This window comes from Chiloscyllium plagiosum, unplaced genomic scaffold (genome assembly GCF_037043375.1).
Source record: "Chiloscyllium plagiosum isolate Xiang-an unplaced genomic scaffold, Cpla_swu_hap1 HiC_scaffold_10, whole genome shotgun sequence".
NCBI classification, from domain to species: domain Eukaryota; kingdom Metazoa; phylum Chordata; class Chondrichthyes; order Orectolobiformes; family Hemiscylliidae; genus Chiloscyllium; species Chiloscyllium plagiosum.
In genome coordinates, this window is record NW_028270148.1 from 34749316 (window position 1) to 35861550 (window position 1112235).

The 1112235-nt window shown below is 40.3% G+C and overlaps 6 protein-coding genes and 6 long non-coding RNA genes across 21 annotated transcripts in view; 7 read left to right on the top strand and 5 right to left on the bottom strand.

Moving 5' to 3' along the window:
* Positions 1–15846, top strand: part of ppm1ba (protein phosphatase, Mg2+/Mn2+ dependent, 1Ba) — a 229672-nt gene extending 213826 nt beyond the window's left edge. For 5 of the 6 annotated variants that reach the window (XM_087991269.1, XM_087991267.1, XM_087991266.1 and 2 more), the window contains one exon: positions 6830–8020. In XM_087991269.1, the coding sequence (XP_087847395.1) occupies positions 6830–7078 (249 nt within the window). In that variant the 3' untranslated portion in view covers positions 7079–8020. Of the gene's footprint in view, positions 1–6829; positions 8021–13859 lie in introns of those variants that run through there. The other variant, XM_087991271.1, reaches the window with a different exon arrangement.
* An 11326-nt stretch (positions 15847–27172) lies between these two features.
* LOC122552731 (amino acid transporter heavy chain SLC3A2-like) lies at positions 27173–217855 on the top strand. The gene is made up of 6 exons (XM_087991272.1): positions 27173–28566; positions 76574–76735; positions 76840–76943; positions 172579–172719; positions 172824–172931; positions 217402–217855. The coding sequence occupies exons 1-6, from the start codon at positions 28068–28070 to the stop codon at positions 217735–217737; spliced, it is 1350 nt and encodes a 449-aa protein (XP_087847398.1). The 5' UTR covers positions 27173–28067; the 3' UTR covers positions 217738–217855.
* On the bottom strand, positions 113687–120219 carry LOC122552732 (uncharacterized). The gene is made up of 2 exons (XR_006312462.2): positions 120091–120219; positions 113687–116040 (listed from the first exon to the last, which is right to left on the bottom strand). It is a non-coding gene; the product is annotated as an uncharacterized LOC122552732 (long non-coding RNA).
* A 63489-nt stretch (positions 217856–281344) lies between the features above and the next one.
* slc3a1 (solute carrier family 3 member 1) lies at positions 281345–313906 on the top strand. Its single transcript, XM_087991274.1, has 10 exons — positions 281345–281854; positions 291059–291238; positions 298129–298283; positions 300854–300979; positions 303287–303406; positions 305697–305821; positions 311280–311481; positions 312024–312206; positions 312949–313071; positions 313323–313906. The coding sequence occupies exons 1-10, from the start codon at positions 281395–281397 to the stop codon at positions 313761–313763; spliced, it is 2115 nt and encodes a 704-aa protein (XP_087847400.1). The 5' UTR covers positions 281345–281394; the 3' UTR covers positions 313764–313906.
* Positions 313907–325138: 11232 nt separating this feature from the next.
* On the bottom strand, positions 325139–376878 carry prepl (prolyl endopeptidase like). Of its 2 annotated transcripts, XM_043695644.2 has the most exons (14): positions 376457–376878; positions 372704–372832; positions 365956–366019; positions 363805–364014; positions 359042–359168; positions 356692–356908; positions 349124–349312; positions 347282–347488; positions 343827–344002; positions 338468–338684; positions 334517–334666; positions 333708–333828; positions 327086–327168; positions 325144–325522 (listed from the first exon to the last, which is right to left on the bottom strand). In XM_043695644.2, exons 1-14 carry the CDS (start codon positions 376700–376702, stop codon positions 325478–325480), a joined length of 2181 nt encoding a protein of 726 aa, XP_043551579.1. In that variant the 5' UTR covers positions 376703–376878; the 3' UTR covers positions 325144–325477. The 2 variants fall into 2 exon arrangements, with proteins under 2 accessions (XP_087847399.1, XP_043551579.1); XM_087991273.1 differs by lacking the exon at positions 347282–347488 and having other exon boundaries at positions 325139–325522.
* LOC148148936 (uncharacterized) lies at positions 330947–346211 on the top strand. Its single transcript, XR_015758382.1, has 3 exons — positions 330947–331509; positions 336851–336901; positions 346151–346211. It is a non-coding gene; the product is annotated as an uncharacterized LOC148148936 (long non-coding RNA).
* Positions 376879–377019: 141 nt separating the features above from the next.
* camkmt (calmodulin-lysine N-methyltransferase) lies at positions 377020–762993 on the top strand. Of its 2 annotated transcripts, none has more exons than XM_043695647.2 (11): positions 377020–377445; positions 393078–393253; positions 394502–394560; positions 656731–656791; positions 659107–659161; positions 660292–660355; positions 688808–688874; positions 721290–721364; positions 725740–725803; positions 728303–728434; positions 762678–762993. In XM_043695647.2, the coding sequence occupies exons 1-11, from the start codon at positions 377296–377298 to the stop codon at positions 762777–762779; spliced, it is 1005 nt and encodes a 334-aa protein (XP_043551582.1). In that variant the 5' UTR covers positions 377020–377295; the 3' UTR covers positions 762780–762993. The 2 variants fall into 2 exon arrangements, with proteins under 2 accessions (XP_043551582.1, XP_043551581.1); XM_043695646.2 differs by having other exon boundaries at positions 377021–377445; positions 394496–394560.
* A 165633-nt stretch (positions 762994–928626) lies between these two features.
* Positions 928627–981342, bottom strand: LOC148148937 (uncharacterized). Its single transcript, XR_015758279.1, has 3 exons — positions 981232–981342; positions 940326–940674; positions 928627–929669 (listed from the first exon to the last, which is right to left on the bottom strand). It is a non-coding gene; the product is annotated as an uncharacterized LOC148148937 (long non-coding RNA).
* Positions 981343–1019033: 37691 nt separating this feature from the next.
* LOC122552737 (uncharacterized) lies at positions 1019034–1037952 on the bottom strand. 2 transcript variants are annotated; one of them, XR_006312464.2, is made up of 3 exons: positions 1037814–1037952; positions 1036285–1036416; positions 1019034–1022623 (listed from the first exon to the last, which is right to left on the bottom strand). It is a non-coding gene; the product is annotated as an uncharacterized LOC122552737 (long non-coding RNA). The 2 variants fall into 2 exon arrangements; XR_006312465.2 differs by lacking the exon at positions 1037814–1037952 and adding an exon at positions 1037337–1037488.
* LOC122552738 (uncharacterized) lies at positions 1025502–1032042 on the top strand. 2 transcript variants are annotated; one of them, XR_015758281.1, is made up of 5 exons: positions 1025502–1025635; positions 1026705–1026748; positions 1027729–1027917; positions 1030900–1030993; positions 1031704–1032042. It is a non-coding gene; the product is annotated as an uncharacterized LOC122552738 (long non-coding RNA). The 2 variants fall into 2 exon arrangements; XR_015758280.1 differs by having other exon boundaries at positions 1027792–1027917.
* Positions 1037953–1038251: 299 nt separating the features above from the next.
* Positions 1038252–1042369, top strand: six3a (SIX homeobox 3a). Its single transcript, XM_043695650.2, has 2 exons — positions 1038252–1039003; positions 1040743–1042369. Exons 1-2 carry the CDS (start codon positions 1038321–1038323, stop codon positions 1040933–1040935), a joined length of 876 nt encoding a protein of 291 aa, XP_043551585.1. The 5' UTR covers positions 1038252–1038320; the 3' UTR covers positions 1040936–1042369.
* Positions 1042370–1069125: 26756 nt separating this feature from the next.
* LOC148148938 (uncharacterized) lies at positions 1069126–1077396 on the bottom strand. The gene is made up of 2 exons (XR_015758282.1): positions 1077274–1077396; positions 1069126–1071003 (listed from the first exon to the last, which is right to left on the bottom strand). It is a non-coding gene; the product is annotated as an uncharacterized LOC148148938 (long non-coding RNA).
* Between the last annotated feature and the right edge of the window lie 34839 nt (positions 1077397–1112235).

Genomic DNA, 1112235 nt, shown 5'->3' on the forward strand with positions numbered 1-1112235 from the left:
AGCAGGACGTCCAGGGTGGTTATCTCCGGTTTGCTTCCAGTTCCTCAGGCTGGTGAGAAACAGGGAGATAATGGACTTGAACGTGTGGCTGGGGAACTGGTGCAGGAAGCAAGGACTTAAATTCTTGGATCACTGGGGTATGTTTTGTGGTAAGCATAAATTATACAAGAGAGACGGTTTGCACCTTAATAGGTTAGGGACCAGCATTCTGGTAGGCAGGTTTGCTACTGCAACACAGCTACATTTAAACTAAGTAGCGGGGGGAGGGGACAAACTGGATGTTTAAGAAGGAAATTGAAGGGATAGTTAGAACTAGGGAAGTCAAGAAAGACAACTGTATCAATGAAGCAGAAAACTCAAAAAGGGATCATGCTGTAAGGTTGAGTGAAATAGGAGTTGATGGGAAGGGTGAGGGCAGTAACAAATTAAAAATACTATACATGAATGCACGAAGCATTAGAAATAAGATGGATGAGCTTGAGGCTCTTTTGGAAATTGGCAGATACGATATTGTGGGGATGACTGAGATGTGGCTTCAAGTGGAGAGGGCGTGGGAAATGAATATTCAAGGCCTAACGTGCTATCGTAAGAACAGACTGATGGGCAGAGGGGGTGGGGTGGCCATGTTGGTAAGGGATGATATTCAGTCCCTTGCGCGGGGGGACCTAGAATCAGGGGATGTAGAGTCAGTGTAGATAGAGCTGAAAAATTCTAAGGGTAAAAAGACCCTCTTGGGAGTTATCTACGGGCCCTCAAACAGTAGTCTGGATGTCGGACGTAAGTTGAATCAGGAGCTGAAATTGGCCCGTCGCAAAAATGTTACGACAGTTGTTATGGGGGATTTCAACATACAGGTAGACTGGGAGAATCAGGATGGTATTGGAACTCAAGAAAGAGACTTTGTGGAGTGTCTCCGAAATGGTTTCTTAGAACAGCTGGTGCTGGAGCCTACCAGTGAGAAGGCAATTCTGGATCTGGTATTGTGCAACGAACCAGAATTGATCAGGGACCACGAAGTGAAGGAGCCATTGGGAAGTAGTGACCATAATACAATAAGCTTCAATCTGCAATTTGAGAGGGAGAGGGTACAATCGGAAGTGACAATATTTCTGTTGAATAAAGGGAACTATGGAGCTATGAGGGAGGAGCTGGCCAAAGTTCAATGGTGCAATACCTTAGCAGGGATGACAGTGGAGGAACAATAGCAGATATTTCTGTGTAAAATGCAGAAGATGCAGGATCAGTTCATTCCAAAAAGGAAGAAAGATCCTAGGAGGAGGCATGGGTGGACGTGGCTGACGAGGGAAGTTAAGAAACATATTAAGTTAAAAGAGAAAAAGTATAACATAGCAAAGATAAGTGGGAAAACTGAGGACTGGGAAGCTTTTAAAGAACAACAGAGAAGGACTAAGAAGGAAATACGCAGAGGAAAAATGAGGTACGAAGGGAAACTGGCCAAAAATATAAAGGAGGATAGTAAAAGCTTTTTTAGGTACGTGCAAGGCAAAAATATGGTTAAGACTAAAATTGGGCCCTTGAAAACAGAAACAGGGGAATATATTACGGGGAACAAAGAAATGGCAGAAGATTTGAATTGGTACTTCAGATGTGTGTTCACTGGGGAAGACACAAGAAATCTCCCTGAGGTAACAGTGGCTGAAGGACCTGAACTTAAGGGAACTTCTATTTGCCAGGAATTGGTGTTGGAGAGACTGTTAGGTCTGAAGCTTGATAAGTCCCAGGGCCTGATGGTCTACATCCCAGAGTACTGAAGGAAGTGGCTCGAGAAATCCTGGATGCGTTGGTGATTATATTCCAGAGTTCAATAGATTCGGGATCAGTTCCTGCGGATTGGAGGGTGGCTAATGTTGTACCACTTTTTAAGAAAGGTGGGAGAGAGAAAGCAGGAAATTATAGACCAGTTCGTCTGACCTCAGTGGTGGGAAAGATGCTGGCATCTATTATAAAGGATGAAATTACGACACATCTGGATAGTAGTAATAGGATTGGTCAGAGGCAGCATGGATTTATGAAGGGGAAATCATGCTTGACTAATCTTCTGGAATTTTTTGAGGATGTAACTCTGAATTTGAACGAGGGAGATCCAGTAGATGTAGTATACCTGGTATTGGGGGAAAAGTACTAGATTGGATTGAAAATTGGTTGGCTAATAGGAAACAAAGAGTAGTGATAAACGGCTCCATTTTGGAATGGCAGGCAGTGACTAGTGGGGTACCGCAGGGAACCGTGCTGGGACCGCAGCTTTTTACAATATATGTTCATGATATAGAAGATGGTATTAGTAATAACATTAGCAAATTTGCTGATGATACTAAGCTGGGTGGCAGGGTGAAATGTGAGGAGGATGTTAGGAGATTACAGGGTGACCTGAACAGGTTAGGTGAGTGGTCAGATGCATGGCAGATGCAGTTTAATATGGATAAATGTATGGTTATCCACTTTGATGTCAAGAACAGGAAGGCAGATTACTACCTAAATAAGGTAAAGGGGCAGTACAAAGAGATCTGGGTGTTCTTGTACACCAGTCAATGAAGGTAAGCATGCAGGTACAGCAGGTAGTGAAGAAGGCTAATAGCATGCTGGTCTTCATAACAAGAGGGATTGAGTATAGAAGCAAAGAGGTTCATCTGCAGCTGTACAGGGCCCTGGTGAGACTACACCTGGGGTACTGTGTGCAGTTCTGGTCTCCAAATTTGAGGAAAGACATTCTGGCTATTGAGGGAGCGCAGCGTAGGTTCACGAGGTCAATTCCTGGAATGGCGGGACTACCTTACACTGAAAGACTGGAGTGACTGGGTTTGTATACCCTTGAGTTTCGAAGATTGAGAGGGGATCTGATTGAGACATTTAAGATTATTAAAGGATTGGACACTCTGGAGGCAGGAAACATGTTTCCGCTGATGGGTGAGTGCCGAACCAGAGGACACAGCTTAAAAATACGGGGTAAACCATTTAGGACAGAGCTCAGGAGAAACCTCTTCACCCAGAGAGTGGTGGCTGTGTGAAATGCTCTGCCCCAGAGGACAGTGGAGGCCCACTCTCTGGATTCATTTAAGAAAGAGTTAGGTAGAGCTCTCAAGGATAGTGGAATCAAGGGTTATGGAGATCAGGCAGGAACAGGATACTAATTAATGATGATCAGCCATGATCATATTGAATGGTGGTGCAGGCTTGAAGGACAGAATGGCCTACTCCTGCACCTATTGTCTACTGAGATGGAGAGGTCCAGGAAGGTGAGGGAAGTGTCCAAGATGGTCCAAGTAAATTTGAGATCGGGGTGAAAGGTGAGAGTGAAGTTCCTCGTGAGAGCATGAGGTAGTGTCAATACAGTCATTGATGTAGCTGAGGAAAAGGTGGGGGATGGTGCCAGTGTAGCTATGGAAGATGGACTGTTTCATATACCCGACAAAGAGGCTGGATGCGGGTGCCCGTGGCTTCCCCCTTTGATTTGGAGGAAGTGGGAGGATTGTAAGGAGAAGTTGTTAAGGGTTAAGGGTGAGACTGTCACTTGAGTGGGTGTGGGTACGAGGTGGGGAGTGATGTCACCAACAGAAATGACACTCACCATGGGGGCAGAGGTGGAAGTGATGTGACGCGTGACGTCAACGACGTCGCCGGCTGAGTTCTGGGTTTTTTTTTGGTGGGGGGGGGACAGAGATTAGTAAGAATACTGAAGGGCTGGGAACTAGGACCTGGGGTGGAGTAGGAATTGCAGCGGAGACTTTTTGGGGGAATAGTAAAAACACAGTAAGGCTTTTCTTGGGGAAAAGTAAGAAGACAGCAGGGCTTTCCTGGGGGAATACTAAAAACACCGCAAGGCTTGATACTTATTGTTTGAATTTATTCCATGTTATTATTGGGTCTGATTGAAAAATGTCTGACAATGTTGCTGCTGCTTTAGTGAAGTTGTGTTTCCATTCCTGATGAGCATAAGAATTCAGCAGAAATGTATACTTTATATCACAAAGTCTAATTAATTTGTTCTGAATCTTGTTTTCCCTGTTAATCACATATGCCAGTGTTGTCCAGTTGAGAATGCTGATGAGCTACCTGTGTCACTATGGCAGTAATGTTTTAGCCACATGCCTCAGAAAATGTTTAAATAACAAGCCCCGTTGAGTCACTATGGATGAACTTGTCACCATTTGTGAATATTCGTATATTTTTATTGCATTTTAGCACTTCACCAACAAATTCATAAAAGTTGCATATATCATGCAATATGAGCAATAAGATTCTGACCCCACCAGGATCACATTGTCTGTTACTCAATGTTTCAGTTCCTGTTCAGAAAAGAAGTGAAGCATACCTGGATTCCCATTTAGTCACTTGCTTGTGACTAATTCATTGGGTAATAGTGGCATATGTTGTTTGACCTCTGATTTCAAAGGATTTGTTTCAACAAAAGGGTAAATGTAAAACTTCCATGGGACCAAAGTATTGTTTCAGAAGTAAAGGACAAAAAGAAAATTGGAGTTAATGGTGGATCTGTAATGTACTGTTTTTTGTAATGGCTAAGTCTATTTTGAAATTTAAACAACCAATATTAAATATCCATTTCCACTTAGAAAATGGAAATAGTTGTGAAAATTGCTAAAATATTTCTTAGAATTTTGGGAAACATTTTACACTATATAAGTCCAAAAATATGATATCCATTGATGCTTTTATGTTTTTAACTTGAGGGAAAAGTTTGTTTATTCTGTGTATTATTGAGTTATTGATATTTCTGTGTATGAATCTTACAGTACTACTTATAAATATTTAAGTGATCAGAACAAATACTGCAAACTAGGGACAATTTTGTAAACCTGTGATATCGATACTTTTGTCACAAAGCCTTGTGATACTCTGCTTAAGTAGTCCTTTATTCATTGTACATTGAATGTGAGTTTAGCATCATATGTTGAAGTTTAATAATTATTGTGATGCAAGTGGAAAGGTTGTAAACAAAATAAACCCTCAAATAAGTATGAACAAAATTATGTTTAAGTAGCACCAGCAGGAATTAGGGGCAAATTACTAACTTTTATAATATGATTTAATATTAAGGAAGGAATTCTTGGTTTTATTTTATTTTTTTATAGTGCCTGTTAGAATGAAACTATGAAAACAGGCACATCATGTAATTACTAAAATACCTTGATTACGAATATCTCTAATCAAAAACGCTAATACAGTATGTGTACAGAGAAGATTGCACACATACTGTATTTACTTGTACTTAAATTGACCATTCTTTTATTATGAAACCATTCCCTTTGGTCCTCGACTCTCCCATGAGGGGAAACATCCTCTCATCATTTCTCCTGTCAAGCCCCTTAGAATCCTAAATGTTTCAATGCCTCCCATTCTTCTGAACTCCAGCGTGTAGAGCCCCAACCTAAGCTTTGGTCATAAGACAATCCCGCCCCCCCCCCCCCCTCCCCACCTGATACCAGGGATTATACTGATAAACCTTCTGTGAACTGCCTCCAGTGAAATGTTATCTTCCTTAAATAAGGGGACCAAATCTGCTCTCAGTACTCCAGATGATGTCACACCAGCACCTTGTATAGTTGCAGTAATATTTCCCTACTCTTATTCCAACCTCCTTGAAATAAGGCCCAACATTCCAATACTTGATTACCTTTCTGTACCTGTGTGCTAGCTTTGTGTTTTGTACAAAAGTACCCCTAATGTACTTTGTGTAGCAGCTTTTGTAGCTACTCATGAGCAAATTCTCTATCAATGCCAATATACAACCCCCAACATCATGGACTCTTATGAACTTAACCTTTTGTGAAGTACCTTAATGTACTTCTTTTGGATGTCCAAATACAACATGTCTACCGATTCCCCTCCATCCACTTTCATTAACAATTCGTCGACAAACTAATAAATTAGTCAGACGTGATTTCCATTTCATGAAGTCTCAGCTTGATTAGGTTATGATTTTCCAAATGCTCTCCTATTATTTCCTAATAATTGATATTGATACTTGTCCAATGATAGGTGTTCGGCTAACAGCCTATAGTTACTTGCTTTTTATCTCCCTCCCTTTTTGAATAGGGCTGGGAATAGGGTAAGATACAGAGTAAAAGCTGCAAATTCTACGTGTATTCAGTTGAGATTGTTTCTGTAGAAATACCTCCTACCAATATTGCCTGTAAGCTGCATGGCAAAGGTACATGCACGGCGATCAGTATACCAATACTGTTTACAACACTGACTTCTGGTTCTGGAAGGCACTGCTGAGTATATACTTCAGAGGCCAATGCTGAACCAAAAAAAACAGTTGGGACACAGCCTGTTACATAATATCTGATACCTGTGAAAACCTAAGTAAAAAAAATTCATTTTAGTGCTCCAAATCATTATGACTTGGAAAAGCTGATGGGGTATTTGTGTTTTGATATTATTTAGTATTTGTCTTTATTCTGAATACTGTTAAGGTTATTACATGTTGAAAGCAGATTATTGACTAAAAAGGTTTTTAAATTTGAAGCATTTTTAAAACCTGTTTATCAATAAATAATTCCATAAATTAGTATATAATCAACTGATAGTTTTAATATTGGCTAATGCCTTTTGAAAGTTCAGTTATTAAAAGGGTACTACAATGCAGGCCGTTAAAACTGAAACCCTACTTATTGAATTGTACCTCTAATCTTAATACTAATTAGTATTGTTGTACAGATGTAGTTTCAAAGATATTTTAATGCATATTTACTCACGAGAACTCCTATTGACAATTAATTTTGAGTTTGATAGTCTGAAAGAATATTATAGGCTGTTTACTCACATTGGGGTATTGAATCTTGAAAAGGACCCTACTGGAGCAGATCAAAGGGGAACAAGACCGGGCAAATTGCTCGAGACACTCAGACAATTGAGAATTAATCATAGGGGGAGCTATCGTCATCTAATGGAGGAGATGCTGGCTAGTTACAGGCTAGCTCAGATCCAGGGGGAAGCAAATACCACCGAACAAGCTGCTTCCAGTGCAGTAATGCCTGCTAGAGAATCAGAGACCAGGTTGCAGGCTGATGAGACTCGTCCTGACGATGTACACTGAACTGATTTGAAGATGTAGTAAGAAATGAGAAACCCCTTAAAACTTAATGATTCAAACATTGTGTATCAATTGTGTTTTAAAATTTATTACTTTGCATGAATTTGTGACCTCTGTTGCATGTCTTTTTTTAAAAAAATGTTTTGTGCTTGCGGATTAGATTTTTTGGTCAGATCACCATAACTGCCCAAGCAGTGACAGTTAATTTTTAATACCTATTTGTAGCATGTCAGTTTTTTGGTTGTAAAAATGTAAACACATTAAATGCATGATTCAGAACAGATACTATGATATTGATAAATCCATCATGCTTATTGTAAATGTCAGTTATTTGTAAACAATGACTATGGGCATGCTTTTGCTTTTTTGCAGTATTCAGCCAGAGAGGGGATTTGTCTTTTTTTGAATGTGTAATAAAGCTTTATACCATGTCTGGACCACTGTTTAACTTGCAGTTATTACATGCTAATATGGGTATTCTTTCTTCAATACAATAAATATCCAAAGTAAAACGTGAAACCAGATATTGTGTTTTACGTTTGATAAATGGCTGAGGATGCACTGCTATTTCATTTTTAAGATGTAAACTGCAGGCAATGACTACAAATTTGTGCATTTCAGTACATTGCAGTTGCAATTTTTATAAACCCATTTTAAGTAAGTGCACCGTTTTACACACATTTCTGATTTTAATGCAAACATTTACATGTATGTTGCTGTTTCTTTGATTATCTTGCTTTAAAATAATCAAAGCTGTCAGATTGTTTAGGAAATAACCTAGACTATATGCACAGCTATGTATTGTTTGAGACTGCACAGACTCTCTGAGCTAATGCACAACTAACTTCAAGAAATTATTTTGGCTAATTTCTTTTAGATTAAACCAGGCTCGTTATTTTACAAGGTAGTAGTTGATTATTTTCAATAAAGATTTGATTAAATGTTTTTCAAAGTTGTAGACTATAAATTTTTTTTGTGACGGTGTGTGAAAATATGGGTAATGGTTGAGAAATTGGGTGTGCAAGCAGAACAGCATATTTCATCTAAAAAAATGAAAGACACAAATTTCTAAAATATGTGCCTTTTTAAAAAAATTCCTATATATCGAATAGTTTAGGTTGTAAGTTTGCATGCTGAACTGGTAGATTTATTCTCCGACGTTTCGTCACCATGTTAGGTAACATCATTAGTGAGCCTTCGATGAAGCGCCAGTGTTCTGCCCCGCTTGTTATTTATGTCTTGGTCTGTTGTGGTGGGTGATATCACTTCCAGTTCTTTTTCTGAGAGGTTGGTAAATGGGTTCCAAATCGAAATGTTTGTTAATGGTGTTCCAGTTTGAATGCCAGGTCTTTAGGAATTCTGGTGCGTTTCTTTGTTTACCTGTCCCAGGATGGATATATTGTCCCATCAAATGGGTGTCCCTCTTCACCTGTGTATGGATACTAGTGATAGTTGGTCATGTCTTTGTGTAGCTATTTGGTGCTCATGTATCCTGGTGGCTAGTTTTCTGCCCATCTGTCCAATGTAATGTTTGTCGCAGTCTTTGCAGGGTATTTTGTATATTGAGTCATAGAGATGTACAGCACAGAAACAGGCCCTTCGTTCCAACTTGTCCAGGCCAACCAGATATCCCAACCCAATCTAGTCCCACCTGCCAGCACCAGGTCCATATCCCTCCAAACCCTTACTATACATATACCCATCCAAATGCCTCTTAAATTTGCAATTGTACCAGCCTCCTCCACTTCCTCTGGCAGCTCATTCCATACACATACCACCCTATGTGTGAAGAGTCACCCCTTAGGTCTCTTTTATATCTTTCCCCTCTCACCTTAAACCTATGCCCTCTAGTTCTGGACTCCCCCACCAGGGAAAAGACTGTCTATTTATCCTATCCATGACCCTCATGATTTTATAAACATGTATAAGATCACCCCTCAGCCTCCGACATTCCAAAAACAAACAGCCCCAGCCTATTCAGCCTCGCCCAATAACTCAAATCCTCCAACCCTGGCAACATCCTTGTAAATCTTTTCTGAACCCTATCAAGTTTCACAACATTCTTCCAATAGGAAGGAGACCATAATTGCACGCAATATTCCAAAGATGGCTTAACCAATGTCCTGCAATGTGCTGCAACTTGACTTCCTAACTCCTGTACTCAATACTCTGACCAATAAAGGAAAGCATACGAAATGTCGTCTTCACTATTCTACCTACCTGTAAGTCCACTTTCAAGAACTTATGAACCTGCACTCCAAGGACTCTTTGTTCAGTAACACTCCCCAGGACCTTACCATTAAGTGTATAAGTCTGACTAAGATTTGCTTTCTCAAAATTCAGCACCTCGCATTTATCTGAATTAAACTCCATCTGTCACTTCTCAGCCCATTGGCCCATCTGATCGAGATCCCATTGTAATCTGAGGTAACCTCCTTTGCTGTCCACTACTCCTCCAATTTTGGTGTCATCTGCAAATTTACTAACTGTACCTCTTATGCTCGCATCCAAATCATTTATGTAAATGACAAAAATTAGAGGGCCCAGCACTGATCCTTGTGGCACTCCACTGGTCACAGGCCTCCAGTCTGAAAAACAACCCTCCACCACCACCCTCTGTCTTCTACCTTTGAGCCAGTTCTGTATCCAAATGGCTAGTTCTCCCTGTATTCCATGAGATCTAACCTTGCTAACCAGTCTCCCATGGGCTTCCTTGTCGAACGCCTTACTGAAGTTCATTTAGATGGCGTCAACCACTCTGCCCTCATCAATCCTCTTTATTACTTCTTCAGAAAACTTAATCAAGTTTGTGAGACATGATTTCCCATACACAAAGCCATGTTGACTATCCCCTAATCAGTCTTTGCCTTTCCAAATACATGTAAATTCTGTCCCTCAGGATTCCCTCCAACAACTTGCCCACTACCGATGTCAGGCTCACTGATCTATAATTCCATGGCTTGTTCTTACCATTCTTCTTAAACAGTGGCACCACATTAGCCAATCTCCAGTCTTCCGGCACTTGACCTGTGACTATCGATGATCCAAATATCTCAGCAACTGGCCCAGCAGTCACTTACCTAGAGTTCTTAGGTACACCTGATCAGGTCCTGGGGATTTAATTACTTTATGCATTTCAAGACATCCAGCACTTCCTCCTCTGTAATATGGACATTTTCCAAGATGTCACCATCTATTTCCCTACATTCTATATCTTCCATGTCCTTTTCCACAGTAATTACTGATGCAAAATACTCATTTACTATCTCCCCCATCTCTTGTGGCTGCACACAAAGGCCGTCTTGCCGATCTCTGAGAGACCCTATTCTCCCCCTAGTTACCCTTTTGTCCTTAATGTAGTTGTAAAAACCCTTTGGATTCTCCTTAATTCTATTTGCCAAAGCTATCTCATGTCCCCTTTTTGCCCTCCTGATTTCCCTCTTAAGTATACTCCTGCCTTTACACTCTTCTAAGGATTCACTCGATCTATCCTGTCTATACCTGACATGTGCTTCCTTATTTTTCTTAACCAAAACCCTCAATTTCTTTAGTCATCCAGCATTTTCCATACCTACCAGCCTTTCTGTTCACCCTAACAGTTTATGATCATTCAGCTGGTTGTTGGTACGGGGTCCTTTAAATTCATCAGTAGCTGTTTTAGTGTGTTGGTATGTTTGTGGGCTACCATGATGCTGAGGGGCCGGAGTAATCTGGTCGTCAGCCCCAAGATGTCTTTACTTAATGGCAGTGTGCCTAGAGTCTCTGGGCGTGTTCTGTCGTCTTGTTTATGTCTGTTGCACAGGAATTGGTGGACTGCGCATATCAGGTACCCATTGTTCCTGAATACGTTGTGTAGGTGTTTTTTCTTTGCTTCTCATAGTTCCTGGGTGCTGCAGTGTGTTGTAGCTTGTTTAAATAATGTTCTGATGCAGCTTCGTTTGTGGGTATTGGGATGATTGCTCCTCTAGTTGAGTATCTGGTCAGTGTGCATAGTTTTCCTGTAGATGCTCTCCATTGGCTTTCGTTCTACTGTGCAGTCTCAGAAGGGGAGTCTTGTTGTTCTCTTCCTCTTTGGTGAATTTTATACTGTAAGGATGCTGTTGTTTTTGTTTGTGGGTTTCTTCTAATTTGTTGCTTTTTGTAATGGCAAAGGTGTCATCCACATTGCGGATCGTGGGAAGGGCTGTTCGTTCTAACCTCTGCATAACTGCTGCTGCTAAGAGTTTGGATATTGGTGATACAATAGGTGTCCCATTGATTTATTTGTAGTTGAAGGTGAAGTGGGTTCTGAGGCACAGGTCTCCAAGTTTGAGGATTCTGTCCTTGCTGATGTTTGTGTCCTTGGTCAAACAGCAGAGTGAGGTCAGTGTTTCTCTGGCTCGGGTGATGTTTATTGACTTAAATAGGGCAGTCACGTCGAAGGAAACCATGGCCGCCTCATCCTCTACCTTGGTGTCTTTGATGTTGAGGAGTTTCTGGGTGGAGTGGCTCGAGTCTTCTGCTGTGTGTTTCTGTTTGCATTGCAGTCCCTTAGCTTGCCTGTATGTCGGTGTACTGGGAAGTAAGACTATGGGTCTGAGAGGGGCCCCTTGTTTATTTACCTTTTTGGTAATCTGTTGAAATGGGATGTGTTGGATCCTTTGGGTTTCATTGTTTAAACATCTGTCTTGTTAATTTCATCTGTCTTATGAAGTTTCTTCTGGGTATGCTGTAATACGGTTTTCTAGTTGTGGAGTCAGGTCCATCGCCACCTCTTGGTATCTGCGAGTAGTGTGTTTGCTTTTTCAATATATTGTGTTCTGTTCAGGATGACAGTCATGCGCCTGTCTGCTGGTAGGATTATGATAGTTCTCTCTCTTCTGAGTCCTTTCAGGGTTTTCCTTTCCAGTGTTTTGAGGGTGTTCTCTTCTTTCTGTTTTGTGATGATGCTACAGTCTGTTTAATGGCTTACTGGATTTCTTCCCTAAGTGCGTTGTCTTTCAGGGTGGATTCATTGCTGCTCGGAAGTCCTTTTTGTCTGCATCCCTCCTACTAGGACGGCCTTTTTCTGTGTCTGTGTCAGTGTCAACAGGTTCTTTATCCAAGTCTCTGTGTTATTGCTGTGTGAGATCTTGGCCAGTTTTTCTTGTAGGGTTAGTCTTTATCTTGGTCTGCTGTTGTTTAGTGTTGATGGTCACCAGGATGCATGAGCACCAACTAGCCACAAAAAGCCATGATCAACTATCACTAGTAACCATACACAAAAAAAAGAGGGACACCAATTTGATTGGGACAGTCTAAACTAAGGCATGCACAAGAATTCCTAGAGGCCTGGCATTCAAACCGGAACTCTTTTAACAAACCAGCTTTGACAAAGGGTCAGTTCGATTCAAAACGTCAGCTCTTTTCTCTCCTTACAGATGCTGCCAGACCTGCTGAGATTTTCCAGCATTTTCTCTTTTAGTTTCCGTTACCAAACATATTGATTTGGAACCCATTTACCAACTTTTCAGAAAAAGAAATGGAAGTGATATCACCCACCACAACAGACCAAGACGCACAAATAGCAAGCGGGACAGAACACTAGCGCTTCATTAAAGGCTCACTGATGATGTTACCTAGCATGGTGACGAAACATCTCCGTGGGCAAACTTACAACCTGATCCACAATCTGAGCTTTAAGTCTTCACCAAAATCGCCTTTTGATTAGTGGTTGAATGTAATGAAAATGTAATGGAGATACCTGCCCCCCGAGAATTGATGTATTCATTCAACTTTTCATTGTGGCAAACAGGACTTGCTTTAAAAAGACTCCACCTTAAACTTCAATTTACACATATCAGCTATATGCTGGCCTCAAGTTCGAAATGATGTGTATGAGTACCATTATTTGTTTTTAATGTTCTACAGAAATTGCAGGGAAAAGGAACTTGCTAGTGGGGACTGTGCAAGTCAAGACATCATATTGCAAGCATACGATAATGTCAGCATACAAATCATCAAACGTATAGCAAGCTTGAGCACACTTGATCTAGAGACTATTTATTGAAAAATTGAAACCTATATCGTGGAAAACTTACCTATAATTTAGTTACATTGTAAATCATTTCTGTGTCATTCCTGTGTGTGAAATATTATGTTATATATAAACTTTAAACCGTACTAATTCATAATTTAAAAGAAATGCTCATTGGGTTAATATTTTTCATGCTTTCTACCTCCTGCCATAGATTTAATCTTTCCTTTTCTTGCAATTAACAAGTTTTTGCCCATGCAAGTGAAAGATATCAGAAATTGATGAAGAACAAAGCTAACTCAAGATGTAGTGTCATATAATTCAAAATTAGATTAATTTGGTAATTGTTATAAAATTTCTTCTGGGAACCATTTTATGACCCTTATTTATATTGAAAGATCACATAGTACAATTAATTGTATATTTGTAGATAAGCACATTAGAACTCTTGAAAAGTTTCAAAAAAGGTATTTTACAGTATTTGTATTGTTGCTGGTAATCACGTTTCAATTAGGCTTGAGTAAACGTTGAATTTTAACTACCTTTTTCTCTAGTTATTATTTGCTTAAGAATCCAGCCAACATGTTATAAAGGGTAGGTGTTAAATGATGTGTATTCATATATAAGACACCATTTATCACTTGGTGCTAAGCTATTCCAATTTTTAAAAGTAATGTAAACCCCTTTCTTTCTTTTTTATTTGAAATATTCAACAGGTAGGGCATCAGAAAAACTTCTGAACATGTCATGGAGATTGCAAATGTAATAGTATTATTTTGTTTCTCACAGGGTTCCGCAGATCTTGAAGACCCCTGGTAGTTAAATAGGCTAGAATCGCTAAGAATTTCCTGGTTTGAAATATGGAAGAAACCTTCGTTCACACACCTTTTATTTACTACAAGGGAAATTAAAAATCCAAAGGATCTTCTTTTAAAGTCATTTTGTCATAAGGGCAGGAGGAGCTTAATTGTTAGAATTATACACCATTTGTTCATTTCTTTTTGCATATTCTAATATTGCCACTCTTGCGCATCTTCCTGTAAAACAGTATTTTGTTGACTGCCTCAGACATACTGATTGCATCTGTACCCAACTTGTTGCCTGACAGAATGGTGATGCTGTTAGGAGGTGTAATAAAGTACCTGAGGTGCATGGATTTCTAGTTTCATTTGGAAGATGCACTAAGTACTGTTAATTTAAATCTAACTCACCGGACATGAGCATGTACAAATTGCTGTATAAGGCATTACTTGATTGCAAGGTTCAAGGTTGAGAGCTTCTGCACCTATCTCAGGCCCAGAGGGAACATGCAGTAAGCAGAATGCTGTAGAAATTTATTTTGTGTAATTCTTCACTTCAATTTCTGCTGTACTACCAAATACTCAGTTTTCTCTGCTGTCAGATATGCAGTATATGTTGTCTACGGCTTGCTTGAAGATAACATTGCATTTGGCAATAAATATAGCAAATGTATGGTAAAGTTCCCTTATGATTTTCAAGCATGTGTAGATTATAAGCTCTTGCTAAGCGGAACCTCTGGACAAAAATGAATAGATTAATTTATGCTTCTATGTCAATTGTCATTTGCTTTAAGCATCCCACTCATTATTGCAGAAGTTGAAAATATTGCTATAAAATTTGCCTTTCTCACATACTGTAAATCGTGATTTTGTTCTACATGTGGTTTTCTATTAGTATCATTGATTTGCAGCAGAAATAAAGAGACAGCCTTGTGTAAACTTGGGGTATAGTTTTGCAAAAGAGTTGTTTGCATTAACAATTTCAAAACTAGAGATCACATAGATTTATAAATGCAATTTAAAATATTCTATTGTGAATTTAAGCTTTACAGAATTTTTAAAATTTTTGTTCAGTGATTTTTTTTTTCTTCATTCATTGTGGAATGGGCATGGTACAGAGTGGCTGTCTTTTAAGGTACTTGAAAATTCTTAGTTTGATTTGTATTTCTGCAATAACATGATTTTACTGAGTATGTTTGAGTTATGCATGTATTAAAGTTTAAGTTTAAGTTAATGGTTGAGGGGAAGGGGATTTGAGCAGCATTGAGAGCAGAGAAAGCAATGAATGTATCCACTTGTACACAATACACATGCTATGGATGCCTTTTAAGATTTAAATAATGCAGCTTGTCTGTTAATGGTGTATTGTAGACAATGTTCATTGCCCTTATACATGATTGAAACATACTAATGAGTGATGCTGATTTGAATTTGTATAAAATTGAGTTCATTTGTATTTCTCTCTAACTTTGTTTTTTCCCCTCATTTAAGTCTTTAAGCTGGAAAGCTGCCTGTTACCATACACCCTTGAACACTGGTGCCTACAACCAGCTTCCCCAATCGTTTGGTTCATTGTGTAGGTATGATTCTTGGCTTAGAGAGTATGATTATTGCCAGTGTTTTTATTTATTCACTAGATTTTAGCTACAACAATGAAAATGTCCTGAAGAAGATGATGTTAACAGGTGTTTTGACCCTTTGTTGAGATTATGGGGTTGTTTTAGGATAGGGATGAAGAGTGCACAAGTGGTTTCTTACTTGCCACGGTCTGTCCACTCTGGTCCTTCCCTGTACTGACTATAGTATATTCCCTGTATGATATTTGTGATGTTTCATACAATACAGTGATCATAACCACCTTGTTATCTTCAATAAAGGATTGCTAAATGCATTGTGACTTTTGTATTTACAGTTTGTATCACATTATGTACTGCCCAAGAATAAACCCTATCAATATTTTGTATGCTTACCTACAATAGACAAAAAGACTGATTCTTGTAATAATCTTGAGCCATATTTACATTATTATGTGACTAGTAGACATGTAATTACTGCAGGTTTTAAAGTCTGAATGGAACTTAAAAATTTGCATTTCAAAGGGGATTTTGAATTCTATTAGACTTTGGGACTCTGTATTCTGAGGTCAGACAGACTGGAAAAACATTATTTTCAAAAATGGAGTTAAGTTTATTGTATTAACTGTTTCCATAGTGCAGTCTCAATTTTGTTTGATTCCCACAGTCTTTTTAACAGTATTCTCAAATAATGTAATTGATAAAACTTTATCCGCTTCAAAACTGTATGTAAATATTGGTTGATCTGCCATTTAAAATATTTTCTCCTTTAGAATTGAAGATCCAGTTGCCATTCAAATTGTCTATGTGTTGACTATGTAATTTGTGTTTATATTGAGCACTTGTTACTTCTTTAAAAACACTTACACTTTGACACTCACTTTAAATCATTATCTTCTGACCTGAGCTGTGTAATTTTTGGAATATTATTCCCATTTACTCAAAAGTGAAAATGATGAGTAATTTGCTGTTGTTTGGTAAATAAAGTATATGACTTCACATTTGTTACAGATCATATTAATCAAATTATCATGTTAAATAACATTGCTTGAAACAGAAACATAAAATGTTTCAAATACATTGTAGAGCAGCCAACATCTCTAGAGCTATCTGAATGATATTTTGGAGTTTTGCCACTGTAGTCTTAAAGTAAACACAAGTTTATCTATCTCCTGAACAAAGCTGCAACTTTGAAAATTGTTTGCAACATTTTCATGGGTCACAGTTACAAGATGAATGGAGAAGATGTTACAAGCATTCAATTTTATTTATGTAATATTTATCCAATTTATTATACACTTTTAACAATTACTCTGTAGCTTATATCAGAATATATCAATCATTATAATTCATTATATTAATTGTGATCAAATCATGTGGCGTTTTCTGACATTTGATCAATCTCATTCTTTGCTATTATGTGTTCATTTTTGAAGGCAAATGCTAATACAAATTTGCTTCTGTAAAATTGAATTCTGAATACTGACAAGATTTTGGTGTCTTACTGTTTCTCAAACTATAAATGTGCACTGTTCTGCAGTTTTAGAAAATATATTTGCTGGTTATCAAATTATAACCAGAGCTATATGCTAACTGTATTCACAGTCTGTCTTGTAGAACTGCTTGGATTTGAATTTACTGTAATCTTGTGAATGTCTCCTTGAGCTAAGAAGATGGATTGACAGATTTCCACTGTAAATACTTCCTTAAAAATGAAAGGAAGAATTAGAAGATGAATGTTTTGGTGGTTTGCTTTCAGCAAATACTTTTCTACACTTTCTGCTATTAATTGTTGTTTCAAAGTTCTGGATTATTATTCTTGCCAAGAAAACATGTTGTTCGGTTATGGCTGCAGCTCATTCTTCCTAAAGAAAAATGTGCGTATCTGCATTCAGGTGAAAAGGTTGTTTTTGTTCATGAGACTAAGATTAGTTGAGATGTTAAATGTCTTCTATTATTGTTTTAATTTTCTCTGTGCAGTAACTGAATTTATCTTCGAGCAGTGATGGCTTCAAAGGTATTAGTGAAGTTCTGTGGGATATAGAAGTAAAATAATTCCTGGATTAAATGATTATAGATGCATTTAGAATTGCATTTTGGAATATCTACTAACTAGCTGTTACCTAATTTTTCAGGAACAAATGCAACTGATTGTGCAACATTGGAGACTTTTAAATATTCACATTGGTCTGTGTGCAACTTTTCTACATTCTGTATAATTTAAAATATTCAGTTCTGCATTTCTTGTCATGAAGATATCAACTGTTGGAGAATCAGAGTAATATTTTCCAGCTTTGAAAGAGCAGTTTCTAGCATCATGGGCTTTGAAACGGGACAAAGTATTAAATGCATGAAGGGTACAAAGTACCAACCTATGCATGCCAATGAATGGTGGGTTCTGGAAGCAGTGCTTTACTTTCAAAGTATTCTTGTCTGTATTGAAATGGTAAGTACAGCTTGATTCGTCTTTACAAACTAAAAATCGAAAAAGGCAAGGTAGCTTGTTCTGATCTGTTAAAGTTTCTTTCCAATAATCAACCAACATTAGACGGAGATCATTCATAATATATTCACAGTATATTGGTGTGCTGCTGTGGCCACATTTATTGCCTATCCTTGTTGCCTGTGCAGGTAGTGATGGGCCTTTCCTTTGAACCCTTTTGTCCTTTTTATGTGATTCCGTAAGATGACAACTTTCAGGAAATTGAAATTAAATATTTAAGTCGGTGTGAGAAACTTGAAAGTGATGCAATTCCAATGTTATTTCTGCTTCTGTCCGAAGTGGTAAAGATTGTAATGAGAAAGATGCCATCGAAGTAACTTGTTCCAACGCTGCATTTGTAGGTTAGCTACATTGCACCATAGTGCACCTGGTGTCAATGGCACTGATCAAGAAAACTGCTTTATCCTAGATTGTATTTAGCTGCTTGAGTGCTACCATGGCTAAATAGTTCAAAATGAAATGGTTTGGGAGGGCTGGGGTGAGAGGAAGAGATCAGGGATCCCTCCCTTGAATGCTATTTTTGATAAAACTTACCAAAGTTACCTTTTGGTTAGTGGTGACCCTATGATGTTCCTAGTGTGTACTTAGCAATAACAGTGACATAGAATGATATGGGAGGATAGATTGTTCTACCGTTTGAGGTATTTTGGCATCTATGATGCCAATCAAATCTGTATATTATCTGGGCTCTGATGTATATACTGGCATGGTGTGGCATTGTCAGATAAGTCAAAAATAGAGTTGAAAACTCTGGAATCATCTGAAGCAGCCAGATTTCAACTTTCCACTGAAAGGTAGGTTATCCATGAAGCAGGTAAATTGTTGGACATCTTCCCAACGGTTCTGAGAACAATAACTGTCTTCCTTTCTAGAACGTCAGCTATGGAGATTTTCCAACCACGGGCGGCACGATGGCACAGTGGTTAGCACTGTTGCCTCACAGTGCTAGAGACCCGGGTTCAATTCCCGCCTCAGTCAACTGTGTGGAGTTTGCACATTCTCCCTGTGTCTGCGTGGGTTTCCTCCCACAGTCCAAAAATGTGTAGGTTAGGTGAATTGGCCATGTTAAATTGCCCGTAGTGTTAGGTGAAGAGGTGAAATGTAGGGGAATGGGTCTGGGTGGGTTGCGCTTCGATGGGTCGGTGTGGACTTGTTGGGCCAAAGGGCCTGTTTCCACACTGTAAGTAATCTAATCTAATCTCTCACTCACCCAGACCCTGACCTCATTTTATGATCATACAGTTTGAAGACATCTTGATATCAGAACAAAGTTTCTCTGACCTACTTTAGCATTGCATTTATGTCCAGAACAAAGTTATGATGAAATCTCATATCTATATGATTTTTATCCATAAAAGAGTAGTATTGGTGGAACATGATTTTTTTTCTTGCAGTTGTTGTTTGAGGACACTTGACAACTTTTTTTTATTGCTTCATTTGATGGGAAGAGGTTATAATGCTAAATTTACAATAAGTAGGACAAACCTGTGAAATGTTAACAGTGCCAATCAGAATCTTAATTTTTGCAGTTTGGTTAATTACATCATTTGTCTACTACCATTATCAAATGGATATGGAGAACCATATGTGATCCATTAATTGTGGATCTGCTTAACTTTGGTTTTAGACAAAGACATACTTCTTGCTTGATTGTCTCTGTCTCTGGGACGGCTCTCCCCACTAGCACCAGGGGTAGATTGTCTTTGTTCAATCCTGTAATGATGCCTAAAAGATTTGTCCTAGCTTTCACACTGCTGAAATTAGTATTTCCTTTACTGATTTGTTTTTAGGATGTGAGTGACACCTGACGCCACTGCTTGATTTGCATTGACCTGTGAGGTCACTTTGCATGGTTCAATTTGATACATGTGTTCTTAAAAAAAGTCTTGCACTTATAGTTCACTTTACATGACCACCAGATATCTCCAAACTTGAAAGTACTTTTTGAAATTAAAATGACTGGAGAGGCATTAAGTCCTAATCATGTAGAGATCACTGGCTGTCTCTCTTGATATATCAATCATTTAGGTTTGCATGACCACATGAGGAATCTCAAACCAATAAATCCCACAACAGATCAAAAGTTGGCCAAATAACAACACTTCATTATTGTGCAGAATGACAAGTAAGTGGCAATTAATCCCTCCTTGAAGAACAGTTCTGTTAAATATTCCATTTTCAAGTTTCTTTCCAAGTGAATGCCATCCTTTTGCAGTTTTTCATCTATTTCTTGGTGTTACTTGCATCTCCCCATAAACTCATCCCTACCCCTGCCATGGTTGCTGTGTTTGTTTTAATCTCTGCACATTTTTGAGACACAGGTTTTGGTGAACAGAAATTTTAAAATTTAATCTTCTACTTATCAATAGTAACTAAAATCGTTTTTAGTTTTAAAACTAAACTACAAAATTGTTTTTTTTAACAATCTTGTTTATTAGTGTGCTTTAGGGAAACAAATCAACCATCCTAATCAGTCGAGCCTGTATGCTGTTACAGATCAACTATGTGGTTAACTATCCCATTAACTAAGCTTATTAACTATCCCATTAACATAGCACTCTCCTGTTGCTATCAAGCTAAAGGATTAGTATTGCAAAAAAGCATGTCACGAGGCAATCCTAAATTTGAGGTGCCAATCTAATGCAATGGCACGTTGAGTGCTTGCATGCTGAATTATGGAATCAGCATCAGAGTTAAGCAATCCACTACCAATAGAACAGATCCAGTCATGAAGGATTGTTTGAGGGGAGTGGAGTGGAGGAGAGGAGAGGAGAGAAGTGTAATTAAGCAAGTGGTGGGAGGAAGAGACATTCCTGTCCTTGACCACAATGATAGCAGAACACTACACCAGAGTTCAAAAGATGAGACAGGTGCATTTACAACCATCTTCAGCCAGAAATATCAAGTGAATGAAAAGATATAGGAATAGGCTTTAAACCATTCTGACTACAGTGTTCATGCAAGGAAGAACTATGATTCATGAAACTGGGGAGCTATAAAAGGATTGAAGAAAGTAGGTCTGTGTAGGGCAGAATGCTCTCAAACAACAAGATCAAAAGCAGAGTGAATTTTGATGTGCGTAGTGGTGAACTGAGGCTAGACAGCAACTGTGAGAGTTGTTGAACATCAGAACGGGGGGGGGGCGGGTTGTAAAGAATATGTTTGAAATTTGTTTTAAACAGTTGGTGTTACAACACAGGGAAGCAATTAACTATTCCGTTGTGTACAGTTGCTTCTTTGTTTCCCCTTTCTCTCTGTCTTAAATTTGGACTTGGTTTAAAGTAAGAGCTGGGAAATTAAAAACTTTAATTGGTTAAGTAGAGGGTATCACACAGAGCAGATGTAGATAAGTTAATTAAAATTACTGACTGATGTAAGGTACTAAATACAAGTTATCCTGAAGATAATCTATTAATGTAAACCTTTTTGTAGGCAGTACTTCACAGCCATAGTTAATTCGTAGTAATGCAAACCTACAGATGAAAATTACAATAGTTACATGTTATACTGTTTTGGATCTCTGAGGCATTTTTCAACCAAGGTTCAGCCAAACCATCTGACAAACAGTTGTGAAACGTACACTGACCTGTATTTATTTCGTTTCATCCTCCTTTCATCTCTGTCGCTCTGCAGGTAACCATAGTCCTTTGTGTTGAGCACCTGATTTCTTGTTTATAAATTGTGGTATGGAAGCTGGATCCTAAATATTGTACAGGTTAGTGAACTACTGGAGTATGTATTATGGTCATCCAAAACCAGGTTCAAAAATATGGAATAAACATGGATTCATAAACAGTGAAGAATTCAAGCAAAACTTGTTTGCCCAGAGTATGGTTGGAATGTGGAACGTGAAATCATAATGAAAGATTAAAGTGTATATTGTAGGTACATTTATGAAGAAGCTAGCTAAATACATGAGAGAGAAATTTGCTGATAGGTTTGGATAAACTACTGTAGGAGGAGGCTTGCATGGAGCATAAAACTTGAAATCAACATGCTTGTTCAGCTGGCCTGCATGTGTAAATAACATTGGTAAATATAAGGTCATTGCTTATTTGGAGTATTTAGCTGACTACAGATGCTGATGTTTTCAGGTATAACATCATTAGTTGTATGTCAGTATTGAAAAATTGTGAAGTCAGCAATAGTATATGTTGCAAAATACTATTAATGACTAATATATGCTGACTTTAAACCATACCTCATTTAAATCCAATTACATAGACATTCATACATAGGATGGACAAAACAGACATTGCAAACAAACTTTTCACAAGCAACATTGTGAAAATATGGCCAAAAGAGACAATCTGTAGATCAAAGTTTGAAGACAAAGGGTGTGATGACATGACTTAGGATCCTTTTATGTTTTTAGTGATGATATTGTATTGTCAACTGGGACTATACCCAATTTACTAACTGATCAGTTGGCCTTGCATCTTGACTTAAGCAGATTTTTTTTTTTTGCTCCCCAAAATCACCATGTGTTATTTCTTCCAGTCAGCTAAGAATTGATTTTCACTTTTTGGCAGGCTTAAAGATCTGAGTCCTAGTGATTTCTCATGTCAATATGGCAAACTGCCATTTACAACCAATCCAAACTTTGTCCTTGGGCAGTTTTGTTTTCAAAAATACTCTATGTTGAATGTCCCACTATTGGGTCAAAGTCCAGTTTTCAGTAGCTACATGCTCTTGTGTAACCATTCAATGACCACTGTTTTTCCTGTTGAAATAAAAAAAAATCCAGACTTCTGTTTTCTGATTTAGATTTCCAATTAAAATGTGTAATTTTTAATGTCCTTTACCTTTGGAGAGAAGAAATTCCTTTTTTAAATGTTTCCTGACCAAATAAACATCAACTGCATGCAAATAAAGCATGCAAAATATGTTTGTTCGCCCTTGTTGATGCGTTATGCAGGATTTGTATTTCTTACCATCTTGTCAAACGTTCGACCAATTCCAGTATTTTTATATTTTCCAGTGATGTGACTAATTCTACTCATAAGGTTGAATGAATAAGCTCCAACGAATCATGCAGTTTGAATTTTACATTTTTCAACAAAAGATAAGGGATTATATTCATGTTTCTTAGTGGTTGTGACTGAAATAAACTTCAGAATCTTGTAAAAGCCAGTAATCCAGAGTCTGTTTCCACTTTAAATCACTTTTTCTAATATGTATTTAATTTAAGTACCCTGCTAGCTTCTCTATTCCTGATTCATCATTTTGCAATAAGACTTCACCCCCAAATCGCTAGCATCATTCCATTTTAAAAGATTTAGTAAAGCCAGGACAGCCAATATTTGTATCTTTCATTAGAATGACCTTCAAATTCTCTAGTTCCAGTTGACCTTCATGTTGTAAAGAAAAACTAATAGTGCAAGCTTCCAATTTTTTTTTGTTTTTATATTTAGATGTGTAGTTCTTAGGGTATCAACTGGAAAAAGGTTTTATGCTGTGAGGATTAGTGGTAGATCAGGAGATTGGGAACATTCTTAAAAAGAAATAATTGTGAAAACAAATCTCACTTGGGTAACGACCTGGAAATATATCCTTACGCTTTCCAAAGTCATCACAAATGTTCAAATTTTTCTATCAAATGTATACACAATTCAGCAAATAACTATGAACTGTCAACCTGTAACTCCGAGTTAAAACTGGTTAAAACTCCTAGTCCCTTTATACACATGGATACAAAGAAAAATTGATGCTTTAATGGAGGGAGAACGGAGATGGTGGTTCAATGATCCTTGTCCCCAGAGTTTGCTGAGTATATATTCTGGCTCGCTCGGACTTCTTGCTTCTGGATCTCTGTTCTCCGAGTATTTTCTCTTGCTCTTCGAGACACAGAGTTTGGATCACCACTTCTAAAGTCTGACATTTAATGGTGAAAAATGAAAGAGTAACTGGTGAGGGAAAATGAATTGACTTTTTCATGTTTCAGGGATGTTTTTATACTGCAGGTAGAAGGACACCACTGTCCTTTTGTGGTCTGAAGTCTTCTAGATCTTAACCTTTCCTTATTTGAAAGGCAAGTGCCACCTTTGTTGCATTTCAGATGCAATTTGATTGGTCACACTACCAGTTTTGAAGCAAACACACACTTAATTTATACACTATAGTCAAAATACTACAACAGAAAGAAGAAATTGGGATCACAACTTGGCAAATTTCACAGAATAATAGATTATTTAACTACTAAACAGTAACTATTCCAATATACTAACATTCCATAAAGACGCACATGGCAAAGACAAATTCAATAAAATGGTCTCACATGGAATTCTAGCAGTAGGAAGAGAACACCCTAGCTTTTTAGCTTTGAGAGATGGAGAAAACACCTTTCACATTCAGCTTCAAGATTCCAGCAACTGCGGTAAGCTGAAACTGAAAATCCTATTTCTGTGGGAGCTTCAGGCTGCTCCTATTGTTCTGTCTCACAACCATTTTTTTGAAAAAAACTACAAAATACACCTGAAGGCCATTGTTTCGTCACGACCCTAACAACATCTTCCTCTGAGTGGAAAATCTGGGGCAAGAGTAGAAAAGCAAAACATGCAATTGAGAGATTGCAGATTTGTGGTATGGAAGTATGTAGGTGTTCTAACTTGAAACAAGTTAGGATAGAGCTACGGCAAGCATTTAAGAAGGCAAATGGAATATCATCCTCTATTATAAAGGAAAGATTACTAAAACTAGGACATTGGTAAGGCAATTGTAAGTTGTGTGCGTTTTTGGTCTGATGTAACGAACATGATTGTATTAAGAAAAATTCAGAGAAGGTTCCCTTGGTTTTTTTCTTTTCGGGATGAAGCATTTGCCTTGTTAGGAAAGGCTGACCAAATAGGGCCTATTCCTATCGGCGTTTAGGAGGAGTGAGAGAACTTTGTTTAAACAAATGGGATTCTGAGTGGGCTTGACAGGCTACATGCTAAGAGCTTTAACCCATGTGAATTCTGAGACATGGGTTTTTTTTTGTTAAAATAACTTCTATTTAAGACTATGAAGAACTTCTTGAGCTTCATAGTTCTTTGCATTTCTATACTTGAGTGCTTGGAGGCTGAGCTTTTGAATGGATTCACTATTTAAGTAGACGAGATTCTTGAACTACAGGCAAGTTAATGGTTATGCGCCAGTGAGATTGCTGAGTGTAGAGGAGGTGCAAACAGTTTGAGAGTAATTGGAGAAGAGCTGCAAAGGGGAGATAGGGAATGATGGACATGAAAGTGAAGAGGGAAGAAAAGTTTTAGATCTTTCAACTAAGGAATGCTCACCTGACTGGGAACAAAAAAAAGATGAATTCCTCGCAAATTACATGGAATCTCTAAAACTGCAGATGTTGAGGAGCTATTATGTAGAGGAAAATGATGTGAATCTGAATGCAATGAGCATGTTGTTATTTGTGTAATTTAGTATTGAACAGTTTCTTTTCATGATGATTTATGTTGATGGAACTGAGGTGGTGGAGGGTTGCTCTCAAATTGGAGACCTATCATCTGCAGTGTTCCACAGGAATCAGTTCTGGGTCCCCTTTTTGTCAATTAAATACATGATCTGGATGAGAATAAAGAAGGCATGGTAACTAAGTTTGCGAATGACACCAAAATTGTTGGTATTGTAGACAGTGAAGAAGGTTTTCTAAGATTACAAAGGGCTCTCGATCAAACAAAGATTAGAGTTCTGCACAGCAGGTCAGGCAGCATCCAAGGAGTGGGCATATCGATGTTTCGAGGAAAAGCCTTTCATCGGGAATGACTGAAAAATGGCAGATGGAATTCAATCTGGATAAATGTGAGATATTACTTTTTGGTACAACAAATTGGCAGGACTTATACAATTAGAGGTAGGGCCTTGGGTCGTGTTATACAACAGAGGTACCTACGGGTTCTGATACATTAATTCTTTGAAGTTTGCTTTACGGGGATTAAAAGGCATTTAGGTCTTTTGAGTATAGGAGTTGAGAAGTCATGTTACGGGTGTACAAGACATTGGTGAGGCCTTGTCTGGAGTACTGTGTCCAGTTCTGGTCATCCAGTTATAGGAAGGATATTAATAAGCTGGAGAGATTTCAGAAGACATTTGCAGATCTGAAAGGTTTGAGTTATAAAGAAAGGCTAAGACCTTTTTCAATGGAGCATAGGAGGTTCCAGTCCATTGGAAGTGTACTCAAAATGGTGGCATTTTGCATATCGAAGCATGTCAGTTATTTTTCTAATAGTCCAGGAAATGTTTTCTTTCTGTGTTCTGACTTTCAGTTTAATGGAGTGGTGATGACTATTAGGAATATCAATTCTGCTTTGGTGTGACTGCAACCCCACACCCCTCTAACAACACAAGACCGCCTTTGAGGAGTGAGTTTAAAAATGTGTTGCTGGAAAAGTGCAGCAGGTCAGGCAACATCAAAGGAGCAGGAAAATCGACGTTTCGGGCCCAAGCCCTCCTTCAGGAATGAGGAGGGTGTGCCAAGCAGGCTAAGATAAAAGGTAGGGAGGAGGGGTGTTGGGAATACTATAGGTGGAAGGAGGTAAAGATGAGGGTGATAGGCTGGAGAGGGAGTGGGGCGGAGAGGTCGGGAAGAAGATTGCAGGTCAAGAAGGCGGTGCTGAGTTTGAGGGTTGGGACTGAGAAAAGGTGGGGGGAGGGGAAATGAGAAAGTTGGAGAAATCTGCATTCCAGCTTTCTCATTTCCCCTCCCCCCCCCTTTCTCATTTCCCCTCCCCCCCCCCTTTCTCATTTCCCCTCCCCCCCCCCTTTTCTCATTTCCCCTCCCCCCCCCCCTTTTCTCATTTCCCCTCCCCCCCTTTTCTCATTTCCCCTCCCCCCCTCTCATTTCCCCCCACCCCCACCCCCACCCCCACCTCCACCTTTTCTCATTTCCCCTCCCCTCCCCCCCCCCCCCCTTTTTTCAGTCCCAACCCTCAGACTCAGCACCGCCTTCTTGACCTGCAATCTTCTTCCCGACCTCTCCGGCCTATCACCCTTATCTTAACCTCCTTCCACCTATCGTATTTCCAACGCCCCTCCCCCAAGTCCCTCCTCTCTACCTTTTATCTTGGCCTGCTTGGCACACCCTCCTCATTCCTGAAGAAGGGCTTATGCCCGAAACGTCGATTCTCCTGCTCCTTTGATGCTGCCTGACCTACGCTTTTCCAGCAACACCTTTTTAAGCTCTGATCTCCAGAATCTGCAGTGCTCACTTTCCTTTCAAATGCTTTTTTTGTCACTCACTCCTCAAAAGGAGAAAGTGTTACTAATTATGGGGTCCTGTCCCTTATCTACTCGATGCGTGTTGATCTTTGCTCTTTTCAAACAAAGATCGTATTTTTAGAATGAAAACAGTGTTTTCTAGACATTCAAAGATGTTATGTCCGCTCCCCTTAGGTTACCTCCAATTTCAGAATCTTCCATGATTATTAATGATACCACATTATAGTATCGTTGAACATGCCTGTGCAATCTGGCCTGGTAGATGATTTTCTTTAAGGTGGTGGTCATTCTTTGAAATATTGCTGTACAACATTGCAATGTTTGATAGAACAACGTAAGTTTATTAAAAGTCAACATAATATGGTGCTCTACCTGTAGAACACAGCTTAAAGATATTTAACACGGCAAAATATTTCTCGATTCAAACATTCAAGGTCGGGGACACTACTCTCTATTCAATCCATTGTTGAGTTTAGCTGCTTGCCTGGACCTCCAATTTGTGAAATATTCTCTCTTCACCTCCGTCCTTTAAAATCTGCACCTGCATCCAGAGTGAGCATCGCCCAGGCGGAAACGGTCGAAGATCATGCTGCCGTTGGCCAAGCTTCCCGCGTTTGACACCGAAGGTCAATCCGCTTTCCAGATTCTCTCTTCTCTCTCCCCCCCCCCCCCCCCCCCGACAAAAAAATCCCAAAAGAGAAAGGGCAACTAAGGAATCAAAACATAAAGTCTGCATAGAAAATGAAAGTTCGAGCTGGTGTTTGATGTAAACCCTTGTCCGTGCGTAGTAACCGAAGTTCCAGTGACGGTCAGGGCGCGAGGCTGTTCGGTTGGTAGCGCGAGAGAACTTAAAACGGTCGTTTGTTAAACCGAGGCATGAGCCGTGTTGTCCCGTCGAGTGAGTCGGTCGAAGATGGAGGAAGAAAACTTTACAGATATGAATACATCGCCCGAGGACTCAAAAGAGAAATCTGTTGAGGCTAGGGACGCGAATAATATCGTTTTGAACATCATTCCTGAAAGCGAAGCCAGATTGGCGACCATTACCACGGAAGCACCCAAACCCAGACCTTTCACTTCACCGAAACCTGTGGCGATGCGCTCTCAACGGCATTTCTTTAACATATTTCGATGGCCAGACAAAGAGGCGCGAGTGCAGACAAGTAGCTTGTTCACGCCACTGGAATTGCAGATGGCGGGCGGGCTGAAATGGACGTGGGTCAGGCGGTGTGTACTTGCTGCGTTTTGGTTAACTTGGATAAGTTTACTGGCATCGGCTCTCGTGATTATTGTGCGGACACCGGAGTGTAAACTTTTACCCAGACTCAGATGGTGGCAAAGAAAACCGATGTATCGTATTGCAATGCAGTCGTACTACGATACGAATGGGGATGGATTCGGAGATCTGCTTGGTATAAATATCGTTATAAGATAATCGTAGTATGTATAGAGATTTTAAATTACTGTCTTATTTACAGTTCGAAACCATTTCCAGCCGCTTTAGAAAATTAGAAGTGGGCTTGACCATCTCTATCCCGTTCCCTTTACTCCCATAACGACAATGTGCAGCTGTGTTCATAATTCTTCAGACCTGGGCAGCATCCAGTCTTAGGCTAATAAGTAGTTACAGTTGCGCAACTCCGATGTCTTGAACACTAGGGTGTAACTACCCTTTGACATTAAATAGCAGTACTATTACTAAACACCCTAAATAAATGTCTTAGGAGTGATCATTGACCAGAGGCTGGATTGAGACAGCCACAATCCTATGGCTACTCGAGGAGATCCGAAAGTGGAGATTCGGTGTCTCCTGGTTCCAAAAGCCTCACCAAGGTATAAATCAGGAGTGTGAATGACATACTGTCCTTTTTCCTGAATAAGTACTGCACCAACAACTTAGAAACTTGACCTTTATAACATCCAGTTCCTCCTCCATCAGCATACATTGACTGCAATATATTATCTACTGATGGAACGTGGCAATTTGCCAAAGCTTCTTTAGCATCAGTTTGTAAATGTGAAAACTCCATTACTTATAAGGTCAGAAGAGGCCACTTTGCCCCTCAAACTTGCTGCAATTTTCAAGCAATCATAACTAATATAGAGTCATAGAGATATACAGCACAGCTTGTCTATGCGGAGCAGATATCCTAAATAAATTTAGTCCCATTTGCCCCATATTGCTTTCAAATCCTTTCTATTAATGTACCCATCCAGATGTGTTTCAAATGTTGCAGTTGTAACAGCCTCCACCACTTCTTCTGGCAGCTCATTCCATAAACATCATTTCCACCCCACTTCCCTAACGGTTTCACATAGCCCTCGAATCCTTCGTAGATCAAAAATCTATCTAATCCAAACCTGAATATTCTTTAGGGAAGAAAATTTCAGAAAGTAATGATCTACTCAGAAGAAACCCTCCTTTCCTCTGTCTTAAGTGGGAGATCGTTTATTTTCATATTTCTAGATTTCCCTTTCAGTATCTACCCTGCCAAGATCCAACAGAACTTTTCCATACGAATTTTACCTTCTAAACTTCCATTGTATAGGCCCAACTTGTTCAAGTTTTCTTCCAAATGACAATCCCTTCATCCAGAAATTTAGCCGAGTAAAAATACACTGAATTCCTTCCAGTGTAAGTATATCCCATCTAGACCAAAATAAATTGGCTCTCAGCACTGATCTTTGTGGTACCCTAACTAGTTATTGTTTACCAACCTGAAAATGAACTAGTTAGGCAATTTTGTAACCATGTTATTATGTCACCCAAAGACAATAAGGTCTTACCTGTGTATACAGAAACACTCATTCAGACCCAAGACCCTGCTGCACCAATTTTGATCATGACTGATCATGTATTTGCCTCATCACTGTATTTTTGTATCTTCCCTAAAGCCATAGGTGTTATAGGAACCAGAAATCCATCAAACTCTTAGCTCAAACATACTTAATAACTGAGTTTCTCTGGGGTAGAGAATTCCAAAGAATCACCACCTTTTAAGTGGAGAAATTCCGAATAATCACAGCCCTAAATGGCTTGCCTTTAATACTGAGATTCTATCCTCTGGTTCTAGACTCGACAGTGAGGGGAAAGCATCAAACAAAACCTCTACTCTGTCCTTTCAAAAAATTTTAGAAGTTTCAATGGGGTTGTCTCTTGTGCATATCTTTGGACCCTGGGAGAAAACCGGAGCACTTGAAGGAAACCCACACAGTTACGGGAGAATGTGCAAACTCCATGCAGACATTCACGCAGAGGTAGAATTGAACCTGTGTCCCGAGCACTGTGAGGCCGGAGTTCTAACAACTGAGCCACCATGACAACAATCCAGAGACTACAAATCCTTAATCTTTCCTTAGCATAGTTCTGTCATGCCAGGAATTGGCCTTATGAACCTCTGCTGCACTTCCTGTAGAGCCGGTTTATTCCTCCTTTTGGCAAGAAGACCAGTCTGCATCCAGATTTGATCTCACTGGTGAGGTGAGACCATTGCTTCTGTATTCAATTCCTGTTGTGGTAAAGGCTGGCATTCTCCTTGCCTTCCAAACTGCTGCACCTGCATGCCAGCTTTCAGTAACAAATATTTGTCTCCGACCTTCCCTAAGTAGACATGTTACACTTACTTTCAATACGCTGGGACCTTCCCAAAATCCAGGAGATCTAGAAAATTTTCACTAATGCATTCATTGCATTAGTGAAAACAAAAATATTTAATTCTATCAACTAAACGGAACTTGTCAGCCTTCAGCACTTTAATTGCACCTGCAGAAACTGAAACACATCAGGAAGGAGGAGCATTGGCTAGATATTTGATACTTGGAGGCAGTAACACTCATTAGGTGGGTATTATGAAGATGTGTGTATACTGTAACTTTTAAGAGAGTTAAAAGCAATGGAACTACCTGGCAGCACCAAGTGTTCTGAAAAAAGATATAATGTAACCTTTTGGTCCAGCAGTTAGGATAGCTGGTTGCCTGGAGACAAAACAGATTCAAATTAGGCCAATCCATTTAAATTATACCTCCCCCTCCAAAAAAAACAACTCCAATCCAGTTTGAATTTAGTGTATTGATAATCTTAAAAGCTAATGACACATTTTGACACTTTGGGGATATAATACTAGGGAAAATTGAACAGTTGAGAGGAGAACTGCCAAGCCACCAGCATGTAAAGACTGCCCGAAAAATAGCTCTCTTAAAGGTACTGTTATCAGTAACCTGTACAGCAGAATCCCCGAGAGGACGAAAAGAAGACAGGAAATCCGAGAAGAACTGAAAGCTGCCTGGTTTTGAGATCATAAGTTTTGTTTTGTAAATCTTAATCGGGATTTCATCGGACCAGTATTGTAGAGGGGAAAGATAGGTTAGAGGAAGGAATTGTAAATAGTTGTTAGTTAATTATTCTGTATTATACTTTAAGAAATAAATTTAATTTTTACTTTAAATAGTTCTTGACCTCTCAAATTTTCATAGATTACTGCATGGGATAAATCTTTTCTGTGTTGCTGGTTTAAATTAAACAGGAGGGTTTACCCCATGTTGTAACATTGGGATAATCCAATCTCATCAGGACAGGGGAGTGTGACTAAGAGTGAGACAGGTAAGGGCATACAAAAGGTGGGAGTGCAGGAGCTCAACAGGTCTGAGATTCTTTAAGCTTGTTTAGATGAGGGTGGGTGTGCAGGATTGATGAGCTGACACACCCTGACACTCTGGTACAACAATCCATTCAATTCAGCGGAACAAAATACTATATAGTAGTAGGGGACAGCATAGTGAGGGAGATTGACATTGTACCTTGCAGTAAAGAGTGAGAGGCCAAAAGGCTTAATGCCAGGATTCAGGACGTCATCTCAGGGCTTGAAAAGAACTTGGAGTGGCAGCGGAAGATTACAGTTGCTAAAGTCCGTGTAGATATTGAGGCAAGAGGAAAAATAGAAACAAGTTCTGCATAGTTAGTATAAGGAGCTAGGCATTGAATTAAGAAGCAGAACTTCAAAAGTAATAATCTCTGGGCTATTGCAATAAATCTGGTGCAGAATCAACTGCAATCAACTTCACACTGTAGATCATGTTTATCCGAAGTATTTAGTTTAGACTTAGACCTGACTGATAAAGCAATATCCATCTGAGAAGTATCTAATACCTGTGCAAAGGGTCTTTAACATGAATAACTGCTCATGCAGTGATGTTTGAACTCGTTCGAGTTTTCATAGAATTCCTACAGTGTGGAAGCATGCCATTCTCTCTTTTTACCCCCACCACACGTTTATTATCTTTTAGATTTGCTATTGGGCATCAGCCTTGGGTTGTTGTCTTATTGTCTGGCAACCTTAAGTTGATTTGCTAGGCAATGAGGGTACTTGTTTTTGTTCTAAAAGTGATATATTCAGAATCATTGTCATCTCCAGGACTGGTTCCATGAGACTGTTCAAACCTAGTAGTCCAGGCACAGCAGTCTATGATAATTAACTTGATTTGTGATTGTTCTGGAATTGAATTCTACACATAAATGATGTTGTGAGTTGCATTTGAAATTTCTGACTTTGATCAGGCTGCTTTAGGGAACTTAAAGTATCTTTTACAGTTTTGATCTCTCTATCTAAGAGAGATGCTTTCATTGAGATAGTTCAGTGAAGGTTAATTTGGCTAATTTCTGGGATGGGGAAAAGTTGGGCCTATACTCATTGGAGTTTGGAAAGATGAGCAGTGACCTTATTGAAACAGGTGATTTTGAGGATTATTGAGAGGGCTTCCCTTTGTGGAGAAACCAGAGCTAATTCAAAAATAAGCAGTCTGCGTTCAAGGTAAGGAGGAATTTCTTCTTTTAAGATATTTAATTTTTTTTTACAATTCTCTTAGTGAAAGGGTATATTTGAGGCTGAATGAGAGAAATGCTGTTTGAAAAATGAGTCAGGAATTGATGGTACATAACAGTGCAGTTAATGCCACATTCAGATTGGAACTGCTTCTAAAATACTTCAATTTTTTCTAAAATAAGGTGGTTACTACTGTATACAATACACCAGATATGGTTTCACTGATGTCCTGTGCAGAATCCCTACAGTGCGGAAGCAGACCATTTAGCCCATGGAGTGTACGCTAGCCCTCTGAAGAGCATCACATCCAGATACATTCCGCTACCCTACCCTTGTAACCCTGCATTTCCTAACCTGCATTGAATTATGGGAGGAAACCAGATCACTTGAAGAAAACCCATGCAGAAATGGGGAGAATGTGCAATCTCCAAGCACACAGTCGCCCAAGTAGAGTCGAACACTGAGATAATAGTGCTAGCTACTGTGCCAAGCCTATATATTTGAATGTATACTTGCATAACATATTTACACTTTGTATTCAATTCCCCTTGCAATAAATGATAACATTCTGTTATTTCCGTCTGCATCTCAGAAATCTAGATTAGATTAGATTACTTAAAATGTGGAACAGGCCCTTCGGCCGAACAAGTCCACACCGATCCACCAAAGCACAACCCACCCAGACACATTTACCCCTTCACCTAACACTATGGGCAATTTAGCATGGCCAATTCACCTAACCTGCACATTTTTTGGCCTGTGGGAGGAAACCGGAGCACCCGGAGGAAACCCACGCAGACATGGGGAGAATGTGCAAACTCCACACAGTCAGTTTAGATTAGATTAGATTACATTACATTACAGTGTGGAAACAGGCCCTTCGGCCCAACAAGTTCACACCGACCCGCCGAAGCGAAACCCACCCATACCCCAGTTGCCTGAGGCGGGACTTGAACCCGGGTTTCTGGTACTGTGAGGCAGCAGTGCTAACCACTGTGCCACCCACTATCTGAAAATGGTCATCATTAAATAATATTTTAAATTTTGTTGTGCCAAAAGAAAACAAAATCATGTCTCACAAACTTGATTGAGCTTTTTGAAGAAATAACCAAGAGAATTGAAGAGTGACCTATATGGACTTCAGTAAGGCGTTCGACAAGATTCCCCATGGGAGACTGATTATCAAGGTTAGATCTCACGGAATACAAGGAGAACTAGCCATTTGGTTGTTTTTCAGACTGGAGGCCTGTGACCTGTGGAGTGCCCCAAGAATCGATGCTGGGTCCTCTACTTTTGGTCATTTATATAAATGATTTGCATGTGAGCATAAGAGGTATAGTTAGTAAGTTTGCAGACAACACCAAAATTGGAGGTGTAGTGGACAGTGAAGAAGGTTACCTCAGATTACAACAGGATCTTGATCAAATGGGCCAGTGCGCCGAGGAGTGGCAGCTGGAGTTTAATTCAGATAAATGCGAGGTGCTGCATTTTGGGAAAGAAAATCTTGGCAGGACTTATACACTTAATGGTAAGATCCTAGGGAGTGTTGCTGAACAAAGAGAACTTGGAGTGCAGGTTCATAGCTCCTTGAAAGTGGAGTTACAGGTAGATAGGATAGTGAAGAAGACGTTTGGTGAGCTTCCCTTTATTGGTCAGAGTATTGAGTACAGGAAATGGGAGGTCATGTTGCGGCTGTACAGGACATTGGTTAGGCCACTGTTGGAATATTGCGTGCAATTCTGATCTCCTTCCTATCGGAAAGATGTTGTGAAACTTGAAAGTATTCAGGAAAGATTTACAAGGATATTGCCAGGGTTGGACGATTTGAGCTATGGGGAGAGGCTACAGGCTTGGGGCTGTTATCCCTGGAGCATCGGAGGCTGAGGGGTCACCTTATAGAGGTTTACAAAATTATGTGGGGCATGGATAGGATATCCATGGATAGTCTTTTCCCTGGGGTGGGGGAGTCCAAAACTAGAGGGCATAGGTTTAGGGTGAGAGGGGAAAGATATAAAAGAGACCCAAGGGCAACTTTTTCACACACAGGTTGGTACGTGTATGGAATGAGCTGCGAGAGGAAGTGGTGGAAGCTAGTACAATTGGAACATTTAAAAGGCATTTGGATGGGTATATGAATAGGAAGGATTTGGAGGGATATGGGCTGGGTGCTGGCAGGTGTGACTAGATTGGGTTGGGATATCTGGTTGGCATGGATGGGTTGGACCGAAGTGTCTTGTTTCCATGCTGTGCATCTCTATGACTCTATATCTCCCCACATGATACTCCATTTAATCTGGTGTAAATGGGCACAGCAAATCAGCAAAAGTAGATGAGTTCATAAAAAAATTGAGTCTCTTTTCTACAAGAATATTTCAGTAAATGTATTGTGTTATGGAATAGGGTTGATCAGAAGTGTTGTAGTAAAAAAAACTTGGAGGGACTGATGATCAAGTTTCTACTAAAGCTGTTTGAGATGTGGTTAATTCTGAAACTAACATCATAAATTTAAACAGGACCAATTAAGGGCAGTGGTGAGACAGATTTGAAAATTACATTGAAACACAAAAGTGAGAAGTAACAGCAAATACTTAAATACTTTGTATAATTATGAAGAAATAAAAAATGCATTTGAAAAATGAAACTGGCCAACTATAACAATTAAGAATTTATGAGATTAAATAAGAATCTTACAATATTGCCTTTCAGTTTTAGATTAGATTACTTTAGATTAAATTACTTACAGTGTGGAAACAGGCCCTTCTGCCCAACAAGTCCACACCAACCCTCCCAGACCCATTCCACTACATTTACCCCTTCACCTAACACTATGGGCAATTTAGCATGGCCAATTCACCTAACCTGCACATCTTTGGACTGTGGGAGGAAACCAGAGCACCTGGAGGAAACCCACGCAGACACAGGGAGAACGTGCAAACTCCACACAGACAGTTGCCCAAGGTGGGAATTGAACCTGGGTCTCTGGTGCTGTGAGGCAGCAATGCTAACCACTGTGCCACCATGCCGCCCCAATTGGAATGCCATGCTTCTAGGAATTCTCGTGTGTGTCTGTATTTGGCTTGTCCGAGAATGGAAGTGTTGTCCCAGTCAAAGTGGTGTCCTTCCTCATCTGTATGTAAGGATGCTAATGATAGTGAGTCATGTCTTTTGGCTAGTTGATGTTCCTGTATCCTGGTGACTAGTTTTCAGCCTGTTTGTCCAATGTAGTGTTTGTTACAGTTCTTGCAAGGTACTTTGTAAATGACATTCATTTTGCTTGTCTGTATAGAGTCTTTTAAGTTAATTAGCTGCTGTTTTATTGTGTTGGTAGGTTTGTGGGCTATCATAACGTCAAGAAGTCTGAGTTGTTTGGCAATCATGTCCGCATTGTTTTTGATGTAGAGGAGAGTGGCTTGGGATTCTGGGCGCATTTTGCCTACTTGTTTGGGTTTGTTGCTGAGAAATCGGCAGTCTGTGTTTATTTGGTATCCGTTCTTTTTAAATATGTTGTATCGGTGATTTTCCTCTGCTGTTCGTAGTTCCTATGTGCTGCAGTGTGTAGTGGCTTATCGAAATGATGATCGAATGCAGCTTCGTTTGTGAATGTTGGGATGGTTGCTTCTGTAGGTCAGTATTTGGTCCATATTTGCTGTTTTCCTGTAAATGCTGGTTTGAAGTTCCTCATTGGCTGTTTGCTCTACTGTGACATTGAGGAATGGCAGTTTATTATTGTTCTTCTTCCTCTTTGTGAATTTTATGCCAGTAAGGATGTTATTGATGGTCTTGAAGGTTTTCTGTAATTTGTTTTGTTTTGTGATGACAAAGGTATCATCCACGTAGCGGACCCAAAGTTTGGTTGGATGGTTGGCAGAGCTGTTTGTCCGTCTCTGCATGACTGCCTCTGCTAAGAACACGGACATCGGTGATCCCATGGGTGTTCCATTGGGTTGTTTGTTTTGTCTTTGGTTCTTCTAATAGTGTTGTCAGTGTTTTTTTGGCCAGCTTGATGTTGATGGATGTGAACAGGGCTATTATGTCAAAGGAGACCATTATTTCATCCTCTTTTATCTTGGTGTCTTTGGTGTTCAGGAATTCTTGGGGGAGTGAATAGAGTGGCGTGAGTCTTCTACTAATTGTTTTAGTCTTTGGTGGAGTTCCTTGGCTAATCTGTACATTGGTGTTCCACGTAGTGAGACTATGGGTCTGAGGGGACTCCTAGTTTGTGAATTTTGGTTAATCCATAGAGGCGTGTTGGATCCATCTGGTTTCATTTTTGGGAAGTTATCTTCTTTAATTCTCCGGTGTCTACAGGAAAACAACACATTCAGACCAAATATTGAACTACAGAAGCAACCATCCCAACACCCGTAAACGAAGCTGCATTAGAACATTATTTCAACGAGCCACCGCATACTGCAGCACAGAGGAACTATGAAGAACAGAGGAAAATCACCTATAAAACATATTCAAAAAGAATGCCTACTGAATGAACACAGTCCACTGATTTCTCAGCAAGAAACTCAAACAAGCAGACAAAACGCGCCCAGAAACCCTAGCCACTTTCCCCTACGCAAAGACATCACGGAAATGATTGCCAGACTACTTACACCTCTTGCCATGGTAGCCCATAAACCCACTAACGCACTAAAACGGCAGCTAATGAACTTGAAAGACCCTATACAGACAACAAGCAAAACTAATATCATTTACAAAATACCCTGTAAGAACTATAACAAACAGGCAGAAAACTGGCCACCAGGATACTTGAACATCAACTAGCTGCCAAAGGATATGAGCCACTATCACTAGTATCCTTACATACAGATGAAGAAGGACACCACTTTGACTGGGACAACACATCCATGCTAGGACAAGCCAACAGAGACACGCACGAGAATTCCTAGAAGCATGGCATTCCAACCAGAACGCCATCATAAAAACACATTGATCTACCACCCTCTGATAAAAAGAACCAGAAATGACATCACTAACCCAAGGAAACCTAAACATATAAACAGAAAGTGAGACATAACACCAATGCTTCACCAGAGGCTGATGATGTTACCTGGTATGCTGACGAAAGGTCTGAAAACGACTTCCAACTCAACGAGCAAACTTATGTCCAGAACCTCAACCTGAGCTACAGATCTTCTCAAAATTGATCAAGCTTATAAAACAAAATATTCAAATAAATTTGCAAAATATATTAAACTAGATAAGAGCAAAGAAGGAAGAAATCAACAATAGTAAATATTAGTTGCTTAAACAACGTGTAATACTGGTAAATCAGAAAGTAGCTGAGATGCCTCTCAAACATTTTGTATCTAAATTCACAGATGAAATAATAAACATACCAGATATTTGGGAAACAGAATGTCTAATAGGAGTGAGGAATTTAATACCATGGATAAAAACGTATTAGAGAACAAAAATGTGTCAAAAGCTGACAAATCCCCTGGATCCTATTGTCTGTATCCAACTGTTTGAAAAGAAGTAGTTGTAGTTACAATAAATGCATTACTTTTAGAGTACTAAAATTCCTTAATTCAGGAATGATCCATGTGGATTGGAATGTTGCAAATGTAACCCCACTGTTCAAGAACAATGAGAGAGAAAACAGGTCAGTTAGTAGTAGGGAAATAATAGATATATTATTAAAGACATTCTAACAGGTCACTTAGGAAAAAATCAGTACACCCAGGCAGAAGCAGAAAGATATTTGCAAGGGAAATCATGTTTCATAAATCCAGTAGAACATTTCAAGAGTATTACTTGCAAGTCATTGACCAAAAACAAAACTACAAATTAATATACCATTTTAAGGGATGGCAGAATCACTAGTTGAGTGCCACATAGGTGTAATGATCAGAAACAATGATGATTTGACCTAGTTATCTTTTTCACAATGTTTTCACAGACCCTTCTTCAAATTTTGCAGACAGATTAAAATGCTTTGTAAACAAAGACCAAGTACAGATAATAAATGCTTTATGTTACACACACTGCGTAAATGTAAACCATAAGACACACAAGCAGAAGCCCATTTGGTTTTCTCTGCCATTCACAGAGATTATGGCTGATCGGATAAGTCTTAACTCTACTTTCCTGCCTTTTTCCTCCATAACCCTTGATTCCCCTGCTAATTAAAAATCTGTCCATCTCAGTTGTACAGAACTGAATTTAATGATGGTCAAGGCTGCAGACCGAGAGGTGGATTAGGCAATTTAATTGGGCAAGAGGTGAAATGTCAAGTCCCTGATTTTGGGGAAATGTCACCGAATTAAGTCGATAAAGATTTGGAGGTGATTTGAGTGTCTCAACAGCAAATGTTAGAAATCTAACAGTAATGACATAAATGTTTACTAAGATGAAGTGAGACCTTTGTGATTAAACTGGAGACAATTGGGCAACAGCAGGAGAAAAATCTGGGAGAAGTTGGCTTTGGGCAATATCTATCTACAGCTCGAAGGTCAGCAAGAGGCATGGTAACTATGCACCAAGGGGCCAGGCTGCTTAGAATGTTGGCAATAAGGGCGAGTGAAATGACCAACAATAATGACCATATGTCCTCCTGAGTGTTTTATGAGAAGCCACCATCTGAATATGCTTGAACAATGTTAAGATAATGTCAAATTTTGCTCAGGCTCTCAACAGAGACATTAACTAATTGTGCATGCACATGCTTGAAAGCTATGTTTGATGCTGATGGGATTCAATCCAACACCAGTGCCTTCAAAGTCACCAAGAGATTTAGATTTCTCTACCGAAGGTTAGATCACTAAAGCTCCACAGGAACGTCTGTGGTGTCTCATAAGCAGCCATTCGAGTATGCATCAATGAGTTTGCCAATGCTCTGTTCAAAAAGGTCAATGACTTTGTTATATTCACCACTAATCATGAGAGCTGGACAGCGAGCGAGACTGTAGGCTTTGGTGCCATCACAGGTTTCCCTGTGATTGTTAAAACCTACAATGATGGAGACTGATAAATTTTAACAAGATATTTTAACTATTTATGGTCAGCTGAAAGATAAAATATTGATAAATGGACTCTGCAAGATGGCAGCGATTCTGTAGAACTGCTGTGGACAACTCTGCCTAACAGCCAAGGCATACTGGTGTTTTTTGCCATCCCTGGCCAACTTATGTGGTGGAATTATTAGTTTAAAATATGACAACACATATTTGTTAATATTTAGGAGTGGGAAGGATGCCAAAGGGAAAAGGGGCGAGCAAACAGCAGTAGGGAGGACACTCCCCTGCAGCACCTACTACGCCAGAGACTGCAGCAGCAGCAGCCTCTCCTGAACCCCCTGGGGACCTGACAGACTCTCAGGAATTGGCTGCGGCGATGGAGAGACTTACCTTGAAAGTTGGGGCTATGATTGATGAGATCCATGGGGAGATTCATGTCCAGATCCAACCTATCACATACATGCTGCAGAAGCATGAGCAGGAAATCCAGGGCCTCAGGGAGCAGCTGGAGGAGGTGGAGAGTCGAAGTAAGGCCTCGGAAGCTGCGATGGAGTCCTCATCCAGTCGGATCCAGGTGCTGGAGCAAGAGGTGCGGGCCTTGTGAGACCATGTCAACCACCTCGAAAATCGAGGTCGAAGGATAAAACTCTGAATTGTCAGGCTCCCTGAAAGTGAGGAAGGAGAGCAGCCAGTCAGCTTCTTTGAAAGATGGCTGCCGAAGGTTTTGGGCCTTCACATTGAGTCCAGCAGGCTGCAGATTGAAAGGGCTTATTGGGTTACAGTGCACAGGTCAGAGCTAGTGCCACGCCCCTGCCCGGTCCTAGTACACTTCCACTCATAAGGAAAAGCAAAATGTAATAGAAGCTTCCAGATCCATGGGAAAAGATCCACAGGCATGCTGTACAAGAGTCAAAAATCATGTTTTTCCAGGATTTCTCTGCAGCTGTAATTTGAAAGAGGAAGTCCTTCGATGAAGTTAAAAAGAGGCTGAGGAACCTGGGCATCCAGTACTCCATGAGATACCCCACAGTGCTCCATTTCAGTCATGAGGACTCAGTTTATACATTTGACTCAGTGGATAAAGCTAAAAACTTTGTAGACACTTTAAAATAGACGGATTGGCCTGGAGAATATGATTAAAGGTTTTTTCTCTTTTCTATCTTTCCCCATGTTTTCCCTTTTTTTTAAAATCCTTTCTTTCTCCCTATTAATTTCCTTTTTGAAAATGGGGCAAGAATCCTTGGAATAAGTTATTCCTATTTTATTTAATAACTGGATTTTCTGATGGGAATTTTGTGGATGTTCTTTGTTGTCTGCCCCCCTTTTTCTCGTTCTGTTCACAAGTAGGGGCGACATGAAGCCAGGGATGGGTGGAGTGCTCATCCTGACTTTGTCTTTTTTCTGTTGATTTAAGGATCATCTCCTTGTTTTTTTTTTCTGGCCTAAGGCTGGGGCACAGTCTGGGTTTGAAGAAGCTGTGAAGGAGGGGATGGGTAGGGTGAATGACCCCTATGGGCAGGGGGAAGAGTCTTCCATTCAAGGTTTTATAGTTGGTTTTCTTTGTAAGTTTTTTGTAGTAATAGTTGTTTATAGTTATGATAGAGTAGTTTTTGTATATATAGTTCTTAAACTCTATGAGTCTTTATTTACTTGTGTTCGATGCTTTGTAAGCAGGGTTCTCCCTTCCAGGGGTTCAAATTCTCTGAAAGGGGATATGGCTAAGTGTCTTATTAAATGGTGTGCACCTGGAACATTAAGGGAAGACATTCACCTGTTAAAAGGAAAAAAGTGCTTTCTAGCCTTAAGAGGGGAAGAGTTGATATTGCTTGGTTGCAGGAAACCCATCTTGATGATGGGAAACACCTGAAATTACAACAGGGGGGTTATGAACGGGTATTCTTTTCATCCTTTACTACTAAAAGTAGGGGGGTAGCGGTACTTATCCAGAAAAATCTTCCATTCACATTATTAGAGCAGGTCAAAGATGAGCAGGGACGGTTTGTGATACTTAAAGCCCTGATACATATGGGTGGAATATAGCACTTTAAATGTCTACTGTCTTCTGGCACATCCCCTAAAATTTTTGATTAGTGCTTTCTCTAAGTTGAGTGGTTTTGGAACACGGCACATTGTTATAGGGGGGGATTTTAATTGTCTTTTGGATCCGACAGTGAACAGGATACCTTGTGGGTCCTCAACTATTTCTTCGCAGGCCAAGCAGGTGATTGACTTTATGCGACGAGTTGGGGCTGGTGGATATTTGGAGATGTCTTCACCCTACCGGCAGGGACTTCACCTTTTCTTCAAATCCACATAAATGTCACATGAGGATTGATCTCTTTCTGGCTCCCTTGGCCCTCCTGGATTCAATTATGAGTTGTAAAATTGGGGATATAGCTATCTCTGATCATGCAGCAGTATATTTGGAGGTTAAGGCCAAGAGTGAAGGGCTAGGTTTGCGACACTGTCGTTTGAACCCTTTTCTCCTTAAGGATTCCAAATTTGTGGAATACGTTTTGAAGGAGTTTCAGGAATTCTTGACTATCAACTCAGGCACGGCTAGTAGTCCGCCTATGCTATGGGAGACTGCTAAGGCCTTTGCTAGGGGATTAGCTATTTCCTATTCGGCTAGCCGGAAATGACAAGGAGGAACAGCAGCGTCTACTTGAGATGTGGTTGAAAGCCGCCAAGGCAGCACATTTTGCGCGGCCTTCAGTGACTAAGCTACAGTGGATCACGGCCCTCCGGGCTGCCTTGAATTCAATACTGACACAAAAAGGAAAGAAAGACCTTGCTTTTGCTAGACAAAGGCTGTTCGAATATGGGGATAGCCCAGGGAAGTATTTAGTATACCTGTTTAGGAAAAAGCGTGCTCCCCAATCCATTTCTGTAATCAGAGACAGCGCCGGGGTCCTTACATACGCTGCTAAAAAAGATTAATGAGGCTTTTCAGAGCTTTCACTCTGAATTGTATTGGTCTGAAGGTTGCGAGGACAGGAGGGCTAAAATGGAGATTTTTTTAAGAGCCTGGACCTCCCAGGGGTAACCTTGGAACAAGCATCGCTCCTTAATGCCCCCTTGACAGTTCAGGAAATACAGGAGGCAGCTAGGCAACTTCAGAGTGGGAAAGCGCCTTGCCCTGATCGTCTCCCAGGTGAGTTTTATAAGGAGTTCATAGGGACTCTGTCAGGGCAGATGTTGGAGATGTACAATCACTCCTATATGCATGAATGCCTATCACCATCTTTGAGAGAAGCTAATGTTTCCTTAATTCTTAAGGAGGGGAAGGTTCCTGAGGATTATGCCTCATACAGGCCCATCTCTCTGTTAAATTCAGATTTCAAGATTCTGTCCAAGATCCTGGCGCTGAGACTGGAAAAGGTGTTGCTCTATATTGTTAAAGAGGACCAGACAGGCTTTATAAGGGGCCATAGGTCCTCTAATAATATTAGAAGGTTGCTGAATATGGTCCAAGTTTGTCAGCAATGATCGATTCAGGGGTTGGTGATTTCCTTAGATGCAGAGAAAGCATTTGATCGGGTGGAGTGGCTGTATTGTTTTTATGTCTGAGAACAATTTGGACTGGGTGGGGTCTTTGCTAGGTGGGTGGAGGTTTTATATCGCCACCCTCTGGCCGCGGTCATCACCAACGGGGTGAAGTCTGGGAATTTTAGGATTGGTAGGGGTAGTCGGCAAGATTGCCCCCTCTCATCATTGTCGTTTCCATTGGTGATAGAGCCGCTGGCAGAGGCCATTCGTCAGAATGTCCACATAAGCACTCCAGAAGTGGGAATGAGGGCACACAAGATTACACTGTATGTGGATGATGTCCTTCTGTTTTTATCAAACTCGATGACCTCCGTAACCCATTTGATACAGTGTATCAATTCATTTGGGGCTATTTCAGGATATAAGATTTACTTGGCAAAATCGGAGGCTATGCCTTTGGGGAACCTTAAGGATATGCCAGAAGTTGAAGGTGGCCCTAAGTTCCCTTTTAAGTGGTCACGTGCAGGGTTCTGATACCTGGGCATTTTTATTACGCCCAAGTTTGATCTGTTATTTCGGACTAACTTTGCTCACTTGCACGACGATATTAGGCGAGATCTCCAGAGATGGGAGGCTCTTCCAATTTCATGGCTGGGCCGAATATCTCTCATTAAGATGAATGTTCTTCCTCGTTCGCTTTATCCCATGCGTATGCTCCCTATAATGTTTCCCAGGTCAATGCTGCGGAAGCTTATGGGATGGTGTGGTTCCTTTATCTGACATTGTAGGCAGCCCCTCATCAAACTTATTAATTGCAGTTGCCTCAAGGAGGGGGAGGAGTGGATTTCCCAGACATCAGGAAGTATCAGTTGAGTTCCCTGCTGTCATTTGTCTGTGATGGGTAGGTAATGATCCAAACTCAATATGGCTGGATATTGAGGCCTCGCAGGCAAAGTGCCCTTTTATTAACCTGTTGTTCATGGATAAGATGACAACAGTTATGGACCACTACCGGAAACACATTGTCATTAGTACAGTCAAGGCATGGAGGGCAATGCATCAGAGTGAGTTGCTTATCCAAGACTTCGCCACTTACGCCCATAGTTGGCATGCTAGGGTTCTGACCAAGGATGATGGATTCAGGGTTCAAACTATGGGCAGTGAGAGGAATTTCTAGTTAGGGAGACTTGTTTGAGGGGGAGTTTATGATGTCTTTTGAGCAACTGAGCCGTAAATACAGGTTGCCCAGCAGAGATGTTTTCCGGTTTTTTTCAGGTTAGGGATTTCATCCAGAAGAAGACTACGCTTCTCACTAAGCACTATAAGCCCGATACAGAGAGGTTGTTGCTACGTTCCACAAACACCCTTTCATTTAGTGCCCTCTATCACCTGCTGGGTGGCAGGGTCTGGCAGGATATTAACTGGTTATGTGAGATCTGGGAGCAAGAGCTAAGAGTGGAGGTCTCTTCTGAAACATGGGAGAATGCTTCAAAGATCTCAATCTGTAATAGGACATGCGCTACGCAGTTAAAATATCTGCACAGGGTTCATCTGGCACCAGACCGTCTGGTGAAGTTTTAAAAAGGGGCATCTTCAGTGTGCACCAAATGTAAAATAAGTGTAGGTACTCTTACCCATTGCTTCTGGACATGCCACAGGCTCCATGTTTAATGGAGGGCTGTGGCGGGAGAGATAGGGAGGGTATTTAGGACTGAAGCCAAAGTAGACCCGATATCTTTCCTCTTAGGTCTACCGAATTTACCATCTTTAGACGGGCATGCAAAGAAACTATTTAATATTCTTGCATACTGTGCACGGAAGAATATTCTGATAAACTGGGTGTCTGAAAAACCGGCAGGTTTGCTGGGATGGCAGAAATTAATTATGGAGCACATTCCCTTCGACTTTTTTATAAACATGGTGCACGACACAACAGACCATTTTTATAAGGCATGGCAGCCCTACTTGAGTTATTTGGATATAGATTTGTCAGTTATCTTATCTAGGGTGTTTGCTTAACCAGGATGGTTAGGTTTGTCAAGCCCTGGGCCCTGGAGAGGGTCTCCTGAGTTAATACGTGTATATGCACAATGCTCCCGTTCCTTTGCTTAGGAACTTTGTGCCGAGCATAGCTGTTCTGTATTTTGTGGTTTTTTTTTTGTTTTTATTTTGCTTTTTTTTGATCTATTAGTTATTTACTTATTTATTGGTGTTGCTTTGCACAGTGTTAGGGTTTGTTTTGTATTATAGGGTAGGTTAGTAGTTAGTAGACAGTAGTTATATTATAATGTGTTTTTTTTTTCTTTTTATTGTACTGATTTGTATTTTTCAATAATTTTATATGTTTGTAAAGTTAAAAAAATTGCTAATAAATATACCAAAAAAACTTGAAAAATTCTTCAGTATGTAATTTTTTCATTAAGAATTACCTCAACTAAGTTTTGTTTAAAAGGAAACTTGTAATCTAAGCTAAAGAAAGGAGAAATCTTTAACTGTCTTAATGTGACTGGGAGCCCCACAGTAAATGAGCTCTGTGCAGCATTACAATTTGACATAGATTGCTGGTGCTCCCTTTATTCCAATGGATTCAGGTCTCTGTTTTCCCAAGTGGTAAAGTTGAATGATTGTTGAAAGGTGCTTCCCTTAGTTTTTAGAGATTGCCAAACTGACAAACAGCTTTAATCCCTGGTCTAGGGATTTTTTCATTCTGGCTTTACCAGCACTAAGCTTCTAGAACTTTCACAAAACCTTGGGATATGTTTCAATCAGAGATAGTCATTCTGCTTGTTAGATCACACAAAGAGGTTAATTATCTACATTGAATATGCCTTCTTGAAGGGAACTAGTGATGGGCAAAAAATGCTGGCCCCGTCAGCGATGCCCACTTCCCATGAATGAATCTTTAAAAGTCTGCCTTCTGTTCTTTTAATAGACACCTCTCTTTTCTGTTCAAAACCTCAGAGACTGAAAGTTTATTCGCAGTCAGTCAAGTTGCACTTGCCTTTGTTTCCAGGTATGAATTGTGGCACATGCATTTCAGTACCTTCTCCTAGGATATCCTTACCTCAATGGTTACCAAGTTACCCAGGCTTTTTGGGCATAATCCTCTTGCCATGAATTGGAGGAACTGCCCCAAAACAGAATTAACTTATTAGCAGTTGCATTCATGACAGTCCATGTGGCAAATAGAACTTCATAAATGTACATTTCATCTGGACAATTGCAACTATATCTTCCCAGCTATGTGCTTAGTTCCCAGGGACTACGCTATCTCGCAGCAGAAGAATGGGGAACTCTGAACTAAGCAATTGGAAGAGATATTCATCCATTGACAAGGTGGAGGGAAGGAATTTGAATGGCCACGAGGGCAGAATGTTCTGATTCCATTAGGATGCTAGTGCAATCGAAAGACACATAAGAGCGGCCTTTGGTCTCGTTCTTACTCATTTTCAACCTGAGTGAATTCCCTGTAACTCTTAAATCACGACCACAAACATGTTATTGCTGTAGATCTATGTCCAATATCACTAGCTTCCTTCAGCACAACTTGCAATCCCAGGACATCTAACATATCAATGGAAAAGAATTCTAGGCATTTAGGAATCCCATCACTGTCTACATGGCCTCTCAAAAGCCATAAACCCTCCTGAAATTGGAAATATTTTGCCAATGCCTGCTTTCTACAGACTGCAGATTCTGGAGTAATCGTCGAGCAGCTGTCCTGCCTCAGTGGGATAGCGCACTGGAAAGCAAGCTCTGCTGTTCCTGGAATCACCACAGAAGTTAAAGATTTGATAGAAATCTGCAAAATTCTCCAATTTACCTCACTTTTAGAGCCATGTTGGCAGAAAGCATAGTCAAAGTTTCAGTATTTCCCAAGAATTACGGTTTATTCCAAGTAATTACATTCTAGTTATAGATAAACAATTATAAACTGGCACACCATTATACTAGTTTAAACATTAATCACCTTATAAACTCCCCCTTACACAGGGAAAAATCTAGTAAAGCCACTGCTCTGTGCTGCTCAGGATCTGTTGAGGTGATTCAAGAGCTGATCAGAATGTTGCTTCTCAGTATTCCTTCTCTGGATATTTTTGCTGGTTTGCAGGAGGCACAGGAATGATTCATGCATAAAAGATCTCTGACTTATTAGTTAGAAGTCACAGCTTACACCAACAGAAAAATGGAAACTTGGAAACTATTAGTGGTGACTTGTAAACTTTTCATTGTGCTCATTTGAGTATATGTAAAACTAATTCTATCACATGGTCTGCTATTACATACAGTCCATAGTTAGCCACTAATCGTCCCCTTATTAGCTATTCATTCTCCTAAATTGATTGTTGTCCACCGCTTTGTCTTATCTCCACCTAATATTTATTCCTTCCACCCCACCCCTGCACCTTCTACATAAAAGATGATTCCTCATAGCTACCATCAGTTTTGAGGAAGGGTCACTGGACCTGAAATGTTAACTTTGATTTCTCACCACAGATGCTTCCAGACTTGGTGAACTTTTCAAGCAATTTCTGTTTTTGTTTCTGATGTCAAGTATCTGAGTTCTTTCGGTTTTTACCTTTTATTCGCACTATGGTCATGTCGACTTACAGACCAATCATCTACTTACTGACAGCTGAATCTCAATTTGACCACAATCCTGGAGCTCCAGTTTCTGCAAACTACACTGCAAATATTACTGGAATCAGCAACTGTGTAAACAGCGTTTTTTTCATGAGTATCAGGTTAATTGATTTCAAAACATGTAGTAAACCTTTAGTAATATATTTTTCATTTCAGTCCTCCATCAAAAATATGAGAAAAATGAAAGAGTCTTTATGCAGCATTGCATATGTACCTCATCAGTTGCGTTGCTACCCTGCCTTTTTGTTTCATTTATGGGATATGAGCATCACCACCACCTTGGCCAGCATTAATTGCTTATCCCTAATTTCCCTTGAAGATGTTGGCAAATCACCTTACTGAACTGCTGAAGTCTAAGTGCTATAGGTCCATCCATGGTGGTGTTAGCAAGTGAACTTCAGTATTTTGAGCCATCGAGAATGATGGAATAGTGATATAACTCAATGTCAGAGTGATTTGTGATTTTGAGAGGATCCTGGGTGCTGCTGCATACATTGGTTGGTCTTTTTAGCCCATAGACTTTGTGAGTTGCTATAGGGTGTCTAGTAGATGGTACTTTGCTGCTACTGAGCTTTAGTGAAGGGAGTGGATGTTGAAAGTCTTTGATGGGGTCTCATCCAAATGGGCTTTGACCTGTTTGATTTTGAGCTTTGTTGCAGCTGCACCTATTCAGGCAAGTGGAGAGGATTCCATCTCTGGGAGATAATGGTGTCGCAGAATTATTGCTATACTAGTAATCCAGAGTCCCATGTAATGTTCTTGGGACCTGAGTTTAATTGGGGTTCACAAAACTATTCTTAATTTGTCAGCAAAACAAAACACATCTGATTCACTATTGTCTTTTTTAGGGAAGAAAAGGTGCTGTCTTTATCTGGTGTGACTTATAGGTGACTATAGATCCACTGCTTTGTAGTTGGTCTTAACTTCCCTCTGAAGTGGCCAAGCAAGCCACTTGATTCAAACAACTGTTAGAAAGTCTCAAAAAAGGAATGAAACCAGATGGTCAACCTAGTATTGACCGAGTCACCAGAAATGATAGCAATGTTTCCTGAAGTCCTCCTTATTAACGTAGAGGGGCTAATGCCAAAGTTGGAAGAGTTGTCTCAGATTAGAAGAGCAAAGACATTGTCACACCCACGGTTCATATCTTATTTCATATCATTATTAGACACCTTGATCGCAATCTTTGGGTATGCCCTGTCCCACCGGCTCAGTGGTATACAGTAGATTAGATTAGATTAAATTCCCTACACTGTGGAAACGGGCCCTTCAGCCCAACAAGTGGGCGGCACGGTGGCACAGTGGTTAGCACTGCTGCCTCGCAGCGCCAGAGACCCGGGTTCAATTCCCGACTCAGGCGACTGACTGTGTGGAGTTTGCACGTTCTCCCCGTGTCTGCGGGCAATTTAGCATGACCAATTCACCTGCCCTGCGCATCTTTGGACTGTGGGAGGAAACTGGAGCACCCAAAGGAAACCCATGCAGAAGCTGGGAGAATGTGCAAACTCCAGACAGACAGTTGCCCGAGGCAGGATTTGAACCTGGGTCCCTGGAACTGTGAGACAGCAGTGCTAACCACTGAGCCACCGTGCAAAGAAAGAGTTGCCCAGGTAGTCCTCAGTATTGCAATTGGACCCCTAAATGTCTCGTCATCAGGTTAATCATGGAGAAGGAGATGTCTTGCAGATTACCACACACTGCCCTCCACATGACTGACGAATCAGTTTAACATCATTGGGAGGAAGCACTGAAGGTGACATGGGCAGAGAATGTCTTCTTAGGGGATTTCAATGTCCACGATCAAAAGTGACTTTATAGCAGTACTACTGGTCAAACTGGTTGACTGCTAAAGGACACAAATTCAATCTAGCAGCTATGCCAAGGGTGATTGAACCAAGAAAAAAAAAATTGGCACCCATCCTCATCAATCTGTCTGATGCAAATACTGCCCATGAAATCATTGGTAAGAATGACTGCTGCACGGTCCTTGTGGAGAAAAAAATTTGGCCTTCACGATATCATGATATCTTTTATCACTGTGCTAAATGGGTAGACGTCAACCAGATCTAGCAACTCAAGATTGGTGTCCACGGGCTTGGTGGGTCAGCAGCAGAATTATCCTCCAACACAAACTGCAACATTGTGGCATGGTATATCCTCCACTCTATCTTTACCATCAAGCTATCAACCAGGGTATCAACTCTGGTTCAATGAAGGGTGCAGGAGAGCATGCCCAGAGCAGCACCAGGCATACCTAAAAATGAAGAGTCAACCTGGCGAAGTGGCAAAAATAGATTTGCCAACCAGCAAGTCAGATACCAAGTTTTTAAAAAATTCCACAATCAACAGATCAGCCACAAAGCTCAGCCACTGGAGGAGGAGGCTGTACAAACAGCCTCAGTGATGGAGGAACTCAACCCATCAATGCAAATGATAAGGCTGAAGGATGTTCAACCAAAGTGCTGAGTGGATAATTCACCTTAGTCTTCTCCAGAGATCCCCAGCATTATGGGGGCCAAACTTCTGCCTATTTCATTCACTCCAAGTTACCAAAAATGTAGGCACAGGATGCTGCAAAAGCTGTGGACCCTGACGATGGTTTGGCAATAGTACTGAAGATGTGCTCCAGAACTAGCTGCACATCCAGTCAAGCTGTTTCAGTCCAAATCAAACACTGGCAGCTTCCCAACAACGTGGAAAATTGTCCAGCTATGTTCTATACACAAAAAGCAGGACAAATCCAATCCTGTCAGCCACCACCCTATAATGAACTCATGATCATCAGTAAAGTAATGGAAAGTGTCAACAACAGTGCTATCAAACAGTAACAGCTTAGCAATAATTTGTTCACTGATACCCAGTTTGGGTTCTGCCAGGGCCACTGAGTGTTCTGGTCTTGGTTAAAACAAGAACAAAATAACTGAATTCTAGAGGAGAAAGTGAGGTCTGCAGATGCTGGAGATCAAAGTTGAAACTTTATTGCTGGAACAGCACAGCAGGTCAGGCAGCATCCAGGGAACAGGAGATTCGACGTTTCGGGCACAGGCCCTTCCTGAAGAAGGGCCTGTGCCCGAAACGTCGAATCTCCTGTTCCCTGGATGCTGCCTGACCTGTTGTGCTGTTCCAGCAATAAAGTTTCAACTGAATTCTAGAGTAAGGTGAGAGTAAGTGATGCCCTTGACATCATAATCACACTTGACCAAGTATGACCTCAAGGATCCCTCGCAAGACTGGAGTCATAGAGATGTATAATGTGGAAACAGACCCTTCGGTCCAACCTGTCCATGCTGACCAGATATCCCAACCCAATCTACTCCCACCTGCCAGAAGACAGTCCATATCCCACAAAGTCCTTCCTATTCATATACCCATCCAAATGCCTTTTAAATGTTGCAATTGTACTAGCCTCCACCACTTCCTCTGACAGCTCATTCCATACACGCACCACCCTCAGCGTGAAAAAGTTGCCCTTTAGCTCTCTTTTATATCTTTCCCCCTCACCCTAAACCTACACCGTCTAGTTCTGTACTCCAGGGTAAAGACTTTGTCTATTTGTCCTATCCATGCCTCTCACGATTTTATAAACCCCTATAAGGTCACCCCCTCAGCCTCCGACGCTCTAGGGAAAACAGCCCAGCCTGTTCAGCCTCTCCCTATAGCTCAAATCCTCCAACCTTGGCAACATTCATGTAAATCTTTTCTGAACCCTTTCAAGTTTCACAACATCTTTCCTATAGGAAGGAGACCAGAATTGCATGCAATATTCAACAGTGGCCTAACCAATGTACTGCAAAGTGCTGCAACATGACCTCCCAACTCCTGTACTCAACATTCTGACCAATAAAGGAAACCATACCAAATGTTTTCTTCACTATCCTATCTACCTGAGACTCCACTTTCAAGGCGCTATGAACCTGCACTGCAAGGTCTCTTTGTTCAGCAACACTCCCTCGGACCTTACCATTAAGTGTACAAGCCCTGCTAAGATTTGCATTGCCAAAATGCAGCACCTCGCATTTATCTGAATTAAACTCTATCTGAATTAAACTCCATCTGCCACTTCTCAGCCCATTGGCCCATCTGGTCAAGATCCCGTTGTAATCTGAGGTAACCTTCTTTGCTGTCCACTACACCTCCAATTTTGGTGTCATTTGCAAACTTACTAACTACACCTGTTGTGCTCACACCCAAATTATTTATGTAAATAACACAGAGTAGTGGACCCAGCACCGATCCTTGTGGCACTCCACTGGTCACAGGCCTCCAGTCTGAAAAACAACCCTCCACCACCACCCTCTGTCTTCTACCTTTGAGCCAGTTCTGTATCCAAATGGCTAGTTCTCCCTGTATTCCATGAGATCTAACTTTGCTAACCAGTTTCCCATGGGAACCCTGTCGAATACCTTACTGAAGTCCATATAAATCACGTCTACCACTCTGCCCTCATCAATCCTCTTTGTTACTTCTTCAAAAATCTCAAATCAAGTTTGAGAGACATGATTGCCCATGCACAAAGCCATGTTGACTATCCCTGATCAGTCCATGCCTTTCCAAATGCATCTAAATCCTGCCCCTCAGGATTCCCTCCAACAACTTGCCCACCACCAACATTAGGCTCACCGGTCTATAGTTCCCTGGCTTGTCTTTACCATCTTTAAGTAGTGGCACCACATTAGCCAGCCTCCAGTGCTTCTGGCACCTCACCTGTGACTATCAATGATACAAATATCTCAGCAAGAGGCCCGGCAATCACTTCCCTAGCTTCCCACAGAGTTCTAGGGTACACCTGATCAGGTCCTGGGGATTTATCCACTTATATGCGTTTCAAGACATTCAGCACTTCCTCCTCTGTAATATGGACTTTTTGCAAGGTGTCACCATCTATTTCCCTACAGTCTATATCTTCCATATCCTCTTCTACAGTAAATAATGATGCAAAATACTCATTTAGTATCTCGTCCATTTTCTGTGGCTCCACACAAAGGCCGCCTTGCTGATCTTTGAGGGGCCCTATTTTCTCCCTAGTTACCCTTTTGTCCTTCACGTATTTGTAAAAATCCTTTGGATTCTCCTTAATTCTATTTGCAAAAGCTATCTCATGCCCCCTTTTTGCCCTCCTGATTTCCCTAGTAAGTATACTCCTACTGCCTTTATACTGTTCTAAGGATTCACTCGATCTATCCTGTCTATACCTAACATATGCTTCCTTCGTTTTCTTAACCAAACCCTCAATTTCTTTAGTCATCTAGCATTCCTATGCCTACCAGCCTTTCCTTTCACCCTATCAGAGTATACTTTCTCTGGACTCTCGTTATCTCATTTCTGAAGGCTTCCCATTTTCCATCCGTCCCTTTACCTGCGAACATCTGCCCCCAATCAGCTTTTGAAAGTTCTTGTCTAATACCGTCAAAATTAGCCTTCCTCCAATTTAGTACTTCAACTTTTAGATCTGGTCTATCCTTTTCCATCACTATTTTAAATCTAATGGAATTATGGTCACTGGCCCTAAAGTGCTCCCCCACTGACATCTCAGTCACCTGCCCTACCTTATTTCCCAAGAGTAGGTCAAGTTTTGCACCTTCTCTAGTAGGTACATCCATATACTGAATCAGAAAATTTTCTTGTGCACACTTAACAAATTCCTCTCCATCTAAACCTTGAATATTATGGCAGTCCCAGTCAATGTTTGGAAAGTTAAAATCCCCTACCATAACCATCCTATTATTCTTACAGATAGTTGAAATCTCCTTACAAATTTGTTTCTGAATTTCCCTCTGACTATTAGTGGGTGTATAATGCAATCCCAATAAGGTGATCATCCCTCAGTTCCACCCAAATAACCTCCTTCGATGTATTTCTGGGAATATACTCCCTCAGTACAGCTGTAATGCTATCCCTTACCAAAACACTCCACTCTCCCACCTCTCTTGCCTCCCTTTCTATCCTTCCTGTAGCATTTAGTTGCGAATCCTGTCCATCCCTGAGCCATGTTTCTGTAATACCTATGATATCCCAGTCCCGTGTTCCTAACCATGCCCATCTGCCTTCCCTGTTAGATGCCTTGCATTGAAGTAAATGAAGTTTAATTTATCAGTCCTACCTTGTTCCCTGCTTTGTCCCTGCCTGCCCTGACTGGTTGACTCGCTTCTGTTCTCAACTGTACCAGTCTCAGATTAGTCTCCTCACTATCTCCCTGGGTCCCACTCCCTCACCTTACTAGTTAAATCCTCCCAAGCAGCTCTCGCAAATGTCCTGGCAGTATATTAGTCCCCTTCCAATAAAGATGAAATCCGTCCTTCTTGTACAGGTCACTTCTACCCCAAAAGAGATTCCAATGATTCAAAAATGTGAATCCTTCTCCCATACACCAGCTCCTCAGCCATGCATTCATCTGCTCTATCCTCCTAATCCTGCCCTCGCTAGCTCGTAGCACTGGGAGTAATCCAGATATTACTACTCTCGAGGACTTCCTTTTTAAATTCCTGCCTAACTCTCTGTAATCTCGCTTCAGAATCTCAACCTTTTCTCTTCCTCTGTCGTTACATCCAATGAGGACATTGACCTCTTGCTGGCCCCTCTCCCCCTTGAGAATATTCTGCAACCTCTCTGAGACATCCTTGATCCTGGCACCAGGGAAACAACACACAATTCTGCTTTTTCGCTGCTGGCCACAGAAACAGCTGTCTGTACCTCGGACTAGAGAGTCCCCTAACACAATTGATCTCTTGGAACCCGACGTACCCCTCATTGCGTTAGAGCCAGTCTCAATACCAGAAACTTGGCTGTTCATGCTACGTTTCCCTGAGAATCCATCACTATCGGCATTTTCCAAACCAGCATACTTATTTGAAATGGGGATAGCCATAGAAGACTCCTGCGCTAACTGCCTATACCTCTCTTACCTTTCCTGGAGTTAACTCATCTATGTGACTGTATCTGCGACATTTCCCCCTTCCTATAACAGCCATCCATCAAACCTCCAACAACCACAGTCTTTGTGCTAGATATGACTCCTATTGGATCTCGTGGCCTTGATGTCAAGGTCAGTCACCATCACCTTACCTTTTGAGTTCAGCTCCTTTCTCTGTTTTAGCAACAACTGTAATGATGTCAGGAGCTGCTGTGTGGCCTTGATGGAACTTAAATTGAGCATTAGTGAGCAGTTTCTTTTTGCTAAACAAATGCTGCTTGATAGTACTGTTGATGACCCCTTCCATCATGTTATTGATTACTGAGAGTAGACCGGGGCAGTAGTTGGCTGTGTTGAACTAGTTCTGCATTTTCTGTACACAACTTGGTACACATTTTAAACAGATGTCAATGTTGTGACTGTACTGGAACAGTTTGGCAAGGGCTGAAGCACGTTCTGGAGCACAATCCTCCAATGATATCACTGGAGTATGGGAAGAGTCTATTGTCTTTACAGTATCCATTGAATTTAACCATTTCTTGAAGTGAATTGAATTGTTGGAAGACTGGCAGCTGTGTTGTTGGGTACTTCAAGAGAAGGCCAAGATGGATCACCTATTCGGTACTTTCGGCTGAAGATTGTTGCAAATTCTTCAGCCTTTTGAAGCGATGTGCTGGGCTCCCCCATTGTTAACAATGTGAATATTTGTGGAACCTTCTTCTCCAGTGAGTAGTTTAATTGTTAACAACTATAGGTGGTGCTGTAATAGTAATGTCACTGGACTAATAATCCAGGCCAATATTCTACTGTTGAGACCTAGTTGCAGAGAGACCAGATTTAGGAAATGAATATCCAAGGGTACTGTACTTCAGAGGGTAGGCAAGAAGGAAAAAGAAGTGATGTAGCTTTGGATATCAGGGCGTAGAGTCAGTCTGGGTAGAAATAAGAAATAGCAATGGAAAGAAGTCCCTGGGAGAGGTTATCTCAACATCCCCAAATAGTTGTCTGGCAATGGTGCGCAGTGTAAATCAGAAAATACTGGAGTTTGTAAGAGTTGTCAAGAGTGTGTTGCTGGAAAGGCACAGCAGGTCAGGCAGCACCGGAGATGCAGGAGAATTGACATTTCCAGCATCACACTCTTGACTCTGATTTCCAACATCTACAGTCCTCACTTTCTCCTTTGTAAGAGTTGTACTGCAGTAATCATTGGTGAACTTAATATGCATATAGACTGGATTATTCAAATTGCCAAGGAAAGCATTGAGGGAGAGTTGATTTGAATGCATTAGAAACTATGGAGCAAAATGTTATGGAACCAGTCAGGGAGCAGGATATTCTGAAGTTGATATTATGTAATGCGATGGGATTAGTTAATGATCTCATAGAATCAAAGAGGCATAGAGATGTACATCATGGAAACAGACCCGTCGGTCCAACTCGTCCATGCCGACCAGATATCCCAACCCAATCTAGTCCCACCTGCCAGCACCTGGCCCATATCTCTCCAAAGCCTTCCTTATTTATATACCCATCCAAATGCCTCTTAAATGTTGCAATTGTACCAGCCTCCACTACTTCCTCTGGCAGCTCAGTCCATACAGGTACAACCCTCTGCGTGAAAAAGTTGGCCCTTAGGTCTCTTTTATATCTTTCCCCCCTCACCCTAAACTGAGGCCCTCTAGTTCTGGACTCCCTGGCCCCAGGGAAAAGACTTTGCTTATTTACCCTATCCATGACCCTCAATTTTGTATAAGGTCTCTATAAGGTCACCCCCCGCCTCCGACGCTCCAGGGAAAACAGCCCCAGCCTGTTCAGCCTCTCCCTATAGCTCAAATCCTCCAACCCTAGCAACATCCTTGTAAATCTTTTCTGAACCCTTTCAAGTTTCAAAACATCTTTCCAGTAGAAAGGAGACTGGAATTGCACGCAGTATTCCAACAGTGGCCAAACCAATGTCCTGTACAGCCGCAACATGACCTCCCAACTCCTGTGCTCAAAACTCTGACCAATAAAGGAAAGCATACCAACGCCTTCTTCACTATCCTATCTACCTGTGACTCCACTTTCAAGGACCTATGAACTTGCACTCCAAGGTCCCTTTGTTCAGCAACACTCCCTAGGTCCTTACCATTAAGTGTATAAGTCCTGCTAAGCTTTGCTTTCCCAAAATGCAGCACCTCGCATTTATCTGAATTAAACTACCTCTGCCACTTCTCAGCCCATTGGCCCATCGGGTCAAGATCCTGTTGTAACCTGAAGTAACCCTCTTCGCTGTCCACTACACCTCCAATTTTGGTGTCATCTGCAAACTTACTAACTGTATCTCTTATGCTCGCATCCACATCACTTATGTAAATGACAAAAAGTAGAGGACCCAGCACCGATCCTTGTGGCACTCCACTGGTCACAGGCCTCCAGTCTGAAAAACAACCCTCTACCACCACCCTCTGTCTTCTATCTTTGAGCCAGTTCTGTATCCAAATGGCTAGTTCTCCCTATATTCCATGAAATCTAACTTTGCTAATCAGTCTCTCATGGGGAACCTTGTCGAACGCCTTACTGAAGTCCATATAGATCACATCTACTGCTCTGCCCTCATTAATCCTCTTTGTTACTTCTTCAAACAACTCAATCAAGTTTGTGAGACATGATTTCCCATGCACAAAGCCATGTTGACTATCCCGAATCAGTCCTTGCCTTTCCAAATACATGTACATCCTGTCCCTCCAACAACTTGCCCACCACCGAGGTCAGGCTCACCGGTCTATAGTTCCCTGACTTGTCCTTATCGCCCTTCTTAAACAGTGGCACCATGTTTGCCAACCTCCAGTCTTCCAGCACCTCACCTGTGCCTATCGATGATACAAGTATCTCAGCAAGAGGCCCAGCAATCACTTCTCTAGTTTCCCACAGAGTTCTTGGGTATACCTGATCAGGTCCTGGGGATTTATCCACCTTTACCCGTTTCAAGACATCCAGCACTTTCTCCTCTGTAATCTGGACATTTTGCAAGATGTCACCATCTATTTGCCTATAGTCTATATCTTCCACATCCTTTTCCACAGTAAATACTGATGCAAAATACTCATTTAGTATCTCCCCCATTTTCTGTGGCTCCACACAAAGGTCGCCTTGCTGATCTTTGAGAGGCCTATTCTCTCCATGGTTACCCTTTTGGCCTTGTAATCGTAAAAACTCTTTGGATTCTCCTTAATTCTATTTGCCAAAGTTATCTCATGTCCCCTTTTTGCCCTCCTGATTTCCCTCTTAAGTATCCTCCTACTTCCTTATCAGGAATATACTTTCTCTGGATTCTTGTTATCTCATTTCTGAAGGCTTCCCATTTTCCAGCCGTCCTTTACCTGCGAACCTCTGCCTCTAATCAGCTTTTGAAAGATCTTACCTAAGAACGTCAAATTTGGCCTTTCTCCAATTTAGAACTCCAACTTTTAGGTCTGGTCTATCCTTTTCCATCACTATTTTAAAACGAATAGAATTATGATCGCTGGCCCCAAAGCGCTCCCCCACTGACACCTCAGTCACTTGCCCTGCCTTATTTCCCAAGAGTTTTGCACCTTCTGTAGTATGTACATCCCCATACTGAATCAGAAAATTGTCTTGTACGCACTTAACAAATTCCTCTCCATCTAAACCTTGAACACTATGGTAGTCCCTGTCTATGTTTGGAAAGTTAAAATCCCCTACCATAATCACCCTATTATTCTTACAGATAGCTGAGATCTCCTTACAAGTTTGTTTCTCAATTTCCCTCTGACTATTGGGGGGTCTATAATACAATCCCAGTAAGGTGATCATCCCTTTCTTATTTCTCAGTTCCACCCAAATAACTTCCCTGGATGTATTTCCAGAAATATCCTCCCTCAGCTGTAATGCCATCCCTTTTCAAAAATGTCACTCCTCCTCCTCCTCTCTTGCCTCCCTTTCTATCCTTCCTATAACATTTGTATCCTGGAACATTAAGCGGCCAGTCCTGCCCATCCATGAGCCATGTTTCCGTAATTGCTATGATATCCCAGTCCCATGTTCCTAACCATGCCCTGAGTTCATCTGTCTTCCCTGTTAGGCCCCTTGCATTGAAATAAATGCAGTTTAATTTATTAGTCCTACCTTGTCCCTGCCTGCCCTGACTGTTTGACTCGCTTCTGTTCTCAACTATACCAGTCTCAGATTGATCACTTTCCTCACTATCTCCCTAGGTCCCACCCACCCACCCCCACCTTAGTAATTTAAATCCTCCTGAGCATTTCTAGCAAATGTCCCTGCCAGTATATTAGTCTCCTTCCAATAAAGGTGAAATCTGTCCTTCTTGTACAGGTCACTTCTACCCCAAAAGAGATTCCAATGATCCAAAAATGTGAATCCTTCTCCCAAACACCAGCTCCTCAGCCATGCATTCATCTGCTCTATCCTCCTATTCCTGCCCTCACTAGCTCGTAGCACTGGGAGTAATCCAGATATTACTACCCTTGAGGACTTCCTTTTTAAACTTTTAAATTTCTGCCCAACTCTCTGTACTCTCCCTTCAGAATCTTAACCTTTTCCCTTTCTATATCGTTGGTTCTAATGTGGACAATGACCCTCTCGCCGGCCTCTCTGCCCCGTGAGAACTTTCTACACCCTCTCTGAAACATCCTTGATCCTGCAGCAGGGAAGCAGCACACCATTCTGCTTTTTCGCTGCTGGCCACAGAAACATATGTCTGTACCTCGGGCTACAAAATCCCCTAACACAATTGATCTCTTGTAAGCCGGCCGACCCCTCATTGCACTAGAGCCAGTCTCAATACCAGCAACTTGGCTGTTCGTACTACGCTCCCATCAGAATCCATCACCCTCTACATTTTCCAAAACAGCATACTTATTTGAAATGGGAATAGCCATAGAAGACTCCTGCGCTAACTACCTATACCTCTCTTACTCTTCCTGGAGTTAATTCATCTATGTGACTGTCTGAGACTTTCCCCCCTTCCTATTACTGCCATCCATCACATACTGTTGCTTTTGCAAATTCCTCATTGCTTCTAACTGTCTCTCCAACCGATCCATTCGATCTGATAAGATTCGCATCCAACAGCATTTATGGCCGATACAGTCCACAGTAACCCTTAAACTCTCTTTAAACTCCCACATCTAACTAGAAGTACATATCACTGTACTAAAGGCCATTTTTGCTCCTTCACAATCTACAGACCCAGAAAATAACACCATCTTATTCCTCTACAAAACACTGCCCCAAGTTAAATTAATAGGTATGGCTTATATTTTAAGTTTAATCAAGAGTCTTATCTCCAAAAACACATAGTCAAGAAAGAACCCACTCTACTCACCACTGCAGCCTTTGTATTGGACAGACTTAAAACAACTTATTAACTTAAAATTAACTTATCTGATTTTGTGTTGTGAACTTCGCCCAAGTAGGTTCCTCCAAGATTAGTCGTGAAATTCACTGTTTGTTAATTTTCCCAGATGCACTCCGATGTCTAGCGATACATGAATTCAAAACAGCAAAGGCAGTAACTGTGCAGGTTATCTCTCTCTCCTGCACTGTCCTCACCATGTGCTTCCTTTGTCTGTTCTTCTCCCTTTTAAAACTGCTGTTGTTTTGACTTTTTTTTTTCCAAAGTTTCAAAACAATGCAACAGCATATAAAACAGTAATTGCTGCTCCTGGAATTCGAGGAAATCACCGCCAACACCTAAAATAGCTCAAAAAAAGGAGCTGCTGTTACAGCCAGAATTTTTTCCTGTCCTCCATCTTGGATAGGATCTTCTGTGGAAGACTGATCATTACCATTCAGGAATTTCAAATTCAATTTATACATACATACAGTTACACACCATAAAAACAGACTCTTCAGTCCAACTCATCTGTGCTGACCAGATATCCTAAACTGATCTATTCCCATATTGCCCCCACATTTGGCCCATACCCATTTAAACCCTTCCTATTCATCCAGAAGCCTTTTAAATGTTGTGACTGTACCCACCGCCACCACTTCCTCTAGCAACTCGTTCCATACATGCACTACCCTCTGCATGAAAGAGTTATCCCTCAGGTCCCTTTTAAATCTTTCCCCTCTCACCTTAAATCTATGCCCTCTCGTTTTGGACTCCACCACCTTAGGGAAAAAACCTTGGCTATTCATCCTATCCGTGCCCCTCATGATGTTATAAACCTCTATAAGATCACCCCTCAACCTATGACACTCCAGGGGGATAATAGCCCCAGCCTGCTCAGCCTCTCCCTGTAGCTCAAACCCTCCAATCCCAGCAATATTCTTTTAAATCTTTTCTGAACCCTTTCAACCCCCAGTTGAATAAACTGTCAACATTCTTAGAGCAATAAAGAAAGCCTTTTACCACTTATTCAATGTAAAAGCTCTGAAATATCAAAGGGAAGCAAATGGGCCAAGGAGTGGCTGATGAAGCTCAACCTAGACAAATGTGAGGTGCTGCACCCCGGAAAAGCAAATCAGGGCAGGACCCACACACTCAATGGTAAAGTCCTGGAGAGTGCCACCAAACAAATAGACACTGGAGTGCAGGTTCCCCGAAAGTGGAATCCCAGGCGGACAGGACAGTGAAGGTGGCGCCTGGCAAGCCTGCCTCTATTGATCAATGCACTGATCACATGAGCTGGGAGGCCATGCCACTGCCGCACAGGGCAGTGGCCAGGTCATCCCCAGAACACTACGTGCAACTCTGGTTCCCCTGGCCACAGGAAGGATGCTGTGATACCTTAAAGGGCCCAAAATAATCCACGAGGATACCACCAGGGCAGGAGGGCCCCAGATATGGGAAGAGACAGAACAGGCCTGTACCATGGTGAGAAACAAGTCCCGGACTACCATTTTTGAATTAAACAAAAGTATATAGTCATGTGGATAGGTTTGGCTCTTGTAGACTGGGCAGGAAAATTGAAAGATAGGACGGTTGATTAACAATGGCAAATGTTCGAGGGGATACTCAAATGCTCCCAACTGAAATATATTCCAATAAGGAAGACAGGTCATAATGTGGTGGGGGGGGGAGGGAAAGGTGGAAGTTAGTGGGGGAGTGGAAATTATACAAAGCCATTCATGCCTAAGCTACTAAGTTAAAGATAATATCAAAATAAAAACTGAGGCCTAGCATTGAGAAAAACCAAGTCGGAGGCTTAAAGATTGGGAAACATTTTTAACGCAATCCTTTATTGATCTTTAAAAGCGTCTTAAAAAGAGCAAATGTAGACTAGGAAAGAAATCGATTGCAAAATATGAAAATGGATAGTAAAAGCTTCTATAAGTATATGAAAAAGAATAGAGAAGCTAAACTGAATGTTGGTTCATTGGAGAAGTTTTTTGGTCAGTTCGCCAAGCTGGTTGATTTTCTTGCAAACATTTTGTCTCCTTCCTGGGTAACATGTGCAGTGCTGTGTAGCCTCTGGAGGAAACGCTGTCCTTGTGGTCTGCCCAAATTTACACGGTTCTCTCGAGTGTGGCGGGTGATTCTACTTCCAGTTTTGTACTGTAGTGGTCTCTAGATGGGGTCGATTTCAATGCATTTGTTTATGGAACCAGTGGTTGAGTACCAGGCCTCCAGGAATTCCCAAGCTTGTCTTTGTTTAGTCTGTCCCATTTGAATTGGTGTCCTTAATTGTCAGTGTGTATTGCTATGAGGGAGAACTGGTCGTGTTGTTTTGTTGCAAGCTGATGCTTATGTTTTCTGGTGAGTTTCCTGCCTATTTGTCCTATATAATGTTTCTCATAGTTTTTGCATGGTATTTTATATATCAATTTGTTCTGCATATTGTGGGTATGGGGTCTTTTGTCCTGGATAGTAGCTAGTGAAGTGTGGCTGTTGGTTTGTATGCTGTCATTACTCCAAGAGGACCTAGAAATCTGTTAGTTCTAAGACATTTCTAATGTGGGGTAGGGTGGTCATTGTGTTGGGGGACATAGTGTCTTCTTGGTGTTGTTTGTATGTCAAGCATTTACAATGTCCATGGAGGATGAGACTGAGGAGTTAATAGTGGGAAATACAGAAATGGCAGAATAACTAAATCAGTATTTTGCTTCAGTTTTCACAGTGCAGGACACCATTATCATTCCAGTAATAAAGGTAATGCAGATATTTAAAAAAAAAAGGGAGGGACTCAGACCAATCATTGTCAATAGGGAAAAAAGTAATGAGCTAACTATTGGGATTGAAGACAGTCAAGTCCCAGTGGCCTGACAGTCTAGTCTTAAGGGAAATGGCAACAGGGTTATTGGCTCTGTCCGTTATTATAATCCAAAATTCCCTGCTAGTTGGAAAGATGCAGTGGATTGTAAAAATGCTTATCTAACCCCCGAGTCAAAAAGGAAGGAAGGCAAAAATAGACTATTGATAGTTAGTTTGACATGTGTTTTTGAGAAATTACTTTCTTAATAATGGATTCCAATGATAAAAGAGCATTTAGAAAGTCAAAATGCTATCCATCAAAGCTGTCATGGTTTTATGAAGTGTAAATCATATTTGACGAAGTTTTTGGAGTTCTTTATAAATAGAAATGTGCAATATGGGGATCGTGTAGATCTATATCTGGACGTCCATAAAGTACAATACAAAATTTTATACACACAGTAAGGTCATGTTGGGTTAGTAGTAACTTATTAGCTGGATAGAGAATTACCTAACCAACAAAAAGCAGAGAGTTGAGATAAATGGTCTTTTTCTGGTTGTCAAGATGTAGCTAGTAGGGTGCCATAGAGTTCAGTCCTTGAGGCCCCAACTATTTACAATCTATGTTAAGGACTTGGATGTGGGGCTAGAAAGTACTATAGCCAAAACTTGCAGAAGACATGAAAATAGATAGGAAAATGAGTTGTAATGAAACAATAAAATATTTACAAATGAATATAGATAAGTTAGATGAATGTGCTAAATTTTTGCAGAAGTTTATCTGAGGTTATCCATTTTGGTCGGAGGAATAGAAATACATCTTATCTGAATGGAGAGAAACCTCAGAGTGCTTTTGTGCAGCAGGATTTGGGTGTCCTCGTGAATTTAGGTTGTAAATTAGCTGAGCTGGAAGGTTTGTTTTCAGACGTTTCGTCACCATGCTAGGTAATGTCATCAGTGACCCTCCGGTGAAGCGCTGGTGTTCTGTCCCGCTTTCTATTTATGTGTCTTGATCTGTTTATGTGAGTGATCTCATTTACGGCTCTTTTCTCTCAGAGGTTGTCTTTCAGGGTTGATTCTAATGCTGCTAAGAAGTCCTTTTTGTCGATGTCTCTGTAGTTGTAGTTGCAGTTCATCCCTATTACCAGGACGCCTTTCCATGTCTGTAAGAGGGATGAACTGCAACTACAGAGACATAGACAAAAATGACTTATTAGTAACATTAGAATCAAGCCTGAAAGACAATGGACTCACAGAAGAAACCCTGCAGACATCAGACAGACTGTTGCACCAACGCTAAGCAGGACAAGAGAAGGGAACACCCCCGTCACACAAGAAAGGAAAGCCCTTGAAGGACTCAGAAAAGACAAACATTGTAATCCTACCTGCAAAGGGCGCATGGCCATCATCCTCAGTAGAACCCAGTACACTGAAAAGGTAAACTCACTGCTCTCAGATACTAATACTGACCAATAGGTGGTGATAGACCTGCTAAACAGCTAGAAAACTGTATCACAACTGAATTGACGAAGCTTCATAAACCTAAAGAACCCAACACCAACAGCCAGCAAATCAAATGTCATATACAAAATACCCTGCAAGGACTGTAACAAACGCGACATCAGACAGACAGGCAGAAAACTAGCCACCAGGATGCACAAACACCAACTACCCACCATATGACATGACCCACTATCACTAGTATCCTTACTTACAGATGAAGAAGGACACCACTTCGACTAGAACAACACGTCCATCCTAGGACATGCTAAACAGAAACAAGCACGGGAATTCCTAAAGGCCTGGCATTCATACCGGAATTCCATCAATAAACACATCGATTTGACCCCATTTATCAACCTCTGAGAAAAAGAATCTGAAATGATATCACCCACCTTAACAGCTCAAGGCACATAAATGGACAGAACAGCAGTGCTTACTGGAGACTCACTGATGATATTACCTAGCATGGTGATGAAATTTCCAAAAACAAACCTTCCAGCTCAGCAAGCAAAGTTACAACCTGAAACTTAACCTAAGCTGCAAATCTTCTCAAACATTGTCCTCATGAATAGATTTCAGAAAACTAGTATGCAGATATGGCAGGTAATAAGGAAAGCAAATGGAAATTTCGGTATTTATTGCTAAATGTGTCTATCTCCTCCTCAAATTTACTCGATCTCCCTGTATCCACAGTACTCTGTGTAAGTGAATTCCACAGATTTACGACCTTTTGAGAGAAGTAATTTCTCCACTTCTTTGTTTTAAATCTATTACTCCTTATTGTAAAACTAGGTTTTTCGTTCTGGATTGCCCCGTATGAGGGAACATCCTTTCTACACCTCCTTTGTCAATCTTCTTTACTTCAATTATGTCTCCTCTTCTAATCTCCAGAGTGAGCAGTTTAGGCCTACACAATCTCTATTTACAAGACAAACCCCTCATCTCTGAAATCAGTCTGGTGAACATCCTCTGAACTGCCTCCAATTCAACTACATCCCTCCTCAAATAAGGGGACCAAAACTATATGCAATCCTTCATATATGGTCTCACTAATGGTTTATCCAGTTGCAGGAACACTTCCTAATTTATGTTATCTTCTTTTAGCAATAAATGTCAAAATTATATTTACCTTTATTACCAGCTGTACTTGTAGGCTAGTTTTCCTTGATTCATGCATGAGGGTACCCAAATCCCTATGCACTAAAGAAATCTGAAGTTTCTCTCCTTCAGATAATAAGCTGCCTTTCTAATCCTCTGGTCAAAATGGATAACCTCACACTTATCCATGATAAAACACATCTGCCAAATTTTAGCTCATTCACCTAACATCCATATCCATTTGTAAATTTAATATTTCTTCATTGAAACTTATTTTTCCACCTATGTATGTGTTGTCAACAGATAGTAAAGATATATGTAATTTAACAAATGTAGTACTTACAGTTACATTTTGAATAACAATAATTGAAATTGGGGGAGTTTTACTATTTTAGTTCCCATTCTTGATTTTGGCTGCTCTCTTTTAATCTCTTTGAGATGATGGTGGCATATATCAGGGTATCATGTTGATGTGGCAAATTTTAGAACTTCCTGCATGCACTTTATGCATGAAATGTCCATTTGCAACATCTAGCCATCAGTTATTTCTCATCACTTGGCTTGCCAAGCTCTACTGCTTGCAGAGATCCCTCTTAGTAAATGATTCTGTGCTTTGCTGTTGCCATCTTAGTGCTGTTTTGAGTACTTCTATCCTTATTGATCAAATAGAGTGGGTTGGATCTGTATGAAAACAATAAAGGCAATTCATTTTGACTTGAAAATGAAAATGGCCAATGCTTTGTAAATATATCTTCATTTTGCAATTTCCCGAGTTCACATTAATTCATTCATGTGTTCTGCAGATCCTCAGTTGATTATCTGCTGATGCTTCAACCTGAGCTGCCTCATCCTGAGGAGTTCCCACTCTCTCTCAACCAAGTCCTAAAATAGCTTTCCTGAATGCTAGCTTTGCCTAAGCTTACCTTAAGCAATTCCCTGTTTTACCAGTTTTAAGTAATCAGGGATTTTTCTTGAAATTCAGTTAGCTGGTGAAATATCTGGTGTCTTTGTACCTTGAGATTGACAGTAACAGGAAGAATTACATCCCATGAATGTATGGAAAATCGCTTAAAGGAAATACTTGCAGTCTCATCAATTAAACTACAGATTAAAGAGTTAGGATCAAGTAGGTTATATTCCCTACAGTTTGGAAACAGGCCCTTCAGCCCAACCAGTCCACACCGACCCTCCGAAGAGTAACCCACCCAGACCCATTTCCCTCTGACCAATGCACCTCACACTATGGACAATTTAGCATCACCAATCCACCTGACCTGCACATCTTTGGACAATGGGAGGAAACCGGAGCATCCAGAGAATGTGCAAACTCCATGCAGACAGTCGTCCAAGCCTGGAATCAAACCCGGGTCCCTGGCGCTATGAGACTGCAGTGCTAACCACTGAGCCATCATGTTTCCCCATGGTGGTTTACGGATTGCACCTAAATTTGAAGGGGACTAATATACTGGCAGGGAAATTTGCTAGAACTGCTTGGGAGGATTTAAACTAGTAAGGTGGGGGGGGGGGGGAGTGGGGGGGGTGGGGTGGGACCCAGGGAGATAGTGAGGAAAGAGATCGATCTGAGATGGGTACAGCTGAGAACAGAAGTGAGTCAAACAGTCAGTGCAGGCAGGGACAAGGTAGGACTAATAAATTGAACTGCATTTATTTCAATGCAAGGGACCTAACAGGGAAGGCAGATTAACTCAGGGCATGGTTAGGAACATGGGACTGGGATATCATAGCAATTACGGAAACATGGCTCAGGTATGGGCAGGACTGGCAGCTTAATGTTCCAGGAAACAAATGCTACAGGAAGGATAGAAAGGGAGGCAAGAGAGGAGGGGAGTGGCATTTTTGATAAGCATTATAGCTGTACTGAAGGAGGATATTCCTGGAAATACATCCAAGGAAGTTATTTGGGTGGAACTGAGAAATAAGAAAGGGATGATCACCTTATTGGGATTGTATTATAAACCCCCCAATAGTCAGAGGGAAATTGAGAAACAAACTTGTAAGGAGATCTCAGCTATCTGTAAGGATAATAGGGTAGTTATGGTAGGGGATTTTAACTTTCCAAACATCGACTGGGACTGCCATAGTGTTAAATGTTTAGATGGAGAGGAATTTGTTAAGTGCGTACAAGACAATTTTCTGATTCAGTATGTGGATGTACATACTACAGAAAGTGCAAAACTTGACCTACTCTTGGGAAATAAAGCAGGGCAGGTGACTGAGGTGTCAGTGGGGGAGCACTTTGGGGCCAGCGACCATAATTCTATTCGTTTTAAAATAGTGATGGAAAAGGATAGACCAGATCTAAAAGTTGAAGTTCTAAATTGGAGAAAGGCCAATTTTGACGGTATTAGGCAAGAACTTTCAAAAGCTGATTGGGGGCAGATGTTCGCAGGTAAAGGGACGGCTGGAAAATGGGAAGCCTTCAGAAATGAGATAACAAGAATCCAGAGAAAGTATATTCCTGTCAGGGTGAAAGGGAAGGCTGGTAGGTATAGGGAATGCTAGATGACTAAAGAAATTGAGGGTTTGGTTAAGAAAAAGAAGGAAGCATATGTCAGGTATAGACAGGAGAGATCGAGTGAATCCTTAGAACAGTATAAAGGAAGTAGGAGTGTACTTAAGAAGGAAATCAGGAGGGCAAAACGGGGACATGAGATAGCATTGGCAAATACAATTAAGGTGAATCCAAAAGGTTTTTTAAAAATATATTAAGGACAAAAGGGTAACTAGGGAGAGAATAGGGCCCCTCAACAATCAGCAAGGCGGCCTTTGCGTGGAGCCACAGAAAATGGGGGAGATACTAAATGAGTATTTTGCATCATTATTTACTGTGGAAAAGGATGTGGAAGATCTAGACTGTAGGGAAATAGATGGTGACATCTTGCAAAATGTCCAGATTACAGAGGAGGAAGTGCTTGATGCCTTGAAACAGTTAAAGGTGGATAAATCCCCAGGACCTGATCAGGTGTACCCAAGAGCTCTGTGGGAAGCTAGAGAAGTGATTGCTGGGCCTCTTGCTGAGATATTTGTATCATCGATAGTCACAGGTGAGGTGCCGGAAGACTGGAGGTTGGCAAACGTGGTGCCACTGTTTAAGGGCGGTAAAGACAAGCCAGGGAACTATAGACCGGTGAGCCTGACCTCGGTGGTGGGCAAGTTGTTGGAGGGAATCCTGAGGGACAGGATGTACATGTATTTGGAAAGGCAAGGACTGATTCGGGATAGTCAACATGACTTTGTGCATGGGAAATCATGTCTCACAAACTTGATTGAGTTGTTTGAAGAAGTAACAAAGAAGATTGTTGAGAGCAGAGCAGTAGATGTGATCTATATGGACTTCAGTAAGGCGTTCGACAAGGTTCCCCATGGGAGACTGATTAGCAAGGTTAGATCTCATGGAATACAGGGAGAACTAGCCATTTGGATACAGAACTGGCTCAGAGGTAGAAGACAGAGGGTGGTGGTAGAGGGTTGTTTTTCAGACTGGAGGCCTATGACCAGTGGAGTGCCACAAGGATTGGTGCTGGGCCCTCTAATTTTTGTCATTTACATAAATGATTTGGATGCGAGCATAAGAGGTACAGTTAGTAAGTTTGCAGATGACACCAAAATTGGAGATGTAGTGGACAGCGAAGAGGGTTACCTCAGATTACAACAGGACCTTGACCAGATGGGCCAATGGGCTGAGAAGTGGCAGAGGGAGTTTAATTCAGATAAATGCGAGATGCTGCATTTTGGAAAAGCAAATCTTAGCAGGACTTATACACTTAATGGTAAGGACCTAGGGAGTGTTGCTGAACAAAGAGACCTTGGAGTGCAGGTTCAAAGCTCCTTGAAAGTGGAGTCGCAGGTAGATAGGATAGTGAAGGCGGCGTTTGGTATGCTTTCCTTTATTGGTCAGAGTATTGAGTACAGGAGTTGGGAGGTCATGTTGCGGCTGTACAGGACATTGGTTAGGCCACTGTTGGAAAATTGTGTGCAATTCTGGTCTCCTTCCTATCGGAAAGATGTTGTGAAACTTGAAAGGGTTCAGAAAAGATTTACAAGGATGTTGCCAGGGTTGGAGGATCTGAGCTACAGGGAGAGGCTGAACAGGCTGGGGCTGTTTTCCCTGGAGTGTCGGAGGCTGAGGGGTGACCTTATAGAGGTTTACAAAATTATGAGGCGCATAGATAGGATAAATAGACAAACTCTTTTCCCTGGTGTCAGGAAGTCCAGAACTAGAGGGCATAGGTTTAAGGTGAGAGTGGAAACATATAAAAGAGACCTAAGGGGTAACTTTTTCACGCAGAGGGTGGTACGTGTATGGAATGAGCTGCCAGAGGAAGTGGTGGATGCTGGTACAATTGCAACATTTAAGAGGCATTTGGATGGGTATATGAATAGGAAGGGTTTGGAGGGATATGGGCCGGGTGCTGGCAGTGGGACTAGATTGGGTTGGGATATCTGGTCGGCATGGATGAGTTGGACCGAAGGGTCTGTTTCCATGCTGTGCATCTCTATGACTGTATGAGTGATACTTCACTGGTGTTGAGTATCTGTATATTACTGGAACAAAGTTCTTTTCACAGGCTATGCTAAGACTTTTCTTTACTGTAACAAACTTGTGTTCTTTTGATAAAAGTACATTGATAACCTTTGGAAGCAAGTTTTATGACTGGCCACCATAGTAGTCAAATTGCAAAAATAATACATATGATTGATGAATCCAGGTTTGACTCAGATTTACTTGTTCTATATTACTATCAGCTAGGATCTTAACAACTTGGATCCAAGTCTCTGGGGTGGATCATTAAAAAAAAGTAATAACCATTTATGGGGATATTTCAAAATATTCAGAAGTATGTCGACTATAAAAGAAATTGCAATAAGAGGACCCAGAATTCATGCTTAACTTAAGGAAAGCATCAAACCTAAGGGAAAAAAAATGGGGAGACAGATGATTGGGCAGAATATTATAAGAAATGCTGAGACAGTATGAGAGGAAGCTAGTTAGAAATGTTAATGAGTTTCTACAGGTATATAAAAAGAAGAACAAATGAAGTGAGTGTAGGTCCTCAGTAAAATCAGAAACAGGAATTAACAGTAGACGGTAAGGAAATGTTGATTGAAATGAACAAATATCTTGCTTCAGTCTTCACTTAAAAAAAAATACAAGAAATATTCTGGAAATTGCTGAAAATCAAGAATCATTGAGGTTTTCAGCATGGAAATGGGCCCTGGAGCCCAATTTGTCCATGCTGCCAAGTTTTCACAGTTAAACTCATCCCATTTACCTGTGTTTGGTCCATATCTCTCCATATCTTTCCCATCCATGTACTTGTCTAAATGTTTCTTAAATAGCAAAATTGTATCCGCCTACACCACTACCTCTGTTAGCCCGTTCCAGGCACTCACCACACTCTGTGTGAAAAAATTGCTCCTCCGGATCCTTCTGTTCCTCTCCCCTCCTCACCTTAAATCTATACCTTCTACTTTGAGACTCCCCTATTGTGGGGGAAAGTTGTTGGCTCTCTATCTAATCTATGCCTCTCATGATTTTATAGACATCTATAAGGTCACCCCACAGTCTCCTACGCATCAGGGAAAAAGTCCCAACCAATCCAACCTCTCCTTATAACTCAAATTTTCCAGCCCAGGTAGGATTCAAGTAAATCTTTTTGGCACTCTTTCTAGTTTAATAATATCTTTTCTATAGTAGGGTGACCAGAACTGCCCGTGGTACTCTAAATGTGCCCTCACCAACATCTTGTACAGCTGCAACAAGACACCCAACTCCTGTACTCAGTGCTCTGATCAATGAAAGCAAGCATGCCAAAAGCCTTCACCATCCTTTCCAACCGTGACTCCACTTTCAAGGAGCTATGAACCTGTAACCCTAGATCTCTTTGTTCTATAACAATCCCCATGGCCCTGCCAGTGACTCTGTAACTCCTGTCCTGATTTGACCCACTAGAATGCAACACCTTGCTTTATCTAAATTAAAGTCCACCTGCCATTCATCAGCCCACTGGCCCAGTTGATCAAGATCTCGCTTATTTACAGATAGCCTTCTTCACTGCCCACTACATCACCAATTTTGGTATCATTCGTAAACTTACTAATCATACCTCCAAAATTCTCATCCAAATAATTTACATAAATGATGGATAACAGTGGACCTAGCACTGATCCCTCTGGCACATTGCTAATCACAGACCACCAATCTGAAAACCAACCCTCTACTACCACCTTCTACCTTCAAGCCAATTTTGTACCCACTTGGCTGGGTCTCCCTGTATCCCATGCGTTACCTTGTCAAAGGCCTCGCTCAAGTTCATGTAGGCAATGTCTACCACACTGCCCTCATCTACTTTCTTGGTTTCCCTTCAAAAATCAACCTTGTGAGACATGATTTACCATGCACAAATGAGTCTTTATTCCTCCAAATGCCTGCAGACTAGTCTCTCAGAATCCCCTTGAACAACTTACCCAACACAGACACAAATTGCTGGAAAAGCTCAGGTTTGGCAGCATCTATGAAGAGAACTCAGAGTTAACGTTTCAAGTTAAATGACCCTTCCTTTGAACGCTGAAATGTTAGTTCTGAGCTTTCTCCAAAGATACTGCCAGACCTGCTGAGGTTTTCCAGCAACTTCTGTTTTTGTTTCAGATTTACAGCATCTACAATTCTTTCAGGTTTTACCCAACACAGATGTTAGGCTCATTGGTCTGTAGTTCTCAGGCATATCACTAGAACCTTTCTTAAATAATGGCAAAACATTAGCCACCCTCTCGTCTTTGGGCACTTCACCTGTGGCTGAATGATGCAAACTGGAAAGGAGAGAGGAACTTTGTGAAATTAGAGGCACTAAGGAGGTGGGACTCAGCAAACTGATTGAATTGTAAGCTGACACGTTCCAAGGTCCTGACTTCAAACTAGGGTCTTTAAATAAGTAGCTAATGAGGTAGTATAAGGACTGGTGTCAATTTGCCAAACATCCCTAGATTCTGGAAGGGTTCCATCAAACTGGAAAAGAGCAAATATAACTCCTCTTTAAGAAAAGCAGAAGTTTGAAAACTGTCGGTAAGTTAGCTTGACATCTGAAACAAAAACAGCAATTGCTGGAAAAGCTCAACAGATCAAGTAGCATCTGTGGAGAGAAATCAGTTAACATTTCAGGTCCAGTGATCCTTCCTCAGAACTGATAGTAGCTGGGAAAATATTGGTTTATATGCAGAAGATGGGGTGGGGGAAGGGGATAAGGAGTAAATAATAGGTGGGGATAGAGCCCAAAGAAAGAGAACAGGGAGAAAGTGAGGACTGCAGATGCTGGAAATCAGAGTCAAAAAGTTTGGTGCTGGAAAAACACAGCTGATCAGGTTGCATCTGAGGAGCAGGAGAGCCATTTCTGATTAAGAGCTTATGCTCAAAACGTTGATTCTCTCCTGGCCCTCGGATGCTGCCTGATTGGCTGTGCTTTTCCAGCTCCTCGCTTTTTGACAAAGAGAGAGAACAGTTGGTCAGACAAAGGAGTAGATAATGACCTAGCTAGGAGGGTGAATAACTATTAATGAGAAATGTTAGTGGTGAACAATGGGTTGTGTGTTAGAGCAAACTATGTGATTACAATGTGTAAGAAGTTGGGGTAAGGATATGAGAGAGTTCAAGCCCTAAAGTTGTGGAACTCAATATTGAGATCAGAAGACTGCAGGGTCCCCAAGTAGAAAATGAGGTGCTGTTCTTCCAGCTTGTGCTGAGCTTCACTGGAGCACTGCAGCAAGCCTGCGACAGAGATATTGACAAGGGAACACAGTGGCACTTGAAGTGGCAGGCAGTTGGGAGTTCAAGATTTCATTTGCACATAGAACATTCGGTGACTGCCTCATAGAACACCTCTTTATATTATGTTTCCCCAATATAGAGGAGATGACATTGTGAGCAGTAAATGCAGTAGACTAGATTGTGTGAAGTACAGGTAAATCTCTGCTTCACCTGAAAGTGTGTTTGGGCTCTTGGATACTGAGGAGGGAGAAAGTAAACAGACAAGTGTTACACCTTTTATAGTTGCAGGTAAAGGTGCTGTAGGATTGGCTTGGAAGTGAAGATATGGAAGTGTTGGACTGGAATGGACAAAGTTTAAAAATCACACAACACCAAGTTATAGTCCAACAGGTTTATTTGAAAGTACAAGCTTTCAGAGCGCTGCTCCTTCCTCAGGTAGCTAGTGTGGCAGGATCGTAGGACACAGAGTTTATAATAAAAGATCAAAGTGCCAAACAATTGCAATGTTTTGAACAAACCTAGATTGCTGTTAAGTCTTTAATCGCTTAGAATGGGGATACAGGTTTCAATTGAATGTAAATTTCTTTCAAGTCACAATCATGACATAACTTACGATTTTAACAGGATAAGAAAAGGTGACATCTCAGTTCAGACAATACATTAAAGGTGTCAGGTTACAGTCTGTCTGTATCCCAACCTTGAGTCAGACTGGTTCTACTTCCAAAGTAGGAATTTATAAAGTGTCACATGGACTGGCTGCCTGCGGATTGTGTGCTTTTTGAACAAAAACAAATGTATCCGCAAATGCAAAATCACCCCATAGACTTAATCGTGTGTGTGCATGCGTGTGTGTGTGAGGGAGAGAGGGAGAAGAGTGTGTGTGTGTGTATAAAAAATGTAGTGGGGTCACCTGTAGTTTGACATGAACCCAAGATCCCAGTTGAGGCCATTGAACTTGGCTATGAGCCTCTGCTTGGCAATTCTGTGTTGTTGCATATCTCGAAAACTGCCTTGGAGGGTGGTCACCTGAAGGTCCGAGGCAAAAGTGAGGACTGCAGATGTTGGAAACCAGAGTTTAGATCAGAGTGGTGCTGGAAAAGCACAGCAGGTCAGGCAGCATCCGAGGAGCAGAAAAATCGACGTTTCGGGCAAAGGCCCTTTATCAGGAATGAAGATCCGAGGCCGAGTGTCTTCCAAGACGGCCTTCAAGATTATGTAACAATGCCAAGTTTCCTAGCCGAGGCTGATAGCCAAATTTGGTATCCATTTGCCTCAACTGGGATCTTAAGTTCATGTTATACAGATGACTCCACTGCACTCTACACACACACACACGCACATGTACACATACACTCTTACACATGATCACACTGACACTCACACAGACCCTCTGTCATACACACACGCTCTCTCTCTCTCTCTTTCACAAGCATGTACTCCGTCACACTCGTGAACACACTCTTTCACATGCACACACACACTCTCACACTCTCTCCCATGTGAAAACACACACACACACTCACTCACTCTCTTTTTCTCTCCCTCACATGCATGCACACACACATTTAAGTCTATCAGATGATTTTGCATTTGCAGATTTATAGTTGCAGATATGTTCTTTTTTGTTCAGAAAGTACACAATCTGTAGGCAGTGAGTCCATGTGACATTTTATAAATTCCTACTTTTGAAATAGAACCAGTCTGACTCAAGGTTGGGATATAGACAGACTTAAATTATCTCATGACTGTGACTTGAAAGAAGTTCTGGAATTTGCATAATAATGAATGAAAACCTGCAACCCATTCTAAGTGATTAAAGACTTAACAGTAATCTAGATTTGTTCAATACATAGCAAAAGATCAAAGTGCCATACAAATGGTGCAATGAATTCTGTATCCTATGATCCTGCCCCACTAGCTACCTGAGGAAGAAGCAGCACTCTGAAAGCTTGTACTTTCAAATAAACCTGTTGGACTGTAACCTGGTGTTGTGTAATTTTTAACTTTGGAAGTGAATGAAGAGTGGGCCAGGATGTCCCAGAGGGAACGGTGCATGTGGATGGCTGACAATGTCTGGTAATGGCTCTTGGAGGCTGCAGAAATAGCAGCTAATAATCCTCTGGATGTTGATGTGGTGGCATGGAAGGCAAAGACAAGAGGGACCCTGTTGTTGTTGCAGGAGGGAAGGCAGTAGGTGAGGGTCGAAGTGTGAGAGATGGGTCGGACCCAGTTGAGGATCCTGTCAACAACAGTGCTGGAGAATCCTTGGTTGAGGAAAAAAGTGGATGTTTCGGAGGCTCCCTTGACAAAGTTGACATCATCAGAATAGATGCAATGGAACTGGGAGAATGGAATAGGTTCTTTACAGAAAACAGGTTGTGAGGAAGGTAACTGTGGAAGTTGGTGGGTTTATAAGTGGATATTGATGGTCAGCCTATCCCCAGAAACGGAAACAGATGTCAAGGAAGTGAAAGGCGGAGTCAAAAATGGACCAAGTGAAAGTGAGGCAGGAGTGGAAAATGGAAGCAAAATCGCTAAACGTTTCCAATTCCGGATGAGAGAGGGAAGCAGCACTGATGATGTCATTGATATTCCAGAGAAAGAGTTGTAGAAAAGGACTGGAGCAAGGAATGTTCCACGTACCCAAAGAGATAGACATAACTGGAGCCCATGTGTGTACCCATGGCTATCCCTCTGACCTGAAGAAAATGTGAGGAGTTAAAAGAGAAGTTGTTCAGGGTGAGGATGAGCTTTGCCAGGTGGTGGCTGATGGCGGATGGGAATGATTCAGGCCTTTGTTCCAGAAAGATGTTCTGGTGGGGAATGAATGTGTAAAGGGAACCCCATCCCCACAATTGCGAGTCACCCAGTGGATATTTTCCAGTGTTGAGTGGTGCCATTTAAGATACTTGAACATTCTGAACTTAATTGTTTTCTGAATAGGTTTAGGATGTTTTTGGAATGTTTTGAAGAATTTAATCAATACTTTGTTCATGCATTTTTAGCTAATTAAATGACATATAGAATTTTTTATTTTTTAGGAATTCAACGGAAGATAGAATACATTCAGAAGTTGCATGTGGGTTCTATTATCATTATGCCCTTTAACAGCTATAAGGCTAACTCAACTGATTTGGCAGTTAATGAAAGATTTGGCCATATCCAGGACTTAAAATCACTGTTAAAAACAGCTGCAAGATCTGGTATGACTCTGTCTTATACATATTTTATGATATTTCTGTCAAGATTTCACACTTTTTCATGACTCATATTCTAATTATTGCTTGATGCTTTTTTTATTTTCTAGAAATTAAGGTCATTCTTGATCTTACTCCAAATCCTGCATTAATTGATGAGTACTTTTGGGCTAACATTGACTTCCGTGATGGTGACATGCTGGAGTGGTTATTGGTAAAAAGGAAAGACACTGTTTATGAAATTATGTTGTACTAATGTTACAACCTCTATGGAAACTGACTTTTTAAAATATTCAGACTTCCTGTTATTAGCTGAAAGAATGACATGTCAAGTTGTCATGTTTTTAAAAAACTATTTTTGTGATATAGAAGAAATACTGTTGACCAAACACACTTATTTTTGTAGGAACTTGTAAATTAAACTATAGAAAGTGATGTTCCTCTTTTATGTGTATCACCCATCACAACATCCAAGAATTTCGGTCTTTATAGCAAATAGTCCACAATTGTGTCCAGCTTCCAGTGGAATCCTGTATCCCCTTTTTTGCCTAGTAGTAACATGGAGACACTTTCATTAAATTTATCACTGACAGTAAAGCCTGTTCTGATAATTGTTCTTTCCCCAGTCTTGTCAGGATGAATCTTCCAGAATTCTGAGATGGCTGAGGGTTGAGTTCTTCTACATCCAGTTAGAATACTTACAAAGCCAAGTGGCCTCTGCGCTCTGACCATATTATCAAATGATTTATAGAAAAGCCTGTAACCTGATCACAAAAGTGAGTTCCTTTGCCCTCTCCCACATGGTAGAATCCACTTTCCCTGATATGGCAAGAATAATGGCTAGGGTGATGAGAAGGGTGAAAATTTGGGCATTTTATTTTTCTAAGTTCAAAAATATTTTCCTCGAGCCTTAAATAACTACATCAGAACCTTTCCTTAGGCAGTGGTTACTTTTTATTTTCATGCATTTTCATCTCATTAAAGCCTCAACTTGCCTGTTTATATCATCTTTCCAATTCTTCTCTCTTCTCCATTGAGAAACTAGAGAAGAGTTGTCTCCTGTGAGTGAGCAGGAAGGGTTACTTGTTTGAGAGGGTAAGATGGTATGATCCTTTGAGTGGATATAATGCATCCAACAGTGAGAATTGTAGTCCATGATCCTTTGTGAGAAACATACACCATGGCTGAGTTAGAGTGAGTATGAGTCCTTAGATGAAGTAGCAGAGACAAGTTAGTGGTGCTTCCAGTTGCAGAGCACAGAAGGTCATTGACCTTCTCTAGGACATCCCTTTTCACTTGGAACACAGCACTTATTTGGCCTGCAATTTTAGTCCAGGCTGCTTGGGTTTGTTGGCACAATTTATTTGGTGATCCAGCAACACTTCAATGGTCAAGGTATAGAAATGAGAAACTAGGTTGTCTCTCCTCCAAAACATTTTCAGGGTTGGGTGATGGCTCTTGGTTTGCAGTGTGATGCCATACACCTTGACTGTAAATTGGAAAATTCAACCCATTAACTTACATTTAGGTTGATGTATACATAACTATCTTTAACTCCAATTTTCTTTCATCTTGGAAGTAAGTGGGCAGTTTACATCACAATAATTTACAACCCAATATCTTCAATACTCTTCTGGACTTTGGGAGCCACAAGGTGGAATCTTCCCAGCTGCAGAATTACATGGGTTATGGTAAGAAAGTTGGGAAATATCGGGTGAGATTTCAATCAAGGATTTAACGTCAAGACCTGTTTACCAACAAATATTGGACAGCAAAATGAAATTTTTGCTAGTGAATGGAGAGAGGCCTATTTGCAGGGACTACCATTTATTATTGCTTCATTACTTGCCTCATTAATATGTAGTTACCCATTCTTCTACTTGCTAGTACAAACTAGACACCCAGAATTTTCGACATAACCATCGCGCAGTTACCTAAAGATTCCAGCCCACAGGTTGTAACTCTGTCCCATCTTGGACATGCAACTCCACATTTTGGAACACTCCATGAATCTTCACATTTGACATGAACCAGCCTCACTGCATTATCTTGGCACACTCCTGATATTGACACTTTCTGCACAGGGATAAATTCCCATTTCATGGAATGGACCAGGCTACCTATTTCACTGCTCCCTTTCTTAATGGTGACTCAGTTTGCGCCTACTTTGACACTCTCAGCGTCCCTGCCTTGCCTTTACTTTGCCTTGCTTTTTCATGCTTTGTCCCCTCAGCCCACAGTACTTTTGTCTTTCTCTATTGTTCAGCACATAGACAAAGCTGGGAAGCTACTCATGGTTGTAGCAAACATCTGTCTAGGACATATTACTGTATGACACTGTGCTATATCAGTTTCATGTAAATATCAAACATGCCAAGCGGTAATATCACTAGACTAATAATCCTGAAAGTCAGCTCACAGCAGATAATGCAATTTTAATTCAATAAAAGAATCTAGAGTTAAGAATCTAATGGTGAACATGAAACCATTGTCAATTGTCAGAAAAAAAAATCTGTTAACTAATGGCATATGTGATTCCAGCTGCACAGCAATGTGGTTGACTCTCAATTGCCCTCTGAAATGGCCTAGCAAGCCATTCAATTGTATTAATCATTACAAAGTCACAAAGAAATGAAACCAGACAGACCACATAGCGTCTGCCTAGGTACTGGAAAAGACGGTGGCAGAAACAGGCCTGTTGACCCTGCAAAGCCCTCCCTAGGAACAGCTGGTGAGTTGGTGCCAAAATTGGGAGAGCTTGTTAAGTAACAGACTTGTTAAGTAACAGCCTGAAATAGTCAAACTCTCAGCATCATATAGACAATGGCCCAGACATCACCATCCCTGGATACATCCTATCCCAATTCAAGATGGGTCATCCATTAGATGGTGTCAGCCATCAATAGCAGCGGAATTGTACTCCAATACAATCTTCAACGCCATGGTCTGCAGGATAGGTCTAGCAGACGTGGCAGCACAATGGTATACAGTTGCCCTGGGAATCTTCGACATTGATTCCAGACGCATGAAATCTCATGGCGTTAGGTTAAACATGGGCAAGGAATCTTCTTGCTGAATACCATGTACAGCCCTCAAATCAATATTCTTCCATGTTGAGCAATACTTGGAGAAGGCACTGAGGGTGGCATGGGTGCAAAACATACTCTGGGGGATTTCAACGTTCACCAACAAGAGCGGCTTTGCAGCAGTACTACTGATCAAGTTGGTCAGGTCCTAAAGGTCAAAAGCAGGTGGTGAGGGAACCAACAAGAGGGAAAAGCATACTGGACCTCATCCTTATCAATCTGTCAGCTGTCCATGAGAGTATTGATTAGAGTGACCATTGCACAGTCCTTCTAGAGACAAAGTCCTGCCTTCACATTTGAGGATAACCTCCATTGTGTTGTGTGGCACTATTGCCATGCGAAATAGGACAGACCTCCAACAGATCTAGCAATTCAAGATGGGTCATCCATTAGATGGTGTCAGCCATCAATAGCAGCGGAATTGTACTCCAATACAATCTTCAACGCCATGGCCTGGCAATATCCCTTACTCAACCATTAACATCAAGCCAGGCAGGGAAAGTGAGGACTGCAGATGCTAGAGATCAGAGTCAAGAGGGTGGTGCTGGAAACACAAAGCAGGTCAGGCAGCATCCAAGGAGCAGGAAAATCAACATTTCAGGCATAAGCCCTTCATCAGCAATGAGGCTTGTGGGCCAGGGGTCTGAGATATAAATGGGAGGGGTTGCAGCTGGGGGGGAGGTAGCTGGGAATGTGATAGGAACATGAAGGTGGAGGGGGGGAGAGCAAGATGAAAGTTCAGAGAGAAGGGTAGAGCGGATAAGTGGGAAGGAAGATGTACAGGTCAAGAGGGCGGTGCCGAGTTGGAGTCTTGAGACTTGGATAAGTGAGGGGAGAGGAAATGACGAAACTGAAATCTACAGTGATCCCATGTGGTTGCAGGGTCCCAAGGCGGTAGATGAGGCATTCTTCTTCCAGGCATTGGGTTGTTAGGATTTGGTGGTAGAGGAGGCCCAGGACCTGCATGTCCTTGGTGGAGTGGGAAGGGGAATTTAAAGTGTTCAGCCACGTGGTGGTGAGGTTGGTTGGTGCGGGTGTCCCAGAGATATTCTCTGAAACAATCTGCAAGTTGGCATCCTGTCTCCCCAGTGTAGTGGAGACCACATCGGGTGCAGCAGATGACATGTGGAAGTACAGATAGTTTTCTGTGTCATCTTCCTTCCTATCTGCTCCATTCTCTTCTCCGACCTATCATCCCTCCTCCCCGTTACCTTCATCTACCTATCACATTCCCAGCTACCTTTCCCCTCAGCCCCACCCCCCCACGCATTGATCTCCCAGCTTCTCCCCCCCAAGCCTCATTCCTAATTGGATTAGATTCCCTACAGTATAGTAACAGGCCCTTTGGCCCAACAAGTCCATACCAACCCTCCGAAGAGTGATCCACCCAGACTAATTTCCCTACCCTATATTTACCCCTGACTAATGTACCTAACGCTATAGGCAATTTAGCATTGCCATTTCATCTAACCTGCACATCCTTGGATTGTGGGCGGCACGGTGGCACAGTGGTTAGCACTGCTGCCTCACAGCGCCTGAGACCCGGGTTCAATTCCCACCTCAGGCAACTGACTGTGGAGTTTGCACGTTCTCCCCGTGTCTGCGTGGGTTTCCTCTGGGTGCTCCGGTTTCCTCCCACAGTCCAAAGATGTACAGGGTCAGGTGAATTAGCCATGCTAAATTGCCCGTAGTGTTAGGTAAGGGGTAAATGTAGGGGTATGGGTGGGTTTTGCTTCGGCGGGTCTGTGTGGACTTGTTGGGCCGAAGGGCCTGTTTCCACACTGTAATGTAATGTAATGTAATCTAATCTAATCTAAAAAATCCACACAGAATGTGCAACGGTGGGAATCGAACTCAGGTCCCATGTGCTGTGAGGCAGCAGTGCTAACTGCTGAGCTACCGTGCCACTCCATTGATGTGCTTATGCCCAAAATGTTGATTCTCCTACTCCTCCAATGCTGCCTGACCTGCTGTGCTTTTCCAGCAGCACACTCTCATCAAGCCAGGAGATCAACCCTGGTTCAATGGAAAGAGTGGAGGAGGGCATGCCAGGAGCACTGCCTGGCATTCCTAAACCGCAGGTGTCGACCTAGTGAAGCTACTAAGTAGGACTGCTTGCATACCAAACAGCATAAGCAGCAAGTGATAGATAGAGCTAAGCAATCCCACAACCAATGGATCAGATTTAAGCTCTGCAGTCCTGCCACATTTAGTCATGAATGGTGGTGGACAATTAAACAACTCACTGGAGGAGCAGGCTCTACAAAATATCCCCATCCTCATGTTGGGCAAGAGCCCAACATACCAGTGTAAAAGATAAGGTGAATCATTTGAAGTATTTTTCAGTCAGAAGTGTTAAGTGGGCGATCCATTGCGGCCTCCTCCAGTGGTCCCCAGTATTAGTCTTGAACTTGGGGTAGCACAGTGGCTCAGTGGTTAGCACCGCTACCTCATAGCACCAGGGACCTAGGTTCGATTCCAGCCTCAAGGAAACTGTGTGGAGTTTGCATATTCTCTTTGTGTCTGTGTTGGTTTCCTCCAGGTGTTCCCGTTTCCTCCCACAGTCCAAAGATGTGGACTAACACTGCTAAGCATAGTGTTAGGTGCATTAGTCAGAGGGAAATTGGTCTGGATGGGTTATACTTCGAAGGGTCAGTGTGCACTTGTTGGGCCAAGGGGCCTGTTTCCATACTGCAGGGGAATCTAATCTAATTTGATTAATCCATATGATATCAAGAAATTCCCTGCCCAATGAAGCAGTTGAGGCTATCTCGTTGAATGTTTTTCAGGCAAAGGTAGATTTTTTGAACAGTAAAGGAATTAATGGTTATGGTGAGTGGGTGGGTAAGTGGAACTGAGTCGATATAAACATAAGCCATGATCTTATTGAATGACAGAGCAGGTTCATGGGGCCAGATGGTCTTGGCTTGCTCTTATTTCTTACATTATTATGAAACTGTTGGAGGCACTGCATAATGCAAACGCTATGACACTGATAACGTTCTGGTAATAGTTCTGAAGACTTGTGCTGCAGAACTGACCACTCCCCAAACTAAGCTCTTCCAGTACAGTTACAACAGTGGCATCTATTCAATACATTGGAAAATTGCCCAGGTATGTCATGTATATAAAAAGCAGGACAAATCCAAACAAGCCAAATTTGGCCCATCAGTCTACTCTCCATCATCAGTAAAATGATGGAAGATGTCATCGATAGTGCTGTCAAGCAACATCTCAGCAATAATCTGCTCAGTGATGACCAGTTCATGTTTTGCCAGGGCCACTCAACTCCTGACCTTAGTACAGCCTTGGTTCAAATATGGGCAAAAGAGCTGAGTTCTAGTAGTGAAGTGAGAGTGACAGCCCTTGATGTCAAGGTTGCATCAAGGTTCCTGAGCAAAACTGGAATCAAAGGGCATGCTCTTTGCCGATTGGAGTCATACCTGCACAGGAAGATGGGTTGTGGTTGTTGGAGGTCAATCATTTCAATGCCAGGATATCTCTGCAGGAGTTCCTCAGGTAGTGTCCAAGGCTCAACCATCTTCAGCTGCTTCACCAGTGATCTTCATGGGATGTTTGTGCAAACATCAGCAATGTTCAGCATCATTTGTGAACTCCTTATATACTGAAGCTGTCCATGTTCAAATATGGAGATGCTGGTATTGGACTGGGATAGACAAAGTCAGAGGTCACATGACACCAGGTTATAGTCCAACAGATTTATTTGAAATTGCAAGTTTTCAGAGTGCTGCTCCTTCAGGTGAAGTTAGGCGCACTCTGAAAGCTTGTGATTACACATAAGCTTGTTGGACAATAATCTGGTGTAGTGTGACTTTGAACATCTGCAAATGCAACAAGATCTGGTCAGTATCCAGGCTTCGGCTGAAGTGTCAAGTAACATTTGCACCGAAACAAAGCCAGGTGATGACCATCACCAATAAGGAACAATCTAACTGCCGCCCCTTGACATTCAAAGGTGTTACCGTAACTGAATCCCTCACATCAACATCCTTGGGATTACAAATGAACAGAAACTCGACTGGAAACATCACATAAACACATTGCTACAAAACAGGTCAGAGGCTAGGAATGCTGTAGCAAGTAACTCATCTCCTGAACCCCCAAAGCCTATCCATCATCTACAAGACACAAGTCAGGAGTGTGGTGGAATACGCCCCACCTCTCTGGATGGATGCAGCTCCAGCAACACACAAGAAGCTTGACACCTTCCTGGATGAAGCAGCTCGTAAGATTGGCATCAAATTCATAAACATCCACTCCATCCACCCCTGATGCACTGCAGAAATTCACCAAAGTTCCTCAGATGGCACCTTGCAAACTCCCGATCATTTCCGTCTAGAAGGATAGGACAGCAGATATTTGGGAACACCACTGCCCGCAAGTTCCCCTTCAAGCCACTCGCCATTCTGACTTGGAAATATATCACCATTCCTTCACTTCCACTGGATGAAAATCCTGAAACTCCTTACTAAATGGCATTCTGATTCAACTCACAGTAGGTGGGCTGCAACTGTACAAGACAGCAGCTCACCATCTCAAGGGCAACTAGGGACAGACAATTTTTTTAAAAAACTGGTCAGCCAGCGACATTCACATCCCATGAATGAATACATAAAGAAACAATTAGCATATGCATCAACTGACTAGTCATGTCATATGTCGAAGAGGAATAGCCCTTTATCAAGTTAATGGAGTCACCCTGCAGTAAAGGTATTTGCAGTCAGTCAAATGCAGTTTTGATACTGATTCAGGGACTTGAGCAATCAAACAACCACTGAGGGTGGATAGGATCTGGGCTCTGTAGCTCCACAACCTAGGGTGAGGGCCACCAGTTTTCCCTGTGCATCCAGTGCAACCAGTCTAAGGAGTTTGAGAAGACCATCAAGCAGCTGCGCAGATATTAGTCAATGGTCAGGTTTGAGTTTCTTTTGGGTCTGTCTGTCTAAGTCACTCAAGGGAAACCATCCCTTAAAAGTTGAGGAGTTATCTGGTCCAATCGCTAGAGAATTTATTTGTGGAAATTGGAGGAAGTATGCTGGGATGCAGAGAGGATTACTGTTGTGGAGGGAGACAACTCAGTATATAAGGAGGCAAATATTGGAGCATTGAAGGGAAAGGAATAATGCAGGAGAGGGAATCATCAACAGTCAGTGATACCCTGGCTTGCTTGGGGTGCAGTACATGATTAGCACTGACATGATGACTTGATATGTCTCTCTACCTCTTAGCCCCAGACATTTTCTTAGTTCACTTGTGAGATGTGGGTGTCACTGGCTAGCCAGGATTTATTGCCTGTCTCCACCTTCTCAAGGGCATCTAGGGACAGGCAATAAATGCTGGCCAGCCAGGACCAACCACATGCCATAAATCAATAATAAGTGTCTGGGGTCAAAGGAGGTAGAGAGGAGCTTTGTATAATGGGGAGATAAAGACTTTAGTGGACAATTTGGGAAAGTTCAAAGCTAATGGGGAGATGGGAGGGCTACCAAGAAAGAAATGTGTGCATTTTGGGGTTATACTAATAGTAAAAGGCTGAGCCTGAGACACCTGAGGACTGCCTAATTTTTCTTCCAATGTCTTTAAATAACAAAATTAAAAATCAGGCAACACCATGTTATAGTCCTACAGATTTATTTGGTAGCACTAACTTTCAGAGTGCCGCTCCTTCATCAGGTAGCTGTGGAGTGAGACCATAAGACAATTTATAGCAAAAGATTACAGAAGTCATGCAACTGAAATGATAAATTGAACAAACCTAGATTATTGCTAAGTCTTTCATCTTTTAGAATGGATTGCAGGTTTCAGTTCATTAATATATAAATATCAGAACTTCTTTTCAGTCACATTCTTGAGATAACATAAGGTTTTATTAAAAAAGTGACATCTCAGCTCAGACAATGCACTAAAGGTGTGAGATTAGAGTCTGTCTGCATCCCAATCTTGAGTCAGACTGGTTCTATTTCCAAAATGGAATTTACAAAATATTGTATGGATTGATTGCCAGCAGATTGTGCGCTTTTTGAGCAAAATAGAATGTATATGCAAATATAATTTTGCAATTGCAAATTCACATCATCGACTTGTGTATGTGTGTGTGCGCATGAGCGAGAGAGCACGTGAGGGAGTGTGTGTTTGCGCATGTGTGTGCGTGATGAAGTATAAGCCTGTGAGAGTGTGGGAGGATGTATATATGAGAGAGGGTCTGCATGAGTGTGTGAGTATGTAAGTGTGTCTGTGTATGTGTGCTTGAGCGTGTGAGAGAGTGTATAGTGTAGTGGGTCATCTGTAGTATGACATGAACCCAAGGTCCCGATTGAGGCCATCCTCATGGGTACCGAACCTGGCTATCAGCCTCTGCTCAGCAACTTTGCGTTGTTGCATGTCCTGAAGTCCACCTTGGAGGATGGTCACCTGAAGATCCGAGGCCGAATGTCCCTAGCATCAGACAAGTGGACACCATAGGGGTGTAGGATATAATAAATAATGGCAAGGTTAGAATGATAGCATGAGAAAATTTGTTAGGTCTCACAGAGTGAAACCGTTCATGAAGCTCAACAAAAATGAATCTTCACTGATTTCTCGTTAAATTCAACCTTCAAAATCTATTCACTATAAACTCAGAGAGTGCTTGCATTGCATCCAAGCATGAATACCTTGTACATTCATAAAATGTTCTAAAGCTTCTCTAACGGTCACCATACAGGCTTATTGTCAGGCAGATTCCAAAACAGATCACATGTTCCCTTCCTTTTCCCCAAATTTAAAGATACAATTCCAAAGGATAATAATCATATAAATCTCACAGTTATAACATTATTACATCTGACAACAAGTAATGAATTTTTGAACTTCTCCAGTCAGATTTCCGCTTTTGGTTCAGAAAAGGTGTGGATGGAATCTTCATCAGAATGAAAATAAACCATTTAGAGAAAACTTTGGTAAGAACTACTTTGTGGTAATTACGTTCTCTCTGATACAGAATTTTAAGACTACAATATTTACTTTTCTTATGTAATATTAAAAATGTTTTAGGATGCAACTCACTACTACAGGGGTTATTATTTATGCCTGTTACACATGAGACTGCAATTTAACTCCCCAGTGGGAAGAAACTGCTCTCTCCCCCTCTCACCCTCTCTCTCACTCTCTCGCTCTCTCACTCCTGCGCACCCCCCCCCCCCCCCCCCCCCCCACCCCCTTTACCTATTCTCGATAGCATTAGTTATTTGAGGGATCTAGACGGGGTAGATACCCAGGGCATGTTTCCTCTTTGTGTGGAAATGTAATACTAGGGGATGTACTTTAAGAATAAGAGGTCTACCCTCTGAAATTAGGAGAAATTCCTTCTTCCAGAATCTTGTACAGTATGGAATTCCCTCCGCCTGAATGTAGGCTGGATCTTTAAATTTATGCTGGGCCAGTTAATAGATTTTTGATAGACAAAGGAACCAAGGCTTATGTGGTACTGACGTGAAAGTGAAGCTGACCCACAACCAGATCAGCAACGGTCTTACTGAATGGTGGAGCAAACTCAAAAGGCCATTAGCCTACTTCTGTTCTTAGGTCCTGTGTTTCTAGATGTGATTTTTGAATAATAGTACTTGTTGTGAGTTGCAATATATAGTGTTTGTAATACAAGGAATTTACATGGTAATTTGAAATACTTGCAGATTGATGAGCCTATGGAATTCTCTGCCACAGAAGGCAGTTGAGGCTAAAACATTTAATGTTTTCGAAAAAGGACTTTGAGATAGTTATTAGAGCCAAATGGATCAAAGGGTATGGGGTAAAAGTGAGAACAAGATACCAAGTAGGATAATCACAGTTTAAAAATAAGGCCTACCTTCTAAAACAGAAATCAGGAGAAATTTCTTCTTCTGTAAACTTGTTACAACGTGGAATTCTCTTCCCCAGAAGGTAGTGCAGGCTGGGTCTTTTAACTTGCACTGGCCTAAGTTCATAGTTTTTGATAGACAGGGGAATTAAGGTTTAAGTGAGATTGATAGAGAGGTGGAGCGGAGCCCACCACCAGATCAGCCAACGTCTTATTGAATGTTGGTACAAACTCAAACTGCCAATGGTCTACTTTTGCTCCTAAGTCCTGGTGTTCCTAGACGTAACTTTCTTGTAATATTTCTGTTGTAAGTTGCAATATGCTGTTATTTTAAAAATCTGTGTCATACAAGAAATTTACATGATGACTCAAAACATTTGCAGAGTGGTGAGCTTGTAGAAATGCCTGCCACAGAAAAGCAGTTGAGGCCAAGGCATTGAATGTTTTCAAGAAGCACCGTGATACAGTTCTTAGGGCCAAAAGATATGGGGTGAAATTGAGAACAGGGTACTGAGTAGGACGATCAACCATGATCATATTTAATTGTGGTGCAGCTCAAAAAATTGAATAGCCTACCTTGTTCGTATTAACTGTGCTTGTTTCTGTACAATGTGAATCATATATTGTGACTTAAGTTAACACATTACAGGTTATTGGAGATGAGGTATTGCATCAGTTTTAAACATCAACAGATCCCTGAGAGGATTGAACATAATGCTGGATAGTTTTCTGTGGAAGGGCTAGTTATGACAAATAAGGTATACAAGATCTAGCCTGCATGATGGGACTTGTGTTTATTTGTGTTTCACCAGCTCCAGGTTTAACCTATTGAGGATCTAAAATTTGAATTTAGGCTGTTGTCAAAAGCAGCAAGTATATGTAGATTTTTATTAAGCACAAAATGGCTTTTCAATTAAAAATAATACAACAAAATAGCTGAAAGTAATGATTTGACTCTGTGAACTTATCCTGCTGCAAGATAAGAGAAAACAATGGATTTTTCATAATATGAATCATAAGACAGTGATTTGGTATTCGAACTAACCTTGAACTAGCAAACATGGGATGATCTTTTTGTGAGAAACAATCTGTTTCCCAGGAAATAATCATTGGATTAACCTGCTGTAAATCATGTCACCATATTACATTGATTAGTCTTTTCTCGTAATTAAGGCTGTGCTGTCTCTTAAAAAACATATATATAATGTGTAATTGTCAAATGTAATTGCGCCATTTCTCCATGGAGCACAGAAGCTTTTAACCTCTGTTGCTGGACAAAGCTGTGCCAGGCTGCCTTAATTTATTAAACTAGTAACCTTGCTTTAAACAGACTGTACTCCTCGTGATTCTTTTGACTGATCTCAAACCAAAGGGCCCCTCTGGAGGGGTCCATATCTTCATTTGGTTCCGTGACTCTTGTTTCGGCATGGACAGATCGTGGACAGCGGTGTAAGAGCCTTGAGTCCTTCACTATTGAGTGTTGAGGAATGTGGCCGCCCAGACAAGTATTTTATATGCGTTTGGTTTTTCTCCTCATTCAAGTTGTGTCCGACCTGACCCCTCACTGTCTATTTTGTCGTCCACATCCCGCACCTCCGTCCTCAGACTCCACCCCTCCAACCGTAACAAGGACAGAACGCCCCTGGTGCTCACCTTCCACCCTACAAACCTCCGCATAAACCAAATCATCCGCCGACATTTCCGCCACCTCCAAAAAGACCCCACCACCAGGGATATATTTCCCTCCCCACCCCTTTCCGCCTTCCGCAAAGCCCATTCCCTCCGTGACTATCTGGTCAGGTCCACGCCTCCCTACGACCCACCCTCCCATCCTGGCACTTTCCCCTGCCACCGCAGGAACTGTAAAACCTGTGCCCACACCTCCTCCCTCATCTCTATCCAAGGCCCTAAAGGAGCCTTCCACATCCATCAAAGTTTTACCTGCACATCCACTAATATCATTTATTGTATCCGTTGCTCCCGATGCGGTCTCCTCTACATTGGGGAGACTGGGCGCCTCCTAGCAGAGCGCTTTAGGGAACATCTCCGAGACACCCGCACCAATCAACCAAACCGCCCCGTGGCCCAACATTTCAACTCCCCCTCCCACTCTGCTGAGGACATGGAGGTCCTAGGCCTCCTTCACCGCCACTCCCTCACCACCAGACGCCTGGAGGAAGAACGCCTCATCTTCTGCCTCGGAACACTTCAACCCCAGGGCATCAATGTGGACTTCAACAGCTTCCTCATTTCCCCTTCCCCCACCTCATCCTAGTTTCAAACTTCCAGCTCAGCACTGTCCCCTTGACTTAGAACATAGAACATAGAAGAATACAGCGCAGTACAGGCCCTTTGGCCCTCGATGTTGCGCCGATCCTAGCCCACCTAACCTATACTAACCCACTATCCTCCATATACCTATCCAATGTCCGCTTAAATGCCCATAAAGAGGGAGAGTCCACCACTGCTACTGGCAGGGCATTCCATGAACTTACGACTCGCTGAGTGAAGAACCTACCCCTAACTTCAGTCCTATATCTACCCCCTTAATTTAAAGCTATGCCCCCTTGTAATACCCGACTCCATACGCGGGAAAAGGTTCACACTGTCAACCCTATCTAACCCCCTAATCATCTTGTACACCTCAATCAAGTCACCCCTAAACCTTCTTTTCTCTAATGAAAACAGCCCCAAGTGTCTCAGTCTTTCCTCATACGATCTTCCTTCCATACCAGGCAACATCCTGGTAAACCTCCTCTGCACCCGTTCCAGTGTCTCCACATCCTTCCTATAGTATGGCGACCAAAACTGCACACAATATTCCAGATGCGGCCGCACCAGAGTCTTATACAACTGCATCATGACCTCAGGACTCCGGAACTCAATTCCTCTACCAATAAAAGCCAGTACGCCATATGCCTTCCTCACCGCACTATTTACCTGGGTGGCAACTTTCAGAGATCTGTGTACATGGACACCAAGATCCCTCTGCTCATCCACACTACCAAGTATCCGACCATTAGCCCAGTACCCCATCTTTTTGTTATTCTTCCCAAAGTGAATCACCTCACACTTAGCTACATTGAATTCCATTTGCCACCTTTCTGCCCAGCTCTGCAGCTTCTCTATATCCTGCTGTAACCTGCCACATCCTTCCTCCGACTTTCGTATCATCCGCAAACTTGCTCACCCAACCTTCTAACCCCTCTTCCAGGTCATTTATAAAAATGACAAACAGCAATGGTCCCAAAACAGATCCCTGCGGAACACCGCTAGTGACGGCACTCCATGAAGAAACTTTGCCATCAACTACTACCCTCTGTCTTCTTCCATCCAGCCAATTCCTAATCCAAACCTCCAACTCATCCTCAATGCCATATCTCCGTATTTTCTGCAGTAGCCTACCATGGGGAACCTTATCAAACGCCTTACTAAAATCCATATATACCACATCTACCGCTTTCCCCTCATCAACCTCCTTCGTCACCTTTTCAAAGAATTCAATAAGGTTTGTGAGGCATGACCTGCCCTTCACAAAACCATGCTGACTATCCTTGATCACATTATTCCTATCCAGATGTGCATAAATCCTATCCCTTACAATTCTCTCTAAGACTTTGCCCACAACAGAAGTGAGACTCACCGGCCTATAGTTACTAGGGTTATCCCTACTCCCCTTTTTGAACAAGGGAACCACATTTGCTATCCTCCAGTCTTCTGGCACTACTCCTGTAGACAACGAGGACATAAAAATCAAGGCCAATGGCTCTGCAATCTCCTCCCTTGCTTCCCAGAGAATCCTAGGATAAATGCCATCAGGCCCAGGGGACTTATCTATTTTCACCTTTTCCAGGATTTCCAACACCTCTTCTCTACATACCTCAAAGCCATCCATTCTACTTATTTGTGACTCAGTATTCACATCGACGACAATGCCCTGTTCCTGAGTAAATACTGAAGAAAAATATTCATTCAGTGTCTCCCCAATCTCTTCCGCCTCCACACGCAACTTCCCACTACTATCCTTGACTGGACCTATTCCTACCCTAGTCATTCTTTTATTCCTAACATACCTATAGAAAGCCTTAGGGTTTTCCCTAATCCTACCGACTAAGGACCTTTCATGTCCCCTCCTTGCTGCTCTTAGCTCTCTCTTCAGGTCCTTCCTGGCTACCCTATAACTCTCAATCGCCCCAATTGAACCTTCACGTCTCATCTTGAGATAGGCCGCCCTCTTCCATTTAACAAGGGATTCCAATTCCTTATTAAACCACGGCTCCCTCGCACGACCCTTTCCTCCCTGCCTGACAGGTACATAATTATCAAGGACACTCAATAGTTGCTCCTTGAACAAGCTCCACATATCATTTACACTCTTGCCTTGGAGTCTACTTTTCCAAACCACACATCCTAAGTCATGCCTCACCGCATCATAATTTCTCTGACCCCAGCTATAACTCTTGCCCTGTAGTACACACTTATCCCTCTCCATCAGGAGAGTAAAAATCACCGAATTATGGTCACTATCCCCAAAGTGCTCACCTACCTCTAATTCTAACACCTGGCCTGGTTCGTTACCCAGAACCAAATCCAGTATGGCCTCACCTCTTGTTGGCCTGTCTACATATTGTGTCAGGAAACTCTCCTGCATTGAACAAACACTGACCCATCTAACGAACTTGAGCTATAGCTTTCCCAATCAATATCAGGAAAGTTAAAGTCCCCCATAACAACCACCCTATTACTGTCACTCATCTCCTGAATCACCTTCCCTATCCTTTCTTCAATGATTCTAGGACTATTAGGAGGCCTGTAAAAGACTCCTAACAGGGTGACCTCACCTTTCCTATTCCTAACCTCAGCCCAAACTACCTCAGATGGCAAGTCCTCATCCATCGTCCTTTCCACCACTGTAATACTATCTTTGACAAGCAATGCCACACCTCTCCCTCTTTTACCACCACCTCTGACCCTACTAAAACATTTAAATCCTGGAACCTGCAACAGCCAATCCTGTCCCTGTTCTAGCCATGTCTCCGTAATAGCCACAACATCGAAGTCCCAGGTACCAACCCACGCTGCAAGTTCACCTACCTTATTTCGTATACTTCTTGCATTGAAGTATACACACTTCAAGCCACTTTCCTGTTTACAGACACCCTCCTTGGAAATTGATGCCATGTTCCTAACCTCCTTACACTCCAGGCCCTGCACCCTGAAGCTACAATCTGGGTTCCCATGCCCCTGCAGAGTTAGTTTAAAGCCCCCCAGACTCTCCGGGGAGGTTTAAACTTGTCCGGACTTGTCCGACCGGCCTAGCTCCTTTTCCACCTATCCACTCCACCCTCTCCTCCCTGACCTATCACCTTCATCTCCTCCCCCACTCACCTATTGTACTCTATGCTACTTTCTCCCCACCCTCACCCTCCTCTAGCTTATCTCTCCACACTTCAGGCTCTCTGCCTTTATTCCTGATGAAGGGCTTTTGCCCGAAACGTCGATTTTGCTGCTCGTCGGATGCTGCCTGAATTGCTGTGCTCTTCCAGCACCACTGATCCAGAATCTGGTTTCCAGCATCTGCAGTCATTGTTTTTTTACCTCTGTCTATTTTGTAGTCCAGCCTGAAAAGATCGGTCCTAGCAAGGTAAGGGTTAAGAGAACCCTATATATATTTTTAAAAATGGGGGTAAGAATAAGTGAGATTTGGACCTTTTTATATTGGTGGAGTGCGACTTTGTATTGATGGTTGATGATTCTCGAAGTTGTTGAGCTCCGACACTTTTTATTGGCGGTTGGTGATTTTCGGAAGCTGTGGAGCTCCAAAAGTTTTTATACTGGCGCTTAGTGATTTTCAGAAGCTGTTGAGCTCTGACATTTTTATAATGGCGGTGGTGGATTTTTAAGGTATGGTGATTAAGGTCAATCTGCTTAAAATAGGTAGAAAGGAGATCTGGAACCTTCTCAGAATTTAAAAAAAAACCTAATTTAGTTGGATTAGCATTGTCTAAATTAATACCTAAATTGTTTTGTGAAATAAAGAAGTATCGTGATATATTATAACGAAACTGTCAGGGTTTTAGAATGTCAAGAATGTTCTGCAGAAGTCATTAGTATTGTTGATCGTTCTCAGGCTGTTTAATGTAAGTTTTATGTCGAGTTTATTCCGTCATATCTGTTCAGCTTGTCTTGCTTTGCTGCTTTTTGTTTTTTTTTCTGTTCGATTTGGTGTTTGCTCTCTGTTTATAAAATATGGAGGGCATTTGATGCCTTTGTAGTGTAAAAAAGAAAACTGGCTAGGGACAAAAAATGCTGTTAGAAATGTTAACAATTCTGGCTACTCAGCCACAAGATACTAGTGTGAGTACTCAACAGGGTTCTAATGTCCGGACAGAAAGTGTTGCTGAAAGAATCTTAAGATTTATAAAATTAGTAATAGAGAATTTGCTTGCCCCAGATTGACAGGTGAAAACGCATTTGTTAAGCCCTGGACCCACACTGAAGTCCGCGTCATGCTTCAAAATGTCCCCGATCTGTTCAAGTGTCCAACATTAGTTTTAATTGGCTAGTACAAATTTGCTGTGGACTTTAATGAATTTCCAATACAGCACATTGGGCAACAATTAAAGACTCCGATGTGGGCACCAAAAACTAGCCTTGAAAATATTGTTAAAATCACAAATTGAACGGATGAGAAGTATTTAGATTTTGCACACTTGGTTAAGCAACAATGTGCCATAGCCAGGATTTGAGAGATTAAACTCCCATGTGTGTGTGTGTGAGATTCCCTACAGCTCGTAGAAAGTTTAACCCTTTGTGATTCGTTTTGAATGCACATTTGTTTTTTTGGTGATTGAATGTTTGTGCTTTGTTCCCTGGAGCTCGAGATCTGGGACTGTTTTGAATCTGATTGGCATTTTGGAAATTTATCATGATTTCTTTTAAGGTTAAGAATCTTTCAGTGATTAAGAAATAAAATATTAACACCTGTTCTTTTTACAGGTCATGACTGCCCTACTGTCAGTTTATAATTAATCTCTTTTATTCTTACATGAAAGCCAACCTTATTCGATTTCAAATCAGTTTAATACGGAGGAAGACAATATTATAACCTTTTCCTTGTTTTAGACTCATTTGTTTCCATTTAATTTTAAGACTGCGTTCCATTGGTAATTATTGGTAAAGCCAATTATAGTCTTATTGAGGGAGTTTTAATTTACCATCAGGTTGTGAAAAATCATGTAACAAAATTAATATCCTATGGTTAATATATATATTTATTTATTAATATATATTTCAGATCTATAGCATTGTAAATGAGCAATGACTGGTCAGGACCATTTATGAAACCTTGGGTTTAAATTAAGAGACTAAAACTGGGTAATTATAATGGATTTCAAAGTTGGGAACTGTATACATTTTACTTTTTAAATATTAAATACTGAATAAACTAATTTCTAATTTATATTGATGACTGTAAGAAAATAAAATGTTGCATGTTATTGAGATATATATTGTAAACATAATGACCATTAATATATCACCACAGCGGAGATCTGCTCTCCAAGCAAGACAAAGAGAACTAAGCTCTGTTGATCCTCCAATGTCCACAAAAATAAATGAAAACTTATAACCGGACTCTTCTTCAGCTGGATCCCCACTCAGTAAATCGCAAAGTATGCTTGATACCACTCCACTCAGTGCTCTCCCCAAAATCCAAACTGAATTCTATCCATATCATTAGGTGTCCATAACAAATGAAAAAGGATCACTGCCTGACTTAAGCCGGCACTGCTGTCACCCAGTATTGCACCCTTTGGACAATAGGGGCAGCCAAACATATCGAGGAACAGGGTGGTAAATCAATCACTATTTCTTTTATAGCATCACTGCCCCATTGCCATGGAGTTAGCAGGCTCCATAATGTCACAACCATGTGATACTTTGGCCAGGACAAGTGAACGGGACAAATCACCTATTTAGTTATTCTCCTCTTGCAGTTTTTGTTAAGCTAAAAATTCAACTCCTAAAACTAGCTTTCAAATTATGACAATCAAGATTCCAAAATGTATAGTTAGGAATAGGCTTTAAAGTTAGACAAACATAAATTGATAAATTGGTTAAATAAGGTTAAAATGAAAATGGAGCCAAGGAGATCAATTACAGAAGGGAAGAGGATGATGTAATAAGAAGAATAAAGCAGCAGAATACAGTTTTTAAATGTCTTAGTCACTTTTTGAGCTTTCACCCTGAATTACGGGCAATGAATATTTTATTTTACAATAATATTTGATAATATTTATAATAATCAATTCCATTAGCCAAATCAAAATTAATTGGCAGGGTAGCATGTTTTTATTCCTTTACGCATCATCAGTGACCTGTCTCATTGTCTCATGGTTAATTTAAAATATCGCTGCATTAATTTGTTGTTAATTAAAGAATGGAAAGTTACCTTACTGGCCAGTTGAATAAATTCTGCATGTGATTGGGGATAGGGATGTATGTATGGCCTATATCTGGCATACTGACCCTTTGTAAAGTTGGGATTTTGTTCCTGTATACCCACTGAACCCCTAACATCTCCTGATTGTCCCCAGCCTTAATTTAAACCACACACTTGTTGCAAACCTTTCCTTCTTCTGAAAATGAAACATCTAGTCTTCATGGCCAATATCATGGTGATAAGTGGCCTGCGCCATCCTAAACTGGGTTCCATCCTGAGAATTAGAGTTATGTTAATGAAGCATGACCCTGAATGCAAGACCAAACTGGCCACATTTGCTCAATATGTCCAAGGGTGATATGAATGTGAATGCAGTAAAATTCTGGGAGTAGCCTGAATACAAATGCCTTGTGTTACAAGACTGAAATATGTGCCTACCTGTCTGATGGAAGTGATATACAATTGAACAAAAATCAAGAAACTCAATTACCTTTGTTTAACCCTATGCTTTTACAATGTTTTCTGCCTGGAGTCACTGACATGCTCCAGACCAACAGTACGAACCAGTCCAGGAGTTTCCAGTCGCAAATGAGGTGAGCAGTGGTTTTCTATTGGGATGGCCAAAAATGGACTGAACCATGATGCAAGTTACAGGTAGAACCAATTATATCCAGTGCCCTTGCAATCCCAAATGCCGTATGCCAGCTCTGATAGGGTTGATTGGAACCAGGATACCCACTGGCGGCAGAACCTACTCATGTGCCACCCCAGTGACTATTGCTGGACAACCTTTTCCCGAGGAGATCCTGAAAATGGGGGCAGGCAGGCCCCAGCATTTCACCTTTGAGACTGGCAACAGACAGCAAAATCCCCCAGGGAAAAATGCCTGAACCTTGCTTTAACTGTTGAAATGTGGCCACTTGGGAGTGATATGTCTTTAATGTTACCTTGGAGCTGATGTGGGAAATCGACATGCTTTCTTACTAGCAAAAGGAAAATCTACTAATAAACACTGACACTTCATTGTGCTTTTAGTATGATCCACGATTTTGGAGCCTTGAGATCATTGAAGATTTGACCCCCAAGGGACAGCGTGATAGTAATGCTGTTTTGTCCAATCAATCTGGCAATTATCAAGATGTTTGGCTCATGCCGAGGAAACTGATACTGTTTCTAAAATAGTGGGCAAGTAGATGCAGCTGCCAAGCAGGCAGCCTTACACCCCAAACTCCTAATCCCATTGGGTCCCCAGCAAAACCCGGTTAGACACAGTATAAGGACGCATATGCCAGACCTGTGTAAGGTACAGACATCACTGGGGAAGCCCTGCTGAAGACCATAAATTATGGTCTCAAATAGGTTACTTCCTCGATATTCAAACTAGAATATGGGTGACCCCTACTAGATTAGTTTGTGTTCTTTCTTTGCTACTGCCTATTTTAATTGATTGATTGTGTATTTTGTATACACTTGGGCAAGGAGGGAGTGGTTTATACTTTATTACAATGGACGCTCCATGGCCTCCAACCTTGCAAAGGGGGAGATGATAAAGATCGAACTTGACCTGCTGTGTGGACTTGCCAGCATTAGTGCACAAGAGGGACAATTTACCTGTGCGATCCTGAACAAACAGTGACTGTGTACCAACTATGCCGAAAAAAATGTCCTTGTGTGCCGAGAGACTGAATGTTACCAAGAATGTCTATTGCAGTGGTAAACTGCATCGAAAAGATTGAACAGTTCATTTACAGAACAAGTCTAAATGGTTTTTACCCTATAAAGGTGTTGTGTGCCAGTTTGATTTCATTTGCACTGTGGGCATCCCTGGTAAGCCTTGTCCCCTTTCAGATAGATCATGTAGTAAAGAGAGGGGGGATGTTACCCTTTACTAACAATTTGTTTCTAGAAACCCATAATAAAATATTTGGAGAGGATGAAGTACTTTGTTATACCCTTACTTCAGCAAGAGACTCCCTGACCCCTTTTATCCTTCCAAATCCTAACATGGGGGTATAGAATAGTTTTAAAATATTTTCAGGATTATGGACTTCCTCCAATAAATCCAAATTCCTATCCAAATTCCTACAATGGTACGGGATGGGGGTGCACTTATGGAGAAGTATCTAAAATTATCCCCTGTGCTATTATTAAATGTATCAGTCATCACTGCTTCCCTGAAGGACCTCTCATCTCATGGCGGATAGGATCAGGGTTAACCCTAAGGCTTTCCATAGGTATGTCAGGAATAAAAGAATGACGAGAGTTAATTTAGGGCCAATCAAGGATAATAGTAGGAAGTTGTGTGTGGAGTCAGAGGAGATAGGGGAAGCACCAAATATTTTGACAGTGTTCACTATAGAAAATGAAAATGTTGGTGAGGAAGATACAGAGATACTTGCATCTAGACTAGAAGAGATTGAGGTTTACAAGGAAGAGGTATTAGAAATACTGCATAGTGTGAAAATAGACAAGTCCCCTGGGCCGGATGGGATCTATCCTAGGATCCTCTGGGAAGCAAGGGAAGAGATTGCCGAGCCGTTGGCATTGATCTTCAAATCATCATTGTCTACAGGAATAGTGCCTGAGGACTGGAGGAAAGCAAATATGGTTCCCTTGTTCAAAAAGGGTAGTAGAGATAGCCCTGGTAATTACAGACCAATGAGTTTCAATTCAATTGTTGGAAAAGGTTATAAGATTTATAACCATCCAGAAAAGAATAATCTGATCAGGGACAGTCAGCACGGTTTTGTGAAGGGTAGGTTGTGCCTAATGAATCTTATTGACTTTTTTGACAAAGTGACCAAACAGGTAGATGAGAGTAAACCGGTTGATGTAGTGTATATGGATTTCAGCAAGGCGTTCGATAAGGTTCCCCACAGTAGGCTATTCTACAAAATGCGGAGGAATGGGATTGTGGGAGACATAGCAGTTTGGATCAGTAATTGGCTTGCTGAAAGAAAACACAGGGTTGCAGTTGATGGAACATGTTCATCTTGGTATCCAGTTTACTAGCGGCGTAACGCAAGGGTCAGTGTTGGGTCCACTGCTGTTCATCATTTTTATAAATGACCTGGATGAGTGCTTAGAAGGGTGGGTTAGTAAATTTGCGGACGATACTAAGGTTGGTGGATTTGTGAATGGTGACGAAGGATGTAGTAGGTTGCAGAGAGACATAGATAGGATGCAGAGCTGGGCTGATAGGTGGCAAATGGAGTTTAATGTGGACAAGTGAGATGATACACTTTGGACGGAGTAATCGGAATGCAAAGTACTGGGCTAATGGTAAGATTCTTGGGAGTGCAGATGAGTAGAGAGATCTCTGTGCCCATGTACACAGATCCCTGAAAGTTGCCACCCAGGTGGACAGGGTTGTTAAGAAGGCATAGAGTGTTTTGGCCTTTATTAATAGAGAGATTGAGTTCCGGAACCAGGAGGTTATGCCGCAGCTGTACAAAGCTCTGGTATGGCCACACTTGGAGTATTGTGTACAGCTCTGGTCACCGCATTATAAGAAGGATGTGGAAGCTTTGGAAAGGGTGCAGAGGAGATTTACTAGAATGTTGCCTGGTATGGAAGGAATGTCTTATGAGGAAAGGCTGAGGGCCTTGAGGCTGTTCTTGTTAGAGAGAAGAAGATTGAGAGGTGACTTAATAGAGACATCCAAGATAATCAGAGGGTTAGATAGGGTGGACAGGGAGAGCCTTTTTCCAAGTATGGGAACGGCAAACACGAGGGGACACAACTATAAAGTGAGGGGAGATAGGTATAAGACAGATGTCAGAGGTAGTTTCCTTACTCAGAGTAGTAAGAGTATGGAATGCTTTGCCTGCAACGGTAGTAGATTCGCCAAGTTTAAGTGCATTTAAGTCGTCATTGGACAGGCATATGGACTTACATGGAATAGTGTAGGTGGGATGGGCTTCAGATTAGTATGACAGGGCGGCGCAACGTTGAGGGCCGAAGGGCCTGTACTGTGCTGTAATGTTCTATGTATGTTCTTTTGTATGCCTTAAGGAGGAATGTGTCTCTATTACCACTGGTATTCAAACCCTTTGCGGAGTGGTAACAACACCCACCTTCATTAGGATACACCTAATGGCACTAATATTTTATCAATTGTTGGATGGGTAGAACTATTCTGGGATGTTGACCACGTCTCTTATCAAGAGACCCACCTCATTTGACTAATTTGATTTTCAGCCTTTACATTCGGGACCAAACTATGTAATCATGGATTACCCAGGTACTCCAGGAAGCCACACAGGTAGGCCTGCTTCTTATTGGGAAGGTCCCTCTATTATCTATACTAAACCTGGATATTATTTTTTCATTTATAGTAAGGCATCTAACTACCTTGTCCTGAATAGAGCAAATACACCTCGTGCTTAAGCTGTAGAAACACTATTTCCAAATACTGTTCCCTATCCAATTACCTGGCAACGAGAACTCGAATTCCCCTGTTAAACATTCAGTTTCTCTTGACTATTGTGCAGAATGGAAGAATCCAAAGGTTGTATCAAAAAGTAAAACTCACTCATTGGCATATGCAGCTCTTAGTGTTCTTTCTGTAGGAGGATCTTCAGGAATTATTAGTCATCAAAACTGTAATTATCTCATTTGTGGACTCAACGATTTTGTGAAATGAGACAACTGCTGCCCTAATAGAAATTAGGGACATGCTTTCAGAATTGCGCCTATTTACCCAACAAAACCGCTATGCTCGATTAGATATTTGCGAAGGAAGGTGGGGCTTGCGCCATAATCAAAGGAAAGTGCATCATGTGGGTCACTAACCTTATCAAAAACATTACTAGACATATAGATAACATCCGCATTTTTGTAAACCAAATCAATGAAGGTGCAGGATGGGGAGATTGGGGTTTTGGTTCATGATACAACTGGCTAATTAATATGGCTATGTATGCTACTGTTTCAGTTGGTCTTTTTGTTATTATTGCTATTATAATACTAAGTGTATTATTGCTAAAATATTAGTTTCTATTGACAACATTGGTTCCACCCAGAAAATGCTTCTTCCCCACTTAGATGATGATGGGGAAGCATCATTGCCTGCCCCTGGTTCCTCTTCAGAGGAAGAGAAATTATTGCAGTCTTTCGCTGCCATCGAATTGGATTAATTTGATCCATGCCTTTATGGTGTAGTCATAGAATGACCAAAGGGGCAAATGAGGGTCTAAAATTTGAATTTAGGCTGTTGTCAGAAGCAACAGGTATATGTAGATTTTAATTCACTACAAAATGGCTTTTCAATTTAAAATAACATAACAAAATGACTAGAAGTAATGATTTCACTCTTTTAACTTGTACTGCTGCAAGATAAGAGAACACAATGGACTTTTCATAATATGAATCATAAGACAGTGATTTGGTATTCGAACTAACCTTGAACTAGCAAACATGGGATGATTTTTTGCGTCAAACAATCTGTTTCCCAGGAAGTATCATTGGACTAACCTGCTGTAAATCATGCCACCTTATTAAATTTGATTGGTGTTTTCTCGTAATTAAAGCTGTGCTGTCTCTTAAAAAAAATATAAATAAGGTGTAATTTTCGAATGTAACTGCGCCATTTCTCCATGGAACACAGAAGCTTTTAACCTCTGCTGCTGGATAAATCTGCGCCAGGCTGCCTTAATTTATTAATTGGTAATTTTGCTTTAAACAGACCGTACTCCTAGTGATTCAAAAGAATCACTAGGAGTACGGTCTGTTTAAAGCAAAGATCTCGAACCAAGGAGACCCTCTGGAGGGGTCCATATCTTCACTATGAACAGCTGAACCCTGTTGGCAGAAGCAAAATTGGTAGGAATTCATAATTGAGATGGTGGTGCTGGAAAAGGAGCAGGAGAATCAATGTTTTGGGCATAGGCCCTTTATTCCTGTCGATTCTCCTGCTCCTCAGATGCTGCCTGATCTGTTGTGCTTTTCCAGCACCACACTCTCGACTCTGATCTCCAGCATCTACAGAGCTCACTTTCTCCTAGGAATGCATAGTTACATAAGGTTATAATCCATTCTGGAGAGAGCAAAACAGCTTTCAGGTGCTGAACAGATGCAATTCTTCAGCAACAGCAAATATAACAAGCCAGTGCAACTTAACAATTTCTAAAATATAACCAAAACTAACACCTGTGGAGTAGAACCAATTCATCAGTTAAGTGTTAGACAGCCAAACTGACCCCATTAATAAGATAAAATTATAGCTTGCCAAGTATTATGCTTTGTATTTCATGTTTGAAATAAACCATGCATACATAAAAAAAAAGGAAAACATTATCTCACTTTTAACCCTCCATTACAGAAAACAACCTGAAGTTCAAAAATCTATTATCGGTCTGCAATTCAGTGAAGCTCAAGTCCAAATATCTCACCAATTTTTTGTGCCATTTTCAATGACTGAGACAACTGGAGTGTTTAATGCTTCCATGGCCACAAACGTAGTGCAGATTTTACTTCTATTTTGGAACTGGTGCCAAACCTTCATGTTGTATTCTTTTTGACACCCTTAAGTATCTCAGTAATTTTCTTTTCATTAATTTTCAGCATCAGGTGACTGTTGATATCTTTATTTCTATTGGAAATACATTTGCCAGCATCTGACTTATTAAACCACCTGAATATAGAAACAGGACAACAACAGAACTCATCAACAGTTCTCAAATGTTTTAATGATATCATTATCTGACATGAATTAAAATTCCTCCCTCATATTTGCTGGCATTGAGCCTGTAGTTATTTTTTGTAAAGTTGTTTTAAAAAAATGTTTAACTACCCTGACTTTAATATCATGAATAACCAACAGAGCTAGCACCTCACTTATCTTCACCAACAGACCTATATTTCTGCTATGACTTTCCTCTGTTGGCAAGATAGATGGTAAGCACTTCATCCAGACCCTGCAATTGCCAATTTCATTGCAAGAGGCTCATTGTGAGAACTCATGATTGCCATCTGCATTTCTATGAATTTGGCATTACTTATTTGCTGACTGTTCATGGTCATAGACTATGACTCTTTCCTCTGTCTGAGCTACTATAGGAATGAGATGTTTCTACCATTTGTTGGGATATCAATCTTCATCTCCCCTTGACCACTTTGGCCCCTAGTGCAGCCAAAGCTGTGATAAGAGAATCTTAGACAGCCTGGAAAATTTCACAAGCAGAAGTAGCTCCAGGACTCAACCTCATACCTTGTCCTGACTGCTGTCTGTGTCCACAGCTAGAGTTGCCTCAGAGGGAATAAGGGCTTCACTTCTAGTGATAGTGCTTGAGAACACATTGGTGATGGGGATATTGAGTGAGGCATGTTTGTTAGCTTGTGTTATAATCAAAAGAACAAGCTCAAGTTTCTCTGGGAAGCAAGGGAGGAGATTGCAGAGCCATTGGCCTTGATTTTTATGTCCTCTTTGTCTACAGGAGTAGTGCCAGAAGACTGGAGGATAGCAAATGTGGTTCCCTTGTTCAAAAAGGGGAGTAGGGATAACCCTAGTAACTATAGGCCGGTGAGTCTCACTTCTGTTGTGGGCAAAGTCTTAGAGAGAATTGTAAGGGATAGGATTTATGCACATCTGGATAGGAATAATGTGATCAAGGATAGTCAGCATGGTTTTGTGAAGGGCAGGTCGTGCCTCACAAACCTTATTGAATTCTTTGAAAAGGTGACGAAGGAGGTTGATGAGGGGAAAGCGTAGATGTGGTATATATGGATTTTAGTAAGGCGTTTGATAAGGTTCCCCATGGTAGGCTACTGCAGAAAATACGGAGATATGGCATTGAGGGTGAGTTGGAGGTTTGGATTAGGAATTGGCTGGATGGAAGAAGACAGAGGGTAGTAGTTGATGGCAAAGTTTCTTCATGGAGTGCCGTCACTAGCGGTGTTCCGCAAGGATCTGTTTTGGGACCATTGCTGTTTGTCATTTTTATAAATGACCTGGAAGAGGGGTTAGAAGGTTGGGTGAGCAAGTTTGCGGATGATATGAAAGTCGGAGGAGTTGTTGACAGTGAGGAAGGATGTGGCAGGTTACAGCAGGATATAGAGAAGCTGCAGAGCTGGGCAGAAAGGTGGCAAATGGAATTCAATGTAGCTAAGTGTGAGGTGATTCACTTTGGGAAGAATAACAAAAAGATGGGGTACTGGGCTAATGGTCGGATACTTGGTAGTGTGGATGAGCAGAGGGATCTTGGTGTCCATGTACACAGATCTCTGAAAGTTGCCACCCAGGTAAATAGTGCGGTGAGGAAGGCATATGGCGTACTGGCTTTTATTGGTAGAGGAATTGAGTTCCGGAGTCCTGAGGTCATGATGCAGTTGTATAAGACTCTGGTGCGGCCGCATCTGGAATATTGTGTGCAGTTTTGGTCGCCATACTATAGGAAGGATGTGGAGGCACTGGAACGGGTGCAGAGGAGGTTTACCAGGATGTTGCCTGGTATGGAAGGAAGATCGTATGAGGAAAGACTGAGACACTTGGGGCTGTTTTCATTAGAGAAAAGAAGGTTTAGGGGTGACTTGATTGAGGTGTACAAGATGATCAGGGAGTTAGATAGGGTTGACAGTGTGAACCTTTTCCCGCGTATGGAGTCGGGTATTACAAGGGGGCATAGCTTTAAATTAAGGGGGGGTAGATATAGGACTGAAGTTAGGGGTAGGTTCTTCACTCAGCGAGTCGTAAGTTCATGGAATGCCCTGCCAGTAGCAGTGGTGGACTCTCCCTCTTTATGGGCATTTAAGCGGGCATTGGATAGGTATATGGAGGATAGTGGGTTAGTATAGGTTAGGTGGGCTTGGATCGGCGCAACATCGAGGGCCAAAGGGCCTGTACTGCGCTGTATTCTTCTATGTTCTATGTAAGAATAAGATCAGCCATAAAGACGCTGAAGGAACAGAGGGAATCAAGGAGGTAAGGAGAGGTGTGTTTGTTCCTTACTCTGTTACAAGCCTATTCCCAAAATCCTAAACCTTCATGACAAGCCTCCATGCTGGACAAGGCACAGCAGTCACAGGAAGAGGTACTGCACTGATTATACTGAGGTTAATGCACATCAACCACAGTGATCTCTCTCTCTCTCTCTCTCTCCCCCTCTCCCTCTCTCTCTCTCTCTCTCTCTCTTGCACGCACGCACGCAGAGGGTGGTGCTTGCATGGATTGCTCTGCCAGAGAAAGTGATGGCGGCTGGTACAATTAAAAGATTTAAAAGGCCTCTGGGTGGGTATATGAATAAGAAGGGTTTAGAGCAATATGGACAAAATGTTGGCAAACGGGACTAGATTAATATCTGGTTGGTATGTAAGAGTTGAACCAAAGGCTCTGTTTCCATGCTATATGTCACTTTCTCACTCTACACCTCATTTTCAGGGGAAGGAATATTGGTTATTTCACCCCAACACCACCCGCCCCTAAAAACACTACTCCTCTCTTTTTGCCTCTGCTGTTTTTCAACTATTACCTATACTTAAGTAAAATTCATATTCTGGTAATATGTAATAAGGTAACTGGCAAGTCAACATATTTGTCAAATCAGGTGGTTGTTGGAATGAGAGTCTAAAAATGAGCCCAACTGCTCTGGTGGCACTGGTACTGCCACTGGATAAGTAACTGAGTGACATAGGCTAATGCTTTGAAGATAATTGGAACTTAATTTGATGAATTAATACATCTGGAATCTAAATCTAGTGTCAGTAAATGGAAAGTTGCCATAATGTCAGAAGATGATAGGGTTGCTATCTCATTAGAGAGGGATGACTGGTAGTGATTTTAACCTGAGTGTTAGTATGCCTCAGGTAAGGGGAGAGGTTGAGAAGGAAAGTCCTTCAAGGTAACCTCAGATTGTGTGGGAATTGAACCCACACTGTTTGAAATCACTCTGCATTACAAATCAGTAGGATCCATGAAACAGTAATTGTTTATGCCAAGAGCCCATCAGATTAATTGTTACCCTTTGGGTATAGCAACATGCTTTCCTTGCCTAATGTGTTGACTTTTAATTGCCCTCTGAAATGGTTTAGGAACAAAGTGTTTCAGTTGTAACCAAGTTTTAAAGATACAAGATAGACTGAATGTTTCACGAAGAGAACTTGCCACCTTGCCGAGGACAATTAGTAATGTGCAACAGATGCTGGCTTTGCCAGTGACGCATTTTTAGAAATAATGCTTAGAAGATCTAACAGTACTTCACATTTTTGTATGTCAGACTTACTACTGACACACCAGAATGCAACAGCTCCCACTGCCCACCAGCTCCCCCATCACCCCTGACTCAACAACCTTGACCTCAAATACCTCAATTTCTCAGATCCTGAGAGAAAGTGAGGACTGCAGATGCTGGAGAGTCAAAGTTGAAAAATGTGGTGCTGGAAAAGCACAGCAGGTCGGGCAGCATCCAAGGAGCAGGAGAGTCGATATTTCGGGACCTTACGTGAAGGGTTTATGCCCGAAACATTGACTTTCCTGCTCCTCGGATGCTGCCTGACCTGTGCTTTTCCAGTGCCACACTTTTCAACTCTTTCTCAGATCCTGCCAGAACCAGTTTGACACAGAACCCCACTGCAACAATACTGGCCCCACTGGACTTGACATCCCAACTCACAACCAACCCTCACCCTGATCGCCCCTGTTTGACTTGGCACTGCCTTCCCACCATGCCCTCCCGCCATATCCTCCCTCCAAACTGACCCTGCCAGACTCGGTATACACTAAATACCCATCCAGTTATCTGACACCCGACAGCTTCCCCAAACTGGCACACAACTCCTTCACTCAACTACCAACACCTCACTGAACTACCACTCCCTGTGACCCTAACCCCCCATTGCATTACATGCTTCCTATTCTCAATAACTTTCAAAATAACTGCAGGGGCTTTAAATCAGAGAACATACATTTGTTTCTGAAAAGGCGGTGTGGCTTCCTTGTGATCAACTCTATTCTACTCCTGTTCTTGTGAATTCCTTTAGGCTGCTTCAATGCTTTGAAAGAGAAAGCTCCTGATTAGGAAGTTTGAAGGGAGTACTCTTTTCAAGGTAAGTGTCTTTTTCTTTCTCCAATCAGTATCAAAATTGAGTTTCCAATTATGATTGGAAAATCTAGGCCAAAATTTACACTTTCAGGCTACAAATATCTGGCTTGGGTCTTAACAATGTGCCATTATCTTGCCTACTTTACAAGGTATTACCACGAGCGATAGGAGGAATACTTGTTTACTGCATCAATAGAAACTGAACTTGAGGAACCAAATTAGCAGCATTTCATTATTTTAAAAAGATACAATCTTCTGACACCACATGATGCAATTACTTTGTTCTTTGTGTTTTAATATACACATGATTCTTGGTCATAAAATCTAAAATATTTTTGTTTTCAAACACTAATGTTCAATATATTTTGTCTTTGGTGATTTTCATCAATGGTATTAACCACAAAGTTCATTCACCGAGTTTCCTTTTGATGTATTGGGTTCCCTAAACTTAGCTCTGTGATTCAACAGGTAAAGAGAAGAAATCTCTGTGATTCCTGGTTCAAAAAGATATGTAATTACTATTCCATCTGCTTCTGCTTTCATTATCTGCTGGGAAGCCTTGAGATGTTTTGTCGCCCTCTCTCAAGCTTTTGAGAACTTTTTTCAGAACATTGCTACATAGTAAAAGAAGGTAGCCTCTTCTTGTGCCAAACATCTTCTGAATTAGTTTAAGTGGCCCCTAATTTCATGCCTGTACAGTAATTTATAGACACAGAAGCCACTAGATTAATTCGCATGTTGCTGGAACAATATCCCTTTATCCAAAGCCTGGGGATTTTGAAGATAAAAGGCCCTAATTATACTGTTTTGTATTTGAAGATACCTCCCAAAAGAACAGTGTGAAAAGCAGACAACTTGATCTGCTTCATTCCTAAATTACGTATCATCTCTTAACAAGTGCCAAATGTTACATTTGATCATTAGTCAAACTGAATTTCTTATGCCACAAGTCATATCTTGTGAAATACTGGTACAACTCCTCAATTAGAACCTTAGCTATAATATTTGTCATTATTACTGCATTTGGAAATCAAATGGTCAAATCCATGATGCTCAGGAGATATTTATGACTCAATTTGGTTTGGATCCAACAGAATTCACAAGAACCCTACTCAATGGTTAATCAGGTGCAAGGATCAACATTAATATGGTTGGCTTCCTCCAATTTTCCTTGGGTGGCTTCCAAACCATATGGTGTGTAATATGACTTACAATAGTCAACTACATTCTTTCACAGCTTTGTCCATTTAAAGAATATAACATTGTCTAGCTGAGATCACATGTCCTGAACTCTGGCACCATTTGTAAATATAGCTATCTAGACTCTTGTTCTTGTCTACAAAGAGGTGTGTCCATCCTTCTGACTATACTGCTCCCTACAAGCAGTGTACTCCCATTAAAACTCCCCACTTGAATGGCATTCTGTACCATAATACCTTTGGTCAGTTTGAAAATGCACTCTGCAGTCACTGTTTTCACCTGCACAGGTTGCAGGAATGTCAAACCTGTTAGACAACTTCAAAGAGTTAAACACATCCCTTTCTACCTTCTCAATCCCCATACTTGCCTCACTCATAGTTACACTTTCCAGCCTTTGACTACTGGCTAAATTAGAAAACTTTACCCTAAGAGGTATGACTGCTTTCTGGAACAAAGTGTCCCAGGTAAGTTTCCTCTCCAATGTACATCATAGTGCCTGCAGCTTGGCCTCCAGCTCAACTCTGAGCTGAGGCTGCTCAAGATGCAGACACATACTGCAGATGTGTTAGCCCTGGTGTCCATGAGATCTCATGTTCCTCAGACATAGCACATCATCTGTCCTGACATCTTTATTTTGTGTTAATTAATTTGTCATTTCTTCATAAAATTATAACAAAACCCAACTATTCACAAAAAAGTTTTACTACCATGAGTGAGCTTCACTAATACTTGGAAAACCTTACAATTTCTGATTAATTGCACTAGTTTTAAAATGTTATTGAGAATAGGACTTGTAAATGCAGCATTTACTCATTTTTCTGAATTATTCTTATCTAATGCAATATGCTATCAGTGGTCCTGCTCTAAGCATTTGCTGTTTTAGTTTAAACAGAATGGTTTGATGTTCATAGTCAAAAAGTGTGGCACTGGAACAACACAGCAAGTCAGGCAGCTTATGCCCAAAATGTCGACTCTCCTGCTCCTGGGATGCTGCCTGACTTGCTGGCTTTTCCAGTTTGACTCTGATCTCCAGCATCTGCAGTCTTCACATTTTCCAGGTTTGATGTTCGTTTCTGGTCTGATCTTTGAACATTTTAAAATTTTTCAGTTTCTCCTATTTCAAATTAGAATGAATTTTATTTACTTAAAATAAGCAATTTCATCATATTGGGTCTTCAGTTTTCATTCTAATACTTTGAGACTTCCATGTATTATAATTCACAAATTATTTTATTTCAATCATTTTTAGATTGTGACTAGTCTATTGAACTCAGTACAGTTGCATGATTTTAGCAGCAATGTTCTGTATCTCAGCATTAACATGCATTATTATCTCTTGTGCTATCTGATTGTTAATACCATATTAAATGATCTAATCATTAATCCTTCAGTGACACTCTAAGGTCTCGGTGTTTTCTGTGACGAAGTTTGATTTGGAAATTTTGCAGACTTGTTTTTAATCTCTGTACCGTCCAGTAGTAAATTTATTCCTTCAATATTTTCTCTTGCATCAGTTTCTAAACTGGATCACAGGTGATAAGCAAGGTCTTCTTACTCAACTATTCCTGAACTGTGGTGTGTCATCTCACATTGTGTTAAAAAAAACAGTATTGCCCACTCTATCTTTTCAAATATCAAATCTATACTTTAAATTGGTAACTTAGAAACAGTGCCAATTTTGGAGCAGAATCTAAATATGCTGTACATGTCCAATCAATAACTTACTTTTATTCGTGGACTTTTTGAAAAGATAAATCTGTTGCGAATAGTAAACTTTGAGCTGAACCAGTACCCTGAAGAATAATAATTTCTTTAGATTCTTCCTTGGTCAAAAATCTAGTGACTTCACCGTCATACATAAATTACTTTACATATCTGTCCACCCCTGCTATAAAAGTATTAGAAGCAATGAGTTTATCACAAGTTTCACTTCACAGCATTGTGTGTGGAAATTACTGCCATTTATATCAGTGGTGATGATTTAGGTTTTAATCTACAACTGTATACCTTTAGTTGTCCAGCTTAATGATTGTACAAATGTGTTTATGTTTGATTTCCCTCTGTAATCTACAACATCCACCGGCACTAACTTGGAGAGAATCTGTTTTTTTCCTTTTTGCTATTGCTCTCACTACCATTTGAAGGTGTAAATAGAAATCACTGGTGAAACTCAACAGGTCTGGAAGCATCTGTGGGGAGAAAACAGTGCTAATATTTCAAGTCCAATGACTCTTCAAGGCTGCTTATTTGAATTAGGTTACCTTTCCATTTTCCGTGTGGGTTTACTAATAATGATCCACTACCTTAATTATCATCTGTGATCCAGTTAAGAAACTGATGCAAGAGAAAATATTGAAGGAATAAATTTACTAATGGACGGTACAGAGACTACAAACAAGTCTGCAAAATTTCCAAATCAAACTTCGTCACAGAAAACACCGAAACCTCAGAGTGTCACTGAAGGATTAATGATTAGATCATTTAATGTGGTATTAACAATCAGGTAGCACAAGAGATAACTGTCTATATGAGATATCATTTCCATCAGTTAAAATTGTAGCTTTGCTTATTTTGGACATTTTCCAATCTTCAAGATAATCTTGAATAGTTGAACGTTAATTTTAAATTTTTCCAAAATTATGGCATCTCTCGTATTCTCAAAATTCTGTTTAAGTTTCATTTCTTGAAACTTTTCTAATGTCAGGTATGGTCTGGGTGGTGTTGTTGTAGATTCATTGCTGTAGATCTTTTTGCTAGTATTAGTCTAGACTACACATACCATGTGGGAAAGCATATCCTCTCAATACCTTAGGCACAAGTTTGGCGCAATCTTAATGAATAGAAGTTAGAGTTAGGTTTAGTTATGTTAATTGCATATTACTTAACAGATAGTGACATTTCATCTAAGATACATGATTGCCTCTTGCGAGGTATCAGTCTTAACTTAAGAAAATGATGACATTACTGAGTCATTCTCATAGTTTTGCCAGCAAGCACAGAACTATGAAACTTGAACACTAGTTAGTTTCAACTAGTCCTTTACGTATTGATCAGCTGACTTATTTCATGATGTCAGTAAACTCTTTCAGGTCCTAACTGCCTAAAATAACATTAACCACTTCCCACTCAAGCTCCTTCTTTTCTAGTTATTAATTTTTATGCATTCTGTTCAGTTATGTAAAACAAGTTTATCAATGCTTCATTTTCCCCAGGCCTCTGACTTTATAAATTCATTCAATCCAGAGGATTGACTATCAATCCTGATTCAGGATGTGTTGAACTGAGATCATTTATGTTTCTATCACTTCAGGATAGCTGTTGTGGCTGTAGATATCATGTTGGAAGTTGATCATAACTAATCTGGCTCTTGGCATCATTCGTTAGCTCCATCCTATGGTAGTGATGGGTTATGGTTCTTTACCAAGATAAAATGTTTGCAATTCTGCTGCAACTTTCCTTTTTGATGTGTTCATTCCGTATGACTGTTGCTGATTTAGTATGTGCCACATGACCACAACATTTCTGTTGAGATCCTTGATTTGCACTGACCTTGTTCTAGAGTTGAGAGTATGGTGCTGGAAAAGCATAGCAGGTCGGGTAGCATCCAAGGAACAGGAGACTCAACACTCAACTCTGATCTCCAGCATCTGCAGTCCTCACTTTCTCCTTTTTCTAGAGTTGTCAAGGCATTTTCGTAAAACAGACTATGTTTACTGCTTATGTTGACAAAATGTCTATTATTTCTGACCAGTGCTTTTTAAAATCTGTGGGACTCATTTTTGGAGTTGATTGTTGAGAAGGACAGTGAGTTTTTTCCGCATGAAGAGCTCCAATGGTGAAAACTCAGAATGGAAGGCAGAGGCGTAGCAGTTTTTTTTTAGAGCTGAGAAGAAAACCTGTGCGCTTTATAACTGTTTGTATCCTGCATTTGGCCTATTGTGACTGAGGTTATCATGGTGAATTGTTGATGTGTTGGAAACCTGAAATGGTCACAAAGATTTTGTTTGTCATTGGCAAACTGCAGTCTAATATCAAATATGTCTACGTTTGGGATTTCATAAATGGCAAATATTTAATGTAGAATTTTGACAATTACATCTGCTACCTTGAATTATAATTTCTTTACCTTTATCCATCAAAATAAATAGTTGATCCAATATTATATGCAAGCAACCTACAACAATAAATAGGCCAGAGTCTACATGTTCTGGCAGAAAATGTGGTAGGAATCTATGGTGCTCTTCTTTCATGTCAACTTGTGACATATTCCTGATAATCAGTTGTGAGATCGTCTAATGTGCTTGATGATTTCTGGACATCTTGGAGCTTAAGCCCTAGTTCTACATTTGGTAATGCACAGGTGTTGCTGATGTATCTTGTCAAGGGCATCAGTTTGCAATGAGGGAGGATAACAGGTCTGTCTTTGAAAATCCAAGAGGTTGTTGACAGTAGTGAAGTGTTGCCTGTGTTTGAAAAATGTATTCATAATTGAACCACAAGGTTTCTTTTCTTACTTGCCCCTAGACAGTATCAAGGTATAGTAAGACTTTCAGAGTTTTTTGTTCCTCTTGGCTGAAATTAAGTTTTTTGATTATATTGTTAGCCACAGCATTCTTGTTGTTTGAGTGCAAAGATTGAGTTAGTCAGCCTATGCCTTATCTGCTAATGTATGGCTTTCAAGAATCACATTGGACAGGACATCTACTGCAATTTTTCTTGTACATATGCAAATCTGATGAGCCAAAGTATACATAATTGTGTCTATGGAGGCAATTTTGCTAAGCCTTTTTCATCTAATAGTGAGGCCAACAGTTTATGATTGATCTCTAAGAAAATTTCTCACATGCCCATGTAATTGAGAGTGCTTCCTTTTCAGTAATTGCATATCATGTTTCTATATCAGATATGTTTTTCTGTATCCTTTCAGCTCTTTTGAAAGTAACTGCTCCAATATTTACAGCTAAGGCATCTGCAGGAATGTTGGATTATAATAGGTCAAGACATCTGAGAAAGTCACTACATCTTTTTAGTTTGGAAAGACCTCTTCTTGATATGGATTCCAATATCATCCTTGAGACTTTTTTTCTGTCAGCATAACTTAGAAAATAAACCAAGGGGGAGCCATGTGGTCTCTCAAGGGAATAAGGTGAGGCTGGATTACCTCTATTTTAATGCCAGAGTATTAGAGATAAGACAGATGAGTAATGGGCATGGATTGTCACATGGAGCAATGATATTGTTGACATCATAGAGACATGGTTGTGGTGAAGATCTAGACCCCTGGGAGGGGCCTTGGTTCCATGATCGGTCAAAAGAATCACTAAGAGTACGGTCTGCTTCAGCAAGGTTTCACAGTTTAATCGTATCAGCCGGGCGCAGATTTGTCCAGCAACAGAGGTTAAAAGCTTCTGTGTTCTTTGGAGAAATTGTGCAATGAATTTGAACAATAAGCAATTTTTATGTTTTTTTTAAGGGACAGTACAACCTTAATTACAAAGGAAAACCAATGAAATGTAATAAGGTGACATAATGGACTGCAGTTAATCCAATGATATTTCCTAGGAAACAGTATTGTCTTACACACATTATTGTCTTGTACTCGTGGTTCAAGGTTAGTCAGGGTGGTCAGTAAATGTCTTATGATTCATATAATGAAGTCTCCATTGTCTGCTTTATATTTTAATTCAGCTAGCTCAGCAAAGCAGGAATGCAGCTTTAAGCTGGGTGAGAAGCCATTTTAAACAGTGTATTAATTTGCAGCCCAAAGCCATTTTATTATGTTATTTTGTGTTACTTGCATTTAGAAGCCATTTTGTAATTAGTAAAAGCATGCATTAAATGGTTGCTCCTGACGACAACCTAAATCCAGATTTTACATACTCATCTCCCCTCTTTAGTCATTCCATGACCACACCATAGATGTGAGGGCATGGGTTAGATTAGTCCAACTGAATGGAAGCCAAAGATTGCCATACTTCCTCCTCCTCCGAGCAGGAAGTAGGGGTTGGCAATGGCGTCTCCTCATCTTCATCTGAATGGAGAAGAAGCATTTTCTGGGTAGAACCGATGCTGTCAATGGACGCTAATATTTTAGCAATAATACACTTAACAATAGCAATACCAACAAAAAGACCAACTAAAACAATAGCAGCATACAAAGCCATATTGATCAGCCAGTTGTACCATGAGCCAAAGCCCAGTCTCCCCAACCTGCACCTTCAGTCATTTGGCTGACAAAGGTGTGGATGTTATCTATATGCCTGGTAATATTTTTGATGAGGTCAATGACCCCCACAATGCATTTGCCTTGACTATGGCGCAAACTCCACCTTCTTTGGCAAGTATGTAGTCGAGGGCATACCAGTTTGTTGGGAAAAAAGGCATAATTCTGAAAGCATGCCCTTAACTCCTGTTAAGGCAGTAGTCGTCTCATTACCCAAGAAAGTGACACCGCAAATGAGATAATTTTGGTTTTGATGGCTACTACTTCATGCAGATCCTCCTACAGAGAAAATACTAAGAAATGCATACCCTAGGGAGTGAGCCTTAGTGGTGCTCAAAGCCTTCAGATTTTTCCAATTTGCGCAGAACTCGGGTGAGACTGAACATTTTGACAGGGAAATCTCAAACCTATTGCCAGGTAACTGAACAGGGAACTGTGGTCGGAAAAAGTGTTCCTACAGTTACAGCCTATTTCGTTAAGGACAAGGAAATTGGTTGCTTTGCCTTGGTTGAAAGAAAAAGTAACCAGGTTTAGTATAGATAATGGAGGGAGCTTCCCAATAAGAAGCAGGCCTGTCTTGGTGACTTCCTGGAACATATGGATAGTCGATGGAACAGAGACACACTCTTCTCCAAGACGTATGCATGAGATGCGAGGTTTCACAGGGGAGCAGTGGTGACTGGCACATTTAATCAATGCGCAGGGAATAATCTTGGTCACATTAACGTAAGTACACCCCATCCTTTACCATTGTAACAATTTGGATAGGCTACCCTGGATTTATTGGAGGAAGTTCATAAGCAGCTAGCAGGTGGGGATAAGTAATAATCAAAAGAAATGTTATGTCCAGTAAACACTTTAGTAGCATTCGATACTCCTTCATTAGGATTCGGGAGGGGAAAATGGGTCAGAGTCTTTTGCTGAAGTTAGGGTGTAACAGAGCACTTCATCACTGCCAAATATTCAAATGTGACTTTGGAGAAACAAATTGTTAGTGAAAGATATCTTTTCTCTTTTGCAGTATGACCTATTTAGATGGGGGTAAGGCTTAGCAGGGTTGCCCATAGCACAACCGGAATCAAACTGGCACACAACACTGTTACAAGGTAAAGACCATTTAGACTTTTTCTGTAAATGAACTGTTCAATCTTTTCGATGCAGTTGACCACTGCAATAGTCATTCTTGGTAAGGTTCAGTCTCTCGCCACACAAGGATATTTTTTTCGGTATAGTAGGTACACAGTCTCTGGTTGCTCAGGATCGCACAGGTAAACTGTCCCTTCTTGTGCACCAATGCTGGCAATGGCAAGTCCACACAGTAGGGCAAGTTCGATCTTCGTCTTCGACTTCGTCTTCCCCCCCTTGCAAGAACCCAGACAGAAGGCTCGGTGACCTTAGCAGCAGTTGGGGTGGTGAGGAAGACCTGGAAGGGCCCTTCCCAACGAGGTTGGCAGCTGCGGAGTGTCCACTGTAATAAAGTATAAACCATTTCCCCCTTGCCCAAATGTACACAAAATACACATAATCAATTTAAAATAGGCAGTAGCAAAGAAGGAACACAAACTTGTCCAGTAGGGGTCATCCACATTTTGGTTTGAGTATCGATGGAGTATTTGAGGCCATAGTTTGTGCTCTTCCACAGGGGCATCCCCAGTGATTTCTGTACCTTATCCAGATCTGGCATATCCGTCCTTATACTGTGTCTAACTGAGTTTGCTGGGGACCAGAAATTTGGTGTGTGAGGCTGCCTGCTTGGCAGCTGCATCTACTTGCCCACTACTTTAGAAACAGTATCAGTTTCCTTGGCGTGAGCCAAATATCTTGATAATTGCCAGATTGATTGGACAAAACAGCATTATTATACCACTGCTCCTTGGGGGTTAAAAATCTTCAATGTTCCCATAGGGTCCGAAATCATGGATCATACTAAAAGCAGAATGAAGAGTCCGTGTATATTAGTAGATTTTCCTTTTGTTAGGATGAAACCATGTTGATTCCCCATGTCAGTTCCAAGGTAACATTAAAGACACAACACTCCCCAGAGGGATTCCACTTCATGGGGCATTGGCATCAGTTTTGGAACAGGGGGGATCTGTACCGTTGGGACGGTCTCCACCTGAACCGATCAGGTACCAATGTTCTAGCGAAGAGGATAAATAGGGTGGTCAGTAGGACTTTAAACTTCTGAGTTGGGGGGAAGGGAAAGTGAAAGCGACAGGGAGTATGGAGGTAAATGGCAAGATAAGCAGCAGGATAGCATGTTTCCAGGCAGATTTAAAATTGAGGCAGACTGAGAATACAGTAAAAAGCAAGGATAACTTAGGACATATGACTTCCAACATCTCTAATGATAAGGAAGTTAGCATTAAGGCACTTTACCTGAATGCTCGTAGCATTCATAACAAGCTGATGAACTAATGGCACAGATAATAGTGAATGATTATGATGTAGTAGGCATCACAGAGACTTGGTTACAGGGGGGTCAGGACTGGCAGTTAAACCTCCATGGTTTTTCAACTTATCGAAAAGACAGAGAGGTGGGCAGAGGGGGTGGGGTTGCCTTGTTAGTTAAGAACAAAATTAAATCTATGGTATTGAATGACATAGCGTCGGATGATGTGGAGTCTGTGTGGGTGGAATTGAGGAACCACAAAGGCAAAAAAAAATAATTGGAGTTGTGTATAGACCTCCTAACAGTGGTCAGGACCAGGGACGCAACATGTACCAGGAAATAGAGAAGGCATGTCAGAAAGGCAAGGTTACATTGATCATGGGAGACTTCAATATGCAGGTGGACTGGGTAAATAATGTTGCTAGTGGATCTAAAGAAAGGGAATTCATGGAATGCTTACAGGATGGCTTTTTGGAACAGCTTGTCATGGAGCCCACAAGAGAGCAGGCTATTCTGGACCTAGTGCTTTGCAATGAACCAGACTCTATAAAAGATCTTAAAGTAAGGGAACCCTTAGGAAGTAGCGACCATAATATGGTAGAGTTCAGTCTGGAGTTTGAAAGGGAGAAGGCAAAATCTGATGTAATGGTGTTACAGTTGAATAAAGGTAATTATGAGGGCATGAGAGAGGAACTGACTAAAATAGACTGGAAGCAGAGGCTAACCGGGAAGACAGTAGAGCAAAAATGGCAGGAGTTTGTAGGTATAATTGAGGACATTGTACAGAGGTTCATTCCCAAGAAAAGAAAGATTAACCGGGGAGGGATTAGACAACCTTGGCTGACAAAGGAAGTCAGGAAAAGTATTAAAGAAAAAGAGAGATCCTATAAAGTGGCTAAGAACAGTGGGAAATCAGAAGATTGGGAAGGATACAAAAGCAAACAGAGGATAACAAAGAGTGTAATTAGAAATGAGAGGATCAAATATGAAGGTAGGCTAGCCAGTAATATTAGAAATAATAGTAAAAGTTTCTTTCAGTACATAAGAAACAAACGACAGGCAAAAGTAGACATTGGGCCACTTCAAACTGATGCAGGAAGCCTAGTGATGGGAGATAAGGAAATAGCAGGAGAACTTAACAAGTACTTTGCGTCAGTTTTCACAGTGGAAGACATGAGTAATATCCCAAAAATTAAAGGGTGTCACGGGGCTGAGTTGAGTATGGTTGCCATTACGAAAGAGATAGTGCTAGAAAAGTTAAAAAGTCTTAAAATTGATAAATCTCCTGGCCCCGATGGGATACACCCTAGAGTTCTGAGAGAGGTGGCTGAGGAAATAGCAGAGGCATTGGTTGAGATCTTTCAAGAGTCACTGGAGTCAGGAAAGGTCCAGGATGATTGGAAGATGGCTGTTGTAACCCCCTTGTTCAAGAAAGGATCAAGACAAAAGATGGAAAATTATAGGCCAATCAGCTTAACCTCGGTTGTTGGTAAAATTCTAGAATCCATCATTAAGGATGAGGTTTCTAAATTCTTGGAAGAGCAGAGTCTGATTAGAACAAGTCAACATGGATTTAGTAAAGGGAGGTCATGCCTGACAAACCTGTTGGAATTTTTTGAAGAGGTAACAAGTAGGTTAGACCAGGGAAACCCACTGGATGTGGTCTATCTAGACTTTCAAAAGGCCTTTGATAAGGTGCCACACGGGAGGCTGCTGAGCAAGGTGAGGGCCCATGGTGTTCGAGGTGAGCTGCTGGGATGGATTGAGGATTGGCTGTCTAACAGAAGGCAGAGAGTTGGGATAAAAGGTTCTTTTTCAGAATGGCAGCCGGTGACGAGCGGTGTCCCGCAGGGTTCGGTGCTGGGGCCACAGCTGTTCGCATTATATATTAATGATTTGGATGAGGGAACCGGGGGCATTCTAGCGAAGTTTGCCGATGATACGAAGTTAGGTGGACAGGCAGGTAGTACTGAGGAAGTGGGGAGGCTACAGAAGGATCTAGACAGATTGGGAGAGTGGTCCAGGAAATGGCTGATGGAATTTAACGTGAGCAAGTGCGAGGTCTTGCACTTTGGCAAAAAGAATAAAAGCATGGACTACTTTCTAAATGGTGAGAAAATTAATAAAGTCAAAGCACAAAGGGATCTGGGAGTGCTAGTCGAGGATTCTCTAAAGGTAAACATGCAGGTTGAGTCCGTGATTAAGAAAGCGAATGCAATGTTGTCATTTATCTCAAGAGGGTTGGAATATAAAAGCAGAGATGTACTACTAAGACTTTATAAAGCTCTGGTTAGGCCCCATTTGGAGTACTGTGTCCAGTTTTGGTTCCCATACCTCAGGAAGGACATACTGGCACTGGAACGTGTCCAGCGGAGATTCACACGGATGATCCCTGGAATGACAGGTCTAACATATGAGGAACGGCTGAGGATACTGGGATTGTATTCGTTGGAGTTTAGAAGATTAAGGGGAGACTTAATAGAGACGTACAAAATAATACATGGCTTGGAAAAGGTGGATGCTAGGAAATTGTTTCCGTTAGACGAGGAGACTAGGACCTGTGGACACAGCCTTAGAATTAGAGGGGGTCATTTCAGAACAGAAATGCGGAGACATTTCTTCAGCCAGAGAGTGGTGGGCCTGTGGAATTCATTGCCACGGAGTGCAGTGGTAGCCGGGACGCTAAATGTCTTCAAGGCCGAGATTGATAGATTCTTGTTGTCTAGAGGAATTAAGGGCTATGGGGAGAACGCTGGTAAGTGGAGCTGAAATGCGCATCAGCCATGATTGAATGGCGGAGTGGACTCGATGGGCTGAATGGCCTTACTTCCACTCCTATGTCTTATGGTCTTATGGTCTTATAGCCACATTTGAAAAGTTAAAACAAGGGCCAGCCATTTGTCCCTGGGGAATTTGTTGTCTTGTTTCCAGTCTCAAAGGTGAAATGCTATGGCCTGCCTGTCCCCATTTTCAGGGTCCCCTCGGGAAAAGGTTGCCCAGCAGTGGTCGTCAGGTGGGCACTTGAGGTAGGTCCTGCCCTCAGGGTTGATTGGAACCAGGATACCCACCATCAGAGCTGGCATATGGCATTTGGGATCGCGGGGCACTGGATATAATTGGTTTTACCTGTAACTTGCATTGTGGTTCAGTCCGCTTCTGGCCATCCCAATCGAAAACCACTGCTCACCTCATTTGCGACTGGAAATTCCTGGACTGGTTCGTACTGTTGGTCTGGATCATGTCAGTGACTCCAGGCAGAAAACATTGCAAAAGCATAGGGTAAAACAAAGGTAATTGAATTTCTTGATTACTGTTCAATTATACATCACTTCCATCAGACAGGTAGGCACATATTTCAGTCTTGTAAAACAAGCCATTCATATTCAGGCTACTCCCAGAATTTCGCTGCATTTGCATTCGTATCACTCTTGGACATATTGAGCAAATTGGGCTGGTTTGGTCTTGCGGTCAGGGTCATGCTTCATTAATGTAACTCTAGTTCCTAGGATGGGACCCGGTTTAGGATGGCGCCGGCCACTCATTCCCATGATATTGGCTATGAAGACTGGGTACTTCATTTTCAAAAGGAAAGGTTTGTAATAAGTGGGTGGTTTAAATTAAGGTTAGGGGCTCAGTGGGTATACAGGAACAAAATTCCGATCCTCAAAAAAAGTTGGTATGCCAGACATAGGCTCGGGATTCCTAGTAGAATCTAAATTCTCTATTTTACAGTATTGTTGCTTTAATCCTGTTTGTATATTCCTTAATCTTAGTGGCCTTAGTTAAAAATCACACAACACCAGGCTATAGTCCAACAGGTTTAATTGGAAGCACACTACCTTTCGGAGCGACGCTCCTTCATCAGGTGATAGTGGTGACTATCACCTGATGAAGGAGCGTTGCTCCGAAAGCTAGTGTGCTTCCAATTAAACCTGTTGGACTATAACCTGGTGTTGTGTGATTTTTAACTTTGTACACCCCAGTCCAACACGGCATCTCCCAATTAGTGGCCTTACACATTCTCTTATGTCCCTTTTTATTTTTTTCATATACCCATTCACAGTCACCTGCCAGCTTTTGGGAGTTTCATCTGCTATACGTGCCTCGAATCCCCAATCACATGCATAATTTCTTCAACTGGCCAGTAAGATAGCTTTCCATTCTTTAGTTAACAATGTGTTTAGCAGCCATGCTTCAAATTAATCATGAGGCAATGAGACAGGTCACTGACAACGTGTAAATGAATAAAGCCAAACTATTCTGCCAATTAGTTTTGATTTCGTGATTCGGGCTAATATAATTGACTATTAAAAATAATAAATGGAATAATCATTACCTGTAATTCAGAGGTGGAAACTGAACAAGTGACTAAGACATTTTAAAAGTCATCAATTTAAATTAGAAATTCATTTATTCAGTAATCAACAATATTTAAAATATAAAATGTATACAGTTTCCAACTTTGGAATCCACTGTAATTACCCAGTTCTAGACCACTTAATTTAAATCTTGGATTTAAATTAAGTGGTCCTGACCAGTCATTGCTCATTTACAATACTGTAGATTCTGAAATAGCTGCAGTTCTTTAAAAGGTCTTGAGGGCTTTTGCCTGAAACGTCGATTTTTACTGCTCCTCGGATGCTGCCTGAACTGCTGTGCTCTTCCAGCACCACTAATCCAGAGTCCTTTAAAAAGTCTTATCTAATCAGATGATAACAAACTTCTAATGCACAAATCCAAAGGCACAGATATTAACCATAGGATATTAATTTTGTTATATGATTTATCACAACCTAATTTTGAATTGAAACATCAATCGTCATTGAGGGAGGGGACTAATAAAGCTATGATTGGCACATCATAATCACCAATGAAACAGAGCAGTCTTAAAATTAAGTGGAAACAAAACGAGTCTGAAACAAAAAAAGGTTATAATATTGTCTTCCTCCATATTAAACTGATTTGAAATTGAATAAGGTTGGCTTTCATATCAGGATAAAAGAGATTAGTTAGAAACTGACAGTCAGGCAGTCATGGCCTGTAAGAAGAACAAGAGTTAATATTTCATTTCATAATCACTGAAGGATCCTTAACCTTAAAGACAGTCATGTTAAATTTCCAAAATGCAAATTAGATTCAAAACAGTCCTGAATCTTGAGCTCCAGGGAACAAGATACAAACATTCGGTCACCAACAAACAAATGTGCATTCAAACCAAATCACAAAGAATTAAACTTTCTACAAGATCTAGGGCGCTCTCTCTCTGTCTCTCTCTCTGTCTCTCTCTCTCTGTCTCTGTGTGTGTGTGTGTGTCTCTCTGTCTCTCTCTGTCTCTCTCTCTCTGTCTCTCTCTCTCTGTCTCTGTGTGTGTGTCTCTCTCTCTGTCTCTGTGTGTGTCTCTCTGTCTCTCTCTCTGTCTCTGTGTGTGTCTCTCTGTCTCTCTCTCTCTGTCTCTGTGTGTGTCTCTCTCTCTCTGTGTGTGTGTCTCTCTGTCTCTCTCTCTGTCTCTGTGTGTGTGTCTCTCTGTCTCTGTGTGTGTCTCTCTCTCTGTCTCTGTGTGTGTGTGTCTCTCTGTCTCTGTGTGTGTGTGTCTCTCTCTCTCTCTCTCTGTCTCTCTCTGTCTCTCTCTCTCTGTCTCTCTCTCTCTCTCTCTCTCTCTCTCTGTCTATGTCTCACGCACATACACACGTACACAAACATTTTCCATCCTTCTTCATATCTCAGTTTTTAGCTTTTGTTTATTCCTTTCTTGTAAGGATAATGAGGCTCTCACATTCCAGAACAGTCATTGTTAGTTAGTTTAGTCTCATAAGTGCTTAATCAAGCGTGCAAAATCCAAATACCTCTCAGCCATTCCATTTGTGATTTTAACAATATTTTCAAGGCTAGTTTATCGTGCCTCTGCATTCGCCAACAACCCAGGGGAAATACAACGGAGTCTTTAATAGTTGCCCAATGTGTCCTGTATGCCAAATTCATTAAAGTCTGGACATCTTGAAGCAAGCAACTATAATTACAGCAGATTTGTACTAGCCAATTAAAACTAATGTTGGGCACTCAAATGGATCGGGGGCATCTTAAAGTATGAGACGGACCTCAGCATGGGTCCGGGGCTTATCAAATGGGGTTTTACCTGTCATAACCCTGGGACAAGCAAATTTACCATTATTAATTTCGTAAATCTTAAGATGCTTTCAGCAGAACTTTCTGACCAGACACTAGGACCCTGTTGAGTACTCACTACTATCTTGTGGCTGAGTAGCAAGAATTGTATCAGCATTTCTAACAGCATTTTTGTCCCCGGCCAACTTTCCTTTTTCTAACACAACAAAAGCAGCAACCACCCTCCATATTTCATAACCAAAGACCAAACACCAAAATGAACAGAACAACAAAACAAAGCAGCAAAGCAAGACAAGACAAGCTGAACAGATATGACAGGTACAACGAACAACAAAACTAATGAGTAACCAACCATCGAATGTTTGACTGCCAGTCACCTGTGACATTTTGTTTTGTTTCTGTTGTTGTTTAACGAGTATATTCATTTTTGAGGACCTCAGTAGATTTCATGGTACCATTATTAGTAAATTCAATTCTCAATTTAGTGACCGTCTCCTGCCATGAGCTCAAAACTGATTCTTTGTGGCTTTTGTCACTGAATTGCTGCCATAGTCTAATTAATTGCCAAATCAATTGCTGGGCTGATTTAACCAATTGAGTACTTTTAAGGCCAGATAGTGGCCACTGTTTATCACCTAATGTCTTTTTTTAAGGCACTAAAAGCTTCCACAGACTGTCAGATTTCACCAGAAATTTCTCACACATATAGTATTACTCATCTTAAACAAATTTCCTTTTATAGTCCCGACTCAAAACTTTTACTATTTAACAGCCCGTCAACACACAATCTACCAACTTCCACAGATCCTTTTCAACTTTCTTTAACCCTCGATAATCCTGTTATAATGTATTGCAATATTTCCTTATATCTCCGAACAATTTAAGTGCCAATTAAAATAATGCCAATGCGACCGAATCACCCTATTCGGATCCGTCTTTCAACTCTGTCCTCAGATCCCCGATCTAAGGTGGAGTCTTCGACCCCCACAAAAGCCTTCGACTTTTTTTCTGTTCACTTTTTAGTGGAATCCTCGACTCCCAAAAAGGTCCTCGACCTTCTTTTCTCTCACTTCTTTCCCCTTTTTATTTATAGGGTCCCCCTGATTCTATCCTTGCCAAGACCGATCCTTTTCAGGCTGGACTAGGACAATAGAAAGCGAGGGGTCAGGTCAACCACTACTTGAATGAGAGGAAAACCAAATGGATATGAAAAAGTCACGTCTGGCTGGCCGATTCCTCAACACTCAATAGTGGAGGGCTCAAGGCTCTTAGACCGCTGTCCACAATCTGTCTGGACTGAATCTGAGTCACTGCACCATATGAAGATCGATACCCTGGGTGGGCCCTCTTGGTTCCACAATCGGTCAAAAGAATCATTAGGAGTACAGTCTGCTTCAGCAAGGTTTCACAGTTTAATCGTATTGGCCGGGCACAGATTTGTCCAGCAACACAGAGGTTAAACACTTCTGTGTTTCTTGGAGAAATTGCGCAATTGAATTTGAACAATAAGCAATTTTTCTATTTTTTTAAGAGACAGTACAACCTTAATTACAAAGGAAAACCAATGAAATGTAATAAGGTTACATAATGGACAGCAGGTTAATCCAATGATATTTCCTGGGAAACAGTATTGTCTTAGGCACATTATCGTCTCATACTCGTGGTTCAAGGTTAGTCAGGATAGTCAGTTAATGTCTTATGATTCATATTATGAAGCCTCCATTGTCTGCTTTATCTTTTAAGTCAGCTAGCTCAACAAAGCAAGAATGCAGCTTTTAGCTGGGTGAGAAGCCATTTTAAACATAGTGTTAATTTGCAGCCTGAAGCCATTTTATTATGTTACTTTGTGTTACTTGCATTTAGAAGTCACTTTGTAGTTAGTAAAAGCATGCATTAAATGGCTGCTCTTGACAACAGCCTAAATCCAGATTTTAAATCCTCAATGGGAAGAACAACTGACAACTTAACAGTCTAGGGTGTAGGATGCTCTGGCAGGACAGGGGAGGGTGAAAAAGTAAAAGTGGTGTCACATTCTTAGATAGGGAGGCAGTTACTGCAGTAAAGCGAAATTATATAGTTGTGGTAGACTATTTTATGAAATAATCTTAGGAACCTCAGGATACAGGTCAACTATTGTTAGTTGAATCAAGGCTGGGAAAGTCTACCCCGAAAAGATTCCAAGGTAGTCCTCTAACTCAACGAAGACTTATCTGCATGATTGTAACAAGATCAGCCAGGTGGACCTTATAGAATATAAAATCCCTGATTGGGGCTGTTGATCTGACCTCTGTGGAATTATTTCAGTAGCAAGAAGGGTAAAGCACATTCCTGAAAAAACCTGCTCACAACAATCGTCTTTTGAGTTGGGCCATTTCTAGCATCATGCTGTTATTTGGGAAGCTTGACTCATTCGACCCTGCCATCAAAGACTGGGTTCAGTATGTGGAAAGAATGCATTATTTTTTTCTGGGCAAATGACATTGGGCAGATGAAAAGCAATGAATAATTCTCCTGACAGCTTGTGGACCCGCAGTTTTATCGGTTATTAGGAACCTTACTTTCCCTGAAATATTGGATACTAAAACCTTTCGAGTTGATGGATTTAGTTAAGGAATATTACGACCCCAAGACTTCTCTAATTCTGAGATGCTATCATTTTTACTCAACAATTTGAGAATCAGTGGAATCTGTATCTGGATTTTTGACCAGGTTAAAACAACTAGCAGATGCATTTTTTTTGGTTTAACTCTTAATAGTAGGCTGAGAGACCAGTTGGTATATGGGATTAATGATGTAACCATGCAAACCACTGACTAGCTGGAGTCTAAGTGGACTTCAAACAGGTACTACAATTGGCTTTATCATTGGAAAACATGGCAAGTGGAGCATATAAATTGCAGGGTAATCCATCAGAAGTGGTCATCCTCACTAGTCTGACTGAGTTTCAGGAACACCATTTGAGTGAAGGCAATTGCATAGCCACACTCAGGACATAACCTGAACAGAGGGACTCTACGTAAGCCCACAGCAAACCTCCAAACAAAGCCAAACCTCTGCCAAATGGTTAATGTTTTCTTCACGATCCAGGCCTCAAGACAGCAAAGGAGTCCTACTAAACCTGAATTGAGTAAGAGAACTCATGGGCTGGTACTCAGGAGACTGCACGTTCCGGAAAGTCCACCTACATCTGGTTTTGAACAGTTAAGTTGCTTAGCAACATCCAAATTAAAATAAATATCTGGTTCTAATGGAGATTGAAACGGCCATGCTGGTTTCAATGATCGCAGTACCATTAGTGGGCGGCACGGTGGCACAGTGGTTAGCACTGCTGCCTCACAGCGCCAGAGACCCGGGTTCAATTCCCGCCTCAGGCGACTGACTGTGTGGAGTTTGCACGTTCTCCCCGTGTCTGCGTGGGTTTTCTCCGGGTGCTCCGGTTTCCTCCCACAGTCCAAAGATGTGCAAGTCAGGTGAATTGGCCATGCTAAATTGCCTGTAGTGTTAGGTAAGGGGTACATGTAGGGGCATGGGTGAGTTGCGCTTCGGCGGGGCGGTGTGGACTTGTTGGGCCGAAGGGCCTGTTTCCACACTGGAAGTAATCTAATCATTCTTCTATAAAACTCACTATGGTCTCCAATCTTAATTTTGTGTAAGACCTCAGCTACACTGAGAATCTGTACCGGGGAACCTTTCCAGATTAAGGGTACAACTTCAGTTCCAGTCTCTTATGAGAAGCAGCTGGTTCAGTTACCAGTGATTGTAGTAAAAGTCGCAGGCCCAACCTTGATGGGACAAAATTGGTTGAGAGAGATTTACCAAGATTAACTCAATGTTTTTGGATTAGAAAATTGCTGCCTCATTGAAGTCCTAATTAAATACCTGGAAGTCTTTCAGGGTGTTTCAGGGACTATCAAAGGAACCAGGAAAATGGTTGAACGGTAGGGTTCGGGGCCTAGCTTTGCTGCTCCCCTCCCTTGTAAAACTGCTGTCTTTCGTGTACAGCTGTCAATGTTTTTTGTAAATTGTTTTGTAACTTGTTTAATAAAATTAAAAAAAAAAAAAATCAAAGGAACCAGGGCCACCTTGCATGTTGACCAGGAAGCAATTTTGGTATTCTGCCAGGCCCATTCAGTGCCATTGCCTTATGGGAAAAAGTAAAAGCAGAAATCAGAAGGTTGGAAAGCAAAGGAATCATCAAACCATCAGCTTGAGGAATGGGCAGCATTGATCATAGCATGGTTTGGTTTGCTTTTGTGGAGATTTTAAACAATCAATAAATAGCTTTTCACAGCTGGATAAATACCTAATTACTCAAAAAGCAGATTTATATGCAAAGTTAGTAGGGGCTGCTGTCCTTCACGAAACTGGGCATGAGCTATGTTTATTTGCAATTGTGATTAGATGAGAATTCCCAGAAGTATACCACAACTAATACCTCTAAGGGTTTGTATCAATGTACAAGGTTGCCATTTGGGGTATCGTCAGCCTGTGCAATTTTTCAGCAGACGATGGAGAACATTTTGCAATTTAACTAAATGACATACTAATAACAGAAGACCAACAAGGAGCTCTTACAGAACGTGGACATAGTCCTTAGGTGTATGCCCACATGGAAGAACCATCTAAGAAGGAAACAAAAAAGTGTGTTCCAGGCACCTGAAGTGAATTATTTGGTCTACAGAGTTGTTAAGAGTGGGTTTCACCCATTGGAAGATAAAGTGAGGGCGATCAAAGGTGCCCCAGCTCCCATGTCTGTACTGGAGCTTAGGTTTTTCCTTGGGCTGGTGAATTATTATGGAAATTTCTTACATAACCTGAGCTCCACCCTGGCACCTTCTAATCAACTCCTAAAAAAGGGTTAACCTTGGAAATGGTCATGTAGTCAAGCCATAGCTTTCAAGAAAGTGAAGAAATGGCTATTACTATCTAAGGTGTTAGCACACTATGATCCCACTTTGATGTCTGATGCCTCCCCATACTGCATCCAGGTAGTATTAGCTCAGAGGTGGCCCAATGGAGAGGAATGCCCAATAGCATATGCATCCAGGATTTTGGCTAATGCAGCACTTAAATATGCCCAGATAGAGAAGCAAGGTTTGGTGATTATATTTGGATTCAGGAACTTCCATCAATACCTTTTTATGGATATAAATTTATGACAACAGGCAACAACCCCTACTAGATCTACTCCAAGCAGACAAGGCAGTGCCACCCATAGCTTCAGGCTGTAATACTAAGTGTGTATATTAAAGCTGAACCACATCCGGGAGACCAAATAGCAAATGCAGATGCATTGAGCCACCACTTTACTTACGGTACCAGCACTGGAAGAATCTGTAATGGTTCTAAATGTTCTGGACAAGCTTCCAATAACTGCTGACAAAATCAAACTTTGGACACAGATCTGGTTCTGGCAAAACTGAAACAGCTTGTAGTGATGGGGAAAACCAAAGGGCCATCACAACCAGGATTGAAATGTTTCTGGACCAGAAGAGACCAGATCACGGTAGAGGATGGCATATTATTATGGGACAGACGAGCAAGGAGCTGGAAGAACACAGCAAGGCAGGCAGCATTCAGAGGTGGAAAAGTTAACATTTTGGTGTAACCTTTCTTCAGGATTAAAGGTGGGTAGGGTAGACTTGCTATGGCTGCCACGCAGGACACTTTCAACTGCACTATTACTGCTCATTCAACATTCTCTGGGATGCTGTGAAGAAGCGGAAAATTACAAAATGGGAATGTAGATTCTCTGGCTCTAACAAAGCCACAGCAGGCTTGGGTACCATCACTTAGCTTTGTGCCAGATTTGACCGATCTGTCATCTGTCAATAATTTGGTTCCCTTGTTCAAAAAGGGGAGTAGGGATAACCCTAGTAACTATAGGCCGGTGAGTCTCACTTCTGTTGTGGGCAAAATCTTAGAGAGAATTGTAAGGGATAGGATTTATGCACATCTGGATAGGAATAATGTGATCAAGGATAGTCAGCATGGTTTTGTGAAGGGCAGGTCGTGCCTCACAAACCTTATTGAATTCTTTGAAAAGGTGACGAAGGAGGTTGATGAGGGGAAAGCGGTAGATGTGGTATATATGGATTTTAGTAAGGCGTTTGATAAGGTTCCCCATGGTAGGCTACTGCAGAAAATACGGAGATATGGCATTGAGGGTGAGTTGGAGGTTTGGATTAGGAATTGGCTGGATGGAAGAAGACAGAGGGTAGTAGTTGATGGCAAAGTTTCTTCATGGAGTGCCGTCACTAGCGGTGTTCCGCAAGGATCTGTTTTGGGACCATTGCTGTTTGTCATTTTTATAAATGACCTGGAAGAGGGGTTAGAAGGTTGGGTGAGCAAGTTTGCGGATGATACGAAAGTCGGAGGAGTTGTTGACAGTGAGGAAGGATGTGGCAGGTTACAGCAGGATATAGAGAAGCTGCAGAGCTGGGCAGAAAGGTGGCAAATGGAATTCAATGTAGCTAAATGTGAGGTGATTCACTTTGGGAAGAATAACAAAAAGATGGGGTACTGGGCTAATGGTCGGATACTTGGTAGTGTGGATGAGCAGAGGGATCTTGGTGTCCATGTACACAGATCTCTGAAAGTTGCCACCCAGGTAAATAGTGCGGTGAGGAAGGCATATGGCGTACTGGCTTTTATTGGTAGAGGAATTGAGTTCCGGAGTCCTGAGGTCATGATGCAGTTGTATAAAACTCTGGTGCGGCCGCATCTGGAATATTGTGTGCAGTTTTGGTCGCCATACTATAGGAAGGATGTGGAGGCACTGGAACGGGTGCAGAGGAGGTTTACCAGGATGTTGCCTGGTATGGAAGGAAGATCGTATGAGGATAGACTGAGACACTTGGGGCTGTTTTCATTAGAGAAAAGAAGGTTTAGGGGTGACTTGATTGAGGTGTACAAGATGATTAGGGGGTTAGATAGGGTTGACAGTGTGAACCTTTTCCCGCGTATGGAGTCGGGTATTACAAGGGGGCATAGCTTTAAATTAAGGGGGGGTAGATATAGGACTGAAGTTAGGGGTAGGTTCTTCACTTAGCGAGTCGTAAGTTCATGGAATGCCCTGCCAGCAGCAGTGGTGGACTCTCCCTCTTTATGGGCATTTAAGCGGGCATTGGATAGGTATATGGAGGATAGTGGGTTAGTATAGGTTAGGTGGGCTTGGATCGGCGCAACATCGAGGGCCAAAGGGCCTGTACTGCGCTGTATTCTTCTATGTTCTATGTTCTATGTTCTATTTGTTTCTGGTGTAAATGTAACCTTCAATGTATTATCTTTTAACCTAGTGTGGAGATGTTGATGAAGGTGAACACTGTTTCAAGTGGGTGGAGTGATCACATTTTAGTTATGGGTTCAACCAGGCAAATTTTATGGCGGTGAATGAACTATGGTTAATTAGTGAGGGAGGGCAAAGATTTTTTTTTTCCCCAACCTTGCCCTGTACGTCCCAAAATCCCAAACTCTGCCCTGTACCTCACAAAATCTTAAACCTTTTGTCCTTTGACTTTAGACTGGATAATGTTTATCTGGAAATAAGGTGTGATTCTTCCACTGTGCTTTAATGCACAGCCATCACAGAAGACATTCTCCCATACTCTCCCTCTCCTGTCTTCTCCCCAATTGTTCCTCGCCCTCTTTTCCATACTGCACCATGCCTTCTCTCAGGCATTAATAACCCCTCGGTCAGATTCTGGTTCTATTAGTACACTTATAATTTCAACTATTGGAAATAACTTGAAAGCATTTGCATTTTACAACAATTATTTTTAAAATGTGCTGAAACTATCTGGCCCCTTATGTTATGGGAACATTTGTGCTATAATATATGCATGATTCCTTGGCATAAAACATTTCTAGCAATATACTTTATTTACAAAACTTGTAAGTAATTCAAAACACAAGAAGGGAAAAAAGTTTCAAGAGTCTCCAAACTACATGTTTTATTCTGAGGAGCCTTCTGTTACTCATTTTTAGATTTTATGCCTTCAATCATTTTCCTCCGGATATTGATCTAAGTTCATTCATCTATCTTAGAGTGAATTCTGGTGCTTGTCATGTTGTTTATGAGGAATTTTTGTGATAATTACTTATTGAGAGGCTAAATATATGCTTACTAGATGTCTAGTAACTCATTAGTCTATCCTCCTTGGGGAGGACAGCTGAACAGAATAAATTTTCAAAAAAAAAAATTAGAGATCAAGAGGTTCTAAATTAACATTTGTTTGACATTGGAAAACATACATATGAAACAGGATAGTTCACAGTCCTCCAGTCCATTGCTGATTCAGGGTTGGTAGGCCTGCTGCTGCATGCAAGGATTCCTCCCTATTAACTCTAGATAATCTTATAAAGCTGATTCTCTAACTTGGGAGGGTCTAGGCTAAAGGAGAAAGATTAAAAGAAAAGATCCTTGTCTCAAGTATTGGTTCAGAAAAGATTTACAAAGATGTTGCCAGGGTTGGAGGATTTGAGCTGTAGGGAGAGGCTGAATAGGCTGGGGCTGTTTTCCCTGGACCGTCAAAGGCTGAGGGGTGACCTCATACAGGTTTATAAAATCATGAGGGACATGGATAGCATAAATAGACAAAGTCTTTCTTTTCCCTGAGGTGGGGGAGTCCAGAACTGGAGAGCATAGGTTTAGGGTGAGAGGAGAAATATATAAAAGGGACCTAAGGGACAACGTTTTCATGCAGAGGGTGGTGCATGTATGGAATGAGCTGCCAGAGGAAGTGATGGCTGGTACAATTGCAACATTTAAAAGGCATCTGGATGGGTATATGAATAGGAAGGGTTTAGAGGAAAATGGGCCAACTGCTGGCTAATGGGACAAGAATAGGTTAGGATATCTGGTCAGCATGGGTGAGTTGGACCGAAGGCTCTGTTTTTCTGTGCTATACATCTCTATGACTCTAAGAAAGAATTTGGTATTCAAGCCATAAATATTCTGCAAGGATTATGAAAGATCACCTTTTTTATAATTAAAGTCAAAATTTCATTTGTGTAAAAGATAAATTTGCATTTAGCGATTGAAAAATATACTTTGAGTAATTTACCATTTAGTATTATTAACATTTGTTTGGCTTTAGCTTCTCGATCTTCTAAAATCGTGGAAAGATATATCCAGACAATATAGTACAAGTGCAAAAAAAAGGTAGGGATGTAGAATTACATGTTTTACTGATTAAGATACAGCTTTCTTCAACTTGTCCTGCTTTGCATTTCTTTGTTTTTCAATCCTAACTTTCCCACAAATGGAGATGTGACAATGCTGCTCCTTTAACCAGGTTATATTGTCCTTGGTTTTTTCAAACGTGTTGTTTGAGGCAGAGTTGCCAAGATGTCTGATTTTGATGGGTTTAATGGGCCTACTTGATTATAGCCAATAGATACTGCCTTGGGCAAAAGGCTTTCAAGTTTGAAAAAGAACCTGTACAATGAAAGTTCTCCAGCTCCGCTTTTTTCTCTGGTTTGTTTGGTTTGATTTTAGCATCAGAGCAAACAGTCAGTTTTTTGAGGCTGTTGGGCCAAAGAAACAACTACATAGAAGAAGGGGTTCCATGCTAAATCTCTCTGCCATCTTTCTCTGTCATATAAGACCCTGTGTTTGATTTTTACCTTTTTTGCCAAAGAGTGTTAATGGGGATTGTTGCAAGAATTTGGAACAACATCATTAAGTTGGGATCATCTGTTGGGTTTTCAGATAGATTAAATTATTCTATATTCTGTTCTCTTGTGTTTGTGTTTCATTCGTTAATCTTGCAAATAAATGCTGTTTTGTTTAAAACAAAGTGGTTGGGCCAGCTGCATCCCTCCTGGAATATCCACCTCACACCTGCTTAAAATAACACAAAGTTAGGGCCTGGGCTACTTTCCTGAAATGTTTTGACGGGGTCTGGCCTGGTCCATAAAGGGGATTTGTGAGATTTGTTCTATAGTTCTGATTTGGGATTAGAGTAGTTGGACTTTAAGGCGGCGAGTGTTAGGTTTTAGTGTCTTTTGATCTAGGTGTTGATTTCGGTTGGTTTGAACAGTGCTTGGGATAATACTGGCTCTTTCAGTCACCAAACATTTTCTGGGGGTGGAAGAAGTGATTTTAGAGGCTTAGAAGGTCAAGCTACTGGAATTAGCAGAAGTTCTAGAATTGGAGCTTTATCCTTCCATAAGGAAAGGAGAAATAATTACAGTAATAGCTCATCATTTAAATTTGTTGGAAATGCCATTAGAACTTTTAGAGATGGTTAAAATTCAATTGAAAATGAAACAACTTGAGTTAGAGACAAAAGGGCAAAAAAAACCTGTTTGAGTTACAATTAAAAACGGAAGAAAGAGAAAAACAAACAAATTGCTCTAGCAGAATGAAAAGAAAAAGAGAGAGGAAAGGCGAGAGAGGAAAGGAAGAAAGAGAAGGAGTTTGAACTTCAGAAATTGGCACTTAGACAGGAAAGTCAGCTTAAAAGGATGGAGATGAAGCTGAAGGTAAGCTTAGTGAGGAAGAGAGTGAGGATGAGCCTTAGTAGAACAGGTCGATGACCTCGAAAGTTGAGGTCGAAGAGAAAATGTCCATGTGGTTGGCTGCCAGAGTGAGAGGAAGATGAGCAGCCAGCCAGTTTTTTTCTAAGAATGGCTGCTGCGATGTCTAGGCTGGGAGGCTGAGGCGGGCTGGGTACAGATAGAGAGAGCTCACTGGGTGGTGGTGCACAGGACTGATTCAGACCAGCGCCCCTGCCTGGTCCTAGTGAGATTCCAGTCCTACAAGGACAAACAAAAAGTAATGGAAGCCTCCAGATTGCTGGGAAAGGATCCTCATACCCTCATTTATAAAGGATCGAAGATGATGTTCTTTTAGGTCTTTTCTGCAGCCATGATCCACAAGAGGAAATCCTATGATGGGGTGAAGAAGAGACTGATATCGGGATATTCAATATTCCATCAGGTACCTGGCCGTGCTCCGCTTTAATCACAAAGGGTCCCTGGATGTATTTGACTCAGAAAAAGCAAAGAATTTTTTGGACACTTTGAAATAGACCGGATGGTCCAAAGAACATGGACAATAATGGTTCTTTTTTCTTTTTTCCTTTTTTTTTTCTCTATCTTGTGTACTTCTTTTTCTCTATTATTTTATTACAGAAAGTGTTGTTGGTTTTTTTTTAACAGAGATAATTGAGGTCAAGGTAGGCTTGGGATGGGTGAACTGCCCATTTTAAATTGTTTTTTGTTCATAATAACCATTTTTGTTGTTTATCCTTTGCTGAGTTTGTTTATCCTTTGCGGCTCAAACTAGAAGGAGTTATGGAGGTGTATGTGGGTAGAGTAAGTGCCCCCTGTTGGCACTTACTCTACCCCCATCGCATTCTTGTATGCTGAAATTGGTTTAGTTTGTTGGTTTTTAGTAGAGGCAGCTTTTGAAAGGTTTGTTTGTAGTTTTAGTATGTGTATTTTTTAGTCTCTGAATCTTCATTTATTTACACTTGGCGTGCTGTGAGTAGGGTTTTTCCTCTTGGGAGTTCAAGAGTGGTTATTGAGGGATATGGTTAAGTGTCTCCTTAAATGGTGCATCTGGAATATTAAGAGAACTCACTCGCCAGCCAAGACAAAAAACATACTTTCAAGTCTCTGGAAGGAGAGGTTGATATTGCCCTGTTGCAAGAAACATATCTTAATGATAAGGAGCACCTAAAGGTTACAGCAGGGTGGATTTGATCGAGTGTTTTTCTCATCCTTTAACACTAAATGCAGGAGAGAAGACATACTTGTCTCGAAGAGTCTCCCATTTAAGTTATTAGATCAAGTTAAAGATGAATAAGGGTGGTTTATAATTCTTAAAGCTTTAATACATGGCAAAGAATATGGCACTCTAAATGCTTATTGTCCCTGGCGCATACCTCAAATTCCTGATTGGTGTGCTTTCTAAGTTAATTGCCCTCAGAACGTGACACACTATCATAGGGGGAGATTTTAATCACTTCGTGGACCCCACAGTGGATAGAATGCCCAAAGGTCTCCTAAATGTTTCTCTGCAATCCAAGCAATTGGTTGACTTATGTATAGAATTGGGACTGGTGAACACTTGGAGATATCTCCACCCTATAGATAGGGGCTTTACGTTTTTCTCTAATCCACACAAGTGTCATACTAGGATTGACTTTATTTTAGCACCTTCAGTTTTTCTGGATTCGGTGATGTCATGTAAAATTGTAAACAGCCATTTCCGATCATGCGGCAGTGTATTTGGAGGTTGAGATTAAGGGCAATGGAACACGTTCCTGGCATTGGCGTATGGATCCTTTTATACTCAAGGACAGTAAGTTTATCGAGTACTTCTCGAGTGAGTTCAAAGCATTCTTGGCTATCAATTTGGGTACAGCTAGTAACCCATCTATACTCTGGGACACTGCTAAGGCTTATGCTCGGGGGATAGTTATCTCTTATTCAGCTAGTTATCTCTTATTTGGAAGTGACAGAAGGGATAGCAGCAACATCTGCTCGAGGCACAGTTGAAGGCAGCCAAGACAGTATATTTTGCTAGGTTGTCAGTGGCTAAATTGCAGCAAGTCTCAGCCCTCTGGGTTGCTTTGAACTCCATGCTCACTCAGACAGCAAAGAAAGAACTCTCTTTTGTGAAACAAAGGCTGTTTGAGCATGGCAATAGGCCAGGCAAATACTTGGCATATCTGGCCAGGAAAAAGAGCACCTTCTTATCCATTTCATCAATTAGAGAAGGCATTGGGGGAGTCTTACATGTGACTCTAAAAGGATCAATGCAGCATTTCGGAGTTTTTACTCTGAGCTATATCTTTCGGAATGCTGAGAGGATTGGTGGGCTAAGATGGAATCTTTTTTTAAGAAAATGCACCTATAAGAACCTATAACCTGGACCTTCCAGGTTTGATTTCAGAACAGGTGTCTCTTTTTAATGCCCGCTTGACAGTGCATGAGATACAGGAGGCAGTAAGTCGGCTCCAAAATGGGGGAGGCACACAGCCCTGATGGTCCCCTGAGTGAATTCTACAAAAAATTTATAAATATCCTGTCGGGGCCAATGCTGGACATGTACAACTATTCATACAGTCATGACTGCCTCCTGCCATCCGTGGAAGAGGCTAACATCTCTCTCATTCTCCAGAAAGGGAAAACCCCAGAGGGCTGTGCTTCGTACATGCCCATTTCGCTGTTAAATTCGGATTTCAAAATTTTATCCATGACACTTGCGTTGAGATTGGAGAAGGTGTTGCCCTATATTATTAAGGAGGACTAGATGGGTTTTATAAAGGGCCGGAGGTCATCCATTGATATTAGAAGATTACTGAATATGGTCCAAGTGTCAGCAATGACCTTTTAGGGTTTAGTGATCTCCTTAGATGCAGAGAAGGCATTCGATCAGGTAGAGTGGCCGTATATGTTTTATACTCTGGAACAGTTTGGTCTCGGTGAGGTCTTTGTCAGATGGGCGGAGTGCCTGTATAGTGACCCTCTGGCTGCAGTTCTCACCAATGGGGTAAGATGCAGTAATTTCAGTATTGGTAGGCGCAGCCAGCAAGGTTAACCCCTCTCACCGCTACTGTTTACACTGGTGATTGAGCCGCTGGCAGAGGCAATCCATAAGGACCTTAACATAGCTGCCCTGGAAGCAGGATCAAGGGCACATAAGATTCCGTCATATGCAGATGATGTTCTCCTCCTCTTATCAAACCTGGCAGTTTCTGTACCCTATTTAATACAGTATCTTAATTTATTTGGCTCTTTTTCGGGACATAAGATTAATTTTGCAAAATTAGAAGCTATGCCCATGGGTGGTCTGAAGGGAATACCTGATATGGAAGGTAAGTTATGATTCCCCATTAAATTGCCGCAGGGGAGTTTTCTTTACTGAGGCATTTTTGTTACTCCCACCTTTGATCAATTATTTAAGGCCAATTTTGCTTATTTGCTTGACAAGATTAGACAAGACCTTCAAAGATGGGAGACCCTTCCAATCTCTTGGTAAGGTCGAATAGCCCTCACTAAAGTGAATGTCCTTCCTCGACTGTTATATCCCATGCGAATGCTCCCTCTGATGTTTCCCAGGCAAACGTTATGTAGACTCACTGGTTGGTTTAGTTCTTTTATTTGGCATCACAGTGGCCCCGCATTAAGCTTGCCAAATTGCAGTTATCCCAGGTTTGGGGGGAGTAGACTTTCTGGATATTGAGAGATACCAACTAAACTCCCTTCTGTCCTTCATGAGTGACTGGGCTTGTGAGGACCCGAGATGAATATGGTTCGATATTGAGACCTCCCAGGCAAAGTACCCTCTTAATAGTCTGTGTTTATGGATAAGATGAGGACCGTTATGGAATACTGTTGGAATCCAATCATTGTTAATATGGTCAAAGCATGGAGAGCAATGCAACAGAGCGAGGGCAGTTTATCTAAAACCTCCTTTCTTATCCCTATAGTTGGTACACCGGGATTCCGGCCAGGGATCATGGACCCTGGATTCCAACTGTGGGCAACTAGGGGAGTGTCCTGTTTGAGGGGAAGATCATGATGTCCTTCGACCAAATGAGCCGCAATTATGGATTGCCCAACAGAAATCTTTTTCATTACTTTCAGGTTAGGGACATCATCCAAAAAATGACTATGCTTTTGACCAACCTCTATAGGTCTGATACAGAGAGGAAAGTGCTTCATGCCACAAGGACTATCTTGGTAGTATTCTTTACCACCTATTGGGGTGCGGTGTCTTGAGCGATATCAAGCGACTATGTGAGGTCTGGGAGCAAGAGTTGGGAATGGCGATTCCCTCAGAGACATGGGAGGACATTTAGGAGAACATGATACAGATCTCGATCTGTAACAGAACACACACTATGCTTCCTAAGGTTCATTTGGCCCCAGATCATCTTGCAAAATTCAAAAAGGGAGCATCGTCAATATGCTCCAAGTGCAAAATAAGCATAGATACCCTCACTCATTGTTTGTGGTCATGCCACAAACTTCATAGGTATTGGAGTGCTGTGGCAGGAGTAATAGAGAGGGACTGGGGACTGAAATTAAGGGAGATCTGGTCACTCTGCTCTTGGGTCTGCCAAGTTTGTCTTCCTTAGACGCACATGGGAAAAAGCAATCTCGTTTACTGTGCGAGGAAGAACATTTTGATGAGTTGGGTGTCTGAAAGCTCTCCAGACCTGTTGGGGTGGCACAAGTTAATTATGGAACACATCCCTTTGGATTTGCTCACAAACACGATACACCATAAAACTTAACTTTTTTTTATAAGAAATGGCAGCCTTTTTTAAATTTCCTGGATGCAGACTTGTCTGCCATTTTAATTAGGGCATTTTTTTTAGCTGTGATGATTAGGTTTAGTGAGCCTTGTGCCCTGGGAGGAAGAATCCCGAATAAATACAGATGCAAGAATTAATGATCTCGAAGGTTGGGAGCCTTGGTGTGGTTGCGCTGGTGGCGTTATTTATTTATAGATTTGTAGTGAGTGTAGTTTTGGTTTGTTTTATAGAGTCAGGTAGTAGTTAGTTCATTGTAATCGTTATATTTTTAAGGTGCTATATTTTTGTAATTTTATAATTTCGTAAAGAAAAAAACTTCTCAATAAATAATATTTTTAATAAAAAAGCTCCAGTGTTTTCACTGCAATAAAGTAGGCCACATGAACTCACAGTATTGGTGGGTTAGGAAAAGCACCTTCTTCATTCCTGAAGAAGGGCCTGTGCCCGAAACGTCGAATCTCCTGTTCCCTGGATGCTGCCTGACCTGCTGTGCTGTTCCAGCAATAAAGTTTCAACTTTGATCTCCAGCATCTGCAGACCTCACTTTCTCCCCTAGGAAAAGCACTGGGATGCCAGATGTAGGAAAACAGATTAATTCAATGAATTTTCTTGGAGTGGTAATGGAAAGCACAGTGGAGGCTAAGAAGCTGCACCAGAATGTACAACCTGGTTGGAGGTTGGTTAAGGAGGGAGTGCCAGATTTTCTTAAACCTCTGGGACACCCTGACCAACCGACAGGCCACCTACTTGCGGAGCGTTTCAGAGAACACCTCTGGGACACCCGGACCAACCAACCCAACCACCCTGTGGCTCAACACTTCAACTCCCCCTCCCACTCCACCAAGGATATGCAGGTCTTTGGACTCCTCCATCGCCAGACCACAACAACACCATGGTTGGAGGAAGAGTGCCTCATCTTCCGCTTAGGAACCCTCCAACCACAAGGGATGAACTCGGATTTCACCAGTTTCCTCATTTCCCCTCCCCCCACATTGTCTCAGTCAAATCCCTCGAACTCAGCACCACCTTCCTAACCTGCAATCTTCTTCCTGACCTCTCCGCCCCCACCCCACTCTGACCTATCACCCTCACCTTGACCTCTTTCCACCTATCGCATTTCCAACGCCCCTCCCCCAAGTCCCTCCTCCCTACCTTTTATCTTAGCCTGTTGGACACACTTTCCTCATTCCTGAAGAAGGGCTTATGCCCGAAACGTCGATTCTCCTGTTCCCTGGATGCTGCCTGACCTGCTGCGCTGTTCAAGCAACACATTTTCAGCTCTGATCTCCAGCATCTGCAGACCTCACTTTCTCCTCCCTTCTTAAACCACATACCTGCGAAGGTAAAGTTTACTCGCATAGGCCAGGAGCAGCATTTAAAAAGGTTACAATATTAAGAGATACAGGATCCTCTCAATCTTTTGATACTGAAAGAGGAGGAGACATGTACCTCTGAAGGACTATTGCCAGAAAAGGTGTTAGTAACGAGAATTCACAGTGAGACAAGAAGTGCTCAATTACGTAGGCTGAGGTTAGAGTGTGCAACGAAGAGTGGAGAAGCCACGGTTGGAGTACTGGTCACATTCTCAGCTCTAGGAACGTAATTTGTCCTTGCTAATGATATAGCTAGTTCATAGCTAGGAGTGCTGCCTACTGTGGTTGAAAAACCAGTGGAAACTCAGGCAACTGAACCCATGCAGGGCGCATATCCTGGGGTTTTTCCTGACTGTGTGGTAATGAGGTTACAAAGTCACCAGTTGAAACAGGACACATGAAAGAGTACAGATAAGAAAGATGAAATGGAATTAGCAGAGACCCTGTTCAGTCAAATGGTTGACAGAAAACAGGAGCAAATGGAAGACAAAGTAGACACCTTTAACTTAGATAATTTAACTAAGTTACAGCAGAAAGATGGAAATTTAGAGCAATTAAATCAAAAGGCATACACAGAGGAGGAACCTAGATATATTCCGGTGGGCTACTGTCTTAAAAATGATGTTTTAATAAGGAAATGGAGATCATCACATATTCAGGCAGATGAGAAATGGTCAGAAGTTAATTTAGTTATATTGCCAGTGGGTTATAGAAAGGAGGTGTCGCAGGTGGCACATGAACCATCAGTCATTTGGGGTGAGAAAAACGCAAGCTAAAATACAAGAACATTTTTACTGGTCTGGACTGCACAAGGATTTAGTTGAATTTTGCAAGACATGTCATACATGTCAGGTAATTGGAAAACCACAGGCTGTAATGAAACCTGCATTTGAGGAATCTTTTACAAGAGTCTTAATTGATTCTGTAGGATCCCTACCTAAAATAAAAAGTGGGAATCACTATTTGTTAACAATAATAAATGTGTCCACTAGATTTCCAGAGACCATTCCATTATGTAATATCACAGCTAAAAGGATTTTAGAGGAGTAACTCAACTTTTCCATTAGTTATGGACTACCCACAGAAATGCAATCATATCAAGGGTTAAACTTCACATCAAAGTTATTCAAGAAATCTATGGACAGTTTAGGAATAAAACAATTCAAACTACTGCATACCATCCAGAGTCGCAGGGAGCGCGAGAAAGGTGGCATCAGACATTAAAGACCATGTTGAGGCCTTATAGTCAAGACTATCCAGATGATTGGGATAAATGAATTCCATTTGTACTTTTTGCCATTAGAAATGTGCCAAATGACTCAACCAAATTCTGTCAATTTGAATTTGTTTTTGGGCATGAAGTGAGGACTGCTAAAATTGATTAAGGAGAAATTGATGAGTCAGAATTCAGAGACCACATATTTGGACTATGTGTCAGATTTTAAGGTATGATTAAATGGAGCAGGGGAGTTGATGAGACAGTATCTAAAAGTATCACAGCATACAATGAAACAGGAAGCAGACAAAAAAAACAAAAACGTGCAATTTTGCTGTCGAAGATAAGGTTATTTCCAGTGGTAGGTGAACCTTTAAAAGCAAACTATAGCGGACCTTATCAAGTCAAAAGGACATCGAGTAAGGTGCACTAAATAATAAGGACTCCAGACAGAAAGAAGTCTCAGTGTGTGTCATGTGAATATGCTCAAAAGATATTTAGACTGGGATGGAAAGTAAAGGAAACTGTTATTGGTTACAACACAAAGTGAAGAACCAAGTTCAGAGGATTCTGAACTGGACATTCCTCAAATTAAATTTGGCAATGAGGAAGCTCAAAAATTGGGATAAAATATTGAGTTACCCTCCAGAGGAAAATTGAATGATCTGAAAGAGTTATTACTATCACATGGGGAAATATGTGGAAATAAGCTGGGAAGTACGAACCTAATTATGCCATGATGTAGATATAGGGGATGTTATTCCGATTAAGCAATATTCTTCAAAGCATAACCCTCTCAAGTTGGCACAGGTTCAAAAGGAGATTGAACGCATGCTCCAAGACGACATGATTGAAGTGAGTTACAGTGATCGGAAGTCACCATAGTAATGGTGCCAAAACCGGATGGTTATGTGTGGACACCAAAATTGGAGGTGTAGTTGTCAATGAAGAAGGTTACCTCAGATTACAATGGGATCTTGATCAGATGGGCCAATGGACTGAGAAGTGACAGATGGAGTTTAATTTAGATAAATGCGAAATGCTGCATTTTGGGAAAGCAAATCTTAGCAGGATTTATACACTTAATGGTAAGGTCCGAGGGAGTGTTGCTGAACACTGGGTGGCATGGTGGAACAGTGGTTAGTACTGCTGCCTCATAGCACTAGGGTCGATTCCAGCCTCAGGTGACTGTGTGGAGTTTGCACATCTTCCCCGTGTCTGTGTGGGGGTGCTCTGGTTTCCTCCCACAGTCCAAAGATGTGCAGGTCAGGTGAATTGGCCATGCTAAATTGCCCATAGTGTTAGGTTGGAGGGAAATGGGTTTGGATGGGGTACGCTTCGGAGGTTCGGTGTGGACTGGTTGGATCGAAGGGACTGTTTCCACACTGTAGCGAATCTAATCTAATCTAAAGAGACCTTGAAGTACAGGTTCATGGCTCCTTGAAAGTAGAGTCGCAGGTAGATTGGATAGTGAAGACGGTGTTTGGTATGCTTTCCTTTATTGTTCAGAGTATTGATTACAGGAGTTGGGAGGTCATGTTGCGGCTGTACAGGACATTGGTTATACCATTTTTGGAACTTGTGTGCAATTCTGGTCTCCTTCCTATCGGAAAGATGTTGCAAAACTTGAAAGGATTCAGAAAAGATTTACAAGGATGTTGCCAGGGTTGGAGGATTTGAGCTATAGGGAGAGTTGAATAAGCTGGGGCTATTTTCCCTGGAGTGTCAGAGGCTGAGGAGTGACGTTATAGAGGTTAATAAAATCATGAGGCTTATGGATAGGATAAATAGACAAAGTCTCTTCCTTGAGATGGGGGAGTCCAGAACTAGAGGGCATTGGTTTAGGGTGAGAGGGGAAAGATATAAAATAAACCTAAGGGGTAACTTTTTCACGCAGAGGGTGGTGGAGGAGGCTAGTACCATTGCAATATGGGTATATGAATAGGAAGGGTTTGGAGTGATATGGGCCGGGTGCTGGCAGGTTGGACTAGATTGGGCTGGGATATCTGGTCGGTATGGATGAGTTGGACCGAAGGGTCTGTTTCCTTGCTGTACATCTCTATCACTCTATGATTGTCCCAAAGTTAGTACAGTTACGAAGACTGATGCATATCCGAATTCACGTTTGGAAGACTGTTTTGAAATGTTGGGCCAAGCAACGTATATTTCGAAGTTAGACTTGTTCAAAGGATATTGGCAGATATCTTTGTCCAATGACCATTTCAGCTTTCGTAATGTTGAATGCACTGTATCAATTTAAAGTTATGCCATTTGGCATGAAAAATGCACCAGCTACATTTCAGAGACTAACCAGTAAGGTCATTGTCAGATTACCCAATTGTGTATATAGATGACCTGGTGATTTTTAGTCACACATGGACGGAACATTTGCAACATTTATCAGAATTGTTTGATTGACTTTGGAAGAGCAGGCTTGGTGATAAACCCGGCTAAAAGTGAATTTATCCATGCCCAAGTAACCTTCCTAGGCCATGGTATTGGACATGGACAGGTGGCCCCATGGAATGCAAAAGCAAGGGTGATTGGAGAGTTTCTTATACCATCACAAAAAGAGCAGCACTACGATTCCTGGGATTGAGTAGATTTTATTGAAAATTTGTACAATTTGTACTCCACTCACTGAATTGCTAAAGGAAGGCAAGAAGTTTCAGTGGACAGTGGACTGTCATAAGGCATTTTTTAACCTGAAAGCTGTGTTAACCACTGCAACACCTAATTATGTAAAGCCATTCAAGGTGGCTATTGATGCGAGTGATGTGGGTGTCAGTGCTGTGCTCTTACAGGAGAAGAGAGAAAGACCTATCAGGTATTTCTCCAGGAAATTGAACATTCATCAGAAATATTCAACTTTGAGCTTGGTGTTGCCACTACCACATTTCAAAGTTTATATTACCAGTAATGTATCTGAGACAATCATATACACTGATCATAACCCAATGAAATTTGTGGAGAAATTTAAGGACAAAAATTCCAGACTGTTTAGATGGCACTTGTTGTTACAGCCATTCAATTTGAAAATTATGCATGTGGCAGGATGTGAAAACGTGATTGCCAATGCATTGTCGAGACTTGAATGAGAAATGGAGGTGTTCGGTAGCGAGAGTAAAACAGATTGAAGCAGAATGTAGTAATGCATGTTTGTGTGATATTGTCAACGTAATGTCCATATATGTTGTAGTGTACTAACAGTTTAAGATTAAGGGGGTTTTGAAATGAAGCCATCTTTGAATATTGATGGTTCATATTTTTAAGGGGGCAGGTGTGACGATGCTGCTCCTTTAACAAGGTCATGTTGTCCTTAGTTTTATTTTTCAAAAGTATTGTACGAGGCAGAGTTGCCGAGATGTCTGATTTGGATGGGTTTTTGGGCCAATTTGATTATAGCTAACACATACTGCCTCAGACCAAAGGATTTCAAGTTTAAGAAAACACTTGTACAATGAAAAGAAAGTGTCCAGCTCTCTCAGCTCAGCTTTTCTCTGGTTTGGTTTGATTTGGTTTGGTTTGGTTTTAGCAGTCTGTTCAGAGCAAGCAGTTAATTTTTTGGGGGCTGCTGGTCAACGAAACAGCGACATGGAAGAAGTTCCATGCTGAATCTCTTTGCTATCTCTATCTCATGTAAGACCCTGGGGTGTATGATTTTTTACCTTTTTTGCCAAGGAATGTTAATGAGGATTGTTGCAGGAATTTGGAAAAGCAATATTACATTGGGATAGTCTGTTGGATTTTTGGATAGATTAAGTTATTCTATATTCTATTCTCTTTTGTTTGTGTTTCATTCAGTAATCTCACAAGTAAATTTTGTTTTGTTTAAAACTAAGTGGTTGGGCCAGCTGCATCATCCAGGAATATCTACCCCACACCTGCTTAAAACGACTAGCAAAGTTAGGATCTGGGCTACTTCCTTGAAATGTTTTGAGGGGGCCTGGCCTGGTCCATAACAGGGACCTTAGCATCCCTTAGAGAGCTTCATAGCAGCAAAGCACAGGAGAAGGAAAACTGCTCCTTTTTATGGCAATAGATTCCATATGATGTGTTTAAAACTCCACTATGAATCTTAGTTTGTATGTAGGATATGTTGAGGCATGTGGCTACGTAAGAGGGGCAGCAGTGCTTGGGGTGGGAAGAAGTTTGGGTGGTAGCTGTGTGAATTCATGGGTCAACAGGTAAGTTGGTGAGTGGGTGAGGGGATGGGAAGGCAGGTGGATGAAATTGTTGGGGTATAGGGTGTTTACTGTGTTGGATAATGGATGGGTGAAAGCAATAGTTGGGTGAACTGTATGTGGTAGCAAGTTGGTTAGGGGATGGGTGGGATGACGTGTAAGATGGTAGCTGAACAGTGTGGTAAGCAGGTGAGTTGTTAGGTGTCTCGGGTGACAAGCAGATGAGATGGTCAATGAGTAAGTTGTCAGCAGGCTAAACTGGCAAACGGATAGCATGCTAGCTAAGAGATCTGGCAAATGGGTAGAGTGATAGATGAAAGGGATGCTAAATATGCAGTTACGTATGTGTACATATGGGTAGTAAGTGGGTGAGGTTGTGGGAAGATAGTGACAGGTGAGTGAAGTGCTAGTTTGGAGGACTGGGTGTGGTTCAGGTGGCAAGGGGGTGATATGAAAGGTATGTAGGGTGGTGAGTGCACTTCTAACCTCACCTCTTCCCTCCCACACAAATAGTAGGATTCCCTTCTCCTCACTTTGCACCCCACCAATCTCTGCATTCAAACAATTATCCTCCACTATTTCTGCCACCTCCAGCATGATATCATCATTAAACATATTTTCTGTTCCCATTCATTGTCAGCCTACCACAGGAGTCATTTTATTCATTACATACATGTCCACCTGCCTCCCGCCCCTCCCCACCCCCACCACCCCCAAGCCATCTTATCATGCAGTTAGAGAAGGTGTAACACTTGCCCTTTTACTTCCTCCCTCCCCAATGACAATCACCTTCAAACACAGCTTGTAGGCAAAGCTGTGGCTAACTTGCACTTCTTCAACTGTATTAATTACACATAATGTGGTCTCTTTTGCCTTGAGAGAAAGTGAGGACTGGCGATCAGAGTCGAGAGTGTGATGCTGGAAAAGGACAGCAGGTCAGGCAGCATCCAAGGAGCAGGAGAATCAATGTTTTGGGCTTAAGCCCTTCACCTTAATATCCTGGGTGGGAAATCTTTTGGTACTATTTGGGTGGGTTTAAACTAGCTCAGCAGGGGATGGGAACCTGAGGTGTAGTTGCAGTGCAGAGGGGAATGAGAGTAGGGAGGACAAGGACAGGATTTCAGATTCACAGGAATGTGCTGGCAGACAGCAAGCTGGTTTGAATTGTGTCTATTTCAATGCCAGAAGTATCTAAAATAAGGTAGGTGAGCTTGCAGCATGGATAGGTACCTGGGACTTTGATGTTGTGACCATTTCAGAGTCATGGATAGAGCAGGGTGAGGAATGGATGTTGCAGGATCCAGGGTTTAGATTAAGACCAGGCAAGACGGTAAAAGAGGGGGAGGTGTGGCCTTGTTAGTCAAGGATAATATATCAGTGGCTGAAAGAACTTTTGACGAGGACTCATCTATGAGCTGGTGTGCGCTGAGGTTAGAAACAGGAGAGGAGAGGTCACACTGCTTGGAGTTTTTTATAGGCCTCTGCAGAGTTCTAGGGAGGTGGAAGAGAGGATTGGCAAAATTATTCTGAACAGGGTGATCATTATGGGGGACTTTAACTTCCCCAACATTGACTGGAAATGCTATAACTCTAGTATGTCGGATGGATCAGTTTTGACCAATGTGTACAGGAGGGTTTCCTGACACAGTATGTCAAAGGACCGACAAGAGGGGAGGCCACACTGGATCTGGTGCTTTGTAATGAACCTGGCCAGGTGTTTGATTTAGTTGTAGGTGAGCACTTTGGAGAGAGTGATTAGAATTCAGTTATGTTTAGTTTAGTGATGGAAAGGGATAGGTACATGCGACAGGTCAAGAGTTACTGATGGGGCAAAGGCAATTATAATGCGATTAGGCAAGAATTAGGATGCATCGAATGGAGTAGCAAAATGCAAGGGATGCAGACAATGGAAATGTGGAGTAGGTTTAAGGAACAGATATTGAGTGTCCTTGATAGGTATGTCCCTGTCAGGCAGGGAGGAAGCAATAAGGTAAGGGAACTGTGGTTTTCTACAGAAATTACATCTCTTGTTAAGCAGAAGAAGGAGGCTTATGTGTTGATGAGGCAAGATGGTTCAGATGAGGCAATAGAGAGTTACAGATCAGCTAGAAAGGATTTAAAGAGAGAGTTAAGAAGAGCAAAGAGAGGACACGAGCAGTCTTTAGCAAATAGACTAAAGGAGAACCCTAAAGCTTTCTATAGGTATGTGAGGAATAAGAGGATGACTAGAGTAGGAATAGGGCCAGTCAAAGACAGAAAGACAACGGAAGTTGAGTGTGGACCCTGTGGAGATTGGAGAGCTGCTGAACGAACATTTCTCATCGGTTTTCACTCAGGAAAAGGAGAATATTGTGGAGGAGAAGAATGAGGTACGAGATATTAGGCTAGAAAGGATCGAGGTTAGTTACGAACAGGTGTGAACAATTCTAGAAGTAATGAAAGTAGACAAGTCCCCTGGGCCGGATGGGATCTATCCGAGGATTCTTTGGGAAGCTAGGGAGGAGATAGCAGAGCCTTTGACTTTGATATTTGAGTCATCATTGTCTGCAGGTTTAGTACCAGAGGACTGGAGGATTGCAAATGTTGTGCCCTTGTTCAAGAAGGGCAGCAGAGATGATCCAGGTAATTAAATACCAGTGAGCCTTATTTCTGTTGTAGGAAAGGTTTTGGAAAGGATTATAAGAGATGAGATTTATAATCATCTAGTAAGCAACAACTTGATTTCAGATAGTCAACATGGTTTCATCAAGGGCAGGTCGTGTCTCACAAACCTCATTGAGTTTTTTGAGAAGGTGACCAAGCATGTCAATGAAGGTAGGGCACTTGACATGGTATACATGGACTTCAGTAAAACCTTTGATAAGGTTCTACATAGTAGGATGTTGGAGAAAATGCAGAGGCATGGGATTGAGGGTAATTTAGCCGTTTGGATTAGAAACTAGCTTTCTGAAAGAAAGCAGTGAGTGATGGTTGATGGAAAATATTCAGCCTGGAGTCCGGTTACTAGTGGTGTGGCACAAGAATCTGTTTTGGGACCACTACTCTTTGTCATTTTTATAAATGATTTTGATGCAGGCATAGGTGGATGGATTAGTAAATTTGCAGATGACACTAAAGTTGGTGGAGTAGTGGACAGTTTAGAAGAATGTTACAGATTGCAGGGTGACATGGATAAGCTGCAGGATTGGGCTGAGAAGTGGCAAATGGATTTCAATGCAGCTAAATGTGAGGTGATGCACTTTGGGAAGAATAACAGGAAGACAGAGTACTGGGTCAATGGAAAGACTCTTAGTAGTGTGGATGTGCAGAGGGATCTTGGAGTCCATGTACATAGATCCCTGAAAGTTGCCAACCAGGTTGATAGTGCCGTTAAGAAGGCATACAATGTGTTAGGTTTGAGTTCCGGAGCCACAATATTATGCTGCAACTATACAAAACATTAATGTGGCCACATTTGGAATATTGTGTACAGTTCTGGTCGCCATATTTCGGGAAGGATGTGGAAGCATTGGAAAAAGTGCAGAGGAGATTTACGAGGATGTTGCCTGGTGTGGAGGGAAGGTCTTACAAGGAAAGGCTGAGAGACTTGGGTCTGGTCTCATTGGAAAGAAGAAGGTTAAGAGGGGATTTGATAGAGACATACAAGATCAGAGGATTAGATAGGGTAGACAGTGAAAGTCTTTTTCCTTGGATGATGATGTCAGCTTGTACGAGGGGGCATAACTACAAATTGAGGGGTGATAGATTTAAGACAAATGTCAGAGGCAGGTTCTTTACTCAGAGAGTGGTAAGGGTGTGGAATGCCCTACCTGCCAATTTAGTTAACTCAATCACATTAGGGAGACTTAAACAATCCTTGGATGAGCACATGGATGATGATGGGATAGCTTAGGTGAATGAGCTGAGAATAGTTCATGGGTCGGCACAACATCGAGGGCCGAAGGGCCTGATCTGCGCTGTATCGTTCTATGTTCTATCATTCTTGGTTCTCCTGCTCCTCAGATACTGCCTGATCTGCTGTGCTTTTCCAGCACCATACTCTTAATCTCCTTTGTATTGGCAAGACCACTTTGCAAAATATCTCTACTCTGTGAGAATGACCTTGATGTCCAGCTGCTTGTCATTTCAATAAACCACCTTGCTCCTATGCAAACATTTTGTCCTAGGCCTACTGCAGTGTTCCAACACAGTTCAACACAAGCTGCAGGATTTGCACCTAATTTTCCGTGTGGGTACTTTACAGCCTTCAGGACTAAGCGTTGTGTTCAACAACTTCAAACCATGACCTCTGTCCTCCATTTTGATTAACCCATTCCAGTATTCATTTTCATTTGGCTTTGCTCTAAGCTGAATGGACTCTCTCTTTCTCTTTTTCAAAACTACCATTTTTACATCTCAATTTCTCTTTACTACCATTAACAATTCCCTTTTTTTCTTGCTCTGGGTGTTTTCTTATTGGTTCCATTTGTTCCTCCCTCCCTCTGTCAAACAACATAGAAACCAAAAATTTTCAGCTCCTTTCAGTTCTGAGTAAAGTCATCTGAGTCTCAAAACATTCACTGTGTTTCTCTGTCAACAGATGCTGACAGACCTGCTAAGTTCTCCAGCATTTTCTATTTTATTTCGGATTTCCAGCATCCACAATATCTTGCTTTTATTTAGAAATCGGAGGTAATGCACTGCTACGGATTAAGGAAATGCTAACAAATAGAAAACGGAGAGCAGGAATAAATGGGCTGTTCTTGTTTTGACAAACAGTGATTAGTGGAGTACCAGAAATAGAATCAATATGACCATTGGAACACAGACAGACTTTAACCTCACGCCTTCAATGCATTATCTGAGCTGACATGGCACCTATTGTTGAAGTTTGTTTGAGAATGTAACTTTTTAAAAGAGTTCTGGGATTTACATATGAAAGAACTGAAACCAACATGGTCATTCTAAAAGTTGAGGTCTTTTTCAATATATCATCCCATTGCATCACACCTAAAGTTTTGCTGTAAATATTCTGTGTCTTACGATCTTATACTCCACAACCAACTGATGAAGGAGCAGAACTCCAAAAGCTAGTGCTTCCAAATAAACTTGTTGGACTATAATTCTGGTGTTGTGTGATTTTTAACTAAAAGAAGACCCCATTCATGTCCCAGTTTAAAATAATGAAAACCAGACTGCAGAACAAAACAACTTCAGACCTTCTGGAGCCTACAGTGGTGCAGAGCAATTCAACTTTTAATTAATGCTCAGGCACAGAAATACCAAACATTCCACACCATTGTGTTACATGTAAACTTGTTTTGCCTTTGGCTGTAAGAGCCTTCACACTACTCATCAAACTTAGAAAGAATATGGGATACTGGACATTTCAAACTCTCAAAATACACCCCATCTGGTAATCAGGAGGCTTATTCAACCTTATGAGGAGGAATAATATCTCGGCAATTGAAACCAGATTTGGCAGGAGATAAGGGGCCTATAGTTGGTACAACTGGGAGATCCCCAATCTCTTAAAAACAGAGGGAAAAAAACGAAGGCGCACTGAGACTAGCAATATGATCCTCGCAACCACCGAATACTACCCACCATCCACAACCGATACTTGGACACGACTGAAAGCATCCAGACAGCTAAGACGTTGGCTGGAGCAGCACAAGCAACAACCACCACCACCCAGGGCAATGGGAAAAATCAGCACTCGTGGCCCACAGCAGATCCTAGCTATGGCAGGGGATTACAGATGAGAGTAAGCCAAGTCCACATTCTATTGCAGGGGTGAGCCTAAGGTCATCGAGACCCTCTGTCCAACACCGGCATCTCTAAATAGAGTCTGATTTGGGCTGGCTTGCTAACCCTGTGTCACAACAAAGGGTTATTGTGAAAACTAACAGTTCATGATGTAGAGCATCATGCATTGGTATAAATAGAAGAAGGGTTACACTCAAAATGTCGGCTTCTCCACCTCCTGATGCTGCCTGGTTTGCCATGTTCTTCTAGCCTCCTGCTTGTCGACCTTTGATTCCAGCATCTGCAGATATTTTTTGTCTCTAAATAGAAGAATGGCTAGCTAACAGGAAAACGATCAGGCATAAATTAATAATTTTCTAGTTGGTAAGGTGTAATAAATAATGCTAGCAGGAAGTGAGGACTGCAGATGCTGGAGATCAGAATTGAAAAGTGTGTTGCTGAAAAAGCATAGCCAGTCAGACAGCATCTGAGGACAGGAGAGCCAATGTTTCGAACATTCCTGATGAAGAACTTATGCTCAAAACGTCGACTCTCCTGCTCCTTGGATGCTGCCTGACTAGCTTTGCTTTTCCAGCATGACACTTTTGACTGTAATAAATAATGCACCATGAGGATCAGTGTTGGGGCCTTAACCTACTCCAATCTATATATGGTTTGGAGATGCTGGTGTTAGACTGGTATGTACAAAGTTAAAAATCACACAACACCAGGTTATAGTCCAACAGGTTTATTTGGAAGCACCAGCTTTCAGAGCGCTGCTCCTTCATCAGGTGGTTATGGAGTATAAGATCATAGAACACAGAACTTACAGCAAAAGTTTACAGTGTGATGTAACTGAAATTATATATCGAAAAAGACCTGGATTGTATGTTTAGTCTCTCATCTTTTAGAATGGGTATGTTGGTTTCAGTTCTTTCATATGTAAATCTCAACTTCCTAAAAGTAACGTTCTCAAGTGAACTTTAACAATAGGTACCATTTTGGCCAAAATAATGCACTGAAGGTGTGAGGTGCCCTGTGTGAGGCTGTCTGTGCCACAATGTTCAGACTGATTCTACTCTAAAAAAGGAGTTTACAGAATCTTACATGGATTCATGCAGTTTTTGAATAAAATAAAATGCTATTCTGCAAGTACAAGTTCACCCGGCAAACGTGTGTGTGTGTGTGTGTATGTATGTATGTATGAATGAGTATGAGTGTCTGAGAGAGAGGGTGTGCGTGTGTGAGTGTGAATGTAAAGGAGTATAAGTCTGTGAGAGGGAGAGTGTGAATGTAACGGAGTATAAGTCTGTGAGAGGGAGAGTATGGGAGTGTATGTGTGAGCATATGAGAGAGAGCTTGCGTATGAGAGAATGTCTGCATGACTGTTTATGTGTGTCTGCAGGTGTGTGTGTGTGTGTAATGCTGTGGGGTCACCACTAGTGTGACATGAACCCAAGGTTCCAGATGAGGCCATCCCCATGAGTACCGAACTTGGCTATCAGACTCTGCTCAGCTGCTTTCCTGACGGTTTGAGCTTACATGTCAAGCCAAGGGTAGTGGCCCTCTGGAGAAGTCCAAGTGGACTCCTTCTTTGTTCGCCCCTCTACGGAAATCTGTGATGACTGTTCTAGTTCCTCGGTGGGCTCATTGGGATCACTGCTGCCATCTTGAAAGAATTCCCGGAGTCTCATTCATCTGATGAATTGCTCTGTGACTGCTGCAAGACCTGTGTGGTCCATTTTGGTGGTGGGCAGAAATTGAGACCCCCGCTAAGAACTTCAATCTCTCCCAGTTGAACCTTCCGGACCACACCCTCTAACTGGAAGAGATTGAAGTTCTTAGCAGGGGTCTCAATTACTGCCCACCACCAAAGTGGACCGCATGGGTCTTGCAGCAGCCCAGAGGAATTTATCAGACGAATGAGACTCCGGGATTTCTTTCAAGATGCCAGCAGTGATCCCAATGAGCCCACCGAGGAACTGAAACAGTCATCACAGTGATCTGTAGTGAGGCGACCAAAGAAGGAGTCAACTTGGACACCTCCCGGAGGGCCGCTGCCCTGAGCTTGACATGTATGCTCAAACTGTTGGGATATATATAACTGCCAGATTCATCAACTGCACCCGCAAGGTTGAGCAAAACATCATCCGATCACTATCCATGCTCTCAAAACCAATCACAACATTGTCATCAAACCAGCAGATAAAGGAGGAGCCATTGTCATTCAGAATAGAACAGATTACTGCAAGGAAGTGTACCGACAACTGAACAACTACAGGTAACTACCGGCCGATCTAACCAAAGAGCACATCCGTGAACTAAACACATTGATCAGGACTTTGGATCCAGTCCTTCAGAGTTCTCTACATGCCCTCATCCCAAGTACTTCTCACATAGGCAACTTCTACTGCCTTCTGACGATACACAAATCAAGTACACCAGGACGTCCCATCATATCAAGCATTGGGAACCTGTGTGAGAACCTCCATGGCTATGTCAAAGGTGTCTTGAAACCCATTGTATAGGGGACACCCAGCTTCTGTCGCGACACTACAGATTTCTTACAGAAGAGCAGGACCCACGGACCAGTCGAACCTGGAACATTTCTCATCACAATAGACGTTTCAGCACTCTACACCAGCATCCCCCACAATGACAGCTTTGTGACAACAGCCTCAGTACTCAACACCAACAGCTGCCAATCTCCATCCTAAAACTCATCCACTTCATCCTCGACCACAACATTTTCACCTTTGACAACCAGTTCTTCATCCAGGCACACTGAACAGCCATAGAGACCAATATGCTAACATTTTCATGCACAGGTTCGAACAAGACTTCTTCTCTAAGCAGGACCTCCAACCAACAACGCACACCAGGTATATTGATGACATTTTTTTCCTCTGGACCTATGGCAAGCAGTTACTGAACAACCACACAGTTAAAAATCACACAACACTATGTTATAGTCCAATAGATTTAATTGGAAGCACTAGCTTTTGGAGTGGCGCTCCAAAAACTAGTGCTTCCAATTAAACCTGTTGGATTATAACCTCGTGTTGTGTGATTTTTAACTTTGTACACCCCAGTCCAACACCGGCTTCTCCAAATCATGACAACTACTCAGTGATATCAACAAGTTTCATTCCACCATCAAATTCACCATGGAGTACTCTCTAAAATCTGTCTCATTCTTGGACCCATGCATCTCCATCAAGGATGGGCACCACACCCTACTGCAAACCCACGGATAACCTCACGATGCTACACTTCTCTAGCTTCTACCGGTAGCCATCCCCTACGGACAAGCCCTATGCTTATACAAGTTCCGTTCAGATGAGGAGGAATGTGACGGACACTTGAAAGTACTCAAGGATGCCTTCATAAGAACGGAGTATGTTGCTCAACTCACTGACCACCAGTTCTGACGTGCCACAGCGTGAAACCGTAATGACCCCCTCAGGAGACAGACACAAGCTGCAACCGACAGGGTACCCTTTGTTGTCCAGTACTTCCCAGGAGCCAAAACATTATGCCATGTTCTTCGCAGCCTGCAACACCTTATCAATGAGAATGAGCACCTTGCCAAGACCATGCCCATGCTTCCACTTCTTGCCTTTAAACAGCCACCAAACCTCAAACAGTTCGCAGCAAATTGCCTGGCTTTCAGGACAACACCATACAACTTTGTCTCAGTAGATGCTGCAAGACATGTCAGAGTGTCGACATGGATACCACCATTTCATGCGGGGATATCTACCACCATGTACATGACAGGTACTCATGTGACTCAGCCAACGTTGCCCATCTCATACGCTGCAGGCAAGGATGGCCTGAGGCATGGTATGTTGGTGAGACCGAGCAGAGGCTACAGCAATGGATGAATGGACACTGCACAACAATCACAGGCAGGACTGTTCCCTCCCAGTCGGAGAACAAGTCAGTGGTCCAGGACATTCGAACTCGGACCTTCAGGTGACCATCATTCAAGGCGGACTTCGGAACAGGCAACAACAAAAAGTGGCCGAGCAGAAGCTGATAGCCACGTTTGGTACCCATAGGGATGGCCTCAACCAGGACCTTGAGTTCATGTCACACTACAGGTGACTTCACTGCACTACACAGACACACACACCCTCTCTCATATACAAGCTTTCTCTCATACGCTCACACATGCACCCTCTCACAGACTTATACCCCTTTACACTCATACACATACACATACACTCTCTTTCGCGCACACACACACACATATATAAGTTTGCGGGGTGAACTTGTACTTGCAGAATTACATTTTATTTTATTCAAAAACTATATGAATTCATGTTAGATTCTGTAAATCCATTTTTTAGATTAGAATCAGTCTGAACATTGAGGCACAGACAGCCTCACATAGGGCACCTCGCAACTACAGTGCATTATCTGGGCCAACATGGCACCTATTGTTAAAGTTCACTTGTGAATGTAACTTTAAGGAAGTTCTGAGATTTACATATGAAAGAACTGAAACCAACATAGCCATTCTAAAAGCTGAGAGACTTGACAAACAATCCAGGTCTTTTTCAGTATATAATTTCAGTTACATCACACTGTAAACTTTTGCTATAAATTCCGTGTTCTATAATCTTATACTCCTCAACCACCAAATGAAGGAGCAGCACTCCGAAAGCTGGTGCTTCCAAATTAACCTGTTGGACTCAACCTGGTGTTGTGTGACTTTTAACTTTGTACAATCTATATAACTTTGTACAATTGATGGAAGGACTGACAGCACAGTTGCTAGGTTTATTAGATTGCAGGTTTAGCAAGTAAATAAAACTAATATAATGTTATTATTTATTGCAAAGGAAATTGGATACCACAAGTACGGAATTATGTTTCAGTAATAAAGGGTATTGATGAGACCACTTCTGGAATATTGTGTATTAGTCGTCTTATTTAAGAAAGGATGTAAATATGTTGGAAGCAATCCAAAGAGCGTTGACCGAACTAAGATTAGGATTTGGTTGATTGTCTAATGGGAAAAAGTTGGACAGGCAATGCTTATATATGTTGGAGTTTAGAAGAATAAGACATGATTTAATTGAAACAAATAAGACCTTAAGGGACTTCAGCAAGGTGGATGTGGCAAAGGAGGTTTCCAGTTGTGGAAGAATATAGAACAAGGATCATTGTTTAAAAACAAGACTATAAGACATCAGAGCAGAAAATAGGCCATTCAGCTCATCGAGTCTGCTCCACCATTCAGTTTCTCAACCCCATTCTCCTGCTGTTTCCCTGAAACCCTTGATCTCCTTGACAAAAAGGAACCTATCTATCTCTGTCTTAAATATATTCAATGACCTGCCTCCACAGCCTTCTGTGGCAGTGAATTCCACAGATTCACCACTCTCTAGCTGAAGAGGTTTCTCCTTATCTCCATTCTAAAAGGTCTTCCCTTTACTTGGGTTGTAGTCTCAGGACCTTGTTTCTCTGAACCAATGGAGACATCTTCCCAACATCCATTCTGTCTAGGCCATTTGATATCCGTTAAGTTTCTATTAGATCCTCCCCTCATCCTTAAACCCAGAGTCCTCAAACATTCTTCATATGTTAAGCATTTCATTCCTGGGACCATTCTCGTGAACCTTCTCTGAACACCCTCCAGGGCCAGATATAGCGGACCTAAAACTGCTCACAATACTGCAAATGTCATCTGACCAGAGCCTTATAGAGCCTCAAAAGTACTTCCCTACTTTTATATTCAAACTTGTTCAAAATAAATGCCATTGTTGCATTTGCCTTCCTAACTACTGACTCAACCTGCATGTTTACACTGAGAGAATCCTGGAGTAGAACTCCCAAGTCTTATTGCACTTCAGACTTCTGAATTTTCTCCCTTTAGAAAATAGTCCATGCCTCTATTCTTCCTACCAAAGTGCATGACCTCTCACTCTCCCACATCGTACTCCATCTGTCATTTCTTTGCTCACTCTCTTAACCTGCCTAAATACTTCTGCAGCCTCCCCGCCTCCTCAATGCTACCTTTCTCTCTCCCTATCTTTATATTGTCTGCAAACCTAGCCAGAATGCCTCCAGTTCCTTCATCTAGATTGTTAATGTATAAAGTGAAAAGTTGTGGTCCCAACACTGAACCTTGCAGAACACCACTTGTCACCGGCTGGCATCCTGAGAAAGATCCTTTAAATAAAGGATTAACCTTTAAGACAGATAAGATTTTTTAAAATTCTCACATAAAATTTGAGAATCTTAGTGATGGTTAAAGCAGAGTTTTAAAAAAATATTTTTAAGGCATTGGTAAATAGATTCTTGCTAAACATGAGAATGTAAAGTTATTGGGGTAGGCTGAAATTTCAGGTAATTTGATCAGCCATTATCTCACTGAATAGCAAAATAGAACTGAGTGGACTATATTTTGCTCCCAATTCATATTTGTATGTAAAGCATAGCAGGAGGCCATTCATCCCACTATGTTCATGGCAGTTGATAAACATAAAATCTGTAATAAAACGAAGAACTGCAGATGCTGGAGATCTGAAATATAAGTAGAAATTGCTGGTGAAACTCAGCAGGTCTGGCAACATCTGTGGGGATAAAGCAGAGTTAATGTTTCAAGCCTGGTGACTGTCTGTTCTTTGTTTGAGGCCTTGTTGATTATGATACTTCCAAGAGCACACCCAAGTGTTTCTTAATTTGCCATATTACTTATTATTTTTCTTATCTGTTTTCATGTACAGTTAATGTAATAGCTGTTTTTCCTTTCTCAAGCCTGATCTTGAATTGCTACTAAAGCTGCAGCAGAATCATTCTTTTGTAAATCAATATATATTTCCTATCAAGAAAACAATATCATATATTATAAAATCCTTAAATCATAGCGCCTATAAAGGAGCTAAATAATCCAAAGTGCTTTGCAAGAGCACGATCAAACCTAATTTCACACAAATCTATAGAAAGAGGTATCAGAACAAATGGCTAAAAGTGGTTTTAATGCGCTTTTCAAAGGATAAGAGACTTACAGAAGAAAATCAAGAACTTAGCACCAAGGCAGCTGAAAGCACAACTGTCAATAGTGGAATCATTAAAATCAATGATGAGCAAAATACTATATTGGAGAACTAAAAAAAGTCAATTTTGTATAGCTGGAGGAAGTTGCAGAGAAAAAGGTGAGGCTGTGGAAGGATTTGAAATTAAGCATGTGAATCTTACAGGATTGGGAGCCAATGTTGGTCAGCCAGCATGAGAATGTTATGTAAATGGGATCTGGTGCAAGTTAAGATAAGAGAGATTTGGATGAGTACAACTTTATGTAGGGTGGTAGCTGGGAAATCAACTGGGAGAACATTGGAAAAGCTAATGTGAGAGGTAATAAAGATATAAATGAAAGCAGCTGAACTGGGGCGAGGTTGGGGTTGGACACTGGTAGAACTGGATGTGTAAACAGAATCTCATCTCAGCAACAAATACAACACTAAAATTCAAACCTGTCCGACTCAGCATCAGATGGCTGTTAGGGGGAAGGTTCGAGGTCAGATGACACCAGGTTATAATCCAACGGGTTTATTTGAAATCACAAGTGACTTCATCTGACGAAGTGACAGTGCTTTGAAAACTTGTGATTTCAAATAAACCTATTGGATTTCCTTTCTTCCTGGTGCTGGAATATAAGTAAAGATTTATGCACTTGTTGTTGCTCACTGTGTCCTACACCTGCATACACACTACATTGGTGCTGGGAAAATAAGCTCTCCCGCTGTTTGGCAACAGATTAAAAAAAGAGAGGAAACAAAATATATAACCAGGACATTAGAATCTCCTCTGTTTAAAAAAAGAGAAAAAACATCTGATGGACTATAAGCTAGTGTTGCCTGACTTCTGACTTTGTCTACCCCAGTCCAATGCCGGCACCTGCACATCAGGGAGAAGGTTGGAATTACTGGTTAAGGAGCAGTGAACCAAGAACCAATGGGCTGAATTTTTTGTTGCAAAAATGGATTTAGTTCAACACAATCTTAATGTCAGCATAATAATGTTGAGTTGTAAGACCCGAGCTTATCACACCAGTCTGCAATACTCTGAAGTTAATGATTGAGGACTATTGAATGTCAAATTAGTTTAACTGATTGCAATAATACCTTCCCAACTCAATGCAAACGTGGATGTATGTGAAAAATGCTTAGTAGAAAGTTTGATGTTTATTCAAAATTTCATGAAAGGGGAGATGTAAAGACTGGAAGTAGAATTATGCCCAGTTTAACAGGAGAAGTTGCTGGTGGTTGTTTCTCCATAAAATTTTTGTTGATCATCAATTTTTAATAATAACCTATTTCTCAGGACTATTCCACAGTGGAGTATCCAAAAATGATGATCCAGTTACCTTTCTTTACTGCACCATTTATGCAGAGAAATGGTGTGTCCTTTGGGATTGCTTCCTCTACTGAGGAGGTCAGCTGTATGTGGACTGGAGCGACAGTAAGGTGGGACAGCTGCTGAGGAGAGAGGCTGCTAAGGGGAGGTAGAAACAGGCACTCAAATGTAGACGAAAACTGTCCCCCACCAATCATGTACATGGGGTGTGAATGCCATATTTAAAGATGGTGGGTGGCAGTGTCTCTGGGAATTTATCTTTCATGATAAACTGCCATATCCTATGTGATGTACTTGTCCTAAGATAGCCTTCAATTGATTAGGTGGCCATATGATTCCTGTAGCATTAAAAAAGACAGTTGCACTGAACATTTTCACCGAGGCAACCTGGCACCACTAAGCCTGCAGTACATCACGTGCAGGTTTTCACTGATGTCAGGTTTAGGTGTGCCCATCAATTTATTTCCTTCACTGATACAATAGTAATCAGCTGGAAAAAGCCTGAGATGTTGCAGTCATGGCTGTTTTCCCAAGAATACAAGGGATAATTGATTGTACCCATGTTGCCTAAGACACCAATATGCAATCAATGGGCTGTATAAATTACAAGGGCACTATTCCATCAATAAATCATGCAGTGTGTGCAATATACCCCAGAATCAGCAGTTATTGATATTTTGACAAACAGTCCAAAGTCCTAGGATTGTTAACAAGCCTGGATATTTGCTTTGAGATAAAGGTTATCTTCTGAATTAGTGCTGCTCGAAGTGCTAGAGTGGGACATGAGCACGATTATAATAAAAACCACATTATGATCAAGCACATTATTGAACAGGTCACTGGACTACTCCAGATGAGAATCAGAGACCTGGACAGATCAGTTAGATCTCTTCATGATGCATGTCAGCATATTCCTCGTGGTTTTATCTTGCTGTGCACTAGAGGCAAAAAAAAAACCTTTTAGAGGAGGAATTAAGGAAGAGGAGACTAAGCTACAGCAGGAGACTAAGCTACAGCAAGCTGATGTCCAACCTGGTCCTATGGAGGGTCTTTATTTCATACGACATAGGAAACTCTTATCCGACAATTCTGATGAATGAGTCTCTCCAACTAATGTCACCTTTATCAGCAGTGGCTCCTTCTCTGCACCATCATAACATGAAGAGCAATGTTACTCAGCCAATCAGTTCCAATTATTAAGATGCTTATAATCAATAGAATTGGCAATTAAATCTTTATCCATACATTTTCATGCACAAAAATGTTATGAATACAATTGGGTAATTGTAAAATACAGCATTCATTTATGTGCACAGAAAGTCATTAAAGTGCAAATCTCACAAATGAGAATGACACACTTTTACACCTAAGTCTGACTAATATGTGTGCTTTTTAAATATTGTTTTCTAGGAATTTTGGCATGATGCTGTACTCTACAATTGTGATAGAGACAGGCAGCTGACCCTTGTGCCCACTTGTCAGTTATTACTTTGGTAACTATCCTCTGGTCGCCTAAGCCATGAGGGCTTGAATGTGATGGGACACCCACCTGTTGATGCAGTGTTCAATATGCCAATTGTGACAATACTCTGGCTTTAAGAGTTGCATTTTGTCCTGGTTTCTTTTCGAGAAGATAAACAACTTGCGAGGCCTCGGCATTTTTCTTTTAAAGTTGGAACAATAGAAGCAGCCTGAGTGGATGTGTTCAGGTTCTCAGAGATCCAGGATTTTTAGTTAGCTTTTGCTGGGGTCTCAGCAGGTTAGGAAGGCAGTGAATCTCTCCTGGCTGATACACACTTTTGAGTTTTCTGTCAGAATTGTCTTCTGATGTTCTTTATTCCTGGATTGGAGACCTACACATCAGACAATCTGTTTTCTGAATTTGCCTTTTTTGCCAAGGGCGTGTTATGGAATGTTGCTGTATTAGAACAGTTAGTGGCTTGTGGTAAAATAATCTATTATTCTGTTAGGTTTTCCAAGAGTTAAGTTATTCCAAGTTCCCCTTTCCTTTATTCTATTTTCACTATAGTGTTTGAATAAAGTGTGTTTTGCTTGATGTCGTGTGATTTGACCAAGCTAATTGCATCTGGAATACAGTACCTCACATTTACCTGTAAAATAAAAAAAGTTAGGCTACTTTTTTAATTTTGAAGGAGTCTGTTCTGGTCCATAACGCAATGGTAGAGGGGCAAATGATTGGCTATCCTTATCAGATGCGCCCCTGAGAAGTGTCCCCTAATGGTGTCAGCTGCTCCTCACCTGCTGCCAATAGGTCCATTTGACCTCACTGTTCTCCAGTTAGGGATCCAGAGTTGGATATGGCCCCAGGCTCCTCATCTCACCTTTGCCTGATCTCTGAGCCACAGAGCTTAGAAACAAGGCATGTAGATTAGAATGTTCAGTGATCTGTTGAATTTAGCCACACTGAACAGTTACCAGTCTGTTCAAGGATGAAATCATGCATTCTTCAGTGTGGTTAGTTGCGCGTTCATGACCTCGATGACTCTACTAATGTTTGTGCCAAAATCTCATATCTCTGCCACACATTTCCACATGCTTCACTTTGTGTATCTAGCATCTGCAGCCAAATGGCGTCTCCTGAATTTTATCATCTGAATAAGGCTAAGCATATGGGCCAACATAGGCAAATGGGACTAGTTTAGTTTGGAAAATCTGGTCAACGTGAATGAATTAGACCAAGGATCTGTTTCTGTGCTGTATGATTCTATCTAGGTCAGCTCCAGCACTCCCCTGACTGCCAGAGCCTATTCTGTCTTGGCCTCCATGGTAACAGTAGTTAGCACTCCTGCCTCACAGTGCAACGGCCACGGGTTTGAGTCCAGTCTTGGATGATAGTCCATGTGGAGTTTGCACATTCTCCCCATGACTGCGTAGGTTTCCTTTAGGTGCTCTGGTTTCCTCCCACAGTCCAAAGATGTGCAAGTTAGGTGAATTGGCTTTACTAAACATTGTCCAGTAGTGTCCAGAGGTATGCAGGTTAGGTGGGTTAGCCATGGTAAAAACTGTATGCTGGGTAACGGGAGTGGAGTGCATGGTTGGGAATGGGTGGGATGCTCTTTGGAAGGTCAGTGCAGACTTGATGAACTGAATAGCTTTTTTTCTGCATTGTAATGATTCTATGAATTGCACATGCAACTATGATAAACTTGCACCAGTTTGTTTTCCTTTGCTGCCAAGACACTTATACTTGTTAAAGGTATGTGTACTTGGGCTGGTGCGGGGTGTCGAGCAAGGGTATGATTATACCCTTCTGAGGCATTCCTCGTCCCTTAGAGATTAATATAGAACACTCAGAACTAGCACCAATAGCTGCCAATGCTGCACCTGAGTAGGGAACTAAAGAAAGTAGTGTAAGGGCTTTTGCCCGAAACGTCGATTTCGAAGCTCCTTGGATGCTGCCTGAACTGCTGTGCTCTTCCAGCACCACTAATCCAGAATTATAATTATTGTCAACCTTCAAGATGAGTTGCTGAGTCAAGCTTCCTCATTGAAAGCACTGGAACGATTGTAGGATGTGACTGTGTTTCATCCATTTACTGTTTAACATAAGATCACAGGTTCTTTCCAGAGTGTGAAAGTGACAGCTTGCCAAACATCATGCACTCTCCCCTCACCAACCTTAAGACCTGTTTATTGAAATTATAAAATTGCTCCCTTGCAGATTCATCAGCCTGGGAAATTTCTGCTCACTCAAACTCACTTTGTCCAAATTTCTTACCTAACACACCAATACTTAAATTTACCCACCCACCTCCAACAGCGAAATATCTGCAATTTGGTGTTCCCTATGTGCATGTCATTTTATTGAATGAGTAGAATATAAGAAGAATCAGCAAAAGATATAGGAAAATTAGTTGAAAAAGCACCACTCCAAAGAATGTACAGGTGTGACAGATCCTATGAATAGTTCAATGAGGCAATGTAAAATTTACAAGAATGTTGCCAGGATTGGAGGGTTTGAGCTACTGTATACGGAGAGGCTGACTAGGCTGGGGTTATTTTCTCTGGAGCATTGGAGGCTGAGGGGTGACCTTATAGAGATTTATAAAATTATGAAGGCCATGGATAGGGTAAATAGACAAGGTCTTTTCCCTGGGGAGGGGGGAGTCCAGAACTAGAGGGCATAGATTTATGGTAAGAGGGAAAAAATTTTCAAAGCACTTAAGGGGCAGCTTTTTCACACAGAGAGTGGTGTGTGTGTGGAGTGAGCTGCCAGAGGAACTGGTGGAGGCTGGTACAATTACAACACTTAAAAGGCACCTGGATGGCTTTATGAATAGAAAGGGTTTAGAGGGATATGGGTCAAGTGCTGGCAAATGGGACTAGATTAGGTTTGGATATTTGGGTCGGCATGGATGAGTTGGACCAAAGGGTCTGTGTCTATGCTGTACATCTTTATGACTCTATATTAGAAGAATGTACTTAACCAAAGAAGCAATAGAGATGTTACATTAGGGATACACCCAATAACACAGTGAAATCAGCCTAGTGTTGGTGGGGAAATCTTTAGAAACAATAATCTGGGACAAAATTAACTCATTTGAAAAATCATGGGTTAATCAAATACAGCCAACATGGAACTGTTAAAGGCAAATTGTGTTTGAGTAGCTTTTTTTAATTCTTTGAAGTAATGGAAAAGATTGAGGGTTATGCAGTTGTGTATATGGACTTTCAAAGAGATTTGATAAATTACCACATGATAGCCATTTTTACCAATATTAAAACACATGAGATTAACAGTAGACAGAAACCAGACAATAGATCTATAATATTGTTTTTCAGGTTCAAGGGAAGACGAGAGGTATTCTTGAATTCTGTGTTAGGACTGATGCTCTGATATGTATTAATTACCAGAACTGGAAGATAAAAAGCTTAATTTTAAAGTTGCAATTAATATGAAATTGATTAGTAAGTAGTATATTCCAAGGAAGAAAGTGAGGACTGCACATGCTGGAGATCAGAGTTAAGAGTGTGGTGCTGAAAAAGCACAGCAGGTCAGGCAGCAACCGAGAAGCAGGAGAATCGACGTTTCGGGTAGAAGCACTTCATCAGGAATGCGGCTTGTGGGCTGGGGGCTGAAAGATAAATGGGACGGAGATGAGAGCGGGGTTGGGGGGAAGGTAGCTGAGAATGTGACAGATAGTGAAGATGGAGGAAAAGGTGATCAGTCGGAGAGGAACATGGAGTGGATAAATGGGAAAGGTGATGAGGGCAATGCCAAGTTGCCGAGTTGGCGGCTTGGGACTGGGATAATGTGAGGGGAGGAAAGGAAACTGGTGAAATCCACATTGATCCCATGCGGTTGCAGGGTCCCAAAGCAGAAAATGAGGCGTTCTTCCTCCAGGCATCAGGTGGTAAGGCTTTGCCGATGGAGGAGGTCCAGGACCTGCATGTCTTTGGCAGAGTGGTAGGGGGGTTGAAGTGGTGGTGAGGTTGGTTGGTACAAGTGCCCCATAAATGTTCTCTGAAATGATCTGCAAGTTGCGGTCCTGACTCCCCAATGTACAGGAAACCACATCGTATGCAATGGATACAGTAGATGACATTGGTGGAGGTACAGGTAAATTTCTGTTGGATGTAGAAGGATCCTTTGGAGTGTGAGGGGAGGGATGGGTGCAAGTTTTGCACTTCCTAGAGTGGCAGGGGAAGGTGCCAGGAGTAGGTGTGGGCGGGGGGGGGGGGGGGGAATCTGACAAGGGAATCGTGGAGGGAATAGTCTCTCCACGCTGATAGGGGTAGGGAGGGAAAAATATATCTGGTGGTGGTGTCCATTTGTAGGTGGTGGAAATGGCGGAGGATGATGCGATATATATGGAGGTTGGTGGAGTGGAAGGTGAGGACCGGGGGGTTGTGACCTTGTTGCATTGAGAGGGATGAGATTCAAGGGCAGAGGTGTGGGAAGTGGAGGAGATGCACTGGAGAGCATTATCAACCACATGAGAAGGGAAATTTGGAAAAAGGTGGCCATCTGGGATTTTCTGTGGTGGAATCGGTCATCCAGGGAACAGTTGCAGCAGAGGAATTGGGAATACAGGATGGCGTTTTTACAGGAGGTAGGGTGGGAGGAGGTGTAGCCAAGGTAGTTGTGGGAGTTGGTGACTGTGGTTAGTCAGTCACTGGATATGGAGACGGAGAGGTCCAGGAAGGGGAGGGAAGTCCAGGTGAATTTGAGGTTGTGGTGAAAGGTGTTAGTGAAGTTGATGAACTGTTCAATCTCCTCGTGGGAGCACGAGGTAGCACCGATACAGTCATCAATGTAGCAGACGAACAGTTAGCGAGTGGTGCCGGTGGATGATGACTGTTCCACGTACTCAACAAAGAGGCAGGTATAACTGGGTCCCATGCAGGTGCCCATGGCTACTCCTTTGGTTTGGAGGCAGTGGGAGGATTGGAAGGAGAAGTTGTTAAGGGTGAGGACCAGTTCAGCCAGGCAGATGAGGGTGTCAGTGGATGGAATGGCATAAAAGGAAGAAACTGAGGGTTTAGAGGCCTTTGTTGTGGAGGATGGATCTGAACAGGGGCTCTTTGTCCATGGTAAGTTGAGGCTTTTGAGGGCTGGGGAAATGAAAATCTTGGAGGAGGTGAGGGGTGTCCCAAACGCAGGTGAGGAGTTCCTGGACTAAGGGGGAACAGGATGGTGTCAAGGTAGGTAAAGATGAGTTCAGTGGGACAGGAACGGGCTGAGACAATGGATCAACTGGGGAAGTCAGGTTTGTGAATCTTCGGTAAGAGGTGGAATCGGGCAGTGCGACGTTCACGCACAATGAGGTTGGAGTCTGTGGATGGGAGATCCCCAAAGGTGATGAGGTTGTGGATGGTCTGGGAGATGATGGTTTGGTGATGGGAAGTGAGATCATGATTGAGGGGGCAGTAGAATTTCTTCCAAGGGACTAGAAACAGAATAGTGCCATATAGGTGCCATATCGCAGGCACAATTTCATGCTGATGAAAAATGTTTCAGGAAGGTGAATACCTACATGTATTACCTAAGTATTTTTAACAGTATCCTGCATTTATATTGTACCTTTAACATACAAAAAAATCCCAATGTGCTCAACAGAAACATAATCAGGCAAAGATTTGTACTATGTAAAAGAACAAGATAGTAAATGGGGGTTATTAAAAGCTTGGTAAAAAGACAGCATTGTAGAATTAGAGTGCATTTAAGAGTCAAAATCATTGGGAGGTCCAGAGCTAAGCTAACAATGGAAAGATCCCTGCCAGATCATAACCAATTTTGATAGCAATTTTATAAATTAGCTTTGTGTGCATGGAAACCAACCAGACTTTCTGTATTCTTTCATTGTTTTCAACAATTCAACTTATTTATATCCTAATAGTATAAATTAACTAACAGTAATTTATGTACTTTTACATTTAAAAATAAAGGACTTTTCCCAAGTTTATTAATTTAACTAGTCTCTTTCTATTATCAGGTTTCTCATGTCCTAAAAATCTACATCACTAAATTTAATTGTCTTTGGTATAGGTCCTTTTCTTGGTTAATTTCATGGATGGCTATCCATACTCATGTGTTTTTATAGCATAGAAACAACTATGTCAAGAAAATTGTGAAGTTTGAAATTAAAATTTATGATGTGTCAAGTAAAGACAATAAGATTCTGTATAGATAGCTAACTCATCAGTGGTTGAATAGAATTTGGAAAGAATATCTTTGTAATGTGTCTCATTTATATTATTTTTTGCAGAGTATTTGTTATTGCTACTAGTAAAGACGATAATAGCCACATAGTTTCAATCCTGAATAATGTTCAAGGGAATATGATCTTTGTTTATTATCTACCTGATTTGATAACAAATCCTGGTCTACTTGAGACTGCAAAAACATTGGATGACTATGACGCCAAGATGGAGAGTGCATGGTCTGGCTTCTTTGTAAGAAAACTAGTATATGCTATCTGCAAATGTAATTTTATGCATGAAATTCTGTGATAAAATTAACACTTATGAATTTGTTTAATCATGTAATTATTTTGTAATTTTTTTAATCTGATTTATCATATCATACATCTTGACCTAAACATTTGATGACACAGTATCCAATTTTAAGACTCAAATAAAACACCTAAACATTCAAAATAGTGTCCTTACTAAGTGTACTTATTAATTAATATGTTTGTATTGCTCAGATAAATTATCTGGGCACTGCCACTCAACCCTACTTTCTTTAAGCTCTTCCATGATTAAGCCAAATAGAACATAGAACATAGAACATAGAAGAATACAGCGCAGTACAGGCCCTTTGGCCCTCGATGTTGCGCCGATCCAAGCCCACCTAACCTATACTAACCCACTATCCTCCATATACCTATCCAATGCCCACTTAAATGCCCATAAAGAGGGAGAGTCCACCACTGCTACTGGCAGGGCATTCCATGAACTTACGACTCGCTGAGTGAAGAACCTACCCCTAACTTCAGTCCTATATCTACCCCCCCTTAATTTAAAGCTATGCCCCCTTGTAATACCCGACTCCATACGCGGGAAAAGATTCACACTGTCAACCCTATCTAACCCCCTAATCATCTTGTACACCTCAATCAAGTCACCCCTAAACCTTCTTTTCTCTAATGAAAACAGCCCCAAGTGCCTCAGTCTTTCCTCATACGATCTTCCTTCCATACCAGGCAACATCCTGGTAAACCTCCTCTGCACCCGTTCCAGTGCCTCCACATCCTTCCTATAGTATGGCGACCAAAACTGCACACAATATTCCAGATGCGACCGCACCAGAGTCTTATACAACTGCATCATGACCTCAGGACTCCGGAACTCAATTCCTCTACCAATAAAAGCCAGTACGCCATATGCCTTCCTCACCGCACTATTTACCTGGGTGGCAACTTTCAGAGATCTGTGTACATGGACACCAAGATCCCTCTGCTCATCCACACTACCAAGTATCCGACCATTAGCCCAGTACCCCATCTTTTTGTTATTCTTCCCAAAGTGAATCACCTCACACTTAGCTACATTGAATTCCATTTGCCACCTTTCTGCCCAGCTCTGCAGCTTCTCTATATCCTGCTGTAACCTACCACATCCTTCCTCACTGTCAACAACTCCTCCGACTTGAAATGAAAATAGTTCATGACTGTTTCAGGCACTATTTGTAAAATGGGGCTGTGTTACACATGACTCCAACCACTGGGGAGATTTCCTCCAATTCCCATGCACTCCAGTTTTGTTAGACTCTTTGATGCCATTTTCGGTCAACTGCGACCTCAAGTCACTTCTCCTCTGGAATTCAGCTCTTTTTACAGTTTTTTTTAACCAGGATAATGAGGTCCTGGTAGAATCAAAACTGGATGTCAGTGAGTTGGTATTTGCTAAGGAAGTACTATTCAATTACACTTTTGATAGCATCTTCCATCACTCATTATTGATGATCAAGAGTAGACTGGTGGGGTGAAAATTTGCCAAGCTGGATTCATCCTACTTTTATGTGTACAAGATATCGCTGGGTAATTTTACATATTGTCAGGTAGATGCCAATGTTGGATTGACTTAGGGTATGGCAAGTACTGGAGCTCATGTCTTCAGAAGTATTGCTGGAATATTGTCAGATTCTGCAGTTTTTGCAATATTCTATGCCTCTAGCCATTTATTTATATTGTCTGGAATGAATAGAATTGCCTGAAGACTGGCACCTGTGATGTTGGGGATCTCTGGAAGAGGCCATCATTCACTTGGCACTTCTGGCTGAAGATTATTGTGAATGCTCCAGCCTTATCTTTTGTACTCTTGTGCAGGGCTCTCCCATAATTGAAGATGGGGATATTTGTGGAGCCTCCTCTTCCAGGAAGTTGTTTAATTGTTCACCACCAATTACGACTGAATGTGGCAGGACTGCAGTAGTTATGTCTGATCAATTGGTTATGGAGTCACAAAGCACTATCAATTAGTTTCTGCTTATGCTGTTTGGTGCACAAGCAGTCCTGTTTTGTTACTTCACCAAGTTCACACCTCATTTTTAGATATGCCTGGTGCTGCTCCTTGTATGTCCTCTTGCATGCTGCATTGAAACATGGTTAATCCCCTAGCCTGATATTAATGGCTGAGTGGGGAATATGGCAGGCCATGAGGTAGCACATTGTTTTGGTGTACAGTTCTGCTCCTGCTAATGTCCCATGGCTCTATAACTCAAATACGGAAACAAATCCTTCGGTCCAACTCGTCCATGCCACCGAGATATCCCAACCCAATCTAGTCCCACCTGCCAGTACCTGGCCCATATCCCTCCAAACCCTGCCTATTCACATACCCATCCAAATGCCTTTTAAATGTTGCAATTGTACTAGGTCCACCCCTTCCTCTGGCAACTCATTCCATACACATACCACCCTCTGTGTGAAAAAGTTGCCCCTTAGGTCTCTTTTATATCTTTCCCCTGTCACCCCAAACCTATGTCAAGATTTGTTGTTGACATTATCCAAGAGTATATTGCACAACCAGAGTTTTAATGCTACATTAGGAGTACAATTTTTTAGATTAGATTAGATTAGATTACATTACATTACAGTGTGGAAACAGGCCCTTCGGCCCAACAAGTCCACACCGACCCGCCGAAGCGAAACCCACCCATACCCCTACATTTACCCCTTACCTAACACTACGGGCAATTTAGTATGGCCAATTCACCTGACCCTGCACATCTTTTGGACTGTGGGAGGAAACCGGAGCACCCGGAGGAAACCCACGCAGACACTGGGAGAACGTGCAAACTCCACACAGTCAGTCGCCTGAGGCGGGAATTGAACCCGGGTCTCAGGCGCTGTGAGGCAGCAGTGCTAACCACTGTGCCACCGTGCCGCCCACAGTAAGCCACCATTAACTGCACATCCCCACCCTGAATGACCTGCCATGAAGATGAAATGGAAACAAATGAACAGTAAACTGAATCAGTAGAGGTATGATTACTGGAGTTGCCCATAATAGGGCCTCTAATTCCAAAAGTTGTACTCCACCGTGAAGTAAGTTACTCCATCCACTTTGCATAGAATGTAGACAGTTTGTGCAGCTATTGCAAGTTGATGTCAGATCTTACAAGCAAGGTTTCAACTTTGTCTAGGATGCAAAGTGTTCCCTCCTCTTTCATATTCCCTTTTGTGTTAGTATCCTTGTGACCTCTACATCCTTTCAGTCTTCCCCTGTTTCTTTTGAACACCTTTACTTAACTGTTAAAATCTCCACCTTACTCCAGAGCTTGTTGGCTTTGCAAATTTCCGTGCCCTTGATAATGCAAAACCTCCACACATAGAGGCTAGAGCAATTGAATACTGTGAGAAGCACCCCTTGTGGCCCTGTATCTTCTGTTGACTATGAGGTTAAAAACCAAACAACACCAGGTTATAGTCCAACAGGTTTACTTGGAAGTACCTGATGAAGGAGCAGCACTCCGAAAGCTAATACTTCCAAATAAACCTGTTGGACTATAACCTGGTGTTGTTTGATTTTTAACTTTGTTCACTCCAGTCCAACACTGGCACCTCCACATCTTGACTATGAGGTTCCATTACTCTCTCTAATATTGCTACCTTGCACTAAAGCCATTTCCTCAGTGACTCAGTCCAACGAATTCTGTCCCTAAACTTGACTTTCCTGCTTTTTTGTTAGATTAGTTTACCTACAGTGAGGAAACAGGCCACTTTGGCCCAACAAGTCCACACCAACCCTTCAAAGTGTAATCCACCCAGCCCCACTCCCCTTCCCTATATTTACTCCTGACTCATGCACCTGGGCAATTTAGCATGGCCAATTCACCTGGCCTGCACATCTTTGGATTGTGGGAGGAAACCAGAGCACCCAGAGGAAACCCACGCAGACACTGGGAGAATGTGCAAACTCCACATAGACAGTCGCCCGAGGTGGGAATTGAACTCTGGTCCCTGGCGCACAGTGCCACTCCAGACTGTTTCCAAGGACTCTTTGGGCTGTTACATGATAAACTCACTGACCAGTATCGCTCAAACCCCAAGATTTACACTGTCTTACTGACATCCTGTCCCTGCCCAAAACTAGGCAGGACAGACTCAACTGAGCCTTCTCCAGAATGATGTCCCCAAACTATCATGATTGATATACTGTAAATCCTGGACTGGTTGCACCTGACCTGCAGCACTGACAATACTCGATCTCCAAGCATCTGACTGACCATGGCCAGCCCTCTGCACTGGAATGGGACACATCTCTTGACTGATTGTAGTTCCCTACCCCATTAGACTGTTCAGCTTTCACTTTCACACATGGCTAACTGCTGAAAGCACATGGAGTATTTTTATTGGAAAAGCTGCAGGTTTGATATTGATGTAGTCTGGTTCCACAGTGTAACATGTCTACACCCTTGATTGTTCAGTTTTCTCCAATGTGAAAAACCACCTGCCTTTTCCTCTGTGCTAAAAAGGATTGCAAGGCACAGAGACTGACAGCTGTAACTGAGCACTGAAGACTGTTTAAGCTCAAAAAACAAGGGGGATTTGGCAAATGCTGGCAGCCTTTATGTAAGTGCAAATAAGTGAGCACTAAGAAATCAAGCCAACTGTCATAAGATACATCCTGTGTCCCTGTGTGCCAAGTGACCTGGCAGTAGTATGCCAGTCATCGGTGTTCCTGAGCTCCAAAGTGCTGAAGGAGTGTAAGAGTTAGTCTGAGATTGGGAATGACAGTTTAATAAAGCTACTTGTTTGCTGATGCCACTTGCATGGATGATGGATTGAGGAGAATGGTGCCTGTGGAGCATGCAGGGATGTTGTGCTGAGGTCATGATTGGATAATGGCTGGGACAGGCAATCGGCAAATACCAGTTGCTTGGTATTTGCTGCGCCTTACATGTCAGGAATTTATATGATTTAATTTCTCAGGGAGGGAAAGGAGAAATTAGTTGAGATACAAATACATGGGTATTAATGAGATACAAATGCATGGAAGTAAAGTAGTTGCCAGTCAATGGTGAGATTCTGAAATCAATAGTTAAAGTTTTCAGGAAAAGTAAAAAAAAAATTCTCTACTGATTCTGATTTTTTTTTCATTCTCATTATAATTTCTGAACTTTCTTGCTATTATTCACCAAAGAGAGAAAATTTCCGCCCTAAGAAAATTGTTGTATCTGCAAAAAATATTCTTGCACCCATGTAATAAAAACTATCTGATTTATTTAGTTGCTATAACAAATTAATTAAATATGGTGTGTGTCTCTCTTTCTTGATTAGATTTTTCAATGCTTAATATATATGTAATAATATTGACATGTTTTTTAAGTGCAAATGTTAAAGCTATTTATATATGTGATGCTCTCTTTATAGTTTACTAAAGGACATATTTCATCTGTGATGACTAAAGAAGATGTTGGAAATAAATACAGATTATTTATAATGCTTCTCTTTTCAATTCCTGGGACTCCAATAATTTTTTATGGTGAGGAGATTGGTCTCAAAGATTACCAGGTAATCAGAAATCAACTGATACAATCAGTTAATCATACGTTTTATAAAAAATAATCAGTTTATAAGAGTTAGGCATGGTTTTAATGTTCTACTTTTCATAATAGGCATCAGAATATCCACTAATGCGATGGGACAATTCTAAATATTCTGGATTCACTAAAGGTTTGCCTTGGATAACTCCAGATTTGAACAGTAACACACCCACTGTTACGGTATGTATGAATATTTAGCATACTATGTTGTAATTAATATAATATGGTTATGGAATTAGTTGACTAGAATAGAAAAGGCATCTATTCTTGAAACTTATGACAAAAGTTCCAAAAAGAAAAGGCCGTAGCATCTGAGTTAGGTCCTATTGACACGTACAAAATTTGCAACCAGAACAGTTTAATATGCCTAAAAACAGAAAATTGGATTTTTAAAAAGTTCACAAAATGTTGGTGTCAATGATCAGGTCAGCATTTATTTCTGATCCCTAATTCCCTTTGAGAATGTGCCTATGAGCTGCCTTCTAGAACTACTAGTCTATGGGTAAGATGGTGGAGTTGTACTAGTTTTGAGAGTGGCCTTGCTGTTAGGAAGGGACCTATTTAGGTAAAACAAAATGAATAGACAAACCCAAAGAAACATATTTTGATACTGGAACTCTGAAATGAAATCAAAAAAGCACTGCAATTACTCAGCAGGTCAGGCAGCATCTGTGGAAACAGAAATAGAATTGTTGGGGTGAATCTTATTTTGCTGAAGTATGAGTTTGGAGGCAGTTGGAAGGTGTAAAAGCACAGAAATTGTGGTGTTAGGAAGGTGTTAGGATTCCAACCCACAGATTTGCATATTTAACTGTGATATACTGCTCTGGTTGAAGTAACTTCTTTAAAAGAGACAGGATATCAATTTCAATTAATATTCAACTATAGTGATGTTAATACGTTGGTTTGCAAATTACCTATGTGAGCTTTTTGCAACTTGTCAATGAAACTAAGGAGAGAACTCCAGAGAAATTGAGGGAACTGGAAATATGATAATAAATATTAAAACTTTACAGCTGCTTTCTTCACTCATTGTGTGAAAGCCTTTGTTCACAGTGCTTGTTCTACGAGGTTATTTCCACAACTTTGGAGAAAACTTTCACAACTTTGGAGACTTATTTGTCAAATCTCCATAAATTGACAAGTTTAATAGAATTTGCAACAGAAGGAGCAGCAAGCAAGAAGAACTCAGGCAAAGTAGAAAGCAACAGCTTGCTGCATGCTCATAAATATGGGACTCCACTCCATAGGAGAGAGAGAGAGAGGGTGAGCTGAGACCTTTGGCTCACAGTAAGATACTTCAGCAGTACAGAACACCAGACTTCTGAACACCGGATTCTGAGAATTTCAATGCCTTCAGATAAAATGTTAATTTCAATTCAGCCTTTTTTGTTTATCTCGCATAGTTTATGCCTGCTTCATGAAACCAATGGTTAATTGAGACATATAAGGTAATCAGAGGCTTACATAGGTTGGTCAGTGAGAGCCTTTTTCCTCGGATGGCAATGGCTAGCACAAGAGCACATAGCTTTAAATTGAGGGGTGATAAATATAGGACAGATGTCAGAGGTAGTTTCTTTACTCAGGGGCGTGGAACGCACTGCCTGCAACAGTAGTAGACTCGCTAACTTTAAGGGCATTTAAATGATTATTGGATTGCCATATGGACAAGAATAGACTAATGTAGGCTACATAGGCTTCGGATTGATTCCACAGCTCGGCGCAAAATTGAGGGCCGAAGGGCCTGTACTGTGCTGTAATGTTCCACGTTCACAGGGAGAGGGGAAATTATTGCAAGTATTTCTAAACACCAGATTCTAAGAATTTCAATGCCTTCAGATAAAATGTTAATTTCAACTTAGCCTTTTTTGTTTATCTTGCATAGTTTTTGCCTGCTTCATGAAACCAATGGTTAGTTGCTTGCTGCATCCTTTTGAAAGGCAGTGTTATTCATTTTTTAAACCATGTCAGTGCACAAAGAACCTACGTATTGACATCAAAAGTTGGAAGTTGAAAATTATTAGCTTGCGTATTACCACGATCATGACAATACAAGTGCTTGGCTGAGCAGTCTTTGCCTACTTCCACTAGATCTGGAGAATCAGTGACTGCATGCATGGGGCAATTAAGGTAACCCCATATCACCCAGGAATATTTATTAAAAATGAAGTTGTTATGGAACCATAGTCTAGATTTTACATTTAGCCTGTGGGTCTCGTGGATATGTGTTTGATCCTGCAATGATTTAATGTCTGTTGAATTATGTTAATTACCTTCAAGTGAGGCTTTTCACACCAGAAGAAGAGTAATTAGGCTGCCAAGAGCTAACAGCCAATTGGATGTCTGGCAGCTCTTTAGTCCCAGTTTGGGAAAGATGGCCACTGCTAAGAATATACCTAGTCCCCAGCAATGTTGTCAGTGGAGCCAGGGGCAAAGTAGATGGTGGAATGGTTTTGCCGAGATCAGTCTGCCAGGATCCAGAAAGTGGGCTAAGGTACCTCGATGGACAGAGCCAGATGTGTTTACAATTTGGGGAAAAGGGGCCTTTTGTAGATACAGATGTCTGTAAAGATGGACCCCAACCCGCTCTCCCGTTTTGGCCTAAATAATATTATCTGCCAGCTTCATTTTACTGTACACTTAAAGACCTCAATCGACAAAGGGCAGAATTGCTACCTAATGACTCCCTTGTCACTCATAAAGTTGCAACAGGAGCAGCTTGGAATACAGCTATCTGGAATGCCTTTCATTGTAGTTTATTCTGCCTGAGAACGTCAAATTCTGCCCCTCAAAATGATGTTTCTGAAGTGTGCCAGACTCAGTGCCTTTACTGCCTTTACCTTTTGTCTTATAGCATTCTTTTTGATCTTCACATCTTGAAAGCAGCCTTTATTGCTGATGCACAGCGACCAGATACTCAATTAAAACTTGCCAGCGCAAGTGAAAAACCCAACCAATGAGGTCCAGGAACAGTAAAATGGAAGACATGTGACAACTAGATGTACATTTGAGCAAGTAATCATCAAACTGGATCTGCACTTCTGGTGCTTCAGCATATCTGGTATTGCTCTTCAAAGTGCAGCAACTAGGGTCTCCAGAATGGTCATGTTGTTCCGGGATCTGTCCAACATTGTGCAGCAATGGTCTAAAGTCTAGACTTACAGCAAGAAAGAAGACACAGAAAATCTTCAGGTTATTTAATGGAGATGGAGGAGGAGGGAGAGCATGAACTGACTAATTCATACTTTTAGGAGCAGTAAGATTGTGAACCAGAGGCAGAGAAAGACATGGGCACACTTATCAGGATAACAGCAACCTATGGCTATCTCCAGGATAAATGGTAGAAGGCCGTAAAAGTCACTGCAATGGAGCACCAACGTTAAAAGAATGTATCCTATGACAAAGGTATCCAAAAAAAGAATGTTCTAATTGCAGATTGTTAGGCAGACATATTTGCCAAAATTTACTACTGAGATGTGAATTACCTTTTTACAGTACTGGTTAGAGGTGTGCTCTGGTCGACTATTTGATGTCAGCGGTCTTCAAAATCAGAGTGGCACTAAATCTTTATGTGTTTGGCTCATTCCAGGCTTCCATTGGAGATATGTAGCATCTCTTAATCAGCTGCATCTCACTACATCCGGATGGTGACTGTTGCCCTCTTTATGAGGACCAGCCAATACAATACAGTCAGGTAAAAAAAAACAGTGGATCTGTCACCATTGCTGGATTCCCTAGATGCAAAACTTCACAGACTACCTAATTCTAACTCATCAAGGCTCCCACTAGTTATCCAGAATGCTTCGTTAACGGGAAAATTCCTGTTCCATCAACGTGCCATTGGTTTGCCACCAACATATCCTGCAGATGTCTGACTAGTACGGTGGAGCAGCCACAATGTCTAAATACTCAGGCATGAACAGGTGCCACATTCATTCTCCACACCAATATACCTCAAAGGTAGATTCTTGCTTGCAAGTAAGTGATAACACTGAAATAGTGCCTACTAGCCTGTTTCCAACTGAGCTCCAGTCTCTCCATTTGTAAAGACACAGATGATGTGATACCATGTCATTTTAGAAGCTTCCTTCTTATGCAGGCTTAACCCATTGTCCATTGTTAGCATCTCTTTCCTTAGCATCTGCAACCACACAATTATCCATTTGCTGCCTGCAAAAGGGAAATGTTGCACCCATGGACTATTTCAACTTCAACAACTTCTCCAGGACCTCTGTCTAAACTTGCTAAGTTTAATGAGGAGGTCTCCTCCTGTTTTCGCTCCTACCTTGCCTGAGTAGCCTAGAGGAGGACATGAATATAATTAGCAGTCAACCATTAAACCACCCAATTTTTTTCCTTCCATCCTGCTGACAAATACAAAGGAACTCTTCCATGGCTGGTGAGATGAATGCCCACTGGCTGATGGAAGACTGAGATGAAAATGGAAGAGGAACATAAAACAATTGCCATTACCCAAAAAAAGATGCTGGGAAAACTATTAGACCTTAAGGCTGAGTCAATATGAGTACGGAAATCAGGTTTAACTAATTTATCAGTATTTTTGAGCAGGTAACACATAAAGGGAACCTGTCAATGCAATGCACTTACCTTATCAAGTGCCTTTTGGAAATGTATCACATCAAAGATTGTTACACAAGATAAAAGCACATGGTGTAGTTGATAACATATGAGTATGGATGAATGTTTGGCTAGCAAACAAGAGACATAGAGTAGGGAGAAAGTGAGGTCTGCAGATGCTGGAGATCAAAGTTTGAAACTTTATTGCTGGAACAGCACAGCAGGTCAGGCAGCATCCAGGGAACAGGAGATTCGACGTTTCGGGCACAGGCCCTTCTTCAGGAATGAGCAGAGAGTGTACATAGAGTAGGGATTAATGGGTCTTCTTCAGGTTGGTAAGCTGTAACCAGGAGAGTGCCACAGGGTTCCTGTTGGAGCATCAGCTATTTTCACTCTATATGGATAACATGGATGCAGAAGCTGAGTGTATGAGGTAGCTAAATTTGCCAATGGTAACAAGATAGGTTTAACAAAAAGTAAGTTGTCAAGACAAGCTAGGGAATTTGCTGGATGTTATGAATAGAATGAGTGGGCAAAAATGTGGCAGATGGGTTATACAGGAAAATGTGAACTTGTCCACTTTAGCGAAGAATAGAAAAACAGCATATTATTTAAATAGAGAGAGACTGCAAAAGAGTGATCTGGGTGTGCTAGTAAATGAATTACAAAAAATTAGTATTCAGGTACAGCATGATACTAGGAAGGTGAATGAAATGTTAATGTTTACTTCAAAGGGAATTCAGTATAAAAGTAGGGAAGTTTTATTGCAACTATATGCATCATTGGTGAGACTGCATTTGGAATACTGTGAGCGTGAGGGAACTTGATCACATGATACTGAAAGGATGCTTCCTCTCATACACAAAGTTGTCACTAGGAGACACAGTTTCAGAATAAGAGATCTTCCTTAAAAGGGATGGAGATGAAGAGATTATTTTTCTCTCTGAAGGGTAATGACTTGGAGTAGTTTAAGCCTGTACTCTCTACAGTTTAGAGAGAGGAGATCTACTTGAGGCATATAGATGCTAAAGGGGATTGACAAAATAGACATAGAGGAGATGTTTCCTTTTGTGGGGCAATGTAGAATGAGAGTTCATAGTTTTAGGATAAGGGATAGCAGATTTAAAATAGAAATTATTTCTCTCAAAGAGTTGTGATTTTGTGGAATTCACTACCTGAGAGTGTGGTACGTGCATGGATATTGAGTAAGTTTAAGGAGTAGGTAGACAGATTTTAAGTTAGTAATGGATTGAAGGGTTATAGGGAGCCTGCAGAAAAGTGAACTTGAACCCGAGTTGGAATCAGCCATATCTTATTAATTGGGAAGCCATGCACAAGAGATGAATTGCCTTCTCCTACTCTTCGTTGTTAGGATCTTACGTTTATGTTATTGAAATCACTAAAGGCAGGGTGAGATAGATTTTTGATAGTCAAAAGAGCAAGGGCTCTAGGAAGCAGGTATGAAAGTGAGGTAGAGGCCTGCAGTGATTAGAACCAGGTTGACCTCATTAACTACTAGGTTCTTGATTGGGGTTGTTAATCTGGGCAAATCAGGAAAATCTTGGCTGACCAATATTACCAGGAGAGTTAATAAGCACGACTGCAGTTAGGCGGTAGTGTGGGGGTTAAAAAAAAGGGAAAAAAGAAAAGTTGAGGAATGATTCAAAGCTGGATAGTCACAGCCAGTGTACTGTGCACAAGTAAATAAAGGGTGACTTGATGTTAGGATACTAGCCTCTGTGGAGTTATTTCACTATCATTGCATTTCTTGTTTAACCATGATTGGTTTATCTCCATCTTAAAATCTCTCTTCCTCACTGGGTTATAGAATCAAAGAGAGATGGACAGCATGGAAACAGACCCTTCGGTCCAATCCGTCCATGCCGACCAGATATCCCAACTCAATCTAGTCCCACCTGCCAGCACCCGGCCCATAGCCCTCCAAACTCTTCCTATTTATATACCCATCCAAATGCCTCCTAAATGTTGCAATTGTACCAGCGTCCACCACTTCCACTGACAGCTCATTCCATACAGGTACCATCCTCTGAGTGAAAAAGTTGCCCCTTAGGTCTCTTTTATATTTTTCCCCTCTCTCCCTAAACCTATGCCCGCTAGTTCTGGACTCCCCAACCCCAGGGAAAAGACTTTGTCTATTTACCCTATCCATGCCCCTCATAATTTTGTAAACCTCTATAAGGTCACCCCCTCAGCCTCCGACATTCCAGGGAAACAGCCCCAGCCTGTTCAGCCTCAAATCCTCCAGTCCTGGCAACATCCTTGTAAATCTTTTCTGAACCCTGTCAAGTTTCACAACATCTTTCTGATAGGAAGGAGACCAGAGTTGCACACAATATTCCAACAGTGGCCTAACCAATGTCCTGTACATCCGCAACATCATCTCCCAACTCCTGTGCTCAATACCAATAAAGGAAAGCATACCAAACGCCTTCTTCACTATCCTATCTACCTGAGACTCCACTTTCAAGGCGCTATGAATCTGCACTCCAAGGTCTCTTTGTTCAGCAACACTCCCAGGACTTTACCATTAAGTGTATAAGGAGAAAGTGAGGTCTGCAGATGCTGGAGATCAGAGCTGAAAATGTGTTGCTGGAAAAGCGCAGCAGGTCAGGCAGCATCCAGGGAACAGGAGAATCGACGTTTCGGGCATAAGCCCTTCTTCAGGAATCCAGGGAACAGGAGAATCGACGTTTCGGGCATAAGCCCTTCTTCCTGAAGAAGCGCTGAAGAAGGGCTTATGCCCGAAACATCGATTCTCCTGTTCCCTGGATGCTGCCTGACCTGCGCTTTTCCAGCAACACATTTTCAGCATTAAGTGTATAAGTCCTGCTAAGATTTGCTTTCCCAAAGTGCAGCATCTCGCATTTATCTGAATTAAACTCCATCTGCCACTTCTCAGCCCATTGGCCCATCTGGTCAAGATCCTGTTGTAGTCTGAGGTAACCCTCTTTGCTGTCCACTACACCTCCAATTTTGGTGTCATCTGCAAACTTACTAACTGTACCTCTTATGCTTGCATCCAAATCATTTATGTAAATGACAAAAAGTAGAGGACCCTGCAATGATCCTTGTGGCACTCCACTGGTCATAGGCCTCCAGTCTGAAAAACCACCTTCACCACCACCCTCTGTCTTCTATCTTTGAGCCAGTTCTGTATCCAAATGGCTAGTTCTCCCTTTATTCCGTGAGATCTAACCTTGCTAATCAGTCTCCCATGGGGAACCTTGTCGAATGCCTTACTGAAGTCCATATTGATCACATCTACTGCTCTGCGCTCATCAATTCTCTTTGTTATTGCCTCAAAAAACTCAATCAAGTTTGTGAGACATGATTTCCCATGTACAAAGCCATGTTGACTATCCCTTATCAGTCCTTGCCTTTCCAAATACATGTACATCCTGTCCCTCAGGATTCCCTCTAACAACTCTAACAACACCGACATCAGACTCACTGGTCTATAGTTCCCTGGCTTGTCCTTACCACCCTTCTTAAACAGTGGTACCACGTTAGCCAATCTCCAGTCTTCCAGCACCTCACCTGTGACTATCGATGGTACAAATATCTCAGCAAGAGGCCCAGCAGTCACTTCTCTAGCTTCCCACTGAGTTCTAGGGTACACCTGATCAAGTCCTGGGGATTTATCCACCTTTAACTGTTTCAAGACATCCAGCACTTCCTCCTCTGTAATATGGACATTTTTCAAGATGTCACCATCTATTTCCCTACAGTCTATATCTTCCATATCCCTTTCCACAGTAAATATTGATGCAAAATACTCATTTAGTATCTCCCCCATTTTCTATGGCTCCACACAAAATCCGCCTTGCTGATCTTTGAGGGGCCTTATTCTCTCCCTAGTTACCCTTTTGTCCTTAACGTATTTGTAAAAACGCTTTGGATTGTCCTTAATTCAATTTGCCAAAGCTATCACATGTCCCCTTTTTGCCCTCCTGATTTCCCTCTTCAGTATACTCTACTTCCTTTATACTCTTCTAAGGATTCACTCGATCTATCCTATCTATACCTTACATATGCTTCCTTCTTTTTCTTAACCAAACCCTCAATTTCTTCAGTCATCCAGCATTCCCTATACCTACCAGCCTTTTCTTTCACCCTAACGTGAATCTACTTTCTCTGAATTCTCCTTATCTCATTTCTGAAGGCTTCCCATTTTCCAGCCGACCCTTTACCTGTGAACATTTGCCCCCAATCAGCTTTCGAAGGTTCTTGCCTAATATCGTCAAAATTGGCCTTTCTCCAATGTAGAACTTCAACTTTTAGATCTGGTCTATCCTTTTCCATCATTATTTTAAATCTAATGGAATTATGGTCGCTGGCCCCAAAGTACTCCCCCACTGACACCTCAGTGACCTGCCCTGCCTTATTTCCCAAGAGTACGTCAAGTTTTGCACCTTCTCTAGTATGTACATCCCCATACTGAATCAGAAAATTGTCTTGTACGCACTTAACAAATTCCTCTCCATCTAAACCCTTAACACTATGGCAGTCCCAGTCTATGTTTGGAAAGTTAAAGCCCCCTACCATAACCACCCTATTATTCTTACAGATAGCTGAGATCTCCTTACAAATTTGTTTCTCAATTTCCCTCTATTAGGAGGTCTATAATACAATCCCAATAAGGTGATCATTCCTTTCTTATTTCTCAGTTCCATCCAAATAACTTCCTGGATGTATTTCCAGGAATATCCTCCCTCAGCACAACTGTAATGTTATCCCTGATCAAAAATGCCACTCCCCCTCCTCTTTTGCCTCCCTTTCTATCCTTCCTGTAGTCTTTGTATCCTGGAACACTAAGCTGTCAGTCCTGCCCATCCCTGAGCCATGTTTCTGTAATTGCTATGATATCCCAGTCCCATGTTCCTAACCATGCCCTGAGTTCATCTGCCTTTCCTGTTAGGCCCCTTGCATTGAAATAAATGCAGTTTAATTTATTAGTCCTACCTTGCCCCTGTCTGCCCTGTTTGACTCGCTTCTGTTCTCAACTGTACCAGTCTCAGATTGATCTCTTTCCTCACTATCTCCCTGGGTCCCACCACCCACCTTACTAGTTTAAATCCTCCCAAGCAGCTCCAGCAAATTTTCCTGCCAGTATATTAGTCCCCTTCCAATTTAGGTGCAATCCGTCCTTCTTGTACAGGTCACTTCTACCCCAAAAGAGATTCCATTGATCCAAAAATGTGAATCCTTCTCCCATACACCAGCTCCTCAGCCATGCATTTCTGCTCTATCTTCCCATTCCTGCCCTCACTAGCTCGTAGCACTGGGAGTAATTTCTGCCTAGCTCACTGTAATCTCCCTTCAGAATCTCAACCTTTTCCCTTCCTATGTCATTGGTTCTAATGTGGACAATGACCTCTTGCTGGCCCCTCTCTCCCGTGAGAACATTCTGCACCATCTCTGAGACATCCTTGATCCTGGCACCAGGGAAGCAACACACCATTCTGATTTTTCACTGTTGGCCACTGAAATGTCTGTCTGTACCTCGGACTACAGAATCCCCTCACACAATTGATCTCTTGGAACCCGATGTACCCCTTGGAGCATTGGAGCCAGTCTCAATACCAGAAATCTGGCTGTTCGTACTACGTTCCCATGAGAATCCATCACCCCGTACATTTTCCAAAACAGCATACCTGTTTGAAATGGATATATCCACAAAAGTCTCCTGCACTAGCTGCCTACCTCTCTTACCTTTCCTGGAGTTAACCCATCTATGTGACTGTATCTGAGACTTTGCCCTCTTCCTATAACTGCCATCCATCACATACTGTTGCTGTTGCAAATTTCTCATTCCTTCTAACTGTCTCTCCAACCGATCCATTCGATCTGATAAGATTCATAGCCAGCAGCATTTATGGCAGATATAATCCACAGTAACCCTTAAACTCTCTTTCAACTCCCACATCTTACAAGAAGTACATATCACCCTATTAAATGCCATTTTTGCTCCTTCACAATCTACAGACCCAGAAAAATAACACTGTCTTATTCCTCTACGAACACTTCCCCAGGTTAAATTAATAGTTATGGCTTATATTTTAAGTTTAATCAAGAGACATATCTCCAAAAACATATAATCAAGAAATAACCCACTCTACTCACTACTGCAGATTCTCTGTAGGCCACACTTAAAAACAACCCTTAACTTCTCTGATTCTGCTGTGAACTTCACCCAACAGTTCCTCCAAGATCAGTTGTGAATTTCACTGTTTGTTAATTTTCCCAGATGCACTCCGATGTCTAGCGATACATGAATTTAAACAGCAAAGGCAGTAACTGTGCAGGTTCTCTCTCTTTCTCCTGCAATGACCTCACCTTTGTCTGTTCTCCCTTTTAAAACTGCTGTTTTCCAAAGTTCCAAAACAATGTAACAGCATATAAAATAGTAATTGCTGCACCTTGAATTCAAGGAAATCACCTCCAGCACCTAAAATACCTCAAAAAAGGAAAAGCTATTACAGCCAGAAATTTTTCCCATTCTCCATCTTGGATTACCCAGAATCCACCTATCTTTGCTGTGAGTTGTGAATTATTTTCTTAAACACCTATCTTTATTCTTCCACTGTCTTTTCTGCTTAAACCCCTTTCTCAGTCAACTGCAGCAAATTCAGCCCTCAGCCCTATTTATTTACTCTATTTAAGTTTAGTACAGTTATTTCCAACTCATGATGAAATGGCATTTCCCGAATTTCTTTTTCTTTGCATCCTTAATATTAGGTGGTCAGCAGAGTATCCAATCAAACGTAAAGCATACAAAGCATAGAAAAAAAACAAGTAATAGGTTAAAAATGAAAAAAAGAATATTACCCGGAGATTAGAATCTCCTCAGTTGAGGACTGACTCCAAACTGAATGTCACAGCCAGTGTACTGTGAATTAGTAAATAAAGAGTGACTTGGTGATGGGACACAGTCTCCTGTGCAGTTATTTCAAGTGGTGATGAGCGAAAACAGGACATGCCTGAAGATTGTGTGGGATTAACAAATGTCAGATGCAAATGTCCATGGGTGACAGGTGTGTGCAGTTGGTGCCCATGGATTGTGCTCTGAGAAGTTCTTCAATACTGAGCTATGTACGTGAAGGCTCTTCACATCAAGTGGTAAGCTGAAACCACTAAGTACCTGCTCTAGATTCCATATAGAGAGTTTTTGATATCTAATTTGTTCAGTAGGCTTGATAAGATAGGAAGCTAGATATTAATTAAGCAATTTGTGCCATGAATAGGATATTTGACCAGCAATGACCCCCCTCCCCTTAATTGCCAGCTCACCGCTGCCTAACAAGAAGCTCACCTTGTCACTTAACAACTGCAGTGAGTTGCTCCCAAGGTCAACGTAAGCCTTGCTGGACATTTTAGTGATCCTGTCACAAATCCTACCATAGCTGAAAATGTGTTGCTGGAAAAGTGCACAAATCTTACCATACCCCATATTGTTCAGACCTCTTTAAGATTTCCCCCTCTGCATCTGAATACACCAGTGTCGCCCAACTACCAGAAGGATCTAGAGGCTTTGAGCGGACATAGACCTGGTTTGCCTGGATGTTACTTGGTTTGGAGGGTATTAGCTGTAAGGAGAGATTGGATAAATTTGATTTGTTATCTTTGGAATGTCAGAGACTGAGGGGACACTGGATAGAAGTTTACAAAATTGTGAGGGCATGGATAAAATGGCTAGGTGGAGTCTTTTCCCAGGATAGAAATGTCAGCTACTAGGGGAAATAGATTTAAGTAAAAAGGGGAAAGTTTAAAGCAGATGTGAGGGGCAGGTTTTTCACCAGAGGATGGTAAATGCCTGGGATACAATGCCAAATGAGATAGTACAAGCCGATAAATTAGCAACTTTTAAGAGGTATCTTGATATATACATGAATAGGTAGTGAATAGAGAGGGTTAAGAGCTCTCTAGAGGCAAAAGGTTTTCAATTTAGACAGGTGATATACGTCAGTGTGTACTTTATCGACCAAAAGACCTCTTCCTGTGCTGTACTATTCTTTATAAAACAATTCCTGGCACAAATAGTGTGGCTATTACATAGATTTAGCTGCAGGGTGGCATAAGTTGGAACCTGAATATTATGTTGTACAGGAATTTAGAAAGGATAGGATGCTGGGAACAGGATTGGGATAGCTGTATGAATACAGATTGTGATTATCTGAGTTTGGGAAACCAGGAATTAGAAGCAATTTGGGTTGAGGTAATAAATGTTAAGTGCAAGTAATTCTTTGTGGGAGGGATGTGGAGACACATTAATAGTAACCTTACAGTAGGATAGAGTATGAAGGAAGAAATAATGGGAGATTGCCAGAAAGTTATATGTAGATTTAAATTGAAATATCGGCTGGAAAAACCAGATGGGCAAAAGTAATCTAGCAACACAGAATGTTTTGGGATTATTTCTTAGAACAGCCCATTCTGTAGACAACCAAAGAATGAGATATACTAGATTTGGCATTGCGTAATGAGAGAGATTTAATTAATGACTTCATATTTATGGTTCCTGTAGGTCACAGTGATCATAAGAATGAGGGCAAGGGAGATTGCAGCAATTTCAAGCGCATGAAAGTAGAACTAGTTAAAGTGAATTAGCAAATTAAATTAAGGGATATGTGAGTGACAGACATTTAAGGAAATATTTTGCATATGCAGATTAGATGCATTCCAACAAGAAAGAAAGGTTTCAAGGGGAGGACCCACTATTTGTGGGGAACTAACAAAAGTTAAAAAATGTTTGGGTGTAGAACACTGCCCTGAGGAATTCGTGCAGCAATTGTCCTGGAACTATTATGATTTTCCTCCAGCAACACCAACCATCTTTCTTTGTGTTAGGAATGAGTGCAGACAGTGAAGACTTCTCAGTCATTGTTCTTATTGACTTCAATTTTACTGGGGTTCTTGGTATCACACTTAGTTAAATGCTGCCTTGATATCAAGGACAATCACTCTCACCTCCCCTCTGAAGATCAGCTCTTTGGTTTATGTTTACGCTGAGTCTATAATGAAGTCTGGAGCTAAGAATATTGGTGGTTATGAGTGATCAGATTTTTGGTAAATAAGTACTGCTTAATTATACTGTTGATGGTACCTTTCTGATAATTATTGAGAAATCCTTGATGCGACAATAATTATTCAGATTGAACTTGCCCTGCTTTTTCTAGACTGAACATACTTGGACAATATTCTACATTGTTGTGGTACTTTTATAGACAGACCAGACCAGATTTTCTGGAAGCATGTATATCTTTGCAGCACAAGCCCTCATACTACAGTTGGGATGTTGGCAAAGCAACACTAAAATTTTAGGATGACTAAGTTTTCTTTTGCTGCATCCAGTCTTCACAAACATTAATTGATATTGTTACCATCCTGTTAGGAACTATAAATATTTAAATATTTAAAAAAAACTAACACTATCATGAAAATGATGAATTATGAATTCACATTCAGTTTTACCTCCCCCAAGAGTTCCCTTCCTTTACAAAGGAAGTTTATTCACTTTTCCTGGGATCAACCCAGAGATATGCCACTGCTCTTCAGGTTTTTCTTCAATTGTCCTTGATAAATTAATAATTCCTCGAGAATCAAATTTACTGGAGATCCTTCTATTAGGTTTTAATTAAGGAATCCTTCAGTTTTCTCTTGAAGAACTTATGATGTTAGACTTTTCATGCTTTACCTTCTTGCTTAAAGATTTAAACACCAGGAACACTGAATAGTTCCTATTGGTCTGTTATGCTTTCACAACTTTTGTACAACTGCTTATTTTACATCAGACTCCCAGCTCTTAACAAATGTTTTTCCCTTGCTTGTTTCAAGTTGCATGACTGCTGGTTGCTTTCTGCTATGATGCTTTGTCAGAATCACTAAAATTTCTTTTGCTTGCTACAACCTAGCCTACATCTTTCATCACAAAGTACAAATTAAGGTAGAGCTCCATTTGTATCCGATGTGGTGAATGATGAAGCTAGTGTTTTCTCCAGTTGAATTGCAGGCCTAACTGTCTAACATTTCTTATCCTCTAACTTGTAAGATGTAGCCCTGGACCTAGGTCACAAACTACAAATGCCGCTGTCTGTTCCCAAATTTAACTTTGTTCTGTCAACAAAAAAAAAGATAAATTCAATGAAAGAACCCTTCTAACCAACATTCCAGCCTTTATTACAATGCCTATGATAATAGAGCATGCGTTGGGAGAAGTCAAATAAAAATGCAAATAATTTCCTTTACCTTCAACACAACTCTTTGCTTCTGTAATGCGGTAAATAATTATATATTTAATGGTGTTTTACATCCTTGTATTTTTTCCAAATTGCCAGCTTTTTGCTTCTTTTAGGGGTAACAATAAATACTGTAGTTCAACCAAAATGTCCAGAAATAGCTATCCATTTAAGTTTTTATTCATTGTCAACTGCAACCTTGTAAGATAAAGACAGGTTATCTTTTAATTATACTTAGCTTCAAACTTACTTGAATTGCATTTGCTTTGGGTTATTTAATTAGTTTTTAATTTAGATGTCTTCTATTTTTACAGCTACCACTTTAACATCTAACCTAAACATTATATTCCAGAAACTAGATGTTTGATTTTAAAACATATGGATTAGGAATCCAATGTTTTGCAATATATCACATGAAGTTCATCAAATTGGCCTAAGACTGGCATTCAAGAGACTGGAGATCTCAGAAGGTGGCCAAACTAATTCATCAATGAATGTGCAGTCTTCTTTTACACGACTATGTTGAGTACTGCTGTCATTGAACCTCCTCCATCTTTAATGCCCACGACCATTCATGACTGGATGTACCAGGACTGCAAGTTAGATTTGATCTATTGATTGGTTGGGTGCTTAGCATCCTAGCGATATAAATCCTTGTACAAAAATTGGGAGAGATGGTCCACAGACTAAACACAAAAACTTACTCAGTTATACTCCAAGTAGGAGAAAGTGAGGACTGCAGATGCTGGAGATCAGAGCTGAAAATGTGTTGCTGGAAAAGCACAGCAGGTCAGGCAGCATCCAAGGAGCAGGAGAAGAAGCCTTCCTGAAGAAGGGCTCATGCCCAAGACGTCGATTCTTATACTCCAACTACTATACCTCACAGTCAAAGTCCAAGCATTCTCCAAGACAGGAATATCCGAGATTATGGCATATTGTTACACAATAGCACTCGGAACATCACTGAGTTTTGAAGGCCGTATTTTAAGACTGACCTTGTATCTGGCAGTAAGAAAATCAACATTAGGCAGAAAAAAAAATCTTTCCCTCCCTAATCGACGTTGTTCAAATGATTGTGTTCATGATTGTATTGGTGAAATGAAGTCTCATTTTCACACTCAGTACTCTTTTATTTTTTCATTTTTTTTCTTTTTTTGTTTCTTTTTTCTTTTTTTTAACCTCCACACTACTGCTTAACTGCGGTAGTGCTTATTTTTTCCCCCAGCACCCATGTTGTGTGTGTGCAGGTGTGAGACACAGTGAGAGACACGAGGTGTACGAATCTTTATTCAATTTCCACCACCAGGAAGAAAGGAAACATCCGAGTGGCCAGTGACAAGCAGTGCCCTTCACATCAAAGGGCAATGCTGTGTGCTGAGTACTCTTTATTGTGTTAATTGGCATTTAAATAGCACTAAATTGTAAGAGATTCAAATTAAAAATTATGAGCTATTATAATTTTATCTGTGGAATTGTATTCCAACATGGCTATAAACTCATGACCCAGCCAATCCTCCATTCAACCATTTCAGCCACAAGAACATTATTATTAAAAAAAAAACTGCAAATGCAAGAAATATAAACAAAATATATTTGAAATACTTAGCAATTCAGGCAGATATTGTTGCAACAGCATTACAGTTTAACGTTTTACATCCTTGTATCAGAACAAGGACAAACTAGAAATGTAAAGGTTGTGAACAAGCCAAAGAGGTGAGAGTGAGCAAAATCATGATAAAGTGGTGACTAAATTACAAAATAAGTGCAGAGCCAAAGAGAGTGCTAATGAACAAGCAAAGAAACAAACTGTGCCAAGAAGAGTTAGTAATGGCAGAATGATGAAAGCTGCCAACTGTGGCCAGCAGTAGCTGTCCCTCAATTTCAGATTAACACGTACTCAGGATCATGGGTCTTCATGTGACAGAACAGGCCAGTTGTTGATCCACAAAGCTTTGGCATGTGGGCCAGGATGTTCTACAAGGAGCATATGCAGGATTTTCTACTTTTTCTTACGTTTTTTGACACTGCTCTGCCTCATCATTAAGCTATGGTGATACAGATGGACAAGGTGTCATTATTCTGAATGATTGGGAAGATTTTGCTAACAGTCAATTTCAATGCCACTGTGCTTCAAGATGAGTTTCAGTGTCTTTAAAGCTTGTTTTTTTTTTGTTTTCCCCTGGCAAATGAATATTGACCAAACATGAATTGGAAGCATGGATGGTTTTTGGATGTCCTGATACAGTATCGGTTCATCAAATCTAATTTTTAGTAGTTTTGCCTGAATGCTTCAGGTACAATTTTCTTCATGAGCATTTGTTTGATGGTCCTCCCATCAAATGAGGAGGCATTGCTGATGGAAGGTCTTTGGTGCTTTTATCTGTCATTGAGACATGATACGGGTTTCATAATAGTTCAGAAGTTGGGTGACAACTGTTTTGTACACTTCCAGTTTTGTTGACTCAGGTCATAGCATCAGATATTTATTGCTGTAGTTTATGGAAAACTGAGCAGGTACAGGTGGTGTGGTACTGAATGTCCTTAAGAACTTTTAGGACAGTGGCTGCCAAATTATGTGTACTTCTCAACATATTACAGAGACCCTCCTTCAACACGAATGAGATGACCATTAGACTGACCACTGTGGTTTAATGTGAGTTTTTAGTTTTGCAAATTTCAAAGCAGACTGGGTTTATTTTTGTCCAGAATTAAGGAAAATTTAAGAGTGGCTTGCAAATCTTGTGCAGAACAGGCACTGACGTGGCAGATAGTTACAAACTTTAAAGAAACATAGAACGACAGAAAATATGAGCAGTAGTAAACCAGTCAACCATTCAAGCTTGCTCTGCCATTCAATATGATCATGGTTAATAGTGCAACTTGATACACTGTTCCGGTTTTCTCTCCAGATCCTTTGATCCCTTTATCTATGGCTTCTGCCTCCTGATGTAATTCCCAACTTTTAGTCCCAAATTGGCTTTACTCCTCTTTTTACCTCTCTTTTATTATTTATATGACCATATAAGGCTGTAGGACATCTCTATGTTGGCTGTCAATTAGTGTTTTCGTGATTGTTCTTTGCTTCTCTTATTTGCTTTGTGACTTCTCCTCTGAAACTTTTATATTCCTCTTGGTTCTCAATTTTATTTTCCACCTGACACATGCCATAAGCAATCTTTCTTTTTAATTTAACTTCTATTTAACATCGTGGGCGGCATGGTGGCATAGTGGTTAGCACTGCTGCCTCAGCGCCAGGGACCTGGGTTCAATTCCCGCCTCAGGCGACTGACTGTGTGGAGTTTGCACGTTCTCCCCGTGTCTGCGTGGGTTTCCTCCGGGTGCTCCGGTTTCCTCCCACAGTCTAAAGATGCGCAGGTAAGGTGAATTGGCCATGCTAAATTGCCCGTAGTGTTAGGTAAGGGGTAAATGTAGGGGTATGGGTGGGTTGCGCTTCGGCGGGTCGGTGTGGACTTGTTGGGCCGAAGGGCCAACTGTAATGTAATGTAATGTAAAAAAAAAAATGTAATGTAATCTCCTTTGCCATTCAGGTGACATGAAATGACAAAAGGAGGGAATGAGAATATTTATTAGCCTTAAAACTTGTCCTTTGTAGTCTAAGCATTTAGATTAAAATGTAATTTTGAATTATAGAACACATTTTCTGCACACTAGAAAATAGACAGCCACGGAGGGTAATACAATAAAGAACATTTGCCTTAACATCAGTGAATCTGTATAACCAGGACACCGCATGATAGCATTAATGGTTGTTCCTTTGTGAAATTAGTAACGATATTTGATTCTGACCTTGAAACAAAGCTCGTTATCAATTAACTTCTCTCCTGAATTATTGTCCTTCACTATTATCTGTCTAGTTCAGAACATGTAGTGCTTTTGTTAACTTTTTGTGTTTGTGACAGTATAGCCTTTGTAAACTTGTGTATAAAGGTAACCTGTTTGTGACAATACAACAGAGTAGCCTGCCAGGGCTCTTGAAGGAAGAGCAATGTCCTACTCTGCTGGGTTATTAGAATCCAGATAGCCTGTCTTATAGGTATCAGTGTTATGTTATAACAGTTGTGCTATTAGTAAAAGAAGGGGATTATTAAAATTAAACTAAACTGTCTGTAAGAGATTTATTTTATTCCAGAATACCAAAGCTATGATCTCTGGGGCGAGAGGCTTTCAGGTTGAGTTCACAAAAATTCTTGGGCTGTCTCAAATCTGTACTTTATCACAGGCAGCTCTGGATCTGTTTGGTCTATGTTTCTTACTGGGGGAATAAACCTTGACTGTACCCAAACCATCTCCTCTTTGAAGGTAGCCCATTGTTCAGTGATTGTTTTTCCTGCCAACTTCATATTCCAGTCAATCCAGCCCAGCTCCTATCTTGCCCTATTGAAGTCTGCTTTCCATGAATTGACTTTTTTCTCTCTGGATTGTTGCAAGTTATGCTCCGTCATCAACCTGAACTTTATGCTATAATGATCACTTTCTCCTAAATGTTTCTGAATTAACACTTGATCCACTTGGCCCACCTCATTTCCAAGAACCAGATCCAACAGTACATTTTTTCTGGTTGGACTGGAAGTATACTGCTGTAGGAAACTCTCCTGTGCATAATCCAGGAACATTTGCACCTCTCTGCTCCACACACTACAAGTATTCTAGTCTATGTTTGGGCAGTTGAAGTCTCCCATTTTATAACATTGCCATTTCATCATATTTTCCCCATGATTTATTTTTCTATCGCCTTTCCACTAGTTGATGGTCTATGGCATTTCAATGTATTTTCCCTATCCATTAGTTGGTAGCCTATAGACTACACCTAGCAATGTAATTGAAACCCTTTTGTCATTTAGTTCAAGCCAAATTGATTCTGTGCTTGTACCCTCTGAGATATCCTCTTTCTCTAATATTGCACTGCCTTCCACAAACAGTACAGCCAGCCCTCCTCCTTTCCTTCCTTTTCTATCCTTTCTGAAAACCTTGTTTCTAGGATTATTTAACATCCAGTCTTGTCCTTCCTTGAGCTTCATGTCTGATAATTGCACAACATTTAAATTCCACATGACAATCTGTTCCTGTAACTCCCTAATCTTATTTACCACGCATGTGCACACACTTATGTGCACAGAAACCTTGATTCTAACTTCATTTTTTTGTTTGTACTGTGACTTCATCTACAAAGTTGCTACAATCCACACTAATGTCAGCTGCACCTTGAAGTATTTTGTGAACCTTTGTCTTCTCTACTATTCTCTGCTGATTCCTAAACCTTATCAGACTACTTAAAAACCTTCCTACAAGAACTAGCAAAATTCCCTACAAATACAGAAATTGCTGGAGAAACTGATCAGGTCTGGCAGCATCTGTGGAAAGAAAGTAGAGTAAATGTTTCGGGTCCCTTCAGAACATTCAGAACAGTAACTGGACCTGAAATATACGCTTTGCTTTTTCTGCACAGATGCTACCGAACCTGCTGAGATTCTCCAGCAATTTCTGTTTTTGTTTCTGATTTTCAGCAGCTGTAGTTTTTTATTATTTTTTAGCAAAATGCACTGCAAGGAACTCAGTACCAACTCTGTTCAGGTGCAACACATCCAACTTGTGCAGGTGCCATTTTCTCAGCATCCTATGATTAAAGCCCTCCCTCCTGCACCATCTTTCCAGCCATGCATTGTCTGACTTACCTTCCTATTCTTGTATTCAATGCACAAGGAGTAATCTGGAGTTTACTACATTTGACATCCTCCTTGCAAACTTTCTGCTTAGCTCTCTCAATTCTGATTGCAGGGCAAATCCTTGCCAATGTTAATAGTACCAACATGGACTATGACCTCTGGCTGTTCAGGAGCATGTTCTGCAGTCTTTCTGTGACATTCTGGGCCCTATCACTAGGGAGATAACATACTATCATGGAGTCATGTTGACACCCACAGAAATGCCTGATTGTTCTCCTAACTAATGTACTTCATTTCGCTATTACTTTTCCTTCCTTCTTATTTTTCTCTACCTGTACAACTGTGCTACTCGAGATGCCACAAAATAGCTCTGACTGTATTCCCTTAAGGAACTTCATCAGTTGAGAGCTAAATGGACGGGTGGGGCTGGGGGGTGGAAGGTAGGTGGGAAGGCAATAGGTGGATGCAGGAGGGAGGTATTTGTGATAGGTTGGTGGGGAGGGTAGAGCTGAAAATGTTGCTGGAAAAGCACAGCAGGTCAGGCAGCATCCGAGGAGGAGAATCCTTCAGGAAGAAGGGCTCATGCCTGAAACGTCGAGGAAGAACACTTCATCTTCTGACCTAGGAGCCTACAACCACAGGGCTTCCACATTGAATTAACCAGTTTCTAAATCTAACCCACCCCACCCCACCCCACCCCACCCTATTTTAGATCCAACACTCCGATTCGGCTCTGCCTTCTTGACCTGACCTACATGTGTATGTACCTTCTGTTCTATCCCTTCCACACTTCCCATCAACCTATCATAATCACCTCCTACCTTTGCCCACCTATTGCCATCCCACTTATCTTTCCCCAGCCCATTCCCTCCTCCTCCTCCACCTATTTATTTCTCAGCCCTCTTCCCCGTCCCATTGACTCTCTTGCTCCTCAGCTGCTTCCTACCCTGCTGTGCTTTTTCCAATGCCACACTTTATTAACCCTGACTTCTCCAGCACCTGCAGCCCTCATTATCTCTTATGTTTTTTTTTAATTCATTCACATGAGGATGAGGTATCATTGGCTGGGCCAGCATTTATTGCCAATACCTAACTGCCCGTAGGGCAGTTAAGAGTCAACCACATTGCTGTGGGTCTGGAGTCACATATAGGCCAGACCATGTAAGCTTGGCAGGTTTCCTTCTCTAAAGGGCATCAGTAATGCAGATGGATTTTCTTGCCCTGACAATTGATAATGGATCATCATCTTAATTCCAGATTTTTTTTTATTACTGAATCCAAATTCCACCATTAGCCATGGTGGGATTGGAGCCAAGGTCCCCAATTATCTGGGTCTCTAGGTTAACAGTCCAACCATAATACCACGAGGCTATCGCCCCTCCAACTTTAATATAATAAAGTTAGCCCTGATATTCACATATTCCTGTTATTTCTCAGTTAATTTCTTCTTCCAAAAAGTACACTTTTAAAATCGTGTACTTATTAACCCACCACTTCCTTGTAATGTCAATGAATGTTTTTTTATTCCCAATTAGTAGTCAAAGCTGCTAAATTAGGATTCCTCTTTTGCTGCTGTGTTGAACCTGAAATGCTGGAACCCAAGTCCCTGGGGGCTCAATATGCCCTCTCGTCTCCCACCACTCATCCACCAACTTTCCTCAGTCTATTTCCCAGCCACTTTAGACCAGAGACCAGAGTTGCTATCTCTCAAATTGAATTTGAAATTTTGCCTGTTGGGATCGCTACTCTCTACTAGATCCTTAACTGTGAGATCTCTTATTAATCCTGACTCATTATACATTACTAGATTTAAAATAGTCTGTTCCTGTGTAGGTTTTGTAATATATTGCTCTAAGAAATAATCCCTAATGCATCCTACAAATAAGCTTCTATGTAACTTTTGTCCAACTGTTCTATCTTGTGACGATGCTACTCCTTTAACAAGGTTATGCTATTCTTTGCCTTTTTTTTCCTCAGAGAGATCATAAAATCAGCGATTCTGAGAAGTCTGGGTTTAACTCCTTGAGAATACTTTAAAAATCTACTTGTGCAATGAAAGGCGAGTGGCCAGTTCTCCCAGCTCAGCTTTTCTCTGGTTTAGTTTGGTTTGCTTTGGTTTGGCAGTCTGGCAGTTCACTGAAAGCAATCAGTCAGTTTTGTGATTGCTGTCCAAGAAATAGCTACATGGAAGAAAGTGTTCCATACTGAATCTCTCTGCCATCTCTCTCTCTCTCTCCTGTAAGACCATTTGATTTTACCTTTTGTGCCAAGCGGTGTTTATGGGGATTGTTGCCAGTATTTGGAACAGCATCATTAAGTTGGGATGATCTGTCGAGTTTTCAGATAGGTTAAGTTATTCTATATTCTGTTCCCTTTTGTTTGTGTTTCATGCGGTAAAATTGCAAATAACTTCTGTTTTGTTTAAAACTAAGTGGTTGGGCCAGCTGCATAACTCTTCAAATAGCCACTCTACACCTGCTTAAAACAACTAGCAAAGTTAGCTTCCGTGCTACTTTGTTGAAATGTTTTGAGGGATCTGGTCCATAACAGTCTAGTTAGTACCAAGATTAAAATCACCAAGGCAATTTCAGTGCCTTTCTTATAGTCCTCTATTATTTTCCAATTTATACTTTGTCCTATAGTAAGGCAACTCTTCTTATGAAGAGTCATCAAGTCTTGAAACAGAGTGTGGAACTTACTCTCTCTCCATGGATGCTGTCTGACTTGCTGTGATCTCCAGCATTTGTTATTTTCAATAACTCCCCAAGAGAGGGGAAGATTTAAAAGGACCTAAAGGACAACTTTTTTATACAGAGGGTGGTGCCTGTCTGGAATGAGCTGCCAGAGGATGTGGTGGAGGCTGGTATAATTACAACATTTAGAAGGCTTCTGTATCAATATATGAATAGGAAAGGTTTAGAGGGATATAGACCAAGGGCTGCAAACAGGACTAGATTGGTTTCTGATATCTGTTCGACATGGATGAGTTGGACCGAGGAGTCTGTTTCTGTGCTGTACATCTCTATGACTCCATGAGAGCCATAGACAACTCCCAATTGTGAGTTATTGCCTCGCCATTCTTTATTTCCATCCAAACAATTCAGATCATGATCTATTGTACTATATTATGACTCACCACCACACTGATACCTTCCTTTTGTTAACAAAATGACTCTACCTCCTTTTCTTTTCTGTGTATTCTTCTGGAACATTGAATATTGAATTGTCAAAGAACAAAGAAAATTACAGCACAGGAATAGGCCCTTGGGCCTTCCAAGCCTGCATCGATCCAGCTCCTCTATCTAAACCTGCCTCCTATTTTCTAAAGATCTGTTTCCGTTTGCTCCCTGACCATACATCTTAAATGACACTATTGTTCCGCCTCTACCACCTCCGCTGGCAACACGTTCCAAGCCCCACCACCTTCTGTGTAAAGAACTTTCCATGCAAATCTCCCCTAAACCTTTCCCCTCTCACTTTGAACTTGTGACTTGTGGGAAAATCTTCTTGCTATTCACCCTTCCTATATCGCTCATAATTTTGTGGACCTCAACCAGCTCCTCCCTCAACCTCCATCTTTCTAATGAAAATAATCCTAATCTATTCAACTCTCTTAGAGTCATAGTGTGGTAGAAATGTACAGCATGGAAATAGACCTTTCGGTCCAACCTGTCCATGCCGACCAGTTAACCTAACCCAATGTAGTCCCACCTGCCAGCACCCGGCCCATATCCCTCCAAACCCTTCCTATTCATATACCCATCCAAAAGCCTCTTAAATGTTACAATTGTACTAGCCTCCACCACATCCTCTGTCAGCTCATTCCATACACGTACCACCCTCTGCGTGAAAAAGTTGCCCCTTAGGTCTCTTTTATATCTTTCCCCTCACCCTAAACCTATGCCCTCTAGTTCTGGACTCCCTGACCCCAGGGAAAAGACTTTGTCTATATACCCTATCCATGCCCCTCATAATTTTGTAAACCTCTATAAGGTCACCCCTCAGCTTCCGACGCTCCAGGGAAAACAGCCCCAGTCTGTTCAGCTTCTCCCTATAGCTCAAATCCTCCAACCCTGGCAACATCCTTGTAAATCTTTTCTGAGCCGTTTCAAGTTTCACAACATCTTTCCGATAGGAAGGAGACCAGAATTGCATGCAATATTCCAACAGTGGCCTAACCAATGTCCTGTACAGCCACAACATGACCTCCCAACTCCTGTACTCTATACTCTGACCAATAAAGGAAAGCATACCAAACACCTTCACTATCCTATCAACCTGCGACTCCACTTTCAAGGAGCTATGAACCTGCACTCCAAAGTCTCTTTGTTCAGCAACACTCCCTCGGACCTTTCCATTAAGTGTATAAGTCCTGCTAAGACTTGCTTTCCCAAAATGCAGCACCTCGTATTTATCTGAATTAAAATCCATCTGCCATTTCTCAGCCCATTGGCCCATCTGGTCCAGATCTTGTTGTAATCTGAGGTAACCCTCTTCGCTGTCCACGACACATCCAATTTTGGTGTCATCTGCAAACTTACTCACTGTACCTCTTATGCTCCCATCCAAATCATTTATGTAAATGACAAAAAGTAGAGGACCCAGCACTGATCCTTGTGGCACTCCACTAGTCACAAGCCTCCAGTCTGAAAAACAACTCTCCACCACTACCTCTGTCTTCTACCTTTGAGCCAGTTCTGTATCCAAATGGCTAGTTCTCCCTGTATTCCATGAGATCTAACCTTGCTAATCAATCTCCAGTGGGGAACCTTGTCAAACGCCTTACATCACATCTACTGCTCTGCCCTCATTAATCTTCTTTGTTACTTGTCCAAAAAACTCAATCAAGTTTGTGAGAAATGATTTCACATGCACAAAGCCATGTTGACTATCCCTAATCAGTCCTTGCCTTTCCAAATACATGTACATCCTGTCCATCAGGATTCCCTCCAACAACTTGCCCACGACTGAGGTCAGGCTCACCGGTCTATAGTTCCCAGGCTTGTCTTTACTGCCCTACTCTCTTCATAGCTAGCACCCTCCATACCAGGCAACATCCTGGTGAACCTCCTCTGCACCCTCTCCAAAGCATCCGCATCCTTTTAGTAGTGTGGCGACCAGAACTATACGCAGGGTTCCAAATGCGGCCGAACTAAAGTCCCATACAACTGTAACATGACCTTCCAACTCTTGTACTCAACACCCTGGCCAATGAAGGAAAGCATGCCCTATGCCTTCTTGACTACTTTACTGACTTGCATTGCCACCTTCAGGGAACAATGTACCTGAACATCCAGATCTCTCTGTACGTCAATTTTCCCCAGGACTTTTCCATTTACTGTATAGTTCACTTATAAATTGGATCTTCGAAAATGCATCATCTCGTATTTGCCTGGACTGAACTCCATCTGCCATTTCTGTGCCCATCTCTCCAATCTATCTATATTCTGCTGTATTCTCTGACAGTCCCCTTCACTATCTGCTACTCCACCAATCTTGGTGTCATCTACAAACATGCTAATCAGGCAACCGATACCTTCCTCAAAATCATTTATATATATCACAAACAACAGTGGTCCCCAGCATGGATCCCTGTGGAACACCACTGGTCATATGTCTCCATTTTGAGAAACTCTCTTCCACTACTCCTTTCTGTCGCCTGTTTCCCAGCCAGTTCTCTATCCATTTGGCTAGAAAACCATGGACCCCATATGACTGAACCTTCTCCATTAGCCTACCATGGGGAACCTTATCAAACGCCTTACTAAAGTCCATGTATATGACATCTGTAGCCTTTCCCCCATCAACCAATTTTGTCACCTCCTCAAAGAATTATATTAGATCTGTAAGACATGACCTTCCCCGCACAGAACAATGCCACCCATTACTGATAAGCCTGTTTTCTTCCAAATGAGAATAGAACCTATCCCACAGTATCTTCTCCAGCAGCTTCCCTACCACTGATGTCAGACTCACCAGTCTATAATTATCTGGAGTATCCCTGCTACCCTTCTTAAACAAGGGGACAACATTAGCAATTCTCCAGTCCTCTGGGACCTCACCCATGTTCAAGGATGCTGCAAAGATATCTGTTAAAGTCCCAGCTATCTCGTTTCTCACTTCCCTCATTAACCTGGGGTAGATACCATCCAGACCTGAGGACTTATCTACCCTAATGCCTTTTAGAATACCCAAAACTTCCTCCCTCCTTATGCTGACTTGACCTAGAGTACTAAAAGATCTATCCCTAACCTCAACATCTATTATGTCCCTCTCCTCGGTGAATACCAATGCAAAGTACAAGTTAAGAATCTCACCCATTTTTTCTGACTCCACACATAACTTTCCTCCTTTGTCCTTGAGTGGGCCAACCCTTTCTCGAGTTACCCTCTTGCTCCTTATATATGAAAAAAAGGCTTTGGATTTTCCTTAACCCTGTTTGTAAAAGATATCTCATGTTAGATTGGGTTGGGATATCTGGCCGGCATGGACGGTTTGGACCGAAGGGTCTGTTTCCATGCTGTACATCTCTATGACTCTATGACCTCTTTTAGCCCTCTTAATTCTTCGTTTCAGATTCAGTCACCCTGAGACCATGTCTTCGTAATAGCTATCAAGTCTTACTCATTTATTTCTATTTGTGTTATCAACTCTGTTTACAAATGCCACATTCATTTCGATAAAGAGCTTTAATGTTTGATTTTCTACTATTATTCTAATTCTTGCTGCTCTTTTCTGCATTTATTTTTCCCCATTTTCTGTCACATTTGATTATCATTCACTTTTTCATTGCCCTGCATTCATTCATTTCTTTTTGATTTTTTAAAATTCACCTTCATTGTAACCTCCCCTCTATTATTTAGTTTAAAGCCTTATCTACAACCCTGGTTGCAGGGAGGTGAAGACCCAGTACTATTATGCTTAGACAGTTGAAATCCAGGTAATGTTCCAGGGTTAAAAAAAGCAAAGAATTGCAGAGGATGGAAAGCAGAAACGCAAACAGAAATTGCTGGAAAAACTCAGCAGGTCTGACAGCATCTGTGGAGAGAAAGCAGAGTTAACAGTTCTGAAGAAGGGTCACTGACCTGCAATGTCAATTCTGCTTTGTCTCCACAGATGCTGCCAGATGTGCTGAGTTTTTCCAGCAATTACTATTTGTATTTTTAACGTTCTGGGGACCTGGATTCGAATCTCGCCTGGATCAGTAGTGAAATTCAAATCTGATAAAAATCAGGATTTAAGAGTCTAAGCAAGACAGTGAAACAGTTTTAGATTGTGGGAAAAGCCCATCTAGTTCACTAATGCCCTGGATGGATGCAAACCATCCTTATCTTCTCTGGCCTACATGTGACTCAAGACCAACAGTAATAGAGTTGACTCTTAACTGTCCTGGGGCAATTAGAGATGGACAATAAATACCAGTGTTGCCTACAAACCATGAATGGATAAAAAAAGTCATACAATTCACCAAGACACTGGTCCCAGCATAGTTCAGATGAAGCCCATTAACAGCAGCTTGCTCCTTCCGAATACTAGTATTAGTACCCCATGAATCACAATCATTTCTCCCACATTAACCCCTGAGCCACACATTTACCTCTCTAACCTTATTTACCCTATGCCAAGTACATGTGGTTTAGATAGCAATCCATACATTATTACTTCTGTGGTTTTACAGTTTCTATTCAGTCTTGGGTTGCTTAAAATCTCTTATCTGTACCTCTTTCCTAGCTCTACCTATGTCTTTGGTACCTCTATGGACATGACTGTTGGATCTTTTTCCTTCCACTCCAAGTTCCTCTCCAGTCCAGCAGGATGTCCTGAACCTTGGCACCAGTAGACAACACTGTCTTCAGGAGTCCCAGTCTTTGCTACAGAGAACAGTATATATTCCCCTAATTATACTATACCTTCTTACTCATACATTTCTCTTCTCCATCTTGAATGGTGATCTGAACCATAGTACTATGGTCAGTTTGCTCATCCTCCCTCCATTATGTGTGTTTATCAATACCGGAAGTAATAACCTTATAACTATGGGCAAGGTCACTGGCTCAGGCTCCTCCAAAGCTAAATACTAGATGTTCATACCTGCATAACTCACAGTCACACCATTCTATTCTTGACCATGAACCAAATATGATGTACTTAATCTAAGGGTTATGATAGCTCCCTGCAAAACAGCTTCCAAGTACCTTTCTCCCTCTCTGATATAGATAGACATAGATTAAGAATGTAATGCTTGAATATTGGCCTGGAACCATACTTTCAACAATGAAGCAAAAACAGTAAGATTTGTAACAGCATCCCAAAACGCATATTACTGAAAGGTCCATTGGCTAGTGGTTACATCATCAGGAGAAAGACTGAAGGAGCTCATTGAAGTACCACTTCTTGACTGGATATCAATTAGTTTTATTGCTTTCATAATACCATTTGTTCAAGAGTATATCAACAATGAAAAACTGCTGAATGTTTAAGTTGTATCATTGAAGAGCTGAACAGTATGACCATTCAACCACAGTAGTAGTACATGAACTACTTCCCTTGTTTTCTTGAGTTTAAGATAAATAGAGGAGCGAATAATGAACAGGCTACAGAGTATATATTCTCTGCTTCAAAAGACTCTCTCAAATATTGGAGACATTGAATGAAAATCTTTTCAGTGATAGTAGCTTGCAATGGAAGATTTGCAGTTAACTACTTTCGAGATTGCCTCTTTGAAGTTACCACAAAATGTTCTAAATGTAAAGAGATGATGATAGAAACAATAGTATTGACCGTTGAGCCTGGTGCTGTCTGCTGGACTCTCTTTCAACGTATTCGGAGTTCTGGATTATCAGCTGAGTAACATTATCACTATCACCTGATGAAGGAGCGTCGCTCCAAAAGCTAGTATGCTTCCAATTAAACCTGTTGGACTATAACCTGGTGTTGTGTGATTTTTAACTTTGTACACCCCAATCCAACACCGGCATCTCCAAATCATTCCTTCATTGTGACTGAGTCAAAACTCCTGAAACTGCTTGTTTTTTGAAGATTATCTCATGGCATGTACACCACTCTTTCATTTGTTCATAGGTTGTGCAAAATTATGTTAGTATTTATTGTACATCCCTAATTGCCCTTGAGAACGTGATAGTGAGCTTCTTTCTTGAACTGCTGAGGATCCACATGGTTGAGGTACACTCACAGTTCTGTCAGGAAGTAGTTGCAGGTTTTTGACCTAACAAATGAAGGAGCAAATATATAGTTAACAGCACTTTGGGTACACAGCAATTCATCAAAGCAGCTTAATACCATCCTTTCAAAAGTATCTAAGGATAGACATAAATGTGTTTTGAAGGAGGGTTACTAGACTCGACATTAACTCTGTTTTCTCTCCACAGATGCTGCCAGACTTGCTAAGTTTCTCCACTGATGTCTGTTTTTGTTTATTTCAATATATGTGGGCCTTGCTTGGGATTCTGATATTCAATGAAAAATAAACAAAAATGAACTGCAATGGTTCAAGAGGTGGTTCACTACTATCTTCTCACCATTGCTTATTCGTATGGTATATTATTTACTGTTCTGAATGTAGTTGTACTCAAGGGGTCTTTCCCTAACTTTTCTATGTATTGTAATGACTGGGGCTTCAACAGAGGTAGAATTACATTGCTCAGATTTATGTTTTGACTGCTCAGAGATTTTTGGCGGGCATCCTCTGTGTTTGGTTGTCCATGAGCACCCCCTCATCATCTGTCAAAGATTGGTCCATCTAATAACTAGGGGAACTGTAGGGGAGACAATTAGTAAAGGAAAGTACATTAACTCAAATCCCACTTTTAGCATTATTTTTGACTATCATTCATTTTTTGACGTCTTATGAAGAGTACTTTGCCATTACTTAATAGCTTAATAAATTGCAAATATTGGATTTTTATGAATTCTATGTAAGGTGGCTTTCATAAGTGTGCAAACCATTGATGATGAACTGCAGGTACCCTCATATTCATTTTGTTGTCACATTTGAAGCTTCATTCTCTTTTTACAGACAACATAATCACAAAAGCCTGTGAAATCATTGCTATTCATGTGAGATAGACTTCAGAATGTGGCTTGAACACCTGTCAGTACCTTAGAGATTCTTTGTCATTGCTTCAGATGTATTGTATTTTCAATTGCCCACAAGCTTCAGTATTTGTATTCAACTGAGCAGAGGCTGGAGCATTATCGAGCTTGCAATATGGAGTATCTACTGCTGTCCTTGGCTTTACCATCTGTTCTTGGTCATTTGTGATCTGTGAGTTACCAAGTGAAAAGCCATCCTCCTTTCTTATCATTTCCACCAGAGATGCCTCTGAAAATTCCTGTGAAGTCTTCTGTGGGCTACTTGAAGCCCCAGTGAGAGATTAAGGCATAAATAAGAACAGTCATAATAAGAATGTTTGAAATGGTCATATGGACCTGATTATATTTAATTACGGCAGAATTCAAGCCAACATAAGTGACTCTTGTATGTCATGTTATTTTTTGATATTTAATTCTGTCACCAAATACTGAAGCAGCCATGTTCAAGTGCAATAAGACCCAGACAATATCCAGATTTGGGCTGAAAAGTGATAAGTAACATCTGCACCATGGAAATGTCAGGCAATGACTATCTCCAAAAACAGACAGTCCAACTATCGCTCCTTGACATTCAATAATATTACTATCAATGAGACCTCCATTATCAACTCCTGCATGTTTCCATTGACCAGAAATTGAATTGGACCAGTCATTTAAATAAAGTGGCTACAAAAGCAGGCCATATGTTCGGAATACTGCAGCAAATAACTCATCAAAGCCTGTTAGCCATCAGAAGTTACAAATCAGGAATGTGATTGAGTACTTTCCACATGGCTGGATGAATGCAACTCCTACAAAACTCAAGAAGCTTAACACCATCCAGTGAAAATAGCCTACTTGATTGGCATCACCTTTACAAACATCCACTCCCTCTACCATCAACACTCAGTGGCAGCAGTATGTACTATCTACAGGATGCACTGCAGAAATTCACCAAAACTCCTAAGGCAGCACTACAACAACTTGCATCCAGAAAGACAAGGGCAGCAGATACTTGGGAATATACCACCTGCAAGCCTCCCTCCTTGCTACTCAGCATCCCGACTTAGAAACATATTGCTTATCCTTCAGTGCCCTTGGGTCAACTCCCTGGAATTCAGTAATAATGGCATTGTGGGTCTACTGACAGCAGATGTACTGCAGGGATTCATGAAGGCAGCTCACTATCTGATGAAGCGCTTATGCTCGAAATGTCGACTCTCTTACTTTTCAGATGCTGCTTTTTCAACACCAAACTCTTTGACTCTGATCTTCAGCATCTGCAGTCCTCAGTTTCTCTACTATTTTGTCAAGGACAATACGTGCTGGTTCAGCCAGCAATGTCCACGTCCCGTGTGTGAATTAAAAGAAAACTGTAAGGCCTCCAGTTCCCTGTCACTGATGGCTGAGACTCCACTGATATTCAGTAGCTCCTGCTCTGTAGTTGTTAGTTATGAAATAATTGAAGATCCACCTCCAATTCTCTGCTTGCACCCTACCTTCAGTGCTCCATTCTTCTGCATGATTTCTCTGGAAGGTGCGTTTCCATGGCACCAAGACAGGCAGAAATAAATGAGGGAACAACATAAAGATTAGGAAAACAATATTGTGAGGGAATTCTAAATTTAGAGGAAAACACAAAGGTTCTTGCAGTTACAGAGGCAAATCCCAGAATGGTTAGCTGCCATCCTGCTGCGCATGCAAGTTAATGAGTGGTTACAGAGCACTCTAAAGGGGAAGGGGTGAGCAGTCAGGCTCATAATTATATTAACCATATGGGTGAGAAACAAAGTCCTGTGGCAGATTTTAGTGAGTGAGGAAATAAATGAGCAAGTAGGACCTCAGAGACAGTGATATCTGGATTACTCTCAGAGTCACCCACTAGTGATTTTAGAAGTAGGAGGACCGAGCAAGTGAATGTGTTCCTTTGGAGTCCTGGAATATTGTAATTGGTGCTCGGAAGGTGGGATTCATACAAGCCAGAAGCAATCTACATCAACAATGCAGGAGATGTCTTTACCAGGCAGCTTAATAGTGCTGTTGGATCTTGTGTATGCTGGTTTCTGTTGAATCCATCTGGAATGCCTTGGGTCGATTCACTGACCTCAATTATTGCTGATAACAATCTAACCTACAGATTCCAAGAGTGGGGAGACTACTCATATCATCCTGTACTCAAACTTGATGAATCTCCATCCCCTGCATGCTTTTTGAAGTTATTAAATTCTTTACAAAATTGTTCCAAACAAGTAGATTTAAGACTACTTCAGTCAATCAGATGTTTGAATCCTCATGATCAAGTATATACTGGACTGGGAGGAATGATTTTTTTTTAATCACTGGAGGACAGCAGTTCTGGTTGTTGATCTTATATTAGAATTGATTTTAACTGATCAGGCACCTGGAGTCATTCGTTTGGTTCCATTATTGAAACAGTGATCGGTTATACTATTTTAGTCAGACAAGGTACCTATGATTTTAATGTGCTGTTCAGTGTTCTGTGATAATGAAGTATGATCGTTGTTGGAAAAACTCAGCAGGTCTGGCAGCATCTATGGAGACAAAGCAGAGTTAACATTTTAGGTCCAGAGACCTTTCTTCAGAATGTTTGCTAGACCTGCTGAGTTTTCCAGCAATTTTCATTTTTTGTTTCTATCTTCTTTGGTTATTTTGTTACAATTGTTGTTGTTTTGGCATTTGTCATATGACAGTACTATTCTTATTGAGATCCTTGAACCATACTGTTTGACCTTGTTCCAAACTTGGCAAGATGTTAATGTGAAACTATATGTTGTAGTTTGTGACTTACCTGAAATGCCTTTTTTTCTAACTTTTTTTATATCCATGCGGCTCATTTGTAGAATCAACTGCTTCAGAAGATAGGAAGTTGAGATTTTAGTTGTATTAATTTTTATTCATCAAAGGTACTTTTAATTCTGGGTGTTGTTCCAGATGTTCAATATATTACTAAATCAAAATGTTGCAATTTTATTTTCCTCAAAATAATGGTTGTTTTCTGCATAATTTGGTAAGACTCAATCTGGTATCAAGTTCAAGATTAGTTGGAAGACTGGTAAACTATATGACATGTATATTTGGTTCAGGTGAATAATGTATCACCCCTAGAAAATGTCTATTAATATCTTCCAAAGGAAGATTTTTTTTCATATAATAGGTTCAAATGAAGGTATGTCTTGGTATTCTGGATTTTCATTCAAATATGCTTGCTAAAAAGTGTTATAATCCCAGTTTGGCTGTCAGGTTAAATCACCACCAGTCGCTTCTCTCTCTAATGAGAAAGCAGTCCTTGTGGTCTGGTAAGACTATGGCAACACAACAACAAAATCCTAGTTAATGCCATTACTGGACAAGTTTGATTCTAGTCAGAAACCTGGCTTAACAGATCATGTTATGTTTTGTTTTGTTTTGTTTTGTTTTGGTTTAAACAAAGTGTGTCTTACTGAAACATAAGCATCCGATGTTGCAGACTTTATTTTAAGAATAAGATGCAAGCTTATTACTCAAGACAAATTAGGAAGAATTTTTTCCCTTCAGGAACATTGAATCTGTGAAATTCGTTATCAGAGAGAGATGTACAGGTTGTATCATTGAGTATATGTATTCAAGTCTGAGATAGTCAGATCTGAGATCAGTGAGATAGACAGAGGTTATGGGAAAAGGCAGGAAAGAGTTATCAGAGTAGCCACATTCTAATTGAATAGTGATGCATGCTTAATGGGCTGAATGATCTACGTTTGCTCCCGTGCATTATGGTCTTTTGGCATTCAATGAATAGAAAATAAAATAAACAATACTAATTACTTATTTCATAACTTCAAAGATTTTTAAGTACAGAGTAAAAGTATAATCCATTAATCCCAAAACAGTCTTTTACAAGTTTCAATAATTTTTAAAAAACCTTTGTACAAGAACCACACTGGAGAGAAAGAAATATTTTCCTAACACATTGATTAGCTTAAGGCAGCTGTGACTTTAACTCCTAGTTTGGATTTACTGATAGTTCTTCTTGGAGCTGTTATACACCCGAGCTTAAATGAGCTCAGCTTCAAGAAGTCTCTTTAGGGTTTTATTCCAACATTTCTGGTTTGGGGCTCTCATTAACTCCTTACTCTCAGCAAATATTATTTTATGATCTTTTCCCTTCTTAGGACAACTGCGCATTAAACCTCTACATTCAAGGATTTCAAAGAACTGCCAAAACAAAACAAAATTGAAAATAAACTTTATCTCTAAATTATGTGTATTTCCCCAAACTTAAAAGATACCTAAATTTCAAAATTTCAAACAGACCTTAAAACGCAATGGTACGCTTTGTCAAATTGTAAAACATTCTAAGGTAAACAAAACACAGTGCTGCAAATAAAGCTTTTACAAATATTGTAAAGTAAGTTCCCATAGTTACAGAAATACTTACAAGTTAAGTACTAACTTCAGTCATACAGAAAGCCCATATGTCATGAACCCAAACTTAAAATCTCAAACTTAAAATAACTCATATTAAAAACATATATGAAGCAGACAAATTTTATCACAAAGGCGTAAACATCCTTGTGCAAGTAGATGTTATGAGCTCTGTAATTCCATGGTAGTTTAGAGTTTACACATTCTCTGGAAATGTCCCAGATTCTTATAGTTGCATTTGCACGAGGAAGTTGGGCATCACTTCTGTTTCATGTAAATTTTAAAAAAATCTACATGTAAAGCAGTAACCTTAGGCATCAAAAGATTTAACATCATTTCTTGTTGATCTTGATATGTGACATTTTGGTGGCTTGTGTAAAATCTGTTGAACATCTTGAGTTAGATTGACTGTCTATTCCCAAAATTCTCTTGTGCTGTTTTTAGATTTCAGCTTCTATTACTGTCTGGATGGTTATTCTCATTGCAAAATCGTCTCTTCCTTGTAACATATGTGAAAAAGATAAATCAGAAATTCCAAACACAATTGTTTTAAATCAATTCTGGGTCTGTAGATTGTGAAGGAGCAAAAATGGCCTTTGCAGTGATATGTACTTCTTGTCAGATGTGGGAGTTTAAAGAGAGTTTAAAGGTTACTGCAGATTATATCTGCCATAAGTGCTGTTGGATGCAAATCTTATCAGATCGAGTGGATCGGTTGGAGAGACAAATAGAAGCGATGAGGAATTTGCAACAGCTACAGTATATGTTGGATGGCAGTTATAGAAAGGGGGGAAAGTCTCAGATACAGGCACATAGATGGGTTAACTCCAGGAAGGGTAAGAGAGGTAGGCTGCTAAAGCAGGAGTCTTTTGTGGATATACCCATTTCAAACAGGTATGCTGTTTTGGAAAATGTAGGGGGTGATGGATTCTCAGGGGAATGTAGCACAAACAGCCAAGTTTCTGGTATTGAGATTGGCTCTAATGCAACGAGGAGTACGTCGGCTTCCAAGGGATCAATTGTGTTAGGGGATTCTGTAGTCTGAGGTACAGACAGATGTTTCTTGGCCAGCAGAGAAAGAGCAGAATGGTGTGTTGTTTCCCTGGTGCCAGGATCAAGGATGTCTCAGAGAGGTGCAGAATGTTCTCACGGGGAAGAGGGACCAGCAGGAGGTCATTGTCCACATTGGAACCAATGACATTGGAAGGGAAAAGGTTGAGACTCTGAAGGGAGATTACGGAGAGTTAGGTAGAATTTTAAAAAGGAGGTCCTCAAGGGTAGTAATATCTGGATTACTCCCAGTGCTACGAGCTAGTGAGGGCAGGAATAGCAGAATAGAGCAGATGAATGCATGGCTGAGGAGCTGGTGTATGGGAGAAGGATTCACATTTTTGGATCAATGGAATCTCTTTTGGGGTAGAAGTGACCTGTACAAGAAGGACGGATTGCACCTAAATTGGAAGGGGACTAATATACTGGCAGGAAAATTTGCTGGAGCTGCTTGGGAGGATTTAAACTAGTAAGGTGGGGGTGTGGGACCCAGGGAGATAGTGAGGAAAGAGATCGATCTGAGACGGGTACAGCTGAGAACAGAAGTGAGTCAAACAGTCAGGGCAGGCAGGGGCAAGGTAGGACTAATAAATTAAACTGCATTTATTTCAATGCAAGGGGTCTGACAGGGAAGGCAGATAAACTCAGGGCATGGTTAGGAACATGGGACTGGGATATCATAGCAATTACGGAAACATGGCTCAGGGATGGGCAGGATTGGCAGCTGAATGTTCCAGGATACAAATGCTACAGGAAGGATAGAAAGGGAGGCAAAAGAGGAGGTGGAGTGGCATTTTTGATAAGGGATAGCATTACAGCTGTGCTAAGGGAGGATATTCCTGGAAATACATCCAGGGAAGTTATTTAGGTGGAACTGAGAAATAGGAAAGGGATGATCACCTTATTGGGATTGTATTATAGACCCCCCAATAGTCAGAGGGAAATTGAGAAACAAACTTGTAAGGAGATCTCAGCTATCTGTAAGGATAATAGGGTGGTTATGGTAGGGGATTTTAACTTTCCAAACATCGACTGGGGGGACTGCCATAGTGTTAAAGGTTTAGATGGAGAGGAATTTCTTAAGTGTGTACAAGAAAATTTTCTGATTCAGTATGTGGATGTACTTACTAGAAGGTGCAAAACTTGACCTACTCTTGTGAAATAAGGCAGGGCAGGTGACTGAGGTGTCAGTGGGGGAGCACTTTGGGGCCAGTGATCATAATTCTATTCGTTTTAAAATAGTGATGGAAAAGGATAGACCAGATCTAAAAGTTGAAGTTCTAAATTGGAGGAAGGCCAATTTTGACAGTATTAGGCAAGAACTTTCAAAAGCTGATCGGAGGCAGATATTCGCAGGTAAAGGGACGACTGGAAAATGGGAAGCCTTCAGAAATGAGATAACAAGAATCCAGAGAAAGTATATTCCTGTCAGGGTGAAAGGGAAGGCTGGTAGGTATAGGGAATGCTGGATGACTAAAGAAATTGAGGGTTTGGTTAAGAAAAAGAAGGAAGCATATGTAAGGTATAGATAGGATAGATCGAGTGAATCCTTAGAAGAGAATAAAGAAAGTAGGAGTATACTTAAGAGGGAAATCAGGAGGGCAAAAAGGGGACATGAGATAGCTTTGGCAAATAGAATTAAGGAGAATCCAAAGGGTTTTTACAAATATATTAAGGACAAAAGGGTAACTAGGGAGAGAATAGGGCCCCTCAAAGATCAGCAAGGCGGCCTTTGTGTGGAGCCACAGAAAATGGGGGAGATACTAAATTAATATTTTGTATCAGTATTTACTGTGGAAAAGGATATGGAAGATATAGACTGTAGGGAAATAGATGATGACATCTTGCGAAATGTCCAGATTAAAGAGGAGGAAGTGCTGGATGTGTTGAAACAGTTAAAGGTGGATAAATCCCCAGGACCTAATCAGGTGTATCCGAGAACTCTGTGGGAAGCCAGGGAAGTGATTGCTGGGCCTCTTGCTGAGACTGATTAGCAAGGTTAGATCTCATGGAATACAGGGAGAACTAGCCATTTGGATACAGAATTGGCTCAAAGGTAGAAGACAGAGGGTGATGGTGGAGGGTTGTTTTTCAGACTGGAGGCCTGTGACCAGTGGAGTGCCACAAGGATCATTGCTGGGCCTTCTACTTTTTGTCAATTACGTAAATGATTTGGATGCGAGGTACAGTGAGTAAGTTTGCAGATGACACCAAAATTGGAGGTGTCGTGGACAGCGAAGAGGTTTACTTCAGATTACAACAGGATCTTGACCAGATGGGCCAATGGGCTGAGAAGTGTCAGATGGAGTTTAATTCAGATAAATGTGAGGTGCTGCATTTTGGGAAAGCAAATCTTAGCAGGACTTATACACTTAATGGTAAAGTCCTAGGGAGTGTTGCTGAACAAAGAGACCTTGGAGTGCGGGTTCATAGCTCCTTGAAAGTGGAGTCGCAGGTAGATAGGATAGTGAAGGCGGCGTTTGGTATGCTTTCCTTTATTGGTCAGAGTATTGAGTACAGGGGTTGGGAGGTCATGTTGTGGCTGTACAGGACATTGTTTAGGCCACTGTTGGAATATTGCGTGCAATTCTGGTCTCCTTGCTATCGGAAAGATGTTGTGAAACTTGAAAGGGTTCAGAAAAGATTTACAAGGATGTTGCCAGGGTTGGAGGATCTGAGCTACAGGGAGAGGCTGAGCAGGCTGAGGCTATTTTCCCTGGAGCGTCGGAGGCTGAGGGGTGACCTTATAGAGGTTTACAAAATTATGAGGGGCATAGCTAGAATAAATAGACAAAGTCTTTTCCCTGGTGTCGGGGAGTCCAGAACGAGAGGGCACAGGTTTAGGGTGAGAGGGGAAAGATATAAAAGAGACCTAAGGGGCAACTTTTTCACGCAGAGGGTGGTACGTGTATGGAATGAGCTGCCAAAGGAAGTGGTGGAGGCTGGTACAATTGCAACATTTAAGAGGCATTTGGATGGGTATATGAATAGAAGGGTTTGGAGGGATATGGGCCGGGTGCTGGCAGGTGGGACTAGATTGGGTTGGATATCTGGTCGGCATGGACGGGTTGGACCAAAGAGTCTGTTTCCATGCTGTACAGCTCTATGACTCTATGACTCTAATTCTGGTTGTAAATCGCCACAAACACTGAAGTGTCTTTTAGCCATAGAGAACTGAATATTGCTGAAATAAGTCAAACATTTCACCTTGCTGTTATAGGACAATACTCAAGAAATGGGAATGGAAAGGGAAAATAACATTTATAGCGTATCAGAGGAGAGTGCTGATTAGTCGGAAAGTGAACTTTGGTTGGTAAAGGTTTTACAATGGACAGTTCACCAGTTAGATGATGACTGTCAACGTTTGCTTAAATTTTAAACTGGACTGGTTGACTTTGATCATTTAAAGCACAGCCTTGAGAAATGAGGCAAAGAATGACTGCCACTTATTCTTTTGAGTTGAAACAGGTGCAGGTACATCATGCTGCAAGCTTGACTGACAAGCCTAAATTGGTTGTCAGCATAATTTTTCACATCCTCATGTTTATTAAGTGAATGCTATCTGACTGTAGATTCACATCCAGTAGACACCGTTATTTTGTGCTTTTTTCACTCTTAGTGATTTTGTGGCTTTTTAAATACAGTGTAGGATTTGCAGCCATTGTGATTTTTTTGAACCTTTCACAGTATTTCACATGAAACAAGTGATAATTTCATATCTACAAATAATAATTTCAATTAAATAATTTATTTCCTCAAAACATTGATTTTTGGTAAACATTCCTCCTGCCTTCTATTCTGACTTTTATTGCATTTGTAAGTTTTCTAAACGAGTGTCCTTTTTTACAAATATTTTTTCTGTAGCTTTTCATGACAATTTCAAACAATTTTAACAATGCTCGTGCTTAATATAGTTTCCTACAATTTCTATAAGATTCTCAACTTAGAATCTTTTCTCAGAGAAAAGATGAATGTTTTAACATTTAAGGGACGGAACTTACTTGAGGTCTCCAGCATCCACTATTATATCCCAGGTTTATGATTCAGAGTTTTCTCCTTGCAGGTTTAGTAAGACTCACAAGCCTTTTCAACATATTTCACCAATTCAAGATATTTCAAGCAACTAGTGGCAGATTTAGTAGTACTATTGTTGCTTCTACAGTCTTTTTAACTGGAGGTAGCTTCATTCATAGAGATTATCTGCTTTATGTTCTCTTGAGCTGCTGAATATGTAATGATGCAGTCATAGTTTTCTGACTTCTCCTCAGGTTGCCATGGTTTTTTTCCAGAACTGACTATTTTTCAGGATATCACTACTACTAGCATATTTTATGAGATAATGGTATCCACCATTACAGCCATCTTGTATGGTACAGTTAAACTCATCAATGCATCCTGCCATCCCCATCTTGTACTTAAAAATGTGTTGCTGGAAAAGCGCAGCAGATCAGGCAGCATCAAAGGAACAGGAGAATCGACGTTTCGGGCATAAGCCCTTCTTCAGGAATGAGGAGGGTGTGCCAAGCAGGCTAAGATAAAAGGTAGGGAGGAAGGACTTGGGGGAGGGGCGCTGGGTATACAATAGGTGGAAGGAGGTTAGGATGAGGGTGATAGGCCGAAGAGAGGTTGGGAGCGGAGAGGTCGGGAAGAAGATTGCAGGTCAAGAAGGCGGTGCTGAGTCTGAGGGTTGGGACTGAGAAAAGGTGGGGGAGGGGAAATGAGAAAGCTGGAGAAATCTGCATTCATCCCTCGTGGTAGGAGGGTTCCTAGGCAGAAGATGAGGCGCTCTTCCTCCAGGCGTCGTGTTGCCATGGTCTGGCGATGGAGGAGGCCAAGGACCTGCATGTCCTTGGCGGAGTGGGAGGGGGAGTTAAAATGTTCAGCCATGGGGCGTTTGGGTTGGTTGGTGCGAGTGTCCCAGAGGTGTTCTCTGAAACGTTCCGCAAGTAGGTGGCCTGTCTCCCCAATGTATAGGAGGCCACATCGGGTGCAGCGGCTGCAGTAAATGATGTGTGTGGAGGTGCAGGTGAATTTCTGACGGATGTGGAAGGATCCCTTGGGGCCTTGGAGGGAAGTGAGGGGGGAGATGTGGGCGCAAGTTTTGCATTTCTTGCGGTTGCAGGGGAAGGTGCTGGGAGTGGAGGTTGGGTTGGTGGGGGGTGTGGATCTGATGAGGGAGTCGCGGAGGGAGTGGTCTTTCCGGAATGCTGATAGGGGTGGGGAGGGAAATATATCCTTGGTGCTGGGGTCTGTTTGGAGGTGGCGGAAATGACGAAAGATTATACGATGTATCTGGAGGTTGGTGGGTGGTAGGTGAGGACCAGTGGGGTTCTGTCCTGGTGGCGATTGGAGGGGCGGGGTTCAAGGACGGAAGAGATGCGGTGGAGAGTATCATCAACCACGTCTGAGGGGAAATTGTGGTCTTTGAAGAAGGAGGCCATCTGGGTTGTTCGGTATTGGAATTGGTATGTTGTAGCCTGGAATATGGTGCCAGAGGAGGTGGTGAAAGCAGAGAACAGCATTCAAGAGGCACTATGACAAATACATTAATAGGAAGGGAATAAAGGGATATGGATCCTGTAAGTGAAGACAGTTTTAGTATGGAAAGGCGAAATGTGTTGGCGCAGGCTTGGAGGGCTAAAGGACCAAATAGCCTGTTCTTGTGCTGTATTGTTCTATGACAGGCAGAGGATCCCATTTATGACACTTATCTTGTCTATTTGAAACCCAACATTCCTAGCGTCAAGTATATGTTGGTTTCTGATGGTGCCATCTGGGAAGCTATAGGTAGATTCACTGCCGACGTTGCTGATATCAGCAAATACGTTGTGTAGAAGAATGACCATATAGATTTCAATTAGGAATCCATAGAATCCCTACAGTATGGAAACAGGCCATTCAGTCCAACAAGACCACACTGATTCTCCAAAAAGCATCCCACCCAAACTCACTCCCCTACCTATCCCTTTAACCCTGCATTTCGCATGGTGAATCCACCTAACTTACACATCCCTGGACACTATTGGCAATTTAGCACGGCCAATCCACCTAACCTGCACATTTTTGGACTGTGGGAGGAAACCTGAGCACTAGGACAAAACCCACGCAGATACAGAGAGAATGTGCAAACTTAACACAAGACAGTTGCCAGAGGCTGGATTTGAACTCGAGTCCCTGGCGCTTTGAGGCAGCAGTGCTAACCACTGAGCCACCATTCTGCCCCAAAGGACATTGGCTTAATCTTGATGAAGAGTAAATAGACTATAAGGCGTGATCAGTAATTGGCCATTTGGCCTATCCAGTCCACTCTGCCCTTCAATGAAATCTCGGCTGATTTCATATTCCTTAACTCCACTTTCCTGTCTTAACCCATAACCCTTGACACCCTTAATTAGCAGACATCTGTCTATCTCAGCCTAAAATTTTCTTAATGGTGTAAACTTGATGGACCAAAAGGTCTCTTCTGTACTACATGATTCTATGAACTCTCAAGCACATCTTCAAAACAGTGCGATGATATCTTTGCAGCAGTCTAAGTACCATGCTATAATGTCTCATCTGAAAGATAACATCTCTAAACAGCATTGCTTTTGTTGGCACTGGAGTTTAAGCCTAGATTTTATACTCAAGAATTTGGATTGGGATTTGAACCCATAACTTTAGGATATATTTTTATTAGTTGTGAGATGTAAGTGATGCCTCGCAAGACTTGCATTTATTACCTGTGTCTAAATGCCTTTGAGAAGATGTTAGCCTTACTGAGCTGCTGCTGCCCAATGGTGTATGTACACCTAATGTATGTTAGGGAGGGAGTTCCAGGATATAGCCTAACCTTGAAGGAGCAGCAGTATGGGGGCAGGTCAGGATGGTGAGTCACTCCAGAGGGAGTTGGCATTCTCATGCATCTATTGCCTTGTTCTTCACAGTGGTCAAGGTAGTGAATTTGGAACATTGTCTCAAAAGAGCCATGATGAATTTCTGTGTTGTATCTTTCATAGTATATGACATGCTGCAATGAGAATTGGTAGGGGATATTTAATGTGATGGATAATGCGCCAATCAAGCAGTTTGCTTTGCCCAAGATGACATTGAGGGTGTTGTTGGAAGTAAGCACATTCAGACAAATGGGAACAGCTGTAAAACATATGTCAGGAATGTAATTGAAAAGTGGACAGGCTTTGGAAGGTCAGGAAATTCACTACAAAACTTCTAGCCACTGACCTGCCTTTGTAGCCATTATTTGGAGGTGTCGGTTTTGGACAATATCTGGTTATAGTTCAACAGGTTTTTTTGGAAGCACTAGCTTTTGGAGCACTGCTCCTTCAGATGGTTCCGATGAAGGAGCAGCGCTCTGAAAACTAGTGCTTTCAAATAAACCTGTTGGTCTATGACCAGCTGTTGTGTGATGTTTAACTTTGTAGCCATTGTGTTTGTATGGGATCTCCTAGTTAACCTTCTGTTAGATTGTGACTCCAAGACGGTAAAGGTGGGCCAATCAGCAATAAGAATTCTGTTGAATGACTGAGGATAGTGATTTTGCCTCTTTTGGAGACAGTCTTGCAACTGTGCAATGCAACTATTATTCAGAGGCAGTAGTAAAAATAATTTCTCTGGCGTATGCCAGAATGCGCAGACTGCTTTTTAACATTGACACTAATTTTCATGTAGGTTCAGCTTCTTGCATTGATTTTACATTCCAATTCTTAATACCTATTTATAGTGGTGCATATCATGTTCAGGGAATTTGTAGTGACTCCTTCTGAAAAGTCATTTACAATAACACAATTATGTGAGTGTAGCATTACTGACATTTAAGGCTATAGCTTTCTATTAAAGTGAAGTGCACAACAACAACAATTTGCATTTGTATAACTCTCTTAATGATATAAAACATCTCAAGACAACTTGCAGGTGCATTATCAAACAAAATTTGACACCTAATCACATGAGACATTACAGCAATTAATCAAAAGCTTTGTTTAAAGGAGCATTAGCTCAAGGACTGTTAAACTTATTGCGCATGAGAGTGGTGGTATGAATTGTTTATATGTGATCTTGTGACTGGTTTCCTATTTCATTTTGTATTTCTAAATAAAACTAAACTCCATTGTCCTCAAATAATGGCATAGGTTTTTGTCACTTCATCTTTATGCAATTTAAATATGATTATTGAACTGAAACAGTTCACAATCTGAGCTACCAAAAATGTTGAGAACAATGTGAAAAATTGTGAATGGATGCATTTCCTTTCAAGAAGTACTTTGAAATCCTGGTTTGAATCCAAGATTGTGTTTGGGGTATTGCTTGCTAGCTCAAAAGAGCAGGCGTTGGACATGGTGGAAGGGAAGAGTGAACAAATTAACATGAATTTAACTAGAAGTCCTTGCTTGAAAGTATGGGGGATGCAGATTCAAGAGTATCTTTCAAAAGAGTGAAATATTTTATACAACACATGTGAAAGAACTGATGATGGTGGCATCAATCTACAGCTTGACACCCTTCTGTGTTGCATGATACTGTAATTATAAGATATATAACTTAGGTCTAAGTTCTCTTTGGTATTAACAGCAACAAACTGATGATCCACTATCAACTTTGACATATTACTGGAATCTTGTTCAACTAAGACATGAAGAACCACCTCTACAGTTTGGTGACTTCCATATTCTAGCAAATAGAACAGACTTCATTGCATATATAAGACAACAGGAGCTAACAGGAATTTTAGTTGTCTTGAATTTTGGTGATGAAATTTCTGTAGATTTCACTGGGTTATATTTGCCCAAACTTGCTATTCTACTTGCAAAATCAAGAGGTTTAACACCGTGTCAGGTAATAAATTTGCATGAAATGGAAGTAGAAGCAAACACAGGATATATTCTAAAATACTTTATTAACAACTAATATTTTGAACTAATGTGTTAACACATTTTAAATGAAAATATTTAGTGTCTGATTAAACTGTGGAATTTGCATGTTAAAGAAAGCTCATTGGTTGTTTTTCATATAATAAATGAAAACCACTTAAAATATCAGATCTATATGTTTATTTAAATCTAAACAAGATTGGTTAACATTGGTGGCTTTGCCTCAATGCAATAAATACTCAGTTTAGTGTACTGATCTCAGGAAGAGGAATTGCATTTCTCCCCTAGCATTGAAAAATATACAAAATGATTAGATTTTTACATGTTTGTTCAAATCTAGTTTGCAGTAATCCACATGGATTTTAAATGCAGTTCCTAAATTTTTTTTAGTCGTACAATGCAAGTTTGTACAGGCTGCCTTTATGTTAATTATTTTAGTTCCTAGTTTAATATTACAATATCACAATGTAGATGTGGAAGGTCATTCAGACAAGATTCTTCCATAATGGTCAACAATTTTCCAATCATATTTTAAAGCTCAAGTCTGTGTTAATATCTCCTTCATTTTAATTGCTGTTCCTATAGAAATGCTTCTTGATATATTCCAGAATTCACCATCCCTGTATAATAGAAGCATTGTCTTCAAAGATTACAGCGGTTCAAGGAACAAGTATTCTAATACAGTTCCAGACCAACAAGGAAAGATAAAATCAAAACAACCAAATCAGCATTGTTCACATCTTGCAAACAAACTTATAAAAATGCTTATGTTTAGTCATCGGTAAGAATACACTAGAAATGTGATGAAAAGAGATGGCCAAATGATGTTATAGACTGTGACAAAACTTTTACAACAGGCAATGATTCAGCCAATAGCACCAGCAGCAGGATTAAAAAAAAGTTATCTTAACTCTAAATAATTCAAATAAATCTCCATGTGATCTCCAAAGGCATATGCATGGATACTTCTTTGTGCTTTCCATGGAACAGTCAAAATATGATTTAGAATGTCCTTACCTGATTCATTCCCTTAAAAACGTGTTACATCTCACTTGCCTAAGATCCTTTCCTGTTGCACAAACAGATCATGTAGTTGCTGTTGACATGCCTTCTATTATGGCCCCTTGCATATTGTACATCATGTTGATCTCTTTAGGCTTATAACTGAAGTCTATACATAAAAAGATAAAGCACACAGTACCTGAAAGGATTCTCAGTAATTACTAGTTTAGCCTATTTCAGGACCAGTGCTGCAAATCTATGAAGAGGAATTTCTGTATTTGGGTTGAGCATTCAATTCCTTCATTATCCATCCTTGATCAGCTCACAACTTATAACATAAATTAGCAAACAACTGCAGTACAATGCCATCCACTTTCCTAAAGCAGCTAAATACTGAGTTCTACCAATTTCCTTATCCTAAAATTTGGTTCTGTCTTTTTGAGAAGAAGAAAAAGAGTCTATTCATTTTTACAAAGAATAATCGTAAAGCTTCTCGCCTGGCAGGATGTCTCTGTATAATGCTATCTCAATTCAGTACATAACATCCATGTAGTTCGTTGTTGTCCCCTCTACCAGACACTTTGAAAAATCTAACAATTAATTAAATAATTAATAACATAATAAGAATTGTTTTTTAAATAAGGCATGGATAACTCAGTCTACCTCCTGATGAGTTGTAGCCTTTGAAGGCACTGCTTTTCTATTAAGTTCATACAAGTCCCTTTGGTAGCAGAAGATTTTTTATCATCTTCTTCCAGGGATGCCTCAGCTCCTTGGTAACTGGAAATTCTTTAACTACCTTTTCACCTTTTCAAATTATCCAGGAACAATGGAATTGCTAAAGCCACTTCCATTATAATTAAACAATAACTTTTCCCATAGGCTTTATCCTAATTTGGGTCGACACTCCATATTAAGGAAAGGGAGTTGTTTATATTTCCTCAAAGTATAGATATTGAGCATGTGCAATAGGAGCGATGCCATAGTGACATCAGATAACATGGGACTGGGGATTGATTATGTAGGGCTGAAGAGATATGTTTTCTCAACAAATTCCCTGTTTATAGTTATGTTTGATAAAGCCTGTTGCCATTCACTCACCAGAGTGTTCATCTCACATTACTACATGGTAGCAACAGTGTCAAGATCTAATGATAAGAACCGAAAGTGACAGTAAACCAAGATGCCAGCCATGGGATGTGAACTTGGTGGTGGAAAAAATGCTGAAAATGAAGTTGTAGTTGAGACCAGTCCATGACAAATTTCAGGATGTACCTAGGCACTGAACTCCAGAACAAATAAGTCTGCACTGAAGCTGACAATTAACAGTGGAAGTCCCATAGGACTGTATGCAACAGGAAGAAAGCATCCAGTTACAGTAAGTAAACTATTATGGAAATCAAAAGTACTTGAAAAGCTGAGGAAGAACTTAGCATGCAGAAGATCCGATTATAGCAAGTGCTGGATCAGGGCTCTATCCAAGCCTTAAAAGAATTTCACTGGAGGGATACCAACCCCAGCCAGTTCTATAGAGAATTACAAATGCAAAGAGAGAGGCCAGTGTAAGGCTGCAATAGGAGCACGGAAAAGTAAATTCAAACTAAAAAAGTCTCTAGAAGTTCTAAAAGTAGGGTACTCACAGGAAAAGGATAAACTCTCCCTAGGGGATGTTTCAGGCTCACAGTAAAAGTTTGATTTTTATAACTTTATTGACCAACCGGATAAATTTGGGTAAACTGAGATTAAATGGCAGAGATATTAGTTTTAAATTACGCACTGGAGTAGACGCAATAATCGTTATGGATGTTATGCTATGATTGAGGCTAAAAATCACAGACCATCTTCCTGGCTCAGGAGGTGCAAGAATCAGAATAAGTGGCCTAATGCATACTGCACTTTGCTACAATGGAAAAAAATATCAAGGAGACCCTGTACCTGATTCCTAATTGTTATGAATCTTTATCAAACAGAACTACTTGTATAATCTTAGACATTATTTGGTTGACAGACAATCCACCCTTAATTTTACGAGAGGGTGAGACAGACTTTCTATTTCTCTCAGATCAGATGCTGAAAATGGTAGGAAGAGACAGAACCAAATAAATAGCCACCAAATAGCTTTCCAGACCATGGTAACAGTGAGGACTGGAAAGACAATGTCGATAAAATGTGGAGCTGGAGAAAGCACAGCAGGTCAAGCAGCATCAGACGAACAGGAGAGTCCACGTTTTGGTAGGACCCTTCATCGGATGGAGGGTCCTGACCAAAACGTCGACTCTCCTGCTCTTCTGATCCTGCTTGACCTGCTGTGCCTTTTCCAGTTCCACATTTTATTGACTCCAACTTTCCAGACAGTGGCTTCAAGATAGTTATTGTAACAATTTCAAAGCTTTGTTTTATAAGTTAACCAGAGAAAAACTATGATTTAAGGCAACTAATAACACTTATTTACAGAATACATGTTCCTTACGTTTGTAAATCCCTGATTAAGTTGCTGGGCAAATCCCCAGATGTCTCATGCAGATTCCCACCATTCCTGATTGGACCAAAAAGTCACATGACTCCCTCAGGCAGGAGGGACCAACTACTGCATCCTTTTCATTTAAGTCCCTCATGACACATTGAAATAACTAAATTACAATGTTACCAAGTAGTCATAATAATGAACATTATACGTAAATAATTCAGTCTGTCCTTTTTCTTGTAGTGAGATATAGGACTACTGACTGAAGTTCTTCTAATGACATGGTTGTTATTGGACTTATTTCACAAAGACTTACCCTTGTGTCATTGTTTCACTTTTCTCAAAAACCACTGTTTCTTGGGGGTAGCAATTGGCCTGTTATTGTCTGATATGACAGTTCACTTCCTGAGCAATTCACAACACTTCCTGCAGGTGCCATTGAATCAGATCATAACATTGGCTCTTGAAACAGTTGTCACTTTCAAAAGTGGTCTACATGCTTCTTTAAAACCTTGCTCTGTACATTATAATGATTCCTGAAAATCAGTTTGGTCCATTATCAAAACTAATACTCGATTGTCTATCTTGAAAGGTCTTGCACTTTTAAGTAAATCATGGCCCCTTTTCTGGTTCCTCTGAATTTTTTCCAGCCTTCCTGCTAAATTTAGGAACATCAGGTTTAACCTGATCTTCAACTGATCACCCATTAGCAACTCAGCTGGAATGAAGCCTGTAGTCAAATGTCAGGTGACCTGAGATGATAGCAAAAACCTAGTCAACTTGATGTTTAAAAATGAAGTGTTTGCTTCTTCAACTCAGCTGCAAAAGTCTGCACTGCTGTCATGGCCAGTCTATTTGATGAAGCATGGTACAGTGCCCTTTGATATGTTTTATTCCATTTCAACTCATCAAGTTCTGAAACTTTGACCAATAAAACTTGCTCCGTTGTCCAAAATATGGTCATCTGGTACACCATGGACTGTGAAAGACTGGTGCAGTTTTTAAACTGGCATGCAGTTACGGTTTTCATCTTGAACACCTCTATCCACTTCAAATGGGTGTCCAATAACAAAAAAGAACACTGTTTCCATAAATGGTCCCACATAGTCAATGTAGGCCCTCACCCCTCATGGACTTGGGCAATCCCATGAATGTAGTGGAGCTTCGGCAGATAACTTCTGCTGAAATTGGCACTGATCGCAATGCTTTACCACTCCAATTGATGCAATGCCACCAAATGTAACTTCTTGCTAATATCTTCATTTTAGGCTCACCTGGATTGGCACTGTGTAACTCTTTCAGGAACAATTCTGTTCCTGTCCCAGGAATGACCACAGTTTATCCCCAAAGGACAGTATAATCCTCATAACTCCTCATGTGTTAAGGTTACATTTCTTCAGAAATTCCCCTGTTTGCCAGCCATACAATATAATCTATTTAACCTTTGACAATCTAGCACTTAATTTGTTGGGCTGACACAGGCAAGGTTTTTAGAAAATTCATGGCCATTCTTATCTTTTCCGGTATTGTAGGGAGTGAATCGAGCTCTGGCAAGGGGATACGGCTCAGAGCATCTGTATTGGCTATTTGTGTCCTGCAACAATGTTCATTAGCTGACAACAACAATGCCCAAAATTGTATCTGGGCTGAAGCTACGGGTAGAATCGCAGTATCTTGAAAATCTTGAAAATCCCCAAATGTGGCTTGTGGTTCATCATTACAGTGAAATGTCTGACCCATATAAATATTGATGGAACTTTTTGATGCCACAAATGAACACTTGGTCCTCTCTCTTGATTGTGACTAGTTTTTCTCTGTGCTTGTAAGGGCTCTTGACACATATTCCATAAGTCTGTCCTATCCATCAGCCATTCTTTGGGAAAGAACTGCACCAACACCACATGTGGATGCATCATGTTTTAATGATATCTTTTTGGTTGGGAGTGAAGTATATCAGTAAACATCTGCTTGGTCTTGTTAAATATCTCCTTTTGTAAAGTGCTTCCCAGACCCACCTCCAGTGTTTTTAAAACAATACATGAAGTGGAGTTGATGTCATTGACAGGTTTGGGATGAAATGTCCAAAAAAGTTAATCATCCCCAGAAAAGATATAAGTTTCAAGATATTCCTAGGGGCCAGTGCCTCCTTGATTGCTTTCACTTAGTCCTCTAAGGGACGCAATTCACCTGATAACCTAAGTAAATTGCTCATTTGCTTGGAAGGCATACTCCTCGGTCTTGAGGCACCCTCCTGCCTTCCTAATACTTCTCTAATTTTGCCGTGTTCTTCCGTAGGTCCTTCTACTAATATGTCATGCAAGTACACAACACCTGGCCAGTCTGCTAGTAAACTTTCTGTGGTTCTTTACAATATAGTGCATGTTGATGAAACTGATGATTCCTGATGAAGGGCATATGCCTGAAACCTTGATTCTCCTGCTCCTTGGATGCCGTCTGACCTGCTGTGCTTTTCCAGCGCCACACTCTTGATGCTGATGAAACTCCAAAGAGTAAGCGGGTATATTAGTACAACCTATTATAAGTGTTTATAGTCTCATGTTCCCTAAAGGTTTTGTCCAGCTGCAGCTCCTGTAGGCATGACTCATGTCTAACTTAGTGAATATTTGACCCCCCAGCCAGATTTGCATATACAGCTTCAATTTTGAGAATGGGGTACTTATTTAGTTTTGCAACTGGTTAACCATCAGCTTGTAATTCCCACAGATGCAAATAGTTTTAACTGGTACAATAGGTGCTGCTCATCACACTGACTGAATGATGCCTAGGTCCTCCAGCCTTTTCAACTTCTCTTATAAAGTATAAGGCATAGACATAGTTCTGAAAAGTCTAGAATTGGCTTCCCAAATTCTTATGGATTCTTGCCTTTACTTCTTTAATTTCTCCCAGTTCTTCATAGAAAATATCTCTGCACTTAATGATGATTTTGTGCAGACCCCTTCTTAAATGCTAAAAATCTCTAGCCAATTTAACTTGATCTCTTGGACCCAGCCACACCTCATCAAACTCTGTCTCTGACCTACACCATGACTGAAGGCAACTGAGTGGATTTCTGCTAGTAGCTCACTGGAACCAATGTTGTAACCATTATTTTAATGGCCTTCCCTGTACATGTCATCAACCTGAGGGAGCAGATCCCTTCTTGAAGATACTGGTAGGTCTACTGCCCAACAATGGTGGCAGAGGCCCTACTGTCCACTTCCAACCATAACATCTTTGTATTTACCACTGTGATCGGAACTATTTTGCTTGCATCTTACATTATTGACAGACATGTCTGTCCACTCTGCCTGAGAACTATATTATCTATGGTACACTGGTGATGCACTGTTCAATTTAAAAGTCCTAGACAGGCTCTGATTATACTTGCACTTATACCTCAAATTTCCTTTTTTTCTGACACTGGAAGCATTCAACATCCTTAAATCTGCTCAGTTCTGGGGGTTGGCTTTTCTGACATCTGAAACACTCTGCATACTCAGGGTCTATTGAAGGCTGTTGGTTTAATCATCTGTAGCCTCTGGGTTTTCTAGTTTCTATATTCATTTCTATGCTTGGGCCCATGCCTTTTATTCCAGACACCACTGTTCCTTGACGTTCAGCACCCTATCAAGTGCTTTTGAGCCTACACTGCTCAAAAACTTTGTAACTCCTCGGCAGCCTTTTCTGCACTCTCCATGGCTAATGCAATCTTCAGCAATTTATTTAAATCTATTTTGATTTTACCAAAAGCTTATTTTATATGGCTTCATTATTAATGCCACATACTAAATCATCTCTTGTTATGGATTTTTTTCTCATTTTAATGGTAAATATGAGGCGCAGGTCCCAGATGTGATGTGACTGGTTAAACAACTCAACATTAAGCAAAACATAATGTATTTTAACTGTAGGGTTTAAATAAAAACACCAGAAATGGGAATTTAGAAAAACTTAACTATTGGCAAAATTAGTTGAAAAGTGTGGCGCTGGAATAGTACAGCAGGTCAGGCAGCATCCAAGGAGCAGCAGAAGCCCTTCATCAGGAATGTGAAAAACATAACCAAATAATAGTTACAGTACCTATTACCAATTAACTGTGCCAATATAGTAACATCCCATAAACACCTCCTTGGCAAAAAGCAAATTTAGACACATATTCCTGCATGCAGTTCTCCATTCAGGAGGAAATGGCATGAAGAGAAATTCCAGAGACAGTAGTAGCTAGGACTCATTCACTGAAGCTCTAATTCTTCTGAGGCCGCAAACAGATTCAGATGTTAAAACTAAAAATAACTAGAAAGCTTGGTCTGTGAGAGCTGGCCATGCCTATTCAGGCTGCTGTCATTGCTCCAACTTCTTTTTTAAAAAATTACCTGAAGGCTTCACACATTGTTTATTCTAGTGAATCTGGTAGACTGCTTGTTGCCTCTGTTTTACAACTTTTCTTCAAAATAAGATAGAACAAAATAACCTTTTAAAACGACAGCATCATCACACATTCCCCCCCTTAAAAAAATGAACCATCTATATACAAAAATGACTTCATTTTAAAGTCCTTATTCATATTGCACTAAAACATTACAATACATATACGTTACATTGACTCTAAGAATGCAATCATTCATGATTAAATTCTATTTCAGTTATTTACTCCTGCCACCGAACATCTCCGTCTTTCTTCATCAAAGTCATGACAATGCATCGGCAATTACATTTTCTCATTGTGCCACGTATATAATTTTCAAATTGAATAGCTGCAATGATAAGCACCTATACAACATATTCAAGAAGAACGGATACTCAAAATATACAGTCCGCAGATTCCTCAGGAACGAACCAGGACAAGCAGATCTAACCCAGCCAGAAACCCTAACCACCTTACCATACATCAAAGAAGTCTCAGCAATAACAGTCAGACTACTAAGACCCCTCAGAATCCTAGTAGCACACAAACCTACCAACACGCTCAAACAAAAACTAACAAACTTAAAAGACCCAGTACAACCCATGGACAAAACCAACCTCATCTACAAAATTCCATGCAAGGACTGCCACAAACACTATGTAGGACAAACAGGAAGAAAGTTAGCCACCAGGATACACGAACACCAGCTAGCCACAAAAAGACACAACCCTCTCTCCCTCATAGCCCTACACACAGATGAAAAAAACCACCATTTAGACTGGGACAACACATCTTTCCTGGGACAGGCTCAGCAAAGCCATGCCAGAGAATTCCTAGAGGCCTGGCACTCCAACCACAATGCCATAAACAAACACATAGATCTAGATACCATCTATCAACCCTCAGAAAACGAACAGGAAATGACATCACCACAAACCCCAGGAACCCCATCCAGGACAAACATATAAATAGAAAGCAGGAGACAACAGCTTTGCTTCACTTGGAGGTCGCCACTGATAGTTACCTAGCCAGGTAATGAAACGTCTGGATATCAAACCTACAGCTCAGCAAGCAAACCTACACGCTAAACCTCAACCTGAGCTACAAACCTTCACAAACCTTGCAGGTCTTTCTATCTTCTTGTCATCTTTTTGTAAGTGTGTAGTACTGACACATACATCACTTGTATGGATAGCTGCCTTGAATGGCTTTGCGTAATTAGATTGATCACCAATCCTGCCTCCCAAACAGTACATGTATTAATCTAACAACTGCAATAAATGCTGCAAATGTTCCTTCCATATATGACTAAAAATCACCAGGTCATTGATACACACCATATAATTGGTTCATCCAGAAATTTATTGGTTAGTCTTTGAAATGTGACTGGTGCATTTTTCATACCAAATGACTTTTAATTTGTATAGTCCACACCACCCCATCACTCGCATGGATAGTTGCCTTGAATGGCTTTGCGTAATTAGGTGTGGCTAATACTGGGACAGTGGTTAACATAACTTTCAGGCCGTCAAATACCATCTGACAGTCCGCTGAAATTTTCTGTGCCTCCTCAGTCAGTGAGTGAAACAACCATGTGTTAAAATTCAATATAGCTTCTGATAAAACTCTCTCAAGAATTGCAGTATTGCTCTCTTCGTCAATGATATGGGAAACTTCCCAATAACCTTTGTTTTCACATTCCATGGGGCCATCTGTCCGTAAACAATAACATGACCCAGGAACATGACTTGGGTTTCTGTGAATTCACTTTTAGGCAGATTTATCACCAATCCTGCCTCCCAAACAGTACATGTATTGATCTAACAATTGCAATAAATGCTGCAAATGTTGCTTCCATGTATGACTTTGTTGTTTAGGTTTTAGGATACAGGTACAGTCGGTTCAGATATAACGTGATAGTTCCATTCTCGTGCGATCTTGTGTTATTAAAAATTGCACAATAGCAGTGCCATTCAAACTAATGGAGCCAGAATCACATTATAGTCAATACAGGTAAGGCAAGTTCACATTTCTACAAATAATAATCTAAATTCTTCAATCGCGTTAAAGCCAATTCGCGTTATAGCAGAACAGACGGTACCTGCTAAAATTCTCTCAGTAAGTCCAATTTAGAAATACAAGTGATGATACAGTCTTCCAAACATGGAGTAGGATGATAATCAGACTTTGTAATTCCATTGACTTTGCAATAGTCCACACATAATCATTGGGTAATATCTGGTTTTGGCACCATTACCGGTCGCTATAACCCACTTTGATTATGTTGTCTTTGAGCATACGTTCATTAAACTTATACCAACTTTAGAGGGTGAGGTCTACAAAAGATATTGCTGATTTGGATCAGCATTTCCTATATCTATATTATGTGTAATTACATTAGTATTTCCCACCTTATTCCCACATATCTACCCCTGTGATAGAAATATCTCTTTCTGGTCATTTCGATTTTCCCCTGGAAGGTAACTCAATAATTTATCCCCATTTTTGACAACTTTCTCATTGTCCAATTTAACTTGAGGAATGCCCAACTCAGAATCCTCTGAACTTGGTTCTTCACTTCATGTTGAAATCAGTAACACATTCTCCATTTGCTTTCCTCCCCTATCAAAATACCTTTTTTATTTACATAACACACTCTGTGAGATTTATTTCTATCTGACATTCTTATCAAATGATTCACCTCACTCAATTTCCTTTCAATTGAAATGGTCCACTAACCCCTGCGTTTAAAAGGTTCACAAATCACCGAAAGTAACACTAATGCTACCTCCACCAGCAAAATTGCGAATTTCTGATTTATTGTCTGCTTCCTGTTTCATTATACGCTGTGTTGCTTTTGAAAACTGTCTAGCCAATTCACCCACTCAACTTAAGCTTCCCCTAAATTTTGATATGTAATCCAAATATTGAACTCTGATTCACCAATTTCTCCTTAATGAATTTCACTGGTCCTCTCAACTCATGCCCAAAAACTAATTTAAATGGCCTGAATTTGGTAGATTCATTTAATGCTGCCCTAATTGCAAAAAGTTCAAACAGAATTCCTTTATCCCAATCATCTGGATAGTCTTGGCTGTAAGCCCTCAACATGGTCTTTAAAGTTTGATGCCACCATTCTGATGCTCTCTGGAATTCTAGATGGTACACAGTAGATTTAAATTGTTTTATTCCTAATCTATCCAAAACTTCCCTGACTAATCTTGATGCAAATTTTGACCCTTGTGGGGGTCCAAGATGGCGGCAATCTAGGAAGATCGTGTTGCAGAGCTCTGCACCACATCGTAAATGGGACAAAGTCCTAAGCCACCCTACCCGGACCCCTGCGATATCCTGGGACTCCAGAAAGGTCGTGGAGTCCCAGGAAACTGTCAGAGAGCAACTTCCCTTGTTTTTCGCTGTCTAGGGATACCGAAGAAGGGAGGAGGTACATCCGAGGCTGGGCCCAGCCTGCAGGATCCTCGGACCCGATTTCCAACCTAGTTCTGGTGAAGGAGCTTGTGAAATCTCATGAAATGTTGAGCAAGGAGATAGAGGACAAGCTGGCCCCAATCTCTATTATGCTGCAGAAACATGAACAGCAGCTGGGAGACCCGGAGAAAAGGATGGATGAGGGTAGAATGCAAAGTTGCAGTGGTGGAAGCTGATACCAGTTCCTCCAAGGATAGGATCCAGGCCCTGGAGATGCAGTTCTGTAATTTGCTTGACCAGGTTGATGACCTCAAGAACGGGCAGGAGAAAAAATATGCAGATCGTCGGTCTGCCGGAGGGTAAGAAAGGTGAGTGGCAGGTGAAATTTATTGAGGACTGGCTGCCAAAATTCCTAAACTTGGAGGCTGGAATGAGAAGCTTGAAGATTGAGAGGGCTCACTGGGTCACAGCGCAGAGGTCAGGTCTGGACCAGTGTCCTTGTCCTATCTTGGTGCACTTTCATCTCTACCGAAATAATGAGAGAAGTGTGGAAACTTCCAGAATCCAGGGGAAGGATCCGAAAGCCCTAGTTTATGAGGGCTCTAAGATCATGTTCTTCCAGGACTTTTCAGCACCAGTGATCCGGAAAAGAAAATACTATGATGCCGTCAAGAGAAGACTGAGGGAGCTCAGGATCCAGTACTCTCTGAGGTATCCGGTGGTGCTTTGGAACACCTTAGATTGATCTGTATATCTCTTTGACACGTCAGAGAAGACAAGAGACTTTGTGGTCAAATTAACTTAATCTGAACAATTTAGTATGTACAAATAATAGTGTTGTTTGGGTATGTCTCTAACTTTTTTTTAAAATAAGGAGGTCTGATTGGAGCTTTCTTTTCCTTTTTTTAAATTGGTAATAATTTGGTCTAAACTATGCTCAAGGATGATTGGGATATGTACTTTCAACTTCTAAGTTAAGTTATACCAAAGGATGGGTGGGGTACTTAGTCTTTTTTTTCCAAAATGTCTTTGTTCACATTGTTATTTCATGGTGTATTTTCTTTCTTTTCTGCTTGTGTTTGCAGTGCGGCTCTAGCTAGGAGGGGGGAAAATGGTTGAGGTGGCTAGATGCTTACTACAGTCCAGGTATTTAAATGTCCTGGCTGCAATATTGGCAGCGGGATGGGAAGTTGGGTTTTGGGATGCCCTCTTTGGGCAGGGGGTGAGTTCCCCTATTCAGCGCCATTGGCACTTTATACGTTGGTTTGTTTTTTAGTTTTCGTTGTATATAATTTTTGATAGCTTTGTAGGTTGGTTAACTGTAGTGGTTTTAGTTTATGTAGTTTTTATGTTCAATGGATCTTGCGACACTAAGGCTTGGAGATTTGTGATTCGAGTTCCTCCTCTCTGGAATCCAAATGTTACTGCAGAAGGTTATGGCTAATGACCTTGATTAAATGGTGTACCTGGAACATCAAGGGGAGTCACTCACCAATTAGAGGAAAAAGGTACTCTCGAATCTTTGAAAGGAAATGGTAGATATTTCTTTGTTACAGGAGACACACTTGGATGATAGGGAGCATTTGAAATTACAGCAGAATGCCTTTGATCAGGTTTACTTTTTAATCTTTTAATACCAGAAGCAGGGGAGCGGCTATATTGGTTAGGAAGAATCTCCCATTTAAGTTACTGGAGTGTGTTAAGGACATACCCACTGGAGGTTTGTAATCCTCAAAGCCCTGATAAATGGGAAAGAATATGTTGTTTTAAATGTTTATTGCCCTCCGACCCATCCCCTCAAATTTCTGGTAGATGCGTTCTCTAAGTTGATCAGTCTTGAGTCCCGGCATATCATTATAGGGGGAGATTTTAATTGTCTTATGGATCACATGGTCGACAGGTTGCCCAAAGGCCCCCCTGATACCAACTGTACAAACTAACCAATTAGTGGATTTGTGTGTGGAATTAGGGTTGGTGGACATCTGGAGGTGTCCCCACCCTACAACCAGGAATTTTATGTTTTTCCCAATCTACACAGATGTCACACCAGGGATTTTTTTTTTTCTGACCCCCATGGCAACCTGGATTTGGTGGCATCTTGTATGATTGGTGGTATTACTATCTCTGATCACGCTCCAGTGTACCAATTGGTTCAGATTAAGGATGCTAATGTAGGTCCGAAGCACTGGCGAATGGATCATAAGTTTGTGGAGTATTTCCCTAAGGAATTTAGGGCATTTCTAGACATTAATTCAGGCTTGGTTAGTTGCCCATTGTTCTTTGGGAAACTGCCAAAGCCTATGCTGGGAGTTAGTTATTTCCTACTCTGCCAGTAGGAAGCAGCAGAAGGGCAAGCAGCAACGTTTCCTTGAAGGCAGCTAAGAAGGCTTACCTTGATTGGCCCTCGTGTGCCAAACTACAGAGGATTATGGTGCTGCAGTCTGCATTGCGCTCCATGCTCATGCAGGGAGCAAAGAAGGATCTTACTTTCGCAAAACAAAAATTATATGAGCATGGTGACAAACTGGGCAAATACCTTGTGTATCTCGCCAGGAAAGGGAGTGCCCCTCGAGCCATTATGTTGATTAGGGAAGAGTCTGGGAACCAACATGTGATTCCAAAAAGATTAATGTGGCGTTCCAGAGATTTTACTCTGAATTTTACCAATCTAGGTGTTGTGAGGAGGGGCGGGTCAAGATGGACTTCTTTTTCAAGGATCTGGATCTCCTGAGTGTGACCCCCGAACAAGAGACTTTTCTCAATGCCCCCTTATCAGAGCAAGAGGTGAAGGAGGTCCTGATGGACCTCCCAGTGAATTCTATAAGGAATTTATAAGCATATTGTCAGGCCCGATGCTTGACATATTCAATGACTCATGGTTACCTCCGGCCATCTCTAAGAGAGGCCAATATTTTTCTTCTTCTTAAAAAAGGGAAGGTCCTGGAGGACTGTGCTTCTTGCAGGCTCATTTCATTCTTAAATGTTGACTTTAGAATCTTCTCTAAGACTCTTGCATTAAGGCTGGAGATTGTGTTACCTTCTATTGTTAAAGAGGACCAGACAGGCTTCATAAAGGGCCGCAGATCCTCCAATAATGTTAGGAGGCTGCTTAATGTAATTCAAGTGTGTCAACAGCGGTCAATACAGGGATTGGTGATTTCTCTAGATGCAGAGAAGACATTTCACCAAGTTGAGTAGCTGTACCTTTTTTATACTCTAGAGCGGTTTGGCTTGGGGAAAGCCTTTATAACATGGAGAAAAGTTCTCTCCAGTGACCCTCTCACTGTGGTCATCACCGACTGGATATGATCAAACAACTTGAGCATTTTTAGGGGCAGCCAGCAGGACTGTCATCTTTCGGCATTGCTTTTAACATTGGTGATTGAATCATTGGTGGAGGCCATTCATAGACATTGGCTGCAGAAGTGGGGTCAAAATTACATAAGATATTGTTGTACGTTGATATCCTCATTTTTTTGTCAAATCCAGCAGTTTCAGTGCCTCGCCTGATACAATGCATCAGCTCATTTGACACTTTTTCGGGATACAAGATTAATTTTGCAAAATCAGAGGCTGTGCCTATGGGTGGTCTTACAAAGGTGAGAGATCTTGCGGGCGAATCTCGATTCCCATTTAAGTGATCACAGTGGGGTTTTATGTATTTGGGCATATTCGTCACTCCAGTTCTTGATTGGTTGTTTAAAGCTAATATTGTTCAATTATTCAACAAAATCAAACAAGACTTTCAAAAATGGGAGGCACTTCTGGTTAGGTCAGATAGTGCTTATTAAGATTAATATTCTCCCCCATTTGTTGTACCCTGTATGGATGTTCCCCCTGATTTTCAATAAGCAAATGCTCAGGAGACTGAACAGCTGGTTCAGCTCTTTTATTTGGCACCTTAAGTGGCCCCTTACTAAATTAGCTAAACTGCAATTGCCTCACAGACTGGGGGGGAATGGATCTCCCAGACATTAAAAACTATCAACTAAGCTTGCTTTGATCTTAAGTGAGTTATTGGGCTTGTGGGGGCACTCTTTCAATATGGTTAGATATCAAAACCTCTCAGGCAAGGTGCCCCCTTACTAGCTTGCTGTTTTTGGACAAGATGAGGACAATTAAGGAATATGCCATAGCCCAATAGTTATCAATTCTGTTAAAGCATAGAGGGCAATTCGGCAGAGGGAAGGCAATATTGGCAAAACATCTTTTCTTAACACCTATAGTGGGTATGCTGGTTTTTCAACTTGGGATGATGGATTCAGAGTTCAAACATTGGGCAGCTAGCGGTGTGTCTTGCGAGGGTGATTTATTTGAAGGAGACACAATGATGTCTTTTGATCAGTTAGCACGGGAATACGAGCTATCTAGCAGGGACTTTTTTTTTAAGTTAGGGATTTTATTCAAAAAAGAACTTCACTTTTCCCTACAAATTTGACATAGAGAGGAAGGTGCTCAGTGCTAAGAGTACACTTTCTGTCAGCACTTTATATCGTCAGTTGGGGGGCTGCCACTCAGATCAATTTGATCAAATTTGCAGGGTATGGGAGAGAGAGCTAGGCATTGAGGTCTCCTCAGAGGCATGGGAAGATATTTGGGAAAAAAACAAGAAAGATATCAATTTGTAATAGGAACCATGCTTTATAGTTACAGATTCTCCACAGTGTTCGCTTGGCTCCAGATCATTTGTCAAAATTTAAAAACAGGGCACCTTCAACATGCCCCAAGTCTAAAGTTAGCATGGGCACTCTTACCCATTGTCTCTGGTAGGCTTCAAACATACTGGAGCGCTGTAGCATTGGAGGGGTGTAAGGGTGGAGAAGGACCTGATCTCTCCTCTTCTTGGTCTGCCCAGTGTGTTCCCTGTAGATGTGCATAAGAAAAAACTTTTCAACATCCTCACTTTCTGCATAAGAAAGAATATCTTGTTAGGTTGGGTGTCTGAAAATTCCCCGGGCCTGTCGGGTTGGCAGAAGATTGTTATGGAGCATATCCCATTGATTTTCTTACAAGTATGGTACACCATAAAACTGAGAATTTCTATTAGACATAGTGGCCTTTTTTGGAATACTTGGACACAGATTTGTCCTCCACACTAATAAGGAATTTTACATAACTGTAACGATTGTGCTTTGAGTCCAATATCCAGAGAAGGGAAACTGCGAATGTATGAATAAATGAAAATTAATGCTCCCGATATTTGAGAGTTAGTGTTTTGTTTTGCTGAGCTGTGTTATTATTATTTATTATTTTGTTGTTAGTTATAATTTATTCAGTTAAGTAGTTAGTTAAGGTTTTTAAAATTTTGAAATACATATTTTTATATTTGTACATGAGCGCGGTTTGGGTTTTTAACTTTTTTTGGTGTTTTTTGTATTGCTTTGAATTGTATTGCTTTGTATTTGTTGTACTCTTTAAAAAATCTATTTTTCAATAAAAATATATTTTTAAAACGTTTGACCCTTGATCTATTTGTATCTCTGTGGGTAGTCCATAACTAGAAAAATCTGAGTAACTCCTCGACATTCATTTTAGTTGTGATATTGTGTAATGGAATGGCCTTTGGAAATCTAGTGAACACATCCATTATTGTCAATATATACTGATTCCCACTTATCAATTAATTAAGACCCTTGTAAAAGGTTCCTCAAATGCAGAAATGGGTATTAAAGGTGCTGATTTTATCACTGCCTGAAGTTTTCCAATTTTCTGACATGTATGACATGTCTGGCAAAATTCAACTCCATCCTTATGCAGTCCAGGCCAGTAAAAATGATTTTGTATTGAGGCTTGAGTTTTCCTTACTCCCAAATGATGACCTACTGGTCATTTATGTGCTACCCGCAACACCTTTTTATAATCCACTGGTAGTACAACTTGATGAACATCTGCCAAATTCTCATCCACCTGAATATTTGATAACCTCCATTTCCTCATCAAGACATAATTTTTATGATAGTAACATTCTAGGATAGATTCAGATTCTTCTGTGTATGCTCGTTGATACAACTACTTCAGTTTTTCATCTTTCTATTCTAACTCAGTTAATTTTTCTGAACTAAAAATATCCACTTCATCCTCCACCTCTTCCTTGTTTTTTCCTCATGATCTTTACTAATTGTACTTCAACTTCCTTATCTTTACTGTTTGATTTCTCCTCCTGTGTCAACCCATGTTTTCTGACCTTGTTATCACAGTCAGAAAAAAAATCCCAGGATAAATTTCCTGTAATACCTCAGTTGTTTAATTTTCCAGTGGCTTTTGAACCACAGTAGGCAGCATTCCCACCTGTGATCTAGCTATAATAGTACCAAGGCAAAATTGTATTCCTGGAGCTGGGAGTTCCCCTAGTTATCCTATCATGACTTCTCCACTTTTCACTGAACACTCCAACCTCACTTTACCTAATGGAGCACTTCTTTTACCATGAATTCCACATATTATCACTTTTTCTGGCAATAGTCCTTCTGAATTATATATCTCATCTCTCAAAGTCAAAGATTGACATGATCCCGTATCTCTTAAAATGTAATTTCTTCAACTGCTCCTCCTGGCATTTGTGAATAAACCTTGTACTCAGAAGTAAATTGTTTAAGAAGATCTGGCACTTTCTTCTCAATCAACCCCTGACTAGGTTGTACATTCTGGTGCAGCTGTTTAGCTTTGACTGTGCTTTCCTTTACCACTTCAACAAACTTCACTTGCTTGTCTTGTTTTCTTACATCTGTCTTCCCAGTGATTTTTTTTACACTGCAACTTTATGTGGCCTACTTTATTACAGTGAAAAATAACCTGAGCTTTTTTACTTCTCTTTCCCCTTCATGGGTTCCCTTTTTACCCTGTCGTAAACTATCTTTATTATCTGCAATGAGATCTCCTTTTTCCTTACTACCTGAGAATTTCCCTTTTCCCCAATTTTCCCCAATGTCAGAAGCCCAACTTTGATTCATGAACCAACTCATATCAGCCATTCCAGCTGCTAATCTTGCAGTTTTAACTCTCTGCTCTCTAAGAACATTATATGTTGGATCTATTTTTAATGTCCTTATCCACCTATCAAAATCACTTTATTTGATCCTTTCAAATTTCATGTAGGTTTGACCAGGTTCCCTCGTTCAATTCCTGAAACATTGTCTGTAGATTCCTGGAATTAACTCATATACACTTTAGATGGCTTTCTTCACCTCATTATACCCCCCAAATACCTCCAGTGATAGTGATGCAAATACTTCACTAGCTCCACCTACCAATTTTATTTGGATCAACAATACCTATATGGACACCAGCCACTTCATTTGTTTACTTTCTCAAATGAAATAAAAAAGGCTTCTACATCCTTCTCATCAAATTTAGGAAATGCTTGGACAGACCTTTGGCGATGATGGGTTTGCTCATCACTATCATCACTATCCTCCTCACTCAGCCTACCTTCTACCTTCACCTCTGCCCTCATAAGCTGATTTTCTCTCTAACTGCCAACTTCCAAAGTTCAAATTCTCTTTTTTTTCGGTTTTAATTGTAATTCAAACTGTTTCATTTCCTTTTCATTGCTAAGTTGCTTCACCTGTAATTGAATTCTAGCAATTTTCAAAGATTCCTATAGCATTTCTAGCAATTTTTAATGTCGATCTACTGCAATTACCTCCCCTTTTCTCACGGACACAGGCAACCCCAATTCTACCTTGTCTGCCAAATCCAATAGCTCTGCCTTGCTCATTTTTTGTAAGATTCCTGAAGTCACTTCTTCCGCCCCCTAGATAATGTTCAGCAACCGAAAGATTACTAATTGGGCTAACACTGTTTAAACCAACTGAATTCAACACCCGAAATAAAAGGCACTAACATTTTCCACTAGCTGCCTTTGAGTCCAACAATCCTAAACCCAACATGGAATTATAGGTTTCAATCCTGGCAAGAATCCCCAAATTTGTCATGGACCAGACCAGACCACCTCAAAATATTTTAAGAAGGTAGCCGAGACTCTAACTTTGTATTTTAAGGTTGATGTGAATTGTATGTTCCAGGTACTGATGTGACTAGTCAAACTATTCAACGTTAAGCAAGACACAATTTATTTAAATACTATAGTTAAAATACAACAAAAGAAAGAGGAATTTATAATAACTTAACTTTTGGGAAACTTAACAGAATAATAGAAACTGTACCTATTATTAATTAACTATTCCAATATAGTAACATCCCACAAACACGCCCTTGGCAAAAAGGCAAATTCAAACACAGCTCTTACACGCAGCTTTCCAATACAGGAGGAAATGACATGAAGAGAAATTCTAGTGAAAATAGCAGCCAGGAATCATTCACTAAAGTTCCAACTCTTCTGAGACCGAGACAGATTCTGATGTTAAAGCTAAGAATAACTGAAAACAATCTGGTCTGTGAGAGCTGGTTACAACCATTCAGGCTGCTTCCATTGTTCCAACTTCTTTTTAAAAAAATACCTAAAAGTCTCACACATTGTTTACTTTAGTGGTTCGGTAGACTGCTTGGTGCCTCTGTCTTACAACCTCTTTCTAAAAAAACGCAACAAAATAACATTTTAAAGTGACAGCATTGTCACATTCTTGGCATTTCATTGAATGCAGCCCCAAAATCATAATGGTCTGTAATCTCTTTGAGCCTCATATGAACTATGCAATAGTCTCGCCTGGGCTCTCCCAGTCAAACTAAACTTGCAACACTGTAAAATTATTGAGGCTTTGGGGTGGTAGTAACTTTTGACTAACTCCAATCTCTGCAAATATTTTAGGATTTGAAGGACATTAAGATTTGCATCAGACTATGTCCCACATGCAGTTAACAAAATTATTTTGTTTCTCCTCCCCCTCTATTTAAATAACACAGAAAAACAATTTTAACCATTTTAAGTGATGTACCCAATCCTCTGAAGGCAGATTGAACAGCTGTTATCTTTTGAAAAGAGGTATTTAACTTTATCATCTTTGCAGATTGCACTTGTCTGACTTTTGTGAGTTGCTGGCTTTTACCTCATCACCAATGGAAAACCTTCAAAGCTTGACTCTGCCAGTTAATTTATAATCACAATAATTTAATACAATAAATAACACTTATTTATAGAGTACAGCACATGGTCCTTACATGCCTAGATCCTCAATTTAGTTCAAGGGTAAGCCCCCCACACACCTCGTGCAGATACTACAGTCTAACCCTGATTGGTCTAGTGGGTCATATGAATCCTCCCTCAATCTTTTAAAGGAACCAACTACTATAGTTATAGAGAAGGAAACCATCACATCAGCTGTTTATTTACTAGAATCTGAAACTTCAAAGCGTCCTATATATTTGCATTCAGATGGCCATGTTCCTCAAAATCTAGATGTTTCTTTGAGGAGAGTGAGTCATTTTTGAAGAAGGTACACAATAAGAATAGTTGTTTACTTGTCACATAGAATCTGTCAAAATAGCAACTGCCCTCACAATTGGGTGAAAATGTTCTTTCCAGAGTAGAAAGCCAGACTATTACTGCAAAGCAAGAAAGTAACTTTGTCCTAGTTCAATCACTAATGCAAGCAAGTGAAGCTTAAAAGATTTCCAGTAAAATGACCACAGAATCTGGTATATTCAGAATTATGGAATTAGAAAGAGATCTTGAATAATTGAAAGGAGAGGGTTCAAGGCCATGGCAGTGTCAGATAGAGTGAATATGCTACTTCTGCACAAATGAAAACAAATTATATGTAACATCTTTTCGATTATTCACAGAGAACATCAATGTGAGCTTGACACAATTACAAAAAAAAACTTCTATCCTCAGGAAAAGCCCATCAGGTAGAAGTATAACAACTCCTAGTCACTAGAATCAAAGAATACCTCTGGTGTGGAAACAGGCCATTTGGCCCAACAAGTCTACATCGACCCTCTGAAGAGTAACCCACCCAGACCCATGCCCCTACCCTATATTTACCCCTGACTAATGCGCCTAACCATTTAGCATAGCCAATTCATCTAACCTGCGCAACTTTGGCTTGTGGGAGGAAACCGAAGCACCAAGAAGAAACCCATGCAGACATAGGGAGAATATGCAAACTCCACACAGTTGGTCACCCAAGACTGGAATCGAACCTGGGTCTCTGATGCTGTGAGGCAGCAAGGCTTGCCACTGAGCCACCATGCTGCCCCTAATAAAATTCTGTCCAGAAAAAATAGATCCTTAAGTCTAAGTCAAACATGTTACTAATCAATGTGCAGAAATTATTTGACTATATATTTTGTAGTTGGAGGTTGTAAAGGAAATCAAGAGGAGGCGATGGCCTAGTGGTACTATCACGGCACTATTGATCCAGAAACTCAGCTATTGTTCTGGGGACCTCAGTTTGAATCCTGTCATGGCAGATGGTGAAATTTGAATTCAGTAATAATCTAGAATTAAGAATCTATTGATGACCGTGAAACGATTGCCTGAAAAACCCATCTGGATCACTGATGTCTTCAGGGAATAAAATCTGCCATCCTCACCTGTCTGACCTACAAGTGACTCCAGGCCCACAGCAATGTGGTTAACCCTCAACTGCCCTCTGAAATAGTCTAGCAAGCCAATCAGTTCAAAAACAATTAGGGACAGGCAATAAATGCTAGGCAGCCAGTGACCCACATCCCACGAATGAATAAAAAAATCAGTAAGCCAGAGTACTGAGCTCTTATAAGTGAAGAATGTCTTGGCAAAGCTTAAAATCGAATATCTGAACAAGCTTGCATGTTTAAGAATTCTACAAGAACTGTCACAGTTTAACTACTTCAGTGAGGCTATGTAATTGTAAGTCTAGCTATCAAATAGCCCAAATAAGTTTTACTGGCTGAAAATAAGAAGCCTACAGAAGATTTGCAAAAACCTTGCATTCAGACAGCATTATAACCAACATTCCCTCTAAACTGCATGGTTGTGCATGCATGTAACTCCTTCAAGATTCCATGCACAGCGATTGTCATGCCAATTGTAGCATTGATTTCCAATACTGAAAGTTGCTGCCATTCACGGACCTCAACAGCCTGTGCAGAAAAAAATATTAAAAGGAATGCAGGTTTTCACTCATGAGTCACAAGAGAGATATATTCATGAAAGAAAAAGCCTCTTTTTTGCAGAATATTCAGAATTCCATGATCACAGTGAACAATTAGCTGAAGAAAACATTCTGCTACCATTAATGAGTGCTGAATTAGTCTTTCAAAGGAAACCTTCGAAAGTCACCAAAACATCTTCATTCCCTTATAAATGATGGAGATCACTTGCAGGAAGTGATTGTCCTTTCAAGTAGCTCTGCAAATCAAAGAGGAGAAAGTGAGGTCTGCAGATGCTGGAGATCAAAGTTGAAACTCCCGGCACCTTCCCTTGCAACCGCAGGAGGTGCAACACTTGCGCCCACACCTCCCCCCTCACTTCTCTCCAAGGCCCCAAAGGAAACTTCCATATCCGCCACAGATTCACCTGCACCTCCACCCACATCATCTACTGCATCCGCTGCAGCCGGTGTGGCCTCCTCTATATTGGGGAGACAGGCCGCCTACTTGTGGAGCGATTCAGAGAGCACCTCTGGGCCACCCGGACGAACCAACCCAACCACCCTGTAGCACAGCATTTCAACTCCCCCTCCCACTCCACCGAGGATATGCAGGTCATTGGACTCATCCACCGCCAAACCACAACAACGCGACGGTCGGAGGAGGAGCGTCTTATCTTCCGACTGGGAACCCTCCAACCACAGGGGATGAACTTGGACTTCACCAGTTTCTTCATCCCCCCTCCCCCCACCTTGTCTCAGCCGAATCCCTCCAGCCCTGCACCGCCTTCCTGACCTGCAGTCTTCTTCTTGACCTCTCCGCCTCCATCCTACTCCGACCTATCACCCTCACCTTGACCTCTTTCCACCTATCACATTTCCAACGCCCCTCCTCCAAGTCCCTCCTCCCTACCTTTTATCTTCTCCTGCTGAACACTCTCTGCTCATTCCTGAAGAAGGGCCTGTGCCCGAAACGTCGAATCTCCTGTTCCCTGGATGCTGCCTGACCTGCTGTGCTGTTCCAGCAATAAAGTTTCAACTGCAAATCAAAGAACCATGCAAGGATTTTGTTACTGGATCTGTTTATTCAATTATCCATGTTGGCACATTCCCATTTTCTCATGAAGTCCTTGTTTGTACTTCAGCAGACTCACATCAAAACAACTTTCAAGTGATAACAAAAATTCCTTTTTTTATAAATATTAAAAGTCTTAACCTTGTTATCTTCATCAGTTTTCAGAATGCTTTTCGCTCTTTTTTTAAAGCATTGAAATCATCCTTAGATCAGTGTCCAAAGCAGATAAAAAATTGAGGGGAAGAATTTTACTTCCGTGCCTTTCTTTACAAGAAGCTGTTCTACTTTGAATATTTTTATCCTTGATTGTGCTTCACTGACCCTATATTCAAGTCTTCATGTGAGTCACAGCACAAAGCAGCTATCATCAGAAGTTGCCATTCAACTCCACCAATGTATTAACTCTCCAAGGAAATAATGGGAGAATATATTCATCCCATATGTTCTTGAATCCAGCAAAATTCTCTGCTCCTATTTTGTTTTGCATTAGGTTAGAGCTCTACATTCCTGGTGGGAAATTCAAATCTGATTCTTAATGAAGCAAGTAAACCAATTACAGAAGATGACCAACATGGGCATCATCTCACATGTAACAAAGCCATCAGAATAGTGTTCAGCAAGGCGAATGTACCAAAATCTAATGGTTCTATCAGAATGTATGTTGATCTTGCAGGAATGAGCTGCCAAAGGAAGTGGTGGAGGCTGGTACAATTGCAACATTAAAGAGACATTTGGATGGGTATATGAATAGGAAGGGTTTGCAGGGATATGGGCCGGGTGCTGGCAGGTAAGACTCGATTGGGTTGGGATAACTGGTCAGCATGGACGGGTTAGACCGAAGGGTCTGTTTCCATGCTGTACATCTCTATGACTCTACAAATGGTGGGCGCACCTGAAATATGATTGTTCCCTCATGGATCAAGATGGTCAAGGAATAGCAAACCTACACCATCTTTTTCATGGCAGTAGATACTGTATTCTGTGATTTAACTTCACCAGCAAAGTCTGCAATTTGACAACTCTTGTGAAATGGCTAAGTATGTAGGTAGGAATGAGGATCAGGGATGTAGTTGGCTAAGGAGTTAGGGTGTCAGGTGTGACGTATATCAGATGCTTAGTATGCCTGGGCATCAGTTCAGTAGAATGACAGGGAATTAGTTGCCTCATATTTAGGGTTATAGTGGGTAAGGTGCCTGATAATTATGGTGCTACAGTACTAGGTATATTAGATTAGATTGGATTACTTACAGTGTGGAAACAGGCCCTTCGGCACAACAAGTCCACACCGACCTGCTGAAGCGCACCCACCCAGACCCATTCCCCTACATTTACCCCTGCACCTAACACTACGGGCAACTTAGCATGGCCAATTCACCTAACCTGCACATTTTTGGACTGTGGGAGGAAACCAGAGCACCCGGGGGAGAATGTGCAAACTCCACACAGTCAGTCGCCTGAGGCGGGAATTAAACCCGGGTCTCTGGCGCTGTGAGGCAGCAATGCTAACCACTGTGCCACCGTGTAGGGCTTCAAGTAATTAAGGTGCAAAGTAGGTATTACGCCAGGTGAATATAGTGCCAAGTGGACAGTGTAGGGTTCCTTGGAAAAGAGAGGTTGTCAGGTTTGGCAATATGTGCAGCGCGTCCAGCAAGGGAGGAAACATCAGTATGGTCATTTGTGGAGTGTATTGGGTACAATGGGGAGAAGGAAAGTTGCGTCTGATGGGGTGTTTCTGATGGGGAGAAGAGGAGACTGTAGGGAATGATAGATTTCAGATCCTAGGTTTCAGGCTAGTTGCAAGGGAGTGTTGACATCTGGTGAGATTTGGAATTATTTTGGAATGCGGTTGCTGATGGGATAGAAAGATGGTTGCCGGGGTCCATGGGTGTAAGTAGTCAGGGGAGCTGCAGTTGATGGGGGGGAGGGGAGGGGAGCGGCTGGCGTTAGGTAGTATCATTCCTATCCATTCCCCATAACTCATTTTATTCCTCTATTGGTCAAGAATCTAGTCGTCTCAGCCTTCAATGTAGATAAGGACTCTGCCCCCACAGCTCTCTGTGAGAAATTCTCCTTATCTCAGTTTTAAATTGCTGTCACTTTGTTCTATGACTGTGGCCTCTGGTTCTAGAGTCTCCCATGAATGGGCATGTTCTCCCAGTATTTACTCTGTCAATTTCCTTAATGTGTCCTATATGTTTCAATGAGACCACCACTCATTTATCTATCCTCCAGTCAGTAAAATCCCAATATGTTTGACCTTTGCTTTTAAAACAATTCCTCTATATGAGGGAATATTCTCTGAATTGCCTCCAATGAAATGATATCTTTCCTTAAATAAGGAGACCAAAACTGTTCACAGTACTCCAGATGTGGTCTCTCCAGCATCTTGTACAGTTGCAGTAGGATTTCCCTATTCATACTCCAAACCCTTTGAAATAAGGGCCAACATTCTATTTTAGCCTTTCTGTGCATTAGCTTTTCATGTTTTATGCACAACCATGCCCAAGTCCCTTTGTGTTGCAGCTTTGTGCAGGTTTCCTCCATTTCAATAAGATTCTTGTTCTCCCTTCTAAAATGAACAATTTTGCATTTTCCCACATTGTACTCCAGTTGCCACCTTTTCCCCAGTTACATAAACTATCAATGTCTCTCTGTAAACTGTTGGAATCCCTCTCACAACCTGCCTCTCCATCTCTTTTTGTGTTGTTTGTAAATTGGCTACAGTACATTTGCTCCAAGTCATAAATATGTATTGTAAAAACTTGTGGTCCAAGAACTGATCCCTGTGGAGTCCCATTGGTTACCACCTAGAAAAGAACTCTATCCCGTGTTGTATCCCTTCTCCCGTCCCAATCCCACCCATGAGCTAATTCTCCATCCATTTCAATGTATTACCTCCAACACCATGAGCTCATACCTTATGACTTAATCTATTGTGAGGCACTTTGTCACATGCTTTCTGGAAGTCCAAATAAAACATGTCGACTGGTTCCTTTTTATCCACTCTATTTGAGACTTCCTCAAAACATCTAATAAATTATTAGATTATTATTTCCCTTTCATGAAGCCTTGCTGATTCTGCTTGATTAGACTATGAGTTTCCAAATGTTCTGCTATTACTTCCTTAACAATCGATTCCAATACTTTTCCAATGATAGATGTTAGGCTAATCAACTTTTAATTGCCTGTTTTCTGCCTCCTTCCCTTTTTGAATAAGGGTGACATATTAGCAGTTTTCCAGAGTCCAATGATTTTTGAAAAATTACAACCAATACATACACTATCTCAGTACTTAGATTTTTCATGATCCAAGGTTGCAAGCCATCAAGGCCAGGGGATTTAACTGCGTTTAACCCCATTAATTTGTCTAATACTGCTTCTTTAGTGATGGTGATGGTATTTATTTCCTTCCCATTTTCATTAGTATCAATTGAATGATCAAAATATGTTCAGCTGCAAAAAATGATTCTCGACATTTGTTTAACTCCTCTGCCTTTTCCCTGTTTCCCAAAAATGTCTTCCCAGGTCCTTTCTAAAGGACCTTTGCTCACTTTGACCTCTCTCTTCCTTTTTATATATTTAAAGCAGCTCTTATTGTCAGTTTTTATATTCCTTGCTAGTTTGCTTTCACGTTTTATTTTCTTTGTTTTTATAATCTCTTCAGTCCTCTTTTTCTAGATTCAGAATTTATCTCAGTCTTTGGGGCAAACACTGACTAGCCTCCTTGTATATTTTTCTTTCAAATTAACAGTCTTCTTACCTTCCTTAGTTAGCCATGATTGGTTTATATCCCTTCAAGAAGTTTTCTTCCTTACTGGGAAATATTTTTACTTAGAGTTATAAATTACCTCCTTAAATATCTGCCACTGCTTGCCTACTGTCGTTCTTGTTAATCTATCTGCCCAGTTTACTTGAGCTAAATCTATCCTCATTGCATCATAATTCCTGCTACAGTAGCATCTCGACTTACGAACTTAATTCGTTCCGGGATTCGGTTCGCGAACTGAACAGTTCTGAATGACGAACTGAATGAGATCACGTGGAGCCCGAGAGCTTTTGCATTTAACAAGCGCATAGCAAAGCAGAACAATGAAACCACGTGGTTGCACACGGGCTTTTTGCGTTCGTACCTTGAATTTCGTACGTACATTGAAGCAAAAATTTTACGTACAATCCTGTTCGTAAACCGATTTGTTCATGAACGGGGTCCTTCGTATGTCGAGGCGCTACCGTATTTAAGTTAAACACAGTTGTTTTTGACCCAAGTTTCTCATTCTCCAACTGAATATTAAATTCATGTTATAATAATTATTTCCTCGGGGATCTTTTACTTCGATGTTATTTATTAAACCTGTCTCATGGCCCATTACTAGATCCAAAACAGACTGCTCCCTGATTGGCTCCATAACATAGTGCTCTTGGAAACTATCTCCTATGCATTCAATGGGTTAATTATTACAGCTACCCTTTCCAATTTAATTAACCCTATCAAGATGAAGATTAACATCACCCATATTATTGTTTTATTTCTTTTACATGCTCCCATTGATTGATTTATTGATTTTCAACAGAGTGGCTACACTTTATGTGTCTGTACACTACTCCCACCAATGACTTCTTTCCCTTGCTGATTTTTTCACCTCCACCTAAATGAACTCTACATCATCTGAGCTCAGATCATTTTTCACAATTGTACTCATTTCATTTCTTATTAACCATGCTAACTCACTAGTTTTTCCATCCCTCCTGTTTCTTTGAATAGTCAAATATTCCTGAATGTTAAGTTCCCAGTTTTGATTTCCTTGTAATCATGTTTCTGTAATGGCTATGAGATCATATTCATTTATCACAATTAATGCCGTCAGTTTAATAGTCACCCAGGAGTTAGTTTAGATTTGTAATCTTCTAACTTTTTCTGGGTAACTTTTAGCTTAACTGAAGTGGAACCCACCAAATTCTCTGACTTGAATGGAATCAGACTCTTCGATTTCCTAAGCAATTCCCGTAAAGTCTGCTACAACTGGAATTCCATATTATCTTGATTCACAATTCTACTCTGTGCTTCCATAATTGCTATCTGGCTATGAGAATGTCTTGACTAATGTGTTTTTTTTGTAAATATTTTTATTGAGAGAAAGATTTTGAATGTCTAATTTTGACTCATCAAAAATGGTAAAGGACTTCCTGGACACCTTAAAATAGACTGGCTGACTCAAATAATATGGACAATAGTGCTCACTTTGTTTTCTCTGTAGTTTGCCTGATTTACCTGGGTTTGGGGCCTTATTTTAATATGTGGGAGTCTAATTTTTTTTTCGCTTTCTCTCTCTTCTCCCTTCTTCCTCCCCTCCCATTATCCTTTGTTTTCTATAGTCTCCTTGGCTGAAACATAATATCGCTAGATATCCTACGGAATACTGGATATTCAAGTCCCTCAGCCTCCTTTTTACCTCATCAAAGGACTTCCTCTTGCAGATCATGGCTGCAGAAAAGTCTTGATAAAACATAATTCATGATCCTTTGTATGTCAGAGCCTGTGGATCCTTCCCCAGTGGTCTAGAAGCTTCCGGCACCATTTGTTTGTCTCTATAATGCTGGAGCTGCACTAGGACCAGATGGGGGCACTGGTCCGCCCCGCGCCTGTGCACTGCAACCCGATGGGCCCACTCGACCCACACCCAACATGCCCTGATTTCCAGCTTCAAAAACTGTGGAAGCCATTGATCCAAGAAGCTGACGAGCTGGCCTTCTTCCTTCCATTCCAGCAGCCCGATATTTTTCTGGTGGCCTCGATTTCCGAGGTTGTCGACCTGCTCGATGGAGGCTCATACCTGCCATTCTAGGGCATGGACCAGGCCCACTAAGGATTTTGCCATAGTTTCGGAAGCCGCGGTCCACTGCTCCACCTCCTCCATGCACTTCCTGAAACGCTGGATCTCCTGGTCATGCTTCTGCAGTATGACCGAGATCGGTTCCAGCCTGGTCCGGGTCTCCTCCATCGCTGAATTGATCTTTTCTCAGAGCTTCATGAACTCTGGGACCAAACTCTGCTCACAGTTAAGTCTCCTGGGGAGGCTGGCGCTGTGGCCGCGGGCATGTGTTGCTGCAGGGGAGTGCCCTACTTGTTGAGATCTTTGTGGTCCTTTTCCCTTAGTCATTTTCCTTACTCACTTAAACAGACATAAAGCAATTCTGGGCATCAAAAACTACCGATTTCTACCACAATGGGTAAGAAAGGGAGGGTGAATACACCACTTTGTCTGGGTTCTGGTGCAGAGCTCAGCAGGGCCGACCTACTGGATCACCACTATCTTGGATCTCCCCTGACTAATGTGTTTTAATGTTCAAAGTTTGTGAGAAGATTTGTAGCTCGGGTGCTTGTTGCTGTGGTTCTGTTCGCCGAGCTGGAAGTTTTTGTTGCAAACGTTTCGTCCCCTGTCTAGGTGACATCCTCAGTGCTTGGGAGCCTCCTGTGAAGCCTGTGATTCTGTTCGCCAAGCTGGAAGTTTTTGTTGCAAATGTTTCGTCCCCTGTCTAGGTGACATCCTCAGTGCTTGGGAGCCTCCTGTGAAGCTTCATAGGAGGCTCCCAAGCACTGAGGATGTCACCTAGACAGGGGACGAAACGTTTGCAACAAAAACTTCCAGCTCGGCGAACAGAACCACAGCGTGTTTTAATGTTTTCAGTTGAAGGATAAATACAGGCCAGGACAATGGGAAGAACTTTCCAGTCCTTCAACACAATGGCATGAGCTCCTTTATATCTACCTGTAAGAATCATGCTCTAGTGTTTTATCCAAAAGATGATGTGTCTTTCTAAAAAGCACTGATTTTTAAAAAAATTAAGGTTCTGGAGGTCCCTTGAATCCACAACCTCTGGAATTTTTATTATTTGTAGGATGTGTTATGATCCTAGCTGATGCTTTAATTGGCAAGTCAAAACCAAGACTGACCCACCTCGCATAATAGATCATGTTTGGTTGGTTTCTATTTTAATGAGATGCTGTCTTACTGAAACATGGACTTGCAGATTTTGTTTCGATAATAAAACAAAAGTTTTTTAAATCAAAAAAATTATTTATAACTTAAGTTCACAATTGTTTAGACACACATTAATAATCCTAAAGCACTCCTCTACAAGTTTCAAAAAAAGGAGCTAAAAGCAGAGAAAGAAAATATTTTACCAATACACCATTCTGAAATAACATTACAGAAGCCAGTATCCTGTTATCTAGTCACCCTTTACTTACATGTAAGTGGTCTTTAATAGTATTGCCTCATACAGAGTCAGGCATCAGAGTGTCAGTTTCTCTGATACTTCCTCTTTTTATATGTCAGTCGGAGCACCCTGTTTAGACCAGATTAACAACCCCAGTCAGGAAACTCGTATTCTATGGCTGGCTGACTTCATTACAATCACTACGTCCCTCCCTCTCAGGATCTGTGTTTATAGGCTGGGCATTTTTCTTGGTAAGTCGCTGGGGCATTTTATCACCAGGTCAGTTCCTCCAACTTGATGACCAATACGAGTGGTATGTAACACATGGGATCTTGCCTCTTGCACAAAGCACCTCAGTTAAATTTCACTCTCTTCTTTCGGTGGCAAAGGCATTGAGGAAGCTACTTCCATCTCTGATTCGGAGGACTTTGACAGAGTGTGTGAATCTACAGGTTCCAAGAGCATTTCAGAATGTCCAAGAGGGAGGGCATGTTTTAGTCCCACACCACTTAAGAAATCTCAGCTTTCAATATGGTCCACATGCTTATTGAGGACCGTAACACTTATCAGAACTTTATACGTAACTGGTCCTGACCATGCCTCTTATTGATGATTCTTACCGCAGACTTCATCCTCTGTATCAAAATATCTCTCTCGCTTCCAGAGTCTTATGTTGGTTTTGAAGTTCCTGATGCCAACCCTCCCCCCAAGGCTTGGAAAGATCAGACTTAACCTGGTGCTGAGTCTTCTACCCATTAACAACTTTACTGGTGCTATCCCTGTAGTTGCATGTAGGGTGCTCCTTTAATCAAACAAGAACTGTGACAGTTTGGTATTTAGCAAGGCTGTTGACTGCTTCTTTGATCTAACCTTCAAAGTTTGGACCACTTTTTCTGCCAGGTCTTTGGATGGTAGATGGTATGGAGCTGTCCTTATAAATCAAATCCCATTCGACTTTAAGAAATAAACAAATTTCCTGCTGCTAAATAATGGCCCTTTATCTGTGATCAACACTTCCTGGACTCCTTGTGTTCAAAAGCTGTATGCAATTTTCTTATTATTGTCGCAGTGTCTAATGAATGAACCTTATGCACATCCAACTACTTTTACTGGGCATCCACAATGACTAAGAACATTGAACTTGTGAAACTACCTGCATAGTTGATGTGCATTTGAGTCCACTGCGACACACTGTGGAGCCTGTTGATCTTAGAAGTTTGATTCGGCAATTCTGGGGATGTTTGAGTCTGGACAATTGAGACATGCCAAGGGTCTTCGTGCCACAAGCAAGTTGATGCTCCTCTGCTGGAAATTCCAATAGTCATGGCGAGAGGACAGGCAGGGTGGAGTGGGGGGCCTCAACAGTATCTTGAATGGTAACTATTGAGGGACTTATGTATGGCTGTTCCTCCAGACCTCTTGATAGGCGGTGCACCCAGGCATTGTCATGTCTCCTTGTGAGGAAGGAGCAACTGGATTAGGCTTTAGGTACCCCATCCCTTTCTCACACTTATTTTGGGCCTTAGGACTAATGCATAGTGTGACAGAGATGGTGGTTGGTGACTTTCCAGCAGCCCCTGAAGATGCTGGTTCTCTTCCTCCATGGCAACTGCAGAATTTGGATGTTAACAGGCATGGTTGTATGACTGCCTGCACCACTGCAGCATCTGAGCAATGGCAGGCATTTTGACACTGGACTGGTTACGTTGCTTCAGCTTCTCAGCTATGGGGATCTAGTACCACTTTCTTCTTCATCTGATTATAGAAGACTTTGGGATTCCCCTTCATGTTTACTGCTGGTCTTTTCTCACAGTTCCTTCTTCCTTTCCTTAACTGTTTTTCACCTCCCCTAAACCTTTGGTATTCCTGTTCATTCTTAATTGTATTTTCAGCATTACACCTGTCACAAGCACACCTTTTCTTTCTAATGTCAATTTTTGCCTTCTTTGTCAACCAGGGAACTTTGGATTTGTTTGTTCAACCTCACACATCAGAGGGAATACATTTGATTGTGCCCGAACAATCTGCTGCTTGAAGGTGGCCCATTGTTAACTTACTGATATTCCCATCATTCTCTTATTCTCATCAATCTTGCTCAGCTCTGTACTAATCCAATTGAAGTCCGTTCTCTTTCCAATTGATTTTTCTTGTTCTGGATTGTCATTCTCCACCACCATCCTGAACATTTAGGTTCAATGACCACTGTTGATCACAGCTGCGCCTGCGTATCCATCCACTGGACTTTTAATGAATATGGGCCACTTTTCTGACTCCTACCTATGAGACCATGCACTTACCATTGATCTTCCAAATTCCTGACTACAATATCTATGTCTGTGACCATAATCTCTGTAAGAAAGGTATCCACAAGGAAAGGAATCTTTTCAAAATTAATTTTGTTGCAACCAACTGAAGTAGCAGGTGTAGAATCAAATTACGTGAGTTCATTCCTCCTCATCTGAGAGTCTAATAATTTAGATTATTGGCCTCACTAATGACACAGTTATGGAGTAAACTCTGACATATTTACAGACATTCTTTACTTCTAATTCCAAATTCTAATTTGAAAAGAGAACTGCTACAGAAAAAAAATGCCATAACTGTAACTTCAATGACTGGCAAATTCAGATATAAAGCCATTGAAATGCCACACACTATGAAGTATCAGGCTAACGTCAACTAGGAAGAGATTTAACAAGAAGAGATTTTTTTAAAAAGCTGACTATGCAAACATGGCTGTGTTACTATTCAGGAATATGCAAAAACAAAAGCAGGTTAAAAACTGACTGCAACACCTGATTATGGTGTGTTATTGGCCAGACATCCCAGTGTGTAGAATGGAATGTTATATGGACCACAGCTTCAAGGACATTTATTTATTATACCTGTGCTGCAGGTAAAACAAAGGCAAGGACTATCTCTCTCTCACTGCTGGAATTCAGTCTCTGTCATAAAGAATCAAAGCAACACAATTTCCATCAATCTGCAAAAAGCAAAAATTTCAAAATCAACTGAACAATTGCAAATGCAATTATAGCCAGTGCAAACCAACAACCAAAACATCATCCATTCTGCTCTTCATGAACAACTCAGAAACTGATCCTTTTTTAACACATATCTTTTTGAAATCACCTCTTACTTCTACTCTATGTGTATGTGTTGTGTTACTATTTCTTCTCATGTTTAGTAGTTAATATTAACTTCCTTTTTTTTGTTAATTCAAGAAGGCATAGTTAGATTGTTTCTTTTTAAAATGTAAACTAATTTGGGTCTGTAAGAAAGGTATCCACAAGGAAAGGGATCTTTTCAAAATTAATTTTGTTGCAACCAACTGAAGTAGCAGGTGTAGAATCAAATTACGTGAGTTCATTCTTCCTCATCTGAGAGTCTAATAATTTGGGGAATTCCATCTGGATCCATAAGAAATTGCACAGCCTCAACCAGGATGTGGTTGTAACAGTATGGATGACATCCAGGACAGATGCTTCAATGGCCAGACTGACTGCAGGTGAATAACATCCAGAGACACTGAAGTCCAGCTCCTAGACTGGCTAGAGCACAATCACCAGATAGACTGGAGCATGCCATCCCCACCAGACTGACTTTACCAACTTATCTTTTCACCTCTAAATTGCTTTTGTGCTTCCATGCTGTTTAGAAAATGCCACTTCGTGTTTATTAATTTTGTGCCTCTGTGCCATTCAAATAATGCCATTTCCTCTACACAGCTTTTGTGGTTCCATGCTGTTCAGAACAATGCCTCTCACTGCAAACTGCTTTTGTGGCCCCATAAGCTTCAGTCCTAATTGCCTTTTGTAAAATGTACAAACGCATACTCTTGAGCTATAAGCTGTCCCTTATTTGCCCTGTGCCAGTTGGCCTTGGAGATGGCCCAGGGAGACAACATGTCTCAGTCTGTAAGAATGCAAGATGGTATTTTGAGAAATGAGAGTTGTGAGATCTGAGAGATCAGTAGGTGCCAATCAGGCTAAAATGTATTGTGGATCTATGAGTTAGAGATCATATTAGAATGTGGTTATGTGAGTGATAAACTGGGATTGTGACAATTGAGGGCAGCTGCATCTGCACCTCCATTAACTAGATGTTTGATTAAGAAGAGCCACTGCAATGCAACTTATATATCTCTTCCCTACCCAATAAAAACCCATCCCATTTTGGGTACAGCCATTTTTACTTTAAAGAATGTTGTCGATTAAGTCGCTCATAGAATACAATCCCAATAGTGTGGAAAGAGGCCATTTGACCAAAGAATTCCACACTCAGCAGAGCATCCCAGTCAAACCCAGCCCCAATCATCATCACCCCACATTTAGCATGGCCTATCCACCTAGCCTACAAAACCCTGGACACTACAGTGCAACTGAGCACTATCCACCTAACCTGCACATTATTGGACTGTGAGAAGAAACCAGAGCACCCAGCAGAAACAGGGAGAATATGCAAACTCTATGCAGACAGTCACCCAAAAGTGGAATTGAACCCAGATTCTTAGCACTGTGGGGCAGCAGTCCTGACCACTGAGCCAACATCCCATCCCTTAGAGTGCACTGAGATTCAGCTTGCTTGTGCACCATTCAAATACTGGCTACCTTACTGCTCCCCAATCCACAACCCAAAAAGAAAAAAGTATGATTTTGTAGCTTTTGTAGAACCAAGGCTGCAGCATGACATGGAACAGTACCTGAATATTGAAGGTATACAGGACATTTAGGAAGGACAAGAAGCCAGGTAAATGTGGAGGTGTGTCTCTGTTAGTTAATGAAATGGTGTTGGTAGAGATGAGAAACATTAAAAACAAAAGATCACTTGAGGGTTTGGTGTACAGGCCCCCAACAACTATAGGTCAGAAAGTGGAAGGAAGGGAGGAACTCAGGAAATCATAATCATCTGACAAGTTGCACTAAATGAATTGGTGGAGCTGCAGGATAACAAATGTCTGAAAACAAGTGGCTAGTAAGATAATTGATGCATTGGTTTAAATTTTCCAAAACTTCCTAGAGTTTGTGAAAGGTCCCTTTACATTGGAAGATGGAAAATATAATTCCAATGTTCAAGAGGGGAGGGAGACAGTAAGCCAGAAATTATTGGCCCGTTAGCTTAAAATCTGTCATGGGGAATATGTTAGATTTATTAAGACATTACGTTGGACACTTGGATAAATTCAACATGATCAGCAGAGTCAACAGGATTTTATGAAATCATAATCATGCTTAACCTATCTATTGGATGTAAGTTTGCTCACTGAGCTGGAAAGTTTGTTTTCAGATGTTACGTCACCATACTAATTCTTTGATGAGGATGAAGGGGAACTGATGGATAAGAAAATAGATCATAAACACAGAAGCAGAAGCAGACCATTTGGCCCACCAAATCTGCTCCACCACTTGATCATGACTGATATGTTTCTCAACTTCATTCTCCTGCTTTCTCCCTATAACCCTTGATCCCTTTAATAATTAAGAACTTATCTATCTCTATTTTAAAAACACTCAATGATATGGCCTCTACAGCCTTCTACGCCAATGGGTTCCGCAGATTCACCACCCTCTGGCTGAAGAAATCCCTCTTTGTCTCAGTTCTAAAGAGTTGTCCCTTCACTCTGAGGCTGTGCCCTCAGGTTCTAATCTTTCCTACTAGTGGAAATATCTTCTCCATACCACTTTATCCAGGCTTCTTAGTATTCTGTAAGCTGATGTATGGTACAGAAGGCACTTTACTGTGAAATATTAACATTCATGCTATAGGGGGTAATATATTTGCATGGGCAGAAGATGGCTAGCTAATACTAATTAGACTATAGGCATAGATGGCTCTTCTTCAGACAGCCTGGATGTAATGAGTGGTAAGCCATAGGAATCAGTGCTGAGACCTCAGCTGTTAAAAATTTATATAAATGATTTGGATGAAGGGATTCAAAGACAGGTAGGCAAGTGGGTGTGAAGAGGATTTAAGAAGCTATATAAAGATATAGATATGTTAAATAAGTGGACAAATACCCTGTGAATAGAATATAATGTGGGAAAATGTGAAACTGTGCAGTTTGAGAGGAAGATTAAAAATAGAGGCATATTTTCTAATGGTCAGTGATTACAGTGCTGTGAGATGCAGAGGGAGCAGTGGAGTCATGGAGGTTGGTGGTGGGGGCAGGGTGGAGGTTCCCATGCTTGGATTGCTAATAAGTTTGCAGGAAATGCAACGAATTAAAAAAGCTCATAAAATGTTATTGTTTATTGTAAGTGGTATTGAAGACAAAAAATTATTCTTCAGTTATACAAAGCTGTGGTGAGATCACGTCTATATTACTGTGTTCAATATTGGTCCTATTTAAGCAAGGAACCAGTTGAAAGCAGTTCAGAGAATGTTTACCAGACTAATATTTGAAATGGGCAGGCTGTCTTAACAGGAAAGGTATTTGGTGGAATTTAGAAGAGTAAATTTGACTTGACTGAGACGTACCATATCCTGAAGTGTTTTGACAGGGGAGATGTCGGATTGGCCGCAGCAATCCATCCTCATTCATCAGACAGATTGGAGCACACCTTAGACTGACTCAAGTACTCCCTTTCTGTCATTTTGTTGTTCTGAAGCATTCAACAATGCCAGTCCCTTTTTACCACTACTGACGTTCCATGCCTTTCAGACAATGCCAGAACCTGTTTTCCACTTTCAGGTCTCTGTGTGCCTCAGATAATGCCACTTCCTGTTTACTGCTTGTGGTTGGTCTCCTATTCCTACGTTAAACACATTAAACACAAATAATATTGTAAGGTTTCGCCTTGTGTGTAAGGATGCACAATACCTATCTTTATGCAACTCATATACAATTGATCGAATGAGAATATTGCCAATAGCTGAAACTAATCCTGACATCAAGACTAAAACTTCAGTATTGCACATTCTCAAAGATGCTTGAAAGATGGATAAAATTACTTCAAATTACTATAAGATCATCAGACATAGAACCAGAAATTAAGCCAGTCAGCCCATTGAGTCTGCTCTGCCATTCAATCATGGCTGATAAGTCCTCAACCCCATTCTCCCACTTTGTTCCCATACCCTGGATCCCCTTGACACTCAAGAACCTATCTATCTCAGTCTTAAATTATACTTAATGACCTGGCCTCCACAGCCTTCTGTGGCAATGAGTTCCACAGATTCACCACTCTCTGGCTGAAGACGTATCACCTTATCTCCATTCTAAAAGGTCTTCCCTTTACTCTAAGCCTGTGCCCTCAGGTCCTAGTCTGTCCTACCAATGGAAACATCTTCCCAATATCTACTCTGTCCAGGCCATTCAGTATTCTTTAATTAGATCCACCCTTATCCTTCTAAACTCATTGAGTTTAAATCCTGATTCCTCAAACATTCCTCAAATGTTAAGCTTTTTATTCCTGGGACCATTCTCATGAACCTCCTCTGAACACACTCCAGGGGCAATACATCCTTCCTGAGATATTGTGCCCAAAACTGTGCACAATACTCCAAATGTGGCTTGACCAGAGCATTATTTAGTCTCAGAAGTACATTCCTGCTTTTATATTCAAGTCCTCTCAAAACAAATGCCATCATTGCATCTGTCTTCCTAACTACTGACTCAACTTTTAGAGCATCCTGGTCTAGAACTCTTAAGTCTTTTTGCACTTCAGACTTCTGAATTTTCACCCCATTTAGAAAACAGTCCATGCCTCTATACTTCCTACCAAAGTGCATGACCTTACACTTTCCCACATTGTACTCCATATGCCACTTCTTTGCCCATTCTCCTAACCTGTCCCCATCTCCTCAATGCTAGATCCTTCTACCTATCTTTGTATCATCTGCAAACATAGCCAGAATGCCCACAGTTCCTTCATCTAGATCATTAATGTATAAAGAGAAAAATTGTGTTCCCAACACTGTGCTTTGCAGAACAACACTTATCATCAGCTGCCTTCCTGAGACAGACCTTTTTATCCCCACTCTCTGCTTTCTGCCAGAGAACTAAGCTTCTATCTGTGTTAGCACCTTGTCTCTGATACCAAGGATCCTTATCATACCCCATAGCCTCCTGTGCAGCACCTTGTCGAAGGCCTTCTTGAATCCAGGTAGATAACATCTTGGCTGTTCTTGGTCTAAACTGTTCATTACTTCCTCAAAGAATTCCAGCAGATTTGTCAGGCATGTGTCATGACCAAGGCTGAAAAGTGTATTGTCTCTTTCTTTAATATAACTATTCCACAGGCCACAAGATTAATATTTTTTAATGACTGATCTGGTCAAATCGATACTTTATTTGTTAAAAATAATCCATCCACCAGTTTCTTTAATATAACTATTCCAATAGCCACAAATTAAATTTAATTTTATTTCAATTACTGATCTGGGCAAATTTTATCTATTTAAAAATCCATCCACCAACTTCTTTAATAACAGCAATGTTATTGATTTATTGGGGGCAAAAGACAAATTTGGCATAGATATAATGCAAATTAACACAATTTGAAATATATAAATATGACTGCTCACACCAGGAAAACATGAAAACAGATTCCTGTTATGACATGGGGTAAACCCCTCTGCTAACATAAATCCGACACACAGAAAATACTCATCCCGTGCTGTAAGCTGTGAAAATTCGAGAGGCCAAGAACTATCCCAAAGGTCACCATTTTAAGTAAAAAACTAACACTTTTTTAAAGTCTAACTGAGAATATTTAACTAACAACTATTTACAACTCCTTTCTCTAACCTATCTTATACTTTCCCTTCTATAATACCCCCCAATAGGGTTTACCAAAAAAATTCAAATTTCAAAACCAGCCAGCTGATGAATCTTCACTTTCTATCTTCCTCTGTCTTCTTTTCATCTTCTTAGGGTTTCTGTTTCACAGGTCATTGCTAGATAAAGGTACCTTTAAGAGAGCTATTCTGTGGGCAGTCTACATATGTTGGTGGCTTGGTAGTTCTCCTCCAACTGTTCAATTTTTCCTGGTCTTGCACCGCAAAGCATCAGATCATTTCATTGATTTTAATATTGTCGAAATACATAATTCAAACTTGATTGGAGTTTAGCATCTTGGAGAAAGTGAGGACTGCAGATGCCGGAGACCAGAGTTGAAAAATGTGGTGCTGGAAAAACACAGCAGGCCAGGCAGCATCCGAGGAGCAGGAGAATTGACGTTTCGGGTATAAGCCCTTCTTAGCATCTTGGGACATAATTTAAACTGATTGGCCGAATTTGGATTTGTTATTTGTCTTGTAGCAAGCCAGGTACTGCTAGCTGCTGGACCAAATGTTACATTGTAAATTCTCCAGCACTCACTGTGCTTACTAAGTCCTTCAACTCTCTTAAAGGTACAGTACCCCTTACACCTTCATAACACCTCCCCCATTAAGAAAAATGAACATCATAATGAAAAGATGGCTTTTTTCTATTCTTTAAAACTTTAACATAACATACTGATAACTTTAATCTAAGTTCACCTTAACTTCTTCCCATATTATATATAGGATAAATACAAATCTCATCTAAACGTTATCAGTTAAATCCGCGATAACACATTTGCAATTATATTCTTACAAGCCGCTACATGTTCGATTTTAAGTTAAAAGTCTGTAACATAAGACTCCAAAGAAATAGTCTCATATGATTGTCTTTAAAGCGTTCTAAGAAAGTAAAACGATTGTGATCTGTGTACACAATTGACTACGACACATTGTTTGTGACATACACATTAAAATGTTTTAAGGCCAATACTAAACTCAATAGTTCTTTTTCAGTCATGGAGAATGTCATCTGGTGGATGTTGTGTTTCATCAAAAAGTAACCAACTGGCAGGTCAGTCCCATCCTCATCTTCCTGTAGCAGATCACCTACAACTCCTATGTCACTAGCATTGATGGTGACTTTAAAAGGGTTTGAAAAGTGTGGTGTAGCTAAACAGGTTTGGTGGTTAATATTGCTTTCAAATGATTGAATGCTTCCTGGCTTTGTTAGGTCCACCGAAACTTTGTGTTCTTCTTCAGTAAATCGGGTAACGGTGCCACTATAGTGCTAAAGTTTGAAACAAACTTCTGATAGAATCCACTGAGTCATAAGAATCGAAGTACCTCTTTCTTCAAGGTTGGTCGTGGAAATTCCTCGATAGCCTTCATCTTTGCATTCCATGGGGTCAACCTTCCATGACTGATGTCATGTCCCAAGAACATCACCTCTGCTTTCACAAATTCAGTTTTGTTTAAGTTTATTCCAGTTTTGTTTCTCATAATTGTTCAACGAGCTCTGCCAACTTACCATGTGATCTTTCCAGGACTTACGAAAGATCACTACATCAACCAAATAGACTGCACAGTTTGTTAACCCAGCCACAACTCTGTTCATGAGTCTTTGGAATGTGGCAGGTGCGTTCTTCATTCCAAAGGGGATCACCTTAAGCCAATATAGCCCATTTGGGGTTACAAACACACAAATTTCTTTTGCAGTCTCTGATAAAGGTACCTGCCAGTAACCACGCAGTAAGTCCAACTTAGTAATGTAACTGGCTTGTCCAACTTTCTTGATACAATCCTCCAATCTAGGAATTGGATATGAGTCCAATTTTGTAGTGGTGTTGACCTTCCAATAATCCACACACAAGTGTTGAGTCCCTTCCGGTTTGGGAACTAAGACAATTAGTGAACTCCACTCGCTTTGGCTTGGTTCGATGATATCCTCGTCATGCATGGCCTCCACTTCCTTCTGGACCTGTCTGGCTTTGAAAGAATTAAGCCAATAGGGGTGTTGTTTTATCGGAGCAGTATTCCCTTCATATACAATAGCATTAGTCCTTGCCAACTGATTCTTACATATGTCCTCATACTGCAGTAACAAATCTTTCAACTGCATTCTAAGCTCATGAAACAGATAGCTTACTAACCTATCTGACTCCTCAAAGACTTCTTCATTTTTTAATCTAATTTGAGGCACATCAAAATTCATATCATCTGGATTTTATTCCTCACTCAGCAGGGCAGTAACTAACACCTGTTTCTCCAGTTCTTTCTCTCTAAGAGAATACGGTTTCAACATGTTCACACGACGTACCTGATAGCGTTTTTTTAATCTGGCATCTTTACTAGATATTTCACCTGAGTCAACTTTTTCTCAATTTGATAGGGGCCACTAAACCTGGCTTTGAAAGGATCTCCTATCACTGGTTACAGTACTAACACGTCATCCCTTCGGGAAAATGTCAGAGTGTCAGAGTTTTTATCTGCCACCTGCTTCATTCTACACAGTGCCCTCTATAGGTGCTGTTTACCTACTCTACTTAATCTCTTCCTCACCTCCGATATGTAATCTAAGTATGAGATCTCCAAGCTTGATCCTTTCAATTTTTCTTTAATTAATTTCAAAGGGCCTCTCACTTCATGCCCGAATATTAAATCAAAGGGAGAGAACTGAGTAGATTAATTTGGGGTATCTCTAATGGCAAACAATATGAGTGGAATATCTTTATCCCAATCATGTGGGTAATCCTGACAGTATACTTTCAACATGGTCTTCAAGGTCTGATGCCACCTTTCTAAAGCTCCCTGGGATTCAGGATGATATGCACTGGATTTAAAGTGCTATAAACCTAAGCTATCCATAATCTCCTTACACAGCAGCAAAATTTGACCCTTGGTCTGACTGAATCTCCCTGGTAGCCATACCATGCAAAGAAAGCTACTAACTCCTCTACCATATTTTTTGCCTTGATATTCCGCAATGGAATTACTTCCAGAAATCTGATAGAAACATCCATTCTGGTTAACAAGTACTGATTCCCACTTTTAGTTCTTGGGAGGGGAGCTACACAATCAATTCTAACCCGCGTTAAAGGTTCTTCAAATGTGGAATTGTTAACAAAGATGCAGGTTTTATTACCGCCTGTGGCTTACCAACCATTTGGCATGTATGACACGTACGCCAAAGGTTAACCACATCCTTGTGCATTCCAGGCCAATAAGAATGTTTTTGTACCTTAGCCTGAGTATTTCGTACCCCTAGGTGACCTCCTACAGGTAGTTCATGTGATACCTGTTACACCTCCTGTCTGTATGCTACCGGCAACACAATCTGATGCACTTCGGCCCATATCTCCTCTGCACTACCCTGCCGTGGTCTCCATTTCCGCCTTAGGATTGTATCTTTCAGATAAGAACCCTCCGGAATATTCTCTGCCTCCTTTTCAGAGTACGCATTCACATATATATCTTTTATCGTCTTGTCTTGCTGTTGCAAGTCCCTTAGCCTTTCAGGACTAAACATGTCTGTCTGATCCTCTGTCTGTTCAGATGTTTCCTGCAACATTATGTCAAACAGGGTGTCCATTAACTGAACCTCAAATCCTTCATCTTTCTCTTTACTTTTCACTTCATGCTGTGACTTATGATAGTAGGATCTGGTTACCACACAGTCTGGGAAAATATCAGGATATTTCAGTTTTAACCCCTCAGTTTCTTGGTCTTCCTTTGGCTTCTCCACAACAAGGAGTGTCACTCCCATCTTGGATCCTGCCAAATCATTCCCAAGAACAAACTGAATTCCTGGAACTGATGCTCTGTCAATCACTCCCACTGTAACTTCCCCAGTCTTGAGTTGGCACTCCAACCTGATTTACATAGGAGAATGCTAAATTTCTGTCCATCTATCCCACAAATTACCATACTCTCGGGTAACAGGTCAGAAAGAGTGCGTATTCACTCATTTTTCACTATCAACAACTGGTTAGATCCTGTGTCTCTCAAAATTGTAACTTCTTATCCTTCTCCTCCTGTTCTTTCTGAGTAAACTTTACCCACAGAGGCAAATTCTTTGTAGGGATCAGGTGCTAACTACATACCTAGCCACTGCCAAGGCTGTGCACTCTCCTGCAGCTCCTCAGCTCTTCTTGGGATTTTCTTTACAACCTTCACTAATGCCACTGGCTTAGCTTTTTATCATATCCTTTCCCACAGTACCTTTCTTTAATGACTATATGTGTCCCACTTTACCACAGTGGAAACACCTGAGGCCTTTCTCCTCCTCTCTACCCTCTTGAGCGTTTTTCTTAATCTGTGGTAAACTCTTACCAGTGTTCTCTACTCTTGGTTTCATAGTGTAGGATCACCCCTTCTCCCAACTTCTATCCCTCACAGGGCAAAATTCTGGCCAGAGGCTTGTCTTATGCACCAACATGTACACATCTGCTAATTCTGCTGCCTTTCTCACTTCCTGAACTTTCTGATCCTCTACATGCATTCTTACCACATCTGGAAGTGAGTTTTTAAACTCCTCCAGCAGAATAGTCTCTCAGAGCCTCAAAGGTCCTATCTATTTTTAAAGCAAACACCCATCTATCAAAATGACTATGGTTAATTCTTTCAAACTCAACATAAGTCTGACATGGGTAAACCCTTGTGTTAATTTAAACCTGACACACAGAAAAGATTCACCCTGTGCTATAAGCTGTGAAAATTTGAGAGGCCAAGAACTATCCTAAAGGTCACTAAAGTAAAAACTAACAACTTTTTTTTTAAGTCGATCAGAGAATACTTAACTAACAACTATTTACAACTCCTTTCTCTAATCTATCTTATACTTTCCCTTCTATAATCCTGGTCCGATAACCCCCCACCCCTGATTAGGATTTACCAAACAATTCGAATACCAAACCAGCCAAATGTCAAATCTTCTCTTTGTATCTTCCTCTGTCTTCATTTCTTCTTCATAGGGTTTCTGTTTCACAGGTTGTTTCTAGATAAAGGTATTTTTAAGCGAGCTATTCTGTGGGCAGTCTGTATATGTTGGTGGCTTGGCAGTTCTCCTCGAACTGTTCAATTTTTCTCAGTCTTATACCCCAAAACATCAGATCATTTCATTGGTTTTAATATTGTCAAAATGCCAAATTCAAACTTGATTGGACTTTAGTATCTTTGGGGTAATTTCAAACTTGATTGGCCAAATTTGAATTTGTTATTTGTCTTGTAGCAAGCCAGGTACTGCTAGCTGCTGGACCAAATGTTACATTGTAAATTCTTCAGCACTCTGGGTGCTTGCTAAGTCCTTCAACTCTCTTAAAGGTACAGTATTCCTTACACCTTCATAACATTTCTCTCTGCAGAGATTAATTTTGGGGGGGAAAAACACTTCTAGCTAATGATAATTAGTTTCTGAAGGCTTAGAAGATAAGTTGTGATACATTCACATATCTGTAAGTCTGGCATGTGTAAACAGGTATCACCAAACATAGATCGTTATTTCTGGAATCTTTGTAAATCAGCTTTCTTAGGAAAAACAATATTGAGATTTTTTTTAAAGATGACAGTCAGTTTCACAACAGTAATTATTTTCAGATGCAGGACAGCTAAGCTGTGAAGCTGCTTTCGTATTGGAGGCTGATCACCAACCATTCCAAACAATATTCAAAGCAGAATTTGAAGCCAACAGTCATGAACCTTTGAAAGTGGTCTTCAACAAGCAAGTTGTTATCACAAGACAGTGTGACCAGCAAGAAATGCCCTGTTTAAAAGAGTTACAAAGTCTTTTCATTAACCTTTTAAAAAGACTATATATTCATATCCTTCAAATACATTAAACACGAAAGATGTACTTAACGAAAGAAATACATTGTAATCACTATTTGAATTGCAAATTGGGTTTGTCGAGGCAAGGTTCTGAAAGAGATTGGGGAATTTGTATCTGGTCTTGGTCAGAGAGAAAGATGTTAACCTGATTAAAAGGAGACATTAGGATTAATTATGAGTCTTGGAAAAATGGAGGTGTTCCTCCCAAAGGAATATTGAAATCTCATTATGGAAAATTCTAAGTGCAAATCCAGCTTCCATCAGACCATGCCTGGTATGGGAGCTAATAGTAACTTCCCATCCCTACTGTTTATCCTTGCTGAGCACAACCCCCCCCCCCCCCCCCACTCACAACTTAGCTTAAACTAAATGAAATTGTCACATTCAGTCCTGTATTTTTAAAGTAGGATCCTATTTCTTTCCTGTGGGTTTCCTGCCCACTAGCTCAAAACAGCAGGATATAGTTTTGTGACATGGAGGGCAGGGTTGGGCAATGCATATGATTTTAATTGGAATACATTTCTTGAAAGTGTAGGAGAAGCAGATTCAAAATTAATTTTAGAAAAATAGATAAATATATGAAGCAATAAGAAGAACAAAACTCTTGGAAAAGTAAAGGACATGGGCAATCAATGGACAGGTCTTTCAGTATGACATCCCTTTGTGCTGCATGGTTCCATGATCATAAGATATTTAACTTAGGACCTAAGAGTTTTCTTTGATTTTAACAGAAACAAGCTGATGACCCACTCTCAACTTTATCATATTTCTGGAATCTTGGAAAGTTAAGAAGTGAAGAAAAATCTCTACAGTTTGGTGACTTTATTATTTTGGAAAATTCAACAGACGTTTTTGCATTCATGAGAAAATGGGATCTATCAGGAATTTTGGTTATTTTGAATTTTGGTGGCACAACTACATTAGATTTTTCTGGGCTACATTTGCCTCCATCTGCTGTGATATTAGCAAAGTCAAGAGGTTTGACATCATTGCAGGAAATCATTTTGAGTGAAATACAAATTGAAGCAAACACAGGATATATGCTAAAATTCAACGATCCAGAAGGATAAATGTGTCTAATTACAGTATATGCATGTTGAAAAACAAACTCATTGATTGCTTTTCATACAATAAATGAAACCACTTAAATATCAGGCCTATATGTTTATTTATTTAAAACAACATCAGCTATAAATAAGAACTTACATCAATAAATGTTCAGTTTAAGGTAATGATCTCAGAAATTGAACATAATATGAGTGAATTTATATTTTATATTTGTCACTGTGAAACAAACTATGCAACAATCAGTTACATAGACTATATCCATTTTAATTGTAATTCACTCCAATTATTTTATTTTGTAGTTTGATTTTAACATCACAATATCACAACAAACATATTGAAGGCCATTGAGCCATGATTAGTCCTTCATTGTAGTTTTCCAGCCATGCATTACATTATAGCATCCAACTGCTTAATTAACATCTCTTTAATTTTAATTGTGTTCCTATGGAAATGCTTCTTGACATATCTGAAATTCAGCAAAACACATTATTGTAGAAGTGCCATCTTCCACAAAGATTACAACAAGGTACATTACCATGTTTCCGGAGCCTAGCAATGGGAAATTAGCCATATCTTGCAAATAAATTTTTAAAATCCTCATGTCTGGACTTAGGAAGATACAAGAAACATTGATCCAATAGAGATCACCATAAATTGCCATCGACTGTGGCAAAATGTTGTTAAAAATTGCACAACACTAGGTTATAGTCCAACAGGTTTATTTGGAAGCACAAACTTTCTGAGCGCTGTTCTTTTTTATCAATAGCATCAGCACAGGACATAGAACATAGAACATATAACATAGAACGTTACAGTGCAATACAGGCCCTTTGGCCCTCGATATTGCGCCGACCTGTGAGAATAATCTGATGCCCATCTAATGTACACCATTCCATTATTATCCATATGTATGTCCAATGCCCATTTTAATGCCCTTAACATCAGCGAGTCTACTACTGTTGCAGGCAGGTCATTCCACACCTCTATTACTCTCTGAATGAAGAAACTATCCCTAATATCTGTCCCAAATCTATCACCCTTCAGTTTAAAGCTATGGCTCTCATGTTAGCCTTCACCATCTGAGGAAAAAGGCTCCCACTGTCCACCCTATCTAACCCTTTGATTATCTTATATGTCTCGATTAAGTCACCTTTCAACCTTCTTCTCTCCGATGAAAACAGCCTCAGTTCCTTCAGCCTTTCCTCGTAAGGCCTTCCTTCCATACTAGGCAACATCCTAGTAAATCTCTTTTGAACACTTCCCAAAGCTTCCACATCCTTCCTATAATGCGGTGACCAGAACTGCACGAAATACTCCAGGTGCAGCCTTACCAGTGCCTTGTACAACTGAAGCATGACCTCGTGACTCTGAAACTCAATCCCCCTACCTACCAATAAATGCCAACACACCATATGCCTTCTTATCAATCTAATGCTGTAGGCAATTCAAATGTATCACTTTGATGTTGCTGTAGATATTGTTATTGTTTAATTTTTTTTTAATTCAAGCGATCAATGATTAACCAAATAAACAAAAAAATTCAAATTTTTTACTAATATCAGATGGGACTACACAAAAATAAATTAAACAGCGTTAACTTAACTCTAAGACTTATGCTGTGAACTCAGTTCTACATTTCATTCCTTCCTTAAAATTCACTTTCCTTACCAAATCTTGAAGGTTCATCCCCCAGATTAGGATCAATCCAAAAATGGAGAGTGATACAGTTGATTATGACAATGGTGTCCTGAATCTAATTAAACAAAATTTCAGTGGTATTAGGCATGAGCTGGCTATGATAAATTGGAGAACATTACTTTAAAGAATTACAATGCTTTGGCATTGGGAAGCATTTAAAGAGTGTCTGAGGAACTGTAAAAAATTTCCATTCTTGTCCGGCACAAAAATAAAATTGGAAAAATGGCCCAGCCATGGCTAACAAAGGAAATTATGGATATTATTAGACCCAAGGAAGAGTCATACAAATCAGAATCAAATTGGCCAAAGTAAGCAGCAGATATGAGGATTGGGAGTTGCTTAGATTTCAGCAAAGGAATACAAAAGGAATGGATTAAAAGGGAGAAAGTAGAGTGTGAAAGTAAGGTTGTGGAGAACAGTCAAAATGACAGTAAAAATTATAGGTATGTGAAGAGGAAGAGATTAATGACAAATGCAAGTCCCTTCCAATCAGAAACAGGAAAGGTTATAATGGAGAACAAAGAGATAGCAAACCACTTAAATACATATTTTAGTTCTGACCACAAGAGAACACAAATAGCATCCCCAAAATGTCCATTGACAAGGTTCAGTTGACAAGGTCCATTGAAAGAGCGGAGCTGAAAGAAATCAATATTGGGAGGGTGATAGTGTTAGAACATAGAACATGGCATACTACAGCACAGTGCAGGCTCTTCAGCCCTCGATGTTGCGCCGACCTGTGAAACCAATCTGAAGCCCATCTAACCCACACTATTCCATTTTCATCCAAATATATATATCCAATGAACATTTAAATGCCCTTAAAGTTGGCAAGTCTATTACTGTTGCAGGCAGGGTGTTCCATGACATTACTACTCTCTCAGTAAAGAATCTACCTCTGACATTTGTCCTATATTTATCACCCTTCAATTTAAAGCTATGTCCCCTCATGTTAGCCATCACCATCTGAGGAAAAAGGCTCTCACTGTCCACTCTATGTAATCCTCTGGTTATCTTATATGTCTGTATTAAGTCCTCTTTCAACCTTCTTCCCTCTAACAAAAACAGCCTCAAGTCTCTCAGCCATTCCTCATAAGACTTTCCCTCCACACCAGGCAACATCCCAGTAAATCTCCGCTGAACCCTTTCCAGTGCTTCCACATCCTTCCCATAATGCGGTGACCAGAACTGTATGCAATACTCCAAATGCGGTCGCATCAGAGTTTTGTACAGCTGCAACATGACCTCATGGCTCTGAAACACAATCTCTCTGCCAATGAAAGCTAACACACCGTATGCCTTCTTAACAACCCAATCAGCCTGGGTGGCAAATTTCAGGGATCTATCCAAGCATATGGACACCGAGATCTCTCGGCTCATCCACGCTACCAAGAATCTTACCATAAGTCCAGTATTCCTCTTACTCCTTCCAAAGTGAATCACCTCACACTTCTCCACATTAAACTCCACTTGCCACATCTCAGCCAGCTTTGCAGTTTATTTATATCTCTCTGTAACCCACAACAACCTTCCACTCGGTCCATAACTCCACCGACCTTAATGTTATCCGCAAATTTACTAACCCATCCTTCTACACCCTCATCCAGATCATTTATGAAAATGACAAACAGCAGTGGCCCCAAAACAGATCCTTGCAGTATACTACTAGTAACTGAACTCCAGGATGAACATTTCCCATCAACACCACCCTCTATCTTCTTACAATTAGCCAATTTCTTATCCAAACCGCTAAATCACTCTCTATCCTATGTCTCCATATTTTCTGCAATAGCCTACAGTGGGAAACTATATCAAACACTTTACTGAAATCCATATGGATTACATCAACCAATTTACCCTCATCCATCTTCTCAAAGAACTCAATAAGGTTTGTGAGGCGCAACCTACCCTTCACAAAACTGTGCTGACTGTCCCTAATCAAGTTATTCCTTTCTAGATGATAATAAATCCTATCTCTTATAATCCTTCCCAACACTTTACCCACAGCTGAAGTAAGGCTCACTGGTCTATAATTACCAGGACAGTCCCTACTCCCCTTCTTGAACAAAGCAAAAACATTTGCTATCCTCCAGTCTTCTGACACTATTCCTGTAGACAATGACGACATAAAGATCAAAGCCAAAGGCTCTGCAATCTCCTACCTAGCTTCCCAGAGAATCCTAGGTTAAATCCCATCTAGCCCAAGGAACTCACCTATTTTCACACTTTCCAGAGTTGCTGACACCTCCTCCTTATGAACCTCAATCCCGTCTAGTGCAATAGCCTATATCTCAGTATTCTCCTCGATAATATTATCTTTCTCCTGTGTGAATACTGATGAAAAATATTCATTTAGTGCCTCTCCTATCTCCTTGGACTCCACTCACATCTTCCCATTATTGTCCTTGACTGGTCCTAATCTTACTCTAGTCATTCTTTTATTCCTGACATACCTATAGAAAGCTTTAGTGTTTTCCTGCCAAAGATTCTCATGTCCCCTCCTGGTCTTCTTAGGTCTCGCTTTAGGTCCTTCCTGGCTAACTTGTAACTCTCAAGCACTCTAATTGAGCCTTCACCTCTCATCTTTACAAAAGTCTCCTTCCTGTTGAGAAGAAATTCAACTTCTTTAGGAAACCACGGTTCCCTCACTCGACTGCTTCCTCCCTGCCTGACAGATGCATACTTATCAAAGACATGCAGTAACTGGTCCTTGAACAAGCTCCATATTTCAATTCTGTCCATCTCCTGCAGTTTCCTTCCCCATCCTATGCATCTTAAATCTTGCCTAATTCTATCTTAATTGCCTTTCCCCCAGCTATAACTCTTGTCCTGCGTTATATCCCTATCAGTTTCCATTGTTAAAGTAAACACAACTGAATTGTGGTCACTATCACCAAAGTGCTCCAATTCTAACACCTGGCCGGGTTCATTACACAGTACCAATTCCAATGTGGCCTAGTCTCTTGTTGGACCTGTCTACATACTGTGTCAGGAAACCCACCTGTACAGATTGCACAAAAACTGACCCATCTAAAGTACTCCAATTAAATATTTCCAGTCAATATTTGGAAAGTTAAAGTCCCCCATAACAACTACCCTGTTACTTTTGCTCCTATTCAGAATCATCTTTGCAATCCTTTCCTCTACATCTCTGGACCTATTCGGAGACCTATAGAAATCTCCCAACAGGGTGGCCTCTCCTTTCCTGTTTCTTACCTCAGTCCATACTACCTCAGTAGATGAGTTCTCATCAACGTCCTTTCTGCCAACTTAATATATCCTTGACCAACATTGCCACACCTCCCCCTGTTCTTACTGAAATATCTAAACCCTAAAACCTGCAATAACCATTCCTGTTCCTGCTCTATCCATGTCTCCATATCCATGTATCCAGGTACCTATCCATGCTGCAAACTCACCCACATCATTCCAGATCCTCCTGGCATTGAAGTAGATACACTTCAAACCACCTTCCTGCCTGCTGGTACACTCCTGCGACCTTGAAATCTTATTTATGACCTCACTATTCTCAATCTCCTGTACACTGGAGCTACAATTCAGGTTCCCATCCTCCTGCTGAATTAGTTTAAACCCTCCTGGATAGTATTAGTAAATCTACCCACCCACCCACAGGATGTTGGTACCCCTCTGGTTCAGGTGTAGAACATCCCATTTGTAGAGGTCCCACCTAACCCAGAATGAGCCCCAATTATCCAGGTATCTGAATCCCTCACTCCTGCACCATCCCTGTAGCCAAGTGTTCAACTGTTCTCTCTCCCTTTTCTTCGCTTCATTAGCACATGGCACGGGTAACAAAGAAGAGATAACAACTCTGTTTGTCCTAGCTCTAAGCTTCCACCCTAGCTCCTTTATTCTCTGCATTACATCCCCATCCCTTTTCCGACTTATGTTGTTGGTGCCTATGTGGATCATGACCTAGGACTACTCCCCCTCCCCCTTAAGGATCTTGGAAACATGATCCAAGACATCACGGACCCTGGCACCTGGGAGGCAACACACCAAACGTGAGTCTCTCGTTCCACAGAATCTCCTATTGTCCCCCTAACTATGGAGCCGCCAATGACTAATGCTTTACTCCTCTCCCTCCTTCCTTTCTGAGCAACAGGGACAGACTCTGTGGCAAAGGCTTGTACTCAATGGCTTACCATTGGCAAGTCACCCCCCGCCAAAGTATCCAAAACTGTATACATGTTATTGAGGGGAACAGCCACAGGGGATCGCTATACTGCCTGCTTATTCCTTTTCCATCCCCTGACTGTAACCCATTTACCTTTTTCCTGTACCTGAGATGTGACTACCTCCCTGTAACTCCTCTCAATTACCCCCCTCATGTTCCTGAACTCTGAAGTTCATCCAGCTCCCGCTCAAGTTCCCTAATGCGGTTTCTGAGGAGCTGGAGTTGGGCGCATTTCCGGCAGATGAAGTCAGTGGGGACACTAGTATGACCCTTACCTCCCACATTCTACAGGAGGAGCGTTCAACTGTCCTAACATCCATTCCCGCTGTTCTGAATTCCCAAAGGGACTATTGAAAAAAGACTAGTAACCTTAGGGTGGCATGGTGGTTAGTACTGCTACCTCACAGCTCCAGGGATCTAGGTTTGATTCCAATCTCAGATAACTGACTGTGTGGAGTTTGCACATTCTCCCAGTGCCTGCGTGGGTTTCCTCCAGGTGTTCTGGTTTCCTCCCACAATCCAACAATGTGCAGGTCAGGGAATTGGTGTGCTAAATTGCCCATTAGTCAGGGGTAAATATAGGGTAGGGGAATGGGTCTGGGTTTGTTACTTGGTTTGGGCTGAAGGGCCTGTTTCCATACTGTAGGAATCGAATGTTACCAATCTGGCACACAAAAGTTTTTTTTTTGGTTCATGGAGGAGATGGGTGGGAGACACTGCCTAAGTAATGTTTCAGATAAAGCAACCGTCCAAATATATTACCTCACTTACTCAGCTGTCCTGAGTCCACTCCTGCTCAGCGTATGCTCTGTCTATTCACGAGGTAAGTTTTTAAAGGATTAATTTACATTCTCAACAGCCCCTGGTCCTTGCTCTCGCTCCACCTGCTGGTGCTGAAAATGGAGGCCGCTGACTCATGAAGTAAGTCCTTTGAGAGGGAAATTTAGCTTCCCAGGAGCCCCTGGATCTTGAGGGAATTGATGGAATTAAAGACCAATAAATTTCTCAGGCCTTGATAATAAATATCTCAATTATCTTAGGAAATGGTCCTAGAAATAATAGATGTTTTGGTCATCATCTTTGAATTTTCTTTAGACTCTGGAATTGTTCCAGTTGATTGGAGGGTTGCTAATGTAGTCTCTTTATTTAAATATGGTAGACAGAAAATAAGATATTATACATGGTTAGCCTGTCAATGATAGTTGGGAAAATGCTAGAACCCATTACAAAAATGTAATAAAAACCAAAAAAACTGTGGATGCTGTAAATCAGAAGCAAAAACAGAAATTGCTGGAAAAGCTTAGCAGGTCTGGCAACATCAGTGGAGAGAGATTTCTCACCATAGATGCTGCCAGACCTGCTGAGCTTTTCCAGCAATTTCTTTTTTGTTACAAAGTCTTTAATAACTGAATACTTGAAAAACTGTGACAGGATTGGATAGAATGAGCACCCATTTACGAAAGGGAATTCATGCTTGACACATTATTGGAATTTTTCAAGGATGTAACGAGTAGAGTTGATAAGGGGAAACCATTGGATGTAGATTACTTGACATTCAGAAAGCTTTTGATAAGGTCTTACATAAGAAATTAGCATCGAAAATTAAAGTGGCTCTCCTCAAGCTACAGCCTCTGACAACAGCTAGCAACTGTTCCAGGAAAATCTAGCTTCATCAGTATCAGGCACCTTTAGATGTGAGAAGAAAATTGAGCAAAAGGTAAAACTTCCGTCTCCACTACAAGTCTAGTGATGGATCATCAATGCACTCCCAGTTAGTGTCTGCTCCTGAGATATAAGACCATAAGACAGAAGAGCAGAAACTGGGACATTCAGCCCATCGGGTCTGCTTCACCATTCAATTATGGCTGAATACTTTAAACTTTTGATAGAATTTCTGCAACCAGACTTTTCTAAATTCAACAAATTTGCTTGAACAGAACAAATCTATAATCTTCACACTTGTATGATTAACTTCTGTGGTTGACTTGTTTTTTATTGCTTAATCCCAGGCAGCTTGGCCATATGATCATTTATTGAAAGCCAGCTGCTTTTTGCAAAAAATCTCTTTCAAAGAATCTGAGCACCTCAATGGAAAATATAATTTCTCCAACCCCCATCGTAAAAGAAGCATATAGACTATCATATACATTTAACACTTTAATCTCCAATGTCAAAATTATATATTTTGTTTATTCATGGAGTGTGGGCAGAGGCCAGCATATATAGGCTGTCCCTAATTGTCCTTGAGAAGGTGGTGATAAGCCTTCCTCTGTATAGTATATTGACAGTGTTATTAGTGATGGGGTTTCATGATTTTGACCAGCGACAAGAATTGAATGGTAATATATTTTCAAGTCAGAACAGTGTATATTTTTTGCAAGAGGAAGATACTTGCAGGTGATGGAGCACCATGCATCTACTGTCCTTATCTTTCTGGGTGATAAACGTTGTGAGTTTGGAAAATTCTGTTAAAAAAGCCTTAACAGGTAAGTTGCTTGTAGATGGACCACATGATTTCCACTGTCTTGGTGGTGGATTTTGAGATAGGGGTGGAGTGTTAATCAAGCAGGTTGTGTTTTTATGGGTGGTGTTAAGTCCTTTGAGTGATACTGGAACTGTGATCATCCAGGCAGGTGGACAGTATTCTGTCACATTTCTGACTTGTGCTTTGTAAGTTGTGCACAAACTTTGTGCAGTTAGGAAATAAATTTCTCATGATGGAATTCCTACCTTATGATCTGTTGTTGTAGCCACAGTGTTTATATGGCTGATCCAGTTCAGTTTCTGCTCAATGATGATGCAGAATGTTGATAGCAGTGATTGAACAATGGTAGTGCATTGAATGTCAAAGGGAGCTAGTTAGATTCTCTCTTGTTGGAAATGGTCATTGTCTGACACTTGTGTGGTACAAAGAAATAAATAGTTCAGGCCAATTATCAGCCCAAATATGAATCTTGTCCTGGTCATGCTGCATGTGCATACGACTGTTTCAATATCTGATGTGATGCAAATTGTGTAGAACATTGTGGAATCATCAGCAAACATCCCTACTACTGACCTTTTGCTGGTGGGAAGGGGCTATGACATTACCCTTCATTCTGATGCAGGGCTTTTGCCTGAAACATCGATTTTCCTGCTGCTCGGATGCTGCCTGACCTGCTCTGCTTTTCCAGCACGACTCTAATCTAAACTACTGCTGAGTATGTATCACTTGATAGCAACATTGACAACAACTTCCATTAATTTTGGTTGATCAAAAGTAGACTGACAGATAGTGTTTGGGTTGGATATGCTTAGCTCTGTCTATCTCAGTCTGCTTTCATTGTTTGACATGGAACAAAGTCCTGTGCTGTAGCTTCACCAGGTTGAAATTTCATTTTTAGGAATAAAACAAATTGCTGAAGAATATCTGCAGGTCTGGCAGCACCTATGGAGAGAAAACAGAGTAAGATTTCGGCCCAAGGTCTGAAGAATAGTCACTAGACCTGAAACATTAACTCCACCAATTTACCTTCTGTTTCAGATTTCCAGAAGCAGCAGTTCTTTGGTTGTTTTAACCTCATTTTTAATGAGGTGTGCCTCATGCTGCTCCTGGCATGGCCTGTGTTGTACAAAGCACCTTAGTATCTGAATTGGATAACTGACATGAGATAAGCTCCATCCATCAGGATATAAGGGAATGCTATAGGGATCCTGTAGCACAGTCAAAATATCCCTAACTCTGGGTTAGATGGTCCAAGTTTAAGTCCTACCTACTTGATGGATAGGTTGGTTAAAAATATCAGAGTGCATTAGAGGTGCTGGCATAGTGGTAAAAATGCTGTAGAATATAAAGTGGCTTGTCTGCTATGAATTCAATTTTGTGTTGGGTGCTATTTATTTAAAAAATGATTCAGCTGCTGAAACAAAGCGAAGAAAACAAGCAGCTGTGAATCCTTGTCTGATGAAGTGAGTTGCCATTTATTAGGGATGTTGTGGTGAAATAGTAATATCCCCACCTCTGAGCCAGAGGGGCCCAGTTCAAGTCCCACCCACTTCAGAGGTGTGTAATACTACTTTTTGATTCAATAATATCAAAAAAAACTTCCTGAGAAAAACTGGCCAATATTTTAGTTGTATTTTCATTTGGTTCCAGTTCAGTGCTGAGTCTCTGTAACTGAACTTAATGTGTATTCTTTAGTCAAGCCTGAGGTTTTACAATGGATTCTCATGTTAATCAGCTGTAATGCAATTAGCTATTAACTAATATGTAATAAATCTATTCTGTTTGTCAAAATTGAGCCTACTTTCTGCCAAACACTTTATGTCTGGAATCCTTTCCCACATAGTATCAGTAACTTAGACTAATACCAATAAGAAGAATTGTGGCAGTGGATCTACAAAAAGGCCTCTTATATAGTTTCAGCGGGCACATTCATGACATGAACCATGCTCAAAGGGGCATGAACTTTTAAGCATCTACGATTTTCTTCATTTTTCATTGAACTTTCAAGAAGGGAGGAAAACCGCAGATACAGTCAGGTAAAAACTGAAAGAGCTGCAGATGCTGTAAATCAGAAACAAAAGCAACAGTTGTTGGAAAGGCTCATCTGGGGAAGGGTCACCGGATCCAAAACATCAACTCTGATTTCTCTTCACAGATGTGGCCAAACCTGGTGATCTTTTCCAGCACCTTCGGTCTTTGATATAGTCAGGTAAATGGGTTACCTCTACAAAAGATAGGAGGGGTAGGCAGATACTGCAGGAGTCTTCTATGGCTATCCTCAACTCAAACAAATATGCTGTTTTGGAAAATATAGGGAGTGATGGACTATCAGCGGATTATAGCATCAACAGCTAAGTTTCTGTTGGCTCTACTGTAACAAGGGGATGTCAGGTTCCAAGAGATCAATTGTAATAGGGGACTCTTCAATCAGAGGGACAGACAGATGTATCTGCGGCTGACAATGAGACATCAGAATGGTGCCAGGATCAAGGATATCTCAGAGAGGGTGTGGAATATTCTCAAAGGGGAGAGGGATCAGCAGGAGGTCATTATCCAAATTGGAACTAATGACAGAGGAAGAGTAAAGGATGAGATTCTGAGGAGAGAAAATAGCAAGTTAGGCAGGAACTTAAGAAGTAGGTTCTCGAGGGTAGTAATATCTGGAATACTTTCGGTGTCATGAGCTAGTGAGGTTAGGAATAGGAGGATAGAGCTGATGAATGCTTGGCTGAGGTGCTGGTGAAGGGGAGAAGGATTCACATTTTGGATCATTGGAATCTGTTCGGAGGTAGAAGCAACCTGTACAAGAAGGATGGATTGTACCTGAAGTGAATTGGGAAATTTGCAAAAGCTGCTCTGTAAGATTTAAACTAGTAAGAGGCAGGGTGATGCAACCCAGGACATAGTGAGTTAAAAGATCAGTCTGAGACTGGTGCAGTTGAGAAAAGGAAAAAGCAACCAGTTAGGGCAGGCAGGAAAAATAAAGAGAATGTAGGGCTGATAAACTAAACTGCATTTATTTCAATGTGAGAGGTCTGACAGGTAAGGCAGAAGAAGTCAGTGCATGGTTCAGAACATGGGACTTGGATATCCTAGTAAGTACAGAAATGTGGCTCAGGGATGGACAGGACTGACAATTTAACGTTCCAGGGTACAGATGCTATAGGAAGGATCGAAATGGGGACAAAAGAGGAAGGGGAGTGGCGGTTTTGATTAGGGATAGCATTACTGCTGTACTTAAGAAGGATATTCCTAAGAATTTGTCCGAGGAGATTATTTGGGTTGTGACAATGTTGTCACATAAACAAGGTTGTTTTCTCTTTGGATTTTTTTTAGTGAGGTTGTCGAAGCAGAGCTGCCGAAGGGTCTAGGAAGAGCCTAGTTTAATAATGGCACGGGAGTGGCCACAAGATGCTGGAGTCCAGGAAGATTGCAAGCTTCAGCAGATGTTTCCTGACTGACTTTTCTCTCTGAAATCTCTTTGGATGTTGTTCTCTCCTGCCTGTAAGAATCTATGCTTCAATTTACCTTTTTGTCAAAGGGTGTGTTGATGGGATGTTACTGGATTGGAATAGTTCCTTAGTTAAGTTGCTGTATAGGGTCAGTTAAGTTTTCCAACAGTCAAGTTATTCTAAATTCTGTTTTCTTTTGTTCATGTTTCAACTTTAGTGTTTAAATGAATTCATGTTTTGCTTAAAGCCAAGTGTTTTGACCAGTTGCATCTGCTTCACTTCTGCCTTTAAAATAAGAAAAGTTAGGGTCTGGGTTTACCTCTTAAAATATTTTGAGGGGGTCTGGCCAGGTCCATAATAGTGTGACACTGAGAAATAAGAAAAGGATGATCACTTTGTTAGGATTGTACTATAGACCCCCTAATAGTCAATGGGAAATTGAGTTGCAAACTTGTAAGGAGATCTCAGTTATCTCTAAGAGTAAAAGGGGAATCAAGGTCAGGAATTTTAACTTTTCAAACATAGATTGGGACTACCATAGTGTTACGGGCTTTGGATGGAGAGGAATTTGTTGCGTGTACAAGAACATTTTCTGATTCAGTATATGGATGCACCTAATAGAGAAGGTGCAAAACTGGACCTACTCTTGGGTAATAAGGCAGGGCAAATGATTGAGGTGTCAGTCGGGGAGCACTTTCGGGCCAGCGACCATAATTCTATTAGTTTTCAAATAACGATGGAACAGGATAGGCCGTATCTAAAGGTTAAAGTTTTAGAGGAAGGCCAATTTTGATCGATTTAGGCAAGAACTTCCAAACGTTGACTGGGGGCAGACGTTCGCAGGTAAAGGGACGACTGGGAAGTGTGAAGACTTCAAAAATGAGATAAAGAGAGTCCAGAGACAATATGTTCCTTAAGGGTGAAGGGCAAGGTTGGTAGGTGTAGGGAATGCTGGATGACTAGAGAAATTGTGTTTTTGGTCAAGGAACCGAAGGAAGCATAGTCAGGTATAGTCAGTAGGGATTGAGTGAATCCCTAGAAGAGGATAAATGCAGCAGAATTATAGTTAAGAGGGAAATCAGGAGGGCAAAAAGGGGACATGAAATAGCTTTGGCAAATAGAGTTAAGGAGAATCCAAAGAGTTCGACAAATTCATTAAGGACAAAATGGTAACTAGGGAGAGAATAGGGCCCTTCAAAGATCAGCAAGGCTGTCTATGAAGTGGAACTGGGGAACATGGGTGAGATAAATGAGTAATTTGCATCAATGTTTACTGTGGAGGAGACATGGAAGCTCGAGAACTTGGGAAAATAAATAGCGACATCTTGAAAAATATCCATAGTACAGAGGAGGTGGTGCCAGGCATTTTAAGATGCACAAAAGTGGATAAATCCCTGGGACATAATTGGGTTTAGCATGGAACATTGTGGGAAGCTAGGGAAGTGATTACTGGGCTCTTTGCTGAGATGTTTGTATTATTGATAGTCACAGGTGAGGTGCCGGAAGACTGGAGGTTAGCTAATGTTGTGCCACTATTATAAAAAGGTGGTAAGGACAAGCCAGGGAACTGTAGACGGTGAGTCTGACATCGGTGGTGGGCAAGTTGTTGGAGGGAATCTTGAGGGATAAGATTTACATGTATTTGGAAAGGTAAGGACTGATTAGGAATAGTCGACATGGCTTTGTGTGTGGGAAATCACGTCTCACTAACGTAAATTGCATGTTTTGAAGAAATAACAAAGAGGATTGATGAGGGCAGAGCAGTGGACATGATCGATATGGACTTTCGTAAGGTGTTCGAGGTTCTTCATGGTGGACTGGTTAGCAAGGTTAGATCTCATGGAACACAGGGAGAACTAGTCATTTGGATCCAGGACTGGCTCAAAGGTAGAAGACAGAGGGTGGTGGAAGGTTGTTTTTCAGACTGGAGACCTGGTGCCACAAGGATTGGTGCTAGGTCCACTGTTTCTTGTCAGTTATATAAATGATTTGGATGTGAACATAGGAGGCATGGTTAGTAAATTTGCAAATGACATCAAAAATGGCAGTATAGTGGATGATGAAGAAGGTTACCTCAGAGTAAAATGTGATCTTGATCTGATGGGCTGGTGAGCCAAGGAGTGGCAGATGGAGTTTAATTTAGATAAATATGAGGTGCTGCTTTTTGGAAAGACAAATCAGAGCAGGAATTAAACACTTAATGGTAAGATCCTTTTTGTGTTGCTGAACACAGACACCTTGGAGTGCAGGTTCATAGTTCCTTTAAAGTAGAGTCCCAGGTAGATAGGATAGTGAAGAAAGCATTTGGTATGCTTGCCTTTATTGGTCAGTGTATTGAGTATAGGAGTTGGGAGGCCATGTTGCAGCTGTACAGGACACTGGTTAGGCTACTTTTGGAATTTATCATTCAGTTCTGGTCTCCTTGCTATTGGAAGGATGTTGTGAAACTTGAAAGGGTTCAGAAAAGATTTACAAGGATGTTATTGGGGTTGGAAGGTTTGAGCAATAGAGAAAGGCTGAATAGGCTGGGGCTATTTTCTGTGGAGTGTCAGAGGCTGCAGCATGACCTCGTAGAGGTTTATTACATCATGAGGGCATGGATATGGTAAATAGGTGGGGGAGTCCAAAACTAGAGAGTATAGGTTTAGGGTGAGAGGGGAATTTTAAAAGGGACCAAAGGGGCAACTTTTTCATGCAGATGGTGGTGCGTTTATGGAATGAGCTGCCAGAAGAAGTGGTGGAGGCTAGTACAATTACAACATTTAAAAGGCATCTGGATGGGTATATGAATAGGAAGAGTTTAGAGGGATATGGGTCAAATGCTGACAAATGGGACTAGAAAATTTAGGATATGTGGTCAGCATGGAAGAGTTGCACCAAAGGGATGGTTTCAAGAAGTACAGCTCTATGATTCTAGGACTCTATAATCAGGGTTGATCTTCCAGCTTGATAGTAATGGCAGAATGAAGGAAATGTCAGGACTAGAGGTTAGAGGTTGTCATTGAATGCAATTTTCATGCTGCTGGATTTGACATATTAGATCTGTTCAAAATCTGTCTCAATTATCCTGTGGTAGTGCCAGAAAACACAATGGAGTGTATGCTCAGTGTAAGGAGAAGAAGCATGGTTGAGCTCTGTTCAGTAGGCTATTTGAAACCCAACTTGTGTAGCTAATTTGTTTCATGCTGCTACTATGCAGTAGCAACATGAATGGTGTATGCCATTAACAGGATGCTGCCATTTGGGAAAAAAATGTTCTGCTGTCATACAAATGAGTAATGTGTTATGTGAATTTCAGTATCAATATGATGCCACATATGTGAGTTGTACATACCAAAGATTGACAGATCATATCAAACAAGGGATTGCAACAAAGGTATCTTCAACTCTTTGTAAGAAGAAAGGGACTGACCATATCCAACCAGTCTGGGGTTATAAACTTTGAATACAGAGTCTTAACATTCAATGTGATTCTGCAATTGAAAAACAATGATCATCCTGAATTTGCGAAGAATTATGCCAACAATCAATTTAGGAGTGTCAGTTTTTGCTTGCTGTCTGGTGCTGGAAACTCTGTATATCTATTACAATGTGGTGTACATGAACTTTCACCGGGTGTTTAATATAGTGCTACACAACAATCTTATGAGGAAAGTTCTAGTCATGGAATAATGTGAACACAACATTGGAAACAGAATAATGGTCAATGGATATTTTTTGGGCTGGGGAAAATTTATAATGGAGTTCCCTAGAGTTCAGTATTGGGACCCTTGCCTTTCCCAATGTGTATTAATGATCTACGTCTTGGTGTGCAGGGAAATGTTTCAAAATTTGTAGATGACAACTGCATCTCTTCTCTTCTTGCCTCCTCAAACAATGCTATGAGTACAGCGTCTGAAAAATCTGAAGCCATCTTTCTTTTTCATGCCATCATTCAATTGTTCAATGAGAGTCACTGTTATACATGATTGTCAGCACCTACACAACCTCTTTAAGAGACTCAGGCTAGATTTAAATGGAATTTTCCACTCACTGTGTTGGCCTTCTTCTGATACACCCAAGCAATGAACAGCATGATTAGCATTGGCTGAATGCGGAACTTAGTTAAAATAACAAGCCACACTAGGTTTGTACTTTGCCTGCACTACTTCAAATTGGAGCTGATAAATTGCCTGCTTTCAGGAGCTATCGAATTTTATCTTTCATGAGTCATAAATACCTTAATTTCCCAAAATAAACCCTGAATTTATTGTTTACTTCATGACTTGCAGAATGTTTAAAGATATTTAAAATATTTCTTTAATATTTTGTTGGTGTGTGAGTATTTTAAGACAGTTTGATTGTTTGTTATTTCTTTGGCTCTCGGTCGCCAGGCAGTTGTACTTTAATTTCTGTTCAGTATTTCACATGTTAAGCAGAAAGTTTATAGTCTCTTCATATTGCAGAACTGCTGACACAAGTAGTTCAGCAGTTGTTAAAATTGCCCCAATGACTAACATGATAGTTTGAACAAAGCGTGAAAACAAGATAAGGATGTGAAGAAGTATTGAACAGAATGAACATACAAGATGTACCTTGTCTAATTGCACCCCTCACTCATCCCCATCGTTCCTGCCCCATCTGAATACAGGTATAGGCACTTTTGTATAAATCACCTGGCCACTCTGTTAGTGCAGGAACCAAAATAAATTCAGATTATTTGGTAAAGATTTTAAAATAACTTGCCTATTCACAAGTACATAGTAACAACTTTGTTTTATAAACACTTGTTTGTTGCTCCTTGTGCATACTGTTTGGAAATCTTGCAAAATGTATTTTTCTTTTAATTTCCTTGAATTATTTGGTGATATAGAACAATGTACAAAGAGGTGATGCAGAAATCAACACTTGTTCAGAAAGAAGTAGGAACAGTTCAAATGGCTCAATTTGTCCATTGGCCCTGGAGTTTTGCTACCTGGATTTTCATCTCAGTTTGTGTTTATCTTATTACCAGAACTTATATGATTTCCAAAGGTACTCACGGACTGTACAATCTTTACAGATGAGACAGTAGTGAATGCAGTGATAGTACTAAACCAAATGAGGACGCTAATAAAACTATGACTGTGCTTTTAACTTCCAAGGTCAAGAATGTTATCTTGCAAATTTGGTGTTGACTTTAGCAGAAATTTCAAACTGATAGTATAAATGACATATCAGAAGTATAATTAAAATAGAGCAGACTAAGGAAATAAATTAAGTGCACTTAAAGTTTTTTTTAACCTTTAAATGAAATTTAGTTTTAAAATAATTTGCATTTCTATATATAAAAAAGAATCATACATGGATTGTTATGAAATTTTAAGTTTTCAATTGTATTGAGAAATGGAAAATAGTACTTATACACTTGGAAAAAACATATCCTTTTCAAATAGTTAATGATTTTTGGTCCGCTTACACTATCATCTGTTAAGCGCTGAAAAGAGTCTGAAGTCCAAAGATACCAGATGAGACTGTATAAAATATAATACCTCCGCCATTCAGTTCAGAGTGGTAGCTACACAAGTAAAAAGTGTGATCACAAAGCGAGAGTTTTAAGATGTCTTTTGACACAAATCAAGCCAATCTTGAGAATATGGATCTGGAAGAGATAAAAGGTAAAACCAACCAAGCTTTTGAAGAAGATGAAAGTCAGGAAAGAAGATCTTGCAAAATCAGTGAATCTAGTGAAGGCACTAAACCAAAAGAAGAGCCTGATAATGCTGTGAATATACAAAGTGACAAAAATGACCAAGTGAGCATATGTTATGAAGTTGGACCCTATGCTGGAATGCCGAAAGAGGTCCTAATATGCTATTCAAATCAATTACGTTACAGGCTGCCCAGAGAAATTATTTTCTGGCTCATTCTGGCAGCCACGATTGTTCTGATAGCCTGCACTATCACCATCATTGCACTGTCGCCCAAGTGTCTGGACTGGTGGCAAGCCAGTCCAATCTACCAGATCTACCCACGATCCTTCAAAGATTCTGATGGGAATGGTATTGGAGACCTGAATGGTAAGCAACAACAATTCTAGAAGAAAAACAGCAGATGCAATGCTCAGCTTTGGTCTCTTTATTTAAGAAAGAATGTAAATGCATCAGAGTTTACTAGATTAACTCCTGGAATGAGTGAATTGTTTTATGAGGAAAGGTCGGACAAACTAGACTTGTTTCCACTGGAGTGTTGAAGAGTGAGGTGGCGTGATTGAAATATATAAGAAGCTGAATGGTCTTGACCTGAAAGCTGGATATGAAAAGGATGTTTCGTTTTGTGTGTGATTCCAGTACCAGGAAACATTTTAAAAAATATAAGTTCCTCTTTCAAGATGGAGATGATGGGTTTTTCTTCTCTCAGAGGGTTGTGTAACTTTGGAACTATGTCTCAGAAGGCAGTGGAAGCAGGATCTTTAAATTTTATGGCAGAGGTAGATTGATATATATTAGGTAACTGAATCAAAGATTATCAACTGTTGTCAGAAATGTGGAATTCGAAACATGAAAAATATCAGCCATGATATTATTGAATGTGTCATGGGCTGAATTATCTACTTCTGCTCTGATTGTATGAAGAAGTGTTTGCTTCTCTCTCTCAAAATGGTAATATGCCTGCTCCCACAATAGCTACTGAAGCAATGCCCATATTATGCATGCAAGTGTCTAGACCAACTTGTCCTGACTGTATCCTAAACTCAACAATTAAAGACAAGGCACCAGTGGAATGACTACTTCCCCTCATAATTAATGCACATTCAATGAATCAACAGTAGTTGCACCTTTAGAGTTTCCTCACTGAGAGGAATACTTCTGATATTTAGGCCTGGATTCAGAATCATTCTATTCAATGATGTCAGTTACATTAGTCACTAGTCATAGATATGTAGTTATAGCATTATATATTTTGTAAAGAAAGCAAATCTGACTGTGGACACGAAGGGAGGTATGTTCATTTTATTGAGATAAAATATAGAGGTAAGCATAAAATTGGGAAGGGTTCCACTCAGGTGTGGCTCAGGTTTTTCCACATGATTGTGTTCCCAACTCATTATGTATTTATGTTTTGATGAAGTTTCATAGTATAATTCTTTGGGAAGTTGAGTTCAAAAATGGAGGAATGATGTTTTTGCTTTAAGTTTAATTTGTGTTTCTACATTGTGTGAAGGGGAAGACATGGGTTATTTTGTTTCATTTTAGAGTTGTTCTGTGAATGATGTGAATTTTCTGGAGTATTGCTTTACTTGTAATCATTTAGATGCAATCTTTAAAGACCTTGAAGTGAATAGAAACATACGATCCCTATTGTGCGGAAAGAGGCCATTCAGCCCATCAAGACAACCCTCCGAGGAGCATCCCACCCAGACCTAGCCCCCTACCCTATTCCCATAAGTAGCACTTATCGTGGCTAATCCACCTAGCCTGCACATTCCTGGACACTACAGACAATTTAGCATGGCCAATCCACCTAACCGGAACATCTTTGGACTGTGGGAGGAAAATGGAGCCCCCAGTGGAAACCCATTTACGTATATTGAGAATGTGCAAACTCCACACAGACTGGAATCAAACTTGAATAAAGCGAGGACTACAGATGTTGGAAATCAGAGTCGAGAGTGTGTTACTGGAAAAGCATAGCAGGTCAGGCAGCATCCGAGGATGCAGGGCTTATGCCTGAAACATTGATTCTCCTGCTCCTTGACTGAAATCAAACTTGAGTCCCTAGTGTTGTGAGGCACAGTGCTCACCACTGAGCCACTGTGCTGCCCACTGATACTTCAGTGCATCAGGAAAAAACATGGAAGAGAGAAAGAAAATTGGGTTGTTAGCGAATAACAAGGTGTCTAATGATATAGGGAGACAGAAATAGAACAAGTTCATTTTGAAAGGAAAGTTCATTCAGAGAAGAAAGGGAGTATAGGAACGGAGGTACTGTTTATTTATCAGTCCTCAAAACAGCCAGGGCAGGACGAGGGAGAAATCTGAGTAGCTTAAACAAAAAGGTCCAGAAACAGAAGGCTGTTAAAGATATGAGTTTAAATAACACATGTTAAGAAACAAGTAAGCTAAAGTTGCAGCTTGTTTAAGGGTTACAGGAAGAAACATTAACATTAAAGAAAGAGTAATGAGTGAATACTGAAACTGGTTTTAGTTGTGCTAGCTGAGCTTTAAAGTGGAGATAGGGTTACCTTTTACTGGCTGAAGGATTATGGTGTCTGGAAGGGATAAAAGAGTTGAATTTTTTTTCCTGGCATTTATAGTGAGACCATTCCAAATATTTCTTGCGTAATGTAACATGATTTCTGTTTTTCTTTGCTTTCATGTGATAAGCTTTTACGTTCTTTGGTTAAAAGCGCATTGGTAGCCTCATCTGAAGACTTGTGCTCCTGAACTTGCCATGCTCCCAGCCAAACTGTTCCAGTACAAAATAAAAACATCAGAATGGTTTGAAAATAAATCAGAAACTGAAAATTCTAAAGTTCACCCTCCAGTAACTAGATTAGATAATGGAGGTGTTTGATGAGTTAAATGAAATATTGTGCTATTTTCCATAAAATTATTAAGGTGACTTACTAAATCTATTAAAGATTCAGAAATTGAGTTGTGTAAGTAGATGAAAGAAAACATCTTTGGCCATAAAAAATGTTCATGTAGGTTATGTGTCACTCATGAAACAACACGCATACAAAATCAGTCAATGGAAATTAGGCCAAGTTACAGAAGAGATCAAGTTTAAAATGCACAATGATATTAAATCAAGTCACAGTAGAAGTGGTCACCTCTTTTAACAATGTCTAAACACGTGGATCACATTTACATAGGAACATAAGAACATAAGAGATTATTGTATAGAAGTTATTGCAAAGTCATCAAGATGTACAGCACTGAAACAGACCTTTCGGTCCAACTCTTCCATGTCAAACAGATATCCTAAATTAATCTAGTCCCATTTGCCAGCACTTCATCCATATATGTCTAAACATTCCTGATTCATATACCCATCCAGATGCCTGTTAAATGTTGTAATTGTACCAGCCTCCACCACTTCATCTGTCAGCTCATTCCATACATGCACCAACCTTTGCATGAAAATGTTGCCCCTTAAACCTCTTTTTAATATTTCCACTCTCACCCTAAATCTATGCCTTCTCTAGTTCTGGACTCCCCCAATCCAGGAAAAAGACCTTCAGGTCAGGCAGCATCCGAAGAGCATGAAAATCGATGTTTCGGGCAAAAGCCTTTCATCAGGAAGGGCATTCTTGATGAAGGGCTTTTGCCCGAAATGCCAATTTCCTGTTCCTCAGATGCTGCCTGACCGGCTGTGTTTTTCCAGCACTACTCTGATCTAAACTCTGGTTTCCAGCATCTGCAGTCCTCACTTTTGCCCAGGGAAAAGACCTTGTCTATTTACCTATCCATGCCCCTCATGATTTTATAAACCTCTATAAGGTCACCCCTCAGCCTTTATCTCTCCAGGGAAAACAGCTCCAACCTATAGCTAAAATCCTCTAACCCTGGCAACATCCTCGTAAATCTTTTCTGAACCCTTTCAAGTTTCACAACATCCTTCTCACAGGATGGAGACCAGAATTGCACACAATATTCCAAAAGTGGTCTAACCAATGTCCTGTACAGCTGCAACATAACCTCGCAACCCCTATACTCAATGCCCTGAGCAATAAAGGAAACCATACTAAATGCCTTCTTCACTATCCTATTGACCTGAGATCCCACTTTCAAGGAACTATGAATCTGTACTCCAAGGTCTCTTTGTTCAGCAACACCACCCAGGATCTTATCATTAAGTATAAGTCCTGCCTTGATTTGCCTTTCCAAAATGTAGCACCTCACATTTGTCTACATTAAACACCATCTGCCACTCCACAGCTCATTGGTCCATTTGATCAAAATCCCGTTGTACTCTGAGGTAACCTTCTTCGCTGTCCACTACACCTCCAATTTTGGTGTCATCTGCAAACTAACTAATTGTAACTCCTATGTTCACGTTCAAATCATTTATATAAATGACAAAATGTAGTGAACCCAGCACCGATCCTTGTACCACACCATTGACCACAGGCCTCCAGTCTGAAAAGCAACCCCCCACCATCACCCTCTACCATTGAGCTAGTTCTGTATCCAAATGGCTAGTTCTCCCTGTATTCCATGTGATCTAACCTTGCTAATCAGTCTACCATGAGGAACCTTGTCAAATTCCTTACTGAAGTCCATGTAGATCAGGTCCACCGCTCTGCCTTCATCAATCCTCTCCATTACATCTTCAAAAACCTCAATCAAGTTAGTTAGACATGATTTCCCATGCGCAAAGCCATGTTGACTATCCCTAATCAGTCCCTGCCTGCCTGTCCCTCAGGATTTCCTCCAACTTGCACACCACTAATATCAAGCTCACCCGTTTATGGTTCCCTGACTTTTCCAGTTTTCTAGCACCTCACCTGTGACTATCGATGATCCAAATATCTCAGCAAGGGGCTCAGCAATAACTTGCCTAGCTTCCCACAGAGTTCTAGGGTACATCTGATCAGGTCCTGGGGATTTATCTACCTTTATGCATTTTAAGACACTCAACACCTCCTCCTCTGTAATATTGACATTTGTCAAGATGTCACCATCCATTTCCCCACATTCTGTATCTTCCATGTCCTTCTCCCCAGTAAACACTGATGTAAATACTTGTTTAATATCTCGCCCATCTCCTGCAGTTGCTCATGTAGGCTGCCTTGCTGATCTTTAAGGGGCCCTATTCTCTCCAGTCCAAAGATATGCAGGTCAAGTGAATTGGTCATGCTAAATTGCCCATTGTGTTTGGTTCATTAGTCGGGGTATATATAGGATAGGGGAATGGGTCTGGGTTGGTTACTTTTTGGAGGGTCAATGTGGACTTGTTGGGCCAAATGGCCTGTTTCCATACAGTCCAGAATCTAAAAAAAACAATCTTACCCTTTTGTCCTTAATGTATTTGTAAAAACCTTTTGGATTCTCCTTAACCTTATTTGTCAAAGCTATCTCGTGTTCCCTTTTTTGCCCTTCTGATTTCCCTCTTAAATATACTCCTACTGCCTTGTACTCTTCTAAGGATTTAGTTGATCTCTGCTGTCTATACCTGACATATGCTTCCTTCTTTCTCTTGGGCAAAACCTCAATTTCTCTCGTCATCCAGCATTCCCTACACCTACCAGCCCTGCCTTTAACCCTAACAGGAATATATTGTCTCTGGACTCTTGTTATCTCATTTTCGAAGGCTTCCTATTTTCCAGCCATGCCTTTGCCTACAAACATCTGCACCCAAACAACTTTTGAAATTTCTTTCCTAATACCGTCAAAATTTGCCTTGCTCCAATTTAGAACTTTAACTTTTGGATCCTGTTTCACCTTATCCATCACTATTTTAAAATTAATAGAGATATGGTCACTGGCCCCCACTGACACCTCAGTAACTTTCCCTGCCTTATTTGCCAAGAGTAGGTCAAGTTTTGTACCTTCTTTGATAGGTGCATCCACATTCTGAATCAAAAACTTTTCTTGTAGGCGACAAATTCCTCTCCATCTAAACCCGTAACACTGAGGCAGTCCAAGCCTATGTTTGGAAAGTTAAAATCCCTGACCTTTACCACCCTATTATTCTTACAGATAACTGAGGTCTCCTTACAAATTTGTTACTCAATTTCCTGCTGACTAATAGGGTGGTCTGTACTACAATCCCAATAAGGTGATCATCCCTTTCTTATTTCTCAGTTCCACTCAAATTACAACCCTGGACATATCCCCAGAAATATTCTCCCTAAGTACAGCTGTAATGTTATTCCTTATTAAAAGTGCCACTCCCCCTGTTATTTTGCCCTGCTTTCTATCCTTCACATAGCAACCGTATTTGTGAGGTAGTCTTGGGAGAGATGCTCCATCACCAGCCTACACCATCTCATAAGACCTGGAGGTTTGTCCGAAGTCCAATTCATTACAATGTTCTTCCTCTCACAGTGCATAAGAATGTTACACAACCTCTTCTTGTGTTCCCCCAGAGAGGGCAAGTTTGGCAACCCCAGGAGAAGAAATACCAGATCCACCTTGACTTGAATTCCCAGGATTTCCTCTTCCTCTTTTTTAAAGTGCCATTGTTTTGATCTTTTCTTCCCCCTAAGATCCAAAACAATGCAACAGATTATAAAACAGTAATTACTGCACCTGGAATTCAAGGAAATCACCTCCAACACCTAAAATACCAAAAAAAAAGATCAGCTGTTAGAGCCACAATTTTGTTTTCCATCCTCCCTCTTGAACCCAGCATGGTAACAAAGGCAGATTCATATCTGATTCCGCATTTAGAGGATGTGTTAAGAAGATTTGACAAATACAAGGATATTGACACGTACCTTTGATGCCACAGCCAAAGAAACATTAGTTTTTGTAATCCTGGATGGTCTTTATCAAGGAATGAAAAATACACCAGTGACTTATCAAAAATTAATCAACAAGGTCATCAAAGCCTTATTCAACTGCATTGGTGATTTGGTTATGTTCAGCCAGTCCCTGGAGGAGTATTTGCAACACTTGAACAAATTGTTTGATCAGTTACGAAAAGTTAGTTTGGTTATAAACTCAGCCATAAATGAATTTGCCAAACAGAAAGTGATTTATTTGGGCCACACCTTGTGACAAGTCTAAGTAGTAACAGAGAAACAGCAAGTGTTATCTTGGAGTTTTCCATACCTAAGACAAAATACAAAATTTTGTAGGAATTAAGCATAAATGAACTTTATCAAAGATTTGTTCGAAATTTCAGCACTGTGGTGGTTCCTTGAAAAGTTTATTTTGTAAAATTTGAATGAACAAAGGAATATAAGAATGTCTTTAGTAACTTGAAAACTGTACTGAGTGCTGCACCACCAAATTATGCAAAGCCATTTAAACTGGCTGTTGGTGCCAACAATATCGGATTTATGCATTGTTATTATATGAGATGGGGATCAAATGCCAAGTGAATTATTTCAGGTATTTTTTGCACTCTATGTTTGGATGCTGTGTGTACAAATTATTTCTGAGTATGAATACAGGCAGTCCATATGAAACAATACGTCACAGCAGGCAAAATGCTGATCATACTCAACCAGACTGTGCTTGCAAAATTCAAAACAGTGTCCAACATTGGATGTGATTTTGTGATTGGACAGCATTTGCTAAATAATCCTGAATGTGTGAAACAGTTAGTAACAGGCCAACAGAAATATTAAACTAGAAAAAGAGATTTTTAATTTGGTATGGTTCTATACTACTATCAAGTCAAAATCTTTACCAACTCTGAAATAGTTAAGTTTACAGATCATAATTCTTACACCTTGAAATATTTAATACTGGGATTTTGAGAGCATTTTGAGCAAATTTAATGTGGTAAGTCTACAGATTTAAAAATCTATCACTTCACAGGGAAAGAGAATGGCTGTCACCAATTTTGTTTGGTTGTTCAGATAAATATGAGGTGCTGCTTTTGGGAAAGCAAATCTTAGCAGGACTTATACACTTAATGGTAAGGTCCTAGGAAGTGTTGCTGAACAAAGAGCCCTTGGAGTGCAGGTTCATAACTCCTTGAAAGTGGAGTCACAGGTGGATAGGATAATGAAGAAGGCGTTTGGTATGCTTTCCTTTATTGGTCAGAGTATTGAGTACAGGAGTTGGGAGGTTATGTTGCGGCTGTACAGGACATTGGTTAGGCCACTGCGGGAATATTGCGTGCAATTCTGGTCTCCTTCCTATCGGAAAGATGTTGTGAAACTTGAAAGTATTCAGAAAAGATTTACAATAATATTGCAAGGGTTGGAGGATTTGAGCTACAGGGAGAGGCTGAACAGGCTGGGGCTGTGTTCCCTGGAGCATCAGAGGCTGAAGGGTGACCTTATAGAGGTTTACAAAATTATGAGGGCATGGATAGGATAAATAGACAAAGTATTTTCCCTGGGGCGGGGGAGTCCAGAACTAGAGGGCATAGGTTTAGGGTGAGAGGGGAAAAATATAAAAGGGACCTAAGGGGTAACTTTTTCATGCAGAGGGTGGTACATGTATGAAATGAGTTGCCAGAGGATGTGGTGGAGGCTGGTACTATTGCAACATTTAAGAGGCATTTGGATGGGTATATGAATAGGAAGGGTTTGGAGGGATATGTGCTGGGTGCTGACAGGTGGGACTATATTGGGTTGAGATATCTGGTCAGCATGGACAGGTTGGACCGAAGGGTCTGTTTCCATGCTGTACATCTCTATGACTCTATGTTTGGATGCTGTGTGTACACATTATTTCTGATTATGAATACAGGCAGTCCATATGAAACAATACGTCACAGCAGGCAAAATGCTGACCATACTCAACCAGCCTGTGCTTGCAAAATTCAAAACACAGTGTCCAACATTGGATGTGATTTCGTGATTGGACAGCATTTGCTAAATAATCCTGAATGTGTGAAGACTTAGACTATATGCCAACTTACATTTGGCTACTAGATTTGCATTGCAGTGCATTTGTGCTTGATGAAAGCTACAGAAGTTAATTCAGAGGGCCCCAAAGACAGAAAGAATGTTTCAACTCCATAGAATAGGTGATGAGTATCCCTTATTTCATTCCTCAGTATTATGCCTTGATTAATTAAAAGATTAATACCTGGTTTAAAATTTAAATACAGCTTGGCAGTTAGCTGATACTGGAGGAAACATTGTTGCTGTTGTGTCGCCATGTCTGACCAGACCAGAGGGGCTACTCTTATTAGAGAGAAGCAACTGGTGGTGATTTAACCTGAGGGTCACCAGACCTCAGGCGAGGGAAGAGGGTGAGAAGGAGAGTCCTTCATGGCAACCTCAAACCAGTGATGGGAATTGAACCCATGCTGCTGGCATCAAACTACCCTACAAACCAATAATCCAGACAACTGAGCTAAACCAATTACCAGTTAGCTGTCAGTTACTTTCTAACTGGTGCATTATCCCTGGCAATGCCTTTACCAATCAGAGTCCAATTGCAACCAATCAACATTCTCCTCCCATACAGTACACAAAATATTGTTTTCTTTTTATATTGGTAGTTCTTGCAAACTGTGCTGATGAACACAAAACAAAATGTTTTGACAAATATGTCTTTTTTCCACCAATAAATACATTTTTTGGGAGTTTTAATCTTGATTTTTGAAAGAAGCATATTAAAATATATTTTATCTGTTCCCATCAGGCATTACAGAAAACCTAGATTACTTTGTTTATTTAAACATCAAAGCTATCTGGTTAAGTCCTGTGTACAAGTCTCCAATGAAAGATTTTGGATATGATGTGGAAGATTTTGAAGAAATCGATCCAATTTTTGGAACTATGGAGGAGTTTGACAACCTCTTGGAAGCTGTCCATGACAGAGGTGGGAGCACATTGAAATAGTTGAGATTTACTTTTCAGTTGCTATTATATTGCAATACCGAAATTGAAACTCACACAACACCCAGTTATAGTCCAATAGGTTTATTTGGAAGTAAAAGCTTTCAAATAGAACCGGTCTGACTCAAGATTGGAATACAGACTCACTCTAACCTCACAGCTTTAATGCATTGTCTGAGCTGAGATGTCACCCTTTTTTCATAGGACCTTAAATTATCCCGGGAATGTGACTTGAAGGAAATCCTGGGATTTACACATTAATGAATTGAACCAGTAAGCCATTCTAAAAGATGAAAGGCTTAACAGCAATCTAGGTTTGTTCAATATATCACATCAGTTGTATGATGCTGTAATCTTTTGCTATAAAGTCTGTGTCCTATGATCCTACCCCACTAGCTATCTGATGAAGGAGCAGTGCTCTTAAAGCTTGTACTTCAAATAAACCTGTTGGATTATAACCTGGTATTTTGAGATTTTTAACTTGGTCCACTTTAGTCCAACACCAGCATCTCCACATCATTGCAATACCGGTTTGACTAGCTTCTATAGATTGCAAAACACAGATGAGAAGACTTCTATAGGCTGGCTGTAAATTGTTCTCCACCTACCAGAGAGAGTATTGGTCATATCTGTCCAAAAGGGATTATGTGTGGAGTTCATTCCTTGATATAACTTTTTAATGTTTTGAAAGTATGGATTGGTATGTTTGCTTTTTTCAAAATGTTAAAGGAATAATCTATTTAAAAAGACCAATGGGCCAGCTGAACTATTAATATTAATTGCTCCATAGCAGCCATTAGTGCCTTGAATCTCCTAATCCTAAAATTTCAACTTGGAAGCCCTACCTGGGGTTGCAAACTCCGTTTCGAGAAGCTATGGCCAATTACGTAGAAAGATAATCTATTTGCCAAGGTGGTGGACTTTGGTATAGGTATTAATGAATACTTTATACGTGTTATCATGCAAGAGGGAGATGGTATAAACATTACAGCAATGAAGGAGAATTGTGAAATACAGTATTAGATAAAATTAACATTGTGTGAAAGGAATTATTAAAGGGTTTACCATCTTTGAAAATGGATGAATCCCAGGCTTACTTGAAATCTTTCTGAGTTTGTTAACGGAAAACTAAATGAAGTGCATAAAATTATGAAGGGTAGATGAAGGACAGAGTTTCATGGAGGGGCTAGCGCATTGCTCGCACTCTATAAAAGAATTGGCTACAGCTGATAGACTGATAAGAAGCAGGGCAACCCTGCAGCCATGACTCAGGGTGGGTTAACTAAGTTGCTGCAGAATGTGATTTCTCAGCTGTGGAAGTCTCACCTTCTGGTGCTGTTAACTAGTCTCACGAACTGACAACTCCAACGGGGTCAGCAACACCAAGCGTCAACATTGAAAGAGCTACAAGCAAGTCCAGGATGAAGGAGATTGGGAGATTTTAAAATTCAGAAAAGAGGAAAAAAGTGGGAAGGGGGAGTATTTCTTCTGTGGGGGGTGTGGGGGAGATAGTGTGGAGAGGAAGGGGGGAATGTGTCCCTGATGTGCACAGGGAACTCTCCAAAGTTAGTAGCCCTGTTCATTCCCATTCTTTAAAAAGAAATGGGCTGCCACTCCTTCCCAAGGTAACTGTGTTATAGTTTGGTAGGGCAGAACTGGGGTCAGTTAAGCTCAGTTAACCCTTAAATATTTAGTTAAATATAGATGAGCTGCCAGTTTGGTGTCTGTCATTCTACCCCAGATTATAGACATTGATTGAGAAGGGATGGAATATTTGGACTGGGTATCTCTGCCTTATTTTATGATCACCCTGTGCTGAAAATACACTTGGCAAGAGCACATAAAATCTAGTACTGAATCAACCAAATAGCTCTATTCTGTTTGCTTGAGGAGTTCATAATGCTAGATTTGGGATATAAAGAGAAATATTTGGGGGAATTTGAGGGGAATGTTTTTTCACATGGAAGCTGGTGGGAACTGAAACTCACAGCCAAAAATAACGTGGTAGATTCAGAGACTGTCATAACATTTTAAAATGTCTTGGATATGTACTTGAAGTACTGTCACCGACAAGGCTAATGGCTGAGCTGGAAAGTGGAATTGGACTGAATAGCTACTTGGAGGTTGGCATGAACACACTGGGCCAAAATGCCTCCTTCTGTGCTATAAATATTGTGATTGTATGAAGTCAATGGAAATAAAAATCAGGAGAGATATAAAATTAACTTCCAACTATCTATCACACAAAGTCAAAATGGGAAGCAAATCCATAATGCATGAGTCGAAAGGTGTGGTGCTGGAAAGGCACATCCGGTCAGGCATTTTCCGAGGAGCAGGACAATCGATGTTTTGAACATAAGCTCTTCATCAGAAATGAGACTTGTGGCCAAGGGGGCTGAGAGACATGTGGGAGGGTTGTGGGGCTGAGCGGAAAGTAGCTGAGAATGTGAGTAGATGAAGTTGGGGTTGAAGGTGATAGGTCAGAGAGGAGAGTGGAGCGGATAGGTGGGAAGGAAAATGGACAGGTAGGAAAAGTCAAGAAGCCAGTGCCATTTGGAAGGTTGGATCTGGGATAAAGCGGGGGTAGAGGAAATGAGGAAACTGGTGAAATTGACATTGATCGCATGTGGCTAGAGGGTTCCACGGCAGAAGATGAGATGTTCTTATTCCAAGCGTCAGGTAGTTAGGATTTGGTGTTGGAGGAGGCCCAGGTCCTTGGCAGAGTGGGAGGGGGTGTTAAAGTATTTGGCCACAAGACAGTGGGGTTGTTTCGCACGTGTCCAAATACAGGTAAATCTCGGATGCATATGGAAGGATCCTTTGGGGCCATGGACAGAGGTAAAGGGGGAGGTGTGGATGAGGGTTTTGCAATTCTTGCGGTGGCAGGGGAAGGTGCCAGGATTGCTGGGTAGGATGATGGGGTGCGTGGACCTAACAAGGGAGTTGTGGAGAGAAAGATCTTTATGGAACACAGATAGAGGTGGGGAAGGAAATATATCCCTGGTGGTGGGGCCTGTTTGTAGGTGGTGGAAATGGTGGAGGATAATGTGATGTATCCAGAGGTTGGTGGGATGAAAGGTGAGGACCAGGGGGTTCTGTCATTGTTGTGATTGGAGGGGTGGGTTTCAAGGGCAGAAGTGTGGGAAGTGGATGAGATGCACTGGAGGGCATCATTGACCATGTGGGATGGGGAATTGCGGGCTTTGAAGAAGGAGGCCATTTGGGATGTTCTGAGGTGGAATTGGTCCTCCTGGGAGCAGATGCAGTGGAGGCGGAGGTGTTGATAATAAGGGATCACCAGCATCTGCAGTCCTCAGCCAATAGGATTAGATGAAATAATGTTTGAGGATACTTTTGTGAAGCATAAGTGGCAATGAGTAGTTGTGCTTATTGGTCTGTTTGTATGTTGTGCATTTTATGTAATAATATAAATTTTTTAAAACATTTGAGAAAGTGTTCTGTAGAGCAAGTTCAATCTTGCTATCTTGGACATGCAAAGTCAGACATTCACTTGCTATATACGAGAAGATAAATGTTTTAAAACTGAGTCCAAGTCAATACTTGTAACAAAAGCTTTATTTCAGATATTGTCCATCTTTGACAAGGTCCCTCATAGCAGGTTGATTTGAAAGGTGTATCACATGGGATCCATAGCGAGCTGATAAGATGGATACAGAACCAGCTTAATCCTAGGAGACGGAGAGTAGCGGTGGAACGGTGTTTTTATGACCAGAGATCTGTGACCAGTGAAGTTCCACAAGGATCAGTGCTGGGACCTCAGTTCCTTGTAATATGCATAAATAATTTGGAGGAAATTGTAGATGGCCTGATTAGTAAATTTGTGGATCATACAAAGATTGTGGGAGTTGCAGATAGTGAGGAGGATTGCCAATGGATGCAGCAGGATATAGATAGGCTGGGAATTTGGGTGGTAAAATGGCAGATGGAGTTTAATCTGGACAAATGTGAGGTGATGCATTTTGAAAGATGTAATGCAGGACAGATGTACAAAGCAAATGGCAGAACCCTTAGTAGCATCAACAACAGAAGGATCTAGTCATACAGGTCCACAGCTCTTTGAAAGTGGCAATACAAGTGAATAAGATGGTCAAGAAGGCATTTGGTATACTTGCCTTTATCAGTTAGGACATGGACTATAAAAAAAATGGCCAGGCATGTTGCATCTGTATACACTTTAGTTAGGCCACTTTTGAAATATTATGTACAGTTCTATTTGCCATACTACCAGAATGACATGGCTGTTTTGGAAAGGGTACAGAAATGTTTTCCCAAGATGTTACCTGATTTAAAGGATGTTAAATATGAGGAGAAATTGGACAAACTTGATTTGTTTTCACTTGACCATCAAAGGTTGAGGAGTAATCTGATAGAAGTATACAAAATAATGAGAGGCATGGATAGAATAAATATTCAAAGTCTTTTTCCCAGGCTGGAGACATCAATTAATAGGGGCCATAGGTTTAAGGTAAAAGTGAACGTTTAAAGGAGATGTGAGAAGTATTTTAACACAGAGTGTGGTAAGGCACTACCAGAGGATGGGGGGAGGTGGAAACAATGCTGAAAATGTGTTGCTGGAAAAGCGCAGCAGGTCAGGCAGCATCCAAGGAGCAGGAAATCGACATTTCGGGCATGAGCCCTTCTTCAGGAATGAGGAAAGTGTGTCCAGCAGGCTAAGATAAAAGGTAGGGAGGAGGGACTTGGGGGAGGGGCGTTGGACACATTTTACTCATTCCTGAAGAAGGGCATGCCCGAAACATCGATTCTCCTGCCCCTTGGATGCTGCCTGACCTGCTGCGCTTTTCCAGCAACACATTTTCAACTCTGATCTTCAGCATCTGCAGTCCTCACTTTCTCCTCGGAGGTGGAAACAATAACCATGTTTAAGAGGCATCTTGACTGATATATGAATAGGTAGGGACTAGAAAAATACAGATCACACAGAGGCAAATGGTTTTAAGTTTAGAAAGGCATCATGTGTCAGCGTGGTTTTACTAGGCTGAAGAGCCAGTTTATGGGCTGTACTGTTCTTTGTTCTTAGCAACCCAGAGACTGCCTGTATATGCACCCATTAATGAAATGTTTATAATTGAATTTAGAAATGCTTTGCCCCTCCAATTTAATTATTATGTAATTTTAACCAAAACATAAGAGCAAATTGATATAATTTAAATTATACATTAAGATACAGTTTGACATATTCACTTACTCAGAGTCATTTTTAATTTCCTATGTTAGGTTGTTGTTTTTAAAAAGAACTTAATCAGTGAATTGTTTAAGTATTATTGCGGGTTATTAGCAGATTAAAATGCAACTTACTGTGTTGATATGGAGAATAATGCAATATTATCACATTGGTTATTTAGGATAATAGCATCATTACAACATACAGAAGGCAAAAACAGGTTGTAGGAGCAAATTACTGCAGATACTGCAATCTGTACTGAAAACAACAAATGCTGGAGATCACAGTGGGTCAGACAGCATCCACGGAGAGAGAGCAAGCTAACGCGTTGAGTTAAGATGACTCTTCATCAGAGCTGTAGTGAAGTGTAGAGGAGACAGCATTTATGCTATAGTTTCGGGGTATGGTGTGTGAGCGCATTGGGTGTAAGGTGCTGGTGGGAAAAAGATGTTGATAGTTCAGATTAGGGGACCAGGATGTGCGAATGGCAGAACAATCGAGAGTCTCCTGCCAGACTTGAAAGGACAGACAGACTGGAATGGGGAGAAAGGATATGATAACAGAATGTTATCATAACTAAAAGAAAGGAAATAAATGGGAGTTGTTTCACAAGTTGAAGATGTTGGAGCTCAGTATTAAGTCCAGAAGGCTGTAAAGTGCCAGTCTGAAGATGAGACTAAAACAGATTGCTTTAATATTGTGCTAATGTATAGTTGATCCTCTCGCCTATAAGAGGAAGTTGGAGACTACAACTACTAAGGCAGAGAAGCCTAAGTGGAAATTTAATAGAGTTTTTTAAATTTGAATTAATAAATAATGAAAGTCAGCTCCTCTATTTGAGGAGTTCATGATGAGCAGGACATTAGAATCTGTTTTACTTTGCTGTAGCAAAGATGTGCTAGAGTCACCCTGATTTGAATGCTGTAAACGTCTTCAATTCTATAGTTGCTCTTATTTTAACAGCCATGATGTGGCTGTGCTGGTGTTGGACTGGGTGAACAAAATCAAAAGTCACACAACATCAGGTTGTAGTCCAACAGATGTATTTGAAATCACATACCTTTTGGAGCGTAGCCCCTTCATCTTCACCTGATGAAGGGGCTATGCTTTGAAAGCTTGTGATTTCAAATAAACCTGTTGGACTATAACCTGGTGTCATGTGACTTCCGACTTTATTTTAGCAGCTCATGTTATTTCCACCGTTAGAGTTGCAAATGTAATAATCAGGGTTTTACATTCTCTTAAACAACTCAAAATACTCTATGTAGACACAACATTTGTTTGGAAAAGGACATTCCTAAGTTAACTGCAGAGCTGGGTATTATTCACTGTTAAAGTGAATAAAGCATTCTACAAATGAATGTAACATTTTATGAATACATCGGCAGCTAGCTATTGGTAAAAGTTTATTACCAATTGCAAATGTATATATTTGAAGGACTAATTCACTAGCATCCATCATCAAATGTAATTCTCCTGCCTTAAGATGAATGCAAAGGCAAAGAAATCATTCTATTGACATTGAAAGATCTTGTTCTGAACCAAGTCCAAGTGATCCTCCTGCATTATATTTTAACATGACTTTTGGTGGTAATTGCGATAATGACCAATTTGATTAACTTTTGAAAGAATTAACTTCATTGATATGCTTTCCGTATACTTTTTAAAAGGTTTGAAACTGATAATGGATTTCATTCCAAATCACACTAGTGACAAACACCGTTGGTTTCAACTTAGCCGGAATCGAACAGGAAAATACACTGATTACTATATCTGGGTTGACTGTAAACACGAACTGAACAAAACCACCAATCCTAACAACTGGGTAATGATGTCATTTAAATTACCTTATCTAAGTTTTCTAACTCCCTAATATTAAAATGTATTAGTTCTATTTTATTAGCAATTTTTAAAGTCTCCTTTTCTTTTCCTGTATTCACTGGAAAAATAGTGAGGGTCAGTTGGAATTTTATGATTTTAATGCCGATGGAAACCAGTTCATCTATTAAGTTATCATTGTTATTACTTTCAGAACATCTTTTGAAAATATTATTGCACTTTGACTAGAAACAATCTTTCTGATATAGAAAAGAAACTTTGAGATTCAGTTTCACAAACATTAAAAACAACACTTCATGTAGCTATTGCCAAAAAGAGCTATTCAAATATTGGGTTTTCTGGCAGGAGTTGTGAAATATAAAAATTGAGATGTGGTGATGAATTTAAATATGAAGTGATAGTAAGACCACAGCTGTGTGTTTGTCTGAATTCCACAAAGCAGCAAGCACATTGAGGCAAATAAAAAGTGGACCACAGATTTACTGCCTGGGATATTGCCTAGTATGAAGGAATGCAAGTATGAATGCAGTGGAGAAAGTGAGGTCTGCAGATGCTGGAGATCAGAGCTGGAAATGTGTTGCTGGAAAAGCGCAGCAGGTCAGGCAGCATCCAGGGAACAGGAGAATCGACGTTTCGGGCATAAGCCCTTCTTCAGGAATGCAGTGGTACAAAGACAAAAAAGGCTATACTCTCAACATAGGATAGAGCAGTGAAGATGGAGCTACTCAGGGACTAAGGTGAACAAGTGCCGTAGGGATCTCTGAATTGACCGACAGATGGGCAATACAAATCTCATCACCCTCATTGCCTGAGATCTCTCACAGCATGGTACTGGTTACCAGACCCTTGCAGTGACTGTTAAATTTTCTTAGCATTGAAACTCTTCAATTTGTATTTCTGCCGAGGATCAGCTGTAGACTTTAATAACATCTCAAAAAGAGATGCACATTGCTGCATCACACTGGTCACTGATGTCTCATTTGTCACAGCTTGACAACATGTTAATTTAACGGTAGAGCCTTTCAAAGACATAGGGTGTTGGATCTCATCTCCATCAATGCAGAGCATCAGGAATTGAACTCGCATGTCTATCAAAATGCCGAGCAATGAGTGAGATCATTAACAGGAAGGGCTTCCACTACTGAAACATTTCCTGTGGGTGCTTCATTTACTTCCCACAGTTGAAAGATGTGCAGGTGGATTGGCTATGCTAAGTTGCCCATAGTGTCCAGGGATGTGTAGTTTAGGTGGATTAGCCACGGGAAATGCAGGGTTGCAGGAATGGAGTACAAGGGTGGGTCTGGGTAGCGTGTTGTTCGGAAGGTCGATGTGGACTTGATGAGCCAAATAGCCTGCTTCCATGCTGTAGGGACTTTATGATTCTATGAACATATAACATTTGATTTCCATGTTGCAAAAACCTTTCTTGTCATTCCGGTAAAAATAGTCAATTTCAATCTAGTCCCAAAAAATGAAAACATTCTCGACTTTTACAGACCTTCCTCCACTTTTGGAATATGATTTTCCCTGTTCCAGATTCCAGGCTTTCGACACTCTTGAGACATCTCAATTCCTTCGATGAATTGTAAAATTTTGTCACAATCAACAGATCTCTCCCTTGGTCAAATAACACCTTATTTATCTTTGCTGCTGAGTGTCGAAAAGAGACCCACTTTCCATCTGACCACACCCTAACCATCCTTACTAGCACGAGTGACCAGAAAACCCATTCCATTTCAATTTAAAGCTTGCCCCAAAAAGTCTGAATTTTAATTATTTGCCTATCAGAGGTGGATTTCTCACACAAACACAGACCTGGCTCCTGTTTCCTGCTTTGTGGTGAAAATTCAGCCCGTTGCCAACTTTTAAATATTATAAAGTTGATGATTAGTTGAAGGAAAGAAGTAAAAGTTTACTGAAACAAAGCAGACAAATTGTATTTGAACTACTGTTTGTGTTTAAAGTAAGGGTGGCATGGTGGCTCAGTGGTTAGCACTGCTGCCTCACAGTAGTAGGGGCCCAGGTTCATTTCCATCCTTAGGTGACTATCTGTGTGGAGTTTGCACAGTCTCCCTGTGCCTGCATGGGTCTGCTCTGGTTTCTTTCCACAATACAAAAGATGTGCAGGTTAGGTGCATTAGTACAGGTAAATGTAGAATAATAGGGTCGGGCTGGGTTGCTCTTTAGAGGGTCAGTGTGGACTTGTTGGGCCAAGTGACCTAATTCAACCTCCCAATTTCCCTCTCATTCTGTGTAAAATTCTTTTTTCTTTTAACCCTGATAATGAGAACAAATATTTATAAAGTTCAATGCCTAGTCATTTCTTAAAACAAAAATACCAGATCATGTCATCACTTATATACAAATTAGCTGAATAATTAAAAATGAGGCATTAATTGATACAGACAAGAAAAATTACGGCTAAATGCGTAATTGTCAAATGAGCTTTCTATCGTGAGAACATCTTTCCTTTAAAGGATATTGCAGTGAATTATCTTGCATCAGTTTACAATTGACATTCCAATCAGGACATGAGAAACTGTCCATTTTTTTCAGGTCAGTTTGTTTGGATACTCTGCCTGGCAATTTGACGAGGTTCGAGGACAGTGTTACTTACATCAGTTCTTGAAGGAACAACCAGATTTGAATTACAGAAATGTTGACGTGCAAGAAGAAATGAAAGTAGGTAGCTTTTGGTTTGGCCTATGGCTCAACTCAAGTTATGTTGTTAGCCACATAAATGTGCATAACAGATTTATGGTTTCTTCGTTATTTTAATGTCAGTATGAAAAATGTATGCTAACTCATTACATCCATCTCCCTGCACTAGGAAATAAAGAAACTAGTGGGAAATGTTAGAGATCAGCATTAAGTCTTATTTTTAATAAGATAGAACCCAACTGAATAGTCAAAATTACACAGCTGCAAGTTATGCTGAGTTTGCATGGGGCCCAGAGCATGATTTATGACGATTGACTACATGGATTTTCACTCATTGTTAATATTCAAAATGTATTCTGATACATAGGATGGACTATGAAGCAGGAATCAATTGTCAGAGCCTACCAATTTTTGTGTATGCCTAATTTTCCTCCATAACCAGATTTGTAACCTATGTTTAAATAACTTGGTATTGCATCTTACCTGTAAGCCATATGAATTGAATCTGGGAACTTCATTGTCTGAATGCCTCACTTCCAGATTGAACAAGGACTTTACCAAATGAACCACAGGGATGCTATTTTGGAGTTTTAAGCTTAGAGTCATAGAGCTGTACAGCATGGAAACAGACCCTTTGGACCAACTCTTCCATGCTGACGAGATATTATAAATTAATTCAGTCCCATTTGCCAGCATTTGGCCCATATCTTCCTATTCATATACCATCCAGATGTTTTTTAGATGCTGTAATTGTACTAGCCTCCACCTCTGGCAGTTTATTTCATACATGCATCACTCTCTGTGTGAAAATGTTGTCCCTTAGGTCCCTTTTAAATCTTTCCCCTCCAACCTCTAGTTTTGGACTCCCCCACCCTGGGGAAAAGACTGGCTACTCACCTTATCCATGCCCCTCATGATTTTATAAACCTCTCTTAGGTCACCTCACAGCCTCAGACACTTCACAGAATAGGGCCCCAGCCCATTCAACCTCTCCCTATAGCTCAAACCCTCCAAACCCAACACCATCCTTGTGAATATTTTCTGAATCCTTTCAAATTTCATCAATATCCTTCATATAGCAGAGAGACCAGAATTGAACGCAGCCTTCCAGAAGTGTCCGAACTAATTTCCTGTACAGCCACAACCATGACCTCTCAACTCCTATACTCAATATACTGACTAATAAAGGCAAGCATACCAAATGCCTTCTTCACTATCCTATCTACCTGCAACTCCACTTTCAAGGAATTGTGAACATGTACTCTAAGGTCTCTTGATTCAGCAACAGTCCCCAGGACCTTACCATAAATGTATAATTCCTGACCTGATTTGCCTTTCCAAAGTGCAGCACCTAACATTTAACTAAATTAAACTCCGATCTGCCACTCCTCGGCCCATTCGATCAAGGTCCCGTTGTACTCTGAGGTAATCATCTTCGCTGTCCACTGTACCTCTAATTTTGGTGTCATCTGCAAACGTACTAACTATACCTCCTATGTTCACATCCAAATCATTTATACAAATGACGAAAAGCAGTGGACCAATCCTTGGGGTACACTGCAGGTCTCAGGGCTCCAGTCTGAAAAGCAAACCTCCAGACTGAAAAGCAATCCTTCACCATCACCCTCTGTCTTCTATCTTCAAGCCAGTTTTGTACCCAAATGGTTAGTTCTCCCTCTATTCTGAGTGGTCTAACCTTGCTAAGCAGAATGCCTTGAGGAACTTTGTCTAATGCCTTTCTGAGGTCCATATACATTTAGAAATTATTAGAGAAACATTTTGGAGATATAAATTTAGATTCCAAATGGGAAATTATAAGTACACATAATACTACTTCCATTTTGATTGTGTTGGCAACACAGACTAACATCTGTAATCTGCCAACACTTTTTATGAACATTTATTACAATTAAAATATTAAAATGTAATATGACTAGATAATCTACTTTTTTGATGCTCATTCAAGAATGTCCAAGGTATAATTCCCCTGACCTTGTACTAAATGGTGTCATAGGGATCTTTTACATAATTCTTAACCTTGTCTAAACAATGTCCACTCATAGTGCTTGCTCATTACTGCACTGGAGTGTTAGCCTGTTTTTTTGTGTTCAAGCACTGGAGAGGTATTGAAACACAGTTGACTTTATTTCAAATTAAAAATTCCTTAGCTCAGCTTTTCTGTGATCAACTGATTGTCCTCTTGGTTTAGCTATGTAACTCACAGTATTGTATTCACTGTTGTGTGGAGTTTGCATATTTTGATTTAGTCTTTTCATTAAACATGTGATACATGTATATGATGATTTGAACTTTTCTATTTTTTTCAAGAATGTATTACGATTTTGGCTGAAGAAGGGGGTTGATGGTTTCAGAGTGGATGCAGTCAAATATCTTCTAGAAGCTGAAAGCTTAAGAAATGAACCTCAAGTCAACTTAACACAGAACCCGGTGAGCAACATGATTTCTTATGAAAATTAGTAAATTGCCTTTGACACTGTCCATGGTACATGAATTCTACAATTCATTCCGCTCAGGTAATGATAGAAAGGTGACAAACGTTAAATGTAGATTAAAAGTTTTTTAAAATGTTGTCAAAATGAAGAACTTACTCAAACTTAAAAAAAAGTCAGTTCTAGATGAAGAATCCATGGGTCATGTTCAGAAAATTGTAATTTTCTATTATATGCAAAGGGATTCTTATCTGTTATTGGATAATTTGCTGGAGCATTTTGCAATTCTTTAACTTATGAATATTATGAAAGGCTTCATAGAGTGCTATATTCCAGATAGTTATCTGATGAAGAAATAAACCAAAGCTAATCTTTACTCAAAATAGCTTTATTCACAGTGAGAAATTAACCAGTATATATCTCTTGATCAAGTGAACTTGTCTGTCATTAAGTATCTCCTTAATAATGGTCAGGTAACTATCCAAAGTTCTCTAACTTGTATTCACTTAACCTCAATTGATACAATTAATATTATGGCTAATACTCTCATGGAGCAGTGGAAGTATCCATACAACTAACACAGAGGCTCTAGGTTCAAGCCCCACTGGTACCAGAGGTTTATCACACCATGTCTGAAAAGATTGAATAAAGATAATTTTTATGAGCAGTGACAGTGGTGTAGTGGTAATGTCAAGTAATCCACAGCTAATGCCCTGGGGACTTAATTTCAAATTCCACCATAAAAGTGGGCAAAATTTAAATTATGAAGGCCACTTGTGGTGCAGTGCAGGGGCCCTATCTTTGGGTCAGAATTTCCAAGTTGAGACCCATCTGCCACAAAAGAGAAATGTCTACAGTTTGATTAAAAATATAGAGGCTACTAGTACTTCAGTGTCAACAACTGGCAAAGGCATTTCAGCAGCACATCTTTGACCTCAACATGGGTATTTCTAGTTAAAGGAAGAAGAAAAAGCAGATTGGGCACAAAAAATAGCAGCTGTAAGGAGAGCATGGAGGAGGAGGAGAGTTTATACCAATCACCTTTCCCAGATTTCAGACTCAAGACATCATTCTCAGCAGTTCTTAGAGAAAAAAATGCTTAGTGAGGCTCTGCTTCTTCTGAAAGGTGGTAACAGTAGCATTACGTTCTGCGCAAAACCAGTGACCAGAACCTTGCCTGTCATTGCTTCCCTGAACATTTTAGTGTCCAAATCCTTCTGGGCTACCACAGGGAATAGCAGTAACATTAGTCAGTCTACTGCTCATGTTTGCATCATGTTGGTCACAGAGCACACTTTCCTGTGGACAACTGAAAATAGCAAGATAAGGCTCTGGAGTTAATAAAACATTTTTAGACTCCTCATAAGTCCAGGGAATCATCGACTGCACACACATTACCACCTGGACTTCCACAGAATGTCCTGAATCTCAACAGCTTTCACATTTTTCAAGCTTAAATGGTGTGTGATTATCAGTAACATATCATGCAGAATTCCATCCTCTGGTGATACTACATCTTTAGGAAAGTTCTGCGAGTAGGGAAGAGGGACAAGGGTTAACAGTTAATTACAAAGATTAGCAATCACAAATGAGAGACAATGCGTTAGATTTTAATGCAGAGCGTGGGGAAAGAAACATGAGTATACAGAAAGAGGGAGATGTTTAAAAACTCTGCTCTGTGTGTCCTCCAGCCTGTCTATTGTACTGCATGCCCTTCCTCTGTCAGTATGTTAACAGGGTCTCCAACCTTAGCATGAGATTTTCATTGATACCAGCCCTCTTTCAGATCTTGTCATTTACCTCAAAATACATACCAGCACGTCCAGCAAAAGCAGGGAGTGGACTACAAACATGTTTGCAGAAACATGAAGAAGTGTGGGACAGCTCAGCTGACCGCAAGAAACAATTGGTGTCAGGAAATGGATCAAATCATTAGGGCATCAGCAAATGCTGATACAACAAATAAAGATATGGACAAAGGATTTGTGGTGCTGGAGCTAAAGCATGTAAGGACAAGCTGAGCAGAGAGTAAAAGCTGTATATTGCAATAACACTGGTAGGACTTTTCAGGCATTACTGGCTGGTCCGGGTTAAATATTGCTTTCACTGACGTTGGGAAAGCACTTGTGTCTTATTGCTGCACTATATTCCAGAACATATGACAGTCAGATGAGGACCTTTCAGTCTCATGTTCAATGCTCTCCACAATTAAAAAGGTTTTGATATTATTGGTCAACATCAAGCACTCATAACTGTACTAATTAGATTTTCTTTATTTATTCTTCAAGAATAATATCACATCATATGATGAACTCTATCATGATTACACAACCACACAAGTGGGCATTCACGATATTGTCCGCGACTGGCAACATGTTTTGCAAGAGTTTAGTAAAGAACCCGGCAGATACAGGTAAGGAAAACCTTACATTCAAATACCCTCCACCATCATCCAAGAAATCCTCAAGTCACCTCAGAAGTTGTTTATATACAATTAATTCATTGACATTCAGCTGCTGGTGTAACTTTGGCCATTCTGACTGAAATTTTTTCTTTGAATCTTGGCATTCATTCATTCACATTAATGTGAACAGTGAAAAGGAAGAATAACAATTCAGCATTCCCTCAGTACTGATTATGAGCTTAAGTGCTGCAATAGCCTTGAATCCATAACTTTGTGACTCAGAGATGAGAGTGCTATCCTAATTGGCCAAAAGCCATTTAGATTTTGTGTTGAATCACGACCAAAAAGTTAAATCCTCTTCTTTGCATTCTCTGGGAAGCAAGGGAGAAGATTGCAGAGCCATTGGCCTTGATTTTTATGTCCTCGTTGTCTACAGGAGTAGTGCCAGAAGATTGGAGGCTAGCAAATGTGGTTCCCTTGTTCAAGAAGGGGAATAGGGATAACCTTGGTAACTATAGGCCGGTGAGTCTCACTTCTGTTGTGGGCAAAATCTTAGAGAGAATTGTAAGGGATAGGATTTATGAACATCTGGATAGGAATAATGTGATCAAGGATAGTCAGCATGGTTTTGTGAAGGGCAGGTCGTGCCTCACAAACCTTATTGAATTCTTTGAGAAGGTGACTAAGGAGGTGGACGAGCGGAAAGCAGTAGATGTGGTGTATATGGATTTTAGTAAGGCATTTGATAAGGTTCCCCATGGTAGACTACTGCAAAAAATACGGAGGTATGGTATTGAGGGTGAGTTGGAGGTTTGGATTAGGAGTTGGCTGGCTGGAAGAAGACAGAGGGTAGTAGTTGATGGCAAAGGTTCATCTTGGAGTGCCGTCACTAGCGGTGTTCCACAAGGATCTGTTTTGGGACCATTGCTGTTTGTCATTTTTATAAATGACCTGGAGGAGGGGTTAGAAGGTTGGGTGAGCAAGTTTGCGGATGATACAAAAGTCGGAGGAGTTGTAGACAGTGAGGAAGGATGTGGCAGGTTACAGCGGGATATAGATAAGCTGCAGAACTGGGCAGAAAGGTGGCAAATGGAGTTCAATGTAGCTAAGTGTGAGGTGATTCACTTTGGTAAGAGTAACAAAAAGATAGGGTACTGGGCTAATGGTCGGATACTTGGTAGTGTGGATGAGCAGAGGGATCTTGGCGTCCATGTACACAGATCTTTGAAAGTTGCCACCCAGGTAAATAGTGCGGTGAAGGCGGCATATGGCGTACTGGCTTTTATTGGTAGAGGAATTGAGTTCCGGAGTCCTGAGGTCATGTTGCAGTTGTATAAGACTCTGGTGCGGCCACATCTGGAGTATTGTGTGCAGTTTTGGTCGCCATATTATAGGAAGGATGTGGAGGCACTGGAACGGGTGCAGAGGAGGTTTACCAGGGTGTTGCCTGATATGGTAGGAAGATTGTATGAGGAAAGGCTGAGGCACTTGGGGTTGTTTTCATTGGAGAAAAGAAGGTTTAGGGGTGACTTGATAGAGGTATACAAGATGATTAGGGGTTTAGATAGGGTCGACAGTGAGAATCTTTTTCCACGTATGGAGTCAGCTATTACAAGGGGGCATAGCTTTAAATTAAGGGGTGGTAGGTATAGGACAGATGTTAGGGGTAGGTTCTTTACTCAGCGAGTCGTGAGTTCATGGAATGCCCTGCCAGTAGCAGTGGTGGACTCTCCCTCATTATGGGCATTTAAGCGGGCATTGGATAGGCATATGGAGGATAGTGGGCTAGTGTGGGTTAGGTGGGCTTGGATCAGCGCAACATCGAGGGCCGAAGGGCCTGTACTGTGCTGTATTCTTCTATGTTCTATAAATATCCTTGTTAATAATAAATATCAATGATCAAGAAATCAACTTTATACAGTTACATGTGAATTTCAGAGAAAGGATTCTAACCATTAAACCTAACTAAAATCCTGCAATAAATCCAGGAAGTGTCGGGAGAAACTCAGCCAGGTTGGCTGCATCTGGAGAGAGAGAAAAACAGGGTTAATATATTGAATCCCATGACTATCGATAGTCATGTGGAGATTGCATGGAGTTATTGTGGAGAGCTGAGCAGCAAAGGTGATGGAAGAAGGCAATGAAAAGTCATGGAGCATGCTGCACTGCAGCAGGAAGGAGTATCTGATTGCTGAGAATAATAAAGAATCTTAATTGCTCAGAGAGTACTCATCCTACTCATAGCCCTAGAAACAAGACACTTTGGTTCAATCCAGCAGTCCTCACTTCCCCATAGCTGCTGCATTTCCTTTTATGTGGGCTTAAAGAGACTCCTTTGCTTTCTGCAATGATATCTTAGAAGAAAAAGCATAAAAATATAACTTGTAGTCTGCACCTTCTGAAACATGATTCAAATGGAAGTATCAGGCATATTTATCTACTTAAAAGCCTCTGTTATAATTGTTTTCAGACTATCAACTATGAAGTCAGAGACACATTTTGCCACAGCACTCCATCTTGCACTGTTCATCTTGTCAGACTTTTACTCTAATTTTCTTGTATTCAGTAATGAAAATCATTCCTTGAAATGAGCCTTAATTTCCTTGGGCCTATAATAGAACATAGAACAGTACAAGCACTTTGGCCCTTGATGTTGTGCTGACCTTTTATCCTACTTTAAGATCAGACTATCCTATACATCCTTCATTGTACTATCTTCCATGTGCCTATTTAAGAGTCGCTTAAATGTCCCTAATGTATCTGATTCTACTACCACTGCTGGCAGTGCATTCCATGCACCCACCACTCTCTGTATAAAGAACCTACCTCAGATCTCTCCCCTAAACCTTCCTCCAATTCCTTAAAATTAAACCCCCTCGTGATAGACATTTCCACCTTGGGAAAAAGGTTTCTGGCTCTCTATCTATGCCTCTCATCATCTTATACAGCTCTATTAAGTCACCTCTCATCCTTCTTCACTCCAATGAGGAAAGCCCTAGCTCCCTCAACCCTTCTTCATAAGACATGCCCTCCAGTCCAGGCAGCATCTTGGCAGATCTCCTGTGCACCCTCTCCAAAGCTCCCACATCTTTCCTATAATGAGGCAACCAGAACTGAACACAATATTCCAAGTGTGGTCTAACGAGGGCTCTAAAGAACTGAAGTATAAACTGGCTCTTAAACTCAATAACCTTGCTAATGAAAGCCAACACACCAAACACCTTCTTAACAACCCTATCAACTTGGGTGGCAACTTTGAGAGATTTAAGGACCTGGACCTCAAATCCCTCTATTCCTCCACACTGCTAAGAATTCTGCCTTTAACTCTGTATTCTGCATTCAAATTTGACCTTCCAAAGTGAATCAAGTCAAATTTTTCCAGGTTTAACTCCATCTGCCACTTATCAGCCCAGTTCTGCATCCTATCAATGTCCCAATGCAACCTACAACAACCGTCCACATTATTCACAACTCCACCAATCTTTGTGTCATTAGCAAACTTACTAATCCAATCTTCCACTTCCTCATCCAATTCATTTATAAAAATCACAAAACCGATCCCTGCAGAACACCACTGGTCACCAAGCTCCAGGCTGAATCTTTTCCATCTACCACCACCCTGTCTTCTATGGGCTCGCCAATTCTGTATACAGACAGCCAGATACCTCTGTATCCCATGCTTCCTTACTTTCTGAATGAGTCTACCTTGGGGAACCTCATCAAATGCCTTGCTAAAACCCATGTGCACCACATCCACTGCTCTACCTTCATCAATGAGTTTTGTCACATCCTCAAAGAATTCAATAAGGTTTGAGAGGCATGACCTGCCCGTCACAAAGCCATGTTGACTTTCTCTAATCAAACTATGGTTTTCCAAGTAATCACAAATCCTGTCTCTCAGAATCCTCTCCAATACTTTGCCCACCACAGATGTAAGACTGACTGGTTTGTAATTCCCAGGATTATCCACATTTCGTTTCTTGAAGAAGGGAATAACATGTGCCAGCCTCCAATCATTTGGCACTACTCCAGTGGACAGTGGGAAGTAAAGATCATCGCCAAAGGTGCTGCAATCTCTTCCCTTACTTCCTACGGTATATCCCATCTGGCCCAACGGATGTATCTATCCTTGTTTTTCAAAATTTTCAGCGCATACTCCTTCAAAACCTGTTTGAGCATATCAGTTGTTTCATGCAGTCCTCAGAAACACTAAGGTCCCTCTCAGTCGTGAATACTTAAGCAAAATATTCATTAAGGACCTCCCCTACCTTGTCTGACTCTGGGCACAAATTCCATCCACTATTGGCCCTACCCTCATTCTGGCCATTCTCTTGTTCCTCACAGAAGCATAGAATGCCTTAGGGTTTTATTTAATCCTATCCGCTAAAGCTTTTTCATCCTCCCTTCTAGCTCTCCTAAGTTAATTCTTCAATTCCTTCCTGGCTATCTTGTAACCCTTGAAAGCCCTGTCTGATCCTTGCTTCCTCATCCTTAGGTAAGTTTCCTTCTTCCTCTTGACTAGATGTTCCTCATCCCTTGTCAACCAAGATTCTTTCAACCTACCATCCCTTCCTTGCCTCAGTGGGACAAACCTGTCCAGCACTATCAACAAGTCCTTCCTAAACAATCTCCACGTTTCTTGTGCATTTCCCCTAGAACATCTGTTCCCAAATTAAGTGCCCCAGTTCTGGTCAAATTGCATTGTAATTCCCCCTCCCCCAATTCAATCCTTTCCCATACCTGACATCTGGCACCAAATCCTTTAGTTGGCCTATCTACATATTGAGTCAGGAACCCTTCCTGGACACATCTGACAAAAACTGCTCCATCCAAACTATTTGAACTAAGAAGGTTCCAATCAATATTAGGGAAGTTAAAGTTACCCATGACAACAACCCTGTTATTTCGGCACCTTTCCAAAATCCATCTCCCAATCTGCTCCTTGGTGTCTCTGCTGTTACTGAGGGGGTCTGTAGAAAACTCCCCAAAAGTGACTGCTTCTTTCCTGTTTCTGACTTCCACCCATACTGACTCTGTAGACAAACCCTCTTCAACGGCCTCCCTTTCTACAATTGTGATAGTACCCTTAATTAGTAATGCCACTCCTCCACTGCTTTTACCTCCTCTCCCCATTCCTTTTGAAACATCTAAACCCTGGAACATTCAGCAACTATACCTGCCCCGTGATATTCAAGTCTCCAGTGAGTACATCGACACTTGCCAAATATCTAAGTTCTTTTAAACACTGAAGTGTTGTATTACAGCTCACTGGATGAAACATGTTTACTTTCTCGCCTTCAGAAAATGCTAAATACTGACATAAGCCAAAAGGCCATTTTTTTCTTTAGATGTGTAAAATTTTGACCTTATTTGCATTATGTAAATTATAGCAATATATCATGATTAAGACAAATTTATTCATTGCTTGTCAGTATGGAATACATTTTTAATCACATTATCTTTGCAGATTTCTAATGACTGAATCGTATGACAATGAAGAGATTTATAAAACTATGATGTACTATGGAACATCTATACAACAAGAAGCTGACTTTCCCTTTAACTTCTACCTTATTGATCTCTATAAAGAGATGTCAGGAGATGGAGTATTTAAAATTGTAGATTATTGGATGCGCAACATGCCTGCAGGAAAATGGCCAAACTGGGTGGTATGTATTTACCTAAACTTTATAGAAAATGGCTAATGAATAGGACCTTAAATTTCATGGGTAACTGGTAATGCTAGTATATTTAACTTAGTTGTTATCTTGTTCAATTTAATATATTCCCACCTTGTGGAATGTAATAGCACAGCAGGTTAAATTTGAATTGAAAATTATCTTTTGCTCTTAAATCTAGTGAAATGGGTTGTGTGCAATTTTGTCTTAAACGTTGCAGGAAGCAGAAATCTCCAGCAGTGATAATCCGTTTCAGCAATCATTCGTAATAAGCTGCAAAGATGGCCTGTTAGGGAAATTCAAAACCTATTTTGAAGTAAAGAAGGAAATTTCTTTTGGTTTGAAATTAAGCCAAGTAGTGGGTAAAACAAATAAATCAAGTTACAGTGTGTCTAGGAACAAATACATTGCAAAGTATATGTGTGAAAAGAACTGGTTTGTTAACATAACCTACTGAATATTGTATTCCAATGTTAAAATTATACATTGTAACACAATTAGTTGCTATGTATTCCTATTTTCTTGACTTTTAGGTAGGAAATCATGACAATTCTCGCATTGCATCTCGTGTTGGTGAAAAGTACGTTAAGGTCATTAATATGCTTTTGCTGACTCTTCCTGGAACTCCTACTACTTATTATGGAGAAGAATTAGGAATGGAGAATATTACTGTATCTGAAGATGAGATTCAAGATCCTTTTGGAAAATTTGATCCCGTAAGTATTTCACATTAGGTTTTTACAACTTTTAGGAGGCTAAACATTCCACACCTGGGATTTGGGCTGAAATCTGGTCTAGATTGCTGAAATAAAATTATGTACTTGATGATTAATAAATCTACATGAAGAGGTTTCGCAGTCTCCATTCATTTCTTTGTGCCCACCTCTCAAAGATTTGCCTGCCATGTCATGTTTATGAGACTTGGCAGTAAAAAACAACATTGATAACACAAGGCAATGCTCAGTCTGCCTTCACGGCAACCAATAACCTGTGGCTAGAAACGAACTTCCCCTAACATAGCATCCTCTCAAAATTAGTGGCAGAGGTGCCACTTAGCTAAAACAAAAAGAGTATTGAGTAAATTCACATATTCTGACATTGATAGAAGAGACACCAAAATTCAGTAAGTGACAGTGCTATGATCAGCTTGTTGATTTTAAGTTTCAGCAATAATTAAAATTTAAATCTAAAATTTGCATTTAAATTCATCAACATAATAAGCTTTTCCAGGTCTTGGGCTAGCTGGAAATTGTCACTAACAGTATTTCTTGTGTCGACATTGAACAAAACATTTTACTATTCCTTAAGTTCTAAGAGCAAATATATAGGAAACGTATGGGCAAATAATACATTTATTATATAATATGAAAACTTTATACATATTTTTACATAAGATTGAATTTAAAAAAGCTGAATAACTTTTTCAAGTGGCTGAAGTTTCTTCCAATTTTGTTCCAGACAGCAAATCGAGATCCACAGCGCTCACCCATGCAATGGGATAGCAGTGATAATGCTGGCTTCAGTACAGCAAATAAAACCTGGCTTCCTGTCCACCCAAATTACGTTATAGTAAATGTTGAAGTAAGTGGAGACACAATTTTCAGAATTATTTATATAAAAACTCATCAAGTAGTTACAAAAAGCTAAGCTTGTATTTATGGAGTTTTAACCATTTACATGCAAAGGTTCAGGTTTAGATGAATAGTCAGAATGGGGGAAAAGAGCATTGAAACAATAATTAATTCTCTATCTAGATATTTTAAACCTTTGGTTTTCTCGGGGACTTGCAACATATACGTATTTTTAATTACACTGTGTAATAATCTTGACAGGTTGAAAAGGAACAACAAAACTCTACCTTGACTCTGTACCGTGAACTGAGCTTTCTTCGCCGGAATGCATTGCCTATTCATAGAGGATGGATGTGTTATATATGGAACGATGCAGATATATTTGCATATGTGAGAGAACTTGATGGTTTGAGTTCGGTCTTTTTAATTGTACTAAATTTTGGTAATTCTTCAGAAGTAAACCTGGCAAGCAAAATTTCATATCTTCCCAAGGAAGCAAACGTGAGACTTAGTACCGACATCAATAAAATTGGAAATAAAGTTCAAACAGCTTCAATAATAACGAGTGCTGGTGAAGGACTTGTACTGGAATACAAAACAAACAATCCAGTTCACACTAAGACAGAGTTCAAAGATAGGTGCTATATTTCACAGAAAGCATGCTATTTGAATACATTTGACATACTTTACAAGAATTGTTGAGCTACTAACAAAAATTCGCTAATCAATATATAATCAATTAATGAAGGGCACAAAAGAATGACTCAATTAAATATTAATGAGATAATAATCATTGATCTGTGAACAAATTGCACATCAATAAAATATTTACATTTTAATATGCAGTATTAAACTTTTTTCATCATTTCATAAAATGTTTTCATTTATCCATGGAGGTTGTGATGTTGAGAGTAGGGTACCTGCCTCTGAGTGAAAAGTTCTGTGTTCAAGCCCAGTCTAGGACCTGATGGTCAAGAAAGGTATGTTCATAATGTGGCCAAACAGGTTGAGTATTAACCTGTAAAACCTTTCAATATATCCACTGACTGGCAGTACCAACACGAGATTCGTCAGTCACATAATGGAAAGGAAATTGAACTTCTCACAATTACTATTTATAGTTCCAGATTGCAACATCAATGTAAAGGTACATGCTGCGAAAGTAACTTGGACTTCCAACTGGCTTAGTTGCATGTCAGCCAATGTGCATCAGATTAGTGCCAATGACATGGGAATTGATCCCAGTTGTGATGCGTCCTTGTTGAAGTAAATAGACAATAGGTGCAGGAGTAGGCCATTCTGCCCTTCGAGCCTGCACCACCATTCAATATGATGATGGCTGATCATGCTTAATCAGTATCCTGTTCCTGCCTTATCTCCATAACCTTTGATTACACAATCCTTGAGAGCTCTATCCAACTCTTTCTTAAATGAATCCAGAGACTGGGCCTCCACTGCCCTCTGGGGCAGAACATTCCACACAGCCACCACTCTCTGGGTGAAGAAGTTTAGTCTCATCTCTGTCCTAAATGGTCTACCCCATATTTTTAAGCTGTGTCCTCTGGTTCGGCACTCACCCATCAGCGGAAACATGTTTCCTGCCTCCAGAGTGTCCAATCCTTTAATAATCTTATATGTCTCAATCAGATTCCCTCTCAGTTTCTAAACTCAAGGGTATACAAACCCAGTCGCTCCAGTCTTTCAGCGTAAGGTAGTCCCGCCATTCCAGGAATTGACCTCGTGAACCTACGCTGCACTCCCTCAATAGCCAGAATGTCTTTCCTCAAATTTGGAGACCAGAACTGCACACAGTACTGCAGGTGTAGTCTCACCAAGGCCCTGTACAGCTGCAGAAGAACCTCTTTGCCTCTATACTCAATCCCTCTTGTTATGAAGGCCAGCATGCTATTAGCCTTCTTCACTATCTGCTGTACCTGCATGCTTACCTTCATTGACTGGTGTACAAGAACACCCAGATCTCTTGGTACTGCCCCTTTACCTAAATTGATTCCATTTAGGTAGTAATCTGCCTTCCTGTTCTTGCCACCAAAGTGGATAACCATACATTTATCCACATTAAACTGCATCTGCCATGCATCTGACCACTCACCTAACCTGTTCAGGTCATCCTGTAATCTCCTAACATCCTCCTCACATTTCACCCTGTCACCCAGCTTAGTATCATCAGCAAATTTGCTAATGTTACTACTAATACCATCTTCTATATCATTAATATATATTGTAAAAAGCTGCGGTCCCAGCACTGATCCCTGTGGTACCCCACTGGTCACTGCCTGCCATTCTGAAATGGAGCCGTTTATCACTACTCTTTGTTTCCTGTCAGCCAACCAACTTTCAATCCAAGTTAGTACTTTGCCCCCAATACCATGCGCCCTAATTTTGCTCACTAACCTCCTATGTGGGACTTTATCAAAAGCTTTCTGAAAGTCCAGGTACACTACATCTACTGGATCTCCCTCATCCATCTTCAGAGTTACATCCTCAAAAAATTCCAGAAGATTAGTCAAGCATGATTTCCCCTTCATAAATCGATGCTGACTCTGAACTATCCTGTTACTACTATCCAGATGTGTCGTAATTTCATCCTTTATAATGGACTCCAGCATCTTTCCCACCACTGAAGTCAGACTAATTGGTCTATAATTTCCTGCTTTCTCTCTCCCACCTTTCTTAAAAAGTGGTACATTAGCCACCCTCCAATCCGCAGGGACTGATCCCGAATCTATCGAACTCTGGAAAATAATCACCAACGCATCCACGATTTCTCGAGCCACCTCCTTCAGTACCCTGGGATGTAGACCATCAGGCCCCGGGGACTTATCAACCTTCAGAGCTAACAGTCTCTTCAACACCATTTCCTGGCAAATATAAGTTCCCTTAAGTTCAGGTCCTTCAGCCACTGTTACCTCAGGGAGATTGCTTGTGTCTTCCCCAGTGAACACAGATCTGAAGTACCAATTCAATTCTTCTGCCATTTCTTTGTTCCCCGTAATATATTCCCCTGTCTCTGTCTTCAAGGGCCCAATTTTAGTCTTAACCATTTTTTTGCCTTTCACATACCTAAAAAAACTTTTACTATCCTCCTTTATATTTTTGGCCAGTTTACCTTCATTTTTTCTCTGCGCATTTCCTTCTTAGTACTCCTCTGTTGTTCTTTAAAAGCTTCCCAGTCCTCTGTTTTCCCATTTATCTTTGCTATGTTATACTTTTTCTCTTTTAACTTTATATGTTTCTTAACTTTCTTCGTCAGCCACGGCCACCCATGCCTCCTCCTAGGATCTTTCTTCCTTTTTGGAATGAACTGATCCTGCATCTTCTGCATTATACACAGAAATATCTGCCATTGTTCCTCCACTGTCATCCCTGCTAAGGTATTGCACTATTGAACTTTGGCCAGCTCCTCCCTCATAGCTCCATAGTTCCCTTTATTCAACAGAAATATTGTCACTTCCGATTGTATCCTCTCCCTCTCAAATTGCAGATTGAAGCTTATGGTCACTACTTCCCAATGGCTCCTTCAGTTTGAGGTCCCTGATCAATTCTGGTTCGTTGCACAATACCAGATCCAGAATTGCCTTCTCCCTGGTAGGCTCCAGCACCAGTTGTTCTAAGAATCCATCTCGGAGGCACTCCACAAAGTCTCTTTCTTGGAGGTCCAATACCATCCTGATTCTCCCAGTCTACCCTGCATGTTGAAATCCCCCATAACAACTGTAGTAACATCTTTGCGACAGGCCAATTTCAGCTCCTGATTCAACTTACATCCGACATCCAGACTACTGTTTGGGGGCCTGTAGATAACTTCCAAGAGAGTCTTCCATACTGACTCTACATCCCCTAATTCTAGGTCCCCCCGCGCAAGGGACTGAATATCATCCCTTACCAACATGGCCACCCCACCCCCTCTGCCAGTCAGTCTGTTCTTACGATAGCACATGTAGCCTTGAATATTCACTTCCCAGGCCCTGTCCACTTGAAGCCACGTCTCAGTCATCCCCACAATATCGTATCTGCCAATTTCCAAAAGAGCCTCAAGCTCATCCATCTTATTTCTAATGCTTCGTGCATTAATATATAGTATTTTTAATTTGTTACTGCCCCCACCCTTCCCATCAACTCCTATTTCACTCAATCTTACAGCATGATCCCTTTTTGAGTTTTCTGCTTCACTGACACAGTTGTCTTTCTTGACTTCCCTTGTTCTAACTTTCCCTTCAATTTCCTTCTTAAACATCCAGTTTGTCCCCTCCTTCCCCCCCCATCCCCCCGCTACTTAGTTTAAACGTAGCTGTGTTGCAGTAGCAAACCTGCCTGCCAGAATGCTGGTCCCTAACCTATTAAGGTGCAAACCATCTCTCTTGTATAATTTATACTTACCACAAAACATACCCCAGTGATCCAAGCATTTAAATCCTTACTTCCTGCACCAGTTCCCCAGCCACATGTTCAAGTCCATTATCTCCCTGTTTCTGGCTTCACCAGCCCGAGGAACTGGAAGCAAACCGGAGATAACCACCCTGGACGTCCTGCTTTTCAGCCTTCTTCCTAGTTCTCCGAAGTCCCGCTGTAGTATGCTCCTCCTCTTCTTCTCGACATCATTTGTGCCAACATGTACCACCACCTCCGGCTCACCTTCGTCCTTGAGGATTTCCTGCACTCTGTCTGTGATGTCTTTAACCCTGGCACCACGAAGGCAACACACCATCCTTAAGTCCCGCCTGCTGCCACAAAAACCCCGGTCAGTTCCTCTCACTATGGAGTCCCCTATTACCGCGGTTCTGTGCGATGTTCGACTCTTCCACTCTACCTCCACGCCAACTTTTGATTGACAGACCAGCCGCCTCGCGGACTGGCAGTGTCATCTGTCTTTACTGTTTCCAAAAATTAAAATTGTTCCTGACAGGTACTTCCCCTGGGGTCTCTTGCACCTGTCTCCTCTCTGCCTTCCTCATCGTCTGCTCTCTTCTGGTATGGCCGGTGTAATAACCTCGCTGAAGGTCTTGTCCAGAAAGATCTCATTCTCTCGGATGAGCCTAAGGTCCTTGAGTTCTTTCATCAGGGCTGCAATATGCTCTGTCAGCAGCTGAACGTGCACACACTTTCCACACTTATACGAGCCAGACACACCACAGTCGTTGACCTCCCACATCAAGCACGTAGCACACTGAACCAGCTTGGCAGTCATGTCTTCACCCTCTTCAACTGTGGCATAATCACTTCACTCAACCTCCTTGTCAAAGACTCCTGAGCTAAAGCCTCACTCCTCAATCCACAGGAACTTCCTTGGACCCTCTTTTTGGGGCAAGTCTGTGGACTTTTAATTTAGGTTAGAGGAGGAGGGTGGGAGGGAGGCCCTACTGGGGTCTAGAACACACCCACTCAAATAACAATCCTTACCTTCCCGACCGGCTTTGCTCTCCGACTTCACTTCCACCCAGCTCCCGCCGCTCTCTGCTGCAAAAAGACCGTTGGCATCGAGGTAAGTTCTTAAATAACAATCACTTAAATAACAAGTCATAGTGCCATTGGATACAGAAATGAAAAAGGAAATCTTGCATTCCCTTTAATTAATGCTTTACGTTCACTCTATGTTTTCATTTCCTGCCATTCAATTCTTGCCATCCAAATTCTGTGCACACATTTCCAATCACTTCTTGCTTGAATTCTTCCATGCAAGTGCCCTTTATTACCGTTACTTTAATATACTGTCAGTACTTTATTCCCTTATTTTATCCATGATACTGATATGTCCAGTTTAACTCTTGTGATGATCACATCATGGTATGGTGCTCTCTTGGTTCCACTCTCAACCCATGTATGTAATGACTCCTGTTTCTATGGGACTACTTTGAGTGCACTACAAGAATCCATCCTTTAAATTGTCCTCAGCCTTTCAATCGTAGATAATCACATATGTTCAGAATCTATAGATATTCATGTCACTTGACTTAATTTCTGCATGACCAGGTGAAGTTCTACCATCACTTTGAAACATTCTACACTTATCAGACATCAGATGAGCAAATATTTTATCAGATTAAGCACTGACAAAACCAATTTCCATCAAAAACAAACATCGAAAACTATTTTCCCTAGTTAATTATGTCTAGTCACTCGCTTGTAACTTCTAATAGATTTCACCAAATGCTTTTTGCAAGCATTTTTAACATTTATTTGTGAGAAATCAGGATACTCACAGGCTGACGATTAATTAATTACTGCTTTTCTTCATACCATTTTTCTGTTGTTTTATTTTAAAAGATATTATGAATGAGAAAATGTTGTTTACACTTCATGTTTGCATTCCAAATAAGACAAAGGTTTACACAAAACTTTAAGATTACTTGTCTGATTTAATTAACATGTTGATCAACAAATTATGAGATATGTTTATGATATAAAGGAAAAATTTAAAAGCATAGGATTACATTGAACAAAATTATTAGACAGGAAGCTAAGGTCCGTCTCAATACTTTTCTGGTATCTGGTTCTTGGATGACATGATATTAGAACTTCTAACTACTTATAGCACTCAGAATCTCTGTCAACAATATACAACATATCCAGCCATAGCTAAGGGAAAATCCCAGTAATAATGAGCTTTGGGAATTTAATTCCAAAGTTACCTGTTTCTCCTTAGTATACTACTCATCACCTACTGTAAATCAAATTATTTCACTGTATCCCAAAACATTACTGAAAAAAAAAATGCTATCCATTCACTCACTATTACCTTAAAAACACTAAATAAACGCAAGTTGTTGTTACATAGATTAACCATTTGTTCGTAAAATATTGAGGGTAATTTTCCTAACAAGGGAAGTGGGCTTGCATGCATGCAAGGAGTTAAATTCCCAGAAATTGATGTGAACTCAGGATGTCAATGTCATCTCACCCTCTTTTAGGTATCTCCGGATTTGGATTGAAGACAAATGGGGAGTGAACATAATTAAAAAGCTAATACAGACTTTTTTTGAAGACCTAAATTCTGGCTTCTTGTGGTGCAGTGATAATGTAACCTCTGGGCCAGAAGGAGCAGGTTCAAGCCCTAGAGATGTGTTATAACATGCCTAAACACACGGATTATTTTTCCTTTGGCCCTCAATTTTTAATTTCCTGGCTAGGGTACCAGTTAACAACTCACCAAGCTGACAGAGAAGTACATAGTGAGGAGAAACTTAACAGCTGCAATCAATTGATTGAGTGATGCAATTAGCCATGGTGAGTTGAGAGGTTGTTGCTCAAAGCACTTTTATTCCTGGAATGTTGTGACTGCTTGGAAGGTGATTTTTTTTACTGCTAAGAAGTCACCAGACCTGTCTAACACTTTGGTCATCTTCAGCTGCATATCCGTGTTGCCAGCTCAGGAGTAGCTTATATAAGTATACCTTAGATCTCTGATGGGAGGCAGCTGCCGAAGCAATTGTATCACCATCAACTGCCATCTTCTCTACAGGGCAGACAGAAGGTTCATAGGGATCCAGCTATAAGGAAATCCCCAACACAAAATGCTCCCTTGAAATATATGAGCATGAATGCAGTAGGTCATACAGATTTTCATGGTAGGTCATTGCTGACATCTCAAGCTTCCTGGGTTACACTTTCAATGGATGTTAAGCTGCCTGATACTGGAAGCACAAGCATGGTTACACAGGCCTTCTCGTGAAGGCAGGGTTTCGAGTGTTAGAAATCACTTGTGGAAGGGAGGGATGGACCAGTGAAGGGTTACAACAAAACATGCAACTGAGAGATAGTAAGATAAAGGTGAGTGTGTATGTTGTCTGTTCAAAAGAAGCTACGTGCCCGAAGAGACAGGAATGAGTAGATTTGTTTCCGTGCTGTACATCTCTATAATAGTATGACATATTGTTCTGAGAAGTGCTGTGAATGGGAATGCTGAAAAAGATGGACCAGCAAATTTGTTAATTAAAAAGCTCACTGGAGGACGATCCACAAAAATCTCCATCTTCAATGATGGAAGAGCTCAGCACATCAGTGCAAAAGATAATCCTGAAGCATTTGCAGCAATCTTCAGCCAGAGGTGCCAAGTGGAAGATCCATCTCAGCCTTCTCCAGTGGTTCCCAGCATCTCAGCTGTCAGTCTTTAGCCAATTTGATTCATTTCATGTGACATCAAAAAACAGTTGGAAGCACTGGATGCTGCAAAGGCTATACAGCCCTGACAACATTTTGGCAATAGTACTGAGGCTTGTTCTCCAGAACCTGCTGCTGCCCTAGCCAAGCTGCTGCATTCCACTACTTCACTAGCATCTACCTGACAATGTGGAAAATTGTCCATCCTGATACCCAAAAAGCAGGAAAAATCCAATTCGACCAATTTCTGTCCCATCAGTCTACTGTCAATCATCAGTAAGGTGTTGAAAATGTCATCAGCAATGCTATCAAGCAGCCCTGCTAAGCAACAAGCTGCTCAGGGACGCGCCCAGTTTGGGTTGAGTCAGGGCCACTCAGCTCCTGACCTTATTACAGATGTAATTCAAACATGGGCAAAAGAGCTGAATTTCAGAGGTGATGTAAGAGTGACAACTCCTGATAACATTTGATCGAGCATGGAATCAAGGAACCTCAGCAAAACTGGAATCAATAGAATTTGGGGGCAAACTCTCAGCTAGTTAGAGTCATACATGGCACAGAGGAAAAATATTGTGGTTGTTGGAGGTTCATCACCTCAGCCACAGGACATCTCTGCAGGAGTTCCTTGGGATAGTGTCCTAGGCCCAACCATCTTCATTACTTCAAAACACCTTCCCTCCATCATAAAGGTCAGAAGTAGAGGTGATCACTAATGACTGCACACATTCAGCATCATTGACAACTCCTCAATACTGGAGCATTCCATGTTCAAATGCAATAAGCTCTGGCCAATATCCAGGCTTGGAGGCAGTGGTGGCGACGGTATCAGAGTTCAGAGCATGGCACTAGCTGGGGCCAGTGGGACTTTGACGGTTGGCAGGGAGTTGATGGTGAGCTAAGTGGCTGACAAGCCTGGATATCATTTACCAGCAATACAGATTGAGAGTCTGGGCAGTAGTAGTGATGAAATAACTGGCAAGTCGGAATGCCAGTCGGCATTGAGGAACTTAGCCCTGTGCGGGTGAGAGTAAGCCCTTGTGGGAAAAACCTAGCAGCAGCAACTGCAGATCCATGGCTAACTAAGGACTGTAATATTGCACTTCTAACTTATTTTGTTATTGTTCTATTTTGTGCCTAAGGTATTATACTAGGTACCTTTGTACCTAAGATGGCACTAGGAATGGCAACTATTCACTATATTCATATACTAGAGTACATGCGACAATAAAACCTAATTCTATTTCTCTTCCTTCCATTCTTGGGAAAGATCACCTTGTTGCAGTTTCTTAGATCCCGCAGCTTGGTTCCAAATAAGAGTGCATGACCCAGACAGAGGCATTCCCAAGGCTCCTTTCTGTTTTTGTGTATGGTAGGACTTCAAAAACCCATATGCAGATGAGCCATTGTAACTGATGTTGGGCTCCCTTTAATTAGAATTTCTTCTATGAACAGATACAGAATATGATTCCTCCCGACCTCCCTTATTGGTCTGGGATGTTGAAAGCTGTAGCGTTGAGTTACAGAGGCAAGGTGCAGCCCAGTCAGTTGCCAATCACCAATGGCTTCATTGTTCCAGCAGAAAATAAGTTTATAAAATTCCACCTATTGTTTCTCCAGATTAGTTGTGAATTATGGCAATTTAATGAAAACTCGTCTCACTTAAAACTGTAGCTACCTCAGACATTGATGACAAGGAACTGGACAGATAGTAAGCGTGGATATATGTTATGATTTCTCCTTAATATTCAGCAACTTACTTTCATAAAGAGTTTTGTGAACTGAAGGAGAAGATAATTGAGTAACTCATTTTCCTCACTAAGGTGCACGGCACTTAGCAGAGAATTTTAGCCTAATTCTGAAGTCAACATTCAAAGAAAGTTCAGTTTAGAAACTCCAGCGCCAATGATGAGAAATGAAGATTTGTTTCCACAGCAACAGAAATGTTGCTTGGAAAGTAAAGGAAACTTTAGAAGAGTTATGTAATAGGAATATGAAAAAGACCTACATTTATTTAACTACTATTTCAATGCAAGTTATTTTCCGTAACCAAATGAATGTCACAGATCTCCTGCAATATACAAAATGGGCAAAACTCAAACAGTCTGATGGAACAACAATAAACAGAAGTTCCCGTAGGAAATTCGGTTGGTTAACATTTCCCCTTTCATAAGAACATAAGATATAGTTGCAAGAATAGATTATTTAGTTCCTTGAGCCTGCTCCACCATTTAATTGTATCATGGCTGATCTAATGTGACCTTAACTCCACTTTCTTGCCAAACCTTCCCATCCATACTGTTCATTCAGCAAATGTTCCCATCTTAACACATATTTAGTAACTTCGTACTTAAGAAACAACTGCAACTGACATTTATAATTAAATAAAAATGTTCCAAGGCACTTCAGAGAAGCACCATATAACAAAATATGACACCAAATCACACAATGAAAACAAGGCAGAGAAGTGCAGTGGTGTAGGGAGGGACCTAGGAAACTGAAGATGTGACTACCAATGATGGAGTGATTAAAATTAAGGATGCACAAGAGGCCAGAATTAGAGATGTGCAGATACCTTGGAAGATTATGTGGCAAGGAGAGATTACAGAAAGATAGAGTGTCAAGGTCACAGAGTAAATTGAAAACCAGGATAAGAATTTTAATGTCCAGATAATGCTTGACTGGGAACAGATGTATTCTCCAGCAAGAATAAGGGACGAGACTTGGGCAATTTAACAGACAAATAGTAGGGTGCTGGAGGACCTCAAGTTTACAATGTAGAAGCAATGTAGAAGTATATTGAAATAGCTGAATATTCAGGAGGTACCAGAGACATGAATGAGTGTTACAGCAGCAGATGGAACTGAGATGGGGCAATATCGAGGCATAATCTAATTTCTTTCTTCTAAAGTATAAATTATTACAAATGTTGTAATAATCTTGTAAATGTATATTCTTTGAGTTTACCAATACAGTATAGAATCATATAGTACAAAGGAGGTCCTTTGGCCCATTGAAACTGTACCCGCAAAAATATATTACTGACACTAGTCACACTTTCCTATACTTGGCCCATAGCCTTGAAATGTTAGAGCACTTCAAATGCTCATCCAAATACGTTTTCAAGGTTGTGAAGTTTCCTGCCTCATCCACCCTTCTAAGCAGTGCATTCCAAACCCTCACCACCACCTTTTTGTTCTCATATGGCTCATCACTTCATCTTCAAATTGCTTTTGCTGCTTGTAGCTTGAAGCATGAACTTGTAAGACAGCACGTAGAATCCCAACAATGTGGAAACAGGCCATTCAGCTCAACAAGTCTACAATGACCCTCCGAAGAACATCCCAGACAGACCCACCCCAAACCTGTAAACCTGCATTTACCATGGCCCAAACACTTAATCTGCACATCTTTGGATTATGGGAGGAAACTGGAGCACCCAGAGGAAACCGGAGCACCCAGAGGAAACCACTCAGACACAGGGAGAATGTACAAACTCCAAAAAGACAGTAGCCAGAGGATGGAATCGAACCTGGTTCCCTGGCACTGTGAAGCAGCAGTGCTAACTACTGAGCCACTGTGCTACCCTTAATTTTTTCTTTTTGAGAAACTCCATAAGAAAGCTAGCAATAAGAAAATACAAACTTACTGGCCTTGCAGTACAAGCACCCATAGGGTTTGAATGTGTATTAAAACACCTACATATTTAAAATCACATTTTACATTGATAAAGAAAATGTCAAGGATAGCAGAACAAATATACAATTTTCACAATAAATGATGTAGCTTTTTGTAAATATTGCTGAAGTATCATTATGCAACAAATTCCAATGAAAGAAAGATAATCAAAGTTATCTTGAATTATGAACAGTAACCAAGATCATAACGGGAAGAAAGGTTTTAAATGTAAAATGGCTCCTTGACTTTCCACACTGAATTTCTTATTTTCTTTAGCATTTGTGGATAAAAATAAAATTTCTATTGCATATATACAAAGAAACCAAAAATTTATAACAATGATTTATTGGCATTTAAAACATTTCCATGATGTTATACCGTAATTTTTTGTCAATGTACAAACAATAGCAAAAGTTCAAAATACTTTAAATTGACCACTGAACATCCAGGGTTGGCTACCAAAAAGTAAATACTAATTCAAACACAAAAGGATGAAATCCATAAATTTAGACTTTAATTGCAATTATTCCAAAGATTTATTTTTCTCTAAATTCATGTCAGTATTTAGTTCTCTGTTAGTGAGCTGTACTGAAGACCTATGAAAAGTATTCATGGATGCCTCCACATTAAAGTTCTAGCTCTTCATATAAAAATGCATAATGTCTGGCAACCTATAAAAAATAAAATTATAGTTAATTGCCAAAAAATGATTTCTCACTACATAAATGTAATATTTTGATGATTACAACTACAAAATTTGTCATTTCTTCTGGTGCTACATGCCCAGCACAAGGGGGTGGGTATCTATGTATGTGGTTTTCTGTAGATACTATATAGGAGGGATGGATGAAGGAGGTAGAATTAAAATATCTCTTTAAAACACACTTTAAAGTAGCCAAAATATATTCAATACTTTAAATTTGTGTGGTATTAAGACCAATTCAACTAATCAACATCAACATAATTCTGTACAAGCAAAAAACAAGAATATTCAAGATTTGATACTTTATCTATTCTGAGTTAGCCTCAAGAAAGGACTGCTATAGTAGTTTGATATCCTAATCCACATACTCATTTATATCTTACTTCATACATTTTCCCTAAATGTCTCACACTGCCATCCTTAAATAGAAATGTTGTAAATTTTAATGATATTATTACTAATTCTTCGAATTTCTAGGGAAAACAGACTCAATTTCCTTAATCTGTTCTCATAAAGCAATCCCACCATCCCAGGAAGTAAAGTGGTGAACCTCTATTGCTGAAATCCATAGAGACACTATCCACTGCTCTACCTTCATTTTTTTTGTCATTTCTTCAAAAAACTCAATCAAATTAATGAGACATGATTTCCCACGCACAAATGTTGCCTGATGCTTCCCTCACCCACTGTAAGATAGGAGACTGGTTGAGGGTGGATGAGACACTGGTGGGAAATGCACATTTTCAAGTATGCCAGTCGGAATCTGTAAAATCTGACCCCCATGTCTTCATAATGCATCAACTCTTGCTCCTTTTTTTTGAAGGACAAATGCAGGCAGTACTACTTAACCTTGTATTTCCACAATATGTTTTGTTCAACGTAGAACTGATTAAAATTACTCAACAAAAATGTATATGATACTTTATTAAACTGCTAACCTCACACCTTAAGAGCTCACACTTCAGCTCTAGTATGCCTGCTTCTATTGATTTTGTTTTATTGATACTATTGCAAATTTTGAAGTTTGAAATGTCCCCAAAAGTTCATTCACTTAGCACATTTAAAAGCTACTTTTCTCCCTCTTGCATGTCACAATTCTGGCCTTTAGTCAAATGTTCTGTGTGGTTGCTTCTGCTGTCCATTTGCTTATATTTATTACGAACTTCACTATTCTTAACCAGATTATCAATTTTTAAAACTTTGAGGTGCAAATTCCTTAATATGCCTCAAGAATCACAATTTAATGATGGAAGTCCGACACTCATATTGAAGAAAATGCAACTTAGTAATGGCTCTGAGACCAGAGCAGGGAGAATCTTAAGATTTTCAGGCTACTAAAAGTCTGAATTTTGATGACATTGAATTGATCATTCAGTTGCTTAACATCGAAGAAAATAATTGTTAAAAACAAGATCAGTGTGTGCTAACGCATCACTCCATTATGATATACGTTTTGGATACAAACAGCTAAACTAAACCTTACTGATTTGAAAGACTGTCCTATACTGTGGAGAGAAAAATAAAGATTTACTTCATGTATTGATTCTTCCCATTTAGATGGTCCAAAGTGATCACCTCCAGGTTGGATATCCAAAATTATGTTTGGTAATTCACCTTCAATTGAGACATTATGCAAAACAAAACAATTAGAAAAATCTTTGCGCAGCACGTTATGACTTAATTATTAAACAGAAATGTTTCATTTCAACTAGACCTAACTGATCAGTCATGTTAAACTGTTGCATTGTATTTATATTTTAAAGTTTAATGGGTAATTTGATTCTATCTGCCTCCATTTTATAGTTCATAGAGTTTAATTCTCTTACATAAAAAATGCACATGTGAAGTGTATCTTTAATGAACTTTCTGTAAGATGGAGATGTGCAGTCAGTGCCTCATGGTAGAGATATAAAAGACTAGGGCAAGCCTAGGGGGACATTAGTAAAGTATTGCATTTAATCCCCTTTTCACACAAAAGACAAAAAATTGCATACATGATCATTTTACATTGCAATTTACCAAAATTAATCAGTGTGCACACAGTGTTCTTATTATGAACCATTCATTATTCTCAGTAAGTCTCTGCACATAAATTCCACAGTTAGGGTGAAAGCTTACCAAGCTCTGAGCAATTTGGGCTAAGTGTGATGAATTGTTGAATCAAGTGTGATGGTCGCCTCAATGGAGAGATCATCTCACAGTAACATTCTCGGGATGTTCAAGGATGTCTCGGCTAGTTCAAAACTGTCTACACTTATTGCTTGTAAAATGCCTTGTTAACAGTCCAACTCACCGTGGTTTGAAATCTTACCAAACTCACCATATAAACTAGCCATTGGGAAATCTTGACATGGAAACCAGAGAGGATTCCTGGCAGGTTCAACTCACTACTTACTCCGACAGACCTCCATGTTGGACACTGGTCACTAACATCTTGGTGTAGTCAAAGTGCTCCCCACATGTATTCCACACCCATGGATATCTAACATGTGTCAACCTCCATGAAAACTTCATGGCACATCTTCAATCCACTTACAGCAGACTTCTGCACTTCAATGTTTCACCTTGGATTGCACTGGCAAATATCAATGTAATGCCACAGCAGGAATACTGGGTGCACAGGGATACGGACTCAGCTGATGGACCGGACCAAGCTGCATCTCTGGGCTCTCCACTTACATCATAGCATCCACTCACTGTGAGCCTCCATGGGTCTCTCAGCATTCCTGCCTTCCATTGCCTTGCCTTTTTGTGCACTGTCTGATCTCCAGTCATCTTGTATATCCTTGCCATTAGACACAAACCTTACTCTTCTAGAGCAATGCAGTAGTTATTATGCAGTGGCTACCAGACACTAAAATATCTCAAACACAGGCCAACTGCTTCAGGGGCCTAGAACATCAGGTACTCATGGGAAATCCCAACAGTAACAGACCTGAACATCACATCACTATTATCATTCAGGAACATCAATGCTATGAATTTGGCATTGCTGCCTTGGGTGAGACACAATGGTGAGTTCAAAGAACATGCTGGTTGATGCACCTTCTGGAAAGTAAGCCAGAAGAACACTGGTTTATGTGTCTGACTTCACCTTAAAAAAAGGCACTAGCTGATTTAGTGGAATGAACAAACATCTCATGATCCTTTGGCCCAGTACACTATAGTCATTAGTGCGTATGCACCAACCTTAGAAACAGTGGATCAGGTCAAACAGTCAAGTCCAGCCTTCATCAACAGATTGGAGAAATTCAAGCACAAATTATGCTTGGTGCTAGTCATAAACATTAAGCAAAACCAGCCCCATTGATTCTGCAGACTTTTGAGGAGGCTCCATACATTAGACTGATTCATTTGGATGCAAATAATAGGCACTACTTAAAAACTTCAGATTTTTTTTCTTCATTAGGAAATAGTTTATTTTTACTCTACTATAACTAGCAAATGGTTCACATTTTCTGAAATTTAAAATAGGATTATCCAGATGGTATATTGAGATTGAGATTGAATATGAGTATTTTATGATAACTAATTTAAACTGGAAAGCTTCCACACTTAAATATATCAAGAAAAATTTATTTTAAAAAATCTGTATGGTTGTGTAGATTCATTGTATATCTCTAAATACAAGAATGAGCAGAAACCCAAAAGAAATCTCAAAATCATTGGTATTTTTCTGAATCGCCAATTGTACAAAGTGGAAATTCTACCTTAGATCGAACAAGGCAAGTCTGTAGAGTTAGAAAGGTGTCACACATACTAATGACGGGAGAACGCACTGGAGTGGCTCACACAAAGGAACAGAGCAGAGTAAGAGAAAACAATTGTTGGTAAACAGATAATAGGTGTTGATAGTCATTCAGAGTGGGAAATAAAAATTAAAAAGATAAATCAAAATCAAAAAGAATAGTGACTTAGGTGGAAAGGACGTTATGAGTCTAACAAAAATCAAATAGTTTCATAATTAACATTTGAACAAACAGTCAGCAAAAATATATCAGAATAAAAATTCATATAAAACAGCCTATCTATCCAGATTTTAATTGTGAAGTCTTAGAAGAATATATTTCAGTATTTTTAAACATACTTTGAATACAATTCTTTACATAGTATTTGTGTTAGCTCTGACACTTTTCCAGCATGTCTTTATGTTACTTTCTCTCCATGATGCATGCAGTCAAAGAACCTATTGTTGTCATGAGTGTTCACAAAGGTCATTTACTTCTCATGAATCTATTATCCCTCCATCAAATTACAAACACTTCTATAATTAAAGCTTGGGATTACAATGTAGTAGTAGATTGCCTGTTTGGTAGGTTCTTTCTATCTTGCTATTTCCTTTAGCTTGAATTTTACAGCAATTCCGCATTGTTTATTGCTGATCACCAGCAAAGCCAGATATTGGTATTGAGCCATCATCATGACACAGTCATCATTTATATCATTGTTCATGTTGTGATAAAGGACTAGTAGAACACAACAAATTTCATTTAAAAAAACAATTACAACACAATTCAGACTCTCAATGGCCTAGCTATATGGTGTTAAATGAGCCAGCCTAGGATAATGAAAATCTGATGACTAAGTAACAGATAGAAAAGTAGAGCTACTCCTTTGTTCAAGGAGAAGAATCGAGTAAAACCCATAATTGTGCAGAAGATGGGCCAAGTCGACTCTCATATTCTCCTCTAACAATTGTTCAGACAATAACCCGCCTCTCTCATGCTGTGCATTCTGGTTCTACAGATTAGTTTTAACCAAGTGAAGACCCTTCAACATCCCTGTGGCTTCTACCGTGCACAGCTCAGGATCAGGAACATGGAACTGATACGTCATTGAATGTTGGGAAGCTGACCATTCAGGGAACTGCACAGAGGCTAGAACCTGTCACAGGGAATATGAACACTGTCCATGGACTATCATTGAGTACATGTAGGCTGAAGCATTGGCATAAATCTTGGAAAATATACCATGGCATTTAGCCACGAGTTTTGGTTCTATCCTTTCTAATTGTTACTGAAACAGCAATAAGGTTGGTTTTTATGCTTGGAGTTATTTGTAGCAATCAGTAAATGAAGTGATGATATTCATTGATGAGATGTACAATCATTAACAAATGTTTCAATACAAAGAATGCAAATGCAAGCTAAAATATGCTCAATAACCTAGAACAGTTGGTTAATAAATAATAGAATGGTACAAAGGTTTCTTCACGTACTTACGATACTTTTAAAAGCATTGATTTGCGTGGAAAGCTGACATTTGGCATTGGTGAAGTGATATGAACAATAATGAACATACAGATTGTCAACTACAATTTCAAGAGTAGATAAAGACTGCACTAACTTCCATCACTAGAATCTTCAACTGTAGCTAAAGACTTAGAGTCACAGAGATGTACAACACAACACAGAAACAGACTCTTTGGTCCAACCGTTCTATGCAGACCAGATATCAGAAATTTTCTAGTCCCATATGCCAGCATTTTCCCCACGTCCCTCTAAACCTCTCCTATTCATATACCCATTCAGATATCTTTTAAATGTTGTACTAGCTTCCATCACTTCCTCTGGCAGCTCATTCCATACACGCACCACCCTCTGCATGGAAAAGTTGCCCCTTAAGTCCCTTTTAAAATCTTTCCCCTCCCACCTTAAACTTATGCCCTCTAGTTTCACCTCGCCCACCTCAGAAAAAGACCTTGTCAATTTATGCTATCCATACCCCTCATGATTTTATAAACCGCTATAAGGTGACCTCTTAGCCTCCGACGCTCCAGGGAAAATAGCTGCAGTCTATTCAGCCTCTCCCTATAGCTCAAACCCTCCAGCCCTGGCAACATCCTTGTAAATCTTTTCTGAACCCTTTCAGGTTTCACATCATCCTTCCTATAGCAGGGAGACCAGAATTGCATGCAGTATTCCAAAAGTGGCCTAACCAACTTACTAACAAGAGGTAAGCACAGTCTCATTACCCTGTTCTTCTTATGTTTGGCATGTTAGTGCTAATCAATAGTCTACAACTATCTGTGTATCAGTGACCGTACCATGTGCTGACTCCCCTCAGAGATTCTAGTACATAAGCTGTATTGTTGAAGTGAAAATAATGTGTGTTTGGTGCAATGTGACAAACATGAATGATTCACACTTCTGTAGTATAGTTACATAGAACATAGAACAGTACAGCACAGAACAGGCCCTTCAGCTCACGATATTTTGCTGACCATTGATCCTCATGTGAGGTAAATCTAATGTATGAATCTCACAAATTTCTGTGACCATATGCATGTCCAGCAGTCTCTTAAATATCCCCAATGACCTCGCTTCCACAACTGCTGCTGGCAACGCATTCCATGCTCTCACAACTCTCTGCGTAAAGAACCCGCCTCTGACATCCCCTTTATACTTTTCACCAAACAGCTTAAAACTGACGCCTCTTTTTAACAATTTCTGCCCTGGGAAATAGTCTCTGGCTATCAACTCTATCTATGCCTCTCATTATCTTGTACACCTCAATTAGGTCCCCTCTCTTCCTTCTTTATTCCAATGAAAAAAGTCTGAGTTCAACCTCCCTTCGTAAGATAAGCCCTCCATCCCAGGCAGCATCCTGGTAAATCTCCTCTGAACCCTCTCCAAAGCATCCACATCTTTCCTATAATAGGGCGACCAGAACTGGATGCAGTATTCCAATTGCGGTATAACCAAAGTTTTATAGAGCTGCAATAAGATCTCACGACTCTTAAACTCAATCCCCCTGTTAATGAAAGCCAAAACACCATATGCTTTCTTAACAACCCTGTCCACCTGGATGGCAATTTTAAGGGATCTATGTACCTGCACACCAAGATCCTGCTGTTCCTCCACACTGCCAAAAATCCTGTCTTTAATCCTGTACTCAACTTTCATGTACTAAAATCTGAGGGGAGTCAGCACACGGTATGGTCACTGGTATAATTAGTAACTTGCTTGAAATTCCTCAAACATTAGAACATAGAACACAGAACAGACAGCACAGAACAGGCCCTTCAGCCCACGATGTTGTGCCGACCATTGATCCTCATGTATGCACCCTCAAATTTCTGTGACCATATGCATGTCCAGCAGTCTCTTAAATGTCCCCAATGACCTTGCTTCCACAACTGCTGCTGGCAACGCATTCCATGCTCTCACAACTCTGTGTAAAGAACCCGTCTCTGACATCCCCTCTGTACTTTCCTCCAACCAGCTTAAAACTATGACTCCTCATGTTAGCCATTTCTGCCCTGGGAAATAGTCTCTGGCTATCGACTCGATCTATGCCTCTCATTATCTTGTATATCTCAATTACGTCCCCTCTCCTCCTCCTTTTCTCCAATGAAAAAAGTCCGAGCTCAGTCAACCTCTCTTCATAAGATAAGTCTTCCAGTCCATGCAGCATCCTGGTAAACTTCCTCTGAACCCTCTCCAAAGCATCCACATCTTTCCTATAATAGGGCGACCAGAATTGGACGCAGTATTCCAAGTGCGGTCTAACCAAAGTTTTATAGAGCTGCAATAAGATCTCACGACTCTTAAACTCAATCCCCCTGTTAATGAAAGCCAAAACACTACATGCTTTCTTAACAATCCTGTCCACTTGGGTGGCCATTTTAAGGGATCTATGTACCTGCACACCAAGATCCCTCTGTTCTTCCACACTGCCAAGAATCCTATCCTTAATCCTGTACTCAGCTTTCAAATTCAACCTTCCAAAATGCATCACCTCACATTTATCCAGGTTGAACTCCATCTGCCACCTCTCAGCCCAACTCTGCATCCTGTCAATGTCCCGCTGCAGCCTACAACAGCCCTCTATACTGTCAACGACACCTCCAACCTTTGTGTCGTCTGCAAACTTGCTGACCCATCCTTCAATCCCCTCATCCAAGTCATTAATAAAAATTACAAACAATAGAGGCCCAAGGACAGAGCCCTGTGGAACACCACTCACTTCCAGGCAGAATATTTTCCTTCTACTATCACTCGCTGTCTTCTGTTGGCCAGCCAATTCTGTATCCAGACAGCTAAGTTCCCCTGTATCCCATTCCTCCTGACCTTCTGAATGAGCTTGCAGTGATAAAAAACAACACAAGGAGTTTACACGTATAACTCATATTTTGTGGTAGTCAATCTCACCTGTTGTATTACATGCATTAACAGCCACAACATTTCTCAGTTTTCTGGTATATCTTAGCAACCCTGACAATGGCACACGGTTGTCATCTTCGTAGGCGGTGATGAATATAGATGGGTATTTCTGAAAAAAAAAAGCTGTGTTAAAATCTTAATTCTTGCTTAAATTACTTTCTCAAAAAATTGAAAAAAAAGAGTTCTCAAACTACATTATTTCACCTCTTAATTTCAAAATGTCAACATGGGCAACATGAACAATCATCAGTGATGTAAGCCATAAAACTGAAGTTAAAATGATATAATTTGAACTGATGATCTACCACTTCAATCAAGAATACGAAATGTTTGGAAGAGCCATTAAGCCCAATGGCGTTGAGGGAGTTGTTTTCATTCAATACATCTATAGTAGAAGCATTGTGACTAATCAGCATCTCAACACTGATAATTGTATCAGTATCAGACTCACAAACATATCCATTAGACTTACATTTTTAAAAACAAGAGAAATCCAATGATTGTTCCTTGACATTCAATAGCATTACCATAACAGAGTTCCCCACTATCAACATCCTGGAGGTTACTATCGACTAGAAACTTAATTACACTAGCCATAGAAATGCTGCAGTTAAAAAGAGCAGGTAAGAGACTAGGAATCCTGCGATAAATCACTAACTCCTCAAAGCCTGTCCCCATTGACAAGACAAATCAGGATGAGTAGCACAGATTATAAACTTACCTCTCACTGTTACTAGACTGCATCCTCAGCACCAGCACAGTTAACTCTTACCATTACAACTGCCATCCAAAATTACCTGCGGCTTTATATTTTGATATGGACAATAAGCTTGAATGCATTTAAAAATATTTTGATCAGACAAAGGATCTCCCCACTCTTCTTGCTCTTCAATAGTGAGTGGTAATGTAGGATCTAGCATGGTGTTGAGAACATCGAGGAAAGGAGCCTGTGAACAAAAGTTCTGACCAGTCAGCAATTATTATTGTTACAAGCTAGTATTAACATGAAAACAACATGGCAAAAAAGTGTAATGTATAACAATGATCTATTTTACAAATCTTCTGTCATAATAGCTTCCATTGGCTATACATAAAGATTATGATGGAGAATTTGAAGGGCAACTGCTGACTGTTAGCAGACAGACTTAGTGAGAGCAAAGCACAGATCAATCAGGATACTCACAAAATGAGAATCAAATCTCCTTCTTTCTCATCATTACCACTACTGCAACATGATGCATCTGTATACCATGTCATTGACTAAGAGTGCCCTGTAATTGCTGGGTGTTTTCATAGAATCTCTAAAGTTTGGAAGCAGGCCATTTGGCCCATCTCGTCCACACCGACACTCTGAAGAGTATCCCACCCCGACCCACCCCCATCCCTGTAACTCTGCACCTCCCACGGTCAACCCACCCAGCCTGCACATCCCCTGATACTATGGGAAATTTAGCATGGCCAATCCACTTAACCTGCACATCTTTGTACTATGGGAGAAAACCCACACTGATATGGGGTGAATGTGCAAACTCCACAGACAGTCGCCAGAGGTTGGAATCAAACTCAGGTTCCTTGGCGCTGTGAGGCAGCAGTGCTAACCACTGAACCACCGTGCCACCCCTGAGATGTGAAGATGTTAAGTTCCCCCAATCTAATCTCCCTTGTTTTGATTAGCGACAAGGAAAAGCAGGTGTGCATTCATCCTTTCTTCTGCATCAACTGATCAATCTCTAGAGTTTCTCCTTCAGGATATGACCAACTTCATTTCCAAAATTTCACTCATGCAAGCCAGTATGAACACCTTAAGACTCCAGTATACTTTCTGATAGGCAACTAAAGATTAGAAGATTTTGGTCAATGAGAAAACTTGGTAAGGCTTCCAATAAGCTTAACTTCATTTCCACAGATCTACCTGTTCCATTTACACAGCCTTAACCAATGGGAAGCAGCAAAAATTGCTTTTAGAATATATTTTCATTGATGGACTGAGGATCAACATTCCATTTAAAGAAGGTACCAACATATACTGCAGAAATTTTGTAATATGAAATAGTTTTGACCATTATACAGCATTTATCCTAGAAATATAGTTATCTCAAAGAAGTTCCCCTTATTGAATTAGTTCTGGGTAAAGTTAGGCACATGTTCTGAATTACAGCGCCAACTAATGGTGAAAGAAAGCAATTACTTTACATCTGGATAAAAACTACCTTATTTTGGAACATTACCTTGGTCATGTGTACTTTTTGCAACTTATAAAGTTGACTGTCCTCCTAAATTCAAACCTTCATTAATGCATTCCAGGATACACCACTGCGATTGAAAGGTACAGTGCAAGGGTTTTACTTAATATTTGCATTAAACTAGACATTTCTAAATATTGTCCAAAACAGTGTGCATGTGTGTGGGGGAGGGGCCAAAGGGAGAGATTTATAGTTTTTGACCCTATTTTCTAAATTCATTAATAATGCTCTTATTAATAATCTCAAAGTACACAAGTATACATGATATTTATTCAGTAATGTTAATCCATATCGTCACCGTGTCAGAATGTAGTTGGCAGTAACAAAACACTTTTCTTTAGCACACACAAATTATGGAAAAAATATGTTTTTAAAAGTTTGCTGATTACCTTCCTATAGCTGGAAATATGGAGATCAGGTGTTGATGGGAGTGACTACAGTTATGCCTACAGATTAAAAAAAGGTCAAACCTTCTGATGAACGAAAGTTACTTCAGCAAGAAACGTTTGGTCACATTAAAGAAAGAACTTCATTTAAATTGTGCCGTTAATATCCTCAAGATGTCAAAATTCCTTGCAGCCAAAATTACATAATCAGTATATAGTCAATACTACAGTAAATATGCAGACAAGTTACTGCAAACGTCAATTAAATTAACATTTTATTGGAGATCTTTGATTTAGGGATAGATATTAGTGAAGGCACTGGGACAAGTGTCCATCTCTTCTTCAGACAGAGCTGTGAGATCTTGTGTTTCTACTTGAACTAGGAGTTGAGGCTACTTGAAGGTCCATTCTGAAAGATTATTTCTGATGCTGCACAGCTTTAATATATAGATGATGTATTTGAGTCCTTGGAGTTATGTTAAACCTACAACCTTTTAAACAGATTTGAACCAAGATGACAACACCCATGGAGCTGCATTCTTGCTAAATTCAGGTATGAGTGTTATCAGAGATATACTTCCAATGAAAAACTTAAGTTGGTTGGAATGATTTTTAATTTACAACTAATACTCAACAGAAAAATCTATATTATTAAAATTACAGAATTTAAGATGGGTTTTACTTTAAAAGGTTACAGAACGGTGAATTCCAGTTAACATCTTCCCAAATAATATCCCAGAGATTTTACAATGTTATTATTATTTAAGCTTATAGGAAACTTGCATCACATCACATCCATTGCGCCTAAAAGATATACAGCACTTCAACAATCTGGTACAATCCCCTCTCAGTCTACGATGCAACCAAATGTTCTAATCTTCCCTTGTTAATTCTTTTACTCCTCAGATACCTTCATCATTTTTATGGTTTTGATAGCTCACCCTCTCTCTTTCCACTTGTTTACACTGATATCTTTGGTCTAAGGGGGAAAGTTATTCCCTCCTTACAGCTTTAGCTGTCACTCCTTCCTGCACTTGCAACCTTGGATTTAAGAAAAAAGACAAATAACTCACAAATACTGTAAATCAAAAACAAAAACAGAAATTACTGGAAAAAACTCAGCAGATCTGGCAACATCTGTGGAGAGAAATCAGAGTTAACATTTCAGGTTGAGTGACTCTTCCCGAAAACTCAAATTTTGAGGAACTAAATTCTGAGGAAGGGTCACTTGACCCAAAATATTAACTCTGATTTCTCTCCACAAATGCTGCCAGATCTGCTGAGTTTTTCCATCAATTTCTGTTTTTGATCTTGGATTTAAGCATTGCCTCGCTGCCATGGGCTTGTACTTTATGTTCCACCCGAGAGTCCTGGCTGGTCTCATTTCCATGGGCCTACCACTGCGCTCGAATGTCTGGGTTCATGTGCTACCTGCCGAGAGGTAGGTTAACATTTATTTGCACTTAGAATGTATTTGCTGGCAGGTCTGATGGGCAAGGCGTGGCACTGGAAGATGGGAAAGGAACAATGGGAGAGTACATAAAATATTAGAAGGGTAAATGAAGGTGTGAAATTAAACAATGAAAGGGAATATAGCTGAGAAGAGGGCGAAAGGACAAAATGTATGAGTGAGTGAAAAGTGAGGGGCAATCAGGTGGGTAAGATCTGGAGATGTAGGGCCTCTACTTCCTTTGCTTCTCACTGATGTTCTGGACACCTGCGACACATTACCTATCAACCCAAAGCCATTGTGTCGTAATTGCTGGGTCACTCCTATCACTCTGGATCCAAAATTTGTCAGTTGCCTTGGGGATTTTCAATGCCTGTTAACTGACTGGTATCCATACTTCTTACTAATCAGATGAACCAGAAGGCAAAATAACTAAAAATTGACCTAAGGAATACAGAGGGACAGTGAAACCTAAAAATGGATGGGAAGAGAAGGAGAGACATGCATTCAGACAAAAAAAACAAGAAAAATATGACCAAGACAGAGAATAGAGACAGGGGATCTAAATTTAAACAATACCATAGGAAACACCCGAGGATGTGATCCTAGTTCACAATAATTACAATACTTTTTAAACTAACACACTTAAAAAGTTATTTTCCGACTTACTCGTAAAACAACAGCTCTGATGGAATCAGGTGACACATTACATAAGCTCCCTGCTAGGACTCCACCTGCACTGTTTGCTGTGAGAGCAGTTCGCCTGGGGTTTGAATATCCCGTTGAGTGCAAATAATGAAGACACGCCTCTAAGTCGTATATACCCACTTGCTTCTTGTCCAAATGACTTGCTTTGTGCCAGCTTAAACCTAACTCTCCACCTCCTCTGGTATGAAGAGAAAAATAGATTAGAACAGATACGCAAGCAAAATACTGCGCTGTAGATACTGGCTATTTGAAACAAAAAGCAAAAAAATTGCTGGAAATACTCAGCAAGTAAGGTGGTATTTGCGGATGGCAAAATAAAATTAATGCTTCAGGTCAATGACCTTTCATTAAATTTCACCTGACTTGCATTTTCTGTTTGAACAATAAAATATATGTTGGAATCAATCAATTCAATATACAAAATATGACCTTTACTTAATTAAGCCAAACTCTTCATAAAGTGTTAGAATATTTTAAAACAGCCTATTCGACATTCAAATGAATGAAATAATGGAAATCATAAACAACTTTATAATATGAGGAAAGGATAACACTCTCCCTGGTTTAATATTTCATTTTTCTTTTCTCTAGACATTTTCCAAAGCCAGAACATTGTAAATGTGTATTTTCCATCTTTTGCAAGTACATATTCATATGATACCTCTAAAATTGAAAAACTCTCTCAAAATGCTTCAGAAAGATCAGAAATCACAGACACCGAAGAAAACACAGTGAACAAAAAGTTGGTTTAAGGGACTTCTTAAAGGAGAAAGAGGTGGAGAACTTTAGGGACAGAATTCAAGAGTGAGAGAGAACTAGGATGATGCCCTTTGGTGGAGAGGTTCAAGAGGCCTTAGTCAGAGTAATTCAGAATTTGTGGAGCTCACTGGGGTTGAAGGGTTATGCATTAATATGGATGAGTGAGGTCCAAGGTATGGAAAATAGGCAGTTGGACATGGTGTGGGGCAGGAAACAACCAAACAGAATTTATAATGACGTGAAGTTTCTGGAAAGAAAAAGGAAGGCTAGTCAGAAGAGCAATGGAATAGCTATTTCTGGACACTTAAATGTAACATACAATTTATTTTTTGTTTTAACTTTTAGAGTTTGGATTTTGAACTAGTGGTAAGAGGGTTTTGGTCAATGTGTTTGAGGTGGTTTAATGTCAGTATCTAGAGCCGTGGTTTAATGAAACTAGTATCACAGAAATAGTTCCGGGAATGGGAATTTATTTAAATTGAGAAAAGTTTACAATGGACAGAATAAACACTGAGGAGCATTAGCTTGTTTTTATTTATAAGGATCCAAGATTTTCTTTGCTTTTGGGGAACAAGCAGAGCTTGGAAATCTTTTGGTTACAGTTTGCAGACATCCTGGATAAAGTTGGAACAAGGAAACAGTTTTCCTGGAGCAAGGAGTTAGCTCAAAATATTTAGAAGTAGGTTACTGCAGTACAAGGTTTGAGCTTGAAAGTTCCAGGCTGGAGGAGTTTGGTTAGAGCCACGGAAGGGTTAATTGAAGCAAAGAAGTCTAAACTCACTTGTATGCATACTCAAGCCAGAGGCTGTCAAATTGTTTTGCAGAAAAGTGACAACATTTTGTTATAAGTCTGGCCCACAATTATATCTTAACAAAGACAAATAAAATAATTGGAGATTCATCGTGTTGCAGGATCTTAGCTGCCATGTTTGCTCACTGTACAACAATGACTTCACTTCAAAACTACATATTTGGCAATGAAGCATTTTGGGACATCCAGAAGTAATGGCAGTTTTTTGTTAAATCATTTGTTTCTTGACTTGAAATTATAAGGTATCCAAGACTGGATATCTGACAGGCAGTCCAAAAGTAGGGGCAGTAACGGATTTGAGAGAGGTTGGACAACCAGAGCTGCATGTCATTAGTCTATCTCTGGAAGCTGACTGCATGCTTTTTTTTTGGATGGGATTGCTAAGATGTTGCAAGTTGAAAATGAAGAACATTTAGGGGAGGTAATGGTGTAGTTGAATGTCACTGGACTAGTAATTCAGAACTCCAGGAAAATGTTTTGTTGGTATTGGTTCAAATTCCATCATGTCAGACGGTAAAGCTTGAATCCAATAAAATATGAAATAAAGATCTGGCCTAACAGTTGTCAATGTTGATTACCATAAAAATACATCTGGTTCATTAGTATCCTTTAGGGATGGAAATTTGCTGTCCTTACCTGATCTGGCTAACATGTGACTCTGGAGTATGACTCTCTGAGCAACTTGGGAGGGGCAAAAATTCTAGCTCAGCAATTTCCACATACTATGAATGAATAAAAATTAAAGGAGGAGTTCTGGAGGTGACATAGAGACAACAAAAGCTGCTGATATGCCCATTAAATCACAACAGATTAATGCCTAAGTGAAATGAAGCAAGAACAGAAAAATGGAAGAGAAATACTATGAAGACTCTCATCAGATACGTTGAGGCGATCGAGAAGTTAAGAAAGGATAAAGCACCATGACCTGAAAAGGTCTGGTGGTCTAGACATATGCGATTTTTTCTCAACCTTTGCTTTACTCCTACTAGCGATACATCACAAACTGGAAGCAAGCTTTCGTTTGGTATCTATAATGCCTCAGCCATGAAAACAGTGAAGGCCATAGAGGCTGAATATGTTTAGCCAGCTAACTGCACTTACGACCATGTTGGAGGACGATAATTAGTCTCGGTGTCCCTAAGTCTGTTCCATGATTGTGATGTAGTCTTAAAAATTATAAGAATGGATTGATGTCAGGTGAATCATTCAGACAAACCGCTGCTTTTTCTAAAAAAAAACTGAACTGAGGGAGGGACATTAGGATTATTTTTACCTCTGCTTCCCAGTGCAATTAGAAATCTCCTGAGAGATCTGAAAACTTAGACCGCCTGCTCCCTTTCTACAGGTTTCCATTTCAAACCAGTCTTCTGTGCAGGTGAGAAAAACATTCAATGGAAATAACAGAAGTGCTACTTCAACCAAGATAGCTGGACAATTTAGTGGTGTCACTTAACTACTAATTAACCAGTGGATATAGTGATCTCCTTGTCAGATGAAGCAAGCAAGAGTAATTGGGGAAAGAAAAGGCCTGATCAGTTAAGTTTTAAAACATTTTATTCATTCATATTGTGGAGTCTGAAAATCAAAAATGGCCATTTGGGCCTCATTCGGCTATCCCTTATCTAATTACAAGGTGTAAAGGGTTATAGGGATCGTGTGCATAAAAGGCACTGAAGTATTTAATCAGCCATGATCAGACTGAATGGCACAGCAAGCTTGACGGGCTGAATGGTGTACGTCTACTCCTACATTCCTCCCAGAACTCCATATTGTGAGCTATGATCCAACTTTCTTGCCTCAGCCTCTATCAAGTCTGAGATAAAGTTAGAGGTTTTATGTATGTGTACGTGATAAAAAAAAAACTTTTTTTAAGCTGTTCACTTGCACACTTGTGGCCATTATTCATAAGGTATGATTAGTTATTTCTGATTTAAAATAGGATCTGCTTTGTGTAACATATCAAAAGTAAAATACAGCTTCCTATAAGGAGTTGTATGTTGTTGGAGCTGCCCATGGCTGAAGGTAACATGAAATGGCTGACTATGGTTTTAGCTAACATAAGATGGCTGAAGAAAATTATTAGTTGGACATAGCAGTTTCCACAGTCAGAATTGTGGCCTTCATATACATGTCAACCAGATAAGATAAATAAGTGCCTCATAGAAATCTTAGTGGGAAAGAGTGGGAACGTAGAGAACAGACATTTCTGTTAATGGAAGCTCAGATGGAGCTTGTTATTTAGTATAGATAGAAAAGGGAGAAACTGGACTAACATTAATTAAGACTCTCTAGGTAATTATACACATATAATTGTACAATAACTGTAGCAACTATAACTTTAGTGTATTAAACATTACAGAAATCTAAATTAGATTCCCCAGACAGTCAACACTGGGCATTGAAGTAGTCCTAATAAGGAATATCCTTGAAAAACCTAGATAAGCCCCTAGTAACAACGAGGCCAAAAGTTTGTTCTTTAGTAAAGTGTAGAAGGGAAGGTTTGAACCCACCATAATCAAAGACATTTTAGGTAACTGCAATGGTATATTATACATGGAGGTATATTGCAATTAGAAATGCAATTAACAAACTAATGTTAAGGAATTGAGCTGAATTCCTTTAGACAAATGGCTGTACACATAGAGAGAAGCCCTCATCCTGCCAACAAGGGGGACTGAATGACAAATAGTGTAAATACCAAGGACTGGACAACATATAACAAATAGTACAAACAGATAACAAACACAGAAACAGATAGCATTGTAAAAGGGCCATTGGGAACCATTGGTCATTATGGCCTCAGGAAAATAAATAATCACAGCTTCACAAGTTAATGAACAACACCCACACAATCCTGCTGGGGAGGAGCATAATGGTCCAAGGGGATGTGGCAAGCACTGAGATCAATGTTGCATGCAATCATTGTAATGTGGAGTATATAAATATCCTGTACTTTGTTGGGAGAGTTAATCTGCTCCAGAGACCTCCTCAAAAGTGTGTTTGTGAGGAGCTCCAAATAAAGAGTCATACATCATGGAAACAGACCCTTCAGTCCAATTCATCCCTGTTGATCAGGTTTCCCAAACTAAGCTAGTCCCATTTGCCTGCTTTTGGCTTCTATCCCTCTAAACCATTCCTACTCAAATGTCTTTTAAATGTTGCAATTATATCCATATCTAACACTTCCTCTGGCAGTTCATTCCACAAAGATCCATTTGTGCTGAAAGACTCCTCTTTAAAATCTCTCTCCAACAACATTACCCTCACTGATGGTAATTGTTACTTTAACTGTTCCTCCAATATTCAGCCTTACAATGTTAGTAGACATGTCCATAATAGTGAATCATTTTCTGTTCTTAAACAGAAAGAGAAAAATGGAAAATAAGCTGATACAAAAATATAAGAGAAGGTAATCAAAAGGTTAAACTCAATCCTCTGCAAGGAAGCATTATTGTCTTTACAAAAATATTGCTCAGATTTAGCCTCAGACTGTGGAGGCAATCCTTTCTTACAGGTTTGCTGATTATAAAATTAGAAATATTTCATTTTCTGAGAAACGAAAATCAGTTTCAGAAGAAATATCCACAAATAAAACCAAACCTATAAGTGACATTAAACACAAAGCAACTTACCTTTCTGAAACCTCAAACAAGGAATTGTAAAATTAAACAACAACCTTAACCAGAAACATAATTTGACACACTGATAGGCAACACCTTAAATTGATAAAATGAAGCAGGGAGACAGTACCTAACATGACAATATGCTAAAATCCAACCATCTTCCAATAGCACCATCTGTTCTGGTTTAAAGTCAACATTCAAGTCGATGCCATAAGCTCCATACACATGGGCTAGCAAAGGTTTTTTGTTCATTTTATTGAATGGTGTTTTATGAAAAACCGTGATTGGTACCAAAGTGCCATCCTGAAATACAAATAACAATGTAAATAAATGTTACAGGTCACATTCTCAAATATTTTTCTCTACATTACTGTCTCATTAAAATATAAGAATGATGAATATTTCATGAAATCTACTTCTACAATTAAATTTACCACATTAGTCCTGTAATGCTACATATTCTTATCCAACCTGCTCCTATTATCATGCTTATTAGATTTCTTTCTCCTAACAGCTCATAGCTCAGTACCAATTTTGACCTGACACCGTGAATTCATCTCTGTGATCAAGCGTGCCCTATCTCTCACCCGTCTTTTAGTTCTCAAACATTTAATTGTTATGTATTTAGGGTGTAGGTTTGCTCGCTGAGCTGTAGGTTTGATATCCAGATGTTTCATTACCTGGTTAGGTAACATCATCAGTGCCGACCTCCAAGTAAAGCAAAGCTGTTGTCTCCTGCTTTCTATTTATATCTTTCTCCTGGATGGGGTTCCTGGGGTTTTGTGGTGATGTCATTTCCTGTTCGTTTTCCAAGGGGTTGATAGATGACATCTAGATCTATGTGTTTGTTTATGGCATTGTGGTTGGAGTGCCAGGCCTCTAGGAATTCTCTGACATGGCTTTGCTTAGCCTGTCCCAGGATAGATGTGTTGTCCCAGTCGAAATGGTGGTTTTTTCATCCATGTGTAGGGCTACGAGGGAGAGGGTCATGTCTTTTTGTGGCTAGCTGGTATTCATGTATCCTGGTGGCTAACTTTCTTCCTGTTTGTCCTACATAGTGGTTGTGGCAGTCCTTGCATGGAATTTTGTAGATGACATTGGTTTCGTCCATGGGTTGTACTGGGTCTTTTAAGTTTGTTAGTTTTTATTTGAGAGTGTTGGTGGGTTTGTGTGCTACTAGGATTCCGAGGGGTCTTAGTAGTCTGGCTGTCATTTCTGAAACTTCTTTGATGTATGGTAAGGTGGTTAGGGTTTCTGGCTGTGTTTGGTCTGCTTGTCGTGGTTTGTTCTTGAGGAATCTGTGCACGGTATTTTTTGAGTAACCGTTCTTCTTGAATACGTTGTATAGGTGGTTCTCCTCTGTTTTCCGAAGTTCATCTGTGCTACAGTGTGTGGTGGCTCGTTGGAATAGTGTTCTTATACAGCTTTGTTTGTGTGTGTTGGGATGGTTGCTGGTGTAGTTAAGTATTTGGTCAGTGTTTGTCGGTTTTCTGTATACGCAGGTTTGTAGTTCTCCGTTGTCCTTTCTTTCGACTGTGATGTCCAAGAATGCGAGTTTGTTGTCGGTTTCTTCCTCCTTGGTGAGCTTTATGCCTGTGAGGGTGTTGTTGATTATGTTTTTTGTTTCTTATAAAGAGGAAGCATGACTCAATAGATACCACCTCATTTACAAGATAATACATGGCTTGGAAAGGGTGGACACTAGGAAGTTGTTTCCGTTAGGCAAGGAGACTAGGACCCATGGACACAGCCTTAGAATTAGAGGGGGTAAATTCAGAACAGAAATGCGGAGACATTTCTTCAGCCAGAAAGTGGTGGGCCTGTGGAATTCATTGCCACAGTGCAGTGGAGGCTGGGACGCTAAATGTCTTCAAGGCAGAAATTGATAAATTCTTGATGTCACAAGGAATTAAGGGCTACAGGGAGAATGCGGGTAAGTGGAGTTGAAATGCCCATCAGCCATGATTGAATGGCGGAGTAGACCCGATGGGCCGAATGGCCTTACTTCCGCTCCTATGTCTTATGGTCTTATCCTTAATAATGCCCAATACTTTTACCTTGTGATTATCATAAAATAGCCTAGGTTTCCTTACATGTATTGTGTATAGTATTATCTTGTTATAGATCATTAAAGTTTAAGCCAAATCTCTTTGTGATTAACTGACACAAGATTCTACATATTTTTTTTAAAAAGCAAATGAATTGCATATAAAAAGAATTAAACAAATCAAGCACTATTAACTTAACACCATCGTTTGTAAACATTGCTAAAGGAAACAAGAAGTGAAAGCTTTGCATTCTGCACTCAACCAAACAATGATGAAATAAGCGGACTCGAAAAAAGGAACACTCATTCTTTTGTAGCATGAAGAAAGGGTGCCAATTAATTTGGTCATTGTTGGTACGGAGATGCAGCAGCAGTAGAAGGTAACTGTTGATCTTAACTTTCAGGTCAGGGAGGAAAACTCTTGCTTGGTCAGGATGTTTTAATGGGAATGGAGCAGAATTTGACAGTTTCCGTGATCTCTTTTAAAATGGTGCAAAATAGGTACGAATTTGTTTTGCCAACATGAAACCAGGCTCTAGTATAAAATTGTATTAATTTGTAGCAGATGCAAGTATATCACACTGGTAACCATAAACTGACTTCCAGTATAATTTTCAGCAGAGTCTGGATTAGTTAATAAGCCTCAGAACATTATGTTGAGTATTAAATATGATCTGTTATTCAATAATCCTAATTGCTTTGTACCTCATGGTCCTGTGTCATTTCTTCCAAAATATGAAATTGGTAAATAATCCAGCCTCACCTCTTATGAATTCCAAATTGAGCTTGAGCCTCAAACTAGTTTCCAAGAAGTGAATAATAATGTTAATACTTTCTCCAGTTATGTGCAAGTCTGACATTGATCTTCTTTGTCTCTCCCAACTCTACTGCATTCTACACACAACCAAAACTGTAGTTTGCCCTCTGTGAAAAAACATTCCAATAATAGAATCAACACAACCTACTAGCCCCACATCCCATCTCTGCGACAATTCAGCATATTTTGGAATATTCTCAAAGTCAAGTGCAAATTAATTATTTGGGCCAGGCAGTTAAGAGTTATCAAGAATACAGACATCTTTTCATCTTTCAGGATACATGCCATTGACCTTTAAATTGAAGAGGCTATGATCACTGATTAGTTGGCATAGATCAAGTGGAACTCTTTCCTGTTACTAAATTCAGCTGCATTATAACCCTGTACAGATGCATGTGATATGGATGTGTGACTCCTCACGCAGAGTAACCTATTAGGACCACCATAATGTAAAGTGTCAATGAACACCAAAGCAGAGTGAAGTGAAAGTGTGTTCAGAGTTAGTCCAAGATCAGTAATAATATGATGAGGCTGGTGTTTTGCTGATGCAGACTTCTGTGCATGGAAAATGGAGGCATTTGCTGTCCATACAGTCTGTTGGGGAATGAACCTGAACACAGATCCCGAGAAGCTAATTTTCAACTTAAAGAAAAGGCTAAATTCCAAACTTTCAAATTGACAGTTAAGTCCAATAAATAACTATTACATCACATCTTACCATGCTTGGTGCTTTTAAGTAAGTCACTTTATAGTCCCTTATATTTGTTGTTTTAAATCCATTTTCTTGAATATGGAGCTCATTATCTTCTATTGAATACAGAAGCCTCATTGGTGGCTGTACTGGAGAGGACAGTCGAAAGGAAAACTTGTTTGTCTCATACTTTAGATTATCCTCAGACTCAATGACACAGGCCCAAGATGGGAGCTAATGAAATAAAAGGTATTGTTTAAATGCAACTACTCCTCCCAAGGTTGGTCCTAACATAATGTTTTGCACCAAGTAACAAAATAATTTGACTCCTTTGCATCAGCTGGTTCTGATATTAACATTATTGTAATTAATCAACATTTTTTCTATTTGGTGTAAATAACATCAGACCAAGTCATACAATTCATGCCACAAAAGTCATCTAGTTTGAAGTTTTGATACAGATTCAGATGTCCCTTAGCAGATATTGCTCAAGAGATTGCAACATGGTTCACAGCATTAGTAATGAGGCAGAATAGTTGTGGCAACCAAGAAACAAATGCCATTAGCTCAGGAATTGATACGAATATGAAAAAATCCTGTATTTTTCCTTTAAGAGAAATAACTTTAAAAATAAATTAATTAGATTTTAACTATCATGCATATAACCTATAATGTAAATGAAATTTAAACATTTGTGAAAACATCAGCTGTAATGCTAAGCCACACAGAAAGAACTAGAAAATCCCAGCCATTGTCAAGTCTATTTTCAAATTTATCACTTACTTGAACAAATATTCCCAATCAACTTTAATATATTTTTGTATCCTTTTAGCTGCTTATCCTTCACCCACCTGACTAATCTTAAGTAATCTCTACCATTAACCTCAAAAGTGATTTAAGAACCTCACAAAAACTCTACATTACTCTTGCTCTCAATTCTAAATTGCTTGAGTTTAATTTTAAACCTGTGACTCCTGGTTTTGGATTCTTTAACAACTGACAGCCTTCTACTTTTATCTGTTTTGTTCAATCAATCATTTCTTGAACTTATAAAATTTCTATCATATTGCCATCATTAGCATTGAACTAGTGAAAATGGCACCAATTTTCCAAGTCTTTATTGTTATTTATATTTGTTCGTATCAGGCAACACCATAATGTAACTACATTATCTCTAAAGATTCAAAATTCTTTATTGCAGAAGTCAATAGGACAAATAATACCATACCATTGAATTAGATGTTTATACAGGGTAATCACTACCCCATGATTTTTATATTTTATTCCTCTACAGATAAACTGCCAACTCCATCAGATTTTGCTTTGGTCTCATCAAGTTACAATGCCAAATCTCCCAAGGAGCTTGGACACTCAAATTCCTTTGCCCTTTCACACACCTTCCAGACTGAAATACTGGCTGTGATTTTCTAGACAATTTCTAGATACACTTTTTTTGTCATTACTACATTTTGTAGCAATTGCCATGCATGGTATTTTGCACAAAGATACTGAAAATGCTTTGTCCCTTTGTCAGCAACCACTCATTAAGAAATTAGCAGAAATATCAGTTTTCAGACAAATGATCCCATTAGGTCAGTAATTACTGGCCATTATTTTAGGATTTCATCCCTGAGAATCCCACTTAGTGACGAGAGGAAGCTGCAAAAACAAGAATAAGTAATTTAAAAAACAAATTGCTGACGAACACCACCATGCTTCAGAATTTGTTACAACTACATATTTATTTCACACTTGCTAGCCACATTGAAGCCCTTACAGTTCACTAACAAGTTCTCACTACTGAAGAGTAAGTGTTGTGCACAGCACAATAACATAATGGGTCAAAAATACTGGGAATTCCCCACGTACCTGGATGCACTTAACAGTTCTCGGCTCATCAAGGGAAAACACATGCAGATATAAGTGATCGGAGTACTTCAATATCATAATGCAGTGATCCTTGAACAGTTCCATATCAAGTAATTTTGTTCTCTCTTTTACTTCATAAACAGTCTGCCAGCTCTTCATGCCAGGGGAAGAAATTGGTGCTTTCATCAGCTAAAAAAAAAATTCAAAGAATCTAGTGCTTTGCAAGAATTCGCTCAACAACCTAACTGTTTTATTGTTACGATTGAAGCTGGAGCACCATTATTCTACTCCCATTCTTCTGAGAGTTGCAACATAAAATAAAAATATAGTTTCTCCAGTTACCAAGATAATCAACACTTATCAATATCAGGTTTTAAGCAAAAAAGATCTGCTAATCAGGTTCCTTAATAAACACAATTATGGGACTGTCAAAACAAAACTTATTAAAGATACAATATTTGGTTATCACACAAGTTCAGTATTAAATAAGTATAAATACAGTCCATTTAAAAATCCCCAAAACACGGGGGATCCAAGATGGTGGCCACCTGAGAAGATCTCACTGCAGAGCTCTGCATTGCAGCACAAGCTGGACGAACCTTTAACCCGCCCAACCCAGGCCATCGCGATATCTTGGGACTCTGAAAAAATCGTGGAGTCTCAAGAAACTTCTAAAAATTAACTTACCTATGTTTCTAGCTGTCCAGAGATGCTGAAAAAGGGAGGAGGAGCATCAGAGACTGGGACTGTAGTTCAGCCTGCAGTATTCTCGAAGTCGGTTACTTTCCAGGCCCTGGTGAACGAGTTCACGAAATCTCTCTAAGACTGTTGCGTTAAGGCTGGAGACCGTGTTACCTTCTATTATTAAAGAGGATCAGGTGGGCTTTATAAAGGGTCGCAGATCCTCCAAAACTGTTATGAGGCTGCTTAATGTAATTCAAGCAAGCCAACAGCAGTCAATACAGGGATTGGCGATTTCTCTAGATGCAGAGAAGGCACTTGACCCAGTTGAGTGGCCGTATCTTTTCTATACTCTAGAGCAGTTTGGTTTGGGCGAAGTCTTCATGAGATGGGTAAAGGTTCTCTATGGTGGCCCTCTCGCAGCGGTTACCACCAATGGAGTACGATCAAAGCAATTTTAATATTTTTTAGGGGCAGCCAGCAGGGCTGTCCCCTTTTACCATTGTTTTTTACGTTGGTAATTGAACTATTGGTGGAGGCTATTCGTGTGGATCCCAATATACCAGCTCCAAAAGTGGGGTCAAAATTACATAAGATTTTATTGTATGCAGATGATGTCCTAATTTTTTTGACCCCAGCAGTTTCAGTGCCTCGCCTGATACAACGCATTTGTGCGTTTGCTGCTTTTTTGGGGTACAAGATTAATTTCGCGAAATCAGAGGCTATGCCTCACGAAGAAGAGCGACTATAGATTCCCATTTAGATGGTCACAGGGGAGTTTTGTGTATTTGGGCATATTCATTACTCCAGTTCTGGATCGGCTGTTCAAAGCCAATTTTATCCAATTATTTGGAAAAAATTAAACAAGATCTTCAAAGATGGGAGGCACTTTCAGTCTCGTAGTTGGGTCGGATAGCGCTTAATATGAATATTCTCCCTTGTTTGCGATACCCTATACGGATGCTCCCCCTGATTTTCAATAAGCAAATACTCAGGAGGCTGAACAGGTGGTTCAGCTCCTTTATTTGGCATCGTAAACGGCCCCTCATTAAATTAGCCAAAATGCAACTGCCTCACAGATTTGGGGGGGGAAATAGACCTTCCAGACATTAAAAATTACCAATTAAGCTCATTTTTGACCTATGCGAGTGATTGGGTTTGTGGGGATCCTCTTTCAATATGGTTAGATATCGATGCCTTCCAGGCAAGGTGCCCCTTACCAGTTTGCTGTTTTTGGACAAAATGAGGACAGTTAGGGAATAATACCATAACCCAATAGTCATCAATACTGTTAAAGCATGGAGGGCAATTCGGCAGATGGAAGGCAATATTGGCAAAACATCTTTGTTCACACCTTTAGTGGGTATGCCGGGTTTTCAACCGGAGATGATTGATCGGAGAGGATTTAAACGTTGTGCAGCTAGGGGTGTGTCTTACATGGGCAATTTATTTGAGGGGGACGTAGCAATTCCTTCGATCCGTTAGTACGGAAGTACGAGTTATCTAATAGAGATCTCTTTTGTTTTGTTCAAGTTAGGGATTTTATTCAAAAGAAAAAACACACTTTTGACTGATCCCTGCAAATCTGACATAGAGGGGGGGGGTGCCCCCTCAGATGAATTTGATCAACTCTGCAGGATGTGGGAGAGAGAGCTAAGTGTTGAAGTCTCCTCAGAAGAATGGGAGGATATTTGGGTATCTTCAGCATGTCCCAAATACAAGGTCTGCACGAGCACTTTTACCCATTGTCTTTGGTCTTGCGATAGGCTTCAAACATATCGGAGTGCTATAGCGGGCGCAATGGAAGGATTTTGGGTGTAAGGGTGAAGAAGGACCCTATCTCTCCCCTTTTGGGCCTGCCCACTGTATTTCCTGCAGACGCACATAAGAAAAAAAACTCTTCAATATTCTCATGTTCTGTGCAAGAAAAAATGTTTTGCTCGATTGGATATCCGAAAACCCCCCAGGCATGTCGGGTTGGCGCAAGATTGTTATGGAGCATATTACCCTGGATTTTCTCTGGACAAATATGGTACACCTCAAAACTGAGAATTTTTATAATACATGGCAGCCCTTTTTGGAATAAATTGTCACAGATTTATCTACCACACAAGGGCTTTTATACAGCCATAACGATTGTGTATTAAGAGTCCAATATCCAGGGAGGAGGAACTGTGAACATATGAGCGTTTTGTTTGGCTGGGCTGAGTTATTACTATTTATTGGTTTATTGCTGGTTATTTAGTTAAATTGCCAGTTTGGGGTTTTTAAAAATTCTATATTTTTCTATATATGTTTATACATTTGTACATGAGAGGTTGGGGTTTTTTTTGTGCTGTTTTGAATTATATTGTTTTGTACTTGTAATACTAAAAAAAAAAATCTATTTTTCAATAAAAAATAGATTTTTTAAAATCCCCAAAACACAAACAAATACACACATACACACTCTCTACAGGAAAATACATATTTCTCTGCAGAAAATCGGCTTTCTGAAAAGACATCACTTTGGCTAATAGCTAATTCTTTAAAGCATAAAGGATGAATCATAGGATGTTGTTTAGTGCATTGCTCTGAAATGTGTGGTCAAGTCACCAATTATGCTCAGTTGTATCTGAAGTCTGGCAGACATAGCTTGTTCAGGAATTACAAACTTGAGATGATCTTTCAAACACTTTCAAGTAGAACAAATAGGTGTCAATAATAGATCAGATGAGCAAAGTGTTCACAGCTGACTTCCCTCCACCTTAGCTTGCTTGTAATAGACTTGAGGGGTCCTGTGGTGCAGTGGTAGTGTTCCTATCTTTGAGCTAGAAAGCCTGCTCATCTGCTCCAGAGGACTGCCATTAAAAAGAAGCTTTCGGTGGCCTCTTTTCAAGAAGCACTCCAGGCATGTCTACAAAATTTGAAATATACACCTTTTTCCACAATCCTTGGAAAGTGCTCTGATATAAAATATAAAGCATTGTCATAACAATATCCACTAGTGCTAGAAGAGAAGGTACAATTTAGGAATTTCTGTGCAGGTTGCACATGCTTTGTCATTATGTAAGCCATTGGTCAGAAAAGTATGTGCTGTAAATGTTCAAAGACCTGATGTTTTCTCAAGTCAAAGATGGAGCAGGGAAATTGGATCAGTTGGTTACTGTACAGAGAACTAACATGCCCTTATGGGCCAAATGGCACTAAGCTCTGACAGGAGCACAATAAATAATCTTAACCTCTTTAATAAAGTCAACAAATATTTTAGAAGAAATTTGTTTCTTTAAAGATTTACTTTTAGATTAGATTACATTACAGTGTGGAAACAGGCCCGTCGGCCCAACAAGTCCACACCGATCCGCAACCCACCCATACCCCTACATTTACCCCTACCTAACACTACAGGCAATTTAGCATGGCCAATTCAACTTACCTGCACATCTTTGGACTGTGGGAGGAAACCGGAGCACCCAGAGGAAACCCACGCAGACACGGGGAGAATGTGCAAACTCCACACAGTCAGTCATCTGAGGCGGGAATTGAACCCAGGTCCCTGGCGCAGTGAGGCAGCAGCGCTAACCACTGTGCCACCATGCAGCTCACGGTGTTTTTTGTTTGTCATTTTATTCCATTGATAGGAGTTTACTTAATTCCCCCATTCTCCTTCTGTATTCCTCGAGGAGAAAGTGAGGTCTGCAGACGCTGGAGATCAAAGCTGAAACTTTATTGCTGGAACAGCACAGCAGGTCAGGCAGCATCTAGGGAACAGAAGACTCGACGTTTCGGGCACATGCCCTTCTTCAGGAATGAGCAGAGAGTGTTCAGCAGGAGAAGCTAAAAGGTAGGGAGGAGGGACTTGGAGGAGGGGCGTTGGAAATGTGATAGGTGGAAAGAGGTCAAGGTGAGGGTGATAGGTCGGAGTAGGGTGGAGGCGGAGAGGTCAAGAAGAAGACTGCAGGTCAGGAAGGCGGTGCCGGGCTGGAGGGATTCGGCTGAGACAAGGTGGGGGGAGGGGGGATGAAGAAACTGGTGAAGTCCAAGTTCATCCCCTGTGGTTGGAGGGTTCCCAGTCGGAAGATAAGACGCTCCTCCTCCGACCGTCGCGTTGTTGTGGTTTGGCGGTGGATGAGTCCAATGACCTGCATATCCTCGGTGGAGTGGGAGGGGGAGTTGAAATGCTGTGCTACAGGGTGATTGGGTTGGTTCGTCCGGGTGGCCCAGAGGTGCTCTCTGAATCGCTCCGCAAGTAGGCGGCCTGTCTCCCCAATATAGAGGAGGCCACACCGGCTGCAGCGGATGCAGTAGATAATGTGGGTGGAGGTGCAGGTGAATCTGTGGCGGATATGGAAGTTTCCTTTGGGGCCTTGGAGAGAAGTGAGGGGGGAGGTGTGGGCGCAAGTGTTGCACCTCCTGCGGTTGCAAGGGAAGGTGCCGGGAGTGGAGGTTGGGTTGGTGGGGGGTATGGATCTGACAAGGGAGTCGCGGAGGGAGTGGTCTCTACGGAAAGCTGATAGAGGAGGGGAGGGAAATATATCCTTGGTGGTGGGGTCCGTTTGGAGGTGGCGGAAGTGACGGCGGATGATGCGCTGTACATGGAGATTGGTGGGGTGGTAGGTGAGGACCAGTGGGGTTCTGTCCTGGTGGCGGTTGGAGGGGCGGGGCTCAAGGGCGGAGGAGCGGGAAGTGGAGGAGATGCGGTGGAGGGCATCGTCGATCACGTCGGGGGGGAAATTGCGGTCCTTGAAGAAGGAGGCCGTCTGTGTTGTGCGTATTTTGAACTGGTCCTCCTGGGAGCAGATGCGGCGGAGACGAAGGAATTGGGAGAATAGGATGGCGTTTTTACAGGGGGCGGGGTGGGAGGAGGTGTGAGAGCAATCTTCAGCTGAACTAATTTACTCAACTGAGTTGTCAGGTGATTCGTATGAGGGCTTTCACCAATGACAGCTCTATTCTGTAAAATACTATAATTGAAATTGGGAACAGAATTCATTCAATCCAGATGTGTGCAGACCAATATTGATTAACAGCAGACCAACATGGTGTGAAGTCACCCTTTAATCACAAGTCATAAATTATGATTTGGAGATGCCGGTGTTGGACTGGGGTGTACAAAGTTAAAAATCACACAACACCAGGTTATAGTCCAACACATTTAGTTAGAAGCACTAGCTTTCGGAGCACTGCTCCTTCATCAGGTGGTTGTGGAGAATAAGATTGTAAGACACAGAATTTATAGCAAAAGTTTACAGTGTGATATGATATATTATGAGAAATTATATGTTGAAAAAGACCCGGATTGTTTGTTAAGTCTCTCATCTTTTAGAATGACCATGTTGGTTTCAGTTCTTTCATATGTAAATCACAAAGGCTTTTTAAAAAGTTTCGTTCTCAAGCGAACTTTAACAATTGGTCAGGCAGGTAGAAGTGGGTACTGCAGGTGCTGATGAAGGGCTTTTGCCTGAAACGTCGATTTTCCTGCTCCTCAGATGCTGCCTGACCTGCTGTGCATTTCCAGCACCACTCTAATCTTGACTTTAACAGTTGGTGTCATGTCGACCCAGGTAATGTATTGAAGGTGCGAGCTGCCCTGTGTGATGCTGTCTGTGCCACAATGGTCAGATTGATTTCTAATCTAAAAAAACGGATCATTGGCGAGACCAAGCAGAGGCTACGGCAACGGATGAATGGACACCACGCAACAATCAACACACAGGAGTGTTTCCTCCCAGTCCGAGAACACTTCAGCAGTCTGGGACATTCAACCTTGGACCTTCGGGTGACCGTCCTACAAGGCGGACTTCGGGACAGGCAACAACGAAAAGTGGCCAAGCAGAGGCTGATAGCCAAGTTCGGTACCCAAACGTATGGCCTCAACTGGGACCTTGGATTCATGTCACACTACAGGTGATCCCATTGCACTATACACACACACACTCACGCAGACCTTCTCTCATATGCTCACACCCTCTCACAGACTTTACCCCTTTACACTCACACACACTCTCTCACAGACACTCATACTCCACCCTCCCCGAACACACATGCACACATACACATATATGCATGTGGGGTGAACTTGTACTTGCAGAATTACATTTTACTTTGCTTAAAAACTGCATGAATCCATGTAAAATTCTGTAAATCAATTTTTTAGATTAGAATCAGTCTGACCATTGTGGCATGGACAGACAGTCTCACACAGGGCAGCTCACACCTTGAATGCATTATCTGGGCTGACATAACACCAATTGTTAAAGTGGACGGCACGGTGGCACAGTGGTTAGCACTGCTACCTTGCAGCGCTAGAGACCCGGGTTCAATTCCCACCTCAGGCGACTGACTGTGTGGAGTTTGCACGTTCTTCCCGTGTCTGCCTGGGTTTCCTCCAGGTGCTCCGGTTTCCTCCCACAGTCCAAAGATGTGCAGGTCAGGTGAATTGGCCATGCTAAATTGCCCGTAGTGTTAGGTAAAGGGTAAATGTAGGGGTATGGGTGGGTTGCGCTTCGGCGGGTCAGTGTGGACTTGTTGGGCCGAAGGGCCTGTTTCCACACTGTAATGTAATGTAATGTAATCTAATCTAATTCACTTGAGAATGTAACTTCTAAAAAAAATGTTTTGTGATTTACCTGTGAAAGAACTGAAACCAACATGGTCATTCTAAAAGATGAGAGACTTAACAAACAATCCAAGTCTTTTTTAATATATAATTTCAGTTACATCACACTGTAAACCTTTGCTATAAATTCTGTGTCTTACATTCTTATTCTCCACAACTACCTGATGAAGCAGCACTATGAAAGCTAGTGCTTCCAAATAAACCTATTGGATTATAACCTGGTGTTGTGTGATTTTTAACAGTAAGTTGATAGTTATTGATCTGTAGCTTACATTTCTTTAAAACTTACTCTGTATTCTTCTGTCGCACCATAATTTGTCAGAATATATAGCTGATTTCTCTGGTGTTCCACAAGATATACTACACCAGAGACCCGTTCTTGCACAATCCTGGGGTTATTTTGTGGATACATCCGATCAAATAACCAGACCTCTGAGCTATTCTTGCTGTTACTATTGATAGTGATAAACCTCCCATCCTTGGTGCTAGCCAGTTCGACAAAAAACCTAGAAACATCAACACAAAGAGAAGGAACGCTTAAAATAATTTGCTGGTTATTCTGTTGAGATTGGATTAATTCATGTTATGTATATAATTGGGTATGTGTTGCCCCCTCAGGGCACCCAGTCATGTGGCCTGTAGGCAGAAGCTAAAAGGGCTAAAACTGACTGTGGAGTTGAGAGGACCACAGCAAAGTAATCCCTGTTCTACTTTACCCATCGCCTATCTTGTGTTCTATTTATGGTTCTAGTGAACCACAAACACAACAAATGGCTGTGAGAATTAGATTGGGCCATAAACTGTGTGAGAACCCCATTTTGTTTTGTCGGTAGGAAAGACATTGCCCTGACTGTGAAAATGGCACGAGATAGTAGGGGTAACTCAAGGGAAGCGGTCATGAGGAGACTTGGGCTGTGGTCAACACCAAGTACACGCTGAAGAGCAGCTGTTGTGATGAGACTTGGGCTGCAGCCAATGCCAGGGAAGAACATTATGCTAACACAATCTGCAAGAGAATGGCCAATGCAAAGTGTTCACCTAGGGGACTCAGGCTACAAACAGCTAGTAGACTTGAGTGGCCGGAAACAAAATGGCAGGCCAATTTAGAGCCATGGGACCGTTTGATGAAGACAGAACATTTTGGACTCTGTACATGGAATGTTTTGATACCTATGTCAAGGCAAAAAAGTAGTTGAAGACACATTGGCACCGGTTTTCTTGAGTACTGTTGGGAAAAAAAAACCCTCATGATTCTATGGAGTCTTGTGCAACCAGAGAAACTTGCAGAGAAGACATATCAGGAACTATTCAAAGTGTTGGGGAGGTATTTTGCACCAAAGCCACTGATGATCGCAAACCTTATGTTTTTATAAATGGGAAGGACAGTCTATCACCAACCTTAAAGTGGTTAGCAGAACATTGTGAATTTGGAGGGTTCTTCCAAGATGCCTTACACAACTGTTTGATTTGTGGCCTCTGACACAAAGCCATCCAAGGAAGCAATTAGTAAGGAGACATCAGGATTTCAGGACAGCTTTCAAAATTGCTACCTCAATGGAGTTGGCTGCCAGCAAACCTCACCAGTTGAGTTGTGATGTCTGGGTTCATAAAATAATGCAAACTCTGCAGAGTGTGGTACCAACTGTTGAATGCTGCCGGTGTGGCAAGAGTAGTCACAAGAAGTCAACATGTTGGACTTAAGCAGCCCAGTGCTGTAATGAGATCATGTTGACCAGCTGGTTGCCACACCTCACCAATATGGGGTGGTGGAGTCCCTCAGAATACCGAACTGGTCTCGACCGACTCATGTGTCTCAATACCCAGGCAAGAGACAATAGCAGGGGAGTAGCCAATCAGAGAGTGGCTTACCTATGGAACAACAGGAGCTTCCTGAAGGAGCAAATTACTGCAGATACTGGAACCTGTACTGAAAACAACCAATGCTGGAGATCACAGCAGGTCAGACAGCATCCATAGAGAGCGAGCAAGGTAATGTTTTAAGTCCAGATGACTCTTCATCAGAGCTGAGGAGTCTACACTGGAAAAGGTTCCTGAGACGAGGAGATGGTCTTCCCGGAACCACCATCCCCTTAGAGACTGATTGTGTCAATGTAAAGAACAGAAAGGTTGTTTTCTTTCTCCTTTTTTTTGAAGATATCCTGACGATGTACATATGTTAACTATTATACAGGCACTATAGCTAAGATTAAATACACATATTGTTAAGGGGAGTACTAAAATAAAGGGGAGAGGGGTATTATATATGTAGTAGAGTGTCTGTTGCCCCTTTAAGAGTGTGGGTCACGTGACCAGAGGTGGGAGCTGGAGGGGCAGTCTAAAATAGACTGTGGAGCTGACAGTACATACAATAAAGCATTTCCTGTTCCCATTTGGTCTTTGTCTACCTTAGATAGTTCTAGTGAACCACAAACACAGCAGTACATAGTGTTATAGGAAACGGAATTCTAATATATAATAGATATTGACTTGTTCAAATAGGCTGCATTATGTAAAAAGTCATGCAAATACTGGAAGTTTTGAATAGAGAGAAAACACAATAAATGGACTCAATGAAACTGATGAAGGTTCATGTCTATAACAGAAATCTGATTAGCATTTTTTATTGTATCCTATGTTACCTTGGGTCATTTTCTTTATAAACCATCTCAGATGTTGCACCTGCATCTTCAAGTAGAAGCTTCAAAACTTGATGGGACCGAAGTTTTTCTAAATTGGTGTAAAACAGGCTATTGTCTGTACCCCATTCTGTAATAAATAACATGCTGCTGACTGATTTTAAAGCCAACGACGTACACTACAAAGTCAGTACATATTAAAACTCTGAACGAAATATTTTAACTCGATGGTGCTGTATCTATTTCAGTATCACAAATCTCAGAAGCCCAAAATGTCGCACAAGTAGTACAGATCTAAAACACAATAACAGAAATTGCTGGAGCAACTCAGCAGGTCTGGCAGCATCAGTGGAGAGAAAACAATATTAATATTTTGGGTCCCATGATTGTTTTCAGAACTGACATGTTGTCCTGAGGTCATGGGTTTGTGGTGTTTTGTGGAGGATGAAATTGCAAAGACAATATGGAGGATTTGGCTCCAAATGAAAATTCAAATCTCAAAAAGGGTAACATCACATATTGAAGTATTTTAAAAAAATTCATTCACGGGATTTGGACGTCACTGGCCAGGCCGGTCTTTATTGCCTATCCCGAATTAGACAGAGGGCAGTTGAGAGTAAACCATGCATGCTGTGGGTCTGAAGTCACATGTTGGTCAGACTGTTAAGCATTACAGATTTGCTTACCTAAAGGACATTAGTGAACCAGATGGTTATTATTCATTATTAGACTCTTAATCCCAGATTTTTTTTATTGGAATAAATTTCCACCACCTGCCATGGCAGGATTTGAAACCAGGTGCCCGGGACAATACCTGACCTCTGGATTAATAGTCTAGCAATAATACCACTAGGCCACCACCTACATTGGATCTGGGTTCAGTTCAGTTTGGAACTGCACCTCAATATTGCTGGCTTAACAGAAACTGCAGCACGGTTTGACTTCACAATGACTTGTCAATTCTTGTATTCGGTTTCAACCATACATCAAATCTAACACCTTTATCAGTCTTGTGATAATGCATTTCTTCAAAATAAGGGCCTAAATAGAGAAGAAGTGCATTGACATATTGGCTTGCCTGATCTATCTTCTGACAAAGACTGCAATGGACTGCTACTTGTTGTTTAAGACCCCAACCAGTGTCATCGAGTTGCAGAATGCAGATGATGCTTGTATATGTGCAATCTCAGAGGATGTACTCCAGATCACTGTCAGCACCGACACAGAGGCATACGAGAACATAGGTCTCACTCTGAAACATCTGCAAACAAAGGTCCTCCATCATCCTGGCTTGGCATTGTCAGCCAAAGCAGCTATTGATGAAGAGATCCAGCACCACCTCCTGTGTGATAATGCAGCCTTCGACCGCATGAGGAAAAGGGTGTTCGAGAATGACAAGATCAGATCTGACACAAAGATCATGGTTTACCGAACTGTGGCGGTTCCCACCCTACTATCCCACCATCCTCGGAGATGTGGACTGTCTACAGCAGAGACCTCAAGGCACTGCAGCAGTACCACCAACACTAGCCTGTACAAGATTCTGAGAATCTGATGGGAAGAAAGACACACCAACACCACTGTCCTTGATCAAGCCAACACACCCACATCGAGGCACCGACTACCTGTGATTGGCTACGATGACTTGGCATGTTGTCCGCACAACTGACACGAGACACCCCAAGCAAGTGCTGTATACCCAGTCTTGAGATAGCAGGTGAGCCCCAGGTGAGCACAGGCAGTGCTTCAGTATTACCCTCAAGATCTCACAGGCAAAGTGCAACATTCACACAGCACCTGGGAATCACTGGCCCAAGACTACCCAAATTGGAGGAGGACCATTCGGAAGGCATCAAACACCTTGAGACTTGACTTCGGGAAAAAGCAGAAGCCAAGCGTACAGTCACCTACAGACTCATTCTGAAGGTGGAAGAGAGTCATCATTGTCTGCGAAGAACTGCCGATGAATGAATATCCTTTTCAATTTCCCACAGTTTATTGTGGCCATCTACTCAAAGTTCAATCTTAGCCTTTCCCCTTCCTTAAACAGATCCTCTTCCTCAGGTACCCTGCACTTTACCATCTCTTTAAGATCTCATTATTTATTACACCAAGGATTAGCAACTACCTTCTTCACCAAAATCTCCTCTCTTTTAAATCTCAATTAGATTCTTCAATGGATGATGTACCTGAGATTTGAACTTTCACTTGGAGACAGCTTGTCCAAAAACTTTTCTTGTGTAATCTCATCCTCCACAAAACACTGCAAACCATTAACCTCAGTTCATGTAGCCTCACCTCCTTACACATCTAATTAACAGCCAATCTAATGTCTAACCACTTCCCCATCTCACCCTTGCTTACATTCTCTTTGACTCCAAAACCTATCACTTACCCAGTAAAATTGGATAAAACCACCAGGTCTACCTTCACCTCCATCTCAAACGTCTTTTCCAGTTTCTCTCTCCGTTGTTTGTTGAGACTGATGTCTTTGCTGGTCTATTTCACAATTATATTAACTCTAATTTCAGGCATTTGAAAAACCTTCACTGGAAGAAGTCTTGAAAACGTGTTGCAGTGTACAGGGGATTTCGACTTACAAAGTCTACAGGAGTGTATTTCCAAAGATCCAACATATGAGTGTTTATTGTTGTTCTTGAATTGCCATTTCATATTGTTCTGCATTGTGTTTGGACTTGCATACAAATCGACTTGTGAATGGACTCAAGAATGGAACCTGTTCAGAACCTGGAAACTGCCTAAGCACATTCAAAATTAATTAGGATTATGCTTGCATCTTCATAGCAACATTTTGGTTTGGTTCTTTTATCACAAGTTGGGTAGAGGGAGTGGGAAATTTCCCAACTTGCCACACATGGCTTGGGGGAAAGTATCCCAAATGAAGGGCCATGTGTGAAATGGAGATGTCCTGGACAGACTGGGAGGTGGCCATATCGGCTGTTGGTGTTATTTTTATTTCAGCTGCCTTCCAGTCCTCATCACTCACTGCCAACCATTACGCCTATATGTGCCAACCCATGCCCTCTAATGACTCCTATATCAGCTTAGTGACAGTTCATTGGCCCTCTTCCACCCAATCCCTGGGTTGCTAATGCCGTTATTCCAATTTAGTGTCAACTTATGCCCTCTCTTTGCCCTTACATCCCCCTCTTCATAAACTCATTCAGTCCACCATTCAGATTTCAGCAGCCATGCTGAGATTAAATAAAGCAAAGTCCTAAATATCTATTATCGGCTTCAATATTTTAAAAAATAAAAATAAAAAAAATCTTCCATTCATTAAAACACATTCAATACATTCAAATTTATTCAAGTACTTAAACCCTTGTGAAGTTAACAAATTTATCAAAAATTGCTCATTCTATAATAACTTCCTTAAAATGTCAAACAAATGTGAATTTATAATTCACCAGGACAATAATGTTAACTGTGGAAAACAGCCTGTCATAAATAAGCAGTGCAGGCAGATAGGAGACATGATACAAGTCTACAGAATTATGAGATGTATAGATAAGACCAGAACCTTCCCCCCCCCCCCCCCCAGAGTTGAAACATCTAATAAATCGGGGGCATATATTTAAGGTGAGAGGGGGAAAGTTCAAAGCTGACATGAGGGGGAAGTTTTTTTTATACAGAGTGGTAGGAGTCTGGAATGTGCTGCCAGGGTTGTGATGGAGGCAGATACAATGGGGGCATTTAAGGCACTTTTCGATAAGCACATGAATTTGCAAGAAATGGAAGGATATGGACCAAGGGCAGGCAGAAGGTTTAATGTGGCATGATGTTCAGTAGAACATTGTGGGCTGAAGGGCCTCTTCCTGCGCTTTACAGTTCTATGTTCTATATAATTATTTGTCCACCCCAGTCCAACACCGGCAACTTCACACTATATAATTATTATAACTATAGCACTGAGTGTTATGTAAACCACTGATTTTCCTAATTTTGTTTTCAGCTGCATGGATGTCCAAGATCTGTGCTTGGCAGTGACTTCTGGAACTGGGAATCAATGTTGTGAACGGTGTGGCATGTGATTGCCTACAGAGATGTTTGGTGCAGCCGTGTAACTTTGAAGGATCTCTAATGTCAACATATAGCTCCTGAAACTGCTGGAATAAATTTTCTTAAACTCTTACATACACAGGCAGACTTTTGGACTCGTAATGGACTGTACATTAAAATAACTTGACTGTTCTATAAAAACTTAATCTGCCCTCAAGGGCATTTACAACTTTCCTAGAGATCTGCAACTCCTACACTGCAGGAGAAGGCCTTTCTTCCGGCAAAACAAAGATGGGGTCAGTTTAAAATTAGTGCTAATTTCAAATGACCTTGTTATGTTTTGATTTTCTGATAGAATCACATCCCATCACATCCAAATTCCTTCTCCGGAGAAAATAGGATCTGTCAGAAATGGGAGTGGAACTCTGGATATCCAATCTGGGTCCCATCCGTCATTTTGGGAGGTCTCCTGATTCTGAAAATTCAGGAACTGTCTTACTGAAGTATCAGCAAAGGAATGAATGATTAGTTGATATGACTTTATTGATATTGGAATATTGCAGTAACAAATAGAAAACTCTCTGTCTTTGATTAATATGTTAGAATCTGTAACCCTCAGCTAACTTACTGCACATAGAAATTGATCCGCAGTTTACCGTCTCATACGTAGAACATGAAAAAAAACAAATAACTTAAATAAGTTGTTGGAAATGTGAAGCCATGATGCAATGTGGCAGACTCACCAAAATTAAATGCTCTTGACAAAACATGCACCACCTCTGGCTTAGGACCAAGCTTGACCACAATACAAGTAGACTTATCTGATGAAGAACTTATGCTTGAAGCCAAATACTTCTGATTTGGTGAGACTCTGATCTGTTGAAATTGAGCTTCCGCTGTTCGGAGGAACTGCAGCTGATCCAAGGATAAGACAACTTCAGGAATTTGATCACCTTTGGGCATAAATAACATAACCTCAATATAGAGGTAGAACCGAAGTATTTAATTTCTAATCAATATCACAGAATTCCGCACCATACATGCAGCACAATGTATTAATATAGTGGGAATAGTTCTGTAACTGTAGCATGTTCCTTTTCCATATTTTTCTTTGAAGTATAAAATCAATAATCAGTAATATTTCAATTTTTGAATATTTTCAATATGAATCACATATTGGGAATTTGTAAAAACCCTGTAACATCCTCAGGACACTTTAACTTCTGATCTCATTTCCATTTAACTAATCACTGATTCTTTCTTATGTTAGGAATTTGACCTCTTGACGTATGCAATTTTCACCACTGTTTAAAATGCCCATTTCATTTTTTAAGCTTATCCACCTACAAAACAAATTTTAGCACTAACAATAAGTTGAAGGGATGGCCTCTGATTCCCCCTCACTTTTCTGAGACCTCCCTGAAAACGCTGATAGAGGAAGCCAGGGTAAGGAGTGAAATTTATGTTTCCCAATTATAGGATTGATTTATTTTCAATAATTAGTCATTTTAAGTAGATTAAGTAGTGATTCTTATTGGTTTATTACACAGAAAGGAAGACTGAAGAAAGAGTCAGTGCCCAATCAACCAGAAACGTGAGCTTATGTCCATAAATACGAAACCACTGCTTTTAATTGAGTCTCATTTCTTTTGAGCTTGTTAAGATAAACCTATTGTGCTTTATGAAATGTGTGTTTAAATATTTGCACATATTGATTCTCCCAACTCAGTCTGTAAATCTAATTGACTTGGGGTCTTAAATGTGAACGCTAAAGTTTTTAACCAAGTAGCTGGTGAAGCATTCCCAGGGCCATTTTATGTAGGAATATAAATGGGGGCTAACAGAATCAAATCAACATTATCTGCAGATGTGAGTTCAATGCATGCTGAAAGAAGTTCAATGATTTCAAAAACTCATAAGAGAAATTAGACAGAAAACATGCTGTTCAAATTGCAGTTGATGTGAGGTCTGTTTATGGGAGTGGCCAATTATGTTGAACTTGAAATAATATTTAGCATAAAACAGAGCAGATTATATTTGCAAAAATTAAAATCTCTTAATAACTAGGAAGTAGTACACGTGTTAGATAACCTCTCTTGTTATTTCTCCCTTTCTGCTACTCATGTTCTTACTGGTGCTGGCAGCCTACCGTATCTTGTCCACTTGGTTCTTATTGGGTTAGGCTAGATAGTGAACAATGTGGGAATTATCACTATAAACCTGATACCTAAAGTTGATCTAGTTTTCCACTGGAGTCTGTGGACAGTAATCATTGATCAGAAGGAAGAACAAGGGCTGATCTTTCCTCCTTATAAGAGGTCTCGAAATGGGAGTATTGTCCTAGTTAATCAAACTGACTAATCGTAACAACATGATAATGTTTGTCTGTGATGCTCTGAAAGGTGACCAGATTTTTTGGAATCAAGCATTAAAAAAATTATCACTTGCAATGATATTGGAATGCTGTCACTTCTGGAGCAGCATTTTAACACAAGTGTGTGCTTTTAGGAGGAGCAAAAGTTTCAAATTTTCCAAGAAAGAAATGTCTTCAACTTAATTTTAATTCATAAAACTAATTTAATAAAGTTTCTGCAGTGGAAATTAGATTTTACAGACTATTAAGAACAAAATAAATTGAATTTGAGTGCTCAAATATTTTGTCATTGACCTGCTATAGTTATAATTATTATTTCTGTACACACCAAGACTGGTTCCCAAGATTCACTTGAATGAATCATTCTCCGATGCCATCATAAACTTGTTGGTGATAAGCCTCACAGACAGATTTGAACCAATATCCTTGAGGTTAAAAGGCTCTTCTTGATTCAATATTTGAATGGCTTCAATTAGGTTCTATCCTGGTATGGTTTCAATGTTGATTATTAAAGACTCACCATTCTGATGTCTTCTATAAATACAGCCATCTTCTTCAAAATACTCAAAATCTTTCATTTGTATCTGTAGAATCAATTAAACAAAGGTTGTGACATCAGCATGGTAATCATAAAACACATCCGTTGTTAATTATATAATCAGGAGCTCTCAAATCCCTAACCTACCACCGAAGAATGAGCTCAAAAGAACATGAATAATAATCTATTTTCTATCCCATGAGAGTTAAGACTGAACAATGATTTTGACTAGAACCTTGACTGCAGCAGCTACATAAATACAATAACAACTTCCTGCCACATTAGTCATCAAACCATCACAAGGTACAAATCAAGGACTGATGAGCACACCTCATTTGCCTGGACTAGTGTATTTCCACAACACAAAGAAACTCAACACTATTCAAGACAAAACCTACTTGACTGATACCTGTTGAAGTTATTTATTCCTTTGTGGGATGTGAGCTGGCCAGCATTTATAGCACCTCCCTAGTTGCCCTTGAGAAGTTGGTGGTGAGCTGCCTTCTTGAAAATGCTGCAGTCCACCTGTATTGGGTTGGCCCACAACGCCCTGAGGAACAGAATTCCGGTATTTTGACCCAGTGGTAGTGAAGGAACAGCAATATATTTCCAAGTCATGATGGTGAGTGGATTGGATGGGAACTTGAAAGTGGTGGAGTTCTCATATCTGCTGCCCTTGTCCTTCTAGATGGAAGTGGTCATGGATTTCAAAGGCGCTGTCTGAGGATCTTTGGTGAATTTCTACAGTGCATCTTGTAGATACTATATACTGCTGCTATTGAGCCTTGGTGGTGGAGGGATTGGATGCCTTAAACATTAACTTCTTTCACTGTGGTTGCAGTATGTACCATTTACAAGATGCATTGAAGGAAACTGTTAAAATGTCTTCACGGGAGCCATTCAAACCCAACTACTCAGAAGAACAAGTGCAGCCCATGCCTGGGAATACTGTATGGGTGTTTCTTTCTAAATCCCATACAGTTGTGCCTCGTAAGTATATCACCATTCATTCATTGGTGCTGGGTTAAAATCCTGGCACTCAAGACTAACAGGATTCTGGACATATCTTCATCACGTTGTTATGATCCCAACTGATGGCAATGCTATCAAGTCAGATCCAAAATAAAACCTGACTTAATACATCATTATATACTTAATTTTTAGGGTTGGTTAATGTAGTAGTTAGCTTGTAAAACACATTCACACAAGGGTACAGATGTTCTTTAACAAAAAAAAACTAAGTTATTACACAAAAGGAAGAAAACAAACAGATGCAACTATACATATCAGTGAGATATGATTCAAATTTTAGATGACAAGATACTGCAGATCGGAGTCTGGTATATGAAGTTTTGCAGGAATTATATTATTACTGAAACTAATTCTGTTCATGAAAGTTCATAGTAAGTTCTTAAATAATAATAATGTGAGTCTGAAAGTGGAAGAGTGACGTAAATCTATGGAATAATTCCACAGAGGCCAGTATCCTGTCACCAAGTTACTCTTTATTTACATGTGCAAAGTCCTTGACACTGGCCTGACATCCTCAGACGCAGCGCTCAGGGCGAATGGAACCTGTGACACTTCTGTTTATATTGGTCAGCCAGGGCTCCCTGACTGGATCAGATTAACAGCACCAATCAAGGAACTCATATTCTATGATGTCCACCTGGGTGACCTCCTTACAATCACTACATCCCTCCCTCTCAGAGTCCAAGGACAAAGGCTGGTCCTTGTTCTTGTAGCGTCCACTGAGGCATTTTAGCACCAGGTCAGATTCCTCCACCTCTGCGTCGGATTCGGGCAGTGCACAACACATGAGAGTTTGCCTCTTGCACTGGGAACGTCTCTGGAGAAATTTACTCTCTTCTCCTGGCAGCAAAACTGTCAATGCAGCAAGATTCACTGTGTCAATCTCAGATTCAGAGGTTTCTTCAATGCTTGATGGGGAGGAGAAACCACTGGTTCAGACAGCTTTTCCGAATGTTCCGAGGAGCGGGGCATGTTTTGCTTCTGCACCATTTGTGAGTTTGCAGCTTTCACATGATCCACGTGCGTGTTCAGGATCATCACACTTACCTGAACTTTATAGTTCATTGGTCCTGACCTCATGTCAACCAAGCCACGTACCCATGCAGGGCCATTTGGGTGGTTGCTACATCAGACGCTGTCTCCTGTAGTAAAGTCTCTCTCGCTTGGCAGAGTCTAGCAACAGACACTGGTGTTCCTGATGCTGTTCACTAGCCTCCCCTGATTCTGGTTTGGGAAGATCAGATTTAATATGGAGCGGAGTCTTCTCCCCATTAGTAACTCTACTGAAGCTATCCCTGTAGTTGCAGGAGGGCTGATCATATAAGCAAACAGGAACCAGAACTGTTTGATATGATTAGATTAGATTAGATTAGATTACTTACAGTGTGGAAACAGGCCTTTCGGCCCAACAAGTCCACATTGCCCCGCCGAAGCGCAACCCACCCATACCCCTACATCTACCCCTTACCTAACACTACGGGCAATTTAGCATGGCCAATTCACCTGACCTGCACATCTTTGGACTGTGGGAGGAAACCGGAGCACCTGGAGGAAACCCACGCAGACACGGGGAGAATGTGCAAACTGAGGCGGGAATTGAACCCGGGTCTCTGGCGCTGTGAGGCAGCAGTGCTAACCACTGTGCCACCATGCCGCCTAGTGAAGCTGGGGGCTGTTCAAAGTTTAGATCGTTCTTTCTGCCCAGACACTGGATGATGGATAGTACGGCGCTGCCTTATATGTTGAATAACATTCAATTTTAGGAAATAGTCATATTCCCTGTATTAGGACTTGTTTTCTGTGACCAACACTTCTGGAAGTCTGTATATTGCAAAAGATGCATGGAGTTTTGTTATCGTCAAGGTTGAAACAAGGTTTTTGTTTAGGGTAAAAAGGTTGGCTCTTTCGACTTTTATTTTGCGCTTAAGAAATTTTTATATTGTCTTACATTGGCAGCCTCTTGTGAATATATTCTGTGACTGATCACCACAATAAACAAAAAGGAAAATTAAACTTATGGTCTATGAAACCAGGTCTCACTCTGAGATACTACATTTTCAGTATTAGCATCAGCTGGGATCATAAACTGTGGTTTGGCAATAATGTGGAGGGGGAACCTGGATTTGGTAATATTTAGTGTTGAAGTATAAAGCCTATTTTAAAGAGCAACTTATGGAATTTAATTGTGCTTGGGGACGTAAGGATTTAGCCAATTGCTTTACATCAGCACATTATTTATGACACCACTAGGTATGATTATATGTAGAGTGGGATGAGAGTCTGCAGTCCCAGCACCTGGAAGTGAGTTGCAACTTGAAACATTTTGAGCAAAAAAGAGTGCTGTTTTCAAATTGCTTCCTCTTTGCCTTGTTTGTCTCCCAATCTACCAAGTCCCTTCCATGAAATTTTCTGAACATTATATTTATATCATGATGGTACTGTTTTCTCCTTTTCTCAGCAATCTCCTACTGCCCTACAAACTCTCCCTAAATTTTCAATTCCTCAGCCTCACACCTTTGTACATTATTTTTCTCACCACCTCGTCACTGGTGGCCACACCATATGTTTTATGCTTAGCGGGTTTTGAGAAGATTTGTAGCTCAGGTTGAGGTTTTGGATGTAGGTTTGGTCGCTGAGCTGCAAGGTTCATTTCCAGACGTTTGGGTTGGTGATGTCTAACATCGAGTTAGATCCCATCTACCACTCCCTGAGAAAAAGAACAGTAAATGACTTCACCATAGGAAATGGCATCACCAACCCAAAAGAACCCCAAACATACAAATAGAAAGCAGGAATGCATTGCTTCACCTAAGGCCTACTGAAGATGTTACCTAGTAGGGTAACGAAACGCCTGGAAATGAACTTTGCAGCTCAGCAAGCAACCCTACATCTAATGTTTTATGCTTCATTTTTTAAGAATCAGCAACTCTACTTCTCTTCTAAACATTTTGTCCTTCCTTAAAACCAACCCATCTGGCTAAACTTTTGGTGAATCCGCCTTTAAATTTTCTAAAATTCACCATATTTGCTGGTTTGATTTGCCCTTGAATGTTTTTCTATTTTAAAATGTGCTAATATAAAAGCCAATTGCTGATTAAAGTTCTGTACTTTCATGGTTAAATTAGCAGCCAGCCTGAAGCTGGGCAAATGGCCATGGATTTAGGGGTGAAGTATATCAGGTTGCATAAATTAGAACACCACCCAGACCTGATGGTTTAGGTAGGGATGGCACTTTTCACTTTCTGGGGCTCTCAAAGTATTCCTCAACTTGTACTTATGGGTGAGATTTAATCAGTCTGACAAGAGTCTCCCCTTTTGGTCACAGAATCATCAGAGAAATCCCATGATAGCTTTTGGACACCTTCAGGCACATAGGTGGCCAGGGAGGTCTTCACGGAGATTCAGGTCCTGGCAATGGCTATCCAGTCAGAGGATAGCAGTTCATCAGTGCCTGCCAATGCCACCAGGAGCTGTGACTGCTATAATCGAAGAACCAGGATCACGAAGTTACTCCAGACCAAAGGGTGGAATGAAGATCTCAGGGCGGGGGTCACAGGAGAGCTGACGGCTTTCAGCAAGCTATTTCTTTGCGATTCAGGGTCCCTTGGAAACTTCCAATTAGGTCAAAAGTTACCACTGAACTACAATGGCCTCATATTATTTGGTTGACTAATGATGTTAACTGACATCTGCCAGCAGCCCGGAAATTACTACAGTCCCTGCTGCCATTAGGTCACTAATGCAGGACCTCTTGTGCAACTGGAGTCAGAGTCATAAAGATGTACACCATGGAAACAGACCCTTTGGTCCAGCTCATCCATGCCAACGAGATATACCAGGATTTTCTAAAGGCTCACTTGCAGGTGGAGTCCGTGGTTAAGAAAGCAAATGTAATGTTGTCATTTATCTCAAGAAGGTTGGTCTGTAAAAGCAGCGATATGCTACTGAGACTTTATAAAGCTCTAGTTAGGCCCCATTTCGAATACTGCGTCCAATTCTGGGCCCCATACCTCAGGAAGGACATACTGGCACTGAGCATGTCCAGTGGAGATTCACATGGATGATCCCTGGAATGGTAGGCCTAACATACGATGAACGGCCGAGGATCCTGGGATTGTATTCATTAGAGTTTAGAAGGTTGAGGGGAGATCTAATAGAAACTTATAAGATAACGCATGGCTTAGAAAGGACGGATGCTGGGAATTTGCTTCTGTTAGGCAGGGATACTAGGACTTGTGGGCACAGCCTTAGAATTAGGGGAGTCAATTTAGAATGTAAATAAGGAGACATTTCTTCAGCCAGAGTGCTGGGCCTGTGGAATTCATTGCCACAGGGCGCAGTGGAGGCTGGGACGTTAAATGTCTTCAAGGCAGAGATTGATAAATTCTTGACCTTGCAAGGAATTAAGGGCTATGGCAAGAGTGCGGTCAAGTGGAGTTGAAATGCCCATCAGCCATGATTAAATGGCAGAGTGGACTCGATAGGCCGAATGGCCTTACTTCCACTCCTATATCTTATGGTCTAATATGAGAAAGTACAGTATAACGTTCCGCTGCATAATTAATGTACATATATGATTTTACTTCTACACTTTTAAGTATTGAGGCATAAATTTTATGTTGGAGTCTTTTCATGTTCATGATTAATGGCTTAAGATCCAAAGCTTACATCAAGAGTGGCTATTGGACAATATACTGTCCAAGCATAGGTGTTGACATAAAATATGTTTTTTATGAAAGTGATGTTAAATGTCAGATTTTTGTGTATACAATATTTAATGATATTGGAGGGGAGTTTGGGTCTCACTTTTGACTTAGTAACAGATTTGTGTGTGGTTTTAAGAACATCTGTAATGATGGTGATTTCATTACAAAACAACCTTTGAAGCCTGGCTGAAGAGTCACTTTGTGCACAAATGGAATGTTTGTAACTCAACATTTAATGGGGCCTAATGGGTTTATTAGAAGATTCTGGATTATTTTATTTTAAACTTAAGGGAAACACCCATACTGACAGAATTTTAGTTTCACTTTTAACTTTAGTAGCAACTATCCTGGAAAGATTTTGGAACAGGAGGCTGTATACAACAGTGCTCCTCAGAAAAGAGTGAGATTTAGTGAATAGATTATCTTGGAGTAAAAAGGTAGTGTCACTCCCAGACCAGAAGTGTTCGGGTAAAAACCCAAAACTGGTTATTTTCACTGAGTGCGTTGTAGGTGCATAGTAGATCCAGAAAGAAGCTATCGCAGTTTCAGTCTACATACAGAGATTCCGGTGTGTATATTACATGATGGTGTTTATTGGAACTGCGCCAAGTGCAGTGTTTTGGGCACTACACAAAAGCTGTTTTGTTTCTTTACATTTTATAAAGGAGTGTTTTGAAAGTACCAAAATTTTACTGTGTGCTTAAAACCTTTGAATTTCCATTATAAGTAGATAGTTTGGATTATTCTATTATCCATTTCTTTTGTAATAAATTTCTGTTTTGCTCTCATAGCAAAATCTACTGCATTGTGTACCTTTCAGCAGGAGACCACTTTGTTAAAACCAAAACAAATAAAATTACAACCTTTCAAACCAGGCTCCTGTCTGGGATCTGACTTGTCTGGTAAAAACTTCAGCTGGATCATAACAAAAGCTGTAAAATCAATTACAATGTACTATTTTCAGCATTATGCTATAACAAACTTTTACTTACCACGGGACTGTAACTGTTGGAAACATATTGGTTGCACACTTCTTCCAATCTCCTTTTAAACCAGTCTTGTAGTTTACTGTACTTGTGTGATTTAGATTTATAATATTTTAGTTCAGCATTCAAATGTTCCTTGACAGACACAAAAAAAATTTAGATCATTCAATGTCATCCTTCCAAAAATGACTTAACATTTATAAAGACAATATTTTACAACTATATATCAATCTTTTCACATCTGGATGATTTCAATACTTTCTGAAGTATTGATTATATGCTGCAAGTGAAAGTATCATTTTAAAGCATGCGGTCGATTATATGAATGTAGGATGTACGATTAGGACAGTTTCAAAAACAAGAATTATACCAGAATATGTTTTTAACAAACAAAAATGAATGTCTATTTAATATTGCTGAAAGAGATAGATTGACAGTGCTTATCATCTTGCACTCACCAGGACAAATGCAAGGATGCCAAGTTTCAAATGATTACATTAATTTGATCATTTAAATTTTGCACTCTCCGATTTTTCCCTATTCACTAATGTTTTGGTAATGTCTCCCTTTCAGATTTGGTACTACTGATCATTAAATATTACTTGTCTACACAAGTTTTCTTCACAAAGCACTGCAGCCATTATTAGTTATTGCAATTTTTTTCAATGTAACAAGACATTTTGCTTTAAAACTTTTCCAATCGTTAGTGGAAGATAGATGTCAAGACAGGTGAAATTCCAGATTTTGAACTTGTAAGTAATAAACGTTGCTAGAAAAGGGCACAGAAACAGTGGATGGATGGTGTCAAACCATGGATGGATGGTGTCATATCTTTTGTTATTGTTATGTGGAGTCAGTTTAGTTGCAAAACTCATGGATTTATTTAAGGGTTTAAAATACAACTTAGTGTCACAGATAATTATGGATGTAACTTGTTTCTTGCACAGGTCTGCTCCACCAAAAACAGCATTTACTTATGCAGTTTCATCCTGGTCCTTGGTTTATTTGCATATCCAGTCCTTAAAACAATAATACAACATCCTCTTTTGCCTCCAATTCAAAATTACATTGATGAAAAGTGAAAATAGATATGAATTAAGAGTTACTACAAAGCTGCTTACACAGAAATGATAATCAAAAAATTTAAGAGTTGAAGAGTCCACAAATTTGTATTACATACATGTGTTTTGCCAATCCTTTCAGATCTCTTGACGGTTAAACCTATCTGAGATTTAGATTTCAACCTGTAAGTGTTAACTTGTATATTGTTAGCGTGTTGGTCATTGTCCTGGGGCTGTTCCACACAGTCATTATTCAAGCTTCTTTTCATGGGAGGGAATCTTCAATGTTCATCATCAATAGTGGCTTGGCAGCACCACTTCTAACTAAGCTGATCAAGTTCTAAAGGACATTGCTGCTTGACTGGGTCTGTGGCAAGTAGTGAAGGAAGCAACATGACTGAAAAACATAAGTGCATCAATCCATCAACGCACTGATAGGAGTGACCACCTGACACACCTTGTGGAGACAAAGTCTAATCTTCACATTGAGAATATCCTCCACTGTGACGTGTGGCACGATCACTGTGCTGAATGGGATAGAATTGCAACTTAGGGCCAGATATCCACGCTGTAGGCCATCACCAGCAGCAGAATTTTACTCAAACACAATTTGCAATTTTGTATCCTGGCATAACCCTCACATTACCATTACCAGCAAACCAGGGATCAAACTTGTTCAATTAAATGTGCAGAAGGGCATGCAGGAGCAGCAACAGGCAGACCTACAAATGAAGTGCTAACTTGATGAAGCTACAACACAGGACAACTTGTATGCCACAAAGCATAAACAACAAGAGAGAGACAGGGCTAAGGAATTCTACAACCGACAGATTAGATCTATGTTTCACAGTTCTTAATATCCAGTTGTGAATGGTGGTGCACAATTAAACAACTCAGTGCATAAGAAGGTTAATCCTCAAGATAGGAGAGCCCAACACACATCAGGGCAAAAGATAAAGCTGAAGCACTTGCAACCATCTTCATCCAGAGGTGCTGAGTGGATGATCCATTTCAGCCTCCTCCTAACGTCCCCAGCATCAGAGATGGGCTTTACAGGCTATGAGTCCGATAACTGTCTGGCAAGAGAATGCAAGATGCTGCTCCAGAACTTGCCATACCCCAATCCAGCTGTTCCAGTACAGCTACAACAGCATGCAAGGACACAACCATGTGGAGAATTGGCCAGATATGCTTTGTACAAAAATGCAGGTAAAATCCAACCTAACCAATTACTGTCTCATTAGTCCACCTTGATCATTTAGTTCCTGAGATTTTAAGATTCAATTTCTCTAACATTGGAAGGGACATCTCAATAGATTATGACAATCCTTAAGACATGCTACTTCTAGACAATCAGAAGATATTTGAAAATATGATATAGGAATCATAAAACATGATATTCAATCAATATAGAGCAATGACCAAAGGGAACAGAAGGTTAAACATCAGAAAGAACAAATACAGTTTGAGTTACCAGCATTTGTTGAATAGCTGTCTTCAGAGTCCAGCTGTAACATTGAGTCATTTGCTACTTTACATTCACTCTTACCATTCTCTATTCACTCACCAACACTGTTCCAATGAAGTCAACACAATTTCAAAACAAAAGTACTCTCATCCTGCCATCAGAAACCTTACAATGTACTGCCTCAATACAAAGTTCAACTATTTCAAATCTTAAATCACTGCTCCCTTTTCTCAGAGGGAAATATACACCTCCTTCATAACCATCTTTTATTCCTTTACTGGCTTATCACTATTCTTCCTTAGCTTTGAACCATCATCGTTTATAAGTTTGTTACTCCCACTCCAAACCATTTCTTTTGTCACTTCCTTCCCTTGACTCAATATCCTCAACTCGGTATCTACAGTACGAATGTTAAATCTCTAATTTCTTAGTTTTAATGACAAAACAAGGGTCTGAAAAGTTAAGTCTGTTTATCTCCTTACAAATTTTGCCTGATGTGCTGAGATTTCCAGAATTCATTGTTTTTAGTATAGATTTACAGCATCTGCAGAATGTTAAAACTATATAGCCAAAACAATTTAAGAGAGTTGTCTACACATTGCATAGTTTTCTGATTAAAATTACGTGGACAATTGTGTTTAGTTTAGTATTGAGACTCAAGTAGACATTCAAGTGATGGAGACAATTTCAGGCAAGTGTATTCTTTCAACCATTCTATTAGTTTAATTAACAGTTTCATTGTTCTCATTTATTATGGAAGTTGCCCCTAGGGATAAATGTCAAATTCTACTTACATGCACTCCCCAAGCACTAGCTGTCAAACGAGGAAATGTTGTAGAGAATAAATTCTGAACCAGGACCGGCGATTTTACAAATAGGAGTCGCCTACTTAGGACAGAGCTTGAGGGGATTTTATTGTTTGCTCCCAGAGAGTTGTACACTTTTGGAACTCTGCCTCAGAAAATGATGGAGGTCAGGATCACTGAATGCTTTCTTAGGGCAGCAGTGGATTAATTCGTTAGGCAGGACACTGGAAAGGTTACTGGGGGTAGATGGGAATGTGGAATTCAAAATACAAACATCAGTCATGATCTCAATGAGTGGCTGAGTAAACTTGAGGGTCAATTGTCTACTTCTGTAGAGAAACTAAGAAATTATATCTATACTGAACCACATATATCACGGTCACTTTGGATTACCCTGCAGACTATGAATATGGACGGTACTCACCTCACCGATGAATTCTCGACATGACTTATTCTTTTCCATTTCTAAGTTTTTAAAGTTTCTCGGAAGGTTGGTGAAGCTCCGGCTACCAGAGCGAGTTCCGGAGCGGCTCCTGAACACACCATCCGGAGCCGCTGTAATGTGCCAGCACCGATGAATGCCCAGCCTCACTTTCTGTAACGTGCCGACCACTCGGTGCATTTTGGTCAAAATCCAGCCACGAATCGCTGAGTTCACAACACACGCCATACGGGGAGATCACTGCCTTCGAAACGCATGCTGCAACAGACAAAGTCAAAAGCTCGTGTCTTAACTCCCCCGTGATGAAGAAAGAGTGATTATTGAATAGCCCACAGTAAGGAGGAGTTACACAGGGATCAATCTCTCAAGAACGGTCCCTTGCTGCCGCCAGCCCAGCCGTCCTGACAGGAACAGACGGCAACCAGGAGACACAACAAATCAATCACCCACCCGTCACTCACCAGCCAATCCTCACCGCCTTTCAAGTCGATTTCAACTCCATGTCGATCGCTTTGGTCTTTAGTTCCTTCTAACCGGAAGTAAAACAGATGCACGAGAGCCGGTCGTGACTGTGACTTTTTTTCCCCCTGCTCCCTTTCCCCCGATACATTGTGTTTTCTCTTTGTAATTTTTCTCTGCCTTTTGTGGGAGGGAAAGATTTTTTTTAAAAAAGGCTAGAACGTTGTGAGCGTGAGACAATCATTAAGATGCATTCCTGTGAACACGTGTCCTGTAGATAACTCAAAGGGAATAGCAGTAGTTTAAGAAAGAGACTTTGTTCTTTCTGCGAGTCTGGGAACCAGTTGATTCTCGTGGCGCGGATGGAACGCGGCCCCGGGAATCAGAACGCGGCGCCCGGCTCCGAACCCGGCTGCTATGGAAACGAAAAGGCGCGTGAGCAACCGTCCAGTGTCCAGCTCAGCCTGGAGGAGCCCAGCCTGGCGAGATCCCGCTGGAAACTGCTGCAGCGGGTAAGGAGTGAGCCTGGGGAAGGTGCTGCTACAGGAGTTTAGTATTTTGGCATATGGCATAGGTTGGGGAGAAAAAAAGAAACCTGTTGCATTATTCTTTTATCGTAAATTACACATTATCAATATGTGTTGTATCGTAGATCACCAATCTATTGTAAATTGGGCACGGTGCTGTGACATAGCACACAAGGTGTCAATACCAAGTGTCATCTTCAAGTGAAATTGGATTGAAGTGAAGGGATTATTAGATCAAGGTGATCAGACACTTTCGTCCCTGCTTCAGAATTATGCACATTTAGATTACTATATGGCACAGAATGCCATTCGTTTCTGCCGTTATTTTATTTGAAATTTCCTTCAGGTACTGTCAACTCCTGAAAACTTCTGGCAACACCCGCTCTACAGACAGAAAACAAACAAGGTCAACCCTTTTGCCGAGCCTATGATCACTTCATCGTCAACTTTGCTTTCTTCACCAAATGCTTGAATAAGTTGTCACTTCACAAATGTGTTTCTAGATCAGAGTGGTGCTGGAAAAGCACAGCAGTTCAGGCAGCATCCGAGGAGCAGGGAAATCGACGTTTCGGGCAAAAGCCCTTCATCAGGAATCCATGTGACTACTTCCTTTGCCTCATCCATCTACTGTCCCTTTTATCATCTAAAGCTATAGGAATAGTATCACATGTACACTGAGGAGACCAAACTCTACCTCTCCACCACATTTCATGACCCCTTCATTTTCTCTGTGTAAAGACCATTAACAAAAGGAACAAGACCCTGCCATTTGGCCCTTGAACCTGCTCTGCTATTCAATAGGTTCATGGCCAATATGACATTTGTCGTGTCACTTTCCTGCATTTTTCCCGTAATCCTTGATTTCCCTCCTGATCAAGAATCCAGCTACCTCAGTCTTAAATCTCCACAAGGATTCTGCCCCCACAGCCCTCTGTGGCAGGAGTTCCAAAGACCCTCAACCTTCTGAGAGAAGAAATCCCTCCTCATCTCAGTCTTAAGACTGTGTATTCTAGTCCACTATTCCCCCATGAGGGGAAACATTCTCTCAGCATTTACCCTTTCAAGCCCTTTAAGAATCCTATATATTTCAATGACAGCACTTCTGATTCTTCTGAACTCCAGTGAATAGAGACCCAATCTGTTTAAATTTTTCTCATTAGACAAACCCTTCATACCAGGGATCAACCCAGTAAACCTTCTTTGAATTGTCATCAATGCAATGATATGTTTCCTCAAATAAGAAGACCAAAACTGCTCACGCCACTCTAAATGTTGTTACGTCAGCACCTTGTACAAATGCAGTAAGACTTCCCGATTTTTATACTCCAGTAACCTTGAAATAAGGGCTGAAAAATGTTTTGCTGGAAAAGCGCAGCAGGTCAGGCAGCATCCAAGGAGCAGGAGAATCGACGTTTCGGGCATAAGCTCTTCTTCAGGAAGGCCTTCTTGAAGAAGGGCTTATGCCCGAAACGTCGATTCTTCTGCTCCTTGGATGCTGCCTGACCTGCTGTGCTTTTCCAGCAACACATTTTTCAGCTCTGATCTCCAGCATCTGCAGTCCTCACTTTCTCCTCCTTGAAATAAGGGCCAACACTCCATTAGACTTCCTAATTTTTGTTGCACCTGAGTGTTTTATTGCATTTTGTGCACACGTACCCCCAGATCCCTTTCTGCAGTTTTTATCCATTTAAATCGGTCCTGATGGAAGGTTCTGACCTGAAAAGTCGACTCCTCTGCTTCTGATGCTACTTGACCTACTGTGCTTTCTCTAGCTCCACTCTGACTTTCCAGCATCTCAAGTCCTCACTATCTTCATTTAAATAACATTGTGCTCTATTGTTCTCCCTTTCAAATGAACAACGTCACATTTTCCCAAATTATACTGCATTTGCCAATTTTTTGCCTACTTAGTTAAAAACTAATATCTCTTTGTAAACTGGTTGTATCCCTCTTGCACCTTGCCTTTCTGCTTATTTTTGTAACGTCTTTGGCCAGAGTATTTGGCTGCAATGCATTCATAAGTCATTAATAAATAAACAGCTGTAGTCCCACCAATCCCTGTGGAACCTCATTGATTACAGGTCACCAACCTGAAAAAGAACCCTGTTATCAATTTGCTTTTCTGACATCCAATCCTGCCTCAGTTTTGTCTAGTTTAGCATTGAGAAGACCAAAAAGTTCACCTGCAGTCTTTACCACATCATCTCTATCATGGCTGCTAAATCCGTACCATACCCAACCACTGTGTCCGGTTGAACAAGAGTCGTTGTACCCTTTGTGTCCTTTTTCAGTCAGCTGAACTTCTAACACTAAATTCCCTCCATCACAAACGCTACCTAGTTCTGCCTGTTTGACTCCACTAGACTATGCCCAATCTTAAGTCACTTGCTGCTGAAACCATTGCCTATGCCATTGTTAGCTCCAATCACAACAATTCCAATAGTCAATAAAAACCAAAAGAACTGCAAATGCTGTAAATCAGAAACAAAAGCAAAAGTTGCTGGAAAAGCTCAGCAGATCTAGCAGCATCTGTGAAGAGAAATCAGAGTTAATGTTTCGGGTCCAGTGCCCCTTCGTCAGAGCTTTCCAGAATTCCAATAGTCACCTAGCTGGTTTTCCACCCTGAAACTCTAGAAGATTGGACTCTAGGGTTTTCTACTGCTTATTTCCGATCCTTCATTGCATTGGTTGGACCACTTTTGGAATATTGCGTGCAGTTCTGGTCTCCTTCCTATTGGAAGGATGTTGTGAAACTTGAAAGGGTTGAAAAAGATTGACAAGGATGTTGCCAGGGTTGGAGGATTTGAGCTTTAGGGAGAGGCTGAATAGGCTGGGGCTGTTTTCCCTGGAGTGTTGGAGGCTGAAGGGTGACCTTCTAGAGGTTTATAAGATCAGAAGGGACATGGATAGGATATATAGACAAGGTCTATTCTGAGGGGTGGGGGAGTCCAGAACTAGAGGGCATTGTTTTGGGGTGAGAGGGGAAAATATAAAAGGGACTTAAGGGGCAACATTTTCACACAGCGGGTGGTACATGTTTGGAATGAGCTGCTGGAGGATGTGGTGGAGGCTGGCACAATGATTCTATGATCCTATGAAAAGGCATCTGGCCTTTATATGAGTAAAAAGGGTTAAGAGGGATATGGGCCAAGTGCTGACAAATGGGACTAGACTTGGTTTGGATATCTGGTTGGCATGGACTGAAGAGTCTGTTTCCATGCTGTACATCTCTGTGACTATATGACTCACCTTTGCTGTCATATTTTGCTTCATGGTTCCTCAAGATTAACATTTTCATCATATATTTAGATTTATTTTCGACCTTGTCTTTCTGTCAAAATGTTTTTCAGAGGAGAAGCATTATGAATTAAAGGGAAAGATTGTAACTTAGTTATGTAATTACCTGATAATGGAGGCAGTGAGCCATGGTGACAAACTGTAATTGGACTGAAATAACCAGTGCCGTAACCCAGGGTCTGTGTTGAGATTATTACCTTTCTTATGCAACTGACCTGGTGTATGCAGTAGAGTTTTGGGATTGAGAATTATGGAAAAAAGGGGACCAGGATAATCAAACATTCCACAGGGTCACAGACAGCTTGGTAGAATGGGCAGGTACTGCAGATGAAAATTAATGCAGCTAAGTGTAAAGAAGCCCACTTTGCAAGAAACAAAATGAAGAGACAGCATAACCTAAAGATACTATTTTGAAAGAGATATAAGGGCAGGAGTATGTTCACAAATCTTTGAAGGTGGTATGTCAATTTGATAAGGGTTATAAGAAGGCTTATGAAGTATTTGACTCTATATAGATACATTAAATGCAAAACAAAGGAAATCCACATCACTCATTAAAGCTCAGTATCATGTGCAATTCTAGACACTTAGGAGGGACAGCAAAGTCTTGGAGATAAGATCAACAAAGACGCCAGGGATAAGAAACTTTAGTTATGCAGAACACCTGAATCAACCAGTATTCCTCTCCCTAGAGCATTCCATTAAGAATGAATAAAGGCTAAGACATCTTAAAATCTGTTCAAAGGATGTGATCATTGCTAATTAGACCATCCATTAATGCTTTGAAGAAAGTGGTGGTGAGCTACCTTCTTGAACCACTGCTGTCCTTGTGACCTAAGTGCACCCACTGTGCATTCAGAAAGGGAGTGGTGAGTGAGTGGCAATATAGTTTCAAGTCAGGATATTCTCCAACTTGCAAGGCATTTTGCAGGTGGTTGTGTTGCCATACGTCTGCTGTACTCGTCCTTCTTAGTAGATGAGTTCAGGATTTTGGAAGATTTAATTGATGGAGCATTGGAGAAATGCTGCAGTGCACCTTTTAGATGGTCCACATTGCTGTCACTGTGTGCAAGTGGTGAAGTGGTATTGCATCCACAAACAATTTAGTGAGCCGTGCGGGCCACTTAGTTCTGGATAGTATCAAGCTTTTTGAATGGTATTGAAGTTGCAGTCATTCAGGCAAGTTGGGGATATTTCATTACACTTCTGTCTTGTGCCTTGAAGATGATTGACAGGTTTTGGGAAGTTAAGAGGTGAGTTGCTTGCTTCAGGCTTCCTAGTCTCTTAGTTGCTCTTATAGCCACGTTATTAATACGGCTAGTCTAGTCCAGCTTCTGGTCAATGACAAACACAGATGTTGAAAGTGGGGGATTTAGTGATGGCAAAGCCGTTGAATGAGTCAGTGAAGTTATGGATCTGGAAAAAGCACAGCAGGTCAAGCAACATCAGAGGAGCAAGACAATTGACATTTCAGGTCGGAATCTTTCAGGGGAGATCGCTAGTTTCTCTTGTTGGAGATGTTGATTCTCTGGTACTAGTGTGGTGTGAATATTACTTGGAATCTGTAAGCCCAAGCCTGGATATTGTCCAGGTCTAGTTGCATTTGGACATGGATTGCTTCAATATATAGAGAGTCAGGTTATGCAACCATCAGTGAACATCCCCCCACTTCTTACGTTATTGAAAGAGAGGAGGAGGGAAGCTGATGAACCAGCTGAAGAACTAGCTGAAAATAGTTGAGTTTTGGGATACTACCTTAAGGAACTCTTGCAGAGATGTTCTGGAACTCATATGACTGACCTTCAATAACCACAACCATCTTTCTTTTGTGCACTTTGAGTCCAGTCAGCTGGAGACTAATGATGTGAAGTGATATAGCAATAATGTGGGAATATAGCATTGAAGAGGTGGTCAGCCATGATGCTGAATGGTAGGGCAGGTTTGATGGGTTGAATAGCTTACTTACTTTGGCATCTGGGTCAGTTAACAGAGGTAATAAACGTGAATTAACTGGCAAAAAATTAAAAGGGGAACTTGGAGCATTTTCACACAGTGCTTTGTTATAATTTAGAAGGTCTTACATAAAAATCTGATTCCTTAGGAACCAGATTCCATAGAAATTTTAAAAGGTCATTAGACATACACTTCAAGAACTCATTTGCAAGGTAAAGGAGATAAAGGTTTGGTATAGGACTAAACTGCTGAACTGTCCAAAGATTTGGTAAGAATTTCGTAGACTAATTGACTTCCTGTGATACAAGGATTTAAAGGTGGAATTTATTGGGCTTTCCTTATAACATGAGCATTTAATTGGTGGCTGAGTGGTAGGTGTGTACATGTTTGTTTTGGCCTCCACCCTGATTATGGGATGGGAATAAACAGCCTTCCTGCCCAACTACCGACTGAGCCCCTTCAGTGAAGAATGAAATTGCACTGAAGGGCCTTATCCTATCACAGCTGGTATTCACCCTATTATGCAACGGGACCTTGAACAGATGGACCAATGTGCTGAGGAGTGGCACGTGTAGTATAGTTTTGATAAATGTGAGATGCTGCATTTTGGAAAGGCAAATTAGGCAGGACTTATACACTTAATGGTAAGGTCCTGGGTAGTGTTGCTGAACAAAGAGACCTTGGATTGCAGGTTCATAGTTCTTTGAAAGTAGTGTCACTGATCGATTAGATAGTGGAGAAAGTGTTTGATATGCTTGCCTTAATGGTTAGTGTATTGAGTATAAGAGTTGGGAGGTCATGTTGCAGCTGTACAGGATGTTTGTTGGACCACTGTTAGAATACTGTGTGCAATTCTGGTCTATTCTGGCTGTTGTGAGATTTGAAAGTGTTCAGAAAAGATTTAATAGGATGTTGCCAGGGTTGGAGGGTTTGAGATTTGCGAGAGGCTAAGTAGACTGGGATTATTTTCCCTGGAGTATTGGAAGCTGAGATGTGGCCTTATAGAGATTTATAAAACCATGAAGGGCATGGATAGGGTAAATGTACAAGGTCTTTTCCCAGGGGTGGGGGAGATCAAAACTCGAGGGCATAGGTTTGAGGTGAGAGGGGAAAGCTTTAAAAAGGACCTAAGGGAAAACATTTTCACAGAGAGTGATGTGTATATGGAATGAGCTGCCAGAGAAGTGGTGGAGGCTGGCTAAACAACATTTAAAAGGCATCTGGATGAGCCTATGAATAGGAAGTGTTTAGAGGAATGTGGACCAAATGCTGGCAAATGGGACAAGATTTATTTTGGATGTCTGGTCAGCATGGGTGAGTTGCAATGAAAGGTTTGTTTCTTTGTTGTACATCTCTATGACTCTGTGCATACAAGGGAGGGGATGTGAAGGGCTAGGGATGTATGATGGTGCTGAGAGTTCCTCTCCTGCCCTTTCGAGTGACCCCCACCGTTTACGGCCATAACACTGTGAACACAGTTTGACATAGAAACAGAACAAAAAGGAGCAAGAGTAGGTCATTTGACCTTTTGAGCCTGTTCTGCCATTCAACATGACTGTGGCTGATAATACAAATCTGTACCCTGTTCCTGCTCTCTATCCTTTAGCCCTAAGAACCATATGTAATGTTGTGAAAATATTCAATGGCTAAAACTGCTTGCTGTGGGAGAGTATATCACAGGCTTACCACTCTCTGGGCAAAGATATTTCTCCTATTACTGTCTTGAATGGCCTACCCCACAGCCTGAAACTGTGACCTCTGGTTCTGGACTCCCCAGTCATTTAAAATGTCCTTTCTGTATTTACTCTGACTCGTCCTATTAGAATTTTATAGGTTTCAATAGATTGCTCGGCCCACTTCTTCTAAACTCCAGTGAACTCTTGACCAATCTAGTCTCTCTTCGTACACCAGTCCTGCCCTTCCAGGAATCAGTCTGGTATACCTTTGTTGCCGAACCTAAAGAAGATGTTGCAGCTATGAAAACATAGCCACACCATCCTTTCTTAGGGAGGTGACCAAGACTGTACTTCAGGTGTAATCTCACCAAGGCCCTATACAACAAGGTATTTGTGCTCTTGTACTTGAATTCCCTTCCGATGAAAGCAACATACCTTGTGCCTTCACTGCCTAATGCACCTGCATGGTTACTTCCAGTGACTGATGTTCAAGGGCACCCAGGTTTCTCACTTTCCCAATCTATTGCCATTTTTTGTGAACAATGTGGATGACCTCACATTTCTTCACATTATATGTCATCTGTCATGCACTCAACTTGTCAAAGTCACATTGCATCTCTGCATCTTCCTCAATATTCACCCTCCCACCCTGCTTTGTGTACCTGCAAACTTGGAGGTATCACATTAAGTTGCCTCATCTAGATCATTAATATATGGGGTGCGCACTGATCCTTGGTTCCCCCACCAGTCACTGGCTACTATTCAAAATATCAGATTTATTCCTTCTCTTTTTTTTTCCTGTCTGCCAACCAGTTCTCTATCCACATCAGTACACTGTCCCAAATCCCATGTTGCATGCTAGTCTCTTACGTGGGACCTTATCAAAAGCCTTATGAAAGTCCAAGTAAATCACATCCACTGGCTTCATCTTCTCAATTGTTCTAGTTACATTTTCAAAAACATTTCAGTGTGAGTTGATCGTCAAGCATGAGTTTCCTTTCATAAATCAATCCTGACTCTGTCCAAACCTGTCACCATTTTCCAAGTATTCTGCTATTAAATCTTTTACAATCAATTTTTCCCACCATCACTCACCTATGTTTGGGTGGTTGGTATTCCACTTGAATGGGATTAGTGGAGACAACCCTGCTCATTGACTGCCAGGCAAGACTTTTACCTCCTGACATTCTAGATCTTGGCAAGGGCTCGCAGCTACTCACTTAAATGTCTAATTGGTGCATAATGTGGTGGATCTTCCCCAAAAGACACAACACGCAGAGCGCTGGTGGGCAAGTGACTCATTTACTCCATTAAATACTGCCCTATGATTTTAATCCTTTGAAAATTATGTTGCTCCAATTCTGACCAATTCATGGTTTGGTGTCGAATTTTAACTGATTATATTTCTGCCGAATTATAGGCTGTATTCAAGACACCATGTAGTGATTATTGTTGAGACATGGTCACATTTACAATATCTACTGCCAGTGTTAATTTGCTCTACTCTGGTTTTGTTCTTTCATGCAATGGACTGGCCAGTATTTCTTGCCCATCTTTAACAGCCCTTGTCCAAGTGGTGGTCAGCTGTCTTCTTGAACTGCTGCAGTCCATTTTGTTGCAAGTGAATTTTTTTTTAAGATTACTTGCAGTGTGGAAACAGGTCCTTCAGCCCAACTAGTCCACACCAAACCTCCGAAGAGCAACCCACCCAGACCCATTCCCCTGCATTTACCCCTTCACCTAACACTATGGGCAATTTTAGCATGGCCAATTCACCTAACCTGCACATTTTTGGACTGTGGGAGGAAACCAGAGTACCTGGAGGAAACCCACGCAGACACAGGGAGAATGTGCAAACTCCACACAGACAGTTGCCTGAGGCGGGAATTGAACCCGGGTCTCTAGCGTTGTGAGGCAGCAGTGCTAACCACTGTGCCACCCGTCTAAAATGCTCCATACTATTAAGAAGGCAGTGTTAGTTTCATTACCAAGCACAGTGGAAGATTGGTAGTGTTCTTCTAAATCAGGACTGCATGTGGCTTGAAAGAAGAACTTACTGTTAATGATATATTTCTGTGTGTTTATGCCCTAGTGACCCCTACCTCCTGGAGGGGCAAGTTTTGTAGATGCTGTCAAACGTATGAATGTAAAGGTAAAATCACCATAGTCTTACCAGACCACAAGGTTGCTCTCTCATTAGAGAGAGACAAATGGTGATGATTTAAACTGAGGGTCACCATGCCTGTGGCGCAAGAGAGGATGAGAAGGACAATCCTTACTGGTTACCTCAGTTATTGTGTGTAGGAATTGTTAATGGAATAAGTTGAATGGGCATAGCAGGTTTGCTTTTATGAGGTACTGTATTTATCAATATTAATCTGGGTATGTTGCGTACTTCTTATATTCATTTAAATTATTGCAAAGAAAATAAGTTTTCATTAGGCTTAATTTGAGTTTATTGAAGAGGTGTTGTCATCTGTGTCAATATTTGTTAAGTTAACAATTTTGTTTTGCCTTTTACAGCTAATTTGTGTATAAAAATGTGGTCAGTACACCTCTGGCATGATATTAAATATGAACATAAAATGGTTAATTATAACTGAATTAGTCTTTTTTTTCAAAAATAATCATACAGCCATTTGTTTCTCAATATTTGAAAATCTAATGTCTAATGTTTTAGTGATTTTTTTAAAAAATGACACATTGTTGCATATCAAATTATGCCTCGTAACTTAAGGTCTAAACCTGTCCCAAAAATTCTGGGTTCTAACTTTTGTTTTCTCAGAATTGACTCTGAGCTGAATTTGGAGGGTGTAGTTACTGTCTGTATGAGTACTGAATTTCCCAAGTATGCATCAGCGTTCTTCAGCTTTGTGAATCTGTCTGTGTGAAGAATGAGATTTTTGAGTACAGACCTATTGTGTCCTTCGGAAAACGTATTGATTTCCTTGTGACTTTCTTTATTGCAATTGAGTTCAATTATTGCATTTTGAAGTGGGTAATCTTTAATTATCATAAAACAAAGAACTGCGGATTCTGAAGATCAGAAACAGAAATTGCTGGAGAAATTCAGCAAGTTTGGCAGCATCTGTGGTGAGAAAGCAGAGGGAATTGAGACATTAACTCACTTATTTCCACAGATGCTGAGTCTCTCCAGCAATTTCTAATTTTATCTTTAATTATCACCTGTTTTGTGTTGACAGAATAGCGCCATTGTAACCTGTTTTATTAAGTTAGAAAACATAAACAATCTCTCTCAGAGGTAGAAATTCAATTAAAGTTCACCCAGTTTATTAGTGTCAATATACTAGTTGCATGGTTGGGATTTGAAGAGTTATTTCTTTGCCCCTTTGAATTGTACATAATATTCATAATTTTTTGGGCAAGGACGTGGTTGCAAGAGTCCAGGCAAAATTGGGAATGTTTCTGGTTTGCCACTTTGCCTATAATATCTTGAGAAACATAAGCCTGCCAAGCCTCAAAGAAGATGGTGCAGCAAGTAAGGCTTTATGCAGGATGATGATTTGTAACAGATATCTTCATATGGCAGTGTGTAGGAAAGTTGCTATTCAATGAACAACTAGTCACTGATCTCTGTTACCTGCAATAACTACTTTAAATAGACATAGGCTCAGACCTGATTTTCTCAGTCAGAGTCATAATAATAGTTTCTTGATCACTATACCAAAAACCTAATTCATTTTTTAAGAATCTCATTTTTATCTATTTCTGCTATAGTAGAAATATTTTAAATATTATATTCTCTGTAATTATCATAACTAGCATAATTTTTGATGAATCTACAGCAGGCTTTGATAGTTTTTCAATATTGATTTGGCCAAATCTGTACACAGTATTGTGACCTAAGCAAAGTTTTAGGTGAATTCAGCATCACTTCTGTATACTTATACTCTATGCCCTATATGTGAAATTCCTATTGCTACGGTCTTTTTAATGGCTTTATCTACCTATGCCCACACTTTGAATAAGTTATTTATTTAATCCTTTGTGTGTCTCTGTCCATCTACAGCTGTTCATGGATAGATTATGTCATCTCTATAAGATCTTCCCAATAAGCTCTTTCAGTTAAAAGCAAATCTTCTTTTACAGCATTCTCTAACTACCTCTATTCTTGACGTTGATCCAATTGCTGCAGCTTGATTTCTTCCTTTTTATAGGGTTCCTCAATAAGACACCATGCTGAGCCGGAAGTTTCATTTTCAGATGTTTCGTCACCATACTAGGTAACATCATCAGTGAGCCTCCAGTGAAGCACTTGTGGTATGGCCTGCTTTTTATTTGTGTGTTTAGGTTTCCTTGGGTTGATTTCCTGTGGTGATGAAACATCTGAAAATAAACATTCTAGCTCAGTGAGAACCTCAACCTGAGCTACAAATCTTCTCAAAATTCGCTAAGCTTAGCATGGATTTTGTCACCTCAGTCTGGTTGTTCTAGAGGAAACTGCCAATCTGTTCATTCATTTGAAGTACCACATTAGTTTGTCAGTGGTGTGCTTTTCTTAGACCTTGTTGCTAAGGCAATCATGAACCCTCAGTCACCCAGATTTGTTGGACAAATAATTGTGACATGGTACACATCTTGAAAAGCAGACATTGAAGGTCCAACTAGGACCTGAATAATAGTTTGCGTAATCCTATGATGAAAATTCCAAATAAGCCGAATGCAGAGAATATAATAATTTTTCCTTTGTGTGTGTTGTGTAATTATGTTGGAACTTATAGCCACATAAGAGTACGCTTTGGACCAGATTCTACTGCTCTGTAAAACTTTATAACTTTGCAAGCTGCCTCAAAGGCAAGGCAATCAAAAAATACAGATAACTTGTTTAGGGAACAGGATGTCAGTTGCTTCATAAAATCTGTGCTGCAGGCTTGACTAGAAAAGAAACCCTGCAGTATGGAAATATGCTATTCAGCCCATCGAGTCTAAACAGAGCCTCCAAAGAACGTCCCACCCTCTCTATTCTATCCCTGTAAGCCTGCATACTATGGGCAATTTAGCATGAACAATCCATCTAACCTGCACTTCTTTGGAATGTGGAAGGAAACTGGAGCACCTGGCAGAAACCCACGCAGACACAGAGAAAGTGCATACTCCACACAGACAGTCGCCTGAAGGTGGAAGGAACTTGGGTCCTTGGTGCTATGAGACAGCAATGCTAACCACTGAGCCACTGTTCTGTTAATGAATGTGACTGACATCCAAGAAGTGCAAAAGTCAAAACTTTTGTAATTTTTATAACCACTGGCTGTGCCATGCCTGTGGAAGATTTTAGCTGCTGTTTGCATTGGATGGTGTACCTAAGTACATCATAGCCAGATTGTGAATCTCACCTGGGCAAGCTCTGAACTTGTAACATTCTGTGACTTGTCCCCCAAAGTATTTCACAGCAAATTAAGAACATCTGAAAAAATTCCATTCAGGGAAACATTGTGGTTAGTTTGTGTTCATAAAGGTCTGATAAACAACCCAGATAATGCTTTGTTTTCAGTGATGTTGCCAGGGAGTCAGGAAAATACAAAATCAAAATACTGCTAATACAATACTGGATGTGTGAAATAAAACTGGAAAATGCTGGAAATCCTAAACAGGACAGGCAACATCAATGTAGAGAAAATGAAAATATAAGTTTGCCTGTATTTGATCTTCCATCAAAACTCCTGTTTTAATTGAAGTAATAAAAGGCTTCGTCAAAGGTGACATGTCCGACACTATAGAACTCCCTCAGTACTGCAAAATATAGTAGCGACAATTTCAGGAACTGCCACCAATAAACCTCACTGCAAGCTGCATACAGTCCTGACTGGAGAGAGATTACCATTCATTCATTGCTGTTAACTCAGCAAAGTTGAATTTGCTATATAATACTATAGTGGGAGTTCAAGAAATTGGCCTAACAATCACCACTTCAGAGCAACTAGTGACCGGGCAGTAAATGCAACTTTGCCAGTAGTGTTCATGTTCCAAGAACAGTTTGTTTTAAAACAGGGAGATTTCCGCGAGGAGGCAAATTCTGGTACTCCAGATTAGGGCAGTTGCTCCAAAGATACCCCTTGCAAAAAGAGCAGAATGAGCACAAGAACAAAAGAATTCCCTTCAAAGTATTAAGATAGCATTCTTTGAAAGTAATTCAGTAAGCAACAAAGACCAGCTGGAACTATACATTGGTTTATCCAAATGGGCAAGTGAAGTAGTGATGACTAGTAGAAACACTAGTAAATAGCACCGAAGAGAAATTCTATAAAAGTTTGAAAAACATTTATAGCTTCCTGAATGATGTCCAGAAATTCTACCAAACACCTGTATGCGACACTGAACTGGAGGGACCCCAATTTGTGGTAAGATACATTTGATCTGCTTGACTTGAAAAAATATCTCAAGGATTGTCTTTTATCCAGTCTTGCCCTTACCAAACTGAAACTGTGCAACTGACCAACACAAACAATATTTTCCTAAGAAGAGTTACGACATGGGAGATCAAACCCTTCTGCAAATTAAAACCAAACACCCAGAAAAGCTCATCTTGCCTCGTAATCTTAAAAATGTGTGAATGAAAGAAGATCCCTGATTTCCACTGTATAAATAAAAAGTAACTATTTATTTCACCCTAACAGTGAACACTAATCAAAACTATTAACAAATCCGGGCCCCCTTTTCTTAACTAATCACAATCTGTTAGCTGAACACAATTCTTTTAAAATTCTGTTCCATAACACAATTAATAATGACAGTAAGTTAGCACTTATTCTCTTAAAGTCCACACAGATGGTCTTCTCTTCCTTCCTCTGCTTCTCGACTCCGCTGTCTTCTCCTAGGTGGTCTTCTTTCTTTTTACTGCAAGTTTTTTTTTCCAGGAAAAGGTACCTTTTGATAGATAGTGCCTTCTGAGAGATTTCTTTTCGAGAGCCCCTTTTCGATGTCGTGCTATCTGGTTTGATGGGTAATTAGCTCTCTGGCTTGGTGGCAGTTGCAATAAAAGAGTCCTGAAGTGCTTTACTGGAACATTCCAATGTAAAATTAGATGCTTAACCATGTAAGGTGATATTGAACAGATAACCAAAAGCTTGATCAGAGATAGATCTTTTTTTGAGGGGCATCTTAAAAGAAGAAAAAAAAAAGGTGAAGAACTTTCTGTTGGAAATTCCAGAGTTTAGGGCCTTGAGAGTTGAAAGTGTAGCCACATGTGGTCTATTGCTTATAAACAGGGATTCCCTGAAGGCTAGAATTAAATGAGAGGAGATATCTCGGAGGGCTGTTGGACTGGAAGAGATGACTAAAGTAGGGAGGGGAAAGGCCAAGAAAAGATTTGGAAACGAGCAAAGCATTTTGAAATTTGCCAAACAAGCACAGGTGATAAGTAGATGGAACTTGGTGTGAATAAGGACCCAAGTAGCAAAAGTTTTGATTCCCTAGAGTTTACAAAGGGTAGAATATAGGAGACCAATCAGCAGCATATTGGAATGATTGACTGAAGAGGTAGGAAAGGCAAGAATGAGGGTTTCAGCAGCAGATAACTGAGATTGTGTTGTTGAGGGATGTGACGGAAGCAGAAAAAGTTGATCTTAGTAAATGTGTAGCTATGTTGTCAGCTTATCTTGGTGTCAAATGTGATAAGGTTGCATACACACTCTCAGACTGTTGCCAGAGAGGGATAACCAAGTATCGTAAATATAACTGGAATATTTATAAAACAATTGTTTTATGCCAGCATTTTCAATTGGAATTACATATGTGAATGCTTGTAATGGAAATTTCCTTTGTTAACAGCTGCCTACCATGCTGTAGTTGCAGGCTGTCATATTTCATATTTGTCCATGGTTGCAATGCACGCCTTTTAGTTTAAGGCCTGCACAATTTATGTTTCGCTTTAAGTTTTATTTCTTATGGTATGTCCGTGAGACTTTGTACCTGTGGTCAAATTTGATTTCTGGGCCTTAACTGAGTCTCAACTTCAGCCTGCGCAATCCAGTATAAAACTACAACTCCCTTGGGCCCTTTGTTCCCCACTGGTCCTGGTTCCGCCTTGGCAGTTTCTTCAGCCCTACACATTAACTCTGTGGCTTCCCTGCTTACTTCAACTGTTTTGGGGTGTTTACCATTTTTTTTAATCACCAGCACCTGGTCTACCACACGGGTCCTGTTTTAACTTGATGGGTTAATATCGTTGTTATTTCAAATTCTGTTCCTTTCTGTGCTGTCAGTTGTCTAGTAAATGTTGTGTAGTAAACCCCTCCCCCTCCAAACTTAATTTCATAGTCTTCATACAAGTTACTGTCAAAACATTGTGGCTACTCTGTCAATTGAAATCATCAAGACGGAAATTGATTAGAGTTTAATTATTTTGCATCTTTGATTATATTTAAAATCATGAAATGGAGTTCTAGTATAGGATATAGATCAGCCTTGATCTCATTTAATAGTAGAGCAGACTGAAAGGGGTGAAAGGCCTCCTGCTCTGCAGTCTCCTGACAAGAGCTGTGCAGAATTGAGTAGACGCAATATGAGAGATATGAAATCTTTGGGAAGGTGGCTGTCTACGTGAAACTTATAAGTGTACATAAGTTGTGCAGTTAATAAAGGTGTAAGCTCCACCCTTTATGAACCATTGTTTGATTCATCACAACAAAAATGGGAGGAACTCGTAGGAATAACAATGTCTTCTTTCAACAGGTGCTGAAACAGAAGAGCATAGATCAAGAAAATCTGCTGCAGATTTCTATCAGAAGATGTTTGACTTTCAATATATTTTCGACAAATGTATTGAAGAAATTGGAGACAGATTCTGATAATGAAATGTGGGTTGAATACTCATGCATTCCCTATCCACAGTATAGGGTGTATTTAAGGTAATCTATTGCATTAAATGTCTTGTTTGTTTGATGTGTAATATTAGGTTGCAAAAATGCTCATGTTAGTTTTTGTGAGGTTCTACCCCTCTTCCTCGCCTTTCCAATTTGAAATTTACATTGTCTCTTCTATCACTTCCTCAGTATTTGCTTGTCCACTACACCAGGTTCTGTTTGGTCACAGTAAGGGATAACAGATAGGACAGCAACTTACTCCTGAGCACCTGTAACATTTAACTAATTGCTAGAATTATCTGCATTGGGAAAGCACTTTGTTTCTTCTGGCCAGTCCAATCAGGATCAGGGAACTTACGCTGTCAAGTATAAAAATGAAATCTATAACTTATCACTATGGTTCACCCTACCAACCAGACGTTTAAATTTATCTGACTTGCTAATTGCATTAGAAAGATAACAAAAAAATCAAAAGCCAAAGGCTTAACTGTATTTTTTTAAAATTACAAGGTGTTGCAGCAAAATGTTTTTATGCCCAAATGATTAGTGCAGACCTAACCTGTTGACATTGTGAAGTCAAAGTTAATAAATTGCCAAAGTATATAGTCTCACCTTGGTTTATTCCATTTGATGCCATTAAGGTATTCTTCTTTTTGACTTCATGTATCATATCTATTTCAATTTACCAACCAATATTTATCTCCTGTATATCAAAGAATTCTGACACTGTTTCCTTTAATTATTCCAAGTGCAGTGTAGATGTCTTCTGTGTACAGGACAAAATTTTTACAATAGAATTGGTTCACCCAATAAATTAATTCCAAAGGCATTCCATTTTTGTATGAACTTTTGGCACAACAATACCAAATATGTTTGATAAATGTAGTTGGCGTTGTACCAATTTATGTTGTTGCTCCACATTTTATTCTTGCATCTTTAGTTACACCCTTTATTCACATATGAGCATTGATGAGAATTGGAAAGCTCTTTATGGGGGCAATGTGGCTTAGCCCAGGCCTGCCCTTGCCAACCATCTGCATTAGTTCTTCTGATAGATTTAGATTGACTGATATCTAGAGTTTCCCAGTTGTTATCCAGAAACTCAGTAGAGATTATTCACTGTGGTTAAATATCAAATCTTATTTGAAATGTATATCATTTTTATTTATAATCAGCGTGATGCAGTTTGTGTAATAATTAATAAATACATATTGGGACTTGTTTTTCTTTAAAAAAATCTTTCACCATGGGAAGATTTTGTACTTAACAATCATTTACTTTGTTAAGACACAGTGTTGGCCCTCTGAATGTTGAAGATGTTCTCACCAGTTTTGACAACACAGGAAATGTCTGTGAGTTTATTTCATTTTACGTTCAACTGTGATGTGATGTTGAGGGAAATATGCATAACACAATTCTTAAAGAAGCACTGTGTATGACATAGACCTATGTGTCATTTCATGTTTCCACAGTGAATGTCATGAGTAATGCAGATTGTAACTGGTATATTACATGTTTGGCAAACTAGAACATTGCCAAAGACACTGATAAAGCAGTGCCTCTTTAACAATATATTCAGTTCCAGCATTAATGTGTTAATGTTTAGATCTGTTACTTCACCAGTACATCGCTTCAGACATTGGCTAATACAACTATTTAAGGAAGATTGCTTTGCAGCTTTTAAGTTCATAATTATGCAGCACATTTTATTTTGTTTTTCTTTATGCCTACTTCTTGTGCATTGTTGTAATTTTTGTGCTTATCTGTGTGTGTGTAATTTTTAAATCTTTTTAAATCTTAAACCAATCTAGGTTTAAGAATAGTCACCAAGTGTATTAATTGTTTTGTTGGGGATGTCTGATGGACAAGACGTCTGGTTAAGCTGTTTAACTGAAGTGATGTTTGCACATTAATAGATTTTTGTAATTTGTAATTTAGTTTTTAGGACTATAAATGTATCAATCAAGTCTGAGTCATATCAAAGGCTCTAAACTACATCTGGATTGAATGATCTACAGGATGTTTGTTGCCTTTTTGAACAACGTGAACCACTTGTTTTGTTTATTTAGGACAGGAAATCCAATTCTACAGGTGATTAGACATTGAGGGAGGCTGCCAGAAGGGGCCAATGAGAATGAGACAAGTAACAGACTTGTCTGCTTACTACCGGGTAGGATGCAGTTTTCCTGTCCGTAGCAATGATTTATATTTTCTTTATTAGGATGGAGCAACTAGGTTGGACGTTGAATTAGCACACGGTCCTGGATTCATAGTAGTCTGCACTTATTTGTTGAATGCTTGCTCTTAGTTGCCTGTAAAATAGATTTATGCTAATAGCAACTCAGTTGCTCAGTTACTGACTATGAACATCAACACCAGTATGCCGACAAGTTAAATGTATATGGTACTGAATTACAAATGATACTCTAAATGGGAAGTAGAATATTTGACAACAGTGTTGCAGTTAGTGTATTAGTCTACATCTGAACTTGCTGTTTTGGCCTACAAGTGTTTGATGTAACTATACGAGGTCAGCAAGAGGGAGGAGGAGAGCAAAGACGTGACAGGGGCTGCTAGTGGAAGGTTTGAAAAGCAAACAGTGACCCCCAAGACGAGCATTGATCGGGCCGCAGCAAAGACAGATGCTGATATAAGATTGGCCTCCTGAAATTGACACGAGTGGACTTTGACTGTGAAATCTTTCCAATTAATCATGTCAGGCTTGAATCTCCTCCATTAATTTTATGTTGAGATGGAGTCTACCAGTTCTTTGCTTGTGGGTTAGAGTGGAAGTAACATTAACACATGCATGATTTTAATACTTAATTGTGCAACATTTGTGAACACATAGTTTAGAAGAACTATTATGTCTCTCTTCGTGGAGTGATGCTGACAGTGAGGTAAAGAAGAAAAATGTGAAATACTGAATTTGGTAAATAGAACATGTGAAGAAATATTAAGGGGTTTGAAAGTGGAATAATTGTCAGACATGTGAATTAGATCTCATGCTGCTAAGAGAAACAAAGGAGGACATGGCAGAGGTTTTAATGGTCATTTTCCAGTCCCCTGTGCCTTGAAGTGAGTTATTGAGGACTGCTAAAATTGTACTGTTGCTTAAAAAGGGAGGAAAGAATAGGCTGTGCTAATGCAGGCCAATCAGCCTAACTTTGGTGGGGAAGTATTGAAAAATAGTCTGAGGAATAGTAATAATCATCTAGAAAGGCAACTATTAATCAAAGAAAATCAGTCGTGATTTGTTCATGGATTGACTGACTTGAAATTTGAGGAGATAACGAGTAGGATTGATGAGATTGTAGCTAAAATTCCTGTAGACTACAAATGTGCAAAGGGTTTGGTTCGGCCCTAAGGCTATCAGAAAAGTAAAAACCTATGTGGACTAAGGCAAAAGGGCAAATTTGGTCTAAAATTGGGTCAGAGTTTGGAAGCAAAAATTCAGAATACATTTTAATAATTTAGAATTGTGTGTGGGAGGCATGATAAAGAATTTTGCAAATGATTCAAAAATTGATAATCTGGTTGGTATTGTGGGAAGATATTGAGGGCTGCTAGTGGGAGGTTTGGAAAGCAAACAGTGACCCCAAGACGAGCAGTGATTGGGCCGCAGCAAAGACATGCTGACAAAGGATTGGCCTTCTGAAACTGACATGAGTGGACTTTGACTGTGAAATCTATCCAATTAATCATGTCAGCTTTATGTTGAAGGAAGATATCAATGGACTGGTCAGGTGAGCCAAACATTGGAACATGCAGATGAGTTCAGAGATGTGTGATTGGAGATGATGATAAAACCTGTCCTATCATACCTGCAAAGGCCTCCTTTCAGGTCTAGTGCCAGAATTGGGAGAACTGTCGAGCAACAGCCTGATATTTTCATACTCTCAGAATCATAACTTACAAACAGCGTCCATTACACTAACAGTGGGACAGACACACTAGATTTGGCAGTACTTTGATGTAAAGTTGAAAGTATGTTGCTCTGGAACTTCTCAACATTAACACTGGACTCCATGAAGTGTCATGCCATCAGTGAAACATAGGCAAGGAAAACTCCTGATTACCATCTACTGCACCTGTCAACTTCTCACTCTGTACTCCTTCACGTTGAACACCAAAAAATAGTGTGTGTGGCAAGGGTGCATATTCAGGATGGAACCTTCAAAATCCGTGATCAAACGTGGCTAGGTAGCACTAGTACTGGCAAGTCCTAAAGGACATTGCTGCTTCACCAGGTCTGTGGCAGGTGGCAAGGAAACAAATGAGGGAAAAACGACTTGACCGTATCCTTACCAATTTACCTGTAGCAGATGCATTCATGCATGGTAGGAGCACAGTCCTTGTGGAAATCAAGTCCTGTGTTCACACTGAGGATCCCTTCATTGCGATATGTGGTGTACCACTGTGAAAAATAGGGTAGATATTGAACAGATCTAGCAACACAAAACTGGGCATCCATGAAGTGATCCATTAGCAACAGCAGAATTGTGCACAACCACAATCTGTAACCTTGTGGTCTGGTATATCCCCTGTTTTACTATTACCATCAAGCTAGGGGACCAACCTTGGTTCAATCAAAGGTGCATGAGGACATGCAAGGAGCAGTACAGACATACCTGTAAAAACAAAATGAAGTGTTAACTTGGTGAAGCTATAACACAGGATTACTTATGTACAATACGGTGGAAGCAGCATGCAATAAACAGGGCCAAGTGATCCTCCTGTCCAACCGAGAAGTCCCACTGCATCCAATCATGAATGGTGGTGGGCAATAGAACAACGATGCACAGGAGGAAGCTCCACAAATACTTTTAATCTTATTACTTAATGAACAAAAGAAAAGGCTGATGCATTTTCATCTATCTTTTGTCAGAAGTGTCAAATGGATAATTCACCTTGACCTTCTCTTGAGGTCATTAGCTTCACAAGTGGAGGGCTTCATTAAATTAGTTTTACACCCTGTGATATCAAGAAATGGTCGACGGCATGGGACATTGCAAAAGCTATGGCCCCTGACAAAATTCCTGCAATAATACTGAGGATTTGAACTTCAGAATAAGATGTGACCTAAGTTGTAGCTGTACTGGAACAGCTTAATATTAGCACCTACCTGACCATGTTGATAATTGCCCAGGTATCCCTGTACACAAAAAGCTGGACAAATCCACCCTTGCCAATTAACATCACATCAGGCTACTCTCGAACATCAATAAAATGATGGAAGAGGTCACCAATAATGCTGTCAAATGGCAATTGTTCAGCAATAACCTGCTCATTGACACTTAGTTTGGATTTCATAAGGGCCATTAAGCTCTTGATCTCAATACAGTTTTGGTCTAAATGTGGATAAAAGGGCTGAACTCCGGAGGTGAGTTGAGAGTAAATGCTTTGATATCAAGGCAGCATTTGGCAGTCAGTAATATTGCAATACTGGAGTCAATGGAAATCAAGAGCAAAATTCCCCATGGCTGAGTAGTGTACCTAGCATAAAGGAAGGTGGTTGTTTTGTTGGAGGTCAATAACCTATCCCAGAACATTATAGCAGGAGTCTGTCAGGGAGGTATTATAGACCCAATTACCTTCAGCTGCTTCATCAATGACCTTCCTCTCAATAATAAGGTCAGAACTGGGATGTTTGCTGATGATTGTACAATGTCTAGTGCCACTTGCAATTCCTCAGATACTAAAGCAGCCAGTATTCATGGGTAGCAAGACCAGACATCATACAGGCCTGTACTGATAAGTGGCAAGTTGCATTTGTGCCAAGCAATGACTATCTCCAATAGGACAGAATCTAAATATTTCTCCTTGACCACCAACGGCATTACCATTGACCAGAAATGGAACTGAACCAGTCTTCTGGCTGCAGAACCAGGCTAGACGCTCAGAGTTCTTTATTGAATAATCCCAAAGACTATCCATAATCTATAAGGCACGAGTCAGGACTAGAGTGCAATACTCTTCACTTGATTGGATGGGTGGAGACCCAATAACAGTCAAAAACCAGCATCATCCAGGACAAAGCAGCATGTTTGATTGGCATCCCATCCACCATTTACAACATTCACTTGCTTCACTACTGACACACAATGGCAACAGTGTGTATTGCTTACAAGATGAACTGTAGTAACTTACCCAAGTTCGTCTATCAGCATCTTCTAAACCTGTGTCATTTGCTACCTAGTAAAACAAGGGCAATAGATGTGTGGGATCACCACTAACTGCAAATTCCCCTCCAAGCTACACACTATTCTGACTTGTATTGTTATCACCATTTCTTCACTGTTGTAGAGTCAAAATCCTGGGACTCCTTTCATAACTGTGCTGTGGGTGCTCCTATACCACATGGACTAAAGCAGTTTATGAAGGCAAACCATCATCAACTTCTTGAGGGCAATTATGTATGTACAATACATGCTGACACAGCCAGTGATGACCACATAGTATGTTTGAGATTTTAATTTAAATTAGCCATGCACGCTAAATGCTGCCAATGCTGGCAAAGATCACATCCCAAGACTGAAATCTATTTGGGACTCTCCTGTATTAGACAGTGTACAGAATATTGGAGGAAAGAGGTTGGGATGGAACTGTACCAAATATTAGTTAGACCACAGCTAAAGTATTACATGCAGTTTTTACAGCCACTTTCCAGGAAATATTTGATTGCAGTAGAGAGGGTACAGAGGATATTTATGAACTTATTGGCAGTAATGGAAATCCTTTAGCTTCAAGGAAAGATTGAATAAGCTAGGCTTGTTTTCTGCGGTATAGAGGAGGCTGAGGGAGGATTTAGTAGAGCTGCATAAAATTAAGGGGCCTTGATAGAGCGTATAGAACAAGCCTATTCCTCTTTGCTGTGAGATTAATAACTAGGGGCATTGATTTAAAGTAATTGTAGAAGCATTATAGGGGAGTTAAGTGACAGTAGAGGCAAAAACGTTCATCACATTGAAACTTACTTGAATATGTACTTGATCTTTTGTAACCTACAAGGTTAAGGACCAGTGGATAGAAAGTTGGATTTGGTTTGGACAGCCATTTCTTGACTGACATAAACACAATGAACTGAATGGATTTGTTCTTAATGTTTTCGTTTGCTGATTTGCATCATTAAAACTAGAAAGAAACCGTTCCATCTGCAAATTTTTGTTGCTTTGGCCAAAGTACCTACTGTTGGTCTAAGTGACTCTGGGTTTAGGAGGGAAATAATCATCCAGGTTACTTGTTGATATTCCTAGTCCAGTGATCGACATTGCAAAATGCACATGCTTGTATGTATATTAAGCAAAATCCGAATACGTTTGACTATTATACCCTTTATGAACAGTCTGTCAAGACTTTCTGCGCATGCTGACAAGTGGAGAATTGAAAATTGAACAAGGTTCTGGATGGTTATGTAAGCTTTTGGAACTGTAGTTCAACTCAAAAAGATGTGATTGGGGGTACCATAGAAAACTCCAATCATATTGCATATGCACTCAAGCTGCAAAAGTACTTAATCTAGTAATTAAAGGCCTCTCCAGAAACACATCCAATTTCTTCAACACTTCCAATTTCTCCACTTACTGAGACTCAGAAATATAATGCAAGGAACATTACGCTGTTAGCTCTTAATTACACGGTTACAGCTCTCATGCTAGAGTGTGACATAATTAGCTCCCAACTTCATCTCTCATGAGAATTGATGTTTAGTGTTTCTGAAATAACCCTGTGATCAAATACCACGCACGCATTGTCTTATGAATATCTATTTCACTGTCATAACCATCATTCTATTAAATCCTGGGGCTGATTATATAGTTTTTTTATGAAACATCTTTTTAAATGAACAGTGCATGATTCTCTGGTACAGTAACCCTTATCTTTCAGCTAGTTAAGAAATCCATTGTTATAAAGTACAGGCTGGATTTATTAAGAATATAGATTTGAATTTCCAGTTCAGTTGTACTATTGCTGCTGAGCATTCATGTGACAATGAGGTGGGAAAGAAAAAGTAGATATTTTAAAGAACAGGTTATCATTTTGCTGAATATAAATATATATTAAAATGAAATGTTATATGGGATAAATAATATCTGACTATTGTATTGCATGATATGCTGAAAATATTGTAGTCCTTTTTTGTAGGTTTTAAGACTGAACAATCTGAATGTCACAAATTCATGTCATCACTTGCTTCAGAGCATCAGCTCCTGCTGCTTCCTAAAATGCCATCTCCTGTAATAATGAAGCCAATTGCCACCAACATAATCTTTAAGCAATATGCCTTTCAGCAAACACAAAGGGTAATTGAGTTGCAGCACTCACATTCTTGTAAACATTCAGTGAGCTTCACAACTTGATGGCAATACATTTATATTTTCTTTTTTAAAAGAAAGCCTTGCAGTCTTACTCTTTGACAGTGTAAGTGTTTACATTTTTTTTCCTCTTGCTTTTAACTAATTTTGCCTTTAGAATAATTTGGCATAGTGATCTTGGTGTCCACTGAGTTAATGCTGTTTTTCATTCACTCTGTAATAATTGAAAAAAACCCAGTAATTTGTATATTCGAGTCTACAAACCTAGGCACAATTTTCAAAAAACATTATTCCAAAAAGTTTAACTTAAATCTTCTTTTTCTGAGCCACGTTTTGGCCTAGTCCCTCATTAAGAGTGGCTTAGTAGTACCACTGCTGATGAAATGTTATGGTGCAGAAGGAGGCCAACCATGCTTCCACTGGCTGTTTAATGAGGCTGGCTGAGTCAAAAAGAAGACATTAGCTGCTAAATTGGGCTTGTGACACACATCGGGGGAAAAAATTATTTCACCTTATTCTCATCAATTTATCTGTGGAAGATTGTGCTGGCATTAGGCCTACTTAAAGAAAAATAAAATGCTAATCTGACAAAGCGAAATCATAGAAGGAACATGTTATAGACAGAGAGATAGTGATTCCACAACTAACAAATCAGCTTAAAGTTCTGTATTTCTGCCCCAATTATGATTGTTATAGACAATTCAAGTAACATGAGGAAAAGGTTCCATGAACAATTTAAACATAATTCTTAACGTAGTGGAGTGCAGCAAATCAGTGCAAAGGACAAGGCTGAAGTGTTTGTTGCAAGTGAATGATCCAACATGACCTTCAAGAGTTCAAATGTCACAGAAGGCAGACTTCAACGAAATTGATTCATCCATTGTTGAGAATCCCAGATATGCAAAAGGCTATGGACCATGACGACATTCTGGTTATAAAGCTGCTGACTTGCTCCAGTGCATCTAGCCCAGCTAGCAATGCGAAAACACTGCCATCTACCCAATGATTTGGAAGGTTGCATCAGTTTATAAAGGAGGAGAAATCCAATCTAACCAATGAATACTCCATTTACATACTCTCATAGTTCAACAAAGTGACACAAATTATTGTTGACAGTGCTGGAAACCAGCAACAACTCGGGGCCAGTCTACCTGAGACCTTGTTATGGTTTTTTTTCCTCCAAACATGGACAAAAAGCTAAATTCCAGAGCTGAGCTAATAGTGACTGTGCTTACCAGCAAGGCAGCATTTAATCAAGGTTGCAACGTGGAGCCCTTGTTAAATCGAAGTCAGTGAGAATTGGGGAAGTAACCCTTGGCTGGAATCACACTTATTCAAAAATCATTGAGGTTGTTGGAAGCCAATCCCGAACATAATTACAGGGGATTCTAAGGTAAGTGTCTTGAGCCCAGTCATTTCTAACTGCTTTATAACAATCTCTTTCTTTTCATTTGGTGAGATTTGGGAATCCTCACTGAGTTCAATTTCTTTTGCAAATAGTCAAATAATGAAGCAATCTTTACTTTCAAGCAGCAAGATCTTGTGAATCTCCAGGCTCAGACTATTAAATGTCAAGTAACATTTGCACAGTTACACATGACACCACATTTCCTAATTGGACAATGCTTAATTTTATAACTTGTAGTCAACTTATATGTCTAAATTTTAATTTTTATAGCTATTTGTATATTTTAATATATTAGTGCATTGCTGTCTGCTAAACGTGCTGTTAAATACTTACAAATCCTTAATGTTAGCGATGTGCTATCCTCTGGATTCCTCTAGAGGGCAAGCTTTGCTACCATAGCAGGTTTTTATAGCTAGGATGAAAACTGGTTGGAACAGAGCCATTGAAGAGTTCCTTTCTTGATTAGTTGATAATATTGATATCTATCTTTTGAATGTATCTCGCCCTCAGCCTCCCCCTTTTGTGGCTAATTTCAGGGACTAATTAGAGGCATAAAGAACATATTGTCATGCTATTTTCTTTAATTTGAAGATTATGAAATTTAGTTGTCTTCATAAGGAACACCATTCCGTTAGAAAAAGAGAGAGGTTCTTCCCAAATAAACTGATCAAAAATCTCTGAATATGTAGAAGGCAGATTTAAAGTACTAAATAATGTATTTACCATGTGCAGTTACAGTAATTCTAATTGCATTTTCCAAAAAATAAATGAATAGGTATTTCCTTCAATATGTTGTAGTAAATTTATTTTTAAAAATCTTAAGTTTATAAGTGGTACTGTAAAGTATCAATCTTACTTTGTATCATTGTCTGTGCTGTGATAATGAATTGCCAGTTTTGAAATGAAGTTTGGCATTCATTGCTTAAACAAAATTAATGAACTGTAATTCCAGTTAATTTTCTCATCAGAACCTTAATCCAACTCAATATTTGGAAAACTGAAGGCATTCAGGCATCACTGAAGGCATCACTGCTGCAAAACCTGCTTCAGCCTCTGACTGACTCAATCCCTCTCCTTGGCAGCTGGTTAAGGCTGAACCAGATCGTTTGCAACCACATTGTAATTGGCCTTTAGATGAACTTCTGACCATATCAACCCAGCTTTTGAGACTGCCTATCTGAATCTCCGTGTCATCGTCCAGCTTTGGGAATTACAGATGATTAAGGGACAAAGCTAAAAGTGGCAGGCAGAAAAAGTGAAACAAACATTATTCTGGTTTTAATTTTTGGAAAGTCTCCATTAATTTTCTTCTGACGGAATGAAAACCTTGTACTTAGAAAATTAGTTGTCTCCAGGCTCAAAGTTATCAGCAGTTCGGCGGTAACTATCTCTTATCATTCCATTAAAAACTCATTCATTTCTAATGCACCAGCCTAATTTTTTCTGTCATTTTTAATGTGAAACTAGAGACCAAATACTTCATGTTGCAATCATTTTCAGTCTGTTGATAGCAAAAATACACCCAACGAAGGAGCAAGGATCTCTTGCAGCAGTGTTTGGATTTTCCCAGTTTTGCAAATGTGCTAATGGCAGAAATTGCTGTTAAATTTACTCCTAATCATGGTTAGCACAGCTTGGATCACCATTAATATCCCAACACATGAATAAGTCCATGTTTGTATGTAGTGGAGGAGATGGGAGATATATTTCAAATGATTGCCAAGAACATTTCAAAATCTTTTGAAATAATGGTTCTTCTAAATAACGTGCACTTTGATAGTAGGATCAGAATCAGATTGGAGAGGCGATGGCCTGGTGGTATTATCACTCGACTGTTAGCCCAGAGACCCATGTAATGTTCTTGAGACTTGGTGCGTTCGAATCCCACTATGGCAGAAAGTGGAATTATAGTTCAGCAAAAAATATGTGGAATTGAGTCCATGAAACTATTGTTGATTGTCGAAAAACCCCTCTGTTTCACTAATTTCCTTTCGGGAAGGAAACTGCATCTTTATCTCATCTGGTCTACAAGTGACTCCAGACCCATAGTAAGGTGGTTGACTCTTAGCTGTTCTCTTGGATGGGCAATAAATGCTTGCCTAGCCTGCAGTGTCCACGTTATGTGAATAAGTTTTCAAAAAAAATAAAGATTACTAGGATCATGATTTTGTGTGCTGCAAAATTAGATTTTTTTTCCTTTTTTTATGGCTAGAAGTGCTGTTGTGCACACTTAAATTTTTTTTTAATCCCATCATCAAATTACCAGTGGGTTTTTTTCAATCAGTTTTCACCATCAATAAACGACCCCTGATTCCAAATGAATAATTTACATGCAAAGCCTGCTAAGGGCAAACAGTTGGGTATTGGTTCCTGCTAACATTATCAAATGTCTAGTTCAAATGCTTACAACTGTTTTGAAATCTTAACTATGCAGGTAAATGTTGAATTGAGGATTAGCAATGTTTTGCAGCTGCAAAAAGAGGATGTTGAGCAGATCACTAAAATTCTTTTGGAGGTTTGTGTTTTTAAGGATTTTTATGATTTCCAAATTCATTGTATGTGCTTTCTGGAAGATTAGGTGTACTGAAAGTAAAGCACAACCAATGCCAATCGGGAAGTATGTGCAAGAATGTCGCTCAACTCGTTAAATAATGACTTAACTGATATAAATGACACATGGTCTAGTTCAGCTGCAGAGGATACATCTGAAATTAAAAATGGAAGGATATGCTGAGAGTACAGATTGAGATAAGTAGATCAAGATTGCAACAGTAAAGAGTCATGTCTTCTTTAGAACATATCCTTAGCTGCCCCAGGCCAAAGGATCAAATAAGCATGAAAGACCGTCACACAGAAAGTTATTAGGTAGGGCTAATGTTATGTTTGCAGTGTAATATTCTAGGAGACTCTGTAGAAGGGTAACTTGATGGAGGTTACCCATGGAGGTGTTGGGCCTGGAGGTAGGTACCAAGGTAAGAAATTTAGAATGAGTATGATGTGAATGTTACTTCATCAACACTTTCTTTTTGAAAATTATTCTGTTTTGTTTCATTAATGGTATGTTTTATAATGGGAATAACGGATAATGCTTAATCAGATTTTAAACTGTACCTTTTAGTAGATGTTCCTCTGAAGTTGAATGGATTTGATGAAGCAACTTGTGTAAACACTCAGGGTGTTTTACGCTCATTACAGTCAATGAATTATCTGTTGCATAGATCAGAACAGAAGCATTAGATGCAGTAATAGGCCAGTGACCCATTGAGTCTGCTGCACCATTTGAGAAAATCATGGCTGATCTATTTTTGACTTCAACTCCACCTTTCTGTCTGCTCAGCATAATCCTCATTCCTTGCCAATCAAAAATCTATTTAACTATGCCTCAAATGTATTTAAAAACCCAGTCTGCACTGGGGAAGAGAATTCCAAAGACTATCGGTGCTCTGCGACAAAGATTTCTCCTCATCTCAGTCTAAAAAGCTGTTCCTCCCATTTTAAAATTGTTGTCAACTTTAGACTTTCTACAAAGGGAAAGACTACCTCAGTATTCACTTCTTCAAGTCTTCCAGGATTTTGTATATTTCAATAAGATTACCTTTCAATCTTCTGAACTTAAATAGATGCAAGCTCAACCTGTTCTTGTGACCTTTCATCTCATGAATTAGTCAGGTGTACCTTCTCTGAATAGAATTTCGTGCATAGTATAGTTACTGTTGTAATCTATTTGACATGGCAGACAAGTTATGCACAGCAAGATCCTGCAACTGCTATTGAATACATGGCAAATTAATCTGTTTTAGCAGTGATGTTGGAAAAATTAATATTGTCCAGTGCACCAGGAAAACGTCTCTGCTCTACTTCAAATCAAACCAGGAGTTCTTTATCCCATACTTGAGCAGGAATTTTGTTCAACGGTGGCTCAGTGGTTAGCACTGCTGCCTCACAGCACCAGGGGACCTGGGTTCGATTCCCATCTCAGGCAATCGTCTGTGGAGTTTGCGTGTTCTCCCCGTGTCTGCGTGAGTTTCCTCTGGGTGCTCTGATTTCCTCCCACAATCCAAAGATGTGCAGGTTAGGATGAATTGGCCATGCTAAATTGCCCATGGTATTAGGGGCATTAGTCAGGGATAAATATAGGGTCTGCATCGGTTACTTTTCGGAGTGTCGGTGCGGACTTGTTGGGCCGAAGGGCCCGTTTCCATACTGTAGGGAATCTAATCTAATCAAACATATAATCTCTTCCAAACACAGCATCTTTCACTGCTTACCAATTTTGCAATCCTGCACTAAAACCTTAGACAATATTAATGTGCATGTGTCTCAAGTGAGATTGATCCATGACCACCTAAATCAGGCATTGGTATCTCAGCCAAGAGTGACTCTTGGCCTTGGTCTCTTACTAAATAGTCTATTTGGAATCTCTTGAAAGTTGTGCAAAAATGGCAAAGTGTAGCATTTGATCAGATTTGCTTTTTTGTAAAATCACAGTTCACTTATTTTCCAACCTAATTTACCTTTCCCATATTTCCTTGCTAATACTTTTGCTAATATTTTGGCCAACTTCCATTTCTAGTTGAGTAGGTGGATGTGTAGGCAGAGGACCTGGTGCTAGATTTTTCTTAATGTTGTGAAGTAACCAATGTTTACTGTTGATGGTGTCAGCATGATCACTGAACACGTAAAGGTTCAATTTGCACAATGGTGCTGTCACCAATCTCAAAGTTGTCATTATAAGCCGCACTGGAATATAAAAAGGATGTCACTATTTTAATTACTTACTGATCCACTAGAGATATGATTCCACCTCTGGCACTGTGAACCTTCATAAGTTTGAGAGATAAAGTGACAGAATGGATGAAAAAACATACTCCCAGGCTACTGCATTACTGTAGTGAGATGGTCATCTAATGGCACCGGAGAACCGTTTGGTGAAAATGGCTTCCCTATGTGCATCACAGAATCAGAATGGGGATCAAGCATGCATATACATGTCAAATCTTGGCACTTTGCAAAGATACCCCAGTGCTTTGCACCATAATATCATCAATTAATAGAAACATGACTGCTTAAACTTGTGAGCCAGGCTGTATAACCGTAATCCTGGATAATGGCCAGCTGAATAGCTAACAATTACATGTAGTGCAATGATTTGTAAAAGTTGTTGCTTAGCACCTGTATTAAAGGTACCAAGCTAGCCTACCACTTCTTTAGTATGGAATTTACTAAATTTAATAGGCACTGACCTGATGATCTGAAAGGGTCTGAAATGTCTATTAATATTGAATTTGTGACTACCATAGGAGGCAGATTATTGAGAAAGTATATTTCCCAGTGTTGCTTTAACTGTTGGCGAATTATAAGTGTGATTGATATTGTCATGCGCAATTGTCATCCACCTAACCTTATACTGAATGCTCCACTACCTTACGATGAGAAGGAGTTTTTGAATGCTTCACCATTTAAAGTGTCATTCACTATTTTGTGGTTTGTTTCTAGCAGCAAGGGTTATATGTTAAATAAAGCAATTCCTCTTGCAAAGCTTCTGAACTGCGTTAATATTTAGTATGGGCTGCACTGACATCACAGGCAGAATGGCCTCCTTCTGCACTGTTGCCAATGATTTCCCTCCATTATTGAAGATGGTCATTTCTTACATGCTTGCAAAGAGGCTGTGTACCTGGTTGCAGACATGTATGGCCTTTCACAAACAAACTTGAATTCTGTGTTCTTATATATTTTTTCACTTTTCCTGAGGTTTGCCTTCAAGGACATTTTGAATGTCTTCACAGTCTACTTTGTGGCATTGTCTAAGTTTAAGTAGTGTGTACGTGACCAATTTAGGGATTTTATCATCAATTCTATATACTATGTGTACACTGCATCTGAGCTGGGATCTGATGATGCATACTTCGATTGTGTCTTTATGGCTCTGCTGCAATGCTTTCAGAATTAATAGCAAATCCCATTTCCTCAACTACATCTGTTAAGGCAACCTTTTTTGTACACTTGGGAAAGAGGATGTGTTCTCCTTCACATGTGGACACCAGTCTGCATATGACTGTCCCCTAATTTGACCTGCAAACTAACAGTTTTTTTAATTTCAAAAATATACTTTATTCATAAAATAATTTGATGGTCTGTACAGTTGGTCATGCCATACATACGTAAACATTTACATATAGAGATCAGAATTTATCATTTGTATATACAGGTCTGTACGTTTATCAATCATACGTCCATATATTTAGCTTAGACGTCAGCAGAGCCCAAATGACTGCGTGGGCCTCCTGTTGTTCTTAGGCAGGCAGATGTTACACGGTGGTCTTTCCCCACCGCGCCTTGGCGGCAGCTGCCCCAAGCTTCAGCGCGTCCCTCAACACATAGTCCTGGACCTTGGAATGTGCCAGTCTGCAACACTCAGTCGGGGTCAACTCCTTCAGCTGGAAGATAACAGGTTTCGGACCGCCCAGAGAGCGTCCTTCACCGAGTTGATGATGCTCCAGGCACAGTTGATGTTCGTCTCTGTGTGCGTCCCGGGGAACAGACCGTAGAGCACGGAGTCCCGCGTCACGGCGCTTCTCGGGACGAACCTCGACAAACACCATTGCATTCCTCTCCAGACTTCTGCGTCGGCACATTCCAGAAGGAGGTGTGTGACAGTCTCTTTCCCCTCCGCAGCTGCTTCAAGGGCAGCGTGTGGTGCAGCCGAGAGTCTGGGCATGCATAAAGGATCTCACAGGCAGAGCCCTTCTCACCACCAGCCAAGCCATGTCTTGGTGCTTGTTGGAAAGTTCTGGAGATGAGGCATTCTACCAAATGGCTTTGACAGTCTGCTCAGGGAACCCTCTCCTTTTCCCGAAAGGTCTCAAGGACACTATGTGCTGACCACTTCCTGATGGACTTGTGGTCAAAAGTGTTTTTCTTCTTAAACTTCTCCACGAAGGACAGGTGATACGGAACAGTCCAACTACTCTCGGAGCGTTCCGCGGCAGCGAGGCCAGGTCCATCCTTTGCAACACCGGGGACAGTACGTAGTGACACTTAGTGTTTGCGTACTGGGGATCCACGCACAGCTTGATGCAGCCACACACAAAGGTGGCCATCAGGGTGAGGGTGGCATTGGGTGTATTTTTTTCCCTCGTTGCCCAGATCTTTATACATCGAGTCCCTTCGGACCCGGTCCATCTTTGACCTCCATATAAATTGGAAGATGGCCCAGGTGACTGCAGAGGCACAGGTTCTGGGAATAGGCCAGACCTGTGCCAGATATAACAGCAATGACAGTGCCTCACACCTGATGACCAGGTTTTTTCCCGCAATGGAGAGCGACCGTAGCTTCCATCTGCCCAGTTTCTGCCTCACTTTGCTGATACGCTCCTCCCAAGACTTGGCGCACGCCCCAGCTCCCCCCCCCGAACCAAATACCCAGCACCTTCAGGTGGTCGGTCCTGACGGTGAAGGGGATCGAGGATTGGTCGGCCTAGTTCCCGAAGAGCATGGCCTTGTTCTTGCCTCCGTTTACCTTGGCCCCCGAGGCCTGTTCGAACTAGTCACATATGCACGTGAGTCTGCGCACGGACAGCGAATCCGAGCAGAAAACGGCGACGTCATCCATGTACAGGGAGGCCTTAACCTGCAGGCCCCAGCTGCCAGGAATAGTCACCCTTCTCGGGCTCGCATCCTTCCTGATGGACTCGGCAAATGGCTCTATGCAGCACACAAACAAGGCAGGAGAGAGAGGGCAGCCCTGCCTGACTCCAGATCTAACTGGGAAGCTATCTGATTCCCACCCATTGATTGAGACTGCACTGACAATGTTGGTGTAGAGCAGTCTAATCCAATTGCAGATTCCCTACCCAAAACCCATTTTGGAGAGAACATGGGTCTGGGTGGGTTGCGCTTTGGCGGGTCTGTGTGGCATTGTTGGGCCGAAGGGCCTGTTTCCACACTGTAAGTAATCTAAAAAAAATCTCTCATATACGTGTGTGATATCCTGTCAAAGGCTTTCTCCTGGTCCAGGATGATCAGGCAGGTGTCCAACCCTCTGTCCTGCACGTAGGTGATCGTATCCCTGAGGAGTGCGAGATTCTCAGCGATCTTCCTGCCCCGTACAGCACATGTTTGGTCAGGGTAAATCACTGACCCCAAAGCAGGCCTGACCTGGTTGGCGATTACCTTTGACAGAATTTTGTAATCCGCATTCAACAGTGAGATTGGTCTCCAATTTTTGAGTTCCTCCCTCTCCCCCATCTGCTTGTAGATGAGGGTGATGATGCCATTCCTCATGGATTCATTCATGGTACCTGCCCGAAGCATATTGACATACACCTCCAGCAGGTCCTGGCCAATCAAGTCCCACAGAGGAGAATAGAGCTCGACCGGTAAGCCGTTGCTTCCAGGAGTTTTGTTCTTTTCGAAGGACTCGAGGGCCTTGGTGAGCTCATCCAGAGTTAGTGGCTGGTCCAGCCTCTCTCGTGTTCTGTCGTCTAAGGCCTCCGTGATAGAGGACAGGAACGACTGGGAGGCCGCACTGTTGGTTGGCTTCGAGTCATACAGACTGGCATGGAAGGATTTGCTGATCCTCATGACGTCAGCCTGAGATGACGTTATCGAGCCATCTTCTTCCTTCAGGGTGCTGAGCACGGAGCTGTCTTTGTGCACCTTCTGGAAGAAGAAACGTGAGCACGTCTCGTCCCGCTACACCGAGCGGACCCTGAACCGGAAGATTATCTTGGAGGTCTCCGAAGCAAAGAGCGAGGCTTGCTGGCCGATTACCTCCTTGAGGTCCTCCTTGACATTGACCCCCATCGTCTGCAGCAGGAGCAGGTTCTGCATACTTTCCTAGAGCTGGGACAGTTTCCCCGCCTCTCTCTCGCCTCCTGAACACCTTTGAGGATGAAGAACCTCTTGATGTTCCCTTTTACTGTTTCCCACCAGTCCGCTGGGGACTCAAAGAGGGGCTTCACGGTTCTCCAACCTGCATCGTCCCTCTTGAGCTCCTCAATGTTTCCCGGGGTCAACAGCTTTGTGTTCGGCTTCCACGTTCCCTTACCAGCCCGCTGCTCGTCCTATAGGTGACAGTCGGCCAGCAGGAGGCGGTGGTCCATGGCTGCTATCATGTATAAGCAGAACTACAGACGAGAACTTGCTGAGTGCTGATGAAGCGTGCAGTGATGTAGAGTGCAGCTGATTGCACCTTGTGAACCCCATCAAACTACTTATTATGCCTGGAGTATCAAATTCAAGTCTCAAAGGCATGTAAGAGAGTAAATATTACCACAGATTTGTACAGAGCAAGTTTTTTGTTTTAAGTTTGATATCGCATTTTCCCCACAGTTCCTTTCATAAACATATTAATGCTGAGATTTCATAGGCATTTTTATTTGGTGTCTAAATTTCCATGCAGATATTTCTAGAGCTTGTGCTGCTGCGATGAAGTTACCTGCAGCCTTTAGGGTTGTGCCAGGAATGTCTGTAGGAATATTTGATACATTGTTTAAAAGATTCCAAAATTCTCTGGATTCTGAATAGGTCTGAGCAGATTGGAAAATCACAAATACAATACCATTAATCACAAAAGGAGGGGGACAGAAAGCAGAATACCAGCAGTTAGTCCAATGTTCTCCATTGGAAAACGTTTAGAATCCAGTATTAATCAGGTAGTAGCTAGAATTTAGAAACTCATTATCAGGCTGAGACAGCATCGCTTTGTGAAAGGAAAATCATGTTGAGCAAATAAATTGTTTGAGGTTGGAGCAAGAAAGGAAGATAAAGGGAATAAATCAATGTATGTTTGGATTGCAACATGTATTCCACAAAGTTCCATATAACATTTTCCCAACATCTTGATTTACCCAGAATAACGTCCCAAGTTTGATGGTCAGCTTCTACCTTATGTTGCAGTCTCTGATCACAGTAAGTTTGCTTCCTCGTGGCATATTTGGTATAACTCTGTCGAGGTCTTCTGAACTTGTCCTTGATACCCTGGGGTCTAGTTTAGTGTCTAGCATATTTCACATTTGTTTCCAGTGGCTTGACAAGTCAAGACAACTGGAGAGGTGACTGGCTGCAGTCGATGATCTGCAGCACCTTCTGCATTTGTGGAGATATGGATTGCTGTTGTCCTCATAGTTGTGCTGCAATGCTTTCAGAATTAATAGCAAATCCCATTTCCTCAACTACATCTGTAAGGCAACTTTTTTTGTACATTCAGGAAAGAGGATAAGTGTTCACCTTCACATGTGGACACCAGTCTGCACATGACTGGCCTCTAGTTTGACCTGTAAACTGACACAGTTATTAGGACCGTGACTGCTATCATGTACAAGCAGAACTACAGACAAGAGCCTACTGAGTGCTGTCAACACTGACATCAGCAGTGATGTAGGACGTAACTGACTGCTGTAAAGGGGTTTCACTTTCTCTGTTCTCTCACTTGCTCACTCACATTCATGCAGATGTTTTGTGCTAGAGTCATAGAGATGTGGAAACAGCATGGAAACAGACCCTTCGGTCCAACTCGTCCATGCAGCCCAGATATCCTAACCTAATCTGGTTTCATTTGCCAGCACTTGGCCCATATCTCTCTCAACCCTTCCTATTCATACACCCATCCAAATGCCTTTTAAATGCTATAACTGTACCAGCCCCTGAGGCATGGTACATTGGTGAAACCAAGCAAAGGCTACGGCAATGGATGAATGGGCACTGCACAACAATCAACAGACAGGAGTGTTCCCTCCTAGTTGGAGAACACTTCAGCGGTCCAGGACATTTGACCTTGGACCTTCAGGTGACCATCCTCCAAGACGGACTTTGGGACAGGCAGCAGCGAAAAGTGGCCGAGCAGAGGCTGATAGCTAAGTTCGGTACCCATAGGGAGGGCCTCGACTGGGACCTTGGGTTCATGTCACAATACAGGTGACCACCTTTGCACTACACACACACACACACACACACACACACACACACACACACACACACACACACACACCCTCTCACAGACTTGGACACTTTACACTCACACACATTTATACATTATCTCTCACAGACACTCACAACCCCCCACACCCCCCCCCCCCCCCCACACACACACACACAAACACTCCTATAGACACACACACTCTCACATGCACCCTCTCACAGACTTAGATCACTTTATACACACACACACACAAACTGCCACCCCAGCCAGACACACACACATAAAAACCCACATGCACACATACACATATATGCCTGTGGGGTGAATTTGTACTTGCAGAGTTACATTGTACTTTGCTCAAAAACTGCATGAATCCATGTTAGACTCTGTTAACTCACTTTTTAGATTAGAATCAGTCTAAACGTTATGGCACAGACAGGGAACTCAGGGGGCTAACACCTTCAACATCTCAACATCTTATCTGCGCTGTAACCAATTGTTACAGTTAACCTGAGAATGTAACTTTAAAAAAATGTTTTGTGATTTACTTATGAAAGAGGTGAAACTGTCATGGCCATTCTAACAGATGAGAGACTTAATAAACAATCAAGGTATTTTTCAATGTATAATTTCAGTTACATCAACTGTAAACTTTTGTCTTACAATTGCGTGCCCCACAACCACCTGATGAAGGAGCAGCGCTCCGAAAGCTAGTGCTTCCAATTAAACCTGTTAGACTATAACCTGGTGTTGTGTGATTTGTAACTATGTTCATGGTGTCATCTGGAAGCTATACCTCCTATGTTCACATCCAAATCATTTATCCAAATGATGAAAAGCAGTGGACCAGGCTCTGATCCTTGTGGCCCTCCACTAGTCAGAGGCCTCCAGTCTGAAAGGCAACCCTCTGTATTAACTTTATCTTCACCATTTTTGGTTTTCCTTTGTTTCAAAACTTTGCTAATTTTTAAAAATTTTCAAAAATGTTAATTGTTCTTTTCTTTAAATTGTTCATATTTCTGTTGTCACCAGACGTAATTATTCTAAAGCTCGCCTGGCCAGCTTTCCACCTTCTACTTTCTGATTACTTTGGTCCATCTAAAACCTGCTCCTCTGAGTCCCCTTCACCCATTAACCTTCTACTTACACTCCTTCTCCTCACAGCTCAAATTTTAAAGTCTCAGCCTTGGGTTTATAAACCTCACTTACATAAGTGTAAACTCCTCGACCATTACAAATCTATGAGATTTGTGCTTTTCAAATTATAGCATCTTGTGAATTTCTGATTTTTTTTTTCTTTTACTCCACTGTTGGCAGCTGTGCCTTCAGATATCTGGGCCATCAAAACTGGAGGTCCCACCCTAAACCTCTCTGCCTCATTTCCCTTCCTCCTTGAATTCTATTCTTAAAGCATTAACTCTTTGTTTGACTCTTTGATGACCTGTTGTAAATACCATTGAATCATATAGCACAGAAGAAGAATTTTGTTTTTATTTAAATAAACCCTCTCTTTTTTCAACTATTAACTGAAATCTGTACCTCTGGTTACTGACTTTATTTCTTTGTTAAGATTCTACATGTTAGCTCTATTAAACCATTTCATAATTTTGAATACCTCTAGCAAACTGAATCTTAACTTTCTTTGCTGTAAAGGGAACAACCCCATCTTTTCCACACTCTCTCTATAATTAGTATATCATCCCTGGTCAAATTCTAGTAAATCCCATCCACGCTTTCTTTAAGATCTTGATAATTTTCAAAGATGCACACAAAATTGAATATAATGTTCTAGACGAAGCCTTATCGGTCAGCTCATACCAATGCTTTTATAATGTATTGGCAAACTTTTATTGTTTCAATTGTATTAGCAAGTGTCCAATGTTCTTACATGGCCTTCTCAATTTATTTTGTTATCTTCAAATCCCGTAAATATCTCTGTTACAAAAATTCTACAATTTGGTTAATATTGTCTCTCTTCATTCTTCATACTTCTTGCTAATGTCAATGTGTCTTATCCATTTCACCAATCCATGACCTCCCAAAGTCTGTTATTTTCCTTTGCATTATTTACAATATGTCTGACTTTTGTATCATCTGAAAACTTTGGAATTAAGCCCTGCATTCCCAAGTTGAGGTAATTTTAATATATAACAAGCCCTGAGGAACACCATTTTATCTTTTCCACGAGACTGCAATATAGCAATTCACCACCGATCTATACTGTCTCTTAGCCAATGTTTGTCTTCATATTGCCCCATCCCTTTGACCCTATTGGCTTCAATATAACTCTTGAATCTATAATGTGGCAAGTTGTGAACCTTTGAACATCCATATGAAAATATTACTTTTTCTACCCTCAGTAACCTTGTCTGTCACTTCATCAAATAACTCAATTAGTTGGATGAACAATCTTTGCCACCATATATCCAGTTTAGTCTTTAACTTATTAGACCATGATTTTACCAAATGGCAATTCATTTGTGTTTTGACCTTGAGAGATTCCTCGCCATTGAAATTGGGCTGACTGACTTGAGATTGTTAGAGTTTCCCCTCCTTCCCTTTTTCAACTGGGAGGTGTGGCTTAATGTCAAATTCGATCTGATAAAACTCCTCCAAAGCATTTTGGATGCTTTACTACAGTAAGGATGCTATACAATTGCATAATTTAGAGACTGCCCTATCAGCTTTCTGTTGTCATGAAAAATATTTAAAATGACATTTAAAAAATTATTCCATAATGATCTGGACAGTCGAGAGACCTTTTAAATGAACTTTGTACTAGTTTCCGTTCTAATGGAGTGAAACTGAAATAAAGGGAGATTTATCTACTGCAGCTCATACTTTTTTTTAGAACCAAGGTAATGATTTAGGTAAGTTGACACTTGTTGCATTGACGACATGATCATATTGACATAAATGGTATGGTTTATCATATACTTCAAGATCCAATTTCTACTGTTTTAAAAGTAATGTTTTAACTGTTCGGGTAAACATTCTCCTTGCATCCAAACAGTTGTGGGATTCCGTGTTAAATAATGGATCAATTACCTGAAGCATCAAGCTGTTTTGTTCTTGTCTTTGTTTTGCAGATTGTGGAGGATGATATTTGTTTGCTAGGTTTCTTTGTTTCAGACTGAGTAATTTGCACCCGAGATAAAATGAAGCTTGCCCCCCAGACCCTTCCTATCAGTAAATAAACAATGATTTGGAATTTAGTTAATGGCTCCCTCCTGTGTAAAGCATAGACGTCAACAATTGCACTCCTGGACTAAACCAAGAAGTGCCTCTTTGGTTGTGAAGGTGTTTAATGCAAATTTGTTCTATAGCTCATTCAGCCCTAGGGTACCCTTCTTTTGATTTAATTAAATGTAATTGGTTATATTGCTCCTCCCAGGCCCCTGAGGTGTTTTTGTTTATTGCTTGCCCTGATCGATAATGCTTCAATTCAAGGGACAAAGATGTTGCACAAATAAGAACACTTATCCCAGGCAGGATTTGCAGCCAAGATTATTCATCCAAATAACTTTGGTTACACTGCGAAAAGTAAATGACCAATGAAGAAAGCTGTGGGTGGGTAGGAGAAGCAGCATTTGTAATGCACTAGGAGGAATTAACCACTCCGATGAGGTGACATGAGATTAGGAAAGGAAATTAAGTCTGCAAATTAAATTTAATAGTGAACACAAACACAAATAAAAGCCACCTGGATACTATTGTCAAATCATCAGTGGAACTAAGGATATTACCTTGATTACCATGTAATTTGAAATTAATTAAGAGACTACAAACAAAACATTTCCAATGAAGTGTTACTTAAAATGAATAAAATTCCAACTGGCATTTGATTCAATGAATTACTAAAACGGTTTCAGGATTACTGACTTCGTTGTTATTTATGGGAGAGGGTAAATTCCAAAATGGAATGACTTTTGGTTTTCCTCTTTTGTATATGAATATATTCAAAGTGACTAAATCCATTGTCAAGTGGAACATTAGGTATTGTAACATTTTTTTATTTAATCTATTTTTCTAATCAATCCGTTTAGAGATGTTATTCCATACCTCCGGAGCAGGTGGAGCTTGAACCCATGCCGCCTGATCCGGGGTAGGGACATTGCCTCTGTGCCAACAAAAGGTTACCAGAACATCAGCATTTGGCCCACACTGATCCTCCCGAAGGACATTACACCCAGATGCAAATTGCTACTCTATTTCTATAAGGAGAAAGTGAGGTCTGCAGATGCTGGAGATCAGAGATGGAAATGTGTTGCTGGAAAAGCGCAGCAGGTCAGGCAGCATCTAGGGAACAGGAGAATCGACGTTTCGGGCATTAGCCCTTCTTCCTATAACCAAGCATTTATCATGGTTAATCTAACTAGCCTACACACCCCAAGACACTGTGGGCAATTTACCATGACCAGTCCGCCTAACCTGCATATTTTTGGACTGTGGGAGGAAAACCACACAGACACAGAGAATGTGCAAACTCCATACAGACAGTTGCCTGAGGCCGTGAGGCATCAGTACAAACCAGTGAGCCACCATGCCACCCAAAAGATTACTCTACCATTGTCATCATGTGCAGTAATTTGCTGCAAACTGGTATCTCTACCATCCCAAATGCAACTACCATGAATAAAAGAAAAGCTTACACTTAACCAGCACCTTCCACAAACTCAGGGCATCCTAAAGCACTTTAAGGCTGATTAAATACTTTTGAAGTGTAATTAATCTTATAATAAACATGATGGTCAATTCCTGCACAGTAATACCCACAAACTGAAATGTGATAATTACTAGATATTGTTTTTAGTAGTATTGCTGTTGTCGACAAGTCCAAAGTAAATTACTTGTGCAAACTAAATAGGTTCTTTGAGTGCAAATGCAAAATACTGCAGATGCTGGAAATCCGAAATAACATCAGAAAATGCTGTAAGTAATCAGGTCAAGCAGTATCAATGCCAAGGGAACAAGGTTATTATTATGTTTTTCTTATTAACCTATGTTTTAAGGAAGTTTAGACCTCATCTCAATTCTGAAATCTGACACTACATAGATTTTACTCCACTGTTGTGGATTTTCTTCATGTCTGTCTTTTGTTGGTGAAGCACCAAATGATGACTTGTGACTACAATTTCCTCAGCTGACAGCCAGCTGAGTGCCAATCTGACTTTCTGCCCAGGGTAATAGAGAAGGAAGTCTGCTTTCCAGGATCTTGGGCATTTCTTACAGTCTAACTGTAAGACTGTAAGGGTGGCACAGTGGCTCAGTGTTTAGCACTGCTGCCTCACAGCAGCAGGGTCCCAAGTTTGATTCCAGCCTTGGGTGGCTGTCTGTGGAGTTTGCACATTCTTCCCGTGTCTGCATGGGTTTCCTCTCACAATCCAAAGATGTGCAGCTCAGGTGAATTGGCTATGCTAAATTGCCCATAGTGTTAGGTGCATTAGTCAGAGGGAAGTGGGTCTGGGTGGGTTACTCTTCGGAGGGTTGATGTGGACTTGTTGGGCTGAGGGGCCTGTTTCCACACTGTAGGGAATCTAATCTAACTGTGGTCAGGTAAAGCTCTGTAACAGTATCACAATGTTAATTGAAATTGGATATGCCACCTTTGCTGTCTTTGTGACCTTGCAAAATGATATCATCACAAGCATGACTGTCCAATGAAGCAACTAACCAGAAAGATTACAGTAGGAAAATTCATAGGTTGCATTTGTAGAAAATCTTTTTGGAGCATAAATAGCCTGTTCCACAAACAGCAAGAGCAGGTACCAGTCTAAAAATGCCCTTGAATGTTTTGTGTTTAAGACTACAATGCATAATCTAGGTTTACACTTGCAATCATTGTTTTGTGAATGATGAGCTCTTCCTTGTTTCTCTTTTCATTGGGCGAGGCATTAATCTGAGGCCTAGTCTACCCTCACAAGTCGGCATAGCCAATGACCCAGCATTGTTTTAAGAAAACCAGGGGTGTTCTGTTAGTTTATTGGCAAATATTTATCCTTCAAACCAACATTTACAAAGGTAAACTTTCAATTTCCGTCACCATTGGTTGTGCGGGCTTGCGGTACACAAATTGGCTACACTATAACAATTACTTCTTTTGAAAAATACTTGATTGTAAATTATTTTGAGTTTTAAGGTCATGAATGGCATGAGAAAGATGCAAGTCATTAATCGTCAATCACTGGCATCTCTAATTTATATTTGGAAGTATGTTTAGGACCAAAGGAGAATGATACCCTCGTACAGGGTATGATCAGCCAAGTGTTCTCCTTTTGTGCCATGAAATCCTAAAAACTACATTGCTGGTGTGTTATGACATGTTTCCTATTGCTGCCCTGCACACGGTTATCCATTTTTAATACACTTTGCAACAGTTTACAAAGAATTCAATAGTGCACCTTCCAAAAGAAAATCAAGAGAGAAGCACTTTTATTACAAAGCACAAGTAAAATTATTAAAAGTTCCTAAGGTTACTGTTACTAGCCCAGTGGAAGTACAGTGTGAAATCAATGTGCCTTCCATTTGAACAATGGTTAGGAACAAAACGTTCATAGTTTCTGCAGCTTCACTGATGAATAGCAATTACTGACTTGAAATGTAAAATTCCCATTACCAGAAACCAAAATACAAGTCTGCGTATGTAGTATATAACATCAAATATTATTAAAAGCTGTTGTTTTAAAATGTTGATGAATAATGCAGTCTTTTCTCCAGTTACCATTATTCCCTGAGCTAGGAACAATTTTGTCACCACCCTAGCAACAGTTTCCTGATGCAAATTAGAAGTTGATTTTTCCCATTAACTTCTAAATGCATTTCTTTCCTAAAATGTCTGAATCATGATTAGTCTGATTAAAGTTTTATCGAAAAGTGCTGTCCTCTTATTGTTGTGTATCTTTTGTTCAATGAATTTGGAAAGTAAATTGAAGATAATATATGGTCACACTCCTCAAATGAGAAGACCGTTCCTGTTGTTAATTAAATTAAATTGGAGAAAAGGAATAAGTTTATGGAAATGCATAGTGGAATTTATCCTTGAAATATGAAACATTTTACTATGCCTGCAAATCGCAACAACCTTTCAATACATTGCAAAATCAAACATTCTTCACTTTGAACCTCAACAAATAGTTGCAGACAAATCAGAGTGGAGCCTGATCCTTCCCCCAGAACATGTCTGTGTAACAGAGGTCATTGAATGAAAATTGGCTCCCCTATCTGATTTCTCCACCTTGAGCTCAGTGGAACCGATGCAAAATGAAATATCATTGCTATCATCCAAATTGAAATCAAATAAATCAGCGCACACTGGAATTGAGCCTTTGTGACCTTTTCATCTTCTCTCCTCAGTGCAAAGTAACCACATAGAAAGGCTTTTCAAGGAAGGGGTGTCAGAATCCAGTCTGCAGTCTGCAACTGGGGGAAAGAGGGGAAATAATTCTTGCCAAAGAATGAGAAGTTTATTCATCTTCTCGCATTTTTTGCAATACCATTTCTATGCCATAGACAATAAGGTTCCTTGCCTTAGTAAAACAACCAGGATGTGGAGGAGCTGGTGTTGGACTCCAACACCGGCTCCTCCACAACATGGCTGTTTTACTACGGCAAAGTGGACAAAGTTAAAAATTACATAACACCAGGTTACAGTCCAATAGGTTTATTTGGAAGCACTAGCTTTCAAAGTACTGCCCTTCATCATTGCTTCCAAATAAACCTTTTGGACTATAACCTGGTGTTGTGATTTCTAACATAGTAAAACAGGGCATAGTCTTCATAATGGATGCACCATATTTAGCCCACTTTGAACTAATCCATGTTGGAAAATAGCTTCTGTTTCCTGTATGCCTGTAAACACAGAATGTCAGTCAGCTTCTTATACTTTTGATGCGAAGTTAATCAAAAAGAGCTAGATGTCAAAGTCTAGTGACTTTTATTTGGTGGTGGACACCATCAGAGTTGACAAAGATACATAGAAGGAAATTAAATCAAGGAATATAAATTATGGTATAAAAAGTTTGGACTTTAAAAATGTGTTGATTGGAGGAAACTGTTTGGATCGGGATAAAGGGGGAGTGATGAGGGAGTGCAGGTATGCGTTTCACATTTTTGAGGTCCCAGGAAAGAGCAGGTAAATTTGTTTGTGCCCAAGGTTGAACTCCTCGAGGGGGGTGGAGCTTTGTTATGGCATACAATTATTAGTATCACAGATTTATTTCTGTTTGAACTGAGAATGCAAAAAATAGTACCTTGTTACAGTGTATTCAAATGGAAAATTGGGGCAAATCTAAATTAAGAGGATTGATGAACGAGCACTATTACCAGCAAGCTATAAAATGCTAAATTTTATTTCACCATCAGCCTGTGCATGATTTTGTTTGCAAATCCCACTTGTTTAAAATCTTACATGGCATTCTGGAGAGCGAGGGGAAAAAGAGGTGTCAAAATTTGCAATCACTGAAGGTGCGTTCAAGTGACATGAATAGATTTAAGTTCCTAATGGGTCAGCTTTTGGCGGTCAGTCATGAAGAGAAAAAACCATCACACACACTTCATCAACACTGTGGAATGAAGTGACCTGAGTGTTGCAGTAGAAAGGATTGCTAGTGAGCGAAGAGACTAATTGGTGGATGAACATGCCCCTGGAGCAACGATTTTAAGGTCATAGCTGGCTCAGTGAATAGTGCTGACTTATGCTGTGTCTTTCTGATAGCTGATCTTACCAGTGAGCAGGTTAAGGCATTCAAGCCTGAACTCTCTTCCATGTGCCTTGAATAGTATGTCACTGGGCAGTGTTCCTGACATCCTTTATGTTTGTCCAGTCATCTCTGAATCTTTGGCTGGGACTCAGAGTGACTGAAGAAAGAAGAACAGAAGTAATTATTTTCAGTCATTGAGTTTTGAAGATCTTAGTGTTAATTATGCCCTTGTTACAAACACTGCCAATTCATCTGAAAAAAGTAGGAATGTTTGAAAACGTACTTGAAACATGACACCTTAAGGCTCAATTACAGCAGAATGTTCTGGAAATTTATATTTAACTGTATGGATCAAAGCTACTATAAGTAAAATGTTGTGTAGTAAGTAAAGATTCACAATTATTTGATTCTGTTATCCTTGTTAGTTTTGTTATTTAGAAAACATTACTCTTGAGTTTGCAAATACTGAAACCTTAGATACAAATATTAGACAACTATATATATCAACTGAACCAAAGCATTTTTCTGGTGAAACTGGGTTAGAAATAACTTTTGAGTCCTTAAAATGATTCATTTTTAAAAAGTTAAACACTAAAGTAGTATTGATCAACCCGCATCTTGACCTTGTTTAGTTTGTTTATTTGAGATATTTTAAAATTGAAGGTGTTTACAAAGCATGACAGATGCACTTGATTTTGCATTGTTTGCCTGTTTCAAGATCTAATATTGGAAGAGGCATTTAACTGCACTTTCCAGTTTTATGCTTCATAACATTTATTGAAAGAGGTGTAATATTCATGGCTTGGACTCAGACATTTCCGGACAGGATTACAGGCGGCTTTCTGTTGAAACAAGCTTCAGACTTATTTATAGTAAAGCTTTCCTACTGTGCTTTTCATTTTGGAAGAACAGACTTTTTTTTATTCATTTAATGAATATTGTGTGACTAAAAAGAGGAATGGAGATTAAAAATCTCTAGAAGCAAAGCACAAAACTTGTCCCTTTTATTAAGTGTTCTACATTTCTGAAAGCTAAGCAAAAGAAATAAACTTTCATCTTGTGTTGACAGTAATGATATTCAATAACTTATTTTCCAATTGGGTTATAGCAGTTAAGTGAAATGTAACAGGAATACATTGAAACCCTGCATTTAAAAATTAGCCTGAGGACTGGTAGAAATATGGATCTCCTAACTGTGTAATGCTCATTGCCTGATTGTGTACCTTCTGGATTTGGCATTGTGGTGCTTTGACAGCCTATTATAGACTATAATGAACTGCTTTTGAAATAGAAGAAATTCAACTTGACAGGACAAAAATGAAATTCAGCTTGTGGCATTTTTTGTTGTTGTTCCGCACATACAGTAAATTTGAGTCCAAGTTCGTGAACTACTTTTATTAAAAACAAAACAAAAATACACAAATTAATGAATTGTTTTATTAAATGTGATAAGTGCATTACTGATATTCCCACTAAGTTTAACAAACTGGAATGGGGGAGGGTGAAAGTGCCTCCAGTTAGGAGCTGATTTGTCTTTTTTCATCAGAAACTCATTTAAATACACTAGGCTTGCTACAGGAGTAACTGGGGCAGACAGGCTGCATACAGATGACTTGATTTAATAATGAAAATAATAGACCGAGCTGGCAGCCGGGCTTTGGGAACTGTGCATCTGGAGGTGCAATGAGTGCACATCAATAATCATCAAGTGTTATTCTATGTTAATGTTAACCTGATGGATCAGCTTTCGCTTTTTGCCCAGAGGACCATTAAGCACTGGGGTTTGGATCGAACTGATATGGGCAGACAGACCTAAACCAACTGACTGCTTACTTACAGTATTGCTCTAACCAATCATGCAAACATGCCTCTGATACAACAAAATAACAGCAGATCCACTGTTATGATCAGGAAAAATGGATTGGTTAAACATTTTAAATTTTCCTGCTTAATGATTTGAATAAATGAAGAAACCATTATCAGGTTAGTAAAGATGTAGAAGGAGTTTTTAATTTATTATTTGACTTTGGTGCACTACGTTTATTTTAAAACATTTTATTGATTCCAAACCATATTGCTGGCACACATTGGTGTTTTGGCATAGGTTTTTAACTTGAATATTGCAAGATTAAATATTTGTTAAGCACTACTTGATGAAACATTTATAGACTTTTTTAATATAGGTTTGCACTAAACATCTGTGTTTCATCTATTTGGGAAAATAGAATCAATGGACAAATTTTACCTGAGAGTTTGTTTGTCGTTCACTTATGCATGTTGGGGATTCTAAAGAATTGTTTGCAAATTCAACAGTCTACTTATATTTCAATATAAAGTGAGCAATGTAACCATCATTGTTCTGTAAACAACTTCCTTGATTTCCTTTATAATGCTGAACTCTGCCAAAGGTTCATTGCAGAGGATGCAGAGGGATTGAAGGGATTGATGTATAAAGAAAATCCTGAAATAGTCTGTAGACTAGAAATTACTCCCTGGTGTCCATTGTATATTATTTTATTCTTCCTTTGTTATTTCTACAATTTTGACTGGCTTCCTGGCTTTACAGGATCTTCTGTAGAATTGTATCTTTCCCTTCTCCAAAGTGGCTATGTTAAATGTCTCTCAGAGGATATGTGAGCAGTACAGAATGAATGGGTCTTCAAATTTTCTCTCTGTCAGCTTTACATTTTCCATCTACAAGGGTATTATCTTTGGTGCTTTAAAATTCCTGTGTATGATACTGTTGAAATAAGTGGTGTTCTGACCCCTTCACTTTCCAAAGTCCTCCATTACCATGTTTTCCGTGTACTGACTTGTTATTGCGTATAAACTGCTTTACCCCAATGTCATTAAATAAGATGGTCACCAAGTGGTCCCTTCTTGCTCCTAAATTCTATGTCCTTTTCTCTGAGTTTATTCAAGGTTGAGTTAAATAGATTTGTAATCGAGAAGGGCATTGAGCGTTATGGTTGCAGACAGTGAAGTGAATGATGAATAATTTATTTATTGTCACATGTATCTTACAATGAGAAGAACAGTAAAATACAGTGCAAAGCTTTTTCAATTTCACCATAATCCGACACTATTGTGAATAATTTAAGAATAAGAGAAAAAAATAGGAAAATAAAGCCTAAAGAGAGTCTACTGGTCCTGAGCCAGCTTATCACCATCAATGACACCTGCACCACCATCCCTACTCTGTCACCATCTACACCAGACACAATCAGTGTCGAAGTTGCCAATCCTCGGGTGCTATCTTTCACTGATGGGCTGATTCTCCTCCTCCGCCATATCATCGCCACCTGCGCTGGACCTACCTCGAAGTCAACATTCTCTCCCGCTTTGCTGCTGTCAGTGCTGGACCCAACCAATGATGAAGTCACCAATCCTCAGGCATTATCTTACGCTGCTGGGTCTACCTCGCTGACATCGCCTCCACTAATGTAGCAGCTCCCGAATCTGATGCCAGGTCCCATGCTCAGCCCGGAAGGTAAGTAAGGGCTCTCGTTCCTCCGTGCTGAGGTCTGCGCTGGGAGATGAGACCTCTACCAGATCAGCAATGATCTTATAGGATGGTGAAGAAGGCTCTGGTAGCCAAATGGCTCTCCCCTGCCTGAGTCCTATATATTCTTTATTGCATTAGTTTTTACTGATACTAATTTGATCAATTTTAAACATTTTAAGAAATACTATGTTGTTAATTAGCTAGAAATATATATTTAATGAATATAATAAGTTTGATACTGTGTTCTACGGTATTTTTAATTACTGCCAAACTTCTGAACAATGTTTAAAGTGTTTGAACTCTCAGGACATGAACAATGGGCCAAAATAACTTTGAAAGGGAAATGTCGGTGGGCTAACATTTCAACCAAATCACTCCATTTAAAAAGTTATCATGATTTATTCTTTGCTCTTTCCTGTTGAGTTAATGAGTAGATATTTCGCTGACCTGTGCAACTTTGAAGTATCAGATTCAATCTCTATTCCACATTGAGTTATCTCATCTCATCTAAGACTGAAGTTGGATTATTAGAATATTCTTGGCTATATTGAGATGGGGAATGGAAAATTCAGCCAAGATTCTCGTGTTGATTTGCAATCTAATGAATTGTACTGGAAAATGCAAGTGTGCAGGTGGTGGACTTTCAGTGGGATTATACTCTTGCTTGAAGGTGTTTTTCTTATGCCCGCCTTCAGTACTATCAGGTCCCAGGCTCTGTCTGGACAGCATCTTGAGACAGCAAAGTTAAACAGAAGGGAGCAACTGTTTCACTTCTATTCACCAATGCAAGAAATATTTTGTTGCTGATACCACATCCTACCATTAGAAGTATGTTTTGGGAAGGTTTCAGAAAGAATTGTGCACTAAAAATTAGTAAGGTGAAGTATTTATGATATTAGTATTATATTATGTGTTTCCAGTTTTACAGTATTATTTGATTGTAATACTCTTGATAAAATAATTTTTATACATGCTCGGGTCGCAGAATGAATAATGATGAATGCTACAATTATCTCCATCAATGCATTTTTCTAATACCTCTTTGACTATTTGAATTTATTTACATTTTCTGCTTTATATTTGTAATAAAGTGTCATGGGAGCTTTTTATGCAGTTGCATGCTAAGTATTTTTCCCACGTGCATTTTCTCAAACTTGTTATTTATCTGTGTATTATGTGGACAATCAGTGTTTTGAGGTCAGAATACATTTGTTTATATTTTCAGCCGAAAACAACACACAAAGTTCTGCCTGTTGTCACTGCTGTTTTGGAAAATGAAATGAGAATAGTCAAGTGATAGATTAGATTAGATTAGATTAGATTACAGTGTGGAAACAGGCCCTGCGGCCCAACAAGTCCACACCGACCCGCCGAAGCGCAACCCACCCATAAATTTACCCCTTACCTAACACTACGGGCAATTTAGTATGGCCAATTCACCTGACCCTGCACATCTTTGGACTGTGGGAGGAAACCGGAGCACCCGGAGGAAACCCACGCAGACACGGGGAGAACGTGCAAACTCCACACAGTCAGTCGCCTGAGGCGGGAATTGAACCCGGGTCTCTGGCGCTGTGAGGCAGCAGTGCTAACCACTGTGCCACTGTGCCGCCCAGGTTTGTACGGTCAAGAATTCGCATCCACAATAGGGTTCCATCTCTTGGAGTAGAAAGGTAACTGACAGAAGTGATGATTTCATTGGGTCCCCATGGCTTTCAATTTTGTCATTCATAAGCAAATTATATGGTCAAATGTTGAATTTCAAATCTTTCAACTGAGATGTAGTTTAGAATACAGGTTGAATCTCACTTGCCCATTTTCTACCAAGTTGAAGAAAATTGTTTTGTATTTGAATCCTTCTTGGGGGAAAAAAACATTTATTTCAAAGGCATGTGATGGCTTCTAATGATAACTTTGTATAATTCCGTTTGGAAATAATGGACCTCATTCCTATTTGTATTTCCTGCAAGATGCTTGTGAGAAGAGGGAGAAAGAAACTGGAAGAGCTGAAAGAAAAATTCATTATAATGGAGAAAGAGACACTGAAATAAAATTGAAGAGGATATTGAATGAACAGGGAACAATAGTAGCTATAATATGTGCCAGAAAGGAGTAATTGCAATGTATAGAGCAATGGGGCATGTCAGGCGATATAAAGCCTATAAAACACCATAACTAAATAGGCTGAAGTTTGAAGTGAGGAGGAATGAGGAATAAAAAAAACTTATTTGCGACAAATGGTTCTGGGCGAATTGGTCTTTTGTGGTTTGCCCTTGTTCTGTAGCATATTCAGTTAAAAGCATTGGAGTTTGTGTGAGCTGCTCTGTGTAAAAGTTTGATGTTTATTAATGACAAATATGTATTTTTGCTTTAGAATGAGCAATGGTGTCTTAACATAATAGAATTTTCCACTCTTTCAAGAAAGATAGTTCAGTTTGAAACTCTGATCTTAAATCTAAACAAAGACAATTGTGAAGGTACGAGGAGGAAGTGGTTGTGGTGACTTAGAAAAACAAGTTTTAGCAGGTTCGGCAGTAGCTTGGACATAACTAGTATTTAAAGAAATAATACTTGGCTTTCAAAACGTATTTCTTTTTAAGGCAAAGCTAGCCATTGAAAAAGTGGGAAAGCCATTGCTAATTGGGAAAGTAAAGATAGCATTAGATCAAAGGAGGATTCTTATAAAGTTGCCATTAAGCAGTAAGCCTGAGGATTTGGAAAAGTTTAGAATTAAGCAAAGGAGCACCAAGAAATTGATAAAGATAGGATCTAATATAAATGTAAATTCGTAGGAAACATTAAAATGGACTGTAAAAGGTAAAAAGGAACGGATTAGCAAATGTAGAAGTGAATGGATAACAGCTAAGATAGGGAATAGAGAAATGAAGAGAAGCCAAGCAAGTATTTCCTGTGTCTTCCTCTGTGAAGACAGTCACAAAATATTCCTGAAATCATTAAGATCCACTGGTTGAGAAAGAGTTTAGAACAAAGTCGTATTGGAGAATAATGGACTGAGAGTTGATTTCTGGAGTGTTGACTCTTGATAAGCAAAGTGATGAATGGTTATTGGGGAAAGGTGGGAATGTGGATTTGAGATAGCAATCGGTTGAGCCATGATCATCTTGAATGGCAGAACAGACTTAAAGGGCCAAATGGCCTACTCATACTCCTTGAGGAGAAAGTGAGGTCTGCAGATGCTGGAGATCAGAGCTGGAAATGTGTTGCTGGAAAAGCGCAGCAGGTCAGGCAGCATCTTGAATGATTGTATACAGTGCACTTCCTGAAACCATTTAAGACTCAATATAATATGGTTGACCACTTTCAAATGTTTAATACTTATTAAAAACTTGATTTTTTTTTCTAAGACATATTTTAATTTTTTTCATTAGTTGAAAAGCATGTAGTCTAGTTTTTCCTGACCTGTCTGTCAAAATTGTTTTCTGGACTCACCTTAGACATGCTACTGAATATTTTGTATGGCTTGAATGAGGTAATTCTTTAAATGTCTTCCTTTATATTGTGGAGCTTTTACTTTAGCCCCTGTGTTGATTATTCAAGGAATAATGTACTTAGTTAAATGGAAAGGCTGATTATGTTATCAGGGTCACTGGTCCAACTTGACAAGTTACATTTCACAATAATATTTCTATAGTCGGAAAATAGAATTGTCATCCACAGGTAGCATTAAACAATTCAAGTTCGAAATGTCATTTCCTGAGGAATTTTTGCAGCTTTTCTGTATTCCAGGCAGTTACGCTGACCTCAAGTACAGCTTGAGTCAACAATGAGTCATGAGTATATAGTAAAGTGGGTGTTATTCCGATGTGGTAAAGTAAGGGTAAATTTGAACAGTTTTTATTGAACATTCATTTATGAATCATAGAATTCAAAATTCAGGTTAATTCTGACTCACTGCTGAGTCAAGTCATTAGTATAGCTGAGGCAGTGTGGTGTATGTAATGCTTAATCCCTGTTTGAGATTTACAAATACAGGACCTTTGGGGGAGAATTAATGAGATCTGTGCTCATAATTTCCCGCTTTGTGACAAATGGTACAAGTAACTTCTTTCCACTGACTTGTATTTTAGAAGCTTAACTTGATTTTGTCAGTAACCTTTTAAAGTAGCATGGCAAATTTGTAATATGGTTATGTCTCTGAAAACCTTTTGAAATAACTCAGTGAAGGCTGCTATCTTGTCACCAAGTCGCCCTTTGTTTACACGTGCAAAGTACAGGGTCCTGGTGCAACTAACACAGAGCCAGACCGTAGAATGAGCAGAACCCCTGACACCCCTGTTTATTTCTGTCAGCCAGGGCTCCCTGATTAACAGCCCCAGTCAGGGAACTCCTATTCTATGAGATCCAACTGCTGGCCTCGTTCTAATCGCCATACCTTTTTATATAGTTTTGGGACCAAAGTTTGTGAACATATTCTATTCAGAAACATTTTGTATTATCTGAAATCATTTAAAATGCAACAATAGGAAAAGAAACAAAATTCCATTATGTATGATATAAATAACTTCCATGTTCAGAGGACTTTAAATATATATTGAGTAGTTTTAAATTTGAAATACATGTGAAGAATAGTTCAGAAGTTAAATGTTTTTTCAAAATATTCTGAAAGTTTAATCAATACTTGAGTGGGTGTATTAGAAACTGTCATTTCCTTTTGTAGGTAGTAATATTTTAAATTTATTTTTGAGCGTTTTCAATGACTTTCTAAAGTCTTGTTCTGCTTGAATGGATGGCTGTATTTGCTGCAAGCTTTCTCAATTGCTAGCCTCTAACTGTCCACTAAGGCATACTGAGGGTGGCCCTCTCTGATTGCTTCTCCTAACGCATCATCGCCTATATTTGAAGGCATCTGGTCTCACTTTCTTAAATCCATGAAAGTGCAATTACTTACCCTGTATTTGCATGATTTACTGTCGTGATTGAGCAGAGAATCGTTTTAATGCATTTTGTTAATTGGTTTTAACATGTCCTCACATGATGTTCCTTGACTTTGGAAGGGAACAAAATAACAGTGTTGTGGGACAGAATTGAGCTTTACATAGAATATACAATGCAGATGCTCACTGTTCAGCCCATACCGGTATTCTCCAACTTAATCGGTCTTCTCTAAATTATCTTCATCTCATCCGATGAGAATAATCACCTGTTTCTTTTATCTTCATATTTATTTAGCTTCTCCATAAATGCACTTAGGCTATTCACCACAAATCCACTTAGTAGGAGTAAGTTTCACATTCTAACCTGTTCTGAATTTCCAATTGGATTTATTAATGGCTATTTTTCATTTATGGTTCCTACTTTTGGTTCTCCCTCAGTTTCCCCCCCCCCCGCCCGCCCCCAAAGAATTGATTTTAAACAGTAAAAGCAGAAGCAAATTATTGACAGATTAATTATATTAATCTGTACCACTTCAACGGAGGTTCACTGATGATGTTGTCTAATATGATGACGAAACATCTGAAAACGAACCTTCCAGCTCAGCGAGCAAACTTACATCCATTAATTATATTATTGAGTATGCAGAAAATAAGCATGAGCAGCCATGACAACTAATACTTGTATGATAGCTTTTTTGAATTGCCAAACCTGATATCTCCCTCCAGTTCTGTCAAAAAACTCCTCATGCTGAGCCAGCAGGAATATGAAATATATTCCAGAAAGTATTCAGGATCAAATGATTTTAAAATGATCTGGTACCTAATAAAAAATGCATTCATTATGTACCACAAGAGCAGTGTAAGGAATGGCTTGAACATCCCTCAAATGAAATGACTAATATCTGTAACCAAGTAGGGAGGCAAGGTGGCGCGGTGATTAGTACTGCTGCTTCACAATGCCAGGGTCCCAGGTTCAATCCCAGCCTTGGGTGACTGTGTGTGGAGTTTGGACATTCTCTGCGTGTTTGTGGGGGTTTCTGCCACAGTCCAAAGATGTGCAGATGTGCAGATCATGTTTAATTGCCCCGTAATGTCCAGAGATGTACAAGCTAGGTGGATTAGCCAAGTTAAATGTAGGGTTATGGGGATAGGAGGGGGTGTGGGTCTGGGTGGGATTCTCTTCATAAGTCAGTGTAGACTTGGTGGGCCAGATGGCTTCTATCTGCACTGTAGGGGTTCTATGATTCTAAATAAATGGCATGGTTTTGTGTTGGTGAAATTGATTTTTAAGCCCATGGGCAAAAAAGATAAAAATCGTAAATGCTTCATAGTCATAGAATCATAGAGATGTACAGCATGGAAACAGACCCTTCGGTCCAACCTGTCCATGCCGACCAGATATCCCAACCCAATCTAGTCCCACTTGCCAGCACCTGTCCCATATCCCTCCAAACCCTTCCTATTCATATACCCATCCAGATGCCTTTTAAATGTTGTAATTGTACCAGCCTCCACCACTTCCTCTGGCAGCTCATTCCATACATGTATCACCTTCTGAGTGAAAAAGTTACGTCTTAGGTCTCTTTTATATCTTTCCCCTCTCACCCTACGTCTATGCCTTCTAGTTCTGAACTCCCTGACCCCAGGGAAAAGACTTTGTCTATTTATCCAATCCATGCCCTTCATGGTTTTATAAACCTCTATAAGGTCACCCCCTCAGCCTCCGACGCTCCAGGGAAACAGCCTTAGCCTATTCAACCTCTCCCTATAGCTCAAATCCACCAACCCTGGCAACATCCTTATAAATCTTTTCTGAACCCTTTCACAACATCTTTCCGATAGGAAGGAGACCAGAACTGTATGCAATATTCCAACAGTGGCCTAAACAATGTCCTGTACAGCCGCAACATGACCTCCCAACTCCTGTACTCAGTACTCTGACCAATAAAAGAAAGTATACCAAACGCCGCCTTCACTATCCTATCTACCTGCGACTCCACTTTGAAGAAGCCATGAACTGCACTCCAAGGTCTTTGTTCAGCAACACTCTCTAGGACCTTATCATTAAGTGTATAAGTCCTGCTAAGATTTGCTTTCCCAAAATGCAGCTCCTCACTTTTATCTAAATTAAACTCCATCTGCCACTTCTCGGCCCATTGGCCCATCTGATCAAGACCGTGTTGTAATCTGAGGTAACTTTCTTCACTGTCCGCTACACCTCCAATTTTGGTGTCATCTGCAAACTTAAAAACTCCTTTTTAATGTTAGGAGTTTATTTAAATTACATCATTTCATTCAAGTAACCACTTTAAATTTGATTTTAAGAATAGGTGGGCTGAGTATTCTGTGGACTTATCCAACTGTCCTTCTACGTTTTTGGCCAGAAGTTAAAATCTATATGCAAATCCTGAATGAATGAATGATTAAAATGGAGAATGAAGTGTTTCCAAATACCCCACTGAAAACCTTATGTATAAAAATCCAAATCATTTACATAAAACAGCATTGAGTGCCAAAATGGACCTGATACAATTGAATAAAGAATCCACAATGTCACAAGTTGTCATTTTAATCTTCTTGTGTACCATTAGGGATGAAGCATAGTACGCCTTTTGTATCACATTGCAGTTTACGTGTCATATTAATGTCCTACCATCCCTACCATCCAGTTTCTTTTTACCTTCCTGAGAGATAAAGGGTGATGAGTATGAACAACATGTTAGTGTCTAGTCCAACTTGTAATTTATGTTTGTATTAGGTCTGAGATAGTGAGCACATATTTTGAATGTGCCCTCAAAAGGGATCTTGCAGCATATTTTGATATTTGTATCTGAGAGGTTATAATTCTTTGTGGTGTAGAAATCCATCAAGTTGGTGCTGGAGTCCCTGTGTGATTCTTAATGATCATCAGATCTTGAAACCATTCATCCAGATTAAGTTCAGATCAGAATTTCAAGTGCATTAGTCACCAACTCCCACTTTTCATTTACCTACATTGATGATTTGTCATAGAACTGTCAAATGATGCACTCATTGGTACTTGTGATTTGAATCAACCTAACTCCATTTCCTGAAATGTCTTTGCTAAGACCTTGCAAACTAAATAGCTCTGTTTCGTTACATAATAAGCAGTATGGGTAGCATTAGTCCAAGTGATGGATCAATTTCAGGTCAATTTTCTAACCTTTAACAGTCTTTGCATGCTTTGATGGATTTAGAAATGGGGCTTGATAAAAATTTGCAAGAAGAACAATTTTTTGTGATTTTTATACATAAGGTTTTCAGTGGGGTATTTGGAAACACTTCATTCTCCATTTTAATCATTCATTCATTCAGGACTTGCATATAGATTTTAACTTCTGGCCAAAAACGTAGAAGGACAGTTGGATAAGTCCACAGAATACTCAGCCCACCTACTCTTAAAATCAAATTTAAAGTGGTTACTTGAATGAAATGATGTAATTTAAATAAACTCCTAACATTAAAAAGGAGTTTTTGTATAAAAGTGGGGGTGGGGGGGGGGGGGGGGGGGTGAAAACATCCCATTATCTTTATATAAGTTACTTATGACCATATGAAGTAGGAACAGGAGGAGCCATTCAGCCCCTTGAGCCTACTCTGCCATTCAATTGGATTGTGGCTTATCCGAAATTCCTCATGTTCACTTTCCTGTGTTTTCCCCATAACCTTTGATTCCTTACTGGTCCATAATCTTATCTATCGCAGCCTTAAATATACGAAAGGACTCTGCCCCCACAGCTCTCTGTGGCAAGGACATCCAAAGCCTGTCAATCTTCTGAGAGAAGAAGTTCTTCTTCATCTCAGTCTTAAGTTGGGACCCCTTTTACTCTGAGACTCAGCCCTCTGGTCCCAGACTCTCCCAAATAGGAAACATCCTCTCAGTATTTACTCTGTCAATTTTCTTAAGAATCCTATTTGTTTCAAGTAAGATTACCTTTCAATCTTCTATGCTCCAGTGAGTAGAGTCCCAACCTGTTCAGCCTTTGCTTATAAGATAATCCCTCCATACAAGGGACCATCATAGTGAATCTTCTCTGAACTGTGTTTCCTTAAATAAGGTGTCCAAAACTGCTCGTAGCACTCCAGATGTGGTTTCTGTGAGCAGTATTGGTCCCCTTGATCTGTTTTATATCCGTCCAGCCTTCAATCTGACCATGACTGATTGTTTATTGTAAGCCTACTTTCCTGCCCACTGCTCATATCCATCAATTCCCTAAAATACCTAAAATATGCCCAGCTCAATATATTCAACAAAAATTTACATCCAAAACTCACTGGAGTACAGAATTCAAAAGATCCACAACTTCTTGAGTGAAATTTCTGCTCATCTTATTCCCTAGATGATTAACTTCTCATCCAGGAAATATATCCTCATATTCTAGATTCCCCCAACAGTAAAAACACTACTTTGTGTCTACTTTTACCAAGCACGTTTGTAGTCTTGCATATTTCAATAAGACCATTTATCCAACTTATCATTGTATGACAGGCCTCTCATCCCAAGTATTAATCAAGGTACAAAATGCATGGGTCAACAGGTACATTTGCCCTCAAAGACACCAAATATCCTGGATTATTCAATCTCGTGAGCGGCTAACCAGAAAAATGACATCAATGTGTGTGGAAGTAACAGACATTGAGGATTTGCTCCAATCAAGTGCTGTTTCCCTCATCATTTTGTTGCTAATAGACTCAAGTAAGCAATGGGAAGGTGAATGACAGTGCATTAACCTGATTACTGGAGCAGTAGTGAAAGAGGTTGTGAGGGTTGGCAGGGACTGGAGAGACTGTGGGGTAGGGGGACAAAGACTGTGAGGATGAGAGGAAAACTGGACATCCTATCGACAAGTGAATGCTTCACTAACTAGGAGCCAGGAAATCTTGAAGTCACTAAGGTAATGAATTCCTTGCAATTGAATTGCGGAGTCTCTAGTGCAAGGTCAGTATAATTTCAGAAGTTCTATAGGGAAAAATGTAATGAGTGCTATTGCAATGTCTTAAAATCCTGTACAATTGTAGCAAGACTTCCTTATTCTTACACTTCAGTCCTCTGCAATAAACTCCTTTATGCCATTCACCCTCCAGATTATTTGTGAAACCTGCATATTGATTTGCCATATTCCTTGTATGCATTCATAGAGCATACAGCATTTAAACAGACCCTTCGGTCCAACTCATACATGCTGACCAGTCATCCCAATTTGACCCATTTGGCAGCACTTGGCCCATATCCCACTTAACCCTTTCTATTCATAAACCCATCCAGATGTCTTTTAAATTTTGTAATTGTACCCACCTCCACCACTTCCTCTGGCAGCTCATTCCATCAATGTACCACTGTGCGTGAAAACGTTACCCCTCAGGTTCTTTTTAAATCTTTCCCCTCGCCTTAAACCTAGGTTTGGACTCCCCTACCCTAGGGAAAACACCTTGCCTATTAAGCTCATCCATATCCCTTGAGATTTTATAAACCTTTATAAGGTCACCCCTCAGCCTCCAATGCTCCAGCCTATTCAGCCTCTCCTTCCAACTCCAAGGAACAGCAGATGGAGTTTAATTGGATAAATTTGAGACATTGCATTTTGGTAAGGCAAACCAGGACAAGACTTATACAATTAATGGTAAGGCCCTGGAGCGTGTTGCTGAACAAAGAGACCTGGTGGTTCAGATGGATAGTTGTTGTGGTTCTGTTCGCCGAGCTGGAAGTTTTTGTTGCAAACGTTTCGTCCCCTGGCTAGGCGACATCATCAGTGCTTGGGAGCCTCCTGTGAAGCGCTTCTTTGATGTTTCCTCCGGTGTTTATAGTGGTCTGTCCCTGCCGCTTCCGGTTGTCAGTTTCAGCTGTCCGCTGTAGTGGTTGGTATATTGGGTCCAGGTCGATGTGTTTGTTGATGGAGTTTGTGGATGATGCCATGCCTCTAGGAATTCCTTGGCTGTTCTCTGTCTGGCTTGCCCTATGATAGTAGTGTTGTCCCAGTTGAATTCATGTTGCTTGTTGTCTGCGTGTGTGGCTACTAAGGATAGCTGGTCGTGTCGTTTCGTGGCTAGTTGATGTTCATGTATGCGGATTGTTAGCTGTCTTCCTGTTTGTCCTATATAGTGTTTTGTGCAGTCCTTGCATGGTATTTTGTACACTACATTAGTTTTGCTCATGTTGGGTATCGGGTCCTTTGTTCTGGTGAGTTGTTGTCTGAGCGTGGCTGTTGGTTTGTGTAGTTCTTGGAAAGTGGAGTCACAGATAGATGGGTGGTGAAAAAGGCATTTCACATGCTTGTTCTCATTGCTCTGGACATTGAGCATAGGAATTGGGACGTTTTGTTGGGACTGTTCAGAACATTTAAAATACACTCAAGTTCTTTTGAATATCAATGAATACAAATTTCATTGCTTTCTATAACTACATCTGTGTTTCTATTACTACCAAAATGAGTATTTCATGTCATGGAATTACAATGTGGAAGCAGACGTTTTGGCCTATTGCATCCACACCAACCCTTGGCAGAGCATCCCACCCATTATGGGCAATCCACCTAACCTGCACATCTTTGGACTGTGGGAGGAAACCAGAGCACCCAGAAGAAACCTGTGCAAACATAGGGTGAATGTGCAAACTTCACATAGTCAGTTGCCCAAGGGTGGAATAGAACCCAGGTTCCTGGCATGGTGAGGCAGCAGTGCTAATCACTGTGCCATCCTGCAACCTTACACTGTAATCCAGCTCCTTAACCTGCCTATCTCTTTGCAGCCTTCTTGACATCCTGTTTAGAACATTCCAACCCACTCTATATATCATTAGTAATATCAGGTGCATTGCCTTCTGTCTCTTGATCATTCATATGAATTTCAAATAGCTGAGACCCAAACACTGACCCTTACAGCACTCTGCGAGTCATAGGATGTGAACTGGAAACGTCAGTTAATTCTTACTCTCAGATTTCTGTCTGTTAACCAATACTCTATCCATGCTAATGCATTCCCCTCAATTTTAGCTTTTGTATTAATGTTTTGTGTGGCTCCTTATCAAATGCCATTTTGGAAATCCAATTATACTACTTTCACCAGCACCCTTTTTTTACTTTACCAGTTAATTACTCAAAACTCCAATATATTTGTCAAACACTATCTCCCCTCACATATATTAACTTTGGCTGATTATAGTATAGTTGATTTTCAATATGCATTGTTAAGTCTTCCTTAACAATGGATTCCAACATTTTCCTGACAACTTATGTCAGATTAACTGGTCTCCAATTGCCTGCTATCTCTCTCCTTTCTTCCTTGAATAGTGGAGCAAAATTGGCTTATCTCCAATCTGCTAGAACTGTTCTTGAATCTGGGGAGTTTGGGAAAATTATAACCATTATATCCTCTGTCTCGACAACTATTTCTTTTCAAAATTTAGGACATAGGCTATGAGATCCTAGGGAGTTGTGGGATTTTAACTTTCTCTCATATATTTCCTTTGCTAATATTAATTATCTCAAATTCATCACTTTTTATCCACTAGTTTAACCTCTATTTCTGGTACAGTATGTAATTTGCACTTTATCCTATGAAGATAAATATTTCTTGCCTAATAGTCTAGAAGAAAAATTCAATAAAATTTGCAAATGACACATGCCAGCCTGATTCTTGTTTAATTCAGAATAGAGCTTCAGTACAGCCAGTACGTTCAATTCCAAGCATTAATTTTTTTTTACTGTTTCTTCCTTTTTGAATCTATGCATTTCCCTGTGCCCCATGATAGTTTCTTGTTCTGACTGTATGGAACCCATATTTATTTTAGCTACTTTTTTTATGTACTTAAAAAGCTCTTGTATCTATTTTTATATTCCAGGTTAATCTGTTTGTTTGCTGGTTTCTCTGCCCTTTGACTTTCTACTTTTCTTTGCTACATCGTAAGCCTTTTTTTTCATCTAGTACAATCCTTCACTTCTTCAATAAGCCATGGCTAGATCTTTCTTGCTGGTTTTTTTTCTTAAGGAATGTATTCTTACAAGGTATTGTTCCTTTACATGTTTCCCACTCAGTCTACCATGTGCCTTGCAGTCCATTTATCCAATTGGTCTTAGCCAGCGCATCCCTATGTAATTGGTTTTGTTTTAAGTTCTTGTTTTGGGACTGGAGTGCATCACGAAAATTTAATATGGAATTCAATTGTGATATGATCTTTTTCTCAGCAGATTGTTTGTGATTTGATTATTAATTAACCATTTCTCATTCACAATAATAGATTTGTAATAGCTTTACTCACTAATTGGTTCCTATGTATTGTTCCAGGGAACTGTCATTAAAGCATTTTGCAAACTCATTTATTAGATCTGCTTTGTCAGTCTGTCCAGTTTGTATAAAGATTAAAATCTCCACTATTATTATATTACCTTTATTACAAGCTCCAATTATTTCTTGCTTAATATTCTTTCCAGCAGTAAGACAATTGTTGCAAGCCTATAACTATTCCTACCAGCATTCTCTGGTCCTTATTGTTTGAATCACCACCCATATTAATTGTCCATCATGATCACCTGAGGCAAGATCCTTTCTCCTGACTTTCCTATGTCATCCTTTCCTATCCCAGCTACTCTCCCTTTCCTATTCCACCTGTCTTTAAGTGTTACGCACTCTGGAACATTTATTACCCAATTTTTATCACCTTGTCTCAGTATTGACAATTAGGTCTAATCCATATCTCTATTAGTGCCACTAGGTCATTTATATTATTGCAAATGCCTCATATATTCAGAGAATAAGAAAAGGTTTTATTTTTACTACTCTTAATTATATGGATCTTATTGCACTGTTCTCATTCAATTCTCTCTGCCTTTCTGCCCCCTTTGTTTGTTGTTAGACAAATTGCTACACTATTCTGCAATCTCAACCTTACTCTTAAGTTTCTAAGTTTTGCTTCAAGTGAGCTCTGCTCCTCCCCTTACTCGCTAACTGCAATTTAAGACACTGTCCGGAGCTCTGTTCATATGATTTGCCAAGACACTGGTCCTTGCCCTGTTTAAGTGGAGTCCATCCCAGAGGAATAACTCCCTTCTTTTATCTGTGTATGGTGCTAATACTATATGAGTTAAAACTACTTCCCCCTACCATGCTTTGAGTCATGTATTTAACACTCTAATTTATTTGATATTATGCCAATTGGTTCAGGGCTGAGAGGGCAATCTAGAAATGATTATCTTTTGAAGTTCTGTGTATTTATTTAGACCTTAATCTCCTTAAACTCTCATCAGAACTTCATTCCTGGTTCTTTCTCGATCTTTGGTTCCAACTTGGATTTTGACAACTGGATCCTTCTTCTTCTTGTTTGTTTTCAGTTGTGTGATGACCTTCCCCTTGGCATCAAGCAGGTCACTGATGTCCTTTAGGGAAGAAAATCTGTTGTGCTGACCTGATCTAGCCTACATGTGATTCAAGCACCACCAGTAATGTGGTTGACTTGTAACTGCCCTCTGGTCTATTAGGAATGGACAGTAACCCACATCCCATCACAAATATAATAAAAGTTGCAATAGCTTTTGGAACTTATGGCTGTAGCTATTAAGATTATCTACCATTCTAGCAGTTTTGTTCATTTTCCCCAACTTGAATGGCATCCTGCTGCAGATACTCACCAAGATGTAATCACATTCCAGAAGTTCCCACATGTTGACCTTATGGCACACTACCTTTTATTTGATTATGTAACAAAATTAGTAAGCTCCTGTGACATTTCTAGAAATGCCATTTAAAAGTAGACAGCTGTTAGACTGGAGTGTTTGGCTTGAAATTGAGATTTAGGAGAGACTTCCAATGTTGATTGTACTGTTGAAAACTCCTTGGGAACATGATATGGATTACTGTGGGTGGGTACTGATTCATGGGAACACCATCTTGCTGTCCTGTATGAACTGCAGCTCATTATGAAGTTGCTGTCACCCACCTCTAAGTGTAGGAAATGACATTGTCTGCTCCTCTAGTGTAATAGAGAGAAACCAACTCCTCGCTAATTTCTAACTAGCAGAGGCTCATGTAGTTAACAAGATATAGTTTACTGCATGTTAGCAACAAGTTGCAGGTGACATTGACAGGCGTTGTTATGTGACTTTGAGGACAACTAGATTTAAAAAAAAAGGTGAAGCAGAGACCTGCACTTGATGTACTTTCTGCTCACAATGTGTTCTCTATATTGGGGAGACAAAGCGCAGACTGGTCGACAGTTTTGCACAATACTTACGTTCTGTCTGCAAAAATTATCCCAAGGTTGCCTGCTGTTTTGCTGACCATGTTCCCTGGCCAACATCTTTGTCCCGGGCTTGCTTCACTGCTGCAATGAAGCTCAACAAAGCTGCGAGAACAGCATTTCAGTTTCCACTTGAGAACCTGCAACCTTCTGGATTTAATATTGATTTCAATAATTTTAGGGCCTGAGCACTTGCTCCCATGTTCTTACCCCAACCCTCACACACCGGGCCTTGTCATCATATGGCCGGCTACCACACACATTGACAGCCATTAATGATCCCTGTTAGCAGCTATTCATTCCCCAGGCCAACCTTAACCCACTGCTTTGTCAGCCCAACTGTGTTACTCTCTGTCTCCAGGCTGCATCTCCCATCTCCCACTTCTTTCTCTAACATATGTGCCAACCTTTTTCTAGCTACAATCAGTTCTGCAGAAGGGTCACTGGATCCGAAACATTAACTTTGCTTTCCCCCCTCAAATGCCGCCTGGCTTGCTTAGTTTTTCCAGCAGTTTCTGATTTCCAGCATCTGCAGTACTTTGGTTTTTTTGTTGCAAACAACTAGATATCGGATCTCACTCCTTAAGATTCTAAGCTGTCCTGTCCACAAGATATCATCATAGTGTGTGATGATATGGTACTAGCCAGCATTAACCCTTTCAGGTCCTTGTATAACAGTTTGTCGTGGAGGTTGGGGTTGGGGTTGTGTTCACTCGCAGCAGAGGAAGAAAATCATGTTTAGGCATAATTTCTTGATTACAGAGATAAAACTAATTGAGAATCAAATCTTCTTTGTGTAACAAGTGTGTCTCTGGGAATGTATGTGGTTTTGACTGTGCAATATGGATATTTTAAATCAACCTGTTCCGGTCTGTTATTGCACACCTTGGAGCAGATGGGTTGTGAATCCAGGCTCTCAGGTGAGGATACTACCAGTGCGCCACAAAAGCCTGACCTCAAAGGTATATAGTTACATGCCAAGCATGCAGACTGCCGGCTGCCTGATTTGGTGATTGTATGAAAAAGCTCCTTCAATCAGTCTCTTTAATTGTTCTATTGTAGCTACTGATTGCTGGATGAAGGACCAATCGCAGCAAGGTGGAGCAAACTGAACAGATTTCAACACCTCTCCATGACTGACCAGCAAGACTCGTCTTTCTGCAGAATTAGTGCCCTCATCAGCTTTTTTTCTTCCATCTCCTGAAAATATGGTGTTTCATCAACATGGAAAGGTTGAGTTGCTGGCCTGCTGTGCAGAAAAATAACTGGAGCCTTCTGGTAACTTTTTAAAGTGGCTGTTGTGCATATGATACTTGACAGTGAATTTCAATGAACTATTCAGTTCTGGTGATGAGCTTAGAAGGGGGAAACCTTGTCTTTATCATGCAGGCTCAAGTTTTTGTTAAATATGTGGTGATAACTGGCTAGGCAGGGCAGAGTAACATGTATTCACAACTATGTTATGATACCATGTCATTCTGAGTTGTTACTGTTATATAGCAGTATATAGATAATCCTTTTTGATTTGAGCAGTGTGGATGCATAGGACAGTGCAGTATACCTGCATAGGTGAAGAGACACCTGCTGTTCAGAAAGGGCAGCTGCAGGTTTGAGCTGTCTCTTGGCATTACCACCAGGGGGAGTGTGATGGATTATTTATCTTGATATCTTGGCAGCTATAGGTGGCAGCAGTTCCTGTGCAATAAGATTTCACACACTTAGAACCTTGCTTACATTTTTTTAATAGAAGCCACATACAATTGCAGTATTTCTTGTGCTCCTTCGTTGGTTGATTCAGCAGGAGGAATCACTTTGTTTAAACTGCAACAAATGGTATATCAAAATGAAAAAAAAGAGGAAAAGAGATTATTTTAAAAATGGTCTTCTTTAACCAGATGTCTGAATAGATTGAATCAGTAGTGTATTTCTATAATGCTGAAGGCAGCTCTGATTTTGGCAATAACACAGTAATAAGACAGTGCCAGTGCCTCTAGCTGAATTGAGTATTATTGGAAGTCTTTTGTCCCTTGAAAGCACAGCATAAGCAAACATAAGTGACTACTTGTGGCAGGATTGGACACGACATGATTCCATCTTCCTTAGCTTTGAGTTTGTGGCTTTACTATGTGTATATGCAAAAAATTCTTAGCACTGATGGTGTGAAATCCACACCTGAACCTTAAGTATAATATAAGCAAACACATTTAGAAACATTTTAAGGGAATGAAGTCCAGTGCAGTAATTCTCTAACTATATAACTGCCCAATAAAGAAAACAATTATGCTAGTAACATTTTCAGCTTTATTTTTCTTCCCAGTGCATTCAGTACAAATCCAAAATATGAAACTAGTTCTAATTCTGCACAATTTCCTTCCCATTGAATACAAAAACATGCATGCCTGAATATGCTTATTTGCACATCCATGTAAAATAATACTATTTAAAGAGGATTTAGTTGCCACATGAACATTGTAAATTTTCTGCACTGTTGAAATGTTGCAGCCTGTCTTATCTAGAAGTGGCACGATTCAATGTTCTTAATGCAAATTATCATTCATGCATTATCCCTTGGTTAATGAGACCATGCAAGCTACATGATTGTGAAATACTGAGTGACACATAAAAGTAATAAAGAACAAAGAAAATTACAGCACAGCAACAGGCCCTTCGGCCTACAAGCCTGCACTGATCCAGATCTTCTATTTAAAAATGTTGCCTACTTTCCAAGGATCTGTATCCCTCTGCTCCCTGCTCATTCATGCATTTGTCTAGATACATCTTAAATGACACTATCATGCCCGCCTCTACCACCTCCACTGGCAACACGTTCCAGGTACATTAAGAACTTTTCACGCATATTTCCCTTAAACCTTTCCCCTTTAACCTTGAACTCGTGACCCCCTAGTAATTGAGCCCCCCACTCTGGGGGAAAAAGCTTCTTGCTATCCACCCTGTCTATACTGCTTATGATTTTGTACACTTCAATCAGGTGCCCCCTCAACCTCCATCTTTCTAATGAAAATAATCCTAATCTACTCAACCTCTCTTCATAGCTAGTGCCCTCCATACCAGGCAACATCCTGGTGAATCTCCTCTGCACCCTCTCCAAAGCATCCACATTCTTCTGGTAATGTGGCGACCAGAACTGTACATAGTATTCCAAACGTGGCTGAACCAAATACCAATGCAACTGTAACATGACTTGCCAACGCTTGTACTCAATACCCTGAATGAAGAAGGAAAGCATGCCACATGCCTTTTTGACAACTCTATCAACCTGCGTTGCCACCTTCAGGATACAGTGGACCTGAACACCCAGATTTCTCTGTACATCAATTTTCCCCAGAACTTTTCCATTTACTGTATAGTTAGCTCTGGAATTGGATCTTCCAAAAAGCATCACCTCGCATTTGTCTGGATTGAACTCCACCTGCCATTTCTCTCCACTCTATCTATATTCTGTTGTATTCTCTGACAGCCCCCTTCACTGTCGGCCACTCCACCAATCTTAGTGTCATCTGCAAACTTGCTAATCCGATCACCTGATCATTTATGTGTATCACAAACAACAGTGGTCCCAGCATAGATCTCTGTGGAACACCACTGGTCACAGTTCTCCATTTTGAGAAACTCCTGTCCACTACTACTCTGTCCGGTTGCCCAGCCAGTTCTCTATCCATCTAGCTAGTACGCCCTGATCCCCATACAACTTCACTTTCTCCAACAGATTACCATGAGGAACCTTATCAAATGCCTTACTAAGGTCTGTGTATATGATATCTACAGCCCTTCCCTCATCAATCAACTTTGTCACTTCGTCAAAGAGTTCTATTAAGTTGGTAAGACATGACCTTCCTTGCACAAAACCATGCTGCCCATAAACCCATTTTGTTCCAAATGTAAATAGATTCTCTCCCTCAGTATCTTCTCCAGCAGTTTCCCTACCACTGACATCAGGCTCACCAGTCTATAATTATCTGGATTATTCTTGCTACCCTTCTTAAACAAGGGGACCACATTAGCAATTCTCCAGTCCTCCGAGACCTCACCCGTGTTCAAAGATGCTGCAGAGATATCTGTTAAGGCCCCAGCTATTTCCTCTCTCGCTTCCTTCAGCAACCTGGGCTCGATTCCATCCAGACCTGATGACTTGTCCACCTTAATGCCTTTTAGAATACCCAACACTTCCTCCCTCCTTATGCTGACTTGACCTAGAGTACTGAAAGGTCTATTCCTAACCTCAACATCTGCCATGTTCCTGTCCTCGGTGAATACTGATGCAAAGTACTCATTCAGCATCTCACCTATTTTCTCTGACTCCACACATAACTTTCCTTCTTTGTCCTTGAATGGGCCAACGCTTTATCTCGTTCCCCTTTTACTCCTTTTGTACAAATAAAAGGCTTTGGGATTATCCTTAACCCTGTATGGTAACGATATTTCATGATCCCCTTTAGTCCTCTCAATTCCTCATTTCAGATTGATCCTAAATTCCAAAGCTTTGTCTGTTTTCAGTTGCCTAGACTTTATGAATGTTTCCTTTTTCCTCTTAACTAGTCTCTCAATTTCATCTGTCATCCATGGTTACCTAATCTTGCCATTTCTACCCCTCATTTTCATGTCTGTCCTGCACTCTAATCAATCTCTCTTTAACAGCCACCCTCATATCAAATGTGGATTTACCATCAAACAGCTGCTCCCAATCTACATTCCATAACTTCTGCCAAATTTTGCTATAGTTGGCCTTCCCCCAATTCCTTTAGGACCACTCTTGTCTTTGTCCATGGGTATTCTAAAACTTATGGAATTGTGATTGCATAGTAATCCCCTATTGAAACTTCAATCACCTGGCTGTGCTCATTCCCCAACACCAGGTACAGTATAGCCCATTCCTGAGTTGGGCTACTTGCATATTGCTGCATAAAACCCTCCTGGATGCTCCTTACAAATTCTGCTCCGTCTGAACCTCTAACACTAAGTGAATCCCAGTCAATGTTGGGAAAATTAAGATCTCCCTTCACCACCACCTTGTTGCTTCTACATCTTTCCATAATCTGTTTAAATATTTGTATCTCTGTCTCACGCTCGCTGTTGGGTAGCCTGTAGTACAGCCCCAACATTGTTACCACACCCTTCCTATCTCTGTGCTCTACCCATATTACCTATTACATATTATCGAGTCCTCCATAGTGTCCTTCTTCAGCACAGCTGTGATATCCTCTCTGACCCGTAATTCAACTCCTCCACCTCTCTAACCCCCTCTCTCTATTCCACCTGAAGCATCTATATCCTGGAATATTTAGGTGCCAATCTTGCCCTTATCTCGACCAAGTCTCTTCATGAGCAATGACATCATACTCTCAGTTGCTACCCCAAACCCTAAGTTCATTTGCCTTACCTATTACACTTCTCACATGAAAACAAATTCACCTCAGACCACCTGCCTCTTGGCGTTCACCATCTGCGCCTTGCCTACTTTTCCCCTTAGTCACGCTGACTTAATTATCTAGCTCCTTACAAGCTTTAGTTACTACCTCCTTCCTATCCACTAACCACCTCATTTAGTTCCCATCCCACTGCCACATTAGTTTAAACCATCCCTAACAGCATTAGCAAAAGCACCCCCGGGACATTGGTTCAAGCCCTGCCCAGGTGTGGACCATTTGACTTGTAATAGTCCCATAACCGGTCCCAATGTCCCAAAAATCTGAACCCCTCCCTCTTGGACCATCTCTCAAGCCACTCATTCATCCTGCTCCCTCTTGGACCATCTCTCAAGCCACTCATTCATCCTGCCTATTCTTTCATTGCTACTCTGGCTGGCACGTGGTAATGGTAGCAATCCTGAGACTACTAACTCTGCGGTCCTACTTTTTAACTTGTGTCCTAACAAGGGCAAATCAATTGGGGGAAAGTGAGGACTGCAGATGCTGGAGATCAGAGTTGAGAGGCAGGAAGGGGTCGAGATAGGAAGAGATGTGTCCAATGGGACAGGTGCAGGCTGAGACAATGGGTCAACCGGGGAAGTCAGATTTGTGAATCTAAGGAAGGAGGTAGAATCAGGCAGTGCGAGGTTCATGGACAATGAGGTTGGAGGCTGTGGATGGGAGATCCCCAGAGGTGATGAGGTTGCAACAAAGTCAGAACCCCCTGGTCCTCACCTTCCATGCCACCAACTTCCGTATATAATGCATCATCCTCCGCCACCTCCAAAAGGACCCCACCACCAGAGATATATTTTCCTCCCCACCCCTTTCAGCGTTCCAAAAAGACCTTTCCCTCGTCAGGTCCACACCCCCCACCAGCCCACACCCCACTCCTGGCACCTTTCCCTCCAACTGCACGAAGTGCAAGACCTGCACCCACACCACTTCCCTCACCTCCGGACAAGGCCCCTAGGGATTCTTCCACATCTATCAGTAATTTGCCTGTACCAATGTCATCTACTGCATCCGTGGCACCTAGTGTGGTCTCCTCTACATTGGGGAAACAGGATGCCTTCTTGCGGATTGTTTCAGAGCACATTTCTGGGACAACCGCACCCACCAACCCCACTGCCCCGTGGCTGAACACTTCAACTTCCCCCTCCTACTCTCAAGGGCATGCAGGTCCTGGGCTGCCTCCACTGCCAAACCATTACCATCTGACGCCTAGAGGAAGAATGCCTCACATTCGGCCTTAGAACCCTGCAACCACATGGGATAAGTATGGATTTCAACAGCTTTCTCATTTCCCTTCCACCCATATTATCCCAGTCCCAAGCCTCCACTTGGCATCGCTTCCAGACCTGTCCATCACTGCCCCGTTCTGACCTACTACTATCACTACCTCCTCCCAACTGCACCCCCCCTCCCATTTATCTCTCAGCCCCGACCCACAAGCCTCATTCCTGATGAAGGGGTTATGCCTGAAACATCGATTCTCCTGCTCCTGGGATGCTGCCTGACTTGCTGTGCTTTTCCAGCACCACATTCTTGACTCCTAACAAGGGCAGTAGACATGACTCAGGTAATTATAGACCAGTGAGCCCTACGTCTGTTGTAGGAAAGGTTTTGGAAAGGATTATAAAAGATAGGATTTATAAGGCAGGTTGTGTCTCACAAACCTCATTGAGTTTTTTGAGAAGGTGACCAAGATGTGGATGAGGGTAAGGCAGTTGACGAAGTATACATGGACTTCAGTAAGGCCTTGATAAGGTACCACATTGTAGGCTATTGGAGAAAATGCGGAGGCATGGGATTGAGAATGATTTAGCAGTTTGGATTAGAAACTGACTTTCTGTAAGAAGGCAATGAGTGGTGGTTGATGGCAAATATTCCGCCTGGTTCCTAGTGGTGTGCCACAAGGATCTGTTTTGGGACCACTGCTGTTTGTCATTTTTATAAAAGAATTGGACGCAGGGATAGGTGAATGGGTTAGTAAGTTTGCAGATGACTCTAAAGTTGGTGGAGAGGTGGACTGTTTGGAAAAATGTTGCAGGTTGCAGGGGGACTTGGATAAACTGCAGAATTGGGCTGAAAGGTGGCAAATGGAATTCAATACAGATAAATTTGAGGTGATTCACTTTGGGAAGAATAACAGGAAGGCAGAATACTGGGTCAATGGAAAGATTCTTGATAGTGTGGATGTGCAGAGGGATCTTGGTGTCCATGTACATATTTTCCTGAAAGTTGCCACCAAGGTTGATAGTGCTGTTAAGAAGGCATACAGCGTGTTAGGTCTTATTGGTAGAGGGATTGAGTTCTGGAGCTATGATATGCTGCAACTATACAAAACGCTCGTGCAGCCTCACTTGGAGTAATGTGTGCAGTTCTGATCGCCCCATACAGGAAGGATGTGGAAGCATTGGAAAAGGTGCAGAGGAGATTTACCAAGATGTTGTGTGGTCTGGAGCGAAGGTGTTATGAGGAAAGACTGAGGGACTTGGGTCTGTTCTCATTGGAGAGAAGAAGGCTAAGAGGGGATTTAATAGAGATGGATTAGATAGGGAGGACAGTGAGAGTCTTTTTCCTTGGATGACGATGTTGGCATGTACGAGGGGTGATAGATTTAAGACAGATGTCAGAGGCAGGTTCTCTATTCAGAGAGTGGTAAGGGTGTGAAATACCCTTCCTGTCCATGTAGTTAACTCAGCCACATTAGGGCATTTAAACAATCCTTGGATAAGCATATGGATGACGATGGGATAGTATAGGATGATGGGCTTAGATTAGTTCACAAGTCGGCTCAACATCGAGGGGCTGAAGGGCCTGTTCTGTGCTGTATTGTTCTATGTTCTCACTCCCTAAATTTTGCTTGGGGGACCTCATCCCTTTTTTAAACCTATATCATTGGTGCCTATATGCACCAAGACAGTTGGCTGTTCACCCTCCCCCTTCAGAATGTTCTGCAGCCATCTGAGACATCCCAGACCCGTGCACCTGAGAGGCAACACACCATTCGGGAGTCTCGCTTTCAACCACGGAATTGCCTGACAATTGAATTCACTGCAACTATAGTCCTTCCACTCTTTTTTTCTGCCTTTCTGTACAGCAAAGCCAGCCACGGTGCCGTGAACCTGACTACAGCTGCCTTCTCCTGGTGAGCCATCTCCCCCAACAGAATCCAAAGCGGTACAGAGGAACCTCGATTATCCGGCAATTGACTAAACAAATTTCGGATGATCCGAGCAAGATCGCAAGGTCCCGGTGCGTGACTAACTATGTTATCTGGCATCGATTATTCAGCATTCGATTAACTGAACGAAGTACTAGGTAAAAACAAGGTAAAAACAAGAACTGCAGATGCTGGAAACCAGAGTCTAGATTAGAGTAGTGCTGGAAAAGCACAGTAGTTCAGGCAGTATCCGAGGAGCAGGAAAATCAACGTTTCGGGCAAAAGCCCTTCATGATTCCTGATGAAGGGCTTTTGCCCGAAACGTCGATTTTTCTGCTCTTTGGTTGCTGCCTGACCTGCTGTGCTTTTCCAGCACCACTCTAATCTAGACTCTGAACGAAGTACTCCCTGCCTGTGTCCTTCGGATAATTGAGGTTCCTCTGTATATCTATTTTGGAGGGAGATGACCTCAGGGGACACCTGCACTGCCTTCCTGCTCTTTCTCTGCCTTTTGGTCAACCATTCCCTTTTTCCCTCAACAGTCCTAATCTGCGGTGTGACCAATTTTGCTAAATGTGCTATCCATGATCTCCTGAGCATCCAAAGTGAGCCCGTCCCCACCTTCAGAGCCGTCATGTGGTCTAACAAGAGCTGCAGCTAGACACACTTCTTGGACATGACGCGGTAAGTATTGTAATGGGAAATTTACCTTCCCAGCAGCCCCCGGTCCCTCGCTTCTCCGGTCCTGCCACTGCCAGAAAATCTTGGCTATTTGAAAGAAACTGAAAAATGTGTTGCTGGAAAAGCGCAGCAGGTCAGACAGCATCCAAGGAGCAGGAACTTGTGCCCGAAACGTCGATTCTCCTGCTCCTTGGATACTGCCTGACCTGCTGTGCTTTTCCAGCAACACATTTTTCAGCTCTGATCTCCAGCATCTGCAGTCCTCACTTTCTCCTATTTGAAAGAAACCTGTGCAAGTAATTAAGTCTGCAACCATCAGTTGTCATTTTCTTCTTGTACTATCCCACCACACATTAATCAGGGAGATGGGTCTATTGACAATTGCAGAAGTTTTCATTGATGTCGCCATTTGAGCAGTCTCAGATAATGGGTGATCAGTGAATCATGTACTTGAGCTGTAAAATATGACGAAAATATAGACATTCCTTTATTTTCTCTTGAGATATTTTATTGCCCATACACTGAGCAAGGGTGTCCAATATTTCAGGGCTAGACACAAGTGAATACTACATCCATGACTGGATTATGGACTAATTTTGCACAAAAACACAATGAAATTAAGGTATCCTACATTTCATACCATGTACTCACTTTCACCGTCAATTTTAAAGCTGCTTCAAGCCAACAAAGTTGTAGAAATGGAGACTCTGTATCTCTGGCTGGTCTGTAATGAAGATTTTAAAATCATTTTTGAAATAACTCCACAGAGGCCAGTATTCTGTTATCAAATTACCCTTTATTTACACGTGGATAGTACTGGGCACTGGTCTGCCTTTCTCAGAGCCAACTCTCGGTGAACAGAACCTCTGACACGCTGTTTTTAATCTGTCAGCCAGGGCTCCCTGATTGGGCTGGTCATCTCATCCAATCAGGGAACTCATATTCTGAGGTTCACCTGGCTGACCTTGTTACAATAACTAAAATTTGGAGTGAGTTTATTCACTTTTAACTAAACTTTCTTGGGTTACTACAAACATTCTTGGAAACACAGGAGAACATTAGCATCAGCTGAATTGGAGAGAGGTGTAACAGAAACGGTAGAACAATTAAGAATTTGAAAAATTAGACAATTTCAGCATGCTTGTTCAACTCGATCCACTGCTTCAGTAAATAGTATGCACAAAATCATGGTCCATGATATTTCATCCCATTACATCTATGCTGATTGAAAAATGTTTATTCAGCTTAATCCAATTTACCAACTCTTAGTCCATGGAACAAGAACATAAGAGCATAGTAGGCGATTCTGCCCCTTCAGCCTGTTCTGCGATTTAATTCAACACTTCACGTCCAAGCACTTTTTAATATTAAAAAAAAACGTTGCTTCTTCCTTCCTTCCTTCCTTCCCGGTAATGAGTTCCAGACCTCACCCATTTTGGAGATGAAAATAATTATTTTCAAATGTACTCACATCTTTCTACCAACTACTTGAAATTTCCACTCCTTTTTGTTCACTTAAAGAAAGGATTGCAGTTGTTTGGTATTAGTCATAAGCACCAGACATCTCTCAGTGGTTTTTGCACATGAAGAACTTTCCGTAATGTTGGAAAAGTAGCAGCAAACATACCACACGCAAACAGTAGTGTGGTAATGACCTGATAATCTGCTTTTGTAATACTCATTCAGGAATCCCCTGGACACTAGGATAACTCTAATGTTCTTCTGTACAAAGGGAAATTGACATGCAGTTAAGGGGACAGTTGGGAACTCGAATTAACATTACACCTGAAAGCAGCATCTCCAACTCCCTGTTTGTACATCATAGTGATTCCCAAAGTGGGGCATGTATACTCATTGGTGGAGACGCCTTTAGGTGGTAATAGTGGACTTTTAGGGATGAGAATTTTTTCCCCTCTCCATAGTTCAGGGTTCCCAAGTGCAATGTCTCTGGTTCTTGGGGTAATGTGTTGCCAATTGTTGTCCCCCTGCTTGATGCTATTCCAAACATAGATTGTTTCTCTCTTTAACTTGTCGCTGTTAGGCACACTAATGTTTGGAGGAGCAACAAGAAGTGGGAAGGTGAATGACGGCATGTAATCCTGTGAACTGGTGTGATACTATTGAGAAAGTAGCAATTACTGTCTGAAACACTGTTCGATTAGGAGAGGTGACTGCTTGATCTGAACTTTCATCATCTGCCTGATGGAACTCCTTCTATAATGGTGTGAATGGGGTTAGGGCAATGGGGCTGCTGAGTGAGGTGGGGTGAATTTGCGAACAAGGACTGCTGAGTGGGAGAGAGGAGTGTTAAGGGAAAGCATGGTTGAGAAGGGTGTTGAGTGAGTGTAAGTGAGATAGTTAGGGAGGGGGTTTGAGGAGAGGAGCTGTTGAATGAATTGATAGAGGAGGACTGGGAGGAATGGCTGAGCAAGTGAGTGGTAGATGTGAGTTGCCTCAAGAAACTGCTGAGTATATGACTTCTCTGGGGTCAGAGTGGAGAGAATTTGCTGATATTTCTTCTAATTTCAAGTGCTTATGCTCATGAAAGCTCATCCATCACATTATTGGCAAGTACACAAAGTAATACTAAGTAGGCAAAAAAACCAAAAGAACACCAGATGCTGGAAACCTGAAGCAAAAACAGAAATTGCTGGAAAATCTCAGCAAATCTGGCAACATCTGTGGAGAGAAAGCAGAGTTAATGTTTTGGTCGTGTCTATACTGAAGAAGGGTTCTGAAGAAGAGCTTAGACCTTTTCAGCTTTTAATAACCTGTATATTTCAAACCAAATATTTCTGTTCTGGAAGTTGTACAAAGTTAACCTTTCTATCACCCCTGATCAATTAGTTGTGCCCTTAAGCCCAATGATGCTAGACTTGGTCAGTACCAGGTGGTGAAGGGACCAACGCGAAGGAAAAACATAACTTACCTCATCCTCCCCAAATCTGCTTTCCAGAAAAATGCTGAAAACAACTGACCACTGCACACAGCCAAGCTTCTTCAGTTTAAGAACTAACATTTTAGTGCTTAAAACAGCATTTTGTTTTGATACAGAAGGCTCTGTAGTCACACGAACTGTATCTGTTGATTTCAAGCGTTAGTATTAACAATTTAATAAACCTTTTAACTGCAGATTTTGTTCATAAACCTACAAAGAGTCCTTTTGACCTTAACTTTTTATGGTGGTAACCATGTTGGAACTCAGTTTATTTAATTGTCTTTAGAGATAAAGAGCTTCTTGCTTCATGGGTTTTGAACTTTAAGTGGAAATAAAGTAACAACTCCTAATGGCAATTCAAGATGGAGTTTGGTACTCATGGAAACAGATTGTTAGACTATGAAAAGTAGGCCCAGGACTAGGCCATTCTGCCCTTCGGACTTGCTTTGCCATTCAGTAGGATTATGGCTGATCCAGCAGTCCTCAGTTCACTTTCCTGCCCTTTCCCTATACTCTTGATTCCCTGACTGATCAAAAATCTATCTCAACCTTACATATACATAAGGACTATGCCCCCATTGCTCTCTATGGCAAGGAGTTCCAAAGACTCGCAACCTTCTGAGAAAAGAAATTCATCCTCATCACAGTCTTAAATTGGCACTCCTTTACTCTGAGACTATGGTCTCCAGTTCTAGACTCTCCCATGAGGGGAAACATCCTCTCAGCATTTTCCTGTCAATCCCCAGAATAATCCTATGTGTTTCAATGAGATCAGCTCTAATTCTTCTAAACTCCAATGAGTACAGCTCCAATCTGTTTAGCCTTTGCTATTAAGGCAATTCTTCCATATCAAGGATCATCCTTCTGAACTTTTTGAACTTCCTCTAATGAAATAATATCTTTTGTTAAATAAGGGGACCAAACTGGCATTGTTGTTGGTCACTGACTGCTTTGTGGTCCAGGAATGTCGATGCTTCAGTGATGACTCTTCTGTAAACCTTTACTAGTCTTACTATTGCACTGCCACTACTACAAGCCATGATAGCTGATGATAGTCAACTACATTACTTCCTGTAACAAACTGTTATGATCTAATATCTTATTACTGAACAAGTCCAAAGGTGTACTTTGCTTTTTTTTTTAATGAGGTGGTCTTTCATTGAAACACAAGTGCATACTGCAGCCTATTTCCTTTCAACAATAAAAGGAAATTAAGATATAATACACCAAACTGTTATATATAACAATTTGAAAGATTTCAAAGCACACAATGAAGTACAATCCCACCTATCCCAATACCATCACATTAGTCTGCAAAAATATCAGAGAGAGTACCTTTTTCTTTGAGACCAATAGGTTTGACGTATCTGTTTCTTCCAATTTTCAGTTTTGAGAATTTGATTTTTTTTCTTGATAGTTCTCACACCTGATATTAGACTTCCTCAGTTTCATTTAAATCCTTCAGGATTATAACAAGCACTTCTGATCTAGAGATTTCACCTAAAACCTGAACTAATTCTGTTCTCTATGAGAAACAATTTTATTCATCTTCCTTTAGCCAGGATGCCTAAAAACTTAAACAAATGTTTTCCAAGATTGCAAAGAGATTTTGATCAATTGGGTCAAAGGGCTGAGGAGTGTTAGATATCGTTTAATTTGGATAAATGTTAGGTATTGCATTTTGGTAATGCAAGCAAGGACATTACTTATACAATTAATGGGAGAGCCTTGGGTGGTGTTGCAAACAGAGAGACCAGGGGTTCAGATGCATAATCCTTTGAAATTTGCATTATCGGTAGACAGGTTGGTTAACAAGGTATTTAGCATGCTTGTCTTCATTATTCAGACCATTGTGTATAGAATTTGGGATATCATGTTGAGGTTGTACAGGATGTTGGTGAAGCCTGTTCTGGAGAACTGTGTGCAGTTCCGGTCACCCTATTATAGAAAGAATATAATTAAACTGAAGAGAGTTCAGAAAAGATTTACCAAGATTTGCTGGAAATGGAGCATTTGAAATATAAAAATAGACTAGAAAGGCTGAGACATTTTTCACTGGAGTATAGGAAGTTGAGGGGTGACCTTATGAGGTTTATAAAATCATAAAGGGCATAGATAAGATGAATGACGAGGGTCTTTTCCCTACGGTGGGGAAGTTCTAAACTAAGGGGCATTTCTTTTAGCCTAGGCATCTAGGAGTAGCTATGAACCATAATCAGCAGCAGAATTGTACTTTAACACATTCTCCAATCTCATGACATGCCATGTCCCACTTTTCGACCATTGCCATTTAAATATTACCGATCAACTTTGGTTCAATGGAGAGTGCAGGTGGGCATGCCTGGAGCAAGATCAGACAAAACTAAAAATGAGAAGTAAACCTGGTGAAGGTAAAAAAAAAAAATTATTCACTTGCCAAACCGGGTAAACAGCAAGTGATTGACAGAGCTAAGTGATTCTGCAACAAACAGGCAAATAAAATAATTTACTGGAGGAGAAAGTTCTACAAGTATACACATTGCCAGTAATGGGAGTGCTCAGCACATCATTAGTTCAACCGTGGATAAAGAGCTGAATTCCAGAACTGAAGTAAGACTGACTGCCGTTGACATCTAGACCACATTTAACCAAGAATGGCATCAAAAAACCCTTGCAAAACTAGAGTCAATGGAAATTAAGAGGGAAACTCTCAACTAGTTGGAGTCATACCTGCACCTTGGAAGATGGTCATAGTTGTTGGACATCAGTAATATTAGCTCCAGGACATAGTCATAAAGATGTACAGCACAGAAACAGACCCTTCGGTTCAACCCGTCCATGCAGACCAGATATCCCAACCCAATCTATGCCCACCTACGAGCACCCAGCCCATCTCCCTCCAAACCCTTTCTCTTTATATACCCATCCAGATGCCTTTTAAATGTTGCAACTGTACATGTCTGCAGAAATTCCTTAGTGTTGTGTCCTCAGCCCAACCACTGTCAATTGCTTCGTCAATGGTCTTCCTTCCAACACAATGTCAGAACTGGGAAAGTTCACTGATGTTTGAAGAATGTTCAGCACTGTTCATGACTCCTCAGGTGCTCAAGCAGTCTATATCCAAATGAAACCAGACCTGGACAATATCTAGGTTTGAGCTGATGTTACTTGATGCATAAGTGCCAGGTAATGACCATCTCCAATGAGAGAATCTAGCCATCATACCTTAACATTCAATGGTACTTCTTTCACTAAAATCTCCTCTAGGTAATCTTTGGCCTGAAACTGAACTGAACTACCTATAAATCGGAGACGAGAAATCTTGCAGAAACTAACTCCCTTCCTGATTCTCCAAAAGCTGCTTGTCTTTTACAAGGCTTGGGTCAGGAGAATGATGAAATTCTCCTTGCCACATGAATGCATGTGTGCAGTTCCAACAATGCTCAAGAGTTGACCATTCATTTTCTTTACTGACTCACCACGCCAACACTCACCATTTAGGTTAACTTATGAAGAAATACCATTTCGATGAATTATCAGATGGTAGTCAGTGCTGTGGCCAAGCATGCAGCAGGTTTTAACTTAAAATTTGTTGTAAATCAAAACTAACCTTCAAAAGTTCCATCCCCATCATACCCAAATGCTAGGCTGTCCATACGTCAACTCTCTGTCCTTCCCGAATCCCTCTTCACCTCTGCCTTGCCCCTGACATGACTCCGTATCTTTTCATCACTGATTCACCCTTGTCAGTCCAATCCTGTACGCAAGATGCAAATTTACTGCACATCGTTGTGCTGTGGAGTTCAAAGAAAACTGCTGTCCTCAGGCAAAACTGCACAAAGCTGAGTGGTGTTCACCACCTTTAAATAAACAAGGGTTAGGTGTAACAAGCTTCTCGTGTTGCTAACATTACCTTGAAGGTCAGGCTTTATTTAAAAATGTTTAATGCTAATCGGTATTTATTGTATGGAAATACATTACAAGAACGGAAATGTCTGACTGTACCTCTGACTCAAAAGTCCCCTATCATAATTAATTGCTTGGTATCCGACATATGCCTCATTACATTAGTGCCAGTCTCGATCGCAGAAACTTGGCTATTCATGCTACATTCCCCTGAGAATGTAGCACCCCCTACATTTTTCAAAACTGCATACTTGGTTTGAAATGGGGTTAGCCACAGAAGACTCCTATACTACCTGCCCACCACTCCTACCTTTCCTGGAGTTAACACATATATCTGACTGCATGTGCAGCTTTTCTCCCTACCTACAACTGCCATCCATCACACCCCTAGCTTTTGTAAATATCTCATTGCCTCTAAATGCCTCTCCAACTGATCCATGCAATATGGTAGGATTTGCAACCAAAAACACTTCCTGCAGACATAATCATCAGTAACATGGAAACTCTCCCTCAGCTCCCACATCCAAAAGGAAGAGCATATCACTCTACTAAAGGCCATCTTTGCTCCTTCACAGTCTACAGACTCAGAAAATAGCACCATCTTATTGCTCTAAAAAACAGTGCTCCTGACTAACTTAGTAATTATGCTTTATATTTTTAAAATGTAATCAAGAGACAGATCTCAATAAAACATATAATCAAGAAGGAACCCACTCTACTCAATACTGTAGACTTACAGCAAAGTTACATGTTAAAAACTATGCACTTATCTTGCTCCTGTGCTGTGAGATCTCCCACACAGGTTCCCCCAAGTTTAGCTGTGAATCTCGCTGTTTGTTAATTTTTCCTTGATGCACTCCGATGGCCAGAGATAGATGAACTGAAACAACAAAGGCTGTAATTCTGCAGATTCACTGCTGTGTCAGTTAGCAGTGTAGGTTTCTTTCTCACTGTCCCTCACTGACCATGTGCTCGCAGACTTTTGTATGTCTTTCTCCTTTTAAAAGTGCTGTTGTGTTGAGCTTCTTTCCCAAAACCTTGAAAACAATGCAACAGCTGATAAAACAGTACTTGTTGCTCCTGGAATTTGAGGAAATTACCTCCAACACGTAAAACACCTCAAAAAAGGAGTAGCTTTTACAGCCACAATTTTATTTCCTGTCTTCCATCTTAGATTACCCAGAATCCTCAAGGGAGACTGGTTAGCAAGGTTAGATCTTGTGCAATACAGTTCCCTGGAGTGTCGGAAGCTGAGGGATGACCTTATAAAGGTTTAGCTACAGAGGAAGTGGAGGAGGCTAGTACAATTACAACATTTAAAAGGCATTTGGATGGGTATATGAATAGGAAGGGTTTTGAAGAATATGGGCTGGATGCTGGCAGGTGGGATTAGATTGGGTTGGGATACCTGGTTGGCATGGATAGATTGGACCGAAGGGTGTGTTTCAGTGCCGTACATCTCTATGACTCTATAACTAGCCATTTGGATACAGAACTGGCTTGAAGGTAGAAGACAGGGTAGTGGTTGTTTTTCAGACTGGAGCCCTGTGACCAGTGGTGTGCCACAAGAATCGGTAGTGGGTCCACTACTTTTCGTCATTTATATAAATGATTTGGATGCGAACATAGGAGGTATAGTTAGTAAGTTTGCAGATGACGCCAAATTTGGAGATGTAGTGGACATTGAAGAAGGTTACCTCAGATCACAAAAAGATCTTGATCAGATTGGCCAATGGGTTGAGGAGTGGCAGATGAAGTTTGATTTAGATAAATGCGAGGTGCTGCATTTTGGAAAAGCAAATTAGAGCAGGACTTCCACACCTTAATGGTAAGATCCTGGGGAGTGTTGCTGAACAAAGAGACCTTGGCGTGCAGGTTCATAGCTCCTTGAAAGTAGAGTCACAGTTAGAAAGGATGGTGAAGAAGGCGTTTGATATGCTTTCCTTTATTGGTCAGAGCATTGACTACAGGAATTGGGATATCATGTTTCGGCTGTACAGGACATTGGTGAGGCCATTTTTGGAATATTGCGTGCAATTCTAGTCTTCCAATTGGAAGGATGTTGTGAAACTTGAAAGGGTTCAGAAAAGATTTGCAAGGATGTTGCCAAGGTTGGAGGATTTGACTATAGAGAGAGGTTGAATAGGCTGGGACTATTTTCCCTGGAACGTTGGAGACTGAGGGGCGTGGATAGGATAGATAGACAAATTATTTTCCCTGGGGTGGGGAAGTCGAGAACTAGAGGACTTAAGTTTTGGATGAGAGGGGAAAGATATAAAAGAGACCTAAGGGGCAGCATTTTCACACAGAGGGTGATACGTGTATGAAGTGAGCTGCCAGAGGATGTAGTGGAGGCTGGTACAACTGCAACATTTAAAAGACATCTGGATGGGTGTATGGATAGAAAGGGTTTGGAGGGATACGGGCTGGGTACTGGCAGGTGGGATTAGATTGGATTGGGATGTCTGGACAAGTGGCACCCAAGGGTCTATTTCCGTGTTGTATTTCTCCATGACTCTAAGAACAAACCTGCCACAGCACAACATGACAGGAGGCCTATCAGTTCCCAACACAGCACTGACTTGAGACACATCTCAAAGTGCCATCAGGAAATTTAATTTCTCCTGCTACCTAATTCAGTCACCTCTGCTTTTGATGGCAGTATTAAATCTCTCCACGTGGCATTCCTTACTTTTTCATAAATGTTATAAGATGTTTGTGGCAGTCAATACAGTAAAACCCTGAGTAAAACTAAGAAAGGATTTGCCTTGTCTTAAAGTTGAAGGTAACTTTTGATTTATAACAAATTTTAATTTAAATCCTGCAGTTGGTTATTCTTGGCCACAAGCACTGACTGCCTTCTGATCATTTGTCCAGGTGGCATTTGTGCAAAAATTAACCTAGATGGTGAGCATTGCAAACAATAGAGGGGTCAAGCCTGACCCTTTCCACATGAGATATCAGCACAGACATTTTCCAGTCGTAGCTGCTGGGAAACATGAGCCAGACTCTGCCTGATTATTCCTTCACTAATCGAGGTTAACTGGAGCAAATCTGCTTGAGATAAGCTAAAGCAGCATAAACAGGGAATTGAACCTGGAATCTTATGGTTTGCATGGCAGTGTTAGACACTGCAGTTACCAATTGAACCATTGATCTGTGATATTAATGGACTTTTTTTTTGGAATATAGCATGTTGAGTGATAACCAGTTTTTAAAAAGTGCTTTTGTCAAAAATCCTTCATTCCAATTGAAAGTAGGCAATGCGTTCTACACCAATACAATTTGAATGAACTTTTGAAAATGTAGCAATGTAATATGGAAAGCTGATTATTCACTTAAAGGGATTGACTGTAATATAAATATATACAATATGCAGAAAAAATACATTTATCATAAACCAAAAGATCACTGGTTTTCTCACAAAAGATCCATTATATTGAGGAAATAGCTGAACGATTGGAAAAAGCATATCCCTAACCTCAGCAAGTTGTTCTAAATCTGTTTTATGGACAAAAATTGAGTAATAATAAAAGCTTATAGCTTTATTATTAAATCACTGTGAATGTGATGCATTGAAGTTAGGAGTTGTTTTCCTGTGATCTTAAAATGCTGTGCAATTCATGGTAATTTAAAGTTATTTTCTGTCACTTAACATTTGCATTTCAAGAGCTGTACAGATATTGTACTTTTCTCTCAGTAACTCTCTTGGGGGGTTCACTTAGTACTGACAGTTTGTGCACGAGATGGTGAAATCTCAGTTTAACAAAAAAAACTAGAGAATATAATTTTTTAAATGAGGTTGTAAAGAGAAGAACAGGCGTCTACTGATCCTGCTGTAAATATACATGCGTGGACCTTGGCGGAGGATGGCATTCGGCTGGTTGCCATATCCTCAATGCATGAATGTTTAATTAACACTTAGTAAGGGATTGATTCTCATCTTATGTTTAAAAAGCCTGCAGGTTTTTGGAGGAAGGGAAGACCGAGAAAGTGAAGGGGTTTTACAGGTCTGAAATGCTGAAAAATAACAGCATCCTCCATGCATGATTTGGATGCAGCAATATTTTTCAGGTGTGTTCAGAAGGGTTTCCTTACGCAGTATGTAGACAGGCCGACGAGGGGACAGGCCATTTTGGATTTGGTGCTCGGCAATGAGCCAGAGCAGGTGTCAGATCTCGCGGTGGGAGAACATTTCGGTGACAGTGACCACAACTGCCTCACATTTACTATAGGACGAAGGTGGGTACTGCAAATGCTGGAGATTAGAGTCAAGATTAGAGCGGTGCTGGAAAAAAACACTATGGCAAGATATTTAATTGGGGAAAAGGAAATTATGACACTATCAGACAGGATTTGGGAAGTACAGTTTGGGAGCAACTGTTCCACAGAAAGGGCACAACAGACATGTGGAAACTGTTTAAGGAACAGTTGTTGTGAGTGATGCATAAATTTGTTCCTCTGAGACAGGCAAGCAGGGGTACGATTAAGGAGCCTAGGATGACGAGAGCAGAGGAGCTTCTCATCAAAAGGAAGAAAGCAGCTTAAGTAAGGTGGAGGAAGCAAGGATCTAGCACAGCTTTAGAGGATTACAGGCTTACTAGAAAGGAGCTCAAAAATGGACTGAGGAGAGTCAGGAGGGGGTACAAAAAAGGCTTGGCAGGAAGGATTAGGGAGAACCCAAAGGCATTTTACTCATACGTGAGGAATAAGAGAATGATCAGCAAGAAGGTAGAGCCGGTCAGGGATAGCGTAAGGAACTTGTGTGTGGAGTCTGAGTAGATAGGGGAAGCCCTAAATAAGTTTTTTTGTTTCAGTTTTCACTAAGGAACGGGACCTTGTTGTGAATGAGAACTTTGAGGAGCCAGGAACAGCTTCAACAGATAGAGATTGATGAAGTTGATGTGCTGGAAATTTTGGCAAACATAAAGATTTGTAAGTCCCCAGGCCTAGAACAAATTTATCCAAGGTCGCTCTGGGAAGCGAGAAAGGGGGTTGCTAAGCTGATGGCGAACATATTTGCTTCCTCACTCTCCACGGGAGTCGTACTGGAGGATTGGAGGGAGGCAAATGTTGTTCCTCTTTTCAAGAAGGGGAATAGGGAAATCCCTGACAATTACAGACCAGTCAGTCTTACATCTGTGGTCAGCAAGGTTTTGGAAAGAATTCTGAGGGATAGGATTTGTGACTATTTGGAAAAGCATAGTGTGATTAAAAGCGGTCAGCATGGCTTTGTGAGGGGCAGGTCATGCCTCACAAATCTTATTGAATTCTTTGAGGAGGTGACGAGACAGGTTGATGAAGGTCAGGCAGTGAATGTGGTGTATATGGACTTCAGCAAGGCATTTGGGAAGGATCCCTATGGGAGGCTCATTCAAAGTTAGAAGGTATGGGATACAGGGAGATTTGGCTATCTGGATTCAGAATTGATTGGCTGACAGAAGGCAGAGAGTGGTTGTAGATGGAAAATATTCTGCCTTGAGGTCAATGGTGAGTGGTGTTCTGCAGGGCTCTATTCTGGGCCTCTGCTCTTTGTAGTTTTTATAAATGACTTTGATGATTCCATAGCTGAACTTTACAGTAGTTTGTAGCTTAAATGACAGTGATTTTGCTTGATTATAACATTTTGAAATCTTCAGGCAGCATCCTGAATTTGAACTAGGCTGTTAATTGCTTTCCAGAAATTGAGTGGGTCTGAAGAAATATAATGAGCCATCTGTTATTTGAGCAAAAGGCTGACCATGTTTTTATGAATCACATTGCACATTTGTACATTTGATCAGCACAGAACCTGTGAAGAGCATCTCCTCCAGACCTAGCCACCGCCTGCCCTGTTGACATAGCCCCACAATAAACCCTGGCTAATTCACAATCCTACACATCCCTGGATGGTATGGTCTCACAATGTCAATGACCTGGGTCATTTCCAGCCTTGTGTGACGGCCTGTGTGGAGTTAGCATGTACTCCAACGTGTCTAATGGATTTGAATTTTCAAACAAAATAATTAAAATCAGTGACATGTTTAATAAATTCTGGAATAAACTTTGAATGAAGTTGATTTTTAATCCCTTATTCACAGTGGAAGAATTAAAGAAACCAGTACCATTCTAAATCATGCATAAAAAGGAATGAGATTTATAACATCATAACATTAATTTTATGTCTTAAAAATGAGCGAGCAAAGGCTGCTTTATCTTGGTAACATGGTGTATAATTTTAAAGATGACCTGGTCTTATTGACAGCATCTGCTAATGAATAGAATGTTGACTCTATTATTGTTTAGAAAGAATCCAAACTTGTTGATGTTTTTTGGGTATCCAGAGACATGGCAGTGTGAGTTCGTCCCAACAGAAACTGAATGACACATGAAAGGAGTAACAGAGAGTAGCATGCATGGGTTCTGGGACTCCCAGTGTTTTGCTTAGCACTATTTAGGAATATTTTCAAACCTGACATTGTACTTTGGGGGTTTGTACTTTGGAGGAAAAGTAAGTTTTGGCCAAAGTGTATATTCCCTAATTATTCACAAATGTACAAATATAAGGTTTGTGTTATATAGAGTCATAGTATCAAAGAATCCCTACAATGCAGAAAGAGGCCATTTGGCCCATTTGATCAGCACAGAACCTGTGAAGAGCATCTCATCCAGACCTAGCCATCTAGCCCTGTTGACATAACCCCGCAATAATCCTGGCTAATTCACAATCCTACGCATCTCTGGATGGTATGGTCTCACAATGTCAATGACCTGGGTCAGTTCCAGTCTTGTGTGACGGTCTGTGTGGAGTTAGCATGTACTCCAACGTATCTAATGGGTTTCTGCTGGGTGTTCTGGTTTCCTTTCACAGTCCAAAGATCTGCAGGTTAGGTGTATTGGCCATGTCATTCTCTCTGTTTGATGAGTTCTCAAATATTAGTTATGCTTTGTGGTGTTATTAGATGATAGATAGTTGCTTCACCACCAGGAACAAGCAGCGATCAGTTGCGCTCTGCAACTCTTCTAGTGTGTTTGGTTTTGGCTGATGCTTTTTCTAGATTATGAAGATTGGCTGAAGAATTGTGGAGCAAAATGATTTGATTTTTGAAATTCTTCTTGATGTACAGCAGTCTTTTATATGAATGTGAACAAGACCTTATTTTTATTATTTTTAAAAGATTATCCCTTTGAAAATTAACCTCTATCCATTTCAAAATAGAAGATGTTCAGTGCATGAATATACCCTCCAATTGACACTAATTCTGTCTCTTTCGGCTGCTGTAAGAACATTCACTGAGCAAAATGGAAATACCGAGTAGGTGAAAATGGGAGAAGTTGTCTCAATGCTGTGTTGTCATAGTAATGTAAGAGAAGCAGCATGTTGCATTTGACCATGATGCACCTGACCTTGGAGTGCCATATGTCGATCTTCTTCACAGTGAGGATGTATTTATTTACCTTTTGGCTCAAATCTGTCATGACCATAAATGCACAAGGGAGAAAAATGCAATTGACTGCAACAATACACACTTTTGACTATTTTCAATAATACATAATAACTAAAATACAGTTAAAGTCCCCAAGCAGATGCTTTATAATTAAAATATATGTATTGAAATTGTAAACTTATGAAAAATCTTAATGTGCTTATTCAAAGATTGAATCAGGTATTTTCCATTATTTATCCTGGTTTTCAAATTATATGCCGAAGAGTAGCAGCAATAGAGCAGATTGGATTATTTTGGTGCCAAGAGAATCTTTTATTAACTGGAATAACAGATCTATAACTATTAAATTAGACTAAACTATTATCATGACACTCCAAAATCACACAAGAATTCTTTGAAGACTTTTCCGAGGAATAAAACAAATATAAGGAGATTTCCATGTGAAACGTGAGTGAATGGATATTTGAATGTTGTAAAACACAGAATCTGTGCAAAATGGGAACAGTGCTCAAAGAAATGATTTAGTATGGGTATATGGTATATTGGGTAAACGTGTGATTTAACTATTATTAGCAAAATGACTACATGACCCAATTTATTAGCTTCTTAGTACATGTTGAACAAACACAAAAGATTTCTATCTCTCTCCATGGATATAAAATTTGCAATACGGATGGGAAGAGCAGGTGCAGGAATGTTTATGTATGAAATTCTGAAGTGACTAAATGAATTAAATATGTATGTCACTTATTTGGTGCAGTGGTCAAGAAAAAGACAATTGACTTTGAACATCTTTGTTAAATATATTTTAATATATAATGTTCCAGTAGTGTTTTCTTGGTTGACTTGCAGTTTTGTGAATTTTAATTTAAAGATTTTTCCCATATTTATGCTCATCAAAATAGGGTATTCAGAACTGGTGCATTTCCTGAAATTACACCAAATGCACTTTAAAGTGTGGTCAGATCAGTCATTTCATAGGTTGAAAGCTATGTACAAATCTGTACTCACACCCAAGAGTAACATTCTAAACTATAACAAGCTTGGAATACGAAGTCAAAATGGTAGTGCATATTCTTTCTGGGTGAAAGAGAATTTTAGCATCAGTCTGGAATCCCTGAATGGCAGGATAAGCCTAAGAGGCTTTATGTCATACTTTGGTGCCTATGTTTCTAGTATATGTTCTATTACATGTATTCCATGTTTTAATGAGATACATTTTCAATATGGAGAGAGTTTGATGAGGAAGGTGCTTAAATTAAATGAAGAAGAAATAGTGAGGAACTAGTGAACACTAACCATCAGGATATTGATTGAAATGGAGAAATGCTTTTTAGATAATGTTTTGTTGTCCTGTATAAGAGTTCAAGTATTTTCCTGGATGAAGCTCCCTTATTTAACAATGTTGTGGATGGTTGGGCTTTTGAAAGAAAAGAAATGTTCACTATCAAAAGGAAAATAAATAGCTTCTTGAAGTAATTTAACTGGTAAGGAGATGTGGGAATTTCACTTGTGTTGAAAAGATATTGACAAAGCCAAACATATCAATAGAAGAAATAGCATTTTCGGATTGAGTTTTGAAAGGAATCTTCTGTATATTGACCACTCTCTTTCTACAGTATTGTATTCACACCTGTCTCAAAACCAAGTTTGATGTCGACAAAAACTTTCCTGCTTTGTTTTTATTTTGTATGTTCTTTTCTGATCTGATCTTTTCACAAAAGCTTTAGCTTGTTCAAAGTAATGTTGGTTGCACTGTCGCCCACTGTAGTCCATGTTTTTCACCTCACCTTCTTAGCTGTGGTACTATTATTGCTTCTATGTGTTTGTGCAATTTATACCCTCTGTATTAGCGAAACACTGCAGATGCTCGAGATCTGAAATAAAAACAGAAAGTGTTGGAGAAACTCAGCAGGTCTGGTAGCCTCTGTGGAGAGAGAAACAGCGTTAACATTCTGAGTTGAATGGCTCATCTTCGGATGTAACCTGTGGGATTTATATTGTTGTGATTGTGTATCAAGGTCAGCCAGGTGGACTTCACAGAATATGAGTTCCATGATTGGAGCTGTTAATCTGGTCTAATCAGGGGAGCCCTGGCTGACAGTTAAAAACAAGAGGAGTAGACATCTTGTTCACTCTGAGAGCTGGATCAGTGCCAAGGATTCTCCATGTGTAAGTAAAGGGTGACTTGGTGATGCAATACTAGCCTCTGTGGGGTTAGCTCATATCTTTTTAATTTTTTATATTATTCTTTGGGAGTTTGGGCTTCTGGTTTTAGAGTTAGCCAGTGAATTTTCTGTGTCTAAAGTTGATAATTCAGTGTCTCTATAGCCATCATGATTTATTTTAAAAATGGTTTGAAACCATTCTTTAGAGTAAATGGGCTGAAAAATGTGTTGCTGGAAAAGCACAGCAGGTCAGGCAGCATCAAAGGAGCAGGAGAATCGACGTTTCGGGCATAAGCCCTTCTTCAGGAATGAGGAGGGTGTGTCAAGTATGCTAAGATAAAAGGTAGGGAGGAGGGATTTGGGGGAGGGGCATTGGGAATGCGATAGGTGGAAAGAGGTTAAGGTGAGGGTGATAGGCTGGAGAGGGGGTGGGGGCGGACAGGTTGGGGAGAAGATTGCAGGTCAAGAAGGTGGTGCTGAGACTGAGGGTTGGGACTGAGAAAAGGTGTGGGGAGAGGAAATGAGGAAGCTGGAGAAATCTGCATTCATCCCTTGTGGTTGGTGGGTTCCTAGGCGGAAGATGAGGCGCTCTTCCTCCAGGCGTCGTGTTGCCATGGTCTGGCAATGGAGGAGGCCAAGGACCTGCATGTCCTTGGCGGAGTGGGAGGGGGAGTTAAAGTGTTAAGCCATGGGGTGGTTGGGTTGGTTGGTGCGGGTGTCCCAGAGGTGTTCTCTGAAACATTCCACAAGTAGGTGGCCTGTCTCCCCAATGTAAAGGAGGCCACATCGGGTGCAGCGGAGGCAGTAAATGATGTGTGTGGAGGTGCAGGTGAATTTGTGACGGATATGGAAGGATCCCTTGGGGCCTTGGAGGGAAGTGAGGGAGGAGGTCTGGGCGCAAGTTTTGCATTTCTTGCGGTAATTTTTCTCCTAGTTTTTTTTTAGAGTAAATGGGTTTTGTAAGTACTAAGAGGCTTTTGGTTATTTAGATTGTTTTATGACCCAGCATGACAAATAATTGGGCCTCCAGTTTTTTTTTTACTGTGTTCTGTACTTTTTTTTAAGCATAGAGCAATACCCATAGCTAAGAAATGAAGACTTTTAGTTTTACTGTTGACTTTTTGGGTCATTCCATGGAAATGCGGTTAAATCCCTTAATGCTGTATTCTTAAAATGCTATATTTTTTCTATAACCTGTGGCTGTATGACCTGGTGGATCTTAATTGATAGGGGCCAGACCCACCCTTCTACCCCATTATCAATACCAGAATTTTGGCACATTGTTATGAAGGGTTCTATCAGCATTTCTGAAGGATGTTCCTTATCAAAATGTCCCAGTACAAGTAGAAACTCATTTTTGCCTCTTACTCAGCAGAACTCTCTTGTATGTATTTCACAAGGCCCTTGTTAGCTTGAATATATTCTTTCTATGAAGGTGACAATTGCTTTAGCTTTTAATTTAACTTCACACTATGGAAGCTGCTGTTTCAGTTTAAGATCTTCCTCAGCCATTTTAAGTGAATTGAAAACCACTGTTAGCCATTTTATGCTGCTTCAACCAAGTGAAGCCTAAACGATTTCCATAAAGAAACACTCTGCTGAGGGACACAAAAACTTGAAGTCATGGATATAATGAATTCTTTGTGAATAAATGTTGGAGTCTCTCAGTAGAGGTTTCATAAGTTCAAGAGCTATTGTATGGGAAAATTTGGAACAGATACCAGTGCAATTAAGACCAAGTATTTTGGATAATTGAAAATTTGAACAGGTTTAACTTGTAAGAAAGATTTGCATTTGCATTTTTTATAACATCTTAATATGTTTCATATACTGTGAATTTCTTGAGTTGTCCTTACGGTATTAGAAACAAACATGCACCATTTAGACATCCCAAAGTACTTTACAGCCAGTACAGTACCTTGAAAGTGCAATTACTATCGTAATGAAGGAAATCCGATGTGGTAAATGATCAGTTAGTTTAAGGAAATCTAGGATGAGAAAATATCATCTAAACCTCCATACTTTTGCATCTTGTTGGCCTGTCCACCTGATGGGAATGACATTAGGAAGTTTGGGACTTTAGGAGAAAGTAAGGACTGCAGATGGGTGCTGGAAAAGCACAGAGGTCATGCAGCATCCGAAGAGCAGGAGAATCGATGTTTTGGGCAAGAGCCCTTCATCAGGAATGAGGCTTGTGAGCCGAAGGGGTGCGAGATAAATGGGCGAGGGGTGGGACTGGGGGAAAGGCAGCTGAGAGTGCGATAGGTAGACGGAGGTGGGGTAATGGTGATAGGTCAGAGAGGAGGGTGGAGCGGACAGGTGGGAAGGAAAATGGACAGGTAGGGCAGGTCATGAGGGCAGTGCCAGGTTGGAACTGGAATCAGGTGGGGGTGGGGGGGAGGGGAAAGAAGGAAACTGGTGAAATCCACATTGATGCCGTGTGGTTGGAGGGTCCCAAGGCGGAAGATGAGGCGTTCTTCCTCCAGGCGTTGGGTGGTGAGGTTATAGCGATGGAGGAGGCCCAGGACCTGCATGTCCTTGGCGGAATGGGAGGGTGAGTTGAAATGTTCGGCCACGGGACGGTGGGGTTGGTTGGTGATGTTCTGTGAAGCGCTGTGAAGCATTTGGGACTTTATCTGATATTCCTTCTCACTTAGTCATACATATATCAGATTGATCAATCTGTGGGACAGCTAGACCAACTTCAACACAAGTCCCCAGATAGTCATAAAGAGCCTTGTTTTATTGCAGGGCTGACTTGACTGGGTATATGGTCTGTCCTGTTTTAATTTTTGTTAGCCTTTTTAGTGATTTAACATGGCGGAGTGCTTTGCTAAGCCCCATCAAAGGATCGTGCTAGGGTTAGGACTTGAAATTGGAGTCATGTGTGTATATATATATATACAGTAGAATAGACCAAGTAACAACGTCACATTCCTTTAGAAACAGGACCTGTGGTTGGGTTTAATGTCAATTCATGATTGTTTTTCACTGATCTGGATTTAAATCCTTTAATTGCTACAGTAGTATTTGAAATTATAGTTTGTACTTTGTTCCACTCAATGACACTTCAAACATGACTCTAATGTTAGGTTAGTACCTTTGAATGAAATGGAAGAAGGACTTTTGCTCACTAAGTCTTTACTCTTTCAAATTCCAAAATTACTTACACTGGTACTCTCCTTTCCTTCCTTCAAAAATATTCTTTCCATTTGAGCCTTTAATGTGTAGCTCTTTGCTTCATCCTGACTAATTCCGTAGTTCTGAGATACACTGTGTGGAAGAGCTCAACAAAGATGCAGGATGTTGATTTGTTGGCTTGTTATTTACAAAATCAGATAATAACTACTCCATCTGATGGCTGAAGAATTTGCCCTGAAATTATACTTAGAGTCATGGGGATGTGCAGCATGGAAACAGACCCTTCGATCCAACTCGTCCGTGCCAAATAGATATCCTAAACTAATTTAGTCCCATTTGCCAGCACTTGGCCGATATCCCTCTCAACCCTTCCTATTCATGTACCCATCTAGATGTGTTTTAGCTTGAAAAATATTGTTAATGATAATTGTCAAATCATAATGGTATAACAGTCAACATTTTACAATTTGGCATGGTTTTTTGGGGTGAGGGGTGATGCACAGTTATTGGCCTAAGTTTACTTAATGTTTATATTTTTGCTGTATATTCATATGATTCCCCTACCAAACAATAATTTTGTTGACTGTAAATGGAAACATTACCAGCTAAATATCAAGTTGAATATGAAAGCTATTAGAATTACATAATTCTAGTTTCAGTACAGGCACATTGCTTTCAGGAGGAGCCAGCAGCAGAAGCTGGACGGAGGACTGTAGAGTGGGGAAGATTTAAAATCAAACACGGGGGTTCTTGAGGTCAGCAAGTATAGAGACCGGGGAAGAGCTTGAGTCTAAGACAAGTATATCTAAAAGGAAACTCAGTGAAACTGGAGGCTTGGGCTATATTTGCTTTAATGCAAGAAGTACAACGGGTAAGATGGATGAATTTAGAGCCTGGATTAATGCATACATGATTTTGCTATCATAGAGACATGATTGAAAGAGGGACAGGATTTGCAGCTTAACGTTCTGGGATATTGACATTTTAGATGAGGCAGAGGACGAAGCTAAAGAGGTGAGGCAGTTTCTTTATTGGTGAGGGAGCATACCACAGCTGTGTTGAGGGCGGATACCCTGCAGGGATCTTGCAGTGTGGCATTATATGTGGAGCTCAGGAACAGGAAGGGTGCAGTCACAATGCTGGGATTGTCCTGCAGATACCCCAGCTGCCAGCAAGTGATAGAGGAAGAGATACGTTGTCAGATACTGGAAAGATGTGAAAATAACAGTTGTTGTGGTGTGTGATTTTAACTTCCCCTATATTGACTAGGACTCCCTTAGTACTGGGGCTTTGAATGGGGAGCAATTTGTTAGTTGTATCCAGGAGGGTTTTATGAAACAATATGTGGATAGTCCATCAAGGGTAGGAGACATACTGGACCTGGTATTGGGGAATAAACACGGTTAGGTGATCAAAATTTCAATAGGGAAGCATTTTGGGAATAGTGACCATAATTTGTACGTTTCGAATACTTATGGATAAGGACAAGAGTGGACCTTGGATGAAGGTGTTAAATTGGGGAAGGCCAACTATAACCGAATTGGGCAAGCATGAGAGAATGTGCACTGGGAGCAGTTGTTGGGAACATGCCTGTCCTGCAATTTAATCAATTTGTCCTTAAAATATTCTGACATGTCAGATGTGGTTTTACCCTCAGATTCGATTAGAATGCAGTACAGATATGCTCCTGTGAAAATGAACGACACGAATAGCAAGTTTCAAGAATTTTGGATGACGGGAAATTATCAGCTTCGTCAAAAAAAAGGAAGCATACTTAAGGTCAAGGCAACTAAAAACAGTTGCCTAGAAGAATATGGAGAAAGTAGGAAGGAAGGAGAGTTAGGAAGGATGAAAGGGGCTATGAAATGTCTGTGGCCAGCAGGTTTAAGAAGAATCCCAATGCATTTTATACATCTATTAGGAACAAGAAGGTAGATAGGGAAAGAGTAGGCCCACTCAAGGATAAATGACAGAGGTTGTGTGGAGCCAGAGGAGATGGGTGAGATTCTTAATGAGTACTTTACATCAGTGTTTACCGAAGAGAGGGAAGTGAGGGATGTTGAGGTCAGGGAAAGGCGCGTGAATACTTTTGGGCAGGACTGTATAATGAAGGAGGAAGTGTTGGATGTCTTGAAATACATTAAGGCAGACATGACCCCATGGCCAGACGGGATCTATGCCAGGATACTATGGGAGGCAAGGGAGGAAATAGCTAGGGCCTTAAAGTTATCTTTGCTTCCTCTTTGGCCTCAGGCGAGGTTCCAAAGGATGGAGAATGGTCAATGTTGTTCCTTTATTTAAGAAGAGAAACAGATAATCCAGGTAATTACAGGCTGGTGAGCTTGATGTCAGTGTTTGGAGAGTTGTTGATGAAGGTACTGAGAGACAGGATTCATTCACATTTGGAATTGAATGGACTTGTTAGTGATAGGCAGCATGGGTTTGTGTGGTTAAGATCATGTCTCTCCAACTTGACTGAGTTTCTTTAAGGAGGTGACAAGAATGTTTAATGAGGGAAGAGCAGGAGATGTTGTCGACATGGACTTTAGTAAGTCATTTGATAAGGTACCTCATGTCATGCTGGTGCAGAAGGTAGTGTCTCGTAGGTTCCAGGATGGGCTGGCTAAATGGCTTGGTCATAGAAGACAGAGAGTCGTGGTGGAAGGATGCTTTTGAAAATGGAGATCAATAACTAGTGATGTTCCGCAGGGATCAATGCTGGGACCTTGGTTGTTTCTATATATATAAAGGGAAATGTAATTGGTCTGATTAATAAGTTTGTGGATGACCCCAAAATTGGCAGAGTAGCAGATACTGAGGACGATTGGCGAAGGATGCAGCAGAATATGGATAGATCGCAGATTTGTGCAGAAAAAGGGCATAGAGTCATAGAGACGTACAGCACGGAAACAGATGCAGATTATATTTAATCTAGACAAATGCAGGGGATGCATTTTGGAAGATCAATTTCAGGTGTGAATTATACAATAAATGGCAGAATCCTTAGGAGTGTTGATCTACAGAGGAATCTGGGCATGCAGATCCCTGAAAATGGCAACACAAGTGGGTAAGGTGGTCAAGAAGGCATACAGCACTCTTGCCTTCATTGCTGGGTCATTGAATATAAAAGTTATTAAGTTATGTTATAGCTGTGCAAAACTTTAGTTAGGCCACATTTGAAATATTGTATGCAGTTCTGGCCGCCACACTACCAGAAGGACTTGTTTGCTTTAGAGAGGGTGCAGAGAAGGTTTGCCATGGTTGCCTGTTCTGGAGAGTTTTAGTTATGAGGAGAGCTTGGATAAATTCAGATTGTTTTCATTGGAAAGATGGAGGCTGAGGGGTGACCTGATAGAGATCTACAAAATTACGAGAGGCATCGACAGGGTGGATAGTCAGAGGTTTTTTCCAAGGGTTCAACGGTCAATTTCAAGAAGGCATAGATTCGAGGTGAGAGGGGGAAAGTTTAGGGGAGAAGTGTTGGGAAAAGTTTTCACAATGAATGATGGGTGCCTCGAACACAATCCCAGTTAGCAACCTTTAAGGTGCATCTTGAAAGACATATATAAACTGGAGGTGAACAGAGGGGTAGAAATTGCATATGGGCAATAAATAGCAGGTCTTAATAAGGATTAGCAATCAGCGCAAGCTTGGTGGCAGAATGGTTGTTTCTATGCTGTATTGTATTGTATTATATGTTGTGGTTCTGTTCGCTGAGCTGGGAATTTGTGTTGCAGACGTTTCGTCCCCTGTCTAGGTGACATCCTCAGTGCTTGGGAGCTCCTGTGAAGCGCTTCTGTGATCTTTCTTCTGGCATTTGTAGTGGTTTGAATCTGCCGCTTCCAGTTGTCAGTTCCAGCTGTCCGCTGCAGTGGTTGGTATATTGGGTCCAGGTCGATGTGCTTATTGATTGAATCTGTGGAAGAGTGCCATGCCTCTAGGAATTCCCTGGCTGTTCTCTGTCTGGCTTGTCCCAGTCGAATTCATGTTGCTTGTCATCTGCGTGTGTGGCTACTAAGGATAGCTGGTCGTGTCGTTTCATGGCTCGTTGGTGTTCATGGATGCGGATCGTTAGCTGTCTTCCTGTTTGTCCTATGTAGTGTTTTGTGCAGTCCTTGCATGGGATTTTGTACACTACATTGGTTTTGCTCATGCTGGGTATCGGGTCCCTCGTTCAGGTGAGTTGTTGTCTGAGAGTGGCTGTTGGTTTGTGTGCTATTATGAGTCCTAGTGGTCACAGTAGTCTGGCTGTCAGGACTCATAACAGCACACAAAGCAACAGCCACTCTCAGATAACAACTCACCAGAACGAAGGACCCAATACCCAGCATGAGCAAAACCAACGTAGTGTACAAAATACCATGCAAGGACTGCACAAAACACTACATAGGACAAACAGGAAGACAGCAAACGATCCGCATCCATGAACACCAACGAGTCATGAAACGACATGACCAGCTATCCTTAGTAGCCACACACGCAGATGACAAGCAACATGAATTCGACTGGGACAAGCCAGACAGAGAACAGCCAGGGAATTCCTAGAGGCATGGCACTCTTCCACAGATTCAATCAATAAGCACATTGACCTGGACCCAATATACCGACCACTGCAGCGGACAGCTGGAACTGACAACCGGAAGCGGCAGATTCAAACCACTACAAATGCCAGAAGAAAGATCACAGAAGCGCTTCACAGGAGCTCCCAAGCACTGAGGATGTCACCTAGACAGGGGACGAAACATCTGCAACACAAATTCCCAGCTCGGCGAACAGAACCACAACAATGAGCACCCGAGCTACAAATCATCTCACAGACTTTGAATTGTATTATATAATTTCTATTTATGCATAACCAAATAAAAACAAAATATTTGGCTTAAACTTTGAGTAGTTTTCTTCAAACATTAATTATTTTTCTGACAAAGGCTCTTATGACAGTGGCTTCTATGGAATTTGGGTTCTGTCACAATAATTGCAATACTTTGATACAAACCATAGATTTATCTGTACCTTTTTTTTCTTTCCAGCTCATATAAGAAACTTGTGATTAGTTTTGGCTTTTGTTGGTCTCCCAGTTGGCAATTTTCAGATTATGAGATCATGGCTAGCTCCAAAAGTATCAGATGTTCCTTTTATTATTTTTGAAGCTGAACCAGACCAGGAGGTGGAGGGCAACAGAGGAAATTACGGCATGCCTTTTGTATCTAGTGTGTTGATATCACTTCATTACAAAGTCAAAATGCCATTGAAGAAAAAAAAAGCGAATTTTAAGGAAGCACCCATACTAAAGTAACAGCAGAGTTGTAGGGATCATGAAATGATGGTTTGCAGTTAATCTGAATTTTTGATTGCCCTACCCATCCATTAAATAATGCATTTGATGTACTGGGTTTAAAGTAGCAATTAGACACCTAATTCCAATTGTAATATAATCCAGGTGTCACGTCAGCGATTTGTAGAATTATTCTGAAATTAAAAGTGTAAGACGACTTCCTAGTCCTCTGCAAAGTCAAGTTTAAATACATCTTGACTATCCAATTGACTGCCTGTGACTCTTAATCTTGTACAATCCTATACTTTACTTCTGAATCATGTTTAGGTTTTCAAATTCTGAACAGTCTTTTGTGCTGAAGGCTTGTTAAAATTTCAATAGTTTCTGCTGTACGATGAATTGACATAATTAGGCATAGTTTTAGATAAACAAATTAATTCTAGAATATTAAATTAAATGTCATCCCTCCAAAGCCTAAAGAGGATCTGTTTATACATCAAATCATGTTTGAGTATAGCAAAGCTATTGAGCAGTAGTAAGAAACATTAGAATAAGCACCATGTTGAATGCCCTGCAAAAGAAAAAAGTACCATAAATCACTATAGGACTCTGCACTAATACATGAGTTTGTTAGTTTATTTTAATGTTGCTTGTTACTATCAGAGTCACCTTGAGTTTTGTGGTGACATTTGAGAAGGCATACACTACAGCAAAATTTTGCGGATACAATGCTGCAGTATCGTGCAGGAGACTGTTAAATCAGAAAAGAGCCCATGTGTTAGGGGCAAGGTACTGGCATGAATAGAAGATTGGCTGACTGGCAGAAGGCAGGGATAAAGGAATCATTTTCAGGATGGCAGCCGGTGACTAAAGGACATCTGCAGGAGTCAGTTTTCAGACCACAATTATGCACATTATACATTAACGATCTGGATGAAGGAACTAAGGACGTTGTTGTTAAGTTTGCAGATGACGCAAAGGTAGGGGAGGGACAGGTGGTGTTGAGGAAGTGGCCAGGTTGCTCAAGGACTTTTGCTTGGAGAGTGAAACAGCAGATAGAACATAATGTGGGAAAGTGAGAGCTTCGGTACGTTGCTATAAAGAATAGAGGCATTGACTATTTTCTAAACCAGGAAAGGCTTTGGAAAGCTGAAACATCCTCCTTATAGTATGGAAACCAGAACTGCACACAGTGCTGTAGTTGTGGCTGTGCCAATGTTCTGTACAGCTCCAGCATAACCACCCAGCTCTTGTCTTCTGTGCCGCGATTAATAAAGGCAAGTATCCCATCTGATTTTTTAGCCACCCTATCCATCTGTCCTGTTACCTACAAGGATTTGTTCACATTCACACCAATGTCTCACTGATCCTCAGTAATACCTAGGGCCCTACCATTTGTCTGTATCCCCTAGGCTTACTAGCCTTTCCAAAATACATCACTCCACAAATTTCAGGGTTGAACTCCGTTTGCCATATTCTGGCAGTCAGTCCAATTTGTCTATGTCTTAGAGTCATAGAGATGTACAGCATGGACACAGACCCTTCAGTCCAACCCATCCATGCCGACCAGATATCCCAACCCAATCTAGTCCCACCTGCCAGCACCCGGCCCATATCCCTCCAAACCCTCTGCATGAAAAAGTTGCCCCTTTTATATCTTTCCTCTCTCACCCTAAACCTATGCCCTCTAGTTCTGGACTCCCCGACCCCAGGGAAAAGACTTTGTCTATTTATCCTATCCATGCCCCTCATAATTTTGTAAACCTCCATAAGGTCATCCCTCAGGCTCCGAACGCTCCAGGGAAAACAGCCCCAGCCTGTTCAGCCTCTCCCTGTAGCTCACATCCTCCAACCCTGGCAACATCCTTGTAAATCTTTTCTGAACCCTTTCAAATTTCACAACATCTTCCGATGGGAAGGAGACCAGAATTGCACGCAATATTCCAACAGTGGCCTAACCAATGTCCTGTACAGCTGCAACATGACTCCCAATTCCTGTACTCAATACTCTGACCAATAAAGGAAAGCATACCAAACGCCTTCTTCACTATCCTATCTATCTGTGACTCCACTTCCAAGGAGCTATGAACCTGCACTCCAAGGTCTCTAGAATAAAGCTTTCTTCCTCACTGTATATCACACCACTGATTTTTGTGTCATGTGCAAACTTACTGATTAAAATCACCTACATCCATGTCTAAATCATTAATATACAGTACATCCAGCAAGGGAGCCAGCACTGAGCCTGCACCTTGCCACTGGACACAAGGCTTCTAATCACAAAAATAACCTTTGACCTGCACACTCTGCCTTCTGTAAGTAAGCTAATTCAGACACAATTGCCAAAATGCCCTGAATCTCAAAGGCTGTCATCTTCTTGACCAGTTTCCCATGCAACACCTTGTCAAAAGCCTTAGTGATGTCCAGACTGTAGCAACTCCATTAAACTAATCTACAAACCTATTTGTCACTTTAAAACATCCAAGCAAATTTATTAGAAGTTTTTAAGCTTCCTTGATAAAGCCACGCTCACTATTCTTGGTAAATACTTAACTCTCCAGGTGAAGATAGATTCTGTCCCTCAGAATTTTGTCACATCTTTTACAGTTTGGAACAAAGAAGTTCAGTCAATTGACATCTTCCATTATTGCTGTCACAGCCAGTATTAGATTAGATTACATTAGATTACATTACAGTGTGGAAACAGGCCCTTCGGCCCAACAAGTCCACACCGACCCGCCGAAGCGCAACCCACCCATACCCCTACATTTACCCCTTACCTAACACTACGGGCAATTTAGCAAGGCCAATTCACCTGACCTGCACATCTTTGGACTGTGGGAGGAAACCGGAGCACCCGGAGGAAACCCACGCAGACACGGGGAGAACGTGCAAACTCCACACAGTCAGTCGCCTGACAGTCGCCACACAGTCAGTCTTGTTGAACCACCATGAGTTACATTTCAACGGTGAGAAGGTCTCTTTCCTCTGCTTCAATCTATCAAAGAGACTAACAAAATCTAAATGCTGAATATGTGCAAGCAGTATTGTTATGCAGGTCTCCACTATAGTTAAGAATTTCAAACGCATGTTTCTTTGGAATTATTGGGCATATACAGGCTTCTTATTTACCCAGTTTCTTTTTTGCGTTGCACCTGGATATTCTGAACAAAATTGTTATCTTGAGATTTGTCTTAAAGGTTGATGAACTTCCTTTTGGAAGACAAGAAAAAATTATCTACAATGATTTCTTTACCCTATCTCGTTAAAGAGCACATTCTGTATTAAATTCTTCTGTATATTAAATCAAGTCTGACTTTTTCATTTCTTTTGCTCTGCAGACCATGTGATCCCCAGTCATTTCAACATCCTTTAAGAGGTTTCTACTTGAGAAAATGGAATAGTGAGGATTGAAATAATCTTGAGTGCATTTTTAATAATGTGATTTTTGGTCTATATTTTTGCTAATCTAAATTTACTTAATTTATTTGTATTATATGAAATTAATATGCAGTTGTTTGGGAACCATGAAAAGGATTTCGGTCTCAAAATGATGTAATAGTTTTTCAGGCAATCTTTAAAAAAAAGCTTTTTAATTAGGAAATATTTTGCAATTCTTCATAAAGCAATATTAGAGTCATAATCAGAATTCCACGTATGCGAGCAGGAAAAAATATGATCTTTGCTTTATGTATTACGATATGTTATTTGGAAAGCTGAAAAAGTAATTCAACAGTGGAAGGATTAAAGTCCAGCTCGAGTGATGTATGAGGTACCTGTCATTCATTTACGTCCAAGGATTTTCTGAGAAGATTCTCCTACGGTTTTAGCCACACTTCATTTTAAAAAGATTGTTGCCGCATAAATGAGCTCCCACTGCTGAACTTATTGCATTAGCCTTGTGGAAGCAAATCAGTTGCATAGTTCAACTACGTCATTCATTTTGCTGCAGCTTGAAAATTATAACTAAATATATTTTAAATATTATAGCAGATCCCAGAGCTGTGATTGCATTTGAGTGGGGAAACAATAGATTTTCATAACGTTTTGCCATACATTGAGCTTTGCTAATACCCCTTATAACTAAACATTATACTTTTGTTTACTCATTACTTCAGGTTTGGGGTCAGACATCTTTTATAAAATAGTTGACAGAATATACTAAGCAGGCAATTTTGGATGTTCATTCACAATCCTTCTTGGAGTCTGATGTAATTTTTCATGTTGAATTGTTTATATGCTTCATAGGACTAAAATATGTGCCAATAAGAAATTAATCTGCCTGTTTTAATTTCTTTGGAATTTGTTTTTCTCTGCAGCTCCTCATTGCGAGAGTTCACTTTGCGTTGTAGGGCTGTTTTAGCCTTTTAAAAATGTAACATCTGAGCATTTAAACTTGGTTACACTTTATTCTACCAGAAAATTGTGAATTGCATGAACTATTTTTTTCAATAAGAGTCTGATTAAACTAATGACAAGTGCAATGCATAACAGAATAGCAAATTTTTCAGACTTGGTGCACTACTGTAAGCTTTGACCTTGTTCTCTCTTTTATTCATCTGGTGGCTGCATATGAGGAGATTAAATATAATGTAGGCGTTTGGATGACAGCAAATGACTTTACTTTTATATTGCTATGATAACCATGTGTTCATTTGAGATTGTTTTAAAAATATGTCAGGTAGGGATTTTAGCCTTGAGTGTAGAATTTAAGTGCAAACTTAATTTTTCTGTTAATGTTGCCTGCAGTGAGTTTAAGATGGATTAATTCTTTTAGTAAGGAACTACAGTTTCCAGTGTTACATTATATCTTCTGATCTTTTATTATTATTTGCTTTTTCAGTTTTTGATTATGCATACCAAGTTGAGGGATTTCAGTGGAGAACAGAACCTCCTTTTGAATATGCTTTTCATTGTCTGCATAGTGCTCTCAAGTCACAGATAACAGGATGAAGTTCTGTCAACTGTGTTCAACAATGTGCTTTAATCAGAATCTCCGAATACTACCTTTGAAAACCATTGTGCCACTTACCAATTTCCACACTAGCCATCTATATTATTCTGGGAGAAAGTGAGGGCTGCAGATGCTGGAAATCAGAGCTGAAAATGTGTTGCTGGAAAAGTGCAGCAGGTCAGGCAGCATCCAAGGAACAGGAGAATCGACGTTTCGGGCATAAGCCCTTCTTCAGGAATGAGGAAAGTGTGTCCAGTAGGCTAAGATAAAAGGTAGGGAGGAGGGACTTGGGGGAGGGGCGTTGGAAATGCGATAGGTGGAGGGAGGTCAAGGTGAGGGTGATAGGCCGGAGTGGGGTGGGGGCGGAGAGGTCAGGAAGAAGATTGCAGGATAGGAAGGCGGTGCTGAGTTCGAGGGATTTGACTGAGACAAGGTGGGGGGAGGGGAAATGAGGAAACTGGACCCTCCCCCCACCTTGTTTCAGTCAAATCCCTTGAACTCAGCACCGCCTTCCTATCTTGCAATCTTCTTCCTGACCTCTCCGCCCCCACCCCACTCCGGCCTATCACCCTCACCTTGACCTCCCTCCACCTATCGCATTTCCAATGCCCCTCCCCCAAGTCCCTCCTCCCTACCTTTTATCTTAGCCTGCTGGACACACTTTCCTCATTCCTGAAGAAGGGCTTATGCCCGAAACGTCGATTCTCCTGTTCCTTGGATGCATCCATATTATTCTGTTGTCTGAGAATTTTTAATACTATACTCCAAAGTATGACACACAAAGCCCAGTATAGATTTCTCAATTCTTTACCCTTATTGCACAGTTTTGACCAAAATTTCCATTAAACCAGTTGACCTGATAGCCAGATCCATGTCATAAGCTGTTATGCTGTCATCATTTGTGCTGACAAATCCTTTGTTGTACAATACATCAAATTAACAATCTTTTTTCTGACTGTGCTTTTCTGAATTGTATCAGGACATTTTGCAATGTCGGAGGTTTTATAGACATGCAAGTTGTTAATGTATAATGTACTGACAAGTAAATAAGGATCTGGTTCCGAAGAATCTGCCAGGTCGTAACGTTTGAGTTGTAATTTATTTGCTGAGTACATGGTTAATGCTATCTAATCAGAGAGGTGCGGTCAGGAAACCTTTTGGATGAGGAAGTGTTGAATAGGTCAGTTTAATTACAGGGTGCCCTCACTTGTGCTGGAGCTAAAATATGCACCATCAGCAAAGAAGTTGCTATAACCTCGTCATCTTTATAGGAGCATTGGTGAGGTTTCCTGAAGCTGAATAAGTTTCATTTTTTTAGCTGCATATGTAGACAGTCTGTTTACGTAGTTGGGGTACTCGGTTAATGATTGCAAATGTTTGGTCTACTCCATATATAAGTTAGACTGTCTTTCTTGCATAAAATTGTTTCAGTGCACATCACCACCTGGAGGAAGAAAATCTATTTCACTGACTGACCACTGCATTAACTAAAAATAAAAATCTAATAAGCCAGATTTAATTCTGGATTCTGACTTGTTCAGTAGTGCAATCAGTTGGGAGCATAACATTAGCACATCAAAATGAAGGCAGTGATGCATAACACCCATGTCACATAGCATGTGAAACATCTACTGTAGTAGTGGAGAAAATGGAACCAGGATAACGTCTGTCTTCCAACTCATGGTTATAGCTGGTGCTATTGATTTTGAGAAAGGAAAAGAACATGGGACTGTATATATTATTCCATGAGAAGCTCAAGAGCAGCAAATAGCTAACAACTGTGCTCAACCCAAGTTCACCAACATTTCCCATCGTGTGTGGACTATCATCTGATGTAGTCATAAAGTGAAGGCTTTATGTTTACAGTTTTTTGTTTCAGAATAAAAGAAAGTATGTGACGTCCCCAATAGCTTATGGATTCCATTTTGATATGCACTGATGATTAATCCCAATGATACAAACATATATGTGAAGAACAGATTTTGAATGAGCAATCTTTTAGACCTCAAGACTTTGACTATGAAATAATGAACAAATTTGTATTAACAGTAATTGAGTAAGTAATAAGTAGAAAATTGAAACAGGTGTGTTGTATTAGTATAGTGGGGATTTGCCTTGGAACATAGTAAATAGCTTATGACCAACTCTGCTAAATTAAAGCCTGAAGTAAAAAAATGAGACCAGAGACAAGTTTTTTTTTCAAGAATACCTATTATCTGCCTATAAAACTGTAGAAAAAGGTCCAATAACTACTGAATATGTTTATTGATCAACTAGCACAGATCAAGGACTGAATAACTGATAGAAGGCAGAAATTTAGGGTGAGGGATATGGAGCATTTTCAGGATGGCAACCTGTGCTGGGGCTAAAATTGTTTACAATTTATATTAATGCCTCGGATTCACCCGCATGGGCCCCAGCTAGGATATGTGGAACAGTCCATCTTCCGCAGCTACACTGGCACCACACCCCACCTTTTCCTCCGCTACATCGATGACTGTATCGGCGATGCCTCGTGCTCCCACGAGGAGATTGAACAGTTCATCCACTTTACCAACACCTTCCACCCTGACCTCAAATTCACCTGGACCATCTCAGACTCCTCCCTCCCCTTCCTAGACCTTTCCATTTCTATCTCGGGCGACTGAATCAACACGGACATTTACTATAAACCGACCGACTCCCACAGCTACCTAGACAACACCTCCTCCCACCCTGCCCCATGTAAAAACGCCATCCCATATTCCCAATTCCTTCGTCTCCGCCGCATCAGCTCCCAGGAGGACCAGTTCCAATACTGTACAACCCAGATGGCCTCCTTCTTCAAAGACCGCAATTTCCCCCGAGACGTGATCGACGATGCCCTCCACCACATCTCCTCCACTTCCTGCTCCTCCGCCCTTGAGCCCTGCCCCTCCAATCATCACCAGGACAGAACCCCACTGGTCCTCACCTGCCACCCCACCAACCTCCATATACATCGTATCATCCGTCGCCATTTCCACCACCTCCAAACGGACCCCACCACCAGGGATATATTTCCCTCCCCTCCCCTATTAGTGTTCCGAAAAGACCACTCCCTCCGTGACTCCCTCGTCAGGTCCACACCCCACCAACCCAACCTCCACTCCCGGCACCTTCCCCTGCAACCGCAAGAAATGCAAAACTTGCACCCACACCTCCCCCCTTACTTCCCTCCAAGGCCCCAAGGGTTCCTTCCATATCCGCCACAAATACACCTGCACCTCCACACACATCATTTATTGCATCTGCTGGACCCGATGTGGCCTCCTCCATATTGGGGAGACAGGCCGCCTACTTGCGGAACGTTTCAGAGAACACCTCTGGGACACCCGGACCAACCAACCCAACCACCCCGTGGCTCAACACTTCAACTCCCCCTCCCACTCCACCAAGGACATACAGGTCCTTGGACTCCTCCATCACCAGACCATAGCCACACGAGGGTTGGAGGAAGAGCGCCTCATCTTAGGAACCCTCCAACCACACGGGGTTGAACTCAGATTTCTCCGGTTTCCTCATTTCCCCTCCCCCCCCCATCTTGTCTCAGTCAAATCCCTCAAACTCAGCACCGCCTTCCTAACCTGCAATCTTCTTCCTGACCTCTCCACCCCCCCCACTCTGGCCTATCACCCCCACCTTGACCTCCCTCCACCTATCGCATTTCCAACGCCCCTCCCCCAAGTCCCTCCTTCTCTAGCCTGCTGGATACACTTTCCTCATTCCTGAAGAATGGCTTATGCCCGAAACGTCGATTCTCCTGCTCCTTGGATGCTGCCTGACCTGCTGCGCTTTTCCAGCAACACATTTTCAGCTCTGATCTCCAGCACCTGCAGTCCTCACTTTCTCCCTGAGAATATACAATTCCCAAGTTTGAGGATGATGCAAAAATAGGTGGAAAGACTAGTGTTGAGGATGGCAAAGGATAAGCAGAGAGATATAAACAGGTGAAGTGAATGGTCAAAATCTTGGCAGAGGAATATAATGTGGGAAAATATCAGGTTATGTACATTGGTAGGATGAATAAAGTAGCTAAATATTATGTAAATTTTATATTAATTAACTAGAGAAAGACTGTAGAACCTGCAACATAGAAGAATTGGGGCTCGTTGTGCACTAATCTCAAATAGCCACCAAGTTCATCAGACAATAAGGATGGCTAAAAGGTATACACGATTCTCGGAGAACTTAACCAAGTAGATGTGAAGGTGTTGTTTCCCCTTGTGGGAAAGTCTAGAACCAGAGGGCATAATCTCAGAATAGGGGTCACCCATTTAAAACTGTTCAGGATGCATTTCTTCTGTGTGTTATGGATCTGCGAAATTCTTTTATCACAGAAGGTTATAGAGGCTGGGTTTGAATTGTAGAATCCCTACAGTGGGAAAGCAAGCCATTCAGCCCATCCAGTCCACACTGACCCTCTGAAGAGCATCCCATCCAGCTCCACCCATCCTTTTGACCCTGCTTTCCCCGTGGCTAATCCACATAGTTTACACATCCCTGAACACTATGGGCAATTTATCTTGGCCAATCTACCTAACCTGCACATCTTTGGACTGTGGGAAGAAATGGGAGCACTCGGAGGAAACCCATGCTGACACAGGGAGAATGTGCAAACTCCACACAGATAGTAGCCTAAGAGTGAAATCAAACCTGGGTCTCTTGGTGTTCTGAGGTAGCAGTGCTAACCACTGAGCAACTGTGCCGCAAAGATATTCAAAGCTCAGATGGACAAATTTGTAATCAGTAAAGGAATCAAGGTAGTGGGAGAAAGGCAGAAAAGTTAGTTGAGTATTACCAGATCAGCCATGATTTTATTGAATGGTGGCACAGACTCGATGGGCTGAATGTTTATTTTCTTATGGAATCTTGATTTTTAGTGCAAAGAGAATTCAGCATAAGGATAGATATAGACGGACTTTGCTATGAGGAGAGGTTCAGTAGGTTGGCTTGTATTCATTGGTGTTTAGAAAAATGAAAGGCGACCTTATAGAAAACTGCAAAATTCTTGGGAACTTGACAGGATGGTCCATGCCGAAAGGTAATTTTCACCTTCAAGACAGGTTAGGACCAAAGAGCGTAATCTCTGAATAAAGGGACACACATTTAAGACAGTCCAGAAATCAAAATTGGAACCTGCCTGAAAATTTGAAGTAGCCCAGACTGTTCTCTGGCGGAGTTTCACAGAGGATATTGCATATACTTCCTTCCCACCTTTGTTGGGAGAATGATGGGGGTGGTGGAAAATAAATTTGTATTTTGTTATCAATATATTTTGTTAAATGGACATAAAATTGCTTTGGTGTACTGTAAATGTAGGATGCAAAGTACTGTAAGAAAAATTCAATTTAAGTAACTTTTCAAACATAGTCCGGTATAACTGAAGGTTTTCTTGGGTGATCTGTTGTCACCACTATTTGTTAAAATTCATGTCCCTTCTAAGGCAATGGGATTCTTTAACCTTTAAATGTTACTGATTTGTTTCAAGGGCATTCAATTATTTTTAAAGGCATCAGGGAAATAGAAAATGAGTTTTAAGCTTTCTTCTTGCTTCTCATTTTAAAAAAATTGACACACACAGTTTTTTTCACATTCATGCAACCACCTACCCTAGCAGGTTTCAGAGCTCTTTGTTATTGTAATATATCACTCTCTACCTCACCACAGAAACCTGCATCATTGACAATGAACTGTTTCTTCACTTTTCTTTCTCAGCAGAGTTGTTGCTTTGTAAATTGACTGCATTTCAGAACTAATAGGTAAACAGTTTATTTTCCTCTGTGCCGCATCTGCCATGTTTTCTTGTGTCCAATACTTCCCTGAAGCTGCATGAAGTGCCTTTATTCAGACTTCAGCAGTGAATGCAAATTGCCATAAACATGTGACTTTAATCTCTGCAATTGCCATTAACTCCTCATGTTGGATACCCCTTTTTTATGCCATCTGCTTTATAGTGATATAAAGGTAATCATATTGTAACATCAAATCCTGAAGATATGAACTTGGATCAGTCCTTGGCCTCTCAGGAGAATATCACAATGTACTGAAATTGTTTGACCTTGTGCTTCCAGTGGGCCAGAACAAAACTCTGATATTTTTGCAGTTGCTTTGTTTCCAAATCTCCAAACTTTTAAGACCCTCTGTTTTCACCTTTTAACTATTGTTTAGGGACTATGGATTAAGAACTGGTAAACACAACATTTTGTTGCTATTTTGACAGTTGTGCTTTGGCATTGATTAAGACTAATTTGATCTGTTGCTTCCCTCAGTTTACTTTCCTTATTGAGACATAACCTACAATGTTGTGGTTCTGTTTGCCGAGCTGGGAATTTGTGTTGCAGATGTTTCGTCCCCTGTCTAGGTGACATCCTCAGTGCTTGGGAACCTCCTGTAAAGCACTTCTGTGATGTTTCCTCCAGCATTTATAGTGGTTTGTTTCTGCCGCTTCCGGTTGTCAGTTCCAGCTGTCCGCTGTAATGGCCGGTATATTGGGTCCAGGTTGATGTGTTTGTTGATAGAATCTGTGGATGAGTGCCATGCCTCTAGGAATTCCCTGGCTGTTCTCTGTTTGGCTTGTCCTATAATAGTAGTGCTGTCCCAGTCCAACTCATGTTGCTTGTCAACTGCGTGTGTGGCTACTAAGGATAACTGGTCGTGTCGTTTCGTGGCTAGTTGGTGTTCATGGATACGGATTGTTAGCTGTCTTCCTGTTTGTCCTATGTAGTGTTTTGTGCAGTCCTTGCATGGTATTTTGTACACTATGTTGGTTTTGCTCATGCTGGGTATTGGGTCCTTTGTCCTGGTGAGTTGTTATCTGAGAGTGGCTGTTGGTTTGTGTGCTGTTATGAGTCCTAGTGGTCGTAGTAGTCTGGCTGTCAGTTCAGAAATGTTCTTGATGTATGGTAACGTGGCTAGTCCTTTGGGTTGTGGCATGTCCTCATTCCGTTGCCTTTTCCTTGGGTATCTGTTTTTGGCGAATACATTGTAGAGGTGTTCTTCTTCCTCATTTTGCAGTTCTGGTGTGCTGCAGTGTGTTGTGGCCCTTTTGAACAGTGTCTTGATGCAACTTCTTTTGTGTGTGTTGGGGTGGTTGCTTTCATAGTTCCAGGACTTAGTCTGTGTGTGTGGTTTTCCAGTATACCTTTGTGGTGAATTCTCCGTTCGGTGTTCTCTGTACCATCACGTCTAGGAATGGGAGTTGGTTGTCCTTTTCTTCCTCTCTAGTGAATCTGATTCCTGTGAGTGTGGTGTTGATGATCCGGTATGTGTTTTCTATTTCTGTGTTTTTGATGATTACAAAGGTGTCATCTACATATCTGACCCAGTGTTTGGATTGAATTTGCGGTAAGACTGTTTGTTCTAATCTTTGCTTCTGCTGAGTCCAGAGATGGGTGAGCCCATGGGTGTGCCGTTGATTTGTTCATATATTTGGTTGTTTGAATGTGAAGTGTGTTGTGAGGCACAGGTCCAGTACTTTGAGTATGCAGTCTTTGTTGATAGGTTCCCCATCTTGTTGTCTGTTCTGTATGTCCAGCAGGTTGGCTATTGTTTCTCTGGCTAGGGTTTTGTCGATAGAGGTGAACAGTGCTGTTACATCTCTCAATATTGTGAGACTAATATGTGAGGCTTGTGTAATTCTGCTTCATTGCATCAAGTTAGGCTCTCCCCCAAGTTTTTCTTTAAAAATACTATGTTAACGTATAAATATGTTTGCATATGGCACTTTCCATCCCCATCCCTGCAGCCCTGCATTTTTCTCTCATTTCAAATGGCTATTAATTAATTCTGTTTTGAAAGCTGTGATTGTTCCTGCTTCCAAATAATGCATTCCTGATTCCAAATAATGCATTCCTGATTCTAATTACTTATCGCATTTTTCCTCATCTTGCAACTGGTTCTTTTTGCCACTCACCATTGTTATTGGTGTCTTCAGTTCTTAACACTCCTGACAGTGAAAATCATTTCTTTTTATTCACTCTCTCTGGACCCATCATGAATTTAAACATTTCTATCAATTCTCCTCACAATATTATTGAAGGTGAAAGACAAAAGTTTCTCCAAAATAGCCATGTACAAGTCTATCATTGCTGAAACTACTATCTTTAAAGCCTTCACAGCCATGCTAAGTTGCCCGTAGTGTTAGGTGTAGGGGTAATGGGTCTGGGTGGGTTACGCTTCGGCGGGTTGGTGTGGACTTGTTGGGCCGAAGGGCCTGTTTCCACACTGTAAGTAATCTAATCTAATCTAATCCTAAAGTGTAATGTTTAGAATTGGAGCATGTTTCATAAAGGTTCATCTCTCTCTACAGGTGCTGCCTGACTTGTTAAGATTCTCTAGCACCCACAGTACTTTACTTTTGTTATGTTCTTATGTTCTTATTGATCATAACATCTTGATTTTGTACCCTGTGCTTCTCTTTAAAATGTCTAGAAATTCAATTAATTAAAGATATTTGGATAAAAGACACAGTTTATTCAAATTTTTTGTCTTGCACTCATTGCAACATTCTGTCTGAAAAGAGTATGAATTGGATAGTAAATAGACTCTGAATAGTAGAAGCATTTCCATGGATAATGCATCAGTTATATGAGGACTGACAGTTAACTGTCAAGCTTTGCTTACAGTCAGTTGTAATCTAAATGGTACATTCTCCATTGCAACACATATCATTCAAAATCTATTTGACAACTAACATGTTCTTTTCTCACACAGTACAAAATGTTGTTCCCTTTACAATGATACTTATACAAGTAATCAGATAAGTGCAAAAAGAAAAGCTTTGACACAATGTATTTTCTTCAGTAGTCCAAGTACTTTAACAACCTGACACCTTCAATATGAAGGGGTTTATGAACTTGTTCTTATTATGTTTGCTGTATTCCCAACAAGAATTATTATTCAGGTTATGTACTCTTAGATTCATCTTTATAATTTAATTGACTATTTCCCTTAAATTTACGCAGGGGTCAGATTTTACTTTGTTGATACTTAATAGCAAAGTATTGGAGTAAGTTCAACTTCTCCTTCCACATTTGATTTGACTTATGATTGTCACATGTACTGAAGTACAGTCTGTTCTGATATAACACTATAGTTCTGTTCCCATGTGATCCCATGTTATAAGAAAATTGCGTAATAGCAGCATCATTTAAACAAATGGGATCAGAGTTGCATTATAGCTAATATTGGTAAGGAAAGTTCACATTCTACAAATAATGGTCTACATTCTTTAATTGCATTATAGCCAATTTACATTGAAGAAACGTGCATTGTAGCAGAACCGACTGTACTGTGAAAAGTTTTGTTTTGCGTGCAGTACAGACAGATCATAGGGTGATTGAACAGAGCTAGGCATGCAAAGTTACAGCTGTACAGAAGGTGTAGAAACAGCAGGATCAACATTAGGTTTGAAATTTGAGAGGTCCATTCAGCAGTCTGATAACAATGGGGAAGAAGCTGCTCTTGAACTTGTTGGTATGTGTGTTTAAGCTTTTGAATCTTCTACCTGATGGAAGAGGTCGGAAGAGATTATAACTGCGGTGGGAGGGGTCTTTGATAATGTTGGCTGCCTTTCTGCAGCAACAAGAAGTGTAAATGGAGTCAGTAGATGGAAGGTTGGCTTGTGTGATGGTCTGAGCTGTGTTCACAAATTTCTGTAGTTTCTTACTGTCTTTGGCAGTTCAGTTACTGTACCAAGCTATGATGCATCCAGATAGAATGTATTCTGTAGTGTACCAATAAAAGTTGGTTAGGGTCCTTATGGACGTGCTGAATTTTCTTAGCTTCCTGAGGAAGAAGAGGCATTGTTGTGCCTTCTTTTCTGTCACTTCAACATAGGTGGTCCAGGAGATGTTGTTGGTTATCGTCACACCTGGGAGCTTGACACACGTGACCATATTCACCTCAAAATTCCCAATTGTCTCTTTCAACTGTTAGACCGAGGTTGATAGAAAGCATGTACCAGCTTTTTGTGCTTAACAAGAAATCACTACTTTAAGACCTTAAGACATAGGAACAGAATAGACCATTCAGCCCATCAAGTTTGCTCTGCCATTCAAAGAGATCATGGCGGACCAGATAATCCTCAACTTCACTTTCTTGGCTTTTCCCCATAACCCTTCATTCCCTCACTGATTAGAAATCTATCCATCCCAGCCTTGAATATACTTCATGGCCCAACCTCAACAGCCCTCTATAGTAAAGACTTTCACAGATTCACAGCCTTCTGAGAGAAGCAATTCCCTCTCACTCTGTCTTAAATGTGTGACCCCTTATTCTGAAATTATACTGTCTTTCTTGGACTCTTCCACAAGTCACCCATCTGGCTTCAACTTCATCAGAAGGTCATCAGCAATGTCCAATAAAGCAAATTACAAATTATGGCTTCAAGCAATCTTTACCATTACATTATGTACATCAGTTGCCTCCTTGTCATGTTTCTGAATGAATGTAATCACACCAAGGCATGTACAAGTGTCACCTGAGCTTTCCATTTCAGAAAGATGGTCCACTGAAAGCACTGGAAGACAATGCAGCCACTACATTCACATACTGAATTGTAATTATGCAGAAACATTGTCAGTGATGTGCAAGGGAGCTTTTTCTTTTCGTGAGGTTTGGGAGTTGGCAGAATTCTATTCCTACAGTATAGTAAGGAAACTTTGGTTGTTCAATGTACATTTTATAGGGTTACATACTTCAGAGCTGCTTATGAAGGCAAGACATTGACCTCGTTAAGAAGTATCTGTCATACAGTGTAACAATGTAATATGAAGCTTTATTGTAATGAATGTGAGAGTTCAGGAGTCCCTGGACATTACCACAGCTGAGCCCTTGTGGCCTTGCTTCAAATCTGAAGACAGCATGGAAGGAGACAGCAATAACAACTTTGTCAGCAAGAACTGTACCCTCAGAAACGCCTGCTGGGAGACTTGAGGGTACGTTGTCAAAACACAGCTCATGAAACCTTTACAAAACTCCCGGATTAATGCGAAATGAATATGCAAAGCTGCTCACACTTTGACCAGGGCCACAGCGAGATAGGCCATAGCTCTCCTTAAAGTGGATTTTTGATGCCTGGGCAGCTCCAATAGAACCTTGTAACATATATGTCTCACTTCACTGTGGCGTGATGTACCTTTCAGTACTGGAGCTGACAAAGGGGGGAATATCCTGGATGCAAATCAGATGGGAAACTGACAGCAATCCTCTGAAGATGAGGATTAGGACATTGACAAGGAGGACTGTTTAAGACAGTATGATAGAACACACATTGCCAAGCGAGAGAAACCAGACAGAACATCAATGAAACCCACTTCCAAGATGAATGAACTGGGTTTAGAATTTGTTTAATTATTGAAGATTTTATGAGTTATCTGGAAAGCAGCACTTTTGCTCTCAGTGCAAAAGACCTTGTTATTGTTGCAGTCATTTACTTTTTCTGCTGCTGAATTAATGTCTCGTTATCCATCTGATTGCATGCTTGATATCTTTTGGTGATTCCACTTTCAAATATTTGTACATTACATGTCCTATTAACTGTCCAGTACAAAAATGTCAATGAGACTGTACATTAATATTGCATGATGCTAAGATGAGATCATTCTTAAGGCTTCATTCAGCTTGTCATAACTGATTGTTGGACAGTGAATTCTCTAATGATAGCCACCATGTTTAGAGGAATTCTGAGGAACTCCCTTTGACCTTTCCACCATAGCTAACCCTTCAATGTTTCAGAGTGCATGTACTGCTAATTTGCCTTGAAATGCTTGAACGTCCTATTGGCCAGTTTTGATCTTCCAAGGGCAGAGTTTTTTTTTGCAGATTTTTTCAGCAAATCACTGTGCTTTAAGAGAGCATGGAAATGTGAACTGCACTTTTGTTTCCTACCAGCTTTAATACATTCCATTAAAAATCTGATACATAAAATGAACCTTGCCCTCTAGAGATGTATGGAATGATCACTGATTCTGTATCCTCACGTGTAATTCTGGTCTCCCTCCTATTGGAAAGATGTTGTGAAACTTAAAAGGTTTCAGAAAAAATTTACTAGAATGTTGCCAGGGTTGGCGGGTTTAAGCTATAGGGAGAGGCTGAATAGGCTGGGCTGTTTTTCCTAGAGCGTGACCTTACAGAGGTTTATAAAATCTTGAGGGGCATAGATAAGGTAAATGGACAAGGTCTTCTCCCTGGGGTTGGGGAGTCCACAAGTAGAGGGGATAGGTTTAGGGTGAGAGGGGAAAGATATAAAAGGGGCCTAAAGGGCAACGTTTTCACACAGAGGGTGTGCGTGTATTGAATGAGCTGCCACAGGAAGTGGTGGGGGCTGGTGCAATTACAGTATTTAAAAAACATTCGGAGGGGTATATGAATAGGAAGCATTTAGAGGGATATGGGCCAAGTGCTGGCCAATGGGACTAGATTAATTTAGGATACCTGGTTGGCATGGACGAGTTGGACCGAAGGGTCTGTTTCCGTGCTGTACATCTCTATGACTCTGTCTAAAGAGGGTGCTCATTTCTCACATGGATATGACATAACCAGAACTGACAGTGAGAATGATCCTACAGTAGACATTTCAATACACCAGGTGGAGATATAGTTATGAACAATGAATACTTATGGACAAAAGTATGCCAACTATGTGCCCTGAGGAAGATGTGTCCCCCTTCCTTTTGTATTTAAGTTCAGTCTTCTCTCAAGAATGCGTAGAGAATTCACTACTGTAAGGAGATAGTGGATGATTCAGACTGTGTACTGTGTATCGGATGCTCTAACAGCCATTTGGGCTGAATTTAATTATCAATTAATGCACAAATGCTGCAATTGTTCTGATTTTCAATTCACGGGCTATTCCTCGGCATTGGTTGGTGGATAAATTGCAAGTTATGATTGGTGAATACCATGAAACCTGTCATTATTTTGACAACAAAACTTATGACTTTGTATTTGGTCACTATTCTTACGATGCTTAATGTATAATTAATGTATAAAATAGTTACCTAACTTGGAAAGTGTGGTGCATCTTCACAGAACATGAATGCATTTTGCCAAGTACCAGGCTTCCTTTAGAATTATAGATACCATCCAAATCATTTCCTTTTTTAAAAAAGATGACATGAACAAGATGTATAAACATGATGTTGTGTAAAGGCTTTAGAATCTTGCAGAAACCTTACATGTATGGAGATACTCTTCATTGAGTATAAATAACATGGTATTGATAGAGTTAAATGAAAAAAGAAAAAAAGCATGTGGACAGCTAAACAGAAACCTAAAGACCAGTCATGTTCATGTTAGAAACGTGCAGAGAAGCATGTGAAGTAGATCGAGCCTTAGGCAATAAAGTTTATGGATAATCTTTCAACAATGTAACTGTAAGATTAGAGATATGTATTATCTCTAAATACCATATAATTATGCAATAACCAGAGTCATAATGAAGCTCTAGCCCATAGGGCACTTTAATCTTACTTTGTCCTCAACCAGTCTGTCTTTAACCAAACTCACGGATGTGGACATAAAACCACACAATGCAAGTCGGCCATGCCTTATTCAAAAACCTCAGGATGAACAGCTTTTTGATACAATTCACTTACTTCTCAGTTTCTTTTGCCAATCATCTCATAACCAAAAGCAAAATATTCATTTAATGCTTGAACTCATTGTATCCTGGTGTGTTGGGTTTACATTAGCTTTACAGATACTATCAGGAAGACAACTCTTTGGTATTACTTCTGCCTTTGAGTTTTTCAATGCACTATTACAGCATTTCACAGAGATTGGATGGCACCATATTGGAAAGAGGCTTTAGCAGTTACAGATCTGTGAGAAATTTTCTGATCACATTGGGTGGCTCAGTAGTTAGCATTGCTGCCTCACAGCGCCAGAGTCCTGGGTTCAATTCCAGCCTCAGGCGACTATCTGTGTGACGTTTACACATTCTCCCCATGTCTGCATGGGTTTCTTACAAATGCTCTGGTTTCCTCCCACAATCCAAAAGTGTTCAGGTTGTGTGGATTGGCCATGCTAAATTGCCCATAGTGTCCAGGAATGTGCAGACTAGGTGGGTTAGCTATGGGAAACACAAGGTTACGGGGGGGTGGGGGAGGGGGGGGTGGTGAGCGGTAAGGCTGGGCCTGGGTGGGATGCTCTTTGGAGGGGTGGTGTGGACTCAATAGGCCTAATTGTCTGCTTCCACATTGTAGGAATTCTTTGGTTTCATGATTTACAGCCCCTTGGTCATGATTGAGTTTAATTAGAAACTTTGGTCTCCCTTTTGAATGAAAAAGAGATTGCAAAAATTGTCTCCTCACTGACAAAGATTTCACCATGTAAACCTATGCGATTCTCTTAAGATACTCTTATTTGTCGAAGGCAAGTAACAGTCTTTGGCAGATGCTTTTTTCAGAGTCATTGTCGATGTATTCTCATTTGTCGATGATTTTGGGCTGAAATACACTCTTATACTCTGTTAACAGTATTATCTTGGCCAGTCTCACAAAGCAAACTCAGCCTTATCAGGGAGAAACAAAAGAAGCATCTGGAATGTACGATTGTGCTCAAGTATTGCACCCAAGGATGGCTTAGAACATAATTAACAAACTTTGCTGTGAAAACCCATTTCAAAGACAGGCAGCATTTCTCTATCATCACTGATTTACTGGTATTTGATGATGATCTTTCAAAGGATTTGCCAAGGGCACTAGGGTGTAACCAAATGCAAACATAAAGCTCATGGGGCTTTCACGAACAGGGATCAGAAAACAATTGGAGGACCTTGTTGTTAATTGTAATTTGTGAAGTGATCAGAAATGATACAGTTGCTGGACTAGTGATCCAGGTAATGTTCGGAGGTTCAGGTTCAAATCCCACCATTTGAAATTCAATAGAGATCTATGATTAAAAGAAATGATGACCATGAAACCACTGTCCATTGTTGTGAAAAACTCAACTGATTCATTAATCTCCTTTAGGGAAGGGGTTCTGCCATTTATATTTAGTCTGGCTTACCTGTGACTCTAGACCCACAGAAATATGGTTGATTCTTAACTGCTATGTGAAATGGCTTTAACATTCACTTGTATCAACTAGAAAGCTAGAAAGTCTCAAAAAAGCATAATTCCAGAACCTGGCAATAATACCTGATGTTAACTAAGGCATTGGAAACAGTAACAGCAAACTCGGCCCTGTTGACACTGAAATGTCCTCCTTATAACATCCGGGCACAAGTGCTAAAATTAAGAGAACTGTATTGCAGGCTAGTCAAGCAATAGCCTGACATAGTCATATTCACAAACTCTCATGGCAACAGGTCAAATGTGTGCAAGAAAATTTCCTGCTATTACCATGTACTTACCCACACCTCTGGCTGATTCATCAATACTCCTCCATATCGAACACTACTTGGGGTATAGCTACAGTGAAGGATGAACTTTAACATCTATCTCAAGAGTGGCTTGGCAGCCTCACAACTGACTGAGCTGGTTGAGTTTTAACAATACATTTGCGAGATATGGTCTGTGGCAGACAGTGTGGGAGCCAACATTTGAAAACATTTATGAACAGAAAGTATTGGAGAACTTCAACAGGCCTGGCAGTACCTGTGGAGAAGGAAACGGCGTTAACGTTTCAAGTCTGGAATTACTTTATTTGGGGATTAAAAGAAGCTGAAAAATAGTGCTTTTTATGTTGTTAACAGAGGGGGAGGAGGAACAACTGGATCACGTGGTAAAGGACAATAGATATATAAAATGAGCATAAATGTTTGGTGTGAAAAGAAGAAAATGGGTCTGCTCTGCTGAGAGCAAAGCCAACAAGACATAAACAAGATACAGCCAAGAGGAAGATGGAGGATGTAGGAAAAATGGAGAGCAGAGGTGAGGTCATACTCTGTAATAATGAAATGTACTACTGAGTCCTAGAGGCTGTAAAGTGCATAAGCACCAAATGAGGTGTTGTTCTTCCTGCCTGCATTGAGCATCGTTGGAGCACTAGCAAGATAAGGATGGAAATGTTATCATGGGAATAAGATGGTTTATTTAAATGGAAAGCAAATGCAAGGTCTCAGCAGAGCAGACTACATTTGACCAAATGAGGCATCCAGGAGCCTGAGCACAACTGGGATTCAGAGGGAAGATTCTCTGCTGTTTGGAGTCACACCTGGCACAAAGGAAGATGTTAGTTGCAGGACACCTATGCAGGAGTTCCTTGGGTAGTGTCCTAGGCCCAACCATTTTAAGCTGCTTCATTAATGACCTTTCCTCCATCATAACATCAAATGTGGAGATGTTCACTGGTTGCAGAATGTTCAACACCATTCTCAACTCCTCATGTACTGCTCAAATGTAGCAAAACCTGGATGATGTCCAGGTTGGGCTGATAAGTGGCAAGTAACATTAGTGCAATACAGGTGCCAGGTAATGTCCACCTCCAAGTAGAGAGAATCTAAACATTTCCCCTTAACATTCATGATACCACCATCATTGCACCCCCGGTATCAACACCAGAAATTGAAGTGAACAGGCTGTGTACAGACAGTGGCTACAATAAAAGTTAGGAAGCTAGGAACCCTGTGATCAGTAACTCACCACCTGATTCTCCAAAGCCTGGATGAATGCAGTTCTAACTACAATCAGACACCATCAAGGACAAAGCAACCCACTTAATTGGCATCACATCCATACCACCCACATTCAAAAGTAGCAGTCTGTATCAACTATGAGAGATTCGGCAGAAATCTTCCAAGCTTTTGGCAGCACCTTCTAAACCCATGATCCCTACAATGGATAAGCACCAGGGGGTCAAAATAATGGGAATGCCAACCCCGCAAGATCACCTCCATATCACCCATCATCCTGACCAGAAATATATCGTCATCTCTTCAGTGTCATTCAGACAATACCCTGGAATCCCCGCCCTAGTGCCATTTGGAATGTACCTACGCCAAATGAACTGCAGCAATTCAAGGTGGCGGTTCACCCCTGCCTACTGAAGGGCAACTAGAGTTGGGCAATGAATATTGGCCCAGCCAGCACACTCCTGAATGAGTAGAAATAAATACTTGTTCCATGCTTGTGAATGAATGCTGGGAATATTTCATTCCTACAGAACTTCCTGATAATCTTAGGTTCTTTTGGGCATGGGCTGTTTCATACATGAGTGCCATTCTTATCTTCTGAAGTTGATCGCTACTCAAGATGGTTTGAAGTTAAAAACTGACATGTCCAATGAGGGATGTTTGCCATCAATAGTATATTTTGCATGTTTCTGTTTCTGATAATATCCCACAATTTATGCATTAAGTGCTCAGATCATGGGCAAAGACTCTTGGCGTTCAAAGTGTCACAAATTCCACTAGATACCTTCAGTCTAATGGTGAAGCAGAATAAATAATGTTGACATTGAAAAATCTGTTGAGACTTACTGCTCTGCTCATTTACTACACCACCACAGTCGTGGGGGCTCTACCAATCACAATGGCTGATGGTGGCCCAGGTTAAAACCTCAACTTCTTTGGGTTACTCTAGGTCAAGTCGGCATAAGAGGGAGGAAGTGTTGGGTATTCTAAAAGGCATTAAGGTGGACAAGTCCCCAAATCTGGATGGGCTCTATCCCAGGTTACTGAGGGAAGAGAGAGAGAGGAAATAGCTGGGGCCTTAACAGATATCTTTGCTGCATCCTTGAACACGGGTGAGGTCCCGGAGAACTGGAGAATTGCTAATGTTGTCCCCTTGTTTAAGAAGGGTACATAATAATCCAGGTAATTATAGACTGGTGAGCCTGACGTCAGTGGTAGGGAAGCTGCTGGAAAGATACTGAGGGATAGGATCTATTTACATTTGGAACAAAATGGGCTTATCAGTGATACCAACATGATTTTGTGCAGGAAAGGTCATGTCTTACCAACTTAATAGAACTCTTTGAGGAAGTGACAAAGTTGATTGATGAGGGAAGGGCTGTAGATATCCTATATATAGACTTCAGTAAGGCATTGGATAAAGTACAACATGGTATGCTGATGGAGCAAGTGAAGTTGCATGGGGTCCAGGGTGTACTCGCTAAATGGATAGAGAACTGACTGGGCAGCGGGAGACAGAGAGTAATAGTGGAAGGGAGTTTCCCAAAATGGAGAACTGTGACCAGTGGTGTTCCATAGGGATCCGTGTTAGGACCACTGTTGTTTGAGATAGACATAAATGAGGAAGCTTTAAGTGGTATAATTAGCAAGTTTGCAGATGAAACTAAGATTGATGGAATAGCAGACTGTGAATGGGACTGTCCAAGAATGCAGCAGAAAATAGATAAATTGGAGAGTTGGACAGAGAAATGGCAAATGGAGTTCAATCTGGCAAATGCAAGGTGATGCATTTTGGAAGATCCAATTCTAGAGCGAGCTATACGGTAAACGGAAAAGGTCAGGGGAAAATTGATGTACAGAGAGATCTGGGTGTTCAAGTCCATTGTTCCCTGCAGGTGGCACGCAGCCCAATAGAGTGGTCAAGAAGGCATACGACATGCTTTCCTTCATCAGATGGGGTATTGAGTACAAGAGTTGGCAGGCCATGTTACAGTTGTATAGGATTTTGTTTCGGCCACATTTGGAATACTGCGTACAGATCTGGTCGCCACATTACCAAAAGGGTGTGGATGCTTTGGAGAGGATGCAGAGAAGGTTCATCAGGATGTTGCCTGGTATGGAGGGCACAAGCTATGAAGAGATGTTGAGTAGATTAGGATTATTTTCATTAGAAAGATGGAGGTTGAGTGGGGAACCTTATTGGGGTGTATAAAATCATGAGAGGTATAGGCAGGGTGGAAAGCAAGACGCTTTTTTCCCCAGAGTGTGGGACTTCATTACTAGGGGTCACAAGTTCAAGGTGAGAGGGGATAAGTTTAAGGGAAATATACATGGAAAGTTCTTTACGCAGAGGGTGATGGATGCCCGGTACGCATTGCCAGCAGAGGTGGTAGAGGCAGGCATGATAGCGTCATTTAAGATGTATCTAGACAGGTACATGAATGGGCAGGAAGCAGAGGGTTACAGATCCTTGGAAAATAGGCAACAGATTTAGATAGAAGATCTGGATCAGCGCAGGCTTTTAGGGCTGAATGGCCTGTTCCTGTGCTGTAATTTTCTTTGTCCTTTGTTCCTACATTACCAAGCAATTTGATTGCATGTTGGCAATATTTGGGCAATTGAAATCATAGAATTAAACCTGACACTGGATATTTGAAATAGGAAATTGTTCACTCTTCTTTAGTACCAACAGTCTTAAGGAAAAAGCAAGGAGAGAAATACTTACTGATCTGTTCTATCTTTACATTCCCTGAAGGTGGAACATAATGTGCAATTGACTGTAAAAGATATGCAGCACCAAAAACAAAATAATGACATTTGGAGCATCGATTAAAATACCCTCCTTCATAACTTATATTTGTAAATTATGTCTGTTTTAAAAAAAATTTGTTCAGCTTATCAGGTAGACTAATGGAGGTTACAGATTATGTTTTATATTTTTGTGTTGCCGTGATGCTTTTTTGAGTCCGTATGCGTCAATAGGAGGAGAACATGTTTTAGAGTAATTGCAGGACCCATGCAGGGTCATAAGTGTTCTATAGTATAGAGGGAAATGATCTTCTATTATATAAGACCATGTAGGGTATGTTATGCTGCAGAATAGTCATTCCTCAAGAATAGTAACAACTGAGTATGTTGAAGTAGGAAGGAGTAATGTGAGTATTGAGAATACACAGGAACAAGAAGAGTAGGATGGGTTTCATTTTAGATTTCTTAGCAAATACTGTTGACTTCTGATAGAAATCCTAAACATGGTAGTTTTATGTATTTAATCGTCCAAGAGTATGCAACAATTCTTGTTGTCACTATTACGTTTCTCCTGTGAACAACCTCCCTCCAACCCCAACTTCAGGAACTAATAATTGCTGTTTTTCTGTTACATTGCCATCCTGATATACTGAAGTACTTCCTTAACACTGTATTTGTCTATTGAGTTTACAGAAACTCACTTATTTTGTGAAATCTATCTTATGATTGCTGTTTAATAATACAAAATGGAGCATCGTGTGGAAAATGAGGTTTGTGTAAAAGAATTACATTTTGATTGCTCTTGCTTTCTTTCCAGGTCTAATTTGTTTTTGATTGGATCTGCACCCAGACAAGAAATATTGATGAAACCAGTATGTGTATTAGGCTGTGCTGAATTTTTTTCTTGATCTCGTCACTTATTTTCATCAACAGTTCTTTTGTATGTCTTTTTACCCGCTTGTCTGTCCACATAACCTTTGATAACAGAAGAAGCGATAGTATAATAATATGTACAATACAGAGAATAACCTGTAAGTCTCCTGAAAAGGCAGCCTTGCTACTCTTTTCTTTAGGCTGCATGATCGATACTGTAAAATCGTTGACATGAAAAGCTGTCATGTGACTGATCAAATGCATTCAATGCTGCCATGGTGACCTCTAAACAACAAGAGAACAGCCAATTTTAGCAGGTATGTCTGTGCCATTCTAATTTCATTAACTATCCCCTACAAAAAAAAAGTTTCATATTGTATATTATCTAATACTAAAGATGCTGTGTGTTTGACATTTTTAGGTATGATTCTCAGGCAACCCGTTTGTATTGCAGTACTTATCGCTTTAGAAAAGCAAAGACTGAGGAGTGCCTTGTCTTTAAAAATATGAAATGGGTTTGATAGACCTAGCTATAGAGGATTGTTTCAGTTGTAGGTAATCCAAAACTAGAGGTCATAAACATTAAATGGTCACTATTAAATTCAGTAAAGAATTCAGGAGAAATAATCTTTTGCCACAGAATAGTTGGAATATGGAACAAGACATCACATGGAGTAGATGAGGTGAATAGCATGGCTGCATTTAAGTGGAAACTATGGAAGTACATGAGGAAGAAAAAAAGAGAAGGTGCTCGTAAGAATTGGATTACCGTAGATTGGGAAGACTCCTACCATGTTAACGATGCAAAATTAATTTGTTAATTTTATATGTGGAGGTGCCCACATTAAGGTAGCTGTGGGAAAAATAAGAACCTAATGATAGCAGAAATGGGTTATCATCTTCCACTACAATCACAATTGCTGCCGGAAGAGTAGCTTACCACTATTCAGGGAGCTGTTGCATTGTTACCAAATTTGCATTTGCTGTTGCTTGCAGTAATATTACACACAGAACATTGAGTCATAGAGATGTGCAGCATGGAAACAGACCTGTCAGTCCAATTCATCCATGTTGACCAGATATCCTAACCTAATCTAGTCCCATTTGCCAGCACTAATCTAGGCCCATATCCCTCTAAACCCTCCCTATTCATGTATCCATCCAGATCCCTTTTAAATGTTGTAATTGTACCAGCCTCCACCATCACCTCTGGCAGCTCATTCCATTCACGCGCCATCCTCTTCATGAGAAAGTTGCCCCTTGGATCCCTTTTGAATTTTTTCTCTCTCACCTTAAATCTATGTCCTCTAGTTTTTTCCATTTGTGTAACAGAAATTCTTGTGCAGAAAAAACCTTGATCTTTCATGTATTGGTGGAATTTTAGCTGTGCTTTTGAATATTTGAGCACATTATTCTAGAAATAGAAAATTCTGGGTTCAGATACTGCACCCTCCATTCCCCTTTTCCTAAGGGATGGACCTGGTATGTTGCCACTGATTGTTACTCCACTGATTTTGTGCCATTCGTTTCTTCATGAGTTGCCAGTATAAAGTGAGCACTTTTGCAGCATACCTTTTCTATAACCTATGATCATTTACTTGTATTTCACTGAACTTGCTCTAAGTGTAAAATAGGTGTAGCAATCCTAATTGCCTAATATGTGCCTTCAGGGTTTAGGTGAGAATACATCACACCTGTGAATGATTCCTCTAACTAAGCCTCTCTTAGTACAGTACTGGACATATTGTTCCAATTACAGTTTTAAGACATGGAACTGTCTGTAAAAGGTGTATTAGCGTAGATGATCGAAACAAACTGTACCTCTGCTACAGCAAATATTAATTTCCACACTCACTGTGATGTTTTAAAATGTTGCATTTATGCTGTGGTCACAAGTATTTCTTTCTGTGCAATGAAGAACCGGGAACTGTTGCCTTTGTAGAGGAGAAAGCCAAGAAGGTGCCTGTTCAAGGTTTTCAGATAGGGAGAAGCTTAACCTGCTTGCAAAAAACAAGAACAAGAGGCCATAGATTTAAAGAGATCTGCCAAAGAAAATAGAGTGTAGTAAGTAACTCTGTGAGTAGTTTGGGCTATGGAATGCACTGGTTGGAAGTGTGGTGAATGTAAGTTTAATTGAGGCATTCAAAAGTGCATTGGCCGATTATTTGGATAAAAATAATATGGAAGGATATAGGGAAAAAGCAGGAGATTGACAATAGATAAGAATGCTCATTTAAAAAGGCGGTGCAGGCATGATGGGCCAGATGGCCGCCCCCTCCACAATTATGTAATCTTATCCAAGCCCCAAACATCACTGCTTTATCATTCACCAGCCCTTCATCATACACTCAGAACTGTCAATGTTAGCATGTGCTGTAAAGTTTAGTATTGGCACTGCACACAAGCAAGCATCAGATGCTGAAGCAGTCTATGCCACCATACAGCAGGATCTGGATTGCACTCTGGCTTTGGCTACTATGTGACAAATAACATTTGATTCGCAAGTGCCAAGCAATGGTGATCTCTAACTACAGGGAATCTAAGCATCATGATATTCAATGATAGTACATTGCTGAACAGCCCACCATCAATATGCAAGGGGTTGTCATTGACCAGACTTAAATGATCTTTTAAATATTGTAGGTACAAGATTATGTGGTGTCTAATTTACCTCCTGACTCCCCCAAAACCTGTCCAGCGTCTACAAGGCACAAGTCAGGCAAGTGGTTAAATACTCTCCTGTTTGAGCTCCAGTAATACTGAAGGGCCTCAACATAATCTGGAACCTCAGCACCTTACTTGGTTGGATCATGATCCCCCCACTCTAACCATTCTTTCCCTTCACTGCTGGAACAATGACGACAGTGCGTACCATCTACAGGTTGCACGACAAAAAAAACATTGATGGCATCTTCCTTTAACTTTAGATCAACTCTATATCACATGGATTGCAGCAGTTAATATTGGTAGCACACACCACTTACTCTGAGCTATGGGGGATTGGGAGTAAGTGCTGCGCTCGCCAGTTATGTTCACACCCCAGGAATGAATTAGCAAAAAAACTAAGCATCATATGGTGCATAGAAAGTTTCCATAAACATTGATGAAATGAATAGCCAGTTGATCTGTTTTATTGACAGTGCTTTAGAGAAGAACACTGTGTAGCATTCCAGAACAAAACTCTTTGAATGGCGCGTTGGAATATATGTATTTAGTTTCTGCCCATACCACTGGACCATGTAGTTAGAACACAGGAATGTTAAAAACAGGAATAGACAATTCAACCCATCGAGATTACTCCTTTATTTCATATGATTGTAGCTGATTGAACACTTCAATGCCATTTATGCACACTATCCCCCAACCCTTTGCACCATTGATAATTAAAATCTTATCGACCTATACTTTAAATGTAGTTAAAGACTGAGCTTCCATGGCACGTGAGGGCAGAGTATTGTAAAGATTCATCATCTTCTAAGTAAAACACGTTTCTTTTCCTCATCTAGATCCAAAATTGCAACCCTTTTAGATTTAAATTGTGCCCCTTGGTTCTAGACTCCCGACCAGGGGAAACATCTTACCTGCATCTATGCCATCTATCCCTTTTAAGTGCTTTGTAAGTTGCGATGAGATCACCTCTTATTCTTTGAGACACTGGAGAATAGAGGCCCAGTTTGTCCAATCTCTGTTTATCGGACACTGATCGCTATTCGGTGAACAAGTCTCGTGAACCTTCATTACACTCTCTCTGTGGCAATAATATCTTTACTGAAATAAGGAAAAACTGTACATAGTAACCGTCTTAATCTAACCAAGCACTTAACTAATCGGATCAAGACTTTACTACTCCTCTCTCAAATCCTCTTGTGATAAAGTCTGACATTTCATTAGCCCTCCGAATAGCTTGCTATATCTGCATGTTAGCCTTCAATGGTTTATTGACAAGGATACCAAGTCCCTTTGCATATCTATACTTTCCAACCTGTCCCCATTTAAAAATACTCTGCACATCTCTTCTGACAAAAATGGATGACCTCACATTTTTCAACATTATATTTCATCTGGCATGTTCTTGCCCAGTCACTCAGGGTGGAGGACATGGGTTTAAGGTGAGAGGGAAAAGATTTAAAAAGCTATCTGAGTGGTAACTTTATCACACAGAGAGTGGTGCATGTATGGAACGAGCTGCCAGAATAAGTAGTGAAGGTGGATACAATCACAACATGTAAAAGGCATCTGGATGGGTATATGAATAGAGAGGGTTTAGAGGGATATGCACCAAATGCTGGCAAATAGGACTAGGTCAGATGGGGATGTTTGGTCGACGCAGATGAATTGGAACAAAGGGTCTGTTTCTGTGTTGTATGACTGTGTGACTTTATGACTAACTGTCCAAATCCTCTTGAAAATATTTGCATCTTTCTTACAACACACATTTCTACTTCACCTTGTATCATATGCAGATTTGGAAATGTCAATTTGAATTGTGCACAACTAGGCTCAAGCATTAATCTTGCAGTAGCCTACTAGTCACAGTGTCATAATGTGAGAGTGAACTACTTGTTCCTAATATTTTCTGTGTGTTTGCCAATCCTTAATCCATGTCAGTTCATTATACCCTATACTATGTACTTTAACTTTGCTAATCAACTTCTGGTGGAGGGACTTTATTAAAAGTCTTCTTAAAATTCAAATTACTACATCTTCTCTTTATAAATTTGTTAATAAGATCCTCAGTAACCTCTAACAAGTTTGTCAAACATGATTTTCCAGTGTTAGCCCATGCCCAATCAGATCATTTTTATCCAAGTGTCCATTTCGTGAAGGCCCTTCACCAATATTCAGTTTCAATCTTTTTTAGTCACTGATGATTTTTTTTTTGGCAATATGTATTTATTCAGTGTTTAATACTTATAGTCCACTCCTTAAGTCTTTTTCTTCTTGCCTATGGCACCTACACGAGTATCTCACTCAAGTGACTCTTTAATCTTTGTGAGCTTATGCAATAGTTCAGTAACAGCTTGTCTGTCAACTGAAAGGGGAGCATTTGTATAATTGAAACTTGTAGAAATGGGAACTGTGACTCTAAGGTTTCTTCTGAGAGTCATGCTTATGTTTTGATGAATCATTAAATCAACTGGAAGTGTTGGTTATCAGCTCGTATCTCTGAAGAGACGGGTTCCTAATCCACATGCTTAGACTACTCAACAATACTGCCAACACATTGCACTTTAATAACCCTTTTGGGTTGTTGTCTATATATTTGTCTTGGCTTTTTTAAAAAAATATCCTTGGGGAACTGGGCTGGATGAATTACTGAGCTGACATTGTAAGAAAGCAGAGTTAACATCAGCAATTGTGTCATTTCAATTGTGTATGTTAATTCAGCTCTTTCATTTTTTCACTCATCCCTGGAAGCCAATTTGCTGATGTCAGTCAGCATTTACTGCACAAACAGAAATATTACAAAATTGTTTATAGATGTTTCAGTGACCTAATTGATAAAATAGAAAACTGATCAGAAAACTTCATTCTAATTTAGGAAGCACTTGCATGAAAAATTATAATTGATTGTAAAAGACTTGTATCTCTTCTTTCATTTGTATCAGGTTCACAGTAGAGGGATCTTCTTCATCAGTGAAGAACAGTGAATCTCAGTATACAAATGGTTGTTTGGTAGTAAAGAATTGGAACATTCAGAAGGCACGGTGACTCAGTGGTCAGCACTGTTGCCTCACAGCACCAGGGACCTGGGTTTGATTCCAGCCTTAAATGACTCATGAAGTTTGCACATTTTCCCCATGTCCGCATGGGTTTCCACCAGTTTTTTTCTCACAGTCCAAAGATATGCAGGTGAGGTGGATTGGCTGTGCTAAACTGTCCTGTACTTTAGTGACTAGAACTATGCAGACTTAGTAGATTAGATTAGATTCCTGACAGTGTGGAAACAGGTTCTTCGGCCCAACAAGTCCACACAGATCCCCCCCGAAGAGTAACCCACCCAGACCTATTCCCCTACATTTACCCCATGCACCTAGCACTACGGGCAATTTAGCCAATTCACCTAACCTGCATATCTTTGGACTGTGGGAGGAAACCGGACCACCCGGAGAAAACCCATGCAGACACAGGGAGAATGGGCAAACTCCACACAGACAATTGCCCGAGGCTGGAATCGAATCTGGGACTCTGGTGCTGTGAGACAGCAGTGCTAACCACAGAGCCACCGTGCCGCCAACCATGGTAAATGCAGGATTATGGGGATGGAATAGGGCTTTGGGTCTGACGCTCTTTTGGGTGGGTCAGTGCAGACTCAATGGGCTGAACAGCCTCTTTCCACACGGTACGGATTCTGGGATTCTATGATATTATTGAAACAGAGACATGTTGACACGTTTCATCTTGCACTCATCAGAACAAAGACAAAATAACAACTTGACAAAACTGTCATAACAATTCTTGTGTTTTTCCTTGTTGAAATGAAAATCTTCAGCAACACACCTTTCTCAGTAATATTCAAGTCTTAGTATGTTCAACTGGCTAAAATTCCAACTTGACAACCGGAAAAAAACTAGGAACTCTCTCCCTCATTAACACAGGAATACTGAGTCCAGATGTGGACCCTGACCATATTAAAAATGACAGATCTTTTCAGTTGAAGTCACACTTGCACCTGTACATTTTTTAACTGTTTTGGAGAGTTTCTTTACCAGTGAGTACTAATGAAATTATTGTGAAATACTGGCTTTCAACATTTACTGAAACTGAGGATGTGACTGCTGAATTAGCAGGCACAATTGATGCTGAGTCACTGAGGTTATAGATTTGCATTTCAATGTTAATTTAATTCCGAGTGCCATCAATAACTCCTTGAGCAAGTACTACTGATAACATCAGTGCTGATTATACAGAAATATGAAAACATTGACTGAAATGGGTAACATAAAAGAAAATTTGATTGGTTGTAAATCCTGTTAACATTATCTCGTATAAAAAAAAAAGAGGGTGAAGCTGTTCAAAACTTAAATAATCAGGCTTCATGTTTCTAACCTAACCTCACTTTAATTAGCATTAGATCAGCTTCATCAAATTATGAGGTATTTCAAGTTCCCATAGTCTTTCTGCACAGCACACACAAAGGAAAATGCTTTGTTTGTTTGTTATTGTCATAGAGAAGTACAGCATGGAAACAGACCCTTCGGTCCAACTTGTCCATACTGACCAGATATCCCAGCCCAATCCAGTCCACCTACCAGTACCCGGCCTATATCCCTCCAAACCTTTCCTATTCATATACCTATCCAGATGCCTTTTAAATGTCGCAATTATACTAGCCTCCACCACTTCCTCTGGCAGCTCAATCCATACATATACCACCCTCTGCATGAAATAGTTGCCCCTAAGGCTCTCTTTTATATCTTTCTCCTCTCGCCCTAATCCTATGCCCTCTAGTTCTGGACTCCCCCACCCCAGGGAAAAGACTTTGTCTATTTATCCTATCCATGCTTTTATAAACCCCTGTAAGGTCACCCCTCAGCCTCCGACGCTCCAGGGAAAACAGCCCCAGCCTGTTCAGCTTCTCCCTATAGTTCAAATCCTCCAACCCTGGCAACACCTTTGTAAATCTTTTCTGAACCCTTTCAAGTTTCACAACATCTTTCCGATGGGAAGGAGACCAGAGTTGCATGCAGTGTTCCAGAAGTGACCGAACCAGTGTCCCGTATAGCCACAATATGACCTCCCAACTCCTGTACTCAATACTCTGACCAATAAAGGAAAGCATACCAAATGCCGCCTTCGCTATTCTATCTATCTGCGACTCCACTTTCAAGGAGCTACGAACCTGCACTCCAAGGTCTCTTTGATCCCTCGGATCTTACCATTAAGTGTATAAGTCCTGCTAAGATTTGTTTTCCCAAAATGCAGCACCTTGCATCTACCTAAATTAAACTCCATCTGCCACTTCTCAGCCTGTTGGCCCATCTGATCAAGATCCCGTTGTAATCCAAGGTAACCTTCTTCGCTGTCCACTACACCTCCAATTTTGGTGTCATCTGCAAACTTACTAACTATACCCCTTCTGCACACATCCAGATCATTTATATAAATGACAAAAAGTAGTGGACCCAGCACCAATCCTTGTGGCACTCCACAGACTTCCAGCCTGGAAAACAACCCTCACCATCACCCGCTGTCTTCTATCTTTGAGCCATTTCTCCCTGTATTCCATGAGATCTAACCTTGCTAAACAGTCTCCCATAGGGAACTTTGTGAAACGCCTTACTGAAGTCCATATAGATCACATCTACCACTCTGCCCTCATCAATCCTCTTTGTTACTTCTTCAAAAAACTCAATCAAGTTTGTGAGACATGATGTCCCATGCACAAAGCCATGTTGACTATCCCTAATCAGTCCTTGCCTTTCCAAATATGTCTACATCCTATCCCTCAGGATTCCCTCCAACAACTTGCCCACCACCGATGTCGGGTTCACTGGTCTATAGTTCCCTGGCTTGCGTGTTGTTCCAGATAAACTTACAGTGTAATTGTATATTTACTTTATAGGAATTCCATCAACCGACTGCATCAACATTACAAAGTAGTTGGTGCTGCTACTTTCAGAAGTGCCCAGATATGCCTAAATAAATCTCTGACCTTATTTCCAGAGGCAAAAATCATGGCTTTAGTGTAGCTCGTTGCCATTTCCTTCTGACTGTGAACATTTAATACTGACATGTGCAGGTCAGTCATGTGGTTTCCTGATTGCAAGCTTTTATGGACATTGGGATATATTCAGGACAACAGTTGCCCATCCTTATGCTTCTGCATGGACATCTGTTTCACTGTTACTAGTGCTGTGAAACTGATAAGTAGCAAAGCAAATTTTTCCCTGTAAGTAATCATTAACTAATGGCACCTATGCCAAGGCATGTGACCTTGTTGCTACCGATAGCACCAAACTGTAAAAAAAGAATATTATCTAATACCTACATCTTAATGGCGCACAATAACAGAGGTTGGGTAAGTGCAAAACGTCTCGACTGTTGGCTTTCCAATAGGATTCAGAATCAACACCAGCTTTCTACTGCAAGTTAAAAGAAGAATCAGGTTGAATACGTTACACACCAGAACTGCTGTAGTTCCATAACAACAACATAAATTACCTAAAATGTTCAGAAGAAACAAAAACTGGCTTGATGTTTTATTTAAAACGTTTGCAGTATTTCTCCTTGCCTGTGGACTAATATTATTGTGTGTAGTTACTGATTATTTATTATTTCTGAGTTGGGCCATACAAAAAATGATAATAATGAGTGGTATTGCCAAGAAAGTTTATATGATAGTATATGGGACCCACATAACACATAGGTTTGGTGCTTAACTATTACATAGTGATGTTGGGAGCTGCCGTAAGTTTGGCATTCTGTACTCTGGATCATATTAACACCAACATTACCAGAAATTTTACTTTTTGTTTGAAAAGCATAATTGAAAAGGAAGATATCAGCTGCAGTGGGTTGCTTAATTATGTACAAAGAAGAAACTGTTGAGCTTTTTCTTAATTGTTTCATCTTGCCAGATCCTGGTTATTGCAAATAACTATCTTGGTACAAGCAATAAATTCTCAGTGTTTGCCAAGATTTTGAGTTTTTTTTGTATTTTCTTCAAAACAAATTTGCTTGAAATTTTGGTTATTTCAATTATTCAGTGAGTTTTATCATTTATGAAATAAATAGCTCGATAATCTGCCAAGAAACACAACATAGTGTATTTAGAGGAGGGAATAAGCAAGTTGCTGTTATTTATTATTTATTGCTTAAACACTTCTGATAGTCCATATCGTGAGGTTGTGATGCCAAATTTGACTTGGTAATTGAGGGACAATCAAGGCAGCAGCATTCTATCTCAGTGAGGGATACCGCATGTGATAGTGGAAACCTTAGAACACAGAGAAATATTTTGTTTATTTCACTGGATGAATGAAAGAAGATTGGGACCACCAATAAAAATAATAAATGAAGAGATATAAACCAATACTTACGTCTGAAGTTTTTCTCTTGGGACGATCACACAGGAAGGTTCATCCTCATTCTGCCATGACTGCTTCCATCATTTCAAGTACTTGATCTATTTCATGGTTTTATAGAATCGATGAATCTCATCCCCAAAGAGTCCAGCAGGCCCTTTGATTCCTGACCTGACATCTGCTAATGCTGCTGCTGACGACCTGCCACTCTGGATCTGTTGAACTGTGCACCATGTTTGACAACATTTATAATACGAATCAATATTTAGCATTGGGAAAGTGAAGAGAGAAGGAGAGACTGTTGCCGCAAAAGGCTGCATTGCCCCTGGGCGGCTGTCAGAAATGGGTAGTTATTAATAGCTCCATCACCACTTAGCATAGTCAGTAGGGGTCAGGCATGAAATGATTTAATCAGTTTATGATATCTGTGACAGGGAGCACTTAAAATGTAATCACAAAATTTAGGCAGAAGTATCCCTGGGCTGCTATAGTGTTTACCTCCATTAATTTCTCTAATGCTGATAAAGGGAAAAATGTCAAAACTGATGGTGCATTGAAAGATTTAGTAAGAATATAGCACATATAGGTAATCTCTATTGTACCTGGTACTCTGTGTTTCATTCCTGTATAACAAAAATAATATGATACTTCATTTCTAATCTAGGCCAGGATTAATGAAGTACTGATTAACTTGCAGCCCAAAACCCTATTGAAATAAAATGTGAGCTTTCATTTCAGATTAATAGTAGCATTTCTTTTAACATCTGCATTTTAAAAGTGATACAAAATGTATTATAATTGTAGGTTGAGTTAACAATATTTTCAGCAATAATGTTAGAATCAGAATGAAGTCTCAGTGTATATACTATGCTATATATGTGTATGTGTAGTATAGGGGTTATGTGAGAGGAAATACAAGAAGAAATCAGCAATAAAAGTTAAAGTTCTGCATCGTTTTCATATGGTTCCTTGTAGCATCAAGTGATGTAGAAGTTTATAAGTTTCTTTACTGTACAGTTCTAAGTTGGCTGGTCTTGGCTATGACGGTTTTAAACACTAACTACAGTTGGTTTAATTGTCCCAGGACGAAGGGGAGAGGAAAGACAATCAAGATTTCTGCTGGGAGTTTGTTTTTGCATGTCTGTCTTTCTTTCTTTCTTTCTTTCTGTGTGAATTGGATGAAGATATCGTTGGGCTCCTCTGTAATGCCATGAACTTGGGAGTTAAAACATTGAACCTATAGAGGCAGCTAAGATATGAACTAATAGTTTTTCCAAAAGATATTCTTTCAACAACAGAGCAGTCCCTCAGAATTGCACTGAAACACCTACCTATATTTTGTGCTCAAGTCCTAGAAAGAAGTTTGAACTCACATGTTAGAAACTTGTAGATACCATCACATTATAAGTGAACTTAGTTAACTGAAGAGATTGCAGTAATTACCGTGGTCCACAATGTCACTGGGAAGATTTTTGACAGAATCATTCTAATAAGGCTTTATTATAACAGCTAATCAATTTTCTTTGGAGGTGTAAGAGAGTTCAAGACCAGACACATTTTGGCGAGGAGACTGCTGATGTTTTCATATTTTGTTAAGCATCAGAAGTAATACATAACAAGAGAAGGCAGTTAATAACTGAGTTCGCTTTCCACTGATGCTGGTGACTACTGATGGCTCATGATGCTTTTCATTTAAATCCACTTTGCATCTTCTTCAAATCTCTCTATACTATCTATTTTTTAAATCTCTGCAGCCAGGTTCTTCCTGTACTCAAATACTGCTGTTGTATTGATGAACTTTAACAAATATAATATGTCCAGAGAGCTGTACTTGCAACTTGAACATACCTTCATCACCTAAATAACTTATAGTCCCCTTTTATCTGTATAACCATTTGTAAAACTGGATAACCAGTACCCTTGTTTAGTCTTGGATCCAAAATCTATTGATTTATACATTTTGAAACACATTCTTTGATCACAACTGGTAACATAGTTTGGTCTTCTGTTCATATGCCTTTACACTATTCGTGTTATCAATTCACAAAGTCCATTTCTGCTACTCTGTGACCCAAATTTATTTTCAGTCATACATTCAATATGCAATCAATTTCACGTTGAATTTAAGCTTGGTCATGAAATGGGATATAATAGGGCTTTATCTTAGCCCTACTTTGTTTGCTACCTTTTAATCTGTTTCCCTGCTAGAAATGTAGAAAATAGGAGCAGAAGTAGGCATTCAGTACTTCAAGCCTGTTTTGCCATTCAGTATGATCATGACAGATCATTCAACTTGGCCCTTGTTCCAGTTTTTCCCCAGACCCTTTGGTCCCTTCAACCCTAACAGCTATATGTAACTTCTTGAAAACATGTAATATTTTGGTCTTGACCACTTTCTGTGGCTCACTACTCCATGGGTAAAGAAATTTCTTCTCATCTCAGTTCTAAATCTACTCTAAGACTATGACCCTAGTTTTTGACCCCCTGGCCATTGGGAACATCCCTCATGTGTTGACTCTTATCTAAACCTGTGGAATTTATAGCTTCCAAGAAATTCCACACCCCCCCCCCCCCCCAAACACACACCCATTGTGCTTAACTCCATTGAATATGATCCTAACTGATCGGATCTCTTTTCATATCAGTTGTGCCATCCCAGGAATCAGCCTGCTAAACCTTTCTTGCACTCACTCCACAGCCAAGCCATCCTTCCTCAGAGAAGGAGACCAAAATTAGATTAGATTACTTAGATTAGATTACTTACAGTGTGGAAACAGGCCCTTCGGCCCAACAAGTCCACACCGCCCCGCCGAAGCGCAACCCACCCATACCCCTACATTTACCCCTTACCTAACACTACGGGCAATTTAGCATGGCCAATTCACCTGACCTGCACATCTTTGGACTGTGGGAGGAAACCAGAGCACCCGGAGGAAACCCACGCAGACACTGGGAGAACGTGCAAATTCCACACGGACAGTCGCCTGAGGCGGGAATTGAACCCGGGTCTCTGGTGCTGTGAGGCAGCAGTGCTAACCACTGTGCCACCGTGCCGCCAAAATTGCGCACAATACTCACTCACTGTGGTCTCACTAAGGCCCTGTACAACTACAGGAAGACATTCCTGCTCCTGTACTTGAATTCTGTTGCTATGAAGGCCAACATTCCTTTTTCTATCTTCACTGCCTGCTGCACTTGCGTGCTTACTTTTTGTGCAAGGACATCCAGGTTTCATTGCAACTTTGTTTCCCAATGTATCTCCATTCTGATGATAATCAGCCTTCCTATTTTTGCTACTAAAGTGGATAACCTCATGTTTAACTACATTATACTTCATCTGTCATGCATTTGACCATTCACTCAACTTGTCTAAATCAAATTAAAACATTGCTGCAACCCCCTCATAGCTCACCCTTCCACATAACTTTGTCAACTGCATACTTTTCTGCTGATGCACAAAAGTCCTCAATTTATCGAGACTGAAGGCCAAGATAGAAAGTCGTGTTCTTGAAAACATTAAAACTTATGTATTCTGATGATGCCATGCTACAGTTACCCAGATAGGAGACCAGCTGTGAAGGATTGTCTGTCAACTGATTGTTATGTTTTCCCTCACCATCAGTGGGAATGACATAAAAGATAGTCAAATGATGGAGAAGTTTAGGTCAAACTGAACTTTGACCATGAATTTGAAAATCTTAGCTACTCTCAAACTTTTCACACTACTGAGAAATGGTCCTCAGTTTTAACACATGCTTCTCAACTTTGTCCACTGAATAGCATCGAAGTGTTTTCCTCCATTCTTTCACTTGGTGGTTTAGATGGAGAGGAATTTAAGTGTGTACAAGAAAATTTTCTGATTCAGTATGTGGATGTACATACAAGGTATGTGATGCAAAACTTGACCTATTCTTGAGAAATAAGGCAGGGCAGGTGACTGAGATGTCAGTGGGATAGCACTTTGGGGGCAATGGCCATAATTCTATTAATTTTAAAACACTGCTGGAAAAGGATAGACCAGATCTAAAAGTTGAAGTTCTAAATTGGAGGAAGGCCAATTTTGATGGTATTAGGCAAGAACTTTCAAATGTTGATTGGGGGCAGATGTTTGCAGGTAAAGGGACGGCTAGAAAATGGGATGCCTTCAGAAATGCGATAACAAAAGATAAAAGAAGGAGGCATACGTCAACTATAGACTGCAAAGATCAAGTGAATGCTTAGAAGAATATAAAGGCAGTATACTTAAAGGGGAAATCAAAAGGGCAGAAAGAGAACTTGAGATAGCTTTGGAAAATAGGTTTAAGGAGAATCCAAAGGATTTTTATAAATACATTAAGGACAAAAGGTTAACTCGTGAGCGAATAAGGCCCCTTCAAGATCAGCAAGGCAGCGTGTGTGTGGAATGGTAGGAGATGGAAGAAATACTAAAGGAGTATTTTGCATTAGTGTTTACTGTGGAGAAGGGCTTTGAAGACATAGAATGTGAGGAAATGGCTGGTGACATCCTGAAAAATATCCATATTACAGAGGAGGAGGTCAGGTTTTGCCTCTTTTCTTGTAGGTACATCCACATACTGAATTTTCTTGTACACTCTTAAATTCCTCTCCATCCAAACTCTTAACACTATGCTTAGAAAGTTAAAATCCCCTACCATAACCACCCTATTTTTCTTACTGATAACTGAGATCTTGGCTCACACTGCGTCCTTTGCAATCTGAACTGTAAATCATTGCTTTTGCATATTTGTTTAAAAATCTTTCTGAAAATGACTGACTTAACACAGAATGAATTGAAATTTGTGAATGTCTTAAAATGCATAAAGGTGGATAAATCCCCATAACCCGATCAGGTGTACCCAAGAAATCTGGAAAGATAGGGAAGTGATAGCTGGGTCCCTTGCTGAGATACATGTATCATTAATACTCACAGGTGAGGTGCCAGAAGACTGGAGGTTGGCTAATGTGGTGCCACTATTTAGGAAAGGTGATAAGGAAAAGCTCGGGAACTAGAAATGGGTGAGCCTGGCATTGATGGTGGGCAAATCATTGGAGGGAATCCTGAGGGACAGGATTTACATTTATTTGGAAAGGCAGCAACTAATTAGGGATACTCAACATGGCTTTGTGCATTGGAAATCATGTCCCAATAACTTGATTGAGTTTTTTGAAGAAGTAACGAAGAGGCTTGATAAGGGCAGAGGGGTGGACATGCTTGATATGGACTTCAATAAGGCGCTCGACAAGGTTCCTCATGGTAGACTGGTTAGCAAGGTCAGATCACATGAAATACAGGGAGAACTAACCATTTGGATTCGGAACTGGCTCGAAGGTAGAAACCAGAGGATAATGGGGGTGGGTTGCTTTTCAGACTGGAGGCCTGTGGCCAATGGTGTGCCACAAGGATTAGTGCTGGGTCCATTGCTTTTCTTCATTTATATAAATGATTTGGATACGAACATTCGAGGTATAGTTAGTAAGTTTGCAGATGACACCAAAATTGGAGGTCAAGTGGACTGCGAAGAAGGTTACCTCAGAGTACAATGGGATCTTGATCAGATGGGCCAGTTGGTGAGGAGTGGCAGATGGAGTTTACTTTTGATAAATGTGAAGTGCTGCATTTTGGAAAGGCAAATCAGGGCAGGACTTGTACACTTAATGGTAAGGTTCTGGGGACTGGTGCTAAACAAAGAGACCTTGGAGTGCAGGTTCATAATTCCTTGAAAGTGGAGTCTCAGGTAGGTAAGATAGTGAAGAAGATGTTTGTTATGCTTTCCTTTATTGGTTAGAGCATTGCATATAGGAGTTGGGAGGTCATGTTACAGCTGTACGGGATATTGGTTAGGCCACTTTTGGAATATTGCATGCAATTCTGGTCTCCTTCCTATCAGAAGGACGTTGTGAAACTTGAAAGGGTTCAGAAAAGATTTGCAAGGATGTTGCCAGGGTTGGAGGGTTTGAACTATAGGGAGAGGCTGAATAGGCTGAGTTGTCAGACGCTGAGGGCTGACCTTATAGAGGTTTATAAAATCATGAGCGGCATGAATTGGGTAAATAGACAAGATATTTTCCTTGGGGTGGGGGAGTCCAGAACTAGAGGGTGTAGTTTTAGCATGAGAGGAGAAAGATTTAGCATGAGAGGAGAAAGAGATCTAGGAGCAACATTTTCACGCAGAGGGTGGTGCGTGAATGGAACGAGCTGCCAGAGGAGGTGGTGGAGGCTGATACAATTATAACATTTAAAAGGCATCTGAATGGGTATATGAATAGAAGGGTTTAGGGGGATATGGGCCAAGTGCTAGCAAAGTGGACTAGATTAGGTTAGATATCTGGGTGGCATGGACAAGTTTTCCTTTCTGTACATCTGTGACTCTTTTACATTCATAAAAAAAATTCTCAGTGATTAGCGACTGTGAATCCATAAAGGGCCTTCTCATATTATTGTACATCAAAATCACATTGACTTCTAATTGAAAGTACGTTTCCCTCCTCATCATGATGGAGTATTTCCAGCATGGATTTCTCCTCTTCTCCCACAGAAGTAACTTGGATATTCCCCATCATTCCCTTCATTAGCATAGCAAAATCATCTGAAAGAACTGAATCACCACTTTTGGCACCTCCTGAACATCAGGATAGTTGCACTGTCTTTTTTTGAGGGATGTTCAATTTTCTTCCAGTTTATACCATTTAATGTGAGGTACCACAGTTTACCTCCGTCTTTTAATTTGTTTATGGAACATTGGTGGGTGACCTGGTCAGGAAATATTACCTATCTCTAATTACCATGGAGATCAAGCCAGTGGTGATCTGCTAACTGAAAGTATTATTACATCATTTGGGTGTAAAACATCTACAGTGCTGTTAGGAAAGAAGTTAGATTGTTGTGACCTAGCAACAGTGCAGAAATGGCAATATCATTCCAAGTTAGGGTGGAGTGTAGCTTGCAGAGGAACTTGCAGGTGATGATACTCCTTGTATATCTGGGCTTGACCTTCTGGGTGGTGGAGGTCATGAGTTGGAATATATTATTGTAAGAGCTGTGGTAAATTGCTGCACTGCCTTTGTAAATGCTTCGCACTGTCACCGGTGTGCATTGCTGGTGAAGACAGTTAATGTTGAATGTTTCTGAAGGGAGTACCAGTAAAATGGGTTGCTTTGTACCACTTTCAGGCTTCTCAAGTGCTGTTGGAGCTATCCATCACCCACTCCCGAGAGACCTAGGTTCAGGCCTCACCTGCAATAGAGGTGTGTAATAACACCTCTGAATAGGTTGATGAAAAGATCGACTCCTGCAGTTTTGCCCTAATTCCAATAAACTCAGTGCCCATAAGTAAATAAATATTACCTAATAGAGCAATTAGAATTCACCAAAATGCAGTTTCTAAGCTCTTAAATTTAAAAAATGACTCAGAAAAGGTTTAGAAACCACTATTAAACTGATTATGCACATCCATAATTATTTTTTATAAAATAATTTTCATTAACCAATCCATTTTCTAATCATCAACCGAATACAGACTAACTCTACTTTCTCTTTCAAATAGGAATATTCCTATTTCTAGTTGCTGTTTCTCAGATAGTAACAGCTATTTATTTCCATGTATGCTGCTTTTGTTTTGACATGAGGAGTTCCTAATACGACAATTGTCATTGTAATTATAAATTCATCAAATGCTTTTAAAAAGGATTGAGAGTCCATTCTCTAGTTCCTTTTAAAGTCTTTTGGGAAAACAGAAGAAGCCACTTCCTTAGCGAGGGGACATGATTTGGCAGATCTCCGTGATCTATCTAACATATCTCACATGCTAGTTTACATGCTGACGGATGAGATCAATCTAGAATTGGACCGTTGGAAGTGCTGGTTAGTAAGTTGAGCATATTTGATGAGAGCTGACTTGTGCTATTCACTGTCTTTGAAGCAGGTTTCAAATTTTTTTGAGTCTAAGGTGTACCCTTGAGTCTGTTCCACCATTCAGTAAAATCATGGCTTATCTGTTGCATAACTCAAATTTATAAATAGCAACTGATTTGCATCCACTGTCATTTATGGAAGTGAGTTCCAAACATCTTCCATCCTTTGTATGTGGAAGTTTTTCCTAACATCTCTCCTGCACCCCTAGTTCTAGACTAGACTATGCTGTAGCCTGTTTCTCAACATAGCCAAGTCCACTGTTGCATAATATGCTGTAAATTCTTTATTTATTTGATTTCTTTTGTGTTTTGTGGACATGACACAAGGAATGAATGTCTTCAAAGACATAAGCTGCTTGAAATGGAACCAATAAATGGGAGGTGATTCCTGTCTTAGTAGAGCAAGTAACAGCTGAATGTATTTTAATACTATGTGAAAAGAATCCAGTTAATTGAAGTGTTGACTTTAAATGGTACAGTTCTTACTGTAGATGTTTCTTGTCGCTGACAGAAGAAAATCTTCAAACAATTTTGCTGACAACTCTTTGGTTTGGGGTTTGGTTAGGTCAGTTAGCTGGACAGCTGAGAAAGGGTTGCCAGACCCAAAATGTTAACTCTGATTTCTCTTCACAGATGCTTCCAGCAACTACTGTTTCTGTAGCTGGACAGCTGGTTTGCTAAATGGTGAGATGCCAATAGCATGGGTTCGATTCTACACCAGCTGAGGTTACCACCAAGGACTTGCCTTCTCAACCTTTCCCTTTGCATGAAATGTGGTGCCTCTCAGGTTAAATCACTACCAGTCATCTCTTCTTATGAGAGGGCAATCCTATGGCCTAATAAGACTACATAAAATTATAGAATCCCTACACTATGGAAGAAAGCCATTTAGTCCATCAAGTCCACACTGACCCTCCAAAGAACCTCCCATCCAGAACCACCTGCCTACCCTATCCCTGTAACAATCCATTTCCCATAGCTAATCCACCTAGGCTGCACATCCCTGTACACTATGTTTAGCATGGCCAGTCCACCTATGCATCTTTGGACTGTGGGAGCAATCCAGAGCACCTGGAGGAAACCAATGCAGACATGGGGAGAAAGTGCAAAATTCACTCAGTTGCCCAAGTCCCTGGTGCTGTGAGGCAGCATAGCTAACCACTGAAGCATTGTGTTGCCCTGTGGTGACTTTTTAACTCTTTAGTCTTTTCAGAGTCACTTAGGCTTTAAACAAAACATTAAGGCATTGAAAGATGCATAAGAAACTCTGTGGATAAATGTAATATTGTCATTAGGAAATACATGCTGCTTTTTGAAAAAAACTTCTTTGAACCATTCTTTTTAAAAAGTAAACATTTCAGTCACTGGAAAAAGAAACAGCAAATAGATTCCATGAAATGATTCGTTTTGGCAGTGTAGTAGAGGAGATTGCACTGTCTTGTCTATTGTAAGTATGAAATACAAATGATAAGGAGGCCAGGCATCATCTGTGGACAAAGAAGCAGAATTAACATTTTGAATTCTGGGGTGTGATTTGTGACCGATTATATGTTAGCCCACATAACCTCAAATAGTAGGGCTTTTGAAGTTTATTTACACATTTGTAACTGTTTGTAAGTTTATTATATCATGCACAGTCTGGGTTCTGTGCATACTGATCTTGTTTCACATTGCACATGTCACCGACAGACTAAACTGACTCAATTGCACTAAGAATGTGATCGAAGGCAAGATGGGTATCTTTATACAAGAACATCACATCATTATGTCATGGAATTGTCTTAAAGATATAGGCTTGTCTGGTCCGGATTCAATGCCATAAAATAGTTTGCAGTATGACTCTTTGGAACCTGGTCTAGCTTATTGTGCACTATTGTAATCAACTACATTAGTAATAGCAGTTCTGGAAATACTGTGCTTTTATCTCCCAAGTTTATTTTTAAAATGCTTGGCTTATAGTGAGGTTAAAAGTTAATCATATAGACTGCTGCTACCAGCAACATGTCAATGCAGCTTGTATAAATAACAAGTTGTCTACTGAACCTTTGTTTCATTTTCTAACATCAATTATGGCACAATATTGTTGACTGCAAATTACAAGATTACTATTCCATTTAATTTGGCCTTAATTATGATTAGAATGTAGATTGTGTGAATAATGTAGCTTTATTTAATATATTTGTAGTGATTTTACATCCTTTGGACATTGAACATAAGATTAATTTACCTTCTAAATCCCAGGCCCTTCCTCAAAGCTTTGAAGCTTGAGATTGATTGTCTCCTCACCATTCTTTGCAATTCCTGGAGCTGTAATGTATTTACACTTCTGTACTCCCATGTAATGTTCCAGATTTTAACAAATAGAAGTACCACAAATTAAATCCTGCAGTGTGTAAGTTATAAATCACCATTTTAAAAAGGCTAATTGATCAATAATTTATTAACAGAATCGCTAGAGGCCATTGTGTATGCCGCTGGGTCAAAGAGATCAAATTCCACCCAGGATCCGTACTGAAGTAATTGATTCTTAGCTACGATGTGATGGTTGCAAAATTTTGCACTGCAACCTCTGGCTACAAAGGAAAACATCAGCTGGGTTCTAATTCTTGGTGCTCCAATTAAACACAATTAGAATCTCATAGATGCCCCTCACAGTGAGATAGTCAGTGTATAGAAGACCAGTAAAATAACTACTGTGCTGAGGTACCAAATGATGTCCAGCCCCATCCCCTCTGCCATTGAGGTATGCCCCTACATGTGTCTACATTTTCTGGAAAAAGACAATAAAAGGGGATTTGAATCGCTGTTTAGATTGGAAGTTGATTATTTCTGATTTTAATTAAAATGTAGTTCTGTTACCTTGTGAAAAAATCAGAATTATTTTCACAAATGTTAATTTTTTTTGTAATCTGGAGTATTACTGAAAATCAGTGGTGCTGTCCATAATTTTTGATTTGCATCAAAATGTGGTCACATATTTGCAGTAATTGTTTTAAAAATAAAAACAGCAATTTTCCTTTTAATATATACTAAATTTGGATTTATTCAATAATAATCTGTTTTCAAGTTAATTAGGTACTGTAGAATTAAATGCCATTAGAATACAACCCAGTCCCAATGTTCCAAAAATGCCCAGACACAATAGGAGGTATCTTCCCAGTGTTGTAATGATGTTGGCTATGATCATAAAGTTGGAAAGATCAAATGAGCAGTCTAGTGAGTAGCTTGTTGATATCTAGAGCAAAATGTCCATTTACCAGCAAAGCATTAAACGCGAGATGCGATTCTCACGAGTGAGCATCTGAAGTATCCATGATCTCTTCCTCAGTTAGAGGAGAACTGTCTTGTGGGACCGCTCTCTTGGCAACGAATGTCATGTTAATTCCATTCATGCCGACAGGAAATGAGCAAATGCATCATGTGGGTAGAGGTTGTGTCTTATTAAGAATATATTCACAGTGTGGGTAATGGGAAAGTAGTACAACAATAAAAATGCTTCTTATTTGGTTGCTTAGACAGATTTTTCAGTGTCTCCACAGTCCTTGCCAGTGAGGGACAAGATCCTCCCTTTATACATGAAGGGACAAAGGGGATAAGTGAGATGAAAATGCGTAGCATAGCTGTTAGTGCTGGTGCAAGTGAGGAAAATGTCAGGTATCTTGAGAGAGTTAATAGGCCATGCAGAGGCCATGCAGGGTTAATACTTTGGGGATTGGGATGGATAAGAGTGACTGAGGAAGCATGTCACATGCAGTGATAGACCATAAGCCTTGGTGAGAGATGAGTGCAGTAACAAAGATAGTGAGGTGGCAGAAAGAAGGTGGTGGCACTTACCCTGACAGAGCAGAGAAGGCAATTGACCTTCTTCCTACACTGATAGGCATTTTTCGGGACCATGGTGACCACTGACCCAAGTGGCAGCCTTGGACCAAGCTGGCAGGCTCTGGAGTTGTGGCTTCCCCTGCTAGTCCTGGGAGAATGGGATGACCCCAGGACCTTCAGGACCCCATCCACTAGCCAATGCATCAATTTACCATCTTTGAGACAGTTCTCAAGGACCACGTAAGGCAGCTTTGGATTGCAAGCACTTGACTGAGTGCACAGCAGGCTTTTAAATTTGCAGTCAGTGCCAAAAGTCCTGGGAGGTTTGACAGTGACAGAGTACTTCTGCCCATGGCAACGAGGGGAACAGCATAAGCAGGGAACTGTATGCATGGTTAATGAGGTGAGTTTGGGATGATCATGTGAGAAAACTCTCCTGAATTCATACGGAAAAGGAAAATCTCCATGAAGCTCGACAACAGTTACAGTTATTTCATTTTTGATAAGATTCAACCCAATATCTACATCCGTTACATAGAAGTGTGAAACAAACCCGTTGTATTTATAGTCAGGCTGAGATAAGGTATAAAATTTCACATTAAGCCTAAGATAAGCTCTAGAATGTTTAAATCTTGAAGTGCCTTCAGGCTTTCATTGACATTTCCCTGGTCAGTACTCAACTCCAGAGTGCACCATTGATATATCAATGATAGGCACAGTAGAGCAGGAAATTAAATCACTTTTTTCTCCAAATCTCAGATTTGTGAATGGTACAGTGGAATAGCATACTTGAGGCCTAATGAGCTGTGCAAAGACATTGCAACCTATAATTTTGCACTTTGTCTTCAAAATGTGCACAGCATCATTTTGTTCCAGTCCATGACAGATTTCTTCCTTTTCTCCCCCTTTCTCCTGGAGATGGTGATATGTCCTGAGGCATTGTTTCTAATGTGCTGCAGAATGTCTGCATTCTTAGCAATTCTTTGAGAGATTAGACAACAGGGAATGTGTTTAATAGGCTATCTCTGCTGGGCTAGTTCTGAACCATTCACTATCTACCATGGGTCAGTGGACAGAGATTAGGCTTATTTTGGCTCCAATTGTGGTCCCACTGACATCTTTGCTGAAGTCGGTTAAGTCTGCACAGGCCAAGGATAAAAATGGAAACAGTTGAGAACAGTCAGAGTAACATTTCTGTTGGAGGCCTTTTAAGTGAATGTGAAAAAGAGATAATAGTTGTTTGCAAAAATACCAATTTGTATTGAATGGGGATCCCTAATTTTATCGGTAAATAAATTTTTTTATATAAAGCTGGTAAAGGCATAAAATTGCTGATTAATGTGCAATGGTCATCTCCGAGTCTGCACATGCATTAGAAAGGCAAAAGGTGACTTAAATTTATATGGTTTTCTTGCAAAAAATCTACTGATCTTCCTTAAAATTCCCAGCTAAGATGGTTCAAGCCCTTATTAATCTGGAGAAATACCATTAGAATTTTTTTTTTCTATTCAGTCAGTCATGGGCATGGCTGGCTGGCCACTATTTATTGCCTGTCCCTAGCTGCCCTTGAGAAGGTGATGGTGAACTGTCTTCTTGAACCGCTGCAGTCTACATGTTGTAGGTGGACCTACAATGCCCTTAAGGAGGGAGTTCCAGGATTTTGAACCAGTAACACTGAAGGAATTGTGATATATTTCCAAATCTCGGTGAGGGGCTTGGTTGGGAACTTGGTGGTGTTCCCATATATCTGTTACCCTTGTCCTTCTAGATGGAAGTGGTTGTGAGTTTAGAAGGTGCTGTCTAAGGATCTTTGGCAAATTTCTTGGGTGCATTTTGTAGACAGTAATGGTGAACAATGTGAGTGCTTGTGAATGTGGTACCAGACAAGTAGGTTGCTTTGAGCTTGATGATATCAATTTTCTTGAGTGAGAAAATATGCACCGCTGTGTTTGTCCCTGGGCAGCAAACCACATTGCACAGTATTGGTACTTCTGCTTTCTTTGACCTGATTAATATGAAATCAATGTTCATCCACATGGCAACATTCCACAACACTCAACTTTTTCATTATATTCACCATAGACTTATCTAACCTTATTGACATCACTTTAATAGACCATTGAACAAAAATATTCGAGACAACAGTTTCTAAGGTTGGTTAGTAATGTAATATACTATAAAATGAAAATTGTGGGTTCTGAGCAGAACAGATCATCATAGCCTGCTGTATCTATAGGATGTCTTCCCAAGTATTTCTTTCTGTTTTGGAGCATTAACCTCTAGTTTCCAAATTGGAGCCGAGGAACCTCTGATTTAATAAACCATATCGCTCTGCACAATTAACACAGCAGGCTGCCCTCTGATCCATGCTCCTTCTGAGTTAGCAGTAATTCTTTTTCCCCTCCCTTGCCTAAAGATACTGAGGCCAATTGTAATAATCAATCAGCTGATCCTGATTGCTATTCTGTGACCCCTGCTGGACAGTGCCTTTGTGCAGACACTGATGCATAACACTTGGATGACGTACCAACAGGATGTCTGGAGACCCGTATAACCCTGTAGTTTGGCACATTCAGGAGAGAAAAGGGAGGAAAAAGTACTGCTAAGAATACAAATCTTATCTGTTGTTGCTGACACACAAACATGTTGACAAAACTGCTACTTGCAGTAATATGAAGTTGGGAAAAAGATTTCAAGTAGCTTCTAGATTGATTTAATTGAAACTTGTAATTGTTCTTAGGCCACTAACCTTGCTTGATGTACTTATAATTGTTTATTTATATTGGCTGTCAGAGTTGGCAGGCCAAAGATTATTCCTCAATGCTAATGCACCTGAGGTTTGGAAGAAACAACTAACAAATTCAGGCTTTTGGATTTACTAATTACATTAAATGTGAACTGCTTAAAATTGTTCCAAAAAAAGTGACTTTCTGCCCTGACATCTTAATACTGCTGGAGGTATAATTCAAAACAAACATCACCATCCCAGTATCAGGGCTAAAGTCATTCTTCAAATGAGTGTTATAGACTGTTTATTAACCCTGTTCCTTACTGATGTGTGAACCAATGAACTATTCAATTTAGAATCCCTGCATGATAACTTCCACATGCTGCCCCTCCATATGCCTTTCGAGTATTTACCCCACCTGATGCCAGATAATCTGTTAGCTTTTTAATGTTCGATAAATATGGCATTTTTATTTGAACAGCTTTGCTTTCAAGTTACTTGCAAGTGGCACCATTCAGTTGAATTTTACCAGGACTCTGAGGTCCAATTATCAGGAGCAAATCGCAGGTGGTGACCCTTCTGAGGCAGGTAGTGCACTAAGACAAACAGGTCAACTGAGGGGTTGATCCTTGACATTATTCCTATTTGAGGCTGCGGGATATGATCATCTCAATGACTGGGCAACCATGATGAGGGTAAATGGGCTCAGGAACTCCAGCAGCAGTCAGACAGGCCTTAAGGTTGGGGCGGGTGTTGGTGGCGGGGGGAGGGTGGTGAGTGACAGGTAGTGGCTTTTTCTGTGGCCAGGTGGTGTTATTGCTGTCAGGAACCCTACCTGGCCATGGAATACCCAAAGAAAAGGCTCTCCTGTTCACCCAAAGCTTCCCAGGAGTAGCCAGGTTTCACTGGCTCCTGTTGCAGACTGAATGCCTGTAGAAGTAGGAATTGACCCTTAATTTGTCATTTATGTTTAGATTGAGTTCATGGTGGGTGATTGCTAGTTTTCCTGCAGCTGGCAAAATGGTGTGATGGCAGGAAGAGGCAGGCTAACTATCCAGCCTATTGTCAAAAGCTTGGTAAAATAGAGTAGTTGCAGATTGGAAAACTGCAACAGCGATTTTCCCCAGCCGCTGTGCACCCAATCTGGGATAAACTGCTAAAGATGATGGTGAGTGAATTGATATAATCCTAACCACACACACCTGGTGAAAACTGGTTGGGTCATGAATTTAAAACCATCAGGTTATATACACAGCCCAAATCCTGACCTTCCTGATATTAACCCTCAAGGCTTGAACAAAGGCTGATGGGAGACTTGCAAGTTAAGAACCTATTGCAACAATTGGGGTTGAAGCCAGGTAGAGCAAGTCTTTGCATTACCCTAAACCCTTTTATTTGTGTGACAGGCTGAGTTAATCAAAATTTATTATACAACCATTCTTTATGTGTGAACATTGATGATGGAAGTTCGACACTGAAAAAGGGAAATTGTGTAGTTGAATTCAGTTTTGTTGTCAACCAGTTTCTATGCACTTTCTGGCAGGAACCGTCAGGTAGTGGACAGGATCTTGCTGCTTGTGTCCTTCATAACCCCCGGTGCTGAGGCTAATTATAGTGCCCAATTTGCTGCTTTTGCTGACATAGCAAACTGGGGATTAAACTTTGGACCTTATGATCTGTATGGCTCAGCTGTAAATTTGCTGCTTTATCAAAGGAGCCCAATTGTAGACTTTGGTCCTGAAAGATTGTTCAGTGGCTTCTAGTAAGAAACCAAATGTTCCATTGTAATATGATTCCTTGATTGAAATTGCATAACCTTAATAAAATTGTAATAAATCATAGTTTTTTAAAAAGTTAAAATCCCCCATTTTTTGAAAACAGAATTGTTTTTGGAAGAATTTTGTTCCTGAATACGTATGGTTGAGAAGTCTAAGACTTTTTTAAAGTAAGCAATATGTTGACAATCCACTGATCAAAATTTCAATGTAAAGGAGGAAAAGCTGTCTTCCAAATGAAGAAAAATATGGTAATTGATATTGGTCTCACATACAGCAGATATGGAGTTTTGCTTACATTTGTAATATACAATGGAAAATGAATTCTATTGTCTCAATTTTGCCCCTTTTTAGTTCTGAAAATTTGAGTAGCAAACTATGGAGACAGTGACTTTGAGTCAGGAGGGAACATGTTATTCTGAGATGTTGGTTAAAATGTGAGAAAAACAGTGCAAACCTTGTTTTGCTCTATCATTGTTTTAAAATACCAAAAAAGAAATTAAGATAGTTCTCAGTTAAGTAACGTACAAATTTCTATGGCCACCATGTTATATTTTAAGCACAATCTCTAGCACAATGCGATGGAAGATAATTCATGAAATTTACAAAAAGTGGGGGGGGGGGGGGGGGGGCAGTTGCTTTGATAATTTGTCAGTAGCTGCAAGTTAATGATGACCGAAAATATTGAACTTTTTTACACTTATTTAATACAAATACATCTGTGATCAAGATATAACCTTCAAAATAGACTGATCATATGGTTCTGTGACCAGTAGCAATGTCATTGAACTCTGTTTTTTTCATTGTAATCCTATTACAGCAAGGATTCTTTCTATTTGGTGATCAAAGCTCTGTGGTGCTTTTATCTCAAATACAGTGAAAGCATTTTCTTGTTGAAGCTTCTTTCCCATTTTAACTTTCTGGGCATAGTTTGCATAGAAGCTTGAATAATTAGAACATGACAACTAATTGGCTAGAGTTCTTTTCTTAAAAAAAGGCATGTAACTTAAACTAAAATTACAATCTAAGCTGTTGCTGCATTACTTCTAGTCAGTTATCTGAAAGGAATTAAACGAGGCCAGTATGATGCTTGAGTTCTTTGGAAACAATTACGCTTAAACAGGCTCAGCAGCTCTTAGCTCTTACCACTGTAAAGAGCTCAGGTGACTTTAGACTTAAGAAAGCATTAAAGGTTAATTTTTATGTGGCTGCAAAGATCCTATCCTCCTTTGTCACTTGACTTATATTGGAATGGCCATATTGTGCAGTTTCAGTTGTGCGTATTGTTCGATGGTTTAAAAATAGCCTTCATATTCTTCAAGTAAACACATATTTGGCAAGATGCAATCTAGCAATTAACTGAAATTAGGGTATTATCAGTGCTGTTCACATGAACAAGGATGGGTTAGATTGTTGATGGGCAGACAATTGGAGGGTAATGGCAAGTAGTCAGGTAGGTAGAATTGAGACCATAACCATGATTTTATTTGAATAAAAAATAAACGCTGGCCCAGCCAGTGACACCATATCCCTGAGTACTTTTTTTTTTAAAATGTGCAGGCTCAAGGATTGAATGGCTTATTCCTGCTGCTAATTCGTGTGTTTTCTCTAATATATTTTCCACTCCATCTATCTCGCTCCCTTTCCCATCTCTGGGTCAAAAGGTTTCTGCCTCTTGAAATTGTCTCAGTTTCACTCCCATCCCCAGGCACAGAGGGGACTCATCAACTTCAATGCACCTTCATGTTCCCCTGTGGTGTCCTGTCTTCCACTTTCTCTAACCCTAACCTCCACAGACTTGTGTGCTTTCAACTGCATTGGTAAGACCTCCTGTAGTCCTGTCCCCTGCTGCCTTGTGTGTCTCACTGCACCCCGCGCCTAGTAACCAGCCTCTCCTGCCTGATTCCCTTCTTTCCTCCCTTTCTTGAACTTGAGGTGCAGAGTCTAGCACTTATAGAGTCTAGCAGTAGTGCTTGCAGGGTCACAGGCCCAATCTCTCTCTCTGTGCCTCCCCTCTCCAGTTCTTTTTCTCCCCTGTTGTAAGGGCTTTAGGACCCTGGAGTGATCTTGTGATGTCACAGAGCTGCTCCTCATTGGACATCAGTAGCACATTGAGAGCAGGATTAAGAGAGAAAAAGGCAGAAAAAAACCCTGTAGACTTAGGCAGAAGCCTGAAACCTAGCCATGTCAACATTAGAAACACACATAGAGAAACGTGGAGTTGACTGACCAGCACTAGGTCATAGAGTTTAGATTAGATTCCCTACAGTGTGGAAACAGGCCCTTCGGCCCAACAAGTCCACACCGACCCTCCAAAGAATAACTCACCCAGACCCATTTTCCCTCTGACTAATGCACCTAACACTATATGCACAATTTAGAACGACCAATTCACCTAACCTGCACATCTTTGGATTGTGGGAGGAAACTGGAGCATCCGGAGGAAACCCACGCAGACACTGGGAGAATGTGCAAACTCCACACAGTCGCCTGAGGCTGGAATCGAACCTGGGTATTTGTGCTGTGAGGCAGCAATGCTAACCACTATGCCACCGTGCCATGGAATCGTCTTTCAACATTGCAGCAATCAGAGTCTGGTACATCTCTTAATACCCATACTGTAGTTCTTAGACTTAAAAAAAAATAATGTAATACTGTAATAAATTGTCATGGAAAACCGAAGTCAGAATGCAGTTCTTGACCTGGTCGCCTTCTCAATCAGTCTGTCTTGAACCAAAGTCTTAAGACTTCCTACCTCCTTCTTCCCTCTCCTGCCCATCTCCTTTATTTACCCTTATTCTGCTGCCCACTGTCTTTCCCTGCAGTTCAATGAATTCTACCACTTGCATGCACTATAATTTTATTATCTAAAATTTATTTTTCTTAAATAGCCTCTTTCAGCCAAGCACTCCAGCAAAACTTGGGGTTTTGTTCACTAGGCACATCTATATACCTAGGTATTGCCTCTTAGATTCATGCACTTATGTATGTTCTTGTTTTTATATTTTTACATAATTGAAGTTATTGTACATAGACATTCTGCTTCTAGTAGGTCTAGTGGTAATGTTTTTATGACAATCCATCATTGAATGAATTGAATTGAATTTATTGTCACATGTACCAAGGCACAGTGAAAAGCTTTGTCTTGCGAGCAATACAGGCAGATAACATAGTTAAGTAGCATAGATAATAAATAATAGATAAACAGCAGCAAAAACAAAAACACAGGTCCAGGCGAATGTTAAGAGTTTGAGAGTCCATTCAGTATTCTAACAATAGTAGGGTTGAAACTGTTATGAAACCGGCTGGTGGGTGTGTTCAGGCTTCTGTACCTTCTCCCCGATGGTAGAGGTTGTAGGAAACATTGCCAGGGTGGAAGGGATCTTTAAGAATGTTGGCAGCCTTTCCTTGACAGCAGGCCTGGTAGATAGATTCTGAAGATGGGAGATTGGCCTTTGTGATTGATCTGGGCTGAGTTCACCACTCTCTTGAATGGTACAGTTGCCATACCAGCTAGTGCTCTCGATGGCGCACCTATAAACATTGGCAAGGGTATTCACCGTCATGCCAAATTTCCTCGGCTGCCTGAGGAAGAAGAGACATTGTTGGGCCTTTGTAACCAGTGCATCAAAATGAAGAGCTTGGTGTGGATGATCACTCCCAAGAGCTTGACACTCTCCACTTGTTCCATGTCTGTGCTGTTAATGTGTAGGGGGGTATGAGTAACATCCCGCTAAAAGTCAATAATGAGTTCCTTTGCCGGCATTGAGGGCTAGATTGTTCTCAGTGCACTATTTTTTCAGGTCTTCCACCTCCCGTCTGTGGTCTGTTTCGTTGCTATCTGAGATTCGACTGACTATGGTGGTGTCATCAGCGAACTTGTAAATGGCATTAAACAGAGCTTATTGAAAAATCACAACAGAGTCAAATTGTCCACATGTCTTCAATCAGTTAATATTCCACAATGTAAAGTGATAAGATCTTTGTGTTCAAATGTGTCAATGAAAATTAATTGCTTTCATCAAACAAAAGTGCCTTTTCAATGTTCTCCCATAACCTACCATTCCTGATGGTTTATACCATTAATCCAAAATAACAGTCCTATTGTCATCCCTCTCCCTTGCAAGATTCAGACTAAGCCGATCTGTTGCGACCTTAGTGTTGCTTTGGTCCTGGGATTCACTTCCAATCTCCAATTTATGCATTTTCTTGTGCCAAATATTTTCATCTTCTTTTCAGCAAAGTCTTTATTTTAAATTCTTATCTTTGTTTTCAAATCCCTCCATGTCTCCGTAATCTCCTCCAACTCCACTATCCACCAAGATATTTGGACTTGTCTAATTTTGGCATCTCATGCAACTTAATCGTCATCGCTGTTGCTATTGGTGACCATCCCTTCAGCTGCCAAGGCCCAAGCTCTGGGAAATCCTTTGCTACACCTCTCTGCGTGTCTATTTCACTTTCCTTGTTACGTGCACTTCTTAAAGTCTACCTCTTTGATCAAGTTTTTGATCATTTGACCTTCTCACCTTGTGTGGCTGGGAATTATACTTTGTCTTATACTACTGCGAAGTATCTTGAGATGTTTCATCACACTGAATATGTTCTACAAATGTAAGGCATTCTTGTTGATTACAACATTTCATTGTTTCTCAAAGTAATATAGTATCCTGGCTTCAGCCACCTTTCTGAAAGGCATATCCTTTTCTGTAAGGAAATACTTCTGAACCCAGACTCTAAATTTGTGTTTCATGACTCTGAATTTATGTTGCCTTATGGCTCTGACAATTCTAACATTATTTTCTTGAGTTTACTTTCTCTATCTGATACTTATTCTGCATTCCTCTTTTAAGGTCCCCAGTAAAACATCTATTTGTGAGGCAGCAGAAGTCAAATGAATTCACTCCCTGTTGAATTTTCCATTGACATAGAAGATCAGTATGCTGTACTGCTACCTAGCATGATGAGCATCAAGTCAACTAATACCAATCTCTCCTTTGTGTCCTGTCAACAGAGTACTTTCCCTATCCAAGGCTTCCGTCCAATATTGAAAATGGTATTGCATGCTTGATGAAACTATAAGATCTATCCATATGTTTATTTTAATATTGTTAACTGCAAGTTTGCATTTTTGTAATTCTAAATTAAACACAAGCGTTTGTCTCTGGTTGGAGTTACCCGTAATTTCAAGTGGGGAAATTACCCAGCGTTCCCAGGGAAAAACTCAGCAGCCTAGTGACTTTCTAGATTCTGACTTTTATTTTTAGTTTGCGCTGGGAAAGTGTTTAAGGAAAAGTATGTATTAAACTCCAAAGTGCTGAGAATTCTTTCAACTGTGTAACATGCTGAGCAACGTTCCCATGAAAGTAAGTTTATATTAATGAAACTGTTGTAGAATAAGAAGTTACTATTAATCCCAGACTGGAGAACTGGGGTACAGTTTGTGGAAATAGAAGTGAAGTTTCTGAAATTTAAAAGAAATGATAAAACAAATTGAATTTGCATCAGAGATAGTATAGCACTTGGAAGAAAGCTAAGTCAGGAACACAATAATAATTGAGAAAGAGTTATCTAGAATTCCAGCAGATGAGTTGAATTTTTAATTATTTCAAGCCCTTCAAACTAAAGAGTTTATATCGCTCTTGGAAATGAGCTGGACTGGGTTTTGCTTGAGTACAGCGTTAAATGCTCTGAGAACTGGAACAATGTTTATAAGCTGTAACAGGGTGCACTGATTCCAATATAAAGCTCTTGTTTCTTTTCAATCTATAGACTGCTTGGGTTATTTCTGCTGGGTGTTTAAAATCTTTGGATCTGTATTACAAGTGAATTGTGTTTTTCTTCTCTTTTGATCTTCATTTCTGTTGCTAAACGTTTGTCTTGTCGTATTATTGAAACAAAAACTGCAACACTGTGCTTACATTTTACGAAAACCTTACTTTGGTAACAAAAACTTGAAAAAAAACTATCCAGCCAGGTTTCTGATTTTTCCGTGTGAATATCAACTGGGCATTAGCCCCATAACAGTTGAGGCCACTAGATCATCATTCTCGTGAGAGCAACATTCAATCTGTTTTTTTCAAAAGAGTCCCACTCCTTATAACCTTGCACATCCAACACCGCCCCCCCCCCCCCCATCCTAGAATTTATCTAATAAAGTTGCAATTGTATCTGATGGCGCTACTCTTTCAGGCAGTGCATTTCAAATCACTAAAGCTCACAATATTAAAACATTATTCTTCTTGTTGCCTCTGCTTCCTTTACCAATTACCCTAAATCTGATTACTGACGCTTTATTTACTCTATCAAAACTTTGATTTTGCTATCAAATATCCTCAACATTCTGTGACCTAAGGACATCAAGCTCTTCACACTTTCGACATTGTTGGAGTTTCTCATCCCTACCACAATTCTAATAAATTGCATCTACACATTCACTAAGGCCTTGATGTCCTTCCTAAGGTTGCACATAAAGTGGTTGGTGGGTGGAAACGGTCCAGGTCCAGGTAGGCATAGCCTGTGATTTTCCCCATGTCAGCAGCTAATTTGCTGGTCAGAGCTTTGGTGGCCAATTAGTGATGCTATAACTTACTGGTGTAGCATGCTGGAAATCAAGCCTGATTATTTCTGGAGCCATCACAAATGTTTAAAGACTTATTCAAAGTCTCCAAAATCCCCAATTTTCCTGACTTACGACTTTGGTTAAAAGAAAACACCCACTAGATTTCTGTAGTTAACATAAAACTAACTGTTAATAAGAAAATTACTGTTTATAATGAGCAAACTGTCTTTAATCAATGACAATTAGCAAACATGAATTGCTCGCTTATACTCTTGCAATTAAATTTTACCGCTTCTTAAATTCCCCTTTTTTTACGTACAGACACACAACAACAGAAAAGACTTGGATATTAAAGATGCAAAAATAAATTTAAAAATCATGGAAACAGTTCATAATGCTGCTGTGGACCATGGGAGTTGATTAATTGTTTTATTTATTTCCCTTTCAGTTCTTTGATGTTAACACAAGGTTGTTTGAAAACTGATATTCAGTCCTTCAAGTACTAGTCGAGAATTTGCCCCTTTCAAAATCTTCCAAGGTGATTTTTCCCTTTTTCCTTCAAACAAAGGAACTTGTTGAGGAAGGTGCTGTTTCTGGAGACTTTCTGATGCATCCAAATAAAAGAGACATGGAGAAAGAATTTTGCTTTCTCTTTGCAAGCTCGATGGTTCTCAGCTGCATTAGCCCCACACAAACCATGGTCACCTGGACAGGGCCCAACCAAAGCATTGTTGCCAAGCAGTCGTCCCTCATTGGATCTGTGATGTTTGCTTTTGCTCTATGTGCCAGGAAAACACAACATTGTATACAATCTGTGTTTCAGTAACCATAATTTTTAAAGTTATCGTCATCTCTTTGAATAGTTCTCTTTGTTTAAAACAGTATCTTAGACCATAGCTCAAAAATAAAGGAAATAAAAAGATGTAGTCTTCACAATCATCAGAACCATGGGATGGATGCAGAACTTAGAAAGTGCGGACATAATTTAAAAGGATGATGCCAACCATTTTGGTAGCAGCCATTTTCATTTCCATTGGAAGTTCAAAGTTGGCAGAAGCAGAAGCTTGACATTGAGATGGAGGCTACCTTGAGAAGGTAATATTGAGATTCCGTTTGAGGCTGAAAGAAAGAAGAATTCCTGTTTTTGAAGAGTGGCAGAAATTGTTAATGGCTAAAATACTGACCAGATGAACCTGGTGTAAAGCATTTGAGTTTCCGAGCAAGATGAGTGCAGATCACAGACCTCCAGACCTGAACACCAGCTGACCTCCCTGAAGGTGCATGCTGCTTCTGAATATAAGAAATACTAATAGTGTTGAAGAGCAGCCAGCACCAATGCATACAACTTCTCAATATTTACATGTGCTGCTGACATAGTGATGAAAGGCCAGGATTGTTTTATTTCTCTTTTCGTCCGTGCAGAATTTATATGACAGGCCACAGACAGGAGCAAAACTGCTTAGCTTGTTAACCTCATTGCCCTGGAGGAGGCCACAAGGGAAGCAGAGAGTGACCCTTCACAACCAAATGGGTGATGAAGAAATGGGAGCATCTGCAGGAGGGGATGACAAAACAGTATTCTGTGGATGAAGGGTGCATTCCTCTCAGGCTGATGGCATGTCAGCACCTTAGCTGCAATGGGAAGCTTCAGCTCTGCAGAGGCTTCAGTTATCACAGGCAAGTTCTCATGTATTCTTGTTGCATCTGTCGTAGAGTCGGAAGAGGCAGCATAAATGCAGTAGCAAAACAGGGAGCCTGTCATGAAAATGGACCTGCAGAGCCAGTCCTGTCCCACCATTTGGACAAACTCTCCACCAGTACAGGCATCTTTTTTTATATCCACACATGGGTGTTGCTGTCTAGGCTAGACTTGCTGTTCCTAGTTATCCTTGAAAAAGTGGTAATAATTGTCTTCTTGAACAGATGCAGTCCATGTTCTGTAGGTAGACCCACCATGCTATTCGAGAGATAATTCCAGGATTCTGACCCAGCAACGCTGAAGGAACAGTGCTATATTTCCAAGTCAGGGTCATGACTGACCTGGTGGGGAATGTGCAGGTGGTGTGTTCCCATATATCTACTGCTTTTATCCTTCTAAATGGTAGGGGTGTGGGCTTGGAAGGCGTTGTCTAAGTTCCTACCTATAAACTCTCATTCCTCACGTACAGTTAGAAAGAGTGGTATTCTGTAAAAGCACAATACTGCTAAGTAGGAGGAGAAGAGAGCAGCAGTTGTCCTGATCTAAGTTAGAAACATTTGGCAGCTTTGGATGCAGTCCACTGACCCACAATGTATCTTGATAGCTCTGAGGTCCAGTTGTACTACAGACTCTTTTGGAAGTCATTTTTGATGTAAGTGGTGAATAGAGCCACTTGGACCACTGGACAGATGTGCACCATGATTTGATAATAACAATGAATTTAATAAAGTTGTGTCTTCAATGAAAGTTCAGTCAGATCGAAGTACATTCCAGATCATGCAACCCTGTTGGATAAGAAAATTCAGGTGAAATATGCTTGGATCAGACATTTCCAGACATTAACTGCTTGATGATAAAACTTCTGACCCCTGGGCCAGCCTATACACTCTTTGCTCAGCATAGGAACCCCTCTGCTGTACATTTTTGTCTTTTTGTTCCTCTCTTTCATCTTGCTTGTCCTTCTCTTGCACAGTTAATCCAATGTCTCATTCTTTCCAAAGTTCATTCTTCTCAAAGACCATGTTATGGAGATTGCAGCAGATCACACAGTGCTAGATCCTTGTGGGATTGTATTGGAAGGTGCAACCTGATAGTTCAGGCCATGTAACTGCTTTTTAAGAGAAGTGATGGCCTGCATAATACAGTTTTTTTGTAAGGTGGCAACTTTGGGTTTTAATGCTTCTGTGGCACCATATCAGGGACATGGAATATAAATTATCTCCATTATTGGATCCCTGTAGGTGTAGGGCATTTTCATTTTTACTATGTGGCCATCAAAGTACCAAATAAAAGGCTGATGAGATTCGAATACAGGAAGGGCTTCTACTTCATAAAATCTGTTGGGATATGACAATAACAAGGACTTTCAGGCAGCTTCCACAACTCGAACCAGTCCAGACTTCAGATCTCTTCATATTACCAACCAGAAAAGCAAGGGTGAATAACCATCTCTCTAGGGGATATCCCTTGTCCCTTGCAAATTCATGCACCAAGCTTAAGTTTTAGTGGTGTGGTGCAGAAATCCGTTTGCTGCTTTGTGCCTGCAAAGCCCACGTTCTAGAATTGAATATTACATTTCTGCTTTTGCAAATAGGACACCAGTGACCTGTGAGATGCAATATTTGTGAGATACCAGCAAGGTCCTCTTTGGAACTTTGGAAGGAGGCAAAAATGAAAACATTCAAGGATGGCAGATACTGACAGCATAACAAACAATACTGCAAACATATGAAATAGGCACAGGAATAGGTCATTTAGCACATGAGCTTGCTGTACCATTTAACATGATCATTGATGATCTGATCGTAACCTCTGCATCCTCACCTATACCAGATAACATTTCAACATTTCACCCCTTTGGTTAACAAGAATCTGTCCACCTGTGACTTAAAAATATGCTATGATGTAGACGTGCCAGTGTTGGACTAGGGTGGACAAAGTCAAAAATTACATGGCACCGGGTTATAGTCTGACAGGTTTACAGGACGACCCCCATATCCATGGTTTCAATTACCCACGGTTTAATGTGGCCCGGACATATTATGAGGAACCTACCAGAACCAGGGACCAGGGGCTGCTGGGAGGTAAGTGTCCCATTTAAATGAATGGGTTCATTCCTATCCACGGTAGGACTTAGAATGTATGCCCCGTTCATACGGGGGGACTACAGTATCTGAAACTGCAACCTTTCAGAGTCCCTGCTCCTTCCTCAGGCAGCGAGTGAGAGAGAATACATTCAAGGACATACAAGGACATTCAGGCTTGGATTTTCAGGTAAATGTCCTCCAAGGCAGACTTAGGACAGAGTTGCTGAACAGAGACTGATAGACATTTTCAGTACTCATGAGGATGGCCTTAACCGAGAACTTAAGTTCATGTCACACTACAGGTGACCCCATCACATTATGCACTCGCACAAACACACTTACACACACGAATGGACACACACACACACACACACACACACACACACACACACACACACACACAAGTTGCACAGACCCTCTGTCATACACATTCATTTACACTCTCTCATAGGCATATACTCCCTCACACTCAAGTGCAATCCCTCTCAAGCACTCACACTCTCACACACACTCACATGCATGCTCCCTCACACTCTCACATGCTCCCTCTCAAGCATGCATGCACACAATCTCGAGTGTGCGCACACACCACACACTCTTCCTCTCTCTCCCTCACACGTGCATGCACCCTCTCACTCACATGCTTGCTCTCTCTCTCTCTCTGTCTCTCACCTCCCCTCCCCCTCTTGCGCACACACTTAGTAATCTATGGGGGACTTTGCATTTGCAGACACATTCTATTTTGTTTAAAAAGCACATGATCTGTAGACACTCAGTCAATGTGGAATTCCAAAATTCCTACTTTGGAAATAAAATTAGTCTGGCTCTAGATTGAGATACAAATAGACATGAAACATGGCCTCACAATTGAATGCATTGTCTGACCTGAAGTTTCACCTTTATACTGATAAAATCTGAAGTTATCTTGGGACAGTGACTTGAAAGAAATTCTGGGATTTACATATTAATCAATCGAAACTTGCACCTCCATTCTAACTGATTAAAGACTTAATAGCCGCCTAGGTTTGTTCAATATATAAGTTGTATGACCCTTTGATCTTTTACTCATAAATTCTGTGTCTGATGTATTCTCTCTTGCTGGCTGCCTGAGGGAGCATCGGGTGCTCTGAAAGCTTTTAGTTTCAAATAAATATATTGGACTATAACCTGGTGTCGTGCAATTTTTGCCCTTTAAAATATGCAAGGACTCTCTTCTTGAAAAGATGGCCAAAACAGAATTCCAAAGATGCTTAATTCTCTAAGGGAAAAGATTTTACCCATTCTCTGCTTTAAATAGGTGATCCTGATTTTAAACAGTGATGCCTAGTTCTGGATTCTTCCAGGAGAAGAACTATTCTCTCGACAGTTACCCTGTCAAGACCCCTTCAGGATGTTGTATGTTTCTATCAAGTCACCCCTTACTCTTCTAATATCCTGTCGCTATATGCCTAGACCCTCCAGTCTTTCCTCATAAATCAACCAACTCAATTCAGGTATTAGTCTGGTATACATCTTCTGAACTACTTTTGATGCACTTACATCTTTCCATAATTTAGGTGACCGATACCGTGCACAGTACCCCAGATGTGGTCTCACCAGGCCCTGTATAACAGAAGCATAATCTCCCTACTTTTGTATTCCATTCCCCTTGCAATAAATGATAGCACTGTATTAGTTTTCTGAATTATTTGCTGTATATGCATACTAAGCTTTTGTGATTTTTTTTGCATATACACCAAGGTCCCTCTTCATTTTAAACCTCTGCAATCACTTAGCGTTTAAGTAATATGCATATTTTTTATTCTTCCTGCTAAAATGGGTGATTTCATATTTTTCCACATTATATTCCATTTGCCACATTGTTGCCCAATCACTTTACCAATCTAATTTTTTTTGCCTCCTTTTGTCCTCTTACCAACTTAATTTCCTATGTACCTTTGTATCATCATCAAATTCAGCAACCGTACCTTATGTCCCTTCATTGAGGTCTTTGTCAGTCTATTTATCTATCCCTTTGTATCCCTACACCTCAGTGAATGTGCAAATCTCATTGACCATTTGCCGATATAGGTACAGTCACCAACAATACAAACTCTGAGGTTTCCAGGTGGCAACTTCTTCAGTGGTGTGCTTTATGTTGAGGGTATGGTCCTCATTGCCTCCTTGCTCCTTGTTTCTATCCACTATCTCCTCATACCCAAACTCTGTATATGCTCCCAAATACATTTTCTCCTTATCAGGACTCAACCTTATCTTAGAGTACTTTAATCCCATGTTCAGCTGTTGCATTGTTTGTAAACAGTTACCCTGCCAAGTATCCTAAGAATCTTTTATGTTTCAATAAGACTGCCTCATATTTGCCTGTACTCCAATAAATACAGGCCCAATGTACTCAACCTCTCCTCAATAACAGAATAACATAGCCAGAATAAACCTATTCAGAAGTCACACAACACCAATTATAGTTGATTTGAAATCACAAGCTTTCGGAGTGATGCTCCTTCACCAGGTGAAAGCTTGTGATTTCAAAAAGAACCGGTTTGACTATAACCTGGTTTTGTGTGAATTCTGACTTTGTCCACCCCAGTCCGATACGAGCATCTCCACATCAGGTTAAACCTAGTAAACCTCTGTGATCTACTTCCAATGCCTGTACATCTCTTCATAGATGAAGAGACTAAAACCGTTCACAGTTTTCTAAATAGTGACTTGTAAGTTTTTAGTAAGACTTCCTTATTCTTCTGTGCCTTTTCCTTTGAAATGAAGGCCTAATTCTATTTTCCCTTCCTATTACCTGCTGAGCTTGGATGCTAGATTTTTGTGATTTAGACTCTAGGACTCCCAAATCCCTCCTTGCTGCAGTTTTCTGCAGTCTTTCTCCATTTAAATAATATTCAGCATTTTGTGATGCTTCAAGTGCTCATCCAAGTACTTTTTAAAGGGTATGAGACTTCCCACATCAATAACCTTCCCAGGCAGTGCATTCCTGACCTCCTCCACCCTCCAGGTGAGAAAGCTTTTCCTTAAATCCCTTCTGAACCCCCCTGCCTTTAACTTTAAGTTGATGTCCTTTGTTATTGACCATTCAACTAAAGGGAACAGCTGCTTTCTGTTCACATTGTCCATGCCACTCATAATCTTATACATCTCTACCAGGTCACCCTCAACTGTGCTCCCATGCTATATACAGAACAAGTTATTTGTATTCTTACCAGTTTGGATTGTGTGCACATAATTATGAATTTTAAATTTGGAATAAAACAAATAATTATACTTTAGCATTTGCTGTGGAATTATTTTATAATCTGTTCTCTGGGACATGCTTAGATGTTCTTCAGTGGTTTTTAAAAGGTATTGTATTTTTCTTAAACCAGTCATCTATTAAGGTGTATGTTTCATAAAAGAACAAAAGAGTTGTTACTTTCAAGATGAAATTTTAGCAATACTGCAATATTTTATTTTATCTCCACATGTTTCTTTATGGTGATTGGCTTTTGTTTTCTTGAAATTAAGAGGATAATAGGGCTGCCATTTTGCCATGCCTAGTCTGCTTTCACTCCTATTTTTAGGAGTATTTTCAAAGGATTCAAAGTGCCATGGTAATTACCTTTCAAAATAAATGATTGGTGACTGTCTTCTAAGAAAACAAGCAAAATGATCAACTAAGTGTAGCATTAGGAGGTTGGGGAAAGAAACCACAAAATGCTATACTTGGAGCTGAAAGAATGGAAATAATCTTGTTTTAAGATGAATGCTAATAACAGGAAATAAATAACAAAACATGTTAGAAATGCACAGTAATCATTTTGGTGAACTAAACATAGTGTAGCATAACCTAACAAATCATTGAATACAAAATGTTGATCTAACTTTATTTTTATGGTTTTCTGACACAATCACAATATGATTTCTCACCAGCCTCCTTTCCGGCTCTCATCTAAGCTCATCTTGTCATCATGACCAAACGTTTGCTCTTTCCTGCAGGTTCACATTAATTGTTGACCGCTCAAATTCCCTTCCTGGTTTCCATGATAGTTTGGCAGGTAGCGGCATTCTGGTAATACCATTGGACTAACAATCTAATGTGGGAGATGGTGAATTTTAAAAACAGTCTGAAATTAAAAGTAACCATGTTGATTGTTGTTAAAATACATCTGGTTTATTAATATCCTTTAAGGAAGGAAATCTATTACCTTTTCTTGGATTGGTCAACATATAACTCCAGACTTATAGCAATGTGATTGACTCCTAACTTCATCCTGAAATGGCCTTTGCATGTCATTTTGTTCAAAGGACAATCAGGGGTGGATAATAAATGCTGGCAGGGCCAGTGACGCTCATATGTCATGAATGAAGGAAAGACCGTTTTCTCTCCTGTTTAAAACCAATTCACATCTCAAGAGCCTATGTCCTTGAAAACTACTATCTATCTCTTTTCTTTCCCTTTGAACCTCTTAGGACTTCTCTTGAACACCTCCCCAAACTACCTGTATATGGCAGATAACATTGTAGATGAGGCAGTTTCACCCATTAAAATTGTAAAAATTACTGACTTTTTCTTAGATTCTTTCCATAGACTCTAACTCTAGCCATTCCTCTAATTATTATTTCATGTGGAACTAGACTGTTCACAACTTGAGCATATTATTTGACCCCAAGCTGAATTCCCAATTCCACATCCTTTCTGTCACAAACACTGTCTTCTTTCAGCTGTGTAATGTAACCTGCCTCCATTGCCCAAACATTCATCCATGTCTGTTTCAATTTCGAACTTGACTATTCCAGCTCTAAATCTCATCCTCTCATCTTCCAAACTCCATAATGAATTTCAGCTCACCCAAAGTTCTACTGTCTCAATGCCATCTTAGCCTTTATCTTCACCTGTGGTTTCATGTTTATTTTTCTAAGAAAACAAGATTTTATTTAACTTAAAAATCATTTTCTTTGAATGGATTCTGCAGTTTCATTACTGTTTTCATTATCTTTCCAATTTAGTTTTTAAAGTAATTTTGTAATTTAGCAATTTGTGGATAAAGCTCCCTTTTGGAGTCAGTAGTTCACAAATTGATCCATATTGTGCTACATTTTTGCAGTCATCTGAAGTTCAACATGTGATGTCTTTTATTCAATATCTTTATCTACCTATTTTAGATGTATATGATTTTTCAGTGGGACTTAGATTATTTGTTGCTATAAAGACAGTGAACAACCTAGCAAAAATGATTGTGTTTTATGTACTGTTGAAAATATGTTTTTCAGCTGTTGACTTCTGAATCCTTTTATCAGTGAGAGCTATGCCATTCCTAAGGTTTAGTAATATTTTCCAAGGTTGGAAAATTCTCAAAATCATGTTTTATTTCTGAGATGAACAGAAATATTAATACCCAGCAAACAATGAATCTCTGAAAATAAATTATAAACAAGCTGTCTATTATGAATGTAGGTGCTTTCTGTTTAGTTCTGTGATTTTCTCTGCACTGACCCAGTATTAAATCTGCTCATATTGGACCAGTATGTAAGACTGAAACTTATACTTCAAGTTAGACAGGTGGTCCTTTTCTCCTAATCTACTTTTTAACATTAAATTTGTTAGCTTCTGGTGTTTCTAGGGTAAAAATTTCTCTGGTTGCCACATGTGGCAATGTCTTACAGCAACAAAAGAACTCATCAATGATGTTTTTCTGTATTGTGTTACAAATAACTAATTTCATAATTCATATGTTTTCAGAGCATTGGTTTGGGAATTGCTAATTTTAAATATGAATGAAACACTACCTGATTTGAGAAACCAGTAAACAAACATAACAGAATTGCAAATCTGAAGGTGACCTCTGTTAGTTGAATGAGATTATAGTGGAAGTGTGAAAATGCTTAATAATGGTCACCCAGCAGTAGCTGTGTTGTGGAGTCTATAGCAGCCTCAATCAAAGGTTTATATTAATTACATAATTTCCCCAGGTCAAACAAACATCTGCAAGCAATTGGCAAACAAGGGGAGGTGTTAAAGTATCATTAAACTTTTCGGATCAAAGGATAGATTTAAAGTTCCACGTAATTAATTCACATCTCTATCTGTGGCATCCAAAATCTGCTACATTGCTATGAAACCAGTTAGAAGTTTTTTTTTAGTTTGAGGTTTAATAATGTGGTTTCTCACAAACCATTATTTGAAATCTGTTTTATTGTTTCATGAAGATCTGGTGGCCAAATCTTTTCTGTAATTTTTGGGAGAAAATATTTTTGTTTCTCTGCTATCCATTATTAGCAGTGAGCAGTCAGGTCAGTTACAGCATATTACCTTTTCTATGCATGAAAATGGCTTCATGAAAACAATATCCATTTTAGGTCGTACTCCCTGAGATGTAGACTATGTAGAACATATCCCATCCAAGTTTTCTTTGAAAGCCTTGGGTTAAATTTTGGACTTCACAACCCCTATGTGGCTTTGTGCTGTGGGCCTTGTCCACCAGCAGAACAAACCAAGCTGAGGTGGCAGTGTAGTGGCATACAGTTGGAAGGAAATTGCCTTGGAAATCCTCAGCATCTCAAAATTCACTCAGGACCTATGAAGATTCGGGGAATCAGTCAAACATGGGCAAGGAACCCTCCTGTTCATGAACTTGTACTGTCCTCCTCCAATTGCAACACCATCCCCCATGTGAATCAAAATTCCTCCATGTTGAACGTCACTTGGTGGAGGCACTGAGAGTGGCAAGTGTGCAAAATGTACCCAGTCGGAAGACTTCAAGAATAGCTCATCAGCACCACGACTGACTGACCAAGTGGTTGAGTGTTAAAGGGCACAATTGCTGGACTGGGTCTGCAGCAGTTGGTGAAGGGGCTATCAAAAGATGAAAAAAAAAATTAGCCTTATCCTCACAAATTTGCCTTCAGCAGATGTATCTGTCCGGGACATTATTATTAGGAGTGACCAATACAGAGTTATTGTGGAGATGAAATCCCATATTCATATTGGAGATATTCTCCATCCAGTTATGTGGGATTACTACCATGTTGAATGGGACAGTCTTAAAACAGATCTAGCAACTCTAAACTGGCCATCCATGAAGTGCTTTGGGTTATCAGCAGCAACAGAATTTTACTCCAACATAAACTGCAACCTCATGCCCAGCATATCCTCTACTCTAACATTACAATGAAGAGAGCAGGACGGCATGCTGACGACAACACCAGGCATATCTAAAAATGTGGTGTCAACCTGCTGAAGCTCAAACACAGGAAATCTTGCAGGCCAAACAGCACAAGCAGCCAATCATAGACAGAGTTAAGTGATTCATAACCAACAAATCAGTTCTAAGCTCTGGACTTGTGTCACATCAGTCATGAATGGTGGTGGACAATTAAATATACCTCAGGAGGAGAAGGCCCCACAAGTATTCTCATCCTCAATGATGGTGGAGCCCAGCACATCAGAGCAAAAGATGAGGCTAAAGAACTTGCAGCAATCTTGATCCAGAAGTGCCGAGCAGATAATCCATTTCTGCCTTCTCTGGGGTTTTCCAATTTGATGCACTCCACTTGACATCAAGACACGGCTAAACATACTCAATGCTGCAAATGATATCAGCCCTTACAATACTCCGGCGAAAGGACTGAAGACTGTTGTTATAGTACAACTACAGCACTTGCTTCTACCTGACAATATGAAAAAATGCTTAGATCTGTCCTGTACACACAAAACAGTAAAAGTCAAACCCAGCTAGATACTACTCATCAGTCTTCTCTTGATTATCAGTAAAGTGGTGGAAGGATGCTTACTTTAAGCAACACTTGCTTAACAACAACTTGCTCACTGGCACCCAGTTTGGGCCATGACCACTTGCCTTCTGGCCTCCTTGCAATTTTGGTTCAAATCTGGACTAAAAAGTATTATTACAGAGTTGAGGTGCCCATGACTGCCTTTGACATCAAGACCAAATTTGATTGAAAATGGCATCAAGAAGCCTTCGTACATCTACTGTGAATAGGAATCAGAAGAAAAACTCTGAGTCGTACCTAGCACAAGGGAAAATGATTATCATTTTTAACAGTCAGTTATCTCAGCTCCAGGGCTTCAGTGTAGACACTACTCAGTGTAGTGTCGGAGGCCCAGCCATTTTCAGTTGCTTCATCAATGACTTTCCCACTAGCATAAGGTTGGAAGTTGGAATGTTTTCTGATAACTGTCCAATGTTCAGCACTATTTGTGACTCTTCAGACATTGAATTAGTCCACGTCCCCAAATGCAGCAAGACTGGACAATATGAAGGTTTGAGTTGACTAGTAGAAAGTAACATTGGTGCTGTACAAGTTCTAGGCAATGACCATCTCCAGCAAGAGAATATCTAACCATCAACTTATTGACATTCAATGACATTACCATCACCGAATCTCCCACTATCAGCATCCTAGGGATTATCATTAGCCAGAAACTGAACTGGACTAGCCATATAAGTACAATGCCTGCAAGAGCAGATTTCTCCTACACTGAGTATCTCACCTCCTGACTCCAGGACCTGTCCACCATCTACAAAGTACAAGTTAGAAGTGTGATGGCATACTGCCCACTTTCATGAATGAGTACAGTTTTAATACTGCAGGAAGCTTGACACCATCCAGGATGTAGCAGCCACTTGATTGACACCACATCCACAAATATGCAATCTCTTGATTGCTAATAATGCAGCAGCAATGTTTACCATCTGCAAGAGGCACTACAGAAATTTACCAAGGTTCCTTAGACAGCACCTTTGAAACTCAAGACCACTGCCATCTAGAAAGAAAAGGTCGATGGGAATACCATCACCTGCCAGTTCCTCTTCATGTCAATCACCATCCTGATGTGTAAACATATCACCTTTTCTTCATTGTCACTGGATTAAGTTGCAGAAACTCCCTCCCTTAACAGCGTTGCAGGTGTATCTACACCCCAATATTTGCTGTGATTTGGCAAGAAAATTTACCACCATCTTAAGGGCATTTAGGGATGGACAATAAATGCTTGCCCAGACAGCGATGTCCACATCCCCTGAATATATTAATAAAATACAAGTCATTTTATCTCTGGCCACTCGGACAATTGAGTGTTCAGTACTGCCGCCAGAAACATGCTTTACCTCCAGGGACATTGTTTATGTTAGGTTACCGTAGCACTGCTATATGCAGAAGCAACAATGAAAAACCACATCTTAAGGTTAGGTTCCAGACACTTCAAGATGCAACAGCACTGCCCTGTTTAGTTTAAGAGTCCAAGGTGACTTCTGCTTTTGGAATTTTGTTTATTTCCTCCATTACTTTGCATCTCATTGGCAGCTCGTTAAAAGACAGTAGAGATTGTTTACTGTGTCTGGGGATTATGGCTGTAAATCCATTTCCTATAGCATCGTATTGCATTGGTATAACAGTACTACCACATTGCTGAAAATGGTAATATTTTGAATTTTAAGCAATTCTTTATATAATCTGGTTGAAGAAGTCAGGAAATTAGAACAAATCAGATTCATAATACTGCATCACCTGCTAAAATGTAGAAGCTACACTGCGTAATTACAGTTAATAAGCCTTTAAATCTAATTAGATTTATTTTAAAGATATGAAGTGTGGTGTTGTTGAGCTGGAAAATAATGCCAACTAAGATAAGTTGTCTATTTTTATACTTGATGGTAAGTAGGTATATGAGATAAAATAGGAACCACAGCTTGGCTAGTTTATTTCCCTTTAAATTATTACTCTGTATCTGTATTCTCTTGAAGCTTTTTGTCTGAGACCTGTGAGGTGAAAATTTCATAAAAGCAGTTCATGCATGAAAAATAATCAGAAAACATGTTGTCAAATGTATGCGTGTTGATATTTGACATAATTTTTTATACAACAAAATGTTAATTTGCAGCATTGGAAATACAAATTGCATTGAAAGCTGTATTTAGAAAGCCAGGCATAGTTCAGCATGGAGGTAAAAGAAATGCATTGTATTTACTTGTCTTAATATTATTGTTGGTCTTTGAGCTGTCACTTACTGTGTGTTCACAATATGAGCTGCTATTTATGCACTCGAAAATTTTCTGGCCAGATTAGGGCAAAAGGTTGTGTTACCTACATGTATAATATTGTATAATAAATGTTCTTGTAGAATAAATTTGTTATACAAATGTCAGCAGAGTCATTTTTGCTCATGTCAGGTCTTTTGAAAGAAATGGAATGATGCCAGTGAATGCTCTGTAATTCATGCAGTGGTGTAATGGAGCAAATGAAATGCAAAGGCTTTATACCGGTCCAATTTCAGCACCAAGCACTCACCTGTCAATCATTAGGATTGTCACTGAATAAAAATGAGGCCATCTCTGAGAGGGGGGAGAAAATGAAAGATTTTAATTTAAATCAAATTCTTTGAATTAGCAATAGGTTTAAAGGAAGAAGTGAAGAAAAAAAGGAACTGCTGGAAAGAAAAGCTTGAACCTAGGTAGGCAGAGGAAAAATGACACTTGCGTTAGCAGTAATAATAGGCTTTAACATGGTCTACCCTTCTTGTCTTTGTCATTCTTTAGCATTGCACCTGCCTGCGATGTTCTGTCTCAACAAATAACTCATGGCAGGTGATTTACCCCAGGCTATGGATGAATGAACCAATCAGCAAAGAACCTGCAAAGAACTGGTCAGGTGTATTATCTAGTTTCAATGATTTCTGACTGAAAAAATGTTGAAGCTTAAAATAGAATATCATTAGTAGTTCTAATTGATGTCAATTATCTTGAGTTTTTAATTTGGATGAAAATTGTTTTTGTATAGAAGTCTTTGAATGTGACCAGTGACACCCCATGTTATCAGGTGGCTCAGTGGTTAGCACTGCTGCCTCACAGCGCCAGGGACCCCGGGTTCAATTCCCGCCTCGGGCAGCTGTCTGTGTGGAGTTTGCACATTTTCCCCGTGTCTGCGTGGGTTTCCTCCGAGTGCTCCAGTTTCCTCCCACAATCCAAAGATGTGCAGGTTAGGTGAATTGACCATGCTAAATTGCCTGTAGTGTTAGATGCAGGGGTAAATGTAAGGGAATGGGTCTAGGTGGGTTGCTCTTCAGAGAGTCAATGTGGACTTGTTGGGCTGAAGGGCCTGTTTCCACATTGTAGGGAATCTAAGAATCAGCTGCAGAGGCCTGCAGCTCACTCTTCATTTAAGGTACTGAATGCTGGGCATGTGCAGATTAAGAAAAATTAATTTGTTCTGAGAAGGTGAAAAATTCACCACTTGCTCAATGTCCATTGCAAATGTACTTCCAATTAAACCTGTTGAACTATAACCTGGTGTTGTGTGAGTTTTAACTTTGTACACCCCAGTCCAAGACCGGCATCTCCAAATCATTCTTCCCCCAGGTTATCCTTGCTTTCTGCCAACAGTACTGAATTTGCAGCAATCTGTCCACCATATCAACCGCCAAACCACCATTTTTACTTTATGCAGCGACAGTTATATATGGACTACCACACCAGTGAACATGCCCATTGAAATCTGATCTGGCGCAATGTGGTTGGAAACAAAAAGATGAGAATGTGACTCATTCAATGATCACGAAATGCTATTTCTGTAGAGAACAGAACAGATTAGAGGAGAACTTGGATTAGTTGAATTACTTCCCAAATCTGATGAAAGGTCATAGACATGAAATTAAAACCCTGTTTCTCTTTCTCTACAGATACTGCCTAATTTGCTGATTATTTCCAACATTTTCTGCTTTCAGTTGAGATTCAAAAATATTTTGCTTTTCTATTAGGTATATTCCCAAATGTCTTAGTGCCACATTTTTTTATGTCTCTGTAAAATACTTTGGTAATTTTCTGTAAGAGACACAATATTAATACAAGTTTTTCTTGGTTGTAAGGCTCATTACTTTATGGCAGTAATTGAAGTATGAGAGTTGTTCATTTGTTTATTTGTTCATTTCTTGTCTTTTTTTGCACATTAGAGGGCAACGGAATTATCAGTGACCAGTTCTTCCTTATTATTGAGGTGCTTATACTGACGAATTAGGATTGATGTAATGATGTTTCCTGAGTTAGAATTTACAACTGACTTCAAGAGTTATCAGAGAAGTATGTATGTATATTAAAATGCTTCCAGGAGCAAAAGTAAGGAAAGCAGGCAATTTCCCAATATGAATTTACATCAGTGCGTCACTGACCTCTGTGGTGGCTGTAGATTTGTCACAGGAGTCAGTTGTAGAGACCAGCATAATTCCCTCCATACTTGAAGCACACTGAAACTAGCAGTTATAATTTCAGTTATCCATCTTTTTAATACTCGTGTTGTATTTGAACATAAAATTATCCCAGTAAAATCATACCTCGTGAGTGCCAAACATTATCCGAAGTCCTGGGTCATGTTCTTTAGTGTGTGGCTGCATGTGTTTTAATCTGAATATTTATTACTATTATTTGATGTTGGTTATTGTGAGTTAGATGATATGCTATTTTATAACAAAAGGGAATTGTTGGCAGTGCAGTCAGCGATTGGACTTATACAAGATGGTATTTTTGGGTTTTCACAGGTGTTTTAGGATCACATTCATTCATGAATCAGATTTTCTTTAGATGGCAGAATAAACCCTCTGCTGATAAGCACCAACTGCAGAAACCAAGCATCGGAGAGATGTAGAGGTCTCAAAGTACAAATTTGAATGGAAGTACTCTTTAATGCTAAGCAAGGTTTAATCATATTTTCTGAAATATATGATTTCAAAACCTTGCATTATAAAATCTTATTTTTGAACCATATTTCAAAGACTGAAATGGAAGATGATATGCAGAGGTATCATTAAGTTCTTTGCTTTGTGTTTTTATTGGTGAATTCCATCAGAATTATGCTCACTAAGCTTTGGTTGTTGCTAAAAGCTGTGGAAGAATGCACCAATTCAGTGTCTCACTAAAATTGAGACAGAAGGTTCATCTGTCTTTTTGTTGTTTACCCCACATCTCCCAGCTTCTGTATGTCCTAGTTCTAAATTTGTGCTTTTTCTAGTTTCTCATACAACTACCCTCAAGTGTCTCCTGAGATCATCCTAGTGCTGAGACCTACCTTAGTCCATTTCCTCAATACTGATGCCATCCTGATTGTATTTTTGGTCTTCATGACATTATTAGAAGAACCTCTTGTTTCATAAGCCACCCTTTTCTCATTTAAAACTGCCAGTGTCAACCTCCTGAAAGAAACAGTCCCAATTTCTGTATCTATAATTTCATGCCTCATGTCCTAACTTTCTTTCTTGAGTGGTTTCCCTTTTCATGTTATCTCTCCAATCTAACTAGCTTTTATTTTCTTTCTGGTTTGTTCCTACTGTCTTGTAAAACTTTCTATCTGCCCTATAGGAGAAGTGCTCTAAATATTTACCTTGCTGTTTATTAGAGGTGTATACCTTTCAGAAATTAATGTCAATACTCAGTTTGAATTGGATCCTTATATTCAATAATAAGAGACTTTCCATCTATATGGACATCTTTCAAATTTAAGACGCAAACAATCAAAGGCAGCATGATAATTCAATGCACCATTAGCCTTTCATTTTCATTAAGAGCATCTCATGTTTTAAGATATCAGTGCAGGAAATGAATGTGTAAGTTGAAGTGGTTACTTAACAACACTTTTAATTATTACAAGTTATTTTATTCAGCTAGCTGTAAGAACACTGACGTACAATTTTGATAAAGCATGCTGGCATAAAGGATATTTCAGATTTCACCAGAAATCTAGATTACACTTCTGGAATTCCATTTATGATGTAGCTACAAAAATTGTACAAAGTTCTAATAATCAAATGGAAATTATCCAATAAATGCACTGTCATTAAAAACATCTATCTATAAGTTATGTATTCAACAAGAGAACCATTATGCATCAGATCATTCCATCCTAGCCATCATTGTTCTCATGATGAGGACTTTAAGAAGGAGTAAAAGTCATAAACTAAATCAACTGCATAATACCAGTATTACATATGATTAATGATGATTTCCTGAAAATTCTTGCTGTTTATCTATGTGCATGCATAGAAGAGTGTAAAGAATTTCCAGATCACAATTTAGTCCTGTGTTTACTATGATTCTTTCAAACATTTCATGAGATTACAGCCTTACAATTGCCCTTTGATATGTGTTGTTCTCATCGCATTTTATTCCTGTGTACATTATTCTCTCTACCCCCTCCCATGATATTAAAAAAAATCAGAGTTGAAATATGAAAAGAAAAGTGCAACCCAGTGCTGTTTGTTGATCTCTAAACCACTACAGTTTGATTGCCTAACGTTAAACCTGTAATAACAGTGCAATCATAGCAGTATCATGTTGAATGGTGCTGTAATAGAAACAACATTTACCAAGCCTGTGGAATTGGATCAAACTTTTTGTAGTGAAGTGCTTATTTGCCAGCATTGATCTGTCTATGTCAATTGTTGACTGTTCTCATCCCAGGCATATTGATCACATAATAAGTAGATGGCAGTTGCAGATGGGCAAAATTCCTCATTTTAGGATAAATTATTGGCTGTTGTCTATTGACCTTCTACATTCCTCTTTGCACTTCTGGATGTTGGTGGGATAATTACTTGTTACTTGTATGAATCCATTTCTTTCTGAGCTTCCTGTTCACAGATATGTAATAAAACTTGGGTTTCTTTTGCATAGACTAGCAGATAGCTAATTGGAAAGACTTTAAGTTGGCAGGATTAATGTCTATGGGAAAAAGTGAGGACTGCAGATGCTGGAGATCAGAGTCAAAAGTGTGGTACTGGAAAAGCACAGCAAGTCAGGCAGCATCAGAGGAGCAGGAGAAACAACGTTTCAGGTATAAGCCCTTCATCAGGAATGTCTATGATGATTTTGAGATCTCCACCATAATCCGATCCATTCGCGAATCTAAATTCAGTATTAGCAGAATGGAAGAAATCGCACAGACAAGCCTTACCTGTTATCACCTTAGCATTGCTTATTGTATAGCAACCAGAACTAGGAGCTCTATCAAATTTGTCTCTCACTATCTTAGAATTGCTGAGTGCTTTAACTGTTGTTTCTGACAAGGGATTGAGTCTGGCTTCTGCATGATGTGCATGTTCATTATCACACCAAATAATACATTTATCGAATTAGAGAATTGCTATTTTTTAAACTTGTTTTATTTTTCGTTGTATTGACATGAGCTAATTGAATAAGGCTTCTGTCATAGCCATTGCCCCTCACCTAATCGAATATATCCAATTTATGTAAAGAAAGGTTTCCATCATGAATGTTGCCGACATATTAAATTTCATCAGCATGATTTACCTGCCAAAGTACTTTTATGTATTGAGCCTAATGAATCTGCATAGGATTTATCAACCTGCACTGACCCATAATTACACAAGAAGCACAACTTCAGTCAGAAGTTTTTGGTTAATCCACTGTTATGAAGACAGTGCAGTGTAATGTTAGAGTTTTGTCTTGTTTTGTAATTTTTTTTGCTACATATGTGGACAACACAGCTACAGAACATAGTCATCTGATCATCATAAAACGTTTATTGATTGTCCTGTGTATTGACATACTGAGATCATGTGTTACATATATGTTACAGTGCGTGGGTTGAAAGGACCATGTTTCTCCTCTCTTGTTTACTGAAATGGACTGCCTCTGTGCCCTTATTTTAGTTTTCACTCTAAACCAGTGTGGTTTTGAACATCTAAACCTGGCCTTAGATAATAAGAAGATAAACTAACATTTTGTGACGACAGCAATTCCTTTAGTTGTCAAGGATTTTAAAAATTTCTTTGTACCAGATACGGGCGAATTTTCAGACCAGTGTATTTTTTAACATCTCAGTAAGGATCTACAAAGTGGAATATCAGTTGAAAAGAAGAATCAATAAACCAATTTGCCCTCCTCACAATGTGCATAGGATATTGAGAGTAAGATCCTATCCCGAAGAACTCTCACTCATACCATAAGCCACTACCTTCCTCAAACTTTCTGACATCATAAAATTAATTGCAGATATGTTGGTACATTTACCTCTAGCCGCTCAATGGCATGATTATGATCCCGTGAACTTTTCTGGAGTCAGTGGCAATGCTTCCATGTGGACATATCCTTCCACATTCTTTAACTAGTTAAATGTAGTTGCATGAATGTGATTTAAATGGGACTATGAGCAAACAGTACCAGGTAAAAAAGGGTGACATTGGATGTTCTGTTAGATGACTATATGTAATGTAAAAAGAGTAATATTAGCACTTAAAGGATATGTGTATTCTACAGTACACATGTCTGAGTCAGCTGTTCTCCACTATTAATGCAGCTGTTACATTCTCACTTATCAGCTCCTCTTCCAGATATCAGCAGCTCTGTTGTGGTGGACACACAATTTAACTGCACAGAAGGAGACACGGAGATGTGCATAAGCCATCCAGTACCAGATGTGAATACGTTGTCAGCTTTAACTTGGTATGTATTGTACATGTACCAGAGGTGACACTATGACATGCACACGCCATGCAATATCAGAAATGAGTGCATTGTCAAAATTTACTGATCCTATATTGTTATATTGAGAAGAACTGACATTGAGAAATGCACACACAGCATGTTTATGATATCAGATATGAGTGAATCGTCAAACTGAGCTCTACACATAATCCATGTAAAGGAAGGAACTCTGTGACGTATTTTGTTTGCTTTTCTTGCTATTGTTTTTCCTTTCTCTTATGCAATTATTGAAAAGACAAAGAATCTTTCTACCGATTGACTTCAGTGGCAATCTGGCATTGTCTGTCTGAAGGTGACATTATTGGTTCCCAAGTGATCAGTTAGCTTCAACTTTGGTACATTGTAAATCTACAATGTCGCACCCCACTAATGTAGCATGCTGGAAATCAAGCCTCACTATTCCTGGAGTCATCATAAAAATTAAAACAAATTCATCAGAGCACCCAATTTGCATATCTAATAGGCTCAGCTCAACAGAAACAGGGTTTCTTTGCTGATCAAGAAATACTATTTATTACAAATAAATAGTTTCTAACCACACATACAATTGTGAATTATCAATATATAACTCTACAAGTGAAAACTCTAACCCTCTCTTTAAAAAAAAACGATACACATGTACAGAAAAAAATTGGTGTTATAGATAGAGGGACTAAAAAAAACTTAGAAAATTGTTCAATGACACCTGCACTCTGGACTTTTCCAAGTCCTTCAGTTCCTGTGTTTTTTTTCCTTCAGGCTCCTTTCACTTCTTCATGGGAAGCACACAGTGGTTGGTTTAAAAGTTAAAAGTTTCTGAATTATTGGTTAAAGCAGCAGCTTACAGCAACTGATAGGAGAAAAATAAACAGGTTTTTAATAGCTTCAAATATGTTATTGGATGGAGAGAGAAACCACGTTGTCTTCTCAAGGTCCAATGGTTTCTCACTATTTTGTTCACACCCACTGCTGTTCAGCTACCTGGAAATTAATCCAACAGTAGTCATCAGGCTGATGACCTTTGACATCCAAAGTTAAAAATCACATAACACCAGGTTATAGTCCAACAGGTTTAATTGGAAGCACTTGCTTTCAGAGCGCCGCTCCTTCATCAGATGGTGTTGGACTATAACCTGGTGTTGTGATTTTTAACTTTGTACACCCCAGTGCAACACTGGCATCTCCAAATCATAACTGGCCATGTATTGTTGCTCCTAAAACTAGGTGTAAGTAGTACCAGATTTACATTTCATTCTCAACTATTATCAAGTAAATAAATAAGGCATGTAATGAAAATTCTGAACAGTTTTATTAATCTATTGCACTATCTACTCCTGCTAAATGAATGATTTTTGTACTAAATGTGTTCAAATTAACCAGTATTTTGAAGTAAGCAATTGAAAGAGTAAATTTTTTTCCTAAAAATAAATTATACAGAGAACAGCATAAATTCCAGCATTAACCATATCTCTAGATTCTCTCTTCATTAATTGGAAAACGGTCCAAAATCCCGCTCCAGGAAGTTCAGCAGATTGGTGAGGTAGTTTGCAATATGGATGTCTGATCTTTCTGGTTAGATGTTGAACTGAGGCCCCTTGTGGATTTAAAAGATCCCACAGAGCTATTTGAAGAGGACTAAGGCAGTTTGCCTGGTGTCCCGCCCAACATTAATCCCTCAACAATATTTTCTTAAAGCATATTATCTGATCATTATTTCATTGCTGTTTTTTAAGAGCTGGCTGCATGTAAATTGGTTGTTTTGTCCCACATCTTATTGGCCATGAAATGTTTTGAGATGCCCTGAGGTTGTGAAATACTTAACAAATGTGTTTTTGCTCATTTTGATGACCCCAATAAAATTTCTGTAATGAATACTTTTTAGAGGTAGTCTCGTATATTTGGAGAAAATCCTAAATCTTCAATTTAGGCACAAGATTAGCCCATTTATACTTATTATAATCTCCAACAAAGATTTTTCCGAATTGTGTTGAATTTTGCCTTGAACTCCAACGTTTGAAATCATCTTCACCACTGCTTGCCCCTTATTCCCTTTCAAAAGATACTGATTCATACTATTGTGATTTCATGGGTCTTATCTTGTTCTCCATTAACTTGATGAAGTGGTTGTTCTTCACTCTCAAGCCTGATAGTAAATGTTGACAGATTCCACCATAGCAGGTGAATATTAGAAGTACTTTCTTACAGAAGCAGTATCATTGTACACTGATGATGATAAAGAATTTTTTTCTCTCTGTCGGCTTATAGCTAATAGCTGTGCACACTGACTCTCTGCCATGACTTTGTAAGTGTACAAATAAGATCACCAATATCACCAGCTCCTACAGACCTATTGTCCAACCTTAGACATCCTGTTCTGCAGGATTTAACACTGCAGCACAAGGTACTTTTACCTGTACACATTCTTCATAGGTCCAATCTGTGGTCAAATAGAATACATATTTAAATAGGAATGGTTTCTCTCAGTTTAATTTGAGAGTAATAAGTGAAACTTTATTATATTTATGTGATAGGGAATGAATAGATCCAAGTATCTGAATATGTATAATAGGAATGGGCAAATTTATCTTCTAGTGAAACATGCATAACAATTCGAGTTTTTTATATTTCTAAAAATAGCAAAGAAATAAAGCATAGGAATGATTTTAAGGTTAATGTTTTTCTTTTCTGAAGCATAACAATTGAAGGAGCAGTTGTATTTTCTTTTTTTCACTCTTAACATAGGTCACCTTCACAAGTAAGAGCAGACAAACTGATATTGATTACAGAAGAGGTTTTTGTTGGGTACTTCACAAATTATTGAGTGACAAATATTATTGAATTTGATTCGTGGAAGTAAGAAGACAGCTGAAGCAGAAGAGAGCTCGTGCTAGCATCAGAGTCATTTCCCGACAGCCTGAGAGCAGAGCTCTGAGATGGATACTGAGCTGTTTTCTGGCCCTCGGAGATTAGCTGGTGCAGCCTTCCTTGCAAATTCCCAAGGCTGTCAGCAGAACCAATTAGATTTTCAACCAGCAGACAGGGAGGGTGGCACTCAGGGACCTTTTTGCTTTAGGTCGTAGGCTTTTCTGACTGCGGTAAGATGACATTGATGATGACACATTGAGCATCGGTTGGTTTTTAAGACAAGTTAAATTAGCAGTCTTGAAATGATTCCAACTGTCTCCTGACTTCTCACTGTTGCCATATTCAGTGGATCCTGTCAGAAGCAGCTTGATGACTTAATAGTTTTTCTTGAGTGGATTTGAGCACTTTGCCTATGTGTTTACGTGTGGTTGTCACGCTTAAAATATTCATATGAAGGTTTGAAATATTCATTTGAAGGCTTCTTCTTGCAGAGTTGAGCAGTAAAGCTCTCATTGCTTCTACATGCTGTTTTGCTGCCCTAAGCGGTAATTCTTTGATGTTGGCCTAAATTACATTTCAGCATAACTTAGCTTTGCAGTAGAAAGAGAGACTTTTACTTTAAAATCTGTGCAGGCAGATTTCAGATCATCATCAAAATGGGACTGAAATAAAAACAAATTTTATTGCACAAGCTGGTTTCCTGAATTAGGAAGAAGCAATTTGCTATTATGGTCAAAGCAGTCATGTTAGAAAATACATGCGGGATTTAAAAAAAAAAATCACTTACATGATCTAACCAAATGAACTAGATGTTGTGCGAAGTAGCCACAATGCTCGGTTTAGATAATATGATATTGCTCATTATATTGCCAATATTAGGAATAGCTGCAATTCAAAAATAAATCTTATTTATAAATAACGTTGTAGGAATTTTTAAATGTACCTGTATGTGTATGTGTTGCATGTTATCTGTGAAATTTTCCAAGAATGTTTGAAGTTGTATTTTATCTCTTAAATGTACTTGGGCTTTTATGGTTCTTTTAGTTGGTTCTTTGTTCAATCCGGAAATGTTGAAAATTGAGAGTTTGAATGTTTTCGATTTCATAGAAACCTTTTGTCCTTCCCCACTTTTAATATCCTCTTTCCCTCCCAACCTGAGGCATTGATGTGCTCTGTAAGTAACTAGCAGCCTCTACAGACAGGATACAGGATCAGTAGCTTTGAAATGCACTTCAAGTGCAGAAACCTACAATGTTAAAGACCAAAAGCTGGAATGTCAGATTTGCCTGGATAGCTCATTTTAACTGGCATATGTCCGATGAACTGAATGGCCGCCTCCTGTTCTATTAATTGCCTGTTTATCCTTATGAGAAAGCTAAGCCAAGTAAATCTTTTTCAGATTTTCAGAATTTTGCAAGAACAGTCGTGAAGAGCCCTTGTTAATCTGAAAATTCTTTTATTTGCAATGTATGTCTCTTCAATGAGGCAATGACTGGTTGGCACCATTAAGGGACAAATTATGGGGAACTTCTGATCCCAACAACACTGAATTAGTGTCAGATAGTGATATGGTTCTTACTGCAGAACTTATACTTCAGATATTTTGTAATAATTCAGCTCTATTAGATTGCTGTGTTAGGGACCCTCTTGTGGCGTAGTGGTAGTATCCTTACGCCTGGACTGAGAGACCCAGGTTCAAGTCCCACCTGATCCAGAGGCGTGGTAGTAATATTTCTGAATAGAGATTTTAGAAAAATAGGTTAAATAAAAGTTAGATTACGGGGCTCCAGGCTGATTCACCCAACAATACCATCGGCATTCCTTTCATAAACAAAACTATTCAAAACAATTAAGATAACAAATTAAAAGAAGGATATTAAATATGTAATAATTCTTCATAGCTTTCTAATGTCCTATTGATGGAATTAGTATTGTAACAGCATTTACCTTATTCAGAGAGCCATATAATTATTACAGTGCAGAAGGCAGCTCATCACTCTCTTCTCAGAGTGACTGGGGATGAGCAATAAATGGTGGCCTACCAAGCAGCAAGGAGGGGTGGCATGGTGGCTCAGTGGTTAGCACTTTTGCCTCACAGCGCCAAGGACCCAGGTTCAATTCTCACCTTGGGCAACTGTCTGTGTGGAGTTTGCAAATTCTCTCCGTGTCAGCGTGGGTTTCCTCCAGGTGCTCCAGTTTCCTCCTATAATCCAAAGATATGCAGGTCGGGTGGAATGGCCATGCTAAATTGTCCATGGTGTTGAGTGCGTTAGTCAGGAGTAAATAAAGATTAGGAGAATGGTTCTGGGTGGGTTACTCTTCTGAGGGTCTGTGTGGACTTGTTGGGCTGAAAGGCCTTTACCAAACTGTCAGAAATATATAATCTAAGAATCAAAAAAAAGAGTCCATTTATCCAACTGAGTCTATGTCAACTCCATATAGAGCAATTCAGTCAGTCCCATTTGCCCCACTACCCCTGTGGCTCAGTAGGTTTGTTTAATTCAACTACCCAGCCACTTTCCTTTTGAAATCATTAATCTTCTCCACTTTCACCGCCTTCATGGGCATGGTGTTCCAGGTCATTACCATTTGCTGTATGAAAAGATCCATTACACACATCCACCACGACCTTTCCCACTTCTTCTACCCGCTCTTGTATCTCTTTCCCAAAATTCTAAATTTGTGCCCCCTTGACTTTGTACCATCAGATAATGGTAACAATTTTTCTTTGTTTATCCTATCTAGACCTGTCAAAACCATGTGCACCTCTATAAAATTGTCACTGCCTTGCTTTTGCTGTAAAGACATCATCCCAGTTTTTACAATGTAACCTTGGAACCTCACTCTTGGAGCCATTCTGATAAATCTCATCTGTATCTTCTTAAGATCCTTCACATTCTTCGTAAAGTGTGATAATCAGAACTGAACACAGTGCTCTAGTGTGGCCTACCTTTATAAAGCTGCCAACATGACTTGCTAGTATTAATCAACTAAGAGAAAGTAAGGACTGCAGATGCTGGAGATCAGAGCTGAAAAATGTGTTGTTGGAAAAGTGCAGCAGGTCAGGCAGCATCCAAGGAACAGGAGAATCAACGTTCCTGAAGAAGGGCTTATGCCAGAAACGTCGATTCTCCTGCTCCTTGGATGCTGCCTGACCTGCTGCGCTTTTCCAGCAACACATTTTTCAGCTTTGCTAGTATTAATACTGAGTATCCTTATTTATGAAGTCAAAGATCCTGTACACTTTGCTATGCACTCTCTCAATAGGCCAGGCCAACCAATCTGTGCATATCAATCTCAAAGTCCCTCTGCCTGTGTACACTTTTTAATCCATATTACTTTTCTGTACTCCTCCTCCCTCGATTACTTAATTCTCATTCCTCCGAATTCCATCACGTCTGTCAATTTTGCTAGCTTGCCTGTCCCGCTGAAGCCTCATTGTTAGCTATTTCTCACACTTAGTCATGGGTAAATGTGAAATTTTGCTCTGTGTTCCCAATATCCAAAACATGAGCAGAGATTTGTAGGCTGACCGAAACTTCAGGCCGTGGCTCAGCCTGGGTGCCTGCATTGCTGGTTCCAAACACCTTTATGAAGGTAATACTTAGACTTTAGGATCTGGACTTCTTTTAATATATTTTTTTAAATTTCTTCTCTTGCTTTTTTTAAATTCTAGTTTTGTAACCAAGATGGCACTAGAGAAGGGTAACTTTATACACTTTTCACTGTACTCATGTATTCCTATACTTCAGTACACACAACAATAAAAATCTAATTCTAATTCTAAAAACTAAACTAATTCTAATTTAATTCTGGTGGAATTCCACTATCTACTTTCCTCCAGTCTGAAAAGTAACCATTTACCACAGCTCACTACTTTATGACCAAGTTTCTTATCCAAAGCAACACTGACCCTCAATTTTATTAACTGAAGTTGGTGGAAATATACCTTGCAAGGAGCACATAGAAATGACAAAGAGATAGCGAGTCCTTGTACAAGCTCACTCAATCTTCTGGATATAAACAACTGCAAGTTTCAAGCCTTTTATAAAATATTCTGAGGTGAGGGCATAAAGGGGTAAAATTAAGTACCTTACTGACCATAGAGCATTCAGTAACAGTGAGGTGACAAAGGACAGTGAGTACATGACAAGAGGTGACATCAGAACAAAGGTTGGAGTTGGAAGGACAAAGAGAGGAGGAAGAATCTGGAGGGGCATCGACACCTGGGAACCTTTCAGAGCTTGCATTCCATAACTCCTGAAAGGAAGAGAAAAAGTTTCTTGTCAAAATGCCAAATGAAATGAAGAGTGAAATGGAACTGGGTACTGGGACAGCTCTGAGATAGTGTGAAGCAGTATTGATGAAGAGTGAAGATGAAAGGGTACATTTGGCAGTGCATGGCAGTGATTATGGTGCGAACAGCTCTTTGAGGAACATTTTATGTCTCAGAGATATTTGTGAACTTTGGTAGATTTGAAACAACCTGAGTATGGAACTTCAGTTGGAATCCCAAGTCGAGTGAGGAGAAGCTGGAGACAGTCACTGAGGGAAGAGATGTGCCAATGGTAACAAGTTTTACAAAACACTTCATCAAACACTAGAAGTGAAATTGAAAGAAATTAAGGTGAATAAGTCAAAAGATTTAAATGATAAATACCATCGGAGAGAAGAGGAGAACTTCTTCAAGGTCTGCATACCTGCAGGAGAAGGGATAGTGAACTAAACACTCAAATAAAAGCAAAAAACTGCAGATGTAGAAATCCTGAAACAGAAATTATGCCCTACTGATTGTCAACTTCAACAGAACAACTTGTGTCTTTGCACCTTGAGGATATTGTCTTTTTCCAATTATGTAATGTCTTCCTGAATCAGTACTGCTACCCATGTTCTTTTATTCTTTCTTATCTTTTCTCAACACATTCTATCCTTGAATATTGAGGATCAACCCTCAACACTTTCAAGCATGTATCTATATTGCTATAACATCTTATCCCCACATGACTATTTATCATGTATCTCCCCAACTTTATTCGCCAATTCTCTATGTTTACTTGCATGCATTGAAAACTTCCCCGTATATAATTCAGTCTTTCTTAATTTGTCCCAGTCAAATTCGTACTACTTTCTGTCGTGCTATCCAACAAATCACTCCTTTATGCATTTTATATTTTCTAGTTCTGTATATTGGTTCTCATTTCCCTGCCAATGTAGTTTAAACTCTTTCAAACTATAGGAGTAAATCATGTCAGAAGACATTATTGCCACTCCTATTGAGTGCAACTTATCCCCTTTGGGATAGTGCATCCTACTCCACAAGTGGTTCCAATGTCCAAGGTTTGATTGTCCTCATTCTGCTCTCAAGATTAGATAGTACCAGAGATTACTAATTTTTGAGGCCCTGGTTTTTAACTTCCTCCTTTAGTTCTGAAAATCTGATTGTAGGGCTTCAATACCTGCTCTCCTCATGTCATTGGAGTTAACTTCTGGCTCACTTGCTTCTCCCTACAGAACATCCTGCAATCCCTCTGTGATATCCTCTATCCTGGCACTAGGGTTTCATGATGATAGTTACGGAAACTCTCGGCTATTCCCCCCAACTATGAAATTGCTTATAAGATTGCATTTCTACTCTTGGAGTCACAACAAAAGGGTAGAATATTTGTGCATTCTTTTGTTGATTAGTGTCTTGTAGGAACTGCACTTTTTCAAGGTGTCAGGTGTCCCAAATGTAGAACATAACTCGAAGGCTCCTTGCCTCTTTCTGCACTTCCAAATGGCCACCAATGTACCATCCTGAACTCTTGCTGCCTCTGCAGTTATCACCTCCTGGACATATAATCAATGGAATCCTTGTCCTTCCTGGTGCTCTGCAGTGACCTAATCTGCCCCCTCGAGCTTAGAAATGGTGTGTGAGAGCTCAGATGCTTCCTACCTGTTTGGTCTCACATGAAACATGACGTGTCCTAAAATTCCTGCATGGTGAGGATTTGCAAACAACACATCCAAGCTATGTATCCATGATTGAATGAATTTTTATCTATCTTTTAGAATCTAAATAGGATCTTGTTTAAGTGATTAATATTAATCTATTTCTTCTAGACTCGATCTCTGCTAATATGCTTCAGTTACTATTATATTTAGCTTGATTGAAACTTTTAATTTCCCAACTCCTAGTTTAAGTAAATGCACTTATTTAGACAGAGTAAAAGAGAAGTACTCACCAGCCAAATCACTTGACCATTTTCCTCTGATATAACATGTTTTTTCTTTAAAAATGTATTGCCTTATTTCAGGCAAACTCACAAATGCTGCTTTTAACTGTGGGTCTCCAGTAGTGTTCTTTTTCATGCTCAATTATTTGGACTCTAGCAAACTTCCCATGGCTGCTTTTAATGGTGTTTATCTTCCACTTTCTTTTGCAGTTCAGTCTGTCTGAAATCCCACTCATACATGCCACCATTCTAAATATAGATCACCAGAACTATGCTTTCTCAAGCTAGGAAAATAATTAATACTCTGAAAATTTCCATAGTTTTTTGTCCATCTTTAAGTTATGATTGCTGTCATTTTTTGTTAGGTAGAGACAAAAAAATTGCAAATGCTGGAATCCAATGTAGACAGGCAGGAGGCTAGAAGTACACAGCAAGCCAGGCAGCATCAGGAGGTGGAGAAGTCGACATTTCAGGTGTAACCCTTCTTCAGGATTTGGGCTGGGTGTAAGGGGAGCTGCAGATGAAGGGGGTGGCGGAGGCAGGGTGATGAACTGGGGATAGGTGAAGACAGGCAGAGGGTATGACCTGGTTGGACCATGGGAGGAATGAATAGAATAAATGGCTGGGACGTGTGGAAGGGAGGGGGATGGGCTGGGAAGGGAGTCAAGGGATGGGAAAGGAGGTTATTTGAAATTTGAGAACTGTGTTGAGTCCTCCGGACTGGAGGCTGCCCAGGCGGAAGATGAGGTGGTGTTCCTCCAATTTGCAGTTTGGTTCGTTGTGGCAATGGATGAAGCCAAGGACAGTCATGTCGGAAAGGGAGTGGGAAAGGGAATTAAAATGGGCGGTGACTGGGAGGTCTGGTCGGCCCCTGCGAGTCTGACTGAGATGTTCGACAAGGCGTTCCTCAAGTTTATGTTTGGTCTCCCTGATGTAGAGAAGACCACATTGGAACCATCTGATGCAGTAAACTAGGTTGGAAGAGAGGCAGGTTAACCTGGAAGGACTGTTTGGGGCCCTGGATGGGGGTGAGGAGGGTGGTATACCGGCAGGTTTTGTATCTTTTCCAGTTGCAGAGGAAGGTATCTGGGGTTTCAGGGGGGTTGGTGGGGAGAGTGGCACAAACCAAGGACTGTCAAAGGGAACACATCCAACGCTTCATCCTTACAAAATATGCCAAAATCACTTGCATTGTGTGTGCCCTCATCGCCTCTGGTAATCTCCTCTCCACTGCCTCCAAGCTCATAGTCCCCCAGCCCCACACTGCCCGGTTCTAGCTGCTCCCCAAGATCCACAAGCCCAACTACCCTGGCCAACCCACCATCTAAGGCATGTTGCTGTCCCATCAAACTCATCTCCTCCTACCTTGACTCCACATTTGGTTCAGTTACTTACCACCTACATCTGCGACACCGGCCACGCCTTCCATCTCTTCAGTAACTTCCAGTTCCCCAGCTCAGCGCTTTATCTTCATCATAGACATGCATCCCTTATACACATTCATACCCCATAAGGATGGCCTCCAGGCCCTCTGCCTCTTTCTCTCCAACAGACCCATCCAGTCCCCCTCCTCTGCCTCACCGAACTGGTCCTCAGCCTTAATAACTTTTCCTTTAACTCCTCCCAGTTCCTCCAAATCCAGGGAATCGTCATGGTCACCCGGATGGGCCCCAGCTACGCCTGCCTCTTTGTTGGCTATGTTGAAGAGTCCCTCTTCAGTACCTACACAGGCACTATGCCCCAAATCATCTGCCGTTATATCAATGACTGCACCAGCGCAGCAACTTGCATCACCCAGGCTGAATTGGAGCAGTTCATCAACTTCACCCACAACTTCCACCCCGCCCTCAAATTCACTTGATCCATCTCGGACACCTCCCTCCCCTTTCGTGACCTCTCCATTTCCATCTCCGGCAACAGTCTCCAGACAGACATTCACTACAAACCCACAGACTCCCAGAACTACATGGACTACACCACCTCCCACCCATTATCTGGCAAGAACTCTATCCCATTCTCCCAATTCCTCAGCCTTCGCCGCATCTGCTCGAAAGAGGAGACATTCCACTCCCAAGCATTCCAGATGATCACCAATTTCAAACATGTGCTTTTCCCCTCCCTGTCACCCAGTCAGCCCTCCACTGCATCACCTCTATTCCCCATTCCACTGCCCTAAATCCCCGCTCTTCAAACGCAATAAAGGCAGAATCCCACTTGTTCTCACCCACCACCCCACCAGTCTCCGCATCCAACGCATCGTCCTTAAACACCTCTGCCAAATCCAACGCGACCCTATACCAAGAACATCTTCCCCTCCCCACCCCTCTGCTTTCCGCAAGGACCATTCCCTTCGACAGTCCTTGGTTTGCTCCACTCTCCCCACCAACCCCCTCCGAACCCCCCCCACATACCTTGCCCTGCAACCAGAAAAGATGCAAAACCTGCCGGTACACAACCCTCCGCACCTCCATCCAGAGCCCCAAGCAGTCCTTCCAGGTCAGACAGAGGTTCACCTGCCTCTCTTCCAACCTAATTGATGAATCAAGTGCTCCCGATGTGGTCTTTGCACCAAGGAGACCAAACGTAAACTTAGGTAACGGTTTGCTAAGCATCTCAGCTAGGCTCACAGAGGCCGGCTGGCCCTCCCAGTCACTGCCCATTTTAATTCCCCTTCCCATTCCCTTTCTAACATGACCATCCTTGGCCTCCTTTGTTGCCACAATGAACCAAACTGCAAATTGGAGGAACAACCCCTCATCTTCCGCATGGGCAGCCTGGAGGACTCAACATGGAGTTCAAATAACCTCCCTTTCCAGCCTCTTCCCTCTCCCTTCCACCCCTCCCAGCCACCTACCAGATTCATTCCTTCCAATGAGAACCAGGACGCACCCTCTGCCTGTCTTCACCTGTCCCCACTTCACCACCCTGCCCCCATCACCCCCTCCCCTTACACCCACCCACAGTACAGAGGAAGGGTTATAGCCAAAATGTCGACCTTTCCACCTCCTGATGCTGCCTGGCTTGGTGTGTTCTTCCAGCCTTTATTATTTTTTAGATGCTTGGTGAATGAATAACAAGCAAGTACATGGTAACCATCTTTGTAATTGTACAGTATTTGATGAGCTGTAAACTATGCGTTGTCACTTCAGTTATACAAATTATTTGAATAAAACCGTATTTTCTATTTCCTCCTCTACTCTGACTTAGGACAGTGCATTCTGAAGAGATGTAAATTATGGTGGGATATGGCTACATGATCCCTGATGTTGACTCCTTGCTCAGTTTGACCTTAAAATAGCATGTTGACATTCAGTCTATCATGCAAATCACATGTCAGCAAAATCCTACTAGATGGAAGTCAAAGTATAGGTATCACAATTTATTTCCCTTTCTAAGCTAGGACAGTTGAAACTAATTATACTGTCATTCAGCTCAAGTCAGCTAAAGAAGTACAGACTGTAGAGTAAATATGAGATGTATGTGGTTTAGCAACAAGTTTGCCAATTTTGCTGATTTTATGTTCTTGCCGATTTTATGTTCTGGACTATTGCAGTACCAGAAGGGAGGATGAAAAGGACTCTGAAATTTGGGAGCAGTGTGATGGACTTTGAGGCACGACCGGTAATTCTAAATTCAGTATAGGATTTGCGGGCTGAGAATCACGGATATGATATGGGATAACTTGCAGAGAGCCTTGAGCACACATAACTAAGCTGGGGGTAGGTCATCTGGCAACTTGTTTAACTAAAGTTTGAGTGTGTGATTAACTGTGAGGCAATGTTTGGACTCGGTGATTATTAAAGTAGGGTCCAGGTTTTGGCTGAACTAGGAAATGCCAGGAGAGTGGTGGGAATCCTGAACTATGGTAGCATGGTGCAATGGTAGTCCAGGATCTGATTGCATGGACAAATTCTTGGATCTGAAAGAACTAAAGAATAGAATCTGAAAGTCGTAGCATGGGGATAAGACGTTCCTATGGTTGTCAGTGCAAAGGAAGTGATTTGAAGGGTAGTAGCTTTAGTATGTAAGAAATATATAGATAATAAACATTGCTGTTCTCTTCAGTCTTGGCTGTCTATACTCTCCCACCACCATTTCTCATGGAACAACTCCCTTGTACCTTGTTACTACCAGTGCTGATACCTGTTCCAGTTTCATTTTCTGTCTGAACACCTACTTATGCATTTCTCTTCCTACCTAGCTTACCAGCACAGGATAACAGCTTGCTTGAGTAATTATGTTAAGTGCAGGAAGGATATTAGAGAGACAGGAAGCTGGGAATTAGTGGTAACTCCAAGGATGTTGCTGGTGGGATATTCAGTCATGGTAATGCTGTTGAATGTCAAACAGAGATGGTTAGGTTCTATCTTGTTGGAGGTGGTTATTGTCTAGCACTTGTGTGGCAGCCATGTTACTTGCCACTTAGGCCAAGCCTGGATATTGTCCAAGTCTTGCTGCATTTGGAAAAAGTTGTTGGAATTTAAATTTAATTAAGAAATCTAAAATGTAAAAATCCAGCCTCATTAAACATGGCTTGAAGCTGCCATCATTTGTCATTTTAAAACTTAAATAAACCGAATTCACTAATTTTATTCAAGGCAGGAAATTTGCCATCTTTAAAAGGTTAACTCTTAACGGTCCTCCAACTAGCATCTCCATAACCCATGAAGGAATTTTTTAAAAGGAGCTGGCTAAGAATCTGAGGAGTCACAAATGGTGCTGTAAACTGTACAATCATGAGGGAACATCCCTATTTCCGATGTTATGGAAGAAAGGTCATTGATACAGCTGAAAGTGCTTGGTTTAGGAAACTATCCTAAGGCAGAACTCCTATCATGATGTCTTGGGACAAAGATGATTTCCAACAAATTATTCCCCTCATTCCAACAGAGTGTTTTAGAGATTCAGCAGGTCTGGTGTATTTGTGGAGAGAGAAACATATGTAGCGCATTGTTTGTTGACCTTGCTCTCAGGACAGACCCATTTTCTCCTTTTCACACATTCACTTACAGCTATTTTACATCTCGATTTCTTCTTTATTACCATTAACGCTACCTTTGTCTTTTCCTCTTGGCACCTAATCATCAGTTGCTTTCAGTCCCCCTCTGACAAAGCGTAAAACCATCATTTTTCAGTCCCTTTCAGTTCTAAAGATAAGTCATACCAGACTCATAGAACATAGAACAATACAGCGCAGTACAGGCCCTTTGGCCCTCGATGTTGCGCCGATCCAAGTCCACCTAACCTATACTAACCCACTATCCTCCATATACCTATCCAATGCCCGCTTAAATGCCCATAAAGAGGGAGAGTCCACCACTGCTGCTGGCAGGGCATTCCATGAACTTACGACTCGCTGAGTGAAGAACCTACCCCTAACATCAGTCCTATATCTACCCCCCCCTTAATTTAAAGCTGTGCCCCCTTGTAATACCCGACTCCATACGCGGGAAAAGGTTCACACTGTCAACCCTATCTAACCCCCTAATCATCTTGTACACCTCAATCAAGTCACCCCTAAACCTTCTTTTCTCTAATGAAAATAGCCCCAAGTGTCTCAGTCTATCCTCATATGATCTTCCTTCCATACCAGGCAACATCCTGGTAAACCTCCTCTGCACCCGTTCCAGTGCCTCCACATCCTTCCTATAGTATGGCGACCAAAACTGCACACAATATTCCAGATGCGGCCGCACCAGAGTTTTATACAACTGCATCATGACCTCAGGACTCCGGAACTCAATTCCTCTACCAATAAAAGCCAGTACGCCATATGCCTTCCTCACCGCACTATTTACCTGGGTGGCAACTTTCAGAGATCTGTGTACATGGACACCAAGATCCCTCTGCTCATCCACACTACCAAGTATCCGACCATTAGCCCAGTACCCCATCTTTTTGTTATTCTTCCCAAAGTGAATCACCTCACACTTAGCTACATTGAATTCCATTTGCCACCTTTCTGCCCAGCTCTGCAGCTTCTCTATATCCTGCTGTAACCTGCCACATCCTTCCTCACTGTCAACAACTCCTCCGACTTTCGTATCATCCGCAAACTTGCTCACCCAACCTTCTAACCCCTCTTCCAGGTCATTTATAAAAATGACAAACAGCAATGGTCCCAAAACAGATCCTTGCGGAACACCGCTAGTGACGGCACTCCATGAAGAAACTTTGCCATCAACTACTACCCTCTGTCTTCTTCCATCCAGCCAATTCCTAATCCAAACCTCCAACTCACCCTCAATGCCATATCTCCGTATTTTCTGCAGTAGCCTACCATGGGGAACCTTATCAAACGCCTTACTAAAATCCATATATACCACATCTACCGCTTTCCCCTCATCAACCTCCTTCGTCACCTTTTCAAAGAATTCAATAAGGTTTGTGAGGCACGATCTGCCCTTCACAAAACCATGCTGACTATCCTTGATCACATTATTCCTATCCAGATGTGCATAAATCCTATCCCTTACAATTCTCTCTAAGACTTTGCCCACAACAGAAGTGAGACTCACCGGCCTATAGTTACTAGGGTTATCCCTACTCCCCTTTTTGAACAAGGGAACCACATTTGCTATCCTCCAGTCTTCTGGCACTACTCCTGTAGACAAAGAGGACATAAAAATCAAGGCCAATGGCTCTGCAATCTCCTCCCTTGCTTCCCAGAGAATCCTAGGATAAATGCCATCAGGCCCAGGGGACTTATCTATTTTCACCTTTTCCAGGATTTCCAACACCTCTTCTCTACATACCTCAAAGCCATCCATTCTACTTATTTGTGACTCAGTATTCACATCGACGACAATGCCCTGTTCCTGAGTAAATACTGAAGAAAAGTATTCATTCAGTGTCTCCCCAATCTCTTCCGCCTCCACACGCAACTTCCCACTACTATCCTTGACTGGACCTATTCCTACCCTAGTCATTCTTTTATTCCTAACATACCTATAGAAAGCCTTAGGGTTTTCCCTAATCCTACCGACTAAGGACCTTTCATGTCCCCTCCTTGCTGCTCTTAGCTCTCTCTTCAGGTCCTTCCTGGCTACCCTATAACTCTCAATCGCCCCAATTGAACCTTCACGTCTCATCTTGAGATAGGCCGCCCTCTTCCATTTAACAAGGGATTCCAATTCCTTATTAAACCACGGCTCCCTCACACGACCCTTTCCTCCCTGCCTGGCAGGTACATAATTATCAAGGACACTCAATAGTTGCTCCTTGAACAAGCTCCACATATCATTTACACTCTTGCCTTGGAGTCTACTTTTCCAAGCCACACATCCTAAGTCATGCCTCACCGCATCATAATTTCCCTGACCCCAGCTATAACTCTTGCCCTGTAGTACACACTTATCCCTCTCCATCACGAGAGTAAAAATCACCGAATTATGGTCACTATCCCCAAAGTGCTCACCTACCTCTAATTCTAACACCTGGCCTGGTTCGTTACCCAGAACCAAATCCAGTATGGCCTCACCTCTTGTTGGCCTGTCTACATATTGTGTCAGGAAACTCTCCTGCACACATTGAACAAACACTGACCCATCTAACGAACTTGAGCTATAGCTTTCCCAATCAATATCAGGAAAGTTAAAGTCCCCCATAACCACCACCCTATTACTGTCACTCATCTCCTGAATCACCTTCCCTATCCTTTCTTCTACGTTTCTAGGACTATTGGGAGGCCTGTAAAAGACTCCTAACAGGGTGACCTCACCTTTCCTATTCCGAACCTCAGCCCAAACTACCTCAGATGGCAAGTCCTCATCCATCGTCCTTTCCACCACTGTAATACTATCTTTGACAAGCAATGCCACACCTCCCCCTCTTTTACCCCCACCTCTGACCCTACTAAAACATTTAAATCCTGGAACCTGCAACAGCCAATCCTGTCCCTGTTCTAGCCATGTCTCCGTAATAGCCACAACATCGAAGTCCCAGGTACCAACCCACGCTGCAAGTTCACCTACCTTATTTCGTATACTTCTTGCATTGAAGTATACACACTTCAAGCCACTTTCCTGTTTACAGACACCCTCCTTGGAAATTGATGCCATGTTCCTAACCTCCCTACACTCCAGGCCCTGCACCCTGAAGCTACAATCTGGGTTCCCATGCCCCTGCAGAGTTAGTTTAAACCCCCCCCAAGAGCACTAGCAAACCTCCCCCCAAGGATACTGGTGCCCCTCAGGTTCAGGTGTAGACCATCCTGCTTATAGAGGTCCCACCGTCCCCAGAAAGAACCCCAGTTATCCAAAAACCGGAATCCCTCCCTCCTGCACCATCCCTGTAGCCACGCATTTAAGTGTTCTCTTTCCCTATTCCTCGAATCTCTATCACGTGGCACGGGTAACAAACCAGAGACAACAACTCTGTTCGTTCTAACTCTGAGCTTCCAACCTAGCTCCCTGAAAGTCTGTCTAACATCCTCGGCACTCCTCCTACCTATGTCGTTGGTGCCAATATGGACCACGACTTCGGGCTGCTCCCCCTCCCCCTCCAGGACCCGGAAAACACGATCAGAGACATCACGTACCCTTGCACCTGGGAGGCAACATACCAATCGTGAGTCTCTCTCGTTCCCACAAAACCGCCTATCCTCTCCTTCGCGCTTTTAAAGGGGGAAAAAACCTACCCAGGTAAGCTTACACTAACTGCTTCCGGGTCTCGGCTGCCCCTCTGGTCGTCGTCACTTCCCCCTGGTGCTCCCGCTCTTTCTGTGAAGAGAGAGAAAACAAAACACCGCTGCCCGCTACCGGTAAGCACTTTTAAAACCAAACGGTCTTACCTTCGCTGCTGCTCGCACTGGAAATGACCGACGGCTTCGAAGGGTGAGTATAAATACTCACCGCTTTCCTTCCCGGCTGCCCCTCTGGTCGTCGTCACTTCCCCCTGGTGCTCCCGCTCTTTCTGTGAAGAGAGAGAAAACAAAACACCGCTGCCCGCTACCGGTAAGCACTTTTAAAACCAAACGGTCTTACCTTCGCTGCTGCTCGCACTGGAAATATTAACTCTCTTTCTCTCTCCAGAGATGCTGCCAGACCTGCTGAGGCTCTCCAGCACTTAATTTCCTTACTTGATATTTACAACTTCTGCAGTGTTTTATTTTACTTCCCCTAATTTCTGTTGACTTCTGCATTGCTGGGGCTCCTTGGTGCCACGCTTGGTCAGATACTGCCATGTTATCAAGGGCACTCACTCTTGCCTCACCTCTGGACCTCATCTCTTTTATCAATGTTTGAACGAAGGCTGTAATATGGTCAGGAGTTGACAGCTGTTTTCCTGATGAAGGGCTTTTGCCCGTAATGTCGATTTTCCTGCTCCTCAGATGCTGCCCGACCTGCTGTGCTTTTCCAGCACCACTCTGATCTAAACTCTGGTTTCCAGCATCTGCAGTCCTCACTTTTGCCTGGGTCATTAATGAGCAAATAATGCCTGACAGCACTGTCAGTGACCCCTTTTATCACTTTGTTGATGGTAGAGGTCGACTAATAACTGCAATATTTGTTGGGTTGGATTCATCCTGTTTTTTGCGGTGATATGCCTGCAGAATTGTCCTCAGTGTATCCATTATTGGAACAGTTTGATTATGGGTGGCGTTAGTTCTAAAGTGCATGTCTTCAGTGCTATTGCTGGAATCTAGTCAGGGCTCAGAGATAGTACGATGTCCAGTTCCTTCAACTACTTCTTGATATCAAGTGGAGTAAAACAAATTAACTTGAGCCTGGCATCTGTGATGCAAAGGACCACTGGAGTAAGCCAAGGTGAATCATCCACTCTGCACGTCTGACTGAAGATCCTTTACATTGATGTGGGGGATTTACATTGGAAATTTAATGGAGTTTTATCCTCCAATTAGTTATTTAATTGCTGGTTACCATTCAAGATTAGATGTGGTGGGTCTGCAGAGCCTGGATCTGATCCATTGGTTGAGAGATCACTTAGCTCTATCCATCACTTGCTGCTTCCCTGTTTGGCATGCAAGCAGTCCTGTGTTGTAGCTTCACTAGGTTGACAACTTTAACTTTCAGTGTGGTGCCAGAAAAGCACAGCAGGTGAGGCAGCATCCGAGGAGCAGGAGAGTTGATATTACGGGCATAAACCCTTCATCAGGAATGTGGAGGCGACAGGGAGCTGAGAGGTAAATTGGAGGGGTGGGGTGGGGCTTGGGGGCAAGGTAGCTGGAAAGGCGATAGGTGGATGCAGATGGGGGTATAGGTGATAGGTCAGTAGGGAGGGTGGAGCGGATAGGTGGGAAGGAAGATGAACAGATCAAAAGGGGGTTGTCGAGTTGGAGGGTTGGATCTGGAATGAAGTGGGGGGAGGGGAAATTTGGAAACCAATGAAGTCGATGTTGATGCCATGTGGTTGAAGGGTCCCAAGGCACCTTCTCTTGCCACCGTATGAGTTGGAAAACCTGTGCCCACACCTCCCCTCCTCACCTCTGTCCAAAACCCCAAAGGATTTCTCACATCTAGCAGAGATTTTCCTGAACATCCACCTACCTTATCTACTGTGTCTGTTGCTCTCAATGTAGTCTCCTGTATATCATGCCTCCAGTTGTTGGTTGGCTTTGATTTGGCGGTGGAGGAAGCCCAGGACTTGCATATCCTTGGGGAGTTGAAGTAGTCAGCCATGGGACAGTGGGGTTGTTTGGTGCTTGTGTCCCGGTGATGTTCCCTGAAACGCTCTGCAAGTTGGCGTCCTGTCTCCTTGATATACAGGAGACTACATTGAGAGCAACAGACACAGTAGATAAGGTAGGTGGATGTGCAGGAAAATCTCTGCCAGATGTGAGAAATCCTTTGGGGTTTTGGACAGAGGTGAGGAGGGGAGGTGTGGGCACAGGTTTTCCAACTCATACGGTGGCAAGAGAAGGTGCCGGGTGTCGGACTGGGTTGGTGAGGAGTGTGGACCTAACAAGGGAGTCACGGAGGGAATGGTCTCTGCAGAATGCAGACAGAGTGGGGATAGAAATATATCTTTGGTAGTGGTTTCTGATTGTAAGTGGCAGAAATGGCAGAGATTAATGTGCTTTGTCTGGAGATTAGTAGGGTAGAAGGTGAGGACTGGGGGCTTCTATCCTTGTTGCTGTTGGAGAGGTGGTTTTCAAGGGCGGAGATGTAGAAAGTGGAGGAGGTGCACTGGAGGGCATTGTAGAATTGAGGGCAGTGCATCTACTAAAGGCAACTAAATGGTTTTGGTGGGTATAAATATGACATGTACCCCGCTTATTGTGGTCTGAATTTTTAAATATTTACTGCCTTCCTGCATTTTTTATTGAACCTAGGTTGATCCACAGACATGGTAGTAATGGTAAAGTGAAGGATATGCCAGACCAGGGGATTATAGATGGCGGTCAAATTCAATTCTGTTGCTGCTGCTGCTGCAGCTGCTGGATGGGTCACAGCATTGCCTGGATGCCTGGTTTCAACTTGTGTGCTCTGTTCAAAATCTTTCCCATTTAGCCCTGTGGTAGTGCTACACAACATGGTCAAGTCGCTCCTCAATGTGAAGACCAGATTTCAACAATCCAGAAGAACTGTCATAGCCATTCCTACAAATGCTGTACAGACTGATGTATTTATGTCGGGTAGTTTGGTGAGGCTGAGGTTAAGTAAGTTTCCCCTATTGGTAGTTCCCACACTACCTGCTGAAGACTGTTTAAAAGCAGTGCCTTTTATGACTTGACCAGTTTGGTCATTATTAATGCAGCTGAACCAATCTTGGTGATTAGCATTGAATGTTGCTCACCCAGAGTGCATCTGTGCTCTTGTTACCTTCAATTCTTCTTCCAATGATGTTCAACAGAGGAGTATTGATTAATCAGCTGAGGGATGTAGTGAAAATATCGAACACAGAACAATACAGTGCAGAACAGGCCCTTCAGCTCTCGATGTTGCATATGTGGTAATTAGCAAGAGCTTCCTTGCTTACGTTTAAGCCTTGAGGTTTCATGAGGTCTAGACACAATGTTAAACACAGAACATAGAATAGTACAGCACAGGAATGGGCCCTTCAGCCCACAATGTTATGCTGAACATGATACCAAATTTAACTAATCCCTTCTGCCTATCCTTGGTCCGTATCCCTCCGTTTCTTGCGTATTCATGTGCTTATCTAAAAGTCTTCTAAGCACCACTACTGTGTCTGCCTCCACCACCACCTTTGGCAGCATTTTCCAGACTCCTACCACTCTCTGTGTAAAAAAAAAAACTTGCCCCTCACATCTTCTTTGAACTTTCCCTGTCTCATCTTAAATATATGCTCTCTAGTATTAGACGTTTCAACTCTGGGAAAAGGTCTGACTGTCAACCCTATCTATGTCCCTTATAATTTTATAGACTTCTATCAAGTCTCCGCCAGTCCAGAGAAAACACCGCAAGTTTTTCTAGCCTCTCCTTATAATTTATACCCTCTAATCCAGGCAGCATCCTGGTAAACCTTTTCTGTACCTTCTCCAAAGCCTCTACATCCTTCCTGTAATGTAGTGACCAGAATTAAATGCAATACTTTAAGTGTAACCTAAGCAAAGTCTTATGAAGTTGCAACATGTCATCCTGACCCTTGAACTCAATTTCCTATAAAGGCAAGCATGCCTTTTTTACCACCCGATCTACTTGCATGGCCACTTTCAGGGAGTTATTGACTTGAACTCCAAGATCCCTGTTAATATCAATGCTGTTCAGGGTCCTGCCATTAACTGTTCACTTTTCCTTATCATTTGATCTCCCAAAGTGCAGCACCTCACACTTATCTGGATTAAACTCCCTCTGCCATTTCTCTGTCCACATCTACAACTGATCTGTATCTTGCTGTATCCTTTGATCAACCTCTTCACTATACACAGCTCCACCAATCTTTGTATCATCTGAAAACTAATGAATCCACCTATCTACATTTTCATCCAAGTCATTTATATATATCACAAACAACAGGGGTCCCACTCCAGATCCCTGTGGTACACCTCTAGTCACTGATCTCTAGCCAGAAAAACACCTTCCATATGCAAGTTAATTCTGAATCCACACAGCCAAGACACCGTGGATCTCATGCATCTTAATCTTCTGGATGAACAACCATGAGGGACCTTGACAAAAGCCTTGTTAAAATCCAAATAGACAACATCCACTGTTCTACTCTCATCGATGACCTTTGGCACCTCCTTGAAAAGTTCAGTCAAGTTAGTAAGACATGACCTGCCCTAATTCAGCCATGACTTTCCAAATCCTATCCCTAAGAATTCTCTCCAATAGCTTCCCAACCACCAGTGTGAGACTCATAGGTCTATAGTTTCTTGAATTATCCCTATTTCCCTTTTTGAACAGAGGAATAACATTAGCTACTCACCAGTCCTCCAGGACCTCTCCAGTGGCTAACCAGGATACCAAAAATCTTGGTCAAGGCTCCAGCAAGCTCCTCTCTTGCCTCTCTCAATAAGCCAGGGTAGATATCATCCAGCGCTGGAGACTTTTCACCTTAATGCTCTTGATCACAAAATGCCCTGACATATTAGCATGCTGCACACAAACCTCACTAACCTCCATATTCTTCTCCTGGGTGAATACCAACGGAAAGTACTCCTTGAGGGTCTCACCCACACCCTCTGCCTTCACACAAGTTCCCTCCTTTATCCTTCAGTGGTCCTAGCTTCTCCCTAGTTATCTTTTTATTTTTAATATCTGTATAGAATGTTGAGGATTCCCAGGTCAAATTCCCTCCCAAATTGTACCATTGTGCTGCCACTTCCTGTCGGTCTGATCACGGTGTGTCTGAAGCATTGAAAGGGATGATTCAGTGAGGATATGATGTCAGTCTGTTATCTGACTAGTCAGTGGAACAGCTCTCCCAAATTTGCCACTACCCCCAGGTGTTAGCAGGTCTGTGATTTCCATTGTTGTTTCTGGTGTTTAATTCAAGGTCAGATGATCTGTCTGGTTTCATTCCTTTTAAATTTACTGCTGTCTGATGGAACTGAGTTAGTGATAGAGTTCAGTGCAGAGAAGCGTGAGGTGAAACACTTTGTTTTAGACTGTCTTTCCATGTTTTTACACCAATGTACTATTCTGAAAGATCTACAGGAGCAGAGAGACCTAGGTGCACATGTGTATAAGTTACTAAAGGTGACAGGACACTTTCATAACTTCATTTGTAAGCAATGATTACAGAAGTTGGAACTGTTTACCTTAGAGAGGAGAAGACTAAGATTCGATTGTGTTCAAAATCATGAGTGATTCAAACAGAGTAGATAGAGAGAAATTGCTTCCACTTGTAAAAGGATCAAGAACCAGAAGGCACAGATTTCAAATGCATTGCAAATGAAGCAAGTGTGAGGTAGGTAATTAGGGTTTGGAATGCACTACCTGAAAGCATGGTTGAGGCAGGTTCAATTGAGTCAAGATTAGAGTGGTGCTGGAAAAGCACAGTAGGTCAGGCAGCATCAGAGGAGCAAGAAAATCGACGTTTCAGGCAAAATCCCTTCATTCCTGATGCTGCCTGACCTGCTGTGCTTTTCTCGCACCACTCTAATCTTGACTCTAATCTCCAGCATCTGCAGTACCCACTTTCGCCGAGCAGATTCAGTTGAGGCATTCAAACGGGCATTCAGTGATTATTTAAATAGAAACTTAATGCAGGCCTTTGGGGAGAAAACAGGTGATTGGCTGTAATTTGTTAAAAAAACTCAAGGTGTCTGTGATGACATGATGCTCTGATTAGCCTCCTTCAGCACAGTAACCATTCTGTGATTCTTTGGTATATCATTTCAGTCTGTAGGTATCCAACCACATGAATTTAAATTCCACCAGCTGCCACGGTGAATTTGTATCTATATTGCATTAACATGGATTTCTGAGTTATTAGTCCAGGGTTATTAATATGTTTTTGTTCATTCATGGGACTTGGGCATCGCTGGGGCCAGCATTCATTGGCCTTCAGTAGTTTCCCTTCAGAACGTGGTGGTGAGCTGCCTTGTTGAATAGCTGCAGTTCATGTGCTGTACGTGAACTCACATGGCATGAGGAAGGGAATTCCAGAATTTTCGTCCAGTGAATGTGAAGGAATGATGATACATTTCTAAGTCAGGATAGTGAGTAGCTTGGAGGGAGCCTGCAGGTAGCAGTGTTCCCACGTATCCACGGTCTTTGTCCTTCTAGATGGAAGCAGTCATGTCTGAGGAAGGCACTTAGAGTCATAGAGTCATAGAGATGTACAGCATGGAAACAGACCCTTCGGTCCAACCCGTCCATGCCGACCAGATATCCCAACCCAATGTAGTCCCACCTGCCAGCACCCAGCCCATATCCCTCCAAACCCTTCCTATTCATATACCCATCCAAATGCCTCTTAAATCTTGCAATTGTACCAGCCTCCACCACATCCTCTGGCAGCTCATTCCATTCAGGTACCACCCTCTGTGTGAAAAAGCTGCCCCTTAGGTCTCTTTTATATCTTTTCCCCCTCACCCTAAACCTGTGCCCTCTAGTTCTGGATTCCCCGACCCCAGGGAAAAGACTTTGTCTATTTATCCTATCCATGCACCTCAATTTTGTAAGGTCTCTCCTTAGCCTCCGACAATCCAGGGAAAACAGCCCCAGCCCGTTCAGCCTCTCCCTGTAGCTCAGATCCTCCAACCCTGGCAACATCCTTGTAAATCTTTTCTGAACCCTTTCAAGTTTCACAACATCTTTCCGTTAGGAAGGAGACCAGAATTGCACTCAATATTCCAACAGTGGCCTAACCAATGTCCTGTACAGCTGCAACATGACCTCCCAACTCCTGTACTCAATACTCTGACCACTATCATATCTACCTGCGACTCACTTTCAAGGAGCTATGAACCTGCACTCCAAGGTCTCTTTGTTCAGCAACACTCCCTAGGACCTTACCATTAAGTGTATAAGTCCTGCTAAGATTTGTTTTCCCAAAATGCAGCACCTCGCATTTATCTGAATTAAACTCCATCTGCCACTTCTCAGCCCATTGGCCCATCTGGTCCAGATCCTGTTGTAATCTGAGGTAACCCTCTTCGCTGTCCACTACACCTCCAATTTTGGTGTCATCTGCAAACTTACTAACTGTATCTCTTATGCTCGCATCCAAATCATTTATGTAAATGACAAAATATAGAGGACCCAGCACCGATCCTTGTGGCACTCCACTGGTCACAGGCTTCCACTCTGAAAAATAACCCTCCACCACCACCCTCTGTCTTCTACCTTTGAGTCAGTTCTGTATCTTCTTTGTTACTTCTTCAAAAAACTCAATCAAGTATGTGAGGCATGATTTCCCACGTACAAAGCTATGTTGACTATCCCGAATCAGTCCTTGCCTTTCCAAATACATGTACATCCTGTCCCTCCGGATTCCCTTCAACAACTTGCCCACCATTGAGGTCAGGCTCACTGGTCTATAGTTCCCTGGCTTGTCTTTACCGCCCTTCTTAAATAGTAGCACCACGTTTGCCAACCTCCAGTCTTCCGGCACCTCACCTGTGACTATCGATGATACAAATACTTCAGCAAGAAGCCCAGTAATCACTTCTCTAGCTTCCCACAGAGTTGTAGGGTATACCTGATCAGGTCCTGGGGATTTATCCACTTTTAACCATTTCAAGGCATCCAGCACTTCCTCCTCTGTAATCTGGACTCTACAGACTTTCGACAAATTTCTGTAATGCTTCGTACAGATAGTACACACTGCTGCTACAGAATATTGGTGGTAGAGGCTGTTCCAGTTAAGTGAGCTGCTTTGTCCTGGATGGTGTCAAGCTTCTTGAGTGTTGTTGGAGATGCATTCATCCAGGAAAGTGAGGAGTACTTGTTGACATTCCTGAGTTGTACCTTGGAGGTGCTGGACAGGCTTTGGGGGGTCTGGAGGTAAATTTCTCGCTGCTGTATTCCAAGCCCTAACCTGCTCTTAAAGCCACGATGATCATATGGTAAGTCCACTTGTGCTTCAATCTTCCAAAATCAGCTCCATGGGCCAGTCCCGTCCTTGGGATACCTGAGTTCCAACTACCAAAGCAAATCTTTGCCCAGTTAAACGAAGGCACTCGAACAAGAGGAGGACAAAGGAAGTGTTTCAAAGACTCTTTGAAGGCTTCCCTCAAGAAATGCAACATAGATGTCATCGTTTGGGAGACCCTCGTTTAAAAGAAGCTGACTTAGAAGAAACTCCTGAATAAAGGGACACAATTCTTTGACAACACTCATTTGCAAGAGACAGTATGGAAAAGGAACCCGAGAAAAGAATGCCAATGATTTCAAAGCCAAGAACCACTTCTACCTCCTGGAAACACCTGCCAAATGTATGGTCAGAGATGCAGCTCTAGGATTCGGTTCATCAACCATGCAAGGATTCACATAACATTTCACCAATGACATGAAACTTCCTAAGTGGACAATCATACATGTTAGTGTGTGATTGCTGATAATGGCAATGCGTATTAGTCGCAATTTAAATTTGAGAATCATGGGACAAGTATATGTCTGTATATGTAGTGCAGTTTTTCTCTACTGTAGTCAGTATGCCAAATGTCAATATTTGTTGGTGTGTTCAGAAATAATACTGAATATATATATATATATATATATATATATAATATTTGGTGATGACAGTAGGGTGTGTTAACAATACTTTAGGTATTGATCTGAGGGCATTTATTGTTTTCAAAATGAAGTATGTTTAACGAATGCCAAAGGTGATGTAGGGGTTAGATGAATGCAGCAAGCCAAACAGTGTAATAAGGTTACAATTGCATTTCTCCAAACATTTCCTTTGCATAACAAAATTGCATGCTCTGTAATTTGCAGAAATAAGTTACACAGGTTATCTAATATACATATGACAATTATTATTCATTAACAGGACCACATGTTAAATCTAGTCAGTTCCTCTTCATCAGTCTCTGCACAAATATTGCATATTGTCTTATAATCATGCATGTTTTGTAATTATATGCATGTGCTTTCTATTGGCTAGCCATCTGTTTGTTCCTAGGGTGATGTTACTTTCCTGTGAAGTGTCCATCCTCTAGTGAATGCTGTTGATATGGTAACTGTTGGTGATCCATTTCTGTTGTTGAGAAATGGTGGACCTGTGGGACTGATGGTCATTCTGTACTCTGTTATGCGGTCACATCTTCACTGCAGGCATCTGATCAGGAAGTAACTGCTTCTCTTGTACATTGATGGCTGCAATTTACTACGATGTTGCCTGGTATGGAGGGAAGGTCTTACGAGGAAAGGCTGAGAGACTTGAGGCTATTTTCATTGAAGAGAAGAAAGTTGAGAGGTGACCTAATTGAGACATATAAGGTAAACAGAGGGTTAGATAGGTTGGACAGTGAGAGCCTTTTTCCTTGGATGGTGATGGCTAGCACGAGGGGTCATAACTTTAAATTGAGGGATGATGGATATAGGACAGATGTCAGAGGTAGTTTCTTTACTCAGAGTAGTAGGGGCATGGAATGTAATGCCTGCAACATTAATAGACTTGCCAACTTCAAAGGCATTTAAATGGTCATTGGATTGCCATTAGGACGAGAATGGAATAGTATAGATTAGGTGGGCTTCAGATTGGTTCCACAGGTCAGCGCAACATTGAAGGCCAAAGGGTCTGTACTGCACTGTAATGTTCTATGTTCTAATCGCAGTGATGTACCTGTTCATTTATGTTCACCACATACAAATGTGGTGACCTGTTCAATACAGCTCCCGAGTTGTCATGCAGGCTGATTTTTGTTGAGAGCATTGATGTTTGCAACCTTGTACTCCAATACTCAGCTCTGGGAATAAACTAGCAGTTTTAGCATGGTTTTCATCACTCCTGCCTTTTACTTCTCGTTGCAATAGTATTCGTTATTGGAAGAAAGGTTTGTGTATGAGATGGCATTTAATCTTTGGGCTGGACTATTTTCAATTGGTGCTAGGTTTGTTGATTTCTTTGTGATCCTTTTGGCAATTTTAATTGCTGGCTTAGCCTTTCCATTTAACTAGGATTACAGTGGAGATGATACATGGTGTTGAATTTTCCAATCCTTTATGAGGCACTTTAATACATCACTCTTGAATTGAGGGTCATTGTTATTCATCACAATATTGGAAATGCCCCCATACTGATTGGTGTACTTTCAAGCATTCTCCAATCACATTGGTAATCATTGATATTAGCTGGTGTAATACCCAGTTGTCAGAATAGTAGTTGATGGTAAATGAATAATTAGTTCCTGCAAGAGTGTAGAAGACAACTCAAAGCTTAATCTATGGTTAGTCTGGAATATTATGTGTCAGGCAATACTTTGTTTGATATTTATTATAAGCATCGAACTGGCTAACGTGATTCTTAATCTTATTGCTCATGTTTAGCCATTTGACCACTTCTCATGCCTTCTACAGAGTACAGTCAATTTCTTGACGGCTTGCATGGATGCACGTCATTATCTATTTTCTCATCTCCATTTCACCTCTACATGCCTAATAATTTATAACAAAAGTGTCATCTTTCATCACTACTTCCTGATGCGCTTAGCAAGTCAAATCTTGGAGCACAGTTTCCTTGATTCTAAGCAAGATGCATGTCTTTCAGATTCAGTGTCTCTGCTGGCTTGATAACTTCCAGAATATATTGATTTATTGCTTCTCATTGAATCCAGAAGATTATACATTCTGTCTGAGCATCCTCAACTTTCTGTGCATTGAGTACTGCTCTTGACAGCATGTCCACAATGTACATCTGTTTCTATTGATTGTACACAATATCCTGATGATATCTCTAAATTTGAAATAATATTCTTTGCAGTTGCTTTGGAGGAAATTGAAGTGGTTTGAGAAAGATGTTTTGAAAGGGTTTGCGATTGGACTCCACTCTTGCTTCGTCTCCCCAAATAGGTATTGATTAAAATGCTCACAATGAAAGATAATAGCTAGGCACTCTATCTGAGTATACCTCCACTCGGTTTACATAAATGCCCTGGATGATGCAACACTTAGAGAAGAAGAAAGTTTTCCTTGCTGCATTAGGTTTACTTCAAGTCCTTACTTGTAGACTTCACACTGCAAGGTGACATCTTCATCTTCATTTGACATTATTGTACCTCAGCGCTGGCATTGTTGTCATTAATTGTTGATTCTAGTGAAAGCTGTGATCCAATACCACTGCATCCTTAGCCATAGAGATTCACACACTGATGGCAAATTAAACAACAGCTTTGCTAAATTGTTTATAAATCCCAAAAAATGTTTAATTGATTTCCTATCTGTTAGTTCTTGGTTAACTTAAAGGTCACCCAATGTGGTGACCCTCAGATTAAACCATTACCAGTTGTCTCTTTCTAATGACAGAGCAGCCCAGTGGACTGGTAAGACCACAGCAACTTTACCATTCACCTTGTCATAATTCAGGAAAAGTCCATTCATTCTCAGTACAAGACCTACGTAGTTGACTTTGTGCATCAACAATACAGTTTTTGTTCAGCTGTGGGTTCATCTGGCAAGCTCTCTTTAGCAACAACTGGATTCTGTTTGTAGTCTGCATTAGCTTCTGCCATTGAGTCTCTACAACCACAATTTAGTAGATCATCCATAATAGCTTTCGCACCAAGAAGATCACTGACCGTCTCAATTAATATTCTTCTGGAGCAGTAGAAATTACAACTGGGCATGCATAACCATCCATATTGCCTCAATGGCATCCAGAATGTAGTTAGAAAGTCATCTAGCTTCATTTGCAAGTAATCATTTCTTTTGCATTGAGTGTCATAAAAACCTTTGTCTTGGCAGGTTGTTGCAAAATTTCTTCAGTGGCTGTCATGGAGTAGTGTGATCTCTTCAAAGTTCTAAATAGTTGCTTAAGATTGATGCATAACCTCAATTTTCCAGGATTTTTTTTCTCCTGCTATCATTCTATTGATCCAGTATGTAGTGTTATGGATCAGATCAACCCATCTCAAAGCATATCAAGGAGATAGCCTGGATTCTACCTTTTATCTTATTTCGATGCACGTTAAGGCATGGCGTTCCAGAAGTTCTGATTCAATTGGTCAAACTGCTAGACTTTAAGTAAAACTCACTTTATTCTTATGCCACAGTTAAAATATAAATGCAAAAAAGAAGCATTAGCATAACTTTAACTCTATCAAAATACTTAAAATAATATTATTATTTAACTACTACTCATCAACTGTTTAATATAGCAGCATTATATAAACACCCTTTACAAAGGCAAATTCAGCAAAATAGATTTTCCTCATTTGCTATCTCCTCCAACCCAAGAGAAGGAACACCAACAGAATGAATCTAGCAGCAGAGAAAGAATTCAAGCTTTGCATCAACAGAGAGACAAGTGTAACTAGCAGCTTCATCTTCAAAATCCCCAACTTCAACAACTGAAAGCAAAAAGTAAAATCTGGGGCTGTGAGAGCCTGACTCCACCCACTCATGCTTGTTTCATCTACTTTTTAAAAAGACCAAAGCCCCATTCAGACTGCTTTCCATAGAACAGAGACATCTCGACATGAAGTTTACAACACCCTACTCCTTCAAGAGAAACAGGATGGAATAAATCCCTCTTAAAGGCACACATTGTCATAGTAGCTATAGTCACTTTCTTGGTTACTCCCTTCTTTTCTAGCTCTTCTATTTTGTCTTTTAGGCTGCACTTGAGGTGGAACTCTCCTTAGCAGATTGAGAATGCAAGTATATAATAAAACTGTAATGGTAGCACAAAGAGAGCATATTTATATAGAATATACTAAGAGATGACTCTGCCTAGTTAGGAAAATTCTTTGAATATTAAGAAAAAGAATTGATTGCTGTTTCTGAATATTTCCTATTAAAAAAAAAAGGTATTTCATATTACTTCAAATCAAATTTCATTTCAGATTGGGATGTGTGGTAGCCGGCTGGAAATAATTCCATGCTCTCGGGTTGGGCATGTTTTTTGTAAACACTGACCATATGACTCACCTAAAGGACAGGATATAATGGCACACAATTTTCTTTGACTGGCATATGTCTGGATGGATGAGCATAAAGTATCTTTGTCACATACTAAGATTACAGCCCACTTTGTGAATTAGAATAATTCTGCATTCGTTCTACTGATCAGATGTCATGCTTTAGTTTTTTCTCAAAGTAGGAGAAGAGTCTGCAAGATCAATACCATCAGTTAGTGAATATTTAACTTTCTTTGATGCAGTTCTGCTTTCTTTGTTCTTTTTGTCTTCTCCCTCTGCGTGACTACAACCTTTCAGGTTAATCCTAAATTTGGTCATTCTCTCATCTCTCTTTATTTGCATTCAAAACAATGAGGCATGAGCCAGCAGGCATCTCCCGTGACTGAAATTTATGAAACTCATGTGCAAAGTAAAAATGTGAGTTATCTGCAAGAGAAACGTTAACACAGAGTGGCTATGGCGATTGCCTACTCGATTATCTTTTCAGCAAGCGGCACAATGGAAAGATTTGTGAAATTTTCACTGTATGCTTCTGATAACTTCAATGGGTATAAGAAAACATCCTTCCAATAGGCAAAATAGTTCAGGCTAATACTGCAAATCTGATTTATTACAGTATGTTCTGGATTAGGTGTGAATACCATGACCTAGAGTATACAAGACCACATTTGCCACCAATTCCATTACCAACAGAAATGCTGGTTGAGGATAGCACAATACAAACTGGGTTGAAAATAGAAAGCAGAGGGTGGTGGTTGGGGGTTGTTTTTCAGACTAGAGACCTGTGACCAGTGGTATGCCACAAGGATCGGTGCTGAGTTCACTGCTTTTTGTCATTTATATAAATGATTTGGATGTGAACATAGGAGGTATGGTTAGTAAGTTTGCAGATGACACCAAAATTGGAGGTGTAGTGGACAGCAAAATCATTTACCTCAGAGTACAAGGGGATCTTAAACAGATGGGCCAATGGGCTGAGGAGTGGCAGATAGAGTTCAATTTAGATAAATGTGAGGTGCTGCATTTTGGAAAGGCAAATTAGGATAGGATTTATACACTTAAAGGTAAGGTTCTCGAGGGTGTGGCTGAACAAAGAGACCTTGGAGTGCAAGTTCATAGTTCCTTGAAAGTAGAGTCCCAGGTAGATAGGATAGTATGCTTCCCTTTATTGGTCAGAGCACTGAGCATAGGAGTTGAGGGATCTTGTTGCGTCTGTACAGATGAGCCAATCTGTAAATTGGTTAGGCCACTTTCAGAATACTGCATGCAGTTTTGGTCTCCCTGCTATAGGAAGGATGTTGTGAAACTTGAAAAGGTTCAGAAAAGATTTATAGGGATGTTGCAAGGGTTGGAGGGTTTGAGCTATAGGAAGAGGCTGAGTATACTGGGACTATTTTCCCTGGAGCATCGGAGACTGAGAGGTGACCTTTATAGAGGTTTCTAAAATCGTGAGGGGCATGGATAGGGTGAATAAACAATGTCCTAGGCGTAACGTAGGATGAACAGCTGAGGATCCCGGGATTGTATTCATTAGAGTTCAGAAGGTTGAGGGGAGACCTAATACAAACTTACAAGATAATGCATGGCTTAGAAAGGGTGGACTCTGGAAAGTTATTTCCGTTAGGCAGGGAGACTAGGACCCATGGGCACAGCCTTAAAATTAGAGGGGGTCAATTTAGAATGGAAATGAGGAGATGCTTCTTCAGCCAGAGACTGCAGTAGTGAGTAGAGTGGGTTCTTTCTTGATTATATGTTATTTTTTGAGATATGTCTCTTGATTAAACTTAAAATATAAGCCATAACTATTAATTTAACCTGGGGCAGTGTTTTGTAGAGGAATAAGACAGTGTTATTTTCTGGTCTGTAGATTGTGAAGGAGCAAAAATGGCCTTTAGTAGAGTGATATGTGCTTCTAGTCAGATGTGGGAGTTTAGAAAGAGTTTAAGGATTACAGCGGATTTTGTCTGCAATAAATACTGTTGGTTGCAAATCTTATCAGGTGGAATGGATCGGTTGGAGAGACAGTTAGAAGTGATGAGGAATTTGCAACAGTATGTGATGGATGGCATTTATAGGAAGGGGGGAAAGTCTCAGATACAGTCACATAAATGGGTTAACTCCAGGAAAGGTAAGAGAGGAAGACAGCGAGTGCAGGAGCCTTCTGTGGCTATCCCCATTTCAAACAAGTATGCTGTTTTGGAAAATGTAGGGGGTGATGGATTCTCAGGCGAATGTACCACGAACAGCCAAGTTTCTGGTATTGAGACTGGCTCTAATGCAATGAGGGGTACGTTGGGTTCCAAGAGATAAATTATGCTAGGGGATTCTCTAGTCCAAGGTACAGACAGACGTTTCTGTGGTCAGCAGCGAAAAATCAGAATGGTGTGTTGCTTCTCTGGTGCCAGGATCAAGGATGTCTCATGGAAGGTGCAGAATGTTCTCAAGGGGGAGAGGGGCCAGCAAGAGGTCATTGTCCACGTTGGAACCAACGACATAGGAAGGGAAAAGGTTGAGATTCTGAAGTATGATTACAGAGAGTTCGGCAGGAACTTTAAAAAAAGGTCCTCAAGAGTAGTAATATATGGAATACTCCCGGTGCTATGAGCTAGTGAGGGCAGGAATAGGAGATGAATGAGCAGATGAATGCATGGCTGAGGAGCTGGTGTATGGGAGAAGGATTCACATTTTTGGATCATTGGAATCTCTTTTGGGGTAGAAGTGACCTGTACAAGAAGGTTGAATTGCACCTAAATTGGAAGGGGACTAACATACTGGCAGGGAAGTTTGCTAGAGCTGCTCGGGTGGATTTAAACTAGTAAGGTGGGGGGTGGGATCCAGGGAGATAGTGAGGAAAGAGATCAATCTGAGACTGGTACAGTTGAGAACAGAACCGAATCAACCAGTCAGGGCAGGCAGGGACAAGGTAGGACTAATAAATTAAACTGCATTTATTTCACTGCAAGGGGCCTAACGGGGAAGGCAGATGAACTCCGGGCATGGTTAGGAACATGGGACTGGGATATCAGCAATTACGGAAACATGGCTCAGGGATGGGCAGGACTGGCAGCTTAATGTTCCAGGATACAAATGCTACAGGAAGGATAGAAAGGGAGGCAAGAGAGGAGGGTGAGTGGCGCTTTTGATAAGGGATAGCATTACGGCTGTGCTGAGGGAGGATATTCCTGGATATACATCCAGGGAAGTTATTCGGGTGGAACTGCGAAATAAGAAAGGGATGATAACCTTATTGGGATTGTATTATAGACCCACTAATAGTCAGAGGGAAACTGAGAAACTTGTAAGGAAACCTCAGCTATCTGTGAGAATAATAGGGTGGTTATGGTAGGGGATTTTAATTTTCCAAACATCAGCTGGGACTGCCATAGTGTTAAGGGTTTAGGTGGAGAGGAATTTGCTAAGTGTGTACAAGACAATTTTCTGATTCAGTATGTGGATGTACTTGCTAGAGAAGGTGCAAAACCTGACCTATTCTTGGGAAATAAGGCAGGGCAGGTGACTGAGGTGTCAGTGGGGGAGCACTTTGCAGCCAGAGACCATAATTCTACTAGATTTTAAATAGTGATGGAAAAGGATAGACCAGATCTAAAAGTTGAAGTTCTACATTGGAGAAAGGCCAATTTTGACAGTATTAGGCAAGAACTTTCAAAAGCTGATTAGGGACAGATGTTCGCAGGTAAAGGGACGGCTGGAAAATGGGAAGCCTTCAGGAATGTAATAACGAGAATCCAGAGAAAGTATATTCCTGTCAGGGTGAAAGGAAAGGCTGGTAGGTATAGGGAATGCTGGATGACTAAAGAAATTGATGGTTTGGTTAAGAAAAAGAAGGAAGTATTTGTAAGGTATAGACAGGATAGATCAAGTGAATCCTTAGAGTATAAAGGCAGTAGGAGTATACTTAAGAGGGAAATCAGGAGGGCAAAAAGGGGACATGAGATGGCTTTAGCAAATAGAATTAGGGAGATTCCAAAGAGTTTTTATAAATACATTAAGGACAAAAAGGTAACGAGGGAGAGAAGAGGGCCCCTCAAAGATCAGCAAGGCGGCCTTTGTGTGGAGCCTCAGAAAATGAGGGAGTTACTAAACGAGTATTTTGCATCAGTATTTACTGTGGAAAAAGAAATGGAAGATGTAGAATGTAGGGAAATAGATGGTGACACCTTGCAAAATGTTCACATTACAGAGGAGGATGTGCTGGATGTCTTGAAACACATAAAGGTGGATAAATCCCCAGGACCTGATCAGGTCTACCCTAGAACTCTGTGGGAAGCTAAAGAAGTGATTGCTGGGCCTCTTGCTGAGATATTTGTATCATCAATAGTCACAGATAGGTGCCGGAAGACTGGAGGTTGGCTAATGTTGTGCCACTGTTTAAGAAGAGTGGTAAGGACAAGCCAGGGAACTATAGACCAGTGAGCCTGACGTCAGTGGTGGGCAGGTTGTTGGAGAGAATCCTGAGGGATAGGATGTACATGTATTTGGAAAGGCAAGGACTGATTAGGGATAGTCATCATGGCTTTGTGCGTGGGAAATCATGTCTCACAAACTTGATTGATTTTGTTTGAAGAAGTGACAAAGAGGATTGATGAGGGCAGAGCGGTGGATGTGATCTATATGGACTTCAGTAAGGCGTTCAACAAGGTTCCACATGGGATACTGTTTAGCATGGTTAGATCTCACAGAATACAGGGAGAACTAGCCATTTGGATACAGAACTGGCTCAAAGGTAGAAGACAGAGGGTGGTGGTGGAGGGTTGTTTTTCAGACTGGAGGCCTGTGACCAGTGGAGTGCCACAAGGATCGGTGCTGGGCCCTCTACTTTTTGTCATTCACACAAATGATTTGGATGTGAGCATAAGAGGTACAGTTAGTAAGTTTGCAGATGACACCAAAATTGGAGGTGTAGTGGACAGCGACCTCCGATTACAACAGGACCTTGACCAGATGGGCAAAAGTGAGGACTGCAGATGCTGGAAACCAGAGTTTAGATCAGAGTGGTGCTGGAAAAGCACAGCAGGTCAGGAAGCATTCACGGAGCAGGAAAATCGACATTTCGGGCAAATGCCCTTCATCAGGAATGGAGGCAGGGAGCCTCCAGGGTGGAGAGATAAATGGGGGGGTGGGGGGGGTGGGGCTGGGGAGAAGGTAGCAAAGAGTACAAATAGGTGAATGGGGGTGGGTATGGAGATGATAGGTCAGAGGGGAAGGTGGGATAGGTGGGAAGGGTGTTTGGCAGGTAGGACAGGTCATGATGACAGTGCTGAGCTGGAAGGTTGGAACTGGGGTAAGGTGGGGGGAGGGGAAATGAGGAAACTGGTGAAGTCCACATTGATGCCCTGGGGTTGAAGTGAGGCTTTCTTCCTACAGGCGTCGGGTGGTGAGGGAGCAGCAGTGGAGGAGGCCCAGGACCTGCATGTCCTCGGCAGAGTGAGAGGGGGAGTTGAAATGTTGGGCCACGGGGCGGTGGGGTTGATTGGTGCGGGTGTCCTGGAGATGTTCCCTGAAGTGCTCTGCAAGGAGGCTTCCAGTCTCCCCAATATAGAGGAGACCACATTGAAAGCAACGGATACAATAAATGATATTGGTGGATGTGCAGGTGAATCTTTGATGGATGTGGAAGGCTCCTTTGGGGCCTTGGATGGAGTGAGGGAGGAGGTGTGGCCGCAGGTTTTGCAATTCCTGCGATGGCAGGGGAGGGTGCCAGGATGGGAGGATGGGTTGTCGGGGGTCATGGACCTGACCAGGTATTCATGGAGGGAACGGTCTTTGCGGAAAGGGGTGGGGAGGGAAATATATCTCTGCTGATGGGGTCCATTTGGAGGTGAGGTAAAAACAATGACTGCAGATGCTGGAAACCAGATTCTGGATTAGTGGTGCTGGAAGAGCACAGCAGTTAAGAACATAGAACAATACAGCACAGAACAGGCCCTTCGGCCCACGATGTTGTGCCGAACTTCTAACCTAGATTAAGTACCCATCCATGTACCTATCCAAATGCCGCTTAAAGGTCGCCAATGATTCAGACTCTACCACTCCCACGAGCAGCGCATTCCATGCCCCCACCACTCTCTGGGTAAAGAACCCACCCCTGACAGCTCCCCTATACCTTCCACCCTTCACCTTAAATTTATGTCCCCTTGTAACACTCTGTTGTACCCGGGGAAAAAGTTTCTGACTGTCTACTCTATCTATTCCTCTGATCATCTTATAAACCTCTATCAAGTCACCCCTCATCCTTCGCCGTTCCAACGAGAAAAGGCCGAGAACTCTCAACCTATCCTCGTACGACTTCCTCTCCATTCCAGGCAACATCCTGGTAAATCTTCTCTGCACCCTCTCCAAAGCTTCCACATCTTTCCTAAAGTGAGGCGACCAGAACTGCACACAGTACTCCAACTGTGGCCTAACCAAAGTCCTGTACAGCTGCAACATCACTTCACGACTCTTGAATTCAATCCCTCTGCTAATGAACGATAATACTCCATAGGCCTTCTTACAAACTCTATCCACCTGAGTGGCAACCTTCAAAGATCTATGTACATAGACCCCAAGATCCCTCTGTTCCTCCACCTGACTAAGAACCCTACCATTAACCCTGTATTCCGCATTCTTATTTGTTCTTCCAAAATGGACAACCTCACACTTGGCAGGGTTGAACTCCATCTGCCACTCCTCAGCCCAGCTCTGCATCATATCTAAGTCCCTCTGCAGTCGACAACAGCCCTCCTCACTGTCCACAACTCCACCTATCTTCGTATCATCGGGCCTGATGAAGGGCTTTTGCCCGAAACGTCGATTTTGCCTGTCCTCGGATTTTGCCTGTCCTCGGATGCTGCCTGAACTGCTGTGCTCTTCCAGCACCACTAATCCAGAATCCATTTGGAGGTGGCAGAAATGTCAGCGGATGATGTGGTTAATGCGAAGGTTGGTACAGTGGAAAGTGAGGACCAAGGGAGTTCTGTCCTTGTTACGGTTGGAGGGGTGGGGTTTGAGGGCGGATATGGAGGTCTTCTCAGCTGATGAGGAATGGACAGTTAGATTTTGGGGGTTCATGATCATCGTTACCTTGCAAAGGCAGTTGACCATTTGAAACAATTTCCAGATAGTTTATTAAGTTTATTAAGTGGTAGTTTCGATCTGATACCTTAATAAATTAGACAAAGGAAGTATAAAGCTGTACCAATTGAATATGGTTCACTGATAACCAAGGGCAAACAGGTTGTTGCACAAAACCTGTCTGTTTTGATGTATTTGTAAAGGCAATATCCTGCTCTCTACCCAAAGTGGGAGAGAATTCTTTCCTAGGTGTTCAGCCTTTCTCGTGAAAACAGCTCCCTGAGTAGGACTGACTACCTGTTGAGGACTGTTGTCTGCCCCTGAGCACTTGATGATATATTCCTCAATTCTAGGGGTTGGTATCTGATATGGATTATCAAAAGAAATACAGTCAGATCATGGTTCAAATTTAATATCACAAGTATTGTAAGAAATTATGGCTAGTTTGGAAATAAAACAATTTATGTCTTTCATTTTATCACATACAATCATGAGGTACGTTGGACAAATGGCATCAAACTTTGAAGACCATAATTAAAGCTCATCGTTAAGAGTGTCCTAATGATTAGGAGAAAGAAACTCTCTTGTTACTGCTTACAGGCTGGGATGCGCAGAATGAGCTCATAGCATTCAGGCCTTCTGATCTGACGTATAGACTTGACATGAGAGGATCATTCAAATTGATTAAAGGAGATTTGATAAACTGAAGCTCAGAGACGAAGCTTACAGTGTATGTTTTAAGTCAGAGAAAAACTACTGAAATAAAGAAGCATTTGAAGAGTGTTCAACCAACAAGGAAAACCAACCCAAGTAAAACAATCACACTTCAAAAATTTGTTGCCGGAGAGAAGGTGTTAATATTGGCACCAGTCTCTGAGAGACCATTAAAAACAAAGTTCACAACTTTATCAAATCAAAACGGCACTCAAATAAGTAAATTGTGTACGAGCATTCCCAATAGGTAAAAAAAAATCAGTATGTGTATCATATTAATATACTGAAGAGATATTATGACATGGACAAAACTCGGGAAGGGTGTTTTTTTGGTCATGAAAGAAACAGAGTGAAGTAGAATTATCAGCACAATTGGAGAATTAATCAAAAATTGAAATTCGGATGTTGATACTCCAGCAATCAGATTGAATCATATGAAGGTGCTTAAAGGATTTGATAGCATAATATTCCATCTTCCAAAAAACAATTGACGTGACTTGGGCTATAACAAATTATAGATTGATTTGTGTGAATAGGCCAGGAAAAAAAGACTTTAACTGTTCATGATATTAATGTAAATGTTGAGTTCCTGATAAAACAACATTCTTACAGACATAATCCAGATAAATTGGCTCAGGTGAGGAAAGACATTAAGTTCATGATGTCCAATTAATTTATTGGATACAATCATAGTAGCTGGAGTTTACTTTTTATGATTGCGACCAATCTAGTTTTGGCACCAAGATTCTGTGTTAAAGTCAACACAATAACAAAGGCAGACTCATATCCTATTCCAGGATTGGAAACCTGCATTGACAGAATTGGGCATGCATTATTTATCAGCAAGATCAATTTGCAAAAGGGATATTGACTTCACTTTCATTGACTGATAGAGCCAAAGAAACATCAACTTTTGTAACAGCAGATACACTTTATCAATGCAAAGTCACACCATTCGGAATCCACCAGGAATATTGCGATGATTAACGAATATAATCATTAAACTACTATGTAACTGCGTAGTTTACATTGATGCCTTGGTTGTTTTCAGCCAAACCTGGGGAAAACATTTGTATCACTTGATTGAACTGTTTGATTTGCTATAAAGAGACAATCTTGTTATAATTTTGGCTAAAAAGAAATTTGCCACATCAAAAGTGACTTCTTTGTGCCACATTATGGGACATGGCCAGGTATCCCCTAGAGAAGTGAAAGTAAGGGGCAATTTGGACTTCTCTGTACTTTGGATAAAATGTGAAATGTTGGAAACGTTTGCATGAATGAATGTCATCAGGCATTTTTTCCAAACTTTTTCATTGTTGTTGCTCCTTTAATGAATTTATTAAGGCAAGGTGAAAAAATTGCATGTCAAACTGAAAAATGACAATTTGAAAGCTATGCTGACAACATCACCAGTGTTAACAGTGCTGAATCTTGACAAGCCATGCAAACTGGCTGCTGATACAAGTGACATCAGTGAGTGTTTGGTTTTACTATGAGATAACAAAAAGGGGATCAACAATCTATCAGTTTATTTTCAAAGAAACTGACCACTTGACAACAGAAAATATTTAAGGGTGGAGAAGAAGATATTGAATCTTGTACACGTACCACGTCATTTGAAATAAACATCAGCTGTGGATGCAACTGTTATTTGTACAGACCACAATCCTTTGATATTGTGAAGAAATTTGAGGACAAGGGCTATCAGTTGTTCCGGTGGAGCTTAATTCTTCAGCTGTACAATTTAACCATCATTCATGTCCCTAGAAAAGATAATGCTGTAGTGGACGCTTTATCATGAGTACTCATGAAAGAATTGGAATACTGTTGTGCAATTGGACTAATGTAAAGTATTTTTGCCATGTAACTCATTGTTTCATGCCAATATTGTATTATTGTTAATGTGACATTGAAATACTGTAAAAATATTATTGGGAAACTAAAATGCTTTTCAAAATACACTCACTCATTCTTCTTCACAGAGATCTGTAATAAAAGGTGTGAGACTTACTTATATTAATAGGATTTTAGAATTTGGATTTCATGTTAGTAGCATATGGGTGGTAATCCTATTTCTGGTTTTAATAATTAACTTGATAAGTTTTTTTTCAGAACCGTGATTTTAAAGCAGTATGTGTTAGAGAGCAGATGACTGAACGCCTCATGGAGCATGAATAGAAGTTTGCTTATACTGTGGAATTTTATGACAGAAGAAAAAGGAAATATTCTACCATTAGCTTAGCAGAAACAGGATGAGCAAGATTTTTAAAGAAAATAGTTAAAAGCTTCTGAATTCAGGAGACTTGGCTGAAGCCAGGTGTAAGAATAGTTTCTCCGAGAAAAAGTAGTTTGTTCAGAGCAATTGTGGGAGCATGTTACCTCAGCATAAGGGTTTCAGTTTGTGGAAACTTCCACAACAGTAGTTAGGTTAGAAATTTACATAGACTTTCACAGTATTGAACAACAAAGATTCCAATGGTGAAAGAATTCAAGGGAATGACTTCACAGCTCACCAGACAGAAACTGAGGAAAAAACAGTTAAGCCAACTGTGTGGGTTGGGCAGTGAAATCAAATAATTCTGGTTTTTCATCTAGTAACTATAAAGTGATTGTGTTAGGAGTAGATGGAGCTTTATTTTGCAGCCTGTTTTGAGAACTCAATCTGTATTGTATTTAAATAGCTGGGCTTGCTTTGTTTTGTTTAATTTGTGTAATGAATTTATGTTTTATTGTTGAAAACAAATTTTCAGCATTGTGTGTTTATGTTAAGCCACATTAAATTGGAAAAATAATTTAATCTATCAAGCAAGACATCAGAGTAGGGGAGCATTTGGGAAATAGTGATCATAAAGTAATAAGATTCAGTATTATTTAGAAAAAGGATAAAAATAAGTCAATGATTAAGATCCCAGACTGGAAAAGGGGTCTAAAAGTTAAACTGGAAAGCATTGAATGGAGATGCATTTTGGTGAAACAAACAGTGGATAAAAAAATGGAAAAATTTCAGAAGGGAGATGAATAGGTTGCGCTCTGGGTACATTCCCATGAGAACTAAGTACAGGGTATCCCAAAGCTACAGTACCCTCGATGACGAAGAATATTGATGAGAAAATAAGAAAGGAAAAGGAGGCATGTGATGCGTACTGGAATAATAATAATAGCATAATAATAATAATAAAAACCAGGAAGAGTATCTCAACTGCAGGAGAAAGGCCAGACTGGAATAAGGAAGGTTAAAGGAAACATGAAGAAAAAATGGCAGGCTGCGCTAAAACAAATAGTGAAATGTTCTTCAAATGTATTAATAGTACAAGATTAGTGATAGAGTGGAGCAAGCAGGGTAAGCTGCTCACTGAAGTAAAGGATATGGCAGAAGTATTAAATGAATATTTTACTTCTATCTTTAACAAATTAAAAGGTGGTGAAAATGTCCTAGTTGAAAATGTGGGTGTTGAGCAATTGGACAGTATAGTGATAGATAAAGAAGAGATGCTGAAAGGTCTGGCAGCATTCCAAGCAGAGAAGTCACCAGACCTGGATAGGATGCATCCTAGATTGCTAAGAAAGTTATGGGATCAAATTGTGGAGCCATTCAAAAATTACCTGGCCCCTTTGAACACAGGATTAGTCCTGGGGAATGAGTGAAGGACAAATGTGACACCATTGTTTAAGAAAGGGACAAAGGATAACCCAGAAAACTGCACGTCTGTCAGCCTGACATCAGTAGTGGGAAAATTGATGGAGGACATAATAAGGAATAAGATAAATATACATTTAAAGAAAAATAAGTTAATACTAGGCAGTCAACATGGCTTTGTCAAGAGTAGGTCATGACTGACAAATATAACAGTTGTTTGACGATACAACACAGACAGCAGAGGAGGATAGTGCTGTGGATGTTGTATATTTGGACTTTTAGAAAGCATTTGATGCAGTGCCACATGGCAGGCAGGTGAGGAAATTAGAAATGTTTGGGATTGATGAGTCATTGATGGCATGGATTAAAAGTTGAATAAAAAATCGGAAACAGAGGATAGTATAAATGGGTATTTCTCAGATTGGAGATGAGTTGAAAGTGGTGTTCCAGAGTTGGTTTTGGGACCTTTGCTTTTTCTGACTTATTTAAATGATTTTGAGACGTGTATTGAGGGCAATATCTCTAAATTTGCAGATAATACTAAGCCAGGGAGAATAGTTAATTGTGAGAATGATGCTGAATGACTTCAGAGCGACATTGAAAAGTTGGCCAAATGGGCTGACATTTGGCCAATGAATTTCAATGCAGAGAAATGTGAAGTAATGCATTCTGATACAGGAAACACAGAGACAGTACAGATTCAATGGTACAACTTTGAGGTGCTTACAAAAGCGAGGTACCTCAGGGTTCATGTGCATGATGCTCTGAAGGAGACCAAACAAGTTGAAAAATTGTTAAGAAGGCTTATAGGATCCTTGAGTTTATAAATAGAGGCATAAATTATAAAATCAAGGCTATACTTATACAAATGATTAGTCAGACCTCATTTGGAGTATTGTGTTCAGTTCTTGGACCCTTATTTAAGGAAGGCTGATAAAACCCTGGAGAGAGTTCAAAGGAGATTAACAAGAATAGTGCCAGGAATGAACAATTTTAGTTACAAGGAGAGTTTGGAAAGATTGGGCATATTCTCCTTGGAATCGAGAAGATTGAGAAGTGACCTAATTGAAGTGTTCAAAATTATGGACAATTTTGACAGGATAAAAATATATTCTATTTCTATTAGTTAGTATATCAATAACTAGAAGTCACAATGGTGAGTTTTGAGAAGATTTGTAACTCAAGTTGAGGTTCTGGATGTAGGTTTGCTCTGAGCTGGAAGGTTTGTTTTCAGCCGTTTTGTCACCATACTAGATAACATCTTCAGTGAGCCTCCGGATGAAGCACTGGTAGTGTGGCCCGCTTTCTCTTTTATGTTTGGGTTTCCTCGGGGTGGGGATGTCATTTCCTGTGGTAACATTCATTTCCTATGATGATTTCATTTCCTGTGTTTTTTCTCAGGCAGGTAGTAAATGGGATCCAAGTCAATGTATCTGTTGCTAAAACAGGAAATGACATCACCAACCCAAGGAATCCCAAACATATAAATAGAAAGCAGGCTACATCACCAGTGCTTCATCCAGAGGCTCACTGAAGATTTTACCTAGTATGGTGATGAAACGTCTGAAAATGAACCTTCCAGCTCAGAGAGCAAACTTACATCCTGAGGTCACAATTTCAAGATTGTCAACAAGAGAGTGAGGAGTGAGATAAGAAGAAATTTCTTTATTCAGGATGTTGTTAGGATTTGGAATGAACAGCCTGGGAGAGTGGTCGAGGCAGATTCCGTAGGAAACTTCCAAAGAGAGCTGCATATATATTTGAAAGTGATGAATTTGGAGGCTTATGGAGATAGGACTGTTAAGTGCGACTGTCTGGGTGGCTCTTTCAGAGGCCGGTAAAGAGCTGATAGGTCAAATGGCTTCCTTCCATAGTGTAAAATTCTACTTCATTTAATATTAATTTCAACTAAGATAATGAACAGTGGCTCAGTCTGAATTGATTGAATTTAAGAAGGTTGTGTGTCAGTTTTAAACAAATGGGTATGTGGAGGTGCTGGACATAAAATGGTTGTATTGTAGCAAATTTAATGTTCTGATTTTGAAAATGGTTTTGAATATTGCTCAGAATTTCTGAAGAGAAGTGGATGTAACCGTGAAGTCTAACCAAGGCTAGACTGAGAGATTTATTAGTGAAATTCAAGGTTGAGAAAAAAACAGGATCTTGTAAGGCGGAGAGGCTTAAAAATGATTATCCAGCGTTTAGAATTGAAATGTCACACCTGGAGTTAGCAAGGTTAGATCATGTGGAATAGAGTGAGAACAACAATTTGAATACAGACTGGCTCAAAGAGTGGTGGTGGAGGGTTGCTTTTCAGACTGGAGGCCTGTGATCAGCGGAGTGCCACAAGGATCGGTGCTGGGTCCATCGCTTTTCGTCATTTTATATAAATGATTTGGATGTGAACATAGAAGGTGTAGTTAGTAAATTTGCAGATGACACAAATGTTGGAGATGTAGTGGAAGGTTACCTCTGAGTAAGGGGATCTTGATTAGATAGACCAATGAATGGAGGACTGGCAGGTGGGGTTTAATTTAGGTAAATGTGAGGTACTACATTTTGGAAAGGCAAATCAGGGCAGAACTTGAACACTTAATGGTAAGGTCCTGAGGAGTGTTGCTGAACTGAGGAATATTGAACTGCAGTTCCTTGAAAGTGGAGTCACAGATAGGATAGTGAAGAAGGTATTTGGTATGCTTACTTTTATTGGTCAGTGCATTGAGGAGAGGAGTTGGGAGGCCATGTTGTGGCTGTACAGGATATTGGTGAGGCCACTATTGGAATGTTGTGTGCAATTCTGGTCTTCCTGCTATATGAAGGATGTTGTGACATTTGAAAGGGTTCAAAAAAGATTTACAAGGATGTTGCCAGGGTTGGAAGGTTTGAGCTATAGGGAGAGGCTGAATATACTGGGGCTATTTTCCCAGGAGCATCAGAGGCTGAGGGCTGACCTTATAGAGGTTCATAAAATCATGAGGGGCATAAATAGGGTAAATAGACAAAGTATTTTCCCAGTGGGGAGGAATCCAAATTTAGAGGGCATAGGTTTAAGGTGTGAGGAGAAAAATTTAAAAGGGATGTAAGGGGCAACTTTTTCATGCAGAGAGTGGTGCATGTGTGTGGAATGAGCTGCAAAAAAAGTAGTGGAGGCTAGTATAATAGCAGCATTTAAAAGGCATCTGGATGGGCATATGAATAAGAGTAGATTAGAAGGATTAGGACCAAATGGGACTAGATTAATTTAGAATATCTGGTTGGTGTGGACGAATTGGACTGAATTGTCTGTTTCCATGTTGTACAACTCCACAACTGTATGACTCTAATTGACCTTTAATAAATATAAATTAATGTAAGTGATCAAGTAAATGTTCAAAAAGACTCCAAATAAGAAAATAGCCAGAGAAATGAAACCGAATTGCTGCTAAATTATTGGAATTTGCGGTGAGGTTTAATAATTCAGTTTGATTTTTCAAAAATGTTTATTTGGAATAGAATAAAAAGAATAAGGCAAGGAAATGTTCCTTCAATGGCACAATTTTCCAGAGGGAAAAGGAATCGGGAGTCCCTTAAAGTTCAGAAGAAAAGGGTCATTGAAGGCTACTCTGGTATGAAAAGGGCAAATGGAAACCTTAGTTTTGTACTTAATAGTATAGAACAGCCAAGAGCTGATATTGAGCCTCAACAAGAAGGTTGTGTGTAATTTTCAGGGTTTCTTTTTTCAGAAGGATATAAACATATAAGTGGCCTCATTTAAAGATTTTTGGGAATGCTGAATTGCAATTAGGAATAACGCTTGAAGTTGTGTCTTTGTTCAGGATCTGAGAAATTAAGGGGCAAAGACATCCAAGATTATGAATTAGTAAATTGTGTTAGTCTATTTCTGTTGATCACATAAAGATTTAAACTAGGATTAGCAATGTTCTTTACACAACGTGTAAGTGTCTACTAGTAATTATTGCTAAAGTATTATGAAGTATTTAAAGCACAGTTACAATATGGCAGCTAAGTAGAATTTAACTAGGACCCCACAGGAAGAAAATGTACTCCTTCAGATTTGGGGGATTAAGTCACCTGTCTTTGTGCTGTACTGTTTGATAACTCAACTATTTAGTAACTTTAGTAATTATCTATATTCTATATAGAATTTCTGTACAATCTTATTTCAGTTGCCTTCTTTCAGGGCAAGTAATATTGTTCATTCATTTGTCAATTCATGCTAGAAGTTAAATTACAAAAGCAGAAGTTGTGGAGAGACTCAGCAGGTCTGCAACATCTGTGGGGAGAAAACAGAGTTAACTCTTCAAGTGCAGTGATTCTGAGAGAGAGAATTTATATGCATTTGGAGAAGCAAGGATTGATTAGGGATAGTCAGCATGCCTTTATGCATGGGAAATTTTGTCTGACAAGCATGATATGGTTTTTTGAGGAAGTAACCAAAAAGATTGAGGGCAGAGCAGTAGACGTTATTTATGTGGACTTTCGTAAAGCCTTTGATAAGGTTCTATGTGGTAAACTAATTAGTAAAATTAAATCATGCAGAATTCAGGGAGAGTTTGGCAATTGAATGCAAAATTAGCTTGAAGCAGGAGACAGAGGATGGTGCTGGAGGGTTGTTTTTCGGACTGGAGGCCTGTGCCAAGTGGTGTTCCAAGGGGCTTGGTACTGGGGCAACCTATTATTTGTCATTTTTTTTATACATGATTAGATGAGAATTTCGGAGACATGGTCAGTAGGCTTGCGGATGACACCAAAATTGGTTCTATAGTTGACAGTGAAGACGATGATTTAATATTACAAAGGGATTTTGATCAATTGAGCCAATGCATTGAGGAGTGGCAGATTGAGTTTAATTTGGATAAATGCAAGATATTGCATTTTGGTGAAACAAACAAGGGCAGGACTTATACAGTTAATAGTAGAACCCTGGTTAGTGTCGAACAGAGACACTAGGGGTTCAGGTACAGGTCGACAGGGTGGTTAAGAAGTCATTTAGCCTTCATTCCTCAGACCATTGAGTATAGAAGTTGGAACATCAACGTTGAGGTTGTACATTACATTGATGAGGCTGTTTTTAGAATACTGTGTGCAGTTCTGGTTGCCCTGCTTTGGAGCGATATTATTACATTGGAGAGACTTCAGAAAAGACTGAAGTCCCAGGATATTGGGAGGACTGGAGGGTTTAAGCAAAAGGGAGAGGCTGGGTAGACTGGGATTTTTTTCACTGAGGTGTAGAAAGGTGAGGGGTGACCTTATAAAAGTTTATAAAATCATGAGGGACATAAATAAGGTGAATAGCTACAGTCTTTTCCTTGGGAGGGGGAAGTTCAAAACGAGAAGGTATACAGTATTTTTAAGGTGAGAGGAGGAAGACTTGAAAGGGACCTGAGGGGCATCTTTTTCACACAGAGGGTGGTTCGTCTGTGAAATGAACTGCTAGATGAAGTAGTAGGTACAGGTACAGTTCCAACATGGGAAAGACATTGAGATAGGTTTATGAATAGGAAAGGTTTGGCCTGAGGAGAGCCAGGAGAGGGCACGAGAAAGGCTTGGCAGAACGGATTAGGGAGGACACAAAGGCATTTTACACTTATGTGAGGAATAAGAGAACGGTCAAAGAAAGAGTAGGACCGATCAGGGATAGCATAGGGAACTTGTGTGTGGAGTCTGAGGAGGTAGGGGAAGCCCTAAATGAGTTTTTTGCTTCTGTCTTTATGAAAGAAATGAACTTTGTGGTGAATGAAACCTTTGAAGAGCAGATGTGCACGCTGGAATGGATAAAGATAGAGGAAGCTGATGTGCTGAAAATTTTGTCAAACATTAAGAATGACAAGTCGCCAGGCCCAGACCAGATTTGTCCTCGGCTGCTTTGGGAAATGAGAAATGCAATTGCTTCGCCACTTGCGAAGATCTTTGCATCCTCGCTCTCCACTGGAGTCGTACCTGAGGACTGGAGAGAGGCAAATGTAATTCCTCTCTTCAAGAAAGGAAATAGGGAAATCCCCGGCAATTACAGACCAGTAAGTCTCATATCTGTCGTCTGCAAGGTGTTAGAAAGGATTCTGAGGGATAGGATTTATGACCATCTGGAAGAGCATGGCTTGATAAATGCAGTCAACACGGCTTTGTGAGGCGCAGGTCATGCCTCACAAACCTTATCGAGTTCTTTGAGGATGTGACTAGAAACATTGATGAGGGTCGAACTGTGGATGTGGTGTATATGGACTTCAGCAAGGCATTTGATAAGGTTCCCCATGGTAGGCTCATTCAAAAGGTCACGAGGAATGGGATACAGGGGAAGTTAGATGTCTGGTTATAGAATTGGCTGGCCAACAGAAGACAGCGAGTGGTAGTAGAAGGAAAATATTCTGCCTGGAAGTCAGTGGTAAGTGGTGTTCCACAGGGCTCTGTCCTTGGGCCTCTACTGTTTGTAATTTTTATTAATGACTTGGATGAGGGGATTGAAGGATGAGTCAGCAAGTTTGCAGACGACACAAAGGTTGGAGGTGTCGTTGACAGTATAGAGGGCTGTTGTAGGCTGCAGCGGGACATTGACAGGATGCAGAGATGGGCTGAGAGGTGGCAGATGGAGGTCAACCTGGATAAATGCGAGGTGATGCATTTTGGAAAGTCGAATTTGAAAGCTGAGTACAGGATTAAGGACAGGATTCTTGGCAGTGTGGAGGAACAGAGGGATCTTGGGGTGCAGGTACATAGATCCCTTAAAATGGCTACCCAAGTGGACAGGGTTGTTAAGAAAGCATATGGTGTTTTGTCTTTCATTTCCAGGGGGATTGAGTTTAAGAGTCGTGAGATCTTGTTGCAGCTCTATAAAACTTTGGTTAGACCGCACTTGGAATACTGCGTCCAGTTATGGTCGCCCTATTATAGGAAACCTATGGATGCTTTGGAGAGGGTTCAAAGGAGGTTTACCAGGATGCTGCCCGGGCTGGAGGGCTTATCTTATGAAGAGAGGTTGACTGAGCTCAGACTTTTTTCATTGGAGAAAAGGAGGAGAGGGGACGTAATTGAGGTATACAAGGTAATGAGAGGCATAGATCGAGTCAATAGCCAGAGACTATTTCCCAGGGCAGAAATGGCTAACATGAGGGGTCATAGTTATAAGCTGGTTGGAGGAAAGTATAGAGGGGATGTCAGAGGCGGGTTCTTTACACAGAGTTGTGAGAGCATGGAATGCGTTGCCAGCAGCAGTTGTAGAAGCAAGGTCATTGGGGACATTTAAGAGACTGCTGGACATGCATATGGTCACAGAAATTTGAGGGTGCACACATGAGGATCAATGGTTGGTACAACATCGTGGGCTGAAGGGCCTGTTCTGTGCTGTCTGTTCTGTGTTCTATGTTCTATGTTTCAAGGGATTTGGGCCAATCACAGGCAAGTGGGACTAGCTTAGTTTGGGAAATGTGGTCGGCAGGAGGTTGGACTGAAGGGTCTATTTCTGTGCTGTATGACTCTATGGCTCTACCTTCTCTCATCCTTCTAAACTCCATCGAGTACAATCCCAGAATCCTTGACCGCTTCTCATATGACGTGCTTTTCATCCCTGGGTTCATTTTTCTAAACATTCTCTGGACCTCATCCAATTGTAGCACATCCTTCCTTTGATCGGGGGCCCAAAACTGCTCATAATATTCCAAATGTGGTCTGACCAAAGCTTTACATAGTATATTTCTGCTCATGGCTTTGTGCGTGAGAAATCATGTCTCATGAACTTAATTGAGTTCTTGGAAGAACTAACAAAGAGGGTTGGTGAGGGCAGAACGGTGGACGTGATCTATTTGGACTTCAGTAAGGCATTCGACAAGATCCCCCCTGGGAAATGGGTTAGCAAGGTTAGATCTCATGGAAAACAGGGAGAACTAGCCATTTGGATACAGAACTGGCTTGAAGGTAAAAGACAGAGGGTGGTGATGGAGGGTTGCTTTCCAGACTGGAAGCCTGTGACCAGTGGAATGTCACAAGGATCAGTGCTGGGTCCACTACTTTTTATTATTTATATAAATGATTTGGATGTGAACATAAGAGGGTATAGTTAGTAAGTTTGCAGATGACACCAAAATTGGAGGTGTAATGCACAGCGAAGAAGGTTACCTTGGAATTTACCGGGATCTTGATCTGATGGGCCAATGGGCTGAAGAGTGGCAGATGGAATTTAATTTAGATAAATGTGAGGTGCTGCATTTTGGGAAAGCAAATCAGGACAGGACTTATACACTTAATGGTAATGTCCGAGGGAGAGACCTTGGAGTGCAGGTTCATAGCTCCTTGAAAGTGGAGTCGCAGGTAGATAGGATAGTGAAGAAGGTGTTTGGTATGCTTTCCTTTATTGGTCAGAGTTAGGAGGTCATGTTGCAGCTGTACAGGACTTTGGTTAGGTCATTTTTGGAATATTGCGTGCAATTCTGATCATCTTCCTATCGGAAAGATGTTGTGAAACTTGAAAGGGTTCAGAAAAAGAACTGTAAGGATATTGCCAGGATTGGAGGATTTGAACTATAGGGAGAGGTTGAATTGGCTGGAGCTGTTTTCCCTGGAGCATCGGAGGCTGAGGAGTGACCTTACAGAGGTTTATAAAATCATAAGAGGCGTGAATAGGATCAATAGACAGTCTTTTCTCTCGGGTGCGGGAGTGCAGAACTAGAGGGCATAGTTTTAGGGTCAGAGGGGAAAGATATAAAAGAGACCGAAGGCGCAACTTTTTCATACAGAAGGTGGTACGTGTATGGAATGAGCTGCCAGAGGAAGTGGTGAAGGCTGGTATAATTGCAAAATTTAAAATGCATCTGTGTGGGTATATGAATAGGAAGGGCTTGGAGGGATATGGGCCGGTTCTTGGCAAGTGGGTCTAGATTATATTTGGGATATCTGGTCAGCATGGACAAGTTGAACCGAAGGGTCTGTTTCCATGCTGTACATCTCTATGACTCTGTTCTATCTTGCATGATATGAATGCAGAAATTGCATTTGCTTTCCTAATTGACAACTGTATCTGCATGTTAACCTTAAGAGAGTACTGAACCCGAACTCCTAACTCACTTTAAGCTTCAGACTTCCAATGCCTTTTCCCATTGGAAAATGGTCTATGCCTTTATTCTTCTAGACAAAGTGCATAATCTTACACTTTTCCCCCATTGTATACCACTTCTTTGCCCACTCTGCTAGACTAAATCCTTCTGCATCCTCAATGCTTCCTCAACACTATCTGTCCCTCACCCTATATTTGTGTCATCCGCGAACTTAGAAACAATGCTGTTGGTTCCTTCATCCAGATTGATTTTATTTGATTTGATTTTATTTAATGTTGTCGCATGCACCAAGATACAGTGAACAGTGTTGTTTTGCATCCTCACCAGACAAATCATACTTTACGTAAGTACATCAGGGTAATAGAAAGAAAGCATAATATGGTGTTCCAGCTACGTGAATAGTTGTGGTCCCAACACCGACTCCTGTGGAATTCCACTAGTCACACACTGCCATCCTGAAAAAGACCCCTTTATCCCTATTCTCTGCTTGTGAACCAAACCTATACCTATAAAAATACCTTGCCCCTAACACCATGGACTTTTATCTTAATTCACTGTTCCCTGTGCGGCAGCTTGTCAAAGGCCTTCTGGAAATCCAAATAGATTATGTCCACTAGCTCTCCTTTGTCTAATTTGCTCATAACCTCCTCAAAGAATTCTAACAGGGTTATCAGGCATGACCTCCCCTTAATGAAGTTGCCCTAACTTAGCCCTATTTTACTGTGCACTTCTAAATACTCCACAACCTCACCCTTAATAATGGACTTTAAAATCTCATCAATGATGAGGTCAGGCGAACTGACTTATAATTTCCTGTCTTCTGCCTCTCTCTGTTTTAAACAGGGGTATAACATTAACAGTTTACCTCTGGGGTGTAGTTCAGCTGGTCTAGTTCATTTCTGCACCTTCAGACCTTTCAATTTCTCCAGCATCTTCTCTTTAGTGATGGTCACTACACCCACCTCTGCTGCCTGACTCTTGAAGTTCTGGTATGGTACTGGTGTCTTCCACTCTGAAGACTGATGCAAAGTACCTAGTCAGTCCTCCGCCATTTCTTTGTTCCCCATTACTACTTCAGCCTCATTTTCCAGTGATCCAATGTCCACTCTTGTCTCAGTCTTACCCTATCTAAGAAAAACTACTGCAATCTTCTTTTACGTTACCAGCTAGCTTACCCTTATATTTTATCTTCTAACATATCTAGTTGTCGTCTGATTGTTTTTAAAGCAATCCTCTGGCTTCCCACTAACTTTCACCAGAGGTATGCTTTTTCTTTTGCTTTTGTACTGGCCCTGACTTCCCTTGTCAGCCATCATTGCCTTGGTTTCCCGTTAATATATTTCTACCTCCTTGGGATAAATTTCTGCTGTCCCTCCTGAATCACCCCAGAAACCCTTTCCATTGCTGCACCACCATATTTCCTGCTAGGCCCCCGTCCCAATCAGTTCTGGCCAGTTTCTCCCTCGTGTCTTTATAGTTACCTTGACTCAGCTGTAATACTGTTCAATCTGATTCAAACTTCTCCCTTTCAAACTGCAAGGTGAGTTCTATCATATTATGCTGACTGTCCCTATGTGAAGGGGTTCCTTCACTTTAACCTCCCTAATCAAGTCTGCCTCATTGCACATCATCAAAACCAGAATTGACTTTTTCCTTGTTGGCTGTAGCACAAGCTGTTCCAAAAAAAAACCCATCTTGCAGGCATTCCACAAAGTCTTTTTCTTGGGATCTGTTATCAAATTGACCTTCCTGGATTTTGAGGTCCCCCTTAATTTTTGCAATAGTGTCGTTTTTAAAAAATATTTTTATTGAAAAAAATTTTGAATTTTTTTACAAAATTATAAAATTACTACAAAGTAGTATAACAATCTTATAATATAACAACAATAACAGTAAGCAAACTACTATTCTACTCCACAGTTTAAAAGAAAAAAAGATTTTTAAAAATCTACCCTTACTACAATAAAATAAATAATTAAACAAAATAAACTATATTACATTGAATGAACCAAGGTAAATTAAATTAAATTACAACACTCAGCGCAATCCCACCAAAGTTCCCGACCACCAGAAGCATCAGTTGGTGTCCCCATACTTATTTGGGATTCTTCCACTCGGACCCCCGGCCTGCCAGAGACAGCCCTCGCGGCTACACAAAGGCCCAAATCAATATAGCCAACAGGTCTGTATCTATACAGTGCAAAAAGGGCTACACATCCTATAAAAAAAGTTCCATTTTCTGGCGCCCTATACTCATGAAAAAGTCCAGGGGCGTGAGCTCCATAACTAACCTACATCACCCCAAAAGTCCTGGGGGATTTTCCAATATCCAGCTCATCAGAATGTTCTTCCTCGCACAATATGAAAGAATATTAAACAGTTTCTTCCCATGCGCATCTAAAGTGGGGAGATTCGGCAGACCCAAAAGGAGGGATACCGGACCTACTTTGACCTTGCTTCCCAAGATCCCTTCCAAAACACTCACGATAACGCCTCAATGCCTACGAAGATTGTGGTATGATCACAAGCAATGAGTAAGAGTACCGATATCTATTTTACATTTGGGGCACGTTGGGGATGCTGCTGTCTTAAATTTCAAAAGCCGCTCCGGTGCGAAATAAGCCCTGTGGAGTACCTTCAGTTGCATAGCCTGTGTCATAGAGTCAGAGAGATGTACAGCACGGAAACAGACCCTTCGGTCCAACCCGTCCATGCCGACCAGATATCCCAACCCAACCTAGTCCCGCCTTCCCTGCACCCGGCCCATATCCCTCCAAACCCTTCCTATTCGTATACCCATCCAAATGCCTCTTAAATGTTGCAATTGTACCAGCCTCCACCACATTCTCTGGCAGCTCACTCCATACCTGTACCACCCTCTGTGTGAAAAGGTTGCCCCATAGGTCTCATATTTTTCCCCTACTTGTCCTATTGCAAATCGAAACCTTCCTCACATTCTCCCAAATATCCTCCCATGCTTTCCACCCCCAATCCCTGAGTCCAGATCCCGCACAGCTGATGAATGTCCTTCGAGACACTACCTCCTAATAAATGGTAGTGGGTACTGATTGAGAGAGTATCTGTGGACCGAAGTACTCTCCTCTCCACATCAGACTAATAGAGATTAACCAATAGTGTAGTCTTTTTCTGTATAAAGTCCCTTATCTGAAAATATTGAAAGAGGTCCCGACTAGACAGTTCATATTTCTAGCTCAGCTGATCGAAAGACATCATGACCTTCCCCTCAAGTAAGTCTCCCAAACAGGAAACTCCTCTAGACTCCCAGAACCCAAAGCCAGAATCCATCGATCCCAGCTGAAATCCTGGCATTCCTACTATGGGAGTAAAAAGGTAAGTTTTATATGAATTGCCCTCACCTTGTCGCGTCATTCTCCATGCCTTAACTGTGTTAAGGACAATCGGATTTCTGCAATGGTCCATAACATTCCTCATCTTGTCCTTAATCAACAAATTAATAAGGGGACATTTTGCCTGGGAAGCCTCGATGTCTAGCCAGATTAACCGTGAGTCCTGGCAAACCCAATAGGAGGAGAAAGTGAGGTCTGCAGATGCTGGAGATCAAAGTTGAAACTTTATTGCTGGAACAGCACAGCAGGTCAGGCAGCATCCAGGGAACAGGAGATTCGACGTTTCGGGCACAGGCCCTTCTTCAGGAATTCCTGAAGAAGGGCCTGTGCCCGAAACGTCGAATCTCCTGTTCCCTGGATGCTGCCTGACCTGCTGTGCTGTTCCAGCAATAAAAAACCCAATAGGAGAATAGGGAGGCAGTCTTGACTGTATGAATAATTGTACATGTCAACATTGGCCCAGCCAACATGTTTATAAACTCCTTTTAAAACTCGCTCCGAAATCCATCTGGGCCAGGTGTTTTACCGCTCTGGAGCTGCCTCACCGTCTCCTGCATCTCTTGGATGATCAGATGGGCATTCAAAAGAGACGCCAGCTCCGAAGTTACATCAGGGAGGCCCAAGGTCTTAAAGAAGGACTCCATCTTTGCCAACCTCACAGCCCTCCAACCAGTACAACTCAGAATAGAATTTCCTAAATGCTGCGTTAATATTTTTGGAATCGCAAGTGAGAGTACCAGTGCACTCTCTGATGTAGTGATTAGGAGATGCCAGTGTTGGACTGGGATGTACAAAATTAAGAATCACACAACACCAGGTTATAGTTCAATAGGTTTAATTGGAAGCATTAGCTTTCGGACCGCTGCTTCCAATTAAATCTGTTGGGCTATAACCTGGTGTTGTGTGATTTTTAACTCTGATGGATGTGATAGATTGGGTGGCACTCTTCTTCCTGGCCAGATATGCCAGGTATCTACCCAGTTTACCACCATACTCAAAAAACTTCTGTTTCGCAAAGGAGATCTCGCTCTTTGCTATTTGGGTGAGCCCAGAGTTCAGAGCAGCCCTAAGGGCTGTAATCCACTGCAGCTTGGTTCCAGACGGCCTATCAAAGTATGCTGCATATGCGTATGCAGCTGCTCTCCCCTCTGTCACTTCCGGGTCACTGAGTAAGAAATAATCAAACCCTTTGCATAGGCCTTGGCAGTCTCCCAGAGCATTGACGGGTTACTGGCCATACCTGAATTAATATCCCAAAAATTTTTAAATTCCCATGAAAAATGCTCAGTAAACTTACTGTCCTTCAGGAGAAAAGGATCCATGCGCCAGTGCCACAAGCCTGTCCCATTGCCTCTGGCCTTAACCTTCAGATACATTGCCACATGATCAGAAATGGCTATGTTCCCAATTCTACAGGACAGCACCGAATCCAAAAAAGCTGGTGAAGCAAAAAAACATGTCAATCCTAATGTAGCACTTGTGTGGGTTAGAGAAGAAGGTTAAGTCCCTCCCTTCAGGGTGAAGACATCTCCACATGTCCACTATCCCCAGCTCCCCACTCAGGTTCACCAGTTGACTGGATTGTGGAGATATGCCTGCGAGACCCCTGGGCATCCTGTCTACCTTGGAGTCCATAAGACAATTAAAGTCTTCCCCTATAATCGTATGGTGCACTCCAAAGGCCATCAACCTGGAAAGTGCATCCATTAAAAATTTGAGAGGGTGTGCCGGGGGCAATATGCATTCAAAATCCCGTACTCCTATCTATGTATTAAACCTTTGAGGATCACAAACCGCCCATATTTGGTCTAACAGCTCAAATGGGAGATTCTTCTGGATGAGTATAGCTACCCCTCTGCTTTTTGAATTAAAGAATGAGAAAAACACTCCCTGCTGTAACTTTAAATGCTTCTTATTGGCTTACTGTGTTTCTTGCAGCAAGGCTACATCGATCCTTTCTTTTCTAAGGCTGGAAAGTATTTTCTTTCTCTTAATTGGTGAATGGCTCCCTTTAATATTCCAGGTGCACCATTTAAATGAACAATTAGCCATAACCATCCAAGACAACCTGTGACCACCCAACCCCCCCCCCCCCCCCGAGAGAAAGAACCCAACTCATAGCGCACCAAGTGAAAACAGTAAAATACTCGTGAAAACAGTAAAATACTCGTATAAACTAGAAAATACAACTACAAAAACCACCAAAGCAAAACTTTTAAAAACTATTTCTATGATGAACAAATAAGAGGAGACTTTCCCCCTGGCCCACAGGGAGCATTCACCCTACCAACTAATCCCTCCATGGCTCCTTCTCACTGAAGCCAAGCCCCAGGCAAACACATTTTTAAAAAATGTATCTTATAACAAGAATTTTTTTTTTAAATCAACCCTTCCCACGCGTACTTTGATCCCAGTCAGTACTAATAAAAATAAATCCAATATCTCCCCCCCCACCCCCAATCCCAGACCAAGAAAGAGAAGAGAAAGGGAATAATAGAGAAAAGACAATGGAAGGGAAGAAAGAGGAGAAAAAAAAGGACCCCACATATTAAAAGAGCAAAACAAGGTAAACCACAGAGAAAACAAAGAAAACACTATTGTCCATATTATTTGAACCAGCTAATCTATTTTAAGGTGTCCAAGAAATCCTTTGCCTTTTCTGATGAGTCAAAATTATACACGGACCCTCTATGGCCGGATATTCTTCTTTACCTCATCAAAGGCCTTCCTCTTGCAGATCACAGCCACAGAAAATCCTAGAAAAACATAATTTTGTATATCAAGCCTGTGGATCTTTCCCCAGTGCTCTAGAAGCTTCCAACACCATTTGCTTATCTCTGTGCTGGAGTCGCACTGGTCCGATCTGGGCCTGCACACTGCGACCCGATGGGCCTACACAACTTGCACCCGGCCCACCTTGACCTCCACCCCCAAGAACTGAGGGAGCCATTGCTGCATAAAGCTGACTAGCTGGCCTCCTTCCCCCTGTTCCAGCAGCACGATCAGACGAATGTTCTTCCAACAGCCTCGATTTTCAAGGTCATCGACCTGTTCCACTAATGCCTATACCTGCCTCTCCAGGGTCTGCACCCGACCCGCTGAGGATTCTGCCGCAGTCTCCGAAACCACGGTCCGTTCCACCATCTCCTCCATGGGCTGCCTGAGATGCTGCATCTCCTGGTCAGGCTTTTGCAGCATGACCGAAATCATTTCCAGTCTGGTCCGGGTCTCCTCCATCACTGATTCAATCTTCTCTCGGAATTTCATGAACTCTGAGACCAGGCTCTGTTCCACAGGTAAGTTCCCTGGGGCATTCGCAGAGAGTGGCGCTGTGGCCGCGGGCGTGTCCGTAGCTGCACGGGAGTGCCCTGTTTGTTGTGATCCACACGGCCCTTTTCCCTTAGTATCTTCCTTGATCAACAAAACTAATACGCAACAATTCTGGGGACCTAAGGCTACTGATTTTTGCCACAATAGCTAAAACAAAAGGAGGGTAAATGCACCACCTTGCCTGGGTTATGGTGCTGAGCTCAACAGGGCACTTACTAGACTTACTAGATCGCCGCCATCTTGGATCTCCCCGCAATAGTGCCTTTCTTACATGCAGTTTTCTCTCCTCATTTATTTTCTTCCCGACATCCTGACTATTACTAGGAAGTCTGTACATAATTCCCATTAGGGTCGCCTTTTCCTTTGCAATTCCTCAGATTCTACACCTTCTGACTCTCTCCCATATCTTGCTATTGGTTTGATTTCATTTCATTTCTTACTAACAAGGTAACCCCATATGTGTCTGTCCTTTGATAGGGCCCTGATATCCTTGCAGCCTTGTTTTTGTTTTTACCCACAGCATTATATCCACCAATTTCAATCTGTGCTAAAAGCCCATTTACCATGTTTTAGGTAATGCGTACGTTTAAGTACAGCACTCTGAATCCTGTGTTGACTGTCCCCCTTCTCATAGTTGTCTCTTTATTTGATGCACCTGAAGTTAGATTCCTTAGCCTTTCTATTCTCTCTGTCGTATTATTTGTTCTGGAAACTTTAATAACCTCTGCTGAGCCCTCCCCTCCTCTTATCTTTTTCCATCATTCTCCATGCAACTGAACCCACTCACACACACTAACACACACTCACACACACTTAAAATCTTATCCGCAGCCTTAGTTATGTGACTCACAGGGACCCTGGTCCCAGCCTGATTCAGGTGAAACCCATCCGGTCGGTACAGCTCCCTCTTCCCCCTGTACTGCTGCCAATATGCCACTCATCCATTTCTCTCATTTCATCTTTGAGCCATGTGTTTACCTTTTTAACCTTGTTAACCTCGTGCCAATTATCTCAGGGTTTAGGTAGTAATCCGGGGAGTATTACCTTTTTGTTTCTGCTTTTCATTTTAACCTCCAGCTGCTCATTTTGCCTCAGCAGAACCTTTTTCCTATTTCTACCTATATTGTTGGTACCTGGTGGACTACTACAACTGGATCTTTTCCCCTTCAACTCCAAGTCACCCTGCAGCCCAGATATCCTGAACACAGGCAACACAGCCTTCAGGACTCTTGATCCTGATGGACCACAGAGAATAATGTCTATTCCTCTGATTACACTGTCCCCAGTTACATCTACATTTCACTTTTCTACCCTCTCTTAAATAGCTCCCTGTACCACGGTGTTATAATCAGTTTGCCCATGTTCCTGAGAGCCTCTCCTCTCATTCTTGCAGACACCAAGAATCTCAAACCTGTTAGACAAGTTCAAGGGCTGAGGCTCCTTCTGCACTACCTGTTGGACCCTGCTATCTGCCTCATTTGACTCACTCTCCTGTCTCTGACTATTGACCAGATTTGACATTAATCTAAGGGGTGTGACTGTCTCCTGAAGCACAGCATCCAGGTAACTCTCCCTCTCCCTGATGTAACATAGTATTCAAAGTTTAGACTTCAGCTCATAAACTCTGAACTGGAATTCCTCAAGCTACCAAGACTTGCCACGTCATTTGCACTATGAACCACTACCAGCTCCCATGTCATGCAGGTACAGCACATAGCCTGGCCCTTTCTCTATTTTATTGATGTGGCACTTTATCAAATATCTTCTAGAAATCCAAGTATTGGACCCTCTATCATGTTGTAGGGCACTATCACTACAGATAGTTACATGGGTTAATTTTTGAACGGATCTCGCAACTCCAGACCTAGCATTTGTGAGGCACTGTGGCCATCAGCAGCAGAATTGTATTCAACTACACCCTGTAACCTCCTGGCCTGGCATATTTCCTGACCCAGCAATTTGAGCTTGATTCCACACTTGGGCAACTGTGTGGAGTTTACACATTCTTACCATGTATGCTTGGTTTCCTCCCACAATCTAAAGATGTGCAGGTTGGATGGATTGGCCATGCTAAATTGCCCATGGTGTCCAAGGATCTGTAAGCCAGGTGGATCAGCCATGGAGAATGCGAGGTTATAGGGATAAGGTCGTGGAGAGGGTCTGGGTGTGAAGGTCTTCAGAGGGTTGGTTTGGACTTAATGGGCCAAATGGCCTGCTTCCATCCTGTAGGAATTCTATGAAAAATAATGTCCTTTTTTGTATTACCTATTGATAGCAAATTAGCACTGATCCTAAAATATTCTTTGACTTTGGGCACATCTGTAAGATGCTCACTTGCATATTACAGACTCCTTCATTTGAACAGCCAAAAATTTTACCTGATGACATGGCATAACTAACATTAATAAATAACCATGAAAACTCCCAGAATGACACCCCCTACAGGCGCAACAGGTTTGGCAGATAGATGTAATGGAAAAATGCTAAAAGGGTCACTGAACTAAGGGATTTTAATGCAATTTAAGCAATATTGAGACTCAGTCAGCAATTTTAAGACATAATAGATGTATTACAGAATAAATTTGGTGAATAAAATGCTGGCAGCAAGCTACAAGGTAGTAATTCAACTGAACAATCACAGTGATGTTTTTAAATTTCAGCAGAGACTCTAGACTGCATTAGAACCTTTAATTTATTGACATATCTTTACATGTTTTGGAAGACTATAGATTATTTTTAGTGTTCATTTTTTTCCGAACTTAAAAAAAAGTCACTCAGCAGGTAAGCTTGCTGTGGTGATGGAGGTGTGAAAGGATAATTAAAAATCATCTGGGTGCAGAGAGGTTTTATTGCATACGCTACCATACACTTTCAGTTGCTATGCCACAGGACAATTTTACACGGCTTTCTTTAACAGTGGGTTACTGTTAATAAACTCCTCACAATTTAGCATCGTATGAGCAGTATGCCTGTGCAAAACTGTTGACACATTAACTTAAAAAGCAAACACCCTAAATTTTGAAAATCTGCTCTTAAAGGATAAAATGCTCCATGTCTATATTTAACATCTGATGAAAACAAAATATTAGGAATCGGCTTTTGTTTGTAAAGTTCAAAAGATTGAACTTCTTGATATCTAAATGCCAATTATCTATTTCACTGTCAATTGCTGATCAACTCTGCAATATATCTCCAATGTTTGTTGTTTGTATTCAGGAAATATTCTTTCTTTGCTGTAGTAATCCATTATATTTTCAGACCATTTGAGGGATTGTGCATTATATCTTATTGTTATTGGTTGCCAAAGCATGTATTAGTTGAGATAAAAAAAATGTGCTAATTGGTGGATTTTAGGTAGGATCCAAAGAAATAGTTGAAGATGTTCCTCCCATACTGTATCACCCCCTTGCCCCCACATTGCCCCACTATGTCTCAATCTCCATCAATCGAAGCAGACTGTTTAATGATCAACCATGCTCCTGAGTTCTGCAGACTGTCAAGTGGTAATAACTTACTGGATCTGCCATGGCAGGTTACTTAATTTTGATTCTCTTCAAGCCATCACAACCTCCAAGGAGATGCCACGTACCTCCGCCAGTGGTACATAGTCAATAGTTGCTTGTCAGACAACTCATGCGCATCATGATGAGCAGTTTAAAAAGGGATGTGTGTATATTGCCAAAACCATACCATGAACATACATGGTCAACTGAACCTTAGTTGTACCAGTGGAGTTGCTTCTTTGCAACTCAGTCATGGTATACAGCATCTCTGGGTATTTAGCTGTATGCCGTCGTATCTGAACTCCAGGAAGTATCTTACACCATCTTGTTCAACTTTCAGAAATTCCTTAACTGCTATACAATGGAAATTTGCTTTTAGTAAGGTGGAAAAATTTCAGCAGGGCATCTTGGACATGTCACCTCATAGTTTTTGACGTCCATGGCCAATGTCACATGGCAGAATTGTTCAAGTCATAATCTCATAAAATCATAGAATGGTTAAAGAATACAAGTCCTTTTAATCTGTCCAGTCTGTACCAACTCTCTCCAAGTACAGTTTGCCTTGTCGCATTCTCTAGCCATTATCCTTTCAGATCCATTTTCCTACTGAAAGTCACAAATGAAACTACCTCTTGAACCATTTCAAGCAGTGCTTCCAGATCCTATTGGCTAAATTTAAGAAAAGATCCTCCAATCATCTTTGATTCTGATGCCAATCACTTTAAATCTTTGTCCTCTGGTTCTCACCTGTTCTGCCAGGGGAAACAATCCATATGCAGAAAGAGCTGCACCTGTAGCCTGGAACTAACTTAGCTGGAAAAACCAAGTGGACCAGAAACTCACCAGCATGTCTTACTGCACTGCCAGCTCCTGCTGGACCGGGTACTGCTTTAGACAAGCTCTGATCACAATGAAGCATATAAACAAAAATGTTCCTGGTTCATTGTGAGACACTGGAGATGTAGAAAAACAATGTGATTGTGGGACGGCAGAAAGCAGAATAATACAGTATTTAAATGTGAACATCCAATGCACAAAGATGAGGAAACTCATTACTTCACTGTTTCATTATATGTCCTGGCATTGACAATGTTTGTGTTACACTTGGCAAGGATGTAAAAATAATGCTGGTCTTTCATACCATGTCCAAACTTAATGCCAATGTTGGTGAATGTAGAGTATGTCAGTTACCTTTTATCTACTAGGCAAAAATTGGGAAAGTGATGGAATACTCCCCATTTGCCTGGGTAAGTGCAGCTCCAACAAGAAGCATCTCAAGAAGCTTGATACCATCATGGACAAAGCAGCCCACTCGTTGACACCACATCAACAAATATTCACTCCCTCCATCACCAATGCACAATAGCAGCAATATGTATCATCTACAAGGTGCTTTGTGTAAATTTACCAAGGCACCATAGACACCAACTGCTACCACTTGAAAGTCTTGGGAAGCTGGTACATGGTAACATGCAAATTCCCCTCCAATTCAGACCATTGTGATTTGGAATTATATTGCCATTCCTTCAGTGTCGCTGGGTCAAAATCTTGGAACTCCCTTGCAGTGATGTTGTGGCTCTATCATCAACAGTTGGGTTCCAGCACTACAAGAAGGCAGACCACTGCCTAGAGATGGGCAATAAATGCTGGCTCAGCCAGTGAGGCCCATATCCCCAATGATAAAACAAAAAGCAATACCTTGCTATTGCCTTATTTAGTGCTACTTGTCTCTCCCAGTCCTCGGTGTATCTTGTTCCTTATTTATACTGCTTTATCCTGATTTTCATCCAGCTGCTAGCACTTCTCGCATAATGCTAGCAAATTACCCTGCAAGGTCAATATTCTTGATGCCATTGAGGTGAATCCTGGCTGGTCTGTATGGGTTTTACCATCCCAGAACTCATCCCAAGATAACAGAAGTTCTCCTTTTTTGCCTTGTCACTCCAGCCACATGTTCATTTGTGCTTTTGTCTTATTTCTAGTGTCACAAGTACCTAGTGCTGGACATAATCTGCCATTACTGACTTTGAGGTCCTGTTTATAGCTCCTGCTTGGTTCTCTAAAATCTATCTGCACGACCTCAAATCTCTTTCTGTTTATGTCAGAACAAACCATGTTCCTACACTCCTTAAGTTGGCAAAGTTTATGAAGTAGTTTTCAAAAAAACAGCTAGATGCTTCAACTTTAAAAGCCCTTTGTGAACTTTATGCTGATTTAGTATGAATTTGGCAATGGAAAATATATTTGGAGGGTGTTTTCCCGAGGTGGTAGAGCACAGGGAGCTTTATTTTTGCTGTACTCTGCCTTTGCTTGGGCAGTCATGATTTGGAGATGCCGGTGTTGGACTGGGGTGTACAAAGTTAAAAATCACTCAACACCAGGTTATGGTCCAACAGGTTTAATTGGAAACACCAGCTTTCGGAGTACTCCTCCTTCAGGTGATTGTGGAGAGCAATACTCCGAAAGCTAATGCTCCCAAATAAACCTGTTGGACTATAATCTGCTGTTGTGTGATTTTTAACTTTACCTGGACATAGTTGCTTACACTATATTCCCATATTTTGCAGTCAAGATAATCTTCCACTTCTGAAGGAGTTGGACTTCTTTTATTTCTGTATTATTTTAGTTTCTATTTCTCAAAATGGGTTTGGAGCTTGAAGCACCTGTCCTGAATTCAAGACTGTTCATGTGCCTATGTCAGAAGTCACATCAACAGCGCAGTGGTTTTGCTGTCTGTTCTATGTTTCCAGTAGAGATGAGAAAGGTAATCGGTGCATAAGTGTCTGCCTGCACAAAACCTGCATTTGATCAGCTAAAATACAACCTTTTGTTAGTTTGTAAAGCAGGCTGTGATGAATGTACATTTTCAAGGCTGCATTGGGAGAAAGAAATTGTCCTGGAATTTTATGTAAACTGCAAGTATCAATATAAATAAATAATAATTAAACATACTCCCTGATGTTTGGACAGTACCACCTATAGACAGATTTCTAAAAACAACTGTGAAGATGGTGAAAAAAGCTAATTTGCTTAGTACAGACAGAAGAGTTGCCTGGACAACTGAATCTTTAGTCTTAACGACACAGGAATAATGCCTGAGTAAAAGAGGGGGAGGGAATATTTCAGAGCCTAAATGCTATTGCACAAATGTAGAAATGTTCATGAATTTATTGTGCTTAGATCTCTATGGTATCTTGGAACAAAATATTCCATGACATCACGAAAATTGTTTTTGTTTTAGTGAATCAACACATTACCTGTTAGCTGTTAGCTAGCTTCCACTAAAACCCCAACATCCATTTTGTGCCTCAAAAACCTCACAGACAAAAAAGACTGCAATATGTCTGCTTTCCTGACCAGCCAGAGTATTTTCACTCGTTTCTTTTCCATCTGGTTTATGAGAGAGATTCTTGTGGAGGCCTGAAGACCCTGGGTACTGAATGGACAATTTGCATCTTTCTTCGGTAAAGAAGTTGCTGCCAATGCCACTGTATAGGGGGAGGTAACAGTGATTTTGGATAGTGTAAAAATAGGTAAATAGTAGGCTCTTAAAAACCTTCTGGTATTCAAAGTTATGCGATCCTGATGGGCTGCATCTTAGGTTACAAAGGAAATTAGGGGTAAAAACTGGAGGATTTGACCTCAATCTTTCAATTTTCTTTAAGACTGACTTCCCAGGTTGCAGATGCTGCGCCCTTATCTTAAAACAAAAGGACCGCATTCACTTTTATATTTCTTTCTATCTTGTATTTTTCTCCCTTGCATATTTCTCTGTCTCTCTCCTAACCTTAACCTTAAACCATCGATTTCTCTTCACACTTCTTCACTTTGTCTCTCCCTAGTTCTTACTTTAGCATTTCCGAGTTGGTTTTACAATGATTTTCCTCTCTACCCCTGCAAAGCTGAGATTATTGCACAAGAGAATTTGGGGTAAGGGCTAAGACTGCTGTTGGGCTACACAGTTTTTGGAGAGATTTACCAGGAACCTTTGCACGTGTGATGAAGCTCAAGCTTTTGGAGCCATCAGAACATAGTTTGGTCAGAATCAAGAGCTCCCTGAACACAAGGGATTACCTCATCAGATAAGGCTTATAATGCATGGCACAGAATTCTTGATGTTCCTATCTTTGTTGGCATTTGCTGCTTGTGGAATGCTGTGAGGAAGATACTGTTGAGCCAAGTTTATATAGGTAAGTGTTTCTTAGGTAACTGCTTTTATTTTAAGGATTAAGTGTGAAGAATAATACAAGAGCCATTTCAGATTTGATCTGCTACAATGTGATTGAGGTGAATTTTTGTTCTGTGGGAAGACCGTTAGCCAAAACAGAAATGCTACTCCTTTCTCCACAGATCATGCCTGACATGCTGAGTATTTTCACCATTTGCTTTTTTTCCTTTTTTTATTTGCGTAGAATGTGTTGGTGAATTTTGAACCAGGAGAGAAAGATTTACCTTAATAATGAACCTCCAAAGGAAGAACTTATCAGTTAGAAAGAAGAGTTACAAAGACAAAGGTACATTAGACCGTAAGAGCAGGAGTAAGCCTTTTAATCCACTGATCCTGCTTCACTATTTGATTAGATCATAGCTGACCATCTGCCTCAATTCCACCCCACTACTCCTTGATGTCATTAGTATCCAGAAATCTTTTAATAATTGCCTTGAATAAACTTCTGCTCTGTAGGGCGGAAAATTCAAAAACTTCACCACCCTCTGAGATATCGAGGGATATTTTCACTCAGTGTTAGATGGCCTGCCCCTCCCTTGTTCTTTTATTGTATTCTGTTTCTGGATTCATCAGCTAGGGGAGCAACCTGTCTGTATCTAATCTGCCACACCCTGTAAGAATTTTTGAAGCTTTTGAAGATCATTCCTCATCCTTCAAACCTTTAAGGAATTACAGGCTCAGAAACTTGATCATAAAGAGGAAAGAGATTTGAATAACGATTCATAATGTAGGCAATAGTTTCGAAGCATGTGACAGACATGAATCATGTAATAATAGAACCAGAGGATTGAATTGCGGTTCAATATAGGTGGTAGGATATTCAGTTGGGAAATGTAAAAAAAAACTGCCAGTGGAGTGTTTGAATGCAGCAGATTATAATCATACAATTCTAACTGCACAGGCTTATGAACATTGCACTGAATGCAACCACATCCGTGCAACATTGCAATGTACTGAAAGGGTGAAACTTGGTGAGCACTTGAGGCAATATAGTGGTTTTTTTGCATTCTGCAAATTGGTTGCTTTATCCTGCCTGTGTGCTTTGCCTTGTTTCACTGAATTACTAATTCCAGGATCCGATGGAAACATTTTTGTAGCCATTTCGAAGATGTGGTAATGATTGATGAGGCCGAGTATTATGTAAAGATGAAAGACCTAAAGAACACCAGCATTTGCTTTTCACATATAATATGAATCTTCCTATTGAATGATTTCAATGTTTCGAGCTGTAAAGAACTTAAACTCAGACTATTTTAAAAATCAGCCACTTGCCTAATCATTAGTGACACAGTAACTAAATCTTCTATCCCACTCAATATTAAAAATGAGGAAATTAACTTTATGGGATTAGTGTATGTAAATATATTTTGAATATAATGTAGCATGAAAACATGAATCTTTGGTATACATTTCATCTAATAGATTTAACTGCCCTTAAATGTGAGGAAATATTTTGTGTTCTCCATTTCTATAAGCTGCTTGAATAAAATAGACAGTAGCAAAATATATTTTACTGTAGTAATCCTATTCTATTGGCCCAATGTGAACTAATGAAAATCGGAAGAGAAAACTTATCAAGTCCCTCTTAAAAACCAACCATAAACATTATGCAAACAAGATGTCAACCCAAATTGAGTTCTTTATTCACAACTGGATGTTAATCAAAGAGATGTTACAAAATATTACCATGCATTGATGAAATGAATAATACAAACAAATTTTTATTTTCAGTAAGGGCTGTCTTGTGGTACAGTAGTTGTGTCCCTACCCCTGGATGGGGAGGCCTGGTTTAAGCTCCACCCCCTCCAAAGGTATGTAATAACATCTCTGAACAGGTTGATTAGAAAAATAGATTAAATTATTTTTTAAAATGAACATATAGCAACCATTTTTGGGTAACGTGAAGCTGCAAGAGAAAAAGGTTGCCTCGGAGTTCAGAATGTTGAGGAGCCGCATGACTTTCAGTCTGATTAGATTAGATTAGATTACATTACATTAGATTACATTACAGTGTGGAAACAGGCCCTTCGGCCCAACAAGTCCACACCGACCCGCCGAAGCGCAACCCACCCATACCCCTACATTTACCCCTTACCTAACACTATGGGCAATTTAGCATGGCCAATTCACCTGACCTGCACATCTTTGGACTGTGGGAGGAAACCGGAGCACCCGGAGGAAACCAACACAGACACGGGGAGAACGTGCAAACTCCACACAGTCAGTCGCCTGAGGCGGGAATTGAACCCGGGTCTCTGGCGCTGTGAGGCAACAGTGCTAACCACTGTGCCACCGTGTCGCCCACTGTGCCACCGTGTCGCCCACTGTGCCACCATGTCGCCCACAGTGGCACTTGTAGAACAACCTTCCAAAGAGAGAGATCCACCAGGTTATAATCACCTGAAGGTGATAGAAAGTTGAACTAAATATGAAAGTTCTGATTGTTGTGTCATTTTAGGTGCAAATTCCTGTGAGAACAGTCTGGTATCTGCATACCAATATCAGTATCACCCTTAAGTCATCTTTCATTAGAATAATTCAGAATCTGGTGTAATATGAAAAGATGGGAAATCAAGGATATAAACAGACAATTTCCAATTGCTTAAGGAAATAGAACAAATGTTCACAGATGTAGAATTAAATTTTAAGTATTTTAGAATCAAGGGGAAGATTTCACAAACATTTGTTTAACTGTGAAATTGGTCTTTGGAAGTGTTAGCTCCTTTTCCTGACTTCCTGTAAAATCCCACTGTTACTAGTAATATTTAAATATACATGTGATTGGGTTATAATTCAATGATTTCCATAAAAGGAAGCTGACTTTTTTTCTTGAGTAATCACAATTGTAATGCAAAAAATGTAGCAACTAATTTGCACACATCGAGCTTCCAAGCCAACATTAAGTTTAGGGGTAAATATTGGTCACGACACTAGGGATAACTCCTTTGTTCTTATTCAAATAGTGCAGTGGGATCTTCCGCCCCTATCTGAAAGTGCAGATGGGACATCAGTTTAATGTCCCATGTGACAGACAGGACCTCCAACAATCTCCTTCAGAATGAGAGTCAAAAATAAGAAAGTTTTTAAAAAAGGTATAAGTTTCTTCTTAATAAATTTCAAGTGGTTTATATATGAAAAAAAGTTCTGGACCAGCAGTTTGTGATGAAATCTGCTTCCAACACCTTCCCAGAACAAAAGATTGATATTCAAACAGGGAAAGGATATTAATTGGGCACAGCACAGACACAACTTGGTAAGTCAGCAATTGGTCATTGGAACCCTAGAACTCCATGGGAAGCTAGAGAAGTGATTGCTAGGCCTCTTGCTGAGGTATTTGTATCATAGATAGTCATAGGTAAGGTGCCGGAAGACTGGAGATTGGCTATCTTGGTGCCACTGATTAAGAAGGGTGGTAAGGACAAGCCAGGGAACGATAGACCAGTGAGCCTGACGTCGGTGGTGGGCAAGTTGACGGAGACAATCCTGAGGGACAGGATGTACATGTATTTGGAAAGGCAAGGACTGATTAGGGATAGTCAACATGGCTTTGTGCGTGGGAAATCATGTCTCACAAACTTGATTGAGTTTTTGAGGAAGTAACAAAGAGGATTGATGACGGCAGAGCAGTAGATGTGATCTATATGGACTTCAGTAAGGCATTCGACAAGGTTCCTCATGGGAGCCTGGTTAGCAAGGTTAGATCTCATGAAATACAGGGAGAACTAGCCATTTGGATACAGAACTGACTCAAAGGTAGAAGACAGAGGGTGGTGGTGGAGGGTTGCTTTTCAGATTGGTGGCCTGTGACCAGTGGAGTGCCACAAGGATCGGTGCTGGGCCCTCTACTTTTTGTCATTTACATTAATGATTTGGATGCAAGCATAAGAGGTATAGTTAGTATGTTTGCAGATGACACCAAAATTGGAGGTGTAGTGGACAGTGAAGAGGGTTACCTCAGATTACAAAGGATCTTGACCAGATGGGCCAATGGGCTGAGAAGTGGCAGATGGAGTTTAATTCAGATAAATGCAAGGAGCTGCGTTTTGGGAAAGCAAATCTTAGCAGGACTTATACACTTAATGGTAAGGTCCTAGGGAGCTTTGCTGAACAAAGAGAACTTGGAGTGCAGGTTCACAGCTCCTTGAAAGTGGAGTCGCAAGGAGATAGGATAGCAAAGAAGGTGTTTGGTATGCTTTCCTTTATTGGTCCGAGTTTTGAGTATAGGAGTTGGGAGGTCATGTTGCGGCTGTACAGGACATTGGTTAGGCCACTGTTGGAATATTGCATGCAATTCTGGTCTCCTTCCTATCGGAAAGATGTTGTGAAACCTGAAAGGGTTCAGAAGAGATTTACAAGGATGTTGCCAGGGTTGGAGGATTTGAGCTATAGGGAGAGGCTGAACAGACTGGGACTGTTTTCACTGGAGCGTCGCAGGCTGAGGGGTGACTTTATAGAGGCTTACAAATTATGAGGGGCATGGATAGGGTAAATAGGCAAAATCTTTTCCTTTAGATTAGATTAGATTAGATTACATTACAGTGTGGAAACAGGCCCTTCGGCCCAACAAGTCCACACCGAACCGCCGAAGCGAAACCCACCCATACCCCTACATTTACCCCTTACCTAACACTACGGGCAATTTAGCATGGCCAATTTACCTGACCCTGCACATCTTTTGAACTGTGGGAGGAAACCGGAGCACCCGGAGGAAACCCACGCAGACACGGGGAGAATGTGCAAACTCCACACAGTCAGTCGCCTGAGGCGGGAATTGAACCCGGGTCTCAGGCGCTGTGAGGCAGCAGTGCTAACCACTGTGCCACCGTGCCGCCCACCACGGGCGGGGTCGGGGAGTCCAGAACTAGAGGGCACAGGTTTAGGGTGAGATGGGGAAAGATATAAAAGAGACCTAAGAGGCAATCTTTTCACGCAGAGGGTGGTACGTGTATGGAATGAGCTGCCAGAGGATGTGGTGGAGGCTGGTACAATTGCAACATTTAAGAGGCATTTGGATAGGTTTCTGAATAGGAAGGGTTTGGACGGATATGGGCCGGGTGCTGGCAGGTGGGACTAGATTGGGTTGGGATATCTGGTCGGCATGGACGGGTTGGAACGAAAGGTCTGTTTCATGCTGTACACCTCTATGACTCTATGCTGTAAAATTTCAGTATCTGCTCGTAATATTTAAATATACTTCCTAATTGGAGTTGTAATTTGCATGGCAATAAAGTATTATAAATTCATAATAGTCAAATTGCAGGAAGCCTCGCCAAAGATTTGCATAAAATAGGATAGTTAAGGAGGCCCCTGTTTTGCCTACGAATGTGCTCTGTCAGAAAAATAAAACAAATGAATACACTGATGCAATGACTACGTGATAAAAAGATTTCATTTTGCAATACATTCACACTGACCTTGTTCATTAAAAAGTATTGAATAAACTTTGGGAATTAGCTATAGACAAATTCAATAATCGTTTTCTGCTTAGTATGCTGTCTTTGGAAAGCACAATACAATCCACCATGTCTTAAATGCAGTCAAACATCTTTTTGGTGTTTTCTTGTTGCAGTGCAACATCTTGGTTAATATCTGTTGCCTCTGTAGTTTCAGTTTTGGGAAACAAGCAGGGGAGCAGGCAGGCATTCATTGGACCCTTCAAGGTCGTCGGTCTCCTCAGCCATACTTGAAGGTTTCACAGAGAGATATCTATTGAATGATGGTTTGCCTGTGATTTTTATGCTGTATCACAGCCTAACTCCTCTGTGATTGCCAACTTGACAAACAGGTACACGATCAGCTATCACTGACTTATCACTGGCACCTTCCATTCGATATTGTGTCCTTCAAACAGGAATGGCTGACAACATTGACACAGCTGCAATCATGGGTTGTCCAATTTTCATCTGGTGTGATTTCATTGTATCTGTCATATTTCTGATTTTCTATTGAAGACATTGGGACCAAAATCTCATTTATTGGTTGTACACCAAAGACAGCTTCAAACGTGGAGTGGAAAGTATGAAGTGATTGGGGCTAGGGTAAAAGAAGTAATTTACATAATTTATCTAAGTAACTGTGTAAAACATTTCAAATTAGGAAGATTACGGACAACTTTACCTTGTGTTAGGATGTAGTTAATTGAGGAGAAAATAGGATTTTTTTTTTGTTCAAAATCTACATGTTTTAAAAGTAAGTTACTGTTATACATACATCAGATGTGCCTTACCAATACTCAAAGGCCTGTGATATTTTTACATTGTGCCACTTGTGATGTGTTGCTTCAGCAAGTTTTCTGCATAATGGCATTGATTGAATCACTGATATGCGTATGCTTGTAACAGGACTGTCATAAGAATCAGAAATTACACAATGAGTTCTCATTATCTGTGAGCAATGCCAAGAGAGATCTGCAAATATTTAGTTATTGTTTGTGATGCTCATATTTGAATCGTTTCATCTAGTGCTGTTTGCTATATGTTCTGCACTTGAATTATCCGTGTACCTTATAGCCTTAACAGCACTCATCCAGGATTCATAGTTTCTTAACTCCCCTGATAGCAATGTGCATGATTTGTGTATTTTCTTTATGTTTAGACTGTTCAAAAGGTGATGTTACTCCTGTTCAGGTTTAAAGGATTTTCCTGATGTTTGTCATGCTGTCTTCAAAATCTGAGGTTTCTTTACTCGGTGATTTTGAGGTCATCTTGCAAATATAGCAGCTAATATAATGTCAACTAGTTATTTTCGAAAAGAAATGCAGAATGACTTGGTTAGTGGCCAGAGTGAAGATTATAGGCATAGTTTTAAATGGATGTAATCAAGCACCGTGGGACACTGATTCCTATGCTCCTGGAGCCAAGGAAATACCCATGTATTGATATAGTTAAATACTGAATGCATCTGGATGTTGTTAATTGAAAGTTGGGGAATTCATAAATATTTTGGATTTTACTTGATTAGCTTTTGGAGAAAATCATGTTGTGTTGCCTCAGGTGTTGAAATAAGCTGAGTGCATCTGTGAAAATGTAGACTGGTTTAATTGTTTGATGGTTTCTCAATGCCCTACTTTTTATGCTCATACAAAGTGTTTAATTTTCTGATGGTATAGATGGCCCTGTCAGAAAGATGCAGTTCTCTGGCAATCTAGGAGACTACATTATTGAGTGTGTGATTGGGCACTGTGAAGGTGTGCATCTCAGAAAATCGGGGGCTCGCAGCCTGTGATTTTCCATCCATTAATTTTAATGGATAGATGATCACAGGCTGTGTGGGCCTGTTATTTCCCCTCTTGCACTTTCTGCAAACTTTGTTACTTGCCAGAATCTCTAATTGCAGAATCAGCGCTTATATTTCCAAGAGGTATTATCCTTTACAACCTAGCAAGATGCCTATTCTGATACTGTATATCATTGTCCTAGTGTCTAGAAGGCTGGAAAGGAAGATGGAAATGAATAAGGCTATTGAATTAGAAACCACTGAGAACATACTATCAGAGAGGAAAGGAAGGTAAATAGGCTATGACGTAGAGCGCGAAAAAAAAACATGAAACCTGCAAGGGATATTTTTTAAAAAGCAAAAGAACTTGAATTATTAATGTGATTGTGTGATAGAAGGATTCAATAGAAAGATTTATAGCTATGAAATCATACTTCTGTACGAAATGGTATGGTTTAACTTGGACAGTAGTGAGAGGTAAATTTTGGGTATAACATTCTTGGGAAAGATGCTAAGGAAAGTGAAGGGGGTGGATGGTGGCAATAGTGAAGTATTCTATAATGCATAGAATATAAATATGTCGCAAGCGGTAGTGTTATCAATGTTTATACTTGATGGAGTTTTTAAAAAGTGGAAGAGGCACCATACAGGCCATCAAGTAGTTTAGTTACTTGCCACAGAATTCCTAACATCTGACATCCTTGTAGCCACTGTACGTATATAGCTGATCCAGTTAAATTTTCTGGCCTCTGATGGTAGGGAATTTATCAAGAGCCTTGAATGTCAAAAGGAGGTAGATAAATTTTTTCTTATGTGATATGGTCACATATTTGGTGCAAAAACAGAAATTGCTGGAGAAACTCAGCAGGTCTGGCAGCATCTGTGGGAAGAAAGAAAAGTTAATGTTTTAAGTCCAGTGACTCAATTTTGCTACATGGAAACACAAACTTTCCATTGTGTGAGGAGTCACAAATGGTATTGAACGCTAAACAATGATCGGTAAACGTTCCCACTTCTGACCTTATGATGAAGGAGATGTAATTCTTACAGTAGTTGAAGATGATTGGGTTTCTGACCATAATAGTGTCCCTACCTGCAAGGCCTGGGTTCAAGTCCCATCTGTTCCAGAGGTGTGTAATAACGTCACTGAACAGCTTGATTAGAACATTTGTTAAATAACAAAAAGATTCAGAGGAATTAGGGCTTTTGTGGCAGAGTGATAGTATCTCAACCTCTGGGCCTGAATTCAAGTCCCATCAGCTCCAGCAGTGGGTCATAACACCTCTGAACAGCCTGATTTTAAAAATATCTGTTGTGAGGTGGTAAAGAACTCTTGCGGTGTAGTGTTAGTTTCCCTACTGCTGAGCCAAAAGGCCTAGGTTCAAATCCCACCTGCTTCAGAGGTGTGTCTATCATGTCAGAATAGGTTGATTGAAAATACCTATAAAGAATTCTTTAGAGCTGTTGTGGTGCAGTAATAGTGTCTATATCTGTCCAGGAGGGTAAGGTTCAAGTCCCACTTGCTCCAGAGATTTGTAATAACATCTCTGAACAGGTTGATTTGAAAAATATCGACACTGGAATTCCTGCAGCAATGTCTTGAACCTGAGATGATGGACTTTGTGCTATATCTGACTTCAACTAATGGAAGATCCCTCACCCCGAATCCCATTAACATTGATTTTGTCAGGGCTATTTGATGCCATACTCAACCAAGTGCTGCTCTGATGCCAAGTGAAGTCATTTTTACCTCCTATTTAGTATCTTCATGAAGTGCTTCAAGAAGTTGGTCATGGTCCACATCAACTCTCATTTCCCAGCCAGCCTTGTTCCTTTACAATTTATCCTACCACAGTGGACACCATTTCTCTAGCCCTGCACCCATCCCTGGAACATTTGGACAACAAGGATACCTGTGTCAGACTCCTGTTCATCGTCTGCAGCTCCCCCTTCAACGTCATTATCCCATCCAGACTGACCTCAAAACTTCGAGACCTAGGTCTCAACTCCGTCCTCTGCAACTGGATCTTCAACTTCCTGACCCACAGACCGCAATCAGTGAAGATAGACAACTGCACCTCCTCCACAATAACACTCAACACTGGAGATCCCCAAGGATGCGTTGTTAGCTCCCTACTGTGTTCCCTGTACACACGCGACTGTGTTGCCAAATTCCAAAGAAGCACCATTTACAAGTTTGCTGATGACACCACCATGGTAGAACAGATATTAAGCAAGGAGGTAGAGAGCTTGGTGACCTGGTGCAATGAGAACAATCTCTTTCTCTCAACCTCGGCAAAACTAAATAACTAATCATTGCCTTCAGAAAGAAGGGAGGAGAAAACACCTCCCATCTACATCTACGGTGCTGAAGTTGAGAGGGTGGAGAGCATCTAGTTCCTAGGAATGACAACCCGTCCTGGACTTTCCATGTAGATTCAACGGTCAAGAAGACACAACATCTCTTCTTCCTCAGGTGGCTCAGGAAATTTGGCATGTCCATGAGGATCCTCACCAATGTTTACAGATGCACCATACTGTCTGGGTGCATAACGACCTGGTATAGCAACTGCTGTGCCCAGGACCATTAGAAACTACAGAAGGTTGTGAGCACAACCTAGACCATCACAGAAGCCAACCTTCCATCCATGGATTTCACTTACCTGACTCATTGCTGCGGAAAGACTCCCAACATCATAAAAGACCCATCCCACCCCAGCAATGATTTCCCACAACCCCTTCCATTCATGCTAAAGATACAGAGCTTGAATACACACACCAGCAGGTTCAAGAACAGCTTCTTCCCTGTTAGACTGATGAATGGATTCTCTAATTTCAAATAATGTTGAAATGTTGATCTTGCCTAGCGCTTCCCTGTGTGATATAAACTGTATGCCTCTGTCAAGTTTTTTTCTCACCCTATGATCTGCATGTCCTTATTTACTACGATCTGCCTGTACTGCTCATAAACAACACTTTTCACTGTATTTAGGTAAATCAAATCAAACCATCATACTCTCAGCAATTAGACATGTCATTCGTTCATAAGTGATCCACCCATCTAACCTTTTATTGTTGAATGTCTGAATAGCCTTTACACTTGCCTTTTATATTATCCGCTTGTCTATTTTTACATATTCTCCTATCATTAAAATCTCCATTTTTACACACCCTATACTTTCCATTTTCTTTAATTTCTGTGAGATTGTTGATCAAACTTTCAATTTGTTATGGTCACTTTGCTTTGTCTATTTATTTCAACCCCACATTTATTTATCTTATATTCTGTACATATCATATTTGAATATTTTCCACTGCTTTTCTGTGAAGTCATTTGCTAACTTTTCTCCCCACATAATTTGGGTCAGATTCAGGCTGCTTCATCAACTTTTCTAAGCCTTCTAACTTGTTATTGTCGTTCTATTCTTGCAGTATTATTCCCAAATTTTAACCTAGTAGCATATCATTTTCTTTTGTCCTACTTAAAATATCCTGCTGAACCTGAAAACACTGATCTAAGGGATGATACAAAAAAAAATCTTTTCCCAGTTTTACGTGCTACCTCTATCCCAATCTAGTGTGGCAGAGAGGCAATATTATTTCCATCTTTTTACATAACCCTCCTTTCTTCTTTCCTTTATCAGACTAGGACATTACTTCTCACAGGTGACCATTCTGTATGTCTGACCTTAGGCAATGAGTGTTGACAGATTGCTGAACTGTCTTATCTGGTTTTCCAGCAGGACTTACTGGATTGAATCATTTACTCTAACTTGACTTTTCTGTGCAAGTACATCATTGTCTATCCCTCACTGAAGGCTGGAGACTTCCTGTTCTGTATTGCTGACTTCCATACCAGTGATTATAGTTACTAAATGAGTAATTGGGGAAGATGTGCGTGAAACTTTGGGCAAAAAAATAATGCTGTCCAGCTACCAATTGTTGTTGCAGAAAAAAGAATTGAGCAAAAATGTTGAAATTTTTTCTTTTGCTCTTTCTAAAATTGCAAAGTGTATGAATAGAGTGAGAAGCAAGCATTCCATGGAAGCTTGCAAGTGAAAACCATGGTTTTAATTTAAAATTGCTTCACTTCAGGTTCGTGCAGTGACTGAAGCATTGTATCATTTATTAACTATTTCTCACAGTACATTGCTTCACCACTGAGCATGCAAGTAAATATTTGTAATTATTGATCATAAACTCCATTTGAACAGTCTTATAAAGCGATTTCTAGCTATTATTTTGTGCATTGCATTTAACTGCAATTTTTTTGTTCATGTTTGTATAAATAGCAATCATTTCTCATTCATGAGTTAGTGATACAGTGTCAAACTCAGCAATGAGGAAGAGGATAGTTTTTCATCATGAAATGAATACTGGTACAAAAACTGTATTTATGTTTTGTTATCATAAATAGTTAGCATTCTTTCTGTGCTTGAAAGGTATGAAAACAAACACACAAGCAGAGGGGGAAATAGAAACTATTAGATTACAGTGAACATATTTTTACAAATCAAAGGGTTGCAGCTCCCAGGAAAATGGGGAGAGTTACCAAATTCTACTTTGTTGCACATGTGCCTTGTCATTAAAAAATGTTGCCTTTAAGGACTCCATGCATTGTATGTGTTGTAGCTCTTTCTGGCAGTTAATTTGCGGTGAGTTTGCAAGCTGCACATACAAAACTCAGTTGGTTTGCTGAAATATCTGCTTCATAACTTACAATCTGTTTTACTGTTTTAAATAAACAGAGCTAGTCAATCCCTGACCAGCAATGGATTCTTAACCATTATCATTAACAATACATGGTGGAGCAGCCCAATAGCACTGTGCTAAAGAGGCCTATCTTACTTGAAAAGTCAGAACCAATATCTGCTTCATAACTTAGAACATAGAACATTACAGCGCAGTACAGGCCCTTCGGCCCTCAGTGTTGTGCTGACCTGTGAAATCAATGTGAAGCCCATCTAACCTACACTATTCCATGTTTATCCAATGACCATTTGAATGTCCTTAAAGTTGGCAAATCTACTGCTGTTGCAGACAGGGTGTTCTATTCTGAGTAAAGAACCTACTCAATATGTTGACATATTGTCTAGCTAACGCCCATTGTTACAGCTAACCTGAGAATGCAACTTTTTCAAAAAAAAAGGTTTTGTGATTTACTCATGAAAGAAGTGAAACTATCATGGTATTCGAACAGATGAAAGACTCAACAGACAATCAAGGTATTTTTCAATGTATAATTTCAGTTGCATCACACTGTAAATTTTTGCTATAAATTCTGTGCCTTAGAATTGTGTCCTCCACTATCACCTGATGAAGGAGCGGCACTCCGAAAGCGAGTGTGCTTCCAATTAAACCTGTTGGACTATAACCTGGTGTTGTGTGATTTTTAACTATGTAAAGATGAGACATGAAGGCTCAGTTAGGGCACTTGAGAGTTACAAGTTAGCCAGGAAAGACCTAAAGAGAGAACTAAGAAGAGCCAGGAGGGGACATGAGAAGTCTTTGACAGGTAGGATCAAGGAAATCCCAAAAACTTTCTATAGGTATGTCAGGAATATAAGAATGACTAGAGTAAGATTAGGACCAATCATGGCCCTAATGTGTTTAACTGTTTTAAATAAACTAACCTACAGAGTTAATTATTCCTTGATGAGTGATGAATGATTAGACCATTATCCTGACAGACCTAAGGCTGCAAGAACTACCATTAGAGCAGCCACATAAATTTGCCTGTTGAAAATACATTTGTCTTTTTGTACGTTCATTTGTTGATTAGTGGATTTTTATGTGGTAATTGCAATGTATTTAGGTTAAAATACCAGTTGGGCTGAATGAGAAATGGGCATTTTATAAGATCCTCAATATTTTCAATTCAAGTTATAATGTTGAGGACGTTTTCTGGCACAATTGGAGAACACATGGCCAAATGTATGTAGAGCAGAAATTTGCCAGTCTACGTTGGGTAGTGATGATCACCCCACGTTTTGTCATCTTGTGACAGGTGGAATTGATCTGAGCTACCAATCTTGATTGCTGTCATGAACGTCTGTTGAAATTGAGCATATTGCTGATGTTGGGTGAGGATATGTTCTGGTACACCCTCCCAATAATCAGGTACCTTGTTGAAACACTATCAACCATAGTCGTGAAGAAAGCAATTTGAGCAAAGTACTTGGAGCCGAAAGCAATTTGGTAAAGAAATCAAATAGAAGAACCTGACCACAATACCCAGTTAGGTGAGTTAGCGTTTGAATTTAATTGGAAAAAGCAGCAATATGTGTTTAGCAGACTAAGAAACTTTAATGCCACATTTGACCATGTTGTGTTGGCTTTTCTCTGATTATTCTTTTCCTGTTCCTTTGGGTAAATGTTCAACCTTCACTGAGCACTTCCTCCCTCACTTACATGGGAGGTGGGGACTTGAATATGCCTTCATTCTGCCTTCAGCCATTTCTATCAATCAGTACTCATCACACTGCTCTGGGAAAAGTAACTTCTGTTTAAAATGAATGTTAAAAGCTGAAGAACAGAGGTACATCTAGTTTCCATTAGCTACTTTATTGACTCCTGTCTGATACATAGATATCCACATCAATTTCCTCCGAAGTGGGTAATGCCTGCTCTCCAATATCAACTATATAGTAGCATAGTGGTTATGTTACTGGGCTAAAACTATTGATAACACAAAACTTGACTCTCAGAAACTGAAGTGCAGCTGGCCTTTTGATTAGGTTTCCTCCTGCAGGTGTGCTACTCTAGAATTATAAGCAACTCACCTTCTGTTTTTACCATTAATGGCGGAGATCGCTCCTTTTTGCAAATTTGCGACCTTGTTCGAAAATTTGCACAAATTGATAGTTTACTGACATGTCTTGTTACCAACATTATTCTTTCTTTGCTATCCAATGGTCGTGGTACAGTTATGCTAATAGCTAACATCTCCAAGCTTTTGTGTTCAGATCCTACCCATCACCCCTTATCCTATTAGACTGTTAAAAATATAGTTTATCAGTTATTCCCTGAAAAATAGCCATGAGTACTATTAGATAGTTAATCAAACTAAGTCTGCATGCATGAGTAAAGATTGATTAATGCCTAGTTAATCTTGTAATTTTTTTCGGGTGACCGCTATCATGGTGGATAAAGAGTGCCATTGGGGATATCAATTATGTGAAATTTGAGAAGGCATTGATTAGTATCCACACAAACTTTTTTGTCAAAATGAAAATACATGCAATTGGAGATGACCTGATGACAGGGGTTGGTAGTTGCATGGGAAATAAAGATGGAGTGTTTTTAGGAAAGCATTTACACAGCACTTTTCATGACAATAGTGTGTTCCCAAGTGCTTTATAGAGAACAAAGTCCTTTTAAGTTGTAATCATTATTGTAAATCAGGAAACAAAAAGCAACCAATTTTTGTGTACAAGTTCACATGAACAGCAAATGTACAATGATAATTATATGTGATGTAAATTGAGAAATAAATAATGCCATGGGGTTGAGGCCTTCATTTAGTGTTACTCTAGCAGGTGGCATCTCGAATAGTGCAGCATTTTATCGGTGTTGCACTGCTGTAACAGTTTAGAAATTTGTGGCTAAGGCTGGGGTGAGGCTCAAACCTAAATCATTCAATTCCGAAGTGAGGGTGCAACCAACTATAACAGCTGATGAGGCACAAAGCCCAGGATTTTTGCACTGACAAAGTACCCATGTTTGGAAATGTTCTGCTATCAACTGAATTAACTTGTACTTCCATATTTATACAGCCTCTCAGGAACGTTTTGCTTTGTGGAATGATTTATAACCACGTCATGTGAATCCAGACCCACAGTGAAATGGTTGATTGTTAACTATTTACTAGGCAATTAGAAGAGGCAGTAAATGCAGGCCTAAACAGCGATGCCTACAGCCCATCAACGAATAACATGCTAAGTTTCATACCATGTCATATTTCTCATTTATGTTTACCTGTAGTGGACAGTGCATTGAGTATAGGAGTTGGGAGGTCATGTTGCGGCTGTACAGGACATTTGTTACACCGGTATTGGAATATTGCATGCAATTCTAGTTTCCCTGCTATAGGAAGGATGAAAGAGTTCAGAAAAGATTTACAAGGATGTCACCAGGTTGGAGGATTTGAGCTATAGAGATAGGCTGAGTAGACTGGGGTTATTTTCCCTAGAGTTTTGGAGGATGAGGGGTGACATTATAGAGGTTTACACAATCATGCGGGGCATGGATAGGATAAATAGACAATGTCTTTTCCTTGGGGTGAGGGAGTCCACAACTAGAGGGCATAGGTTTAGGGCGAGAGGGGAAAAATTTAAAGGGACCTAAGGGGCAACTTTTTCACACAAAGGGTGGTGCATGTATGGAATGAGCTGCCAGAGGAAATGGGAAAGGCTGGTACAATTACAGCATTTAAAAGGCATCTGGATAGATCTATGAATAGAACGGGTTTACAGGGATGAGGGCCAAATGCTGGCAAATGGGACTAGATTAATGTAGGATATCTGGTTGGCATGGAGGAGTTGGACCAAAGGGTCTGTTTCTGTGCTGTATATCTCTATGACTTTGATTCTATTTACAAAATAGTAAAGGTTTGATATTTTTGCAACCATCTTAATCCTATTTATGAATCTTAATATTTAATATTCTCTTTATTAAATGATTAAAAAGAAAATGATAGTCACTTTTTTTTTAACTGACTGGCTCTGATAATATGTTCCTTATTTCCTCATGGGAAGTGTGTGTCAATAGGACAGCATTTATTTCCACCTTCTAATTATCCTGGAGAATGGTGTGGCTTAGCCTGCTGAACGATGTCGCTGTTGGTTTCTGGAGGTCCTCTTAAGCTAATGCTGAAATCAACATAATGTTAGGATTGGGAATGTCTACCCCACAGAAATCAGTCGATGTTTGTGGATAGTCATCACTAAGGTCACAGTGAATGTTGTCACTTGGCCTAACCACACAATCAAGTCATCAGGCTATCAAACTCACTATTTGCTACAAATTCTGTTACTTGGGAATGTGTGCAAGTGACCACATCTTTTTAATGTGTGCTTAACTGATGAAGGAATGGAGAGTTCTCAATCCAAATATTTAGCTGACGCTAAGTGACACAGTTGTTTTCATGGGAGGAGCAAGTTGCAAAGGGACATAATCAGACGTTAAGTGTACACACCTGTAACAGATGGAATCCATATGCTGAAATGAGACATCAAATATTTAGGATTTGAGACAGATAAATCAGAATATTTTTGTAATGTTGACAGACTGGAAGGTGTGGAGGAATCCGAACACAGGAAGACTTCATCTTAAAATTTGGAGTTGGGCTATTAAGGAATGAAATGAGTAATTTTCACAAAATATAGTGTAAATCTAGAACATCCAGGAGATGCTCAGTAGGCTGAAATTGTCACATGGTGATAAGGAAATCAAAACTTGGAATTATATATTCCAGGGTATGTGACTTTCAAAATGACAGATAAGCAGGAAAGGATGGTGGAGTATGGTTGTTACAGGATGGAATAAGTATGATAGTAAGAAATGATCCTGGATTGGAAGAAATAGAATCCAAAAGGGTAGCGGTATGAAATAGTAAGGAGAAGAAAATTTGGTGGGACAGAGAATAAATCAGCAGATAATGAGAATAAAGGCAGTACCTTAATCATGAGTGACTTTGGTTTTCATGTAGATTGGGAAAATTAAATTCACAGAGGAAGCCACAAGAAGAATTCATAGTGTATTTGGGACAGCTTCCTGGAACAATATATTGCAAGTCTAACCAGGGATCAGGCTGTCTTGTATAAGGCAAGTTTAATAAATGAGTAAAGAATACCCCAAGAAAAAGATTCTAGGAAAAGGTTAAGCCAACCACGGTTAACCAGAAAGCCAAGGACAGCATCAATTTGAAAAAGTATACAAATTGGCAAGTTTGGTCCCAAGTTAGAATTAGGAAAATTTTAAAAATCAATAAACAACTGAATAAGTAATAAAGAGGGAGAACATAAACATTGAAAGTAAACTTTCAAATAAGCAAGAGCTTATTTAAATATATAAAAGGAAGAGAGAAGTCAAAGTGAATATCAGCCCTTTCGAGGATGAGACTGGGCAGAATACTAATGGGGAATGAGAAAATGGCAGAGGAGTTGAATAAACATTTTATATGAGTCTTCAGAGTAGAAGACCCATTCCAAAATTGCTAAATAATCAAGGGGTAAAAAGAGGAGAGGAAATAAATACAACAACTATCACTAGAGAAAATGTGTTATGGAAACAAATAGGACTAAAGACCAATAATTCCCCTGTACCTGATAGGAGGTATCCTCGGATATTAAAGGAAGTTGCTATTGTAGTGGAAATAATCTTCCAAAAATCCTTAGAGAAGTTCCAGAGGATTGGAAAACTGCCAATATAACACCTTTATTTGAAAAGTAAGAGAGAACAGAAACTGAACTCAATTAGCTTAATGTCTGATATTGGGAAAACGTTCGAGTCTATTTTAAGTAATCTAATACCAGAGCAATTAGAAATACATAATATGATCAAGATGAATCAGCGTGGCTTCATGAGGGGAAAATCGTGCCTGGCAAATTTACTCAAATTCTTTGAGGAAATAATCAGGATAGATAAAGGGGAAGTAGTGGAGATGAAATATTTGGATTTTCAAAAAGCTTTTGATAAGTTGACTAATGTGTAGTCCTTAATAAGGTAAGAGCCTATACTGTTGAAGATGGTGTGTTTGCATAGATAAGAGATCAGAATCAAAAAGTGTGGTGCTGGAAAAGAACAGCTGGTCAGGCAGCATCCAAGGAGCAGGAGAGTCGACATTTCTATGAAGAGCTTATGCTCGAAACGTCAACTCTGCTGCTCCTCTGCTGCATCCGTAGTCCTCATTTTCTCCTAGACAGAGGATTGGCTAACTAATAGAAGACTGAGAATTGAGATCAGGAGAGTTTTCAGGATGGCAGTTGTACCTCGTGGTGTGCCACAAGGATCAGAGCTGGGTCCACAGTTATTTACAATATATGTAAATAACCTGGATAAAGAAAGTGAATGTATTATAACCAAGTTTGCAGGTGACACAAAAATAAGTGGGAAGGCAAGCGGTGAAGATAACACATGGACTCTGCAGAGGGACATAAATAGCCAAAACAATGGTTAAAATGTGATGAAAATGTGAGGCTGTGCACTTTGGCAGGAAGAATAGAGGAGTTAAAGATTATGTAAATGGAGAAAGACTGCAGAAAACCACAGAACAAAGGGATTTTGGATTCTTCATGCATGAATCACAAATGGCAACATCAAAATTCAACAGGTGATAGGGAAAGCAAATGGAAGCTGGCCTTTATTTTAAAGAGAATGGAGTATAAAAATAGGGAGGTTTTGCTAAAATAATGCAAGGCATTCGACAGACCACAGCTGGAATACTGAGACAAGTTTGGGCCTCTTATCTGATAAAAGATGTATTTGCATTCAAGGCAGTGCAGACAAGGCATGGAGGTACTGTCTCATGAGAGATTGAGTAGGTTGGGCCTGTATTCATTGGAATTTATAAGAATGAGAGGTGACCTTAAGGGACTTGAAAGAGTAGTTGCGGAAAGATTGCTTCCTTTTCTAGGAGAGTCTCGGACCAAAGGGCATAATCGTAGAGTAAGGGGTTGTACACTTAAAATAGAACAGGAGGAATTTCTTCTCAGAAGGTAGTGGACCTGGGAAATTCTTCATCGCAGAGGGCTGTCAGGGATATGTCATTAAGTATATCAATACTGAGACAGATTTTTAATAGGTAAGGATATCAAGTGTTTTGGGGAAAAGGCAGGAAAGTGAAGTTGAGTATTATCAGATCAGTCATTATCTCATTGAATGGTGGAGCAGACTCGATGGGCTCAATGGCGTACATACGCTGTCACATCTTATGTTCTTGCAAGAGGCTAGATGGTCCACCAGATAAATGCTGAGGAAACAGTGGGTCCAGCCTCAACAGGCAGCACAGTGGCTTAGTAGCTAGCACTGCTGTCAGACAGCACCAGGGACCCGGGTTCAGTTCCACCCTCAGACAACTGACCGTGTGGCGTTTGCACATTCTCCCCATGTCTGTGTGGGTTTTTTCTGGGTGCTGCAGTTTCCTCCCACAGTCCAAAGATATGCAGGTTAGCTGGATTGGGCATGGAAAATTGCCCCTTGGTCCAGGGAATGTATGGGCAACGTGGGTTAGCCATGAGAAATGCAGGGTTAGAGGGGAGGGGGTGGGTCTGAATGGGATGTTTTTGAAGAGTCTGTGTGTACCTGATGGGCTGAATGTCCAGCTTTCACACTGTTGAGATTCAAAGACTGGAGTGCAAATAGTTGAAAGATCTCTAACAAGTAGTCAAAGTCAGTGAATTTGTCTTCAAAAATCTATCCTTTCAAATGAATACAAATGAAAACAAAAATTTTCAATGCTGTTATCAAATCTCCTGTGTCTGCACGCAACATCAGTTGCCGCCCTCCCATGGCCAGTCATATTGCTGCTGGCAATGTGCTGAAACTCGTATTATCAGTAATATAATAGCTTCACTACTGTTTTATGGCATACACTGATGTGGGATCACATCTTGATTCTAAACCATTCTAACTTACTTCCTCAGTCATGACTTTGGTTGGTGCAATTAAATCTATATGGTTAATTTATAGGGTCATAGAGTCATACAGCAGGAAAACAGACCCTTCTATCCAACTTGTCTGTGCTGACCAGATATCCCAACCTGACCAAATTGGGATTTGACCCATATCCTTCGAAATCCTTCCTATTCATAAACCCATCCAGATGCCTTTTAAGTGTTGTAATTGTAGCCACCTCCACCATTTCCTTTGGTAACTCGTTCCATACACGCACCACCCTCTGCGTGATGAAGTTACTTACTTTCCAGTCCCCCTACAGATGAATGTTATGTGACTCTGTGCTCTCAACTGATACTGATATGTGGCTTTGGACTTTTCCCCAAGCAAACAGAAACCCTGCCCATCAAAAAGACTCCTTTTTTTTGTTTATGAGGGCAGCTCATCACCACATTCTCTAGAGCAATTAAGGATGGGTAGCAAATACTGGACCAGCCAGTGAAACCCAAATTTCCTGAATAAATTTAAAAAAGGTCCCCTCCAATTCATAGACTATTCTGACATGGAACTATATCGTTGTTCCTTCATTGTCAGTGAATCATAATCCTGGAACAACCTTCGGAACAGCACTCTGGGTGTCCCTTCACGCCTAGAACTGCAGCAGTTGAGGAAGGTAGCTCACTGACATCTTCTCCAGGGAAATTAAGGAAAGACAATAATTTCTAGCTAGATAGTGACACAAACATCCCGTGAACAAATATAAAATTAAAATCTGATCTCAGCCAGAATAATAGAATCTTTCACTGTCATGTGCCTGGCACTTTGGACTCTGTCAGACCTTTTCAACATGACAAAGCCATTTATTCTTCAATTTATGAGCATACATATATGTTTGGAATATTCCAAAAAGATACTTGGATTAGGATGCCAAATGTTTCCTTCTACATCCTGCAGGGATACCCTGCTCTTTTTAGATGAATTCTCTCAAAAAAATTATAATTTTATTTGCCTTGGCCTCATCTGACCAATCTCCAGCATCCTGTTTGGATTTTCTGAAACAGTTGTCATTGGGCAGACACTAAGAGGCTTGAAATACTTGTGACACTGATTATGTCATTGAACCATGAAAGTTAATTCATAAATAAAATGTTTAACTAGATTAGGTATCACCTAATTGTGATGGAAATTTTGACCAGTTTTTGAAAATTGGTTAACATATAATGCCATCAAAAAGAAATAATGCCATCAAAAAGAAACAATGCAATCTCATGGTAGTGAATGGACTCAGTCAATTTTGTCAGTCGGGAAAAGGCGGAAAATTGGGCATGAGGAATGTTGGATCAGCCGTGGTTCCATTGAATGGTGGAGCAGGCTTGAAGGACTGAATGGCCTAATTCTATTCCTATTTCTTACAGCCTTAATGTCTCTCATGCACTGTTATTGGCTTGTTTTGCAAGTAGGGGTGAGGAGAAATGTTAAGGATTAACATTAATCCCACTGTAAACACAATCAAATCCTCTTCATAGCATTCATCCCAATTTATCAGACCAAATGAAGGACAGTACCTTCATTTGAAGGCTGGCAGAAAATTGGTTGCAAATGAAGACAAAGGAACTACTGCTTTTCAGGCTTTAAAACTAGTCAACTTTTATAAGCAGGTAAAAGTGGCAATAGATCCTATAGGAATCTGAGAAACAGTAAGTGTATACAGCAAGGCTAATAATTATTCATATTTGTTGCATCCCATTCTACTGTTCCCAATGATATACATTACTGTCACTGCAAACATTTCCAATGTTTTTCTAAACAGTAACTGGTTCACAAGAGTGTTATTTATATCGTCCGTGAAATTTTAACACTCATCTGTCCTCATTTAATAATGAGCTGTTCTCTCCCATACTCCTTGACATAATTTTAAAGAAAGAAAACATCATTAAAGACAGATGGGGTCTCCAGCAGGGAAACTATTACCAGCTCAGACAATGCTAACAAAAAAAGGAGAAAGAAAATCATTTCAAACTGGGTGGAAACCAAGGAAATAGGAATGACAACTGTGTCACAGGTAAAAAATGCAGAATTGGTGTCTGAATAAACAAGACATCAGGTTGTGAATAGTAGTGAAAGCTCTAAAGCATTGGTAACACAATCAGTCTAATGGAAAGAAAAGTTGCTCTGTGAAGCCGAGGTCATGTGATTGTGCCAACAGTTACTGCAGAAAAGAAGCACAATTCCGATTCAATTACACAGGGCTCAAAATGGAAAAATAGACAAACCAAACACTTCATTTTCATTTCTGCCCAGATCCTATCAAACAGTGCATTTTTGTTTGTTCACAGTGATCCTGCTTTCTGCTGAATACAAATATTTTATGCATTAGTGGATCTCCTGTGGACTTGCGTACTTTGTAAGAGAGAAATATTTCTCTTCCCTATCTCTCATCTATATGTCACTGCTTCTTCTTCACTTGTGCTTCTCATATTTTAACTTTTCTTGTTTGTCCTCCTCATCTGTTGCCTTTTGTGTCAGTGCCTTTCTCTGTGTTTACCTTCACTTCCATAATTTTCTTTCATAGCTCATAGATGTCTCATTTTTAGTGGGTGGTGGCAAGGTGAAGAGGATTTTTTTATTGCTTATGGGGTGAGGACGTAGTGCTGCAATTCATTCAGTTGAGGTACATCTACAATTAGGGAGGGAGTTCCAGGCGTTTGACCTGATGACAGTGAAGGATAAGTGATCTATTTCTGAGTCAGGATGGTGAGTGGCTTGGAGGGAAACGTGCAGGTGGTGGTATTCCATTTATCTGCTTGCCTTGTCCCTCATGATGTCATGATTGTGGGTTTGGAAGATGCTGTCAAAGGAACCTTGGAGAATTTCTGCAATGCATCTTCTAGATGATACCCAGGGTTGCAGGTGGATGGGGTGCTTGGTACACAAACTGTCAGGAAAGTGATGGAGTGCTCAGCCTAAATCAGGGGAGAGACATTAGGTGCAATGGTGGGAGAAGGAAATGTTGGGAGTATCACGGAAGGGGTGGAAGTGGGGTCCTGCAATGATAAAGGTTTCAGGTTGGCAATGGGGTCAGTGGTGAGGGTTACAGAAAGGCAGTCACTTCTGGGGGCAGATGGAATCATGTTAGATTAGGGTTTGGGGAGTGGAGGTAGAGTGGAGACTGTCAGGAGTCCAATGCATGTAGGAGGTTTTCAGGGTGTGCCCAGTGTGTCCAGGACTCCAGGACTTTGACTAAGGGTGGAATCTTAAAGGGGCCAATTGATGTGAGTAGTTGCAGGATTGCTGGCTGAATCATGGTGAAATCAGGCAAGGCCTATTTTGATGTCAGGAACAACTTGCTTCATCATTTATGCATCTTCTCAGGTAAAGGCAAGTTTCTTTTTTAAAACAACAAATTCTCAAATAGTTAGGTAACTCCGAGTTGGGTATGTAACAAAAACGCAACCAAATGGTTAACAGGAACCTATGAAAATTGAAGGAATCTTATTAACCAAAAACGTTTTCCAGGGTGATGATGCATCGTAACCCCTGTAGTGCCCTCCAGTCTCTAAAGGCCTCTGACATGCGAGTAGACACCATTTGCTCTTTCTCAATGGATGCTTGAGTGTTGACTTAACTGCGGAAGAGGGGCAGGCAGTCAGACACTATGAACCCCTTGAAGGCGACTGCTAGACTCTATTAATGGCTGTCATGGGGCTAGTTTCTCACTAGGCAGTGGCAATTAACCAATTAAGAGGGATTACTATGCAGGGTGAAATGCACGAAAACCAGATGAGAAGGATATCAGTGGGACAGGATAAGTAGGCAATAAGGTGGGTTTGGGAAGATGTGATGAGAAATTTCACTGGACCTAATGGCAAGAAGTCCTTCAAAAAACTCAATGCAACTGATATTTAGCCAATAAAAAGTAAGATTCAGCCAAGGTTTTTAATTGCTTAACTTTACCTGAGTAACTGGAAACTGAAAATGGAAGCCTCTGAATTCTCTGGCTTTAATGTTCTCTTTTGAAGGATTCCAGACTCAGGGGAATTGGCCATCAGAGTCTTCAATTTACTGGGCAATTCTCCCATGACCATCTGGCCATCTGAATATCCCAGCCAGTGCTTTGAATATGCTCCCATTCAGATGAGGATCTAATGCCATCTAGTTGTGCTGTTCTGGAGAAGCTGAAACAAATGCCATGGCCTGTATTATTTAGTTCAGTTTGAATCCTAAATATCACCTGTCAACCTTCAAATCATACCTAATCTATATAATCCCATAACCAACCATAAATAATGTAGCAGCTTATATGTTATAACAAGACAATCATTATAATTAATGTACATTAGCCATCAGTGAACTTCATATGCTTGAATTGCTGTACAATTCACAGGAATTCCCTCCTTTTCCCTATCTCTTTTTCCTTTAAGATTTTCCTGAATATCCTTTGATCGCCTTTGAATACAGGAGAAAGAGAGGCACCTTATGGCATCATGTCTTTAGTCCCCTCAATGGGGGCATGAGCACGGACATAGCTGCAAAAGAGGGACAGGCAGTCAGACACTATGAATCCCTTGAAAGCCACTGCTACACTCTATTAATGGCCGTCACGGGTCATCCTATGAAGCAATGTACCATCAGCTACACAACAAGCAATATAGACGAGGAGAGCTTGCTATTCTCAGAACCATCCCATGGCGCTTTGAAGTAGACAGAAAAGAAGTTGAAGCCAAATGTCAGGTAGTTGTACCAAATGTTTTTTTTTCTCAATTTAACTTGAGTGTATAACTTCTGCATTATTAAAGAAATTTCCAGTACATACAAACATGCAATTAAGAAGCATATTTAGGCCACTCAGCCCCTTGAGCTTGCTCTGTCATTCAATACGATCATTACTCTATATTCCTACCTACCCACAATAACATTTGATCCCTTGCTTATCTAAGAGTCCACCAACTTCTGTCTTAAGTATATTCAGGGACTTTGCTTCTATTGCCTTTTAGGTAAAAGCACTCCAAAGGCTCTCAACTCACTGAGATTAAAAACATTCTTATCTCTGTCTTAAATGGGTGACCCCATACTTTTAAACAGTAACTCCTTATTCTAGATTTTTCCACAAACAATCGTCCTTTCCACATCCATCCTGTCAAGATCCTTCTGGATCGAACAAGTGTCAATTAAGGCAACTCTTACTCTTCCAAGCAGGCACAAGCTTTACCTCTCTGATCTCCTCTTAAAACAACCTACCTGTTCTAGTTATTAGTCTAGGAAACAATTCTAAACTGCTTCCAATACATATATGTCTTTCCTTAGATAAGGAGGTTATACTTGGTACTCCAATATGGTCTCAATGTAGATATTGGAACCTTTTATCACAGTGTTAATATTCTAACCAATAAAGCTATCTCAAAATCAGAATAAACTCGATGAAATATAATTTTTAAAATGCTGGAATTACTTGTATCATGTTTATTTAATAAATATCATAAAAAGCTTTACCGAATTATTATAAATTCTCAGATTTTTCATACTTTAGTAGGTGTTAGTTTCTCATCCCAAAAGAAATAAGAAATGTATGTCTTATTCATTGATGAAACAAATGTTTACAGCTTTGATTTATTGGCAATTTGTTTTTCAATTGATCCCTGTGTTGCAATTAATTTAAATGAACTGTAATTGTTTTTTAATAGTCCTTTAATTTTCCATAATGCATGTAAAACAGTTTCCAACTGTTCAGCGGATAATGGATGGTGTGGGGTCAGTAATAGCCATTACAGTTCTGGTTATTATTTCCTCTTTTCATGGGTGCTCAGCAAAATGAGATTGTCACACTCTCTCTGATAGGCGTAGCAGCAGACAGCTAAAAGCCTCTTCATGTAAGGATGTTATTTCATAGCGACACCCGCTCCGGATTATCTCTTTACTTCAAACTTATGCCGGCTTGCACATGAGATAAAAAAACACACACATACAAAATCACTGCAATTCGGGAGTGGAGCAGTTCTTGTCAAATGCAGTCCCTGTCTGTGGCTTTCACTTTGATTAAGTCTGTGGTGACTAAAATTCACTTAGGCCAAGAGGTAAATTTAATACCAGTTATGCACATGCTGTTCATATCACAACCATTTCACATGATGCCACTTAATTCCCTGAGAAGTGGAAAGGTAAATCAGTGGCTGGCCAGCTAAGGTGTCATAATGCATTAGGACCAGGGCTCGCTGTGGGGGATAATGGTTGTGATTGCTGTTGACTCATGTCTCTGCAAAGAGCTTCATGTAAAATAAGTGACATTTAAAAGGCATCAAGATGTGAAAGCAGAACGCAAGAGGGGAGGGAAAATCGCAGTTCTAATCTTGCCACCTGAAAATAAAGTCTCTGTCTTGCCCTGAGTGTCCTGAAATGATAACTCAATGTGCCACTGCTGACCCCTACTAAAGCTTTAAGATCTTAAATTTCAGAGTGAATTTATGTAAAAAAAAGCTCCTGGGATCTGCCTCCAGTGTCATGTTAACTCTTAAATCAAATTCAGAAATCTTTTTTATTTTTTTAAATCTGCTGCCCTTGGATATCAGTGCTTTCATCCTCCAAGGGCTTCAGGCCGGATCATATTAAACAGCATTGTACAAGCAATAAGGTAGTTAGTTTCCAAAGGCTGGATTTAACCTTATTTCCATAAAAGAATCCAGTTCCTCTTTACAGTGAGCATATGCTGCATACATTGTGCATCTAGTGTACTTTTGTTTGCAAAAACAAGCAGCAATGAGCAGTCTCATTCTTGGCCTGCTCACTGGGTTGTATGTGGGCTGTTTAGCTGAGGGATTGAGCTGCAGTTGATCCCCTGCCGCTTAGCTGATAGAGAGAGAGAAAAAATCTGAGGGGGCCAGCCTTGTTTGTTAATGCAGTTTTTAACCTCCTTAATGAACCACTTAGCCAAAGTTAGATGACAACCTAATCCATGTTTGCACAGGCAGGGGGTTTAGAAATGCTGAATAATGGCTTTGCGCAGAGGATTGTTAGAAAGGTCACTGCTGTGTGTTTTTTATAATATTATTATTCTCAAACCTTTGCTGATTGTTGTTACCCGGATTTCCATCTTTGCCTTGATTTTTTTTCTCTCTGCTCTATAAAAGTCTCCAGAGAACCCAGGTGACAGGGCTGTTATTTGAAAACTCACTAGGAAGAGAGTAAGCAATTTGAGCTTAGCTGAACGTAATCTTGGGTTGTCAAGAAGAAACCCATTCAGCCTATGCTAATCAATCAGTAAAATCAACCGACCAATCATCTCTTCAGCTTAGCATATATCCTGAGGTCTGATATATCTATTAACTGCCCATCATGCAGCTGGTCTCTGGTTGATGAGATTCTCTCAATCCGGCATTTGGAGGCAGATAACTGAGCTATCACAATCCTGGATAAACACTGAAGTAAAAAAAAAATCTGGTAAAGCCTGGAGAGCAAGACAATACAATATTATCCAAGTGCCCTACTGCTCACAATATCAGGCACAGGCTGTTTGTAGATTAAACTTGAATTTTTAAAATAAAAATGCAAAATTCATTTTTGTAGCTGTTGTTTGTACCAAAGCCACAAATGTCAAAGTGTACATTTTGGATAAGTATTTTGTTAATGTTGGAAACTATAATTTGATATTTATTATGAGGTAGTTATGTGACTGGTATGAAGAATATGTGCAACTTTGGGAGCTGTCACAATATTACAGTACTAATTGACGACACAATTGTTGGTTTCATTGGTTTTAGATTTGAACTCCGTAATCATTATACATATCCTCAACTCTGTTTTTGTGCCATTTTTGTCGTTGAACCTACTCCTTTTCTGGAATTTTTCTGTCCTCTTCTAAGCGCTAACTCTTGTTACTGTGTTGGCAGTCCTCCAGTATCTCAGTTAAGTCCGTATTCTTCATCTCTATTCTACACAGTGCATGTTGGCCAGCCACTCAATGGTGGTAAATGTCCTAGGCTACCCTGACTCAATTTGCCACTTTCCTCATTCCTGAAGAAGGGCTCATGCCCGAAACGTCAATTCTCCTGCTCCTTGGATGGTGCCTGACCTGCTGTGCTTTTCCAGCAACACATTTTCAGCCCTGTCATAATGTGGACTACTTTCAGCACAGTCTACCCATCCTCTTGTATTGTTAGCCCTTATTATCATTTACTCAGCTTTTCTACTGTTCTGGCTTACTATCTATAATCCCCTTGTCTGCCCACCCCTTTCATACCACTCTCTTTCTCTCTCTCCCCCTCTCTGGGCTATGTCTCTACCTATCCATTCACCCCCCCCATGCCGACTTAATCATAAATACCATTTTTTCCCAGCTGCTATCAGTTCTGAAAAAGGGTCACCAGACTCGAAACATTAACTCTGCTTTCTCTGCACAGACACTGCCAGACCTGCTGAGTTTCTGCAGCCATTTCTGGGTTTTTTTATTCAAGAGCCTTCAGATGTTTTGCTGTGTAGATTAATATTGTTTACTAATGTTAATCAATGCACAAAAATATCTGCATTGGTAATGATAATCATCAAGAAGAAATAATGATCTGTAACTCTGTATTTTTTCAATTCTTGAGGCTGGGAGTTTATACTCCACAAAAATGTATCTAAAACATTTTGGTCCAGCTTTTTCAACTCCGCAGAGCTTAAAAGTTCTACTGCCATTTCCACAGATCCCATTTTTGCCTCTCGGATAAAGAGGGTGGGCTGTGACTTTCACAAGGGAAACCCAAACTCAGTATGGACATTAAACAGACACTTTCTCCCCCTTTGCAGCAGGGTTCTTAACCCAGAGGTGTGGGAGTTCTTGAAGGGTACATAAGGTATATAGAATTGACATAACATGTAATTATTTAAATCCCCAGCCCTTTTAACAGAGCAGGCTGCCTATGTCAATAAAAGTAAAATAAATCTGTTCTGTCAGCTAAAATTGCAATTTGTTGAAATGAATCTGAAGAATATCAGTAGTAATAGTTTATGGAAAACAGCCAATAATTATTTATATAGGGGGCCCAAAGGGTTATTGTTTGCTTGACAGCTCCAAAGGGTACCTAAATAATTAGCTGTCTTTGATGTGGCATTATTAATCCAAATTTGTTTTAATGTGACATAAGTACTTGAGCAGTTTTAAACATTTTGGATCAGCTTTCACGAATGGAAGTTTTTAAAAACTATTTTAGCAGTTGAAATAAATAGATAGACCCCATGTTACCTGAGATCAGTCTCGAGCTAATGCTGACATGTTGAGCATAAAAGTAAAGGTTGGTTGATGCATTGACATCTGTTGGCATTAGACAAGCAATTGTGAGCAATTGGAGTTCATGTAGCTAAGTGTGAGGTGATTCACTTTGGTAAGAGTAATAAAAAGATGGGGTACTGGGCTAACGGTCGGATACTTGGTAGTGTGGATGAGCAGAGGGATCTTGGTGTCCATGTACACAAATCTTTGAAAGTTGCCACCCAGGTAAATAGTGCGGTGAAGAAGGCATATGGCGTACTGGCTTTTATTGGTAGAGGAATTGAGTTCCGGAGTACTGAGGTCATGTTGCAGTTGTATAAAACTCTGGTGCGGCCACATCTGGAGTATTGTGTGCAGTTTTGGTCGCCATACTATAGGAAGGATGTGGAGGCACTGGAACGGGTGCAGAGGAGGTTTACCAGGATGTTGCCTGGTATGGTAGAAAGATCGTATGAGGAAAGGCTGAGGCACTTGGGGTTGTTTTCATTGGAGAAAAGAAGGTTTAGGGGTGACTTGATAGAGGTGTATAAGATGATTAGGGGTTTAGATAGGATCGACAGTGAGAATCTTTTTCCTCGTATGGAGTCAGCTATTACAAGGGGGCATAGCTTTAAATTAAGGGGGGGGTAGGGATAGCACAGATGTTAGGGGTAGGTTCTTTACTCAGCGAGTCGTGAGTTCATGGAATGCCCTGCCAGTAGCAGTGGTGGACTCTCCCTCATTATGGGCATTTAAGCGGGCATTGGATAGGCATATGGAGGATAGTGGGCTAGTGTAGGTTAGGTGGGCTTGGATCGGCGCAACATCGAGGGCCGAAGGGCCTGTACTGCGTTGTATTCTTCTATGTTCTATGTTCTATGAGCTATAAGAAGCCATTGAGTTGGGTAGGTCTTTGGCTGATAAGGATGGTGTGAGGACCTTTTTGGAGGTAGTTGTGGGGCATGAGGAGTGTGTTAGAGGATGTGAGGTCATACAGTCAGAGAGTCATACAGCATAGAAGCAGACTCTTCAGTCCAACTTGTCCATACCAACCAGACATCCCAGTTCGACCTAGTCCCGTTAGCAAGCATTTGGCCCATATCCCACTAAATTCTTATTCATGTTCTCATCCAGATGCCTTTTAAATGTTGTCATTGTATCCATCCTCACCATTCCTCCTGGCAGCCCACTTACAAAGGCTCTTAGACAAAAAACAGAAATTGCTGTTCCATACACACATCATCCTCTGTGTGAAAAAGTTATCTCACAGGTCCTTTTTAAATCTTTTCCCTCTCACCTTAAACTTATGCCCTCTGGTTTTAGTCTCCCCCAATCTATGAAAAAGACCTTGGCTATTCACCATATCAATGCCCCTCATGATTTTATAAACCTCTATAAGGTCACCCCTCAGCCTCTGACACTCCAGAGAAAAAAGCCCAGCTTATTCAGCTTCTCCATATAACCCAAACTCTCCGGTCCCAGCAATATCCTTTTAAATATTTTCTGTACCTTCTCAAGTTTAACAATATCCTTCCTATAGAAGGGCAACCAGAATTGTATGCAGTATTCTAGAAGTGGCCTCACCAGTGTACTGTCCAGCTGCATCATGACACTCCAACTCTTGTATTCAACGTTCTGGCCAATAAAGGCAAGCATGCCAAAAGCCTTCTTCACCATCCTATTTACCTGCAATTCTGCTTTCAAGGAACTGTGCACCCTCACCCTAGGTCTCTTTGTTCAGCAACACTCCCCACGGTTCTACTATTAACTGTATAAGTCATGTTCTGGTTTACCTTAACAAAAAACAACATCTCACATTTATTTAAATTAAATTCTATCTGCTGCTCCTCCGCCTATTGCTCATCTGATCAAGGTCCTATTGTAGTCTGAGATAATCTTCTTTGTCCTACATCATCTATCGGCGTCATCTGCAAACTTACTAACCATACCTTCTACATTTGCATCAAAATCATTAATATAAATGACAAAAAACAGTGGACCCAGCACTGATTCTTGTGGCATACCACTGGTCACAGGTCTTCAGTCCAAAAATCAGTCCTCTACAAACACATTCTGTCTCCTACCTTTGAGCCAATTTTGTATCCAATTGGATAGCTCCCCTGGATCCCATTTAATCTACCTTTACTAATAGTTTACCATTCAGAACCTTATGAAGTCCATATAGACAACATCTACTGCTTTGTCACCTTGTCAAAAAATTCAACAAGTTAATGAGACGTGATTTCCTACACACAAAGCCATGTTGACGATCCCTAATTAGTCCTTGCCTTTTCAAATGCATGCAAATCCTGTCCCTCAGAATCCCCTCCAATAACGTACTCACCACTGACATTAGGGTCACCAGTCTATAGTTCCCTGGCTTTTCCTCACAGACTTTCTTAAATATGGCACCACATTAGCCAACATCCAATCTTCCAGGACCTCACCCATGGCTATTGATGATACAAATGTCTCACAAAGGGCCGAGCAATCTCTTCCCTAGCTTCTCACATTGTTCTTGGAAGCACCTGATCAGGTTCTGGGGATTTATCAACATTTATGCATTTTAAGACCTCCAGCACCATGTCTTCTGTAATATGAAGTCTTTTCAAGATGCCATTATTTATTTCCCATGTTCCCGAGCTTCCATGTCCTTCGCCACAGTAAATACGGATGCAAAATATTTGTTTAGTATTTCACCCATCTCCTATCGTCCAACACATTGATCTTTAAGGGGCCATATTCTCTGTCTAGTTAATCTGTTACCCTTAATGTACTTATAGTATCTCTTCAGATTCTCCTTAACTCTGTTTTTCAAAGCTATCTTTTTTCCCTCCTAATTTCTCTCTTCAGTATACTTCTACTGCCCTTCTACCCTTCTAAGGATTCACTTGATCCCAGCTGTTAATACCTGATATATGCCTCCTTTTTCTTGACAAGATCCTCAATTTTTCTAATGATTCAGCATCTCTACACCTACCAGCCTTGCCCTTCACACTAACAGGGACGTTTTGTCTTCGAACTCTCATTAGTTTATTGTTAAAAGCCTTCCACTTTCCAACCATCCTTATCTGCAAATAGCATCCCCCAATCAACTTTTGAAAGTTCCTCTCTAATACCTTACTCCAAATTAGAACTTTAACTTTTAGATTAGTCTATCCTTTTCCATAACTATTCTGATCTAATAAATTATGATTATTTGCTCGAAAGTGCTCCTCCACAAAGTCTTTATAGCTGTGTTCCATGTCAGGATCTAGGAAATGGCCTTGTATATACTTACTGATCCTTTGCAATGCACGTCAACAAGGGGAAAAAAGGCAGCAGCAATGTGGGCAGGAGGGAGTGGGGAGACGCAAGTATTCGACTCAGAATGTTAACTTGTGCCGGAGGACTAGAGGGCGGCTGATGTGCTTTTCTTTATGCAAGGCTGTAAGGCGAAGCCTGGGAACTATAGACCTGAGAGTCTGACACCAGTGGTGGTAAGTTGTTGGAGGGGATTCTGAGAGATAGGATTTACATGCATTTGGAGAGGCAAGGATGGTTAGGGATAGTCAGTTTGGCTTTGTGCGTTGACAATTATGTCTCACAAACTTGATTGAGTTTTATTCAGTAACCAAAAAAATTGATGGGAGCAGAGCAGTATATGTTGTCTACATAGACTTTAGTGAAGCTTTGACAAGGTACAATGTGGTAGACTAATTAGTAAATTTAGATCAGGTGGGATTCAGGATGAGCTTGCCAATTGAATACAAAATTGACTTAATGGTAGGAGACAGAGGGTGGTGGTGGAGGGTTGTTTTTCTGACTGGAGGCCTGTGACCAGTAGTTTCCCCCAGGGATCGGTGCTTGGTCCACTTTTGTTTGTAATTCATATAAACAATTTGGATGAGAATTTAGGAAGTATGATTGGTAAGTTTTCAGATGACACCAAAATTGATGGTAGAGTTGACAGTGAAGAAGATTATCTAAAGTTACAAGGGGATCTTGGTCAATTGGACCAATGGGCTGAGCAGTGGAATTACTATCTTATCACACTTTGGATCCCTCAAAACAGCCCACAGACTGTTTTGACAGGGGAATGTTCATGGGGTTTCATCACAAGAGTTAAAATTAATAATTCCCAGTTTAGTTGCAGTATTGCCATAAGTAATGAAGTGGAGCTTATGTTTTGGGTGTACTTCCTGAGTTCTGAATGTTCTGAATGCCCTTTGATCAGTTTACCATATATTTCACCATTCAATTTTATTTTATATTTCCATCAATCACATTTTGTCATTGTCACAGAAAAATTAAGCTTTGTTTTAAAAATAGAAATGGATGTATTGGTTAAGACGTTTTGGTTAGGGAGAGAATGAAGATGTAATTTTCAGAATGATGTTACTTGAAAACAGTGCATTGTAAAAGCTGGTTTTGTTTTACTTTAACTCTATGCAAATCTTGTCCTTAATCCTAGAGTACCAGTATGCTTGTGTAGATTGCAAGTTGATCATGTGGAGATGCTTCTTTATCCATTATTGGATCTGAAATAGAGGAAGCTTACGAATTATCTGACTTCTTAGTGTGCAAATCATCTAAAAAGCTAAGTTTAGATGGGTCACAATGACAAGCTAGTATTAAAATGGTGACTGCATTTAACAAATAAGCTTTTTTTTCCTAAAAATTGACTTTTCAGAGAACTATTTAGTCAGACTTGTTTAACATATCCCACATGTGAACTCCGAATGTAATTTATCACCTGTCTGGGCATTGATGCCAGTTACAAATAATGTGTGTTTTATACAGAGTGGCATTTACTTGCATGAGTATAGCAATGCAACAGACAAAACCATCTTTTGAGCTTTCTCCATAACCAAAGAAATAAAACTGAAGTTCATGGCCTCAACATAGAAAATAATAAACATTTAAAAATGCATTGTTTTAATCCAGTAGCAACAACTTTGTTATAGTAACAATATTATTAAGACCATGTGTCTAACTTAGCAAAATGTCCAAAGGATCTTCACAAATGTTTTCAAATTAAATCTGGTAGAGGTACGTAAGGTGATATTCAGATAGACAACTGAAAAATCAAAGAAATCAGAAGGCTTGTCATGCTGGCAGAGTTTACAGAAGTAGTGATGTGAAAAATTTTGGATGTTTTAAAACAGGATGAGAATTTTTAAATCGAGACTTGCTGCAGTGGTGGAAATGAGCATGCACAGATTGTGATTGGTGAATGGGAATCTGTACAGGTTAGAATGAGCTCTCGGTATGGAGTGCATTGATGTAGTCAAGTCTGAAGGTAAGAACAGCATTGATAAAATTTCAAGTGAGCTGAGGTGGGGGTTAAGTCAGATAATGTTATGAAGGTGAAAGTGTGTAGTCTGTGTAACGGGGCACGTATGTGGCCAGAAGTTAATCTCCAAGTTAAATACCATACAATGGTTGTGAGTCCAGTTATAGGGAGGTGATTGTAGTCACTGCGAATGAATTGATTTTGCTGGAACCTGAAAACAATCACATTAGTCTATCAATATCTTGGAGGAAGGAATTTCTTCAAGTCAGATGTTGGATGCCTATCAAGCAGGTTAATGATTGTGGAAGGATTGAGCATGGTAGTGGAGCAAGCTGGAGCTGAGTATTGTCAGACCAGCAGAACCTGATATGTGTTTGGATGATGTTACTGAGGGGCAGTGTGTAAATTAGAAGTAAGAGGGAGCTGAAGATTGTTGCTTGCAAGACACCAGAGGAAACAATGCAAGAGTGGGCAGAGAAACTATAATTACATAATAAATATCTTGTTGTTTTGGATAAAATGATAAATTAATCATCCATTTGCACGCTCGGAAAACTTTCAGATCCCATAGTGCTATTTGAAGAAGGGCACACAGCAGAACCCTCCCCAGTGTCCAAGACAACATTTACCCCTCCAACGTCATCATCAAAACATTACTGTTGCATGTGGATGTTTACTGTAATTTATTTATTCAGTGGTAATTGTGTTTCCTACCTATTGGAGTGACTATACTTCAGAAATATTTAATTGATTATAAAGTGCATCCTGCGGATATGTAAGATGCAGTAGGAAAGAATTCCTTACTTTCTTAAAAACAATGCTTACTGTGTGCATTTTCCGCGACTTGGGTTGCACTTCCCTCGAGTGCCTTCATCTCAAATAGAGTCTCAACTAATCAATTCTTAATGCTGTCTTTGGGTACAATGTTGTTGCTTTCAAAATATTTCAATAGGAATTGATCAGTTTGTAAACTGAATATGCTGTACACCCAAGTAAGCTCAGAAGATCCCAGTTCAGTTTCTGATCTATGCCAAGATCGTAAATATCAGATGCATATTAAGTACAGCTCAGCTTTGATGTTCCCCAAGGATAACTAACCTGTTGTAGTGCCTATACACTCAAGAATGGCCCCTTGAATAAGTTGTGGAAGATCTGCCCCTTGGTCAGCATCTTGACCACTGAGGGGGAACAAACGCAAAATAAATATACTACTGTTTGGCGTATATCTTTTGTTAACTAAGACTATGGTCTGCTGCTCTCAGATTCAAATCTTAATGTGTTACTGCATAACAGATACAATCTTTGATTAAGCCAATGCACTGCTATGGAAACTTTCAGAAACTGTGGTCAGTTTCATGGAGAAGAAAACCATCAAGATTAGATTATTTACTTGATCTGATTTGGAAAATTATGACATTCTGTTTGTTTTAAAATCCCACACTACACTGCAAATTCTACAATGAACAATATAACTATGACTAGATTATCTGTTTATTTGGTTTTGGTTGAGGGATTAGTATTGGTGAGGAACCATGGGGTTTTACATCCATTTAACAAGACAGATGTGACATTCGTTTAAAGTTCTGTCTGACAGGCCACAACACCTGACAATGCAGCACTCTGTCAGTTATGTTTGAGAGTGTTGTCTTCAGAATGAAGTCTTAATCCCAGATTTTTTGCTGAGATCCTTGGGTAGGACCGAAACCCCTCGTCTCCTGTCTCAAAGGTGGGAGTCTCCATGAATGATCTTATTTTATAAACTCCAAAGCCAAAATAATGGAAAACCATTTTATGTTATAGTTCAGCGTCAAATACCCGTCAAGTAAATTGAAGAAGTTGTTGATGTTGCAGTAAAATGTGCAAATCTATGTTAGTGAAGATGCTGTTGAATAACCAACTTGCAGTCTTCTGCAACTTCAGTGTGACCAAGTCCAATCTCCAAAATTGTGGAGATATTTTTAATGGTTTTTAACCTTTTGGAGCAATTGTGATCTGCACGTGATTACAATTGAGCATAGAGTTTATAACATTGAGTGGTTAAATAATAAATATTTTTTTTTAGAAAAAGATCTTGACTTACCCTGATGGAAACCCAAGGACAAACTTGATTGTGACATTTTGTTTTGGTAGTACATTTCTATATTAGGTAAATATTTCCAAATTCTGTTGAATTGTAAAGTATGCAATTAGACTAAATCTTGGATTATTTTTGTTGATTATCAAAGTTTGTTCCACTATATTAGTGACAGACATAAAATTACATAAATTATTAAAGAAATGTTACAGTTTGTTTTGTTGTGTTTGGACTGGTTTCCATATCAAAACTTTAAAATTGTTTATTGCTTCTGAAGGGAAACACAAAGATAGCATTTTTATTAGTGTTGTATGATTCAACTGATCATAGACAATTTATGATTAGTGGATCAGGTGATTTACTGCTGAATGTTTAATTGATTATTTATATTGTTTTGATATTATTAGTACTGTACTTTGATTTGGTAAGAAATAGTTGTGTTGGGCTTTTAGATCCTTTCATTCCACATTTTGTTAGGTGCAGGTACCACATTGAATGAGTGAATCTCTGGTAGTAGGCTGTTTTATCACACAAGTAGGGTTTTACATTAAACACCTGCCCGGATAATAATTTGTGATATTTGCAGACAAGCTTTCTCTTTGTTTCCTGTTCCTGATGCAATTTATATAATTACTATCAGAATTTTTCCTCTCATCTAAATTTAAAATTTGAATTGTTTTGCCAATTTAATTGCTGGTTGGGATTAGAAATATTCTTTGGAAACTGCTGGTATTGTGATTTTTTTTCCTTTAAACAAAGATAATTATTTCATGTTAATTTCATGTACCTAATAACATTTGCTCTTATTTTGTTCTAGGCATCTGGCCTTCAGAGGAGGTTTTGGCTTATTATTGTATAAAACATAACGATATATTTAGGTATGTGAAAATATTTCTCTACCAATTTGGTGGTTCTCCATTTATTTCATGTGAAATGATTGTAATTATACATCAACCAAGCTGGTTTAAGATAAATCATAACTTTCGCTTTTGGAATTTGCAGGATTGCCTGGAGATACCTGTTCTATTTATGTGCCGCCTCATAAGGGATATATGCCAAAGACTCTTGATTTTCACTTAAGACATTTGGCTTCACTTTGTTTGTTTCCATTATTTTGGAAAATATAATGAACCCACAACCGATGAACCTTCATTTTCTTCGAATAACCTCTCGAGGACAGAATTCACCTATTGTGTAACGTGTAAAAAGATTCAGTAAAATTACCCATCAAAATGTCTTCTAATCAAACCTTAACATTCATTTTGTTTATTGCTTTATCATAATATTTTAATTAACATATTTACTTACTTTTAGCTTCATTGTTTTGGAAAGCAAATTTACATCAGATGATCTCGTGTTGTCAGCTTATCAGATCTGATCTTATACAGTTGAGATTGCACAAAGCTTCATACATTTTAAATGCAGTTGGGTTTTGACTTGACAGCTGAATAATCTCAAGTTAGACATTGTTGTCTCTTTCACATTTGAACCAATTCCAATTAGAAGGTAGCAGTTTAAATAATCAAATGAGAAGAGAGACTGTCAAACAATTATGGAAACACAGATCTTTTTGGCTTTTCTTAAAAATGAAGTAATGAAAGCTTAAGTGTTGGGGTAAGATAAAGGCATCAGTTTTTAAATTGTTCTAAGGAAGCAAATCAATGCCAGGTATTGACTTCATCATCAGGCAGCATGAACTTCAACATCAGGCAGCAGTTCAAAAAGAGAACTCACCAGTATCTTCTCAAGGGCAATGCCCATATCCTGTGATCGAATTAAAAAGTGTGGCTGTTATGATTTGGCACAATCCTTTTAACAGCCCAATACATTTCCCCACATTTGCAGCTATCTTTGCATGAAACAAAATAATAAGGCTTTTTAAATGTCTTAGATATAGTTGACTTTAGTGGCTTTACTTGTTCCCTCTTTATTGGCTGTTTTAGTATTTTCTCATTATCTGTACTCTGACTTTAAAAATTATTATGGCTGCTCCAAGGGCCCAGTTGATAAGTGCATATTCCACCTTCCAGTGCAGAACTGAATTATGCAGACTAGGAAAGTCTCACTTTTATCCCCATAAGATGCTACATTTGATGACTTCCACGGGCAATTAGTGCCTCTGGGCAAAAGAAGATAGCAAAATGGTGGAGCTTCCATTACTGATTAGTGTCTAAAGACATCTGCTGGAGTGAATACAACTAGTAAGGACAAAAGCAGGATCAGTTGTGATGTCTTATAGGATAGAATAGCTTGGCAGCACTAAGGGTCAAGGATTAGACACACAATGGCAGCTTGGATGAGGTACTGAAGGCTGATTCAAATTTTGGAGCAATAACACACCATTAATGGATGTCTGTATGGGTGAAGAGGAGAAAACAAGAGAAGGGTACAGTTAGTTTTTTATATATCTGTTTTGGCAGTGATGTCTAATGATGTTATCCAAGACTTAAATTGAGATTAGTTACTGAATTCAAAGATGCAATATATTTTAATTGGCATCAGGTATTTACTCTTACTACAGTGACTAAAGTTGCGTACTCCATTTCACTTGTACCATTAGTATCCATTAGTCCTCTGGACCAGTTTTCCAGACAATGACCATTCAAAGCTGAGGAAAAAGTGTTAATGACATTAATGCAAATGAAAATATATTGGTTGTAATTTTTGAAACTTCTAAAGATGTGTTAAGGTTTCTCTTTAAATGCACTGAATCACTGAAGCTACTTGTCTTTGCTTTATTTTTATTACAGTAGTTACTGAATTGAACAAATATTTGGCTGAAGGAAAGATTCAAACTCCTTCTGTCTCTCTTTTGTTTAGCTTTTCCTCACTGATTCACTGTGCCATCACAGGAGGCATAATCAAGACACAGAGCCTCTCTTGAAAAAAAAAGGAACCTTTTCAGATTTGCAGCACAGCAGTGTTAGTGTTGCAGTGAACACTAATGAGAACCCCCACTGCTTAGCATGCCACACAATTATTTTTTATATAATTATTTTTAAAAAGCAAGCTACATGTGGTGATCCAGTGAAGCAGCAAGACTTCTGCCTTTCATATCTTTGTAACTTCCTGCTTGTTGATGTGTTTCTGTAGATGTTGAATTTGCTGAAATGTATATGCCTTCAAAATCGTGTTGCCTAACTTTGGTTGGGTACTGTAATTTTCCTTTTCTCTAAATGTTATTTCTCTGCAGAGGCCTTGCAGTTTGTGAGCTGGGAGGTGGAATGACATGCTTGGCTGGGCTCATGGTAGGTTTTCTTAATTCACTTCTATTGCCCACCATCCCTGCTCCAAACCCTCCCCCCACCCCTTCATTCAGGAGTGAATAAAGGAAGGAGGGAGAGGGGGAAAGAAGTGTTCAATCGCCTCTGACTGCTGGGTCACAAAGACTGTCATCTACATCAGTTGAGGTCACGCTGTACAGTATTGAGAGATCCTCTGAGTTGACTTGCTTTTGTATCATATTGATTTTGATGGTTGCTTTAGATGAGCAGAAGCATTTCATCTGAGTGCATTCAGTATCTCTTGTTGTGACATTGCAGGCCCCAAGAAGAGCTACTTCCATTGCCACAGTCAAAGCATTTCAGTTGACAGTCCATTTTCCCAAATACATGAAAAGCATCAGTAAAAAAAAATCACAGTTGGAGCACTATGATATAGTTGTAATGTTTAGCTGTATTATTATATCAACAAACATGATCCAGACTTCCAGCAATTAGATTCTTTTAACTTAGAATGACCATTCAGGAGCTGTCACCTCTACATTCTTTAAACTCTGAGTCATGTGTTCAGCAGATATTATGTATCATTGCAGTGCAGCAGAGACAAGTTTTTATTTCTCTCCAAAATAGAAAGCATATTGTTGCACTGATTGACATTTGACAAACCTGTCGTACTCTTATATAATGTGTCTAGGTTACTCACAAATGTATGAGCATGTCAGCTACACACGCACACACACACAAAAAAAAAATTACCCTTACAAAGCCATCTGCTTCCAATGCAAAGTTATGTGAAGGGCATCAGGCGGGCAGACAGAGGCAAGCTGAAAGGCAGAGTGACAGCCTAGTATGATGGCTGTACTAGATAAACAGAAGGCTGCAAATGAAAGCCTCTCAGAATACCATCATCCACTGTCACAATCCAATTACTGAACAGAATGATAGCAAGATAGAGGTTCCCGCAAATGGAATGATAAAAGTATTGACTGATTTGATTGAATGATTAAAATAATGCAGACATAAAATGAAAAAAGATTGAAGATTGTTACTAAGAAATAGGTGAAGAAGCATGATACTGAAGGCTTGTCACTTCTGTCTTCACTTCCACACAAGACAAGCATATTTGCTCATCGTTCAATGCTATTTTCTTTTTGCAGGTTGCTATTTCTGCAGATGTCAAAGAACTTCTATTAACTGATGGGAATGAAAAAGCCATCAAAAGTATCCTTCCTCATATAAACTCATCCCAAAGCTCAAAAGTTTATTTTTAAATTTTAACTCGTGTAATCACCAGAATTATACTGCATTTGTTTTCAATCAAATAATATCAACAGGAAAACCTGATAAATTTCTAGAAATAAGTCACAAAATTGAAAAGAAAATTCAAAAATATAGAAAATCTTGGAAATACGGTTGTTATACTCAAAAAGGTGTATTTGGCTTTCCCATGCAGATGGCATTTAATCTGTTCTGGCCTTCCCATTATTTTTTGTTCCTTTTCCAGATATGAGGATTTCTTATTACTCCTCAAGTTAAAAGTAAACCAGAATTAATCTTGTATTCATTAAATCAAGTAATTGATGCTTTAGAAGATGAGTTAGACTGAAGCAGTTTACAAATAAGTAGTTGGCCAAAAAAAATTGTGTATTCGATTAATGCCTGCCCTCTATAAGCCTTACATTAATTCAGTATTATGTAGAAGGCTGTCATGGATTATTTACTTTCTGCAAACTTTCCCTGCCCTATGTCTCACTCCAAGATCTGCAATATTCAGACTGAATCCTCTACAGTTTGCCTCCCACAACTCCATTAGTAGCGATGTTTTCAACATGATTCTCTTCCTCCAGCCTTTCCTCCAAAATTCTTTGTCTTTACACTTCTTTGTATTCTTTTAGATATCTTCTCTAGTTGTTCCACTACTATTTGGCATCTGATTTCACTCTGTAAAGATCTTTTTGGGCTTCTGTATTAAACATGTCTTAATGCAAGCTGCTTTATTGAATTATTATCCACTTGCTAGTTGCAAGATGGTGATGCATGAATTGAGGCACTGCATGTAGTCATGGCCAGGAAGGGGTGCCCAACAAGACTTTTGAGACCCAAAATGTGGTTGGCAAAGATGTAGCTTATATAGATACAGCACAACTATCTTGTACACAGCTTGTTCTCCAATATAGTCAAACTTGGAATTGGAGGAACTCAACCAAATGAGTAAGAACCATACAGATTTCTAGATATAAATAAGAAAAGTATTTAGAGTGATCAAAGATTTGGATTCCAAGGAAAAGTGGAAAACATGGTTTACCTAATTATTTTAATGAATTAAAATGATTTTTTAAAACTTTAAATTATTAAGCATAGTTTAAAACAAGATACTTTCTTCAATGTGTGGAGCAAAGTTGAATTAAAATAAGAATAAGTCAACTCAGGAAAATACCAATCCCTTTGGAATTAAAGAAAAGAAAAGCTGAATTTATAAGGAGGTATTTGCTCCTTTGCCGATATCGTATTTTAGGCCCAACTTAAAGCCATTGTATTTCAGATGGAAGAGGTTGTATCCCAGGACATTGTGGGAAGCTATTGAAGAAATTGAGGGCCCCCAGCAGAGATATTTGTTTCAAAGACAGTCATGGTTGAGGTGTCCGATGTTTGGAGGGTAGCTAATGTTGAACCATTACTTAAAAGAGGCTGCAAGGAAAAGCCACAGAACTATAGACCAGTGAGCTGGTCGTCAATGGTGGGTAAGTTGTTGAAGGAGATTCTGAGAGGCAAGATCAATGTGCGTTTCGAAAGACAACGACTGATTAAGGCTAGTCAGCATGGCTTTGTGCTTGGGAAATCATGTCTCATAAACTTGATCAGGCTTTTTGAAAAGGTGGTCAAGAAGATAGAATAAGGCAGAGCAGCAGACATCGTCTACATGGACTTTAGCAAGGCCTTCAACAAAATTACACATTGTAGACTGGTTAGTAAGGTTAGATCACATGGGATCCAGGGAAAGCTTGCAAATTGGATATAAAATTGGCTTGACAGTGGCAGATAGAACTTTGTATCGTCTGCAAATTTTGAGATATTACATTTAGTTCCCTCATCTAAATCATTCATATATATTGCGAACAGCTGGGGTCCTAGTACTCATCCCTGCAGAATCCCACTAGTCACTGCCTGCCATTCAGACAAAGACCCATTTATTCGTACTCTTATTTCATTGTCTGCTAACCAATTTTCTATCCATCTCAATATATGAAACCCAATTCCATTTGTTGTATTAATCTTTTATGTGGGACTTTGGCGAAAGTTTCTACAAGTCCAAATAAACCATTTCCACTTGGCTCCCCCGATTAAATCGGCCAGTTATATCCTCGAATTCTGGCAGATTTGTCAAGCATGATTTCCCTATTGTAAATCCACGATGATTGTATCTGATCTATCACTGTTTTCTAAGTGCTGTACTATAAAATCCTTGATAATGGACTCCAGCATCTTCCCCACTACAAATGTCAGAGTCATTAGTCTTCATTCCCTATTTTGTCTCTATCTCCCTTTGTTAAATAATAGTATTATATTTGCTACTTTCTAATCTGTAGGAACTCTATTGCACAGTCCAAAGAATCTTTGAAGATGACCACCAATGCGTCCTCTATTTCTAGGGCCACTTCCTTAAATACTCTGGGACGTCAATTATCAGGCACTGGGAATTTATCAGCCTTCAATCCCATCAATTTCTTCAAAACCATTTCTCTCCTAATACAGATTTGCTTCAGTTCCTCCTTTTTACTAAACTTTGTAATCCCCATCATTTTAGTACAACATTCTTTTTGAAGTGTCTGCTTTAATTACTCCATCTTTTCTTGATAACTGATTCTTGCTGCAAGAACATAACAGTCAGCCACGTTTAATAAGTACTCTCCATGACTTCTAATCAGTTGACAAACGATGACAATTCAGATTGTACATTAGTCTCTGAGTCTTGGAACTCTGGGTCCAGAGTCATTGGAGAGAATTGAGAAGATGATCCAGGCCAATAACAATCATTATTGTTTTCCCTTCTTCCCCCTCCATCTCTGACAGAACTTTCACCCACTGAGGCAATCCACATTTCACTTGTTTAGCAGCACACTTGTATCAAAACACTTATATACTTGCAAGTCATATTTGTTACAAAGATTGTGTTGGAATTTAGTTTGTGATTTATAAGGACTTCCATTCCTTCAATAATCACTGACCAACACGATAAGAATATGCAGGGCAATTCCTACTTCCAAAGCAGCAGCAATAATTTAAAAAAAACATTTTTGGCCTAGACTATTAATTGGAGCTGGCAAACAGAAAAACCAGCTACACGATGAATACGGTGTTTTCTCTACATTGTAGTCATTTTAGTAGCCATCATTACCAGCAGTGGGAAGATATGAATTGCAAGGTGCTTTCAACCTGATGATTTTTGAACATGTGAGATACACCTGGTAGCAGCACCTCACCCCCTGTACTGATCAGAGAGTGTATTATAATTCTGCCTTGCCAGGTTCAGACAATCGCTGCAGGAATTTGACGAAGTGTTTGGTGTAGTATAAGAGAAGTACATACCCCAGACAACAAAGCTATCTGTTGTATTTAGCAACTATTGTCAATAAATTAGGTGAATGTAGCTTGTAGTTAAAAGGAGTAGTTGATGTAAAGAATAGTAAAATATAGTAGATTAGGAGTGCGTCAAAAGGTACAAATGAAATGAAATTTTAAAACAAAACCAAGAAAAACTTGTAAAAGTATGAAGGTTGCCAGTATTTCTTTTTACCAAGTGAAATGGGCCCCTTGCTGAGATATTTGGATCATCGATAGTCACAGGCAAGGTGCCAGAGACTGAAGGTTGGCGAACATGGTGCCACTATTTAAGAAAGTTGGTAAGGAAAAGCCAGGGAACTATAGACCAGTGAGCCTGACATCAGTGTAGGTAGGTTGTTGGAGGGAATCCTAAGGGATGGCATTTACATGTATTTGGATAGACAAGGACTGATTAGGATAGTCAACATGGCTCTGTGCGTGGGAAATCATGTCTCACTAACTTGATTGACTTTTTGAAGAAGTAGCGAAGACGATTGATGAGGGAAGAGCAGTGGAAATGACCTATGTGGACATGGGAGACTGGTTAGCAAGGTTAGATCACATGGAATACAGGGAGAACTAGCCGTTTGGATACTGAACTGGCTCGAAGGTAGAAGATAGAGGGTGAGGGGTGGAGGGTTGCTTTTCAGACTGGAGGCCTGTGACCAGTGTTATGCCACAAAGATTGGTGCTGGGTCCACTGCTTTTTGTCATTTATATAAATAATTTGGATGTGAACATAGAAGGAATATTTAACTAAGTTTTCAAATGGCACAAAAATCAGAGGTGTAATCGACAAGGAAGAGAAGTGATTGCTGGGCCTTTTGCTGAGATATTTGTACCATCAATAGTCCCAGGTGAGGTGCCGGAAGACTGGAGGTTGGCTAACATGGCACCGCTGTTTATGAAGGGTGGTAAGGACAAGCTAGGGAACTATAGACCAGTGAGCCTGACGTCGGTGGTGGGCAAGTTGTTGGAAGGAATCCTGAGGGACAGGATATACATGTATTTGGAATGACAAGGACTAATTAGGGATAGTCAACATGACTTTGTGCATGGGAAATCATATCTCACAAACTTGATTGAGTTTTTTGAAGAAGTAACAAAGAAGATTGATGAGGGCAGAGCAGTAGATGTGATCTATATGGACTTCAGTAAGGCGTTCGACAAGGAAGCCCATGAGTTAGCAAGGTTAGATCTCTCAGAATACAGGGAGAACTAGCCGTTTGGATACAGAACTGGCTGAAAGATAGAAGACAGAAGGTGGTGATGGAGGGTTGTTTTCCAGACTGGAGGCCTGTGACCAGTGGAGTGCCACAAAGATCGGTGCTGTGTCCACTACTTTTTGTCATCTATATAAATGATTTGGATGTGAGCATAAGAGGTATAGTTAGTAAGTTTGCAGATGAGACCAAAATTGGAGGTGTAGTGGACAGCGAAGAAGCTTACCTCTGATTACAATGGGATCTTATCAGATGGGCGAGTGGGTTGAGGAGTGGCAGATTGAGTTTAATTTAGAAAAATGCAAGCTGCTGCATTTTGGGAAAGCAAATCTTAGCAGGACTTATACACTTAATGATAAGGTCCTAGGGAATGTAGCGGAACAGAGACCTTGGAGTGCAGGTTCATAGCTCCTTGAAAGTAGAATTGCAGGTAGATAACATAGTGAAGAAGGCGTTCGGTAGGCTTTCCTTTATAGGTCAGCGTATTGAGTACAGGAATTGGGAGGTCATGTTGCGACTGTACAGGACATTGGTTAAACCACTTTTGGAATGTTGCTTGCAATTCTGGTCTCCTTTCTGTCGGAAGGATGTTGTGAAACTTGAAATGGTTCAGAAAAGATTTACAAGGATGTTGCCAGGGTTGGAGGATTTGACCTAAAAGGAGAGGTTAAATAGGCTGGGGGAGTGGTGATCTCAAAGAGGTTTATAAAATCATGAGGGGCATGAATAGAATAAATCAACAAAGTCTCTTCCCTGGGTTGGGGGAGTCCAGAACTAGAGGGCATAGGTTTAGTGTGAGAAGGGAAAGATATAAAAGAGACCTAAGGGGCAACTTTTTCATGCAGAGGATGGTACGTCTATGGAATGAGCTGCCAGAGGAAGTGGTGGAGGCTGGTACAATTGCAATACTTAAAAGGCATCTGAATGGGTACATGAATAGGAAGGGTTTGGAGGGATATTGGCCGGGTGCTGGCAGGTGGGACTAGATTGGGTTGAGATATCTGGTTGGCACAGACAAATTGGACCAAAGGGCCTGTTTCCATCCTGTACATCTCTATGAACCTATGACTGTACGGTTTCCTCAAGAGTACAACAAAATCTTGATCAGTTGGGCCAATGGGCCAAGGAGTGGCAGACGGAGTTTGATTTAGATAAATGTGAGGTGCTGCATTATTGAAAGGCAAACTAGGGCAGGAATTATACACTTAATGGTAAGGTCTTGGGGTGATTTGCTGAGCAAAGAGACCTTGGAGTGCATGTTCATAGTTCCTTGAAAGTGGACTCGCAGATGGATAGGATAGTGAAGAAGGCGTTTGGTATGCTTTCCTTTATTGGTCAGAGCATCGAGTACGGGAGTTGGGAGGTCATGTTGCAGGACATTGGTTAGGCCACTTTTGGAATTCTGTGCAATTCTGATCTCCCAGCTGGAGGATTTTGTGAAACTTGATAGGGTTCAGTAAAGATTTACAAGGATGTTGCCAGGGTTGGAGAGTTTGAGCTTTAGGGAGAGGCTGAACAGGCTGGGGCTGTTTTCCCTGGAGTGTCGGAGGCTGAGGAGTGACCTTATAGAGGTTTATAAAATCATGAGGGCCATGAATAACGTAAATAGACAAAGTATTTTTCCTGGGGTGGGAAAGTCCAGAACTGGAGGGCCTTGGTTAAGGGTGAGAGGGGATATATTTAAAAGGGACCTAACGGGCAACGTCTCCACACAAAAGGTGGTGTGTGTATGGAATGAGCTGCCAAAGGAAGTGATGGAGGCTGGTACAATTACAACATTTAAACAGCATCTGGATGGTTTTTTGAATAGGAAGTGTTTAGGGAGATATAGGCCAAGTGCTGGTAAATCGGATTAGAATAATTTAGTATATCTGGTCAGCATGGTCGAGTTGGACCGAAGGGTCTGTTTTATGCTGCACATCTCTATGACTCGAAAGAGAGTGGCTGAGGTAAATATGGGTCCTTCTCTGCAGAAACAGGTGCTTCTGAAATCAACGATAAGGACTTTTTAAGTGATTTTTTTAAAAACATGCTGGAAATACAAGTCTGACAGCATCAATGAGAAATGGATTCGTTTCTCATGTCAGTCACCTATCACCAGAGCTGGAAAAGGTTAGAGTTGTAGCAGGTCTAGTAGAGAAGCAGGGATGATGGGTAGAGGATAGCATCCCATCATACAGCCTGTAGAATGTAAATGCACTTAACAGCTTTGGAAATATAAAACCGGTCTCAGTAATATTCTATCTAGTTCACGAAAATCCTTCAGGAAAGAAAATTTGCCATCCCTATCTGGTCTGCCCTATGTCTGACTCCAGATCCAGTATCATGTGGTTGACTCTTAACTGCCCTCTTGAGATGACCTCGGGAGCTACTCTGTTCAAGGCCAATTGAGAAACTTGTTGCTCGATACTCCATGAAAGAATAAAAGATCAAAGTGGATAAAACTGAGAGAGGGTGGATGCCAGGAGAGATTGAAGGACAAAACAAAGGATTGGATAAGGTAAAAGAACTGGTGACAAGATAAGATCTGTTTGGAGAAATTGTAAATGAACAAATGCAGAATCATTCCTAACAGCTGCCATCTCAAAGCAAAAACAAAAGAGGCAAAGATTATGAGCAGATAATTAAAACAACAAGGAAACATTACACTTTCAAGTACAGTAAAAATATACTGGAAAGCAGTTCTACCAATCCACAGTATCTCCCACTGTGAGCAGTGAATACAATGTACTACATTGATCGAAGTTCAAGTAAATTACTGTTTCATCTGGAAGGCTTGGCGCCTTGGACAGTCAGAATACGAAAGTGGAGCATTTCCTGGGCTTTCTAGTTCGGTGATGTGGGAAGAGGAGGGACAGTATTTGGCATGGTAGAGGAATTGAGCAGGATGTATCAAAGGGGACAGTGATGCGGAAAGCTGAAAAGAGAATTCACAGGGTGGTGCAATAATGAAATGAGCTGCCACAGCAAGTGGTGGAGGTGGGTACTTTTGCAACGTTTAAAAGGCTTCTAGGTCGCAATATATAGGAAGGGTTTTAAGAGATATGGGCCAAATGCTGGTGCATGGGACTGCCTCCGATTGGGCTGTCCAATTGGCATGTATGAGTTGGACTGAATGGTCTGTTTCTGTGCTCTGGTGTGCCACAAAGGTCTGTACTGGAGTTTCAACTTTATACAATTTATGTAAATGGTTAGGATGAAGGGACCAAAGATATGGTTGCTAAATTTGTTATGAGGAAGATATAAGGATTTTTTGTGAAAGGGAAGTCTTGCTTAATACATTTATTTGAGTTCTTTGAAGAATGAACGTGTTTTGAATAAATCGGAACTGGTAGATGTAGTGTACTTTGATTTCCAAAAGGTGCCACATCAATGTTTATGGAAAAGATATGAGTGCATGGTGAAGGGATAGATAATTAAAGCAAGTGACAAAGATTTAACAAATGGAATAAGAGTGAATGAGTTGAGAATTTTTTTCTCACAGAAGATCGTATGACTTTGGAACTCTTCCTAAAAAGATGCTGGAAGCAGTCTGAATATTTTTAAGGTAGAAAGAGAGAGGTTTTTGGTAGCGGGGATGAGTGATTATCACGGTGAGTGAGAATGTGGATTATGCCGGTCGGCCATGGATCTTCTTGAATCTGCTCCACCATGGTCAGCTGAGTGTAAAAGATTCCTTGGCTCTATCCAAACAGCTATTTTTTTCTGTTGTCCTGCCCAACATTCACCTCTAAACCAAATTTTAAAAAAAGAATCTGCTTATTCCTTTGCTTCATGAGAAATTCTGCTGTGGAGGTATTGGCTGATCTAAACAACAACAACTTTGAACTCCAAAAGTACTCAGTGGTTACAGAATCATAGTCATACAACATGGAAACACACCCTTCGGTCCAACTTGGCCGTGCCGACTAGGCATCCCAATCTTACCTAGACCCATCTATCAATTTGTCTACAATGATCGTTAATGAAGATACTGTTGTCATAGATTTCAGTCCTAATACCTCTAATGGTGTATTTACCTAGCAACTTGCTAGCGATAACAGTTCCATTTCGACAGCAGTGTTGTAATAAGTGAAGAAGTGCAGTGCCCTCCAGAGACACTCAACTAGAGTACGTCCTGGTTCATCAGATGCAAGACTCAATCTTGTTTTGTGTTGTAGAATCCCTGTAACAAGTCTGATGAGATCAGCTAATACAACAGCGTGGCAGCATTGTGGTTGTGGCGATGGGGTAGCTACACAGGTGATAAAATCAAATCCCACCTTCGTAATTTGTGTAACCGAATTCAGTAAATGTGGCACCAGAAGAAAGCAAACACAAAACCCGCTGGATCACTGTAAAAATCTAAATACTTCATTCATGATCTGCCGGAAATGATCTGCCACATTTTATTCCAACCTTCATATGACTGCATACTATTCAGCTATGTATCTACCTTGAAGTGTCAAGTATAGAATCTATTTGCTTAGATTTAAGAAACAAAAGAAGTGCCGTTACACCACTGGGTGTTCTCTAAAGCTTTCCCACTAGTTGGTAGTTTTTCAAGGGAAATAAGAGGTACAAGAACTAAAGAGCATTGATAGCGCAGGAATTTACTAAATCTAATATTAACTGGGATCATCTGAGAAAGAGCAGATTCTGCAATAGGCTCGAGATTTTTTTTTGACCAGTAACATTTTGAGCCTAAAGAAGGCAGAACTGCTGATCTGGTTCTGGGAAATATGATGGAGTAAATGGATCAAGTGAATAGGGGAACATATAGGGCTTCGGAAATCAGATATTTTTTCTCATACCCTGTTCAGGGATGTTATTACACACCTCTTGAGTATGTAGAACTTGAATCAAGGCCATTTGGCCCTGAGGCAGGGATACTACCACTGCACCACAAGAGCCCTTTGGGGACAGGGATTAATGTCGCTGATTTAGAGTAAGAGCATTTCGTTAGCAGAGGCCCAATTTCAGTAGGGTGACAATTATTCCAATTTACCCAAGCTTAATACTGTATAATCATTGACAGGTAAATCCAAAGATGAATAACGGGCTGCTTTTCAAGAAGATTTTTTTTCATTCATTTTCAGAATGTGGGCTTTACTGGCTGTGCTAGCATTTATTGTCGATCCCTAATGCTTGAGTGGCTGTACTAAAAATCAGATATTTACAATTGATAATGGTTACATGGTTGTCATTAGACCAACTTTTAATTCCAGATTTTGTTTATTGAATTTAGTTGAAACGTATATTTTGACCTATGGAGGATATAATGAAACCCAATAAATTAGTATCGAAGGGCAAAATGTGATGGCACAGAATTGGAGGGCCAAAGGGCCTGAACCTGTGCTATATTGTTCTTTGTTAATAATAATTTTCAATTCCTTCTTTCAATGTATTTTTTTTAACTTGCCTTCGTTCAATTGTGCACTCACCTGTGTAGAGTCACCTACTCATCTTGCTCAGAGGTATGCTATATTTCCACAGATGCTAGCAGGCTCTAGGAAAAGTAAATGTTCCCTTGCTGAAGTAGTTTATAGGTTCCTAACATTAATTACATTATAAAAGGAAATGGCGTGTTTAAGAAAAGTACTATAGTAATCATTGGTATCTTTAATGTGGATTAGACAAATCAGATTGACAAAGGTAGCCTGGAAAGTATATTGATTATAATTCCTTAGTGAAATACATTCTGGATTTAACCAATGATTAGGCTATTCTAGACTTGGTAAATGACCAATAAGACAAGGTTGATCAATAACCTCATGATAAAGGAGCCTTTCGGTAACGGTGATCATAACATAGCAGAATTACACTTTCATTTTGAAGGGCAAAGTGTGGTTTAAGAGTTGTGCTTTTAAAAAGGTAACCATGAGGGCATTCCTGATGAAGGGATTACGCCTGAAACATCGATTCTCCTGTTGCTTGGATGTGCCTGACCGGCTGTGCTTTTCTAGCACTACACTATCAACTCTGATCTCCAGCATCTGCAATCCTCACTTTCTCCTCCTAATTGAGTAGACAACACAGAGGACATAGTGTTAGTAGTGTTGGGGTTTTGGGTATGTGGCAATTTTTGAGAGAGGATATTGTCAGTAATGGTGAGAGTGGTCGAGCCTGAACTTTGGTGGGAAGTGGATAATGTACTGAGAGATTGAATGTGAGGTATTGGAGAGAAGTTGGTAGTTCTTACACAGGCAAAGTGGAGAAGGTCATTGACTTACTTCCAACATTGTGTCAGGCAGCATCCGAGGAGCAAGAGAATTGACGTTCGGGCATAAACCCTTCATCAGGAATTCATTCTGAAACATCGGTTTTCCTGTTCCTTGGATACTGCCTGACCTGTGTGCTATTCTTGTGCCACACGTTTCAACTCTGCTCTCCAGCATCGGCAGTCCTCACTTTCTCCTTACTTCTAACATTGCTGTGCATTCCTCCAGATAGCACTGAAATGGGTGGCAACCTCGGATCAGGTTGCAATGTCTGGAGTCATGATCTCATTTACTAGTTCTTGGGGAAAGGGATTTCCCACTTCTGTATCACCCTGTCCACCAGGACCTTTAAATCCCTGCCCTGAAAATGAGACATGAATTTCCCTTGATCTGGCAGGTTTAGGGTAATTGTCAGGAATCATGTTAGCTCCAGATTAACAGTGATTGACTAGGTTCACAATGTTGCCAGCACCAGTCCATTCTTGGATATCCTCGCAGTGGCAAATTGTTCCAGGTTACGGCGAGTGGTAGAATGGGATGAAAATGACACCGCAATGGTAGGGCAAGTATTAATGAATTATGTTTGGGACAAGATGTTGAGAACATTTTCTAGGCCTCACTGAGAGAAATCCTTCATGAGACTCAACAAAACTGATACTTAGTCCAAAAAAGAAAAGATTCCGGCTTTAATAACTTGCAGCAACGTTTTGCTTTCTTGAGATAGAGAGACTCTTTGAGAAGGATGCATCATCCATAGTTAAATAAATAAGTTAAGGATTATATCAAATTGAAAGAAACACTGCACAGTGGGTGGCACGGTGGCACAGTGGTTAGCACTGCTGCCTCACAGCGCCAGAGACCCGGGTTCAATTCCCGCCTCAGGCGACTGTTTGGAGTTCCCACGTTCTCCCCGTGTCTGCGTGGGTTTCCTCCGGGTGCTCCGGTTTCCTCCCACAGTCCAAAAATGTGCAGGTCAGGTGAATTGGCCATGCTAAATTGCCCGTAGTGTTAGGTAAGGGGTAAATGTAGGGGTATGGGTGGGTTGCGCTTCGGCGGGGCGGTGTGGACTTGTTGGGCTGAAGGACCTGTTTCCACACTGTAAGTAATCTAATCTAATCTAATCTAATCTAATCTAATCTAATCTGCAGATCTGCAAAGAATGATAAAAGACAATAAAGATGGAGATAGTAGAGTATGACAGAAAGCTGGCTAGTAATATAAAACATCTAATATGAGGTTCCACAAGTATTTTTACAGGAGAAAAATAACAAAACTAAGTTTTGATGACGTGTCATTGGACTGAAAATGTTAACTTTGGTTTTCTCGCCATAGATGCTGTCAGTCCTGCTGAGTTTCTCCAGCACTTTCTCTTTTTATTCTATAGCCTTTTAGACTAGCACCTGAAATAAGGAAATTTCCACAATCGGTTATTGTGGAGCTTGTAGCAGGACACTTAGAAAATCATAATTTGATCAGGCAGATTCAACATGGCTTTTTTAAAGGGGCATTGTGTTTAACTAATTTGTTAATGTCTTTTTGAGCAAGTGCCAACAGTGGACAAAGGAAAACCTGTAGAAGTGGTGAACTTGGATTTCCAAAAGGCGTTTGATAGGATGCTGCATCAAAGGTTACTACTCAAGAGCCCACGGTATATGGTGTAATATGTGAGCCTGGATACAAGATTCATTATCCAATAGGAAGCAGAAAGTAGGAATTAATGCGTCTTTTTTCGTTAGCATGCTGTAACTAGTGGAGGGTCTCAGTGATTGTTGTTCATGCTCAATTATTTCCAGTGATGTGGATGAAGGGATCAGATATCTTGTAGCTCAAAGTCAATGGTACAAAGAGATCTGGGCATTCTTGTACATGAATCACAAAATGTTAGATTGCAGATAGAGCAAGTAGCTGAAAATGTGTTGCTGGAAAAGCGCAGCAGTCAGGCAGCATCCAAGGAACAGGAGAATCGACGTTTCGGGCATAAGCCCTTCTTCAGGAACGGCTTATGCCCGAAACGTCGATTCTCCTGTTCCTTGGATGCTGCCTGACCTGCTGCGCTTTTCCAGCAACACATTTTCAGCTCTGATCTCCAGCATCTGCAGACCTCACTTTCTCCTCCAGATAGAGCAAGTAGTTAAGAAAGCAAATGGAATGTTGGTGTGTTTTGCAAGGGGAATGGAATATAAAAGTAGGGATGTTTTACTGCAGCTGTGAGATAACCTCAGCAATACTTTGTACAGTTTTGGTGGTCTTATTTGTTAATGATATTGGGAAGAATTTGGGAAGAAGTCCAAAAGCAAGATAATTTCCAGGAGGGAAGAAAAACCTCAACGAGCGAACTAAGGCTAGAAACCCTGCTGAATATTCTGGCAATCAGGTAGCGAATTGGCCTGACTGGAAATGCTGACCAATTAAATACAAGCAGTTCCAGAACCCAGCAATGTCATGGTGGCTGCTGCTGGGAAAATACACTCCAAAATCTGCCAACAGAAAAAGAGACTTTCCTGTCCCACTGGAGCTGAAGTCATTGCAGCCTCAGTGACAAACTTTAATTGACCAATTCAGGGCCTAAATTTAGGGTGAGGCTGTAAAGTTGAACTTGGGATTTTCCACCCAGAACTTAATTTGGACAAGGGATGATTAAGTGGAAGAATTCTGGTCCATCACCATCAGTTGACGTTCAGTTGCTAATTTTAGACCTGTTGCATACGGACCCAAAAATTGTATTTGAAGGAGTTTAGCAATGGTTCACTTGACGTATCCCTGGGATGAATGGCTTATCTTGTAAATAAACATTGAGCAGGTTGGACATATACTCAATGGAATTTAGAAAAATGAAAGGTGATCTTATTGAAACATATAAGCTCTGTGGACACTTGATAGGTGCATATGGGGAGGATGTTTTCTCTTGTACAGGAAACTGGAACCAGGGGATACAATTCAAGAATAAGAGGTTTTCCTTTTAAAATGGATGAGGAGAATTTTTACTGAAGTTTGTGAAATTCTGTACTCCAGAGAGCAATGGAAACTGGGTCACTGAAAATATTCATTGCTGTGTTAGATAGCCCTTGACTATCAAAACTCTATGAGAGCAGACAGAAATATGGAGGAGAGGCCATAAGATCACCATGGCCTTATTGATATTCAGTGACTGTAGTCTTGTGGGTAGCATTGCAGCCAGGAACTGGTGCTATTCTTACCCAACATCAATCACCCACTCGTTCCAGCAGGGTCACGAACCAGTGATCAGATACAGAAGCCAACATGGCAAGGGGCAGAAACTGCAACTTGGAATCCAAATGCCAATCTTTTTACCCACTTGCCATTACCTTTTGCAATTTGTAAGAAAGGAAAATTGAAAAGCTAAATTACGAACATTAATTATAAGTAATAACTATGCTAGTTTTTCTGTTTAGCTTGTATAAAATTATTGTTGATCCTTGGCCCATTGATTTTATATCCTAACCAGTTCAACACTAAAAAGCCGGAGGGGACTCTTTTAAAAAAAAGAAAAATCTTGGCTACTGCTGCAGAATCTCTGTCCATTATAATTTCCTCAGCTTTTTCCACCTTATTAATGCACTGTAGGGCTAATCGTTACGCATTTTGTCAGTTTAAGCAATGAGACGGATTAAATATGTAATGTACAAGTGGTAAAAAATAAGAGAAGGTGCACTATTTAGAAGAAGCCTCTTTTTATACACAATCTAATTACATTATGTATATGCACTTCAACTCCATAAATGTGGAGAGAGATTTGGCTGCATATATAACATCTTTTCCATCGACACTCCTGTTTGTTAATAAGGTCGCCTCACACCTTCTCAATGCAAAGCACTGCTTGATCCTTAGTAACACCTCTGAAGAAATACTGGCAACTGCCCAAGAGCGTTTAAATGGAAATAGTAAGATATTTTTGAACAGCCTTCTGTGGAAATACACTTGGATTTACCGCACTATCTGCTAGCACTAAAGAGATGGTTTATGGAGTCAGAAGATAATGTTTGGTTTCAAATCTGATAACAGGCTTTTTAACATTTTTGCTCCAAGTCAGGGTTTTCCAGTTTGTGCAAGATAGTTAATCTCACTCAGGGTGATAGTGGGAATACGGCAATTAGTCTGTGAACGGGGAGGATGAAACGGCCAGAGAGGGTATATGAATGGGGAGGTTTGACCTTTGCTTTGATACATTCCTCTCTTCCCAACAGCAGTAACATTTTATTATACTGCATGTCTAGCCTTACACATGGAAAACAACCCCTTAGTTAAAACATATGAAAACTGCATATGGGACCATATCTCAAAGGAAATGAATGCCATCCAGAGGAGAGCAAAGAAAATTAACTGTTTCCTCCCTTTTAACCTCAGATGCATCCATTCCACTTCTCCACTTCCTAGCAGAAATGAAGTATGTTACCATTCGAGTTTATCTGGCATTGAGAGCTAAATGATTTGAAATTTCATAAACTAGGTATTAGCACCTCAATTCACTTTTCTGTTCCCTATAAGCTTCCAGGACTTCCACCTCAGGCTAGAGACATAGGTAGAGAACTTGAATTAAGTTGACCTTTCATGACTTTTTGATACTTCTGTTGAATCCTCTGTCAACCTGACCCTGGGACAAGAATGCCCCAGTTATGGCATTCTGTCCAATTAATTGAACTCCCTCATTCTCCTGGATCCTTTCTGCTAAAGGCCTTCACGTTCTTCTTGAAGTGTTCAATGGACACAACACTAGTTGTGGCTGAAGCAGTATGTTACAAAGATTCATCATAACTTCCTTGCTCTTATACTCTATGTCTCTGTTCATAAAATACAGGATCACCATTCCATGAGCCTCTGGATGTCCTCTTGGAAGTTCATTGCCCTTTTCCTCATAGTTGACTACACTTAAAAGTCTTGTGTATTCTGCAAATTCTGGGATTGTGCCCTATGCAAACAATTCCAAGTTACTTTTATATCATAGAAAGCAATGGCTGTAATTCTAACCTATGAGGCGTATTACTTTAAATCTTCCTCCAAGGTGAAAAATATCTCTTCATAACTAATCTCTAATTCACATTATTTAGTCAATATTATATCTGTTTCGACACTGTCCCTTTTATTCCATGGGTTTCAACTTTGCTAGCAACCAATAATGTGCATCTCCAAAGCATTTCTCTCCTCTCTTCCTACTTTTCTTCCGACTTCTGCTGGAAACATTAGCCAAGATATGTGTTAAAAAAAATCTGAAGCCTTTATTACTTTGAGGTTTAATTTCATTTAATTCTCTACTTCTGACGTCTCCACCATCGAAAAACTACCTCAAGTTCAGATTTTTTTTAACACATATCTTTACTTCAAGACTACAAACTCATCATAAGTCCTTACCTGACCTGACCCCATAGTGAAATGACTTCTAAAATCCTCTTCTTGCTTTCGTCCCACTGTGCTCTTACCCTATCCTATCTGTGAAATCTACTCTAATCCTCCACTTATGCTTTCACTCACTGATACTGGATTTTTTTTGTACTTCACTCAGTTCTTCTTTCAGCATGGCTAATCATAAAAGGCACGTTTTTCCTGTACTTCCACCTTGCATCACTTGCCAAAACATCCTTAATATATTATCTTTATGCTATCTTCCCATCATTCTTTCTTTCCATGCTTCTTTTGTTCAATATCCAATACTTGTTTTGCACTGTGTGGTATTTCTGAATGAGGTGTGCAGAGAAACCTGTCACAAGTCTTTAATTGTGCTTCATTTCTAACATTTCAAAATGTTGATACCTGGGATTTCGAGATTGTGGCCATTTCAGAGACATGGCTAGAGGAGGGACAGGAATGGTTGTTGCAAATTTCAGGATTTAGATGTTTCAGTAAGAACAGAGAAGATTGTAAAAGGAGGGGGATGTGGCATTGTTAATCAAGGGTAGTATTTTGGCAGCTAAGAGAACATTTGAGGACTCATCCACTGAGGTAGTTTGGGCTGAGGTTAGAAACAGGAAAGGAGAGGTCACCCTTTTGGGAAAGGATAGCAAAAGATGATTCTCGATAGGAGCGAGAGTAACAGGGTAGTTGTTATGGGGGTCTTTAACTTCCCCAATATTGACTATGAATACTATAGTTCAAGTAGTTTAGATGGGTCAATTTTTGTTCAATGTGTGCAGGAGGGTTTTCTGACACTGTACGAAGGTAGGCCAACAAGGGGTGATGCCATATTGGATTTGGTACTGGGGGAATGAACCCAGCCAGATGGTAGATTTGGAGGTACGTGAGCACTTTGGCGATAGTGACCACAATTCTGTTATGTTTACAATAGCAATGGACAGGGAGAGGTTTATACCGCAGGGAAAGGGGAATAACTGGGGGAAAGGCAATTATTATGCGATTAGGCAAGATTAGAATGCGTAGGAAGGGGATGGAACTGCAGGGGATGGACACACTTGAAATATAGAGCTTATTCAAGGAACAGTTACTGCGGGTCCTTGATAAGTATATACCTATCAGGCAGGGAGGTAGTTGTCGAGAGAGAGAGCCATGGTTTACTAAAGAAGTTGAAGCTCTTGTCAAGAGGAAGAAGAAGGTTGATGTGAGGATGAGGCGTGAAGGCTCAGTTAGAGGGATTGAGAGTTATAAGTTAGCCAGAAAAGATCTAAAGAGAGGGCTAAGAAGAGCCAGGAGGGGGCATTAGAAGTTGTTGGCGGATAGGATGAAGGAAACCCCTAAGGCCTTCTATAGGTATATCAGGAGTAAAAAAATGACTAGAGTAAGATTAGGGCCAATCAAAGTTAGTGGTGTGAAAATGTGTGTGGAATCTGAGGACATGGGGAAGCGCTTAATGAATACTATTTGTTAGTATTCACATTGGCAAAAGGCAATGTTAGTGAGAATACGGAGATACAGGTACTAGATTAGTGGTTGACAAAGAAGAGGTTTTGGCAGTTTTAGAAAATCTGAAAATAGATAAGACCCATGGAGCAGATGGGATTTATCCTCGGATTCTCTGGGAAGCCAGGGAGGAGATTGCAGAGTCATAGAGATGTACAGCATGGAAAGAGACCCTTCGGTCCAACACGTCCATGCCGACCAGATATCCCAACCCAATCTAGACCAACTGCCAGCACCCAGCACATATCCCTCCAAACACTTCCTATTCATATACCCATCCAACTGCCTCTTAAATGTTACAATTGTACCAGCCTCCACCACTGCATCTGGCAGCTCATTCCATACACGTACCACCTTCTGAGTGAAAAAGTTGCCCCTTAGGTCTCTTTTATAACTTTCCCCTCTCACCCTAAACCTATGCCCTCTAGTTCTGGACTCCCTGACCACAGGGAAAAGACATTGCCTATTTACCCTATCCATGCCCCTCATAATTTTGTAAACCTCTATAAGGTCACCCCTCAGCCTCCGACGCACCAGGGGAAACAGTCCCAGTCTGTTCAGCCTCTCCCTAAAGCTCTCATCCTCCAACCCTGGCAACATTCTTGTAAATCTTTTCTGAACCCTTTCAAGTTTCACAAAATCTTTCCGATAGGAAGGAGACCAGATTGCATGCAATATTCCAACAGTGGCCGAACCAATGTCCTGTACAGCCGCAACATGACCTCCCAACTCCGGTACTCAGTACTCTGACCAATAAAAGAAAGCATATCAAATGCCTTCTTCACTATCCTATCCACCTGCGACTCCACTTTCAAGGAGCTATGAACCTGCATTCCAAGGTCTCTTTGTTCAGCAACACTCCCTAGGACCTTACCATTAAGTGTATTAGTCCTGCGAAGATTTGCTTTCCCAAAGTGCAGCACCTTGCATTTATCTGCCACTTCTCAGCCCATTGGCCCATCTGGTCAAGATCCTGTTGTAATCTGAGGTAACCCTCTTTGCTGTCCACTACGCCTCCAATTTTGGTGTCATCTGCAAACTTACTAACTGCACCTCTTATGCTCGCATCCAAATCATTTATGTAAATGACAAAAAGTAGAGGACCCAGCAACGATCCTTGTGGCACTCCTCTGGTCACAGGCCTCCAGTCTGAAAAACAACCCTGCACCACCACCCTCTGTCTTCTACCTTTGAGCCAGTTCTGTATCCAAATGGCTAGTTCTCCCTGTATTCCGTGAGATCTAACCTTGCTAATCAGTCTCCCATGGTTAACCTTGTCGAACGCCTTACTGAAGTCCATATAGATCACATCTACTGCTCTGCCCTCATCAATCCTCTTTGTTACTTCCTCAAAAAACTCAATCAAGTTTGTGAGACATGATTTCCCATGCACAAAGCCATGTTGACTACTCCTAATCAGTCCTTGCCTTTCCAAATACATGTACATCCTGTCCCTCAGGATTCCCTCCAACAACTTGCCCACCACTGACGTCAGGCTCATCTGGTCTATAGTTCCTTGGCTTGTCCTTACCACCCTTCTTAAACAGTGGCACCACTTTAGCCAATCTCCAGTCTTCCGGCACCTCACCTGTGACTATCGATGATACAAATATCCCAGCAATCACTTCTCTAGCTTCCCACAGAGTTCTAGGATACACCTGATCAGGTCCTGGGGATTTATCCACTTTTATGCATTTCAAGACATCCAGCACTTCCTCCTCTGTAATCTGGACATTTTTTCAAGATGTCACCATCTATTTCCCTACAGTCTATATCTTCTATATTCTTTTCCACAGTAAATACTGATGCAAAATACTCATTTAGTATCTCCCCCATTTTCTGTGGCTCCACACAAAGGCTGCCTTATTGACCTTTGAGGGGACTTATTCTCTCCCTCGTTACCCTTCTGTCCTTAATGTATTTGTAAAAACTCTTTGGATTCTCCTTAGTTCTATTTGCCAAAGCTATCTCCTGTCCCTTTTTTGCCCTCCTGATTTCCCTCTTAAGTATACTCCTACTTTCTTTATACTCTTCTAAGGATTCACTTGATCTATCCTGTCTATACCTGACATATGCTTCCTTCTTTTTCTTAAGCAAACCCTCAATTTCTTTAGTTATCCAGCATTCCCTATACCTACCAGCCTTTCCTTTCAACCTAACAGGAATATATTTCTGGATTCTTGTTATCTCATTTCTGAAGGCTTCCCATTTTCCAGCCGTCCCTTTACCTACGAACATCTGCCCCCAATCATCTTTCATAAGGTCTTGCCTAATACCGTCAAAATTGGCCCTTCTCCAATTTAGTATTTCAACTTTTAGATCTGGTGTATCCTTTTCCATCATTATTTTAAATCTAATAGAATTATGGTCGCTGGCCCCAAAGTGCTCTCCTACTGACACCTCAGTCACCTGCCCTGCCTTATTTCCCAAGAGTAAGTCAAGTTTTGCACCTTCTCTAGTAGGTACATCCACATACTGAATCAGAAAATTGTCTTGTACACACTTCACAAATTCCTCTCCATCTAAACCCTTAACACTGTGGCAGTCCCAGTCTATGTTTGGAAAGTTAACATCCCCTACCATAACCACCCTATTATTCTTATAGATCGCTGAGATCTCCTTACATGTTTGTTTCTCAATTTCCCTCTGACTACTAGGGGGTCTATAATACAATCCCAATAAGGTTATTATCCCTTTCTTATTTCTCAGTTCCACCCAAATAACTTCCCTGGATGTATTTCCGGGAATATCCTCCCTCAGCACATCTGTAATGCTATCCCTTATGAAAAATGCCACCCCCCCCCCCCCCACCCTCCTCTCTTGCCTCCCTTTCTATCCTTCCTGTAGCAGTTGTATCCTGGAACATGAAGCTACCAGTCCTGCCCATCCCTGAGCCATGTTTCTGTAATTGCTATGATATCCCAGTCCCATGTTCCTAACCATGGCCTGAGTTCATCTTCCTTCCCTGTTAGGCCCCTTACATTGAAATAAATGCAGTTTAATTTATTAGTCCTACCTTGTCCCTGCCTGCCCTGACTCTGACTCCCTGGGTCCCACCCTGCCACCTTACTGGTTTAAATCCTCCCAAGCAGTTCTAGCAAATTTTCCTGCCAGTATATTACTCCCCTTCCAATTTAGGTGCAATCCGTCCTTCTTGTACAGGTCACTTTTACCCCAAAAGAGATTCCCTGCCCTCATTAGCTTGTAACACTGGGAGTAATCAAGATATTACTACCCTTGATGACCTCCTTTTTAAATTTCTGCCCAGCTCTCTGTAATCTCCCTTCAGAATCTCAACCTTTTCCCTTACTATGTCGTTGGTTCCAATTTGGACAATGACCCTCTTGCTGGCTTCTCTCCCCCATGAGAACATTCTGCACCCTCTCTGAAACATCCTTGATCCTGGCACCAGGGAAGCAACACACCATTCTGCTTTTTCGCTGCTGGCCACAGAAGCATCTGTCTGTACCTCGAACTAGAGAATCCCCTAACACAATTGATTTCTCGGAACCTGACGTACCCCTCATTGCATTTGAGCCATTCTTCATACCAGAAATTTGGCTGTTCGTGCTTCATTCCCCTGAAAATCCATCACCCCCTACATTTTCCAAAACAACATACTTGTTTGAAAAGAGTATATCCACAAAAGACTCCTGCACTAGCTGCCTACCTCTCTTACCCTTCCTGGAGTTAACCCATCTGAGACTTTCCCCCCTTCCTATAACTGCCATCCATCACATCCTGTTGCTGCCACAAATTCCTCATCGCTTCTAACTGTCTCTCCAACCGATCCATTCGATCTGATAAGATTCGCAGCCAGCAGTATTTATAGCAGATTTAATCCGCAGTAACCCTTAAACTCTCTTTCAATTCCCACATCTGACAAGAAGTACATATCACTCTATTAAAGGCCATTTTTGCTCCTTCACAATCTACAGACCCAGAAAATAACACCATCTTATTCCTCTACAAACACAGCCCCAGGTTAAATTAATAGTTATGGCTTATATTTTAAGTTTAATCAAGAGACATATCTCCAAAAACATATAATCAAGAAAGAACCTACTCTACTCACTACTGCAGATTCTCTGTAGGTCACACTTAAAATGACGAGTAACTTCTCTGATTCTGTGCTGTGAACTTCGCCCAACAGTTCTTCCAAGATTAGTTGTGAATTTCACTGTTTGATCATTTTCCCAGATGCACTCCGATGTCCAGCGATACACGAATTCAAACATCAAAGGCAGTAACTGTGCAGGTTCTCTCTCTCTCTCTCTCTCTCTCCCCTGCACTGACCTCACACCATGTGCTTCCTTTTTCTGTTCTTCTCCCTTTTAAAACTGCTGTTGTTTTGATTTTTTTTTTCAAAGTTCCTAAACAATGCAACAGCATATGAAATAGTAATTGCTGTTCCTGCAATTCAAGGAAATCACCTCCAGCACCTAAAATACCTCAAAAAAAAAGGAGCAGCTGTTACAGCCAGAAATATTTCTCGTCCTCCATCTTGGATTGCCCAGAATCCTCCAGGACTTTAGCTTTGATCTTTATGTCATCATTGATAGGAGTAGTGCCAGAAGACTGGAGAATAGAAAATATTGTTCCCTTGTTTGTGAAGGGAAGTCGGGACAACCCTGGTAATTATAGGGTAGTGAGCCTTATTTCGGTTTTGGGTAAGATGTTGGAAAAGGTTATAAGAGATAGGATTTATAATCATCTGGAAAGGAATAATTTGACTAGGGGTAGTCAACACAATTTTGTGGAGGGCAGCTCGTGCCTCCCTAACCTTATTGAATGGGTTATCGAGGGCTGAAGGACCTGTACTGCGCTGTAACATTCTATGTTCTATCCAACCTTTCTTTATAACTCAAACTTTCCATACCCAGCAACATCCTGGTAAATCTCTTCTGAACCCTCTCCATCTTGATAATGTCTTTCCTATAACTGGGCAAGTATAACTGGACACAGTATTCCAGAAGACGCCTCACCAATATCCTGTACAACCTTAACACAATGTCCAACTCCTATACCCAAAGGACTTAGCAATGAAGGCAAGCATGCCAAACGTCTTTTTAACCATCCTCTTGATATGTTATGTAGCTGCACCCCTAAATCCCTCTGTTCTACAACACTACCATAGGCCTTACCATTAATTGTATAAGCCCTACCCTTGTTTGTTGTACCAAAATGCAATAACCTCACATTTATCCAGATTGAACTCGATCAACCATTTTTCAGCCCATTGACCCATTTGTTTTTGAAACCTTAGAAACCCTTCTTCACTGTCTACTATTCCATTAATTTTGGTGTCATCTGCAACTTACTAACCATACTTTCTATATTCTCATCCAAGTCATTCATATAAATGACAAAGAGGACCCGGAACCAATCCCTGTAGAACACTGCTGGTCACAGGCCTCCAGTCCATAAAGTAACCCTCCACCAATATCCTTTGTCTCCTGCCAAAAGCCAATTATGTATCCAATTGGCAAGCTCACTCTGAATCCTATGTGACTTAACTTTACTAATTAGTCTACCATGCAGAACCTTGTCGAAGACTTTACTAAAATCCAAATTAAAACATCTACTCCTCTACCATCTTCAACCTTTTTGGTAACTTTCTCAAAAAACTTAGTCATGTTTATGAGATATGATTTTCCTCACAAAACCATGCTGACTATCCCTAATCAATTTTTGCCTCTCTAAATGTCCATAAATCCTATCATTTTATAACCTCCCAACAACTTATCCACAACCGCAATTAGACTCATAGATCTATAGTTCCTCAGTTTCTCCTTACAACCTTTCTTAAACAAAGGTGCAACATTAGCCACCCTGCAGTCATCAGGCATCTCACCTGTAGTTATGGATGATGCAAATATTTTTGCAAGAGGTGTTGTAATTTCCTCCCTTACTTCCCACAACATAGTGGGATACATTAGATCAGGTCCTGGAGATTTATCCACTTTTATATTTCTAAACCTCTCAAACGTCCTCTTCTGGAATGTGAACTATTTATAAAGCATCAAAATTTCTCTGCATTTTCTAGACTTCATTTCTTTCTCCACAGTAAAAACTGACATGAAATATTCATTTAATATCTCTCCCTTCTCCTGGGGTTCAACAGAAAGATGGACATTAGTCCCAAGCAATTGTTTTAAAGGACCATAAGACATAGGAGCGGAAGTAAGGCCATTCGGCCCATCGAGTCCACTCCTCCATTCAATCATGGCTGATGGGCATTTCAACTCCACTTACCCACATTCTCCCTGTAGCCCTTAATTCCTTGTGACATCAAGAATTTATCAATTTCTGCCTTGAAGACATTTAGCGTCCCAGCCTCCACTGCACTCTGCGGCAATGAATTCCACAGGCCCACCACTCTCTGGCTGAAGAAATGTCTCCGCATTTCTGTTCTGAATTTACCCCCTCTAATTCTAAGGCTGTGTCCACGGGTCCTAGTCTCCTCACCTAACGGAAACAATTTCCTAGCGTCCACCCTCTCCAAGCCATGTATTATCTTGTAAGTTTCTATTAGATCTCCCCTTAATCTTCTAAACTCCAATGAATACAATCCCAGGATCGTCAGCCGTTCCTCATATGTTAGACCTACCATTCCAGGGAGCATCCGTGTGAATCTCCGCTGGACACGCACCAGTGCCAGTATGTCCTTCCTGAGGTGTGGGGACCAAAACTGGACACAGTACTCCAAATGGGGCCTAACCAGAGCTTTATAAAGTCTCAGTAGCACAACGGTGCTTTTATATTCCAACCCTCTTGAGATAATTGACAACATTGCATTTGCTTTCTTAATCACGGACTCAACCTGCGTGTTTACCTTTAGAGAATCCTCAACTAGCACTCCCAGATCCCTTTGTACTTTGGCTTTACGAATTTCTCACCGTTTAGAAAGTAGTCCATGCTTGTATTCTTTTTTCCAAAGTGCAAGACCTCGCATTTGCTCACATTGAATTCCATCAGCCATTTCCTGGACCACTCTTCCAAACTGTCTCGATCCTTCTGCAGCCTCCCCACTTCCTCAGTACTACCTGCCTGTCCATCTAACTTTGTATCATCGGCAAACTTCGCTAGAATGCCCCCAGTCCCTTCATCCAGATCATTAATATATAATGTGAACAGCTGCGGCCCCAACACTGAACCCTGCGGGACACCGCTTGTCACCGGCTTCCATTCCGAAAAAGAACCTTTTATTCCAACTCTCTGCCTTCTGTCAGACAGCCAATCCTCAATCCATACCAGTAGCTCACCTCGAACACCATGGGCCCTCACCTTGCTCAGCAGCCTCCCGTGTGGCACCTTATCAAAGGCCTTTTGAAAGTCGAGGTAGACCACATCCACTGGGTTTCCCCGGTCTAACCTACTTGTCACCTCTTCAAAGAACTCCAACAGGTTTGTCAGGCACGACCTCCCCTTACTAAATCCATGTTGACTTGTTCTAATCCAACCCTGCTCTTCCAAGAATTTAGAAACCTCATCCTGAGGTTAGGCTAATTGGCCTATAATTTTCCATCTTTTGTCTTGATCCTTTCTTGAACACCCACACAGACTCCACATCATCCGACGCTATGTCATTCAGTGCAACAGCGATCTTCCAATCATCCAGGACTTTCCCTGACTCCAGTGATGCAAAGTACTTATTAAGTTCTCCTGCTATTTCCTTATCTCCCATCACCAGGCTTCCAGCATCAGTTTGAAGTGGCCCAGTGTCTACTTTTGCCTGTTGTTTGTTTCTTATGTATTGAAAGAAACTTTTACTATCATTTCTAATATTACTGGCTAGCCTACCTTCATATTTGATCCTCTTCTTCCTTATTTCTCTCTTTGTTATCCTCTGTTTGTTTTTGTAGCCTTCCCAATCTTCTGATTTCCCAGTGCCCTTGGCCACTTTATAGGATCTCTCTTTTTCTTTGATAGATTTCCTGACTTCCTTTGTCAGCCATGGCTGTCTAATCCCTCCCCAGATAATCTTTCTCTTCTTGGGGATGAACCTCTGTACAGTGTCCTCAATTTTACCCACAAACTCCTGCCATTTTTGCTCTACTGCCTTCCCTGCTAGGTTCTGCTTCCAGTCTATTTTCGTCAGTTCCTCTCTCATGCCCTCATAATTACCTTTATTTAACTGTAACACCATTACATCCGATTTTGCCTTCTCTCTTTCAAACTGCAGACTGAACTCTACCATATTATGATCGCTGCTTCCTAAGTGTTCCCTTACTTTAAGATTTTTTATAAAGTCTGGTTCATTACATAGCACTAGGTCCAGAATAGCCTGCTCCCTTGTGGGCTCCATGACAAGCTGTTCCAAAAACCATCCTGTAAGCATTCCATGAATTCCCTTTCTTTGGATCCACTGGCAACATTATTTACCCAGTCCACCTGCATATTGAAGTCTCCCATGATCACCGTGACCTTGCCTTTCTGACATGCCTTCTCTATTTCCCGGTACATGTTGCACCCCTGGTCCTGACCACAGTTAGGAGGTCTGTACATAACTCCCACTATGGTTTTTTTGCCTTTGTGGTTCCTCAATTGCACCCACACAGACTCCACATCATCCGACGCTATGTCATTCAGTGCCATAGATTTAATTTTGTTCTTAACTAACAAGGCAACCCCACCCCCTCTGCCCACTCCCTGTCGTTTCGATAAGTTGAAAACCCTTGGATGTTTAACTGCCAGTCCTGACCCCCCCTGTAAGGATGTCAAAGGATGTCAAGTAAAAAAATTTATTTCTTTCAGGAGAGGATTAATTACACCAATTTTGAAGGGACTGTTGGAATATTGCGTGCAGTTCTGGTCTCCTTCCTATCGGAAAGATGTTGTGAAACTTGAAAGGGTTCAGAAAAGTTTTACAAGGATGTTGTCAGGGTTGGAGGATTTGAGCTATAGGGAGAAGCTGAACAGGCTGAGGCTGTTTTCCCTGGAGCATCGGACGCTGAGGGGTGACCTTATACAGATTTACAAACTTTTGAGGGGCGTGGATAGGGTAAGTAGACAAAGTATTTTCCCTGGGGTCGGGGAGTCTAGAACTAGAAGGCATAGGTTTAGGGTGAGAGGGGAAGGATATAAAAGAGACCTAAGGGGCAACCTTTTCACGCAGAGGGTGGTAGGTGTATGGAATGAGCTGCCAGAGGATGTGGTGGAGGCTGGTACAGTTGTAACATTTAAGAGGCATTTGGATGGGTATATGAATAGGAAGGGTTTGGAGGGATATGTGCCGGGTGCTGGCAGGTGGGACTAGATTGGGTTGGGATATCTGGTCGGCATGGACAGGTTGGACCGAAGGGTCTCTTTCCATGCTGTACGTCTCTATGACTCTATGATTGTATGTACCAGAGGGGAAGGAGCCACTTAGGACACAAAATACAATCCGATGTGTTCAGAAGACAGTGTCCAAGGTATGACATCAACTGGCATTAGGGTCTGGAAAAAAAGTTGAGTTTAAAAAAAAGAAGAAAAAAATAAGTTGTGATTGTCTGTTAAATAGGAATGGGGCAAAGCAGCTAAAGGTGTGTCATGCTGTTGGAGGATGGAAGGGAGACGGTATATTTCAAAGCCTGTCTGCAGCATCATTTTCTCAGTATTTTTTGACTTTTTTCTTTCTTTCCTTCCTTTCGTTTTCATCTTCGAGGCCAGAGGAGTGTCAGTGGGTGGGGGTTGGGGGGGGGGGTGGAGGGTGGTGGGGGGGGCGGGGGGGGGGGGAGGGTGGAGGGTGGTGGGGGGGCGAGGGTGGAGGGTGATGGCGGGGGTGGGGGAAGCGGCTGCAGCATCGGTGGCATGGACTGGGATCCAAGGCAGCGGTGGCTGTGCCCAGAGCCTGGACTCATGTCTGGATTCTTGATGATACTGTTGAGATCGCACCACCTGTGGAGGCAGATTTCCTGGGGCATCAGTGTCGTCATTGCTGTTCCCGGAGCGGGAATCCTTGAGGACTGGAACACCTAGTAGAGATCTTGCAGAAGCTTTGAAGCCGTGCTTGAAACCCCATTTTGAACAGAGGATGAAGCAGCAGATTGTGGCAACAACACCTTACATTGTATCTTCAAGATATATGCGACAATAAATAAATCCTTCATTCAATCGTTCATCATATTTGACTTGGTTAAGGTAAAGAGTGATATAAGAAAGCAGCTAAGTGCATGATCTTGATTTTACTGATAAAGAATCCCATGAGCTCCTTGTCCTTGTTGGTGATGGTAGAAGGTGGTTAGGAAAAGAAGTTTCTTCATTCTTTGTGAATATTTGCAGAAAAGTGAATAGTTCTGCAAAAGCAAGTAAGGAATTTTTAATCCTAGGGATTTCATTCAGAAGAGCGGAAAATTTGCAAAAACTTAGCAAGAAGCTTTCTAATCAATGAAACTTTCAGAGAAAAGGTGTGAAGGATGATATAAGGAGAGGCGTTAAAAACAAATGACCAGCATGATACTCACATCCGGTCTGAGCCACATTGCCATCACAGTAGTTTATGTGGACAGGTGTTAGAAAGTATAAAGGTAGGCAGAGAGGCCTCAGTAAGGGGCCAATCACAACTGATGATAAACTCCACAAATTTTCTGAAGAAGTCATATTGTACTCAAAACATTGATTCTGTTTCTCCCTCCACAATGGCTGCCAGACCTGCTGAGCTTCTCCAGCACTTCCTTTATTCCAATTTACTGCATTCACAGTATATTTGCCTTTATCCAAAAGTTTTCTATTATAGAAATATTTGTGTCTAACCACTGTAACTTTGTTTTCAACCTTGATTAAACAACCTTTTACAGATGTTAGTGACATTATTGAAAGAAATAAGAAACATGGACGATTCAGGTCTTCTTCTGTCTCAAGCCGGTAAGAAGTTCCTTATTTCTGTTCCTTTAATGGAAACAATTTGATAGTAATTTTAATATATTTTTAATCTGTAATTTCCATAAAAATGAGCCCATTCTACTACTGCTAGACCACCCAAGATTTATGCAGTAAATTTCTTGCACCATTTTAAAAACGATAATAACATTTAACCTGGAATTGCATAAATATATGGAAACAAAAGCAGGGAAACACACTGTGGACGGCATGGTAGCACAGCAGTTAGCACTGCTGCCTCACAGCACCAGAGACCCGGGTTCAATTCCCGCCTCAGGCGACTAACTGTGTGGAGTTTACACATTCTCCCCGTGTCTGTGTGGGTTTCCTCCGGGTGCTCCGGTTTCCTCCCACAGTCCAAAAATGTGCAGGTTAGGTGAATTGGCCATGCTAAATTGCCCGTAGTGTTAGGTGAAGGGGTAAATGTAGGGGAATGGGTCTGGGTGGGTTGTGCTTCGGCGGGTCGGTGTGGACCTGTTGGGCTGACGGGCCTGTTTCCACATTGTAAATAATCTAATCTAAAGAAAAATAGGGATTAAGAGATGGAGGTGGTGAAAAGAAAATGAGATCAACCAAAATGGAACAATTTGAAAACAAATGTACTTTGTTTTTACCTACCTACGAGAAGTGTGTTTTATACTTAACAACAAGAAACAGAACATGCTATCAATGATACTTACCTTTTTTTTCTGTAACAGTTAAAGAGGGCATTATGATACATTCAGGTGTACTTTCTGCAATTTCAATGAATTGTAAAGGCAAAAGTAATGAGAACACAGTGATTTTGCAGCTTATTTTTCATCAGGAATGTAGTTCTACTTGTTTTGTCCAAATCTAAATTATTTTGGTTGAAATGAGTGTATTCTTAGACCTTTTTTTTTAATATCTGAAAAGCACTTGCAATCTCAAATCTGTTCTACAATATAATTTATAAGCAACTCATTTGCATTTGGTTAAATTGAATATGAACAGTGAGGGTTGAAATACTGAATTTTGACCATATTGAGTTGGTGAAGATGAGCTTTTCAAGAGAGCTAAGAAGAAAGCTCACTGAGGGTATGCTCCTGGGTTGATAAATTGATAAGTTCATCCAGACCTGTAACACCCCAGGCTTGACCATTGTACAGAGTTGGCCAATCTCGAGCAGCTCAGTGGGGTTTTAGCAATGGGGACAAGATAGGGGACAAGAATGAGGTAATTGCTATTGTGCAGGAGCACCTGCTGGAAAGTGCCAACAGTGTTGGGTAAAGATACGACCTGGCTCAGTTGTAGTACTTCATCAGGAATGAGGCTTGGAAGCTCAGGGGTGGAGAGATAAATGGGAGGTGGGTGGAGCTGGGGATAAGGTAGCTGAGAGTGCAATAGGTGGATGGAGGGGGGTGAAGGTGATAGGTTAGAGAGGAGGGTGGAGCGGATAGGTGGGAAGGAAGACTGACAGGTGGGACAGGTCACGAGGACGGTGCTGAGCTGGAAGGTTAGAACTAGGGGAAGGTGGGGGGAGGGGAACTGAGGAAACTGGTGAAGTCCACATTGATGCCATGGGGTTGAAGGGTCCCGAGGCAGAAGATGAAGTATTCCTCCGCCAGGCATCGGGTTTTACAGGAGTGGCAATGGAGGCGGCCCAGGACCTGCATGTCTTCGGCAGAGTGGGATGGGGAGTTGAAATGTCGGCCACGAGACGGTGGGGTTGATTCGTGTGCGGGTGTCCCAGAGATGAGTGCATCGGTACCACCTCGTGCTCCCACGAGGAGGTTGAACAGTTCATCAACTTCACCAACACATTCCATCCCGACCTTAAATTCACCTAGATAATCTCTGACACCTCCCTCCCCTTCCTGGACCTCTCCATCTGCATCAACGATGACCAACTCAACACTGACATTTTTTTTTACAAACCCAACTCCCACGGCTACTTGGATTACACCTCTTCCCATCCTACCTCCTACAAAACTGCTATTCCCATATTCCCAATTCCTCCACCTCTGCCGCATCTGCTCCCAGGAGGACCAGTTCCACCACAGAACACACCAGATGGCCTCCTTCTTTAAAGAGCGCAATTGGCCCTCCCATGCGGTTGATGATGCCCTCATCCACGTCCTGCACCTCCGCCCTCGAATCCCCACCCCCCTCCAATCGCAACAAGGACAGAACCCCCCACCCTCCCTCCCCGGTCTTCACCTTCCACCACACCAACCTTTGCATAAATTGCATCATCCACCGACATTTCCGACACATCCAAACGGACCCCACCACAAGGGATATATTTCCCTCCCCACTCCTATCCCCTTTTCACAAAGACCGTTCCCTCCGCAACTACTTGGTCAGTCCACTTTCCCCAACAACCCACTCTCCCCTCCTGGCACCTTCCCCTGCCACCGCAAGAATTGTCAAGCCTGTGCCCACTCCCCCTTCTGCACCTCCGTCCAAGGCCCCAAAGGAGCCTTCCACATCCATCAAAGCTTCACCTGCACTTCTACACACATTTATTGTATCCATTGCTCCTGATGCGGTCTCCTCTACATTGGGGAGACCGGATGCCTTCTCATAGAGTGCTTCAGCGAACATCTCTGGGACACCCGCACTAATCAACCCCACCTCCCCGTGGCCAAACATTTCAACTTCCCGTACCGCTCTGCCGAGGGCATGCAGGCCCTGGGTCTCCTCCATCACCACTCCCTCACCACCTAACGCCTTGAGGAAGAACACCTCATCTTCTGCCTCGGGACCCTTCAACCCCATGGCATCAATGTGGACTTCACCAGGTTCTTCATTCCCCCTCCAACCCCCCCCCCCAACCTTAAGTTCCAACCTTCCAGCTCAGCACCGTCCTCATGACTTGTCCCGCTTGTCAATCTTCCTTTCCAAATGCTGTTGGATGCGAATCTTATCAGATTCGTTGGATCAGTTGGAGAGACAGATAGAAGCAATGAGGAATTTGCAATAGCAACAGTATGTCATGGATGGCAGTTATAGGAAGGGGGGAAAGTCTCAGATACAGTCACATAGATGGGTTAACTCCAGGAAGGGTGAGAGAGGTCGGCACCTAGGGCAGGAGTCTTTTGTGGATATACCCATTTCAAACAGGCATGCTGTTTTGGAAAATGTAGGGAGTGATGGATTCTCAGGGGAACGTAGCACGAACAGCCAAGTTTCTGGTATTGAGACTGGCTGTAATGCAACGAGGGGTACGTCGGCTTCCAAGAAATCAATTCTTTTAGGGGATTCTGCAGTCAGAGGTACAGACCGACATTTCTGTGGCCAGCAGAGAAAAAGCAGAATGGTGTGTTGTTTCCCTGGTGCCAGGATCAAGAATGTCTCAGAGAGGGTGAAGAATGTTCTCATGGGGGAGATGGGGCCAGCAGGAGGTCGTTGTCCACATTGGAACCAACGACATTGGAAGGGAAAAGGTTGAGACTTACAGAGAGTTGGGAAGAAATTTAAAAAGGAGATCCTCAAGGGTAGTAATATCTGGATTACTCCCAGTGCTACGAGCTAGTGAGGGCAGGAATAGGAAGATAGAGCAGATGAATGCATGGCTGAGGAGCTGGTGTATGGGAGAAGAATTCATATTTTTGGATCATTGGAATCTCTTTTGGGGTAGAAGTGACCTGTACAAGAAGGACGGATTGCACCTAAATTGGAAGGGGACTAATATACTGGCAGGGAAATTTGCTGGAACTGCTCGGGAGGATTTAAACTAGTAAGGTGGTGGGGTGGGACCCAGGGAGTCAAAGAGTCAGGGCAGGCAGGGACAAGGTAGAACTAATAAATTAAACTGCATTTATTTCAATGTGAGAGGCCTAGGGAAGGGAGATGAACTCAGGGCATGGTTAGGAACATGGGACTGGGATATCATAGCAATTACAGAAACATGGCTCAGGGATGGGCAGGACTGGTAGCTTCATGTTCCAGGATACAACTGCTACAGGAAGGATAGAAAGGGAGGCAAGAGAGGAGGGGGGGGTGGCATTTTTCATAAGGGATAGCATTACAGATGTGCTGAGGGAGGATATTCCCGGAAATACATCCAGGGAAGTTATTCGGGTGGAACTGAGAAATAAGAAAGGGATGATCACCTTATTGGGATCGTATTATAGACCCCCTAATAGTCAGAGGGAAATTGAAAAACAAACTTGTAAGGAGATCTCAGCAATCTATAAAAATAATAGGGTGGTTATTGCAGGGAATTTTAACTTTCCAAACATAGACTGAGACTGCCACAGTGTTAAAGGTTTAGATGGAGAGGAATTTGTGAAGTGTGTACAAGACAATTTTCTGATTCAGTATGTGGATGTACCTACTAGAGAAGGTGCAAAACTTGACTTACTCTTGGGAAATAATGCAGGGCAGGTGACTGAGGTGTCAGTAGGAGAGCACTTTGGGGCCAGCGACCATAATTCTATTAGATTTAAAATAATGATGGAAAAGGATACACCAGATCTAAAAGTTGAAGTTCTAAATTGGAGAAGGGCCAATTTTGACGGTATTAGGCAAGAACTTTTGAAAGCTGATTGGAGGCAGATGTTCACAGGTAAAGAGACGGCTGGAAATGGGAAACCTTCAGAAATGAGATAACAAGAATCCAGAGAAAGTATATTCCAGTTAGGGTGAAAGGGAAAGCTGGTAGGTATAGGGAATGCTGGATGACTAAAGAAATTGAGGGTTTGCTTAAGAAAAAGAAGGAAGCATATGTCAGGTATAGACAGGATAGATCAAGTGAATCCTTAGAAGAGTATAAAGGAAGTAGGAATATACTTAAGAGGGAAATCAGGAGGGCAAAACGGGGACATGAGATAGCTTTGGCAAATAGAATTAAGGAGAATCCAAAGGGTTTTTACAAATATATTAAGGACAAAAGGGTAACTAGGGAGAGAATAAGGCCCCTCAAAGATCAGTAAGGCAGCCTTTATGTGGAGCCACAGAAAATGGGGGAGATACTAAATGAATATTTTGCATCAGTATTTGCTGTGGAAAAGGATATGGAAGATATAGACTGTAGGGAAATAGATGGTGACATCTTGCAAAATGTCCAAATTACAGAGGAGGAGGTGCTGGATGTCTTGAATCGGTTAAAAGTGGATAAATCCCCAGGATCTGATCAGGTATACCCTAGAACTCTGTGGGAAGTTGAGAAGTGATTGCTGGGCCTCTTGTTAAGATATTTGTATTATCAATAGTCACAGGTGAGGTGCCAGAAGACTGGGGATTGGCTAACGTGGTGCCACTGTTTAAGAAGGGCGGTAAAGACAAGCCAGGGAACTATAGACCGGTGAGCCTGCCCTCGGTGGTGGTCAAGTTGTTGGTGGGAATCCTGAGGGACAGGATGTATATGTATTTGGAAAGACAAGGACTGATTCCGGATAGTCAACATGGCTTTGTGCGTGGGAAGTCATGTCTCACATGGATTGAGTTTTTTGAAGAAGTAACAAAGAAGATTGATGAGGGCAGAGCAGTAGATGTGATCTATATGGACTTCAGTAAGGCGTTTGATAAAGTTCCACATGGGAGACTGATTTGCAAGGTTAGATCTCATGGAATACAGGGAGAACTAGCCATTTGGATACAGAACTGGCTCAAAGGTAGAAGACAGAGGGTGGTGGTGGAGGGTTGTTTTTCAGACTGGAGGCCTGTGACCAGTGGAGTGCCACAAGGATCGGTGCTGGGCCCTCTACCTTTTGTCATTTACATAAATGATTTGGATGCGAGCATAAGAGGTACAATTAGTAAGTTTGCAGATGACATCAAAATTGGAGATGTATTGGACAGCGAAGAGGATTACCTCAGATTACAACAGGATCTTGACCAGATGGGCCAATGGGCTGAGAAGTGGCAGACAGAGTTTAATTCAGATAAATGCGAGGTGCTGCATTTTGGGAAAGTAAATCTTAGCAGGACTTATACACTTAATGGTAAGGTCCTAGGGAGTGTGGCTGAACAAAGAGACCTTGGAGTGCAGGTTCATAGCTCCTTGAAAGTGGAGTCGCGTGTAGATAGGATAGTGAAGAAGGCGTTTGGTATGCTTTCTTTTATTGGTCAGAGTATTGAGTACAGGGGTTGGGAGGTCATGTTGCGGCTGTACAGGACATTGGTTAGGCCACTGTTGGAATATTGCATGCAATTCTGGTCTCCTTCCTATCAGAAAGATGTTGTGAAACTTGAAAGGATTCAGAAAAGATTTACAAGGATGTTGCTGGGGTTGGAGGATCTGAGCTACAGGGAGAGGCTGAACAGGCTGGGGCTGTTTTCCCTGGAGCGTCGGAGGCTGAGGGGTGACCTTATAGAGGTTTACAAAATTATGAGGGGCATGGATAGGGTAAATAGGCAAAGTCTTTTCCCTGGGGTCATGGAGTCCTGAACTAGAGGTCATCGGTTTAGGGTGAGAGGGGAAAGATATAAAAGAGACCTAAGGGGCAACTTTTTCACGCAGAGGGTGGTGCCTGTATGGAATGAGCTGCCAGAGGATGTGGTGGAGGCTGGTACAATTGCAACATTTAAGAGGCATTTGGATGGGTATATGAATAGGAGGGGTTTGGAGGGATATGGGCCGGGTGCTGGCAGGTGGGACTAGATTGGGTTGGGATACCTGGTCGGCATGGACTGGTTGGACCGAAGGGTCTCTTTCCATGCTGTACATCTCTATGACTCTGTCTGCTCCACCCTCCTCTCTGACTTGTCAGCCTCACACCCCACCTCCAACCACCTATTGCACTCTCAGTTACCTTCTCCTCAGCCCCACCCATTTATCACTCCACCCCCGAGGCTTCTAGCCTCATTCCTGATGAAGGGCTTTTGCCCACAACATCGATTTTCGTGCTGTTCAGATGCTACCTGACCTGCTGTGCTTTTCCAGTACCACTCTGATCTTGACTCTAATCTCCACCATCTGCAATCCTTACTTTCACTCAGTTGTAGTCCCACCAATAGTGAATAGCTTTCAGAGAATCACTCATTAAGAAATACAGTGCAAAAATGACTAATTGGAAGCAGCTCAAGACTACACTTTACTTCAGTCAGAAGAAAACTAAAGAAAATTGGAAAGGATAAAAGCATAATATTCTGTCACGAAATGGAACAGTAACTGCTGTAAAAGAGAGATTCTCATCCTTGATAACCTAATGCTATTGGTAAAGGAACATTACTTTGATGCACTTCCTGTACCAATGATTAAACATTTTCTTTTGTGTATACACAAGTTAAAAATAGCTGATTACAATGTTTTAATCAGTTAAACAGGTTTTAATATCTGTGATAGCTTTAAGACACTAGAGTTAGTAATCAGGGAGATAAATGCTATCAGAGATAAAGAGTAATATCTTTAATCTCTTTTTACAGGCTTTGTACCTATAACAAAGAATTTAATATTCAAGTTTGATTTTATTTTAAAATTCTTAATCAGTTTTATTTTAAGCTAGTGAAAACTAAACAGTGAGAATATAATTTTAAGGAAACTATGCTGCCTCATGAATTTAAGCAGAATTTTTTTTTCAATAAGCAATCCAGTCCTGTGCGTCTTCCTCGATGAAATGATCTGTCTAGTCTAGTCTAGTATCAGTCAGATTAGTATCACTTAAAGCTGTGACGATTAAAATAGATAGAGTGCAGGTTTTCTAGATGATCTACTGTGGATTATTCCTCAATAGACCTGCAACAACAGCATCACAATCATCGACCTGTTTGTGTGAATGGTAAACAGAACAACAATGCATTAAGTATTGATGTCTGTATTAAATGTTGCTGGCTCAAAAAATGAACCAATAATAGAATAAAGCTCCATGCCACATAACAATCTTTAAATAAATTGTCATTAGAAAGTGATTTCAAAGCCATTATCCAATGCTGTGAATATACCAACCCTATGTGGACTGGAGCAGTTCGAGAAGTTGGCTCACCATCACTATGTCAAGACAAATTAGGGATTGGTAATAAACGTTGACCAAGGCAGCAATATCGTCACCGCAGGAAAGAATTTTGGAGTATGGTTGTTAGCTGCAAGCTGTAGTGGAAGGCACGTGGTGAATTTTATGGAGTCCACAAGAACAAGAAATGTAGGCATGCAGGGTGAATAAGTGTGACCCAAAATTCTACTTTTGCTATAGCAGATTGAGATTTAATCTGCAGTGTATCAGCCCTCACCCCAGCCATTTGTGAGTTAATATGTATCATAAATTTGCATGCCATGAAAGGCCCTGAGCTTAATATGTCTTTTAAGTTCAAGTCAGCGGACAACAGGAATCTTGTGGCACCTAGTTTATGTTCGTTTAATGGATACATGCAGCAGTAAGCTTTGTGTAGTTAAATCTGAGGTGACTAGATTTCCTTGTTGAATGCTGTGGCATGAGGGAGGTGAGCTGGTCAGTGTGCCTCAACAACACTCTGCCATTATCAGCTAATTTGCATGACTGGTTAGCACGTTTAACCATTGGCTAGCTAAACCACACAGGATTGTAGCAGATCCCTGATCGGTGGTGAATTGGTAATCAGAGAAAGCAGCATTGTGCTGAACTTTGGCCTCCATAACCTTTTGTTTTGGAAGGAGAACCTGTCTTAAATCCTGTGTTGTCCAGGTTATACATGTTGGTATTTGTGGGCGGCACGGCGGCACGGTGGCACAGTGGTTAGCACTGCCGCCTCAGGCGACTGACTGTGTGGAGTTTGCACGTTCTCCCCGTGTCTGCGTGGGTTTCCTCCGGGTGCTCCGGTTTCCTCCCACAGTCCAAAGATGTGCAGGTCAGGTGAATTGGTCATGCTAAATTGCCCGTAGTGTTAGGTAAGGGGTATGGGTGGGTTGCGCTTCGGCGGGTCGGTGTGGACTTGTTGGGCCGAAAGGCCTGTTTCCACACTGTAATGTAAACTAAACTAAAAGACTGGACTTGACTGAGTTGTAAACATACTAATTATTATGCACTTAAACAACCAATTCAAAATGAACCAATTAAAAATATCAAATGTAAATATTTTCTGGAGGCTTTGGGACCAGAAACAGGCAAGTCAGGGATGAGGGCTGGTGAGTGTATAGTTTGAATGGTTGGAGTTCAGGAGCATTGAAGAGGTTAAAATAGGATGATGGTATCATTGAGGAGTGGTGTGGTAAGAACCTAGAATATGGTTGGGAATGGTGGGAACCGACAGTCAAAGTAAGAAACTGAGTGGTTTAAAAGGTGTGGTCAATACATACTGTACAAATTCCATTTTAGGATGTTGGCAGCTGAAGCTCTTTAAATGTTTTGATTTCACCAATAACATGGGGTGGCATGGTGGCTCAGTGGTTAGCACTGCTGCCAAACAGCACCAGGGACCCAGGTTCGATTCCAGCCTTGGGCGACTGTCTGTGTGGAGTTTGCGCATTCTCCCCCTGTCATTTGCACATTTCCTTCAGGTGCTCAGGTTTCCTCCCACAGTCCAAAGATGTGCAGGTCAGGTGAATTGGCCATTCTAAATTGCCCATAGTGTTAGGTGCATTAGTCAGAGGGCAATGGGTCTGGGTGGGTTACTCTTCAGAAGGTCGGAGTGGACCTGTTAGGCCGAAGGGCCTGTTTCCACACTGTAGGGAATTTAATCAAACATTTTAATTATCCTCACATTGAGTAATCTTGGACAGTCTCCTTTACAACATACAAAAGGGAGGGCCAGCTGAGCTTGCAAATTCAGCCATGTCCTACATAATGGTAAGTACATCACTGGACATTAACATGTACATTCCGTAAAGGGTAAACAAGGAGACACAAACTGCTTCTTCCACAAGAAAAGGAAAAGTCCGTAACACCCATTTTACCATCAGTGGATGCCAACCACGAGGCTGATCAGTACATCAAGATCTTTGATTAAGCTAGTTTCACAAATAACAATGATGTCCACATGAATAAAGTAAAACCAGTATAATAAGACATAATTACAAGTAAAATTTAACTTTAAAAGAGCACCAATAAAGAGCAAACCTTTCTGATCTCAAAATGTTTTAATGGAAAGTGTGTTGTGCCGACAAATTCTGCCCATGATCCACAGCCTCCTTCGCTCTCCAGGAGGTTCTTTTATAACCCACCTGTAACTGTATTGTTGGGAATTGCTAGTGGTTGTTGAGCTTCCCTGCCACAGAATCAAGTGTCTCCCATCCACTTCTGGCACTTCAAAGTTTAATTGTAACCTTGTGGGAAATTGAGAAAAAAGCAAAAGAGTGAAAGTGATGCTCACTTGTGGTTCAGCAGTCAGGAATAGTTTGCTACTGAAAACATGTCATCCATTAGTTTTCATTTTCATTTTATTTAGCATTCTATTTCCACCTATATGTTCAAAAGAGTTGATTATTGATGTCAGAATTTAAATCATATAACCAGATTGTGAGGACTGTTCTGGTGCAGTGGTAAGGCCCATATCTCAGAATGAGAAGGCCTAGGTTCAAGTCCCATCTGCTCCAGAGATGTGTAATAACATCTCTGAAGATTAGATTAGATTCCCTACAGTATGGAAACAGGCCCTTCGGCCCAACAAGTCCACACCGACCTTCCGAAGAGTGATCCACCCAGACCCACTCCCCATATTTACCCCTGACTAATGCACTTTGCAGTATGGGCAATTTAACACGGCCAATTCACCTCACCTGCGCATTTTTGGACTGTGGGAGGAAGCCAGAGCACCCGGAGGAAACCCACACAGACACAGGTAGAATGTGCAAATTCTGCACAGACAGTTGCCCGAGGCTGGAATCGAACCTGAGTCCCTGGTGCTGTGAGGAGGCAGAGCTAACCACTGAGCCACTGTGCCGCCCCAGAAAGAAGACTTGGCAGATATCCGAAGTGAACGAACTCCTTTCTTGATTTGAAACTCAAGAAGTTGAACTTCAGTCAGCCTGACGTGATTTGAACACGCAACCTTCTGATCTGGAGTCAGACACACTACTGTTGCGCCACAAGTCCACTAACAGATTGATTAGAAAATATATAAACCAGATAATGAGGGCTCTTGTGGTGCAGTCCCTACCTTTGTGTCAGAGACCCAACTTCAAGTACACCTGCTGTGGAGGTGGGTTACAACATGTTTGAATGGGTTGATTGGAAAATATCCAGAACGAAATCTCTATTGAGGTACTAAGGTACAGTTGCAATATTGTTCTGTATATGTGGCATCACCCCTCTAAATTCATTACAGACATTATCAAAATTGAACACTGACAATATTTGGTTAGCCGTGTGGAATTATACCAACAAGAGCCTTTTCTAAAGTTGGAATAATTTTTGAGACTGGAGATGTGAGGCATTTTGTCATGCAGAGTCGTGAACTCCCCAAATATAATTGTAGTTAAGATAATTGGCTTCTTTATAAGTGGCTGGGCGAGCTTTTTGCTGAGAATGGAAGTTAGAGTAATAAGCAGAAGCAATGAATAAACTACTTCTGACAGGTTGTGGGGTATATTTTCCATGCAGGACAGAATGCTAGGGTTGAATCGTGAAAACTGGAAGTTGTTCAATATTCTGGACATAAAACATAGAAACAGGCGCAGAAGTAGGCCATTCAATCCTTTGAGCCTGTTCTGCTATTCAATGTGTCCATCGTTGATCATGCAACTCAGTAGCCTGTTCCCACTTTCTCCCCATATTCTTTGATCCTTTTCATCCTATGAACTATATCTTCATCTTTATTGAAAGCCTTCAATGTTTTGGCCTGAGCAGTTTTCCGAGAATTCCACAGGCTCAGTATTCTCTTGGTGAAGAAATTCCTCCTAATCTCTATCCTAAGAGGCCTTTATCCATAGAGAAAGTGAGGACTGCAGATGCTGGAGATCAGAGTCAAAAAATGTGGTGCTGGAAAAGCATCGCAGGTCAGGCAGCATCAGGATGAAGGGCTCATGCCCAAAACTCAGCTTCTCCTGCTCCTCGGATACTGCCTGATTTGTGCTTTTCCAGCACTACACCTTAGACCCTTATCCTCTGGTTTTAGACTTTCTGATCACTGAGAACATCGATCCTGCATCTACCCTGTCTAATCTTGTTAGATCTTTATAGGTGATTTAGTGTTAGATCTTTATAGGTGATTTCATGATCCAGTGATTTCCCCTTCATTCTTCTAAACTGTAGTGAAAATAATTTCAACCAATCCATTCTTGCTCTCTGTACTTCAGTCCTACCACTCCAGGAATCAGTCTTAAATCATATTTGCTGTCCCTCAATCGGCAGAGCATCCTTCCTCAGATAAAGAGACCAAAACTACATATAGTCCTCCAGGTGTAGTCTTACCAATGGCCTGTACAGTTGCAGGAAGATAGCCTTGCTCCTGTACTCAAATGCTTTTGCTGTGAAGACCAATATACCAGTCTGCTACACCTGCATACTCACTTTCAATGGCTGGTCTATTAGGATACCCAGGTCTTATTGCATCTCCCCTTTTCCTAATTTATTACCATTCAGATAATATTCTGCCTGCCTGTTTCTAGTACCAAACTGGATAACCTTATATTTATCCACATTATTCTCCATCTGCCCATTTGCCCATTTATTTAACCTGTCTAATCACACTGAAACGTCTCTGCATGCTGTCTCCTCTCAGCTTACTCTCCCACAGCTTTGTGTCATCCGCAAACTTAAAGATATAACTTATAGTTTCCTCATCTAAATCAGTCATATATATCATGAATAGCTGGGAACCAAGCACTGTTTCCTGCAGTACCCCACCAGTCACTGCCTGCCATTCATTTAAAAAAAGTCCCATTTATTCTTACTGTTTGTTTCCTGTCTGCCGATCAATTCTCAAACCACTTCAGAACACGAACTCCAATCCCATGTGCTTTAGTTTTGTATGCTAATCTCTCATGTGGGACCTTATCAAAAGCCTTCTGAAAATCCAAGTGAACTACATCCACTCACTCCCCTTGATCAACTCGACTAGTTGCATCTTCAAAAATCTCCAGCAGATTTGTCAAGCACAACTTCCCCTACATAAATCCATTCTGACTCTGTTTGATCTTGTCGCTATCTTTCAAGTACTCTGCCATTACACCTTTTATAATCAAATCTAGCATTTTTCCCTCAATCATTGCCAAGTTAACATATCTATAAATAGTTGGGTTACATTAGCAACCTTCCTATCGATAGGAGCTGTTCCAGAGTCTATAAAAATTTAAAAGATGACCTCTGCTGCTTCGAGGATCACTTCCTGAAATACTCTGGATGAGGTTTTTCAGGCCTTGGGAATTTATCTGCCTTTAATCCCATTAGTTTCCCCAACAACATTTCCATAAAAATATTAATGTCTTTCAATTCCTCCTTCCCATTAGGCTTTATAGTCCCCCATGTTTTTGGGATGTTATTTGAATCTTCCTTCGTCAAGACTGACTAAAAGTATGTATTTAATTGTTCTGCCGTCTTTTGTTCCCCAATCAAAATTCCCCTATTTCTGATAGTAGGGGCCCTATATTTGATTTTACCAATCTTTCTCTCCGCAATGCATGCTGTTTTTACGAGATTGAATGGTTGGGTTACAGACCTAATGCAATCATTTAGATATGCTATGTGTAACAAGTGAGCATGTTAGTTGATTCACTTCTTTTTAAGCTTGATGTACTTCTCTTTGCAAGATATTGAGTGTGTTTTAAGAATGATAGCATTTGCTCCATTTGAGTAAGCAATTTAATTGCTGGTATCATTAAAATTATCATGTTTTCTACCCCCATCAGCAAACAGACTATGTGGCCTCATTATGTTTCAATGTCATGGAAATGTTCATTAATTTAATCTTAGACTGCTTATAACTGGGAATAGTGTGAATTGTTTTAGATCACGCCAACTCTAAGAAGCGTTTGTGTTTATCCAGAGGCAGATCCCTACTTGGAAAATCTGAGCAAAGTGAAATTTACTCATTCAAGGTGTTTTGCTCCTGCCAGATTCCTATCTGATGCTGACCTTGGATTTATACAATAACTTTCTACTTTACGACAGTGATCCCTTTCTACACCACATTTCTAGTCAAAAGGTTGTCTCACTGGCCTCAATGTTAAGACATGTTTCTGAGAGCTCTGCTGCCCATAAAAATGCAACATTTTGCAGATGAATGAGGTTAGCGATAAATAACCACTGATTATTAACACCCAGTACACAGAATTATGTCTTGTGGAAGCAATATTTCTCAACAATTTTCTTTTCTCGGTATGAGGTTGAAATGTATTATTCACCAGTGCAAAATATTTAAATATTCTAACATGCTCATGCAACCTTAAACATCAGAAATCAATGTCAGGGAAAAAGCTGTTTAAAAAATAAAAGAACGAATCAGCATGTTGCAGACTAATTACATGTTTACTTTTCCAAGTTATCCAAATGCACATAATCAACAATTTCATTTTAGATCATTTCACTCCGAAATCATTTATGAGATTTTTTCCTTATTTTGCTTCACAGTAATTTGTGCATCCCATTTCAATATTGCTGTTTAACAAACAACATGAGACAATGCGACAAACAGATTTAAGAAAAATATTTTTCCTACTTTATTTATAGGAAATGTTAGTAGTATAGTGCATGTTATCTAGAACAATAGAAAGTTTCTGTTTTGGGGTGACAGGAAAGTGTATCTTGGTGTCTGAATTATGGGACTAAGAACACAGTTATTTTATTTGCTATTGCTGTAGTGAGTTATCTTTACGTTGTAAAGGATTAAGATTGTTATAAGGCTATGTTATAATGTCTCTGGCTGCTTGGCTTTGAGTGGATTTATGTTAATGTTTCAATTGCAGCAAAATGAGAACCATATTATCTAATGATCAGTCCACTAGAGATAGCATTCAACTTGAATAGTTTAGTTACGAGCTCTCACCTCTCCTGTTTGCTTGGTAAGTAACGACATCGGCCAGTCCAATATTGAGAATACAGAGTAGGAAGATCCCAGGTCTGTGCTGTATTGGCTTGTCTTGGCAGATTCTATATTATTGAAGGAAGCATTTTTTTTTAAGTAACTTGCCAAAATGATCATTACTTTACATGAGCCAAAATTATTTACTTAATTATGGGATCACAGCTAACTCCTGTTTTTCCCTAGTGTTCTGAAGATAACACATTCTAAGAGTGTAGTGGCAAAGGGCAGAACATTTAATAAGCTTATTTTCTTTCTGGCTTATAGGTATAAAGGGCAACTGTTGCACACTTATAGCACCTTGGCCAAAATTGGTTGACGTCGTATAGACCTCAACACTGAGACCATCTTGGTTTGTATATCTAAATTGCACATTGAATAGTGCACTAACCAACATATAAAGCACTTCGGTAATCTCGAGATTACTTCCCATTGCCATGTGTTAGAAAGAGTACAAATAGTAGATAAGGATGGCTTGGAGCGTGATGCAAACGGGAAGGGTTCTCAGATATTGAGACCATTTCTAAGCAGGTGATAGGAGTTGAAAAGGGACAGTATATACTTCAAGAAAGTCTCCCTGTGAGGACCTTGGTTCCAGTTCACTAATGTTACTGAGAAGGGTTTAAAAGTTCGTAAAAGGTTGCGGATGGACACCAGCATATAAAAGTGAAAAAAAGTAAAATGTACAGTTGAGTTGGATAGCTCTTGAAAAGATTTGAGTAGATTAAGAAGGACTAAAGAAATACAAGCACAGGTTTAGAATGCATGTATGTAAATGCATAAAATATGGTAAATAATGTTGTTGAACTGAAAGAATAAACAGCCTCATGGAATATGACATTATGTCAATATTGAGAACATGGTTTAAAAGTGACAAAAACTTGATTTTTAAGGAAATGAAGTGTTCAGAAAAGGTAGAGAAAGAAAAAAGGAAGTGAACTGACAGTACTAATTAGGAAAAGTACTAAGGGCCTGAAAAACAAGCTCAATAGCATGAAATCTGGACGAATAGCACAAGAGGTCCAGCAGGACCTATCTCAACATCAGGAACAACTGCAGCATCTTTTACTGAGTTCCGAGCATCAGAGCAAGATTCTCACTTGGCAACAGTGAGTTCCCTGTAAAGAGGATTATGGCTTGTTAGTGACCTCATGAACTGCAATTTTCCCCTTATTAATATGTAGCTTTCTATTGTGCAATCTGCATGGAGCAAACTAGATATCAAGAAATCTTGACATGACAGAGCGGGTACCTGGTGAGTTTAGTTTGCCATGACCGCCTTGTTGGTCACCAGGCAATGGCAGTTCAGGGCATGATTCATTGGTGCTGGCTGCATGCAACACTTGTCTACAGACACTACCATCCAGTAATTTCCAACCTCATAGTATCCTCAAGACACATCTCTAATCCACTTACAGGACATTAAGGAAGTGCAGATCTGCATTTCCAGGCACATCAGCACCAGGACTGAAAAGCAATTGCTCTATGTGCAGGGCTGGGCACCAACCTCACTGATTGGACCAGGTTGCATCTCTTAGCACTTACTCACTTGACACCTAATCGTATGCTTGCAACATCTATGCATCACCTTGCCTTGCCATACCAGCCTAGCACTTAAGCCAGAGTCGAAAGGCTGTCAGTGCTGCTGTATTGTCATGGCACAGACACACACTGTATAAGTAGGAATCAGTCCAGGTGGGGTCATCTTGCTGTTCAACACAGTGAGACATTAGTCTCACAACTATAGGATGTGCCAGAACAAAAGGTGATCCCAGAAGATGTTTCAAGTACAGATTTGATACATTTCAATAGGTGCAAAAGACAGAGAAAACAAAGCTAGTGCTCCTTGGATGGCAAGCAGATGCAGAGCATGATGAGACAAAAAGAGAGAGGGTAAGATGCAGGTCAGTTGAATTCTTCAAGTGAAAACCAGACCAAATACAATAGGATGAGTTACAAGCGAGATGTTAATTTGACCCTGACCAGTTTGTGGGTATCCAAAAAAGGTTCACAACATTTTTAGTAACAGCAGACTGGTCAGTTTGTCATCTATGATAGATAAGGTTTTTGAAATCAAAATGTCGGTGAAAACGATCAAGAAGGCAATGGACAGCTTTGACCTGTTTAATTAGAGCCAGTTTGGATTTGTAATTGAGTATCATGTGATATTCATCTCCTTAAGTATTTTGACAACATAACATTGATTAAGGGAATTCATAGATAATTTCTATGTGGCTTTTAATAAAGTTAACATCTGTTCTCCTATTCCACATACTTTAATTTCATTGTTCAAAAAAAAATTACTTCAGAGTAAAAGGTGGGGCTTCATAAACAGTGTCTTGAGAACCAAAGCAGGAGGATAAACTGAACACTTAGTTATGATCCAACCAAGCTTTATAGAGTATTGTTTTCTGGTGTGAATCTTCTGGTACACAGCAGGAGGCAAGAAGGAGGATGGACAAGAGGCCAAAGTTTGTTTTCTGACAGCGGAATAAATGTTTATAATTAAGTTCACCAACCTTTTAAAAAAAAACCTTCCAATAGCCAGAGTGAAAAGGCTTATTTGTATTTCATTAAAAAGCCAGTTGGTAGAATTAAGTGCCCTTTCCTTATTAGATTCTCCCTAATGTATGGGCAAGGTGGAGTGAAGGCAGCACTAGGGAAACAGGATCCTAGATTAAATTGTCCTTTTTGGAGTGAACGAGATTATGGGTGATCAAATAGAAGCGTGCAAAACTATAACAGCTTTAAATTGAGTAGTCAATAAAAATCTATTCCTGTTAACTGATGGAAGAAACATGAAAGGACACAGATTAAGGCTATGGAGGATATGCAGGAGGATGTCTGGAAGAAGAGTTTTATGCAGTGACTGGTAATGATCAGAGATCATTGTCCATAAGGTTTGTAGAATAGTAGATAATTAAAGATTTCAAAAAGAAATCAGACGGGCTGTTCAATTAAACAACAAGTGCTGGAAAAACTTAGTAGATTTGGCAACATCTGTGGAGAGAGAAACAGACAATGTTTCAACTCTAATGACTCAACTTGAAATGTCAACTCTGTTTCTCTGTCCACAAATATTGTCAGACCTGCTGAGTTTCTCCAGCATTTTCTGTTTTATTTCAAATCTCCAGCAACTGCATTATGTTGTTTTTATTTGGAGAGGCTCTTAATGGAAATGAATTTGCTGGGGAATAGGATTAACTGAATTGCTGTACAGAAAGTTGTCATTGATGGGCTGAATGGTCACCTTCTGCACTGCACTGACTCAATATTATGGGTTTCAGAAAAAAAGTCACTTTTACTGTCTTTTGTCTCTTTATTTTCCCCTTTCATTGGTGAACACTTCTTCACACTCATTTTCTTTTGCTTCTGTCTTACCAACAAACATAAATCTCTAATCCCATTCAACCACAGTACCTTTGAAAGCAACACAACAAACGGCAAAACCTGCTTTGTGAACATGTCTTAATCTAGTTTGAAATCCAGAAAATTTACCTATGAAAGGCTAGGTCACAGAATAAGAGTAACTATGGAAGTCTTGAGATGCCTGCAGGGTCTTAAGCATTTTAATAAAGAGAGTATTTCGGTTTTATAACAAATATACTCGAAACACAAGAAGCTGCTTCACTCTTTGATTTGCAGTGATGGCATAAAATTGAATAAAAGACTTTAAAGGAATTATGCATGTAAGTCATAGAAACCTAATTTGTGAGTGCAGAAACCAACAGAAAAGCTAGCCCATACCTGAACTATTCATAGATATAAAGCAAAAGAAGGCTATTATAATTATATAGAAATTTGGTCAGATTGCATTTGGAATAATGTGTTCAATTGTAGGAACTCAACCTTGTGAAAGATACACAGGCCTTCAGGGAGTACCAATAATAATGCACCATGATGATAACTTGAGATGAAAGCACTTAGCTATTACGAGGAATAGGTAAACTTGGGTTATATTCTTCAGATATGAGGCATTAAGAGCTAATCTGATTGTGGTAAAAGGATTTAATAACATAAACATTCTTTCTTCTAGTCAGGGGAACAGGGCGACATAATCTTTAAATTAGAACTAAGTCAGTTAGAGCTGAAACCACAAAGATTTCTTTTATACAGTGGCTGTGAAAATATAGTATGCGTCATCCCAGGAGGTTGTAAATGCAGAATCAAATATTGTATTTAAAAGAGAAGCTGATGCTTATTTAGCAGTAAAGTTGTAAGGGATATGAAAAAATGGTAAATGCAATTAGATGGGTAAAGAACAATAAAGAACTACCATTACTGACAAAATGGCAGAGTGCTCTAAATGGGCCAAAATTACTTGCTTTATAAATTGATATACTTAATTATTATACTTAATATTCAAGTGATAAACAATTGTGGATTTCTTCATTTCCTTCTGTGCAATCTTGAAGATCCTCACCCATGTCAGCACCTAACCTCATCCAGACTCATACCTTCATCTTTAAAATAATCACTTTTGTTCTTTCCCATTAATTACCCATGCATGCCTTTCACACATTTTTATGAAACCTACCTCTTGCCCTTTTCATCTCTCTCACTACTTGATTTTTGAGAACAGTTTTGTGTCCCATATCTGAGGAAGGATGTACTGGTCCTGCAGCATATTCAGAGGAGGTTCATGGGAATGCTACCAGGAATGAAAAGCTTAACACGTTTGAGGATTCTGGGTCTATGCTCAATGAGTTTAGAAGGATGAGGAGGGGTCTAGTTGAAGCATACAGCATACTGAGGAAGGGCTTATGCCAAAAACGTCGATTCTCCTGTTCCCTGGATGCTGCCTGACCTGCTGTGCTGTTCCAGCAACACATTTTCAGTATACTGAGTGGCCTGGACAGAGTAGATGTTGGGAAGATGTTTCCATTGGTAGGAGATACTACAAGACCACAAGCTTAGAGTAAAGGGAAGATCATTTAAAACTGAGATACGGAGAAACTTCTTCAGCCAGAGATTGGCGAATCTATGGAATTCATTGCCACAGAAGGCTGTGGAGGCGAGGTCATTGAATATACTTAAGATTAAGATAGATAGATAGATTCTTGAGTATCAAGGGGATCATGGGTTATGGGAAAAAGTCGGAGAATGGGGGTGAGAAACTTATTAGCCATGATTGAATGGCAGAGCAGATGCGAAGGGCTGAATGGCTTAATTTCTGCTCCTATGTCTTACAGTCTTATGGTCTTATAGTTGTACAGCACAGAAACAGACTCTTCAGGCTAATACTTCCATGCCTACCAGTTATCTTAAATGAATCTGGTCCCATTTGCCAGCATTTGGCCCATATCCCTCTAAGCCCTTCCTAGTCATGTACCTATCCAAATGCCTCTTAAATGTTGTAGTTGTACCAGTCTTCATTACTTCCTGTGGCAGCTCATTTCACATATGAACCACCCTCTATGTGAAAAAGATGCCCCTCATGTCCCTTTTAAATCTTGCTCCTATCACCTGAAACCTATGTCTCTAGTTTTGGACTCCCCTGCCCTGGGAAAAAGACTTTGGCTGTTGACCCTAACCATGCCCCTCATGATTTTATAAACCTCTATAAGGTCACCCCTCAGCCTCCCCCATAGCTCAAACCCTCTAGCCCCAACAACATCCTTGTAAATCTTTTCTGAACCCTTTCAAGCTTAACAACATCTTTCCTATAGCAGGGAGACCAGAATTGAATGCATTAATCCAAAAGTTGCCTAACCAATGTCCTGTACAGCCACAACATGGCATCCCAACTCCTATACTCTATGCAGTGACCAATAAAGGCAAGGGTACCAAATGCCGCCTTCGCTATCCAGTTCACAGGCAACTCCACCTTCAAGGAACTATGAACCTGCACCCTAAGGTCTCTTTGTTCAGCAACGCACCCCAGGATTCCCCCCATTAAGCGTATAAGTCCTGCTTGAATTGCCTTATCAAAATGCAACACCTAAATAAACCTCCATCTGCCATTATGGTGGTGCATTTTCCACCTTGGAACCCTTCTGCTCCTACTTATCCAAACAATTATTTTCCATATATATGCTAGCAGTATGAAATTCCATCTCTCTGTTACGTCTCTCAATCCCACTATCTTCCTCAACAACACAAATGTCTGTGCTGTCAGCCTGTCTGTCAAAAGTAAGTAAACAAGAGCCACAATTCTTATTGAACCACTAATAAAGTATCGTTGATAGTTATATAATAAAGATTAATGAACTCTAATAAGATAAAGTTCTTATAAGGATTAACTATTATTTTCTAACAATGAGTATGAGATTGTCCTGTCACCATTTATAACTAGTTTGCGGACAACACAAAAATAGAAAAAAGTGAGGTTGTGAGAGGGATACAAACAGTTTACAGAGAGATATCGACAGGTTAAGTAAATGGGTGAAAAGTTGACACGAGGAGTATAATGTGGGAAAACGTGAAGTTGCTCATTTTGGAAGGGAGAACAAAAGGACAGTAGTATTTAAATGAAGTAAAACTGCTATACAATAGGACTCTGGGAACTTGTGCATGAAACACAGAAAGGCAACAAACAAGGGCAGCAGGTAAACAAGAAAGCGAAAGGAATATTGGCCCTTATTTCAAGGGGGTTGGAGTAGAAGAGGAAGGAAGTCTTACTGCCACTGTACAAAGTGCTGTTGAGACCACATCTGTTTGGTCCCCTTGTTTAAGGCAAGATATTCTTCCATTGGATGCGGTTCAGAGACTAAGATGACCTGTACAAGAAGGACGGATCGCACCTAAATTGGAAGGGGACTAATATACTGGCAGGGAGATTTGCTAGAGCTGCTCAGGAGGATTTAAACTAATAAGGGGAGGGGATGGGACCCAGGGAGATAGTGAGGAAAGAGATCAATCTGAGACTGGTACAGTTGAGAACAGAAGTGAATCAAACAGTCAGGGCAGGCAGGGACAAGGTAGGACTAATAAATTAAACTGCATTTATTTCAATGCAAGGGGCCTAACAGGGAAGGCAGATGAACTCAGGGCATGGTTAAGAACATGGGACTGGGATAACATAGCAATTACAGAAACATGACTCAGGGATGGGCAGGACTGGCAGCTTAATGTTCCAGGATACAAATGCTACAGGAAAGATAGAAAGGGAGGCAAGAAGGGAGGGAGGAGTGGCGTTTTTGATAAGGGACAGCATTACAGCTCTGCTGAGGGAGGATATTCCTGGAAATACATCCAGGGAAGTTATTTGGGTGGAACTGAGAAATAAGAAAGGGATAATAACCTTATTGGGATTGTATTATAGACCCTCTAATAGTCAGAGGGAAATTGAGAAACAAACTTGTAAGGAGATCTCAGCTATCTGTAAGAATAATAGGGTTGTTATGGTAGGGGATTTTAACTTTCCAAACATAGACTGGGACTGCCATAGTGTTAAGGGTTTACATGGAGAGGGATTTCTTAAGTGTGTACAAGACAATTTTCTGATTCATTTGTGCATGTACCTACTAGAGAAGGTGCAAACCCTGACCTACCTTTGGGAAATAAGGCAGGGTAGATGAATCAGGTGTCACTTTGGGGCCAGCGACCATAATTCCATTAGATTTAAAATAATGATGGAAAAGGATCTAAAAGTTGAAGTTCTAAATTGGAGAAAGGCTAATTTTGACTGTATTAGGCAAGAACTTTCAAAAGCTGATTGGGGGCAGATGTTCGTAGGTAAAGGGACGGCTGGAAAATGGGAAGCCTTCAGAAATGAGATAACTAGAATCCACAGAATGTATATTCCTATTAGGGTGAAAGGAAAAGCTAGTAGGTACAGGGAATGCTGGATGACTAAAGAAATTGAGGGTTTGCTTCAGAAAAAGAAGGAAGCATATGTAAGGTATAGACAGGATAGATCGAGTGAATCCTTAGAAGAGTATAAAGACAGTAGGAGTATACTTAAGAGGGAAATCAGGAGGGCAAAAAGGGGACATGAGAGAGCTTTGGCAAATAGAATTAAGGAGAATTCAAAGGGTTTTCACAAATACATTAAGGACAAAAGGGTAACTAGGGAGAGAATAGGGCCCCTCAAAGATCAGCAAGGCAACCTTTGTGTGGAGCCGCAGAAAATGGGGGAGATACTAAATGAGTATTTTGCATCAGTATTTATGTGGAAAAGGATATGGAAGATATAGACTGTAGGGAAATAGATGGTGACATCTTGAAAAATGTCCAGATTACAGAGGAGGAAGTGCTGGATGTCTTGAAATGGGTAAAGGTGGATAAATCCCCAGGACCTGATCAGGTGAACTCTGTGGGAAGCGAGAGAAGTGATTACTGGGACTCTTGCTGATATATTTGTATCATCATTTGTATCATAGTCACAGGTGAGGTGCCGGAAGACTGGAGGTTGGCTAACGTGGTGCCACTGTTTAAGAAGGGTGGTAAGGACAAGCCAGGGAACTATAGACCGGTGAGCCTGACCTCAGTGGTGGGCAAGTTGTTGGAGGGAATCCTGAGGGACAGGATGTACATGTATTTAGAAAGACAAGGACTGATTTGGGATGGTCAACATGGCTTTATGCGTGGGAAGTCATGTCTCACAAACTTGATTGAAGGAATAACAAAGAGGATTGATAAGGGCAGAACGTTAGATGTGATCTATATGGACTTCAGTAAGGCGTTCGACAAGGTTCCACATGGGAGACTGGTTAGCAAGGTTAGATCTCACGGAATACAGGGAGAACTAGCCATTTGGATACAGAACTGGCTCAAAGGTAGAAGACAGAGGGTGGTGGTGGAGGGTTGTTTTTCAGACTAGAGGCCTGTGATCAGTGGCGTGCCACAAGGATCGTTGCTGGGTCCTCTACTTTTTGTCATTTACATAAATGATTTGGATGTGAGCATAAGAGGTACAGTTAGTAAGTTTGCAGGTGACACCAAAATTGGAGATGTAGGGGAAAGCGAAGAGGGTTACCTCAGATTACAACAGGATGTTGATCATATGGGCCAATGGGCTGAGAAGTGGCAGATGGAGTTTAATTCAGATAAATGGTGATGCTGCATTTTGTGAAAGCAAATCTTAGCAGGACTTATGCACTTAATGCCAAGGTCCTAGGGAGTTTGCTGAACAAAGAGACCTTGGAGTGCAGGTTCATAGCTTCTTGTAAGTGGAGTTGCAGATAGATAGGCTAGTGAAGAAGTCGTTTGGTATGCTTTTTTTTATGGGTCAGAGTATTGAGTACAGAAGCTGGGAGGTCATGCTGTGGCTGTACAGGACATTGGTTAGGCCACTGTTGGAATATTGTGTGCAATTCTGGTCTCCTTCCTCTCGGAAAGATGTTGTGAAACTTGAAAGGGTTCAGAAAAGATTTACAAGGATGTTGCCAGGGTTGGAGGATTTGAGTTATAGGGAGAGGCTGAACAGGCTGGGGCTGTTTTTCCTGGAGCGTCGGATGTTGAGGGGTGACCTTATAGAGGTTTACAAAATCATGAGGGACATGGATAGGATAAATAGACAAAGTATTTTCCCTGGTGTGGGGGAGTCCAGAATTAGAGGGCATAGGTTTCGGGTGAGAGGGGAAAGATATAAAAGAGACCTAAGGGGCAACTTTTCTCACAGAGGGAGGTACGTGTATGGAAAGAGCTGCCAGAGGAAATGGTGGAGGCTGGTACAATTGCAACATCTAAAAGGCATCTGGATGGGTATATGAATAGGAGGGGTTTGGAGGGATATGGGCCGGGTGCTGGCAGGTGCGATTAGATTGGGCTGGGATATCTGGTCAGCATGGACGGATTGGACCGAAGGGCCTGTTTCAATGCTGTACATCTCTATGACTCTGTGAACGTTCTCCAATGTATGCGTCAAAAAGCTCAAAGCTAACTTCACTCCCTTGTCACTCACTCTATTATCCTCCATGGCCACTCTCTGAGCCTGCACAAAACTTCTACATTGATTGAAATTCTATTTTTGTATCCTTTGACCATTTCTGCAATACTGTTTCTATCTGTCTATTCGCCAGCTCCACTGTAAATCTATAACTATGTAAGGTTTTCTTCCCATACCTTTTTTATCTCTTGATTGTAGCCATTTGGGGATTATTCTACTCTAAAATTTCTAAAACTATCATTTCAACTATTCTTGCTATTCATCCTAGTTTATTCCTCCACAAGTTAGTGTTCATTTATCTCTGTATTAATTGACACATTTGTTGCATTATTTCTGGTAATATCTCAGCGTATCCTTAACTATTGACCAACTCCACTGAATGAACAGCAACTAATTGAATTTGTGTGATGCCTTTAACAAAAGGACTGAACAGGAGCATTGTGGAAATTTTCAATCTTGTTTCACAAAGCAGATATTGAGCCAGATAACCAAAAGCTTGGTCTCAAAGGTAGATTTTAAGAAGCATCTTAAAAGAGGGAAGAAAAGAGGAAGATAAAGATATAAATCCAGAGCTTAGGAGCTAGGCAGTTGGGTCATGCATCAATATCAGGGTGATTAAAATCAGGAATGCTTCAGGAGGTCAGCGATTTCAGCGGGAGGGCACAGCACGGCCGTGGAGGGATTTGGGGAAAAAAATGTAAAGTTGAGACATTGTGTGATTTTGTGTCAAGTGAGAATCAGTGAACATAAGTGGTGGGTTGGAGGTCAGGTGTATTTGGGGTCTGGGGAAGGTGGAAGAATAACAGTTCCAGATTTCCAAAGCTGGAAGAACAGTGCCTCATTTTCTGCCTGGGAACTCTGCAGCCTTCTGGACTTAATATTGATTTCAACAACTTTACGGCTTAACCATCTTCTCCTATTTCCCTATCCCAGTCAACACACACCAGGTCTTGTGATCACTTGGGCTGCTACCACACACAACCCATTGTCAGCCCTCACTAGTCCCCATTAGGAGCTTGTCATTCTTCTAGGCTGACATTTATCCACTGCTTTGTCTGTCCTACAGTTTTTTTTTCTCTCCTTTTGGCTCGATCTCCATCTTTCGTTTACTCTCTCCCCTCCCACCCACACCCCCCGTCTTCTGCAAGTTACCAACATTTTCAAGCTACCACCAGTTTTGAAGAAGTGTTTATCCAATACTGTGTTCTTAGACAGTTTTGAGAGAAGCAGAGGTAAAGAAAGATGGAGATTAGATAGAGCTGGGAGTTGTCAGTGCACACATGAAACTTGAAGACGTAATTTCACATGATGTCTGTAAGAGGGCAGCTAATAGGTGTGAAAGGGGCATGGTTTGAAGCTAGAACTTAAGGAAGTGCCATGATGGTTTAGATTACATTAGATTACATTACAGTATGGAAACAGGCCCTTCGGCCCAACAAGTCCACACCGACCCGCAACCCAACCATACCCCTACATTTACCCCTCTACCCAACACTACGGGCAATTTAGCATAGCCAATTCACCTGACCTGCACATCTTTGGACTGTGGGAGGAAACCGGAGCACCCGGAGGAAACCCACACAGACACTGGGAGAACGTGCAAACTCCACACAGTCAGTTGCCTGAGGCGGGAATTGAACCCGGGTCTCTGGTGCTGTGAGGCAACAGTGCTAACCACTGTGCCACCGTGCCGATGGTGTTGAGTGAGAAGAGAAAATTTTGATGATGATTCTCTGGCTATCACAGGGTAGATATGAATGAACCTGGAAAAGTATAATTCTGCCGAGTTGAATGACAGTGGCAAGGCATTGTTTCAGAATTTCGTTGTGAATGATGTCAAAGAGATTCCAGACAGGTTGAGGAGGAATAGTTTAATCTTGTCACAACCAACCAAGATGTCATTTGTGATTTGGTAAGAGCTGTTTTGGTATTACAGTAGAAAAAATAAACTAAATGAAGGAATAAGGAATTCTGAGAAAGATGGGCATAAATAGCAACAACACATTCAAAGTTGAGAGGAAAAATAGTTTTGTGGTTGGGCAATAGTTTACAAGGCTGGAGGTGTCAATTGTTTTTGTTTTGAAGAAGGAGGGCAATACCTGAGGAGACAGAATCATTAACACTGTCAGCTATGACAGGTGTTATGAAGTGATATTGAGTGGTCAATAATGTTGTAAGAATTGTGCCCAGGAAGTAAAGGATGGGTCTGATTGATAACATAAAAATGAGATAAAGATACAAGTTCAGGATTAGGGCAAGGAAGGAACTCTTGTGGGGCTTTGTCCTAGTAGACTCGGGGAAGGTGCAAAACAGTGAACGGATAACCTAAATCTTAGTCATTAAATGTGATGAGCAATTTACCCCTGTTTCTACTCGAAATTGTCTAAAAACACAGTTTTGGATAAACCCTTCTTCAGAACTGTTGGTAGCTTGAAAACTTTGAGGTTTTTTGTTGGAGATGAGGGTAGAAGTAATGGGGAATGTGGCTTAGGAAAATGTTTAGTGGCATTTAGAGAATATTGTCTTTGCCTTCTTGGAGGATATTTGAGTTGGGCCGCTTTAAAGATTAAGGGCATATAAAGAACTTTATATTGCCCGGGTTCTAGTCAGATTTGACAATGAATGCTTCAAATTGCCATTTGCCAGTTACATTAAAGTGAGTTGTAAGGTGGTGAAGGGTAGTCACTATAGTGAAGACCAAGACATCAGAGATAGTGGAAAGGGTGTGATTTTAAAAGAAATTAAGAGCTACAAAACTACATGATGAACTAAAGACCAAAGGCCCAGTATTTAGAAATTGTGAAGCTAAGTAACTTGGGAGAGAGACTTAATCCAGAATTATACTTAGAAAGAAGTAAACTTGGGAGAGGAGTAGGAGTAGAAAATATCTGAAAGAAATGTTTTAAGATGATTCGATTATACTGTTATGGCCCCATTATGAGGCTACTTGACAAACTGGACCTTTGTTATGATCTGGCTTGATAGATTATAATCTTTTGCAAAATAGAATGCAAGATAAAACCACTAATGAAATTTGGATTCAATAAAATCTGGCATTAAAAGTTAGCATAATAGTGACCATGTAACCAGTGTCAATTGTTATAAAAATGCATATAGTTCAATAATGTCCTTTAAGGAAGAAAATGTGACATCCTTACTTACTGGCCTCCATTTGACTCCTGACCAATACCAATATGATCGACTCTTAACTGCCCTCTGCGAAATTAGGAATGGACAATAAATACCTAACCAATGACATCCACACTCCACAAATGAATGAAAAAAACTAAAGCCCTGCATTTTAATTATCTTACCTTCCTGACCATAACCTTTTAAAGGAACATGCTTCCAATTTTTTACGAGCAACACACTTCAAGATGCTACAGTTGGATTCATCCCATTTTCCACTGTTAACCTTAAATTCCTAAAACTAAAAATTGTATACTGAAAGACCTGAACCATGGTCTAAATATTCACAGCAATACTAAACAGGTGACCAGTTTATTCACAGCAAGTGTTACTTCACAGTAAACTTGACTATCAATATTTCCAGGAGAATTTGAGGTCTGCAGATGCTGGAGATTAAAGCTGAAAATGTGTTGCTGGAAAAGCGCAGCAGGTCAGGCAGCATCCAGGGAACAGGAGAATCGACGTTTCGGGCATAAGCCCTTCTTCAGGGCTTATGCCCGAAACGTCGATTCGCCTGTTCCCTGGATGCTGCCTGACCTGCTGCGCTTTTCCAGCAACACATTTTCAGCTATCAATATTTCCAGTCAAAACTGACAAGGATGCTGTGGAATTCGTGTGCAGATCGATGATATAAACTTAAACACTAAAACTTTTCAAGTGTAAATTACAGAATGGCAGAGACAATACATGGTCTTGAACTATTTTTTGTTCTATTTTAAAAGATTACCGGTTAAAAATATCAGTGCAAAATGTTTAGCCAAAAGTAATGCACAAGTAAGCATTTGCCACTAAGATTTTCAGAAAAATCCACCTTTTGAACTACATCAAATTTCTTGATTAAAAGTTAGTTCTAATTTGAATTCCAAACGAAATTGTCACAACTCCTAGCATGTTTAAATTTATGGATACCTTGCTGAAAACAAAATAAATGAAGGTAGTATAAACATAAGAACCAATTCAGCTTCTATATATTGTGTATAATTATAGTCATATTTACTTAAAAAGTGCAATGTAGCCTCTATCCCCAAACTAAAGTAAGCATCAAGTTCCAAAACTAGTACATGAACTGCAACCAGAAGCCAAGTGCTGAGTTGGTGGTAAATTTGTCCTAGGCCCTAACAAATGTATACCATTGATCTGGTGCCCAATTTGATATTTGGTTACAGCCACTTTTAGTTTATGGATTTTCTTTTCTCTGAATGTTGAAAATTGGAGGAGAGATGGGAAGAGTTAATGGCTGGCCTAGAAACGCTAATGTTCTAGAATTAAACTTCTGAGAGTCTTTGAAATTCCATTTCTCAAACTCTTGTTGCAGACTCTTTAAGTATTTTAAGGCAGAGGTAGATAGATTCTCGATTACCAAGGGATTGAAAGATTTTCGGGGATATACAGGAATGTAGCGTTGAAGTTAAATCAGATCAGCCATGATCTTATTGGATGGTGGTGTTGGCTTGAAGGGCCCAGTGGCCTACCTTTGTTCCTTGTTCAAATGTTTGTACTGTGACTAAAATGGTTGGAAAGAATGTTGAGTCAAAAAATGCAAGAAAGACAAAATTTTAGTCTGCTGAATGATGTCAATTTTGAAGTACCCAAATTAATGACTAATGTTTAGTCAGTAATGCAGCCATTCTAATAATCCAGAGACTCAGGCTAACCCTATGAAGAAGGCGCAAGCTAACATTCTGAGTCGAGATGACTCTTCATCAGAGTCTACTTTCAGTACAGATTCCAGCATCTGCAGTAATTTTTTCCTACATAATGCTATGAAGACGTGGATTCAAGTTCTACGAGAGCAATAAGCTGATTTCACTGATGTTCAACATGATATCATTGATTGTTTTAAAATCTGATTTGATTAATTGATATCCTTTAGGGAAGGATGTGTCATTCCTACTTGGTCTAATCAGCATGTGACTCCAGATCTACATCAATGTGGTTGAGCCTCATCTGCCTTATGAATGTTCAGTTCAAGAGCAATTGCAAAATAGACAACAAATAGAGAGTATGCCAATAACACCTACTCACAGTGAAAGATTAAAGGAATAAAAGCCTCTTACAACTGTTCAGTAATTTAATGTTCAAAAAGTAGAATCCTGAAGTTAGGCCTGATTGCATCTGCAAGAATGCATCTAAGCAGCCAAATCTTGCCTAAATTTTATTAATCTTAGTTCCATTCCATATGGCAAGATACCCAACTTTCCAAGTTTATGGTATTTACAAAGAGTATATTGCGAAACACTGTGTTTATTGGGTAAATGCGCAATTCAATGTGATGTGGAGACATGCCAGTTAAAGGCCGCATTCTCTGTTCCTGATCCTGACCTCGTTCAACAGTTAGCATGTTGTCTACATTCATACATAAAGTCTGTTGCAAGTAAGCAAAATACTGAGGAGATGGACAGTAATTACAGATTTGTACCTTGGATAAGTTAATTTCTTCAGGAGAAAATAGAAAGGGAGAAATGATTGACCTAGAAAATCTAATGTTCAAAAATTAAATTTATCAATAGTAGAATCAACTCATTATTCAAGATGTGAATTACATAGTAACACTGAACGAGTTCTCAACGTTTGTATGTGTTTTCTTCATTTTTAAAAAGTTGAAAATATTTTTAGATATTCAATTTGTTGAAGAACCAAATTCTTTACTACAAGATATTCTTGTTAGAATTAGAATCCCGACAGTATGGAAACAGGCCCTTCGGCCAAACAAGTCCACACTGACCCTCTGAAGAGTAACCCACCCAGACCCATTCCCTATCCTACATATTTACCCCTGACTAACAAACCTAACCTATACATTCCTAAACACTATGGGCAATTTAGCATGGCCAATTCACCTAACCTGCATATCTTTGGATTGTGGGAGGAAACTGGAGCACCCAGAGGAAACCCATGCAGATACAGGAGAATGTGCAAACTCCACACAGACAGTTGCCCGAGGCTGGAATCGAACCTGGGCCCCTGGTGCTGTGAGGCAGCAGTGCTAACCACTAAGCCACCACACCGTTAACTCTGAAACAAATGGTTATAGCTATATTATCTAACTCGTTGAACTTGTAATCCTGTTGGTTCAGAGAACTTTAACTTGGAGTCATCGGAAATAATAAGTGTCTTAAAATAAAATTAAGATTCAATCTGTCAGATTCTGAAGCAAGTCCTGGGGCCCAATTCTAGTCAATGCATTGTGAAGAATACTGTATGTGTTACACAAGAATTTCTGACTTTTTACCTTGAGATGAATTGTACATATTTTTATGTTTCATGTTAGATAGCAGCTGCTGATTTGTATGCTTTGAACTTCTCGCATGGTGGTTAAAATTGAAGTATTGAGAGAGTACAGGAGGCATGGATACCTGACACCCTCTTAAACCTGCTTTGACACTACAATGGAGTTGCATTGCATGTGGTGTTGAATTCAAGCAGTGCAAGTCTATACCCCTTAAGTGCATCTCGCTCTACTTCCCTCAAACTCAAACCAGATCCTGATCTAGATGTATACTACAACTTCAGTACTCTGTGATATGATTTCCACTCAGCAGCATTCCTAAAGTTGAATGTAGAATTTTTATTCAGTTTTTCATTTTGCATTAAATTATTGATGATCAAATGAAGGCTTTAAAGAGGTCAGGCTGAACGTTGGGGAATAATTAGATGAAGTTGCTCATCTTAATTCAATTCACATTTTAAAGTGACATATCTTGCATTTTTACATTTCTGTTTTCCATTCCCATGTAAGAACCAAATTACATTTGTCTGTCTTCTCAATGACAACGGTTAGGGATTTCATTGGACACTGTCCTACTTCATCAGAATAATGTCACGGTCACGAATCAGAAACTGAAGTTAGTGTGAATGGGCAACTCACTCTGAGTGAAGGTGTAGCCGCAACATGGGATCAGCTTTGAAGAAAATCCTGACTAGTGAAAATTAGTATGTGCAGAGTCCACTTTCTGTGCACATTAAGTTTAAAGCTATTAATGGCTTGATAGATATATTAGCTCTCTAATAACATTTAAAACACTCCTCTCTATCCTGCTTCCTTCATAGTCTCTTCCATCCATAGTGTTCCAAGTACAACTTGTGATTGGTACTGAGTCAATTGCTGTCACAGGAGGCTGGAGGGACGCAGCAAAAACCAGGCAGCGTCAGGAGGTGGTGAAGTCAACGTTTCAGATGTAACCCTTATTCAGGCCTGGGGAGTGTGTGTAGGGGGAGCTGAAATACTACAGTTCACCTCAAAATTTGCCATCTGGTTAGGAAACCTACAAGCAATGTCAACCTTTTTATTTGGTCATTATCCAGTGATTTCTATGGAGTGCATATCAGTTAGGCCAGAACATTACCAGTACAAAACTGAATTTTGGTTGATAAACATTTTGGTATTAGATTTGAGAAAAGGCTATTTGAACCTATCCCCTGTGAAAAAGCATCTCAGTAGGAATCATGGTGACAATTGGTTGAAAGTATCCATCTGAAGGAGGCATACTAGCTACACGAATAAAGCAATGTAACCTGACTATATTTTACTACTTGTACTACAGCATAATGCGATGGGATAATGAGATGGATGTGTCTCCTATGGAAGAACGTTTTGATGTTATTATCTGTGCTGATTGGTGAGTATGTACATAATATATATTTTAAATATTATAAATATCATTTTTGACACACAACATATTTGAGGGATAATTTTTCATACTTTGCACATTTTTTTGGGAAAGAAAGATTGCTTACCAAAAATTCAAGCAAAGTAAACAGATGAAGTGCAGAGTAGCATAACGGTGACAAATTAATATGCAGCTTCATGTGACAGCTATCAAGTAGTGGTCTATCAGACAGTAACTTCTACCACATTATTTCGAAAGATTGATTTTAAGAGGCATTCCATTTTCTGAAATTGCTTCTTTTTCATGCTTGACGTACCAGTAAATGGACAACTTAGGCAAATTGCTAATAATTATGGCTCAGTGAGATGTAGTCTGGAGAAAGAAAATGTATCAACATAAACAGCTCTTTCTGTAGATTAAAAAGTCAGTTGGCCCCCTTTCTCCCTTCCAAAAACAAATATCTGACCAATAGTACAGGAATTGTTCTTAATATGAATAGTGAGTTTCAGAACCATTTCTTTTGGACCTTTGTCAGAGATGCATACTTGATGCCATTTGTTCTATTCTACCATTTACTGTACCAGGTGCTTGCAAATGATTTTATTTTATTCATTTCCAAATTAATTATCGGCAAATATTTTATCTCATCTAATTTGTGCGGTTATTTTTGTACTGATGCAAAAACTTTTTTTTTGCTTACTATGTTAGTTTTCGACTTTTCAATTGAAAGTAATGTATACGTTAATCCGTGGTTAGCACGGAATTTGTTCATTTTAATTGGGATAACATTAAGCATGCCACATTTGGCCTCACTATCTGTTCTTGTGACTATTCAGTCACTCCTGCTACAAAATGCACAGTTACAATATCAAGTGAGATAACAGTGGGTTCACCTCTTATATGGGACTGCCATAGTGTTAAGGGTTTGGATGGGGAGAAATTTGTTAAATGTGTACAAGAAATTTTTCATATTCAGTATGTGGATGTACCAACTAGAGAGGGAGCAAAACATCTCTTGCCAAATAGGGTAGGGCAAGTGACTGAGGTGACAGTGGGGAAGCACTTTGGGGCCTGTGACCATAATTCTATTAGTTTTAAAATCGAATTATGGAAAAGGATAGACCTGACCTAAAATTTTAATTTCTAAATTAGAATAAGGCCACTTTTGATGATATCAGGCAAGACCTTTCAAAAGTTGATTGGGTGGGGTTATTTGCATTTTAAGGGATGGTTGGATAATGGGAGGCCTTCAAAACTGAGGTAAAGAGAGTCCAGATGCAGTATGTTCCTGTTAGTGTGACGGGTAAGGCTAATAGTGTAGGGATTGCTGGATGACTAGAGAAATTGAACTCTGATAAAAAAAAAAGAAGGAAGCATATGGCAGGTATGGATAGCTGGAATCGAGTGAATCCCTTGGAGTATAACGGCAGTTGGAGTTTACTCAAGAAGGAAATCAGAAGGGCAAAAAGGGAATATGGGATAGCTTTGGCAAATAGGGTTAAGGAGAATCCAAAGAAATTCTGCCAGTACTTTAAGGGCAAAAGTTTAATTAGGGAAAGTAGGGCCCCTTAAAGATAAGACCCTCTATGTATAGAATTGCACGAGATGGGTATGATACTAAATGAGTATTTCGTGCCAGTATTTACTGTGGAGAAGGATATGGAAGCTAGAGAACTTCGGGAAATAAATAGTGATATATTGAGAATTATTTTTAATAGAGAGGAGGAGATGCTCCACATCTTAAAACACATAAAGGTAAATAAATCCCCAGGATCTGATCGAGTGTATCCAAGAACTTTGTGGAAAGCTAGGGAAATGATTTCTGGAATATTTGTATTATTAATAGCTATGGGTGAGGTGCCAGAAGACTGGCTAATATGGTGCCATTATTTCGGAAAGGTAGTACGGAAAATCCGGGGAACTATACATCACTGAGCCTGACATCAGTAGTGGTAAGTTGTTGAAGGGATTCTGAGGGACAAGATTTACAGATAGACAATCTTTTATCCGAAATCTGAAAAGCTCCAAAGTCCGAAGGTTTTTTTGTGAAGTTTTTTCTCATTAACAAGTTTGTTTGGCATGCAAACAGTTAACCTAAGTCAACACCCACTCAATGCGTGTCACTCAGATGCAACGTGGGGGGGCGTGGCCCTGCACCAACAGGCCAATTTTGTTTTAAGGCCTCATTTTACTTAATGAGTCATGCTCCTCTGGTAAGGTTTTTTAAATTTCACCATCAAACTCTCACTTATTCTGAATTTCGAAATATTCTGAATTCCGAAAACCAGCTGGTCCTGAGCATATTGGATAAAGGATTGTGCACCTATATTTGGAAAGGCAAGGAGTGATCAGGGTAGTCAACATGGCTTAGTGCATGGGAAATCGGTCCCACTAACTTGATTGAGTTTTTTGAAGGTATGATAAAGAAGATTGATGAAGGCATAGTGGTGGATGTTGTGTATATATAGATTTCAAGCAAGGCATTCAACAAGGTTCGCATGGTAGACTGGTTAACAAGGTTAGATCTCATGGAATACAGAGAAAGCTAGTCATTTGGTTACAAATTTGTCTTGAAGGTAGGAGACAGAGGGTGGTGGTGGAAGGTCTGAAGGCCTGTGACCAGCTGGGTCCACTGCTTTTTGTCATTTGTATGAATGATTTGGATGTGAATTTAGGAGGAATAGTTAGTAAAATTGCAGATGACACCAAAATTGGTGCTGTAATGGACAGTAGAGAAGATTATTTCAGAGTACAATGGGACCTTGACCGAGGAGTGGCAGATGGAGTTTAATTTAGATAAATGTGAGGTATTGCATTTTGGTAAGGCAAATCAGGGCAGAACTTAGACACTTCATGGTAAGGTCCTGTGGAGTGTTGCCTAACAAAGAGACCTTTGGGTGCAGGTTCATAGTTCCTTGAAGGTGCAATCACAGGTAGCCATGGTAGTGAAAAAGACATTTGCCATTATCGGTCAGTACATTGAGTATAGGAGTTGGGATGTCATGTTGCTGTGTACAGGGCACTGGTTCGGCCATTTTTGGAATACTGCATTCAATTCTGGTCTCCCTGCTATAGGAAAGTGTTCAGAAAAGATTTACAAGGGAGTTGTCAGGTTTGGAGGATTTGAGCTTTGGAGAGAGGCTGAGTAGGCTGGTGCTATTTTCCCTGGGGCTTCAGAGGATGAGGGGTGTTCTTATAGAAGTTTATGAAATCATGAAGGGCGTGGTTAGGGTGAATAGCCAAGGTATTTTTCCCCGGATAGGGGAGTCCAAAACTAGATGACATAGGTTTAAGGTGTGAGGGGAAGGACTTAAAAGGCAACCTAAAGGGCAACATTTTTCATGGAGAGGGTGGTACATGTATGGAACGAGCTGCCAGAGGAAGTGATGGAGGCTGGTACAATTACAACATTTAAAAAGGCAACTGGATGGGTACATAAATAGGAAGGGTTTAGAGGGATATTGTCCAAATGGACTGGATTAATTTAAGATATCTGGTCGGCTTGGACAAGTTGGACTAAAGACTGTGTTTCCGTGCTGTAAAACTCTATGACTCTATGTAACATCTATACCTAAGACACCCACTCCTTAGACCCATTTTGTTAAATAGCCCACTAGCATTCACTGTTGAGGTTCATATGGGAAGGAGAGCAAGAAAGACTAAAAATTAAATAAAGGACCATTACTGTATGAGTTTTTTTTTTGCTTCACATCTCTCTCTAACTTGCTGCTTTGCACAAGTAAGGTAAATGGACTGCATTAGTAATTAAGCAGTAATGATATGAACCAGTGATGCATCCTTTGAATCAAAGAGCTAAGCAATGCCATATGATTCCAGCAAGCAATTTAGCAAATGCCTTCCTTACCTAATATTAGAGTGGATACTTCAGGTTTTATTGCAAGGATAAAGATAATGCTGTCAGGATTAGATCAGATTAAGAATGAAGGCAGCCAGGGGAACTGGTGAAGGAGGCTGCTGTCTCCTTCTTATGCATAGCTCACATATGGACTTTCTGCAGATTAAGTAGGTGAAGTAAGGTCTAACCAAAAGCTTTAAAATTAAATTTGTTCCTTGTAGAAGTACAGAAAAATAACTTGCTCTTAGTTGTTATTCCTCTGCTTATTTTAGACTAAACTGTCAAACTGTGAAGAAATTATGAGGGACATGCATCACTTTAGTTTTCTATGAATCATTGGCCAACAGATCAGTAAAAATTACATTTTAAAAATAATGTTCATTTTTAAATATCTCAAATTTTAACAGTTTACAGTAACATACATGAAATTCACTTCTCCTGCTTTTACATAAACAACATAGTTAAGTTTAATACAAGGTGGCTCTAAAACTCTTTTCCTGCATTTTATTTTTCTCCTCTCAATGTCAGCTTGTTTCTGGACCAGTACAGAGCCAGCCTTGTTGATGCAATGAAGAGATTACTCAAACCTAATGTAAGAGTGTTTCAATTTTCATCTGAGCACAGACTTCAGAATAATTAGACCGCTGCACAGTGATTGAGAATGTAGTGGAATGGCAGGATTAATGTCATGTAATACTTTAATACTTATTATGTACAACTTCAATTGAGTCCTGTCTGATTCTTTCTCAATCACAAAATGGAAAACTTCTTGTGTTCAGCTGACTGATAAGATGTGCAGGATGATGCTAAAGAAATGAAAAACGCTCTGAAGATGCATAATATTTTGTTTTAATCAAACTCAGTAATCAAAATGTATGAGGCATGTTTCTCTTTCAAAAAAAAACTAGTTACTAAATTACTTATTACCAGTAACTGTGATCAACTAAACATTTAAAATAACACAAACTTCCAAAGTTTGAACCTTTGACCACTTTTCAACAAGAGTTCTTTGATATTCATTTGGAATATTCAAATACTTCAAATGTTAAGTTATAACAAACTTATTTGAAAGAAGGCATAAACATTCTTCCTTGTTTAAAATATGAAAAAGTAAATAAAAGGAAGAATGTTTATGCCTTCTTTCAAATAAATTTGTTATAACTTAACATTTGAAGTATTTGAATATTCCAAATGAATATCGAAGAACACTTGTTGAAAAGGTGGTCAAAGGTTCAAACTTTGGAAGTTAGTGTAATTTCAATTTTTTATGAAAATATAAAAATGTCCATGTTCTCCCACCAATCAGATGTCCTCCTGTTTAATCTTCAGTCAGTATGAATTACCTGATCTTTGACATTGCAGCAACAGACACACTGAAATTGACTCACTTCCCTTTGTTTACTAAAGAGGAAAATCCAGAAAATCACTCCATAATTTCCACGCTTGGCCACTATCCAATGACTCTTTTTAGACTGTTTTTAGCTGTTGACGTGGAGTTACTTCAGGATTAGGTTTGGCAGTGAGTTTGATTGTTGCTCATTTTGTCTAATGCAAATTGTTTTGACTTTTACCCATTAACACCACTTGATCAAGGTCCGTAGAATTGGTTGCACTCCTGGAACCATGGCCTTGTGAGAGTCGTCATCAAAAAGAAGTGGAGAATATTTTAGAAAGTAAAGAAATTCGGGATATGTACCAGCCTAGATTTTATGACGGCTATACAATCATTATTCCAGCGTAGGAGGGAAATATACATGGGCACCTTGCAAAATCCCTATCTGAGCAGAATTTAAAGGAATTTCCTAGATGGGCAATTACTCAATGCCTGAAACTGTCTGAAAGTCTATTGGAGACTTTGCAGGATTTCGATGGAATTAGGGAAAATAACTATTCAGGAAAGGTTAGATAATTAAATACGTGGTCGAACTCCTGAGTAATTGTTAAATTGACCCCAAGGTTAACTCACATCCCCAACTACACTTCCCCAAGATCACATTATTATCCTAGACCCTGACACAGCAATATCCCGAAACCTGACCACACCCCCAACCCAGACTGGACCAGACCCAAACTACAGTCACTGGACCCGAACTCTCACTATCTTCCAACTTGACTCAAATCCCCTGCCACCAAACTCTGTAGTCCCATGGCCCAACCCTGACTAGAGCAGACACCGCTTTCTGCCTCATTGGACTTGATGCTGCACCCAATAACATCCCCCCCCTCTTCCCCCACATCCCCCTCCCCATCTGGATCACCTGTCACTGGTCAACATAACCACAATGCCACTTTTACTGACATGCTTCTTCTGCAACTAGACCTTACCCACTCCCAGGAATCTACCCTGCCACTACTGGATACCGCAGCCCTGACTCACATGTTCCCTGCTCTTCACTGGTCACTCTTTCTCCAAAATATCTACTCTAACCACTGCAATACTTACCTTGCCACATTGCACCCTAGCATCCTACCTACTTAGTACACTACCCCTCCTAATCTGGCTATCTGTCCCTCATGCCTGACATCTTCCTCAGCTGGTACCAAGCCTACCTGGCGCATACCACCACCTACGCATCACACCCCTACTCTCCCAGTATATTAACACCACCTCCCCACCACCACCTGAACATCACACTTAGTTTATGTATTTATCCTTTGGTAGCAGCTGTCAAAATGGCTGACTGCACTTTTAAATTTCAGAATATGGCAGATGACTGTGGACTAATCCAAAAAATTAATTATTTCAAAATTTTGATGCATTTTGTTTGAAATTGCCACTTTGCTGTGTCATTTATGTTGATTAATTCAAATTATTGGGTAGTTAAATGTTTTTAAGGCCTAAGATAAATTCAAATTATCAGAAGTATTATGTATGTTATTTGAACCTAATAATATGTGTGTGTATAAAAGGTTTAAGTTGCTTCAGTTTCCCAATGTTGACATTAAACTAGGTAAGTGAGGTGTCTTTTACAATATAATATATTAATCCATGTTTTGTTGCTTAAAGTAGAACATTATATTGTGTGGTTGGCAGAATTGAAATATTCATGTGAATAATGACAAAAAAATCATAAATGTAATTTCTTTTTAGGGAAAAGTGCTTGTGTTTGCCCCTCAGAGAGGCGGTACCTTAAACCAGTTTTGCAGCCTTGCAGAGAAAGCTTGCTTAACTGCCCAGAGGCTTATGAATTACGACGACCATGTTTGGAACTTTCATCTCAAGGTCAGAGCACTACGAAATTAGGGTAGCATCACAATCCATTTTACATTAAGAAGGGATCACAAGAGTTTTTTGGCAGATACCTTAAATGCCTTTGACTACAATATCCCCCCTGGCATCTCCTCCTTTATTATATTAATTATGTTCTTGCATAGCAAATCCTCTCAGACTACCTTGCCTGAAGCTGTTCATTATAGGAAGTGTTTATTAACATTTTCTACATAATCTTTATGATGACAGCTCCACATTTTTATTATTTTGCTAGGTTTTGTTCTTGTTGGCATTCTGTTAGCCAGTACCCTGGGCAGAACCTAACTGTGTTTGCTACTTAAGTAAAAAACCCCACCAATTGACTCAGTAGTCCTCATTAGCTTTACTAATGGCATTGTGTGCTATTTTTAGTCCCACTGGGCAGCCATTCTGAGCATATATATGTTTTCCTTGGCTTTGGTTGAACCAATCTCATTCAATAAGTGGTTGATTTCCTTCTTTTAAAAGGACTGACTCTTTCTGGGCGCTGATTTTCCTTTAATGTGTTGTCCAAATAAACTATCCTCATCTTAGAAAGTTGTTCAGCTCTGTAGGACATCACAACGGAAGCCAATTCTATTCTCAACTAATATCCACACATACAACCACCTAGTGCTGATCAGGAATGAAGAATTCTAGCTGATGATTTTTTTTCATGCTTTTCCTAGTCCAGTAGAATTACTGACTATTGTAATTACTACTTTCCAAAACTGACTAATAACAGCAAACTTAGCATAGATTATCAACCTTGGGGCCCTCCAAAAATACTATTCTATTTTCTATTAACTAAAATCATCCACAGAACCTTTGATCCTAACTCTAGTAAAATAGTCATAGTCATAGAGTCATAGTGAATCATTGATGGTTCCTACAAGTGTATTTAAGAAAAACCCTATTTAGTTCAGATTTTAGAGCCCTTAAGTGTCAGTGTCTCTGCATTTAGACTCCTCTCATAGCAGAATTGTCCCAGTTTTTTACAATGAGAATGCAGGGAATTGACAAAAGTACACAGTTTGCTGCAATCTGAATGAACCAGATGTAAATGTTGAAGTATTAATTTTTATAGACATCTATTGCACATCTCCCAATAAGATAATAACATAATTCTTCACCTTGTATATGACTTGATTCCTTTGAATCAATGTTTCTTCAGTCTTCCAATTGTAAATTTTAAAATCTATTTGCATCTATATTTAATCCTTTCTCAAGATATCCATTTAGGTTCTCACCCCATCAACAGCATTAAAACTGCACGACCGTAGTCAAACATTTTATGCTCATTCTTCTCAACCTCTCCATTCCTTCGACAGTACTCGTTAAAGATATCTTCTTTTTGGTCCAGTTCCATGATATTGAGGTCTATCTGCTCACAACACTCCAGACTGCATTCTATTTTGTACAAAGTACTGGAGGAATGCAGCTGTCTCGCAGCATCTGTGGAGAGAAAAGGAGTTAAAATTGAATCCAGTGTTAACATGGAGTCCACCTGGACTCTAAGTTCTGAGAGAAGAATCATATTATACTCAAAACATTAGCTTTGCTTTCTCTTTCCTTATTTTCTCCAGCACTTTGTTTTATTTCAGATCAACAGTATCTCCAATATTTTATTTTGTTTTTAGTTTAGATATTTACATATCTCAGGAGTTACTGCCTGAGGTGGGGTGGGGCATTCGGAATTGATTTTTAAAATATTTTTCTCCTCTTCTTACCAAAATGTGTTTTTAGTCTTTTCATTCTTTAATTTTCTGTTTCGATGTGAGTCACTGTATGTTGCCCCATTATCCTTTGTTTGTTGATTTCAATTTTTCAGTGACCCTCAATAAACTGTCTTTTGTGTTAAAACAGAAGTTGGTTTTATTCATTCTGGGATCAGTACCTAAACTCCTTACTCAAAATCTAATTTCACAAATGTAAAGTATCTTCTGCCTTAAGAACAACTGCTTAACACAGCCATCTTCAGCTAAGAATCTTGTAGAACTGGCAAGAACTGAAAATAAAACTGAAAGGCTTTTCCCCACGTTTTGGGTGATTTTCCCTCAGCTTAAAAAATGCAAGCCTAGAATCTTCCTATCGATAGCCTATTGTTCTACACTGTATTTTATTTGTTTGCTTGCTTGCAATCTCTCCCAATATAAACAAAGCCCTTTGTTCTTGGAGGCTTTCACTGTCAAGTTTTTCTTAAATAAATTACCATTGCTATAGAAATTAAATTAGATTAGATTCCCTTCAGCCCAACAAGTCCACACCAACCCTCTGAAGAGTAACCCAATATTTACATGTTAATCATTAAACCTCTTCAGATACTCCGAAAACCTATATACCACTCATTCAAAATTTAAAAGTCCAAAATCTGAAATAAATAATATTAAAATATATCTAAATTACACAACCAATATCATACTCTAAAGCAATAAAACATCCCAGTGCACTTCACAGAAGCATAATTAAACAAAATTTAACATTAAGGAGATATAAGGGCAGATGACCAAATCTTGGTCAAAGAGAGGTTTTAAAGGAGTGCTTTAAATAATGAACAAATATGGAGAGGTTTGGGCGGGAAATTCCAGAGCTGAGACCCATGCTAATTCAAGGTATGAAACAAAACCCGAAATTGCTGGTGAAACTCAGCAGATCTGGCACCATCTGTGGGAAGAAAGCAGAGTTAAAATTTTGAGTATGGTGACGGTTTATATTTCAGATCTCCAGCATCTGCAGTGCTTTGTTTTATTTTAGTGTGTAATTAAAGGCATGGCTGCCATTAGTGCAAGAGGCCAGAAGCAGAGAAGCACAGATATTCTAGAGGATTAGAGGGCTGGAGGTTAGAGTTATGGAGGGCTATATCAATGGAGTGATCCGAAAACAAGAATGAGAATTTTAAAATCAAGGTGCTGTTTAATTGGGAGCCAATGGTCCAGCAAGCATCGGAGATATGGATGAATGGCTCTTGGTATGAATTAAGTTATAGGCAGCAAAATATTGTTGAGCTGCAATTTCCAGCTGGCATCCAAGTGAGCACTGGAATAGTTGAGCCTTGAGATAACAGAAGAATAGCTATGGATTTCAGCACTGAAGAGCTGAGGTAGGACAGGGTGAGACTGTGTTACATGGGTTGAAATGGAAGGCCTTGGTGAGGCAGCGGACATTTGGTTGAAAGCTCAACTTGGGACCAAATACAACACTTGGTTGTGAACAGTCTAAATAGGCTTCAGAGAGTTATCATGAAGAAGATTGGAGTTATTAGCTTTAACCCAGTAACTGGGTCAAAAATAATGGGTTCAGTGTTCCCAGTTTTTAGTCAGAGAAAATTTCTGCTTATCCAGTACTGGATATCGGATAGTGATTGGATCAAGAGAGGTGGGGGTGAGATAAAGCTAGGTGTTATCAGTGTACATTTGGAACTTGACACTCTGTTTTCAAGCTTTCTCACTAAGGGGCAGCATGCAGAAAAGAACTAGGAGTTGTCAGGTGCAATGTTGTTTCCTGCATGCCCAAATAATGTCAGAAGGCACACTCCCAATAGTTGAAGAACTATTTATTATAATGCTTGAAATATGATGAACACGGAAAATTTTAAATGATTGCTTAATGACTGTTAAATCTCCTGTTGTACTCCCCTGTGTCAGATAATATGCTGTTTCACAGATGTAATGTCCATCATGTTATGCAACAAATTCTTTCACTATCAATTTGAAGTTCTATATTAAACTAACATATTCTTTGTAGCCAGAGATTCTAATTGCGAGAAGTAAACATACCCTAAGGGCACCGAGTCTTTTTGTGATGAAGAAAACTTAGTAAATAGCTTCTTGAAGCTCAGCAGTATATCAGATCTTGAAATTGTTGTGCACTTATAACAAAGTATGTTACAAATTTGTGCATGCTGACATTTCTTGAATATATTTTCAATATGATCAGTGACCAGTTGCATTTACTGTACAGAGAAAAGTTAATATGCATATTGATCATTTCCAATTCTCATGAACTAATGCCCTGCAAATTTTCTTTGCTTTCTGCAATTTGCTTGCCTTCCTTTCCTCTGCTGAAACTGTTGACTACTTCTTCAAGTGGATGTTAATCTTAGATGTAAGGAGGTTATTCAAGGGCTTCTATCTTCATTTAAGATTACATATGCACAGTGCCATTGAATAATATTCAAGCTGATACCCATTTCCTGGATTGACTTTCATGTTGGGAATTGTTGATGGTTCCCTCATTGCCAGTGGGAGGATAGGAAGATGTGGTGATGTGAGATTCATTGTTAAAAAGAACATAGGAAGTAGGAACAAGTGTAGGCCATTTGGCCCATTGAGCCTGCTCTGACGTACAATAAGATCATGGCTGATCTTTTCATTGGCTCAGCTACACTTACCTGTCTGCTCACCATAGCCCTTAATTCCTTTACTGTTCAAAAATCTATCTGTCTTTGCTTAAAAACATTCAACGAGGTAGCCTCAATTGCTTCACTGGGCAAGAAATTCCACAGATTCACAACCCTTTGGGTGAAGAAGTTCCTCATCAACTCATGCTGTTAATGAGCAATAATCCTCCTTAATAGGCTACTCATTATCCAGATTCAATTTTCCTTCTTGTACTAACACCTTATTTTGTATTCAGTCTCAGGATGAAGGTGTCACTGAATGGGCCAGCATTTATTGCCCATTTTTAGTTATCCTTAAGGTGGTGGTGAGAAGCCTTAGTCCATTTTACATAACTAGAGTCACAATGGTGTTAGAATGGGAGTTCCAGGCATTTGGCCCAGTGACCCTGAATGGATAGCAATGTATTTCCAAACAGAGATGGTAAGTTACTTGGAAATTGCAGTGGTGGTATACCCATGTATGCTGGAGATTAAAGTGTAACCTCGTTGCAGTCTGTTTAAGTAAATCTAAGTTAATTTTACATGCACATGAGAGATATGAGTTTTTTTAGTCAGCCCCTGCTGAGCCCCATCTTCATTCATGGAGTGACAATTTTGCATAGTTTGTATAGTTACTCAGCCCATTTAGCTGGACATTTCTTATATCATATAGCTGCACAGTATGGACACATATCACATACAGCCATGTCCTCATATCACATACAGCCAAGTTCCCATATCACATACATGCACATCAGAACGTTGAACAGTGATTAGCAAACATCCCCAGTTTGGGCCTTATGATGAAGGGAAGGTCATTGATAAAGCAGTTAGGATAACTGATCTCTCACAACCATAACCATCTTCCTTTGTGGCAGCAGGTTACCCCATAAATGTATTTGATGGGATGTGATCTGAACTTGACAAGCTACAAAGATATCAGATTTACTTCCTGACCAGTGCTGAAATGATTGGTTAGCTTTGATAATGATGTGCTATGGGAGGAAATAATCAGGTATTAAGTAACCCACTGAGTACTTACTGGAGGAAACAATGAGCAAGGTGCCTGCAGGACTTATATTCATTTTAGGAGTGAAAGCGGTGTTTGAAAGGGGCAGTCACAATGATCCTCATGACAAGATTACCAAGATGCTGTTTCCAGATCTTGCTAAATGTGACAACTTTTGTGAAGTTTTGATAAGCTGTTTTGGTATCTGTATCAGACACTACAAGATTTAGGTCAAGAGCACTTAATTTGGTACAATATTATCTGCTATGCCTTCTTGCTCAATGTTACCTATTTCTGAAATATGTTCTGTCATCTGGCAGGCTGCTATGTGACTTATGGGTAACTGTCAGTAAATTCAATTCTAGACCTTTGGATTAAACGAAATCAAAGAGGGACTTTGATCTATGACTAGGCACAAAATCAGCATGTTTTTAGCTGTTTCTACATTTTCTTGTCGACTGTGATAGAGAACTGTGCATATAATATTGTAATTTCTTTTGCACTAAAGGACATTTTTTTTTACTACTCAGGAATTGCTGTCACGTTCAGCTGAAGTTATACAAGTAGCCTTAATAGATGAATTCACAAAACTGACAACAGAGTAGGAGTAGGGCTATCAAATTTACTTAAAACCAATTTTTGTACGACTTGAAATGTATTCAAATATTTAATAGTATATCATCTCCTTAGTGGTATTACAATATGAAAGACTACAATCACAACATTTTGAGCCCTGATGCAGAAGAAAAAAGTATATTTGTGTGTTACTTATGCCAATTTTGAACCTATTTTATTTTTATTCATTCATCTTTCCTTCAACATACCACATGTATTAGAGTGAACTGACAGGCAACTTACTGTCGGGACTCTGCTCCTGATGCTAATGCTTCAGACCTAGAAGGTGCTTGGGAGCAGTTTGTGGTACTAGCTTGTTTTTCCTACTCCTTGGAGTTGAGAATGCTACCAATAAAGGAAGCCAAATTACTGTATAATCTTTCAATCAATAAATCTATGAAATTTTAATCCAGCTTCGCAATCTGTAATTGCAAATCTGATTCGTTGAATTCCATGTTATGATCTCGGTAGAAGGCAAACCAGCTTTTAAATCGGTGATGAGATCTTTTTGGTCATTACTGTCTGTTCATAACATATTACCTTCCATAAAGATTTGAGTTTAGTTTTCCAAATTTAATTTGCACCTGGTAATTGACATAACTGCTTACATTTGAAAGTTTTTCAGATAGATATTACTTTATGGCATTTATAATTCTAGTCTCTAGTTTTGTGAATTTTATACTCCAGTCCCCTAGTTCTGTGATCATGGTCCAAATCCAACAGATATTGTGGGATAGAATATACTAACTGTATATTCTATTTAAAGACTTGGAAGAGTGGCCCTTCTCAATTTTTGATCGCTTGATGTTAAGCTGTCTTTGGCCAAATGTGATATTGTTATATTAAAAATAATAGTACACAAAGCTGCTCCAACACTATGACTTAGTCCTGACTTCAGAAGTATGTTCATCTGCTTGATAATTTCCAATTGATGAAATTTCTTTTTACCATTACAATCTGACCCTTTTATACTGTTATTGTGCTATGCCAACCAGGCTAATGGTAGAGTTTTAATTTTAGAACAATGAGGTTGTAGTAGGCAGAAAGAGCATATCGAATTGCTGATTTTAAATGTTCCTTTCTATTCTCCTTCAAAGTTTGAGGAGGAAGAAAGAATTAGTACTTATGTAGTACCTTTCATGACTTTGCAAGTGGTTTCACATCCACTGAAGTACTTGAAAGGATAATCTTTCTTTTCATTCATAGGACATGGATGTTGCTGGCCAGACCAGTATTTATTGCCCATCCCTAATTGCCCAGATGAGAGACAACCACATTGTTGTGGGTTTGAAGTCGTATGTAGGCCTGACTGGGTAAGGATGGCAGATTTCCATTTCTAAAGGACAGTGAACCTGATGTCTTTTCAGACAATTGGCAATGATCATTAGACTCTTAATCCCAGATTTTTATCATGAATTTTTACTTTTTTTATTTTTATTCCCAGTCATATTAATGAATGTTGTTATTTAAGCAAACAAAAGCTAATTTGTGCACTGCAAGGTTCCACAGAATATAAATACCCACAATGCTTACTTAAATTATATTAGTTAAGGCATAAAAGTTAGCCAAGGCACATGTTCAGAAATCACACTTCTTCATTCATTCACCTGTTAAAAACTTTACAGACTTGAGTTTAGTGTCTTATCTGAATCATGATATCTGTGGCAATTATGATATATTGTCATTCTAGATTATGTGTTAAAATCCTTAAATGGGACTTGAACCTAAAATCAGAACAAACATCTAATTCATAGATGGAGTGCCAAACTCTACCATTAGCCTGGTTGGCATAGTACAATAACAGTATAATAACAATGACACCTATTGATCATATATTGATTAAAGTAGTAGAAAAAGAGATTGAAGCTAGTTTCCCTCTTACTTTGAAGTGGTTTCCCCTGGTTCTAAACAAACCAGGAGAAACATCATACCTGCATCCACCCTGTCTATTCCTTCCTGTAATTTACATACAAATATGAAACAGGAGCAGAAGTAGCCATTTGACCCCTCAAACCTGCTGTGCCACTCAATAAGATCATGACCAATCTATTTGTTTCAAATTCCACAATCCCATTTACCTCCAGTAATTTTTGATTCCTTGTCTAACAAGAATCTATCCACCTCTGCATTAAAAATATTTAATGACCCAATCCCTATTACTTTCCGAGGAAGAGAATTACAAATTCAGAAGGAAAAATCCATATCTCTGTCCTGAAGGAATGATTCCCTATTTTAAAATAATGCCCCTGTATCTGAACTAATATACAAGAGGAATCACCCTTTCCATGTCTACCATATCAAGACTATTCATAATCTTCCACATTTGTCAAGTCACCCCCACTCTTCTAGCCCCTAATGGAAACAAGCCTAACTGTCCAATCTTTCTTCATAAGACAGCCCATTTATTCCAAGTATCAATCTAGTAAACCTCCTCTGAACCACCACCAATGCATTTCTATCCTTCTTAAAATAGGATATCAAAACTGCAGGGGAATATTCAAAATGTGATTTTAGTGTAGGTTTCAGTTCAATCACCTCACGTGCTTCAATTCTCCAGAGAATACAGGCCCATTTCCTTCAGTCTCTATTCATAGAACATTTCCACCATCCAGCAATAAGTGTGGTAACATGGTAAAATGGTAAAGTGCACTCTTTCTATGGCAGTAATATCCTTCCGAAGGGGACCAGAACTGTGCACACTACATCAGGTGAGATTTAATGAAAATCTATACAGTTGAAGCACTACTTTGCTACTCCTGTACTCAAATTCTCTTGCAAAAAAGACTAACTTACCACTAGCCTTCCTAATTGCTTGCTGCACTGCATGTTAGCTTTCAGTGAAATACCGACAAGGACACCAAGTCCTTTTGTACATCTTCATGTTGAAGATATGATTCACATTTGTTCCTTCTACCAAAGTGGGTAGTCTCACATTTTTCCACATTATATTAGATCCGCCATGATCTTGCCTACTCACCAAGGCACTCCAAATTTTCTTAAAGCCTGTCCATCTTACTCAGAGCACACATTCCCATCTAGCTTTGTCTCATCAACGAACTTAAAATATTGCTTTCGGTCCCCAAGTCCAAATCATTGATGTATGCTGAACAACTGGAGCCAAAGTACTGATCATTGTGATAGCCTACGCAATACAAGAATGACCCATATTATTCCTAGAAGAGAAAATGAGGTCTGCAGATGCTGGAGATCAGAGATGGAAATGTGTTGCTGGAGAAGCGCAGCAGGTCAGGCAGCATCTAGAGAACAGGAGAATCGACGTTTCGGGCATTAGCCCTTCTTCAGGAATGAGGAAAGTTTGTCCAGCAGGCTAAGATAAAAGATAGGGAGGAGGGACTTGGGGGAGGGGCGTCGGAAATGTGATAGGTGGAAAAAGGTCAAGGTGAGGGTGATAGGACAGATTGGGGTGGGGGCGGAGAGGTCGGGAAGAAGATTGCAGGTTAGGGAGGCGGTGCTGAATTTGATGGATTTGACTGACTCCCCCCAGCCTGTCTCAGTCAAATCCATCAAATTCAGCACCGCCTCCCTAACCTGCAATCTTCTTCCCGACCTCTCCGCCCCCACCCCAATCTGTCCTATCACCCTCACCTTGACCTTTTTCCACCTATCACATTTCCGACGCCCCTCCCCCAAGTCCCTCCTCCCTATCTTTTATCTTAGCCTGCTGGACAAACTTTCCTCATTCCTGAAGAAGGGCTAATGCCCGAAACGTTGATTCTCCTGTTCACTAGATGCTGCCTGACCTGCTGCGCTTCTCCAGCAACACATTTCCATCCCATATTATTCCTACTCTATTTACTATCAGTTAGTTTATTCTTAATCTGTGGCAATATATTACCTTTTACCCCATGTGCTTTAGTCTTGCTACCAGCTTCCAGTAGGGGACTTTGCCAAAATCCTTCTGAAACTTCATGTACAAGGTGGCCACCAACTCCCTATTTAATTCTCTGTCTTCAAAGAATTAGAATTAAAATCCCTACAGTGTGGAAACAGGCCCTTCCTCCCAACAAGTCCACACTGACCCTCCAAAGATTAACCCATTCCCTTACCCTATATTTACCCCGACTAATAACTGATACTATGGGCAATTTAGCATGGCCAATTCACCTAGCCTGCACGTCTTTGGATTGTGGGAGGAAACCGGAACATCCAGAGGAAACCCACGCAGTCATTGGGAGAATGTGCAAACTCAACACAGACAGTTGCCCAAGATTGGAATCGAACTCTAATCCCTGGCACTGTGAGGTAGCAATGCTAACCACTGAGCCACCATGCCACCCTCAAGTGGGCAAAAGACCTCTGATTGGTTAATCAAACAGTACAAATCCACATTGACCATGCCCAATCAGATTATTATCCAAGTATCCATTTATCACAACCTATATAATAGATTCCAGCATTTTCCTGACGACTGATATAAGGCAACAAATGTATAGTTTCGTGTTTTCTATTCTCCAGCCCTTCCACTTCTAAATAGTTGGGTGCTATTTGCTACCTCCCAATCTGCAGGAACTATTTCAGAATCAATAGAGTTTGGGAAGATGGTCACTAATCCATCCACTGCCTCCATAGCTACCTCTTTCAACACTCTGGGATATAGCATGTTAGGCCGGAAAGATTTGTCAATCTTCAGACCCCTTAATTTCTCTTACAAGCACTCATTTCCTTCAGTTCCTCCTTCTCTCCATCTGTTGGATTGCAAATTGTGGGAGATTTCTTGATATTCCTCAGTGAAAACATACACCAAGTACTCATTTAGCTTCCCTACCATTTTTCTATTTTCCATTAGAAATTCTTCTGACTCTGCTTGTAATGGCCACTTTTGCCTCAGCCAAATGTTGCCTTTTTAAATTCCTGTAGAAGCTTTTATGGTCCATTTATGATTTTTGATAGTTTACAGGTATATTGTAATCTCCCTTTATCAATTTCTTCGGCCTCCTTATATTCTAAAATGCTCCCAATGCTCAGATTTGCCACTATTAGTGGGCGGCACGGTGGCACAGTGGTTAGCACTGTTGCCTCACAGCGCCAGAGACCCGAGTTCAATTCCCGACTCAGGCGACTGACTATGTGGAGTTTGCACGTTCTCCCCATGTCTGTGTGGGTTTCCTCCGGGTGCTCCGGTTTCCTCCCACAGTCCAAAGATGTGCAGGTCAGGTGAATTGGCCATGATAAATTGCCCGTAGTGTTAGGGAAGGGGTAAATGTAGGGGTATGGGTGGGTTGCGCTTCGGCGGGGCGGTGTGGACTTGTTGGGCCGAAGGGCCTGTTTCCACACTGTAAGTAATCTAATCTAATCTAATCTATTTCTGTCAACTTTCAGGTTTTCTCTTTTAATCTTATACAAACCTTAATTGCCTTTTGTTAGCAACGGTTTGACTGACTTTGTTGTTTTTTTTTCTCTGAAGGAATGTACAATTGTTGTAAACTTTGTAATAATTCTTTAAAGACTATCAATTTTCTTTGTACTGTCGTATCTTAAGATACTGTCCAAATCCACCTCAGTCAATTTTCCACTCAGCCTTCTTAATTTATTTTGTTGAAATTTAACGTCCTGACTTCAGATTTACCTGCCTTACTTTCAAACATAATATAAAATTCCATTATAATATGATGAATCATACCTAAAAGTTCTTTTAGGTATCATCAACCTGAACTACAAATCTTCTCAAAAATCACTAACATGATTTAACCTTTTTTTGCATAATTCCAAATCTCACCTAGTTTATTCTTGCATCGGCTCGTCAACATATTGCTCTAGAATGCACTCTTTAATAAACGGTAGAAATCATTACTGCTCATTAGATTAGCTTAGCCTATATGCAGGTTTAAATCACTCGTGATCATTTTATTACCTGTTTTATTACATGCTTCTCTAATCTCCCATGATATACCATGTCCCACACTACCACTACTGTTTGATGGCCTATGAACAACTCCTACCAATGTCTGCTGCTCCTAACTGATTTTTAATTCCACCCGAACAGAGTCTACATTTTGTACTTGCAATCTGAAATCCTCCCTTCCTAATTTACTGATACCATCCCCTATTTTCAGATTAATCTCCTTCACCTTTCAGCCTATCCATCCTAAATGTCAAAGATTCATGAATATTCAGTTCCCATTCTTGGTCACTCTTGAGCCATATTTTTGTAATGGCAATTAGATTATACCCATTTACCTCTTTGTGCCTATTAATCATCTACCTTTTTGGACCTTTACTCCACTCTACATCTGCCACTATTTCCAGCCCTGTGTGGTTGCTCTTACCCACCACTTTCCAACTCTGATATGCTGTATATTTCTCCTCATTTCATTAACTCTGCAATCGGTAATCACACCACACTCTCTGGAAACCTCTCCCTCTCTGCCCCACCTTGTTGCATCTTGCTGCAATTTGAAAATGTGCTTAAAATCTACTTTAACTGCACCTTCAGCTAATTCCTACAGCTACCCAATTCTACCTTGTTATTATCATGAAAAAAAGACTCCATAGAACTGAAAGATATTGCTAATGTAGATCTTATTGTACTATTTGTCTCAATAGACTACATAAGAGTACTTTGTATGAAAAGAATAACATTTGTCTGAAAGGAAAAACATTCGTAGGAAACGAAAAATAATCATAGTAAACTGACACTTTAATAGATTCTCTACTATATGTAGAACAATATCTTGTTCATCTTGGTTGTATTGGGTTAATCCAGAAACAGAATAATCACTGTCTTTGGAGCACAGAGATTTAGGGAGTTTTTTGTGGCTTAGCTCTTCAGTCTGATTTTTGAACAATGATGTAGTTCTCAATTCTATACATAATTTTCATGATGTGTTTCAAATTCAAGAACCTTGACACCTGCTTCCAATTAGTCATGTTCTAAAATATTTTAAATTGAAGAAATCCAATCACTCACCTACCTCAAAAGAAACAATCGAGTTACTATTACAGTACTATATATGTTCTGAAGGCTCCCCACTGGTGGAAAGTGGATACAGGACTACGTTGTAGGAAAGTTAAAGAGTTGTGAGAACTAGAATAATGTAATGATAGAGACTTAAACCATCCATATGTAAACTGAAATAATAATACAATAAAGGGAAGAAAATGGAAAGAATTTCTGGAGCATATTCCGGAAAATTTTCTTGATGAGTACATTGTGGCTCAACAAGGAATGAGGTGGGTCAAGTGGAGGAAGTGTCAGCAGTCGAATGTTTAAGGAACAGTGATCATTGTATAATAAGGTTCAATTAAGGCTAGCTATGGAAAAGAAAAATCTAGATTAAAATACATAATTGGAGAAGAGTCAATTCCAGCAGGTTGAGAACAGGCCTAGCCCAGGTAAGTTAGATCAGAGACAACTGACTTTAAAAGAAAGGGTCACATACAGTGTAGTTCATCTTTCACAAAACCAAAATGTAGGGCAACTGGCTCCCTTGATGACGAAAGAAATAAAAGGAAAAAGGTAAAGCAGCAAAAGATGCATTAGCCAAATGATAATGAGTGAGATCCACGCTGAGTATGGAAATTCCAAGGGCAAGTAAAAAGATAAATAAGAGTAGTAAGGAAAGAATATGAAAATAGACAAACAGCTGACATCAAAGGGAATCAGGAAGTCTTTTAGTTGGTTAAATAAAAGATTCATAAAAGGATGGTTTGGACCAAATAAGCAGCTACAATATTATTGTGAGCCCGGTGTTTCTAAGTGGTGAAAAAATGCAACCATTTTCACAGGAAGAATCGTTAGCATTTGAATGTCTCAGCTAAAAAAGTGCCCAAATATTAAAAAATTAGCTCAGTATTCTTACTATTCCACACTTTCACAAGAAGAAGAGAGGTTCCCTGACTTCAACTCCATTTTGTGTTACATGACAGTGTCCATTATGAGTTTAAGCTTTATAAGTTTATACTTATAATGCATAAGTTTGTATTACCAGTATAGGTGTAGAAATTATCTTACATTTGGTAAAGACAAAAACTGTCACTGTTATGCTATTTTTCTGCTTAGATTTTCTACCACTTTGAATTAATTCTCATCATTCCCTGGTATAGTCATGCAGTTAGTGTTCACATGAAAGTAAAATATCAATGCATTACCTGCTGTGACCAACAGGTGAGTTGCAGTTCCAGCTAAGTATTATAAGGAAATATTTGCCTTTGTATAGCTCCATCAGAACCTCAGGAAGCACCAAAGTGTTTTAAAGCTTTTGACGTGCACTGTTATATGTAGGAATCATGGCAGTAAGATTGCTCATTACAGCACTACAAAACAATAATGTAATAGATGATCAAATAACCAGTTTTAAATTTTGGTTGAGGAATACATGTTGCCTAGAACAGATGAGGAAAGCTGCCGAGATATCTGCCACTGCTCATCAGGTGACTTTCAACTTAGTCTATTTTCCCAGCCAGTTTAAACAATTTTCTTCATACTCCTGGAATTGCCTATATTTAAGTTGGGAACGCTGGTTTGAGATCCAACATGTTACTAGGTTTAAAATAGTCTATTTTCAAATAGGTTCTGCAATAATGTGCTTTAACAATCCTTGATGCACTTTTACAGATTTTATTGCTATGGTATCCTTGCCCATCTGATTTAATCAATGTGCAGATTAAAAATTACCTATGACAATTGTAATGCCCTTCTTATGTGTCTCCATTATTTCCCAATCAAACTTCTCCCTACCATAAGGTAGTTTTTAAGAGGTCCATGAGCTCCCACATTGATTTTTCCATTTGCTATTCATTGTTTCTACCCAAAACTGATTCGACATTAGAACCTATTCCACATAAACCACTATTCACCACTGTACTGATACCTTCTTCTAATGACAAGGCCAACACACTTCTTTTTCCTTTCTGCCTATTTTTTCTGGAACATGAAATACTCTTGAATAAAAAACAAAATACTGTGGATGCTGGATATTTGAAATAAAAAGTGCTGAAGAAACTCAGCAGGTTGGGCAGTGTCTGTGGAGAAACAAAAGTCAACATTTCACATCCCATGACTATTCCTTGGAATAGTTCTGCAAGTATGTCAGTGTTCACAGCTTAGACACCAGCTCATCGGTCCTGAGCTGACATTCCTCGAAAAACAAACTCTTGGTGCATATATGGTCACCGTGCGTTGTTCATGCATCACCAGATCCACACACTAACGGCAACACATTACCTGCCCAGCAACCTCTATTCTATTTAATTAATTGTTATGTAGATAGATTGTGTTGACTGGGCCTTTATTCACTAGAGTTAAGAAGAATGAGAAAAGGATTTCATTGAAACATATAAAATTCTGACAAAGCTGGAGAGATCTCAATGAAATGATGATGTTTCCCATAGTTGAAGGTGATCTAGAACAAGGCATCACATTTTCAATACAAATGAGTCGATGCTGCAATGATGCCTTATCTGGTACTTCAGAATAAACACCAAGCTCTCTCCAGAAATCTAATTCACTTTGTTTTGCCTCAGTTGTTAATATGTGGTCAGACTCAATGGCAACCACCAAACCGTTATCATAAGAACTTTTAATTCAGTTGTGCATCAGCTCTATGATCTATTATTTCACTGTGTAATCCACTCAAGCTAAAACAGCATTTAATTTTGGAAATATGATATTAAAAGGCCTTGTAATGTCGTGATAGAAAGACAATGTCTGTCAAACAATTTGTTGTTTTGGTAGACGTTGTCTTATCATCATGACCTTTCAAGGCCTTTTCATATCATTTCTCCCAAATTAAATGATGTCTCAGGTAGTCTTAAAGAATACTTTAATGCTCTCCAAGCCTTAGCTGAATCCTTGACATTAACAAAAGCCAGTCTGTGTTCATATAAAGCAAAAATGTGCAGAAAAATGTTGAACTAACTGTACTACATTCTAGAGCAGAAAGATTATCATACAATACAGAAAACAATTTGGAATTTTGCCCATAACTAATTGATTGACTATACTATCTGATCATCTGGAAAGAACTGTTTCCATGAACCTCCTTTGCAAGGCAATTGTCAGCTGGCAATCTAGTCAGTCAGCTTACATTCTATACAGGATTTAAATGATGAGTATGTGACTCCTTTCACAAAGCCCATTGCTAAAAGAAGTTTTAGATGTGATGTTTATGTGCACACATCTCTGAGCTCATTATTGATAAATTCCCAATTACTACCAGTCAATCATTCAGTGTTGTTGCAAGTCTATCCATTTCTCCATGATTGTAAAAACTCATTTGTCCTTAATATGTATTATTGTAGAAAAACTCAATCTAGTCTTCTGGTCTATAAAAATTGGGTCTTTCCCCAATACCTTGATAACTATCATATTAAAATCACATGCCAGTGAACAGCCCAGAATAGGACATGGTTTCATTATTCAATACTTTTTTACTGATCTCGCAATTGTCATTTTTTTTTGTATAAGCCACATTTAAATTTAGTCAACCACACCTGCATCCTTTCAGAAGGTTTTTAACATTTTACAAATCGGACAAGTAAATGGTCTATGCAGCTTAGGCAGTTCGTTTTCCCTGTTTCTTATCGAATGATGTCATTAATACAACACTATTGAGGAATTTTAGCCATTGTAACTTTCTAACAAAAACTTAACAGTGGATCCACAAACTTAATAAAAAATAATTACTTATCATACTCCATGTCAGGCTTTATTTGTAATTTTTTCATAAAAATTTAACTCAACAGCAGTTTCTCACATATAAAGTATCCACAGAGCATTGTCATTGCCAGACTTAAAACAAGTAGTATTTTGATATTCTTTAACATGTTTCAATCTTCAGGACTCAGTGAATCGAGTTGAAGTATGAGCACTATCCTGCACTGCACATATACAAAATCCATGCTAACACATTCATCTAAAATTCCTGCTTAACAGTATAATTGTCCAGAATCATCATTATTTTCATTCTGTTCCTCAGTCTCATTTTGTCTAATTTTGAGAATCATACCTGTTCACTCTGGGCAGTTCATCGTATATCATATTTTGAATCTTAGCTAAAGTACATATTAATTCTTCCTTGCCTTTGCCAGGATTCATTCATTTTTTTATTGCTGTTCCAGTTTTGTCTTCTGTAACAGTAGCAAGATCTCCTGAAAGCAGTTTGATTCCTAATTCTGCCTATTTATATCCATCCATTGTGTTAGTGTCTGTGACCATTATCTGAACTATTCCAAAAGCTGGCAATTGTTGAGTCTCCTATTTTGAGTGTCACCTTGGAATGTACCATTTCATCCAGAAAGGCTGAAGGAAATGACTGTTCCCTCAGTGATTCTTTCAAGACAGCAGCTGTTTGTTTTGACACCATCTCCTTCTGCGAACTGAACATCAGTTACAACTAGAACTCTGTCTAGATGTGACTTTAGCACAATATAACAATTTAAGCACCTTCTGATCTAAGGAATCCCTGAGTGAACTCTCAATCTTACAATCTGTTAACCTCCACAATGTATTCTGCCTTTGAATGCTCATCTTTAGTTCTAAAATTTATCAAAGTTCAATCTTCCTTGTAAATTTCATCAAAGAGCCCTAACAGAAGGTCAAAGACTTCATTGCCATCTAATTAACAGGTATCCAAATGATAAAATAATGAACTTCTCAACTTTATCTTTTTGTACAACGCAGTAATGCCAGGGCTACAAGTTTGTTTCTTCTTTGGTAGAGATAGCCACATATCCACTTCAATCCTCCCCAATGGTCATTTCATTCAGACTCAGAACTGCAGAGAGGAATCATATTCTTATAATGTATATTATTTCTGCTACTTTCCACAATGGCTACTGGAATTATATTTTCTGTCTCTGCCTTTTTTGTTTTTATACTTAGCTTTCAACTTTCACCTTTAGGCAACTATTCTCTGTTAGTAGGTTGTACTCTCTAATGTCATTTGCTACATGGTCTAAGACTGATTCAACACCACTTTATCAGAGGTCATTAGAGATGGATAAACAATTTGGCCTTGCCAGAGATGTTGCATGCCAAGAATAATTTGTTTGTTAAATCTGCAGGTAAACACTTTTAAATTAAAAGTCATATTGAGTCCCTTGAGAATTGTTACTGCAAACATCCAGCCAAATACTGAGTAAACTAATACACTTCTCACCTAAAACTTGTGAATTGCGTGGACACTGAGGGTTGAATAAGCAAAGGTTAATTGGTATATCAAGAACATCGAAGGATACAAGGTTTGTGTAGGAAAATGGTGGTGAAGTAGATTAGCCGTGCAGGGTTAACGGGCCCCTAAAATCTCCTTTACTTACCAAGTGTATCCAGACCACTTGCTCCATCACTCTGCTTCACCTGTGTGCCATTGGATGAGTGTCCTCTGCTGTGCACCTTTTTATGGGTAGTTTTAATTGAATGGCATAACTGTGACTAGCTTCCTGTTGTGCTGTTGCCACCCTCTAATTGGACTGTTTCTGATCCAGTCCAATTGAACTGGATAACCATTGTATCCCTGTAATGATCAAGTGAGATGTTAACTTTTTAAAAAGTAAAACAAACTTCCAGTTATTAATTGAAATAAATTATACCACAAGATTTCATATTTAGGACAAAACCTTACACTGCAAAAGAATTAACAAAGTACGGCTAACTTAATAATTTATTTTCTAAGCCCTTATTATTTAAATCTAAAAATATCACTTGCTTTTTTTTTTGCTTAGTTCCCACCTGAGAACTCCCCTATACATTATAGGCTCTTGAGGATTTTCCCCCTACTGGGACCAAATCAGGATATGCCACGGCGCTTAGGAATTCACTTTAATTTGCCTGTTCCAGTTTGACACTTAGAGTTCACTCAATGATATTCCATTGCTGTTCTCTTCTGCTAGCTCCACCCGGTAGAACTGACAATTTTAATTGCTCTTTTCATTCCAAGCATGAGCACCATTCACAATTCCTGACAATTTAGTGACTCTAAATCAAGAACACCTCTGATTCCTATTGGCCTATGACTCCATGATTTAGCTGCTGGCAGATATGCCACTGTTATTTCACAACATTCCAAGCTGAAAAACTGGCTCAATGGGAAAACACACAAAATGTTTGTATAAATATAACATAAGTAGTACTGACACTTCGAGTTCTGCAATAACACTGAGTGATCTGCTTGTCTCGACATCATCCACTAGACTTTTGACCTCAAGCAACTCATTTCTATAAATTGTTTTCTGAGGCTGTCCTTCAGCTCTTGTTTCAACAACATGGATGCAGCCAGCTCTGTCTGGTTGCTTGATGACTCTGTGGGGTTCAGGGTCCCACACATCCTCTATCTTCTTTTGATCCCTGATTTTGGAAGAATACCCATGTACTGATTGGAAGTTCAATCCTGTCAGCTTTGTGACTGTTCGTGGTTTTTCTTCTCAACACTGCTCTCTCACACCTTGTGGTCACGTCTCAAACACCTGGCTTAGCCTTGTGCAGTCCTCAGCTATCCACTTATTAACAAGATTCCCTCAATCTAAAGGTACACGAGCCTTAGAGGATGGTATACAGGAGGGAGCGGGTCTTAATTGAAGAACAGGTAGGGTGGAAAATAGTCTGGGGATGAGTGTGGGCCACTTTATAAACATAAACCAGTTCTGGAAGGTACTCAGGCTCCTTTGTTTACTCTTAGGAAGAAAGAAGTGCACAGTCATGCATTGTACTTGAATTCTTCAATTATCCATTACTGTCTAGATGCTAGAGAATGCTGCAGCTCTTAACAATACCATAGACCTTGCAAAGCTCCTGTAGGATCTGGTTCTCAAAGTTGTGCCCCTGATCACAATGAATATAACATTCAACACTGTATTGGGCAAATTAATCGGGAACTAACACTTTGGCTATAGTTTAGGTCTTTGGGTACAGATGGGAATGGCCTGTGTGAATTTGGTGAAGATATCTTTCAGTACAAAAACATGCACAGTTCCATTACTACTGGGGTCAAGAACCATAAAATCAATTGCATGAGGTCTTTTGGCAACTAGGGATCCCATGCAGAGTTTAAGTTACTTCCTTGATTTGGCCACAGTATACCTCAGTCAATGAGGTATACTGCATCTGTAGTCCTTGTTTTTACCTGTTTATACTTCTGTCAATGTTGACAGTTGTCATCAATACCAGCAGCCATCCTGAGCCAATAACACTATTCTCTGCTCAGGGCAATTGTCTTTTCTGTCCTGTTTAGTCATGAACTGCTATCAATACTCGACACTTGAGGCTATCCGGAATGATGATTTCGTTCACCTCTCTCTCCTTGCCATGACTGCTGAGAGAGGACTCCATCCTCCTCCCCAATCCTTTTCCAGCACCTACTTATGATCCCAGCTGATGTTGCTACTGCACGTGTCAGATGCCAGTCTGAAATCTGGCTTATAGATCATATTTTGTTTATTCTGTGTTTAACAAAGTCTTCCACTGAAACACAAACATGCATCATTATGCATCTAGGTTTAATATTAAAATGCAAGCTTATTACACAAAAGAAATTAAAACAAAATAGAACAAACAATGCTATTTCCATGTAGCACATTGAAAGATTTCCATACATGGCAGAAGAAAATTCCAGCTATTCCAACACCATCACTTTACAATACTCAAATATCGGAGAAGAGTTCCCTTTAATATTATATCTATAAATTTGACTAAATTGTTTCTTTCAATTCCTGGTCTTGAGAGCTTGATATAACCCTCGTCATTGGTTATTCACACAACTGAGCTTCCATTATGACTCAGAAGTGGCACAGTTCCCTGTTCTTTGATACATACTGGTTTAAGACTCCTCGCTCCTGAAAGACGGACCAGTTAATTATTAAGCCCCCTGAAACACATAAACCAAAACCTACATGCCACTACTTTAAAATTCAAACTGTAAAATGAATGATAATGTAATGTGTGTGGTTTATATAAATTAAAACCTCTACAGTTTCAGTGCCTGCTCAGAATACCTCATCAGCTGGCATGGGTTTGATGGATGTTAGGCCTTGCAGTAATGGTAGGCGAAAGTGAGGACTGCAGATGCTGGAGATTAGAGTCGAGAGTATGGTGCTAGAAAAGCACAGCAGGATCTGAGGAGCAGGAGAATCAACAAAAAATCAAAAATCAGGCAAATGTCCTTCATCAGGAATATGCCCACGCTAATCTACTTGAAGCCAAATCTACTTGAAGTCCTCTATCAAGATAGATAGCAAAATGAAACCAACCTAGCTCTACCTGTCTGAACCTGGTTTCGATCTCACATTTGTGGGCGGCACAGTGGTTAGCACTGCTGCTTCACCGCGCCTGAGACTCGGGTTCAATTCCCGCCTAAGGCGACTCTCTCTGTGGAGTTTGCACATTCTCCCTATGTCGGCGTGGGTTTCCTCCGGGTGCTCCGGTTTCCTCCCACAATCCAAAAATGTGCAGGTTAGGTGAATTGGCCATGCTAAATTGCCCGTAGTTTAGGTGAAGGGGTAAATGTAGGCGAATGGGTCTGGGTTACGCTTCGGCGGGTCGGTGTGGACTTGTTGGGCCGAAGGACCTGTTTCCACACTGTAATTAATCTAATCTAATCTAATATAATTTAAGTGCATCATTCTGCTAAATCTTAATTGAAATGACATAGGGAACAGGGTCAACATTGGCATGGCATTTCCTATAGCACTCCCCCAACCTGGCACGAATGGGTTCCTCCTGTGGTCAGTCTTCTACTTAAGTGTATCTGCATTGCATAACTTTTGCCTGAACTGTTCTGGAACTGCACACATTCAACAGCCTTTTGGGTGTATGTTGCTTCTGCTTGGTGGACGTTTAAAAATAGATGAGTGGGTTGTTGTCTAAAAACAGTTCAAACTGTACACCAATGTCTGATTTTATAGGAAATAGCCTACTTGAAAGCCAGCAGTTCGAGTTTCATGTTGGAGTAATTCTCTATATTCCACTCATTCAGTTTGAGACTCCAACTGACGTAAGCGATAACCACCTTCTACTGTCCATGAACCTGTAACAACACCATTCTTAGGCCAGGCACATTGTCAGCAGTTTCCAATGTGATGGGGGAGTCAGAAATCTGGGTAGCCAAGGACAGATGATAAGACAAGCTTCTGCTTAAGGGTGCAAACGAGGCTTAAGATGCTGGTGTCAAACTCCCTGTGCTGCTCCGTGAAGAATCACACTTCACACATCCTCTCCTAAACATTGTTTGACTTCCTCTGTAAATCATGGAAGATGAAGGGCTGAAGAAGGGCTAATGCCCGAAACGTCGATTCTCCTGTTCCCTAGATGCTGCCTGACCTGCTGCGCTTTTCCAGCAACACATTTCCATCTCTGATCTCCAGCATCTGCAGACCTCACTTTCTCCTCAAATCATGGAATCAGGTGACCAACTGTGAATAGCCTTGCACAAATCTCCTATGGTAGCCCACTAGACCAAGGAACTCCCATAGTGCCCTCCCAATCTTAAGTGAGGGTACTGCTGTACCACATGGACTTTCTCATCATCAGGAGTATTGCCTTCCTTCTAATGAAGTGTTAAGTACTGTACTTCTGTCGAGAAAAGTCAGCACTGCTCTGGTTTGACTTTCAGGTTAAAACTAAGACAAGTGGGCTGGGATGGTGTTTAGTTTTGCAAGAGTCTCCTGGATTATGAAGTCAAAGAAAAGTATGTTGTCCAGATACAAAGGAGGGACTGGAAATTAGGATTGCCAATAAATGTATCTATCTCACACGTGAAGGTAGCAGGAACAATGTAGACCCCAAATGAACTACTTATGTATTCATAAAGGCTCTACTGCCTATTTGAAATCTCTTTGTTACAATGTCTTGCTCAGTGATGGGTAGCTGATAATAACTGTGGTCCAAATCAAAACTGCAGAAAGACTTTGCACCTCTGGGAACTTGCGATGCTTCCTCAATCCCAGGCAGAGGATAGCAACCTTAAGCGCCTTTGCTTAAAGTGTCCTTCTTTCTTCTTCACAAGGACTATATGGAAGGTGTTACAGACTTGATGACTCTCAGATAACACATTATTCCAATGACTTCTGCAAATAGTCCTAGATTTCCTCCCATTGATGAGTGGGATCCAGCAGTCTGGAATGTTTACTGGACACTTACCTTTGGTCACAATCCGATGGCTTACCAGGTCGCAATCTCCAATGTCATTGTGATCTTTACTGAAAGTTGTCTTCTACTTGGTGAGAATAGAAACCAATTGCCTCTTCTGGGTCTCCTCCAACTTGCCAATGGCCTTTTATGAAATGAGGTTAGAGATATCCCCTCTAGTTGATCCACTGTTCACAACACTGGCAGGGTTAAGGAGACTTATGGACATTCTTGGTTGGAAGTAAACATCATTGTTGCTGATGTTGGAAATCTGCATTGGTACTCTATTCTTTTCACCCATTATGGCAAGGGTGGCTTCCAGAGTTCCACCAAGTGGGAGCTATGCTACACATGACTTTCTAGCAAGGCCTAATGTTGACTAGTTAGAGCTGGCTGACATGACCATTCAAGATATGTGATGGTGCACATGGCTAAAAGAATATCACAGTTTCCTGTGACAGTTCTAGAGAACCATACAGACTAATACACTTTGTGTGCGTCAAACAAGGTCAAAGGCTCCTGTGCCCAATGTGCCAACCTTGCAATTTGCTGCTTGTAGCAATCACTGTATATACTTTCAAAGGATGACTAGATATTTCTTAATACATTAGACTTCAACTCTGCAGATATTTCCAACTGCCATACTTCCAATGCAGTATTGAACAAACTATTAGAAACCCCAGCATATGAATAGAGAGAGAAATATCATCCAGAACTCAATGGAACCATGATAGCAAATGTCCATCCCATGCAAAGCAGAGACCTGGATGAGAGAACAGACATCAATCAAAACTCAATCTTCAGCAAGATACTTCTGGGAAAAATGACGAGTAAAAACTGATGTGTCGTCTCTTATGCCGTTTTGGAATAATGCTTACACCTTGCCACATTTCAGGCTCACTACTACTGTACATAGGATTGAGCCTTGTTCTGAAGGATCCTGACCCCTGCCTGACTCCCACTGAGTATATACAGTATAATGTGAGAAGAAAAGGCCATTACACTGAATGGAGTTTCTGTGGCTGATGGTAATGGCAGCCATGGTTGCTAAGGGCAGTCATGTTTGAAGTACCCGGTCCTGTCAATTTGAACACCTCTTCGGAACATCCTTGGAGATAAGAGAGCACTATCTGTGCTTGCTTATTGCTGTCTGTTCCACCTGACCCTTTAGTCTGAGGTTTACACCCTTGTCTTCACCAACAGTCACCTTCCTGATGGTTTTCTTTATCTTGGTCTTGGGGAAAGATTGGATCCTATGATCTGAATAATACATTCTTGTGCTTCAAAGAAAGGTATTTGAGGTGTGTCACAATTATGCCTCCTCAGCTTCATCTGGACATTCCAATCCCTCACTACTTCTGCTAGCTAGATAGTCCTTCAAATGCCTGTCTCTGGCCAATTTAAGGGAAGGATACAAAGGATAATGCAGAAACCAGATCCACCCCTTCACCTTCCTTCGACTCATAAAACCTTTGCAATGGGTATGTCAGGCCACTGATATCTGCCCAAACCTATGTTAATATTTCAAAGATCTGCCACAGACGTATTTGAACATTTGTACTCCTTCCACTATTTCCCAACTGGCTTTCCTGTGTAAATGTTCCGTCACCAAAGCCACCTGCTCACCCACATCTTGGCCTCTGGATGCCATAATCAGCTTGACATCCTCAGTCCAGTCTTCAATTGCCAGATCATCATATGTTTCCAGCCTTCCCCCGAATCTTTCCAGTTTTCTGCACATTGGTAAGTAGAGTATCCTAGCAAGAGTACTGCCTCCCTCCCTCTGTAACATCAAGTGAACATCTGCCTCAATTCTGACTTCCTCTGCCAATATCTGATGCTCCAGTGATCCTGGAGCAGCTTTAACCTGTCTCTCAGACACTGCTACTTTCAATTTCTCCATCACCCACTTGGCCAGACACCTTTAACCTTGTCTGTTATGACAAGATACCTATGCTGTAGAATCCTGCACAAGAGATGTAATGTTTGACTTACAATCTTCTTCCTGACCTCTCCGCCCCCACCCCATTCCGGCCTATCACCCTCACCTTGACCTCCCTCCACCTATCGCATTTCCAACGCCCCTCCCCCAAGTCCCTCCTCCCTACCTTTTATCTTAGCCTGCTGGACACACTTTCCTCATTCCTGAAGAAGGGCTTATGCCCGAAACGTCGATTCTCCTGTTCCTTGGATGCTGCCTGACCCGCTGCGCTTTTCCAGCAACACATTTTCAGCTCTGATCTCCAGCATCTGCAGTCCTCACTTTCTCCTTGAACATGGATGGCCCAATGATCACAAAGCAGGGTTTCTTTATTCCACTAAAATCATTGCAAACATGAAGTGAAACCAAAGGTTAAACAAGGAATTATTTACAGATTTTACACAGAATGAAGTCTGTATTTTACATTGGGTTGAGGAATACTTTGTCTGTCTTTTCCTTCTACCAATGAGCCCTCCCACACTCATCATCGCCACCTGTTGATGGAGGCCCTGGTACAACTGTTTGAACTGTTTGGGCGGCATGGTGACACAGTGGTTAGCACTGCTGCCTCAGCGCCAGAAACCCGGGTTCAATTCCCGCCTCAGGCGACTGTCTGTGTGGAGTTTGCACATTCTTCCCGTGTCTGCGTGTGTTTCCTCCGGGTGCTCCGGTTTCCTCCCACAGTCCAAAGATGTGCAGGTTAGGTGAATTGGCCATGCTAAATTGCCTGTAGTGTTAGGTGCAGGGGTAAATGTAGGGGAATGGGTCTGGATGGATGCGCTTCGGCGGGTCGGTGTGGACTTGTTGGGCCGAAGGGCCTGTTTCCATACTGTAAGTAATCTAAGTAAAACTCCCCTGCTTGATGCCCTCTCTCTCCATCTCGAACTGCTGGTAGACGTTCCATTATATTTATTACTAAGGTCCTTATCCCTGGAACCATGATTTAAAAGGGTGACAATAGTACCTGAGGACTGAGAAAGGTCTGCTCTGACTGGGAATGAGACAGTTTTTTTTTGTGATCTGTTCATGTATGTTGAACATCGTCTAAAATCTGATATGTTCTATGTGTTTTCTACAATATTGTCCTTTCTACAATATTGTCCTTTAAAATAAAATTGCTGTAGTGATTCCTTATTCAATTTAATCCATATTTCTCCAACTCAGGATGAGCATTTTTCTTCTTAAGGCTATATGTTATCCTCTTATCTGTACTGTTTTAGAATAGAATATAACCAGCTGGAGAACTGTAAGAAGGCTGATAATACAAGCTATTTTCTGCTGTCTCATCCTAATCTTGTTACACAAATGATTGTGAAGAGATTCATGAATTTTAATTTTCTATTTTGCATTAGACCCTCATGTCACACACCCCAGCTGTTCTCTGCAGGAGATGACTACTCAGCCTCATACTTTGAGGATGGGGTGTTTTGTGAGTTGAAAATTGTCAGTTCTTGGCAATTTGTCGAGCAAAACGTGGACTTAACAACCACTCAGTAAGATGATTAACAGTGATCAGGAGGAACAACATTGCACCTTTACTAATTGCCACAGATCTGACATTGTTCACAGTGGCCCACTGATTCATTGTTCCCATCTCAAACACTACTGCCCTGTACATCATTGTCCTATTTTTAAGTAAATTTCATTTTTTAACACCTTCCTCCCATTGCCCCACCCATCCATTTTTGCCTTCCTTCCAGAAGCTGACAAATAATGTTCAGGTGTGGGGCTGAACACTATTAACTTTTCAAACAAGTGACTGGTCTTCATTTGTGAACTAGACAGTGTACGTTATACAATTTTAGAGATTCATTTACCTCCTCTGCCATTATTTTATACAGAATATGGGCTGGTGACAGGAATAACCTTCTAACAGAGCTTGCTTGCATTTTTTGGTTAGTTGGGAAATGCAATGTTCCTCATTTGCTGCCTCCCTAAAATAACATTGAATGGTCATAATGTGCAAAGTTAAGATATTTCCAGTTTACCCCTAACCTTTCCAACTTTTTCCAGTATCCTGTCCTGAAAACATCACTTTCATAAGTAACTAACCACCCTCACTTTGAGATGTAAAAGTTTCAGCAGACCCCCTTACCTTGGGATATCAGAGCTTAAGCCAATATGGTCATCAACCAATGGCCACTCTTATTGCAGTTATTACTGAATGGCAGTCAGCAACAGGAACCCTGACTGTTGTTTGCAATTTCCTCCACCCTCTCCTAGTTCAGAGGTGAAAGCTCAATTACAGTGAGCTGGATTTAATGGAGATGACAGTCATCTAGTTCGCCAGCTTAAGAGTCAGCAAAAGTCTCAAGTTGGGTGTTTTAAAGAATATCCCGTGCAATTCAGTCCCTATCAAGTACTTAGCCAGCAGTGTCAATTACCCTGGGGACAGAGGCCCAACCTACCAAGAACTCCAGGAAATCTGAGATCAGTGGCTCTTCTGTGTTCAGCAACACCATCCAAGGCTTTGAATCAGGAGAGTCCCAGGCAAAGTTGAGTGATGATGGGAACGCAATATGTGGTTGGGGAAGCAAGCTAGCAACAAGTAAAGAGGGTGGCTTTCAGGGACTCCCACCCGTTTCCCAGTGCCAGGTCCTCCATTCAGGCCCTGAGTATCTTTGAACAAGGGATAACCCCATCAGAGCCTACAAGCAAACATGTTCGGATTTGCATTTTGAACGTTACCCCCCCCCCCCCCCCCCCCCCCCCCCCCACGCCTTCTCCCCCCCCCACCCCCCCCCCCCCCCCCCCCCCAAGCCTTCTCCCCTCCGATACCTTCTCCCCTATATTGGGGAGACAGGCCGCCTACTTGCGGAGCATTTCAGAGAACACCTCTGGGACACCCGGACCAACCAACCCAACCACCCTGTGGCTCAACACTTCAACTCCCCCTCCCACTCCACCAAGGATATACAGGTCTTTGGACTCCTCCATCGCCAGACCACAACAACACGACGGTTGGAGGAAGAGCGCCTCATCTTCCGCCTAGGAACCCTCCAACCACAATGGATGAACTCGGATTTCACCAGTTTCCTCATTTTCCCTCCCCCCACCTTGTCTCAGTCAAATCCATCTAACTCAGCACCGCCTTCCTAACCTGCAACCTTCTTCCTGACCTCTCTGCCCCCACCCCAATCTGACCTACCACCCTCACCTTGACCTCTTTCCACCTATCACATTTCTGACGTCCCTCCCCCAAGTCCCTCCTCCCTACTGTTTATCTTAGCCTGCTGGACACACTTTCCTCATTCCTGAAGAAGGGCTTATGCCCGAAACGTCGATTCTCCTGTTCCCGGATGCTGCCTGACCTGCTGCGCTTTTCCAGCAACACATTTTCAGCTTTGCATTTTGAACTCCTTGCATGGCATGTCTTTAGTCCATCACTGGGTAAATATCATGAAGAATTGACTTCAACTGGCAGGAGGTGGTAGCATAGTGTCACTAAATAGTAATCTAGAAAGCCAAGCTAATGTTCAGGGGAAACTTGTTTGAATTCCACCATGACATGGTGAAACTTGAATTCAGTTTTTAAGTAATTTAAAAGCTGTCAATTATTGTAAAAATCAATCTGGCTCCTTTAGGGAAGGAAATCTGATGTCCTTACCTGGTCTGCCCTACATGTGACTCTAGAGCCATAGCCTCTTAGTTGGCCTCTGGACAATTAGGAATGGGCAATAATTGCTGACACTTACATTCAATGAATAAATAAAATTAAAATGGGCAGTGGGATAGGAAGGTTATCCATAGGCCTTCTTGCCTCAGTCTTAATTGAAGTGGAGGTGGCAAGGTGGGAGAAGAGAAGAAGGAACAGCTTAGTTTTTCAAACCAAGGAGTATTTGTATCTGTTGTGTAAGGACTTTAGGACCTTGCAGTGTTGTCATGGAGTTGCTCCTTACTGGACATAACTTCATCCACACTGTGCTATTTAAGAATAAAAAGAGAAACACAAGAAACATTAGTCAGAAACCTGAAGGCTTCCTATGAGAATATTAGAAGCACAGTAACAGTAAGACTAGAGTCTCGTATATCTCTGAAAACCATGTATTATTCTAAATAGTCTAAATATATAATAAACACTGTTATAAAGAAGCCAAGCCTGAAAATGGTTTTTGATCTTGCCTTCGTATTGATCAGCTTTTCTTGAACCCAAACCCATGGATGTAGGAATAAAGTCATGTAGTTTTGCAGCATAGAAAGAAGTCCTTCAGCTCATCATGTCGACAGCTATCAAGAGGGTCATTCAGCACAGAAACAGACCCTTTGGTCCAACTCGTCTATGCCAACTAGATATCCTAAACTGATCTAGTCATATTTGTCAGCATTTGACCCATATCCCTCTAAACCATTCGTATTCACATACCCGTTGAAATGCCTTTTAAATGCTGTAATTGTGCCTGTCTCCACCTCTGGCAGCTTGTTTCTTACACACATCACCCCCTGTGTGAAAAAGTTGCCCGCAGGTCCCTTTTAAATCATTCCCCTCTCACTTTAAGCCGTCTAGTTTTGGACTCCCCAACCCTGGGAAAAAGACGTTGGCTCTTTATCCTATCCACGCCTCTCAGGATTTTATAAACTTATATAAAGTCATCCACAGCCTCCAACAATCCAGGGTAAAAGGCCCCAGCCTATTCAGTCTCCCCTAATAGCTCAAACCCTCCAGTCCCAGCAACATCATTGTAAATCTTTTCTGAACCCTTTCAGATTTAACAATGTCTTTCCTATAGCAGGGAGACCAGAATTGAATACGGTACTCTAAAAGTGGCCTCACCAATGTCCTGTACAGCCACAATATGACATCCCAACCTATATACTCAATGTACTGACCAATGAAGGCAATCAAACACCTATTTACTCTCGTCCCATTTTCCAACTTTTTTCCCATAGTCTATCATACTTCAAATGCTTGTCTAAATACTTCTTAACTGTTGAAAAGAGTTCCAGTCTCTACCACTCTTTGAGGCAATGATTTTTAGATACTCACCCCCCTATGGTTGAAAAACATTCTCCTCGAATTCTCTCCACACCACCTGCCCTTTACCATAAATCTACACCCCTGATCACTGATCCCTCTATTATTGATCTTATCTATATCCCTCGTAATTTTGTACACAACATTATGCAATAAAAGACTTGAGTAGTGATAGGGTCAACTTCCTAGAAAATACTGGCAGTAGTGAGAATCAAGAAACGCACATGAAATCATTTGGAGAAAAGAGAAACTCAAAGAAATTTGCTTAAATAAAAACGATTACACATGCTGAATATCTGAAATAATTCACTTTGTTTTTATTTTTGTAAAAAAAAAAATCACCTTTTCATAAAGTTACTAATATAACTTTAAGACTGCTAGCAGCGAGAAAAGCCACAGAGCTTACACTTGCTTTTAAGAAGAAAGATCTCTGTACAGAAAACTCCTGCAGAGGAATCACAAAAACAAGTACAAGCCTGAATAAAAGCCTTTTACATCAAGTGATAGAGAAAACAAGGTTGAAGCAGTCAGGTAAGTAAAAGCCCACTGGCAGCCAAGGGGATAAATCCATGTTGAGCACCTGCAGAAAGTGGGTGAATAGTGAACACACAAAGCAGATTTGATCAGTTGGAGGAAAGAAGAACTAAGTTTCATTTTCAAACAGAAAAAGTAGGCCTGTAAACAGTTAAGATTCCTAACACTGATTTCACAATTTCTAAACAACCCACACGATAACTAAGTCAACAAAAGTAAAGAAAGCTCTTCAGAAATAGTTGTAAGGTAAATCAATGGGAAAAGATCCAACCCAACAATAAAATTAGTTCAATCTTAATGTTTGGGTAGTTTGAGCAGGAAGCATAGGTTTTACTGAGTAACTGAGAAGTCTTCGTTTTTTTATTAGTTTAAGAAAAGGTCTGAAATAAAGCGAAAGTCATGAATTTGATCACATGGTGATGAATGAGGTGCAAAAAGAACTCAGATGCAGTGGAAAAAAATTGGTGTGAATGGCATCTGTTATGATTGTTCTTTCTCTTGTAGCATCTTCTGAGGTGTTTTCGCTTCGAGCGCAAAAGATGGGCTAGGGTCCAGTACACGCCACCTGTATCCAAGGCTGTGTCGGGGGAACCGGACCAGTGCGAAAACACCCCTGGAGAAGCCCAAAGAAAAAGAACAATCTCTATAAAATCATGATAACCACCTTTGATACAATCGAAAAACCATTGATTCTTATTAAATGACAACACTTTGAGAAGATTTCTACCCACAGATCTTTTAGAAATCCTTCATCCATCTTGAAAAGATAATGTTTTCATTCATCACTGTGACCATATTGATAAAGGAAAACTGAAGTTTATTGGAAAAAGATTTAGAACTGCAGAAACTTTAACAGTTTTCAATTTTGGTTCTGCAGCAACAATCTTTGGAACAACAAAGATTTAATAACTACTTTAGTCAACTTAGAATATAACAAGACAATGAAATGAGTGTTGAACAAAGAGATCAAAATCCTCACATTGATTGAGGCCAAGAAGATAATCAATGATATCAAGTGCAAGCAGACAATGAAACAAAATTCACTTTTATCAATTTTTCTAACAGAAAAATCCAAGCTTTCAGAATTATTTGACTTATCAGCAAATTGACAAGTTTGGACTGCACAATTTCTAAGGTTGCACCCAGATTCAGAATTGAGCACCAAATCAAACACTGGACTGGTTTATATACTTCTCACCCATATGGGAAGAATATCACATCTTGTGTTACATTGGCAACAGACAGATATGAAGTATATATTTGACAGTCATCTAACAGGTTTTTGATCAATATTTCACTTCAAGAACAAATAGGATGCTGGCAAGATTACACTTCAATAGCAAATATTCAGTCCCAAAAAGACTGTAGGTAGCTTCATTAGTGACCTGAGTTATTCAACTATTGAAAATTAGAGTAACAACTCAGTTGTCTCAGAATCATCTGTCTCTTAGATAAATCAATCACTGAACTTCTTCAGTAAAAAAAGATCTAACTCAAGGACAGAAATTGCAGTGGCTACATAGTCTAGAAAATTATCCAAAAATCATTATATAGCAAAAGTTGCATACACTGTACACATTCTACCAAAAGTGTTGACAACATGTAGCATTCAATCAGATCTCAAACAGAAAAGATATATCATGTGCGGCAACACCAACATAAAATCCTAAGCAGTCTGATGGCTAATATCTCACCATAGGTGTCATTCCAAAACCCAATAACGCCAAATACAAAACTGTCCAGCCTTACATCAACCATGCGTTCATTATATAAAAATAGGTCATTTCTCAAAACTTTATTACAGTCCAAAGAATCTTCCAAGCATCAAACCAAATCATATCCAGGCCAACATTACCATTCATGCCTTTGAACAGATCCATAAAAGCATTGAAGAACAAGTTAATACTGTAATAACTTTAAAAACGGTCTTGAAGAATTAACACTATCCATAGGTTAATGACAGAGAAGATGCAACTTACCCATAATTTCTGCAATTACATCAACCTCAGATCCCTTCAACAAGCACGAACAAAAGCCAACAGAGAAAAAGAAAACTCACCAACCTTGTGGTGGCGCAGTGGTTAGCATTAATGCCTCATAGCAGCAGAGACCCAGGTTTGATTCCAGCCTTGGGTGACTATCTGTGTGGAGTTTGCACATTTTCCCCGTGTCTGCATGGGTTTCCTCTCACTGTGCAAACATGTAAATGTTAGGTTGATCAGCCATGCTAAACTGCCCCACCATGCAACGTTTTGCAGGCTGGGTGGGTTAACAATGGTAAAGGCAGGGTTACGGGAATAGGGTGGGAAGTATGGGATGCGCTTTGGAGGGTAAGTGCAGACTCGATGGGTTGAATAGCTTCTATCTGCACTGTAGGGATGCTATGATGATTCTATGATTCTTACCGTCACATATTCCTGCAAGTTGTCACAGACTTTCCTGACCCACCTATGGACATAGATGAATCAAGTCAAAGACTTGAAATGGGTGTAGGAGATATAAGGAAACAATATACAGTAGATGTTTTTAAAAAAGAAGTATTCTAGATAATTCATTTGAGAATATATGAATATAAATTGGTGTTTTACGATGGGAGAAAAATAGGAGGTGTTGTGTCAGGGGTTTGGGACACCAAAACATTGCAATAATTTCACAGAGCTAAGTAGATTTAAGAAGAAAGACAAACACACAGAGAGCTAGATTGAGATCCTTAACTTTGCAAATGTTAGAAACACATGCAGAAAAGCACATGGATTAGATCAACATTTTAAATGGCAGAGTTTATGGAATTACCTTTCAATAATGTAACAGTGAAATTAGAACCGGGTATACGTAGAATCTCTACAGTGCAGAAACAGGCCATTCGGCCCAACAAGTCCACACCGACCCTCCAAAGAGTATCCCACCTAGACCCATTCCCCAACCCTATTACTCTACATTTCCCATGACTAATGCACCAAACCTATATACCCCTGAACACTATGGGCAATTTAGCATGGTCCAGTTCACCTAACCTGCACATCTTTGGACTGTGGGAGAAAACCAGAGTACCCAGAGGAAACCCACGCAGACACTGGGAGAATGTGCACACACCACACAGACAGTCACCTGAGACTGGAATCGAACCCGGGTCCCTGGCACTGTGAGGCAGCAGTGCTAACCACTGAGCCAGAATGCTGCCCCTCTGAATACCCTTTATTTAATCTTAAAATGTAATAAAGTTAAAAATCATACAACACCAAGTTATAGTCCAACAGGTTTATTTGGAAGCACTAACTTTCAAAGCCCTGCTCCTTCAGGTAGCTTTGGAAAAGGATCCCCTTCTAAAGCTACCTGATGAAGGAGCTGTGTTGTGAAAGCTAGTGCTTCCAAATAAATCTGTTGGACTATAATAATCTGGTGTTGTGTGATTTTTAACTTTGTCCACTCCGGTCCAAACACCAGCATCTCCACATCATGGTTAAAATGTAACGAGCAGCATTATAAAGAAGCCAGAGCCTGAAGTCAGAACCTTTCCTTTGCTTTAACCAACCTGTCTTGAACCCAAACTCATGGAGGACATAAAACCACACAACAAAAGATTATCATTAGGTAGATGAGTTTCAGAGATATCTGAATATAATGGGAAGTGTTTTCATTTTGATTTAGCAAAATGGTTCTTTTTCTTCCAGATGAAAGATGAAAAAAATGAAAGATATGATGAGAACCTCCACTATCCTGTCCTCGTCACTCTAACTAAGCAGGAAACAGCCAGCAATGCCCAACCAAGCTGAGACCTGTGATGTGCTGCCCTTTTCTTGGTTCCTCTAGCAGCTGCACTCAACAATATGAAAGCACAGTTAGGACGCTCATATGGAAGGAATACTTTTGTTGGTGAAGATTAAGGAAAATTCACAAGTGTAAACTTACCTCTTTTCTCGCCCAGAAAATCCACAGAATTTGTAATGTTCCATACTTTTCCAATTAAAGCAATTTTCCTCACTAAAATTGGTATATATGTAATTTTTTTGATTGCTTTGTTACTTAAAATGTCAAGTCATTTATTTTCTAACATATATTATTTTCCAAATGCTGTTTTCTTACATAAAGAACAGTATGCATTTGTTTATTTTTCAATAAAATATACAGAAAAAAATTCATTAATAATAAGTAATCTGCAAAATCTCTTTATTTTCTTCACCTTTTTGCCAGAAACCTAGATTTTTGCAGAAGTCTTGGGTGGTTTTCAATTTCGTTTACCTATCTGCATCATTGCAGGAATCTTGTAAACTTGACCACTTAGCTTTTGTGAGATAAAGCCTGGCCAACCCTCTGCTCCTCCCTTCCAATTATGTATGATTAGTCTCAGTGTTTTGTGTCAAGATGAAGGAGTGTGCTGAGTGGTTATTATCTGTTTAGGTGCAAGGAATCCATGCAGTTTCTTACTTTCTGCAGTGAATGAACCTTTTGCAGGATTTGGTTCTAGCAGCTCACTGTGTTAACCTTATTTTAAGCCTGTGCTTTAGAATAATTGCTTCTAAACCTCAATTTGATGTTATCACAGTAGATATCGTGAAGCTCTTAGAGTGATTCCTAAATATTTACATATTTAATTTTCCTCATCAATCTTTCTCAGGAAAATCCTTATATCATTGCACACATTAGATGAGCCATCATTATATAGAAAGAGTGGGGGCAAAAACTAGGATACGGTGAAAGACAGTCAAGTTTCAGAAGCAGTCTTTAAGCTTACTGGTTATTGCTATTTATTGAGATGTTGCTTTGGCCCAAACTTTGAGGAAAGCAAAAATTCTGAGATGCTGAGTATGATTTTTTTTGCCTTTGCAGTCCTGTATTGTGCCTTTTATTTTCTTTCTTTGTCTTTCTTCTTTCCTGTGGTTAAGCAGGTCCTGAAAGGAAAGCTTAGCACTTAATACTGGGATCTAGTTGTAGGAATGTATACTGTAGCAGATTCCAAGGAGCTGAGCAAATGATGGAGGCTTAGTGTTGCAAACTGAGAAGGAAAATTGTTTTTAATTAGCACCTTGGTAAGAACTACTGATTAATAGCGTTTGGTTTTGTGAAGAGCTTTCAACTGAGTAATTTGTGTAGCCATTACAACAGTTTCGTCAGAGCTCCTCTCCTGTTGTTAAACACAAACAGCAGATGATAACAGTCTGAGATGAGTTTGTCAAGTAACAAATTTGCATGACTGAAGAAGTATCTTCTGCACTGAGGCGCAGTAGATCGTAATGAACTAAAAAGGTATTTTAAAGCTTTGTGAAACAAAATGTTGAATGTCAACATGTCTTTTGAGTAAGATTTATTTTAACAATTTCCATTGCAGCTAAAATTTGTGTGCATCAGCATGCTTAAGTATTTATTGTCATGTGTATTTCATTACAAAATACTGTGAAAAGTATGGTACAGTGTTGTCACTCTGACGCCATCTTAAAACACTGAAAAATAAATCAAAACACAGAACCCAAAAGACAGAAAAATAAATAAATAGTGTTCAACTTTACAGTCCTTCTTGTTAAGTGCTCTGCCTTGGGCCTGGTGGCCCTTCACTGCACCGCCACTGGAACAAGAGTTGCCACGTTTGGTGTCATCTTGCCTCCACCAATGCCCACCGCTATGGGTCCTTGCTGGACCTCATCAATGCAGCCGTCAGCAATGCTGCTGGGTACTGCGCCTGCCCAAACTTGATTCCACCACTGCCGTGAGTCCACTTCGGGTCCACCTCACCGACACTGCCGGGTCTCATACTGGGCCCAAACATGCCTCCTTATAGTGGCATATACTTGTAATGTTTTTGCTAGATTAGGTAAGAGTGCTCAGAACCAACCTAATATCGCTGCAATGGCTGTTAACCACGAAAGGCCTCAAAATGTTACAGTTTTAAAGCAATGTCAGTTCTAAAGGAGATTCAGACAGCAGAGCAACCTTTAAAGAAAAAGGAATACTGTGCTGATGTGAATAAGAGACAGCCACCCCATGCAGCACAGGCTCAAAGGTCAACTTTGTGGCTGTGGCCTCCAATATGAAATTGTTGAGCATGGTAAAAATCTGAAATTCAATGCAGCTTCAGAAATAGAGGGCCTCCAGCAATGGGTGTCATTAAGTGATTTCATCGTAATAAACTTTAAACTGTTGGCTTTATGAATTGCCAGGCAGTTTTGCAGTTGCTCAGAAGGAGCTTGCAGTGTCTTAAGTGTGACAAGCGCTATTAGGAATTGTGACCATGTTTCAAGCATACTTGGCTTTTCTATTCCTGGGGTGATTGCTGCCTATTAGTCAGCATCTGGGAAGATTTTTCTGTGGCAATCTTAGTTCAAGAGCTTTCGGGGTTTTGACCTGCTTTTTCAAGGCATTCTCTGAGGAGTTTTGTAAGAGAATGCTCAAGGATTTGTGACCACTTTTAACTAATTCCATTTAAGTTTTGTGATGCTGTTATATAAAAATGGCTTTCATTGTTTCTCGGGTGCTTATTTGCCTGCTGTTCCTTTTCACATGTTCCTAAAAGGAGCAATGTGAATAAAATTGTAAAGCTGAGAGAATTTTGAAAAATAATTATGAAACTCCAATTTCTATAGGTATAATGTAACGTAATCCAATAAAGGTCCCATGAAATGACCAACTGTTAGTCATTTCATTTTCAAATATATCACACAGCACTGATTTTAAAAAGTATAGGAGAGACATAACAGGGAAACATGGAATAGGGAATTGATTCTATTCAGGAAGAAAACTTGAAAGCTCACAGTCACAATGAGTTATCAAGGTCTTCTTCATAACTAGAATGTTTTCTACATTCCAGTTCCCCCACTTACATTCAACATGTAAAATTAATTAAAATTTGTTTTTTGTTATAACTGTTTTGCTATTTTAGTTACATTAATGCTATTTTCAACCTTGATGGTATGTCTCGCGTTATCGCAACCATGTTCTTTCACCAAGGTTTCTCAGTTTTAAAGATATACTAATTTGGGAGGTGCTTTTGTATTTTCTATTTGATCATGTGCAATGCACATTTTTAACAGCAAGTGGCTGGTATGTTGAAAATCCAATTAGAGAGCTAAAGAGTTTAATCTACAAGGTATTCTTGGCCAGACTCCAGTTTGCTTTACAGTAGTGAGTCATCTAGCTATGACAAGACTTCAAGCTTGTGACTTGATGGAAAATTTGTACAGTCATATTTCAAAATGTACACTTCCACTGGTGTTTGAAACTGACTTTTGTGCTTAACAATTTAAATCCACACAGCAGGTTGCAAATGTATTATTTACAATGGAGGTGCAGTGTTTTAGTAGCATACCATTACATCACTTAAATAAGAACTTGCCCATTCATGTATACGACTGCATTGCAAGATTGCCAATCAAAAACAAATTATAACCATCCATGGTGCTGAATCCTAAACATAAAGACAACTGAAAAGACAAAATCCACCTATCAATCATATTTTTATTTTGTAATTTTGGGGCTAGATGGGAGGCCCATCTGAGTGGAAAGATGAAGCCATGTAAAACTAATCCTAGTAGAAAATTGATCATGTGGAATATGTCTAGATTTCCATGTATGTAAAATGAATGTAAAATTGTATTTTACAGCACAGAGGAACCCAGTTAGGTCAATGAATATGTGACAGCTCTCTGAAATAACTTTCAAATTAGTCCCATGCCCTGCTCGTTCCCTGCAATCTTGATCTTTAAATATTCTTGTCTAAATCTTACCTTTGAAAAGTTAACATGAACTCCATTACCACTTTCTGGCAAGGTATTGCAAAGCTTGAGAATCTCAATTTTTTTTCAAAAAGTCTAAACTCAGGCACTTGCTTTGGTGAGGATCTTAGATTTGTGTCCTCTTACCAAACCATTGAATTTATCAGAGCACTGAAAAAATGTGAACACTTCAAATAGTTTTGCTCTTAATATCACATAGTATGTGAGCAGGAGGCCATTCCGCTCATCAATTCTGCTCTGCCGTTCAATGAGATCATGGATGATCTGATAATCCTCAGCTCCACTTTCCTCCTTTTTCCCATAACCCTTGATTCCTCTTACTGATTAAAAGCTTCAACAGCCTGCTATGGTAAACTATTCCACAGATTCACTGCCCTCAGGGAAGAACCAACTCCTCATCTGTCATAAATGTGTGACCCCTTATTCTGAGATTATGCTCTCTTATCCTAGTCTCTCCCACTCTGAAACAACCTTTCCACATCTATCCTGTCAAGCCTCCTAAGAGTTTTATATGTAATCTTGTATTCAATAAGGTCAGCTGTCATGTTTCTAAATTCTAAGAAGTATAGGCCCAACCTAATGCACCTCTTTCATAAGACTATCTGTCCAAACTTGGTATCAGTCTAGTGAACCTTCTCTGGACTGTCTCCATTGTCAGTATATCTTTCCATAGAGAAGGGACCCAAACTGTTCAGAGTATTCCAGTTGTGATCTGATTAGTGCCTTGTACACTTTTAGCAAAGCTGAAAAAGTGTTGCTGGAAAAGCGCAGCAGGTCAGGCAGCATCCAAGGAACAGGAGAATCGACGTTTCGGGCATTAGCCCTTCTTCAGGAATAAGCCCTGAAGAAGGGCTTATGCCCGAAACGTCGATTCTCCTGTTCCCTGGATGCTGCCTGACCTGCTGCGCTTTTCCAGCAACACATTTTCAGCTCTGATCTCCAGCATCTGCAGACCTCACTTTCTCCACTTTTAGCAAAACCTCAACTTTTATACTCCATTCCCTTTGAAGTAAAGGCTAGCATTCCAGTAACCTTCCCAATGTGCCATGGAATTTGGATGTTAGCTTTTCGTGATTCAAGCAAGAGGATTCCCAAATCTGTACGTTCTGTAGCTTTCTTCAGTCCTCCTCCATTTAAATAATATTTTCCAACATTGGTCAAAAGTCTGGTGGACAAAACGCATTCACTTAACCTATCTTAAAACAAAAATTGTTCTACAAATTCTTTGTGTATCCACGCCTTTTGCCTTCCTAGTTTTTTTGTCATCCGCAAATTTGTCAATAAAACACTCACTTACCTCATCCAAGTCATTAACATTTATTGTAAGTAATTATGGCCTCGGTGTTGATCCCTGTGACAGTCCAATGGGAACAGGTTGCCATCCTAAAAATCTCACATTCCAACTGTCTGCTATTAGTTTGGCAATCCTCTATCCATGCTAACGTACTACCTTCAACATTGTAGTCTCCTATCTTAATCAATAGCTTAACGTATGAAGCCTTATCAAACATCTGAAAATCCAAATATATCCACTTCTTTCCCTTTATCCGTGCTTGTTACCTCCTCAAAGAATTCTCTTTGTTTTCTTCCTTCAATGAAAAGAGTAACTCTGCTCATTAACAAAATTATTCTTTTTTTGATATCACAATTAATTGCCTTTGTAAACACTGTGATCTTAAGATCCTTTCAAAAGTAAGATGCCAAAAACTGAGAACTCCAGCTAAATCCTAACCAAATGGTTTGTATTGGTTTCACATTATTTATTTGTGACTGTTTGACTACGTAACATTTTTAACAAATTCAACCTCTTAGTTTAAAAGATTTATTTATCTGAAGCCTGCTTTCTAATGCTATATTATCAGCTTTTACCATTTTGTGTACCATTAAACACTTCAGGATGTTTGTCTACATAAAAGATGTAATTTCAAGCAAGTTGCTGTTATCAATAGCGCTTTCTTACTCTCTCTTCAAAATGTATCATCTCAGCATTCAATTTCATCTAGCATCTATCTGCACAATCAATCTATTAATCTGTATGCTCGCTAAGTTATTTACTATACACATCATAGTTTACTAGGACTCTTATCATGTCATCTGTAAAAATTAATATTGTGCATCAATCTAGATCTTTTATAATATTGGGAAAAGTCTTGGTACATTTACATTCCAATTTACATTCCTCCAATTGAAAAATATCTATGACTAATCATTCTCTCTTACATAAGCATGAATGGAACTCTCATGCTGCCACATTTCCTTTAGTAATGTGCTTTAACTATGCAACATGTACTTAAATGGTTTTTCAAAATCCATACAAACAATTCTCACTGCTTTTTCTTAACCAATATCCTGCCACTTCAGAAAAGAACTAGGAGAAAGTGAGGACTGCAAATGCTGGAGATCAGAGCTGAAAAATGTGTTGCTGGAAAAGCGCAGCAGGTCAGGCAGCGTCCAAGGAGCAGGGGAAGAAGAAGGGCTTATGCCCGAAACTTTGATTCCCCTGCTCCTTGGATGCTGCCTGATCTGCGCTTTTCCAGCAACACATTTTTCACTTCAGCAAAGAATACCAACTTACCTTTCATTGATCTATCCTCTTATTTAATTTTTCTCTTTATTCATTTGTAGTATGTAGGCACGTTGTCTAGGACAGCATTTATTGCCCAAACCTAATTAATCTGGAGAACATGATGGTGGGCTGCCTTCTTGAACTATCAAAGGCTTCAGACTAGGTCACCAGTCACTTTTTGTCATTTAGCACACCAATGGGGTGGGCATAGGTAACAAGGATGATGGAAAGTATAAGAAATCATACAAATTGGTGTTTTTGGCCAAAAGTTAGAATAGTCACAAGATGGATGCATTGCTAATAACATAACTATTTGAATGTCTGGATTTAGTAGTCAATTTTGTGATTGCCGCAATTTGAATTTCCTGGACATGCTAACCATTTACCTGCAGTTTCAATGTTGGTTTGTTGATTCAATGCAATTTTCATGGATCATTATGTAGGGACTTCTTGAACCCACTTCCCATGATGGTGTAGAATTGTGCTGACTGACACAGCCTGACAGGTTATAGGATGGATCAGGAAAAGGAGAAGCCAATACGTTTTGGATATGCTGGTGGTGGAAAGTGTCTTGTACTTTCAAGGTTTAGGGTCACTGTCCATCCCTCCTGTCCCTTCTATTGCTGCAGCACTCAGAGCTTCTTTTCCCACCTTATTTTCTCCCAGACAGACCAAGGGTGGCCCCGAGCAAAATGTAAATGACCAAGTATTCCCTTTTCTCTTGATGAACCCTTATGGATGGAGTAAAACTTGTTCTCATTAGGTGAAGTCCTCAGACAATTTCTGAAAACAGCATTGAGTGTTTGTGAATCCTTGAAAAGGTGTGCTAGAAACTATTGTGGTGTGATTTAGAGTCTTTGTTCACAGCTCCAGAAGCAATGGCAATGAACTGGTTGGTATCCCTTTGAGTAACCCTTGAATTTGAAGTCATCATAATGTTCCTCTAAAGTGTTGGTCTCTTTCTGCAGAATGTGATAGGTTGTAAAGGAAAATCACTATAGTATATTGGATACGCTGACTATCAAACTGCTGTGTACCCTCATAAAGGATCGCTAGCAAGCATTTCAAGTGGCAATGAACTATTTAGCATGCCCCATGATGAATATTTCTAGCACTGACTACAACTTTGACCAACATCACATCTTGAGCTAAATATAGGTTAAGCCAGTATTTCAGCTTAAGATTTCATCTTGACCAGCTCTCTAACTTGAACATTTAAAGCATTCATTGAAAACGATATCGGTTGTCTTCAGTGTAAATTACGAAACTAATATTCTTCACTAGGAAGCAATCTGCTTGAGCATATCAAAATGACTGCAAGCCATCTTCTGACATATAATCAATGCCTTCTGAGGGATTGTTGGAAAATTTATAAATCAAGTGAAAAAAGCAATTAAGTTTTTCTTGCACTATGGTGAGGCCAAAACTATAATACTGATAGCGATTTGAGAAGATTTGTAGCTCAGGTTGATGATAAGTCTGTAAGTTAGCTCGCTGAGCTTGAAGGTTTGTTTTCTGACATTTCATCACCATACTAGGTAACATCATCAGTGAGAGTCTGGTGAAGTGCTGGTGATATGCCCTGCCTCTCTATTTATAGGTCCTGGTTTCTTAAGGGGTGTGATGTCATTTCCAGTTCTTTTTCAAGGGAAGGTAGATAGGATCTAAGTTGATGTGTTCATTGATGGAGTTCTGGTTAGAATGCCATACCTTGAAGAATTCTTGTGCGTGTCTTTGATTCGCCTGTCCTAGGATGTATGTGTTGTCCCAGTCAAAGTGGTGTCCTTCTTTGTGTGTATGGAAACTAGTAAGGGTGGGTCATGAACACCAACTGGCCACCAAAAGACATGACCCAGTACAGATCCCTGTGGAACACCACTAGTCATGGATCTCCAGCCAGAAAAACATTCCCTTCTGCCTTCCTAAGGCAAGCAAATTCTGAATCCATGCGGCCACATCACCATGGATCCCATGCATCTTCTGGATGAGCCTACCATGAGGGAACTTGTCGAAGGCCTTACAAAAATCCATGTAGCCAACATCCACTATTTTACCCTCATCGATCACCTTTATCACCACCTCAAAAAAATCAAATTAGTAAGACATGACCTGCCCTGCACAAAGCCATCCTGACTGTGCTTAATTAGGCCATACTTTTCTACATGTATGTAAATTCCATCCCTAAAAATTCTTTCCATTGGTTCCCAATCACTGATGTGAGACTTATTAGTCTATAAGTTTCCTGCATTATCCCTATTTCCCTTCTTGAACGGAGGAACAACAATAGCTACACACCGGTCTTCCAGGATCTAATGGATCCAGTGGCTAGTGGGGTTACAAAGATATTGGTCAAGACTTCAGTAATCTCCTCTCTTGCCTTTCTCAATAACCTGGTGTAGATATCATCGGGCCCTGGGAGCTTATCCATCTTAAAGCTCTTCAAGAAACCCAACACTCCTTCTCTGTTGATTTTAAAAATGCCCTAGCATTACAAGTTTTGAGAAGATTTGTAGTTCAGGTTGAGGTTTTAGATGTAGGTTTGCTCGCTGAGCTGCAAGGTTCATTTCCAGACATTTTGTTACCCTACTAGGTAACATCTTCAGTGGGCCTCATGCGAAGCAATGCTGAAAATTCCTGCTTTCTATTTGTATGTTTGGAGTTCTTTGGGTTGACGTCATTTCCTGTGGTGATGCCATTTCCTGTGGTGAAGTCACTTCTTGTTCCTTTTCTCAGGGGGTGGTAGATGGGCTCTAACTCGGTGTGTTTGTTGATAGAGTTCTGGTTGGAATGCCATGCTTCTAGGAATTCTCATGCGTGTCTTTGTTTGGCTTGTCCTAGGATGGATGTGTTGTCCCAGTCGAAGTGGTGTCCTTCCTCATCCATATGTGAGGATACTAGTGAGAGAGGGTCTTTTTGTGGCTAGTTGGTGTTCATGTAACCTGGTGGCTAGTTTTCTACCTGTTTGTCCAATGTAGTGTTTGTTACAGTCCTTACATGGTATTTTGTAAATTACATTAGTTTTGCTCATTGTCAGTATCGGGTCTTTCAAGTTCATTAGCTGCTGTTTTAGCGTGTTGGTGGGTTTGTGGGCTACCATGATGCCAATGGGTCTGAGTAGTCTGGCAGTAATTTCCAAGATGTCTTTGATGTAGGGGAGAGTGGCTGGGATTTCTGGATGTGTTTTGCCTGCTTGTTTGGGTTTGTTGCTGAGAAATCGGTGGACTGTGCTCATTATTCTTTTTGAATACACAGTATAGGTGATTTTCCTCTGCTCTGCGTAGTTCCTCTATGCTGCAGTTTGGCAGTGTTCGCGGGTGGCACTTTGTCGGAGGCATTCGTTTCCCATTTTCGGGCCAGTTTTAGCGTATTGCTACAACAGACTCCGTAAATACAATTGGGAACTTTTGCATCATTATTTCAATGAGCCAACACACACAATTTAGTATCTAGTTAGTTTTCTATTCCTGTCACACTGACTTTATGTAGTCATTAGTACCCTCATATTTGATTCTTTAATGGACATCTTCAAAAATAAATTCACCAATCGTTGGCTATTCAGCTCAGGACAGTAGAAAGTGTGTGTGTTCACTTCAGTTAAATGATAGTATTTATTCCTTCACTCAAACAAGGGAAACTATTAAGCCATTGGTCAATCGATTAACTGTTGCTGTTAAGAGTGTTAAGCTAACCAAGTCATGTGGCTGAATAAATAAGGCCAAACCACCCCAACACATGTTAATTCAGAATTTAAGAAATATGAAGTGACACCTATAAACTTAACAGAAAATGTCAAATCCTAGTTGCAAAATTTTAATGCACCAATGCATGATAGCCGGCACTTAATACCTTGCAATAGCATTGTTGGAAATTTAAAAGTCGTCTTCAGGCTGTTGCCAGTCCTACCAAATCTGTGTGATCTTTATTTGCTTGTTTACTCTAGCTCCTCCTGATTGTGCAGTTGTCTCTTAAAATTGCATTATGATGAGGCATAGCAATACAGTATGACATTTTATTTTTATCAGCAGGATGTTCGAAAGGGAATTCTCACTAAACTTTATATTTCTGTATTTTTCACCATTTTCTTCTTTTCTCGTGAAAATACTGAATTGTCATGAGATATGAATCTACAAATGCTAACAGCCCTCCATTATCTCACCTGAGTGGCCATTCTTTCAGTACAAGTTTCAAGACACCTGCTAGAATCTTACTTGGTTCTGAGTGATGTATGATCCAGTGAGACATGCAGCAGAATGAGGGGTCAGTGTTGATGTTGAGATCATCTCACTCCATCTTTTATGCTTTTCAGAAGTAGAGTGATGAGATTCTTATTAGATAATGATGTCAATTGACAGGGATTAGTGCTTGTTAAATACCTTATTAAGACCAAAACTCACCTCTTAAAATATTAACCCTCCTGTCTTACCAAACTTGCCAAGTAAGCTACATCTTAGGAAACCTTGAAAAGGAAACCAGAACATGTATCAGGCAGACTCAGCTCACCACTTGCTCCAAATGACCTCAAATTTGGACACTGGGCAGCAACAGCTCAGGGCATAATCCATGGGCACCAATCTATGGACGGTGTCATCAGGCTCTTGCCAACTATCACCACCATTGTGGCACATTCCCGATATGCTGGCAAGCTACTCATGAGGCACAGGTGAGTATAGCAGGGTATAGCAGCAATTAGCATTGAGAAGGCTGTAGGAGGAACACTTTGTGGGCACAGACAGGAACCTAACCTATAGAATGGACCAAGCTACATCTCAGGTTCCTTTCTTTGTTCTCTTAGCACTGGTTCTTTTTATACCTACCTGCATCTCACCATCCATGCTGTGCCATGTTTGTGAGTGTATTAGTGCTTTAGCTAAAGCCTGAGGCTGTCATGATTGCTAATCTGAGGTGCGCTTTAGTACAGACACACAGAAAAACTGCTTGCACCTTTGTCAGTATTGGAATTTCTTTGTGGGGTGACATCTTGCTGGGTGGCACACCAAGATGCCAATCTAACACCTGCAACATGTGCCAGCTGCCTGTGCAGTAAACAAACCATACGTGCATTCAAACAAAATTATATTATCAGAAACTGGATGGACCTAGTTCTCAGTCAATGGTGCAGTCTACACACTGTCCATTGGCTCCATCATGGCCAGTTATTCGTTTGGGATGCTCAAGGTCTGGGGATCTGACCCAGTACAGTCTGGGAGTGTTCAGCAATGACTCCTGTATAGCCAGCACAAGTAGTCAAGGTAATCACATTCCTTTAGTCAGGGCATTGTGAAGAGTCAAGGGTTTGCTGAGTCATGTCTCATTGGTGTCCTGGGTGTCTATCCATTGGTATTCATGAAGGATTTTGTTCGAGGGGGAGTTTGGGACAGTGGGGGATCAATGATAGAAGGGATGGAAGGATGAAGTAAGGTGAGAAGCAGCAGAGGCAGCTATACTTGTGGGCTTATGGATGATGATAGTGAGACTCCCAAGCCAAATAGGGGGAATTTGGAACTCTTTGGATGGCATGGTAGCAAAAGAAGGAAATGTTTTTGACTGTGACCAACACCATTACCTGCACCTGAGGAGCGTTAAGGAGGAGGGTGAGCATCAGCAGGGTGTAATGCTGGGGTTCGTGGGGCAGGGAGGATGGTTGTACACAAAGTTCAATGTGTTAGGTCTCCACTTTAATGGGATTGGAAATGGTCTGTCGCGGTAGTGCAACGTAATAAGGGACATGAAGTTTCTGAGGTTACCTGTCAACCAGACAGGTCCTGTCCAGCACAATCTGCATTGCCAGCATCATGTTCATTCTCCAGAGGCAAAACACTACTAGAAAATAGCTGGAATAGTGCCTAGGGTGAGTAGAGTTATGTCAGTTTGATGCCTGAAAGCATTGATCCAGGTCAGCTGGTGCCAGTACATTGTAACGACTCAAACATGAAGATGCGGTTTGCTACATTGTAGCTACATTGAATTTGCAATCATTTCATTATCCATTATATATGCATTCAGAGTCAAATGGTGTTCAAAAGTGATAACATAGATGCAACTGGTATTTGCAAATTACTGGGCATATCAGTAATATCAAATTTATCAGCAATAATGGTTTAAAAAAAAAGCCATCATTTGACTGAAGGTAAAACATTATTATTGTGACTATCAAGGAGCCTGTGTGAACCACATAAGTTCAAGTCCTCTGTCAAATGAAGGGACAAAGTGTGTGTATGTTAGATGCAGTATGAGGTTCAGCAACCACTGTGGGTGTAGGTTTGAGTGGTGGTGTGACATATGATGGTCACTCAGTTGCATTGGGCACCTTCAGCAGGTTGCTGCACATGCTGAGGCAGTCAGTGCAGACATGTTTCCTGTTATTCATGTCCAACACGTCTCACTATGTAGTAATGTATGGTCTACCTTAATCAGACAGGGTTTACCACTGCTATGTGTTCTGAGATTTAAGAAACTTTTTACACTCCTTCTGTGCCTAAATGCCACAGTGGGATGTTACTCGCTGTGGCTGCCTATCTGCAGGAGGACCAGGACTAATGGCACACCCATTCCTGATGAAGGGCATTTGCCCAATACATCGATTTTCCTACTCCTCAGATACTGCCTGACCTGCTGTGCTTTTCCAGCACCTCTCTAATTTAGACTCCAATCTCCAGCATTTGCAGTCTTCACTTTTGCCTAATGGCACACCCAGCTCAGGGAGAAATCACAGCCACGTGGTCTCTCAGGTTGTATGAGATTCACAGAAGTGCCATGACACATACATGCTTGACCTTCTCGTGCAGCTGGTGCATGTGAGGGTTAGGGGCCTTACCTGGCTAGTTACTGGGAGATAAGGGCTGCCCACTGCAATCTTGGCAGATTAAACCATCTTCTAACCCCCTGACAGCTGCTGCGCACAGATGTAATGCTGCCTATGCCTGAACAAGGTTCTTGGTGGAGCAACATATATGGCTGCTGAAGATGAATTTCCACTGCTTGGACCAATCTGTGGTCCTTGAAACATAATGAGGACAGAGTGTGCTGCATCATCCTGGCATGCTGTGTGCAATTAGAGTCAATGAGAAAGACAACACGGAAACAGACCCTTTGGTCCAATCATCCACGCCAACCAAATATCCAAAATTAATCTCGTCCTATTTGCCAGCATTTGGCCCATATCACTCTAAATTAGATTAGATTAGATTACTTACAGTGTGGAAACAGGCCCTTCGGCCCAACAAGTCCACACCGACCCGCCGAAGCGCAACCCACCCATACCCCTACATTTACCCCTTTAACCTAACACTACGGGCAATTTAGCATGGCCAATTCACCTGAACTGCACATTTTTTGGATTGTGGGAGGAAACCGGAGCACCCGGAGGAAACCCACGCAGACACGGGGAGAATGTGCAAACCCGGGAATTGAACCCGGGTCTCTGGCGCTGTGAGGCAGCAGTGCTAACCACTGTGCCACCGTGCCGCCCACAGTTTCATATTTCTATGCCCACACAGATGTCTTTTAAATGTTGTTGTTGTACCAGCCTCCACCACTTCCTCAGGCAGCTCATTCCATACATGCACCACCCTCTGCATGAAAAAGTTACCCCATTGGAGCAGGCAATGAGGTGATGATCTAGATGCTGAGGAATTGGGGAACGGGAGCAGCCTGCTGAGGAGGAGGAGGAGGAGGAGGACATTGACGTCGAGGAAGCAGATGTGACCGGCACAACAGGTTAGACAGGACCATAATGAATGCCCGATACAATAGAAGAGTCTAAGTCTGGTTGGCATTTTAGGGGTGACTGTCAATCACTGCTAGCTCTGTTTTGGTCTTTTTTGCATTCTGTAAATAGAAGCTCATTATTGTGTTTGTATTTGTCGGATTGCTTGCCTGTATGTGTTCTTCCCTGACTGAATAATGTGGACGTATAGTGGGAAATGGGGACAAGTTGGTGCTGACATAGAGGGTGTTTAGACAAAATGTAACTAGGGAGAGGTAAAGTGTGTGGCCTGGTGGTTAAGCAATGACTGGGGTGAGAGAATGGGTTGCATGTGCGAGTGTTAACCATTCAGCCTATGTGCTGGGTACAGAATGGCTTACTGGCTGCTGTGTCATGACTTTGCAAGAGAGGGGCAACACCAAATACCAACACTTGGGCAGGTGCGCTGCAGCATCCAAAGATTGTGCGGGCACAAAGGATGCTAATCTCTGGGTGGATATCTGCTGAGTGACAATTTGTTGCAGAAGGAGCTCACAATGAGGCAGGGTGGAAATTAGACATGACAGACATAATATGGGCAAGAGAGGAAATTAATGAGGCAAATTAGTCGAAAAAATTCACTATGCCTTGTGGCAGAAAATCCTGTTCAGAAAAAAAACTCAACTTTGATTTAGCCAAAAAAAAAAGATTTAGCCCTAAATGTTTAATGTTAATCCTGAAACCATGAACATCACTCAACTCAGTGATCACAATAAGGTTGTTAGATTTGACCAATTTATTTTTTGTGCTTCACTCTTTTACTTTCCAAAGTCAATAGACAAAAGTAATAAGTCAGAATTCTCAGAATGTATTCTGGTACTTATCAAATAGTGCACAAACCTTGAGTGTCCTTTGATTACAATCACGTACTGCCTATCTGAGGAATAAGACTAGGTGTGATTTGAGATTGAGCTGCTGGGAGTCTATATTTTACATCCAGAAATACTGACATTCCATTACTTCATAAGAGCTGGCAATTTACAGCCAGGATTAGAATTTAATTTTTTTTCAAAAATACTTAAGTTAATGCGGCAAGTTCAATGCAGTAAAACTGTACGGAACTGAGGTTATGTTGTATGACATGACTGCTGGGAAGTGGAATCAGTTCTGCAGGCTACCAGTTAATGTGATTATCTAAGGAGTGAATTTGATAGCACTGATAGCAACAGATTAACAAACATGCAGAGGCAATCCTTTAGGTTGTGCTATGTATTTTTATTTCCTCATTAAGAGAGATCTGTATGGCCCAATGATTATGAAACAGTACCACCAGCCTGTAAAAGCAGGATGAATGATGAACCACTCAAACCAGAGAATTGATGGCTCCAGCTCCCTGAATGCAGCATTTATCTTGTCACCAATATAAGTCCAGGAGGCTAAGTAAGTGCGGACACATTGAGCCAACTCCCACTGGCAAATACACCCACCATCTGTGGTACTGCCACTGGAAGACCATAGAAAAATAGAAACATACAGCGCAGTACAGGCCCTTTGGCCCTCGATGTTGCGCCAATCCAAGCCCACCTAACCTACACTAGCCCACTGTCCTCCATATGCCTATCCAATGCCCGTTTAAATGCCCATAAAGAGGGAGAGTCCACCACTGCTACTGGCAGGGCATTCCATGAACTCACGACTCGCTGAGTAAAGAATCTACCCCTAACATCTGTCCTATACCTACCACCCCTTAATTTAAAGCTGTGCCCCCTCGTAATAGCTGACTCCATACGTGGAAAAAGGTTCTCATGGTCAACCCTATCTAAACCCCTAATCATCTTGTACACCTCTATCAAGTCACCCCTAAACCTTCTTTTCTCCAATGAAAACAGCCCCAAGTGCCTCAGCCTTTCCTCAAACGATCTTCCTACCATACCAGGCAACATCCTGGTAAACCTCCTCTGCACCCGTTCCAGTGCCTCCACATCCTTCCTATAGTATGGCGACCAAAACTGCACACAATACTCCAGATGCGGCCGCACCAGAGTCTTATACAACTGCAACATGACCTCAGGGCTCCGGAACTCAATTCCTCTACCAATAAAAGCCAGTACGCCATATGCCTTCTTCACCGCACAATTTACCTGGGTGGCAACTTTCAGAGATCTGTGTACATGGACACCAAGATCCCTCTGCTCATCCACACTACCAAGTATCCGACCATTAGCCCAGTACCCCGTCTTCTGATTCTGCGATCACCGAAATGGCCGTGCCGTTATCGACCTCCATTAGAACCAGGTGGCCATTTAACCAGATGGTTATTTTGATTGGTTCTGATTTGGATGTTGCTAAGCAATTTAACTGTTCCTAACCTGATGTAGGTGGGCTTTCTAGGGTGTGCACACTCCTGGATACAGGCCTATGAGTTCTCCTATTCAAGTCAGGCCTCATAGGATTCTTTTGCTGTCTCAAGTCCACATACTGGCAGCAACTATAATTGCTTGCTGGCCCAGATCCTGAAGAAAATTTTAATTGTTTGGCCGAGGCTTGGCTTTGTTCAAGGGTTTCGCTGTGGGCTGACCGAGGGTCTCTCTGCTCAGGATATGTCCTGAGTGAGGCTATGCAATTGCCTTCACTGAAGTGGTCTTCCCCAAACACAGTCAGACTGGTGAAGGTGTCCACTTCCATCAGAATACCCTGCAACTCATATGCTCCACTTGCCACTGTTTTCAATGATATAGCCAGTAGTAGTGCCTGTTTGAAATCCAATTGGGCTTAATTAATAGGCTCTTTTGCATGGATGCCATCTCCAAGATTAGATTAGATTACTTATAGTGTGGAAACAGGCCCTTCGGCCCAACAAGACCACACCAACCCGCCGAAGCGCAACCCACCCATTCCCCTACATTTACCCCTTTACCCAACACTACGGGCAATTTAGCATGACCAATTCACCTGACCTGCACATCTTTGGACTGTGGGAGGAAACCGGAGCACCCGGAGGAAACCCACGCAGACACGGGGAGAATGTGCAAACTCCACACAATCAGTCGTCTGAGTCGGGAATTGAACCCGGGTCTCTGGCGCTGTGAGGCAGCAGTGCCACCATGCAGCCCACAAAGATGTGCTGCAGCAATTGCCAAGGCTTCTTATACAGCACCTTCCAAACCTGTGGCATCTGACATGTGGAAGAATAAGTACAAGAGATGCATACATCCACTACATGGAAATGTATTATCAATATAATTTCTGAACTGAAATCCTGGAACTCCTTACAGAACAGTACTCGGTGTGTATCTACACCACTCTGATTGCCACTGAAATAACTGCACAAAGGCCAGTATCCCATCACCCAGGTCACCCTTTACTTACACATGGAGAGTCATTGACACTGATCCAGGTCCCTCTGAACCAGCTCTCAGAGTGAACAGGATAGCGAACACTCCTGTTTTCTTTCCTTTTTCCCATCCCAGTAGTGAGGCGATCCTGTTTTTGTTTGGTCCTGTTATTTCCAAAATCAGGAGAGTCTGAATCTCCTGTTTAATTTTTTCCACCTTGCACTACCACTGCACAGCAGTGGTGCTTATATTTTCCCATAGCACCTGTGTTGTGGGTGTAAGTGCAGTGTCTCAATGAAGGCATCATTGTGCAAAAGATTTTTATTCAATATTTCCACCAATAGGAAGGCATTCCTGTTCTTCTTTGTTTGCCAGGGCTCCTTGCCAGGATCAAGCTCTTAGATAGCATTCTAGATTAGAGTGGTGCTGGAAAAGCACAGCAGGTCAGGCAGCATCTGAGGAGCAGGGTTATTATTATATTATTAGATTATTAGATAGTATTATTTGGTTAGAGTGACACTATGGTGAATGGCCTTTCACTTGTTCGACGTTTTGAAGAGATATTGTTACGATGCATCAAGAATTCTGACTTTTATAAGTAAATAAATATGCAGGTAATAACAAAATTAGCTCTTTTCTTGACACACAGCCAGCAATAAGACATTCCTTTAAAATGCAAGATTCATAGGTCAGTGGAGAAAAAACAGATGTATTTTGACTGCATATTTGGACGACTTTCCCCAGCTTTTGGAAAAGTATTTTTTATATCTGAGAGATCCATGAAGGCAGTCTGCCATGCCCCTTGTCAACTTTTCTTTTCTTTTTGCCTCATTAATTATGCACTGAAAAATGTGTTGCTGGAAAAGCTTATGCCCGAAACGTCGATTCTCCTGCTCCTTGGATGCTGCCTGACCTGCTGCGCTTTTCCAGCAACACATTTTTCAGCTCTGATCTCCAGCATCAGCACTTTCTCCTCATTAATTATGCAGTCAGCCTCTGGTACCCAGCTCAGACAATTGTGTAGTAAGAGTGGCAGTAGTAATTGCTGTGTCCAGACTGTGTCCATGTTCACACTGCTGGCTCCATATTTAAACTCCAGCTCCTCAGTATTTCAGATACTGGCCTTCATATGCTGCTTCTGCACTACCCTAACTGAGCAAATAAACCAGAAAGGGAAGCTGTCAGTTTGTTTCACATTCAGGGACTTGGAAGTGTTGGTGAATGGGCCGGTCAAACAAAGGGCAGTGCTTTTCCCTCCAGACGACCAAGCGAGGGCAAAGATCAGCAGCCCACTGGGGGACTTTAGACTGCTCATTGCATGTGAGGAGAGAATATTAGTGTTGGCTGGAGAAGGTGGTGATAATTCATGTGAGAGCACTGAGACCGCCTTGGGCAATTGGCCAATTGAGCTTCATTAGGTTGTGTTGCACTACTGTCCCATCACTAGTGTTAACTTACCTAGCTCATTCCTAGCATTAAAAAGCTGTTAGCCTTTTCATGCAATTAATTCCTTCTCTTGGTCTTACACACATTCTAATGGTACCCAGCACGGCCAGCCCTTTCCTCAATATCCACTTCTGAGGGCACAGCAGGTGTTCAACCACCCAGTCCAACACACTCCGGGCGAATGGATATGTGCCCAGGCTTACACTTCATCACTATAGCCATTTGGTACTCAGCAGTATTGGAAAAACAAGCGTTAAAAGGGACCACAACCTCACTTCGGGTGACAATTCCACTGAGGGAGACAGAGTGATGCCAGCAGACACACATAGGGAGGAGGAACCACACCAAGTATTCCTCATCTCTCTCAGTTGATCAACTCATTGACTGCAAAACGCCTCAGACATCCAGGATCCATGAACTGCCACATTGTTGACTCCTGTAAAGGCGTTTAATGCAGACAATGCTGAGACTACAAGTATTCGGGTCAGATTTAAGGTACAAGGATGATGGTAAGGACCTGCCCAGGATAGCTTATCCACATTTACCCCATCCAGTGAGTGAGAGGATGGAATCGGTGATGATTCCACACATCTCTGCAAGCAACAGTTCAATTTATCTTTCAGCTTTTCAAGGGAGTGCATTGCTTTTCAAGGTTGGGAGGAGCCTGATAGATAGTTCACATCTCTACTCTCTCCCTCGCAGCTCAGTGGCCTGCCAAGAGAAACTGGCACAAAATGCTGTCCCCCTCAAAAAGATGTTGCGAAACCTGAAAGGGTTCAGAAAAGATTTACAAGGATGTTGCCAGGGTTGGAGGATCTGAGCTACAGGGAGAGGCTGAACAGGCTGGGGCTGTTTTCCCTGGAGCGTCGGAGGCTGAGGGGTGACCTTATAGAGGTTTACAAAATTATGAGGGGCATGGATAGGATAAATAGACAAAGTCTTTTCCCTGGGGTTGGGGAGTCCAGAACTAGAGGGCATAGGTTTAGGGTGAGAGGGGAAAAATATAAAAGAGACCTAAGGGCCAACTTTTTCATGCAGAGGGTGGTACCTGTATGGAATGAGCTGCCAGAGGATGTGGTGGAGGCTGGTACAATTGCAACATTTAAGAGGCATTTGGATGGGTATATGAATAGGAAGGGTTTGGAGGGATATGGGCCGGGTGCTGGCAGGTGGGACTAGATTGGGTTGGGATATCTGGTCGGCGTGGACGGGTTGGACCAAAGGGTCTGTTTCCATGCTGTACATCTCTATGACTCTCAGGTTAAATATTGTTGCTCAAGCATTTCGGGATAAATTTGCAGTCTGTAAACTCTGAAACATCGTAGGACCAACCTATAGCTACTAATGCTGACAAGGTATCTTTAATAATCTGAAGTCTGTCTTAGTTGAGGTTTAAGCCTAACAATAAGTACAGCTCAACAGGTAAGCCTTGCCAGAATGTAAGGAAAGTAGGATTACTAACATTGTGCCACTTATCATGTACCACTTTATCGAACTGGCGACAATACTTTGCCAATAATTGAGATAGGCTTTCAAGGTGAAATTAGTTAAGTTGGATTTATTCTGTTCTTTGTGATCAGGACACACCTGAGCAATTTTGCACTTTATTGTACAGATGTCAATGTCGGAGCTGTACTGGAACAATTTGGTTTGATACACAAAAATTCTGAGATACAAGCCTTCGGCATTACAATTAGGATTTCTTAAAGGTCCATTGTTATTTTACTGTGCTGATGACAGTACATGTATCACATGCAGCAAATTGAATTAGCCGAAATCTAACTGATAGCTAGTGGCCTGGACCTCTGGAGGTGGCTGAGCTGGATCATTCACTCAGCACTTATGGCTGAGGATGGCAGTAAAGGCTTTAGACTTGATGCTCCACTCAGCATACTGAACTTTGTATTATTGAGGAAGTGAATGTTCATGAAGCCTCTTCACCCCTGAAAACAGCAACTTATATTTATGTGACATCTTTAACATAATGAAACGTTCCAAAGTGCATCTTGAGAAGCATTGTAAAAAAAGTAAGCTATGTTTACTTGTCCACCACTGCTCACAACTGGATCAGGAGAGTGATTGTGTTCATCAGAGTGAGTGATTATTACTGGGGGTTAACACATATTCCTCATATTTAGTATCAATGATTCCCAGATTTGGTAAATGGCCTTCTGTGCCCAGCTTCACCCTCAGAACAACATCCCACTCCATCATGTTGGTTTTTGACACTACCATCAACCACCATTATTGATTATCCAAATAAGGTTTCTAGATTATCACAAAACAGTATTTAACCATTAGGATTTCCACAGTGTATTAGAAGCCATTGAGATTTGAGTTAAAATTGACCAAATTTGTTTGCTATTTGTACTGTGAAAAAGACACAGATATTCAATAATACTGCCACATTTTATGGATATTGAACAGAAGTGTCCATTTTTGGAGATGGAATATGTGTATGCACATACTGCACTCAAGGTGCATCATTCACTGTATTTGTATAGGCCATCTAGCTTGTGTCCAAATTTCCCTCCCTTGGTGTTAAAGAGGTCAGTGGCCCACAACCCAATGGTTGACAGGTGTACGTGCTCTGTAGTAGGAATTGATTCCCGCACCATGTTCACGCCAGGCAATTTCTAGACAAACTACTTTCACACCAGACACAACAAAATATGCTAAAAATAATCAGCTAATTAATATCTGTGAATAGAGTTAACACTTTAGGCCAATAGCCTTTCTTCAGAATTGGAAAAAGGTATACATGTTGCAAGTTTTATTATGTACTGCCTCTATATATCAACTCATTGACTCGCTGAGTGTTTTCAGCATTTTCAGTTTTAATTACAGATTTCCAGCATCCGCAGATGTTGCTTTTGTTTCAAACCATCAACCTTGTAAGTTTGAAAGAAAAATCCTAAACATTAAAGTATTGTTGATGATTCAGTTCTTCACCTGTACCATTGTTTTTTATGGAATACTTGAGGAAATTATATGTAGAATTTGGATAATGTCTAGCCAAACAAGCCATCAGCCAGTTGGAATCTCAAGTGGAACACTCTGAGCCATGCATTTGCATCCCATTCCTGGGTTACCAACCAGACATGGAGGGCAGGTGAGATGTTGCACTGAATCTGTCAAAGGGAACCTGGGTTATGTTGTAATAGCTCACCTTTACATAGACTTTTGAGACTGAAGCAACCACAACCTTGGAAAGGATGTCTTGCAAGATTGTTCCTCAGAATGCTCCTTGAGGATCTAGAATCTGAGAGGCTGCAGTGAAATGACCTTCCCCAAGAATGTAAAGGCATTCTGCAACCTTGCTGATATGGATGGATGTGACCAAGAGGGTCAGCAACAGAGTGTGATCCACCCAACCTGAAGGCAATGCATCAAGAAGATCTCTAGTCTTAAGAGGATGGAAAGGGTGAGTGGTGTCAAAATTTCAGATTCTAATTCCACACTCTGACTTTTCCAGAATTCTCTCTCAAAATATGCTTCACCCCTGCAAGTGTTTGCACTCCTCTTCCCAGGGACCTCATATCTCTATATAAGTAGCCAACACTCACACTTGCCATCACCCTATTACTCTTACACACCCATGACTCACAGTTGCCCTCACCAAATGTCCCTTATAGCTACCCTTCTGCTTTATCTCTTTGCTGAAGAAGTACACTTATCCTCTCAAGGACTGATAGTGAACTGATAGAGAATTTGACAGCCCTTGGCAATATCTGGGCCACTGAGAAGCAAATTTTGTTCCAGGATGCTGCAGATGTCAGCAATTGACTGCCATGAAAGCCTGAGCCTTCTTGAGCCATCAGACATGTCAAGAGAATAGAATTTCTCCTTGTAAACCCTGTATTGGAGATATTGCTTTTTGGAGCTGGGAATCCATGTCCTTCTGCTCTTTCGTGTAAAGTGAGATGTGATTGAATAGAAGGCAGTTCGTGCTGATGATGCTCTTGCAGGTGCTGTTGGTGTTTCTGCTCCTCATGTTTTTTCAGTAGAGGTGCAAAGTAAACTATTTAAGTTGCTGCCATTCTATGGCGAAGACTGACAGCAATGAAGTGCAGTTGATGGTGGGTGAAGTGCAAAGCAAGTAAAGTGGCACCTATCAACTCATGAAAATGCTGAGATGAAGACATCTGAGCAGCAACATCTAACCTGGACATAGTTGAGCTCTTCAGTTTCACTGAATCACTCAAGAAACACCTCTCACTGACCCTAGTCAGTTGCTGATAGCTTGGAGAAATAGTCACTAGCTGTTAAGTCTCGAATCCCTGGTTAAAACAGAAAATATTGACTTTTACCTATCAGTTCCACAAGGATATGCAGCTTCCTGCAAAGGTGCACAGATGAAACCAGGAAGGTGACATATTGGGATCCCAACCTAACATTATAAACATGCTGTTGTGGTTCTGTTCGCCGAGCTGGGAATTTGTGTTGCAGATGTTTCGTCCCCTGTCTAGGTGACATCCTCAGTGCTTGGGAGCCTCCTGTGAAGCACTTCTGTGATCTTTCCTCCGCCATTTGTAGTGTTTCTGAGGATGTCACCTAGACAGGGGACGAAACGTCTGCAACACAAATTCCCAGCTCGGCGAACAGAACCACAACAACGAGCACCCAAGCTACAAATCTTCTCTCAAACTTTGAAAATTATAAACATGCCCCACTTTACCTAGAAAAATTCCCTCCCAAGAATGATTAACTTTAATATTATAAATGACTTGCAATGTACAATATTATCTTAAAGTACTCTCAACTTGAGCTTAAACACATTGTCAACTCAAAAAACAACTGAAATATTAATTTCCATGTCTTCATTAGTTCAATGGGTAAACAAAAAGTCTCAGTGTTAATCACAAACACGAGGAAAAACTGAGATTTATTCCCTCGTGTCCATTGAGTTGTAGCTAACTAATGGCTCCTAAAAGAAAATGCTTTGAGTTGAATGCTGATAATATAGACTTAATTGTGATAGTACCAACCTGGGGCTGAACAATGTGGCTGTAACTCCTACTGAGTCTCACACATTAATATTGCCTTCTTAGTTAAATTCTGCCAGGCTAAAGTCATTTCCTGATTTCCATCAATGCTGAATTAGATGATCAGGAGAATTCTTGCACAATGCCATTACCTCCAGATGAAAAGAGAATGTGAGGTATTTGGTATCAGTAAAAATATTGGTAAGGTCTATTGAAGAAACTATGTGGAACTGTTTTTGAAAATCAGTCAGCATTCATTGAGTGAAGATTGTTCTCTTTTCCCTTCTCCCTCCCATACCCATCACATATGCTTCCCTTCCCTATGTATTCCACTCCCATCATCTTCTACTTCCCCTTTCCCTGTTCCACTCCCTCCCCACACCTTCTTTCATCCTCTAAATCCCTTCTGTTTCTCTTCTTTCCCTTCCATTCCCATTCTCTCCTTGTCTTCCTGTCTTCCTTACCTCATTTCCCTTTATCTCTTCCTAGTCCCTCTTCTTCCCATTCTTTTCCACTTCCCTGCTACCCAACACCTCTCTCATCCCATTCTTTCATCCTATTTTGTTCTATGGTCAATTGAAAGCTCCTTTATGTCATATGGTTGATAGTAACACAGTGCATGTACCAACTGAGTCACTGGCAGCAGAAGCTGTGGGACAATTACTATGGGACGATTCATGCAATTCAATTCAATAAACATTTCAAACACCGTTTATTGTTACCAATGTGATACTCATAGAACTATGACATAAAATGGCAAGGTGCTGGTTAGCGATCAGTTGCTTATGTGGTTCGTGAAACAGTCACACTGATGAGTGTTCTTTTAAGATTTCCCCATCACAAACCATTGGTTAAACTAATACTCACCTACTGGGCATCCTGCCGTGCTGATCCACCTTTGCGACGATGAGGTTTGTGCTCAGCCAAGCTTGATTAATTCACTGCAAGCCTTGAATTGTCCCAAACTTAGCACATAACAACTACACCTGTTTATCAAGTCAGTTCACTTCCCTTCCTCTGTCCCACAGTGAAAAGGAGTATTAATTAAAACAGTAAATAAATGAGCTCCATTCTAAGTCAAACCTGCAGGCAAAGAGGAGATAACTCAAGCTCTTGAGAAGAGGGATTTCAGTTAATTTCCAGACCCCACTGTCACTGTGAGGCCGGGGAAGCTCATTTGTCTGGGAAATTGAAAAAAGACAGGTTTTGCCTGTGTGCTTTTTTTTTAAAGCAAAATACTTCATTTGTTTTTCTCTTCTCTCTCTTCAATCCTTTGTCTCTTGAATATACATAATGGAGGCTGTCACCCTGCTTTACAATTGTGAACAGAATTCCCTGTCATACTCTTCATCCCTTAAAAGAATTATAGGAAGATGAGAAGTAAAAACCTGTTTAATTAAACAAATATCCAAAATCTTGCTCATAAGTTATTGAGAGGAGATAGGCTGCTTTTTAAATTATATAAGTGCTAGTATTTTTTTCATTTAAGTTTAATTCTTAAGGAGAGTTTTGAAGTCATATAATCATTTCTTCAAGCCGACCTGCTAGAAAAAAATACAGAAAAAACATTAATGCCTTGTACATATTTATGAGGAAAATTTGCCTTTCCATATGACATATCAGGCATAGTTGCATTGACAAATAAATTGTACAGAATTAGTTGTACATTAAAGGTTTACAATTTTATTATGCAGCAGACTGTCATAAAATGACATAAAATTGTAGGAAATAAATGTAAATTATTTCCAGTAATAATAAGCAGAAAGTCAAATTGACAACTTTGGATTACTCCCACTAACCCACCCCAACATGTTAACCTTTTCTGAACCACGATAAAGATAGATTTGTAGATGCAGAAGTAAGCACATTCAAAATCTAGTGGGCCCTTATCCATTTCCAATCAAATCACCTAAGAATATATTATCTAATGATCCAAGGACTGTTCTTTCTCAATCAGTTGTCCAGCAGCCTGTGAATTATTACCACTGGTGGTACAGCAGTGTGCAAAACATTTGGACTGACAATGCTTCTATTTTTAAAATACTAAACTAGGAAGGTTCCACAAGTTCTAAAAAAATTATATATAAAATTTGCAGTTGGTGGTGTTCAGCTTTGTTCTGTTTTAATCCTCTAAGCATAATAAAATTTGACACCATTGTACTTGTCTCTATAACTGCAACAGAACAAAAAAAAGTCTTTGCTATAATAACATGGTCTTTTATGATAAAACCCTGGTCTCAGAACTCTTCAGAGGCACGGCCCTTAAACTCAGAGGATTTTTCTGTGCACCACTGTGCAGGATAATTACAAGGAGCCAGTTCCCTGGTAAGAAGGAATTCCATACCTGCAGAAAAAGATGCATAAAATATGAGGAACCAGGGGTGCTGGGAGGAAGCTGAGCCATGTAGTGAATGCAGGGATATCCTTGGGTTCAAACCCACAATCCCTATGCATGCTGAGAGTCTAATCACCAGGCCATTCTAGGCACTTGTTGTCAAATCAGTTCCTGAATAGCAAAAGCTCACAATGCAGAGTATGAATTAGTGGGGGAATAAATGTGCACATAGACTTTTTTTTGAAACAATACCTAACTGGGCCATTCAGATAGGGTAACAGGCAGACAAAAGCATGACGGAAATTGGAGTAACTTTTTTCTTGGAAGCTTTGTACTTTTGTCAATGATGTTGGCTCCATAATAGCATTGCTGTATCACATTGTTTAAAGTATCAGTTGTTCAGCTATAAAAGTCATGAAAATTGGAGATATTTTTGTTGATGTACTGCACTGAATATGTGCTGGTTTATTCTGAATAAAAGCCAGAAGTGTTTGTTCACTGTCCTCATCTGCATTGTGGACAGACCAGTTTTCGTCCTTGGCACAGCCCTTGCACTTTTTAAAAGACAGAGCATGTTGAGCAACAGAAATCTCAAGACTCTGCTTTATGTATTACTTTTTTCTGACTGTTTACTCAACAGAATAGAAGTCATTACTTTGTCTCATTCAATAAAGCAATTCAATTTTTCTGACATGTTTTCTTTTATCAGAGACGAAAAAAGAAATCATGTTTGAAAGCCATGTAAGCATTATCACAAAGTACACAAAGAAATCCTTAAAATACAAAATAAAACTTATGACAGTGCAAAATGCTGTTCACATTCTTAACCTTTTTTTCTGCAAATATGGTTGAAGCAAAGGGTAATGTACTGTATTTAAAGCATTCTGGTTATAGAACCTTATAAAATGCATGCATTTGTATTTTTTAGGAATTATTTTCTTAATGTGGTAGATGACTGAAATCAGCCGAGGTGGTTTGTGGTAAAGTTTACAGTTGCGTTAGTGTAGATTAATCATCTTTCAATATCACAGATTAACTAAAATTTACTGATTGATTTTAGTCACTGCAGAGAATGACTATCAATATTGTGTGTAAAGTTAGTTGTTTTTATTGTCTGAAAACTTTGCCCTTATTCCACTTCCATTGAGTGCCTTCTTGCAAAAAAAAAGCCCACATAGACAGTGAATCTCTTTTATTATAAGCTTAAACAGGAGCCTTTGTCATGCCTGGTGTTCTCAGGTCTGAAAAATTAGGCTAGATCTTTCTAACTGCCAACTCAAGTGGTTCATTACTGCGGTTTCCCTCTCCAGTTCCTGGCTCAACCATTCCCAGTACTCAAGGTCTGTAACTTCCTCAGAAAGGAAGAAGGAAAACATGGCACACAAAGGTCTTGTTAGCACTTCCTACATGAAACTAGCAGCTTTATAAAAGGTACAACTCCAATTACCTCACATTGTGGAGGCGCGCACAAATGCAACAATGAAGCTCGTCAGCAAGTGACATTCTGTCTTTCTAGAGTTACTTCCCTAATTAAAAATGAAGAAGCTATTTTCTTGCGAGTGCATCTATTTATGGTGGTTCACAATGCTTTAACTTGAGCATCCTTCCTAAAAGACGAGTGTTATACACAAGTGCTCTTTTAGCAGAACTGTCTTCAGGGAAGCACCACATTCCAAACTGCTACACTCTGGAAAAAGTAGTGTATTGCTTTGCATTATTGTTCACACTTCAGAATTCAGCTTTTGACAATAAAAGCCCAGCCAAGCAAGCTCTGGGAATGATGGTTGACAAAGGAAAGACATTCCTTAGAGAGTCTAATGATGAAAAATAAAGAAAAACATTTATTGGCTTTGACAGTTTCACAAGACACACAAAAAAAGTCTCCTCATGGCTCCAGTTTTTAGAGCTCAGGATAAAGGATGTCTTAGCATGAACTGAAACAACCAAGGCCTTTTGTTAGGGGCCTGGTGAGAGGCTCTAAACCAGAAAACTAAAGTGCAAATTAGTTAAGGGAAATCAGTCATGTTAAATCGCTGTAGGTACAGGTATATTTGGATAGCAATGAGTTCCACTGAGATTTCTTTTAATTAGGTGAGTAACAACCAGAACATAATATGACGCTAACAGTAGCAACAATCACTGTGGACAGCACATTGTTCCCTTGTTTAAATATCAATTACTAATGAGATTCTAAACAATCTCAAGTTTACATGATGTTTGTCTGAGAAAAATGAATTGAGAATGATCTACATATCAAAGTACGCAAGGTTTTTGTAAAAGCAGCAAATTTTCAGGTTATTTTACCTTTCTCATGTACTGCTCAATTTGATTCCACATTTACTGAACCACCGAAAGTGAGATCCTCACAGCGCTAAGCCTGCAAAGTAAGTTATACAGATGTTTGTTCAGATTCTGCTGAGAACTCGGATTCTTTTAGGTACTTTGTCATTTGTAATCACTGTTGTGAACATTTTTTGGAGAAGTTGATTTTTTAAGACTTGTGAATAAGGAACTGACTGAGCTAAATAAGGATGCTAGAATTTCAAAACACTTGCTTTAAAATGAATAGAAATTAAGGATTTAGGCATTGCACATAATCCCTTTAATCTTGACACTGGGACAAATCATTTAATAAACTGGTCCAGTTATTCTGGGATGATGTTAAATCTTTCAGCACCAACTGACCTTGTAAATTGCAGCCAGTACACTTATTATTTTTATATAACAGATGCACAACTGAGTTTCTGCTGTTTACTGATGCTGACTTCAGGGGAGTGTAAATTATTTTTCCCTTCTCCATTTCCAGTTGGTGCTCATTAACACATGGTGACCTTTCCATCTCAGGTGATATTTTGGCTGGGAAAGGTAAACTTTCTAAGCTAAAGGGAAGGGACATCAAAGACAAGTTATTTGGGGCCATCTCTTAATATGCAACTCAGTTACATGCAGTAGCAATTTTAAAAAAACAAGGATCTGCATTTAGGTAGCACCTTTGGGACTTCAGGTTATCCCAAACGACTTAAAAAACATGGAAGTACTTTTGAGGCGTGGTGACCACTCTAAAATAACAACTTCATTAAGGCATACAGCAAGGTCTCACAAATGATAAAGTGATAAGTGACCAGCTGATTTATTTTAGTAATTTGGTTGAAGAATAAATATTAATTTCAAGGCTGGGCATAGCTCTCTGCTTTTCTTTGAATAGCTCCATAGAATCTTTTGAATTTAATTGTGAGAGCACTCAGGACTTTAGTTTACTGTTTATCCAAAGGATGAAAGGATAATGTGATAAGAACGTGTATAGAAAATTAAAGATTGTAAGAATATATCAATAAGCTACTTCCACAATCATTACATAATCGGAATGTACAAAAATATGTATGTTCTCCATACATGAAATAGCCACATGGACACACAAAATGCATGTTTTGAGAAATATATGTAGAAAAAAGTGAGGAAATGTTGGAGGAGATGGGTTAAAGGTTACAATTTAATGTCTGTATGATTCTAAACTGAAAGCTTCACTCATCTATGTTACACCCAGAGACATAGTGCAGGCACTGTTGGACACATTAGTTAATTTTTCCCTTGACCCTCCCTTCCCTCTCACATTACAGTAGGTTCACAGTTTGGAGAAGCTTCAGGTTCAATGCTGCCCAGTCTTCTACTGAAACTGAGTGGTGCAAATATTGACAATTTTTACTTCAATACATTTTTAATACAGTAAACATATAGGATGTAACTTTATTGTTTTAAAACATTAAATATACATAACATGTAACTTTCTGAATGAATTGTTCTAAACAGGTACAGAACAATATTGCTACAAGGTAGTCCCTGTATATTTTTGATGGATTTACAATTTCTAATATAATATAATATGAATTAATTAAATAGTTTATATGAATAATCATAAAAAAACTTTTAAATTATTCTTTCATGGTTTATAGGTGTCACTGGCAAGACCAGCATTTATTTCTCACTCCTAATAGTTCTTGATAAAGTGAGCTCTGAATTACTGCAGTCCAAATAACATAGGAACTCCAACAATGTCAATAAGCATACAGTTTCAGGATTTTCAGCTAACAGCTGTGAAGGAACAACGATGTATTCTCAACTCAGGATAATGTGTGATTTAGAGAAAAACTTGTACGTAGTCATGCTGCCATGCATTTGCTGCCCTTGTTATTCAGTGTGGTTAAAGTGCTGTCAAGGAAACCTTGATGAAGTGTTGCAATTTTTCTTGTAGATGGTACACACCGCAGCCATTGTGTGGAGGGAGTGATTTTTTTTAAGGTAGTGATTGGGGTTTATTTATCCTTGATGACGTTGTACAAAGTGAATATTTTATTGGGTCTTCATTGATTTTATTCTTCAAACTTTTCGATTTAAACTGAACTGAACATTACTTCATTGATTAGATTCTCACAATCTTGAGTCAAAGTTGTAGACTCAAATTCCACTGCAAAGACTTGACCACAAAGATCTAGGTGGACACACCAGGTGTATCTTACAGTACTATTTCAAAGAAGAACAAGGACACGCTCCCATCTGTTCTGGACAGAATTTATCTATCAACCAATATCATAAATGATCTTGTCATTAACTTTTGCTATGGAGCCTTGTGTGTACTTGTTCCCCGCATTACAACAAGAACAAGAATAATGATCAACATTAAAAAAAGTGGAAAAAAAAGACTTTAAAACATCCTAGATCAAAAACATTGCTTGGTAGTACAGTATCAAAACATTGATAAAAGGGAATCAATAGGTCGAAGTTTTTCATCCAACACTCATCAGGATTAACTGTAAGAAACAGGCTTTGCAAAGGAACAACAATTTATATAGTATGAGAAGAGGATGCTGATTGGTTGGGCTATCATTGGCATGGAGATGCAGCAAGGACAGTTACCTGTCAATCTTAATTCAGAGACCATGCAGGTTCAATCATATCTGCATTTGGTCCAGTCTTGCATGCTGCAAATAGTTCAGCCATTTCAGACGGGACACCTCACTCAGGTGGGATTTTCCAACTTAAAGGCTAACCACTCTGCAATCCAGAAACCCCAGTGTTTGAAAACAATGCAAACCAGGAGCTCCAGATGTTAACCACTGTACCAGGCAGAAACCCCTGGATTTAAGCAGTGTGAATTATCTGCCAGTTGTTACATTCTTCTTCTATTTGGTGTAAAGTTACTAATCAAAGATTGCTGAAATAATAGTGTGGGTGATGCAATTGAATATGACACTATATGCAGGTAGAGTTCACTAGGAAACTCAGTATGTTACATCTGACTTCCATCACTGCTGTTTATACACTGACCTGAAGTCATGAGGCTAGTAGATCACATCCTGTCCAGGTGCATAATGACTGGCAGTGGTTAAGATGCGTACTTTTAAAGGTGAATGTCCATCAGATCACAACAACTGTTTTCTACTTAAAATGCTTAAAGAATCAAACTGTTTATATGAAAGTAGAAAAATATAGCAATGTGTCAGAATGTACATTAACACAGAGCACTATGATTACAAGTTTCTAAAACACGTTAGTGGCTTGCTTATCCATTCGATTTTAATTACGGTGATCTTTATTGGAGATTGTTGGACATGTTCAGAATGTTGGTATGTGTTGCTGCATCTGTGATCACAGACTTTTGCGTTTATGATATATAATAGCTCATTGACCACAGTAAATTGTTGTCGTGACATTTCAGTGGATTGGATTCTGAGGATGGAATCTCTGAGCCATCATGAAGCCTTTTAATTACACTTACTTAAGTTCGGTACAGTTACTTCTAACCCATGTTTCTCACTCTCAAATGGAATGCTAACAATGTTATGGTTCCAGTTTCTTTGGGATCTTTTACTCTGACATCATTTATTAAATGTGCCTTATATTACATCACCAGATCCAAAATAGCTTGATTCCTGGTAGGATCCACACTTTCTTCGAGGAAACCGTTCTGAATATACCCTCTGGTTGTGGTTACCTGTGCCAATTTGATTTTGCCAATCTACATGAAGATTAATTCAATCATAATTAATGTATTACCTCTTTTACATGTTCCCATTACCTCCTGATTTATTCTGTGTCCTAGAGTACAGCTACTACTAGGCAGGCAGTGGATTATCCCAACAATGTTATTGTCCCCTTGTTAATTCTTACTTCTACTCCTATAGATTTTACATTTTTTATCCAAGTCTATTTCTTGCTATCATACTTATTCCATGTTGTACTAACAAAGTTACTCTACCACTGTATCATTTCTATCTGTTCTTTCATAAAGTCACATAGCCCTTGATATTCAGCTCCCAGCTTAGATCCTCTGGTAACCATATTTCTTTAATGGCTATGAGTTCAAATCCATTGACCTCTATTTGCACTGTTAATTTGTGTTTTATTCTGAATAATCAATTCAAAATGTATTCAGAAAAGAAAGTGAAAGTTTCTGTGCTTTTCTCATATCCAGTTTTGAAAACGTTTCTTGAATAATCTGTTCCAGCTTCTTTGTGTCACTGATGGAGAGTGATTCAGTGGATTATGACCAGTCTGAGGTCATGACATACTGCAAAGTCTACAATTGGTGGTTCAAATGGTCTACAATGTAGAAAAGCAACAGCATCCATGCTTGACTCTGCAAGCATTCCAGCGTGATTGATCCTGAACGTGAAATTGGTGAACATGCTACTTGCCGAAAATTTTGCATTTGTGTTTTTCATCAAGGCTTCCCATTGCTGAGGGTTCATGTGTTTTCAGAATTCTCAATGTTAGTATATTGGCTCTTGTCCCTGTGCCAGTCTGAGACAATAACGAATGGTCACCAGTTTTCTACTGATAAATAATTTGAATTTTTGAAAACACTTTGAATGGTGTGATTCCACAAGGCTGATAGTGCAAAACATTTGCCTCATCATATACATTGTCAGTTTATGGTTTTGTCAATTACCTCACGTAAATATCACTTATCGAATGCCAGATCACCTTATTGTAGCTCATCGTCTGTTTGAGTTGGTGCATGGGTCTTTGTAGCTAAGTCAGTCATGTCCTTAGTGCATTCCCTCTACCAATGTTCTACTCTGACACATGCCTTACAAAATTGATTGAAAATTGAGCATTTCCTTAGCGCATGCAGAAAGCCACATCTTCTACATGTCTCACTATGTTGCAGTGTTCTAGTGGTTGTGTCAATTGCTGAGTTTGTATTGGGAACTTGTAAGCTTTACCAATTTGAAAAGATGGTTTCATAATTGCAACCTTCAATAGATGTTTGAATACAATGTTTTTTTGTTTTTCCATCAAAGTTTCAATGAAGCCTTCAATGGGGTGGAATACATCACAACCTTAATGGTTATATTTATCAGATCCTTCTTTCTGTATGTGGTCACAAAGTTGTTTATGGATTTTGTAGGCTTCTGTCTAAGTGACATGAATTCTAGCCAAGGAATACAGAAGTTGAATCTGACACTGAATTGATCTTCTAATATGGTCCATAGTTTTTGAGAATCTTTTAGCTATTTGTTTGTTCATCCTGATATGCTAAGTCTGTGTAACTTTCATTCCCAATTGCTAAGCAAATCTTAAGACTTGTTTGTCTGCATTGGAAACACCCAAATTTGAAAAAACAAACAGGTCTGAGTTCTGTTTAGGCATTTTAAATTCTGTTAGGATGTCTTCTGTATTCCAATTTAACCTGGATAATTTTATGGCAATTCTGACAGTTTTTTCCCCTCCATTGCTTACTTTTGATCCAAACCACACCCTGATCTTGGATGAATAGCCTGCTTTCACACTGTAAAGATTCTATGATTCCATGAAATGGGGACGGACTATGGTACAAAGTGATCTGGCGTTCTTGTATATGAATTGCTAGAAGTTAACATGCAGGAACAGAAAATAGTTAGATGGGCATAGATTGTTGGTCTTCATTTAAAAGACGGATTGGAGTGGAAAAGCCTAGTTATCCTACAGCTGTGCAGGGCATTGGATGGACAGCAGCAGGTGTACTCTATATGACTTTTGTCACTTTTTGGTCACTTTACTTAAGGAGAGATACACTTGTGCTGGAAGCAGTGCAGAAAAGGTTCACTAGAGTGATTCCTGGGAAAAAGTGTTGTCTAATGAAGTTAAAAATCACACTACACCGGGTTATAGTCCAACAGGTTAACTTGGATTGTTGTTCCAGTTTGTTCAAACCTCGATTGCTGTTATAGTTTGTTTAATATATCGCATCAGTTGTATGACACTATGATATTTTGCTATAAATTCTGTGTCCTATGATCCTACTCCACTAGCCACCTGATGAGGGAGCTCCAAAAGCTTGTACTTCCAAATAAAGCTGTTGGATTATAACGTGGTGTTGTGTGATTTTTAACTTTGTCCACCCCAGTCCAACACTAGCTCTTCCACATCTTGTCTTATGAAGATAAGTTGAACCTATACTCATTGGAGTTTAAAGTGATAATCTTCTTGAAACATAAAGTGTACAGAGGAGCCTTGACAGGGGAGATGCTGAGAGCATGCCTCTTCTCATGAATGACTCTTGAACTAGAGAACAAAATTTGAAAATAAAGGGTCTTCAAATTAAGACAAATCCAAGAGTTAGACAGATCTTTGATCAACAAAGGAGATAATGATAATTGGGAGCGGACTGGAAGGTGGGTTTAAGGCCATAATCAATCAGCCCTAATCGTATTGAATGGTGGAGCAGACTTGATGGTTCAAACAGCCTATTCCTGCTCCTATTTCTTATAATCTTATAAAATCCAGGAATTTTAGAGCCTTAGAATTGTTCTGTCTAATGCGATTCTTGCATCTTAACTGGGAAGTCAAGGAAATGATCAGAAGGGTTCAGGGGATATGTTTGAGAAAAGATTTTGGGCAGCCCCATAGTGTAGAAATGCCTCCCTACAGTCCTCATCTAGTTTGCATAAGTTCTTTTATAGTTTGAAGTTCTCTTTCTACTTTATGAGGTAAGCTTGTTACATGAATGAATTTTTTTTTCTGATAGATTCTTTAAATAACTCATTCATGAACTGAGCTCCACTATCAGACACAAGTATGTCAGAAATATCATTAATTAAATAGATTAATTTTAATTAATTTATCACTGTGTCCACTGTGATACAGTGTAAACAGTTTATTTCAATTCACCCTGAGTAGTCAACAGTACAATGAGAAATATTTTCCTTTAAAGTAAATTCTTAACTTTCTCCAATAGTGAAAAATCAGAATGGTGTGTTGCTTCCCTGGTGCCAGGATCAAGGATGTCTCAGAGAGGGTGCAGAATGTTCTCACGGGGGAGAGGGGCCAGCAAGAAGTCATTATCCACATTAGAACAATGACATAGGAAGGGAAAAGGTTGAGATTCTGAAGAAAAATTCCATAGAGTTAGGCAGGAATTTAAAAAGGAGGTCCTCGAGAGTAGTAATATATGGATTACTCCCGGTGCTACAAGCTAGTGAGGGCAGGAATAGGAGGATAGAGCTGAGGAGCTGGTGTATGGGAGAAAGATTCACATTTTTGGATCTTTGGAATCTCTTTTGGGATAGACATGACCTGTACAAGAAGGACGGATTGCACTTAAATTTGCTAGAACTGCTCGGGAGGATTTAAACTAGTAAGGTGGGTGGGGGAGTGGGGTGGGACCCAGGGAGATCCGTCCTTCTTGTACAGTCATAGAGTCATAGAGACTTACAGCATGGAAAGAGACCCTTCGGTCCAACCTGTCCGTGCCGACCAGATATCCCAACCCAAACTAGTCCCACCTGCCAACACCCGGCCCATATTCCTCCAAACCCTTCCTATTCATGTACCCATCCAAATGCCTCTTAAATGTTGCAATTGTACCAGCCTCCACCACATCCTCTGGCAGCTCATTTCATACACGTACCACCCTCTGCGTGAAAAAGTTGCCTCTTAGGTCTCTTTTATATCTTTCCCCTCGCACCCTAAACCTCTAGTTCTGGACTTCCTGACCCCAGGGAAAAGACTTTGTCTATTTATCCTATCCATGACCCCCATAATTTTGTAAACCTCTATAAAGTCACCACTCAGCCTCCGACGCTCCAGGGAAAACAGCCCCAGCCTGTTCAGCCTCTCCCTGTAGCTCAGATCCTCCAACCCTGGCAACATCCTTGTAAATCTTTTCTGAACCCTTTCAAGTTTCACAACAGCTTTCCAATAGGAAGGAGACCAGAATTTCACACAATATTCCAAAAGTGGCCTAACCAATGTCCTGTACAGCCGCAACATGACCTCCCAACTCCTGTACTCAATACTCGGACCAATAAAGGAAAGCATACCAAACGCCTTCTTCACTATCCTATCTACCTCCGACTCCACTTTCAAGGAGCTATGAACCTGCACTCCCAGGTCTCTTTGTTCAGCAACAGTCCCTAGGACCTTACCATTAAGTGTATAAGTCCTGCTAAGATTTACTTTCCCAAAATGCAGCACCTCGCATTTATCTGAATTAAACTCCAACTGCCACTTCTCAGCCCATTGGCCCATCTGGTCCAGATCCTGTTGTAATCTGAGGTAACTCTCTTTGCTGTCCTCTACACCTATAGGGAGCTATAGGGAGAGGCTGAACAGGCTGGGGCTGTTTTCCCTGGAGCGTCAGAGGATGATAGAGGTTTGCAAAATTATGAGGGGCATGGATAGGATAAATAGGCCAAGTCTTTTCCCTGGGGTGGGGGAGTCCAGAACTAGAGGGCATAGGTTTAGGGTGAGAGGTGAAAGATATAAAAGAGACCTACGGGGCAACATTTTCACACAGAGGGTGGTACGTATATGGAATGAGCTGCCAGAGGAAGTGGTGGAGGCTAGTACAATTGAGACGTTTAAGAGGCATTTGGGTGGGTGTATGAATAGGAAGGGTTTGGAGGGATATGGGCCGGGTGCTGGCAGGCGGGACTAGATTGAGTTGGGATATCTGGTCGGCATGGACGGGTTGGACCGAAGGGTCTGTTTCCATGCTGTTCATCTCTATGACTCTATGACCTTGATGGAAATGTTGATGATACTCAAAGTTCTTCCTGTTCTAACAGTTGATGGTGTAAATCTGACTGACGGCTATCATTCCACCTTGAAAGAATAATCACTGTCCACTGAACTGACAGCTGGGCTCCTGTTTGACATTTTTCATATTCTGTGATGTCTTTGATTGTATTCTCTTGTTGAATTACAATTCTGGGTGTTTCATCTCTTTCATTAAAAGACTAATAAATCATCTATAAATCAAAGTACAGGTAGAAGATCCGTTATCCGAACATCCAAAAACCCGAAAAGCTCCGAAATCCCAAAGTTTTTTTCTCATTAACAAGGTTGTCTGGCGTGCAAACAGTTAACCCAAGTCGACACCCACTCAATGCATGTCACTCAGATGCGACATGTGAGGGCGTGGCCAAGCACCGACAGGCCTGGGATTTCTCTGTGAATGCCCCCTAGTCGACACCCACTCAATGCGTGTCACTCAGATGCAAGGTGGGAGTGTGGCCAAGCACGTTCTTACTTAGAAGTCTGCTCCTCTTGTAAGATTTTTAAAATTTCACCATTAAACTGTCACTATTCTGAAAACTGAAAAATTCCGAATTCTGAAAAACAGCTGGTCCCGAGCATTTTGGATAAAGAATCTTCTACCTGTACAACTTTAGTGTAGGGTCGCTGAGAATGTACATTGGCCATCCAACTTCATGATATCTTCTGACATGAAGTAACTTTCTGTTTTGATATTCTCTAATCCCTTCCTTTTTTTTCTCTTATGCTGGTCAGTCTTTTTTTTTATTGATGATGCACATGTTTCTACTGTTAATATAAACAACAAATTTTGTTTTAGCCTCTTCAGATGGCATTCACCATAAGTTATCTGCTGCTGCTTGAAGTTTCTCTTGTCCGTACTTTGTGTTTCTTATCAAATGCAGTCAAGTGCAAGGTAGTCGTGTACTTATGAAGATAGAATATCAGTTTCATTTTGAGGATATGCTCCACTATGCTGTGTGGCATTACTACTTTGCTAAACGGGTTTGATTTCAAAAACCAAACAATTCAAAACTGGGATCCATGAAGTACTGTTGGCTAGATTGTATCACACTGAGGCTCAAGACCAGGCAAATGCAGTGTCTAGGAACACCTCTGGAAGTGGTAGTTGTGTGTGGGTCCTTTTAAGACCCAAGTGGTCGAGCATGGATAAGGCCATCTTTCTGGAAGCATCTTGTTGAGTTAGAATGGTTAAGTTTATTGTATTTCTGCAACTATTCACAGTTTACCTGAATATGGCCTACACTAGTACTATTTGTAATACACTAATTCCAGGTATGTACCCTACAAGTTCCTTCTTTACTCTGACAAACTCCTTGTGGCATCATCACAGTGGGTGGTGTTTACTAAACTCAAGCAAGTACTAACCAGGTTAGGTGAATTGGCCATGCTAAATTGTCCATAGTGTTCAGGTTAGATGCATTAGTCAGGGGTAAATATAGGGTCAGGGTGGGTTACTCTTTGGAGGGTCAGTGTGGACTTGTTGGGGCAAAGGGCCTGTTTCTATACTGTAAGGATTCTAATTCTAATTCTAGTTCTAACCCTTTCAGACTCATATACAGCAGTAATGAATATTCTATGTCCATAAGGAGCCCTGGAATGATGCCTACTTGAAACTGTGCTGCTATGTTGTTAGTTTTCTATTTCTGCTCCCCCCTTCATATCGGCTGTTTCCTGGTGAATTCAGAATTTTTTCTTTCTTTCATGTTGATTGGCCATCATAGTACTTCTGTGGTTTGCTACCTTTGTTGCCTTTTCTTCAATACTTGTTTCTTTTGCATTCATCTTCACTGCCCTTCACTCCAATTCCGACAGTGATGTTTCACCTTTTTGAGCTAGTAGCCTAATTGTCTACCAAACGACTATACTGCAGGCAGCATTCATTTCAGCAGAAACCTACATTTACACATTTCATATTTATACAGTAAGAGTTTTACGAGCATCTCCTCCAACAAATCTCTCACCAAATTTCCTCTCCAGCGATGTGATCTTACATTATATTACATCATGATCTCTTAGACTTAGGCTGTTAACCCATTACTCCACAGCTACTAACACAGCTGAGAGCCCATCAACAGTCTGATTTCCCACCCTTAGAGGTCTATCACCTTAGAGCCACAATGATCTTTGCTCTCCTCTCTTCTGTTCCAGCTCAACAACCTCACTGTGGTTGAAGTCCAAAAGTGGGAGTGACACTGAGGCCTTGCCTTGGTACCACCAACTTTACCAAGTCTAGGCTCTATCTGCTTGCAATCACTGTCTGCCACTTGATAAATCAATTGCAATAATTGCACACAAACACCTGCTCAGTGAGACAAATTGTAGTCCCTTCACATTCTGGCAGCAATGCTTCCTTGGAGCTGTCCAGTTGTTAGTAAAATGCAGAATGAAAACTCGATAAAGGCGTTCTGGTCCAGAGTGTACTCTCCCACTTTTTCCCATGCGCCTTCACCGTTTTTCCTGAGGAAACCATAAAATGCAGCCTGTTGAATCATTCTTATTAATGTAGATATTATTAGTTTTTTCGCTAATTTTTTTAATATTGATATTGTATTGAGCAATTAGCAGATTATGTAGTTTGGATTTTTTAAAAACAGGAATGTATCTTTATGCTGGAGAAGCTAAGATGGACAACTAGGGTAGACATTATTGTGATTAATAGGGGAACCAAATCAAGTCAAGAAGTAATGGTTAAAAATACCAAGTTGGGTTGAGAAGATGTCTCAGTTGTTGGGAAGAAAGGAAGATTAATTGCATTACACATTTGTGATTCTAGAAAAGAATGAGATTGAGCAGTACACATTATATGGACTTAGAGTTACATCATATGAAACCAATAAGCAGCCTTCAAATTAAAGTGTCTGAAAAGGAATGAATGTGAAAACCTGTTATTAACACATCAGCACTGCATCAAATTGTAAGTACTTTTTAGTTTTACATTCTTTGTGTCGGAAGCAACATCCAGCTCAAGTGGCTTTTTACAACTGAGGTTATTTTTGCTTTGCAATGTGTGTTTTATAAACCAAATCATTGCCAAAGATTAAAAAGGAATCTTAAAATCAGTACCAAAATGTTTCATTTTTCAATTTTAGTTTGAAGATATGTCTTTTAATGTCTTTAATGTCTTTTGTTTCTTTCAAAACAGAATTTACTTCAAATCTAAAGCAAAATTAAGTATTTCCATTGAGTAAAACCCATGTCACTCCTCTCAGAAACTCTGCACCAGCTCCTTGACCTAATGAATGATTTATTCCTTCAATTTCAAGTTTGGTTTACATTGAAGGCGAACTGCATTTTTGTGTATGACTATTGTCTGTCAGAGCTTAAAAATGTGTTGCTGGAAAAGCGCAGCAGGTCAGGCAGCATCCAAGGAGAAGGAGAATCGATGTTTCGGGCATAAGCCCTTCTTCAGGTGATTGTGTTTATTACGATGGTGAGAATGTATATCAAATTGTGTATGTATTGTTATGAACACACTTAATATTTAATACTGCTTAAACTTAAGTTTTGAGCCACTGTGGAAAATGGATTTAGTTAAGTTTTGTGACAATATCTGGAGTGGTTTCTTTAAAAGAGGCCATTGAAAGTTCACCGTAGAATAAATGTTCATTAAGACGTTTGTTGATAGATTTTGTTGAAAACCTGTGATAGGCAACTTATTTAATTTGTCATCAACATAATTGGAAAAGGTTATCTTATTTTTTGTTGTGATCTGTGGAGCAGTGGGTCTAGTGCTCTGGCCTCCATTATAACACTATCATAACTGCACATGTATGTCTGTGTTATACCATGGATGATGCATATATTTTATTGACTTGCATTTGTTGTGTGTGTGTATTATCACTGTTTGCAGTGTTACCACATGTGTGTGTAAGGTCACTATGGGTTAAATTTTCCCACCCCTGAAGAGAGGCTGAATAAGCTGGGACTTTGTTTACTGGCGCATAAGACATTGAGGGGTGACCTTATCGAGATTTTTAAAATCATGAGGGGCAAATATAAGGTGAATAGCAAAGGTCTTTTCCCTAAGGTTGGGGAGTTCAAAATTGGAGGGTGTTATTTTAAGGTGAGAGGAGAATGATTTAAAAGAGACTGAGGGGCAACTTTTTCAAACAGAGGGTGGTTCATATGTAAAATAAATTATTAGAAGAAGCGGTAGATGCAGGTCGAGCTATAACATTTCTGAGCTTCTCCAGTATTATCCATTTATATTTCAGATTTTCAATATCTACAGTACTTTGCTTTTCATAAGGCTGGAACCCTTTATAACACCATTAGCAACTGTTTGACAACTCTGTTGCTAATTGGAAAGGCCTTGTGCCTTCTCTAACTTAGTTGGTTGGCCACTGGAATATCTGAAAGGAAGTAATCTTATCGCTGTATGAACATTATCATTGTCTGAATGTACTATCATTTTAGTGTATTGTGTATTTTTATTGCACTGTGTGTACTATCATTGCTTAAGTATGCTCAAACACTTTGTATTATCATTCCCTGCATGCATTAACACTGTATATGTACTATCACTGCTTTTTCAGTTTAAATCATAATTTCATCTTTCATATGCATTTATAAATTAAGCTATCAAACTCTCCAAATGAGACATTTTGCAAATGCACCACTGTGCTGATGATCTAATTGGATTTGGTAAGTTCCATCAATGACCTGTGTTAAGGTCTCAGACAAAGTTACGTTTCAAAGTGCTATTATTGTTTTCAGTGTGTTAATTTAGAGACAGAGAAAAATGAGCCAGAATTGTGGTCATTTCTCACTTTTTAGTGACCTCTAATAGCATTTGATTAAACATTCAGCAGGTCTGGTAGCACCTGTGGAGAGCACTGGAGTTTCAGTTTAGATATTGAGCTCACATTTCTAGAGTGCAACTCAAATCTACAATCATCTGATTCTGAGACAGATATGCTATCACTCAGATACTGTTCACAGGGCAAGTTGTCATATGAAGAATGGTCACTTGGCAGTTTTTTTGGACCAAATGAGCTAGACCCTGACATTATCCATAGTTTTCTGGAGATGAAATAAAATTGGACAAAAGATAATAACATTTTTGGCTACTAAGTCATAAGCAAGCAAGTCTCCTCAGTTTATGTGTAAGCTACTATGACAACTGGCTTAGACCCGGATATAAATATGTACATGATAAAGCCTTCCAAATATGTTAGATTCATAAGATCTCTCAAGTGTTACTCTGATTTTCTGCAACAGTCATACTATGCTAGATTTTACTCTCAAAATGACTGTGCAGCTAATGGCACTCAGCATTATTTACTCTCAAGGACACATGTGTATTTACAGTTAAATGCAGATGTTTGGGGTGGCACGGTGGCTCAGTGGTTAGCACTGCTGCCTGACAGCATCAGGGACCTGGGTTCAATTTCTGCCTCGGGTGACTGTCTGTGTGGAGTTTGCATGTTCTCCCCATGCCTGTGTGCTGAAGGGCCTGTTCCCATACTGTAGGGAATCTAATCTAATCTAAATGTTCAAAGCTTATGTCTATTTGCACTGCTCTGTTGTTAGCTTATGAGAATGTCATGGTGTTCCCTGCCTTACCACTGAAATGCATTGATTCATGTCAATTTGTATTTGAATAATTGATATTAGCTATACTAGCCATTGCAAGTTGAATCGTGTAATTTCAAGTGTATTTGCCCTTTTAATGCAATGTTACTTACTGCCAGTCAACTCCTCTGCCGTGGAGAATTAACAAATTTGGAGTCTTATTTCTTTCAAGGATCAGTTTTTGGGAAATTTAAGCAATTACTTTTTTTTGTTTTACTTTTCTTTTCTAATTTTCTTAACTTCAAAATCCTTTCAATGTCTTTCTTATTCTTGATGTTGAATTTACCCATGCTAATTTACATTGTATTTCAGTTCTCATTCTGTTAATTTCAGAATTTTTCAATCTCAAAGATTACAGAGATGCACATTTTCTTGTTTTAATCATTCCATTCCCAGGTACCAAGTTTCCTTCATTGTTATGCTATTACCTCCTTCGTTCAGCAACTTGTCTTAACGTTTAACGTTTTTAAATTGCTTGCAAGTCTAACTAATGATAGACACCATTAAATACTCTGCTGAAAGAACACTTGGCCCATTGCTTTGCAGTGGACTGCTGCAGGTATCCAGTGTTGTTTGTTTTCATTCCAGACCTAACATTGCTATCCCTCTGAAGAAAAGAAAGGATACATTTAGTCTGGAGTTTGTTTGATTAGTTTTATGTATATGTACTGGGAAATTTGCTCATCATGGAATTCATGCAGAGCTGAAATAAATTGAAAAGGTTATTAATACTAATAGCTGAATTCAATCAACATTAAAAATGTTATTTAAACATTTGTAGGATCAAGAAAAGGATAATTTCTGTGAAACTAATGATTTCAATCTTTGCCTATCCATTGTTTATTTAAATTTAAAATAAATTGAATAATTTTGATTTGATTTAATTCATTGGAATCTGGATTTATTGTCAAACTCTTTATTCCTCAAAGTTAATGTAATCAAAGAAAAGCCAATTTAATTGGCAAAGAATACAGTATATGGCTGCCCTGATAAATTGCACATAAAGGCTATTACTAAGGCTTTTGAAATCAACTAGCCTGATTCTCTGTTTGTAGATTAGTGGAAGAGATTAGAGGGTATTATAAACCCAAATGGAACTGACTGATTTCAAGAAACAATTAGAACAAAAAGCGAGTGGTTGCAGCCCAAAAATGTAACCATAATTTCAACTGTAATTATATGTAGATTTTGTTGCAAAGTGGCTGATTTTTAAAAAGTTGTTTTAGGATGTCATATTTTAATAAAGTACAGATTGGTAAAATTTTAATGTATAGTATTTAATTGATTGAAAATATTGATTTATTGAGGGAATGTTTCTGACGAAAAGCTCTTTTGTTGGTCTGTGTCTGGAACATTTTCAGCTCTGATCTCCAGCATCTGCAGTCCTCACTTTCTCCTGTGTCTGGAATATTAAATTATAATCTTGTTTTCTTAACTTGCATTTCCATTTCCCTGCACACATTATTCCCTTTCTTTTCAAGGCCTTGTTGCTGGAATTTGACTTGATGGGCAGGATTTTCCAATGAGAAAAGGTCATATTGCTAAGCTCAAATTTCAGCCATTTGGATGCATGGGTGGATGGTGGGAGATCCCTGGTGGTTTTCCCATCTGCAGCAGGAAGAACTTCTAGTCATAGAGTCATGCAGCACAGTCCTTCAGTCCATCCAGTACAAGTTGACCCAAATTAAACTAGTCCCATCTGCCTGCTCCTGGCCCATATCCCTCCAAACCTTTATTATCCATGTACTTATTTAAAGTGTCTTTTAAATGTTGTAACTGTGCCCACATCCATCAATTCCTCAGGAAGTTCATTCCTTCCGTGAACAATTCTCTGTAAAAAATGTGCACCTTATGTCTTTTTTAAATCCCTCTCTGCTCAATTTAAAACTATACCCCCTAGTCTTGAAATATCCCACCATAGAGAAAAGACACCTTCCATTAACCCTATCTTTACCCCTCCTGATTTTATAAACATCTACAAAGGGCCCACATTTACGGGATAGTCAATAGCCTTTATGAAGAGTATACGTATAAGGAACATCAAAGGGGTAATGAACAAGTGAGGTTGTACAAAAATGACTGGAGTGACTCAAAGGAAGGGTGGCTCCAAATTTTACTGATACCTCATTAAAGGTGCTCCTATAGGCAGTGAGGGAATAGGGAGATACGTTTTACCCAGTGAACAGGAGAAAGAAACCAACAATCATCACAATGAAGGCATGACCCAGAGTGAACTGAGGAAGTCAGTGGCCATGAAGTGGCCACAGAAACATGGGTGCATCAATGCTAATTTTTCAATGACATGGTGTGGTCTGGCAAGGTGAATGGTATTCAAATCCGTGTTGTGAAAATATGATTCATATATGCTACATTTTGGAATTGACCGTTTGGGTTTGAGAATGTGACCCCTGGGTTGGAGGTTGATATGTTGGATATAGGATCTGAACAAGTGACTAGTAACAAATCTGATTTAAATGCCATTCAAACAAGCCTGCAATTATTATATTTGGAAGCTCAACATAGTTTATGTTTTAGTGTCATGGGTGGAGATGTAGAAGTAATAAATAATATGGAGCTTTCCATCTCAGTTTAGTAGAATTGAAAATCTATCTGCATTTGATTAAAAAATATAAATCATGTATGCAATTTTTAGTTGAAAGAAGCTGAAAGTAGCTTTGTAAACACAGGGTTTCTTTGTGGACCGTGAGGTTTGGAGGAAGGGTCCGGTTGTTGTCTCTCCAGCACCTTGTACAGTTGCAGTAAAAGTTCCCGACTCCTATACTCCAACACTTTGAAACCCCAGCATGGTGGCACAGTTGATAGCACTGCTGCCTCATAGAGCCAGGGATCTGCTTTCGATTCCAGCCTTGGACGACAGTCTGTGTGGAGTTTGTATATTCTCCCTGTGTCTGCATGAGTTTCCACCAGGTGCTCTAGATTTCACCTGCAGTTCAAAGATGTGGAGTTAGCTGCATTCACCATGCTAACTTGCCCTGTAGTGTCCAGGGATGTGCAGGCCAGGTTGATTAGCTAGTTTAATTGTGGCGTTACAGGGATTGAGAGGGGAGGTGGGGGGGGTGTTGTCTTGGTGGTTTACTCTTCGGGCGGGGGCTGGGGGTTCAGTGCAGACTCGATGAGCTGAATGGCCTTCTCTGCACTGTAGGGATTCCATGAAATAAAATCCAACATTCCTTCCTGGTTACCTGCTGCAACCAGTGGGCTAGCTTTCTGTGTTTCATGCACAAGTATCTCCAAATCCCTTTTATGTTGCAGCTTTCTGCAGTTTTTCTCCATTTAAATAATATTGTTGTTTTGTTCTCCCTTCAACACAGAAGCTTACAGAAACAAGGAGTAGCATGAAAGGTAAAATGATTTGCTCATGTTTGTGTTTGAGTACATCCAGAGACAGCCACATAATCATGGATATGGATGCAGGGGTATACAATTTTTTTGTTTAATTTCTCTCCAATTGCAGCTTTGAATTGGTACAGTCTACATCTCACTGGAGTGAGAAAGCAAACAAGGGATGACAGTTAGGACTGCACTTCAAACAGAGCACATATAATTTAATCATTCACCATCTGATATTTGGGTAGTACTCTATCTCAATTTGGATTTCACGAAAGAAAAGCAACAAGAACATTTGTGCTAACTTGCAACTGATATAAAACATATGCAACAGTACTCAGCATCTTGTGACTCAAACAAAATCAAAAGAGTTGGCTTGGAAAGCCATAGGAAAACAGTTGAGTATCTGTGGGCAACTTAAGCAAGGAGTAGAGGCATCCAGAATGGTGAAGTGTTTAAGGAAACATTAGAGTGTCACATGGTCAGAAAGCTAATAAAGGATTGTCGTAGAATCTTAGAACATTGAAGAGAAATCAAACCACGACTTCCGGTGGGATGTGGCATACCTTTTGAGGTGGAGTTTGGAAAAATGAATAACCCTCCAAGGTTTTATGAGATAAGGAAAATATTTGAGGAGGGGAAGGAGAAAGAAAACATAGACCTGAATTTAGAGGATAAATCTTTATAAATATTGTGTTAAGTAATATATGCTTTGTTTAATTTCTCCTTACATGAAACAAAGTTTGCCTTTGTTTAAATATATGAAATCTTGAGTGTAGTTCTGCTGGTTAATTGCTGGGTGTTGGATTTCTCCTTTAAATGTTAATGGTCTCTTCAGAATTCTAATAACAACAAGCTCTTAGCCCTGAACCCTATATGGTACACATGAGACATAAGATTACGTGGCTGACCTATGCATCATGCACAATCAGAGACCAATGTTTGCAGTATGATGTACATTTTCCTTACATTGGAGGGCCACTGTCACAATTGTTTGTAGTGACTGACTAAACTGAATAGCCTCTTGCAGCTGGCTTCCCATTGGCACAATAGCAGATATGAAAACTGACACACACTAATGAGCACAACTATATAATGAGACACGATTTGCACTGTGTTTGAATGTTGAGGTGAAACAAGCTCACAATCCTAGAAAGCAGAAAAGAACTCGAGATGGAGAGCCATCTGCAGCTGTAGCACCAACAGCGGAGAAGGAACAAATAAAGATAAGATGGGGGCAGCAGAGCAGAGGTAAGGATGATGTGCAGATGGAGCTCAGAGAGAGTACGTGATGGCTGTCTACATGAATCCTTCTGACATTTACTAACTACAATAGTCCAGCCTGGATTAAAATGGTGGCACAGATACTAGAATCCACAAAGGAGTGGTATATCAAGAGTATCTTTTTAAGAAATAAAGGAGAAAGAAAGCAACATAGACTGATAATAGCAAGGGTGCTGTCTTGCTCTCTCATGCTCATGCTCAACTCCCATACTCTCTTTCACACTCTGATAATTTCTCAATTTTTCACTCTCTTTCTTTGACTTTCTCACTCTCTCTTTCACCTTGTTTCACACTCTCATTCTCTCATCTCAAAAACAGCTCCAGTGAAAACTAAACTTAAGAAAATCCATGAGTCGCCAGGAAATGGAGCTTGTTTGCAAACCTTGTCACTCTTGGGGGAAACAGCTAAACAGGTGAGAATCAGGTTTCACTCTTACAACTCAAAGACTGAAAACCTTAAACTGCAATTGCCTTTACCTTCCTGTCTGAACAAATACTTAATTCCCACCCCTACCCCCAACATTCCTTTTGAGTTTATCACCTTGTTTTTACTTAATGTTGCATTTATTAATTTCTTTCAGGTATAATAGGAAAGAAAACTCCATTCTCTTTCACTAAGAAAACTTTGAAATTGACTCCTTCATTTTTAATCTGCTTAAAATTTAATTAAAGCATGCTAACTTTTTGCTTCAACAAAAAGGAAAAATATTGCATGTGAGCATGGGAGACTATATAGAGAAAGGTCATAATCTCCCCTCACTTGGTTATAAAGAGAGTTGGGTGAATTGGGGGTTAGGGATAGGGTGTTCATTGTACATTGAACCCACTGACTAATCGGAGAACATCGGAGTGAGGAAACAAGATTGTACCTTCAAAAGCTCTTCTCAGAAAAATAAACTGCAAAAAGGTTTCTTGCATTTTTAATGTGGAAGGAGCTAAGATATCCACACTTAACATGAATACTTTCATCCAGAAGGATGGACCTGAAAAGCTGAAACTCTTCCCCTGGGGGAATTTAAAGAGATTGCAAAGCACCCAGAGGTTGAATTCTGCCTGCAAAATTAGGGTACAAGAATAAGAAAGTCTTGCTGCAGTTGTATGGAGTTTAGTGAGACCACATCTGGAGTACTGTGTGTTTTTTGCTATTAATATCAAAGGAAGAATATATCTGCATTGGAAACAGTACATCAAAAGTTTCCTGGATTGGTTCCTGAGATGAGAGAACTTTCCTACTACGAGAGGCTGAGTAAATTGTTTCTACAATCTCTATAGAAGAATAAGAGATGATCGCATTTAAGCAGACAAGATTCTGAAGGGGCTTTGTCATTGAATGTACTCTCACCAAATATGACACAAAAATAGGTGAGCAGCCAAGTAGTGAGGATGACACAAAAGAGTATTAGAAACAGAAAGACAGTTAATTGAGTGGACAGAAACTTGGTTGATGAAATGTAACGTGGCAAAATGTGAGTTTATGCACTTCTGCAGGAAGAATAGAACTAAATATTATTTCATTGGAGGCACTGCAGAAAATTTCAAGGATTTTTGGATTCTTGTTCTTGAATCAGAAAAAGCAAGCAACCAAGTATAAGAGGAAAGGCAAATGGAATGTTTGCTTTTATTTAAAAAAAAGGAATGATAAAAGTGGAAGACTTGATAAAACTATGCAAAGCACCAGTCAGACCACATCTGGAATACTGTGAACTGTTTTATTTCCTTATCTAAGGAAACATATGCTGGCATTAGAGGCAGTCCAGAGAAGTTGTGTTAATTGTAGGCATGGAGGGATTTTCTTAAGAGAATAAGTTGGGTTGAACTTATTGGAGTTGAGAAGACCTTTTAAAACATATACATTTATTAGTGGGCTTCACTGGGTAGATGCTGATTGTTTCTCCTTGAGAGGGAGTCTAGGACCATACGGCACAATCTCAGACTCACTCATTTAAGAGCGACTTTTTTTTCTCTCAGTGGATAGTGAATCTGTGGAATTCTTTACTCCAGATGGCTATAAATGCTGGGTCATTGCATATTTGAAGTCTGAGATAGACAGACTTTTCATCAGTAAGGGAATCAAGAATTATGGAGATAATGCAAATAAATGGAGTTGAGGATTATCATCCTGATAGGTCAAATGGCCTACTTCTGTACTTGCATCTTAACGTCTTATGGTGACATGTTGTTATCAGTGCCTCTGGAGTATCAGGATAAGTCTTGATTATTTAGGATCAAGATACCCAGAGCCTGCTTCAGAGAGGGGCCTGAATCTTTGGAATTCCCAATCCCAGAGAGTTGTGGTTGCTCCATCGATTATATTTAAAGCTGGGGTTGGTATATTTTTTGTCTTTTGAAAGGAACAAATAGAAAAGTGGAGTGAAAGCAGAAAATCAGTTACAAATTGCATTCACTCTTGGGCTTAGGCATCGCTGGCTAGGCCAGCAATTACTGCCTGTCCCGAGTTGCCCTTGAGTAGGTGTGGTGAGCTGTCTTTTTGAGTCGCTGCAGTCCACATGCTGTAGATTGTCCTACAATGCCTTTAATGAGGGCATTCCAAGATCTTGACCCAGCAACAATGAAGAATAGAAATGTATTTCCACGTCAATATGGAGAACGATTTGGAGGGAAACATGCTAGTGGTAGGCCTCCTATCAGTATCTGCTAATGTTATCCTTCTGGGTCTTGGGTTTGGAAGGTATTGTCTAAGGATCTTTAGTGAGTTTCTGCAGTACATTTTGTAGATATTACACACTGCTGCTACTGAGCATCAGTGGTGGATGCTTGTGGATGTAGTGTCAGGCAGGTGGGCCGCTTTGTCATGGATACATCAAGCTTCTTGAGTGTTGCTGGAGTAGTGCCAAGCCAGGCAAGTACAGAGTATTTCATCACATTCCTGACTTGTGCCTTGTAGATGGTGGACAGGCTTTGGGACAGGAGATGAGTTAGTCTCTGCCGAATTACGAGTCTCTGGCCTGCACTAATAGCCACTGTGTTTATGTGGAAGTCCAGTTGAGTTTTTGCTCACTGGTAACCCCAAGGCTGTTGATAGTGGGGGGATTCACTGATGATAACACAATTTAAAATCAATGTGCAGCAGTTAGATTGTCTCTTATTGGAGATGGTAATTTCTTGGCATTTTTTTGGCATGAATGTTACTTGCTACTTGTCAGCCCAAACCTGCCCAGATCTTGTTGCATTCTTCAGTTTATGAGGAGTCATGAATAATACTGAACATTGGGCAATCATGGGCAAACATCCTTAATTCTAACCTTACAATGGAGGGAGGTCATTGCTGAAGCAGCTAAAGATGTTTGGGCCTAGGTCACTACTCTGAGGAACTCCTGCAGAGATGTTCTGGACCTGAGAAGACTGACCTCCAACAACCACAACCATCTCACTATGTGCCAGGTATGACTCCAACCAGCAGAGAGTTGCCCCCTGATTCCTATTGATTCAAGTTTTGCTAAGACTCCTTGATGCCACATTTGGTTGAATACAGCCTTGTTGCAGAGTTCAGATTTCCACTACCCCTTGAGTGAAAATAGCCTCACTCTAATTTTAAGTTTATGCCCCATTATACTAGATTCCATCAAAAATGGCAATAGTCTTTCTGTATCAACTCTGTTGAATCCCCTTATCTTTTTAAACTGATTGCAACCAAAAAAAATCTTTATTGAATTCAAATTCATGCCATAGTAGGATTTGAATGACTCTCTTTCTGAGCTGTACATCTAATACCATGAATACAAAGCTACTCTACCCAATCCAGCTGAGGTTAGCAAAACATATGAATTATTCAATTTAACATTGATTATCCTTGGTTCATTGGGAACACAAGAGAAAGGTTCCCAGCAAACCAACAGCATTTCTTATTAACATTTATTTTGGTGGTTTTCCAGCAGCATGACAAAGGAAACTACAACACTGCCATTATGGATGGAAAAACAATGAAAACAGGTAGTGTCCCTGAATTCTCTTCTAAAAATATCCATTTGTTTATTTAAAGCCCCAAGCTCACCAGAAAGGAGGGATAATCTGGCTTACTCTGCCTAGTTCATGTTCATATTCTGTTCCTATTTGCATTGTATATTGCGTATAATCCACATTCATAGACACTTCTTATCCCCATTTTATACAATTCTTAACCCATGTGTATGGATATTTCATACGATAAGGATATCAAAATGTTTCCCATATAAATATCATTAGCTATTATTGTCAAAGGATGATGAGAAATCTCAGCCCACTATTAAATGGATATTTGAAGACTTGAACATTGCTGAAAAGAGAGATATTGCTGAAAGTTTGTGTGTCACATAAAGCAAGTATAAATGAGCACATGACTAGCTTGAATGATTTTCTTAAAATAGCTCCTAGTGTAACTGTTAGCACACTTAGGATTGATTAGGATAAAAGCAACATACTTTCAAATGCAGGGGCTCATTCTCTGCAAACAAAGCGGTATATGTTCAGGCCTTGTGCCTTCTTTGTATTACTTGGAAGTTTGGGAAGCCTATAGTTGCCCATTAGTTGAGACTAATGTCATAGAGAAACCAACCAGAGTTAACCAGCCAATTAATGAGCACCCAATTCTCCTATAGTATAAATTGTTATGACCTCTTAACATATTCGCATTCTTGCATTTGTCCTGATGAGTGCGAGACAAAATGTTCTGGCAACATGTCTCTCTTTTCAGCAATATTTAAACCAAAAGTTATTAAGATTTGTGGTCTATAAATTGATTTATTGACACACATTGTTCAAACCTCATAATTAATTATTGATGTACATCTTTTCCTTTATTTAATTCTTTGAAAGGCAAAACTGACTTTTTTTTCAGATGGAACTTTATAAAATTGCTGAAAATATTGTTTGATCAACGTTCAATTTTGTGAAGTTCCATGTTAATAGAGGCGCAAAAAGAAATGCAATTCTATGAAAACTAAACAGAAATTGCAATAGAATAAAATGTTCCCACATTAAACATGGCATGTCTCAAATTGTGCATTTGAATGGAGCATTTGTTTGCTTTAAGACTTTCTTGCAGCATCCAAAGAAATACAGCAGATTGTGAAGCAAAAGGATGAAATGGCAAATTGTACAAGGTCAAAATGTTGTAGACAACTATTGTCTGATGAAAATGTTAAACCTCTTTTAATGATACATTGATAAAGAAATATTTGTACACATTATTATTAAATTATAAGCCTATCATTTTCAAACCAAAGTCTAGCAAGTCCCCATGTATTTTAAGTTATCCACTCTTCACTTATCCAGAACAGTATCAAGAACATCTCACCCATTATAACCATGTTCGCTGATGTACAATGAACACCATCCCCAAATAGCTCAAATTTAAAATTCTCAATCTTGTTTTTTTCTCAAACCTCTCTGTGCATTCTCCTATCTATCAATAGACCCTCAATCATATTCTTCTCAGTTCAGAATTGCTCCCCTCCTTTCACTTCACTATCATAGAAGTGGTCTTCAACCATGTAGATCTCACACACAGCAATTGTCATTTTAAACCCTTCTCTTTGAAGAGCTTCTTTAAAACTCATCTTTATGACCAAACATTGGGCATTGATCCTTACCTGTCCATAGCTCAACATCTATTTCATTTTATACTTCAGTGTGGTATCAATGGAGAAGAGGTCATCGATTGTCAGGACCAACCTGGCTTCATTTGGGTCACATTTCAGCATAGGTGTGGTGAGTTGTAGGCTTGAGGGGACTGTTGGAGATGAAGACATAAATGAATTGAGAGGAACATATGGAAGCTTGAACTTGATGGGTTTGACAGGGAATGTGAGGAAGAAAGGGACTTGCAGGTTTTGGGGTTGGGTATACATCTTAATTACCAGACTGAGCCTGCAACTGACTGCACCAATCACAATCTGTGTTATACAGTCATAGAGTCATAGAGAAGTAAAGCGCAGAAACAGACCCTTCACTCCATCTCATCCATGCTGACCAGATATCCCAACCTAATCTAGTCCCACTTGCCAGCACCAGGCCATATCCGTCCAAACCCTTCCTATTCATGTACCCATCCAGATGCCTTTTAAATATTGCAATTGTAACAGCCTCCACCACTTCCACTGGCAGCACATTCCATATACAGGGCAGAAGTACTGCAGATGCTAGAGATTAGAGTCAAGACTAGAGTGGTGCTGGAAAAGCACAGCAGGTCAGAAGCAGGAAAATTGAGAGGAACATATGGAAAAAGCCCTTCATCAGGAATGAATCAGCACATTCCATACACATACCACCTTCTGCATGAAAATGTTGCCCAATAGGACTCTTCTTTTTCTTTTCCCTCTCACCTTAAACCTATGCCCTCTAGTTCTGGACTCCCCAACCCAGGGAAATGCCCTACATGATTTTATAAACCTCTCTAAGGTCACCCCTCAGCCTCTGATGCTCCAGGTAAAACACCCCCAGCCTGTTCAGCCTCTCCCTAAAGCTCAAATCCTCCAACCATGGCAACATCAAAATCTTTTCTGAACCTTTTCAAGTTTCACATCATCCTTCCGATAACGTCCTCTGACCAATAAAGGAAAGCATAGCAAACACCTTCTTCACTATCCTATCTACCTGCGACTTCACTTTCAAAGTGCTATGAACCCACACTCCAAGTTGGTTTTCCTTGTTATGCAAATTGTAAGTGCAAAATGGAAATGGCTAAAAGTACACTCAGAATGGATAAGGTGAATGTTTTAATCTATCTGACCATATTGGCTCTTCATTTGAGTGATGTGAGGCCCTTTAAGGGGCAATTGCATTAATTAGGCACTTAAGCATAACAGGTTGAAGACATCTATAATTATAGTACCCTGCATATAAACTGTATGCGGCATTCTGCTGTGTGGGATACAAATCCAAGTCACTAGTAACCACTGGTCACAGAGTCACAGAGTCACAGAGTCACAGAGTCACAGAGTCACAGAGTCACAGAGTCACAGAGTCACAGAGTCACAGAGTAAGAAACAAGCCTTTGAGCCCTCCATATTGATACTGATCAGCAAACTACACTAATCCCATTTACCTGCACTTAGGTGCATTGCTTACTCTGCTCTTGCATTTTAAGTGCTCATCCAGATGCTTCTTTACTGTTGCAAAAGTGCATGCCCTCACCACTCTCACAGATGGCACATTGTATATTTCTATCACCCTCTGGGTGAAAAAGTCTTTCCTCAGATCTCATCTTAATTCACTTTCTCCACACCTTAAACTTGTGCTCTCTGGTCTTAAACACACTGTCATGGGGAAAAGATTTTCACAATCTACCTTATGTATGCTTCTCATTGTTCTGTATCAGATCCACCCCTGACCCTGATTAACCTCCTCGCTCTAAGGAAATCATACCCAGCCTATCTGGTCTGTCCTCATAACTGAGATTTTTCATCCAAGGCAACATCCTGGTGAATCTCCTCTGCACCCTCGCCAGCGCAATTATGTCCTTCTGATAATGTGGCAACGGGATCCCAGGTTCAATTCCAGCCTTAGGCAACTGTCTGTGTGGAATTTGCACATTCTCCCCATGTCTGCCTGGGTTTCCTCCGAGTGCTCTGGCTTCCTCCCACAGTCCAAAGATGTGCAGGTTAGGTGGATTGGCTATGCTAAATTGCTCATAGTGTTCAGAGATGTGTAGGTTAGGTGCATTTGTCAGGGAAAATGTAGAGTAATAGGGCAGGGGAATGGATCTGGATGGTTTAGTCTTCTGAGGGTCAGTATGGACCCGTTGGGCCAAATGGCCTGTCTCCACACTGCAGGGATTCAATGAGGACTGCGCGCAGTACTCTATCTCTGGCCTGACCAATGTTTATTAAAGTCATAAGAAGGCTTTCTAGTTCCTACATTCTACACTCCAACTAATGAAAGCAAGCAAGATACCTTCAGGGATCTACGAGCTTGTACACCAAGGATCCCTTTCTTCCTCAGTACTCCCTAGGAACCCACCATTCATTCTATATAATATTCCTTTATTAGATCTCCCAAAATGCATCACTTTGCACTTATCAGGATTAAATTCTATCTGCCATTGCTTTGTTCAGTTTCAGACTGTAGCCTGAGACCATCCTCTTCATTATCATCAATAACCCCTGCAAGACCTGCAGCAAATTCTGGTGACTGCCAAATAGCCTCCACATGAAGAAGTTGCAGCTGAAGATCCCTTCAGGATGAACACAAAATACAGTAGGCCCAGAGTCTACTGTCCTTAAAGCTATTTGCCCTAGATGAGCAAGGTACCATATCACTACACATTGAGGATGTCTCGAGAACTTGTCTTAGGACTATGCTAGCTGCTGCAATGGCTAGCCATACTATTCCAGTGACCATTAAGTGATAACTGTGCTCAACCTTTATGCAACTGGCTTCTTCCAATGATCAACTGGAGACCTTTGAGAACTTGCAGTTATATTTGTAAGTTAAGGAATGTATCAAGGCTGTTACAGATGTGAAATGATCACACCACTTCATTACATTTCCTCATGATTAGGTCAATGTAGCAACCTGGATGTAGGCTTTGCAAACATAACTGCATTTCCATGGTGCAGGATGCTATCAACATTGACAGTGCCATATTATAACTGGTTGACTTCTTCAACTGATGAAAGATTCAGTTCCATCAAACTACAAGTCAACTGTGATCATTAGTACCACATCTTCAAAGTCTGTGCCAGGTACCATGGGTAGACAAACATGAGGCTGGAAAAAGACAGCAAGCCAGGCAGCATCAGGAGGTGGAGAACTCGACATTTAGGATGTAACCCTTCTTCAGAACTGGGTGCGGGTATAAGGGGAGCTGCAGATAAAAGGGGTGGCAGGAGCAGGGAAGTGAAGTGGGGTTAGGTGAAGACAGGCAGAGGGTACAACCTGATTAGTCTATGGGAGGAATGGATCTAGTAAAGGGGGGAGGGGCTGGGAAGGGAATTCAGGGATGGGAAGGGAGGTTATTTGAAATTGGAAAACTCAGTGTTGACTACCCTCCAAGCTGTAGACTACCCAGGCAGAAGATGAGGTGTTGTTCTTCCAATTTGTAGTTTGGTTTGTTGTGCAATGGAAGAGGCCAAGGATGGTCATGTCGGAAAGGGAGTGGGAAGGGGAATTAAAATGGGTGGTGACTGGGAGGTCCAGTCAGCCCCCGCAGGTCTGGCTGAGAGGTTCGGTGAGGCGTTCCCTAAGTTTACATCTGGTCTCCCTAATATAGAGAAGACCACATTGGGAGCACCGGATACAATAAACTAGGTTGGAGGAAAGGCAGGTGAACCTGTGTCTCACCTGAAAGGACTGTTTGGGGCCCTGGATGGAGCTGGGTGGAGGGGAGTGGGGTAGGGGTTGGTGAACTGTCAGGTTTTGCATCTTTTCTAGTTACAGGGATAGGTACCTGGATGTTTGGGGGGTGTTGGTGCGGAGAGTGGTGCAAACCAAGGACTGGCAGAGGGAATTATCCTTGCAGGAAGCAGAGATTGGTGGGGAGGGGAAGATATTCTTGGTGGTGGGGTCTAGTTGGATTTGGCGGAAGTGTTTAAGGATGATACATTGGATGCGGAGACTGGCAGGGTGGTAGGTGTGGACAAGGGGCACTCTGTCTTTATTACATTTGAAGAATGGGAAGGGCAGTGAAACAGAGAATGGAGGTGTTGCAGTGGAGGGCCGTCTGGATGACAGAGAGGGGAAAAGCATGTTGTTCGAAATAGGTGGACATCTGGGATGCTTGGGAATGGAATGTCTCCTTGTCCGAGCAGATGCAACGGAGGTGGAGAAATTGGGAGAACAGGATGGAGTTCTTGCTGGATACTGGGTGCTGTGTTCTTCCAGCCTCCTGCTTGTCCAACTTGAATTCCAGCGTCGCAGTTTTTTTTGTCTATAACAAGGTACCGTGGGAGCTGCCATGATGCCTATATCTCTGAGAACTCTCATATTCCTGTTTCATTTCAAGGGCTGGATGTTTTCTGAGGATTCATGAGCGGCATGAATAGGGTGAATAACCAAAGTTTTTTTCCTAGGGTTGGGGCAGTCCAAAACCAGAGGGCATAGGTTTAAGGTGAGGGGGGATAGATTTAAAAAGGGACCTGAGGGGCATCTTTTTCACACAGAAGGTGGTCTGTATATGGAACAAGCTGCCAGAGGAAGTGGTGGAGGCTGGTAAATGACAACATTTAACAGGCATCTGAATGGGTATATGATTTGGAAGGTTTAGGGGGATACGGGCCAAATGCTGGCAAATGAGACCACCTCAGATTGGGATGTCTAGTCGGCACTGACAAGTTGGACCGAAGGGTGTATATCTGCATTGTATGACTCTGTGACTCTAAGGATGGTTACCAGGAGACAAGAGCCACCCTCTGCAACATTGGCTGATAATTCCATTGTGCAACCCCCTGTCTGGGGCGGAGCATAAATGTAATGGCAGACCATTCTTCAACCAGGGGCCACGGTTGGCTGAAGATAAAGTTCTAATGCTTGGTTTGGTCTAAGCATTAGACTGAAGACAGAAATTGCCTCATAGTCCTAGCATGCTGCGTTCTACAACCCTAAAGTAGATGAGAGATAGAGCAGCAGACTTCTGAGGATGAAGATGAACACATTTGAACGGAAGGGACATCAACTTCTGCATAATATAGAACATTGCAGCTTCAGGCACAACAAGCCACACAGGACTTAATTGCCACCAGATTCCAACAGATGTGAGCTGTGTGCCATGATTAATTGTCCATTTTCTTTGATTGAAACTCAAAAGCTCTGTTCCCAGAAGCAAATACAGCTTTTGGTTGCTTTTACCCTTTGTTTTTGCTGAATAAACGTGTATGCTTTCAACCATTTGCAAGCTATCTAGTATGTGATTCACGCACATTGAGCAATGAGAAGATGTTATGCTTCAGTAGGCATTGGGATAGGTGTAGCAGTCCTTAGCTAAGGTTCTAAGATGGGATGATGCTAAGAACAGGTAACCTGTGTAATTTGATTCTTACAGCTGCTGCTACAGTGACTATCAATCAGACTAGTGATGCACATTTACACATGTGCATTTGTGTTTGCACTGAAATATCAGCTGTGCCACCTATGTGCCCTCAGAAGCATTTACTTTTGGTTCCCCTCCCCTACGTGCAGTGAAGAGTTATTTGCAGCTGGCAGCTCTTGACCTGATGCGCGGGTGGGCTTTAAGTAAGGCACTGGTGCCAGAATCCTGGGAGGTCCCAGCAGAAGGAGTACATCTGCCATTGCTGAAAGATAATGCAAGCAGGGAGCCATGGTAAGTACCTAATGAGGCATGTTGTAGTGATTAATGTCCGAAAACCCACTAGGGCCCATGAAGAGAAAGTCTCCATGAAACTCGCTGAAATGGGCACTTAGCTGATTTCTGGAAAAATTCAGTCCATTGACTGTGTTCCTTTACAGGCACTGTCTGGGGTGATGAGCATTCCAGCCTTTTTGTTTCTCTCCCTAAGTCTTAGCTCCTGCAACTCTGTGTGTATCTTTCGGTAATTAGGATGTATCTGTGTAGGGAGAGAGGGTGCCTTTTATATTTACCAAACAGAAATTATACAGTATGGATTCCTCAGTGGCTTGTATTAGAAAATCTGAAATATAATGACAAAATTCAATATATGCCAGACCTCCAGCAAAATATAGAGACTACATGGGTTTCCATAAGATCATATCTCACTAATAATGTACTGGGGGGTGATGAACGTGGTGGCATTGTGGTAATGTCACTCCTCTACAAATCCAGAGACCCAGATTCATGCTCTGGAGGCATAGGTTCAAATTCCAACAGAGCAGCTTTTGACATGTTAATTAAATTAATCATAGATGTCTATATATTAAAAGCATCAAGGGATATGGGGTAGTACTGGAAATGGTGTGATCACCAGCCATGATCTCAATGAATAGTAAAGTGGATTTGAAGTGCTGAATGACCTATTCCTGCTCGTGAAAAAGAAGTGTGCATCTGGATTATTACAAAACATCTTTCCTTGATATAGCTGCTTTCACAACAAAGATAGCAAACAACTTCAAAACCAATGCAGTAGTTTTGAAATAAAATAACTATCACAATATGGGGAAACATGACATCCAATTCGTACATTGCTAGGTCCCACAAAAATAGTGAGTAACTGGCAAGATATGCTTTCGTGTTAGTAACAAGGGAGAAAATTATCTCATCCAAACGTAAGCACTCTTAGTTGTGTAGAATCCACTCATTATTACGCTGAAGTATCAACTTACCTTTTACGCTCCAGCCTTTAACAGAGGAATTGAATCGAAAATCTTGTAGCTAGGGGCAAAAGTGTTACCATTTGAGATAATGTTAACTAGTGACCTAAATTCTGATTATTCAACTGGGATTGTACATAATTGCAACAGTGATGAGCTCTTTAGTTATTAAGCTATGGCATAGTTAGGGCAAGGTTCTCAACCTATTTTCCAATACAACCCCATTTTAATACATTTGAGAATGAACGTGACCGTAGGTTCCAAAAAAAACTATTCAAATCAGCACAGTAGCAGTCAGTCAATAAAATTTAAAGTTCACAACTGATAGATTGACATATAAATATAAAAATCTATAGACGAAAGGCCAGGCCTCTGGTGATTAGGTCCTGCCAATTGCTACATCTGTTACTGCTTATGAAGCCTGTGACTTACGCATATTGATGGGGCAGAATTTTCCCATCCCCTGAATGGCATGGGCAATAGTGAGAAATATTGGAGAATACAGCAAGAATGGAAAAATTTGATTCTTATTGTCAAGTTAAAATCACTCTTCTCCATAAGTTCTCAACAGCTTGATGAGAATCTCATTACCAAGCGGCGAGCACTTTTATCTCAATGCATTTGAGAACCTACTGTAGTGGAAGTCTAAGTTGATGGAGGATGCAAGGGAAAGCCTTACTAGTTATTTCTCTGAGAGAGTTATGGCTTTTTCCTGCAGAGCAGGTGAGGAGCTGCCCTCTTTGTGTGGGAGCCTTTTGGCTGTTGCATAAGAAGAGGCATTTAGTTGTGCAACAGGGGCAAAAGCTTGAGAATGTTAAGAGTATGTTCACAGTGTTACTAATGGGAAAACAGCATAGCACAGCACACAGAAGCTACTTGGTTGCTTTGACAGGAAGGTCTCAGCATCCCCATGAATGGTCTTGAGGTTCTCCAGCCAGTTCAAAGATCTTCTCATATAGGCAACATGAATTTTGACCACCCTGCCTCTCATCTTTGCTCTTTCTGCTCTGTTGTGCAACATTTTCTCTTGCAGTGAGATAAAAGGTGAAAGTAGGTGGGTTAAAACTGGATGTTAGTGTTATGTAGGAGCAGGAGAGGTCTTCCCAGTGAGTGTGTAGGAAGTGCAGGGGCCAGAAAGTGGTAATAGTTTGTGATGCGGTGGATAGTAGTTATTGAGTGAAGATGTTGTGTGAAATGGTGAGCATGGTAGACCATTAGTTTTGGTGGAAGGTGTGTACAATAGTAGAAATGGGCTGAGTGTTTGTAGCCTCATGGAGTGGAGGAGGTCAATGACTTTCATTTGATATTACTAGGTGTTACTTCTCAATCTGGAAAGAGCATTGATGCTGGTGGCTATCTCTATCCAGTCTGGTGGCATGTGGTCCCCTTTGGCAGTATTATGCTCTTCTCTTCACTACTACATCCACTGAGAACTCCATTTCCCTGTTGGTGAAGAGGGGTGCTAGCTTCCCTTTCTGGGCCATGTTCTTGGAAAAAATGGTGCAGTATGAGTAGCAGTTCCTGATTTACAGCATTTTAACTGCTGTGCAGCTAAGAGTTTAACTATGACACACACCGTGTGAGTGTCAGAGGCTCTGGTAGAGTGAACACCATTGCATGCACAGTGTCTTGTGGAGCCTGGATGCAGAATGAATGAGGTGAGCTGTTGAAGATTGCATGAAAAAGTAATCATAGGCCAAAGCAGGATATGACAGTGAAACATTGATGTCCAAGTTTGGATATTGTACTAATGATGTCTTTTAGGATTTGGCATTACTGTGTGGCTGATAATTTATACTCAACCAATGACAACTATTGGTGAAATGCACTTATGTTGGATCAACTGTGTAGGACACTAAACAGTCCTTTCTGTTAACATTTATTTAAGTATTGAATAAAGTATTGGAGAAATATAACAAGAAAATTGGAATATTTCTAAAATTTGAAAAATGGATATCTGAAATAAAAACAGAAGATGTCAATTATCTTCATCAGGTCTGACAGCATCTGGGAAGAATGCAATATCTAACATCAGATATTTCTGTAAAACTTATTCCTTGAAGTCTTGCAAAACAATTAAACAGATTTTCATCTTTCTATTGAAAACAATTTCAGATAAATTGCTCATTTCAATCTGAAGTAAACCCAACATCAAAATTGAATTGTATTCAACGATGTTATGAAAGACTTTTTGGTTAGAACAAATAACTGTAAGAAGGTGGTTTGAGACTTAGTCTCGTGTTATTGTCCTTACATTTAGATTATTACACAGTAACAGTGGCATACTTCCACTACTGTACAAACAGACAAGTGGACTTTATTCTGCAGGTCCAGCAGTGGGCTGGTGAAAAAATATTATCATTGGGCAGAATTTCCTTTCTCTGACCCCTTAATAGTGACAGGGTACAGGCATTGTACAATGCTGCTAATGGATTAATTACATCCACTAACTCCATTTCCACTCTGCTAAATCCTGCCAGGATCACTAATTGCACCATTAGTGCTATTTAGTGCAAACATAACAGGATTCAAATTCTGAGAAATTATTTCAACCAATGGCAATTTTTTATCAGAAATTATTATTGAGACACCTAGGGTGAAGGGTCATGGTCGAAAGCACCATGCACCATGAAGGTTGAAAAGACAAAGGAAGGTGAATTAATATGCAGTAATTTAGATTATACCAAACTTTGGCTTCAAAATTCTGTAAATTGTAGGAGAAAGAGCGAGTCTGAGGGCAGAATGAATTTAAGTGGGATATATTGATTTGAACTTTGAGGGAAATCCAGCAAGGCAACAATCGAGAAGGAGATTCTTTATTGAAGTGAGCATTTTTTAGGCAATTAGACTTGTGGGTATAGCTCTTTATCAAACTTACATTGAAGTCTCAACAGTCTTGCTCCATTGGCCTCTGAATTCAACAGAATTTAGTGATCAATTCAGATGTGTTTGGTGGCATATTTTTAAACATCAATCAATATCAGGAATACAGAGATTGCCAATTGAAATCAATATCTGGAGTAGTGGTGCTGGAAGAGCACAGCAGTTCAGGCAGCATCCGAGGAGCAGTAAAATCGACGTGTCGGGCAAAAGCCCTTCATCAGTTTTTACCTAATTGAAATCAATAATCTAATTATTACAAACCTTGAAATGCAACCAAGTAATTCTTATCAGACTAGTAATTTATCATGGTCTGAGTTCATCGAATATAGAACATAGAACAGTACAGCACAGTACAGGCCCTTTGGTCCACCATGTTGTGCCGAGCATTTATCTTAATCTAAGATCAACCTAACTGAAACACCCTCAATTTACTGCCATCCATGTGCTTGTTCAGCAGTCGCTTAAATGTCCTAATGTCTCTGACTCTACCACCACTGCTGGCAGTGCATTCCATGCACCCACCACTCTCTGTGTAAAGAAGCTACCTGTGACATCTCCCTTCTACCTTCCTCCAATCACCTTAAAATTATGATCCCTTGTGACAGCCATTTCTGCCCTGGGGAAATGTTTCTGGCTATCTACACTATCTATGCCTCTCATTACCTTGTTCACCTCTATCAAGTCACCTCTCTTTCTTTTTCTCTCCAGTGTGAAAAACTCTAGCTAACTCAACCTCTCTTCATAAGACATGTCCTTGAACCCAGGCAGAATCCCGATAAATCTCTTCTGCACCATCTCTAGAGCATCTTTATCCTTCCTATAATGTGGTGACCAGGAGTGTACACAATATTCCAAGTTTGGTCTAACCAGGGTTTTATAGAGCTGCAGCAAAACCTCCCAGCTCTTAAACTCAATCCCTCTGTTAAAGAAAGCCGAAACACCATATACCTTCTTAACAACCCTATCAACTTGGGTGGCACCTTTGAGGGATCTATGTACATGAACCACAAGACCCTGCTCTTCCTCCACACTGCCAAGAATCTAGTCTTTAACCCAGTTTTCAGCAAATTCCACCCTCCAAAATGAATCACTTCGCATTTATTCAGGTTGAACTCCATCTGCTACTTATCATCCCAGCTCTGCATCCTGTCAATGTCTTGTAGCCTGCAACAGCCCTTGACACTATCAACAATACCACCGACCAAACTTACTAACCCACCTTTCCACTTCTTCATCCAAGTCATTTATGAAAACTACAAAGAGCAGGAACCCAAGAACAGATCCTGCTGGACACCAATGGTCACCAGCCTCCAGACAGAATACTTTCCATCCATTACCACTCGCTGAGTTCTTTCAGCCAGCCAATTCTGTATCCAGACAGTCAAATTTCCCGGTATCCCAAACCTCCTAACTTTCTGAATAAGTCCAGTCTGGGGAACCTTATCAAATGCCTTACTGAAATCCATATACACCACACCCACTGCTTGACCTTCATCAACTTGTCTCGTCACATCCTCAAAGAACACAATAAAGTTTGTGAGGCATGGCCTCCCCCTCACAAAGCCATGCTGACTATCTTTAGTCAACAATGTTTTTTTCCAAATAGTCATAAATCCTATCTCTCAGAATCCTTTCCAGTGCCTTGCTTACCACAGACATAAGACTGACTGGTCTGTAATTCCCAAGGATTTCCCTATTCCCTTTCTTGAACAGAGGAACAACATTCACCTCCCTCCAATCATCCAGTACTACTCCCATAAAGAGTGAGGATGCAAACATCATCACCAGAGGCGCAGCGATCTCATTCCTCTTTTCCTGTAGTAACCTTGGATATATCTGAACCAGCCCTGGGGACTTACCTATCTTGATGCTTCCCAGAATTTCCAGCACATCGACTTCCTTAATATCAGTCTGTTCAATCCTATTAACATGGTCCCTGATGTTCTCACTATCAACAAGGTCCCTCTCTCTAGTGAATCTGAAGCAAAAAACTCATTTAGGGCCTCCCCTACCTCTTCAGATTCCAGGCACAAGGTCCCTCCACTATCCCTGATCGGCCCTACCCTTTCTCTGATCTTTCTCTTATTCCTCGTGTAAGTGTAGAACACCTTTGGGTTTCTTTAATCCTTCCTGCCAAGACTTTTTTTGCCCCCTCCGAGCTGTCCTCAGTCCATTTTTGAGTTATTTCCTAGCTACCCTGTAATCCTCTTACGCTGTGCCAGATCCTTGCTTCCTCAACACTAAGTCAGCTTCCTTCTTCCTCTTGACAAGAAGTTCCTCTTCTCTTGTCATCTAAGACTCCTTTACCTTACCACTATCTGTCTCAGTGGGACAAAGTTATCCAACACTCGCAACAAGTCCTCCTTAAACAGCCTCCACATTTCTGTTGTACATTTTTCCCGTAGAACAATTGTTCCCAATTCATACTCATCTGTTGACTGTAACAGTACTTCAGTCACTAGGAGGGGCAATTCTGATTAAAGTGGCAGCTGTATAGTAATAGACTTCAGTCTGAATTTTCCAAGCCCCTGAATGATGTGAGCAATGGTTGATCAGTTGGGAAATAAGGTGATTTTGGAAAACTAAGGTTCTCAATGTTGAGGATAAAGAAACCTAATCTTATATTCAAGGTTTGAATAGTGAGATGAGTATCTCCTTAGTGATGATGAGAGGCCTATCTGCATGTGTTTATATCTCATTAGTACCTAATCTCACCTCATTTATATGCAATTTCCTGTTCTCCCACACATCGGAGAAAAACTAGGCAGGGATGTGAAAGAGCAGGTACCTGATGGTTCCAGCTTGCTGCTTGCTCCTCCAGGCCTGCAGCATGGACTGCAGTCAGTAACAGCTCAGAGTATGCCAGATAGGCAGTGACTACCTGCGCACCCCAGTGCACAGAGTGTGGCGTCAGACACCATCAGCCTCACTACACCATCATTAGTTGGAATAAAGTCCTCCACTCTAATGCTGCACCATAGCATGCATTAACCCCTTTCATTGTAATGCTGTTGTCAAGACATTTTGGTTGCAGGGACAGGCAACCCAACTCATGCATCAGACCAAGGTGCACGTTAGGGCTCTTAGCTTGCTCTTTAGTGATCATTCATTTAGTGCTTACTTGGATATTCACATCATATCTGCCTTACCTTGTCTTGCCTTTTGCACTTTGCCACCTTATTCAGAGCTTAAAGGCTCACAGTACTACAGGCACTTTATCATGGTTGTTAGCAGTGCTAAGTCAAACACATCGGTGTATGGCATCATTCTAGGTCAATGCCAACCTTACAGCAAATGGCAACATGTTATCCAGCAAATATATTGCATGTGTTTCAACTAAGTGGCTATGTCTCAAAGTCTAAGGGGAGTAGTGTTCAGTTAAGTTAAAAGGGACTGATGTTACTCCGGGGCAGCATCCAATCTCAGTCCAGGGACTTGGAAATGATCAGTTGACTATTTAAGATAGTGAGGGTCAGGGATTCCATATCTCAGCAGTCCAGCAAGTTGACATGGTCTGATTCAGGGTTATACAATCTGGGAGCTGCACAAAGATCAGCCAGAGGTGTGGTCACTTAACAGGCAGGTCAGGCAGTGTGAGTCATAGTCAGTCCTATGAGTATGCTCACTGAGAGTCAAGGGAGTTTTGGAGCCACTGATATTGTAGGGAATTTGAGAATGTCAATTCGGGATTGGAGACAGCATGCTAGAATACAGAGCAGCCATTAATTCTGTGGAAAGACTGCTCAGTGTATATCTGTGGGAGATGATGGTGTATTGAAAGGCTATGGGAAAGAGGATGTCATCAATGGTCACCATCATGCTGCCTCCAGGGGCACATTGCAGCATAATCGTTGGCATTGCTAAGCTTTAAAGGCAGATCTCTGTGGGCAATGTGAAGAAATGAAGATGTGAATGTAAGAGTTGCATGGGAACATATGGGAGTTCAGAACTGATAGTGTTGACAGAGAGTGTGGGGAAAGTTGGAAAGGTTGCCTAGGTAGCCATCTGAGAAGGTGACTCACTCTGCTAAGCCTTCCAGATTCACTAATGCTTTTGGGATGGTTCAAACAAGTTTATCAGAGTAAACTAAATTACAGAATTGTTACAGTGCAGAAGGAAGCCATTCAGCAAATCATTGCCTGCACCAGTTCTATACCTAGTGCCAATCTCCTACCTTTTTCCCATATACCTGCACAAATATTTCTACCCACATAATCATTCAGTGCTCTCTTGAATGCCTTATTATACCTGCCTCCATCAATCCAAATTGGAAGGAAGTGCAGTTGTTACCAAAAACTCCAAAGATGCTAGGGGCCACGCAGATAGGAAACCAAGGCTGCTTGAAAAGCAGTATGACGTCAAAAAGACAAAGTTAGGGGCATTCCAGCATCCCAATGAGGTAGATGATTTAAAGGCACAAATACATGCATGGGTATGATCTAATTTCCATTACAGAAACATGGTTTCATGACAATCAGGACTGGGATTTGAATGTTCAAGAATGTTCGATGTCTGACAAGGACAAACAAGAAGGAAAAAGAGGTGGAGTTGTGGTGATAATAAGGGATGGGATCAGTACATTCACAAGTGAGAATCTGAGATTGGAAAAACAATGTGTGGAAATTGTTTATGGGGAGCTCAGGAACAGTTGGTTGCAGCAGACATTGGTTGGAGTTATAGGCCATCAAATCATAGTGGTAATGTGGGGCATGGCATTAATCAGGAGATGAGAAAAGCTTGTAGCATGAACAGCACAATTATCATGAATTACTTCAATCTGCAGATAGACTGGGCAAGCCAATTGAGCAAAGCTCTCGAGGACAAGTTTCTGGAGTGTATAAGGAGTGGTGTTCTGTAGTAGCATGCTGAGGATCCAACTAAACGACATGCTATTTTAGACCTAGTATTACATAATGAAAAAGGACTGATTAGCAATCTTGTAAAAGTATCTTTGGGATGAGTGACCATAATGTGATAGAATTTTGCATTATATTTGCAAATGAGGTACTTCAATCTGAAGCAAGTGTGCTAAATTTGAATAAGGAAAATTATGAAAGCATGAATCACAAATTAGCTGAGGTGATGGGGAAATATATTAGAAGACATGACTATACATAAACAGTAGGGTTTGGAGGGATATGGGCTGGGTGCTGGCAGGTGGGACTAGATTGGGTTGGGATGTCTGGTCGGCATGGACGGGTTGGACCGAACGGTCTGTTTTCATGCTGTACATCTCTATGACCATGACTCTATGACGTGGCTTACAACAACTGGACATTATTTCAAGATGCAAAACTCAAATAAATTGTCAGTCAATTATGTCTAACAAATTGAGTTCTGGATTGGGTAACATTAAAAGAAAAGGCTATTAAAGTTACCAGAAAGAGCAGTAAATCCGAGAGTTGAGAAGTTTTTAGAACACAGCAAAGGGGGAACAACCACCTAATAAGAAAAGGAAGAATAGAATAAAAATGCATTCTAGAAAGAAAACACAAAAATAGCCTGTAAAAGTTTCTCTTTGGTGCATGGAAAGGAAATATTTGGTTAAAACAAACATTGATCAATTACAGGGACAGTCAGAAGAATTTATAATTGAGAATAGAGAGAATTTAAATGGTTGCTTTGTGCATATATTTTCACTCAGGAAAATCCAGGCAATGTCCCAGAATTAGATATCCAAGAGTGAATAAGGAGTTGAAGGAAATTAATATTAGTAAGAAGACTGTAATGGAAGGAAGACCTGAACTGTTCTTCACCTGGCCAAGCTTGTCCTCACTTTGAATAACTTCCCCTGTAACTTGCTTCAGATCAAAGGTGTGGCTTTGGGTACCTGCATGGGCCCCAGTTATGCCTGTTGCTTTGTGGGGTTTTTGGAAGCTTTGTTCCAAACCTACTCTGGCCTCCACCCACAACTCTTTCTTCTTTACCTTGATGACATCATCAGTTCTTCTCTCCTCTGGAATTGCAAAAATTTAACTTCAAATTTCCACCTGCTCTTCCCTTCACCTGGTCCACCACTGACTCCTCCCTTCTCTTCCTCAACATCTCCGTTTCCATTTCTGGAGGTAAGCTGACATCGATATCTACTACAAACCCACCGAATCCCAAAGTTACCTGGTTAGACATCCTCACATCCCGCTTCAAGTAAGGACTCCAAGGGACAGGACTTCACCAATCTTTGGTTTTATTTGGTAAAAATTTCTAACATGCCAAAAATGTCATTATTTTTAATTGGTTTAACAATTTGCTTCCACTCATTTCTGAGCTTCTCTCCTCACTGAAGTGGGTTTTATTCATGTCTTCACCTATACAGTGAATTCCAACATGCTATTTGTCTTGGGACATCATGAATGAACCTGAGTTCAGGGCCTGTTCTCACATGATAGTATCTCACATACTTTCCCTTGCCTAATAGTTTTAAACTGCATGCATATTAGTTCTGTTTAATTCAAGCTCTAGGAAACTGGATAGATCTGGAAATTTCAAACTAGGCTGAGTAAACTAGATCCATTTGGAATCTGGACAATAGATGCTAATCATTGATAACCCAGGTTAAAATAATGTCAATGTAAGTGCAGCTTTAGACTGTATGCTTGAGCAAGTGTATATGGGAGAAGGAAATTACTGTTTCATTTGATTCACTGATGTCATGATTAATTAAATGACAGTCACCATTTTGCAAGAAATTGCTTTGAGAATGGAATTGAAGGTTGCTTGCTGGGTGTGGAGAAGGATTTTCGACTAAAGCATTGATGTCTTTTATTTGTAACTCAGGGCCAGCAGAGGATTGTAAGTAAGCCTCAGTAATACATTGCTGGGCTTGTTTTTCCTGTGTTTTCCATTATGTAAGTAGTTTTTCTCACACCCAGCAGGTGTTCAATTCAATTAAATAGGATAGGGTCTGCTCCTGGATTAGGCAGCCATCGGCGAGCACAGTCATAGCTACTACTGGAAGCAGAATGTTACCAAAAATAAGTGCAGGAAACAGAACCTTTCACTGGATTAAGCAGCCACCCTAGGACTTATTAAAAGTCATCTCGTGACTGGCTTAAAGCACGAAATTTCCGTGCAGGAGCTGTCTCCTGGGTTCAATGGCTTCCTTCCTTAAACAATCAGTTTATTTCAGTCCTGAAGGTGACTACATAATAGCAGCGGATTCACTGTTGTAAAAATGGTACTGATAAAATATATATAAAGTAATAACATTAAATAAGTATTGTTAGCATGCAGTTGCTGGTCTAAAATGTTGTTACAATGAAGGGAAATGGAAGTTTGTACACATATACTTACAGACATGTGTAGCTCATCATTTACCAGTGCTTATTTGGCGGTTACATTTTAATATTGGCAATGAGATAACAAAATAGTCAGCCTTTTATCATTAAAATATTGAACGTTTTTCTTAAAAAGTTTGCCTTGCACATCTGATTCTTATAATTCTGTTCTGCAGAATTCTATTGATCATCTTTACACCTGACTTACAGTACATATTAAAACACAAAGCTTGTTTAATAAACTCAAAATGCAGAATATAACATCTCTATAAAATATCAAAGTGATGCATGCAGATTAGTATGCCAAGTAGATAGCACCCAATTGTCAAAATATGGAAAGGCTAAAATAGGCTTTTTCAAAATTAGAATAAATATACAATGCCATATTTGTGACTCAATACTTTCCAGAAATATTTACAAATGTAGGAGGCAAACATGTGACTTATTTTATTGTGCAAGCCAAAAAACATCTGTAATAATATACAATCATTTGTGTGAGCATGTTCTGATAACTGGCTTTTATACCCATCCCAGAATATGTTGCAAGTGCAGAGGGTTGAGTGATAATTAAGTGCAGTTATTGTTTTTAATCTCACAGTGGGTAATTATCATGTTTCTGATCTGAAGAACAATCACTACAAGCTGCAAAATAATACAAATTAGTGTTTGCATATTAAATTGTATACCATCATTTTTAAATACAGTCTTTTCAATTTCCGTAATTCAGCCAGATATAAATAACAATGGAGATAAATTAGATATGGTACATTTCTGCCAATATAGTAAAGATTTACCTTCATATAAATACATTTTAAAGAATAATAGTATTTTTGGCAGCTTTATGAATTTTTTTTCAGTAAATGAATGAAAATGTGCAGCTTTACATGACAAAATTGTGCCTCAGTTCCTTACATGCTGGCAAGAACCCCATTATTTAGTACTGTTTATGTTAATGCTGAATGTGTTTTAAAATGCTGCAAATTGTTCTGTGTGCAAGAAGCCAATACATCTGATGTTCCTACATCTAAGTCACAACATTAGTCAGGCTGATTGCCAGGGTGGAAAGAAAGTTGCTGGCAGGGTTGTGATTTGTTCTCAGAACTTATGATATGTTTCGTGACCACAGTTTCCCATGTGGCAAGGTCCTGATTTCAGCCATGTTGTAGTTGGCTGGTGATGAGCAAAGACCAGATGCATCCTTATAAAGATGGGAAAGGCAGCTGGAGGGACTTGGGTTACTCTTGCACATCTCCAAGCAGGCCATATCTATATCAATTTAGGTGCATGAACCTGGTTTATTACTTAAAATCTAAGATGCCATGGCAAACTGGGACTCTGCTGTCTACCTTAGCAAACCTTAGTATACTGCTCTGTATGGTTAAGCAACACACCGTGCTTTCAGACATTGATGGAATTCTGTCATGGTTTCTTAAAGTTCTAATTTTGAAATCAGAATTTTTAAAAAAACTTACTTCAGGGTATTAGGGGACAGTTTGAAGTTAAGCATACGAATGTCTGAATTTTTACAACATTGCTTCAGTACGTATTCTGATTTAGAGTCAAAGCAATTTCTGGTGTAGTGACCCAATGAATCCTCTGCTCCATCTGGCTATGTATTTACCGAATTGTTGCCCATATATTTCTTTCCAAACATTCACTATCCTTATTTCGCAATCATTGAGCTGGCAATCTATTTACATCAGATTACGTGTTGAAGTTAGAAGACTCCATGTGCAGAATTATTGAAGTAACATTTAATTTAGTTTCAAATGTAAACAACATTAGTTTGAGAGGAATAACTGGAGAGAATTAATGGGATTCATTTGTCTTCAATATATAACAGTAAAGAGGCCAAGGAACAGAACAGTGCACCTTCAGCAAGACAGAATGATTAAAAATGGATGTAATGTTTTAATTCATTAGTAGCTTAGATCTGGTGTAATTACTAGGGTGTAAGAACCCCATCTGCCTGCTTAACAGAACCAAATAATCCACTAATCATCCTTGCCATTGCCGTAATTTGATATTTTAAAAGCAGTAAACATAAAAAACAGACGAACATTTTATATAACAAGGTATGTATAATATTCCACACAGATATACTGAGCAGTAATAGTACTTCCAAATTAAAAATCTGCCTCTAGCTATGTGCATAAAATGCTAATTTTAGCGATTTTAATTTCATATATACATGAATACATTTTATGTCATTCTGAATTAGACTGGTAGATGTGTTAAGCCAATTATTTTGACCAATTCAAACCTGTAGGAGATAGAACTGATTGCATATGAGTAGATTATGTTAAATTTGTAAAACAACTTTAGGCACTGTAGTAAACATGATGTACCTATGTAGAAAGTTAATTTCATACATCGAAGTTTTCACAAATTTTTAATCATAAAGTTCAAAATGGCAGGAATATTGAAAAATAACACAATTTTTCTTTTTTAAAAAAGTGATGCAGTCCATTACAATTAGATTTATGACAATATCAACACCAAACATCGTCACTAACATTTCCTGCCTAAAATCAACAAGCTAAACTGATCAATTCTTGGATATCGCTTAACAAAATTCCTTTAGTAATGTGGATGTTCTTACATTGAGACATGTAACTTATTTTCGTGCGTTTTATTTTTCATCTTCGACCTCACGTCCGCTCTGGCGTCGCACGCCCAACATTCCATATCTTGTTCTCTAATCCTGTTGCAATGTCAACTCACTTGAGTTGCACACTCGCCGTGGAAGCATAGCTTTTTCAACACTGGGGTCAAGTGTTAACGACAACCTATCTACACTGTACGGTGCGAAATGACGGATGATCTGTGAATGATTTAGAGATGTATGGAGACGCCTCATTACCTTTGGGTTTGTAGGTGTTGTGGCACCGGTAAACTGTACACTTTTACCCATTCCCACTTTAAACGCACAGTTAAAGCACACCCTTCCAGACGACTACTATTCGGTGTGAAATTAGATTCTCACAGGGCTAATCCATTAATAGGTGTTATGAATTTTACTTTAGGAAACAGACAGGAGCCACTTCCGAAGTGAAATTATACTTTTGCAAAGAATGGAGGAGGGCGGAGGTGTGTGGAGCTGCAAAGTCTTATTACATTGTTTGTGTCAATTAACTTGCAGTAAATTGTTCAATATTTCTTCATTCAAGATATAGAATTATATTAATGCCTATCTAAAATGAAAGTCTGCTTGAACTACTATGAAATTATATTCCTTAAACATTTTATTTCTTTCTTCGCTGCATCGAAAGATGATTTACAGCGTTTTAATATTTTTAACTACTGTTGCTAACTTTGAAAGAGAAGACATAATTCTGACTATATTCAAACTCTTTATACTTCCATCATTAACGCGGCATCGTTAATCATCACAAATAGTCAGCAAAAGACTGAAAGGGATATGATAATTGACTGTTTAGGCAAGATAACGTGAATCAAACTGTTGTATTTTTTCCAGACTGTTCCACATTTGAAGGTTGTTTAGTATCTGTGTCTTTGTAGATTTTATTTTTCCCTCCCCCACACGCCCCAACGTGTTTGTATGCAGCAAAACAAAGAGGTGTTGTGGGCAATTTAATGTGTGTGCATGTAAATCTTTCTGAGTGTGACATAGATAGATATAGCTTCCAACATTGTTCTGATCCATACTTTAGGCCAGCAGCCAAAGCATTTTATCTTTTAATGCATTAGAGTGATCTTCCAATTAGCTGCAGTCTATAATACCCTGATTTGGGGACAGGGAGGGGGTGGGGGGGAAGCTTGATAGTTCTGCTCGACAGGCAAAATGAGGGGGCTTATTATGGAAAGAGCAGAGGTTGCGCAGTAGCTGGGCTGTGTTGTAAAGTTTGTAGATAAGAGGAAACTGGCCCTTGAGCATCCATTCTATTCTGTATATTAACACTTCTAATCTGCAGTGCTGATAAAACGCTAGCCATTTGCCTTTGGAGGAATTAATTCTTGAGTTACTGTTGTAACCAGGCGACAGTGATTAACCTCTAAACTGTCCAATATTCTCTGCAGAATTATGTTCCTGGATTATAAACTACTTAGTTTTGTCCAACTAAATGAACATTTTTCTTCCCCTCTGAGAAATGAGATCTGGAAGGTATGCTGCCTAATCGAAACACTGCATCATTTGTGGAATGTCAGTCAAAAATGCAATCCCTGACAGAGCAGCCTTCTTACAATGCCAATTTAAATAATTTCCAATCCTTTCTTTAGCGTTATTCAAAAAGATCATAATAATTTTCCCGTGGCCAAAGCACAAGAAATCAATTATTTCCCCCACAAAGACTTGAAAGCACTTAGCATATGCTGCAAGAAAAGCTTTGGGTTATAACAATTTGAAATTGCACTCATTACACGCAACACAATTAGTTGCCACTAGTCTGGTTGGCGCTTTAATTCCGAATGGCATATCTATATTATTACAGAAACAAGCATGCAAACAGCATTGTTTGGGATTTACGGGAATCAATAGGATATCGTGTTTTACATTCGGTAGGCAATGTCACTCAATCTGCTGCGGATTAGAGATAGCGTCTGCATTCGAATTAATGAAGGCAGCGTGAAACATCACTCGTGACACACAAATAAAGGAGGAAATGTATACATGATTTTTTTTGTACAAGATGTGTTTCGTGTAATTTGATGTAATAAAACACCGCTATTGTTTTCCCAAATAGTGGTTATTGTCACACTGGTTTCCCTGTAAGAATGATGTGAAGCTGTGGTCGGGCGAAAGATGGTGGAGTTAGCTCTTAAAACCTAACGGTTCCAATAAAATTATTGTGGCCATAATATTTTCTATTTCAAACAGCCAATATTAAATATCATTTTTAATATGCGGAATAAAAGGTACAACGGTGCTATAAACTGGAACAGAATATTATTTTGTACCTTAATAGCAGAGCAGGTGGATTAGTGTCAACACTACAATAGGATGAACAATAATGAGTTTTAATTTTTAAAGTATTAGTTGAATGCAGGACGCGCAGAAAGCAAATACTGAGAAAAATATTTTGGATATTTATTACATTCTCTGTACTTCCACAACATTTGTGATAGCATTTAAAATGTTCTCACAGAATGAACAATGGCATGCGATATGTTTATGCATTGGTAAATTTTTCATCTGTCCTGATCCTCCGTGTTGGTGTGTGTGCGTGTAAAGTTTTGTTACTAACAGAACTTCAGCAGTAGATCTTTTCAAATGCAACACAATACTTCTAAATAGGTCACAGTTTCTCTGCTTTAGCCAGCGCATTTGGGGCCTGTAAAATGTAATTCATACAAAGCACACTAAAATGTTTGCTCATCGGTACAATAGAGTCACTGGAACTGAACTGTTCTAGAGCATCTCATCCTATCAGCTGTGGCCTGAGGCGAGAGAAGAATGAGGTAAGGTCAGTCAATTATGTGTGGTAATCACTGTAAGCATATTATCTGAGACCCAGATGTCTTTGCTGACCCCACATGACATAGCTATTAACCTCACAGCAATAGGAATGTTGGGGGAGGGGGGAGAGAAGGAGGAGTTACCAATTCCCTAAGTAAACCAGTCTTTTCACTTCATGATTGTGCACCTACTTACAGGAAGCTGGAGATGCCCACAGTTTCAGGCACAGCTATCCAAAAGCATGACCTCACACTGTTCACTGTGGTTTGGTGGCTTGGTCTGTCTGTAGTCCTTTTCATTGAGCCCAGTCATGTGAGATAAAGAGCAACATCATGAAAGAATGCAGCTGACAAACAGGGCAATGAGATATGTGAAATGGGAAGGAAAGACAACTCCGTTGTAACTATTGGGCTCACCACGTAAGATTAGTATTGGAATGTGCAACTCTACCAATGAAAGAGCAGTCTAAAAAATACTGCACATCCACTCAGTATATTGTACAGTTGCTATTCATCCTGACTAGAGCACAGCAGGCTATATTTAATTAATATCTAGCAGTTTCATAAGTACAAGAATGATCTTAAATGACATGTGTAATGATCTCAGATAACGTTATTACTGTACAAGTCAGATCCCAGACTGAAAAATGGTTTGAAACTTTATTTAGATTTAGAAATGTGGTCTTTCACTGGAACATAAGCATGCAATGCTGGAGATTCAGGTTTAACAAGAAAAAAGAAATTTATTATGCTAAAGAAATTATTATAAAATAGAATAATCTAATCTATTTACTTAAGAAACAGATTTAAAGATTTTCAAACACATGATTAACTACAATCCTATTAATCCCAACAGCACTCCTTCATTGTACTCAAACACCAGTGCATCCCTTTTCTATTAGTCATAAGGCTTAACTTACCTGTGGCTTCAATTCACTGGTCTTGACATTCTGATCACCACATCCTTGAGCCTTAATACTATCTATTTTAGAATTTCTCAGCTTCAAATTATCCCTTCAGTGTTTTGACCAAACACTTTTGGTATGGAACATTAAAATTTAAATCATTAGACAGAGAGAATCTATTTCTTAACAGTTCTAAACAATTTCCCTTTTTTTGTAGCATCAGTTTTACACATCCAGCTTCACCAAAGATTCCTGCAAACCTGCCAAACTGAAATGCAAAGCCTTTTTCCCAAGCCATGGGTGTTTTCCCTAATCAAAATTTCTGACCTCAAAACTGAAAGACTACTGAATAACTATTTACTTTGTTTGCTCACAAAAAAAACTCTTCCAATTAAAGCAGTACTTTGTTGCATGCCAGGATTTCTCTTGCTTTTTTTAAAAAAAGGAAATCAACATGGTGAGAGAACCACCTACAAGGTAATCATTAAACCCTTCAGTAAAACAAACAAAAACAGATATGCCACTAGTTCAAATCCTAAATATCATATAAATCACACACCTTACTTCTCACTTCCCTGAAGTAGAATGAAAATGTATCTTTCAGAGGCATTTCCATAACTTACCAAAATTATCTTAGCATTTCTTTGAGATCACACTCCTAACAGAATACATTGATATTAACCACACAATGTGTGTTGCATTATTTTACCACATTTTACGTATGTTCATGGGCAACACATGACAGAAGGGAATTTGGTGCCCTTTGAACATGCACTTGAAAGAGCGTCACTATAACATTTCCTTTCCCAGATATATAAACAATTTTCAACTTGTAATGTTGAAGAATTAATCTCCACCAAAACAATAGGTTTCTGTAATAGCCTTTGTAAGTCACCTTGATCATTTTCTTAAAGATAAAATATGATGATATCTAACCTTTTCAGCACATCTGTGTTTTCCAATCTGATTGAAAGAAGTTCAACTTTTGAGGTTTCAGTTTCAGATCCCTTCTTCCCTGGGACTTCGATGTTATAGCCATTTCAGAGACAGGATAGAGCAGGGACAGGAATGGTTGTTGCAGGTTCGAGGATTTAGATGTTTTAGTAAGCACAGAGAAGATGGTAAAAAAAGGGGGAGTTGTGGCATTGTTAGTCAAGGACGGTATTACAGTGGCAGAAAGGACGTTTGAGGACACATCTACTGAGGTGGACTGAGGGTAGAAACAGGAAAGGAGCAGTCACCTGCTGGGAGTTTTCTATCGGTCTCTGAATAGTTCCAGGGATGTTGAGAAAAGGATAGCAAAGATGATTCCAGATAGGAGCGAGAGTAACAGGGTAATTGTTATGGGGGACTTTAACCTTCCAAATATTGACTGGAAATACTGTAGTTCGAGTACATTAGATGGGTCAGTTTTTGTCCAATGTGTGTATGATGGTTTCCTGACACAGTATGTGGACAAGCCAACAAGGGGTGAGGCCACATTGGATTTGGTATGGGGTAATGAACCCGGCCAGGTATAAGATTTGGAGGCAGGTGAGCACTTTGGTTATAGTGACCACAATTCAGTTATGTTTACTTTAGCAATGGAAATTGATAGATATATACCGCAGAGCAAAAGTTATAACTGGGGGAAAGGCAATTATGATGCAATTAGGCAAGATTTAGGATGCATAGGATGGGGAAGGAAATTGCAGGGGATGGGCACAATTGAAATGTGGAGCTTATTCGAGGAACAGCTACTGCATGTCCTTGATAAGTATGTACCTGTCAAGGGGAAGTAGTTGAATAAGGGAGCTGTGGTTTACTAAAGAAGTTGAATCTCTTGTCAACAGGAAGAAGAAGGCTTATGTGAAGGCTCAGTGAGGGCGCTTGAGAGTTGGAAGAAGACAATGTTATCGAGGAGAATACTGAGATACAGGTTACTAGACTAAACAGGATTGAGGTTCACAAGGAGGAAGTGTGAGCAATTCTGGAATGTGTGTAAATAGATACGTCCCCTGGGCCTGATGGGATTTGTCCTAGGATTTCTGGGAAGTCAGGGAGGAGATTGTAGAGCCTTTGGCTTTCATCGTTATGTTGTCATTGTCTACAGGAATAGTATCAGAAGACTAGAGGATAGTAAATGATGTCCCCTTGTTCAAGAAGAGGAGTAGAAACAACCCTAGTAATTATAGAACAGTGAGCCTTACTTCAGTGTGGGTAAAGTGTTTGAAAAAGTTATAAGAGGTAGGATTTATGACCATCTAGAAAGGAATAAGTTGATTAGGGATAGTCAACACAGTTTTATGAAGGGTAGGTCATCCCTCACAAACTTTTTTGAATTCTTTGAGAAGGTGAACAAATAGGTGGATGAGGGTAAAGCAATTGATGTGGTGTATTGGATTTCAGTAAGGTGCTTAATAAGGTTCCCCGTAGTAGACTATTGCACAAAATACGGAGGCATGGAATTGCAGATGATTTAGTGGTTTTGATCAGAAATTGGCTAGCTGAAGAAAGACAGAGTGTGGTGGTTGATGGGAAATATTCATCCTGGAGTTCAGTTACTAGTGGTGTACCACAAGGATCTGTTTTGGGTCCAGTGCTGTTTGTCATTTTTATAAATGACTCAGATGAGGGCATAGAGGGATGGATTAGTAAATTTGCGGATGACACTAAGGTTGGTGGAGTTGTGGATAGTGCCGAAGGATGTTGAGGGTTACAGAGGGACAAAGATAAGCTGCAGAGCTGGGCTGAGAGGTGGCAAATAGAGTATAATGTGGAAAAGTGTGAGGTGACTCACTTTGAAAGGAACAACAGGAATAAAGAGTACAGGGCTAATGATAAGATTCTTGGTAGTGTAGATGAGCAGAGAGATCTCGGTGTCCATGAACATATATCCCTGAAAGTTGCCACCCAGGTTGATAGGGTTGTTAAGAAGGCATATGGTGTGTTAGATTTTGTTGGTAAAGGGATTGAGTTTCGGAGCCACAAGGTCATGTTGCAGCTGTACAAAACTCTGGTGTGGCCGCACTTGGAGTATTGCATACAGTTCTGGTCATCACATTATAGGAAGGATTGCAAGTTTTGGAGAAGGTTCAGAGGCAATTCACCAGGATGTTGCTTGGTATGGAGGGAAGGTCTTATGAGGAAAAGCTGAGGCACTTGAGGCTGTTTTCGTTAGGGAGAAGGTTTAAAGGTGACTTAATTGAGACATACAAAATAATCAGAGTGTTAGATAGGGTGGACAGTCAAAGCTTTTTTCCTCTGATGGTGATGGCTACCACAAGGGGACATAGTTTTCAATTGAGGGTGACAGATATAGGACAGATGTCAGAGGTAGTTTCTTTACTCAGAGAGTAGTTGTGGGGGGGGCGGGGTGGAATGCCCTGCCTGCAGCAGTAATAGACTCACCAACTTTAACAGCATTTAAATGGTCATTGGATAAACATATGGATGAAAATGGAATAGTGTAGGATAGATAAACTTCAGATTGGTTCCACTGGTTGGTGCAATATCGAGGGCTGAAGGGTCTGTGCTGCACTGTAATGTTCTATGTTCTATGTTCTAATTGTTGTGATATGTCTATTTTACTCACTACTGACACTATTAATCTGGTCCAATCAGGGAGCCCTGGCTGACAGATATAAACAGGAGTGCCAAAGGTTCTGTTCAGTGTCAAGGACTTTCCATGTGTAAATAAAAGGTGATTTGGTGATGGGATACCGGCTTTTGTGGAGTTATTTGGAGTTATATGAGAGAAAAGCGTGGTCCTGAAGAAATTTGCTCACACTAGTCTTCTTTGAGATGGGATAAGCATTTCTGGTGTCTTGCCATTATTTAGGAAGCTTGACCCATTTGATCCTACTGTCGAAGGCTGGGTCTAGTATGTGGAAATAATGCACTTTTTCAGGCAAGTGACATTGGGGCAGACGATAAACAGCGAGTAACTTTCTTGACGGCCTATGGACCTGCAGCCTTTTCAGTTATTAGGAGCCTAGTGTTTCCTGAAGCACCAGATACTAAAACCTCTCACGAGTTAATGAATTTATTAAGGGATATTATGACCGTAAGCCTCCTCTAATTCTGAGATACTATCAGTTTTATTTAACAATTTGAGAACTAGGGGACTCCATATCAGGATTTTGGACTAGGTTAGGATGACTGGCGGATATGTGTGACTTTGGTTTAATCCTGAATGAGATGCCGACAGACTATTTGGTATGTGGGATTAATGATGTAACTATGCAAAAGCGCCTACTAGCTGAAGCCCAACTGGATTTCAAACACTACAATTGGCTTTATCATTGGAGAATGCAGCAAGTGGAGCAAATGTGTTGCAGGGAATTCCGATGGATGTCCTCGCAAGTCCAACTGAGCTTAGGGAACACCATTTGAGTGAAGACAACTGCAGAACATCACTCCAGACATATACTGAACAGAGGGACTCTGGTCAGTCCATAGCAAAACCCCAAAACAAACCCAAGTCTTAGCCGAACAGTTAAAATGTTCCTCAGGATCTGGCCGGAAAGGCATTGTAGTTGCAGCTGGTAAGCAGACTTGAGACAGCAAAAGAGTCCTACTAGACTTAAATTGAGTAAAATAACTCATAGGCTGATATCCAAGATAGTGTACACCCTGGAAACACCACCTCCACCTAGTTTGGAACAGTTACATTGCTTAGCAACATCCAAATCAGAACCAATCAAAAGAGTCCTACTAGACTTAAATTGAGTAAAATAACTCATAGGCTGTTATCCAAGATAGTGTACACCCTGGAAACACCACCTATACTTGGTTTGGAATAGTTACATTGCTTAGCAACATCCAAATCAGAACCAATCAAAATAGACAGCTGGTTAAGTAGTTATCTGGTTCTAATGGAGGTCGATACCAGCGTGGCCATTTTAGTGATCTCAGAACTGGACTTAAACAAGATTTGCTTTGAACTCCAACCCTTAGAGTGTGCACGACCTCTGCTAGACTGAGAACCTATACAGGGAAACCTGTATAAGGGTACACACTCTGTTCCAATCTCTTATGAGAAGCAACTAGTTCAGTCCCACTGATTGTCATAAAAGGCTTGGGCCCAAGCTTGATAGGGGCGGAATTGGATGGGAAAGGTTCACTGAGATTGGCTCAACATTTTTCAATTAGAAAATGGCTGCCTGAATTAAATACCCAAAAGTTTCTTGGGATATCTAGGAACTATCAAAGGAGCTAAGGCCACCTTGCATATTGAACAGGAAGCAATTCCATGATTCTGCAAGGTCCACCCAGCACCATTGGCAAAAGTAGAGGCAGAAATCAGGAGGCTGCAAAGTGAAGGTATCATCAAACCAAACCAATCTGTGGAATGGGCAGCACTGATTGTACGGATTATGAAATCCATTTGGTTGGTTAAGCTTTGTGGGGATTTTCAACAAACAGTAACCCATTTTCCACAGTTGGATACAATCTCTCGCATTGAGGGTTTATATGCAAAACTGGCAGGGGGCTGTCCTTCATGAAGCTGGACATAAGCCATGCATACTTGTAACTGCGGTTAGTCACGGATTCTCAGAAGTATGCTGCAATTAATACCAATAAGGATTTGTACCAATACATGAGACTGCCATTTAGGGTATACTTTCAGTGGACGATGGAAAACATTTTACAAGGTCTATCCAGGTCACATTTGAGATGACGTACTAATAACAGGGAAGACCAATAAGGAGCACTTAGAGAACTTGGACATAGTTCTTAGATGTTTCTCCCAGGTGGGCGTATGCCTTAGGAGGTAAAAATGTGTGTTGCAGGCATCCCAGACCTACCTGTGCTATATCGTCAACAAGACCATGGAAGATAAAGTGAAAGCAATCAAAGGTGCCCTGGCCCCTGTGTGAATATTGGAGCTTAGGTTCTTCATTGGGCAGGTGAAATATGTTGGAAAGTTCAAATATAACCTGGTCTCCATGCTGGCACCTTTGCATTAACTCTTACAAAAGCATTAGCCTTGGAAATGATCTCGTAGTCAAGTCATAACTTTCAGAGAAGCGAAGAAACAGCTTTCATCCTTTAATATGTTGGCACACTATGGTCCCAAGTGAGATCTTTGGCTAATGCAGAATGTAACTACATCCAGGTAGAGAAGGAAGGTTTGGCATTCATATTTGAAGTCAGGAAGTTCTACTAATACCTTTATTGATGTAAATTTGTAATAGTAACAGACCACAAACCCCAGCTAGGTTCTCTTAAAGAGGACAAGGCAGTGCAGCCCATAGCTTCCAGCTGAATTCAGCAGTGGACTCTAATACTAAGTGTGTATAATTACAAGTTGGAACACTGTCCAGGAGACCAAATAGCAAATGCAGATGTATTGAGCTACCCTACTGGCAGATACCCACTGGAAGAGTCCGTAATTGTTTTAAATTTTCTGGACACACTTCCAGTCACAGCTGACAAAATATCAGACTTTGGAGGCAGAAAAATCCAGTCCTGGCAAAACTGAAACAGCTGGTTGTGTTGGAGGAAACCAGAGGTCTGTCACAACCAGAATTGGATCTTGACCAGATGGGCCAATGGGCAGAGAAGTGGCAGATGGAGTTTAATTCAGATAAATGCGAGATGCTGCATTTTGGGAAAATAAATCTTAGCAGGACTTATACACTTAATGGTAAGGTCCTGGGGAGTGTTGCTGAACAAAGAGACCTTGGAAGTGGAGTCACAGGTAGATAGGATAGTGAAGAAGGCATTTGGTATGCTTTCCTTTATTGGTCAGAGTATTGAGTACAGGAGTTGGGAGGTCATGTTGTGGCTGTACAGGACATTGGTTAGGCCACTGTTGGAATATTGCATGCAATTCTGGTCTCCTTCCTATCGGAAAGATGTTGTGAAACTTGAAAGGGTTCAGAAAAGATTTACAAGAATGTTGCCAGGGTTGGAGGATTTGAGCTATAGGGAGAGGCTAAACAGGCTGGGGCTGTTTTCCCTGGAGCGTCGAAGGCTGAGGGGTGACCTTATAGAGGTTTACAAAATTATGAGGGACATGGGTAGGGTAAATAGGCAAAGTCTTTTCCCTGGGGTCAGGGAGTCCAGAACTAGAGAGCATAGGTTTAGGGTAAGAGGGGAAAGATATAAAAGAGACCTAAGGGGCAACTATTTCACACAGAGGGTTGTACGTGTATGGAATGAGCTGCCAGAGAATGTGGTGGAGGCTGGTATAATTGCACCATTTAAGAGGCACTTGGGTAGGTATATGAATAGGAAGGGTTTGGAGGGATATGGGCCGGGTGCTGGCAGGTGGGACTAGATTGGGTTGGGGATATCTGGTAAGCATGGACGAGTTGGACTGAAGGGTCTGTTTCCCTGCTCTATGACCCTAGAACTTTATTTGAAACCTTTTTTCAACCTGGAGAGACCAGATCTCAATAAAGGACGGCATGTAATTATGGGGAGTAACGGTGATTTTCCATCAGGGTCATCCAGAGGTTTTCAAAATGAAGATGTTGGCAAGAAGTTATATCTAGTGGCCAGGATTAGATGCATACATAGCTCTATTCTTGAGGCAGTGCCCAGAGTACCAACAAGGATAAAGATAACTGCCAGCAGTTCTCCCACATCATGGAAAAGGCTGGGTAAATCCTGGACCTGGTTACATGTTGACTATCCAGGTCCCTTCATGGGCTCAATGTTCTTAGTCATTATGGACACCCACTCAAAGTGGCTGGGCGTGCATTGAGTTCATTCATCAATCAGAGGAACGATGATAGAAAAACTGCATGCATCTTTTGCAATACACAGACTCCTGGAGTGTTGGTCACTGATAACGGGCAATCGTTTACCAGCAGGGAATTTGAATATTTCCTAATGTTGAATGATATTCATCATATAAGGACAGGTCTATATTATTCATCATTCAATGGTCTAGCAGAAAGAGCAGTCTTAAAGAAACAGCCTACACCTTCGCTAGATGCCAAACTTTGATTTTAGAACCACCCGTCATGCAACTACAGGGATAGCTCCAGCAGAGTTGCTAATAAGGAGAATACTCCACACCAGGTTAAATCTGATCTTCCCAGACCTAGGGAGAAGGGTGAAATGGAATCAGGAACACCAATGCAGGATACAAACAAGAGAGACAGTTTACTTCAGGAAGCAAAGTATGGTGTAGGAATCATAGGAATGGCCCTGCATGGGTACAGGGCATGGTCAACACAAGGTCAGATCCAGTGACATATAAAGTTCAGTTAGGTGTGACAGTTCTGAGCAAGCACGTGGACCATATGAAAGCTGCAAACTCTCAAATGGCATGGGAAAAGACCATGGAGAAAGTGAGTACAGCAGATGTTGGAGATCAGAGTCAAAAGCCCTTTTGCCCGAAATGTCAATTTTCCTGCTTCTCTGATGCTGCCTGACCTGCTGTGCTTTTCCAGTACCACACTCTTGACTGGGAGCAAATTGTGTCTGGTTCCTACTGGTCCAGAACCCATGCGTTCACCCTCTCCATCAAGTATTGAAGATACCTTGGATTCTGAGACAGACACAATGAACATCATCACCTCAATATCTTTGCCACCTGAAGAGGAGAATGAATTTCTTCTGAAATGCACTGTGCACAAGACATAAGCTGCAATATGTTACATGCTCCCTGGATCAGCGGCAGAGTTGGAAGAACCTGACCTGGTGCTAAAATGCCTCAGGAGGTGCTACAAACAAAAACCAGCCTATGTCCTCATTCTCAGAAGGGGATAGATGAGGTGATTATAATGACATCAGCCAGGTGGACCTCAGAGAATATGAGTTCCCTGAATGAGGCTGTTAATCTGGTTAGACCTCCTGTTTATGCTGAGAGCTGGGTCTGAATCGGTGTCAAGGACTTTCCACGTGTAAATAAGGGGTAATTTGGCAACAGGATATTGACCTTTGTGGAATTATTTCAATGTCCATACATCAGTTCAAAGGGAACACATCAGGTGGGCTCATGACAGGCATCCTTAATGGCAAGTAGTAACAAAGAGATTTCCTAATCCCAATCATTAGGACACTCTTGGCAATACACTCTAATCATAATCGTCAAAGTTTAGTGACATCTTTCCAATGCACCTTGAGATCATTGATGATGAGCGGAAGAGATATATTGTTTTATTTCCAATCTAGTTATTATTTCTTTGAATATTTGGGATATATAATTTGAACCTTAATCTGACTGTATTTCTTCAGATTATCCATATCCTGTAAAAATTGAACAAATATTTGCACTATCATTTTTGCAGTAACTTTTCCTTGAAATAAAGCATGGGTAATACTTCACCTTTTGAGATAAAATACTCAGGGCATCCAACAGTCTCATTTTTCTTGTTATTTTAAAAAGACAGAAAATGTCTGTCCTGAGCCATCTCTCCCCTTTTAATGAAATATGTTTACTTTGTACTATTGCTACATCTTTAATATATACTTCATTTCCTGGTGGGCCCTTATTTGAAGACACAGTCACTACACCTACTATCAATTTCATATCCTATTTAATGGATATGGCATGCCCAATTTTAGTAAAATTAAAAGATGTAACTTTCTTTGCATCAATTTGTGGTCCTAACCTTTCTCCTTTTATGACGCTCTTTCTGTTCTCTAAATCTAATACCTCTTGCATGTGTAGATTTTGTAAAATCTTTGGATTTCCACATGCCCATTTCTCCATCTGCAATTGCTTGCGTGAGTTATCCTAGGTACCTGCCAGAACTACTGTTTTTCTGGCAAGCAAAGATTTGATGAACATCTAAATAAGTTTATAAATTTATAGGAATACTAGGTGGAATTTGATGGGGGCTTGAGTAATGTGGGCCACGGTGAAATGCGTGACAGAATTGACCAGATCTAAAAGTTGAACTTCTAAATTGGAGGAAGGCTAATTTTGACAGTATTAGGCAAGAACTTTCAAAAGCTGATTGGGGGCAGAAGCCTTCAAAAATGAAATAATGAGAGTCCAGAGACAGTATATTCCTGTTAGGGGGAAAGGAAAGGCTGTAGGTATAGGGAATGCTGGATGCTGGATGACTAAAGAAATTGAGGGTTTGGTTAAGAAAAAGAAGGAAGCATAAGTTAGGTATAGACAGGGGAGATCGAGTGAATCCATAGAGGAATATAAAGGCAGTTGGAGTATACTTAAGAGAGAAATCAGGAGGGCATAAAGGGAACATGAGATAGCTTTGGCAAATAGGGTCAAGGAGAATCCAAAGGGTTTTTACAAATACATTAAGGACAAAAGGGTAACTGGGGAGAGAATAGGGCCCCTCAATGATCAGCAAGGGAGCCTTTGTGTGGATCCGCAGGAGATGGAGGAGATACTAAACAAGTATTTTGCATCAGTGTTTACTGTGGAGAAGGACATGCAAGATATACAATGTTGGGAAATAAATGGTGACATCTTGCAGAATGTTCATACTACAGAGGAGGAGGTGCTGGATGTCTTGAAACGCATAAAAGTGGATAAATTCCCTGGACCTAATCAGGTGTACCCTAGAACTCTATGGGAAGGTAGGGAAGTGATTGCTGGGCCTCTTGCTGAGATATTTGTATCATCGATAGTCACAGGTGCACTGCCGGAAGACTGGAGGTTGGCTAACGTGGTGCCACTGTTTAAGAAAGGTGTTAAGGAAAAACCAGGGATCTATAGATTGGTGAGCCTGACGTCAGTGGTGGACAAGTTGTTGGAAGGAATCCTGAGGGAGGATTTACGTGTCTTTGGAAAGGCAAGGACTGATTAGGGACAGTCAGCCATGGCATTGTGCATGGGAAATTGTCTCACGAACTTAATTGAGTTTTTTGAAGAAGTAACAAGGAAGATTGATGAGGGCAGAACAATGGATGTGATCTATATCAGTAAGGAATTTGATAAGGTTCCACATGGTAGACTGGTTAGCAAGGTTAGATGTCATGGAATACAGGGAGAACTAGCAATTTGGATACAGAACTGATTCGCATGTAGAAGACAGAGGGTGGTGATGGAGGGTTGCTTTTCCGACTGGAGGCCTGTGATCATTGGTGTGTCACAAGGATTGGTGCTAGGTCCAAAAATGACTTTTTGTCATTTAAATAAATGATTTGAATGTGAACATAGGAGGTAGAGTTAGTAAGTTTGCAGATGATACCAAAATTGGAGGTGTAGTGGACAACGAAGAAGGTAACCTCAGAGTACAATGGGATCTTGATCAGATGGGTCACTGGACTGAGAAGTTTAATTTAGATAAATGTGAGGTGTTGCATTTTGGGAAAGCAAACTTAGGAGGACTTATGGTAAGGTCCTGGGGAGTGTTGCTGAACAAAGAGACCTTGGAGTGCAGGTTCATAGTTCCTTGAAAATGGAGTCGGAGGTAGATAAAATAATGAAGAAGGCATTTGGTATGCTTTCCTTTATTGGTCAGTGCCTTGAGAATAGGAGTTGGGAGGTCATGTTGCAGCTGTACAGGACATTGGTTTGGCCACTTTTGGAATATTGTGTGCAATCCTGGTCTCCTTCCTATCGGAAAGATGTTGTGTAACTTAAAAGGGTTCAGAAAAGATTTACAAGGATGTTGCCAGGGTTGGAGGATTTGAGCTACAGGGAGAGGCTGAACAGGCTGGGGCTGTTTTCCCTGGAGCGTCGGAGGCTGAGGGGTGACCTTATACAAGTTTATAAAATCATGAGCAGCATGGATAGGATAAATAGACAAAGTCTTTTCCCTTCTTGGGAAAGTCCAGAACTAGAAGGCATAGGTTTATGGTGAGAGGGGAAAGATGTAAAAGAGATCAAAGAGTCAACTTTTTCACACCGAGGGTGGTGCGTGTAGGGAATGAGCTCCCAGAGGAGGTGGCGGAGGCTGGGACGATTACAGCATTTAAAAGGCTTCTGAATGGGTTTACGAATAGGAAGGGTTTAGAAGGGTATGGGCCGGGTCCTAGAAAATGGGATTGGATTAGGTTCGGATATCTAGTTGGCATGGACGAGTTGAACCAAAGGGTTTGTTTCCGTTCTGTACACCTCTATGACTCTCTATGACTCTATATTGTGGCTAACAAGAAGCAGAATGGCCTAAAACCTTGCTAATTATATTGGGACTATGTATTTAAAATTGTTGCAAATTTTAAACCAATGTAGTTTCTAATACAGTGTGATCATAAATATTAAAATCAGATGGATATTTGGTTGCAGTCGAAAGCATCCTTGATATCCCAAATATACCTTAGCCCTAACCCCAGAACACCTCTTATTTTGTTTCAGTCCTGAGGACTACCTTAACATGTAGGTTTGAAGATATTTATTTTAATTGCACAATAGAAATTCCATTTTTCAGGTCTTTTTGTGTCCTCTATTACATTTTCTTTTGTTTGGAAATGTACAGCAAGGCTGAGTGATAACAGCAGCAAATATCTGTGAAGCTAAAGGCAATGATAATGCATTCAGTCTGGAGAACCTGCAACTATGTTGCCTCCGTAAAACAACTTCCTTCATTTTCAGTGGAAATGTAGCAAAGACCTAATGGAACTGGTGACAAAAAAAATTCTGAATAATGCACTTTCCTTGAATTAAATATACTACTATGTTGAAATGAACATGAATTCTCATTGTAAATGTCTTATGTTTAACCATTAGCCGCATACCTCACACACATGTATCCACATTGGCCTAGATTTTCAGCACATCAAGAGGATGGTGAAATGTGTTCATGTGAGAAGATTCACTCTGAACCTGGCTGATTTCCAGTCTTGAAGCCATGTGCACAATCCTAGTGGAAACACTGATTCCATCAAGGGATTGGCTGAGATTAATGACAGCATTTATTGCTCACTACAACATTGCTGCTATGTATTTTAAATTCTTAAAATATTTGCTGCTATAATTCCTTGAATGATTGGTCACGTAACTCCCATAGATGTTTAGACTATTAAGAATTTAAAAAGTCTATACAGACCGTCACTGTTAAAGCCATATATGGAATCACATTTGTTGGTAAAAGCATTTGTAAGCCAGAAATTCATATATCATGGACTCTCTTACTGTCTATACTGTTTATACCAGCGAAATTCCATACTGTGTCCAATGTTTTTGTAGGTTAAATGGTAGAAGATACATCAGGTAATGTATTTTAATTGTTTCAACATCATAGTAATATAATCACCTTGTTACAACCAGACAAGAAGAGTTAATTTAGCTTCCTTTTCCTTAACCCTTCTCAGCCAATGGTATTGTCTTTGATATATGGCTATTACACATTAATTAAGATGTCGCGGTGATCAAAATTAAAGTTTTCTCAAATAAAAGAAGGAAGAATTGTATTACTTACTAACCCTGAGAAAAGTAATAAAATACAACATCAAAAACGTAAGGGAAACTTTTTCAGCAGATTGAACAGCTAAACACTGAGCATCTGAAATAACACCACAGAGGCCAGTAACCTGTCATCAAGTCCTCCTTTATTTATACGTGGAGAGTCCTTGTCACTGATCCAGCCCCCTCAGAGCCAGCTGTCAGAGGTGTGTTGGATGCTCAATACTCCTGTTATTTTTTTTCTTTTTATATTTTTTCTTTTTTTTTGTTTCTTTTTTTTTCACCCCCACGCTACCACCTAAGTGCAGTGGTGCTTATTTTTTCCAATACTCCTGTTCTTAGTTGTTAGCCAGGCCTCCCTGATTGGACCAGATTAATAGCCCCAAACAAGGAACTCATATTCCATGAGTTCCACCTGGCTGACCTCATTAGAATCACTAAACATCCATGAAGTGTTGTGGGTGTTCAGCAGAGCAGAACTGTGTTCCAACACAGCCTGCAAACTCATGGCCAAATCCTCCACTCTACCAGTACCAGCAAGCCAGAGGATTGGCACTGGTTCATAAAACAGTGGAGAATGGCATGCCAGGAACAGCACCAAATATATTTAAAATAAGTTGAGAGATGATCTCACTCTCTTTGGAGGTGTTATACATTGATACATAGACTGAGGAGTAATTTCCTATCATAGTTACTTCAATAGGTTTTAAGCAGAATGTATGCTTCCAAATCACACAAATATCTTTCCCTGTGGTCTCCCTGTTTTTCACTTTCCTTTTTCCTTACATCAAGCTGTTGGATTTCTCCCTCTCTTGTCTCTCATTCCGCATTGAAACTCTGAGGACTTTGGCTCATCCTTAGTTGATGGTGATATGTTCAATTACAGCAACTATTTGTATCATCGATAGTCACAGGTAAGGTGCTGGAAGACTGGAGGTTGGCTAATGTGATGCCATTATTTAAGAAAGGTGGTAAGGAAAAGACAGGGGACTATAGACCAGTGACCCTGACATCGGTGGTGGGCATGTTGTTGGAGGGAATCCTGAGGGACAGGGTGTACATGTATTTGGAAAGGCAAGGACTGATTAGGGATAGTCAACATGGCTTTATACAGGGGAAATCATGTCTCACAAACTTGATTGAGTTTTTTGAGGAAGTAACAAAGAGGATTGATGAGGCAGAGCAGTAGATGTGATATATATGGACTTCAGTAAGGCGTTCGACAAGGTTCCCCACGGGAGACTGATTAGCAAGGTTAGATCTCACGGAATACAGGGAGAACTCGCCATTTGGATACAGAACTGGCTCAAAGATAGAAGACAGAGGGTGGTGGTGGAGGATTGTTTTTCAAACTGGATGTCTGTGACCAGTGGAGTGCCACAAGGATTGGTGCTGAGTCCACTTCTTTTTGTCATTTATATAAATGATTTGGATGTGAGCATAAGAGGTATACAGAGGAACCTCGATTATCTGAATACCAATTATCTGAAAATTGGTCATGTCTTTTTGTGGCGAGTTGGTGTTCATGTATCCTGGTAACTAGTTTTCTGCCTGTGTGTCCAATGTGATGTTTGTTACAGTCCTTGCACGGTATTTTGTAAATGACATTTTTGCTTGTTGTCTGTATAGGGTCTTTCAAGTTCATTAGCTGCTGTTTAAGTGTGTTGGTGGGTTTTGGGCTACCATAATGCCGAGGTGTCTGAGTAGTCTGGCAGTCATTTCCGAGATGTCTTTGATGTAGGGGAGAGTGGCTAGGGTTTCTGGACGCGTTTTGTCTGCTTGTTTGGGTTTGTTGCTGAGAAATTGGCTGACTGTGTTCATTGGATACCCATTCTTTTTGAATACACGGTATAGGTGTATGAACACCAACTAGCCACAAGAAGACATGGCCCTCTCTCACTAGTATCCTCACATACAGATGAGGAAGGACACCACTTCGACTGGGACAACATATCCATCCTAGAACAAGCCAAACAAAGACATGCATGAGAATTCCTAGAAGCATGGCATTCCAACCGGAACGCTATCAACAAACGCATTGAGTTAGATCCCATCTACCACCCCCGAGAAAAGGAACAGGAAGTGACTTCACCACAGGAAATAACATCATCACAGGAAATGACATCACCAACCCAAAGAAATCCAAACATATAAACAGAAAGCAGGAATTTTCAGCAGTGCTTCGCCTGAGGCCCACTGAAGATGTTACCTAGTAGGGTGATGAAATGTGTAGAAATGAACCTTAAAGCTCAGCGAGCAAACCTACATTCAAAACCTCAACCTGAGCTACTCAGCTTCTCAAAACTCGCTACTTAAAATATGTTTACTCACTCTTTGGGCCACAATAACCATTTTGTCAAGTAGTTGTACATGTCTGCGACCTGTTCTTTAGTGCATTTTAATCATGCATTCTTTCATGTCAATTGCTTCAGGTGTAGCAATCACTTCTGCATGCTTTCATCGGTATTCCAGGATCATGCCATGCATTCTTCACTTGCAGATGATCTTTCAAAAAATCAAAAGTAAGAGTCAAGACATGTGTATCCTTCCCTCTTGGTCCTAAGGTTCCAGCTGATGGCCAAATCATCCAATTCAGTTCCTTTAAAAAAAACTCTCATAAGTAAGGACACAAATATCTCAAGTGAAAATTGTCAATAATTAATCTCATTTACAGTTCCCTTTCACTTGATAAGATTCCATTTAATTATGCCTAAGATGCGTTATCCCCATTGCCAGTGTCACTGGGATGACAGGTTTTTATTGTGGTCAAATAATTTCTTCTTAAACAATCCTTCCCATTTTTTAAATATATATTAAAACCCCTAGGCTTTTGTTTAAATTAAAATGTCAAAAATTTAAATTTATGTTTCCCCTTAGACATCAATTAAATTTCTCATTGCGTGCTTGAAGTAACAACCTGTATCAAGATATTTTATCAATCCCAATGATGGAAACAATTATGGTCATTTTAAATGGTGTGTTTATATTGCGGGCACAAATAATCAAAGCCAATTTAATGTCCGCCTGTTCTCAAATAATGTCTGAGTAAAATTCCTGTGTTCCTGGCTTAGTTCTTGAAACCTGTTTGAAAACACAAAAATAAAATCCACTTTGGCTCAAGAAGAAGCTTAATGGGTTAAAAGTGCCCAAGCGTGTGTAAATTTAGAAATGTTCACTATTTAGTCCTGTCCAAATCACACACCTAAAAACCTGGAACACAGAGGATACATTTTTTTTAAAAGCTGTTAGCAGGAAGTTAATTCTCTGCAAGTCTGAGAAGGACAGGATCCATACAACCAGGTGACGTCATGTTGTAATTTTACATGTTTTGTTTTAAGAAACTGTCTAAATCATCTGATAATTTCACTTAACAAAAATATTTTGTCTTAAAGAAAACCTCTTTTTTAAGTGCTCTCTTAAGACCACCCTCAAAAACCAACACAATTATACAGACAAAATATTATCCATTCCAAATTTTGAGTTCAATTTGGATATTTTCCAAAATGCAGCCTATCTATATGCTTTGAGAAGCAGCTTCCCACAGCATAGGTTTTTTTAAAAAATCATAATTGAAAACTCAGGTTTGTGCCACTTACTTGTTGCTAGCGATTCTACCTATGTTCAACTCAATGACTAGATGCCCCTGTACTGAACCCTGTCAAGACTTGTGGTGAGTCTTTAATGGAGTATTAGATTATCTACAGTATGGAAACAGGCCCTTCAACCCAACAAGTCCACACCGCACCTCCGAAGACTAACTCACCCAGACCCATTCCCACCTGACTAGTGCACCTAAGACTATGGGCAACTTAGCATGGCCAATTCACCCAAACTGCACATCTTTGAATTGTGAGAGGAAACCAGACCAAACCCATGCAGACACAGGGAGATTGTGCAAACTCCACATTGACCGTCGCCCAAGGCGGGAATCAAACTCAGGCCCCTAACGCTGTGAGACAGCGGTGCTAACCACTGAGCAACCGTGCCGCCCATTGGCAGGGATACGAGATAATGGTTATGGGGAACATTAATTACTAAACTACTGGTCTCTTACAACCATTGTATTAGGCAGAAGATGCCACTCTTCTGTCCACTCCCATTGTCAACAGCCCCACACGACCACCACAACTTCCATGACATTTATGTGGTTGCGGTCAGTTCACTCATCCAGACTGGCTGCAAGGACCTCATATCTATTGGACAAGGGCACTGATTGCGGTTCGTACAAAGATAAATTCTGTATTCCAACACCTGCCTCACACACAGTCACAACTTCCTGTCTTTGACCATTGACCGAAGTTAATGTTATTAATATAAATGGTGTGACCGTCTCATGAAAAGCTGTACCCAGGTAACTCTCCCCCTTCTTGATATATTGCAGCAACCCAGCTCAGATTCTTGCTTATAAACTCTGAGCCAAATTTCTTCAATGAACCAATGTTGCAAATATGGATACTGTGGGTCGTGCCAGGGTCCACTAGTTTTCATATACTACAGATGCAGCACATCTCCTGGACAGCTACCTCTGTTATATTTACTTAATTAATTTGTATGTTAAATATTTTAAAAATGAATTTTCTAACTTTACTTTTCAGCTGTATTAATCTTCCACCAATTTAAACTACTTGGCCAATTCTAACAGACACAGATGAAATTCTGACTAATCATCTACCTGTTTTCCTGTCATGTTACTATTCAGCTCTGACAGGTAGAAGCAGTTTCAACAGCTTCTCCACTGCCAGTTTTTATCTCCTGTCACTGCCATCCTTCTCACAGACGTTCACTCTCATGGTCTATTTTAGAGTCACGCTGACTTGTTGCACACTCCTCCCTGTCAAGATGTGGCGTTACCCCACCATGTGGCATATATGGTATGCCCGGAAAAGTGTGACTACATAATTATGAAATCCTGACCAACAAAAATATTTTAATCTTATAGCTTGTGATTTCCTAGTAGCTAAGTGGCCTGCTATCATGAACCACTCAAAAGTGTATTACAAAACATCACTTAGTCACAGAGTCGTAGAGATATATAGCATGGAAACAGACCCTTTGGTCCAACTCGTCCATGCTGACCAGATATCCCAACCCAATCTAGTCCTACCTGCTAGCACCCGGCTCATATCCCTCCAAACCCGTCCTATTCAAATACCCATCCAGATGCCTTTTAGATGTTGCAATTGTACTCGCCTCCACCACTTCCTCTGGCAGCTCATTCCATAAACGTACTACCCTCTGCGTGAAAAAGTTGCCCCTTAGGTCTCTTTTATATCTTTGCCCATTCATTCTTAAACCTATGCCCTCTAGTTCTGGATACCCTACCCCAGGGAAAAAACTTTGTCTATTTATCCTATCCATGATTTTATAAACCTCTATAAGGTCACCCCTCAGCCTCTGATGGTCCAGGGAAAACAGTCCCAGTCTATTCAACCTCTCTCTATAACTCAAATCCTCCAACCCTGGCAACATCCTTGTAAGTCTTTTCTGAACCCTTTCAAGTTTCACAACATATTTCTGATAGGAAGAAGACCAGAATTGAACGCAATATTCCAACAGTGGCCTAACCAATGTCCTATACAGCCGCAACATGACCTCCCAACTCCTGTACTCAATACTCTGACCAATAAAGGAAAGCATACCAAACACCTTCTTCACTATCCTATCTACCTGTAACTCCACTTTCAAGGAGCTATGAACCTGCACTCCAAGGTCTCTTTGTTCAGCCACACTCCCTCTGACCTTACCATAAAGTGTATAAGTCCTGCTAAGATTTGCTTTCCCAAAATACAGCACCTCGCATTTATCTGCCACTCCCCAACTTGATGGGTCATTGTTCATTCATCTTCAGCTGGAATTTGAAAGAGTTTCCATTTCCTTTGAGATAGAATAGATAGGATCTCCGGTGGTGTGATTCCATTTGTGTATATTTGTAGAAGAATTTTATGGCAGTTTTGAATCATCACTCCGTTCTAAGGAAACATGTTGACTTTGTAATATCACTACAGTTTTAACACCTATATCATTTCTGAGTCCTCTTGTTCCGAAAATTCCCTTAACATTCTTATTACTGCAATAGGTCTCCCATTTAAGTTCCACAAATAGGCTTTTAGATGTCCAGCCTTATTGCAAAAGAAACATGTAAAGACCTTTCAGTCACGTTTTGGTTCCACCTTTTCTCCTTTATTACTTTGGTGTTCTTCTTTCTATTCTATAAAACTACTTCTTTGGTCTAGGCTGTTTCATGGCCAAGTAACTGACTCTATTTTCCTGATTTCTTTGGAATTCAAGTTTTATAAACAAATTCTATCGACTTCATTTTCTCTCTTTCATTTAATTTGTATCTTTTCATTTCTCTTTCTCTCCCTAAGTCCAGTTTCTTTATTTCTGATTGTATTGTAGATAGTTGCAGGTGTGAATCCCAATTTCAGGTTTCCTTCCTTCTAATTCTAAATGTTGGATAATCTTTTGAACTATCCTTACGAAATTCTGATTATTTTGTCTATCTTCAATTTATCTGCTGACTGACTCAATTTAGCTTTGGTCAAAGATTTTAAATAATGCACTGTCATATCTTCCATTTCCTGAAAACTCTGAGCAACATTCAAAACCATCTTCAAATTCCATGCAACAAACTTTACCACAATACGGCTTTTTAGTTTCCAGAATCACATGACCCATTATTCTAAAAAGAAAGGTACATATCCTTCCTAAACCCAGTGAATTCACCACTAACCATGATTCCCCCATTTGGCATGATCCCAGCTGATGTTATTAGTGGATAAATCAGATTCCAGATTGAAATTGGACTTGAAATATCATATTTTGGTTATTTTATTAGTTTTATTAACATGTTCTTTCACTGAAACACAAACATGCAATGCCTCAGATTTGGTTTAATCAGCAAAGCATGTGTTTATTACAGAAAACAAATGAAGATAAACTAGAATAAACTATTTTTATATCTAACACGGGTATAAAAATTTTGAAACGTGAAATATAATCCTATTAACCCATAGAACACCTCTTCACAGTACTCACACCAGACAGAATTCCCTTCTCCATCACATCTATAGGATTTACCTGACCACATGTTTTCATTTGCACTTTCTTATTGGCAGCCAACATAGTAACAGTATTTCACTGTGCAACCATACTGATTGATTCTGGCTACTCTATAAGGAATGGCAGCTCTTATAATGTGTTGTCATCCCCAAATCTGAAAATGGTGGAATTCTCAAATTCTTCAACTTTGTTATGTTCATTATTAAGTGGCATTTTAACCACTCTTTTCCACACATTTCAGATGTGCATCCACTGTCTAATACTGCACAATTGAAAGATTCTGCTACCAACATATTCATCATTGGGCTGAAATTATTAACAATATATTGCCCTATTTTTGATCCATTCTCCATTTTCTTCCTCTGAATCTTCTGTTTCGTGTTTGGTTTTGCATGCTCTTTATTAAACCATTTGGACAGACAGTACTCTGAATCACCCCTGAAATATCAATTGACTATACCCTAATCATTTCTGAGGTTCATTCATTTGTTGTAAGTCCCAGTTCTGTTCACCTCTCACAACTGTCAAAAGTATTTATGTCCTCATTTCTTTCAACAGCCCATCAATATTGTGCCCTTTACTTTCTGATGTAAGACTATTGTGGCATAAAAGCTGCTAGAAGGGAATGCTTTCCAAAGAATATTTTCAGTAATTCTGACACTTGTTCTAGCAGCTTGCTTATCTGAAACTTTAACTGCCATTGAAACTAGAAATTGGTCTAACTTGATACTTTGGCACAACCTAATTAACTGAAATGGTAACATAGTTTGGGAATTTATAAATAGATTTTCCACACAATTTGTTGAATTCCATTGTGTACTCTTCTGTGGGACTACCTTCACTCTTTCTGAATTTGCTATTGACAAGATTAGCATTTTTGCCCATCCCTAATTGTCCAGGACCTTTCAGAGGGCGGTTAAGGGCCAACCACATTACTGTGGGCCTGGAATCACATCTCGGCCAGACCAGGTAATGATGGCAGATTTCTCTCCCTGAAGGACATTGGTGAACCAGGTAGCCTTTTGCAACAATAGACAGTAGTTTCATGGTTACCATTGTAGTGATTAGCTTCATTTATCACAGTTATCAATTGAATTTAAATTCCATGGACTTCCATTGGTGGATTTGAATCAACGTGCCCAGAATAATATGGGCTGCTGGATTGCTATTTCAGTAACATTACTGCTATGCCACCACCTTCTTAGTAACTAGAAGAAGGACTGATCTTAAATCATACCTGTAGGTAATACTGAAACCCAGCAACTCTGTCACATTGTCAATCCTTGGTATTAGATTATACATAAAGGAGAAATAGGCTTTTCCAATAGAAGAGTCAATGTCATCCTGCTGCTGTTAATTTACCAATGAAGATGTTACCTTGAACATGACAGCTCTGACTACTGTGTGAGAATAAAGTGAGTATTGTGGGATGCCTCAGGGTCACAGGGATGCAGTAGTATAAAATAAAAGGTTAGAAATTATTGTTGCTGATATTGGTAGGAAAATACTTAATGCATTTGTATGACATTCCTTTGTCCACTAATTCAACAGAGGTGCTAACCAGTTCATTTTAAATGGACTAATGTGTCTGATAAAATAATAGAGAAATGTTATTTGAATGCATTAAGTATTAGTCTGCTCACATTGTCAGTCTCAGAGAATTTTGGATGTTCACCATTAAAAAAAAATGGCACATACAAGACGTGTGTGTGTGTGTGTGTGTGTGTGTGTGTGTGTGTGTGTGTGTGTGTGTGTGTGTGTGTGTGTGTGTGTGTGTGTGTGTGTGTGTGTGTGTGTGTGTGTAAAAGTCCACTTACTCTTCCTTGTTCTGATAGGGTACAAAGTTGCTGATGCAGAATCTTATGGATGGTTTATCACAAATCTTTGTGTACAAATGAATATAATCACTGAATCAAGGCTGACAACAAGAGTTATACATGGGAGATTCACATGAACTAATATGTACCCTGACTTGCTTAGACATACAGATTTTTAAAATGCTAATACAGTCTTAAAAGAAATAAGTAATCTTAATACGGATTATGATTCTTTAAAATTGATTTTCAGTGGCCCCTATGCACTAGTGGATTTGTCATACAGATATATTCCAAACAATGTAATCAAAAAGCTTTCATTATTTATATGGAATGGTACAATGTATGGATACACGGCAAGGGCATAACTTTTTAAAATTACTTCTCACAAGTCTAAATCTAAGTGCACCGTTTATTACCCAAACCATTTGGGAAGGTACTTGTAACTTGCTTTCTTGAAACACTGCAAATTATGGCAGTAGGTACAGAGACAGTGCTGTTAGGAAGCGAGTTTTTAAGGGAAGGGAGACCAGCCCCAGACCAGATCCACCACCCATCCCATATAATCCCCCACTGCCAGCCTACTCACAGAACTGACTCCCACTGTCCAGTAGCCTGACTTCCCCACCTATGGATCAAATACCTCCCTACCTCAGCTGGCCTCATCCCCCACACTAATGACACACAATTAGTGTGTCATGATTTCACCAGATCCAATAGTGTTGCTGCGCACTGATCAACACAATAGCCCCATCCCAATTCACTGGCTTGATATCCTCGCACCTCCCCCCCCCACCCCCCCACCATACCTCCACATCTGGATAATAACTTCAAATTACTGAACACCACACTCCCAACCTACCCTAAGCGCTATGTCAGTTATCTGATACACTGACACCTTGTTCATTTGGCACCCTGCCACCTGGCACCTACATACTTGGCACACTGATAATATAGTGACAATTGTCCCCATATCAATCTTAAAATTAATGAGATGTCCATTGCCAAAATGTTTGACTTGGATTACCTATTTCCCCCAGAAGACCTTTCATCTTCTATTATTGTATCTTTACTCAATTAATTGTTTGGTTTGTCATTGGAACTTTGTTGTTCTGTAACTGTCTTACTTCTACACATTTTCTTACACCTTGACTTAGAGGTGACACATTCTTTTTTAATAGCTGAGTGCTGCTTGTGCCAGTGAGATTTCTTTTCTCCACAATGTTAGCACTAATTCTTAGTTTCTGCTGTCTGGTCAACTCTCATTTCTCACATGTGCCTTTTGGGTCATTGTACCTTAGGAACTGAATGGATTCTGATTATCTGTGATCAGGTTGATTTCTTATAATTAATCTCTGATGTTTTGAAACTTCTGCTCCACTTATGATCTGGATGGCTTTCTCTAAAGTTAAAGCTTCATTGGATTCTAATTAATCTGGCAAAGATTCATCAGTAATTCCAACAACAATTCTGTCTTTTACGAATTTTGGATTGAAATCCATAATCACATTTCTCCACCAATCTGTGGAGATCATTAATGAAATTACTTTCCAAATGCTCTGGATGCTGTACTCTTCTATTAAATCTTGCCAATTAAAGAGTTGTTAAAAGCTTCCTCGACTTTATCAAAAGTATCAGGGTGTTATTTTTTGTTTTGTTTATTTCAAAGGCCAATGTCTATAATTAGAACGAGTCAACAAAAGACTTGCAGATATTTACAAGGACTTTATTACAAAACTATAATGCAGCTCAAAGATTAGTTTCCATGTTTTCCTTCCACTGTCCAGAAGTCAACTCCCCACAGAGGCAGAATTCAGCTCTTGACATTTTTTTATTCATTAATGGGATGAGGGTGTCATTGGCTAGACCAGCATTTATTACCCATCCCTTTTGCCCAGGGGGCAGTTAAGAGTTAACAACATTGCTGTGAATCTGGAGTCACATGTGGGCTAGACCAGATAAGGATGGCAGTTTCCTTCCCTAAAGGACATTAGCGAACCAGGTGGATTTTTCCAACAATCAACGATGGCCATCATTATACTCTTAATTCCAGATATTTATTGAATTTAAATTCCACCATCTGCTGAGGCAAGATTCAAACCTGGGTCCCTGAATGTTATCTGGGTCTTTGGATTACCAGTCCAGTGATAATACCACTAGACCATTATTTTATTTTTAAATTTCTAATCGACCTGTTCAGACATGTTATGATACATACCTGGAGCAGATGGGGCTTGAATCCAGAAGAGCCTGTCAAGAGTTCCACTCCTTTTATCCATATCCAGACATTCCTTTATACATCACTAAACATTATTTTTTTCCACCATCAAATCACCCATGTTTCTATTTAAGTGAAACATTTATTAGCATTCTCTAACAGGGTTAGTGGAGAGTTCCAATCTTTTTTCTCTTTTTTTACAAACTGAAGTGTTTTTACACATCACTGAACATTTTGTTCCACCACGAAATCACCTGTGTTTCCTTTCTCCTTAACCCTCCAACACTAAATCACTGTTATTTCCGAACTAATTATCAAAGCCTATCTGGAGCAATGCAATAACCCCAAAGATGAGGGAAAGAGAGAAGGGACTAAATCAAAATGGAGTTGAGGGGGAAAATAAGGCATTCCAACTTCTGTGGTACCCACCTCTCTCTAAAGACATCACGACACACATTCTCCCTCACCAAGAACACCTAGGCAAAAGTTCCACTCTTCGGTTTTTGCATCCAGAAGTGATTTGCACATAACTGAATGTTTTTTTTTCCATCAACAAATCACTGGAGTTTCCCTTTACCTTCCGTCTCAAACTCACCCATGTTTCCAACTAAATTACAATTGACATGCAAAGCCCATCAGTGATAGCGCAGTGACACCAACAAAACAATGGAAAATGTAGGGAAAGAGGGAGGGAACTCAATCAAAATGTGCTGAAAGAGGAAAGAGAGTTCCACTCTTTTCCTTTTATCTTTTCTTATGTTCAGAAATGCTTTCACGCACAACAGAATGATTTTTATCCCATCATCAAATCTCCTGCATTGCTTTTTATCATTAACCTCCACCAATAAATCACTCGTGTTCTCCAGTTAATCAAATTACTTGCAAAGCCCAGCAAGAGCAATGCAAGTTCCATTCCTTCCTTTCTTTTATATTCAGATGTGCAGTTACACACAACTGAAGTCGTTTTACTCCCCGTCACTTTTGTACTTGTTCATTTATTAACCACCTAGAACACCGCTCTTTTGTTTGTTCATTGATAGGATGTGGGCATTACTGGCTAGGTCAACATTTATTGCACATCTCTACTTTTTAACAGTCAATTCTTGTTTGAGATATAGATGTCAACCAGACTGGGTAAGGATGGCAGATTTTCTTCCCTAAAGGACATTAGTGAAACAGATTTTTTTTTCCAGACAATCAACAGTGGTTACACCTGGTCACTATATCTTTAGTGCAGATTATTACTGAATTCAAATTTTACCATCTACGTGGCAGGATTTGAATGTTGACTTGAGTTTTTGGTTTCCTAATTCAGTGGACATTATAATTACAATGTCACATTCCTCAGTGATTTTGCAGAGATGAATTGCTATTTGTAGCACTTCTAATGATTGCTGTGGTTTGAATAAAGATTCCTTTCTCTTTAGTGGCTTTACTGCATGAATATGGTTGTCTGTGAATTAATGAATTCTTCTTAACCATTGTTTCTGTTATGTTTCTTCCGACTCCAACTGTGACCTCAATAGTTTGCTTACAAACATGTATTTGTTTAAGATTTAAATTGCCCAACATTGCTTTAATTGCTCGAGCTTTATTACATACCAGTACTGTGACCCCATTTTCAAATCACTTCTGGGGTCGTTGATTTCCCTTACTGTAGCTGAGCCTAGTAGTGTCTGTTCCCCATGGTCACAACACTCACTCTGAGCTGCAAATACTTTGCTTTCGTCTGCAAATGTGCCATTTTAAAAAAAAATGTGTTCTCCTTGTTAATTAGGAATTTTAACCTCTGATGTCTATTAATTCTCCAATCTATAACTGTCAAGTATTGCTTGTGCTCCAACTCCATGTAGCTTCCAGCTCACATTGTTTATTTGCCTCTCTTTCCAGGTCTGACATGATTTTTCTTTGGATCATAGAATCCCTGCAGTGCGGAGAGAGGCCATTTGGCCCATCAAGTCTGCACTGACCCTCCAAAGACCATCCCAACAAGAATCATGCCCCCTCCCCTATCCCCATAACCCTGCATTTATCCTGCTAATCCACTTAGCCTGCACATTCCTGGACACTACAGAGCAATTTAGCATGGGCAATCCACCTAACTTGCATCTTTGGATTGTGGGTGGAACCAGAGCACCCAGCAGAAACCCATCAGAGACAGGGAGAAGATGCAAAAATCCACACTGCTAGTCACTCAAATTTGGAATTGAGCCAAGCTCCCTGGCTCTGTGCAGCAGCAGTGCTAACCACTGTGCCAGTATGCTGTCAATGGCAAGCACTGTCAACCACGTTTCCCTTGATGCTAAATTGTCCTTTGTTGATTCTTATGATTTGTCCGCTTGCTCTTACATTGGAATCTGGAAAGTTTGTCTGGGTTTGCTAGAATTTGTGCTGTACAGCTAAATCAAATTCTAAACCCACAGCTGCCATCATTTTATAATGGTGCAGCTGAATTGTATCCTTAGATGACCATGCTAATGTCATGTGGTTCTTACTGCAGTCACCTTGGTGAAATATACATTTCTGTCATCATCCTTGTTTTAAGTTGGGATCTGAAAGGTCTATTTTGATTCATATGGAACAGCAACATCACTTGGTAGTCTAATGGAAAGAGGCCCTTGCCTTAAACAAGTTGTGATTTATTGCATGACAGCAATGACATATAAATTGCATTATTAGAATGTACATTGCTACTAAGTCTGTTGGAAACCTTGGCTAAGAAATCGATCCCCTTCAAGATCAGAGAATGTTTTGTCTTTCTCCACCAAGTCCTTATGACATCATCAGATTCTGACATGGTCTCCTGAAATCCTCATTAAACCAGGATTGATTTATTGAGGATGATGTTGTTAGATTGAGGGATATGATGTGCCAAGAGGTTACATAATGGTTGAATATAATGTGCTTAGTGTTTGAATGCAATTCTGCTGCTTCTAATGACCCATGGTGCCTCATGGTTGCTAGTTTTGAGCTGCTAGATCTGTTCAAAATCCCATTTAGCAAAGTGATAGTTGTGCACAATATAATGGATGGTATCTTCACTATGATCATGAGACTTTGTGTCCAGCAGGACTGTGCAATGGTCAGACTCACTAATCCTGTCATAGGTGCATCTGCAGTAGGTCAAATGGAGAGGATGATTTCAAATAGGCTTACCCTCTCTTGATTATTCCCTCTCTAGCTGCTGTAGGCGTAGTCTGGCAAATATGTCCTTCAGGACTTGGCCAAATTAGTCAGTGATGGTGTGATCAACGCACTCTGTATTAGGCAGTGACAATCCTTACCTAGAGTCCTTCTGTGCCCTTGCTATCTTCAGTGTTTCTTCAAAGTCTTAACTAACACAGTAAAGCTGTGATTCATCAGTTGTCAGAAAGCAACAAGTGGTGAGCAGAAGATTACCATGCCCATGTTTAACTTGCTGCTAGGAGACTTCCTGGGAAGCAGAGAGTGAATGTTAAGGACGTCCAGGGCACTCCCTCTTAAAAGTATACAATTGCCCTTATATCTAGAGGATCTGTCAGGTTTGTTGGACTGAATATATTGGATATACCAGAGGGTGATGGTGTTGTATCAAAATAATTGTTTTTTCTCACTGAGGACAAATTGTTATGATCAGGAGCAGGAACTTGCTGATTTTTTCCCTCCCTCATTTGTTCAATGGCTCTATCACACATTTAGTGAGACTTACGTAGAGTGTTCTCATCCAATCCCTTGATACTTTGCCTCGTAACCCACTTTGCTATAATGGTTTGCAATAAAATAATGTTCATGAAGACACGTTTGAGTAAATGAGTTTCTCAAAGATATGTAGAAGCAAAGTCACAGCTTAGTTTGAGCTGACATTTACCTTAAATAAGCTAAAATAATTATAAGCCTTCAGTCCCCTTTACAATTTGTTAGTTTCTGAATGTTTTTTCGAGAATGATTCAGATGTTCTTTGGTGTTGGTGCAGTTGCTGTCAAGAGAACTTTTTAAGATATTTAATTCAGCTCAATGCTGAGATTATTGACAACAAGGAAATGTGAAAGATCCAAGTTAAATTTAAAACGTTATGGACATGCAGAGTGAAGGAGAGGAATAAAGGTAAGTAGATTTTTGAAGATTGCCTGACTAGAGACAAAAGATCATCTCAAAGAACTTTCCAACCATGTTCTTCCATTCATTTTTCTAATTTCTGATTTAGCAATAGCAAGAAAAAATGCTGTAAATTTCACTAAATGCACTTCACAAAAATGGCATATTTAACGTTCAAATTGGTACACGTTGGATCATTACCACTTTGTTACAGTCTGCATTATACACCACTGTGAAATCAGGATTGCTTGAATTGATTGAGTTGAACGCATGCCTTTGCAGGCTGATATTTGCTCAAGCTCAGCTTTCTTCTCTAATATTTTCTGTATTTTTTCTCCAATGTAATCCAAACAACATTGATTAAGAAGGTGCAGAGGGTGAGTTATGTGTCATTAGTGTACAAGAGAACATAGAACATAGAAGGCACAGAAACAGGCCCTTCTGTTCACCTTCTCCGTGACAACCATGATGCAATTCTGATCCCACACACCACATGCAGGCAGCATCCCTCTATTCCCTGTTCATGTGTCTGTCTAAATGCCTCATAAACATTCCAAAAGTATCTGCATCTACAACCTCCCCCCGGCAGCACATTCCAGGCACATACTGCCCTCTGTGTAACAGAAGTCTCACATATTTCCTTTAAATTTTCACCTTCTCACATCAGACATATACCTCCTAGTATCTAACATTTATACTGTGGGAAATGGACTCCGACTATCCACCTAGCTATACGTCTTATAATTTTATATACTTCTATCAGGTAATCCCTCAGCCTTTGACACTCTAGAGGAAAATCCAAGTTTTTCCAACTCTCCTTATAGTAAGCACACTCCAATTCAGGTAACAGCCTGATAGAGTTCTTTTGCAACCACTCCAAAGCTTCCACATCCTTCTGAAAGTGTGTTGACCGCAACTGTATTCATTACTCCAAATGTGGCTGAACTAAAGTCTTACACAACTGCAACACGATTTGCCAACTTTTATGCTCAATGATCTAATCGATAAATGCAAGCCTTCTTCACCACCTAATCCACTTTTTAAAAATTGATTCACGGGTTGTGGATGTCACTGGCTAGGCCAGTATTTAGTGCACATCTCTCATGCCAGAAGGCAGTTACAGTCAACCACATTCCTATGGGTCTGGAGTCACACATAGGCCAAACCAGGTAAGAATGACAATTTTCTTACTAAACTTTCCTTCCCTAAAGGACATTGGTTAATGAGATGGATTTTTCTGCCAATTAGCAACAGCGGTCATCATTAGACCCTTAATCCCAGATTTTGTTTTATTGGATTCAAATTCCACTATCTGCCATGGCGAATTTGAACACAGGTCCCCAGTCATCACATGGGTCTCTGGGTTACTAATCCAGTGATAACACCACAAGGCCATTGCCTCCCTTGGTGTTGCCTCTTTTAGGAAGCTATTGACTTGAACCCCAAGTTCCCCTTACATCAATGCCCCTAAGGATCCTGCCACTTACTGTATACTTCCCTTTTGCATTGGACCTGGCAAAATGCATCACCACACATTTCTCCAGATTAATCTCCAGCTGCCATTTCTCCGCCTGACTTTCCAACTAATCTATATCCTGATGTATCCTTTGACAATGTTCCTTGCTATCTGCAGCTCCACTAATTTCCATGTCATCTGCAAACTTACTATTCACATCACCTACTTTTTATCTGAATCATTCCTATGTATTACAAACAATAGAGGTGCCAGCAATGATCCTTTTAGAACACCACTGGTCACAGACTGCAGTCAGTAGAACACTCCTCCACAATTACTTTCTGTCTTCTATGACCATGCCAATTTTATAGGAGAAAGTGAGGACTGCAGATGCTGGAGATCAGAGCTTAAAAATGTGTTGCTGGAAAAGCGCAGAAGGAGAATCGATGTTTCGGGCATAAGCCCTTCTTCAGGAATGAGGAGGGTATGCCAAGCAGGCTAAGATAAAAGGTAGGGAAGAGGGACTTGGGGGAGGCGCGTTGGGAATGCGATAGGTGGAAGGAGGTTAAGGTGAGGGTGATAGGCCAGAGAGGGGGTGGGGGCGGAGAGGTCGGGAAGAAGATTGCAGGTCAAGAAGGCGGTGCTGAGTCCGAGGGTTGGGACTGAGAAAAGGTGGGGGGAGGGGAAATGAGGAAGCTGGAGAAATCCACATTCATCCCCTGTGGCTGGAGGGTTCCTACGCGGAAGATGAGTCGCTCTTCCTCCAGGCGTTGTGTTGCCATGGTCTGGCGATGGAGGAGGTCAAGGACCTGCATGTCCTTGGCGGAGTGGGAGGGGAAGTTAAAGTGTTCAGCCACGGGGCGGTTGGGTTGGTTGGTGCGGGTATCCCAGAGGTGTTCTCTGAAACATTCCGCAAGTAGGCAGCCTGTCTCACCAATGTATAAGAGGCCACATCGGGTGCAGCGGATGCAATAAATGATGTGTGTGGAGGTGCAGGTGAATTTCTGATGAATATTGAAGGATCCCTTAGGGCCTTGGAGGGAAGTGAGGGGGGAGGTGTGGGCGCAAGTTTTGCATTTTTTGCGGTTGCAGGGAAAGGTGCCGGGAGTGGAGGTTGGGTTGGTGGGGGGTGTGGATCTGACAAGGGAGTCGCGGAGGGAGTGGTCTTTCCGGAACGCTGATAGGCGTGGGGAGGGAAATATATCCTTGGTGGTGGGGTCTGTTTGGAGGTGGCGGAAATGACGAAGGATGATCCGATGTAACTGGAGGTAGGTGGGGTGGTAGGTGAGGACTAGTGGGGTTCTGTCCTGGTGGCGATTAGAGGGGCGGGGTTCAAGGGCGGAGGAGCTGAAGAAGGAGGCCATCTGGGTTGAAGATGGCCTCCTTCTTCAAAGACCGCAATTTCCCCTCAGACGTGGTTGACGATGCTCTCCACCGCATCTCCTCCACTTCCTGCTGCGCTTTTCCAGCAACACATTTTTAAGCTCAAGCCAATTTTATATCCAATTTACGAATTCAGCATGGATTCCATATGGCTTAATCTTCTGGACCAGACTATCTTGAAAGACCTTGTCAAACACTTCAATAAAGTCCACATCGACAACATGCACTGCCCACCCTCATCAACCTCTTAATCACTTTCTCAAGAAGCTCAATCAAATTTGTGAGACAAGTCGTCCCCTATACAAAGCCATGATAACTCTCCCTAATAAATCCATTCTTTTCCAAATGTGAGTAAATCATATATCTAAGAATCCTCTACAATAATTTCCCGAGCAGTGATGTAAGACTCACTCTCCTATAATTTCCTGGCTATCCCTGATACCCATCTTAAATACAAGGAAAACATTGCTATTCTCCAGTCTTCTAGGACCTCACAAGTGACTAAAGAGGATACAAAGATCTCTGTCAAAGCCTCAGGAATCTCTTTCCTTGCCTCCCTCAGTATCCTGGGATACACTCCATTAGTCCCTGGGGATTTACCTATCTTAATGTTTTTCAAGACACACATGTCCTCCTCCTTAATACCTATATTCCTTAGAATATCAACATACCCTGCTCTAATCTTACCATAATCCATGTATATGAGTATCTTTTTGGAAATTGAGAGGATAATGGTCATTGGAAGCTAAAATGAATGTTAAATGGGATGAAGTGGCACTCAGCAGGGGAGAGAAACAAAGATGGAACCTGAGGCATCAGGGAGTGAAGAGTCAGTTGGAAACAATGGCCAGCATAGTTTAAGGATAAAAGGGAGAAGAGCAGAGTTCAGGTGGTGAATAGTAATGTAAATACTTAAGGTGAAGTGAATACTAAAGTAACCACAGCTGTTACAGCAGAAATGACAATGAGTTAAATGATAGCATCAAGACAGAAGGATAGGGTAGGGACAGTTGCTCAACTGAGAGTTTTATACACTAACACAAATAATATAAGAAGAGTCAAACATAACTTGGGGGGTAAGACATTTTGGCTATTACTGAGACCTGGCAGAAATCTGGTACTGAATATAACTTAGTATTCCAATATTAATATCATTCAAAACTAGAGGGTATATATTTAATGTGAGAGGGAAAAGATTTAAAAAGGACGTGAAGGGTAACTTTTTCACACAGAGGTTGGAGCATATATGGAATGAGCTGCCAGAGGAAGTGGTGGGGGTAGGTACAATTACATTTAAAAGACATCTGGATGAGTATATGAATAGGAAATGTTTATAGGGATATGGTCCAAATGCTGGCAAGTGGGACTAGGTCAGATTTGGATGTCTGGTCGGCACAAACGAGTTGGACCAAAGGGTCTGTTCCTGTGCTCCGTGTCTCTATGACCCTCTAAAACAGTAATATGTTGGCCCTAGCTCCTGTATTAATTTTAACTTTCAGAGTATGTTTTCCTACCTCTCAAGACATGCAATGCTCATGGTCTTTTCTGATGGTCTTATACTGTCGACATTGTGTGTGACATTAACAAGAGGAGAAGTTTAATCATCTTTTGGATTCTGGAGATCTGACATACGAGCAGAAAGTGCTAGAAAAACTCAATGGTCTGGCAGCATCTGGGGAGAGAGAAACTGAATTAACGTTTCAAGTCTAATATAACTCTTCATTAAAAATGAACTGTTGGATTTCCAAGTTAAATAGAAGAGTGACATTGGACTCAATATTAACACTGTTTCTCATCTTCTGATATTTATCTTTTGCTTGCTTATTCTGAACTTCATTGATGTGTTTCCTTTTACACATATTCTTCATACCTTCCTTGCTGGCAGTTATGTGGTGTTGTCGCTGTTTTGTTGGTCACATGTGTTTTGTTTTGGTATCTGGCTTGACCTTTCGAACCGAATTTCTTGTATATCCATGTCAAATGTCTCTTGATGATACATGCTTTGGTTAAATGTGACAACCCATGTCTGAACATATTGTTGATTTCATCTGCTTTGCTGATTGTCGCAATAGTTCATTGTTGTAAGGCTGCAATATGACTACGTACTTATATACATTTTCAAGTAATGTGTCAATGGTATAGTCTTTTCTCTTGACCAGATGTTGCTTTATAAAGGCTTTAATTGGTGTGTAGATGATCACTAATTTAATGACAGTTCTATTTTGGAAAGTCATACTCATTCCCTTTGCTGTGGCAGCTTCTGACAAACTGTTTAATAGATTCTTGAGGTTGAATTTCAGTACAACATGAGTTAAAGTCTGTTTGTCCTGTAGTTAATTCTTATCTTGAGGAGATCTTTGAGAATATGCCAAATCTTTTCTGCATATTTCTGGTCATTGCTGGATAAATGAGATACCTTAAACTGGAACAGTGGGATTCGAACCCACGTTCCCAGGACAATTAGCCAGGGATTCTGCAATATTAGTCCAGTGGTATTATACACTATCTCTTCACTTGTAAATTAATATCACATGGATCAGGAACAGTGGAGGCCCAAAGACATTTCCAGGTCCACATACGTAACTGCAAGAATATTATCATAAAAGCTAATTGAATATTAGCTTTTGTAAAGATTTAGAATATGAAAGGGTGTAATATTTTCTACTGCAATATAAAACCCTCCTTAGACCACATTTGGAGTATAAATACAATTCTGGATATCACACTTTGAAACAACATATTGGAAAGAATTCTGTATAGATTCACCAAGATGTTGCTGCCCGCTTCTAGCTGGCCTGACTACTGATAGCAATTTAGGTTTTTATTTCACCAAAATGTTGCCAGCTTTCCAAGGGTTGGATTATGAGGAAAATCATATGAAATAGGTTTGTATTCCCTGGAATATAGAGTTAGAGGGTAATTGGATTGAGCTTTTTGAATTTTAAATTCTAATAGAGAAAAACATTTTCATTTCATACTTTAAAGTTCAGGAGAGAAATTTGGAAGCATTCCTTTTTGCAATGGATAGTATGAGGAAATCTTTTTTTTGTCTATAAATTAGCAGCTGTGGAGAGTGATAGTTGACTGGATATTGTAACACTTGAAACACCAAATGCTCCAAAGTTGGTGCATTCAATCGTGAAAGGAGCATAGAACAAAGAAAGGTACAGCACAGAACGATGTTTTACCGAGGATTATTCCTAATCTAAAATAAAATAACCTAACCTACGCACCCCGCACTTCACTGCTGTCCATGTGCATGTCCAGCAGTCACTTAAATGTCCCTAATGACTCTGCTTCCACCACCACTGTGGCAATGCATTCCATGCATTCACAACTCTCTGCGTAAAGAACCTATCTCTGATGTCTCCTCTATACCTTCCTCCTAATATCTTTAAACTATGACCCCTCATACCAGTCAACCCTGCCCTGGGGAAAAGTCTCTGGCTATTGACCCTATTCATGCTTCTCATTATCTTGTACACCTTGATCAGGTCACCACTCTTCCTCCTTCTCTCCAGCAAGAAAAGTCCGAGATTAATCAACCTCTCTTTTTTAAGACAAGCCCTCCAGTCCAGGCAGCATCCTGGTAAGCCTTCTGAGCACCTTCTCCAAAGCCTCCACATCTTTCCTATAATAGGGCGACCAGAAGTGGATACAATATTCCAAGTGTGGTCTCACCAAGGGCTTGTAGAGCTGCAGCAAAACCACACGGCTCTTAAACTTGATCCCCCGCTAATGAAAACCAAAACACCATATGCTTTCTTAACAACCGTATCCACTTGAGTGGCAACTTCGAAGGATCTATGCACTTGAACACAAAGATTCCTTTGTTCCTCTACACTGCCAAGAATCCTGTCTTTAATTCTATAAACAACATTTGAATTCAACCTTCCAAAATGCATCACTTCGCATTTATCCAGGTTGAACTCCATCTGCCATTTCTCAGCTCAGCTCTGCATCCTATGTCACGCTGCAGCCTACAATAGCCCTCAATACAATCAACGGCACCTCCAACCTTTGTGTCATTGGCAAATTTACTAATCCACCCCTCAACCTCCGCATCCAAGTCATTTATAAAAACTACAAAGAGCAGAGGCCCAAGAACAGAGCCCTGCGGGACACCACTCACAACTGACCTCCAGGCAGAATACTTTCCATCTCCAACCACTCTCTGCCTTCTGTCAGCCAACCAATTCTAAATCCAGAGAGCCAAATCTCCCTGTATCCCATACCTCCTGATTTTATGAATGAGCCTACCACAGGGAACCTTATCAAATGCCTTGCTGAAGTCCATATACACCACATCCACTGCTCGGCCTTCATTGACCTATCTCATCCTCTCCTCAAAGAACTCAATAAGATTTGTGAGGCATCACCTGCCCCTCACAAAGTCGTGCTGACTGCCTTTAATCATGCTATGCTTTTCCAAGTAGTCATAAATCCTATCCCTCAGAATTCTTTCCAAAACCTTGCTGACCACAGACATGAGACTGACTGCTCTATAATTGCCAGGGATTTCCCTATTCCCCTTCTTGAAAAGAGGAACAACATTCGCCTCCCTCCAATCCTCCAGTATGACTTCTGTGGAGAATGAGGAAGCAAAGATCTTTGCCATCAGCTTAGCAACCTCTTTTCTCACTTTCAGGAGCAACCGAGGATAAATCTGGTCTGGCCCTATGGATGTATCAATCTTAATGTTTGCCAAAATTTCCAGCACAACAACTTCATCAATCTTGATCTGTTCAAGCCTGTTTCCCAGCTCCTCAAAGTTCTCATTCACAGCAAGGTTCCTTTCCTTAGTGAAAACCGAAACAAAAATCTCATTTAGGGCTTCCCCTATCTGCTCTGACTTCCCTACACTATCCCTGACCAGCCCTGCATTCTCCCTGATCATTCTCTTATTCCTCATGTATGAGTAAAATGCCTTTGGGTTCTCCATAATCCTTCCTGCCAAGCCTTTTTCATGCCCCGCCTGGCTCTCCTCAGTCCATTTCTGAGCTCCTTTCTAGTAAGCCTGTAATCCTCTAAAGCTGTGCTAGATCCTTGCTTCCTCCACCTTACGTAAGCTGCCTTCTTCCTTTTGACGAGAAGCTCCTCTGAACTCATCATCCAAGGCTCCTTAACCTTTCCCCTTCTTGCCTGTCTCAGAGGAACAAATTTGTGCATCACTTGCAACAACTGCTCCTTAAACAGTCTCCTCATGTCAGTTCTGCCTTTCTGTGGAACAATTGCTCCCAATCTGTACTTCCTAACTCCTGTCTGATAGCGTCATAATTAGCTTTTCCCCAATTAAATATCTTCCCTGGATAACTGCTCCTTTCCCTCCCCAAGGCTATGTTAAATGTGAGGCAGTTGTGGTCACTGTCACCAAAGTGTTCTCCCACCGTGAGATCTGAGACCTGTCCTGGCTCATTTCCGAGCACCAAATCCAAAATGGCCTCTCTCCTTGTCGGCCTGTCTACATACTGAGTAAGGAAACCCTTCTGAACACACCTGACAAAAACGGCTCCATCCAAACCATCTGCACTAATGAGATTCCAGTCGATATTGGGAAAGTTGAAGTCACCCATAACAACAAGCCTGCGACATCTGCATTTTTCCAAAATCTGCCGGCCTATGAGTTCTTCAATCTCCCTACTGCTATTGGAGGTCTGTAGAAAACCCCCAATGAGGGGGCTGCTCCCTTGCTCTTCTTAACTTCCACCCATGCTGACTCAGTAGACAAACCTTCCTCAACAACCTTTGTTTCTGTCGCTCTCTGATTAACAATGCTGCACACCCTCCTCTTTTTCCACCCTCCCTGTTCTTTTTAAACATTCTAAACCCTGGAATAACTAGCAACCATTCCTGCCCCTATGAAACCCATGTCTCCGTTATGGCCACAACATCATAGTCCCAAAATCCATGCTCTAAGTTCATCACTCTTTATTCTGACACGCCTTGCATTAAAGCAGTCACACTTTAACTGATCCCTTTGTTCCATCACATGAAAAACCTTCCCGATTGATTCACTACACCCTGTCACTTCCCCATATCTAACTACCTCCCTCTCAGATTTGTAGCTCCCACCCCCTGCCAAACTAATTCAAACCCTCCCGAACCACACAAGCAAATCTCCCACCCAGGACATTTGTGCACCTCCAATTCAGGTGCAACCTGTCCTTCATGTACAGGTCCCACCTTCCCCAGAAGGCATCCCAATGGTCTAAATATCTGAAGCCCTCCCTCCTGCACAAGCCTTCCAGCCAGGTGTTAAGCTGCATTCACTGACTGTTCCTCACCTCACTATCTCGTAGCACCGGTAGCAAACCTGAGATAATGCTCTACTCGTCCTGCTCTTCAGCTTCCAACCTGGCCATCTGTAGTCACTTTTCAGATCCTCAATGCCTTTCCTGGCTGTATCATTGGTGCTACTATGTACTACGATTTCTGGCTGCTCGCCCTCCCTCTTCAGAATCCTGTAAACCTGATCAGCAACATTCCGGACCCTGGCACCAGGGAGGCAACATACCTTCCAGGAGTCCTGTTCCTGACCATAACATCTCCTGTCAATCCATCTAATTATTGAGTCCCCTACCACTAGCGCTTTTCTATTCTCCTCCCTTACCTTCTCAGCCTGAATAGACAATAGACAACAGGTGCAGGAGTAGGCCATTCTGCCCCTTGAGCCTGCACCACCATTTAATATGATCATGGTTGATCATCCTTAATTAGTATCCTGTTCTGCCTTATCTCCATAACCCTTGATTCCACTATCCTTGAGAGCTCTATCCAACTCTTTCTTAAATGAATCCAGAGACTGGGCCTCCACTGCCCTCTGGGGCAGAGCATTCCACACAGCCACCACTCTCTGGGTGAAGAAATTTCTCCTCATCTCTGTCCTAAATGGTCTATCCCGTATTTTTAAGCTGTGTCCTCTGGTTCGGCACTCACCCATCAGTGGAAACATGTTTCCTGCCTCCAGAGTGTCCAATCCTCAGTGCCAGAGACCTGACAACTATGGCTTTCCCCTGGTAGGCCATCCCCACCAGCAGTATCCAAAATGTTATACTTATTGCTGAGGGGAACAGTCACAGGGGATCACTGCTCTGTCTGTCGGTTCCCTTTCCTCCCCCTGACTGTAACCCAGCTGTTCTTATCCTGTATCTGAGGAGTGACCACTCCCTGTACATTCTCTCAATTTCCCCCTCAGCCTGCTGGATGATCCTCTGTTCATCCAGTTCCTGCTCCAGTTCCCTAACTCGGTTTTTGAGGAGCTGGAATTGGGTGCACTTCCCCCAGATGTGGTCGGCAGAGACATGTGTCATGTCTCTCACCTGCCACATTCTGCAGGAGGAACATGCAGCTTCCCTAACAGCCGTGCTCTGCTAATCTGAAAGCCCACACAGGACTAAACAAGGAAGAGAAGAAAAGAAAAAAAATGAGAAAATCTGAAAACTTACTAAGTTTACAGACGCTTACTAAGATTAGAGGTGGTGGGTGGGAGAGACACCCAATGGTGTAGGGTCCCAGGTTTAGATCTCATCCACTTAAAAACTTCCTGGCAGCTCTCATTTCTCTCCGCCCTCTCTCCTCGCTGCTCTGTTCAAAATGGAGGCCCGACTCTCGAGCTAAGTCCTTGTTTAAGTTGGAAAAACTGACCTATCTGACAGCCCTCATTTTCCTCTGCCCTCTCTCCTCACCGCTTTGTTCAGAAAATGTGCAGGGAGTCAAAACAGTTAGTCAAAAACAATTGAGGAAGAAGGTTAGTTTCAAATAGCTGAAGTACTGCTGTTAGCTCAGAGGAGCTATGGTCTCAGTGAAGCTGCGGGAGCAGTATGGTAGCTCTGTGCAAGTGGAGCTTGGAGAATTCTTGGAGTATTTATCATCCCATTAGAGCAGAAATCATGCTGTGCCTCAGCAAACAAGAGTTGGGCAAGGACAAATCTGTAAGCATAAGTGATTTATTTAGATTAGATTAGATTAGATTAGATTACTTACAGTGTGGAAACAGGCCCTTCGGCCCAACAAGTCCACACCGACCCGCCGAAGCGCAACCCACCCATACCCCTACATTTACCCCTTCTTACCTAACACTACGGGCAATTTAGCATGGCCAATTCACCTGACCTGCACATCTTTTGGACTGTGGGAGGAAACCGGAGCACCCGGAGTAAACCCACGCAGACACGGGGAGAATGTGCAAACTCCACACAGTCAATCGCCTGAGTCGGGAATTGAACCCGGGTCTCTGGCACTGTGAGGCAGCAGTGCTAACCACTGTGCCACAGTGCCACCCATTGTGCCACCGTGCTGCCCATGTGAAGCTCTTGTGAAGTTCTTGATGCAAAGGAATGGCCAGGAGCAGTGTACTTTTGCTTAGCATAACTAGAAAGCTGGAACTGTGGCAATGAATAAATACTGAAGTGTAAGCTTCTGAATTCAGTTGAACACAGTCTCAAGAGAAGAGATTGAGCAACTGGGTAGTGATCAGTCTTTGATACAGCCTGAGTTAGAGACGTGATGAGGGAAATCTGATGCTAGACCATTGAAAGAGAGAACACTTCATGAGGGAGACAAGAGTTTTAAATAAATTTTGCGACTCAGAGATCCCTCCCATCTGGGTGGGTTGCTAAGAAATTTATGGGGTCTGAATTGGTTGTATCTATCACTTTATAAATGGCATGATGGCTCACTACTGTTCCACAGCATCAGGAACACAGGTTTGAATCCAGCCTTGGGTGATTGTGTGGAATTCACACATCTTCCCTGTTTCTGTGTGGGTTTCTGCCAGGTGCTCTGTTTTCTTCCCATGGTCCAAAGGTGTGCAGGTTAGGTGGATTTGCCATGCTAAATTGTCTATAGTATCCAGGGGTGTGTAGGCTAGGTTGATTAGCCATGGTAAACCATGGTGGGGATGCAGAGATAGAGATGCTCTTCAGAGATCAGTGCAGACTCAATGGGCCGAATGGTATCTATGCACTATAGGGATTCAATGTACAGTTTATGATGTATTTGACACATTTACCTGTTAATTCATGTTTAACTTTGAGATAATGAGAGACTTTGTTGACATTGTACAGAGAAAAATCTTGTAATTGTTTAAAATTGTACAATTTCATGGCTTTTTTCAGCTAGTAAGTCACTGGGATGTCAAATTTTGACTACTTTAAATAAAAATAACTGGTCGCTAACCAGATCGCAATAAATCTGAGGCCTTGTTTGGAGCCATAAACAAATTTTATCGACTGGTCTGGGATAAAAACAACGTTAATTATCTGGAATACTCCCAACCAATCAGCAGCAAATATGAGCTCAACCAATAATTTAAAATCTGAGGTCAGTGGATCTTTGCTAGCCTTGAACATTAGGCAGCTAGGCTGAGGGGTGGCAATGGCCTCATGATAATATCACTGAGCTATTAATCCGGAGATTTTGGGGACATAGGTTCAAATCCTGCCAAGGCAAACAGTGGAAGTGAATTCAATCAAACAAATCTGGGATTAAAGGTCTAATGATGACTATAAAACTATTATTGATTGTTGGAAAAACCCATGTAGTTCACTAACGTTATTTAGGAGAGGAAACTGCCTTCCTTACCTGCCCTGGTTTAAATGTGACTCCTGACTCATGGCAATGTGGTCAACTCTTAACTGGAATCTGGGCAATAGATGGTGACCTAACCAAAGTGCCCACATTCCCATGGATTTTTTAAAATATCCAAGGATGGATTAATAATACAGATCGGCCATGATAATCTCGGTTATACTCCCGTTCTTTCATCTTGGAAGACAGGTGCTCATCATTGAGCTTGGTTAAGCAGGGTGCAGCACTTATCTGGAGATCTTATCCAATGCATACTGGCGTGCCCCTCTTGATCAGTCTAGGCAACAGAAGTACATCTTCAGAAGACAAATCATCTGTTCAATGATGACCAGAGTAGGTGCAGGGGCAGCTTTTTGGTGCTGTTCAGTCTCACTCTGAGGGTGTACGGTGGGGTCATTAGCCATGCCGTCTGCGGTATCCCCATCACTCATGAACCAGCTCAGGAGTTGAAGCAGGGAAGTGAGCATTTAAGAAATCTGGGACTTTTACAGAATGCAAGTATCGCAACAGTTCCCTGGAAAGTGGATGCATACCTTCAGGATTTCTTGCTTGTGATCACAAACAAGTTGAATGTTGAGATAGTGAAATCATTTTCTATTCAGAAATCAGGCTGGGTGATGACATGGAACTCTGAGCATCACATGCGAGCAATCAATGACTGTTTGTACATGAGGGAACCTAGTGATATCTGAACATCCAAAGGCTGTCTGGGGTTTTTTAGATTAGATTAGATTACTTAGATTAGATTAGATTAGATTAGATTACTTACAGTGTGGAAACAGGCCCTTCGGCCCAACAAGTCCACACCGACCCGCCGAAGCATATACCACCCAGACCCATACTCCTACATTTACCCCTGCACCTAACACTATGGGCAATTTAGCAAGGCCAATTCACCTGACCTGCACACTTTTGGATTGTGGGAGGAAACCAGAGCACCCGGAGGAAACCCACGCAGACACGGGGAGAATGTACAAACTCCACACAGAGAGTCGCCTGAGGCGGGAATTGAACCCGGGTCTCTGACGCTGTGAGGCAGCAGTGCTAACCACTGTGCCACCGTCTGTGGTGAACAGGACAAACTGTATTGCTTTGCTGTATTGCAAACTATAAAATACATCAGTTTATGCAGAAATGCACTTGAGCCAGTTGGATTGTGCACACAAGTTCCCAGTTAAGGTTTGAATGGAGTTGGTAGTTAGGAAGTTCATGCTACCGTGATCTTCCATCCCACAAGTATTGCTGTTCCTTCTTTTCTGTGGTTGCATATCTGCCTGCAGGAGGCAGCATATATGTGATGACATCACTAGTCATGAGAAAAGGCTGGCATTACTGCCTTTGACTTATCTGCAAGTAATTACAATTACTTCAGAATGTCCTATCTCAGTGGAGTGCTCAACAAAGCTGAAGACCCTGGTTTCCCACTTCAAGCACTGCTTGCTGAACCACAGCTGTAGCCCACTAAGACTCATGGTTTTGTTGGCACTGGTCATCCTTTTTTCTCCTCCTCTTCCTCATTCTCCTCCTTTTTCTTAACCTCATTAAAACTAATATAATTTGGGGATTATGTTTGTCAGACATTTAACATGGAAATACTGATTTGTGAAGAAATAACAAGAATGAGATGTATACTACAAAATGGCAAATGCTGGAGAAACTCAGCAGGTCTGTGGAGAGAGAAACAGATAACTTTTCTAGGCTAATATAACTATTCTTCTTCTACTCTTTTGTCATTATCAGACTTTTTGTTCTTGACCTAAAGTCTGTCCTACAGCTATCTTTACATGGTGATTGGTTTTTGCCTTCCTGTGGGTGCCTTATTCAAGATATTTGTAGCCTTGATCTTTACATGTCTTCCCGTGCATGTGACAATTAACACAACCTGACTTTTTGTGGCTTTCATTGTCTCCTGTGATACAGTATCATGAACTTGGAATTTACAGTCTGCATAACTGTTATTTCCCTACATCCTTAATTTTGAAATACACAAGCCAGTGAATGTTCCTGCATGGCTGAATGTGGAATAATCCCCTCAGCACTATCACCACTGTTGGCAATTCTTAGGTATCCTACATGTCAAAGGTTAGAGAGTCATAGGACATGGTTGGGATGTTGGCATTTCAAGCTGTAAGAGCTTATTTACTGTTATTCAGATGTGAATGCTTCCCTTCAATGCAAAACCATTAACCGATTGCTCACACAACAGCATTGTTTGGTTTTTGTTTGAATTCCCTTAGTTAGGTGTGTTCATGTTGCGCAGGAATATGTTCCAATATAACTGGGTCCCCTTGCATTTGCACTGCGCATTCTCTGAGTGGCCTTATTTGTGTAAAAAGGTGGTTATAAATTTTTCTTTTGACTTTTTCACCCACCTTACCCCCCTCCACTCCACCTCAACATTTTCAATATACTTCCAGTGACCCAACAGCCACATCATTTAAGTTTCATACCCTATTATTTGTTTTCACCCAGTTTACCTTTTTGTGAATCTTTTCCATTGGACCCCCTACCCCACCTTATCTCTTCAACACCCTTTTCCTTTCACAAACCTTTTTGTTGGTACACTACCTGCCTACCCAAGTCAAGTTTGCTGGCATCAGAGAGTGTGGCTGCTTCGTTTGGGTAGCCTGTTGGCAAGGTCAGTCTTCACCCTTTACGATGTAAACTGATGTTTATTTATGAAGGAGTTAAATAATGGAGCTTAAGGGAAGAAATCTACTACAACTGAAAAGTTTTTGAGAACAAAGAGCAAAGGATAGGACAGCACAGGAACAGGCCCTTCAGTCCAGCAAGACTGCTTTGATACAAGATGCCTTTCAAAGCTAAAAACTTATTGCCTCTATGCAGTCTGTGTTCCTCTATTTCCTGCCTATTCATATATCTGTCAAGATGCCTCTCAAACATTGCAACTGTGTCCTCTTCCACCACCTCTTCTGGCAATGCATTCCAGCCACTTAACAAGCTCGTGCAGAAAATTTGCCAGTCACGCTCCTTTCAACTTATTCCCTTAAAACTACGTTCCCTAGTAATTCACATTTCTACTCTGGGAAAAAGGCTCTGACTATCCATTCTATACATGCTTCTCATAATGTTCTAAACTTCCATCAGGTGGCCTCTCATCCTTCAACATTCAAGTGAAAACAAACCAAATTTGTCTAATCACTCCTCATAGCTTATACCCTCTAAACCAGACAACATCCCAGTCTCATTTTGTACCGTCTCCAAAGCCTCTACATCCTTCTGGTATTGTAGTGATTAGAATTGTACATAATATTCCAAAAGTAGCCTATTTAAAGTTCTGTACAGCTGGAACATGACTAGCTAATTTTTATATTCTATGCACCCAAGCGATGAAGGCAAGCATGCCATAATTTGGAAGAGCTGGTGTTGGACTGGGGTGTACAAAGTTAAAAATCACACAATACCAGGTTATAGTCGAGGAGTATAAGATCGTACGACACAGAATTTATAGCGAAAGTTTACAGTGTGATGTAACTGAAATTTTATATTGAAGAAGACCTGGAAGCATGCCATATGCCTTCTTGACCACCTTTCTATTTGTGTTGCCACTTTGAGGGAACTGTGGACCTGTACACCTAGATCCCTCTGTATCTTGAAACTACTAAGGTTCTGCCATTTATTGTCTACTTCCCTCCTGCATTAGATCTTCCAAAATGCATCATCTTGAATTTGTTCAAATTATACTCCATCTGCTGTTTCTCCATCCAAGTCTCCAGCCTGTCCATATCTGCTGTCTCCTCTGGCGCCCTCTTCACTATCCACAGCTCCCCCAATCTTTATGTTGTCTGCAAATTTACTAATCAGGCCACCTACATGCCCTTGTCAAAGGCCTTGCTAAAGTCCATATTAACAACATCTAGTCCCTGCCCTCATCAATCATCTTTGTCACTTCCTTAAAAAACTCAATCAAATTTGTGAGACATCACCTTCCCCATACAAAGTCATGCTACCTCTTGCTATTAAATCCATACTTTCCAAATGTGAGTATATCCTATCCCCAAGAATCTTCTCCAATAATTTCCCTAGCATTGATGTAAGGTTCCTCAATTATCCCTGTTGCCCTTCCTAAACAAAAGAATATTGGCTATTCTCCAGCATTTTGGGGCCTCGCTTGTGACTGAAGAACTTATCAGTTAAACTCAACCATCAGGAAACTGCATCTAATTTAGTTTCTTTGCTTTCTCTTCTAAAAGCTCCAGTTGGGCCTAGAAGATTCTACCCAGTGCTGTAGATTCAGACTTTTGAAGTACCTTCTATTTGTGACTATGAGATCTTTTGGTAGTTTCCACACCCACACATTTGATGTGGTGTATTTCATTGATAGAAAAGGAGGTGAATCCTGTCCCCTCTGTGGAAAATTTACTCTGTGTTGAAACCTGTATATTTTACACCCAGAAACTGCATCGTGTGGCATCACTCTGAATGTACTGTAGGCTCAATGACTCCAATCAAACAGCTTATATTCTATGCTAATACAACATATTTTGCTACTGTAGCCTGTGTGCTTTATTTTGCAAATGTTTTGTTTTCAAATGGTCAACACACACATACATACATAGATGTATGTCCAGCTCCTGACATTATAAATTAGTATTTCAGATAATCCATTTTCATAGCATATTGATCAAATACTTTTTCAAAATGTGAATTGACCCAGAACAATTTCCTTCCTGAATGTTTGATCCATTTGTTCCCTATTCTGTGGTGAGAAACATTTTTCAAACCTTTCTCTGGCTCTTGAATTTGTATTTACTTCTTTCGGTCTTAAATAGCTGGCTGGCTTCAACATTTCATCTTTTCTTTTCGAGGGAGCAAAAGATATGTTTGACACAAAAGAGGTATAAACTGAGCATTCTGGAGTGCAATAAATGAACAATTTGATTAGGTTGATGCTTGTCATGTGGACTATGCGAGAGACTCCACTGTATGAGGATTATCATTGAATTGTTGGCTAAGTGCATCAATTACCAATAGTTGATCCTGACATTTGGTTTCAAAATGTTCTTTTTCTGCATCTGTCTCTATCTCTGCCTCTATACCACATCTTTTCCAACCTCTCTCTTTCTTTCTCCCTCCCCACCTCTTTTTCTCAGTCCTACAATGTAGAAACCGCAGAAAAAGATTGTTTTAAGTAATTATTTAGGGCAAAGCAATTCTTATTTGTTCATTTCATACATCTGCAATGAACAAGCACGTGTGGGCTTTGTTCTAATTTTTTAACAGCTGAGAAATCAAAGATGTGCCTACATCAACAGAGCAAATTGCATTTCAAATACTGCACATTAAAAAAGTTGAAATGGAAGATCAGACTAAATGAGTCTCAGAAAGAATTGATTAAGTTTAAATTGATTCACAACATGATGAAATGTATTCTTTATCCTAGTTATTCAAAGCAATCATTAGGGGTTTTCAAGTTTTGTAAGAACTGTACTCAAATATATTTTATAATTGTTGGTTTGATTGTAGAGTAATTACACTTTACAAACACTGCTGAAGCTCACATACTCTGCTGGAGATCAGTCTGAACTCCAGCTCACAGTGTGTGGCGATGTTGTTATAGGTCTGCTTTCCAAGTGATGTGAGTGGCATGTCTGTTTTTAAATACCTTGAGAAGTGCCATCCAAGTAGTAATCAGTAGATTTCCCCATCCTACAGATGGCAGGTACACTGGCTGTTGGAGAACTATAACATTCAAACTACAGGTAAGTCCGGAGTTAGCTAGTCTCGGCCATGACAATGATAGGGCACAATTGTTTCAGCTCAGCATCCTGAACCAAGGAGGGAAATTAACCAATATTGTTTCTCCTCATCACTATTCTGGGATTCTTCCTGGAATAGTATCAGTGTGTCAGCTAAGGTCAGGATAGAGCTTGATTGCAATGTCTCACAGTTGAATAGTTCACTAATACTTATTGCCGAGAATCACAGATGGAAAATGGCCTCATGTGTAAAACCATTGTTAACAGTATAAAGCACAATGTGATGAGGTGTTAGCGTTTTTAGGAGATTTGATTTACATCAAAGGTAAACGGATAGAAAAAAAGGATTCTTGCCTCTGGCAGATAGAAGGACCCTGCTTGAAATAAGTTTTTAATTCAAACACACGCAAACCGACATTACAAATTTTGACACTAATTGCCAGTGTCACTCAGGTCACAGGATTAATGTGTGGAAAATAGCAATTGATATGAGTTTGTCTCCAAAAGGGTGTTTTACTTGATGCAGCTCCTGTAACATAAGAAACTGGGCATGGATATCATGGTATTGAAGACTGCAACAGACATTGATTACAACTAACTATTATGTAGAAATATTACATTCCTTGGGGACATGTGTACCTGGGCTACTGTTAGGCTAGTAGGTTATAACAGAAGAGAATGCATCCATCAGCATGTAGTGATCTAAGTGACCTGAGGTGATCAGTAAGTTTTGCATGAGCAGTTAGGAGACAGCACATCCAGATGAAGACAGACAGTGTGAATGTGTGTTTCTGTGCATTTGGAGCAAAGTGGGAATTCAATGCAGAGGGGAAGAGATGCTTTTTGTGGTTTTTTTTGTGTTTAATAGTTTGTAAGGATTATATCAAGGACTAGGGAATAAGTTAATGATATTATTTGATATTAAGCATCTCCCAAAAGGTTTAATTTAAAGGGGTAAGCAGGGAAGGTTAAAGCAATAGTATGCAGAGTGACATAGAATATTTTATATCACTTGAGAGAGCAGATGGGAGCTTCAATTTAATGCCTCATGAAATATGGCATTTCTAACAGTGCAGCACTGCTTCAATAGTGCACTTGAGTGTTAACCTGGATGTCTATGCTCAAATCTGTTGAACATACAATTTTCCAACTCAGAGGCAACAATGATATCAACTGAGCAATAGAAGTACCCTAATTAAAATTTTCTGGTCAACTATCAGTTTTCTGAATAATCATTTTGCTCTATTGAAACAGCTCTGAATTTTCTTATAACCTCCAGAGTATATAAAGGTCATTACTTTATGTTTCTGCCACTAGAGTTATTCATCTATTTTGATTTTTTAAATTTAGTTAATGTTTCCTTGTTTTCACTTATATACTTAGTCTTAGTCTTCTTTGCTGCAATGTCCACTTCACTGTCCACAAGCTCCCACAGAAATGGAGCTAATCTACTGAGCAAACAGGAACCTATTCAACCTTCACGTCCATGGTCAGATCCAAGGTCATCTTATTCTCTATCATTGACAGATACTTGCACGTGCTCACACTCAGAGGTCAAGCTCAAGCCATCGTTAACACTTTCACCGAGTTAAATGAGAGCATAGGCCTCACATTAAATATTCACCAGCCCAACCAAGTTGCACTGTTTCCCCAGTTATAAAGATCTACAGCAAGGTTGTGGGAGTCGACTGTCAACAAAGACAGACATCAACAATGAATTTCAACACCACCTTCTGTGTGCCAGTGCAACCTTCGGTCACCTGAAGCAGGGTGATTTTGAAGACATGAAGTCCAGCATCAAGCTCATGGTCTAAAGAATAGCAATGATACCCACCAGCCTATATGGCTCAGAGATGTGGATTACGTATACAGGAGTCTCATAATTGTGGAGAAGTACCACCAGTACTGGCTCTGCAAGATCTTGCAAATCCATTGGCAGGATAGGTACACTGATGTTAGTGCTCTCAGTCAGACCAAGGTTCCCAGCAGTGAATTAATGACCATGTTCTATCAGCTCTACTGGGCAGGCCACATTGTCAGTATGCTTAATATGAGATTGCTGTAATAAGCACTTTATTCAGAGCTTCAACACAGCTAGTGAGCTCCAGGAGATCTGAGAAAATGCTTCAAAGACATCCTCAAAGCCTTATCCAAAAAGTGCAAAATCACAGTATTGGGGATAATGTATTAATATGGATTGAGGATTGAGGATGGTTTACACACAGGCGATTATTAGCTATTACAAGCTGGGAAGATGTTATTAGTGGAGTATCAAGGATCAATCCTGCGGCCTCAATTTATTTACTATCTATATTAATGAATTGGTGGAGGGGCTAGATGTAATACACCCAAATTAGCGGACAGTGCAAGAATAGGTGGGAAGGCATGTTGTAGTGACAACATAAGAAATCTGCAAGGTGATGTGATTAGGTTGAGTAAGTGGGCAAAAACACGGAGTTTAATCTAAGAAAGTGTGAGGTCATGTACCTGATGAAGAATCAAAAGACAGGCTATTCTTTTAAATGGAGAGTGGCCACAAAAAGTGCGGTGCAGAAGGCTCTGGGCAGTACTGTGCAAGTAATTACGAAAGAGAGAAAGTGAAGACTGCAGATGTTGGAGATCAGAGTCAAGAGTTTGGTGGTGGAACAGCACAGCAGGTCAGGCAGCATCCGAGCAGCAGGAGAATCAATGTTTCGGGCATTCCTGATGAAGGACTTATGCCCGAAATGTTGATTCTCCTACTCCTTGGATGCTGCCTGACCTGCTGTGCTTTTCCAGCATCACACTCTCGACTAATTCATTAAGAAAGCATGTGGAATTCTGGCCTTTATTACTGTGTGGTTTGTAATTTAAAAATAGGTGTTGATGAGGCCCCACCTGGAGTACTGTTTACAATCTTGGTCCTTGTATTTAAGAAAGGATGTGTTGATATCAGAGGAAATTCAAAAGAGATTCGCAAGACTGACACCTGTGGTGATGTAGTTGATTTATCAAGAATGGCCACACAGATTATGCCTTTATTCATTATATTTTAGAAGAATAAAGGGTGATCTTATTGAAATGTACAAGATTTTCATGGGGTTTGACATGGTAAATATTGAGAAAATGTTTCCACTAATGAGGGAATCTCAAACTTGGGGACATAATCATAAAATAACAGGACATTAAGTAACACAAAGACGTGTAAGAATTTCTCTCCCAGACAGCAGTGAGTGGCTGGAATTCTCTACCACAGAGAATTGTGGAGGTTGCATCAGTAAAAGCATTTAAAGAGGATGCAGATATATTTTTGAAATATTTGGGAATTGAGGGCTATGATGAGTTGAAAGAGTTGAAGTCTGGGCAGATCAGCCATCGTTTTATTGAATGGCAGGGCAAGTTTTGAGGATCAAATGGTCTATTCCTGGTCCTATTTCTTACAGTCTTACTTTCTATATTGCCAACTGCAGAAATCTGTGCAAGACTGACTTAAGTTGAGGAAAGCATCTGGGAAGGATCTATGTACCTTGAGTATCCCCTTCAAAGGCAAGCTGAAGTCAAGTATCGACTAAGAAGCACATGGCAATCCACGCATCCCACCCTCCATTCCCCCAACCACCTTTTGGCCCACTCATGTCAGAGGATGTAGCACACGTATTAGGCTCTTCAGTCACCTGAGACCTCATTTTAATGAGGAAACAAGTCATTATTGACCATGACATACTGTCTAACAAGAAGATTCACATTGGTTGCATTTTCAGAATTGTATCTTTAAAAGTATTCCTCTTGTCTTTCTGCATATCATTGTAATAAACTTTGTCAATCTGTTTGCTTCGGTATTTTTAATTTAGCCTTTTTAAATTAAACATTTCCAAAACTTTTCATCTTGTATTCATCTGGACAAATGTAAGAACACCAAATTTCAAATTACACAAATTTATACTAGAAGAGCAAAGTTGTTGATTAGTTGGCAAGCCGACATTAATTATAGGTTATGAAGTTAAAGTTATAAATTATTTCCCTGTCTACTGGTCCTAGATATTTCTTAATCTCTGCTCATGATATGTTTTATTGTACTGTACCAACGAACATTTAAAAATGCTATGACATCTATTTTCTATATTTAATATGAAGGACTTTGCAAATACAACATGGACATAGTATGGAGAAAGTGAGGACTGCAGATGCTGGAACTCAGAGCTGAAATTGTGTTGCTGGAAAAGCGCAGCAGGTTAGGCAGCATCCAAGGAGCAGGAGAATCAACGTTTCGGGCATGAGCCCTTCTTCAGGAATGAGGAAAGTGTGCCAAGCAGGCTAAGATAAAAGGTAGGGAGGAGGGACTTGGGGGAGGGGCGTTGGAAATGCGATAGGTGGAAGGAGGTTAAGGTGAGGGTGATAGGCCGGAGTGGGGGTGGGGGCGGAGAGGTCAGGAAGAAGATTGCAGGTTAGGAAGGTGGTGCTGAGTTCGAGGTTTGGGAATGAGACAAGGTGGGGGGAGTGGAAATGAGGAAACTGGAGAAATCTGAGTTCATCCCTTGTGGTTGGGGGGTTCCTCCAGCCGTCGTGTTGCTATGGTCTGGCGATGGAGGAGTCCAAGGACCTGCATGTATTTGGTGGAGTGGGAGGGGGAGTTAAAGTGTTGAGCCATGGGATTGTTGGGTAGGTTGGTCCGGGTGTCCCAGAGGTGTTCTCTGAAACGTTCCGCAAGTAGGCGGCCTGTCTCACCAATATAAAGGAGGCCACATTGGGTGCAGCGGATGCAGTAAATGATGTGTGTGGAGGCGCAGGTGAATTTGTGGTGAATATAGAAGGATCCCTTGGGGCCTTGGAGGGAAGTAAGAGGGGAGGTGTGGGTGCACGTTTTGCATAGTATGGTTTAGATGAGCAATGCTTATTGTCTATTATAACGTGCTGGTGTTGGATTGGGGTGGACAAAGTTAAAAATCACACAACTGATGAAGGAGCAGTGCTCTGAAAGCTAGTACTTCCAAATAAACCTGTTAGACTATAACTTGGTGTTGTGTGATTTTTAACTGCGTTGGAATGATGTAATGATTATTTAGGTTTATGCAGAGGATGCATGACACTCATAGAATCCTGATTATGGGGTGGGGTAGGAGGATGGTATGGGGGAAATAGATCTTTCAGAGAAAATATTCCCAGAAAATAACATTTAAGTACACAATATTGTGACAATAGATAAATGAAACAATATTGAATTAAATTACTTTCCAACCAAGAAAGCCCATTTGAATGGAAACAAAATTGATTATCTGAATCCAAAGGTGCCTGTTCCTCATTTCTACTGCAGTACCACTGTTGTATTTAACATCAGTTTCTGTGAAACCTACTAAATTTTAGCAAAAGATTTAACTTCCGATGCTTTAGAATTTCACTCAGTGGACTCCAACCACAGGGGAGCTCCCTCTCTACGCATAACAATGCTGGCCGTTAGTGAACCTTCATTGAGCTTATTTTAGGACCTACTTTGCTAAATTAGTCCTAAGAAATAAATAACCTTAAGCTATTATAGAAACTCTAAACATGTGACCCTTACTCTCCAAATAGCAAGGTAAACAATAGAAAATTCTTCGAAGCAAAATGACTGTGCTTTGAAGGCAAAGCTCAGTGAAGTTTCTCCCTGAGCACCAAAGGTAATCTCAAAAAACGCCAGGTTACCACCTTAATGTTGCAATCCCTATTATTAAACCCAGAACAGAGATATACTGCAACAACAGCCAAATAGTCACAGCAGGTGAGAAATCAATGTTCAACGGAACATTTGATCAACTACATCAAAATTTATTTTAATCTTTTATTTCATTCTGACCTGAACACAATACTCATCTAGCTCTATTTCAGGAGGTTGTAGGTTCAAGCCCCACTTTAGGCTGGACCGTGTCAAGCTTGACTCACAACCACTCTTGCCTCTGAGTCAGAAGGACATGGGTTCAAGTCCCACTTGAGAGAATTGAGCACATTATCTAGCTTGTCACTTCAGTGCAGCACTGAAGGAGTGCTATACTATTGGAGATGCCATTTTCCAGATGGATGTTAACCCAAAAGCCCAGTATTTGTTCAGGTGCTTGATAAAAAGGCTCAAGGCACATAATAATATTAGGGCAAACAATTTTGCCTGTATTCTGATAGACATTCATTCATCAAACATTATCAAAGCACACTAACTCTTAATATAGATATATGAAACCATTTGTCACTGTTAATTGACCCCTATATTTGCCTGTGTGGCAACAGTGACTACAAGTAACTGATTGACTATAAAGAAATTTTTAAAATCCTGAGGATATAAATGAAAATTTATCTTCAGCTAACGTTACAATTTACTCCTTTGAGGATATTGGTCTTTTCTTGGGTACAGTTCCACAAAGGAATGGTGTTCTCTTCAGATGCTTGTTGTGATGATAATTATTTCTGTATGGCCTTCAGAATAACAATTGTCTGAGTATTTGATTTTGTCATGCTATCTCTGTTTTGTCTGATCTTTGTTGGTCATTCACAGACGTGAACATACGAGGAGTCACAGAACAATGAATGTTTTGGCAACCTTGGCAATTTATTTCTTTGCTCACTCCACCAATCCAAGAGTAGTTGTTCTATCTTCATCGAGGTTGAGATCACATAAAACAGTAGAGAATGAAAATTAACATGCACATGCTTTCAGAGACACTATTTGCATGTGCATCAGTTGGAAGTGCTTTAGAATGCAATGTTACCATTTTCCAAACGCAGCTAACGCACAGCAGCTGCAAGGCAAATATACAGCAAGTAAAACTAAGTCCAGTGACCTGCTAAAGCAGGATTTTTTTGCAAGCTCAGAATTCTACACATGGTTTGTTGGTGTCTATGAGAAAACCATTTTCTGTAGCTTGGCTGCACTAACATGGGTTCACAGAGTATAATAGCATCCTTGGAGTTTTGTGATCATTCCACTAAATTACCTGATCTTGAAAGGTTTTTACTATTGTTTACAATTCCTGCACAAAGTATTGGAAGACATTATGGTGTCTCCTTTAAAATTTAAAATGGCCTGAAATGTATGCTGAGGACAGGCTCCCCATACACGGTCACTTATCTTATACATATGACTGATATATAGTATACATTGAGGCAAATGTTGTAAAGGGAATGGTTCTGAAAGGATTAATGTTGGAGATTGCATTAAGCTCTATTCGGCTGACAATGTCACACAATGTTGACTGATGAAGAGTGATTCATAAGATCCCAATGTGATCAGATGTGTTATTTCTGGCTTCTTAAATTTGACAAAGCACTGGGACCAGATGAGATGCATTAAAGGAAACTGAAGGAACTGAGTGGAAATTGTAGGTCATAATCTTTCATTCCTCCCTATACTCAGGAGAGGTGCCAGAAGTCTGGAGAATTGCAAATATCAGGACCTTGTTTATTATAATTTGCAAGGATGATTCCAGCAATTACAAATCAATCACTTTAACCTCAGTGGTGAGGAAAATTTTAGATACAAGTATTCAAATAGAACTAGTCACAGAGTCATATAGCATGGAAACAGACTGTTTAGTCCAACTAGTCCACGCCAACCGTGTTCCCAAATTAGACTAGACCCAGTTGCATGCATTTGGCCCATATATCTCCAAACCTTTCCTGTTCCATTTTATTAATAGGGGCACAGAATACAGGAGCTCGGAGGTTACGCTGAACTTTTATAAGAAACTTCTTAGTATTCAGCTGGCCATATGTGTGCGGTTCTGAAGACCATACTATTCAAAAGATGCAATCACATAGGAGAGAATGCATGCACAAGACTGTTTTCAGGGATGAGAAACTTTAGTTATGAAGATAGATTAAGGAGATGGGAACTGTCCTTTATGCATAGAAGACTATAGGGAGATCTGATAGAAGTTATCAAAATCATGACAAGGCTGAAGAGAGTGCATAGGGAGACATTGCACCTACTCATTCACCATTCAAGAATGAAAGGATAGAAATTTAAAGTGTTTTACAAAAGAAGGAAATGTGACATGAGATCAGAGGAATAATCAGACTGATCTCAAAACATGAACTCTGTTTCTCTCTCCATGACACTGCCAGACCTGCTGAGTTTCTCCAGTATTATGTTTGTTTTAAACAAGCTAACTTGGTGCTGACAAAATAGTTGTGTGATTCCAGTGCTTACATTTTAACTGTAATTACCTGGCTATATTTATCTTTTGCTTACTTTTCATTGTATGACACTCCTCCTCCTCCTCATCACCGATAAGATATATTCCATGCTTACCCTGTTAATATGATATGACCTAATGTGCCAAATTCACTTATTTGACTTACATTACATAATCAATTGCAACTAATACAACACTGAAGTAGTTTTCAGAGAACACAGTCACACTGGGCCTAAAGGGAGAGTCTGCAATACAGAAGCATTGAAGAATGAAAGGTGAAATTTTGGGCACGAAAGAGAGAGGGATCCAGGGGCACCTTATATCTCATTGGGTTTAAACACAGGGTATTTCTTTAAAAAAAACTTTAGTTCTAGTCAAGTGAACAAATTACAGGGATGTCAAATTTTATGAAGTAATGATTATATTATTCTCTTTAAAAAAGAACATTTACAACACCTAGACTTTTCCTGAACCATAGAGAAGGTGTATTATGTAATACAATTTCACCATTACTCGTGATTCTTTAAAAATCATGGAAAATATAAGTATTTTCAAGGCCCTTGTAATAAGATCATAGAATTTTACAGTACGCACAGTTCGGCCCATCATGTTGGTACTGGCTCCCGAAAGAGCTAAGAAGATAGAAATATGAACCTCTGTGGATCTATTGCCCTCCTCTTCAGAGCTTCCTCAGAACTCCTACACCAGAAATTACTTTAAGAAGGTTGTGCATTGGCAACACACTTGAAATAATGTTTTATACCCTCTATTAAGCATTTAATTCTATCAGTTGCTTTACTGTTGCTGGCTTTTCAAGACTTGTTTAGTAACACCAAGGGAAATAGCCAGTAAGGAGGATATTAAGGAGAAACTATTTTCTTTCCAGTTCCTTTCCTAGCAAAGTTGGGGGAAGGGTGGGTGACTGTTTCTGCTGCTACATTTGGGAATGGCTTGCTGAAGAGCCCTTGTTCTACTCACTTTGAGCAACAAACACAATGAGAGCTAGGCAAACTAATGCTTGTCAGGGCACTAATTTTCAAAAGGTCAACAAGGAAAATGAATGTTCCTTTCTTCACTCTGTCCAACAAGAGGAGCTTAAAATCAGAGTCTGAGAAACCCAAGCCCTGAAAATTCAAGATGACAGCTTCTATCTCAGTTTAAATTTAAGTGGACAAAAAGAAGGCAAAAATTTCATGTTAGTACAAATGTGAAATTTTAGTAGTACATCACAAATGGGTTTGAAGTATATATAATTTTGTCTCTTTCATAAAATGTGGGTGTCTCTGGCTAGGCCTGCAAATAAATACCATGTATATTTCACAACATGGTCTATGGTAAAAATCTGGATTTTAATTGTTTCTTTTGTTTGAAACCAATCATTTAAACTAGGCTCACCAGTAACCAATGGCTAATAAGAAGACTGGAAATATTAAATATTGGACTGGCTGTGCTGCTATATTGCATGTAGAACAATAGAATCTTACTTGTATATGTTGGGGTTCTCCACCTCCTGATGCTGCCTGGCTTGCTGTGTTCTCCCAGCCTCCTGTTTGTCCACCTTGAGGTTTTAAAAAGCTCACAAAAAGATTTGAACTGACTGAGCTTTCTCATGTTGCATTTGGTGGATTTCACAGTTCAAATAAGTGGAGGGTAGTCACTGAGGAATGCTCTGGGCAGAATCTTATTGCGGCCTGCACTACGTGAGCTATGGTGAAACGTTTAGCAGAAACACATGAGGAAGTCTGACGAGGCCTATTGGGACCAATTCGCTACATCTTTTAGACAAGGGGTGAGATTTCAATTCAGGGGAATTATCGCTTGTTAAACACCATATTACCTGCACGTCTTGACTCATTGTGATGCAGTTTTAAATCTTAGCAAACGCATCAGGCAAACTAGGCATCGAGAATTCTCAAAGAGGAAAGCAGAGGGGGTACTTGGCAACTTCAGCTCACTGCTGGCTGTGAGGAGCCTCCATGTGGCTCAGCACCAAACAATATCTCAGAGCATGATTCTTAGGCACCAACTGCATGCACCCTTCTCCATTGGTATCCAAGATTTGCCAACCCTTCACTATCCACATGGCACCTCTCTGATCCATTTAGGGAGCTCAGACCTGCCTTGCAGAGCATCTTGGCAAATTGGATTGAAAGGCCATTGCAAGGTCACTGCACCAAGGAACAGACAGACAGCTCATGGATTGGACCAGGAAGCATTTCAGGGCTACTCACTTCCTCTCTTAGTACCGACTTGCATGCTCGTGGCATCCCTGTCTTGCTTTGCTTGTTAGCATATTGCCACTTCAGCTAGAGTCTAAAGGCTATCAGTACTCCCTTACTGACATGCTTATTTGTGCAGACCCACAGACAGGCTGCATGTCAATAGGGATCGCTCCAGGCTAGGAAGACATCTTGCTTATAGCACACTGAGATGCCAATCTAATTCCGACATCATGTGGAGCTGCCTGCTTGGCAAATGCATGGCAACAGAATGGTCATATTAGACAGTAGATGGGGCTTATCCAGATCCATTCAAGAGGGGCTGTTGTTGGTTAGAACATCCTGGAACCATCAGACAATGGCACAGCCTGAGGACAGTCCAAGGGTTTGGCCATGGCCTTTTATCCATTTAGATCAGGCACAATCAGGGAACCACAGTCTAGGGTATGGACAACAGTAAATCTTGTAAGGCCATTACAAACAGTCAAGAGAATTGATGATCATCAATTGGAGTCTGTCAGAGGTTTGGGCAAATACAGTCCTTGGTGTCTGTACATTGATCATTGCGGAGGGTTCAAGGGTGATACTGTAGGGTCAGCAAAGGGATCATTGCCAAAAGGGGTGGGAGATTCAAGGCTTGAGGTGGGGGGGGGGGGGGGGGGAGAAGCAGGGGCAGATATTGAAGTGGAGACAAGGTCAATGTTGGGGGGGAGGAAGTCAAGGTAATTGAGGGTGAGGTGGAACAACATCAGAGGGTATATTGTAGGTTTCAAGAGGAGGAGATATCAGCAATGACCACAACCACGTGGCCTCCATTGGGGATGTGTCAAGTACCTGGGGTCGGGGAGTCCAGAACTAGAGGGCATAGGTTTAGGGTGACAGGGGAAAGATATAAAAGAGACCTAAGGGGCAACTTTTTCACATAGAGGGTGGTACGTGTATGGAATGAGTTGCCAGATGATGTGGTGGAGGCTGGTACAATTGCAACATTTAAGAGGCATTTGGATGGGTATATGAATAAGAAGAGTTTGGAGGGATATGAGCCGGGAGCTGGCAGGTGGGACTAGATTGGGTTGGGATATCTTGTCGGCATGGACGGGTTGGACCGAAGAGTCTGTACATCTCTATGACTCTATGACTCTACAGGGTGAGTGTCATTAAGGTGTAATGTAGGGACTCAGGAGGCAAGGAGAACAATTAGACAAAGTTCAATGAGATGGGTCTCCACATGGGAGTATGGTTTAGCATGTTATATACTTCAATTAGTTCTCCTCCCATCCTTCTAAATTCTTCTTAGTATAGGCCTAAACTGTTCAATCTCTCCTCATGCAATAATTCTTTCATCTCTGGAATTAATCTCGTGAACCCTTTCTGAACTGTTTCTGATGCAATTGCATAAGAGGACCAAAACTGTATGCAGTTTTCCAGATGCAGTCTAACCAATGCCTTGCACAATTGCAACAACATTTCTTTGTTTTTATACTCCATTGCTCAGCAATGCCAAAATTCTATTTGTACTCCTTATTGCCGGCTGTACCTGCAAACATGCTATCTGTGACTCCTGCACAAGCACAGCCTGTTTCCTCTGCACTGAAGCATTTTGATGTTTCTCTACATTTAGATGATAAGTTGTCTTTCTATTCCTCCAATCAAATGGAGACCCTACACTTATCCATACAAAACTCCATCCACCAAATTTTGGCCCATTCACCCAACATATCTATATCTACTTATAAAATTCTTATTTCTTTGTTGCAACTATACCACCTATTTTAGTATCATCTGCAAATTTGGCTATAGTTCATTCTATTCTGGCATCCAAATTCGTTTAGGACTTAAACAGTTGAGGTCAGAGGACCGAGACCTGTGACGTACCATTAATTACATCTTGCCAACCAGAAATTTATCCCTACTGTCTGCTTTCTGTTGGTTAGCTAAACCTCTATGCAAATAACTATATGACTCCCAATCCCATGTGATCTTAAAATCCAAACAGTGGAGAGTTACTCCCCTCCTTCACATTGACTTAAAATGTTGTTAGGGCCCTTTGATGCTGAATACAGTCAACACTGCCATTATATCTAGGATAGTCATGGTCTCTTCCTTTGAGGAATTTCAGTGCTTTTGTCCATGTTGGACCAAGACTGTCATGATCTGAAACCTGGCAGCTCTAGCAAAATGCAAACTGAGCATCAACAATTAAATGATCGCTGAGTTCATGCTGCTTGGTAGCCCTGCTGGAAGTACTCTCAATCATTAGTGAAATGATAGAAAGTAAAGTGATGGGGTGGTAATTGATCAGATTAGAGTTATCCTGCTTAGGACAAGGTTAACTCAGGTAATTTGCAGATTGTTGGGTAGGTGCTATCACTGTAGCTATGCAGGAATGGATTGTCTCAGATGTGACTAGACCTGGAGCACCAATCTTCGGTAATAAAATCAAGTTGTTGTTAGGCCCATAGTATCCAGAGTTGTCCAGTGTCTTTAGGAGAAAGGTGATGGAAGAAAGTTGTAAGTCAATAAAAGAGAAAGCTTCAGATGCTCCTGCATAAACTGAAATTTACTGAATACCACAAGTGCAATTTTGAAGTTATTGATGTTTTCCTGTCACGATAATCACAAAATAATTTCTGCATTAATGCAATTTTGTCTATGAGACATGATATTAGATTACTTTTCAAATTAAGCCATTACTTTCAGAGGTGATGAAAGACTCAAATGCTGACAGATAACGGAATTAAACATAAGGCACAGACGAGTAATCTCATCGTGTACAGCCAGAATCAAAACAGAGAACATGTGACTCGAAGATCAAAAACCAAGAAGAATATTGGACAATTCCTATTGGAGCTGTAAAACATTGGAATGTAAAGGTTACTTAGCTCGACAGGCCTGTTCCCTTCTGATAGATGAATAGCTTTTTAGCATATCCCATAACTCCTTATGTCTCTAGATATAAATGATACGTTATTTGGGTGGAGAAATAGCAACGGAAAGAATCACTGATAGAAGTTATTAACAAGGCCACTAACATTAGCGACACTGTACAGAAGAGTCTACATCAAGAAATAATGATGGTCTGTAAGAAAGCTACTGCAATAACCATGAGCAAATTGGTAAAGGTACATTGATGATAAGTTCATCAAATACATTCAGGACAATTTTTCAGAACAATATGTTCCAGAACCAGTTAGGGAACCCCTTTTTGCACCGTTTTAAAAAGTAGTGATAGAAGATTAATTAATGATCTCATAGTATAGGATCCTCCAGGTGTGAATATAACATGACAGAATCTCACATTCTCCTTGAGGCTGAGAAACCTGAAACTAATGCAACTTAATAAATGCGCATACAGAAATATGAAAAGTGTTGGTTACAGCGGCCCGAGAAGATAGGTTAACGAGTAAGATGGTAGGGAAACAATAGCAGACATTAACACAATTACTTCATAATTGTCAACAAAGTTATACGCCAGTAAGGAACATGGTTAGTGTTAGTGAAAACTTCACAAATTCCAAGTGAGTATATCTGGCAATTTGGTTCAAAGTGGAAAATTCAAATGGTGGGGGAGAGTCGAAGAGGAACTTTAATTAGATTTTATTGTTGGAAGAAAGGTCTCCAGAATAAGAAGTGAGCAGGAGAGAATAAAATGTGTGGATTGAGAGGTCAACTGCAAGACCAGCAGATATTTGACATCAAGAATGACAACATGTTGGGAGTGTAGTGAAAGCAGCTGATCTTTGAGTAGGATTGGTGCAAATTTCAAGTCTTCAAAGTAAAAGTCAGCATGGCTTTGTATGTAGAAAACCATGCCTCACAAATTTGATTGAGTTTTTTGCAGATGCGGCCAAGAAGGTAGATGGAGGCAGAGCGGTAGATATTGTCTACATGGACATTAGCGAAGCTTTCAACAAGGTTCTCCATGGTAGACTGGTTAGTAAGATTAGATTCGAGAGTGTGGTGTTGGAAAAGCACAGCAGGTCAGCCAGCATCTAAAGAACAGGAGAATTGACGTTTCGGCCATAAGCCGTTCATCAGGAATCACAGAATCGATGTTTTGGACATTAGCCCTTCATCAGGAATAGGAGTGTTCCTTGGATGTTGCCTGACCTGCTGTGCTTTTGCAGCACCACACTCTCGACTCTGATCTCCAGCATCTGCAGTCCTCACTTTCTCCTAGTAAGGTTAGGTTACATGGTATCCAGGGAGAACTAGCCAATTAGATACACTATAACCAATTGGATACACCATAGCTCGGTGGTTAGCATTGCTGCCTCACAACATCAGGGACCCAAGTTCAATTCCAGCCTTGGGTGACTGTCTGCGTGAAGTTTGCACATTTTTTCTGAAGTCTGCGTGGGTTTCTTTCCATGGTCTAAATCTGTGCAGGTGAGGTGGATCGGCCATGCTAAATTGCCCATAGTGTCCAGGGATGTACAGGGTAGGTGGATTAGCCATGGGTAAAGCAGTTTATGGGGATAGGGTAGGGGGGTGGGTTTGGCTAGGATGGTCTTCAGAATGTTGGCGTGGACTGTAGGATTCTATAATTCCATGAAAATTAGCTTGACTGTAGGAGACCGAGAAAGGTAGTGGAAAGTTGTTGACCACTGGTGTGGCACAAGGATCAGTGCTGGGTCCATTGTTGTTTGTCACTTATATAAATGATTCGGATGAGAATATAGGAAGCATGGTTAGTAAATTTGCAGATGTCACCAAATTTGGTGGTATAATGGACAGTGAAGAAGGTTATCTAAGAATACAGCAAGATCTTGAACAGCTGGACCAGTGAGCCGATAAGTGGCATGTGGAGTTTAATTTAGATAAGTGTGAGGTGTTGCATTTTGGTAAGACAAACCAGGACAGAACATACACAGTTAATGGTCGGGCTCTGGGTTGTTGAACAGAAAGACATAGGGGTTCAAATGTATAGCTCCTTAAAAGTAGCATCACAAGTAGATAGGGTGGTGAAGAAGGAATATCGCACGCATGTCTTTCTTGGTCAGAGCATTGAGTATAGGAGTTGGGACATCATGTTATGGCTGTATAAGACATTGGTACTAATTTAAATCTTTGAAAGCTTACTCCATTTTTGTTTTCAGCAACAGGAAGAGTGAGAGCTTGGACTAGGGCCCCTTAGGGAAAGGTGAGTCACTAATTTAAATCTTTAAAAACTTACCTCAGAGAGCAATTGTTTTTGGGAAAGGAGGGACTTTTATCCCCTCAGCTTTATAAGTGAATGTTTTCTAAACACAGACCTTACCTTTGTAGGGCCTCCCACCCATCCACCTCCTCTAACCTTAAACACCAGGGACACATCAGATAAACTTCTCTTCCTTTTTTACTTTCTGATAAAGGGAGAAGCAGGGATGGCAGTGCAGGGAGAGCAATGTTCCTCCTGCATGATGTTTGAGGTAAGGGACATCATTAGTATCCCATCCAAGTACATCTGCAGGAAGTGCACCCAATTCTTGCTCCTCCAAGACTGCATTAGGGGACTGGAGCGGTAGCTGGATGAACTTCAGATCATTCGGAAGGCAGAGTCTGTGATCGATAAGAGTTGCAGGGAAGTAGTTACTCCTCGGCTTGAAGAAAGCTGGGTAACTGTTAGAAGGGGGAAAAAAGTCAGTCAGTGCAGGGATCCCCTGTGGTTGCTCCCCTGAAAAACAAAGTATACCATTTTGGACACTGTTGGGGAGATGACTTATCAAGAGCATGCATAGGGATGCAGGTCTTTGGCACAGAGTCTGTCCCCTATTGCACAGAATGGAAGGGGAAAAAGGTGGAGAGTGTTAGTCATTGGGGACTCAATAGTTATAGGGTCAGTTAGAAGGCTTGTTGGGAATGAAAGAGACTCAGGTTGGTGTGTTGCCTCCCAGGTGCCAGGGTCCGTGATGTCTCGGATCATGTCTTTGGAGTCCTGAAGGGAGAGGGTGACCAATCCCAAGTCGTGGTCTACATAGGTACGAATGACATAGGTAGAAAGAGGGATAGGGATGTAAGGCTGGATTTCAGGGAGCTAGGGTGGAAGCTGAGAGCTAGAACAAACAGATTTGATATCTCTGGTTTGTTACCCGTGCCACGTGACAGCAAGGCAAAGAACAAGTGGCTGCAGGGATAGTGGAGGAGGGAGGGTTTCAGGTATATGGATAATTGGGGATCATTCTGGGGTGGGTGGGACTACAAACAGGACAGACTTCACTTGAACCAGAGGGGTACTAATATTCTGGGTGGGAAATTTGCTAGTGCTATTCAGATGGATTTAAAGTAGCTCAGCAGTAGGATGGGAACCTGTGGTGCAGTTCCAGTACACAGGAGGATGAGAGTAGGGAGGACATGGTCAGGATTTCATAATCACAGGAGTGTGCTGGCAGACAGCAAATTGGTTTGAAAGTATCTATTTCAATGCCAGGAGTATCTGGAATAAGGTAGGTGAGCTTGCAGCATGGATAGGTACCTGGGACTTCGATGTTGTGTCCATTTCAGAGACATGGACAGAGCAGGGTCAGGAATGGATGTTGCAGGTTCCAGGGTTTAGATCTTTCATTAAGATCAGGGAAGATGGTAAAAGAGGGGGAAGTGTGGAAGGACAGTATAACGGTAGCTGAAAGAACTTTTGACAAGCACCTGTCTACTGAGGTGGTATGGGCTGAGGTTAGAAACAAGAGAGGAGAGGTCACACTGCTGGGAGTTTTTATAGGCCTCTGCAGAGTTCCAGGGATGTGGAGGAGAGAATTGGCAAAACAATTCTGGGCAGGAGTGAAAGGAACAGGATGGTCATTATGGAGAACTTCCCCAACATTGACTGGAAATGCTATAACTCTATTATCAGTTTTTGTCCAATGTGTGCAGGAGAGTTTCCTGACACAGTTTGTCAAAGGGCCGACAAGAGGGGAGGCTACACTGGATCTGGTGCTTGGTAATGAACCAGACCAGGTGTTTGATTCAGTGGTAGGTGAGCACTTTGGAGAGAGTGACCATAATTTGGTTACGTTTAGCTTAACGATGGAAAGGGATAGGTACATGCTAAAGGGAAAGAGTTATAGATGGGGAAAGGGCAATTACGATGTGATTCGGCAAGACTTAGGAGGCACAGAATGGGGTATCAAATGCAGGGGATGGGGACAATCAAAATGTGGAGCTGGTATAAGGAACAGATATCGCGTGTCTTTGATAGGTATGTCCGTCTCAGGCAGGGAGCAAGTGATAAGGTAAGGAAACCATGGTTTACTAAAGAAATTGTATCCCTTGTTAAGCGGAAGAGGGACGCTTATGTGACTTTGAGACAAGATGATTCAGATGAGGTGATGGAGACTTACAGATTAGCTAGGAAGGATTTAAGGACAGAGTTAAGAAGAGCAAGGTGGGGACATGAGCAGTCTTTAGCAGGGAGAATAAAGGATGATAATGTAAAGCTTTATTGATATGTAGGAATAAAAGGATGATAATGTAAAGCTTTATAGATATGTAGGAATAAAAGGATGACTAGGGTAGGAATAGGGGCAGTCAAAGACAGAAGTGGGAAGTTGTGTGTGAACCCTGTGGAGATTGGAGAGGTGCTAAATGAATATTTATCATCTGTTTTCACTCAAGGAAAGGAGAATATTGTAGAAGAGAAGACTGAGATATGGGCTATTAGTTGTGAAAGGATTGAGGTTAGTCAGGAGGAGGTGTTTCCAATTCTAGAATGTGTGAAGGTAGATAAATCCACTGGGCTGGATGGGATTTATCTGAGGATTCTCTGGGAAGCTAGGGAGAAGATGGTGGAACCTTTGATCTTGATCTTTGAGTCATCATTGTCTACAGGTTTATTACCAAAGGACTGGAGGATTGCAAATGTTGTGCCCTTGTTTAAGAAGGGCAGCAGAGATGACCCAGGTAATTATAAACCAATGAGCCTTATGCCTGTCGTAGGAAAAGATTTGGAAAGGAGAATAAGAGATGGGATTTATAATCATCTAGAAAGCAACAATTTGATTAGAGATAGTCAACATGGTTTTGTTAAGGGCAGGTCATGTCTCACAAACCTCATTGAGTTTTTTTGAGAAGGTGACCAAACATGTGGATGAGGGTAAGGCAGTTGACGTGGTGTTCATGATCTTCAATAAAGCCTTTCATAAGGTTCCACATTGTAGGCTATTGGAGAAAATGTGGAGGCTTGGGATTGAAGGTGATTTAGCAGTTTGGATTAGAAACTGACTTTCTGTAAGTAGGTAATGAGTGGTGGTTGATTGAAAATATTCCGCCTGGTGTCCGGTTCCTAGTAGTGTGCCACAAGGATCTGTTTTGGGACCACTGCTGTTTGTCATTTTTATAAGTGACTTGGACACAGGCATAGGTGAATGGGTTAGTAAGTTTGCAGATGACTGTAAAGTTGGTGGACTGGTGGACAGTTTGGAAAAATGGTGCAGGTTGCAGGGGGACTAGGATAAACTGCAGAATAACAAGAAGTCAGAATATTGGGTCAATGCAAAGATTCTTGGTAGGGTAGATGTGCAGAGAGATCTTGGTTTCCATGTGCATAGATCCCTGAAAGAAGGTCTACGGTGTGTTAGATTTTGCTGGGAGAAGGATTGAGTTCCGGAGGAGTGATGTCATGATGCAACTGTACAAAATGCGAGTGCAGCCTCATTTGGAATATTGTGTACAGTTCTGGTCGCCCCATTACAGGAAGGATGTGGAAGCATTGGAAAAGGTGCAGAGGAGATTTATCAGGATGTTGCCTGGTCTGGAACAAAAGTGTTATGAGAAAAGGCTAACGGACTTAGGTCTGTTCTCATTGGAGAGAAGAAGGCTAAGAGGGGATTTAATAGAGATGTACAAGATGATCATAGGATTAGATAGGGAAGATAATGAGAGTCTTTTTCCTTGGATGACGATGTTGGCATGTACGAGGGGGCATAGCTACAACTTGAGGGATGATAGATTTAAGACAGATGTCAGAGCCAGATTCCTTACTCAGAGGGCGTGGAATGCCCTGCCTGCCAATGTAGTTAACTCAGCCACATTAGGGGCATTTAAACAGTCCTTGGATAAGCATATGGATGATAATGGGATTGTGTACGGGGAGATAGGCTTAGATTATTTCACAGGTCGGCGCAACATCGAGAGCCGAAGGGCCTGTTCTGTGCTGTATTGTTCTATATTCTATGTGCTGTGGTAGAGTCATAAAGTCATACAGCATGGAAACAGATCCTTCAGTCCAACTAGTCCATGCTGACAATATTCCCAAATTAAACTAGTCCCACCTACCTGTATTTGGCCCATATCTTTCCATCGGGCTGTGAGAAACCGGAAGGACCGCAATTTCCCCCCCGATGTGGTCGACGATGCCCTCCACCGCATCTCTTCCACTTCCCGCTCCTCCGCCCTTGAACCCCGCCCCTCCAACCGCCACCAGGACAGAACCCCACTGGTCCTCACCTACCACCCCACCAATCTCCATGTACAGCGCATCATCCGCCGTCATTTCCGCTACCTCCAAACGGACTCCACCACCAAGGATATATTTCCCTCCCCTCCCCTATCAGCATTCCGTAAAGACCACTCCCTCCGTGATTCCCTCGTCAGATCCACACCCCCCACCAACCTAACCTCCACTCCCGGCACTTTCCCCTGCAACCGCAGGAGGTGCAAGACTTGCGCCCACACCTCCCCCCTCACCTTCCTCCAAGGCCCCAAAGGAAACTTCCATATCCGCCACAGATTCACCTGCACCTCCACACATATCATCTATTGCATCCTCTGCACCCGATGTGGCCTCCTCTATATTGGGGAGACAGGCCGGCTACTTGCGGAGCGTTTCAGAGAACACCTCTGGGACACCCGGACCAACCAACCCAACCACCCTGTAGCTCAACATTTCAATTCCCCCTCCCACTCCACCAAGGATATGCAGGTCTTTGGACTCCTCCATCGTCAGACCACAACAAAACGACGGTTGGAGGAAGAACGCCTCATCTTCCGGCTAGGAACCCTCCAACCACAAGGGATGAACTCGGATTTCACCAGTTTCCTCATTTCCCCTCCCCCCACCCTGTCTCAGTCAAATCCATCAAATTCAGCACCGCCTTCCTAACCTGCAATCTTCTTCCCGACCTCTCCCCCCCACCCCAGTCTGACCTATCACCCTCACCTTGACCTCTTTCCACCTATCACATTTCCGACGCCCCTCCCCCAAGTCCCTCCTCCCTACCTTTTATCTTAGCCTGCTGGACAAACTTTCCTCATTCCTAAAGAAGGGCTTATGCCCAAAACGTCGATTCTCCTGTTCCCTGGATGCTGCCTGATCTGCTGCGCTTTTCCAGCAACACATTTCCAGCCCATATCTTTCCATACCTTTCCTATTCATGTACTCATCCAAATGTCTTTTAAACATTGTAACTGTTTCTGCATCCACCACACCCTCTGGCAGTTCATTCTGCACATGAACTACTCTCTGTGTAAAAAAAGTTGCCCCTCATGTCCTTTTTAGATCTTTCTCCTCTCACCTTAAGAATATGCCCCTGAGTTTTGTACGCTCTGACCTTAGGGGATAAAAAATTTTGCTATTCATATTATCTATGCCCCTCTGATTTTATAAACTCCAACAAAGTCACCCGTCAACCAATGAGAAAAATCCCAGCCTATAACTCAAACCCTCCATTCCTGGCAACACCCTGGTAAATCTTTTCTGAACCTTCTCCAATTTAATAATATCCTTCCTATAACTGGGCAACCAGAATTGCACACAGTACTCCAGAAGTGGCTTCACCAACATCCTGTATAACATTAATATAACATCCCAACTCCTACATTCAAAGGTCTGAAGAATGAAGGCAAGCACACTAAACATCAACCCTGTCTACCTGTGATGCAAGTTTCAAAGAATTATGCACCTGGACCCCTCGGTCTCTCTGTTCTGCAAGGCCACCTTTGAAGTATTGTGTACATTTCTAGTTCTTCTACAATAGGAAAGATGTTAATTAACTGGAAAGGGTGCACAAAAATTTTATAAGCACTTTACAAGGACTGGGGTGTTCGGGTTATATGGAAAGGCTGGATTGGCTGGGACTTTTTTCGCTAGATTGTAGGAGGATGAGGGGTGACCTTAAGAGATTTATAAAATCGTGAGAGGCATAGATAAGGTGAAAAGCAAAGGTTGTCTTCCAGGGTAGGGGAATCCAAAACGAGACGGTTAAGGTGAAAGGAAAAGAATTTAAAAGGGGCCTGGAGAGCAACTTTGTCACATAGAGGATGGTGCATATGGGGAACCAATTGCCAGGCGAAGTAGTGGACACAGGTACAGTTACAACATTTGAACAGGTACATGAATACGAAACATTTAGATTAGATTCCCTACAGTGTGGAAACAGGCACTTTGGCCCAATCAGTCCACACCAACCCTTTGAAGAGTAACCCGCCCAGACCCATTTCCCCTCTGACTAATGCACCTAACACTATGGGCAATTCAGCATGGCCCATTCACCTGACCTGCACATCTTTGGACTGTGGGAGGAACCCCATGCAGACACTGGGAAAATGTGCAAACTCCACACAGACAGTCGCCAAAGGCTGGGATCGAACCTGGGACCCTGGTGCTGTGAGGCAGCAGTGCTAACCACTGAGCCACCGTGCCGCCTAAATGCAGGCAAATGAGACTAGTTCAGATTAGGAAATCTGGTTGGTATGGACGAGTTGAACCGAAGCGTCTGTTTCTGTGCTGGATGACTACAATTCTACAGTTTCTGTTTAGGTCTCTGATGTTTCTCTTCTCTCATTTTTCTTAAAAGTAGCTGATTATGTATAAGATTGATTTTTAAAACAAGTAATTACAATAAAGTGCAAAGATTTGATTTGATTTATTATTGTCACATGTTCTGAGATACAGTGAAAAGTATTGTTTTGTGTACTAACCAGACAACTCATACCTTCCACAAGTACATCAGAATAGTAGAACAAAATATAATGTTACAGCTACCAAGAAGGTGCAGAGAAAAATCAACTCTGAGAGGTCTGTTCATAAGTCTGATAGCAGGGAGGAAAAAGCTGTTCTTGTTCTCAGTAATTCCTCAGTAACTAATAAATAAAGTACAATAGTGATGGCATCATAGGTGATTTACTCTTGCCAGACACCAAGGTGAAACAGACTGAACACATCTGTGTTTGCAATTCAAGGAACTTTGAATCTGAGTTGAGGAGTTGGAATCTGAGCAGCAGATATTAGGAAGGGGGAAAGTTACCTTAACGCTTTTCTCTGGGAGATGAACATGCCCGTCTGATTAGGCAGTTCAAATCTGGCCTGTGATCAGAGACAGGATAGTGTGACTGTAGGTAGGCAGGTGTGGGAATCGACGAAATAGTGTTTGAGGAATCTCAAGCCCTGACAATTGTCCAAAGGTTGTGAGGTTCTTACAAGTTGGATGGATGAAAGTAGGGACTGCTGGAAGGATGAACGAACTGACCATAGCACCATGTTACAGGGAGCCATTCATGTGAGGCAAGAAAATAGGAATACAGTACTGGTTGGAGACATACAATCAGGGGTGGATATTGTACACTGCAACTGTGAGCATGAGCCCCGGAGGCTACATTGCTTGCCTACTGCTAGAGTTTACAACATCTTTGCAGGGCTGAAGGTTTACAGAGACTTTACTCTGAATTGCATTGGGAGATTTGGAGAAAAGCACTGAAGCTCTGTTAGAAAGGTCGTTGGACAAATTCTAATGTAGAATTTTTTTTGTGAAAAGGCAATTGGTGCTGAGTATTTGTTTTCTAATGGTACAAAAATCATACAGTCAGATGTTTGCTTCTCACCAGGAAAACAATCAATTTATCCCTCCAAAGAATCTCTCTGAAAATGCCAACAAATATCAGGGCATAAATATTAGGAGAGAGAACACCAGTTGAATTTATATTCAATAATTAGAGTCCTGAGGTCAGTTGTAGCAATGCTTTCTGAAGTAAGCTGACTGGGAATTGAACCCAGGCTTATTAATAAGTACCTTCACTAACCGAACTGCTAAGGCCCTGTGTGTACACATATCTTGCTGATTCCATCCTCTTGAATCAAACCAAAAATGGCCTACTCATTCCTGTATTTGCTGTGTTCCCAAACAGCACGTAGCTCTCGGATTTAAGTAGTAATATCCTGTTTTGAGATAATTTTGTCAGAGTCAGAATTCATATAATGTATCTGTATTAATCAAAAAAGCATACAGGGCATAATTTTCTCACTTCCTGGAGGTGGTGAGAAGGGGAATAATTAGGGTCAGTGGCCCTTCTCACCACCTCACCAATTAAACACTGAGCGAGAATGTCCACTGGTGACTTTCTTAACTCACTAGTATTGAGGTCCATAAGTGGTCAATTAATGAACAGTTAAGGGCCTCAATTTGCCACCTCCCTAATTACCTATTTTTCCAAGAAGCAAGCAAAGTGGCAGTTTTCCTGACTGGATGACTAGGGTAATTCGTCTCCCAGATTAAATTGGGGGGTTCTTCATTTGTCACAACCAGGGGCCAATTGAAGGCATGAATGAGCTACAGCAATGTTTTCTCTGAATGTCATCCCCTGATCTTTCATCTGACTGTCCTGGTTCCCCTTTCTCCGTGGTTCCCACCCTGTAAGAAGAGAAATAAACAGTTCTGCTGCTTCACTGGAAGAGTAGGCCTCGAGACAGTTATTAGGACCCAGATACTGCAAGCTTCTGATTGGTCAGGAGCTTCTGAAGACAGGGACGCCACTGTGGAATCCTGTGATAAGCCAAGAAGCTTGCTAAAGCTTGTCAGACAGCACTTAAGAAGTTGATTGGTGGGGGCCAGTGAATGAGTCAAAACCTAATACACCCACTCCCACATTTAGCCTCAAAACAGGAATCTCACAGCCAATATAAGTCTAATGAGTCTTTGCTGCAAGTTTTACTTTGATGTAGAAAGCTAATATGTGGCATTTAAGCTCATATTTCACCTAAATGCAACCTAAATGGCAGATGCACCAGAAAGATACCTGGCAACTGTATTCTTCAAAGTAATTTTTGGAAAGTTAATAAACATCCTGCTCCTGAGAAAGAAAACCTCTGTTACTTACTGATTCATCTGTGAACAGTGACTAATTGATCTTTCAAATATCACTAGTGGTGGCACATTTAATACTTCAGACATTTTCTGCTTAAGTAGAATCCTTTGGATCTGTCAATATAAATTCTGGTGTAGTAATGGAATAAAGCGTGGAATTGTCATTTCATTTGCCTTCCTTGTTTCTCCATGCATTCATCTCATACTGCAGCATTATTGCAAAGAAATTTCCATCCAGTACCCTTTGCTGCAAATGTAATTGCAGTTGAAAATATGAGTTTTCTCAGAGAGTAAACAAAAGTCTCGTAATGTAAAGAAGGAAGATCTATACATTAACATGTAGCAAAGCACTAATGAAAATGTTCATGAAGCAAAGAATTGAAACAAAAGTATCCAACAAGTTAGGAAAACTCCCCTATAACATTAAGTAGACAACTTCTAAAGAACAATCAAATAACCATGTGCCTGTATTAAATGGGTGAACTACTCTAAGGCAAACAAAGCAGGACAAAGAGCATGAAACTTGGAATGGAATTCATTTGAATAAATATAGAGGTTTAATCAAGCTTGCATTGGTTGACAATACATGCTCTTAACATGAAAATCATTTTACTGCCAAATGCAATCGACTGCAAATCGGGCACTCTTGGATATTGCGTTAAGCATTTGGAGTGCCTAAGAAATATTTCTCTAAGTATTAGTGAAACATAGAGATTTGTAACAGTATTCTTCTTAGACTTTGAAAACAGTCTACTGTTTCAAAATGTTTTGATGCATGACGTAAAGTCGGCTTGGCAACAGTTGAATGCTCAGTTTATGAGTGGAACATCCAGTGACCAAGAGCTACTTATGTAAAAGCAAAATATGATGGATTCTGGATGTCTGGAATAAATCAGAAAGTGCTGACAAAATTTAACAGGTCTGGAACCCTCTATGGAGAGAGAAACAATGTTAATGTTTCAAGTCGAGCATGACTCTTCTTTGAAATGCATATAATATACGGGAGTTCTGGACTCAAAACATTAATTTTGTTTCTCTGTCCACAATTGCTGCCAGATCTGCTGATTTTATCCAGCATTTTCTCTTCTTATACCAACAACTACTTGACTGGCCATTTGGCAATATAATCTGGTGTTGATGTTTTTCTAAAAACACAAGTTCTCTTCTTCTCTTTCCTTTTCAATTACTTTTCATTCTTGAGTTTGCTCTGCAAAGGCAGGTCTAAACCACAGCACCACTATCTCCACCATGGGTAGGGCAAAAAGACAAATTCCAGCAAAGATGGGTATCAAACCCCATGCTGTTGACACCAATCTGATCCACCCAGGCCATCCAACCAACCAATTGAACTACTTCACAGAGTCTGAGTTGCAGTGGGAACATGCACCTGTACATGTCACTGCACTGCAGAGCTATGAATAGTAACGGTAGAGGCTCCCCAGCTTTCTTTTCATTCTTGACTGACCTGGAAATATTAACTTTGTATAGCTGATTTTCAGCATTTTCTGTTTTGTTTTGTTTCCTTTGCATCAGGTCAGAAGTCACACGACACCAGGTTATAGTCCAACAGGTTTATTTGAAATCACAATGTTTTTGAAGTGCTGTTCCTTTCTCAGGTAACTGTTGGACTATAACCTGGTGTCATGTGGCTTCTGACATTGTCCACCCCAGTCCAACACCAGCATCTCCACATCATTCCTTTGTATCAGTAACGAATCCAATCACTGGAGAATTTATATATGACCTGCAGTTTTGTTTGGATTCTTGCCTTTCCTCTTGCATTCAGCTCTTTCACCCTAATCTGGATCAGGGATGTGCATTGTTCTGACAGAACTGAAATTGAGCATTTGAGAGCAGGCAAGGTAACTTATCATGCAAGTTTTCAGATTACTGTAAAAAACTAAACTGCTTGCTAATGGTTCACTGCAGAGTATTTTTGTTGTTGTACCAGCAAACATTTAATAAATTGTTAATCAAAACGTTTCCTGAATAATAAATCACCAACATAAGCCATTGAACAACTCCTCAATCATTCGCTCTGATGTATTTAATGGATGATGTGCTTCTGTCTCATTTTATTCCTTGCTTCTCCCTCTCATGTTGTTATTTTGTCCTAAATAACTTGTCATGTTTTAGAGTTTTTTTGGTCATCATGGAAAGCATTTGGGAATGAGTTATCCTTAAGTGTTGCATTTTAAAATAAAGTTATTTAGTAAAGGTTTATAAAGCCACTTGCTAAAACCACTCAGAAAAAGGATTTATTTGGTAACAGGCCAAACATCAAAATTGTGCATTACAGTCAGATGAGCAGGTTTATGCAATGTCACTGCTCACAATCTGTTTCAAGCTGAGACAACATTGCCTCATCCCTAGTCCATTAAAGAATGAAAAAAAGCAGAAAACTCTGGAAGTATTCAGCAAGCCAGGTAGCATCTAATGAGAGAATGGTAACTTTTGGTACAGGATTGTTCCTATTTGTTTTCACAATAGTACGAAATGTGATGGTGGAGTGAATTGGGTCTTAATGTGCCTGTTCTCTGGCCTACACAGGACATATTTCATGAAAATGGAAGACTTTGGGCTGAACTAATGGTGGTCTTTATAATTGTAAGAGTTTTGAAGCAGTATGTAAGATAGTATGCATCCACTTGTGGGAAGGACAAGTGGCCATTGATATGAAATGACTGCCGAGACATCAAGTAGACAACTTGGAAAAAATTTCCTAACACAGAGAGCATTGAAAAGGTGGAACTCTAACACAGAGGGCAGTTCAGTCAAATAGATATATTTCAGAGGATGCTAATAATTACCTGAGGGAAAAAGGAATGGAGATTACGCTTTGAGAGATAGATGAAGAAGAATGGGAGGAGATTTGAATGGGTCATAAATGCAAATTTGGGCACTTGAAGTGAATGGCCTGTTTCTCTGCTGTATTTTTCCTGGACTTTTGTAGATTGGATATTTAAATATATAAGAGAGGCCTAACACTGGTCTCAGCCCCTATCCCCATTTCCAGAATTCATTTCCTCAGAGCCAAGCATATGCTGGGCATGCTGTATTCTTCAACGACTTAACCAGCAGTTCTTAAAGGACCCTCTCTAAGAGCAAAACCTGAAATGTGCTTGGTGCAATGGTGATCTTGTTTAGAATGGTTTGATAGGATGATGCTGTGGTTGGTGGTTCTTGTTTAGTGGCTTTTCTACTTAGCTGGTAAGTGAAAGTGATTTTTGATTTATTTCCATTTAGACCATTCAAATATTTGAATGTATTAGTTTGGTTCCATTGGGAATCATGGGGTTACCTCTTTAATAAACAATGGAAACACTGGAATGATTAAGTAGAGAATAATGGTTACCTCAAAATAATAAGAAAGAATTCATTGACAAAGTGTATGTATCTAGAGCATATTGGATGCTAAGAAACAACTAGGTAAAAACTTATTCAATATTCACAAATAGAAATAGTGACTACATGGATAAAAATTAATACATAAGACCACTTACTGAGAGAACAACAGAATCACAAGAGCTGAGTTTATCTTTTTTGATGGGGAGTTCTACCAAAAGTGAATTGGACAGAATTTCTGGATGACCTGAAGTTGATCCTAACAAATATTCTATGTCAGATTACTTCTAATTTTCAGAAGAAATTGTGATTAACAGCAAGGCTTTTGCATGTGTTGTCATATAAAGTCAATAGATTCTTGATAAGCAACTGGGTGAAAGGTTATTGGTGGAGCAATCAGGTCAGCCATGCTTTTAGCGAATGTTTGATCAGGCTTGAGAGGCTGAGTGACCTACTCTTGTCCTAATTTCTATGTTCATAGATTGACCAAGGGATCCTGCTGTTCAAACAGGCTCGTTAAAAGTAAAAGAAGTTCTATCACCATCTGAAGTTGCGTTGTCCAGTCAATGTTGTTACTCTCTTCTTCAAGCATCCTAGGCCTAGATCAATGCCAGTGGTCCATGTTAAAAGTCCTTGATCCAGTGTAGGGAAATGATGAACAATCTCTTGAACTTTACAAGGGTAGGTGGCACTATCTTCTCACTGGAAGCTGACACTCAAAAGGGTATCACTCGGTCAAACTCTGACACTGCATAGGGCTAGGTAACCCCTTGCATTGCTCAATCTATTTTTCTGTAAGAGTAATAATAGCTCCAATATTCTGACAACAAAGGAAAGGCAAAATTACATTTCCTGTACTGCATTTTTAGTAGCTATAAACATTCACGCAGGATGCATTTCATTAATTTGTGTGCAAGCAGGCTATGATTTTACTTCTGCACTCTTGCCTGGTTGCTATTTAACACTTGGTGCTCGAAAGACTGCATTGAATAGTATGAAAAGAAGATTGGACAATACTCTGTTGTGATGCCCCACACTGTTGAGTAACCTGCCAATATTGCTACCCATAAAATAACCTGCACCAAATGCCATTCAGCCATCACCCCTGTGCTTATTAATTTACACTGCAAGCTGACACACAAAGGGGCACCATTCGGTCAAAGTCTGATTCATCTATGCTTAAAATTTACACTGAATCCTGATCAAACCATGACCTTAAAAGTTTTCATCCGTTTGTAAATCCCTTCATGACCTTTTTGTCTCTCCTCCTTTCATGTTTGTAACCTCCTCCAGCTCTACAACTCTCCGAGATCCCTGCAATTTTCTTCGAAGAACACCTATGACCATCATTATCATATGTCCCCGAAAAACAGGAATGGAGAGATTGAGTTATAAGGAGAGGCTGGATATAGGCTAGGACTTCTTTCACTGGATCATAGGAGGTTAAGAGATTTATAAAATCATGAGGGGCATAGATAAGATGAATAGCAAAGGTCTTTTTCCTATGGTAGGGGAGCACAAAACTAGAGGGCATAATTTTAAGGTGAGAACTGAAAGATTTAAAGGGGACCTAAGGGGCAAATTTTTCACACAGAGTGTGGTTCGTACGTGGAATCGACTGCCAGAGGAAGTGATAGATGCAGGTACAGTTACAACATTTAAAAGACATTTGGACAGTTACATGAATAGAAAATGTTTAGAGGGATCTAGGTCAAATGCAAGCAATTGGAACTAGTTTAGTTTGGGAAACCTAGTCAGCACGGACGAATTGGAATGAAGGGTCTGTGTTATATGACTATGTCATTCTAAAACTCTATAACAGCAAGACAATAACTAGTGAAAGAGTAAGGCCCATAAGGGACCATAGAGGTAATCTGTGTATGGACCCAGAGGACATGGGCATAATCTTCAATTAATGTTTTGTTCCAATCTTCATAATGGAAACTGAAAAGGCAACATAGACATCAGAGTGGAGGACTGTAAAACATTCAAACAAATAAATACAGAGAGAGAAGAGGTAACATAGGGCTGAACTGCCTGAAAAGTGGGTAAATCTGCAAGTCCAGACAAAGTGTATTCCAAGCTGTTGAGGGTGCAAGATATTACATACTAGGGCACTAGAAATAATTTTCAAAGCCTCTCTGACCACAGGTGAGGTGCCAGAGGACTGCAGTACTACCATACCAGGACAACAAGGTGAGGATTAGATTATGAATGGCGCACATCCACATATTCCTGAAGGCAGCAGGGTAAGTGGGTAAGACAGTTAAAGCAGGCAAGCTACTTGCCTTTATTACCCAAGGTATAGAATACAAGAGCAAGGAGGTTATGTTGGAACTGTATATCATGTTGGTTTTGCCACAACTAGAGGACCTTGTGCAGATCCGATTACCCCATTATAGGAAGGTTGTGACTGCACTAGAGAGGATACAAAAGAGATTTACCAGGATGCTGCTGTGGCTGGAGGATATGATCTGTGAGGAAGTTTGGATAGGCTGAGGTTGTTTTCCTTGAAGTAGTGAAGGTTTGAAAGGGGACATGATAGAGGTGTGTAAGATTATGAGAGGTATAGATAGGATAGATAGGAAATCATGTTTTCATTAACTGAGTGGTTAGTAAATTTAAAGAAAGAGGTAGAAGGCTGAGAGGAGAGTTATTTTTCACTCAAAGGGTGATGGGAGTCTGGGACTCACTGACTGACGGGGTGATTGAGTCAAAAGTTCTCAGAACATTGAAGCAGTATTTCGATATTCACTTTGTTGCCACATCCTCCAGGGCTATTGGCCAAGAACTGGAAAATGTGATTACATTTGCTAAATCATTGTTAAGTCGTGTGTGCATGATGGGCCAAGTGGCTTCTATCTGTACTGTAAACATTTATGAGTCACTGAGAATCGCTGTGTGATAGCTGCAGATTATCAGCTACCTTTATATTTTACTATCAAGTCATGTGAAGTACCTCAGGACTACTTGCTGAAAATACTAGATAAATGCATATTGTTGTTGTAGCGTTTTCTGTGAAAGGTAGCTATTTAACTGAGGTAATAGAAGATGATTAACAACCAAGGAGACATAAATCAGCAGAAGACATTAACAATGTTCAAATGAGTTGAATGAATCCTCCTACAGCTATTATTACCACACTAAATCAAGCATCGAGACCACCTGTGTTGGACAACATTCAGGATAACACAGAATAATTTAAATAAAGTTATATAAATATAACACTTCAACAATTGTCAAGATATTAAGCACAGCTATGTTATTTGTTTTGATCATATCCAGTATTGAAACTTCTCAAATCTTCTCAACCCTTCTCCCTTTATGCAAGAAATTACTTTAAGTACATTTTTAATGCAAGAATATTGATCTTTGTGATGAAATAGATTGTGAAAAGCATGAACACATGCGTTGTGAAATAATATTTGAGAATGTACCATGTCAAAGGCTACTGGTTAAGTTTAATATGATGGTGGTTAAGGAAATCTCTGGAATGGATAAGTAAGTGGCTGAAGGGTGAGGAAACAGAGTAAGATTAAAGGAATGATCATGGTAGCAGGAAGAGTTAGGCTGGGTGTCAAATGAAATATGTTTAGAGCACCTGCTATTTCTAAATTACCTCAATTACTTGGATTCAAAAATGAATACAAAATTATTTACATTTTTAGATAATATGCCAAATAGAAAAGATGCAAAATAGACAGATTTAATTAAACTGTGAAGCAACATAGCAATAACTAATCAAATAAAGTAAAATGTAACAGGTGAAATTTAATATGGATAAATCCTAAATGTTACATATTGGAAGAAAAAGAAGGTGCTTCACACACCCTAGAAATGTTCCCAAAATGGCTGGAAAAGTATCTATGACTTTTAAACATATCCTTTTAACATATCCAAACTACTACAGACCCACACAATTAATAAAATCAATTATTTTTTGGCAATAGTGGGGTGCATATCAGAAGAATCATGTTGAAATGTTTTGGTACAATTACATAGAAGAGAGACTGGAGAAAGTTGAGTTCTTCGTCCCTGAAAGAGGATTATTTGAGATGAACTTCTGCTGTTGTGTGAGGCAATAAATGATAAATCTGCAAAGTTATTCCAAATTAACTCTGCTGAGTGAAACAAAATGATATAGACATAAACCAGTAAAAGGCAAGTTCAGGATTGAAGTCAGATAATTCTTCACATGAATAATTAACACATGTATAAGCTTTTAGATGGATAAGTGGAGGTTGTGAGATTGAGATTATTTGGGATTTAAAATTGAATGTTGTGTTGGGGTCTAGTTTAGCTTCTTGCTGTGTTAATCAGCTAAAATGGACTCAACAGCTTTTGTCAATTGTGATCTTGTGCAGGAGACCTCTCATCTCTGGCCTGGCTCTCAAGTAGCATTTTGAAAACAGAAAATGTTAGTTCTAGACATAATGGTGAATCTCCTGCCAATCCACTTAACTAGGAATTTGGTGCCATCGATGCCATTATTTTGTGCTATACCACGTTGAAACCAAAAGTTGGAAGTGGAAGTACTGCACCCAATTTTGCTGCCTGTCCCTGACCAGCCCAATTGACTAGTGACCCTCAGCACCATACTGAAAACACCCCCACTGTTCCCCTACTCGCCTGAGTTTTTCCCGACTCAGGCAACTGACTGTGTGGAGTTTGCACACTCTCCCCGTGTCTGCGTGGGTTTCCTCCGGGTGCTCCGGTTTCCTCCCACAGTCCAAAAGATGTGTGGGTCAGGTGAATTGGCCATGCTAAATTGCCCATAGTGTTAGGTTAAAGGGGTAAATGTAGGGGTATGGGTGGGTTGCGCTTCGGCGAGTCGGTGTGGACTTGTTGGGCCGAAGGGCCTGTTTCCACACTGTAAGTAATCTAATCTAATCTAATCTAATCTAATCTAATCTAATCTAATCTGTAAGTAATCTAATCTAATCTAACCCCCTACTGCTCCCTCACCACCCACCAGTGCTCCCTCACCTTCCTGCTGCCTCCCCATTCCCTATTGATGCCCCCAAACACCCCTGCTGATCCCTTCACCTCCAACAACAGCTTCCCTCACCCCCACCCGCTACTCCCCTATGCCCCTCCTGCTTCCCCCAGATCCTCTGCTGCTCCCCTCACTCCCCCCTCCCCCATTGCTACTCCCCAACTCTCAGCTGCTGCACCATCCCACTGCCCCGCTGCTCCCCTCACTGCTCCCTGCTTCCCCCTCATCTCCCGCTGCTGTCCCAAACCCCCTTCTGCTCCCTTCATACCTCACATCCCTTCTATTCCCCTCACCCTTCCCACCCCTGCTGTCCCCCTCACCATCTCATTGGCTGCCCCTTCACCCTCACTGCTGATGTTGCTGTCTTGCTGGCCTTCCTCCACATTGCTCCACTGGCCTCATCCTTCACCACCCAGCTCTCTGCTCTGCTCAGGAAATATAGCAGTGACCTAGGCAGTGGGTAAGGCCCTAATGGCTCGTTCTGAACATTCCTCTGAATCAGTGGCTTTTGTAATTCATCTCAGGGACACCAGGCCGTTACATGAAAACAAACTTAAAATAAAAAACAATTATCCACATTTTGTGGCATCACTGGCAGTGACTTCACAGACAACACATCTTTGTGGGCTATGAGTGCACCCCCTGCAGTTGGAATGGCAGCAAAGGCAGCTGAAACTTCAAATATTTGAGGGGGGGGAATAAAAATCAAAATAAAACAAACTTCAGAAAATGGACTTAAAGCTAAGCCTCAAATTGGATTTCTATTTTTTTTCTGGCAGCCTATTTGACCAGAATTTTGATTTGTTATTTAAATGATCAGTATCCTTACTTATGAAACCTACTCATGCAGTTAGTAATTACTGAGTTAACGATATATAACTTAATATAGTCTGACTGAATTGGAGATAAGAAGCCTGTGTGTATTCCATTTGTCTCTTGCTTGGAAGGTAAAATCCTTTATCTTATCTCCATCTCCACACAACAACTAGGCTCTCTCCAATTCAGTCCTAATCTCCTTAGTAAATAATACTGATATTTTTCACCACAACCAAAAAGGGCCTGCCAGATTTTTGTGATAACAGCTCTCATTTACAAACCATTCTCTGTCAGACCTGGGGTGATTTCTGTTAATCTCTCCAACTCATCTGAAAAGAGATTTTTTTTCATATTTTGTGACGGGTTTGTCATTGCCGAAAAGAAAAGGGAGAAAAAAAATGCAATCCTTTTTAGCACTGACAATTTCTTTAAGAAGATAACTCACAAAGAAATGCAGGATATCTGTTCCATTAGGCTGCAGTTCCACTGCAACTGGAGGATTTTTTTCTTCCCAGAAATTGTACATTTTTATTGAGATATACTTCCAATTATTTAACAGATATTTGGTTGCATGCTTATGGACCAAGCATCAAACATATATTTTTAGGTCATTGAGAGTTTAAATTAAGTCAGAAAAGTCATTTCCTGCTCCCAGCTGATTCCTTGCAAACAAATAATTGCAAAATAATTGAAATATCCCATACTAACTCTACTCTGAGTCAGCCTGACTGGCCCAGTGTGAAGGAGGTGGTCAAAATGCCAACATTCTTGGTTTGTTCATGGCCACTACCATTTTAACTCCTGATTTGGGTAACATTCAGGCAGGTAAGTATCAATAAACAGTGAACAGTGAAAGAGTAATAGACCAAACTGGCAGATGGAGTACAGCTTTGTGTGGAGACACTGAGGTCTGCAGATGCTGGAGATCAGAGTTGAGAGTGTGTTGCTGGAAAAACACAGCAGGTCAGGCAGCATCCGAGGAGCAGGAAAATCGACATTTCAGGCCACAGCCTGTTTTGGGCAGTATTCCTGATGAAGGGCTCTGGCCCGAAGTATCGATATTCCTGCTCTTCAGATGCTATAGCTTTATGTGACTGAATGTAAACTCCTAATGTTCTATTAATGGCAGAAATGGATTTCAGCTTTTAAGGAGCCTTGAAAAATCCAGTACCCCAGCATCCTATGAGTCATTTCTTACAAATGTGGTGAATAGGATCTTACAAATAAGCATTTACTTTTAATTCTGACAAATAGCTAAATAAAAAAGCACTGAAGTGGGAAACGGTATAGTAGTTTCTGACAACAAGCCTAAAGGGATCAGGCAAAAATCGAGTTATCCTTGCAGTGTCTATTTTGTATAATATTCAACATTTGGTGAGCTGTTTGTATGCTTTATTTGCATTTAAGGGGCTTAGGAATTAACACATAATGAGCCCAGCGTATGTCTTGTCGTCAGGTTAACCAGATCTCTTTCTCCAGGTTTTAGTCCTGGTGTTTGTCCTCCAAATATGCTGACTCAGAGCACTTTCAACCCCCTTCAACCCCATCAGGCCAAAAATTACCACAGTTTAACATATGGGTTGTAAGCTTGGAAAAGAGGAAGAATGCATAAGTCAGGCCTGGACACCAGGCCTAAATTTAGGATGGGAAAACGTGGTCTCAAGAAGAATCTGCCCAACACAAACAGTTCAAGAGGTGGGAGCCATGGGATAATATTTCCCTTTAAAATTCCACAGGAATTGTAATTTTGCATGGAACAGGTGCACATGCTATACGAATATGGAGTAGGAAACACCTGGAGCGGGAGAAGACAGCACTACAATGACAAAATATGTTTTGCAAAGTGAAGACTGTTCACAGTTTGTCACAGAATTTTGAAAGTAATTACTGAAACAAATTGGTACACTTTGATTATCATGCTTGCTCATTCTGATGTATGATGTCACAACCTCACAAACATTTTCCAAATCTCCATTTGAAAGCATAGATAGTGCATGGCAGCAGACTATTCAACAATGAAGGGGCACAGCACTACATCTGATCCACCTGATAGCCCCATTGCCCAGGCTGTTCAATAGATAGTAGTAGATGGATTCAATCTTATTTTCTCCTTCCCAACCAAAAACACCAAGGAAAATAATGTTATGTCCCTTGATTACCGTTGCATTCAGGATCTTCGACCCAGTTATATACTGTATTTCATTTTATGTTAGACAGCGCACTTATTGGAGCTTTGAAAGAGAACTCCTGGATTTATTTAATTATAAGCAGTCCATAGATCAGCATTAAACAATGGGATATATTCCATTAACATCTTTTCTTGCTTATCTGTGATTTAGACTTTATTTGTGGCCCTGTTTAATTAGATAAAACTCAACAGTTTAGTAGGTGAGTCATGCACTTGTGATTTAACCATAGATCTAAATCATTTATTAATTCATATGGTAAATTGTAATATGAAACAGCTTGTAAGCACTAACAGATAAGACAATTAGGACATAATTTATGCATACTGCACAATCGCTACGACATTAAAAAAGCTTTGCTTTGCACTGAACTGAAACATTAATACAAAAAGAGGTAAGAAGCAAGAATGAAGTTAAAATCAAAACCATGGTGATTTTGAAAGAAATTATGAATTTGAAACCAAAGTCATGATAATTTTAAATTCTTGTAAAGGTTGTGATAAATGAAAATAAAAAAAGGTTTCACAGCATATTGGAACCTGATACACAAAAACACACTCTTAAATAGAAACAAACATCAATCTTAGGATGTCATATTTATGAACAATATGATTTAAAAACAAATGCCTGAAATGAATATTTAATTAGGTTTTCCTTCACTGTGGACCCAATTTAGCCCTCTGACCCTAATTAGAAACACTATTGAAATATGCTGATAGCTCCAACAGTGAGACAAACCTGAGTCTGTTTTGAAAAAAAAAGCTATAAAGCTCTGTAACAATGCAGTAGTGAACTGTTGGGAGATGACTGACAATTTCTGGGTGAGCACCCCTAATTTATAAGCTTTCATTTTCTCCATGAATGAATTTCATTATGGCCAGAGATCTCTCTTGGATGGGTGCTTCATGTTAGAATGTTTTCTTGCAATTCAAATACTCAGATGTGCCATCAGCCCTAAAATAAAATGCAACTTTGCTCATGGAGCCTATCTGCTTAATAGTTTCTTCATAATGTTGGTTGTGGGGGGAGGTGGTGATTGGAAGTGAAGGTACAAAATAAAAGTTGCATTTTAACCCTCAGTGGAATAAATATACTTTCACTAAAGATGTGAAAATTACTATTTCAGTATTTTACATACATCTGCCTTATGTTTATCTTCCTTTTATATCTTTTAAAGGTGACATCTTAAAGACTGCAAAACTCTGAATATAATCAAACTGGTATTGGTTTTTGGGGTGACAAAGAGCAGAGTGGTCAGTGCCTGACAAATACCATCAAGTCATTGATTTTAATTATTGGGATTATTTGAAGCCATCTCTCTTCTGTCCCTTCTCTGACATTTCCTTGGTAGGTTTTAGATTAGATTAGATTACCTACAGTACGGAAACAGGCCCTTCAGCCCAACAAGTCCACACTGACCCTCTGAAGAGTAACCCACCCTGACCCACTCCCATACCCTATATTTACCCATGACTAATGCACCTAACACTATGGGCAATTTAGAATGGCCAATTCACCTGACCTGCACATCATTGGATTGTGGGAGGAAACCGGAGCACCCGGAGGAAACCCACGCAGACACGAGGAGAATGTGAAACTCCACACAGACAGTTGCCCAAGGCGGGAATCGAACCCGGGTCCCTGGTGCTGTGAAGCAGCAGTGCTAACCACTGAGCCACCCTGCTGCTTTTCTTGCTGCTTTTCCTCCATGTGAGTCCTACTTGCACCAAAGTTGTGCAAAATAGAACATTCTGGCATCATACAGAACACTATGCGTGGTCTGTACTGCAGCAAACCTCTAGACCTTTCCAAGCATGAAAAGCATACTGTTTCAAGAACCCACCTGCATGCTCAATGAACTGACCAAAAAGGGTACAGCAACTTTTCTGTGAACTTATGAACTGTAGGTTGACTGCTATGTGAAAAGTCACCTGTTGCAAACTGCATGGGCCCAAAACAAATATATTCTAGGCAATGGTGACTTTTACCACCTCAGACCAAAGTGTGGCCACCTAATCTGATAGAGTCATAGAGATGTACAGCACAGAACAGACCCTTCAGTTCAACTTGACCAGCTATTCTAAATTAATCCAGTCCCATTTGCCAGCACTTGGCCCATATCCCTCTGAACTCTCTCTATTCATATACTCACACAAATGCCTTTTAAATGTTGTAGTTGTCCCAGCCTTCACCACTTCCTCTGTCAGCTCATTCCATACACACACTACCCTCAGCATGAAAACGTTGCCCCTTAGGTCCCTTTTGAATCTTTACTTTCTCACCTTCAACCCTATGCCTTCTAGTTCTGGATTCCCCAACCCCAAGGAAAAGGGTCTATTTATCCTATCCCTGCCCCTTTTATAAACTTGTATAAAGTCACCCCCTCAGCCTCTGAAGCTCCAGGGAAAACAGTCCCAGCCTATTCAGCCTCTCCCTATAGCTCAAACCCTCCAACCCTGGCAACACCCTTGTAAATCTTTTCTGAACTCTTTCAAGTTCCACAATATCCTTTTGATAAGAGTGAGACCAGAATTGCATATAATATTTCAAATCCGGCCTATCCACTGTCAGAAGCTGCACAGATCTGTGACAAGCTGTCAGAAGAAGCAGAGCTCCTTATGCATTGTTCCTCTAAAGGTGGCTCTATGCCTGTAAATCCTCTGGGTCCCCTGCCATGTGGTCATGCAGGGGCTCAGCTACTAGTCCTTGTGGTTGGTCAGCTTGACTTTAATGCTACTGCTTTCTTGTTTACGCGCAGCCAAACTAAAGCGTCAAAAATGAAAGCCATCAATAAGATGATGGGTGTAGTTGCAAAGTTAGCATGGAAAACAGAAATCTTTCAGTCCATCTGTCCAATGGAAATGCAAATAACTCTGCAGCAAATATGCACCAATGATCTGATCAGTTACCCCTCTAAGAATAGCTTACAATAGTCATTTGGTAAGAAATCCCAGTGGATTTGGCTTGGACTCTGAAGTAATGGACCTTTTTGGTTTCATGTTAAAATTTCATTGGTATCATAATGTCACCATAGTAGACAGTTTAGATGCAACAATGAGGCTCTCACTCACTTCTGGCAGATATTTCAGATGCTTATAAAGAAACTGTGTCATTAAAATGATGGTACACAAGCAAACAATGAATGAAACAGTAAGTCATGATGCAATTTCATCTCCGCCTGTAAGTGGAGGAAGATAACATATAAGATACATGGATGTTCATCCACCACAAATCCTCTTTGTATAGCTGTCTTAAACTTTTGAAAGGATACAAGAAAGAAAGCTTTTTTTAAATCTGGTCAGCAATTCGTCTTGTATCTAGCCTACAGTTTTGATTTCTATCTCACACAGTCATAACCTTACAGGTGTCTCTGTATTTTATCAACATTACAATGGTTAGTTATTCATGGATGTATCCTTTTCTGCTCCTCTTTACTGTACTCTCCCAGCATGTTCATTGTATTGAAATCAAAATGATGCTGTGATCTTTAACTACAAGAAGTGTATCGTGGAAAATCAGAGCCTGCACGCTTTCCATTTCTCAAGATTCATCTCCACCCCACTGGGAGTGATGGATTATAGAATCACCTCTTAAAACCCACTGGACTGCTTCCTATTCAAACTCATTATTTCCCCGGGGCTCAAAAGCTGAGAATTCCCTTACTTATCTGTTTTTATTTCCTCTCACAATCTATGTGTTTTTAAAACCAGCAATTGGTATCACATAACCATTGCTGCAAGACTCATTGTCACTTAGAATCATTGAGTTACAGACACGTACAGCACCCGAAACAGACCCTTCGGTCCAAATTGTCCACGCCGACCAGACAACCCAATCTGCCTGAGTCCCATTTGCCATCGTTTGACCCATATCTCTCTAAACCTTTATGCATATACCCATCCAGATGTCTTTTAAATGTAATTGTTCCAGTCTCCATCATTTCCTCTGGCAGCTCATTCCATATACACATCACTCTGTCTGAAAAAGTTGTTCCTTAGGTCCCTTTTAAATCTTTCCCCTCTCACCTTAAACTTATGCCGTATGGTTTTAGACTCACCCCACCCCAACGAAAAGACCTTGTCTACTTAGCCTATCCACTTCTATTCTTCTTCATCTAAGTCATAGCCTGCACTGTTAACAGTAATGCTGCACCTCAGTTTTGAAATAGGGAAAGAAAGATTAATCAACTGTAACCTAAAGATCAAGCTTGTTTTCTTAACATTAATTTTTTTTATCAATTAAAAAGGTTTTTTTTTGTTTGTCCGCCATTATGTTTGCTCAAGAAGTAATTATTGATATCACTGAGTCATATAGCATGGAAACAGACCTTTTTGTCCAACCAGCATGTTGTGCCTGGATAATGGAGGAGTTGATTAACATGTTCAGATAACTTGACAGAATCGCTGATGTATCTGAGAGTTGATATGAACTTACTTGAAGGACTCATGCCAGAAACGTTGATTCTCCTGCTCCTTGAATGCTGCCTGACCAGTTGTGCTTTTCCAGCACCGCACTCTCAACTCCTACCTCCAGAAGGCAATTGCATTCACAATTTATTCTTCACAATTCTCCCTCTCAATACTCTCCTCTCCTCTTCAAAATCAACACATACTAGCAATTGACTCCCTTGGTTATAGTTGCCTCTTTAATTTTTTTCCCCAAATGATTACTTTTCAAAGGGCATAAACATAAAGCAGCAAGCTGTTCTGTGGAAGAGGCTATTGCAGGCATGCCCTATCTTTGTTACTTCACATTTGACTCTAATGAGAGCTCTAATGATCAGCCATGGAAACAATGCCTGATTATCCCCTCCTTCATCTAGGAAGAAGAGATGAATGATTTAATCCCTGTGACAAATATGAAGCAATTCTCTTTTGCTTATGTTTGATAGATATCACTTTAGATCAGGTATAATACATGAGATTGTATACTTTCTAAAATCACCTACACTCTCAAATAGATTTTACAAAACAAATAGTTTTTTTTAATTTGGTTAGCTTTTTTCCAATGTTCCCCAGTCTGAGGGGAAGCCTAACATAAACTTTTCAGATATGCACTGACTTCATATGCAGATGTTGTTGAATTAGTTATGAGCATAATAACCTGGTATTTTTTGACATGAATTGGAAATATGAATTCCAATGAACATATCAGATTCTTGAAAATTCACTTGTTCATACTTTGTTAATAAATTTGTTTCATAGTTCAAAGCTAGAACTTGACCTAATGTGATGGTTTCTCACTTATTGATACATGGGAATAGATCTTTTTGAATTCTTAAGAATAATTCCAGTAGTTCACAGATAACTGTCCAAACAATTTGGTGATTGTTGTCTAATCACTTTAAGACTATAATGTAGGAGGAGAAGCAGGCCATTCAGCACATTGTGTCAGCTCCATCATTCAGTGGGGTCATGGCTGGTCTGATTCTCAACTCCACTTTCCTGCCTTTTCCCCATAACCTTTAATTCCTTGATTTAAAATCTGTCTATGCCAACCTTGAATATAATTAACAACCCAGCCACGACAGCTCTTGGCAGTAAAGAATTCCACAAATTCACGACCCTCAGAAATGAAATTCCTCCTCATCTCTGACTTAAAGGGGTGACCTTATTCTGAGATTATGCTCACTGGACCAAGGTATCCGAAAAGGGGAAATGACCTTTCCTTATCTTGCTGTCATGAAGCCTTAAGAATCTTGACTGTTTCGATATGCTTACCTTTCATTCTTCTAAACTCCAATGACCACATGCCAAACCTATAGTGAACCCTCTCCTCATGAGACAGTCCCTCCATATCTGGTATCAGCCTCATGAACCTTCTCTGGACTGTTTTACCAAACAATGGTCTCATTCAGACAATCATGAATGCATCGCAAAATTATCTGACATAGAAAAAAGAAAAATATGAAGTAAAAATCTTGTAAAGGATCATAAGCCCTTCTTATCATCTGGTCTGAATTACCTAATTCAGCTGGCCTAGGCTGTGGAGGATTGGAGTTATTATCACTTTGGGCCAAGGTTCAAATCTGGTGCCTGTCTGGGCTGCACAGGTTGGTATTGAACACAATTTAAGGTTTAAAAAAAGCACAACGGTGTGAAAATTAATGAAAATCTTCATAATTCTGATCTTTATTGGGCCTCTGGACTCTAAAATGTTTAATTGCTGTTTTTGTACAGAACTAAGTCCACTATCTTAGTGGCCCTTTCTAAGGGCATGATACACGAGTCAGTTTTGGCTCAGCGGCAACCCTCTCACTACTAATTCTAAGGGTTGTGAGTTCTAGTCTCACTTTAGAAACTTAAGTATGTGAGCTAGGTTAATAGTTCAAAGCAACACTGAGGGTATACTCCACTGTCAGAGATACCATTTGTCAAACGTGTGTTATAAAATGGAAGTGTTTAAAAAAAATGTAAATTTGAAATTATCCAATCTAAATTCTGAACCAAACTGATATTACAAGTTTGCATCAACTCATTTATATGTGAGAGATAAAGCTAGCCTGAAAAAAGCACCAGAATTAGTAGCTTATCTTTTAGGATTAATTTTCAGCTGGAATATGGTTGCATTAAGGTATGCGGCTTTTAAATTAAATTGATGTTTTTTCTCAAGTCAACTTTAATCTCATACATGTAAACACAATACATATATGCACACATGGACACACGCACACACACACACCTCTATTCATAGTGCACATTTGAAGAACATGGGCAATCCTTATCTTGGGTTATTTTGGCAAAATGTCAATGCAGTTCTCAAAGTGTTAACTTAAAGCACTGACAGTTTTGCAGGCTGTGACATTGTTAGCTTATAGATTGCCTACTTTAAGCAAATACTTAACTAGCTGAATCTTGAGGATAATAACCATATGCCATTATGACAATGACATTTCTTAGGACACCGTGACCTTTGATTTAAAATAGATTGCTGATGGCTTCCTCTCTAATAAACCACCCTTTCACACTAATACAGTGATTAGAAATGCATCCCAAAGAGAATCTTGTTGAGAGATTTCTGCGCATTTTCAGCACCTATATTCTCTAATGTCATCTGCAAAAATATAACAGTAAAATAAAATAATTTGAATGCTCAAGTAATTCTCCTCAGAAAATAAAAATTAAAACAGAGTACAGTTGACTCAGTGATTCTTAAACTGACAGTATTAATCTTTGTGTAAAGTTCAATTAGAAATTTTTGTGAAGGTAGCCACTATCCCCCATGATTCATCACAAAATAAATTGTCCGGTTTCAGTAAGGCTTCAATGCCACTGGATTGGATGTATTATAGGGACAAATTAGGATGGGATGGGTGATGGGGATGTTATTGGTTAGGGGTAATGGAGGTGTGTGGTAATATGTTAAATTCCTATCTCTAATGACTTTTCAGTATTTTCTCTTGGAAAGTGGGGTTTTAGGAGTCTGCATGAAGACCTCATTGCATTTGCATATGATGCCTTCTGTAGTTAAATAGCCTACCATACTCATTTTAGGTTAAGCATGAAGAATATTCACTGAGTCTAATACTGAAGATTTTCCTGTCTCCATAGAACTGTGCTTTAGCATCTATCAAAAGAGAATGTGCAAAAATTGGAAACAAAAAAAAGGCTGTTTTCTTTTGAAGCCGGTGCCAATGCACAGAGTCTTTTATTGCCAATTTTATCAATTTAGTCTGACTGGAGAATTCAAAAGCAGCATAATTAGAGGATATCCTTAAACAGTGAAATCCTTGCTTCGAGCTGGTATTACACAAGAAAATGTCAAATGCATTAGGAGGCTGATATTTTTCCTTCTATATATTTTTCTGGAAAGACTCTTCAGAGTTGGAGGTGATGGCACAATAGGATTTGATATGAAGATGTGACACCTCATCTTAAATTCCTTCCCCGTGTTGCTTAAGTTGACAGGGATGACAGGAAGTGTGGCTGATAAGGCTTTCCGTCCTCTCCAAGCTGACTGATCGCACATGAAGTCTTGGCAAGAGATTACCAGGTTATAGCAGAGTCAGAATGACATCACATCAACTCAATTTCAGATCCTGCACACACCAGTGCCTATCACCACTCCAGGTCGCTAACATCCTTGACACACAAACAGTATTTTCAGTCTTGTATGTCCCCCCTTTTTTACCCTATGCCTGTCACTCTGGGTAAATCAGGAGGCAAATTTGTCATTAGATGCAAAGCACCATTAATACACAGCATTCTGACAGTTGCAGGATGATTTTCTTTAGGTCCAATTACTTGAAAATCTGAAGATCCTCTGCTATTTGCATAAAAACTTGCAATTTGAACTGACGATGAAGGACAGCAGTACCTGTCAAAAAAAAAATCAGACGCAAAAATAAGTACGGAAAATAGGCTTGGGGCCCTTTAATATTGCTTCAAATCTTTGAGAGTTGTTCACTCTAATAATGAATTTCAAATAACTTATTCACTTCAGGAGTAAGTGGCTGGCACATGGTCCTTACAGCTGGTTTGTTGAGATAATTGATTTTCAAATAGTTTAAAGCATGGAGAAAGAAGCATATGACAACTGCAGCAGGTTTCAGGCGATTTCAAATACCATATCAGTTTAATTATTGTTGCAGCTTTTGCCTGACATAGGTTCTTTTCCTGCTGGAATTAGAATATCCAGGAGACAAAAAAAATGTAAGAATTATGAATTTTTCATGTTTTTTTCTACCTAGCTTGTGTGTCCTACCTTAGGGCATTCTTGCCAACACACTCCAAGTTTTTCAATAGACAGTTAACATGACATACAAGACTAGTCTGCATGACACAGATAACTTCAGGGAATAACAACAAAGTAAATGAGATGCATTAGTGTCTCAATGTGATTTGGTGATGCACTTCCCAGAACTTTGTGATTAATTTATGGATTTCCTTTTTTTTGCCAGTGCAGTTTGCATGTTGATAATAAAATGCAAGAAATGAAATGCTTTCACTACAAATACAAATGTTGATGCTAATATCCATATGCAGAGGCAAATTGTTTACCAGTGGCAGTACTCACCACCTCTTCTTTTATATTAGGAAGTTACATGTCCATATTTACATTAACTATGACTTCTATATCAATGGAAAAAGAAATAAATCTATTTCTAATCTTAAAATATTACCTTGCAAAACTATGTTTGAAACCATTTAATCAGAATTCAGCTACACATAGTAACCTCCATGTAGTGTTTACATATTCCCTTCTAATTAAGGCATTTTTTCAGCTAATTTGTTTGCTTTTTGCCTAAGTTATGGTGTCTTGGCTGTCGATCCAGCTAATCTAGTTTCAGCACGGCTCTGCCAGATACAAATTAGTCTTTCTAATTTGAGGCAGGATGAAAAAGTAAATATTTAACAGCTATTGATTGCAAGTTCATGTAAAGTAAGAATAATTTAATCATATTAATAAGCAGACATTTGAGTGCTTCACATTGTGGTTACAAATCTAACCATCTCAGGACTTTTTTGTTCATAGTGGTGTCCTAAGCTTGTCAATAAAATACTAGATTTAATTTCAGTGGGATTGAGTTAAGAGTGTGGGTAGTAAACTGAAAGGATCAGCACATGATTTGGAAGGAAGTACAAGTGAAGGAAATTGATTTATTTGATGTTTGTTTGCTTTTCAATCTCTGGAGACTGAATATTGTGGAATAAGCAAAGAGTGAGCGAATACTCTCCCTATCATCCATTGCTTGTGTCCTGCTGAGCTGTCAGGTAGAATATTGGTGGCTCAACTGAGGGTACATTGTAGTCACTGCTGCTGCTTTTCCCTTCTGGGTTCTCCCTTGTCAAACTGTGAACTTAGTAAGGGTCGGAGTACTCTTGGCTATCCAGACACTAAGTTATGAGGCTATTGCACAGTCACACTATCCGCTCTCCCCATGGGGAACTACTGCATTCAGCTGTAGTTATTAGAAGATAGAAGAATATTATTGCAAAGCCCCATGAGTGCTATGTACCACGCATGCTTGAAGTGTAGTATTGGCTTTTGAATTTTTTTGCAGTGCATCTGATATTATTGTAAACATTTGAACAAGTATCCTGTTGTGCCAGGAATTGTCCTGGTTTGCCTCTGCAGATTCTGGATATTATAAAGTCATGTTTCATTTTACTTTTGGTTCTTTTTATTGATTGATGCATTTTATAATAGATTGAGTTACAACTGTTTCCAATATGTTCTTCTAAGATGCATTTTATATTCCTCGGATGGATCAGCCAGAGAACCTCAGTCAAACATTCTGAAAAACCTCCGAATTTGATTGCATTCATCCTTGGTATGTACTAAGCTTAACTAAAACTGTAAATAGCTGTAAAATTCCTACCTCAAGGATTACCTTAAAGTTTGCATAAGGTGTGCACTGCTGATAGCTATTTATTGGTCCTGCTAAAAGTGTGTAATATGAATATTAGATGTAAAAAGAATTAAAATTTCTTAGAAATTGGTGAGAAATTGAGGAGAAAGAATAGTGAATGTCAAAGTATTCAATTTCACGGATATCTGTCAGAGTGTGGGTGCTGGAAAAGCACAGCAGGTCAGAGCAGCATCCTAGGAGCCGGGAAATCGGCATTTTTGGCAGAAGCCCTTCGTCAGGAATGAGGCTTGTGGGCCAGGTGGGGGTGGGGGGGATAGAGATAAGTGGGAGAGGGGTGGGGCTGGGGAGAAGGTAGCTGGGAATATGATAGGTAGAGGAGGATGGGGAGGGGATAGTGATAGGTCAGAGAGAAGGGGGGAGCGGGTAGGTGGGAAGGAAGATGGGCAGGTCAAGAGGGCAATGCCAAGTTGGAAGCTTGGGACTAGGATAAGGTGGGGGGAGGGGAAATGAGGAAACTGGTGAAATCCATATTGATCTATCGGTCATATTTGATCTTATTTTTACCTAAAGTCTTTGATTCTTTTATTATCTTGTCAATATGCTCCAATCTGATTTTGACCATATGCACAAAATTGAGATTGTATGAATTAAATTATATTCCATGTGACAATGGCTTTAATCTTTCTTGATCATGTTCAAACTCTGTCTTTGTCACCAAATCAAGTTTAACCGATTCGGATAAAGTTCCGTAATCTTTATCCATGCTATTTTTCCCTACTAATACTATGTGTACCTATTGCCTCATCCCACTGAGATGACAAATTGTCCTCAGATGGTATCTGTTGTGTATGTTATATAATGACAGACCCACTTATAGTTGGGTTCATACCAGCAGTGGCAGGATGAGGCTCTTACATAGCTCTTCATTGTTAATTTAATTATCTCAATTGGAAGTGGACTTTGGTATTTTTTCTGGCCAATTCAGATATGCCAGCACCATGTCAAATTAAATGTCTTTCCCACCTCCAGGTTCATCACCATGGAAACAGAAGAATCCATTCTTTTATATTAACAAAACCAAATACATTTAGGCTCCTTCAAAACACTCACATGCTGAATCAGGAGAGGTACTACTCGATACTGAGTCCTGTCTTTAATTTCACATCTGTTCTATGGCCAAAGGCACAAGCTTATTCCTTGGCTTCATCTCATCCCCACTGTCATAAAATAAGCATCTCACCAAAGCTCCTTCACCAATTACCTCCAAACCTATGAATGCTACCACCAAGAAGGACAAGGACAGTGGATACATGGGAACACCACCATTTGCAAGTTCCCCTTCAAGCCACCTGGAAACATTTTGCTGTCCTTTCACTGTTGCTCAGTCAACTTCCTTCCTATCAATGCTGCAGATGTATCGTACCATCATGCTGAAGTGGCTCAATAAGTCAGCTCACCACCACCTTCACCAGAGCATTTAGGGATGAGCTACTAACACTGGCTTAGCTAGCATTGGCCGCACTCTGAATGGATACAAAATACTGTCACTACTTTGAAAGTGGTGTTGTCTGTTAGTCTCCATTTGCCAACAGGCTCAACCAATCAAAACTACCAAATTTTGCATTCACTCACTCACAGGATGTGAGCATCATTGGCTGAACCAGCATTTATTGACCATCTGTTCTAATGGACTAATTTCCACTTAATCCCAAATAAAAGAACACCATCACCTGCAAGTTCTCCCACAAACCACGCACTACCACACTTGGAAACACATCACCATTCCTTCATGTTACTGGATCAAAATCTTGAAACTCCCTCATGAACAGCATGTACCTAGGACAAACGGACTGCAGCAGTGGAAGAAGACAGCTCACCACCACTTTCACAAGGGTACCTGCAGATGGCTAATAAATGCTAGTCCAGCCAATGATGCTTAAATCCTGTGAGTGAGTTTTTTAAAAAATCTTTGATCTATGTATGTTCCAAATTTCGCTAGCTGACTTCACTACAATAAACTGCATGCAAGAATTCTTTATCATTTTCAAATCATTATTTTGATTTGATTTATCATGGACATATGGATTTAAATACAATGAAAAGCTTTCTTTTGTGAGCAGTACAGGCAGATCATACTAAACAAGAACATACAGATAGAATAGAATCATAGAATCCCTACAGTGCGGAAACAGGCCATTTGGCCAAGTTGTTCATTTAATGACCTCAGTTGGAAGTGGACTTTGGTATTTTTTTCTGCCCAATTCAGATATGCCAGCACCATGTCAAATTAAATGTCTTTCCCACCTCCAGGTTCATCACCATGGGAACAGAAGAATCCATTATTTTATATCAACAAAACCAAATACATTTAGGCACCTTCAAAACACCCACAACCCTCCAAAGAGTATCCCTCTCATACCCATTCCCCTACCCTATTACTCCACATTTACCCCTGACTAATGTACCTAAACTACATATCCCTGAACACTATCGGCAATTTAGCATGACCAATTCACCTAACCTGCACATCTTTGGATTGTGGGAGGAAACCAGAGCACCCAGAGGAAACCTACGCAGGCAGGGGGAGAATCTGCAGACTCCACACAGACAGTCGCCAGAGGCTGGAATCTAATCTGAGTCCCTGATGCTGTGAGGCAGCAGTGCTAACCATCGTGTCACCTAGGTTCATCTGACCTTATCCCACCCTCAGCAGTTATTTTTTAACTTGCATCTCTAATATCTGCATGCTCTGTGTCCCCATATTCTGCAATCCAGCATCAGCAGCTAAATTTCCAACTTTTACAGTTTGACCCTCCGAGCTCCTTCTTCAGACCTGTCTTATTGAAATCTCATGCACTCCGAGCTGTGAATCTGTCAGTAGAACCTTTGCTTCCAAGGCACTAAAGGTTCACTTCTTGTGAGTTTAAATTCTAATCCAGGGCTCCAGCACTGAAATCAAGGGTAATAGTATTGACAGAATGCTGGAAAATGTGTAGTCCTTTAGAGGAAGCATTAAATAGAGCCTCCATCTCCTCTTTCAGGTGGATGGAAAGATATTCCATGGTACTATTTCAAAGAAGAGCAGAGGGGTTATCTCTAGTATACTGGCCAGTAACTACCCTTTATTTATTCATTCTTTTAATATATTAATCATCTGTACCTAGGTACAGTGAAAAGTTGATGATGTTGCCACATTCCGGCACCATCTTGGTTAAAGAATAAATGGTAAAATACTAAATAAATGAATATTAAATCGATATTATTGAAACTAAAACAGCTTCAAAAGTTCATGTTTCCCTCTCCATAGATTCTCTGCTCCTCCAGTTGCCACCATCATCATCATTCCTGGGGTCCTGGCAATGTGCTCCTTTTCTACCACCAGAGCCATTGCTTCCACGTCTGCCACCTCCGAGTTGGCGATGGAAATGCTGACGGAGTCCTGGCTCGTCGTCCAATGCTGCCACCCAAGGTGGAGCAGAGATGGAGAAACACAGGGCCCCAGTCTCCAATAGGAGAATTTCAGGAGGAGGCCCCAGGACATTCCCAAACAAACAAAAACAAATGTTATCAAGATGGAAAGACAACAATGAAGCCATATTGGTGCAGTAGAACCCACTGCATGAGCCATGAGCAGCCGAGCCCATGCTCAGGAGCTAAACGCTGCTGACCCTGCTGCCACCATCTTAGAAGTCCCATCATCCAAAACAAATTGGCTAGTGATTGTTGTTTTCATGAGTTTACTATACTCAAATTGGCTGCTTCTTTTCCTACATTACAACAATGACCACTGTTATGAAGATGTGGGTGTACTGTACCTTTAAGAGAGTTAAAAGCTAGCAGAACTACCTGACAGCATCATGTGTTCTGAATAAGATACAATGTAACATGTGGTCCAGCAGCTAGGGTAGCTGGTTGCCTGGAGACAAGAACAAATTTGAATTAGGCCAATCAGTTTAAATTATACCGCCAAAAAAAAAGCAAACTCCAATCAAGTTTGAATTTAATGTACTGACAATATTAAAAGCCAATGACACAATCTGATGGTTTGGGAGTATATGATTGGGAAAAATTGAACAGTTGAGGGAGAACTGCCAAAAGACCAACAGCTGTAGGCTGCTAGTCAGAACTCTGAGAAGTACCTGTCTTCAGAAGGAGTTTGCACTGAGAAAAACATCAACACCGACCTGGAGAGCAATTAAGATTAGATTCCCTACAGTGTGGAAACAGACCCTTCAGCTCAAGTCCACACCGACCCTCCAAAGAGTAACCCACCCAGACCCATTTCCCTCTGACTAATGCATCTAACACTATGGGCAATTTAGAATGGCCAATTCGCCTGACCTGCATATCTTTGGACTGTGGGAGGAAACCAGAGCACCCAAAGGAAACCCACAGACATGGGGAGAATGTGCAAACTCCACACAGACAGTTACTCAAGGCTAGAATCGAACCTGGGTCCCTGGTGCTGTGAGGCAGCAATGCTAACCACTGAGCCACCGTACTGCACAATGAGAAGCTAGCTGGTTTTGAAATTTGAATTTTTCAGTAAATCTTAATCGAGGGTTTTATCGTACTAGCATTATAGAAGGGAAAGTGAAAGATAGATTAGAGGAAGGAGTTGTAAATTGTGGTTGGTTAATTATTCTCTGTGAAACTTTAAGAAATAAAGTTGTTAATTTTTACTTTAAATAGTTCTTGGCCCCTCGAATTTTCACAGATTACCACATGGGATAAATCTTTTCTGTGTTGCTGGTTTACATTTGCAGAAGGGGTTTACCCAAGTCATAACACCACATTTCAAGAGTGGCACCTTTGGTTCTAAAGCATGTTGGGTTGCCCAGTTGTCATGAAAAACACTAGAATATGTGCATGTCTTTCTCTCTCTGCTTTCAAAGCTTTTTTGAAACTTTCTCAATTTTAACTTCGGTCACCCATATAAACCTAATCTGTTCCAGTCTTACCATTTCCCCATTTGCTCCATATTCTTTGTGCCAAAACCTATGAGGTTTCTGATGGGACGATGTCAATGTTTGGTGTCATTATTACTCAGAATCTGACAGCAACATTTACAATTTAACATAAGCATAGTTTAACACAGAAATTCTGTGCTTGGAGTCTTTCATTCACAGTTCCATCACAGGCTATGGCAATCCCACCCCATCACATTCATTATTTCCAGCATCATCAGTCAGTGAAAGCACATAACTTGTTAAGAACTTCCTTTCTCCTGTCCTAATATCATAGAACATAGAACATTACAGCGCAGTACAGGCCCTTTGGCCCTCGATGTTGCGCCACCCTGTCATACTAATCTGAAGCCCATCCCACCTACACTATTCCATGTACATCCATATGACTGTCCAATGACGACTTAGATGCACTTAAACTTGGCAAATCTACTACCGTTGCATGCAAAGCATTCCATACCCTTACTATTCTCTGAGTAAAGAAACTACCTCTGACATCTGTCTTATACCTATCTCCCCTCACCTTAAAGTTGTGTCCCCTCGTATTTGCTGTTCCCATATGTGGAAAATGGCTCTCCCTGTCCACCCTATCTAACCCTCTGATTATCTTGTATGTCTCTATTAAATCACCTCTCAACCTTCTCTCTAATGAAAACAGCCTCAAGGCCCTCAGCCTTTCCTCGTAAGACATTCTTTCCATACCGGGCAACATTCTAGTAAATCTCCTCTGCACCCTTTCCAAAGCTTCCACATCCTTCTTATAATGCGGTGACCAGAACTGTACACAATACTCCAAGTGTGGCCATACCAGAGCTTTGTACAGCTGCAGCATAAGCTCCTGGTTCCAGAACTCAATCTCTCTATTAATAAAGGCCAAAACACTGCATGCCGCCTTAACAACCCGGTCAATCTGGTTGGCAACTTTCAGCGATCGGTGTACATGGACACAGAGATCTCTCTGCTCATCTGCACCCCCAAGAATCTTACCATTAGCCCAGTACTTTGCATTTCAATTACTCCGTCCAAAGTGTATCACCTCACACTTGTCCACATTAAACTCCATTTGCCACCTCTCAGCCCAGCTCTGCATCCTATCTATGTCTCTCTGCAACCTACTACATCCTTCGTCACTATCCACAACTCCACCGACCTTAGTGTCATCTACTAATTTACTAACCCACCCTTCTAAGCCCTCATCCAGGTCATTTATAAAAATGACGAACAGCAGTGGACCCAACACCGACCCTTGCGGTACGCCGCAAGTAACTGGACACCAAGATGAACATGTTCCATCAACTACAACCCTCTGTTTTCTTTCAGCAAGCCAATTATTGATCCAAACTACTATGTCTCCCACAATCCCATTTCTCCACATTTTGTTTAATAGCCTACTGTGGGAAACCTTATCGAATGCCTTGCTGAAATCCATATACACCACATCAACCGGTTTACTCTCATCTACCTGTTTGGTCACTTTGTCAAAAAAGTCAATAAGATCCGTTAGGCACAACCTACCCTTTACAAAACCTTGCTGTCCCTGATCAGATTATTATTTTCTAGATGGTTATAAATCCTATCTCTTATAACCTTTTCCAACACTTTACCAACAACTGAAGTGAGACTCACTGGTCTGTAATTACCAGGGTTGGCTCTACTACCCTTTTTAAACAAGGGAACCATATTTGCTAACCTCCAGTCGTCAGGCACTATTCCTATAGACAATGATGATTTGAAGATCAATGCCAAAGGCTAGGCAATCTCTTCCCTTGCTTCCTAGAGGATCCTAGGATAGATCCCATCCGGCCCAGGGGACTTGTCTATTTTCACACTATGCAGTATTTCTAATACCTCTTCCTTGTTAACCTCGGTCTCTTCTAGTGTAGATGCAACTATCTCTGTATCTTCCTTGCCAACATTTTCAACATTTTCATTGTCTATAGTGAAAAAAAGTCACCCAATATCATTGTTAGAAAAAATATAAGATTTTGTTCATTGAGGTGTAACTGGACTTTTAATGGCAACCTGAGTTCTTACTGTTGGTGACTAATCTGATTTGACCAAGAAAAAGTAGCAGAATTCTGTGAAATGTCTCCATTAATAATTAATTTGTAGATTTTTGAACATTACTTTCTGAATAATTAATTTTCTTAATGTTCATTCATGATGTTTCAGCTTACAACTTCCTCCTGCATATGTCACCCAATAGTTAATTTGTTTTCTGTAAATTTTCAAAGATTAAATTGATTATTGGTGTTTTTCATTTCCTGGCTTGCTGTTTGTGAAAATTCTTTAACCTTGTTAGCTGCTTAGACAGTTGAGTGACATCCTTACAGCTCTGGAACCATAATGGTTGAGACCACGGCCTGGTAGGATTAATGTTGGTGCCAGTGTATAAAGGTGATTGCACTTCCAACCCTTAGTGGATATTCCTCCGTTTCTTCAAACAACCCACAATCATCTGAAGGGCTTCATTGTGAACATAAACTTTAGTCCCTCCAATAACATGTGAATTTGTGCATTCTTCATTGGATTAGCTGTTTATAAAGTTTTAACATAGTATATGTAATCCTTAGCTTTATAAATAGAGGGAAGAGTACAAATGCTAGGAGGTTATACTAAACTCAAAATTTGAATGCAAATCCAGTTGGCGCATTGTGTACAAGTCTGCTGACACCACACTTTAGGGACGACATTAACATTTTGGGGATGACACAGAAGAGGTTTAGTCAAATGGTTCTAAAGATGAGGGATTACAGTTACATGATTAGCATAGAAAACTTGAGTTGTGCTCATTTCAGTTCAGAAGGCTAAGAGAAGATTTAGTAGAGCTTGAGGAGCTCCCAAATCTTGAACGGTAATGCAGAGCTAAAATCTTGAAGGGCTTAGACAAAGTAAATAAAGATAAATTCTTTCCAATGTCTGAAGAATGTAGACTTAAAGCAATTGGCAAAAAATAAAGCAGAGATAACCCCAAAAAAATTGACTAAGCAGCAAGCAGATTGGAGTTGAAATCCATTACATGACATGGTGCTGAATTACAGATTCCTTATTAGCATTCAAATAAAAATTAATGAATATTCAAAGGAGAAAAACAATTGCCAGGATATGGGGAAAGTTTGAGAAGTGGGATTGATTAGCTTATTCTTCAACAGGACTGACGCAGTGGGCTGAATGGCCACTCTGAACTGTGATTCTAAATAATGCATATGTAAGGAATTGATAGATAATCCAGTGCCGTTTACTTAGGGTTATTTATTTAGCTGCCCAATAGGCTGGTAAAGATTCATCTGGGATGGGTAAGGGGCTGATGTTTGCCTCCAAATTTGATCATCATTGCTCCCATTTTACACGTAAGCAGAAATAAGGGGAACAGATACCTGGGAATGTCACCACTTTCAAGTTCCCCTCCAAGCCACTCATCATCCTGACTTGGAAATATATCACTGTTCCTTCACCGTTGCTGGGTCAAAATCCTGGAATTCCCTCCCTAACAGCATTGAGAATCAACTCACAGTGGGTAGACTGCTGCAGTTCCAGAAGGCAACTCATGACCACCTTGAGGGCAACTAGAGAGGGACAATAAACACTGGCTAGCCAGTGAAGCCCAGCTTCCACAAATGAATAAAAAAAGACAGCGAGGTCAAATGTCTTCTCCATTTAATCACATTTAAATATAATAAAAGGTGTACAAACCTCATTCCTGAAGAAAGGCTCCAACCCAAAACGTCAATTTTCCAGCTGCCATTCCCTCGGATGCTGCCTGACCTGCTGTGCTTTTCCAGCAACACTCTCTCAACTCTCATCTCCAGCATCTGCAGACCTCATTGTCTCAAAATTGTACAAACCCCAACCTGAAGGGAGTGATATTTAAAAAGTTGACTATATTTTCCACAATGTAACTCGATTTTGCATTTTAAGCCAGAGGAAATGGCCTTGATAGTTTTTTTCCTTCACTTCTAATTTTGACAGTCTTCACTTGTTACAGCTACACCTGCAATGATGTGTGAAGATAGATGCAACATGTACCGAAGCTCACCATCACCTGAAATAGAAAGATAGGTTAATGTTTCTAATGGGAGTGTTCATCATAAACCATGATATTGCTTTTTTTTAGTTGCCAAAGTGAATTGGATAGGATTCTGGCAATAGATTTATTTGACTGCATTCTAAAAAAAATTTTTCAGAAGGAATTACACATGTTGTTTCAAATATTGTGCAGAAAGGAATTATCAGATTGAATCCAAAGGAATTGACTTGTGGTTCTTTAATGTTTCTTGAAAATGAATCACTGAAATTAGACACCACTCCTTTACGTGAAGTCATGCATTTAACAAAATTATTTGTACAGGGTTAAGATTTATCTATTTTAATGCCAAACTATTTTAATACAGGCTTGACACTGGTGTCTTCTCAGAAATATGGAATAATTTCTAGATATATTTTATTCATCAGGTACATGATAGATTTAACCTGGTTAGTAACTATCCAATCAGTTTCTTCTAAGCTATCAGAGACATAATAAATGGAGTTGTCAGTAGTTATATCAAGTGATGTTTACTCATTGATGTCCTGTTTACGAATGATCAGCTCAGGTTTTGCTGCAGCGAGTGGCCTCTGACTTCATCACAGCCTTGATGGCTAAGGTTGCACAAACTGAATCTCATGAAAGATGCAGAAAGGTGTCATTGACACAATGACACCTACATAGCAACAACCTGCTCAATGATGCTCAGCTTAGAGTCTGCCAGTCTCCTGATTCCATAAAACGAACACAAGACATAGGAGCAGAAGTAGGCCATTCTATCATCGAACTCGCTCCAGATCATTGTTAATCTAATAATACTCCACATGCTTGCATTTTTCTGCATAATCCTTTCTTCCTTTATCGATTAACAATCTGCCTACCTTAGGCTTGAATATACTTAGTGACTGAGACTCAACAGCTCCCTGGATCAAAAGGGAGATAGAAAGAAAATAGGAAATTATAGACCAGTAAATCTGACATCAGTAGTGGGAAGATGCGGGAGTCCATTATCAAGCTTTTTATCGCAGAACACTTTGAAAATAGTGGTGGAATCAGACAGTCAACATGAATTTACAAAATGGAAATCATACTTGGCAAATCTACTGGAATTCTTTGCGGATGCAACTAATAGAGTTGATCAGTGAGCCAGTGGATGTCATAGAGTCAGAGATGTACAGCATGGAAACAGACCCTTCAGTCCAACCTGTCCAAGCCGACCAGATGTCCCATCCCAGAATCTAGTCCCACCTGCCAGTACCCATATCCCTCCAAACCCTTCCTATTCATATACCCATCCAAATGCCTCTTAAATGTTGCAATTGTACCAGCCTCCACCACTTCCTCTGGTAGCTCATTCCATACACGTACCATCCTCTGTGTGAAAACGTTGCCCTGTAGGTCTCTTTTATATCTTTCCCCTCTCACCCTAAACCTATGCCCTCTAGTTCTGGACTCCCCGACCCCAGGGAAAAGACTTTGCTTATTTACCCAATCCATGCCCCTCACAATTTTGTAAACCTCTAAGATCACCCCTCAGCCTCCGACGCTCCAGGGAAAACAGCTCCAGCCTGTTCAGTCTCTCCCTATATCTCAAATCGTCCAACCCTGGCAACATTCTTGTTAATTTTTTCTGAACCTTTTCAAGTTTCACAACATCTTTCCAATAGGAAGGAGACTAGAATTGCACACAATATTCCAACAGTGGCCTAACCAATGTCCTGTACTGCTGCAGCATGACCTCCCAACTCCTGTACTCAATACCCTGACCAATAAAGGAAAGGTTTATTTGGACTTTCAGAAGGCTTTCAAAGTCCCATATTAGAGATGAAGTGTAAAATTAAAGCACTTGGGTTTGGCGTAATGTATTGGGATGGTTAAAAAACTGATTAAAAGAGAGGAAACAGAGTAGAAATAAATATGTAATTTTCTAAATGGCAAGCAGCAGCCATTGGTGTATCACAGGGATCAATACTAGGACCTGAACTATTCAAAATGTATGTTAATGATTTTGATGAAGGAACTAAATGTAATATCTCAATGTTTGCAGATGACATAATACTGGTGGGGGGGGGGGGAGAGAAGGGGGGGCTGGGCGTGGAGGGGAAACAGTGAAGGATGCAAAAATGATGCACTGTAATTGAGTCAAGCTGACTGAGTGTGCAAATGCATGGAAGGTACAGTATAACATGGACAAATGTGAGGTCTACTTTATGTTATCCACTTTGGTAGCAAAAATGGGAATGCGGATTGTTAGTTGAATGACTGTAAATTGAGAGGAGAGATTGTTCAACGAGATCTGGATATCTTTGTTAAATCAGTTGTTGAATGTAAGTGTACAGGTGAAGCAGGCAGTGAAGAAGACAAACTGTACACTTGGCCTTCATAGCAAAAGGATTCGATTACAGGAATAAGGATGTCTTGCTGCAATTATACTGGTGAGGCTACACTTGGAATATTCTGTCCAATTTTGGCCTTCTTATGTGAAGTGGGACATACTTGCTATGGAGCGAGTGTAGCGAAGTTTTATCAAATTGATTCCTGGAACAGCACGACTGATGTTTGAGAAGAGATTGAGTCAGTTAGGATTGTATTCGCTAGACTTTAGAAGAATGAAGGGGTGAGGGATCTCATAGAAGACTGTAAAATTCTAACAAGACTAGACAGATTAGATGTTCAAGATCATGGTGGAGTCCAAAACCAGGAGTGATAGTTGAAGGATAATGGGTAAACCTTTCAGGACTGAGATAAAGAGCAATTTTTTACCCAGTGTGGTGAACTTGTGAAATTCACTAATCACAGAAAATGGTTGAGGCAAAAACATTGTGTTTTCAAGAAGGAGGTAGGTATAGCTCTTGTGGTTAAAGAGATCAAGGAATATGGGGTGAGGGCAGGATTAGAGTATTGAGTTCAATTAACAGCCATGAACATATTAAATGGCGGAGCATGCTCAAGTGGATTAATGGCTTACTCGTTCTATCTTCTATGTGTTTCTAAAGAGTTCCACAGAGTTACCACCCTCTGAAAGGAAAAATATCCTACTCATGTCTATCCTAAGTGGAGACTCCTTGTTCTGAAATTATGCCTTCTGATCCTGGAATCTCCCACAAGGGGGACCAACTTTTCCGCATCTACCCTGTCAAGCTCCCTAAGAATCGTATGTGTTTCAATAAGATCTTGTCTCATTTTCCTAAACTCCACTGAGTGCAAACCCAAATACTTAACCTCTCCTCATAAGAAAATCCCACCATAACCGGAATCAAACTCTTTTATTCTTCATGCCAAAGTGCATAACTTTTCATCTTCTCACTTATATTCCATCTGCCAACTTTTGCCCATTCACTTAACCTGCCCATACTCCTCTGTAGACTCATTGCATCATCCTCACCACTTGTCTTCCAACCTAATTTTGTGTGATCAGCAAACTTGGTGGTCGTACATTCTCTCTTGTCAACCAAGTCATTGATATATATTGCAAATGATTGTGATCCAGTACCCTGTGGTCTGCCACCTATTGCAGGTTGCCATTTTGAAAATGCTCCTTTTATCCCAACTCTGTCTTTTATTAGTTAGCCAATTGTCTATCCACACTAAAATACTACGCCCAACACAAAGGGCTCTTATTAGGTAGCCTCAAATGTGATACCTCATCAAATGCTTTTGGAAATCAAAATACATTAGGAATATAAGAAATGGAGTAGGCCATTCAGCCCCTTCAGCCTGTTCCCCCTTTCAGTGAGAATGTGGCTGATCTCTGGCCTAACTCCATACACCTGCCTTTGACCCATATCCCTTAATACGGTTGCTTAGCAAAAAGTTATCTATCTCAGATTTAAAATTAATTGTTCAACATCCAATGGTAATTTGGGAGAGAGTTCCAAACATCTACTACCATTTGTGCAGAAGTGCTTCCTAACATCTCTCCTGAATAATGTGGCTATAATTCTGAGATTATGCCCCCTAGTTCTGGAATCCACAAACAATGGAAATAGTTTATCTAAAATTTCCCCTGTATTTTCCATTTAACATCTGGAAGACTTTGATCAGATCACCCCTTAACTTTCTAAATTCAAGAGAAAACAGGCCTAATTTGTGTAAATTTTCCTTACAACTTAACCCTGAAGTCAAGGTATCATTCTTATTAACCTACATTCCACTCCCTCCAAAGGCCTATATATCCTTCCAAAGATGTGGCACTCAAATCTGCTCCAAGTGGGATCTAACTAGGGTTTGGTATAACTGCAATGTAACTTCATCTACGTTCTTCAGTCCTCCAGATATACGGCCAGCATTCCATTAACTTTCTTGATTATATTCTGCACCCATTCATGGTATATTAAAAATCTACTCACGTGAACCCCCAAGTCTCTTTAGACATTCATTGTATTTAATTTCATACCATTTAGATAATACCCTGGTCTATTTCAGTCCGAAATGGATACCCTCACATTTGCTTATATTGAACTACATCTACCACAGTTTTGCCCATTCACCTAGTCTCTCAATATTCCTTTGTAATTTTATACTATAATCTACAATGCTGCCTCACTTTGTGTCATCAGCAAATTTGGATATATGACTTTCTTTGTTATTATCCAAGTTATTAATAATGAGTCTGAATAATTGAGACCCTAACACAGATCATTGTGGAACACTATTTAAGTACCTAACCATTATCCCTACATCCTGTCACCTCAATCAATTTCCAAGCCATGTCAACAGTTTGCCTTCAATTCCATGGGCATTTACTTTAGCTAACAGTCTCCTATGTGGGACTTCATCAAAAGACTTCTTGAAGTCCACATAAACAAAATCCATAGATATTCCCCTACCCATTCAAAAAATTCATTGAGGCTTGTCAGACATAACATATTGTTGTGAATCCATATTTATTTTCCTTCATAACTGAAAATGTTCAAGGTATTGTTACCCTATCTTTGATTATAAACTCCAAGAATTTCCCACCACAGCTAAGTGGTAGTAATTCCCTAGTTTTCCTTTTTCAATCTTTTTAGGAAGCAGAGTGACAGGTGCAATTTTCCAATCCAGAGGGACTTCTGTCCTGTATCTAGGAATTCTGAAAGAATATATTTGGGGCATTCACAATGTTCTCTCCTATTTCCTGTAACACCCTTGGATGGAAACTGTCAGGTCCTGAGGAATTGTCACTCTTTAATTCCATTAACTTACTCATCCGGTATTTTTCTTAAGTTAACTTTGCTCAGGTAATTTCTCTGATCAATTCTAATTTCCTCAAGATTTCCAGCAAGCTCTCCTTCTTTTCTACTGTAAATACTGTAGTAAAATAATTATTCAACATAACATCGTAGAATTTTACAGTACAGGAGGAGGTCATTCAGCCCATCATTTCTGCCATTCACCTATAGTCATTGACAGTATCCTCACTTTCAGTCTATATTGGGGCAACATTAGCAGGCTTCTGACCACCTGTTTTCTCTTTACGTCACTATAAAATTTCTTCTGATTGATTTAATGTCCCTGGAAAGCTTCCTCTCATAATCCACTCAGTCGTGGATATTTGCCTCTGAGGGTATAAACTAGTTTTGTATTGTGTTAAATGTTTCTTTAAACATCCTCCACTTTTCTTTAGTAGTTTTACTGTAAACAATCAGTCTCATTTTGTTAAATTCAGCCTGACCTTACTCTAAAACTCTAGCAGTTTTTCACTTTCAAACATTACATTGAACTTAATTTTGTTATGATTATCCTTTGATATATATTCACACACAATTAAATTATTAATTAAATATAGCTCATTCTTTATCACTAAATCCAGTTTTGCTTGTCCCCAATCGTATCTAGGACATATTGCTATAATAAATTATCCTGGACACACTCCAGAAATTCACAATCTTTCTGACAGGTGCTTGTCTGACCCCTCCAATCTATGTTAAAGTTAAAATTGCAAATTAATACTACTCTAGCTTTCATAGAATCCCTACAGTGTGGAAGCAAGCTATTCAGCCCATCGAGTCTGCACCAACCCTCCGAAGGGCATCCTACCCAGACCCACCTCCCTGCCCAATCCCTGCAACCTTGCATTTCCCATGGCTAACCCACCTAGCCTGCACATTCCTGGAACTAGCGCAATTCAGCTTGGCCAATCCACCTAATATGCACATCTTTGGAATGTGGGAGGAAATTGGAGCACTTAAAGGAAACCCTGGGAGAATGTACAAACTCCTCACGGTCACCCAAGGCTGGAATCAAACCCAGTTCCCTAACACTAAGGCAGCGGTGCTAACCACTGAGCCACTGTGCAACACATTTGCTTAATTTCTGCATTTATATAATCTAGCACTTCAGAGCTTCTAACAGGAGATTTGTACACAAAATCTACTATAAGTTTAGATTACGCCCACTACTTCCCCTTTTAGCTATCCTACTTGTTCCCTCCCTAAAGAATTGTAGTAAACTTGTCTTGCATGATTGCCTCTTCATGAAGCGATGCTGACTTTGCTTGGTTATGTTATGAATTTCTAAATGCTCTGCTATTATATCCTTAAAAGTAGACCTTAAAAGTGTGAGCCTCTTCACACTCTTGTATTTTGGAATGCTAGTAGTGCTGTCTACCATGAAGACTGATGCAAAGTATTTATTCAACTTCTCTGCCATTTCCTAGCTCCAGATTGTTATTTCTCTGGCCTTGTTCTCTAAGGGACCAATGTTCACTGTTGCCTCTCACTCTTCCCTTGTAAAATTTTGGAAAAGCTCTTATTGTCCATATTTATGTTACTTATTAGTTTTGCCTGGCCTCTTTGACAGTACTCCCTGTTTTGGTTTTGATTTTCTAGTCAACTTTTGTTGGCTTTTAAAATTTTCCCAATCTTCAATTACCAATAATCTTTGCCATATAGTAGGTTTTCCTTTCAATTTGAGGTTGTTCTTAATTTTTTTCGGTTAAAGCTGGTTGGTTTATTCCTCTTCCTAGAATCCTCCTTCCTCACTGGGATATAAATTGGTTTGAGTCATCAACATTTTTTTAAAACATTTGCCCTTGTTCATCAGTCTTTTCTGCTGAAATCCTTTCCCAGACTGACTCATTTGCTGACTTCATTACAGCCTGGGTTTAAACATGGATGAAAGTGTTGGATGGATGAAAGTGACTGCCCTTGATAGCAATGAAGCGTTGACAGAGTAGAATCAAAGGTCTCAAGAAAAATTTAAATCAAAGGTAATCGTGTCTGAAGATCTCAACTGGCTTCAGCGATACATACACAACGAAAGGTAGATTTGACTATCGGTGGGCAACTGCTTTCACCGCACCTTATTTCTGCAGGTAATGTCCTAGGCCCAACCATCTTCAAGGAAGGCATCCTTGCAAGAGGACAACCATCTTCAGCTAATTCATTAAGGATTTTCCTTCCAGTATAAAAAGGTAGAAGTGAGTTGTTTGTTGATGATTGAACAAAGTTCAATGCCATTCATGACTCCTCTGATACTTGACCAGTCCGGTGGCAAGTAACATTTATGTGGTATTAACACCAAGCAATTACCATCTCCAACAAAGAAAGAGAATCTATCTCCCCTAGATGTCTGATGGCATTGTCATTGCTAAACTCCCCACCATTAACATCCTGTGTTTTAACATGGGTAATGCAACACCTGACTTCCCAAAGTCTATCCACCATCTACAAGGTGCAAACTAGGACAGTGATGGAATACTTTCCATTTGCCTGAATGAGTCCAGCTGCAACAACACTTAAGATGCTCGACACCACCAAGGACAAAACAGATTGCTTGTTCAAACCACATCCACTCCCTTAAATGTTTTCCCCTTCACCATTTGTGCATAATAGCAGCAACTTGTACCATTCACAAGATGCACAAGAACAACTGCCTGCAGATATTTCAATACCTCTTTCCAAACCTGCAACCTTAACAATGTAGAAGGACTGGGTAAGTTTCTTGTCATGTCGCTCAACATCCTGATTGGAACTATAGTGCCACTACTTCACTTGGTCAAAATCCTGGAACTTTCTTCAAAACAATGCTGCAGGTGTACCTACACCAAATGGACTGAAGTGATTCAAGAAGGTGGCTCGCCCCCACCTTCTCAAGGCTAATTAGGAATGAACAGTAAATGTTGGCTTTTCAATGACATTCATATCCTGGAAATGAATAAGAAAACAACACCAATCATCACACTCTCAGAAAATTTCTGCTGGAGTTTCTGTAGAAGTATCCTTGGACCAGCTATCTTCAGCTGCTTTATCAGTGACCATTTCTGCAAAATAAAATCAAAACTAATACAGTGCACTGACAATTCAATGGTGTTCAGCCATATTCACATCTCCTCAAAAATTGAAGCAGCACATTCTGTCTACAGTAAAACAAGATAATATCTGTCTTTTGAATAATAAAGGTGAAATACCATTGGCAAAAATTAATGTCAGATCCTGAATATCCTAAGCAAGAGAAAGTCAAGATGACCGCCTTTCACCTTTGGTGAAAGCACTATTGCGGATTTCTCCCGCGTGTGTGTTTTCCTTCAAACCTAAAGTGATCTATAGATGGCATTCAATATCCACCAATCTGATCTGACTCAAAAAGAGTTTTGTCGAGTAAACATTAGGAAATTTCAAATTAGTCATTTGGTAGTACAAATATTACCTGTAGCCGATAAAAAAAACATTGTTTGAAGACTTTCATCTTGTAATCATCAAAGTAAAGGGAAAACAACATTTATACTGTAAGAGAGAAGAATGCTGATTGGTCAGCAAGCAGAATTTGACAGCTAGAGGCATTATCATGGAGGATAACTGTTAATTATCATTAAATAGTTTAACTATCTAGCTTTGGTTAAAGTTTCAACAAGACAGATTAGCTCTAGTCAAGACATTGCCCTCAGACCTAAACTAGAGAATGGATGTCATTATCTTTGCATTGAAAACAGCAGTGTGTGTACATCTTTCAATTTGCAAAGAATGCTTTGTGCACATAGGTGCACTATGTTGCAAGCCTGACTGGCAAAACGAAGTTGGTTGTCAGCAGAACTCTTTACATACTTAGAACTGTGTAACAAATATTGTCCAGTTGTGGAATCACGCATCATGTTGGATACTGTTGTGAACTTTGATTAATCATAGTCTATCTTTCCTGTTTAAAAGTTAAATAAAACTTGATAGTTAACTGCCAGTCAACATTAATTGATACATTCTAATTGCAATGCCTCTACCAGAGACTACTTGCTAAATATTGTTTACCCTTTATTATGGTATTTCTTGCAAATTGTCCTGACAAGGGCAAAACAAAAAGTTTATGCAAAATGTGTCATTTTTCACTCATATTCAAATTACTGCAATTATTAAGAAATAATATGAATAATACCTACAGAGACTGTTGGGAGCACACTAACCTGAGATCTGTCTCCGGCAAATCCCTTCTTTACTCTGACAAATCACCATGACATAATTGGTGAATATTGCTCACTGCACTCAATCAAGTATTAGCCCTGTCAGGCCTTTTTTACAGCATGTCCCCAAGTTATTTTCCTCGAAGTTATTATATTATTTATCACTTTTTAAATAAAGCTATATTTACAACTACACCATTGCCACCCGTGTTTGAACTTACAAATTTAGACAATCTGGATACTTCACTATCCTGCTCGGCCATGTTTTCTTCAGTCTTCATAGAGTGGTAGTTTGTTACACCAGCATTTATTGCCCATCCATAATTGTCTGAAGAAAATGATTAGGAGCCATTCCTCTACTGACAGCTTACAAAGCTGAAAAAGATCCATTGTCCCTTTTCTGTTTCCTATAAGCTATATAATTCTTTATTCATGCTCATATCCTAAAGCACTGAAGTTTTATTTTGGATAGCAACTTGTCCTTGTAGCTTTTAAGCACGTGAACTACCTCAATTAGATGCCAGCTTATTTAAATTCGCCCATCCATGACTGTATTTATAAATTGGAATGAAGCAAATTTGCTGAAAAGTGGGGAATTATGTGTCCCTGGGAGGGAGGTAATCCGAGGAAAGTGTGTGCTTTACCCTTTTTCTTCCCTGCTCAGGTTCTCTTTTTTTTAAACCTTTGTTGTGCTGTGGTCAGAGTTGCTGAAGGATAAGAGGCAGGTTTGTTTCTAGGAGAAAGTGAGGACTGCAGATGCTGGAGATCAGAGCTTAAAAATGTGTTGCTGAAAAAGTGCAGCCGGTCAGGGCAGCATCAAAGAAACAGGAGAATCGACTTTTCGGGCATAAGCCCTTCTTCAGGAATGAGGAGGGTATGCCAAGCAGGCTAAGATAAAAGGTAGGGAGGAGGCACTTGGGGGAGGGGCGTTGGGAATACGATAGGTGGAAGGAGGTTAAGGTGAGGGTGATAGGCTGGAGAGGGGGTGGGGGTGGAGAGGTCGGGAAGAAGATTGCAGGTCAAGAAGGCGGTGCTGGGTCCGAGGGTTGGGACTGAGAAAAGGTTGGGGGGGAGAGGGGAAATGAGAAAGCTGGAGAAAACTGCATTCATCCCTTGTGGTTGGAGGGTTCCTAGGCCGAAGCTGAGGCGCTCTTCCTCCAGGCGTCATGTTGCCATGGTCTAGCAATGGAGGAGTCAAAGGACCTGCATGTCCTTGGTGGAGTGGGAGGGGGAGTTAAAGTATTCAGCCACGAGGCGGTTGGGTTGGTTGGTGCGGGTGTCCCAGAAGTGTTCTCTGAAACGTTCCGCAAGTAGGCGGCCTGTCTCCCCAATGTATAGGAGGCCACATCGGGTGCAGCGGATGCAGTAAATGATGTGTGTGGAAGTGCAGGTGAATTTCTGACGGATATAGAAGGATCTCTTGGGGCCTTGGAGGGAAGTGAGGGGGGAGGTGTGGGTGCAAGTTTTGCATTTCTTGCGGTTGCAGGGGAAGGTGCCGGGAGTGGAGGTTGGGTTGGTGGGGGGAGTGAATCTGACGAGGAAGTCGCGGAGGGAGTGGTCTTTCCGGAATGCTGATAGGGGTGGGGAGGGAAATATATCCTTGGTGGTGGTGTTGTCTGTTTGGAGGTGGCGGAAATGACGAAGGATGATACGATGTTTCTGGAGGTTGGTGGGGTGGCAGGTGAGGACCAGTGGGGTTCTGTCCTGGTGCCGATTGGAGGGGTGGGGTTCAAGGGCGAAGGAGCGGGAAGTGGAGGAGATGCGGTGGAGAGCATCGTCAACCACGTCTGAGGGGAAATTGCGGTCTTTGAAGAAGGAGGCCATCTGGGTTGTTCAGTATTGGAATTGGTCCTCCTGGGAGCAGATGCGGCGAAGGTGAAGGAATTGGGAATAAGGGATGGCATTTTTACAGGGGGCAGGGTGGGAGGAGGTGTAATCTAGGTAGCTGCGGGAATCAGTCGGTTTATACTAAACGTCCGTGTTGAGTCGGTCGTCCGAGATAGAAATGGAGAGGTCTAGGAAGGGGACAGAGGAGTCTGAGACGGTCCAGGTAAATTTGAGGTCGGGGTGGAAGGTGTTAATAAAGTGGATGAACTGTTCAACCTCCTCGTGGGAGCACGAGGTAGCGCCGATACAGTCATCGATGTAGCGGAGGAAAAGGTGGGGGTTGGTGCCAATGTAGCTGCGGAAGATGGACTGTTCCACATATCCAATGAAGAGGCAGGCATTGCTGGGGCCCATGCGGGTCCCCATAGCTACTCCTTTGGTTTGGAGGAAGTGGGAGGTTTGTTTCTAGAAGCTTCTCCAGCCAGTCTGAAAGTTGTCTTTGCTTTCTCAAAGGTTACTTTGATTTTGCTCTTTTGTCTTATTTTGTCAGTCAGTATTCACATTCTATTTTTCAATCCATTATTCATTTGACAGTTCTGCACTAGATGAGACGTGAAAGGCACTAAATAAAAATATATCAAAAAAAGAACCAACTATCATAAGTCAGTGCATTATCTGCTGACAGTGTCCTTAACTGGACTGCCGACAAAACTAATGACCAATATATCTATCTTGATCTGTACATTTATCCATCTGTATTTGTTTCAAACCAGATTCTGCCATTCTGAAAGCTCACAAAATTATCGATTCATTTCATTTGATAGAAGTCACAATAGAAGAAACTGGTTTGTTAATATGGATGATGGGTTGTTTTAAAGCTAAGTCACAGCCTGGGGTTACACGCTTGTGTGGAATGGAGGAGACAGATAGAGTAGCTTCTGAATCTCTCATATCCTGACAAGTTGCAACCCGAAAGGCTACACTTAGCCCATTAAAGATTTGCACAGTGACATTTCAATGCAGCTGCAGCAATGTGCATCACCTTGCCATTTACCATTTGTAAGGCATCAATTTAGTGAAGGGCGGCTGTTCAGAAGAAGGAATAAAATAAAAATGAATTTCATTCATGGAGGTGAGCTCAGCTTGGCGCATCCATTGCTGATAAATGCAGTTCCTTGAATGTCAGCAAATGTCATTTGAGAAGCCATTTGCAGCTGCCATAATAGCTCCAATAACCCACAAAGAGAAGGAAAACTGAGAATAGAGACTGGGTGTACACTCTTCCACATGAATAAGCAATCAGTCTCTGTAGATAGTAGACACGAAAGTTGTTAAACTTGATTACTGTCAGATGGAGCTGTTTATGCTACATTGACACACACCTTTCTTCCAAAAAAAATCAACGAACTCATGATTAATTAGATAATGCTTGAGGAAGTGGTAGCAGACTATGTTTAAAGCAATAGGAATAAAAGTTTCAAAGCTGCTAAGTTGCACAATTTTGTTTATTTTTAATTCTGTCTCAGCATCTTGTCGTACGCCAAGTCTTACTTTTCTATTTTATTTAAATTGTGAAATTATATAGCATTTTACACTTCAAATTACAGCTTTAAAATGAGTTAGTTCAATGTTTTATATACCATAGTAAGTATTTTAAATGAATTTAAAGTTTTCATAATAAATGTCACCTGTTAACTCCAAACCTCTCAGTTTCTCTTTGTTGGAAGAATAGGGAGATGCAAATGAAATGGCTGAAGTCAATGTTCAAACTATTTTCTCTGCTAATCTCACCAAATTATCTTTAGGAACTATGCACCTTAAACTTCATGTTCTAATTTAACATTCAGTTAAGGCATAAAAGTTGAAGAAAATGTTAGTATTAGCCATGGTGACCATATAACTGCTGGATTTCTATAAAAAGCCATCTGACTCACCAACGTTCTTCAGAGAAGTAAATCTGCCACATGACCTGTGTGTGACTCCAGATTTATAGCAACATAGTTAACTCTTAACTGCCCTCCAAAATGACTTAGTACGTCATTCAGTTAAAGACAGCCAGGGATGAGCAAAAAATGTTAGTCTCGTCAGCAGTATGGTGTGAAAGTTAGAAGTTGTGCTTTTTTCCATTCAGGTACCTTGGAACTGTAACCTTGGCAGTGCAGTGCAGCCATTATTTGCTCTCATAGTCACAGCCACCAACTCAGTTGCTGGCACTGCACATACATTAGCGCAGTGGCATTCACTTGTGTTCTGCACTTCTCTTTCCTGTGGCCCACACACCAACTCTCTCCATTGGCAGCTTGATCTTTACTGTCCACCTCTATGTCATGGGTCATGCTGTCAAGAGGAACCCTTGGTTTTCCATTAGCTACCCCCGATTTGTCATTATGGTTTAATGCACAAGATACAACAAGATGAAGGTGTCAAGTCAGAATGCTGGGCATTTATCTGCATGGTACACTGGAGATGATCTTTAACTGCAATTGTATGTTGCAATATACCTCAGAGCTTCCACATGATGGTTACAAAGGGGCATACCTGCAACCCATTGACTCTTTACATGCAGAGGCCTGCAGTGCTCATGAAAGCTAACCCTCTCTGGCAAGAAAATATAAAATGTATTCAGTTCTTCTGGTATACAGAGCCTCCGGATCTGCCTTAGATAAAAGTTGATGGAAAACTGCAAGATGTTAAAAATGATACCTGCCCCAAATTGGAAGCAGCCAGACTTATCAAAGGTTGTGCCAATAATCACTTTCACAACCATTGGCCATGCCATTCCTATTCAATTCTGAAGCTGCAGTTGTGAATAGAACAGCTGTCACAGGCAAATGGGTTATAATGTGAGAAAATGTGAAGATGTTCATTTTAGAAGGGAGACCAAAAGAAGAGAATATTATTTAAGTGCAGAGAAACTACAAAAAGCTGCAATGCAAAGGGACTTGGAAGTACTTGTACATGGAACACAGACAGCTACACACAGATGCAGCTGGTAATTAGGAGGACTAAAGGAATGTTGGGCCTTATTTCAAGAGGGTTTCAGTACAAGAGTCTGGAAGTCTTACTTTACCTATACAAGGTTTTGGTCCAAACACATCTGGAGTACAATGAGCAGTTTTGGTCCCCTTATTGAGGGAAACATACATCTTCCTTGGAGGCAGTTCAGAGAAGATTCTCTATGATGATCTCCATATGGAGAGATTGGCTTATGAGCAAAAATTAAGCAGCATGGAACTGTATTCACTACAGTTTAGAAGACTGAGAGATGATCTCATTGAACTATAAATGATTCTTAAGGGGCTTGACAGGGTACATGTAAGAGAATGTTTCCCCTCATAGTCTCAGAATAACAGGGTGTCAATTTAAGACTTAGATAGGGAGGAATTCCTTCTGTCAGATGGGTTTGCGTCTTTGGAACTCCTCACCACAGTTGTAGAGGTAGAGTCCTTGTGTATATTTGAAATTGAAATAGACAGATTCTTGATCAGTAGGGGTAAGGGTGGGAAAGTGCACATGAGGAATACCAGATGAGTCATGATACTATTGAATGGGAAGCAGGCTGGAGGAGCCAATCAGCATATTCCTGTATCTACTTCCTATGGTTTTATGGTCCTGCGGAACGTCAGTTTTAAAGCTACAATTTTAAAAACTGGGCCCTAAATGGCTGCAATTTGCAGTCTACCATCGTGTGTTATTGAAATTATATTGACAAGTTTTATAAAAGTGATGATGAAATTAATTGGAGCACATTGAAACTTTTGCTAAAGATTAAAGTAATTAAGGAAGATTTGCTGAGTCATTGTAGTGCTTGTAGGAATGCATTTACAAAATTATTTCAAATAATCCTTTTATTTTTTAAATAGCATCATGCTAGGTTGGAACTTAAGTGTAAGAAGTTTGAAATTGGCAAAAAAACAAATAATTTTTGAAAGCGAAATGGCAGGACATCAGTTTTCACCATTCTTAATACAAATATTAATGAACTAGGGGAGGTAGTGGCATAGTGATAACGTCACTGGGCTAGCAATCCGGAATTCCAGGCTAAAATTCTGAGGACATGGCTGAAATCCTTCTATTGCAGATGGTGAAATTGAATTCAATCGAAAGTGGGGAATTTAAAAAGTTAATCAAATGATAACCATGTAATGATTGTTGTAAAAGCCTACCTAGTTCACCATTACTCTTTTGGGAAGGAAATTTGGGGTGGCAGAGTGGCTCAATAGTTAGCACTGCTGTACCACAGCCAGGGACCCAGGTTTGATTTCACCCTGCTGTGATTCTTTGTGAAGTTTGCACATTCTCCTTGTGTCTGCATGTGTTTCCTCTGGGTGCTCTGGTTTCTTCCCACAGTCTATTAACGTACAGATTAGGTGGATTGGCCATGCTAAGTTATCCATTGTGTCCAGGGATGTGCAGGCTAGGTGGATTTAGCCATGGGAAATGCAGGGTTACAGGGATAGGATAGCAGGGTGTATAAACAGAGACACAAAGTATTAAAATACAGCATAACATAACATAAGCCCCAGTTGCAATTTTCCATACATTCAGTAGGGTGCCTCAATTGGTAGAATAATCTCATTCTTGATGAAGGGCTTATGCCCGAAACATCGATTCTCCTGGTCCTTGGATGCTGCCTGACTTGCTGTGCTTTTCCAGCACCACACACTCGACTCTGATCTCCAGTATCTGCAGTCCTCACTTTCTTCTGGCTCAATAGGTAGCATATTTGCCTCTGCAACATTGAGTTTCTGGGTTCATATCCTACTGAATGTCAGAGTGCAATAATCAAGGTTGTTTCATCAAAGAAGTATTGAGAGCTAGCAAAATATAATCATAATCCAATTATATTGTTGCAGGTTCTGTCTTTTGGGTGAGAGGCCCTTAAAGCAAGGCCCTATCTGCCTGGTTGGAAGGAAATAAAAGATTCTAGAGCGTTGTTTGCAGAAGAGCCAGGGAGTTACCTGGTGTGCTGGCCAATATTTATCTCTCAATCAACATCAAAACAAAAACATATTATCAGGTTACTATCACATTGCTGGTTGCAGGGGTTTACTGGATGCAAATGAACCTCCACGCATTGTAACAGTGACTACAGTCCAAAAAAAAGCCAATAGCTAGAAGACACAGATTTAAGGTATTTAGCAAAAAGACCAAAGATAACATAATAAAACATTTTCTTACACATTTGCAGTACACTGGTAGATAGGGGTGACAGATACAGATTCAATAGTAGCCTCCAAAGAAGAATTGGATATATATTCACAGAAGAAAACATTTTCAGGGGTATAGGAAAAGCATAGGCCTGTAGGACAAAATATTTGGAAGAGCTGGCAGAGATGGACTGAATACACCTCCCCCCCACTTCCCACCACCATTACATGTTTCAATGATGCAATTATTAAACAGAAATATAATCGGCAGCCTCAGAGGGGCATTGGAACAACAATCTACATAATGAATGAGATTTAAAAATTTTAATTAACAGGTTATTTTGGAGAGGTGATGATGTGTCCCAGTTCACAGTGCCCAATGATCATGGCAGGTCTGGAACACATTTAAGGACACTGTGCACTCCCTGTCCGAGATCACCAGACCCTCTACATAACTACATGAGACGCAGGCAGTCAGCTACATTGAACTCCTTCACTACTCAAAGCCTGGACCTGTTATTGGTCCCTAAGGACAAACCCAGAAGCAGACTCACAAGTAGGGTCTTCTAACATGCCTGCTCCTTTCCACATTGTGTAACGAAAGATTAGGAGCACAGAGCTGAAGTGCAGCCAAAAATTTGGTAAAAGCCCCTTTTCTTCTCATATGTAACTAAAAGGGCTATATTGCACCGTTGAGTTTAGGTAGACAACACCAGCTATCCAAAGGTGAATAACATTTGGAGTATCATATTGTTTTACCCGACATCCATACATACGCACTTCTTAGCACCAGCCACTCGATAGTAATCTAGGGTTGTGTTTTCAAGTGAGTGTAAAGTGTAACAAAAAAAAATCAATTAATCTGCAGTAATGGTCCTCATCAAAAACAGATTCCACAATTTGCTATTGGTGCTATTTTAATATCAGTCATGGATAAAGTGCTGCATAGTGATAGAAGTTGATTAAAAACCTTCTTAATAAGGGCTTCCTAATGGCAAACCTTGGCAGCCATCTATCTCAAAAAGGCCATCATCAGTGAGGAGACACAATATCAGATCGTAGACTCACAGAGTCATAGAAATTTACAGTACAGAAACAGTGGCTTCAGTCCAATCTTTTTATGCCAACCAGATATCCTAAATAAATCTAGTCCCATTTGCCAGCATTTTGCCTATATCCATTGAAATTCTTCTGATTCATATACCCATCCAGATGCCTTTTAAATGTTGTAACTATACCAGTTGTCACCACTTCCTCTGGCAGCTCATTCCATACCTGAACTACCCTCTGCATGAAAACAATGCTTCTTTTAAAAGTTTTCTTCTCTCACCTTAAACCTATGCCCTCTAGTTTTGGACTCTCCCTCTCCGGGGAAAATACCTTGTCTATTTACCCTTTCAATGCCCCTCATGATTTTATAAACCTCTATAAGGTCACCCCTCCGCCTCCAACGATCCAGGGAAAATTGCACACAGGGAATCAAGACCATTGTGAGAGAATTTTTCCATAATTTCTTCCATGCCTTTCATCAACTCTCAAAAGGCTAACATTCCAGAGGAGGACAAAGAAAACATTTCAAAGTCATCATTAAGTACCTGATTTTTATTTCCATTAACTTAGCTTTTCATGCTGTACTGATTTAACTCTAGGAAAAGTTCAGCAAAAGCTTCAATAAAATGGGAGAAATTATGGAAAAATTCTCTCACAATGGTCTTGATTCCCTGTGTGCAGTGTTAAGTGAGTTCAAGTAGGTTTAAGGTAAGTGTTGTTCCAGAGCTTCTTATTATAAGGATGTCATTTTCCATTGTTATCCAGTGACTCCTTTCTAAATGAGCATGTGTGAATTTGAAATGAAGACCAAAGCTGATTTGACTATGATGTCCTCATGGTGGAATTAAAGGGAACAAAACTTGCATTTATATGTGATGCCTTTTGCAGTTACAAGGGACAGCATTCAATTTAATTCATGTAGATTCAGTCCACTGGTGAGAGAATGGTGGCAAACAGAAGATATTAGAGACCAGCAGTTCTCCATTATAGCCTGTGCCACCATGGCTTTTAAAGTGCCCACAGGGAGGCTTAGCTTTATTGAGGAACCCAATCATCAGCTGAGTGACAGTGGATAGAGGTCAGGAGGAGAGGTTCATAAGAGATAGTAGGCAGAGGGGATTGGAGATCAGGTGAGAGAGTGGGTTTCAGTGATCAACTCCCGATGCCAGTCAGGTGTTAAGTGCGTTTCGAAGAGTGATCCAATTCCCTCTCAGAAGGCCATGTCACTCAGAAGTAATTCATGAGCCATCACTAAATTCTGATGGGTTAAGAATGAGCCCAAATGACAACCTGCCTAAGCATGCATGTTTCCTGCATGGGCCTTCAAGTTAATTGTGGGAAGATTTCTGTCCACCTGAAGATGTCTCTCCCATAATTAAATGGGTCTGATTGCCATTTCCCTGCTACAATGGGCTGCATCAGATCTACTCCAGGATGTCCCAAACCCTCTAAAGTCAAGAAAGCACTTTGAACTGTAGTCACTGTCGGATTAGAATTGTGTTTTCAATTTTCACACAACAAACTCACACAAGCAGCAATGAGATACATGACCAAAAAATCCGTCTTAACAATATTGGTTGTAGCATTAATACTGACCAGGAGAGTGCTGTAGTTCTTCTTTGAAATAGTGTCCCTGGGATCTTAAGCATTCAACTGAAAGAGTGGTCAGAGCCTTCTTTAACGTCTCATTTGAAAGACGGACCTGACTGTCAATCTAACTTATGAATTCAACTTCTAGGAGAGGGATTTATATGAACTGACTCAGAGAACAGAATGTTATCACTGAGCTATATCTGTCTTCCCTGGACAGCATACAATATTGATTATCAAGATTCACAATTTTAAAATAAAAGCCACAAAGGTGGGGTAACCAAGATTTTTATTGTACTCTAACATGCATGTGGTTTCAGGAGCAAAGGAGGAAATAAATGAAATGAGAAGAAATCAAATAAGAGACAACTCACATTAGACCATTAGGCAGAGGTCATAGTTATCCCACCAGTTTGGATCAGTTTAAACTATTGTACAAAACTGTTGCATTGTCAAATTCCTCATTTTAAAAAAAAAATTTTTTTCTTTCTAATCTTCATCAATCAATAGGAGACAACAAAAATAAATGATGACAAATAAAATGCTCAGGGAAGTTTATTTCAAATGGATAACATTTTAGCTAAGGTGGATTGGCAGGCACAATTTTTAATACAGGTATTTTAAGAGGGAGAGAGAGCAACTACTTTATATTTTCTAGATATTATAATTTTGTTTGTGATTCTTATCATTAAAATAAGGACTTACTATTAATTTATGGATAGATGATTAATTTTTATAAGTTGTACCTGTAATTAGCAGTTCACTTCCACATATCCATTGCCTTGTCCTTTTCACATGTTGTTGTTGAATTCTAATGGGCTGCTGTCATAATTATTTTTGTGCTAATGTGCCCCATTAATTCATTTAGTTCTGGGTTCAGAGAGGCATTTAATGTCGTTTGCTGACTGTGTTAGCCACTTGACATTCTGTTCATTATGCTCGTTTTTTAGGTTTGTGCTGTTGTTAGCTTTTTGTTTGTTCAAAATTTTTGCAATATATTACAAAACAGTGATATGACATGGTTTATGCTGTCAAGTGATAGCTATTCAGAACATGGTTTTGAGTTTGTGAACAGGTAGTTCACTTATTACAACATGGACACTTCACAGCAGTTTGGCATATAAGGAAAATAATGAAATGGAAAGCCACATATTTCAAGGCTAAGAAGGCTTTTAGAAGGATGCCAGTATGATTTTTGATATTTTATTAAAGCAGTATGTAAGCGTAGTCATCTGACCCTCTCATTGTCAATATGCAAGAATGTGTTATGGGAGTTTTGTCATGAAATAACTGTCAGTCAGCAATGCACAGCTTTTTTTAAAAAATCAACTAACAATGAATAGTCAGTGAAAGATGCCTTGGCAGAGTAACCATGAGCAGTCATTTTCTCAATGTTCCATGTCCCATGATAAATCATCAGTTACAATTCCTTTTTGAGCTCTTTGAGAGTGATTTGTTTATTAGTTTCGTGCTGTAGTATATAATTCAACATTTTCATCAATGGTTTATCCTTAATATAGGTCCCACAATTGAAAAGAAGTTGAGCTATTTTAACTTGTGCTTCCAGTCAAGAAACTGACCTGATCAAGTGGGGTACTGATTTCATCCTGTTCCTTGTCACTTTTCAACAACCGTGGCTGGATCTGGAGTTCGAAAGGTAGTTTAAATTTCTACTTTTCGTCTGGCACTTGGGGTTTCATGGCTGATTGTGCCAAGGTTTACTCCTTTTTTGTTACTCTAGTAACCATGTTTGGTAAAGATGACTTGTCATTCTATATCATGTGTTCATCTGTTGGGAAGGAAGTGTGAAGAACTGCAGAGAGATGCCTAGCAGATTATGCTGTCCTAGACGCAATCTGTGCCATTGGAGTTGGTGTTTTGGCTTGGCACAGTGGGCATCTCTTTCAGCACAACCTGGATTGCAGCAGCCATCAAAAAGGAGCTAGGTGCTTTGCTGCACTGTCATTGTTACTTACTTGCACAGGTGAAAGTGAGGACTGCAGATGCTGGAGATCAGATCTGAAAATGTGTTTCATTTTCCTGAAGAAGGGCTCATGCCCAAAACGTCAATTCTCCTGCTCCTTGGATGCTGCCTGACCTGCTGCGCTTTTCCAGCAACACATTTTCAGCTACTTACTTGCACACCCAAGCTTTCATCTAGGATTATTTTTGCCTTTAACACTGATTTGCCATTTTCTCAATTCCCCTGTTCTATCAAATTTAATGGATGGAATGACACTCAAAGGCTTGGATAATCAAGAGATGGATGATGCCACGGAATGAAGAGGTGACATCTCAACTGTTTCTTTACAGTTTTGCTGCTTTTGTTTCATTTTTTGGTTGGTCAAAGTTAGGATGACAGCATATGCTTCAGTGCTCCTGTGATTGAATAAGCATTATAACCAGCAAACCTGTTTTAAAAGACCATTCATCTGACAATAAGATATTCTATTTGGTGATATTTTTTCTTAAGATTATTGTGAGTGACTTGGAATATGCTGGAAATAACTTTATGCAGACAGATTGATTATCCATGCCCCACTTTGGTATTTGCAATTGCCTTCCAAATGGAGCTTCTTACATATTCATAACCCCATGGTAAACTATAATTTTTATTAAAAACAAATATGAAATAGTCACAGTCGCTAATAAACCAAATAATTTGATTAAGCGGGAACTTTTCTACCCGAAGAAGAGTCATAGAGTCATAGAGATGTACAGCACAGAAACAGACCCTTCCAATATGTCCATGCCGCCCAAATATTCTAACTTAACCTAGTCCCATTTGCCAGCACATGACCATATCCCTCTAAACCCTTCCTATTCATATACCCATCCAGATGCCTTTTAAATGCTGTAATTGTATTAGCCTCCACCACTTCCTCTGGCAGCTTATTCCACACATGCACCATCCTCTCCGTGAAAATGTTGTCCATCAGGTCCCTTTTATATCTTTCCCCTCTCACCAAGAACCTATGCCCTCTAGTTCTGGACTCAGAACTTTCACTCCTGTTACATCACCCTAATCCTTTCTGTGTATACGAAGCAGACACCATGGTAGTGCAACTGGAGATTTAGTTGAGAAACACCTCAGTGATATACCTCAAGGCAATTAATTATGAAACAATAAAATCCTTTTTTAAATTTTTCCCACCCCAGGGGAAAGACCTTGTCTGTCTATCCTATCCATGCCCCTCATGATGGTTAGAATGCAGAACTTGTTGTCAAATGAAGTAGTTGAGGTAAAAAGCATAGATGCATTTGAAGGGGAGCTGGATAATACAAGGGGGTAAAGGAATAGCTGATAGATACATTAAGTCATAAGAAGTCCAGTGGAATGAAGCTTCTGTGAAGCAAAATACTGGCAAAGGGAAGTTGGGAAATGGTCTGCTTCTACCAAAATCTCTGTTTAATACTGGAAAAATTTAAAAAAGGATTTTATTGTTTCATAATTAATTGCCTTGAGGTATATCACTGAGGTGTTTCTCAACTAAATCTCCAGTTGCACTACCATGGTGTCTGCTTCGTATACACAGAAATGATTAGGGTGATGTAACAGGAGTGAAAGTAATCAAACCATTTGATCAAAAGACTACTCTTCAAATTAGAATCTCTCCATATTGTATGTTTAACAGTTTTCATCCATAAAGTGATTATTCATTATTTTTTCAAAACTCTGATTATTGGTCATGCCTGGTGCAACAGCACCACCATGTCTGCTATCCTAACACATTCAGAACTACCTAAAATGCCATTGGAAGAAAATGCAATAGGTAACCAATATGCTTTGTTCTCTTTTATCTGATTCATCCGTGGTAACAAACATAACAATTTCTGCAATATTCATGTGAATAGTTCTCACCCTTTCATCACAGGCAGTAAGTAATGACAGAGCCTGACATGTAACCTGACATCATACAATACAGAAAAATTTACTTAACTTTAACTTTCCTTGGCTGTAATTATAGTGTGATCAAGACACAGACACCAAAGCATTTGAAATCTCTTTGTTTGTGTAACTCAGTACGACTTAGTAACACCCATGTTCGTGGGAGAAGGCAGTGCTTTCATTTCCTACACTTGACTGTGTAAGAACCAGGACAAGGAGAGTTCTGCTTTAACAAGCCTGGTGTCTTAATTATTAATTCAAAGAAACAGTTCCTGTGTTTAATCAAGTTGAAAAGCATGCAGAATCAGGATAGGGCAAGTCAAGGTAGCGTCATAGATTGTATTACTGATAATGAGAATTCAATGAAATCGTACTAATTGCTGTCACCCAATTGTACATTTTAAGATTGGGGTGAGCAGGAAAAATTAGATTGTGATTTTTACAACATTTTTTGATATCCAGTTGTGCTTTAAAAATGCCCACACATCCTGCCTAACTTCTGAACTGACCATTCAAAAGCTACCTGGACTTCCCTGTCAAGTTCATAGCCAATCCTATCCAATAAGAGAATCATCCGCAATGGCTTTTTTTCCAGGTCCCACACAACTACATCTGCAGTCCCTCAAGGATCCAACATTGGCCTCTTATTTTCATCCAGATCCTACCCATTTGTAACATCGTCCAATAACAACTCATCGTCACCTTCTCAGGAACAATCAGGAATGAGCAACAAATGTTAGATTTGCAATTGATGCTCACATCCTCGCCCAGTTATAGGAAGGATATTATTAAGCTGGCGAGGGTTCAGAACAGCTTTAGCAGGATGTTGCCGGATATGGAAGCCTTGAATTATAAAGAAAGGCTGGATAGTCTGAGACTTTTTTGATTGGAACTTAGGAGGTTGAGAGGTGACCTGATAGAAGTTTATACGATAACGAGGGGTATAGATAAAGTTAATGGTAGTTGTCTATTCCATAGAATGGGGTATTTCAAAACTAGGGGGTATACTTTTAAGGTGAGAGGAGAGAGAATTAAAAAGGACATTAGAGGCGAATGTTTTTCACAGAGGGTGGTTCATGTGAGAAATGAACTTCCTGAGCAAGTGGTTGGACGTGAGTACCATTATAACATTTAAAAAGATATTTGGATAAGTATGTGAATAGAAAGGTTTGGAGGGATATGGGTCATGAGCAGGCAGGTGGGACTAGTTTAGTTTGGGATTATGTTTGGCATGGACTGGTTGGATCGAAGGGTCTGTTTCCATGCTGTATGACTGTATGAATGTCACAAAAAATTGTATTTACATAATGCCTTTAATTCAATAAAATGTGCTCAGATGCTTTATAGAAGTCTTAGAAAGCAAAATTTGACAATGCCTACCTCTGGTCTTATTAGGGAAAATCAAATAAAACTTGATTATAAGGAGTGTCTTAAAAAAGGAATGATATGGAGGAGACAGTGTTAGACTGGGGTGGACAGTATATACTCCAAATAAACCTGTTGGACTATAGCCTGGTGTTGTGTGATTTTTAACTTTAAAATAGGAAAGAGAAATAGAAATGTGAAGGGCTTAGGAAGAGAATTCTAGTGGTTAACCAACTGAAGGTATATCCGCCAATGTTTCCAAAATAAAATCATGGATGCTGAAGAGGCTAGAATTAGATGCCACAAGAGGCTTTCAATAAGGTCCCACATAAGAGATTAGCATATAAAATCAAAGCACATGAGATTGGGATAGTGTGCTGGCATAGATAGAGAACTAGTTGACAGAAAAGAGACAAACAAAATAAATGGGCATTTTTCCAAATGGCAGCCAATGAGTATTAGGATACTGCAGGGATGAGTGCTTGGATCCTAGCTATTTGCAATAGCTTAGTTATGAATAAAGATAGGATAGGGCCACAGGTTAAGGTGCTAAACTGGAGCAGGGCCAATTTAGGGCCCATTAGGCATATGCTGTACATCTCTATGACTCTATCTAGCAGAGGTTGACTGGGTGAGTCTGTTAGAAGGAAAGGGAACCACTAGCAGATAGCAGGCTTTTAAAAGTGTGATATCAAGAGTCCAGGGACAGTATGTCCCTGTCAGGTTGAATGGAAAAGCTAGCAGTTTTAGGGATCCCTGGCTGATGAAGGATATTGAGGCTCTGGCTATCAAAAATTTAAAAAGCTATTGGGCTCAAGTGAATCTGTTGATGACTACAGTCACTGGGACTGGGGGCATTCTAGCAAAGTTTGCCGATGATACGAAGTTAGATGGACAAGCAGGTAGTACTGAGGAAGTGGGGAGGTTGCAGAAGGATCTAGACAGTTTGGGAGAGTGTCCAGGAAGTGGCTGATGGAATTCAATGTGAGCAAATGCGAGGTCTTGCACTTTGGAAAAAAGAATACAAGTATGGACTACTTTCTAAATGGTGAGAAAATTCATAAAGCCAAAGTACAAAGAGATCTGGGAGTGCTAGTTGAGGATTCTCTAAAGGTAAACATGCGGGTTGAGTCCGTGACTAAGAAAGCGAATGCAATGTTGTCATTTATCTCAAGAGGGTTGGAATATAAAAGCACCGTTGTGCTACTTAGACTTTATAAAGCTCTGGTTAGGCCCCATTTGGAGTACTGTGTCCAGATTTGGTCCCCACACCTCAGGAAGGACATACTGGCACTGGAACGTGTCCAGCGGAGATTCACACGGATGATCCCTGGAATGGTAGGTCTAATATATGAGGAACGGCTGAGGATCCTGGGATTGTATTCATTGGAGTTTAGAAGATTAAGGGGAGATCTAATAGAAACTTACAAGATAATACATGGCTTGGAGAGGGTGGACACTAGGAAATTGTTTCCGTTAGGCGAGGAGACTAGGACCCATGGACACAGCCTTAGAATTAGAGGGGGTAAATTCAGAACAGAAATGTGGAGACATTTCTTCAGCCAGAGAGTGGTGGGCCTGTGGAATTCATTGCCGCGGAGTGCAGTGGAGGCCGGGATGCTAAATGTCTTCAAGGCAGAGATTGATAAATTCTTGATGTCACAAGGAATTAAGGGCTACAGGGAGAATGCAGGTAAGTGGAGTTGAAATGCCCATCAGCCATGATTGAATAGCGGAGTAGATTCGATGAGCCGAATGGCCTTACTTCCACTCCTATGTCTTATGGTCTTATGGTCTTAAGTGTGTTTCCTCATTATGGTTGGGAGCGTCATTCTGTCAGGCTCCAGCTAATGATTTAATTACTTTATCCAGCAAAGAGTCAGGTTAGGAAAATCTGATCATGGTCAGCGTTTCCCCTGTCTTCTTTTACCACCTTTAAATTTCAACTTTCAAATTCAATGAATCATCCTCTGCGATATCTGTACCATCCAGTGCAAATCCACTACTGATCTCAATTGTCCTTCCCTCCCCATTACAGCATTACAAAGGGATTGTTCTCATCACAACAATCCGCCTCACTCTTTCATACCCTCATGCCTGCTGCCTCCTCCATGCCACTTTCCCAAGTAATGCAGGATGTGAAGCTCATGCCTTTATACCCCTTGTTATCCCAAACTCCAGGACCCCAATTGCTCTTCTCAGGTGCAATAGCACATTTACTGATATTTCTTTCAATTTAATATACTGTATCATTGTTCATGTTGTTCATTTGTTTGGGAAGGCCAAATGTAGATTGGATGATCATTTTGCTGAATACTTCTCCTCAGTCTAAGAATACGTCTGTTGCTTTCTCAGTACTCTGCCCCACTCGGACCTCTCTGTCCTTGGCCTCCTACACCATTCTAATTAATGGAAATTCAAGGAATGATGCCATTTTTTGATTAGACATTTCACAATCTTCTGGAATCAACTGTGAGTTCAACAATTTCAAATCATAACCATTGCTCTCATTTGTTGAAACAACGTTTCTGGAAATGATTATGCTACATCATTAACAACTTCTCTGGACTTGTATTTTATTATTCACAGTTTCTTTCACTTGCACTTGCTTGACCTCACCACTGTTGGTTAGACTTTTAATCTTTCCTGACTTCCACCTCATCACAAGCCTTCCCTTTTGTCCTTTCAACTCCTCCTCCCCTTTCATATTGTCTACACTTGCATAAAACCTGTTATGTCAGGTTTGGTGAAGTGTCACAGATCTGAAAGGTTGGGCTGGGTTTTCCCAGTACACTGGTGGCAGGCTGGGAGGTGGGAGGAAACAAAAGATCAGATGGGAAAACGTCAGGATGGTAACTTGACGTTTTCACGCTCGATCTGGAAATTGTTGATCACTGCTGGCATTGTGGGAGGATATCATTTTTCCAAAAAGTAGGCAGGCAATTAGGCTTACTGAGAAACTAATTAACTTTGATTTTATTAGAGATTTCTATTATTTCAAAGCCTGCATGTAAACCACGCGGTTTCAAATCCTCATCAGGAATAATGACATGGTGACCAGCAGGAATTCAGTTCTGGCTCCTAATAGCAACATTCTGAGTATTGGCAAGCCTTGACATAGAGAATTACAAAGAGTGGACATTGATGTGGGCAGTGAGGCAAAGGGAGTAAGATATCAGAGCTTTGGGATATACCATTACAGAGCCATAATGGTATTTGTATGAGTGAAAAAAGGAGTACAGTCAGGCCCTGGACACTGGGTGATTGTAATTTGAGGAGTCTGAAGTAGGACACAGGAGGGAGATGGGAGCAATGATACCAGTATGGAGCTGGGCTGGAGGTGCAGCAGAGTGGAAAGGGAGAATAGGATTAGATGAGTTTGCAGGAGAGGTGGCACCAGAAGATGGAATGGCAGAGATTGCACTGATTGGTAGGGAAGATATAGCAGAGAGCTGTAGAGAATGGGACATCTGGCCTTCTCTAATGGCCGCTGAGCTATAGATTCTGCCTGCAGCTTCTCCGAGGCGGATGTTCAAGACTGGCCCAAGATGGACTAAGGCCATGCACCAATAAATTACCATGCCAAGTATGACTAACAGGGCTGCCTGGCCCCAAGGCCAGGAATTGAGTTGACGTCTTTTCTCTGTGACTCATATGCCCTCATGTCACACCACACATAAGCCTCTAAGGTGAGTAGATTGTGGTACACCTACATTGGCAGGTCTCATAAGGTCATTCACCCTTCTGTGGCACTACAATCAGTGTAGGGATGGTCCCATGACTGCTGACCTCCTGTATGACTGTGTTTGGTCTGGTGGGCACATCAGCTCCTCCAAACCCCAGGGTAGAAGACCTCCGGGATTGCCTGAGCAGTGTGGAGGAGAATCCCCAGATGGCATCACTAGACTACAAGGCAATGTGCAGATCTTGACTCTTCTGCTGTTTGACCCATGCCTTCTCTACAGCTATTATAATAAAGTTTGTTTCCAGCTACAATAATTCACAAGCAAACTCCTGTCAGCCTTTTAAAGACTAGACATGTGCTGCCAATGGTGTGATCTCACAATGTTCAGTGGATGCTACATCTGTGTGTGCCAGCAATTAATTGGCCATTTCCCCACGTGCAAACATCAGCACAGCCTATTTCCACTCCTGTAGTTTGTGAGTTGTTATTGAGAAAGCCTTGGTCAGTCACAGAAGTGCAGATTGTAAATAATACCAGCCACAGTTTTCCAGTGGGTGACGATCTACTACAAATCAGGATAATCCTATATTTGACTTGCTCTCTGTGCTCAGTTAGATGACCATACCCAGCCTGGGAGCAGGATGCAACAACTGGCCTTTTGATCCACATTTAAAAAGACTGATCGTACCAGTGATTTCTGTTGGATGTGTGGAGGCGTGGAGACGGGGAGGACTGGAATCTGATGCCACTGCAGTTAAGTGGCTTGTCAACCTTATTATGAAGTGAAAAGTAGCAGACCCTCAACATGCTCACAGATTAGGCTATTTAACCTAATGCATCTCAGCAAATTAGCTATGTTAGCAAACAGATGCCTCAATGCAAGTCAAACATTTTATGTTGCATTTTTAGGGAATGTTGATGGCTATAATTAACATTCTGTCAGGGCTAACATATTAATAAATTATACAAATCTCAATTAATTTACATATGCCAATTTGACCAAATCAGAAAATAGGCTTTATCCTAAAATAAAGAACATGAACTCTGTCCTAATTAAATTAGGAGAGAATGACAATTATGCTATTAGTGGCAAAGTAATAATTAATTATAATAACTCAAATTTAAAGTGTGTAAATGAATTTTTTTCTGTTCAAGGGATGTAAGTGTTGCTGGATTGGCCAGCATTTATTGACCATTCTTAATTGACATGATGGTGGTGAGCTGCCTTCTTGAACTGCTGCAGAACTTAATGCTGTTAGAAAGTGATCCAAGATTTTGACTCAACAAAAGTGAATGAATAACAAACTAATTTCAAATCAGGATATGTGTGGCTTGGAGGGGAACTTGCATGTGGTAGTGATTCCATGCATCTGTTGTCCTTGATGCTAGATGCTAGTGATCATGGTTTCAAATGAGCTGTTCAAGGATCCTTGGTGAATTCCAGCAGTGCACTTTGTGGATGGTGCACACTGCTGTGAAGGGAGTGAACATTAAAGGTGGTGGATGGGGGGTGCCAATCATAAAGGCCGGTTTGTCCTGTGTCATGCTTCTCAAGCGTCATTTGAGCTGCACCAATCCAGGCAATTGCAAAATCTTCCATCATATCCTGATTTGTGCTTTGTAGATGGTGTAAATAAAGTTATCAAAAAAGCGTTCTCCCAGTAACTCAAAAACAATTAAGAACTACCATCATGCTTATCATGCTATATTGTTAAAAATCATAAAATAACTGTGTTAATAGACCTAATACAAGTCGGTTGTATTTATATTTATAAAGAAACCAACTGGTGTAGCTGTAAGCCTTAACTACATATTTTTAACCATTAGCTCTGTGCCCTCATGGTCAATTCAGCGGGAAATGTGCATGTTGCCATATCTCACTGGTTAACAATGCTTAATGCCTGGACCACAGCAAGATTGACATTAATGAACTGGAGGAGCTTGATACCAATCATTTAGAATGGCGACAACTTGTCCATCAAGTTCCATTACATTTGAGTCACAATGTCATAACGATGAGTCAGAATACTGGCAGAGAAGGAAAGAAAAAGAAGAAAATCCAACACTCCAGATTCCACCACCTCCAGCCCCATGTGCCCAAAGATCTGAGGGTCAAGAATTGACTTATTAATTAAAATGAAGAGCAAAGGGAGAAATGTACTACTTGAGTAGATGTCATTTTTGAATTGAGAAACAACCAATGACAATGTGATGGGATGTGAATTCATTGCCTCCATACTTCCTCAGTAAGCCTGTTATCTGCCTCACTGTTATCAAAAAGGTCCAGTCAGGATCTTCTGCAGACAGCAAAGAATTAAAATAGTACCGACAGTCTTTAATTCTTTGCTGTCTGCAGAAGATCCTGACTGGACCTTTTTGATGAGAGAAACCTTGATGAGTGCATGAGTGAGGGATAATGAAAGGATATTGGGCCTGATTTTATCAAATGCAAAGAATTAAAATAGTACCGACAGTCTTTAATTCTTTGCATTTGATAAAATCAGGCCCAATATCCTTTCATTATCCCTCACTCATGCACTCATCAAGGTTTCACTCATGAACCTTCCATATACTGTATTGGTTTCAGAGGATCATTCGCTGAGGAGGTCACAAACAAAGGGACCACAGCTACAGATTCATGTTAAAAAGTTAAGGCAGAAGGCAGGACAAACCTCTTCCCACACACACAGCTATGAGTTTGTGGAATCCACAAAAATGTCGCCATCATTCAAGATTTGTGTGGAGGAACAGAGCGACCTTGGGGTCCATGTCCACAGATCCCTCAAATTTGCCACCCAAGTTGATGGGGTGGTTAAGAAGGCATATGGTGTGTTATGCTACAGCTCTATAGACCCCTGGTTAGACCACACTTGGAATATTGTGTTCAGTTCTGATCACCCCCATTATAGGAAGGATGTGGAAGCTTTAGAATAGGTGCAGAGGAAATTTGACGTTTCAGGCCTTCAGCCCTTCTGAAGGGCTTACGTCCGAAACATCGATTCTCCTGCTCCTTGGATACTGCCTGACCTGCTGCGCTTTTCCAGCAACACATTTTTCAGCTATGATCTCCAGCATCTGCAGCCCTCACTTTCTCCCCGCAGAGGAAATTTACCAAGATGCTGCCCGGACTGGAGGGCAAGTCTTATGAAGAAAGCTTGAGGGAGAGAGGGCTTTTTTCATTGGAGGAAAGAAAGATGACAGGTGATTTGATAGAGGTGTGCAAGATGATGAGAGATATAGATAGAGTGAATAGCCAGAGATTGTTTCCCAGGGCGGAAATATCTATCACAAGGGGTCACAATTTTAAGGTAATTGGAGGAAGGTTTAGGGGAGATATCAGAGGTAAGTTCTTTAGACAGAGAGTGGTGGGTGTGTGGAATGCACTGCCAACAGTGGAAGTAGAGTCAAACACGTGAGGAAAACAAGAGAATCTTGGATAGGCATAAGGAAGAAAGTGAACGGAAGCATGTAGGTTAGTCTGATCTGAAAGTAGGATAAACGGGTGGCACAACATCGAGGGTCGAAGGGCCTGTACTGTGCTGTACTGTTCTTTGTTCTGTGTTCTTTTACATTGGCTAAGTGAATGAAAGGAAAGGAGTTGAAACTATATGGGAACACAGTGGATAAATTTGATTCAAGCTATTTGTTTCTATACAGCCATGAACATGTTAGCTTGAATGGTCTGGTTCCATGTACAGGTAGTCCCTGACTTATGAACACTCATACTTATGGATGAGATCACATTTTGCTGTCAATTTTAAGGATCCAAATACGAACGTTTGGTCACACTTATGGACAGATATTTTATACTGTACTGTATTGCGTTCTGATTTATATACAAATCAATTTACAAACATACTCAGGAACAGAACCTGCTCATAGCCCAGGCAGAGCAGTGGATGTGATCTATAGGAACTTTGATGTGGAGGTGCTGGTGTTGGACTCGGGTGGGCAAAGTTAAAAATAACCCGGTGTTTATGAATTTTAGTAAGGTGTTCAACAAGGATCCTCATGATAGACTGGTTATCAAGGTTAGATCAAGTGAAATACAGAGAGAACTAGCCATTTGGATATAGAACTGGCTCGAAGGTAGAAGATTGAGAGTGGTGGTGGAGGGTTGCTTTTCACACTGGAGGCCTGTGACATGTGATGTGCCATAAGAATCAGTGCTGGGTCCACTGCTTTTTGTCATTTGTATAAATGATTTGGATGTGAAAATGGGAGGTATGGTTAATAAATTTGCAGATTACAACACAATTGGAGATGTGATGAACAACGAAGAAGGTTTCCTCAGAGTATAACAGGATCTTGATCAGATGGGCTAATGGGCCGAGGAGTGGCATTTAATTTTGATAAATGTGAGGTGCTGCATTTTGGAAAGGCAAATCAGGGCAGGACTTATACACTTAATGGGTAAGGTCCTGGGGAGTGTTGCTAAATAAAGAGACCTTGGAGTGCAGGTTCATAGTTTCTCGAAAGTAGAGTTGCAGGTAGACCGGATAGTGAAGAAGGCATTTGGTATGCTTGCCTTTATTGATCAGTGAATTGAGTGTAGGAGTTGGGAGGTCATGTTGCAGCTGTACAGGACACTGGTTAGGCCATTGTTGGAATACTGCATACAATTCTATTCTCTCTGTTACAGGAAGGATATTGTGAAATTTGAAAGAGTTCAGAAAATATTTACAAGTCTGTTGCCAGGGTTGAAAGGTTTGAGCAGTGGGGAGATGCTGAATAGGCTGAGGCTGTTTTCCCTGGAGCATCGGACAATGAGGGGTGAACTTATAGAGATTTATAAAATCATGAGGGGAATAGGTAGCGTCAATTGCAAAGGTCTTTTTCCCAGGGTAATGAAGTCTAAAACTACAGGGCATAGGTGTAAGGTGAGAGGGGAAAAATTTAAAAAGGACCTATGGGGCAACTTTTTCACGCAGAGGGTGATGTATGTATGGAATGAGCTGCCAGAGGAAGTCTTGGAGGCTGGTATAGTTATAACATTTAAGAGGCATATGGATGGGTATATGAATAGGAAGGATCTGGAGGGATATCGGCCAAATGCTGCCAAATGGGACTGGATTTATTTAGATATCTGGTCAGTATGGACGAGTTGGAACCACAGGTTTTAACTCGTGCTGTACATATCCATGACTGCATGACTGTCTGTAACTTTGATGTATTTTGAAGAACTAGGTATGCATACATCTATCTTTCATGAGTATATACTGCAGCAAGAAGATCTGATTGTGGAAATGGGTGAAAATTGTAAAGAGAATTCTCGTAAGGAATTATTTACCATTCAATGATGTAATGAGAGTGACAAAGTGAGGAAAACGAGGAAGAGAAAGAAAGCAATTGAAATAGAATCATAGAGTCATAGAGATGTACAGCATGGAAACAGACCCTTCGGTCCAACTCGTCCATGCCGACCAGATCTCTCAACCCAATCTAGTCTTACCTGCCAACACCCGGCTCATATCCCTCCAAACACTTCCTATTCATATACCCATCCAGATGCCTTTTAAATGTTGTAACTGTACTAGCCTCCACCACTTCCTCTGGCTGCTCAATCCATACACATACCACCCTCTGCGTGAAAATGTTGCCCTTAGGTCTCTTTTATATCTTTCTCCTCTCACCCTAAACCCATGCCCTCTAATTCTGGACTCCCCAACCCCAGGAAGAAACTTTGTCTATTTATCCTACCTGTGCCCCTCATGATTTTATAAATCTCTATAAGGTCACCCCTCAGCCTCCGACACTCCAGGGAAAACAGCTCCAGCCTGTTCAGCCTCTCCCTATAGCCCAAATCCCCCAACCCTGGCAACATCCTTGTAAATCTTTTCTGAACATTTTCAGATTTGACAACATCTTTCTGCAAGGAGACCGAATTGCACACAATATTCCAAAAGTGGCCTAAACAACTTCCTGTACAGCCGCAGCATGACCTCCCAACTCCTGGACTCAATATTCTGACCAATAAAGGAAAGCATACCAAATGCCTTCTTCACTATCCTATCTACCTCCGACTCCACTTTCAAGGAGCTATGAACCTGCATTCCAAGGTCTCTTTGTTCAGCAACACTCCCTAGGACCTTGCCATTAAGTGTATAAGTCCTGCTAAAATTTGCTTTCCCAAAATGTAGCACCTCACATTTATCTAAATTGAACTCAAACTGCCACTTCTCAGCCCATTGTCTCATCTGATCAAGGTCCTGTTGTAATCTGAGGTAACCTCCTTCATTGTCCACCACACCTCCAATTTTGGTGTCATCTGCAAACTTACTAACTAAACCTGTTATGCTCACATCCAAGTCATTTATGTAAATAACAAAACGTAGAAGACCAAGCACCGATCTTTGTGGCACTCCACTGGTCACAGGCCTCCAGTCTGAAAAACAATCCTCCACCACCACCCTCTGTCTTCTACCTGCGAGCCAGTTCTGTACCCAAATGGCGAGTTCTCTCTGTATTCCATGAGATCTAACCTTGCTGACCAGTCTCCCATGAGGAACCTTGTCGAACACCTTATTGAAGTCCATATAGATCACGTCCACTGCTCTGCCCTCATCAGTCCACTTTGTTACTTCCTCACAAAATTCAATCAAGTTTGTGAGACACTATTTCCCATGCATAAAGCCATGTTGACTATCCCTAATCAGTCCTTGCCTTTCCAAATACATGTACATCCTGTCCCTCAGGATTCCCTCCAACAACTTGTCGACCACCAACATTAGGCTCACTGGTCTATAGTTTCCTGGCTTATCCTTACCACCTTTCTTAAACAGTGACACCACATTAGCCAACCTCCTGTCTTCTGGCACCTCACCTGTGACTATTGATGATACAAATATCTCAGCAAGAGGCCCAGCAATCACTTCCTTAGCTTCCCACAGAGTTCTAGGCTATACCAGATCAGGTTTTGGGGATTCATCCACTTTTGCGTGTTTCAAGACAACCAGCACTTCCTCCTTTGTAATATGGACATTTTTCAAGATATCACCATCTATTTCCCTACAGTCTATATTTTCCATGTCCTTTTCCACAGTAAATACTGATGCAAATGACTCGTTTCGTATCTTCCCCATCTCCTGCGGCTCAAAGGCCACTTTGCTGAGCTTTGAGGGGCCCTATTCTCTCCCTAGTTACCCTTTTGTCCTTAATGTATTTGTAAAAACCCTTTGGATTCTCCTTAACTCTATTTGCCAAAGCTATCTCACGTCCATTTTTGCCCTCCTGATTTCCCTCTTAAGTATACTCCTACTGCCTTTCTACTCTTCTAAGGATTCCTTTACTCTATCTTGTCTATACCTGACATATGCTTCCTTCTGTTTCTTAACCAAACCCAGTAATCCAGATATTACTACTCTTGAGGATCTCCTTGAAAAATTCCTGCCCAACTCTCTATATTCTCCCTTCAGAATCTCATCCTTTTACCTTCCTATTTAATTGGTTCCAATTTTGTACAATGACCTCCTGCTGGTCCCTCTCCCCCTTGAGAGCATTCTGCACCCTTTCTGAAGCATCCTTGATCCTGGCACTAGGGAGGCAACACACCATTCTAATTTTTCGCTCCTGGCCATAGAAGCGTTTGTCTGTGCCTCGAACTAGAGAGTCCCTACAATTGATCTCTTGGAACCCAATGTATTCCTCATTGCTTTAGAGCCTGTCTCAATACCAGAAATTTGTCTGTTCGTGCTACATTCCCCTGAGAATCCATTACTCCCTACATTTTCCCAGGCAGCATACTTGTTTGAAATGGAGATAGCCACTGAAGACTCCTGCACTACCTGCCTGCCTCTCTTACCTTGCCTGGAGTCAACACATCTATGTGACTGTACTTGCAACTTTTCTCCCTTCCTATAACTGCCATCCATTATATTCCCTTGCTCTTGTAAATTCCACATTGCCCCTAATTGTGTGTCCAACCGATCCATTCGATCTGATAGGATTCACAACCAACGGCATTTATTACAGATGTAATAAGTCTCCCTGAACTCACACATCCTTCATTTTTGCTTCTTTCAATTTTTAGACCCAGTAAATAGCACTGTCTTATTACTCTACAAAACACTGCACCAGGCTAACTTCATACTATTGGCTTATATTTTTAAGTTTAATTTCTATAAGAATCTGGAGAAATGGGTTCAAATGAAAGGAAGAAAGTGAATAAAATGACTAAATCATTCCTGTATAGGAATGAGATGCACAGCAAGAAGGGCAGACAGAGAAACAATGGTTTACAAAAACAGGAGAAATAAAATGTATGTTAAGGGAATAACACTCGTGTATCTCACTTTTCAATACAATGATTAAGTATTATCAGGGATAATTTCTCTGGAGTCCTCCAAAACTTTCATCATAACATTGACAGAAGATCTATGGTCATCTTGGAAATGTTGTCCTCATCCATGCATTTTGAACTTGAAGGAACTCACACACTCACAAATGGAGATTTATACTTTCCTGTGGAGAATCTGTTGACCTTATTCCAGTGAACACCCATAGAAGTTCCAACTTCTTACTTAAAGTTTGTATTTCTGCACTGATGATACAGAATAATATACACCTCCCTATCTCCGTAAAATCCTCTAATCCCATATCCTCTGAGATAATTGTGTTCTTCAAATTTTGGTACTTTGAACATCTTATAAGCTTTGAATTGCACTTCTTCATTTCTCTAACTGATTGTCTTCTTTTACAATCATCTTCAAAACCTAACTTTTTGACCAAAGTTTTGGCCATATGATCTGAAGTTTTCCTGTATGGCATGATTACATATTTAATTTATGATAATGCTCCTGTAAATAGCTTTGTGACATTCTATTTTAATATATAAATATAAATATTTGTGTTAGGTTGTTGGTTTATTAATGTAAGTCTGGCTTAAAGTAGTTTTCATAGTGCTCCTGTTTGTAATCTTGTTCAGAAGTAAGTGTATGCCTATCTTCCTGATACTGTTCAATGGAAAATAGGTTGCAAGTAATCCAAAAGAGTAAAGCCTCACAGAGTTGTTCAAGCCCATGAAGTTGTACTCCAACTACATTTTGTGTCTTCAAGACAGACAAAATAGGAATTCCTGAAAAATATATAAGCTACATTCTTCCTGTTCCTTTTTGTGTCAACCCACACCTACTTTGTCTTTGGAATGAATAACCTAGTTACTGTTAAATTGATAGACTATTGGCCACCAATGTAAATATTAATTTTCTAATCATTCATCCATTGAACGAGTAAAATCATTTAGACTGCAACAAAAATCCTTCATCTATCAAACCAGAATAAATGTCATACTTCAATTTCTTAGAGTGGTCCAAACTGTTAGAAGTAAATATAAATCAGCATGCTTTCAAATAAGTAAGTCATTGTACTACCATAGTTATCTGTGTGTTCTTCCTCTGTGTATATAAAGGATTGAGAGCACTGGGTTTCACACTTAACAGGAGTGCACAGTGAAAATGGAGCAATTATTACCTTCCTAGGGTTTCCTTTATGCATCTCTCATTCATATCGATGACATGAAACAGCAGCATTCATTGCAAGCTTTAGCAGGGAATCAACAAATCCCATTCTGACCACTCTTCCCCTACTGCCATACACACCATCCAAAAAGATCAAAACCCCTTGCAAAATAATAAAATCTCACCCCTTGATATATACCTCCTTGTTTAGTTGCATTTATTCAAAAAACATAATTATTCATCTTTATTTAAACATCTTTTTAAACAATGTCAACATTTTTGTTAAAGTTATCTGGTTAGAGACTAGGAGATGAAAAAGATATGAATCAAATATAATCAAATCTTAAAGGCTCAAATACATTTCCAGTACCTTGTTGTCTTGATCCTATTACTTGAGAATATCCATGTGAATTGGATTTTGAAATGTTTACAAGAATCATTTTGGTAATAATACTCAGTCTGAATACAATTGGCTGATATCCAATGGCTAACAATGTGCTGTTTAGTATTGTGTAGTTTGATTCATTTCATTTCCATGTATTTCAGGTCCCAGATGGAAAGTTGGAATGACTTGTCCTCTAATGGTTTTTGAAGTAGTTAATGAGGTTCCTTTTGATCACACCATCTGAATGGTCTGTCCCATGTAACTCTGGATTCATCGGAGCCAGAACTTGCCCTCAACTTTGTTTAAATGTGAGCTCCTCATATCTCACCACATCATAAAGGGTATAGTAAGGCATTAATATGCTGATCATATGACATACAGTAATCTGTAGATCCTCTCCCAGGCAAAGGAAGTATCTATTCAACAATACAATGGTCCTCTCAATCACTAACTAGACACTGTATTTGCTTCAGTGTTCCCTGTTGCTGTTCAGGTGACTCTGATGAAGGTGATTTGTTATGGACGAAGGCAATGATTTGTTTTTCATTTGGGGACCTGACTTTATTCTCCAAAGAGGTCAGGGTGGACTTAGAGATGTAAAGTGAAGGTGTTGAGCAGTTGATATGTGGGGGAATCCTCTGTTTGTTGTCACATGTTATCAGTATATTGGGGTTGAATGAGTAAAATCATTCCAGTTCATATGGTCAAGTGGGAGTTTGATTTTGTTCTTAATGCACTATCATGATTATTGACTGGAGCGCAAGAGGCCTGAAACTTTGCCAAAATATACAGTCATGTCTCTCTGTTGGCTGTGTTGGTAGCATTTATGAATTAGGCTTGTCTCTTGTAAAGGCCATCAATGATCAGATGATCGAGATTTCTTATTGATGTTGCAAGTATCCCACTGGTTGTTTTAAATTAGCCTAGAGTTTAGGGCATTCATTGCCTTCTTCAGCACTGAAAGAGCAATACATTCAGTTGAGTGTGGGTGCAAGGCTTCCTGTGTCGAGTGGAAAGTATTTTTGAAATACTTATTCTTTCGTGGTATGTGAGTAAAACTGGCATGGTCAGCATTTGTTGACAATTTTGATAGGATTAAGAGTGTCTGTCTGGTCTGCTTGCATAATTAGGGAGTGTTAGTCCTCTTGTCTTTTAAATTAGTAAATATTAGTAAAAATACTGAGCCTATATGTTCTAGGTAAATTAGAAATTGTACCTGTACGTACTAAAAGAATAAAGGATATTAAACTGATTACTGCAGCTAGGTTGTAAAATTTATTTACTATTTGCTGATGTGAGTTTCATTCATTCATGCAATTTCATGGAAGCACTGTTTTGTCAGTTAGTTTTTTAAGGGATAATGGCCCAGTTAAAAGGTATTTAACAGGTACTTACTAATTGGAGAATCTATTCAGATCCAGGAGATGGTTGGTAAGGGATGATTAATATTATATTGTTTCGTGGAGACTTGATGGGGATGGCATTGTTCTGTATGCTACACTAATTCAGAGGTAAACACTGCTGGTAGCAAGGGCTGATAATGTATAAAATGCAGTAATGGGTTTCAAAGGTTTGTTTTTAAATTTGGATAGCAAAAAATGTACTACAGAACTGCAGCTTTATGAATGAATGAATGAAACCATCTTATAGTAAATAAGGGTTAGTAAAGGGTTATGAATGAATGAATATAGGTGAGTGAGTGAGTTAACAAAGATACTGTATGACACAATATCTCACAACATGCTCATGAGCTGAATAATTTGGCAGTGCACTTCAGAGGACAAATAAATGTCAACTACCTTAATTTGGTCTGGAATCACATGTAGGCCAGACTAGATAAGGATCTCAGATTTCCTTCCAAAAAGGACATTAGTGAACCAGTTTTTTTTCACAATATTTGATTAAACATGGTCACTGTTACTGAAATTAATTTTCAATTCCAGAATTAGTAAGTTAACTTCCACCAGCCATTGTGGTGTGATTTCTCCCTGGTCCTCAGAAAATTAGCTTACACGTCTGGACTAGTCTAATGCTTCGTTGACAAAGCACATCCTTCTGCTCAGAGAGATCCTGATCTGACTCAACCATATATATTCTTTGTGAGGATGGTAATAGCTGATGGACTGAATCCTGCTTGAATGACATCTGGCTCTTCTTTACACCAGTCAAGAATATCGTAAGGGATTTCTGTCAATCACTGTTCCCAGATCCCTCAGGCGCCAATGCTTATTTTTAAGGAGGGCAGTTAGCTTTATTGGCTGTGTGGTTGGATTATAATGAATGAAGGGCTGATGAAAGACTTTTGCCCAAAACATCGATTCTCCTGCTCCTCGGATGCTGCCTGACCTGCTGTACTTTTCCAGCACCACACACTCGACTCAAATCTCCAGCATCTGCAGTCCTCACTTTTGCCTGGCTGGATTGTAATGGAGAGTGACACCAACAATGCGGGTTCAATGCCTTTACCAGCTGAGGTTGCCATGGAGCCGTGCTTTCTCAACCTTATTCCCTCATTTGTGGCATGGTGACCCTCAAGTTAACTCACCACCACTTGTCTCTCTCTAATGAGAAAGTAGCCCGATGGGCTGCTGGGACTATGACCACTTTACCTTTATCTTATAGTCAAGACTTATTTTTATAAGATTCTGCTACGTGTGCTATTAAACAAATGAACAATACCTAAGCACCTGCATTTTTAGCAAACATACAGCTAACCAGAAGTCGTTAACTTGAGCTGACGCCTTAAGCTATAGGCAAGGAGAACAATTCCTACAAATGTACAGGGCTGCAATTAAAAAGCACTCACCTGCATTTTCAGTATTGCTGCTGATACCTTGAGATAAAATCCACCAAAAAACCAATCTTCAGCAACATTATAGGCAAGAATCATTCTGTAACAAAAACAGAAATTGCTGGAAAACGTAGCAGGTCTGGCAGCAGCTGTGAAGAGAATTAACAACTGATCAGACAGAATAAGTAGTAGTGCGATGCTGCGTCAAAAATCTTTCTTCATGGTATCAAGCAAAGAGGAGAGAGACCAAATTGGAAACCGTTTACTTATCATTAATACCGCATGACAAAACAGATTAGGGCAAGTGAGAACTGTACCTGATAAGGTGATAGGATTCCAGCTGGATAGATATAGCTCGTGTGTGACATGAGACCATATGGGGACAGGGGACTTGGATATCTTTTGATGCACCACCATGTCTACACTATGTCATGCAGGGATAAGGAGATGTAGAATGGTCAGGTCAGGAGGAAGAGTATCCAAACAGAAAGTTATTGTAGTGCAGAGGCTTGCAGTAATGTCATGGAGCTGGTCTTCACAGAGACAAACACATGAAGAGTTGGGCAGAATCATGAAGTGAATGTTAGAAACGTGCAAATAAGCATGTGGGTTAGACTAAATAGCACTACATGATAGCATTCATAGAACAGTCTTTAATTAATGTAAAAGCAAGGTTGGAGCCCGATGCAACTCTGTTTTCCACATATTGTAGCATTTAGTCTTAATATACAAGAAACTGTGTTAATATTACAGACAATGTTCCAGGCATCACTATCACCATTCCCGGATAGGTCCAGCCCTACAGGCAGGACAAATCAAGCAGAGATGGCAGCACAGTGGGAAGGCATTGTCTTACAATGTTCACAAAATTGACGCCATGAAGCCCCACTACATCAGATCAAACACAGGCATGGAAACGTCTTGCTGATTACCACCTACCAATCCCCAACCTGGCTGATGAATTGGTACTTTTCCATGTTGAACACCATTTGGAAGAAGGAGGCAAAGACACAAGGATGCATCCTGTGTGGAGCTTTCAATGTTCATCATCAAGAGTGGCTCTGTAGCACCACTACCTAACAAACTTACCAAGTTTTTAAGGATATAGCTGCTAGTGTGGGTCTACAGCAGGTGTGAAGGACCAACAAGAGAATAATATTTACTCAACCATGTCCTCACCAATCCACCTATTGTGGATGCACCTGCCCATGACAATATTGATCTGACAAAGTCGTTGTGAAGATGAAGTCTTGTCTTCACATGGAGAACACATTCCCTTGTGGTGTGCATCATTACCACTGTGCTAAACAATGCAGACTTCAAACAGATCCAGCAACTCAAAACTGGGCCTCCATGAGATGCTAAAAAATCCTGACCTGGTATGCATCACCTTTAAACCTTCAGGAAACAAGACACACACATTTCCCAGATGCTACTGAGTTAATCTTGAAGGCATAAAATAACTTGGTGTAGCTTCTAATTAATGGATGGAATCTTCTCACTTTAGCTGATCCCTTTGCCCAGTCTAAAAAAGTCATGACAGATTTAAATTGAAGGAAGGAAGAAGCCCCACATCTTCTACCCATCAGGCGTTTAAGAGGACAGCAGTGGGACTTTCTCCAAACTGAGAACCCTGCCATAAAGTGTCCTGCCCGCCTCAAGCTGCAGACCAAAACAATACCAAGGTGCAGGTTGTGGCTGTTGGTACAACACCTCCAGGACTCCCAGGATCAGGGAGAGGGTTAAAGAGAAGGTACAATGTTAAAAATCACACAACACCAGGTTATAGTCCAACAGGTTTATTTGGAAGCATCAGCTTTTGGAACGCTGCTCCTTCATCATGTGGTTGTGCACCTGAGGAAGGAGCAGCGCTCAGAAAGCTAGTGCTTCCGAATAAACCTGTTGGACAAAAACCTGGTGTTATGTCATTTTTAACTTTGTCCACCCCATTCCAACACCAGCACCTTCAAATCATTAGGAAAAGGTAGGCTTTTTTTGGGAGGGATTCTCATGAGCTGCATGTCACAAAAGAGAGGAGGACCCAAGGGGATCAGAAACAAGGGCAGGGGATATGGCTGTCAGTGACTGCTCCCCTTTTCCACATCCATGCCTTCAGGCATGTTATGAATTAGCACAGAACAATGTTTCCATCCACCCCACACAGAATGCTTCCAGCGGATTTGCTATCTTCAAAGTTTAACCCACATATCAGTAGGTCCAGCTGGAACTAAGAAAATTGCAGCCAAAGTGGGAAAAAACCTTTAGGTAGTCATTAATTGATCTTAAGTGGAACGGCATTGGGAAGTTCAACCAGTGGTCTTCCCACAAGAATGACTGGTAAAGGCAGGATGATAGTGCTGGTCCTGAAGCTAACCCATCTAATTGTCAAGCCCTTTCACTTCCCCCTTCAGGTCTTATGGCAATGAAAGGTTCTGCCTGATGAGTAGTAATGGCATGCACATGCACGGCGAATAGGATCACCCACTGGGTAGTGTGAGAGCCACTCCAGCAATAACATGCTGCTCACTGAATTTCTCAGTCAACCTGAGGTCAGATTTTGACTTCTACCCAATGAGGTCCAAATGCTCTCCCTGATTCCTGCTCTTACAGGTGTCATTAATTATTACCTTCTATGTCGGTGTTGTAAAATAGGCTTTCTCATCTTCTTGGGGCATGGGGTTAAAGGACAAATCCCATCACTGAAGAACTGGTCACATATACAGTAATTCACTAGACTGGTAGGTCAGACATCAACAATGCTCAGTCACAGCTGAGAGTGTATCTATATTTTTAAATGTTTATCTATGAGGAAGCTGCATCCTCTGCAACAAAGCATAAAATGCTTGTCAGGCTGGACCAACACATACACTGTTCCCAATCCAGCAGGAATGGTTTAGAAACTGGACATTTAGAAAATCACCATTGATTTCATGAAATGCCAAACCAATTACACAGTCCATGATTTAAAAGTCGAAGAACTTCTATACAATTGAAAAATCCACTGTCTACCATCAAGTATGATGGTTGCATGATGCATGTCATGTGAGTTGTTCAAGTGAAAACCAAGCCAATTATAATAGGTTGCAGGAAAGTGAAGAGGAAAATAAAACTGACATATAGAGTATAACAGCAGGCTGGAAATTATGGGGGATGCTGAAATAATCGATTACTTCAAAAGGAAATTAGGGTTAAGTTTAGGGTTAGGATGATGGAAATAGACCTGTAGGACTACAATTGAATTGCTCCAAGATGATCCAGCATGGAATTAATGGAGTGATTGGCCTGCTTTTACATTAAATGACTATGATTCTACGCAAGATTTGAAGATGCTGGTGTTGGACTGGGGTGTACAAAGTTAAAAATCACACAACACTAGGTTATAGTCCAACAGGTTTATTTGGAAGCACTAGCTTTCTGAGCGCTTCTCCTTCATCTGGTGGTTGTGGAGCATAAGATCGTAAGGCATTGAATTTGTAGCAAAGATTTACAGTGTGATGTAACTGAAAGAACTGAAACCAAAATGTTCATTCTAAAACAGTCCAGGTCTTTTTCAATATACTATTTCAGTTACTTCACACTGTACACTTTTGCTATATATTCTGTGTCTTACGATCCTAAATTCCAGAACCACCTGATGAAGGAGCCGCACTCCAAAAGCTAGTGCTTCCAAATAAACTTGTTGGACTATAACCTGCTGTTGTGTGATTTTTAACATCATTCTAGATAGACACTTGTCCCATTGCCAGTTTAAGGTTTAATGAAGGTGATATTTACAGGTAGGAGGCATCAGGCACAAGTAGCAATGCCGCTGCCTTCCTGTCACAACTCAATTGAGTTTGTGGGTGAAAAGCTGGAAGATGACCGCCCACCCATTGAGGCCTTTAGCAAAAAAATGCATACTCATTCAGTCTCTCATGGAAGAATTTTTTTTTTAATCTACAGCACAAATCGTATAAATTAAATTTGTTTGTTAAATATAGGGAATAATTTTCTAATCATTCGGAAAGCTGAAATACCATCGATAATAAATTTCAGAATATTATTCTTATAGGATTTACTATGGTGTTGCAGAACTGCAATTGTTAAGGGCAACTACAAGGTTTTGAAACATACTGGGGATATGAAGTGTAGTCTAGATGACAGTCTCCAAAGCATTGCTGAAACAAGAGAGACTATTCAGGATTGCCACAGATTTCAGAATTCCCTTTAACAGTCTGATGTATGGTTTTAATTTACTAAGGCCACAGCTGAGAGAGAGAAGCAACCATATAGCGGCAGGAGTTTAATATCCTAATGCTTTGCTTTTGGGCTAGTCACAGATGCTGCCATTATTAATCAAGAGGCGATTATTATGTGACTTGTTATTAATCACAGAATACTTTGTTATGAGAATTCATAACAGTATAACAATTTTAATAGAAAATGGTGAGCTATGTATTTGAGATGTCAGCACTAATGGGGCCAAGTGTCCTTTTTTCTCTCAGAATTATGTTTTTTTTCATACCTTTCACTGCATTTTGTAAAATAATAAATGGGTGACTTGAAGACAATCTGCTATGCAATATTGTGAATGTTCAATGCATGTAACAAAATAATTCAAAGTTTTGTTGGATCAAACACCTGGAATTCCCTAATCCAATTGTTAGTTGACCAACAGCACATGGACTGAAGGGAGCTCACCACCACCTGCTTAACTAGGGACAGGTAATAAATGATGACCCAGCCAGGGATGCCCACAACCCATGAATGCATTAAAAAAAGTTTCAAGCATAACATAAACACCATTAAAAGCTTGTTGGTTCTGATGTGTGCTCCTATTGGAATGGTGAGTTTGTGTTACTTGTAAGACTTAAGAAGTAAGCCTCTCATGAGGTAGATAGTGGTGCAACTTCTTTTGATTTGTTAGATCCTTTTCCACAAAATGTTTACTTGGACAATCCAATACAATGCAAACTCTCTAACTTAAATTGATTTGGACTCTGAAAGAAAAACATTTCTTCAGTTTGAACTGCTGGTTTCTTGTTCCAAATAAAAATGTTTTAAATTAGTTTATGTATTTATTCACTTAGGTCTTGTTTTGAAAATGTCTATTAAAAAAACCTTGGCACTTACCAAGATCTGAGCATCTCCTCTTAGGATGGATTAATGGCCTTGGAGGAAGTACGACATAAGTTTACAAGAATGATACCTGGACTTTAGGACTTAAGTTAGAAAGGAAGAATATACAACTTCATTTTCTCTAGAATCTTGAAGGTTAGGGGGTGACCTGATCAAAGTCTTTAAGTATTTAAAGGAAAAGATAAATTAGTTTGACTGGTTGGGGATTCTAGACCTACGGGGCTAGTCTACAAACCAGGGCCAGACTGTTCAGAGAGATATTAGGAAACACTTCTATACAGAAAGGATAATAGAAGTTTGGAATTCTCTTCCATAAATGGTAGTTCATGCTAGATCAGTTGTTGATTTTAAATCTGAGACAGAGAACTTCCTGTTAAGTAAAAGTATTAAAGGACCTTGACCAGTGGCAGGTGTATGGAGTTAGGCACAGATCAGCCATGAACTAATTGAATTAGGCTCAAGGGACTGAATGACATCCTCCTGTTCCTATGTTCCATTAAAATATTGCATTCTTTGTAAATATATCTGTGATGGCAACTATGGCAATGAGTGACCATTTCAAGGTATTAAGTCTATTGCATTAAATAGTTTTAGAAATCAATAGCTGTTAAGATATAACTTGAAGTGAAGCTTAACATATGTTGACATGCTTTTGGCAGCATCATAAAAAACCCCAGTGGATTGGAAAACTACCAATTTAGCATCCTTATCCAAAAATGGATGGACATTCCAACAAATACAGGTATCTGTAGGGCACTTGGCTAATCATCAATCATTTAGAAAATGCTAGAGTCTATTATAAAAGATTTAATAGCAGGGCATAATAAAATCAACAAAGTCATCACGGCTTCATGAAGGAGAAATCATGCCCGACAAATTTCTCACAATTCTTTGAGAGGGTAACAAACAGGATAGATAAACAGGAACCAGCAAATATAATATATTTGGATTCTCAAAAGGTGTTTGATAAGGTACCACACTTAAGTTTACTTAATAAGAGCCCATTTGTTGGGAGTAATATATTACTGTTGGTAGAGAATTGGCTAATTACTACAAGACACAAAGTTGGAATTATGGGGGCATTTTCAAGTCAGCAACCATTATCTGTTAGAGTGTGCAATAGGAATCAGTATTGGTGGATCCACAATTATTTACAATATATATATTAATAATTTGAATGACTGATGTGAATGCACTATCATCAAATTTGCAGAAAGCACAAAAATGGGTGATAAGGCAAATATTGAGGATGATACAATGAGTCTACAGAGGGATGTAGACAGGCTAAGTGTGGGAAATAAGAAGCCATGCACTTTGGCGGGAAAAATAAATGAACAAAATATTATTTAAATGAGAAAGAGTACAGAAAGCTGCAGTACAGAGACGCTTGTGTGTCTTTGTGCATGAATCACAAAAAGCTGCAAACAGGTTTAGCAGATATTGGGAAGACAAATACAATGCAGGCCTTTATTTCAAATGGAATAGAGTATAAAAAGTGGCAGGTCTTGCAAAAACTATCCAAGGCTGTAGTCAGACCACAACTGGAATGCTTTGTCCCCTTATCCATGGAATGATATACTGACATTGGAAACAATTCAGTGAATATTCATTAGGATGATTCCAGGTATGGAAAGATTTTCTTATGAGGCAAGGTTGAGTAGGTTATGCTTGTACTCATTGGAAATCAGAAAAATCAGACATCTTATTGAAACAGAAAATTATTAACGGGCTTGGCAGAGAGATTCTGTGGGAGAGACTAGAATCAGAGGTCATAATATCAGAGTGATTACTCACCTTTTTAAGACAAGGATGAGGAGGATTTTCTTTTCTCAGAGGGTAGTTAGTCTGTAAAATTATTTTCCACATAGGGCTATCAGGTTAGGCTGTTAAGTACATTCAAGCTGAGATAGACAGATTTTTTTTAAGCATTGAGGGAATCAAGAGTTATGGAAAAAAACAGGAGAGCAGGGTTAAGGATTATCACGTCAGCCATTATCTCATTGAATGGCACAATAGACTTGATGGGCCGAATAGCCTAAATATGCTCCTAGGCATTACGATCTTATTTCAAAATTTCTTAGTTTGATTAAAAAGTATTTCATGCTGAAATTCTGAAAATAAACACAGGAAAAGTTGGAAATATTCAGTAATTCAGGTGGCATAAGTGGTAAAACAATCATTCAGCCCATGTTTTATGACTAAGACCCTTAAGACTGTGAAGTGCTTGGTGGAGAACAGGAGATTATTAAATGGCAGAAGTGATAACAGCAGACAAATGAAGTCATAATGAGAAAATTTAAAGAAATAAATTACACATGTTTTATTTGACCATGTTTTGGAGAAATGTCAAATGCCCAGTTGAGATAGCTTAGAGATTGTTTTGTTGCAGCAAAGATAAATTATAGATAGCATCTCATTTTAATGGAAGTTGATCTAATGCAGAGAGTAAAAAGAACAGTGTGTCGCTTTAATATGACATTTGCGCGTATTAAACTCGATAGCTTGGTGAACGAGGTGATGCACTGTATACCATTTAGAGTGTGAGCTTAATCCAAGGAAAGGGAATTAACATTTGTGACTGATTCAATGTGTCATGCAGAGCAAAATATGCAATAATGCATGATTCTACTGATAAGAACTAATATTTGGAGTTTAACATGTAATTCAGAACCTCTATAATCTAACTAAAATAAAATGTAATCCCCAGAATATGATTTGGTATCTTCAAAAATCATAATTTCTAATTTACAGATTAATCTTAATAGAAGATTATTCACCACCTTATTCAGCCAAACACCTGAATAAAATTTTAGACAAAATCTAAAACAATATTTATCGAGCGAATTAGACTGTAAGTGTCTCTTTAAAAATTGCTGAAATTAATTCTTAATATTTTTTCTAATCCTTTGGAAATCTTTTTGTTTACAATATATGGTATTAGCATTACTGCTGGAATTAGTTGAGAGAATTTAGTTTGTCCAATAAAGTGATGAAGTGTGAGTTAACACCTTGGGACCACCAATATTATTTGTTTGATTCTGCTGTTAGTTCTATAATAAAATTACATAAAATATATATCAATGCTCCTGTGGATTCTCCCATAGAGTTGCTGGCTGTCTGTGTGGTGTTTGCAGAATCTGCCCATGTCTGCATGGGTTTCCTCCCACAATCCAAAGAGTGCAGGTTAGGTGGATTGGCCATGATGAATTGCCCTGTAGTGTCCAGGAATGTGCAGGCTAGGTGGATTAGGTGATTTGGTGGATTAATCCTGATAAATGCAGGGTTATGGGATAGGGTAGGAAGTTGGTTCTGAGTGTGATGCTCTTCAGAGGGTCCATACAGACTTGATGGGCCAAATGGCTTCTTTCAGCACTGCAGGGATTCTATTATTCTGTTCCAGAAAAGTGCAATTGAATGCAGTTGAGCCTCTGCAGTTTGCAAAGCACTATTTGAAATTAAGTTTATGTTAATCAGATTATTGATGATATTTGGGGAATACTGCACAGGTTGTTGATCACGAAAATATTCATGTGTTGGATGGAGTGAGTGGTCAGTGCACACAGAAGAAAAGAAAACATCAGACTCTGGTATGTATACAGTATTCAGCAACAAAGCTCCTTCATCAATTTTAGCCTTACAGAGGCACCATCTCATTTGCAATGCCATTGTTGACCTTGAGATTGCTATTGTGAAGAAATCATTAATCTTACAAGAACAGCAAAAATATGTAGTACATATTGCATCAAATTACAGAGCAACCCATGACCTGCTGAGCCATGGATAGTGGATATGTGGCTGAACATACCCAGATGCATGAGGAGAATTCCATTACACTGCTGACAAATCTTGTAATGGTGAAGAAGCATTGAATAATACAGAAATGAGCTGCTCATTGAAGAGTACCTTCTGACTTGCTCTTGTACATGTATTATTGTTAGAACTATTCCAGTTAAGTCTCTGGTCAATGGTAACCCTAAGATCTTGATGGTGGGGAGACAGCAATATTTGTGCCCATGGAAGTCAGAGAAAAATGTCTGGGTTCTTCCTTCTCCAAAGTAGCCTTTACCTGTGACTTGTTAAGCATTACTGGTACCTTGCACTTTTCACCTCAAGACTGGATGTGATTCAATTCCTGCTATAGGTAAAATCAATGAAGAAATTGTTAATGAAGCTGAGAAGAATGGAATCATCACAAAATACCCCAGTCTTAACCTAGCGATAGAATAATTCTTTGATGCATCAGTTGAAGCTACAGAGTCATACAGTCATAGAGATGTACAGCACGGAAACAGTCCGTTTCGTCCAACTCATCCATGCCGACCAAATGTCCCAACCCAATCTAGTCTCACCTGCAGCACCCGGCCTATATCCATCCAAACCCTTCCTATTCACATACCCATCTAGATGCCTTTTAAATGTTGCAATTGTACTAGCCTTCACCACTTCCTCTGGCGGCCTATCCATGCACACACCACCCTCTGCATGAAAAGTTTGCCCCTTAGATCTCTTTTACATCTTCCCCTCTCACCCTAAACCTATGTCTTCTAGCTCTGGACTCCCCCATCCAGGGAAAAGACCTTGTCTATTTACCCATTCCATGCCCCTCGTGATTTTATAAACCTCTAAAAGGTCACCCCTTAGCCTCTGATGCTCCAGGAAAAAATGCCCTACCTATTTAACCTCTCCCTATAGCTCAAAGCCTCCAATCCTGACACCATCCTTGTAAATCTTTTCTGAACCCTTTCAAGTTTCACAACATCCTTCCAATAGGAAGGAGACCAGAATTGCATGCAGCATTCCAAAAGTAGCCTAACCAATGTTCTGTACAGCCACAACATAATCTCCCAACTTCTGTTCTCAATACTCTGACCAATAAAGGCAAGTATATCAAATGCCTTCTGGAAATGCTTAGTGTGTTAGACAGCATCTATTGAGAGAGAAACAAAGTTAACATTTCAGATATCTGGTGCTATTTTGTAACTGACCACTAGTAGCTCATGTGGCTTGATTTTTCCTGCCGTCATGTTAGTGTCTGTGAATACCATATTAATTATAATAGTTAAGTTAAGGATATACAGATGGAGGTCATTGATTGCTTAAGTACCTTGAGCATATATGTTACAGAAGATGTACCCCGAACTTGGCTCAGTGACTAAGTGGCTGTCTTCAAGTCTGCAGATTGTGGCTTCATGTAGCACGTCAAGACTTGAGCATCAAATCAGGCTCATCCTTTTTGTGTAGGTTGGAGTCCCTATTCAATTGAAAGAGCTACTTCGCAACTTTTCACCATTCTTCAGCCCCATGCTCTTTATCTTTGGTGACGCAAGGAAGCGGGGTTGGGCAAATCAGAGGACTTCCTTATATGTGGCTAAGGTGACCCAGGCAGTAGACCAAGAAGATCATTAACCCTAACTGCCTGCCTCTCTTCCATGTTTATGTCTGCAACTATGTGTCTTGGGAGACAGAATGTATGGCATCCATTGGTATACTTGAGACCTTCAGCAACTGATGAGTACCAAAGAGGCCGGAGTACAGTATTTCTGCTCAAGCCAATATTTTAATTTATTTTTAAATTTGCTTTGAAAATTTGAATTTTGGAACAGTGCCCCTTTAAACTTTAAAGTTTGCTTAATTTGAGTTAATTGGCTTTAATTAAATGTTTATCAAATGAAAATTCAAGCACTAGCTCTGTTTGGATATAGTGTGGGGGTTTATATTTAAAAAAATGAAAATAAAGAGTGGTGTAGTCTGAGTTTGACTCAGTAATGAACGCAGCTGCCTCCAAATCTGAAGTTTGTGGATTCAAACAACACTAGAGCACCAAATAGGGTGCCACAACTTTTGTATAGATTGCATAAGGTGGAGTCCTTTTTATTATTTTAAGCATCTACCTCTCTCCTTCTACTTGCACTACAGTCCCACACTCTTGATCTTTGGCGACAGAGTCCTCATTGCCCTGCTTTGGGGCTTAGCCAAAGTGATAATTAACACATTCAAGCAGCAAGTTGTTGAGGAAGTCATCAGACCTAACCTTCTGCCTCTCTTCCAGGTTATGTCCCCATCTGGGTGTTTCTGGAGTACACTTGAGGTCTTCTGTGGTCACAGGGGAGGATTGAGTGTATAATTAATCCCCAAAATCATTTTTCAATTTGATAAGTTTCCTTTGATTTTGATTTTGACTTTGATGCATAAATGTTACAAGGATTAATCATTCACTTATTTTATTTGTTTTCAAAAAGGGTATGAAGACAGAATTCTAGGGCTCTTGTGGTGCAGTGGAAGTGTCCCAATCTCTGGGCTGGAAGATCTGGGATCAAGTCCCACCTACCTGAGATCTGTGTCATGACATATCTGAATAGGTTCATTCAATATACCCAAGAAGAGTATCTGAGCCATTTGGATTAGGACATCTCAGTCTAAATCTGTGGTCTGTGAAAAATTGGTTGATCTTTGGTGAAGTGTTAATAGTAGTACAAAAATTGGCCTCAGGATAAATGGATTTAAAGAGATGGAAACAAACAGACATGCTAGTCCTTCAGTTTGGACAGCTGCCAAGCTGTCATTGTCCATACTGAATAATGGCCTCTTGGGTGAAGTTCCAAAAGGTGTTTAATATCCATGAAACTCTACATAACAAAGTCAACAAGACTGAAATTGATTTTAAACAGATAGTAGTGAATCAACAGTTTGCATTACAATCCAACCGATAATTTTCTGTTCGAATCAATCACAGGTTGTAAATCGGGCTACCAATTCATTATCTTCTATTGGTGTTATACTAACAAAATCAATTTTGCCACAACGTATTTAAAGCAAAAGTGATAACTGTATTTAAAAACAATGCTTCCACATTAATATGTTGAATTAGATGTTTAATTGGTATTTTATAAATTTTCAGACACTCACTCAAACACCAAACTGACAAGTCCAAAAGTGATGACGTTCAAAATAATAACAGCTATAAATATAACAATGCGAGAAACCAGCTTCCTCTCCCTTTCCTTCTCCCTATTCCTAACTTTATTTTGATCCCATCAATTCCACAGTAAATTCTTACTAAAGCCAACAAGGCCACACAGAACAGTTCATCTAAATAAATGCCAATATAAAAGAGCCTAACACAATCTCAACTTTATTTATACATTTACATCTCAAAATGAATTGGTTCCAGCACGTTTTTGTTTCTTTTTGAATAATAATAAGCCTAATTACTAATCCCTTCCCCCAACCATGCTATTTAATGAACTGAAGAGCCTTTACTTTGAGAAATATGCCTATTTAATTTCCAAATCAATTTAAAGTGTGTCACTAACAATTTTTAGATTAAAGGCAGACATCAACATTTACTAAAACTATTAGAGTGGTATATTGAGGAAAACAGAATACAAAAATGAATACTAGTTACTTAACCTTGAAAGCCATGACGGTTTCCTGCCTGAAAAGCTTGTGATTTCTCGTTAACTATTCATTATTTGTCAGGGACATCTGTGACCTACTCTTGTTACAGTATTACCATTTGAATTGACCTAGCAATACAACAGATTGTGGAATAGGCAAGTGCGCATCAGCATAAGCATGTAAACTGCTACAGAATATAATTAATGTGTGATTTAATGCTATCAAATAACACTACATCTGGGCTAATTTGGGTTTTGAATGAGCAGAGGTTGATGGACTGCCTGTTCACTTTTCTCTCAAATTGGAAGAGCGGCCCTCCACACATAGCGTGCTGACTTGATGCACGTGACAATATATCCCTTATGTATTTCTTCCTTTCCAAATTATGGCTATCTTTTTGTCAAATAAATAGCAAGATAACTTCTAAATTGTATCTGGATGCAGTCAGTGTTACATAATTATTTCAGTAAAGTAACTTCCACACATATACCTGTAAAAATTGAAACTCAACTCTACGACTTCAGTGCTACTGTTTACTCCAGTAATGCGGTCCTGATTATTTACAATTTCTGACAACCCAACTGAGACCAACCTAAGTTTTCACCAGCAAAAATAGATGGCATTCATTTATATAGTGCCTTTTATGACTACTGGACATCTCCAAGCACATTACTATCAATTAAGTTCTTTTAAAGTGTAGGCAGATTATGAAATAGTTTCTGTTCTTATGTGCTTTACTACTGATCTCATCAAACTTGTAGTTATGAATTTAGGGTTAGGCAATTATCCATACCCTCAACTTTCTATCCAAAGCCCAGGTGAGCTTGTACCTCTCATCTGGCCTCAACACGCCCAATTCTGGAATATTCCAGTTATCATAGAATCCCTACAAAGTGAAAGCAGGCCAGTTGGCCCATCGAGTTCATGTTGATCCTTCAAACACATACCATAATTCATTGGAATTTAGAAGAATGAAGGTTCAAATAAAACCTACAAAATTCTAACAGGACTAAACAGAGTAAACACAGAAAGGATGTTCCCAATGACTAGGGAGTCCAGAACCAAGAGTCACAGTCTAATGATACGGGGAAGGCTATTTAGTACTGAGGTGAGAAACATTTTCTTCACCCAGAAAACAGTGAGCCTGTGGAATTATCTGCCACAGAAAGTGGTTTTGCCCAAAACATTGAGAAGGAGTTAGGTGTACTTCTTAGGACTAAAGGGGTCAAAGGGTGTAGAATGAAAGTGGAAACAGGATACTGAGGAGGATGATCAGCCATGATCATATTTAATGGTGAAGTAAGCTTGAAGGGTTAAATGGCCTACTCCTGCTCCTATTTTCTATGTTTGTAATTATGACTGTAGGCCAATGACAGTGCAGGTTCAAACTAGCAAAGAAGATATACACCAATAATATTCTTCAGAGACAATATTCTTCCATTATCTCATGTAATGGATTCTAGGTAGAACAATAGAAGCAAAAAGCTGGGAAAGAGGCATGGAAGATGTATTTTGCTGTGCTTGCAGTGATGAAATGGTCTGGAAGTTGTCCTGGACAAATATCAGGAGGGTGATCCAACATAGACTGAGTGTCCCACTTGCTTTAATTTTGTAATACTATTTTTAAAATAGATAATGGTTTTTATTTTTCACTAATGTTATCTCATTTAGAAGAAGGACACTGGAGCAAGGGGTTCTAAACACTAAAGGTTATTGCATTATACATACCTGCTCACCGCAAATCAAAATTGCAAAATATATTCAGTTCTGATAATTATAATTTGCATGCTGTATTATAATCGCATATGGTTAGAAAAGCAAGCATTTTCTTTTAGAAATCCATTAAAAATGTTTACTTTCCAATTATTCACTAACAGTGCCATTACATGACAGTTTCTGTCTTGATGAAAGTCTATTTCAGATATGCACCAAAACAAATCTGTCTGCATAATTTGGGAGTCAAGTTGACATCCTCATTACTGAGCATGCTAAAACAACTACACTTCTAACAGGTAGCATCAATGCTGTAGTAAATGCTATATTTTAACATTGTCCAGATGTTCCAATGGTTCTCCTGGCAAATTTTCAAGCACCATGGAGCCATATTAATGTTCTGAGAAGCAATTATTTTCATTGTTCTCAGAAAATTAAAAATTGTCCACCTGAAAATAGACTTCCACAACTGTCTAAAACTTGTATTATTCTGTTGGTGAACTTACTGCAAGCTGAGTCCACTGCATAACGTAGTCTGTCAGCTGCCTATTGCACAATATAATATGCATTCTTTAGTCATTGAGAATGAATCAAAACAGCTGCTAATATGATGACTCAAAGTTTGAACCCACAAAACCAACTCACTGTGTTTACTTTATTTAAGCATGTGATTGTATTCTGAGTGCATATTCGTGGATCAATAGGTTATCAATGCATTTACTCATATCAAGTGCCCATTTTGCACATTGAGCCCATACTAACTCTCTATAAAGCAACTGAATCAGTGTCATTTCTCCACTTTTAATCTCCATCATCCTGAAAGTTTATTTCCTTCAAATATCCTTCCATTTTTCTTTTGAAATCATTCATTATCTTCACTTAAGACATCCTTAGCGTCAGTTCCAAGTCATCAATGCACACTGCATAAAAATATTCTTCCTCTCCTGCCCTGTACATCACTTTCCTAAAATCTTAAGTCTGTTTCTCTGGTCCTTGTACCAGAAAAGTAAAGAAAATAGCTTTACTTGCTCCATCTCACCTAAACCTGTTATAATGTTGAACATTGCACTTCACTTCCTTTGCTCCAAACAAGTAACATCAGCTTTTCCAACTTAATCTTGTAACTAAAGTTCCTCATCCCTGGAAAAATTCTGATAAAACTCTTCTGTACCCTCTCAAGGACCATGTTGTAATCTCGCTATGGCCCTACCAAAGTTTTGTAAAAGTTCAGATTAACTTTCCAGTTTTTATACCCAATACCTCTGTCTTCTTTATTTTGCTATTTTTTTCTATCTATGTGTCCGGCCACCCTCAAGCATCTGTGCACCTGGTTGCAATGATCCCTCTGTGCATCCTGTTTAGAATTGTGTTATTAAACTGTGATATTTCCTCTTACTGTCTCTTCTACAAAAACGTATAACTTCATATTCCTCTGTCTTCAGTTCCAAGTGCTAGTTGTCTGCCCATCCTGCTCATCTATGTATGTCCTGTTGTAGTTGCTTGAGATCATCCAGACCATTTGCCACATCTCTAGGTTTGTTCTCATAAAGAAATTTTGAAGTATCTTTCTGTACTCCAGTATTCAAGTCACTTATATATGCGTTGACAAAGACATTAGCCCTAGGACTGACACTTGGGGAACATCGCTGTCTGAAATCAGCCACTTACCACAACTTATTTTCTGTTCTTAAGCCAATTTTTTCTATCCAGTTGGATATTGACTTCCTTCTTCCATGTGCCTCAGTTTTGTTAACCAGCCATTTAAGTGGTATATTGTCAACATTTTCCTAAAATCAATACAGACAACTTCTCTGTTATTTCATAAAAATTCAATCTGCCTTTACAAATCCATGCTGGCCCTCCTTGATCTACTCAAATCTCTCTAAGGCTTGCCGATTTTTTCCTTGATGTTCATTTCTATGACTTTTCCAAAGTGATATTAAACTTACCAGTCGATGGACAGTAGGAATGTTGCACATTCTTGAAGAAAAAGTTCCATATTGGCCACTCTCTCTAATTCTTTGGCACTTTTCCCATACCTAGGGAAGAATGTAAGTTTTTGATCAGTCCTTCTGTGAACTCTATCTCCATTTTCTTTAGCAACTTGGGGTGCAAACCTTCTGGACCAGGGGATTTATTCATTCTTAAGCACTCCAGTACATCCTGCCAATCAATTTTCTTCATAATTGCGACCTCTATCCAGTCTGTCTCTATCAATATTTTATCAGCATAGTTTCCTTACTAAACACCAATACAAGTGCTCCAGTTATGAACCAGTCTCTGAGCATATAGCATCCTTTTTACATTCCGAATAGGACACAACCCACTTTCTTCGGCCCATTCATTATTTACTTGTTTCCAAATCAACTTTTTGTACTGGGATTGCTTCTAACTTGAAGAATTCATCAGAAATGCACCATTCATTCTCTTTTCTTCATCATACTCTCCATCACCTTCATTATCCTAGGAGATCTAGCTTTTGTTCCAATACATTTTCGGAATGGACGTGCTTATCTTCTTGTGGAGGAAGAGCCTAAATAGCTGCTACAATTGGCACTAGGAATTCCAATAGGGAATTCAAAAAAAACTTGTGAGAATTGAACTCGCTGTAACAGAAAATAGTTGTAGCAAATTTTAGAAGTTCATTTAAGAACAAACTAAACAAGCATATGAGAGAGAAAATAATTTAGTAATTGTATCTTGAATTGTTTTTTGCACTTCTCTATTACTGAAACCCATTACAATGGTCATGTTGCCACAACAGACACAAACACATAATCTGCTTATTCCATTTCATTCCTCAGCACCAGATCCAGCAATGCCATCTTCACGGTTGGAGCAAAAACATACTGGTCAAGGAAGTTCTGAACACATTTAAAAAATCTTCACTTCATTTCACTTTGCTCTAACATTTTATAATAAGTTATATTTGTGTAATTAACTTTTCCTACATTAAATACTCTATAGTTTATCTTGTTGTTTGAAAGACTATAGAATATTCCTGTGGCTTGAACATACATTTCTTGGTTCTGTGTTACACTTTGTGTTGTTAAAAGAGGAAAAGCCTCACATCTGCCTACACTTCTACAGTGTTAAAGTCCTTAAAATAATGGTCTGAGACTCTCAATACGCTGAAGTCACTGTGAGGTTACTTTCTGATTCTTCAATTTTGTGCTGATTTAGTTAAACCATACAAGGAACTCTTTTCTCCAAGGAGCCTGACAATATTGAATTAATCTGAAATTCAGACATTATTGAACACAGCAATACATTAAGAGATTTTGAATACCAGTACCTAAATCTTAACTATATGTGGAGTGAACTATCAAAAAAGGTAGTTGTCATATATTTTTCCCTATTTTGAACTCTGATATCCTGTAGTTCTGATATTGGTAACATTAACACTATGATGAAGTCCTCTTTATTGACAAGCTTTAAAATTATTGTACCAAGACCCTTGCAGGAATTCAGGATTTGAGTCATGTAAGTTGGAGCCATTTATGGAAAAAGTAATTGTCTTTCCAACAGACACAAATGGTTACAGTTAACCAAAAACGTTATGAACCTTTTTGGTTTCTAAATAATTTAATCATGTTGACATATTTTCATTATTAAATCTTGAATCTTTTTGTCTGTTAGGGAAATAACTGTTTCATTGATCAATGGAGCTATAGATGTAAAAATATTTGCATTTTGACTATCATGAAGCGCTATAAACATTACTTCAAATGGGATTCATCTTGGGATATTTCTTGGTTATGTGTAATTTACACAAAGAATGGCATATTGCATGTGAACTTAAGAAAACATGGTGTGCAAAAAGGCCATTTGACATACTAAACTTTGTCACAGTTTGGAGCACTTTCACCTTCAACCAGTAGATTGATGGTTCAAGATCAACTGATCCACATAATCACCTTGTGATGCAAAATGAATTTTGCACTGTTAGAATTAAATTAAATGTACAATTAAGTCCACATCAGCTTATTCCAATGGTTCAATCGCACATTAAAGATCCAATGACACCATGGTAGAAACGTTAAGAGTTCTTCGGTGTCCCAACTAATGTTTCTTTAACCACTACAATAAAATAATTATTCCTGTAACTGTGTCCTCACAATAACACTGAATATGTTTACAAGCAGGTTACCCAATGAACATGATTTCAGATTTATCTGAGAATTTAGGTTTGATAAATATGTCTGCTTTTCCCTTTCACACCTATAACTTTGGCTTAGAATCTATTCTATCTTGGGAACTGTACAATCCATCTAATTCTCTGAGGTAAGATTATGTAAAATCATCTTATTCTAAACAAAAAACAAGAACACTCCAGAATATTTACTTAAAATTATACCCCACATTTCACATCCAATGGTTTTTTTTCAAACCATTTTTCTGTCGGAAACAACAAATCTTTACATGCTAATAAATTCATTTTACTGCTATTGATAACTCTCAACTCAGTTCCAAATAATAAATTCCTCCAGTTTTATTCTATTAACACATCATTATATATTTTGTCTGGATTCCATTCCATATCAAGACATTAATAGTTGTCATACGGGTTTGACCGAAGGGTCTATTTCCAAACTGTACATCTCTATGACTCTATGACACTAAATGAACAATGAGCAGATCTTAAGAGAGTAAACCCAGTTTTAAACCAACGTACTTATCCAGAGCAGTATGTACATTGATAAAGAGTATTGATGAGGGCAGAGCAGTGGATGTGACCTATATGGACTTCAGTGTTCGACAAGGTTCCCCATGGGAGACAGGTGAGCAAGGTTAGATCTCATGGAATACAGGGAGAACTCGCCATTTGGATACAGAACTGGCTCAGTGGTAGAATACAGAGGGTGATGGTGGAGGGTTGTTTTTCAGACTGGAGGCCTGTGACCAGTGGAGTGCCACAAGGATCGGTGCTGGGTCCACTACTTTTCGTCATTTATATAAATGATTATGATGTGAGCATAAAAGGTAGAGTTAGTAAGTTTGCTGATTGACACCAAAATTGGAGATGTAGTGGACAGTGAAGTAGGTTATCTCAGATTACAACAGGATCTTGATCAAATGGGCCAATGGGCTGAGGAGTGGCAGATGGAGTTTAATTTAGATAAATGTGAGGTGCTGCATTTTGGGAAAGCAAATCTTAGCAGGACTTATACACTTAATGGTAAGGTCCTAGGGAGTGTTACTGAACAAAGAAACCTTGGAGTGCAGGTTCATAGCTCCTTGAAAGTGAAATTGCAGGTAGACAAGATAGTGAAGAAGCCGTTTAGTGTGCTTTTCTTTATTGGTCAGAGTATTGAGTACAGGAGTTGGGAGGACATGTTGTGGCTGTATAGGACATTGGTTAGGCCACTTTTGGAAGATTGCGTGCAATTCTGGTCTCCTTACTATCGGAACAATGTTGTGAAACTTGAAAGGGTTCAGAAAGGATTTACAAGGATGTTGCCAGGGTTGTAGGATTTGAGCTATAGGAAGAGGCTGAATAGGCTGGGGATGTTTTCCCTGGAGCATCGGACATTCAGGGGGTGATCTTAGAGATGTTTATAAAATCATGAAGGGCATGGATAGGATAAATAGACAAAGTCTTTTCCCTGGGGTGGGGGTGTCCAGAACTAGAGGGCATAGGTTTAGGGTGAGAGGGGAAAGATATAAAAGGGGCCTAAGGGGCAACTTTTTCACACAGACGGTGGTACCTGTATGGAATGAGCTACCAGAGGAAGTGGTGGAGGCTGGTACAATTACAACGCCTAAAAGGCATCTGGATGGGTATATGAATAGGAAGGGCTTTGAGGGATATGGGCCCAGTGCTGGCAAGTGGAACTTGATAAGGTTGGGATATCTGGTCAGCATGGACAAGTTGGACTGAAAGGTCTGTTTCTGTGCTGTAAATCTCTGTGACTCAATAACTCTGACTGTTGTGTGATAATTCCATGGTCTTTCCTTCAGTATAAGAAAACTACTGTTTTATAATTAACTACAAATTACAATAATTACCATTTTGGAGAAAGATTGTAATCCGACTTACATTTCAACATTGATAACATTAACATAATAAAATATGGTGTAAATATTTCTCAGTTTGCCAACTTTATATTCACTTTTCCACTTTTCTCCTTAATCAAAAATAAGAAAGAAAATTGTAGAAAAGGCATAAGGAAGAGATAGTAGCCATTCAACTCTATTCCATAATTTGTCCAGCATCCCCAATTATTGTTCTGTCCTGTCTGATGAATCTGGAAAGGAAATTGGGTCCTGGACAATGTCATCAAGGTGTCCAGTAACTCCTCTTACCTTTCTCCTCTAAGAGTACTTCTATTTGCCAGAAATGTGATACAGGGAGATTTGGCTATCTGGATTCAGAATTAGCTGGCTGACAGAAGTGTAGATGGAAAGTATTGAGTGGGGTCCTGCAAGGCTCTATTCTGGGACCTCTACTCTTTGTAGTTTTTATAAATGACTTGGATGAGGAGGTTGAGGGGTGGGTTAGTAAATTTGCAGATGACACAAAGGTTGGAGATGTCATCGATAGTATAGAGGGCTCCTGCAGGCTGCAGTGCGACATAGACAGGATGCAGAGCTGGGCTGAGAAATGGCAGATGGAGTTCAACCTGGATAAATACGAAGTGCTGCATTTTGGAAGGTCGAACTTGAATGCTGAATATAGTATTAGAGGCAGGCTTCTTGGCAGTGCGGAGGTACAGAGGGATCTGGGTGTGCAAGTACATAGATCCCTCAAAGTTGCCACCCAAGTGGATAGGGTTGATAAGAAAGCATATGGTGTTTTGGCTTTCCTTAACAGGGGGATCGAGTTTAAGAGCCGCGAGGTTTTACTGCAGTTCTACAAGTCCCTGGTGAGACCCACACTTGGAATATTGTGTCCAGTTCTGGTCGCTCTACTATAGGAAAGATACAGAGGCTTTGGAGAGGGTGCAAAAAAGGTTTACCAGGATGCTGCCTGGACTGGAGGGCTTGCCTTATGAAAAAAGGTTGAATAAGCTCAGACTTTTCTCTCTGGAAAGAAGGAAGAAGAGAAAAGACCTGATAGAGGTGTACAAAATAATGAGAGGAATAGAAAGAGTCAATAGACAGAGACTTATCTCCAGGGCAGGATTGACTGATACGAGGAGTCATAGTTTGAAGATATTAGGAGGAAGGTACAAAGGAGACGTCAGAGGTAGGTTCTTTACTCAGAGAGCTGTGAATGCATGGAATGTGTTGCCAGCTGTGGTGGTGGAAGCAGAGTCATTGGGGACATTTAAGCGACTGCTAGACATGCATATGGATAGCAGTGAGTTGAGGGGTGCGTAGGTTAAGTTACTATATTTTACATTAGGATTAAATCTCGGCACAACATTGTGGGCCAAAGGGCCTGTTCTGTGCTGTACTTTTCTATGTTCTAAATCTGATAGCCCAGATCTACTATTCATAATAAAACGTCAGTTACTCAGATCTACCTTCATGACAGAGTTCAATATTCACCAAATAAGAATGCCATTGAGAAAGAAGGATTCTACAGAGGAATAATTCAACCATGGTTAATCATGGATGTTAAGCATAGCATCAAATTGAACAAAACACATACATTGTGATAAAGATTCGAAATAAGATAGAGGATTGGGAAAGTTTAAGAAACCAACAAAAGATTACCAAAGAAATAAAAATGGAGAAAATAAACATTGAGGGAAATCTTGTAAGTAGTATCAAGAAAGACAACAGAAGCTTCTTCAAATAAAAAGGAAGAGAGAGATCAAAATGAACACAGACCCCTTAGAAAATTAGACTGATGAAACAATAATGGGGAACCTTGAAATGGAAGAGAAGTTGAATAAATAATTTGCTTTAGTATTCATGTTAAAAGATACCAATAGCATTCCAGAGATATTAAATAATCAAGGATAAAGGGAAGAGGAAACTAATGCTCTTACTAGAGAAAAAGTATTAGGAAAACTAATGGGGCTAAAGACTGGTAAGTCCCTTTAGTCTGATGGGATGCATCCTAGGATATTAAAAGAAATAGTAGAGATACCGATTGTAGTCTTCCAAGAATCCTTTGATTCAGGAAAAGTGTTGAATGATTGGAAAACTGCTAATTATTTTATTCAAATTTTTATTATTCAAAAATGGAAAGGGAAAGAAAAAAGTTAGGCCAGTTAGCTTAACATCTCAAATGGGAAATGTTAGTCTATTATAAAGGATGCAATAACAGAGTATTTAGAAATACATAATATACGCAAGCAGAGTTGACACGACCACATGAATGGGAAATCATTTTTGACAAATTTATTACAACTCTTTGAGGAGGTGACAAGCAGGATAGATAAAGGGAAAGGAATGCATTTGGATTTCCAGAAAACATTAGATAAGGCACATGTTAGGCTATTTAAACAGATAAGGGCACATGGCATTGAAGATAGTATCTTAGCAAGGATAAAGGATTAACTAACAATAAAAACAGACAGTTGGGATAAGGGATGAAGGGCATTTTCAGGATGACAACCTGTAACTAATGGAGTACCACTGGAATCAGTGCTGGAACCATAATGGTTTGGATGAGGAAAGTGAATGCGTAACACCAGGTTTGCAGATGTCACAATGAGTTTGCAGAGGGATATAGACAGATTAAGTGAATGGGCCAAAACCTGGCAGTTGGAATGTAATTTGGGAAAATGTGAGGTTATGTAGTTCAGCAGGAAAATTAGAAGAGCTGACTATTATTTTAAAGGAGAAAGAAACGTAGAAGATAGGAGCAGGAATAGGCCATTCAACCCCTCAAGCTTGCTCTGCCATTCAATATGATCAGGGCTGGTCACCAAGCTCAGTAACCTAATCCCACCTCTCCATATATCCTTTGAACCATTTAGCCATAAGAGTGATATCTGCCTACTTCTTGAAAACACACAATGTTCTGGCCTCAACCATTTTCCGTGGTAGTGAATTCCACAGGTTCACTACTCTCTGGGTAAAGAAATTTCTTCTCATCGCAGACCTAAAAGGTTTACCCGATACAACCCCTGGTTCAGGACTCCCCCACCATTGTGAACATTTTTCCTGCATCTAACCCATCTAGTCCTGTTGAAATTTTATAGGTTTCAATTAGATACCCTCATTCTTCTAAGGTCTAAGAAATACAATCCTAAAAGTCTTAATATCTTCTCATACATATATTCTTATACAGGTAAGCTTTTCTGTACTCCCTCTGTACCAAGGACACCTCTCCTCAGATAAAGAGATGAAAACTGGACATAATATTCCAGGTGTGGCCTCACCAATGCCCTGTATGTTTGCAGCAAGACATCCTGTCCCAGAACTCTGATCTTCCTACTATGAACGTCAGCAAACAGTTTGGCTTCTTTAGTGCCTGCTGCACGTGCATGCTTACTCTCAGCAACTGGTGCACAAGGACACCCAGATCTCATTCAGCATTCGCCTCTCTTACTTTACATCCATTCAAATAACAGCTCTCCTATTTTTTGGTGCCAAAGTGGATAACCTCAAATTTATACACATTGTATTGCATCAGCTATGCATTTGCTCACTCAGTCAGCCTGTCCAAATTGCACTGCAATATCGCTGCAGCCCCTCACAGCTCACCCTTCCACCCAGCTTTGTGTCACCTGCAAATTCTGACATATTATATTTAGTTCCCTCATCTAGATCATTGACATATACTGTCAATAGCTCAGGTCCTAGTACTGATCCCAAAACTGTACCACGTCACTACCTGCCATTCAGAAAATTACAAATTTATTTCTTTGTTTCCTGTTTGCTAACCAATTTTCTATCCATCTCAACATATTACCTTCAATTCCATGTGCTTTAATGCCACACATTAATCTCTTAAACGGGATTTCATTGAAAGCTTTCTGCAAGTGCAAATAAAGCATGTCCATTGGCTCCCTGATCCAATCCTCAAAAAATTTGCCTTTTGTAAATCAACGCTGACTGTATCTGATTCTACCACTGTTTTCTAAGTGCTTTGCTATAAAACCACTGTTAATGGACTTCATCTTCCCCACTACTGGCGTCAGAATCACTGGTCTATAATAAGAAAAGTTAACATTTCAGGTACAGTGATCCTTCTTTAGATCTTCTGATATTTTTCTCCACAAATGTTGCCAGACCTGTTGAGGTTCTCCAGCAATGTCTGTTTTTGTTTCTGATTTCCAGCATTACTTTGCTGGAAAAAGTAAAAATCAGAAATTTTTCTGATTTCTTTGTTTTATTTCCCAGTAATTAATTCTCTGTTTTCTCTCTAACACCCATTTTAAATAGAAGGGTTCATTAGCTACTTACAAACTATAGGAACTGTTCCAGTGTCTAAAGAATTTTGGAAGATGACCATTAATTAATCCATTTTTTTCTAGGGCCACTTCCTTAAGTACTCTGGGAAGCAGATCATCAGGCCCTGGGGATTTATCAGCCTTCAATCCCAATTCTCCATCACTATTTCTCCACTAATACAGATTTGTTTCAGTTCCTCCCTCTCACTCAACCCTGTGATCTCCATCATTTCTGGGATTTTATTCATGTCCTCTTTTGTGAAGACACTAGCAAAGTATGAATTTATATAATCAGCCATTTCTTGGTTCCTCATTATAAACGCCCTCTTTTCTGTCTGTAAGGGCCTAATTGGATTTCACTTATCTTTTTCTCTTTTCATACATATAGAAACATTGAAGATTAGTTTTTATGTTCCCCACAAGCTTCCCCTTAAACTATTTTATCCTTCTTAACCAATCCCTTGGTCCTCTTTTGCAGACTTCAAAACTGTTCCCAATCCTCAGGTCTGTTGCTTTTTTCTTGCCAATTTATATGCCTCTTTTTGCATCTAATACTATATCTAACTTCACTTATAAGCCATGGTTTAGCCATTGTTTTCTTTGCACTTTTGTGCCAAGTTTTAATCAGCAAAAGAATCAAGAGTAATGGGGAAAAGGCAGGGACGAACTTTAGGATTTTCAAAACAGCTATGATTTCATTGAAAGGCAGAGACTGAGGAGTCTGAATAGCCTACTTCTGCTCTTGAATCCTAAGGTCATGTCGTTGTTTCCTTTGAATGCCAAACGAAGACAGGTGCACTTCACTGTGAATAATAATGCTATTAGAAATTTTCTAAGGTATATGCAGTTGCTAAAGAAACTAGCTTGTCAAAGACATGGTCTGTTTCTTGTGATTATGATTGTATTCAGACTTTAACAGCATGTCATTGTTAAATTGCACATCTATGTCACTGACCTTCGACCTTCAGCAATGTTTCCTGGCTATGTGATTCACAGGAATTGCAAATTCAAGAGTGCTAATCACAAGTACACAAATAGTATAATAGTGACACTATCATTGCTGTAAAAATGTAAAGACATTTGAAGCGATGGACCCAATAGGGTTATTCATAATGTGACCAAACAAGGTGATAATCAGCTTGTAAATCCTTCCTTTGACAAGTGGTAAAAGTGGAAAAGTTTCCTGGCCAGCTTTCCTGCAGAAGGCAGTGGCAAACCAAGTATAATCATGGCCAATCCAATGGAGGTCCATGGGTGTCAATAGCTTCTGAAGACCATAATAATTGCAATAATATCATGTTTAGTTTATCATTTTTTACAATATTTCAATCCTGGTGTTACTGGACTGTGAATTTATTTAGAGAGGTCTTCAGGACGATAATTTACTGCAAATGTTTCCAACAGGCTAGTCTGAATTAATCAATTTCACATCAATCCTTTTGATTTTCACAACGTGCCTTCATGTGGGAAGCCACTGACTCCATTTAACACCTCCTCACAAAGAAGGACTTCAGACCACAAGCTCAGAGGTGCCTTTGTAAGTTATACGTGGTGCAGGTTCAAATATCTTAGTTATGCTTCTTGTACTGGCACTGAGTTATCAGATCCCATCCTGAGCATGTTTCAATGGCATCATTTTCTCTGGACCAAGGAAAGGAAACAGGTCTCGAACGCCTAACACCTATCCCGGGAAACTTGCTGAAGTACATATGCAGATGTTTGGGCATGTGTGAATGTGTATGTTTGTGTATATCTAAAAGGAAGCAGTCTGGCATTTGACGCCTGTGATCAAATAGCTGCACTCTATTTAATCGCAAAGAATAAGTGAGGCCCCTTAGGCAGTTAATGCCTACGCTTTTGTAGAAAAGTTTTTTTTAAAATAACGAATCTGACACATGAGGAGCTGGTAAGAACGCGTCATAACTTCTTTAGCTCATGTTTTAACCCGGGAAAATGACTTCATAGATCAGTTCAGAGCCATTGCAGTTTAAGGCGAAAATAACAAATATGTTTTTGCTGTGAAATGTCATTATAAATCGTGAGACCGCACTGAGTACAAAACTGTGTGTGGTATTGCTAGTGAAGGGACGAGTCTGCAACCTTGCACCCCTTGTATATTATATGCAACCCTTTCAACATGCTTATTTGATCAAATGTGAAGGACTTGACAGCTAGGTCTATTCTGCCCTGTACATGCTCACATTGGCGTCTGTCAAAGATCTTTTGAAATGCTCCCAAGTGATTGTGCTGGAAGAGGGCAGCTGTACTTCACCTTGGCACTTTTGTTTCCCTGAGCACGTGACAGCTGGAATCTCAGTAATCAGTACACTTGAAACGGAAATGCAAACCCAAAACCCCACAATCTCACAAATGTAATTAAATAAACATCTTCAGTTTACAAATACCTCACTGCGCTGTTTTGAACGGCTGGATGGCTATTTGAAAATGCTCAACCATGCTTTCCGGTTACATCTTCAAGTGTTCTTTCTGTGCTTCTTCCACTCTCATTCACCCTTCTCACATCTTTTTTTGGAGTGTTCTACATTTACCCTCCGTTTCTCCTCATGTCCCTTTCGTCATCCCATTACTTCAGTTTCTCTTTCCTCCTTTCTGTTTTCCTTCCATTATTTTTTATCTTCCTCAGCCTCCTCCACCTCTCTTGCTCTCCCTCCTCTGTCAGATTCACTCAGGTTTTTCCAGAGGTCAGTTTCGGTCTATGCATCTTCTCCCTCTGTCCCCGTTACCTCTCTCAGCGCTGCGTCCTTTTCTATTTCTCCACCTATTTCATTTTACAGTTATGACACTGAATAGCACTACCGTTTGACAACTAGTTATCGCATTGGGGCTTAAAGGGAGCAGTTCAATTTGCTACTCCCTAAAGGAAGCGGTAAATAATATTTCTCCACCGGATACAATAGCAAGACCCCGGATTTGAGCAGTGAAGAGATGCTTAAATAAGCTAATGCGGCCCACTGGCCTCTCCGGAGTCAGCCCGCCGCTGCCTCGGGAGCTAGTCTCAGTTTATCTTTCACCCCGCCCCCATCGCTAGACACAGGGATAAATGGTACCATTTCCTCTTTTACAGGTACATACACATTGAACTCTCGGATCTTTCCAACCAAGTGCTCCCTCCAAGACACTAACAAAGAGTTCCATTCTAAGAATGGATCCCTCTCGGTGGATCAAACCCACTTCATTAGGTGTTTTCTGTTGAGATAAATGGAATGACTTCCTGTGCTGAAATGTGTCGCTTGGCTGTTTGGGACAACATCGAAAGATCTCGAATTCGCTTTTGAGTTTATTTTTATTGGTTTATTGTATTAACCGTTTCGGATATTATCCTCGTATTTAACCACTTCCTCTCTTTTACAATTTAATATTTTTTGTATGTGATTGAAGTAGTATTTCGGGATAATTAATCAGAATTGGTGTAGTTTTCATACTTAAACGGGTCGGAAGTCCGGTCTAGTGAGCCTGTACACATTTTTATTTGGCGTTTCTCTGAAAGGACAGATCTTCTGAAACAGATGGTTTTATTTTCTTATCCTGGTCTTCTAACATTTTTAACTCGATCCTTGGATTAGTTCACTTTAATTGCCAGACACAAAGATTTTTTTTTCATTTTGGACCTGAGCGTTAGTTTTGTTTAAATCGCAATGTAAGAATGAAATGAGTTGGTTGGCAAAAACTGATTTTTTTTTGCATCAGGATTGTTTATGAATTTTGTCTTGCCAACTTCTTCCTGTAACTGCACGAGAAAGACTCCGACTGAAACTGTCTCCATTTGTTCCTCAGAGCTTTGCATTTCGATGCTAAGCGGTTTATTAATCCAGCGGTCAGATGTTGTAATTCCTCCTCTCGTAATGGTCACACAATAAGTTAAGGGTCTGAACTGATGCGAGCGATCCTGTCTGCGGCAGGAAATAGGTTAAAACTGAGAGAATTTCACCATTCACTCGTGGTTCCTTTCAGCCGTCGGCACACGCAGTAACATTCAGATACATTGAGAGAACAGAGTGTCGTTGGAGGAAAGCGGGAAAGATGAACGCTGTTGCACTTTACCATTCATTCTACTTTGACAGGTGTGAGAGGGTGATGGTTTAGATTGAATAAGTCAAAAATTAAAACTGTTGCATGGGCTTTCGGAAACCAATGCTTGCAATAAAATCATTCGAATGGGTAAATGAACAGGGAGTCTTGAATCCAAGTATTCGTGTTTACAATCAAAGGAGATCGTGATTGTTTTATTTTGCTGTCAAGTAATCATGCAACCCTGGTAACTTCCATTTGTGTTAATGTTGGAACAATTACCATCCGTGGAACTGGTAACTCTACAGTTCTGAGACATCATCTTTGAGAAAAATTCTGTAAACATTTGAATGCATATTATGAAGCTACAATCCCCAGTTTGTCACATTTTGATATGGCCTACAGGATAATCTTTTTATTTTATCACCTTCAATTAAATATCACGGCATAATAATATACTACCTTGCATTTTGATGACTTCATGTTATTATGTATCCCATGCCTTTGCCATAGCTACCAACATTAGGCAAGGCAGCAAACTACTCGGTGAACTTCCAACAAGAGTATAGTTTGCATTTATAGTCACCACAGGATCTCCAAGTCAATTAAATACTTTGGAAGTTTAATCAATGTTTTAACATAGGAAGAACGCAACCTTGTTGACAACAAGCTTCCTACAATGGCAAGTAAATTAATGGCCAAACCTCTTGTTTTTAAGTGTTGGTTCAAGAGATAACTGTTGGCCAGCCCATTAGCACACCAGTAACAATGCCTTTAGATAATTGACTTTCACCTGAGAAGATCAACTGGACTTCTGCTAAATCTCACGAGAAGGATGACATTTTTCACAGTGTAACACTGCCTCACTACAGAACACAAGGGCCAGGTTTTGTGCTCAAATCTCGAGCATGAGTCTTGAATCAATAACCTTCGATCACAAAGATGAGAATGCTATCCATGAAAGAAGGATGACACTACATTTATTTACTGGGAGTGGCAGGGGTGAGGTGGCTGTTAAATCTAAATATTAAGCCAAAGCCTGCTTTGAATCCATGTTCATACCCTACACAAAACATTTGGGTACTGTAAAAGGATTGAATTAAAATAGCTATTACATAGCCACGAGACCAGACAAATACATGGTCAACTAGCTCCAAAAAGAGGAATTATGCTAGAAATTATCTTAGAATTAGCAAGAATTAAAGTTTATAAAACTGAGAGCAATGTATTGATCTGGTTGGGCAACAATAGAAGACAGCAATAGGAGTGTTAATTATGCACCCTAATTGGCTAAGAGTGACTTGTAATATCTTCAAAACCTCAACCTTTCATTATATGTTTTAATGCCTTTGATAACACAATAGAAATGTGTATGATAAAATATTCAATTACTGGAAATCTGAAATAAAATTTGAAAAGTTTGGAAATACTCAGCAGGCAATTTCAACACAAGTGAGCATGAGGTCATCCATTTTTATAGGAAAAACGATAGATCTATACATTATTTAAATGATAAAAAGCTAGTAATAGTGGACTTTTAAAAGCTTTGTAACTGTGTAAATAAACCACTACAATGCAGAAGTTGAGTACAGAAATAATCAAAAAGCTAATGAAGTGTTAGCATTCATAACTGTAGAGGAAAATAAGTTTTTCTAAAGCTTTATAAAGCTGTTGTTATACTACATCTGGACTACTTTGTATAGTTGTACAACACACTTTGGATGATATATTTTGGCTTGAAAGGAATGCAACACTAACCAGAAAGTGACCTAGTTTATATTATGAAGTATAGATTATGAAGAAAAATATATATAAGCCAGGTTTGTATCCAATGGAATAAAGGATAATGAGGATAATTTGATTGAGGGTACAGTATTGCAAAGAAATTGACAGGACATAATTACAGAAATCCTTTTCTACTGGCGGGAGAATCTAGGACAAGGGACATAACCATCAAATTCAAGGCAAGCCTGCAATAGAAAGGTTTGTTAACACAAGGTGTGGTAGATGTCTGGAACTTTGTGCCACAAAAAGCAATACATTTAGTTCAATTAATCAAGTCAATCTGAGGTCAATAGATTTTGCAGGACAAGCATTGAAAAGGAAATTGATTATGGCAAATAATTGAGGTTGGGGTACAAATTTTCCATTGGCTCATTAGGGACACTGCCTGAAGGCTGAGTTGAAGTTCCACCTGCTTGAGTTGTGTAATAACATCTCTGAATAGGTTGGTTAGAAAATATCTCCATTATATCACTGAATGTTGAAACAGGCTTGAGAGCTCTTTGATTCTAAAGACATGTTATCATGCAGAATGAGGCCATTTTGACTTGTGGCCATCTTCTACTTTTTCCCTATAACCCTCCAAATTGTTTATATTTAAATAATCATCCAGTGTTCTCTTGAATGCTTCAATTGAACCTGCCTCCAGCACATTTCTAGGCAGTGTAAACCATTCCTATCTATGTGAATGGAGAATTTGTTTCTTTTGCAAAACCCTTTAAATCTGCACCCCCTGGTTCTTTATCATTTTCTGACTGGGAACAGTTTCCCCCTAGGTACTCTGTCCAGGCCCATCATGATTTTGAAAACTTTACCAAATCTCCTCTGAGTCTTCTCCTCACCAAGGAAAGCAATCCAAACCTTGCCATTTCATTCTCATAACTGAAGGTTCTCATACCTGGAAGCATTGTTGTAAACCTCTTTTGCACTTTCTCCAATGCATTCAATCCTTTTTAAAGTGTGGTTCCCAGTCGTGCACATTGTGTTCCAGCTGGGTCTAATTTGTGTCTTATTTAAGTCCAGTATAATTTCCTTGCTTTTGTACTTTATGCATCTCATAATAAAGGCTAGGCCCTGCATGTAGCAATTCTCTCTACCTATCTTGCCACCTTTAATAATTTATTTACTTATACACCCAGGTCTGTCTGCTCCAGCACACCCTTCACCACAGCATCCATTATTTTATACTGTGTCTCCATGTTCTTTGTACCAAATTGTATCACCTCACACTTTTCTGTACTCTTCCTTTGCCAACTATCTGCCCACCTACCAATTTGCTTAGGCTGTTTTGGATCTTTACACTGTCCTTTTCACAGTTTAGAATCAACAAAGGTGGCACAGGAAAACCATAGTAGGTCACACAGCATCTGAAGAGCCAGTTGATGTTTTGCGAATCTCTTCTCACAGTTTGCAATGCTTAAAATTGCCTATATCTGAAAACTTTGAAATCATCATTTATGAGAAGATCTAGATCACTTATACGTACCATAAAAACCAATGGTCCCAGTGCCTACACGAGAAATCACCACACCACATGGTTCTTCAGTCCAAAATATGCCATTAACCATCACTCTCTGTTTCCTAGACCTCAGTCAATTTTGAAACCATTTTTCTACTGACCCCTTTTATTCTATGAATTATAACTTATCTTACAAAATCTATTGTGTGGCATTGTATTGAACACCATTGACAAATTCATGTACCACACATCACCAGCTTTGCTTTCATCAACCCTCTCTGTTGCTTCTTCAAAAACACTCCAGCAAGTTAGTCACACATGATTTTCCCTAATAGCTCCATGCTGGCTCTTCTGGGTTAATCCACATTTTTCCAATAGACAATTAATTCCATCCCCAGTAATTGTTTATACAAGTTTCCGCATTATCAAGGCTAAAGTGACTGGCCTATAATTGCTGGGATTCTTTATGATCTGTTTTGAACAAATGCATAATGTTTGCAATTCTCCAATCCTCTGGCACCATTCCTGAATCCAGGGAAGATTTAAAGATTATTGCCAGTGCCTCTGCAGTTTCCACTCTCACCTCCTTCAATATTCTTGAATTCATCTCATCTGATCCCAGTGTCTTGTCAACAAGTATCAAGAGCTTATTTAATACCTCCTCCTTATCAATTTTAAATCTTCCTAGTGACTGAGTTTCTTTCTCTGTCACTGTGATCTGGGCAGCTTCTGCCCATTAAGGACAGATGCAAAGTGTGCATTAAGCACCTCTACCATGCCTCTTGCCTCATTGTGTAAATCTCCTATATTATCTTGAATCAATCCTATTCCTTTTTTTTGCCACCTTTTTACTGTTTATATACCTCAGAATACTTTGAAATTTCATTTTATGTTAGTTTCTGGTCTTTTCTCAATCCCACTTTGCTTCTTTTTTTTTGTTTCTTCACTTATCTTCTGAATCTTCTGTATTCAGCTTAATTCTCAGTTGTATTTAGTACCTGACATAGTCACAGACACTTTCTGTTCTTTTAACGTGTTCACTATTTCCTGTGCCTTCTAAGGAGCTCTTGATTTCTTTCCCCTACTTTCCCACTTGAGGGAATATGTCATGACTGTACATGATTTATCTCCATTGTTCAGCTACAGCTTTTCCTGCCAACATTGGTTCCACTCTACTCCAGACCCTATCTTCATATGAACATATTTTAGAAGGTGCTTTTCTCTGTTACTGAGTCTTTGCTATGATCTATTTGTTGTGAGTCAAATATCGATAAAAAATATTAATGGCCTCAAAACACTACATTCTGTTCTATTTGAATATGGCAATGTAATAGTCATACCTTGATGGAATAATAGTGAGTGTTGATATACCCTGCCACATTTTCATATATTATCAGATGCAATAATTCAAACATGTTGTGAGAAATCTATATTCTTTCACACATTACTCAGCTAACATTAATAATTTGTATTATCTGTTCATTGCATTCTATGTTAGAGCAGGTCCTACAGATACCTCAAATCACACACAGGAGGTTCTCAGGTGACTGGGAAAGAATGGTTGAAGTGACTTCTCATTGTTTTGTTTAATGGTTCATACTTCAAATGTACTTTTTCCTCAACAGACTACCACAGGTCTAAAGAACTCCACCCACCCATTTTGCTGGGGAATTCCACATACCAGATTGATACAAGCAGTCCCATTGGTCAACAGCCCAACAATGAAAGCGAGTTACCCAGATTATATTTACTGCATTGACTGGAGCAAGACCTAATTCAGACATTTCTAATCGATAGGTAGGAATATGACCACAGAACCTATGGTCATTATCCATACATATGCAAATATCTGATAGCATTTCAAGACTAAATATTATATACTAAATACTATAGACTAAATACTAAACCCAATATTTAGAAACTATATTCAAGTCTCCATCCTGGACTTTTTGAATGTGGACTAAATCCAGCACCTACTTTCTACCTCAGCAGTAGGATTGCTGAACCAATTGCTACTTTGCATGACTGCAAATATCTGACAAGATGTCAATCCAACACTTTGACATCTATTCCACAGACTGACAGGTGAGGAGGATATGAATAAACTCAAGGCTAACCTATTAAGTACTGTATCATTGGACAGAAATTCAAATCTCTTTCACACATTACTGGAGACTAGGACACTACTTGCTATATTTTCATGGTATGTTATCATAAAAGTATATTCACAATTATAGCCTGTCACGTTTTGTGACATACCATCAGATAATAATGCATATATTCTGCCAGATTGCAATGATACGTTATTTGAAAAATACAAGCACCAAGTAGCTCTTTTTGATTTTTTAAAAATAATAATATTGTGTTCACTCACACTTTAATGACATATCACTAAGATGGCATAATTCTTTATCATAGTTTGTTGACATATTTCGGCAAGGTAACATGTATATTTTGTCTCGCTTTCTGCATTCTGAATAATAACTCATGTTCAGTGTTACACTTGTGACATTGTCAGAGAATAAATACTTGTGTTCTGTCACAGCTTGGTGACATACTGCTGGGTAATACATAAATCCTGCAGCACTTGGTAATAAAATATATATTGTCAGACTTTTATGACTTTATTGGGTATTACAACACATCTTACTCTTGTCATGCTTTGTTGACATTCTGCTGGGCATAGCAGACATGGTCTAATACCTGCCACAGTTTAACTTATTACAAGCTAATAATGTCAAACTTTGACATAATGTAACTGAACAATATATTTATCACACTTCAAAGATATATTACTGAATATCTTACACGCATGTTCAGTCACTGTTAAGTATTGCTGCAGTTTATTAGTAACATATATGCACTGTATTTTTGATGCTATATTACTTTGTATACTTAGATGTATGTTATTGCACTACTAGATGAAATATAATCGATAGTTTCAATAGTTCATGTTTGATAATATTTTGCTTTGCAGTTCTGCCAGTATATTTTGTCATCCTTTGATGTCAAAACAATGAAACCTTGCGACAGTTGATGTATGTAACGCATTTTTCACATTAGTGACATAGTTTCAGGTAATAACACGGGCCCTAGTAGTGCTCGATGACCTGTCACTAACTGGTATCATTCGCTGGTGAAAAACAGAGTAAGAGATATTGCTCGCAAGGGTGTCTACAATTAACGATGCTGCTGATTAGCTTTATTTAATTGCACACTTTCTCAGGTAACAGGGTAACACATTGAGAGTGCGCGGTCAGTAGCTGACCTTTATTGTAGACAGGAAGCAACAGCTTATTTATACTATGCCGGGCTGATAGTTTATATAGCAATTAGAAGGTAACCTCTTGCATTGTCTAACTTTCTAAAAATTAAATGCAGAATGACTTCTGTTCTATGAAATTCGACAGTGCCTAAAGATTAAACGGAATGAAAGATAGAAATGACATTAGTATTAAATTATATTTTGTTCGATGACGCAATAATATTGATTATGTTCCCGTTTGGCAAGAGCTCACACAAGGAAAACAAACATTTGGGGTGGCTGATGACATAGTCGGGAGAGAGCTGCTGTGAAGAGGCTGAGCACATCCCCTGCAGGAAGGAAGTGGATTCTGGAGAAGGAAAACAAAAGATGGCAGCCGCTCTGACCGCAGTTTGAACCAGACCTCATCGCCACCCAGCTGCTTCCCAGCAACTTCCCATTACCTTTACATGACACTTTACCCCCTTCTATCAATAATAGTCGTCAATGTGTTCTCTTAATTAAAAAAGTAAATATCAAGTTAGACACACAACTCAGGCTCACTCTTGTGTAATTGTAGAATAAATGTTTTAGAAGCTAGCATTCTTACAATACAATGACCTTTGGTGATTAGACCCGTTATATCGATGTATTAACAGCTTTGTTCCTCTTATTTCCTCCCCGAGTCTCACGAAGAGCATTTCCAGAGAAGGCAGGGACTTGTTTGTACGGAAATCGAAAACATTGTAAAGAAAATTCAGCTTTAAATTAATAAAGTCTTTACACATCCGCACAATTTGCTGAAACAAATTAATACATCTCAGCTAAAAAGACTGGGGAATGCAAGCTTGCATTTCTCCCCACTCGGAAGGCCAAAGCGATTGACACCAAACCGCTACTACAGTCCTATCAACACGTTTAAAATAGTTAACACAACTTACCGAAAAGCTCATTGGGCGGCCTTCATCTAACTTTGCTGTATACAAAACTCCAACTTGGTCACAAGTTCTCACTACGTTTGCTATATTTCTGTGCAGCTTATTAGATAACGATGTTTGAAAATCACAACAGAACAAACAAAATAAACGCATTTTCTTTGAAAGTGCATCCATCATTTCCAATATCCCAGAAAACAAGACTGTAATGTTTTACTGCCAATCTTGAACGCTTTACAAAAAAACAAAGTTGTTAAAATTGCGTACTACGCGCTATGTATTTATATTAATCTATCATGGGGCTTGTGTGAAACTAGTATGCATAAATAAATTGTCCTCATATTTATGTTTTGAAATGTTATCAACGCAGGGCATCAATAAATAATTCTGGATTAGTGGTGCTGGAAAAGCACAGCAGTTCAGGCAACATCCGAGGAGCAGTAAAATCGACGTTTCGAGCAAAAGCCCTCAGACATTAGGCGCTCTCATTAATTAATTAAAATTAATACAGCCCTGCTTGCTCCTGAATGATGCTGTTACAAACAGCTGTTCTTTATACATATTTTATTTGTAATCAGATGAAGCGCCTGTGCATCGTTTAAATTATTTAAAAATAAACATCTTAGCCTAAATCTATATTACTGTCTATAATTAGTTTGGAAAGCACAATGCACTCAAGTATGCCGTTCCTCCATTAAAGGGTTTGCTTTTGTATAGGCGTTTACTTGCACTATAAATAGTTGTGTCTGTTTGGGTTTTCTGCACACTGGATTGTCATAAAACAATGCATGTATTTTATATTGCAATAGAAAATTATGGCGTAGCTGAATCGTTAATATTTTCCGCGCCTCTTTTAAAGTAGACATAGATGTAATAATCATATCAACTTAAGACAAAGTGATATAGTGATGGAAGAGACGGGAAGTTTTGAAAGGTTTCGGTTCTAATAACCACATTACTCGTTTTTGGCTCAAATTATTTACGTAATCTTTAATTTATCAAACTTTGAAACTTATCAAACTTATCTATAGATGGATAACGTTCAAAGTTATTTATGTATTGATAAATAAATAAATAAGTTGGTAGATCTATGCCGAAACCATTTGTAAAATATTTGCAATTTGTTTAGCGAGTTTACTAATATCGGTGGAAAATATGCACGCCTAACAACATATATATCTTGTATCACGTCAATTTTTAAAAATTGCACTTTGCGATATATACTCGATTTTTTTCCCCAGGAAACTATCAATTAATTAAAAGTCTGCATTAATTTACTTTGAAATTGTTTTAGTCATCGTATCATTTTGAGAACAGCCACAAAGCGTGAAAACTGACAATGTATTGTTGCCTTCTATGCCATCTTATCTATGCCATCTTTTTAAAGTTGAAAATTGAGTTTAACAGGTGTCCGTGCTGTTTACCACGTTATTAAATAAGCATTCTATAATTTCTAAACATTTTATTTATACATTCTGAAAATTCCTTCAAGTCTTTCCGGATATATTTGTCTATGTTTGGTGGTTTTTTGTTAGCCATCTGCAAAGTCACACAAACCCTACAATGCAATTTTAACTCATGTACTACTACAGCATATATAGACCCTGACATTGCCGAATGGGATCAGCAGAGTGAGTTTCTGACGTTGGTGACACTCCAGGAATGAGTTGGACACCCCGGCTTAGTCTATAATGTAAATCAGGCTTGCACAAACGCGATAATAACGTCAAAAAGTCGAGACCTTCCGGCTTTCGTGAGGTTGGAACCAAAACTTCTGCCATTTTTTCTTTTGTTCCCCTGTTTCCTGGCGGTAATCCCTTTTCTGAAATAAAGACATTCGACAATTGAAAAGACATTGCGTGCCTTATTAGCTTTTATTCTGAATCAAAAATAATGAGTAAAAAATTCTTTTGATCCACTTCAGGAAAAAGACTTATTTTTATACAAGAGTCTTTCTGTTTTTGTTGACTTTATTTTACGTTGACTCTTATGGCCAGGAAGCAAAGCCCAAACAATTTCGCCTCCTTTCTTGCGTTGTTCTTTATTGAGGTGAAATTTACAGGCTTAAAAACAAAACTGAATAAACATTTGAACACTTTTTAAGAAAAAAAAAGAATAAAGAACAAATATGTTATGACACAGAGCAGAACAGGTGGCAAATAGTACGTAAATTTAAAATGAACCAAAACTTTAAAAGAAAATCTCTTTAAACTCCAAAAACAACAGTATTTTCCTAAAACCTATGGTAAGACATAAATGGTAACAGTCACAGTGCAAAGATTGGTTCATTGATGAAGAAAAAAATACATAATTGGCAGTCCTTTTTTAGGGACTTTGTATTAAGATTTGTACATTTTACTGTTAGGATCAGAACGTAAACAAAACCATAAAAGATACATAAATTACACCAGATCATTAAACTACATAAACCCATAACTTTATTTTAGCTAGGAACTCTAGCTGTGATTGACTAATGCAGAATGGTTGAATTAACCCATAAATTATTTTCTAGACTCAGTGAATAAATGTTGTGATCATGATGCAGATCTATATTAGACTATTCAGCAAATGTATATATTCATAATGTTGACACTCAGTAAACATGTTTCGTACAATACTTAGCCTTTTTATTACAATATCTAGTAACACAATGACAATATTCAGTAACATATAATAAACAATTAGCAAACCTGTACAACATTTGTTAGAAGACATGCATATGTATTAGTGTTCAGGAAATACATATGTTAGTGTTCAGCAAATAAATATGTTTAAATATTCAAAAAGCATATTCTGTCAGTAACATACTACTAAATTGAGAAAACATATATTACAATATTCATTGCATATATATATTAAAACACTGTGGACATATGTATTACAACATCTGGTAAGCACATATATATAAACATCAAATAAATATATATATTACAATTAATTATATATTATATCATTTCATAAGCAAATATATCACAGCATTCAGAAAATATAGGCAACATTCAGGAAACACAAATTTAATATTTATTTAGAATGGAATTTGTTATAATGTATTGGCATATGTTGCTTTTGTAATGATGAGTGAATACTGTAATATGCATGGTACATTGTTGTTAGTGATATTTGCTGAGCAGTTTAAGCGATGTACTTGACTAGGCTAGGGGTTCAGCAATGGTGCTAATAGAAGTATTGTGTTTCCCCACTGTGCCCCTGTCACTTGAATGTTTTATGCATTTATGAATTTTGGTCATGAATGTAATCAAAATTCTGCTGCTTGATTTAAGTCAATGTCAATCTCGCATTTCAAAATCATTGTAAACTAAGGCAACAATTTAGAAACATTGACGTCTTGTTCAACAATAGCCTATCACATGATCTGTGACATATTAACATGGACACAAAATATAAGCCATCAGTCATTATCGCTACACTATTGTCTGCAACATTAATAAACAACAAAATTTCTATATTTCATTGATGTATGCTAATTCTCAGCAATGGAACATAATAGACTTTTTAAAAAATATGATTTTGATATCAGAGCCCCAAGTTACTTTCCCTGTTCTTATAAAATTAAATGTATTTCTCATCGAGTTCTGTACTAGTTCAATGGAAATATATACAGATTAATAGCTAAACAGACAACTGCATGTAATAAATGTCTGGGGAAAATATTAAAAAAGCAATTGAATAAATAAAGTGAATTGCTGTATTTGACACAACTAATCAGATCTCATATTTGTTTTGTTTACTTGTAGATGCAAATTCTACAACCATTGGGTTTGGTTATGTAACCCTTAGGTATACAGTAATGGTACGATGTTCAACGTCCACTACTTTTGTAAAGTGCATGCATATCATTGATAAATGCTACAGTTGTCAAGCATTCTTATGGTGAAATAACTCATGACAGTTGCAAAGGGAATAGATTCTGTAGATTCCACAGAAATATGTATGTGGCATTATTTCTTACTTTAAACAAACCCGTGATATCCATAACACTATTTTGACCAGTTACTTTTAACTGCTCGACTTCCTGCCACCAATCTGAAGAGACAAAGGGATTGGAATCACGACTGCCAATTACAGAGTAGTCAAACGGCTTAATCTTCTACATAATATGTACTCACATTCTTTTGCATTTTATGATTGCAAACCAGGGAAAGCCAACCTACAATGGTGGCTTGGATAAGTTTGGATTGTGCTATTTTGCTTCGAGACAGAGTTTGGTGCAGCTAGTTTTGATGTTTTGGCAGCATTACGAAGTTGAAAGATGTCTTGGAGACCAAATGAGTCAAGAAAATAAATGCACAAATACATTTCGAACATGCAGTCTCGCTTTCCACTTTTTAGCTATGCATTGATGCCAACGGTGCTTGACATGTCTAAGCTTGACATATTTCACTAACGACTCATAACGTAATCGCCATCGAGCTGTTGGGCGAGATGCAATGGTTTTAAAGCTGTCAATAGCAGCGATCAAGGAAATGCTCTGTATTGTACCTGTCACGGTTTTGCTGCTCATTCTTCTTTCAGACTTCTGACGTCCTTATCAATATTGATTGTGGCATAGAAACCGGAAGGCAGATGAATATGATATTCGACAGACGTTGCTCAAACGTAAATTACAAGTTCAGTGAACGATGTATTTGTGCCATTGTCCTGTAAGTTAATCGAGGAAAATACATTCCCTAAATATCAAAATCTATTTAAAGAAGTTAGCCACGATATGTGCGTCTGACCTTCTATTGTCGCAAACTCGATTAATGGACGCTGTGCGTTTGTATGTTTGTGTGTGTGTGTGTGTGTGTGAGAGAGAGAGAGATTCTACTCCTTTCATCGCTTAACATATTAACACTTTTAATGCAGGCAAGGTTACCTTAAACTGAAAAGATACCGTCACAAGGCAAGATTACGTTTAAGCAACCCAAAGTGCTTCAGAATTGACTAAAACATCCTTGGGAAACAATCTTTCAAAATAAACTGGTATTAAGCCACTGAGATGTTCATTCTCAGCTAATTAGGAAACACGTTTCCTGCATTATCCGCAGCAGAAGGGAACACAATATAAACTTTTGTTAATCGCATCAGTGCATTTTGTAGAAAAAAAATGATAAGAAATTGCTGAACTTATCAATTTGGTGAATGAGTGACATTGCTATTTGCTTATAAACGTGGACTTAACTTTGCACTTTGAAAAGCAGAACTTAGACTTGTTCATTATTCTCTTTGTACACCATCTTGTGTTGTCCAACATTCTCAAAGAACAGATTCTTCTGTCTTGTTGCAAAAAAAGTCAACATAACCTTTTTGAAAAAAGACTCAATTGTCATGAAACCTAGTCAACAATTTCAGTCATGGGTTACCCGTTGGTCGGCTTGTGTCATATCTAACTTGGACGATAAGATTTCCCAAGAGACAAATGCAGATCGTCGATCTATTAACAGAACAGAAATTATGGAAAGATTAGCCCAAATTAAACTACAAAGTATGGAATGCTATAATGTCCCATCAATGTGCACTTCGGAATATTTCAAAAGCTAGCAGTCGTTCTTCATTTACAAAATCTACAGATGAACTATGTTATAAAGGGCTTCATAAAATAACTTGAGAACCCCGTTAAACAAATGGCTAACAATACCCAAAGTTGTCTTACAACTGTGTGTAACGCAGTCAACCATTACAACAAGTGAATCAATCAATTCCGTGACAGGGGTTCACAAAAAACACTAATAACGTGAGTGTGTGTTTGTGTGTGTGTTGGAGGGGCGGTAAAGGGTGAGGGATGACTTCTATAGCGTAACTTACGATAATAACCGTGCTCTGTCGTGCAACGCAATTCTGCAATAAGGTAATATTAATTACGAATAAAACAAATAAAACTTTGAGGCGATGGACAGAAAAATAACCCCGTTCCAGGGAAAAGGTATGTGTCTTGTTACCCTCGTATTGTTTTAGATATACTCTAAGTCCATTTACCTCACGCAGTATGTGAGAGATAACAAGTCAGAAACCGAGAACGAATAAAGTTAACTGTATGAACAATGGTCTGTACTGTCCTCAGACCAGCTGAGGTGTATTAAACTGCTAGATAAGACATATTGAGATGTTTGACACGACGTGATTCAGTGGCTGGAGATGATACATGTGCAATAAAACTGGTTTCACTTAAATATTGGATGATACATAGTAATTGAACGTATTTTAAGGAGATGAGATCAATAACTCGATTCTATTCTAAATGATGGCTTCAACTTGCAACAGCCCAGCAGTTTGAACCGCTTAGCTTGAAGCATAAATTTGAGAAACATTTAACGTTGTACATGTAAGTAGATATTTTATGTACTGTATCAATTGGTCATTCAGTACAAATCATTAGAAAGAACAATTGATCAATTCAAATGCCTACACTGATCTTCATTTTGCCGCCACAACTTCATAAAATGTTAAAGTATGATTGACTGCGGAGCACTGTAGGCAGGTAATCATGTTAGCAAAGTATATTGACGTGCTCATCTGACTGCAATTTACGGAGATTCACGCCAGCATATGTGTTCCAGTTTGGCGACAACCACTCTGATAATTGTTTATTCATAGATGTGAATATATTCAGAAATGTAATTATGTGTTGCAATTACGTGATTGATAGAAGATAGTATATCTACATAAGATTTTCCGAGTGCTATTGCATCTTTACACCTTCCATTAATGTTGAAGAGTTGCTACAGGCTTCAAGAGCACCGGGTGAAGCCGCAGCCGATTCATGCTGCAATCGTCACACATTTCAACATCTCGCTTGGATGTAGAAATGCAACTTTTCTTAGTGTATGTAATTTATAAATAAGCTCAGCTCCATAAGTTTGTTGGAATCTGTTCACTTATCACTGATCATGATTACGAGTCCAAATATTGCTCCCCAATTTGTCCGAAAGTAGCTCTGAAACCTAGGCTGGATCAGACTGCAAACTGATGCTCAGGTTCTGAGGTAGGGCGTGCGTGGGACGGGAAGTTGGTGGGAGAGGATTGTTGAAAGCTGGGGGAGTGGTGTGGGGGGGGGGGGGGGGGATGCTGGGCGAGGGAGGATGCCTTAGCTAATGACAGCGTCCTCTACAGGAGACTGAAGACATAATTTTCTCGTTGTGTCCAAAAGCTTTGCAAGGTAAATGGAATTTATAGGGTCGTAACCATCGCAAAGTCTCTGTCTTATAAATTGGTCGCTTCTTTCAAATGTTAACATTTGTAAATAAACTATAGATTTCTGTGTAATCATACAGTTGCATTATCAACATTAACCAGCCTCTTGTCGATTGCCATGTCTTGCACGCAGTTTTATAAATTAATCCCCTCGTGCTCTCGGTGTAGCCATACAAGGAAATTGTAAATCTACCAAAGGATGATATACAAATTAGTAAGGCAATACTTTGGACAAAGGTGTTTGCTGCTAATCCCACCCTCCACCCTTGCGCTCCTTCCCACCCACCATTGCTTTAAGGAAGAAGAGCGAAAGGACGTAAACTAAAAGCGGTTCTGTTAAACTCTGAAAAACGCTCAGTCTGTATATCTGCTGCCTCAAATACTTCGCCATATAGTCTCAGGTGCAGCTTCTTTATTGGATTTAAAGCCAATGTTGGATTCTTTGTGGCTTTGCTAGCGCAAGAATAGTATCGCTCACATTCTTCTCCACGATCTTTGCCCATGACTTGAACTTAGAGCCGTGAGCTCCTGACGCAGCATAACCAGAGAAACAGTACTACATATCGCCCACACTAGTAAACACCTATGTAGGTTGGCCACACAATTACTATTATGACTAACATAATTTGCTAACAGGATTTTGAATTCAAGCCTATCTCAGTTCTTTTTGTACAGGATTGCTATTGGATGATGTGTACTGTACTATGTAGTCGCTTCACTGTTTCAAGACCAGCATTAACCATAAAGTAAACTGTTAGGAAGACTAATAAAACGTTTTATTCTCTGTCCTTTGACTCCAAAAGTAAGAATTTAGCGACACTGAAGAGTTATAGGTATTACAGTTTAATATGTTTACGGATGCAGTACATATGTTTCTCCGACCAGTTGTGTCCACAGTGGTTGTGGCCTCCTATGATATGTGTATCTCATTTACTATATATATTTGATTTCAGGATGGCATTGTTTATATCTCATGTATGTTCTGTATGTTTTATAATCCACGTGCATCTTGCATGTTTGTAGCTATCCTGCTTGTGTTTACGTGTTTCGAGCAGAGTCTCTCCATTCTCTCCATGTAGTATATATCCAACATCTTTCCCATTCAGGATTTGAATTTACAGCACAGAAGAGGATCATTCGGACCATCGCCAGTTATCCGAAGAAGCCACCCATTTAATCCGTTTCCTTATACTTTCCCCTTTACCAATCACATGTTCCTTTTCAACAATGGATTTTGTTTACACCTCTGTTTCTGGTAAGACATGTCATGTCCTATTTGCATTTTTAAAAATCTGATGTCTCTAATGTTTCTGTAGTTTGTAACAATGTATACTGCTGTGAATGTGACTAGAGCTTGAATATCTGCACTTAAAAGTTGTTAGTATGTTTCTTAAAGCAACTAATTTGCTTACCTTGCGACTATTTGCTGTTGTGGTGTGTTAATAGGTTAAATGTTTTTGTATATTGTATCAGTGCTCATTATATTGGTAATTAGCATTGTGCGCCGATAAAACAGACCACCTGGACAATCTTGTATATGTTGATACGTTCCATGTACCTGCTCCCTTTGAATATTTTCTATGAGTACATACTTGTGGAAAACATGTACTTTGTTTTGAGAGCACATAGGCTCTCTATATGTATTTGGATTGTAAATAGACTGCATACAAAAATTATTTGTGTATATGTTCATGGTGAAGTTATTTGTACCAATCAAGTCACTGTTTCGTAAGTGTATATCTATAACTGTGTGCCTGTATATTCAGTCTGCGTGCTTTAGCTGTGCATCATTTATTTTATTTGAACATGTGCGTTATTAATACATTTGTATATTTATTTTTAGATGTTATGTGTCATGCATCTGCGCAATGTGTACTTTTGACTGTTGTGTTTGTATGTTAGGTGTTGTTTGTGCTATGCTGTGCTCTATTCCTGTCGGCTTTATCATTGTGCTAAGGAGTGCTGTGTTTGCGGACTGTAGAACACAATCATGTTCATAAATTGGGTAGTTGTGAAACGCTTTTGTATATGAACATATGAAGCCTTGTTTAATTAGTTCCAGCAGTTTTGTTGTAGTAGGACAAGCAGAATAATAAGGGATTAGTACAATCAACTTCTATTCACTCAGCAAACATTGTAAGTAGAAAGAAACAAACTAAATGTGACAACAACACGCGTAAAACATAAGATTTCGATAGAGCTGGATTTGGATTGATTGGTACAATAATGTCACATTTACAATTTCTGTATGACTGGGTGCTTTAATAGCAGGCTTTTGGCTTTGCAGGGAAGAGAATGACGAGTCATATGCTTTATTTTCCCAGGGATTCGTGTTGTAAAAGAAGAACCAAAGCTCTATTGAGGAAATGTAAGCATACGCAGGCATTGCCAATACAACACGTCTTGGGTTAACAATTAGAATAACAAATTGTAATGCTATCTTTCAGCACTTTCCACAATCTCATCCCCCTCACCACCACCCCCACTTTAAAGTCCCTAAAACCACTCCGACCCCGCCCCATACGAGTTTCTGAATTAACCAGCCATTGTTGAAAAGCCAAGTAGTCAATACCTTGAGGTGTTTTACACATGTTTTGCGCAAATATCTATTGGGGATTGTGGTAGCGTTGGATTATAGCTGTGGGTATATCCGAAAAGAAGACCTCCTACTTGTACATTGTTTACAATGAATTCAAACAGACTGAAAGACGAACAAAAGGTTGTCCAAATGTGACTTTCTCAACCATCATTGTTAAATTAGAAGACAAGATAGTGTAACGATGAAAGAAATCGCAAGTTCTACCTATTTACGGTACCTATCTATCGATGCGTCGACCTACCTACCTGCTATCTATGTTCGACCTACCTGTCTGTTCGTCCAATTAACTCCAATATGCATCAATGACACAATTATAAATGAACTGCATAGGCAAAACTATGGTAACCTTCTTGTCTTCCAGTAATTAATTCGTGCAGATGTTTGGTTGACTTGGAATGATAATCAGCGGGCGGTCGATTTAGATTTATTTACATAGGTGCAAGTTCTTACCTCCACTTGTGATACTTGTATTGAGAGATTTCCTGCCTGTGGTTTAACGTTGTGTTTAAAAAGATTCATTTAGTCTTACATCGCAACACAAACACAAAACGACTTTACAACTTAAACATCTAGGAATCCTTTCATAGTTAAGTGGAATCCACTTTGGAAAACTTTAAACCTTAGTGTGTCACCACAATGAGAATAAATCTTTTTCAAGGTTAATTTCACAATCATGCGCTCTATATAAAATGACTTGGCCATCAAATAGTCAGCAATGCCTTAAATTAAGGTTTTTAATGCGATTCCAGATTTAGGTGGTCACCTGTGGCTTAGTTGGTAGCTCCTTTTCATGGATCAAAAAATGGTTCTAGTTCCATTCCAGGACCCTGAATACAAACATAAAAGCTGACATCCCAGTACAGTATTGAGGATGTGCTGCATTGATGGGTGCTATTTCTCCGATAAGATTCGAATGGAACCCTCATTCGTCCTCTCAGGTAGGCACAAAATTGTCTGTGGCATTATTTTGGAGTTAAAAACCTGGGAAGTTATTTCGGGTGATATATGCTGCCCATAGCAGGGTACGCCCATGTCCCACGAGGGAATAATAAAGTGGCATTGTTGTTGGCTTTTGCTGTGTCCAAGCTGGCTGCACTATTTCTGACATGACAGCAGGGATTGTGTTTCAAACGTCCGTCATTCATGTGAAACTTTGAGACGCTCGATGGCTTTTGAAAACTGTTATATAAATTTGATTTCTAATTAAAAATGCATCATACTTCTAAAGACTGGAGGTATTCGTCAATAATAGCATATTATTAGTCCGAAAAAACGTTTACCATAAAGAGTGAAAGAAAAGTCAGAAGGGTTCTGTAGATCTGAAATAAGAACAGAACATGCTGGAGAAACTCAGCAGCAATAACAGTCCCATTGAACTGGAAACATTTGCTCTGCTTCTCTCTCCACAGCTGCTGCCGAACCTACTGAGTTTCTCCAGCACCTACTGTTCCTTTTTGGGTAGTGCATGGTCAGCAAGTCAATGCAGGATTATCTTGCTACAAGAATACATAATGTGTGACTACGGTTTTATCAGAAAACCCATGCAAGGGAAGCAATTCATTGGCAAATTGGGGCTGCCAGTGAAGCAACTGCATTACCAAAGAAAAGCAAAGTAGAATAGCCACATCGCAATGCAGTCAGTTATCCGCTGAGATTCACAATTAGCCACACACTCGTAACACTCTCATTTACTCACTGACATAGACACGCAAATTCTCTCTCACTCACCATTCACATGCTCGCAATACTCTCATGCCTATAAAACGTACAAATTGCACTGTTGAGTAATAAGGTCAGTAATGTACAAGAATGGACAGTTCTTATTCCCACAAACGTCCTGACACCAGTACATACCTAACAATCATTTCATAATCTGGACGACCAGATCAGGTTGCATCGCTTTCTGAATAGAACAGCGTAGGATAATGTGTGGGAAAAATCGTTGATTTTGAAATTAGCGACCGAATTTGTATTTACCCTCACTGCTACCCAAGCGATTGAATTTACCGCAATCCCTTGTCTCTGTAACGAATATCATGGTGAGTGGGGTTGAGAGGGACGGAGAGGTCCCGGTGGGGGTGAAGCTGCCAACTGGGAAATATGCAACATTATTTAATATTGTTATAACAGACTGGAGTGTTGAATGGCAAATCACATTTAACAGAGATTAATGGGGTGAGGTGACCTACTCGGCAGGAAAAGGGATATATTACCTGCACCATAGAAATTAATAAAAAAGTAGCATTGCAGGTGAGAATTTTTTTTAAAAGCTAACAAAACTCGAGGATAATATAAAATTCAAAAGTGATAAAGATGTGCTGAACTTGTGTAGACACTTGTCAGCCTGCAAATGGAACACTGTGTGCAGTTGTGGATATCTTGTCATAAAAAGGACATAAACACACCAGCGAATGTCCGAAAGGATTTACAAGGATGACATCAGAATACAATATTGCAACTACTGGGAAAGATTGAACAGATAGGAGACATCGTTTTTTGTAGAAAAGTCTTAAAGATAAGCTGAGAGGGGTCTTCAGAATTGAGTAGGACAGATGCAAAGCGAACGTTGCCACTAATGGAAGTAAATACACATTTGTTACCTTAAAGAAAATCCAACATCGACATAAATAAGAAGAAATGTTTTTATTTAGTGCGCGGTAACAATGTGAAACTCACTCCTATCACAGGAAGTGGTTGAGGGAAATCACTTAGCTGCTTCCGAAAGAAAACTAAATGAGTACACGATAGAAAAAGAAACAGAAAGATATGCTGAAACCACAGGATCAGGGAAACAATGCAAGTTAAACACTAGCACATTACGGTGGACCGACATTCTGTTTTACATACTGAGCAGTTCTGTAATATGATACTGCAAATGTTGATAGTTATTAATTAAATGTTACTATAATATTGTTTGGGATCAACATTAACACAATATATTTAAAAAAAAAACAAAGAACGGCAGATGCTGGAAATCAGAAACAAAAACAGAAATTGCTGGAAAACATCAGCAGGTCCGGCAGTATCTGTGGAGAGAAATCAGAGTTAAAGTTTCGAATTCAGTGACCCTTCTTCAGAATTGGTTCAGAACTGGGAACAGCGTTCCGAAGAAGGGTCACTGGACTCGGAACGTTAACTCTGATTTCTCTCCACAGATGCTGCCGGACCTGTTGACGTTTTCCAGTCATTTCTATTTTTGTTTAACGTAACATATATTTGTTTTCATGTAGTGGAAAGTGAGAGATATGGAAGATAAGTACATAAGATAAGGACATAACTGTAAACACATCTGTTAACGCCAACTGAAAAGCAATTGATTCAAAGGGGAACGGAATGAAGTACATGCAGTACCGTAGAAGTACACCCAAATTTTCAACAAATTGGCCTGATAACTCTTGAACTCATTTGATGTTAACTATAACTGACTATTCACTCCATCTTCCTGCTAGTTTATCTTCATGGCTATAAATTTAAATATTTCTCCGAATCGGTTTACATCAAATCTGTCGGGAATGCACGGGCGCGCTTAAGAGTATCCTGCATCCATTTTACAGGTGAGCCTGAGATCAGTCGTTCTTTATTTGATGTAAAGACCGTTCTCTATTGATGTAGACTATCAATAACGTAAAAGAGGGATTGCCAACATGCAATTTCTCCGTGTTTGGGAATGAAGGGCTGTTAAAAACCTTTTCCTGTCTCTAATACTTTGTCGAAGTACGCTTCGCACATGTAATATTCAAACTTCAAACCTGAAGCAGCTCATAACACTTGCCCGACAAGTACCTGGCATCAAGCTCGTATATAACACCCATCATATGCTATTAGGTAACCAAGAATCTTGCGCTTTCAATAAATACTCAGAGTAGCGTCAAGGCTACGCACATCAAACTTGTTGATCATATTGATCCTTTACTTTCCAGTCCATTATTTATGTTTTGCAATGGTGAGGAAAAATAAACAGGACTGCAAACAGACGAAAATACTGCTCCAGCATTACAAAATAGTGGTGATCAGGTAGGTGATTAATGAATACGGTTCCACTATAGCTTCGAGCTGACTTCAAAAGTATTTTTTTCATCTTCAGTATGCTGACAGAATGTGTTCGCTGAATAAAGCAAACAAACGTGAAACACGCAGAAACATAGGCATAAGACTGCCTATTAGCTAGTAAAACTTCAAATCCCTAAAACTATAGATAGCTATCAGGATATATTTTGACATGGAATTTCACATTGCTATTGCGTAGAACGAGAACGATTGCCCTGCAAACAACACATAAACAGTTCAAGGCAATGATTCATTAAGCAGATTGTAATTCGCATCTCCAATCGTGGGTAGGTATTATTACACAGAGGAAGCAGCATGTTTTTTTTACAGCGTTGACAGGAACAGTTTGCCCCATCGTATATAATTTCGTGACTGTTAAGGAAGCCAACAGTTTATCCTGAGTTTTTTTAATAAATCGGTACAGTATAGGGAGCACTCATTTACACAAGAATGCAAAGGCAAGTGATGCATCTTTAGTTGGAAGACAGTCGGCGTATAACATAGAATATAATTAGCTGGGGACTTGTCATAATTCATCACAGAATTGCTTGGCAACTATTGTGAAACGCTGTTTTAATAACCGATTGTGCGGTTCAAAAAAAAATCACACACTTAAATTGTTATGAATAACAATGAGAAACTGGGCAACTTCTGATCAAATTCTGCTTTGTTTTCAGAGCATTTCTTTTTTCGAGTTGCATACATGTATTGTGGGAGTGACACCACTGCATTTACGTTCAGGTGAATAAAAGTCGCCAGAGAAAACTCCTGAAAATAGCTGTTCTCGCCGGCGTATTATTTGACTTTTGACAGAAAGTAACCAATCATTTTGCCCGCGTTTATGCAACAGACCTGCCCCACTACCCTTTGAGAAAGTAATCCTGCACGTGCATTGGAAAAGACATGGAAGAGTCTGTTGTTATGAATTTAATTCTATGCTGTCAGCCAGACTTTTGATTCCTAAATGGCATGTGTAACTAAACAATGGCTGTAACCATAACAATAAAGCATTATGACATCGATCTGTTCGTGTTCAAATAGTAACAACAACTAACTGATTCGATTTTATTCAGAAAGCTCTTTCCCTTTTATAGAGGAGCTCAGACCGAAAATGCCCCACAAAGTTAGTTCAAGAAAAACTTTTCTTTTCCCATAAAAAGCAAGTAAAGATGCAGGGTCGTCACCCTGTTAAAAGATATAGTTTCCCTTACAGTCACAGTTATATCGCTGTTATAAACAAGTCGTTGGACTTTCATTGTGAAGAAGATATTGATGAGAATAAAATCCAGGAAAAAAAAAGAAAGGAAAGAATGACGAAGTTGATTAGACAGTGATCGGAAATTAGAAGAGATAAATTTATTTGCCATTCCTCACGTGACATAAGATTCTTACCACTTGAGAATCGGAGGGGTTTGGGGTGGAGGTCATGTCAATCTATGATTAAATGAAATATACAATTATACTATTTCAACCAAAACACGTGAATTTACTTTCAACACCTTGTGAAATTAATGCAAAATCTTTGGAGAATGACAGCATAAGATCAAAAGCTAAGAAGATGCGCTTTTGTCATTAGTTTATTACTATTAGTATTATTATTTAGTGAAGTGGCGTGATAATCCTCCAATGTTAAAACCGTGCGCTTGACTGACTCATCTATTGAGTGCAATGCGGGTGATGGAAATCAATGTATCTGCTGCAGGCCAGGCTAATGGATTAGAATTAGTCTATAGTGCAGAGTGTTCGATAGTATGGGGGGATGGTGATTGCTGAGCTGGGCTTGTATTGCTCTCGTTTATCTATAACAAGCTGTCCATAATCCAAATAAAGTAATCATCGTCAGTTTGTACAGTTCCGGTAGCATTTTACAACATCTTATTGTAAGGAACTAGTTCTCATACGCACCAATTAATGAAGGCGCTCAGCCAATGAAACGGGAACGGATTTGGCAAATTTTCTTTCATCATCTGTCAGGCTTTTGGAATAAAACAACCTAAAAAGAAACCTTTTATCCTGGCCTCGCTGTCCCTCGGGGGAGCACTATACATTTGTTTCGAATAATTTACTTTAAGATTTGAAAAGACTAATTGATTTTTAAGTGCTAACCCAGTAGGGGAAGAGGCACAATGCCATACGCCAAAAGCAAGCAATTGGCAATCGAAAGGTTACCTGAATTTGATAGCAATCGAGCGGTTTATTCGGGAGAAAGCACGATGGGCATCTGCTTTGGGCAGCTCGAGGGACCGATTATATAGAGGCAGTTAAGTCAACTTTTTTTGACTAAAGCAGATTGAAATGTCAAGCCGACTGACCAATGAGCCATGATAGCACCATATGATATTATATTGGATTCAGTGCTTTTATTCCTGTAACTAATTCGTTTTGACACACACATAACCCGGTAGCAGGAAGCCCAGCGTTCACCTTTCACCCCTCCTCCTTCTCGCAGCAACTTCAACCACCCCAGCCCCACCGCCAGCCCCAGCCCCCGCCCCCATAAGCTAAAACTGCTAGGTTTGCAGGGCTAGGACGTACATCTTTGTTCAATTCATTAGAAGTAACGGGTTGACATAAGGTAACTCTACGGCAAAGCGCCTTTATTTCTTGTCTATGGAGCCACCTCATTAAATATCTCTAACAATGCGTGTAAATCTCCTGATTGGACAACTCTCTTGTAAGACTCTATCCCTTGCAGGACGTGCACTTAGTAAAGGCCACAAGGAAAATAACTGGCAAGAAATTCCAAATGTCCCTCCAAACAGAGTAGGAAGTCTTTCAACATACAATCTGATACCTGCCGCCCTTCTCACTATCAACTGCGCATCCGGCGCTCAACTGAGACAGCGACCGGTCGATGGAAACAGTTGTTTCAGCTGACACAGTTGTGAACAAATGGTTCCTTCTAACTTGCTAATATTTCCTTGTTTACATCCTGAAACGACTATCAACATATTGAAATTAAAAATGCAAATGCATCCATAATTGATTTTTTAAATGTTTTACAGAGCAAGCAATTCATTCTTTCCAACTTGTTCGCTTAGCGTATTCGCGTGGTTATTGTTTTAACTATGACAAACTCTTTCATGCAAACTTCAAGAATCGATCACATTTGTAGTGTTCACATATAGATCCTTCACTGTGATGCATTGATAGGGAAAAAAACCCAAAGTTTTTTTATTTTTGTCACGTTTGCATAGTTGAGCTGCTCCGGGGTTAAAACCTTACACTGTAACCCCTCGGTCCAGATAGACCGGCGGAATTTCAGTTTGGAACTTACTGTGCTCGATTCATAAGAGACGGTAAATGCTTCTGATGTTTAACTGTTTCTGTTGAATCTTAGTGGAATCGCATTGATGGCGTAGAGTAAGTAGGGAAGTGAGAATTGGTCTGCACTTCATTGGAACAACTTGTTTTAGACCCCAATTTTCAGCATATTGTACTATTGACGTCTTTAATTTTGTGCGTTTACTCTTTTATGCATAGAAAGAAACTCGGAATGAAAAAGTAACTGTCATGCGTTTAACTAAGCGACTACTTCCTGAATACGTAAAAGTCAGTGCGGAGTAAATCAGTACGCTCTTTAAACAATATATAAAGAGGCGGTTAATAACGACAGGTAATAAATAACACCTATGATTCTACCTGTAATATATGGGCTACAACGTTTCAACATCTTTCAAGTATATTGATGTTCCTTTTTGGAGAAATTAAATATGCTCCAGTTCGGTATCCATTTTAGTTTAAAATAATTTGATTGCATTTGAGCCGGTTCTTATTTGATTGCTTGTTTTTAATCAATCTAAGGTGCAAAAGCGAGCCTGACTTATCTGTGAAATTTATAAACCCATGACCAAAAAGAAGGAAGCCCATAGCTTTACATATAAATGCGTGCAAACTATTGGTTGTAACCCGATATCATGTCTCCAGTTAACTCAGTTAAACTACGATGCAGCAATACGACTGGATCAGGTACAATAAAATCAACACTGCAAGCAAAGCTTAATAAAACCGTGTACATAATTCACTTCAGCATTGAGGATGGAGGACAGACTGTGTTGGCATTGGAAAAATCTGAGCTGTTTGCGCCCCGTCTTGGCAGTGAATATAGCGTCAGGCAAAAAGGCCCAGCGGAGCTCACATTTAACCAGCCACCTTAAAGAGACAAGGTCAACGCAGGAGGAAAGAGTAGAGGAAACAGTAGCAGAGGATGTAAAACAAATTGGAAATTTAACAAGTAACGCCAAACAAAACAGAACAAAGGCGAAAGTAAAGGGTCGAATCTATTTGTTACATCAATACCGACAATGGCGACATGACAATACGAAAAATAATCACCAATGAATAAGCTAATTCCCCACCTTGCAAGGGGTAACTAAAAAGTCTCCGAAAGCAATACGTTGTATGTTGGATTAGAGAAAAGAGAACAACATGGAAAAAGTTCAATCTTCGTAGCAGATTTATTAACAGTTAACACATTCTAAGTCGCATTATCCGACCGAACTATTTAAACTCAAAAACGTCTTACTTTATGTATAGTCAACATTATGTGAAATGCCCATACTTCCGTTTCTTTCTCATGTGTAAACTTTCACGGTTGATCAAGCAACGCTGTACTATGTAAACCATGTTCCATGTAAATCAGTTAAATCTGAAAATGGTTTGTGAGTTTTCACAATTCAACTTTAAACATACGTTATGCAGGGCGGTGAGAGACACACACACAACAGCCGCAACAAAAGCGGAAATCATTCCAATAAAGCAGAAACTTACAGGAGCCTGAAAGGCATCTCCGGGGAAAGAGTCCTGGACCTTTTCACCGCTAGTCCACCTTTCCGGATGCTGATCTGTCACTTTGTATAATTGCAGCATTTCTTAATAATTGTGATTTTTGTTTCGCTATTGCTTTCTTTTTGGGGAGGATACAGTTGCATGAGCCGGACAGGGCTCAGAGCTTTGAATGAAGCTGTTTCATTGACGGTCACTGCTCCAAACGGCAGCGGCCAGCTGCCCGTCATTAAAAAGCCATTTACACCCTGTACTCTTCACACAAAGATTGAGCGAATAATTATGTGCTTGTAGCTTTGCGATGTGAATGTGTCTCGAATAGGCTCAGAGAACCGCGTACATCATTGCTTTTATTCCTAGCACCTGCATTTGTATATACCATACAGACATCGATGTTACAGAGCGAGAAGGGATCATTTTCACCTTTTCCATTTTTTTTTTGCGCGGGGCAGAAAATAAATGGTAACACCTACCATTCAACCGGGTTTCTGTTCAGATACACTGACGGCTGCCCGTAAGACTGGAGGATAGTATTTACTATGAGTCCTTCCCTTTTTAAAGGTGGTCGTCTGCAGTTAGTGAAAAATCTGAAGCTTCTCGTGTGCCTGAAAAAAAAAACCGAAATAGACATAAATGTAGATTATCGCGTACTTCACAGGGTTAACCTACAGGGATATTAATCCAACATTTTAGAAACATTTTCCTAAACTTTTTTTTCTTCCTTTTGTTTTGTGAAGCAATGAACGAAAATTAAAGTGATTATAAAAGTAGAGATTATGTTGCTAGAAGCTTGCCTCTTTCTGTGTTTTCTCTGAATGAAACAATTTAGGGCATTTAAATGGGCGTAGATGATACTTTTTAATAGAAATCTACAGCGAATGTGTAATAGAGCATCGCTGTTTCCAGTTGAACAACCTTCCCAACTGGACCTATTCATGTGCCACTTGGAATTACTTCATGCGGAGTGCGCTATGACAGGACCGCAAACAGTTTGCAGTCCATTAAAGAACCCATACCACCCATTAGCGTTATTATCTTTGTGCACAGCAAATTCGCTCTCTGTTTCCCTTTTTAATTGCAATATCTTTTTTCACCGGGACTTGGAAAGCAGATTGGGCGCATAACCGTTTGTCTTGCGTTTTTTTTTCGAAATCCATTGGAATGTGGAAGAGAGGGGGAAAAAAAGTTTTGAATTCCTCAATGATTTTTACCCCGTAGAAAGGCGGCTTAGGATAATTATTTCAGCTTTATTGAGGGCAGATTAGTTGAAGTCTGGATGCTGCGTTTCAATACGCGTTGTACAATCCGGTACAATGTCCGTATTGTTCGCTACTGTGTGTGAACCCATTCAAAATATACACTTTTTAACACCAAGCAAAGTCGTGTCTAAATATACACAGTAAGTCTGGAAAGACACCCATGACCCGTACAAATCTTGTAAATCACACTCCCATAGTTACAGAAGCCAAACAAAAAAGCCACCAGCTCAAGATGCTGATTAAACCCTTCTTAAAGCCGAACATACCTAATGGTAGAGTATAGTTGCACGTTAGCAACGGCCCGTGGAGCTCCCAGCGCCAGAACCGATGGAATTTAAAAGAAAACATTAAAATGCAACGCGTTATTCTAGCCACTTTAAGGCAATGATTCAAAATGAAAGACACTGAAAAAAAAACAGGGTATGTACTAACTTCTACCTGCAGTCTATCCACATCCGGTCCATGGATCCCCAAATTGCCCTATCTGTGCGAAGTCCTTAACTCAAGCTGCAATGATGCCCAGTCAGTGCAATAACGATGTACAGTGTTGTTACTGCACACTACACTTCAAACGGGCTTCGGATTGACAATTATGCTATTAATTAACAAGAGTTATGATCACGGAGAAAGCGCAGTGCTGAAGGCAGATTAAAAAATCTCCTTATACAAACACAGCCATGACATGTATATGGGTCTAATGATCTCATTTTTCCTTTATTCCCCAGCCTTATTAATGCTCATACCGGCAGAATGAAGTGAAACTACGTGCAAATCATGTCTAAACTGTCTCAGTGAGGAGCCCTCGATTCCACAGTGTCTTTTAGGCTGTCCCATTTACTTTCGCCCCGTCTTCCAACCTTAACAAGGTTCGTTAAGATCGCGGTAATATTTCCCATCCTCTAATTACTCGTCCCACTTAGCAAATCAGAGCGCGGAGGCTTTCACATTTGAACTTTTCAAGAGGTAGGTGGGCGACGCTGAGATTTATTTCAGATAACCCCCACGCAGTGCAGAAGTGGTGAAAGCCTCTACGTTCTGCTGGTTGATTGGCACGTTTGACAGTGATTGACAGCGGCGCCATGGCAACGCTACAACGACACCGCCAAGACCAATAGAAAAAGCGAAAAAAAATCAGTGCTCCACACAGTATTTTGGGGATATAATATGAGGGAGTGTGACACTAGGCGATTTCGTTGCATCTGACACGTTTTTGTGTTTTTTTTTAAATATAAAAACCACCAAGTCAGTCCATGGTGTTCAGGTCCCAGTTCGAGCTATACAGCGCCTTTCCCTTTCTACCAAACTCAGCCGAGCGCGCTTTTCTCCTCTTAGCCAGCTCCCGGCCCCAAGAAGAGTTGTCAATGTTCCAGCTACCGACCATCAATTTCACTCCGGAGCAAGTGGCCAGCGTCTGCGAGACGCTGGAGGAAACCGGCGACATCGAGAGATTGGGACGCTTTCTCTGGTCTTTACCTGTGGCGCCGGGGGCATGCGAGGCGATCAACAAACACGAATCGATCCTCCGAGCCCGGGCGGTCGTGGCCTTCCACACGGGCAACTTCCGAGACTTATACCACATCCTGGAGAACCACAAGTTCACCAAGGAGTCCCACGGCAAGCTGCAGGCGATGTGGCTCGAAGCGCACTACCAGGAGGCCGAGAAGTTGAGGGGTCGCCCTCTGGGGCCAGTCGACAAGTACCGTGTCCGCAAGAAGTTCCCCCTGCCCAGGACCATCTGGGACGGCGAGCAAAAAACGCACTGTTTCAAGGAGAGAACGCGCAGCTTGTTGCGAGAGTGGTACTTGCAGGACCCATACCCAAACCCTTCCAAAAAAAGGGAACTGGCCCAGGCAACTGGTCTGACCCCGACACAAGTGGGGAATTGGTTTAAAAACCGCAGGCAGAGAGACAGAGCGGCGGCTGCCAAAAACAGGTCGGTTGTTTTATTCCAGGTTTCCCTTCTGCCAACTAGTCCAATTAGCATGTAAATAATGTTTCAGAGACTCAGCAAACCTTCATCACAATCCAGTGAATAAAATCATAAGACAAACTTTGTTTAAATGTACACAGCATTTTTACGAATAAAATAACATGTTCATCCAGGATAATAACTGAAACAAATAAAATCTCAGGTCAAACTTTTTAAGCAGTTCAGCAAATGAACAAAATTACAGCGTGGTGGTCAATATTGGGAAGGTGTTAGAATGTTTTTAAAAATTCGAATTATCAGTTATAAAACAGGATCACAACTGACCACGCAGATTTAACAACATAGATTCCATTAAAAAGCTCACCAATCGCAGTTTCATGAAGATTAAATCTAATAAAAGCTTTTGGAAAATAATACCAATTTGTGTAAGAAACTGGAATTAAAGACAGTCAAATTAATAGTAAAATTTACTCTAACCAATTAAAGAAAACAATGCCTTTACTGACTCCCGTACAGTGAAATGAGACCTGATATAATTATTTGGACAAAGTTTAACAAAAATAAGTTAAATATATTTTTGTTTGATTCAGAAACAGACTTTAAGTTTGCTGTGTCAATGGGCATAAAAGTGTGTGGTTTTATGGAAAGCTTTAATTTGTAGCCAAAAGAAAGCAAACTATCACAGAACGTAGAATAACTTCCGGGAGATTGCTAATTTCTGGTTTAGGTAAAAGGACAAACAAATCAACGATTGTTTACTCCTAAACTAAAGTAAGCACATTTGAATTGAGATGAATAACATTATGAATGGGTGCTCACTCATTGAAAAAAAATACAAACACAGTATTTTCCACACCATGAACTGAGAAATCCCATCCTGAATACATTGCCAGACCAGTCTACGACAATTGAAGTTCTTGTTTTTGGATATTTGACTAAAGTTTATGTGCCAATGAGGGTGTTAATACTACTTTCACCGTCTAAAAGTTATTGGGTACCCACCTCAATATTTGAGGTATATTAACTTTTCAAATACGATGAGGACGGCATACTTTGGCGGGGGTTCAAACCAATTCTGGACATTATTTACTTTACAGACTACAGCAATGCCTCTTTATCTAAAATAAACACATGCTGTTTGACTTGCTAACATTCAAAGTCCCTCTAACATTTCAAGTTAGCATGATAATTATCGGCAGAGTATAGCTTAAACACAGAAATTGGGAATAACTTGAAGCATCATTTTAGCAAGCGGGTTGCTGTAAGATGCACCGATAAGACCGCATTATAACTTTCGAGAAACACTTTCCCAAGCAGCGAAACAATGAAACGCGCGCTAAACTTGAAGACATACATTGTTTCCGACTAAATGTACATTTCGGTTCGGTCAGTTTCTGAACATTATGCTAACTGAAACCAACAAACAAATTGCAACGAAATGACTGAACGGCCGTATCTGATATGTAAACTTTCACCAAATTTTAAACAATTGCTGGTTTATTATTTAAAAGACAACCAACTATTCGTGTACGCGCGACAGCCGATGAATGCTATTTTGCTGCATGCTTAACGATGCTTAGCTTTTTAACAGTACAGGGTTTAAATTGCTTTTCAATAACTCTATTTGTCTTGTTCTTCCAAAATAAGGATCCATGAGTAATATTCACCGATTCTGTTTTCATTTGTGAACCCCTACCTCCCCCCTCCTCCTCAACTCTCTTCATTTTGTTTGTCTGGAACAGGCTGCAACATCAGGCAGTGGGACAGAGTGGGGTTTGTACGCTATCGGAGCCGGGCTGCCCTGCTCACAGCGCGGCAGAATCTCCGTCCACAGCCGCCAGCCCAACTACCAGCGTGTCGAGCATGACAGAGCGAGCCGAGACGGCCACATCCATTCTCTCGGTAACCTCTAGCGACAGTGAATGTGATGTATGATACAAAAACAAACAAACTCTTAATGCATTCACGAAGGACTATGGACCTGAGATTTGAAACAAACAAAGGACATTTAATGAACATTTTTAAGAAAAAGAGAGAAACAAAAACACATTCGAGAAGGAAAAAATGTGACAGTTAAAAAAAAAACAAATCTAAGACAAGCACGTCTGATCCAGCGCTTTCCATGGAGCCACCCGACTTGCATGATGTATTTTATATCTGGGAAAATAATAATCTACGTTAATATTTTTTACAAGGATCTACAATGAAGAGGGAATGAGAGAATCTTCGTCGCCTTTGTTGCTCTCTATAGTCCGAGTGCTGGTCAGACCCCCGAAGCCAGGCTGAGAATCGTTTTTCTGTTCCGCAGACAATCATTTTTCGTAAGCACCTTTTTCTACACTTCTGTTACTGCCTGTGTGGGTACTGGTTATGTGGAAGAATAGTTATGACTGTAACAGATTTTTATTTTTTATTTCAAAATTTTATATGAATTATGTATATCTAATGACGCGATCATTCTCCCAGTTTGTAATATATGTGTAGAAATGCCTGTATATGATATTGCTTTTTTTCTCTTTCTTTCTGTCTCGATCACAGACTCAGTGTTCTTGCATATTGTGTCAAACGTCTGACGAAAGTACTAGGTTCTTAAGAAAGTGGGGAGGGTGGGGGTGATATCCAACTAGATAAATCTAGTGCGATGTAATTTTATGCAAAGTGCTATTTTGAGTATCTTCAGCAAGTACGAAGTTCTATTATATCTCCCGAGTTTATGTAGGGCGCTTACTAGTCACTGTTTCTCCAACTGTGTGTTTATCTATATGTAAAGAAAAACTTTCTAAATCAAAATATAGTATTCCGTTTTCTTATACCTGGTGACTTATTGTGTCTTTCTCTGCGAAGTTACTTTGAATGGTTCAACATACTTATACACAGAAACTACAAACGGAGGAGTTTGTCTGAAAAGGGAATACGCATTGAAGGGTATTATACTCTTGTTTTGGATTTCGTAAAGAAAACCTTTTTTATATGTAAAGTCGGACAAATATATCAGTCATATTAAAATGGGGTCCAATGATGGGGGAGGGGTAAGTGTACTTGTGTTTTACTGAAATAGGTTACCTCACAAGCTATCCACTTTACGAGGAACTTTATTGCAACGACTGAGTGTTTTGGATTAATTGCACAAGAAATTGGGTTGGAGACAGTAACTTCCTCCTATTTATGGCGGCAAATGAAAACAGTAAATACGAGGACTCGCCATTTAATCAGCTAATCATATTACAGCTCCTCCCCGTGCATCTTAAGTTCATTGTGAAGTGTTGAAAGAAGTCTTTATTTGCATGACTAACAGTCTACCGCCAGCACCTTTGCACTAATGTCGTTCATTGCCCCGGGCTGTTAATTCAAGCGTGAATTAAAAATAGAACTGAGCCCTGAACTTGTTTTCACTTGTGAAGTTTTTGAAATCTATCCCTGTGTGCTTTGGATAACGATTGAGAAAATCCGTGACGGGTTCTCTGGCAACTAAAACGAAATTTAAATGAGACCCAACCGCTAACTACAGAAACCAACAAACACCATCGGATAATTGGATGTTTTTTACTTTTCTTGAGGTTTAAACATTCAGTATAGATCTTGTATATACATTTCCATTGTATCAAAGATAACATTGCTCCAAAACTCACTAATAGGCAGATTCTACAGTTACTTTAGACAGAAGCTGCAATCCAAACTTCCAAGGGTCTTTATAAAGAGGAGTTCGCCTCTCCGTTTTTGTTTAGGCAAACCATGACTGCAGTAGATTTCTGATTTATCGCCATGTAATAATAACAATTAATATTTATTTTTATTTTTCTAATTATGTGTGGTAACAAAAGCTATTAGCTTAATGAACGTTTTTTTTCATGTAAAGTTAATGTGTTCACTTCAACCTTTGTAAATGCTTGGCAGCGATCTGTTTCGCTCTGCGCTGCTTGGCGATAATTGAATCTTTTTGAAACTGTTGCTTTTGTGTGAGGAACACAATCTTTCCACCGCACATTTCTATTTCTACGTGAATGTCTATTGAAACCCATCTATGCAGCAAAACGATTAACAAGTGAAATGATTTTGGGGCAAATTAAAAGGCTATATCACGTCCCTTTTTTTCTAAAAAAGTTTAGAGTTTTTAAAATGTTTTTCGTATATTGGATAAATCATTTTCGAACTGGCTAAAATTGCAATGTTGTAGGTCACTAAATTTGGATCATTTCTAAATCCAATCAAATAAGTACATTGAGATAGTTTTAAACAATGGCCTGTAGAAAGCTGCGTTATTTCAATAGTCTTCTACAGTTGTTACATTGCAAGACGACTTGGCTTGTCGAATACTGTTGTTTGTTAAAGGGCGTAGTTATATAATGTGTGCATATGTGAGCATTATCTAGGATGAAATGCAGTTTAGAAATCTATATAAACAGATTTTCAATTGGTTCAGGCTAAATCCCCAGCAGTTTTCTCTTACATTGAAGTAACTGTACCTCGCCTTGAGGGGAAGGGAGCGACGGCGTACAAAAGTGACTGTTCTGTTTGCAGCATTAGTGTAAAGGTTTTTGTGATTGTGGACTGAGGCAACAAAAAAACCGAGTAAAATGCGGAAGCGGAAAGTTCCCGGAGCTGCTTTTGCAGGAAGGAAGAAGCAAGAAGGCTCCGCGGAGAGGCCGCGAGCATGCGCGCTCCCAGCGTGTTACTTTCAAAGAGTGAACTGAGCTCAGCTGCCAGAACAAATCGTGTCAGGCAAGGAGAGATAACATGCACTTATTAGTGAAATCTCCTTGAAACAATGGTTTGTAGCTTTAAAATGGCAGTTCTGGCAGTATATGTCTTTCACAAATTATTTTTCAATAGAAGTTTTAGGATGCTTTCTTTAAGAAATTGGCATTTTGATAGATGAAAACTCCTGATTTTGCATTGTTTTGTTCTTGGGTAGTGGATTGAGACGCAAATCTGTGAAAATCTGAATTTAAGCTTCCAGACTCACTAAATCCTTCTGCCCCGGAAAGATATGGCCTATCACAAGCAAAAAGCCAAGGCAGCTTACTTCGAGTTCGCCATTACCGATTATTATCGATGAGTCTTCTTCAAACCTCCATTAGTTTATTATCCATGACAAGCCTAGCTGTTGATTTAAATGAAATTAATCTAAAGCCGATGAGCATTTATTCAGCAATGCTCAAGCCTTCGGCGTTAGATACAAGTCAAACAGATGGCATGGGCTGTATATGACTTTGATATTCCACTCGGGTGCTAATATGCCAAATGCACCAAATCATACAAGAAATACAGTGAGGGCAATACAGCTGCTATCTGTTTGTATCCAACTACACAGTTTGGACCATGAAATCCTTAAATATGATACGCTTTTAAAGGGAAGTTTCGGAGACACTGTTCTATACGCTATAGACGAGAGCGCGGGTTACTCTGAGTCACTTTGCAAAGTCTCCAGTCCTGGTTACATCAAGTCACATACAAAAACGCACAGGCCACACAAGTGCGCCTAATTAATGTTAATAAACACAAATGAATGCATGCATATTATTTCGCTGTTCAGAAACACATCGATTAATGCAATTAATGCATTTATCCTTTGAAATAGATTCAGGGCGGGCACAGAAGTAGCAAAATAGTTGACTATGGACACGGCGTATTCTGATCTTACTCTAATTTGGTGGTTTAGCAGAGCAGAAGTTTTCTTTATAATCGTGTGTATTCGTGCAGTTCTTTAGCAGCGCGGTGCTGCGTCCGGACTGATTTCTGGAAGATGCGGTCAGAGACGCCCAGCGAGCAGAACGGAGAATCAGAAAGGTAGGAAATAATCTGATAACCTGACTTCTCAACATCACCTCGGTCTTCTTCCATACCCGAATGTAATATTTACCTTATGTTTGGTGTCCCCCTCCCCATATTTATAAATAGCAATTAATAAAAACGTATCACAGTGAGACCGTATACTGGTTTGTTTTTCGGTGGGTTGTGGCCATAGCGAGACCAAGAAGATAGGTGTCATGGCTCCACTTTCGAAAGGAAAGGAGGAACCACTAATCCGGAATTTCAACAAAAAAAACCCCGTACATTTTGGTTGTAATGAGAGTTCGACACATTCGGACGTGGAAAATAGAATACCCATTCAAGGTCTGAGTTTTAATTTGCCTCAAGTTGAATTGCCCAATAATCGATTTCGTTTTGTCATGTACTTGTTACATTGCGGCGACTTTAGGCTCTTAGGTATTGCTTTAAAACGTAGAGGAAGAGTGTTTTGTATTAATGTCACAATAATATTCCAAATAAATCAGGACTCTACGACTTTCGACAAATCACTTTTTGACGAAAATGCAACTATTTATTTGGATGTGATAAGAAATATTGAATTTAGTTCAGTCACAAGGTGTAACTTCCTCATTTACAGACATTAACCACATCTTGGTCTCGCGCACTGCAGCTGTTTATACTTACTCACTTTTCATAGAGCTCTGATGGATATAACATTGAGTTTCTCACTTGAAATGATTCTTTGAATGAAAAGACAGGGCATCTAAAAAAATACATACTTTAGGACTCTAGGGATGTTCACCTGTGCACACCCGCACTGCAGCTGTTCTGTAAATATGGCAAACAGTACCTTTATTCAATGAAATGTCTTCGAGAAATTGCTAGAATAGTCACAATGTTTCGTCGACTGTACCTCGCTAATTAATACAGGCAACCGTGTGGTCATTAACTCGAGCATTGAACTTCGGGAAGCGGTGAGCGCTATCGGTAGGTTTCCCTTCAATGAACTATGCGATGCGTTCGGTTCTTGTTTCTCTGTTGTGCTCACTCTTTACTGATAAAAAAATTCTTCAAGACTATTTGGATTTAAAACTGTAATTCTATTAAATAGCAATTGAAGGATCACGGAAGACTATGATACAGGATCAACTGCCACATAAGCTGCCCATTTGAACTTTGATTTGTTGTCATACGCAGATGGGATCATGGCCTCTCTAGGATGACTGTGAGTTCTAGACATGCAAAGGCTGCAACAACCGATTAATTAATTTGTCTTCGTCTAAAGGAAGGAAATTTGATGGAATTGTCGCCCTGTCTCGAGATGTCTTCAGAACGTTTTTAAACTTTACATTCTTTTTGCGGATTAGATGGAATTAAAGAGAGTCTTTGTAGATTGTAGTTTCAACAGCGTAATTCATATTTCCGTAACTGCTGTTGTTCCTCAAAGGCAGGCTGTTTTTCGTTTAATTCATTTCGCTCGTGTGTCATTGAAGATTAGCTTGCGAATACTGGACTATTTCCAAGTAGTGGCTTGAAACGTTATTGTCAGATCCGTATTTACCGTCATAACCGATGTATCATCATCATTGCATTGACATTCTCAGCAGGGCAATATAATGGTTAGTACATTCGTTCATCATTAATTGCCAAGTTTCCTGATTGTTTTGATTAGCTGTTTGTAGTTTCAGCTCCTGATAGCAATCTTAGGCAAATCACACACAGACACACACACACATTAGCTACAGGCCGTTGCAGTAAAATCACGAAAGGAAACATGTGATATTTACCCATTATTAATTTCCTAAGTAATAATTATCTCAAAGGTACAAAATTAAACGGAAGTAGCTCACAATTATATGCGCCTTCCACAAACGTAGGTTTTCAAATTATAATATAAATCATCTAAATTTTCAAAAATAACCAAGTAGTATTGAAATTGCCCACATGATATTCCATGTGCCTATTTCTATAGGGAGGTCCACGTGCGGACTCTGCTTTAACATTTTGATAAAATCAATGCTTCAAAATACAAACTTGGCACAACATATTATTTGCTGATTAGCAACGTACTTTTGTAAGATATTCTCAAACCTGATGCAGTTTATTGTCAATTAAGACATTTATTTAACGTTTTCTTTGATGTGCAATCGTTACGTTTCCATAAGTACACATTCAGCCTATCGTCTATAGACCAGGTATTGTGTTGTGAATGCTTTCTCTACATTAATTTAACTACGTGGTGACAATTGTTCAAAATGTAACGACAAATCGCAATGATCCTAAATTGCGGGAAAAAACATTGAGTGATTCTAGGTCTATGCTCACTTTACGTTCCTGGAAGAACAAGTCCACGCCAGTTACTGGCTAAATTCAGCTATCAGGCAGCAACTCAGAGCTGCTTGTACAGTGATCGCCAAGTCTGTACTACAGGAGGCACGTTAGATAATGCATAATACATCAACAAATTGAGGTGTTAAACATTACAGCACATTTCAGCACTTAGGCTGCCACTGCATTGGGTTCAGGGCTCTAATAGTTCCATTTTGTGTAGTCGTGTTTTGAAATCGGACCTATTTAGGCAGGTCTAAAGCACACATTAGCTATATGTCATTTCGATAGGTGCTGGGATGTGTAAACAGAAACATGCATTACTGGATAATAATGCGGAAAGATAGATACAAATTATGTCACACATGTATATCCTTCGCATTATTGAAATGCTGGATACTTTTGGAAATCACTTGTGATTGTCAATAACGTGCATGTCTATTAAATGTTTGGATATTTCTCTATATGTGCAATTTATTTGCTCTTGCTGTCTGTTTAGAGCTCTTCAATATTTTTCTTAGCTTCACAAGTTTTCCCGACTTGTCACTCATTTCACAAGTTGTTTCCGTCGGGTAATGTCTCTGCACAGGCTCCAAACGGATCTCCTACAAAGAACAGCCGATATCTTTATCTCTATTCATACAAATTCTTTTGATCAAACTATTTAACCCCTCTGGTGCCAAAGCACAAAGGTCATGTTAGCTGCCTCTGTGTATGGCTGGGGAATATAGGATAAAATGGGAAGGCTTACAGTTCGTGAACTTTTCGTGCTGTGGCTAGGCCAGGCCACTTTGAATTGGCACCCTATGTGGATCTGACATATAAAAAAGAGAGCCAAACGTGCAGTTTCTAATGACTGCATCGACCTTTTCTCCTATCGCCTGTTATTTACAAACTAAATACTTATATCTCATTCGCTGCTGCCTTGGTTTCATGTATTCCCCTAGGTTTACCTGTAGCTGTGTGTGAGCGTGTGTATGAGATGATAGTGTGAATGGATGTACGGTGTGTCTATGTATTTGATCCTGGGCTGACCAGAATGAGTTGAAGGGACCAAGTAGGGTCCTTTACTTGTCTTAATCCGAGGGAATTCTTGCAGGGCTATGGGAAAAGAGCAGGTGAGAGGTACCAATTGGATGGCTGTTTCAGAGTTGTCAGAAACACCGTGGGCCGAATGGCCACGTTTATGCTATGTTATTTCATAATTCTATAACTTGTGCTTAAGTACCTGCCTGCATGGAATCTCGCTGATTCTTGACACTCATCCGACTGCATAGTAATCACTTCATTGGAAGGCTTGCCTCTTGCCAGAAAGAACGATAATGCTGTATTGATGTATCGTGTGCACAGAGCCATTTACCCAGAAACAAGTGCTCACTTAGTAGCTGGGCATCTATCCGTCAAGTAATGTACCTGCGTGTTGCGAAAATACTGCTTGATCCTCCTTTTGCGCTGTGGGTTATGTGCCTGAGAGAAGTGGATTTCTGTGCGTTATTGGCTGCCTGCGACTCCCATTCTTTTTCTTTCAGAACAGCACCATTTACAAGTTCCCTCCAGCGCGCTCTCTCTCTTTCTCCGGCTTATTCACATATGTTCTACTGAGCATCGAGAGCGCCCTGCCTTCTGTCACTAGTTGTCACAGCACTGAAGCTAGGGACAGTTGACGGTCGCCTGTTCTCTCCCTCGACACGAAACGCCCGCTTGAGCAGATTCAGAATTAAGGGAAAAAATATCTATCGCCCCAGAGTCCACGCTGCAGGTGGGCAATGTTCCTTCCCAGCCCCATATCCCCCATCCCTTGAACGTTAGCTATGCCATTATCCAGCAATATTTGCGTTTTATCATTTCCCAGTCTGATGGCCTATATTTCTGACGCGGCTTCTATACATCTAAGTAATAAAACAAAACTCCTGCTCTCTGTTGCTGATCATGGCCTGTAAAGGTCTCAGATACTGTTCGGCTTTTGGCCTCTCAACCTATCAGCTGTACCAGTGTGCGAGTGTGAGGGAGATCTTTGTTCCTGTCAATGAGCTGATTATAACTGCGAGAAACCATCTCAATTTCACATCTGTGTGAATTGTGCATCTTAACAAGTTTAACATTATTGCGAAGTAGTTTTGGCTTAAGATCAGAACTAAACTTATGCTCTGTAAATCGGGCAAAAAGAGCAAACTACCTGCGGAATTGACCCCCGAGCCAAGCTGAGTCACGCTGTCTGCTCCAGGGATCTCCGTTCCAGTTTGTGTCAGTGTCTGGTCAAGCCCTAATTCACATAAACACAGAAACTACAACATGGAAAACAATCCATTCAGCTTGACCGGGCTGTGTTAGCGTTCATTCTCCATACACAGTACTGTTCCCCACTACACCAATTTCCACTGTTTCCACTTCCTGCTAACAATTATTCCTCATTCACCCCGCCAAGCTAGTTCTGAATCTTGACACAGACGCTATCACAACCGCTAATCGTGGAGGCAGTCCCAATTTTGCACTATAATTTTAATGTCATTATGAGGTTGCATTAAACTCAAATAAGTGTCATTGAAATGAATCCAACTATGAAAGCGCCCATCAAGCTCATGTAATGATAAACTTTTTTGAATTAACACAAAATATCTATAAGCATTAGTATATATGAACCGTTGTAATCAGCAAATGTAAGGTAAGAATAACTGGGCACGTGAATAATGGTGGCAATGTTGTCTCAAATGGAGAAGGGAATAATGTAATTCAAAATACTTCAGCTCAGAAACTGCAAGTCTGACTGTGCTCATTGTGTATATGTGGATGTGTGTGAACACAGTGTAAGTGTGAACTCAGTGTAGCTGCAAGTGATTTTAGATCAACGTGATGCTGGAAAAGCACAGCAGGTCAGGCAGCTCCGAGGAGCAGGAAAATCGACGTTTCGGGCAAAAGCCTTTCATCAGGAATGGGCCCGAAAGCTTTTGCCCGAAACGTCGATTTTCCTGCTCCTTGGATGCTGACTGACCTGCTGTGCTTTTCCAGCACCACTCTGATCTAAACTCTGGTTTCCAGCATCTGCAGTCCTCACTTTTGCGTAGCTGCAAGTGAGCTAAGTGCAAGTATGTGAGAGTAATGTGAGTGCAACTGATTTGTGTGTGAATTTAGTTGAAAGTTTGATAGAGATCAGTGTTGCTGTGAGCATAAGTTAACTCATTAGGACAGTGAGTGTGAGTGAGCACAGTCCGATGGTGTGTGAGTGAACTCAGTGTGACAGTGAGTGTGAGTGAGCTCAGTGTGATGATGAGAGTGAATGAGCTCAATGTGATGGTGAGTGTGAGTGAGCTCAGTGTGATAGTGAGTGTGAGTGAACTCAGTGTAATGGTGAGTGTGAGTGACTTCAGTGTGATGATGAGAGTGAATGAGCGCAATGTGATGGTGAGTGTGAGCTCAGAGTGATGGTGAGTGTGAGTCTGTTCATTGTGATAGTGAGTGTGAATGAGGTCAGTGTGATGGTGATTGTGAATGAGTTCAGTGTGATGGTGAGTGTGAGTGAACTCAGTGTGATAGTGTGTGAGTGTGCTCAGTGTGATGGTGAGTGTGAGGTCAGTGTGATAGTGAGTGTGAATGAGTTCAGTGAGTCTGAGTGAGCTCAGTGTGATAGCGAGTGTGAATGAACAGTGTGATGGTGAGAGTGAATGAGCTCAATGAGATGGTGAGTGTGAGTGAGCTCAGCGTGAAGGTGAGTCTGAGTGAACTCAGTGTGATAATGAGTGTGAGTGAACTCAGTGTGATGGTGAGTGCAAATGAGCTCAAAGGATGGTGAGTGTAAGTGTGAGCTCAGTGTGATAGTGTGTGAGTGAGCTCAGTGTGATGGTGAATGTGAGGTCAGTGTGATAGTGAGTGTGAATGAGGTCAGTGTGATGGTGATTGTGAATGAGCTCAGTGCGATGGTGAGTGTGAGTTCAGTGTGATAGTGAGTGTGAATGAGGTCAGTGTGATGGTGATTGTGAATGAGCTCATTGTGATGATGAGAGTGAATGAGCTCAATGTGATGGTGAGTGTGAGTGAGCTCAGTGTGATAGTGAGTTTGAGTGAGCTCACTGTGATAGTGAGTGTGAGTGAACTCAGTGTAATGGTGAGTGTGAGTGACTTCAGTGTGATGATGAGAGTGAATGAGCGCAATGTGATGGTGAATGTGAGTGAGCTCACTGTGAAAGTGAGTGTGAGTGAACTCAGGGGGAGTGCAAATGAGCTCAAAGTGATGGTGAGTGTGAGCTCAGTGTGATAGTGAGTATGAGGTCAGTGTGATAGTGAGTGTGAATAAGTCGAGTGTGAGTGAGCTCAGTGTGATGGTGAGTGTGAGTGAGTTCTATGATAGTGTGTGAGTGAGCTCAGTGTGATGGTGAGTGTGAGTGAGCTCACTGTGATAGTGAGTGTGAGTGAACTCAGGGGGAGTGCAAATGAGCTCAGTGATGGTGAGTGTAAGTGAGAGCTCAGTGTGATAGTGTGTGAGTGAGCTCAGTGTGATGGTGAGTGTGAGGTCAGTGTGATAGTGAGTGTGAATGAGGTCAAGTGTGTGAGTGAGCTCAGTCTGATGGTGAGTGTGAGGTCAGTGTAATCGTGAGTCTGAATGAGCTCAGTGTAATAGTGAGTGTGAATGAGATCAGTGTGATTGTGTGAGTGAACTCAGTGTGATGGGGAGTGTGAATGAGCTCAATGTGATAGTGAATGTGAATGAGCTCAATGTGATAGTGAGTGTGAATGAGCTCAGTGTGATAGTGAGTGTGAATGAGATCAGTGTGATTGTGTGAGTGAACTCAGTGTGATAGTGAGTGTGAATGAGCTCAGTGTGATAGTGAGTGTGAATGAGCTCATTGAGGCATTGAGTCTGAGTGAGCTTAGTGTGATGGTGAGTGTGTGAGCTCAGTGTGATAGTGAATGTGAATGGCGAGTGTAAGTGTGAGCTTAGTGATAGTGTGTGCGTGAGCTCATTGTGATGGTGAGTGTGAGGTCAGTTTAATAGTGAGTGTGAATGAGCTCAGTGTGATAGTGAATGTGAATGAGCTCAGTGTGATAGTGAGTGTGAGGTCAGTGTGATAGTGAGTGTGAATGAGCTCAGTGAGACATTGAGGAGAAAGTGAGGTCTGCAGATGCTGGAGATCAGAGCTGGAAATGTGTTGCTGGAAAAGCGCAGCAGGTCAGGCAGCATCCAGGGAACAGGAGAATCGACGTTTCGGGCATAAGCCTGAAGAAAGGCTTATGCCCGAAACGTCGATTCTCCTGTTCCCTGGATGCTGCCTGACCTGCTGCGTTTTTCCAGCAACACATTTCCAGCTCAGTGAGACATTGAGTCTGAGTGAGCTCAGTGTGATGGTGAGTGTGAGTGAGCTCAGTGTGATAGTGAGTGTGAGGTCAGTGTGATGGTGAGTGTGAATGAGCTCAATGTGATGGCGAGTGTAAGTGTGAGCTCAGTGTGATAGTGTGAGTGTGAGCTCAGTGTGATGGTGAATGAGTGCCAGCTCAGTGTGATGGTGAGTCTGTGTGAGCTCAGTGTGACAGTGAGTGTGAGTGAGCTCAGTGTGATAGTGAGAGTGAGCTCAGTCTGATGGTGAGAGTGAGCTCAGTAAGACATTGAGGTCAGTGTGATAGTGAGTGTGAATGAGCTCAGTGAGACAGTGAGTGTGAGTGAGCTCAGTGTGATGGTGAGTCTGTGTGAGCTCAGTATGACAGTGAGTGTGAGTGAGCTCAGTGTGATGGTGAGTCTGTGTGAACTCAGTGTGATGGTGAGTGTTTGAGCTCAGTGGAATTGAGTGTGGGTGTTTTTATGTGATAACAGTGTGAATATGAGTGATCTCAGTGCAGCTCAGTCTGTATGAGCTCAGTGTAACTCATGTTGTCAGAGTTTCACAGCACGGGAAGTGACCATTTTTCCTATGACGTCTGAGCCAGTCATCAAGCATCTATCTACTCTAATCCTATTTTCTATCATTTGGCCCTTAGCCTTGTACATGATGGTCTTTCAAGTGTTCATCCAAATATTTCTTAAGTAATGTGCAGCTTCTTATCTCCACCACCCTTTCTGCAGTAAGGCCTAGATAGATCCCACTCTGTGAATTTTTTCCTCTCAAATTCACAACAGCCATTCCCCTTAAATCTATGCACCTGGCTATTATTGCTCTTCTAAGGGATGACGTTTCTTCCTATTAATGCCTCTCATAATTTTCTACACCTCAACCAAGTGCTCTCTTAGCCTTCTCTGCTCTAAGGAAAACACCCCAACCCTGTCAAATCAAAAATGATAATTGCTGGAGAAGCTCAGCAGGTCAGGCAGAATCTGTGGAGAGAGAAACAGAGCTAACATTTCAAGTTCAATGACCCTTCTTCAGAACCCAAACTGTCTAGTTTTTCTTATAGTGATCTTAACTCAGTAAAATATGAAGTGGTTATGGAACAGGAAAATAAAACAATAAATGCTCTTGACTAGAATCTAGCCAAAGTGGATCAGGAGTGACAACTTGTAGGAAAATCTACATCAGAGCAGTGGGAATCATTCAATAAAGAAATAAAGCATAAAGGGCTCACTCTTCTAAAGGCAAAAAGTGGGACCAACAAATTCAGAGAACCCTGGATATCAAGCAATGTTTGGGATTGGACAAGGAACAAAAGTGGAAGTCAAAGGCAGATACCAAGGGATCAATGCAGCAGAATTGCTAGAGTAGTATAGAAATGGCAGAAGCTTACTTTAAAAAATCAGGAGAGTGAAGTAGGGGCATGAAAAAAGCCCTCATGGGTAAAACAAAGAAAATTCCAAATGTGTCTATAAGTATATCAGAAGCAAGAATATAACAAAAGAAAGAATGGGACTCATTTGGACCAAAGAGGCAACTTGTGTTTTGATCTGAAAGATATAAGTGAGGATTTAAATTTGTATTTTGCATCTATATTTGCCATGGAGAAAGATGATTTAAGTATGCAAATCAGGGAGGAGATATAATTGAACAAATTAGCATTGGGAAAGAGGAAGGTTTAATGGTGTTAGTGGTCTTAAAAGTGGATACATTTCCATGTCCAGATGAGATGTATTATATGTTACTGTGGAGGCAGGCAGAAGATTTCAGTGGCTCTGTCACTAAATGTTAAAATTTTCTCTTGCCGCAAGGAAGGTGTTAGATGACTGGAAGCCTGTCAGTGTGGTAAGGAAAAACCACGAGAGTACAAGCAGTGAATCTAGCATTAGCTGTTGAGAAATAATTGGAAAAGACTTTGAGGGACTGAAGAAATCTCTATTAGGAGAGACATGGTTTAATCAAGGATAGTCAGCATGGCCTTGTAAGAGGGCAATCATGTAAGACCACAATACATTGGAACAGAGTAGACCATTCAGCTCAACGAGTCTGGTCCATCATTTAATGAGATCATGGCTAATCTCATAACTCTCAAATTCACTTTTCTGTCTTTTCCCCATAATCCTTATTGACTAAAAATCTGTGTATATCTCAGTCCTGCATACACTTAGCGACACAACCTCAACAGCAATCTAACAAATTTGTTTGAAGTTTTGAGGAGCTGACTAGGTTTAAGGACAAGGGTAGTGCAGTTGATGTAGTCCACATTTACATCCATAAAGCTTCTGACAAGATCTCATGTGAGAAACTGGTCAAGAAGATAAGACCCTTTGGGATTTAGGGCAGTTTGGTAAATTAGCTAAGTGACAGTAGGGAAAGGGATGATGGTTGAAGGTTGTTTTTGTGACTGGAAGCCTATATCCTCTGGCTGTGGGATTCAGTCCCTTTCTGGTTGTAGTCTACATTAATGAGCTAGACATAAATGCAAAAGGCATGATCAGTAGAATCATAGAGATGTACAGAATGGAAACAGATCCTTCGGTCCAACCCGTCCACGCTGACCAGATATCCCAACCCAATCTAGTCCCACCTGCCAGCACCTGGCCCATATCCCTCCAAACCCATCCAAATGCCTCTTTAATGTTGCAATTGAACCAGCCTCCACCACTTCCTCTGGCAGCTCATTCCATACACGTACCATGCTCTGTGTGAAAAAGTTGCACCTTAGGTCTCTTTTATATCTTTCCCCTCTCACCCTAAACCTGTGCCCTCTAGTTCTGGACTCCCCGACCCCTGGGAAAAGACTTTGCCTATTTACCCTATCCATGCCCCTTATAATTTTGTAAACCTCTATAAGGTCACCCCTCAGCCTCTGACACTCCAGGAAAAACAGCCCCAGCCTGTTCAGCCTCTCCCTATAGCTAAAATCCTCCAACCCTGGCAACATCCTTGTAAATCCTTTCTGAACCCTTTCAGGTTTCACAACATCTTTCCGATATGAAGGAGACCAGAATTGCATGCAGTATTCCAACAGCGGCCTAACCAATGTCCTGTACAGCCACAACATGACCTCCCAACTCCTGTACTCAATGCTCTGACCAATAAAGGAAAGCATGCCAAACGCCTTCTTCACTATCCTATCTACCTGCGACTTCACTTTCAAGGAGCTATGATCCTGCACTCCAAGGTCTCTTTGTTCAGCAACACTCCCTAGGACCTTACCATTAAGTGTATAAGTCCTGCTATGATTTGCCTTCCCAAAATGCAGTACCTCACATTTATCTGAATTAAACTCCATCTGCCACTTCTCAGCCCACGGGCCCATCTGGTCCAGATCCTATTGTAATCTGAGGTAACCCTCTTCGCTGTCCACTACACCTCCAATTTTGGTGTCATCTGCAAACTTACTAACTTTACCTCTTATGCTAGCATCCAAATCATTTATGTAAATGACAAAACGTAGAGGACCCAGCACCGATCCTTGTGGCACTCCACTGGTCACAGGCCTCCAGTCTGAAAAACAACCCTCCACCATCACTCTCTGTCTTCTACCTTTGAGCCAGTTCTGTATTCAAATGGCTAGTTCTCTCTGTATTCAATGAGATCTAACCTTGCTAATCGTCTCCCATGGGGGACTTTGTGAAACGCCTTGCTGAAGTCCATATAGATCACATCTACCGCTCTGCCCTCATCAATCATCTTTATTACATCCTCAAAAAACTCAATCAAGTTTGTGAGACATGATTTCCCACACACAAAGCCATGTTGATTATCCCTAATCAGTCCTTGCCTTTCCAAATACATGTATATCCTGTCCCTCAGGATTCCCTCCAATAACTTGCCCACCACCGATGTCAGGCTCACCGGTCTATAGTTCCCTGGCTTGTCCTTACCACCTTTCTTAAACAGTGGCACCATGTTAGCCAACCTCCAGTCTTCCGGCATCTCACCTGTGACTATCAATGATACAAATATCTCAGCAAGAGGCCAGCAATCACTTCTGTAGCTTCCCACAGAATTCTAGGGCACACCTAATCAGGTCCTGGGGATTTATCCACCTTTACCCGTTTCAAGTCATCCAGCACTTCTTCGTCTGTAATATGGACATTTTGCAATATGTCATCATCTATTTCCTTACTGTCTATATCTTCTATGTGCTTTTCCACAGTAAATACCGATGCAAAATACTCATTTAGTATCTCCCTCATTTTCTGTGGCTCCACACAAAGGCCACCTTGTTGACATTTGAGGGGACTTAATCTCTCCCTCGTTACCCTTTTATCCTTAATGTATTTGTAAAAACTCTTTGGATTCTCCTTAATTCTATTTGCCAAAGCTATCTCATGTCCCCTTTTTGCCTTCCTGATTTCCCTCTTAAGTATACTCCTACTGCCTTTATACACTTCTAAGGATTCACTCGATCTATCCTGTCTATACCTGACATATGCTTCCTTCTTTTTCTTAACCAAACCCTCAATTTCTTTAGTCATCCAGCATTCCCTATAACTACCAGCATTTCCTTTCATCCTAACAGGAATATATTTTCGCTGGATTCTCGTTATCTCATTTCCGAAGGCTTCCCATTTTCCAGCTGTCCCTTTACCTGTGAACATCTGCCCCCAATCAGCTTTCATAAGGTCTTGCCTAATACCGTCAAAATTGGCCTTTCTCCAATTTAGAACTTCAACTTTTAGATCTGGTCTATCCTTTTCCATCATTGTTTTAAATCTAATGGAATTATGGTCGCTGGCCCCAAAGTACTCCCCCACTGACACCTCGTCACCTGCCCTGCCTTATTTCCTGCTCTAGTAGGTACATCCACATACTGAATCAGAAAATTGTCTTGTACACACTTAACAAATTTCTCTCCATCTAAACCCTTAACTATAGCAGTCCCAGTCGATGTTTGGAAAGTTAAAATCCCCTACCATAACCACCCTATTATTCTTACGGATAGCTGTTTGTTTCTCAATTTCCCTCTGACTATTAGGGGGTCTATAATACAATCCCAATAAGGCTATCATCCCTTTCTTATTTCTCAGTTCCACCCAAATAACCTCCCTGGATGTATTTCCAGGAATATACTCCCTCAGCACAGCTGTGATGCTATTCCTTATCAAAAACGACACACACACCCACCTCTCTTGCCTCCTTTTCTATCTTTCCTGTAGCATTTGTATCCGGGAACATTAAGCTGCCAGTCCTGCCCATCCTTGACCCATGTTTCTGTAATCGCTATGATATCCCAGTCCCATGTTCCTAACCATGCCCTGAGTTCATCTGCCTTCCCTGTTAGGCCCCTTGCATTGAAATAAATGCAGTTTAATTTATTAATCCTACCTTGTCTCTGCCTGCCCTGACTATTTGACTCGCTTCTGTTCTCAACTGTACCAATCTCAAATGGCTGGAAAATTTGTAGTGTAGTAAATAGCAAGGAGAAAGCATTCGACTACAGAAGAATATAGATGGGCTGTCAGATAGGCACAATAGTAGAAATTGGAAATAATTCCTAAAAAGTGAATTTTGGGAGGACTAACAATATAAGAAAATTGGTAATGAATTATTGGATACTAAGAAGTAGAAACAATCATAGGGAGCTTTGTTCATAGATCTTGACGGCAGTAGTGCAGGTAAATTGATTCAGAAGGCATATAGGACACTTTCCCTATTAATTCATTCATTGACTACAAGAACTAGAATGTTATAATTGACCTTGACAAAAGATTAGTTAACCACAGCAGCAGTACTGTGTGCAGCTCTGGTCACTGCTCTGTAGAAAATGTATGTTCACACTGGAGATGGTGTAGATGAGATTCACAAGGACATAGTCTGGGTTGGAGTGTTTTAGCTGTGAAGAAAAGTTGAATAGACTGGAGTTGCTTACCCTAGAGAAGAGAGGGCTGTAGTGGGACTGAATGATGTCTACAAAATTATGACAGACATAGATAGAGGAGATAGTAAAACGTTTCCACTACATACGGTCGGCATGGATGAGTTGGATCTCTGTGTCTCTATGACATAAGGGGTCAATACACATGGGTCATTGAGTTAAAGTAGGAGGCCAGAGGTGTAGAGGGGATTTGAGGAAGAAAAATCACCAAAAGGATTGAATTGTCACAGTATAGAAGGCTATGGGACATGGGGAAAGATTGGATAGATTTTTGATGTCTGGCATTGATACAATAGGCCAAAGGGCTTCCTTCTGTGCTGTAAAACTCTCAGATTTGATGACTCACCATAGCTGAAGAGCTCCAGCTCAGGCAATAGGTCAGTGAGTCTCCTCTGAACCATCTCTGGTGCAATCATTGTGACTGTGGATGTGAGTGAGTTCAGTATGACTATGAGTGAATGAATTCTGTGTAATTGTGAGTATGTGCGAGTGAGCTTAGTGTAGCAGTGACTTGGATGCAACTGAACTCAATATGAATGTGGACAGCTTAGTGTGACTGCAAGTGAGATGCAACTCAGTGTGAATGTGATGAACACAGTGTGATTGTGAATCTGTGTGAGTTTTATATGACCAGGAATATGAGTGAGCTGAATGAGCTCGTTGTGAGTATGAGTGAAGGCAATGAGAATATGCGAGCAAGGATAATTGAGCTGTGAGTCGAGAGTATGGTGCTGAAAAAGCACAGCAGGTCAGACAGCATCTGAGGAGCAGGAGAATTGATGAAGGGCTCATGCCTGAAATGTCAATTCTCTTGCTCCTTTAATGCTGCCTGACCTGCTGTGCTTTTCCAGCACCACACTCTTGACTCTGATCTCCAGCATCTGCAGTCCTCACTTTCTCCTGATTGAGCTGTGAGAGTGAATGAGTTCAGCATGACTGTAAGTGTGAGAGATCCCAATGTCAGTGTGACTGTTATTGTGGATCAGACTAAACATCTTCAAAATATATTATGAAGATAGCCTCGATCCCAATGTTTGCCTATTTTTAAAAACAAGTGTAAGGTGTTGTGTTCCAGATGCAATTTCAATGGTCAAATTACTAGGCTCGAAGCAAAACATGCTTTATTTTTACACAATAATTCAAGTACAAGAAAAAGAAAGAAGAATTGGAATATCTTAACTTTATCGGAAAATGTAACTGAATGATAGATTATTTAAATACTAAACAGCAACTGTTCCAATAGAGTAACATTCCATTAAACATACTCTTTGCAAAGGCAAATTCAGTAAACAGGTCATCTCACTTGCAATTCTCCAGTCCAGGAGGCAAGAACATCAAAAGAAAACTATGTGTGAGAGAGAGAACTCAGGCATTTTGCTGTAGCACAGACAGATGTATAGCAGCTCCCAAACACTAATAGCTATTGAAAGTTAAACTAAAATCTTGGTTCTGTAGGAGCTTGACCCCACCCTTTTGTGCTGGCCTGATTGTTCCATCATTAAAAAATCCCAGGCCTCACAAGCTGTTTACTCTATTGGCTTGGAACAGACCACTCATTACTGTCTCAACCTCTCTTCACAGAAAAAAACCGAGACAAAATACATCTTAAAACCATAGGATCATTGCACCTCCCACCTTAAAAATAAACCATCAAAGATGGCTTCATTTTAAAAAACCTTAGACCTTACATCATTAGTATACCACAATACATATACAATAGTTTTACTCTGAACGTGCAAACAAACATTCACTATTACAGTCCATTTCAGTCCCTTTTTTCTACCACCAAACGCACTCAAAGTCGTGACAACACATCAGCAATTGAGTTCTCTCATCCTTCCATATGTATAATTTTCAAATTGAATGGCTGCAATAATAAGCTCCATCAGAATAGTCTAGAAATGTTATCCTTAATATTTTCCAAAACATTTAAGGTGTTATGATCAGTATACACAACTGTCTCCGACACATTGCTGGCAACATAAATGTTGAAATGTTGCAACACCAAAACCAAACTCAAGGTCACTTTCTCAATCATTGAATATTTCTGTTGATGACAATTCAGCTTTTTGGAAAAATAACCAAAAGGTCTTTCTACTATCTCATTGTCATTTCGTAAGAGTACAGCACCAATGCCTTCATCACTCGCAATGATAGCTTCCTTGAATGGCTTTGTGTAGTTAGGTGTTACAAACACTGAAGCAGTGGTCAACACAGCTTTCAGGTTGTCAAATGCCTTCTGACAATCTTCTGTCCACTGGAATGTTTTTGCACTTCTTCAACATGTTGGTCAGTGGAGCAACCACACCGCTAAATTTGGTATGAGTTTCTGATTAAGAAAACCCCTCAGTCCCAGGAATCGCAGTACTTCCCTGTTTGTCAATGGTATGGGAAACTCCTCAGTAACCTTTGTTTTCTCAATTCATGCAGCCATCCGTCCATGTCCATTAACATGGCCCAGCAATGTGACTTGGGCTTTTGCAAACTCACTCATAGCCAGGTTTATCACCAAGCCCGCCTCCTGAAATCAATCTAACAATTCTGATAGATGCTCCAAATGTTCCTTCCATTTGTGACTAAAAATCACCAAATCGTCTTTGTACACCACACAATTTGGTAATCCCAAAATGACTTTATTGGTTAGTCTTTAAATGTAGCTGGCACATGTTTCACACCAAATGGCATAACCTTAAATTGGTAAGGTTAATTTGGTGTCATGTAAGTCAAAATTGTCTTCGCTATTTTGGATAAATGTACCTGCCAGTATCCTCTGAGTAAGTCCAACTTAGACATATAAATTGCTTGAACCGCCTTCTCAATACAATCTTCCAAATGTGGAATAGGATATGAATTGGATTTTGTAACTGCATTGACTTTGCAATAGTCCACACATAATCGGTGGGTGCTATTTGGTTTTGGCACCATTACTGTGGATAAGCTTCATTTTCTGCAACTCCCTTTGATTATGTCATCTCTGAGATGCTTTCAATCTCTTTTTGAAGTTGTGCCAACTTCAGGAGGTTATGTCTGTCAGAAAGTTGCTTAATCGAAACAGCATTTCCTATATCTAAATCATGCGTAATTAGATTAGTACTTCCCAGCTTATACCCACATATCACTCCATGTGAATGTAATAACTCTTTCAGGTCATTTTGATCTTCTTCTAGAAGGTAACTCAATAATTTATGCCATTTTTGAGAACTTCCTCATTGTCCAATTTAATTTGAAGAATGTCCAATTTTAGAATCATCTGAACCTGGTTCTTCACTCTTGTAACCAGTACAACATTCAGCTTTTGCTTTCCTTCCTTATCAAAATACCTTTTGAATAAATTCACATGACAAACTCTGTGAGATTTCTTTCTGGTGTTCTTATCAAATAGTTCCCCCACTCAATTTCCTTTTGATTTGATAAGGCCCACTAAACCCAGCCTTTAAAGGTTCACCTATCACAGGAAGTAACACTAACACTCTAACTCCATGTGAAAAATTGCAAATTTTTTATTTCTTCCCTGCTTCCCTTTTCATCACATGCTGTGCTACCTTTAAATGTTATCTTGCAAACTCACCCACTCTATTTAATCTTTTCCTTAAATTTGAGATATAATCCAAATATATGGTCTCTGAACTCTGACACACCAACTTCTCCTTAATTACTTTCATTGGTCCTCTCACCTCATGCCTAAAAGCTAATTCAAATGGACTCAATTTGGTTAATTTATTTGGTGCATCCCTAATTGCAAGAAGTACAAATGAAATTCCTTTATCCCAATCATCTGGATAGTCTTGATTATAAATGCTCAACATGGTCTTTGAAATTTGATGCCATTGTTCTAATGCTCCCTGCAATTCTGGATGGTATGTAGTGCATTTGAATTGTTTTATTCCTAAGCTACCCATAACTTCCTTGAAAAACTTTGATGCAAAACTTGACCCTTGATCTGATTGTATCTCTGTGGGTATTCCGTATCCAGTTTAAAAATGTTGAGTAACTGTTCTACAATCTTATTAGTCATGATACGGTGTAATGGAATGACCTCAAAAAGTAGTAGACACATCCATTATGGGCAACAAAAATCAATTCCCACTTTTTGTTTTAAATAGGAGTTAAAGGTCCTCAAGAGCAAGAATGGGTATTAAGGGTATTGGTTTTATCACTGCCTGAGGGTTTCCAATTACCTGATACATATGACATGTCTGGTAAAATTAAACCACATCTTTATACAGTCCAGGCTAATAAAAATGTTTTTGTATTTGGCTTAAGTTTTCCTTACTCCCAAATGATCTCCTATTGGTAATCTATGTGCTACCCACAATATCCCATTTCTATAACCCACCAGTAATACAACTTGATGAACCTCTGCCCATTTTTTGATCCACCTGAATATGTAATGGTGTCCATTTCTTCATCAAGACTTCATTTTTAAGAAAGTAACATTCTGGTATGCACTCAGATTCTCCTTCTGTGTATGCTTTTTGACACAACTGCTTCAGTTTGTCCAATTTCTGTTTTAATTCAGCTAGCTTCTCTGAACGAAAAATAGCCACTTTGTCCTCCACCATCTTGCATTTCCCCCAAAATTTGATCAAACATAGCTTCTGAGACTTGAATTTCAATTTCCCTATTTTTACTCCTTGATTTCTCCTCCTCTTTTAACTTGTGGCTTTGTGATCTTCTTACCACAGTCAGGTAAATCCCCAGGATAGACTTCCTATAATACCTCAGTTGCCTGACTTTCGACTGGCTTTTCAACCACAGTAGGCACCACGCCTACCTGTGATCCAGTTGTGTCATTACCAAGGATAAACTGTATCTCTGGAAGCAACAATTTCTTGATCACTCCTATCACCACTTTTCACCGGACTCTCCAGCCTCACTTTATATAATGGAACACTGCTCTTCTCACCATGAATTCAACATATTACCACCTTTTCTGGCAATATACCTTCTAAAATACATATCTACTCATCTCTCACAATTGAAGATTGATTTGTTCCTGTATCTTTTAAAATTTTAATTTCGTTATTTGCTCCTCCTAGCATATATGAATAAACTTTATCCATGCAAGTAAATTTAGAGAGATCTGGCACTTTCTTCCCAACCAACCTCTGACCAGATTGTAAATTCTTTTGCAGCTTTTTAACTTCCACTGTGCTTTCCTTTACCACTTCAACAAAACTCATTGGCTTATCCGCCGCCTGTCTTCCCAATGCTTTTTCTAAATCGCCAACACTGCAACTTCATGTGGCCAGTTTTTTTTACGCGAAATCACCTGGGCTTTTTCACTTCTCTTGCCCCCCCCCCTCCATGGGTTTCCTTTTTACCCTGTGGTAAGCTATCTTTAATGAGATTGTCTTTTCCCTTACCACCTGAGGATTTCTCTTTTCCACAACTTCTATCCCTCATAGGTTGCAATTGATGTCAGAAGTCAATTTAATTTATGAACAAACTAATAATCATATGCCATTTCCATTACTAATCTTATACTCTTAACGCTCTGCTCTCCCACTTCCATTTTCATTACCTCAGGAAGTGAATTTTTGAACTCCTCCAAAGTAATCATCCCCCTAAGAGCATCATATGTTTGATCAATTTTCAATAACTTTATTCACCTATCAAAATTATTTGGTGTGATCCTTTCAAATTCAATGTATGTTTAACCAGGTTCACTGCTTAGATTCCTGAAACATCGTCGGTATGCTTCTTGTACTAAAGATATTCACTTAAGATGGTTTCTTTCACCTCATTATGCCCCCCGACACCTCCTCCGATAGTGAGGCAAATACCTCAGTAGCTCAACCTACTAACTTTGTTTGGATCATCAATACCCACATGATCACCAGCCATTTCATTTGTTTAGCCACTTTCTCAAACAAAATGAAAATGGCTTTGACATCTTTCTCATTGAACTTACGCAAGGCTTGAACATATTTAAACAGGTCCCCATTAGGCCTTTGGCAAAGATGGGATTGTAATCCATCACTGCTTCTACCTTTCACCTCTATGCAAAGTGATTTTGACAGATGAACATTAGAAGCTGAAACCATTTAAGAGGCTCTTGGAGAGATTATTCTCTTACAGGAGTTTAAAAACTCACTACCTTTCCTAATGAGAACCTAGGTTGAGGACCAAAAGGTTGCAACTACTGGACAGGCAGTATTATGACTGATGATTATGAGTTGACCCATAAAACTGGATCTGTTTCTCTTATAATCTTAAATCCAAAAGTGATAGAAAATGCCAGAGTGAATGAAAGAAAGTAGCCAGGGTAAAGAATGGATACCTCTGAGTGGCCCAAGGTCTTCTTCTCAATTCAGAAAGAAAAATATTGAGGGGAGAGATAGGATAATATATTAAAAATGCTGGAAGTTGTGAAGAAATCCAATTGGAATTATTAGAGTTTGTAACAATGGCTTCGAAGAGCAAACTCACCAAAAGAAGGCCACAGATCAGATTGAGCTTTAATCAGTGCTAAGAGATTGGCAGTAAACATTTCTGTGAATGTGGATGAAGTACACATGGTAGATGAGGTCCAGAACTAGAGGGCATAGGTTTAGGGTGAGATGGGAAAGATATAAAAGAGACCTTAGGGGCAACTTTTTCACGCAGAGGCTGGTACGTGTATGGAATGAGCTACCAGAGGATGTGGTGGAGGCTGGTACAATTGCAACATTTAAGAGGCATTTGGATGGGTACACGAATAGGAAGGTTTTGGAGGGATATGGGCCGGGTGCTGGCAGGTGGGACTAGATTGGGTTGGGATATCTGGTCTGCATGGACAGTTTGGACCGAATGGTCTGTTTCCATGCTGTACATCTCTATGACTCTATGAAGGATCTATATCTAAAAGGCAGATAACCAATTTTTTTCTGTGAAGCATTCATTTCACAGGTGTTTTTGAATAGGTATTTTATATGGTTAAGACTTCATAAGGACATAATGGCAGTTCTGTAAAATGTGTCAAAAATGTCAGATGGTACAAAAATCTCAACATGTATTTAAATCAGCACCTTTGATACAAGAACCATTCGGTCAAGTGTTAAGTGATTGTGTACGACCATGATTGACATCAATATAACTTTACAATTGTGGATATGACAAATTGACCCCAGAAGCTAGTCCTTTAAGGACAATTAGTGTTAAGGTAGTAGTTGAAAAGTTAGCATAGTTTTTTGATCATTATGGACTGCCAATTGAGATAGATCAGGATTCTAACTTCATGTCTAAAATTTTCCAGGAGATAATTAGCTGTTGGGTATGAAACAACTGAAGTCAACTGCATATCATTCACAAACACAAGGAGCTTTAGAGAGGTATCTTTAATCTCTCAAAGTCATACTTTTACAAATTTAGAATGGATAGAATCCAAACAGTGTGGAAACAGGTCATTTGGTCCAATCAACCCTCTAAAGATCATCCCATCCTGACCCATGCCTGTAACACTTCATTTCCCACAACTAACCTACACATTCCAGAACACAATGAACAATTTAGCACAGCCAGTCCACCTAATTTGCACATCTTTGGACTTCAGGAAGAAACCAAAGCAACTGGCAGAAACCCACACAGACACAGGGACAACATAACTCCATACAGACAGTCACCTACCAGGTCCCTGGTACTGTGAAGCAGCAGTGCTAACCACTGAGCTACTGTGCCACCTGCAAAATGCCCACAGGTTCAAGTCAGGGGATTAAATTTCATGCTACGTACTATCAGAGATCCCTCAAATGAACCTATTGGGTTTAGTCCTTTTGAATTGATCTATGTTTATGAAATTAGTGGTCCTTTAAAATTGACAGGAAAGAAGTTCTTAAATCAAAAAGATGAATCTTCAATGTTGGATAATACGTCTATATTTTTAGGTAGAATTACAGGAGTATGTAGGGTAGGACAAGGGAATTAGAAGTTTAATGAGAGAAAATGAAAGACCAGGCAGATAAAAATTCACAACAAGAGCATTCCAAGTGAATTGGTATTTTGGGTATTGCAAGATGGATCTCATGGTCCATACAAAATTAGTAGGAAGGTTAATAAAGTGATTTATCTGATAAATACTCTTGATTATTGGAAGAAGAATCAGTTAGGTCACATAAATATGTTGAAAAGATATTATTACTGGGGACAGGATAAGGTGGAACAAGTATATCAGGTGGTAAGATAGTGGAACTTGACAGGCAACAAGAATGAGGTAGAAGGCAAGATGGACAATTCACAAAGTGAACCTCCTACAATTTGATGAGCTACCACAGAATTACTGGGATAGTTAAACATTGTTTCTTCACTTAAAATATCAATGCAAGAAACATTTGGCCAATAACACCCTGTACAGTGTAAATCTATATGGTTAACAAACTTGCAATTAGACTTCTGCAAATGTAAACATATAATTCTGAAAATGAAATTGTGTCTTTTGACTCTAAGCTGATTTGAAATTATAAGTGCATCCATCCTGGCACTGGTGAATACACAAAGATCAATGGGTTTGTATCTGAGCTCATAATTCAGCCAGCTCTAGATGATTTTACTTATGCTTATCAGTTGATTAGTTCAGGTGCTTATATGAACATACAAAAACTAGATAGAAAGAAAAGCAACTGGACCATTCACACCCAGGGTAATGCATCAAGCCAAGAGCTCATTACCAACTAGGTGCCATGCCGTATTTTTGGCGAGAGGAGAAAACAGATCTGAAAACTAAGGGAAAGAAAATATTCTCCATATCTCACTGGGTAACTGAAATCAGCCAGGGAAATCATGTTGACCATGATTGATATTATTCAGTATCTACCTCTTCTACGATGTAATTTCACAGCCATGAACATGCTGTCTCTTGAAGGTAGACAATAAACCATTACTCAGCACACAAGGCAACAAGTTTGTGATTGAAAAGATATGACAGGGTGTGATTAAGTGTCAGTGAGTGTCTTTCCAGCCTGTTAGTATATTATTCTGCCAGGATACTTCCAAATATGTGGATTATTAGCTGTGTTGATGAGTGATCTATGAAGATATTAGAAGGTTGAGTTCTGTTTCTGTCAGTTGATGGGATTGTTTCTGGAAGCGGAAATTGGTTTGTTTTCATCTATGACAGTAAGTATTTCAAATCTACTGCAGTGTACCATTCCCTTCACGTGAACTTTTGTTTAAATATTTTAAGGAGAAAGTGAGGACTGCAGATGCTGGAGATCAGAGCTGAAAATATGTTGCTGGAAAAGCGCAACAGACCAGGCAGCATCCAAGGAGCAGTAGAATCGATGGTTTGGGCATGAGCCCTTCTTCAGGAATGAGGAGAGTGTGCCAAGCAGGCTAAGGTATAAGGTAGGGAGGAGGGACTTGGGGGGAGGGGCGTTGGAAATGCGATAGGTGGAAGGAGGTTAAGGTGAGGGTGATAGGCCGGAGTGGGGGTGGGGGTGGAGAGATCAGGAAGATGATTGCAGGTTAGGAAGGTGATGCTGAGTTCGAGGGTTGGGACTGGGACAAGGTGGGGGCAGGGGAAATGAGGAAGCTGGAGAACCGTCCAACAGAGACACGCAGACACTTAACTGGCAAGCATGGCTTTTCCTCACTATTGAAGACCCCAGAGGGCAAAAATACCATCTCTGACAGCTCCACAGCATTAGTTTTGCATCTAATGCCACAAGGAAAACTGCTGGTGGTAATGTTCTGAGGCCAACCAAGACGATCAATGCTGTACCCTTGCAGACAGATGAATGGAACAGAATGGGGTTCATGTGGATGGTGTTGCCAGAGACAATGGCATCAGTTGCAAGAGCAGAGGGTTTGCCTTTCTGCAACCCCTCTTCTTGTCAAGTCCCTCAATCCAACACTAAGTGCCTATCAGGGAGGGACCTGCCCTTGAGGCTATGGGTAACCTGACAGACTTTGCTAGGCAAAAGTGAGGACTGCAGATGCTGGAGATCAGAGCTGAAAAATGTGTTGCTGGAAAAGCGCATCAGGTCAGGCAGCATCCAAGGAGCAGGAAAAAAAAAAAAATCGACGTTTCGGGCATAAGCCCTTCTTCAGGAATGAGGAAGGTGTGCCAAACAGGCTAAGATAAAAGGTAGGGAGGAGGGACTTGGGGGTGGGTGTTGGGAATGCGATAGGTGGAAGGAGGTTAAGGTGAGGATGATAGGCCGGAGAGGGGGTGGAGGCGGAGAGGTCGGGAAGAAGATTGCAGGTCAAGAAGGCGATGCTGAGTCCGAGGGTTGGGACTGAGATAAGATGGGGGGAGGGGAAATGAGAAAGCTGGAGAAATCTGCATTCATCCCTTGTGGTTGGAGACTTCCTAGGTGACAGACTTTGCTGGCAAGTTCTCAGGAACAGTAGAAAATCCGTGAGAATCCTGTTAAACCCCTGGGTTACCATCAAATTCCAAGGTGATCAGGGATAATTGATGCCAGGTCGCTCATTAACAAACATCATTGATGGCCCTGCACCAGTGAACAGATTCCAGGGTCGGATCATTTCTATCCCCAATTTAGTTTGGGAAATTTTTTTCCACACAGATATCAGATCCAGATTTTTGTCGTCACCATGTCATCATGTCCACTCAATAATGTCAGACTCTGTGTGTTGTCAGTCTGCTCATGTGATTGCGTGTGTGCACCAGTCTGTTCCTTAGGTTGTCTCTCAGTCTCTTAATGTAACTACAACCACAGTCCTTTGTAGTCTCTTTTAGTTGCTCAATTTATTAATTTTGAAGTGCTGGCGTAAAACGTTTTCTTTTTAAGAATACACGTGTTATAGGTACATTTGTGTTTCTCAGTATCTAATTTTGGATGAGTTGTATTAGTGTTTGAATCACAATATCCAAAAAGATGGAAAAGAATGGATAAAACTAGAAAGACATTTCAAAGGAAAATTTTATTGAACCACAAATAAACTCAGCCAACCTAAATGTTGTGCATGATTCTGTGAGGTCAAAAAGCACCAGGATGTAATGTTTATCATGACCTAGCATTTGCAAATGATCTAGAAAATAGAAATCTGAATATCTCAGAGGGGTATAGAAGACTGGAACCCAGTATTTAGCTTCAAAATTATTAAGTTAAACAAGGTTATGACTAAAGCGAATGGATTGCTGGATTTTTGCCAGCAACATTTCAATAAGGGAGAGGTGGAATACTGAACCTTTCATTTTATAATGCTGACTCCGCTGTATTAAGTCAAAAAAACAACAATCTCATAAAACAAATTTAACTCAAAGTGGATTAAGAATTACATGAAAAACTGGGGAAAAGAAAGGACATTAACCTGCCGAAAGAAGATGGGGGTAAGTTATTACTGGAATGACAACTTTAAAAATGCAGAAGCAAGTTAAAATTGTACCCAAAGAGGCAAAGGAAGATCTACAGAGAACACTGAATTAGATGCCAAGCATAACAGTAGAATAATTCTTCTAGTGTTATAACACAAAGATAGACAAAAATGAAATGAAAGCCATTTTAAAAAGTTGTGCTGTCATTCCAATTCAACACTGATTGTGGAACGGAAGGGGTATGTTTGACCAATCTTCTTGACTCCCTTAAGGAAGTATCTCCCATGAGAACTGTAAAAGTAATAGAAAATAGCAGAATGTAAACTTTCAAACAGCATTTAAAGAAAGAAACTCTATTGGTAAAACTTAGACAGCACAGGATTTCAGCAGTTGATTACAGGTATGGTCAAAACGCTTGCATCTAGAGAATGCAGCACTTCCTTGACATCATTTGGAACAAATCAAACTAGCTGAACATTGGCATCTGTGACAGGGAGTAACCCCTTGAGGAGTTGAAGAATTATTCACTTGACTCTTCAATCTGAAGATAATTCAAATGCTTCCACTTGGTTAGGCCTTTGCCACTGTTGAGGATAGGGGTGTTCATGAAGCTTCATCTTCCTTCTGCTCGATATCCATCACCATTTATGACGATTGAGGTAGGATTGCAGAACAAAGACCCAATCCATTGATTGTGAAATCATTGAGTGCTTCTTTTGCTTTCTGACATTCTCTGTGCAGCTGTTACAACTTCTAAATAATTCAACATCAGAAGAAAATGGATGAATCCACTGTCTTTGTTCTTCTTGTTAGGATTTAATCTTGTGGTCCACAGATACCTCTCTGAATGCACAAAACTACATTGCCACAGTATGCAGTGCAGTTCATAGGTGTCATCACAACTCAGCTGTTTGTGGTACTCCACACATCTCAGAATAGCATTCTTGGTATAACAGTACAGAAAGTGAAATGGTCTGTGTCACAGCGAGACAGAAATCTTGTTAATTATGAGTGGTTAGCTGGATTGATATTTGAAAGTGTCAAAATGAGAATTAGCACCGCAATTTACTTTTAACAGTCTTAAATCCTACAGCAAATTAAGTGATTTGTTTTTCCATTTTCAAAAGCAATTGCTCATTTTCTCTCTTTATTACTGTTCTCATTTATTGAAAGCTTGTCATCCTTCCGGGGAGCTGATTATCATGTGTGGTCATTTATCATCCTCATCGGATTTCCACATTTGCACCTTTTCCAACAAGGGTCATTTCAGGACTGTTAATTTTCCCATTCAGAGGCTAGTGGTGGCTAGGCAAATTGCAGCTCCCTACTGCCACTCCAACTGAGATCAATTTCTGGTCCATACAGGTCAATTACAAAATGATTTTAACAATGAGACTCAGTAAAGAGCTACCTTATGGAAACAGAATTTAGTATGCAGGTTCCATCTTTTAAAAGCATGTCCAGACTGGAGAAGAAATATGAAAACAAGTTAACATTTCGTATAGGGAGAAGTAAACAAAAACAAGGTGCATCAGAATCTTTAGCTCTATAGCTTGATACATATCCATGACAATCAGGACTTAATTGAAACGGTAGGTCAATTGTTCATCTCTACTAAACATTGGTAGAACCTTACCTAAATGATTTTTGCATATAATTTAATTTGCTGTCAGATTAAATCAGTAAAATGTTTACCTCAAATTTTGATTTGATGACTTAGTCAATGATAATCCTCATGATGTGTTTTGGATTACATTGATCAAAGGGGCTATATTTTATTGTATAGAAAATGTTGGAAATATGCAGCAGGTCATGTGTGGAGAGATATTCAGATTAGCATTTTACCTTAATGACCTTTCAACATCTCTCTCCAGTCTTTATGGATGCTGACAATGATGCCAAATATAGACAACGTTTTCATTTTTTTCTAGATTTCTAGCATCCAACAGCAATGGCTTCTGTATTAGATTGTATTTGGACCTGTACCTCCTTAATCATTTTAATTGCTTTATGAAAGAGTGTGATTGATTTTGCATTTGAGATTATATGGATGGGTGAGAATACAAATCCATCTATGGGTCAAGTTTTGTGACCAGCAGTGAAGACACAATGTTTACTGTTTAATGTTGAATAAAATGATTAACAAATTTTTAGAAGAAGTCATGTGCAGTCTTCCTCTATTCTGACATTAGTTTGAACTTGGCCATTTCTATCAGGGATCTGTGATGTCCAGCAGGCAACAGGCAGGCTAAACAACCAGCCAGATGGAAGAATTCTCACAGACAGCCATGTGAAAAGCAAAAAGCTAGGAATTATAAATCACATTTAACTCATTGCACAGGAATGAAATAAAGATCAGGGTACACATGCGGGATCAAAGGAGAAATTTAATTTTCAATTAAACTGTAAAACTAGAAAGAAAATATATTGCCTTTTGTTTTAAAATCTGCAATCTTTGAATCTACTCAGGGAATAATTTTTCATGCTTGTAATTCTTTTTTCATCGATGGAAAGATTATTCCACAGCAATTATCATTTAGTATGTATGCCACTAAAAATTCAATTACTTCTAATTGAACACAGTTTAACTATTTTTGGCAGCCTACTTTAATTTGGTCTTTGCAGTGAAAATCATGTTTATTTAGTTTAAGATCATGACAAATCAATGATTTCAAACTTGCCTCCATCTTTGAAGACTGCAACAACACACCTTATGAAAGTTAAGGGAATACTGATACCAATTTACGGATCTCTGTGATTTTTTTCCACTCATGGGATGTGTGCACCACTGGCTAGCCAGCATTTATTGCCCATTCCTTGTTTCCTTTAAACTGAGTGGTCTTACTAGATCCTTTCAGAGGGCAGTTGAGATCCAACCAAATTGCTGTGGGTCAGAGTCGCTTGTTGACTAAACCCAATGAGGATGGCAGATTTCCTTCCCTCAAGGACAGATTCATAGAGTCATAGAGATGTACAGCATGGAAACAGACCCTTTGGTCCAACCCGTCCATGCCGACCAGATATCCCAACCCAATCTAGTCCGACCTGCCAGCACTGGCCCCTATCCCTCCAAACCCTTCCTATTCAAGACCCATCCAAATGCTGTTTAAATGTTGCAATTGTACCAGCCTCCACCATATCCTCTGGCAGCTCATTCCATACATGTACCACCCTCTGCATGAAAAAGTTGCCGCTTAGGTCTCTTTTATATCTTTCCCCTCTCACTCTAAATCTATGCCCTCTAGTTCTGGACTCCCCGACCCCTGGGAAAAGACTTTGCCTATTTACTCTATCCATACCCCTCATAATTTTGTAAATGTCTATAAGGTCACCCTTCAGCCTCCGACGCTCCAGGGAAAACAGCCCCAACCTGTTCAGCCTCTCCCTATAGCTCAAATCCTCCAACCCTGGCAACATCCTTGTAAATCTTTTCTGAACCCTTTCAAGTTTCACAACATCTTTCCGATAGGAAGGAGACCAGAATTGCAAGCAATATTCCAATAGTGACACCATCTGCCACTTCTCAGCCCATTGGCCCATCTGGTCAAGATCCTGTTGTAATCTGAGGTAACCCTCTTCGCTGTCCACTACACCTCCAATTTTGGTGTCATCTGCAAACTTATTAACTGTACCTCTTATGCTCACATCCAAATCATTTATGTGAATGACAAAACGTAGAGGACCCAGCACCGATCCTTGTGGCACTCCACTGGCCTCAGACCTCCAGTCTGAAAAACAACCCTCCACCACCACCCTCTGTCTTCTACCTTTGAGCCATTCTGTATCCAAATGGCTACTTCTCCCAGTGTTCCATGAGATCTAACCTTGCTAATCAGTCTCCCATGGGGAAGCTTGTTGAACATCATACTGATCACATCTGCTGCTCTTCCCTCATCAATCCTCTGTTATTTCTTCAAAAAACTCAATCAAGTTTGTGAGACATGATTTCCCATGCACAAAGCCATGATGACTATCCCTAATCAGTCCTTGCCTTTCCAAATACACGTACATCCAGTCCCTTAGGATTCCCTCCAACAACTTGCCCACCACCGAGGTTAGGCTCACTGGTCTATAGTTCCCTGGCCTGTCCTTACTGCCCTTCTTAAACAGTGGCACCACATTTGCCAACCTCCAGTCTTCTGGCACCGGGCCCTATTCTCACCCTAGTTACCCTTTTGTCCTTAATGTATTTGTAAAAACCCTTTGGATTCTCCTTAATTCTATTTGCCAAAGCTATCTCATGTCCCCTTTTTGCCTTCCTGATTTCCCTCTTAAGTATACTCCTACTGCCTTTATACTCTAAGGATTCACTCGATCTATCCTGTCTACACCTGACATATGCCTTCTTTTTCTTAACCAAACCCTCAATTTCTTTAGTCATCCAGCATTCCCTATACCTATCAGCCTTTCCTTTACCTGACAGGAATACTTTTTCTGGATTCTCGTTATGTCATTTCTGAAGGCTTCCCATTTTCCAGCCATCCCTTTACCTATGAACATCTGCCTCCAATCATCTTTCGAAAGTTCTTGCCTAATACTGTCAAAATTGGCCTTTCTCCAATTTAGAACTTCAACTTTTAGATCTGCTCTATCCTTTTCCATCCCTATTTTAAAACTAATAGACATTCAATAAACATACATGGTTGCTCAAAATTGCCAAGAGCCATAACCTTATCACTACCACAAATTCCTGGCCTGAAAATTTATGTCAATATTTATGTGAGTGTGATTCTATCTCTGAGAAGCTTTGTTGATTTTCAGTTAGCTCAATGTTTGATAGCCCAAAGCCGATATAGAAATATAGAAGATAGGAGAAGGAGAAGGTCATTCAGCCCTTTGAGCCTGTTATGCCATTCATCACGATCTTGGCTGATTGCCCACCTCAATAGCCTAATCCTGCTTTCTCCCCATAACTTTGATCTCATTCACCCAGAGTGTTATATCTAGCCGTGTCTTAAATAGATTCAATGTTTTGGCATCAACTATTTCCTGTGGTAATGAATTCCAAAGGCTCACCACTCTTTGGGTGAAGAAATGTCTCCTCATCTCCATCCTAAATGGTCTACCCAGAATCCTCAGACTGTGACCCCTGGTTCAGGACACACTCACCTTTGGGAATATCCTCCCTCCATCTAAACGATCTAGTCCTGTCAGAATTTTATAAGTCTCTATGAGGTCCCCCCTCATTCATCTGAACTCCAGGGAAAACAATCCTAACCTAGTCAATCTCTCCCCTTACGTCAGTCCTACCATCCCCAGAATCAGCCTGGTAAATGTTTGCTGCACTCCTTCAGGATCAAGGGCATCCTTCCTCAGGAAAGGAGACCAAAACAGCACACAATATTCCAGGCATAGTCTCACCAAGACCCTGTATAACTGCAACAACACATCCTGGCTCCTGTATGCAAAACTTCCCATAATGAAGGCCAAGATACCATTTGCCTCCTTTACCACCTGCTGCACCTGCATGCTTACCTTCAGCGACTGATGCACAAAGACACCCAGGTCCCACTGCACACTCCCCAATTTATCACCATTCAGGTTGTAATCAGATATAACATGCCTCCTGCTTTTTTCTTAATTCACTTAATGTGATCTAAGATCCAAACCTCTCAGTATTTTAAACATACATGTTAACTTTGCGATTGTAAATGTGAAATTAGAATTTACCATTTTCAATCCTGTCAACATATCTGAGATTGACATAATATAAAGTCATGCACACATTGACAATGAATGAAATTTATGAATTTACTTTGGTTAGGCTCAGTGGACTGATGTTGCAAATTTATTTGCATACATATTGTACCTGCAATAGTTTGCATGGGTCATGATATCACATGTGCAGGGACTAAGAAATAATGTTACTGTATGTTCATGTCATTATGTATATGAGTGTTTTGGGATTGTGGGAGTGTCATTGCAAGGATCAGTTTGTTTTGTAGAGTTATTTTGTAATTTTGCATTTTAATTGTGTTCATATGTGAATGTTATGTGATCGTACTGCCTGTGTGGAATTTGTGCATTCTCCTCATGACTGCGTGGATTTCCTTTGGTTGCTCTGGCTTTCTCCCACAGTCCAAAAATGTGCAAGTTATGAAGCTTAGTTGTGGGAAATGCAGGGTTACAGGGATAGAATGGGGGTGGGGTGGGGGGGGGGGGGAAGGTATGGTCTGGTGGGATGCTCTTTGGAGGGTTTGTGTGGACTTGAATGGCAAAATGACCTGCTTCCACACTGTAGGGATTCTATGTAATTGAGTTTTCATTGATATGCTCAAATGCATATGCTCATGCGAAAGTTTCTGTTGGAATCTGAGCTTGCTGTATATGAGTTTTGATGCATAGGTTTGTGTTCATATATGAAATTGTATTAATGAGTGTGTTTATTCTATTGAAACAGTCATGGGATTCTGTTGGTTTGTGATTGTAAGTAAAATTATGTGCATGAATTTTAGATCATATGTGATGAGGTATGATTTTATGATCATTTATTATATGAAACATAGACCTAAGTTGCTGGAAAAACTCCACAGGTCTGGCCGTTTCTGGAGAGAAAGCAGAGTCAACCTTTTAGAAGCAGAGACCCTTCTTCAGAACTGAAGAGTCAGATTTTCAGCACTCAGTTATTATACTTTTAGATTGTATGCATACAATTAAGTATCATCATGTATCTATGGGTTCATCATATATGATACTAAACGTATGCTTTGCAGTCATATGAGAATGTATGTGTGCTTTGTGATCATATCATCATAAATAAAGACATTTATGTATGTTATTGTATGTTTGTAATTGTGGTGTAAGAGATTGCAAGTATTCGTCTTATTGCTACGCACCAATGTATAACTGTGTCCAAAAATCTCTGTTGATGTTATTGTGGAATTAAAACAAGGAAATACTCAGCAGACCTGTGTGGCAAGAGAAATATTTAATGTCGCTAAACTTCCATCGGAAAACCAATCTGGGTAGTTGTGTCAGTTGTCGATGGTAAATAAAGAAAAGTGCGGGATCTGAATGCAGTCGATGAGTGTGTTTCCGGATTGGTTTTGGTGCATTTGACAGTCTGAACGCGGTTAGACTGTCCGAGAATACATTGACGTTTTATAAATAATTTTGTGTTAACGAGAATGTTTACTCCAGTCTTAACTGGAGTTTAATTTCTGACCGTGTTTGTAAGAAAGAACGAGGCGGATTTTACCCGTCTGATAGTATCCCAAAGCGCAGACCCTTTACTCTAATCCGGTCGATTTGACCTTAGGGTTTTGTAATTTGCTGCTGCTCACCCCCCCCCCCCCTCCCTCGACTGAGAAACCGAGGTCGCCTCTTCTAACGGCGCTGTTTTTCCGCACCACCTACCGGGAAGGGGGGGGGGTGGGAACAAATCAGGAAACAAGTTAAGAAACTGAGTGTTCCTGTAAATAATCTTTGACGTCTCAACAAAGACGCCATTGGATAAGAGTTTATTAGAAAGCCACCATGAAAACAGATGTCACGTTAGCTTTTCCTCGCGGATATAGTGACATCTCTCAGAATAAATCGGCGATTGTCTGCAAACACTCTGAGCCATTGCTCCTCTTTAAGGAAATTCGCCCCCACGATCTCACTCATTCCCAGCAGCTCGACTACACCGAGTCTGTAATCCCCTGATCCACAAGCACAATACGACGGATAGTCGCTGGCACTTGGAACTGAGGGCAGGGAAGTTAGGGAAACACACACACAAATTACCGCGTACCTGGTTCGAGTAAAGTCAGGGGGAGGGCCGCCCGCCCAATGCAACAGGATGGGCTTTAGAAGGCATCTCTCCCAGCTCCTGGGACAATATAAACATATCCAGGGGTCGGCCGCAAACCGACGGACAGCACAACTGTACAGAGGAACAACAGAAGTGGCAGCGTCGATTTCGAAGCTCCTTGGATGCTGCCTGAACTGCTGTGCTCTTCCAGCACCGCTAATCCAGAAGCTACATATCTCAGTCAAGATTCAGGGGAAGGCTTGGATTCTCTCAAGATCGCTACGGTTTTGTAAAATGTGTTTAATGAGGACTTAAATAATGTACAGGCGTTTATGCTGACAACTGAACTGTTCGAAATATGAACTACAGTGAAAATACCCCCACAAACGTCACTGAAATTAATATCGTTTTGATTGGATTGTATTTGCATAGACCGAGACTAAACCACAGTCAAATGGGTATGTATTAGATTTCTTGGAAACAGGCCCTTCGGCCCAACAAGTCCACACCGACCCTCCGAAGAGTAACCCACCCAGTTCCATTTCCATCTGACTAATGCACCTAACACTACGGGCAATTTATCATGGCCAATTCACCTGACTTGCACATCTTTGGACTGTGGGAGGAAACCCACGCGGACATGGGGAGAATGTGCAAACTCCACACAGACAGTCGCCCGAGGCGGGAATCGAACCTGGGACCCGAGTGCTGTGAGGCAGTAGTGCTAACCGCGCCCATATAAGACAAGTTGCAACATTTAACTCTAAAGCACTCCGTATCAAAAGCTTATTTCGCTGCATTTGTCTGATGTGTCTTAAAACAATATCAGCAGTTAAATACTGGTGACCTGTCCAGGGGATTCCTTCTTCACAGCCAGATATTCTAACCTCTCTCTCTCACTTTCTCTCCGGGTGAATTAAACTAAACAGTTGCGTTATCTTATTGCTTTCTTGCTGAGGGTTTCATTTCCAGAGACTGAGTAGGAAATACATTTCATGAAATAGTTGACTGTAGCCAGGCGTCGGAGAAAAGTCACAGCCTGGACATGTACTTGCACCCGACCATTGAAAGGGACGGGGCTGGACCTTATCCAGATTCTTACTGTACTCAAATAAACATAAATGTAAACACCCACGTGAAACCCAATCTTTATCTCATTCGGGGACCAACTCTTTTTCACCTAAAGCATCACATCTGGTGAAATGAATAGAGTGGGAGCCCTTAGACTGAAAGGTGCGCCTGTCACTCTCTCTCGATAAAACCAGAGAGAATTTTGACTTCCACCTTGCCTGCTCGTGTTCCTGTAATATATTGCTTCGACATGGCCAAGTGACCAGGAGCACAGATGGACAGATGTTTTCAGCCTGTCCTGGGCTCTATCCCTGCTGTTTACTGCAGAAAGGGATCAGATTCATCGCTGATTAGTTTCCAATGGTTTTGCTCCAACCGAAAGTAACAGTCACTACACCAACTATTCACGCGTGCCACCAGTAAAGGCGAACTGCCAGTGAAAAGCCTTTCATATGATCTACCACATATCCATCAATCTACATAGACAGCTGAATAAACATTGAAACATTACGGCAGCTGCACTGATCTCTCGCAATATCCTCTCTCTGGCGATACAAACATGTACAGTGTACTTGTACCTGGTAATCTACTGTCGCCCCTTTTAACTGAACCCAGTATGAGGACAACATGGAAGATCGAGATCTAGATTCGAGGACACCTTTCAAATGAGAAAGAACGACTGAAGTCAGGGGATGTGATTGTCCAGTTGACAGTGCTCAGCGAGCATTCCAAAGTAAATTAATATTCAAATGAGTAGTGTTTCTTTTCCAATATGAGTTTACAGGTTACTAAATCATATTTATTGCGGCTGTGGTCGACCGGCTATGAAATAGTGCGGATTTACCCAGACAGTTCCTGAACCGTGCTAACCCTGCACTGAGCGGTCAGACCCCGCTCGAAGCAAAGATTCTCACATAAGGCTGCTTGTTAAACAAAAAAAAAACAGCCTTCTGCAAACGGTACAGATATTCTTCAGATATTCATATTAAGTGAACAATACATAGTCTTGGCTTTGTATATAGAGCAGAATCGTCAGTTTAAGTCGTGAGCTGAGCAAAGGTCGATTTAAGGGGAGGACGATCATTTTGTGAACACTTTCAAAACATAAGGGAAAGGGATTGAATGTACAACTGGGGTGCCTAAGAACACCAAGCGACTCTGACACTGACTACCTGTACATAGCGAAACCTTTCCCTGAGCGTCTCAGACCGAGAATGGTGTGAGCAGGTTCCACACTGCTCTCAGGATTAAAAAAAACACACACCAGGTTAGAGTCCAACAGGTATGTTTGGAAGCACTAGCTTTCGGAGCGCTGCTCCTTCATTAGATGGTTATGGAGTATAAGATCATTATACAGAATTTATAGGAAAGGTTTATAGTGTGATGCAACTAAAGTTATATATTGAAAAAGATATATATATCCCACAACCAACTGTGGAAGGAGCAGCGCTCAAAAAGCTTCCAAATAAACCTGTTGGACTATAACCTGGTGATTTTTAACTGCTGTGCTCTTCCAGCACCACTAATCCAGAATCTGATTTTTAAACTTTGCACACCCCAGTCCAACACCGGCATCTCCAAGGTAAAAACTGACTGCAGATGCTGGAAACCAGACTCTGGATTAGTGGTGCTGGAAGAGCACAGCAGTTCAGGCAACCGGCATCTCCAAATCATGCTCTCAGGGTGGTTTCTCCAGAGACTGTAGGAGAAAGGACACTCATCGCTCGCCATCAGATTACTCAAACTTCTGGCAGTAAAATGCATCCTCCCCCACCCAGCCGCCAAGATGTGAACCGCAGGAAACCATCCAGTGAACGCCAGTGTTATGACGCTGTTGCGTACTGTTATCCAGTTTCTCAATTCCGCTGGCTGATCTCACAGATATTCCCAGTGCTTAGCCTGATCCGCCAAGTCGCCCATTGCTGTATGCTACTGGTTAATGTTCACGTACTGTTCGCCCCAGTTGCATGGGGTTGAGTGGTTGCGGGGTGGGGGCGTGGAAGGACAGTGACTCTCTACAGGAACCCATCCGCTCTCCTCTCCCTCACGCAGAGTGTTTACAATTGGCAATTTACAGAAAACATTCCCGGCCTCCATCCAACCACACAATTCCCCCCCACCCTAACAAGCACATACCTATGGATGGATAGAGGGGTGGTCACATGTGAACACACTGCTTTGGTTAGATTTAAAGTTTTAAGAGAGCCAGGGATAGTGAAAACGTGACTAACTTGTCATACCTTCCCTTTCCCGCGAATTTAAAACGTAATAATGTCGCTGATAGCCTTTAAGGTAGTGAAAATGATCTCAAATTACCCCTCCTGAGTAGCTAGCTCCGGCAGTACGGCAGCGCCACCCAGTGGCCAAGCACGAGCTGTCCGAGCTGTGCAAAAAGCCTTATCCAGAAGGACCATTACGCTGAAGAGCCAGTAAAGACAAGTTTGTAGGGTTATTTGCCAAGGAATTTCAAAATTACGTTCTACGCATTTCTGAATATACAATGCCGATTTTCTTTATTAAAAAAGAAATACATTGTCAGCAGCTCGTTTCTAGGGAAAATTAATTTTTACTTTAAGATCTCCAGTTGTTCTAAATTAATGCCTGAAAAAATACCAATTTATCATTGCTCCAGGTTTAAGCAGTCAAGTGTAATTCCACGTAAACTCATATTTTACGTCTTTCTTCACGAGTCAAGTAGACAAACCCCGCACAAAAACAGCGGATTTTAAATAATGGAAATTGTCCTTTTCTGGGCATCTGAGTCAATATTATATTTTCTGTTTTTAACAGATTGGGCTTTACAAAATCTCAGTCAGTGCAAGACTCTTGACCACAGAACTCACTGCACGATTCATGCAATCTTTAAGTATTAAGTTTTAGTATCTTATCCTTAGAAACGAATGATTCATCAGTTTTTTTATGCACTTACATTTTGTTCAGAAGCCGATCAGTCAATAGAAGAAAAGTTGAACGCAAGATTGGCGATAACAACATTGACAGAAAATCAACTCTCTGAAATGTTGAAAGAATCTCATGGAACCATTTCTGAGTGAGAATGAGGCTATTAGGCCCATTGCGTCCGACGTAGTTCAAGAGGAGCTGCACATTTTAAAACGCCCTCCCCTGATTTAATTCTTGAGGGTTGCATGTTACAGCGCTTCAAGGAGATCAGAGTAAACAAGACTAAATATAAAATGCAAATTCGCCACAGTTTTACCAGACCATTGGGTCGCTCTCATTAGAGGGAGACAACCGGTGGTGGTTTAATCTGAGCGTCACCAGGGAATCCATGATCTGAGCCACAAAACAATGATAAAACAATATATCCTCCTTTTGATCGGGGCCATATTGCTAGTTCATAACATGGAATGTGTTGACAATGAACCACACTGCATTACTTGCCATCAGAACAGGAGAATGCAGATAATCTGCCAGGACATGAAAATGCATATGCAACTACAGCACTGCACAATATACACCTTACTGGCAGCAGAGAGAAAGTACATCTCCCACCAGAAAAGGAGAATATGCATCTACAGTCGTAACAGGAAAATACACATTTACCTTCATAGCACATGTAAGGTTTTGGGGTGTACTACAATGGCAATTGTTAGTCATGGGTCAATTACAATTATAGACTGAGTTGGGAGAGCCAGTCAAAAGGTTAGTCCTGATTAGTTAGCAGCCCAACTCCAGTTATATGTTTTCAGCAATATTAGAGAATTCGTTAAGTTAAGCATAACAAGCAAAAGAGATACAATTTTTTAAAATTTCAAAATATATTTTGAATATTTCTAATAATTTTTAAAAATTTATAAATGCCACTCTACTGTCAGAACATGGCAATGTACATTAAACCGAGACAATGTCTATCATCAGAACAGGAAATTATACATCTACTTGCAAAACAAGAGAGAAACTATTCTATTAACCTTTGGGGAAGGTGGTAGTGAAGTGATATTGATGCTAACAACACATGATGCCCATAATGCTCTGAAGACTCGGTCTGCATCCCATCGTACCAGAAAAGGAAATCTGAGCCCAAATAAAACTTGTAACTAAACATCTAATAATGACCATGAAACGATTGTTTGCTTTGGTTCATAAATGGCATTTAAAAACCGAAATCTTACATCCTTATCTGATCTGACATTTAAGTGACTCCAGGCTCACAGCAATGTACTCTTCCCTTAATTATCCTCAAAAATAGCTTAGCAAGCCTCTTGGTTTTGTCAAACTGCCAAAAAGAACCAGAAAAGGAGTGAAACCAGCTGGGTCAGTTAGAATCATGCTAGCAACCAGAAATAATAATGGCAGAAACAGTTCTGTCGACACTGTAAAATCTGCTGTAGTAACATTGGGGCCAAGTGCCAAAATTGGGAGAGTTGTCTCATAGATTAGTCATATAAGCAGTATGGCTATCAGAGCAAGTCAGAAGCTAGGAATCCTGCACTGAGTAAATCACCTCCTGACCTTGTAAATCTTGGCTCGATCTACAAGGCTCAAGTCAGGAGTGTGTTGGAATACTCCCCAGTTGCTTGGTTGAGTACAGCTGCAACAGCACTCAAGGAGTTCAATATCATCCAGGACAGAACACCTGACTGGCACCACATTCCCAAGCATTCCAACCCCATACCATTGATTTTTATTAGTAGTATCTATGAGAGGCACTGTAGAAATTTAGCAAGGATTTTTAGTCAGCCACTTCCATCTTGAAGGACAAGGGCAGCAGATACATGGGAACACCGTCATCTGCAAATTTCCCCCCAAGCTACTTGCCATCCTGAGTTTGAAATAAGAAGAACCAGGAGCAGGAGTAGACAATTCAACCCTTCAAGGCTGCTCTACTATTTAATAAATGCTGGCCCAGCCAAAAATGCCCACATCCAATGAATGCATTAAAAACATATTTAGCTTGCTGATGGACTGGTATTCTGGTCCATGACCACAGGTCACAGGGCTTATACATTTTTTTGTGTGGTTATTCTCTGCAGACAGTCATTCAGGAAATATCAAGGTAAACTCTCTCAGAGGCTCCTCATGACAGCAGCTGGATCAGTATTCCAGGTACCACACTGGATGCACAACAAAGCTTTTTTTTTCTGAAATACAAGGGTTAAGCTAGTATTCAGCTGGCTGGATACCAACTCTCACTGCATCCAAAATACTGCTCAAAGTGAAGGTACTGTTTGGCAAACATAAAGCCCAGGCAGGCAACCTGTTTTGATTGGCTGAAACCACATGGTTTCTGTGCAACACTTTGTGATAAAATATTGTTCCAATGTCCGAAGTGACCTTTTCTTAAAGAAAAAAGAAACAACCAGGTATTCATAGAATGTAAAATAAATCCATTATTCCACAATCCTTCAAAATGCAAGTCCTCTAAAAGAAATGTGAAGCTTTTTAAAATAAAGTTTAAAAATGAATGCTTACAGATCAAAATGGGTGTTTGCACCCACTGAACTGTTAAAAATTGGACCTTTACTGATGATACTTTTGGAATATTTGTAAAAATATTTATTTAGAATTGATATGCATAACACAAGGCAACTTCAGCAGGGAAACTATTCGTTTCTCTCTGTATGGAAATATGTATAAACATTCCTGGAAGCATCTGAGGAAGGGTCACTCAAACAGAAACATAAATTCTGATTTCTCTCTAGAGATGCTGCCAGACATGCTGAGCTTTTCCAGCAATTTCTATTTACGTTTCTGGAAGCATCTGGGTCATCCAGGTCAGGTTACCATGTTGATGTGGAAGAAAATCCAGAAGAGAGTCTCCTTTCAGTCCAGCTAGGGAGCAGAATTGCACCTTCATAAGCTATTGAAATCAACACATGCTGTGCCAACTATCATTTGTCCTCTGGTATCAGTGAATTGCCCTCAATGCCACATATTGATTGTGTACTTTTACTGTCTATTTATCCAAACCACTAGCACTACACTACTGCTTTTTAATAAATATAATCAATTACATTAAAATGACCTACAAATATTCAATTTCCTCTTATTAGATAACCAATTTTCCCTAATCTGAGATCTTATACCGGGAGTTACAGCTACTGTAGGGAAATCAAAAGCCATAGAATTGTTTGAGACTGACATTTTGGTACCACTAATGTTACAAAACCAGAAATAAGATGATTAAAGATAATTTTAAAGCCCAAACAGACAGAGGTTAACAAAATTAGGTCAAAAGAAGATGATTGAGGCTGTTATAAGATTGGGAGTTTCATAATTTAGTTCAGACAGAAGGAGTCTATTAATGCTGCAGGAATGAGGTTTTATTTGAGAAAGTCATTGAAAAAGACAAGCATTTGTCCATGAAAAGCAGGAAACTTCCATTTTGCCTGCAGAAAGTAGGAACCTTTTGTTTTGACTGCATCAGGCATGAAATTTTCATTTTACCCCATTAAATAGTACAGAGATGTGGCATTGCTTTAGTACATAAATTAAGTATTTTAAGGCAAGGGAAAGGAAACAATATTTCTACTTGAAAGAATTAAAAGTTTATTAAAGATAACAAAACAACATTGATTTAAAGCAGGATTAAATATCTCCTTCAAAACAACCAGAGTAAAGCAGCATTGAGATACTAAAAAATTGAAAAGTTTTAAACAAAGCATACATAATTGCATTTGGAAGAAATGTCAGGAAAAATAATAGTACGTCACAGATTTTCTTTCAGCTTTGGACGAAATGAAGCATTTGATTGGACATCTTGGAGAAAACAGTTCTTAAGATGCAGAATTTCTTCTAAGCTAAATATTAAATCACAAGCTGAACAAATAGGTACACTAAAGGGTCCACAGCTGATGATGCTAAAGCCCATCAAAACAAAACAAAAGAACAAAAAAATTTGACAATTACTTCAATCTGAGAATAAACAAATCTCATGAAAGAGCCAGATATAACAGAAGAATTCGGCATTTGGAAAATCTGAATAATGTTCTCTACAGATCAGTGGAAAACTGTGATATGGAGTTTTGTAATGAGAGTTAATAAGAGACATCCTTGCCAAAGCATCCATGCCCTTCGAATAGGGTGGTGACTAGAACTGCAGACAACATTCCAAATGTGGCCTGACTATGGTTTTATACAGCTGTAACATGACTTGCCAACTTTTATATTTGATGCCCCACCAATGAAGGCAAGCATGCTTGTATGCCTTCTTGACTACCTTATCCACCTGTGTTGCCACTTTCAGGGATCTGTGCTGCTGTATGCCCAGATCTCTCTGTATGTCAATGCTCCTAAGTGTTATGCCATTTATTGTATAATTCACACTGAAATTCAATTTTCTAAAATGTATCGCCTCACATTTGTCTGGATTAAACCGATCTGCCATTTCTCTGCCCTAATTTGCAATTGATCTATATTCTGTTGTTCCTTTGACAATCCTCCTTACTGTCAGCAGCTCTGTCAATTTTGGTGCTATGTGCAAATTTACTAATCAGACCACCTACATTTTCCACCAGATCACTTGTATATATTATAAACAACAAAGGCCCAGCACTGATTCCTATGGAATACCACTAGTTACAAATGTCAATTCCAAAAAGCACCCTTCCACTGCAACTCTCTGCTTTTCATATAAAATGGATGAGTTGCATACTATCAGTACAATTTCTTTCACGCCAATGAAAATTAGTTTGAACCTGATTATTTTCAATTAAATACTACAGTTAGGCAATAAATGCCAGTTGTGAGATTTATTCAACAACAAAAATTATACCTCATGACAATAACTCCTGTAGGGATCTTCCTAATTTTAAAATCCAATTAGAGTCATAGAGATGTATAGCACGGAAACAGGCCCTTTGATTGCATGAAAGGTTTTATGAGGAACATGTAACCTTGTCAGGGGTGTACTGCATTTCTGTTAATTTTGTGGAGAGAAATAAGAAATAATCTATCTTAACTTTTACTTTTTCAATCTAAGAATGACAAGAAGAGAAAAGAGGATGAAGTGCATAAATGAACATAAAGGACACAGGAGAACTCATGCAACACATATGAGTTTCTTCACTAGCACTACCACATAAAGGTTAGGCATGGCTGAAGATTTAATTCAGGAGATATTATTACTTTGATTTTTATTTTATAAACAAGTTAATCGCTTATGGCATTATTCATGGTAAGTTCGATGAACCTTTTTTATATGCAGAGTGTTAAACCCTTTCCATATTACCTTGTTTCGTTCTTTGGTTCACCCTTTACCAGTTACATTTCCTCATGACCTAATGCCCTCACCATTATTCCTCCTCACATCATCATGATGGTATTTTGTTCCACTAACATCAGCCACCCCCCACTTGTCATCCTGCTATATTTATTACCTGTTCTGTGACAGCCTCTTGCTCCCCATTATGAATCCCTAGTGCTCTGTGCACCTTGCTCCTTCTCACAACATTGTAGCCTTTAGATGGTAAAAACCTGTTTCTTCAATTCATTTCAAGACTTGAAAGTCCAGGCTGGGCTTTGTTGAAGTTTCCATTTGGCACTGATCAACAATATTTATATTAGTTAATTCTAAATATTAATGAACCATCATGGATATGATCACTTCAAATAAGAATAATAAATGCTTCTTTCCTATAGCAGCACCAATCAAATACGTAAGTCACACCAAAGAAAATCACTAAGATAATTAGATTTGGGAGCTCTATTTGTATCAATTTTATGAGAGGATTTCTCAATATTCAGTTTAGTTGTATGTGGAGAAAAGGATGAAGACAAATTAAAATTGATATTTTGTGTCTTGGTTTCTGGAGGAAAGAAATAAATCTAAAAATAAATATCCCTAAGTGATCTATGGATAATGATTCGATTTAAAGAATAATAACAAATTTTCTGTCATTTTGATGCAAGCTACATTTAATTGATTAATGTTGTAGTTGATTGTAACTGAATTGGTGTAGACCAATCTTTACAGATGAATAGTGATTTGTGATAGTAGACTATCACTGAAAAAAAGTTGACAATAGAGAGAAATGGATTAATTTCAAAAGAGTCATTTTGAGTGACAGGATTAAAAAGTGGTCTGCATGTGTGGCTGAACCTGCCACCTCTCAAATTTCATCTAATTTCATCACTGTTTTTTGCTGCTGTTAGCAGACTGGTAATGGCCTCAAAACGGGGTGCACAGACTTATTGGCCATTATCATTGAAGGTGAAAGGGACCTATGGCCAGCTGACCAAAGCAGCATGGTGGCTCAGTAGTTAGCAGTGCTGTCTCACTGCACCTGGGTCCTGCATCAATTCCAGCCTTACGCAATTGTCTGTCCAGTTCTACCTCCTACAGTCCAAAGACGTGTGGGTCAGGTGGATTGGCCATTGTGTCCAGAGATGCGCAGGCTAGTTGGGTTAGCTATGAGAAATGCAAGAATAGGGGTAGAGTTGGAGGGTCAGTGTGGGCACATTGGGCTGAAAGGCCTGCTTCAACACTGCAGGAATTCGATGATTTGAAACCAATTGTCTGTTTAAGAGAAAGGTTCCTTTTAATTTGAGAATAGGTGGTGGGGGAGGTCCAGCAGCATAAACAAAATCCCAAATTCTTCTTTAGAACATAGCACAGTACAGCACAGTACAGGCCCTTCAGTCCTTCATGTTGTGCTGCCCTTTTAACCTACTCTAAGATCAAACTAACTGACATACCTTTCATTTTAGTACCATCCATGTGCCTATCCAATAGTCGCTTAAATGTCCTTAATGTATCTGACTCTACTACCACTGCTAATAGTGCATTCCACATACCCACCATTCTCTGTGTAAAGAACTGACCTCTGACATCTCCCCTAAACCTTCCTCAAATCACCTCAATATTATGCCTCTGTGTGATAGTCATTTCTGCCCTGGGAAAAAGTCTCTGTCTATTCACTCTATTTATGCCTCTCATCACCTTGTACACTTCCACCAAGTCGCCTCTCACCCTTCTTCACTCCAATGAGAAAAGCCTTAGCTCCCTCATCTCTCCTCATAAGACATGCCCTCCAGTCCAGGCAGCATCCTGGTAAATCTCCTCTGCACCCTCTCTAATGCTTTCACATCCTTCCTATAATGAGATGACTAGAACTGAGCACAATTTTCCAAGTGTGGTCTAACCAGGGCTCTATAAAGCTGCAGCATAACCTCGTGGTTCTTAAACTCAACCCCCCTGCTAATGAAAGCTAATATACACCACAAGCCTTCTTAATAGCCCTATTAACTTGGGTGGCAACTTTGAGGGATCTGAAGGCAGTTCATGGGTGTTGGATCTATGGACATGGACACCGAGATCCCTCTGTTCCTCCATACTGCCAAGAATCCTGCCTTTAAACCTGCAATCTGCATGCCAATTTGACCTTCCAAAATGAATCACTTCACACTATTCCAGTTTGATCTCCACCTGCCACTTCTCAGCCCAGGTCTGCATCCTGCCAATGTCCTGTTGCAACCTACAATAGCCTCCACACTTATCCACCACTCCACCAATTTTTCTGTCATCAGCAAACTTACTAACTCACCCTTCCACTTCCTCATCCAAGTGATTTATTAAAAATCACGAAGAGCAGAGGTCCTAGAACCGATCTCTGCAGAACACCACTGGTCACCAAGCTCCAGGCTGAATACTTTCCATCAACCATCATTCTCTGTCTTCTATGAGCCAGCCAATTCTGTATCCAGAAGCCAAATTCCCCTGTATCCCATGCCTCCTTACTTTCTGAATGAGCGTACCACAGGGAACCTTATAAAACACCTTGCTAAAACCCATGTCCACCAAATCCACTGCTCTACCTTCATCCATGTGGTGTATCACATCATCAGTGAATTCAATAAGGCTTGTGAGGCATGACCTGCCCCTCACAAAGCCAAGTTGACTATTTCTAATCAAACTATGGTTTTCTAAGTAATCATAAATCCGATCTCCTGGAATCCAATACATTGCCTATCACAGATGTAAGACTGACTGGTCTGTAATTCCCAGGACTTTCTCTATTTTCTTTCTTGAACAAGGGATAAAATTTTCCATCCTCCAATCATCTGGCACTACTCCAGTGTGTCACAAAGCTGGTCCTTTTACAAGGTTATGTTGTCCTTGATTTTTTTCAGAGAGGTTCTAAACGACCCATTGTTCCATCATGTCTGAAATTTGCATGGTTCATTGGGGCCCTTTTGTTTATACCTAACAGGTAATGATTCAGGCAGAAAGCATTCGTCTTTTTTTTTAAAAAAAACTGGTATAATCAGGGGGGCATGGCCAGCTCTCTAGCTGCGCAGGTCAGTTCAGTTTGGGGGTTAGTTGAGTCAGGGTCACAGTTGAAACTGGAAGCTCTCTCTGTCCTTCTGCCCTTCTGACTTTGTAACCTGTAAGCTTTCTGTGTCATTTTTACTGATTGTGCTAAGGGGTCTGTTTATTGGGATTGTTGCAAGTATTTTGGAACAGCATTATTAACTTGGGATAGCCTGTTGGGTTTGGATATGATAAGTTTTTCAAGTATTCTATTTTTGGTTCATTGTGTTTTATTCCATAATGTTGTAAATTAATTCTGTTTGTTAAAACTTAGCAGTCTGACCAGCTAATTCACTCCTGGAATATCCACTGTGCACTTATCTGAAACAAATAGCAAAGTTACAGTCTGGGCTACTTGCTTAAAACTGTTTGAGGGGTCGCACCTGGTCCATGACAAGTGGACAGTGAGGACACAAAGATCATCGCCAAAGGCACAGCAATTTCTTCCCTCTCTTCCTGTAGTAATCTTGGGTATATCCCATCTGGCCCAGGGGAGACATTGATCCTTATGTCTTATAAATTTTCAGCACATCCTCCTTCTTAACATCAGCCTGAGCAAGCATATCAGCCTATTTCACACTGTCCTCACAAATGACAAGATCTCTCTCACTAGTGAATACTGAAGCAAAGTATTCATTAAGGACCTCTACTACTTCCTCCAACTCCGGTCACACGTCGCTCCACTGTCCCTGATTGGCCCTACACTCATTCTGGCCAACCTCTTGTTTCTCACATAAATGTAGAATGCCTTAGGGTTTTCCTTAATCCTATCTATTAAAGCTTTCTCATGCCCCCTTCTAGCTCTTCAATGTCTAATCTTCGGTTCCTTCCTGGCTAGCTAGGAAGCTACCAAGGCAGTTCATGGGTGTTGGAGTCCAGGTGTCTCAATTAATATGTTAAAATGTCATTATGGACTCTGGAGGCCCTGGGACCCATAAAAGTGATCTGAATAGCTACTATCTTGCAACTCTGCATTTGGCATTTTCTCTTCCCCTATTGCTGGTAGTTGCTTTGACCCAATCTTGAAACCTTGATCTGGAAGGCTGCATCAGGATGTATGATTGGTGTCCCACAGCTAACCAATAAAATTTCAATAAGGCATGGGCTTGAAAATCACTGGGATTTTTTCACTACTGCAAGGGGCAGCTATCCACCCAGAAGTCAAAATCAATGCCAGAGTAATTAAAATGGGATCTGGGTAGATTTTCCACATTACTAGTGATCCATTATCAGCACAAAATTGAAAATCCCATGGTACATGTGACATTCAGATAGGCCCTCTCTTCAGGTGAGGTGTGTGAATGTGGAAACCTCATCCTTACATTTCCCTTCCATTTGCCTTGACCTTTCAGCCTGTAGTCAACAGAGAGAATTGGAACATTAAAAGCTAAACCTCCACCCCACCACCTCCAAATTTTATTTTTATTTCATGTGCTTCACTTGCTCTCACTTAGGAAAACAAAATTAAATGGACCTCTAGACTTCAACTTGTTCAAGCTTGATGTCAATGTTGTTCCATTATTGCCTAATACGCTCCTATAAATAACTTCTATAAGATGGCACCAATGCTCTTGTTCCACCCTTTACTTGCCCCGCATCCTCTATTTCTAAGACTGAATGCTTCACTACAATGGTGTGATGATACTTAGTATACTTTGACAACAGCAACCATGCATGGCTGAATGATAGTCGAAGCTGGGATTTGAACCTAGGTCCTTGGTTGGCTAGAATTACCTGACTGCACAGTCCTATATATTTAACAAGGGAGTTAACTTTCTTTGCTCATGGGTAATACATTTTATATGAAATTACTTTACACTGAAAAATTTATTTGATATGATGGTACTGCAGATAATTTCTGCAGCATTTTAACAAAGGTTGCCATTCAGAAGGCACATGCTATAAAATTGCTGTGTTTAGAAAGAAACCATTTCTATTCCATCACTTCACTTCACAATCTGCATGTCGTTACAGGATTTCAAACATTTAAGCCCGATCAAATTTCCTGCTTTATTTAGATTCAAGTTGCAACAGCACTCTGACAATTCAAGTATGAATATCTGAAACCAGAGCCCCTTTCTCATAAATCAAACAAGTTCAAAACATGAAACAATGTCAATGGCTCAATTTGACTAACATGCATCCATTGACTGTGACACAGGCAGCATATAAACATTGTTGCTTTAAATGATTTCAGCATCCAACTGTGCTATGAATTGGGTGGACATCTGAGAATGCGGGCAATATTCTGCATGGTTCACCCCACTTAAATTAGATTTCACTTTATAAAGCTAGCTTGATCCTCTAAGGGAAACTTGTACTGAGGCTCATAAAGAAGCTAACAATCCTGAGGGAGCTGAAGCTGACCTTGGAATGACACGAGAATCGTGCAGCCTGGGAGATGCTGTCAAGGAGGCCAAGATAATGCAAAGCTGGAGAGGGTCATAAGCACCTCCAGAAGAATGCTCAGAAGGTAATGGAAATAAATAACTGCTGACAGCAAATGCAGGAGTTAAGGGCCAAGGATTTGGATGCAATGTTACTAAAAATTCAATAATATCACATGGTTAGGTTAGTGAGTGTGCCTTCATATGCTATATATTATCAACTGCTCTACTAAACCCAGACAGAGCTCAATTCATCACAGCCTCATCTTTAACTTGACAACAACATTGCAATCAGGACTCATACTTAACATTTGTGAGCGAAACCAAACCTTCACACTTTAAGCAGTATTGCAAGCCTCATATTTACATCTCTCAGCTTGCACGTACTACTAGCCAATCAAACATGACAACCACATCAACCAAACAGACTGCATGATACTTCTGGATGCACATTCCTCTTTCTTACAGGGCAAGGGGGAACACAATCAAGGTAGGCAGTGGGCACTACTGGAAGATGTGTATCCTAACTTCCATGGAGGAAGTTACGCTCAGCATTATTGAGATGCTCGAGGAGAAAATGAGGTCTGCAGATGCTGGAGATCAAAGTTGAAACTTTATTGCTGGAACAGCACAGCAGGTCAGGCAGCATCCAGGGAACAGGAGATTCGACGTTTCGGGCACAGGCCCTTCTTCAGGAATTATTGAGATGCCCATAGTTAAGGCTATCTCAAGTGGATACACTGAGATGATTGAAAATAAAAGTATCCTTGTACGTAATTTCCCTCCACCCTCCTCATACCATGCTCTCAAGTGATTTACAGAGTGCTGATGGCATAAACAAACTTTACCTAACCACCGTGCAGTGGGATCACCTGTAGTGGGACATGAACCCAAGGTCCCAGTTAAGGCCATTCCCATCTGTACCGAACTTTGCTATCAGTTTCTGCTCAGGTCCAGGACATTTGGCCTCAGGCCTTCAGGTGACATTCCTCCAAGGTGGTCTTCAGGACAAGCAACAATGCAGAGTGGCTGAGCAGAAGCTGATTGAAAAGTTCGGAACCCATAGGAATGGCCTCAACCAGGACAATGGGTTCATGTCACACTACAAGAGACCCCACTGCATGGTTCACTCTCTCTTTCACACACATACATTCCTACATACTCACACACCCATGCAGACCCTCTCTCATACACAAGATCTCTCCCATATGCACATACATATACTCCTCGCACCCACACCCACACACGCACCCACTCACAGACACACTAACCAAGTTTACATACCCACATATACAGACACACTCTATCACGTGCACTCATACCCACATGCACACACTCACATGCACACTCACTCTGCCACTCCTACATGTGCACACATATAAATTTATGGGGTGAACTTGTTTTTGCAGAATTACATTTCATTTTGCTCAAAAACTGCATGAATCCATGTAAAACTCGGTAAAACTATTCAGAGGGCTTGTCAGTCTGACTCAACTTTGGGACACAAACAGACCTATTGTTAGAAAAGCTGAGTCATCTTAAGAATGTAATTTAACAGAAGTTCTGGGATTTACACATTGAAGAACAGAAATCAGCATACCCCATTATAAAAGTTGAAAGATTTAATCTAAAATGGTTTAATGCATCACATCTCCATGACTCTGGATCCTTTGGCTATGAATTTTGTGATCACAATCTTATTGTCTACAACCACCTGATGAAGGAACGCGCTCCAAAAGCTGGTGCTTCCAAATAAACTTGTTGGACTATAACCTGGTATTGTGAGACTTTTATCTGTCCACCCCAGTCCAACACTGGCACCTCCAAGTCAACAATAAAGAAGGCATTGATAACAGAAGTGTCAGTTTGACAAGGGTAAGGTCACTGACAGTTTCTGCTACAGAGGACTCAGATGAGCACTTTAACGGGGTAGCAGACACAAAAAACTTGAAGTATGCACAATGAAATGGTTGTTGCATCTGAAGGTCTGCCAGAAAACATTTGTTTATTGTCAAGAAGCATAGAACAGTCCTGAACCATCTTGGTGTAGGGTTTTGCACAGGACATGAAAAATGTGAGTGGTGGCCAGTTCCATTCAGCTACAGTGAATCCAACTGTGACGTACAAAACCATAGCTGACCTCACTTTAAATTATAGCACAAACAAGTGAGAGCTATAGGGCGTTCAGATATCTGTTAAGATTAGACTGGTGCTAGAAAAGCATAGCAGGGCAGGCAGCATCCAAGGGGCAGGAAAACCGATGTTTCGGGCAAAAGCCCTTCATCAGGATGTGCCCAAACCGTTGATTTTCCTGCTCCTTAGATGCTGCCTGATTTGCTGTGCTTTTCCAGCACCACTCTAATCTCCAGCATCTGCAGGACTCACTTCTACGGGGTTCAGATTTCTGTCATGCAAGGTCAGTTTGTTGTGATGCATGGTCAGACTTCACTCATGCAACAGTGGAAGGCAATCTGAATTGTTGCAAGTATCTCCAGTTGCAGCCTGGATGGCAACAGGTTCATCAAGGCTAATTGTCTGATTCATCTTTCCAGGCCATTGGAAGTACATCTAAGTTGCAGTTTGGGCTGCAGCAGATTAGGTCTTATGAAGGATGCCTTTACTGAAATACAAATATTGAAGACATGGAAGGGAATCTTCCAAGGCACTGACCAAGGTGCGCAATTGGTAAAAATACTTAGGAGGATTGCATGAAATCAGCAGTGAGGAGCCTTTCATTGTCAAGAGTAATATGTCCGTTTTTCCAACCAAGCTTTGATTATTGACACAATTGTTTTACTGCTGAGCAGCAAAAAGTCTATTTGGATGTATAAGCATGTATTTGCAAGTGTTAACATCCTCGTTGTTATGTTATCTCACCTCATTGACATGCAGTGTCCCATTCTCTAACTTTACAAATAGACACTAGATAGCAACAATTCTCAGTGTGAAAGCTAGAACAATAACCTGGTGACTCCAGGTCATTGCTTGCTCCTCTGACCCTCTATCAGTTATAAACACCTGTGAGCATGTTATATGGGCAGCGACCACATTCTTCCCCATCCAGCAGGACCTTTATGTACCAATTGGCAAAGCATGGTGCCTACTACTCTCTGATCACAAGTCTGGGGCAAGTGAAATTAACTGTGTAGGATAGTTGCATTCTTCCTTCACTGGGTGCGTGGCTGGGCTTGAAAGATGGTACCAGCACTGTGGTTCCGGCAGTGGCCAACAGCTCCATTTGTAGCAAGCAGAAGAATACAACTAGCAGGTTGCAATAGGGGAATGGCACATAGGTAATAAAGTGAGTTTGGGAAGATAAAAAGAAAAACCTCAGTAGGGGCTCATAGGTAGAAATTCTACATGAAATGTGCCAAAGCTGACACTTAGCCAGTTTCTGGTAAGATTCAACTCATTTGTCCATTGAGGTTCAGACAATTGCTCCCTGAACACCCTAATTGTATATGGTCGTATTATTGAAAGCCTTTTCATTCTCATGTTTCCAACAGCTTGGTCTGCTCTGCATGGCATTTAAGTTGTAGGAGAGGGTAGAAGAAGAAGCATATAACGGAAGAGCAGGGAGGTAAGTGGAAATTCCTAGAAGATTTGACATGGTAGATACTGAGAGGCTGTTTCTCTGATTGGAGAGTCCATTATTAGGGATTATAGATTCATAGCAAGGAAATGATCAGTTATGCAAAAATGAAGAGAAACTTCTTCATTCAAAATATTGTGCAAATTTGGAATCTTGACCACAAAGAGCTTTGGCTGCTCACTTGAAAATCATATGCAGAAGTGAACATGACAGAATTTTGAGCACCAATGAAATTAGTGAATAAGACTTATGGCGAAGGAAGTGATATGAAAGTTGGAATTCTGCCATTGAATTGCGGATAGACTCACACATGGTCTAGTCCTGCTTCAAATTATTAGTATCACCAAAGCACTCTTTGTTTAAATGTGGGGAGTCCTTGACATTGATCCAGCTTCCTCAGAGCCAGTTCTCAGAATGAACAGAGCTTCTGATACTCTTGTCTATAGCTGTCAGCCAGGGCTCCTTGACTGGCTCAGGTTAACAGCCCCAATCAGGGAACTCATATTCTGTGAGGTCCACCTGGCTGACCTTGTTATAATCACTGCAGTTTGAATTGAGGAGAAGAATATCAGTCAAAGGAATCAGAGAATGTCTATAAAGGCTTAGCCAAGAAAAAGGTTGACACCCCAGCAGAGGAAGGGAAGAGAGGTGAGAAAAAAGGTAGAAATTAAAACAAACTGCCATTAATAATGGTAAAGAAAGCATTTATATAGCACCCATTTTGACTGCAGACCATTTATAGTCAATGAAGCTCAGGGTATTTATGAAATACGCTTTAACCTTCAATAACACTGAATAATTCCATTATTTTATCAGAATATATTTCAAATTTCTTGGCTGATTTTTCAGTAATTCACTTTTCCTTCCATTATCAGAACTCTCATTCAGCTTGAGCTTCACTTACACAGAATTAAAGTGTTAACATTTTTTTAAATGTATGTATTATGCCTTGAAATGAGTTTTAAAATTTGCTTCTATAATGTGTACACCAAGCTTGTGCTTCAAAAGCCATTAAGTTGGAGGAGGAAAAAATAATTGAGGGAGATGAGAAGTTGAACAATTTTGAGCGTCTGAGAAGAACTCAATTGGAGGATAGAGCAGCGCAAAGAGTTTGGTAGTAAAACATGTAATGAGCTCGAGAGCATGCAAAATAGAGAATTGAGAATGAGAAGAAGAAAGGAACAATGATTATTATAGCAGAGGTAAATGCCAGAAAGGTTTTAATTGGAAAGAAATAGGCAACTGATGAAAGGCGAATTAGCTGCAAAATGACCATTACTTCATACCTGGCTTATTGGTGAGAGAACTTTGAAGTCTCGCATTATATTACATGCTATTTGATTACAGATTACATATACATGGTTGGCGTACTGTAATAAGTGCTTCACTTAGAACCCATCTTTAGGGCAGTTGACTGGAAGAGATGGCCAGCTGTCCTTTGTATAATGGAAAAAGCTAATTTATTTTTAATGATTTTTTTTGACATAGCTCATTTGTTTCGCAAATGTGAATTACATTAATTAATTTAACCACTGATGTGAAAACTGAGATAGTTTTGACAAAGGAAATGCATTATTCAGAAAAGAAGTTATAACCCCTTGCCATAGTCCACAATCTATGTTGTTCTTGGATCTACATTTCACCTAATTAATATGTAAGTTGCCGAGAGAAAAATCTGTTTGATGGAACGTTTTCTGAGTTTTCAGTCCAGTTGCAACAGCTGCTGTGCAGTTTTGCTAGTCTGTAAGCAAGTGATTTATACTTGCTGAAGGCTAGCAATGAATTGTACCTTTGTTTCTCTAGTTGCTTAATGTGATCATTAAATCATTTCTTCCCTGTTGCCCCTTCCGGAAGTTAGATAGAAACATTGGATTTCGGAACAGGTGTACTTCATTTAGTCCTTTGAGAATGTTCCACTCTTCAACAATGTTATGGCTGACCTGCTTGCAGTCTCGGCTCCACGTGTTCCTTCTTGTTTTCACTTCATCAATTTGCCTTGAGGCTTTTGCACCACTGAGGGTGAAGAGGACATCCTCTCAATTCTGAAATTCCTCTATTCGCATTTCTGCAGTTGCATCTGAAAATGTTGAGGTCCCCTGTAATTCTCTTGTTTGCTGTAACTCTCTTGTTCTCTGGCATCTTAGTAGAGCTCAATGAATTTGCTTCCCTGATTTGATCATAAAAATGCACCTCCTCTATTAGCTGTTGAAGGTCCACAGGAACCTGATTTCACATTTCCTAGATGATGAGTTATTGATAGAGTGCACTTTTCATGCAAGGCTCACCACAGTCATGCAAATTGGGAGTTAGGGCAATCTGCAAGTTGTAATACTTTGTTGCTGTCTCCTCCAGATGACCCCTACAATCACTCTGGCTGCCTTCTGCCAGTTTGCTGCTAGAAAAGTAAAGCCTTAGTTTCTACTTGACTTCTTTAATAATCTAATCAATAATTTCTGGTACTGATTTATATTTTGATCTGAGCCCTGATAATAGGGTGACTATTGCACATTTTATTTCTATTAAGGTTCTGTGTTGGGGGGTGGGGGTCCACAGAGGTCAGAAATACACTTGGATCAAATACAATCATAAAACAGGTCTCCTTCAGCAGCTCATGTATGCTTGCAGCCATTTACAGGTGGTGCTAAGTGTCTGAAAGTACTAGCTGCATATTATGAATATTATACAACTAATGCTAAGGTCAGAGTTGCCGATGCCAATTTTCAGCACTATAAACACAAGCATAGGTGTTGTAAAGTGGTGCACCAAGTGCTAAATTCATTTTGATATGCCAATAAGTCCTGCACTCTTATTATGACTATTTGTAGGTAACAATTGTTTCAGAAATACAGGCTTTTACTGACAATTATTACTGTTGTTTTCATCAATAAGATGATTCTTTTCAAAAAAGAACTCTAGAACCAATGCTCTGAGTAAAAGATTTCTCTGTTAATGGAGAGATTACAAATACAGATTGACCTGCTGTGCTTTCCTAACTTTTTTTATTTTAATTCAAACTTCTTGTCACTCAAGCTTATTAATGCAAAGGGTGGAAGACAGTAGAGTGCTTCAATCAGCTCCTGGTTCTACACTCCAGAATACAATCACCATGTTCCTGCATTGTAGCTAATTGTTTATTACCAAGTCATTTTTCATTGTAGCTTTTATAAAATGCAATCCTTAATAAGGTGAGTGGATTACAACATTTGCCAGTCAATATGACTGAGTTCTGTAAAATGAACCTGTTACCATGGTACTGAATGCAGTCAGTTTGTACAACTCAGTCGATTCAACAACATCAGTCTTCAGTGTGGTGCAGTTCTGATAAAAAAAACACTTAAGTGGCATTAATGTATGGGCTAGCAGTGTTAAAAGCTGAGAGCTTAGCATTTCTGTGACCAGAATAGAATAGTGAGTGCTAATTATGGCAACTTCAGCATTGGTGCTGTTCTGCATCCTGGGGAAATGAGTGCAAGCCCATTCTGTGAAGGCTGAGCTACAATATTACTTAGGTACATAGATAGATAATACACTGCAGATGCTGAAAGTCTGACATAAAAGCAGAAAATCCTGGAGCAACTCAATAGGTCTGGCAGCATTTACAGAGAGAGAAAAAGTGTTCATTTATCGAGGCTGATATGACTGATAAGCCTGATATCATAGAACCCCTACAGTGTGAATGTCGGCCATTTAGCATATTGAGTCCACACTGTTCATCCAAAGAGCATCCCATTTAGACTCAGTCTCCTGCCCTATCCCTGAAACCCTGCATTTGCATGGCTAATCCACAGAGCTGCACATCTTTGGACACTATGGGAAATTTAACATGGTCAATCCACCTAAACTGCACATGTGGGAAGAAACCAGGGCACCTGGAGGAAACCTGCACAGACATGGAGAGAATATACGAATTCCACACAGTCACCCAAGGGTGGAATCAAACCAAATCTCTGGCACAGTGAAGCAACAGTGCTAACCACTGAGATTACTCTAAATTCTTCTCTCCTAGCTATTCCATCAAAGCTTATAGATTTGATATTGATAGATTCTTGTTGTCTAGAGGAATTAAGGGCTACGGGGAGAACGCTGGTAAGTGGAGTTGAAATGCGTATCAGCCATGATTGAATGGCCGAGTGGACTCGATGGGCCGAATGGCCTTACTTCCACTCCTATGTCTTATGGTCTTAAGAACTTCATTAAACCGACAGAAATATGCAAATCAAGAAAACTGAATATGCCAATCATTGTCAAAACAGACATCTGCTGAGCTAATGTATTTGTGAGACTTGGAGTTCAGCCAAACATTCATTATGAGCAACCGTGGATAACCCAGGTATCTTGGTATTGTTTCTACTGAAACAGTTCCCAGATCGAGATCATGGAAGTGGCAAAGAGTGTGTGGAGAGTCATTTGTGTGGCATGGTCAGAATGAAGAGGCATTGGAAATGAACAGAGGAAGGAGTTGAGGGGGTTAATTATTTTTAATACCAACTAACAAACTGTCAGAGAGAACTGCGTTAGGACTCCTAACCATCCCACTTCAGCATTGTCTGTCCCAATTGCCATCCACAATCTACTATTGAGGTTGATGGTTCTAACTTATCTCTCATCCCTCTCCCCAGTGAGAACTTATTTAACAGAGCTCTTTAAACTGAGGTGGATCTATTGAATCAGGAAAGTTCCTGACTCAAACTATTCGTGCCAGATGTGAAAATCTGGCGAAATGAGTCTGATAACCAAGGGGAATAAAGTACAGGGTTATAAATGGTCAGACACAGAGGTAGAAGTTGAAGAGACACATGATCTATTTGAGTGAATATAAAATGTTAGCTTGAGTCTAACATCTGCCTGGCTAAAGAATAAGAGAATCAATTCTACTCTGTTCAAACTGAGTAGAAAACAGATGATATATGATCTATTTGGAACTGTAAATTACTACTTAAATACCATAATATGTTAATTGTTCCAGTTAGAAGAAAATAAATTTATTGCAGCTAGTTAGTAACAGTTCAAATCTTTGTAATTCCAAGAAAGAGGAAACATTCCTTGGTTTAAGTTCTTTAAGTTTAAAGTTGAAGACACGACAATTGAAAAAGGTTGAAACACTATCCTGTCTACAACTATAACTGCTGAAAGAGTGGAGGAAACTATTTAATAGATATTATATATCCAAAGTGAAATTTGGCTGGCAACAAGTAACTGATTGATTTGTGCAGTTGTGACCACTTGTGGATGCTAAAGATCTTCAGCCTACCAACAACTCTCCAAAAAGAATACCCCTTTCTCTCTCAACAGCCTTTAGAAGATCCTCCACGGAGGCATAACTGAAGCATTAAGCAGCAGTTCTGGCCGCCCTGTTATAGAAGGGTATTACTAAACTGGTGAGGGTTCAGAAAAGATTTACCAGGATGTTGCCAAGTAAAATGTTTTGTTTTTCACTGGACCATAGGAAGTTAAGGGGTGACTTTATTGAGGTTTATAAAATCATAAGGAGCATAGATAAGGTGAATAACAAGGGTCTTTTCCCTATAGAGGGTGAGTTCAAAATTAAGGGGCATTTTTTTTCAGATCAGAGGCAAAAGATTTAAAAAGAACATAAGGGGCAACTTTTTACACAGTGTAGTTCATGTGTGGAATGAACTGCCAGAGAAAGTTATGGATGCAGTACAGTTACAATGTTTAAAAGAAATTTGAATAAGATCATGAATAGGAAATGTTTTGAGGGATATGGGTCATGCACAGGCAGGTGGGATGAGTTTAATTTGGGAACATGGTCAGCGTGGACTGGTTGGGATCGAAGGGTATGTTTCCATGCTGAATGATGCTATGGCTCTATGACTATGACTCTATATTCAGGGTTGTTTGGGTGATGAACAGGGGTATGTTCATGCTCCCAGTTTTAAGAGAATGAAGAGCCATTCAAGAGCCTTTTAAATATAACAACCTGAAATTGGATACCAGAAGGCTTTGGCAATGAGCATGAATTTCACGTTATATGGCTGGTTACATTTGTTATGACAACGATAATTATAATGAATGTTTGGCTGGATTCCAAATATTCTCAATGACTTTAGCTCAGTAGCTAATTTATTTATTCAAGAATGGTTGAAAATTTTAAAAGGCGCTAATCACAGAATATGCATTTGATTTGGATTTTTGTTTGTTTCCAAATCTAATAAGCACTTACAGTTTAAAACATTGTTTTGCACTGGTCCATTGTTTCTCCCAAAATCAATGTTGATGTGTTGGCCTTCAAGGATTTATTGAATTTTTTTTCTAATCATTTTAAAATCTTTCCCATTGCTATTGCATTTGTCCCGAAAATTTAATATAGAGGTTTTGGGTAAAGTAGCGTGGTGCAACTTAGCAACTTGGAATCCACAACCACCCGATGAAGCAACAGCCTCCGAAAGCTAGTGCTTCCAACTAAACTTGTTGGAATATAACCTGATGTGTGTTGTACACCCCAGTCCAACACTGGCATCTCCAAATCATGGAATTACTTGGTTGTGATTGGAGGCTGAGGGTTTTGATTCTAAACACCCAAGTATTCCAGTATATGTGTGGAATGGAATAATGTCATGGGCTGTGCCAATATAATTCAAACTTCTGTTTTGAAAGAAAGTGGCATTTAAAAGGAAAAATGCATGGTCGAGTGGCATAATAAACATGAGCGACTTGATATGGCAATACAAAAGGGGAGTGGCATGACACTAAGAAATACCACTCACAGAAGCAACCTCTAAGAAAATACACCAGAAAAGGAACTCTGGAAGTAGAGCAGAGGAAATGGCCCAATTACAAAAAAAAGTGCTTTTATTTGCAACCAGTTGATGCTGAGAGAAGTCCTCGCTATTAGGTACAGCTAAGATTTGGAATCAAGGCTTAGGAGGAGACAGAAAGCTATCCAATGTAATTGGGACATAGAAGAAGCTATCAAATGTTGGGAAGGGAAATGAGGATCGTTGGCTCCATGCAATGCTGTTTTGCTCAGTGTGGCTAATGAACTGGGAATTATGCCCAAGAATCGATGGTTTGGGAATACAGAGTGACATAATCTCAGATGAACAGACTAAGCTACAGGGAGATGAATAAATGGATTGAAGTGGTACTTGAGAGAAATTTGAGGCTGAATATTTAGACATACAGAATTGAAATCCCTCAATGGAAATCAGAATGTTAACAAACTTATTTTGTAACTCACGGTGATTCCAGATGCTGGGTCGTTCTGAAAAATCCAGAGGAACTTTCTTTACTGCATCTGACATTTAATGTCCAATTAAGCATGTCTGGCCACTGATTTTAGTTAATTCATATTTACTTTGTGTTAATTTTGGATAGCAGCATATAGATAGACATTGTAGATTGCTTACTGCCCTGACTTTGTATAATCACGTTTCTATTGTATATTTTAAAACCATGGAATCTTGTGGTTTTATTTTCTAAGGATGAGAAGTTTTGTCTACTTGTAAACAAATAATACTGTTCTCTAACAATATCATAACCAAATTTGGGGTCTAGTCTGGAATTATAGCAACAACTATGGAGGATACTTGGGAAATGTCGCAGTATGCCAATGTGATGTGGCATAGGTCGAATGGGGCATTAAATGGAATGTGGATTTGGTGGGGATAAGGGGGCATGAAATGATATTGGAAATCTGTGGGGGCTCGTGTGACACATTAAATAACTCCACAGAGGCAGGTATCCTATCACCAAGTCATTCTTTATTTATACATCGAGAGCCCTTGACACTGATCCAGCTCTGTCAGAGCCAGCTGTCAGAGTGGACAGAATCTCTGACAACTCTATTTATATCTGTCAACCAGGGCTCCATGTTTGGACGAGATTAACAGCCCCAATCAGGGAACTCATATTCTATGAGGTCCCCAGCTGACCTCATTACAAACACTACAATACGGACCACCTGAGGAGGCATGTTGTGGCATGGGGGCAGCTAGGTGATAAGTTCAGGGTGAGGGGACATGGAGGTAACATGGATGATTAAAGGTCGCATGAGAGAGCTGAGGGGGAACGTGTGGTCTGAGGGTGCATGGGGTGAAGGGCAATGAACATTCTAAGAGGAACATGGGCTTGCAGTAGCCATGTCAAGATATGGGGTGGCATGCTTGTTGGGTAGGGGTTGAGGTTTAAATGACCTTTAAACAATGTTGGGAATTGGCTGCTGTTTGGGAGAACCAAGGCAGGCCTTTCAATGTGTTTCCCTCCCCACTCCTTAAGTACTCCATCTCAGTTCACAAAATGCACTTTGAGAAAACAAAACTGCTAGGTAACATCACATAAAGGTCAGGCATACATGATGCAAAAGTGTGTGGGATGGGTTTTCCTAATACTACTCAAAAATATAGGTCCAAACCTCTACAGTCTAATAAGAAACAAGAAATGCTGAATTCTTGGCTAAATGCATGAAAATAGACCAGACATCTTCATTTACATTTATTTAGTGACCACCTAATCAATTACTGCCATAGACCTTTAAGATTTACCTCAGCAAACAAGAAGGAGTTCAGTTTAATATCACAAATGAAAGACAGCAATTCTACCCAATTCCAAGTTAAAATATTCACCTAGACTATGTGCTCCAGCTTTTCAGTGGTACTTGTACACACAACCTTCTTGATCATACAACAGATTACAACCTAAAGAACTGAACTGACATACCCAAAATTTTCAAAGGACTACCAGGTCAGGACCTAGTGTAGGCAGCCTTTAAAAATCACAATTCCAGATGTTGCCTTAGGATTCTAATACCTCTAGGAGAGTTTTGAATTTCCAAAGGCCAAGGGAGAATGACATGTTTGGTGAGGAAGGTGGGGGATGGGTGGTATTTGTTGGTAATGGGACAGCAAACAAGGAAGACTCTAGTCGCCACAAATAGCTCCTTAAGGTGTTTGTTTCTGTGTTTGTTAATTATCCAATGCATTTATTTGTATTCTTTCATAGGATTTTGATGCTGCTAATATCACAATTGTTGCCTATCATTAATTGCAGTTGAACAGGTAGATAAGCTAGGCTGCTTCAGAAGGCATTTAAGAGTGAACTACAGGACTGGAGTCATGTGTGGGACGGTCTGGGTAATGACAGCAGATTTAACAAAGACATTAGTGAATCTGATTTTTTTAACAACAGGCAGTCATTATCACCATAAGTGAGCTTCGTATACATGTTCATTAATGGAATTGAAATTCTAATGCCTACCATGGCGGCATTTGAACCCGTATCCCAATTCACCTGGGCCTCTGGATTACTGCGCTACAATTTCTCTTAATTTTCATTGCTTTTTCTGATGAACTCAAAATGACTGTGCACATCAGTGTCCAGTTTCTAAAGCTGTTGAATTCATTGTGGGGCCCAAGTAAATTTCTTTTCAGTTATCTTGGAAATAATTTGGTGGAGCCAACACACAGTGGCACAAAGACTGGTCCTTACCTTGTCATAAAAGTTTGTAATCTGCTGCATTCTACCTCACCGCTCACTACAGGAGCTGTCTGCTCCAACCAGCAAGACAGTGGCAGCCCCAACATGACTACCAACTGCGTTTGCCATTGGTGCCAGGTAGGCATCTCCTGCCTCCTGGAGATAGCCAACAACAAGAGGGCATAGGTTCAGGTTGAGAGGGGAAAGATATAAAAGTGACCTAAGGGGCAACGTTTTCACACAGAGGGTGGTGTGTCTGTATGGAATGAGCTGCCAGAGGAAGTGGTGGAAGCTGGTACAATTACAACATTTAAAAGGCTTCTGGATGGGTATATGAATAGGAAGAGTTTCAAGTGATATGGGCCAAGTGCTGGCAAATGGGATTAGATTAGGTTAGAATATCTGGGCGGCTTAGACAAGTTGAACTGAAGGGTCTGTTTCTGTGCTGTATATTTTTATGACTCTATGTCTCTAACTGTATTTTGGCATCAAACCCCCCTCCAATGAGGCAACTTACAATCAAATGTTATGCTTCAGGAAGAGCACAACTTCAGATGTGGCTTTAGAGTCCAGAATTCATCCAGTTATCAGGCTCCTGATGCTGGATTGCAAATCTCGCAATCTAATCTAAGCTGGCATCAAAACATATTTTATAATCCACACCAGGCCCATTCTTCTAATGTACATATATTTATCAGGATATCTTTGACTGCTCTTTTCTTTTCTGGCTGCACTTGCTGAAAATGAATCACTTCATTTTAAATTAGATGAACATGTTAAATCTCTACTTTCTGTAGTAGCACAGGTTTACTGAGAGATGATGCATAAGGCTAGCAATAATATAATCAATTGAATAATTTACTTACAAGTCCTTCAATTTTAGAATTCTTCTGTTTGCATATTTTACAAATTGTTGTACTATTATTTCAACAAACAACTTCAGAAGTTGGGGAAACATTTGCACTTAGACTAACAATGTTTGAATACTACCCATACTTTAAAAATGGAAGATGAGTTAACAGGAACCATTTAGTCTGACACTTATAGGGATACGTTCATATAAACCATGGGTGGCACGGTGGCTCAGTGGTTAGCACTGCTGCCTCACAGCACCAAGGACCTGGGTTCAATTCTCAGATCGGGCAACTGTCTGTGTGGAGTTTGCATGTTCTCCCTGTGTCTGCGTGGGTTTCCTCCGGGTGCTCTGGTTTCCTCCCACAGTCCAAAGATGTGCAGGTTAGGTGAATTGGCCATGGTCAATTGGATTAGTCAGGGGTAAATGTAGGGGAATGGGTCTGGGTGTGTTGCTCTTCGGAGGGTCGATGTGGACTTGTTGTGCCAAAGGGCCTGTTTCCACACTGTTCTAATCTTAAACTAGAGTTAGAAAAGTCAAACCTGCAACCTTAGGACGTTTTTAGTCTTGTTTATTTTATATAATATTGATTGCAGCAAGTTTTGCCTGTCAGATTACCACTAGACCTCAGGCAGTCAACTGTTAGGAGTTGGCAGTGGTGAGGAAGTGTTGGGGTGTTAGTGCAATGGCTGTGGGGAGATTTGTGAACTATCTCAGCTATCTCAATGGACAAAGTCCAAACAGAAATGAGTTTCTCATAGTGGAGAGTGAAATGAAGCCACCTATGGATAGTACAAAAGATGTTTGTGACTAAGTGGAAAGGGTTAATAAGACAGTATTAATTCATAGTTATAGTAATCTCTATAATTACGAAATTACATAATTTATTTATAATCATATCTACCACCATGATGGTGCAAAGAGTAGTGGAGACATGGAAATGTATCCACGCAAGCAAGATATCCAACAATAGGTGTGATTCATGTTTAAATGACTAATGATGTAGAGAACAAGAAAACAAAATTATGGAAAAGACAATGGACAGGGAATGATGAAATTGAGCTCATGGAGAATGGTTCCCAACAATGAAAGGGTGAAGTTGTCATTCAGCACTTAATGAAACAGAGAAGCTGGAGTGCTCAGATCATATCAAATGTATCCCAAAGAACTTACTTGAAATTGTCTGGATTTAACAAGTATTGTACAATGATGCATGTCACAAGACTGTACCAGTAGTTTTTAATCTATAAAGTGTAACTTTAACCACTAGCATTGCCAGGTTTCCGAAAAAAACCTCCTAATTTTTTATTGGGCAAGAACATCAGACTGATAAAAGTAATAAAAAATATCATTAATGTATCTTTACATCACCGCTGCATATCATCTTGTGTGCATGGCCCAAAAAAATGAGCAAGTGTTTCTGTATGTGGCAAAGGACCAGGAAACGTTTATTAATTGTTTTCAATGGATTAGCGACAAGAAAATCAGCCTGATGATATTATTTTATCACATGTTAATAAGATGGAATTACCATTTTTTTCACAGGCCATTGATTACTGTGAAATAATAAATAGGTATTATTGTTTTAAGTTAATCTACATATTACATCATAGTACCATGAATATGTGATGCAGGAGAATTTTCACAGTAATTTTCTTGTCTGTCCGCCATGATCAGCAAAAAAATTGTTGAAGAAGAAAGCGATGCATGTACTTACAAAACATTTCTCACAATCTTAGGGTGTCCTCACGCACTTTACAGCCAGTAATGTACTTCTATGTAGAGTAGTTACTATTGTAATTCATAAAACATAGTTAGGTGGGTAATGGTTCCTGCATCGCATTTCTAGTAACAATTGTACCAGGCTGACATATTATTGTGACATGTATATGCCTGAAATAAACTACAAAGCATTATCACTGTAAAATAAATGATGCCCTACATGTTAATATTTGTCACTATGAAGACCTGAAATAATAGTTATTACTTCATTCACTGTTGATTATTTCATAACAATCACGTCATTGTGACTTCCCTTAAGCAGCATGATCAGTTATATGTAATAGATTAGCTTGTAACTTTCAACATTTTGCATTTAGAAATGAACAAGCTCTTATGGGCTGAATGGATGAAAAGGTTACAGCTCAACCACTTAGGAGATTATTCACAATTTGTATGATGCATTGAAATTAGATGGACGTATTTCAGAAGAGGATAATATTTGCCTGAACTCTCTGACTGTATATGCAGCAAGTATTAGATTTTGCTATTCTGGAGGCCCATATACATGCAATAAACTGTTGCAGTTGTCCTCAAGCTATTTTTTGTTGAAGGACCCCTTTTCAAAGAGGGTAGTAATTGCCTAATACCCTCCATCTACGTTCTGATAATATGTTATACTCATAACATGAAATTGATGCATGTAAAGTGTATTTTAATAATATTTTTCAGGAAACAGGTAGTAACTCACAGATATCAGTGATATGGGCATGAGTGGTTCTCATTGAAGAGTTTGTCTATGCGTATCTGCTCCCCTCCTTTTTGAGACAGCTAATCCACTCTGCAATACACATGTGCTGGTCATGCACCATTCTTGTTACCTGGCTTTCATTTCACATTATTTCACAGAAATTATGGAAAAGCTCTTCAGACCCCTAAGAAAATGCAGATTCCAGTTTGAGAACCACTAATCGATTGAGAACGAAGATGAGTCTGGTCAGCTATATTAACTTTTGTTTGCCTCATATCCACCTGAAATCCATTTCAGTCACTTCTAGGCTGAAAGACATCCTTTTTTGAAAATATAATTGATCAGTTTCTGAACACAGAAATCAATATTCTTCATTTAAAAACATTATTTGACTTCAATGGCAATTACTACACATTAATTGTAACAGGAAGTGCAGGTTTTGTAGGCAGAATCCAGATTAGAGGTATAGGCAAAAAAGCTGTTACTACTTCCCTCCTTCCCCAAATTTCCATCTGTTTTCATAGCCTCTTATATAGATAATAGCAGTTGGGAATAAAGCCATTGGTTTCACTGTATAAACAGGAGAATTCCAGAAATACTTTATCCATCGAAAATCACAATATTATTTGGCTCTGATGTTATAGTATTAGGCTCTAATTTTTGCAGAAATAGCAATAATAAGGTTGAATTGCCTTGGAGGGTCCTCCCGTAAATTTCTTAGGTTACTGGTATGTAGAATTTTGCCTAATTTGGTTTGCAGTACAATTGGTGCGTATGAAATGCTTTAGTTAGTACCTTTTAAAAGCATTCCGTTAACAAATAAAAAAAAAATGAAATGGCTAATCTATTATTGTTACTGCTGATAGAAGAGAAAAGCTGAATATTCATAGTGCATATGCAACATTGCATTGTCTGTGGGCCAGCAGTAGATGGCAGCTTGAATCAGCACTCAGTCCATACTAGTCATAAATTGATAACAAATTACTGATTATCTGACATAAAAAAATGCAAAAAGATGAATAAATCCGAGACATTTTATCAAGCTTTGTTTTATTTACTCATGAGATATGGGCATCGTTGGCTGTCCAGCACTTATTGCCCAATCCGAATTGCCCCTCAGCGGGTAATAGTGCGTTGCCTTCTTGAGGTGCTACAGTTCACAAGTGTATGTTGACCCACAATGTCCTTAGTTATGGAATTCCAGGATTTTAACCCAGCAACACTGAAGGAATGACAATATATTTCCAAGTCAGGATGTTGAGTGGCTTGGAGGGGGAACTTTCAGGTTGTGGTATTCCCAGGTGTCTCCTGTCCTTGTCCTTCTAGATGGAAGTTGTTTTTGGGTTTGAAAGATGCTGTCTAAGTGGCTTTGAAGAATTTCTGCAGTGCATCTTGTGGATAGCATACACTGTGTTCCGGCAATTGGTGGTGGAGGAAATGGATGCTTGTGGATATTGTGTCAATCGAGCGGGCTGCTTTACCCGAGATGGTGTCAAGCTTCTTGAGTGTTGTTGGAGCTCCACCCATCCAGGCATGTGTGGAGCATTCCATCACACTGTGCCTTATAGATGGTGGACAGGCTTTCGGAAGTCAACAGGTGAGTCACTCACCACAGTAATCTTAGCCTCCGACCTACTCTTATACCACTGTCGATGGTAACCACAATGATGTTGATAGTGGAGGATTCAGTGATGTTAATACCATTAATATCAAACAGCAGTGATTAGAATGTCTTGTATTGAAAATGGTCATTGCTTATTATTTTTGTGGCACAAGTGTTACTTTCCACTTATCAGCCCAAGTCTAGATATTATCCAGATGCTGTTGCATTTGCAAAGCATCTGAGGAACCAGGAATGGTGTCACCATCAGTGAACATCCCCAATTCTGACCTTAAGATGAAGGGAAGATTATTGATGAAGCAGCTGAAACATGGTTGGAAGTAGGACACTACCCTGCAGAGTTGTCCTGGAGTTGAGATGACTGACCTCCAACAACCACAAGCATCTTCCAATATGCCAGATATGACCCCAACCAGTGGAGAGTTTGTCACTTGATACCCATTGATTCCAGGTTTGCTAGGGCTCCTTGATGCCACGCTCAGTTGAATGTGGCCTTGATGTCAAGAACTGTCACTCTCACCTCACCTCTGGAATTCAGCTCTTTTGGCCATGTTTGAACCAAGGCAATAATGAGGTCAGGAACTGAGTGGCCCTGGCAGACCCTAATCTGGGCATCACTGAGCAGGTTATAGCTGAGCAGGTGCTGCTTAACAGCACTGTTGTTGACACCTTCCATCACTTTACTGATGACTGAGAATAGACTTAGCTCCATCAATCACTTGCTGTTTATGCAGTTTGGCATGCAACTAGTCCTGTTTGGTAGCTTTGCCAGATTAATACCACATTTTAAGATAAGTCTGGTACTGCTCCTGGTGTGATCTCCTGCACTCTCCATTGAACTAAGGTTGATCCCTTGGCTTGATGTTAATGGTTGAGTTGGAGATATGCCAGCTTGCAGATTTTATTGGAGTACAATTCTAATATTTCTGATCTTTAAAGGGGAGGTTTCAATTTGAGTACAAAGGTTAACTCCTCTTGTAAAAACATGGGCAACGACTGATGTCTTGGACACTGGACAATTCTGCAGGGCAGCATCAGAGGAAGGTGCTGAATGTCATACTCTGGCAAAGATGTGAGTTCAAATTGTGTAGAGAAAGGTCAACAATCAAATTTATACATTAATGTCTTCTATATCTGCAAATGAGGTAGAAATTTGTGAGTATCTGAATTGTGGTGAATGGTCAGCATACTCCTCAGTTATACACACATTCTTGAGGACCCCAGTAACCATAATTTGCAAGTTTTGAGATACTCTATTAAGATCAGCACATACTGCTTGCAGAATGTTCTATGTCTTATTCAGCTTCTCACAGGTATAGAGTTAAATGAGCTTCCATTTGAAATCAATGCTTGGTTTATACTGGTATGCACCAGTAACTGTTCAATGGCAGTGTGATATCCCAGAAGCATCTGGTGTCATGAAATTCTTGATGCTCTGATTCTGTTTAGAGTCATAGAGTCATCCAGATATACAGCACGGAAACAGACCCTTCAGTCCAACTCATCCATGTCGACCAGATATCCTAACCCAATCTAGTCCCACTTGCCAGCACTCGGCCCATATCCCTCCAAACCCTTCCTATTCATATACTCATCCAGATGTCTTTTACATGTTGCAATTGTACTAGCCTTTACCACTTCCTCTGGCAGCTCATTCCATACACACACTACCCTCTGTGAAAAAGCTGCCCCTTAGGTCTCTTTCCCCGCTTGCCCTAAACCTATGCCCTTTACTTCTGGACTTGCCCACCCTAGGGAACAAACTTTGTTTATTCCATCCACAGACTTTGTTTATTCCATCCATGCCCCTCATGATTTTGTAAACCTCTATAAACTCATCCCTCACCCTCCTTTGCTCCAGGGAAAGCTTCACTATCTCATCTACCCGCAACTCTACTTGTGATAAATTTTACAAGATGAATTATGAGCCTTTCATTATTTCATCTTTCTCGGTAGTAATTTATATAAATAGTTATGAAACATTTGAAGGCATTCCTTCACCACCAGAGTTAATCAGTTCTCATGAGGATTCAGGGGTACAAATACACTGCAACAATATGCATGAATATTGGTGCTCCAAAAGCTTTTTGGGTTTCATGTGGTTTCACCATTCAGCCCTGACCAGCAACTATGAAATGTGTGGCAGCTGTGGAGTAACGAGTTAACAGCATACGTCTAGGAGATCATGATGTAACAATGATGTAAGGTCACACAACTAGAGAGAGAGCGTGTCAAAAGAGATCTCAAGGAGGAAAGATTCT

Excerpts from the sequence above, each read along its gene's own strand:
- LOC122552731 (XM_087991272.1), top strand. The coding sequence starts at position 28,068 with ATGGAGGAAGAAAACTTTACAGATATGAATACATCGCCCGAGGACTCA. Across the intron at positions 28,567-76,573 it reads TGGATTCGGAGATCTGCTTG|GAATTCAACGGAAGATAGAA; the intron begins GTATAAATATCG and ends TTTATTTTTTAG. Across the intron at positions 76,736-76,839 it reads AAAAACAGCTGCAAGATCTG|AAATTAAGGTCATTCTTGAT; the intron begins GTATGACTCTGT and ends TTTATTTTCTAG.
- camkmt (XM_043695646.2), top strand. The coding sequence starts at position 377,296 with ATGGAACGCGGCCCCGGGAATCAGAACGCGGCGCCCGGCTCCGAACCC. Across the intron at positions 394,561-656,730 it reads TGACAACACAGGAAATGTCT|GCATCTGGCCTTCAGAGGAG; the intron begins GTGAGTTTATTT and ends ATTTTGTTCTAG. Across the intron at positions 725,804-728,302 it reads AGAGATTACTCAAACCTAAT|GGAAAAGTGCTTGTGTTTGC; the intron begins GTAAGAGTGTTT and ends ATTTCTTTTTAG.
- slc3a1 (XM_087991274.1), top strand. The coding sequence starts at position 281,395 with ATGTCTTTTGACACAAATCAAGCCAATCTTGAGAATATGGATCTGGAA. Across the intron at positions 300,980-303,286 it reads ACGTGCAAGAAGAAATGAAA|AATGTATTACGATTTTGGCT; the intron begins GTAGGTAGCTTT and ends ATTTTTTTCAAG. Across the intron at positions 313,072-313,322 it reads ACGTTATAGTAAATGTTGAA|GTTGAAAAGGAACAACAAAA; the intron begins GTAAGTGGAGAC and ends TAATCTTGACAG.
- prepl (XM_043695644.2), bottom strand. The coding sequence starts at position 376,702 with ATGGCGTGTGTTGTGAACTCAGCGATTCGTGGCTGGATTTTGACCAAA. Across the intron at positions 344,003-347,281 it reads ACTTAAAAGCACCAAGCATG|GATGGCACTTTGGTACCAAT; the intron begins GTAAGATGTGAT and ends TTTGTATTTCAG. Across the intron at positions 327,169-333,707 it reads TAATGCATGTAATACAACAG|GTGAATTACCAAACATAATT; the intron begins GTGAGATTGACT and ends TCTCAATTGAAG.
- six3a (XM_043695650.2), top strand. The coding sequence starts at position 1,038,321 with ATGGTGTTCAGGTCCCAGTTCGAGCTATACAGCGCCTTTCCCTTTCTA. Across the intron at positions 1,039,004-1,040,742 it reads GCGGCGGCTGCCAAAAACAG|GCTGCAACATCAGGCAGTGG; the intron begins GTCGGTTGTTTT and ends TGTCTGGAACAG.